Source organism: Eretmochelys imbricata, chromosome 7, assembly GCF_965152235.1.
Source record: "Eretmochelys imbricata isolate rEreImb1 chromosome 7, rEreImb1.hap1, whole genome shotgun sequence".
Classification (NCBI taxonomy): domain Eukaryota; kingdom Metazoa; phylum Chordata; order Testudines; family Cheloniidae; genus Eretmochelys; species Eretmochelys imbricata.
Window position 1 is genome coordinate 102,051,349 of NC_135578.1, and position 971,088 is coordinate 103,022,436.

At 40.3% G+C, this 971,088-nt stretch overlaps 5 protein-coding genes and 1 non-coding gene across 6 annotated transcripts; 3 read left to right on the forward strand and 3 right to left on the reverse strand.

Annotated features, from left to right (window-relative positions):
- Positions 1-29,334: 29,334 nt before the first annotated feature.
- On the reverse strand, positions 29,335-30,946 carry FOXI2 (forkhead box I2). The gene is made up of 2 exons (XM_077822505.1): positions 30,349-30,946; positions 29,335-29,879 (listed from the first exon to the last, which is right to left on the reverse strand). Exons 1-2 carry the CDS (start codon positions 30,944-30,946, stop codon positions 29,335-29,337), a joined length of 1,143 nt encoding a protein of 380 aa, XP_077678631.1.
- Positions 30,947-112,117: 81,171 nt separating this feature from the next.
- NPS (neuropeptide S) lies at positions 112,118-117,655 on the reverse strand. Its single transcript, XM_077821128.1, has 3 exons — positions 117,642-117,655; positions 114,753-114,825; positions 112,118-112,294 (listed from the first exon to the last, which is right to left on the reverse strand). Exons 1-3 carry the CDS (start codon positions 117,653-117,655, stop codon positions 112,118-112,120), a joined length of 264 nt encoding a protein of 87 aa, XP_077677254.1.
- A 51,659-nt stretch (positions 117,656-169,314) lies between these two features.
- On the reverse strand, positions 169,315-719,017 carry DOCK1 (dedicator of cytokinesis 1). The gene is made up of 52 exons (XM_077822901.1): positions 718,913-719,017; positions 675,574-675,657; positions 663,018-663,058; positions 660,370-660,425; positions 658,644-658,740; positions 651,078-651,226; positions 646,004-646,139; positions 644,619-644,776; positions 643,335-643,416; positions 642,763-642,898; positions 638,902-638,974; positions 636,210-636,352; positions 632,647-632,772; positions 627,336-627,460; positions 626,869-626,967; positions 624,962-625,034; positions 621,673-621,776; positions 620,855-621,038; positions 616,331-616,428; positions 612,725-612,814; positions 612,047-612,147; positions 610,544-610,678; positions 603,439-603,547; positions 583,654-583,724; positions 581,907-582,013; positions 565,692-565,819; positions 562,856-562,951; positions 411,983-412,084; positions 399,013-399,107; positions 323,565-323,643; positions 312,531-312,631; positions 298,374-298,432; positions 283,066-283,214; positions 270,745-270,830; positions 270,417-270,573; positions 265,078-265,118; positions 263,732-263,822; positions 256,835-256,954; positions 244,802-244,891; positions 236,474-236,578; positions 233,599-233,740; positions 233,300-233,378; positions 230,251-230,335; positions 228,245-228,331; positions 223,006-223,182; positions 221,744-221,827; positions 213,281-213,418; positions 207,935-208,080; positions 197,084-197,276; positions 187,664-187,817; positions 181,597-181,742; positions 169,315-170,801 (listed from the first exon to the last, which is right to left on the reverse strand). Exons 1-52 carry the CDS (start codon positions 718,956-718,958, stop codon positions 170,706-170,708), a joined length of 5,649 nt encoding a protein of 1,882 aa, XP_077679027.1. The 5' UTR covers positions 718,959-719,017; the 3' UTR covers positions 169,315-170,705.
- Positions 427,457-427,529, forward strand: TRNAK-UUU (transfer RNA lysine (anticodon UUU)). The gene has a single exon. It is a non-coding gene; the product is annotated as a tRNA-Lys (tRNA).
- INSYN2A (inhibitory synaptic factor 2A) lies at positions 495,830-553,188 on the forward strand. The gene is made up of 3 exons (XM_077820983.1): positions 495,830-497,022; positions 529,711-529,782; positions 553,005-553,188. The coding sequence occupies exons 1-3, from the start codon at positions 495,830-495,832 to the stop codon at positions 553,186-553,188; spliced, it is 1,449 nt and encodes a 482-aa protein (XP_077677109.1).
- Positions 719,018-841,215: 122,198 nt separating the features above from the next.
- C7H10orf90 (chromosome 7 C10orf90 homolog) lies at positions 841,216-941,800 on the forward strand. The gene is made up of 9 exons (XM_077823398.1): positions 841,216-841,381; positions 888,133-888,227; positions 892,552-893,632; positions 914,351-914,644; positions 918,467-918,660; positions 919,732-919,933; positions 937,808-937,871; positions 939,989-940,088; positions 941,762-941,800. Exons 1-9 carry the CDS (start codon positions 841,216-841,218, stop codon positions 941,798-941,800), a joined length of 2,235 nt encoding a protein of 744 aa, XP_077679524.1.
- The last annotated feature ends 29,288 nt before the right edge of the window (positions 941,801-971,088 follow it).

A 971,088-nucleotide genomic window follows, 5' to 3' on the forward strand; every position in this document is an offset into this window, starting at 1 on the left:
AGCAAAGAATTCCTGAAGAGGTTTATGCAAAGCCAACAGATATTGAGAAGGTACAGTTTTGCATTAAATTGATGTTACCAACTGAGAACAAATATAGAGCCATGGACTAAGTATTCTTTCCACAGTATGCATCCGATGAAGTGAGCTGTAGCTCACAAAAGCTTATGCTCAAATAAATTGGTTAGTCTCTAAGGTGCCACAAGTACTCCTTTTCTTTTTAAGTATTCTTCTAAATTCTCAGGGCCCACTCCTGAACTCTTGCTAAAAAAGGACTCAATTTTCAAACGGGTTTTGGCTCCAAACAGGGCTTTTGGACCTGTAAAAACTGCCACAGATGGAAATTGTGCCAACCCAGCAAATTCAAAGGACAATGCAGCTGGGAGTTGTGTGCGTTTGTATACAGTACCTGGGTGAGGCATTCCCAGGAAAAATCACCCACCACTGTATTTGTGAAGATGCTCTCAGAGACAAACATGTGACACCTCAAAAGGGGCCCACAGCAGCTACCATTCACCCATTTGTCTGTATTCTCTCAGTACACCAGCCATTGTAAACACACACACAGGCAGATCCTCAGCTTTGTGTGGATTTCACTTACTTCAGTGGAGCTAAACAATTTACACCACTGAAGATCTCTCCCATATGCTATTCAGCAAAATGTATATGCTATCCAAATCACTGCCAATATCCCCACAGCTCATAGACAGGCCAAACTAAGTTCTGACAGGATGAAAAAAGAGCAGGAGGAATAGGAGAAGACCCAGACACAAACTTCCCAAACACTAACCAGGCACCACTGGACTACTATAATGTCCGGCTGAACTTCTGTGATCTCCCATAGCTGTGAGGGGGAAGGGCAGTCCTAGATGCAGGCGTGACAAGGAACTTAGCACCTATCAGTGACACACCAGGGCTCATAAGTCACTCTGCTTCTACCAGGTGCAGAGGGCAGTTTGGAGATGCCAATCCAAAAAGAGGGAGTTGTTAGGAGACATTTCCCCTAAATGTCCTAAGAAAGTCAGGGCACATTGCCACGTACTCATTCAGTCCTGGATGCTGTAGAAAATAGTCACCAGAGTTAAATGAAAAAAAGATTTTTCAGTATTTTGGAGCTTTCACCCAAATGAAAGTAAAATACATAAAACCATTAGAGATGTTTGATATGAAACAGTTACAAAAGGATTCTTAACAGACTACACCGATTTTATCCCATATTAAAATATTTCTGAAAGAGTAAAATGTTTGATAACATGTTTGCATAATTTAAAAACATAGGTGAGGCAATTTCCTTCAATGTTCTCTGTATATTTCAGAAGTATCCTAGGACTTTCAATAACAACACTGTTGGAGTCAAATCTTGCTTCCCTTACTCTCTTGCACAGTCCCATTTAAGATAATGGACTTGGGAAAGTGAGTCAAGAACAATTTGGCCTTTGGAAATATTTTGTATTCAAATAGCTCTGAAAACAATCTGGAAATATAAAGAGCCCCTGGGGAATGGAAAAGTTAATTAACACTGTATTAACTTCAGAATCTACTTCTAATCCCCTGGAGATGCTGGTAAAACTCATTACTTCTTCATCTAAGTCAGGAGTGGAGTTGACCGTCCTCTTGAGACAACAAATGTCCCACTCCTCTTCCCATTAATTTCTCCGGCAGGAGGAATGGATTCTTTCTTATCTATGTACTCTACAGGGTTTTTTTTTCTCTGTTTGCTTTTCTATTTCCAAATCAGCTGATCTTATTCCTTTACATCATTAATGATGGTGGATATTTTTTCTTTTACAGTAACCATACCAATATAGAAAAATTTCATTTTAAGTCTCCTAATGATGGAGTCACCCTAGTATTTTAGCTACTAATTTTAACATTGCAGAGACCTTGGCTTATTGGATATTTCAGAGCTGGATCTTCAGCAAAATGTATATACTATCCAAATCACAGAGATGGTTTCTCTGCCTCATGTCTGCTTCCAGTGATCAATTTTTCTCATTCTTTCAGTTTCCAGACACCCATTTTATTCTCTTTGCTCCCAGGTCTCTAATTCTCAGATCCATTGATAACTACCAGAAATATCCTTTGGGTGAAATACTAACATTAAGGTTGCTTAACAAAGTTGCTTTGGCATTAGAGCTGTGACACAGAGGGCTGAAATCTCTATTGCAGCCAATGTATCTGTTGGGGACACAGCAACAAGGGAAATTCATTTAAGCAACCTTAGTGCTATCACTAAAATATAATTGCAATGCCAATGGAATATATCATGGATTCCAATTTCTTACATCATATAATCTTGCCAAGCAAAATGCAGTAAGAATGAATACAATCATGACCTGTATTTCTTTATAACATGAATTAATGAGCTTCTACTGTCATTTTCAGTGAGAAATATGGAGAGTGTGTATTATTTTCAGGATCTCAGGAGTGTGAGAAAATATCAGAAGCATGAAATATCTCACTCCCTTAGCAAACCCTTTTTTTCGGTTATTTTACAGCCAGCAGGAGAAAACTCTTGTAACTTACTCTGAAAATTGATGACTACTGGTAAAAGATCTAGTAATGATTTGGGTCACTTTGAATTATAAAAGTCATCATTGTACTCTTTGCTCTGAAGTATCTCGGAATATAGTGTTGTAAGTGTCAGACTGAATGATATGTAGTATATTTAGCTAACCTCTGACTCAGAACTTATATGTCTCTGGTTATACACTGATGATGAGAAGTGCAGATACCCAGTGGGGCATCCCTTATAGTACAGACACAGCACCAGATATTGGGGCAGTAATTCTGGAACTCTCTAAACATACTTTACTGAAAGCAAAGTTTATGTGAAAAACCACAGTTCTACTGTTTACTTCATATCTCTACTGCATAATACATTACAGTTCTCCCAATGTATTGGGTGGGCACCTTTCTAAAGCTAAATAATGTTTTTAAAAATGCCATGAAAAATATGGAATTATAGCAAACTTTTCTTCAAGTAACATTTTAATCTCAGGGGCACACCATACACTCATGATAACCCCCCAAATGGAGGACTTCCTACTCCTCTGCTCATGCCATCAACACACCTCCTATGCTGGAGCCCTGAGTGGCTGCGGACAAACATAGGGGCAGCTTTCCTGGCTCTATGCCTTTGGAGGATTTCCTTACACCCAGGGAATCCTCAGCTGGATACTTACGCCAACACTGAGTCTGATAAATTCAAGTTAATCATTAAAATGGCTGAAGAACCAAGAGGTGGACAAGTATTGTACAAATGAACAGAATGCAAACATTGTATATATCACAGATGGGTAGATCATCTGCCCTCCAGTGAGTGATTACAAAAAGGCAGTCATCTCCTCAGAGAAGGGTCAGATCCTGCCTCCTTTTTCAGTTTGACTTAAGGGACAAGGCCCCCAGTTTGCACGTGTAACGTTTGTATGCTCAGAGTGTAATGTTCCCACCATCTTTTTAGACTAACTGCCTGCTTTAAGGACCTGAGACAGTTTGTTCTCTCTGGGACAGGTCTACGGTGAAGTCTCCTAGAGCCGTTGTCTTATGCTGAACATTGCACCCCAATCTCAGTCTCTTCTCTTCTGCTTACACCAACAACTTGCTGCTCTAATCAAGACCCTTACAGATGCTACTTCAAATTACTATATTTTTCCTGAGTCAGATATACTTTGCTTGCTGTTTAATCTGAAAACACATAGGCTTATCTCCTGATTTTTTCTGCTGCAAATGCATTGATGATGGCTGATAATCCCTGAAGTCTAGTTTCTGATTCTTGCCAAGATGACACATCTGGACACCCAGTCCAATACTAGCACAATACTGAACACTAACTTCAGAGGGCACCATTAAAAAATTCCACCAATTTGAGAGGTCCTACCAACTCCAGAGATATTCCTGAACTTTATAATGTTAGAAGTGGTAGAATCCACCACACCAGGAGACTTCATCATGGTGTTTGCTGCAATCTCCAGCATTCAACCTGTGGCAGCTGCTATCTTCACAATCCAAGATGGTTACCATTATAGAGAAGCCAAAGCCTTGCAACCCGTCTGTGTGACCAGCAAAGGCTTCCTTGAAACTGTCTCATGGGTGTGTTGCTTGGAGTTAATTTGGTGGTGGCTATCTTTAAAGCCCTTCAGTGCCCCAGATAGTTCCCAGCACCATAAATATGTAGTGAGTGGGTTTCACTGTTTAGTTTCCTAAAATATCTTTAAAATAATGTACTGTTATATGATCAGCAGAGAGTGGGAAAACTTTCGAAAAGGAAAAGGACAAGATGATCCGTTGAGCTGTGAAGAATTAACATGTAGATTGAGCTACATTGTTACTTCTAAGGAGGATTGAGAATATCGCTGCTACTTCCGTAATTTCTGAGAATACACAAGGTGTCTCAATCTCTATTAAAATCAACCTGGCACCTTACACAAGCCTTAGAACTCACTTAAATGGTTTGTGTGGGGGGGTGGAGGGTGAGAAAACCTGGATTTGTGCTGGAAATGGCCTAACCTGATGCTCACTTTAGATAAGCTATTACCAGCAGGACAGTGGGGTGGGAGGAGGTATTGTTTCATATTCTCTGTGTATATATAAAGTCTGCTGCAGTTTCCACGGTATGCAGCTGATGAAGTGAGCTGTAGCTCACAAAAGCTCATGCTCAAATAAATTGGTTAGTCTCTAAGGTGCTACAAGGACTCCTTTTCTTTTTGCGAATACAGACTAACACGGCTGTTACTCTGAAACCTTAAATGGTTTTAATTTCTTTCCTTTTCTTTTGGGTTAGTACTCTTGACCTGCTAATCTAACTGAGTATAGAGAGGGTATTGCATTTTTAATCACATCAAAATGATGGGACCCCTTAATAGTTCATTATTTTCTGCTGTAACCATTTAATTAGAAACTCATCCACAAGTGGGGAAGCTGACAATTCTCTCATGAAACTGGCTAAAGACCCAACTAACATCAACATCCATCACAAGCATGTGCTCTTGCACTTGTTAAACTTTCTTCTAAAAGCTTTTTTTAAAGCTCTCTCTCTCTCATTTAAGTTACAAGGCAAGCGATTTCCCTGATTTATTGCGGAGATCTTAGTTTAAAAAAACATTGGACTCTATTAAAAATGAAGCAACTAAAAACATATTCAGCCTCTTCAACACCCATTCAGGGACCGTGAAATTAACCCCTCCAAAGACCAAGCCTTGGTTTTGACAGTGTTGGGGGAATTAATTTCACCTCCTTTTCCTGCAGAATTCCCCATTCTGCTAGTAGACTGCAGCACTCAGATCAGCCCTCCACAGCTGCTCCACCAGCCCAGAGGCTGAAAGAGTGGCTGTTGCTCCTTTTGCACATTTTTTGGATGTGTAACTGCTGACCCAGAAGCCCATCCCCCAGTCCATGCAACAGCCCCTTCCATGTTTTCTTATTTAAATATGTACAATATAACTTTGCTGTAGCTTGACCAAATGAGGACATGATAATCTACAAATGTCTGAAAGCTATAAACACCAAGGAAGGAGAGGAACTATATAGATAGCACATGGTGGTATAACAAGGAGAAAAGATTGACAATGTGTACTGTATTCTATAAACTTTGATTCATAAACCAGAATTTGCCCTGTGAGTAATTTACACTACATATATGTGGGATGGAAGTTAACTGAAGCCTAAAACTTAATCTGCACTCAGACACTGGAGTGGTTTAATTTAATTTTTTTTGCTTAGACATTTTTATTTTGGTTTAAGAGGTTTTATCTGGGTTTAATGTAATCCTTTTTTGCCAGATTAAGATAGACACTTTCATTTGGGTTAACACACAAAATTTCATTAATTTAATTTCATTTGAAAGCACAACTTTAGTTAAACCAGTATCAGTTTGTCTGTGGACAAAACCTAAAATAAGAGTCAAATCTAGCAGCTGGGTAAAGCTGAAAGGTATGTTAAGCTGTACTGCAAATTTTAAAGCACTGAAACGAAAATATAATGAAAGCAGGCGTGAAGCACTTAAATTACAAACAAATCTATACTAAACTAAATAGACTTACTGAAGGTGTCTAGTTCAGCAGGAGTCAATATTTCCTTCATTTCCACCAAAGAGATGACCGCTATTGGCCACTATTTCCCAGAGGGTGGCAGCATGATTCTCTCATATCACGCCGTGATTCCCATAGAAAGTTTTTATGAGCAGTTTGTGAAATTATGTAACTGATCCGATTTACGGTTGTAGAGAGCCATTAGACTCAGATATCAGATATACATTTCATCTCCTTTACAGTGGTGTGAAATGAAGAGGCCATTCTTCATTGAACAGCAAGGATTTGCCCTAGCTGTCATCATACTGTAGAACTAAATATTTAACTGCCCCCTGAGATTAGGGATATGCCTGGTTTCACTAGAGCTGCACAAACAAATAGAAGTTTCATATGACTAAATTCAACATTCTATTTGTTCCATCATTTTCCCAGACAAAAAGGGTGTTGTTATTTTTTTTTAAATAAAACAATTGTAGAATATACCCCCAAAAATGAAAATACAAGGCTTGTTTCCCTATAAAAACATCCTCGAGACAAAAATGCAAGTAAATACCATAGACAATGTAATTTCACTTTGTGCTTATTGTCTCAAACTCACAGATGACCTGCAGGAAAAAACCCCACAGTAGTCTATCACAGAGGAAACTAATTGTGCTAACTATTAATTGGTAAACTTTTGCACTTTGCCACTGAAGTATGAAATTTTAGCATTACTACATTGCTGCAAAATAAATAATTATATCATAGTGCGAAGATGACATTGTTGGTGATGCTAACGAATCAGACACTAACAGCAGCAAACAAACCCATTTATTTGATCCTGTCCTTTGTGGATTGTGAGAAGGAAATGTTAACGTCAGATTCTTGCTGTAGACAAAATTATATTCATATGCACCTGAATGAATAGTATTTGTCTTCTTCAGGTATTTACAAAAATAATATGATGTGCAATTACTAACTGTTGGGTTTTTTTACAATTGAATGCTGACTTTTTCAGCTAAATTGAAACTACGTCTGACAACTGTAAAACGATACACCTTTCACAAAAGGTGTATCTATTCCCAAACCTCCTAAACACCTTACTTCTGAAATCCTGATCTGTGATACAGCACTTCAAGGAAATTCCCAGCACAATGTCATTTGTAGAGTCAGAAGAGAAGCAATAATTAAATGCTTCAGGAAATACCATTTTCTAACCATTAAATAATTGAACATTCTTCCCATATGACATGGGCATAATACTTTATATAAAAACATGGCTAAGCATGCATTCCTCTTACATACCTCAAACAGACAGCGTTTCTAATGTGCTAGAGTGATTAGGACTACCATAACAACTCCCATAAGAAAGTGTTAGTTTCAAAGCAAGTTATCACAATATCGCAATACTATTCTGTTACAAAACTAGCCCAGTGCAATGTAAGGGCAATGGGGCAAGTCGCATGAATAGGCTGAAGGATAGAGCTCTTTTTGCATTGCTGAAAGCAGACTTGTAAAGTGCTGCTGTCTCATCATGTCATATTAGCAAAAGCAACAAATTCAGTGGTTGATGACAGAAGTGAGTGTAGGCAACAGGTAACGGTTTTCTGTATTTGTACAGTGCCTAGCACAATGGAGTCCTCGTCCATCATTAGTACTATGGTAATACAAAAAATAAATAACAAGTAGTATAACAACCCCAGATTTGTTTCCCATATGTAGCTGCATAAAAATATGCCAGGCACACAAGGGCCTGGCCATTTAACAGCGTGCAGCATGGCGAGTATATGGGGACAGTTTTCAAACCCTCTAGTCACGAGCAGTGGGTGGCCAGATGTCGGGTAACTTTAGGAATAGGGTAGTAAAGACTACTAAAATTATTACACTCAGTGGTGATCTGGTAGATTTCCAGCTTACGAGGGTACCAAAGGCCCACAAAAGGCAGCTGCTTGAGGGGGCTTGTGGTTATTGAGGCCCGTATGCTGCTGACCTTGGCACAGTGATGATTCCCCCAAAGTGGCATTGGAAGATGTCCTGCCATGGCAGGAGAAACCAGGCTGCTCTGCCTAGAAATGGCCAGGCAAAGATAAAACACTACTGGCTTGAAAAGTTTGGTGAAATTGTTCCAGAGGACTGGAAAGCTGTTCAGGCCAAGATAAATGGGTCCCTCCACAAGTGGCAGACAGCCCCTGTGACTGCAGGATACAGGTGTAAGCCTGTCCAAACCAAGCCTCATCATGCTAACCGCATGGCGTTTCTACCTCTTTCCTAAATCTAAACACAGTAGGCAAGTGTTGGACTAGAAAACCTGCTTTTCTTCAGTTTACAATTCATTTTCTGCAAAATCATGTAGCTTGAATTATTAGCTAAAATAGCTGTTACCACTCAAGAAAGAGATCTTGGAGTGATTGTGGATAGTTCTCTGAAAACATACACTCAATGTGCAGCGGCAGTCAAAAAAGTGAACAGAATGCTAGGAATAATTAAGAAGGGGATAGAACATAAGACAGAAAATATCATGTTGCCTCAATATAAATCCATAGTATAGGGTATGGAACAGCTTCCGTATGAGGAGAGATTAATAAAACTGGGAGTTTTCAACTTGGAAAAGAGACAGCTAAGGGTAGATATGATTGAGGTCTATACAATCATGACTGGTGTAGAGAAAGTAGATAAGGAAGTGTTGTTTACTACTTCTCATAACACAAAAACTAGGAAAAAAGAAAAGGAGTACTTGTGGCACCTTAGAGACTAACCAATTTATTTGAGCATGAGCTTTCGTGAGCTACAGCTCACTTCATCAGATGTATACCGTGGAAACTGCAGCAGACTTTATATATACACAGAGAATATGAAACAATACCTCCTCCCACCCCACTGTCCTGCTGGTAATAGCTTATCTAAAGTAATCGTCAGGTTAGGCCATTTCCAGCACAAATCCAGGTTTTCTCACCCTCCACCCCCCCACACAAATTCACTCTCCTGCTGGTGATAGCCCATCCAAAGTGACAACTCTTTACACAATGTGCATGATAATGAAGTTAGGCCATTTCCTGCACAAATCCAGGTTCTCTCACTCCCTCACCCCCCTCCAAAAACCACCCCCATACACACACAGACTCACTCTCCTGCTGGTAATAGCTCGTCCAAACTGACCACTCTCCAAGTTTAAATCCAAGTTAAACCAGAACATCTGGGGGGAGGGGGGGTAGGAAAAAACAAGAGGAAATAAGCTACCTTGCATAATGACTTAGCCACTCCCAGTCTCTATTTAAGCCTAAATTAATAGTATCCAATTTGCAAATGAATTCCAATTCAGCAGTTTCTCGCTGGAGTCTGGATTTGAAGTTTTTTTGTTTTAAGATAGCGACCTTCATGTCTGTGATTGCGTGACCAGAGAGATTGAAGTGTTCTCCGACTGGTTTATGAATGTTATAATTCTTGACATCTGATTTGTGTCCATTTATTCTTTTACGTAGAGACTGTCCAGTTTGACCAATGTACATGGCAGAGGGGCATTGCTGGCACATGATGGCATAAATCACATTGGTGGATGTGCAGGTGAACGAGCCTCTGATAGTGTGGCTGATGTTATTAGGCCCTGTGATGGTGTCCCCTGAAAAGATATGTGGGCACAATTGGCAACGGGCTTTGTTGCAAGGATAAGTTCCTGGGTTAGTGGTTCTGTTGTGTGGTATGTGGTTGTTGGTGAGTATTTGCTTCAGGTTGCGGGGCTGTCTGTAGGCAAGGACTGGCCTGTCTCCCAAGATTTGTGAGAGTGTTGGGTCATCCTTTAGGATAGGTTGTAGATCCTTAATAATGCGTTGGAGGGGTTTTAGTTGGGGGCTGAAGGTGACGGCTAGTGGCGTTCTGTTATTTTCTTTGTTAGGCCTGTCCTGTAGTAGGTAACTTCTGGGAACTCTTCTGGCCCTATCAATCTGTTTCTTCACTTCCGCAGGTGGGTATTGTAGTTGTAAGAAAGCTTGACAGAGATCTTGTAGGTGTTTGTCTCTGTCTGAGGGGTTGGAGCAAATGCGGTTGTATCGCAGAGCTTGGCTGTAGACGATGGATCGTGTGGTGTGGTCAGGGTGAAAGCTGGAGGCATGCAGGTAGGAATAACGGTCAGTAGGTTTCCGGTATAGGGTGGTGTTTATGTGCCCATTGTTTATTAGCTCATGCTCAAATAAATTGGTTAGTCTCTAAGGTGCCACAAGTACTCCTTTTCTTTTTGCGAATACAGACTAACACGGCTTATACAAAAACTAGGGGGTCACCAAATGAAATTAATAGGCAGCAGGTTTAAAGCAAATAAAAGGAAGTACTTCTTCACATGACGCACAATCAACCTGTGGAACTCCTTGCCAGAGGATGTTGTGAAGGCCAAGACCATAACACAGTTCAAAAAGAACTAGATAAATTCATGGAGGATAAGTCCATCAATGGGTATTAGCCAGGATGGGCAGGGATGATGTTCCTAGCCTTTGTTTGCCAGAAGCTGGGAATGAGCGACAGGGAATGGATCACTTGATGATTACCTGTTCTGTTCATTCCCTCTGGGGCACCTGACACTGGCCACTGTCGGAAGACAGGATACTGGGCTAGATGGACCTTTGGTCTGACCCAGTAGGGCCATTCTTGTATTGAATGTTCACTTCTTGGCGTGTGTAGCATACAATCGCTGCCAGTGGGTTTTTTTCAAGTGTAACCAAATAAAATGAAATACAATGCCTGAAAATGGGAATGCTTTTTGACATCTTTGTCAAATTTCCCTTCTGTTGGTTTTGCCTAGCATGGCATTGAGCGCCACATAATAGCAGCAACTCTGGGGAGGCAGCACCAGACTTTTTTGTCCTTCTTTGTTCTTTTATAAGCCCACCACAACTCCTTCCTCTTTGTCCAGCATGGACACTCACATCCCTGCTGTACCCCAGCTTCTGCATCTCCTTTACAAGATCATTGCATATATATTAATTCCAGTGGAAATTCCAAAGCTGTGCCAGCTCAGTTCCTTCGTCCACAGACTGAGGAAATCCAGGCCCTTTCTCCTAGACCAGGCAGCAGCAAGAACTTTAGCTGGAGCTTTACCTGGAGCCATGCTGGTACAGGTGTGCTTCCAGGGTGGCATGGAGGTAAAGAGGTATATTTCCAAAACAAGCTGGGTGGTTTAAATGGGTTTCTGGTCACCATGACCCTTGGGCAACAGAGAGTTTAAAAATTAGACCAGAGCAGTCACTGCTATGTGGACATTGTGGGCTCGTTGCTGGAGGAATCCTTGTCGTGGTAGAGGAACTTCTTCATTCATGAGGGCATTGTGACACTAGACTGTACCGGTAGAGGGAACCTGGTTTAACTTCCCCAGTAAAAGTTCATGGTTTTGTTGGCAGGACTCAGAACTGAGTGGGGACATGTGCAAGGCTATGCCGACAGAAGGCAAGTTTCCCAATAAAACTGTGTCGTGTAGGCCAGACCAAAGTATTCGCAGGAGTATCCTTGCCAATGACTCCTATAGAAGCTATACTACTGAGGTGTTCCAATGGAGTCAGGCAAAGGGAAGCTCCTTCTTTGGGGATCAAGCAAGTTATCTGGATTGTGAGGCTTCTCCCACCAATATTTGCCTTTTGAGAATAATAAGTAGAATTTTCAGGGGAATAATCATTCATGGTAATATGTATGAACATTCTGGGAGTTGCACATACTCTCCTGAATAAACTGCCAGCTGTATGAATACTTACCAACAACAAATAATATGACCCCAGCAATAACATCAGATGCCTAGTCATGTTGGTTTGAGAAAACGTTCAGGAAGCCTGTGGCAGAGATAGGAATAGAACTCGGAGTGACAGAGTGGGATAAGTCTGTATCAAATTATGAACTCCATTTTGTATTATGGGTTGAACACATGTCTAAGACTGCCTGAGGACAGTGTATTGTACTGCATTCCAGCCAGTGCCCTGCCCAGGAAAGGTGCTTGACACCCTGTTGAAGGACAATCACTGAGAAGCCATCAAAACTGCAGTCTGGAGCTATCCACTTTGAATGACTCAACTACTGGCCCACCTCCCTGGAACAATGGCTTTACTAGACAGGGGCCCACAGGTGGGGGCTGTGTGACTGGGGGAGGAGTTGGAGTGACCCAGTGGAGGACATGGCTCAGAGACAGAGACCCTATTTAAGACCAGGGATCTGGTCTGTACAGTGGCAGACCATCACCACATATAATCAGGAGTGGCAGGAGGGAGGGAGGGAGAGCAAGTGCGCAGGAGGGATTCTGTGACCCAATCTGAAACACTGACAAAGCAAGTGCGCAGGAGGGATTCTGTGACCCAATCTGAAACACTGACAAACCTCAGACTCACAGAAGGGGTGAGATTAGATATAGGGAGGGTGTGTCTCAGGATTTTTGTTATTTTTTGAAGATCTATGCAGTTAGAAAATTCTGTTGATAAATCTATTGTTCCTTGCTTTCTTGCCACATTGTCCCCAAAGGGGTTAAAACAGTAGCCCAACGTTCACACAATCTCCATGGTGTTTTGGAGGAGCATATATATGCAAGTGGGTGGGAGAGAGGGCGGTTCAGGAAGTCTGAAGCCCTGGTTTCAGGGCTAGAGCAGCTAGACTGCAGAGTCCAGCATCCTAAGAAAAGGTTCAGCTAACGAGTCGGAGCTTGGGAGTGTGTCATGTAGACCCAGAGCTAGAAATGATTAGTCCCTTATTAATTTAAATCTATGAATCTCTGCTATCATAAGTGAGGAGCACAAAAACATTAAAATGTAAATTAAAAGGTGGAACATTATCTGATTAAAATATGACCATATAGATCATTTTTGCAACCACTGTTATATATGTGCAACAAATCTTGTACAAAATGTGGCATGTAAGATGTCTATGACAAGGTTATGATTTGATGGTTAGGATTATGCTATTTGTATGCATGTATCATTTTTGTATTTGAAGTGATGAGTGATGAGTATACCTGTATTTCAAATATGTGCTCCTGCGGTAACGCCCACAAAGTAGTTAGCCTGCACATCTTGGAGGGACTATTCAAATTAAGTGGCTCATCAAGAAACACTTAATTGACAATGGACCATGGGAGATGCCCATCTACACTGAATGGACTGTCCTGAAAATGTACTGTCTGAAGTATAGGTAATGGCTTCCTGCAATGACTAGGCAAAATGCATAGACATGTGACTTGTTCATGTGACTCCAGCCACCATCTTGTTACTGTACTTTTACATGGTAAGAACAATTGGATTCCCTCCATGTGGCAGAAGATATAAAAGGCCCTAGAAACCCCTCCATTTTGCCTCTATCCTGCTCCAGCCTCTGGACTATGAACTTATACTAATGGGAGCATTCTAACCAAAGAGTTGAGGACCTTAGAATCATAGAATATCAGGGTTGGAAGGGACCCCTGAAGGTCATCTAGTCCAACCCCCTGCTCGAAGCAGGACCAATTCCCAGTTAAATCATCCCAGCCAGGGCTTTGTCAAGCCTGACCTTAAAAACCTCTAAGGAAGGAGATTCTACCACCTCCCTAGGTAACGCATTCCAGTGTTTCACCACCCTCTTAGTGAAAAAGTTTTTCCTAATATCCAATCTAAACCTCCCCCACTGCAACTTGAGACCATTACTCCTCGTTCTGTCATCTGCTACCATTGAGAACAGTCTAGAGCCATCCTCTTTGGAACCCCCTTTCAGGTAGTTGAAAGCAGCTATCAAATCCCCCCTCATTCTTCTCTTCTGCAGGCTAAACAATCCCAGCTCCCTCAGCCTCTCCTCATAAGTCATGTGTTCTAGACCCCTAATCATTTTTGTTGCCCTTCGCTGGACCCTCTCCAATTTATCCACATCCTTCTTGTAGTGTGGGGCCCAAAACTGGACACAGTACTCCAGATGAGGCCTCACCAATGTCGAATAGAGGGGAACGATCACGTCCCTCGATCTGCTCGCTATGCCCCTACTTATACATCCCAAAATGCCATTGGCCTTCTTGGCAACAAGGGCACACTGCTGACTCATATCCAGCTTCTCATCCACTGTCACCCCTAGGTCCTTTTCCGCAGAACTGCTGCCTAGCCATTCGGTCCCTAGTCTGTAGCGGTGCATTGGATTCTTCCGTCCTAAGTGCAGGACCCTGCACTTATCCTTATTGAACCTCATCAGATTTCTTTTGACCCAATCCTCCAATTTGTCTAGGTCCTTCTGTATCCTATCCCTCCCCTCCAGCGTATCTACCACTCCTCCCAGTTTAGTATCATCCGCAAATTTGCTGAGAGTGCAATCCACACCATCCTCCAGATCATTTATGAAGATATTGAACAAAACCTGCCCCAGGACCGACCCTTGGGGCACTCCACTTGATACCGGCTGCCAACTAGACATGGAGCCATTGATCACTACCCGTTGAGCCCGACAATCTAGCCAGCTTTCTACCCACCTTATAGTGCATTCATCCAGCCCATACTTCCTTAACTTGCTGACAAGAATACTGTGGGAGACCGTGTCAAAAGCTTTGCTAAAGTCAAGAAACAATACATCCACTGCTTTCCCTTCATCCACAGAACCAGTAATCTCATCATAAAAGGCGATTAGATTAGTCAGGCATGACCTTCCCTTGGTGAATCCATGCTGGCTGTTCCTGATCACTTTCCTCTCATGCAAGTGCTTCAGGATTGATTCTTTGAGGACCTGCTCCATGATTTTTCCAGGGACTGAGGTGAGGCTGACTGGCCTGTAGTTCCCAGGATCCTCCTTCTTCCCTTTTTTAAAGATTGGCACTACATTAGCCTTTTTCCAGTCATCCGGGACTTCCCCGGTTCGCCACGAGTTTTCAAAGATAATGGCCAATGGCTCTGCAATCAGAGCCGCCAATTCCTTCAGCACTCTCGGATGCAACTCGTCCGGCCCCATGGACTTGTGCACGTCCAGCTTTTCTAAATAGTCCCTAATCACCTTCCAATGATTTGGAAGCAGCCAGAGTCTTGACTTAAGCCAGCATTTGTTCCATCACTGCTACAAGCCTGAACCAAGAACTTTGCAATTATTGTACGTATTTGATTCCGTTAACCAATTTTAATGCTCACCTTTCATTCTATGAATAGATCTTTAGATTTTAGATACTAAAGGGTTGGCATCAGTGTGATTTTTGGATAAGATCTAAGTTATAGATTGACTTGGATGTGTGACTGGTCCTTCGGATCAGAAGAACCTATTATTTGAAGAGATCTGTTTTAAGTCTAGTGTTTTTGGTGGTAATACAAGGACTGGAATGCCTAAGGAAACTGCTTTTATGACTTCTTGTTAACCAGTGTGGTGAAACAAAAGTTTACTTTTGTTGCTGGTTTGGTATATCCTATGGGGGATTAGCCACCAGTCTCCGGGTGTATCTGCCCTATGTCTCAGCAGTTTGTCCTGAATTCGGCATTCTCAGTTGTGGTCCAAGAAGGGGCACAGTTACAAAAGGTATCCAAGCTTATTTTTCTGAATGCTATTTCTTTACCATGGTACAGTACATTGCGTATTGGGCAGATAGCTGCTAGGAATGACATCTACTAGTAATTCTCTACTGCACAGGATCAAATTTTACCCTGGAATGTAGCATTTCTTTAAAAGAAAGAGAAATTGCAAAACCAAATCAGACCTTCCAGTGTAGTCTGGAACCCTGCCTTGGCAGTGGTGAGTACTTGATGCCTTAAAGAAAATGAGAACATAACAGGCCAATGTTCAAAAAGGCCCTGATCATGCAAGGTACTGAGGACTTTTGTGAGATGCTGAGCACCCTCAACTCCCACAGACTTTAATAAGAGTTGAAGGTGCTGAGCACCTTAAAGAACTGAGTAGTAAATCAGAAATAATTCTTTTGCCACATCCAAAGGTGAGCAACTTGGGCACGAAATCTTGAAGTTTAATTTTGGATGATCTTATGTGCATGGCAAGTTTTATGGGGATGAGGGGAAACAGAATAAAATTTACTTGGATCATTTTAACAGAGAACGAACAAACTAGTGCTGAGAAAAGTCTCTGATTTTCATGAGTTAATATAATACTGAAAATATGGAAGCAATAAGAAATGTGCTTTTAACCAAACAGGGCCAAATTCATTCCTGTTGTAAGGAGGGACAACCTTTTTTTATTTCAGTGGAGTTGCAAGCCACTTACACAAGATCTGATTATGGCTCTAAATGCTATATTATTAGAAGAGATTAATTCATGTTTTATTACCATTACTAAAATATTATAACTAGACCTGGTCAGAACCCAGAATTCTTATTCCCTGGGAAATTCCAAAAGTTTGATTTTTTTTTCATTTCAAATCAGAATGAAAAAAACAAAAACAAATTTCTCACAGAATGACATTCTGTTTTGACCTTATCAAAAAGTTTAGTTTAAATAAGGGCATCACCATAGATCTGAGCACCTTCCAATAGTGCATTAAGCAACATGGCTAATGTTTGTCACATGTTTTTTCTCTCATCATCTCCCAAGCTGGAGAAATGTGAGCAGTGAGGTAGGGTTTTTTTGGATTTTTACACACACACACACACACACACACACACAGCTCTATGTTGGTTGGAGAAGGCAAAGTCAATAAATGTGCCTTGCTGTTAGGATGGAAAGAAGGTGATGAGATTTGCAATGGTCCTTAATTCCTGGGGAGGGCATTCCAGAGTCTTGGGCTGGCCCTGAGAAACTTCCATCTGCAGCACAGCTGAGCTTTACCATTATGGTAGAAAGTTCCGTTGTTCTAAAAGAGTGAAGTCATCAGATATGGTTTGCATCCCAGAGTTTTAGTCAATATTTTAGATATCCTGGGCCCAGGCCATGGAGCACTTTTACAATAAGGACTGAGACCTTGAACTTCATCCAATATTGTATGGAAATCCAATGTAGAGAGTGGAGGACAAATTTGATGTACTCACGGTAGCCACGATAGCTGAGGATACCTGCTGTAGTGTTGTGTACCAGCTGGAGTTTCCTAAGTGCTGATGGCTTCATGGCCATGTACATTGCGTTGCTCTCTCAGGAACAGAAGATTTGACACTGGCCAGTAGTTGGCTAGAACTGATGTAGCCTGGGAATAAAATAGAATTCTTGTTATAAATGTATTTTTTCTACTTTGTGTTTTAGCAAAAAATAAAGATGGGCATAAAATTTTAAAAGTAAAATTACTGATGCTGAAAGCAAAAAGAATAGCATGAAATAATCCCGGACTCCAATCCTGCAAGTTTCTCCATCCATCCAGAACCCCAGGTAAGTTAACAGGGCTGTACAGTGTGCCCATGTACCATGAATTGTAGACTGGGGCCTTATTTTTGTACATAAAAACACTAGTCTAATTTCATGTTCTGTTCTAGATAGATCCTACAGTAGATTGTATAATTATTCTCAACCAGGTAAATCCAAGTCTCACTCCCCTTACAGTCTCATTGGATCTGATTCTGATCTTCCTTTAAGTAGCTTTACGTTCCAGCAACTTAAGTGAATGTTACTCCTGATTTAGATTAGTGTGGGATCAGAATCAAGTCATACAATAAAACTACAGGTGTGAGTAAGGTGAGCAGTGTTTGGCCCATGTTAGGAATAATTCATAAAATAGACTAGGGAGATGATTGACATCAATATTCACTTAGGGCCTAGCTCTGCTGCCTTTACTTAGGTTGTACAGTGACTTCGGGTGTGTCTATGCTACAACAGCACAACTACAATGCTCACTTAACTACATTTCTCAGGGATGTATGTGACTTTTTCACACCCTCAGCAATGTAGCTAGGTCGACCTAAGTTTTAGGCATAGACCAGGCCTTACTGTATGAGTATTCCCATTGGTTCCAGTTTTGGGACGAGTCCAATGTATCTACTTACAGCAGGGGAGGGCAAACTACAGATCCAACCCATCAGGGCTTTCGATCCAGCCTGTGGGATTGCCAGCCCCATGGTGCAGTGGGGCTAAGGCAGGCTTCCTGCCTGCCCCGGCCCCACTCCGCTCCTGGAAGCGACCAGCACAACATCCCTGTGGTCCCTGGGACCCCTCCTGTACCTCAACCACCTGCCCTGAGCCCCCTTTTGCACTCCAACCTCCTCCTGCACCCCAAACCTCTGCCCTGAGCCCCCTCCCACACACCACACCCCCTGCCCCAGCCCTACATTCATGGCCTTGTATATAATTTCCCCACCCAGATGTGGCCCTCGAACCAAAAATTTTGCCCACCCCCAACTTGCAGAATAAGGTCCTGACTCAGGTCTGCATTTAATTAGAATTGTAGTGCAATTCTAAACATGTACTCAAGTCCAAGTGACTCAGTGGGACTTAAATTAAGTACATGCTGTCCTTAATAGGGATGCTTTCCTGAACAGAAGCTTAACACCAGGAGGCAGAGTTTGACCCCTAAGATTACATGACAAATGTTTAAAGGCAGTGATAGCTGTGCTAAGCTCATTTTCCTGAAACGATAGTTTTAAAACATGTTTTCTTGATCTGCTATCTTAACCCTCATGAGATGTTTAATTATTATTACAGAAAGAGAACAGTGAAAAGGGAATTTAAGGAAAGGTACTGACTCCCTTAAGATTACACTGGGAACACAAAGACCATGTCATTTAAAAAAGTCCAGAGTTTAAAATTGCTTGTTTGAATCTGAAACCTTTAATTAAAGTATTAAATCTACTCATTCTTAAAGTCATTTCCATCTCAATTGCAATCCAAACAAATCTGCCCCAAGGCTTATCATAGCAAAGAGGTTTCGGACCGAAAAACCAAGGTTACATCAAACCGGCCAGAGTTACTTTGTGTCAGGTGCTAAAGTTAATGTGTGCCTCAGGCAGATGAAAGGCATTAGCCCATACAGCAATGAAACATCGAAGTACATGTGATAAATTACCATGTATTGCAATCAAATACAAGTCAAAGCCTACACACTGTGGCAAAAAGAGTAATACGTATTAACACATTGTGCAATAAGCTGCTAAAGAGAATTCTCATTGAAGCTAATGGAGAGTTGTGCTCAATAATCAATTACAAAATATTGCTGTGTATACATTTATATTATAAATGTAATATCTTTATATTGTATATATCTGTGTGCGCACATATTGCCCAATTATTGTAATACGCACATACCTTATCAAATATTTCTTTTTTCTAACTTTTCTCTTGTGATTGCCTGCCTCCCTCCCCCCCTTACGTTCATATAATGACTATTCTTGATAAAGGTTTGTCAGAGACTGCACAGATGAACAAGGGAATGGGATGAAATTGTCAGTAGTTCTGGAGACAAAAACAATGTAAGTGTTACAAAGAAAAATGAACTTTGTTATCAGGCTCAGAGACAGGCAGCCAAATCCTATATACATTAATGCCCCTTTATACTGCTTAGGAAGTTTGAGGAGACCTAAAAGTGGATGCAAATTATATTCACCGTATTGGAAAGTACCCTTCATGTGAATGATAAGAAGGTCCAGGATATGTTGTTATTATTATAGCAAATTTCATAACAATCTAGAAACACTGTATTGAACTTTCATAAGGCACCTTAATTTGCACAAGCAATGCAGATGTGAGCCTTATATATCAGGCTCTGTGTACCTGGATTCAGCAGCATTCTGATGTGGCAAGCTAGGAATTTTGTGGCATCTTCATTTAAATTTTAGAAATTGAGGTTTTAATGAACTAAATGAGAAAATGAGATAGTACAGTCATTACAGATGCCCCAGTGTTATTTATTTTGATATTAAATCCAGCCTATTTGAAATTATTCACACATTTTCCATGTTTAATTATGCCAAATTGAAAATGCAGAACTACATCATAGAAGTTGTCAGGGGAAGTTGAGGATTATGACACTCGGTAGGTGGCAGATGTAATATGAAGTGGTTTAGGATTGTGGAATTAACAGATTAGTTGGATGCATCTGCTAAATGATCAGCAGTGAAGTAGTTAATGTTGACATTTAAACTGACATCTTTAGGTTTCAGTCTTAACAATATATAGGAGATGTATTTTTAAAACACTTTGGCTAACATGTTTTAACTAAAACTAATGTAGACAAGGCAAATTGTATTTTAACATGTGTTAGTTGGTCAATGTGAACAGTAGGCTTGCCCTTAGGCTTCACCTCAACCAGTTTGTGTTAAAATACAATCATGAAATTGCAGAACCGCTAACTATGGTATGTAACCTATAGCTGCAATCAGCCTGTGTGCCACACAACTGGAGGGTAGCTAATGTGACACCAATTTTAAAAAAAGGTTCCAGGGGAAATCCTGGCAATTGCCAGTAAGTCTAACTTTAGTACCAGGCAGATTGGTTGAAACTATAGTAAAGAACAGAATGATCAAAGACACATAGATGAACACAGTATGTTGGGGAAGAGTCAACATGGCTTTTGTAAAGGGAAATCATGCTCACCAATCTATTAGAATTTTTTGAGGGAGTCAACAAGCATTTGGACAAGGGTGATCCAGTCAATATATTGGATTTGGACTTTCAGAAAGGCTTTGACAAAGTCTCTCACCAAAGGCTCTTAAACAAAGTAAGGAGTCATGGGATAAGAGGGAAGTTCTTCTCATGGATCAGCAACTGGTTAAAAGATAGGAAACAAAGGGTAGGAATAAATGGTCTGTTTTCACCATGGAGAGACATAAATAGAGGGGTTTCTGCAAGGATCTGTACTGGGACTGGTGACATATTCATAAATGATCTGGAAAAGAGGGTGAATGGTGAGGTGCCAAAATTTGCAGTTGAATACAAAATTATTCAAGATAGTTAAGTCCAAAACTGACTCCGAAGAGTTACAAAGGGATCTCCCTAACCTGGATGACTGGGCAACAAAATGGCAGATGAAATTCAATGTTAATAAGTGCAACGTAATCATAGAATCATAGGACTGGAAGGAACCTCGAGAGGTCATCTAGTCCAGTCCCCTGAATTCATGGCAGGACTAAGTATTATCTAAACCAATCCTGACAGGTGTTTGTCTAACCTACTCTTAAAAATCTCCAATGATGGAGATTGCACAACCTCCCTAAGCAATTTATTCCAGTACTTAGCCACCCTTACAGTTAGGAAGTTTTTCCTAATGTCCAACCTAAACTGACCTTGCTGCAATTTAAGACCACTGCTTCTTGTCCTATCCTCAGAGGTTAAGAAGAACAATTTTTCTCCCTCCTCCTTGTAACAACCTTTTATGTACTTGAAAAGTGTTATGTGCCCTCTGAGTCATCTCTTTTTCAGACTAAACAAACCCAATTTTTTCAATCTTTCCTCATAGGTCATGTCTTCTAGACCTTTAATCATTTTTGTTGATCTTCTCTGGACTTTCTCTAATTTATCCACATCTTTCCTGAAATGTGGTACCCAGAACTGGACACAATACTCCAGTTGAGGCCTAATCAGCACAGAGTAGAGGGAAGAATTACTTCTTGTGTCTTGCTTACAACACTCCTGCTAATACATCTCAGATTGATGTTCACTTTTTTTGCACAGTGTTACACTGTTGAATCATATTTAGCTTGTGGTCCACTATGACCCACAGATCCCTTTCCACTATGACCCACAGATCCCTTTCCGCAGTACTCCTTCCTTGGCAGTCATTTCCCATTTTGTATGTGTGCAACTGATTGCATTTGTCCTTATTGAATTTCATCCTATTCACTTCAGACCATTTCTCCAGTTTGTCCAGATCATTTTGAATTTTAATCCTATCCTCCAAAGCACTTGCAACCCCTCCCAGCTTGGTATCATCCACAAACTTTATAAGTGTACTCTCTCTGCCATTATCTCAATCATTGATGGTGATATTGAACAGAACTGGACCCATATCTGATCCCTGTGGGACCCCACTCATTATGTCGTTGCAGCATGACTGTGAACCACTGATAACTACTCTCTGGGAATGGTTTTCCAACCATTTTGCACCCACCTTATGGAAGCTCCATCTAGGTTGCATTTCTCTAGTTTGTTTATGCACATAGTTTATGTGCATTGTATAATGCACACGTGAAGAAATAATCCCAACTATACATACAAAATTATGGGGTCTACATTAGCTGTTTCCACTCAAGAAAGAGATCTTGGAGTATTCATGGATAGTTCTCTCAAAAACATCTGCTCAAAAAATCTAACAGAATGTTAGGAACCATTAGGAAAGGGATAGACAATAAAACAGAAAATATCATAATGCCACTATATACATCCATGGTATGCCCACACCTTGAATACTGCGTGCAGTTCTGGGTGTCTCATATCAAACACAGTATCTTAGAATTGAAAAGGGTGCAGAGAAAGGGCAGAGATTAGGGATATGGAACAGCGTCCATACAAGAAGAAATTTGAAAGACTGGGACTGTTCATTTTAGAAAAGAGATGACTAGGAGGGGATATGATAGAGATCTATAAAATCATTAATGCTGTGGAGAAAGTGAACATACACAAAACACAAGAACTAGGTGGTCACCTGATGAAACTAATAGGCAGCTGGTTTAAAACAAACAAAAGGAAGTACTTCTTCACACAATGCACAGTCAATCCACAATGGAACTCATTGCCAGAGATGTTGTGAAGGCCAAAAGTATAACTGAATTTGAAAAAGAATTAGATAAATTCATGGAGGATAGGTCCATCAATGGCTATTAGGCAACATGGGCAGGGATGCAACCCCATGCTCCTGGTGTCCCTAAACCTCCACCTGCCAGAAGCTGAGACTGTATGACAGTGATGAGTTATTCAGTAATTGCCCTGTTCTGTTCAATCCCGCTGAAGCATTCGACACTGACTGCTGTCAGAGTCAGGATACTGGACTACATGGACCATTGGTCTGACCCAGTATGGCCGTTCTTATGTTCTTAATTTGCTCTGTCTATTCTGTGTGTGAAAACAGAAAATAAAGTGAGCAAACAAATTTCATTTGCCACTGCCTGTTTGAATTTATAGTAAACATCTTCTGTTTATCCAAAAATCCAGTGTAGCATAGAGAATTATTGCATTTACTATACCCTCTAGAGCTAAGACTAAAATGTTTGGGCTCAAATTCAATCCATTTATAGACTAAGGTGTTTTGTGGTGCTGTTTTGTTGGTTTGTTTTTCTGAAGAAAAGTAATTCCCTGGTTTTCAGCGTATTATAGATTCTTTAAGAGATAAGTATTCTGTGGCAAAACCAAATATATTATTTGGAATTCATCATCCGACTTTTCCATTTCTTTAAATTAATCCACCCGGCACCTTACAGATCTGGTTTACATGCAGCTGAAATTAAGTTTATCCTTATGAGCCAGAGGTCATTCATTATGCACTCTCCAAGCTCACTCTATGCCATTTCGTGGAGAGGAATAGTAACCAAATTATGCCTGGCTGTTTTTGTAAGGAGGACCATTGTTTGCTTAGAGAGACTTCCAGACTCCCTTGGTTTAGGATCTGAGGCTGGGTTCAAACCATAGTTCCAGAGGTAAATGTTAAAGCAGGTTAGCCACTAATCCACCAGCTACAGTACCACTTAGCACTGCAAATGGTTGATCACATTTTGCTTCCAAAAAAGAAGCATTTTGATTATCATCTGCTTGTATACAAAAGCAGTGCACTGCTCTAGATAGATAGTGGTAGCTTTGGTATATTGTAATCTCAATGTTAGTATAACTGGTCCAGATTTACCAGTATGCCCTGGCTCAAATAAACCATAAACCTGTTTTAACTAGCTTCTTGAATATTCTCCCTATGTAAGAGACGCCTTGGTAGTAGTGTACAGAGCCTTCCCTACCCACTCTGTGCTTGAATGAAAGGAAGTGTTATTGGGGTATGCCTATATCCAACTGTTCCCCACATGGACAGCTAGCACAAGATAAAACAGCCCTCAGATTGCTCTAATTTTCTCTGAGCAGTCAGCCAGCTCCTGCACTGCCCCGGATCAGGGGGAAACATCAAGATGTCCTAAACCCACCGTTGCCATCCCCCTAATCCTGCCCCAAGTGCAGCTTGTCTCGGCTTGGAGTTCTGGCTCATTGCCTGCAGATGTAGTGAGATGCTGAAGCTCAACAAAATATGTATAGTTTGGCAATCCTGAAAATCTCCAAGAAATAACTCTGCAACGAAGACTACTTCTGGGCTCCAATGGGCTTTTGGCCTGAGCAAAGAAGGCAGCGACAGGCTCAGGTCTCTAACCACCGTTGGCCGGGATGCAAAAGTCTTTTGTACAGCCCTCAGCTCTTTCAAGTTGGAGCCTGACAAACAGCAAGGCAATGCTTCACTCAACTAGGAAGGGGGGAAACCCGTGGGTTGCTTATATACAACAGCCTATATGTATACGTTTTCACTAAAATCAGCAATTATACCGTTTGCCCCCCTGCTGACACAATTCTTCCCGGAACAGATGCTTTTACGTAAAGGAATTACAACTTCACCGCGTAGTTTAGACTGATCTGTATTTACAAATAAACTTTTCTTCCGATCTGAAACGATGCACAAACAGAATTAAACCACAGCTTATAAATAGACAGACGGCTGGCTTTCCTAGACATTTGACATACACGGAGTCCGTGGGAGCAAGATCAGGAAAAGGGATCCAGATTCTGCTCTCGCTGAAGTCAATGGCCAAACTCCTCCGGATTTTAGTGGATGAAGGATCAGACGCACTGTCTACGATAAAGTGACAGAGAATGTCCATGGTCGAAAATGGCTAGACACCTATAGCGAAGTGGAATCTCCTGTTCCAGTTTTGCTGCGTGTTTTCAGGGAAGCTGTAAATGTTACTCTTTACCCTGATGTAAATTGCCCCAAGCTAAAAATACTTCACTCGGTCAATATAGCTGGATCCGGATCACTGTAATCCTGCAGCAAAAGAAAATGTGGTTTGAGTGATATAATTTGTTTCCCAGCTCTGAGGTCACAGTGTCTTCAGTCTGTCTCAGGGGGAGTTCTTTGGCTCTGCCAACACGTATTGTCTAGCGGCTGCTAGCACGGAACTTGTTTGTGGGACTCATGTCAATTTCACTTTACTCCTGACCGCAGATGGAAAGAATGCGTTCAGTTATAAACCAATTATAAGGTGTTTTACTTTATTTACTTGCTTTGATTTCAGCACGTCATGTCTCTTATTAAAAGAAAAACACACATTTATCTCGGGTAGGGCTGTGTTCCCCGAACCCCTTCCCATCTCCTGCCTTTTATTATCTGTGTTTAATTATAAATTAGGTATTGTTTCTTTGTTCTTCCTAATAAAACGCAGTTTACTTTAATCAGTGTGTTTCAGAACCTAAAAGCAGATTTTATAGCTTAATGTATCTCTCTTTATCCGTCTGCTGCAAGAAATTTAGCAACAGGAATTTGTCAAGCTACAAGTTTGGCTCTTCACATTATTCTGCAAATTAGTAATTTACTTACCGTATTTACCAGCATTTTATAAGGAAGCAACTAAAATTAAACGTACTGCAAACAAATAACGTCAGTGTTACAGCCAGTTGTTACTGTTTTGAAACGCTATGAAACAATATCTTGAAACATTGTTTTTTATTCTGACCAGCTGTAAAATAAACTAACCGACTGGACGTGAAATATTGTTTTTAATTGACAGTTTTAGAAATAAAAATATAGGTAAAAATACAGGGATTATATTTACTCTATTTTAATGGCCAGGCTTGGAAATAGCAATTTTTCTCATATGCAGCATTCGCAACTGCTCCATTAAATAAATATGTTATTTACAAGACTGCAGTTCGACACTGGTCAAATGCTATAGTTACAGTGAAGTCTCATTCTAGGCCTGTTTTAGAGTTGGATTCTCTTTTAAGACATCTGCCTAGCTAGAAAAACCCTTACACATACATAAATCTTGCATATTTTAACTCCTCTTTTCTGGAAGCACGCAATCCAACATAGTTTTAAACTCTTAAGTTTAGTTGTAGGGCTGTTTAAGCTTGCTGCTTTAAAAACCAAAACATTTTCCAGCATATCTTTCAACAAGTGAATCCAAGGTACATCAGTCATTTATCCAGCTTTTTCTTTTTAGCAGACCTATATTTTTATCATGTGCAAGAGGTGGAGCCTCCAAACTCATTTTAACAGATTGTGTAATACATCATATTGTTTGTTATTCAAACTCACGGACCTTCAAAGCACGATCTAAAACCAAGAGGAAAAAGGCACCAGGCAATAAGAAGTTAAGTGAGTAGTATTAGCCAAACCGATCTTGATTCCTATCAAATATTTAATAAAAAGTACAAACTTAACCTGAACTTTTGCCCAAACACTCCCCTCTCGCTAATTAGAGCCATTGCTCTGAGCCAGCTTTATGTAATTGACAAGCAACCAAGTGATTTAGAAGTTTGAACTTTGCTAGCTAAAATCTGCAATGTCAGATTTAGCTTTCTAGTTGTTTAAAGCTTCTTATATTACATTATAAAAATATATATAACTTCGGAGTCTTTTCTCCAGTTAGCACTTAGAAAAGGACAAATTAGAACATGGCCTTTTGAAGCAATAATGTTCATTCTCTTTTAATAAATCTCCCGCAAGTACTATCCCACATCAGACATGTTGCAGCACCAGGCACACCAAGGAGAAAAGTTTGTTGGCGTTAGTTTTTTATAAGACTATCCCGAATGGTAAATTAATATCCTGCAAGCTTCCCTGCCTCAGATAACTCTCTTCCATTTATTTAATTTTAATATTGAGAAATAAAGCTCCCCCCCCAACTGGCAATTAATTTTCAAAAATCTATCCTTCTTAAGCAATGACTCACAGGAAAAAGCGTGATACAAGTTCTCGGACCGAATTTTGGAAGTCTCCATAGTTGGGGTGGGAGAACAGGGTTTGTCCTCTAAATTTCTACCCTCCGCCCCAGGAAAAAAAAAAGATCGTTGAAGAGGTTAGCATTCAGGAAACTAGTAATTAAAGAGCTCCTCAGCGGGGATCCGGATTAATTTTGGACGCTCGATTAAATCTGAAATTCTTCATATAAATTATTGTCAGCTCCATGGGCTGACACAAAGATGATCTTTTGTGTTGGAAAAAATAAAAGAGTTTATTTACAAACGGTCCTGAAGATTGGACGCTCAACACGCGAACCTGCTGATAGTACCACAGTGTGAAAACAGGGGAACGGATTTTACGCCCTGTAAAACAAAATAAGGACTGCTGGGATCTGCTCATGGCTGGGTTTATTTCAACAATGTAGGCACAGGTTTTGCCTCAGTCAGCCAGGCTCTATTTGAAGTTAAGCAGTCACTTAAAACGCGTCCTAACCGACACCAAATTACAAGTTCAGCTCTGAAACCTTTTGTATATTTGGAGCCTCCATTTAAACCTCTGCAAGGCAGAAAGACAAGACTCACTTTTAACCGGCTGAAATCCTAGCTGGGTCCAATTGTTTGAAGGCTAATATTTTAAATGCCAGTTCGTTGTAAGCCAGTGCTCACAGTATATTTATGGGTTATTACGGTAGTGGAGAATGAACAACAAGTAGAATGAAGAAAAACACCTGGTGCTAAAGTATCAAAAATATTTCCACAGCGGAAGATACGATTCCCTTTCTCCCCCTTTGGCACACCTGGAGCAGTCGGTTGTCGTCCTAAAATAAGCTAGGTATTAAGAGATACTCGATTTACTTAACACATCCTTCCACTAGCGAAGTCTCCTTTCGACACATATTGCAGGAGGTGGTACGTTTTCCTGGCTGCAGGAGAACTCCGCACAGCTGTAACTATCTTCCTAGCGCTTGCAGCCATGGTAAACCATTTGGCAGTTAGACTCGCGTAGGATCAAGAATGGTTCCTTGGCTCTGTGCTCCTTAAAGTCCACCGGCGCCTTGAGAGAGATTTAAGTGGAAGGAACATGACTGCGATCGGATTGTTTTGTTCGTTTGTTTTTAAATATAGCAAACATTTAATGACTATAGTATAGTCAGAAGGCCGGATCCTCAGCTGGTATAAACTGGCTGAGGATCTCCCCAGTTCAGATGTATTTACAAATCATTTATATGTTTGAGAAATCAATTTCATGGCCGGTTCCCTGAATAAAGGCCCAATCCCAAGCAAAACCCCTCAGAAAAGACTGAATTAGAAATGGCGTTTCCAATAGCAGCCTTAAGGTGATATTTTTCTCCTTTTGGGGGGCCTTAAGCTCCATTTTGTCTTGTCGAAAAATCGGTTTAATCTCAGGTATTTGACGTTTCGATTCCGAATGACCTTCCCACCAGACCAGAAAGTCTTTCCCAGCTCTTATTCGCAGGAGAGTTTGTCTGTTAGCAAACCTGCTGTACTCCACTCCATTCACCCTCCATCCTATCTGCTCGAAAGCCCTTATCAGCTCCCAGGTTTCAGGACAAATGTTAACTTCGATGACAGACACCAGGTTTCCAAAATCAGTATCGGGCAATACTGCGCTTTACTTGAAGGTATTAAAGCACCGAAGAACAACTTTGCAGTTAACTGGCTTCAATTCTGTGTTAAATTCCCAGTGAGAATTATTTGTAGTCATTATTTTAGTTTAAGAAGGCACCCGTTTGTTTAAACCAAACTCTTGTTATGCTGTTAAAGTCTGGAGAAGAATAAAATGGATACCATGCATATAGTGTGTCCAATATCTCAATTATACCAAGCTGAAAGAGCCTCTTTTTGGTATTGCCAACATTAGCATTCCGGGACTGGTGCCCCTCAGACTGAAAAATATACCGTGTATACAGAACAATGACAGTTTGAAACCTCGAAGTCATTTTCTAAACGGAAAAACCTGAAAGAACAAATAAACCTCATTGTCGTCTGTCAGGAAAAGCCATTTTAATTTTAAGTATTAGATGGAAAAATGTTATAATTCCATAAAACGTAGAAAAGAAGAAAATAGTTTTGCATCGCGTTAGAATTAAAAACAAAAACAAAAACACACGATTGGGGAGCTTTTTGTTACCTAGATTGCAGAGATCAGCAGCACATTACATGGGAATGTCACCTCTAGGCGCTCTCACCTCGATTTTCAAAAAAGGGTTACTTTATTCTAACAGCTGTACAGAGCCATTATATATAATGTATATATTACAAAAATATTCCTATCTTGTGTATTAGTGCATTTTGTTAAGGTCAGTCGTCTAGATCTGTATGCATAGCATCAATACTGTAAACAAACTACTGGATGGGATTCTGGGTGTGGGGACACCTCAGTCAAATGGAGTCTATAGACCTTTAATTCGTGTGTGGGTGTGTCTCTCTGTGTGTGTGTTCGTTCTAAGGCACAATAACACAGTGTCCAAAACTAACAAGAAACTATTTTGGGTACCATGGTATGTACAAACTTCTAGGCACAGAACATGGCTTCTGTGATTTGCACCGAAGTTATTCCACAGTCAGTTCAAACTTCTGTCCCGTCCCTGCTGTAAATCAGATGATTGACGCTGAAGCTGTTAATGAGCCCACTTGGCTGGCCGCTGGCACAGCCGTTCATTCTCAAGTGGGCCAGGGGACTCAGTTCGGAGTTCTCAGTGCCGCTGCTGGAAGCGGAGCAGGATCTCGGCATCACATCTTGCCTCCCGGCTGAAAACTCGCCCGCCAGCCCTCCCGAGAGCTGCGTCGCGAAGCCCTGGTTCCCATGGACAATGGCCTGCATGTTGGAGGCCAAGCTGGAGAAACACGGGCTCCGCTGGAGCGCCGGCGTGGGGGAGGATTTGGGCCGGCTCCCGGCGGCGGGAGAGTGCTGCGGTGCAGGGGAGCCCAGGCCCACCAGGCCGGAGGAGTCTGGAGACTTCAAGGCACCGCCGCTCTTGTCTTCCGCTTTGTCGGGCGCTCCCGGGGCGCTGGACCCATGAGCCTCCGACCGCCTTTTCCTCTTCCTTCGAAAATTGCCGTTGTCGAACATTTTCTCGCAGTTCGGGTCTAGGGTCCAGTAATTGCCTTTCCCTGTGAATAAATGAACAGCACATGGGCTCAGGGGATGGGGGTACAGCTGGGCCAGGGCTTTGTCCCGTTAGTCAATACCTGACTGGTGAAAGCTTCACAGGGCAGAAGAGCAGAATACTGCCGGGGCAGTCGCCAGTCCCCTGCCCCCTGGCGACAGCGACCTTTGCAATGGTTAACCGACGTGTAACTAGCCACCCGCCCCCCAACACAAGCTGCTATTTGCGTTTACAGCCAGCGTGCTAATAATGTTAAACAGGCCCAAAGTTTAGCATCCAAAAGCGTCTCTACTCACCCTTCAGTGAGCTCTGCTGTTATTTCAACCCTTGATAAATAATACTCGCATTTTACACTGGGGGCCTGGGAGGTGGTCCCTTGCAAATGCCAGCGTGGGTGTGACTTTAGTCCCTTGGCGACGCAGTACCTGTATGCAACGTGCTCCCACTCAGGAGAAGAATGGGGGTTTCCTTACCTGGATCGTCTTCATCCCTGGGCACTTTCTTAAAGCAGTCGTTGAGGGACAGGTTGTGCCTGATGGAGTTCTGCCAGCCAGCTTTGCTCTTCTTGTAAAAAGGGAAGTTTTCGGCCACGTACTGGTAAATCTGACTCAAGGTCAACTTCTTCTCCGGAGCGTTTTGGATGGCCATCGCTATCAGAGCCGAGTAGGAGTAGGGGGGCCTCACCATTTTAAAAAACTCCTGCTGGCTGGAGAGAGACAACCAGCTGAGATCTGCCCCTGCAAAGCCTGATGCAGGGGCCAGGAACTGTCTCTGGCTGGTCCCATAACCTGAGGGGATGAAAGAAGCCCCATTATTCCCAGAGAGATAAGGAGACGCGTTGATGGCAGGTCCATTGATCCAGAGGTAGGGGTTCGCTGCTGGGGGGCTATATTCGCTCAGCCCATAGCCTGCTGGATGAGCTGATGGCCTCTGTGGGTGGTGATGGTGGTGCAGGTTTTGCGGGTACATTAGGTTATCACAGTACACCGCCATGTCCAGTAAATCCTGTGCATTGGGATGCTGGAGGGGGGCCGACTGTGGATTTGCGGGCTGCTGCCCAAAAGAGTTCATAATCCCCTCTGATCGGTGGAGTTTGAAGGACTGGAGCACAGATCATCAGCCCTGGATGTCTCGGACTACTGAGCTCCCAGGCACCAGGGAAAGGCATTTAAATAATGGCCTGGGGTAGACTCAGGCTGCAGGCGACCTCAAACCAGAGAGCAAATAGCAGAAACAGGCTGGAGCAGGGGGCAGCACCGCCCATTCGCCACTCCACCTCCACTCAACCAACGGGCTGCCCCACCTACCCTGGGCACAGCCTCTCCGCACCCTCTGCCCAACCCACCCTACCTCCACTTCCTCCTGCACCCCCCACAGACCACCCCGCCCTCTGCACACCCCATCCTCTGCATCGCCCCCTTCACAGCCTATATACCACCCTCCCCCGCTCTCTGCACACCCCATCCTCTGCACCGTCCCCTCCCGCACCCTCTGACCAACTCACATAATGCCCCATCCACTGCACAGATTCCTCCTGCCGCCCCACATGCCGCCCAACCCTCCGCAGCACCCCTCCATCCCTCCATCCTGCACCCTCTTCTTCACGATCAGATATGACCCCAGCTTCTGCACTACCCCACCCTCTAAAGAGACCCCTGAACTGAGCAGCCCTCTGCACTACCCCGACACCCCACTCCCTCCCGTACACGACGTCACCTTCTCGCCCGTGCAGCACCCTCCCCCGCACCGTGCTCACAACAACCAACCCGCCAGTCACCCATCCTCTACACAACCAGCCTTGCACCGCCCCAGCCCCACGCAGCGCGCCCCGGTCCCTTGCCCCCCGCTGCTCCCCCCAGCCCCGTCCGCCCGTTCTCTGCACTGCCCGCTGGCACCCCAGGGCCTGCGCGACACACACACACACTGTGCAAAACAGCCGCGCCCGCCAGCGATGCCCGCCACAGACTGCTACCCCCAGGGCAAGCCACTCACCGGCGCCCCGAGCCGAAGGGATGCCGCGTACCCGCCTCTCCTGCCCCAGAGCCTGCCGGATACCCAGCCTGGGAACGCGCGCAGAGCTCTTCCCCTTCCCGGGGCGGCTCGGTCCCAGCCGGAGGCTGGCAGCGGGGAGCCGGCTGTGCAGAATGGCCATGCTCACAGAGCAAACAAGCGGGTGGCCGAGGAGGGGAAAGAGGGCAAACGAGATCCCGTTTGTACCTCAGAAATCCTCTCTCTCTCCTTGGGCAACAGCAGCAGGGGAAATCACTTTATCGCCCAGGAGCAAATGCGAAGAAGCTGGCAGCCCACGCTGCTCAAGTTCAGCGCTCAGGAGGAGGAGATCAGGGTTCCTGCAAACAATCCGTGCTTTTCCTGCCCGCTTCCCTCCTCCGCATCAAAACCGAAACAGCGGGACTCGAAGGTTCCGTGCCATTGCTATCCCACCCGTGTGTTGGTGCCTGAAAGAGCTGCTCAAGTGCAACTCTTGCTTATTCTCAGTTCAACCGAACATTTCCAACAATATGTGGATTTAAGCCAAAATATTAAATTTCCACATATTTCCTAATCATGTTTTCTAAACGAAGTAGGAAGGACACTGCCACCACCCTGTGGTTTTCAGGCAAGCAGAGGAGAAACAAATCTTCAAAGGAAATACAGTATGGGCAGGTGCAATATAGCTCCAAGGACAGAGTTGCAAAGTCAGGCACACAACTTTTGTATACACCTCAGGTCCAAGAATGCAAACTGACTTCACCTGTACAGGTGCCCACAGACATGGGAGACCAGGGGAGGGGCAGGTGCCAGCTAGAGACATGTGTGCCTCTGCTGGCCTGATCCTACTCTCCTTGTGCACCCAAATTTCCTATTGCACCAAACCCTGAGGACATTAGTCCTGCAGATAGGAACTTCCTAGGAACTCTGAAGATGCTCAGATCACAGGGGTATGAAGAGGCTGAACAGCTATTTGTCACAAAGGTCCACAAGGGGACAGTGCCAATATACATGAGTTTCCCACACTTCCTAGCCTACTCCAGCTGATCTTGACCTTGTTCTAAGCTGGGTGCACAGACCAAGGAGGCTATTACAGCCCTACACCTTCCTGGTGCAACCTGTACTCAAACGCAAAATTGGAGAACTACTAACTGTAGTCTGTAACCTATCATTTAAATCAGCTTCTGTTCCAAATGACTGGAGGATAGCTAATGTGATGCAGATTTTTAAAAAGGGCTCCAGGGGTGATCCTGGCAATTACAGGCCAGTAAGCCTGACTTCAGTACCGGATAAACTGGTTGAAACTATAGTAAAGAACAAAATTGTCAGACACATAGATGAACGTAATTTGTTGGGGAAGAATCAACATGGTTTTTGAAAAGGGAAATCATGCCTCAGTCTACTAGAATTCTTTGAGGGGGTCAGCAAGCATGTGGACAAGGGGGATCCAGTGGTATAAGGTACTTAGATTTTCAGAAAGCTTTTGACAATGTCCCTCACCAGGCTCTTAAGCAAAGTAAGCGTTCATGGGATAAGAGGGAAGGTCCTCTCATTGATTGGTAACTGGTTAAAAGATAGGAAACAATGGGTAGGAATAAATGGTCAGGTTTTAGAATGGAGAGAGGTAAATAGTGGTGTACTGGGCCCAGTCCTATTCAACATATTCATAAATGATCTGGAAAAAGGGGTAAACAGTGAGGTGGCAACATTTGCAGATGATACAAAATTATTAAAGATAGTTAAGTCCCAGGCAGACTGGGAAGAGCTACAAAAGGATCTCTCAAAATTGGGCAACAAAATGGCAGATGAAATTCAATGTTGATAAATGCGAAGTAATGCACATTGGAAAATGTAATCCCAAGTATACATATAAAATGATGGGGTCTAAAGTAGCTGTTACCACTCAAGAAACAGATCTTGGAATCACTGTGGATAGTTCTCTGAAAACACCCACTCAATGTGCAGCGGCAGTCAAAAAAGCAAACAGAATGTTGGGAATCATTAAGAAAGGGATAGATAAGAAGATAGAAAAAATATCATACTGCCTCTATATAAATCTATGGTATGCCCGCATCTTGAATACTGCACGCAGATGTGGTCGCCCTGTCTCAAAAAAGATATATTGGAATTGGAAAACGTTCAGAAAAGGGCAACAAAAATGATTAGGGGTACGGAATGGCTGCTGTAAGAACATAAGAACGGCCATACTGGGTCAGACCAAAGGTCCATCTAGCCCAGTATCCTGTCTTCTGACAGTGGCCAATGCCAGGTGCCCCAGAGGGAATGAACAGAACAGGTCATTAAGTGATCCATCCCCTGTCACCCATTTCCACCTTCTGGCAAACAGAGGCTAGGGACACTATCCCTGTTCATCCTGGCTAATACCCATTGATTGACCTATCCTCCATGAACTTATCTAATTCTTTTCTGAACCCTGTTATAGTCTTGGCCTTCACAACATCCTCTGGCAAGGAGTACCACAGGCTGACTGTGCATTGTGTGAAAAAATACTTCCTTTTGTTTGTTTTAAATCTGCTGCCTATTAATTTCATTTGGTGACCTCTAGTTCTTGTGTTATGTGAAGGAGTAAATAACACTTTCTTATTTACTTTCTCCACACCAGTCATGATTTTATAGACCTCTATCATATCCCCTCTTAGTTGTCTCTTTTGCAAGCTGAAAACTCCCGGTCTTATTATCTTCTCCTCCTATGAGATTTTGTTATTTACTCCTTCTCATAGCACAAGAACTAGGGGGCACCAAATGAAATTAATAGGCAGCAGATTTAAAACAAACAAAAGGAAGTATTTTTTCACACAATGCACAGTCAACCTGTGGAACTCCTTGCCAGAGGATCAGGGCCATCCCTAGTGGGGTGCGGGTCCCAGGACAGAAGTGACGGATTTGTCTCTTCTGGGACTGACTGCGCTAGCCAATCACACCAGCCCTTGGGGGTCCCCAAATTGAAGGGCCAGGAACGGTTGCCCCAATTCACCCTATCCAAGGGATGGCTCTGCAGAGGATGTTGTGAAGGCCAAGACTATAACAGGATTCAAAAAAGAACTAGATAAGTTCATGGACGCTAGGTCCATCAATGACTATTAGCCAGGCTGGATAGGGATGGTGTCCCTAGCCTCTGTTTGCCAGAAGCTGGGAATGGGTGACAGGGGATGGATCACTTGATGATTACCTGTTCTGTTCATTCCCTCTGGGGCACCTGGCATTGGCCACTGTCAGAAGACAGGATACTGGGCTAGATGGACCTTTGGTCTGATCCAATATGGCCGTTCTTATGTTCAGGGGAGATACAAGGGCCTGGCAATGGAAGGGCTCACCCAGTGGCCAAGGCTACAAAAACCTGAAAAACCTCTGCCCTTGTTTGCAGGTATGTAGGCATGGATCTTTAGAGATTTCAGCCTAAATTTTCAAAAATTGCCTACTATAATGTGGGGACCATTAAAGGTGAGCCCATTTAGAAGCTTGGCTGTGTGATTACATTCTCAAATCAGGAAGTTAGGATTCTAAATGGGAGCAAATATGTACATATTTAATCGGGTGTGCTAAACTTTACCTACAGTATTGGAGGTTGGGTTGATGCTTTGTTAAACATCAGGGCCTTCCTGTGAAAATAACCAGCTCACTGTGCCTGTCTCTTGTATGAATTATTGACACTGAAACCATTGAATGAATGTTTGCTATGACAACATTTGATTTCCAGCAAACAAATAAATTTGCATATGTTCTTTTCCACCCCTCCCAATAGAATTTATTGACATTTGGAACTGAAACCTACCATTTATGAAATATTCAGGAATATATATGAACTCATGGCCTTTTACACCATAAGCTGTGTGTATCTCTTCCCACATGCTAGTTGCTAGTCATTTTCAAATCCAGTTCCCCATGTGCACATCTGTCTGTGGAAAAGCTGTGGGAGACATTACCTAAAGCTCACCAGCCAAACACATGGCCTAGGTTCAACTTATTGCAAGCCCTCCATATCCAACTTTAAACAGACCAAGTACCATGTAATTTAGCATGCTGGCCCTGAGATAAGTTATGCTTCCTCTTACCAATAGATTTGGTTTCAAAAGAATAAAACAGATTTCTCCTTTTGGTATCATTAGCTGTGCACATCGGTGAAATGATAAGCATGTCTCACAGTTTGCTTTTTGGCTATGGCAGGCCTCCTAAACTACTAGTGGTATGTCACAACCAAAAAACATGTGTATGTGACACACCTTGCACATCACTGAGTCATACAAACAACATACCACAAAATGCAGAAACTTTCTCTTCTGATTTGGACAAACATTTTTATTCTGTTGTGTTTTCTCCTATCTGATGTTCTAAAACAGTGAAAAGAAAACTCTCCATCCATAAACTAGTCATCCTGGATATGAGATATTTCAGAATTTAATGCCCAATGGATTTTCAGCTTTATTTCTGTGACTATCCTCACTGTGGAAATGTCTTATCCTTTTAAATTTTAGAGCGTTGGTCTTAGAAAAATGGCTACAGTGCCTTCTTACATAACATGGAACATATGAAGACATGATTTTAGCCTAAGAGGCTACATTGGGTTAGGGAGCTAAAGTACTTCAGAGGGTGTCTCAAATCAATAAAACGCTTTAGCGTGCTAATATATGTAATCAGTGTTTTAGATCAGAGAATACAGGTGTGTGGCGGTGTAGGCACACCCATCCCCCTTTGGGGTGGAGCATGGGTGTGTGGACACCACAGTTACAGTCTACCAGACTGTCCTGGGACTCAAGACAGTGAGGTTCACTGGCCAGAGTCAACACAGGAGTCCTCAGGTGCTGGGCTGCATGGCCTAGTGGCCAAATCCAGGGGCCACCACAAAAGGCCCACCCTACTTCACCGAATCCCAGCCCAGGGCCCTAACAGCGGCAGAGTGGTCCACCACTGGGTCAATGGGGAATCCAGTTACAACAGGCTCACCTTACACGTGTGGGGGATACCACTCATTCCACCTCCTTGGGCTACTTCCTACCATGCTTCTTGAAGCTGTAGTCCATATGATGTTGGGGTCTCCGGGCTCCTTGGCACAGATAACTCCCTGGGACTCTTACTCCAGCCAGTCAGCTGTAGGCAACAGGTCTCTGGTCTGGGTCTTGGGCTCCCGCCGGCAGGGGCTGTAACAGTTCCCAGGCTGGAGCCTCCACCAAGCATCCTTCCTCCTTGGCAGTCAGCCCAGACTGAGCTGGGCTGCTCTCCTTTATACTAGCAGAGCAGTTGGAGCGTGCTCTAGTGCAGGGTATGCACATCCCATCAAAAGATGTGATATTATATACAGCTCACATGAACCTCTGAATTTTGCAGCCTGATTCTGAAGCTTTAGGGGACTGGTTTCTTTCTAGTGGAAGATAGGAAGTGGATGGTTTATGTCCTGAAGCATGAGGGTTTATATCTATTATATATTTTTATTCTACCTAATGAAAATGTGGATGTTCTCCATGAGAAATCATACATTTTCCCCAAATGCCCCCTTGCCCACACAACTATGTCAGCTGAAATTATGCTCTCACCTCTGAAAGATGGGGTGTCTCAGAAGGCAAAATGTAGTCTCTTTTTTTTTTGGTGAATGCAATGTGTGTCATGTGCTGCCTTTGATAGGAACAATATCTATTAAGATCAATAGGAGGTATCACTAATAGTCACATGTTCATTGGATCTGGCATAATGTTGTGTATATGGGGGGTATGTGTGGATTGGGACTTGTCCTTGCTCTCTTTCCTCCACCTGCACGCTGCCCGGCTCTGGGGCAATGGTGATCCAAGATGCTGTGAAGATGGCACCACAGCTTCTTGAAGTGTTGCTTGGATTGCCCACACAGGACTTGGCTGTGGAGCAGGAGGAATGGGGGTGGAGGTGGGAGACAGGCTGAGGACTGGGAGCTACCCTGGGACTGGGTAGTGGCTGAGGGAAGAAAGGCAGAGGCTGAGGCAGCAAGGAGGGAGTTTTTATTTCATTCACTCCCTAGGTTCCTGCTGCATTCTAGAAACCCAAAGATTTTGCTTCTATCAGCCTCTGGAGGGTGATTCACCAGCAGACACCTCATGACCAATGTTCCCTCTAATTTTTGCCAGGCCGTGTACGCAAAAAAATTCTTCTGTGAAAATTGTTGTTCTTCTGTGCAAATTTTTGTGTGTGCAGTGTTTCGCCATGTGCGCAGGGTTTAGGATCTGTGTGCACGTGCACACGTGCACAGCTTAGAGGGAACAGTGCTCATGACCCACTCCTGGGTTATGCCTCATCAGTTTTCACTGAGGGGCTCTCCACCCGGAAACTTGCTTCCTTATCTTGGTTTGGTAGAAGAGCCTAGATCTGTTGACCTTCAAGATACGCTGCAAGGTCCACCTGTTTTCCTAAACTTTTGAGAAAGCATTAGGGTTTAGGAGACTATATATAGGTTTTGGGGGTGAGACTTGATAGGATTTTGTGGTGGCTAGTTTGTGGGGTGAAGCTAGGTGAAGTCAGGGTGACTCTGTGATGGTTCACTTCTTGTGAAATTATTTTACTGGAGGGGCACCAAGAGTACCTGGACAGACACATTTTAAAACTATAAATGGATTAATTCATGTCAGTGAGAAGGTGAATGGACACTGAAGGCAATATATGCCCATAAAATTTTTGTCACATTTTAAAACCAATTGTATTCACAACAGAAAAGTAGCAAGAGCTATGTCCTCCCCACTTCAGAGGAGTTATTCTGGAAAGAAAATTGGCTCCAAATGTAAAACGATTAAATTATATGATATTTAATAAATATTTCATTACCTTGTGCTCATCACTGGGCTAGAGATAACCAAACCTGAACGGTTGTCTTTTTCTAAGTAGCAGTGAATGTGTTGATAGATTATATAATTTGGTTGAAAGGTTGGGTGTTTTATTTTGTGTTACAAAAGACAGATGGGTGTCAACTAAAAGTGCAAGGGATAGAAAATGTAATTTCCAGATGTGAACATGGGTACATGCATGATATCAGACCTAGAGGCAGATTAGTCACTAAAGTGCAGGGAAAGAAGATTGCTGCCACCTGCTGGAGTTCTGACTCATTGCATATTTTCAAAGCCAGACTCAGGGGAGACAGAGGGGCACTGAACATACTATAGATTTTCAAGCATAAATTCCTTGTGGGAAAAGACGTGATATTGAAGTTTGAAGTGATGTTGTTGTTTAGAATTTCTTTTAATATACTGCAGTGCAGTTGGAATAGTTCATACTCCCCATCCAGTAGCAAAAAGCAGGTAATTTAAGTTAGGGGGATTTGTGCTGTTTGGGAGACATGCCTTTTGCTACTGGGAGTGTTCAACTCTCACTGCATGTGATTCAGAGAGCAGCCAGTCAGCATCAGGCAAACAAGCACTGACGACAGTTGATCTGGACACAGCCGCAATGAGGATAAACACAAGGGTGGATTTTAAGTAGCAGTCCGGAACTTTCTTAAACTTAACATAGGGGAGTGGGGTTACCTGCCCTATCATGCAGACTCCTACGTACCAGCCATTTTAATTGGCTCCTATGAAGGGGTTACAGGGCTCCCATCATATAACCTATAACTAAGGGTAGACCCTTTTCAGCCCGCTCCTGGGACTTAACTTTATCATCTGAATCCCACAAGGGCAACAGAAGGGACTAAAGGATGTCGGGGAAAGGGGAGCACCTTGATCCACGAAGGCCACAAAGTCTTCCCCTATCCCATGAGTACAAGGCCCACCAGCAAAATGCAAGGTCTTTTACCTGTGGGAACCAATCCTTTTAATTGGACTGGAAACCAGGTGTGAGTTGCGACAAACTAACATCCTTATCAGGTACTACCCAAACTGAGCATCCAAAATGCTGCGAGGCAGGTAAAAACTCTGGGGCTCAATGCCAATTTGGCCCCTATGGGAGGAAAAATTCCTTCCTGACTGACCCCAGAACGGGTGATCAGTCAGACCTACAATAGCTCTGATGCTCCCATTAGATGGTGGAACTCCAGAAACCGAGCAAAGAGAAGCTCCCCATGGCCTGGGCTAGGGTTTAAATAGAAATCACACAATACCAGCAGATCTTTAGTTGTGGTATTTGGAGCCCAAATCTCTAGGGAACCACTCACATTTTAGCATTGTCAACTCTGACCATCAAACTCCGTCATAGGCCTTTAATCTGAACCACACACCTTATTCTAAATATAATTAAATTCTGTTTCCTTGGCTCATCTCTACTTTTCTAATTAGTCTCTAATCCGCCAGAAAAAATACTCAATGCTACTATTATGGAACTTGGCCCATACTTCCCCTTTTCATGTTTTCTTATATGAGGCTCCACATCAAGGGATCACAAACTGGAAAAAAAAAAAAAAAGGTGTCAGTAATATGATCACAGAACAGTAATCTTATCCTGGTTGTTGTAATGTTGGCAGCTCTCTGCTCAAAGTGGTTAAAGTGTCATGGCAACTCAAGAACATAGTTTCTAACTCTACATCATGTGTTTAATGATCAAATGCCAGAGAGCTGACCGAGATGTGCATATGCACAAGTAAACCCACAACTAAGAAGCGGCAAATAGTGCATGTGTAGTTTTACAATAGTAGTTTACCATTGCAGCATCTCTATTTCACTGCACGTGCTGAAATCTGAACTCAGACAGATCACAGTGTTTCTAAATCCAGTTCAAGCAGTGTAAATGTGTGCCCCTCCCACTTAAAATAATTTTTGTTTTCTTAATTGTGTGACTGTAATGCCATCTAGTGGAAATTGTACCAGCTGAAAATAGCCCACTTCAATAGCTAGAATCACACATTTTCCAGCATTTCTAAATATACAGGAACAGTTAAGACACATTTCAGAGTAACAGCCGTGTTAGTCTGTATTCGCAAAAAGAAAAGGAGTCCTTGTGGCACCTTAGAGACTAACCAATTTATTTGAGCATGAGCTTTCGTGAGCTACAGCTCACTTCATCAGATATCTGATGAATCTGATGTATCTGATGAAGTGAGCTGTAGCTCACGAAAGCTCATGCTCAAATAAATTGGTTAGTCTCTAAGGTGCCACAAGGACTCCTTTTCTTTTAGTTAAGACACAGTTATATATATGTGGTATATTATTGACAGGGAGAGTTATGGAATAGAAACAAGAAGTATTTGCCCTGCAACTTTTGCCAAACGGTACCATCTGTTCCTACCTGACGTATTGTTACCAAGCTTAATATTTGTAAATGTGATGAAACAGAACTTCGTTAGAAGCTACTATACCATATAGCAGGAAAACAGAATACATCTCCAATTATGTTACAGATTTGGTCATAGAGAGTGGAGTTCAGGATCAGGTGTTTGGATAATAGACTATTAACATCTACTTTTGTCTCCCTCTCCCTAAAAATTATATTGCTTTAATTTATGAAAGCTTATGTTTGGAAATGAGCTTCTTCAGTGCCTTCAATATTTCTCCATTTCCTATAACTTGTATGTGCTTTGTTGTATCTGCTTTAAGGAGCTGTATTAGTAGAGTTCACATATATGAAAGGTATTGGGCAAGGTGGTTTGTAGGGCTGATGCAAAGTAGCCATAAAGGATCGGAGAATGGGTCATTTGTTTTAAACATTTTATTTATACCTCTTTTAGTTATTAATATCTTTTATGAACTATAAATTGGATTGTTGACCATACCCATTTTCTTACACCCTGGTAAGCAGTAAGACAGAGCATGCCAGATATAAAGGCTGAGTCAAGGTTGTAGAACTGAGTGGTTATTGTAATTATACACAGTGGGTCTGCCTGTACTTTGTACTGTCTCATGTTAGGGATAGTGTAGAGTGGCAGGCTGAGGGGGGCCAGAGGTAAGGTGAAGGCTCAGCTCCTCCCTGTTCCTGCCAGCTCTTTTGGGGGGTGTGGTTCACCCCTGAGAGTTCACAGAGGGAGCAGTCCTTGTGTGGAGGATGTAAGATGCAGGCAAGGTGCACAAAGCTATCTGGCTATCATTACTATAAAGCTTGTATCCATGGTTAGTTTTTCCATCAGTTCATCTGACTTGGTCCATCTTTCTTCAATTAGTTCAATTGTTAATCTAACACACGCAGTAAGTTGTTCCGTGTTTCTTAATCCTTCCATTTTTGTCATCCACATTTCTAGAGTGAGCATTTATTTTTGCAGTCATAGCACTGACATACATTTATTAGCTGAAGGTTTTTAAACAGGTGTCTGTTTAAGTTCAATACATCATTACATTACCCTAAAACCATAATAAATAGGAATTTGGGGGATAATTTGTTTCTCCAGAATACTGTGGTCGCTCGATAATTAACATCAAGTTAAGGTGAAGAAAGCGTTAGATTTGTTTCTTGGTTTTACCAAAACTTGTCTAATCCAAGGTTCCTAATTTTAGAAAGTTTAACTATGAGCAGCCAACAAATGACAAAGCTCAGTGAAATGAATCACATTATTTCTACACATGTAAGTGATTAAAGTTTTTTTATGAGGCAATATGAGTAACTAGATCTTCTGACCTATGGATAGCCCCTTGTAGTTTATCAGGTCTCAACATTAAAGCAAGATCTCCTAAAGTCAACAGATTCAAAGATTGTTTTACAAGGTTAAATAACAAGGGAATAATTTGCGTAAGAGCAAAATATGTGTTCAGCCAAGTATCTGTGACAGACTGCTAGAAGATGCCATAATTCTTAGACACTAGAGTGTTATCAGAGGAGGAAATGAGAAGAAAAATAATCCCTCTAGCGAGGCGAAGAGCTTTTTGGAAAAGCTTACTTGGATAATGCTGCTTCAGGGCAAAGAAAGAGAGCAAATGAATTGACACCTCTCTGCCTCAAGGGAGCAGGTGAAACAACTTACTGAGCACTTTACTAACCTGTTGGAGACTCACATGAAGAGCAATGGACATCTTTCACAAAGGGATGCAGCAATAGTGATGCAGATAGTGTCTCCAACAAAATGTAACTCTATCTTCCATATGTCACTATAATTGATGAAACATTAGCTCTTGAGACTGAGAGGTTTTAAACACTTTGCATAGTGCAAACACTCAGCCATTCTGTGTTACTGTTACCCAGTGATGGGGTATGGATTTGTGTCACTTCTTGGACTACAAGGCACCACTTTTCAACTATTAATCACAGACAGAGGCTAGGAATCCAGAACCTTCATTAAAATGTAGGTGACAAAGCTTCATAATTCTTTCAACATACTGGTAAGTTACCTCTTTGTTCATAGCACTGTTTGCCTTAAGGGATTTTATTTCTCCTCCTTAAATAAGATCTTATTTTAAAACTGTGAAATTTATCAGATAATCTTATACCTAAGGCCAGTAGATCTTGGATTTAGCTGCAAGAACAATGAATTAGTTACAATATAAAACATAACTCTATAGTAGGCATTAGGGACAACAATGCCTGTAGCAGCAAACATATTGAACCGTGCATAAAAATGCCTATCCACTTAAATTAGTGTTGTTAATGCTTCAGTAAATAACATTCTCATTTCTAAATGTTAAAGGTTTAATCTTTGCTCAAGAAAACCAGGACATAAATGTTTCATTAAAAATGTTTGTGGGTTTAATCTATTTTTTAAACAATATTCCTGATATTTACCAAAGACTTTCATATAAATGATTCTCTCTAAACTTTCATTAAATGATTCTGTTTATATATATATATATATATATAATGAAAGTTTATACATATAAACAGACTCACTATGTGAAAGTGTGTACACATACACACAATGGCTGACCACTGCCTGAGAACAGGAAGCAGAGGGGCCAATCCATCTGACACACTGACTGACGTGGGACTCTCAAGTTAGGGAGAGAGCATATAAGCTTTTGTTGTTTTTCCTCTTTCTCTCCTCCATATGCAGATGTCAGAGCTTGACCTCCAGGCTCTGTAATCAGAGAACAATGGGAGGCTAGGTGTAATAGACCACCCTCCAAATGTCAGGTTGGGCACTCTGCCACCACATCAGTTACTAGCTACAACACTGCTCCACAGTCACAGGATGGGGAGGAAACCATGCCACCCTAGTTTATGACTGTAGCAGAACGCAGCCTGTTGAGCCTGGTCCAGGATCTATGATCAAGTGGGCAAGAAGCAGCAATGGACTCCTGAATGTACTTAGTGTGTTAAACTTCCTTTTCCATAAGAATGGCCATACTGGGTCAGACCAATGGTCCATTTAGCCCAGTATACTGTCTCTGACAACTGCTAGTGCCAGATGGTTCAGAGGGAATGAACAGAACAAGGCAATTTTGAGTGATCCATCAGCAGTTGTCCAGTCCCAGCTTCTGGCAGTTGGAGGTTTAGGGACTCCAGGTGCATGGGGTTGCATCCCTGACTACCTTGCCTAATAGCCATTAATTGACTGTCCTCCATGAACTTATCTAAGTCTTTATTGAATGCAGTTATACTTTTGGCCTCACAACATCCCATGGCAACAAGTTCCACAGGTTGACTGTGCATTGTGTGAAGAAATACTTCCTTTTGTTTGTTTTAAAATGTCATCAGGAGTTATAGAGTACCACAAATTGAATATGAGCCAACAAAGTGATGCAGTTGCAAAAAAGGCTAATATTTCAGTGTGTATTAATAGGAGTATGGTATATATGACATGGGAGATAATTGTTCAGCTCTACTTGTTGAGGCCTCAACTGGTGTACTGTGTTCAGTTCCGGGAGCCACACTTTAGGAGAGATGTGGAAAAATTGGAGATTGTCAAGGTTCCTCCCCTACTCTGAACTCTAGGGTACAGATGTGGGGACCTGCATGAAAACCTCCTAAGCTTACTTTTACCAGCTTAGGTTAAAACTTCCCCAAGGTACAAATTAATTTTATCCTTTATCCTTGGAATAACCACTGCCACCACCAAACTCTAACTGGGTTTACTGGGAAACGTAGTTTGGACACGTCTTTCCCCCCAAAATCCTCCCAACCCTTGCACCCCACTTCCTGGGAAAGGTTTGGTAAAATTCTCACCAATTTGCATAGGTGACCACAGACCCTTTTGTTTCTCTCCCTCCTCCAGCTTTTGAAAGTATCTTGTCTCCTCATTGGTCATTTTGGTCAGGTGCCAGCGAGGTTACCTTTAGCTTCTTAACCCTTTACAGGTGAGAGGATTTTTCCTCTGGCCAGGAGGCATTTTACAGGGGTTTACCCTTCCTTTTACATTTATGACAGAGATGTTCTCCTCTGGACTAACAAATTATGAAAGGTTTAAAAAACCTGACCTATGAGGAAAGGTTAAAAAAACTGGTACATATTTAGTCTTGAGGAAAGAAGACTGAGTGGGGGACCTGATAACAGTCTTCAAATATGTTAAGGGCTGTTATAAAGAGGATGGTGATTAATTGTTCTCTATGTCCACTGAAGGTAGGATAAGTAGTAATTGGCTTAATCTGCAGCAAGGAAGATATAGGTTAGATATGAGAAGAAACTTTCTAACGTAAGGATAGTGAAGCACTGCAATAGGCTTCCAAAGGAGGCCTTGGAAAGCCTGTCATGGGAGATTAGAACAGGTTAAACAAACACCTGTCAAAGATGGTCTAGGTATACTTGGTCCTTCCTCAGGGTGTGGGGGCTGGGCTAGATGACTCTCAAGGTCCCTTGCAGTCCTACATATCTATGAACCTAAGTACCTTTTTATAGAGAGAGTGATAAACACTGCTCATAGTTATGTAGACAAAACCTGCACTGTGGCCTATGATTTTTAATCTTGACAGCCCATTTACATTTAGTTCTGTGCCTGGGAACAGTTTCTGTGTAATCACTTACTCTATATTATAGTAGATAAGAATACACAGACTTTCAGCCAGATTTTGGGCTGCAGCTGAGGAATACCTGGCATGGCTCACAAGGGAAAGGAAGAAATGCATTAAAGCCCATGGAACCTAGACGGCTCCAGCTATTTAATGGAGCTCTGGCTACACTCCCTGCACTGGCTGTAGAGATGAGGATGGCAAAAAAACAACTACAGTTATACACCAAGCCAGTATTTTCCCCACTCTGGAGGAATCAGTGGCTGAGGAAATTGCTTAAGGGCAGCTTTGTGAAGATGCAGTGGCCTCAATGTACCAAAAGATCTGGACCTTTGCAGACTGTAGTGTAAAATGCAGACTACTATGATTAAAAGTGATGGAACTTAAACACTTTGATCTGTGAAGAACGTTAGAAAGCATGATTTTGCTGCAAGGCCTATAGGGAAGGTTTACGGGGGCTCAAGGGAATCTGTACTTGGACCTGCAGGGACAAGTTTCAATTTTCAACGGTTTTCACTGCAAATTACAACTAGAGGGAGATAATTAAAATGTATGTTCAACAGAGATGGTTTTCAGGTGCCAGTTCTTTTACAATAGAATGGGACAAAAATTTTTGCCAACAGTTGTCTGTCCAAAATATGCTGATTTGACATGTTCTGTGGGAACACGTCCATTCCATTGAAAGTTTCAATGGAAAGCAGGCAGGTAGGATGGTTGGCTTGGCCAGTGGACAGGCAGACTGCCCAGCTCCCCATGCTCCCCACCTTATGATCTAAATGGCTCGTGCCACCTTCCTGGGCACACAGCTAGGTGGCTGCTGAGGATAAGAGCAAAAAATATCAACAGCCTGAAATTTCCTACAAAATAGAAATTCCCTTTTGACGACCAGTTCTATTTTAGAAGTACACAGAAATTCAAGCCCATCTGAATCCAAACACATCAAGCCAGATTCTCTGGTCTGTTAATGTTGCTTTAAGATGATCTGGTGATACAAAGCCAGCTTAACTGGCCAGTGGAGGATTCTTCTTGCATAGGGGAATCTTCCTGTGGTGAAGGGCCACTCTAGTGACTTCTGTGGCATCCCCATTCCTATCTCCCAGTATAGCAGGTATGTCCATCCAACCCATTAGCCTTAAAGTAATCTTTCTGACTTCCTTTGTAACCTTGGGCAAGTCACTTAGACTCTCTGTGCCTCAGTTTCCCATATGTAAAAATGGGTATAATGCTTCCCTACCTCACAGAAGTGTTGTGAGGCTACATACAATAAAGACTGTGAAATACTTTGAGATCTACTGATGAAATAGCACTATATAAGGGCTAGGTATTATCATTTGAAAAACAAACTGGGTAAAAAATCTTCAGTACCTCAACATGCACAGTATTATTGTTTCACTCTCTTCCAGTTGTTGCTGCTACATTCTGCCTCTGTCTAAAAGTCTGGTAGGGAAGTGGGATTTGATTTCTTAGGGAACAGACATCTCTGCCTTGCAACTTACATACTCATTTATTCCGGAGCAAAGTGAAAGGAGAGTTCTGATAGGGTAGCATTCTGAACCTGCTTTGCACAAGTGTAAACGGCTATACAAGGTAATGGAGAATGAGGGTATGTCTACATGGCAATTAGACACCTGTGGCTGGCCCATGCCAGCTGACGTGGGCTGATGGGGCTTGGGCTAAAGAGCTGTTTAATTGCAGTGTAGACTTCAGGCTCAGGCTGCAACCTGAGCTCTGGGACCCTACCACTTCTCAGGATCCTAGAGCCTGGGCTCCAGCCTGACTTTGAATGCGTACACTACAATTAAACAGCCCCTTAGCCCGAGCCCCATGAGTGTGAGCCAGCTGGCATGGGCCAGCTGTGGGTTTTTAATTGCAGTGTAGACATACCCTGGGGCACCTGAAGTTGAAATGTGCTGAATGGTGTATAAGAGAAAACGCAATCATCCTTGGTATGGCAACCCAGATAAACTTTTGCAGTTTCCAGGAAAAGGAAGAGCATGATGTGCATTCCTATGACTTTAAAATCCCTAGATGCTGATCCCCCTGAGCTGTGTGAAGCCAGGTGTAAATTAGAGCAGCTCTGAGGGTGCTCTAACTTGCACCAGGGTCCAGATGGTTTCCTGGCTGGCATCAGGATTAAGGAAATGCAAAAGTAGCATAAAGCCATCTTTGCCCCACTCCCTAGTGCTGTACCAAGTGCAGCTTGATTGAACAGGAGAATATGGGCAAGAATGTAGACACAATTATACTAATCAGTGGATTATAGCAAATATAACTGATAAGCTACAGGTGGGAAATGGTACCACTACTGTATATAGCTTTAGAATTTTTTAAAAAAGAAAATCCTATTTTAGAAAAATAATCAGATATAATACAAAGCCCAAGTCAATATTTTGCATTTCCACAGCTATAGACTTCTCTGCCAGATATTGGTCTTGCAAACTGCACTGTACTAGGGTAAACACAGTAATACATTGTTCAGACTAATGTCTTGTCCTTTAACTGTTCATTACACTAAGTATTTCATAGCTTCCAATTTCCCTATAAAGGGAATAAAATTAATCTAAATAATTTCCAGCTTTGTCTCTAGGCATCTCATTAGATATTTCAGCACTAAGAAAATATAATCCAATTTAAGATGGCACTCTATTTTGATGCCTTTTGTAATTTGCAATGCCTTCTAAGATTCCTGTGATACAAAAATCAACTTGAAACTGTCTTCATTTGTTCAATGAACACATGCATTCACTGTGAAAAAGATTAGATCTGAAAGGTAGTGTATTTTAGAATTATTCCTTTTAGAATATATTTTACAGTACAAGGAGATAGCTGTAGCAAACTACAAGATTGATTGTGCATTGAGGCATTTTTTCAGGGGGAAAAAAAGAGAGTCAAGGATGTAACTGCCCGGAAAAATGTTTTAACATGAAGCAAAATACATTCCTCATATTACAAAAAGCCCTGCTTCTTGCTCCCTAGCTCTCCACAGGCCTTTTGTTTTAGGAGGGTACCACTTCATTTTCCTCCTAGGGACAAAGTTAAATTATTTCCATCAATTCCATACTCCTAGTACATGTAAAAGAAAATTGTTATGCTGCATCACCAAATCATATTGCCCTCACAGGGAAGCTGTCAGAAGCAAGTGCTGGGTACCGAAAACAGAAGCAGAGCAGCACTGTGATTCAGGAGATCAAAGTTCTATTCCTGGTTCTGCCACACACATGCTATGTGACCTTTTGCAAGTCTTAGGGCCTGATTCAAAGGCCAATGGGCTTTGCATCAGGCCTTTAACTTCCTTATACTTCAGTTTCCCCATCTATAAAATGATGGTATACTAACCTACATCAGGTTTCAGAGTAACAGCTGTGTTAGTCTGTATTCGCAAAAAGAAAAGGAGTACTTGTGGCACCTTAGAGACTAACCAATTTATTTGAGCATGAGCTTTCGTGAGCTACAACTCATGCTCAGATAAATTGGTTAGTCTCTAAGGTGCCACAAGTACTCCTTTTCTTTTAACCTACATCAGTGGTTTAATAGGCTTAATTCTTGATTTAAAGTCACTTCAAGGTCTTGAATGGAAAATGCTATAGAAGATCACTGTGTTATTATTATTATTGTCATACTTATTATAATATTAAGCAAAAATCTAAGCACATACATTTCTTTGAGGAAAAAACCTTGGAACTGAAATGAACTTTAAATGCCCCCAAAACTATTAGAGTATTTCCTTTGGCCTTCATTTTGAGGGAAATATCTCCTACACCAGTTTCTCATAATTTCAGATCTCAACATTTTAACCAAGTAGAGTTCCACTTTCCATGTCACATGTTTTTGCACCCAGACTAACACAGGTTAGAGATGTATAAAACAGTTTAATTTAGAATTTCTGCTTTTCAATATTTCACTCCTCACCTCTTCCCAAAAGGAAAAAAAAAATAATGCTCATGAATAAGCTTTGATTCACATCCCTAGAGAATAAAGTTGTCTATGTGGCCAGAGAACAGGACATAGCAGTGTAAACTTTCACATACAAAATAACATTCACTGTAAATATAAAGTATTTCACAAACAATCTTCTTCTCATAATGTAATATATTTTAACCAATGAAAAACAGAGGGCCAAATTAATCCCTTGTGTAACTTCACAGAATTCAATGGAGTTAGACCAGAAATGTTGCAATGTGTTGATATGACATGAAAATAAAACACCACATGAATCAGTCAGTTATAGTTGATGTTCGTAATAGGACAGGTTACAGGTAATAATAATTCTGCTGACATTAATTGGAAAATGTTGAGGTACTATATATAATGGAGTGGAAACAGAAATGATGGATGTAAACGAGATTTGCTTCTTTGTAACTAGTTCTTTTTCTAACCAATGACTCAAGGCAGATTAAAAACAGCCAAGTCACTGACGTTAAACAGGGTTGCAAGTTTGTCACCATATTGGCAGAAAACCTATTTTAATACCTTCATTCCTGAGTAGGACTAAGAAAGTAGCTTCCATTATACTCTGTGCATTGGCTAACTATTTCCAATAAAAGTCACCCAACATCTTGTAATTATACTGAATATCTTCCTGGAACCTTACTTCCATAAATGGTGCCATCTTTTGAGTTATATATCATCAGTGTGCCTTGCTCAGATTATTACACTAATATATCCTTAGGAGAACAGCTTGCTTTTGTGATGGATTAGTATAATGCAGCTTGAGAACTAGTGCTCACTTGGATAATGTACTATGCTCTCATTCGGATGTATAAATATAATACAGTACATCAAAAGGTGCCACTCTGGTGATATATTCCTCAGAAAGTGGAGCAGCCGAAGGAAGAACAGGCCCAGGAGTTTATGATAGGGTGTTTCTTAGCAACCAGTGTTTGGAACCACATCAAAATATAATTTCCATCCCTGTCAAGAGACCCTAATATCATGAAACTTGATATAAATAGAAAATTCAGTAGTTGTAACTAAACCATGAGGTCAGATAACCTGCCCTGAAGGAAGTGTGACCTAGAAAACAAAATTCAGAGGAAATTTCAAAGCAAGGTAGTAAATGCTCCATTTTTACTTTTGAGATGTTTCATCCTTTTTAGCTTGCAGTGTGAACTCAGGCTAAAGTGTTAGTGAATAGGAGCTGTCTCATTGGGCCCTATTTATAAGATGAACTGATGTTCTTTATTCTCTCCTGTGTTCCTGCCTAGGATCCAGATCTAAGGTGGGAAGGTGTTGATTGATAACTCATATATACTCCTTTTCCCTGACACATGTTTAGCAGTGTACTGCTGGAACTTTTATGGCCCTATGGAGGCAAGGGGTGGGGGTAAGAAGAATGGGTCTTAGACATTTATGGCACGGTAAATTGGAGTTTTCCCATTTCAAAGTGTATGTGTAGGTGCTGGGCAGGGGGACAATGAAGCCTAACATAGTGGATATTTGTGTATAGCTGCATTTTCAGTGGTTTTTAGATCCTCTAAAGTCTTCATTACATTTTTACTCCAACATCTCAGAAATTGTTCTCTGCAGCTACTGGAGGCTGAGGCTGCCATATGGCAGACTAGAATACATACAAGAGTTTAGCAATATAGGCCTCACAAATATGAAAACTGTTTAAAAATGTAAAATCCTGTAATGGCTTAAATCCCTGTCTGTATCTTCACAGGAGTGGAGAAAGCCTGGCCAGCATTTGTTCTGGTTTTACAAATTGTTGAACTGTTTATGTTGTTAAGGTTGTTTAGTTTAGTTTTACTACCTTGTGTCCAGGCTAGGGTTGCCAACTGTCTAATCGCACAAACTCAAACACCATTGCCCTGTCCCCTTCTCCACCCCTTTCCAAAGGCCATGCCCCTGCCCCTTCTCCGATCCCCTACCCCCACTCACTCCAGCCCCCCTCCCTCCCTCCGTCACTCGCTCTCCCCCACCCTCACTTTGACCGGGGTGGGGCAGAGGGTTGGGGTGCAAAAGGGGGTGCAGGCTCTGGGCTTAGGGGGTGGGGCTGAGGGTTCAGAGTGAGGGGGGCTCCAGGCTGAGCCTGGGGAAGGCGGTGGGGGTACAGGACGGGGTGCGAGCTCTGGGAGGGAGTTTGAACGTGGGAGGGAACTTGGGCTGGGGCAGAGAGTGACGCTTACCTCAGATGGCTCCTGAACGCGACTGACACATCCCTCTATCAGGGGCTCCTAGGCGGGGGCCCAGGGGTCTCCGTGCACTGCCCCTGCCTGCAGGATCCGCTCCCGCAGCTCCCATTGACCGCAGTTACCAGCCAATAGGAGCTGCAAAGTCAGCACTCGAGGCAGGAGCAGCGCGGGGAGAACCTCTTCCCTCCCCACCCCTAGGGACTGCAGGTATGTACCGGCCGCTTCCAGGAGTGGCGCGGGGCCTGGGAGCGGCACAGGGCCTGGGAGCCTGCCTTAGCCCTGCTGCGCTGCTGGACTTTTAGCACCTAAAATCTCCCAGTTTGGTGTCAGTAGCCTCTGAGAGATAGGGCCTGATTCCAGGAGACTCCCGGCAAATCCGGGAGGGTTGGCAACCCTAGTCCAAGCTTTTATTCACTGTATGTTACAAAGAGCTAAGACCAGCATAGTGATGCCTTTGTTCCTCTTGGGTCAGCCAAGAGTTTTGAAGAGAATAGGGCAGAGCTGAGTGACCTCTTGGATGCTCTGAGACAGGTGAGGGAGAAGCAAAAGAAATTGGAATAGGGGCTAAGAAAGGCAGAGACAACAGTCAAGGAAGCCACCAAGCACTCTTGAACCCATTTTCAAAAAAAATTTGTGCTGTGTCCAAACACTGACAATACATTCTGGGAACAAATTGGTGCTAAATGAAACTTTGAAAAATATTTTTTTAGAGTTGGTTTTGGATTTTAGGAATTTTTTTTGTAATGTGGAAAGAGTCCTAGTGTGAACAAGGCCAAGCCATGTTCAAACCCTGTAGAAACTCCTAATATTTTTACCTTTCTGGCTGTACATATGTTGGCCAGCCAAACCGTGACACAGATCTGCTCCTCTCATCCACACACGGTGAACTCTAAGACTTATTGTTCTACCATGTAACCCCAGCATACAATTAACACAAATTTATAACTAACAACTCATTTTTTTGTAATGCGATCCTGGATGTACTCAAGGTTCTGCCATTTCCTAGTTATTTGTTAAAATGGGAAAGTGTATTTTTGCACATAGGCACACAGCCAAAGATGGCAAAAACGATTTTCCTCGAAGCTTGCAAAAAAAACCCCAAACCCATAAACCTAAAAAAAGAGAGAAAATACAAAAAAACACCTTTGGGCAGAGCACATGTAATTTCAAACCTGAAGGAGAATTGTTTGTGAAAGTTATGGCTGAGCAAAAATGAGTTTAAATGAAACCATTTTACAACTTTAGCTACAGCGCTTGCTACCAAGAGACTGCACCATGTTACAAGGACCCCTTACCTCCATTAGGGTCCACTTCCTCCTTGTTCCTCCAACAAAATAAAAACACCATTTTAAAACGTCTCCTTCAAAAGCTCTTTCTGTACCAAAACAAAATGACAGAAAAAACAGTAAATTAAGCAATGATCATCATCTATTTTTGATTTTTTGTTTTCCAGAAGCCCACTCAACCTCTCCATAGTCTTCCTGCTGTCCTCAGATGCTAGTACTGTATGCTGTGCATCACATGGGTGATATTCAAATTGACTGGTTGATAGGAAAGTGAAGAAGATTTACTAAGTTAAATGTGTGTAGAAATAAACATGTTATGCCTATTCTACTCTCATCTGTTCTGTTGAGGTTATGCTGCACTGATCATTGTGTTATCTGAACGCATTACAGAGGTACAACATTAAGTGATATGACTAGCATCTATCATGTGTGGGTGTTTCTCCTTTCCACTCCCCCGAGGTAAAATTTATGTGAGAATTTCCCCCCACAAAATATTTACGTATAGTACTGTGTGCATGTGCTTGTTACACACACACAGACCACTGGAAACCCTCATGACACAAAACTATAATTTGTTTATACAGTATTTGGCACCCTCAGACATAGTCCACTTCATGTACATTTCAGGCAGATTTCAGCATGAGAATCCACTCCTCAGTGGCAGAATGTAAAGTGTGACTGTCTGCAGCTGTATATCTTCCTATAATCTCTCCTGAGCCTTGTTAGTGACACTTAAGTTTACAAATCTGACCAGAGTAGTCAGCCAATATTTTCCCTGAAGGGCTCTAAAGGCTGTGAGCTAACCAGCAAACAACTCCCTATACTTTAAAATATAAGTCCTCTACAAATGGGAATAACAACGAGGCGTCCTTGTGGCACCTTAGAGACTAACAAATTTCTTTGGGCATACGCTTTCGTGGGCTAAAACCCACTTCATCAGATGCGTGGACTAAAAAATACAGTAAGCAGTATATATATGAAAAGATGGGAGTTGCCTTACCAAGTGGGGGGTCAGTGCTAACGAGGCCAATTCAACTAAGGTGGAAGTGGCCGATTGAATTGGCCTTGTTAGCACTGACCCCCACTTGGTAAGGCAACTCCCATCTTTTCATATATATACTGCTTACTGTATTTTTTAGTCCATGCATCTGATGAAGTGGGTTTTAGCCCATGAAAGCTTATGCCCAAATAAATTTCTTAGTCTCTAAGGTGCCACAAGGACTCCTCATTGTTTTTGCTGATACAGACTAACATGGCTACCACTCTGATACAAATGGGAATGTTTTGGTCTCTGAAATACTGAGCTGTGACAAGTTAATACTCAGTTACATTACCTTTCTTTCACAGACCAACACTGCAATCCCTGCTGAAGGTGCTCAGTGGCCCCTCCCTCAAGCCTCACTGTTTCGTCTCTGCCTTCCTGAACGATTAGTTTGCACTATTGCTTGCTGCCCTTTTGTTTATTTGGCTCCTCTGTTTCATGCCTTTTGCTGTCAGTCACCCTCCAGTTTGGCTGGTTGTGCTTGCTGCTACTCCTGGCCTGGCCAGCTGTAATTCCTGCAGCATAATTCCTTCTGCTCGTTTGGTTCCGGTGCCTGAGGCTACCACTTAAACTAAACTCTGCTCTCAATGCTGCAACTCATGTCAAGTATTGACTCTAGTCCTGAGGATGATTGTTGTTTAGTCTAAGTATTTAAAATAACCTTAGTCCCCTATCCTGTCCCAGATTCCTCTAACTGGGAGAGAGAGAGAGAAGGCACTGTTGCTGTTTGCTGCCTGGGGCAGGCAGAAACCACAACACCCTGAACTAAAAGACCTGCCCTGCTCACCTCCGGTGTGAAGGGAGAGAAGGAGCAGATGCACTTTGCTGCCTGGCGTGAGAAGAGAATTTTAGACACTTGGGAGTGTTGGGATTATCTGCTTTTTAAAAAAATCATTTAGTGTATGATGTAGCTGTCAACATGTAGGCCAGTGTATTTGCAGGGAACGGAGTGCAGTGAATGGGAGAAGGAGGAATAGGTGCTTTATTAAAGAACCACAAGAAAGGAGATTGTATTGGGCTTGAATTTTTTCTACCAAAAAGGGGAAACTAGCTACAGGTTAAACACCTGTGACCCTCCCTTCCCCACAAAAAATAACCGGGGTTAAAGACCTCTACACAAAGTAAATTGATAAGGGTCAAAGGACAAAAGAGCAAGTAAGCACATCCAGCCTCTTGATTAGGGTCCCTAAGTGCTACCGTAATTCAAAATACCAAAAATAAACAATCCTAAAAATTCAAGGTCGTGGAAGAATTACTAAAATAGACAGTAATAGCAATAGGATATAGTGGCTATTTCATGGCTTTACCAAATATCAGTTAGTGGGAGTTTATCTAGACCGAAATTTTCAGAAGACAGTGTAGTTTATGGGTTTAGTCTGTGCCTACAAAATATGTGCCTGGAAATCTGACTGCCTTCATCTGAATTGCAGACACAAATCTTTGTAGTTATATATCGAACAAACTGGGTAATCAGACATGTACCTATTGAAATATATGCACCTCAATTTGTGGGTGCAAAAAGTGCAGGTGGGCACTTTACATCCACCAGTTTTGAAGTTGCATTTTTCACATTAAAAATTACATCTGTAAATAGGGAAGCTGGGCCTCAGCCTAGACAAAAATTTGCCTCAATGTGGAAACAACTGCAGCTTTAAGAACTGAGTAACTAGAAAGATAGATGATGTAGAGAAAATAACCCTAATCGAAAAGTCTTATTGAATTGAATATGGATCAAACCTGTAATAGCGTTCATCATAAACTATTTAGAAACCTCTGTCATGTAACGTAACAGAGAATGCCATCCTTTCTGTGGGTTTATTTTTTTTACCATTCTATAACACTATATCCTAAGGGTATCATTTTCTATTAAAAGCTATAGGATGGTCCCATAAACTATAGAAAAATGTTTGTTAATTATTTGGTATTTGTATTACAGGGGTGCCCAGAAGCTTCATTCAAGACCGGGGCCCCAGTATTCTAGGCCCTGTACCAACACATAGTTAAGTTCCTGTCCAAAGAACTTATAGTCTAAATAGACACGGGCAATTTGAGAAGGGAACCAGAGCTAGATATGGAAGTCATGTATCCAGTTTAAAGATCACATTCTTTTTTCCAATAAATTCTACAGGAGTTTTTACATAGAATATTTTACACAAACTTTTGGTTAATATAATTTGCAGGACCAAAACTTTGTGCTTTGGAAAACATAGAGTTTCACAAGGGAAGTATGCAAAGAGCTTTTCTTCTCCTTGACCTCTGCTCCTACACAGAGGGACACAGGGACTTGTATTGTTTACTTGTTAGCGATGTGCCATGGCAATGAAAAGCTGGAGGATGAAGGTAGAGCTGGGCAGGAAGCAGTTTTCCCATCCTGCTAAAATGTTTGAGGTTTCAGATTCTTTTCCAGTTCCACATGTGGATGAAACCATGACATTTAACCAAGAATAGCCAGGTGTTATGGCACTCACCCAGAATGGGGGAAGATATGGGTTCAAATTCTTGCTCTGAATCAGGCAGAGCAGGGACTTGATCTGATTCAAAGCAGCGGAATAGAACCTGGATTTCCCCAAGCTACATAAGCACCCTAACCACCTGGCTATTATGGGGTCTCTGTGTTTCTCTCATTTTGATCAGAAATTCTACCCAAGCCCAAAGAAGAGAACTTTTTCTGATGATAAAGTTTCATCAAAACAGATATATTCTAGTGAAAAGTTTTAGTTTTGATGAACATTTTCCAATGAAAAAAACGTTTTGTCCAAAAGTTTCCAACAAGCTCTTGATGAAGGAGGTTAATGTAATCTCAGGATTGTGTTTTGTCAGTTTTGTCCCTGTTATAGTCTTATAAATAGTTTCTTAGCAGTGATTAGAACTTAGTTTATACAGTGTAATTATTTTGCATAATAAATCTTATTATGTAGCTAATAAAAACAACTAGGATGTATATTTTGGCTAAAAGAGGTTGGGAGTTTATTAAAGTTATAAATTATGGATTTGACTAATGCAGGATAATAAGATTGAGCTATGTTGTGTATGCACTAGAGTAATCATTCTCCTATTTTTTCCTGATATTCTGTAGTTATTAGAAATTGTGCCCTATTAATCTTTGAACTTCTTCCACAGCTTCTTATTGCTATAAAAATGAATAACTCGCAGAGAATCCTAGTGCAACCGCCAGTCTCTCAATTCAGCAGCAAGTTAAGTTACAAATTACAATCAATAAAGTAAACATCACAGTGAGAACATAACGATCCCCTCTCCTCTACTTACTAGGAAAAATACCCTCAAGCTAAAAGAAAGCGAACTCTTCCAGAGCAAGATAAACATCTAAAAATTACATTTACATCAGCATAATACTTCAAGTGTAAGTGCTTAAAGCAGAGTAAGGGATTTCAAGTCAAAATGGTTTTTAATAACAACAACTTACTATTTTACAGCATCTTTCATGGAATAGATCCAAAAACCCTTTTAGAGATAATGGGCTAATTTCAGCCCCACTTTCCCAGGCATAGACGCTTTTGGAGGTACCATACACAGGAAAAATCTAACAAGGAAGAATTTTCAGCATCAGGAAGTGCATGTCTGACAGCGGTCAGGGAGACACGGGAACTAGTGCATTTAGGTGCTATGCAGGAAGGAGGGCATCCAAGAGTAACTGGGGCTTGCATTGGCATGGAACGTCTTATCACTTTGCCAATCAGCTCCGTGCCAACAAAAGAATGATCCCAGCCATCTAACCCATACCTGGTTCATCACCTGTCCCTACACTACATCCGGTGAGGGGCATGGATCAGCATTTATGTCGCACTACCCATCAGTACCCAGCGTGGGGAAGCTAATGATCCAACCAGCGGACCAAATTTGGTGATGAATACTGGTCAGGTGTCACCTGAGGTATGGTGCACGTACGCTAAGAAGAAGACTGCATCCAGTGGTATTCCAGAAAAAGCCTGGAAAAGCAGGCCTTGCTGCATACACTGAAGGTAAGATTATCAGATCTGGCAGACTGAGATGGCCTAATAGAACAGTCTACACAACAGTGTCCTCTCAGTGCCCTCCCTCACCTGAACTACTGTCCCGTGTGACGTCTTTGCTGGACTATGAACTCGTTGTGTTTGCGACTTACAGCTACTACATGACTTCCATAGGATTCCGTTCTGATTCATGAACAGATAGCTACAGCGGGTTCAGCCCTGGGCTTCAGCTCCAGCAGCTTTGTGCTGGTCAGGGAGTACAAAGAAGCTGGAAAGCTGCCCTAGAGGGACAGAAGAGGAACACAGGGGAATCCTCAGGTGGTACAAAGTCCATGGAGCTGAGTATCCCCCTCCCAACTTGGAGTACGGTGAGTTGACAGAAAACAGCCCTTTGTCACATCCTCAACCACTTATAGCAAACTGTTAGCTTCTTTAAATTATGTAAGGGGCTGGTTTTGCCCTCAACTAGCCGAGGACCAGAAAGGTGGTTTAGATTCACCTTCTTTCAGCATGGTGAGGACTGAGCCCAATGTATTGTTTTAAAGATAGGTTATTCTCAGTGAGGAATGAAAAAAAAAATCAACACATTGCAAGGCCTCTGTCATTCTCTGTCTGCAAATATTATTGTTAAACATTCAAAATTGCATCTTAAAAATACAGTTGCTTCCACTACGCATCATCATCAGGATTTAAAATTAGGGCATTTAGCACCAAAGCACACACCACTAGCCCTTGAGCTAAAAGAGTAATTCACTTTAAGTTGCAGCAGTTGCCTGCCATCTTCTAGGCGTACTAATCACTAGAAGGGGGATAAGACAAATAATTTACAAGTATGTTTCATAAACATAGTGTTTATTACCATGAGTGGTCCTAGTGATATCTGAATAGTAATGTTTATTTTCCCTAAAGGAGGTGACAATGTTGATTTTGAGAATTCAATAAACTTCAAAATTTAAGTACACAGTCAGCTCTACAATATTTTTCCAAACTATAGCAGAGTAGACAATTGTGAGATACAGTTAATGGTTTTTCAAAAGTGCACTGGCAAAATCCTGACCGATGGCCTTCTTGGAAAACACTATTCACTGCCACACCCTGCAGCACTAATACGTAGTACAGTAGTCACCTATGGCAATGGAGCGCCAGCAGTCTTGCTGGTTTAGCAATGACTGTGTAGAGTATAAATTTAAATATTTAGGGGTTTACAACTTGCTCCTATAAATCACATCACTCTTAGCCTTGGACTACAGTCCGAGTCTAGACGTGATTTTATTTTCTTTACAAAATGTAATTCTTATCTGATTTTTTTTTAAATCTTATCTGCAGGATAATAAAGGGAAACAGTTGAGGGTTCAGTGTTGATCATTTTATTTTGCTTGTCTAAACAAACGTTAAATAAAATCTTACGGGCCATTGACAGTAAGGCAAACTAGGTACCTATGGTATTTAAATAAATAGGTAAATTATTAAATTTTAAAAATAGGCAACTGTGCATGCAAAGTAACTTTAAAAAGAAGTCTTACTGCTCAATGCTCATTTTATATGCAATCTGTAGTAGTATTTGAGTGGCTCTGTATCAATCAATGATCTTACATTTACAAATAACTATGCCCAATTCTGCTTTTGTGGTGGTACCTCAACTCAAAGCAGACTTCAGCCTGGCAGATCCAGCCACCTGAGGATTCTTCCAGCATGGGTGAATCCTCCAGTGTCTTAAGGCTACATCCTCCCTCACTCCTAGTTACTAGCACCTGGGCATGGCCAATGTACCCCTGCATCTGGGGGATACACAGCCGTTGGAACACTTCCTGGGAGTCATTGCAGCTGACGTACAATTTATTCTGGGGCCCAAGCCAGCATTTGGGAGCCACCTGGATTTGGAGAAAGTGAAAATTGGCTTATTACCACCTTTGTGCTTCCCACTTGCCCAGGTCTTGTGCAGAGCACACTAAGCTGGAGAGAATCTGGCCCAGTTATGTTTAATGTAAACAGACAATGTACTTTCTATAACAACTTTGCATACAATACATAATCATCCTGAACATAATCCAGAATAGTCATAGTCTTTACAGTGTGTATTGTTTTGAATGGTCAGCAAGAGCTTATATGCAATAAAACTATTTGGGGGGAAATAGGGCATATGAGTCGGGGAAGGCTTTCAAGGCTACACTGGATTCAGCATTCTGAGGAAGTGCTCTGTAACTGTAGTCCACAGAATGTTACCATTCACACTGAAAATGATGAATTCAGAATATATGCTTATCAGCAGGCGATTAAAAAGAGCATTTCCAGGTGTGTGGAATAGTAGCTTTTAAGTGCTACTAAAATTTTACCTGTAAGTAGAATAAACCATCTCTACTTTCCTCGCTTTAATGTGTTCTGCGTGAATGCCAAGTAGAAATATGTCACAAAAAGATAGAAACATGGGGGCTATAAAGAAAGGAGGCTTTTGGAGGGAAGGTGAAGCATTCTCTCGCCATGATTTATATTGCAGTCCAAGGAACAACAAATAGGCCACCCTAAATTGAGGCATTTTTAGAACTCCATGTATTTTCATGTCAAGCTAGCATGAGCGTTTTTAGTGCAAATGTTTCTGTAAATATGAAACAGGGGGAAATCCACAGAGGGTCGATGGGCAGACACACTTCTGATTGTGCTGTGTGGGGAACTTTAGTGCTAATGCCACTAGGCTGTGCTTTAATACAATAGCCACTGCCTGCAAGCAAGTGAAAGATTTTTTAATAAGTTTAATGCCCTCGGTGCAACTTTATTTATTTAGATGTGTCTTGTGATGTTCCCACATTTATATTCAGCACATTTTAAATACTGTTGAAACAGCTCTCTCTCTATTGTAGGAAAGTGAAATGGGGGGAGCAGGCACTGGTGAGCAACTGACGAAATCAGACATGCTTCTGAACCTTGCATTGCTCTATTTATTACTTGTTTTTTGTATTGTTTGGAACTATTCATGTTTTGCCTGGTCATCTGGGGCCCAATTTTATACCCTAACTTGTGATGGGTAGTTTCTTATATCATGGAATATACTGACTGGAGCCCATGGGCCTAGGCAGAGACTAAGGAACTACTCAGTAAGGGTGCCAGAATCAGGCCCATTATTTACACTCCTTTTAATGCTAAGATAAAGTTTTGAAAACTGCATGCTATGAATAAACAGAGGTCACCTTAAGAAAAGCTGAATTTTGTAAGCATGGCTGTTCAAAGCAACAGCAAAGCTGCACCACACTGAAAAGAGCAGAAGCCTGATGAATGTGAAAGGCAAAAGGTTGTATAATCTGCTAATGCAAAATGACAAAGACATCATTAGGAATGAAGGTCAGTGGAATAATTTCTCTGACTGTAGTACAGTGAGGCTTGCCAATTTGATGAACAGCTGTAGATGTGCTGATTGCTTTGGGATATTTTGGGAAAATGCTTCAGGGCAAATAAGCTCTTTTGAAACAAACTTTCAATTTTTAATACCTTCCCACCTAGAGAAGCAGGGCTCAGGGCTATCAGCTACTAACAAGGGTGAGCCAACGTTGCAGAAGTTTTTTGAAATTAATGTGAGAGACGGAAGGCTTTCAAGAACTGATCTTGACTCTCCGGATGAGACACAAGAAGCTTGACACCAAACTTAAAAGGAAGAGAAAGGTGGCAAACTAACCACAGAATCACCTTGGCTACAAACATGGAGCCTGAGTCTCTAATGCCTGGCACCTTGTGCCACCATTTATACCCATGCAAGAGTGAGTGAATCATGTGTGTTAAGTGCAACCAACTCAGACTGACAGAATTTTACATCCACTTTTCACAGGTGCACACATGGTGCAATGCCCTGGAGAATCAGGTCCCAGGACTCTAAAATCAGGTTGTACACAGATTATAATGGGTGGTGCAGATACACTGTCCTGCTCCACTCCATTTGTGCTGTCTGGGGTGGTGCAAACTATCCATATCTCCTAACTGGCATAGAGCTAGCATACCTGGCTCCTATGCCACTTCCTTCTTCAGCCTCGTGTAGAGGATATAGGGAGGGCATAACATTAGAATATGATGCTTTAACTATCTCCAACTGACAGACAAGTCATCTGGGAACCATTGCAGGCTGATATACATTAAAGCAGCTCACTCTAGACTGCTCTAAACCTAAACAAAGGCTAGGGTGCAGCTGAGCCCTCCTGTTTGCTGCACTGAGTACTTCTCAACAGATAATTTACCCCAGAAAGACAAGTGCTTCTGGGGATGGAAAATCACACCTGAAAGATCTCTGAGAGGTCATGGATCTGCCTGATGGGAAAGAAAGCCCATAGAATCATAGAATATCAGGGTTGGAAGAGACCTCAGGAGGTCATCTAGTTCAACCCCCCTGCTCAAAGCAGGACTAACACCAACTAAATCATCCCAGCCAGGGTTTTGTCAAGCCAGGCCTTAAAAACCTCTCAGGATGGAGATTCCAACCACCTCCCTAGGTAACCCATTCCAGTGCTTTACCTCCCTCCTAGTGAAACAGTGTTTCCTAATATCCAACCTAGACCTCCCGCACTGCCACTTGAGACCATTGCTCCTTGTTCTGTCATTGGCCACCACTGAGAACAGCCGAGCTCCATCCTCTCTGGAACACCCCCTTCAGGGAGTTGAAGACTGCTATCAAGACCCCCCTCACTCTTCTCTTCCGCAGACTAAACAAGCCCAGTTCCCTCAGCCTCTCCTTGTAAGTCATGTGCCCCAGTCCCCTGATCATTTTCATTGCCTTCTGCTGGACTCTCCAATTTGTCCACATCCTTTCTGTAGTGGGGACCCCAAAACTGGACTCAATACTCTTGATGTGGCCTCACCAATGCTGAATAGAGGGGGATAATCACTTCCCTCAATCTGCTGGCAATGCTCCTACTAATGCAGCCCAATATGCCGTTAGCCTTCTTGGCAACAAGGGTATGCTGCTGACTCACATCCAGCTTCTCATCCACTGTAATCCCCAGGTCCTTTTCTGCAGAACTGCTGCGTAGCTAGTCGGTCCCCAGCCTGTAGCGGTGCATGGGATTCTTCTGTCCTAAGTGCAGGACTCTGCACTTGTCCTTGTTGAACCTCATCAGATTTCTTTTGGCCCAATCCTCCAATCTTCCCACCACATGGTCTGTCATACATATTGCTTCTGAATCTTCCCTTCTGTCTCTGGGGTTCCAGCCAAGTCAGGGGGCCTTCAGTCATGATCTCCCAATAGGTTTGTTTGGAATAGCTTTCCTTGGCACAGTGTTCAATTAGACATCATTTAAGGGGAACAGGGGCCTTTCCATTCTTGCTACAGCTTAAGCAGTACTCTCAATCCCACTTTTTCTGGGAACGACAAACTGTCTTACTCATCAATAAATTCAACCCTGAATTAGTGAAGGCTGTTTTAAGCAGCTCAGTGCAATTTTATTGGCTGCCATACAATAGGTATAGCTTATACCTTAGGACAAATGAAGCCACATTTTGTTTCCATTTTCATTTGGCATTGCCAGTTTTAGGGGGAAAACAACAAAATTGAAACAATATCCTGCCACTGCTCTGTCAATCTTGTATTTACTTTTTTACTAACACCCCCACCTATCCACACATACAAACACCTTTTTTTAGTGGTATATTTTGGGGCATTCTATTGTTACAGCATTGAAAAAAATAGCAAAATTTAAAAAAACAGAGCAAGGACTAAGTGTACCAGGTGATTTAGTTATAATCTTAGGAACATTATGTTTGAGAGTTATGGAAATGTTCTATTGATATATGTGATATATAATATTTGAATTAGTCTAAGATGCTGCTGATGTACTTCTTTAGAACCCATACAGTTTCATGTACACATTGGGGAAGAAAAAAAAAACAGATGAACACGTGCAAAATGTGAACTTGCACACATAAGTGCCTGCATGAGAGTGTGACATCTGAAGAAGTGGTTTTTTATGCACGAAAGCTTATGCCCAAATAAATCTGTTCTTCTTTAAAGTGCCACCACACTCCTCATTTTTGTGGATACAGACCTACATGGCTACCCCTCTGATGTACATCAGTTACCCATTTTCCTGCACAACTTGGGAAGCCACTTTAGAAAAACTAAATCTTTAAAAAGGTTTGTAAAATGCCCAAATAAGGACAATGAAGTGACCTTAGCATGTCAAAATGTGGTGGAATAGCAAGCCTTTTACAAAACATAGATGAATTGTGAGCCCTCGGCATAAGTTATGACGTCTACCTTCCCCCTTCCCTCTCACTTATCAAAAGTCACACCCAAACTAATGAAAACCCTGTCTCAGATTATACTGTACACCTAATTCATTCATATGTAGCCAAATATACAGGATTGCTGCAGGAAGGAAAGACATCCTTATTCACATTATATTCTTATAGAATACAGTGAATTTTACTAATGCCAAATCTGTTCAATACTCCCTCAGACAGAGCAGTGAGTAAAGCACAAGACATATATTGAATAGCATGGCATTATTGTCCTGGTATAAAGCATTAGTGCACCTGCTTCCTTTGTAGGCATGATGCTAAAGGAATTGCCACTGGGGAGTGGCACTTTATTTCTGCTGTCTGTGATACTAACAGTGCTTGCTCTCAAAGATTGTTAGAGGTAAATGATAAAAATTACCAGCACCACCACCATACCAGTGTCTGCACTGAAGAAAAATGATGTCTGAGAAGGATCTGCTAAGGGAACAGGAATAATCTTGCAATCAGTTGCTTATCACAGTTATCCAATATAAGTGGATATTTTCCCAATAAAAATTCCTCGATACCCACATTATGTAGTGCTCCATTGCACATCTGTCTCACAGCCATTCTGGGAAAAATTCACCATGAGGCATTAGTAAAAGCATCTTATTCGCTATTTAAAAGCAGAGATTAGACACTAGCATGTGTATGTGTGTGCGCGTGCGGATGTGGAATCCAAAGCTATTATTTCATCTGATATCTTGTTAAGATTACACACAGCTGTTGCAGCTACAAACATACAGGCCAGATCATAGTGTTTTGCATAAATTCAGACCACTTTATGTTCAGGATTTGGCACTGCCTGTAAGAGGATCCACGTTTCTTACCCATATAGCAATGCAAGCAGTACACAGGTTTGATAGATCCTGAACTTTGACTAAACACAGAGATGTATTTGCATCCATATGAGAGGCACAGACTTCATGCAGGAAGCAGCAAGACCTATTCAGAGGATGTGTGGTTTACTGAAATCATTAGCACTCTGCTTGCAACCGAGGTAGACAAACTCACCAATGTTTTGCACAGTGCTTGAACTAACCTGCACTGCTGGTTCTGGAAGCTCTGCTCCAAGGTTCTGGACTTTGTCCATGAGACATTCAACCTCATAGTGCAGCCAGCATCTTGAAAACCTTGAAGGGCAGGGCTGAAATTCTCTTGCTCCTCCACAAGAAAAGTAATGTCACTGGCATAGCCTTGGTCAGTGAACTCTTCTTGACCAGCTTTGATTCTGACATGTGGAGAGGCAAGTCCTAATATCCAGTTGGTAGCTTGATGGAATAGTGAGAGTACATCCCTGACACATACCTCAGGTTGGAAGAAACGCAATGAAAGCCGTGAACCAATGTGCACTCTCACACCAGTACCAGTGTGAAGATCACATACCAAGGTTAGCAGAACATCTTGAATGCCATCTCTTTTCAGTGTGAGCCAAAGTGTGGACATGTTGCCCAAATCAAAAGCCACTTTGATATCAATATACTTCATGTGAAGTGGGCAGTTAAATTCTCAATGTAGCTCAGCCAGAAGCCAGAGAGTAAGGGCAGCATCCATCATCGTCCACCTGTCAGTGAAACCTGATTGCTGGGGACGACGATGTCAAGGAGAACATGAATGAAGACCTTTCCTTGGACCAATAACAATGAGATCAGCCTGTGTAGTTTCCACACTCAATATAAGATCCTTTACCATTGTACAAGTACATTATGATAGTGTTTCCATTCTGCTGGTACTCTGCCTGATGCCCACAATTTTACGAACAGTTGAGGCATGCCTATGTTCACTGGTTTCAAGACACCTTTGGAAGTTCAGGTGGAATATCAGCAGGTTCATCAGCACATCCATTCTGTAACTTTCAGATGGTCTTTCATACTTCCTTGAGTGTCGATCAGAATTCATCCCTGGGTCTGCAGCCCTATAGTTTGCTAGGTCACATAGCTCTGGATGGTCATCAGCAGGTGTGTGGCTCCGCACACCTTCAGAATGTGTTTTGCATATGTCCAAGACTTTGCTGATGAACAGGGAGAACCATTTGGTTTTGTGATAGGAATATTAGAAGACAGTTTATGACACCAGCTAAGCATATGATAGCTCCGTAGGCAGAATGCAGATTGCTGTGCTTTAGGCTGTCCTCTGCTTTGCTGGCTAGGGAATTGATGTAATTGATGTAGGGAATTTTCCATGACCTGGAAAATGCCTTTCAATTGTTTATATTCATGGACATCTCTCTGCTTGATATATTAGTGAAAAGGCAGAAGCATCCAAATGCCTCTTTAGAAAGCCAAAGTTTCTTGTGCAATCATCTGAAGCTGATTGTTTCAGCTTTCTGCAGCATGATATAGCACTACATATACCACTCCAGATAATCTCTGTGTTGTCCAAGAGGGTTCTAAGATTATGTATGTGATCTTCAGTGGCCTGCGTGCATCTCATGGCTTTAGCAGGATCCTCGGAAATATGCTGGATGTTGTACTGGTGGCGGATGTCTGGCTTGTGAGCAGATGGAAGATGCAGCGAGAGCTGAGGGGCAGCTAGTTTATGGTTCGTGTTTGCTGGTGCTTCTGCATTGCCGACGACCCACTTAAATATCACTATGGAGCAATTTCTGATGAGGATGTGGTCAGTTTCTTTCATGGCACGTTCATTGTTTGAAAACCAGGTCCAATGATGGTTATTGCACTGTCTAAACCAGGAACCCATGACAGACAAGCCCTCAGCCATACACAATGTCAGAAGTTGAGTGGTGTTGCCATTTGGGAAGGCCAAACCGCAGGGGTCTATCACAGTTTCATACCCAGTTCGATCACAGCCAGTCATAGCACTGAAGTCTCTGAGCACTAGCAGTGTGTCACATGGTGGAACAGACTGGATTTTTGCAGTTAGGTGGTGGTAAAATGTGTCCTTTTCCACAGGTGATACATCTCCTTTTGGTGTGTAGGCCACAAGGACAGATAAACGTCCATGATGGTGTTGAAGCTGAGCATAAAGTAAGCATGAGGATTAAGGTCTGTGCCAGAGGCTGTCTAACAACAAGTGCCACACCTTGAATACACTATGGACCACTGGAGTGGAGAAAGGCTGCTCCTTCTTCAGTGACTTGATCACTTTCTAGCAGGTGGGCCTCTGTGATGCCAGTAATTATGAATCTGTAGTGGGTGAGCTCTTTGACAAGGCCTGTCTTGTACCCCGTACTATTCAGCGTCAACACATTCTATGTGGCAACATGGAATGTGCCTCGGAGGTCTGATTTGGACTTCTGGGGAGTTAGGGCCATCTGAGCTGCACCTTCACTGAGCAGGATTTGGTTCGTACCCATCATATGCCTGAGAAAAAATGCCCATCCTCCTGAGGTTGGTAATAACTGGGGATTTAACCCTTGTGCTTTTATCATAGTCTATCATGGCTGGCTGCCTGTTCATTTTGCTCTGCCTCCTTGGGAGCTGGGAAAGAGTTTCTTTTTGAGGGGCAAACCATCCCCATTTCCAGGAACTCTTCTGCCAGAGGCCATTGGTTCCTGAGGGCATGGACAACTATTTCAAAGATCTAGCTCCTCTTCCTACCTGTGTGGTTTGATGAGTGTTTAATCCATTGTCATAGCTCATCCACCTTCACCACCATTGGTTAACGTGACCCTCATCTGCTGGGTCCATCGTTGGCCTTTGCTTGTCACCCTGAGCAGAGGCCCTTGTCGAGTGCTACTGACTGGAGCCAGTCATATCCCAGGCTTACATGGGCAAGGATGTAGAGCATCAAACACCACTATTACACACTACTGGTAGCAGTAGTACGCTATTATTCTATGTGTACACAAGCCACCAGAGGTTGCCAAGACAAAGTTTGCCAACATGTAGATGCATTCTGGATGTGCCTCTTTGACCATTATATTTAGTTAGTTAATATACACATACTGAGAAGGCTAAGTATTAAAAATAATGTAAAATATCTGGAGAAACAGAATTAAGTCCTATCACCTGCTGCCCATGCTTAGAGATGCTACTAAAGGGTCACCATAATTCCTGTTCCTTGAATTCCAGATAAAGGAGAGCCACTGCTGGCCATGTTTAGCACTTTACTCTCCCCCTCCACAAATCCCACAGAAGGTGACAGCATTGGCAGCTGCCTTGGGGAAGTATTCCACTCTGAAAAATAAGATCAAAGTAAAATAAATTGATCTTCATCTCAGTGCACTACACTACTCATCATCATCATTATTCCTTTTTATTAGTTGTATTACCATAGCACCAGCAGCCCCACATGAGATTGTAGACTCAGTGTGCAAGGTGCTGTACAAACACATAGTGAAAGAAAGTCCCTACCCCAAATAGCTTGCCGTCTAAATAGACAAGACAGAACAAAGGGCAGAAGGAGAAAAATAGGCAAAGAAGAACATCTCACAAAGGAGTAATTGTTGTAAGGATTAATATATTAAAGATTGTGAGATGCTCAGATGCTACAGTGATGGGAGCCACAGAGAGAAAGAGAGAAGTGATCTAACCAAAGTCACAGAACAGGTCAACAATAGAACCAAGAACAGAACACAAGTCTTCTATCCACTGGACCACACTGCACATCACAGCTATTTATTCAGCAGCATAGCACTTCTACTTTCCAAATAAGAGATCCATACAAGGCAGCCCCTCATGTGTCTCAGGCTGTGTAGCATATAAATCACAAAGAGTCCATAATTAATACCTAGCTCTGTCATAGCATTTTTCGTCAGTAAATCTCAAAATGCTTTACAAAATAACCAAGATTTCATTGTCTCACCCATTGTATTCTCTCCGTAGCTCATGCTTGATCATCTATGATTCTATGATCTGTGAATTCCGTCAGATGAGGAACACATTTTCCTCATATCACATGCCATGCTTTAAGATGCCATTATTCTTACAAATAAGATGTTTATGTGGAATAATTTCAGGCATGTCAACATTCCAGCGGGAGCTCTCCCACTTTCTAAGGATTAATCTTTTTGCAAAACTAAGGCCAATTATAGTAAATTTTTTAAAAGGACTTTGTAGTCACATCTCTCTGTCATCAAGTGTCAGCTCTGATATGGAGGTTGTCAACCAGCACCTTCCATTTTTCACAGTTGCAACAGATCTGTAAAGCTTCCACTCTCCTTTGGATATCAGTCCATTTGACAATATTTCTGAATAACTGGCTCTTTCTGGTTTGCCTGTGACCTTACCAGAGAGTATGAGTACTGTTCTAGAGTAACAGCCGTGTTAATCTGTATTCGCAAAAAGAAAAGGAGTACTTGTGGCACCTTAGAGACTAACCAATTTATTTGAGCATAAGCTTTCGTGAGCTACAGCTCACTTCATCGGATGCTGGAGCTCATGAAAGCTTATGCTCAAATAAATTGGTTAGTCTCTAAGGTGCCACAAGTACTCCTTTTCTTTTTGCGAGTACTGTTCTAGTCACTCTGAAATCAGCGTGCAATGTGTCTGTGGACAGATGTTATTCTTTTACCTAGGGTCTCCAGTAATTGTGCTCTTTTTACATTCATCCTTCTCAGCACCTCATTCATAGTTTTGGTTATCCCGCTAATTGTGGTCATATACGGATGAAAAATCATGGAGTAAACATCATTCTGACTCAGCCAGCAACTGATCATTTCATATGATTTCTAGATCATTTACAACACTAGGGTAAATATTACTAATATTAGGATATTGCCAAACAATGTGTCAAATTGCCAATCTAGTTACCACACCACCAACACAAACCCTTATGCAGTAGGACACATTTGGCTATATTTGCAGCAATTCAATAAATTTGGTGTATTATTAAATTGTCATAATTTAATTTTAGATTCACTTGCACATGTAATACTGGCATCATGCAATTTGTACTCTCTCTTAAAGCACACATATAACTCATATTTCCAGCGATAGGGGCATTTTCTAATAACTTTTTTAAAAAAAATCAGGAAGTCGAGTACCTTTACAGTGAAAAACTCATTTTGGCTTACAGTATAACGGGCTATCTGTGTTTAGAATGCACAGCATGAAAACAATACTGTTTTTGAGAAATTTCATTTGTCTACCTTTCTGGGAGACATTAAAGGGAAACATCACTTTGAGCAACAAAAGCCTTTGATATTTTCAAATGGTTAATGCTGTGCAATAAGCAGTAACGTACCACAAATGAAATAACTTCAAAGGATCCATACAAGCCCTGCTTTATTACCTTTGAAATTATGAAAAAATAATGAATGAATATTGGAACCATTACTCACCATTAATGGGATCTCAAGACTTATGGCAATTTATTACTTTCTTAATGTACTCTAGTTATAAGATTCTCATGTCAAACAGATAATGAAGCTAAATAATTTGAATTAATATCTGTAGTACAATAGCAGCAGCTGGTTTTTCCTCATAAACAATACATTCAATTCTTTGCTTTCAGCAGGAATACTGCAGGATCTAGATAATTCATACACAAAAGCTGTGTTTAAGTAACTTTAGGGCTGTGATGCAAATCATCAAAAGCAAGCAGCATTTTGCATAGATATTGTAGCACATATGATAAGTGTGATCATATCCTGATATGGCGTGCTTATAATTATGTATTTTAATTAATATGATTCTAAATTGAGCATTGACAATAAGGTGGCATGGGTATATATCAATTATTTCCTTATTAGCTCTAGTTCTTGAAGCCCCAGTGGTGCTAGAATTAGGGGTGCTGTCACACCCCCTGACTAGAAGTAGTCATAACAAACACCAAACACAGGGATTCCATCAGCAACAACCCAACTTTAAAATTGTTCCACTACCCCTGTGATCCCCCTTAATTAATTCCAGTTTCCAAGGTCAAATTACCTTCTTTTGACCACCATCCCTTTCCATTTTGACATCATTCGACAGTTCAGAAAAACTTGGCTTTTCACAAAAGTTCATCATCAATATATTCTGAAGTGTTATTCCTGTGGGAAAAAACCCTTGCCTTACCTAAAGGGACATGGCTAATAGCTTATGGCAAAAAAAGGAAGAGGAGGTATCAGTCTTAATTTTGAATTCCACTTTGTCTGTTGGTGTCAGGACCGCGTTAATGCTATGTAAACATAATTCTGTAGGCTAATTTGCTGGTTGGCAATCTTTTGACGATGAAAAACAATCCCTTAGAGACAAGAGTTGGCAGAATGATCCAACATGTAAAACGGAATAACTTTGATTATACAAATATCTGAAAAGCTATCATCCAAACCAAGTTCATGCCCACCTATACACTCACTATATTTAAAATTCACTCAGTTATCCAAAACTTTGACCATATAAACTTATTTAATGTCTCCCAAGATGTTTGGATAACAAAGGTTATTATACTGGACACATTTGCTGATTTTTCTTTAAAAGGGCCCAGTGGCGAACTTTTTACTTCTACTGATGAGCAGTTATTTTCCTGAGTAGCTCTATGACTCCAGTGAGACTAACTACACACTAATGGGATCAAAGTGTTCACAATCTGGCCATGAGTGTATATTAGAAAAGGACAAACATCCACATTTTAAAGAACACTCTTATAATTTTTGCTAATTGGCATCAGTCTTGGGTAATCTTGGGAGATGATTTTTGCAAGGAGTCGCTATGCACAAAAATTAAATGGCTCCTGGAACAGAGTGTCTCCAGAATAGAGTTTGAGGTACAAAAATAGAGTTGTGGAGGAAAGCTAGCATTGCTATGCCTAAACCATACTTATTTCCAGCCCCTTTCTTAAGCACTAGAACTCACTAAATATATGACATTACTATAAAATACATATAGTGTGAAGTTCAGCCCTGGTGTAACTTTGCAAAATCCCAATAAATTAGCGTGTCTGCTTACATCAGGGTTGAATATAGCCTACAAAGAGAATTTTAAAAGCAAGAATATTAATCTAATAGAGGCTATGTAAGAGCTATTATAGCCATGCCACATATTTTCTAACATTGTAAAACTCAGAATAATACCTCTGTAGCCTATTATAATAACCTGTAAAAAGTACAATTACTTTTCAGGGGTTATATTGTAAATCTGTACTTTGATTGTTATGGCGTGATCTGTATTAAGACTTACTCAGTCTCCCTTTCTATCATGCCAAAAGTCCTCCTACGATATGACATAACAGCTTCAATATGGTCCACAATGACAAACTCTATGATGAAAATGTGTATATGTGGTACATCATTAAGGAAGCTTGTGTAACCCACAAGTGCCTAATAGGGAGATCTCTCTTTAAGAGCTGTATTGGGGGAAGGTAGGAATGAGTTGTGTCTGGGTCATTGTTGCTAGGCAGATGCACAATTAGCACTCTACACTCAGAAGTTTTTGAAATTGGGTGTGGTAGTTTTGAGTATTCTCAATAGGTTCCCAGTAGCTGGACTCAGACTCCGTGAGGGAAGCTGCCTTACAAAAGGCCATGTGCCCTATGTGGGTTGGGAGAAGCTGAGCCCAGGAGCAGAAAGCAGGTGGTTTCCCCTTAACTCTGAAGCATTTTGCAGCAGGACTCAGTGATATCCTTAACCAGAGGTGAAGGTAAGCTGGTATGGTTCAGTACGGTATACTGGCAAGAGCCGGTACGCTGCCGACTGTACCGGCAGGGGGCAGCTTCCCCAGGCCGGAGATTTAAAAGTCGCAGGGCTCCCGGCAGCGGCTGGAGCCCTAGGCCCTTTAAATCGCCAAAGAGCCCTGCTGCCGGAGCCCCAGGGTAAAGGCGGCTGGCAGCGGGAGCCCCGGGCCCTTTAAATCTCAATTTAAAGGGCTCGGGGATTCATAGGCCCCACCTCTTCCGGTTGAGGCCTCACTCAGGACTCTGGGGTACTGTAAGCTTTTTAAGTTACTTTCACCCTTGTCCTTAACTCTTCCTTATCTATAGAAAGGGGAAATTGCAAGGGAAAACTAATTTTTTATTTCAATTGTATACTTGGAATGTTTGATTTTAGCCAAACTGTTCTAGAAGTGAGCTATAGCTCACGAAAGCTTATGCTCAAATAAATTGGTTAGTCTCTAAGGTGCCACAAGTACTCCTTTTTCTTTTTGCGAATACAGACTAACACGGCTGCTACTCTGAAACCTGTCAACTAGTATGATTCGCCAACTTTTCTCTTATTTGAATGTGATGATGGGGAAAGAATCACTTATATTTTGCTATTCTCAGTTTCTATTTTTCTTGTAACAGGTTTTTTTAAATCTGTATAATTAACTGAGTGGTTGGTTACTTAGTTAGCTGACTAGCTAACTGAGTGATTTCAGCAGAGGAGGAGGAAGAGTCTGTCTGGATTCCAGCTGAAGGTTTCTCCAAGCAAGTGTAGGGATGATGATGTTGCAGTGCTTTTGACTCAGCAGACTGGTGATCAAAAACTCAGGTGAACTCAACCTAAGCTTTTGGGAACTCTGAGTTACTTCTCACTGTGTTTCTGTTGGGCCTTACCTGTTTAGATTTAATTTTTTTTCTGTGTTTATGCTTATGCATAACTTTGAAGATAAGGTATGTGGCTTATAAAGTAGTCCTGTTATGTTGTAAAAACTAAATTATAAAATCTTATAATAAAAAAACTATTAATAAAGTTGGTACTTAAGAATTAAGTTAATTCCTTTTGTTCTTTGGGACTTGATTGTAGGGAGGTTGACCCTGTACAATCCTTGCTGAAAAGCCTCAATGACTGAATTCTGCGTTTCTATGTGCCTTTTCTGTGGGAGTTGTTTTTAGGCACCAGGAGAAGGGCAGTTAAGTAAACTCTAGCCCACCCAAAGGTTACACGAGCATGCATGCTGCCTCCTTATGGCCCAAAGCAATTTACTCTCTGAGGGACTGACTACAAGAGACAAAGTTCCAGAAGGGCTGTGAGAGCCAGAAATCTGAAAAGAAAATGATTTTCACTTGGCTTTAGTAGTTTAAATATATTACACTATCATGAGCATGATAAACCAAATGCTACATTATAGAAACACAAAGACCACCCCTGCTATAGCTTGGGCTGTTTGGGCCGGATCCTGCCACTCAATTCACCACTCTAATAAAAATGGGCAATAAATCTGGGCAGCTGAGGAATCCTTGGGTGGTATACTAATGACATAACAGGCCTTACACCACTGCCTTGTAGCACCTGGCTTTGTAGGCATGACAGAAGTATTGCAGAGGTGGGGAGAGTATGACTAGAGCACTGCTGTATTTTGGCAGTCCCTGGCAGCAAGGTGCTATTACCAGATAGGTCACCCTGAGGTTGTTCTACCTTATGCCAGGGGCTGAAAGGCCCTCAGAATTGGTTAGGAAGGGGGAATAAGATTAGCTGAGAATCACCTTTGCCTGCCTTCTCTCCCCAGGATTCTGAACCAGTGCAGCTTAGCTGGGCCCAAGGATTGGGACCTGAACTGAAGCCATGTCCTCAAAAGTGTTCATTATAGAGCAAAGGCCCCCTTTGCATCTCCCTTCCGGAGCTGCACTGTTCTCTTCAGTCATAGCCACAGATCTGGACCACTAACTGTACCTTAGAGTTCAAGTCTCTTTTTACAAAAGTAACTCTTTTCCAGTAATGAAAATCAAAGCATCTGAAAACCACTCACTTTTATAATTTAAAAATATTTCAATAAAAGAGTCAATAGCATTTTTTCATATTTGGTAATTAAGTTAAATCTCAGCTGAGAGTCAGTGTGCGCCAGGTTTCAGCTTCAAGTGAAAATAAATGGCTGAGTTATAAAGCCCTAAAAATAGGAATTCAAAATACAATCACTGACACAACCTTCATTTGGGCCCCTACAGTATTATAAAAGACATTTAGCAAACAACAAGGTAGCTAATGATGCAGTAAGCATTTTCATACAGCACTCAGAGACAATTCACCACACATAATTAGAGCATTACTAGAGGCATCAACTGTCTAGCATGCCTGAAAAACAAATGTCACCTGCTTCAAAATATGGTAGTGATTCTAGTTAGCTTATGTGCAAAGCTTTAACAGTCATAGGAAGAAAAGAATACAAAAATATTATGCTAATGGCATGGCTCACATCTTGTTTTGAAACATCACAGAAATTTGGAAGAGGTCTGTTTTTCAGTGTCATTTATTGAACTTTATAATAAGCTTTATAATAAAATGAAGGTACAAATGGTTGTCCATCAGACAATGAGCAAATACTATAAAGTATATAATGTACTGGCTAACAGCCCTGTTCATCTTATTGCAATGGTTGAGTAGGTGTGAGGAATGCAGAATAAGTTCCTAAATTACTATGTGTATCCTGTCTGGGATAGAATGTCAGACCTGTTCAGCTGGTTGGTACTATGTCACCCTCAACTGGTGGATGACCAAGTATATGAACCTCACATGCTACAGCTAACTGAGCTATAGAAGCCAGAATTGGAAAAGCCATATCAGGTCAGCTCATTCATTTTCCTGACATATACTCAAATTGCAAATTTTCAGTAAAATTTTTATACTGATTTTAAGCGAATATAAATCTGTGACATTTGTACAATTATATGCAGTACCAGCAGAAATTTATTGAAGTGCTATGATCAGCATAACATTTTCACATATTTTTTTAAATATTCACAGAAGTGACAAGAATACATCATGCCAGACTTGCATTCGTCACCTGGAACCAATGGTACCTCACGTTTAGGTGATAAAACAACCAAAGAATAACGAGCAACTCTGGTACAAATCTACCTGTCTATATTTCCTTAAATTCCCCTAAGGGCTAAACTGTGGCGTTAAGCCATAGTCCTCCATAGGGGAAAGTGTAAAGGTGTACTACCCAGTCAGAACTTCTAGAAACATTGCATTTGAGGTGTGTCGTACTGTGCCTCTGCTACACCCTCTAAAAGGAAACGGGAGTGCTCCAAGTGAGACTGGCACCCCTTTGGAGACACTATGCCTTCTACAATAGGAACCCTTCGGACACAGCCCTTGTTCTCCCTGAGCACAAGGGACGTGATTATACCTGTGCAGAGACTCATGGCTTTGCACAGCCTTTTCCCTCATACCCATGCAGGGCAAGTGCAATAATACCTAAAAGTGAGAATTCAGGACATTCATAACTTTACCCTCCTCACAGACTGTTTACTTATACTCAATTTCTTCAGGAGCCTGACATCAGAAATAAGTTATTTGTTTATTTATATTGCTCTGTTTCTCCATGAGAGGCAATGGACCCTCCTGAGGAGAACTAGTGAGCTCTTGGGATGCTCCACTCCTGTCTTGAGGAACTAATCCATTGTGACAATCAGGGTCCAGACACCTCCCAAGAGGAGAACAGGGGCCCTGAACCCCAAAGAATAAGCAGCTGAATCAACTGGTGGTATACAATGTTATTGCGTATAAAATGTCTTGAGTAAGACCTTTTATGAAAGTTTGTAATGTTCTGAACTTGATGGTCATTATTGGATATGCATACAGACTGTGATTATGAATCTCTGTATTTATGTATATAGAATACTATGCCCATGACCTGTACAACAATTTCAAATGCACCTCACACCAGGGAAGGGCTCCTTCCAAGTCAGGTGTTTACACAAAGCCAGATGCATATAAGGATCCCTGGTACAATCCAGGAAAAGCAAAATGACAGACTATTACAGTTAATGGGAAGACATTGAGATACCCTGGCTACCAAGTTGAGCAGGAGCTTCTCCCACTCTGAGTAAACATGAATGCCATATTTAAGAGAGTGAGAGAGGGGGGAAGAAAACCCTGCAAACCCTTGAGAGAAGGGGTTTGAAATGAAGGCTATCCAGTACAGAGGGACAATCTTGAGGGTGGGGTGCAGTCTGTGAACACTGGGTCCCCCCATTATGTTTATTTTCTGCGTAACTTGTAGGTGTTTGCTTTTCCTTACTGTTTCATCTTTGAAGCTGTGGTTACACAACTCAATAAACTTTGTTTATTTTGAACACAAGCAGGTCTCTGGTGTGTGGACTGTGTGTGCCAAAGTGACCTGATAACAGAGAACTGTTTTCACATTTTGGGGGGTGATGAACCAAAGTGGAAAAGTCTAAGTGTCTGGTAATTAAGAACTTGGGAAGATGGATTTGTGGAGACTCGGGAGCAGAAGGGCTACAAGGAGTAATTAGGCTGGTAGAAGCCAGGGTGAGAATTTTATGCTTATGGTCTGGCTACTGGTGTCGGGGATCTGAGTCATAGCAGCATAACATTAAGGCACCTAAAGTTCCAAGGCAGGTGATGACAGAACCCCTTACTGGTCTGGGTGATCCCCAAAATGTCACAGACATCATTGACACAAGTGGGGTTAGAAGGAAAAGCAAGGTTTGAGGGGAAACCAGGATTTGGTCTTAGTTTGGTGTAATTTCCTGTGTAAAAACTTCTTAATCACTCATATGTACCTTTCAGGAGCTCATCCAACCACTGAGGTCAGTGAGGGTCTTTCAGTCTATTTGAATATTTGCTGTTTTCCTGTGTGTGGGTCTGAGTAGACTCACTCATTTGGAAAGTTTGTTCATCCACTGACTTTCCTTTCTTCAAGCTCAACAAGACTATTAGAGCCAAAGGCCCTAGATTCTCTCTCCTACACCCAATGAACAGGTTCTGTAACCAATCTGTGGTCATAAAGAACAGAAGCTAATTTACTGGGTATGTCACACATGTGGCACCAGGGATAGAACACAGGAACAGTAAAGGGCCAGATCCCCAGCTCTTATAACAAGGGGGTAGGTCCATTGACTTCAAAGGACTTCTGCCAGTATACAGGTTTCAGAGTAACAGCCGTGTTAGTCCGTATTCGCAAAAAGAAAAGGAGTACTTGTGGCACCTTAGAGACTAACCAATTTATTTGAGCATGAGCTGTAGCTCACGAAAGCTCATGCTCAAATAAATTGGTTAGTCTCTAAGGTGCCACAAGTACTCCTTTTCTTTTTGCCAGTATACAGCGGCTCAGGGTCTGGCATTGAATCCAGAAATACAGATTTGGTACCACTTCAGCTAACGGAGAATCTATGGACTTTGATTAACTAGAGTAGCATATTTTCTAAAACAAGATTGGACTAATAGAGGTAGAGTTATTTGTGAATACTATCAAGAAAAATTAACCTTTGGATTTAATAGATTTTACATTATTTTTCTGATCTCTCCTTAGCAAAAAGGTGCCAAGGGAGATATTATACCCTACAAGACATTTCTAGCAAAATGTACAACAACTAATTATATTAAAGGAGGCTACAGTTTTCATTTACAAATACCTTCAACAAAAATAGAGAGAGTATACTGAAAAACAGATAAGGGATTCTAGCTATTTTGTAGTGGGAATACTGGAAGAAGTGGGTTTGTGATTGAGTCAATATAATGGCATTTTTCAAAGTATTTGGCTCACACAATTCAGTGAAAAGTCAATTGACTGTCAGAATATTTATTTTGGAATTGAGAGAAATCCATTGTAAAATTAATAGTGGTCCTTTATTTGAAGAAGGCTTTGTTCTGCAGGACTTGCTAAACACTATCACCACTTTTACTGCTTACACTTAGTTGAAATTTGTTTGTGGTTATTAATCTTTCCTAACTATTGAGAAATTCTTTGTCTCCTTTTTAAAAAGTTAACTAGTATTTCAGCAAAAACCCAACTTGCTATGTAATTGACAACTACTGATGGCCTTGCTTAAAGCTTCTTATAAATCTATAAACATGCCAGCTTAGTTATATTTTTGCATGAGTAACCTTCACAAAAGCTTCATAACTGTGTGATATATCTAAACATTTTTAAAAGAAACTGGTTCATCTTTTATTCCATTAATTGATTTATCAAAGGGGAATAGGAACTGAGAGTTTACTTACACCAACTCAAACAAAACATCCCAATCAAAAGTAATCCGGATGAAAATTCTGATCACTATATTAGGGTAACAGGTTTTCCTGAAGGTGCTAAGGTGCTGTATGAGAAGTGACACTACTGAAAGAGACCATCCGTGAGAGACAAATAAGGAAATATGTAATTCCTGACTCAGTACAATTTTAATTTGCATAAGATGGTGGTTCTAAATTTTACCCTCAAGTATCTGCATTGCGCTCAGTGTAAACATATCATACTGTGTGTAAAATTAAAAACACACAATCACTTGGGTTGAAAGGAAGTTAAAGAGTTCTGTAAGCAAAACTGCATGTCATACATGGAAAATATTGTGTAAGTTGTATTGCCTTTAAAGGACCTGATCCAAAACTTAATAAAATCAATGGAAGGACTCCTATTGACTTCAATGGGCTTTGGTTCAGGCCCAAAGAGTGCAGTGGATATACTTAATGGGCCAGATCCGTAGCTGCAGCCAATGATCGGTCTGTACATCTGGAAGGGGTTGGACGAGGTGCAGAGATGGCTAGACTACCAGCACAACACAGAGCAGCCTTTAGTCTACTCTAGCAAGTGCTGACTGCCACCCAGCCCAACGGGCTGTTACTGCTCCTGGGAAACACTGGAGTACAAGGATGTGTGAACACTTCTTCCCCCAGTCACAACACCTGTTCTAGCCATAGGAGATTAAGGATGGAACAGGAACTGCTATGGTGGTGCTATGCTGCCCAAAGTTCCCTGAAACAAAGGAGGTTCCCCTTCCTCTGGTCAGTTAGACCAGCTTTAGGGCAAATCTGCTGCTGTGGAGTGCCACAGAGTTGCTCTTATGGAGGATCTGGCCAATTTTGTCCAGCCAGCTACTTTTCTACAGAGATTGCAATCAATCCCATAAATACATTGCTTCTTCCTTCAGACTGCATGAAAATTATAAACAAAATTTAGTATTAGAATGTAACTCAAAATAAATTATCGTAGAATACAGCGCTTTAAAATTTGTTACTAAAGCTGTAGTTCAGAAGATTGCAAAAAAGATAAGCACTCTGTTTTGAGTTATAGTGGTACTACGGAAGTGTCACAATCTGCCCGCTAGCATCCACCAAAATAAAGCAATTTAATATAGCAATATACATATGTGCACAATGCATACATATATATATATACATATATATAATGAGCTAGTCACACACATTTACATTTTCAATTTAGTTTTGAGCCATTTAATATCTCTATTAGAGTTAAACTAATTGAATTCAAATATTCCATTACATTTTTGTTGATAAGAAAATCTCTAGTTGAGTAATAAATTCAGGATCTCAAATGACCACTTGTACCACAGAAAAAGGAAGATTTCTAAATGCTTTTTAAAAATGTAAATCGCTTCACAAACACTTGAAACTTTAGCTTACGCTAGGTGTGATTTTATAGATGAGACTCTGAACTGGATCGCTGAAGCTAAAGCCACATGTACCATAGCTGATATGTAAGAGACAGATCTTGTAAACAGTTATCCACATCAGTATCTTTATGTGAGCAGCCACAATGAAGTAAATTGGACTATTTACATGAGTAAATTAATCATGAATAAATGTTCACATGACTGGGTCCTAATTATGTAAAATATAATGCTATATAAATGTTAAGTATTATTATGTTTCTGGACATCAAAAATATCAGACCAAGGTCCAAATGTGGGAACCTCAATAAGGGACACAATAAAACCTTCAGTACCTTCAACTTCAAACGATGTGGGATTTCTCTAACAAAATTAACACTGAACTCAATCATGAAAGCGAGATAACACCCAACGTGTACGTGGTACGGAGGTAAGTGTGAACTGAAACAAGGGACAATTAGTCCTTATTAGTAATATAAGAGGCATGGTAAAAATAGCATTTAATCAACCAAATGATATTGTAGGCTGCGAAGGCCAAATCACTCAAATTTTAAAATATATACACATATATGAAATTACAAAGAATATATATATAGATTTTATACCTATATAAATATTTATATAAAAAATTATCATGTACACCATCTTTCCTCTCCCAACGCTTGTCCCATATTACTGCATTCCATTTGTAGAGCGTGCTTTTATGTCTCTCTCTCACTCTATCATCAGTTAGTCTTCAGTGATGGTTTTTCACAGTAGCCCAGTGCACCAGCTGTGCAGCAATTTTTTCCCACAGACCTCACAAACTCTTAGCATGATCAGAAAAGCTTGAAAATATTTACCATAAAGTTCAATATGTTGCACATTTGAACCTTCCAGCTTCCTGCCTCCCTTAGTAGTACCTTACTTCTTCAGTAGCTTTATTGAAATTAATGGGATTGTTCAAAAACGTTGGCAGAACGTGGACCTAAATACTTTAAAATCCCATTAACATGAAACCTTGTACACCCTAAGTTGCAGCCCAGAGCAAAATTTTTATAGCTGAGCTAAACCTATGGATTTTTAGTGGGAATGTTGAACAGCAACACTTTGCTGTAATGAATCTGAAGAACAGAACATACCAGGAGTTGGTAAGGTCAGTGAAAAAAATGGCTGTAATTGTCTTATGTTTAAACTATTGTGCCCGATGTTACCTTATGACAAATCAGCTACCAAGGAGGTCCAGTTTGTGCAAACTGCTCTTTAGGGAAGGGAGCATTTTAGTATTTCTTAATGAGATATTGGATCATTTGAGAAATATTATGTCCCAAGGATCAACAGAACAATTCATTTAATCTCATATCATAGGGACAAGAGAAGGTTGCAGCACATGTTTATTTGTGTGGAATAATAAATCAAGAGAAGCCCAAAGCAGCATTTGTGGTCTGCTGCTCTGAAACTAGGAAGCTGGCAGAGTAGTTGGACTCATTTAATAATTTATCATGATCTCTTGCTAAAACCAATATAATGAATTATTTTAAGTTTTGGTAATGTTAAAGTGTCAAATTGATTTGGTGTTAAGAGGAAAAAGTTAGAAGAAACCTGGTAGCCCACAGAGGGGGAAGAAAAGCAGTTTGACCATTTTTCCCTAGGTAAGAATTCCTTTGCTTGAAGAATTTGATGAGTTTTGCTTTTTCACAGATATCTTCTCTAGTAGGTAATTAGTATGATACTGTATATACCTTTGAGTCTAGTTAAAGTATAATGTAAAGTTTATAGATCACAGTCTTTCAGTATTAATAATCAAACACATTTTGGCACAAACTGAAATTACTTTCAAGTTGAACTCCATATAGGACAGGATTCACTCCTCATGTACTGACTCAAGGAAAGCTCAATCTTTAAATATACTTATACTGGGCCTGATTCTTCTCTCTTGTACACCAGTTTTATACCAGTGTAATTCCATTACCTTTAGTGGAGTTCCTCTTGATTTACACCAGTGCAAGGGTTTGATCCAATGTCCACTGAATTCAGTGGAAGTTTTTCCGTTGACTACAATGGACATTGGATTAGGCCTAATTAACTTGTATTTCTCAAATATTAAGAACAAAATCTGCTCTTCTATAAAATACACAGCTCCCATCAATTTGCTCATGGATATCAAAGGGAAGAATATGGTCCTAACTAAACCCCCAGTGCCCAGGGGGAAGGAGAATGATGATAAAATGGACATCATTGTATTTATTTACATTAAGGACTGGTAAATTGAGTCTGATATACAGAGAGGTTGTTATTTTCTTAGAGTTGCACAACCTGCCATTGACCAAGGGGTGTTCCGATTCTTATGCACTTGCTCCAAAGCACTTTTACAAGCAAGACACCAAATTATTGTAATCCCTCATGTCAATGGTATTGGGTTTTACTCTCAATGGGTTTTATCCAAAGGACAGTTTCCATTGACTTCAGGGGCTTTGGAGCAGATCCTATGTAACTAGTATATGACATTGCAGTTTACTGACATGTTGACTTGCTTCCCTCCCAAACAGTTTGGGCTAGATTGTATTGTGCCTATGACGGCATCTGGGAAAAAAGCAATTCTGCTAGAAACGTATGTTTTTCTGTTTGCTTAAATGACTAATGATATAAGTGGTTTAAAATACAAATCATGTACCTGTAAGCAGGAGTCAAATTGAGAGAGAGGAGGGAAATGCATTTTCTTATTGAAATGTATAAATAGAGACATTAGCTTAATATATATTCCTCCCGCAGAAGTCATTAACTTTGAGTTAAGTATGATAGACCTGCTATCCCATCAACGCAAACTGTATAAAACCAGGAAATCAGCAGTTAAGCATTCAATACCTCAGCTACACTCCACTACATTGTTACATACCCATGTCTAAATGGTGAATGTGGTAGTGGAGTAGAGAAGCAGAGTTGGGGGTAGGGATGTTGGTGATGGGAGTTTAATGAGGGGTGGTGCTGGATATATAGCAACATGTAAGGGACTGAGCCTGAGCAGTGTTGTGGAGGCATGGAAGAAAGCTGCACTCTTTTGAGGGATGTGGAGATAAGGAACATCAGGGTTGTCTGTGGGCAACATGGGGAAAATGGTAGCTGGTGGTGCCTGGGGAGAAATGGAGTGCCACTTGGTTCCCCCAATCAGGCCACCCATGCAACAGGGCTCTCCGCTGCCCCAGGAACAACTGTGTGTTTTAATTTTAAAAGTTCAAACAGCCTATGTCTGAGATGTGATCCGAATGTCTGTGTGTATGTGAGAAAGATGGTAGGAGGGAGTGAAGTCTGAAGTTTGTAGGATCTGTGGTTGTTTAGCTAGAGGAACCCAAAGGAATGTGAAGAAAACAGGGAAAAAATTTCAAAATGGGGAACATCTTCAAATGTTTCTACTGGAAATGTCAGTAAAGGTTACTCTGAAAATGTATATAGAATATTAAAATTTCCTCTGAAGATTTGGTGAGCCAAATCTGGAAGCTAACTTCAGCTTTTAAAGTGTGAAACAGATGACTTTTAGACCTAGTTTAAGTGGGAATCTTAACACAATGTTAACTATAGAGTTGCTTCCAATGTCTCTTTAGGAAGTAGTGGGGAATAAGAGGATGGACTCATCAGATGTTCAGTTCAATTCTCTGGCAAGGAAAACGGACTCTTATAAAGAAGTAATGTATTTATCCATTGCGTCTTTGGATGTTTCTTATTATATTTTGGAAGGTCTTAAGGTGTGGTGAAGGGAAGAGGGAAAGACGGGTAAGGGAAAGCTCCTTTGAACTTATCCAGTGATGGTACATACCTTAGGGATGCCCTGCCAAATGCGATTTCTGACTTCTCAAATACAGTATCTGAGCGCAGTGGGATTGACAACAGTGATGTTTGTCAACCAGCTCAGATCTCAAGCAACAAGTAAAGTCTCTATTGTAAATTAAAGGTAGGCTTTCCTGGATAAATGTTGTAAACCAATTAAAACATATTGTACAATATGGAAGATGCAATTTTTCTTTATACTTTAAAAGTGGACAATTTACATGACTCATTTTCATAAACTAAAATCTCCTGTGGAGTTTAGTGGGAATGCTATAGCACCTCTGGGTAAGACTCTAAAAAGGTGGGGTGGGAAATGCAATTGTAGGTAATAACTTAGACATTATAAGAGATAACAGACAAATTGAAGAGGAAAGATTAAAATCAGGACATTGAAAAATATGCAGTTTCTTAGGGGAAGACACAACTCCCGACCCACCAAATTATAGAGTGAGTATCTAAGTATGGAGATTCACACTAGGACATTTTGCTCCTATGGTAAAGGCATGCTTTTTTGAGCAGCAAAATGGGACAGTGGCTGGGGCACTAGGGTGGGATTCCAGAGAGCTGAGTTGTTTTGAGGTCTGCCACTGACCCTGAGCAAGTCACTTCCTTCTCTGTGCCTCTGTTTCCCTTACACCTTGTCAGGTCTATTTAGATATTCAAGGCAGGGACTGGTCTTTCACTTTGTGTTTGCACAGTACCTAGCACAATGGGACCTAGAACTGGGTTGGGGCTCCTAGTTGCTACCATAATGCACAATAAGCAACTTCTTGCCAGATAAATTCAAAATAGAAAAACCTTAGGCCTGAGCAAAAGGAGAGTATATTATGAGAATGGGCTGGTGAACTCTCAGCATATGTTAATGACTTCCCTAGAAAGCACTGGATCAGACCATGTTTCTGGGGATATATTCCTCATAGCTTTTATTTTCTCTTTTAGGAGAGAAATATTTGGTCTGTGCAAAAATAAACTGTTTTGACGGTGAAAATATTTCTGTTCCTCAGACAGCATGGAATTAATGACGGCGATTTCTGCTGTAGACTGTTTTGTGCAATGAGAGTTCCTAACATGTCATGCAGCACTGTCAAACTTATGTAGTGAACAAAAGGGGAAATGTTCATGTGAAGATGTTCAAGGAGGAAGAGTAACTTTCTGAGACTGGCACCTCTTGAACCAGTGGAAACAAACCTCCTGAAAGGAGCCTCATCCACTCCCACAAAATACTCCAGATGACTCAAAAAACCTTAAGGTCAATGATATTAAAGCCTGCTGAGAGATCTAATGAAACCAGCATGAATATTGTCTGAATTCGTTGCCAGACTAAACCATACCTAAAACCAGACTGGTAGGGATTGAGGACATATATAAGCAGGACCCCTTGCATTCCACTATTCCTCAGCCACGTGATGTGGCAGAGAACCCTGCCTTGGTAGCAGAATTGTGCTCCAGATTCTCAATTTTCATTTTCTGAAAAAAATTGTGTTTTTATTCCTCATGAAGGGAACTTTAAAAACCAGTATTGCTGTCTTCTCAAGTCTGCAGATAGCCTGAAAGAATCGTTCCAAGAAGTGTCAATTGCTCCATTCATCTCAATGGATTATTAATACTGAAAGCTCAGTATCACAACTCAAACACTGACTGAACTTTGTCCCTACTGGTCATATTAGCAGAATATTAGACAGCTAATAGCATTTAGTCCACTATCCTAAATGGCCTCCCAGGACTCCCCTGCTGCCAAAAGCCACAGATTTACCCTATTCAGCTTCCAGAACATCCAGCTGTCAACCCCATCCCACCTTATAACATCTATGATGCAATAATGAACTCAGAACAAAAATCTGTGACACAATCAAAAGCATAACAAATTAAATTTAATATATCAAAAATGACATAGCACCACTGTACTGGTTATACTAGTCACAGTATATTTAATCATTTATGAACCCTGATGCTGCTCTGAGTTGCGCCAGAGGCTGATTTGGCTTCAGCCTCTGCTGGAGGTGGGAGATTGTAAAAATTGCATAGGAGCACCTTTGTCCCCTTCAGAGAGTGGAGCTCAGCTGGCCTCAAGAAGCTAGCCAACAGCTGCTCTTTAACAGTGAAGTGTGCAACATAAAATGCATCCATCACATTTTTTCATGTTCTTTTGTTTAGAACAGTAATGAATGGATGCAAATGTACAGTGCCATATAGTCTGAAAAGATATTCATTTCACGAAAATATCACTTTCAGATGAGTTGTGGTTTTAAAACATTACCCTGGTTGTACTCCCTTTTGTGTGAAATTCAAAGCCATTTCTTAACCAGCTGGTGGCAGTGTTTTCATTAGAAAAAGATAAAAGATATTACTTTCATTTTTTCTCAAAATCCACTCTATCAGACATTAAAGTGGAAGCATCTTAGTTGCTAGGTTTCTCCCATGGAAATTCTAAGAACATCCTTATGAAAAATAAAAGTACTCATTCATTGCTGAGGAACCATCTGCTTTTAATAGTTACATAATGCGAGGAAAGGACAGACATGGCTTTGTTTCTCTTCAAGCTAGGGTGTTTATGCAGACTGAATGCTGGTTTGTTAGAAGGAGCCTCTCTTTTCCTGTGTACATGAGTTTAGATTTTGAACAGAGATGCTAAGAACAGGATAAAAGTATGACAGATATAATATTGTTTTCTATCCAGTACTGTGCATTGTGTTTTGAGAACACGTGCATGAGAGAGAGAGAGAGAGAGAGAGAGAGAGAGCGCTTCTTGAAAAGGAGAGCATTGTAACATTCTCTTCCCATCACCAAACATTTAACAATGGCATGTTCCTATCACCATCCTGCCTCTTAAATACAACCAGATCCATAGCAACAGCTGGGGGGCAGAAAGGAGAGGGGGAGAAGCCTGAGCTATATTTATGCCATATACTAAAAAGCTATACAATTACTCAGCAAATCACACACAAAATACAGACAATTCTGTCTGGAAAGGGCATCAAAATGCCAGACCTGCTCTAAGGTACCAATAATACCAAGATAACCATGACATATGTATTGACTTTCCATCCTGGAATTACACTGCACTCCTGCTGACAACTCCCAAAAATACTAAGTGATAGGTGAAAGATATGCTGACCTCTCTATTTGAGAAAAGCATTGTACTCCTACTGTGAAGTATCAAATATATGATAGCCATGCCATCTGCACTATCTCCACCTGGTAATAGCATCTGATTTCTTCACAAATGTACCCAACATTGATCTCTATGTATGTCAGACACACAGACCTCTATGTCTGGGAATAAGATCACATTATAAGGAAGAATTAAAAAGGCACATGCACCATCACTATTAAATTGTATATAGTGACTTGAGCTTTGATCCAGCAAAGTTCTTAAACACATGTATATATAAACACATGAAGAGTGGGGAGGCAATGTGGTCTAATGCATAGGTTACTGCACCAGCGTTCAGGATACCTAACTTCTATGCCTAGCTCTGCCACTGATCTGCTTTGTGAACTTGGCAAAGTAAAACTTCACCTCTCTGTACCTCCATTTCCCCTTCCGCTCTTCGTCTGCCCTGTCTGTTTAGATGGAAGTTATTCAGGTTTGAGACTGCCTTTTACGATGTGTATGTACAGCACTAAACACAATGGGACCTTGATCTCAGCTAGATCCTTTACGTGTTACTGTAATACAATAAATAAATATCTTCATTGACTTTTGGAGACCTACTTGCATGCTTAAAGTTAGATAGGTGCTTAAATGCTTTGTTGGAGGGGGGTCTACGTCTTCTTCCAATGAGGAGATGGTCATTAGCTCTTGTGCTGGTTTTACATTTGATTTGGCTTTCATGCTAGAATTCACCAGAAACTGAAATTCCTGTTCCATGGGAACTTCTGAAATGTACAAAATAAATAAAGTTCTGAAACAGAAAAATGAAATTTTGAAATTTCTTGCAGACCAGGAATTCCAACATTCCATTTTGAAAAAGTCAAAACAGTATTTCATATTGACCTTTTCAAAGTATGTCTGAGGTTCTCCAAGCCACCCAGGCAAGGAGTCAGGCAGCTTGGGGAGTCTGGGCTTCCAAGGTGCCAAGGAGTCATGGGCTTGAGAGCTAGGATTCCTTGGGCTTCAGGCTCCCAGATCTCTTACAGACCACCAAGCTGGCTGCCAAGGAATAAGACGAGTGAGCTGGTAGGAAACCAGAAAGGTTTTCTGATGAACAAACCACAGATATTTTATGACCAATTCTATTTGATTTCTTTTGGCCATTTCCAATGCTGGATAAGTGGATAACCTCTGAGTAAAGTATAAGCACTTATAATAATAATCTGCCTACAAAATCAAATTATGTCATGAACTTCATTACATTATTCATTTCTAGAGCAAAGAAAATACTTTAAATAGTTTTCAATGACCGTATGCTCAAGTTTTTACATAAATTTGTTTCAGCCACCCTTGTTTCCCTTTTATGTTTTCTTCCTATGTATATTCCTATAATCCAGTTGGATAGGCATAAGTGTTAAAGTCACATGCAGGAGCATTTGTGGAAACCTGTAACAGGTCACACTTACCTCTCATGAGCGCCCCATTGGCCAAGTGCATGTGCCTACACTCACTCTCTCTTTCTCAGTTTGTCCCTGCTCCAGGATAGAGCAGTGCCTTAATATCCAGGCCACTTCCATACAGTAGCTAACGGGAGGAGTGGGACCATGTCCCACCCGCTGTTCCATGTCCCAGCCCAAGGACCCTTTAGATAGCAGCCATCTGCTGTGTCCCTTAAACTATACCACATGGCTTCTCTAATTCCCTGGGCCACTTCCCCACAGCCTCACCATCTTCACCTTTACCTCAGGGCCGTGTCAAAATGGAGTCCCAGCAACCAGCTCAGGGATCCTTCTCGTTCTTCCTGGCTTCTGGCAGCACTGCCCTGTCCAGGATTCTGTAGTTCTGTCAGCCAGCTGCACACATCCATGTTCCTGCAGCTCCAGCAAGGAACTGAACTCCCTCTGGCCCTGCAGCTCTTCTTATACGAGGCTGCTGGGCTCTGATTGGCTCTGTCCCACACAGACACTCTAGGCAGCTTGGAGGACCCTGTCGATTGCCCCTTTTTTGGGGCTGGTGTGGCAGGGCCACGAGGACTCTAGCAGAGGACCTCAGAGGGTCTGATATACCCCGTCACAAAACCAAATTTCAAATTCACCATAAAAGTATTTCTGTGTGGATTCTGTGGCCATGAATCCAGTCACGGAACGAAAATCACATCACATGAGTTATCTGACCAATCACAGCTAACCAACCCAGCTTGCAATTTGCAGAGCTGTGTGCCAATTAATCAGTAAAGGTTTTAAAAACTGTAAATAATTGGTAGAATACTTTTGAATAAACAAATGCATTTGATGTAATGGTGATCTGCTTGCAAATATTCAGTGAACAGGAAACAAGATCGGAGTTGTTGCATTTGTTATTCATTGTGAATTATTCACTACTCTGTATTAATTTCAGTACTGATAAATCTCCTTGTTTTCTCTATGGCTGAAACACTCCTTGCATAGTCTTACTGCATTATAAAGATGGAGCAGATCCAGTACATCTTTTGGCTTTTACAATAAATATGTCTTTCTTAGTCCATACCCTTTAACCATCTGCAACAGAATACACAATGGCTTCTATTTAGGGTACACTTTTTCATCTAAATTGCAAACAAAAATCCACAAATTCACATCTGCTTTTTCTCTCCTGAAGCACCTACTGTAAGAGAAATACAAATAAATATATGGGCTGACAGCAATCTAATGGTGAACTTAAACTATCCTTACCATAATTACTTTTATTCTGTAATTGAAGACTTCTGAAAAGTAGTTGCTGACCTTCACTGTGAATGAGTGGCTGTCCGCTTTTATTAAAGTTAGAGATTCTGTCATTGCTGAGGATTTGAAGTGAGGCATTCCTTAAGGACGAATACTGTCATGTAGTTCATCGTATACATGAGAATACTTTGTGACATCATTGCTACATGTTATCAGTATGAGATGACACACAACGATGCATCTTTTGCTCCTCCTTCAGGTTCAGTCTCTACTCTAGTAAAATATCTGGATGATATTGCTGGCTTGATGCATACTCAGCCTTGGGAAGAAGAAGGGTCATGTACACGGGTAGACAGCATAAGTATGAGAGGATTCTCTCTCTTCCTTCACATCCCACTTACCGGAGAGTGCTCATCCAAAGACAGTAAGTCAGCTTAATAATTTTGGCATCATTCTGACCTCACTGTTTCTATGGAAATCCAAGTGCTGGATTCAAGAGTGTTTCATCCCATGGTGACCTTGAAACAGCATGACGTCTGGTTACTGCAATTTTCCATTAGAAAAGCTTTTCTACCTCATGCAGTTTGTTCAGAATGCAGCAGCAGACTCAGTCTCAAGCCAGAGCTATTATGATCATGTCACTCTTGCCCTACACTCTGGCCATTAAATTTCAGCTTGACTTTTCAATGCTACATTTGACTTTCACACCCCTTTAATGGCATAGGACCTATGTACGCTGAAGTCCTCCTCAACGAACCTCTGCCTAAAGGGTACTCAGAGTCACCCACTGTTTAAGAATCCCATCACATCTTAAATGGGAATTAGGATATGGCCTCATACCCATTTAGGGGAGATTTTCAAAAATGCTTTGAACAGTTAGAAGCACAACTCTCATTGGATTCCAATGAGACTTATGCCCTGAACTCCGTTAGCCAAAAATGCATTTTAGTCAGATGACTATTGGCTCCTATTTGTTGCCTTTCATGCCCTTTCACTGCCTTTCTCTCCCTTTTTCCAGCCCCCTTTTACTGGCTTTATATATTGATTTTACAGGGCAATCTTTTATGCTATTGCTTTTTCAAATACATTTTAACTTGTCTTTATTATGATGTGAAGCACCTTGAGCACTTTGCCAGGCTAGGGAAGAGGAGCAAAATGCTTTCTAAATAAAATTATGCTTTTTTTTTTAAATAAAACCCACCACAATTCTGCAAGTATATTCTCTGAAATATCACATTTGCATAATCTTTGTATAGCCAGAAGGGCATACAATTTAAAAAAATGTAAAACATGTTAACTATTCACATTTCAATAGCCAACTCTAAAGGCTGCATGATTTCCCAGCAGGAAATGGAGTGAGTTAATGCAATGCAGTTCTTTCCTGACATTGCAGGGTATTAAGCTAGAGGTGGCTAAAGGTGACTGGTCTACAGCTATGATTTTTGTAATGCCTTTTTTCAATACCCACTTCAAGAAATGTTTTCAAATCTAAGGGGAAAAGGGGGGGGGGGAAGAAAGTGTCAGAGACCAAAAATGAACAAAGTTGCCTCAAAATGTGCAGAAAGTGTATTTCTAGTCAGAGACTTAGAGTGTCTCATAGTCATAAAGCCATAAGCCATCCATAATGCCATTTCAGCATTCAAAGGGGTAATATTCATATATCAAGGCTGAGGTGGTATTAGCTTCCAACTTTTTTAGGATGGCATTCATCTTTATGTCAAAAATAATTATGGAATACTAACCTGCATCAACTTCAACCTTACTCAATGGTCTTCATAATTTAATAAGCTAAGCTCTCATTCATGAAAATAAAAAAAGGATAAAATATGTGAGCAATACAGGTTTTAAGTCTCTGATAAAATTTTTAGTTGTAAGTATTCAGTACAAAACAGTTTACAAAACACAGACATTGCTCAGGGTTCCCACTTCAGCTTTTTCTCTCTCCTCTGTTTTCTTCTCTATAAACCTCCTCTCTCACCACATTCCAGACATGAATCCCTTTCCATTATTATTTGCATTACTGAGGCACTTAGGTGTCCCAGCTGAGTTTGTATGGTGCCCCATTGTGTTAGGCACCATACAAACTCAGGCTATGTCCACATTTTCTCACTTCCCTGGGTACTTGTCCACGTACTGCAGCATGTACCCCATGCCTGTGCCAAGTATCTATATATGCCGAGCAGGGAACAGATAATTGCTGTGCACACAAGTATACCCACATCCACACTACCCCTTTTCAGTATGTGACGGTAATGCTACTATTTCAGTGGGAGTATCCCAGAATCCAGGATACACTCTGGAACCACGTTGCCAGTACTGTATGCTGTCTTCATGCATTTGATGATGGCAGCTCCTGCTTATCTGTTCCTTCTGCCAAACTGCAAGGGAGACATGGAGCTGGGCCAGGAAGAAGAGGTTCTGCTCCTGCTCTTTGGACAGATGTTCATGCAGTATCAGATACAGAATCAGTCCCGAGAGATTTAAGATAATGAAGACATATAACCCAGAGAGGGAATGAAAATCCACTTGGGTCCCACGGAACTGATGTGTTGAGTGTCAGGATCAAAATGATATGCCCATGAGTGGACTGCTGCATCTGGTCCCAGAGAATCATCATGGTGTAGTGGGACCACATCATCTTGGAACTCTGATCAGTGGCTACAGAACTTCAGAATGAGGAAGCAGATCTTTTTTGACTTGTGCAAGGAGCTTCTAGCACCAGACCACTTGATTCTGGAAACCCATACCAGTGCAGAAATGGGTGGCTATTGCCCTTTGGAAGCTGGCAATGTCTGACAGCTACTGGTCATTTGCTAACAGTTTTGGGTTAGGAAGTCAGCCATCGAGGCGGGGCGGTGGTGTACAAGTTTTCCAAGCTATCAATACTGTGATCTCCCCAGTGGTGGTTGTCACAACCCAAGTCCCTAAAATTATTGTGGGATTTCAGAGGATGAGGTTTCTCAACTGTGTGGGGGCCCTCAATGGAACATATTTCCCTTTACTTTGCCCACCTAAAGGGGCCAGTGAATATATGAACTGGAAAGGTTACTATTCACTGGTTTTTCACTGCTTAGTGGACCACAGGGGTCAGTTCATGAACACTGGAAACGTGGTAAAGGTCCATGATGCCAGAGTGCTAAGGAGGTACTGGTTGTACCACAGAGGGGAAGAAGTGAAATGACATGATTATGTACGGGTTCTGTGCCAACATTGATTTTGGTGGACCTCGCACACCCACTCCTACCAGGGCTTATGAAGCCATACCCCAACATCGCTGACCCACGGAAAAAGCGGATTAAACTACAGACTGAGTAGTTGTGGAATGGTAGTGGACTGCACCTTTGAGCTTGTTGAAAGCCCATCGGTGATCCCTCCGGACCCATGTGGATACCAACGTGGCCAATGCAGTTTGGATTATTGTGGCATGCTGTGGTTTGCACAATGTATGTGAGGCTAAATGAGAATACTTCCACAGTGAGTAAGTACAGGCCAGATCTGGTTTTCCAAAGCCTGTGCAGGCAAATGGATCCCACCCACGTGCATGCAGCTGCTGGGTCCTGGCAGGCCAGAACATTTCCTCATGCTCTGTGCTCATACATCATGGACCAGTAGTGAGCCACAAGTTTGTGCACAACCACCAGTAGCCTGATTCTTTAATGATTAATAATTGTATTGGTGCCATTTGACACTAATTTAATGAGCTTAGAGAAATAGTCCCAGAATCAGACACAACAGAATTAAAATGAACAAGTTCAATATCTTGTAGGGAACCTTGGGGTGTCCAGCAAAGACATTCACACTGAGGGCAAAGCAAAGCCTTAGCCACTTTTATTAACACAATCAGTAAAGACAAGAAAGCTCCAAACCACAGAAACAAATATCAGTAATATAGAATTGGGGATATCTTTGGTATCATTCCTTGCATATGCTCATATACTTATAAATTCACACCCTTCCTTGGGGATCTGGTGGTAAAGACAAAGGACCAGTCCTGTCCCTGGCATGTCAAATGAGTCCTAGGGTCTAAACCCCAATGCCTGAAGGTCAGTAGTAGATAATCATAGAATCATAGGATTGGAATGGACTTCAAGAGCTCATCTAGTCCAGTCCCCTGCACTCATGGCAGCACTAAGTATTATCTAGACCATCCTGGACAGGTTTGTCCAACCTGCTTTTAAAAATCTCCTATGATGGAGATTCCACAACCTCCCTAGACAATTTATTCCAGTGCTTAACCACCCTGATAGTTAGGAAGTTTTTCCTGATGTCCAACCTAAACCTCCCTTTTGGCAATTTAAGTCCATTGCTTCTTGTCCTATCCTCAGTGGTTAAGAACATTTTTTCTCCCTCCTCCTTGTAACTACCTTTTATGTACTTGAAAACTGTCATCCTGTTCCCTCTCAGTCTTCTCTTTTCCAGACTAAACAAACCCAATTTTTTCAGTCTTCCCTCATAATTCATGTTTTCTAGACCTTCAATCATTTTTGTTGCTCTTCTCTGGACTTTCTCAAATTTGTCCACATCTTTCCTGAAATGTGGCACCCAGAACTGGACACAATACTCCAATTGAGGCCTAATCAGTGCAGGGTAGAGTGGAAAAATTACTTCTTGTGTCTTGCTTACAACTCTCCTGCTAATAAATCCCAAAATGATGATTGCTTTTTTTGCAACAGTGTTACACTGTTGACTCATATTTAGCTTGTGATCCACTATGACCCCCAGATCCCTTTTCACAGTAGTCCTTCCTAGGCAGTCATTTCCCATTTTGTATGTGTGCAACTGATTGTTCTTTCCTAAGTGGAGTACTTTGCATTTGTCCTCATTGAATTTCATCCTATTTACTTCAGACCATTTCTCCAGTTTTTCCAGATCATTTTGAATTCTAATCCTATCCCCCAAAACTCTTGCATCCGCTCTCAGCTTGATATTCTCCTTAAACTTTATATGTGTACTTTTTATGCCATTTTCTAAATCAATGATAATGACAACAAAGAGCTGAAGGGTCAATGATGGAAGACTTACCACACTACTTACATGGTGGCCTGGCCTATTATAGGAACCATTATTAATATTCATTCAGATGCCCAGCCTCCCATTTCCATATCTAACTTCCTCACTCTCATACTATTGGGGTGCCTTTATCTCATTACCATATATATCTACTATTGCAAAAGCAACATCTGCCAATGATTTTATCCTAAAATATCCAAGCTTAGTATCAGTTCTATATTCCTGAAGTTGCCTAGTCTCATTCTATATCAACTCTCCTCTTAAGAAGCTATTTTGAGTTCCGTGAACTCTAGGATAACTGTTAGGCCATTTTATCTAAGCTAAGGGTCATAGGCCTATGAGCCATGTATGCTAACTGCTTAAGCCAATGTCTTACAGAATATAGGTCTGTAGGTTCTTTGCATTAGTGCTAATTAAAATAAAAGGCTAAGCTAGTTCTATGGGCTACAGAAAGCTTCACCTATCCCCACTTGTCCTGGCTTCTGCAGAGTGGCTCCGTGCAGGGAGAGGATAGACACCAGAGAATGGGAATGGTACAAAGCATTTTAAATGATCACAGGGAGAATGAAACGCTCTGACTTTTCTCAGACAACCAAACAGTTCCCTTCTTATTCCCATGCCTAGGCAGGCTTGCACACAAGCCACCAAATACCCCACCTGCCTTCTGCACAACTCCCATTCAGAAAGGGCAGAAAAGATGGGAGAGGGCTGGAGGGGAAAGGCTTTACACAAAGGGTCTTTACACAAAGTGTCATGAAATTGTTCTTTCCCAGCACAGGCCTTTTAAAAACTGCTCCTTCCCTCCTTCCATTTCCCCCCCACCCCCCCGTTTCATGCAGCCCAGGGACTAGCGCTGTCAGTGCTGGCCAAGAAACCCATAGCCACAAAGGCACAGTGACTGCTCGTTAATAACCTGTTATAGCTTCCTCTAAATACTTTACAGCATCTCAGGGGATTTCAATAAAACCATCAATTTACAACTGTGTGTTCCTCCGGGACCATGTCGGGGTGGAGTGGCGTTGTGCGGTTGGGGTGGGGGTGGCAGGCTGAGGCATGTAGCACCAGAGCAAGAGGGGATATTGTAAGGGACAGTGGTGGTCCATTGTAAAACTCACCAGTGTCAGATTCTGGTTCCTGCAGTGGCTCTGGGCCCTCGGGGGGGGGGGGGGCTTTCTCTACCAGACCAGCAGGGTACAAGTGCAGAATCACATGCTCTTCCTCCTATGTGTCTCCTAGGGCTTTCTCCAGGATTTCTTCCAAGGTCCCTTCTGCCTCTCCTTGCCTTGCCCCTCCTTGGCACCCCTTCATATGATGAGGCCAGCAGGTTTTGGGAGCGGGTCACGAGACACTTCAGGCTCCATACTCATCACCCTGGAGTAATTGTTGGAGTCCTTCAACCAGAGGTGCTTCATGTGCTCCTAGCTTGGAACAGAAGTGCTTGGAGCAGGTTGCTATAATTTCTGGAAAGAGGATGGTGGTCAGGGATCTTTACACCTTTGGGTAAGGATCAAGCAGCAAAGGGATCAATGCACTGTGGAAATGGCCTTGGAGGACAATGGATACCCATGATCTGGTACATGCCCCTTGCCCAGGTCCACACTTCACTATAGAATGGGTATGGACCATGCTTCACATCTTTCATGCATGCTAACTCTCATGCACAAGATTGTCCTTCAGGAACATGCTTCAGTGCTTCAGATGTGGACACTAGGAGGGGTATGGCACAACAATGGACACAGAACTGTGTACAGTCACAAGTGTAGATGCACCCTCACACTAAAAGACAGGCCCTATTCTGAATAGCCTACAACTAAATAGCCAAGCAAAGGATAAGCTCTATTTTACAAATAAGAAACTGGAGCACAGAGCTATTAAGTGATTTGCCTAAGGCCACACAAGAAGCTTGTGATAGTACTAGGAATTGGACATCCTGAGTCCCAGTGCAGTGTCCTAACCACAGGACGATACTTCCAGGGACTCTACGCTAAATTAATGAATGTTGATTGGTTTAGGAGTGGTATCTCACTTGGTCAAGAGACACTTAAATCTCACTGTCGGGTGTTACTGTCCTGTAATTTGTATGAATATCAATGTCATTTTAATAGAAAGGAAGTAAGCCCGATTAATTGGAGTCCACAGAGGTGAAGCGCTTTATACCTGTGCTGCATTTGGCTCAGTATTTATTCAGAACATGCCCTAAGAACTGCAACTTTTCGTCTTTATTTCAGAGATACAGTGCTTTGATTCTCTGCTGTTACTTCTATCATGCAGGAAAAGTGACCCCATTTCTTTTTTTACTTCATTCTATTTGCATAGAATAGATTTGTAGCTTGATTCTATAGCTCTGTAGCACTGCTTTTATGCCATTACAACGCCATGGTATAAAACTGCTGTCACAGAAGACAGAATCTGTCTCCAGCATATGACTTGATTTGTTTTCCATGTTGGGCGAGAGTCACTTTTTATTTGTTATATTAAACTAGACGGTTTTCTGAGGTCTGAGATTTTAAATGCAGCCCTGACAAAACAGCTTTCTAAACATTCTAACATAGGGGTACCCCCAAACAACAATTGATTCTATTTACCTTTAATAGTTTTGCTTACCTAGTCCCTCCCAAAAGCATTTATCTTTAGGAACCAGTGCAACTGTCCACTTTTGTCTTTAATGAGGCATAAAGTAAAATATAAATTTACACAGGGATCACCATTAAAAAGTCAGCATTTACCAAGTTTCTGAAATACTATTATTTTAAATGTTGGTAAATACTGACTTTTTAATGGTAACCAACATATGAGTCTTGTATAGTCCTAATGAGGAAGACTGCATTTTTTCCCTTTATGCTTTGTATAATGTATAATTCTTGTGTGAGTCAGAAGGAAATAGACTCTTGGAATGGAACTTCTAAAGTACAGTAAAGATGTGCTGTTGAAGGGTCAGATTGTGATATCCTTACTCACACAGAGTAGCATTTTACTCCTGGAATGGTTCCGTTGAGTTCATTGTGACTGTTCAAGGAGCAAGATACAACTCAACATGAGCAAGGGTGATCTGAAGAGTATTAGCATCTATAACATTAAAGAGAGAGACTGAAATTCTGGCTTATTGAAGACAATGGCAAAACTCCCACTGACTTCAGTGGGCCCAGGATTTCACCCATAAGATATTGCCTATCATAGAATAAAAAAAAAATTATAATACAGTAGGACAAGCAGAATCCTTGTAATATATATAATCATACTGAGCAATACCTATTAATGCATAAAGTCCGCATATCAATGAAATAAATATTTTCCTAGTAGCATTTAATCCTGTCAAGGATAATAGCCCTCAACCATACAGCGCTACATGTGGTACAGATTGCAGTAGCTATAAATGCACTATGGGATTATTGCCAAGATATTCAAACCATGAAGAAAAGAGTCAAAATTAGGGTATATATTAGGGTAAAATATTCAGGGAGGTAAGCACTGATTTTAAAAAAACCTTGTTTTTCCTTTTAGTGTGTCTAATCCCATATGGCTGTTGTCCACTGATCTGTACTGAGTGGAAAGAGATACAATATTTGAAGAATGTGCTGTGAGGAGAGAGATAACTTGTACTGTGTTATACACTTGATTTAATTCTGACAACTTAGTGGAGATAAATGCAGGTCACTTCATAACAAAAGTATATAAACAACATCTTAATTACTGATCGGGAGCAGTGATTTGCACAGTTTGAATACTAACATATACAAACCGACATAGCACACTGCAGACAAAAGAGCAAAACACAAGCTATTCCTAATGGTAGCTGAGAAATACTCATCCTGCAGTACTTCCACATGTTTCTTTTCTTGGATTTGAATAATGCACTGCGCAATGATCTGACAATAGCACATCACACAGCATCCTGAGCTCAAAGCCACAGCTTTGCAGCAGAGGTGAGAGAGAGAGAGAGAGAGAGAGGTTGTTACAAAAAGAAAGACCCTGGCTGGAATTTTTAAAAGTGCATAAGTGACTTGGGAATACAAACTCCAGTGGGAATTGTGCTGTGAAGGCACTTGCATCTGCAGTGTAATAAAAGACCCGTGGCACTGATGTGGCTGGCCCAAGTCATCTGACTTGAATTCAGGCTATGGGGCTAAAAATTGCTGTGTAGCTATTTGGGCTCAGATGTGTGTTCTTATTTGTCCTCCTGGTTGAGGGAAAGGTCCCAGGCAGGAACATGTGTATCCTGTAGATGAATGTATGACAGTGCAGATGGTGTTAACAGGAGGGCTTCAGCTTTCTGCAGAATGGGCTGCTGCTCTGAGAAGGAAGTCTGCTGGAAAGAGATAGGGTCCATCTGATCAAGAAGGGGAAATGCACTGGCTCACCAACCTAGTGAGGAGGGCTTTAAATGCTGTTCACAGGGGGCAGGTGAAAAAAACCCACTGGTAGGCATGAAAAAGGTGACTTGGGGGAACTTGGAATATTACAATAGGGACATAGAAGCAACAAGAAGGCAAACAGTGGGAGAATTTGTTCAACTTCTTAGATGTCTATACACAAATGCAAGGAGTAGGAGGAATAAATAAGCAAAACTGGAAGTATTAGTATATAAATTAAATTATGACTTAATTCATATCTCTGAGACTTGGTGGGATAAATCTCATGACTGGAAGATTGGCATAGAGAAATATAGCTTGTTCAGGGAAGACAGACAGGAACATAAGAACGGCCACACTGGGTCAGACCAAAGGTCCATTTAGCCCAGTTTCCTGTCTTCTGACAGTGGCCAATGCCAGGTCTCCCAAAGAGAATGTACAGAACAGGTAATCATCAAGTAACCCATCCCCTGTCACCCGTTCCCAGGTTCTGACAAATAGAGGCTAGGGACACCATCCCTACCCATCCTGGCTAATAGCCATTGATGGACCTATGCTCCATGAATTTATGTAGTTCTTTTTTGAACTAGAAAAAACGGAAAAAAGGGAGGAGGTGTTGCATGACACATCAAGAATATATATACTTGTTCTGAGGTCCAGAAGGAGGTGAGAAACAGTTAAAAGTTTCTAGGTAAAGACAAGAGAGGAAAAATGGGGATGACATTAAATTAGGGGGTCTACTATAGACCATCAAATCCATTGCTAGAACAAATAACAGAAATATCCAAAACACAAGATCTAGTAGTAATGGGGGACTTTAACTGTTGGAAAAACAATATCCAAAACATAGAATTTCCAGTTAGTTCTTTGAATTTATTGGGAACAAATTTTTGTTTCAGAAAATGGAAGAAGTAACCATGGGGACAGCAATTTTAGACTTGATTCTGACCAAGAGGGAGGAATTGGTTGGAACTTGCGAATCTGAAGGTGTAAGGAATTTGGGTGAAAGTGATCATGAAATGGTAGATTTAATTATTCCAAGGAAAGGAAAAAATGAGCACAGCAGAATAAAGACAAAGGACTTTGAAAAATCAGACTTGGACAAACTCAGAGAACTAGTAGATAAGGTCTCAGAGAACTAGTAGATAAGGTCCCATGAGAAAATATCTAAGGGATAAAAAAGTTCAGGAGAGTTGTCCGTTTCTCATGGAGACAATACTAAAGGCATAACTGCAAACTATGCTGATGCAAAGGAAAGATGGGAATAGTAGTAAGAGGCCAATACAGCTCCATTAGGAGCACTTTAACTTAAAATTAAAAAGGAATCTTACAAAATGGGGAAACATGGATGAATTGCTAAAGAGGAATACCAAAGAATAGCACCAAGCATGAAGTGACAAAATCAGAAAGGCTAAGACATAAAATCAGTTACAACTAGCAAGGTACATAAAAGGCAATAATAAGAAGTTATTTAAATACAGTAGGAGCAAACGAAAAATGAAGGAAAGTGTAGGTCCTCTACTTAGTGGGGGAGGAGAGCTAATAAGGGATGATATCAAGACGGCGCCGATGTTTAATGCCTATTTTGCTTCAGTCCCCACTAAAAAGGTTAATGATGACCAATTAATGCTATCAACACAATTAATATTAACAACAAGAGAGAAGGAATGCAAGCCAAAATAGGGAAAGAACAGGTTAAAGAATATTTAGATAAGTTAGACATATTCAAGTTGTCAGGACATGATGAAATTCACCATAGGGTACTTATGGATCTAGCTGCAGCAATCTCAAAACTGTTAGCAATTATCTTTGAGAACTCATGGAGGACAGGTGAGGTTCCAGAGGACTGGAAAAGAGCTATACTAGTACCTATTAAATTATAGACCAGTCAGGCTAACTTCAATATTTTGAAAGATACTGGAACCAATTATTGAACAAACAAGTTGTAAGCACCTAGAGGACAAGAGGGTTATTACGAATAGCCAGCATGGCTTTGTCAAGAAAAAATCATGCCAAACAACCTAATTTCCTTCTTTAATGGGATTGCTGGCCTAATGGATGTGGTAAAGCAGTAGATGTGATATATCTTCATTTTAGTAAGGCTTTTTGGCACAGTCCCACATGACATTCTCATAAACAAAGTACGGAAAAGTGGTCTAGATAGAATTACTAAAAGGTGAGTGCAAAATTGGTTGAAAGACCTTAAACAAAGAGTAGTTACCATTAGTTCACCATCAGACTGGGAGGGCGCGTCTAGTGGGGTTCCATAAGCTTCAGTCCCGGGTCAGGTACTATTCAATATTTTTTATTAATTACTTTGATATTGGAGAAGAGAGTATGCTTATAAAATTTGAAGTTGACACCAAACTGGGTAGGGTTGCAAGCACTTTAGAGGACAGGATTAGAATTCAAAATGACCGTGATAAATTGGTGAACTGGTCTGAAATCAACGAGATGAAATTTAAAAAAAACAAGTGCAAAGTATTTCACTTAGGAAGGAAAAAATCAATAGCACAAATACAAAATGGAGAATAACTGGCTAGGTGATAGTACTGCTAAAAAAGGATCTGGGGGTTATAGTGGATCACAACTGAATGAGTTTCAACGTCATGCAGTTATAAAAGAGGCTACAATCTTTCTTGGGTGTATTAACAGGAATGTCGTATAGAAGACACAAGAAGTAATTGTCCCACTTTGCTCAACACTGATGAAGCCTCAGATTGAGTACTTTGTCCAGTTCTGAGTGTCACACTTTAGAACAAATTAGAGATAGTCCAGAGGAGAGCAACAAAATGATAAACAGACCTATGAGGAAAGGTTAAAAAAACTGGACATGTTTAGTCTTGAAGAAAACCTTCAAATATGTTAAGGCCTCTTATACAGAAGATGATCTATTGTTCTCCCTGTCCACTGGAGGTAGGGTAAGAATGGGCTTAACCTGCAGCAAGGGAGAGTTAGAATATTTTTTTCCTAATAACTAACCTAACAATAAAGGTAGCTAAGCTCTCAAACAAAATTCCAAGGGAGGTTGGCATCCCCATCACTGGAAATTTTGAAGCAGAAGTTAGACAACTATCTGGGAGGGATGGTCTAGGTTTACTTGGTCCTGCCTCAGTGCAGAGGGATGGAGTAGATGACTTCTTGAGGTCCCTTTGAGCCCTACATTTCTGTGATTCTATGATAAAACTAGAGCATCTATAATTCTGCTTCACAACTTAAGGGTGGCAGTCACAATCCAATATTGTTCTGCAGACATTGGCTACAACATATTGCGATAGCCAACAGTTGGCACATCTTTTGATGCCAAGAGATGAAGTCCAGTCAATAATAAGCAATTGGATAGCTTGTCTCTTTGATTGACATGTTGGTTCTTTGTGTTGTACTGAATTCCAGCCAGTTCCAATTGCTGTCTAATCGTGCGAATGACTTAACACCCAAACTAACATGCCATGGTGTCTAGCACAACAATAATTTTACCACATTTTGAATGTGAAAATGAATTTAAAACTGTGAAACATGAAATGGAAGTGGCATTGCACAGGGTACACTTTGCTAGGCATCACTGAGCAATAAAAATATGCTTGTGACTGCGCTCCTCCTAGTATCTAGGAAGTTAACAAGCTTCACACTGCCAGCAGAAAGGAATAATTTGCAGACCTGGCTAAAACTAAAATGTTAAAAATAAGCAGCTAAATGAAATACATGACTTGTCATAATGCTGGGAAGCTGGAAGGCAGCCTTAACCAGAGAGATCCTCACAGGGCAGCCAGTTCCAGTGGGGTGATTATTTCATCATGGCCTTCAGGCATTATTTCTGGCAGAGGACACTCATTTGTGTTCAGAAATGTAGGGCGCATCCCTCAAAAGCTTCACATACCTTCAAATGGGGAATATGTGATGATTTGGGATTGGACCCAATTACACTGGTGATGTGGCCATACATTTATCGACACTTGGCAAAGGTGCCATAACTGCTACTATTTTCTCCTTATTTTATATATACATTGATAAACTGCAAGATGAGTGTACATTATTGGATCATATAATAATAATATATTGATATAATGATATATTGGATCATATAAACCAACAAAGAAATAAGCCACTCCAGGGTTTACATTATAGGCTACTGGTGCATTGAAAGTGAACCTTCAAGCAATCAAGTTCATCAACGGATTATGAAAACCCTGATTCAGAAAAGCATTTCCATTCAGGATTGCACTTAAACACATGCTTAGGGGCTACTGAAGTCAATCAGACTTAAGCATTCATGTAAGGGGATCCTTGTAAACCTTGTACACACCCTGAGCCCTCTGCCAGTTGGCACCAAGGGGTCACAGGCACTCCAGTGTCAAAAGATGGCAAATATTAGATAGCAGAATTTTAATTTGTTCAATATATTATATTTTCTCTGTCAGCAAAATATATTATCAGTTTATTCATCCTCATTTAAGCACACCCTCTTATAGTAGGACAAAAACCTCTCCTGTTTTAGAAAATAATGCAATGCCTAACCTGTAATGTATTAGACATAAACTCTAAATATAGTGAAGTATTTTGTCAGGCCTATTAAAAGTGTATCTTTAAAACTTTTTTCTTTCCCAACACTATTTAAATGTGTAATTACACAACTCATCAATGACACATCATATAAACACTTCACAATTAAAAATATTTTTCACAGTGAATCATTTAAGGGCTAGAACTCACAGTAAGTTCAATTTTGATTTACTTTATAATTCAGACTCTTAAAAGTTGTGTTGGCTTCTTTCTGCACTATGATTTTTATCTGTATTTTATTATGGTAATGACAACAACTAATATACTCTCTCACATCTGTCTTGTTCTTTCCTGAGGTTAAAATGATATTTAGAGCTAAATGTGGCAAGACACTTTTCCTTATTAGGCTTACAGTGTTTTATTGTACTAAATTAACCATCTATATGCATGTAACAGGGTAGCTGGCCCATTAAATGCAACTGGGCTCAGCGTTCGTGTTCCAGTCTAGGTGCTCCTAGTAGGTCGAGTAAAGGGGGTGGGCAGCACCTGGGGGTTATAAAAGGCTTAGTGCCTGGGAAAGTCAGAGAAGTCTGAGTCACTCAGGAGAAAGCAGGGAATGAGAACTGCTAGAAGCAGACGGTGGCTCCTGGGAGAAGGTTGAAGGAAGGAGAGCAGCAAGAAGGGTTTGCTGGCTGGCATCCCCAAGCTAGAGAAACAGGGCCATAGGGCTGAAGGCAGGAAGAGCAGCCACAGAGAGGGATGGCTGCTGGCTGTAAGCTGGAGCACCAGCACTAAGGGCCAGAGATGGCTGAAGGAAGGGAGAGCAGCGGAGGAGCTTATGTACTCTTGCTAGAGAGTACCCTGAGGAACAGTGAGAGGGCCATGGGGAGGGAGGGATGCTCTCCTGGCAAGAATACTCCCAGAAGAGAGACTATAAGAGTTCCCACTTGAAAGAGTGGGGTTGTACCCCAGCTGAAAGGGCTGAGGTAGCTGTCCTGGAAGAGGTTCAGAGGTGTGGCAGAAGACTCCAGGATATGGTGAGGACGAAACTGGATTTTAAGGACCACATGCACTGGGGGCGATTTGGACTTTTATTATTGACTGCACTATTTTTTTTGTTAATAAACTATGTTAATAGACTAAAGGAAAAGATGGCATAGAGTTAGAGGGAAAATGAGGTAAGGGGCTACTTGTAGGGCTGCCCCAAGGCCTCGTGGGAGCATCTGCAAATAATAGCAAATTAGGAGGTCTAAACAGGAAAAAAGTCATGTCTTTAATATATGCTTGGTAATCATAAAACTCTGTATCAGTATGTCATTACAATAAATTATTTACCTGTGAGATTGAAAATTATGTGCCATTACATCAGGTTATCTAATTGCCTTTATGGCAATAAAGTATGAAGAAAAAAATATTAATTCCACCAACTGGCATCTGGCAGATGTCACTTGTTTATGTTTTATTGGATTTATTCTTTTCATGTAGACATCAGCCTCCTTGTACCACGGCATTGCTCTGCTTAGATGTCTTTATTAGGGGACCCTGTAACACCAGACAACATTTAATAATATGCATAGTTCTTTGCAAAGAGATTATTACGCTGATGGGCAGCCAAAATTTTAACAAGACGTTTCCTCAAAAATATTTTTCCTCAGTAACGGTGGTTGGAAAGTGCAGCTTTTTCCCCATTGAAAATGTCTGCCTCATCTTCCCATTCTTCTTTGTGGGTTGGGTTCTCTGGTCAGATTACATCCTGCATATGCACCAGCCTCTGCTTTGCTGAGTCATCACAGTGCACCCTGGGAGTAGCCTGACCGCAGTGCATCCTGGGAGAGTGTGTCCTGCTGGGGAACCCAGCCTACAGAGAAGAATGGAGACAGTAGGCACCCACGCTGCCATTCACACGAAGCACAACAGTGCTGTTTCTAAACTGAACATTTTTGGTTTTATAGTGGTGACAAAAAGTTCAAATTTTTCATGGAGAGCAAACACCTCACAAAAAATTTCTGTCGAAAAGCAGCTTGGACAGAAATTTTTTGAGCAGCCCTTTTCCTGAGATAGGGATTTGTGTGACATTCCATAGGTAAAACAGTCTTTCACCTTCCATTCCATATTAATAGCTGTCAGTTCCAAACTCTTCCACCCCATCCCTCAGAAAAAACATCAATCCCATGCTCTTCTACTCCACCTGCCATAAAACCCATCTGTTCCAGCAGAGTGTGCAGAGCATCATTTACCGTACGTGGGGGGGGGGGGGCAACAGATTCCCACACACAGTGCATCTGAGCCTCCTCTTCCCTTCTCAGGTGTCCTCCTAATAGCAACCTGACCCCCTGGCCCAGGATCTCCCAGGAGCCTCAGACCTACTGTCCTCTCCCGGAAGCTCCTGCCTTGCCCAGCCCCACTCCTTATCTTACTCTGCCCTCTTCCCAGACAGTCTGCGGCACTGAGCAGAGCTGCCACAGTTTCAGCTGTCAGCAGGTGAGGATGCAGACACTGTGCAAGCAGAGCAGGACCCAGGCGCTGGCTGCAGCATGCTCTTGGCCAAGGTGTGAGTGGTTGCTAGTTACAAGATTGCAGCACAAGAAGCTGCATGCGTGTGCAGCAAAACCCCTGACAAACAACACACTTGATCAGCAACTGACCAGAGTAGAAAAACTAGCCAGACTGGTCAAAATACCGTTAAGTAACAACCCTGTTTTCCTTACCCCAGCTCACAGGCTGTGAGTTTCAGACTTTAACCTCACCCCTTTGAAAAAAACCATAAATCCCAGACTCTTCCAGCCCACTTGTCAGAAAAATTCATCAATTCCAGCCTCTTCCCTCCTCCCTCCATAAACCCATCAATTCCATTTATTTATTCCTTCAGTTAATTTCTTACACTTATCCTGCCTATTTCATTAATCCTTTCATCTCCACCCCAAATTCCACCACGCTTTCCCCATCCCCCCACCTCCTGGAAGCTTCCCTAGTTATCTATCTTATCTGGCAGCTGTTCTCACAGCAGCAATGGTGGCAGGTTGGCAGGCAACCTTTAGCCTCTACTGGCAGTGATGATGGAAGCTGAGTTGTCCTGTGACTGTGTGGTGGCTGGTCACATATGTAGCATGAACCTCTAGTATAGGCAGATTGGGAAATGGACCTCCTTTGGTTCTTGAGGTGGATAGATCTTCTCCTATGGTCTTTTCTAGCTAGTGAGAAAGGGGAAAGGTCTTACCTGTGCGTAGTGGATGGAGGGTACAGGGATACTATGATGCCAGCACTTTAAACCCTGGGCTGGGTTTCAGCAGGTAGGCCTCAGCTAGGGGAGAGACAGGCTGTGGTAGGCTGCAGTATCTCAGCCTTGTCTCCTCTCCAAAGCCCTCTCATATGATGTTGGCGCAACCAGAGGGTAGAATTCAGGGACTACATTGTGGGTTTCCCTCATTCCTTCCTACATTCACGTACACCTAGCAGCACAGGTGGCAAAGCAGTTTTCCTTGTGTCTTCAGCTCTGGCTGAAGCCATAGCAGATGCTACCTACAGCTCAGCAGATGCCTGAGTGACCAGCAGCCACCTAGGTCCCATCCTCAAAGAGGACTGAAAACAGTACCAAGCAGAGCTGTTGGTAGTATTTTTGGACAGACCTTTGAAACAAACACAACCTTTCCCTGTCCACCCTGACTACATGATTGTTCACGAGGCCTGCTTACATGTTTTGGGGGCAGTTAGTGAGAAGAATCTTTGGGATACACTGCAAATCTAACCGACTCCTTCTGCATTCAAAGAATGTGTGTCTGGAGGCAAGGGGAAAGTGGGGAATGGGGAATCTCTTTGTGCTCCTCTCACCCGCGAGCCTCCTGCTATATAAATGGTACCCAGCTGCTTGTTCCTTTCAAACGTAGAGATCTGTTATATCTGCTTATATCAATATATGTTTTCCGGGCTAACTTCTCAAGGAAAAGAATTAGAAAGGCTGAAATTCTCCTTCATGGGGCTCAAGACTCACACAAGAGGTGGGTCTTAAAAGGTGGTCTTATCTTTATGGCACATCTCAGAATGGTTTTTCTTGTCCTCCTGGGGAAGTCTTGATGAAATCTTTTATTACCATGATGTTGATGCAGTGTCCACAGAACAGCCCCCCGGCGAATGCACAGACTGACTCCCATGTATTAGTGTAGCCTGAGAAACCACATATTAGTCCAGAATTCTTGGGTTACTTTGAGAGACAAGGTGGGTAAGGTAATATCTGTTATTGGACCAATTCTGTACATGCCTCTTATGTGCTGTGGCTCAGAGGCACTTATATATAGTTCGTGATTTTACATTTTTTTACTATTAGCTGAAGTGCATTTTTGTTTGCAAATCTAACCTATAAAATTTCCTAGCTCTTTGGGGTCAGCACCACCATTTCCTAGCTGTTTATACAACTCCTAGCATAATGGGCCCAAATGTAGTTGTGGTCTTAAAGTACTAATGCAATATAAACATTAAAAAGTAATAATAATAATTACACATGAGGAGTACTTCCACAAGCCATATTCCATTTGCAGGTTCAGATTTACAAGAATTTAAAAATACGGCTGTTTATCTGCCCAAAAATTATTTTGGAGCAAAATAAATTAAATACCCTCATAGGACAGAGATTCTGCATACACTGTTTAAAGAGAGTAAATTTGAACTGACAGTATCTTTTTAAAAGAATGGATTATGGCATCCAGTAAAGAGAAAAGAATAATAATATTTATTTAAAGGCTTTTCAGATCCATCACCATAAGGTCTGAATGTCTTTATAAATTTATCTTCCCCACACTGAGGATGTAGGTCAATATTATTGTTCCCATTCTACAGGTGTATAAACAGGCACACAACGGAAGTCAGTGATACTGTTTGCCCAAGGTGACACTAGACGTCTGTAGCAGAGCTGGCAATAGAACTCACATCCTCTGAATCCCAGTCCAGTGCTTTATCTTAGAAGAAGACTATCCTTTCTCTTGCTTAGCACCCATGAATCACTTTTCGTCTTCAAAGTACTGAAAAAATCAATTAATCCTGACTGCAGATTTGAGATAGCTGGATAAATGTAATTACTTATTTTACAGATGGGGAAGCCGAGCAGAAGTGAAGGGACTTATCTGAGGCTACAGAACGAGTCACTGTTAAGAGCTGGGATTGATCTCAGGCATTCCTGGCTGATTCTATTGTGCTCCAATCCCTAGATCACACCTCTCTCTCTCTCTAAATCTGGTTGTCCTCTCGCTCTCGTTTTTGCAAGAATAACTAATAAACAGTGCAAGTGAATGAAATGTTTTGTCACAGAATAATGAAAAAGTATTGATGGCAATGTAATTTGTTGTTATAGTTTAATAATGCTATAGGCCAAAATTTCTGCATCCTTCATTATGGGTATTTGTGTATTGAAAACGTAGCCCTATATATCATATTTTCAGGATAACAAATCTCTTTATCAAGTGGACTGTGACTGTATAGGCAAATGGAGCAAACATTAATGTGCTTAGCAATATCACCACCACAATCTTACATCCTTATTTTCTGACAGAGATCACTATGGTTACTCTATGTTCCTTCAAAAAAAAAAATCTACCTTTAAAGCATAGAAAGGATTTTAGCATTCCTATAAAAGACAGCATCAGCAATGAGAGAATCGAGTGTGCAGTGAATGCAAGATCAGACAACAGATGGCAGAGCCACTTGTGTAATTCAGTTGGATACCGGGCATTTTTCAGGCTTTATATCGCTCAGGTTTCATATTGTCATTTAGGTGAATACTGGGTAGAATGCCACTTAAAAGTGATTTAGGCACTTTGGAGCCTAAGTCTCATTGACTTTCAATGAGACATAAGCTCCTAAGTGCCTAAGTGACTCCTGAAAGTGGGACTTAAAAATCTAGTCTGTCCAAGCCTAATCACAAAATCTAAGTGCCTTAGATAGCTATGTTAAATGCTGGTAAACGTCAATTTCACCATACACACACAACCCAATGAAAAAAAAATTTCTAATGCTAATAATTGAAATTTACAAGTAGGCAAAGTAAGAAAAATGCTGCTTGAGAACTTCTTATAGTTTAAGGATATTTGCTTTGTATATTTTGACATGTTGATAATTTGTGTTTTAATGGTTATAAAGCTTTAACTTTATAAATCTCAATGTTTACTGACATTAAATAATTATTATCTAACCCACCCCTTTAATTTCCCACAACTGTGAACATTTAAAGCAATAAAAATTGAAAAATAAATGATTAAAATCAAATTCTGCCAACCCTACTTATAATGCTGAATAGGGCAACACCTTTAAAAATCTGTGCATGTATCGGGGTAGTCCTACCCAGCAAAAAAATACCTGCAGCTGTCCCATGCCAACTGACTGGGCTTGCAGGGCTCAGGTTGCGGGGCTGTTTCATTTCTGTGTTGACTTCTGGGTTCAAACTGGAGCCCAAGCTCTGGGACCCTCCCACCTTGCAGGATCCTAGAGCCAGGCTCCAGCCCGAGCCTAGAAGTCTACACAGAAATGCAACAACCCAGCAGCCTGAGCCCTTTGAGCCCAGTTGGCATGGGCCAGCTGCAGGTTTTTCTTTGCTGTGTAGACATATCCCTAATGGCCTCTGTAGATCTCTCCAGACATGTCCCATAGCTGTTCTAAAGTACACTAGGATCAATATAGAATTGTACCCAGAATAAGGGAGCAGCAACCCCTTACTTTGAACTTCCCCTGCCCCCACACTCAGCTGCAACCAGTAGGCAATGGGCACTGCTGAGCAGAGCACTTGTACCCAATATTTCCTTAAAACGAAAACAGTGATTAATGACAATGTTCCTTTTGTGACACTTCAGACAAATAAACACTGTTCCAGTCTAATAACACCACTTCATTCTTCATAATGTTACAAATGAGATATGTGAAATGATCCATACATTGATTTATTAATAGTTTTTTTGGAATTCAAAATGCATCTGAACAAATACACATTGCTACATTTTTAAGCCAACATTCAGAGTTTGTTACATCACTTTTTGAAGGAAATGGCCACAAGGTAAAAATCACACAAATAATGTAACTCAGCAGATGACCTTTCCAGCTGACAAAATCTACAATATTTTGAGAACAAACATCTAACCAGTTACTTTACAGCAAAGAAAAAACAAAAATGGACCACTATTCATTAGAGAACGACCATAACAGCAGAAAATTGGCAAGCCCTACATTTGGCAGATACCATCAGATGTTTGTTGCCTACATTAATTGATTAATTGAAGCAAAGGGACATGCGCTGCTACAGTGACTTTGAATGATTTCCCAGGACACTCCTGAAAATGAATGACATCTCAAGAGATTACTTCCTGCTGAAGTCATTTTAAATAACTATATTAAAAATAAATTAGAGTTTAAACATAGGGCCTGACTCTTTTTTTCAGGAATGGCCCTTTACACCTCTAGAGCAGTGTAAAGATGTCTTAAATTACATTTTAAGACCCTCTTCATATTACCAGAGTGGTGTAAAGTGGTCTTCATGGAAATGAGAATCAGGCCAATAAAGTGCAGCTATGCCCTGCATTAACCATGAGGGTATCTTTTAGACCAAAGATGAGCATATGTAGGATACAATGCTGCCATCCGAAAGGTTGGTTGCATGTGTGCATGCTTTCAAAGCACAGAACTATTTTTGTAAAAAGAAAAGGAGTACTTGTGGCACCTTAGAGACTAACCAATTTATTTGAGCATGAGCTTTCGTGAGCTACAGCTCACTTCTGTAGCTCACGAAAGCTCATGCTCAAATAAATTGGTTAGTCGCTAAGGTGCCACAAGTACTCCTTTTCTTTTTGCGAATACAGACTAACACGGCTGTTACTCTGAAAACTATTTTTGTGTTAAGCAAGAGCAATTTGATTAAATCTGCAGTCTTACAAACGGGGAATTAACCAGCTGAAAACATATTTATATCAATACAAAACTATATGATATTGTTACTTTGAAAACAATGCCTGTACTGAACAATTTGATCTGCTTCACTTGGCTTGCAATATTTGAAATAAACATCTGTTTACATTATGAACGTGCTGATACATTTGTCTCTTTTGGTTTTATCACAGAAATACATTGCAAATTATTTTAACTTCACAGTTAAATGTTAGATGCTAAAGTTGAGGATACTTTCTTGAACAGTTATTTATTACTTTGCTCTTTGAAAGGAAGTTTTTTTAATTCCTGATCCAACTCCATTGCAAAAGGACCTTTTAATGAAAGACTTCTCCACGAAAGGTTTTAGAAAAGTCAATTCTTCACTCCTGTCCAGCTTGGCTAAGCAGCTATTCAGCAGGATGAGACAGTAATCAGATTTCCTGGACAGCTGGCATTTCAAATAAAAAGGATTATTGCTCAGAAGATTTTAAAAATATATATCACAGATCAGAAAAGCCATAATTATGGATTTGCACATTTGCTGGGACTTGCCCACTGTAAAAAGCAAAGCCGAAAGACAAAAAAGTAATTTACGCTTAAAATGACAAGGATTAACTATTATTTGCTTTGGTTTAAAAGTATCCAAATCGGATGTTTTTATAGCTTTTCTGAAAATGTAAGTGGTGTTTTACCTGTATAAAATTCTGATATGTCTAGTTATTTTTATTATCCGAAACATGTTCTTTTCAATGTAGCACGAATGATGTTATCTGTTGTGGCAGGTGACAGTCACTTTCCTCTAGAATACAGTACCCATTTACCATTATAAAATAAAATTTTTCTATTAATAATGTAACAGCAATTTCACTATGATTTATGTGGAATCTATTTAGTTTAAAAGATAGATAACACCAGAAATGGAAACATCTGTAATGCACAGCAGCTTTTGGGGTTTCTCTTTCGCTATTATAGTTACAGTAATGATTATGTTTCTTAATAATGACAGAAATATTTTTGATTTGCATTTAAGTAGTCTGGTATCTTTCTCTCTCTCTCTCTCTCCCCCTTTCTCTTTCTTTCTCTCACACACATACGCATCGAGCTTTTACTGTATTTTACAATTATAAAAATGTATAAAATACATACCAAGGGAGCCATAATTAGCTATATTTTCTATCCTCTCATACAGTAGTTATGTAAAGCCTTTCATCCTATTACAGTAGCAGTCAATAGGAGGTATATATTGTACAATATACATACCGTATATGTCTATGTGTACATATCTTCAGCTTAATGTTTGAGAAGTCACTAAATATAAAGCCATGAGGTAAAAATCTGGCTCCACTGAAGTCAATGGCAAAATTCCCATGGAATATTAGTATTGATCTGGTACTTAATTATTTATAATAATACCATCTACTACTTAATAATATTCTCATTAATAGATCTCTAAACACTTTACAAAAGATGGGTATTATTATTATGATTTGTCTAAGGTCACCCAGAGAGTTTGAGGCAAATTCCCAGTAGCACACCCCATCCACTGGATTACAAAATCTCTCTGTTTATGGCTTTCTTACAAATTGATATTCTCCATTTTTATAAAAAAAAAAAAATCTTCAAGAAGCTTAAAGCAAGCAAATTCCATCTCAAGATTCTAGAGACATCATTGCAACCCATATAAGGATTTGTACTAATGGATAACAAGGTCATCATTCTGTTAATCTTATTTGAAAGTGAAAGGCATTGGGCATATATTAAACAATAAAAAAGCATTTGACAAACTATATCATTGCCATAATGAGAGCTGAAATTAAATATGGCTAGTCAAATGGCTCAAAATAGGTCTAAACAATATATGATCAAAGATGAAACAGTATTAAATAGTGACACAAATAAAACATACACACAAAAATCAGAAGACTGATTGATGAAGATTACTTTGAACTCCACATCAATATAAAAAGAAAACAAATCTCTCAAGTAGATACTATTTGTAGTGGAGATAGAGTTCATTAATGAAAATCTGGTGATACAAAATATATGCCTCAAAGGAAAAAAAGGGAATCCCAACTAAGATTCCAAGAAATAATATTCTAGTTACAAAGAAATACAGCAAAATAGTTTAAATAAAACTACATCCCAACATGGAAATTGAACACACTTAATTACTATTTGGAGCAAGACATCTAAATCAGAACATGTTTGCATAATCTTTCATGGGGCACTTCACATAAAGTTTAATATTCTACTATTGTAATTTCCCCCATCCCAGACATCAAATATTGGTATGCACTGCTTTTAAAATATCCTGTTTACTTCTACTTTACAGAACTTCATTAAAATACATAGATACATAATATGGAGAAAATACTACTGTTCATTCTATAGGCTGATGTTTTTTCCCCCATAGGCTCCTTTGAATAAGACAACTACAATACTGCTTGGGAGTTATCCTTCAGCATACAAACCTATTAAGAATCCCTAACAGTTACAGTACTTTACAAATAATAACTAATAACAGTATGAAGTAAATACGTGTTATTTCTATTTTACAGATGGGGAAGCTCATATAGAGAGATGAAATGGAGTGGAAGTCAGTGTCAGAATTCAGTGCTTCCCATTCTCAGTCCCATGGCTGAACCACTGCAAAAGCTGCATCCCATGCACAAAAGCATAAACACTTCATGCTGAATAGATTCTTTTAGCGAGAATCCTGTCTACCTTGCTAGCAATTAAAGCAAAAATTCTTCACAACAAGCAACATTTGATAGTCATATTTATTCTACACTTTTAACATAAAAACAAGTTTGATCAAATAGTGTTTAAAAGTAATCCACCTAAATTTAACTAAAATATCTATTTAAAATAGATGAAGTAGATGATGTTCAAGGATTGTAGCTTACCGTAGAAGGGACAGTTGGGTAACACCCCCACAGGTGCATTGTTGAGATCCAAATAATTAAAATGAAGTTTAACCTGAACAGACTGCAAGGAAAAACTCAAATTAGTTTAACTTTTTTTAAAAGGAAAACTTAATATATACATACATATACACCAATACAAACTTTCCAAAGACATAATATAAAGTGCAATATCTTTAGCTGATCATTTTTTTCTTTCAGCACTTACATGCAATTACGCAGTTTTATTGCCAAATTTCTCACATTTCCTATCAGTTCTTTCTTAGATGACCATTTTATACCAAGAGTTCAGGAGTGAAAATGTCATCAAATCCTATTTCAGTTTGACTGACTGGTCCTTGGTTGGCCTTTTATTCTTTTTAAATGGGAAAATGGCAAGAACACACACACAGCTGCCATTATAAAACTACCAATTGACTTCATTAAAAGTGTTGCCATTAAAATGTCCTTCAAGTGACTTTACCTCCGACCCTTTATCATGGCACAAATGGTAAAAGGTCTCAAGGTTCCACAAAAATTTATTTTAACAAGAGTTTCATCAATTACTGTATACTATATTAACCCTATACATGCGTCATGCACACCTAGTAGCATACAAAAAGTAGTCAAAATGTATTTTCAACTGCCAGTTCCTCAAAGCAGATTATAATTCTTTGAGATCAGAAACAATAAATATTTCCAAGGACTTTTTTTATCTCAGCAAAAATCTGTTTAACTTCTGGCATGAATTGAATTTTTGTTTTATATGGTACATTCCACTATTTGTTGTTTATTACCAGACTAAGCAGATAGACAATATTTATAAGACTCTTGAAACGAACTGACTTTCTTACAGCTAGAGCAAGATGTTGGAGCCAATGCCCTACTCACATGCATGATCTGGTCCTTTTAGAAAACCCACACATTGCACCGTGGAAGTCCCACCATTTTGCAGACCTTACTATGAATATTGTTTAGGCCTCATCTGTACTGAGTTTTTAATGATGTTTAAACTTCCATTTAATACAATTCCAGCTAAAATGGTTTGATTGTTCAGTTTGACAAGGTCCAAATGGAACTAGATTCATATTCAGAAACCATGAGCCTAACCTAAGTGCACCGGGATGCTAGTGTGTGTCAGTATAACATTTAATTTACTCTTTGTCTGGACTTCTTGGAATTATCATCTGGACTTTAATTTCTTCTCTTGCAGACACTCTCTTACGCCACCCCAGCTTCAATAATTAAATCAATCTATCGGCCTGTGCATGCAGTACCTGCTGATGTTATTGTTTGTTTATTGATGGGAAGCAGGACTGGCCTTACCATGAGGTGAACTGAGGCGGCCGCCTCAGGTGCCAGACTGTGGGGGACAAGAGGGGAGCCATGAGGACCCAGAGTGTAGAAAATTGTGTCTGCTGCTGGTGCAGATGTATTCTCTCTGCTCTCGATGCACAGAGATGGTGTTGGGTGCTGGAGGAAGGATAGCACAAGAGACATAACAGGCAAGCAGGAGAAAAGGTGAGAGGGAATAACAGAAAGCACCAGGAGCTGCAGGGAGAGAGAGGAGGAGGAGCCTCTTATGTACCTCTCCAGCACCCCCAGGAGCCTGGACTGATTAACACCAGCTTCTCAGGGAGCTTCCTGTTTCCTGCTGCTTCCCTGAACCCACCTGAGGAGAACAGGCAGTCAACTGAAGTAGTAGATGCCAGTTAGGCCCTTAAGACGCTGATATCTTCCCTCACTCAGGCCCTGCTACCAGCCTGCTTATTTGTCCCCTTCAACTGAGTGTTGAGAGCCACTATAGCTGGCACAGAACAGCAGTCATGAGTGAAAGAAGAAAATGCCCCTCTGGGGCAGCATCCAGAAAACAAAGCAAGCAAAGGAAGCTTTTCTATATAAGCAGGAAGGAGCTCTCCTGAGATACCTAGACACAAATGTTCACAGTGAGCCTTCCGGCCCCAGTGAGGATGTGAGTGATGAGGAGATGCCTGATCTTCCAGTTAGTCAGAGTTCAGGTGACCTGGCAGCTACTGCAGCATCCATATCTCCATCTCAAATGGATGTAACCATGCACATTCCTGAAGAAAAGTGTAGATCAGAGAAGAGTGTGGTGGAGCTGCAAGAAACAGCTGCTGCTGAGTTTAGTTCCTTAAGTCTAGATGATCCAGGACTGTGGACCCACTTGAGCAGTAGCCTGAGGGACTTCCTTGTACTGCATGGGCCACAGCAAGTGAAAAACTTCATGTTCCCTAAAGACAATGAAAATAGAAGTTTCCATCCAACACATTACTGGCGTGAAATCCCCAATGGTGACAAAGTGGAGAGGCTTATGTACTCAAAAACACAGAATGCTGCATACTGTTTTTGTTGCAAACTCTTCCAGTCTCATGGTCCAGCCACATTGGGTTCTACAGGAACAAAGGACTGGAAAAATCTGGCTAGAAATCAGGCATGCCATGAGGTGGCAGCAAATCACCAGAGAGCGTTCCACAGGTGGAAAGAGCTTGAGATGAGAAGAAGGTTATAGGCCACCATAGATGATCAGCATCAAGAGAAGATTGTGTCAGAGTCTCTTTACTGGCAAAATGTTCTGAGAAGGCTCACTGCCATTGTGAGAATGCTTGCTACCCAAAACGTAGCACTGCATGGCACTTCAGATCAGCTGTACGTGCCAAACAATGGAAACTTCCTTAAAATTGTGGAGCTGATGGCTGAGTTGATACTGTACTCCAGGAGCATCTAAGACGAGTCAGCACCCAAGAAATGTACACACACCACTACCTTGGAAAAACAATTCAAAATGAGATCATACAGTTACTGGCAACAAAAGTCAAACACAAGATTGTAGCAGATCTGAAGTCAGCAAGATATTACTCTGTTATTCTGGACTGCACACTTGACATCAGCCATATGGAACAAATTACTTTAATAGTGCGTTTTGTAACAACAACAGAACCTAGTGAAAATGTCCCTGCAATGGTGACTGTCAGAGAGCATTTTCTAGAATTTATTGACATTGATGATACTACAGGAGCTGGTATGACAAATGTGCTTCTTAAAAAGCTGGAAGATACAGGAATTGCGATAGCTGACATGAGAGGTCAGGTGCCAACATGAGAGGAAAGAACAGAAGTGTGCAGACACAGATCCGAGAGTTAATCCCTCGAGCTTTTTTTGTCCCATGCAGTTCTCATTCATTGCACTTGGTGGTCAGTGATGCAGGATCAGCTTCTAGTGAGGCTGCTGAATTTTTTAATGTAATTCAAAGCATCTATGTATTTTTCTCTGCCTCAACTCATCAATGGCAAATTTTGAAGCAACATCTGGGAACATCCTCTATAACACTGAAACCATTGAGTGCCACACGATGGAAAGTCAAGTGGAGGCGATAAAGCCTATCAAACACCAAATTGGGAAGATAGATGATGCCATCGTTGCCATTATGGAGGATAATGCTATGACAGGAACTGTTTGTGGGAGAACAGTGGCAGAGAGAAATGGAATCACCAGAAACATACATAACTTCAAATTTCTGTGTGGCTTAGTGTTGTGGCATGACATACTGTTTGAAATAAATGTTGTAAGCAAGAGACTCAAAGGTGTTGACCTTGATATATCTGGAGCAATGGAACAATTGGACAAAGCAAAGTCAGACCTACAGTCTTACCGGTCAGATGAGGCATTTCAAAATGTTCTGAAGAGTGCACAGAAGTTGGCAGAGAAACTTCACACTGAAGCTATTTTCCCACCCATTCAAGAATACAAGAGTCACCGAAGAAGATGATATTTTGATTACAAGGCACGGGATAATCCCATAAGAGACCCCAACAACAATTCAAAGTTGAATTCTTTAACCAGGTGCTAGATTGTGCAATACAGTCAGTTGAAGAACATTTCATGCAGCTCAAGGAACACGGCAGTATATTTGGGATGTTGTATTATATTCCAAAACTCCTCATTATACCTGAAGAAGACCTACACCAACAATGCAGGGCACTAGAGACAGTGTTGACACATGATGACATGCATGATACTGATTTGAGTGATTTAGGTGATGAACTGAAAGCCCTTTCAAGATACATTTCAGCAGGATCAACTCCAAAGGCTGTTCTGGAATATATGTGCACAAATAAGATGACCACCCTCTTTCCAAATGCTTTTGTTGCTCTACGCATACTTCTAACACTTCCTGTAACAGTTGCCAGTGGAGAACGCAGCTTCTCCAAGCTGAAGTTAATAAAAACACTTTGACGCTCCACAATGACACAGGAGAGGTTGGTTGGCCTTGCAACCAACTCAATAGACCATGAGCTGGCCCAGACTGTGGATCTTCAGGAAGCAGTTCAAATCTTTGCACCCAAGAAGGCACGGAAAGCACCACTTTGATTATTCAAACAGATAAAAATGCCAGTGTTTACTATGCAGACAAGAAAAGTTACATCAGCTGTTCAGGCATATGAAAGTTTCATAGATTCATAGATTCATAGATATTTAGGTCAGAAGGGACCATTATGATCATCTAGTCTGACCTCCTGCACAACGCAGGCCACAGAATTTCACCCACCACTCCTACAAAAAAAACCTCACACCTATATCTGTGCTATTGAAGTCCTCAAATTGTAGTTTAAAGACCTCAAGGAGCAGAGAATCCTCCAGCAAGTGACCCGTGCCCCATGCTAAGTTAAGTGTTACTTAAAATTTTTGAACAAGGCATTTAAAGTTAGTTCTCCTTTATTGGGGTAGGTAGCAGAGCAATACCATGAGAGGAGTAGAAGAGGAAGAAGTGAGAATTGAGACCTTTCAAAGTTTTGGCCCAAGCAAGGGGGTATGGGCACAGGTGACAACTTTTTTCTGCACCGGTGGGTGCTCACGCCCTTCCTGCCCCTGGTCCCACCCCTACTCCACCCCTGCCCAAAGTCCCCGCCCCTCCCTGCCCCTATTGAATCCCTCCCCAATCCCCACCCCAGCCCCGCCTCCTCCCCTAAGCACACCGCTTTCCCCCCCTCCCTCCCAGGCTTGCCGTGCAAAACAGCTGTTCCACGGCGCAAGCGCTGGGAGTGAGGGGGGAGAAGCAGGACGCGGCAGCATGCTCAGGGGCAGAGGCGGAGCGGAGGTGGAGGTGAGCTGGGGCAGGGCAGGGAGCTGCCGGTGGGTGCAGAGCACCCACCAATTTTTCCCCGTAGGTGCTCCAGCCCCGGAGCACACAAGGAGTCAGCACCTATGGATATGAGGGCGTCATTTGAGCTCCCCGCTTCAGGTGCCAAAATGTTGTGGACTGGCCCTGATGGGAAGTTCCTATTAACTTTAATCGATCTATCAAACCTTTATCTAGCATTACTAGAACATGGTTTCTGAAACTTAGCGGATCACTATTTTGCTCTAAGTATTTTAGTTGGCACCATGTTTATTAGGGAGGATTGAACCATGCTCTCAGTTGCCCTAGTGCAAAGCCAGACAAATTTCTTTGACTTCAATGGATTTACATCAAGGTAACGGAAGAGAATTAGGCCTATTATGTACAGGATACACTGTCTTAATAGGTGATTCACCTGTAACTTCATCATCACTGTCTAGCCCTATCCATTTTTATGTATAGTAAATATATTTCAGTTTCTTAACATATAGTCACATTTCAGTTTGTACAGGCTTTTATGGGCAGTAGGAGGATATAAAAGTAGACCAGCAGCTCTCTTAATCCCCACACTCCAACAGCTCTCTTGGGCAGGTGGACAGGTGAGCAGCATGAGTTTTACTTGTCAGTCAATGTGAAGATTAGAATTCTGACCTCCCCAAGCCCATGTGTCTCCATGGCTGCTGGGAGAGTGAGCGAAGCTGGGATTTATGACTGATGGTTATGGCCTGCAGCCCCCAGATAGTGCCTGTCATTTCTATTTGCTACTCTGACATCAAGTGGCCACAAGAGCAAGTATTCGGCAAGGGTCCAGTCTGTTTCTTCCGTCTCCCATTTGACTTTGAACTATGGATGCCAAAACCAAGATCTATGATCTCTAGCAGATGTCTCCTCACAATGTATTCCTTGCCACCAGAGAGGCATTATTCTCTTCTGGTCTTACTCCCCAACAGTTGTTCAGCCCTAGAATCCACCACTCATCATCTGCCAGTGGGGAATCGATTTTCCTATTGGGATGTAGTTTCTCCTTTGGGTGCTGGGTCTCATTCTTGCTTCTCAGCTTAGCTGTCTTGTTCTAGTGCTCGGGTGACTTCCACTGTGGCCCTCCCTCTACCCTGAAACCTCCAGTGCAGTACACTTCTCTACAGCCACTTACTACAGCTTATCCACAGACCAAACCACCAGTGTGGGGCCAGGAGCAATTTTCCAGTAGGGTTTCTAAAACCTCGCTATACCTGTCCCAGCATCCTGTTCCTTCAGCAACATGCTGAGGGCGTTTGCCAAGGAAATAATCAATGAGTGGGAATCAACGACTGGGTGGCTTTTGGGGGTGGAGGTTGTAATGGTGACCATTTTTCTAAGGCATAAGTTAAATCTTCTGGCTAAAGAGTCATCAGATCTAAGGAAGCTCACCTAGCATAAAGCTACCAAACTTCAATTGCTCTACTCTTTAAGGTACTCAGCTACCATAGTGTTATGTAACATAGTAAGGGAAAGGAAAAGAAGGGTGGGACAGAGACCAATCATTGTGATAGCCAGGCAGTCAACCACCACGTTGGGAGACAATCAATGCATCAGAAATCTGCAGATCTTTGGCTACTGGGAGGGTTAGTTAGGGTATGTCTACACTACAGTGGCTCATTTATGGTGTTGCAGCTGTGTTGCTGTATCACCATAGTGTAGATGCTTCCTACATTGACAAAAAGGGGTTTTCCATATATGTAGTTAAACACTTCTCCAAGAGGTGATAGCTAGGTTGATGGAAGAATTTCAACCTACACCATGGGTGATGTCAATCTAACTACAGTGCTCTGAGTGCAAAATTTTTGACAGCCCTGAGTGATGTAGCTAGGTAGATCTAATTTTTAAGTGTAGATCAGGCCTTAGAGCCAGTACTTAGAGCAGTAAGCAAGAGGAGGAAACTAGAGGGAAAAGCCAAGAAATTTACACTGCATGTCCCCACCTTTTACACACTGGATAAATAGGGCTTTATAACTAGGAAGGGATAAGGTACTGACAGTTTGGCAACTTTTTAATTACAGCAGTGTATCCCTGAAAGTGAAATGCAGATCAGCAGGCCCATTAACTGGAGGTCCCCTCAATGCCCCAGGTAAAGCCACTTAGGACTAGGGGTGATGATGCAGGCAATGCCGGCTAAGCAGTATGTAAGCTGTATCTTGATGCCCATAGTCCTTGCAAAATGATTAAACAAATTATTTAGACCACACATAAATGAAGGTTCGTGGCCTCATAAATTTGATCATTTGGGATAAAGTGGAATTCAGTCCTCCTACAAATTAGAGATTGATTTGGGATTAATGGAGGCTGGTCCATATTTTCCATACAAGAGACAGACCTGCCTGCATAAGTGACTGGCAACATGGACTTTAGCAACTGGTGCATCATTTGAGAGTGAGGAGGGAGTTTGGGTAAGTCCCTTCTCCAAAACTCAGCTTGTAAGAACTAGTTTCCATTATGCCTGGCCAATATGTCCCTTTAATTAGTATTTATTTTCTTTCTACCGTGTCCACAGCAGATACTCTTTCACACTACAACCTGCTCTAAGGGATCACCCAACCCATCAAAAACTTTTTGCCTAGAAGGTCTTTACATGAGTGTCTTACTAAACTACAGAAAACCTGGGGATGTTTTAAAGTGGCCACTTCACACTCGAGCAAGTTTCACGGTGTGTATTCACAAATATTTTTAAATTACCACTGGTAAAAAAGATAAAATCAAACCATTATTCTGCCTTGCTACAGCATTCAGCCAGGAGACAAAAAGCCAATAAGTTGGAGGGAGAGGGTGAGAGCAGGTAGCTCAATACCTACACAGCTCTAGTCATCAGTTATCAGATGGTACTCTTTGTTAAGTTTATGACTGACAGCAAGGAGCTTTACTACTACTGCAAATGTCAGCTCCAGATCATTATTTGATGACTATCATTGCTGGCATAAAGGTCCTCATGTAGAATAAAGCTAATGTTGCTGTCGTACAATTGAGTGCCCAGCCTGACATGCCTTTTGTCTGAATGTAAGCTATTGAACGTGATTTCACCCCCAATAAAACGGTTCATCCAAGAATATCACATACCAAGGGACATCAGAGTTTTCAGCTTTCTCCCTTAAAAGCTGTCTAAGATGAGTGGATGCTATCATGCATCCCTCCACAGTTAATAATGCTAATTTAGCACACTGACATGAGTATGTCCTTAGGGTGTTTCCTCTGTAACCATTATTGTTTTGTCACTTACATTAGTATTTAATCTACTTGTTTCATTGCCTTTTTGGCCTTCTGAATTCCCATTTTAACTTTAAGGTCCCTATTAATCTGGCTGAGGAGGACTAGACAGGACTCATTTTCGAGTCTATTAATGACACTCTTTAATCAGTAATAAGGATTACCAATACTAAGAGGAAAATATTTTCCCTGTGAGCAGACTATCCTATAACTGCCTACAGCAGGGTTTCCTTTTATGTTCCACAGAGACAGCTGATACTGACCATTTTGAAGACAGAATAGTCAATGGACCATTGTTCTGAACAAATATGGTGTTTCTATGTTCCTCGATAATGGGAAGCAGACATTGCAAAGAATAAAGTGTAATCCTTCTCCCCTTTCTTGGTTAGGTGGAGCCCATCTCTTCCCAGCAGTCCTCCTTCCCCGAACACCCTGGTACAGAAAGCCAAAGCCATCCAGTCAGCCATCTCCATGATGCTTGTGCCCCTCCCTGGGCTCTTACCTTTGACTGGGAAGATGGATGAGAACAATCATGGAGCAGGTCCTCAAAGAATCAATCCTGAAGCACTTGCATGAGAGGAAAGTGATCAGGAACAGCCAGCATGGATTCACCAAGGGAAGGTCATGCCTGACTAATCTAATCGCCTTTTATGATGAGATTACTGGTTCTGTGGATGAAGGGAAAGCAGTGGATGTATTGTTTCTTGACTTTAGCAAAGCTTTTGACACGGTCTCCCACAGTATTCTTGTCAGCAAGTTAAGGAAGTATGGGCTGGATGAATGCACTATAAGGTGGGTAGAAAGTTGGCTAGATTGTCGGGCTCAACGGGTAGTGATCAATGGCTCCATGTCTAGTTGGCAGCCGGTATCAAGTGGAGTGCCCCAAGGGTCGGTCCTGGGGCCGGTTTTGTTCAATATCTTCATAAATGATCTGGAGGATGGTGTGGATTGCACTCTCAGCAAATTTGCGGATGATACTAAACTGGGAGGAGTGGTAGATACGCTGGAGGGGAGGGATAGGATACAGAAGGACCTAGACAAATTGGAGGATTGGGCCAAAAGAAATCTGATGAGGTTCAATAAGGATAAGTGCAGGGTCCTGTACTTAGGACAGAAGAACCCAATGCACAGCTACAGACTAGGGACCGAATGGCTAGGCAGCAGTTCTGCGGAAAAGGACCTAGGGGTGACAGTGGACGAGAAGCTGGATATGAGTCAGCAGTGTGCCCTTGTTGCCAAGAAGGCCAATGGCATTTTGGGATGTATAAGTAGGGGCATAGCGAGCAGATCGAGGGACGTGATCGTTCCCCTCTATTCGACATTGGTGAGGCCTCATCTGGAGTACTGTGTCCAGTTTTGGGCCCCACACGACAAGAAGGATGTGGATAAATTGGAGAGAGTCCAGCGAAGGGCAACAAAAATGATTAGGGGTCTGGAACACATGACTTATGAGGAGAGGCTGAGGGAGCTGGGATTGTTTAGCCTGCAGAAGAGAAGAATGAGGGGGGATTTGATAGCTGCTTTCAACTACCTGAAAGGGGGTTCCAAAGAGGATGGCTCTAGACTGTTCTCAATGGTAGCAGATGACAGAACGAGGAGTAATGGTCTCAAGTTGCAGTGGGGGAGGTTTAGATTGGATATTAGGAAAAACTTTTTCACTAAGAGGGTGGTGAAACACTGGAATGCGTTACCTAGGGAGGTGGTAGAATCTCCTTCCTTAGAGGTTTTTAAGGTCAGGCTTGACAAAGCCCTGGCTGGGATGATTTAACTGGGAATTGGTCCTGCTTCAAGCAGGGGGTTGGACTAGATGACCTTCTGGGGTCCCTTCCAACCCTGATATTCTATGATTCTATGATTCTATGAAAACCTGCACCCCCCTGACTCCTTCACCCTTGCTCCCAGAGCCCAGTAATCATTGCTTATCTGTTTAGGGTCCTACCTGGTAGTATCATTAGTTCCCAAGTAGATAAGCAGCATAGGGTAGTGGCCAGAGAGATGAATGAGCCTCAGCAGCCTTTCCATAACATCTTGGATGCAGGCTCCAGGCATGCAGCACACTTCCTGGGACATCATGTCAGGTTGTCAGATGGATGTTTCAGTCTCCCTCAGAAGGGAGTCCCGAGCATAGCACTCTATGTCTCCTCCTTTTTGGTGTGATGGTTGTGAGCCTCTCAGTCTTTGGAGAAGGTGGCTCCTCCTCCTCAGATGTCGGGGTCTGCTCCTCACACCTCCTGCTGCTAGAACAGCATACTGGTTCTTGACCTCAATGGACAGGGGGCCTCGGTGGGGGCTGGAGCACTGTCTACTGCCCAAAGTGCCCAGCAGCCAGTTCTCCTCCTTCCTCTGGTGCCACTGCAGTCATCAGGCTAATGTCCTCCGTCCCATCTCCATGTACATCCTGCTGATGAATCATAGAATCATAGAATATCAGGGTTGGAAGGGACCCCAGAAGGTCATCTAGTCCAACCCCCTGCTCGAAGCAGGACCAATTCCCAGTTAAATCATCCCAGCCAGGGCTTTGTCAAGCCTGACCTTAAAAACTTCCAAGGAAGGAGATTCCACCACCTCCCTAGGTAACGCATTCCAGTGTTTCACCACCCTCTTAGTGAAAAAGTTTTTCCTAATATCCAATCTAAACCTCCCCCACTGCAACTTGAGACCATTACTCCTCGTTCTGTCATCTGCTACCATTGAGAACAGTCTAGAGCCATCCTCTTTGGAACCCCCTTTCAGGTAGTTGAAAGCAGCTATCAAATCCCCCCTCATTCTTCTCTTCTGCAGGCTAAACAATCCCAGCTCCCTCAGCCTCTCCTCATAAGTCATGTGTTCCAGATCCCTAATCATTTTTGTTGCCCTTCGCTGGACTCTCTCCAATTTATCCACATCCTTCTTGTAGTGTGGGGCCCAAAACTGGACACAGTACTCCAGATGAGGCCTCACCAATGTCGAATAGAGGGGAACGATCACGTCCCTCGATCTGCTCGCTATGCCCCTACTTATACATCCCAAAATGCCATTGGCCTTCTTGGCAACAAGGGCACACTGCTGACTCATATCCAGCTTCTCGTCCACTGTCACCCCTAGGTCCTTTTCCGCAGAACTGCTGCCTAGCCATTCGGTCCCTAGTCTGTAGCGGTGCATTGGATTCTTCCGTCCTAAGTGCAGGACCCTGCACTTATCCTTATTGAACCTCATCAGATTTCTTTTGGCCCAATCCTCCAATTTGTCTAGGTCCTTCTGTATCCTATCCCTCCCCTCCAGCGTATCTACCACTCCTCCCAGTTTAGTATCATCCGCAAATTTGCTGAGAGTGCAATCCACACCATCCTCCAGATCATTTATGAAGATATTGAACAAAACCGGCCCCAGGACTGACCCCTGGGGCACTCCACTTGACACCGGCTGCCAACTAGACATGGAGCCATTGATCACTACCCGTTGAGCCCGACAATCTAGCCAGCTTTCTACCCACCCTATAGTGCATTCATCCAGCCCATACTTCCTTAACTTGCTGACAAGAATACTGTGGGAGACCGTGTCAAAAGCTTTGCTAAAGTCAAGAAACAATACATCCACTGCTTTCCCTTCATCCACAGAACCAGTAATCTCATGATAAAAGGCGATTAGATTAGTCAGGCATGACCTTCCCTTGGTGAATCCATGCTGGCTGTTCCTGATCACTTTCCTCTCATGCAAGTACTTCAAGATTGATTCTTTGAGGACCTGCTCCATGATTTTTCCAGGGACTGAGGTGAGGCTGACTGGCCTGTAGTTCCCAGGATCCTCCTTCTTCCCTTTTTTAAAGATTGGCACTACATTAGCCTTTTTCCAGTCATCCGGGACTTCCCTGGTTCGCCACGAGTTTTCAAAGATAATGGCCAATGGCTCTGCAATCACAGCCGCCAATTCCTTCAGCACTCTCGGATGCAACTCGTCCGGCCCCATGGACTTGTGCACGTCCAGCTTTTCTAAATAGTCCCTAACCACCTCTATCTCCACAGAGGGCTGGCCATCTCTTCCCCATTTTGTGATGCCCAGCGTAGCAGTCTGGGAGCTGACCTTGTCAGTGAAAACAGAGGCAATGAAGTCTATGCGCTTCCGGAAGCTACACAGGTGTCCAGCCCAGAGTCCTTCCAAACTTCATAGCAAGTTCCCAGCACAGAAAAGTGCTCCTTACCCTCCCCCCCCCCCCGAAAATTAATCAATGGCAATAAGACAGAAGTGGTCTAGAGGTATGCACCAGATGGCTAAATCCCTTAGCCTCACCAGCCATTTTTTTACTTATTATGTAGTATTATTACAATTTATATTGAGAACTGGATATATCCTATCTGTGGATACAGTGTACTTGGTACTAATTGGTTATATGCTTGCCTGCCTGTCTCATTTGGTTTACAGATGCTGCCCTCACTTCTAATGTCCTCTTAGCTGCATGAGGAGCATACCGTAATGGGGGCATAGCCTTTATCTCTCGGTGTTTGCCTAATTCCTTTGAACCTGAGCAATCCTATATCCTTCATTCACTGCATTTCACCCATCAAATCACCCAAACCTCTGAGGGGAAAGTTCCGAGCCAGCTCACCAGATTTGCTCTCCCAATGTCAACAAAAATGAGAAAGCATTCTGTACCACCAAGAAAGGAATATGGGCAAAGCTGAGCTCCTGGACCCTATTATGTCTGAAAATATTATTGTTGCCTGGGAAACCATTCTCTTAGTATACATGAGATCACTAAATATATTCTATATGTTTATCTTTAGATCTGAGTTTATCACCTTGTCTATATGCTGTGTCAGGAGAAAAACCTGACATTGGATAAAACTTAGATTGCAACCTGCTAAAATCGATTATGTGTTTTGAGTGTTAGAGGCATTTTTCTAATGTTAAATGCAATACAAACCGTTCAGTGTCCAATATCAACAAATCTCATCTTCTGCTGTAAAGGTGGGCTATTCTTAGAGCCCTTCACATTCCAGGTTTAACTAGTGCTAGAAAGAAAAACAGTTCTTAAACCATCTGGTATATTATTAGCAGTTCAGTGAGCTCTGGATCAGGTGAGGCAGATAATCTGTAATCACAGTGAGACAGGGTTATTTGAGGATTGGGATAATTTATTTTGTTTGGCTGGTTGTGAAGGAAGATCGGAATATTGTTTGTTGGGGATTCTTTTTTTGTTTTTTTTAAGGAACTATACAAGCCACTTTTAATATCAGCCAAGTTACCAACAGGATCCTATTAAAAACAAAAGAAAAAAGAATAATTAGAAACCATCACTGAACAGTCAGGCCTTTTGTCTACATATTGTTTCCCATAACAACAAGCACAAGAGCATTTGCACCTAACTGAAAGTTTAGATCTCTGCAGCATGATCATCTTGTTCACTTCTCCTGAGACTTTCCATGGTGTCATAATGCAATATTCATGGCATCACACACATATCCCATTACAAAGTCTCAAATGAAGGACCTCTAAATAGTTTAGAGATAGGAGCAGCAGGCAGAGAACAATACTACTGGCCAGATAAAAATATATGATAGTAAGCAATAAGAAGTAAGGAAATAAAGTTAGATGGGGTTTTATTAAAATACAATGAGCCATATTCTGCCCTTGTACCTGTGTTTTCACATTCAATTGACTTCAGTGGGGATTGCACAAACGTCATCCTTGGGAACATGTCAGCTCTGGGTATTGTGTCTAAATCCAAGGAGAATATGAAAGGAGGTTTAGAGAAGAAAGGGGAAGGAAATATAATAATGTGATGCTAGAAAACTCTTTAGATCTCTGGAGTTATCTTAAATAAATAATTCAGTACAATCCTACTGCCTGCTTACTCAAATCACAAGACAACACTGTGCTTTCAAATTTTCTCTGAGGGTTGTATTAATTTCAATGGACTAAATGGACCCAAAGAGGAGAAGGTGTTAATATGACCCTGTCACTGTCCAACATAAAATAGTGTTAAACAAAGGTTGGGGTTTCGTATATGGAGACCTCAGCTTGCTTAGTGCCATGGCAAACACACCATTAAATTTTTTTTAACCTTTTATTAAAGGTATAGAAAAGAAGGGGGGGGGGAATGTTGAAGCATTTGAAATGAGAAGTAGTAAGGAAGATTTTCATTTTAATGACTTCCCTTCTTTCATTTCCCTTAAGATGGAAAGAGTTTTTATAAAGCATCCTCCTCTTCTCATACCCAACCCCATTTGGTAGTTGTTTAGATGGTATTAAAGATGGTAATAACTGTCACTGGGAGTGGGGGAAGAGAAGAAGTTAGTTGAGCTGTGTTGGAGCAGTTTTTGTTACTGTTAGAATCCGATCCCATTTCCCAGAAAACAAAACAAAACACACACAAGAGGGAAGAGAAAAGAACAGCAAAGATAGAAATGCAACTTCTCTCTCTGGTGTGGACTCTCACTTGCAACCTCACTGCTGGAGAAACATAGGACCAGCACATGGTCTTATCTACTACTTTGAGACCTGGCAAACTTGTACCAGCATCAGGTTGCTTCAGCTATTGCTTTTATCTGACTCTCTGGTAACACAGCAGTGTTGTGAAATATATGGTCTTGGCCAACTAAGTCAAACTCTTATTAGATAGAAGGAAAAAGTAGAAGGATAGGAAAGTGAAGAAACCAGGTGTGTGTGGGGGGAGGTAGGGTTCAGCCAAATCAGGTGAAGGTGGTGATGTCACCTGGGTACCTCTCTCTTGCCTGGTTGATCAGGATGATGAAGGCCTAATAGAATCACAATACATCCCAGATCCTAGAAGATGCTGAGGGTGGCAGCCATGATTGTAAAGCTCACTCTTTCCCTTTCAGTGAGCAATTTTTGTATTCCCTTCCCTCCTAATTTTCCCCCCAAAATATTTTTAGGGCCCGAAAAAGGGAGTAATGGTGGAATAACCCATCCCCTTATTATTTTGTCCACCAATTAGGCCTAATTTCTGACACACCACTTTTGATTAATTGATTTCTAGTCTCACACTTCTCTTGTTTATCAGGCATGGTCTTAACACAGTCCTTGAATTATACCAATTGACCTTTTTGTTTATACTAATACAATCTGTCTCCCTTTTGCATCTTTTCCCATAATTTATGATAAGCTGTTGTGCAATGTAAGAACTTTCACTCACTTATTACAGTTGAGCTCAGAATTTGGTTAAATTGCAGCCCTAGTTATTACAACAGTGTGATACAGGGCTCGTAGACTGAAATACATCCTTATATCATCTACACTCTAGCTCACAAACTGGGACCCAAAGCTGTGTTTCCGGAATACCAAATACTAAAACCTAGCCATGGACACTAAATTCCATTTTGTACTTCAAGATCCCAGCGTATCCATTGCTAGAAACAGTCTTTTTCTCTAGAAGGCCCAACTCCTTCATCCAAGAAATTAAGTAGGGGGAGAAGGAGTAGTGTGAGTAAAAACCATGTTACTAGGTCTTTCTAGAGTTCTGATTCTAATGGACAGGGCTGCTCTACTCATACAGCCAGCAAAGAATCCATGATAACCTTAGCTGAGAATACTTTGCACTCTATAAGCAGCTTAGCTGGAGCATAAAAGCATACACATACCTCGGAGCTGTAAGGCAGCACTCAGGAGTGCTCCACTAGCACGTTTTTGTCTGTTGTAAACAGGGCTCAATATCAGTGTTAAAGGAATTACGGGGATCATGCTGTTAGCACACATGGAAAGTGGAGGCTCAGGTGCATATATAGCTAACTGGGATACTTTTTTTTAATTTGAGGCACTTTAGTAGATATTCCAGGGTTTCACCAATAAGATCTACTGCTGCATATGGTACACACCCGACAAGGTAATTTTCAGTATTTCAGATGTGGTTCATGGATAAAAATTATACATACCCTTTTATCATGTCATTCATTGTAGTGTGAATTTCCACAGTTTATTATGCTCATACTACGCGTAAACATAATTACTTTACAGCAGGCTATAAATTCCACCTATTGGAGAACATCATTAGTTTTCATTACATGTTTAGTATAGTTTGTTCGTGTACAACATAAATGTATAGCAATTCTTCTTTGTGAAAGTATTATAAACAAATGGAGACAAGGTCTTCTATTTCTAACGCTGACCTTTTATTGATAAAGTTTAAATAAATCAATTTCATTCAATAAGAAAAGCATCTATTTTGAAGAATGTAGAATTCGAATATTGCTGAAATCTTTTTTTTTTGCTTAGGTCACAGTCGGCCAAATTCAGAGCTGGGGTAAGTGGAATTCAGTGGCCGTTGTGCCCGTTGCTGCTAGTGTTAAATTTGGCCCTATGACTCTCATCAACTTTTTGGTCCTTTTAAAATGTAGCCTCTTAAAAGGATTTTTACTCTGGTTTGATTTAATTGTGGTTTTAATTATTCTAAGGTTCAGGTAAGGTGCTTAGAAATTCATTACCAGATTAGCCACTTTAGGAATAAAATGTTATCTTATTTCAGTTGACATCTGATGCTAGCATGAGAGATGATGTTGCGTAGACCAAACACATTGTCCTAATCACTGTCAGGCTAGCTCTTTGGGATACAAATAAAATTAAATTAAATTACATTTTCATTTTTTTTACTGGTTTGAACATGAAAGCTGGTAGTTTAGCGCTCACAAAAGATGCCAGACAGACAGACAGACCAATCAGCAGAGACAAATGAAGTTGCCCCAATCTCCACCACCTGCCTCAAAGTTGGCTTGAAAGTATGACCTCTTGGGGTTGATAGGGTAATTCAATCCCCATGCTCAGTCAAATCTTTGGCCTTTCAGCAGAGACTGCCAATAAGGCTGTCAAATTAGTGTTTAGTGAGGTGGTGTTTTTGTGATGTGGACGCCTCTCATGTAGGTCAGCAAACCTATTTCATATAGGCTATCAAAGAGCCGCTATCAGCGTGGGCTGGATTCAAACTAGCCACCTAGAGGTGAATGAATCAATATCCAATTACCAATTTCTGGAGACATCCAGTCCCTCTCTGCAAAGTTTGTTTTAAATAGAAACAAAATGCCAAGACAGTACCATGAGACAAGAATGCCATCATTGCTCTTTAGCAGGCTTTTATATTTTGTGTTATATTTTATATTGTTTGACCTCATTTTAATGATTTACTATTACTATGACTATTGCTCACAGTCAAAATAGCTGGAGTGGGTGGAAGAAACGGAAGAGCAACTACAGTATTTCACATGCAATTTTAAAATTTAGCAACAGCATTGTGACAGGGTGAAGTAGCTCTACCTGAGCTCTGGCAGCCTAACTCTCTGCCTTGCTCCCCTTCAGGCAAAGGGTGAGGTAGTCAGTCAGGCTCAGGAGTTCAGCGTTAAATCAGGAATTGCCATCATAACATGTCTGTGATACACAAGAGAGTGTGAGTGCTTGTCTAAGGAGGCAGAAAGCCACATCCACTAGTTTGAAGGGCTAGATTGTCTTGGAACCAGAGCTGGGCCTTTTTCCTTTGAATTTCTACTTATGAGAAACGCTTCTTGTGTTTAAACCAGTGAATAAAATCCCTGGGAGGCAATTTTCTTGACAAGAGACCTTTTTCTTGCTGTTGGATAGGGTGACCCACTCCACTGCTTTACAGTCAGTCAGTCTCTTTGCAAAACTTCTTATTCGCAGTCCAAAAAAACCATAAGATTTGTACCCAAGCTGTCACCTACACAGATGGAATGAACTGTAATACAATAACCCATGTGTACTTTAACCACTTCACCACCACCACAGCTGGCATTATGGGTGCAAAACCACTGTTAGTTTCCAGATCGAATTCAAAGTGTTGCCTTTGATCTTCAAAGCTCTAAATGGTCACCTCAGACCACATATCTCCCTGTTCCACAATACTATAGTTGTGATCAGCAGAGGTGCTCAGGCTGGAGCCTCCTCACCAGTATGAGGACACATGACTCTGGAATGCGCTTTGCTTGTAGGTCTGCCGGAGCACAGAAAAAATCCACCATGCATAAAGAATTAGATTTAGGTACAATTTCAGTTCTTTTGCTCCATACTTAGTGGAAAAACCATAACAGTTTTTCAGTCTCTTACCTCAAACATTCTGGGTAACACATGCTTGTGCTTTAGCCATTCACTCCTCAAAGGGGTGAATAAATTCCATAGTCAGTAAGTCACTCTGTGTTTACAGATATGTGAAATGCCAAATGTCATGGAGGTTTGTAGCTAATTCACAGAGTGAGAGCTATGGGCTGCTACCATGCAGCTTTTCATGGAAAGAAAACTACCACCCATTTCCACTGCAGCACCAACAGCCCTGAAGCACCACAGAGATTTATTGCTATCTGTAGACATCTTCTGTGTCCATTCATACACAAGAAAAGAAAGAACTGTAAAGACAACAAGTCAGTGATTATAACTCCTTATTTGAACCTTTCTAATATTAACTGAGGAAGTTCTGAGACACGTAGTATAACAACGGTGGAAATGATGGATGCAACAAAAGAGTACGTGTCAGAGGCATTCTCAGGAATTGTTACTGTTTAGCTCATGTTCCAGTTAATGACCAAGACAGTTTTAGGAAATTAGAAAGAGCTGCGACACAGAGGCCATGAAACTGCACTGAGATGAAAATGATGCAGCAGAGAAATCATAAACAACTAGTGCCAAAACTTAAAAAGCGCGATGTGAGCAGGCAGCAGGAATATGAGTGGAACATTAGCCCATTGACTGGAGACACTTAGTGGATGACACTGTGGAACACAGAAATGACAGGTTTTCTGTGTTTTGTGATGAAGGCTTGTCAAGATTTTGTTATTAATTATTTGTATTTCAGTAATGCCCGTGGAGCCCAGTCATGGATTGGGCCCATTATACTATGCACTATACAAATACATAACAAGGAAAGAGTTTAAAAAACTCTTCACAAACTACATTCTGCTTTCCTGCACAGTTCTTGTTTGTAGAATTTTCCTTGTTAGAGAAACTCAAGAAAAAAGCATTTTAAGATGTTGCCTTGCAAACTTAAACTTAATTCCAAAATAGCTATGACCAGTTCATTGTCAGGTTGTGATATCAAAGGTAATTCAGCCAATTATCACTATTTATTGTTGTTTGTATTACCCTGCTGCACAGAGGCCCCCAAACAAAAGTGGGGCTTCACTATATTAGGTGCTGTATGAAAAAAGGAAGGTATGAACCCATGCCCAACAGAGCTTACGAAAACAGACAAGGGATGAAGGATCCAACACAAACCAAAGGGATTGAGGGGATGAATAGGACATAAGTTTGTTGGTACCATTTATTTAATGGTAAGTGTCTGTTGAGAGTGAGTAAATAGGAGCAGGAGAATGGGAGAAAGACAGAAGGGGATGGAGTTGATGGAAGGATGGAGAGGAGCACAGAGGTCAGGAAAAGTGGTACTGACAGGGGGGTGACTGTGAGGGACAGGAGTTTGGGGCAAAGCCCCAGGCAGTAGTCAGGCATTCAAAATATAAAATGCTGTCATCTTGCTATCAGTCATGCTGAGAGCCTATGAAGGCTTGAGGAGAACATGGTGCCCCAGCTGGTTCTGCTGACCCGCTGGTTCTGCTGACCCACTGCTTCTGCACCTAGTGGTTGATGAGGGAATCTATTCCCAGGGCCTTGGAAGTTCCATCCTGGGAGCTCCTATTCTGCTTCTGTTGGCCGGGGAGGCTGGAAAAAAGGGAGTATCCGGTGCCTCTGCAAGGGGGTGTCTCCAAGGATTACAGTATTGTAGTAGCACTGTTCAGAATTAAGGTTAGAACTGTTCTGCTTTAAAATAAGAGTAAACAACAAGCAAACATGACTGATGCCCCTACTTATGGAACTCTTGGTCAAAGAGGTCAGGATGAACTCAAGGTGCATCAATTGTAAAGTACACTGCAAAGCCCATCTTTGTGGGCAAGCTTTCCCCAGTAACAATGGCTGAAGTGCTACTGAACTACATACATGAAGAAGGGAAGGAAGAAAAATAAAATCCCCCCTATAAGGAACAGATGGTGAAACCTAGGAGCAGTGGGAAAACTGAGGTCCTTTGTGGATACAATGCAGGTGTTATTTTTTTATTTTGTGTCTCTCATATATATTGCAGTGATAGGTGCTTTCTAAGTGACTAGCGTAGGTAATTCCTTTGCGGGGGGGCTGGGGGAGGAGATGTTTCTGCAGATAACACATTACAATAGTAATTCAAAACTGCCCATTTATTTTATATAAATACATGGATCTGAGTCATAGTTTCATGTCCTGTACAGGTTCCTGCCCCCCAAGCTTAGTCAGAGGGCTCCCTCCTTCTTATTTTAACTCTAGTAGTTTCTCCTACCACCTCTTTTACTGCCAAAATAGGTTTGTGCTGTTGGAACAACTTTGCCATACCACCTCCACAGCTCCTCTTCCCTCCCCTCCCCGTTATAGCTACCCACCGTCACCAAGGTAACATTCAGTTTCACCACCACTAGAAATGGGTACAGTTCAAAAGTTTCAGTTCCCTTCATTTGGAGCGCTCATCCTCCCTTTGCTATCCCCCCAGCTGCTCAGCGATAACAGCGCCATCATAGCATCTTATCTCAGGATGTCACAAGTGTGTTCTTGTTATGTATTTCATGGATTATTGAAAGGACAGATGGTCTAAGTACAAACCTCCACAACAAGGTCAGCCTTGAAAGAGATATTGGTTTTGTATAGCTTTGCCATTATATTGTGTAACTGCCACACCACAGGACCAGGAATTCAAATAGAACCTTTTAAATATGTGTGTTTAGACAGAGTAAACGCATATCTTCTCATCTGAACTATTTTCTTTTTTTCTATATACTCACCTGAATGCAATGAACATAGCCAGTACTGTGGATAACTCTAGGACCAGTTTTCAGAGTAGCAGCCGTGTTAGTCTGTATTCGCAAAAAGAACAGGAGGACTTGTGGCACCTTAGGGACTAACACATTTATTTGAGCATGAGCTTTCGTGAGCCACAGCTCACTTCATCGGACCAGTGAGGCAGGTAAGGCAATTTAAAAGTAACAACTCTCTTCAATCAAATCAGATTCATTTCAAGGTGTCAAAAGGAGCAGAATTTAGAGAACAATGCCAATCACTACGGAAATCAAGTTAAAATACATGCATGCACTTGCTTTTTTCCTTATATAACAGAAAAAATTACGAGAAATAAGCAAGTAAAATACACAGGTTTTCAGATGTGAAGTGTGGTGTTATTGTACAGGTATTTGTTGCAATATTGTTGTACACTAATACTGTAAGGCCCGTAAGCAGGTCTATCGATCTAAGACATTTATGTGGTCTCCATTACTGTAGCTAAGTATCTCACAATCGGTAATGAATTTATCCTCACAACTTTCATGTGAAGTGGGCAAGTACTATTAGCTTCATTTTACAGACAGGGAACTGAGGCATAGAGACACTGAAGGTATGTCTACACTGTAATTACACACCCATTGCTGGCCCATGCCAGCTGGTTCGGGCTAAGGAGCTGTTTATTTGTGATGTAGACATTCCAGCCTGGGCTGGAGCCTGGGCTCTAGAACCCCGTGAGTGGGGAGGGTCCCAGAGCACAGGCTACAGCCTGATCCCAAACATCTACATATCAATTAACCATCTCCTTAGTTTTGCAGGGCTCAGGCTGAGTCAAATGGCACAGGCCATCTCTGGGTGTTTAATTGTAGTGTAGACATACCCTAAGTGGCTTGTCCAAGATCACACAGAAAATCTGTAGCAGAGCAGAAAATGAACCCAGGTCTCCAGAGTCCAAGGCTAACCAATAGACCATCCTTCCTTTCACCTGTACTCACAGGCAGGGTATGTGTATATTTTGGGACCAGATCTTTCTTCCCGTAAGGTCAATGTCAAAATTCCCTTTGATTTCAATGGTGCAGAATTGTTTTAGTCTGCAAAAGTATGCAAATGTTATTTATTCAGTATATAAATGAGAGAGTACACATGCATATTTACTAACTCTGTTAAAAATTGTGTGCTAAATTATGCCAGGAATTTACAGGGCCAGCAGCTTGCAAGGCTGTGCCATTAAAAACAATGCAAAGTACACTGAAAGCAAAATGAGAATAGTTCATGTATACTAATAATCCAGGAGGGCATGATCAGCATGGAGAACCTAATTAATGTCCTTGAATTTTTAAGAGGGTTTAAGATATTGATAATGACAGTGCATACATAATCATTTATTTTGATTTTCAGAAAGACATTAATAGACTGTTCCTCATGACAGCGTCTTGCGTAAGAAATGAGCTTGGGGGATGCAGCTTGGAACTTCAAAACTGATAAAGAGCTGGTTCATTACATAAAACAGATGTTATTTATCTATGTAGAGGACTAAGTGAAACTTGCCATGGATCAAGATCAGAGGAACAGTAAATATAAAGTGTGAATCAAGTGATATACCATAAGTTTCAGATCTCATTAATAAGTAGGATAAGTGGCCCATATGGCATTAATAAATACACAGTGCAGTGAAAGCAGAGTTTAAAGCTAATTACATGACATACAAAATGAAGAAAATTGAAGTAAAATAAACCCCAAACTGATTTCTAGGGGAAAAACCTCTCTGTGAGGAGTTTGACAGATTTCCTAATGTAGAGGGTACAAATTCCGGTTGATTGTATGTAATTGCTGCGTCATTGAATGCCTCAGTGTCAAAGATCTAGTGAAGATCTCCCTCATGGACACTCACCAGACTGCTGTGAGGGGATCAACATACTGAATCCATGTGTGCTTTAGCCTCCAGAGTCTGAACAGAATCCAGGCATTGCCCCTAGTTTGGGGTCTCTAGGCACACCCTCAGGTGCAGATCTTCTCTGTCTAGCACCCTGTGGGGTGTACGCATGCCCCATCTCCTGCTGAAGCGGACGATGGGTGTGCTGACTCTGTGGTTATAGTTAGGGTTGCCAGGCATCCGGTTTTCGACCGGAACACCTGGTTGAAAAGGGACCCTGGTGGCTCTGGTCGGCACCGCCCACCGGGCGGCGCCACGAGGGCACAGGTCTAAGGCAGGCTCCTTGCCTGCCCTAGTTCCACGCAGTTGCCGGAAGTGGCCGCCAGGTCCTTGTGACCCCTAGGTGCTGGGGCAGCCAGGGAGGCTCCGTGTGCTGCCCCCACCCAAAGTGCTGGCTCCACCATTCTCATTGGCTAGGAACCATGACCAGTGGGAGATGTGGAGGCAGTGCCTGCCAGCATGAGAATCATAGAATCATAGAATATCAGGGTTGGAAGGGACCTCAGGAGGTCGTCTAGTCCAACCCCCTGCTCAAAGCAGGACCAACCCCCAACTAAATCACAGTGTGTGGAGCCTCCCTGGCTGTCCATGTGCCTAGGGGCTGCAGGGACCTGGTGGCCACTTCCTGGGAGCTGTGGTAAATGCCACCGGGACCCCAAATCCTCCCCCAAACCCCAACCCCCTGCCCCAGTTCAGAATCCCCTCCCGCACCCAAACTCCCTCCCAGAGCCTGCACCCCCAACACTCCAACCCCCTGCCCTGAGCCCCCTTCTGCACCCAAACCCTTCATCCCCAGCCCCACCTCAGAGCCCACATCCCCAGCCGGAGCCTGCAACCCCTCCTGCACTCTGAAACTCTCAGCCCCAGCCCAGACCCCCCTCCCCTACCCCAAACCCCTCATTCCCAGCCCCACCTCAGAGCCTACACCGCCAACCAAAGTCCTCACCCCCACACACGCCAACCCCCAGCCCCAGCCCAGAGTCCTCTCCTGCACCCTGAACTCATTTCTGGCACCACCCCAAAGCCTGCACCTCCAGCCAGAGCCTTCACCCCCCCACCCTCTGCCCCAGCCTGGTGAAAGTGAGTGAGGGTGAGAGAAAGCAAGCGATGGAGGGAGGGGCAGGGTCTCGTGGAAGGGGAGGGGCAGAGGCATTCAGTTTTGTGTGATTAGAAAGTTGGCAACCCTAGTAACAGTCTACCCAACTGTCACATGCATCACCACGATAAGGGACAATGGTCAGATTCAAAAGAGTGGTCCTTGGGTTTAGGGAAGTGAGGCCCAGTGGCCAGCCTCAGTACCGCTGCTCTTGGGGTCAGGGTTGTGAGGCCTAGTGGCCAGGGTCAGTACAACGGCCCTGGGAGTCGGGGTTGTGCAGCCTAGTGGCCAAGGTCAATAAAACGGCCCTTGGGACCGGGTCTGTGCAGCCTAGTGACCAGATTCAGAGAAGTGGGCCACCACCTAGGGGTGGGTGGTGGCAGAGGGCGTAGGGGCCGCTCTCTCTCCACCGGGTTCCAGCCCAGGGCCCTGTCAGTAGTGAGCATGATCACCACCCAGACAGCCGGGATCCTACCGCAAAACACTGACTTTCCTCGGGTGCGAGGTACCACTCACTACATCCCCCCGGGCCACTTCCTACCATGAGTCCTGAAGCTGGGGTCCATTCATCATCAGGGTCTCCAAGCTCCTTGGCACAAGTAGCTTGTTGAGACTTTGACTCCCGTCGCCTGGCTGTGGGCAACCAGTCTCTGGTCTGGGCCTCAGGCTCTCTGGTTTCTGCAGTCAGGGGCTGAAGCAGCTTCCGGGCTGAAGCCTCCACCGAGCATCCTTCTTCCCTGGCAGTCAGTCTGGAATGAGCTGGGCTGCTCTCCTTTATACTAGTGCAGCATTTGGAGCATGCCCAGTCTGGTCTAAGAAGCAGGACTTCCGCTGCCCATAGTGTGGGATTAACCCTTTCCTGCCTAGTGTTGGGTATGCACACCCCGTTGCACACCCCTTCTGACAGCAGTGACAATGCAATTCAACTGCTGACCCCTCAGTCTTCCCAGCCCCAGAGCTTATTCACCTCCTTTCCCAGAATTCCGTCTTTGTAGGTGCTCTGGGTTTATAGTTTACTTCTTCAGGAGAAGGTGCTAGGAAACACACACCACACACATGGACTTCGCTCAGAATTCTAAAACATCATTGCTCTTTACTTAGCAAAATGAGAAATGCACAGATCTTGACAAAAATAATAAACTCTACATGTATTTCTCTGTCTTAGTTTCCTCACAACTCTGGAACATTCATTGGGGTAAGGTTAGGGTGTTTTGGGGCATCCACAATCCTTCTCCTGCAGTGCATAGCTTGCCACAGAGCCTCTCTCTCCAGATTAGTTTGCTTTGACCTTGGTTGGTCCTGCAGTTGATCTGCCTCTACACCCTCACTACAAAAGCATGCCCATCTCTTGCCCTCTCCTGTTCACAGCTTCTTGCATGACTCTGAGAATCTTCCCCCATCCTTTTTAAAGAGCAATTTCATAAGACCACCTTTATAGCATCAGCCAGAATTCATTAGTTGTGCAGACACACTCTCCAAATCATCACACTCAGTCTATACTGCATCAAGCATTGCTAAGGCCTGGTGTACATTACAAAGTTGTGGTGATGTAACTTGCCTTGTGTCAACCTATTTGTGTATGTTTCTACACTCAAATTTATCTTCAACAAGCATAAGTGCCCTGTTATGGCGATACAGTAAAACCACCTCTCTGAACAGTGTTGAGCCATGGTTAACCTACTGAGGTCAACACAGTGCAAGTGCAGACACTGTGTGACCTGTGTTGGTCTAACAGATTGCCAGCAATGGCCCCACAATGCCCCATTCCAAGCGACGGGTGACCATTCTGGTCACAATTGTAAACTCCACTGCCTAGGGAGTGGAAGCCACCCCCGTTTCCTGTTTAAAACCCTCAGCATATTGTTGAAATGTGTTTTCCTGATTGTCCACCTTGGCAAGAATACCTAGCAGCTCTCCTTTGTTATGTGTAACTGCTCAACTGACCATGCTGGCCCCATACACAAGACACTGCTGCCTGGAATAGACAGGAGTATTGGATTTCCTCGGCCTGTGGGGAGAATAAACTATGGACATCTATGAAAAGGTTGCATGAAGGAGACAGGCAAAGGGGTACAGATGTGATCAGCAGCAATGCCATATGAAGGAACTGTGGCAGTCATACCATAAGGCCAGGGAGACCAACAATTGACCTGGTTCTGAGCTGCCGACCTGCTGCTTTTACAACAAGCTGCATGGCATACTTGGTGAAGGCCCCTCCAGCACCCTGCAAACCACCATGGATACCTTGGAGGAGCCCTGAGACAAAGGCTCTTGCTGCCAACAACAAGGAGGAGAAGGGAGACACTGTGCAGGAGTCCAGTCATGCTACAAGGTAGCAGCTATCTGAGAAGCCACCACAGTCTAGCCAGTCCTGCCAGCCGACCATGGATGAGCCCGATGAAGGGGAAGGGACCTCGGGGAAGTGTGAGCATGCACTCTCCTTTCCCATATTTAAATTTAAAGATGGTACCTGGTCCATCCCAGGTTAGCATGACACAGGAATCAACTTTTCATTGTTTTACTCATATGAGAAGAGGTAGCAGTACAACAAACAGAGGTAGAGTTGGTATCTACTTTTCAATCCTCTGTAGGATTAGACGGGGGCAAAGAGATGGGGGTGAGCCCATGCAGAGTAGCTTGTTTATCTACATAGGGATATCCCTTGTATCCTCCTGAGAGATCTTGATGAAACTTTCATGGAGATACTTTGCAATCCTTTCCGAATCCTGTGACTTTCCCAAAGGTTGCTAGGGATGGCCACCTGATTTCTTCCTCCATGACACTCCACGATGAATTCAACTGTCACCATTGCAGTAAACAGACTAGTGGCACATAAGCCCCAGAGGCTTTGGAATGCCAGGAGCAGCTGAGTGCTCTGTGCACTTGTAACCCTCAGGAGTGAGATATCAGCTAAAATCACCAATAGTGCCAATATTCAGTGCCATTACCCAATAAGGACAAACATTTTATTGTTTCATGCAACTGAAATTCCTTTCCCCCCCTTGCTCCTGCCCCTGGCAGGCCATACTCACCATGGCTGGGGTTGGAGAGTGGTGCTGTGCAGGGGCAGTCCAAAGCTGACGTGTTAATTAGCATGCCTTATTAAAAGCTTTTATGGGAATAAGGGAAGGGAGTTTTAAACTTATCTTTCCCTTTGCATTGTGAATCCAATGCTACAGCTATCTGTTTTTATCAGCAGCTGCTTCCATTCTGCCCTTGATGTATTGCATTGCCTGTTTTTTTGTTTTTTCTGGGTTTAGGAGAATAAAATTATCTATAGTAACAGCAAAGAAAACCTGTGTTTATGTGCATGTAAGCCTACATAATTTATCTTTACTTATTGATTTTATGCAGCAAATCACATCACAAAGAGAAGCTGGTGGAGAATGCTCCTCTAGTCATGGGAATGGGAAGGATCTGTTTTTATCTAAAGCAATAGGGGAAATGTGTTGTCTCTTGGATGATAGACTCAGCAACCATGCAGTAATAACAAGGTCAACTGATTCAGGGCATACAGCTGATTCATAATGATTTGTCCAATAAAGAGCAGCACAGAGCATAGTTATTTGAAGCACTATTAGGATTTGGAACAGCATGTTGGGAAACTTACAATGATCCAAGGAAAGATTGGCTCTGCAAAGTGAAAGAGGCTCGTTCCATAGGTCTGGCTGAGGCAAATGAGGAAGATGTCTTCCTGTTAAGTTACCTCATTGCATCATTTCATTCCATCCATCCTTGAAGTGGACTGCTGACTAGGTAAACGATACAAGGTAGAAGGTTTTGGTTTGGTGGAACACTGGCCCGTCTTCTATAGGGAAAGTGGATTTTACAGTTTGGATTGCTCCATTTCCGTATAAAAGCTGTTATCATGGGGGATTTCAGTTTGAGTGATATATTCAAGAAAGTCTCATGCTGCCAGGAGTACATTGTCTTTGGAATTTCTAAAATGTATAGATAACTATTTCCTAACTCAAAAAGTGTTGCATCCAACATGGGAGGATTCTATATTAGTCCTCATCTTGACAGATAAAGAATTGACTGCAGAAATAAAAATTAGTGGTAGTGTATGCGGAAGAGATCATGATTTGATTATATTTGTTATGTACAAACAGAATAAAGTCCAAACCAGTAATACATACATACATACAGACACACACAGTTGGTGCTTTAAAGGGGCCAGCTTCACAAAGTGGAAAACAATTATAGGTCATATCAGTTGGGTAAAAAAAGATGAATGGTAATTGGGAACTGTTTATTAGATGTCCAAAAAGAAGGCAGCACTGACTAAAAAAACAAACCTGATTTAGAAGTAAAGTGAAGGCAGATATAAAAAAATAATAATATCCTGCCACCACCACCTTATATTAAAAACAGAAGAAAGGGGAAGTTGATAGTATTGAATATAAGTTAGAAACTAGAAATTGTAGAAAATGTATAAGGGAAGCAAAAGCACACAAGTAGAAATCTGTAGCCAGGATTGTTAAGGCTGATAAGGAATTATTTTAAATAGATTAGGAATAAAAGTAATCCTAACAATGTTATTGGTCCATTACTAAGTAGAAATGGTAGAATTGTCAATAATAATGCAGAAAAGGTAGAAGTATTCAATAAATATTTCTGTTTTGTATTTGGGATGAAGTTAGATAATGTAGTTATAGCATATGAGGATAATGAAATACTTTCCATTCGAACAGTAACTACTAAATCTAGACATTTTAAAATCAGCATGTCCAGGGATTTGTATCTGACAGTTTTTTAAAAAGAGCCCAAGGAGCTCCTTTTTCAATAAAAACTTGGATTTTCAATAAAACTTGGATTACTTCGGAAGTACCAGAGAACTAGAAGAAAGCTAATGTTTGCCAATATTTTAAAAAGGTAAATGGGACAACCCAGGTAATTATAGGCTTGTCAGTCGGACATTGATCCTGGGCAAAATATTGAGACAGGACTCAATTAATAAAAAATTAAAGGAGGGTAATATCATTAATGCCAATCAACATGGGTTTGTAGACACCAGATCATGTCTAACATGATTTTTTATGAGATTACAAATTTGGTTGATAAACAGTAATAGTGTTGATGTAATAGACTTTCATAAGACACTTGACTACCACACAACATAGTAAGCAACTAGAATATAGCATTAAATGGATTAAAATCTGGCTAACAGATAGGTCTCAAAAATGCAACTGTAAAGGGAGAATCATCACTGAGTGAGTATATTTCTAGTTGAGTTCCACGGAGATTGGTTCTTTGCCCTATGGTATTTAACATTTTTTTCAATGATCTGGAAGAGAACACGGTATCATCACTGATAAAGTTTGCAGATGGTAGAAAGATTGAAGGAGTGGTAAATAAAGAGGACAGGTGAGTATTAGAGAGCGGTCTGGTTCACTTGATAAGCTGGGTGCAAGCAAACAGTATGTGCTTTAAATGGCTAAGTGTAAAGTTATACTTTTAGGAACAAAGAATGTAGGCTATATTTACAGAGCGGGGAATTCTATCCTTGGAAGCTGTGCCTGTGAAAAGGACTTGGGGCTCAAGGTGTGTAATCAGTTGAACATGAGCTCCAAGTGTCACACTGTGGCCAAAACATCAAATTTGATCCTTGCATGTATAAATAGGGGAATATCAAGTATGAGTAGAGTCCTACCAAATTGACTGTCCATTTTGGTCAATTTCACAGTCATAGGATTTTTAAAATTGTAAATTTCATGATTTCAGCTATTTAAATCTGAAATTACACAGTGTTATAATTGTAGGGATGCTGACCCAAAAAGGAGTTGTGGGGGTGGTCACAAGGTTTTTGTAGGAGGGGGGTTGCAGTACTGCTACCCTTACTTCTGCACTGCTGCTGGCGGTGGTGCTGCCTTCAGAGCTGGCAGCTGGAGAGCGGTGGCTGCTGGCCGGGAGCCGAGCTCTACAGGCAGAGCCACTGCCAGCAGCAGCGCAGAGTAAGGATGGCCTGGTATGGTATTGACACCTGTACTTCTGCACTGCTGCCTGCGGAGCTGGGCCCTCAGTCAGCAGCCCCTGCTCTCCGTCCGCCCAGCTCTGAAGGTAGCAGCGCAGAAGGAAGGGTGGCATGGTATGGTATTGTCACCCTTACTTCTGTGCAGTGCTGCTGGCAGGGTGCCGCCTTCAGAGATGGGCGCTTGGTCAACAGCCCCCACTCTCCGTCTGCCCAGCTCTGAAGGCAGCAGCGCAGAAGTAACAGTAGCAATGCCGTGACCCCCCCTAAAATAACCTTGTAACCCCCACCCCAGCAACTCCCTTTTGGGTCAGGACTCCCAGTTTGAGAAACGCTGGTCTCCCCCATGAAATCTGTATAGTATAGGTTAAAAGCACACAAAAGACCAGATTTCGTGGTCCATGATGCGTTTTTCATTGCCTTGAATTTGGTAGGGCCTTAAGTATGAGTAAGGCGGTTATATCACTTTGTATATGTTAATGATGTGATTGCTACTGGAATACTGTGTCTGGTTCACCTTTTTTATATTAAGTCTATTCTGTACTAATAATGTATCTTAATGGCATACCTTTTTTGGGGGGTGGCATATGTATGTACATCTGTTAAACCACTTGCTTGCTTAATAAAAAAGAAAAACATCATGTGTGTATATTACTTGGCTATAGATATGTATGTAGATGTTTTTGTAAATTATAACAAACATCACCTTTCTTTCCCCTTTGCTTTTCTTCTGAAACTCATTATCTTTCTCATATGCTATGCCTGTAACACCAGATGTGCAGGACTTTTAATGTCTGGAGCACAGAAATGAGAGAACTAAATTCAGTCTCAAGCCTTAGGTTGAGCAGCACTTATCTAGTGGTCCATTGATATCAATAGAACTACTTGTATAAGTGCTATTCAGCATGAGCCAGGATTGCAGAACAAGGCCTAGGACAGATTATGATTGATCAGTTTGAATTTCATTACTTTAATTGATTTGTTGCAGCATTAACACTTTCACTTTAGAGTTTCAGAAAATATGAATTGCATGTCAGTTGTCAAATTACACAGCTTTGATATTTTTCAGTCGTCCTCAGAATTTGGGACTAAACTTCCAGCCTGAAATTGGAAAATGCCCAGGGTTCTATTTCTAATGCCTTGTCACCCTAAATCTTGTTTTAGGCAGGTTGCAGAGTTTCTGCAGCTGAGAGTTCCAGTTATTTCTCTTCACAGGCTAGACCCTCTCTCGGCCTGGACTCAGCCCTTGCCTTTTCCCACTTTAGTTCCTTTGTTTCTTCAGGTACTTTCAGCAATCTTCCTTCTTAGGCAGGGAGGCAATGGAGAAGAGCCTAGATTACTTCACTTCCCAGCCTTAAATAGGATTTACATAAGGCGGGAATCCTTTGTTTCCAGTGGAAAAATACCAGCAGTGTCCAAGGTGGTACTCCGTACCAGGTGACATCATCACATGACCTTGCAGTGTTAAAGCAACCATGAGACAAGGTTTATTTGTAATGTCCACAGACGGGAACTCCAGGAAGATGAGAGATCAGCATCTTCAAAGACTCTGACCCATAATTCACCATTGCTGCAGCTCCCTCAGTGACAGCAATGATGGAAACTGTGATGGAGAAACAGTGCCCACAGCTTCTATCATCACTGATGGAGTTGCACCAGTGGAAAGTTATGGGCCCCAATTTTACCACCAGACATGCAACCTGATTGCCAGGCTGATCAGTGGAAACTCCTAAAACGGATGATTAACATTTTAAGATATTAATAGAAACAATTGAGTCTAACAGCCTTCATAGAAATAAGGAGGGTTCTTCTCACTTGGAATTTTTTATTTAAATACAAATATAATTAACAGTTTTTCCATTTAATTTAATTGGTTTTATTATTAGTTTTAATTGATTTCAGTTTGATGTACGTAAAGAAACAGAAAAACGTAAAGCCATCCTGGTAAGTAATGCCAATCAACTTAGCAAGAAAAATTAAGAGAGAGCACAGAGATGCATACTAGTTAGTTTTTCCACCTATCCTCTCATCTGAAAGGGATTATTTTCACTGTTGAGAGGATTTGTAACAAATTTATGAATGATTTTAACCTCAGCTAAAGTAACAATATCTTTTGGTGCAAGTACTTGAAAAAATTGTTCAAAGAATATTTTTTTTTTTTTTGCAGAGTACACCCCAAAACAGTTCCTATGAGACCAAATGTACTCCTCTGAATCTGATAACAACAATAAGAGTTTTCAGTGTAGTGGATGTATTTAAAGCAGTTAGAAGTCATCTTAATAGGTCATAAAGTAAAATAAGCTATTGTGATGTTATTCATGCCTATTGACCTATGAAAGTGAAAAAAAAATGATGTGGCCAAATAAAAATAATTAAGGGGGAAAATTCTGGGGGTGGGTTGTTGTTTTTTTTTAAAAAATCTTTACTCTCCAACTTCGAGTAAAAATTCTTTTTAACCATTATATATCTTAATTAAGTTATTTTTTTGCAACTGGAAAAACCCACCTCTGACATTCAGCAGAGGGTAGAAACACATCAATTACAAGCTGCTAAAAGAAAATGTATCAGTGAACTGCAAGATGATTATATGATACCCTTGGGCATTCTGACTGTCACAGAATTTCAAAATGAGATGTGAGAATCTAGGACAGTCTGTTGGTCACCATATCTTCCTAGTTATACTCTCTGGCTTTTAATTCGACATTAAATTACAACATTTCTATTATCAACTCACCCACTATTGCTAAAATGGTCTACAGTTCCTAATACAGCACATAAGCTTTGACTAGCAATGAAAGGGGATGATGGGGATGAAATACAAAAGTAATAGCAGCATATATTGTTAGACACAGTCTCTGAATGAAAGGGGTGTATGTGCAATTGTATAGCTACACAGATTGTAAAAACAGCACATTGCATAACTAATGAAAATGCATAGGTTCATACAATACCCATAGTCTTCCAAGATGCTGATTCCACAGATATTTGCATATTTAGTAGAATAATCCAATATTTAAATATAAAATGTACAGGTTTCATATATTAGATGAAGTTTAGTGAAATGGCACCACACACCTCAACAGAATAGTTTTTGTTAATGAGTGGAATGCCTGCATAATGCATTCAAGCATGAGCAGGGTGTACTTTCAGGAATGGTTCCACAACTGCAGCTCAAGCAGATGGCAAAGTGCCCGTTAAAGGGTTATATACAGTACTTTAAGAATTTTTTCAAAGTCTACTGTGCACAATGAATTTTCTACGTCAGCAGAAATTCAGCTAATCCTATAGCAAAGAGGGTGATTTCAAAAGGTAATTGATGTCTTTTTAACCTAGAACTGTCAGACTGTATTGAGAATAATGGCACCTGACAAGTCTAAAGTTAAAAGAGAAATTGTAAAATTGATCCACCTCAGGTTCTGAATTTCAACATTAAGTAAGCATTATACTTGTATTGGCATATTATTACAATATTTGCCTTTAAAACTTGGAGTTAAAGTATGGAGGGAGTGTTTTCTAGTGGTTAGATAAGAGATGCGGTGTCTAGACTCCTGTATTTTTCCTACAACTCTGCCAGTTTTTTCCCATTTTTACTAGCAGCTACAGTGCTGCTGATAAGAGTTTGATGCATTGGGAAGAGTTTGGTCATCTACAAGGAAAACAATCTAATCCACTTAAAAGAAAACCCTTTTAAATCTAAAATACACTTTCCTTTTGCAGGCTTGTTGCTGTTACTGTGAGCCTCTGCTTCCACGCAGAGAGGCAGAAGGGAGACCTATATGCAGAATTTGAAGGTTTTTTATGACTAAGAGAGATGAGAAAAGGCACAGAAAAAAAAAACCGGTGAATTTGTACAGAATCTAGAGAGCATGTCAAGATCAAAGATTTGGACGCCCATGTTAAGGAAACTGAAAATGCTTCTTTCAGTTATGTTATTAATTTTCCCTATAATGATACATAACATGCTCTGTCATAGGATAGATAATCTTGAGACCATAGCAAGGATGAGGAACCTGAGCACAGAAGGAGCACAAGAGCAGTTAATTAGGGAATATTGCCAGATTTTTTGGCAGTCTACACTAAACTCTTCCACCCTAAAATTTTCCACTATTGCAGTTCTGCTGAGGATAGCAACACTGGGAGTTCTAGGGTACGCAAGGCATCTGCAGACACCAGTGTTTTAGCCACGGTGCTATACAGATCTGCTCTGAGCAGAGCAGTTCAAAGTGAGCTTAAAATGCCGAAGATGCCTTATTTTCACCAATATTTCCACCACCAGCTACACTGCATGAGTGGTAGTAATAGTGGTACATTTTAAAGAACAAATGCCAGCATAGCTGGCTGAGATGACGAAGTCAGTTCGAGGGCTTTATAGAGTTGTTATGGTCAATGTATGGTACAGAAATGCCATCAACTGAGGTTTCATGCACGACATTCCTGAGGTCTGTTTTCATCAGATTTTTATTCCCTTTGTTGTGAAAAATCTAAGCCACTTTTTCAAAAATGGGTGCTTCAAAATAGGCTCCTAAATCCATGTTTAGGTACTTAAATAAGAGGCCTGGTTTTCAAAAGTGCTGAATATCCAGCAGCTCATTAACAGTGTAAAAATGTATCCTTTACACATAGAATACTCAGACTTTATGCTTTGTCGTAAACCCATTCACATAAATTAAATATTTAAGAAAATGATATAGTTAAAAAGAGGACAACAGCTAATTAAAGAATAATGTAAGCATAACAGGTAAAATACTAGCTCCAGTGAGGTCAATGGCAAACTCTCATTGACTTCAAAGAGGCCAGGATCTCACCCAGTGGTTCTTAGGCCCAGCTGTGCTCTGCTATGTCCAGCAGGGTTGAAAGTGGGGTTCAAGGGCCAAATTTAAGTATTTGCTCTTTGGATGAAACTAGATTATGTCATATCCTGGGACAAACACAACCACAACAACATTATTTTCAACAATGGATTATGTGATGTCAGATATGAAAGGTAAGGTACTAACATCTGGATGCACTTGCATCCGAGAAATCAGAAAATGAATAAATATTACCTGTATGCCATCATTGTTTCAGTGCTAAAATATTTGGATTTAATCATGTAACCCTTATTCATATGCTTAGTCTCATTGAAGACAATGGGACCGGTCATGTTGGAAAGACTGCAGTATTGTGCCCTGTATTTTCTCTGCTAGGAAAAAGAGATGTATATTGCTACTGGATTCTTGATGGCCGTATTAGGCATTCTGTAGTTGCAGCTGTTTGTTTAGCTTTCATCTGGATGGATTCATTTATACAATATACAAAGAATACCTGTATATTAATCAATCAGGAATATTATTCCATCACACAAATAAAAAACATAAAATTCAGTTCACATCAAAGTGATTTCAGAAACTTTTAAAAATTACTATCATTTCCCCATTTATACACAGAGCCATGGTTTTAGCAATTTTCTCCTACCATTTAAACACCAAACATTAATCTCATTATTTATTTCATATTTGCTTGTTGGCTACTGATTGCACAAACCTTAACAGCGAGTAAGCTCAAGATCAGCACCTTGAATAAAACACATTTGCTAAATAGTAGACTTACAACAAGCATGAGTGACCCTCTGGTGTGGCCTGGAAGTGAGAATTACTTCAAAGAAAAAACATATTTCTTAAAGAGTTTCTATATTTTGTAAATTAAAAATTACTCTTATTTAAAAAAAAAAAAAAAAGATTGCTTAGCGGCCAACAGGAAAACAATGAAATATGTTGCCTGATTTTTCAGGTTCTGAGAATCCAGGAGAGTCATTGATTTCAATAGGATCTCCTGGTTGATCAGTGCTTTTGAAAATCAGGCCCTGTATTAAGATGCCTAAATAAAGATTTAGGAGGATAAACAACAACCATAAAGGCTATTAGAAACACTAGTAGCTTGCAGGAACATATCTCCTGGGAGCTCAAATGATGGCTTCCTTAACACTATCGGAATAAAAGAAAGATCTGATTAAAGGAAAATATTTCCTGCCTAAATCTTCTGTAACCCTAGAGCTTATTTTTTTCATATTTATATGTATGCAATTGTTACCATTAAAAAGTCAACTTTTACATTTGAGGTATCACAGTCGCAATATTTCCAGAAATACTTTGATATCAAATATATTACCGTGAAGTACCTGCATGTAAATATTGGCTTTTTAATGGTGACCGCTATCTGAAGCTAGTTGTATGTATGATCATCAGGGATCTGCTACAGTCAAAATGGCAGTCATCTGAACCAGAAAGGCATTCCTAAACATGAAATCTTGGCCCCATTTAGTCAATGGTAAAACTCCCATTGACTTCAATAAGTCCAGGATTTCTCTCTTTCTGGGCAGACATTGAAACTTCTAGAAAGAAACACTCTTTTAGGAAATGATGGCTCCTTTCACAGTGTGCAAGATTCAGGCATTTGAAAAAACGGGCAACAAAACAAAGACGGCACTCTTAAGTACTGCACCACACATGAAAATTGATCACATTGCAAAAGTCCCTCTTTGCATGGTACAAGTACCATCTCTTTTAAAATGTACTGCATTGATATATTCATCTTATAGCAATTTTCTAATCTGTGTTCATAACAATACATCCAAATGTCTGAAGTATCACAGTGCGCTGATTAAATGATTCAGGTGAGGTAAGTATGCCCTTTTTTCAGCTAATTAAAAAAAAGAGAGAAGGACTTTGAGAGCACATACTGCAAAATAAATAAAATCTTAACCTGAGATATATAACAGATGCAATTTCCCTACTGGAAAATAATTCATGTGATCAGCAGACAGTAATTCCTAGTCCGGTGTTGTTGTTTTTTTGCTACCCACTGTTACTTAACAGCCCCCTGTTTAGAATATACAGATGTCACAATATGTTACTGGGAATTGCGGAATGCTTTCATAATTTTCCAGGAACCAGAATGCTAGCATGTGTTCTGTTTTGTTCTTAGCCTGTTCTGCTCTTGCCTGAAGGTGCCTTCAGCTGCTCCATCATTCTCTTTTACAATGGAAGAGAGAAATCCAGGAGACATTTATTTTATAGCTCAAATACAGGTAAATTATCTAGAAATAGGTGAGAGCTTGGCTTTACTCTCCTCAGTTTTTCTTATGATAGAAATAAAGCACAATAGATTTATTAGTTTTACAGTAGCTAAATTGGCTGAAGCAATGTTTTCCATTCTCAAAGCATAATTATTATTAATAATTATATTTACTATAGGTTTTGCTATGCTGTTTAAATCAAAAGCCCATGCAACATAAGAAGAAAAAAAAGAGTGATTTTGCGGGGGTTAAATGATGAGCTTCTCCTCTCTAGAATTTTAGTTTAGACCATAATGGAAATAAACTTGGTGGCCCACAGAACCACCAAATAATTCCCCAGGTCTGTGTTTGAAGGTGCTTAATCATACTGGAAAGCAAAGATGAATGGCCCAAATATGGCAAGTTTTTGGGAAAATCATGGAAATGAATATTAGTTCTTCAGCGGGAGTAAGAACTTGACTTTTAAATTACAATTCAATTACATTAAGATTTTGATTAATTTCAGGATCAAATATAAAGTGACACTGTGTGACACTAAGAACCCTACCCCCCCAAAACCCTTGCGAGGTGGGGCATTAGACTACCATCAGGTTCTGTGTGTTACCAGAGGCTTCATTTTCCATATATACTAATTGCTTAGTGAGGTCTAAGAAATCCACCCCACCCCATAGCCTGCAGGGCAGGTTGGAGGGCAGGGAGATCTAGCTGTTGTTCAAATGGCACCTGAAGTTCCATGTTGGCTTAGTGTGGTATTTATCTGTCCATTGTCAGTTTGCAACTGAGCTCGCTTTGATTTCCAGGCAGATCTGACTTCATAGTTGTTGTACTCAGCAATCTTCAAAAAGCCAGTGGATAGATGGATCCCATAATTCCTGCAACTAGACCATGAAGAAACTTTAAGTTGCTTCTGGATAGCAGGTAGGATTCCAAGAGACAGTTTTTGAAAGAAATGGGGTGGATATAGGAAGGCCCATTAGGTCTTGCTTGACCACCAGTAGGGTGATCAGGCTTCTTTTAAAATACAAGACAAAACATTTGTTTTTGCTATTGTCAAACAAGATGGAGGGTGATTTGGGCTTGTGAAGAAAGGTGAGAAACTTCGGAAGCTGAGAGGGGAGGTGGGTTGTCAGTCACTAGATGGGACTTCAGAGGAATTGGGGAATTTCCTTTGTCCCCTGAAGATTTTTTTGTTGCTAGAAAAGAGGGAGTAATCCTCTAATGTCTGTTCCCTGATGATTCCTTCTCTTAACACAGTCTAATGACATGTCACATGTGGAACTGTGAACATCAGGGAAGTTGCAAAGATACCCACTTAAAAAAATAAAAAGAAAGAAAAGAAAAAGGCCTACCCCACAATTTTGGGATTTCATGCACCTTTTTGCCAGCAATGGTGTTTATGAATGAAATGTTATACTTGGAAAAATGTGAATTTATTTGCCTATAAATTAATGGAAGCGTTGGTCTCTATGCACAGACCTGGGGGCACATCCTACTCTGCCCCCTTCCCACCACAGAAGTCCTGGACACAGTGGAATCAGTGCAATTCTGCTTTGCGAAAGAGCATGATAAACGGAACACATGGACATAGATTTTTAGGGAAGCAAGGCAGTCCACGAAGGTGAAACTATGCAGGTGTTATGCAAGAATGGCTCATTAGAAGCTAAAATATTGAGCTTTGGAGTAAATGCTTAGTCTAAATATACTGCAGTGAATTGTATAAGCTTCCTTACTTGTTCACTCTATTGCTCACAATTTTCAAAATATTCATCAATATGCCCCAGAGTGAGTACTCACCATTACACCATAAACCAGAAATAGAGAGAAGCTAGGATGGTGTCAGTCTCCATGTAATTTTTCCTCTAGTAGATATTTGTTGAAATAAAAAAAAAAAAAAACACTAGGCAGTTTGATGCGGTGGCCAGTTTGGTGCTAAATGGATCCCTAAGATTTAACAGTAGTAGAGAAGGCTGTATATCAGACCTTGTAAACTATTCTAGGGTATTAAGCCATAACATTGCAACAGCATTACTGCAAACTGTAGTATTTTAGATGATTACTATGGAATATTATACTATTTTAATTTAAAGGGAAGATAATGGTTTATTGGCAGAGCTGTGATCGAAAGCATGCATAAAGCCAGCCTGATACCATCTATCTTAGGTACTTATATGGCCCCAGCACCACAGTATCTGAGCAACTCACAATCTGTCAACGTATTTATCCTCATAACACCTCTACGAGGTATGGGAGTTCCACTATCCACATGTTGTAGATGAAGAACTGAGGCACAGAGAGGGTAAGTGAATTGCCAACGTCACACCAGAAGTCTGCGGCAGAGCAGTGAATTGAACCGGCTCTCCAGAGTCCAAGGCTAGGGTTCTAACCATTTTAAGAGCCTCTCTCTCCCACAGACAGTGCTTTTAAAGCCTCAGTTGCATGAGCAAAAATTTCACCCAGAAATATATTTTTACAACATTCCCCTGATTAAGTAAGGTGTGATATGCTGAATAAATGGAGATTCTGTACTGCTTTAAAATGTTTGCCCAACGTTTGTATGTTGCACTGTAATTTGGTGTTTACCGTGCATTCAATGCACTATTCCTCCACAGATTGGAGAGAGGGGGAAGAATAGAGGGAAACAAGTATCTTCAGTGCAAACATTTTTTTAAAGGAAGAACACCCACACAAGATTTTGTGGTCACTGGTCACTTCCAATTATGTTGCACCATCAGCTAACGTTTGTTGTCAGCCAGAAACAAAGAGCAATGTAGAAAAATAAGTTCAAAGCAGAGAAATTGTTTCTTCAGTACTATAACGGCCTACAGAAAAAGAAAACATTTCTGCTGAAGTTACATAATTATATGTTAGATAACCTGTCAGAAACTCAGTGAAAGCATGGCAGTGCTGCTTTATTCCCATTAAAGATCAGTGCCCTACTGTCAATTACCTGCCAACTTGAGGTCACACTGCTCTGGGGATATACTTTTCCTGTACTAAAATGGAGCAAACATTTGTACTGTAGTTCCTTTAAAATAATATTCTGTGACTAGTGAACACAGGAGACAAAATCATTTTAACTAAATGTAATTGAGCACACATATAACATCAAGATGCACATTGGTTAGAAAGACTCTGCTATTTTTGAATCACAAAGGCATTCTGCATCTCAGGCTGATAATACTATCTTTTGTAATTCTGATCACTATAAATGCAATTTTAAAGGATAAGAAACTCAATGGAAACTGGTTTAAAATAATTTGCAGGGTTCTCATTTTTAGATGGTGAGAAAACAAAAGGCAAAATCATGCCATCAAGCTTATAATTAGATGATTTTCTGGAGGCCCATTTACGGAGCAGTGAATCCTGGGTATAGGTTGCTTTTGGCGTAACAACAGGCCTCATCCTCGAAGTTCAGATACTGATCCAAAAACATCCAGAATTCTACAGGGATTTGCTTTTACCCTTTATAGAGGTATCTGCCATGAACTCCGCATTTGGCTCGGAACTTACTTTGTCTGAGGTTTTGCTTTGGGCCCATCTTTACATCACAAAACGTTCAAAACCAGCAGCGGGAAATTCTGCATCATGGAATGGACCTTTCTGAGGCACCCTAACAATAATTATCTGAACCTGACCTTTCTGGTAAAGGTCCCAAACCATAAACTGCTGGGAGGTGAGAAGAAATGAAGAAAGGTTACAGCAAAGTAATGGTAGCACATTCTGTAACCTTCAAAAACTGACAGCCTTTGGAGGATAAGCCTGTGACTGAGTGGGAAACTTCTCATTCCCAAAATGTAGCTGCTAGAATTTTAGTGGGACAGGCCAGTCTATGATACTGTGGGTCCCTACTCAAAGGAAGATGTGCTAAATCCCATCCTCACCATACCTATTGCACCCTTCCACCCAACACAGGTCTGCCAAAAGTCTGCTGGTGTGTGTGTGTACATTTTATATAAAATCCCCCCTTAGTCTCCTCTTTTCCAAGCTAAAAAGTCCTAGCCTCTTTAATCTCTTCTCATATGGGACCCGTTCCAAACTCCTAATAATTTGAATTGCCCTTTTCTGAACCTTTTCTAATGCCAGTATATCTTTTTGAGATGAGGGGACCATATCTGTACACAGTATTCAAGATGTGGGCATACCAGGGATTTATATAAGGGCAATAAGATATTCTCTGTCTTATTCTCTATCCCTTTTTTAATGATTCCTGACATCCCGTTTGCTTTTTTGATGATTCCTAACATCCCATTTGCTTTTTTGACTGCCGCTGCATCCTGAGTGGACATCTTCAGAGAACTATCCACGATGACTCCAAGATCTTTCTCCTGATTAGTTGCAGCTAAATTAGTCCCTATCATATTGTATGTATAGTTGGGGTTATTTTTTCCAGTGTGCATTACTTTACATTTATCCACATTAAATTTGATTTGTCATTTCGTTGCCCAATCACTTAGTTTTGTGAGATCTTTTTGAAGTTCTTCACAGTCTGCTTTGGTCTTAACTATCTTGACCAGTTTAGTATCATCTGCAAACTTTGCCACCTTGCTGTTTACCCCTTTCTCCAGATCATTTATGAATAGGTTGAATAGGAGTGGTCCTAGGACTGACCCTTGGGGAACACCAGTAGTTACCCCTCTCCTTTCTCAAAATTTACCATTTATTGCTATCCTTTGTTCCCTGTCTTTTAACCAGTTCTCAATCCATGAAAGGATCTTCCCTCTCATCCCATGACAACTTAATTTACTTAAGAGCCTTTGGTGAGGGACCTTGTCAAAAGCTTTCTGGAAATCTAAGTACACTATGTCCACTGGATCCCCCTTGTCCACATGTTGGTTGACCCCGTCAAAGAACTCTAATAGATTAGTAAGACAGAAACCATGTCGACTTTTGCGCAACAATTTATGTTCTTCTGTGTCTGACAATTTTATTCTTTACTATTGTTTCAACTAATTTGCTCGGTACTGACGTTAGACTTACCAGTCTGTAATTGCCAGGATCACCTCTAGAGCCGTTCTTAAATAGTGGCTTTACATTAGCTATCTTCCAATCATTGGGTACAGTAGCTGATTTAAAGGACAAGTTACAAATCATAGTTAATAGTTCCGCATTTTCCCATTTGAGTTCTTTCAGAACTCTTGGGTGAATGCCATCTGGTCCCAGTGACTTGTTACTGTTAAGTTTCTCAATTAATTCCAAAACCTCCTCTAGTGTCACTTCAATCTGTGACAATTCCTCAGATTTGTCACCTACGGCTCAGGTTGGGAAATCTCCCAAACATCCTCAGCCGTGAAGACTGAAGCAAAGAATTCATTTAGTTTCTCTGCAATGACTTTATCGTCTTTAAGTGCTCCTTTTGTATCTCGATTGTCCAGGGGCCCCACTGGTTGTTTAGCAGGATTCCTGCTTCTGATGTACTTAAAAACATTTTTTATTACCTTTTGAGTTTTTGGCTAGCTGTTCTTCAAATTCCTTTTTGGCTTTTCTTATTATATTTTTACATTTAATTTGGCAGAGAAAGGGTCCAGGATAACCTCAGGAGCAGAGGCTAGGGATGGAAAGTTACATAAAGAATCTGATGTAGAAAACCTCTCGTTTTGTTAATAAATACTTCATTTGTTTTACTCAAAACTGAAGTTTTACTCAAAAGTGCATCAGTCACTTTTATGTGAGCCCATGCCTTTCCCTCAGACCAACAAGTTTAAGGTTATCACAACTAACGGGCCTTTTTTTGTGGCCACTATGTGAAGGACTGTATCAACACCCTGCAGTCATTTTGCTTGTATTTACATCAGTGCCCCATGCAACCAAGTTGACAGCCATCTTGTTCACTTTTATGGTAAATGAGATGAGAGAGGTACTAGAAATGAATGTCCTGACTATAGTGTGAGTGGAGGAATTTGAGCACCTACCTAAGAAGCAAGGAGGAGGAAAGAGAAAAGTTAAGAACATAAGAAAGGCCATACTGGGTCAGACCAAAAGTCCACCTAGCCCAGTATCTTGTCTTCCGACAGTGGCCGATGCCAGGTGCCCCAGAGGGAATGAACAGAAGAGGTAATCATCAAGTGATCCATTCCCTGTAGCTCATTCCCAGCTTCTGGCAAACAGAGGATAGGGACACCATCCCTGTCCATCCTGGCTAATAGCCATTGATGGACCTATCCTCCATGAATTTATCTAGTTCTTTTATGAACCATGTTATGTCTTGGCCTTCACAACATCCTCTGGCAAGGAGTTCCACAGGTTGAGTGTGCATTCTGTGAAGAAATAATTCCTTTTGTTTGTTTTAAACCTGCTGCCTATTATTTTTATTTGGTGACCCCTAGTTCTTGTATTATGAGGAGTAAATAACACTTCTTTACATACTTTCTCCACACCAGTCATGATTTTATAGACCTCAATCATGTCTCCCCTTAGTCATCTCTTTTCCAAGCTGAAAAGTCCCAGTCTTATTAATCTCTCCTCAGACAGAAGCTGTTCCATACCCCTAATTATTTTGTTGCTCTGTTCTGAACCTTTTCCAATTCCAATATTTTTTTTTTGAGAGCGGATAACTACATCTTCACGCAGTATTCAAGATGCATACCATCGATTTATATAGAGGCAGTATGATATTTTCTGTCTCTATCCCTTTCTTAATAATTCCCAACATTCTGTTTGCTTTTTTGACTGCCGCTGCACATATCCACAATGACTCCAAGATCTCTTTCTTGAGTGGTAACAGCTAATTTAGACCCCATTGTTTTATATGTATAGTTGGGATTCTGTTTTCCAGTGTGAATTACTTTGCATTTATCAACATTGAATTTCATCTGCCAGTCACCCAGTTTTGAGAGATCCTTTTGTAGCGCTTCACAATCTGCCTGGGGCTTAACTATCTTAAGCAGTTTTGTATCATCTGCAAATGTTGCCACCTCATTGTTTACTCCTTTTCCCCTGATCATTTATGAATATATTGAATAAGACTGGTCCCAGTACAGAGCTCTGAGGGACACCACTATCATAGAATCAGAGAATATCAGAGTTGGACGGGACCTCAGGAGGTCATCTAGTCCAACCCCCTGCTCAAAGCAGGACCAATCCCCAACTAAAACATCCCAGCCCGGGCTATGTCAAGCCTGACCTTAAAAACCTCTAAAGAAGGAGATTCCACCACCTTCCTAGGTAACCCATTCCAATGCTTCACCACCTTCCTACTGCAAAAGTTTTTCCTAATAGCCAACCTAAACCTCCCCCACTGCAACTTGAGACCATTACTCCTTGTTCTATCATCTGGTACCACTGAGAACAGTCCAGATCCATCCTCTTTGGAACCTCCTTTCAGGAAGTTGAAAGCAGCTATCAAATCCCCCCTCATTCTTCTCTTCCGCAGACTATTTAGTTCTCTCCATTCTGAAAACTAACCATTTATTCCAACCCTTTGTTTCCCATCTTTTAACCAGTTACCGATCCATGAGAGGACCTTCCCTCTTATCCCATGACAGCTTACTTTGCTTAAGAGCCTTTGGTGAGGGACCTTGTCAAAGGCTTTCTGAAAATCTAAGTACACTATATCCACTGGATCCCCCTTGTCCACATGCTTGTCGATTCCCTTCAAAGAATTCTAGTAGATTGGTGAGGCATGATTTCCCTTTACAAAAACCATGTTGACTCTTCCCCAACAAATTATGTCCATCTATGTGTCCCACAATTTTTTTCTTTACTATAGTTTCAACCAGGTTGCCCTGTACTGAAGTCAGGCTTACTAGCCTGTAATTGCCGGGATCACCTCTGGATCTCTTTTTAAAAATTGGCATCACATTAGCTGTCCTCCAGTTAAGAGACACATTTCCATGTCCAGCAGTGCTTACTGATTTAGGGTACAATTCAGCAGCCCTGAAGCAGACAAAACTCTTGCTGACTTCAAGCATTGCAGGACTAGGTATTTTATTGATATTTAAAAAATAACTATGATTTAGAATGAAATATTTTAAAGGGGGTTCAAAGTCTAGTCTATTGGCCTTTGGAAAAGGTCAAACAAAAGCTGGAACAATCCTAAAATTCACTTTGGAAGCAAGTATACATAATATAGAATGAGAAAATAAGAACATTTTTGCTACTCAACCGTCGTCATATATATAAAAGGAAGTAATACTGTTTGGCATCAGTCTTGGCCAATCTGCATTCATTATTGACTTTTAAGGTAGACTTGTAATTTGTACTAATTTATTATGTCCCCTTGTAATTTGCTCTAGAGTTTTCTTACTTTGTATATAAACAAAGTTTTATTTAAAATAAAGCCAAAAATTAAGTTAGTAGACGGTATCTTGCAGACCTTGACATCAATGGAAATTACATATAAGACTTGAATAAAGACTGCACAATTTGCCCTATGTTTTCTATAACTAATGAGCAGAATGGTGATTTCTTTTTAAAAAAATGGAAAGTAAATGATATTGTAAAACTATTTTTGACATACCACAGAAGGAACAAAATAAGCTTTTATAGCAAGTGTTCTATATCCTAATATTACCAAAGTTTAGAATAGCAGTCACATCCCCTACAGCAAAAGCGTTACACCTGTACTCGGAAAAAGAATAATGCAATGTAGATATTATGTGTGTAAGTGCTATGGGCACAAACTTACTACTGTCCTTACAGTTTCATTACACTGAAGAGGTTGTTATATAATTGAATGGATACATTTACACTGAGTAAATCTTAAGAACAGGAGGCTGCAGTTGGCCCTAAGTTATAGCATAACTGGTTTTTCAAAGACTGTCAGCTTTCACCACTGTTCATTTCCAGAATCCCAACGGAATAGGTATGGCAAGAATGAAGATTTTTTCCCCCGTCTAGTGTTACTTTTTTTGATACAAGGTTCAAAAGTGGATTGGCTTTTTTGCCTAGTTAATATTTTCGCTAACATACTTGACCCTGTGTGTCTTCTTGAGTGATTTGAGTTCTAGGAAGACCCAAATGAAAGCACTCAACAATCCTCCACAAATCCTCTCATCTCTGAAAGGATGATGAAGTTATTTATGAAAAGCTGACCTTTGAATCTCTTATTTACATTTTTCTAGTTATTTCCTCTTAAGATGGATTCATCAATAGGATACTGAAAGGAAGAGAAACTGTAACAAACACACACTTAAATACTACCACTCAGTAATAAATGCAAGTAAAGGTCATGAAGAAACATTCTAAGACCTTTATGAAAAACAGAAATCCACCTGGGTATAGATACATTTCAAGACAGGCTGCTTTTTAATGTAGAATATAGTTACTGAGGGGTTTTTGGTTTTTTGTTGTTGATTTTCCCCCATTTTGAGCACATGCAATCAAAAGTCAAGTGAATATATAACACACACACACACACTTTTCTCAGACACATTAATTACAGCTTAAATGAACTTTCCATATTCTGCAGTGACTTCTTTCCTCCGTAGAAGAGTACACTCCTCAAACCAGTGTTCATAATGTTAATTTAACTGTTAATAAGCATTTTTAAATAGTGTAAAAAAATAGCATAATTTATGCAATATACTGAAGCTGATGATTTTTTTTTACCTTATAAATTGTTTCACTCTTACTTAGGAGTTTTTGACGCATTGCAGCATGCAAGTCATACTGCTTTGTAATGGTTTTTTGATATCCATTCATTTCCATTGGTTGTTTTATATTTTTATGTTCTTGCCTAAGTATTTCACTGCTCAATTTACTCAGTTCTACAACATTGAGACTTTGATCTGTCATTGTCTGCAGGAATGATAGAGAAAGAAAACTCAAATTACGTTGTGATTATCGTTTTGAATAAACATAAGAATAGTCACAAGATGATAAGCCCCCATGGAATCAAGGTACATTTTTAAAAACATTCATAAATACTGTTGACAGGCCAAGCAGATAGATCAAGAGAAATGACCTCAGAAAGTCAACCCTGTAGTAATTCTCTTTCTACTTGTAGGAAAAATAAAGATATTGCTTACCTGCTCTTTGAGGAGGAGTCACAATGATGACACCTCCTTGTCCTATGATGAAAATTGGCAAAAAGCCATAACTTTTTAACTGTAGCAAAGCAAGCAAATTAACTATGGCATTTCCTCAAGCATCTGGTAAATAATCCTTGCAGTCTGGAAATTTATAAGAAATCCACATGACCATTACTGATCGTGTAATTGTGACTGTAGACTTCAGACCCAAAGCTCTCCCACACAAGACCCACTTTATTTATGCCAACCACCCACAGAGAAAATGGGTGGCAGGAAACTTGGTGGTCCTGATAAAGAAGCCCATTTATTTATCTATAGCTGGAGTTTGAAGAAGAACAATGGTTTCCCCTTTACTGTAACCCTTCACCTGGATTTGGTAAAAACTAATCACGTGCCTATTTGTCAGTGAGTATGGATCCACCAGAGAATTATCCAAGAGTAATTACTGTAGGTTTTCGCTGCTTATTGAGCACTAACAGTTTTCTCTGTGCTTTAATGAACATATCAGAGGATTTGGGGCCTGAATCTGATCTTACCTACACTGTTCTAAATCATGAGTTACTCCACTGAAATCCATTGGATTACACTAGACTAATAAAGTCAGTGTAAGAAAGACAAGAACCTGGGTCATGGTCCCTATTTCAAGGAGTTTTTAATGTAATCCAGCCAAACAGAGAACAGTTTAGATACATACAATACACTGGGTGACTGTACAGCTTAATGTAGCAAAGATAGCAAAGCATTTCTGGTGCCTTGCAGAAGCTGCACTGTGATACCTTTCATGGCTAAGTGTGTTTTATACAGTAGGTTGTAAGGAGTCATTTGGCAAATGAGAAGATGCTGGGCACGTGAAATATATGCAGTGAATAACTGAAGGTCCAGCTGGTGTTTAGTACTCTTAACAGTGAGAGGGAGAAAATGCACACTAAGAAACATGGCCCAGAAGTACCAGTATGGGGGGCAAGTACAATAAAGCCGACAAAGCCGGAGGGGTTGTAGCTCACGAAAGCTTATGCTCAAATAAATTTGTTAGTCTCTAAGGTGCCACAAGTCCTCCTTTTCTTTTTCCAGAGGGGTTTGTTAGTCAAAATTATCAACACAATAGCAGAATCTTCCTTTGTTTAGAACATGCAACACCATTCATGGTGACTCACTGAAAAGCTGAGGCTTTTGGGGCCTCACTGCAGTTTTAGATATCAACTCTTCCAAAAAGCATGTTTACTTTGGTAATGAAAAAAAAAAAAAAGAAACTGGGAGTCTCCAACAATAGGAGGATGGCAGAATGAACAGAACATTTTCTCAAACTACACAAAAGGCAACTGCCACTGTGAGGACCCTAGAATACAGAAATGATTTGAGATGATGTATTTTGTAGTCATTTTGAATGCTGCTTGAATATTTGTTTATTTCATTTGTAGTGTTTGCATTTTTGTTAACATATGCTTTATGTAAGTAAGTATAGGAATGAGAAAGCACTGTCAGGGATTTATGAGCAGAGTGTGTTGATGCATTGAGAAATCTGCCTGAAGCCACCCAGTGGGGAAAGACATACCTTACAGGAAACGCCATTAAAAAAAACTTAGAATGCAAATAATAAAAAACAACAAGGAGTCAGGTGGCACCTTAAAGACTAACTGATTTATTTGGGCATAAGCTTTCATGGGTAAAAAACCCACTTTGAAGAGGGTTTTTTACCCATGAAAGCTTATGCCCAAATAAATCGGTTAGTCTTTAAGGTGCCACTGGACTCCTTGCTGTGTTTGTGGATACAGACTAACACAGCTACCCCCTGATACTTGATACAATAATAAAAAAGTTATACTGCAAGAAAACAAAGCATCATCACTGATTGCGTAACACCACCACATCATGGCCAGAATAACCCCCATCCAGTTCCCCAGACAAACATAATGGGTATATACACTGTGAAGTTAAGCCCTTCTAATATCATCTGCCACACCATCTCTGTAAACTTGGGGTTGGAGATTGGGGCTTAGAGGTGACTCCAGACAATCTGCTTAGACTCCAACAACTATATAGCATAAGTGAATAAACAACTGGAAGCAGGTTGGCAGAACAGAGTTTTATGTAGTCCCTGGCCATGCTGGGTCCCACTGAGTGATCTTTTAATGACTGGAGCCTGAGTAACCAATCAGTTCAGCCATGTCCTTCAAAACCCACTCTGACTAAATTTGGGCAAGTTCATTAATTCAGGATTTAAATACTGTAGCACATGTATGCTACAATACAAAGGAAGTTATATTTTCATTTTAGAAATTGGAAAAGAAATCTCCACAAAAAGCATTGCCTTTCTGATGGACATATCTCATTTACAGTAATTATTCAAGTCTGCAGTATGTTCACGAGGAGCTTTTAACAAAACCAGGAAAGAATTAAAACCATAATCAATGGTACTACTGCAAAATAGCTACTGTATTACTGTAGCTACTTCCCATTGACTAAGAGGTTATTTATTCCCCAAACCACACTACTCTGTATCACCAGAAAAAATGGCAATTGTAAGCCTGAAATTAAGTTTAAATCCATGAAAAATACAAAACTGGAATGAAAGGAAATTGAAATGTCAGAGCAACTGGACCTTGCAGCTATAATGTACTGTATTCATGCTGAAAGCTGAAGATAAAGAAAAAACACACCTTAAAATAGGCTTTTCAACACACACATACACATTCACATCTAGCAAGCTCTCTCTTTGTGTATGTTCTGAATGGAGTACAATTTGTAGCACCTATCAGCAGAATATGGTCTGGATGTAAATTGAAAAATGCCTTATTTTTCTAATTCTACATATACAGGACCAGACACTATCTTTCCCCAGAACAAAGCTGGCCATCTGCACAGGAGCAAGAAAGCTGCACCTTCCAAAGCCTTAGGTCTGCCTTACTGCAAAGAAATGTCAATGTAAGTTGTCCATTCTCCCTGTGAACTGGGGGTAGGATGGAGCCTCCTGAGAAACCACCCCCTTCAGAGCTACTCTCTGAGGGTCCCACTCCCAAACTGACCCATAGAATGTGTGGTTGTTACATGTGTAACACCTTTCATGTAATTTAAAGGTACAGAACAGAGTACAGCTAAATTATCGGAGGTGTATATCAAATGGCACAATAAAAATGGGTAAACTACACAAAAAGAAAATTAATCTACTATCTAGTAAGTTGGGGGAACAGGGAATTTTACAAGAGAAAAAAAAAATCCCAAAATACAAAATCAGGGCAGAGGGAGTTTCATCAGAGACAACACTGCAGGTGCAGTGTTTGTAATAGAAGAGGGAAGCCAAGGAAAACTTGGGAAAAAGCAAATGCTTCTTACTCTATATTTATAAATTGAATGAATTTTTGGTGCTATATAAGAGATTAACAATAACAGCAATATGAAATGCTGCAGAACACACACATAGTACATAATACAGTAGATGAAGAAAAAACAATTATGTCCCAAGATCTCTGCCTAGAATAAAACGTTTTGTTTTGTCTTGTTTAATAGCACCCAACACACTGGTGTTTAAGCACTGCAGCACTTCAAACATAAGAGCATGACTCCCAGAAAGCATATGTTTATTAAAACTTGTCCAAGCAGATTTAAATACTGAATTGTAATCTTTATAAAACCTTTTATTTATAGTTATTTCATCTGATTGCATCAAACACTTATATTAAGAATGACTAATGTAACCATGGGAACTTGGGTTAAAAATAGTTGATCATGTATATTCATCATAACAGACAGCTTCCTTCAAAACTGCATCAAGTTTCTTGGGAAGTACAATCCCACACACGGCCATAAAGTTCTTGGGAAACAAACTTTGTATGAAGCAAACTGTGGTGGAGTCTTCTTTAACCTGATACTGAAATAGGTGAAGATGGAAAAACAGAAATGAAACTTTTTGCCCCCAACCTAGATTTTGTTTTCAACCTTGCTCCTATTGAAGGGAATCAGTGTTTAATCATTACCTTTAATGGGAACAGGATCAGGACCCCTAAGTTTCTCACTAACGTCATCTACTAAAAGCTTCTCCTTTGGCTCTCTCTACACAAATGGTCAACACAGACATACTGTGTACTTACATTTCAGAGTAGCAACCGTGTTAGTCTGTATCCGCAAAAAGAAAAGGAGGACTTGTGACACCTTAGAGACTAACAAATTTATTTGAGCATAAGCTTTCGTGAGCTACAGCTCACTTCATCGGATGCATCTGATGAAGTGAGCTGTAGCTCACGAAAGCTTATGCTCAAATAAATTTGTTAGTCTCTAAAGTGCCACAAGTACTCCTTTTCTTTTTGTGTGCTTACATTGTACATTATGAAGAACATTTCATGCATTAATGCAACACAGATTTTTCTTACTTTATTATTCTTATACATAGCATTTGTGACCTCATCAGAGGCATTTACAGTAGTTATAACTCAAGCATAAAAAATTGGTTATTATGGCTGAAAATTGGCTTGGAGTATCTCTTTGAAACAAATTTGATTAAAAAATATTTCAGGCCTATTGTTCAGAGATTCAAAGGCCAGACGGGACCATTGTGATCATTTAGTCGGATCTTCTGTATAACACAGGCCATATATTTTAATTCTTAGAATGTTTTTTTTTTTAAATATCTATTCTTGATTTAAAAATTGCAAGTGATGAAAAATCCACCATGACCTGTGGCAAATTGTTCCAACAGTTACTATGCCTCCATGTTAAAAAATTATGCCTTTTTTCCCCAAACTGAATTTGTCTAGCTTCAATTTACAACCATTGTGTTGTACCTTTCTCTGCTAGATTGAAAAGCTAGATTGAAATATTTGATCCCCATGTAGGTACTTATAGACTCAAGTCACCCAATAAGCTTCTCTTTGTTAAACTAAATAGATTGAGCTTCTTGAATCAATTAATATATGGCAAATTTTCTAATCTATTAATCATTCTCGTAGCTCTTCTTGGAACCCTCTTCAATTTATCAACATCGTTCTTGAATAGTGGACATCAGAACTGGATCCAGTATTCCAGCAGCGGAACTACCAATGTCAACCGCAGCGATAAAATACCCACTCCACTCCTACTTGAGATTCCCCTGTTTATGTGTCTAACGATTGTATTACTCTTTTTGGCCACAGTGTTGTACTGGGAGCTCATGTTCAGCTGATTATCCAACCCTCCATCAAAAAAAAATCTTTTTCAGGGTCACTACTTTTTGAACTTGAAGGGAGCAGTCTCTGTTGGTATTGCTCAACCACCCAACATCCAAACTCTCAGGTACAATGACTGGTCTGGATTCAACATGACAAAAATATATATGTGAAAACTGCCCTTTATAGCTCAAGGTAAATGACAAAAATATAACAACTTCAATTTCCTTCCTACACAGGAAATCCTTGAAAAAACATTCAATAACTAGAGACTGAGAGCTATTAATTCAACATTATGAAGGCCATGCTTGGATTCCCTATATTTTGGACTGCTACATGAATATTTCTTTGCTTTTGAAGATTTGTGTAACAAATCAATTACTGTCTTATGACTCTTTTTTATTGAGTGTACACCAACGACTGATTTTGCAGTCTTGGAGGCATCCTCACATTGCATTTGGATGTTCTGATGCAATATCACTAGAGTGTGGAGCAAGAGTTTATCCTGCTGGAAAAATGGCAAGCCTACCAGCCTGATCAATGGGTAAGAAGGTCGTTGTTGGATTAGTTCCTGGGCTCGGTGAAATGTGGCTTGCAAGCAACAGCTGTGGTGAAGGGAGGGATTCTTGGTGGCTGGGTTTTGTACAAGTTACTAGAAACTGTTGGATATTAAACGCAGTGAACAATCTGAGTCTCAAAGTGAATCTAAGAGCCTGATTTTCAGGCTTCACCAGTGTGTCTGCAAAACTGTGTGTACACATGTAAGTACACATGCAAGTGTTAGAATTTGCACTGTAAGATCCATGTATGATTGCAAATTTTACTTGTCCTAAACAGTCTTGCAGGACCAAATTCTAACATTCGCACAAAAGTTAGAATTTTGCAAAAGGCACGTGCAAGTGTTTGTCCCTGCAAAAAGGATGCAAAGGCACATGTATGCAATTTCATGTGTGCAAAAGTAGAGACTGTGTTAAGGTCCAGATGAAAATTTGGCCCTCTGAGGCCAGTTCTTAACTGAAATTAAGTGGAATTAACATGACCAGAAAAATTACCACACACAATGACATTTAGGAGATTTCAGCAGAGTTACTTAAAACAAGAGCAGGACCAAAAAAAAAAAAACTTTTCTGACTGACTGTAGCCTAGAATCCTTTTCTGCTTCAACCCTTTGGATCAAAGGTGGCCAACCTAACCCAGAATTTACCAGTGTACATTGCCAAAGACCCACAGTAATACGTCAGCAGCCCTCCGTCAGCTCCCCCCCCCCCCCTTACCAGAGCCTCCCGCCCACTGACAGCCCCACCGATCAGTGCCTCCCCTTCCCTCCCTGCACCTCCTGATCAGCTGTTTTGTGGCATGCAGGAGGGGTAGGAGCAAGGGCATGGCAGACTCAGGGGAGGGTGCAGAACGGGTGGAGTGGGGGCAGGGCCTGTGTCAGAGGCAGGGGTTGAGCAGTGAGCACCCCCACAGCACATTGGAAAGTTGGTGCCTGTAGATCTAGCCCCGGAGTCGGTGCCTGTACAAGGAGCCGCATATTAACTTCTGAAGAGCTGGATGTGGCTCCAGAGCCACAGGTTGGCCACCTCCACTTTGAATCAAAGGTCATATTAATAAAAAAATAGTGAACTGGAATTTGAGGACAACTTGTAACTTGCGTATAAGTAGTTCAGTTGTATGGAGAAATTCTGGTCAGATGGCATGTTCTCTCTGTTGTAACAAAAAGTGCTTGGTGGTGATCCAAAGCTACATGGTGCTTAAAGGAAAAATAATTTGCATATTTATCTGACCAGTTGAGCTGTTAGAGTGACAAGGACTATCTGTATATTTAATGAAGTTGTTGCTTTACTGCTCCATAAGTCGTGTCTCTGCCTTTTATTTTGTCTGGTTGGCACCAAGCAAGCATTAAAGCGCCACGTAAAACTGAGCTATTTTATGTGCTGTTTATACAACAATGGCTTTAAAATTGAAATAGGCTGTCAAACGCAATGTGAATGGCATATAAAAGATGCACCTTCATAGTGTTGAAATTCTTATTTATTTCAACACTACATATATGCATCATAAACAAGTTATGTAACTATTATAAAGTAATAGGGTAAGAATGTAGGATTTATCAGAGGTGGGTTCAAATTATTCTTGTTATAAATCTGCATTTCAGAAAATTAAAAGTACAGACATTTAATAAAGCAGCTCCTGAAATTAATAACACTTCTGTAAAAAGGATGAAAAATATATCAAGTAAATACATTTATTTTCTTTGACAAACCTTTTTTTAAAAAATAATCCTTAATTTTTTGAGTCAGTGATGTATTTAAAACAATCCACTATAAGATTATAAAGATTGTATATAGTAAAAAATATATAGTTTGAGGGCAATAAAAACCACAGAAGAATTAAAAAAAAAAGTGACTTTCCTTTTCTTTTCCCTTATCATTGTCCAATATTTTCAGATGCCAATTTTTGAAAAAAATAAAAAGTTAGCGATTTATACACTTCCAGCAGTTAAAATTAAAAACATATAAGGAATCATTTGCAGATACATTAAATCATTGTTATATGAAAAGCAGGCAGCAAAAATTAAAAACATTCTAAGAACCGTCATATATACAAACTTCTGTACAAAATGATGACACAAGGACAAAAAGATAACATTCAATTTGTCCTAATCCACCTAAAATATTACACATTAAAAAAAAAAAAGCTCTTCCCGTTCTTATGTTCAACTGTTCAGTTGTAGAATCACATCAGGTCCCATATTCATATACTTGGTTTCTTTTCCTATAAATTAGTGCCTGTTCAGTAGCTAAAGTTATCTTAGTTTAAAATGGTATCAGACAGAAGGAGGAGCAGCTAACCAATAATGAAAGTTTTAAAAAAGAAATCAGAAATCATCAGAAATCAGCTTATTTATAACACAGAGCAATTAAAAAGGCTACCGGAAAATCAGGTTTCTGAATGTGTGATAAGCTGAACACGTTTGTTATTTGAAGCCATCATAATGCTGCTTCTTAGTATTGTTATTAGGCCCAATACAATGCCCACTGAAATCCATGTGAGTATTCTCACGGCAGGGGCGGCTCTACCAATTTTGCCGCCCCAAGCAGTCGCTGCCGAATTGCCGCTGCCGCAACAGCAGCGGAGCTGCCGCCGAATTGCCGCCACGGGACACGGACGACCGCCCCATTCTGAATGCTGCCCCACGCACCTGCTTGGAAAGCTGGTGCCTGGAGCCGGCCCTGTCTCACGGACTTCCATAGGCGTTGGGATCAGGCCCATAATGCCCAACTGTCATTTTTACACACCAGTATCCATTTCTGTTTTCTGTTAAGTAGTTTGGTATGACAAAGCAAAATGTTCTGGAATAGGGAATAGTGTATTATCAGTTGACAAATGCCCTCTTGCTTTGAAAATAGGTCGCAAGCTCCTCCCAAACAATTGGTCACCATTATCCTGTGACAGCTTTATTCCAGTGGCATGATCTGTTTAGAAAACTGATTTACTGTTACAAATGAGTTCCATTCAGAGTTAGAATAATTTCACTAAACATTAGACACTACAGGCGTGAATGAGGTAACCGTTATATACCTTAAAATATTTAGGGAAATGAAATATTACAGCTTTTTCTTTGGAGAAATGCTTTCTTGTTCACTGGACAATCCCAGAGTCAACAGATGTTTGCTTTCGAGTAGTCTTTGGAGGAGGCGGTGGTGGAGTTTTGCTGGGTAATGGAGGTGGCAGGTGCTAGAAAAAATGAATTTTGAATAGAATATGTTACTGATGAACTGATTTTGATGAAGTGGTTGTTCATGTATGATTTCATATACTGCTGTGACAGATAGGGGAGTGAAACTTTATCTGTTTTATTCCTGAAACCTTCCTCTCAAACTTTGCCATTATGAATACAGTTTTGCTTCTAGCTTTTCACTTATAACCTAATTTTTACTGCTGACAATAACAAGTCTCTCAAGAGTTATTGATTAACTATCTCAATATTTCAGAAAAAGTCTACTGAAAGAACTTGTCAAATTTTATATCCCTATACTTTATATCATATTGATTATCAGCCTGTACTAACTGCTGTCGCCCCAACCACTACATGGTTTAAAAAGTACATTGAATTACAGCTCTACTTCTTGTCTCGTCTTTTTTCTTTTTATATTTTATATTTTTAGAAAAAGCACCATGCTAAAAAAGAAAAAGGAATAGATTAAACAGATTATAAATGGCTTTCATGTTATTATCAGATCTCGCTAATCTTCAACATTATTCAAAATAACATTCTGAGTTGATGAAAAACATTACAAAAAATTATCCCCCTACATTATAGGAAATTATACAACAGGGCTGTCTGTTTGCTTCAGAAGTGAATGAAAGGACAAATACAAACAAGTATTCCAATTGATCATGGAAGTCAAATGATTTATTTTCATAAAATTCAAGATGTATGATGACAAAAATTCATCTTGCTGAAAGAATACAAGGACATTGCAGGCTTGTTCATACACCGTTTTCAGGCTAGATTTAAACAGCATATTGGCTATGAAATCATTACAGCTTTTCAATCACTGCATTGGAAGTTATACTGCAGTGTTACACCCACTAAGTATTGTTTTTCGGTTCAAATCATCCTTCCCCTGCTGGTGAAGACAAGACCCACCTTTGCTTTTTTGGTTTCTCAGCTATTTCCTATTCTTTTTGCCGTTTACACTCATTTTATATGCCCCCCGTTTCCTTAACCCATTCTTGTTATACTTTATTAGATTGCTATCCGACACGCTTCCAAACAAATGGTTATAAAAACGTTAGCCACATACTAATACTTTAAATTACAATACACACTGTGAGTTTGCCAAGTTTCTTGATCACTGCCATGGGAACAATTCAAATGTTTGAAATAGCTTAGCCTTTTATTGCATGTACTGTACATGGAATCTTGATATTGGGGTTTCATTTCTACTTCACATGGCTCCATTTATAGATTGGTTTAGTTACTAGAATTCATTGTAAATAAGACCTTATTTTTATTAGAAGGCAGTTCATTATTTCTAAATCATAGTTACACACTCATGCTATTATGAGAACATCACGGATAGACCATGTGAAATTACATTATTTGAAAAGAAGCCGTATGTTGAGATACAAAAACCTAGTGGTTCTGGATGACTCCCTGCCATTTCACATAATTCCCTCCATTCATTTGGGGCAGGGTAAGCCCTAGAGCTATGCTTGATATGTCTGCTCATATTGAAACATTCAATTTACTTATTGAGAGCCAGCAGAAATGTCAGGGAGTAGAGGAAAAGTACTTCTAAGGTAATTTAAGGTCCATTTCATGGCTATATTTTAAGACAGCAGCAAACAGAGTTAAACACAGGGCTTGAAGTATTTACCAGCCCTCTATTAGCCATAGGCAGATACAAAAGATGAGGGAGGGTCTACATACTGGCTGAAACCCAGAAACAAGGAATGACTGGTTGTGAAACCTAGCTCCCTACACAAGCTAGGAAGGGTACTGGATTCCTGCTGAAGCATCGTTCTTGGATCCTAACTCAAGAGAAATGTCTTTCATATCAGTCTCTGCCTGTTAGGTGTCAAATCTGAAGCCTCATCTCCTCTTTCTGGCTGCTGGAGGAGTGGAGCTCTCTCTCAGGTATTCAGTGGTGATTTGGCATACAAAGTCTTTGTTCCTATAGTCCTGCCCGAGCCTCCTGGCTGCGGCAAAAGGAGGTAGATGGCATTTCTCCCCTACACATATGAGGAATTTCATATGCACAGTCCAGTTAAAATTTACAATATGTCTTTCCAGGGAATAGCTAGATTGTTCAGTAAAGCTTTTATTCTATAAACAACATTGCTGCATTAGGTATATGATTAATTAAAATAATGCTCGGAGCAACATTCATTTTCAGTATTTGTCTCACAAATGATGTATAATTTGCTCCTGATTTAAATTCAAATACAGTTCTCAGTGACCTCTGTATCAGAAGATCAAGTCAACATACTATTTAATACGAAGAACACACAGGTTCAATTAGAATTAATTTTTGGTTAAACATGAAACTTTTTTTTTAAAATTGGGATTTTTTTCTGTTTTGCTAGTAACTTTCAGTTTCCAGGTCTGATGGTCTGAAGCTTTAAGTTTATTCACTCCTATCCGGCCAAAATTTTTGAACGTAGGTGTCTAAAGTTAGGCTCCTGAAGCCATACCTAGGCACTTGAATAAAAGTGGCTTGATTATTAGAAGGACTCAAATTCCACTGGGATCTGCAGATCTTAGCACTTTTGAAAAACAGGGCAGTTCTATTGAAGTACTTAAATATGGATTTAAGAACCTGATGTTAGAGATCCAGTTTTGAAAATTTTGGTAACATTACTCTATAGCTATAAAATGAACACTTAATGGCCCAGACCATCAGACACAGAAACTGCAGATCACTAGTAAAACATTAAAAAAAATCCCAAACCAAAAGATTTTAATTTCCTACTAACAAAATAAACTGTATATCCTTTCTGAAAAACTTTATGGAACGTCACAAAAAATGACTTAATATTTCTTAGTATATTTTCTTCACAGGCATTTTAACTTCATATTTGTCATAAAGGAAAACTACTTGAACTTTATTGATCACATAACTTACAAAGAGCCATTTTGAATTAAATTAACTTTAAACTGGCAGTAATTGGCAATTTTACAGATCAAAGTCCTTAATCAAACCAGTGGGTTTTTTTGTATTATCATCACTCAAAGAAATCAAATGATCAATTATCATAAAATAGAGTTGAAGACATAATAGGGAAGAGCATATATTGAAAACACAATGAGGATGGGCTAAATATACTAGCCATAAAAAACATGCATATTATGTGAAAGCAGTCACATCCTGCAAGTAAATTAGCCAGAAAAGAAACAACAGAGATAGGTGGATAATTAATATAATTGAATTTACAAATTCCATTATAATGTGGGCTAAATTTAGCACTCATTCATTTATATAAGCTACCATTGAATATATTAGTAGAACACTGAATGATGCCAAGGCAGCACTATTAAGAATTCAAATCAGACAGACAAAACTTAACAGCCAATATGAATTGGTACAAAAACAAATTTGGTCACTACTCTAAGAGCTTACCAGTCTTTTCTTTTACTCAGCTACAGTATAAATGATGGCAAAATGAAACTGGGAAAATGATCACTACACTCACAACAGTGATATCACCAGTACTCAAAACAATTCCACATAGAACATTTCTGAAATACAAGATCAAATTTCCCTGTATTTACATTTAATTAAAGGTGCTCTACCAAGTTCATGTTTATGTTTCAGTGGTAATAGTGAGTCCTTCAATTCTTGGAGATTGCTTTTCTTTCTGAGATAAAGATAGAGTCTGCCAGTGCACATTAGAACCTATTTTCGGCAGATTCCCTGACTCACGTGTACCTCAGGAGAAACTGGAACCTTATAAAAAGGCACATCTGGAAAATACAAGCATTTTGTCCTTTCCATTTCAAATATTAAATTGCTCCCATTTGTTTGGTTTTCCCCTGTGCAAAAAGGAGTAATCAAATTTAAAAATCTCTCCTTTCTCCTCACTCTCTTGTAGAAATAGAGCACAAAACATCGTATACACAGAAAATAAGAATTAAAAAAGACAAAAAAAATTCTTAATCTACAGAAAAGAAGAATATGATGAGTGAAGGGTTTTTGTCGCTCAGAAAGCAGTATAAAACAAAACTGAATTCTGCAACAAAACCTTGTGGAACTGTAAAAGAGAAGAGTTCCTGTATTCTTATTTTATTGGAGTTGAATAGCAAGATATATGGTTAGCTTCTAAGATCTGATCAGGAATACTTCACTTTTCAGAATTAACTGATTTCACTTAATAAACCATAAATTGTGTGAATGAAAAGTAATCAGGACATAAGCTACATAGTGTTGTGCAACAATTTTCCAGCACTGTTGTCAAAAATTCATTATCTTCTTTTACTATTATTTTTACAGTGGCGCTGAGTCACACAATCCATAAACAGCAGCATGTTTCTTATTTATCTATAGAAACAAATGGCACATAGCAAAAATTCATCAGGATATAATACTCACATAATTAAAATGTGACAATGTGCCAAATCTTCAGCTGGTATAAGTCTGTATAGCTCCACTGATTTCAATTGAGCTACACCAATTTACACCAGTTGAATATTTGGCCTAATATCTGTAAGTCTGTTACGTTTAAAATACTGTACTGTATAGTGCTGATTTGGCCATTAAGTCATTAAGAAGATTATATTGTCTCAGCTAGGTGAAAACACACAAAAAATGGTTACTTACCTGTACAGTTATTGTTGTTCTTTGAGATGCATCATACACATATACAGTCTACTGCAGGTGTACGTGCACCCAATCACGCACTCAAGTGGGAGACTTTTGCCAGCATGTGCCTTCACTAGCCTCATATGCTGAGCCAAGAGCATAAAGGGGCATGATCACTGCTTTCCTCTCCATTCCTTCATACTGCCAGAAGCTAATACTCAAAATAGTGGGGAAAGTGGGAGGGTCATAGAATATGCATAACACATCTTGAAGGTGATTGCGGTTTGTTTTTTTTCCTTTGAGTGATTGTGCAGATATACATTCCACTGCAGGTGACTCGCCAGCAGTTTCCTAACAGGTAGTGGAACGTTGAATTATTTGGAGACTGCAACACTGTCTTGATGAAGTGGGCATCATTTTAGGAAACTTGAGTGATAGCGTAGTGTCTGGAAAAGGCACTGATGTCCATGTTGTTGTTTTGGAAACGTCCAATACAGGAATGTTGCTCAAAAAAGCTGAAGAGGATTGAGCCCAAATAAAGTGAGCCATTATCTTTGATGGAGGAGAGACCTTAGCAAGATTGTAGCAAAGCTTGAGGAAGTCTGACATCCAATGTGAAATATGCTGCACTGTAACAGGTTGTCATTTGATCCTTTCAGCATAGATTACAAAGAGTCTAGGAGAGGATCTGTGTGGTCCAGGTAAAATGCCAAAGCCCTGCAAACATCCAAAGTTTGAGGTTTTTCTTCAGCCTTGGAAGAGAATACTGGGAGGGTGAGTTGTCTCATTTAGGTGCAATGCTGATGCCACCTTAAGACGTGGCCTAAAACAGACCTTGTTTTTGTGAAAAAGTTAGCTGATCCTCCTGCACAAAGTGCCTGAGCCTCTGGGAATCTCCTCACAGGGATAATCACTACTAAGAATTCTGTTTTCATTGACAACAGCAACAGAGATGTTGTCATTAAAGGTTTAAAAGGGAGGACAGTACTATCGATCAAGCAGGTCAATACTAAATTCAGGTCCCATGAAGGTACTGGATTGGACACAGGAGGGCACATGTTAATAAGTCTCTTTAAAAATCTGGAAACCAAGGGATGCAAAAAGATAGAAAACCTATCCAATGAAAGGTGTATGGCAGAGAGGATGCAAGGTGGATGCACACTGACCTGGCAGAGAGACCAGAGGATTTCATATGCATAGGGGTAGTAGCTAGTAAAGTATATGTCTCATCTCTGTACAGTCTGGAAATAAATGGTGAGATTCCACCCAGTCCGAAAACCTTTTCCATTTCATTGCATATGTGGCTCTAGAGGAATCCTTTCTGCTGTTCACCAAAATGGCCTGGATATCTTGGGAGCAGAGTGTCTCTTCATTGGTCCAACAGGAAGGTGAGGTTTATGGCTGTAAGGTGGGAGCCTGAGTTGGAATGTAGAGACATGACTTGGTCTCGAGACAGGAAATCCTCAACCAAGGGTAAAACAACAGGTGGCTAAATGGAGAGTTGATTTAGGTCCATAACCTATACGGTCTTGGCCAGGCAGGCACTACAAAGATTAAGCTTGTCACTACACCCTCAGAATGAAAGTGACTGGAGGAAATGCATACAGCAGATTTCTCCATTCTGAGAGGAGAAAAGCATTTGTCATGGAACGTGGGCTGTGACCTGCCCTGGAGCAGAATCTCTTGCATCTGCCGTTCAGATTGGTTGCAAAAGAGGTCTTTTACCAGGTATCCCCACAGTTGGAAGATCTGGTGCAGAATGTTTCTTCTTATTGACTATTCAGAAGGTCTATGAAGTTCCTGCTGAGGGAATCCACAATAGCGTTCCTCACTCCTGGAAGGTTAAAAGCTTTTAGTGAGATATTGTTCTTTATACAAAAGCTCAACAAATGGATTGCTACCTGGCACAGCTGATATGACCTTACACCTCCCTGCTTGTTCAGCTAAAACAAAACTATGGTATTGTCTGCGAGAACTTGAACCACTCGATCCCCTGTGGTTGATCTCTCAGGCCCAATGAATAGCTCAAAGCTCTAGCACATTTATATAGAGTGAAACATCCTGAGGATTCTGAAGTGCTTAAGCCTTAAATTGACCCAGATAAGCCCCCCCAGGCTTTGGTGAACATGTCTGTTACATCAGTCATAGTTGATTCCAGCAGAAAAGGAACCCCTTTGCATATAGTCTCAGGATCCAACAACCAATCCGGGGATTGAAGCAGCTGTGGAAGTACGCAAATCAGCATGTCCAGAGAACATCTGCTTGGAAGATGTACTGAGTGAAGCCAGGCCTGCAGAATTCTGAGGTGAAACCTGGCATGCTGTCATATACATGGATGAGGCTGGTATAGGAGAAGGTGACTCCCCTAGATTGAGATTCTGATGCAGATCTAGATGCTCTTGGAACAGTTCAAGATGCCCAATAAGGCTCAGGAGGGTATTCCAATCTTTGTACTGCCCATGGTAGTGGGTACCTTACTGGAGACTCTTTTGTAAGGATACTGTTCAAGTTCCCTGGTCCAGGTGTCCCTAGAACGTGACCTGTATGGAGAGCTGAAGGACCATGGAGGAAACATAGGTCTGTCGTGGTCAGAGTCTGAAGAGGAGAAGATGTAGCTCTCCTAGTGAATGGAAGAGCAGCTCCAGATGGTGTTAGTGGAGGTTTTGGTGGGGTCCTAAAGGTGTTTGGAAGGCAGAAGGCAAGAGCTGCTGTTGAGGGCTGCATGGAAGATGCAGGAAGAACCAAGGGGACAATGAAGCAAGTGATGTTGATGATGCTGATGCACTCAAGGTTAATGCAGTCAGTGCCAGATGATGATGTATAAGAGAGTCTGGCAGAGAGAAACACAGAAGGTCCTTTGCTACAAGGAAAGCCTATGCTATAGACAGCCCTGAAATTGGAGGCAAGTATTCCTTTGCCATACACAAGGTATGAGCACGTGTGCTAGTTCTTCACTTTCCCCTAGTTCTTTTCAAAAGCCTGGTGAAACAAACAGACCCTGTAGCGTGCCCTGAAAGTCAGCTATTCTGAGCTATTTCAGGCCAGGGGTAGGAGGACATTTCAAAACTCCAGGGCTATTATGGAGACTGCTCTGCCAGCAGCCCATTCTGTTGAAAGGGATGTAGCATCAGGGCCCCTGCAGTGAATCTCAGAGAGAAAGAATCTCTCAGGTAAGCTAATGCAGGCCATTTAGGGCTTTACAGGTGAAAATGAACTCCTAGAGTCAGATCCTCGGCTGATGTAAATTGTCATAGCTCCACTGAAGTCAATAAAGCTATGACAACCTACATCAACTGAGGATCTGCCCCTAATACTTAACTCAGCTTCCAGCTAATCTCACCTGGTTTTCTATGGCTAAATGAGGACAGCACACAGTAAAACCTTCTTATAATCATTTTCTTCACATACAAGGAATAAAATAATCTGCAATGCAACATACAAACATGCAAACACTGGATTACTTCACTATAAACAGATTTTAACTATATACAAAACTGATTCCAGTCCAAATGTTACTGATGCATCAGAATCTCAAAAAGTCAAAATAAATGTTATAGTCATCATTAACCAATGTTTTGTTTTCATTCTTTTATTATGCACCGCCACTTCCTTCTTTGCCATACTCTTTGTCAAGTTCTGTATCTGCTGCTGGATTGATGGAAATCTTCTCATAAAAACTATTATCCTGTGAATAGTAAGTATTATAGCCAATATTTATAAATGTAAGTGCTCCTTTGTCTATTTAATTTGAGTTTCCCTTTTGACTGTGAATGCTAAAGAGGCAGTTATTTTGTATGCGAAGATGTACACGAACCTGTGAAGGAGGACAACAGCCTAGAGGAATGCCTTGATGTAATAATAATCCTTGCAAGAGTCCAAGGATTCTTTTTCATGTTCATGTATATTATTCAGAATTTTTGTAGCAGAACAAATCACACAATGCAAGAACGAATATGTATATAGATATTCTAGTTAATATTTTAAAAATTACAACGAACAAGATAACAATCAAAACATTACAGTTAGAAGATTATTGGAATAAAAAGACTTAAGCAAGGTAGGTTAATAATGGATTCCAAATAATCTAAACATAAAAAAATAAAAATCTCAAGCACCATAAATGATTATTGGCAGCAGTTAGACCTAAAGTACTCAGAACGATATGCCCATTTCTTGATACATTTGTCAATGTACTTTTTTCTGTTCGCTGAAGCTTTTTCATGTTTGACTTCAAGGCAACCAGTATTGAGCCAAGTACTTAATTCTAACACAGTGAGATCTTTCCCATTCTGTAGTACCATTTTTAAAGCAATTGGGATAATATTATCTCCAGAACTTTTCAATGGTTTGTCCTTATTGATGCTAAGAATAGATAATTTAAAACTAATCCGTTTACTAGACAGATAATCAAGACTGTTATTTATTTATGAAATACCATAGCCTGTAACCATAAATTGTGGGGGTTCAGTCATAGAAGTTATAAGAGCATACCTGACTGATCATCTTCATGCTCTACATCAGTCTTCACATTTTGCTTTTGATAATTTCACTGGGGTCCAAGTACAAAGTGTAATAAATGCAATCATTGCTATAAAATTGTATGAATTACATTAAATTACATTGTATGAATTTCTTAAATTATATGAAATATAATCCCGCTAGTTTTGTGTCAAATCTGTTTTCAAATCTACCTCACAGACTTTGTCACTGTTCATTCACCCGGATTCTTGGCTCTTGAAGAGTTTATGAAGTCTAGATGAAGAGCCAAACACTCAGTTGTTGTCTTATAAAATTTCAGGAGCTTATTATCTAAGGATTTAGAACATATTTTTGATTAACTTTTCAGGTTGTGTTCAAATCCTGAGTTCCCTCAGAAACTGGTTGTTAGGGATCTGGACATTTTGGCAAACTAGAGTAAAAGACAGAAAACATTCTGGAGGACTGTAAAAAATGTGTAAAACCACAAAGTCTCAATGAAGCACAGTGTTATGATACCCATTTTAAAGATAAAAAACTGAGGCAAAATGTTAAGTGAATTGTCCTAGATCACTCAGCAAGTCAGTGGCAAAGTCTCAGAATAGAACCCTTATCTTATTACTCTCAGACCTGTGCTTTAGCTATTATGGCATGTTTCTTTCCTGTTTGTACTTGAATAAATTCCAAGTCCACAGAATTGTCCACAGAATTGATGATCATATTAAATTAGCTTTGCGGTTGAGGCACAAGACAGGGAATCAGAAAATCTGGGTTCTATTTCCAGAATTACCACAGACTTCATGCATGACCTTTGGGAAGTCACTCAGGGCCTGATTTTCAGAAGTGGAGAGTATGTACAACTCCAGTTGCTCAGCCCGTCTCAAAAATCTGGCCTGTAGTGACTTGTAAACCACATTCTTCATCTATAAAAATAGGGAACTTTCCACCTAACTTTTCTTCCAGACTTGATCAAGTTTCACTTAACTTTTTTAAAAACAAATTATTTGAAGGATAAATTTCAGAATTATTTTTTTAACTCAGACAAATCTGTGCATATCTCTGATAAGCAAACTGAAAAATTATCATTCTTATTAGGAATTTGAACAGGGAAACATTCCTGCATAAAACTGTATATCTCTTTTCTAAAAAGTTACACATTTAAGAGGCCAAATGATAGCCTTCTCCAAAAGTGCTGAAGATTTTTTGAAAATCAAAATATTTTTAATAGCTGCACTATATTCTAGTGACTTTTGGAAAATAAGAAAGCTGAAAAAGTATCTTCCCCTGCCTGAATCTGAAAAATATGTTTATGATGAAAAATGTTTCAGGGATCTGCTCCTTTCAGGGGGCAACTGTGGTTGCCTATATAGGAAATGACACAGAACTCAAAAATGTAAAGCTGTCAGAAATATACTTAATTTCTTCTCCTGAAATAGAATTGTATAAGAGTATAAAAACTAATTTGCTGCTGAGACTACATCCTGTCACTTTAAGCTCCCTTGCTAACACATTTAACAGTGTTTTGCTTTATATTTAGTTTTCTCCGGAATGAATCTAACTTTATTACAAGTCATTTAGAATGAGCCACTACATTCCTTCACGCCCTGATTAAGACACTGTTCTGTAGTAGTAGAAATCATTTGGAGGCATACATGTCTGCTATCAGCATTACATAGAACTTCATGTTCTTGGCCAGTATAATGTTGCAAATAAACTAGCAGAAAATCATTTGTACCTCTAAGACTTACCCTTTGATGTGCAGCGGGGGGTGTTGTAGGGCTAATCAATTCTTGATTTTCCATGAGATTTCCATAATCTGCAATGCTACCTTTGAGAGGCAAAGGAGGAGGAATGTCTGCCATTTCCAAACTAGACACCCCATTCAGCTCCAGATCTGTAAAAATTAACATTTCTTTAAGCCTCTGGATCATTTAAATCAATCTTAAGATGCAGAATGTTTCTTCAGGCATTAATGCTATGATAGAGATAGTGCCCATGCATCCATTTGTTCACTCTTCATTTCATAGACTGTATAATTATTTGCTGCTCATGGAACAATAGCTTTTAAATTAAAAAAAAAAGAAAGAAAAAGAAACTGCTGGAATCATGAAAGTAAGGATCACTGTGTCAGGGTAGGTCAACTTTTAAGTGTACCGTCTGTATCAACACTACAAGGTCTCTCACTGTTTAATAAAAAAGGAAATTGTACAACATTGTCCCTTGTCTCAGATTTCACTCGCTGATATTCACAGATCATTTAAAACAAATAAAATTTTCTCAGCTGTAACCTCTGTGTCTATGGGTTGTACAGTATTGAAAATGTGATGTGAGTAATTTTCCAAAGTATACACAGAATATAACAGAGCAGAGCTTTATTTACTTTTCTACTTTTAGAAATTTAGACTTTTAAAAATTAAACGCACTAAAGAAATCCATAAATAACCACAAATCTCTATTGAAAACTTTCAAAATCCAGAGCACCATAAGAACATAAAAATGGCCATACTGGGTCAGACTAAATGTCCATCTAGCCCAGTATCCTGTCTTCCGACAGTGACCAATGCCAGGTGCCCCAGAGGGAATGAACAGAACAGGTAATCATCAAGTGATCCATCCCATTGTCGCTTATTCCCAGCTTCTGGCAAAATTATATAATATTATATTATATATTATATTAAATTATGAGTCATTAGTTGTTTAAATAACCAACATTATAAACCTAGAGTATATACAACAAATTTTTTTTTAATTTACTCACAGAAGGTAGAGAACAATCATTAACAGGGTGAAATTTACCCTAGTGAAGATGATCAGAACTAGGCCTAAGCAGCAGTTAACTTCTATTTAAGTCTTGTTTTGAAGGCCTAAGTGGTGTATAGGTCTTGTGCTGGCCCTTCTCACAGGTAAATTTCACCCACAGGAACATATTCAGCCATTCTTCTACAGGCAAATCTTCCACTGGTTTAAGCGAGAGCTCTGCCAGAGGAATGAGCACTGATAAAGCCCTTCTTATAATACATCATTTTGTTTATAAATTGCGGAAACCGTTTTCACTTAAAGGCTGATTTTTCTTGAGTAAGTGGAGGGTTTGTTTACACAGATTCTTTTTTAATGCAGAATATTTGGCAATATTCTCACTGTCTCTCTTTTCTGGTTTTCCCAAATGGCCTACCTTACTATTTTCTTCACTAGTACAACTTTAGCTTCAACACAGTTGTATTCATTTATCACTGAAATCTCTTTGTCATTTCATCTCTATTTAGTCCATTCAGTCTACATCAGCTAAAAAAATATCCCTCATCCATCACTTTCAAATTCTTCCAATGGCCTCTTCAACTCGAAACTTGTCATTTCCTTCAAGGACCTGAGCAATTCTATGGCTGCCTGCTTCACTGTTCCCATATCTGTCTACTTCTTCCTGAATGAATTCTGCCTCACTTCTCCCATTGTTTCCTTTTCTCTCATTCTTATCCTTCCTTTCATTCTGTTCCCTACACTTGGAACGCCTTCCCACATCCAAAAGTAGCAGGCATCCCCCACCTCTTCTTACAAACCCCTCAAAACCCACTTTCTACAAAGCCCACACATACTTAAACACATCATCAGACTATAGCATTACCCACTCATTACCAAAAAAATTAATGCTTCAAACAGGTTTCTCAGATTGCCCAAGGTGCTTGGTCTTGTGTGTCTATTTAGACATTTGAGCTCCTGACGGGAAAGACGGTCTCTTCATGGTAAAAATCAAGTTCCATAACATTCATACTCCATGTGTCTTCTTAACAACAACATTTAATACAAAAAACCAGTAATAAATTAAATAAAATGATACTTCTACAGTGATTTAATGAAACATTTGGAGAACTTTAGCAGAAGTAAGATTTGTGTGTGTATGCAGTTTTGATGTGTCTGTTTTTCCTTTGGTTGATGTTCTTCCATATTTAACTTAAACTAGCTACATGTACATGTTTAACCCTAACTGTAGTTTTTGAGAGGAACATTTCAAAACCTTCACATTTAATCATACATTCTAGAGAGAGTTACATAGTATTTTATTATGTCTAAATAAACATCTTAAAGTGGGAGATTTATGCCTTTTAACAGAGAAATATAAGTGTACTAAAGACTTCTCCTAGGTATATTAAATGATAGCATAGTACATGTTAAATATTAAATCATTGTATGCTATTGTGGATAGAAGATAAAAGGCCAAAATTTTGAGGTCAGTGAGAATGGTGAAATTCCAGTGACTATAACAGAACTCAACCATTGTAACTGAGAGCAGAATTTTACTTATAAAATGTCAATGTACACAACTGTAATCCCTGAGTTAGGGAGACACAAAACTAACATTCATACAATTTAAGTTTAAGAAACACTTTGCTTAATGAAGCACACACATATTTTTACTTAGATTAACATAAAAATAGCAGTTTATCGTTTCAGTGCTCTCACAGAAGAGCTAATTCTTAAAGGTGAGGAAAACAATCAATTAAATTAAATACCAAATTTACTTTGATTAGAAAATGAAACTTTTGCGTAAACAGAGCACACATGTACCCCTCAATAAAATAGATGCCTTTGATGTTTACATTATTTTTAGTAGCTATAATTGTATTTCAAACTCTTAATTCATTTGATTTTAATTTCTGGTCAAGTTATTTATACAGGAATTACTGGTAAAACATTTTAGTGTATTTGCTAAGAGTATGAGAAGACCTGGCTCTCTGTTTCTTTAGGGCCAAATCTACTTCCCCATGCTCAGCCTGTGAATCTCAGATAGGCACTGGGGAGATCCATGGAAGAGGTAGAAAAGGAATCTTTTCCTCAAACAAAGGAGCAGCAGAGGAGATGACCTGTGGAGACAACTTCATTTTAATAGATGGAATAGCCTTGACAATTCCTAGTGGCCCCCAACCATGGCTGGAATTGCATAATAGATTTTATTCCAGCCACATCCCTGCTCCTCTTCCAAATAACACTTTCCCCCTGTAGTACCTGAGTTATCAGTGTGTAGGGGGTATGCACCTCTTACCTGGCCTCCCCAAAGCCTGGACGCACCAGTTCCATTGCCAGATAGCTTTGCATACTTACAGAGAAGGAGCAGGATACGTCCCAAAGTGAAGGGCTTTGATACATACAGTATTTGCAACACACTCTATTTTTCATTTAAAATCAAAGTTCAAATTTAGCTGTGGACCAAACCCAGCACTTCACTTAGCAGACCATTAACATATATAAAATAAGTATCTGGCCTGAATGGCAGTCACAAGTATGTCCAAAAGTCACCTTACTGCAGCAAAAAGTTATTTAAACAAAACCACATCATTTCACTGCTACGATTTGGGGAGGAACTGTTTGCCTCAATATTGTATGTCTATTTGTGATATCCCAAAGATAATGTACCCCCTACCAATCTCCTCTCCCAAAGCCTAAATTCATCTTGATTTCTGAACATTTAAGTGTAAATAAGTCTAATTTAAATTTCTTTTTGCTACAATTGTGCAGGGTACTGGTGCAGGTCATCTGAGATGACCATCATCCAATGTTGTCTGTGTATCCCTTAATTTTATTTACTATATGCCACTGGGAATAATTCTCAACTGGCAGGGATCAACAAGATGACTTAAGTCTTTTTCATCTCTACCTTCTTTGATTCTGTGGAGCAGATTATCAAATTGTACTTTTCATTCTCCTAGATAGTCAAGAAGCAAGCACTATTCTCATAGCTCAATATAAGATTAACTCTTTTTAGCCAGCTTGCTTCACAAAAAATTATCTATTATCCTGGAATTCTTTAAAAATGTTAGAGCTATAATTCTTTGAATGATTAAGGTCAAGGCTCTGTGTACTCTGTAGCAAGCTGCACCTAAATAATGCAGCAAAGTCCTAGAGTCCGCAGCAATCTGGTAGAAATATTCTCAAAACTATGTGATAGCTTCAGAAACATTTTTAAAATGGAGGTTTTTATTAAATATGAAAACAAATAAATAATTAGCATAGTAGCCCCTGTGAAATGTAATTCAGATTATGTTATGTTTCCAAATTTTCAGTTTTCAATGTGCAAGACTGTCATTTTTGGATTGCTGAAAATTAATTTATATTAGTCAGAATTATTGTTTCAGCCTCTCTGGAAACTGAGGAAGGCAACACTTGATTTACACTTGATTCACCTTTTTTAAGTTATCTTTCCAACCAGGATGTGTAGAAACAACCCAAACAAACAAGCCTCCCTCTCCCTCAGATTCTGTAACACACTTCTGCTACACACAGTGAATTCTGTTGATACAATTATGTGGAATACAGGAATCTTGGATTATGGTTTATAAATTTGCTGTGTGTCAACATTCTTTCCAATAAGTTTTGCTTATTTAAAAATAAAATATCAAAGAAAACAAATAAAGCAAATGTGAACTTGCCAGATCTGTAATTTTTGTTATCTGTAATAGAAGTTAGGCACATGCATAAAAAAGGACTTATTTCCTAAATGTTGTTTCTTTATTAGTTTAGTGCCCAGTGAGATTTTTAGCTAAGTGTCAACAACTGGAAACTTTGCAAGGCAATTTGTGGAAGCTAACTTTGTACACAAAATGGGAGTTGTACTCCATTCAGTTATGTAATACGAGTTCTTGAAGACTGAATCCAACCTATGAAAGTTTACAGAAGAATTCACTGAGAAATGCAGGGAAAAGACAAACTATTCTGTCTTGTAGCTACTACACACACAAGGAAAGTCCATCTCAGGTACTAACTACAGTAGCTGGAGATTGTTCCTTCAACCTTTGTACTCTACAGAAGCCAGCACAGCATGAATCTTTAGGCACTTATAAAACAACAATATTTTTAAAAAATGACACTGTGAAATGGAGCAGAAAACTTATTTCTTTAAGCAATTTTTCTTGTTTTAGTAAAAAGTCAAAAATAGTTTTTGTCACTTGACAAACACAAGAGGTGTACCATAGCACAGGCCTAAGGAGCAAATTCCTTACTATAGTATGTATCTGCAAGCTACATCTTATGGTCAGTGGCAGTAAAACTCACAGAGAGAACTTGGAGCATGCTGGTGAGAATCTTTGGGAACAGATGTTGATGAAATATTTGACTGTAACACTTATAAATTGCCTGAAATGCTTTGCAGGATTAAGGCCTGCCTGTGTGTGTTAGGAAAAATACCACTTTTTTTTTTAAACATGTACACAGAGGTAGAGAAGATGGTATTAAATGAAAGAAATCAAAACTCCAGCCACTGAACTTTTTACACCAAATCTCTAAAAAGATTTGAGAAATACAGTCACGAGAGAGAGAGAGTCAGTTAACAATATTCCCATTATTTTAAATTAATTCTTATATTAAAACGTGTAAGAAATGTAAACATGACCAAGTGATCAAGTCACAGAAAACATCATCTGTAATAATATAGCTTAAAGAAAAGGAGTACTTGTGGCACCTTAGAGACTAACCAATTTATTTGAGCATGAGCTTTCGTGAGCTACAGCTCACTTACGAAAGCTCATGCTCAAATAAATTGGTTAGTCTCTAAGGTGCCACAAGTACTCCTTTTCTTTTTGCGAGTACAGACTAACACGGCTGTTACTCTGAAACCTGTCAATATAGCTTAAACAACCATACATCTGTTAACTCCCAAAAATACACTTATACCTCATGATGTGAATGTACACATTGGATTATCCTCTTGTTGATCTGACTTAAGTGGTTCAGTTGATTCTGAAACATTTCAGAGTAAGGGGGCTGAAATGTAATTCATTCTGCACAAAATATTTTAGGAACAAAGTTTCATTAAAAAAAAAAACTTACTGGACGGTAAATTGAAAGGAAGTTTGGTCCTTGGAGTGATTGGAGGTGGTGTTGACTGAGAAGCTGGAGATGACGGAGAGACAGAAAAACGTCTTTCACTTGCAATGACATTGATAACTTGGCTCTTTGGTCTTTGTGGTCTCAGTGGACTGATCTGCATTAGGACAAAAATGTGATGGTTTCACCATAATGTGTCACATAGCCTGAGCAGAAACACACATTATTACAGCACAGCAGGTTACATTTTAAAGAAAAGCACTTCTTATTGAGCTGTTATCTTGTGATAAGTAAGACATTTCCTTAGATCTAGAATGTAATATTGCAATGATAAGATACATGTTTTAGATTTAATGAGTATTGTACTGAGCAAAATCGTGGGTTTCCCTTTCCTGCACAGGTTTTTATGAACTAGAGCATGTAGTCTGGCAATGTTTAATTTTTTGTTCAATGTTTGGAGTTCTTCCTGGTCTTTGGTGACTATACTCTGATATTCAACAACTTCCATCATAGTAAAAAATCTGTTATAAACTAAAGAACACTTAAAAATCAAAAGTCAGGGATGCAGAATAGGTTGTTAAACACATTGCCTTTTCCTCACTCTAGCAGTCAAACATGTATTGTTTTATTTAACGTATACTTTTAAATGAAATTACAGTAAAAAAATAGCCTGAAGTCCTCGATACTAGCAACAAATGCACTGAGACAGCCTAGTTGCCACGACGAAGCACAGTTAAGCTCAGTTTCTTGCAAATAATTTTTTCTTTGAAAATGTTTCTTCCGTCCATCCACTGTCTTAGATGTTAAATTAGTCCTCTTTCTCCAAAACCCCCAAAATCACTCAAAATTGAATGCATCCAGGGTGTTCAGATATACACAGTAGCCCCAGACTGATACATGGGCATACTACTTTCAGTTCCATAACCTACAAATCTCTCCTTACAACTTGTGTCTTCCAGAATTAGGGATTCCCTCCAAGACCTTTTCCACTCTGCTTATCCAAAACAACTTGTCCAGTTCTGGAAGCACAGTTCTCCGGGATTCAAAACACTCAGCTTGACTCCAGATTGTGTCACTCAGGTTTCCTTTATTTGGCATACAGCAACACTAAGCTAAGTTGATAAGCCTCAAATGCAGGGTTGTGGACGCAGAGTAAATCACAGCTCCAAAGTTACACAGAAACCCTCTCCCTTTGCATACATTTACACGTCATTGCATTTCCTACACATTACATCACATATTTTTGAATTAGCTTGGTTATTTTGCAGGAAACAATTCCTATGCATAGGGACCTACCAAATTCACAGCCATGAAAAACACGTCACGGACTGTGAAATCTGGTCTCCCCCTGTGAAATCTGGTCTTTTGTGCGCTTTTACCCTACGGATTTCATGGGAGAGACCAGTGTTTCTCAAATTGGGGGTCCTGGCCCAAAAAGGAGTTGCAGGGGGGTCACAAGGTTATTTTAGGGGGATTGAAGTATTGCCATCCTTACTTCTGCACTGCCCTCAGAGCTGGGTGGCCGGAGAATGGCGGCTGTTGGCTGGACACCCAGCTCTGAAGGCAGCACCCTGCCAGAAGTAGCACAGAAGTAAGGGTGGCAATTCCATACCATGCCACCGTTACTTCTGCACTGCTGCTGCTGCTGCTGGCAGTGGCTCTGCCTTCAGAGCTGGGCTCCCGGCCAGCAGCCCCCACTCTCCACCTGCCCAGCTCTGAAGGCAGCACCACCACCTGCAGCAGTTGAGAAGTAAGGGTAGCAGTACTGCTAGTACCCCCAAACTCCTTTTTCGATCAGGACCCCTACAATTACAACATTTCAGACTTAAATAGCTGAACTAATGAAATTTATGATTTTTAAAATCCTCTGACCGTGAAATTGACCAAAATGGACTGTGAATTTTGTAGGGCCCTGCTTATACAGCATGCTCTGTCTATGCATTGTCCACATTTGACCTATTCCTTAGCTGATCTCTACAGTCCTAACTGTCCATTGTTATTCTTCTTCAAAGTAAATGGTTCCCTGGGAGCTCTCCTTCTTAGCTTGCTTGGACATTCTGTTTTTTTCAACCTCATAATCTATTTACCTCTCTGATGGGGTGGACTAGGCCCAGAGGCCCCCTGCTGGAGGTCTGAGGGTCCTACTACACCCCGTCCCAGAGAGGAGCAGAAGAGAAGTCCTCCAAGCAGCCTCTGTGGTTGTGCGGAAACAGCCAATGAGGGAGGCTGAAGGGAGCAGCCAATCAGGGCCCAGCAGGCTCACATAAAAAGAGTTGCAGGGCTGGAGTCATCCGTTGCTGCCTGGAGCTAGAGGAGAGACAACTGTGTTCCTGGCTGGCTGAAAGAGCAGCACGACCATGGACAGCTCAGTGTTGGCAGCGACTGGGGGAGCAAGAGAGAGCTCCTGGTTGGCTGTTGGGGCTGAGGAAGGACTGAGGCCAGGTTAGGCTGCAGAAAGACAGTGTCTTTAGGGAGGAAACCTGGGGGTACAGGCCATAGCAGGGCTGGGACAAGTTAAAGACTGTATACCCCAGAAGAGATTTGTTCTGTTTCACATACATGTGTGAAACTTGGCCAGAGGCTAAGTCACTGAAAACCCATCCGAGAAACCCACCAACAGGGGTCACCACAAATCAGAGACTGCAGGCACATGCACTCAACCAGTGTGTGCTCGTGAGAGGTGGGTGCCGCCCTATTAGGATCTCCCTAATTCTATCTTTCAAGGAATGATGCCTCCTTCCAGGTGTTAATTACTCCTATCAGGTCAGGCCTCAGCTGCAAAGGACTTTCTTGTTCTTAGACTCATAGACTTTAAGGTCAGAAGGAGCCATCATGATCATCTAGTCCAGTGGTTCTCAAACTGTGGGTTGGGACTCCAAAGTGGGTGGTGACGCCATTTAAATGGGGTTGCCGGGGTGGCATTAGACTTGCTGGGGTGGAAGCCGAAGCCTGTGCCCCACCGCCTGGGGCCAAAGCCCGAGCTCCACCACCAAGGGTTGAAGCCAAAGCCCAAGGGCTTCAACCCTGGGTGGTGGGGCATAGGTTACAGGCTGGAGCCCTTGGGCTTTGGCCCCCCCCACCTGAGGTGGTGGGGCTCTGGCTTTGGCGGGGCTCGGGCTTCGGTCCCCCGTCCTGGGGTCGTGAAGTAATTTTTGTTGTCAGAAGGGGATCGCGATGCAATGGAGTTTGAGAACCCCTGATCTAGTCTGATCTCCTGCCATAACTGCAGGCCACAGAACCTCACTCATCCATTCCTGTAATAGACCCATAACCTCTGGCTGAGTTACTGACATCCCCGAATTATGGTTTTGAGACTTCTTGCCAATAATCTCACCATGTCTCTCTTATCTGAACTGTTGTCTCAAACTTTATCTTGGTCTTTTTTGCCTATATGAGGGTCTGAGAATAGAGCAAATCATCTCATATGTGAGTAATGTTATTCTTTTGAGCTCTTAGCCCATGTCTATGTGAGAAAGTCACACAGGTTTAAATAAAAGCATGATTTAAACTGATTTAGTTAAAACAGTGGGACAGTTTTGTTGACACTCTTATTTCACTATAACTGTGGCCTATTTTTGCAATATGGCCTAATTATCCTCTTTCTCTGACTGGATTTTGATGGTGGCTAACACCTTCTTCCCCATGGTTTCAAACATGTCAGAGGGGGAGAATCTCTCCTGCTTCTCTGGTTCAAGCTTTTCATGATCCAAAGCCAAGCTCCCCTTCTTTGAAGGATGATGACATTCATGGAAGGATATGAGGATCTTTATCACTTTTGTGCTATTCATCCCTTTAATTCTTCCAAACTACAGCTGGAAAGGAAGTGGAGGACAACATCTTTAAAACAGCCCAGTTCTTCCTCTTGGGAAGAATAGTTTCAAAGATAAAACGTCCTTGCCAAATTACAGCTTAAGAACCAGTGATGGAACCTTGAAACTTTTCCCTTCCAACCTTGTAGAGGTGTCTCTGGAAGAGACGCAGCTGATGTGGAGGAAGCAGAGGTCCCAAACTCCAGGCCTTTTTCTCTGACATTGTGAGGGTCCACAGGCTGGGAGCAATCGTGGTAGAGCTCCCTTTCTGTGGCTCCTGAAAGGGTCTGCTTCTACAGACAAAAGATAGTTCAGTGGCTAGGGTGCTAGCCTGGGATTAAGGAGACCAGTATTCAATTTCCTGTTCTGCTACAAGCTTCCACTGTGGGCTAGTCTCTCTGTGCCTTAGTTCCCTATCTGTAAAATGGCAGGAAATAGTACCTTGCAGGAGTGTTGTGAGGATAAGTATATTAAAGATGTGAGGTACTCAGATACTACAATAATGAGAGCCAGGTAAGCAAGTAACATATCTAGGGAGCCCCTCTTGGTCTTCAGCTTTCTCCATTTGGCCTGCTTGTCCTGATAGGTGATAGAGAGAATGATTTTGCCCTTAGGAGAGAGAAGGGAGAATTTTTTTCCTTGCTGATGTCCCAAAACCAGCCTGAAAAGGTGTGATTGCAGCTCTGCTTGTACCCCTGGAGACAGAGAAACTGGTACAAAGATAGGAGGGGTGTGGGGTAAGTGCTGGAGCCACCTGGACAAGTCTGAACTGCCTCAAATATTTCTGAGTGGAGAGGTGCCGTCCAATTGTGTCAATGTGCAGGACAGCTCAGGATTCAGAAAGAATGATTAAGGCAGATAAATGACAGTGACGGCTATATTTGGCTATTTGCAAATATCATTCAGTGTATACAATGGCTCAGCTCCGTACTGGCAAATATATCTGGAAAATATGATTTGACAAAGGAGAAACCATACGTCCTTGCAAAATAACTGACCTTTTCTTTTAAGACAGAGCAGGTTAATGTCATTTTAAATGAAAACTGATTTCCCTTTCACCAGTGTAAGGAAAGCAAATACAGTGAAGTTAAGCCCACCCTTTTAGAAGATGGATAGGTTGATTCAATTAGCTAAATGGAGATCTGCTATCTGAAGACGGAAAATTCTGCTTGGAAGTTTCTTAATATGAATAATTTAGTTGTCAAGAGTCGTAAATGGCAACACCAACATGTAGCCAAATGAAGACTACTACTATTTTGCTCAGGCTGTGCTCACTTTGAGAGACTTCTGGCTATTTCTCTGCAAAAGTGAGCTAAGACCTAGGCCACTTGTCTCCATTATGTACCCTAATTAAAAGTGTAAATGCCTGTATTCTCATGCAAGACTGCATCATATATAAAGTTTTTTTTCCCTCTTCTCATATTGACCTAAGGTTTTTTATTCTTTTCATCGCTTTCCCTTTCTAATCTTTCTTCTCTCTCAATAATTGCTCCCATTCTCAGTTTGTCTTTTACATATTGTGTTAGGAAGGAGCTCTCTATTGGGTCCATAACCTCTTTACTTGATGTTGTGTGCTTGTGTTTGTTTGGTAATTGAAATGTCCCAACAAAGCTGGTCTGCCACTCCATAATCCTCTTTCAATTCTCTGTCATAATCTCTTCAATGAGATACTCCTAATCAGACAGAAAAACAGCCAACTCCTTTCTGCAGTTTACTCCCTTTGCTATCTTTAATTTTGAGTTCTAATGTTTCAGCCCCATCCATTGTTAAAAATACCTTCCATATACCAATCATAATAAAAAAAGGGAATTTTTTACTCTCAGTAGATGGTAGAACATGGAGTAGTAGCCTGAAGCTAAGAAAAGAAAAATGTAAACAATATACTATATAAGGGGGAAAATGGAGGTTATTTGCCAGGAGTAATTCTGTTTTCTGCACTTGCTGCCTCCACAGACATAGTAGGAGTTGTGTGCCTAGCCTCAAAATATTTTTTTTACAGTAGTGGGCACTTAGGCCTGGTCTACACTAGAAAATTAAGTCAACATACCTCAAATCCATACCCCCTCAGTGGCATAGTTAAACTGACCTAGCCCCCAATGGTGCAGCTGTGCTGCTGTAGCTTTTGAAGTGTAGAGAAGCCCTAAGAAGGCATACACAATCACTCTGAGAATGAGACATTTGGAGTAAATCTAAGTACCGCCTTATCTTTGTGGAAAAAGGTAAAAGTTAGGTTGGCCTTAAAGCACTGTACGTGTGAGACCTTTCTGGCAGAGATGATGACAACTAAGAATGAAACATTCTGAGAGAGTGCATACAGGTTTTTATGAGTTCAGAAGTTTGGTTAAATTCAAATCCCAAGGTCCAACAGACTCTCACGTAGAGGGCATCTGTTTTTAAGAACTTTTAAATTACATTCTGATCCTTTTCTCAGAGACAAGGTAGATAGAAAAAGCAGAGAAGTAAAAGTTAGTAGTTGCTAGGGATAGCTGTGATTTCAGAGTCAAAAGAAAGTCCAACATAATTGGAATTAGACAAGAAACAAGGCCAAGGTGCCTCTCTCCAGCAGAAACCTTTTCGAGTTCCATTTGACAGCATATCACCTCTTGTTGAAAGGCATTCTGGACTCCAACAGGACTGCCTCCATCTCTGTAGACAAGCACAGGAAGTGCCTTAGAAGCACAGCAGCCATGCTACCAGGTGAGATTATCTGATGGGATTAGAATTCTTGACTTGGGGAAGAGATTCGTAGATTAGAAGGCCAGAAGGAACAATTACGATTATCTAGTCTGACCTCTTGTATAGTACAGGCTGGCCACAGGACTTCCCTGAATTAATTTATGTTTGAACTAAAGCATATCTTTTAGAAAAATATTCTATCTTGATTTAAAGATTTCCATTGATGGTGAATCTTGATCTATGAAAAGGACCAGAAGCTCTGAGAATGAGGACTGCAATATCTAGACCAGCGCAAGTATAACCAACCTGGATCCGTCCTCTCCAATATTCGGCAGTGCTCTTGGGATGAGAGGCCATAAAAGGAAGACATAAAAAAATCTATTTCCCTCACTGTTAACTTAATAAATGTGCAGACTGCCATTTAAAACCATCCCTGTGCCTATCATTGACCTGTGTGCGCTAATCGAACTTCCTATCTATCCCCTGTAAGCATTTCTAAAGTGCCCATCACCTGTTTCCACACTTCACTGAGACTTACCTTTGCCCCTATCAACCTTTCCTTATCCCTTCTCGGCAGGATGCATGATGCCTCATCCATTGCTGTAGCCAATGCAGAGCAACTGTGCAGACACCAGGGGATCAGACTCTTCCTCTGCAGCTGCCAGCACAGCTCCTCATGTGTAGATGTGAACATATACACCCTCTGAGCTATCAAGGTATGGGGCCCCTGAATTCACTCAATGTACAGACCAGCAGACTGTGAATGCTGGTGAATTCTACCTATGAAATATATCAGATGTATGTTGACACATGCTCCATCCTAAGAGCTGAGACTAGGCCATCAATGTTTGATAGTGTCTGCAGCTGTGAAATGAACTCATAAATCATGCATAATCACGCATAAAGAATGAAAAAAGATATTCCAAAATTTGCAGCAGTCACTTAACCCATGTTGTTGTCACCCAGAAAACAGCAAGTAAAATAAAGTAAATTGCTGTTATATACTGACAATTATTATTTATCTAATAATTATACAATGTTCATCACTGAGCATCTCCATGACTAGATGATAAGGACCTTTGGTATGTACTAGTTTAAAAATGAAAAAATCCACTCTAAGGATTCCAAATTGAAATCAATAGCAACAGCCAAGACAGGCTGCTGATTCCAACAGCTAACATATGTCAGTGCAATAGTGATCTATCTGAGATATGTCAAATGCAGTGCTTAGATTCAGTCAAAATATGACTATGAAAAGACCCTAATATTCACACAGTTGACTGCACTGTGCCAAACAGATGAGGCACATTGGAAATTTATGCAAAATGTGTCTTCTGGTTGAGAAGAGGCTACGAAAACTTCTCCTGCTTGATCTGGTAGAGAGAATCTCCCTTTTAACAAACCTAGGGCTTGACCCAAAACCAACTCAAGTCAACGGAAAAACTCTAATTTCAATAGTCTTTGTGCCACACCCATGGAGAGCACAAGGATTCTGATTTAAGTTTTTGCTGAGGTCTGTTCAGGGCGCACACAACAAAATTCCTGCTAACAGGGAAGTTTGCTCTAGTAGTCATGACACAGACTAACACAGAGAAGAGACCATTACATGTATTTCTTGAGGACAAAGTTTTAAACCGATAACATCAAAATAGATGCCCCTCCTGAGCTTCCAAGGCTATGGTGACTACTCTAGCAAAAAACAGATTAATTTTCAATTTAAAAATAAAACTTCAGTATTTAAATAAATCAGTGGGGTGGCCCTGGTAAATTGGAATATTTGCAAAGAAGGGTGGGGTTCAACTAAGAGATACACTATAATGAATATCTTTACATACTGCCACCAGTGAATTGATGAAAATGTATACATGTTTTTGTTAAAAATGGCTTTCCAAAAATTACTTCTGGGGGAATTCTGTGCCACTGTGCAATGCAGAATGGGGGTTGCCACTAGGGGCTGCTGGACCTGTCAGAGCCCAGCTCACAAACAGAAGACACTGTTGGTGGGAGGGGGATGGAGCTGGAGGGCTCCGGGCTGCTACAGGTCCCGGCATGCCCTGAAAGAAGGAGGCAGAGTGCAGGAAACTCCACACAAGCCCAGGACCCAGCATCAGGCTGTTTCTCTGTCTGTATCCCTGGGCTCTGGGAATGTCTGGGCTGGGGGGGCCTCCACAGCTGGGGGGCATAAGAGTGTGGGTGTCTGGGCTGTGAGGGGGGGTCCCCATGGTTGGGCTCTGGGAAAGGGGTTGTGGGTGTCTGGCCTCCCGGCTGGGTTCTAGATAGAGATGGGGCAGAGAAACAGGAACTGGATTGTCGTAGGGGTTTCTTTAACTCTCTACTCCTGGGGGAATTTTTTGTGTGTCTGCATTGTTACAGACAGAGTTCTGAAAGGTACTTTGAAATAAATTAACAAAACAATTCAAACTGGGGTGATTATATGTAGTGTTATTCTGACAAATTAAATATGCAGAATTTTAAAATATGGTACACAGAATTTTTAATTTTTTGGTGCAGAATTCTCCCAGGAATAAAGAATATGTAATTGCCATACACAAAATGACTGCACGAACTATATCTTGCAGAAGATAACTGAAACCACATAGAAGAACCATCAGAATCTCACATGACCAGCTACTAGAAGAATCCATGCTATGAATGGTGCAATTGAATTTTCTTCACTTATATCAACTATTGTATTTTTCAAAAGGCCATATATAAAAATCTTACAGAAAGTCTATACAAAATACCATTAGTCTGCTCTTTTTGTTTAGTAAAGTATCTACTTTTGGTACACTAATGAATGTTTTAAAGAGTATGGAATTTTTTCTAAGAGTTATTTTAAGTCTAAAAACAAAATGAACTGTCAAAATGACCCTTCTGTATTGTAAAAAAGTTAGAGTTATAGCCCACAATTAAATAAAACTCTGTTTGTTAACATTACCGTTTCTGAAAGGATCACTGCTTCAGATTGTTGCAGAGAAATATCGGTAGATTTCAACTCTTTATCAAATATCTCCTGGTGTTTGCTGTTCCTTTTTTCCTTCTTCTTTTCCTTCTTATCTAGGTCATCCTTGTCCAATTTATCTTGAGACCTAGAATGCATCTTTTTTGGCAGAAGAGGTTCAAGCACAAACCTGAAGGAAAATTTGGTTTATTTAGACCAATGAAATATTACTGTCAAACAATAAATTTTAAATTTCCCCAGTTCCCAACAACAGTATAATTTTAGTCCAGAGATCTTTTGTTAACCAAGTAAGGCTCATTATCATGACGGGGAAAGAAGGTAATTGTAATTGTTTCATGCTAAAATTTAATGCAGAACTGTTAATGAACAGTACTGTGTACCTCCCAGTTCTGAGGTAAATTTACTGTTAGATGGTTACACACACTGATAAGCATCTCTCTGTGTGTTTATATATCATCACATTTATAGATCACACCATCATCCACTGCACATGTACAGCCTGCTTCATTCACTGCAAATCTTAGTAATTCACAAATGATCATAATGCAAATTGATGAAGTTCTACTTCATGAATATAGGCAGTACTTGTACATACACTTTACAGGATCATATACATATGCATACTGTGTATACATGTACACAAAAAAGTACATTAAAAGATTATTATTAAGGTTGCAAAGTCAAGCACTGAAAAGTTAGGAAATGCCAGAACTGATGTTGCCTCCGCAACCTTAATTCGGCAACCTTAAACCTTAAATCTTGTGCATATGCATTATGATAAAGACTCTAATTACACAATCACATACTATTTTCTCTGCAGGACTCCTGCCTCATTCATCACTCAGGACAGACATGCTCTGAGTATGAACCATGGTTACGCAGAGAAGGAGGCTATTGTCTGCTGGCCCCCTGCTTCATTTGTTGCAGAAGTTGGAAGGCGTATAGTGACTAGAGCTGGTAGAAAATTTTCCAGTTTAACGGTTTTGATGTTGAACTAACTGGTTCCCTGTTGTCTTGCCTTGAACCCAAAATGCCTGCTCTTAGTTCAGGTGCCCAAACCTGGACCCAGGACAACCCACAATAGCTCAGAGCTGCTGCAATTGCAGGGAATTTCCTGCTCTGCCCAAGGCTAGACCATGCCCAGTACAGACGGAATCACTGGGAAATTTAGCTGCAGTCTAGCAAGTGTCTACTACATGTGTGCAAAATGCGATTTTTCAAAGGCTTATAGCTTGGCCGGCTTGGGATGGGTGGATCTTCACAGACACAGCAAAAGACTCACCTCCTTGCCAAATTTTTAGTCCCTGCTCCAAAGCATGGATGCATTAGAGATTGTCAAAGAAAAGGTTCCCGGAATTTTTTTTACCTGGGCATAACAATGTATTTTTCCCTAGTTTTGTTTTCAGGAATCTGAACTGTTTCAGCTGAAATCTTCCAAAGAAAATTCAACCTGAGGCAGACATCTGGCATGGAAAATTCAACCCACATGGGTTAAAGATTGGCAAAGTTATAAGCAACTGAAAACAGGGTTTATAATGGGAAGTGTCAGGCAACCTTAATTATAAACCGTGCTACCAACTGCATGTATAACAACATAATGCATAATATGTGATTAGATGTGTATGTGTATGCATATATTTACAGACCATGATGTTTGTGCATACACTGTACTGTTAGGGTAAGAGAGCAATTCCAAGCTTCTGATGCTATCAAAAAGATCAAAGGATGACAAGTCAGTGAAAGTCTTTAGGTTCGGTTATTTATTGCCAATAACTAAGGGCAAGGTTGATTTCTGAATAGTAGATGAATTTTCATAACTGGAACAGTACAAACCTCAGGCATTTGGTAAACATACATGTATTTTGAGTGTGTGAATATATGCAAGGCTGGTACCCTATCATAACCTCTCTTTGAAAAGATTAAATTTTTACCCTTCACAGTTGACTATTTTTTGCTCCAACTGTACAGCAGAAGCCTTTAGGGTTTTAATGAACTTTTAAAAGAAAATAATAAACAGTTCAATATTTAAACATGTTTTTAAATTTTATTATTTAAATACGCCAAGGAAAACTCTAAGGAATATTTGAATGATATTTTTCTGTTTTGAGTCCATTGGCTTAAATTTCCAGCAAATTAAAGACCTAAACATACTATGACTCCTTTCGGGCTAATTTTTCAGGTATAATGGGCAGTGTAAAAGGTAAATTTTTCTACAAAATTAGCTTAAAAAAGATAAATTTCAGACTAAAAATTATTTTGATATGTATTTGATCTTATGAAAGATGAAGAGAACACAACCTAGGTTAAACATTATACTAAAGAATTTATAAAAACAAATTAAAATTATCACATGGCAGAAAGACAAACTGTGCGATACAAAGTCAATCTTCTTTATGAGAAGGCTTTCTTCATAAGGAAGAAAAGTATATACTGAGCTATAATGCCTGCATCTCTAGGGTCTGATCCTGCACTGGGATCCACTAGTGTGGACCTCCCACTGACCTTGAGAAATCCCCTGAAGTTATCTGAGGTTCAAAAGCTCAGGGTTGTGTACTAGAGGTTTCCAGTGTAGAATCAAGGATTATATTTGCATAACATATATAGTATACATATATATTTCAACATGGTGACTGTGATGGGGTGTACCAGGCCCTTTGAGGCCCTCAGGAAGACCCTGCAGTCCTACCACACCCCGCCACAGAAAAAAGGCAATAGAGTGGGGTCCTCTAAGTGGCCTAGAGAGGCTGAAGGGAGGCAGCCAATCAGAGCCTAGAAGGCTCATATAAAAGGAGTTGCAGGGCCTGGACAGCTCAATTGCTGGCTGGAGCCAAAGGAGGAAGTACAATGTTGCTGGCTGGCTGAGGAAGCTGCAGTAGCAGCTGGACAGAGCAGTTGTTGGCTGGGACCAGAAGAAGTGGAAGGCTGGAAGATTCCACAGGTATGGAGAATGGGGAGAAACCCTGCCTAAGCAGGGATAGGACTGTGAAGCTCTCCAAGCACAGAGGGAGAGAGAGACTTGACAAGAAGGGCCAAAGACTGTTAAAAGCTGATGAGGTAAAGGGCCTGTGAGAAAGAACCCTGAGAGAACAGGGAAGAGACTGTTTCAGACTCTCTAGGCAAGGAGGCTTGGGAGAGACCCTGCTTAAACAGGGAACAGGCCAAGCACCCAAGAAGCTGATGGGACAGAGTGGGAAGCAGCCCAAGGAATGCAGGAATAGACACTAGCGAAGGAAGCAACTGGTGACTACTAGTTTTAGGATCTCTGGGTTACGACCCAGAGTAGTGGGTAGGGCCGGATCCCTCCACCAGACACAGGCTGAGTGGCAAAGGGCTGAGGAGGCAACAAGTTTTGTGTGGAGCCCAAGAAGGTGGAAAGGGCTCAAACAGGCCCAGAGATGGGACTGAGGACCTCGGGGAGGGGCCAGCCATTTGTTGGACTGTGTTACCCTGGAAGGGGTTTATTTTCTATTTGTTTCACATATAGGCTGAGTCACTGAAAAAACATCTGAAAAGAGAAACTGCTGGTGGAGGGTGCCACAAAAAAAGAGTACAGGCATGTGCCTGGCTAGCAGGAGGCACCTGCAGTCTACATTTTTACAGACACAAAGAAATATGCAGTAAGTATTACAGGCAGGATTATTCATATTTACTACATTACAGTATTTCCAAAGAATCGAAACTCAGAATACTAACTTATGATAATGTGTATTTATAAATGAGCTAGTGCCCACTATTCAAATATTTTATGCAGTATTTTATACTGGAAGGTCTATATTGAAGAAAACGTGTAGGGAATTTATGCTAGTAACATTCATTTGCATCGATGACAACAGACTCTCCTTGGGGTTTATCTTCTTAAGAGCCTAGTTCCAAAATTACTGAGTCTTGTTAATTAATTTTTGGGTTCTGTTGTTTTGTTTTTACAATCCTCTTTCAAGTACATTTTGGCAATCCTGAAATCAGAGCTACTGCCTCCGTTGTTAATCTGTAACTTTTATCAGCAGCGGTGTGAATTTTTAAAGCTATGTTTTAAATCTAAACTAAGACTATAATGAACCTTCTGCAATATGCTGACCCATTCAAACTCATATCAGACTTCTTACAAAAATGTTGCTAAATAATTATGTAAAACACTGACGTGATTTTAAAAAAGAACTGGTTGGAAATCTTCAGATGTAATATTTTTCCACTGGAAAATAACAATTTGCTAAAATTGAAATGTTCAATGGGAATGTGATGATTAAGATGAAATTCCAGTGGAAACATGGACACCACCTGCTACTGGAAATCTGGTTTCCTGCCTGGCAGTCTACTGGGGAGCATGGGCTTCCAGGCTCCTGGCTCCTTGACAGCCTGGAGTTCCAGGATTCCAGACTCCAAGCTCCTTGGCAGCACCAGCTACCAGCCAGACTACCAGTTTGACTGCCCCAGAGCCAGGACTTCCAGGGCTGAGGCTGCCCAGCTCCGCATCTGGAGGGTTCCCACAGCTCTGGGAAGCCGTTGGAGCATTGAAAACATTTTGAAAAGGTTGAAATGAAATGTTGCTTTTTCTAAATGAAATTTTGGAATTCCTGTTCTCTGGAAAATTTTGAAATTTCACTTTTTGTACTATGTGAGGACAATTTTTTTTTTAATTTTGGAATTTCCCACAGAATTGAAATTTCACTTTCTGACCAGCCCCTCTTAGAACTTAAGTTTATTCATCAGACATCTGACAAAAGACATTCATATCAGCACCTTGAAGAAGTGGGTCTGTGATGAGGTGGACTAGGCCCTGAGGCCCCCTGCTGGAGGCCTGTGGCCCTGCCACACCCTATCACAGAAAAGGGCAGTAGAGAGGGCCTCCAAGCTGCTTCCAGTGGCTGTTTGGGAAGCAGCCAATCAGGGTCCAGCAGGCTAGAAAAGAAGAGTTGCAGGGCCAGAGTGAGTTCAGTGCCTTGCTAGAGCTAGGGGAGTGCAGATGGTGTGTGGCTGGCTGAGGGAGCTGCAAGACCTCAGACAAGGTAGTGCTGCCAGAAGCCAGGAAGAGCGAGAAGGAGCCCTGGCCTGGTTGCAGGGATTCCATCCAGACAAGGCCCTGAGGTAAGGGTGAAGACAGTACAGAGCTGCGGGGAAGTGGCCCAGGGAAAGTACAGAGCTGTGGGGAAGTGGCCCAGGGAGCAGCGCAACTTAGATAAAGGGACACAACGACAGCTGCTATCTACAGGATCCCTGGGCTGGGACCTGGAGGAGTGGGTGGGCCCAGGTCCCCTTGAGCCTCCCATTAGTCACTGGGGGAAGTGGACTGGACATTGAGACACCCCAGAAGGGGGAACTCAACTCTTTTAGTGGCCTAGCTGAAGAGCTGGGGCCAGAAAGGCCCTGAAAGGGCAAACTTATTACCTCCAGGGAAGGAGTCCCGGAGCAGGGACAAACTGAGAGGTGCAGGCACACACACTCGGCCAAGGAGGCACTCATGAGAGGTGAGTGCACCCCGTTACAGGGCCCTTACTAATTAACCTTATGATCAGGAGCTGCCTCACAAAAGGGTGAAATGACTTCCCCGAGGTTACAAAGCAGGCTAATGTCAGAGCTTGAATAGAACATAGGTCTCCTGGTCTTTGTGTTCTAACCCAGGAGTGATTACTACCATTTAGGTAGTGATTTAACTGCTTCTCTACTGAGCACATTATTAATAATACCGTAACAGAAATCAGAGGCCATTTCTAGAATCAGGGCACCACTTGTGCTGGGAGCTGTACTGAGGCAGCCAGCAAGCGGAAAAATTCTGTTTTGGGCTCCCAAAATGGAATTTTTCTGGAAATCCCTTCCCATGAGAAATGTCATGCTTTTGACTTAACATCCCAATTCAGGACAATTTTTTTTTCAAAAACACAAAATTTTCCACGGGAAGGGATTTCCATGTCCTGGCCAGCTCTACTAATTTCTTTAGGTCTTCCATCGTCTAATTTGTTTAGTCAAAAACTTTCTCCACTAATGTTAATCCAGCGTTGTATACTCTAATGTAACCTATTTCTCTACAACTCTATTTATGATTAAAATGGAGAACAGTTTACAATGTAGATGATTCTTAAAGAAAAATACTTCTGCAAAACAAGCACTGGTTAGTGTTTGTACATTAAAGCATTCTTTGGGAATCTCACTTTCCAATGGGAAACATTAAATATTTAATAAAAAAATGTTACTTCTAGTGCCTTAAAGTACAATTCTGAATGTCTGTCTTATTTTTCTTTCAGGATGCGATCAAACCTTATATATCAAATTAATATATAATTCCTTAACTACTGACAAAATCGTATCTAATTCCCTGAAATCACTCACATGGAAAACTTTGCTTGAACCTCAGTCAGATTCAGATACTTTATTGATAGATATACATACAATTTTAAGTCTATAGAATGTGTTATTTGTCCAAGAGGAAGGATGCAGTCAGAGATAAGGTTTTGCATTTGAGTATCATTTTGAGAACTTAGATGATGTTTGTATTGTGCCTGGTTGTACATTAGAATTACAAGTAAGTTTGATATTGTACTTATGGATTGTGGGTGCATTTTGGTGTTATGATGTTTGGGTGTGATTGAGATTGGTGTGAATATGAATGTTAGCTTAACTGGTGATTTCCTTAATTATTATTCATTTATTTTATTTTATTATTTTTTTTTAAAGAGAATGAACGGATGGGCTTTGCACTTCAACAACCTTACCTCTAAGTTAAAGTTTTTTGTTTAGTTGAATTTTCAAGGGCTTTAATAAGCATGGTTAGCTATCAACACTGATATTCCCCCTCCACCTCTCAAACAATGAAAAGCCCTATTATATTTCATGCCCACCACCTCGATTTCACTTAATGGCCCCCCACATAGAGGTATCATCCACTCCCACATCCCTCTGCAGAGCCCTGTTCCACTCAATGCCGTCAATGAACAGACCAGACTGTCACCATACTTGCTCCATGCCCCCCCACCCTGTTCCACATTCCCATGGTCCTGGTCCTTAATATGCTCCTCTCACCATATCCATGCTTCCTACCATTACCTGGTACTTCCTATTCACATTCAGCTTAAAATACACACATGTATAATTATTGGTGAGTACCAACATTTACATGTATCAATATCGATACCTATAAACAATTTAAGAGCCCAAAATAACAAAGTTTGGTGTGGACCTTACAGGAAACCATACACTTTCACCTTCTTAGACATCAGGCAATTTTAGGTGTCACTACTGTTTGAAAGAAAAAAGTGTCCTTTCAAGCATGTTTTTATAACTACATATTGATTTTGTTTCCGATCGGTGCTGTATTAAATGTCCAAAATACTGTTCCAATTAAAAGCATTTTTCTAAAATAGTGACTTCTGAAAAGACCCATTTTTTCCCAAGTCAAAGAATCTTCAAACGTTTTGATCTCCAAGCCATGGGTAGAACTGTTTGTAGTAGCATGTCTCCTGAAAGGCCAAACTTCTGGGGCTCAGTTCATTGGTGGATTAATGGGCCTAGCTGGACTTCTCACACAAATAAAGATCCAACTCCCATTGAAGTCCATAGGAATCTTTCAATTGATTTTAATGGGAATTAGGCATTAACATCTGTGCCACCTTTATGACTTTGATTAAATTGCATTGGTGTAGGTGGTGACAGAATATTCCCCAGTCTCTGTTTGGAGAAGTTATGTGAGTTTTACTACTTAACCTCAAGTAATTTTTCATGAGATTGCAGACCCAGCAAAATCATATTCACTTGTTCTCCCCATGGAGGAGTGTAACAGCTAGCTCTAGGTTTACTTGAAGTCAGCAGGGCGCCTATACTGAATACCCTTTTAGGAGTGTAATAAGCAACTTCTCCCCAAAAAACCCCCTATTTCCCTTTTATTACAAGTAAAAACCTGTATTAACTGTGTAATTAAACAAATTAAGACCTTTCTAGACCTCCCAGTTTACCCATATGACCATTTAGCAGCTGAATGTAGTAAGGAAATGGCACCAAAATGAAGACAGAAATACATAAGGCGTTTGCAGTTAAACTCTGAAAGGTGTTCACATAACTTCACCCACCACACCACCCTTACAGATATTTGGATTAAATGTGAGGTTGTGACACAAAGACCCATTTGCGGTTCACTATTCTGTATCAGCAGCTCTCATCAGGCCTGACATACTCATTAAACTTAACACACTCTTGTCAATCTGTAACTAAAAGGCGTCATGTAAGATATCACTGAAAACTAACTCCTCACTGATCATTAATAGTCTTGCATGACATGTGTACAGGGTGTGTACAAAAAGTTAAGGGTATGTGCTAGAATTATGTTCCTAAAATGCACAAGCCCAAGGTCCTAACTGAAAGTCCATCATGGAAAGAAGAAAGATCGGTAAGAAATCTACCTTGTACCAACCAAGGCTGTAGCTTATTTAGTTAAGTCTTAGCCACTAGACAGCATATTTTCTTTTATTTGCTTGTAACCATTTTGTCTTTATCCCTTGTACTTGAACTCACTTAAAACCTCTCTTTGTTAATAAACTTGTTTTACTTTTAATCTAAACCAACCCAGTGTTATGCTTGTATTGAAGTGAATGTTAAGTTCAGTTAAGGCAACAAGTTGCTGTGATTTTGTCTCTTTAAAGGAGCAACAGACATTATTAAATCTCAGTGTTCTAGGAGAGGGCTGGACAGTTCAGGACAGATGGTTTTGGGGAAATTAGGGACAGAGGGCATGTTGGGGTCACCCTGCAATTAGTAACCAAGGCTGGTTAAGACCAGGATGGGGCTGTTGTGTTGTAGGCTGGCTGCTGGGGTCAGAGTAATGAACCACGGTTGCACAGCACACAGACACTCAGTGCATTCTTGTATGCTTACTGGGAGCATCCAGACAAGGAGCTACAGCATTTAAGGCACTCAGGATTACAGGACAAGTGGTGACACAACCTCTCACTGATCTGAATTGCAACCCAGAACATGACAGATGTACAGCCTGGCAAAAGTCAGACAAAGGTCTTTGTGCATATTAAACTATAGGTATGTTCAACTTTCCAAGGCACTATGAGCCTGAGCCAAAGTCCATTAAAATAAATTGAAAAACTCCCATTAATTTCAATGAGCCTTGGATCAGGCCCTATTTCACAGTGAGCTTCAAAACTAAGTGTTTTTTTTTTCTGGTGATGAAGTGTATCCAGTAGGTTGTCGTGATATTTATTAAACTGCCTTGCTGCTCGGTTCACTGTGTCAGCTGAGCTGCAAAATGAGCCTTGTTAGTTTCACTTTTCTGTTCAGGCTCCACTGAGTTCGCACGCACAGCTGACTTCAGGGGAAGGGGAGGGACCAACCTACATGGCTATAAAAGAAAATTGTACCTGTAATTCTTTGTAATAGTTCCACGTGTAAAAAGCTTACATAAGGAAGATGACTTGCATTATAGAGCTTTCTTCTGAATTGCACAACCTCTATGAAGCAGGATTAAAAAGGAAACGGAGTGGAGAAGGAGAACAAAGGAAAACGGATTCCAGTGGAATAATCCCAGACAAACTGTCCTCAACATGTGTACCCCCCGCCACAAACATGCAGCCTGCCAAATGGTATGTACAATGGCAGAGCTGGGGTAGAGGTGCAGAATGGAAAAAGCTGAAAGAGGCAAAAATGTAAAAGGCTTAAATGAGGAGAGAAGAGCCAAATATGCAGATATGGAAAGAATAATGTGAGGAGTGAGAAACAAAGAGAATGACACTTTTATGGTGGCAGCACACAGCCAGTTTTCCCCCCTAGCCTTCTATAGATATAGTTTTCTTTTAAGTCATTTTCTGGTGATGAAGAGCAATCCTACCACAAAGCTTCACTTTTTGGCAGCTAAACCCTGCCTTACCCCAATCTGCACCTGGTAGACAAAGCATGAAGGGGCATATGAATGTTTAGGACATCTGGCATGTAAATACCTTGCAATGCTGGCTATAAAAGTGCCATGTGAATGTCTGTTCTCACTTTCAGGTGACATTGTAAATAAGAAGTGGGCAGCATTATCTCCCATAAATGTAAACAAACTTGTTTCTCTTAGTGATTGGCTCCACAAGAAGTAGGACTGAGTGGACTTGTAGGCTCTAAAGTTTTACATTGTTTTATTTTTGAGCGTAGTTACATTTTTAAGTTGTGCTTTCACGATAAAGAGATTGCACCACAGTACTTGTATGAGGTGAATTGAAAAATACTATTTTTATCATATTTATAGTGCAAATATTTGTAATAAAATAACAAAGTGATGGTACACTTTGTATTCTGTGTTGTAACTGAAATCAATATATTTGAAAATGTTGAAAAACATCAAAAATATTTAACAAATGTCAATTGGTATTCTATTGTTTAACAGTGCAATTTAAACTGCAATTAATCGACAGTCCCAATTAAATTCAAATAGTGTATCTTGAAATCAGCATTGAGGAAAAACAAGATTCTTTTAAGAAATGATCATATTTGTTAAAAAAAACAATGCTTTTCTTCTCAGTGGTAGTCCGTTTTAGAGAGATGGAAGTATCACTGCTGAGGAGGGAGGGAAAGAATTTTCTAAAATGCCAAATTTCTAATAAGTCCCAGGTCTCCCGACATGCATACCCGAAACTGCTTTCAGTATAGAAACAATTTGCTCAAAATAAATGTACTTGAGTTTTATTTGCTCATATTGGTAACTTTATAAAACAAAGAACTAAGATAACACATGCAATATACTATATGTTTGTAATTAAAGTGTAATTAGCTGCTGACAGCTTCTCACAACCCAGTAAGGTTTTGCATGCTGAATCTTTCTCCACAATTACAAGCTCTTAATTGTTATACCTTACTTACCCATCAGAGCCAGGTCTGGAAGGGGTACTATCTGACGAGACAGATGATACTGATGCAACAGATAAAGGTCTTGAAGATGAAGGCATTGTGAATGATCGAACCATAGACCTTGGCCGACTGCCTCGTCTATCATCCAAACTTGAGGGCTACAACAAAGAAAAATATGATCTTATTCTTTTTAGAACACAACCTGAAATTTGTGAGTCATTATCATGTAATGCTGAATGGTTAAATGCTTTTTTTCCACCTAGAATTTTATGCTATTTCAGTTACAAGAAATTTATAATCACACACATACTGTTACTAGATATATTTAAGAAAAAATGCAAACAGGCCCTGATTCAGGAAAGAACTTAAGCATATGCTTAATTTTAAACACAGGTATGGCTCTGCAAGGCAGGGGACTACAACGCCCAACAGCTCCTCCTCACCCCTTGCACTTCCCACTCTTCTGGCCAGGTAAGGGGAAAGGCCCTGAGAACCAGGAAGTGGCTGGGCTGTGGTTGGAAGCAGTGGCCGCAAGGAAGCCAGGAGCTGAGGTCAACTGAAGCAGTGGCCACCTGGAAACAGGAAGTTGGAGAGAAGTTGAAAACAGGAACAATATGGAGAGCCATCTGTGGAACAGGCTGTGACTGCCAGACATTACACCTGGGTGCAGGCTTGTGTGGGATTTATGGGGGAGCAGCAGTGGCTAGGCAGGAAGCCATTGCAGAGGGGCCCCAATGATAGACTCTAACTGAGCCTGGCTTGGAGACCTGCAAGGTCCTATTTGCATTGAGCAGAGATTGAACTGGAGAGGCACTAGCAGGCCTAAAGAGCCCCAATTCTCAATTGGACTGCCCCCTAGGGACTGAAACATTTACCATTATTACACTTAATACACTTTTTACTATAACTATTAAGCCTCTGTACCTAGGGTATTTGCAATCTTTCCCTTTCCTGTCAGTTCCACAAAAAATAACCTTTCCCTTAGCCATGTGTCTGAATGGTTACTGGGACTCACCAGGGCTACCAGCACCGACAACGCCTAGATGTTGAAGCGCCTACAGTTTCCTCCACGTTGTGGTGCATGTGGCATGCTACTGGTACCCTAGTGTATTCCAGCACTGAGTAACAGCAATAATGAACCAAAGTTTTTAAAAAACCACAAATATGGTATTGCTGTTAACAGAGCCACTTTCACGGAGTGACATCTAGGTTGAGAAGAAAATATTTAAATGTCGTTTTTTATGCAGATGCTCTTTTATAGTTCTGAATATTTATACAAGCTTTGCTAGTCATTAATAACTGATATATGCATAAAATAATTGAACTTTCAGACAAAAATAAGAATCTCCTGCTGTTTAGTCACAGGTAGCTTTTCCACACTGTCAACTACTGCTAAGCTGGCATTGTACAAGAAAGACAGAAGTGATAAAATTCCATCAATTCTTAGTAGTGGATCAGAGTGACACTGGCAAGATAACACCAACTGGGTCTGACTTTCCAGTCATCTCTTTGACAATGTTAATGTGTATGACTGAAGCAAGTGACACATAAGTATAATTAATGTCAATATCTCGTTTCTCCTTGGGAATAAATTACTATTTAGAGGCACAGTGCATCAAACATATCAAGCAGGGATTTAAGGACCATAAAGGGAACAACATTTACAAGGATACTATCAAGGCTGGTAAGCTTCAGATAGGATTTCTCTCTCCTCTAAATATGTCATTACCTTAAAAATATCACCACTATAGAAGGATCTGAAAATGAGTTTCTGAAGTCAGGGCTGTCATAGTCAAATTCGTCGGCCCATTCTGCTCCCCTTGTACTTCTGGGGATTCCCCTGGTGCACAGGCTCTCATGCCACTCATCCCACAGACTCCCAGAGTAGGATGTTTAGTCAGGACAGAGAGTTGGTGTGGCTAGCGTGTGCTGTGTTCTTGCTATCTTCAGCTGGCATTTGTTCTCTTGGGGACTGTTGGCACCTAGCCCAGGATGTGCTAAGCTACACTGGCACTGATCAAAGAATCCGAGAGCTATGACCAGATCCCTGTTGTCCCACTCTACTATGCCCAGTGGAAATCTGGCACAGCAAGAATTCTGACTTAGTGTGTTTAAAATTCACAATCTAAACACCTGTGTGATCCCCAGTAATAAAAGAAATTCAGGGCCAGATCCTGATCCCAATTCCACAAGTGTCAATCTGGAGTAGCACCATCACTGGACATATAGTGCTGTAAATCCATCGTAACTACGATCAGAATTTGGTGCACTGAATCTTGGATATAATATGTTTAGGTTACACATTCCATGAATTACAGTTTGCCTTTTTCATACAAGGGACATAATGTCAAGCTGCGCTTTCTAGTGGTGGAATCACCCTAGAATTAACCTTTAACAGACTTCTTTGCAAAATTTTCCTATTAGTGTTTCAATCGTTATTCACTAAGGACTAGGCTGTGGCTAGCTTTTTCATGGGTGTGCACTGTGCAGTGGGGTGGGATTAATGAACCACATCTTGTGCTGCCTCTGGTAAGGGCTACCCAAAATCTCAGACCTGTTGGGAGCTCCTGTCTGATTAATCCTCTTTACAGGTCCATACAAAGTTCAAAAATGGAATAGAGGGAGTCCTGTTTATTCTGCAGCTGTGAAATTCACCCAATGCTGCAGAATAATGCTCCAAATTCAGAATTTCCATTTTTAAATAATTATGGCTCTAGCCCTTATGGTTGCAGAGATAACCTTCAAAACATGAACCGAATGTAAACCACTGCAGTGACTTCTGCCTAAGTATGCAGACTACCTGATATAATAACTCTTAACTCTGCATGAACTGTCCCCAACCATCCCAAGTGGGGTGACTGTGGAATCTGGCTTTTTCCAAGCTCCACAGACATCAACATTTCACCATGGAATTCATCATTCTGCTGCAGCCATGCATTCAATATTTTGTTTTGTCTCCTTGCCCTGCTGGGATCTGCCTGCTACTGTGTCTTACTCATCAGCTTTCCTTCTAATGGGGAGTTAGCTGGATTACCATTCATGCTCCCTACAGTATGCCACAGAACTAGGCAGGAAGCCAGAGTTGGAGTACAGATTGCAGCCAGGCAGCTTGGGAACCAGAAGCATACACTGGCAAGCTGGGCTGCCTGCAGAACAATGTAGTAGTTAATGTTTCTTCAACTGGCGATTTTCCTTATTTTTAATGGTCTTGTTGATAGGAAATGCATTTGCGCAATCTTACAAATATATTAATTGTTTCTTGTGGGGGAGTTTCTGAAAGGTTCAATTATTAGTGTACATTTTCTCTTGCTTGAAATTATTCTTTACAATTTCTGGGAAAATATTTACTTTCTTAAGCAATTTCTGATATTTGCTTTCTTGGAGACAAATCATATTTCGCTACAAGGTCACATCTTATCAAATTGTTGAATAGATTCTCCCTTAATTTCTTTTTTCATGAGCTATTTGTGTGGTTACTACAGCTTGAAATCTAGTTAGCCATTTGGGACCAAGATGAACAATGCATGTCAACATAAAGAAGTAGACAAAATCTGAGTTTATTCACTCACTGATATAGATTCACTTATATTTCTGATAAATACTGAACACATTCATGTATTTATTTTGTTTGTCTTTTTAAACCATAACAAGGGGAAAAGAGTGTACAGTGGATGTAAGTTTCATATAAGTCTTTCTTTTTCATTACAAATCTAACCAAGACCTACAACAAGGTTAAAGAATATTTATAACATTGACGGAGGTTTTGATTCTGAGTCTGTCAATGCTACTCATATACAAGGCATAAGAGTTGGAACAGAAGCCTTCAACATACTTTCAGAACACAAATCCCAGCACAGTCAGTCCTAAGGTTAACTCTAACTCTTTACTTGTATGTTACTGAATTTTTAAAATTTATTTATAAAACATGTGCCCGCTTTGCATAATCTCCAAGTGCACTTATGGCTTTCAAAATACATTCTCGATTAAGAACCTATGTGCAGGCTGCAAGAGTCAGCACTTGAAACACTCTCTGCACTAAGCAGCAACACTCAGTCTTAAACAAAACCTCTCTACTAACTAACCCCCTTTAATCAACAAGGTTCAAAGTGTAAGGGGACTTTCAAAATTTCTGGCTGCATCTTGAAGCTGAGACAGAAGGGTGGCCAAAAATGATTTGCTCATGTTGGGAGAGTGCAAACTACAGTACTGAGGACCATCCACTGCGAACAATCTACATCCCCCCCGCTCTCCTGAAATACAGTTTGGAGTCATAGTAGAATCATAGAATATCAGGATTGGAAGGGACCTCAGGAGGTCATCTAGTCCAACCCCCTGCTCAAAGCAGGACCAATCCCCAATTTTTGGCCCAGATCCCTAAATGGCCCCCTCAAGGATTGAACTCACAAGCCTGGGTTTAGCAGGCCAATACTCAAACCACTGAGCTATCCCTCCTCCTTGTAGCCTGAGATTTACAAGTAAGGTCAAGGATTCAGTGTACTTAATAGCAACAAGTCATTGCTGAGAATCTGCAGATACAGGGCCCTGACTTATTGAAAAAACATTTTAAAAAGCCTTAGAACTAGCTTTGGAAGTGACACTCTGTGATATTCCTTGATATGAACCTCGACTTCAAAGAACAAAAGCTTCAAAGATATCAGAAACTCCTAGAGATTGTAACCTATGTAAAAGATCCTTAAAACCTGAACACTTTGAAGGACTATGTTGATTTCCAATGGACAGATCCTGGTATTTTAGGGTAAGTCTTTTATGCTGAGGAGTCGTGTTGATAAGGGTTTTTGAATGTTTTTTGGGACATTTGTCCACTTCTCCTAAGCACTGACAATTTAAGTGAAGTCTTTAGCTGGGCCCAATGCTCTAAGCTACAATTGCTAGTCCAGAGGTAAATTAACCAAGAAGACCTATTCATCTAGCATAGTTACAGACAAAGGGACCTGTTGAAGCCACTGATATATAACTATGCTTCAGAAGACAACCTTCTGGATGGGCATATAGTACAGGACAAAAACCTAGAAACCAGAAAGATATTATATTCTAATCTTAGATGTGATTTGCACTCATTTGATGTGCAACACAAGGCAAGTCACTACACTTTCATGCGACTACCGACGTGGACAATTTTAGGGACGTTAAGAGAAATAAACCTCTGTCTAAAAATGAGTTTAAATACACCAGCACCACACCACCAAAACAAAATGAAAAACCATATATCCCTTAAGATTCTTAATCACACTCTATTAAAACTGTTTTTTCTATATATTCATTTAATGACTGAAATGTGAATTACAGCAATTCCAAAGACAGATACTTTTTTAAATGTCAGGTTTGGAGACAACTTACAATTGTTCTGATACCGTATTGCTTTTCCACTTTTTCTTTAAGCTGCTTAAAACAGGCCTCCATTCTCTCATGAAATGGCCTTAGCGCTTCAGTTACTTTCTCTCCATGAATTCGGATACCTTCTGCCAGGAATGGAATCTAAAGAATACAATTAGATGATGATGAATTTTCTGGTCTTCTCTCATAAAAGGAAGTAGAGCAAGGGGGACTTTAAATATACTTAGAAGTAGGCTTCTAAGAGGAATATGAGATTTTTATGGAACACTAATAGCAACTAAAGCAGAACATGGTGATTTTTGGTACTATATATGATTTCATTTTCACTCTGTGTTGCGCATAGTCATTTAAAATGAATGTACGAATAATTCTGCCAAGCAATTATAAGGTATAGCTAAATTTATCAGGTTGAACAAATACCCCTTTATTTTATGTTTAAAAACCCCTCATACATACTGTACTTTAAATTTGACTCAAAAGCTAGACCAGTGATACTCAGACCTCAGTGGTTCAGGGGCCAAATTAGCAATCCACTTTACCCAAAAGAGCCACAGTTGTGTGAATTCACTGTTTCATTTACTATAGTACTACATATTCATATTTAAACAGTAAGATGGGAAATATGTAGTTTTTATATATATATATAATTCTCACAGCAAAATGACTGACCAAGTATTATAATTTTATCAACTACAATTGGTCAATAACATATTAAAAGCGTCCTGATTGGTTAATAATTAAATCACAGTGTTTTAATATCACGTGCTGCAAAGAGCTGCAGGAGACACATTAAAGAGCCACTTGCGAGCCTGAGTCTGAGTATCACTGAGCTACACTATTAATATCAGCCCCACCAGGTTTCATGGGAATAAATAGCAGAGAAAAACAATCTTCACATCTATTTCTGTTTAACACATGCTATTTTGGAAACCCTGTGTTACCATGAAAAAAAATCTTAAGATATTGTACACCACATATTTGTTAAGAAAACATACAGATTTACACACCAAAAATGACTATTTTTCATCGTAAATTGAGTTTTCAATGATTTTTAGTAGAGAGTGAGGTGAGGGGTGGCGGTGAGAATAAATTAATTCTCTTTTATAACTGAAAATAATAATTTATCTGCAAGGCTGTGTCACAAAATATCCATGCCAACACAAGGTTATATAATTAGTTCATAGTGTGGAGGTATAGCTGACCTTTTAAAATGTTTAAAGAGAGACATTTTCATTCCCACAGCAACACAGAAGAATCTAATAGTAGGTCTTTCTCATGTTTAAGAAAAATATTTCCTTTTCCAGATCAGCTCCAACCTACACAGTGCTCTGGTTCTGAGTCAGATATTCTTTGCAGCAATCAAGCTAAGAGGTTTCCTCTTAATAATTCATAATTAAACTGTAATACTGATTAAAAACAGATTTTTCTAATATGACGGATCAGCAATCTAAATGAGCAGACTTATTAGTAAGGAGGATAAGAAGTACACAATTAAATTACATGTGAACAAATTTAAGAAATCTTATCAAGATGAATCCATGAATAAATGCATTTTGTGCTATTTAACGGCACACAGCTGTTGCTTCTCTTGGCACTCTTCAAAAAAATACAATATTTCTACAACACAAATACAATATTTCTACTCTATCCACTTTTATTTATAATCCATATGGATTTGTACTCAGTAGAAAAAAAAAAAAACTTTAGAATGGTCTTGTTCCTAATTTTCTGTCTACAATAAATGAATCTCAGTTCCCCGCGGGCCAACTAAGGAGTGCATTGGCTCATTTGTTTTTCTTCGCTATAAGAGAATGGGACGACTTGGGCAACATATCTTAAAATGTATAAATATATTTTTGCAGCAGCCTACTGTAGTTTGCAGTGCATATGTTGGTGGGGGGAGAGTATGGGTTAAGCATTCTCTTTAGTTATGATGGAGACTAGCAGATGCCAATAGATATAGTCAAACCTGTGTGAAGTTCCTTGATGTTCAAGAGCAGCTGAACAAGGAAGATTAGCAGCCAAGCCTGTCTGAACAAGTCCAGGCTAGTTTTGAGAACATGAGCACCTTGCATCCAGAGCTCAATGACATTGGATTAAAGGGTTTGCTAAGCAAAATTCGCAGAGAAGACCAGATATGCCTGAGAGCAAGGAAACAAGGAAGACAGAGCCCAATATGAACAGGGCTGAATTTAAGAACTTGATGGTGTCTTAGTTTGGGTTTCTGAAAGTGGAATTGTTTTGTGCAGTTTTGACCACCTCTTTTCAAGGTAACCAGCACTTGTGTACATTTTGTCTTCAATTGCTCTTCCAAGAGAAACTGACCTACTACAGTGCCTCAAATCCTAATGCTGCAAGGACCATCTTTTCTCCCTCACCCAAAAGGAGACAGGTAGGTCTGGTTAGCAGTGGTATAGAATTTTGATAAGGGGTATGTGTGTGTAAGGCAAGGGGGCGGGGGTTAATTGAATGTTATGTTGTTGCCAAGTTATTTGACCTTAGAGAAACGATCAGTTTATTTATTGACATATTTTAAAAGATTGTGAAGGGTGCCAGAGCTTTAGATAAGTGGTCTTATTGTAATGTAATAAATGAAAAAATAAGCACATATCTAAACATTAAAGATGGGGGGAGGGGGGAAGAAACAAAAAACAAACAAACAAAAAAAACCATAATGTATCCATATATTATTTATGCCATAATATATTTTTCCTTATCCTCTCTTTTTAAAAGTTTATCATGGCTCTAGCTGCCATTACTTCTTAATATCATTCCATGATGTACGACAGATAGGGGTTCTGGGTTTTGGTTTAAACAGAAAGCTATCAATAAAATCACACCAATTCTATTTTTTAAAATAATTTAGCACCTATGAAAATTTTACAAGAAAGGGATTTTTTTTAACTTTGCATGTTGTATGCTGTAATTCCTTTCACCGGTATGGGAAGGGTACAGAAATAATTCTTTGTGCTGTGTACTAGTCTTGGTATGCTCTAAGTATAATGGCTAGAAGTTGAGTGACTATTGCACTGAGATGAACTTCATTACTGTCATGTGGTGATGAAACAGCCTATTTCAGATCTAAATGATACTGTCAAATAAAACGACAGGATCTAATTTTTCTAGGAAGTGAAAAGGCACAAAATTAGACAAAAATAAACATCTAAAATGAATATTGTAGATATAAAAATACAATAGATACAAAAACTAGAATATTAATGGTTGAGCAGCACAGTCATTTCCCATGAGATAAATACCATGGCATTTCATAGGATTTTCATGAATTTGAAATAATGTTCAAACACCCGAAGTTTGGATGTTTTTGCTGTGACTGTTTTACACGGTACTAATTTAGGGTAGTAGCTTGAAGTACACATTAACAGAAGGCACCAGACTACATGGAAGCACTGAAAAATGAAGTTCTCATCCACAATTTAAGTAAAGCCACTGAATTTTCCCCACACATTGCTCCATCTCTCTGTACTTCCACCCTGTTCTGTAGGGGCCTCTCCAGAGAGTAGTGCCAATTTTGAGACTGAGCCTAGAACAGTGGTCACCAACCTGTAGATCATGACTGACTAGTCGATCCTGGAGACTCTCCCAGTCGATCATAGAATATCATAGAGTATCAGGGTTGGAAGGGACCTCAGGAGGTCATCTAGTCCAACCCCCTGCTCAAAGCAGGACCAATCCCCAATTAAATCATCCCAGCCAGGGCTTTGTCAAGCCTGACCTTAAAAACTTCTAAGGAAGGAGATTCTACCACCTCCCTAGGTAACGCATTCCAGTGTTTCACCACCCTCCTAGTGAAACAGTTTTTCCTAATATCCAACCTAAACCTCCCCCACTGCAACTTGAGACCATTACTCCTTGTCCTGTCCTCTTCTACCACTGAAAATAGTCTAGAACCATCCTCTCTGGAACCACCTCTCAGGTAGTTGAAAGCAGCTATCAAATCCCCCCTCATTCTTCTCTTCTGCAGACTAAACAAGCCCAGTTCCCACAGCCTCTCCTCATAAGTCATGTGTTCCAGATCCCTAATCATTTTTGTTGCCCTTCGCTGGACTCTCTCCAATTTATCCACATCCTTCTTGTAGTGTGGGGCCCAAAACTGGACACAGTACTCCAGATGAGGCCTCACCAATGTCGAATAGAGGGGAACGATCATGTCCCTCGATCTGCTCGCTATGCCCCTACTTATGCATCCCAAAATGCCATTGGCCTTCTTGGCAACAAGGGCACACTGCTGACTCATATCCAGCTTCTCGTCCACTGTCACCCCTAGGTCCTTTTTCACAGAACTGCTGCCTAGCCATTCGGTCCCTAGTCTGTAGCTGTGCATTGGGTTCTTCCGTCCTAAGTGCAGGACCCTGCACTTATCCTTATTGAACCTCATCAGATTTCTTTTGGCCCAATCCTCCAATTTGTCTAGGTCCCTCTGTATCCTATCCCTGCCCTCCAGCGTATCTACCACTCCTCCTAGTTTAGTATCATCCGCAAATTTGCTGAGAGTGCAATCCACACCATCCTCCAGATCATTTATGAAGATATTGAACAAAACCGGCCCCAGGACCAAACCCTGGGGCACTCCACTTGACACCAGCTGCCAACTAGACATGGAGCCATTGATCACTACCCGTTGAGCCCGACAATCTAGCCAACTTTCTACCCACCTTATAGTGCATTCATCCAGCCCATACTTCTTTAACTTGCTGACAAGAATACTGTGGGAGACCGTGTCAAAAGCTTTGCTAAAGTCAAGAAACAATACATCCACTGCTTTCCCTTCATCCACAGAACCAGTAATCTCATCATAGAAGGCGATTAGATTAGTCAGGCATGACCTTCCCTTGGTGAATCCATGCTGACTGTTCCTGATCACTTTCCTCTCATGTAAGTGCTTCAGGATTGATTCTTTGAGGACCTGCTCCATGATTTTTCTGGGGACTGAGGTGAGGCTGACTGGCCTGTAGTTCCCAGGATCCTCCTTCTTCCCTTTTTTAAAGATTGGCACTACATTAGCCTTTTTCCAGTCATCTGGGACTTCCCCCGTTCACCACGAGTTTTCAAAGATAATGGTCAATGGCTCTGCAATCACAACCGCCAATTCCTTTAGCACTCTTGGATGCAACTCGTCCGGCCCCATGGACTTGTGCACGTCCAGCTTTTCTAAATAGTCCCTAACCACCTCTTTCTCCACAGAGGGCTGGCCATCTACTCCCCATGTTGTGATGCCCAGCGCAGCAGTCTGGGAGCTGACCTTGTTAGTGAAGACAGAGGCAAAAAAAGCATTGAGATAGCGATCTCTGGCTCTAAAAGTCTGGTGGTATAGCGGGGAGGGGGGCAGGGGTCTCCGTGCGCTGCTCCTGCCTGCCAGCACCACCCCTGCAGCTCCCATTGGCCGGGAACGGGGAACTGTGGCCAATGGGAGCTGCAGGGGTGGTGCCTTTAGAGAGAGGCAGTGCACAGAGCCACGTGCTCCCCCACAGGGGCTGCAGGGGCGTGTTGGCCCCTTCCGGGAGTGGCGTGGGTCTGGGGAAGGCAGAGAGCCTGCCTTAGCCCCGCTGCACCGCCGCCAGGGAGTGACCTGAGGTAAGTGCCACCCGGCAGGAGCCCGCACCCCAATCCCAAGCCCTAAGCCCCCTCCAGAGCATGCACCCCATAACTCCTCCTATACTCCGTACTCCTACACCCCAACACTGTCCCAGCCCAGAGCCCCCTCTTGCACCCAAACTACCTCCCAGAACTTGTTCCCCTCACCCCCTCCTGCGCCCAAACCCTCTGCCCCAGGCTCAGCCCAGAGCCCACACCCCCTCCCAAAACCAAACCCCCTGCCCCAGACCAGTGAACGTGAGTGAGGGTGGGGAGAGCAAGCAACGAAGGAAGAGGAGAAGGAGTGAGTGGGGTGGAGCCTCGGGGAAGGGGCGGGGTAGATCCTAGTTTGCACTTAAATTCAAAAAGTGATCTTGTGTGTAAACAGGTTGGAGACCACTGACCTCGAAGGTATCCAGGAATGAGGTCTTAATCTTTGGCCTCTCTCTCTCTCACGCTCTCTCTCAACAAAGATTACCTTTCAACTAAAGAGTATCAATTAAAGATTATTACCAATTACTTGTTTCCGGTGGTGCCCATGCACACAAGTTACTGCATAAGATGATCATCTTACTGCCAACACTTATATTTAAAAATAAGACTATACAATGAAAAAAACTGTATTCTGTTCCAAATACATGTTTTATTTTTCACTTTCCAAATAGAAGGCACCATCCCTACCCTGAAGAGGTTGTTTTCCAAAAGACAAATGAGACAAAGGGAAGGTGAAGGGGTGCAACAATACAAACAAAATAGTCACGGAGGTAACTGTCAACATTCGATATCATAACGTTTTATTAACACAATGATCTATATTGAGATATCAAATCTCTGGGCACCTATAATATGCTCAGTTAAGATACAGAAACCTATTTATTAGGAATTGGACTGAGACTGCCAACTTATTGTGTTTCATATTGGCCAACAGATACCTACTGCTGAGCTGGAGATGAAGCCAAACTAGTGATTTAATGGAAAAAGACTCTATACTGTATCTCTCTCCAGTCCCTTGAGCCATCTTGTTCCTTATGTGAAATAGTGTTTAAAAGTTTTCTTTAACCTGCCACCTTTTCTATGAAGTTATGCTATTTGAAAAAGTTTTCAGAAATGTTTTAGGAATCATGACCACTCTAATTTTATATCAGGTAGTTTCAAAATTATTTCTTTTGGTTTTTGAATTTTATCACTTATTGGTGACAGCTTCAGAAAAATATTTGTTTGTATTAATCTCTTGTCTTTAAATTGCTTTGCTTCTATCATACTTGGAACTAAACTGGTGACAAGAAAGTTGTGTGTATTTTTAAACATGTTGACAAAACAAAACTTGCAGATTTTAAATAATGCATTTGCCAGTGTTTATTCTTATTTTAATGAATACATGTTTCCAGCAGGATGATCCTCTTTTGGGGTAAAATGTGTTCATGAGCACCAATACAATTCATTTTTAATATGGTCATTAGGGGCAATGACAGTGCTGACATGAAGTTACTCTCTTGGGATCAAATTATTTTCCTCTCTTGAATCTGAAGTCCCTAAAATCCAATCTACAGTAAACCTTACAGGGGAACAACAACAATTAAAAAAATCAATAAAACTTTTGCAGAACAAACTAGTGTTTGTTCTGCAATAGTTTTATGGCCTTTTGAGGATTTTTGAATTTTATCTCTATGGTTTCTACTACATCTAAAATTGAATCCTCTAGACATTAAATTATTTCATTTATAATAAAGACAGAATTGAATATAAAACACTATAATATACTTTTTTCTGGGTAAAAACATTTCTAGTCACATCTGTGGATTTTTATCATAAAATTATTCTGAGGCCAACGAAAAAATATCAGAGTACAGCCTTCCAACAAAGCTAGAATAGGGTTTCCTGTTTTTCCTGAAATGTATTCTTTGGAAGACAGAAATGTAGCTCTTCACAGAGGAAGGATGATACTATGTTTAAGGCACAGGACTTGGAGATCTGGGTCCTATTTCTGGTTCACTACAAATACCTGTGACACCTCTTAAGTTATTTAAAGTATGTTTCTTCTATGAACAGTGATTGTAAAAATGGCACTGTAGAGTTCCACTATATATATATAAATATCATAATATATAATGTATCATCTGTGTGTCTGTATGTGTATATTTAGTTATCTACACACATCCATACACACATTACAATTTTGTAAGGTGCGCTGGGAATGACACAAAGGCGTCGCAGAAACTCTTGCCCATTTACTATACATTTCGTGTATACGTGACTTTAATTGACTATCTGTCATACACAGTATACAGTACTACAAGATGCTACATATGCATATCTGTGGTTGTAGAAAAAAATGTGTTTTATATATATATTATCTGGAGAAACAATAAGTGATCATGTAAACAGACAACATTATAAAGCATTTGCACAAGGAGAAAGACTTACGGTCAAACATGTAACCTAGGGATTTAAATTCTGAGTTCTTAAACTGTAAGACTTGAATACTCTTAATTTAGTTTTTATTGTAATTCTTTATTAATTTAGCACTATACTGGAAAAAATTAGAACTAAATTTACAACAGAATTGGCCAACACAATCATAAGGTATTGAGTCATTTGAAAGTGAGAGAGTGTATTTATATCTCTAAACTGGTAACAGGAGAGACTATGTAATAAAAAATGGGTTAATAATGTTAGTCACTTGTGAGATTATCAAATGACAAACTATGTCAGATTTGAAAAGATGAACTTTAGCTCATGTTCCAAGACAGTCTAAATGCCATGGAAATGTATACACTAGGGTGAATGGTTTGATGCCTGAATTTTGTCACAAGTGACAGCAGGCTGCCTTTGTATGCTACTTGGCCCAGGCATGATTTGAATTAGACAGTTTACCTGCCATGCTATGAGGTCCTTTAGTTTTTCTATCTTTTCGTGGTCTTCTGGATGCTCATGCATGTATTTTTCAGTAAAAAAAGCCTAATGAAAACAGAAAAGTACCAGTTATTTCAGAAAATGATTGAACATTTACTATCTAAGAAGGCTTTTAGTTATAGCAAAGGAAAATGAATCAAACCAAAAGATTTTGCTAAAAATATCAGTAATAACATGTCTATAAATACATAATTAAAAGCAATGAATGACAATTTAATAGTGCCTGAGAGCATGATATCCATCCTTTGGGGGCAGTAAAGTAGGGGGAGGAATATCATCATATGTTACTCATCACTGAACCCTCTGGTCAAGCAAGAAGTACTGCTGAAGGGTTCTGCTTAGTCCGCCTCATTGACAATTATGGGTATTGTGCCCAAGTGCAATTTTGGGGGTCACCAGGAAGATTAGTTAAATTTTGAAGCCTACAATACGTCTTGCAGCACAACAACATGATTTACATTCCACAATACTATATATCAGTGTCCAGTGGTTTAGGCGTCCTATGTAGGTAAAGTAGGCCAGGGATATTGGAGACTGGAAGAGTTCTTCCGATAACAGGTCAAAGAGTGCATATCACATGTCTCCCTTAGTTATCTTACAAAAACTTATTGCCTATGTAACAGCAGTTTCAATAGGCACTAATATAGTTTTTACATTTTCACCATTTTTATACTAAGCTCTCATGTGTATATATTTATCAGACTAGGTCTGTGATAAGCAGCTGAAGTCATTCAAATATATTTGGATGGACTGTATATTAACTAATAAATAATAATAATGCACTTTCACTAAATTAATCCCAATTACTTTTAATTCATAGATGTTAAGGCAGGAAGAGAAAACTGGTCATACTAGATGATCAAGTAGTATAACACAGGCCACAGAATTTCACCCAGTAATACCTGCACGAGCTCCAATACATTTCAGTTGAACTACAAGCATAAATTTTATAAAGTTATCAAATCTTCATTTAAAGATTTCAAATGATGAAATCTACCACACCTCTTGGGAAATTGGTCCAATGGTTAATAACCCTCACTGTTTCTCTTTTTTCAACCCACAGAATTCCTTTATAAATATCACCCATTTATAATATTCTCGAGACGTGGAAAATTTTAGCTCTCCAAAACTGACCTATAATGCATAAGTTTACTCATGCACGCGTACACACCACACACACTTAATTAGATTCCCTGACCAAACAAAGCTAATTTTGAACATACCTTTTCATAGTTCGTGAATCCTCCCATGACTGCAGGATCCACAATGCCATTAAGTAGCATAGAGAGGGGGTTAATAGGTAGATCTGCATCATTCAAATGTTGTTGAACCATATTATTGATCTTATCATTTGTTAACTGCATAGTTTCTATTGCATTTTCCAGTGGACTGATTTCAACCTAAAAGAACAGCACAAAAATAAGTTTTAATTCCTGGTCCAGTAGTCATGTAGCAGGTCACGGTTGAATAGTTTGCTCCCCACAAAACCATCCCAATGATAACTAATAGATTTTAGAGTGAAAGAGGAATTTTAGTCAATAGCTGCAGGAAGGTGCTGTTTCTACTAGGCAAGATATATAGTGTCAAAACTGTGATAACTGATATGAGATAAACAGATAAAAGGTTTACTGTTTTTCACTCTTACAGCATAATTACTGCATAGACCAAGGCTCTCAGAAAGATCAAGCAGGTCTAAAACATTAGAATTGCTTTGACAGAGCCCAAGTGAGCTTCTTGTGAGATACTGAGGAAAATTATGCATATGAAGACTTATGGACAAGCAGCTCTTAGTGGGTACAGAAGAGTGATCCAGACCCCATTATGGTAACAGCACAGCCAGCATCTTGGACTGGATTGTCTGATGGACTTTAAAGATGTGCTCTTCAGATACTTAAATATTAAAAAGGAAGAAGGTACTTCTGCGTGGCTTTTGCAGTAACTGGTAGCCTCTCAGGAAGTTGTATTAAATATGTTGTATAAAAGGCGATCATATTTGTACAGTAGGTACCACTGTCTTCATTCTATTTTGGATAATTAAACCAAAAAGATGCTTTCTTCCCATACAAAATGGGAAATGACTGCCAAAATGGGAAGGAGTACTGCGGAAAGGGATCTGGGGGTCATAACGGATCACAAGCTAAATATGAGTCAACAGTGTAATGCTGTTCCAAAAAAAGCAAACATAATTCTGGGATGTATTAGCAGATTGGACATTAGGAAAAACTTCCTGTCAGAGTGGTTAAGCACTGGAAAAATTCCGTAGGGAGGTTGTGGAATCTTCATCATTGGCCATTTCTAAGAGCAGGTTGGACAAAACACCTATCAGGGATGGTTTAGATAATACTTAGTCCTGCCATGAGTGCAGAGGACTCTGGACTAGATGACCTCTAAAGGTCCCTTCCAGTTCTATGATTCTATTCCATGGTCTAAAGTTATTACATTGTTTAAAGTAGGGGTCCTCAAACTCTTTAATAAGGTGAATCGGTTCTTAATAGAGAGATTGCATTGTATGCACCTCCCTCCCATTTGAAATCATACAGATCACCTCCCATCATTTGTGATCAGATATATCCTTCTGGCAACTACAGCAGTTGATTATGCCTAAAAGTAATATCTGGAAAATATTTAAAATATAGCTAAAATACATATTAATGTGACTAAACACCCTGTATGAGGAGAGCAAGCTCTCTACAGACCACCAGCAAGTACTCTGAATACCCTTAGTTATCCACTCACCAAATTTTGGAAGTCTCTCAATTAAAGAGTGTTAAAGTTCTAGCCTATTTATACAAAAAATGTTGTGGTAGAAATGGAAAAGGTGTGTGATGGGGGTTAATTGGGGCCTGTTAGGAAAATGCAAGTGTGTAGCTGATTACACTCTAATTTACATAAACTCTACATAAATGAAGCACTTCTAGCTAGCTATCAGTTGCTTAGCATGCTTCTGAGAGCCACTTATAATCAAATTTCTTTAGTTGTCACTCTTACACCTGCTATCTGATTAAATCAAGTCTGTTTTAATTATAATTTTTTAAAGTGTGTTTTGAGCATTATTTTAGAATTCAAGGTTTCATGACAAATGACTCTGTTTGTCTGCTAAGTTTGTGCACACAAAGTTTTAAAATCAATACTGAACTTGTAAATCTGGTTTCAAACCAGAAACCTGATTTTAGAAGTTATTCTCATCCATTCATTACAGAGAAACACCAGTATATTATCTGTGAGTCCAATTAAAATTTCAGAGCTCAAATTTAACATATTCAAATACTCACAACAACCTGTTTGCAAACTATCTACAGACCAAGAAGTATTAGTAAAAGTGAAGCAAATAATTTCAAACAACAAATTAAAGGAAATCATAAACTGCTATTAGTTATTTACAAAAAGAAAAAAAAAATTAATTCATCTATTAAATTATTTAATCCTCTCTAGTCAATGATTTGATGTGGCATCAACCCTTTATTTAAAATGGAATTTTCAAGTTCTATCAACAACTTATAAAATATTCAAAGGAGTTTCATTCATTGTGCTCTGCAATGTACCCAGAGTATTTATATCAGGAATTAAAATGTTGTGTTATAGAGGTGCAAGATTTGCAATTATGCTGCTAGAGTTTTACCTGATACGAATGTTTATGTACAGTTAATAACTGCTTTTGTAGTAAATAGACTTACATAGTAGGTCAAAAGTCATCCTTTGCTCTCCTTACTTTTGTTTCTGTTTCCTTTTTTCAACTGTGACTAATATAATCCTTACTTACAAAAGGCTTATAGAAAGAGCTCCATTAAACAGATTCATGCACATTTCTATCAGGTGCACAGCATTAAAAGTGCACATGTATAAACTGGATGAAGTGGCCTGTCAGACTGTGTTCTTGACTCAGAAGGTGAAGGAGTTTTCATCAGATATGCCAGGTTTTACAGAAAACAATTCTTGCAACAGGGAGGGTAAATGCTATCATCTCTATCAGGATTATGTTGAAAATATAAAAATACAAAAATAAATCAAAATGTTTTATTCAGTTGCCTAATACTGTCAAATATCACATTCATATTCTGTTACTATAGATACCATAGGCATTTTCTGCATTACTTTTGTTTATCTAAATACAAATGTCCAACCAAATCTCAATGGAGCAATAAAATGTTTTTAATTAATCATATGCAAATTGTTCTTTCCCTTTAAAAAAATAAAATAAAGCCTCATAAGGAAGATTTAAAAACTGCAGTAAGTAACAACGTTTTCACTGCAACTTAAAAATTACAGCTAATTTAGTATGTAAGATATTTTATGGATATATTTTATGTAAACAGTTTTAGTTATGAACTAGAAAAAAGGAAAGGATTACTTGTGGCACCTTAGAGACTAACCAATTTATTTGAGCATAAGCTTTCATAAGCTACAGCTCACTTCATCGGATGCATAAAATGGGAAGTACACTTTATGCATCCGATGCTGTGAGCTGTAGCTCACGAAAGCTTATGCTCAAATAAATTGGTTAGTCTCTAAGGTGCCACAAGTCCTCCTTTTCTTTTTGCGAATACAGACTAACACGGCTGCTACTCTGAAACTTAGATAAAAGGAGATACACATTTGTTAAAATTCTTGGTGAAGTTTTTAGGGCATATTTTAGCTAACTTTAAAAACTATAGCGAGAACTCGAACAACATTTAATCACTAATGATATTTACAAAAGAAATTTAGTCAGCACAAGTAATTTAATTTAGTTAAAGTCTTCCCTTAGATAAATTACAGTTAAATGATCCAATTCCCACTTTTAAAAAGCAATACTTTTGTGGTCTTTACAAATTAGAGCCCTTGGCAGAATTCTCTCTCTCTTTTTTTTTAAAATAATTTTGACAGATAATATTTTTATTTTAAAGTATTTTTAAAATTCTTATCAGTTAACATTTTCATAATTGTGCAAAAATCATTTGTTTTAATCATTTTTCAGTTTTTATTTATTTAAATTTTCACAGTTGTGGGAAATTATGGGGAGGTCAGACAACAGGAGGAATCAGACAATATTTAACAACAGCAGATGTTGAGAATCAATAAGTTAAAACTTTATAACTGCTAAAACACAAATTGTGAGCTTCACGTCAAAATGTACAAAGGAAATATCCGTAAATCAAACTCAAGTAAGTTCTCAAGTATCATTTTTCTTTCTTTGCCTATCTGTATATTTTTATTATAGCTGGAAATACTTTTTCACTGATTTGTGTGTTTATGGTGAAATTGACACTTAATGATAAAAATCTAATCCTTCCAAGCCTACTCATACAGCAATGAACGAGTAGTCCATTTGATTTTAATGTGGCTACTCCCGTGCTTAAAGGTAAGAAGTGCTGAAAAATCTTGCTGAATCAGGGCCTAGAGGTTTTATACGATTCACCATTCATATTTTTGTACCAGTGACAGAAGAATACTACTTTTGCTATCTGAGCCTTCACCTTAGTCAATAAACAACAGTATTCTTTGATGAGAAGAGTGGGTATGTGTCATAAATATAAAGGGAAGGGTAAACCCCTTTAAAATCCCTCCTGGCCAGAGGAAAACTCCTCTCACCTGTAAAGGGTTAAGAAGCTAAAGGTAACCTCACTGGCACCTGACCAAAATGACCAATGAGGAGACAAGATACTTTCAAAAGCTGGGAGGAGGGAGAGAAACAAAGGGTCTGGGTCTGTCTATATGCTGCTTTTGCTGGGGATAGACCAGGAATGGAGTCTTAGAACTTTAGTAAGTAATCTAGCTAGGTATGTGTTAGATTATGATTTCTTTAAAAGGCTGAGAAAAGAATTGTGCTGAATAGAATGACTATTTCTGTCTGTGTGTCTTTTTTGTAACTTAAGGTTTTGTCTAGAGGGATTCTCTATGTTTTGAATCTAATTACCCTGTAAGGTATCTACCATCCTGATTTTACAGAGGTGATTCCTTTACTTTTATTTACTTCTATTTCTATTAAAAGTCTTCTTGTAAGAAAACTGAATGCTTTTTCATTGTTCTCAGATCCAAGGATTTGGGTCTGTGGTCACCTATGTAAATTGGTGAGGATTTTTACCAAACCTTTCCCAGGAAGTGGGGTGTAAGGGTTGGGAGGATTTTGGGGGGTAAGATGTGTCCAAACTATGTTTCCCAGTAAACCCAGTTAGAGTTTGGTGGTGGCAATGGATATTCCAAGGACAAAGGATAAAATTAATTTGTACCTTGGGGAAGTTTTAACCTAAGCTGGTAAAAGTAAGCTTAGGAGGTTTTCATGCAGGTCCCCACATCTGTACCCTAGAGTTCAGAGTGGGGGAGGAACCTTGATAGTATGTAAGTCCACATTCCTTTAGCAGGTTACATATGGTTCCATTGATTAGACTTTGAGGTTAAGCAGAGTTATATACACTACATATATTCAGTAACTGAAAGAAAAAAGTTCTAAGTAGTCTTAGTAAATTCATCATGATTTGTCCTTACCATGAAAACTGATTTGACTTCAAACCATCTTAAAATCCCTGGTAATTTATATGCTGTCACATAGATGGTTCTCTCAATCCACATATTCTGCAAATATAACATAAAAAAGGTTAGAAATAGCATGTTAGCAGATTGATAGCTTTTATCCTAACCAAAGATTTACAACTTCATTATCAGAAAGAAGAACTGCAGCAGTATAGACATTACAAAGCTAAAAAAAAATTGCAAATGGAATCTGTATGTATATTTCAGGGCTATGTCTGTGGTGAGATTGGTCTCAACATGTTAGCTAATGTGCGATTTAACAGCCAAACATTGGTCTTTTAACTAACGGGTAACATTATGTAAAAGCTCCACCTGCTTCTGTTGAACTGTCATTTTCCAACTAACCTGTCTCTCATGTGAAAATCACATTAGACAAAGTGGGATGACAGACTTCAGGAACAAATTTATCTGTCTACAGAAATCCTCCACTCCATTCTCTGAGTGGACAATTTTAAATAAAGCTGAAAACAAGTTTCCCACGTGTCCCCAAGTTTCCCACTTCAGGGTTCTCACATTAATGCCCTAAAAAGTGTTCTTACAGACTATCTTTCATCAAAAATCTCAGTGAGTTTAAGTGCAAGGAGAAGCAGCCTAATCTTAAAACTTCTTTGTCTTCTATTTTAAAAGAAATTATTGTTTTAATTATTGCTCTCTCATGTCTGTAAATGTTAAAGTCATGATGAACATGTTTCTTTATCTAATTTTGTTTTCTCTAGCCCTGCCTCCCCATTTTAAATGGGGAATATATTGGCATGGCTGTCTTTTATTAGCTCCTAACTCACTTAGGAGCCTAAGTCCCATTGAAAGTCAATAGGACCCAAGGGCTAGAGTTTTAAAGGTATTCAGGTGCCTAGTGAGATTTTCAAAAGCAACCAGATGCCTAGAGTTAAGCACCTAGGTGCTTTTGAAAATTGCCATAGATGCCTACATGCCTTTAAAAATCTGGCCCGAAGCTCCTATGTGTTTTAGTTACTTTAATTTTTTTTAATTGGAAATCAAGGTACATTGTACATTGTAGCACTTTATCTCACCAAAACATCTTTGTTGGTTTTTGCACCAGAATCATCCATTGATGATGGGAGCATTTTCTTCCATCTCATCTGGGATCACTTTTATTAGCAGCCAAGTTTACTTTGAGTAGCAGAACAACTAGCTGTGGCACAGGGCTTGTCAAGTGAATCAGGATAGACTGGCTGAGTATCTTCTGCCTGCAATGACAGGGTGGAGTTCCGCAACACACCAGCCCCTCAAAGCACAGCAGATTAAAATTGGCTAGCTTGTATGGAGGTGTAAGACTGCAGCTCTCTATTCAGAGCAAATGGTGAAGTGGACAATGAACCTGGGGAAGCTGTTCACTGTTCTCTGCTCTAGTAAACCAATTCCAGTCTATTCAAAGGCACAAGGAGCCTCCTATTCTAAAGAAAATTGAGATCTACAATTGAAAAATTATATATAAACTACAAAGTACTGTTAGTATTATTCCTCTTCTTATGCCAGGAATAAGTTGGGTGTGGAGAGGGAGGGGGGAAAAGCACTTGATTTTTGTGGCTTGTTGTAACCAACTTGGTGGACACAGGCTGTGATAAGAGAGAGAGCTTTATTGACCATATGGTGAACCATCTGGCTTTGTAAAATATGTATTGCTGTAGCAAAGACTGATTTTAAAGGATGCCTGGCTGGGACCCTTAAGGTAAGACAGCGTTCAGTGAAGGATGGTTACATTTTAAGGCCTGACGGTTTTGTATTTCTCCTGCAAAGTGGTCAAATGTTCAACAGACTAAAGAGAAGCTTTGTTCATTTTGCTTAGTGCTATAAAACAGAATTCGTGATACATATAGTTTTTATTGCACTCATAATAAATTCAGTCCCATATTATTGCAGTTACGAAATCAATCTATCAACCTCCAACAAACCAAAACATAACAGCTATTCTGCATTCACAAAAGAGAAAAAAAAATTACCGCAAATTCATTATCTGGGTTTTTCTCTCCTTTTCGGACAGGCCGTGAATACTCAAATCGTTGGACCTCATTCACCCTATAGAAACTGAATTAAGAAAAACCAAAAAACAGATAGCATAACTGTAAATGTATTTTGTATTAACAACATGTTTAGTCGTTAGAACATTTAAATAAAATACTGCTGAACTTCTCTGTTAACAGGGAAAAGGAGTCACAGTTTGCCCCATAGCTCTGAGTCTGCCGGCATGTACTGATGCAGTGTAGTTGTAGCCGTGTCGGTCCCAAGATATTAGAGAGACAAGGTAGGTGAGGTAATTATATCAGTAGACGTTGGTCCAATAAAAGATAAGAACATTATGTGTCTCTCATGGTCTTATCTTTTATTGGACCAACCTCTGCTGGTGAGAGAGATAAGGTTTCAAGCCACACAGAGCTCTTCTCAGGTCTGGGAAAGGAACTCCCAGCATCACAGCAAAATATAAGGTGGAGCAGACTGTTTATTATAAGAAGTTGGCACATATTGTAAGGGACCATTCAAAGTAGAGTGGCCCTGTCATAAATATAAAGGGAAGGGTAACCACCTTTCTGTATACAGAACTAGAAAGTCCCTCCTGGCCAGAGGCAAAACCCTTTCACCTGTAAAGGGTTAAGAAGCTAAGATAACCTCGCTGGCACCTGACCCAAAATGACCAATGAGGAGACAAGATACTTTCAAAGCTGAGGGGGAAAGGAGAGACAAAGGGTCTGTCTGTCTGTGTGATGCTTTTGCCGGGAACAGATCAGGAATGCAGTTCAGAACTTTTATTAAGTTAGTAAGTAATCTAGCTAGAAATGCGTTAGATTTCCTTTTGTTAAATGTCTGGTAAAATAGGTTGTGCTGAATAGAATGTATATTCCTGTTTTTTTGTCTTTTTATAACTTAAGGTTTTGCCTAGAGGGATTCTCTGTGTTTTGAATCTGATTACCCTGTAAGGTATTTATCATCCTGATTTTACAGAGGTGATTCTTTTACCTTTTCTTTAATTAAAATTCTTCTTTTAAGAACCTGATTGCTTTTTCATTGTTCTTAAGATCCAAGGGTTTGGATCTGTCTTTACCTATGCAAATTGGTGAGGATTTTTATCAAGCCTTCCCCAGGAAAGGGGGTGTAGGGTTTGGGGGGATCTTTTGGGGGGACGACATCTCCAAGTGGGCTCTTTCCCTGTTCTTTGTTTAACACGCTTGGTGGTGACAGCATAGGGTTCAAGCACAAGGCAAAGTTTGTACCTTGAGGAACTTTTTAACCTAAGCTGGTAAGAATAAGCTTAGGGGGTCTTTCATGCAGGTCCCCACATCTGTACCCTAGAGTTCAGAGTGGGGAAGGAACCTTGACAGGCCCGTTAACACTTCTGCAGTCATAGGACAAAAAGAGGAGGTCAGTGGGTGTGATGGGGCACCTGCTCCTCACTGGCAGAAAAGGGGTTAAAAGGAGCCCTAAGGAGACTGCACTGGAGGCAGCCAATCAGGGCCAACCAGGCCCATATAAAAAGGGAGCTGCAGCGCAGAGTTCAGTTCTCTGCTGGGAGCCCAGCGAGGAAGGACGGTCTCTCTGGAGGGCTTAGAGAATTGTGCAGTGCTATGAGCAGGAACCCGGGGAGCGAGAGACAGCTCCTGGCTGGCTGCTGGGGTTTGCAGGCTGAGGCCCTGGGGCCAAGGCAAAGAGGATGCTGGGGCCATGAGGCAGTGGCCTGACAATTCGCTGCAGTAGCCATTAAGGGAAGTGGCTGAACAGCGGACTGCTGGTCCCCCAGAAGGGGGGAGCACAGTGTGTGGCACGACCAGAGGGCCGTGTCATTGAAGAGGACGCTGCGGACCTTGGAAAGACCTGGTCCTAGAGCAGGAGTGATGGTGGCAAGACACCACCTGAAGAGGGCGCAAAACTAATTCTCAAGACAGGCAGCAGGAGGTGCTGGAGTGGTGAGCGCCCACCCGTGAGAGTGGGTTACAAAATATTGTAATAAGCTGTAAATCCATAATGAATGGATTTAGACACCAAAAATAATGGACTGAACAGAAACACTGGATTTATTGCTAACTGCAACGATCTGTAATCCACCAACCCCCTTTTTATCTTACAACTGCAGAGGTGTGCCGTTGTTTTTAGTAACTACAAGGGTTCTCTACTCAGGGGCTAAAGGTAGTCTACAAAGATTAAGTGCCAGGTCCTGGAAACTTTATCAGTATGGGCTGAAGAGCTATAAGCAGCCAGGTAAAAAGGAAAATTCAGCATGATATTGTTTAAAATTCACACTTTACTTTTCTCCTTTCAGCTCTTGTCATGCCTGTGAACGTAATGGTTGCTTGGTTCCTGCTTGGCTACAGTATCACATCATTCACTGTACTGTGATGTTGCAACTAACACAGTCCTCTACTTAGGCATGGAGCCAGTCCAAAGAAGTGAAGTGACTGGAGTAGAACCTCAGAGTTATGAACTGACCAGTCAACCAAACATCTCATTTGGAACAAGAAGTATGCAATCAGGCAGCACCAGAGACAAAAAAAACCCCCAAACAAAACAAAAAACAGTACAGTACTGTGTTAAACATAACCTACTAAAAAAATAAAGGGAAAGCAGCATTTTTCTACAGTACAGTAAAGTTTCAAAGCTGTATTAAGTCAATGTTCAGTTGTAAACTTTTGGAAGAACCATAGCATTTTGTTCAGAATTACGAACATTTCAGAGTTACGAACAACCTCCATTCCCGAGGTGTTCAAAACTTTGAGGTTCTACTGTAACTTTTATTATTATTTATATTTTGGTTTGTGGTACTGCCTAACAGTCCCAATTATAGATCAGGACCCCATTGTGATATGAACTTGGGTTCACCTCCTCAAGCATGTGTCTGTGTTATCTTCAGTGGCTGCTTATAGAAACTTATTTTTAAAATCAAACACACGCTATAACAACAAAGAAGAAGAATTACAGTTTACAAGGGTTTACTTAATTTCAATGTTGTATGCAGGCCATTCACCCAGATTGGTAAGAATGTAGAATTAATGGAAAACTCACCTTACAATTTGCTCTGATACCGGCTTGTGAAATTTGGGTGGTAAATCAAGTTTTGGTTTTACAGTAAAACACTGAATATCTGAATTGACAGGTTAAGAATTGAAAAGAGACAGAGTTTAAATTATTCAGGAGAGATGGTTCAACTGAGAAATGTCTCTTGAAAATTGGCATAAAGACAGTAATATTTCAATAAAAACATAAAAAGTGCAGTGAACTACTGTGCAATTTTAGCAACAATAACAAATTCTCAGTCTGATTAGATTACATGAGCATATGCATGTAGCAATTTTCAAGGATACACTGACCAGGGGAGTTTTTAATATCATCGCCTGGTGGAGATGTTGTCTTCATTTTTTCGGCATTTGGAAATTGGGTTAATAACCTTGCTTCAAAGTCTTCACGACGTTCATATTCCTTCCCCCGGTAAATGAACACTTTGTTCTGGAAACAAATTAAGCAGTGAAATTCATATAGTAATATTCACAGTACATTCACTATAAAATAGTATCCTAGTCCGCTGAAAGCGTATCTGGAGGATTCTTCAAATGCTCCTACTAGGTGTAGAAATATAAAACATCTAGTTTACAACAGAATGACACACAACACAGATATTATGGTGAAAATTTTGCAAAGCACTGAAGCATTAATTAATCCATATTCAGTAAAGCCATTAAGCACATACTGAACTTCAAGCACAGGCTTAAATCTTATTGAAGTTAACTGAATTTTAGTATGTGTTTAAATAAGGGCTTATGCAAATAATAAAGGCCTCAATTCAGGATAGCTCTCGAGCACCTCTTAACTTTAAGTGCATAAGCCACCTCCCTGAATATCTGAAAAAATATTGGCCAAAATAATCCTCTCCATTGCACCCACAAATCATCCTCTGAAGTGAATGGTGTTTGCATGGTGTATCAGAGCAGAATTTAGCTATTATGTCTAAACATTTACAAAACCAGTTCCGATGAAATGAGTATGCAAGGAGTATCAGAGATTCTTGCTACATCTAGCAGGACAGTTCCATATAGTCTGTAGTTATAAAATAACATCTTATTACATAGTATCTCAACTCTAGTGCAGAGCACTTCATATACATCCAAAGATGATATATCTAATTTAGCTTTTCTAAAAAGATCGAGATACTGTGGATTTCATTTTAGCTCTCTCAAACAGGTTTCTATTAATATTTTACAGTTGTCTGAAAAGAATAGCTTCTATATGATTATTTTAATGCTAGGTCATTTCTGCTTATTGCTTTGTGTCACTGAATGATGAAAATTAAGATAAACCGATAAGATAAATCTGAGTTATACGTTCAAGAAATATGCTTAATTCTTAAAGATAAGTATGTTGTATAATAGGAGGCACATAAGTTTATAGCACTAAAGCGATCAAGACACATTAAAATGAATTTTAATATGAAAGTAACAACCTAATCTGAAAATGTTTTATCTTATTATTCATCTCAGAAGTTCTTAGAAGTAAGACTTGTAAAAAAATTATTACCAACCTAATAGAAAAACAATGATTTGTGGAGCATAATGCTAATAATTTCTATAACAGTCACTTAAGTTTGGTTCTGCAATGCTGCTCCTTGAAATTGACAAGAGCTGAAAAATATTTATCTCTATTTGAGAATAGAAATATGAAGATAGATACATTAAAAGTGAATCATTCTTATAACTCAAAATAAAAACTGAAATACAGGGAAAATCTTGTATTGAGAACCTTCTCTGTCAGCAATCCACATAATAGCCAAACATTACAGTTTTTATTGCTAATATATATTTTTATTGCTAATATATATATATGACACACTGACCCTTGACAATTTTTGAAGCATAATAAACATGTTGCTGCAATAACACAAAATTATTCAATTGTGAAGAAAAAGATCAGTCCAATATTAGTAAACCTGGTTAACTCTATTCTTACTTTCCATTATATCCCTTTGAATATACAGATAACACAATGCTTCAACTGGAAAATTGTGAGTTGTACTCTCTGCACATTTCCTGAATGCAAATGTATTACTGGCTCAGATGCTGGAATGTGCAAATATACTACTATTTTACTCAGATATTCAAGACAGTTTGCTGCCTCTCTTGTGATCCCAGTAGAATAATTTCCACGAAGTTGTATTTAACAGCTCTAAATCGTTGACAGATAACTCTGTCCATAATGGGAAATATGCACTCTGTTGTACGTTAATGCGCATGTGGCAAAATTAATAGTAAATCACTCTCTGAGAAGTTACCAGTAACTTTATGGTACCTTCTATTTTCTAGTTTTGAAGATTACTGTTATTCTCACCATTCCCTGTGGTTTGTTTTTCAGGAATTTTATAAAATGTTTATCCAATTATTTTCTGGGGAAGCAGTCAAGTTTCAGAATTGCAGATCAGCTGATGTCTCACAAGAACAGAATAATCAAAACTAGCATTTACAACTATGTAGACAAAGCACTAGAAAATATAGGATAAAGACAAATCCTGCACTTACCAGCTGTAAGGATCACATACCCTCATGAGAGCTTTTCATTTTCATACTTTATGATTCTAACAATCAGAATAGGAAATATCTTGCCTGTTGTAATCCCCAATTAGCTAAGTATTATATTTTAGTACAATAATTACAATGCAGCTACTTTCTATTCCTAAATCTTCTACACATTTTTGTTAAGAATATCTTTAATCTGTAAATGAACTATGACAAAATGTAAGTATCACAAACAATTAGAAAAATACTTTTATTAGATATCATTTTAAATTGTAACTATAGTTCAGACAAAAATAATTTATTAAACTTATTGGCCCTTCACAACCTTCTAATATTATACTAGTGAAAAACTGTTCTCTCTGACAATCATTATTTGCGCTCTGTATTAAAGGAACAGTCAAAAGCAAGACAATCATTTAGATTTAAAACATACTGGTTACACACGTTCATTTCCAATTATATGAAAACTTAAGATTTATAAAACACTGGATGTGCTGTAAAGAATAGCTCCTTTGACTACAATTCTGCTAAGTCATAACTGAAAAGAAAATTGACATCTTTTTCGTATAACTACAAAAAGATTCCTATTTACAAATCCTCTCCAGCATGAAAGGAAAATTTGTTCAAACCAAGTGATCTACCTGTAACTCATGGAAAAAAAAAAAAGAATATTTACCCGTAGAAATGTAGGGAATCCTTGGCCATAGTATCCAACAGCAAAGTAATCTGGTTTAGGTCTTATCACTTTCACGATGTTTTCATAGAACTGTGCTTGCTTTTTCTGTAAAGTAAACAGCAACAACACTTTACTTGAAAGTTTCCTTCTAGATTTCCCCTGAAGATGAGAATCCAGTGTAAGAGTTTTTCTGTTCAAAACATTCTCTATAAAGTGTTTTTGTCTTTATTCATCTTTTGACCAGTCATCTATTGATATCTGAAAATGCCATACTATTTATCCTACATATTCTTTCCGGTTAGAGTGAACTTTTGTGGTAATGGATACAGAATATGGACAGAATAAATGCATACTTCCCCAAAGGAATTTTCCAAAGCACTTGAATTCTGACTTGCAACAACCCTGTTGTCCTACTCTCTGGAAATTTCTTGAGTAGACATGACCAAAGGTACGAAATTCCATATTGGATTCGGTGATATAGATTAAAGGCTTCAAAGTTGAATCCTGTAAGCACTTGCTGATGAAGCTAGCTGGTCTCATGGTACTGGCTCACCTCCTTTTTTCCAGCAGCTAAATTGCATTAAAATATGCTAACAGTATATAAATATGTTCCTAGCATTACTCTTCCATGTGAATAATTGCTGTAGCTGCAACTGGAATGTTATGCAATTGTGAATGGGAGTGAAGGTGGTCAACGGGACTCTATTTTAAGATGCCATCCACAAAATTGAAAGTTCGTGAACCCCATGACATAGACAAATGTGCCAGGGACTATTAGGCCTCTCCACTGATCTGTAGTTGAACTCAGATCCTTATTTCTTTTAAAATCAGCGTTAAGCTCAAATGATAAGAATGAGCTGTGAGGTAAGAGAACAGAATTTATAATTTTACAATATGTGCTTATTAACATAATTTCAGTCTACAAGATTTTGAATGTGGATGTAGTGTGATTTTGGGGTAGCTTTATTACTGCAACCATATGGCAGAGAGCAATTGCCATAAGACATCAACTTACCAAATACATCTCAGTTCATCTTTGGAAAAGTGAATTTTGCAACTGGCTGTAAAAATATCATTTTGCTAATGTCTTAAAGTCCACTGTTTAACATTTGAACAACTGCTTCTATATAAAAAGTATTCAGAAGTGCTGCAGCATCCATCTTTAAAAAGGCTCCCAGGAGATGAACATGGTAGGGATGCTACTTTCATTGTCTTATCTCTTCCTTAATTAAACATTAGGAATCTAAACCTCAGGACTGCCGTGCTGTGCTTGGTGCACAACCAAACTATGCTCTGTGGGGGGCAGGTGGGCAAAAGTGGCTGTATGTTACCTTTATTCCCCTGTGAACCCTGCCATAAATTAGAGCTGCCTAAGGCGAATAAGCTCATGGAACTGGACTGGGAGCTGGGGATTCTTGAACTACAGTAGGCATGCCCTCTTCTCTGAGGGCAGCAAGCTTGTGGGGCTGGGTATGCTGCCTCAATGCCACTGGAGGGATCCTTAGCTGCCCACTTAGGCAACCTGTATCTTTCTATATATATCTATCTAAGGTACTTCTGTGGTCCCCATTACCTTAGTATTTGAGCATCTCATAACCTTTTAATGTATATTTATCCTCACACCGCTGTGAGGAAGGAAGTGCTTTATCCCCATTGTAGAGAGGGGAAACTGAGGCAGAGAGAGGCTAAGTGACCTGCCCAAGATTACAAAGTAAGTCTGTGGTGGAGCAAAGACTTGAACCCAGGACTCCCAAGTCATAGGGTAGTGTTCTAACCTGTGAACCATCCATCCCTTAAGTCTGCTTAGCGCCACCAAAGCATCGCAGAACAAACGTAACAGGGCGGAGAATTAGCCCGAGAGTTTTCACAGATGGTCAGCTACCACTAAAATCAATTTTAGATACCGTGAGATACACAATTGGATTGGTATAAACAAGAGAGACCAGCTAAATCTAAACCTGCCTTGCCAAGAAGAGGGCAAAGAGACATTAGCTACAAGGATTGGAGAGCAGAAATATGCAGCCTATCAGAGTCTATGTTATGGGTATTGTTGTACTGAATGAGATCTAGCATGCCTCCTACTGAAGTGGATTTTTCCAAGTCTCTCTTTGAAATCTAGAGAGACAGCAGACAACTTGCAGCTAATTCACTGATTCAAATGATTTTGTAATTTCTAAAAAGTTTGTATTTGACCTTTAAACTGGAGATGAAAATCTTATGTAATAACTTTTCCGGTTAAAGTTATATGCATGTTTCCCTTGATGAATAATTTTTATCTATGAAAACTTATAAATACTAAGCTATTATTTAAAAATTATTCTCTCGTTTCATCTGTATGATCCAATTTAAAGATGGACAGTAATTAGCCATCCAAAGGATGACAGAATCTATATACAGCATCATAGGCTGGGACAGACCTCGAGAGTTCATCTAGTCCACCCCCCTGAACTGACGTAGGACCAAGTATGTCTGCACCATCCCTGACAATCTAACCCAGGGATCGGCAACCTTTGGCACCTGGCCAAAGGGGCTTACCCAGGGAGCTTACCCTGGCAGGCCGCATGCCAATAGTTGCCGATCTAACCTATTCTTAAAAACCTTCAATGATGGGGATTTCACTACCTCCCTTGGAAGCCTATTCCAGTGCTTAACTATCCTTACAGTTAGACAGTTTTTCCTAATATCTAACATGAATTTCCTTAGTTCCTTGCAGATTAAGCCCATTATTTCTTGTTTTACTTTTGGTTGATATGGAGAACAATAGATCACTGTCCTTTTTATAAGACTGTTATCATGTCCCCCATAGTCTTCTTTTCTCGAGACTAAACATGATCATTTTTTTTAATTGAGGCCTCACCAGTGCCGAGTAAAACAGAACTACCACCTCTCATGTCTTAGAATGAGACTCCTGCCAATACAACCCAGAATATTAGGCTTTTTCACAACTGAATCAAATTGTTGTATCATATTCAATCTGTGATCCACTATAACCCCAGATCTTTTATGTAGTACTATTGCTTAGCCAGTGCATTTGATTTTTCCTTTCTAAGCAGAGCACTTTGCACTTGTCTTTAATCAAAAAGATGGAATTCAATAAAGACAAGCGCAAAGTACTATGCTTAGAAAGGAAAAAAAATCAAAGATATTAATATTATTAAAAACAGGTTTAAATAGATGTGTTTTGCTTATGCCACACTTGAACAGGCATGAGCCACCAGTGACATTTCAGAATTTTTAATACAAATCCAGGTTGTCTCCAGACTGCAGTTGGCTTACACTCACAAGTTGTTAAGTGAGCGTCACCTGGTTGGTGAGAAATTGATTGGAGAAAGAAATGAGTCTTATTCAAATATACCCAAACTGAACAAAGCTTATCCATTAAATAACAGTGACTAGCTCAGTGAGGAATATTTGTCAAGAAAGAAAAAAAGAAAAGCACAAAAATACAAGTAACATGGAAAAGAAGTAAAGATTCAGGGACGGTGCTTAGAGAGTGACCTTATCCACTGAAGAATTATCATTCAGACTTATGAAAAATGGTCTCTTCTCTAAGTAAACAAGATCAGCCTATAACCAGATTCCTTCCATACAAAAGGGCAGAACTATTTTTCAAGGAAAGAGGCAAGGAGCTCTTTCCAAAGTTGCATCTGCAGAAGCAGAGGTATCTATTATTTGTATTACAATATCATCGGGGCTGAGACTAGGGCCCGCTATTCTATACAAAAACACAGTGAAAGAAAGTCCTTGTTTACATTTGAAAGAAAACAAAGAAAAGGAAAACAGCAGCACAGAAAGGTGAAATGACTTGCCCAAGGTCAAGGCCAGTCACATAGTAGGTCAATGGCATTTCTGGGAATACGACTCCTGAATGCCAGTCTACTGCTTTACCTGCTAGACCATTCTACACCCTACATATAGTAAAAGTATGTGGTGTGGAGTACAAGGCAGCTTTGCAGAACTTTTATAGGGGAGCACGTCCTGCCTTAGCCCAATTGGTGATGTTGCCTTTCTGGAGTGGATTTCATCCCCTACTGGATTGCTTCTGAGCTTTATGAGCACCCAAGTGGATCACATTCTGATCCACTTAGATACAAATTCTTATGGACTTTATGCCCTTTCTTTCAACAAACTCTCACAAACTCACAATGTTGTGTGTGGCTTATGAAGAACTTCATACCCCTTTTAACATCTAGAGGTATTGCCACACCTCTCAGTTTTGATCGAGAGAAAAGGACACAGGGAAAGAAGTACAATCTCCCAATTCTGACAGAAATCAGCTAAGTGCTCATGGAGGAAAATCCTTACGAAAAGACAAGTAGGGAGGTGTGTTATGCCACAGCTGCCACTAGAAAAAAGTGACTTAAGATAATTTCTTTGAGATTCTGTACTAGGAAAGAAAAAGTGAAACTGGATTTTAAGAGGACTTTATTACTGTCAGACTCCCTCCTATTGGAGCATTAACCTCTCTTATACTACTCATGGCTCAGTGTTGAGCAAAGGACAGGCTCCTGACAAAGAAGACAAGGATCCCAGACAGGAAGAACTTTTTTTTCTGTGGTAAGCTGAAGTGATCTATGCTGGGGAGTTCCTAGTTGTTTAAGGGAAGACTAAATGACTGGATGAAGGGAGCTCATTCCCTTTCTGTTTAGTAAGAAAACTTACCTTGCTTGTGAGATACGCCATTCTTAGAGCAATGAAGTTTTCTCTGCCCAGAAGAGTAGTAGGATCGACTCAGAGAGAAACCTAGGATTTCTGGTTGATGTCTCACTGTGATGCCCTGAATAGGTTAATATGGATCAGAAGGGGCCAATTAACTTTACATGCTGTACCTGGAGGGAAAACAGGGCTTGATAAGGCCTAATTGCAGATGAAGCTCAGCTGGGGGAGGAGCTAGGATAGGTGTAAAAGACCAGGAACTGAGAGCAGGAAGAGTTTGATGAGTATTGCTGAGAATTAAGTAAACAAAATTATATGGATTGCCACAGGCTTCTTCATGCTATCAGGGTCAAAAATGGATAAAGGAGATATGTAAAAAAGAAAAATTGAGGACACTAAAATTTTTAGGTGTGGGAAATCAAATTACAGCTGAACAGTTACTACCTCATTGGTGAACTTGGAATTGTATGAAAAAAACTAAGGGAAGAGGAGAAAAAAACACATTAAGACAAATGAAATTTCTGAATTTATTTATGAAAAGTGGGTCCAGCTTTGCCAAGACTACATAGACAGATCAAAAGCTAACAGTACAGGTTGAATGGAAACAGCCTTCTGTGTTCCTAGTCTTGAAATCCAGAAATCGAAGCAGCTATTGAATTATGTGACTGTTCTGATGGCTGAACTAATGCGGGCAGTGTTGGTACGAACCTGCATAAAAGATGTGTGACTGGCTGCAGCTGTAATTTTATCTGATTCCTTGTATGGCATTATGACAATCAAAACAGAGACTTCAGAAAGCAGAAATTACATAATAAGTGAAATAACATTCCTAACTACAGATATAATGCAAGCAGGTATCTGCCTGACAATAGCATGGAATCTGGCACAGATCCGAATACCTGGAAATGAGATGACAAAGAAGCAAATCAAGCTCTAAAAAGTGAGGAGGTCGGTATTAAGATACCCTTAAGTAGAAAAGAATTTAAAAGTGTGGTCACAAAACAGCTTACAAAGAAATGGCAAGAACTAAGGAAACAAAAGGACAAAGGTTTTACGATGTATGTTCACAAATCAAAGAAAATACTATACTCCACAATTATGATAAAGTAAAGTAGTCTTTTTTAGAATGTTATTTAGGGCTCTTATTGTGCCCTAAATGATAAGTTAAACTTATTAAAAAGACAAAGATGCGCTGGGTAATGTGCTAAACCAAAGAAACTGTTTATCATGTTTTATGGCATTGTGGGCAATATTCTATGGAAAGAAAGTTTCATCTGCTTAAAAATCAAAGATTTTTCCCTAAAGGCCAGTAAAAATGTCAGGGAAATGGAATAGAGCAAAAAAAAAAGTCTTGTTATGTTTCCTTAAGGATACTAGATTGAGTCAAATAATTGTTTTATAAGAACCCAAAACATGGCTAAAAATGAATGAAGAACATGGCAGTCATAGCCCTGCCTGATCAGGCTGCTGAGCCAAAAAACAAAGACAAAAGAAAAGACTGAAAAGAGGAGGTCTGCAGTCACTCCCTAGGGGGAAAGGGAGTTGGCTAGGTACAAGGAGAAGATCCAAGTGGAAAGTAAGTCCTGGGATCTTGCTTTGGACTAGGGAATTTGAGAAGAGGCCAAGAGTGGTAAAGTAACCACAGAGACTGTAGGTAAACCCAGAGATAGGCCAGAAGGTAGAGAGGTGGGATTAGGAAGGAGTCCAGGGAAACAGCAATAGGGACTGAGACTGAGCAGACCTAGGTTGCTGGTCATAGGGTCTCTGCTCTGGAATCCAGAGTAGTTGGTGGACCCAGGTTCCCCTAATAGCCAGAGGGGAAGTGGCACAGGACCTGGATAATTGGAACAGGCGGCCACTTGAAAACAGTCTTCCAGTGAGAGGGGACTGTATAGTGATCTGATCCAAGGGTCAAGTCGTAAAGATGGAGTACCCCAAGTCCCAAAGAGAGAGGGACCACAGAGCAAGCACCAACAGAATGGGGTGCCACACAGGGCGAGAGCTAATTCTCAGACCTAGCCACAAGGAGGGACTCCTGCAGTGAGTGGAACCCCTTCACATTCACATAGACAACTGCTGCTCAACTGTCAGACTAGACTAGAACTGGTTTGCTGCTAGAACCTGTTCCACATATCATAAATGTAAGTAGCAGTAGAAGTGTCCTTCATATAGCTCTTGAGTCTAGAACTTTTCAATAGAGCTTTATCACTTGATATGATGGTGGAGCCATCCTACCATCTCCACATGCATCTTCTAATCAGACAGACTCACAAGTGTAGTTAGAACAGTTAAATGGACATCAGACATACAAGTTCTCTTAACCAGTGTTGAGTTGTGGGATCACCATATGAGAGAAAATCATCTGTGGAATGGTTAAAAAAAGTTATATATGCAAGGGACTACATATCACTTGGACCATGCTTGATTCTTTGCTGGATGTGATGCACAGAAGGAACATCTGATGGATCTCAACTCAGAAGCAGGCCAAGGATATAATCTCAAGGCAAGCAACAAAGCCAAGAAACTGCATTCCCCAGGAAGAGAGTGTAACATCTGGAGAGATGATTTTACATTTATCAGTCTCTTTATGGATATGAACTATTCCTGAAGTCTATACATAAATGGATTCCCTGACGGATGAGATTCCAAGAAGGAATCCCCGAGTTTTTGTTGGGATTTACAATGAGATCAAGAATTCAGAGCATGGCTACAGTCTGGAACACTTAATTGTATCTCCCGCAGTTATTGCCGCAGACCAGCCAGTTTTCAGGAGAGGAAATTATTTTGATCCTCTGTTTCTGTAATTACAAAGAAGATTTTTTTAAAAATGGGATTGATGAGAAGCTGAATTGGAAAGTGCATATTCACAATTCAGGTTTCCTGAAGCAGAATTTAGGTACTGTTGGTGCTAAGGAGAAATCAACATATATCTCTAGAACAATAGTGATTCACAACTTTTTGTAATGGATCAGTGTCTGCCTTCTCCTCCCCAGTACCTTTTCAAGTCATGCCTTAGTGTGCCCAGTAATAATTAAAATGCCTGGCATACTTAGTCAATTTTGAAAGTAAAAAAACACTTTAAGTGACTTTCTGAAGGCTAAATAGTAGGTCAGTGACAGAGATGAAAAAAATTCAATTTCCTGGTTTCCAGTCCCATATTCTGTTCAGTACACCTCATTACTACTAACAAGCTCCAAGCGCCACAGTTATTGGTAAAGTTATTATACAGATGCCCTTTGAAATACCTGTCTTTACATACAGTTTACAATTTTTAAAATAATTTTATCAAAGTCTGAGTTCTCTCTATCTTTAATTGCTCCAGGAATGATAAGGAATTTTCATGTACACATCTTGCTAAGATACATCCATCTATTTTTTTAAAAACCCCAAATTTCCTTCTGCGCACAAGCAAACTGTAATCAGAATATCTTCGTTCCAACATAAAAACCCAAACATTTTCCACTTAAGTCACTTCCAAAGATGGTCATTTAATTAATCTGCCAGCCTACATCTGCCCCAAGCGGCCAAGTAAATCATTCTTCCCCCACTGGGCTAGTATAAACAAGGTAAGAGGCATTTTCAATATTATTTAAAAAACTTAAAAAGTGAAATTCCACAGAAACTGGTTGATAATGTCGATGTTAATTTAAACTGAATGTAAAAGAAACCTACCAGCAGTTCACTGAGTTGTTCATAATCAAACATTTCATTTTCATACTGTTCTGCCAGTTCTTTGCCCAAGGCAATGGCCTCTTCCCACATCTGTTTAAAAAAAAATGCAACTGAATTATATACCTTAGTCAAATAATGAAATTGGATTAAAATAAATTTAAACAAAACATAGCAAAATACATTCTGATATGCCTGAAAAGCACTATGCATAAAATGTGACAAAGTAAATATTTGTGGCAGCTTCTTTCATGAGCCCATCTTTTTATTTACTGAAGATTAAATAAAAATAAACACTCTTCCTACCAGCCAGGCCAGGTACCCGATGTGCGACCAACCCTTACAGTCTACTTGGAAATCCTAAAACTCAGGGTTTCTGATAGATTCTGGTAACTGTTTATAATCTACAAATCCATATTAGATAAAGCAGGCTACACTTGAGAGATACTTCTTTTGCTTCGTGAAAACATCCATTATATTTCTATTGTCTCTTTTTTGTCTCCTTCAAGCATGAGATTCAAGAGTCATATGAATTGACACAAAATAATTTAGCAATAACTAGCAATATCCTTCATCTACTCAAAATGCAGAGAATCTTAAAGAGGAATAGCAAGAATGTTTTTAAATGTGTATTTTTCATTTTTACTAACGTACATGCAAAGAATCATGTTTAAATTCCCATACCAAGAACTCCAAGAATCAAGCCTTACTATCTGTCTTTACGCCTGAAACTTGGCTGGCATCTCACTTAATAAAATATGAGCATCAGAATGAGTTAGATGCCAATTTGTTCTATATTACCCTTTATCTTAAATTTTAAATCATAGTTACACCCCTCGCCGAGACACCTAATTTCCTTCTCGACACAGTGCCACTCCCCTCCTTGCCATGCTGAAAGACACATGGCTACTGCTTCAAACAGCAAGCGAAGGGGTAAGCACTTGCTTCCCCGTCACTCCCCAAAGACATCTGCCTTGCAAGGAAAGAATGTGAGATGCGGCAACACAAGCTTCCTGAGCTGGCTGCTCAGAAGGCGTAAGAAGAAAGAGCACTCCTGGGGATATCCGCATGCAGTGAAACCGATTCACAGACCTCTCCTACATGGACACCTGCTCACCTCGAGACTCAACTCTAATAGTGAAAAGAAAAGGAGTACTTGTGGCACCTTAGAGACTAACCAATTAGTCTCTAAGGTGCCACAAGTACTCCTTTTCCTTTTGTGAATACAGACTAACACGGCTGTTACTCTGAACTCTAATAGTGCTAACTGAATCTTGCCAGCCCTTCCCCCTTCTCGCAGAACCTTTCTGAGGGAGAGATCTGCCTCTTTTCTTCCCCACATGAGAGCAGCAGTGGAAAGGGCTGAGGGACAGGAGAAAAGCTGGTGAAATGTATTCATCCAACAAGCTTCATCTAGAGGAGAAGCAGGTGGTTCTGAGGGGAAGTGGGAGGTTTCAGTGGGCTATGGATTTCACGGAACAAAGCCAACGGGCAAGTCTAACTGAACAGTTTTGCAAAACACATTCAAAAGTGAGCCAAGCCACGCAAAAGTCACGAGATTGGCTTAAAAATGATGAGATTTTAAAAAATAATAAATGTTAAGTACATTTTGTTTGCTTTCTGGTTTGCCAGGGTACACTTAGGTCACATTTTCAAGCTTTTCTCCACAATCATAAGCGCTCAAAATTATTATTATTTTTTTTTTCCCAGATAAAAGCTGAGGTACTCAGGTAATCACGGTATCCCGGGACCTGGGGCTTTAAGAACAGCACCAAAATGTTACAGGACTTACAATAAAATCATGAGAAGTGGCAAAACTGAGTTTTTCTACATATTATTCCAGAGGCTTTTTAGGCCAAAACGAGAGACCCGTGACCTAGTGATATGAGCACCAGGCTGGGAGTCAGTGGGCTCAGGCAGCCCATACAATTCTATCAGACAAAATTATTTGACAAACACTCTCTGCATGCATGTGTCCATCCAAATCCATTCCTTCTCTTCCCACAAATCAAATCTATTCCTTCTCACCTCCTGGCATCCATCCATCAATCCTTCCGTCTCTCTCCTTAGCCTCCAATTCTTGGTCTTCTCCCCTCACCACAAAAAACAATTCCTTTGCTCCCTACCCACCTCCCCCCAAAAACAAACCCATCCTGTCTTCTCTCTACCATGCTCCTTTATTTGTGTGGGGCATGGCAATTTGGAGTAGGCAGGCGGGCTGCATGATAAACAAGACTGCTTCCAAGCTGGTATGGTGGTGAGCCAGGCAGCTGGAAGGCAAATGGATGCCCCCAGGTCTCATCCTTGTACAAAGCCCTGGAGTAAGTACCTCTCACCCCCTGTTTGTCATCCACCCAACCACATTTCAGAACCCTGAAGAGAAGCCTGTGCAGCTTAGTGGCTGCTGGAGCTTGGAACAGAGGGCAGCAATCAACAGCCCATAGCCTGGAAGAAGAGCCACCCTAGCAGCTGGGACAGGGATGGCCAACCTGAGCCTGAGAAGGACCCAGAATTTACCGATGTACATTGCCAAAGAGCCACAGTAATACATCAGCAGCCCCCCATCAACCTCCCCCCTCCAGCACTTCCCCCTCCCTCCCATGCCCCCCGCCTGCCGTGATCAGCTGTTTTGCATGCACAGGAGGCTCTGAGGAGTAGGGAGAAGGACGGAGTGCACAGCACATTTGGGGGAAGGGGCGGAGCGGGGGCAGGGCCTGGGGCAGAGCAGGGGGTTGAGCAGTGAGCACTCCCCGGCACACTGGAAAGTTGGCGTCTGTAGCTCCAGCCCCAGAGTCAGCACCTATGCAAGGAGCCGCATATTAACCTACGATGAGCCACACGTTGGCCACCCCTGAGCTGGGGAGAGGGGAGAGGGAGGAAAGGAAAGAGGGAGCCAGAAGCTGGAGAGAGAAGTTGCTGTCTGTTGTGGGGGAAGGGAAATAGTATGTCTACACTCCAAAGGGAAGCCATTGCTGACTGCAGGTAAGTAGGTTGGGGACTAGTTGCAGGCGGAAAGGATACAGTGAGCCTGGAGTCCCAGAGAGAAGCTGCTGTCAGATTTGCAGAGGTGGAATGGATGAAAGAATAACCCAGAATCCTCCAAAACTGCCGCTGGATGGGGGGGGGGGCGGTGGGGATCTGAAGCCTTGAAAAGCAGTTGCTGTTGCTGGTTTGTGTGGGATAGCGAACAAGGGGTCTAGAGCCCTAAAGACAGGCTCTGGACAGCTAGAAAGCAGCAGGGCCTGAGTTGTGCTGGAATGTCCTGGAACGTCATTCTGGCACTTTTTTGGAGAGTTGAAATGATGTTCTGGCACTGTTTGGGGGAGCCAAAAGGCTGTTCCAGTACTTCTGGTTCTATCACTTATAAGTGAGTTCCAGCATTTCTTTTTTCAGGACTCTAGCACTATTATGTAAAACAGACTGTCACCAATCTAACGTCTGCTGCCAGCTGCCTAGTCTGGGATTAATGGGAGCCAGAAATTCATGAGGTCTAAAATTTGGTACATTCAGTTCTCTTTGTAATTTTAGAAGAAATCACTTAACCCCTTTGCCAAAGTTTCTGTCTCTGCAAAATGGGGATCACAACATATTCACCTACTGCACAGGGATGGAATGAATATTAGTTAATGTTTTTAAAGTGCTTTGAAGATGGAAAGTGCAATATAAATCCATGCTGTGCCCACACCTCGAATACTGTGTCCAGTTCCAGTCGCCCCATCTCAAAGAGGATACAGTGGAACTGGAAAAGGTTCAGACAAGGGTAAAAAAAGTGATCAAGGGAATAGAATGGCTTCCATATGAGGAGAGACTAAAAGATTAGGGCTGTTCAGTTTAGAAAAGAGACAACTAAGGGCAGTGATGAGCTGCCAAAATCTTAACAACTGGTTCCCTCCTCACCCCACGAGGGGGTCGTAGCCCCCTCCTCCCCAGATCTCTGCCCCATCCACCCCCCTCCCCTGACTGCCCTCGGAACTGGGCAGGAGGGTCTCGTGGGCCACCGTAGTGGGTGCCCACTCCGCCCCGCCCCTAAGAGCCAGAGGGACCTGCCGGTGGTGCTTACCTGGGGCGGCTCCCAGGAAGCATCCGGCAGGTCCCTCTGGCTCCAAGGGGTGGGGTAGCGAAGCTAGGGGGGGAGCAGGGAGAGCGGCCGCTCCCCCCACTGATCACATCAAAAGTGGTGCCTTAGGCGCTGACTCTGTGAGTGCTCCGGGGCTGGAGCACCCACGGGGAAAACTGGGTGGGAGCAGAGCCCCCACCGGCAGCTCCGCGCCCGGCCCCAGCTCACCTCCTCTCCACCTCCGCCCCTGAACACTCCACCCCGCTCTGCTTTTCCAGCCCCCACTCCCGCTTCCTGTGAATCAGCTGTCCACGCGGGAAGCCTGGGAGGGCTGAGAAGCAAGCGGTGGCTTCATGCTCAGGCCCAGGGAGGCGGAGGTGAGCTGGGGCGGGGAGCAGTTCCCCTGTGCCCCCCCACCCACCCCCGGGTTACCTGCTGCAGCACAGGCGGCCCTCCTCGCGCCCCCCCACCCCTGCCCCAGCTACCCTCTGTTAAGCCTCCTTGGGCCTGAGAGCGAAGCCGCCGCTTGCTTCTCAGCCCCCCGTCACAGCTTCCCGTGCGAACAGCTGATTCATGGGAAGCCGGGGGGCGGAGAAGCAGAGCGAGGCGGAGCGTAACTCAGGGGCGGAGGCAGAGCGGAGGTGAGCTAGGGATGGGGACAGGGAGGGGAGCTGCCCGTGGGTGCTCTGCACTCACCCAATTTTCCCCGTGGGTGCTCCAGCCCTAGAGCACCCATGGAGTTGGTGTCGAAGGTACCACTTTTGGCCGGTTGTTAAATTTAGAGCCTTTTTAGAACTGGTTATCCCTCGTGGGACAACCGGTTCTAAAAGGGCCTCTAAAGTTAACAACCGGCTCCAGCGGACCAGTGCGAACCGGCTCCAGCTCACCACTGACTCAGGGGAAAATGACAGAGCTCTATAGAATCATAAATGGTGTAGAAAAAGTGACTAGAGAAGCGTTATTGGCACATCACATAATACAAAAACCAAGGGTCACCCAATGAAATTAATAGGTATCAGATTTAATACAAACAAGAGGAAATACTTTTTCACACAATGCACAATTAACCCGTGGAACTCATTGCCATGGGCTGTTGTGATGGCCAAAAGTATAACTGGGTTAAAAAAAGCTGGACAAGTTCATGGGGGATAGGTCCATCAATGACTAGGACACAACCCCACGCTTGGGGTGACTCAAAACCTTTGACTACCAGAAGCCAGGAGTGGAAGACGGGATTGTTCACTCCATAATTGGCCTGTTCTGTACACTACCCCGGAAGCTCTGGTATGTGCCACTGTTGGAGACAGGATATTGAGCAAGATGGACCATGGTCTGACTCATGAGCAGCTCTTATGTTCAATGGAATTACTAATTCTGTTTTGAAAACAACGCATCTAGGCCTGATGGAAATTATATGACAATTGCTACAGTAGGAAACAGATTTTTTTGCAAATGTAAGGCTTTATTTTCCAGTACAAACTACATATATGAAACAAAAGGTTTAATCTAGAATAGTGAAAGAAAAATGTTCTAACTTTAAATGAAGGAACAACTAGAAAAAATTGTTGAGGAACAATTAGAAAAAAATCTAATATAGTCTTGCACTTTTTATGTTTTAAACTAAGTTTCTTCTGGCTCATAGCAAAATATCCTGCAAATGTATATAAACCAAAACTATTATTTATTGTCGTGTGGTAAGTCAGCAAGTGTAGAATTCTTTTTAAGGCAATGAAACTTTCTTAACGTTTAATGCTTCTTTACAGATTCAGTCATCCTTATCTTTTGCACAATTCTGTTTCAAAGAAAATACTCTTACCTTAATTTTCATCCCACAGTTTTCTGTTTGGTTGCTCTAGACTTAACTAGTCAGCCTCCAAAAATGGAGTATCACTAGCTTCTGCTTTTGTGAAAATATTTTAGTGACAGATCTAAAGTGACAGATGATCTGTATCAAATAGTTTTAAAAAAACTTCAGGTTTAAAATAAATGTAATTCTAAGTAATTTTGGAAGCACACCAACACTGTAAAGAAGCACATTCAGTCTTTTTATTGGACTCTGCCTCAGTACAACAATTCTAGCAGCACATTCCCAATCTACCTTCAGTAACTATAAGTGTTGCTTCAGTATAAATGCATGGTGTCATTTAAGATAAACTAATTTGGCCAGATCCTCAGCTAGTGTAAACTGGCACAGCTCCTTTGACTGTGGTGCTACTTCTGTCAGTTCCTGGGATAAAACTCTCTAGGACTGGAAACAAGTCATTCTCAGCGGGGTCTTTGCCTGGAGAATTTGCTCTTTCTCTGGCAGCTCACTAGAGCTAGAGTCTGGTGGCCTTTTGGGCGCAGAGATAGGCCTATTTAATTAACCAGGCTTTTGGAAAAATAATTACATAGCAATTATGAAGTGATCACTGACAGATGGATGTCCCTATTAAGACCAGACAGTAGCAGTATATTTGATGTTAGAGAATACTCTTAATTATAAATGCTTGATCTTAGGGATTTGATGAACCTAGATGCGACTACGATGGGCAACTTATACAAAATAAATACAAATATGAAAAATCTCAGTTGGGGCCCGCAGAAGCAACTTTAATCCAAATCGTATTAATAATACACTTTGATTAATAAATTATTGTTTCCAGCATGGAGAGCTTACACATGAATCCCAAAATTCAGTATGATATAGACTATAACAGAGACTCTCCTTTATATCTGCAGTCAAACAACCTCAGCCTTCTTCCATTCTGCTGAAGAAACAATTCACGTAACTAAAATTGTACCTGAATGGGGAGTGGATCTCAGACACAACCTCATTTTCTGATTTGAAATGCTAAAACTACCTTTAATAGCATCCTTAACTCCCCCTTCCATCAGTCCCCACTGGAGAGGTGTTAATGGGCCACTTTACCTTGAATGGTCCCTTAAAATATGTTAACTACTTATAATAAACAACTTTTTCCACCTTGTACATTTCCCAGACTTGAACAAGAGCTCTGTATAAGTTTGAAAGCTTGTTTCTAAATCTAACAGAAGTTGGTCCAATAAAAGATATTACCTCACCCACCTTTTCTCTCTAATAATTTTTTGTAATACTAAAAATAAGTTTTGCTTAGTTTTCTTGTTAAAACTGCAACTGTGAGACAAAATTCTTTTAACTTCCTTCCTGTGTCTTCACTGGTATCGTTCTGCGGAAGTAATTTGACCAAAAGAAAAGGACTTACTGCTGGTCATTGGGACCTTCCTACAACTTCCACGATACCCCTACATGCTCAACTTTGACCCGATGAGGAAATTCAATTGTCATATAGTGAGGGAGTAAGAAGAGGTTTTTACCACATGAATCAATGTGTGTGTTGCTGAGTGCCCTTAATTCCAGTGGTTTTAGATATCCATCTTCAAGTAAAGTGTGCACCTCTCACTGCAACCTCTCAAAAAAATTCCCTTGTGTATACTACACCTAATGTATATTGGGTGAGGGCAGTATGGCTGTGGCAAAGGATTCTGTTAACTGAAATCTATAAATATTCTTGAAGGTCAGTAATGCCCAATCTGCTGCCTCACAGACTTCTTGCTTTGGAACTTTTCCCAGCTTTGCCTAGGACATGGCAAGTCTTTTAGAGAAATGAACTGTAATGGGAAAGGGAGCTAGTATATAGTACTTGTTTGATGAATGATTCCTTAATGCAGGAAACAATTGATCTGGATAGCGTACAAGTGAGAATGGGTTCTGATTTTATAGGGAAAATGCCTCTCTTCTGCTGAAAGAATGAGAAAAAAAGTGTCCTCCTGAATTCAGTTGTGTGGGATACACAGGACTCTGACTGCATCCTTTTATGGGAAAGCCTTTGAGAATCTGAAAGGATATTCTTTTTATCGAATATCCTATAATTAAATTAATTTTAAAGTTCACGTGAAATAGTCACAGCCTGAAAAGAGCTATGGGTCTAGTTTCATATGCTTTCATATGCTTTAAAAAGGTTTCATCTGCTTATGCTGAATCAATCTTTGTAAAATTGCAATTTAGCAAATTACGTAAAGGACATTTTATTATATTATTGTAAAGAAACATTTAACGCATGCTATTTCAATAGAGTACACAGGAATATGCTCTATTCAGTGATTAGAGATTATCTGCAGCTCCTTTTACTCAACAGAAAGTTAATATGGCTCTCTTATGAATGATTATCTTGAACACTACATATCTCTGTCTACCCAAACTATCTTTGTGCAGTTTTGGATTGCTGACTGCCCTTCTGACGTCTCCTCCCAGATTTTCCTTCAACTATGACAACCTCAAAAGAGTGAAAACTGAACTTCTCAACTTTCCTGCAAAAGCTTTCTGCTCTCTTTTTCTTCTCCATAACCTTAGACTATTCCAGGTTCTCAAATACTGTTGCTTCCTCCTCTTCATCACCTCTAAAATCCTTCTGTCTTGCAACTTCCTCCTGTCTGGCCTCCATGCATCTCATTTCATTCCATACCCCAGTTTCATCAAAAAGCTACTCCTAAAATGAATGTCCTTCTCCAGCTGCTTTGACCATTTAAATCTCCTGTTTGAATTTGTTCAATGGTTTCTCTTACCTTTTGCATCATGTTTAATTCTTTGTAACACATCATATTATTTAACCCCTCCCTAATGTATATAGTTCCTCTCACTTCTTCTTGCTGGCCTCCCCACATGCCTTTGTCAACACAAACCTGCTTCCTGAGCACCCTTGAAACAGGGTGGCAGAATTCTCCTGTTGCCCACCCTGGGAGCAGTTGTTGGAACCTGGCAAGGACCTGAAGGTTATTTACTGCTGACTGAAGCAGACGTAGCTTACTAGATACTACACTATATGTAAGTAATAGCCTTTTGGCAGAGGAATATAGGGGCCTGGGACAGACAGGTAGTAAGGGAAGTAATCTAGTCTTGAAGAAATGAAAAATAATGGGGATGAGGCAGTAAAAGGTGGATGTATCGATCTAGTCATTGTTCACAGTAACCACATCTTTCCCTATTGCTTATGGTATGAAGAATATAAAATGTTTAGTGGGACGGACAGCAGTTGTATCCCTCATTTTCTCGAATATACTTTCATAGGCTAAAATTCATACAAGGCCTAGGCACCACTTAATTCCTATTTAAAGCCTTAAGTGCAACTTAAGCAGTGTACAGGCCTTGCACTGGCCCTCTGCACAGGTATACATTTCATAGAGAAAGGCTATCAAGTGAGATGCAACAGACATTTGAGCTTTTCGCCATCACAAGATATTTAGTGTAAAATAGCACTTATGCTTTAATTATTGTGCATCCAGCAAAAGCGTGACTTTTAAATCAATCAGCAACGGGAATTTATTTATTTATTTATTGCTCACTTCTGAGGCCAACATTTTTAATTTAATAGTTGGGAAAAATATTTATTGGTTTGTATACCACAGTGTCCAGCTCTAACCTTAAAACATGTTAAAGAAGTTGTACATTTTACTAAAAAGGAATAGGAACCCGGTATTCCACAGCTTCTGTTGACAACAGCTGGAGAGACCACATAAATTGGGTTATACTATATTATTTTTACTAGTGCCTCCAGCCTGTTTCTTGGCCTCAGTGGTTCTTTAACATTGACTAACATCAACTTCTCCACATGGACGACATTTTTCTTTTATTACCGCCATTCTATTTTCTACTCTCATCACGCTACACAGCAGCCTACATTCCCAGGAAAGTCCTTGGATTAAGGGCTTTATGGAAAATTTTAAGACCTTAAGCCAAACATCGTAATTCCAGACAATTTGGGGCAGTTACAGTGGATCGGTTAGACTGACATGATAAAACTGAACACAAGGCCATTTAGGGGGAAAACTAAAAGATGATAACAAAAAATACGAAACAGACGAAGGGTAATTATCTAGGAGAGGAAGAAAATGATATGAAGGCTCCTAGGAAACCTGGAGGAAATTGCATTTTACTTTGGAAAGGACAGAGATTAGAAGAGTAATGGGAAGGTTAAGAAAAAACAGCTTAGAAAGAAGAGACAGGGAGCAAAATACTATAATTATTTTGGAAAAATGGTAAGCATGCTAAAGAATAAAGGAGAACATCAACCAGTCAGAAAAAAGAAAATGTTTGCAAGACAGAAGGTCAAATACAAGAAAAAGGCAAATGTATTGGGGAATTTAAAAACTAAATTCCGAAATGTTAATATCTCTGAATTTTTCTGGTCTTGGATCCTAACTCTGAAGGTCTAAAAGCAGTACATTCTCTACTGCGGGGTAGCTTTGGCTTTGGAATTTGCCTTACCCATTAGTCCAAGATTGCATGAGTTTATTAACCTCATGGCACACTGATATTGTTCAACTATCTAAAAATAAGTGAAAGGGGCAAAATACAGGCTGTTCATCAGTTCTTAAACAAGCGGACATTTACTTCCCTCTCTCTCGGCTGAACTATACAACAGATAGTACAATATGTTCAAATTACGTGGGGTTATTCAATCCAACCGTGTTCTCTCAAGCTTTAGATGCCTGCCTGTGTAATGCCGCACAGGATGAACGTTTGTAAACAGCAGGTATTTTTGCCTGCTGTTCATAAACAGCTCATTAGTTCTAAAAGTAGCAGAAATGGGCAAGTACAACTTTAAAGTAGCTTGGCTGTTTCACATGCAGCTGAGGAGAAAGGACATTATTGATTTAATTTAAAATTAAAATCCAGTGGCCTGATTTTCAGAAGTACGGCTCCCATTGAGTCTAGAGGAATTGCAGGTGTTCAGTTACTGAGGAAATTAGGCCACTGAAAACAAAAAAGTGTAATTTATTTAGGAACAAGGGTGAAACTATAACATGCAATAAAAAAAAAAAAAGTATTCAACCTGCTGCCCCAAAAAATTTATACTGCAAAGAAAATTAAAATATATTTTTGGTCATGCTTTGTAGTAAGGTTTAATTTATTAATGGTTGATAGAGGGTTAATAATATTTAATAGAGGTTACAAGTATGTTACATACATGGCTAACATACATTATCAATGGTTATAAGCACACCTGGAGGCTTATATAACAATCTAAAAGATTAATCTTTAATTAGAATATATATTATCATTTATTAACTATTTATAAAGATAACATTAATATAAAGTGACCATATTTGGCTTTTTCAGTGCATAGAATATTATGGAGTTTCATCCAAACCAATATGAAGCCATTAAAAACATGCTTGCATAATGCTGAGCTGGCAGAACAACAATTCATTCCTGTAAAAACTGACAATTATTTTTTGCCCCGTTTCTGTACAATAAACTGTGACAACATAGACATATGTACCTGGAACATTCTGATGATGAGTCTGCCATCTCTACCATACATCCTTTTAAACATTTTGTGCCAGACAGGCCCAACGAATGGTGTGTCACCAACTGTATCTCCCCTCTCCTTCCCCCTCCCCAACTTAGACAAACGGACAGACACACACAAAAAAACGAACCAATGTCAAACCCATCCATATTCCTCCAGAGTAAAGTAGCAATTCCAATGAAATATTCCCTTCTGACCTCTTCCCTCCCTACCTCTTTAAGATACCAACCTGAGATTCATTCATTCTTCTAGATAATTAATTTGATTGTTACAAAGGGGGAAAAAAACAAAGATAGCTAACAGACTGCATTAACCACAATTGCCAATGAACCCTCTCAAAATAAGATGCTTCACTTTTCCCCACGCCCCCCCACAGCATTTACAGTTATTTACCCTTTTCCTATTTACACTTAACACAGCATTTATAAAAGTACCATTGATTTTTTTTTAAGTATTATTATCTGTAAGTGCTAGCTGGCAGATTGTTTACGTAAAACATTCCAAATTACAATTTATAACAAGTTTAAAGCTCCTTGAAGGTCACTTGATGCAAGTTTACTATTTGGCATTCATTTAGCAAGAAAGAGAGAGAGCGAGTATAAGAGAGAAGAGCAGTGCAACATGCTTTTTTTTTTTTTCTTTTTTTACCTTGCCCTTGTCAAAGTAATGGATAATTTCTTGATACAGCTGATCTTTAAGTTGTCCTTGAGTAGTTGCTTGGTATCCATCTCGCTGAGTAAGATGTGCTGCACATGCCTCTTCTGACCACTAAACCAGACATGAAGAGTGAAAAAATGGAAGGCAATAAAAGATGATGTAACATATCAATGACATTGGGCTAATGCAAACATTCAATCTTGGTTTATTTTTAAAAGAGCCATCAGGGCTGGCCCGATATCTAAAAGATTTTACAGCATCTATGATACTGTATTTTGATTTCCAGGGCAGTGGAGTTACTTACCTGAACTATAGTAATTATGGAATGGCCCAACTTGATTATCATACACATTGTCAGGAGAGTGATCACTTTAGATAAGCTATTACCAGCAAGAGAGTGGGGTGGGGAGACAGAAAACCTTTTGTAGTGGTAAACACCCATTTTTTCATGGTTTGTATGTATAAGAACATCTTCTGTATTTTCCACAATACGCATCCGATGAAGTGAGCTGTAGCTCACGAAAGCTTATGCTCAAATAAATTGATTAGTCTCTAAGGTGCCACAAGTACTCCTTTTCTTTTTGAGAATGGTTTATATATCTCAGCATCAGCTAAGGGACAGGTCTTTGAGGAGGTTTCCTTTTCTCCTTGATAGAAGGCATTAGAGTGACCTGGCAGTCTTGATCAACACAGTTGGCTGGATAAATAGCCATTATTAGTAGGTTTACACTGAGAGAAAGCCTACAAAACTGGGTTATGTCAATATGAGTGGACAGAACTATATATATAGAAGGTAAAGAGGTAAAATTCTTGGAGAAAAATGACTGGAGAAAAAGGAAAAATAGCAAACAAAAATATAGAGGCTGCCTGAAATTGGGGGGGAGAAGGGGAGGGAGGGCCTTGCTTTTTATAACTTTGTAAACAATTTGACTCCATGACTATCTTCATTAAGGTTAATAGGGACTTTCCCCCCAATTGCTGTCTCAATGAACAAGGGATAGTCTCACACTTTGATACTGCCATGCCTAGGCATGATACTTCCATAGAACAAAAAAATAGTGCCAACTATCAGAGATATGATGATAACCCTGCATCACCCACAACCTGAAAAGTCCTGTTACAAACAGGTTTCAGAGTAGCAGCCATGTTAGTCTGTATCCGCAAAAAGAAAAGGAGTACTAATGGCACCTTAGACACTAACACATTTATTTGAGCATAAGCTTTCGTGAGCTAAAGCTCACTTGCATCCAATGAAGTGAGCTGTAGCTCACGAAAGCTTATGCTCAAATAAATGTGTTAGTCTCTAAGGTGCCACAAGTACTCCTTTTCTTTTTGCTGTTATAAACACGGTCTTTTAAAATATGTAATTTATATACATATGTGTTTTCAATAAGAACATTAAGGGTAGAATCTTTTATCTAAAATAGCCATCTGGAAAATGGTGAGGTGGAGGGGTAAAGTGAGACTTCAAGTAGATTAGAAAAATAAAATTCAAAGAACTGCTCATTGTTTCCTACAGAATGTAAAATTATTCTTTCCTTGTCCCCAAAAGTAAAAGGTACAACTTTGGGATGAAAAGCAGTCCCTGCAAAAACAGCAATTCATAGATTAATTCACAGAGTTTAAAGCCAGAAGGGACTATCAGGTCATCTAGTCAGACCTCCTGCATATTATGAAATTTCACCCAGTTACTCCTGCACTGAGCTTAATAACTTGTGTTTGACTAAAGCATATGTTTTAGAAAGAAATCCAGTCTTGATTGGAAAGAATCAACAGATGGAGAATCCATGACTTCCCTTGATAATTTGTTCCAGTGATTAATCACCCTCACTGTTAAAACGGTGTGCTTTATTTCGAATATGAATTTGTCTGGATTCAGTTTCCAGCCATTGGTTCTTGTTATGCCTTCCTCCGCTAGATTAAAGAGCTCTTTGATACCCAGTATTTTCTCCCCTGGAAGGTACTTATGCACTGCAATCAAGTCACCTCTCAATCTTCTTTTTGATAAATAAACAGATTTAGCTATTTAAGTGTGTCACTGCTTCTAGATTTATAGCTTTGCATTTGACTTTATTAAAACACATTTTGTCTGACTGGGCCCTGATTACCAAGCGATCCAGACCACTCTGTATGACAATCTGTTTGTCTCGGCTAGAACGATTTTAGTATATACTCAATAGAATGAGTTTAATCAGAAACAAGTTGCATCTGGAAGGAAGAACAAATGTGCTTCCAAAGACCCAGTGATGATGTCAATTTTCAAGTCTCCACTGCTGAGCTACCAGTCACATTTCTATAAGTAGCCACTTTTTTGTATGCAAAAGCCATATTGCTAAACTACACAAATTCCACAGGAGTCTAAAATACAATTACATTTTTCTACACACAAAGAGCTACTGTGTACTATTAGCTTGAACAACTTAATTTAAACCAAATGAAAACAAGAAAGAACATCTCCGAGAGAGAGAGAGAGAGATAGTGTGTGTGTGTGTGTGTCCGTCCAGCTGACCTATATATGGAGTGTAGTAATTCTAAGAACTAAATAGCTGCTCTCTCTGCACAGTGGCATAGTTCTTACAAATTTAAAGGTGGGATTTTCTAAAGCACTCAGGGCTGACCTAAGTCTCATCCCATTAAAACCGATTTGTGTTTTACCATTGACTTCAATCTGATGACATTTATTCCAGTGCTGAGTGCCATTGAAAATCCCATCCTCAAGGTCCTGTGGAAAAGAACCTGAGGCTTTGAAGTTTAAAGTTACATGCTCCACAGTAATGAAGAGACACCACATGAACTGAAAAACCAGTAAATAAACTTTAGAAATGTTGACATAATCTAACCATTCACTGAAGGACTTAGAAGAAAACATTTCTCAGGGCAGGTTATCCCATAGTGCCTATTGAAGGGTTTCTTGCACCCTCTTCTGAAGTATCTGGTCTTGACTACTATTAGAGACAAGCTATCAAACTAAATGGACCACTGGTCTGATCAAGTATTTTCCAATGGAAAGTAAAGAGACTGTATGCTCTTTAGGATGTGAAAATCACAACAGATCTGATTTATTTGTAAGCCAAAGCAAATGCTACTTTTATTTTTGCCATTTTCTACTGTCTTACATTGTAAGTAAAAAATTGATTATATGATGGATATTTCATTTCCATTAATTAACAGTAGTAAATTAAAATACTCATCTGGTATCTGAAAATATTTTATAAAGGAGAATAAAAATATACTCCAAAGTGTAGTTAATGGAAATAGTTTAAACTCTAAATTGGGGCCACATAAAAACATATTGATTAAAAAACTGCAAAATCTAATGAGTAAAAGACAGTGAAATTATCTTGCACTCTGAACTCCATCATCTTCCTGGAAGATGCAGCACCTCAGTAGAGGGAAATGTTTTATCTGGTCTATCAGACTTGGTTGTGGAACATATGATCAAGCATGTTATGACAATCGAGACGTCATTTAATAACTCCAGTAAGAAAATATTATCCAGACTGTCAATCCATTTAATTTCCCTAATGGGAATAACAGAAATCTTTGTGTCCACAAAATCAGCTAGTTATTCATTCAAATTTGTAATCAAAACCCTCTGGAAAATTCAGTATGACTGAAGGTGTCAGAGTCATCTTCTCAAACCTTTATCTTCATAAGTTATGTCTCTGTGTAGTAGATTTCATTATAAAAGCAATAACTTATAAAAGCACTTTAGCAATAGCTTTATCCTTTAAGTGCCAGTTGAATATCATTGACATTTTCATTTTTCCATAATCACCAATCGAGTTTAAAGTAAAGTTGAGTTTATACCTTTGAAAATGTCTTCACACAGTTCCACAAAAAAGTGCTCTGAACCACATTCAACCTTACAACTACAATTTTGGCACAATGTATTCATAATCCTGAGAGAAAAATAAGAAGGCACCCAGGGTAGCCTTTAGTCAACACTTTCAATTATATCTTTCTAAATGTAAGTTTATTTATTCTTTATTCCAAACATATTTATCTGAGTTCCCCAGATTAAAACTACTAAAACTACTTTGCTGCACATTACCAGCTAAAAATCCTTACGAAATTAGTTGTGGTTAGAAGGGCTGATTTCTTTCTTATGAAGGACCACCCTATCTTTCATATATCCTCTAACTTAGTATGTCCCAAACTTGGGATGCTGCTTGTTCAGGGAAAGCCCCTGGCGGGCCCAGCAGGTTTGTTTACCTGCCGTGTCTGCAGGTTCGGCCGATCATGGCTCCCACTGGTTGCAGTTCGCTGCTCCAGGCCAATGGGGGCTGTGGTAAGTGGCGCGGGCCGAGGGACGTACTGGCCGCCGCTTCCCGCAGCCCCCATTGGCCGGGCACAGCGAACCGCAGCCAGTGGGAGCCGTGATCGGCCGAACCTGCGGACGCAGCAGGTAAACAAACCGGCTGGGCCCGCTAGGGGCTTTCCCTGAACAAGCTGCGTCCCAAGTTTGGGAAACACTGCTCTAACTGATAGGTTTTTGTCCTTTGGCAAACAGCTGTTGATGTGGGGATTTTTTTAGTGCTTTTTACTACCGGATACTGCACTACAAAATACAAAAATTGTAAAAGCTTTTAGTTTATACGTCTGTTAAAGCTCTAGGTACAAATACTGAGCTACATATTGTTTATATCTCTACACATACATATTTACATAAATGCACACACTTTAAATTGATGAATTATTTTGAATTATTGCTAACACAACAATGAAATATTATAGTGACAAATTACAAGAATGAAACTACTTTGTACTCACAGTTGTCTGCTTGAGAGTGCAAATTTGGATTTTACATATGAAGTGCACACACAAATTTTGCACGCAAAACTTAAGCCTTAACCTTGCAAAATGTGACCTTCTGTTACTTTGACTATCAGTCAATTCTTTATGGAATTCAGGGTTCTCACAGAAACTGTGACTTCAATATACATACCTATTTTATCATAAACATTGTTTTCCATCAGTTACCTTTTCAGAATCCTCATTCTAAAAAAAATCTTCAGGGCTGGACAAAATATTTTGCATGAAAACTTTTTTCATTGTAGACAAATGACCTTTGTTCAAAACTGAAACTTTTCATGAAAAACGGTCAAAATTATTGACATTTTCAATTTTTTGCAAAAACTTTCATAATATTTTTATTATAATTTTCACCAAATTTTTATTGAAATGCTTATCAAAATTGTTATGGGAAAATTTAGTTTACCAATAACTGTCTTTTCTTAGAGTTTTCAATAAACAAAGTGTTATGAAAATGAACGCAGTACACGTTTTCATAAAAATATCATGGAAGATTTCACAGAAAATGGATAATTTCAAACTCTGCTAAACAGAAATAACAAAGAATTTCAACATTTTTCACCAAATCATTTCCCTATTTTTACATGCGTTAATTATCAGAATAAAATTAAAGTTTATAGAAGAACGTGCTTCCTAGTACATGCGCTGCATGAACATCGGTTCACTTATGCAGCTCTCACACACTGAAGACCAAATTCTGCTCTCCATACACATATGAAATTCTCACTAAAGTCTATGGGAAGAATGATCAAAAGAGTAAAGATCTTGACACACTGAAGTATATGCACTATCCAAACTCAAGCCCCAAATTTAATTCTTTCTGCTACCTTTCCATGTCTCATTCTTTGAGCTCCCCTCCAGTGACATAGGACCAAACCCTGCAAAAACTTATGCCCATGCTCAATTTTATGATTTGTGGGTAGCCCCAACGACTTCATATGCACAAAGTTAAGTACAAATGTAAGTTTTTGCACAATCAGGGCCATAAAGAGAAAAGCAAAGGGCGTGAAGTTTAGATTTCTACTTCTCCCCCTCTCTCTTTTAAAGCTAAAAATAAAAACTCATTGTCACTCCTTAACATGGGTGGAGTAATAAAATAAAAATGTGATTTCAAAATGGCACGCTTACTGCTGAAGTGCAACTGGAATCTTCTAGATGACACTTCAGGGAATAAGGGAAACTGTTAATATATGCAGCAATATTTATGATGTAATGACATAATTAAGCCACTCATTTTAGATAATATGTATAAAGTAAAGCTTTTAAGTGACATTACATTATAGCTTTATTACACTGTCAGTCAAAGCTATAAAAAGTTAGGTATTATTACCTGGTAATATTAAAATTCTGCATGTTTTATAATTAATTTAATTTATACTACTGGTCTATTTATTGACCTATTTCAGACACTCCTTAAAGTACATTGATATCGTTATATTAATTTAGATGCATTCGGTACATCATACCATTGAATTATCATAGACACTCCTTTAAAAAGATATGATCTTGGAAGGACGACTACTGTTAATTTTTCCCCCATGTCCTGAAGCAAAGGACTAAGTTTAAGATCCTGCATAACAGTGCACTGAGCTTCCACTAGGCTCATGGGCTGACCCATTTATTACTTTAGCACAGTTTTCTATGGAAAGCTGATTTGCAAGAACAACTGCTGAGATTTTTCCAAAGGTTACTAGCATTCCTATGCATTTTACCTGTTTGTTAGCTTTTTTATTGATAATTTATGCTATTTACTCTTGATTTTATTGCACTTTTACTGCTGATATTTTAGATCACCATCAGTAAGTCATATTGCTCTTCTATGAGACAGAGAACATGGATTCAATTTTCGTTCTCTAGGCTATGTATTAAGTTTACAATAATATCTAATTATGGAACATATAGTAAATCACAATACAACTTTGAATTACTTCTTTTTTTATTTTGAATAAGTTAATAATCATAATTTGTAAATGTGGATGTCCTAAAGCTCATATGAAAAAATAAACACAAAGCCACATAGTAATCTGCAACAGCAAGATCTTCAAAATGCTAAATATATTTCAAGTACTCTACCTTAAGAAGCTTTGCATGCAGAAGTAATGTGTAGGCAGCTTCAGTGTAGTTATCACACTCTTTGTGCAGGTCACATAGCTTGTACAAATACCTACAGTAATAGAAGAGAGTCAGTTCTTAAAATGTCACAAAATAATTTGTGTTGAAGACTACAACAGTAAAAAAAAACTGGGATTTTTTAAAACTCATATTTCACTATTTCAGACAAATTTTTAGGATACAGCATGCCAAGAAAATCAACAGCAACATCAACAAAATGTACTGGTATGTTCAAGAATAGCTATAAAACTGTAACTTGCTCTGATGTCCTGCTTTTTTTTTTTTTTTTTTTTTTTGGAGATGACCAAAAAAAAAAAAAAAGACAAGTAAAGAGTTTGATATAAAAGTGCAATTCTTTTTAAAGAGCAACACTTGCAGTCCTCACTTCATTTTCCCAAACCATTCCTGTCAGATAAAAAATTCCGACAGAATGATAGGAAAATAAATATAAAATACTAATTATATGATAAAGAACAATAACTTTGCACTTTCATAATGCCTTTCTTCCAAAGAGCTGAAAATGCCTTGCGAATATTAAGGAATTTAACCTCACATCACTCCTGTGTGGTAGGTATTATTATCCTAATCTTATAGGTGGGGAAATAGACACAAGAGAACAACCATACATGACGTCTGTGGCAGAGCCAGCAAAGAACAAAAGTATTCTGACTTCTAGTCTTTTGCCAGAACCTCAAGACCAGCCTATGTCCTGAGAAGAATTCCGTTTTGTTTTTTGTAGCAATTAACAAAATATAGATTAATCGCGTACTTTGAAAATCAATTTAAATACAGGCTTCGGTGCCCATATTAAACTGAGCCAACAGTTTCTGTTTACAGAAATAGGGTTTGATCCTGTTCCCATTGACTTCAATGGGTTCTGGATTGGCCTCATACAGATGTTGTATCAGACATACGCAAGAATAATGCTCTTGAATGCACTTTCATAGTCAGTAATCCATCCTTCTGTTGTTAGGCACAAATTTAGTTCTTGGCAGAAAATAAAATTCAATTAGTTCCTTGCTTTTCTTTTGTCTTAATTTTCTTCTGTATGTCATAATACCTTTAAGTATTTCAATGGTTACAATAATGAAAGTGAAGGTGATGCAGCAGGGTTAAAAAAGTTTATGAGCCTAATTACTGATGCTTATTAGTCTCTGTAAACTCAATCTGTTTACGCCTCGGTACAAGTATGTGCCTTTCATTACTGCCATTTCCCCCTCTCCAAATCAGTAGCTTAGCAGACAATTCATTTTCTCCAATTACAGTAAAGTGAGCTGCAAAATATGTCAAAGGACATGCTTACACACCTTATGTACATTTCTTCTCTTTCAATTTCTTTGTAGAAATTCTGAAATGTAAAATTATAATTTGGTTTTAAAGACTTTGATTTTGCAGTGTGTCATGTACACAGAATACATACTAAATTCAAAGTCGTAAGTGCATAATATCAACCTCAAAAATTGCAAAATGAAATTTGCCTCTGGTACAGAAGCCTGTAAGTTCTTTAACTATAAAATCTAAAACCATGATGATGTTTCATTGCGTAACATTTTAGGGCTTACGTTCCACTGCAAAGGTTCTGAATCAGAATCACATTGGTGGGAAAAATATTCTTCAGACATTTGCAAGTCACACAGCATTAACTGCTTTCAGTTAAAATTTGGTAATCTACAAAAACATAATTTTAAAGTAATTGTTGAACTATGGTTTTTAAACTCTAAACCTTGAGTAATAAGTCATTCACTCTTGAATTCTAACATTTTCTTAAAAAATAGAAAGTTAAAATTGTTCCTTTTTCGGTTTTTATATACCACATCTCATCCTACTGTACGAAATCTATGAATGCCTCTGGCCTTGAGACAGACAGAGATAAAGTACTGCAAATATTGAAAATGTATGATATGAAACATTAGAAAAGATATTAAAGATGCTAGGATTTACCAATTTTCCCCCAACTGTCACAAGGAGACACTGGTCCTTTACGAGGAAAAAGGCTAGTGCACCTGTGACTAATCTGGGTTTAAACTGGGTTTAAAAGAAGGCACCTAGCCCATATAAGTGGGGAGAGACTGAAAAGGAGTCATCAGAAAAAGGACAGGTAAGGTAAGGCTGTCTGGGAGTGAAAGATTGACAGGTAAAATCTGCCAGAGACTAGGAGACTGTAGAACAGGGGTGAGCAAATTATGGCCCGTGGGCTGGATCTGGCCCACAAGCCATTTTAAGCAGGCCCACTAAGGGCGCTGTGTGGGGGCCGGACCATGCGGCTCGGCCCAGGTCCGGCGCTCTGGCCACAGCGCTGGGTCGGGAGGCAGACCACGCGGCTTGGCCTCACTTCCGTCAGGGCACTGGGTCGGGGTCCAGACCACGCAGCTTGGCCCTGTTTCGGCCGGGGGCTGGACCACGCAGCTTGGCCCCGTTTCGGCCGGGATGCTGGGTTGGCGGCTGTACCACGCGGTTCAGCCCTGCTCTGGTGCTCTGGCCAGGGTGCTGGGTCAGGGGCTGCACCACGCGGCTCGGCCCCGCTCCAGCGCTCCGACCAGGGCGCTGGGTCTGAGGCCACACCACAAGCTTGGCCCTGCTCCAGCCAGGGGCTGGGTTGGAGGCCTCACCATGCACCTCCCAGAAGCTGCAGCATGGCCCTGCTCCAGCTCCTACATGCTCCAATGGCCCCCTCCAGCAGTCCAATGGGAGCTGCAGGGGTGGTGCCTGTGGGTGGGGCAGCGTGCAGAGCCACCTGGCTGTGCCTCCACATAGGAGCCAGAGAAGGGACATGCCACTGCTTCTGGGAGCTGCTTGAGGTAAGCACTGTTTGGTGCCTGCACCCCCGAGTCTCTCCCCATGCTCCAACCCTCTGCCCCAGCCCTCATCCCCCTCCCGATCTCCAAACCCCTCGATCCCAGCCTGGAGCACCCTCCTGCACCCCAAACCTCTCATCCCTAGCCCCACCCCAGAGCCCGCACTCCCAGCCGGAACCTGCATCCCTTCCCGCACCTCTGCCCCAGCCCTCATCCCCCTCCCGCCCTCCAAACCCCCCAACCAGAGCCCTCACCCCTCCTGCACCCCAATCCCAATTTTGTGAGCTTTCATGGCCCACCATACAATTTCTATTCCCCAACGTGGCCTTTGGGCCACAAAGTTTGCCCATCCTTGCTGTTAAAGGTCCCTAACAGAAGCTGCAGGTGGTTCCTGGGGAAGGCTGAAAGCAGGAGACAAGCAAGAGGGTTTGCTGGCTGACCTCGAGAAGCCAGAGAACCAGGGCCAAAGGACTGGAGAGGGCTGAAGGCCAGAGGGCAACAGAGGGATTTTCCTGTTGACTTTTAAGCGAGAGAGCCAATGCTGAGGACTGACAGCAGGGGTTTACCTATTCAACATCTCTACACTAGATAGTTGGACCCAGGAGAACAGTGAGAGGCTTGAGGCAGTGATAGATACGACCCTAGTGAGGATGAACTTCCTGCAGAGCAGTGTGCAATTCAGCTGGGAGAGCTGGAGTGGCTGTCCTAGTAAAAGGACTGGAGAGGGATGGAGAGCCCATGTGTGGTGGAAGATGCCAACGTGTGGTATGTGCTACGTGGACAGACTAGAGGATGTAGGCAGTGCTTAATTTGTAATGAAATTGGGGCTGGGGCTCAAGCAAGCTTTTTTACTTTCGTAACTGACACGGCTAGCCCAGAGGTGCCGAGGTTATGAACTGCCAAGTCTAGAGGTGTCGGGCCTCAGCCCTGGCAAGCCCTAGCCCAAATTAAGCACTGGATGTGAGGTTTTAAGGACTATCACACCGGGTGTGAGAAATGGACTATGGCTGCACTCATAAAAAGAAACACTGAAAAAAGCCAGATGACCACTTATGTCTGCACAGATGCAACACAGAAAAGCTGTGTTTGAAGAAAGCTTGAGACCTACTGGAAACTCCATGCTTTGCAGGATGGGTGGGTTATTGAGAGAAATTTTTCAGTTTCCATTTCCAGGGTTGTGTATCCCACATCTTTTGCTTTGAGCTCTGTATTCAAATAAACCCCCCAGTCACACAAAATTCAATTGTGTTTTCTGTAGTTAGCCCTGTTTGGGTTCAAAACTCTACAAAATTGCTGAATTCCCAAGGAAAATCATGTGAAATCACTAAACCAAGCTGTTGCCAGCTGCTCTGCTCTTTACCCTGAGCTCTGGGATCTCAGAAAGCACCGAAGTATTACATAATTAGCATATAGGAGCTGGTTCCTAGCTCTAGTACAGGGCTGGGCAAACTTTTTGGCTGGAGGGCCATATCAGGGAATATAAATTGTATGGCGGGCCATGAATGCTCGCAAAATTGGGGTTGGGGTGTGGGAGGGGGTGAGGGCTCTGGTTGGGGGTGCAGGCTCTGGGGTGGGGTTTGGGATGAGAGGTTTGGGGTGCAGGAGGGTGCTCCAGGCTGGGATCAAGGGGTTTGGAGAGCAAGAGGGGGATGAGGGCTGGGGCAGGGGTGTGGGGCATGGGGAGAGGTTCAGGGATGCAGAGCTCAGAGCGGCGCTTACCTCAAGCGGCTCCCGGAAGCAGTGGCATGTCCCTTCTTCGGCTCCAATGTGGAGGTGCGGCCAGGTGGCTTTGCACACTGCCTCATCTGCAGGCACCGCTCCTGCAGCCCCCGTCGAAGTGCCGGAGGGGGCCATTGGAGTGCGGCCATTCCGTGGTTTCCAGGAACTGGGTGCAGCAGCCCCCGACCCTGTGTCCCGGCTAGAGTGCCAGAGTGGGGCCGTGCCATGGAAACTGTGTTGTGTGGCCCCTGACCCAGTGCTCCGGCTAGAGCGCCGTAACGGGGCCGAGTTGTGTGCTGTGGCCACCGACCCCACTCCCCAGCGGAAGCTAGTGGGCCAGCTTAAAACGGCTCATGGGCCGGATCCGGCCTGCAGTTTGCCCACCCCTGCTCTAGTAAGTATGAACTAAATTCATCCCTGTGGCAAAGGGCAAGTGCAAGGCCTACGTCCCATTTAAGCCCTACTTTGAGGTTTTAAGAAGTAATTAAATGGTGAATTGACGTTAGGCTGGCCCTCTGTACAGGGATGAATTTCGCCATAGGCACACTAAGGATAAAAAGATTATGTTAAACCCAAAGGCTGAATACATATTTAAAATGAGACCATGTCATCAAATATGATTTAAAATCTATGAGCCAAGCACTGCCCTGAGATGTTTGCATGCATCTCCCAAAGACTTCAATGGGAGTGTTGTGTAGGAGTATCTCAGGGCAATTTGGCTCCATGACAATAAATCCCCCACAAAATTTACCGTATGCAAATATTTGAAATATTGATATCACATCCAGTATAACAAAAATTCAGCATCAGAAGACACTATTACAAAAATTTGTCTCTAGATAGATGAAGAAAGAGGAGTGTATTAACTGAAAGACAAGATATGGTTAGAGTGACACCCAAGTGCACATTTAGAATCCCACCTAGCTGATATGACAAGTTTTACTTAGCAGGATTCTCTGAGTTGACATTAAAGGAAAAACAACAAGCACAGGGTATGAAGAATGGAAGGAAGAATAAACCTCTTTCACACTAGACTTTTCCAGTTTTATAAATTACTATAACTTGTTTTATATCTTCTTAAAATCGCCGCAAATGCCTCTTTATTTTTGTAACTTCTTTGTCAGTTACCAACAGGCAGCATCTTGTCACTCTAATTCTAGTCAGAATGGCAAATTGCCTCTTCCATAAGCAATCTCATTCCTTGGATCACTGATCAGTGGCAACTTCAAGAGTTCTCTCCTCCTCAGATTATAAAGTGCTCAGTCTCTGCTATACAGACACGAGAAAAGCAAACTCTAATGCAAATGCTCGTTTCTAAATTGACAGATCTGTATGCTGTGCCATTCTGTCACATGGGTGTGGCAATTGGGCCAAGTAATCCACCACCTGTGCAGACTCCCTCATTCAACCAATGAAACTGTTGCATGCAAATTAGCTTCAGAGTAAATCTGGTAATCAGTTCAGTTACCTCTGATGTCACGGAAAGAAACCACTGGCCACTTGTGAAGCAAGGGGCAGCGGCACTCCGACTGACCACCACGGGTGGTAAGAAGGAATTGAGAGGGCACAGGGCCGACGGTCCCTGATATACTGCAGCATGACCGCGGCACTCCAGGGGGTGCCATAACCAGTCCTACAGATACCACTAAGGCAAAAATCTCCCCTGGCCACACACGTGGGCACGCATACACCTGCAATGGAATTGACATGAACAAGCACCCGAAGAAGAACCTGGTGATATTCTGAACCAAAAGAGCTCTCAACCATTCTTATAGCTGCATCCATCACTTCACACTGACTCAACAGATATTTTAGGCTTCAAAGTAACACACAGGTGACAATCCTGGTAACTGACTATACAGATGATGATGTGGTATATGGGTTGTACCGACAGGAGCTGAGGATGACTACATTACTCCCTTTCTAAATTTAAAAAAAAAAAAATGAAAAACTAAATGTGATGAACAATATTTGTCAAGAATTCCCCTCTTTAAATCAGATTCATCAGCCTTATTTTTAACAGCTGGGTGAAAATCATAAGATCTTTCATTTAGAACAAACAGAAGCTTGCTGTTAAAATTAAAAATTCAGTACCCATTCTAAATTTAGCCAACTAATTTCTTCTCACTCACCAGTACATTGACAGTGCAGCTCATGCGATTTTCTTTATTTTCATCATGCATTATAGTTCTGTAATCCAGCAGTCTTTCCATGAGACGGACAACAAGTTTGACAAAAGTTTCTCCATTTTTAGCAAGATATTTGTGTTTTCTGCAGTGCTCCAAGAGACTGAAAAATAATTGCACACTGCTTGTTAATCACACTCAAGAAGAGGTACTAGACTAAGGTTCAATTTTAAATATTTTGCACCATTAACAGATTTTAATTATTTCTGGGCTACAAAATTCATTGTAGTCCAAATATATTCTGACATAAATGCCACTGCTAACCAACGCTTACATTTTGTCAAACAACACTTTGTACTGTTCATCTCCTCTGCCTCCTTCTACTTCATGATCCAGTTTTGTGATGATCTCGTTTTCAAACTAGAATAAACAAAGCAAACATAAATAACCAGTATGGCAAATATTTCATTTTATTACTATAGCATTAATGGCTGATAGATTGGTTGGATATCTCTATGATATGTTTAACCACTATTTTTAAGCCTGATTGACTTTAAAAGTCTGCAATCTCAGATATCCATTATGATCTGCTGCCCTATAAGGATTTTCATTTGAGGAAACCACTGGTCATGTTATTAAATGAAGCTTAAATATATGCATTAGGGAAATCTAAATAAGGTAGCTGATGACAGGAAGGCGCGGGGGGGGGAGCAGAAAGAGCATACAGAGCGGGACACACAATGTCGCCTGCAATGATTACAATAGCAACAAAGATAACTCAACTGAATGAACATCCTAACATCTCTTTTTGTAACACACTGTAACACACCTAATAGACAGTTTCAATATCATTCCTGAAGGGAAGAGAGTTCTTTTGAATGGGTTAAGATCTGTATTTGTATTTAAGAAGTAATACAAGTACATACTTAAAGGGATATTAACTATTTTAATAGCGGATTGGATAATTCCATGGATTTTTAAGTAGTACAAAGCCTTTTGCCTCTAGTTGCCATGAATCTGGTCCAGGTTGGTAGTAAACTAAAGTTGTTACCACAGGATTGGTGACTGGCAGCCCACCATACATGGAATGAGTGATATTATCTTATAATATCTAGGGTACAGGTATACACATCACAAATATATATTCTATTTAGTATCAGTTGGCGGAGGGGCCAGAACTGAATGGGCCAGTGAAACTGAACTACCCTATCGCAGCTGGAGGTAGTCCCATTAGGTCAGAGTGGGAGCACATTGGTAGAGCAGTGTCTTGAAACTTTCACTGCCACTTGCTCATGTTGTACCTATTCTGTGGGCGGTTAAAGGCTTCAGTCTCCAAGACTCTCCATCCAATATCTTTCACAAGAATTAAAATGTACTCAATTGCTTTAAATATAAAGAGGTGTATTTTCCCCCTCTACTTTGCATCTCTTCAATAGTAGAGTAGACAATAATATATTTCTATGAAAAAGAATTGTCTTCAGCCTGAGATTCTTAGTCTAACAAACTATCCATTCACCAATAACTTAATTCTCAGTTAAACCATGGGTCATTTATGCCACTCTTGTACCCAGCAGGGGCCTTAAAGTGGGACTAAATTACATTTGCACCTACTTTATGGCCTGTTTATACTGGCAGAGCAGAGTACAGGGGCCTTACCGTAATCGAAAATTCAGTCCTAAGACTACTATTACAATGCCATACATATTACAAATAACTAAGCAAACACAGATGCCTTTACCACAAGGGACAATAAAAACAGGACAAAAACAAGAACGACTTTAAACAAGTGTAAAATAGAGACCAATTGCAAAAGATTTAGATGAAGTCTAAGCTCTGGACATGTTTCTCATCAAATGTCCTATACCCAAAACATAGTGAAACTGCCACGAAGAAAAATTCCTTCCTACTCCCACATATAGCAATCAGGATAACTATTTGCATAAGGACAAAGATCAACTCACATCAACAGTAATCATTCGGTAGTTAAATAACTGCAATATGCACATGATCTGTCAGAGACCAATATGGGAAGGGCCAAATGATGTCAGTGCTTACCGAGAAAAAGCTACGGGAAAAGCTGGCGAGAAGAAGCATCCTGCAAGTGGGCAAGAAAGTGGATATGTATGACTGCTTCCCATTAGCAGCCGTTCATGGCCCCTCACACACCTGAAGCAACCATAATCAAGAGAAGTTTGGAAACACACCAGTCTCAGGCTAGCAGAATTCACATACAAATCCTGGCCATTTGGCTGAATAGAATGTGTGGGAGAATCTGTCTTGCTCTTAGCAGTCCTACAGATGGCAGGAATCTGTTTCTGTGAACAGCTTAGTAGCAACAAAGGAAGTCTAAACATCCACTCTTTAGAGTCAAATTATTTGATTCAATCTCTTAACATCTTGATGTGCCTGCAGTAACTCTTCCAAAAGATCCCTAGCATTGTTTGCATCTCCCCATAAGAGGCCCAGTCCCCCTTCAACTCCCAGTCCCAGGCTCGCTCTCCCAGGTTCCTTGACCCAATTTTCCTTCCCCAGTCTGGGTTCTGTCCCCTCTGCTTTCAAGTCAGGTGGCTTCCTCCTCCATACTGCCTAGGAACAAGCAGGGGGAGCACTGAGAGCAGAGAAGAGCCAGTCTTCCTGCTCTGAGTTTGGTGGCTGATGCTGCCATGTGGCGAGCAGCAACAACCAGAAACAGCAATTGCAGGAAAGTCCTTCTCAACCCCTGAACCCCTAGAATGGAACATGCTCAGTGCAGACTGAATCTTAATGATCATTTAGCTGCCAAACTCCCAACAGGTCTCCATTGAGCATGTGTGAACTGAGATTTTCCAAAAGCTTATAACTTGGACAAATTTAGGCAACTTTTTAGGGAACAGCAAAAGGCACATCCCTGACTCCAGGGTCCCAGGGAAACCCCTCAGCCAAATATCAAACCCATGTTTCAAAGCACAGAGGCTCTAGTGCAGTAGTTCTCAAAGTTTTGTACTGGTAACCCCTTTCACTTAGCAAGCCTCTGGTGTGACTCCCTCCCCCCCCAATAAATTAAAAATCCTTTTTTATATATTTAACACCATTATAAATGCTGGAGGCAAAGTGGGGTTTGGGGTGGAGGCTGACAGCTCGTGACCCCCCATGAAATAACCTCGCGCCCGCTGAGGGGTCCTGACCCCCCAGTTTGAGAACCCCTGCTCTAGCGCTTCTCAATAAAGTGATTCTAGGATTTATTTTTAAAAACATGGGCAAAAATAGTGTATGTTTCCCTAATATCACTCTCTGAAATTGGCTGAATCATTTTTGCTGAAGCTGTAACACACACACACACACACCCCCACCCCCACACCCACCCACCCCTGAGGTAGATAGGCAGATCTGGAAAACTTCAGCCCAAATGTTTAAAGTTTGGTAAAGTTATAAGCAACTGAAAACGGGTTTACAATTAGATGTCTCAAGCAACCTTAACTATAGGTAGCGCGGTTAGCACCGCCTATAAATATACAATATTTACGGTATTAAAAATCATCTGAGTATCCAAGATATAGTGCATACTACAACCATTTTAAATGCTCTGTTTGGCCTGATATTAAAAAATGAAAGGCCCATAAAAACCAATTAAAACACAAGTTGTGGAGAATTTTGAATTTCTCCTTCTGTGCCCCAGCTGAAAAAAGTGACTCTTAATACATTACACGTATTATTCCAGAAATTAAATGAAATTGAGAAAAGGAATCTACCGCTTCTAAAAAGCAAATACAAACTATGAAGCCCAACCCTGTAGTGCAAGGACAAGTTCAATAATATTTAAACCACTAAGTAAAACAAAAGTCACAAATTTCATGTTCTCTAATGAGGAACAAAAAAGAATGGTCTTTCCTCACCTATCTGAAGAAATGACATTTGCTGCCAGCAACAGCTCTCTGTGTGCTTTACCTATTTGTTTGCCATCACTCATAAGACGAGGAGGATTACACTTCACATACAGGATCTCCAACATTTTGTTGACATCAGGATTACTCAAATCACATTTCACCTAAATGCAAATTCCTATAAATTCTAGCTCCTTCTGTAGACCCTAACACTATGGTCTGGGTACCCAGCTATGGTGGCACATCCCTCTGATGCTTGCTTTAGGTTGGATGAGTAGGCTGAACGGGCTGAACAATGCTGGTGTATGCTAAGGTTATGGCAATCGCTGTGGGGAGTGGCGGAAGGGAATGATCGTGGAAAGGCTTGTTCCCTGGATCCTTGCTATGGTATTTGGAAGGAAACTGACTGGTTTAGATCAAATAGCAGGCACAGGCTGAGAGTACACTACTGAATATTACTTTCAGGGTCTTTTCACAGAAGATTAAGGTGTCAGTAGTGGCCCTAGGTTCATGTTGATAAATTCACGGCTTATAAAATTGTTGATTAAGGATGATGCCCCAGCATTGCCTATATTAACTATTCAGGGAGACTGCATCTGATGTTAGTCAAGCGTTATTTGCAATTAAGATTTTTCACATTACTTTGCATTAAAATTGCTCAGATTCAGACTGAGCAGTCTGCCTCTACAGTGGTGGAACTAATTCTTAAGGGAACAAGTGCTAAGTCCGTGGTGTTTAAGTTCCAGTTGGTGATACTCATGGAGGTTGTATCTGGAAGTTTAGGGAATGTACTTGTCAGGACCTAAGAGTTAGAATCCATATCCTTCCCCTGGTTTGTGAAAGCCAGCAGGGTGGTGTTGGGACAACTACTGGAGATTATTGTTAACTCTTTCTTAGAGGTAGTGAAGATGTCAGCTTCATTTTAAAATGGTTGCTAGATCTCTGAGTCAAGAAACCATCCCTTGATGTAGACTATCTACCCAATTACTTCCCTGCTTAGTCTGCCATTTTTGAGAAAGACTTTTGTGACATCTGAAGGGATGATATGCCCACAATATGTGGCATTCTCAGGTCTTTTTTAACACCATGAATCAATTTGTTTTTTGGCCTAAGAACGGTATGGAGAGACTACTCAGGTAGCTCTGGTTTATGGCTTCCTTCTGCCAAAGGATGAAGATCAGATGCCCAAGCTAGTATTTTTTAGTACACTCAAGCTGCCTTAAATATCACTAACTTTGTGAACTCACATTTGCCAAATGAGAATCTCAGAGCTGCAACTAGGAAATAAGTTCAAATAAAGAAACAAACAAGATTTCACATTAAGTTTGTACCAAGGTTAGCATGAACCTTAATGAAAACTTCAAGTGGCTTCAGCCCCTTCTTTCATTATACCTCTACAACATCCATCTCCAAAGATGGACCTAGGACCAATTACTTACCACAAGGTGATTTTGTTGTTCAGTGACCTTTACTACCTTACCCCTTTTCTCGATGTCACTGTGTGGGCCAATCAGCTGTCTTTCAAAGAAATCAGAAGCCAGGAGAATGTTAAATGCCACTGATACTTCATCCCTAGAAAACCCCTATGATAAGCTACAGAACAAAGTCCTAGACCCTTCTGGGAAGAGGGTTGAGTTTGTGGGGTTAGGGGGAGTGTAATCGCCCATGTCACTGCAGCATTGTAAGATCTTGGAGAAGGCACAAACTTGTGCCTCTGTTTGCCCATCTATAAGATAGGTATATTAAAACTTCCATATACACGGATGTGACGTCACTTGAAATTGCCCTGTTCTGTTCATTCCCTTTGAAGCATCTGGCATTGGCCACTGTCGGAAGACAGCATATTGGGCTAGATGAACCATTGGTATGACACAGTCTGGCCATTCTTATGTGATGTCTGCCTATCTGTTGGGTTATAACTACATTATATCAACATATATTCCAATTTCTATGGATATAGGACAGATGTGCTGTGGTGTCCCGTGGGGCTCTTTTCTTAGGCCATTACTTTTCAGTATTTATGTGCACCTCTTAGCTTTAATATCATAAGAAACTTGTTGGAACTTTCATGATTACACCAATGACACTCAGCTATTGGATACTATGTTGGTCCTTCTTATTTCTGTTGTTCAGCCTTAAAGTGCAGACATGGACGTCTAATTTCTTTATGCTCAGCACTTTGGGGTATTTTTGTGGGGAGAGTGAAGAAATTCTGTGGTGTATTATTTTACAAATAAGGAACCTTCTTTCTATATTATTTCATAAGAAGTATGGCAACTATTTTGAAAAAAAAAAAGGTAATAGTTATTTTTGACTAATTTCTTATATTTTTTGTTAACAATTCTTTTCTCTCTTGGTGAATATGCTAATTCTACCTATTACCTTTTCAAGGTTAAAATGATCTTTTACACTATTATAATTCCAAATTTGGATTTTAGTAAGGGTCATTTGAACCAGCATGGATAAAAGATGAGTCTTATCCAAACACCCATTAAATCTGGGGAAATGCTGAGATCCTGAGCCAAACTATTCAGCTAGTGCCCATTTGTAGTTGTGATAAAATGAAAGCCTCATTGGGGCCTTTATCCAAAACAACACAGTAATTGCAAAAAGTTCCGTTAATTATTTAAAAAAAGGTGGTGGTAATATCTGGATTTGACTCTGTTCTTCATGTCTCAAGCGAAGAGAGGAAGCAGTGTCCTAAGAAAGGCTATTTTGTGGTATTTTGGGCCAGCTTGGGAATTAAAAAGCCTGTTTGACTGAGATTTCTAGGTCATTTTTGTGGATTTTTTGCAGGTTCCATTCCTACTGCCTTTATTCACAACTTGGGGCTGAAGGATTGGCCCTGTGCTTTAGATAAACGTTTACATTTTGTGTGATATTCTGTTCTCACTTGGACCGAAACTGAATCTTTTGTGGTATGCCCAGGGACATCACTATAATACTCTGGGTTTTTTTTGGATCTGGCCAAAGTTATTTAGGTACTCAGAATGGAATAAAATTCTGCTACCAAGTTCTTACCTGTACCACAGAGTCTTATTCCAATATTTTTCATTATTTTGAAAACTTTACACTAATTTGTTGCTGAAGCTTATATTGATTATCAAATCACTCTTTAACCTCTTAACATGATCAAACTGTCCAAGTCAATTAAATGACATGGTGATCCTTCTATGCACCTGTGATTTATTGACGTGGAGCCTGCGGTGAATCTAAGTTTAATATTTTGCTCATGACGTTGTAAAATGCCTTGAGATGTGGCTTCATGAAAGGTGCTATACAAATTTACTGCTGCATTTATACAACTTTGTTTCCTTAGCTAGGAAGATCAGACTGTTAAATTGAAATTCAGATAGCTTACTAATAAATGTAAAATCTGATTTCATTCCTATTAACTTAGCAAGGCTCCTTCAGACATGCCAAAGCTGCGGAAAAAAACGTAAAAACTGGGCTTGTTTTTGGCTTAACTGGCTTGTGAGTTGCTTGTTGGCTAGTTTTTTGCCTGTAGCTTGTTTGGCTTGTAGCTTCTTTTTTTTGATTGACTCCTGGCAAGCAGGGGCAAGGGAGAGAGTCAGGGGTTCACAGCAGGCCCACCACAGTCCCAGGGGGCTCTAGTCACATAGCGTGATCGGGTTCTTAGGGATTGGCTTGTTTTGGCCTTGTTTTGAAATGGGATTAGCTTGATTTTTGTCTTATTGTGAAAATCGGGGGGCTTATTTACAACGTGAATGTTGGCAACTGTGGGCTCCTTGTGTGTATATTGATTTTGTACACCATACATTGGATAATTCAATAAGAGGATATAGCTTTACTATAACACTATTATTTTCATGTCAAACTTTTAACATGAGTTTTTAACTTTTAACAGGAATTGGAAAATTAATCATCATTAGCAATGGGTGAACCACAAAAGGTTCAGAATACTGGTTCAGCGAAGTACCCAAGGATTCTACTTGCTGAGGTCTGGTTTGGAAATCTCACATGATTAAGCTTTTTCTACAGAATTCTCCTTGGTGTAAACCTAGATGGAAAGTCCACGCACATCAATATATTATGTTTGCTTCTGTTCTGTCCCACACCAGGTAGCACAGAAAGGTGCAAAGACATACAAAAAAAATTGAACTAGCACCTCAAAAAAGTTCTCTTTTGTTTGGTTCATGTTTTGAATGAAGTTACAAGTCTGTTTTTATTTTAATCCAGACTGGTTCATCTAACATTAATTACACTATTTTAACCCCTAGGAACTAGCTAGCTCCCCAATGAAAAAATTCTAATTGGCTTTTTTCTCAATTGTTTGTAGGTCACTTTGGGGTGTTTACATGCAATTTAAGAGAGGATTTCTAGCAGCAGGTCTGGATGTGAGTCCTGTCTTGCACATGGTGCCAGCCTACCGCACCCCTCTGCTGATGGAAACCCTCACTGATCTTCGGAATGCACTCTTCAGTGTTCCTTCTCCCACCTCTCATCCCCCATTCCCAATATGACTCTCACTCTCAACTTCAGAGATAAGGCTGGAGTTAGAGAAGGCAGAACAAGGAGACGAGCAGAAGTGAAGTGAGAGTGGAAAGCAATGGGATGGGTCCAGGGAACGAGAGCTAAAGCTTTGAGTGTGCAAAGTCGGACAAGAAAATGAATGGGAAGTGGGTCCAAAGAATGAGAGACAGAGAGAAATCAGGTGGTACAGTCAAGGTTGTAGATCAGTGGTGCCTAAACTTGTTATGGTATGGGCCACCTTTTGTAATATGGTCATCTCATGGACCACCTTCCATCCTGCTGCTACACGTGACCTATCACCACTACCTGACTAGGATTGGGACTGTGATAGTCAAAGTGATTCTCCTCACTATCTTTCTCTGGCTCTGACATTCCCTCCAGTCTTTGAATTGTGGAGTGCACTGATGGAAGGGAGGCAAGGAAGGAAGCAGAAGAGAAAAGGAGACAGCTTCTTCTATGGGGAAGCCTCAGTGGACCATAGTGGCAAGCCCATGCTCCTTGTTTTGTGGTGTGTCCTAGCTGGAGCTGCATACAAAAGGTGAGAGAAGGGAAGTGGGCAGCATTACTTGTCTGCCCAGATCTCCACATATCATGATTTGGGAATGTATAACTTAAAGACAGTACACAATTTTACTGATCTTCTGTTCTTTCTCAAGGCTGCAAGTACAGTAAGGGTAAATACAGTCATGCTGTCTAAGACTGTTTTCACCAGAAAAGAACAATAAATACTGAAATAAAAGTAGTTTTGGTGAGAGTTGACTGTTAATAATATAGGCCACATGTTCTAGTATTACAATTCTGTGAAAAATCTATATTCTTCCCACACATTATAGGTTTACACATCTGCTGGGGAAGTGGAGCCAATTTAAACCCTTGCTGATGTGACTAATAAGGTTAGATAATTGTATTTCTGGCAGATTAGTTAAACAGCAGCGAACTATTCAATTCTAAGTTCTCTTTGCAAGCAAACCAGAACAATAACTGGCAGTTGCATGTACATAATATAACGCAGGACACACACACACAAAATATGAAAGCCTACCTAGGTACTGGTAATATTTCTTGAAGAAAGTATGAATACCTTTCTCACAATGCATAAATCTATTTTTGTTATTGGGAGCAGGCCATTCACCATAACCTGTAAACAGCAAACCAGCAATGGCCTGCATGACAAGACAGGAAAACCTCTGTCTGCTCAGCATAAGAAAACATCAGGGAGCAGGAGCTGGCTACCTTCTTCTCCAGGCTAGAGTCAGCCCCAACACTGGCTTAAGGCCCTGAATCCACTCTGCGCTAGTGGAATATTGCCAAGGTAGTGCAGGGCTCTGCAACACCCAGACAGCTTCGTGAAGGGGAAAAGAGGCAAAGGGTCTGGCTGCTGTTTAGCTATACCAGTGAAAACTTCCTCTACCTCGAGGTAATTCTCTACTGGCCATATACAATTGCCTTTCAGCCCCTTTGGGGTACAATCTAATTAGAGGACCAACCCACTGAGTTGGATGTTGAACATAAAAATCTTTTTGGTGAGGTATAAAGTGGCACACATGTATCGAAAGTTGAAGTTAGACAGGGGTATTTTAAAACACATACCCACTGATTAAACAATGTGGCTATGTCACATTCTATGCCAAATATAGTCTAAGGTCTTGCATAAATGCTGGAGTTTAACACCAGCACACAGATGTGAACACAGTGATGTGCCTTGCAAAGTATAGATCTCTTGCACTTATACATGAAACTATGAACGGACAGATTGGATATTTTCTGTTAGATATAAATATGCATTCTGAATGTATTGTACAAGGAGCTTATATATATTATGCTAATATTGTATTCATAATGAAGCAAGCTGTTGTGACACGAGGATATAAATATACGGAATATTTCTGTGGTTTAAGCATGAGGCATATTTCTTCTCGAAAAGGAAAGAAAGTTTACATTAAATATTTAAGTTGTTCATCTATTAAAATCACCAGATTATTCTATGCAAAGAAATATAGAGCCATAAATTAAACAATAATGCATCCTTATATAGTTCATGATCCATACAGTTACACAAATAAAACAAACAACAAGTAACAAAAGTAAGCCTCTGACATGAGAATGTGTAAATGGTATCTCATTGAGCACTTCAGATTTTTGTTTTGTTACTTTTCATTATGGCATAGTTACACACAATGTTAACATACTACACAGTACGTTACTTATTACTGCAATAACATCAGAGATAAATATAAAAACTGATTATTGAAATTGAATTGAATCAAAATACTGATCAAAAGTTCCTCGTTCATTGCAATGCAACTGAAAATTAATACAGCTAGTCATGTTTTATATGTTTAACTGATTCCTTGTAGACATTCATTTATTTTGGTTATAGATATGTTAGAAGCTTGTTATGAATATTAACTTATGAAAAATAAGTCCAGCACAGAATTAGATTAGTCCCCATCCAATAACTACCCTGCACCTTTAAGCAGTGGGTAGGGGGCATATTTGGCTGGCTGGCCAAGTGAAGGGAACAGTGCTTTATGGAGGGGCATCTTTCAGGCCTTGCTATCTCTGTACAGATGAGTGATAGACACACACCAACTCCTGAGTCCTCATAGACTCTAAGGCAGAGGTGGGCAAACTATGGCCCGTGGGACGATCCTGTCTGGCCCTTGAGGCTAGCCCCCAGCCCCTCCCCCACTGTTCCCCCTCCCGTGCAGCTACGCCGCTGCACGGGCAGTGGGGCTGCAAGCTCCTGCCGCTCTGAACGGCATGGTAAGGGGGCGGTGGCATGCACGGCGGTGGAGATTGGGTAGGGGGCCCCGGAGGGAAGTCAGGGGACAGGGAGCGGTTGGATGGGGCCGAGGTTCTGGGGGGCGGGGCGGTCAGGGGTCGAGGAACAGGGGAGGTTGGGTAGGGTGTGAGAGTCCCGGGGGGCCTGTTGGGGAGGGGATACGGGGTGGGCAGTCAGGGGACAAGGAGCAGGGAGGGGGGTGGATGGGTTGAGGGTTCTGAGGGGGGCAGTCGGGGGCGGGAAGAGGGAGGGGGAGGGGGCCAGGCTGTTTGGGGGGCACAGCCTTCCCTACCCGGCCCTCCATACAGTTTTGCACCCCGATGTGGCCCTCGGGCCAAAAAGTTTATCCACCCCTGCTCTAAGGTCAGAGGAACCATCATGATCATCTTTCTGACCTGCACACTCACTCACCCACTCCTTTAATAGACCCCCTAACCTCTGCTTGAGTTACTGAAGTCCTCAAATCCTGATTTAAAGACTTAAAGTTACAGAAAATTCCCCATTTACACTAGGTTAAACCTGTGTGACTTGTGCCGCATGCTGCAGAGGAAGGCGAAAACCCCCCAGGGTCTCTGCCAATCTGACCTGGGGGGAAATTCCTTCCTGATCCCAAGTATCCCTCTGAAGCACCTAGCCTCTTATCCACTGAACACTCACAGAACTCTCATATTCTCTGCTCCGAAAGGATTAGTATTCACCTGATGACTAGATTCAGCTCAAGAGCATCACACTGCTTAACATGCAGTATTCAAGATATATTTATTGTGAAAACAGGAATATGTTTATTATCAAAGAGAGATTCAAATGATAGTAAGAACCAACACTGGAAACAAATGGTTACATGCAAAACAAAATTATAAGAAACTTTTTAGAGCCTAAACTTAACTCACACGACATTATCCCATCTCCTACAGGTTAGCACACCTCAAAGTTCTTTTCCTAGAGTTTTCAACCAAGATAGCAGAGATCCTCCTTTCTTAAAATCAAGTCCACTAGTAGCTTGTCTTCTTAGATTGAAGGATGCCAGGTGTACCTCCATACCCTTAATTATTCTTCTAAAATTCATTGTCTTTATTCAGACAGGATAATCCCTATTGTTTTTGTTTTTTCCTGCAATGTATACATTAGCTTTAACTCAGTATAACAATAGACTTCCATTGTAAGATACACAATACACAATCATCAACCACGGCGATAAGCGTCTCCCACCTCCTGTCTGGAGAAGTCTGTCTCAATGTATGCTACCTCTCAGCAATCTATGTTTATCAAGAAGGACTTAAGAACATAGTTTTCAGTATACACACATCACTCCTTACACATTATCTCCACATATATTAAGTAATGGCCATGATGACCAGAACGCATGCTTTCTTAGAGAGCTTACATGACCCCTTTTGGTGAACCCTGAGGATCACTGTAACCCTATGTGTATCTCTGTGCCTTTTACCAGTGGGCATCAAAATGTCCTTGCATAACACTCACAAACTTAAAATATTTGTAGCTAAACAATGCTTACCATTTGGAAGCTTCTGGTAGAATGAAACTCGCACTGCATCATGTCAAAGAATATTGGGATTGTAGCTTTTCGAAGCTCAGTTTCAGGAATCAGTGTCATTTCCAACATAGGTCCAACCATTTCTGGGATGAATTTGATCTTATGTTGACCTTTTGGGGGGAAAATGTACTTCAGAATTAATGAAAAGCCACCAACAGTGCTACAAGATTACCTTAAAAAATGCTTCAGTGAATAAGCTTTGAATATCCTGAGCGTAAGAATGCATTTCTTGATTTTGGGCTCAATTTCTTAATTGCAATTTATGTCTTAATGTAAGTCACTAACCCGCAGAAAGAGAAGTGAACTCTGTTCTTAAGGCTGAGTAAAACTATTAAAGAACTGTTCAAGAGAGAACCACACCAGAGCTTGCTATACTTCCCTAAACCAAACAAATTCACACACATCCATATTACACATTAAGTATTTGAGTTACATCATGCAAATAGGATGGAAGAGGGGGAAAAAGCCGATTTTAAATTATTTAAAATTCCATACATTTCCCAGTGTTACAAAATGTGACACTCTATCAAAATGTCATTATGACTGCATACTTACAGCCTCAAGACATGAAACGTCATCTAAGACAGGTCTAGATTATGTCTTCTTTCTTCCAGAGTTGGTTTGACTGGCTAATTTTATTTTACTTTTTTCTTCCCAAATGGAAACTGTACCTCCCCAAATTCTTCCCCCTCACAGATTCAGAAAGTAAGTTCTTAACAGCAACTTGAATACTTATAAAAATTAGACCATTTAACGAAAAACATCTAGTTACTGCAAGCAGCACTCATATTCAATATTCTATAATATTAAGGAAGGAAGAATGGATATCATGCACAGTAAATGAAATGTAAGACAGATTTGGGGGCGCTGGGTAGGCGAATATATAGAAATCTTAGAAATATGATTGTATTCCAATCACAGCAATAATCTTCCTGGTGTGACTCTGAAAAAAATCGCTTAACCTCTCTAGGCCTCAGTTTTCACATCTGTGAACTGGGGTATGTAGCAAAGTGAAGACTCACCGGCCTGGCACCTCCTGCCTGTCGTCTGGGAATTAGCTTTTTTCCAGCACACGGAGCACCCTCTGCAGGCTGGTGTCTTGCCTGCCGCTGGCCCCGTGTCCCTGCCGGACCCCAGTGCCCTTTACCTCAGGGTTCTACCCCAGCAGTACCTCCACGCTCTGGGTCTTCCCTCCCAGGGGAACCCCCGACCCTCCAAACCCACCTTGCCTCAGTGGCTACTGCCAGTCGTCATCCAGCCCCCTTTCCCTGGGGCAGACTACAGTCGGTAATGGACACTCATCACTGGCAATGGGGTTGGATCGGCTGCCTCTACCTGTCCCCGGGGTTGCACCTCTGCAGCCCCAGTATCTGTTTAGGTGTTGACCAAGGCCTCAGCCTGGGGAGTTGCCAGGTTGGAGCTTCCCAGCTCCTCTTGCCCTTTTCCCCAGCACTGCCTACTTCAGGAACCGTATGTTCCCCAGCAGCTAAGCCCTCTCCCTCCAGGGCTGGAGAGAAACTCCTCTGCCTTCTGGCCCTGATTGGCTCCCTGGGGCTGCCCTTTCCTAGGGCTGTTTTTAATCCCTTCAGGGCTGGAGCGGGGTGACTGCCCCGCTACAAGGTAAATAATGATTACCTAATTTAGAGGAGTGTTGTGACACTTAATCTCTTAATATTTGTAAAGTGCTGTGAGATCCCTGTATGGAAGTTGCTATAGAGACCCAGTCTATTATAATACTGTACACTGCATGGAACACTAAAAAAAAAAAATCAGTATATCATATTGATTTTTAAATTAAATGTAATATCTATCTGGAAGAAAAATGCACATTATAGCATGAATTCACATAATCTGAAATTTAAAACACATACAACTATGGAGCAGTATGTAATACAGTGTGTTCATTAACACGCTTGTCCTCATAAGATTACTGTAGTAATCGCTGAGACAGTATTCATATTCATTATCAATTTTAGTTGTGATTGCAATTAACATTAGATCATTTAATACATGAGGTGATCAAGAAGAAGATCCTTAGTAACAAAATAGCAACATTATAATCATTTTATTTTTTTCAACAAATAAGTTGCTTTATTTGCTTTCTTGATTGAGAATTTAAATTGAAAGCAGCAATGGCAGAACTTTAGATATACCAGGAGGATGAAGGGATGATCACTAGCAGCCAGCATGGATTTACTTAAAAACAAATCGTGCCAAACCAATTTGATTTACTTTTTTGACAAGGTAACTGGTTTGGTGGACAGGGAGAATGTAGTGGACGTAATATACCTGGACTTTAGCAAGGCTTTTGACACAATCCCACATGACATTCTCATAAGCAAGCTGGAGAAATGCAGGCTCAGTAGAAATACCATTAACTGACTACATAATTGGTTAACACAAACAACGAGTAACTATTAAAGGAATTATGTCAGATTGGAAGGAGGTTTCAAGTAGGGTTCCCACAGGGATCTGTTCTGGGTCTGGTATTATTTAACATCTTTATTAATGACCTGGATATAGGAATAGAGAGCATACTGATCAAATTTGCACGTGACGCAAAGCTCGGGGGGGGGGGCAGGGGTTGCAAACACTTTGGAGGACAGAGCCAAAATGTAAAGCGATCTTGATAAATTGGAGAACTGGCTATAGACAACAAAATGAAATTCAACAAAGACAAATGTGAGGAGCTACACTTAGGGAAGACATACCAAATGCACAAATACAGAATGGGGGATAATTGGAGTGACAGCAGCACTGCTGAGAAGGATCTGGGAGTTGTGGTGGATCACAGCCTCAACATGAGTCAACAATGCAATGTGCTGTCGCAGAGAAAGGAAATGCAATTTTGGGTTGCATTAACAGAGACATAGAAAGTCACAAGAGGTGATAGGACCTTTGTATTTGGCACTGGTTAGGCCTCAGCTGGAGTACTGGGTCCAATTTTGGTCACCACTGTATAGAAAGGATGTAGAGAAAATGGAAAGGATTCAGAGGTGAGCGACAAAGATGATGAAAGGGATGGAATGCAAGCCATATGAGCAAAGGCTGAAGGAACTGGGTATGTTTAGTTTGGAAAAGAGGAGATTAAGTGGGGGGGGGGGTCGGGGGAGGTGTGTGAACATGTTAACAGTCTTCAAATTCTTGAAAGACTGCCATAAAAAAGATGGAGAAAAATTCTTCTCTTTCAACAAAGGGCAGGACAAGAGGAATGGGTTCAAATTATAGCATAGCAGATTTAGATTATATCTCAGGAAAACTTTCTAACTGTAAGAACAGTAGAATAAACTGCCTAAGGAAGTAATGCAAGCTCCTTCACTGGAAGTTTTCAAAAAGAGGATGGATAGCCATCTGACTTGAATGGTTAAGACACAACAAATCCTGCATCTTGGCAGTGGGTTAGAGTAGATGACTCTTGCAGTCCGTTCTAACCCTATGATTCTATGATATACCTAAGATCTTATTAGCATGTTTGTAAGAGATCGGTTAGTGTTTGACAACGTGACCCTGCCAATGTTGAATGCTTTTGAGGAGCATGTAAGTAAAAGTTGTAAAGCTTTCTATTCTTTTCTTTTTTTTTTTTTTTAATGTTATTACCTTCAGCCTCTCAGGTGACAGTTTTCTTGTATTATGCCTGAAAAGTGTCAGAGCCAATATTTCAGAGAACAAATGATAGTGACAAAGTTATTTGTCAGGCGCAACATCAGTGTCATGAAGTTCTCTATCTGTCACAATGAGTTTTTCACTGCTCCAAGCTTAAAGATACATAGCAAACAATGAGTATCTTTTGAGGACTAGATGTGAAAAATAGCAAATTTCAAAAATAATGCATTTTAAATCTTTGATTACTCTTCCTTTTCTGTAACAGAAAATATTGTTTCTGTCCAAACAGAAAGTTACACAATATCTCAGCTGAGTGACTAACAGCTACATATCTTGACTATGCAGCTTTGAGTCCAATCCTGTGAGGTGCTGAGCTCCTCATAGAAAGTACTGACATTTATGGGAGCTGTGGGCACACTCAGGACTTGCTCCAGACCTCATACGTTCAGGTCCTTTACAGGTATCAGCAGAATCTAGGGAAATTGCTGCTGTAAGTATTCAGTCCTTTTGTTATTTAGAGTGCATTATATTCACAGCAATCCTCTCTCACAGATAATAATCAACAGAGTTTTTAAATCAATGAGGACAGGGGAGGTTTTCAGCAAGTGAAATACAAGAGAAGAACATGGGGGAAAAGGGGAGTAAAAGTGATTAGCAAAAATATTAAAATTATTTGTATAATTTTGTATAATTTAATCTGCTTTTTGAAGCCCATTTAGCACTTCACCTCATCTGCAGAGTATGTAGGTGGCTTCCACCGGAATTTACACTCTATGCTACATGGAAAAACAAGTACAATAATCTGTAAGAACTGTGGAGTCAGCACTCTCCCTGTTTTGGATGCTAAGCATATTGCCTCATGAATCAGATCTACTGTACCCACCTGAGATTTAAGACACAAAGTACATTCTTAAATATAAGGGAGTTGAAGAGGACCACAAAAAATCAGGGTAGAGCAAATGAAAATTCTAAATAATCCTCCTCATTATCCCAAATTTACATTACACAAGGAATAATAAATATTTTGGCTTGTTCAGTAAGATGTGAGCAAACCATTCAAATGGAAGCAGGTATAAGCCTCTCACTGACACCCTTCTAACCATAACTAAAATTATACACTATATGATGTATTTCAGTAAATCAGTCAGGTACAGAAATACACGTGTATTTGCCATGACAACATGATCCAATGCAATGTTGTGCCACAATATAAAATGTTACAGACAAAATACACAAGGAAACAATCTTATTCTGGGACCTAACAGCATCTACTCCAGCTGTCTGTCACATACAAGGCATATCCTGAGATAAACAAGTGAGCATGTTTTTTTCCCCCGAAGCATGAGAGCTCCCATGTACAGATTCAAAATGTGACAGGTTTAGAAGAAAATTTAGTACTCTTGTCTTTGGCAAGGTAATATAATGTGCAGCTGCTTTAAAACTATAGGTGAAACAACACTTGCTGTTAAACAGCATGTACATTTTTGCTTTATTTTGGTCTCTGCTTTGCTGTGGTGCGCACTGCCTCTTTCAGAGTGCTTTCAGCATAGTGCCTTATGATAGATAATAAATTAATTGTATCAAAAAATAAGATATGGAAGACGTTAGATAGTTATGTGTTTTTCCTCATCTCCCCCACTTACCCTACATTTTAATTTGGGTCACAAAATCATTGAATAATATTCTAGTAATTTCATACCTCACTTGGGGTCAGATCTGAGCATGTATGACTAATTCAGAAAATGGTAAATATAATTACTTCTATTTGAGTTAGACCCAAAGTTCAGGTCTATTTTTGACCTTGACTTTCCCTCCAACAAAATTAACATCTCTGTCAAGATACCTTTCTTGACATCAAGTATTGGGGTGAAATGCTGGACCTATATGTGACTAGCACACTGATGGGGAATGCAGAAATAGCAGTAATTTTGCTATATTCTGGGGAGTTTCACGTTTGAAAAGTAGACCTGGTTAGTTCAGATGTCAGCATTAAAAATATTTTCATTATTTTTTCCCTCCATCAGCTTTATTGAGAATGGGATCAAGGTCTAGTTTTCAAATAATTACACTTTCTTTAACATTTCACTATTCTTGACCCCCAAAACTGCAGATCAAGAGGCACAATAGATACTTTGCAAAAATTTGAAAAAGGGGACATTTAAAAACCCTTTATATATCAAAAAGCACTTAATTTATTTAAAAATGTTCAGACAACGAACATTCTAGTTGTCAGTAAAAGTGAGCCCTAAAAAAATTCTGAAGGTTTGACACTTTTAAAAATGACCAGGGGTTCAAAATGAGCCTCATAAATTGAATAATATTACAACATTAATAATGGAAAGGCCATAAGAAGACAAACACATAGCTGCAGAGCTGGAGTTAGAGCCTTGGGCAGGCAGATTCAGCATACTGTAAGGCCTCTGTCACTTAAACCAAAGGAACATATTTGCCAGCACTAAAAAAAAGACCCATTTAAGTTCTTTCAAAGCAGCAACTACACAATAGAATGCAACCTCAAAGGCAGTGTGGCTTTCTCTGGTCATGTGGGAAGGTGTTGTGGCCCCTTTAAGGGTTCCCATCTCCTTCAGATTGGAAGGGAATCATCACCTGGGCTAAGGCTGGCCAGAGGGGCTCAGATAAGTCATTGCCCCTTGCAGACAAGAGGGAGGAGCTCTTTCTCACATCTGGAGCAGCAGCATCCAGTGAATCAGAGTTGGATCCTTTTTATTTTTGGGTCTCCTGTGGGTATTGCCCTAGTTGCCTTTTTTTGGGACAGGGAAGGAATTTCCCCCTCCCTGCCAGACTGGCCTGAGAACAGTGGTTTTCTTTGCCTTCCCCATAACAGCTTCAGACATGGCTGAGCAGGTCACGAGGTTCAGTATAAGCTATCACAGCTTGGCAGGTGATAGGTATCCAGTGCAGATACTCATTCCACAGGGGGGACGTTCCAAAATAAACTGGAGCTGAAAATGAACTTAGGGGAAGGTAAGAAGCTGGGGAATCTAGTATCTGATACAGCGAGGAGACACCCTTCTTTGCCAGGAACTTAACCCTTATGCAAGTGAGGGAGGTGGGGTCCCAGCAATGGGCTGGGACCAGGTTTGGATAAGTGAAGAAGGAGTGATGACCTGCACTGTACAAGTTATTGCTGGATAGTTCCCTAATGAGCTAAGTTAGGATCATAGAATATCAGGGTTGGAAGGGACCTCAGGAGGTCATCTAGTCCAACCCCCTGCTCAAAGCAGGCCCAATCCCCAAGTTAATGAAGTTGTGGCCCAATTAAACAGCACCTCTCACATCTTGTCATTTTCCTTGTGTGTCGGGGACAGTTTGCTCTGACATACATATGGTGCCTAAACCTGCTCCTACTAAAATCAATGGCAAAACCTCTCACTGATGTGAATGATGGGAACAAAAGAGGGTTTGTAACTATCACTGAAATCAGTGGGACTTGGATCAAGCTCAGACCTACACACAACAGAAAACTGTTGACACCCTTGATTAATTACAACTTATTATTTTTTTGTTTCTTCTCTCATTTTTTTTTACTACTTCAAACTTTTTGATTAAAGCCCCCCAGCCTTTAAGTTAGGGTGCTGTTAGCTCATGAGTCTCAGTGATCAAAGCTGTCACTGTGTCACACAGGGAGAGAAGTTCTCCCTCAGATAGCCAGGACCTGAGTAGTGTATAATTAAATTGTCTGTATGGAGTTCTTTTTTATATAGGCTCTTAAACAACCAAACAGGCTTCAACAAAGATTATACTCCTAGAGTATTACAGATATTTTAAATGTGTTGAAACGTATGCATTGCTGCTTTCTAGTACAAGAGGTTTTTTTGCTATCTGTGTATTGGCACGGACACCACAATAGTAATATATGGTGAAAAGATGGATATTTCTGGTATTCTTTAAATAATTTCAAATAAGCCCATTACTTTGCCTTGTACTGGTCTTCACTGACGCATATAAAGTATGCCACAGTTGCTTTGCACCTGCTCTGGGCTACAGAGCTCCAAACCACCAGATATGAAGCCTTAATCACAATATTTGCAGTCATAAACTGACAAGATAAAATGGGAAATTTCCAGTCTGAACTTTGTCATTTATTTTGGATATCAAAAGTCACAGTTACTTGGTTTCATCATATTTTTTGTACAATGATAGAATAACGTAATAAACATGTTCAAGGACATACAGAAATAATAACTTTTCACTTTTGATTTTGTTTCGGAGCCATATGCAACAGTGATTTGACTACTCAGTGTAATAAACACTGTCAGACATAAAAATGTCGGTAATAATAGGAATCTATTTATTACCAATGGTAATTCAGTATTCTTAATCTTTGCTCTGAAATATATGGAAGTAATGCAGAGCCAGGGAATAAGCAATACCAGCATACTTCTTCCACCAGTAATAAGAGGGAGGTGGAATGAGGAAAGATTTCTCTTCAATGGAAGGTGCAAAGTGCTAGTTGGAATGGGATCGAGTTTCTAACCTGATAGTTAACTTACTCTTTCCTCTTTTGTTGGGGGAAAAAACCAACAGTTTACTAAGTCCCCTAACATGTGAAACTCCAGCATAAATTAATAATAATACTGTGCTCATCTACAGTATGTTGCAGCTAAGGATCAAGCACAAATAATAAATAATCAGAGCCTCACAATACCTCTGTGAGGCAGGTAAGTACCATAATACCCATTTTACAGGAGGCACAAAGCAATTGGGTGACATGTCAAAGGTCACCCAGAGTCAGTGACAGGAGTAGATACTAAGAGTCCCAATTCATAGTCCCATTATCTTTATTTAAAAGGAAGGAGGGAAATGAGTCACAGAACTACTGGCCTGCACTAATTTGAACATTTTAAAGGGGCAGTACATGCTTGGTGTAAACGTATTTCAAAGGGAACATTTCATTCTGCCTTGAAATAACAATCTGATGGATGGAGAATCTGGGTGCCCACAGGCTACACACAGTGAATGATGTGTGTATATAAAGATGTAGATTTTACCTTTTACTTTTGTAAATTTCTGGGGAGGCGCAGAGGTTTAAATATTGCCTTGGCAATAGATGCTGTAGAAATTAGTAAAATAAATAACAGATAAAAAAATAGCCTTAAGTTGGAACAGTGAAAGAAGATTTTGGTGAAAATTCACAGAGACTGAGCTTTGCTGACCTGACATAAGGGAACGTAATATTGATTTTGCTATCTGTCTGTCAAGTCATATATTATTGTGTACTCTGCTTTATTTTGGTCTCCAGCCACTAATTCACTACACCTTTAACAAAAAGAGAATTCCGCTGTTCTCAAAAAGGCCTCTTTTTTCATCACTACATAGCCCTGCAACAGAGTGAATGGGAACACTTCCTCCACGTCACATAAATATGCACGGTTTCTCTCTTTATATATGCTGCACTATTTTTTAAAGTTTCATCAAAAATGGTTTCGCTATTTCTGAGAATGAAGTTACTGTAAAATAGGTGTATTTTGCTAATTTTAAAAAATCTGATAATTTTATGAACAGCTCTAGTGCCTCCAAAGTTTGGGCCAGGAACTCGTAATTTGGCAGATGGAGAGTCCTAGAGTCACAGTGACATCGTCTGTTTTTCCCGTGAAATTCCATCCAGGTATGGCTAACGTTATACCAAAGGAATATTGCCATTTGTATGTGCACAGCAGAACTTGTACAATGTGCCTTAATTTTCTGAAAATTCCAAATGTGTTGTGCATGCTCCCAGGCCCCTGCTGATTCTCCATCATCATTCTGAAGTAGCCACACAGAAAAAACAGTTACTGACCTGTTCTATAACTGTTGTTGTTTGATAAGTGTTGCACATGTCCATTCCACATGAGTGTGGGCACAGAGCATCAGAGTTGGAGATTTTTCCCTTAGTGGTATCTGTTGGGGTGGAGCATGCACCCTCTGCTGCCTCACACTGCTGCACCTTGGTATAAGCGGTGGAGCTACTCTCAGTTCCTTCTTACCAGAGACACTGATATTGAAGGAAAGGAAGGTGGTTCATGGGTCATTTTCATTGCACATGTCCATTCCACTTCAAGTAACTCACAAGTAGTTCAATCTGGAGGTGGGACTGGAGTCTACCTGAACAATGACTGAAGGACTATCTGTCCAAATTTTCTGTCTTTTTAGGAATGCTGAGAAATGGCACAATGAGTCACAAAGGTAAGTACCGATGACCAAGTTGCAGCCCTACAAAGGTCTAATATAGGCGCTTGAGCCAGATAAGCTACAAAAATTGCTGGAGATCTTGTGGAGTGTGCTAGCACTCTGCTTGGTGGGGTTATGTTGGCAGTGTCACAGCACACATGATTACAGGAGGAAATCCATAACAAAATCCTCTGAGTGGAGACGGGAGGCCCTTCATCTTGTCTGCAACTGCCATGAACAGTTGAGATGAGGCCCAAACTAAGGCCTGACCAAGTAAAAAGCTAACGCCGTTCTGACATCTAAGGTATGGAATTTCTCTTTGTCCTTATGAGAATGAGGCTTACAAAAGAAAGCAGGCAAGTATATCACTTGATTGAGGAGGAAGTCCAACACTACTTCAATAAAAATTTTTGGATTCAGGCACAAGTATACATTGTCCTTATAAAAGACTGTGTAGGGAGGGTCAGCTACCAAAGCTTGTAACTCCCCACTCTTCTCGCAGGGGTAATTGCTACCAAAACCACCACTTTCACGGATATATGAAGGAAAGAGCAAATAGCCATTGATTCAAAGGGTGGACCCATCATCCTTGATAACACAAGATTTAAATCCCAGGGAGGGATAGGATCCACCACTTGGGGACATAATCTGTCCAGACCTGTTAAGAACCGGAACTCAATCACCTTGCAGCCTACCTGGCTCTTGAACCAACCTCTCACCAACCTGTTGTTCAGCTACGGGAATATGTGTACTCCTCTTTTTCTGAAGAACACAGCCACCACTGCTATGCATTTTTAAAATACTCATGAGGCCATGGATAGGCCAAATGGCAGGACTGTAAATTGATAAGGGAGGTAGTTGAGCAGAAATCTTAGGGATCTCCTGTGGGTTTGACGGATAGCCACATGGAAATACGCATCCCTCAAGCTGAGGGCAATGTCGCTGGGATTCAGGAAGGGGATACTATAGGTTAGGGTGACCATACATACTTATTTTGTTTATATATTTGTTCAGTTCTTCACAGGTCTAGAATGGGTCTTAGGCCTTCATTTGCCTTTGAGATCAGGAAGTAAAGTGAATAAAATCCTTTTCTTTGGTGGAGGGCAGGAATGTCCGCTAGAGCTCCCAAATGGAGAACAGACTGCATCTCTGGGAGGAGGACAGCCTCATGAGAGTCGTGTCTGAAGAGAGATGAGGAAGGAGAGATGGGAGGGAAGGACTGAAATAAACAGAAGGATGTATCCCCAATTCTACAGTGCTTAGAACCCATTGATCTGTGATAATATGGGTCCAAGCACATAGGAAGTAGGATAATCTGTTGGAAAACACAGGGGTAGGAGAAACTGGTGTGATGTAAACTGCCCTCAACCAGGCTGTCAAACCGACTGCTCAGCATTATTGGACTGCCTAGAAACAAAGAAGGACAATGAGGAGATAGAGGTCTCCTATTCTGATTTTATAAGTAAGTTGTTTTTAAGTGAGGTGAAATTTGGGGGTACACAAGATGAATCAGACTCCTGAAAGGGGTACAGTAGTCTGAAAAAGTTGAGAGCCACTGACTTAGAGTGTTGGTTCCCATGTATCTGGCCACTGGCTTCCATTACTGGGGCTTGCGTCTGTCTTTGAGCTGTCTATTCTTCCCCTTCTTCCTAGACTGGTCAGGGTGCCTAGATATGAATGACTAACATTACTGGTATGTTTGAGGGCGGAATTGTATTTCTTTAGGCAGAAGCATATAAATCCCCAAAGACTGTGAAGTTTCTTGTCAGCCTGCTGAGATAAGAGGGTTGGACCCTCAAAGGAGAAATTCTGTATAGTCTGCTGGACCTCATGAGGAAGAACTGATGATGGAAGCCATGAACATTTGCGCACCATTACTGCAGATGCCCTGGCTCTGGCTGCTGTATCCATCACATCCAACACAGCTTGAAGAGTGATCCTAGCCACAAGCCTGCCATCCTCCAATACAGTCTGAAACTCCCACCTGATACCTTCTGGTAATTTGTCCATGAATTTAAGAGCATTGCTGCGGAGCAAGGCTTGCTGATTTGAGATACGAAACTGCAGACCAGCAGTAGAATAAATCTTTCTACTAGGGCTGTCAATTAATCGCAGTTAACTCATGTGATTAACTCAAAAAGTTAATCATGATTAAAAAAATGAATCATCATTAATCGGAGTTTTAATTGCACTGTTCCCGGAACTGAAATTTATTAAATATTTTGGAAGTTTTTCTACATTTTCATATATATTGTATTATGTTGTAACTGAAATCAAAGTATATATTTTATTACAAATATTTACACTGTAAAATGATAAACAAAATAAATAGTATTTTTCAATACACCTCATACAACTACTGTACTGCACTGCAATCTCTTTGTCGTGAAAGTGCAACTTACAAATGTATTTTCTTATTACAAATGCACTCAAAAACAAAACAATGTAAACTTCATAGCCTACAAGTCCACTCAGTCTTACTTCTTGTTCAGCCAATCACTAAGACAAACAAGTTTGTTTACATTTACAGGAGATAATGCGGCCCTCTTCTTATTTACAATGTCACCAGAATCTCCATTCAGTCCTCTTAGTTATCATTGGCAGAGATGATGGCATCTGCCACAATAGCCTTGTGGGCTTCCAAATACAGCTTCGTTTATAGGCAGAGCATACGAGATTGTCCCACTGACTCCAACATGTCCACCAGTCTATGGGAGCTCTCTTGCACTACCTCCTCCTGGATGTCTAGAGAGGAAGCAACCATCTTTAGCAGGACCTAGTAGGCCCTATAGTAATCCTAAAGAGAGGAAGCCACCACAGATATTGCTGCCTCATACGATGATGATGACAAGGAGATAAAAAGGGAGTTGAGATGGAGTCTCTTGTACCTCCTCTGTGGGAGGCTCTGTCAGGAAGGATGGTCAGGTTCAGTACCAACCTTGGATCGGGGGAGTAACCTCATGATTCTCTGCATGACAGCTATCCTAATGTCTGTTCAGGGATCTGGAGGGAGGAGGAAGCAGGGAGGCTCTGGTGCTGGGAGGGAACTTTCATGGGTTCCAGAACAGCCATTGGTAGGATAGGGGACCCCAACCTCTATCAGCCCATAGATCTGGGTCCTTGGACCACTGTGGGACCTCTGCCTGGTACCTCTTGTTGAGGATGAGTGATGCCTTCTATTCCAGATGCGAGGGGCACAGGAGTCTACTTCCAACTCTGAGGAAGAGCCTAAGTTGCCTGACCAGGAAGGTGTAGAACCATGCAGTACTGAGGACTGGAAGTATGTCTCTGGAGATGTAGGTACCAGATACAGGCTTGTTGGGCTTGCCTCTAGATGGCACTGGACAAGGAGGCACTGGACAGTCTGAAGTGGGCCCTTATATTGGGAGTTGGATACTGCTACTCGCAGAGGAGCCGAACAAAGACTGCAGATTCATCAGTACCAGAAGATTTGTCTCCAGAACAGCTGAAGAATCTGGTACTGAGAGGCATAGGAGATCCCGCACTGCAGCATATGCCTCTGGTGTCGTGGACACTCAACTGTTCTCCAAATGCTGCTAATGTTGCATCAAAGGGGTTGGTACCACAGAGTGGGTAGGCCTCAACCACAAAGGCACAAGGGTCAACGACCCCATGCAAGATGAAGTCGGTACCATCTCTTCTCCAGGGACACTCTACCCTGCCCTCCAGCCTGCTTCCTGGCAGATGGAACTGGGGACCTTGATCTCCTGGTGGAGGGTGGCTCCTTTGAAGCATTTTGTCTATGTTTCTTCCTCAGTAGTGGGGGAGGAGAGCAGCAGTGACTCTCCACAATATTTGTATAGCCACTTCTGATAGAAACAGAAGCTTTTGGCTCCCGTCCTGAGTGGGAAGGCTCTGATGGTGGGCTGAAGGCTGCCTTCATGAGCAGGTAACACAGTCTCACCTCTGTGTCCTTCTTAGTCTGGGACTTGTAGTCTCTACATATTTTACACCTGTCCCAGATCGGGACCCTCCCCAAGGCACTTCGGACACGTGAAGTGAGGTCACACACCAGCACTGACTTCTTGCCGTGGATGCAAGGCTTAAAGCTCAAAGACAGAGGCATGCCCCAGTAATGGAAGCCAGTGGCCAGATACATGGGAACCAACACTCTAAGTCAGTGGCTCTCAACTTTTTCAGACTACTGTACCCCTTTCAGGAGTCTGATTCATCTTGTGTACCCCCAAATTTCACCTCACTTAAAAACAACTTACTTATAAAATCAGACATAAAAATACAAAAGTGTCACAGCACACGATTACTGAAAAATTGCTTACTTTCTCATTTTTACCATGTAATTATAAAGTAAATCAGTTGGAATATAAATAATAGACTTGTATCTCAGTGCGCAGTATATAGAGTAGTATAAACAAATCATGTCCATATGAAATTTTAGTTTGTACTGACTTGGCTGGGGCTTTTTATGTAGCCTATTGTAAAACTAGGCAAATATCTAGATGAGTTGATGTACCCTCTAGAAGCATAGACACTGACTTTGTGGGTGCTCCAGGGCTGGAGCACCCACAGAAAAAAAATTGGCAGATGCTTAGCACCCATCAGCAGCCAGTTCCTCTCTCCAAGTGTTTCCTGCCCGCTGGCGACCCCACCAATCAACTCCTCCCCCTCCCTCCCAGCATCTCCCACCTGCCGCACATCAGCTGGAGAGGCGAGGTGGGAGTGGGGGATTTTGGGGGGAAGGGGTGGAGTGGGGGCAAGGTCTGGGTCTGAGTGGAGATTGAGCACCACCGGGGCAAGAAGGAAGCCGGTGCCTGTGTCTAGAAGACTGCTAAATAACTCTGGTTGAGAACCAGTGCTCTAAGTAACATTAAATATCTAAAATAAATAAATAAATGAAACATATTGAAAAGCTCTATTAATTATGCCAAGCGCACTATAACTATATACAAAAAATCTGAAAGGGAGAACACTTGGAAAGCAAGTCAACACAATACCACTACCGATCATGGGAGGCAAGAAGGAACTGAGGCTGGTCAGGGCAGCTTCACCCTTTATATCATCACACAGCAGCATGAGCCAGTAGAGGACATATGAAACTCAACCTTATTGTTGGTCACAGCCACAGAGAACTGAACCGTCACCATCAACCAGAATTGTTAGTTGTCAACTTTCATTCTGTCCCTTGTGCATATGAATCATGATACAGTCTCCAGTGATAGGATCATGTACACAGATGAGAATAAGAAAATAATCGAACAGTTGCCATTAACTGAGCATCAACTATCTTGTATGAGGTGTGAGTACTGTGGAAAAAAATACTGTGTAATCGTGTAATAAAAGACTATCTTAATTAAGCTTGCAAGGGAAACTTCAACTCTGGCATTACCTGAAATCTGAATGCTTGACTTTGCAACTATTCTGTTATTTGAGGAATTTTTTTTTTAAATGCTATTTAGTTTTAAATGAATATCCACACAAAATGAGTGATCAAAACAAGAAGTGCTCTGGCTACTCACCTAGGTTATACCACATGTCTCTGATCTCAAACCCAATTTGCCTCCTCATGTCACCATACCTAAAAAGGAACACATTTCTTTATAAATGGCAGTAGGCAAAATGAACTGGATATGACAATTTGAGTAGCATTTAAAATTCTACTTGAACTTTTAAGATCCCTAAAATTCCTAAATACCAACTTATACTACTAATACAATTAGCACCATTCATTTAGTACTCTAAAATATACCGTGGTTTAAGCCACCCAGAAGATGGTAGCACAGTCAGGAGCTCTGGCTCCCAGGCCTATGTTCTAATCTCTACACTACTAGCTCTCCTTTAAAGAAATATATTGCAATTTCTACAAAACAGAGCACAGAAACGAATCACCTGTGGGAATCTCTCTTTGCCATATCTGCTTATTACATAACTGTCCTTTAGGAGCATGGGGGTGGTTGTGTAGATTAATGAGAGTATTTTCTGTTTTTCAGTCTCCAATGATGGGAGAAAGCATACTGCACAGCTTTACAGCCTAAAGGATATTTTATTTTTATACATATTTTTAGCATTTCTAGATTGTCCTAGAAAATGAAATGAGAAACACATCACAACATCTTATACACTAAAGTCAGCAGCACAAAGCCACAATGATTCAGGATTTTTGGATTTGAAGTTTATGCTGGGATGCAGGGATGTCCTGAAATGGGGCTGATGGCGCTAATGCTTCATATCCCATGCCAATACTCACTACTTAGCAAACTATCATGGAGCCTCTCCACAGTAATGAAGATTGGGGCCCAATCCAGCTCTCAGAAATCAATGTAAAGCTCCCCATTGATTTTGATCGGGGCTGGATCAGGGTCTTAGTGAGTTCCTAGAATATATTTGCTTAATGGTGTATATATTTTTTAAAAACATTGCTTTTCTCATATTAGCAAAATCACAACATTTAGTAATTGGCAAAGGGTTGACCTGATATTAGTGTGGATTAAAGAGATTCTACTGTATTTTTACAAAGTTTGCTGCTATTTAACACTCACATAAAATCCCAGCTGAGTAGGAGTGATATTTGTTACACAAGTAAATAAAATCTTACGTTTCAAGACCCATGACTTTATTGGTTGCTGAGCAATTTCCTTTTTCGTTTTACTGCCTAGACAAATCTAATTCTATTAAAATTATAATTCGTAAAACCATTATCACAGCAAATTTTAATAACTAGTCTTGTCCAAGACCTGGTCTATTTACTTTTATTATCAGACATGAAGAATATGGTGAAAGTCTGTTGATCTCTTACATTTCCTCCATAGTGCAGATCATAGCACAGTTTTATGCATATGTTGGTGGAAAAAGAAACCCTTATAAGGTTCTCACCTTATATGGGTGTGTGAACAATCTCATTCACAATCTCTTGCTCCGAGATTAAAATATAAGGCATTTCCAGTCCGGCCACCTCCCAAATTCTCCCTGATCTTTACTCCTTGAATCTCCTACTGTTTCATGGCTGTATACAGGAGATGTGCATGTCTATATGCACAACACAGAGTTAATTTTGTGTATGTATAAAACATTATATACATACACAATTTATCATGCCAGTATTACCTCTACATACATGATGCATATGTACCTTATATTACACAAATAGACATATATATATACACACACACACACACACATACACACATTATATACACACACACATTCACAATTTAAATAAATAAATAAAGACACAGAGGGACAAATATATACTGTGGAGGTGATATCCATACAACAACTTGGAAAGGTCTGTAATTCTCACATACCCATGCAATTTCAAACATAATTTACTAGATGTCTATGACCACATTATCTACCTGCTAATCTAGCTGCCTGGGATTTATTCTAACATTCAATCCCTACTCTCCCAAACAGCTTCAGACACATATATTAAAAGTAAAAAACAAAAATAAAAATACAAAATCCCCAGCCTGCCAGAGAAGCATTTCCTCCTCTTAAAGTTACCCTTGCCTGTGGCTTGGGATGTGTAATATTCAGTCCTACGCAAGTAATTACCTTTCTATATATAAAAATGTCATGATTTGAAGTCTCTTATCTTACAACCCTGTGGGGCAAGACACAGGAAGGTACACAGCCTCCTAAGTGGGGTCCAACACTCCCATCTAGCTCTGGAAGGGTATGGGATTATGGATTTTAAGGCTGTATACAAGTTTTTAAATAAACCTCTGGAGGTTTTTATAGCCCTGTACAGTTGGACTCCAGGTTAATAACCTTGCTTTTCTAACACAGAGATATGACAAACAGTCCCAATAAAAACAAATGAAAACTCTCTGAGTTTACTACAGTAAAATAGCTGTAATTTATGTGGCACATAGAGAATACACAATAGTGCGGTATGAAGGTTTTATTAAAATGAGTTTGTGGGTCATCTACATAACTCAACTGTGACTCCACCTCTCATAAGTAATATCAGCATCCCAAACTCGTGTCTATAAAATACCATCCCATCATATATTCTTTCTCTGTAGTGTATGTGTGTATACATAATTATACACACACAATGGCTCAGATTTCAAAGCTATCACATGGGGATCGATTTCCATTGATTTTACTGCAAATTGGGTATCCAAATCCCTTAGGAACCTTTGAAAACCTCAACCTATATAAAAAATGCAAACTACCCAGATTTTTTCAGACTGCAGTAAGGCAAGTCTTGAGGCATGGTTATCTAAGCATAATTATCAGACTTGGAATAAATAATGCTGAAATGGTGCTGGTGGTATGAGACACCACACTCCAGGAAGTTACAGCATCTCTCTGTTGTGATATGCTTGCCTATGCAGCTAAAGCTGATCTCATTGTGTTCTTTGAGTGGTTTGTGAACTCTTTGGGTTTTGAGAGATTTTGGGTGGAGAGAGGGATTGGCGGGGATTTTATGTGCCTCTGACTGGTAGGTGGTTGGACATAATTATTTAGATACCTAATTGCTACAGCTACATTCTTGCAGTGGCCACACAGTTTTCATGCCCCAGTCCAAGGCTGTATAATATGACAGATTAAGAAAACAAACCTCATTTAGGAGGGCTTTACTGTATTATGACCCAAAGGATTTGCCTTCTGAAAATGGCCTCAAACATCTACCACATATGCAGCTTTCAGTCTTTAGGCAATGTGCTCAACTAATCCTAACTTGTGGTCTTGGCAGAGATCCTATAGAGAGGAAATGATTTTACAACATTCAGGAGATGGCTGTCACTATAAGGCCAGGTTTACGCGACAAGGCTTCTTCCTGCACAGCTATCGCAGGGACAAAGGAAAGACAACAGAGAACATAGAGGGGAAATCAAATCAGTATCTTAGATGTCTATATACACACAGTGATTACAAATAATGTTTTAATGGTCAAATAAAGCAAAGGTTCCAAAGCAAATGTCTCAAACATCATGGTGGGGTGAATTACAGCTTGAACAGCAATATCAAGGGTAAGGGCCCAAGCAGAGAGAGATGCGTCCTGGAAGTGAATGGATGGCTGCGCAAATTTTGTTGTGAGGAGGATTTTGCCTTCCTTGACCACAGGATCTTGTTCAGGAAAAAAGGACTGCTGAGTGTAGATAGGGTACACCTATTGAGGAAGGGGAAAAGTATCTTTGGATACAGATTGGCTAACCTGCTGAGCCAAACTTTAAACTAGGTTCTATGAGGGCAGGAAACAAAAGCCCATAGGTAAATCAAAAACACTGAGACCTGGGTGATGGGTCAGAAATCAGGGAGATCACGGGCAATTATAGCAGGGACAAAGGAGAGACAACAGGGAACACAGAGGGGAAATCAAATCGGTATCTTAGATGTCTGTATACAAATGGAAGAAGTATGGGGAATAAACAGAAAGAACTAGAAATACAAGTGAATAATCACAAAAAACAGTTACTTCTCATAACTGTTGTTCTTCAAGATGTGTTGTTCATGTCCATTCCACATTAGGTGTGCGTGCATCGTGTGCACAAGCTTCGGAAACTTTTTCCCTTAGCGGCTCCTGTCGGGCTGGCAGGGCCCCCCAAGTGGCGCCACTGCGCCGTGCATATATACCCCTGCCACCTGACTCCCTCCGGTTCCTTCTTGCCGGCGACTCTGACAGAGGGGTAGGAGGGTGGGTGGTGGAATGGACGTGAACAACACATCTCGAAGAACAACAGTTACAAGAAGGTAAGGAACCATTTTTTCTTCTTCGAGTGCTTGTTCACGTCCATTCCACATTAGGTGAATCATAAGCTTACCTCTGGAGGAGGGTAGGAGTCACGGAACAACTGACTGGAGGACCGCTCTGCCAACCGCCGCATCCTCTCTGGCCTGCTGGTTGACTGCGCAGTGGGTCGTGAAGGTGTGCACCGAGGACCAGGTGACTGCTCTGTGCCAGGAAAGCTGTGGAAGTCGCTTGTGCCCTAGAACACCTGCGAGCTCATAGCACACCCGGATGCAGCTTGTTATCCAAGACGAGATCTCCTGAGCCGATATGGGGAGGCCTTTCATCCTCTCGGCTACGGCCACGAACAGCTGCACAGATTTACGAAAGGGTTTGGTGCGCTCCAAATAGAACGCCAGCGCTCGACAGACATCCAGGGTGTGTAGGCTGCGGTGACTCGGGTCCGTATGGGGTTTTGGAAAAAACACGGGCAGACAAATGTCCTGGCTCAAATGGAATTGCGAGATCACCTTAGGGAGGAACTTGGGGTGCTGTCGGAGCTGCACCTTATCCTTGTGAAACACTGTATACGGTGGCTCAGAGGTGAGAGCCCTCAGCTCGGACACCCTTCTGGCCAAGGTAATGGGCACCAGAAATGCCACCTTCCAGGAAAGGTGGAGGAGGGAGCAGGTAGCGAGGGGCTCAAACAGGGGTCCCATGAGTTTAGAGAGGACCAAGTTAAGGTTCCAAGGAGGGACTGGGTGGCGTGAGTATGGAAACATCCTCTCCACTTCCTTTAAGGAACCGCCGTGGGAAAACACCGAACCCGCCAAAAACCCCAGATGGAAGGCGGAAGTGGCTGCCAGGTGCACTCTAAGTGAGGACGGGGACCAGCCCCTGCTGCTTGAGGTGCAGGAGATACTCAAGAATGGCTTGCACCGGGGCTTGGCACAGCTGCACCTGTCGGGGCTCACACCAACAGGAGAACCTTTGCCACTTGGCCGTATAGGTAGCCCTGGTAAAGGGTTTCCTACTGCCAAGCAGAATCTGCTGCACAGGAAGGAAGCACTGGCTCTCCAAGGCGTTTAGCCACAGAGCTTCCACGCCATCAGGTGTAGTGATTGCAGGTCAGGGTGGAGAAGCCGCCCACCGTCCTGCGTGATGAGGGCCTGGTATAGGGGCAAGACTACTGGGGCCTCCACTGACAGCTCTAGGAGCATTGTGTACCAGTACTGGTGGGGCCAACGCCGGGGCGTTGAGGACCACCGCTGCCCTGTCCCTGCGTACCTTGAGCAGAACCTTGTGTACCAAGGGGAGCGGGGGAAACGCATACATCAAGCCATCTCCCCACGGGATCGCAAACGCGTCTGCGACTGAGCCTGGGCTGTGGCCCTGGATTGAGCAGAACCGCGGACACTGGGCGTTGTCCCTGGTGGCAAACAGGTCTACCTGGGGAAACCCCACCTGTGGAAGAGCGAAAGCACAACATCCGCTCTGAGCATCCACTCGTGCATGTGATACAACCTGCTGAGGTAGTCCGCCCGCTCGTTTTGCACCCCTGGGAGATAGAATGCCTCGAGGAGAATGGCATGGGCTATACAAAAGTCCCAGAGGAAGAGAGCCCTGTGACACAGCGGTGAGGAACGGGCCCCGCCCTGCTTGTTTATATAAAACATGGCAGTAGTGCTGTTTGTCAGAACTGTCACGCTGTGACCACTCAGAGTGGCGTGAAAGGTCTGGCAGGCTAGATGAACAGCCCAGAGCTCCTTCACATTGATATGGAGTGACCACTCTGCTCCAGACCACAAGCCTTGAGTCCTAAGGTCCCCCAGGTGAGCCCCCCTCCGTGGTCTGACGTGTCCGTCACCAGCATCAGGTCCGGCTATAGGGCGACAAAGGGGATGCCTTCGCAAACCAGAGGCTGGGACTGCCACCACCGCAGGAAATCCAGCACATCCCTTGGGGCTGTCACTACCAAGTCCAGGGGGTCCCTGCCTGGGCAGTACACCTGAGCAAGCCACGCCTGCAGAGTCCTGAGTCTCAGTCTGGCATGACTGACCACGTGCATGCATGCTGCCATGTGGCCCAGCAGCCGCAGGCAGCACCTGGCCGTTGTCGTTGGAAACTGGTGCAGTGAGGCCACCGCTTGCTGGATAGCTCGGAAGTGGGATACTAGAAGGCTTACCCCGGCCTGCGCCGAGACCAGGACCGCCCCTATGAATTCCACTCTCTGCATGGGCACGAGAGTGGAGTTGGAGACATTGACAAGGAGCCCCAGCTCACGGAACAATCTCAGGGCCACCTCCACATGGCCCCGCACTTCCGCTTCGGATCGACTCGTCAGGAGCCAAACGTCAAGGTACGGGTAAACCCAAAACTTCTGCCTCCGTGAGAAAGCCGCCGCCACCACCACCATACATTTCGTGAACACCCGCGGGGCCACAGCTAGACCGAACGGGAGAACCGCAAATTGGTAATGCTCTTGGTCCACGGTGAAGCTCAGGAACTGCCAATGAGCTGGCTGGATGGCGATATGAAAGTACACATCCTTCATGTCAAGGGCAGTGTACCAGCTTCCCGGATCCAGGGAAGGGATGATGGTGCCCAGAGAGAACCATGTGGAACCCGGCCTTGACTAGGAACTTGTTGAGCTTTCGCAGGTCTAAAATGGGACGAAGGCCCCCTTTGCCTTGGGGATGAGGAAGTACCGGGAATAGAAACCTATCCCCCTTAGGCCGCGTGGCACCACCTCTACTGCCCCCCCCAGCAGCGAGCGAACCTCCTTCTCTAGGAGATGCTCATGAGAGGGGTCCCTGAAGAGGGACGGGGAAGGGGGGTGGGAGGGAAGGAGGGAAGAGAATTGCAGCGAGTACCTGTTCCATACCGTGCATAAGACCCAACGGTCCGATGTAATGCTGGACCATGCACGGGAGAAACGGGTCAGGCGGTTTAGGGAACAAGGGGATGGATCCAATGACTGGTCTGGTACACTGTTCTCGAGTGCACCTTCAAAAGCCTGGCTTAGAGCCCGGCTGGGATTTGTGCTGACCCTGGTTCTGGACCGGCACATTATTGTTATTATTGTTGTTGCCTGTTATCCCTGCCTCGCCTATGGTAAGGCTTATGCCTATGACGAGGCTGGTACTGATGCTGAGGGAGAGGCTGTGGCTTAAAGGGCTTCCTCTGCATCACCGGGGTGTGCATACCTAGTGACTTAAGTGTAGCCCTCAAGTCCTTGAGGTTACGCAGCCTTGCGTCTGTCTGGTCCGAAAAGAGCCCGGGCCTTTCAAAGGGGAGGTCCAGAAGTGTACTCTGGACCTCAGGCGGCAGACCTGACTCCTGCAGCCATGCTGAGCGCCTCATGACCACCTCCGACACGATTGTTCTGGCAGCCATGTCTGCTGAATCTAGGAAGGCCTGGAGAGAGGTCTTAGCCACTGCCTTGCCCTTGTCCACCAGGGCCGTAAACTCCTGTTGGGAACCTTGTGGGAGGCTGTCCTTAAACTTCCCCACCGCTGCCCAGGAGTTAAAATTATGCCTGTTGAGAATGGCCTGCTGGTTAGCAATCCTCAACTGAAGGCCCCCTGACAAGTACACCTTTCTGCCAAAAAGGTCCAGGCGCTTTTGCCTCCTTGGCCATAGGTGCCGGGGTCTGTTGACCATGGAGTTCCCTTTAGTTCACCGCCGAGACCACCAGGGAGCCCGGACTTGGGTGGCAAAATAAGAATTCGTAGCCCTTTGATGGGGCAAAGTATTTGCGCTCCACATCCTTGGCCGTTGGAGCGCTGGAGGCCGGGGTCTGCCATATAGTCTTATAATTCGATTGGATGGTCTTAATGAGCGGGAGCGCTATTCTAGATGGACCTTCAGGGCTCAAAATGTCCACGATGAGGTCCTCCTGCTCAACTGTCTCCTTGGCCTGCAGCCCCAAGTTCTGGGCGACCCTACGCAGTAGCTCCTGGTGGGCTCTGTAGTCTATGGGTGGAGGGCCGGACACTGCTGTTCCCGCCACTGCCTCATCCGGGGATGATGAAGAGGTTAGCAGCTGCTCAACCCCCTCTGGCTGGTCCTCCTGCTCCCCTTCTCCCGCGGGAGGGGCCTTCGGCTCGGGCCAGGGCGGGAGACATTGGGGTGGCACCAGACTCAGTGCTGGTCTCTCCAGTTTACCCAGGGAGGATGCTGGAGGCCTGGATACTGTAGCTTCCGGCGCCGTCGGGCGTTGGTGCAGGGACCGGGACCGTGGCACCGAGTAGCTCACCCTGGACGGGGCCCCTTGGCGCTGTTGATAGACCCAAGGAGTCCAAAAGGGCCAAAGACTTGCTGGAGCTCGACTGGGACCAACTCCGGGAGCAGTGCCGGGACGGTGTCCTCGAACTGCACATCATTGCCGGCTTACCCCTCGACAACACCCGTGGCATGGGTGCCGGAGGATTCTCCCTGTATGGGAGGGGGCTCATCACCGACAGCTCAATGAGGTCCTTTGCCGCCTCAAAGGTGCCAGGCGTGGAGGGCTGATCCATTAAGTTCTCGAGCCCATCGTCCGCACTGAGCTCACTTAAGCCTGGGCTCAGCGGGACTTGTGGTGCCGAAGCCACCATTGCCAGCGCCGGTACAGAGGCCTTCCCACTCTTATCAGTGCTCAGGGCTTTGGAAGGCGCCGGCCTCCTATGTGGGGAATGTCTGCACCTTCCTTTTGGCTGTGCCGTGGGCCGCACCGGGGAGGACGAGCGGTGCCGGGGCCTAGTCTGGCACTGTGGGGTGGACAGCTTTTGGTATTTAGCCGGTGCCGGGTCTCCCGACGGCTCTGGGGCACTACACACCGAGGATGCCGGAGCAGGCGTCGGGCGCTCCAGGCTTGGTGGCTGCAATGTGGCTTCCATCAACAACTGCTTTAAACGAAAGTCTCTTTCTTTCTTTGTTCTTGGCTTGAACGCCTTGCAAATCTTACATCGCTCAGTTTGATGTTCTTCCCCCAGGCAACGTAGACACGAGCCGTGGGGGTCACTAACTGGCATATGCTTGAGGCACGTGGCACAAGCCTTAAACCTGTGGGCCTGCGGCATGCCCCAGAGCCCGGGGTGGGTGCTGGAAGCCTCCAAGCACCTAATCACTTAAGTGTCCACAACAAAGGTATGCTAACTAACTGATAACAGCTATCTATAAGAGAAAGGCTAAGGGACTGCTCTCATACAAGAGAGAGAGGTTGTTCCAACCCCGTCACGGAGGGTAAGAAGGAACTGGAGGGGGTCGGGCGGCAGGGGTATATATGCACGGCGCAGTGGCGCCACTCGGGGGGCTCCCCCGGCCCGATGGGAGCCACTAAGGGAAAAAGTTTTCGACGCTTGTGCACGCAATGTATGCACACCTAATGTGGAATGGACGTGAACAAGCACGCGAAGAAAAACTATGACATAGTTGGTATCACAGAGACTTGGTGGGATAATGCATATGGATGGAATACTGGTGTAGAAGGGTACATCTTGCTCAGGAAGAACAGTCTGAGGGGAAAAAAGGGAGTAGGTGTTGCCTTGTGTATTAAAGATGTATACACTTGTATTGAAGTTGAGATGGAAACAGGAAGAGACTTGTTGAAAGTCTCTCGGTAAATATAAAAAACCAAGAGTGATGTCATGGCAGGGATCACCTAACCAGGAAGAAGAGGTTGATGAGGCTCTTTTTTAAACAATTAACAAAATTATCCAAAGCATAGGTCTTGGTGGTGATGGGGGACTTCAACTACCCAGTCATTTGTTGGGAAAATAATACAACAGGGCACAGATTAACCAACAAGTTCTTGGAATGCATTGAGACAACTTTTTATTTCAGAAGATGGAGAAACTAACTAGGGGAGAGGTTGTTCTAGATTTTATTTTGACAAATAGGGAGGAACTGGTTGAGAATTTCAAGGTGGCAGGCAGCTTGGGTGAAAGTGATCATGAAATGATAGTGTTCATGTCAAGGTTCCTTCCCCACTCTGAACTCTAGGGTACAGATGTGGAGACCTGCATGAAAACCTCCTAAGCTTACTTTTACCAGCTTAGGTTAAAACTTCCCCAAGGTACAAACTATTTTACCCTTTGCCCTTGGACTTTCACTGCCACTGCCACTCACTTCGTCTGAAAGCTCATGCTCAAATAAATTGGTTAGTCTCTAAGGTGCCACAAGTACTCCTTTTCTTTTTGCGGATATCTAGCTAGATTACTTACTGAGTTCTAAGACTCCATTGCTGTTCTGTCCCCGGCAAAAGCATCACACAGACAGACACAGACCCTTTGTTTTTCTTCCTTCTCCCAGCTTTTGAAAGTATCTTGTTTCCTCATTGGTCATTTTGGTCAGGTGCCAGCAAGGTTATCCTAGCTTCTTAACCCTTTACAGGTGAAAGGATTTTTCCTCTGGCCAGGAGGGATTTTAAAGGCGTTTACCCTTCCCTTTATATTTATGACAGTTCATGATTCTAAGGAATGGTAGGAGGAAAAAGAGCAGTATAAAGACAATGGATTTCAAGAGGGCAGACTTTAGTAGCGAGCTGGTAGATAAGATCCCATGGGAAGCAAGTCTAAGGGGAAAAACAGTTTGAGAGAGTTGGCAGTTTTTCAAAGAGACATAATTAAGGGTATAAGAGCAAACTGTTCCACTGCGTAGGAAAGATAAGAAGTATGACGAGACCACCCTGGCTTAATCAGGCGATCTTCAATGATCTGAAACTCAAATAAGTGTCCTATAAAAAGTAGAAACTAGGTCAAATTACAAAGGATGAATATAAAAAGCAAGACAAGCATGTAGGGACAAAATTAGAATGGCCAAGGCACAAAATGAGATTAAACTAGCTAGAGACATAAGGGTAACAAGACAAGAACAGAAAATGTGGAAATGGCAGAAGTGCTAAATGCCTTTTTCACTTCAGTTTTCACCAAAAAGGTTATTAGCAATCAGACAGCTAATATAGTGAATGTCAGTGTAAATGGGGTAGGATCTGAGGCTAAAATAGGGAAAGAACAAGTAAAAAATTACTTAGACAAGTTAGATGTCTTCAAGTTGGCAGGACCTGATGAAATACATCCTAAAATACTCAAGGAGCTGACTGAGGAGATATCTGAGCCATTGGTGATTATCTTATAAAGTTCATGGAAGTTGGGAGAGATTTCAGAGGACTGGAAGAGGGCAAATAAGAGTGCCAGTCCATAAAAAGGGGAATAAAGACAACCCAGGGAATTACAGACAAGTCATCTTAACTTCAGTACACAGAAAGAAAATGGAGCAAATAATCAAACAATCAATTTGCAACCCCCTAGAAGATAATACGGTGATAAGTAACAGTCACATGGATTTGTCAACAACAAATTATGTCAAATCAACCTAACAGCTTTCTTTGACAGGGCAACAAGCCTTCTGGATGGGAGGGAAGTGGTAGATGTGGTATATCTTGACTTCAGTAAGACTTTTGATACTGTTTTGGATGATCTTCTCATAAATAAACTAGGGAAATATAGCCTAGATGAAGCTACTATAACGTGAGTTCATAACTGGTTGAGCTGGTAAGGCATATTGAGTGGGGTCCCACATGGATAGGTCCTGCATCTAGTTCTGATCAATATCTTCATCAATGGTTCAGATAATGGCATAGAGAGTACACTTATAAAGTTTGCAGACAATACCAAGCTGGGAGGGGTTGCAAGTGCTTTGGTGGATAGGATTGCAATTCAAGATGATAAATTGGAGAAATGGTCTGAGGTAAACAGAATGAAATTCTATAAGGACATATAAAGTACTCCACTTAGGAAGGAACAATCAGTTGCACACATACAAAATGGGAAAGGACTGCCTCAGATGGAGTACTGTGGGATCTGGGGGGCATAGTAGATCACAAGCTAAATATGAGTCAACACTGTTGAAAAAAAAGCAAACATCATTCTGGGATATATCAGCAGTAGCGTTGTAAGCAAGACACAAGAAGTAATTCTTCTGCTCTGCTCCTTGCTGATACGGTCTCATTTGGAATAGTGTATCCAGCTCATTTCACTGTATCCAGTTCTGGGCATCACATTTCAGGAAAGATGTGGACAAATTGGGGAGCAACAAAAATGACTAAAGGTCAAGAAAACATGACCTATGAAGACAGATTGAAAAAACTGGGTCTGTTTCATCTGGAGAGGAGAAGACTGAGGGGGGACATTATAACAGTTTTTAAGGACATCAAACATTGGTACAAGGAGGAGGATGAAAAATTGTTCTCCTTAAACTCTGAGGATAGGACAAGAAGCAATGGGCTTAAATTGCGGCAAGGGAGGTTTAGGTTGGACATTAGGAAAAACTTCCTGTCAGAGTCGTTAAGTTCTGGAACAAATTGCCTAGGGAGGTTGTAGAATCTCCGTCATTGGTGGCTTGTAAGAACAGGTTAGACAAATACCTGTCTGGCATGGTCTAGTTACAATGTAGTCCTACCTTGAGTACAAGGGACTGGATTAGATGACCTACTGAGGACCCTTCCAGTCCTACACTTTTATGATTCTATGATTTAGATTCCATGGAGGAGTAATTGATCTTTCCTTTGGTTAAAATAAAGATTCAGCATTAAAAATGTGATCACATTTAATCCTAATGATGAATCTTACCTGTTGCCTCCCATACCACTTATGGTTGCCATCTGGTTGTAGCCTAAAAGGGCTCTGAGATTTGGGCCATGACATGATTTCTTGGACATTTTGTGGGGTGAGAGCTGGTGCCGAGAGGGGGACTGTAGGGTAGGAGGGTCTCTCAACAGCAAAGCATTCAACTCTGGCAGAGTTGGTTTCAAAGGCTGTGAAGATGGCTCTACAGGTCCTAGCAACAAAGGTTTCCTTGCTTCAGCTGAGTGCTGTGTGGGCAGGAGGACAGAGAATTAGGAAAGGGAGGACCTCTAGTTTGGCTGGGTTGGGGTAGAACAGGAGGAAAGGTAGCAGAAAGTATAGGGGATCTGGTGTACATTGCTCCTTCCTTCCCCCTCCCAGGTCTCTCACTGAATACTCTCACTGGAGTTTTGCTGGGACTTTACCTCCCCTCACCTAGACGGCCCAACCCACAAGGGGGTTCTTCATGAACCAGTTAAAGAAATGCCCCATAGGTTGAGCAGCACTACACTGAGCTATGCTGCCTCTTACCATAACCCAGACATACTGCACTTTTGTACTGTCAGGCAAAACTAACAGTGATACAAAAGACTACATAAGCACAGGGGTGCTGATACACACGTGGTGAGGGAACCATAAAATTGAACTTCCTAGCACGTGTGCCATTAATGCAGTGTTTTGGTTGGAAATTTAAATACAGATTTTTTGCACTAATTTATTAAAAATATTTGGATTTTGAAAGAGCCCACATACATTGTTTAAAACCACTACATTGATTTTTATTGTCTCTAGCTTATTTGCTCAGTGAAGAAAGGGCACACTATGCCTGAATTTAAAGAAATGAAGGCAGTAATACAGTGGGCAAATCCTCTGTGTTCCCAAATCTTTGTGTCTTCTCCTTTTGACAGGTTTTATTTGCTGTGAAATTTAGAACTTAATCCAGACAGTTCAAATTCCCTGTCCAGAGGTAGGCAATGTAATCCCTTTTGACCAGGAAACCATACAAGTCTGCAGCTATGCAACAAAACATTCTTCAGGGATATCACAGTGACACTGACTGTAGTTATGAAATTTCACTGTAAAAGGCATTTAGGAATTAGGCAATAAAGAATACAAGTGAAATAAGACTAGAATAAGCACAAACCTACAGCGGCTTTAAAAAAAACCCTTACTTTTAGAATTTGTTCATATTTCTGAAAGTCTTGACTATGAACAGACTGCAGCATGGTAGGAATATATGCTATATTTGATTCATAGTTTTAAAACCAACATTTTCATTACATCATGATTACATATAAATTTGTATGAATTTATCTAAGGAACCAAAGTAAAATTATGTTAACAGTCCCTTAAATTCTTACCCAGGATTTTATATTGGGAATAGAACTTACTTGTTAAGTATTTTGGCTCTTTTGGCACTTGAAAAATTCTCCAGTTGTAAAGATTCTTGTGTAAGAAAAGCAACAGCCAGGTGGAAATAGTTGTTCCAAAGCTGAAAATCAGAGAGAGGACAAGAATAAATACTATTAAATCGCTGAAGTGTTCTTCTGCACACCTACAAAACATCTTAAAATACATAATTTATGCATATAAATATTAATAGAAAAAATAGACATTGTCTTCTTGAAGAGATCTTAGTCCATCTCCATGCTGTTCGTATGTTTAATGAAACACAATGGTCCATTTACACAAAATCAAAGGCACTTTGATTATTCAAACACATGAGATATGAATACGAGTGTGTATGTTTTATATATATTTTACACACCCATAATATCATGCATATATGAGACTGTGTGTGTGTGAGAGAGAGAGAGAGAGAGATTTAAGTTTACTGAATGTTTATTAAAGCCAGCTGAAGGACAGATAGGGCTGGCTACTCCTTGTGCAATTATCTTTAGAAATGCTTACAGGAACATAAGTCTGGAAGGGACCTCCTAGGTCATCAAGTCTGGTCCCCTGCTATCACAGGCAATCCCATCCTATCATCCCATTCATAAATGTATCAAACTCCATCTCAAAATTAATTAGGTTGTTTGCTCCGATCACTCCCATGGAAAGCTGTTCCAGAACCTCACTCCTCTAATGGTTAGAAAGCTTCTTCTAATTTACAGCTTAAACTTATTCATGATCAGTTTATACCCATTTGTTCCTGTGCTAAGATTTTCCTTAATTTTAAATAATTCTTTTCTCTCTCTGGGGTGCCCCCCCGCTGCCCTGACGAACTTATAAAGAGCAATCATATCCCCTCTCAACCTTAATTTTGCTAGTCTAAACAAGCCAAGCTCTTTTAGCTCCTGTCCTAAAATAGGATGAACAGATGAATGGAGAACCTAATAGCCCTTATAGTTCATCCTTCTATGCCACTGTTCCACTTTGAAGTCACCTTTCTTGAACTTGGGTGACCAGAACAGTACACAGTATTCCAAATGAGATCTTATCAATACCTTGTATAATGGCATTAACACTCCCCTATCTCTACTGGAAAAACCCTACCTCATACATCCTATGATCACATTTGCCTGTTCCATGGCTACATCACATTGGTGGCTCATAGTTATCTGATGATCGACTAATACACCCAGGTTCTTCTCCTCCTCTGTTGTTTCTAACTGATGAGCCTCCAGCTTATAATAGAATTTCTTGTTATCAGTCCCTAAATGCACAAACTTGCATTTTGTACTATTAAATTTCATCCCATTTCTATTACTCCAATCCTCTAAGTCAGGCAGTTCTTCCTGTGTAATATTCCAATCCTTCCCTGTATTGATTATGCCTTCCCACTTCATGTCATCAGCAAGTTTCATTAGCACACTCCTCCTTTTTGTGCCAAGGTCATTAATGAAAGTATGAAATAAAATCAGTCTCAAGACCGATCCTTGAGGAACTCCACTAGTAACTATCAAAGGAAGTTTCCTATAATAAATCTCAACATTATTACAGTACTGTGATTTGTTAACAGTCTCCAGCCCGCATTCCACTGTGCGTGGCTGCCTCAGAATTTGGTTTCAGAGAACCATTGCCAGTGTTCGCTCCTATTGACACACTATCCACTCAGACCTCAAAGCATTTTCCTATGTATTTTCTGAAGCACTCTGCATACTTACAGGGCTCTATAAATAAATAAAGAAAGTGTGTCCATTTATCTGATTAAAAACTAAATTTATATGCAAATTAGGTACGGCCCTCAAGCTCTCGAGAAGTTGCCAACAGGTCTCCCAGTGCTGTAAAGGTTGTGCAAGATCAATGTATTTATTTTTGCAGTGGCAGACATAACGTACAGCTTACTTATTGGAAATATAATTTTTTCAATACTCTATTAAAATATTTAATCGATTTTTAAAAGTCTACTACTATAAAGAAATCTCTGGGTGACACAAACAAAATAAATTAGTTTAGTCTGGTATCTCTTATACTATCTCCTAAACCAGAGCAACATTCAGAGCAAGGGAGAGGAGGGAAGGAGTCTGGTTATGGCTCACCAGTTCTCTGGGCTAGCCCCAGATTCAACACGACATTCAGCAGCTCCCAAGGTGCTCTAAGTGATGCCACTGGCATAGGGTTTTTAATGGGTCCTGTGCTAGTGGAGGATAGGCATAGATGAACTCTGCTCTGTGACATCCTCTACCTGCCCTCCCCAGACCAGGAAGGGAGGAGTGCTACGGGTGGAGCACCCAGCTGTGGCATGTCTGTGCCAGCAGGGAGTTCTCTGACAGCAGACAGCTGCACATTGGTAACCAGATTATGGCCCTTTTGCACTATTGCTGTAAAGAGAATCTGGCCCACCATATTATTCAGGCTGACTGAACAGTGGAAATGACGGTTCCACACTGAGAAACCCTGCAATGGATCTTCAAATATTTAAATCTGGCAGTGTTAGCTGATCTCAATTGTCAAGACAGAACAAAAGCAGAGACGCAGTCTTTTCAGCAGTCAGGTCCCAAATCAGTGCAGAGTTCTACAGATCAATAGTTATATTGATACTGAATTATGTTGATATTAATAGTTATACTGATACTGAATTAAGAGAGCACTAGTTACTCCGCACAAACTCTCTGTGTGGACACTTCTATTGTGCACTAAAAGTTCCTTTGTGCGCATTAGCTTAATACACTTTGGAAATGTACTAAGCTAAACCACCTCAGGGCACCCTTTGTGCACAGTAAGAGTGTCCACATAGGGATTTATTGCTGACTAGCTTGTGCACTTTAAATTCACACCTTAGCTTACTGAGCACTAACTTCCCCGTGTGTCTTCATCCAAACCTCACACTCAGGCAGACATTAGTAAAATTGACAGGTTTCAGAGTAACCAGCCGTGTTAGTCTGTATTCGCAAAAAGAAAAGGAGTACTTGTGGCACCTTAGAGACTAACCAATTTATTTGAGCATAAGCTTTCGTGAGCTACAGCTCACTTCATTGGATGCATACTGTGGAAAATACAGAAGATGTTTTTATACACACAAACCATGAAAAAATGGGTGATTATCACTACAAAAGGTTTTCTCTCCCCCCACCCCACTCTCCTGCTGGTAATAGCTTATGTAAAGTGATCACTCTTCTTACAATGTATATGATAATCAAGGTGGGTCATTTCCAGCACAAATCCAGGTTCCGCTCCCCCCCCCACACACAAGTCCACTCTCCTGTTGGTAATAGCTTATGTAAAGTGATCACTCTCCTTACAGTGTGTATGATAATCAAGGTGGGCCATTTCCAGCACAAATCCAGGGTTTAACAAGAACATCTGGGGAGGCGGGGGTAGGAAAAAACAAGGGGAAATAGGTTACCTTGCATAATGACTTAGCCACTCCCAGTCTCTATTCAAGCCTAAGTTAATTGTATCCAATTTGCAAATGAATTCCAATTCAGCAGTCTCTCGCTGGGAGTCTGTTATTGAAGTTTTTCTGTTGTAATATCGCAACTTTCATGTCTGTAATCGCGTGACCAGAGAGATTGAAGTGGTTTATGAATGTTATAATTCTTGACATCTGATTTGTGTCCATTTATTCGTTTACGTAGAGACTGTCCAGTTTGACCAATGTACATGGCAGAGGGGCATTGCTGGCACATGATGGCATATATCACATTGGTAGATGTGCAGGTGAACGAGCCTCTGATAGTGAGGCTGATGTTATTAGGCCCTGTGATGGTGTCTCCTGAATAGATATGTGGGCACAGTTGGCAACGGGCTTTGTTGCAAGGATAGGTTCCTGGGTTAGTGGTTCTGTTGTGTGGTATGTGGTTGCTGGTGAGTATTTGCTTCAGGTTGGGGGGCTGTCTGTAGGCAAGGACTAGCCTGTCTCCCAAGATTTATGAGAGTGTTGGGTCATCCTTCAGGATAGGTTGTAGATCCTTGATAATGCGTTGGATGGGTTTTAGTTGGGGACTGAAGGTGATGGCTAGTGGCGTTCTGTTATTATCTTAGTTAGGCCTGTCCTGTAGTAGGTGACTTCTGGGGAACTCTTCTGGCTCTATCAATCTGTTTCTTCACTTCTGCAGGTGGGTATTGTAGTTGTAAGAATGCTTGATAGAGATCTTCTAGGTGTTTGTCTCTGTCTGAGGGGTTGGAGCAACTGCGGTTGTATCACAGAGCTTGGCTGTAGACAATGGATCGTGTGGTGTGGTCAGGGTGAAAGCTGGAGGCATATAGGTAGGAATAGTGGTCAGTAGGTTTCCGGTATAGGGTGGTGTTTATGTGACCATCGTTTATTAGCACTGTAGTGTCCAGGAAGTGGATCTCTTGTGTGGACTGGACCAGGCTGAGGTTGATGGTGGGATGGAAATTGTCAAAATCATGGTGGAATTCCTCAAGGGCTTCTTTTCCATGGGTCCAGATGATGAAGATGTCATCAATATAATGCAAGCAGAATAGGGGCGTTAGGGGACGAGAGCTGAGGAAGCGTTGTTCTAAGTCAGCCATAAAAATGTGGGGCCATGCGGGTACCCATAGCAGTGCCGCTGATTTGAAGGTCTACATTGTCCCAAAATGTAAAATAGTTATGGGTAAGGACAAAGTCACAAAGTTCAGCCACCAGGTTAGCCATGACATTATCGGGGATAGTGTTGTTGACGGCTTGTAGTCCATCTTTGAGTGGAATGTTGGTGTAGAGGGCTTCTACACCATGGTGGCCAGGATGGTGTTATCAGGAAGATCACCGATGGATTGTAGTTTCCTCAGGAAGTCAGTGGTGTCTCGAAGGTAGCTGGGAGTGCTGGTAGCGTAGGGCCTGAGGAGGGAGTCTACATAGCCAGACAATCCCGCTGTCAGGGTGCCAATGCCTGAGGTGATGGGGCGCCCAGGATTTCCAGGTTTATGCATCTTGGGTAGTAGATAGAATATCCCAGGTCGAGGTCCAGGGGTGTGTCTGTGCGGATTTGATCTTGTGCTTTTTCAGGGAGTTTCTTGAGCAAATGCTGTAGTTTCTTTTGGTAACTCTCAGTGGGATCAGAGGGTAATGGCTTGTAGAAAGTGGTGTTGGAGAGCTGCCGAGAAGCCTCTTGTTCATATTCCGACCTATTCATGATGACAACAGCACCTCCTTTGTCAGCCTTTTTGATTATGATGTCAGAGTTGTTTCTGAGGCTGTGGATGGCATTGTGTTCTGCACGGCTAAGGTTGTGGGGCAAGTGATGCTGCTTCTCCACAATTTTAGCCCATGCACATCGGCGGAAGCACTCTATGTAGAAGTCCAGTCTGCTGTCTTGACCTTCAGGAGGAGTCCACCTAGAATCCTTCTTTTTGTAGTGTTGGTAGGGAGGTCTCTGTGGATTAGTATGTTGTTCAGAGGTGTGTTGGAAATATTCCTTGAGTCGGAGACGTCGAAAATAGGATTCTAGGTCACCACAGAACTGTACCATGTTCGTGGGGGTGGAGGGGCAGAAGGAGAGGACAGCTGCTTCTGCTGGGCTAAGAGTATAGTTGGATAGGTTAACAATATTGCTGGGTGGGTTGAGGGAACCATTGCTGTGGCCCCTTGTGGCATGTAGTAGTTTAGCTATTACCAACAGGAGAGTGGGTTTGTGCTGGGGGGGAGGGGGGGAGAGAAAACCTGGATATGTGCTGGAAATGGCCCACCTTGATTATCATACACATTGTAAGGAGAGTGATCACTTTACATAAGCTATTACCAACAGGAGAGTGGGGTGGGGGGAGAGAAAACCTTTTGTAGTGATAATCACCCATTTTTTCATGGTTTGTGTGTATAAAAACATCTTCTGTATTTTCCACAGTATGCATCCGATGAAGTGAGCTGTAGCTCACAAAAGCTTATGCTCAAATAAATTGGTTAGTCTCTAAGGTGCCACAAGTACTCCTTTTCCTTTTAGTAAAATTGAGAGACTGCACTGCCCGAGTCTGATGAAAAGGTAACTTAGAGTTGAGTATCTTCAGCATATTGATGGTAGAGTAAACCAAACCACCTCACCATCTCTCTTAGTAACTTCACAGTAGCAGGAGGGATGAATGAACAGAATCCTGCAGTATTCCTCAAAGAATTCTTGGAGAAGAGTTGGATCACCTCAGAGAAACTAACAGAGACACCCAATGTGCCACTCCCATCTATACCTACACGGGCTCACAACTAAAACAATTCCTTGTGGAGAACAGTCATAGGCAGATGAGAGATTTAAAATAATCAGCAAGGACATTTTTCTATTGTTCTTTACCCAGAGATCATTTACCAACCAGACCAGGACTGTCTAGGCGTTACAGTCATGTCATACATCAAATTGAAATATGTCCAGGAAATCTGAGATCACCAGATAATACCAGAGCTACTGCACCACAACATTCTGAACAACAGCTTGTTTACATGAGAAAGTTGCACTGATTTAACCTCGTGTGATTTTTACTAATTTAATTAAACTGGGACAAAACAGTGCGTGGACACATTGATTGTATTCTGAATGGTTTATCTTAAACAGATTCCTATAAAATTTTAAATGAACTGAAATGAGGTTGATTTAAACCAAAATAGGGGCATTCACACAGCCCTTTACACCAGTTTAACGAAATTGGTTTAAATTATACTTTAAGTTAAATAGGCGCAACTTTCTCATCTAGGCAAGGCCTAACTTTCCATCAAAAAGGAACGTGAGAGCAGGGCTGTAATGAGGATGATTATCAGTATCAAGACATGGCTTGATGACCCCAATAATCACTTCTTTGAGATATACTGGAATCTTGCCCTCAGAATTTGTTGACCTCCTTTCTCTAATAACAGATCCGCTGTTTTTAATACCTGAAAGGTGCATGGCTCCAATGAGTAGATTTCACTTGAAGTTCTTTAAATAGCTCTGGAAATTCAGTAGGTCAGGTTGACTGAAACTCTATGTTGCAGTTGTGCATTCTCTCACACCTCACACATGTTGAACTGCCAACTGCAGAAGCAGCAAATTTGGCCCATATATGAGCATTAGCCACAAATTAGGTAGAAAACTGCTCAGAGCAAGAAACACTTAACTCTGAATTCTAGTGCAGACAACCGAGTTTTACCTTGCTGTTTACCACCCAGAACTGTTCCACTGACTGAGACTTCGTAGACGCTAGGGTGGAGAAGAGGGAATTTTTCTTTGCATACATTATGACAATGGCCTAAGAATATAATGTGATAAATCAGAATAAAAGTATGATTTCCACTACGGACATGTTAGTCTCCTCCTTTCACCTTTCATCTGCTGAAATGCCATTTGTGACTTAGCTCCTTGCAACTAAACCTACCAAAATTAACTAAATGAAAATTAGTGTCAAAAATGGCAGGCCATGACATTTCCAACACTGAACAGGATTTTTCCTGTTACTGGAAACAAGAAGCAGTCTGTCAGTTGCACTGCTTCATGTGCTCACACAGCAGTTTTCCAGGGAAGGAGAAAGGCAGCAGAGTGAAACTGACTAGGACCACCTGGAAGTACTGACACAAGAGAGTTCAATACAACTAGTGCTAATAAGAAAGGGAGTGGGAAATACTCAGGCCTTTAAGGCTTTGTGATGATTTTGAGGAATAAGATATGGGGAAGTGTTCTGGGGCCCTTCACTTTGAGAAGAAAAAAGACAATTTCAGCATTTGAGCCATTCTTGTTGTGGGGAAGAGTAGACCACTGAGAAGGGATTTGGCAGAACAGAGTTAACAAGACAAGAAAAGAATTTACAATTCAAAAATAGAAGAAAACTAATGAATTAATAAAAAGGATTATAAAGAAATATCAAAGGTGAGCATGTGTGTTTGTGTGTGTGTATGTATTGTATGTATATGAGAAAGAGATACTCAGACAACCTTAGGGAAGAACAAGATAGACTGAAGAGGAGGAAATAAGCTGGGGGCAAAACAGAAAGAATCAGAAAGTAAAACATCTTGGAAAAGAAAAGATGAAAGAAATACAGAAACTGAATAGAACTACATGACTTCTTGATTAATAAACTACATGATACAAAATCAATGCAGCACATATTACATGGATTCAAAACTGGTTAAATTATATGTCTCAAAATGTAATTATAAATGGAGAATCATCCTCAAGTGGCTATATTTCTAGTGAGGTCCAACAGGGATCAGTCCTTCACCCTACGCTATTTCACATTTTTATCAATGGCCTGAAAGAAAACACATAATCATCACTGACAAAGTCTGCAGATGACACAAATATCGGGGAGAGGGAGATACTAAACAATGAAGAGGACATGTCACTGACAAAGAATGATCTGGATCACTGAGTAAGCTAGGCTCAAGCAAACAAAGTATGTTTTAACATGGTGAAATGTAAAGTCATAAATCTAGGATCAAGAAGGCAGGCCATCCTTGCAGTTTGGGGGACTCAATCCTGGGAAGCAGTGACTCAAACAGATTTGGGGGTCATGGTACATAATCAGTTGAACATGAGCTCACAGTGCAACACGATGGCCAAAAAGGGCTAATGCAATCCTTGGATTATATGAATAGGTAATATAAATTAGGAGTTGAAAGGATATATATTACCTATCATATTTGGCACTGAGGCAACCACTAATGGAATACTGTGTCCCGTTCTGGTGTCCACGATTCAAGAAGGATGTTGATAAATTGGAAACGGTTCAAAGAAGAACCATGAGAACAATTAAAGGATTGGAAATCATGTATTTTAATGATTGAGATCTTTTGAGTCTGTTTATTTTAACAAAGAGAAGGTTAAGTTGTGACAGACACATCTTATAAGTACTGTACCTTCATGGGAAACAATAATTTGATAATGGACTCTTCAGTCTAGCCGACAAAAGTACAGGATCTACTTGCAGGAAGTTGAAGCTAGACAAATCCAGATTGGAAATAAAGAGCAATTTTTTAAGTGAGGGTAATTAACCATTGGAATGACTTACCAAGAACTGTGGTGGATTTTCCATCACTTGCAATTTTTAAATCACGATGAGATGTTTTTCTAAACACATATGTTCCAGTTCAAACACAAAGTAATTCAATTAAGTCATATGGCCTGTGTTGTACAGGAGGTCGGACTTGATCGGGGTGGGCAAACTTTTTGGCCCGAGGGCCACATCTGGGTGGGGAAATTGCATGCAGGGCCATGAATGTAGGTCTGGGGTAGTGGGTTGGGGTGCAGGAGGGAGTGCGGTGTGCAGGAAGGGGCTCAGGGCAAGGGGTTGGAACAGAGAAAGGGTGCGGGTACATGAGGGGGCTCAGGGAAGGGGGTTGGGGTGCAGGAGGGATGCTGGGTACGGCAGGGGGCTCAGGGCAGGGAGTTGGGGTGCAGGAGGGGTTTGTGGTGCGGGCTCTGGCCTGGTGCCGCTTACTTGGAGTGACTCCAGGGCGGCAGCGGTGCACACTGGGGCCAGGGCAGGCTCCCTGCCTGCCTGCCCTGGCCCTGTGCTGCTCTGGGAAGCGTCCGGCACCACGTCCCTGCAGCCCCGGGGGGAGGGGGAGCAGAGAGCTCTGCGGGCTGCTGTCGCCTGTGGGTACCTCCCCTAAAGCTCCCATTGGCCATGGTTCCCTGTTCCCGGCCAATGGGTGCTTCGGGGGAGGTACCCAGAGGCAAGAGCAGCGCGCTCAGCCCTCTGCCCACCCTCCCCCAGAGGCTGCAGGGATGTGGTGCCGGCTGCTTCCCGGAGTGGAGTGGGGCCCACGGAGCCACAGGGGTGGCAATTCCACAAGCCAGATTCGGCCTACGGGCCATAGTTTGCCCACCCCTGGACTAGATGATCACAATAATCCCTTCTGGCCTTAGTCAACGAATCTATGAATGATGTATGATCCCATTTCTAAATCAGTCATTGTTTCCACAAATACACATCTAAATGGAAAGGAAGATGCAGCCTAGTGCCGAAGTCAGAAAGCCACCTAAATCTGAAAGTTTGCAGCCCTCAGATGACATTTTGGAGACCCAACAGGACACCTCTAAATGAGAATATAGCCTACAATGCTTCCATCCTTAATTAAGGAATGAAACTACATCCCCAGTTTTTGTGCCCCTGTCCTGTGCTTCTCACACTGACCTGACAGTTTGACTCATTAAAATTTTGTATAATCGTTTCAAAAACTGAATTATTTTTAAATTTAATGGGATCCTGTTGTAGTTTAGATTTCAGATGGGCCTGAGTTGCATCTGGATGTTTAAACATTCTCAAACAGGACCGGTGGTTATGGTATAGGCATTATAGGTTTGTGCCTAATTCCCCAACTCCTGGAATCATGTGATTAGATCAAAATCACATCTTTTATTTTTGCAAGTAAGTTTGTTGTCCTCATGATTGGGAAGAAAAGCTTGAAATTTGTGTGACTAGTGCAGATGTGTCTATCTGAGTCTGCAGACAGCCTGAAACAGTGGCTCTAAAACAGGGACCCACTCCATGCACTTTAATGGAGTGTTAACTCCAAGACTGACTGTTCTGGGGTACCCCACCAACACAACACAAGCAGAGAATGCTGTACATGGCAGGAGGAAAGGGAGTGCTATGGCTTGGCCCAGCTGCCCAAGCAGATACACCTCAGCTGCTGGGGTAAGTAGCAAGAAGCCCTCTGTGCTGCCACCCCTCCTTCTCCGGGGGTGAGAGGAATCTGCTGCCACCCTTGCTTCTTCTAAGGGGAGAGGGAACCTACCTCCCTTGTTCCCGCTCTTAGAGCCCTGGAACGCCTTAATCTGGCTCTTAATCTCAAAAATCATTGCTATTCAAATCCAGGTTTTTGGTTCAACTTGGCTCCTGAGAGAGGGGGGACAGGCCATGACATTTGGATCTGGATGCCAGTTTCCTCAAAGTACAGAGGTGTTTGGGTTATATGTTTAGTTTAGCATGTCACAGAACACATTGTATAAATTCAGCATTCGCACTCCAAGGAAGAGATGCATAACAACAAATAAATATATCAAAACTATTGGTTTGTACCTGAAATTTATTAAAACATTAACATTAGTACCAAATATACTGTTTATATCTTCTCTTACCTGTAACTCAAAGTTGGCTTGGTCAAGAAATTTTTTGTTTAGCATATCTGCATACTGATTAATTGCTCGCAGGAAGACTCTGAAAGATCAAGAGAAAATTACATAATTACACACTTATACTTTGGCACCTTTGTAAGTTTGGCATCGCAATTAGATACAAATCTGAGACTATCTGGAAAGTGAAAGCTGTAGCGGTTATTTGAAAAGCAGTGTGATCTCACTACTGTTAAGCATACAGAATTATATGCAGATGTTCTCAAAATTAATCATGTAAATTAGCAGATGCAGAATAAAAGAAACAGAAGCAATGTTTTGGATAAAATCACTTCTCTCTAAAATACCACAAGATAATCAAGTGAACATTAAAAATTCATTTCATTAACAAAAAGTGCAAATTAATTACTTTATAAAGTCCCAGTGTCTTAATGTTATATATTTAGCATTAAACCGTATCTTAACTATTAGTTCAGGCAAGACACATTTTTGAACTAATTATCAACCATTCACCATCTTACTTTTGGTCCAGTGGCCCAAAGTACGCATGTGGTGCCTGAGAAAAATGTTTTGAAGTTTTCTAGTCGAATGCTCTGCTTTAAAATGATAAATTAGGACCTGTAGCAATTTACTACTTTTCTAAACAAGAAACTTCTCAAATAGTATTAGGTGTTGTTTTGAGAAGCTTTAAAAATAAGAAGTGTTTAATGAGGATAAGGAGGTCTCTACTTGGTGTCATGGTGTCAAAGAATAACACATATTATTCTTTAGCCTCCTGGTTTCTACTTTTGAGACAAGCATTATATTCCAGCTGTAAATTGCTTAATAGATGCTATTAGACTGTCAAGCTAAACCCTGGGTAAAGGAACATGTCCTTTGTGCAGACTGTAGATACTGTAGATTTAATTATTTTTCAAGGCATGTGCAATAATAAAGACCAGTCACAATGCCTTTTTCTAATGGCCTCTCTCTTTTTGCACAATAGCAATCTGTAAAGGAGAATCCACATTAGGATACAGATAATAAACTTATTTACTTTTTCTATATTTCAACAGCAAGCAACAGAAAATTTAAGAAACTAAAGCTAGGGACACATGATGTATTGGCAGCTGGAAATCTCTTTCACAGGAATTAAGAGTTTTATCCACATTTGAACTAAATGAAAGACCTCCTGTCTTTGCCACATCTCTCTCACAATCAAGTGAAACAATCCCCTATTTGCACGTACACAGCAAGATAGGAAAGGAGTTTCTATATATAGACTACCTCCTTGCATTTACGTAATTTCTTAAGACATTCTGATACCATTGTGATGAGCATGGTACAAATACCTATACCTGATAGACAGACCAGATACCTACCGTAACACTGTCACTTAGAAATTAAAGAAAATGTATGACGGTGCATGGGAGGGAATCTTATTATGGAGTCAATTATGCCTAAAAACTAGAGTGATATTGCATTTCCCTAATAATCTTTAATAGTAGAATAAAGTACAAAATTACTTTAAGGTTATTTTTCTTTGGTCTTACACTAAACTCTTCTTCTCCCCTTTTTATATGTACACATTTTTCAGTACGACCCTAGCACTTCTCAAAAAACACACAAATATATGTATGTGCATCCCTTCCACGTACATATGCACTGGAGGGTTTGCACAAACACGTATGTTTGCATTAGCTATGTTTGTCAGCATATACATTTTGGGATCAATTTATTTAATGGATTTTACAAGTGGGATGAATTTAGTATACACTGAAAAGAAAACCAGAGACACATAATATATATTTAGATCTTACAGTGATTCAATTACTCTGCTTTGATATATGCAAAGACTGATTACCTTTCCAAATAATTGAATTATGTTGCCTCAAGATATTGCCATAATAGATTCAATGTGATCCATCTAATTAAGCTTTGGAAGAATTTCAGGATTTTACAGACAAATATTTTCTTAAAAATTTAAGGTTCATATTTTACTCTATGCTGATTCTAATACATAACAATAATGAACAAATTGACTATTGAAAAGCAACCAGTTTTATATATATATAAAATATATATATACACACATACACACACACATACACACTTGACTGTATATAAACTTTACATTAGAAAGTTGTGCATTTTGTATTATTGTTTGTGTATTGGAGCTGAAAGGATAACAAATATTGTCTATAAAATATATATTTATGAGTAAACTACCAAATGAATTAGGTGATGAGAAAGATCAAGTCCCTGATCCTACAAGTTACAATGTGCAAATGAACCCATATACTCATGCAGAGCCTCACTGAGTTCAACATAACTTGCAGAATCAGGGCTCAAAAGAACAGCATAATCTATGTAGCAAACAGGTCTGTTTGCAAAGCACAATACACACAAATTACTTCCTATAGTTCATTCATACCAGAGTAAATATTCACTTATGGTGTCCAACTATTTAACGTTAATCAGTAATCCTACTAGAAAAAAAAGCTTTCTCTGTTTGGAAGGTGCAACATGTATAGACACAGCCTTTTTGGTAAAACTATTTTTATTATAAGTTATAATTCATACTTTAGTTTCCAACAGATGTGAAACCAGAAAAAAAAAAATGAAAGGAAACACTTTAGAGGTAAAGCTTTTGTAGAGCTCTGTATGAGGTTGCAAAGAAATGTTAAAACACCTTTGCTACACAAATCAATGGTCTGGACATTATCAGAGTGAGTTACGTGACCATCAGTTACTTGAGTCCAAGCTCCACAATTCAGATCTGGATTGTGATTAATGCTGTGTTGAGTGGAAGGATGCAGTGGGGTTGAGTTCGTACCTTGGTATTTAATTCACTCCTTTATAGAAACAAGATCACTTGCATGAGCTGAACATGGAGTATGTGGATCTGGATTCTTTATTCAGGCTTGTCTCTAACGATAATGTTACAAAAACAACAAAGGCCCGAAATTCTGCTCTCTAAAGTTAAAGACATCCTTGTGATAACCAGGAGTTCAAGCTTTGCTCTTAACTTCTTATTTCTGATTTGTATAGAGCTCAAAATGCATTAGGCATTTTAGACAGAAAAATAAGGCTAGGTCCTTCTGGGCACATTACAACGTGCAGACAAAGAGGGGAACAACACAAATTAGTGTGACTCATCGGTGGAATGGGGCACACTCCTGGTAGTTCCATCACATAGAGTAAAGCTGTCCTGGAAGAAGTGTGTTTCAAGAGGGACTAGAAGAAAAGGATGGTGGCACGGCACAGAGGATCAGGGAGGATCATCATAGAAACAGGCCAGAAGAAGTGAGTGAAGTGAGGACACAAAGGGGGAGTTCACCAGGTGGCCTGGTCAGAGAGAACGGTCCAGGATGGAAGCAGGTCTACGTGTGTGTGGGGTGAAGTGGCAAGGTAGTATAGCAGTGTAAACTTGTGGTGGTAGGTGATGGGACGCTAATAAAGGGACCAAAGGAAGACAAGGCAAGAACTTGAATATTTCCTTGCTTTTGTGGCTTTGACTCTTACCTTCAGAATGTGAAAGGATTTTTTTTTGTGACTTTTAAAAAAAGAAACAACAAAACTATTAACCCTGCCTCTCCCTTATCACTATGGACAAAGCTCCGGTAATCTGCAATTGAGATTAATGCAAACCACTCCCCTCTGGCTTTTCTCATTCCTTTCCCATTTCAGCTGATCCAAAGCACGTACAAAAGACCTTTCTTTATGACCCTGACTGACTTTCTGGCCCCTCTGAAATCAACTAGAGTTTTTCCATTAGCTTTAATGGACCAGGACTGCATCCCATGTCTCCCAGTTACTGATTCTCTTCATTGGCTCCAACTTTTCTTCTGCAGGACATTAAAGCTTCTCCTGTTCACAAATAACAGAATAGATTTATTTCACACTTTTCAAAAATAAATCAGCCTTTGGACTGAGAAAAAAAAAAAAAGGAAATTTTTTAAAAATACTTAGAAGCAAATGAAAATAGTGGCTAAAATGAAGTCAAGTTGCAACCATAACCATGTTGCTTGCTCCAGCCCCTCTCTTAGATACCACTCTGCTTTTCTGTAAAATTGTAAATGAGTTTGCTTTTGTTTGCTGACAAATGTGTTTTGTACACAAACACAAAAATGGCTGGCAGTAAACAAAAACGTTAAGTTTTAAGTTAAAAATAGGAAATTTAAGGTTACTTTTTCCATTAAGGTAGCAAATTTAAAAGAAGAGACATAAAATGTGAAAGTTAAGTTTCATACTATACGTAAATGTGTATCTTTATCAAATGTGGGTATACACAGACTCTATACATGTATAAAATCATCCTGGCCAACATACCATCCAAATGAGAGGGAGGGAGGGAGAGAAGTAAATTTAGACCTGGTCTACCCACAGAGTTACACCAGTTTTATTTTTAATCAATTTAGTTAAATTGGTACAACTTTGTGTTTAGACACACTTGAGTCTATTTAAACTTGGTTTATATTGGCAACCAGTTGTAAAACGGCAACTGTGTCCACCCAGGGGTCTGTGTAATTAAACTGAAACAAGTTGCATGTAAGCAAGCACATAATTGAGACCTACTGCCCTTGTATCTGGCATTTTGTTTTGTGTCCCATCCCCTGACCCCAAGTATTGACCAGTTCAAAATTGACTAATCTTCTTGCAGTTGTGTCTCAATTTGATTGTTTTAGCCTTTGATCCTGTTACCATCTTAACTTCTTTCTCCTCAGCCACCTCCTTATTTATTTATTAAAATGTTGCCATTTTTTGCTATCCTAACACCCTTTTTGGGAGTAGGATTTCTTCAGACAAAGCCCAGAAATCTTAGGATGTCTGCCATTGAGCTGCAAAAGAGAGCTGCTGCAGCAACTATTAAAGGACTAGAGCTGTCTGGAAAATGACAATTCCATTTCAAGGCAACTTTCAAGATTTCATAATTTGTTTTTGTTCCACATTGGAACAAAACCTAAACTTCTAGAGCATTCATACATTAAATGGAATTGTGTCAAAATGTCTGGTTTTGGATCAAAACTGGAGCTTTTCGATTCAAGACGGAAATACTGACTGAACCTTTGTTGTGGTATAGTTGAAGGATGATGATGTCAGATATTTAGCATAAAACTATTCCAGAATACAGTACCGCATAATGAAAAGCAATATCTGCATTGCAATAAAAGCAACATCCACCCTGAATAATTACAAGTTAATTGAGGAAAGGGGAAGTTAGAAAGGGGAATAATCAGAAACCAATTTAACTGCTCTAGCCTCCTGGCACAATTAAAGTTACTAAAATGACATTTGTTACAATCAAGCCCACAGCACTTTCTAGCATGTCTGTTACTGACTGTTTGGTGCCAATAAAACACAAATTTTTTGATGATACAGTATCTGATAAAAGGAGGAAATGATCTAACTTTGAGTAGAAATACTAAAACCAAAGGTAAATTTTGTTTCTTATTAAACTTGGTTTGGGGCAGAGGATAGTTGAATTCTGCCAAATATTTCCAGGTGTATTTTGGCTGACCATAAAATGAATTTGCTTCAGGCATACTCACATGTGTGTTTGTTTTTCACAATGCATTCATCAATGCATGTGATACTCGCATGAATGCACACAGAAAGTGAAAGTGTTCACAACAGAAGTGGTCTACTGCATAGGATGGAATACTATTTGGTACAGCAGGGTCACCGGGGGCCTGATTCACCACTGCATTACTTCTGTTTTACCTAGGTGTAAATCAATTTTCCAATAGACTTACATAAATACAGGTCATAAAATTGGACTGATGCAATGGTGTATTAGGACTGTATTCTCCAAAACCCATGAAGGCAGTCTTAGTAAAGAGGCAATTGAATAAGCCAAGCAAGGATCCGACCACAGACATCACAGCTAGGACCATGAATACACCTGCGATTATTTTGTGTGAATGTGATATGGAAAATTAACTTGTAATTCTGCATCAAGACAGTGCTTTTTTAAAAATATTCTAATTCTTCTAGGACTGATTCTCAGGTAGAGTCTGTGTCAGCTAGAAAGGAAAAAGTTCACAATTTTCAAACAATAATCCCTAATTCTGCTTGTCTGTTCTCTTCTCCATGGACTGCTACAGCTCCCTGAGAGGAATCAGAAACAATACAAATAATTATGTGATTTATGTGACCAATTTCAAGTAACCAACAACTTGAATTTTGAATATTGAGCTCCAAATACATACAAAATGTTTGCAATCAATCTGTTATTAAAAAGAAAAAGATCATGCAGTCACCGTGGACAGTTTTGGAAAACTTCTGCTCTCAAAAAGGCTAACCATATGTTAGGAACAATTAGGAAAGGGATAAAATATAAGACAGAAAATATAATGATATCACTATACAAACCCATGATGGGCCCATACCTTGGATACTGGGTTAAGTTGTGGTCATCCCATTTCAGAAAGGATATAACGGAAGTGGAAGAAGTTCAGAGAAGGGCTAAAAAGCTGATTAACAGTATGAACCACCTTCCATATGAGGACAGACTAAAAAGATAGGACTCTTCAGCTTAGAAAAGATATGATTAAGTGGGGACCTGATAGAGGTCTATAAAATCATTAATGGTGGGGATCAAGTGAATAGAGAAACGTTTCATCAGGTCACCCACTGAAATTAATAGGCAGCAGGTTTAATACAAACAAGAGGAAGCACTTTTTCATGCAAAGCTAACCTGTGGAACTCATAGCCATAGAATGCTGTGACGGGCAAAAGTATAATTGAGCTAAAAACAGAACTGCATAAGTTTACGGCAGATAGATCCCATGAAATGGCTGGTAGCCAAGGTGACCAGGGATGCAAGCCTAAATCTTTCGCTACCAGAAGCCGGGAATGGAAGACAGGGTAGATCACTCCATAATTGCCCTGTTCTGTATATTCTCCTTAAAGGTCTGATATGGGCCACTGTCAGAGACAGGATACTGGGGAAGATGGACCACGCTCAGACCCAGTACGGGAGCTCTTATATTTTTATGTAGTTATTCATTATTTATTGTGTCCAAAGTGCTTTAGGCGGTTTATGGATATAAACTAATAGAGGTCCTAGCTCCAAAGAACTTAAAAATGAATTTGCCACTTGATGCATGTGGAAAGATCCTTGCACCCACACGTAGTTCCATTGATCCCAAGCGGACACCTACATGAATCAGAATGCAAAATCTGCTTTTAAAAGACAAAAATATAGATGAAGGATGGGTAAAAGGATGCAGCTTACAAGCAAAGCAATTGGAGGTCTGGCACACAATTCATCTCTGTGTGGGTTTTTTTCTTTATTTAGTAATGTCATCCTTCTCTTCTTCCATTCTCTTTTACATTCATCCAGGGTGCCCTGACTTGCTTAATCACCAAGGTTTTAAAAAGTCCTTGTGCTCTGCCTTCTCTTCACTCAGTCCCCTTTATCCCATGGGGGTTTTCACAAGCGTAGGGGAAAGAGTGTAAGTCACATAATGCCTTAAGAGTGTAAAACATCTAATTCACAGAGCAACACTGTCACACACATATAAAACCCAACAAAAATCCAACAAGTAACGGTGAAGAAAGGATGTATGTAAACAAATCATAATCCTCATACAGACATTTCATAAAAAGGACAAAGCTAATTCACAGAGGACATTAGTAACTGCAGATTATTTAGTTAGATATAGTTTGGGATTCACAATTAAACTGTAAAGCCCAATACATTGCAGTACTTCTGATATTAAAACAATTCAAGCTGCAAATACTCCTCTCTCAAGAAATGCTTTACTCAAAATGACAACATCTCTTCTAGACAGAGAAAAAAAAAGAGTGACAGATTCAATCATCACAGAACACTTATCCAAATAACCATACATGGACTCAGCCTTTTTATTATTTGAGTCTACTTGAGAATTCTGTGAATGAGAGGGAGTTTAAAATCAGGTTACAAAAGGCACAATTGTGAGGTCACCAATTAAGTTAGATGGAAGGATAATGAATGCTTTATTTCAGCTGATCAACCTTCCAGTACATCATCAACCTTTGCCTGTTGAGCTCTGAAAGTCAGATGATTCAATAGGTAAGATTCAGATACCTCCTTTCTCGGTACATTTGAGATGAAACGAGAGCACAAGAAATAAGAGTGACCAGAACCTCACTAAAGCATAACATACTCTTTTCCTTGAAAGGCTACAATCACATATAAATACAAGTAAAAACTATTGTTTTTAATTTAAATAAAATCTTGCTTTTCAGTAAGCTTAGAATTCTAAGAATCAATAAAGTGTGAATAACTAATCGGCTTTATGAAGCACACTTAATTTTCAACAACTTTTTACTTCACATATAAAAAGCTCTATTAAAACCCATATTTTAATATACTACCGTATAATGGTTTTATTCATGGAAATGTACACATTACATTGATTCAAAAAGATATAGTGATCTGATGCGGTATTAAATATTTACATGTATTAGCAGTATCCAAGTTTTATGATAAAAAGTTGCTCACTGAAATCTTTATTGTCATAGGTTGGAGAATGGGAAACCATGGAAAGTGGGAAATCACATGGAGGTACCGCTGCTGTTGTGGAAGTAATCACAAGAGGCTTGTGTCAGCCCCCAGCATTCCCCAGAGCCAGAGGGACCATCATAGCTATCACTCTGCTCTCTCCCCCACCACCTGAATAAGAGCAGCAAAGGAGATAGGAATTTCCAATTCCCCCTGACTTTCCTCCCACCAGCTCAGAAGGACCCAGCCTAGGCACCAAGCGAAAGGGCTTTTCCACATAAGGTTTTTGTACCGCTTTAACTGTACCAGTTTAGAAATCGATTAAAACATAGTACAACCCCATAGTGCGGATGCAGTTATACCAGTATACGGGTGTTTACAATGGTATAGCTTATTCCCATGCATTTATCAGCAGAAAATCACCTCCAGCAATTTGCAAATATGCCAGTTGTAACATATGCAAGTGGACACTAATTAAAAATGTCAACTCTTACAATTTTTACACAAAGACGACTGGACAAGGGAGTCGTCAAGGGACATAAGTTCAAAGGCAGAATTTGCTTTCTTAAAGTCTAAAACAGGTTTCAGAACCTGTCTGTGGAGCTGAGCTAACTAAAAGAAGGTTGAGGGGAGATATGATTGCTCTCTATAAATATATCAGAGGGATAAATACTGGAGAGAGAGAGGAATTATTTAAGCTCAGTACCAGTGTGGACACAAGAACAAATGGATATAAACTGGCCACCAGGAAGTTTAGACTTGAAATTAGATGAAGGTTTCTAACCATCAGAGGAGTGAAGTTTTGGAATAGCCTTCCATGGGAAGCAGTGGGGGCAAAAGATCTATCTGGCTTTAAGATTAAACTCGATAAGTTTATGGAGGAGATGGTATGATGGGATAACATGGTTTTGGTAATTAAATATTCATGGTAAATAGGCTCAATGGCCTGTGATGGGATATTAGATGGGGTGGGATCTGAGTTACCCAGGAAAGAATTTTCTGTAGTATCTGGCTGGTGAATCTTGCCCATATGCTCAGGGTTTAGCTGATCGCCATATTTGGGGTCGGGAAGGAATTTTTTCTCCAGGGCAGATTGGAAGAGGCCCTGGAGGTTTTTCGCCTTCCTCTGTAGCATGGGGCTGGAGGATTCTCTGCTCCTTGAAGTCTTTAAACCACGATTTGAGGACTTCAATAGCTCAGACATAGGTGAGAGGTTTTTTGCAGGAGTGGTGGGTGAAATTCTGTGGCATGCATTGTGCAGGAGGTCAGACTAGATGATCATAATGGTCCCTTCTGACCTAAATATCTAGGAATCTATAAAAATTATACATATCTCTTCTGTTTAAAACTACACTCCAGGAAGAGAATGCTTTAACTGACGTGATACAGGAGGGCCAGGGAGCAGTGGTAGAGTGAAATATATAAACACTAGGCTGATTAAGGCATGGTTCCCTGTAGACTAGGGAGGGTTACTACAGGTTAATTGGAGCACCTGTAGTCAATTAAGCCCTGTCAGGAACCTAATAAAACCCCCTGCTTCAGGCAGTCAGGGGAAGAGGAGGAAGGAGAGAGGACTGGAGGTTGGCGGTGTGTTGTGAGAGCTGAAAGACCAGAGAACCGAAGTAAGAGAGACCCTACGCTGGCAGGGCAGGGAGACTCCCTCCCGCAGTGTCTAGGACCGAGCGTAATCCCACCCAAGGGGGAAGAGGGTAGGAAACCCACAGGGATTGAGAGAGGCTGGGACTCAGAGCGAGGAGCAAACCCAGACCCCTCCCCCACTTCTCTCCTCTACCACTTGCCTAGGCCACTAGCAGGGCCTTCGGCACCCAAGAGCAGGGGCAAAGGGTGGCGTCTTAGCCGCCCCCCCCCCAAGAAAAGCCCAGGACCCACCATACGAACGTCAGCAATCTTGTCACACGGCGTCTCAAGCTGTCCCTACATAGGGCTGATCCAAAGCCCAATGAAGTCAATGGAAAGCCTGTTATTAACTTAAATGAGCTTCAAATAAGGCCTTCAGCATTCAAAGATTCTCAGACTGCAAGATTCCTGCAGCTTCATATGAAAAGCTTAGTGTGTAGACAGAAGAAGCTTGAGCATGAGTTAAAGGCAGGTGTAAAGAGTTTTAAATGGGTGAAGTTCTGTAGCATGCAATGTGCAGGAGGACAGACTAGATGACCTTGATGGTCCCTTCTGACCTTAAAGTCTATGAGTTTATGATGGGGTGGTCACACTTACTGACCCTCCAGGCAGCGTATGATAATCTTCAGAAGTTTGAGATCTGGGCGTGCTGGCTGGGACTCGGGGCTTCAGCTCTGCAGAGCATGCCTGCTGGGGCTTGGGGCTTCAGCCCCACTACTGCTGAAGCCCTGAGACTCAGTAGGTGCCTCCCGCAGGGCTGAAACCCTGAGAAGCCACTCCCTGCAGGGAAGAAGTCTTGAGCTCCCCCAGCCTCAGGCTGGTAGGTGGAGAATGGGGTGGGGGCATGGGTGGCTCCGCAAGCCGCAATTTAAATGTAAAAGATCTGCATGCAGCTCGTGAGCCATGGTTTGGCCACCCCTGGTCTATGAGATAAGATATTTTAATCAGTTCTACACCATCACTCCCTCGCAGCCCCTCATTAGACATGGGTCTCTTCTCAGTTCCACCTATATTTATATGTATTAATTTTAAAAGCCCTATTGAATCCCCACATAGTTTTGTTGATTTAGAATTAAGGATTCTCAAATACTTTTCCTCATAAAATAACCATCTTAAAAAAGCCAGGAAATAGCAATTTAAGGAAACGGGTTATGTTAACCTATAAGCATCAAGATACTCAACCACATCATACACGAATGCCCTTTTTAACAAACACACTTTCAACAAGATGATCACCCTCAATACACATAACAAAGGAATGAAAATGTACACCAGAACCTACACCCAATCTATCAGTTTGTTACTTTCTTATGCAATGCCTTATAAATTATCAACAGCCATAGCCATATTGAAACCACCACAAACACACCATTTCCTAATATTTCTGTATGGTTTTATTTAGCATGCATTGTATTGCCAATCTGATTTCTGAAGATTATTACCTAAATATGTAGTAGTTTGGTGACTACACTTCTGATAAACCACTATATTTTCTCATATGTAATTCCATCCCCATCATCAATTCTGTTCTGCTCCTGCCCCTATCTTTGTTTTTCCTTCTTGCCTCCTGACTTCTCCCTATTTTTCTATCATTTTTTACTTATTAGAGAGATAAAGTGAATGAGGTAATATCTTTTATTGAACCAATGTATTCTGGTGAAAGAGACAAGTTTTTGAGTTTACACAGAGCTCTTCTTCAGATTTGGGAAAGGTACTTAAAAGTGTCACAACTAAATATAATGTGGAACATATTGTTTAGCATAAGTAATATGCACATTGTAAGAGACCATTCAAGGTGAAGTGGCCCATTAACACCTCTGCAATCATAAAAAAGGGGATTACTGGGCTACAGATTGTTGTAATAAGCCATAAATCCATACATTTTTACTTATGATTGCCTACAAAGTTAGTCCTATTTTTACGTTAGGATTATGTCCTGTCCTTGATCTATGTACAAACCTCCCACTGTTGCCAGTGGAAGATTGTCTGTGGATTGTCCTGGATAATACTGCCAAGAACAAATGTTAAAAATCATGAGTGAGGCCCTAGAGCACATCATGCGGTCTTAAAAATCATGAGTTTTTTAATAAATTTTGGATTTTTGTGTTTGCAATCTGTCTTTTCAAGCTTTTCTCCACAACCATGAGGCTAGAAACAAAAACAGATTCTCATCTGATCTCATATGTATAGGAGCTGAAGCATTAAGTAAAACACCAAATATCACAAGAGTTGGCAGTATATAGATCTAACTCTATATCCCTGACCCACAAATCACAAATAAAAATGCAATTTGACCCTCTCCACAGACTGTGCTTTACATCCCTGAAATAACAAGAGCAAAGTATGAGTATTAAGGATTTTTTTGCTCCCAAACAACTTTGCCAGTTTTAAAAACCTCTAGTCTGGTTGTCTTTTTAAAAATTCCAATTTAACACTTAATCTTTGGATAATGTTTCTCTTTTAATGACCTTGTCCTCACTTCCTTATTGAGGGTAAGTGTCCCAGAGGTCCCTTTCTGATGACTTCTGGGATTTAAATAAATAAATAAATGAAGAAGTCTGACATCTGTATCTTTGCTCTTTTTGAAAGCATAAGGGGAAAAGACAAAACCTTGTTTTCTCCTCAAATTTTTAACCAACATTCAATCATGGACTGTGACATGACATGCAAAATTTCACTCCAGAGAGAATTTTTCTGACTGAGTCATAAAAGCTTAGAAATAGGGTTTTATAATGGAAATGCGACTTTTAAAGAATTGTTAGCCAAGGCCATGATATTAGGAAACTGGGCTCACTTTAAGGTGATACTGTAAATTTGGCTTTCCAACATTTTTTCAACAAATTCATATTCTATAAAACAAACCTAAGCTTGTAGGTACAGGGCTCAAAGCAGAACCCCTCCAGCTGTCAGGTGGTCGCCAGCTCACAGCTGCCCCCCTCCCCCAACCTGACAGCCCAACTGTCAGCCAGGTGCTGGGCTCACAGCTGTGACCCCCTCTCCTAACCCCACACTGACAGCCATGCTCTGAGCCCACATGGGGCTCAATTTCACAGCTGGGAGCCTACCAGCAGCGAAAATGACATTCTTGTCAGTTTCCTGGCTACTGTTATTTCACATTTCAGCTCAGGTTCTGGCTGTCAGCCCGGGGGGGGGGGCTCAGAACTGGAGCCCTCTGCCTCTTGTCCTGATGTGGGGCTCCCACTTGGGAGCCCCGCACCGGGTTCACAGTTTAGGCTGTCAGTTCTGGGGGAAAGAAGCGCTCCCACTGCGAGCCCCACTGCCAGAGCTGACAGTCGGGAGCCCCACTGTCGCCTTCTGGTGAGAGATGGCAAGGGGGGAAGGAGAGTCAGGCTTGGACTCTCTTCTCCCCTAAGTCCCTCACTGGGAGGCAGCAATGGGGCTCTGGGTTGTCAGTGCCAGGATAAGGGGGAGAAGGGCTCCAGCTGTTAGCCCCTGTAGCGCTGACAGCCAAAAGCCAATGTAAGTAACTACATTGACATAAGCACTATGTCTCTCTCATGGAGGTGGAGTTATTATGTTGGTGTAGTGGGCCATTCAGGCTATGTCTGCACTGTGTACCTTACAGCGGCACAGCTGCCAACAAAATAAAACCGCCCCCAATGAGGGGCCGTAGCTTTGTCAGCAGTAGATGCTGTCCCGTTGACAATGGGCTGTCCACACCAGAGCTTTTCATCGGTAAAATTTTGTCAGTCAGGGGTGTGGTTTTTTACACTCCTGACTGACAAAAGTTTTACCGACAAAAGTGCAGTGGAGACAGTCTTATTTTGGCAGAAGCAGCACTGTAGTGTACACGCTGACATAATTAAGGCGACATAAGCTGCCTTACATCAACCTAACTCTGTAGTGTAGACCAAGCCTTGACTTTAACAGTGGTACAGAATTTAGCAGCAATTTATTAACAGTTTGTGATTACACTGTACCCAGTTTTTTAAATAAAGACGGATGCTATAAAAAGAAATTTTAAAGAAGAAAAGTACAATGTGGTGCTCTGTCATACAAAACAAAAATCCCACCACCAGTCCCTTCTATCTCAGCTTATTGATACAGATTTTATTATTTGTTAGTAAAATTTATCACCACAAAATTATCAAATGTAGTGGAATTCAGTTCAGCTGTCTTATATTTCATAGCAACAGTAAAATAAATGTAAGGAAAAGGTTGTGTACAATGTGCTGAGCTACATCAAAATGCAAAAGTCTGCTGTATATTCAGGTAGCTATATTTCAAGAAGATACTAAGAGTTGCTGGACATGTGTTCTATCATACCTGTTAGAAATTACTACCATTCCAAAGGTTGCATATTAAAGTACAATTCAACTAACAGTTATTGCAATGTTAGAATCAGTAAGGCAAAAGATGCTTTTTACTAATGCACTGCTTTGGGAGGAAACATTAAGTTCTAAAAAGAGACATAACTGAAAAAATGAATGAACTCATGCACATTGTGGGAATGTGAACTGTAGGCAAATTTCTCAACAACGCATAAGAGTTCTAACTAGGAACTTGGCAAAAAGTTTTCAAATACGTTGCCATACCTCACAGACTATCCCCTTGTTTTTTTGCTGACAGCACAGTATTTTGTAACTTTAAAATTTCTGACAATATCTAGACCTGAATATATGTAAAGCTTACTCAAGATAATTACGGATAAAAACAACACGTTTAATGAACTCATTTCTCCATGTCCCAAATTATTTGATATTTCCATCAATGTTACAATCAGCTGTTAAGGCAATTGCTGATGACTGAATAAATGTAATATAACTAGAAAAAATCATCCTTTATTCTTTCAGGCATTCAAATACCTTGTCCAATGTCCACCATAAAGTGCTAATAAGGTGCAACAGAATAATCTGCAGATGAAGGAGGCGTCAAAAGGTCAGTTTAACACCTCTTCAATGTTGTTAGAGATAAATTAGGTATGCCTCAGCAGCAGTTTAATTCCCTGGAAAGGTCTCTTTCTCTCTCTGTTACCAAGACAGTAAAGCTAATCATGAAGCGAGATGGGCAAAAAGTTTCGCAGTGAAAGCTAGCTAAAAAGAATTTTGTTCTCAGCCCCAGATCTTTGATGCAAACAAGGACAGAGAGTTTACTAAACTTAAACTCAGGGGAGGAGAGCTACCGGCCCATCACCCGGACTCTCCTATACCAGGCATTTAGGTGGTTCCAGGGCTCCTACCAGACAACCCATAATGTGGGATAGGCTCTCCTCAGCCTACCTCCCAAGACTCAGGCTGGAGGAGGGGGACAGAGGGTGCACAAGGGTAGGGACCTCAGCCCACAAGGTCTCATCATATCCCATGGGCCCAAGGCCCACCAGCAAAATCCCAGGCCTTTTACCGCTGAGTACCATTCATTTTATACTTTTAACCACACTGGAAAGCAGCCACAGGGGGCACCAGCGACGCGCTTGGCCACACCCCGCTCAGCAATGCTGCCTGGTATCACAACTCCTGCCCCATTCATTCCTTCACTTTCCGTAGCTGTACGTCAGTGTCTCCATCCAAGAAACGTAGAAAAATTCAGGCCAATTGTGACAGACAAACAGGCAGAGAGACACATACATACACAAAGAAATCCCCCCAAGTGGTATACAAATTCAACCCCCAATGTCATGGAAGAAAATGATACAATTGTTCAGCTGTTCTACTTTGTTGGCCTGAGAATGCTTGTTCTTTAAATAGATCACTAATGCTGGTAAAGTGGAAAACCTTACTGCAGCTTTAGATAAGCTTATTTTGCTCTAAACAATGGCTGGTTGTCATATTTTAACACGAAACATTACATGGTGCGTGCAGAGAGAGGAAGAGGAGACATCGGGGAGGAAGAAATACTGGTGAGCATGCAGAGAGCATTGGTTGCATTTGATTTAATTTGCACTGTTAACCCTTGGCTAAACACCAGTGTTGGCCGCTGGTGCTCGCCTGTAGCAAAGAGACAGAGCAGGCTATATTTCTTGGCAAGAATAAGTGTCATCTAGTCAAAGCTTCTGGCAGTCACAGGTTTAGAGACACCCAGAGTATGGGGTTGCATCCCTGACCATCTTGGTTAATATACTGCATGAATTGATCTAATTCTTTTTTTAATCCAGTTACACTTTTGGCCTTCAGAACATCTCATGGCAATAAGTTTCACAGGTTGACTGTGTATCCTATGAAGAAGTACTTCCTTATGTTTGTTTTAAACCTGCTGCCTATTATTTTCATTGGATGACCTCTGGTTCTTGTGTGATGTGAAGGAGTAAATAACACTTCCTTGCCCACTTTCTCCACACCATTTATGATTTTACAGACCTCCATCATATCTCCCCTCAGCTGTGTCTTTTCCAAGCTCAACAGTCCCAGTCCTTTTAATCTCTCCTCATGTGAAAGCTGTTCCATGCCCCTAATAATTTTAGTTGCCCTTCTCTCTACTTTTTCCAATTCAAACATAGCTTTTTTGAGAAGGGACAATCAGAACTGCATGCAGTATTCAAGGTGTAGCAGTGACTTATATAGTGGCATTATATTTTCTCCCTTATTATCTATCCCTTTCCTAACAGTTCCTAGCATTCTGTTAGCTTTTTTGACTGTCACTGCACATTGAACCGATGTTTTTAGAGAACGATCCATGATGACTTCAAGATCTGTTTCTTGAGAGGTAAGAGCTAATTTAGACCCCATCTTTTTATATGTATAGCTGGAATTATGATTTCCACTGTACATTACTTTACATTTATCAATGATTAATTTCATTTGCCATTTTGCTGCCCAGTCACTCAGTTTTGTGAGAGCCCCTTGTGACTCTTCACAGTCAGTTTTGGACTTAAGTACCTTGAGAAATTTAGCATCATCTGCAAACTTTGCCACTTCACTGTTTACCCCTTTTTCCAGATCATTTATGAATATGCTGAACAGCACTGGTCCTGGTACAAACTCTTGGGGGCAAAGGACATCAAGTAATATGGGATCGGGGGTGGGGGAAGAGCAGGGTAAAGGAAAGGTCCTGTCTTGTGGGCAGGAGGTAGTTGTGGCAACATTAGGGAGAAGGAAATGTTTGAGTAGGGGGAATCAGAGATCTGCAAGGGCTCAGAGCGCCTTCGACGGTGGGGATGATGGAAGGTAGAAAGAGCGGGTTGAGAAACTGAGAAGCATTCACCAAAGACAAATGTACCAATTGGCCTCTGTGCTAAGGATTCTGAAGCTATACCCTATCAGAAACATACAAATTGTGATGAATCTACATTTTGGGTGGTTTTTTTTCTATAAGTAATATATTTTTCTTTTAAAAATTAGTTTGCAAGGAGCATAAAAGATAAGTAATTGCTAATATTCCAATTTAAAGAACAGTTTTTAAAAAAATGTTTGGTTTTATTATCATATTAGCAATAATCACTTACACTATTACAACATGGAGAAAACAGAATGAAACTGTATGTCAAGGAAAAGAAACACTTGTCACTGATTTTTGTTAGTAGCATGATCCAATTTGTGTCCAGTGGTTATTGTTTTTCTTTGCTGGATGTTAACCTTGGAATAGAAGGAAAAACTATTTTAAAGGGAAAAAAAAGCTCAAGGTTGCATTCTAATTATGGGCCTGACCCGGCAAACGCATACCACCAAGCGGACTTGTTTACTACCATGAGTAGTTCAATATACCTAATGTTTAGTAGCAAGTCTTTGGGCCCTGAGTCTTTGGGCCATGGCAATGAGTATTTGCATATTTGGACCCTATGTCTACACTGTCTACTACATTATGTCTACACTGTAATGAAACACCCATGGTTGGCCCAGGTGGCAGGACTACAAAATTGTAGTGTAGAGGTTCGGGCTCAGACTGGAGCCCAGGCTCAGGGATCCTCCCCCTTTATGGCATCTCAGAAACTGGGCTCCAGTCTGAGCCCGAACCTTTTCACTGCAATATTATAGCCTTACAGCCCAAACCTCGCAAGCCTGAGTCAGCTGACCAACACCAGCTGCTGGTATTATATTGCAGTGTACGTGTATCCTAAGACTGCCCAATGTAATAGTGCTGTTTTGATCGAAAATTCCCTTTTCAAGAAGGTGTTTGCCAGTTGCGTTCATGCCACATATCGCGTGGTAAAATGATCGCTGAAGTCTTGACATTTGGAAGAATCATCTCCTCCCATGAGGAAACGAAGAGAGGCTTCAGATTTTTCATCTCCTTGTATAAGATTTGAACTGAATCCTACTACCAGTTAATCACTAGATATTTCAGGCGAGTAATTACCAAGTGCTACAACAAAGTTCTATCTCTTACATTTTCTCCTAGTATCTCAGATACTCCATATAACTTTGTTACTGCTCCCTTAATTTAAGAAAGTCCCAGAAAATAAATCAACGTTCCTTTGACAGGCAAATTCCTTGAGCAATCATTTCAATTGCTGATATTTGTTTACTTAGTTTAGATAGGCTAAATGGTATCCCAGATAAAAATGATCTGTCCCATAGTTATAGGAGAGTGTAACAAAACTGATGAAATGAGAATATGTGTTTGTTATTTCAGATACCATTCTATATTTAAATGGAATTCCCAAAAGTTTAGACATGTTTCTGAGGTTTTAGATTTAGAAAGAACATCTTCCCTATTAAAAAAGGTGGGTTCGTCAATTAGCTAACTCAAGGTAAAATCCTAGTGAAGGCAAAGCAGTCTGTAGTTTTAATTTATTAGTAGGTTGAGATAAAGACTATAGGGGAGCTTAGCATTTATCTTGACCTGCTAACTCATGTGAAAACTACGAGCTGCCTTGTCTTCACTAGGATTTTACCTCATGTTTCCACATATTAGCTAACTTGAATTATAAACACGCCTTTGTTCTAAGTGAAGACAAGCCCTCGGGGTAATGTAATATATTTTGAAAGGGAAATAATTGGAGGGGGAATTTAGATGTCACTATATGAGTGTCCCCAATAGAGTTGTGAAAATTTGATTATGGGTATGTCACATCTGACTTTCATTTGGTTAAGAGGTTTAAATTAATTTTCTAGGCATTTATGCCGGAAGATATTAAATTCCACTCTCTTTCCAGATTTTGACTGTCATATCTGAAAATGTATACGGCACATAAGAACTGTTCTACAAAAGAAGAAACACATGCAAAAAAGATTTATCCCCAAAGCTTTCTAATCTCTCTTCAGTCTTCTGAAGTGCAAAGCTACAAAGTGCCAGCTGGTAACACAGTCGTTTTGTAGTGGACTGTGAGTTTCTTTGTTAAAGTTGAGAAAATATTGTCTCCAAATGGGTGTGATGGGCAATTTCTTTAAGCAAGTTACTTGGATTGATAAATCTTACTGCTAAATCCAGTAGCATGAAACCTGGTCCTGTAAAATCTCTCATGCATATACAACACTCTTAATGTCTCTCCTTTTATTGTTTATTGCTGCCCCCCAAATATGATATAAAGTGATAAACACATTTGGAAAAATATTGGAAATTACCTTTCTTCTTCAGTGTAGATATGATTGCAAGAAACCATTTCTTGGAACACCTTGAGCTTGAAATTGTGCTCCAGGTGGCTGAGCTTGTAAGACTATTATAAATAGTTGTAATGGGTGGCTGCAACATCTTGGAATAAGTCTTAACCATAGGTCCGACTGAACCAGAGCCATCTACAATGTTTTCTGTTAAATGTGGACACTAGGAAATGAGCATGTCAGCTGCCATCCACCCTTCAGCACTGTGCATTTGGAAGTTACACAAAAACTCCAACAGTGCCAGGAACTGTAGGATTGGGATTTCATAAATCCCACAATGCACTGGCATAGAAGATGAAAGACACACTAAGAGGAAGTGACAAAAATGTTGTACCAGAAACAGTTCTGCTCTGTGAATTACTCCTGGGGGAATTCTGCACCAAAAAATTAAAAATTCTGTGCCAAAAATTAAAAATTCTGTGCACAATATTTTAAAATACTGCAAATTTTGTCAAAACAACACTACATAATCACGCCAGTTTCAATTATTTTGGTAATTTATTTCAAAATACCTGTCAGGAAGTATGTCTGTAACAATACAGACACACACAAATTCCCCCAGAAGTAGAAAGTTAAAGAAACCCCTATGACAACCCAGTTCCTGCTTCTCTGCCCGCTTCCCCGCAGAGCCTGGCTGGGGAGCCAGACACTCACACTCTTTTCCCCCCAGGGGCCAGCCATGGAGGCCCTCCTTGCCCAGATACCTGCTCCACTTCCACCCTCCCAGAGCCCAGCTTTCTGGTATAGGGTGGTGTTTATGTGACCATCACTTATTTGCACTGTAGTGTCCAGGAAGTAGATCTCTTGTGTGGACTCGTCCAGGGTGAGGTTGATGGTGGGGTGGAAATTGTTGAAATCCAGATGGAATTCTTCAAGGGCCTCCTTCCCGTGGGTCCATTTGATGAAGATGTCATCAATGTAGCACAAGTAGAGGAGGGGCGCTAGGGGACGAAAGCTGAGAAAGCGTTGTTCTAAGTCAGCCATAAAAATGTTGCCATACTGTGGGGCCATGCGGGTACCCATAGCAGTGCCACTGACTTGAAGGTATAAGTTGTCCCCACATCTGAAATGGTTGTGGGTGAGGACAAAGTCACAAAGCTCAGCCACCAGGTGTGCCATGGCCTCATCAGGGATACTGTTCTTGACAGCTTGTAGTCCATCCTCATGTGGAATATTGGTGTAAAGAGCTTTTACATCCATGGTGGCCGGGATGGTGTTTTCAGGAAGATCACCAATGCATCCGATGAAGTGAGTTACAGCTCATGAAAGCTTATGCTCAAATAAATTTGTTAGTGCCTAAGGTGCCAGAAGTACTCCTTTTCCAATGCATTGTAGTTTCCTCAGGAAGTCGATGGTGTCTTGAAGATAGCTAGGAGTGCTGGTAGAGTAGGGTCTGAGGAGAGAGTCAAATAGCCAGATAATTCTGCTGTAAGAGTGCCAATGTCTGAGATGATAGGGAGTCCAGGATTTCCAGGTTTATGGATCTTAGGTAGCAGATAGAATACCCCTGGTCGGGGCTCTAGGGGTGTGTCTGTGTAGATTTGTTCCTGTGCTATAGCAGGGAGTTTCTTGAGCAGCTGGTGTAGTTTCTTTTGGTACTCCTCAGTGGGATCAGAGGATAATGGCCTGGAGAATGTGGTGTTGGAGAGTTGCCTGGCAGCCTCCTGTTCATAATCTGACCTGTTCACGATGACTACAGCACCTCCTTTGTCAGCCCCTTTGATTATAATGTTAAAGTTGTTCCTGAGGCTGTGGATGGCATTGCATTCTGTGCGGCTGAGGTAATGGGACAAGTGATGCTGTTTGTTCACAATTTCAGCCTGTGCATGTCTGCGGAAGTACCTTATGTAGAAGTCCAGTCTGTAATTTCGACCGTCAGGAGGAGTCCATGCAGAAACACCACCATATACCGGAAACCTACTGACCACTACACTTACCTACATACCATCCAGGACATATCACATGATCCACTGTCTACAGCCATACCCTAAGATACAACTGCATTTGCTCCAATCCCTTAGACAGAGACAAACACCTACAAGATCTTTATCAAGCATTCTTAAAACTACAACACCCACCTGGGGAAGTGAGGAAACAGATAGAGCGAGACGGGTACCCAGAAGTCACCTACCACAGGACAGGTCCAACAAGGAAAATAACAGAACATCACTGACCATCACGTACAGCCCCCAGCTAAAACCTCTCCAGCACATCCTCAAAGATCTACAACCTATCCTGGAAAATGATCCATCACTCTCACAGACCTTGGGAGGCAGGCCAGTCCTCGCTTACAGACAGCCCCTCAACCTGAAGCAAATACTCACCAGCAACTACACACCACACCACAGAACCATTAACCCAGAAACCAATCCATGTAACAAACCCGTTGCCTACTCTGTCCCCATATCTACTCTAGCCAGGGCCAGCTCCAGGCACCAGCGTTCCAAGCAGGTGCTTGGGGCAGCAGTTAGAAAGGAGCGGCAGTTCCTCCGGCCGCGGCGGCAATTCGGCAGCAGCTTCTCTGTTCTGCCCGCTGCGGCGGCAAATCGGCGTCAGCTTCTTCCTTTTGCCGTCCGCAGTGGCAGTTTTTTTCACTGCTTGGGGCGACAAAAACTGTAGAGCCGGCCCTGACTCTAGCGACACTATCGGAGGAGCCAACCACATCAGCCACACCATCAGAGGCTCATTCATCTGCATGTCTACTAATGTTATATATGCCATCATGTGCCAGCAATGCCCCTCTGCCATGTACACTGGCCAAACCGGACAGTCCCTACGTAAAAGAATAAATAGACACAAATCGGACATCAGGAATGGTAACGTACAAAAGCCAGTAGGAGAACACTTCAATCCCCCTGGACATTCAATAACAGATTTAGAAGTAGCCATCCTTCAACAAAAAAACTTCAGAAACAGACTTCAAAGAGAAACTGCAGAGCTACAATTCATTTGCAAACTTAACACCATTAATTTGGGCTTGACTAGGGACTGGGAGTGGCTGGCTTACTACAAAAGCAATTTTCCCTCTCTTGGTATTGACACCTCTTCATCAATTAAAGAAAATACCTTATTTACAAAAAACACCAAATAACAAGACTAAACAAACAAAAAAAAAAAAAAAAAACCAAAATAAACAAATAAAAACACAAAAAAACAAAAAAAATAAAAACACAACAAATAAATAACAAAATAAAAAAAAAAAAAAAAAAACGAAAAAAAAAACTACAAGAGAAATCATCAAAAAACAAAAAAAATACAGATAAAATCAATTAAAGAGAGTGGACCACATCCACCCTGACTGAATTGGCCTTGTCAAGACTGGTTCTCCACTTGTAAGGTAACTTCCTTCTCTTCATGTGCCAATATATTTATGCCTGTATCTGTAACTTTCACTCCATGCATCTGAAGAAGTGGGGTTTTTTTACCCATGAAAGCTTATGCCCAAATAAATCTGTTAGTCTTTAAATTGCCACCAGATTCCTCATTGTTTTTGTGGATACAGAGTAACATGGCTACCGCTCTGATACTTTGCTTAGGATGACATTCGCCCTGGGAAAAGGGCCTGCACAAAGAGTATGCACTACTGAAGTCCCATTTGAGCCTTTGTGACCTGAATTTCACCCTTCATGGCTACATCTAGACAGTTGGTTTATAATGCCAAGTTACACTGTAGGTAGCTTCTGTAGGAATATCTGTACTGATTTTAGGAACCCATGATATAAACCTTTATGTAATTTCCATATGTCTGAACCATCTGGTATCAGGAAGGAAAAACAATCCACACTGCTTATTTAGATTATTCTGCAAGGGACACTCCAACCCTAAGAGCCAGAGTGTGAAAAGGACAAAGCAAACCAACCACTTAAACTACAGTAAAACCATCCCATGGCTTGCAAGGTTCAAATGCTTATTGAAAACTGGAGCAGAAAACTAGACAATCAGGAAAAGAAATTTGCTCTGGGGTAAGAAAGGAAAGTGCAATCCAGAAAAGAGGTGACCTTGTCTATCCAAGGAGACACTTGCTGAACCATGCTAGGACTCATAGGGTATGTCTACAGTGCATCTGGGAACGAGCCTCACAGCCTTGGTTGACAGATTGGTGTTAGCAGGGCTGAAGATAGCATGCTAAAAATAGCCATGTAGACACGGCGTTGGCGTGGCAGCTAAGGCTGGAGTTCAGGCACCCAAGCTGGAAGGTGGAGATGAGGCAACATCTACATAGCTATTTTTAGCACAGTAGTGCGAGCCTGTGGACCTGGGCTCGGAGGCTTATTCCCAGATGGGGTGTAGACATACCCAATGAGGCTGTGAAGGATCACTGAAAAGGAGGCAATTTTTAGACTCCAAGGGGGTGAGAGATGAGTTGTTGCAGTTGCTCAAGGTACAACCATATTTCTAGGAAAGTTTCTAATTCACTTAAAGATATTCTTCACTAATCAGCCTGAGGTGTGTTTGGGGTTTTTTTTTAAAACCTTATATTTTATTATATTCTCACTGATTTCCTCATATGAAACTGTTTTTAATTTATAATACAATAAATTTTGATTATGGTGTTTGCTAATGGGGAGCATGGGGGGTGGGTGGGGTACGGGAACGTTCCCAAAGAAAGGAAACTAACTTCTTGCCTTAGAAAGCAAAAGCTGAGCGGTGGGAATGGTTAAGTCTACGTTTATGTCACGGAGGTCGTGGAAGTCACAGAATCAGCGACTTCCAGAGACCTCCATGACATTCTCTGCTTCAGCCCCAGGGGCTGAAGGACTCTGGAATTGACAGCCAGTGGGGCCCTGGCAGGGTTCCAGCAACAGGGGGCCCACACAATTAGCCAGATGAGAACCAAAATAATATAAATGTTATTGCTCCTAGACAACTGTATCATAACTTCACAAGCAACCCAAACAATTTATCTCATCCAACCACTGCATCAAAGCTTAAGTATCAATTTCATGTCAGAAGATACATTTCTGACTCTACTGGCCTTGTTTTGAACATTCCAAGCTTGTAGCAATTATAAACAGCTGATGTAGAAGGTTCAAGACTGGAGAGAATCAGACACATCATGTGAGCATCAAGAACTGATTTGAAGCAGCTGGATTTTTTCTGACTCAGTAATTAAGCTACTGTTACAACCCTACTCAAGTGCCAGGACCAATACACTACAAAGAATTCAAGAATTTTGCAGTGACTAACAATAGGAGCCTCTTGGTGAACAGTGAGATCCTGATATTGCTGAGTAGTTTATGAAAACCAGTGAAAACACTTCTCTTGGAAAGGATATTTACGCTTAAATAGAGAGGACTTGCCAGCATGCCCAAACTCATATGCATTGGATGTTATGGAAAGTATGATGAAAATAAGAGGCTATAGGGAGGATCACACAATGCAACACCAGACCCTGACCAAGGTTTTCTATGAGCTAGATAACACAACATATTTGGTGTCACTAGGTACAAGATTAGCAAATAAAAAGTTACAAAAAGAATGGCACATGTAGTTGTTAACATTTTAAATAACTTCAGTTTTCATGTTTTTCAATATGCTCTATAAAATGCTGCACTGAATGCCATAATGGGTTTGGGGATGCTAAAACTGAATACGTGTACTGTTATAGCTTCCCTGACTTTATACCTGTCTAACTTGGAAAAATAATGCTTTTAAGAACTAAACATTTTTAAAATGTCTTTGATACTTGCATTATTTTTGCAACAACTCACAACAGTGCTATCTTTACAAAATCTCAACTTGAAGATAAACATTTCTTCACACTTTCAGGATCTTTTCCTATGTTCTAGCTTTATTTTAAAAAGTATCAAACACGTTGTTATTTAGGTCAGTTAATTTAAATGTTACCTAGGGCAAACAGTCAAGTTTTTTTAAATCTACTTACCTTAATACTTAATCTACTACATTACAACTGTGAAGCTAACAACAAAAGTCTACCTATGCATTTCTTATGTTCCATACAAAAAAAGTTAAGGTGACAATGAGCCTAACAGGTTATGAAGTGATTAAATGAATAGTAAGCCTTAAACAGCAATCATGCCACTCAAATATTACTGCTGTAATTGGCGTATACTTACATTAATGCAACATGTCTTCAGATTTGTATGCGATTATAAACAAATGGTAATAGTCTGATTAAACAAAAAATTAAGTACTTAGGACACCCTTAAATGTCACAAAAATATGACACAGGATTCAGTAGGGACCTCAAGTAATTACAGTTTTGAAAGTGTTAAGAATTCACTGAACCTCTCCTCAGAGAACTCCTTATTTCAGAAGGGCTGAGCACTGACAATTGGGGCCACAAACTTCTCTATCATAGAGTCCACTTCCACCTGACAAAGACCTACTCCCACCTCCCTTATATGCAGGGTGGAATTAATAAGCCACATACCTGCCGCAAGTCTTCAGAAAACAAGCAGCATCTCACTGCAGGGTTTCAACACTTATTAACAGGATGCGTCAACAGAAGAGTCTTGCCACTAATGCTAGTCAGAAAATATTTTTTTCCCTTTGTGGAAAATTTCAGTTATATCGACCAGGGTGCACCTAGTTTCCTCTCTTGGTGATGGGATACAAGGCATCAGAGAGTCCAGCTGGGATGCCCCGATCGCAGGAGAATGGGGACAAGAAGCAACTCCAATGAGGCACCCTGGGTAGTATATCAGAAATCAAAACACTTCATTTTTCTGATAAAACTAAAAATATTGGTGGTTTAGGTGCTTAGTTTCTTGACAAAAAACAAAAAATAGCCACAGAAAGCAGATACAAAAAATAGTTCAGTTGAAAACCCAATTATCCATTGAAAACCAGTTTTGAGGGACAAATTTTAACTAGCCCTATTAGGCACCTTGTAAAAGGATATTTTGATAGTGTATTATACATCCAGATATTTTTATTAGACAGATTTTGACAGTGTAGAAAAGGAGGGCAGGATTGACCAGGTCTACTAGTTCAGCGGTTCTCAACTGGGGGTCCGCAGCCCCCCATTTCAAAGGGACCCCGTGGCCGAAACCTGGTGCTGCAAGTGTCGGTTTCACCTGGCAGGGCTGAAGCTGGGAGTGGCATGGGACTGAAGCGAGGTCCATGCTAACGCACTGTTTGCAAGATAGTGAACTTATAAAACTGATTAAAATTATGAAAAATTAATCACCCAATTCTTACTGCATACTAAAATTTATGTATGCATGTGAAAGTTTGAACTAGTCACTGAATTTCATAGAATGTTTACAGATTCTTGAAGGATGCAAATTACACTGACTAAAGTAATAGCATGCATGGCAACCAGGGGAAAGAAATGTGACATACAATACATGAAGAGTAAGACATGTACAAACTTTAGCATAATATATTATCCATAGAGTCAATACATACAACATTTTTACAAGTCTGAGAGTGATGTACACGGAGCTGCATGCCAGCTATATCCCTAAAGCACAAAATGAAAGTATATTTCTAGGGGCATTTATATAATATATATATATATATATATATATAATCCCTCAACCACTAGAAATTCCCAATATCTGCATAGCATAAATACGGACTGTTTTTGTAACAATGCCCAAGTTTTGCTGAGGGTACTTTTTCCATTCCATTAAAAATATTAAGTGACAACCCAGTACAAAGTCAATTTATTGCGCACAATTATTTTTCCATGGCACAGAAAAGTAATTTAACTGCACAAAACAGAACAAAAAACCTGAGTCCAAATCAAACCTACACATATCACCTCTGAAATACAGCATCTTGAGTGAAATAAGCATTCAAATAGCAATACAGAAGTTTGTTGTTAATTTGTATACAAGTACTTTGCTATTAATTTGTATGCAACGTAGTGAGTAAGTCCCTTAAATTAGTCAAAAAAGTGAACATTATTCTGTGACAAGTTATTACTGGGAGATCATTTAGCTGTATAAATAAATGTGTTAATTTCTAATTTATTTTCAGTTGTGGTAAGTATAGCTGTGTGTTCATGTTCAAAAAAAGGTTGCATTGTATTACACACAGTTGATAGGACTTCAGTTTGCTTAATTCAGGATTACTTATTTAGACATTCAGGAAAGTGTAACCCGATTTCACTGACACATAGCCTTTGAATTTGGTCTGCTGAATCTAAGTGTAAGAACAGGTTTCAGAGTAACAGCCGTGTTAGTCTGTATTCGCAAAAAGAAAAGGAGTACTTGTGGCACCTTAGAGACTAACCAATTTATTTGAGCATAAGCTTTCAAGTGAGCTGTAGCTCACGAAAGCTTATGCTCAAATAAATTGGTTAGTCTCTAAGGTGCCACAAGTAGCCCTTTTCTTTTTAAGTGTAAGAAGTGTAACAGCAGCCATATTATACTTGGCCCTTTCCTGGGAGAACTGGTGGTTATGGTGGCTTTCATGTGTGGCTTGCACAAGGGCCAGCTACAATTAATTTCACTCTCTGTATTCAGAGCAGTGTTGGTCTGCTCCCTCCTTCTGCCTTTGGGGAGCACAGTGCCATCAAGGGTGGAGGGAGGAGTGGAAAAGAGGAATGACCAGATCAAACCTACAAAAAGGAAGGTGCATACTCTTCTTGCATCATCATGTTCCCATTACTCCACTGGTGTTTAGGGCAGCGATGAAGCTCCTCCACTCTTGTCTATTTCTGGAAAGTCTTTCAATGGTTCCCCAGCTGTGCTCCAGGTTTTTCAGCTCGGCTTCCACAGTTCTTCACCATGTTGTTTTCAGGTGGCCTCGTTTTTGTGTGTTTTCAGATGTCCATCTTATTGCTATTCTGGTGACGGAATCAGTTTCCATCCGAAGCACATGGTCAATCCATCTCTCACTCCTTCTGGTAATGAGGGCACTCGTATCTTCTTGGCTGCAGTGTGTCAAGAGATCTTGGTCTGAGATTGTTCTGGGCCAAAAGATATGGAGGATTTTTCTGAGGCAGGTTGTATGCAATGAAGACAGTTTGGACATGTTATACTTTCTCATTCCCCAGCATTGTGCACTATAAAGTAGTGTTGAAAGTACACAGCTCTGTTAAATCTTGAGTTTGGTTTTGGTGTTGTATTTTGATGATTTCCAGACTATTTAAGCCCATGAAGGTGTTCTGGCTCTATTGATTCTGTTCCGGATGTTCTGGCTTGTTCCACCATCCTGGCTGACGGTGCTGCCCAAGTATATGAATGTTTCTACATTGGTGAGAACATGATCCTCTATCCATACTGGTGATGGTGAGGCAATATTAAAGTCATGATATCTGTCTTATTGCAGTTGATTTTCAGTCCAATTTGCTGGAGTCGAGTTGTTTTTTCTTCTGTATGGTGCTGGGTATGTGATAGGAGAGCAAGATCATCTGCAAAGTCCAGGTCTTCAACGGATAAGAAGGATGACCATTTAATGCCTCTTGGCATGTCTTCTTTTGTATGCTGCATTACCCAGTCAATGGCAACGCTGAAGAGATTTGCAGATATGACACACCCCTGAGGTACTCCTGTTTTGACTTCAAAACTGAGCTCACTGTGATCAATACTGCATGTAAAGTTGGAAGAGAAGCTTTTGATTATGTTGATTATATGGAGAGGGATTCCATATGCCCGCAGACTGCACCATAGGCTGGTCCTGTGAATGCTATCAAAAGCCTTCTCCAAGTCTATGAAGTTTATGTAGAGTTGTCGTTGCCATTCTAAACATTGTTCTATTACGTTTCGTAGAGTGAAGATCTGGTGTGTGTATCTATGCCCTTTCCGAAAACCAGCTTGCTCATTTCTGAGAACACTATCAACTGCATCTGATACACGCTGGACTATGATTTTACACAATACCTTGTGTGGCACAGATAAAAGTGTGATACCACGCCAGTTATTACAATCACAGAGTTCCTTTCTTTGGTCTCTTCACTATAACCCCATTGGACTACTCATCTGGCACTTTTTTCCTTTCCCGGACTGATGTAAATAGAGGAGCCAGGATAGATGCCTGGATATTTCAGGGAACCTTCTTACATACCAGTGACCTTAAGAGTATTTGTGTGTCCTGAGATAAACACCCTTTCTGAATTTTCCCCAAGCAGTGCAGCACTTCATTGCTGCAATCCAGCGTTGCACCTTAAAGGCATGAACTAATCTAAATTAGTATACAAGGGCAGATGAGATGAATGTAGCCAGAAGTGGAACAACATAAACAGAAAGTTAAAGGTCACCCCTACTTTGACATATATATTCTTCTAGGTCCTCTTCATGTACATTACATCAATGTCTCTCCTTTAGATTTGCTACTGATGTATGAGGGAGCATATATAAGACAAAGGAAACATAAGTTACACTACCAAAAAAAAATGACAACATGACTGGTAAGTTCACCTTCAGATGCCTTACTATTTGTTCCCTCTAATAATATCAATGTGTTGGTTACGTGAGAGAAGATCACACTGTGTACACAGTATATATCTGCTCCAGCAACGCATATAAATAAAAAAGTCCTTGACAATTATTGTTTGTGTTTTCTTGATCCCTATTTGCTTGTTTCAGTTTGTTTGTGAAGAAAAATATTATATCAAAAATACTAAAAAATACATTAGTCAACATTAACCAGTCTACATTCTAAAGAACAGTAATTTACATATTTTGCCCTTTACATTGCAAGGCTATACCATAAATAGACATCACTGCTATGATAACCTCAAGACATTTGGGAGTTCATGTCACGAATGGTCTTGTCAACTAAAACTGAAAAACCAGGTGTTTGCAGAAACCATTTTCTTTATGAGCAAAGTTTCCCAATATAGATGTTAGGTCCCACTCCTATGCAGGTTTGTCACAATTCAGGATATAGTCTTAAGTGAGTGAGGATGATGATTTGCGGCTGTGGAAATACCATGCTGCATTTCTTTGCAACATAAAACATTGTATCAGAGAGCTCATTTGCTCATCAGGGACCCAGCTGAGAATCAAATGACTTTCCATCTTAAAGAAACCTGAGTTTTACTCTATCTGAGTCAAAAGTTTGGCTTCACTACTTGATAAAGACAATCTGCCCTTAGGTGAAACTTGTAGATCACAGAAACTGAAACCTGGCAAACAACCATAGCATAAATTCATTCAGCTGTATATAAAATACGATGATGTACATCTGAAAGAGAAAATGTTTAAGCTTTTTATCCTTTGTTTAGTAATACAGAACACATGATAATCTCCATTTACCCACAGCTAAATGAAAATCTAATCTTTGGTACTGCCACTGAAAATAACACAGGTCTGTTTTTTGAACAAGTCCTGCCCCCAAAACATGGGGATCTGTTTGAATAATTAAGCAAAGCTGTCTCTCCATGTTTCTTCCTCCTCAATTGAACTCAGTGTTTCCTTCTTTTATTTCAATAGGGGTTTATGGGTATTTAATAATAACTTTATTGTATGGTGGACTGCTCAAATCTGGCAGGGTTGAGGCAGGTACAGATACAAAATACAACACCTGCCTTCCAGGTGGTTCCTGATCGTTCTTGAATTTAGGTCTAGTGAAAAATACCAAAGTGAGAATCCTAGCAACATCCCCCATCTACAGAACAAGCACAGCCTACGCTATCTTGACAACATACACGAACTCCAAATTAGAGGGAAATTTTTAAAAATCCTTCTGACTGCGAGATGTGATGCCTCTAGTTAGGAGGGAATGTGACTGGCAGGGCAGTGTGGGCTGCACTTGTGCTGGATCTTTTTTGTAGATGGAGACTCTTTCTAGGACTGGCATTTTGGTACTTTCACCAGCCCTAAATTCAAAAGTCATCAGAGATCCTGGAGGGCTCAGATATTCTGTACTGGCTCGTCAGCTGAGGCTGCCAACAGCAATGCACTTTTTTTTTAAAGGCAGATACTGCGCGGTAACCCTAGATGTTATTCGCAATTTTTTTTTTTTTTAACTTGAGACACATCCCCTTATATTGCATTCAAGGATGTCTCTGTTTTCATTGGAAGTAATAGTGGTAAAAAGAAAAGGGTAGAACGGAGAAAAGAAAGGGGTAGGAGAAAGAGAAGCAAGGAAGAAAGGAGAGTGGAAAGAGTGCTTCTCACCCCCACATCCCTTTTTATTTTATTTTTAATTAAAAATATTTAAAAGCCCATTTTTTCAAGGAATCTGTGGCCATCGTCTCAATATATTAAGTTGGTCTTTCCACATATAGTTTTAACACAAGTTAGTATGTCAAAGTAAAACCCTAGGCTCCCTTGACCTGCGAACATGTAAAAAACCCAACAGACTGCCTTGTCTACAGTAGGATTTTACTTTTGTGTTATTACCAGGTCAGAGCACATCTTTTTCCCTAGTGAAAACACACCCTCTAACAACAAGGCACTTCTGCTGGCAGTAATATTGACTCAGAATTGTTAAACAAAGACTGATTGGCTGCAAATAACCTTCAGCAGCTGTTAGAAAAGTGGTCTATCATTCACACTTTTGCTGTACATTGGAACTATCTGTAAAGCATCGTGTGTGAATGATGATGCTAGTAAAATAATAGTAAGTTGGAGTGTGTAAACACTATTTCATAAAATAATGAAATTCTTTCAAAGAAAAACATATTGATCTATGTGCTGCCGAACAATCGCTGCTTCTAAACATTTTTTTTTTAACAAAATTAACATCTACCTTTCTTCCTTAAAATGTTCTTTTCGGAGCACATGTGAATGCAATCTACTGGAATAAAAATATACACTTGAGAGAAAAACCCACATGATGAGATATCCTAAATAGAACATGACAGCTTGAGAGCTATCCCTTTCCTGGCCAACTACTCCTCTGTAACACCGTTAGGGGGACCAGACGTCCCGATTTTAAGGGACTTGTCCTGCGTCCCGACCTTACATCGGTTGGGACGCCCTTTGTCCCAATATCGGGACCGTTTGGACCGCAGCCGCAGCGCCCCTGCTCACTGCTTCCTGGGGCAGCTCCTGGCGCTTGCGCACTGCTAGGAGAACCGTGTGCTGCAGGGGTGGGGCTTGCAGGCGCCAGGAGCGGGCAGAGAGCCCTCTGCTCCCCTGCACCCGACCCGACCCACGGACCCTAGGAGCCAGAGGGACCTGCCTGCCGGATGTTTCCCGGGACGGGAGCAGCCCCAGGTAAGCTCCGCCGGGACTCCCCACCGGTAGGTCCCTCTGACTCTTAGGGTAGTGGGGCTCTGCCCGCACCCAGCACCTGCAAGCCACACTCCGCGGCTCCAGCAGCTCCCATTAGCGCTTTTCCCGGCCAACAGAAGCCACGGAGCTCACGCTTGTGGCGGGCGCAGCACGTGGAGAGTCTGGAGACTCCTCTCGCCACTCTCACCCTAGGAGCCAGAGACCTCCTAGCAGGGCCGGAGAGTGCGGCCAGGGAAGGGGGCAGGGCGCGATGGAATGACTGTCTGGGAGGTCTCTGGCGGGGTGCTGGGAAGTGGGGGAGGTTTGTGTGTTTTGGGGGGCTAGACAGTGGGGCCTGTTCAGGGGTGCTGGGAAGTGGAGGAGAGCTATGTGTGTCAGGGCACTGGGAAGTGGGGGTCTATGTGGGGCATTGTGTAGTTGTGATGGTGGGACTGTGGGGAAGGGCCCTGGGAGGGAGGAAGGGAGGGAGAGGAAATCTGTGTGTATTGAGAAACTCGCGAGTGGGGGGTTCTGCGTGGGGTGCTGGGCAGCTGTGGTGGGGCTCTGGGCAGGGTGTGTGTGTGCACAGCACTGTGCATTTGTGGTGGGAGGGTTGTAGGGGGGCTCTGGGCATAGTGGATTCAGGGGGTGCTGGGCAGGGGAGCTGTGTGGCGCAGCATGGTTCCACCCCCAACAGGAAGGGGCATGCTGGTAGCACAGGGCCAGGCAGACCAGTGTGCCTCTGGCTCCGGTCGGGGCTGTTCACCTGTGTCTGTCTCTTCTCCCCACAGCTCGCCCAATGTGTCCTGATATTTCACTCTTGTGATTTGGTCACCCTAAACACAGTATTCATAATAGGGAAAGAGTAAGATAAAGTTATTGTGACACAATAAGTGATGTGTTTATTTGTTCTAGATATTAAATATGTGAAGCAATCACATCAGAATTCCATCTCTTTTGAATAGATAATTTTATATAATCTCTGTATACCAGTCTACATGTCCAGTATATCTCACTATAATAAACCCAATCAAAACAATAAAACAAGCTTTAAAGCTAAAAAATGGACTTGGATAAAAGAACAGAAGATGCTTGACCTATATTATTTTATTTCAAATTAATTTTCTGCCATCCAGCTTTAGTAGTTCTTATTTTCCCCTCCTATGAAGAAGACCTTGTCAGGGTTCCTTCCCCACTCTGAACTCTAGGGTGGGGACCCGCATGAAAGACCCCCTAAGCTTATTCTTACCAACTTAGGTTAAAAACTTCCCCAAGGTACAAACTTTGCCTTGGCCTTGAACGGTATGCTGCCACCACCAAGTGTTTTAAACACGACCAGGGAAAGAAACCACTTGGAGAGGTCTTTCCCCAAAATATCCCCCCAAGCCCTACACCCCCATTCCTGGGGAAGGCTTGATAATAATCCTCACCAATTTGTACAGGTGAACACAGACCCAAACCCTTGGATCTTAAGAACAATGAAAAATCAATCAGGTTCTTAAAAGAAGAATTTTAATTAAAGAAAAGGTAAAAGAATCACTTCTGTAAAATCAGAATGGAAAATACTTTACAGGGTATTCAGATTCAAAACACAGAGGATCCCGCTCTGGGCAAAACCTTAAAGTTACAGAAAACAGGAATAAACCTCCCTCTTAACACAGGGAAAAGTCACATAAAACAAAAGATAAACTAATCCACCATGCCTGGCTTACCTATACTGGTTGCAATATTGGAGACTTGGATTAGGATGGGTTGGAGAAGACGGATTTCTGTCTGGCCTCTCTCAGTCCCAAGAGAGAACAAACATGTAAACAAAGAGCACAAACAAAAGCCTTTCCTCTCCACCCCCAAGATTTGAAAGAATCTTGTTCCCTTATTGGTCCTTTGGGTCAGGTGCCAGCCAGGATAGCTGAGCTTCTTAACCCTTTACAGGTAACAGGATGTTGCCTCTGGCCAGGAAGGATTTTATAGCACTGTATACAGAAAGGTGGTTACCCTTCCCTTTATATTTATGACAGACCTAATAGGTGATAAATCAGTTTCCGAGTTTTGAGCATTAGGAGATTGTAGTGATATGTTCTGCTCACCCACTGGAGTTTATATCGTTTTGTTTCACAACAACTGGGGCATTAAATAGTCTTAAATCAAAAGGCTGTCCCCTTTTCTGCTCTGTGGCTACTCCTATGGCTTTGAAAATTCAATATGAGAAATCATTCTTTATGGCAACTTCTGTAGCTCCAAGCAAAGCAATTTAGAGAACATTTTTACCAGAGCAGTTTCTACATACTGCTTCTGTTACAAATTACTTTGTGTTGACAACAGTTACAAAATATGCTGTTTAAGTAATACAAATGGGTTATCAAATTACCATGATGTAAACGGATAGAAAAGTTGTTTCCTATCAACTAGCAACATAACAGGAGTATTTATTCAGCATCTATTCATTCCTGCTAATTTGGCCCAATGTTATTAGAGATGAAGCTTTAAATGCAATTCACTCAAATCTTTCAGTGTAATTTGCTAATTCAGTACGTGTTGCCTAATCCATCTTTTTCTATTAAAAAGGTGGAACAAACATCCTTGCTAACATCAAAAATTATTATTCAACTCTGATCAAAGTATTTCTGTTCCAATTATAATAGTTATTAATAAAAGTCTGAATAAACTTGACATTTAAGATATTTTGGCACATTATGCACCTTCTCTATACTCCATGATCTAAAAGCTGTAAGCTGCTAAAATGCCATTAGTTAATATTAAGTTAATTTGCTCTTAAGAGTCCCTATAAACCTATAAATTAGACATAATTATAACATTTTCATACAAATTATAACTAATTTTCATAACAAACAGTCACGGTTTTAAAACTGAGCTGAATAAAACTAAATTTCAGAATAAAACTCAAGTACTTCACTACACGAAAGCCATTTGTTTGCTTTATAACCTTGAATAATTTCTCCAGTTATTCAGTGAAAATAAGATGTATGCTTTTTTCAACTACAGTTAGGGTCTGTTATTCATATGCACAACCACTACACAGGGAAGTGGCACTGATTAAGGAAGAAGACTATAAACCTGAGCTCTATTCTGGACGATCACTGACTCACTGTGTGAACATAAGGAAATTACTTCACTTCCCTGTGCTTTATCCATCTGTAAAAGGGCATAATGCTACCCATCTTCCTAAAGTGCTTTGAGATCTGTGGATGAAAGACTAAGTACAAAGCATTGTTATTATTCTTATTACATGTGAATTTTCCACCCTGCAAAAAAGAGAATAAAGTTATAGCCCATTTAATAAAGGCAGCATTTTAGCAACAGTTCACTCGCACCTATTGCAGACATCAATTGTCAACAATGGGCAATTTTCTTACCATAAGCAATGCACAAGTGTTCACATGAGAGATCTGAATATGTTTTGTAAATTATTATGATTTAGCAGATAAATATATACCTTTATTACTACTTAGTGTATCTGAGAATAATTTTACTATATCAGGCAAATTATGCAAATATCACAGTGTACTTGTCACAGAGGAGTTATTTTATTCCTTTTCTTGAAAACAAATAAAGGAAACTCAATATAGCTATATCAAGATGATTAAACCAGAAGCTAAAGAATTTACAGACTCAAATAAATGCAAAGTTAAGGTTGATTCTTGGTTTTAGGTCAACAGTTTTGTGTTTTGGTGAATGAAAGATGGAAAGTATATTTTAACTTTGAATTTATTGGATTAGTTAATTTTTTGCGTTTATGAATATATTATTTTCCACTATCATCGATATATAATAACAGACACAATTTTACCTCTGTGAAGGCCAAGGTTTTGTGGAGATTTGAACCAAATTGCAGTTTTGTACATTACAAAATTCTGTGCTGTTATTTAACTACAAAAAACAATGTGAATCGGTTACAAACATGTTAAGAATAATTATCCAGTTGCCCTATTGGACAGATCCTTTCAAAGTATTCTACAACACTAAGCCTGTTTGATGTATCATACAGTACACGATATTATACCAACACCTGTGCCCAAAGGCCACTGTCCCTTCAATTTACGCACATTATTTTGAAGCATATCAGCACTTCCAGAAATGAACTGCACTTCATTTAGAAAAGCGGTCTGTGTCCTTTATGTAAAATACTCTATTGCCCACATACATGTTCACCATTCAATTTCAATTAATTTTTTAAATAATTGATGTCTTGATATTTGTTGCTTCTACTGTAGATCTCTCTCTCTCTTTCTTTTTTTTTTTTTACTATGTATTCAAATGCCACTATGCCAATATAGACTTAGACCCTGATCCTGAAAAAATGTACACACGTTTAGTGCGCTATGCGTAACTTAGCACATTCTGACACTTTCCAGGACCCAGAGTTGTGGACCTCCTCATTACCTGCCTCTAAGTCTTGCCTATGCCTGCTGTGGATCAATTCTTAAATTGCCAGCCTCTGGCAACACATACACAGCCTTCCAGGCCTCTGCAAGTCTCACTCTCTCTGTACAGGTTAACAATAGGTACACACCAACTGCCAATGCCTCTGACCATCCCTCTGGAGTGCCCAGTTCCTGCTCCACTGAGCACTCACAAAAATCTCAGATACGCTACTCCCAAAGGAATAGCACAACCCAACTTGCATGATTCAACTCAGGATCACCACTTAACTTAGAACACAGCACTTACATATATACAGGTGAAAAAAAGAATACACTTATCATCACAGAACAGAGATTCAAGTGGTAGTGAGAATATTGGAAACAAGTGGTTACATATAAAACAAAATCATAACATGTTTTCTAAAGCCTAAACTTATCTAACAAAGCATTCCTCTATCTTCTGCAAGATGGCTTGCCCCAAGTCCTTTCCCCAGTATTTTCAATCAGTTTGGCTGAGATTCCTTCTCATAAGATCAAGCCTGCTGGCAGCTTGTCCTCCCCTACTGCTGGTTCACTTCTTCCTGTAAATGTTCTCTCTTTAAATCTTTCCCAATCTTTCATTAGCATTCAGCTCAGACTGTCAATGGATGCCTATGGAGAGCCACACAACACTTAATTTACATGTAAACAGACAGATGGATAAACATTTCTTGCCTGAAAGAAAACCTGTTTTTCACCTTTCTGGTGACCAGCCACTAATCACAGAAGTTAATGTAATTTTCAGTATATAACATCTTGTACAACGTTCGTACACACGTTTTGCAATGATTATTATGATGACCAGTGTGATACATTTCAGAGTAGCAGCACCTCACATGATATTCTTTTGGTGAACCCAGGGGACCCTTGTGCCCCTTTGTATTCCTGTGCCCTCTGCCAGTTGGCATCCAGAGTTTCTTGGGTCACACACCAAATAGAGTAGGCCCACTGGCTTCAGATGGGAACCACATGTGGTTAATTTAACACATTCCGAGTAGTCCCATTGTTTTACATGTTATATTATACTTCAGTGGGGCAACTCAGAATGCCTTAAGTTAAATAGTTGGATAAAAGTTGTATAAAAATTGTTTCCTTGGGTTTTCTCCCTACCTTTGAAATATTACTTTGGCAACTCTCCTACTTTCACATGTTGTATATAAGTCATACAAAATTAGTTATAAAAAAGAGGAGATAAATATTTACACCAGCAAAGTTGTGCACAGTATGGGGAAACAAACAGATTAACTAGAGGCCGATTCTCTCTCTCTTTTTTTATATCCTATACATTTATATCCTCTAAATAGAATAGAATAAAATAGATGGTAATTGATACATTTTCTGTAGTGCACTAAAAAGCTCTAAGACCACAAAACTTCAAAAACTCTATGCTGCAACTTCTCTGATTTGGACAGGACTTCTACCACATGAGGGTCTGGCCCTCTTCCCTCCCAAATGGTCTGAATATCAGGGTGACCTGTAAGGAGGAAGCTAAAATAAAGGACATTTATGAGCCACTGCGTCAATAGGTGTGCAAAAATGCCTGTGCACAGTAATTGTGCACTTTTGATAGTGTAGGCCTTCTCTTGGTTGGGGGTTCTGGTTTTTCTGTTTTGTGTTTTTAAATACATGAACAATCCTAGATAAAGTATAAATAAAAATACCTACGCCCAATATTTTTCCCTTTAAATCAATGGGTAACGCTTTCTATGATTCTTCATACAGTTTAACAGTGCTCAGCTCTGAGGCAGATCATCAACCTTTCCATTTCCTGGTCCTAGACAGCAATCTTAGCAGCCCGACAATTTATGTTTCAGTGAAAAAAGGAAATGCTTAAGGGAACTGCTTTATAGGTTGACAATGGTCAAAGCAATTGCTTGGTGCAGTCAAGGAGAACTGAAGGATACCACAGTACATTGAGAAACCAAGGGAAACTCATAGTAATTGAATTACAAAATGTACCATCTAAAAAAATTTGTCATTTTAGTAAACATGAGTTTTTACAAAACAATGAACCCACAGATATGGATAAGAGTCCTTAACAAATTAACATTTGAATTTTAAGCACGCGACCAACTAACAAAGAGCTTAAAAAGAACAAAGAACAGATTGATTAATTTTTAACTTCTGACAGGTTTCTGTATTTTACAGTTCCAGGAAAATCAGTGCGTACCTTATTGATATTACTGTGAATACACAAAAGACTAAGAATAATGTATAACTAGTAATATGGCTCATGTATTCTACAACATGTAGTGCTTTGAACTGTTAAAAAGAAATTAGACTACAATTCACAATTTGCCCAACTCCTGCTTTTACTGAAGTCAATTTTGCCTTTGTCTACAGAGGGAGCAGGATCAGGCCTAATGTGTGATATTCAAATCAGTTCTTTCAGAATAGTTAAAACATTAAGCTACAGGTAGGGTGCACATCAATGATACACTTAGAAGGATTTTTTCCTGATGTTTCTTTTTCTTTTTCCCAAGACCCCAAAATGCCTTAGTGGCAGATTCTATACAGAGGATGCAGAAATTATTCAATAATTTGATGCTGAGTAAAGTTTGTGCAGTTTACTGTTACAAGCCACTGAACTAGACTGTAGTTTCAGATGCAGTGCATCATAATTAAGAGAGTGGCACCTAGCACTCTATTAAACATATATTTTTGTACACAAATTTTACACAACATATTTTCTGCTACAGATGTGAATTTCAATGCAAAGGTTTTTTCATATTAAAGCTTCAAGTTTCCAGTTAATGCAGTGTATTTACTAAAACAGCGTTAGAAAATAAGGTAAGGTCTGGCCTCTAGATGGTGCTTGTGTGAGAATCAATAAAATAAAATACAAAAAGCAGCTTTTTAAAATTTTTGTTCTTTACCTACCCTACAGTCCCGATGTATTTTGGAGAGTCTCCAAAGCCTATGATATTGCACGCTGCGTGTGCTGCAATACCTACCTTCACAAACAGGGTGAGTTACTATATATATGGAAGAAATGAGATTATTCATTGTTCCAGGAACAAAGACAAGACATCAAGACTGTGATTTAACTAGGCCACAACTTTATTAAGGAATGCATCTGGGAACAATCTGGCAATAACTCATGTATTGTATGTCATTCTTCCTTTGTAATCTTTACCCCCTGGTGGAGAGCCCCCAACGCCCCATTACAGCTGTTGGTATTTCCTAGCCCCATCAGCCTCCCCTCAAATGAGGTTTAAGAGGGTGCGGAAGAGGGGGTTGTCTCCTTACTCTCTCTGTCTCACTCTCTCAGGACTCAACTGCTGCCACTTCATGGCTTGGTCCTTCAGCCAGGTCATGTGGTTTTCCCCTTCCAGGGAAATCATCTGCACATAAGTCCTGCCAGACCCACTGTCCCAGGAAGTCTTCTCTTTCTCTGCCCCTTAATTGGTGACACTTCTCCAATAGCTGGTAGGGGAACCCAGGCCCACCCTCTACACTGGATTCCAGCCCAGGCAGTGCTTAATTTGTGCCAGGGCTTGCCAGGACTGAGCCCCAGCACCCATAGGCTTGGCAGTTCATAGCCCTGGCACCTCTGGGCTTGCCATGTCAGTGATGACAGTAAAAAAATTGCTTGAGCCCCAGCACTTCTTTCATTACAAATTAAGCTCTAAGCCCAGGGACCCGACAACAAGCAGTCCAAAATCTTCACAGACCTAAATTACTGCTGTATCCTTGGGCTAATTCCTACCTTACCTTCTGTCACTCTGAATGTGACTGTAGTCCCTCTTTCTGCAGCCCCCTTCTACTCTAAGCTACTGGGCTTTATGGAAGCCCCTCCTGTTCCTGTCTAGCTGAGCACTAAATCCTTGCTCCCTGGCTCCTCCTCCAGGTGCAGCCTAGGCAGTTAACTGGCCCTTAACCCCTTCAGGCAACCTAATCCCTTCAGACCTTGTGTGGGGTGGACACCCCATCACAATATCATATGCCACATTTTGCTTCCATGCATCTGTGTTTTAATTCATGTCATGTTTCCAAGTGTATCCAAGCGCAGAGAGCCAGGGTGCTCCTTGAGGCAATTTGACCTTAAAACTCCTTATTATACTGGAAACAGACCTTCATGAATTACATTGCAGGAAGCTGGATTTCCCTAAACTCCATTTCAGGAACATCATTTCCAAATAATCTTTTCTTTAAGAAAAATGAGTAATTTCAAACACCTCAGTGTAATCAAATATTTTTAATGTTTACATTTCATCCATCTTAAAAAACAGAAGAATAGCATATTACAAAAATCTAGCCTTACAATAAATAAAATAATTTAGGTTGGTTATGATTGCCAATATATTGCTATAAATATCATATATAAAAATATAAAAGCTTTTTGAGGGAGATATCTCTCACCACTCCACTATCAGTTGGTAAAACACCATTTTCATAAATTCATAGATTTTAAAGCCAGAAGGGATCTTATAATCATCTAGTCTTGCATAGTGCTATACTGTACATCATATCTTTTTTCAGTACCCTACAGTACTCTATACACACTGCCCATACTCTGTATGGAATCATAATTGTGTAGCATACATAGTATGAATACTTCCAACTGTTTACTTTGTTTGACAAACCTATTACAATACCTATATTAAAGAAAGACAACCATTGTATTTCACCTGTTTTAGTAAACCATGTCACATTAAGATGAAGTTCATCAACAATTCCTTTGTCAGAAGGCGAGCTATGTCCAGATAAAATTTTTATGCCAGAACAAGAGGACCATCTTAGCAAAACCATATAAATAAGATAGGATTACATATTTTACATGGGAGAGAACAGCATGCTCTATCCAAAACTGCAAGCATAGCATTGTGAACTTTAGCCTGGATTTGATTAAGAATTTGTAAAGGAAAAAAATGAATGGGAAGTGGAGATGGTGGAGGGAAGACCTAAGGTGAAATCCTTGCTCCACTGAAATAAACGGGAGTTTTGCCACTGACTATAATGAAGCAAGGTTTTCACCCCTAACATTTAGAGTAAACAAATTAAACAAAACTGCAGATACCATAAGACATGAAGACAATTTAATGTGGTAATTTAACCAGAAAATGGAATTCAAACAAGCAAATGTGTTTTTTTCTCTTGATTCATGATTCCATGGATTCTGTCCAGTATGTATTTCTGTTTTGTATGCATGATATTCACAGATCTTCCAGTATATACTCTAATTTCTTTTTAACACTAGTGACACAGAGGCCCATTGGTGCCAACTGGCAAAGGGCTCGCTGTTCTTTATAAATAACTCCTGTCTCAGACCTGACAAACTCACTACTCTTAATACACTACTTTCATGGTATTTATCCGTAAAGGATAGCACGTGACATCTCTGCTGACAGCTTGTAACTTATCAATACCTGTAATCACTGTGAGATGTGTGTACAGGTAATACTTAAGGAGTAATGTAACTATATTGAAAATTATGACCATATGCTTTTGGCATGAAAGTGAGTCACAAGGGGAAAATACGACTCGGTGATGGCCCATTCAAGTGGGAAGGAGTTGTCACCACTCTATGGCTAGTCAATTATGTAATGTATTGCTCAACAGTCTACCAGGCCAAAAAAAAAAATCAAAACAGGAAAGTCAAAGAAAACTCTCAAACTATAAATATTGAAACCAGCTGGCAGTGAAAAGGAATGACAGGACAGTGAGAGGATCGCCCTATCTGTGAATGAACACAGCTAATTCAGTACTTCAGAGAGAAAGATGCTCTAGATTTAGTCACAGAGGAGGCATCTTGATGAGCAGGACAACTTAATGAAAGACTGGGTCTTTATTCCATAGAGGTAGTGAGCACTGCAGAAGACTTCAACTTTGGAGTGAGAATCCACTTTATTAGATAGGAAAGGTAACTATTCATAAGTGTAGGCACTAGTTCACATTTGGATTTTATTTTATACATAACCATTTGTTTCAATCACTCACACTTATTTCTTAAATAAATTTCCTTTTGTTTTACTGTACTCAAACTCACGTGCTGTATGTGATACAGGAGTGGTGATGTAAGGAAAAACTTGAAAACTTTGGTACAATGTTCATTGGAGAACTGAGGATCTGGGATTTCTGTGGGTGTCTGGTGATCAGGGACTGAATACCCAGGGGAACTCTTTGGGTGTTGTGGTGCATCTGTTAAGCAGAAGAGCAAAGGCAGGGCTGGAATGGCCCAGAGGAGAGTACTTAAGTGGCTGACAGGCTGGTTGCGTTATGGAGCTGGCACAAACAAGACTCCCTTATGCTGGAAGCAGGTGGCAACAAGGTGCCCTGAGAAGCATCATTCAATATATTCATTAATGATCTGGGGGACGGTATGGATTGAACCCTTGGCAAGTTTGCAGATGACACTAAAGTTTTAGCGCTGAAAGTGGCAGTGTAGACACAGCTTTAGTTGCTACTATCTTAAATTCATCCATGATGCACTGGGGCTCTCTCAAGCCTAGAAAAACCAGGCAGAGAGCCATGCAAGACGGAAAAGATTCATGCTGTCTCAATTTCCCTAGCCTTTTTGTGAAAAAGCCTAACTGAAGCTTCTGTGGTTGAGCTGAGCAGAAAATGCTGATTTGCAATCCTTGAAGAGACATTAAATTAGTGATGAGAATAAGAACTCTCATTTAAACTAGAGCCCAACTGTTTCCTTTCACATCATTCTAAACACAACAAAAACAAGTTATGGGGGGAAAAAATCAGCAATGAATTTTGGTCTGCATCACTGCATATACAGAGGTGTCAAATCAGTAATAGCCAAAGAACTGCTTCTTTTTTGGAGGAGTGGTCATTGTAGGGGTTCATGGAAGAACTATACTGTACAGAGTGATTTCATTGAAGAGCGAGAACATGTTTGATGGGCAAGGAGGAATGATGTCTAACATTTTTGTGAGTTCGGATACTCTTCACTTTTTTCCTCTTTTGTTTAAATCTGATTCTACCTCACTGCTGCTGCCTCTGGCTGACAAACTACAAGGAAACCCAACACAGATCATGTGGGAAAAGCCATGACGAGAGGATTATTTGTAAGAGTGAAGCACTTCTTTCATATGTGTCCATGAGAAGAATATTTATTAGCAATTTGTTGCTTCTCTGTGTAAAATAAACACCCAGCAATGCTTGGGTTTTTTTTTTTTTATTATTATCTTTGTAAACAAAGTGTCGGAACATCATTCACTACCTTTTTTTATACCTCATAAGTCTTTAAATTAACATTATTAATACTTTTTCTATGCTTAATACATTGTGGACAACACTGGGAATACAAATAATAAAATAATGATTACAATACTTTTGATCACTTGAACATGATGTGGGGAGGGAGTAGACATACTGCTGACAAAATACCTGACTGACTGTAGGGGTACTTTGAATCTGACAGGATATAAATTATACCAGATAGAAATTGTTTTTATTTTCTGCTGCTACCACCAGACCCTCCTGCTACTACCAAAGAGGTATCCTGGAATGACCCCAGTGAGAACAGGATTACCTGTCATGTGAGACAGCAGGTGAAGTAGTTTTGCATAGGGATAATGTAGGAAGTCTTACATACTTACAAAAACAGTAGCAAAGAGAGAGAGACACACACAACCAGGAGGGAATGGAGACAAAGGGAGCAGGTAAGTAAAGAGAAGGGAGACTGGGTAGGATTGTTATAGCCTCCCACATTTATCTTGTGAACACTACTCCATCTAATCTACATTTAATTCATCTTTGCAAGTGAAGAGTATGATAGGCCTTCATCACTATGCATAACACCATCTGGTGGACTAAATTCTGAATGTTTCTGAGAATAAGTTAACTCGCAGCATGCTGTCGTGCATGCTAATGTACAAGCATTATCACGGAACTTTTCATGGCCCTATACATTCTCTTGTAACTGTACCTTGAATCCAAGTGTCTCAACAGAATTAAATTGGTTAGTGATTTAAATTTTTTTGAAAAGTATTTTACAACAAAGTTAAGGATTTGGTCAGGACCCATAAGAGCAAAAAACTAAATTAAGTCAAAAATCTGGGCTGACAGGTATGCACTTGCTGGACCCCCTTGGTACATACTCGGGCAGGGAGCCCAGCCCACTGCCTGGGCTACCCTGGCTACACTGCTTATTTTCAGGGCAATAGCTTGAGCAGAGGAAGCGTGGATGTATATGCACAGTGTGTAGATGCATAGAGTACGTCTACACTGGAGCAGGGGATTGTGATTCCCAGCTTGTGTAGATGCATGCTATGCATTTAAGTACTGCAGTCTCAGAACATGATGTGTGTCCCTTGTGGACTACAAATAATATTGAAGTACAATGTCATCAATTAAGGAAGAATTGTGAGTCCAGATTTTCTGAGACACATTCTATTCTAGTCTATATTGTTTCTTACCTCACTCTCCTCATTGTAGTGTGTGAGCACCTACTTTGGATTAAGAAAAAGAGTACTTGTGGCACCTTAGAGACTAACAAATTTATCTGAGATAACAAATTTATCTGGCCGAGGTTCTAGGCGTGTGTCTGTGCAGATTTGTTCTTGTGCTTTTTCAGGGCATTTCTTGAGCAGATGGTGTAGTTTCTTCTGGTAATCCTCAGTGGGATCATAGGGTAATGGCTTGTAGAATGTGGTGTTGGAGAGCTGCCTAGCAGCCTCTTGTTCATATTCCGACCTATTCATGATGACGACAGCACCTCCTTTGTCAGCCTTTTTGATTATGATGTCAAATGACTTTGGATTGTCATTGATCATATTGGCTTTAAAAAGTACCTCAATTTAGGGTTACAGCATTAAGGCTGAGAAGCAACAAGAAAGACCCTTCCTACCATCAGCTTTCCTGAGATTATAGGCTCCCAAATTCAGAAGCTAAGACTTGACCCTTCTGATCTAGATGATCTAAAGCTTTTGGGGGGCAGTGGAGAAACAAAACTTGATAGTGGCTCTTTAGATTGGGGTTCTCACGACAAATTTTTTGGTGGCCTCAGAGGGAAGGCCACGGAGTGGCGCCTGAAACCTCACTGCCCCGCGGCCAGAACTCGGGGCCAGAGCCTGAAGCCTCGCCACCCCACAGTCGGGGCCAGAGCCTGAAGCCTCCCTGCCCCGTGGCCAGAGCCTGGGGCCAAAGCCCAAAGAGTCCCCATCCCATGGCCGGAGCCCAAGCCCCACCGTCCCCAGGAAAGTGGGTCAGGAACTCACCAGCTGCCTGCTCCTCCATCATTGTGCCCATGTGCGAGGAGCCGACTCGTGGTGGCGGCCCCACCAACCAACACCAAGGTGGCACATCCAGGATCAATAGGGAAGGGAGAGGCTGCTGCTTCCCACCCACCGAAAACACCACCCAGGAGGGCTGTCATGGCTGCAAGAAAAGCCGCTGGTGGCCGCATGCAGCCACAGTGACCGCAATTGAGAAACGCTGCTTTAGATCACTGTTCTAGAGAAATCACTTATTTAACTGCATTTCAATAGGTTACTGAAATTTTGAACAATCAAAACACAACACCCACATGGATGGATTGTAACGCTGCCCCACGGCTCAAAGTCTGGGATTTTGAAAAGATGCAAAGTGCAGACAGACAAATAGGAATAGAGTAGGGTCAGACAAGGTAACAGTAAAGATGTTTGTATGGGCTACTACTCTCAGTGGTCAGAATAGTGATCACTAGCTTAATCACTGCCAGATGGCTGTGACTTGTAGGTAGCACAGCAAAGATAGCCTTCATACAGCAATTTAAAAGGGGATATGGTGCTGACTTTGTAAATTTTGATGAAACATTCTTCCCAGGTGTAAGGCATTACATGAGAGATGCAAAGGCGTTTGTAGCAAAAGTGGACAAGTGGATGATTGAAGCCAGTGTTACTAGCAGAATGAAGGTGAGGGTCTATATTAGGGATGCTTATCCTTTGGTGCATATATTGTTAGTATTTGTACTAGAACCTGGATGCCCAGGTTGTCACTTTATTATACAAATTTAACACACAAATAATTAAATTATAGCATGAAGAAAAACAATGGCATTTTATCATGGTGCATATAAATAACGATTAAAATTCCAGAGAAAATTAACGTTGGGGTCCAATTCTTCCCTCAAGTACAGGTATCCAACTCCTGTCAACTTCACTGGGAGCTGTATTAAAGTATATGAGGACAGTGAGTGGCTCCTTATGAATATCTGACAACATTAAAAATCAAAACACAAACAAGTTGCTATAATTTTGATAAGAGTTTTAAAAAACGTTTGTTCCAATATTTACCTGACATAATGGAATTCTCTAGTTACTGGGTTATTAAAATGATCTCTTTACCATCCATAATGGCTGATTTGGAGCTATTAAATGTGTTCATGTAACACTGTAAATATCAACTTCTAAAAATGTCAATGGTGACAGCAATTTAAATGCTACTTTTTTTTAAACGTAACATTCTGTGAAGATTTAGGGCAAAATAATGGAACGGATGATATAGCACTTGATTAACAAAGATTAAAGAGAAGGTAATATAATTAACAACTCAGAAATAACTCTGACTTTATAATCAAAGGGGCTGACAAAGGAAGTGCTGTAGTCATCATGAACAGATCAGATTACGAAAAGAAGGCTGCCAGGCAACTCTCCAATACCACATTCTACAGGCCACTATTCTCTGATCCCACTGAGGAGTATCAAAAGAAACTACACCAGCTGCTCAAGAAACTCCCTGCTACTGCATGGGAACAAATCTACACCGAAACACCCCTAGAGTCCCGGCCAGGGATATTCTATCTTCTACCCAAGATCCATAAACCTGGAAACCCTGGGCGCTCCTTCATCTCAGGCAACGGCACTCTTACAGAAGGATTATCTGGCTATTTGGACTCTCTCCTCAGACCCTACGCTACCAGCACTCCTAGCTATCTTTGAGACACCACCGACTTCCTGAGGAAACTACAGTGCATTGGTGATCTTCCTAAAAACACCATCCCGACCACCATGGATGTAGAAGCTCTTTACACCAATATTCCACATGAGGATGGACTACAAGCTATCAAGAACAGTATCCCTGATGAGGCCACGGCACACCTGGTGGCTGAGCTTTGTGACTTTGTCCTCACCCACAACCATTTCAGATTTGGGGACAATGTATACCTTCAAGTCAGTGGCACTGCTATGGGTACCCGCATGGCCCCACAATATGCCAACATTTTTATGGCTGACTTAGAACAACGCTTCCTCAGCTCTCATCCCCTACCGCCCTTCCTCTACTTGCGCTACACTGATGACATCTTCATCATATGGACCCATGGGAAGGAGGCCCTTGAAGAATTCCACCTGGATTTCAACAACTTCCACCCCACCATCAACCTCAGCCTGGACCAGTCCACACAAGAGATCCACTTCCTGGACACTACAGTGCAAATAAGTGATGGTCACATAAACACCACCCTATACCGGAAACCTATTGACTGCTATACTTACCTACATGTCTCCAGCTTCCATCCAGGACATATCACACGATCCATTGTCTACAGCCATGCCCTAAGATACAACCGCATTTGCTCCAATCCCTTAGACAGAGACAAACACCTACAAGATCTTTATCAAGCATTCTTAAAACTACAATACCCACCTGGGGAAGTGAGGAAACAGATTGACAGAGCGAGACGGGTACCCAGAAGTCACCTGCTACAGGACAGGCCCAACAAGGAAAACAACAGAACACCACTGGCCATCACGTACAGCCCCCAGCTAAAACCTCTCCAGCACATCATCAAACCTACCCTGGAAAACGATCACTCACTCTCACAGACCTTGGGAGGCAGGCCAGTCCTCGCTTACGGACAGCCCCCCAACCTGAAGTAAATACTCACCAGCAACTACACACCACACCACAAAAACACTAACTCAAGAAACAATCCCTGTAGCAAACCTTGTTGCCTACTCTGTCCCCATATCTACTCTAGCGACACCATCGGAGGACCCAACCACACCAGCCACACCATCAGAGGCTCATTCATCTGTTTAGTAATGTTATATATGCCATCATGTGCCAGCAGTGCCCCTCTGCCATGTATGCTGGCCAAACCGGGCTGTCCCTACGTAAAAGAATAAATGGACATCAGGAATGGCAACATACAAAAGCCAGTAGAAGAACACTTCAATCTTCCTGGACATTCTACAACAGATTTACAAGTAGCTATACTTGAACAAAAAAAACTTCACAGACAGACTTCAAAGAGAAACAGCAGAACAAAAATTCATTTGCAAATTTAACACCATTAATTTGGGCCTGGGAGTGGCTGGCTCATTACAAAAGGAGCTTTGCCTCTCCTGGAATTGACACCTCCTCATCTATTATTGGGAGTGGACTACATCAACCCTGATCGAATTGGCCCTGTCAACACTAGTTCTCTATTTGTGAGGTAACTCTCCTCTCTTAATGTGTCAGTATAATAATGCCTGCATCTGTAATTTTTACTCCATGCATCTGAAGAAGTGTTTTTTTACCCACAAAAGCTTATGCCCAAATAAATCTGTTAGTCTTTAAGGTGCCACCAGACTCCTTGTTGTTTTTGTGGATACAGACTAACACGGCTATCACCTGATACTTAATATAATTAACATCAATCAGTATGTGTTTCTCGACAATATGTCTTTTTAAACTAACTTGATATAATTTTTTGATAAGATTTCAAGTTGGGTTGATAACGGTAGTAGTTTTGACGTAATATACTTAGACTTCTGTAAGGCATTTGACTTGGTACTGCATGATATCTTGATTAATAAACTAGAATGATACAAAATCAACATAGCATTCATTAAAAGGAATCAAAACTGGTTAAATGATGTGTCTCAAAATGTAATTATAAATGGAGGATTGTCAAGATGCGATTCTAGTGGGGTCCCACAGGGATCGCTTCTTGCTTCTGCACTATTTGGCATTTTTATTAATAACTTGGCAAAAAATGAAAATAATTTCTGATGAAGTTTGCAGAGGACACAAAGATTGGGAGAGTGGTAAATAGTGAACAGGACTGGTCACTGATACAGAGTGATCTGGATCACTGGGTACCAAGTATAAGATCATAAATCTAGGAACAAAGAACTTAGGCCACACTTACAAGATGGAGAACTCTATCCTGGAAAGCATTGACTTCGAAAAATTTGGGCTCCTAGTAGATAAGCAGGTGAATGTGAGCTCCCAGTGCGATGCTGTCACCAAAAGAGCTGCAGGAGGCTGGTCTTGTGGCACGTCTGATGACAACTAGTCTCAGTTTCCCCTTCATTCATCCATAAAAAGGAGCATGGACAATCTCAGTGTCCAGTACAAAGTCCCACCTTCAGGCATAATTTATTCATATAAACCACTGCAGTAATTCCTCAAAACTATTATAGGAAAGCCATTCTCAAGTTATCACAGTAACACACACAAATAATACAGTGGTTTTCCATTCCTCTCTCCAGGGACAGCACTTCCTTTTCATCCACTGTAGAGTGCACCTTCACTCTGTCCCCTGTTCCTTTTGCCCCTGTTCCAGGGCCCACTCTCCAGGCCTGCACATGAGAGCGACCAGTCTTATGACTCATCTACCACAGACCCCAAGTCAAGTCTCCTGTAACAGAGCACCCCACAATGTTCCATTACTAAGGCCTTCCTGCCTGTGAGTCCAACCCCTGCTCAAGGAATTTCTCTTTGGGATCAATCCCTTGGTTCCTGGTTCTACTGCAGCCATGATCCTTGCCCAGAGGGCTTCCCTTTCTGCAGGGTCCCACGCCCCAGGCATCCTCCCGCCTGAGGGTTCTACACCTGCGGATCCACCCTCCAGCAACAACTCTCTTTTTTCTGGGCTGGGCTCTGACCAAGCTGGATCTTTCCCTTTTACTAAAAACCTGAGCCTTCTCAGACCACGGAGTGTTCCTAACTTTGGACAGTTCCAACCAACAGTTCTCTTCTAGCTCTTATCAGAACTCAGCTCACTCTCCCAGGTCCCCAGTAGCTTTCTTCCAAGCACCTCATGCCAACTCTCTGCTGCTCTATTGTCCCTGGGTTACTCTTTTCCTCCTCAGGCAGTTCTCACCTGCCTTCCTGTGTCTGGCTCCCCTCAGGCTCTGACTCTCCCTCTCTTTTCCCCTCCAAGGCCCAACTGCCCCCTTTCAAGCCCAGCTGGGGATCAGCTAGCCAGTCACAGGTGCACTGGCCTCTTCCGTCTTACAGAGCCAGTCTCACCCTGTGACAAGGACTAATGCAATCCTTGGATGTATAAACAGGGAAATATCAAGTAGGAGTAGGAAGCCACTTATATTGGGCACCAGTGAACTGCTACCAGAATACTGTGTCCAGTTCTGGTGTCTACAAATTGGAGAGGGTTCAGAAAAGAGCCACCAGAATAAATGAAGGATTGGAAAATATGCCTTATAGTGAAAGACTTAAGGAGCTCAATCTATTCATTCGCTTATCAAAGAGAAGGTCATGGGGTGATTTGATCATAGATTATATGTGCCTAGATGAGAAACAGAAATTTCATAACGGGGGGCTCTTCAGTCTAGCAGACAAAAAATAAGATCCCGTGTCTGGAAGTTGAAGCTAGACAAATTTAGTCTAGAAGTAAGGAACATTTTTAACAGAGCGAGGAATTAGCCATTGGACCAATTTACCAAGATGTCTGGTGGATTCTCCATTTCTATAAAACTTTTAATCAAGAATGGATGTTTTTCAAAAAAGATATGTTGTAGTTCAAGCACAACTTCTGGACCTGAAGCAGGAATTAATACAGGGAAGTCCTATCGTCTATGTTATGCAGGAGGTCAGATTAAAGATCACAAAGGTCCCTTCTGGCCTTAAAATCTATGAATCTATTAATGTCAGGACCTACCTTATTTCTGATTTTTTTCTTTGTTTATTATTGCTCTGGCAGTACTTTCTGATGTTTAAAACTTTAAGGAAAATTCTTTTCAGAATATTGGAAGTACACTACAGTTTAAATGGCAAGGACTGAATCCTGCTTTTGATACCCCAACAAGAGGCTTTCTTTTCACCCTGTGCATAAAGAATACTCTCCCTCACAAAGCAAAGAAGTGCTACATATTTATAAAATTGACAGCTATTTAAAAAAGCAGACACAGCCCAGAAAAAGAATTCTGTCATTAAGTTAAAAGCTGGCATAGCTATCAAGGAGAGTTTTTACACTTACTAGACTTAGACAATGGATTTTACAAGAGTCTTCATTTACTTCTAGGTTGCCCTCTTCTACCAATATGCAACATAGGGGGACAAATTCCTTTAATCTCCCCTGCATGACTGGACTTAACTAAGAAAATTACATGACAGCATCTTTAGGTCATGTCTACAAAAGGACACTCAGGAAAGTGAAGGCAAATTACCTAAGGTGTGAAGTCAATGTGTGTAAATTAAAATGCATTAAACACCTTTGTGGATGCTCTCATTCCAAAGTAAAGTGGCGTTAGTTCCCTATAACTTAACCCTCTTCCTAGGCTTAACAGCACCCTGTCAATTTTCAGGTTCAAAATTTCTAGCGGCTCTCTAAGAGAGTTTTGTTTAGCTTCAGGTTGATAGGAGAGCCAGCTGCCATGTTTTTAAAAGCAATATGATGTTTGTGAGCCACGAGGTACCATCACCTAGAATAGCTTAAAAGTGTCCAAGGAATCTGCTTCTATGTTTAGTTTGCATACATCTACACTGCCAAAAAACCCTGTGGCCGTGAGTCTCAGAACCTGGATCAACTGACTTGGGTTCACGGGGCTTGCACTACAGGGCTAAAAATAGCAGTGTATATTTCCCACTTGGACTGGAGCCAGTTGACCCAGACTCAGACTCATTGCTGCGGGGGATGAGGAATGGGAGGGTGGCAGGGTAGGTGTACCCTTTATCTATACAGTTCAATGTCCAAAGGGTCTCAGAAGCTCCTCAAAAAGACAAAAGCCCCAGAACTATAGAAAATGGCTAAACCTAATGCAATATTAGGCATAAAAAAATAAAAATAATACTGCCACATTTGGCAAAACATTAGTACTTTCGATCAAAATGCCATTACATTGATAAAATGAAGAACAAAATGACATGATTGTTGTTATTGCTGATTATGCAACTATTCATGTATAAATGGAAGCTTTTTCCTATACCTTCTTTATAATCAGCCTCCTCCTTATGCCAGACTTGGTCTGTAACATTGCGCTCCAGTGTTTATGACAGCAAAATCACATCCATAGAAATGAAGAGGGATTTGTAGTGAGCTAACCAGTTCACATAAGATTAAAAATATTCTGTCAAAACTTTTGTTTTTATTTTAATTCCTGTACCCCTATGTGCTCCCTAAATTGGGCTGTCACTGGAAGCAGAAGGAAATATAATGGAAAAGGTTATTCTTATGGGGTTTCTGACCTAGTAGGAATCACACAGTATAGAAAACCACATGAGAAAATCTATTCTTATGAGATTTCCAAGTTGATTTTTAAGCCAAATAGGTTCAGATAAGCTTTTCTGTCCCTTAAAATGATGACTTGTCACTTGGATTAAATTGTGACATTAAATGAATGGAGGCAATTAAGAAGAGGCTGGTTGTATAAGAGAAAGCTGCTATTAACACAAAAACATTTTAATAATCAGTTCTGATAGGAAAGGAAATACATAAGTAAGAGTTCAACAGATTATGGGTAACATGAAATATTTTGTAGTTTGGCTGAGCACAACAGCTTTATAAGTGAACCTGTAGCTGATGTAGTGCTTCTAGGGTAGACTAGCCCTATACTCCTGGGGGAATTATGCACCAAAAATTAAAAATTCTGAGCACAATATTTTAAAATTCTGCATATTTTTGTCAAAATAACACAATATAATCAAGCTGGTTTCAATTATTTTGGGAATTTATTTAAACTACAATACAATGGATGGAGAATGGGAGTGGGGAGCATTGGAGGAAATCACCAAATTCCGTTTGTCTAACAGTAATGCAGCTAGTATTGACCCTTTACTTTTAGTTATTAGTCAACAAATATATGCAGCCATATGCTCAGTGTTACCTCATAGGCAACTGAAGAGCAAGTGAGGGCAAGGGTCTCAAACTCACAATTTATACTGGCTACTGACCATCTCCGAAAAGGTCAGTAGCAAACAGTTCATGGAGCACATTTTGATAGGAAATTTTTTCAGGCCAAACATTTAGACCAGTTCTAATCACTAAAGCACCATAAGCATTTATAAGGCCATACTGCCCTTTACAGTAAGGCTCCTTTATACCACTCTGGCAATATAAAGGAGCCTTAAAATTTTTACACCTCTTTTATGCTCCCGGGGGAATTCACTAAGAACAACAGGAACAATTCACTAAGCAGGCAGGCTGCTACATTCTGCTCTGCCTGAGGGGACAGAGCCTGCCCCACACCTACCTCTTCAGAATCATCCCAAAGTCCTGCCTCTCCACGCTGAGTGTGCTGCAACAGCAAGCGAGAGGGACAGAGTGTCTCTCTCTCTCTCTCACATGCACAACTGCCCAGCCCCCCGACCCCCGGCAGTGATTTATGTTTCTACCAGCTGCTATGGGTGCCCAAACCAACCTACCTGCACCACCGGGGTGGGGGGGCGCATGACTGCTCTTGCAGCTTCCCTTTGCTTCCCCATCAGAACTTATTTTTCTGTGGGGAAGCAAAGAAATCTGCGGGAGGCATGAATTCTGCGCAAGCGCAGTGATGCAGAATTCCCCCAGGAGTACCCCTAGTAAGTCACAGTCCTACTCTAGCTCCCTTGCTAGACTCACCAGGCCATTGTGTTTGGGTCCCACATGTGCTTTTAAGTTTTCCTGAGTCTGAGCAGAGTCCAGGCCCTGCCTTCAGCTCTGGGTTTCTAGGCACACTCTCAGGGTGCAAATTTTCTTTCTAGTACCCCCTTCTGAGAACTGAGACTTTGTAGTCTAACTGCCTAGATCCTAAGACTAGTGCCGACTCCCCTTCCCAGAGTTACAATCTTGAGGGTACTCTTGTTTACAGTTTTGCCTCTTCAAGGACACAAGATAATTGTGCCAGCAATGTGCCAGCAATGCCCCTCTGCCATGTACATTGGTCAAACTGGACAGTCTCTACGTAAAAGAATAAATGGACACAAATCAGATGTCAAGAATTATAACATTCATAAACCAGTCGGAGAGCACTTCAATCTCTCTGGTCACGCAATCACAGACATGAAGGTCGCTATCTTAAAACAAAAAAACTTCAAATCCAGACTCCAGCGAGAAACTGCTGAATTGGAATTCATTTGCAAATTGGATACTATTAATTTAGGCTTAAATAGAGACTGGGAGTGGCTAAGTCATTATGCAAGGTAGCCTATTTCCTCTTGTTTTTTCCTACCCCCACCCCCCCCAGATGTTCTGGTTTAACTTGGATTTAAACTTGGAGAGTGGTCAGTTTGGACGAGCTATTACCAGCAGGAGAGTGAGTCTGTGTGTGTATGGGGGTGGGTTTTTGGAGGGGGGTGAGGGAGTGAGAGAACCTGGATTTGTGCAGGAAATGGCCTAACTTCATTATCATGCACATTGTGTAAAGAGTTGTCACTTTGGATGGGCTATCACCAGCAGGAGAGTGAATTTGTGTGGGGGGGTGGAGGGTGAGAAAACCTGGATTTGTGCTGGAAATGGCCTAACCTGACGATTACTTTAGATAAGCTATTACCAGCAGGACAGTGGGGTGGGAGGAGGTATTGTTTCATATTCTCTGTGTATATATAAAGTCTGCTGCAGTTTCCACGGTATGCATCTGATGAAGTGAGCTGTAGCTCACGAAAGCTCATGCTCAAATAAACTGGTTAGTCTCTAAGGTGCCACAAGTACTCCTTTTCTTTTTGCGAATACAGACTAACACGGCTGTTACTCTGAAACCAAGATAATTGAAGCAAACGGACCTAGGCTTTTCTAAAGGTATTTCTAAAACATGTACTCTGTACTTTAAATTGCAAAAGAGATATGTAGATCTGGGTAAAACAATAAAACCTATACACCATTCCCTTCCCGTCACTCTTGAGCATTCTTTGGGATTTGGTCAGACTCCTCTAGGGCGTCCAGAGTCCTACTCCTGAAGCTTCTGGATTCTCCTCCAAATTATGGAATGTCTCTCTTTCACATCCCTGAAAGACATAGCTATACTGAAGTAAATTCCTAGTGTAGCCCAGGCCATAGATTCCCCAAATTGTTGCAATGTTGTATTGGTAATTCCAACACAAACTTTTAAAGGACCATAACTCAGCCCTAGACTGTTGTGTAATATTTCTTCATGTGTTAATCAGCTGCCAGGTTTCACCCAATACCTGGCTAAAATAATCACATTTTGTTGTTTCTAAAACCCTGCTCCAGGATACAATAAAAACAAGATGATATAGTAATGGGAGTAATGCCAGTTCTAAAGGCCACATTCCAGACAAGAAGTACAACATTCGGTAATCAGAGACTGTCTGATAACCTGATGTATTCCAGAGATCTAGACATACACAACCAGCCTCTCTGATTTAGTGTGGGAAGGATAAACATCAACAAGAGTATTCTGACTTTTCTTTTGTCCCCAGCTACTTAAGGCATAAAACAGGTTTAAAACCTCCTGACTTAGTACCAGCCTCAGGAAAACCATTTTGGTCTTCCCTGGTGCTGGTTCTTTTGTATTGATATGTGTCAAGGTTCCTTCCCCACTCTGAACGCTAGGGTACAGATGTGGGGACCTGCATGAAAAACCTCCTAAGCTTCTCTTTACCAGCTTAGGTCAAAACTTCCCCAAGGTACAAAATATTCCACCCTTTGTCCTTGGATTGGCCGCTACCACCACCAAACAAATACTGGTTCCTGGGGAAGAGCTGTTTGGACACGTCTTCCGCCCCAAAATACTTCCCAAAACCTTGCACCCACTTTCTGGACAAGGTTTGGTAAAAAGCCTCACCCATTTGCCTAGGTGACTACAGACCCAGACCCTTGGATCTTCAGAACAATGAACAATCCTCCCAACACTTGCACCCCCCCTTTCCTGGGAAATGTTGGATAAAAAGCCTCACCAATTTGCATAGGTGACCACAGACCCAAACCCTTGGATCTGAGAACAATGAAAAAGCATTCAGTTTTCTTACAAGAAGACTTTTAATAAAAATAGAAGTAAATAGAAATAAAAAAATCCCCCCTGTAAAATCAGGATGGTAGATACCTTACAGGGTAATTAGATTCAAAACATAGAGAACCCCTCTAGGCAAAACCTTAAGTTACAAAAAAGATACACAGACAGAAATAGTTATTCTATTCAGCACAGTTCTTTTCTCAGCCATTTAAAGAAATCAAAATCTAACACATACCTAGCTAGCTTACTTACTAGAAGTTCTAAGACTCCATTCCTGGTCTATCCCCGACAAAGGCAGCATAAAGACAGACCCACAGACTCTTTGTTTCTCTCCCTCCTCCCAGCTTTTGAAAGTATCTTGTCTCCTCATTGGTCATTTTGGTCAGGTGCCAGTGAGGTTACCTTTAGCTTCTTAACCCTTTAGAGGTGAGAGGATTTTTTTTTTCTGGCCAGGAGGGATTTTAAAGGGGTTTACCCTTCCCTTTATATTTATGACAGTATGCAAAAAGAATGATACTTTTTAAAAAATATTTCCTCATCGTTTTCGTTCCCTAATCAGCAAAAAGTACTCAGCATGGTGGTTTGCCAAAAGTATAGCATTGAAGGATCAAGGACATCACTTTGTTGCTGGAAGATATAGACATAGGAATATCAACAGAAATAATTATATTTCCTATAGTGGTCACATGGACATAAGGAAAATGAGAAGAATTATCTTTTATTTTTCATGACCATACCAAGGCCGAGTCGTAGGCAGCCAGACCTAGTGGTCAGAGCCAGACCCCACAGTCAGGAATTGAGAGTCACCTGGGTTAGGATACCGGGAGATCAGAAGAAGGAGATAAACTGGAGACCAGAATCACAGCTCGGTAACCAGAGTCAGGCTGGGCTAGTATTCCACGAGGCCAGAGGCAGGAGACTAACCAGAGATCAGAACCACAAATCAGAGGTCAGGCACCAAGCCAGGTCAGGACGCCAGGAAGTTAAGCCAGGGGAGCAGGAGCAGGATGCACAAGGCACATAGTCCAGAGCAGAGTGGTTTCCAGTTGTTGATAGTTTTCTGTTCCTGGTGCTGGCTTAAGTAGGGCCAGTGGGCCAATCAGCTGCTCTGGGACTCCACCAATAGGACTCAGGGGAGGAGCCTCAAGTTGGGGCTGGGCTTCATGGGCCCTGGATCAGCAGTTGTCAGCAGACTGCCAAGTGCAGGATTGAAGTGTGGCTGCACTTGTAGATCCGGGTTTTAGGCCCGTGGGTCATGACAGACAGGCTTCACATATTCATTTACATTCGCCAATATACGACGACTACTTTCCTTCAGAGAAAAACCTAACTTTAGGGGAAGTGCCAAGGTTTTTTGTTTCACTTTGTTGTTGGTTATGTGGGTTTTTTGAGAGGGAAGGATATCCTAGGGTATTCCATCACAGAGCAGAACTCAAATATACAAAACTCCCCTGTGTCGGGGCTCTTTCATTCAAGTGTCTTATATGAGTCCCTCTAAATAACAATACTTTCCTCTTACCTGAAATTCAGTAATACCAAATCTAGCTTTTTTCAAGCACAGAGATAGAAATATAGTCCGCAGACAACATTTTGCAGAAACAGTAAGTAAAATGTTTCCTCAAAACAGCGAGCAGCTTAAAACACCATTTTTCATGTTTGAAGATACAAGAAAGGGAGACGAATAAAGAGGCACTAAAGCCCTTGATGGCCAAAGCCAAAGAATCTACAGTCCAGTTTCAAAACTTCTTACAGAAATCTTAAATGCTTTTCTCAGCCTGTAATCTGCAATGAAGTCTGAACTACCACTTATGTAGTACACTGCAGAATTTCTGGTTTTAACGAATGTGGAAAAGGGTAATCAGATTCTTTTACAAAGTGAAAAATAGGAGAGATGAATAAGGCTACATTTACAAATGTGAAAAAGCAAAATATCTGTCATCCACTAAGTATAAACAGAGGTAAGAGCATTATTTTAAATTAAATTGCCAAAGGAAAAAAACCACCATTTTAAATAAAATTAAATATCCTCTGTTCAAAAATAGCTATCACATGATATAACAGCTTTTTATGGTAATAAAAAGGAATCCTGCTAAAGTATTCTTTTTAATTTAGCACCTCCGACTTGTTTAATTACCTACTTCACACTCTTGCTTTTATAAGAAACAAATATCCACACATTCTTGTTCCTAACACATACTGCGTCAAAGAGAAAATAATGAAACTTGGTATTTTGATATATGATGCTAACAACATTTCTTGTATTGCTTTTAATAAAGAGCCTGATCCTGCAAGTCTTACTCTCACAAGTAACAAAATGGGACAAGTCACCTGAGTACTTGCACTATGGGGCACCAAAATTGTAATCATTACATGAAACGACGTATTTGTGTAGGGCAGGGTATTTTCCCCCCAATCATTTTGTTTATAAATGTTTCCAGTGACACTGTAAATGTCAACTTTCTGTGTAACTTTCATATTTTTTGAAACAAGTTTTGTGCAAAAAATTTTCATATCGATATTTATTTGGAGCTAGATTTTGGTATGTAGCTAGTCCTTAGAAGTGGACACTGTTTGAGCTACACACCCCTAGGAGATCTCTGGGACTGACTTTGCTTCAGGATGCAAAATACCTCCTGGTGTAGGGGCAGCACACATGGTAGAGTACTATCCCCTCTCTGCATTCTACCAGCTAGGTGAATCGGTGAGAAAGGTACTGGGCCAAGTACTTGGTTCTACTCAAGCCATCTGGAGAGATTTGCATTCCAAGAAATGTATGAAGGGACCAGTCCCCGCTCTCCTGCCAGCACTGGGATTTCAATTGCCCTTGGCCTTTGTGTAAGGATGGGAACAGCCCCTAAGGGTGCCCATACTAAGAATGTTAAGATAGTCAACTCTGTAGCCCATTTAAATTTTACCTACCAGATACATTTACATTTGCTACTTTTTACTTCAAGGATGCTAGACCACCCTGCATCACACAATTATTTCATCTGCAGAAATATAAGAGTAAAGAGTAAGAACAGTTCAAATTGAATATAAATCAAGAAGGGAATATATACTTACTTAGACAACAACTATCATTTGGAGCTTCCCAGTGTTTTCAGAGTGAACTCCTTTCTACACTTAGCTTTAAAAAAAAAATCACATTGGGTGAAACTTGTTGTCAGTTGTTAACCTGAAGGTTGGGACAGAGTTGATTACCATGCCAACGAATTGTCAGCTGTCCTGTTAAGATAGCTTCCCAACCTCTTTACTTTGAATTGAGTGGTGGCCTAGGTCTGGCCCCTTATTTGTAAGATTAATGACAGCACCCGATAACTTCATATGACACAGGAGTGGATTTCTCTCATCTACTGGAAAACACAGACATGCAAGTGAGAAATGTGAGATTGCTAGGGATAGTTGTTGCCAAGTTCAAGTGATGCAGAAGTCAAGGACTTTGTCTTTGTTCAATGTTTTTTGTTTTTTTTTTCCTATTGCTTGTCCCCAGTTATTTCTGTATACAGTTTTGAACTGTCACATAAAACACTGTCAAAAAGGTTAAGTTTGTTTCCAAGCTATGCCTTCTGGCACAAACCCATAACTGTAAGGAAATTAACAGTTAAGTACTGCAAGATAAGAGACCTCCAGGCACACAACAAGTCACCATTCAAAACACCTCAGTTAGCTACAGCTTTCTCCACAGCAAACTCACAGTGTTAACTACCACCACCACATTTGTGTTCCTTCCACTCACAAAACACCAACTTTCTTTGCATTAATATTTTCACAACATGTTCGCTTGTGAAATATGTGCAGTAGAGAGGAGGGAGCCACACATATGGGGCAATACACTATGAGCATCCCACATCTGAGCAAGAAATGGTCTGACTACATTTGCCTACCTGGAATAGGAAACACTAATTATTTCACCAACTTGAGAGCAAAGTTTTGCAATGTTTTGCTAAAGCATCATATGGATGAAGAGCACAGGAACAGCTCAGGGACTCCCAACACCTGTGCAAATGGCAGCAGGCAGAGGGTGAAGAGTGCAAGTGGAGCGCCAGAGACACCCCTGCAGTCTCCTTTACAACTACAAAACACTGTAACATCAGGGCATTCAAGTCTTTATTTGAACAAAGGATTTCCGAATGGGTTCTGGGAGACTCCCATCTCTATGTGGGGCGGTGGGGAAGAGGAACCATTGGAGATACAAGGGGTTTTTTGGTTTGTTTTTTAAGGGAACTAACACTACTAGGAAGAGGGATCATTGGGGATTATTTAAACAGAATTTGGGGAAAACAGGCAGTGAGTTCAGGATCACTTTGGGGATGGGCTGAGGCCAATGGAAAGTGTTAGTGAGCATGAAGGGTTATATAGTTACACAGAGAGTATCTGAAATTAAAATTTAAAAAAGTGCTTATAGTAAGCTGATCCAATTTTGCACATAGCTAGCTCATGTCACTACATGACGGTTCAACTATTACCCTCGTTTTTTCCACATAGCAAGATTGTCTGCGCTTCAAGCAAAGCCTGTTTGTACAGCATTTAGCACAAGCCCCAATTCTATCTGGGTCTTTTGGGCACTCCCATAATATAAATAATAATTGTAAAGCAATACACAACCCTAACTTTGGCTTCGCCTGACTTCTGAGTGCTTAGTCTTATCTTACTGCTTTAGGTCTTTTTAAAAATGGAGTATATGTACATACCAAATCATGTTATTTATTAGTAATGGACTAAGTGGACTACGACTTAAGTGGCAGCAGACTTAAAAGCATGAATACCTCCTAAATACTAAAGAAATGTTCATCTTCATTTGTAATTACTTAAAGTGCTTTCTAAGTCAGGACTAGAGGTCACCAAAACAGTACACAGAAGAAACAATGAACTCCCGGGTATACTCCAACAAGGACATAAGAAAGGCAACAAGTTTGAAAAAGGTATTCTGGAAATACATGGATCTGATGGTGAAAAACAGGAGCAAGAGTGTAAAGGAAAGATCTGTTAAAATACTCACTGGAGAAGAGTGCTGTGTAAAGTACTGTAGGCATCATTTATTTTTCCTGATAAAATTTATGAGATTGGTTGTGTACATGTTACATATTACCACCTACTCTGACATTGAGTGTAGTATAAACAGACAAGCATGCATACTGCTAATTTGGGAATCTTTCAAAACTTAAGACAGTAATCTCTACAAGCCAGTCCGCCAATTCTTATGAAGATTGTGCTATTAGTCATTTTTATTTGCTGGCAGCATAACAGGGAGCTCTCTGTTCTTCTGTAATACACTTGTTTCACCATTTCAGCAGCTGCTGGAAGAGAGCAAAAGCCCTTCAGGACAGTCTCAGGGAATGTGGTGGTCCAGGCAGAGCAATTGGTCTGGCACAAAAATTGGATATGAAGAGCCAAGCAAAGTGAAATTAAGCAATAAGGCATAACAGGGTCTATGTCACAGCAGGATATCATCACACATCGGGTGCATTATGGAGCATGAGTGCCTTTAAGCTGCCAGAGGTAGGACAGCATCGTATGGATGACACACGCCCTGAAGTGCCTTAATGAAATATACACACTTTGCTTCATCTCCAATACATATACCGTTAAAAAATGTGCATTCACATTGTTACAGTTTGGGCCTGTCTCGATTTTACACACAGCTATGAAGCTTAAAACTTTCACTTAAGAAGAAATGGTAGACCAGACTCTTAAACACACCCAACATTTTGTGTTTTAATAAAACTGAAATAAAATACAGCTAACTCAGCTGATGGATTTTCACTGAAACTCATGGCTAGTCAGATCACAGGAAGAGAGACCTGTGGGATCCCCTGCAGAAGACCTGGTATTCTGTTGTGTAACATCCAAAGCACATATTAGGGCTGCACAATCTAGTTCTGAAACTAGGAAACAGAGGGAGCTCTAAGAATTAGAGAACATAAAGTTGGAAGTGAATCTTCCACTAAAGAATCCATTTTTATCTCAATGTCATATGCTAAGGGTTCCTATCTCCTATAATAATATTAATTATAGTGTGAATCAAAGAGGGACAAAAATAAATAAAATTATTTCAATCCTTCTACTCTATATAGAATATCTGGGCTTCTTTTTCAATTAGAACATGTGTCAACCAAAAAAAATTGCATAAAGATGAACTAATAACAAATGTGTTGGTTTGTCTTGTGCTGCTTCCTCCGGTTCAACTAGTCACATATTATTTTATTAATATTAATATTTTGGTACTGGAAAAAATAACGTCTTCAAAAAAATTAATTTAATTTCATTTTTCAGTAACCAATCTGATGTCACTTAATTAGCTTTATCCATATAACGTAATAGCACATGGAACGCTTACTGGATACTCAACATTTCAGATTTGTCCTATAGCTTTAAGAGACATTTCTGAATTTTCTTTCTAAAAATAGTTATGTTCTCAACTCAATACAGGGGTCCTGAAACAATTTTTATAGTGGGGGTACCTATGATGTTTCTTATTACTACTTCAAGCTGGGGGGTGCAGCAGCACCCCCAGCACCCTTAGTTCTAGCACCACTATATATACATGGAATTTTGAAAAAAAAACAGTGAGAAATATACAAAATGCTGTATTTAGTTTTATTCTATTTAGGATTAAAAGAATCAGTGAACACAAGACTCTCTGGATGACGACTTAAAAAGTCACCTTGGAGAAAAACTCAAAGTAAAAATAACAGACTTGTATAATAATGTGATCTAATCTTACTTTTGCTGAATATATCTGTGCTGAGTGAGGTTGATATGTATTTTTAAGTTGACTCTGCATAACCAGTGTGTCATATTTTTCTCTTAAAAATAATTTCTGAACTACAAAAAAAATGTTAAGAATGGAGGGCAAATATTTCCTTGAAGATTCTTCTTGCTCTTCAATTTATAAACTGTGAGCTGGATCTTAATTTCCTCATTACCATTTTGGCAGAATAAGCATTACAGATCAAGTAAAATGTATTGAAGAAGGCGAACTGCAGTGCAAACTGTTAGCACTGCAGCTCTCCCAACGGTGAAGTCACAAGAACTACCATGTGAATTAAGAAAGGAGGGGGGTTGCATGGGAAGTTCACTGGACTAAACCATGCTATAATCTTATAAATCTCTTTACAATTCTCATGCTTCATACAATGCATTTAGTATTAAAAATGTATTGAAGAGATTAGATCTTCCATCGCTTATGGAGGAAGATAACCAGCTAATGAACGAACAAGGATATTTCCAGCTTCAACTCTGAGATTGTCCTTGTTAGTTAATGCTTTGCAAGAAAGCAAAACCACCAGCCTGTGTGGATTAGAAATACAATCTGATTTTTATTTATTTATTTTATGTTAATTACTTGCTTTCAAAAATTTTGGAAACTTTTATAAAGTTTATAAAGGATAGCAAGTTGGATCCTTGTTATACCTTTACTCATAGGTGCTGGAACTAAGGGTGCTGCCATACACCCTGGTTTTAAGTGGTTTCCATTATATACTGGGTTCAATCGCTCTCAGAACCCCCACAATACAAATTGTTCCAGCACCCCGTCTTTACTACCAGAAAAGAAGAGACGCTTCTCAATGTCGAATATTCTTTTTAAATTCTGATTTCAAAATAATATCCAATTTATCAAATAAAAGTAATCCCATGGCATACAATAGGTTGAAATAGCTAAAAACAATGCATGCACATTCAGAAAGCATTAATTACTAATCAATGGTGAAGCTATGCATATTAGTCTAATGATAATGCTCTACACTGATATTTCTGAGGCACACATTAAATTTCTGAGACCTTCCTACCTACTCAGATGGGAGTCAGTGGGCCCAGCCTCTTTCTCTATGTGTCCCCAAGCCCCCGCCATTAAAAAAACCCCAAAGCTTTCCAAAATACACGGTGGCACCAGTACTGTATAATAATTAAGTTTGACAACTGAAGTCTTACAAAATTAGTTATCACCTTTATGTTTACCCACTGGAAGCAATGAATCAGGAAACAAAGTAAGATGGTCAAGATTAATCAGTAAAGCAATAATACTCTTTTTTTAAAAAAAACTCATCGGTACTGGCAAGCTTAACTTCATTGATTCCAAATATCACTGTAGAACTTCTGTAGCAAATCAGAGATCTAGGACATAGATAAGATGGAAAACAGATCCATTACACCTAATGGTCTGCTAGGGTGCCAAGAAAAACACTTATCCCTAAATACGCTCATACAATGTCATGATCAAAATGATACCAATGTCAAGCACAAAACAGTTCTAATACAGAATGGTTCAGATAAAATAACCCACTGTGTAAGATCTACTGTTCCTCCCTTACTGCAGAAATACATCCAACTGAAAAGAGCATTCTGTCAAAGTATTGTCCTGTGAGGTACAGATACAGAGTAAGAAAAATAATTGTATTTTAAAACATAACTGGAATGTTCAATTTAATTTAAGTTCTAGTTAATTTGACAGGTACTATATCAAGTAAAAACATCCTGCAAAGCCTTTATTGAAAAGGTCAATGCACTATACAACTAGCTTAAAAGGACAACAGAACTCCCTTCCATTTACAGAAATGTAGCCCTGTGATACTTAATGTAGCTTATCAATATCCACTTATGCTTTGTATAATAAGAGAAGATTAAGGTTGAAAGTGCCTCAGTCATTTTTGAAAAGCGGCTCCCAACTCACTTACACTCTTCTGAAAATTATATCCTGATATGTAAATAATTACAGTTTCCCCTTTTGAGTATATGGCAAAAAAATAATATTCAGGAAAAATATGGAATGGCTAACATTGGTATGTCCTATCTCATTCTGAACTCAGAATGATCCCATACCTTTCAGTATGCAGTCTCTTAACAGGACAGCCTTAGCAAAGGAATAAAAGTAGTATGGTGTAAGACATATAACAAGACAGCAATACTGATGTCACTTTCCTTTAGCCAAAGCTCCTCTACTGTCCAGACTCAAAACATTATTGCATATAGTAATTGTCTATATATCACAATATCTTGTTTAGAAATGTCAAAGTGTTACTACTTCACATCAACAAGTAGACTATATGTTGTAAATGAACTCTACCCCAATTATCTATTTAAGCTTTCATGTTGTCTTTACACCCAGCTGTCTCCCTGAATAGTGCATTACCAAAAGCTCTTTGGTAAAGTGGCTCCTAATTTTGAAGTCTCTCCTTTTTATAACATAAATAAATAAATCGGAAATTACTTGTTGACTCTGAATTTCTGGCAGTTTCCTTTCCAAAAATGTCTACACAACCTGCATGAATTTCCACTATTCTGACAACTACTGATGCATCATTAACCAGTTCATGACTCAGACAGTCTTTCCTGATTCTTCCTATATGATTACAGGATATGATAGCTGAGATCTAGTAATCTAAGTGAAACAGACAAAGCAGATCTCCCAAAAGATGAGAGCTAGAAATGAACTTTACACTGAAAACCAATTTCAGACCCTATATTAGAATTTGCAACTATTTTATAATTTCAGAAGGTTGTTTTCCTTTATTCATAGAAAACCAGATGTGTTCAAAACATTGCAGAGCAAATATTTACCAATAAAGCAAATGTTTAATATTTTAAAAGTCATTTTCTTTTGGCTTTGGGTGTCAACAGGCATAATTCACTAAAGCAATTTAAGTTAATACTGCACTATAAGCTTTAAGGTTAAGATAAGCTTGTTTTGTTCAGAATGAGACATTTGTTGCAAAGTTTCCACAATGATGACAGATACACACAGAGTAGACATTGCTTTCAAATTACACTACAGTTTGACATATGCTGATATGACAACCATGTAGTAACACACCCCCTTTATTTCACTGATAGTTATAAACAACCAGAATAAAACAGTATGCACAAACTATGCCTGCTACTAAAAAATACCAGAGAACTAAATTAATTTCTGAAATGGATGCATTTGCTGATGGTACTTTACTGTTGAACTGTATTTTTCAAGGGTATTTCTTTCCCTAATTTGATTTCTTTTCGATGAGGAAGAGGGAAAGAGGATAGGAAGAACACAGGATAAAAAGCAGACTACACAATGATCTTGGAGGTAATTAATTCTTTCATTTTGGAGAATGTTTATAGATTTTTGGTTTTGCGTGTAAAATATAGAGGACATCGGATTACATTTCTTATACAGATGAAGTACCATTTAACAAAAAAATGAAGTATCAGTATGGGCAACTAAACGTCCATGACTATTGGTGTGGACCAAATTCTTAGTAGAGATTAATTTATCACAAGATCTGCCATCACAACTGGGCACCAGTGCTGCCAACAGAAAATTCAAGGATTAAATGAGTGTTGAGATTGAACTATCCTTTCAGCTGCAGAAATGGTCCCTCCCAGTCAGGGTTGTGACTTGTGTGTAGAATCATGTGAGGAAACTGGCACTAGAAATGACAATACAGTGCCTGCTTTATGGAAAATGGACTTCCATTTTTAGGGCTATCAACTGTGCACTTATCACAAACACTGTAGATTAGATCACTAGCCTCTGACTTCTGGAGTGAAAAATCCAAGTTCAAATCTGTCCCAGATCACAAGTGACTATGGTGATCAAGGAACAAAAGGAAGTTTAATAGGCAGCACTTATTTAAAACAAACAAAAGGACACACTTCTTAACATAACACAGTCCACCTGGAACTCATTGCCAGGGGATGTTGTGAAGCCAAAACTAAAACTGGGTTCAAAAAAGAATTAGGTAAGTTCATGGAGGATAGGTTCATCAGCGGCTATTAGCCAAGAATGGCCAGTGATGCAACCCCATGCTCTAGGTGCCCCTAGCCTCTGATTGCCAGAAGCAGGGAACGGACGACAGGGGATGGATCACTAGACAATTGCCCTGTTCTTTTCACTCCCTCTGAAGCACCAGGCATTGGTGACTGTCATAAGACAGGACAGTGGGTGAGAAGGACCATTGGTCTGTCTCAGTATAGCCACTTATGTTCTTATCTCTTACTCCCCATTTCTGAACATCACAGGAAAGCCACCCAACAATTTGGCCTTATTCAATATAACTGGCAGTCTATCTCAGGGAGTCTCGTGTCTGAAACCTAGAATTCACTGATACTGTACTGGAAGGAAGCTATATTACAATTGCTCTATAATTAACACTATGCCTACACTTGGGCTCAGACTAGTAATATTAGATCCTCCCTTGCATGACTACTAAATTCTGTCAAAACATCCACATACATAAACCTTAAAATAAATATAACTTAAAAGTAGCTAGAGTATCTTAAATAGCATAATTCCAAATCAACTGATAACAATGGCAGAATTCCAAGAAAAGTTTTCTTTAAAAGTTATTTTGGTTCATCTTTATTTCCTAAGCAATTAAAAAAAACATATTTAGTAACAAATGTTCAGTGCCAAGTGCAGAATTAGCTGTCATATAAAGCAAGTGTCTTATACAGAAACTTCCTCAGGTGAAAAGTTGACTAATGTAATTTAGCTAGATAGAATTCTAATTCAGTACAAGATCAAGAAATAGTTTTAAACTGGAAGATATCTAATAAAAGTACTATGAAGACATATGCTAAAGAAAAAAATGGTAAGGCCCTGATCCTGCACGGACTTATGCATTTGCTTAACACATACTGAGTGACGTCTAAGAGTGCATAAAAATAAATCTTTGAAGGACTGTAGCCTAAATGGTTTAAAAAACCTGCAGTCTTCTGCTATCTGCAACCATTCCATCTCAGAGCATGATTGCATCAGACTCACATGCTAGGAACGATTGCCTCTGGTAACTGACTGGATGAGACCCCTTCAAGGAAAACAAAAGGTACTATTGTAATATTCTTCTTAGTAAACAACCAACTTTGCTCTAAGCATGGTATAGGTAAGCATCAGGCTGTTGGGTGTTCTGCTTTTTGGCTAAAAGAAAGTCTGGACAACTTGGTCGTTAGAAATCCCACACAGAAGTAAAACATTTACTCTGGTGTCCTTACCAGATTCCAAATGAGTAGCATTTCATTACAGATAGTGTGTCATTACTGGTAAACTTTGCAGATGATACACAGGTTGGGGAAGTGGTAAACAATGAAGAGGACAGATCACCAATACAGATACTAATACAGTGCGATCTGGATCACGTGGTAAGCAGGGCTCAAGCAAACAATATGCATTTTAACTTGTACCTCTAGAAACAAAGAATGTGGGCCATACTTACAGGACTGGGGACACTATCCTGGGGAGCAGGGACTCTTAAATGGACTTGTGGTCATGGTGAGTAATCAGCTTAACATGAGCTCCCAGTGCAATGCTGTAGCCAAAAGAGCGAAAATGATCCTTGGATGCATCAATAGGGGAATGGCAAGTAGGAGGAAAGAGGTTATATGACTTCCATATTTGGCACCGGAGTGACTACTATTGGAATACTGTGTCCCAATCTGGTGTCCACAATTCAAGAAAGATGAAGAGGCTTTAGAGAAGAGCCACACGAATGATAAAGTTTGTAAAACATGTCTTATACTGAATAGACTCCAGGAGCTCAATCTGTTTAGCTAAACAAAGAGAAAGTTGAGGGGCTATTTGATCACAGTCTATATAAGTACCTATATTATGGGGAACAACATTTTGATAATGGGCTCTTCAATCAAGCAGACAAAGGTGTAACAAGACCCAGTGTCTGGAATTTAACTAAACTTTATTAACTAAACTAAACTAGAAGTAACTAAACTTTATTCTTGAGGTTGTTGACAGATTTGACACTTGGTATCTAGTAAGCAGTATCCTGATTTTAAATCTGGGTAGGAGTCCTCCTACTGGAATAATGACTGGAGTACCACTCTGCCAAAGCTTGCATCTGACCTAAAGGCCTGCCCCAATGCATAGATGAGTACTGAATGTGTGGGGCTGAACTCCACCTTGCTGCCCTACAAATCTCAGGCAAAGGGATACTGTTCAAAGAGTCTGTGGAGGTTGCCTGAGTTTGAGTTGAATGGGATCTAACATCCCAATGAATCTTCTTTGCAAGAATATTGCCAGTATGTATGCAGTCCGAAACCCACTTGGATAGTTTTTGTTAGGATATTGACTGTCTTCTTATCCATCCTGCAAACACCATGAATAGTCTCAGAGAGGTTCTAACCATTCTGGTTCTATCCAGGTAAAAGGACAAATGTCCTACCCATTTCTGGGGTGTGAAGCTTTACTTCAACTGGTGAAGAATGAGGTTTAGAAAAGACAACCACGGGATGAATAGATTATTATTACTACCCAAAATAATTATAGGCAGGAACTTAGGGTGAGGTCTCAGGGTGACCTTGTCCTTGTGGAAGATAATAGAGAAGGGATCTACCATGAGGACCTGAATTTCCCCATTTGTCCTGGCCGATGTTATGGCCACTCGGAAGGCTGTCTTTTTACAAAGTTGCTGGATTGAGCCGGTAGTCATGGGCTTGAACTGAGGACCCATTAATCCAGCCAGCACTATGCTGAGATCCCAAGCAGGAGAGTGTTTCCTAGCTGGTGGAAAGGCATGGGTCAGTCCTTTAAGGAACCTCATCATGGTCCTGGCAGCTATGTGACAAGTCCTGTGCTGTCTCGAGTGCCATTCTAGAAGTGACCTGCCCTTTGGACATGGTGGATCTTAACTCCTTCTGATATTCGTTGGGAAGCTTGTCCATTAAAGAGGAGAGTTGATTCCATAGCAGAAAATGGTACTTTGTGAAGAGTGCCTGATAATTAGTTATCCCAGCCTGAAGACTCACTAAGGTGTACTCTTTATGTCTGAAAAGGTCCAGTTTTTTAGGATCCTTTTCTGTGGGAATCGACCTAGTTTGTTGTTCAGACCTTTCTTGTGGAGCTTGGATGATAAGAGACCTCAAGGTGGGGAGCTGGAAGGAGTACTCAAATCCTTTCCCCAGTGCCTTATATCTCCTATCTGCATACATGGAAGTTGGCAAGGATCGTTGCAGAGGCATGCCATACAGCTTTAGCTGTTTCTAGCACTACCTCATTGATTGGTAGGACCATTCTACCTGATTGAGAGCCGGAGAACACCCAGCACATTGTGCAGCTTTTCTTGTCTGATGCCAAGTGAAAAGTCTAGACTGTCCATTAACTGCCTCATCCAGTCCTGAGACTTTCAACTCATCTGAAAGGGGTGTGGATGGAGGGTTGGTCATTTTATCTGGGGACAAGGTGGAAAGGGGCAGTGGCTATTGGTGTTCAGGGAGAAATCATGCCCACTGACTCTTTGTTCCTCCTCTACTACAGACTGTTGAGGGGTTGATGTCAGGGCCAATTGCAGCAGCTATTTGGGAGAGGACAATCTTAATTTACCATAGAGCTGGGGAGATGCAGTACCCGATGGTACTCATCAGAGATTGGGAACACGATGGCTGGACTGCGGTACTGACTTTGGGGGCTTCCTAGCTATCAGTACCATGTGCTGAGGCAAAGTGGTTACCATTGGTCTTGGAACTGGCTTCATGATCAATGGGTCAGCAACATGGAAGGCAAGGTATGTACTATGGCAAGACACTATCAGTCTGAGTAATTTGCTAGGGTGGTACTAAGAGGCTTAGGAGATCTTTTGCAGCTGCATAGGTCTCCAGAGTGGTTGGTACCAAAATAGACCTTTGCTCCATTATGATCAAGGGTGATGACTCCAGTGTCTGCTCTAAGGAAGCAGCCAGCCGCAATTGTCCGAGCTCAGGAACCAGAGTCAACAGCTCTGTCCTGATCAAGCCACTAGTGAGTGATATTGAGGAGTAGCAGCCGAAGGGTACGCTCTACCTTCAGTACTGGAGTAGTTAGCCTCTGCAGCCAAAGGACTTCAACAACTTCCTTTATTTGGTTTTGAAGGCTGAGAGGGCTCTAAGCATCTTCAAGGAGAACTCTGACAAAGAGGAACTCCTTTCTCTGCTTTCTGGTAAGGACGGGGAGCAATCCTGGATTAAGAGGAACTCCCTCTAACTGATCAAGGATGAGGGGCAAAGGCGTTCGTCTCTTTCCTTCTTGGTTCATGAAGGCTTGGCGAAAGACAAGTGCCACTAACCAGCAAAAATCACTAGCTGCATGTTCACAGAGTAAGAACTGCCAGCACACTCCGAACAATGACAGTACAAAGGAACAGAACGGATCCCATGTGCCTGGGCACCAAGAGAAAATATTAATACTAAGGGATGGGTATGCACGTATTTCTTTCTTTTTTTCTTTTCTTTAACTATTTAGGAAGTTTTAACAAGTTTACTAAATCTTGCCATGTAAATATCAGGAACAAAACAATCATTACAACAGTTCTCTTTTGTTTAAAGAGACATTATACAGGAATATAGCCATCAGATCTTTCCATTTAACAGAGTGTTACCATATTACAGAGTGAGCATCATTACAACACCTATGACAATTCCAGTGATTTTATTAAATTGAGTGAAACCTCTATATCCACATATTTAACAGACCATGTATCATCTATCAAATGTTAATATTCAAAAACATTAGATGGGGTGCTATTTTTTTCTCCAGGTGAATGTCCTTTTCTGAGTAAGGAATAAAAGGTAACCAAATATCAAGTATCTACCTTTTCTCTCTCTGTTTTGCTGGGTACATAATTAGCATGTTAATTTTTCTACAACCACAATCTCCCATATTTTTGAACCATTCCTCAATGGATGGGCTATTTTTCCTTTTCCATTGAGAGGCTCCCAATAGCCAAGAAGCTACTAGCAGATAAGAGATTAATTCTTGAGTTCCGCATGTAGTTTTGTATACAGAATTACACAAGTAAAATGATTTTGAAGTAGGTACATTACTAAATTTGTAGATACAAATTTTCAAAAGTTCTCCTTAATTTTACCCAAATATTTGCAAGGGTTCTTCTTCGTCTATTCCATATTCATCTGTACACAAGAGTATTCCAATGTGCAAACTGCGTAATTGTGTCTCTAACTGTAAGATTTTCCGGGCACAATTAAAAGGCGTCCTTTGAAAGGCTGCCCCATACTGCCAGATCACAACAGTATTAAAACTACTGAAATAAATTAATGAACTAGTACACACTTTTTAATTATTTTTTTTAATAGTGGTGTGGCACTGTGTACTCAGATTCAATATCTACTGAAGACAGGAAGCTATTTCTGCCTGACAGATCTGCTATATGTTACTGGATGTTTTAGTGACTCTTTTCCAATAGTAGGTTGAAAACAAACAAACTAGACGGGAAGATATTTTCAAAATGTAGTTATATTTTTGGAATCCCCACCCTACTTTAGAAGTTAAAGAGTTTAATCCATTTCAGAAACATACACAAAGATGCATTTAATTAAAATGCTCACATTACCATTAAATTTAGGTAAAGAAGTTAAACTTAGAGATGAACAAGTCTCTATACATCTCTCTGGAGAACTGTCAACACAAACAAGCTTGTGAATACAACATTCTTTTAGCCTGTACCTTCTTCAAATACTGTCTCTAAAAGTATGGGAATAATAGCAGAGACGACCCTAACTTTGTGACAGTACAGCCGGCTTTTCTGCTTTTTCAGGAAGTAATGTCCAGTATAGAAAAATACACATAAGCCGCACATTGTAGGTACCAGAAGACCAGGCAAGAATCAGCTTCCTGCAGGCCTCTGCACACTCCTGTCTCCAGAGTTATTCTAGTTCAGACACTGTCTTCATTCCACCTCTATACTAAGTTGTTGCAGACCTTTATTCAGTTGTACTGTATTAAAGTTACTTGCCATAGTCCGAGACTACAAACACCATGCTTGAAAATACTGCTAAATTTGCTGAACTATATGTTAAAAAAAAAATAATTTTTTTGCTACTATAATTTCAAATTGGTAACACACAGACAAAAATACCCCAAACAAAACAAAACTCCAAACAAACATTCACAAGGCATTTGGCCCTGCCACTTGGGAAATTTGGGTTCAATTCCAGGACAAATATTTCATTCTCAGCACTAGCAGAATCCTGGGAAAACATTGTCAAGTTTGGGGAAAGAAGCATATCAGTCTCTTAACAGTAACTGCTGCATGACTAGTAAGTGGGGCCAACAGGCTGTAAATAGAACCCTTTCCAGTGCTGCCTCAATTCTTCTTAAAATGATGGTGCACAGAGAAAAGGGCGGGGGGGGGGGGACACACACATATTTTCAGGATTTCAGCAAGGGCTGTGGGATAACATATGCTGTGAAGGCTTCTATGGTGATCTCTGCATATTATAAATCTGCAGTAAAATCCTCAAAGTAGCTGGAGTTTATGAACAGGAGGCCACATTTAAGACCTGAACAAAAAATCTAGTAGGTTTAAGTCCACATTATCAACTAATTTGAAAAAGTTCTTTACTCAAAACACAGTGTTTTTTGAGTTACAGCAGGACAAACATGTTTGACCATAGCCACTAAACATAAATTCAAGGATGGCTGAATTCATTTTAATCCAATTTATTACCCATAATAAAATTCATTCTTGAGGGGAGTTCTCATATGCCAAGTTTCAAGTTTCAGTGGATTTTTATGGCAAAAGTATAACCCCAATTTTATGGGTTAATAGGGTAAAAACTGACAACGTTTAAGCCATGATAGCTAACAGTAAGCACAAAATATTTCTCCAAGCAACATGGAAACAAGATGCTTTTTTAAAAACTTGCATCAAAGTGAACAAAAATGTGTGGGAGATATTTACTAAAATGGCAAATGCAAAATATTCCACTGAATCCTGTTAAATAATAATTAAATAACGAAAAACAGAGAAGCAGTGACAAAGCAAAAACACCATGATTTGAAAGATTAGCAACCTGTCACTTCATTATCAAGCTGATGGGGACAGGTTTTAAATCCCTGCTCTTTCAATTAGGATGTATGAAAATGCATTATCTACATGTTAACAACATCAAAACACTCTCACGGCAGATGCTCAACCCTGCACAGTAGCCATTTATTTCTGAAATATGTGATGTACAAACACATGTATCCTGACTGGAGTAGTATTGGAAATTCAATTAACTAATAATAATATTAAAAATGTTGGTTTAATTTTCCTCCTCCACAATCTGTTCTAAAATTGTTGGTGTACATTTTTTTTAAAATGACACCCTCCCTTGATTTGTGATGGACCTGAAGAGCAATGCTTTACTGCTTCTGTTTCAATAACAGGTCTACTGCAATCTCTAGAGCCAATTTTTCAAATAATTATTTGCATCACAGAAAAAAAAAATCTCTGCTGCATTGTGTGTGAGACTGTTTCTAAGCAACACTGTTGTTTCAGATCAAACATGAAATAGTCATCTCAGTAAAGGTTCAGCACTTTTTCTCTGTACTTACTTATTCTGCATCATGTTCATTATAACCCAGTCGAAGGGATAGACATTCTTCCCAATGAGATTCTTGAACATGATGAATGTTTCCATCAGAAAGTCCTAAAATAAGAGGGAAAACATTTGAAAAAGGCCACTCTTTCAGATCAAATGTGATACCATATGGCTGATGAAAACTCACTTGATTAATGACTAAATTCAAAAAGGTATCTCTTGCTTTGTTGAATGAAAAAAATACAAACTACTGTTAAGGTAAACTGTATATTAATTCTATGATAATTATATTATGTATCCCTTTCAGAAGATAGCTGTAACAAGTATAGGTTTTTTTTCTTTTTTTAAACTAAAATAGTTCTATATTGTAATAAACCAATTCATTATATAATTCCATGAAAAAGAACAAATGACAAAATTAATCAAATTGAAATTCTTTGTTGAAGGTGGTTCCAGCTCTCATTGATAAGCATGTGGTTAAGGATAAGCATGAAGTCTTACAAAATGGACTTCATAGTACATTTCAAAGTATCACACCAGTCAAAGAAGAATAGATGTATAGAATTGGGATCTGTCAATCCTGTTTTGAATATAAATGTTGAAACCAACTATCTGTATATGTAAAAAGAGGGAGGAAGATGGTTTTAAAAATATTTCTTACGTTAACCAAAAAAGGGTCCAATTATTCAAAAGTATTCACTGGTGAGCAGGTGCATTCTCCAGTGTAGACTTGTTTTAAAAGTTATGCTCTGGTTCGAATTAGAATTAATTCAGGGAAGTCCTATGGCTGTGTTATATGAGAGATCAGAGTAGACGATAATTTTAGGCTCCCCCTAAAAAGAGACACGAATTTGGTTCTGCAAGAGAGAAACTGATTCTGCACAACATATGCTTGGTGGCATTGGCCAGTTGATTTTTGTATAGACATGAGGAAGAAAAAACTCTCTGGAGAAAGAAACTTATGCAATTTATATGTGCTGTGAAGCACCTAGCACAATTTGCGGTGCTGTAAAAATAATAATGTGTATTAACATGTAACATCAAAACTGCAGAAAATATGCAGACAGCCGGAAAGAGCTTATGCAACAGCTCCTCGTCCCACAGAATGTACCACCTAGTCCCACTGAACTTTTTATTCTTGATACAATTGTCTCAGTTTTCTAGTCCAAGCCTATTTCCTGTGCTGGAGCTTACATGGAACCTTGTTCAACACCATCTCTTCAAAATGCTTCTCCAGATTTCTCCAACATAGAAAAATGACAACTGTCTGTCTTTTCATGCAAGACAGTGTTCTCCCATTTGTCTGTCCATTCAAAGTCTTAATGGAACTCCATCCTTGTTTGAGTTAATCTTTCTTGCTCATTGTCCTTTTAAACATTTTAACACTGGTATGAGTCCTGGTATTGAATATACCCTGGGAATGTGTTATTGCTTTCCCTAGAATATTAGAAGAGGTTCATGTTTCCAGGATATACAGCTCTCCCTGGTCAATATTAGAAATACTGCCATTGACCAGCCAGGGAATTTCTCACCTCCAAGAACCAAGGAGTTCCTAAGTATGCTCAGCAGCTGTACAGCGTGGTGGGAGTGAGAGAAGGATGACTGGTTTAGAATGTCTTGTGCAGCATTCTGCAGCAACCAAAGGAGGAAATATTTCACGTATTTTTATCTGATGAATCATAATTAGGTGCAATGTCTATACAGCCAAAGAGGCCCACAAAACATCAGATGGCAGAGAATATGAATTTTAAAGAAACACCACTAGGTGAGTAAAACAGCTAATGGTAAAATTACTCTCCATAACACATCAGTAAAAGAAGACATTCTGACATTAAAAGAATTGACTTTCCAGACTTCCAGAGTTTTCAACTGCTAATCGTTAATATGAGATGCTACTGCTGCACAAGCCAAAATTCATTTCAGGTAAATACTTCACTAGCTCAGTAAATGTGTCCTCAGTTTAGTGATCAAACTGCATACTTCACAGCTAGTTTTTCAGATATAAGTTACAAATTTTTAATGATCATATTGCATATTTTGTTGACTGGAATCATGCAGTATTTCTTTCATTAAACTATGTTTTTACTACATGAAATGGTTGATTTCCTTGTTGATCCTGCTTCATGGCTTAATAACTGAGATTTCAGTGGGAGTTGTACTCATGTGAATGAGGGGAAATTTGGGCCCATAGAGTTTATCTTTTTGAATATTTTACGAATGCAGATACATACTTTCCTGGTTTCTTATAGCAGATTTCATTTTGTACTTTATTAGTTCTGCTAGATGCTTCAGCTGTGGAGTTTTTGCACACTTTGCTGATCAAGCTGCATGTGGTGGCAGATGAATTTTTCATGCATTTTGCTGATCGACTTGCATACTTTACTGACCATGAAGGTGATGTAATGTTTGATTTGTGCTAATTTGCTGATTCAGCCACATATTTAATCTATTGACATTTACACTTTAATAATCCCATTTTCGCAAAGGTACTTTAATCATCAGCATGTAAAGTTTATTGAATAGAATTTATACCCTCTGAAGTTTACTTATTCATCATGTATTTTTATCAGTGCTCTCTTGGCAGTTTAGATTTTATCCTTCCTCTATGAAAAGTAGTTGATTTTGTGCCAGCATGGCTTGCATTATGAGCAAAAATCTGGATTTTATTTTTAATCATCCGCTCATGCTATGTTTCCTCAGCAACTTTTAAGGTAAGAGACTTTTAGTGGTAGTTTGAGCCAATACAAACTGCTCTAACTGTAAAGCAAGGATACAGAATCAAATTGTAGGAGCAAACCATGCAACTCTTTCTTCATTATAGCCCAGCTTCTAACTTCTGCCCACCTGATATGTCACTGGGTACAAGAAAGGTCTGAAGCCCTCTTGGCTGCTGCACCAGTGAGCTTCACACTGGTGACAGTGAAGGGGCATCTTTGAGACGATGGGTCCCATTTGCAATCTTTCGGTTTTTTTTTAACAAAGGGAAAGGGAGAGGATTATGGACAGTGTGTAGACAGACGAACAGGACTTACAAACAGATCAGGGTGAGGAAAGAGAATGGAGAGCAATTTAGTTCTGTGTCCTTTAAACACTGTTTAGCTGGGATTGGTGTGAAAAAAAGAAGGTGGCAATTTTCATTTTTTCAGCTGACTATCCAGCAAGCCCAATATATGAAGATCTCTAGAATGGTAGATTATAGGATTTGTTTTCGAATCCTCTTCCATTATCACAGGCTCTGCCACATGTATACGTCTGTTGTATAAACCCTAGGGCAATCTATATCTATAGTGACAGGTTTCAGAGTAGCAGCCGTGTTAGTCTCTATTCGCAAAAAGAAAAGGAGGACTTGTGGCACCTTAGAGACAAACCAATTTATTTGAGCATAAGCTTTTGTGAGCTACAGCTCACTTCATCGGATGCATTCAGTGGAAAATACACTGAATGCATCCGATGAAGTGAGCTGTAGCTCATGAAAGCTTATGCTCAAATAAATTGGTTAGTCTCTAAGGTGCCACAAGTACTCCTTTTCTTATATCTATAGTATATGCTTGAAAGCATCTTTGTGAGTCAGATCACTATACTCTAGAACAGGAAAACATTCATTGCAATAGTAAATACATAGAAGGCATACATACATTCATTGCAATAGTAAATACATAGAAGGCATACATACATTCATTGCAATAGTAAATACATAGAAGGCATCAGAACCAATTTACATTTCTTTAGGAACAAGTCAGTCGTTCCTAAAGAAATGTAAATTGTTCCTAAAGAAATGTAAATTGGTTCTGATGCCTTCTATGTATTTACTATTGCAATAGTTTGAGACATACTGTGAAAAAGGCAAAACAAGTTTCAGAGCGATTCAGTCAGCATCCTAAACCATGGATTGAGTGGAGTAATATGCAAAGATGAGACTGAACACCAATAATTAGGGCCCTACCAAATTCCCGGTCCATTTTAGTCAATTTCATGGTCACAGTATTTTAAAAATTGTAAACTTCATGATTTCAGCAATTTAAACCTGAAATTTCATGGTGTTGTATTTGTAGGGGTCCTGACCCAAAAAGTAGTTGTGAGGAGGGGTCGCAAGGTTATTGCAGAGGGGGTTGTGGTAATGCTACTTTTACTTCCTCACTGCTGCTGGAGGCAGCACTCCCTTCGGAGCTGGGCAGCTGGAGAGCACCAGCTGCTGGCTGGGAGCCCAACTCTGAAGGCAGAGTCGCTGCCAGCAGCAACGCAGAAGTAAGGATGGCCCAGTTGCCACCCTTACTTCTGTGCTGCAGCCTGCAGACCTAGCTCCACCATTCTCTGGCTGCCCAGTTCTGGAGGCAGCAGCGCAAAAGTAAGGGTGGCATGGTTCTGACATTATTGCCACCCTTACTTCTGCGCTGCTACTGGCAGGGTGCCACCTTCAAAACTGGGTGCCCGACCAACAGCTGCCACTCTCTAGCCACCCAGCTCTGAGGGCAGTGCAGAAGTAAGGCTGGCAATACCGCAACCCCCTAAAATAACCTTGCCACCTCCCAGCAACTTCTTTTTGCGTCAGGACCTCCAATTTGAGAAACGCTGGTCTGCCTCATGAAATCTGTATAGTATAGGGTAAAAGCACACAAAAGACTAGACTTCACAGGGGGAGACCAGATTTCACAGTCCATGACATGTTTTTCAATTTGGTAGGGCCCTAGCAGACGATTTTAACTAATCATATGATGACCTTCCTGAACAAGCAAAGAATGATAACCTCAGATTGAAGCTGTTTTGAAATGAAAGAATTTTAAACCACACTGCAGTAGTGTAGACTAATCTCAAACTGATAAGGAGAGAGAAGCTTGTACCAGAGAGTTAAGTTTATGAATTTAGCCATTTTTACAAAGAGCAGATAACTCAAGATATCACATAGCAAATTTGGCATCACTTGTTATTCCTAAATCAGAATAGTATAGTTTGTTATGGTCAAATCCTTCATGCCTACAAGGCAGTCCTAAGCCAATGTACGGCCTCTTCCCAAGACCCTGAATAGCCTCAAGGAACAAAAATAGTTTCAGTGCAAAGAGCAAAATCCAAAATGCCATCTATTAAAAAAAGCCCTTATTATAACAATACATATTAAGTATAAAACAAAACAAGTTTAATCTTTTTTTAAAAAAGCAATAAAAACTGTAAAATAGATTCCATGGTATAATAAGAGTAACACTTCTTAAATTATAGTCAGATTTACAAATTACGGTGATGAAGTAAAATGAAACCATGGTCTGAAATCAACAAGATGAAATCCAATAAAGGAAAGTGCAAAGTACTTCCCTTAGGAAGGAAAAATCAAACGTACAGCTACAAAATGTGGAATAAGTGGCTAGGTGGTAGTACTGCTGAAAAAAGATCTGGGAGGTTATAGTGGATCACAAAATGAATCCAAGTCAACAATGTGATGCAGTTGCAAAACAGGATAATATTCTGGGTTGTATTAACTGGAGTGTCACATGTAAGACATGAGGGATAATAGTCTTCCTCTATTTGGCACTGGTGAGACTTCAGCTGGAGTACTGGATGCCGAACTTTAGGACATATATGGACAAACTGGAGAGTCCAGAGGACAGCAACAAAAATGAAAAAAGGTTTAGACATGACCTGACATGAGGAAAAATTAAAAAACCAGGGTATGTTTAGTCTTGAGAAAAGAAGACTGAGGGGGGACCTGATAACAGTCTTCAAATACATTTAGGACTATTATAAAGAGTATAGGGATCAATTGTTCTCTGTCTTCACTGAAGCAGCAAGATATTAGTAAAAACTTTGTAACTATTAGAGTAGGTAAGCTCTGGAATAGGGCTCCAAGCGAGGCTGTGGAATCCCCATCATTGGAGGTTTTTAAGAACTGACTATACAAACACTTGTCAGGGAGGACCTAGGTAAATTTTGTCCTGCCTCAGCACAGTGGGGGAACTTGATGATTTCTCATGGTCGCTTCCAGCCCTACATTTCTGTGATTCTATGATGTAAAAATCTCACTTATGCTGAAGGAGAAAGTGACCCGATATAGTATATGGCCAAATATCCTTGGGGAGTTCTTCTTAAGAAAAAGTTAAAATTCATAGAGCTGTGAATATACTTCAGTGATGCCCCCACACGACTGGGAAGTGTCAATCCATAGATAGTTCTTATCTTTTGAAAATGCACACATTCTACAGCATAAAGTTAATCTTTGTTCCAGTTACATTCCTGTTTTGGGCTCAGGGCTACTGACCTGTACATACTCTCTACCTATGTTTGGTCACCAGAAAAATCAACTCTATAAACCAGATTTTCAGGAAGCAGGTGAAAGTGCTAGCATCACCCATTGCTAAATACCACCCTATTTTGTATTGCCCAGATGATGAGAAATCAAATACTGAGCACAGTCCAATTTATGACAGGATGACTGGTTGATGCCATATTCAGATAAGCTGTCATGATTCTATGTAGTTTTACTTTGTCATTCAAATGAAATGACCACAAATCTCTAAGAATATTGGGGTATTTGAGATATCCCAACAGTGGAGAAAAAAACAGTTACCACAGTATCTATGGTTCTTTGGCAGTGTTACCTCTCTATGTTCATACTTGGAGGTGTGCCCCAGCTCTGAGGAGCTTCCAGTACATTCTAGAAAGTTATGCCCACTAGGGCTGCACAAAAACCCTCTTGGGACACTCAAAGCTGACATTATAAAAGGGCCATGCAGCCCAAATCATCTCAGCTCCTTACAGTAAGCAGAGTTCAGTAGCACTCCACTGAAGGACATCCTTTGGGCAGGTCTAAAAATGGACCTTGACTTTCCTAGATCATCTTTTCATAGATTTTCATAAGGGAGCACTATGATCATCTAACTCTGACCTTTTGCATAACACAGGCCATAAAATTTAAATCAACATCAAGATGGACTGAGGTAGAATATATATTTTACAAAGATATCTGATTTCAATTTAAAGACTTCAAATGATGGAGCCTCAATCATAGCCTGAGGTAAGCTGTTCTAATGATAAATCACCCTCACTTAAAAAGTTGTTCATTATTTCTTGTCTGAATTTGTCTACCTTTAACTTCCAGCTACAAGACTTCATTATGCCTCTGTGTTCGATTAAAGAGCCGTGTACTATCAGAAATTATCTCTGTATGTAGAAACTTATGGACTGTGATTAAGTCACCTCTTCATCTTTTGTGACCCCCACACTCCAAGGGGTGAGCCCAAAGGCCCTGGCAGAAAGGCTGCCAAAACCTTGGGTTAAAGAGCCTCAGGGCAGGACTCTATAAGCCTTCATCAGAAGGGTACATGCTCAGGGGAATATCTATATGCTCCAGTAGTTGCACTGACGGTCCTATACTAACCAAAAAGGAAGGAAAAGAACTAGGAGTTCTACGAATTTGGAACATGGGAAAGGCAAAAGAGCACTCAACGCTGATGATGCCATGGTAGGCAATTCTTTATATGAAATCTAAGCCTTGATTTCAATATTCATTATTGTATGATATATTTTTAAATGACACTGTTTTAAAAGAATAAATGGTATCTCAGAGTTAAATGTCAAGAGGTACTCAAGAGTCCGTTCTGAACATAACCAATACAAATACCATTTTAACACAGCAACTTAACTTTTCCTTCTTACTAACAAGCAACATGAATGTTTTCCTTTGAACAGGAAACTACACAATTTAAATAATAAAATACTACTAGCTATGTCAAAAAGGAAAAGTACTGATTTATTATTACACACTGAGTTACATACTGTAATTTCATGTTAGTATTTTGAACTGATAACTCTATTAGGTACTGTGCACATTAAAATACTAATCAGTTTATTCATTGTCATTACCATGCCATGAATTTGCTATTTTTTCTTTTCACCGGAGAATTATGATCCATTACCATTACACATCCAATCATATAATTTATGTTCTAACATTAATTTAACATATAATTATTTACCATTAACATCTTATACATTTAACATTTGTTATTATATTATCATATATATTACTCCCATGTAACAAATTATCATTTACAGATCAACAATTATATCACATCATTTCTTAAGAAGCAACATTTTAGTTCAAGGCAAAAAAAAAAAGTGTGCCAAAACTGATGACAGAAACATTTGTATTAGCATGTTTGCTAGTTTATAAGAAATTTTGGAAAGCTATAAATGTGGGAGAAAAACTGTCTATATGAAGTAGACTCATAATACAGAGATGAAGCTCTCTTCCAAATAATGATCTAAGATAAAAAAATTTAGAACAGAGAATAATTTCTGATATAAAATCCAAGATCATATTCAATAGGAACTATGTATGAGGTAAAGACACAAGGGGGGAAAAGGGGATTGTTAGTGAACAACAGAGCAGTGGTAAAAGCAGACAACTCACTAATTCTTCTAACTAACAATTGTTAAATCATCACATTGTAAACTTCAAAACCATAAATGCTCTTTTTTTCCCCATAAGGAGATCAAACTGGTCAACTAAACTGATTTTCAGACCTGCTGAGGAAGTGAAAAAAGTAAAAAACAATGGGCGAATAGTCATATCAAACTTTGACAAACCCTCATTAATGCACTAGAATAATCAAAGGGATGTAATACTTACTCCTCTGATTCAAGCTATCTGCTTTTTGTTGCTCAGAATTGCAATTTGGAGATCCTGTTGGATCCTAGATTGCTTTCTTGTGTCGTGTTGCAGCAGCAGACTAGAATGTTTTCCCATAATTGTTTGGCTAAGAGGCTGTGATTTTCTATTTTCTTTCAGAGATGGAATTTGGATTATTAATACACTTTATTTGGAACTACATCTGAAGGCCACTCAGAAATTCTAGGTAGCATAGAACAAGTAACTCAACAAAGCTCCTGACAGGAAGTGTTATGTTTTTGGATGTAACTGACGGTGTTAATCTTGCTTTAGAAAGCACTTTGTGTTTATAGGTGGATCCTGAGCTAACTGTACCTACGTATCATAGGTAAAATTGGCAAGCCCTTAAGAGCTACAATTGTATAAATTAGATAGGGGTTACACACCTGTACAGTAACGGGAATTCACTGAAATGTTTTGTCCCTATGTTGCTCCATCTCTGGGATGTGCACATGCTCATGCACTCTTGATGGGAGATTTTTAGTTAGCAGTGTTTGCAGGTCCGTGCCTGCATCCTACGTATTCCCATACTCTGGTGTGAGGATATATAGGAAGCTGGCTGAAGAACAAGGTATTGAAGGAAAAATGACAAGAGGAAACAACTCTCTATAGGTTCAAATGGGGGTTTCCGTAGAGCACTGAGAACAAAGTTGAAGTCCATGGTGGAGCTGGCTGTTGGACAGGAGGGAAGAGATTGAACAAACCCTTGATAAATTTTGCAGTAATGGGGTGGGTGAAGACTGAGAACCCTTTGTTTAGGAACCCAAATTTTTTGGGAATTTGAGTAATAGAGGCATTGGGGATAAGCATATAGCAGGACCTAAGGCCAAGGAGTGACTAGGGCATCTCAAGTTGAGTAGTGGCTGCACCCTCCCTTGAACAGAAATGTTCGCACTTTGCACTGGATGGCATTGTGATGAGATTTGTGTCCGAATGACCCAAGACAGACTTATCTTCCAGAATACCTCATTGTTCAGTTCCCATTCATGGTCGATGCTGAAATTTCTGCTGAGGGAGTTCACCACAGTGTTCTCTAGACCTGGCAGATAAATCACAGAAATGTGTATGCGGTGTGATATGCACCTGTTCTATAGTTTTATGGAGTCAACACATAAGGACTGGGATCTTGCTCCTTCCTGTCAATTGATATAATAAATTGCTGCCTTGTTGTCCAGCATTTATTCTGATTGGATGGTCCTTGATATGGGTTGCGAAGTATTGGCAAGAATAAGGAACTGCTCTGAGCTCCATTATGTTGATATGGAGGGTCACCACAAGAAGGGTCCATTCTCCATTCACCCTGAGCTGTGAGGCTGTGGGAGTGTGCGCCCTAACCTATCAGGGAAGTGTCTGTGGTGATAATCCTCGTGGGAGGAGGCTGTAGGAATAGAACTCCCACACACAACTTTTGTGGGTTCTTCCACCAAGGTAGAGAATTGAGGACGTTGGATAGACTGTGTTTGTTAGGGGTGTAGACAGTTCTCAACCAAGCCTGAAGACACTGAGAATGTAGTCTTGCTAAGGAAGTCATGAATGTAGAGGCTACTATATGGCCCAGAAGTTGTTGGCAACCTGTGGTTTACGGGCTCCGTTGAATTGTTGAAACAAGATTGGAGATTATGGTGAACCTGTCCTTGGGTAGATATGCTCTCTCAGAAGTAGAGTCCAGAGTGGCTCTGATTAAGTCTGTATGCTGAATGGGTATGAGGGTAGACTTTTCCACATTGAGGCGGAGGTCCAGTAAGTGGAACGGAGACAGGCTTTTTCTGGTTGTTGTCTGTGAGCAAACTTTCAGGAGCCAATCATCCAGTGAGGGGAAGACAATTATGCCCATCTTTTGAAGATAGGTTGCTGAGGCTGATAGAACTTTAGGGAATACCTTGGGGCAGTGTAAAAGCCAAAGGTTAAGACAGGATATTGGTAGTGGTCCCTGCCTATCCCAAAACATCGGAATTGTTTGTGCAAGGGATGAATGGTGGCATGAAAATAGGCATCCTAAAGTTGAGGGACACAAACCAGTCTTTGGGATCCACGGGGGAGGAGGGGAAAAATCATTGCAAGAGTCCCCATTTTGAACCATGTGGAACGGATAATGGTGTTTAAAGTCCTGAGGTCCAGGATTGGCATCCAATCCCCATTTTTCTCAGGCATTCTACCAAGAATAGAAGCCTTTTCCGACTAGTCTAGTGGAACATGTTTGATCGCTCCCAGAGCTAAGGGGAATTGTGCCTGCTGACTTAAGAGGTCTTCATGAGAAGGGTCCCTGAAGAGGGACAGTAGGGGTGGTGGTAAGAAGCTGAACTGGATGGAATAGCTTGTAGAAATCGCTTCTAGAATCCATCTGTCTGAGGTTGTGTGTTCTAGAAAGGTGGGAAAGGGGAGAGATGATCCCTATAAGGTTGGAAGGGTAGGGGAATAGGTGCAGCTGTGTCATCAGCGCCAAGCAAAGCCTAGAGAGATGCTTTGGCAACTGACTAACCTTCTGAAATGAAGCCCTACATTTTTTCTCTCTAACTGTGAAATCACTTGAGAACTGGCTATTCTGAACTGCAAAGAGTCTGAGGAGTCCAATCGTTTTAGCTTCTTGTTGGATGGTGTTGAATGGGACACTGATGTTGCATGTTTCATTCCTTAACAGCCTGAACAACCAGAGAATGGGGAGCAGGGTAGGAGAAAAACTGCTCCAAATCTCTGGTTGGAATGCAGTATTTTTTGGCTGGCTCATTTACATGTGGATGGGATAGCAGCTGGAGTTTGCCACACTGTGCATACTTGGGTAAGCAGAGCATCGCTGATGGGCGAGTAAGTGTATGAAGGTTATCAAATAAGGAATGTTGGGGCTCCTCCAACAGGATTTGTAAGGTGCCTGCTACTCTTTTTATAAAGTCTTGAAAGGCCTTAAAATCATCAGGGATAAGATGGTGGGGAGAGGCATGTCAGTCTCATCTAGTAAAGAAGAGGACTTCTGGGAGGGTAGTGTTTCTTCCTGTTCCACTAGTTCCTACTCTGTGAAATCTGGTCTCCCCCTGTGAAATCTGGTCTTTTGTGTGCTTTTACCCTTTACTATACAGATTTCAGCAGGAGCAGGGCTGAAACCCTAAGCCCCGGCAGGCGCCTTCTGCGGGGCTGAAGCCCCGAGTCCCAGCCCCTGACAGGTGTGCCCCAGCTCTCAAACTTCTGAAGATTGTTGTATGCAGCTCGGAGGGCCAGTAAGTATGGCCACCCCTGCTATATACCCTCCTATCACAGCATGAGGGTGCCTAGACACTGATGATGAACATCTCCAATCAAGTGGGCACAGGCGAGCACACACCCTGACATGGATCACCCAGAGGGAAAATGCTCAAAGAAGAATCAGACACATGTAACTATAGAGTAGCATGTTGTTATGCTGAGCTATTTCCTTTACTCCTCTTTTTTCCTTTTTTCAAAAATAAAAATTTAAAACACACTAAAATGACATATTGCAGCAGGGATGAGTGAATTGTTGTATCAAGAAAAGCACCAATATTTTTCCTACAATAAAACTTCAGGCAAGAATATTAAATTACACAACGTTGAGGTTGCCAGAAATCAAGAAACCCGTTTTTCTCTTTTTGTATCTAACTCACTACAGTGAATAAAGAGACAAGGTGGGTGAAGTAATATCTTTTATTGGACCCAGCTTCTGTTGGTGAGAGAGAGAAACTTTCCAGACATACAAAGCTACTCTTCAGGTCTGGGAAAGGTAAACCCAGGATCACAGCAACATGAAGGTGGAACAGATGGTTTAGCATAAGGAGTTAGCACAAATTGTAAGGTATCATTCAAGGTAGAGTGGCCTGTTAACACCTCTGTAGCCACTGCATACAGCGAATGAAGGTGGTTCTGAAATTAAAATATATCCAAAAACTGCTTAAAATGCTCTAACATGAAAACCCATTGTTCCTAAGTAACAGACTGTGTAATGTAAAGCAGATCAGATCTCAGCTTGTCTGCTGCTTGATGGATCTCGGCCAACAAGTTTGGTTGCTACTCTGCCTTATGCATTTGCCATATGGCAATGATAGTTCCAGGTCATTAGAGTTATCTGCTTAGCAATAAATTCCTGTTATGCTCTAATTATGTTGTATTATAGGTGGAGTTAAAGAATGATTACAAAAAAATATATGATGAGCTTCAATCATTATTGCTGATTATTAAATGAGTGCACCTTTAAACTTAAAATGTTAGGTTATATGAATCAAATACCTTTTTTTCAAATCTGTAACTGCATTTATCAAATACTAACAGAAACAGAAAGTAAGACAAATGCTACATAGGGTAAAGATGCCAAAGTTAAACTTACCACAACATCTGACCTCATCTTTCCAAAAGTCTTGATTAAATGAGCATAATGATAGTCTTCCATTTGCCTTAAAATGGCTGTCATGCTTGCAACGAAGTTTCCCTATTAAAATAATGATAATAATAGTTTAACCGATGGGGCTAAATAGTACCTGCTACCAAAACATTGTGTCACTAGGCTCCAACAATTTCTTTTGGTATGTCAATAAAATGGACTAGTCAAAGTAAAACTTTATCATTAACATGTCATTAATAGAAAGAAATCCAAGGGTCCATGCATAGTCTGCTGCTAGTGAATAGGCATTCAAACACATACAAGTGCATGAAAATATAAAATTTAAATTTATTTGGTTCATACTTGATCAGGCATTTCAGTCCTGATTTTGGACTATATTTTGATACAAAATCTATCTGGAGATATAAACCTTTTCTGCATTACAGACTTTAAAAATCTAACAAACACATTACCAGTTCTAGTATCCACATGTGGGTAAGTCAGTATAGTCTGCAATGAAGACATTGCTTTAAAAATCATTACAATGTATATTGTAAGAATGACCAGCTTTATGAAAAAACACTATACTGTCATCAAAAATACCATCTGCCACACCGTCTCTCTAAACCCATGAAAAAGATTTTGCGTTATTTTTTTAATCCCAATATTTAAATTTTTCTGCACTGAAAAGTCTTAACCCCAAACTACATTCTGCTAAGAAAAAGCCCTATTGGTACTAGCATATCTAGGCTATCATCAATGACAGTTCTACTAGTTTAGTAAACTTATTCTAATATCCCCTGTTAAGAATATGTTAAGTGGACTGCTCATAATCAAATAGAACATAAACCTTTGGAATGATTCTTAATAAATCAACAAATACGTCTGATTTTTAGGAAATTCTCAAAATTCAAAGGAAAGTTAGAGAATAAATAGGTAATTCTCTTTGATTTCCATACTCCCTTACATAACATTTCAAATTAATCTTTTTTTTTCTACTTTGAAGATTATTCTATTTCATGCATAGTGTGATATAAAGTCAATTTGAGTGGTAACACAACACTTGAGAAAGTATTTTTTTGATTGAACACTTTCTTTCTAAAGCAGGATATTGATAAATTTTTGCCATTTAAGACCTTCAATAGTTAGCACTTCAATCTCTTTGCTACACAAATCTCAAGTACCTGAGGTCAAATATCAGGCCATGGAAGAGGCTTGACTTGTGCATCTGTGTAATTGTTGATCCACCACACACTCACCCTGTCCCCAAACTTCCTGACAGATTCCTTGCATTGGGTTTCTGCATACCCTTCCTCCAGGGCAGCAGACCTCATACTTGTTCTGCTGCTTAGCTGGCTTTGTTTGTGTTGGAAGGAATGCCTTTTCCCTTACTAATTTTTCTATACTACACAAATATAGATTAGAAATATTAAGAGGTGCAAAAGGTGTAAATAAGAAAAGGGAGCGGTCAGCTCACTGGGCATTTTGGTATGTCAAAGACCTTTACGGTTACTCTCTCTTATCCATAGCAAGAGATGGGGATATAAAATGATGTTAGCTAATAGGAAATTTACATAATAGGGGACCCTCTCATGGGAAACAGAAAAGGAAAAATATTAATTGCCAAAAGAGACTGTATAATATGTACATAAAGACACAGAAAAAGGGTTTGCTACTTAGAGGCCAAATCTAAATAATATTCAGTCCATCTCCCTTAAGGATCCGATATAATAATCAGTGTGGTGGTTCTGAGCCACAAAGGCCAGAGTTTGCAGGGGAGGGAAGGGGAGTGTTTTGTTTTTTTTAAACTGGCCAATTAGGGCTAGATTCAAGATAACATTAGGTCTTACCACCCCCATGAATTCCTGATTCATATACATTCAGGAAAGGTGAAGAAGAGAAAGGAGATTAGACAGATTTTCTTAAATCTATCTTCTGTATTTGACCATTTAAATATCTAATCTTTTAAAACTCCACTCTTTTTGGCCTTAGTCCTTCAAACATTTATGTACATGATTAATTTTACTCATGTAATGAAAGTTAAGCATGTATATTATTTCTCTACTGAATCAGGACCTTAATGGTTAATTCATCAGTACACAGCTGATTTATTTTTTTTTAAAACATAGCATATTTTCTGTACCTGGTTAATAGCTTTGTTCACATAGTTATGATAATCTCATTCTGTTTGTTTAGCAATTTAAATTATTATGAACAATGGCAACAACTGAGAGATGAATTTTGTACCAAGGGAACAGATAATGCTAACTTTGTATTTGAATGGACAACTAACTTGGGAAAACGGTCAAACCTTATGGATTTAAACATTCACTGTTCAGATGCATCAACATTTAGAAATGAAGTTTATCTTATATTAATTTATCTTGTATGTAAATTTGTGGCCACTGCCCCATTAAATGGCTAATTATTGAAGATTAATGTTTGCAAACATGAGCCCTCTCCTTCATATTCCAATACCTCTAGCTCTTGCCTTGAGATCATAATCCTCTCTTTGTAACAGCACAGTGTTTGTCTGTGGGAATTACTATGATCATGCTGATAAGCAAGAAAAGAAGATGAGTCAATGGACAGAAAGATAATTACATAAAAATATCTTATTAATTACATGCTAAGAGTTACACAAGATACATGTAAGGTAAATACTTTATACTTAAATGTTGTGTTTCCATATGAACCATAAAATATTTTCCTTTTTTTAAACTAATGTTTATTAGTGAAAGAAAAACACAGGAACAAACACACTACATATGAACTCACCATAAAGCAAAGTAAAGAATGAAATATATCAAAGAGTACATCCAGGTCAGCAACAACCCATAAGACTAGGGTATAGGCCTTTATCCAACTAAGCACAATTTAAGTAGTAATACAGATAAGTCCATGGAAGTAAGTAAATGTCTCCTTCAAGGAATTAAAGTAACTCATCCACAGTATACACAAAGAACACACAAACAATATATCCAAAATGAAAAGAACAAAAGCCCCACAAAATATTTTGAAAACACAAAACCTCGAAGTCAAAAAAAGGAGATGGATGCTTGGTAACAGCTAACAATGTTAGATGGGACTACATTTCCACTAGGAGAGGAACTAGGGTTGCCAACCCTCCAGGATTGTTATGGAGTCCCCAGGAATTAAAGATTGTCACGTGATGAAACCTCCAAGAACGTGTGCAACCAAAATTGGCAACACTAAGAGAAACACAGAGTCCCTTAGCCATATAAAAATCTGTTCATCCATAAAGAATCTGTGTAGGGCAAAAACTAGATGCTCATAAAATGAATACAAGGGACAGTAATCAAATCATCTGAATGATACTCGCTGTGTCATACCATCTGACCAGTATGTGTTTCCATTACCCCACTTCCTCCTGAATGCAGGGTCAAAAAGAGACAGAGGAGATCATCTTTATCCTAATTCTGAGGGAGTGGGAGTTTTGGGGGGAGGGCTGGAGGAGGAATGGGGCCTTTGCACTATTTCATCTTAAGTCCATTAACGCCATCTTAAAATATATATAAAGAAGAAAACCATACAACAGTTAAAAGTACACTATAAAGCTTCAACCATTTCCATTTATTTTAAAACTCAAGGAGCATGTGTGTTCCAACTATATTTGACTATGCTGTATTAATTTAAATGACCATCCCTATAAGATGCTTTGAATTGAAAAAACCTCATTAAACTTATTTTTGCTTTTCATGTGTCTTTAGATTTAGTAATTTTAAGATTTTCTTCCATTTGCAGCCAGCACAGTGTGTTATTAATTATAAAGCTGTCTAAAATTGTAATTTTATAACAGACACAAGGTGGGTGAGGTAATATCTTTTATTGGACCAAATTGTCTCTCTAATATCCTGGGACCAACATGGCTACAATACTACAAACATAATTTTCTAATGGTTAAGCTTATTTCATATGGCCTATTAGCTATTTAGCAATAACTAGTAATATTAAACACTTGTCTTAAGTTGATTTTTTAATGTTTAGTTGGATTCAGAAAATACTATAATCTCATATAGCAGATCACTCCAGGCAATACAAAGCAAAAAATCGAATTTTCTAAAAAATCAATTTCAATTTTACTGTAGCAGTAATTGCAGACCTATATTTATGTAACAAGTACAGCAAAGGGCAACATATGGGACTTACTGTTGCCTTTTGCAATTATTAGCTATTCATTCAGTGTCAAGGTTTTCATTGCAAGCCCTTCACACACTTTCATATTTACAAAGCAGGAAAACAAATACTATCAATGAAATACTCACAAATGACTAATATGATCACTCCATACACTATAACAACAGAGCACTTCATGTATTTTTGTATGTTTTTTAATATAATTAAATTTATTTCTAGCACAAAAATCACCAGCCAGCACAGCTGCTAACTTAATCCTTTTTTTCTTATCAGTAAACCAGGTACACTGAGGCAAGAGAGAGTTTATGATTCCCAAAACAGTATTTTGTGATGTGCTGTGTCTGCAACCACATCTTAATATAAGCCAGAATAATTCACTCTTAATAAGCTCTCAGTGGCGAAGGATCAATAACTCAGCCCATTTAAAAAAAATACTGTTGACTTCTTTTGATAAAGGATTCTGTTATTACTTGGATTACATATTTTATTTGAGAGTGATTGTCGTCTTCTTTGTTTAGAATGCAATTCCAGTACCTAATTCATAACTTGTTAAAATTTCTACTTTTTTAAATGAAAAAAGGTGGAAATTGCATATGGACTTAACAAATCAACAGAATGAAGCAAATATTACATTTTCTTTAAGAACTCAATACTCAAACTATTGTTAAAAGTGTAAATTCCATTTTAATTTAAAAAACTTTCCCCTTCACCAATGTCACAAGAACAGTGGTTCCCAGACTTGTTCCGCCGCTTGTGCAGGGAAAGTCCCTGGCAGGCCGGGCCGGTTTGTTTACCTGCTGCGTCCACAGGTTTGGCCAATCGCAGCTCCCAGTGGCTGTAATTTGCCGCTCTAGGCCAACGGGAGCTGCTGGAAGCGGCGTGGGCCAAGGGACATACGGGCCGCCGCTTCCAGCAGCTTCCATTGGAAGCCATGATTGGCCAAGCCTGCAGGCGTAGCAGGTAAACCAACTGGCCCAGCCCGTCAGGGGCTTTCCCTGCACAAGTGGTGGAACAAGTTTGGGAACCACTGCACCAGAAGATTGTAATATGAAAGCCAATTTCATAGAATCATAGAATATCAGGGTTGGAAGGGACCTCAGGAGGTCATCTAGTCCAACCCCCTCCTCAAAGCAGGACCAATCCCAGCCAGGGCTTTGTTAAACCTGACCTTAAAAACCTCAAAGGAAGGAGATTCCACCACCTCCCTAGGTAACGCATTCCAGTACTTCACCACCCTCCTAGTGAAAAAGTTTTTCCTAATATCCAACCCAAACCTCCCCCACTGCAACTTGAGACCATTACTCCTTGTTCTGTCATCTACCACCACTGAAAACAGCCTCTTTGGAACCCCCTTTCAGGTAGTTGAAAGCAGCTATCAAATCCCCCTTCAGTTTTCTCTTCTGCAGACTAAACAATCCTAGTTCCCTCCTCATAAGTCATGTGTTTCAGTCCCCTAATCATTTTTGTTGCCCTCCGCTGGATGCTTTCCAATGCCTTCTTGTAGTGTGGGGCCCAAAACTGGACACAGTATTCCAGATGAGGCCTTGCCAATGTCAAATAGAGGGGAACGATCATGTCCCTCGATCTGCTGGCAATTTCCCAAAGGACACCAAGAGTTTTCTTTGCCTTGAGTACCAGGAAAAACATATAAAGTGGGAAACAAATAAGCCATTATGTGTATTGCACCTGTAAACTGGTGTCTGACATGAAGTTTATCCATCAGTCTGGAACAGCTACCAAATCAGCTGCTGAACGGGGTCCCACCCAAAGAGAGAGAAGCAGCATATGCTTTTTTATTTTGTTTCTTGTGCCAAGATACTCTGCTTTAAATAGCCTCTAGTAGTTCCCAGAAAAAACTCAAGCTGGAATCATTAAACTATTTATCTACAATGAGAAAACCTCTTTGAAAGAAATGGAACAGAATGGAGGGATGTTCCATTATTATTATTACTACTTGTATTACCGTAGCAACCAAAGGCCCTAATTAGGTTTTAAAGACACATCTAATTTTCCTCAGACTCTCCCAAAAATTTACCACTGGACTCAAACCACTATGATAAGTTTCTCTGTAAGTTATCATTTGGGCAGAAATCTATAAACAAATTAAAACATGAAACTAGAATTAAAGGGCCGTTTAAGTTTTAATTATAGTGTTGTTCCTATGATATTATTTTCTAATTGATGCCTTTATTTACATCTGTGCAAAATGAGTGAAAAGTAGATATAAGATGCTTCTAAATAATAAATCCATATATTAGAAAGCAATGACCCTACTTTTGGAAAGTAAGTAGTGAAAGTTTTCAGAGTAACAGCCGTGTTAGTCTGTATTCGCAAAAAGAAAAGGAGGACTTGTGGCACCTTAGAGACTAACCAATTTATCTGAGCATGAGCTTTCGTGAGCTACAGCTCACTTCATCGGATGCATACCGTGGAAACTGCCAGTGGCAGTTTAAGTGTAAGTGGCAGTTTCCACGGTATGCATCCGATGAAGTGAGCTGTAGCTCACGAAAGCTCATGCTCAAATAAATTGGTTAGTCTCTAAGGTGCCACAAGTACTCCTTTTCTTAGTAGTGAAAGTGTGTGTCTCAATTTTTGGCATCCTAGTTGAGATATCTGAAAGGGGACTGATTTGCACGCACTGCAAATCCCCTTTAAAGTTCAGTGTTCAAGTATCACATTCAGCACCAATAATCACTAGCCACTTTTGAAAACCTGGCCAGTATGTAAACCTGAATTAAAAGACAATTTGTCTATTCAATGTAATGCTGATAAATAAGTTTACACATCATTTTACTTAAGCAAACAAAGTGACAATCTAATATGGTATAAAGCAGAGGATCTCCAGCATTTTGCATTCTGTGGACTACTTTCTAAGAGAAATTATCTTTCATCTTCCTGTCTGCAACCCTTCTCCTGCTCGGCCTCAAAGTGCTTCACTTTGTATATTCCCACAAAGGGGTCTGCTGTTTGAGAACCACTGGTGCAAAGTATGTACTAAAACACATACTAAGAAATAGCATGCAGTTTTTTGTAAGACAAATAATGCTATTTTTGGTTAGCATGCACTATTCTGGTTAATCTAATAAATTCATATATGGTATTTATCATTAACTCATGGTAAAAATACATTAGCGTGGATTTCAAATAATAACAGATTCCTGTAATCATCAATCAAAGTAGGTTGCAAAGGTTAAGACAAAACTGCAAAATATGCCAAAAAGCAGGCACTGAAATCAATCTGCATGCACGTAGTCAGGTCCCTAGAAGCATAAAAACTCATTTCTGCTAACAGGCTTTTCATAGCATTTGAGAGAACATTATGCTCAAGTACTCTCCACTGGTCAGTGCGCAGTAGATTAGAATCAATGCTATTATTTTGTCATATCAGTGTCTGTGCAGCATTTAAAATGTTTTTGACAGAACTTCCCTCAGCTTCTAGTAGCAAGACATCAATCTATATTATAATATAAACGGGGATTGAGGTAAAAATACATATATGCTCTCAGTATTAAAACACAGATAGCTATCCCCAAAATATGAAATCTGAGAGTAAATTCAACAGCATCTTCAAAAGATAAAGTATTTTAGGGAAACGGCAGCAGAATTTAAACAAGAGCAAAATGTTAATATTTGTAATCTTTTTACTGGTTATAAGCTGCTCTGATATTTGTAGGGCCCAATCCTGCCATCCTGAATAAAAACAAATAGAACCCATACAACGTTTGAGTTTATCTCTGAAATAAAGGTAGCAGCATTTATAAGATTTAAATGACAAATGTTTGTTTTTTCTGTGGCTGCAGACATAATTATGAGAACACTTCTTCCCCTTGTGAGATTGCCCATCCAGATCCAATAATCCTAAGTGTTCCAACATTGTTTGAATTTACGTATTGTTCTCCTTTACACTTTCCCTGGACAATATATGTTTTCTTTCTTTTGTATATTAACCTGAAGCAGATGTCTCACCATTGGTTCTAAGGTAACAACCCTGTCTGCCTCAACTAGAAAAAGCATATGAAGCAGTCAGGTTTCTGAAGACTGGTGAGGAAGGAATTTATAGATGAGTAATTCATTGATTCAGTGATGTATAGACTCCATTTTGCAAAGATGACTCAAAAATCCACATTTGGTCTGTGAGTGCTGGATCTCTGAGCTAGTAGAAATATGCTTAGAAAGAAAGCTCCTATGTACCCTGGTCTTCATACATCTAGCCCTATCCTCTGACCAGTAGACAATAGTGCAGTATTTTATGTTTTGTGAAACAAAGTCTGCTGATTTTTTAAAAAGACAAATATATCATCTGATATAACAATAAATTAATGAAGTCCTAAATATATTTTCATTTCCATATGTTGTGCTGTAGAAGAATGAGACTATATTTTTGGTTTTGGTGTCTGACTATGTAGACTATAATGACATTTATATCCTAGAAAGACATTTAAACAAATGTTAAATTAAGTGTTTTGTTCAAAGTTAAAATGGAAGGTATACTTCCAAACTGGACCTTTGTGGGGAACTATTCACTGTGGCTCTTAAATAAGGCAGATCAGCAGTGCCAATCTGGGAAGATCTCCCTAACTGAATAAAAGAATTTAAAACGATCATAATAAGCAGCATTTATGGTAAATTGAAGCATCACTAGTAACAAGAAAATTTACATGGATCAAAACTAAAAAAAATGGTTGAAAGACATATCACATATATACTTCTCAGTTTCCTCATCTGTATTGTGTGTATAGTGATACTTACCCTCTTTTGTAGAATGTTTTGAGATCCACAAATAAAAAGTGCTATACAGGAGTTAAGTACTATTGTTAGAGAAAAAACTGAATCCATAATGGGGAAAGATTTTAATTATCCATGTGTATTCTCTTTTAAGGTGTGTCTGGGCCAACATGTTTTCAAACTAGTCTCCATGAAAACATAGCACTATTATGAACTATTTATTAGAACTACTATAATTATGTTCTGTCTTAATGTTATTGACAGAATCTTAGTTTATAAACCCAGAAGACATCATTGTAGTCATCTAGTCTGACCTTCCATACAGCATTGATCATTGGACTTTCCTTAATTCCTGTTTGAACTACAGCCTATCTTTAAAAATAAATTATAACCCTGATTTAAAAATTGCCAGTGATAAAGAGTCCACCACAAACCCTGGTAAATTGTTCCAACAGTTAATTACTCTGACTGTTAAAAATTTGCCCCCTTATTTCTAATCTGAATGTGTATGCCTACACTGCGGCTTAGAGTACACCTTCCAGCTTGTTAGACAGACACACACTAGCTCTGCTCAAGCCAGCATGCAAAACTAGTTTGGACACAGACATAGGTAGTGGCTCGGGCTAACCACCTCACCCCAAGTGTACTCTGGAGGCTAGCCGGAGCCACTGCTCGTGCCACATCATTCACACTGCTATTTATAGCACAAATCTGTCTACTCGAGCTGGGAGACACTCTCCCAGCTGCAGTGTAGCCATACCCAATTTGTCCAGCTTCAGCTTTCAGCTATTAGATCTTGATATACCTTGGTCTGCAAGATTGAAGAGCTCATAATTAAACTTTTGTTCCCCATATATGTTCTTATAGGTTGTGATCAAGTCAACCCTTACCTTGCTCTTGGTTAAACTAAACAGATTGAGCTTTGGGAGACTATCACTATAAAGCATGTTTTCCAATCCTTTAATTCATTCTCAAAGCTCTTCTCTGAATCTCTCCAATTTATTAACATCCTTCTTGAATTGTGAACCCCAGAATGGGAACACACCACTGCCAAATACAGGGGGAGTATAAACTTCTTACTACTACTCAAAATTCCCCTATTTATACATCCAATGGTTGCATTAGCCCTTTTGGCCAAAGCTTCACACAGGAACACATCATGTTCAGCTGATTATCCACCACAACCCCCCAAGTTGTTTTCAGAGCCATTGCTTCCCAGGATAGAGTCCTCCATCCTGTAAATATAGTCTACCTTCTTTGTTCCTAAATGTATGACTTTACGTTTGGCCTTAGTAAAATGCTTGCTGTTTGCTAAAGGGCAGTTTGCCAAGTAATCCAGATTGCTTTGTACCTGTATCACCAACCTGTCCTCTTTATTGTTTACCACTCTCCCAATTTCTGTGTCATCCACAAACTTTATCAGTAATAATGTTATATATTAATTGGTGAAAATGTGAAATAGCACAGGGCCAAGAACCAATCCTTCTGAGACTCCACTAGAAATAAAGTGGCTTTCTCTACGATTCCCATTTACAGTTATATTTTGAGACCAGTTTCAGAGTAACAGTCGTGTTAGTCTGTATTCGCAAAAAGAAAAGGAGTACTTGTGGCACCTTAGAGACTAACCAATTTATTTGAGCATAAGCTTTCGTGAGCTACAGCTCACTTCATCAGATGCATACTGTGGAAACTGCAGAAGACCATTATATACACAGAGACCATGAAACAATACCTCCTCCCAAGTATTTGCTTCACCAACTCACCAACAACCACATACCACACAACAGAACCACTAACCCAGGAACCTATCCTTGCAACAAAACCCATTGCCAACTGCGCCCACATATCTATTCAGGGGACACCATCACAGGGCCTAATAACATCAGCCACACTATCAGAGGCTTGTTCACCTGCACATCCACCAATGTGATATATGCCATCATGTGCCAGCAATGCCCCTCTGCCATGTACATTGGTCAAACTGGACAGTCTCTACGTAAAAGAATAAATGGACACAAATCAGATGTCAAGAATTATAACATTCATAAACCAGTCAGAGAACACTTCAATCTCTCTGGTCACGCAATTACAGACATGAAGGTCGATATCTTAAAACAAAAAAACTTCAAATCCAGACTCCAGGGAGAAACTGCTGAATTGGAATTCATTTGCAAATTGGATACTATTAATTTAGGCTTAAATAGAGACTGGGAGTGGCTAAGTCATTATGCAAGGTAGCCCATTTCCCCTTGTTTTTTCCTAACCCCCCCCCCCCCCCGAAGTTCTGGTTAAACTTGGATTTGTGCTGGAAATGGCCCACCTTGATTATCATGCACATTGTAGGGAGAGTGGTCACTTTGGATGAACTATTACCAGCAGGAGAGTGATTTTGTGTGTGTGATTTTTGGAAAAAGGGGGGGGGGGGAGAAAACCTGGATTTGTGCTGGAAATGGCCCACCTTGATTTTCATACACATTGTAAGGAGAGTGGTCACTTTGGATAAGCTATTACCAGCAGGAGAGTGAGTTTGTGTGTGTGGTTTTTGGAAAAAAAAAAAGGGGAGGGGGTGAGAAAACCTGGATTTGTGCTTGAAATGGCCCACCTTGATTATCATACACATTGTAAAGAGAGTGGTCACTTTGGATGGGCTATTACCAGCAGGAGAGTGAGTTTGTGTGTGTGTGGCGGGGGGGGCGGAGGGTGAGAAAACCTGGATTTGTGCTGGAAATGGCCCAACTTGATTATCAAACACATTGTAAGGAGAGTGATCACTTTAGATAAGCTATTACCAGCAGGACAGTGGGGTGGGACGAGGTATTGTTTCATGGTCTCTGTGTATATAATGTCTTCTGCAGTTTCCACAGTATGCATCCGATGAAGTGAGCTGTAGCTCACGAAAGCTTATGCTCAAATAAATTGGTTAGTCTCTAAGGTGCCACAAGTACTCCTTTTCTTTTTGAGACCAATTAGTTAGGCAGTTTTTAATCCTGTGTGTGTGTGTGTGTGTGTGTGTGTGTGTAAAATATTACATTTGTATTGTTCTAGTTTCTTAATCAAAATGCCATGTGGTACCCAGCCAAATGCCATAAAGAAGTCTATTACATCAACACTATTACATTTCTCCACCAAACTTGTAATCTCATCGAAAAACATACAAGGTAGTTTGACAGGATTTTTTTTTCATAAATGCATGTTGATGGGTTTTACTCTCCTTTAATTTTTTTATTAATCGAGGACTGTAACAGCTGTTCCACTATTTTGCCAGGGATCAATCTCAAAGGTGTTTAATGTAAGTCTTGCTAAAATACATTCCTAACCAACTTTATTTCTCGCAGACACAGAGTAAAGCTTCATTAATTTGTTATGACCTCACAGGTGTTCTGTTCATGGATGAACCATCTGAGTATTAGCTGCCCATACAGCTTGAGCAGTTGCAACACCTACATTGCTTGACTCCATGGTTTGTCATGCAGCTGTCGCAATTACCAACTATTCCAAGTTTACGTGCATGAGATTAGGCATATCCAACACATGAAAGAGGGCTGCTTATAGTATTTTAGGGTCATCATGTCAAAATAGTGTTCAATTTCTGTATATTTTTATTAGTTGAAAGAATTGTTTTACAAAAGTAATTTACAATGGTAAAACAATAATCAGGTGTTTTAATTGCTAATGTACTGATAATCTGAATAAAAGCACATAGCCTACCAAAAGAAACTGCAGCTTCTACTGCATTTCACAGGAGAAGACTTATTATTCAGAGGTCATTTCCGCTGGCAAGAACCAAAATCTATGATCACTTTCCACCTCATTTCCCTGACAGTCTGCTCCCATTTAGTCTGTCTGGGCAGAGAGAAACTGACAGATTCCAACCCCTCCCCAACAAGTCAGATAAAGGTAAGGAAGCTCAACCAGTTCCACTCTCATCTGCTTACTGATGTACAAGATCTTTGACTGGCTCTGATCCCTCCCCTTTACCCACTGAGATCACATTTCCAGTACAAGCTTCAGGCACACTTCTGCCTTCTTGGACTGCAAGCAGCAAACATTATTTTCCCTTCTAAGAGACTGAGAATTATTTTGAACTAACATGTCTCTGATTTGAGTGTAACATGAATATTTTTCTATCTTGTTTCAACAGTTTACTATTAATCCTGCATCTTGATGCAAGTATATTTAGTGAACATTCTACTCGTTGCAGAAACTAAAGAACACACATTTACTGCTTTAACTCCATTGAAGTAATGCTGACCATAAAGCATGGAACTTCTAGGGTCACACAGATGCCAAAACTTTGAAGTGTCACATGAGGAGAATTAGCAGCGAGTGCTGGGGAAGTTCACTGTTAGTCATGTGAAAGACAACATCTTTTTTTAAATCTATCATCATAGATATGATACCTGACAATATCTGAGAGAAAAGGCAGTTTATTATTTTTACATAAACTGATAAATTATTCTCATGTTAACGACCTGGCTGATTATTTATTTATTTATAAGTGTGTTGAGAGATGGATAGGTGTGTGATGTAAATAGAAAGAATGTGTCTTCAGACCCACTCTACATAGACAAGAGGAGTGTGCACTATGCAAAGCATATGAGAAACAAATACAGTGAGTCATATCTTCCATTGCTGTAAATCAGCATAGCTCTTCTGAAGCACATTTACTCCACTGAGATTCAGGCCCATTATATATAATTTACAGATTGAATAAATATTTATTTTGAAATCAGATATAACACATTCAAGTTAAAAGCTGATTAGTATTTATATTGGTATAAAAGCATTATGAAGGACCAGTAAACAATACAACTGGTCCATTTACTTTTAGGCACACATCCCACCTTGCCCAGGTAGACACAGAAAATCCTAAATGCACAGGAACCTCTTGTTCTGTATTGGGAGGGGACAGCAGTCCACAGAAGGCCATCCCCATAGTATGGCGTGATGTTGTGAGGGTAGGCTATTTAGAGGCCAGGAGATCAGCCATTATACAGATCTAGAAGCCTGAAATACCTGCCTTGGAAAGTCAATGTGCAGCGGCTCATTGGTTATAGTACTGGTATAATATAGTGAAGTACAATAACTTCACTTCTGCTCCATGCCCAGCTACTGGAACAGAGAAAATAATTCCTTTCCCCAAATCCTTTTTATAAGTCCATTAACTTGTTTTTTGTTTATGGGATGAATAATAGTTGGGTTGCACCATTTGACCTTTATGAATTGCATAACACAGCACCCATCTTAAATTATAGTACAAAACTGAGTCCCAGTAGTGACTTCATAGAATCACATAATATCAGGGTTGGAAGGGACCTCAGGAAGTCATCTAGCCCAAACCCTGGCTCAAAGCAGGACCAATCCTCAACTAAATCATCCCACCAGGCCTTTATCAAGCCTGACCTCAAAAACCTCTAAGGAAGGAGATTCCACCACCTCCCTAGGTAACGCATTCCAGTGCTTCACCACCCTCTTAGTGAAAAAGTTTTTCCTAATATCCAACCCAAAGCTCCCCCACTGCAACTTGAGACCATTACTCCTTGTCCTGTCATCTGCTACCACTGAGAACAGACTAGAGCCATCCTCTTTGGAACGCCCTTTCAGATAGTTGAAAGCAGCTATCAAATCCCCTCTCATTCTTCTCTTCTTCTGCAGACTAAACAATCCCAGTTCCCTCAGCCTATCCTCGTAAGTCATGTGTTTCAGCCTCCTAATCATTTTTGTTGCCCTCCGCTGGACTCTTTCCAATTTTTCCACATCCTTCTTGTAGTGTTGGGCCCAAAACTGGACACAGTACTCCAGATGAGGCCTCACCAATGTCGAATAGAGGGGAAAGATCATGTCCCTCAATCTGCTGGCAATGCTCCTACTTATACAGCCCAAAATGCTGTTAGCCTTCTTGGCAACAAGGGCACCCTGTTGACTCATATTCAAGCTTCTCGTCCACTGTAACCCATAGGTCCTTTTCTGCAGAACTGCTGCCTAGCCATTCGGTCCCTAGTCTATAGCGGTGCATGCGATTCTTCGGTCCTAAGTGCAGGACTCTGCACTTGTCCTTCTTAAACCTCATCACATTTCTTTCGGCCCAATCTTGAGCCTTATTAAACAGCAGGCACCATAGTTACTAACTAAATAGGCCAATTTTTTTAAAAAATAAATGAGTGCATAACGTCAGGTCCTAAATGTACATTTATGCACCTAAATATGTGGCCTAATTTTCACATCTATTGAGTAGAGTGGTGGAAAATAGAAAAATAATTTTGTGGGGGAAAATGAAATTTCAAAGTTGTTTCCTTTTTCACAGGGATCACAATGGAATAATTTTACATTTTTGGTGATATTTTAATTGAAATTTTTGATTAAAATCACTACTTACATTGTTCATTTACCAAAAAACACTGCTCTCAATGAAAACCAGGTTTTTGAAGAATAAAATTTTTGCTAATAGTCTCAAAAATGATTTTGCTGAAAGTGTCCATAAAGTTTAAACAACAAATGTTGTGGAAATTTTTTGTCAACATTTTTTCATGAAAAGTTTTATTGTTGCAAAAAGCCTATTACAGCAAAAACACTTTTCATATGAAAAATTCCAACTGAGCCTGGCTAGCTCAGTTGGTAGAGCATCAGACTTTTAATCTGAGGGTCCAGGGTTCAAGTCCCTGGTCAGGCAATGAGCTATTTCCCACGATTATAAAAGTCTATCACTTTGGCATCCTTCTGCGTGTCCTTTGGGGAGGAGGGATAGCTCAGTGGTTTGAGCCTTGGCCTGCTAAACCCAGGATTGTGAGTTCAATCCTTGAGGGGGCCATTTAGGGATCGGGGCAAAAATTGGGGATTGGTCCTGCTTTGAGCAGGGGGTTGGACTAGATGACCTTCTGAGGTCCCTTCCAACCCTGATATGCTATGCTATGCTATCCTATGCTATGAACTAGTGCTGAGCAGCTTGCTGTTCCTGTTGAAATTACAGTCCTCAGCACCTTTGACAATCAGGCCATTTATTTAGGTAAGTAAATACGTCCCTCAGGGGACTAACCTGAAGTACCCATTTTCAAAAAATCTTGGAGGAAGTATTTACTACTTAATGGGCAACCCAGAGAACAGCCCTGACAAAGCCTCCTGTTGGAACTTCAGGGTTTGTTGTTGGTGTTTTTACACAATCTTATCACTCTAATATCACATACATATTGATGAATAAGGCCGTAACAAACATAGGAAAACTCTTTTCAAATTTTTGTTAAAGGAACGAAATAGAAAATCAGATTACTGCCATGAAATTTTGCATCCATGTAAACCTTGATATGAACTATGAACTCCATCAAACTGGGATGAACTCCAGCATTCTTTTTTTCAGTATTTAGGATTATTATAAAACAGTTGAAATACAAGGCCTTCATGCCACTCAAGTCTCACATCTGGACATGCAGTGAGACATGGTCAGAGTGGCAAGAACAGCAGGTACCATGTGCTTCCAACAAGTCACAGAAAGGGTCTCCACACAACCCCATATAGCAGGAAGATCAACCTTTGATTATAGCTTGATACATTCTCCTGGGAGAACCACACACACAGTTTTCACCACAGGAAAACAGAGGTATCTAAAACAACTACTACCTACTGTTTATGCTTTCACTCAGAAAGAGAAAAAATTCTTTGAGATCTTCATAAAATGATACTGCTTAGACATCCATTAAAATTTACTGTATCTTGTAGTCTCTTACAGTTAAACTGGAATCCAATCCAGTGCTTGATCAAAGCCCATCGACATCAATGAGTGTCTTTTGACTGATTTTAATGACTGTGATTCAAGCCCTCAGATCAGCAGTTAAATCTGAAATGTATTATGAAAAAAAAAAAACTACTCTATGTAAGCGAGTTGTTAAAATTCTGACCACATTTCCTTTATTTCTACTATTATATTCACCAGATCAAAGAGCAGCTACTTCAACCTGCTACCAACTGCATTTAACAATTTTACTTTGTTCTTTGGTAAATGAGAGTAAATATACATCAGAAACTACAAATAAGAAGATTACAAATAATTAAAATCACTCCTATTAAAGTGAGTTTCAAACTTTTTAACCAAAATTCACATAAATCCTTGAAAATAGATGGTAGACAAACAAAGCTGCCACTAATTTTATTACAGGATTGACAACAAGGAACTATAAAAAAGATTTCACAGACTACAAAACGTACATATAAAATTTGTTATACATGAATGAGTTATACATAAAAATATAGTGTTAGGTATAGTGTTAGGTACTGTAGCCAGACGACCCGCACCCCCAAAATTGCTCTTTCGAGTGCAGTCTGCACAATTTCCTGTTATGCTGTTACAAAGCCACAAGCAGTGGAAGCTCCCCAACGATGTTAGATGCTTGCTTAAAGCTGCATTGCTCTATATTACCAATTGTATTCATGCTTATGAATACGGAATCAATTAATGTAAGCAATGAGTGAGAGAGTGTGAGTAACAGCCAATGACAAAACAAAGAAGCAAATATCACTTTTTATGGAACCATGGTATTATTTTGGTGAAAGCATAAATCTCAAGACAGACAGACAGGTGGTTACCAACAAGAAAATGTAACAGCGCACTAAACTTGGGACAGGACTGGGAGCAACAGAGCTCTCCTGCAGATCCAAAGGGACGTTGGGGACTCTCGTCACCTCATGTCCAATCTCCAGGCAGCTGTCGCCTGGCCAGCCTCAGCCACTTGCAAAACTGAAATCAACATCTGTGCCTGTAGCCTGCCAGCATGAATTGTGTTGGGAATGTGAGTATAATTTTGCAAGTAAGGAATGCCAATAAAATCAACCCTCAGTGCTGCTCTAGTTTGACTTTTGTTTGTGGTTATTTCTTGGCTGGTTCCAAGAACGGGTAACAGGTACTTACAAAAGACAGAGCATTTTTACAAGCAATGTCCTCTGGGGATGCTAGTGCTCTCCTTATGATTTTTTTTTTTTTTTTGCTTTAAATACAGATTTAAAATATTAATGACAGAGTTATGTTATTGGCAGTGAAAAATGTTTTCAGAGTTGTGGTGGGTAAAAAATATTGACTACAGTAAAAGTGATAGCACATTCACAATTCTTGTCATTTCATTAGTAAGTCCTAGTCCTCTAAAATATAAAATATGATTCTGAATATGGGTTGCCACATTCCACTCTTATAAAACTTAAGATATGTAACCCTACAGCAGTGCAACATGTAGTTTAACAGCATGGACTTTTGTGGTACAAATTACAAATGACACCAAAAAAAGTAATGGATGTTGTTATGAAAACTATTTTCCTGATGGCACATCCATTAAACTAAAGTGGCCCGTTTGCAAAATATAATAGTTATAATAGCGCTTTCTCATAAAACAACAGAGTCTGTATAATGTTTAAAATAATTTTGTTTGTATCTTATAGAATATAGAATCGTTACATTATAGTAATTTTCCTCACAGAAAGCTGAACAATCCTATTTGAAGATGACAATATATCTTTTCCCAAATAGCTACAGTTCATCATTTTGGGCCTAATTCTGCAAGGCTCTGAGTGCTCCCAGAGAGGTGCTTGGTGCTCCCAGCTTGGAGTGGAAGACCCTCAGCAAGTGTGCAGCACCTTGCAGACTCTGAACTTTTCACTGTAATGAAAAACAGTAATAGATAATTTAAAAAAAAATTGCTAAAAAATCCACAAATTAAATTTCATTACAACCCATTTCACTTTTTGCTATCATTTCCAAGAAATGGATGACTTTGCTCTCTAATACGTAAAAATGAAAATGTTCTGCATATTGTCAAATAAAAATTAATCAACTGCACAAAAATTTCAGATTGAGAAATATTTGTGGTTTTACTCCAAGGCAGGATCAAAAAGGCCTCTGCCAGAAGCTGGCAATGGGAGACAAGGGACAGATCACTTGATGATTACCTGTTCTGTTCATTCCCTCTGGGGCACCTGGCATTGGCTACTGTATGGAAGACAGGATACTGGGCTAGATGGACCTTTGGTCTGACCCAGTATGGCCGTTCTTATATTATGTTCTTATGAGAAGAGACCAGTTTTTAGTCAGAAATTATCTTAACTTTTGATTGAAAACAGAAAAAAGGCCAAATGGAAGAAAGGGGAGGTTGATAATAATGAATATAAATCAGAAGCTCAGAATTACAGAAAATTGATAAGGGAGGCAAAAGTACTCAAGGAGAAATCCTATTGTCCCTGACTCTGGTGGATTTTTTAAGTATATGAGGAACAAAAATAATCCTGACAATGTTGTTGGTTTATTACTAGATAGAAACAGTAGAATTGTCAATTACAATGCAGAAAAGGTAGAAATGTCAAATAAATATTTCTATTCCATATTTGTGAAAAAAAAAACAAACAAATGATGTTGTCATGTCATATGATAATGAAACCCTTTCACTTCCAACAGTAACACAAGAGGATGTTAAACAGCAGCTTGTAAAGCTTGACACTTTTAAATCAGCAGGTCCACATCATTTGCACCCAAGAATTTTTAAAAAGGTGGCCAAATGGCTCTCTAGACCATAAATGCTGATTTTCAATAACTCCTGGAACACCAGAGAGGTTCTAGAAAACTGGAAGAACGCTACTGTTGTGCCAATATTTAAAAGGAGTTAACAGCATGACCTGGGTAATTATAGGTCTGGCAGCCTAATGTCAATCCTGAGCAAAATAATGGAACAGCTGATATGGGACTCAATTAATATAGACTTAAAGGTAGGTAATACAATTAATGCCAAGCAGTATGGGTTTACGGAAAATAAATACTATCAAACTAAATTATTCCATTCAATCCAATATGGAACAAAAACTATTTTAAAACCTCAAAATGGAATTGTCATTCTCCAGACAGCTACGATACTGATTTAGGCCCCAGTTCAGCAAAGTACTCAAACATATGCTCAAATTCCATGGACTACAACTGGATTTAAGCATGGGCTTAGGCGCTTTGCTGAATCAGGGCCCTAATCCTGAGACTAGCCCAGGTCAGAGCCATTACATACTGGCAGTGTCTCTACAGATAGATGTTAGAGGCCAAAGGAGTGTAAATTCATTACATCTGAAGAGAAAGTGAGGGCAGGGGGGAGGAAGGTGGCTCTAAGTCACCTTTTGCATTCCCCTGATTCTGGGCTGCCTTGGGGCTAATTTAGAGTAGCCCTGTCATAAATATAAAGGGACGGGTAAACACCTTTAAATCCCTCCTGGCCAGAGGAAAAACCCTTTCACCTGTAAAGGGTTAAGAAGCTAAGACAACCTTGCTGGCACCTGACCAAAATGACCAATGAGGAGACAAGATACTTTCAAAGCTGGAAGGGGGTGGGAAACAAAGGGTTCTCTCTGTCTGTGTTGTTTTTTGCTGGGACCAGAGCAGGAATGCAGGTCAGAACTCCTGTAAAGAGTTAATAAGCAATCTAGTTAGATATGTGTTAGATTCTGTATTGTTTACATGGCTGATAAAATAAGTTGTGCTGAATGGAATGAATATTTCTGGTTTTGTGTCTTTTTGTAACTTAAGGTTTTGCCTAGAGGGATTCTCTATGTTTTTAATCTGACTACCCTGTAAGGTATTTACAATCCTGATTTTACAGAGGTGATTTTTTTACTTTTTTGGCAATTAAAATTCTTCTTTTAAAAACCTGATTGCTTTTTCATTGTTCTGAAGATCCAAGGGTTTGGGTCTGTGTTCACCTATGCAAATTGGTGAGGATTTTTATCAAGCCTTCCCCAGGAAAGGGGATGTAGGGCTTTTGGGGATTTGGGGGGGAAAGACGTTTCCAAGTGGACTCTTTCCCTGTTATTTTTGTTAGACGCTTGGTGGTGGCAGCAATAAGGTCCAGGGACAAAAGGTAAAATAGTTTGTACGTTGGGGAAGTTTTAACCTAAGCTGGTAGAAATAAGCGTAGGGGTTTTTTCATGCAGGTCCCCACATCTGTACCCTAGAGTTCAGAGTGGGGAAGGAACCTTGACAAGCCCAAGGAAATGTTGAGTACTTTGCCACACCACTTCTCTGCTTCACCTGTGTAGGGAGCAGGAGGAAGAGCGGGTGGCATACAGCTAGTTTTGCCAGCTCTACATTTCCTGAAGTATCCTGGCAGGGAATCCTCAGCTGCCCCTTCAGGCAGCGCCAGCTCCAGGCATCAGCTTTCCAAGCAGGTGCTTGGAGCAGCATTCAGAATGGGACAGCAGTCTGTGTCTCAGGGCAGCAATTCGGCGGCGACTGCTTGGGGTGGCAAAATTGGTAGAGCCGCCCCTGCCTTCAGGTCAGTTTACTGTTTGCATTGCATTGCTAAGGCAGCACAAATCTAGTGGAGTCAGGGATGACAATCTGACCCTAGATTCGCTGCTACAGTTTAAATCTAGAAATGATTAGCAAACAGTAATGAAACTCACATGAACTGAGACTTGAGGTTGTCTTTATCACACAAAATTTTACCAAAGCAGTTACTTTCTCTAGAAGACTTTGCATAAATAAATTCTCTCCATCAAACAGGTTGTCTGCCATTTACAGCTCACTGTACATTCATGAAGGTTGTTCTTAGAAGAATGCTAAGGAGATTTTATAAATTTTATACATTTTCAGTCACAAGTTGGTAAACAGAAGACCTTGGGTTTGGGTGCAAAGAAACAAACAGGACAGGAAGTGAGAAACAGACTCATGGTGGTCTGAATATAAGACTTGGAAGCAGGAATTCCTAAATTCTAAACTTATGATACAGACCTGGCAAAGTATCTTACCCTCTTTGCCTCAGATTCCCTGTTGCTAAATACAGATGATAACACAGATGCCCCCTGACTTACGCAATCGTTCCATTCCAGAAAGCCTTGCGTAACTTGAATTTTGCGTAAGTTGGAAATGTATACCCGTATGTTATGAAAAATTTCTGCAACTCAAAAATCCTATTTCTGGCTTATGGAACTTTTTCCGTAAGTGTGAATTTGAGTAAATCGGGTCTTGCGGATAACCTGGGGAGCGTCTGTACCTACCTCACATTAGGAGCATTAATTAATTATATTTGAGCATGTATCTGACGTGCTTTGAATATGAAAGTCACAACGTCACTCAATTTTAGCACTCAATCTGTAAATGAATTGTATGGAAAACAAATTAGAACTTTCTCTAAAGCAAATAATGTAGGTAGAGCATACAGAACCCCCTGAACGACTACAGAGAATTTACAAAGATACTGAAAACTCATCTAAATGGAATAAAATATTCAATGCAGCTGGGGGACAGACACATACATAAATACTACAGTCAAGTGTCCTCTCTTTACATTGCTTTTCATTAATACAGGTACTGGATGTTCTTATTGTGTCTTTAAAATACCTGCTAAAAATACAACTTTATTGTTGGCACATCATCTGAGACTTTAACAAGTAGGAGAGTCTGTTTGAACTAAAAGGCATAGTGGGTTTTGTTTTTAACTCTCTCTCTCTCTCTCTGTCACCTCCACTGAGATGCTGGTAAACTGACCACTGGCTCTGAAAACAGAAGACTAGATTTAGCAGTAATTTTGCATGTTGTTTTCCTCTGAGAATAAGATTTGTTGCATGATTATCACAAAAGAAAAACAAAACAAAAAAGAGAAACAAGATAAGATCTCAGAGGTAGAACTCTGCCCTTCAGTAAGACAGTTTTTTTTCAGGGATGCGAGTGTCAGTGTGAAAGCAGAAAGTAGAGTAGCACAGTAATGCACTTGTATTGTTAATTAACTACATGATAGTACTTTTGTGTGTGTGTGTTTGAAGTGAACATCAGTCTGGGGCTTCAAGCTTATTTGAGACTTGGCATAAGTTTACAAAAAAGATATGTCTACCGCACTAATGGTTTGTCAAACTCTGTACAGGAACCTGGCATCATGATTAAATAATGACAATCAATGGCTGTAAACAAGTCAGGGAAAGTGAAACCTCTGTGGTCTAGTCCTACGTGGCAAAATTCTACCTGTGGCTGAACACACTTGTGAACAGCAATGTTAGCTGACATAATCCTCAACACAGTTTAACCATCAGTGTAGATCAGTGCTGAGCATTGTGTCAATTAACTAGATTAAACTCTTCTCAAATCAGATAAAGAATTTGCCTCGATCTAAAATTTACAGAATACCACAAACAGTAAGATATAATTACTTATTGTACACAAAACTAGCAAGTTTTGATCTGTGACAACTGTATTAAGAAGGGTTACATTTCAGTAGCTCCAATGTTTGTAATGGCCTTCACATGTTATAAGTATTGTTTCTGTTGTAACCATATTATGTTCTAATATGCTGCAGTAAGATATCAGCATGATAAGTCATAGGGATGTTATGTTTTTTTTAAATGAACCACATCTTCAAATGAAACATGTAGATCCTTCTTAATGAAGACCAAGTAATTATCTTTGGAAATTTTTACTTTTCAGGGAAATGCTGTCTAAATAGTAGCTGATCAGATGAACAACTACAAAGGCATATGAATACTGTATCCTGCAAATGTTGTAGCCTACTTGGACCTCCAAACATGATCACAGATACACCTTTCAAAAGTGATCTTGCCATTATTTCAGAGTTCCTCTCCTGGCAGATATGGAAATATGTCAAGGACGATTAAATATTTGAAAACTAGAAATATAAAGCAAAATCTTTTTCTCTAGGATGAAAATGTAAATTATATTTATAATCTAGCATTTCTAGAAGTGGAATACATTTCACAAAACATACAGCATACAGAGTATATAAAAAACTTTTCCTGCAGCTTCAGGAATGAAATGTGTTAACGGATTTTAGTAATTAGCTACAGAGTATCATAAAACTAAAATAAACCTTGCAAGGGTTTTAATCTGCTCATTTTATGTGGTTTAATACCATCAATAGTTTATCAGAAAACATAGCAAAATAATTCCAACTATTCATTCATTCATATAGCATTTCAAAATACAGATTTGTAATACTTCTCTGCATTACATAGGATTACAACATTATGCACCACAAAGCATCCAGGAGGGCATGAAGGAGAAGAGGCATTTTGTGAGTAGGCCACTTAGTGACAAGAATATGGCCAGTAGGTGCACCGGCCACAAAACGCATGCATTGGGAGGAAAGTGCTGGTGTTCCCTGCCCTAACTGAAATTTGGGAGGTGAAATAAGCATAGACTACATACCTTCAGGGCATGCTGTTAGCACCATCTTTTTACATAGACTTATCAGGAGAAACCTGAGGTGGTGAATTTTGTGAGGGAAGTCAGTCTCTGGAAAGGAAAGTTCTTTTTCATTGTAGACTGAGATTCAGTTTTGTTAGGGGTTGGCTGCTAGTTACAACTTGGATTGCTATTTCAAAAATTCTGTAAAAGGTTCCTACAGTACAAAAAAGAGCAGCTATTTCATATTTTTATATCAAAAACAAAACAAACAATACTTTGGAATCCCATTATAGATAAACAATATTTTTTTCAAATCAATGGGTAAGAAAATTATTCCAATACAAAATTCAGACATTATAGAAAGTACTTTGTTCATTTATTTTGTATAAATTATTCCAATACAAAATTCAGACATTATAGAAAGTACTTTGTTCAATTATTTATTATTATAATTTAATTTTAATTTACTGTGATAATATTTCACAGTATGTTAGTAAATGAATTTTATTTATACAGAACTGCAGGTGATCATGGTACTTTAGAGACTGATAGCATTACAAATCCATATATCAAGGATCTTATAATTTAAATTAGATTTCCCATAACAAAGGATGGCAAAAAAGACAATGAGAAGAAACTGGAATAGTAGCTTCTAGTAGATGTCAGCAGAGGATCTGAGAGGAGAGCAGCATTCATGTGGCAGATCTATTCTCCTCTTCCCAGTAGTTTCCTTAGCCATACTGTATTTCATCTCCCATGTGATCATTTTACTCAGATGCTCAGACATATCTAAAACTAATGGTTGGGAGGAGGCTAGTATTAGTAACAACACTTCTCTAGCAATTTTCATCCGCAATTACAAAGTGCTTTACAAACATCAGTGGATAAGCCTAATCTCCATTTCAGTAACAGAGAAACAGAGGCACAGAGAAGGAAGGTGACTTGCTCAAGGTCACTTAGTAAGTCAGTTACAGAGTTGGAATCAGAATCCAGATCTGCAGTCTGGTGCCCTATGTGCTGCAGCATGCTGACTGCATTGATTGGACCAACGTAACCTGACAACAAATCTGACAACGTAACCTGACAACATCCTATGGATGTTTGCAGCAGTAAGAGGAGCAGAGAGATCACCAAGGGCTCAATGACTCTCTGAGGGGAATTTTGAACTGGCAAGTAATTATATTACTATTTGTTTTTGCATTTGGCACGAGGTGTGAATTTTTATATACTGAATCTGCAGCCTGGTTTACTTTCCAAAACGTGACACATGTGGCTGAATTTGGTGACAAAGTAGAGCTTTGTCTGTGGAATTTCCATTTGGACAATTAACACAACAACGTTCCTACTTAAATGTTTTCCTGAGGACAGTACTGGAAACTACTTACATTTTTATTTTATTTTAAACTGTTCTCTGTCTATAGTTACCTTATCTTGACACTGGACCAAATAATTGAGTCCTGATACAACTAAATGGAAAGTGTCCTAGAGAGTAGTAATTTATTGAATTAGTTCTTTGCAGTTGAAACCAGGATGGATTTGGCCCAATGATTTATTTGTGGTGACATTTGGTGGTTTCTGCAAGAACGATATACTCCTTTCCTATAATGGTATCAATTACATTTGAATTTTATTTCTTATTAAACACAGAACTACGCAGAATACTAATAGGGATTACTTCAGACAGCCTATTACTGAACAAGGCATAGTTACAGGAAGATCTTCAAAAACTCACAGTGCATTTCAATGAAAAGAATACAAGATAAATCTACAGTAATAAATATGGACAAAAATAGCTGAACTTTATACACTGGAAAAATAACTTCATTAAACCTTTTCCAAGTAGGTTAAGAAATCAGATGATCAAATATTTCAATACAGTATTTCCTAACACAAACTCTTCTAGGTGAAGTAATTTCTTTTAAAGTTTTCACATTCCAGACTAAAGAGAACAGCTAGCGTAACTGGACTTGGCAGAAGTAAGGTGTGGCTCAAATAAAAGAGTCAAATTACTCCCCATAGGACAGATAGTGAGCCAGACCATTTAGTGGTAAGCTGTGAATTTTTGCTCAGTTTGAACCTCATGCTTCATTCCATGTCATCTTTGAAATAGTGCCTTAGAAAGCAAAGTCTGAGGGCTTGTCTACATGGCACAGCAAAGCACACTAGAGGGGTCTGATTTGTAGAGCGCTCTAACATGCAGCACTTTGCCCCATGTAGACCCTGTTGGCATGAACTTGATACCTTTTAGTTCACACCAGTAGGGTCTACACAGGGCGGTTAGAGTGCAGCAGGTTAGAGCTCTACAGGGCTGGCCTTACCATGAGGGAAACTGAGGCAGCCGCCTCAGGTGCTAGACTGAGGGGGCGGGGGCACCAATAGGACCCAGAGTGTAGAAAATTGTGTCTGCTGCTGATGCAGATGGATTCTCTCTGCTCTATATGCACAGAGATGGTGGAGTGCTGTGCTGGAAGAAGGAGGGCACAAGAGACATAACAGGCAGGCAGGAGAAAAGGTGAGAGGGAATAACAGAAAGCAGAAGAAGCTGCAGGGAGAGAGAGGAGGAGGAGCCTCTTATATACCCCTCTAGCACCCCCAGGAGCCTGGACTGATTAACACCAGCTTCTCAGGGAGCTTCCTGTTTCCTGCTGCTTTCCTGAACCCACTTGAGGAGAACAGGCAGTCAACTGAAGTAGTAGGTGCCAGTTAGGCCTTTAAGATGCTATCTTCCCTCACCAGGCCCTGCTACCAGCCTGCTTATTTGTCCCCTTCAACTGAGTGTTGAGAGCCACTATAGTGGGCACAGAACAGCAATCATGAGTGAAAGAAGAAAACACCCCTCTGGGGCAGCATCCAGAAAAAGAAAGCAAGCAAAGGAAGCTTTTCTATCTAAGCAGGAACGACTTCTCCTGAGATATCTAGACACAAATGTTCACAGTGAGCCTTCCGGCCTCAGTGTGGATGTGAGTGGTGAGGAGATGCCTGATCTTCCAGTTAGTCAGAGTGCAGGTGACCTGGCAGCTATTGCAGCATCCATATCTCCATCTCAAATGGATGTAACCATGCACATTCCTGAAGAAAAGTGTAGATCAGAGAAGAGTGTGGTGGAGCTGCAAGAAACAGCTGCTGCTGAGTTTAGTTCCTTAAGTCTAGATGATCCAGGACTGTGGACCCACTTGAGCAGTAGCCTGAGGGACTTCCTTGTACTGCATGGGCCACAGCAAGTGAAAAACTTCATGTTCGCCAAAGACAATGAAAATAGAAGTTTCCATCCAACATATTACTGGCGTGAAATCCCCAATGGTGACAAAATGGAGAGGCCATGGCTTATGTACTCAAAAACACAGAATGCTGCATAGTGTTTTTGTTGCAAACTCTTCCAGTCTAATGTTCCAGCCACACTGAGTTCTACAGGAACAAAGGACTGGAAAAATCTGGCTAGAAATCAGGCATGCCATGAGAAGGCGGCAAATCACGAGAGAGCATTCCACAGGTGGAAAGAGCTTGAGATGAAACTAAGGTTAAAAGCCACCATAGATGATCAGCATCAAGAGAAGATTGCATCAGAGTCTCTTTACTGGCAAAATGTTCGGAAAAGGCTCATTGCCATTGTAAGAATGCTTGCTACCCAAAACCTAGCACTGCATGGCACTTCAGATCAGCTGTATGTGCCAAACTAAGGAAACTTCCTCAAAATTGTGGCGCTGATGGCTGAGTTTGATGCTGTACTCCAGGAGCATCTAAGAAGAGTCACCACCCAAGAAATGTACACACACCACTACCTTGCAAAAACAATTCAAAATAAGATCATACAGCTACTGGCAACAAAAGTCAAACAGAAGATTGTGGCAGATCTGAAGTCAGCAAGATATTACTCTGTTATTCTGGACTGCACATCTGACATCAGCCATATGGAACAATGATTTTAATGGTGCGTTTTATAACAACAGAACCTAGTGAAAATGTCCCTGCAATGGTGACTGTCAGAGAGCATTTTCTAGAATTTATTGACATTGATGATACTACAGGAGCTGGTATGACAAATGTGCTTCTTAAAAAGCTGAAAGATACGGGAATTGTGATAGCCGACATGAGAGGAAAGAACAGAGGAGTGCAGACACGGATCCGAGAGTTAAACCTTCAAGCTTTTTTTATCCCATGCAGTTCTCATTCATTGAACTTGGTGGTCAGTGATGCAGCATCAGCTTCTAGTGAGGCTGCTGAATTTTTTAATGTAATTCAAAGAATCTATGTATTTTTCTCTGCATCAACTCAACAACGCCAAATTTTGAAGCAACATCTGGGAACATCCTCTCTGACATTGAAACCACTGAGTGCCATACGATGGGAAAGTCGAGTGGAGGCGATAAAGCCCATCAAACACCAAATTGGGAAGATAGATGATGCCATAGTTGCCATTATGGAGGATAATGCTATGACAGGAACTGTTCATGGGAGAACAGTGGCAGAGAGAAATGGAATCACCAGAAACATATATAACTTCCAATTTCTGTGTGGCTTATTGTTGTGGCATGACATACTGTTTGAAATAAATGTTGTAAGCAAGAGACTCAAAGGCGTTGACCTTGATATATCTGGAGCAATGGAACAACTGGACAAAGCAAAGTCAGACCTACAGTCTTACCGGTCAGATGAGGGATTTCAAAACATTCTGAAGAGTACACAGAAGTTGGCAGAGGAACTTCACACTGAAGCTATTTTCCCACCCATTCAAGAATACAAGAGTCACCGAAGAAGATGATAGTTTGATTACAAGGCACGGGATAATCCCACAAGAGACCCCAAACAACAATTCAAAGTTGAATTCTTTAACCAGGTGCTAGACTGTGCAATACAGTCAGTTGAAGAACATTTCATGCAGCTCAAGGAACACGGCAGTATATTTGGGATGTTGTATAATATTCCAAAACTCCTCATTATACCTGAAGAAGACCTACACCAGCAATGCAGGGCACTAGAGGCAGTGTTGACACATGATGACATGCGTGATATTGAGTGATTTAGGTGATGAACTGAAAGCCCTTTCAAGATACATTTCAGCAGGATCAACTCCAAAGGCTGTTCTGGAATATATGTGCACAAATAAGATGACCACCCTCTTTCTAAATGCTTTTGTTGCTCTGCGCATACTTCTAACACTTCATGTAACAGTTGCCAGTGGAGAACGCAGCTTCTCCAAGCTGAAGTTAATAAAAACACATCTACGCTCCACAATGACACACGAGAGGTTGGTTGGCCTTGCAACCATCTCAATAGAGCATGAGCTGGTCCAGACTGTGGACCTTCAGCAGGAAGCAGTTCAAATCTTTGCAACCAAGAAGTCATGGAAAGCACCACTTTGAGTATTCAAACAGATAAAAATGCCAGTGTTTACTATGCAGACAAGAAAAGTTACATTTGCTGTTCAGGCGTTTGAAAGTTAAGTGTTACTTAAAATTTTTGAAGAAGGCATTTAAAGTTGTTAGTTCTCCTTTATTGGGGTAGGTAGCAGAGCAATACCATGAGAGGAGTAGAACAGGAAGAAGGCAGAATTGAGACCTTTCAAAGTTTTGGCCCAAGCGAGGGGGTATGGGGGCGTCATTTGAGCTCCCTGCCTCAGGTGCCAAAATGTTGTGGGCCGGCCCTGTCTACAAATCACACCCCACTACTGCATTTTGCTGGTGCCACGTAGACAAGCCTTGAGCAACATAAACTTCTCAACAAATGTGCACTGCTCAGACAATAGCAACAAACATTTTCACTGTTGCTGCACCACAAGGTAAAGGGAGCATGACTCGGCTTAGTTAGGAGGAGGATGTGGAAAGTAATGACCCAAGCAGCATGCTCCCATGATAACCTGTAACTTATTCTGTAAATGGACAAATAGGATAATGCAGACAATTGCTTCATGGTTTCTTCATACTTTTTTCATGGCCTTCAAGGTAAGAACACACAGCAAGTGGTAACCCAGCCAGTGGTAGTACAGCATGGTAGAAAATAGCTGTGAAGGCTGATAAGCAGGCAGAGGAGTGGGCAAGAAACATGCAAAAGTTTACAGATTTACAGAATCTAGCCAGGTGTTCCCGGTGACTTTCTGGTCCCAATGCCACTGGCAGGTCACATCCCCTATCTCCAATTCACTTTCATGTACCTTACCTGGACAAAGGGATGACTATGTTTTGTACACATATTTTGTCGGGCTTCAAAAAGCAAGCTTATTACTATTATTATGAGACATTATTTTAAGGAGCCTTTCCCTTTCTATGAGGAGCCTTTATGATTTATTTTATGTATCTCTATGTATTAAGAATTAGGCTCTTTATATTGTATATGCAGTTTTTTCATATTAATTTATTTCTTCATAACTTCCTGTTTAATGAGATAGTAGTAGTACACATAAAATAAGATCTATGTTTTTAAATGACCGGTATAACTTTGGGGTATGTTCTGTGCCCATCAAAGCAAAGGCATTATTAAAGTAATTTGTTTGTCTCAAATCCAGTAAAACAATTGTTTGTACTGAGGTCTCTCATCAGGGAGTCCTGCCTCAAGGTAAGAGAAAGGAATTGGGCTTGCAGGCTGCACTACTTAGTGTCCTAGGGAGCCTGACTCACCAGCGTGGGTAGAAGCAGTCATTCACACGGAGGGGTTTTTGTAACATTCCTCACATTAACATTCCCCATCTGTATTCTTTTTAAAAAGAAAGAAAAGGAAAACATCCTAATATATAGTTTATCTGGAATTAGTTTTCATATAGGAGTATATTTGCTGCTCTCTCTGGTGGCCAATCACACATTTGTTTAATTTTCATGGTAACCCACATATTTACCCATATGAAACCTTTTCACCAGATGTTAAGATGACAACAAAGGTGAGGGCAGATACAAATTAAACTTAAATTAATTTTGTGCATCAGATCTTTAACTTGTGTACATTTTCATAGCTTAACTGAAGTTAATGGCGCTATGATAATTTACACGAGCTGAGAATCTATTTCTCTCAGGACATGTGGAATGAAAGAAGTGGTGGAGATAGGATAGACACTTCTATTCTTGGACTTGTGTTACTTATAGCTCAAAGTTTTCTTCTCGAATATACCCCTGAGATTGCATTGAAAACTGTGGCACTGATTCTCCTCTCTCTGTCTCAAACCTAAATAACTCCACTGAACTTCAATGGAGTTACTCCCAGTTTACAAATACATACATGTCGGGTGAATAAGGCCCAGTGTTTTTAGCTACTAAGCCCCTGGAGGAAAAACTAAAAGCAAAAACTGATGCATTTGTACCAAAGGATAAGTAGAAATGAAGACAGATTAGATGTTCTGGAGGGGGAAAAAAAAAACACTAAAACTGTGAATAAAAGCACTCAACTTGTAAATGCTGAAATGGAAAGTTTAAAGAATATCTCTGGGGCTTTAAATGTAAGAAAATACTTTCTCTGCTGCCAAATGGAGACACTGGAAAACAAGGCTTAAAGTCAAAATGGAAGGGTTCTGAAGGACCTGAATTAAAGGGTTTCATTGCTGCAATATGTAAACTGTTGGAAGTGAGGAGACACATTTTATGTTCAAATGCATGCACACAGTTCACACTGAAGTCTGTCAGATCCCCACATGTGTCCAATGGCAGAACTGACCCTTGGTTTAGAACATTTGATTCTCCATTAAAGGAAAAGCGTAAGTAGAAAATGCATTTCTCATTACCATAGAAATCTCCAGAGCATGCATAAAAAGAATTAAAGGCAAATTCCACACACTTCCACATTTTTATACCTCAGGCTCATGTGAAAGGACTGTTATAAACTTTCGTTGTTATCTTAGCAGAGAAAGAGGCTTCATTCATTTTGAGAATCAAACAAAAAAAAAATAATCGAGAAAAATAAATGGCATGTAGTGTCACCAGATCTATCCCTTGCAAGTATGGGCATGTGGAGAAGGCTTGTTATACTGAAAACACTCTGTTCTCAAATCACAGCAGATGTGCTTATTTTATACCTAGCCAAACCCTGGGTTATTTAGAAAAGCTTTAATTATTTTATTGTTTGGATAATGCTAAGACCATTCTTGAAACAAATTCACAAGCCTCTGTAAGGAAAACAACGCAGAAAATTCAAATGGATATAAAAAGGTATTTTTGTTGCTGTTTCTTTTGCCAGATTTTTAATCATATGTTTGAATTTCATGGATTATGCATCTGGACAAACTAAAAATATAGAAGGGTAAAGGAAAGTGTGTTTGTTTATTTTCTCAGATAGTCGGATTTTGTATTTAAAAGTAGATTTTTAAAAATTTTAAATTATTAAAACAATAAACCTCCACCTCCTCTTCCTTTAAGTCTCTCCTGAAAAAAACACTTCAAGACGATTTATAAAGCCTTTCCCATGAACCCAGTTTCTTCTAGGTGTGAACGTTTGCATTCTTACCAACAGGAGTGTTAACAAAATGTAGGTTTAATAATAATAATACCTAGCTCTTATAGAGCACTTTTCATTAGTACATCTCAAAAAACTTTTGCCCATTTTAAGATGGGGAAACCGAGGCACAGAGAGGTAACATGCCTTGCTCATGGTCACCTGGCGGAACTGGTGTCCTGAGTCCCAGTTAAGCACTCTATCTACTAGGCCATATCACATCTATGCTTTCACCAAACTAAAAATATTAAAATGACCCATTCTCAGCATATAATAGTCTCAAAAAATAGCTACGCAATAATAATACCATGGAGAAACCAAATTGCCAATATACTTGATTCCTATACAAAACCAAAGAGATGTACTCCGAATATGGCACTTTAAGAATGAAAAGTAAGGAAAGTAAAAATCCACAGAAGAATACAAGTAACCACCCATGAAAAGGGTAAGGAACCATTTCAAATACACTCTTGTTATGAGCATTACAAAGATACAGTCAAGATTTTTTTTAAAGTCTGCTGACTTTAATAACCTCCCATTAGTTTGAAAATATTTTCCCTTATTAGCCAGCTATACGCCAACCCCAAGTAGCCCCCTAGTGGAGGGAATATGTTGGAGAGGTGGCTGGGAAGAAAGGGGTGTGCTAGAGTGCTGTTCAGCTGTGGCGATTCCCTGGTTGCAGAATGGCCCCAGTTATTGCCAGCTACCAAAACTCAGCCCTGAAGATACTCAAAATTGCACCGAAATCCAAACTGGTACTCCAGCTAGTCCCCAGATCAGATGAGCATAAAGGCACCTTTCCCTTCCGTCCCCCCTCCCTTTAGCACCCACAAATACTGAGAGGAGAACAGATTGCCCAGACCCAAACATCAGGACTTCGGTCTCAGCATACAGGAAAATTAAACATAATCCTCAGAATGCCAACAGTCCCTCAATTTAATAGCCAAAATAAAGCAGTAAATCACTCTGTATTGGTATATACAGCAGACTGAGAGTTAACTATTGAGCAGGTAAATTTACAGAGATTTTCTTAAAATAATACCTCAGAAAACACTACTTAGGTGAAGATATAAAGTTGTTTGCAGTGTTAGAGAAACGAATAAACCCACCAGGTCTTCATTATCTTTCCCTTGATAAATAATTGTCAGGAATATAGACAATTTCTGCACAAAGACAGCCCAAATATTACCCACCAAGCCATTAACTTTCAGTGGGAACTAATACTTTTATAATGCAAGCAAACGGATAAATATATATAAATAAAAGCAAAAAAGTCATTGCAGCCACCTGAATTATTAAAACATTTTCAGTCCTCTTTTAAATGGGAAAATGAATGTGTACAATTACCCTCTTTCTTTCCCACCACTGCTAGTTCAGCTTTTCAAGCCAGCAATCCTCACCCAATATTTGCCAGACACATCTAGAATTAAGAGTAAATTAAATATGTATATTTAGAGAGAAATCAGCTTTCTCTACTAATGAGTTCGGGCCCAACTGTCCTTCCCTGAACACAATATAAGGGCAGGGCTTAAATGGGTGAAACCTATGTGAGGTCTCATCACAAAGATTAAGACAATTGCTCTGTCAGAGGGAGGCATGCAGATCTGTCCCCTCAAAGCAGGACCCAGTCACAAGATGAGAGAACCCTCAGACAGGAGCCAAGCATCTCTATACAAAGGCTCTGTGGCTCCACAGCAGCTCTGTGTCTGCTTCTGACTGAATGGCTCCCCTGTCCACTGCTAACCTCAGGAAGGCAGCAGCAAGGTAATACAGCCTATTGCTGTACTACATTTCTAGGGAACTGCCATTGGGCATGCTTTTAGCCTCTTGTACAGTTAACTGGGAGAGTGGGGGAGAATGGAAAATACTGCTGTGGAAGCCCCTCTTCTCAGCAGCAGGGGGATGATTAATGTGGGGATGGTTCCTGCCAGGTGTTGATCCTGGGGACACAATTAAGCCCCTGGATTTTTTTTTTTTAATTTGCTTGTTTTAAAGTGTATTTTTACACCTGTAGAAGGCAATGAATTGATACACTCACAGCCTTAAAAAACAAGTTCTCAGCTGATCTTCAGAGCAGGTACAGTATAGTTTCCTGTAGAGCAAGTTTCCCTATATTTTCAAAATTACATGCATAATCTTTTTCTAAAGGAACCATTTCTAGGGGGAGAGGCCAGTTTAGTCAGTCATTGGTTTGTGTACTGGACCCGTCAACAAGGATATTTAGTGACATTTATGTGGCACCTTTTGTGAGGTCAGTACCTGTCTACTAGATACTGGACTAAGTCCATCAGCACCTTTCCCATAAGACATCAAATACCTATTGGATTATAAATTCCATTCACTATTTAGCTGGGTTAGATTTGAAAAAATTACCTCTAGGTGAAAGGCACAAGCACTCTTGTTCTGCAAATGTTAAATGTCTTAAACCAGACCAAACGTGCACCAAGAATACTGTTTTTCAATAGGTCCTTTTGTGGTCCTTACTGAATTAATGAAGATGTTTTGTATATAGAAAAAAACTTTTTTATATTTATTTACTTTTTTAAATAACTGCAAAACACAGTTACAATAAACACCATATCTCATACTTTAACTGGTATGAAAAACAAAAAACAAATACTGTATGCTTGTGATACCAGAAAAATTGCAAATATTCTACTCCTTCTCACCGTACACTTAAATAGATTTGAAATAAAAACCCAGTGTTATTTGTCTAGTGTTGTCTTTTTATTGACATCTTGACTAATAAGATATTCTCTCAAGGAAGTAAAAAGTACAAAGAAAATTCCAAACATACTTCTCCAATTCGATTAAAAATGCTACTACATAACTTTGGTCTCAATAATTAAACTCAATATTACAAAAATGTTGAATAGTTAGACTGTTCCCTACCTTCTGACCCAAGCATGGGAACAGCGTACTCTGCTTTCGAAGCTTAGAGTGCCAAAGGCCAAGACCCTTCAAGTACTATACAACCCTCAAGTCTTAGAAGTGAATCTTGACATAGCTGTTCATGAACAGATATTATGACAGCTAATTCAAACAGTGAAAGTGAAATGTTTATCTTACAATAAATGGTAATATTCCAATAGCACAGAGATACATCAGGATAACTTTAACAATGCGTGTGGACAGAGATGAAGCATTAAAAGACAATTATAAAACTTTATAAACAAGCCAGGAAACACAGATCCTTTCTGAGAGCAATTCAGTACTGTGTTATATAAACCATTGTCAATGCTGAATCCATATCTGCTATCTTTTAGGGTATATGATTTTTATAAACATCCTGGAATTAACAGAACACAGAGTTATCCATGCGATGATTAAATCCTCTCTATACCCATCCTCCATTATATTCACAGTTGACTACGGAAAACAAAACTTGTCTATATGCAACAAAATCTCTGTTCTCCACCTCTGCATTCTTGGGCCCAACTGTGGCAATCTGAGTATTCTTGGATACATCAGGGAACATATGAGCCTGGACTTGATCCACTGATAACAAAGACTTAAAATTAAGGAGTTTTCTCAACCATAACTAGAACATTTGAAGATAGATTTTTAAGTGACTTGTCATTGATCTGTATGGTGTTGTATAAATATAATAAAAATAAATAAAATGTTAGTAATATGACACTAAAGTACACATTCTTTCTGCTCAATATTACTAAAAATAGATAAATCTTTTTACCATGTTAAAATTATATTATATAACATGAGATATAATTGCCACAGATCTCACACAGTGGTATGTGAAATATTTTAGCTATTTCCTATGTTATATATTGGAAAAAACTGTGATTACTACTGTGTTGTAGCTGTTAGGAAATGTTGCCTTTAATGAGAACTTCTGTACGCAACTCCCAGCTTCACTTGATTACTCACTATAGTATCTGCAGAAATCCCAGAGGGTTCTAGCGAAAGGCCTCCAAGTAATATACAAAAACAGCACTCTGAATTCTCAGCGGATCCAATTTTTCTCCCAGTATGTAGCAGTTCCCGTCACTGACTCCCAGTAAAATACTGTATTGATTTTAAGTTCACAGTGTTTGCTAAGGCCCCCCTCTACCTTTCTGACCATATCACATTTATTTCTCATCCCATTTGGGGAAATAAACTAGTGTCAGTGTAAGGGGACTGTTGCCCCCTTACTAACATTCCGTGGGGGTGTTTTAGTTGCTAGCTCCCAGTACTAAAAAGGGGGAAGGGTTGATGGTGAATCAGGACGCAGAGACTGACAGCCTCCAGGAACAATGGGGAGAAGCCAGTGCTCCAGGTCAGCCTGAATGACAGGGCGGGCACGCTAATCAGGGAGTCAGGAGGCCAGGGAGGTCCCGTCCTCCATGTAAGCTGGAATTGCCTGAGTCAGACAGAGTGGGGCCGAGCTAAGGAGAAAGTTGGGGCCCAAACTGAGCTGGGGAGTAGAGCTGTGCCAGATCCAGAGAGAGCAGACCCTGTCCTGGGAGCAGAGCTGCAGCCCCAAAGACATAGGCCCAGCCCAGAGAGAGCAGACTTGCCTTGGGAAGAAAGCTGCAGCAACCAGAGCCAAAGGGTCCAGAAAAGCAGCCCACGAAGTGGGTCAGTGCTGGGAGCAGAGTCACAGAAGCAGCCCGCAGAGCAGACCTGTCCTGGGAGCAGAGCTGCAGCAACCAGAGGCAGAGGGGCCAAAGAAGCAGCTCAGGGAGCTGGAGGCAGAGCAGCAGTAGCAGTGCTGAGTGGTGGAGCAGGGGCTGGAGCAGTCCGGAGCTGGGTGCAGTGAGCAGCTGGGGAGAGCGAGGGGGACCCTGGGCAGCAGGCCCAGCACAGGGAGACGCCTCAGGCAAGAGGCTCTGCAGGCCAGGCTTGGATCGTAACCCCGACAGGGCGGGGGCAACACTGGGAAGAAGGTCCTACCACTTAGAGCCTGAGAGCGTGTGGCCACCACCAGAGCAAGTGTCCGACCCACAGCATCCCTGCAGCACTGCCAGGGCCTGAGAAGGAGGCCTGGGACTTACAAGGAACAGACTGTGAATTGCCCTGACATTCCAGAGACACTGTTTGTGATGTTCCCTGCCACAGGGCAGGGTGATGCGTTTCCTTTAATCTTTCCCATTTTTCTTTATTCTTTTTAAAATTAATTGTTGATTAAATAACTTGCATTTGCTTTAACTTGTATGTAATGGTCAGTGGGTCAGAGAAGTGCCCAGGGCAGAGAGAGTACCCCGGAGTGGGGACACCCTAGCCCCTGTCCTAGGTGACCACAGCAGAGTTGCGGGTCGAGCCCCCCAGGAATTCTGGGCCCAGCCTTGTTGGGGTTACGAGGACTCTGCCAGACAGGAGAGTGGAAGGGGAGTCCTCAAGGGCAGGGAGGCCACTGGGTAAAGGAAGTGGGAGCAAGGACTCAGATCCTTTCGCTAGCCCACTTCAGCGAGGTAGTGTAGAAGCCAGGAAAGTTCCCCACAATAGCCGGACTCTTCCCCCACTTACATCAGTATTCAGACTTCTTTTCCACAATGCTGACTGAAGACTTTTTTATAGAATTATAGAATATCAGGGTTGGAAGGGACCTCAGGAGGTCATCTAGTCCAACACCTGCTCAAAGCAGGACTTTGTCAAGCCTGACCTTAAAAATCTCTAAGGAAGGAGATTCCATCACCTCCCTAGGTAACCCATTCCAGAGCTTCATCACCCTCCTAGTGAAAAAGCTTTTCCTAATATCCAACCTAAACCTCCCCCACTGCAACTCTGATTTCAACCACTTGTACAAATGAAGAATCTGTTGACAATTAATATTTAAAATGCTGAATTGCTCCCAGTTTAAAAATTTAAATAAACCAAAGTGTGATCATATTTTAAATAGTTTTTATAAAGTGTCCTGTAAATAACTTCTAAAAGACAGACATTTTCTATTGTACTATATTTTAAGCAATAAATATTCCCAGACTAATAATGGCTACAGCACATTTACTTGGGATATTACTGCCTTTCATTAAGTCCGTGTTATCTAGTTATATATACTGTTAGACTGTTGTCCTGTATTACCTGCCTTATTTTAATATTTTGTGCTTTATAATTTCCAGACTGATTTTTTTGCTGTAGAAAATAACTGTTATATTATTTGAGAACTAATATGTAATTGTGTATATTATAACACATAGCAAAAGTGGGGAGAGTTAAGGCTGTGTGTTTAAACATAGCTTTGGTATTTTGTGATCTGTGAATGCCTAACTTTGCATTATTTTGGTTTTGGCATATTTTATATCTACATGTGAACTCTTTTTCCTCTTCAGTATTGTGGAGGTACGAAAAAATTTTCACCTAGAGCACCAGCACACCTAAGACTTACCTGGTTATTTTCCTGTGAATCAAGTTGTATTCCTATGGGTGCTCCATTGTAGGTGTGTTGCGTGCCCACGCTGCTGATCAGAGAACTTCGGTAGCAGAGTCCATGGGGACCACAAATGCGCTGTCTCTCCTCGTGCTGTGCCAGCGTGTGCGAATTAACAGTCCTCAGTTCCTTCTTCACCGCAGAGTCATAAGCGAGAACTCTGAAGTAGAGGGGAGGGTGGGTGGGTTGAGGAGCACCCATGGGGGGACACATCTCGAAGAACCATCGTTACTGCACAAAGTGAGTAACTACTTCTTCTTCAAGTAGCGTCCCTATGGATGCTCCACTTTAGGTGACTCTTGAGCAGTACTCCCCTTGGAGGGCTGGGACTTTGGAGTCGGGTTAGTCACATATGATAGTACTGGGGAGCCAAAGATGGAATCCGAGGCAGAGTCCCCAGTGATCACATAATATTCTGCGAAGGTGTGGACTGACCCCCATGTCACCACTCCGCAGATCTCTGAGATGGGGACAAACGTAAAGAAGGTGACTGAGGAGATCGATCTCATGGAATGTGTATGGATCGAGTCCAGAGGGGTCATGTTACAAATTTGGTAGCACTGTCTGATGCAATTTAAGACCCACTTGGAGAATCTTTGGGATGAAATCACGGAACCCTCAGATCTTTCTGCCATAGAGAGGAATAGCCTAGGGGACTTCCTGAAGGCTTTTGTCCTATCGAAGTAGAATGCAAGGGCTCGCCTAATGTCTAGGGTATGCAGTATGGCCTCCCTATTGTCTTGGTGAGGCTTGGGCTAAAAGGCGGGAGAGTGAATAGACTGATTCATGTGAATGCGGAGGTCACTTTAGGGATGCAACCTGAGTGTAACCTTATCTGGGAAGAACACTGTGTAGGAGGGATGTGTCATCAGAGCTGCTATTTCCCCTATTCTTCTAGTTGAGGTAACTGCAATCAGAAAGATGGTTTTCATCAATAGCTATGCTAGCGAACAGGTGACCATACATTCGAAGCGGAGCCTGCTCAGCCCTTTCAGCACTATATTTAGGTCCAACGACAGGGTAGGAAGCAGAGGTTGAGGGAAGACGTTTGTTATTCCATTAAGGAATCGTTTAGTGGTGGGGTGCAATAGTACGGAGTACCCCTCTACAGGTTGGTGAAATGCTGTGATAGCTGCAAGGTGGATCTTGAGAGAGCTGAGAGAACCTCAATTTTTTCAGGGTCAGGATATAGTCAAGAACATGTGGAAGAGTTGCTGACACTAGAGAGATTTGTTGGGACGTGCACCAAATCTGGAACCTGGACCATTTCTGCAGGTTAAGTGCATCGTGTGAGGACTTTCTACTGTGCAGTAGAACCTCTGCACTTCCTTTGAGCAGGAGCTGTCTAGATGCTGGAACCATGTAGAAGCCATGCTTTGAGATGGAAGATCACCAAGTTAGGATGTATGGTACACCCTTTGTCCTGAGAGAGAAGGTGTGGAGTAGTCAGAAGGGAGATTGGTGGGCACATCGTGAGTTGCATCAGGTAAGGGTACCAGGTCGGTCGCGGCCACGTGGGAGCAATCAAAATTAAGTAAGCTCTGTCCATCCTTATCTTTAGCAGGACCTTCAGCAGAAGAGGAAATTGAGGAAAGATGTAAAGAAGGTCCTTGTCCGAAGAGTGGTGGAGGGCATCAGTCAGAGGATGCTGTCTCATCTCCACCCTTGAACAGTGTTGTGGACACTTCTTGTTCTGGTAATTGGTGACCAGATCTGTGTACGGTGTTCCGTACTTGAAATTTTGCGTGTCCAGGAGGTAAGCCACAACTAGGTGCTATCGTGAGAGATGCACCAGTTCCATGGGTTCATCACCTCCATGCTCAAGGAGGATGATCTGGCTCCTCCTTGACGATTGATATAATACATGCAGGCTAAGTTGTCTGTTAGGATTTTTGTATGTGATCCTGTTATCAACAGAAGGAAATTGGCACGAGCATGCCTGACTGCTCTCAACTCAAGGAAATTGACGTGCCGGGATATCTCTGCAGGTGACTACTTGCCAGGGCTGCACTGGGCTGTGTCTATAAGTGAGACCAGGGATAGAAACCTGTCTTGAGGTAGGATGGCTTTTGCTTGTAGCGTGTCTAGGTCGGCCCACATGAATTCCAGGCATTGCACTGATGTGAGGGTCAACTTCTGGGAACTGATCTGTAAGCCCAGTTCCATGAACAAGAGTTTCATGGCCTGGGTGGCAAGATGAGCCTCCTGAAGCGATCGGGCTCTGAGGAGACAATCGTCCAGTTAAGGCTAGATCATTATACCTTGTGATTGTAGAATATTGTAAGATCGTAAAATATTGCTCAGGCGTGCAGGAGTGAAATCAGGAAGGCCAAATCACACTTGGAGTTGCAGCTAGCAAGATATGTTAAGAGTAACAAGAAGGGTTTCTTCAGGTATGTGAGCAACAAGAAGAAAGCCAAGGAAAGTGTGGGCCCCTTACTGAATGAGGGAGGCAACCTAGATGACAGAGGATGTGGAAAAAGCTAATGTACTCAATGCTTTTTTTGCCTCTGTCTTCACGAACAAGGTCAGCTCCCCGACTGCTGCACTGGGCAGCACAGCATGGGGAGGTGGTGACCAGCCCTCTGTGGTCACCTCTGTGGAGAAAGAAGTCGTTCGGGACTATTTAGAAAAATTGGACGAGCACAAGTCCATGGGACCGGATGCACTGCATCCGAGAGTGCTAAACGAGTTGGCGGATGTGATTGCAGAGTCTTTGGTCATTATCTTTGAAAACTCATGGCGATCGGGGGATGTCAAGGTTCCTCCCCCACTCTGAACTCTAGGGTACAGATGTGGGGACCTGCATGAAAAACCTCCTAAGCTTATCTTTACCAGCTTAGGTCAAAACTTCCCCAAGGTACAAAGTATTCCACCCGTGGTCCTTGGAATGGCCGCTACCACCACCAAACTAATACTGGTTACTGGGGAAGAGCTGTTTGGACGTGTCTTTCCCCCCAAAATACTTCCCAAAACCTTGCACCCCACTTCCTGGACAAGGTTTGGTAAAAAGCCTCACCAATTTGCCTAGGTGACTACAGACCCAGACCCTTGGATCTTAAGAACAATGAACAATCCTCCCAACACTTGCACCCCCCATTTCCTGGGAAATGTTGGATAAAAAGCCTCACCAATTTGCATAGGTGACCACAGACCCAAACCCTTGGATCTGAGAACAATGAAAAAGCATTCAGTTTTCTTACAAGAAGACTTTTAATAAAAATAGAAGTAAATAGAAATAAAGAAATCCCCCCTGTAAAATCAGGATGGTAGATATCTTACAGGGTAATTAGATTCAAAAACATAGAGAACCCCTCTAGGCAAAACCTTAAGTTACAAAAAAGATACACAGACAGAAATAGTTATTCTATTCAGCACAATTCTTTTCTCAGCCATTTAAAGAAATCATAATCTAACACATACCTAGCTAGATTACTTACTAAAAGTTCTAAGACTCCATTCCTGGTCTATCCCTGGCCAAGCACAGCATACAGACAGACACAGACCCTTTGTTTCTCTCCCTCCTCCCAGCTTTTGAAAGTATCTTGTCTCCTCATTGGTCATTTTGGTCAGGTGCCAGCGAGGTTACCTTTAGCTTCTTAACCCTTTACAGGTGAGAGGAGCTTTCCCCTGGCCAGGAGGAATTTCAAAGGGGTTTACCCTTCCCTTTATATTTATGACAGGGGAGGTCCCAGACGACTGGAAAAAGGCTAATGTAGTGCCCATCTTTAAAAAAGGAAGGAGCAGGATCCAGGGAACTACAGGCCAGTCAGCCCCACCTCAGTCCCTGGAAAAATCATGGAGCAGGTCCTCAAGGAATCAATTCTGAAGCACTTAGAGGAGAGGGAAGTGATTGGGAACATGGATTCAGCATGGATTCACCAAGGGCAAGTCATGCCTGACCAACCTAATTGCCTTCCATAATGAGATAGCTGGCTCTGTGGATGAGGGGAAAGCAGTAGATGTGTTATTCCTTGACTTTAGCAAAGCTTTTGATATGGTCTCCCACTGTATTCTTGCCAGCAAGTTAAAGAAGTATGGGCTGGATGAATGGACTACAAGGTTGATAAAATGCTGGCTAGACTGTCGGACTCAACAGGTAGTGATCAATGGCTCCATGTCGAGTTGGCAGCCGGTATCAAGTGGAGTGCCCCAAGGGTTGATCCTGGGGCCGGTTTTGTTCCATATCTTCATTAATGATCTGGAGGATGGCATGGACTGCACCCTCAGCAAGTTTGCAGATGACGCTAAACTGGGAGGAGAGGTAGATACGCTGGAGGGTAGGGATAAGATACAGAGGGACCTAGACAAATTAGAGGATTGGACCAAAAGAAATCTGACGAGGTTCAACAAAGACAAGTGCAGAGTCCTGCACTTAGGACAGAAGAATCTCATGCACTACTACAGACTAGGGACCAAATCGCTAGGCTAGGCAGCAGTTTTGCAGAAAAGGACCTACAGGTTACAGTGGATGAGAAGCTGAATATGGGTCAACAGTATGTCCTTGTTGCCAAGAAGGCTACGGCATTTTGGGCTGTATAAGTAAGGGCATTGCCAGCAGATTGAGGGACGTTATCATTCCCTTCTATTCGGCATTGGTGAGGCCTCATCTGGAGTACTGTGTCCAGTTTTGGGCCCAACACTACAAGAAGGATGTGGAAAAATTGGAGAGTCCAGTGGAGAGCAACAAAAATGATTAGGGGGCTGGAGTGCATGACTTATGAGTAAAGGCTGAGGGAACTGGGATTGTTTAGTCTGCAGAAGAGAAGAATGAGGGGGGATTTGATAGCTGTTTTCAACTACCTGAATGGGGGTTCCAAAGATGATGGATCTAGATCTAGATGGATGCTCTCAGTGGTAGCAGATGACAGACAAGAAGTAATGGTCTCAAGTTGCAGTGGGGGAGGTTTAGGTTGGATGTTAGGAAAAACTTTTTTACTAGGAGGATGGTGAAGCAATGGAACGGGTTACCTAGGGAGGTGGTGGAATCTCCTTCCTTAGAGGTTTTCAAGGTCAGGCTTGACGAAGCCCTGGCTGGGATGATTTAGTTGGGGACTGGTCCTGCTTTGAGCACGGGGTTGGACGAGATGACCTCCTGAGGTCCCTTCCAACCCTGATATTCTATGATTCTATGATCCTATGGGTAGCCACCACTGAGAGAACTTTGGGAAATACTCTTGGGGTTGATGAAAATCTGAAGGGGGGACGACACTCTGTATTGGTAGTGGTCATGTCCCAGAGTGAACAGGAGAAAACATCTGTGAGCTGGTAATACCGAAATGTGAAAGTAGCATCATGTAGGTGGATGGCCAAAAAACAGTCTCCCTGTTCCAGTGATGGAATGATTGTTGACAGTGCGACCATCTTGAACTTCTAAGCTTTGACAAACTTGTTGAGAGCTCTGAGGTCCAGAATGGGTCTCCAACCTCTCTTTCTTTTGGGTATTAGGAAATAATGAGAGTAGAGCTCCTTGCCATGTAGATGTTGAGATATTGGTTCTTTGGCTCCTAACTGCATGAACTGATCTATCTCCTGCTGTAGTAGACTCTTCTGAGAAGGGTCCCTGAAGAGGGACACGGAAGAGTGTTGTAGAGGGCATATGGAGGTGAAGTGGATGGACAAACCGGATCTGACAATCTCTAGGACCAATCTGTATGATGTTATGTGCTCCCAGGCACTGTGGAATACTACCAAACATTGGTCGAATGGGTGCATTGGCCAAACATTGGTCAAATGGGTGTATAGGCAAAGCTAGTAGTGGGGAGAGGTTTCACGGTGCCTAAACCTACCAGTCAAAAGTCGTGCTTAGGGGCAGGTGGTTGGTTCAAGTATTGGGAGCCAGAAGGCTTCCATTTTGAGAATTTCCTTTTTTATTTTTTAAGGGCTCATAGTGTCGTTGTGACAGGAATTGGAACAAATACGGCCTTTGTTGGTACTGAGGGTTAAAATGTTTCTTTTGTCCTGGTGTGTAGATTCCCAGTGACCCATGGGTGGCCCTGGAATCCTTCTACGAGTGGAGAGGTGTGTCGTTCTTCTCAGTTAAGAGCTTCACACCCTCAAAGGGGAGGTCCTCCACTGTGGTCTGCACCTCCTTCGGGAATCCCGAGGCGTGAAGCCACAATGCTTGTCTCATCAGTTGGCCCTTCTGGATGATGGCCTTGAAGGAGTCCCAGGAGCTCTCCGGCAGTGAATCAGCCAAGTCATTCAACGTATTATAATTTGTGTAGTCGTACTTTGCCGTGAGTGCCTGGTAGTTGGCAATTTGAAACCTGTAAGGTGACTGAGGAGTACACCTGGGTCTATGAAAGCCTCGTTGATTGGGAGGGCAATTTTGGAAACAGATGAAGCATGGAGGATATAGATGAGCTTGTGATGTGTCTTTTTATGGCATGTGGAAGGTGTCTGCCACTCTTTTCTTAGCTGTTACCTCCTCCTCTGGCTCTTTCTCCTGGTCCTCTGTTTCTTGAGGATCTGAGGCCCACGATGCTGTAGCCGAGGGGCCCTGCCTGGGAAGCTCTTGGACAATGCTTGGTGCCCTTGAGGTAGACTGGTAGTGCACTGCTCAGGGGTCCCAGTATGGCCACTACAGTGGCATAGGGCTTGGTGGAGGTGCCCACAGGTGGCTGTACCAAGATGGTGGTGGTGTCATCTTGTGGTATGTTCCTGTATCCTGTTGTTAGTGAGTCCCATATGGAGCTTGGGAGGAGCACTGTGAAATTAGTTCCGGCTTATTAACTGATCTCTCGCTTGACATCGGAGAGGTATGGCATGATTGTGGTTAGCTATGGCTAGGTGCTGTGATCTCAGTACCAAGGGGCGGAGAGTCAGGTGGTACCAACATACTAAGGTCACCTTGTGGAATTCAGCTGGTACCGAGCGTCCCGGCATCAGTGGTGGTGCCGTGATAAGTGGGGACCTTGCTTGTACTGATCTCTTTGGTGCAGAGTGGGTCAATGTCAACTCATATACCGGGAGCATCTTAGGGCGTTTGACCTTACCTCTCTGTACCAAAGATTCAGTGCCTGTGCCCAAAGGGTCCATGGGCCTGTCGACAGTACCAGACACCAACGATCGCCATGAGGTGTGGATGCCGGATTACCTCGGTGCTGGTGGTGCCGAGAACACTGAGTGAGATGATGTTCACTTTCGACTATCCCTGGGCTCACTGAGGGCACTTCCCACTCTCTTTTGCGACTTGTGAGAAAAATCCCCAGTCCATTTCTTCGACCCACTATCCTTGGAAGTCGAAGGTTGAGGGGAAGACTCTTGCACACCAGAGGGCTGGGGTCGGAGACCCACCTCCATAAAGATGATTTTCTGGTGGAGTTCTCTGTCCTTGCGGGATCTCGGTTGGAGCTACTGGCAGAGGGAACACTTTTGTTGGATGTGGCCCTCACCAAGGTAGCAGATGCACTGGGATTGCTTGTCCGCGACCAGGATCACTTCGCTGCAAGTGTGACACTTCTTGAAGCCCAGAGAGCTGTATCCTTCTCCAGGAGGAGTCACGCCCTTGCCAGGGTCAATGCAAGAAGGAAATCTTTCTTTTCTTTTATTTTTTTTTAAGGCACGGCCATAGGAGTCAGAAGAAAAGCTAGAAGGTTTCTAAAAGCTAAAATTTAACAAATGAAAGGGAGAGTTAACGATCAGCTAGCAGACAGCTAAAGTCTCTGTCTCTAGCCAGGGGCTGCTGAGAAGGAACTAAGGACGGTTAGCCCTCGCACGCTGGCTAGCCTCATGGCATAGCATGAGGAGGGGGAGCACATGTGTGGGCCCAACAGAAACTGCTACCAAAATTCTCTGATCAGCAGCGCAGGAATGCAGGCACACCTACAGTGCAGCACTCATAGGGACACTATTAGAAGGAGGAGGTTAGGCTCCTAAATAGAACGGTCCTGATTTTAAAGATGCTGACAACCCGCAAATTCCACTGACTATAATACAAGGTGAGGTTACTCAGCATGTCTGAAAATCAGGCTAATTCTATTTATGTGCCTACAGATGATTTTGGAATCTAATCTCAGGAACTTAAGTCTGAGAATTTTGACCAAATATCATGGTTAATTGTGATTTTTCTATATTGTTCAAAATCAGCACATCAACAGAAATAAGTTTATTGACCTTCCAACATTTATATTGTTTACTTTTACTGTTTCACTAACTCAGGGATGTGCTGGCTACCGCTTCCTGCGGCACCCATTGGCCGGGAATGGCAAACTTTGGCCATTGGGAGCTGTGGGGGCCGTGCCTGCAGACAGTCAACCCCAGCAAAATGTCTCACAGCCCGCAATCAGATTACCCTGATGGGCTGCTTGCGGCCTGCAGGTTGCCCACCACTTGTCTAAGTGCAGTCAGAACCATAATCAGAGATTTTCTTACAAGACACTATTTCTTCCTTTATCCTTAGGATAGCTTGAGATATATTCCTATGATTCTAGAGGATGATGAAACAGACGAGACCAAAAAAAATATCAACTAAGTTCACTAACCACCACCCTAAAATGTAAGTTTCACAATACTTACAGCTTTTCAAGATATCTTAATAAAGTATGTTTTATAGTTGCTTGTACTGAACAAATTGAACAAGGTGATTTATTATTCAGATAGGCACAAAAGATTTCAGAAATACAAAGAGAAGGACTATAAAGGCACAAATCATCAGTAATGATGACAAGCTAAACTGCCTTTCAAATATGAACAAAATGCAACCATTTAGAGTATCATATATCATGGTCCCACAGACCCTCATTTATTTTCTAACCATAGAGACTGCCTGATAATTTAACTAGTGCTGTATTTCACATCTGTTAAGAATCTCTTTGTTAGATAAGTGTTTCTTGAACTTGTACACAGAATAGAAAATTCTTTCAGGATCTCAGCCATTTGAAATTGAAATAAGTAAATCTGTGCATAAACCTTTCCAATCAAGAGGATTATTTCCTTCACAACCATATTTGCACATTTAAAATGATTTTTTGCAGCGTTGGTGCCACATAGAAAACTAGTGATAATATGAAAAAAAAACCTGCCCTTCACACTGAGAAGATAAGGATTGCTCAATCTGTATCAGTAACTAAAACATTAACCTTTACAGTGGTTTGGATTCCTAATGTGATAGTATGCAGCTGAACACAACCAGTTTTACTGATGGGATTTGTTGTTTTATTGTTTTTTCAATGCTCTGTGCAAAGCAAAATTAACGTTAAGGACCAAATTCTACTCCGTTACACCCGTGTAAATACCTACTGGAGTTCATAAAGTTACTCCATGTTTACACTGACAGTACACAGCAGAATTTGGTCCTAGATAAACTGATAGCCTTAACTCAGCTATTTTATTTATATATTTTACTGAACATTTTATATATTATAGTTTTCCATGTTTACACTGACAGTACACAGCAGAATTTGGTCCTAAATAAACTGATAGCCTTAACTCAGCTATTTTATTTATATATTTTACTGAACATTTTATGTACTATAGTTTTCCATTTTTCGTTATATAATTTAATCTTATATTTCTTAACAATAAGACATACGTTAAATCAATCTTAATTCCTGGTCCTGCAAATAAGATGTGCAGTGCAGATTTCAATTAAGCCACTGCAACTCTATGCAGAGTTAGGATCTACACCAGGACATCTACTTCAGAAATGGGAGCTTAGTGACTAGCTCCAGTTCAGTAAGATACTGAAGCAAGTGCTTATTTTGAAGTATATTTATCTGTGGTACTTTTATAGCCCCCATAACCACAGTATCTGAGTGCCTCACAATTTTATCTTTATCTTCACTGTGAGGAAGTGCTATTATCCCTATTTTAGAGATGGGGAACTGGAGAATGGAGAGAGTAAATGACTTGCCCAAGGTCACAAAGGAAGTCTGTGATTGACCAGAGAACCGAATCCAGGTCTCCCACATTCCAGAGCAGTACTCTAACCACTGGACCATCCTTCCTCTCTATTGAGGTTAATGGGATTTCACATGTTTTTTGAAACAAGGAATATGCTTAACTACCGTGTAAAATCATGGCTGATACAAGAGGCAAGCAAAGTTTAAAGTCACCTTAGCTAGTCAAAACACATGATGACGAAGTTCAAGAACTGCACATGTAACATTTCTTCTTCTTGATTCCAATTATAGGTAAATTGAGCCGATTTAGAAGGAAAGCTAAGCAACTATCACAGTGCAGAAACTAAAGTAATGACCTACTTAATTTCAGTGAAGATTCAGCAATATGAAAATAATTGCTTTTAGCAGAACATCTAATGATGGCGTTGGTCCCAAATGATTACATAAATGATCAGCTCACAGTTCACATCTGCATGTTTCAAATTAAACAAACTCACTCTCTTTTCAACTAACTAAGGAGCAGCTAAGATTCTGATACCAAATCAGGCTAGTCCTAAACAATTATGTAGTCACAGTAATCTAGATTGCACATTTAATACTAGTAATTAAATTTGCTTAATAAAAATCAATTAAATTGTATCAAATGGCAAGCACAAAATTTTAAGATTAGAAAAAGAACCACTAAGTTTTATTAACTGTTAGAAATAAAGGATAAGTCCTCTGCACATTGTCATTTGATATTTTGCAATTTAATTGAGATATAAATTGGAACACAAGACTAGCAATTTCAATCATAAAACACAAGGCAAGTATGACAAATGTTTAAGGCATAAAACATGACAAGAACATGTGTTAGACAAACTGAATATAGACTTGTGAAATTAATTTTTGGTGTCTCCACAATTTGCATTATGAGGAGAGCTTGACACATACTTCATAAAAAATGTTGACAAAATTTGACAAATTTCCCCCCTCACAAACTGTTCAGGAACTTTGATTTATATCAACTTGAAATTTTGTTTGCAGTGTAATTTTGAAAGGATTTTGAATTATGCAGGAACTAAGTTTACGCTATATATTTGCTATTTATTATGCCTACTCTGACTGATCACCATAGTCTCACAGTATTTTTTTTTTTGATTGGATGAATATGTAATGTAATCAAATCGCTGAGAATTAGATTCTCTCAGAGAGGAGATGGGGCCATTTTTGGAATTATACATAGCTATGCTATCAGGATTAAAGAATTAGATCATCATAAATTTTCCCTTTGGGCGCCACTTGAGTTAGGTCTGGCCACAGACATCACACCCCCAAAAATCTGTCTTATTGTAACATTATTGGTTGGATTAGGTAAGAGGTAATTTTCTCTTTATACAGTCATAACATAATTGCATGTGGGATGTGCATCCATGGTCCGAGCTTTGAAGATCATTTTCCAAGGCTCTAGTCAGGGTTCTGGGGCACTTATGGTTGCAAAGTGTGCAGTTACCTACTCTTGTCAGTCTCATTTAGCTCTTTTAGTACCAGAAACATTAATTCACTTTAAGATTTTGGTAATACAATCGTCACAACATACTGCGTCATTTGTAACCACTATACCAGGAGTTCTCAAACTGGGGGTCGTGATCCCACAGGGGGTCATGAGGTTATTATATTGGGGAATCACAAGCTGTCAGCCTCCACCCCCAAACGCCCCTTCACCTCCAGCATTTAGAATAGCATTAAATATAAAAAAAGTTGGTCATTTATAAGGGGGGGGACGCACCCCTTATATAAGAAAGGGGTCACCAATACAAAAGTTTGAGAACCACTACACTGTACCCAATCCTATATACAGCAATATTTAATGGATCTAGAAAATGCATGTACTCAACTAAATGGTTTTCAATTTTCTATAACTTATCACCACTATCCGTTACAGTCATTGTCACAAGCACAATAATAATTAACAAAAGTTAATGGGTTGCTTCACATAGCTACCTTGCAGACCTCAGAAACTGGCATATTCCTGAAGCAGGCAGAAGAGGATGCCTGTACCCTTGTGGAAAGCACTCCCTGTTCAGAGTGAGAGGCTTGCCAGCCATTTGATAGAAGATGGAAATATGCTATGTGATCCACTTAAAGATTTTCTGCAACAGGTTGGCCTGTTGATATGCTGAATTTGGCCACAAAGATGCAGGGAGATAGCCTAAATGACTTGGTGCTGTTGAAGCTCGGGGGGGTTCCAAAGTATGAAACTTTTTTTTCTCCTGGTGTTAAATGTGGTTTTGAGAAGAAGACTGGTAAGGTTTAAGTGGAATTCTAAGACTACCTTACGAATGAACTTGGAATGTGATCTGAAAACTACGTTGTCCCTAAGGACAAACTTGTAAGACAGAACAGGCATGAGGGCTTGCAGTGCACCTACTCTCTGTGCTGATGTAATGGCCACAAAGAAGACCATCTTGATGGAAAAGTGCTGCATTGAGCACTCTGACCATGGTTCACAGGGAGGCTCCATGAGGCTTTCCTTTAGAAAGATAGTGTTCAGGCCCCACATGGGAGTCAGGCCTCTGACTGGAAAGCAAATATGAAGGAGGCCCTTAAAGAATGTGGAAAACACAAGGTCTTAAGAAGACCAACTACACCTCTACTGGAGCATGCCATACACATATCAGGTGGACCTTAACAGAGTTAAATGTTAGCGCTACATGTTTCAGGAGCAGCATATAGTCTAAGATCTTCTGTATTAGGACCTGCACAGGGTCAATATAATGTTGAGCTGTCTATATGGAGAATCTTCCATTTCAATGAATAAGTTTTTCTGGTGGAAGGTTTCCTGCTTTGTATGAGAAATTCCTGAACTTTCAGGAAACAGTCTCTGTCTGTAATGCATAGCCAGCCAACATCCTGCAGGGGGCGGGCACTGGGGCTGTCTGTTTGTTTGTTTCAGGGAAGCCTGGCTGTTTAAAAATAGCCAGAGCTTCACGAACCAGCTGAGCGGCGGCGAACCAGTTGAGCAGCAGGGGACAGCAGAGCAGCACACAGCAGGAGTTTGCCTGGGATTGGTGAGTATCCGAGTGCGTGTTTGCTGGGAGGGCAGTGTGAGAGCCTGAGCGAGTGCCTGATTGGCTGGTAGCCTGCAGGGGGCGGGCACTGGGGCTGTCTGTTTGTTTCAGGGAAGCCTGGCTGTTTAAAAATAGCCAGAGCTTCGCGAACCAGCTGAGCAGCGGGGGACAGCAGAGCAGCACACAGCAGGAGTTTGCCTGGGAGTTCGCCTGGAGTGAGCCCAGTGACGCTTACATCTTGCCAACTTCTCTGAGGAAGCTCATAGTAAGAAGGTGATATGGAAGGGGAGGGTTCAGCTGTTGTGACGTGCACTGGATGTGCCATGTTTGTCTTTCTTCCACAGGACAGAAGCGACTTTGTCTGTACAAAGTGCAAGCTGGTCTCCATATTGGAAGAGAAGATTGAAGGTCTGGAGCAACAGATAACGACCCTGCGTTGCATACGAGAAACGGAGGATTTTCTGGACAAAAGTCAGGATATGCTTCTACGGGCACAAAGCTCTGAAGATTTAGAGCAGGTTGCACAGCGGAGCCAAGAGGCCAGTGAAGAAGCTTGGCAACATGTGACCTCCAGAAGAAGAAGGGGGAATGTCCGGGTTCCAGCAACGCGGACACAGGTAACTAATCGCTTTCATGTTCTCTCCACAGGTACCGTTGCGGAGAGTGGACCAGATGATATGTCTGGGGGGAGAAAGCAGAAGGAGACTCCGCTGGTTGGAAGGCATGAGATGCACTGTCCTGAGATGGGGGGTTCCACGACCACCACTCCCAAGAGAAGGAGGCGGGTGGTGGTGGTCGGGGACTCTCTACTCCGGGGGACTGAGTCATCTATCTGCCGCCCTGACAGGGAAAACTGAGAAGTCTGCTGCTTGCCGGGGGCTAAGATTCGCGATGTGACGGAGAGACTGCCGAGACTCATCAAGCCCTCGGATCGCTACCCCTTCCTGCTTCTCCACGTGGGCACCAATGATACTGCCAAGAATGACCTTGAGCGGATCACTGCGGACTACGTGGCTCTGGGAAGAAGGATAAAGGAGTTTGAGGCGCAAGTGGTGTTCTCGTCCATCCTTCCCGTGGAAGGAAAAGGCCTGGGTAGGGACCGTCGAATCATGGAAGTCAACGAATGGCTACGCAGGTGAGGTCGGAGAGAAGGCTTTGGATTCTTTGACCATGGGATGGTGTTCCATGAAGGAGGAGTGCTAGGCAGAGACGGGCTCCACCTTACGAAGAGAGGGAAGAGCATCTTTGCGAGCAGGCTGGCTAACCTAGTGAGGAGGGCTTTAAACTAGGTTCACCAGGGGAAGGAGACCAAAGCCCTGAGGTAAGTGGGAAAGCGGGATACCGGGAGGAAGCACAGGCAGGAATGTCTGTGAGGGGAGGGCTCCTGCTTCATACTGAGAATGAGGGGCGATCAGCAGGTTATCTCAAGTGCTTATATACGAATGCACAAAGCCTTGGAAACAAGCAGGGAGAACTGGAGGTCCTGGTGATGTCAAGGAATTATGACGTGATTGGAATAACAGAGACTTGGTGGGATAACTCACATGACTGGAGTACTGTCATGGACGGTTATAAACTGTTCAGGAAGGACTGGCAGGGCAGAAAAGGTGGGGGAGTAGCACTGTATGTAAGGGAGCAGTATGACTGCTCAGAGCTCCGGTACGAAACTGCAGAAAAACCTGAGTGTCTCTGGATTAAGTTCAGAACTGTGAGCAACAAGAGTGATGTGGTGGTGGGAGTCTGCTATAGACCACCGGACCAGGGGGATGAGGTGGATGAGGCTTTCTTTCGGCAGCTCGCGGAAGCTACTAGATCGCACGCCCTGGTTCTCATGGGTGACTTTAATTTTCCTGATATCTGCTGGGAGAGCAATACAGCGGTGCATAGACAATCCAGGAAGTTTTTGGAAAGCGTAGGTGACAATTTCCTGGTGCAAGTGCTAGAGGAGCCAACTAGGGGGGGAGCTTTTCTTGACCTGCTGTTCACAAACCGGGAAGAATTAGTGGGGGAAGCAAAAGTGGATGGGAATCTGGGAGGCAGTGACCATGAGTTGGTTGAGTTCAGGATCCTGACACAGGGAAGAAAGGTAAGCAGCAGGATACGGACCTTGGACTTCAGGAAAGCAGACTTCGACTCCCTCAGGGAACGGATGGGTAGGATCCCCTGGAGGACTAACATGAAGGGGAAAGGAGTCCAGGAGAGCTGGCTGTATTTCAAGGAATCCATCTTGAGGTTACAGGGACAAACCATCCCAATGTGTCGAAAGAATAGTAAATATGGCAGGTGACCAGCTTGGCTTAAAGGTGAAATCCTAGCAGATCTTAAACATAAAAAAAGAAGCTTACAAGAAGTGGAAGGTTGGACATATGACCAGGGAAGAGTATAAAAATATTGCTCGGGCATGTAGGAATGAAATCAGGAGGGCCAAATCGCACCTGGAGCTGCAGCTAGTGAGAGATGTTAAGAGTAACAAGAAGGGTTTCTTCAGGTATGTTGGCAACAAGAAGAAAGCCAAGGAAAGTGTGGGCCCCTTAATGAATGAGGGAGGCAACCTAGTGACAGAGGATGTGGAAAAAGCTAATGTACTCAATGCTTTTTTTGCCTCTGTCTTCACTAACAAGGTCAGCTCCCAGACTGCTGCGCTGGGCATCACAACATGGGGAATAGATGGCCAGCCCTCTGTGGAGAAAGAGGTGGTTAGGGACTATTTAGAAAAGCTGGACATGCACAAGTCCATGGGGCCAGACGAGTTGCATCCGAGAGTGCTAAAGGAACTGGCAGCTGTGATTGCAGAGCCATTGGCCATTATCTTTGAAAACTCGTGGTGAACGGGGGAAGTCCCAGATGACTGGAAAAAGGCTAATGTAGTGCCCATCTTTAAAAAAGGGAAGAAGGAGGATCCTGGGAACTACAGGCCAGTCAGCCTCACTTCAGTCCCCGGAAAAATCATGGAGCAGGTCCTCAAAGAATCAATCCTGAAGCACTTACATGAGAGGAAAGTGATCAGGAACAGTCAGCATGGATTCACCAAGGGAAGGTCATCCCTGACTAATCTAATCGCCTTCTATGATGAGATTACTGGTTCTGTGGATGAAGGGAAAGCAGTGGATGTATTGTTTCTTGACTTTAGCAAAGCTTTTGACACGGTCTCCCACAGTATTCTTGTCAGCAAGTTAAAGAAGTATGGGCTGGAGGAATGCACTATAAGGTGGGTAGAAAGTTGGCTAGATTGTCGGGCTCAACGGGTAGTGATCAATGGCTCCATGTCTAGTTGGCAGCCGGTGTCAAGTGGAGTGCCCCAGGGTTTGGTCCTGGGGCCGGTTTTGTTCAATATCTTCATAAATGATCTGGAGGATGGTGTGGATTGCACTCTCAGCAAATTTGCGGAGGATACTAAACTGGGAGGAATGGTAGATACGCTGGAGGGCAGGGATAGGATACAGAGGGACCTAGATAAATTGGAGGATTGGGCCAAAAGAAATCTGATGAGGTTCAATAAGGATAAGTGCAGGGTCCTGCACTTAGGACGGAAGAACCCAATGCACAGCTACAGACTAGGGACCGAATGGCTTGGCAGCAGTTCTGCGGAAAAGGACCTAGGGGTGACAGTGGACGAGAAGCTGGATATGAGTCAGCAGTGTGCCCTTGTTGCCAAGAAGGCCAATGCCTTTGCATAGCGAGCAGATCGAGGGACGTGATCGTCCCCCTCTATTCGACATTGGTGAGGCCTCATCTGGAGTACTGTGTCCAGTTTTGGGCCCCACACTACAAGAAGGATGTGGATAAATTGGAAAGAGTCCAGAGAAGGGGAACAAAAATGATTAGGGGTCTGGAACACATGACTTATGAGGAGAAGCTGAGGGAACTGGGATTGCTTAGTCTGCAGAAGAGAAGAATGAGGGGGGATTTGATAGCTACTTTCAACTACCTGAGAGGTGGTTCCAGAGAGGATGGTTCTAGACTATTCTCAGTGGTAGAAGAAGACAGGACAAGGAGTAATGGTCTCAAGTTGCAGTGGGGGAGGTTTAGGTTGGATATTAGGAAAAACTTTTTCACTAGGAGGGTGGTGAAACACTGGAATGCGTTGCCTAGGGAGGTGGTGGAATCTCCTTCCTTAGAAGTTTTTAAGGTCAGGCTTGACAAAGCCCTGGCTGGGATGATTTAATTGGGGATTGGTCCTGCTTTTGAGCAGGGGGTTGGACTAGATGACCTCCTGAGGTCCCTTCCAACACTGATATTCTATGATTCTATGATCCAGATCCTCAGTGGCAATGACTGTTGGTCTGGGTGTAGTATCTGACCTTGGTTCTGAGATGATATATCCAGGCAAGACATGGCACCTACGGAAGGACGTCAGTAATAAGTCTAACATCCAAAACTGGCCATACAGGGCTATTATAATCATGGAAGCCATGTCTCATCTGATCTTGGATACTATTCTGTGGATTAGGGGAATCAGTGGGAAAGCATATAGGAGCCTGCAAGACCACCAAAGGAGAAACACACCCCTGGCAGGGAGCCCAAGCTCACGCCTCCCTGGCGCAGACATTCGAACACTTCGTGTTGTCATCTGCAACAAACAAGTCTATGACAGGAATCCCTCACTGACGGAATACTCTAGATGACGACGTTTTGGCCTCATGGTTCATAGCTCGCATGTTCTAGTGTAGAAGAACAAGTATACCAAGCATCTGCTCAGTATATTCAGTTCTCTGAGGCCAAGAGACACCTGTGTCAATCCTTCAGGGGGATTGCAGGATGGACAAGCCTAACATCTGCCATAATAATTATCCCTGTACAGGGAATCTGTATGGGGGGGAGGGGCATAGGAGGAGGGTCTGACAAGCAGAATTCAGTCCAGATGGGTTGGATCAGTTTGTGGTAGTTGAATATAATAGATAGGAGTTGCTCTGAAGACTCTGGAATGCTTCAAAGAAGTTTGCTGAGCAAAAAAACTAGTAGGTTGGATGCTTGCCAGGTTCTGTCTTGCTGCTGGTAGGAGAGAAACTAGGAAGGCTCGCAGCTGCCCTGTATTTTGTGTCCTAATATAGGAGCACAAGGAGACACAGGATGCCTGCATAACCCTAAAGGATCCTGCAATTAAAAACAAAACTGGCCTTGTTCAAAAGCACATGTGCACTTAAAGTGGGATCCAATGTAACTCAAAGAACAAGGGAAATTCACAAGCAAAAAGTTTTGTTAACATGGAGTTATTGTTGCAGGTGCTCATCAGTACTCTGTGCCCCCCATTACATTCCAGAGCACGAGTTCAATTTCCAAAAAACAAACTTGCAAATCAGGAAATGCTGATTTGAAATGTTCTCATAAGAACATTAGCATTACAAATAAAACAACACAAACATTAGAAAATCAGGAAATGGGGAGTTAAGATGACATCTCTCACAACACAACCACGGGATGCCAAAAACAACTGGAAAAAGAAAAGGAGTACTTGTGGCACCTTAGAGACTTAGAGTCTCTAAGGTGCCACAAGTACTCCTTTTCTTTTTGCGGATACAGACTAACACGGTTGCTACTCTAAAAGAACAACTGGGAATATCATGGTACCTTATGCATCCCTAACAAAAGCTGCTATTTTGTCTGTGTACTCTGAACTCTAAATCAGAACCAGAGCTATGTAAATAATTGATTTTTTGTTTTGGTAACTGAAGGTTTTATTTAGAAAAAAATAATTTCAAGTGAAACTGTTTGACCTGAAACTAAACATTTTATTTACATGTTTTTAAATCTCTTCAAAATATTAAATTGCAGTAAAATTCTACACAAAAAATGCATTTCAAATAAAAAATTATAATGATTTCTGGTGGGGTTTCCCAACTGAAAGAGTTCAGCAAATTTGACCAATGAGCCCAAATCTGCCCCCCACAAAGAAAAAAAAACCCAAAAAACATTTTTGCACAAAAAATTTCCCCCATCTCTAATGAAGACTGATATCCATACATGATCCATCAACATGCGTGCAGATATATGAAAAAAAAAAAAAAAAAGAAAGGGAAGGGGCAAGACTGACTTTTCTGTGAGACTCCTCAGGACAGAGTCAAGGTTCACAAAGTTTTATTGTCCTATCTGCTTTCTAAGTTAATATCAGAACTATTTGTATTTATCGCTCTCAAATGTCATTGTGATTTTTTTGTTGTTGTTGTTGCATATCATTACACAACAGTTATACTCATTAATGTCTCTCCCAGGACAAAATATTTGCAAACTGAATGATGGGAGCAACATTTTTATTTTAACATGTATTTTGCAGCAATGAGGATTGCTTACTCTGTTGTCATTTACTTGTTGTCACTTACACTTGCAAAGGGAGATTAAAAATGCTCCTATTTTTATTTAGTAGCATTTTATACCTACTTTATACTGGTGCTAATGACGACGCAATGTCCAGGGCAACAGAGAATCTGGTCCATGATCTGTAGTGGGAAATCCCTTCTTATTCCCATGAACTTCTTCAGAAAAGGGCAGTTGCTCCACAGGCTAGTAATGAGTAATACTTCTTAAGAGTACTCAACACTGGGCGAACAGCCGCTAAATGTGATTGAGAGGAAGACAAGTATGCGGTTTCCAACTGCTACTTTTGTTCGACGGTTCTATAATTTATTTTGAGGGCTTTAGGTTATATGACAATAATATTTTCCTTCAGCACCAAAAATTATGTTTCTGTGATGTTGTTTGTGCAGTTCACATCCTATATGTGTGAAGAGGGCTTTGCTTCTATTATTGTTGGTGCAGCTGCTGCTGTCACAAAGTTCTATAATTTAATTCATGGGCCTTAACTTATAGATAAAGATTTGATCATCATATTACATAATGTTGCATGTAGAGCACATCTGGGCACAACTTTGCTTTGGTACACACAGAAACAATGAGGAGAGATCCTGGTGGGGAAACAGACTGCCATCGCTGAAAAAGAAAAATTAGAAGACATTTTGGACAATGGAAATTCTTCCCACCCATTTCTTTGGAAATTAAACTGTGAAAAACACTGTCAGACCACAAGCTTTCTTAGTGTTGCCATCTCTTAACAATGTCATCAAAGCACTAAATGTGAAAAGATGCCGCAGCAGTGGACAGAAAATGCACAATAGCATTTCCAGCCACTATCCCGGTACAACAGAAGTACATGCACCTGATCAGGAGGGATTTTTCTACAGGGGCTTTTCCAGCACAATTCAAACTATCAAAATGTTTCTCCACCTTAACTGGGGGTCCATTTACATTTAGTTTAAGGATCAATAGTTTGATGGTGTTGAATTATTTTTTTGGTGCAGCAGAAGGCATGAAAAGTGGTGAGGGAATGAGCCAGTAATATCAAGAAATGAGATACTACAGTGTCACTGAGGAGGTGGGGAATCCTGCAGACAGGCTCCAATTGTGAGATGCAAATATGTGGAGAAGATGTGTCCTAAAACAGGAGGCTATATAGGAGACGGTGCTTAAAGTGTGCTTCACCAGAACAAGCCACAGACACAGGAAATACCATTTCTAAAAAACAAGACAGGTTGCTGAGGGGTGCACATTTTTAGTATCACCTAGGGGAATCTACCTCTCATTGGCTGCTTTCCCCACTTGCCTGCATCCTGAAGAGCAGTTAATCAGGGTTGCTGCAAGAAAGAGACAGAGCTCTTCCCCCCCTTCCTTGACATCATTCTCACAGGAGGGGAGATGCAGGGAGAGGGGGGAGCAGAAGGAACCCAGCATCTCAGGACAGCCCAGCTCCCCACTCCCCCTTTCCTCCTTTGAGTAAGGGTTGGTTCTTCTGCTGCTCTCCCTGCCCCCTTTAACACCCAACCTGTGAAGGGACATAGGGTACCCCACTGAAACCGCCCCCCCCCATTCCTGGGAGAGGAGAATGAAGAGCTCAGGAGGTGCAGCAGAGGTTGGAGGAGGCAGAACAGGTGACAGGGCAGAACTGATCAGGGTCTGGAGGGGGCAGAATTAATTGCTGGGCAAGGGTAGGCAGTTGTAGGGATGATGAACCGCCCAACCCCCCTCACCCCACCCACTTTCAGATCACTTTAAACATAATTGTTAAATACTGGAAAACTCAGCCCAAGGATCTGGGTTCCCAGCAGCCAACACTCAGATCAGATACATTCTCAAGAGCTCTGTCCTGCCTGCCAGACAGATTTAGTTAAACATTAGTACATTCCAATGGCTGGGGCGCAGACAATCACAAAATCTCTGTCCTCTTCTTTGAAATGCTGTTGGGGGCCCAGGGGAGAGGAGGTGACAGTGATGGAAATTCTAGGAAAAGCAGCACAAGGTGGGGTTTTCCACATTGCTTTGTCAAACTACTTCAGTTTCAACCTAGACCCTTGCTCCTTAGGGATCAGAAGCAAGGGAAAACCTGTGTGTTTATTCTACATCTTGAACATCCTTTCCCAACTAACAGCTTTGAGACAAACACTCCACTGAATTCCCAAATGCACCAACATCACCTACTCTGCAGTACATACAAGAAAAAACATAAAGGAAGAATGGCTGTGATTTGATCCTAGTGATTCAGTAATTTCTCAATAGTTCCACATACTGTTGCAATGCTTGCATGTAAATTATCCATTTTTATTCAGTATATCATTGCATGCCTATGCTTTAACAAAAACTGGTTAAATAGATACCAAAAATTATAGATGAATTTAAAGTATCTAAATAAAAATAATATAATACATAACTGCAAATTTTCTATGATTTTCACATCAATTTAAAAGATCAAAATATCCAAGCCACATTTTGTTTGTTTTCATTTCATTTCTCTGCACTTTTAAATTTGCTATGCTTGTTTGGTCATGGGAAGCTTTCCAAGGTTGTAGGTCTTTAGTTATATTTCACTTGTACATTTTGTTGTTTTCCTTGCTTGTATCCCCAGAACCACAAGCTGCTATTATATAGGTTATACCAAGGGATTCTCAACCTCTCTCTTTCTGAGGCCCCCCAACACGCTATTAAAACTCCAGGACCCAGCAGGGAGGCCTTGGGGCTCCAGCTACAGAGTGGGGCAGCCTCAGGCTCAGGGCTGCAGCCGCTGGGGGGTGAGGGTGTCAGGGCTTCAGCTGCAGGGGCTCCAGGCTTTAGCCCCATGGGGCGAGGGGGCTCTCTACTCTTGGCTTTAGCTTGGTGGGATGGGGGATTCGGGGCTCTGAGCATTAGCCCTATGGGGCAGGGGGACTCTGGGCTTTAGCCACGCAGAGGCTGGAACTAGGAGCTTCTGACCTGCAGGGTGGGGTAGCTTGGTGCTCTGGGCTTTAGCCCCATGAGTCATGGAGACTCAGGAATTCTGTCTTGTGGAGCACCAGGGTTTCTGCCCCACAAGTGAGGGCACTCAGGGTTTCTGCACCAGGGGCTTGGGGCTCAGTGCTCTGGGCACCAGCCCCATGGGGTGCGAGATTCGGGTCTTGGGGCTTTAACCCCGTGGGGCAGGGGAGCTCCAGGCTTTAGCCCCAGGAGGTAAGTGGGCTCAGAGCTGCAGGCATTAGCCCTATAGGTAGCCCCGTGGAGCCTGGGGGTGGGGGTGGCTCAGGGCTTCTAGCCCCATGGGGCTTCTGCCTCTACGGGGCGGGGGGCCTTGGGGCTCCAGTCTTTAGCCCAGCAGAGCGGGGGCTCCAAGCTTTAGCTGTGGAGTATCAGCACTCGGGGGCCCTGCTTTGCAGACCCCCTGAAACCGACTCACGGTCCCCCGCTTGACAACCGCTGTGTTACACTATACTTGTGTACACACTCACACAAAAGCCAAAAAGATGCTAATTCAACTCAACACACTAGTACAGTCTCCGGTGTTGTCTTGCAGCTTTGTTTACACACTGAAAGAGAGACAGACTCATGGCTCAGATGTAGCCTAGTAATAAAGAAAATGTACATAAAATTCCAAAATACGTGAAAAAATTCTTCCTCTGTCAGACGATGATTTCCCCCCTTGTGTGAATCAGAAGCCAGAGTCACGGCTCCGCCCCCCTCCTCCGTCACTGGACCCAGAATAATCATCAACCATTATTTTAAGATCTGCACGTTAAACTCAACAAGTTCCTTGTCACAGTCCGTCCACATCAGAGTGAGCGAACACGAGAACTCTCCCTAGTGGGGAGCCGGCGCCAGTGGCGGCTGCTGCTGCCTCCTTCTTCCCACTGCCTGCCTGCGAGATACACACACGGAGCTCTCCCTAGCACCACATCACACGCCACGCTCTCCCCCATTGCTCATGCATTTCCAAAAGTAGCAGGGAATCCAGCTTCATCAAATCATCTGCCTGCAAGACAGGAGCATTACAGAGATTGCTTCATCCTGACCAGATCCGGAACCCAGACTGGAAACGGTGTCTGCTGAAACGACTCCCCCTCCGCCCCCTTCCCCCTGTTGGATTCCAGATCTCAGTGAAGACAATTGCAGTAAATGAGGACATTTCAGGAGTGCGTGGCTGCCGCCGCCGCCGCTGCCTAGAGGCGAACGCTCTCTTGGTCACAGCTGAATAAATGTCTCAGTGTGATAGCTAAAGGGGTGGTGGTGATCAAGTCTCCGGAAAGCAAAAGAACATTTCCAGCCGGTATATCTTGCAGCAGATGCTCTACACCCGTGGATCGTTTCACTGCAAGCTTGCAGAAGTGAACGGAGAGAAATGCATCGCAAAGGAATTGCACAGACTTTTAGTTATTTTTAAGGCAGCGTAAGGTAAGCTTTCCACTGCAATTAGACATGTTACCCTGAACTGTAATGCTACCCACAGATCTGGAGGGATCAGAGAGCCTGCTTTCCCACCTCCCTGAGAGAGGATTCATGCAAATAGTGAGTTTCCAGGTTTTCCTAATTAAAACTTCATAGTGAATAGTGTAAAGCCGCTGAGCCTAAATGTTTGGGAAGGGACTGTTATGCAATAGTATTTGGCTGCCTGGGGATAGGTATTGCGTCCTATAACTTTCATGACAGATAAGGGGAGAAAAGGGTTGAAGAAATATCACTGTGTCCAAACCATTTTTTTGTTCTAGAAAAATACCACAGCTTCAGCTAATAAAACACCTTGCCAGGGATTAGTAGTTAAAGAATTTTCAGAAGATGCACAAGGTGCTTCAGCCTTACAGGATTGCTTACAACTACCACGGCTTGTTAACTTTTCTATTATACAGCCCAAATATAGTCCCAACAAAGAGATTATAATTATACCTACCTATAAAACATGGTAATGAGATTATTACCAAGCAGATTTCCTTCCCAGTAACTTGCTGTAAAGTACTGGAGGTAGGGGAACACACACCTTGCTCCGGCTTTGAAGCTCTTAGCATTTTGTGAACTATTATTATAGTTGGCAAACAGTGGCTCTCACCATTTAATATTCCCAAACCCCTACCACTTGACACATTTCAATTGGAGACGGCAAGAAAATGTAGCAGACAAATAGGACAAAGGATAATACACATCAAGCACCAAAGTCAAAGAGACTGCCTTGGACCTTGCATCTTGCTGCTTCATGCAGTGGGGTTTCCGTCTTGCGTCTGTATCACTCAAATAAAAATCCTCTCCTGTGACCTCAGCGTCTCTATTTAATATAATACTACAGAGAGCTCCAGTAATAAAGGGGGAACTCGGATTGTGGTTAGCCTGGATTTGCAGGGGGTGGAGAACCATGACAAAATAGAGCATCTTTGCATTCTGCAAAGCAAGAAACAAATTCTCAGCTTGTGTCAATGTCTCCCAAGAGGTCTGTCCCAGTGGAACTGCGGATCCACTCTCTGCCAGAGGAGCCAGAATAGGCAGTGAAGCAGTTTAATTCGACCTTGTATGTCTAAACAGCTTAAATTCTGTGTAAGCATAACAGAGAGAAATTTAACTCATTAGGCTCTGAGATCTGGAAGTTTGAAAAAGATCCATTTTTTAAATCTCCATGATTATATTATTTTACATCTGAACACTGGAAGGCAGCAACAAAACAGACAACAGTAAAGGATCACATCAGTATTGGAGATTTATTTCTTTCAAGTGTTTCACTGTGGTTACTTTTCATATATACTATCAGTGTCAGGGATGCTGTACCTATGAAGGTTAAAACCTAGATGCTGGGTGAAAAACTAACCAGTAAATTGCATGCTGTGACCATTCCAATTTGTATTGTACACATTAAAATTAATGTAACATTAATTTCAAAACCCACAAAAATATGTCTGTAAAAATTCTCAGCATGAAGAATCCTAAACCTTATTCCTACTCTTGGTGTTACACAGATTATATTCCACCAATCTGCTAATGGTTCAGTTTCTTCACTACAACAATATTAGTCTCTGGCCAGATTGGCAATTAGAGTTTGAAATTAAAAGCTGTTGTTTATTTTAGTATATCTGTTACAAATATATGCAAGCAGTTCAAATAGTGGAAACACGGTCATCTGAATTTTAACTAGATATTACTAAGTTAACATCTAGAGGTTTACACCCTATATCGATGACATTTTTAGTCATACTGGTTCTATTAAAAGCAGATTATGAACATTTCTAATGCAACTACTCACACTGAACAGTTTCTTAAACAATTATCAGATGCAGTTTTAATGTGCTTCTGCCTTTAAAGGATATTAAATCATCTAAGGAAGACTCAGGGCTACTGAAAGCTTACAGTACAGAAAATATTTTTATTTTAGTAATGACATCATTATGTCCTTCATGGGAAAAAAAAGACGCGGTTATCACTGCTGTTTAATTTTAACATGATTAACAAAATAATTCTAACTTTTAATAAAACAGGACCACTCCCCATCTCCACGCCCCTCCCCAACACATAGAAGAGTAGCCAGGTGGCAAGAAGCCACCTGATAAAGAAAGTATTAGTTACTAATCTATGGGAACAACATTTAAACTGTTCATCAATTGACAGTCAATGCACAGGTCTGCTCATTAAGCAAGTACTTCACAGGATCATCTTTGTGGTTTGCAATTTAACTATTTCACTGACAGAGGCACCTTTCATAACAGAATAATATAAATATCTAACAAATTTGGAGAAAATAAGGAGATTAAATTCTCACTGAAATTATGTACAATGAAAACATGGCCTACAGAACCACGAGCCTCTGCACAAGAGATGAATCACAAAGCATGTGTACTCCTCATAACACTCACCATAGTGGACAGAATTCTATTGGTCACTAAAACACATGGTCACGTCACTTGGAAATCCAAACTCAGCAACAGACTTTATGCATTTTATGTTGAGACACCAATAATTTTTTGTATAAAAGGTATTATTCTTAGCATAAGGTAAGAGCAAAGTTACACAATAGTAACATAAAGCTCTGATAGTACCACTGTAGTGACCACTGTGGTAATGAAAGTCAATGAAATGGATTAGCTTGCCAAAAATCTATGCTAAAACATAAGCAGAGCTCTGCAAAGCAATTGAGCTGTAAAATCTCAAGGCAATTCCTTGTAGGGACCAGTTAGCTTGGGTAATCATACGAATTTTACAGACCTGAGGCAAATCATAGTAAATCTAAAAAAATTTAGAATGTAAAGACTCCCCAGACAAAACTTGCTTAATTATTTGTTAAGACTGCATTATGTATTTCATGCCTTCTGATAACCACAATTTAGTTAACCAGCTGAAATCCCATTGAGACCCTAAACAAAAACATGGATGCAACAAACATGGACGCAACAAACTTGTTTTATAGCACATAAGTCCTTTACATTTTATTACATCTACCTTTTAAACTTAGTACTGTTATTTCTTTTAGAGATTGAGATCACAAGCATATTTTAGAAGTGAAATCCTGAAGTGATGAATTCAATGGGAGTTGAAGATATTAATCTCTCAGGAACTGGTCCTTCAGTATTTTTGTAATTGGATAAATACAGGACAACATGGCAACATACAAAGCTAGAACTAATACGAAATTCAAATACAAATATTTTTGTGAAGTCTTTAGATTCATTATGAATTACAGAATATGATCAGATGCATTTTTATTATAGTGGAACATCTCTACATTGAAGTCAATTTACTGCACATTTTACTCAGAAAGAGAATAGAATCTCTACTGATCCCTTAATGCTTTCAAAAACAGTATTACTACTTTATGCATATGCACAGCACAAAATCATGGGGATGGATCACTGGCTTAAAATCAGCTACTTTTCAGTTATGCATACGAGCACAAATCTTACAGGCAAAGATAACTGGTTGTAAAAGACAATACAAAGCCCTAAAAGCTCATTTTGATGTCCTTCCTTGTGCCTACTTCTCTCCTTGAGCTGAGGAGAGATATTGGGCCTGATTTTGCTCTCATACCAATTTTAAAACTAGGCCCACAGACTTCAATGCAATTAGTCCTTGTTTACACCCAGTGTAAGTTAAAGGGGAGTTGGGATCATTTAATCAGTCAGAGATGGACAGAACCAAAACCCCAGGTCTGAATATTCCCATGTTTTGGGAAATTTAGATCCCAGATCTGTGGTGTGAGTCCCTTTCTAGTTATAATATAGACTTTGTTATGATTGTTTAGAGTGAGCAGAGGAAGTGGGAGAGGAGTATGCATTCTCATTGGGAATTGCTAAACTAATAAATACAACACCAATTCCTAATTTTAAGCTATAGTGTATGCCAATTCCAATGGCATCCTATATTAACTGGTCTCCAAACCCACCACGAATGAGACCAAAAGCTGTATGAGATGTCTCATCAATGCTGTGAATATATGTGCACATACAGTGTACTATTTAAGGACCTGATCCTGCAAATACTTATTAACATGAGTAGTCCTGTTGAAGTTACCGAAACTCAGTAAAGGATCACAGACCCTAATGTGCGCTCTGAAATAATATAGTCATTAATTTTGAATGTATTTACTTGCTTGGCTAAATGCAGATATACTTTTATAGGGAAGTTTCTATGGGAAAAATTATTAGACTCTTTAATCATTTACTCCTAAGTTAATGCATTAGACCAAGAATGTATTTGGTAAAATAAATAGCCAATGAGATGGCTAAGAAATAAACCTCAACCAAAAATATGCACCCATTCTTTTGTATTTCATGTCCAGGAGAGCTGCCATTCCAGCCAGACATCATAAAACATTCTAAGTGAGGGCTGTGATACTCCCAGACAAATAATTCCTTAGATTTGCTGCACAAACATTACCAAATCAGTTTACCATTTCATACCTCTCTCCCTAAAATGAGCCTTCATTAAGCAATCTAAAGATCTGCACTTACACAGCGGACCCAACCAAAAGTCTAAGCGACTTTCCCACCTGGTAAGAAAAATTCCACGCAACCTGTGTAGTGTCAAGATAAAACCCCTTCCTGGAGTTTGACATTATTTACAAATTAACATAAAGACCAGCCCAAGCCTTCTCCACAAGCTTGGCTCTCCCTAAGGTTTCTACTTTAGATCTACCTAGCCTGACCCCTAAGTCTTTTCTGTGTCAGACCCATGATTCCTCTTCTCATGGGAGCACTTGCTCTGAGGTCTACTTCCTCCCTTTTTAATTGCCTTCCGTCTGGATAGCCTTTTCTTTAGGTTTGATATTGCTGGTAGGTGTTATGGGGTGGGGATAACTTTATTCCATCAATCCCTTCTGCAGTGTATCCCATCACAAGATGGCTTTTCCGTCTCTAATTGTCTGTGTTTAACTTTTTCTTTATCCACTTTATCTTTCATTTTATCCATTATTATTATTTATTAGTTGTATTGTGGTAGCACCTAGAGGACCCCACTCCTACCTTGATTTTTACATCAATGTCCACATCTGTGAAATGGGGATGGTGATACGTACCTCCCTTTGTAAAGCTTTTTGAGATCTACTGATGAAAAGAGCTAGGTATTATTGTTGTTGTTTTGGAAGGAAAAGAGGAAAGGGGAGGAGGAGGCTGATTTTGATTTTTTTTCCTTCTGCACTATCAGTATAATGTACTGATAAATATCAGTGGTCAAGCTACAAAACCAGATCCTAAAAACTGATTTTAAAAAGATAACCTAAGTGAGATCCACTTTCATGATCTGAAAGATGAGGAGGGGAAATGTCAAAAAATAAAGGATGTGGGCTATCCAAATTTCATGGCTATTTGTTTGCTCCTCCATCCTTCCACATTTATGACAATTAAGTGTACCAATTTGTAGGACTCTTACAGAAAGACATGCATCACTGAACAAGCAGTTGACATCATACTGTTTGTATTATACTTTCTCCTCCTCTCCTTTTCATTTTCTCATAACTTTCAGGAAGCCAACAGAGCTTATAAATCACTAACGAGAAAAAGTGTGACCAAAGATTCAAAACAGACATTGCTAAGATATATGACAGTTAAAGCCTTAAGCAAGCACATAGAAAATAAAATGCTATTTTTCCAATATGTGTATATAAAAATTAATGTTCAAAGATGTAACACATTATTTTGGTGTCTCAAAACTTCAAAGTGTGTCTCAAGCATCTTTCAGTCTGATGACAAATTGATCATTTTAAATAAGAACAAACTTTTTCATTTCTGAAAAAAGAAAAAATATTACAGAGGTAATGACATCTGCACAGTTTCACTCAACAAGCAGGTACTTCTGATGTTAAAAGTCTTTGACAGCAGGCTTCAAAATCAAAACTAATCAGTAGTTCAATCATGTGAGACATCTGCATTGAAACAAATCCTGATTGTATATTTTAAAGAAGTAAAACCTTCTGATATTTTTTAAAAAAAAGTTATACTTTTTCTAACCCAATATAGAGATAGGCCCTTAATAAAAACTCTAGAATTCAGATCCAAATCTTGTGATTGACACTTAACTGTAAAATAGGTTGCACCAAAACACTGGATTCTCAACTAACCCCAACTTTGGAGCAATATCAATATGAATCTAAACGTTGCCATTCAGCACTGTCTCTCAAGTCCCTCACTGTCTCATCATCACCCAGACCAGACAAGTATTTAAACAGAAAATCATACCCTAGAAATAATTCTGCAAACTGTATGATTTAATTAATCTTTTATCTCTAACTTCAAGATAGAGAATTGCAGAAGCAAACCAGATGCTCCACATTAGAATGATCAGATATTAATATGTCCAAACGTAGATCCATCTTTATTGAGCTATTAAATAGAAATGCACTTATTTTACTTAATTCCATGAAAATCACACAAGATAGCTCTTAATACCAGTAGGCCCCGTCTGCATTGAGAACCATGTTAATGTAACAGTCGAAGCAGAACTCCCATTGAATTGCTTTCTAACATGGTTTGGTTAGGCAGCATGGGAAGGGCCAAATAATGTTAAGAAAAAACTATTTGGGATTAGGTTTTTAGCTAACCTTGAGCACTTTATAAAAAAAACAAAAGAAAACCCACACCTTTTATCATGGTTTGGGACATTCTATAATGGCTGGATTATTAATATTTGTATTAGTCACCCCCAAGAGCCTCAGTCAGGGCTGAAGCACCATTATGTTAGCCATGATACAAACATATTGGCCCAGATTTTAGAGGTATTTAGACATTGCTCTGCTCTTTTGAAAATGGGACTTAGCCATTTAAGTCACTTAGGTCTTGCGTCACTTAGGTCTTGCAACACTAAGTGAAGCAGTGCCTAAATATCTTTAGAAATCTGGGCATGAGCTCTACCCAAACAACTAAAGAATCTAAGGAGACAAATTACATGAAAGGTGTGGGTTGTATGGGGGAAAGGTATGAGAAAGAAGGCAGTCAAATAAATACAATATCAACGTTTGCAATTTTTGTTTCTGTAAATAAAGTGCCAACTAACCCACTGGTTATTTTCTTCCTGACATCCCACCACATGTGAGTGAAAAGATTATGTGCAGAAGAGGGTAGTGATCTTATGAATCAGTTCTAGAAATTTTCTGTGCATAAAAGCCAGCATCAAAGAAAGTACAAAGATGTGTCTGCGAGAAGCTGACAAATGGACAGACAAGACTGGAATCATGACAGCAAAATGCAGAAGACAGGAGATCAGCAGGAACTATGCGTGAATTCAATATGATTAACACACACTGCTCCATTCTGAGCATAGACTAAGGCTAAATTCCCTGCATTTTAAGTGAAACCTGTAAACTTTACATAGCTTTTTATAACTATACAACTTAGTGACAAAGAGATGTTCAAGACTTCAGTAACATTCCTAGCTTCCTATCTACCAGTGCTGTTTAAACTCAAAAAGCCTTATTAAAAATGACACCAACTGTCTAACTAATGTCTGACCTTGATACCTAGGGCTTTATTCAGGCCATTCCTATTAATGCATATGGGAGTTCTCAGCTAAAGTCCTACACAGTTACATAAGCAGAGCACAATTCAAGCCAACAAAAGGAGGAAATTCAGAGTTCTAAGACCTTTAATTAATTTTAATACATTTTTTGTTATCCAAATCGCATATACCCCATCTTAATATAGCCACTAGCTCATTCATTTCAACCTCCTATTTTACATGGTCTTCTTCCATGTTCATAAAACCTGCAAGTTTCAGAGTAGCAGCCGTGTTAGTCTGTATTCGCAAAAAGAAAAGGAGTACTAGTGGCACCTTAGAGACTAACCGATTTATTTGAGCATAAGCTTTCGTGAGCTACAGCTCACTTCATCGGATGCATTTAGTCGAAAATACAGTGAGGAGATTTATATACACACAGAACATGAAAAAATGGGAGTTATCATACACACTGTAAGGAGAGTGATCACTTAAGATGAGCTATTACCAGCAGGAGAGCTGGGGGGAGGGGAGGGGGGGGAAGGAAACCTTTTGTAGTGATAATCAAAGTGGGCCATTTCCAGCAGTTAACAGGAACGTCCGAGTTTTGGAAAGGAAGATGATGTCTGTCTGTATCTGTACGGACGTTCCTGTTAACTGCTGGAAATGGCCCACCTTGATTATCATGATGTACAAAAGGTCCCCCCCCCGCTGGTAATAGCTCATCTTAAGTGATCACTCTCCTTACAGTGTGTATGATAACACCCATTTTTTCATATTCTGTGTGTATATAAATCTCCTCACTGTATTTTCCACTGAATGCATCCGATGAATTGAGCTGTAGCTCACGAAAGCTTATGCTCAAATAAATCGGTTAGTCTCTAAGGTGCCACAAGTACTCCTTTTCTTTTTATAAAACCTGCAAGCAATTCCTACTGTATGTCTACTCACCTCTGCACTTCATCTGCCAGTTTAACTCTGGCCTCTTCTTTTACTCTCCACACAATCCTTCCCAATCTTGGTTCGAGAACCTTCTCCTCTACAAATCATGTGAGCTGGAACAAATCTTCATGTATCTGTGTGTCCTATTAACTGCCCATCTTATTTCAAATTTGATATGACAATATTGTATTCCTCTTGTCTATACATGTGAGTCGTGCTCTCCCTTTGCTATTATTTACCTAAGAAGCATCTTGAGAAACAGCTTTTATCAAAGATGCTTCACAACAAAGATGTCCCGTAACATTTTACTGTATTGTAATACACTTTGGTACAACAGCTAAAAAGTATTTTCTCTACCGATTTTGTTTTTTTCCATTTAGCTAACATTGATTTTTTGTACTGTCTCTCCAGTGCGTTGCAGAAGCTAGTTTTGCTTACTTCTCTTTTTCTTGCAGTAGCATCACTAAGCACAAATATGCACAGGACTTACAATACTTTTTGTTAGTTAACAGCTACTGCAGAGCCAGCACAGGAAACAACTGAGGACAAAAACTGCTTACATACAAGTTCTTTCTTTCTTAAGTGAATATTGCTTTCCTTTTATTTTCTGGTGACTGGTAAAGTTTGGAGCGCAGACAGAGATATCTACAATCCTGAAGTCATTCATCAAATAATATTCTATTAAAGACATGTTAGATTCGGGACCTAAATTACCTGCCTGCATTATTTAGCACTACATCTACACATGCTTATCTCATGACCTTATGTCTGTTATTACAAATGGCTTTTGAACAGCATCATATCATACAATACATAATGATAATCATTATCCAAACAGAATGAGATGATGATATTTGGATGCCTTAACTCTGGCACTGACCTCAGGACAGTCATCAATGCCTTTGTCACCTCCTACTTGCAGTGGGCTCTAATGAAGGTGACAAATTCAGTGAGTCTTGAATCTGACTTTGACAATTTGTCAAAGGCTACCCGTGAAGGACAGTTCGAAGCTTCAGTAGCATAAGCGGTGTAGTTCACGAAAGCTTATGCTCAAATAAATTTGTTCGTCTCTAAGGTGCCACTCTATTATAAAAATTCTGATTAACATGTTGCCATTAGAAACTCAAATGGCTCCATTTATGTTTGATGGGTCAAAAGAACCTCAAATTTGAGTGTCCAGTAACTGGAATGGTTTTTCATTTTTTTTATTTGACTACTAGTTAAAAAATTCAAATCGTAAGCTGTAAATGCTGAGTTATGTCAGTTCCTCTCCTGTAAGTTACATTGTTGTTTAGTATGAATTTAAAATTGTTCATAGTAGGCAGCAATACTCTCAGTATCGGGACGCATCATGAAAACATCAAACTACTACCACAAGACAATGCTTTTGTTTAGACACAGCAAAAGCTTATTGGTAAATATGAGTCCATACCAGGTGCTAAAGGCCTGCGGACTCCAGATCTGAGAAACCCTAGAAAGAGCGAGATATGGGGACTTTGTATTGAGGGTCTGTCAGCAAGAACAGCTCATCTTATGTTTGATCTTAGCTGTTATTGTAGGTAGACAGTAAGATAACCAGATCTACACAGACAAAAACCAAAACCTGAATTTCACCTTGGAGTTGATGGGAAGCCCCTCCAATACACTGAGCACGTCTAATGCATTAAGGCCAAAGTTTTCTATTAAACAAGCAGATCATCTCATGCTACTGAAGCTTCAAACTGTCCTTCACGGGTAGCCTTTGACAAATTGTCAAAGTCAGATTCAAGACTCACTGAATTTGTCACCTTCATTAGAGCCCACTGCAAGTAGGAGGTGACAAAGGCATTGATGACTGTCCTGAGGTCAGTGCCAGAGTTAAGGCATCCAAATATCATCACCTCATTCTGTTTGGATAATGATTATCATTATCATTACATCGTAGCTCATAATGATTATCATTATCATTACACCGTAGCTCACGAAAGCTTATGCTCAAATAAATTTGTTTCTAAGGTGCCACAAGTCCTCTTTTTCTTTTTGCGGATACAGACTAAGACAGCTGCTACTCTGAAACCTATAATATGAGTATTAGATATAACCTTGACAGACTGAATAGCTACATGGATTACACTGCAGACAATTCTGGTCAAATTTAACTGATAATTTCCATGCTATCAATAAGGTACAGTAAAAAAATGCACAGTAGAAAAATACGCAAAACTTTTATTATTTTTTCCATCAGTATCCTTAATCCCAGCAATGTTTGACAGTAATAACTACTCCATGAATAATATAAATTGACATGGAACTTCCTTTGACATTGTATTTGTTCCAGTGTATTAATTTGGACGTCAGGGGGTCTATTCACCTCTTGATGCAAATGCCTAACTCCTAGTGTTAACATTGGTTACACAACCATTAAGGGAAAGTAAACCCATACTATACAGAATTTGATGAAAATAAATAGGATTATATTTAATCTTGTGCATATAATGCAGTATATAGGATGTACTGAAGAAATACCATTAGAGACTGTGGCAGCATGCAAAATATCTCTTTTTCAGTCTTCCAGAAGATAAGTTTGACAAAGTGTTTATCCAGTGGATTATTTTAAGGAATATTTGCAAACTTTTATTTTTCAATATACTGCTGTTTTTGCTCCAGCACTGTTCTATCCAAGTATACATATATCATGAATTTTTTGTGTGCATTCACCCCTAGAGCTAATCTTAACTATCTAAAAAAGCACAGTTTAATAAAAACAAGAGAAACACTTACAGTAACAACACTTGTTCTTTTTTGTATGTGATGCAATTGTACATGCTTTGCTACTCTACCTATAAGAAGAGAAGGCAACCAGAAGCCACAGCCTCAGGCAGAAACCTTCACATTTTTCAGCCAGTGAAGAAGCAGTATGTTCACATGAGTTGTCATAAATTATCATAGTAACTATGGTGGTGCTAGGTCTAAACTCTGAACACATCAAATTTAGTGATTTTACTAGTAACTGTCACAACAGTGCTGAATCTACAGTAGTTTAGAACACATTCAAAACAATATACGCTGCAGCTATTGTCTACAGAAGGACAATAGCAACTTTAAAAACAAAGTATCACCTTAGGCTCACAGTGGCATTGCTCTGACTTCTTGCAGTAATACACATGCATCAAGAGAGGAGAGGTACATGGCTAGAGCAATTTGCATTTACGTTGGTGAAAAGAGGGATCCATAAAAGATTAAGAAGAAGAAATAACTTTGATAAAAGATGAATAAGGAAGTCCAACACACTGAGCAAAGTAGGAGTCTAAAATCAAATGCATGAGGTCTCCAAAACAGATTTCTTAAAAAGTTTAATTTGGCAGTTACTGTCATTGTTAGCTCCATTATTCTAGGTGAGAAATATAATCAAGAGTTAAGTGAGCGGTGTACACAACTGACACCTTTTTAAACTCTGTGTAACATCAGCTGTGTTTTTTTGCTTTTTAACCACAAAATCTAAACATCTAAAAGCACTTGATTATGATTGGAAATCAAACTCTAGTAGTGTGCGTGCATTTTAAAACTCAATGAAAAAGGCCTCTTACACAGGAAAAGGTTCCACAAATAATTGGCAAAGATAATTAGTATCAGCAAGGAAAATTGTCCAGAACAGTTTTGCTTGCATACCAGTAACCCTCAGTTCCATATTCAGGAGATGATTCTCCTGATTTTTAAAGTTTTTCTGATACTAATTCAGACAGTTTACTAACAATTAAGTACCTATATCAGGACTGAAAAAAAAATCTAAATATGTTTACTGGAAGACCATAATGCATGAAATTGGTAGAAAAAGTTATATAGTATTTTGTAAGCACAAATTCAAGGCACTTTAGTTAAGTGTAGTAGCCATGTGGTATTTAGAATGAAGAGAGATTTTGGCTGCCATGTTGGATTCGTTCATAGAAAGTAAATCCATGGGTTGCTTCAGAAGCTTTGTTTCAACTGAAGAAGCCTATTGTACACTCCCTGTTCTTACATGAAAACTCCTGGAGGAGGAGACAGGACACATGGATATTCATACATTTTGAAGTAAAACATGCTTTTCTGATTAAACCATGTGATATTACTTAGATTTATCAAACGCCGCACAGGAGATTTCTTGCGAAAGGTGAACCTATGGTATATTAGTCATCACATACCACTGACTCCGTCTTTGCTTTCTTGTGGTGAAAGCAAATCTTGTGCATAGTGGTGAATTTCACCCTAGGCTATCAAATATAATCAGAATCCCTTGGTATGTGCATATAACGTTAGAGTTGTTATTCATGTTGTCTTTCTATGTTGTGTGAAACTATACCATCTGTGCAAAAAGAAAAGGAGTACTTGTGGCACCTTAGAGACTAACCAATTTATTTGAGCATGAGCTTTTGTGAGCTACAGCTCACTTCATCGGATGCATACCGTGGAAACTGCAGTAGACATTATATACACACAGAGACCATGAAACAATACCCCCTCCCACCCCACTGTCCTGCTGGTAATAGCTTATCTAAAGTGATCATCAAGTTGGGCCATTTCCAGCACAAATCCATCTGTGAATTTACATCTTAAGCTGTTATTGAAATACAAGATGAAGTTAAAATATCTTTCATTAAACATACTTTTTGTAACAAAGTTTTACTTTACATATATGTTTCTACAGAATATAATTCAATTTTAAATTAGAGTTTGGTGTCACTTTCAGACTACAAGATTGTTTTTTCTCTTCACTAACAAATCAATACTTTATAAAACTGCAGTAATGTAATGTATGTTGTAACATAGATGGTGACTTCCCTAATCTTTGGATCAAGGCCCTGATCCTGAAAAGACTTATACACATGTTTAACTTTACATATTGATTTTAATGGGACTCATCAGCATGCATCTATTTTTGCAGGACTGGGGCTCAAATCATATCGGATAGGAACCTTTGCTGGATTTGTAAATGCCAGTACTGAAAACTGGATGGTGAGAAATCTGGATTGTTATCTGGGGATGAAGAATAGTAGGGGGAGAGAAGTATCCAGTTTAATAAAACATGCCACAGAACACCTGAAACAATGTAAAAGTTAACAGCTACTGTGACTTTCCATAAAGACTCTCAGTACTTTTGACATCACATTTTGATAGAATATTTCCAGATTCAGACAGAAAGTGAAGCCTTTTAGTCATAATCAACCTTAAACAACAAAAAGAAAGAAATCAAGGATTAGGGTTTAGCATCTAGAAAAATAAACTCTCTGATCCCTTTAATATTTAACTTGGCAAATCATGTCATTCAATCAGTTAATCTCTTCAAATGTAGCTAGAGCACAAGATGCTATAATGCAGTATCTAACATGGACGTCTGCAAACTGAACTTCTGCAGTATTTATGCATATTGCTGAACTCCATCTCAGTAGTTTTTTTAAGTTTCTGGAAGAGGGATCAGTTCATTCTACGTGGTACAGTCACTTATTTTATATAATTGAATGTTTATTTCACCTTTTGTCTTGTATCTCAAAAAACTCTACAGAGTTAAGTAATGTTAGCAGAATTACAGAGAAATAACATAGGCAAGGGAGTTAAGTTGTATTTAGGGCTCTACCAAATTCATGGTCCATTTTGGTCAATTTCACAGTCATAGAATTTAAAAAATCGTAAATTTAATGATGTCAGCTATTTAAATCTGAAATTTCAGGGTGTTGTAATTGTAGGGGTCCTGACCCAAAAAGGAGTTGTTGGGGGGGTGGGGTCCCGCAAGGTTATTGTAGCGGGGTTGCAGTACTGCTGCCCTTACTTCCGCAATGCTGCTGGTGGCCGCGCTGCCTTCAGAGCTGGGTGGCCCGAGGGTAGTGGCTGCTGGCCGGGAGCCCAACACCGAAGGCAGAGCCACCACCAGCAGCAGCACAGACGTAAGGATGGCAGGAGATGGTATTGTCACCCTTACGTCTGTGCTGCTGCCTTCAGAGCTGGGCCGTCGGTCAGCAGCCACCACTCTCTGGCCACCCACCTCTCAAGGCAGCAGCACAGAAGTAAGGTGGCATGGTATGGAATTGCCACCCTTCTGCGCTGCTGCTGGCAGGGCGCTGCCTTCAGAGCTGGGTGCCCAGCCAACAGCTGCCGCTCTGCGGCCACCCAGCTCTGAAGGCAGCACAGAAGTAAGGGTGGCAATACGGCAACTTTCCTAAAATAAACTTGCAACCCCCCACAATCCCCTTTTGGGTCAGGACACCCAGTTTGAGAAATAGTGGCCTCCCCTGTGAAATCTGTATAGTACAGAGCAAAAGCCCACAAAAGACCATATTTCATGGTCCGTGACGCATTTTTCATGGCCGTGAATTTGGTAGGGCCCTAGATATATTACAGTTTCCCATATTCAATTGGCCTGTCCAGGGGCACAGATTTAGGGGCACAATCTGGCAAGGCACCTGCTCCTGCTCCCACTTACATCAATGTGAGTTTTGACATTGACTTCTGTGGGAGCAGAGCAGGCCTGTGGGCCTCCCTCTCATAATAAGTAAGGAAAGTCTTCTGCAAAACTGCTCATTCAGGTTTTCAAGTACAGATGAACTGTTTACCCACAACTTTGCATTAGGTTTTAGTCTTCATAGTAGTGCCTGGCTAAGTAGAGCATATGTTTCCAGTCCCTTGGTGAAAACAGTACACACACACACACACAAAAGTACAGTTTAAATCCTTAATAATTTTACTGTGCATCAACTGTTTTGTTGAGCAGTCTGTCAGCAGATATGCATGTGCAATTCTCACTGAACACAACAGAAATTAAGTAAGGCCAAGAATTTGCAGTTACCCTTTTTCGTTGCAATCACCCCGATCACAGATATCTAGAAAATTATTAGTTCAAGCTAATACTGGAAATAAAAGTCTCTCTAGCTGAATTACTCAGGCTAATGCAATTGGAAAAGGGAGACAGCCATTTTTGAAGTATCAATTTACTGGCTATTAAAGCCACACTTAAAATTAACTGCATCACAGAATATACTACATCATTTATCTTATCTCCATTTTGTAGAATATTATCAGATTCCTGGGTACATCTGTATTAAAAGCAGTATTAATTCTGTCGATTACCTCATTCCAAAATAACCTAACGTTCTGGCATTCCTAAAGCATATGGGACAAAGCAGTGGCTCAATTAATCTGAAAACTGAGCCAGGATTTTCAATCCAGAGGTGTACTAACAAAACCTCATGCCAATTCTGTTAAATCTATCAGTTGCTAGCATATTCTAATGCTAAATAGCAAAGTCACTGAAAAACTCAGCATTCATATACTTCAGTTTCTAGTACCTTTTCTAATAACTTTTCATTCTGAGACTTTCAGGGCTGAACGCTGAACACTGAGTTTTGTTTTGTTAAAACTGTTTTTATCCTGGATGCCTGTGCCCTTCTTTAAGGCATAATCATTCAGTGTTTGACAACTTAGTAAATGCAGCATATTCCATAGCTGATTAAATTTCATAGTTTAGTTTTTATCCAGTGGTGCAGCAGGTTACAGAATTGAAAGCCCACAGACAAAGGATTTATTTCATAAGTGTATTCACTTGAATTTACTGTTAGGGTCACTGGTTTAACAGATTGCCATGGAAAACTGATTTCCCATAGTTTTGAACATCTCAATAACTGGCTACCCGACAGGTTTCAAAATGTAATCATAAATGGGGAATCATCATCAAGCAAGTGTGTTTCCAGTGGAATCCCAGAAGGATAAATTCTTGGCTTACACTATTTAACATTTTTAATCCATGACTGAAAGAAAACAAAATCATTACTGGTAAAGTTTGAAGATGACACAATGACTGGGGGAATGGTAACTAATAAGAGGACAGGTCAGTGATACAGAGCAATGTGGATCACTTGGTAAGCTGGATGCAAACAAACTATACATTTTCCATACAGTCAGATAAAAAGTCATATCTACGAATAAAACATCACTGGGAAGCAGTGACTCTGAGAAACACACATGGATCATGGTAGATAACCAGTTGAACATGAGCTCCTAGTGAGACATTGGGACCAGACGGGCTAATACAGTATTTGGATGTATAAACGGGAATCTCAAGTAGGACTAGGGAGGTGATTATTTTTCTGTTTGGCACTGGTGTGACTAGTTCAGGAATACTGTGTTCAGTTTTGCGTTTCTCAATTCAAAAAGGATGTTGATAAATTGGTGCAAGTCAGAGAAGAGCCACTAGAATGATTAAAAGGATTGGAAAACATCCCTTATAGCAATAGACTCAAGGATCTCAATCTATTTGGCTTAACTAAGAGAAAGTTAAGGCGTGACTTGATAATAGTGTATAAGTATCTAGGTACAAAAATTTGATAATGGGCTCTTCAGTCAAGAAGACAAAGGGGATGACAAGATCCAATGGCTGGAAATTGAAGCTAGACAAATTCAAACTGGAAATATGGCATACATTTTAAAAAGTGAAGGTAAAACTATTCCATTATGCTGGATTTTCCATCACTGGAAATTTTAAAATCAAGATTGGTTGTTTTTCTAAAAAGATATGCTCTAGTTCAAATAGGAATTAACTCAGGGAAGTTCTATGGCCTGTGTCAAACAGGTGGTCAGAGTGGATGATTACAATTGTCCCCCTTGGTTTTATAATCTATGAATAAGCAATAGGAGGATAAAAATGTAATTGATTATACTAGCCTACATTTTTGACCTACTTCAATGAAGTCTATTTCAGGTTTGTCTGTTCTCTCCAAGTTGGCTGGTCTCCATGTTGTATTTTACCCAGCTTTACATAACTTAACTACCAGCATTCTGAAACCCATCTTTAGCTCAAATTTTTATTTTTGGTAGCTATGAAACAGATGGCATTCAGTATACAGAACCCATGTAACAGAAATAGGCACCAATCCAATGCAACAGTTATAGATGAATATGAATTAAAATAAAACTGAAAATAGCAAGTATAGTATACTAACATTTTCTCGCATAACAAACATGGCTGACATTTTTTGATATTCTTTACTGCTACAAGACTGACAGTCATGTGTGCCTCATTAATAAACTATTTGCTCTGAGTCCCTACCTGGTCCTCAGTAGAATGCACAAGGTGAAATGAATGGGAGTTTTTCCCATTGACATCAGTGAGGTGAGATTTCACCCGAATCCCAGTTAGACTCATAGACTTTAAGGCCAGAAGGGACCATCATGATCATCTAGTCTGACCTCCTGCACGTTGCTGGCCACAGAACCTCACCCACCCACTCCTGTAATAGACCTCTAACCTCTGGCTGAATTGCTGAAGTCCTCAAATCATGATTTAAAAACTTCAACTTACAGAGAATCCACCATTTACACTAGTTTAAATCTGCAAATGACCCAAGGTCCCCAAGGTCTCTGCCAATCTGACCCCTAGAAAAATTCCTTTCTGATCCCAAATATGGCGATCAGTTAGATCCTGAGCCCGGGGGAAAGACCCAGCAGCCAGAGACGTGGGAAAATATTCTCTGTAATAACTCAGAGCCCTAATTCTCCTAACTTACCCCTTTCCTACGGTTTGGCTTTATTGATCACTCACTGCATGAAACTCACCTATGTTTCTTCTCTAGGCTTGGCTGCCCCTAGTGTTTTCTTCCAGGAGTTCCTCTACCCTAGATCCCTGTTAGCACTGCATAGAGGGCTACTGCTATCTTTTTATATTTAGTGTTGAGTTAAGAAGTGTACCTTTCACAGTGAATCAGCAGAAATTCAGCAGCTTTATGCAGCATACTAGTATCTTTCAAAGTGATGTGTCAACAGATGAGCCTCTTATTATTTTAATTGTATTACAAGGCCTCATTATTTTAATATTGAGCCTGAAAAACTAATACATGGGCAGTAAAATCTTTTGTGATCATTTGAATGTTTTGATTCTGCTTCTGTGTCTCTCCCCCACACTCAGTTTGAACATTTTCCTTGCAGGCTCATGCAGAAAATATTTCCCTTTTTACAGTAACTCTACTTCACCCACAGCCACCTGGAGGCAATGGTAATAAATATAGATTAGACTAGACATAATATGCTTTGGCTTCTAGAAAGTCTTATTTCAGGTGTTCGCTAATGATTGATTAGATCTACAGAACTTAGGGACACAGTTCACTACAATTAATGGCAGGTGTGCACGAGATTTTCAGAAGCAGCTAAATGGTTAAGAAGCACAAGTTATTGAATTTCAATGGAATTTGTGCTCCTAAACCACTTTGCTGTTTTTGAAAATTCCATCCTAAACCTAAATATCCTCAGTGGCTCTGAAAAAAATCAACCTTAGTAGGATATTCAAATCCAACTAATGTTCCAGTATTGCACCGAGCTCATTGAACTGTTAAATTTTGCTGCCTCTTGGTGTCAGGCTTTATCCCCACAGGGAGAGAAAGAGAGAGAGAGATGATAGGATTTAGGGAACATCTAACCAACAAAAGGTGGTGCTAGCCCATTCTGAAGTCCATGCCGCTACATCTTCAATGATATTATTACAGGGGCTAGCTAGATTAAAGCTACTGGAGGCATGCCCACCAGAGCTGCAATCATACCTTCATATGCTCTGGAGACATCATATCTTAGAGAGGAGAAAGAAGAATCTGTATTCTGCCCTGTTCATAGGCAGCTCACAAAAATGGCTTCAAAGTGGTAAGGGGTGAAGAGCAGTGATCCAACAACTAACACAAGCAAAAAACAAACAAACAAGGGTTTAAAAAGGAATATGCCCCGAAAATAGATATTTCTGCATGTTCAATACGTTACCTGAATTCCAGCAGTTAACAGTTGAGGAAATACTAAATATTACAGATGACAGACAATTTCAAGTTAAGGCTGAAATTGTCAGTCAATGTCACATTTCCTTCTGTTGGCTTGGCAATGCAAGAGTATTAAATCAGTGTTAAATGGTGTATTGCATAATACCTCTTTGCAAGTGTGATGGACCCATGTCTCCGAAAGAACTCATGAAGACATCATCCATTATGATAAGTGGAAATGTGTGTTGTGGGCATTCGGGTACATTTAAGAAGTGTGACATAACTTGGCATTCCTGGGTAGTAAGCGTTTGCATTGAAGGATATCATACTTAAACACTGTTTTTTTCTTTATGAAATCTAAATATAAGATACTACTACTCTTTGATTACTGTACGAACCTAATATAAAGTTTTAGCTGGATTTTCTTTACATTTTATCCTAATTATATATGTTTATATTTCAAAGGCTTTCATAATGCTGAATTAGTACCATCGTAATCATGTAATGACAACATTTCTGGTGGTTTGAGAAGGTGGATGGGAATACGGACTCCTGGGCGCTATTCCAGCCTGCCATAAGGACTCTTGGATTCACTTCTTAACTTTATCATTGGCTTGCTTTGTGACCTTGGGGACATCACTACCTGCGTGCCTCCGTTTCCCCATCTATACAATGGGAATAATAATATTATCTTCCTCGGAGTGTAAGGAGGCTTTAATGATGTTTGTAAAGCATGTTGAGATTACAGATAAAAGACACTATAAGTAGAAATCTTTCCATGGCAACAGACTGAAATGAAGGATTATGACTTCATTGCAGGATCTAGCAAAAAAGATTGCGAAGGATAGAAATCTCATTCAAGTATAAATGCTTAAAAATGGCAGGGAATACAATGAAAAAGGATTAGCCATGTAAACAGCTTTTTACATAAAATACTATTTTCCCCATGTTTGCCTCAGCATGCAAGTCTTGCTGCAATACCTAGACTTTTTTTTAATACTTTTTATGAAGCCTAAAAAACTTCAGCTCATTTATCATAACAGATTCTTACTGAATGCGGGGGTGACGGATGGGAGGGACACACCATCAATGAAAGACACTAACTGTTTGCTGGTGTAAATATACACAAATTCACTGACTTCAATTGACTCTGTGAATTTATGCCAACAGAGAATTTGGCCCAAATATATTTTCTTACTTCAGCAATCATGTAAATTTTTGCACGCACATAAAACTGCCGTGAAGCAGCATAATAAATCCAGGTGTTCCCCAATGGCATTCCTAGTGTGAAATAATCAGCCCCTTGTATCTTAGCTAGACTTAATAATTGAGCATAGGATGAAAACTGAATGCTCAAAACAGAGCTCCATATTTTACTATTTCTTTAAGACAGAATTTTTCGGTTTTAACTGTCGGATACTGTAAACAATAACAGGCTTACTGAACAAAAAAGTTACTACAGAAAAGATATTTTTTTTTAAATGGTGATAACTGGTTTTCTGTCTTTAAGACTAAAAAAGTTCAGATGAATCCATTAACATAGAAGTAATAACAAGAATGCCCTTCACCGTAATCATTGTACTTGCTTGAAAAAAAACTATCAATATGTTTTAAAAATCTGGATGTCTTCTCAAGCAGAGCAACATGTTCCAAATATTTAATCTGCCCATATGATCTAACATACAAACAAAACCTATTAAGCTCTATACCCACTGCACAATTACTAATCCTTTCAAATGTTCTGATCTTAGATACATAAATACACTTCTACCCTTGAACTACAAAAGCTGGATTTTATAGCCAGGGATCTAAAGACAATTGTTCTTTAAGTCTAATCAGAAATTAATTATGCAATGTTCAAAAAATTAGTAGAGCCAAAACTGAACTCAATTATAATAATGGGAGGACTACATAGTATTCTTAGAACTTTAAAATTTCAGGTCTTTTGCAAGAAAGAAGTGTCTTTCACAGAAACCCAGCGCTGTTCATTGACAGTCACCCTGCCCATAAGTGTTTTCAACTTTTGGATTGTGTGAAATGCTGATGAAAATAAAACATTTATTATAGAGAAATACATAATTATCCTAAAAGCAGTAAGGTATAGAACAAAGGAAGTAAAACTTCGCAAGCGACCATGAGGATCTAGTTTTCCCCACACAGACTGTTTTTCACAAACATAAAAGGGGACTACTTAAAAATACAGGATATTTTCTAGAAGTTTATAATATTTGAATTAAGGAAACATTTCTGTTTTAATAAAAGACTTCTTAAACTGTTTTTAAATACAGGCATCATGGTGAGTAAGGAACCCAGCAAATGCTTACTCACAACCTCTGAAAGTGAAGTTGAGCCAGCCGCTTCACTTGCTTTGGAGATTAAATATGCATTGGATCCCAACCGACAGATTAAGAAAAGAAACAAAGCCCTTCAGGTGAGATTTAAAGATATCTGCGAGGCCCAGAATGAACAAAGGGACAAACAACTATCTACAGTACAGCATGCAGACACAAGAGAAACAAAGCCCATCTCTTATAAAGCAGCTTATCGTAAATATATGACAGTGCCTGCACGAAGGTCAATACCTAATGTTACTAAGAGCACAGGAGTTCAGACCTCACCAGATCTTAAAAAGTGTTACCAGACATTCCCTTTGGACCGCAAAAAAGGGAATATTATTAAAAGCGTCTCAGCTGTTGACACCTTTAAGAGTCAAAACAATGGATTTTTAATAGATATTAAGGATGAAGATAGTAAAAACTCAGGGGAGGCTGCTCATTGTAGCAAGGTCAGTGACCTAAAGACAGCAGAGTTTATTTCCCATATTAATGAACGCATGAATGCGGTAGATCAGCCTTCTAGTGACAACTGTTCAGAGGCATGTAAAAGCACTGATTTGCACAGCTGTACTAAAGAACCTCCTTCTCTTCAAAACTCAGCAGACTCTACTTCACAAGAGCCTGATTACCAGCTGCATGATAATGCAAAACATGATACAGTGCCACCGGATAATGAAGAATCTAATCAATCAGCACATGGGAAAGTGTTTAAGACGGAAGTAGGTACAATTTATTTACCTGCATCCAGTTCACATGCCACACAGCCTGACCCGCAAAACTCTGCAGCAGAGACTGAATGGTCACTATGCCCAGCAACAGATGAGGAAAGAAAGAGAACTGTGCATCTTAATGGTCTGCAATCCCAGTCAGTAAACGCTCAGGCCTGCTCAACACAGGCACAGTGCCAATCAGCCGAATGTAACGAACAGACCCTTCAGATAAATGTTTCACCTATGGAAGAAGACCAGCCTTGTCAGACAGCAGTTGCTGTGAGTGAAGAATGCCAACAAATTGTGCCTCACACAGACGTGGTAGACTTGAAAGCACAGCTTCAGATGATGGAGAATTTGATCAGCTCAAGCCAGGAAACCATAAAAGTGCTCTTGGGTGTCATTCAGGAGTTAGAAAAAGGAGAAGCTCATAGAGAAGGGTAAGTATAAACCAAACTGTTTTTAAAAGCTTTCTTAATATGTACTGTCATTTAAATTTGCTAATTTAATCTACACAAGAAGCATAAATCTTAAGTGAATTCCAGTACTGAACTAGTGTCATATCTTTCATACGTACTAAATGTTTTTGCTTTAGAAATATGTCCTAGGTTAACTACATAGCCGCCTTTAAAAATAGGTCTTATTTATTTATATTCCTTAAGTTGAATATTTAGTTGATTCATCTTTCTCGCTATATGTATTTTTGTGAAGGAATTGAATCTATTAGTCTGAGGATTAGTGCCTGAAATGACAATGAAGCTATTTCACTTTTTCTAATATGCACATAACAAACTACCTTTCAGAATATGCATTATTCAGTATGCTTTTTATATCAACAATTTGTATGAACAATAATTCTCTGTATGGCACTAAAAATTAGAAGAAAAGCCTCATTCTATAATAGATTTATCTTTTAAGATTAAGGGATATTAATACAACTCTGAACAATCTCATTAAATGCATGAGAATCTTGATTGTTTTATTCTTTAAACTTCAGAGTTTTTAACCTTATTTGTATTACTTCAGATATTTAATATAAAGGAAAAATTTGAATAGCAAGTCTTCTACACAATGCTGATACTGTCCAAAATATGCAAAATCTTTCATCACAGCCAAAGGAAAAAATATTTTGTAATTATTTCTTTTCTTCCATAAGCTTACACATTTTCTACAAGTAGTATTACTTTTGCATGAGTGCAAGTGATAGTTATTTAACCAGATACAGATAAATTAGTCTGTATCTGATAATTGCAACCCTTGGGTGCTTTTGGTGTCCCATGTACATTATCTTCATTTAATACTATAAGGATTCATTGTCGTCATTTGTTAGTTTTTACTCAATGGCTGCATTTCAGAAGAAACCCTTTTCTAACAGTTGCTCACACATTTTTAAACCCTTCTATACTATACAAGGTTTTAAATTTAACAACACACACACCCTCAGTTTTTCCCTCTCAAAGAAACATTAGACCTTTTCATCGTGTTTGGAGTAGATTGTATTAGTCACCAAAACAGTAGACTTAAGACTTACACTTTAATTTGTTGATTATTAAGGCACTAGAGAATGTTTTGTCAATCCTTAAATCTCTAAATATAATGCTTATAAATAATTTAAATGTCAACCAGTTTTCTGAACACATAACCTTTGTTTTAATTTGCTTACAGATGGTTATAGTATGTTCAGGATAGACTGATAGTATTTGGCCTTTCAGACTAAGGATCTACTCTCTCAAGCAATAACCGAAATAATGAACTCAAAGATACTCTTTAAATAAAAAGCGCAACTCCTCACCACCATCAATTCTGCCCCGTATTTCTCCTCACATAGATGGGTCCATTCAATGCACCCAGTCCTATAGCACTGATAAATCACTTTCCCAAAACCACAACTCCTACCTTAATCAGTGAATGATCCTCTATGAAGTTTTTCAACATGACAAAGCCCTTGTCCTGTATTTCCCCTAATTTATAACAGTAAACGTCTACCTTCAAAATAATACCCAAACCTAACGATATTAGCACTGAAAGACACAAGATGGATGAGGTAATATATTTTGTTCAACCAACTTCTCTTGGTGAAAGAGACAAGCTTTCGAGATACACAGAGCTCTGTGTAGCTCAAAAGCTTGTCTCTTTCAACAACTGAAGTTGGTCCAATACAATGTATTATCTCACCCACCTTGTTTCTCTTGTATCCTAGAACAAATACATCTACAACATCACTGCAAACAATATTAGCATTGACTGTTACACCCATCTTCCCCATATCTTGCAAACTGATCAGAAAGCAAGCCCTTTTCTCACTCTGATCACCAAGATAAGAGGTATTAGAACTCCATTTTGTACTAGGATTATTTCCTGCCCTCCCCCACTACTTTCAACACCCCTCATCTGTGCTCAGATTGTTTAAAATAGGTGAACTGCAACAAATTCAAACAATATGCACTTGCAGGCAAGGAAAAATGTAGTATTTCTGGACGAGTCAACTATTCAACACTGACTATTGTTGACGTTCCATTAGCATTTACATTCTAAACCCCCTTGGTATATACTTGTATGCTGGCCATTACATATGGATATAAGATAGCACACAGCTTGTCAGTCTGAATGCACTCTTTTTTGTTGATCAATAGTTAATATTTTTGTATTAATCTGAATTTACAAAATGGCCTCAATTTTTAAAGATCGGGATACTTAATCCAACATGTGGACTGTTCTCTAATGATGTTTGTCATTGTTTATAATAGTTGAAGAGTTTAATTTTGAAAAAGACCTATTGTGTTTATATTGCTTACTAGAGACATGCTATTATAATGATATATCAAGGAGTCATAAGACAGATCCCTTACAATATGAAAAATAATTGGATACAGATCAGAGAATGTAAAATCTTTATTGTAACATGTAGTGTAATCTTTATTAGGATGGCAAGATGGAGTGTAGGGCTGCTCTAACTTACACCAGCTGGCAATAGTCCTTGTGCACCAGGCACACTCTTGACATATCCCCGTGACGGTTTCTCAGGGTACCCAGGACTGTGAGTCACCTTGTTACCCCACTGCCTCAGCAAGAGAGAGACTTGCTTGTGCTTACCTGGATGTCAACTCTGGATGTAGATAGCAAGTGTGAAAAATTGGGACAGGATTGGGGGTAATAGGTACCTATGTAAGACAAATCCCCAAATATTGGGACTGTCCCTATAAAATCAGTACATCTGGTCACTCTAGTCAGCAACCTGACACCACTCGTCTGTTAGCCACCCAACCAATCTCGTCAGGGCTCCGCCAGCGCTTACGCTGCCTCACAGGTAAACATAAGTATACGCTAACCCCAGAGCCTCTCTGAAAGTATCCCCTGTAGTATTCAGCTGCTATCACTGGACGCTCTCAGAAGTTACCAGGTTCGCTGTCCCCAAAGGAACAACATACACACAGCCTGACTAAAACATCTCAGGATCAGCTCCTTTATAACATCACAGCCCTGAGATATAGTTATCATGAAAAGAATCATAAATTTAGTACTGGAGATAAGTATTTAAGAGAAACTGAGTAAGGATAATGGAAACATCAATGGTCACATATAAAACAAGTTGAACACGCTTCCTAAGAGTCTAAACTTAACTTTAACAGACTCTCACCTAAAGCAATCTCCCAGCATCCACTTTTCATGAGTGTAAAAAGTGCTGTCCATTTTGCTGCTCCCTCTTATATTCCCAAAGTTCATTGTTTTGCCTCCAGAGTCGGAATAACCCCCCGGTGATTTAGGGCAGGTCTATGCTATGGAGGAAAGTCAATCTAAGCTACGCAATTTGAATTACATTAGTAGCATAACTCAAGTCGACACAGCTTAGATTTACTTACCGTGAGCTCCACACTACGCTATGTTGATGGGAGATGCTCTCCCATCGACTCCCCTTACTCTTCTCATTCCAATGGAATAACGGAGTTGACAGTAGAGCGATCTGCGGTCGATTTAGCGGGTCTTCACTAGACCCGCTAAAATCAACCCCCAGTGGCTCGATCACCACAGCGCGATCCACCGGTAAGTGGAGACAAGCCCTTAGTCTCCAATGTTCTCCCAACCCCATATACTCCGTATGCAGATGTAGCTTTCATTGTGTTGACTTACAATGCTTAATTTACATAGCCAATACTGAGACAACTTCCTTTGTCTGACTCAGAGCCTGTTTGTCAACCCTGCCTTGATTTAGACATCTATTTAGTACGTATACACAACTTCTTAAATAACATCTGTACATACATCACACAACAATTAGGAAGATCGGTATGGTCCTGGATTCATTTAAAATCCCACATGACATTCCTTATAGATAAATACTATGTCAGCAATGTGTTGGGTGTCATGAGTTTATAAGGCCAGTTGGGGCTACTGTTATAGAACAGTGAACCCTCTGCCAATTAGCACTAAGTGGTTCTTAGAGTCAGAATCTCTACCTACTTAGAAATGGGGAGTGTTGTGCAAGAGCTGGATACACCATCTCTATGCCAGCCTAGTTTACCCCATTGCCAAGGGAATTCTCAGAATGCCAGATCTATCTGCTTGCCAGACTGCTTGCATCAACTGAGCAACACAAAGAGATCAAAACACAAAAAAGAACCTGACCCTATGCATAGAGTAAATCCATGCTTCATTGATTAGATTCCATAAGACAAGCTAGAAGAGCATTCTGATCCCTTAGAAAATGTCTACCTCATGAAGACCAATTGTATCTTAATCACACTTTTCCCCAAAATACACAACTCATGAATAAATAAACCTTGCAGTGTTCTAGGAATTTTCTTCCATAACTTGTTCATTTCTGCAACTTTTTTTTCTGCAGTGACCAGAAATGCACGAAGTTGTTCAGACTGTCCATCAGTCCTTTTTTACAATGCTAGAATAGTCACTTTTATTCAATATCTTGTTCTGAACTGACCCTGTCCTTGGTCAAATGGTTTTATTAAAACAAAAAATATTCCTCTAGTTCTATGCCTATCATAGCAGGCTCAACCATCTCTTCTGCCAAAATATCAACAATACTCAGCATTTCTACCACTTCATACTTTTTCACTTCTTGAATAATGTACATACACTTCTGAAGTAAATATAGCTTACAAAAATAATTTATCATTAGAAGATAAGCACAAACAGCTTAATATTTGGTAGAATAAAAATTTTTAACATTTAATCAGACTTTCCTCCATTCAAGAAAGTCAGGGGGTCTTAAGTACTGTGGTAGTGCCGTGGAATTAGTGCTCAGTGCAGTAATTTTCACTAATATTTTATAGGTCTTGAACTGCTATTATGTACCACTCATCACTAAATATATCTGTGCCAGCAACAGCTATTTCAACATCTCCAGTGCTAGTGGCATCACGCCCTGGGTGACATGCATCCCCGTTTACCTTTTAAGACTGTCATTTCTACATTCTCTCTACTCATATTTGTTCATACAGTAATAACACGCAGTAATACTCGACTACACTGAAGATGCATTCTGAACAAGTGCTGCAAAGAGAGAAGCTGTAATACTTGAGAGCAAGTAGAGGGCTCTGTTTGGCTCTTTCTGGTTTACATGCAGAAATCATACATTGGTCACAGTTCCTCCCCCAGTCCTGACATTTAGAGAAATAAAATCTGATGTCTCTTTTGCCTCTGGACTGGGTTCAGATCCCTGTATGCTTTTAACAGAACATTAAAATTAGGTCATAAAGAAACACTACGAGCCATACTGAAAGTCTGAGGTTTTATTTTTCTAAAAAAAATTAAAGAAAGTTTTGACATATTAAATGTCTGAATGTTTTGTAGGATTTTCTAGGGGAAGCCAAAATTTTGTATGTCTAACCTGTGATCAAAGAGGGAATTGTTTAAAAAACAAACACAGCTTTGTAGGGCTTTTTGTGTGTGGACATTTTAGGCAGTCTATAGAAAATAAAAGCTTAAATTGCACAAGTGACATATGTAAAAGTATCTATTATATAATCACTATTTACTATTTGGTTAGCTATTCATTTCAACAGAGAAAAGTCTAACTTTCTTTGTAGCATAGCAAACTGCTACAAAAGTGACGTGGAAAAAAACTGGTATATGATTGTGGGAAAAAGCCATTTACAGTATTATTTATTTAGATTATGGGAAATGGTGATGGGGATACAGTGAGCTAAAACTTAGGTTTAGACTTACAGGGTAAGTTAAAGCTGAGTATGTATTAGATATTGTGTAACCTTTATCAAAACTAAAGACACAAGATGCAGATTCAAAAACCAACAAACAAACCACAAACTCCCTGCTGGCAATCGAGGGCAGATATTTGGAATACCTTCCAGTGAGCTGTCATAATCATGTAGTCAGGTATTTCTCATTTAAATGCAATGGATACACATTTTTTGAGCCAAATTTTCTGTTTCATCTGTGCAACCTTAGTTATGCCAGTGAGGTTACACAGGAGCCACTGAAAGCAGAATTTGAACCACTGTCTTAAAAATTGGTTAACTACAGTACTGTACATGGAATTTATGTTGAATATGCACTGCTTGAGCATTAGGAGGATTGCAACATACTTAAGTGATCTGTTAAATTGTAGAACATCCGTGGCCTGTCCTTTGAAACTTTGAAGTATGACTAATGGCTATAAGCTAAGCCCTTTGTACTATATAGCAAAGTACATTGAAATTCTGTAGAAAGGATCTGATTTATGTGGCAGAGCTGTATGGGATTATATGACAATGTCAATTAAAAATCCATCAAGGTAAAATTTTCAGAAGATTCTAAGCGACTTAAGACCTTAAGTCCCATTGACTTACAGGCTGGGACTGGATGACAGGGGATGAATCACTCAAATTGACCTGTTGTGTTCATTCCCTCTGAAACATCTGGCATCAGCCACTGTCGAAGCCAGGATACTGGACTTGGTGGACCATTGGTTCTGACTCAGTAGGGCCAATCTTATGTTCTTAAGTCACTTAACATTTGAAAATGTGTTGCCCTTTTCAGAGTATTTTTCAATAAACTTAAAATGCACCATAGTGAGACTATATAACTGTTATTTGCACTGAAAAGATCTGAAGCAGCTCCTAGGCTAACTTCGGCTGTCTGGAGCTCGTAGAGCTAACTGAGTCTTAAAGTTTAAAATTCAGGATTCACACTTAATTCAAATGAATATGGGTGCCCATATTCGTTACTGCTATTGTTTGGAATAGTATTTTCGTGTCTGACTGGAAGGCAGTATAGAGAGAGCATGTGTGTGGGAGACAGACAAGGGCAAGAGGCATGTCCCATACAGTTCTAAGCTATTTGTAGTAGCAGCCTCTTCCTGGCCTCACAAATACTGCAGCTACTATTGATGCTGGTTGCCCCTACTCTCGCAATTCCTCCAAGAGAGTCACAGTCTCCACGCTTGGGAAGTTCCTAAGAACCACAAAAGCTAAACAACTTAGAAGCAAAGTGTTTCCTCCTTACACACAAATGGAAAAGCAAAGATCAAAGAGCCCATATAAATACACTCTATGAAAGAAGTTCTAGTGGGAATCGGATGCTCACAGTGGCCTGTTCTCATTCTGGAAAGAGCTGCTTCTGCCTGCCGCCTGCTCTTCTCTTTTAAGGGAAGTCATAGCACAGAAACAGGAATGGGAAGTTCAATAAAATTACTGTGGGTGAGACTTAGGCCAGGGAGGAAGGCAATATGGTGGACGGAGAAGCTCAAGAATAGAAGGCAGCTGCACATTTGCAGTTTTCTGCAATACCAACAGATTTTTATGATAACTAGAAACAGAGAGATCACAATTACATTATACGCTGAATGTATTTAAATTTTAACTTCTGTAGCAACAGTCCTTTGGAAGACAAGAAAATAGTGACTGAACTTCGCTTTCTGCTCTGTAGTCTCTACATTTTGGTTTGTTTGCTGATGGAATTAGTGACTTACTGAGACTGTCTCCTAAATTTTCAAACTAGTACTGCCATATTGCAGTGGATGCATTGTTTATAGATTATTCCTGAGTGGAGACGTATTAAGGTGGCTTGGAAACTGTGGTGGCTCACCCTTCTGAAGCAAAGACAGCAAAGGTCCTTGGATGTGTCTTCCTGGTCAAAGCAAATCATTCCACACAAGTTAGTGCACTGTTGAGGCTTGCTCAGAGTGGCCTGCCACTTCCTTGAATGTTTTTTTCACTTACACTGCCCCTTTTCACTGTCACCACCACATCTGCCCATCAAACATTTCTCACGTCTTCTTGACACAGCTATTCTAGTAGCAGCAGCAGTTGTGTTTTAATTTTCTAGATTCTCTCTCAAAAAAACCCAGCATCTCCAACTTTATTCCTCTTACCCTCCACACAAACACCCCTCTTTTGGGAACATCCAATATCTGAAATTCATTGAACTCCGATTTTGAAAATTGTCAGTGTCTGAATTGTCAGATGGCTTCTCCCATTCCTTGAAGCGGTAGTAATATTGGGACAAACACTGCATGCCTTCTTGCATGGGGTCATATTCTTACATGTGACACTTCCATAGCTTTACTCCCCTGTAGCACTTCTGTAGCTAATACTTTTTGTGGGAATAGGAAGGGAGAGAGAAGGTCCACTACTTTCTCTTCTCTGTGTGATCCTGTTTTCCTCATTCCAGCTTCACAGTGTCTTCAGTGGCCCTCAAGCTATCACCTCTAGGCCCTATGAGAACATTAAACGTTCATAAAGGTGCCTCTTGGTAGGTGCTAGGTCACAGCATAGCTACCACCCGTTACCCTTTACACCTCTTCCATAATAAAAACCTAGTGGACATAGAGCACAAATGCTTCACACTGGTTACTGGGAAGGCTTAGGATACAGTACATGCTTGGGATACAGACCTCATGACCTCCCCTGTACGGGTTGTGTTGGCACAGACACACCTGTTCAAACGTCCCCTGCTCCCAGGTTAAAACCCAGGGTCAGGCGTCTTCCCTCAATACTGCCTGAGAATTCTGAACAAGAGGGATCAGTGGGCCCCAAACTGAAGGTCTTGCTGTTAAACTCAAGATTGGTCATCAACAGATCCAATACCGTTCAAATTTTAATCACAGAGTCACCCCCACTTCTGGCCTGAATCTCCAAAACCGGGCTAGATGTCTCAACTAGACCTGTGAGGACACAGCTAGCTCCAGATGGTTATCCTGTGTTCCGATGAGCAGCCTATTTTTTCACCTAACTTCAAGTGCAAGTAAGGTATTATCCATGTAGGGGGAGCCAGGGGCAGAGCTTTCTCTCTGAAGGACCTGTAGCAGTGAAACAGATTTCCACTAGATGTGAACGGAACCCACGTCTTGTGACTTTGAGAACATGATGTGCATTCTGTATTTTTTGGGCAGGTGTTCTCATAGCAATTGGATGTGATCATTCTATTCCTCTTGGATTAAATGTCTAGAAAGTGGAGAAAAGGGAGGACAACCTTTCTCTATTCATAGAGTATTCCTTATAATACCTTTTCAGAGAACCCAGATATTACGACAGTTAAGGTTTGAGAAATACAATAACTGCCCTGCCATGTGTCTAAACAGAAAAATCAAGCTGGAAAAAAAAAAGGAATGAATACAGAATAAGGAGGCCATTAAAGTGGTGCAGCCATACAAAACTGCTGAAAAAGGAAACTTCAGTAACGGCCAACTTGCAGAAAAAAACCAAGAGTGGGAAAAATTTCAGTAACTGAGTGAGTTTCAGAATCTTAATACTTAGCCTTTTTCCTCAAAAAATGACGTTAGGATCCCAGAAAACACATCTCATTTTACTAATTCACTAATAGCTTGGCTACACGTACCATAGAAGCACAATTAGAATATCTTCTGTCAAAAATGGCCATTTAATTGGAATCAAACTTCCTGTCTGGCCTTTCAGATGAGCCAAGATTTGAGGCATTCAAAGAAGATTCTGATGTACTTCTAGCGGCTATTTAATGTGACTGATATTAAAGACAATTTGAAGTCTCATCATATTTTACCTTCCCTTCAGCAGGAATTCTGAAATATGTCTGAGAGTAGGGTCCTTCAGCACGAAGAAACTTTGAAGCTAGGAGGACCATAGTGGTATGGAAGTAACTGTGATCTGAATTCTCTGCTATTCATGACTAACTACATTTCCAGGGTGTTAGTCCTCAAAAGTTCCCACATTCCTTTGTAATGCTGTAAAATGTTAACTAGCCTTCCTGATAGATCCATTCATATTAGTTGCCAAAGATGCTTTTCCAGATGTGTCAAGTTGACCCTCCATTCCTCACACAGCCCTCCAAATTATGTACCTGCACGGACAGCTTTTCTACTAATCAATCATTTACAAAGGATACTATTTAGGCAGTAAATATTACCAATTTTCACTTTAAATTAATAAAGTAATCCTATAATAAATTCATTTTGACTGTCAGTGGTGGAAGCCAGAGAGATAGGGCAGTGAGTCAGATATCTATCCAAACAAGCTAAAATGAGACACAAAGCTTAAAAGGTATCCACATTTGAACTGGTATTGTTCTGAGATAGATTAATCTATCCTATAGGATAACCATGACAGTTGTGTCTGAGCACCTCCCAAAACTATGAAGTTCACAGAGATACATTCAACTCTTTCACCATTATCAGAAAAAAATAGACTTCAAGAGTGTGGGCAGTTATTGTGCAATGGCTAGACTGAATAGGTCAGTTTTGTTTTGAAACTGCTGAGGGTTCATGATAGCACTGATTCTGGAGCAAAGTTCCAGATCTGCGAGTCAGCCAACAACAAAAGTTCTCCACATGAGTCTTACTTTTGAGGCTGACCATTGGAGTGGGCCATAACTATTGTGGGAGGTCATTGGGTGAAGTGGTTCTTATATAAACTCAGTCCAGTTCCATGGAGAGCTTTGAAGATGAAGACCAAAACCTTTACTTTGACCTGATATTCAGTGGAGATCCTAATAAGAAGCGGAAAGCATGGTTGTGATGTGTTGTCAGTGGTTTGCGTTGCTGAGTAGACAGGCTGCTGTGTTCTGAATCAACTGTTGACTTCAGCAGTTTAATATCTAGGTCCAGAGAATCATCAAAAATGTGTGGAACACTATGCAGTCTACTTATATAATGCAGATGGAATAGTGTGTCTTAGACAGCTGTGGCTATCTGAGTATCCAGGAGCAACACGGAGTTGGGCACAAAACCTTTGCACAGTTTGAGCAGTCTGATGGCTCTGTATGGAATCAGTAGTGTACTGGATGTGTCTGTCTCTCCCTCCTCTTCCTCCACATCCATCACAGCATCACACTGTCTTTCCAAGGTTCAGTTTTAGAGCTAGCTGCACTTTAACTAGTTACTAATCTCGGTCAGGCACTTTGACAGGCGGGAGATGGTGCTATTTGTGTTTGATATGATATAAGAGCTGGGCTTCATTTGTAAATTGCTGGCATAATCAATATTGTTGCACAATTTCCCCTAGTAGCTTCCCAATGGATCTTTGCAGGACTCCACAGATAAGACCCTTAGAGGCAGAGGAGCCGATGCCTATGGTCAACTGTATCAAAACTGGAAAAGCAGTCGAACAACACAAATATAGCTATGCAGACTTTGTCCATAACCAAAACTAGATCATCTCTCATTGCCACCAGCACCATCTCTGTTCCGTGTCCTAGCCTGAAAACTGATTGGGAGAGGTCCAGTATTCAAGCAAGATGGAGGCAACCCTTGTTGAGCTTCCTATTTCTAAGCAAACTACTTAAGAGGTTGCATACTGGGTGCTAGTTAAAGAGAACAGTTGGCTCGAGCAGTGGTTTAATTGCTGGTTGGACGATGGGTTACTTTAGGATGGCAGATTTTCCTCCTCAAGAGAGTTGCCAACAGTCTCATCTAATAGGTCTCATACTCTTGGCTTGTGAAAGAGAATCAAGGCAGTCAAGGATCAGAGTTACAGGTGGGTTTTCCGCAGTGCCTCTTGTTTCATGAATGAATTAGGTTGATAGCACTTTATTGGATATATGTATGTCCATTGGTTCCTAGCATTCCGAAAGGATATCTTGTATGCAAGTGATTTTCCACAGAAAGTAGGATAATAATTCTTCATAAAAAATGCCAGGTTCTAGAAATGAACAGACATATAACAAGGCAATTTGCATTCCATAATAGTTTAGCATGGCATGATTCAGCAGCTGCTTTGGTGGAAGAGATGCCATCGTTCACCATCACCTCCAGATCCCAGTCTCACCGTAATTCCTTGTGCCAGAGCCTATCTGTATCTGCTTCTGCTTTCCACCAAGATGCTCAAAGTTTTCTTCCTTCCACTTTATCTGTCACAAGTCACCAGAGAACCAGACGCGCACTACAGAAAGTCTCACAAATTCAACCATAAATTGAGTTCACACAAATGGGAAAACAAAATTATTAAGACCTGAGAAGAGGTATTCAAGTTGAACACATTGGACACACTAATAAAAAGTTCTACCCTTTGCGATGGCATGTTATTTTTTTTAATTGTTTTTTTCTTCTATAGATTTTTGGCCCTAACTACAGATGCTATACATTTAGTAATGTTGCAGGTTACTCTTCCTATTCTATCTCCTTTATTTCATTCTACTCTTAATGTTTAGGATTTGAAACCAGGGGTTTTTTTTGCATTGTGACTATTGGACCATACAATACTTTATTATTGTAAGCCAACATGTGATCATGTATGAATCACACACACAGAAAAGGAGTATTTGAATGATGTTTCAGTATAAAGTACATCTATCTGAAATTATTATACAGTATATAGATGGTTGGCAATTTCACTTTTGTTTTAGTGTTTACCTGTTTCCTTGACATGTCAGAAAATAAGCATTTAAAAATGTTATACTTATTGATAAGTATTGAAAGTGGAACCATCTCAGGCATCCAGAGTCCAAGGTTTTCTATACAGTTACTGACCCATAAATATGCGGTTAGTCCTCTGTTATGAAATTCACTACAGTCTGATTGGTTGAGAGATTTTATTTTGCATAATAACTGTATGGTTATAAATCCCAGTACTCTGACTAAGGGCTATTAGTCACAATGCAGAGAGCTGAAAAATCACTGTACAGTTGAGAAACAATTCAACTGGGGGTCATAAGTTATAGGGAGTTATGAAGGCAATAGTCCACAAGGGCAGATTTGCATAATGCTTGTATCAAACATGTGATCTCAGGTAATCCAAGATATTACACACAAAAGAAATCATTTAAAATTTAGGTGGGGTTTTACTGGGGGTAGGGGGGTAAGCGGAAACAGGAAGAAGGAACACAAATATTCCTAAATGGCAAGCAGCAGCAGTGTGGAGACACAGAGATATTAAAGAATGGCTTTGTAAGGGGGATGGGTTACAGGGTCAGATGTTGGTTGGGAGCATATGTAGTGATGAGGTTCAGTGGCAAATCGGAGGAGAGAGATTTATGACAGACTGTAGGTGCTGAAAAGACAGAGTTCATTTTAGTGTAACAGCTTTGAGTATACGCTCCAATAACGTGGTGTAAGTGCTTTGCCCCAGAATTTATTAGTGCAGGATACAGTTATTACATTATGTTCCAGTAAAAAAGTATGCTTCATCTACAATTTAAATATTTATTAAAATAACCTGGCACTTTTATTACCTTCTTTGATTTTACTTATGGGAAAATCAAGGCATAAAGTGATTTACTAAACATCATATGGTTCTTGACATATGGATTCTATGACTCTTCAGTCAGGGATAAAACTCAAGACCCCTGATTCTCACTTCTGGTCTCTAACCACTAGATATGCTGCCTTTTTAAAAAATGCCATGTGGAAATTAAGATAAAATTTAAATTCCTGACTAATCTAGAGTAAACTACAAAATATAGTTACAGTGGGAAAAAATACACTTGAAATTGTTGTCCTGGATTTATTCCATACAAACACAAACCTCAAAAAGAAGATTAGTCATCCAGTTGTCATCCATTGGTCATCCAATTGTCAAAATGAAGTTTAAACAGCATCACAGACTACTGACCTGGGAACAGTTTGAAAAAGCTCATCATTGAGCCATCACATAATTCAATATTTTTGGACCCACACTTCATCATTAGCCAAGTAAGTAATTTCAAGGTTAAAATCAATGTAGTTTCAAGTTTGATATGAAGGCCCCAGTAAGTAGGAGTGCAAAATCTGCATTCTCATCATTCCCAAATTGTTTTGGAAGTGTGTGGTATTTTTGCATTTTTCATTTAAAACATCAAGTACATTCTGTTAAAAAAACATTATTCCTTTTAACGTGTTACTTTTTACTATCATGTTGCTGCTAGCAGTGATTTAACTAGTTGTGTACAGAATTTGCTATGGTGACTATTCCAGGACTTTCCCCTTCCCCTTTTAGTGCCTGCAAATGAAAACGGCCATAGTGCCAGTTAACGGGCAGCCCCTGATCCTCTGCCAACAATGCAGCAACAAACTTGGTCAGGCTGCGGACTGCCTCCCACCGTCACTGCACCTTCCAGCCATCACTTTTCCCCTGAAAAAGGGAGATGCCTTACTCAGGGTTCAGTTAATCCAAGTGTGGGCTCTCTGCCACTTGGTGACCAGAATCAGGGAAAAACCATCCCCCAACACACATTGTCCTTTAAGGATGTCAGTCACTATCATAAAAGGAAAGGGATAATGTTAGGTCATCTTCAAGCCAGCCAAGGTCAGAGATACTATGGCTTTCTCTACATTAGATTACATCAAGGTGCTTAACTAGAATGATCAGCTTTATGCAAACTAATGGAAGTCATGGCATCTGCACACAGACCTTTCACATGCATTCAGTGTATTTGCTGTTGTATACAATACCCACTGTATATGAATTATGTTGGTTGAAATTATTTCTGGGCATGCATTACGTTGTACATATGTTGGTATGAATTGTGCCAGCCAAATTTGTGAAATGTTGATGCATTAGCCCAAAGTTCTGATGGTGGCCTCTGGCCAGATGGAAGCCCTCTGTGATATGTTCTTAGCATCCATTATAGATCTAGGTTCATCAAATACTTCAGGAATCAGTATGATGAAGATATTGGTCACCATGAAAGCACTAGAAGGCATGCGACTGTGACTGGCAACATATATTGGGAAGCGGGTTCTGGTTGGGTTGACCTATTGACACTAGTTATCTAAGGCCATTCTGTGGTCTCTACAAGGCATTACGGGATAGTATTAAATAATTAGCTTCCATTGATTGTTGTAAAACATTCCTGTTGGCATGAACACAGCTGACACTCAATACACTTTAGCCTTACTTGGAGCCAACCCTAGGCCACAGCCTAGACTTACTGCTCCAAATTTTACCTTGACTTACATATGATAGTGTTCTGTTGGACACAGGTATTTAAGGAATGTATCCGATGAAGAGAGCTGTAGGTCATGAAAGCTTATGCTCAGATAAATTTGTTAGTCTCTAAGGTGCCACAAGTACTCCTTTTCTTTTAGGTATTTAAGGGTCATGCTAGAGGTTAACCACATGGTCAGATTACTCCTGGGGGAAATTTGTGCCAAAAAATAAAAATTCTGCACACTATTTTAAAATTCTGCATATTTTATTTGTCAAAATAACACGATATAAGCATACTAGTTTCATTTGGGTACTTTTATTTCAAAATACCTGTCAGCAAGTATGTCTGTAACAATACAGACAACAAAAAAGATTCCCCCAGGAGTAGAGAGTTAAGAAACCACTATGACAGCCCAGTTTCTGTTTCTCTGTTATGCTTTTGTTGGGCATCTCAGTCTGGGTGGGTCACGTGTCAGCTGGGCACATCTTGGGGAAGGGGAGAGATACATCCCTTCCCCTAGAGCCCAGCCATGGGGCACCCATGGCCCACAAACCCACACTCCTTACCCCCAGCTCAGATACCTGCACCTCTATCTTCCAGAGCCCAGCCGTGGGCCACCCCCCAGCCCAGACACCTGCTCACTCTAACCCCCAGAGCTCAGGGATCCAGAGAGAGAAACAGCCTAATGCTGGGTGCCAGGCTTGTACGGAGTTTCCTGCATGCTGCCTCCTTCCTTCAGGACATGCTGGGAACAGCAGCTGCCCAGAACCCTCCAGTTCTCCCCTCCACCCCAGTGTCCTGTATGTGCGAGTTGGAGAGCCAGGCTCTGCTGGTTCCAGCAGCCACTAGTGGTGGCCAGCAGCTCTGCAGCATCAATTCTGCACAAATTGTGCAGTGGCACAGAATTTCCCACAGAGTATCAGATAGACCTAGCATTACTGCAGACAAATCACCTACAAAATTTCATCCAGGAAAAAAAAAAGCGAGGTAGAAACAAATGTTGTAAAGCAGGAAAACAATTTCAAATCTACATTTAGGTGAAGACCAAAGTCTCAAGAGAATTTTTAGAATAAAATTATAGAGCATGAAAAAATTGTTAACAATATGTTCTCAGTTATTACTGTACTAGCAAAGCAACAGTAGTGTCTGGAAATGAAAAGCCTGTGCTTGTACTTACGAATATAATGCAAGTACAGCACCATTAAGGCTAGGTCCTCCCAAGAATCTTTTGTCAGTACAATCATGTTAGAGTATGATTTTTGACACTTTTATACCAGCAAAAGCCCTAGCACAGACGCAATTATACACTTACAAAAACACTTTTTTGCTGGTAGCTTATTTCATTTGGGAAACTAGTATAAACTACACCCCCCAAAAAGCAAATTTTTAGCCAGTAGGAGCTGTGTCTACACCAGGAGGATTTGCTAAACCAGTAATCTGACAAATTTACATATTTAATTTTTCTCCAGTAAGGAGAGTAGAGGAAATAACTTAAATCATATGCTGAACTAAAATACAAGGTTAACTGTTTAATGCTTTTCCAGTAACAAGAAAATGCATGAACTTGGTAAGTTACCGAGTTGCAACCAGGATTTCCATTTTAAGGCCCCAAGCCTGCAAAGACTTATTCATATGCTTAATTATACACATCGTGAGTAGTCGACTGTGAGTGAAACTAGTCACAGTGTGGAATTGCAAGCACATATTTAAAGTCTTTGCAGGATCAGGGCCTAAATTTTTACTATACATTTGTACAGTAAGTTTAAGTGCTACAAACTTCCTCAATAGTGGTGAGCACCCAAAACAGTCGCATCAAAAGGATTTCAAAATCCCATTGCCCTCCTCAGAAACAAATTTAACTAGTTTATTTTAAATTTAAATCTTTAGAAAAAAATTCTCTATTTAGCCCCCTTGCAGGTAGTTGTGTTTAGTTCATCACTCTTGATGTATTACATCAGTACTATCTGAAGAGAACACTCACTGCATTAATGTGCAGTATAGTCATGTCTATGAAAATCATGCCACCAAGTAAGGATAAATATGAAGGATCCCCTAGTTTGTGATCTCTTCACTAAAAGAATATTAAAAAAACAGGAAGGCTATTTGAACTCTTTTTACACATATACAAGGATGCACAGAATTAGACTCCAGCACATATCATCCAAACAGCTATTGAAGACATTAGAGAGAGCATCTGCGCTTCAGTTTCTTAGCTCCATAGTCTCCCAATCAAATTAATCAGCAAATGACAACTCAAATGCAAGGAAGATTCCATTATGCATTAAGAAGAAGCTTTTCAAAAAAAGCCTAAGGCAGTTGGTAGTTCAGCTCCAAATGAATTTCAGTGGGATTTTGGAGCTTAACTTCCTTAGGCTCCTTAAAAAAAAAAAATTACAGCCTCTTTTTTGTCACTAGTCTAAAAGTCACAAAGATGTCTGTCCATGTCAATCCATTTATTTATTATTATTGTTATTATTTGTATCATATTAGTGTTTAGATGCCCACTCTAAGATCAAGACCCCATTGTGCTAGGTGCTGTACAAGCATATTGAGATAGTTCCTGCTCCCAAAGAACATACAAACTAGACAAAGGATGGGAGCGGAAAGAGGCAGAGAAGTCAAGTGACTTGCCCAAGGCCAAACAGGAAGTTAGACCGATTCACAGATACTAAGGTAAGAAGGGACCATTACGATCATTTAGTCCGACCTCCTGCACAACGCAGGCCACAGAATCTCACCCACCCACTCCTGCGAAAAACCTCTCACCTATGTCTAAGCTATTGAAGTCCTCAAATCGTGGTTTAAAGACTTCAAGGAGCAGAGAATCCTCCAGCAAGTGACCCGTGCCCCATGCTACAGAGGAAGGCGAAAAACCTCCAGGGCCTCTTCCAATCTGCCCTGGAAGAAAATTCCTTCCCGACCCCAAATATGGCGATCAGCTAAACCCTGAGCATATGGGCAAGATTCACCAGCTAGATACCCAGGAAAGAATTTTTTGTAGTAACTCAGATCCCACCCCATCTAACATCCCATCACAGGCCATTGGGCCTATTTACCATGAATAGTTAAAGATCAATTAATTACCAAAATCATGTTATCCCATCATACCATCTCCTCCATAAACTTATCGAGTTTAATCTTAAAGCCAGATAGGTCTTTTGCCCCCACTGCTTCCCTTGGAAGGCTATTCCAAAACTTCACTCCTCTGATGGTTAGAAACCTTCATCTAATTTCAAGTCTAAACTTCCCAATGACCAGTTTATATCCATTTGTTCTTGTGTCTACATTGGTACTGAGCTTAAATAATTCCTCTCCCTCTCCAGTATCTATCCCTCTGATATATTTATAGAGAGCAATCATATCTCCCCTCAACCTTCTTTTAGTTAGGCTAAACAAGCCAAGCTCCTTGAGTCTCCTTTCATAAGACAGGTTTTCCATTCCTCGGATCATCCTAGCAGCCCTTCTCTGTACCTGTTCCAGTTTGAATTCATCCTTCTTAAACATGGGAGACCAGAACTGCACACAATATTCCAGGTGAGGTCTCATTATTCTTGTATAACGATACTAAAACTCTCCTTATCTCTACTGGAAATACCTCGCCTGATGCATCCCAAGACCGCATTAGCTTTTCTCACGGCCATATCACATTGGTGGCTCATAGTCATCCTATGATCAACCAATACTCCAAGGTCCTTCTCCTCCTCCGTTACTTCTAATTGATGCGTCTCCAGCTTACAACTAAAATTCTTGTTATTAATCCCTAAATGCATAACCTTACACTTCTCACTATTAAATTACATCCTATTACTATTACTCCAGTTTACAAGGTCATCCAAATCTTCCTGTATGATTTCCCAGTCCTTCTCTAAATTGGCAATACCTCCCAGCTTTGTATCATCCGCAGACTTTATTAGCACACTCCCACTTTTTGAATTCTGTTGCCAGCTTGGTCTCTCTCAATTCCCAGTCCAGGCTATACCTTCTTTTGGAAAGGAAAGTCATCTAAAGACAGGCATTTGCATGGGGATGGTTTTGCCATAAAGAACAATATTTCTAGCCAGCTTTTAAAACTCACTATGGGTATTCACAAATGTCTCATGACTTTTTGTCTTAAGCTTAGTAACAACCAGTATGCCATGGTCATCAGTGCATATGCTCCCACACTTGACGATGATGAAGACAACAAGGAGCAGTTTTACAGTGCTCTTGATTCAATCTTCACTGACACAGCCAAGGAAGACCAGCTCATTTTCATGGATGACTTCAGTGCAAGAGCTGGACAACACTCTGGAGAGGTACCATTGGGAAAGAAGGGTAGGGAAAGTCAAGTCTAATGGCATTCTCCTCATCAGCAAATGTGTGGAGCATGATTTGCTTATCACAAATACCATCTTTAGACAAAGGGACAAATATAAAACCACTTGAAAACACCCAGGTTCCAGACACTGGCATCTTCCTGATTACGTCATCGTCAGAGCCCATGATCGTACTGATGTCCATATTACACGAGTCATGAGAAGTACAGATGACTGCTGGACAGACCATCATTTGGTCAGATCAGTCATGAACATGTGGCTTGCACCAAAACACTGTAAACAACCTAAAGGAATGAGGAAGAGATTTAATATCAAAATCACGCTAGTCCTGAGACCCCTCACAACACCTCATCGAGAGTCTATTTGACCTACCTGACATCATCAATGATGTCCAAATACATTGGAAAGAGTTCAAGACCATTATTCACAAGGCTATATGAGAGTTGACTGGATGTTGATGGATGGACTATATGAGAGTTGACTGGATACTCCATTCACCGCCATCAGGATTGATTTGATGAGAACAACAAGGAAACCCTAGCACTTATTCATAAGAAGAGAAGCACATTTTTCATTTGGCAAAATGAACTCTCTAACCAGCAAAAATGAGACTTAAAGTTGTTGTTCAAAGAAGGCTGCATGACATCAAGAACCAGTGGGGACAAACAAAGGCTGTGGAGATCCAGAGCTTTGCCAATCAACCTGATATGAGAAGTTTTGTTTTGTTTTTTTTAAAGCAACGAAAGCCATCTATGGGCCAAGCTCAAGTGGCACAACCCCTCTGCGATCTCAGGACAGCTCAATCCTTCTAAAGAACAATGTAGCCCTCAAGCTATGTTGGATGAAGCACTTCAAGACCCTACTTAACCATGAATCTGAAGTCTCAGCTGCCACCATCGAGTCCATTCCTCAGCATTCTGTAATAGAATCTCTTGCTAGCCCCCCCATTTTCTGAGGAAGTTTGGCATGCCATCACTCAGACTAGAAACAACAAGGCACCAGGCCTAGATGGCATTCCTTTGAAAACCTTCAAAGCTGGCGTAACAGCACTTGTGAAAAAACTTCAACTTCTTGTTAGAATTTGGGTTAATGAAGAAATTTAATCCGACCTAAAGAATTCCTAAAAATGGTCACAGTAATGGCAAGAGGACAAGTCAATGTGCAGGAATTACTGAGGCACCGTCTTCCTCTCCGACATGATTTTCGTTGCACAACAGATCCAAGAGCAGTGTAGAGAACAACACCAGGTATTGTTTATGGCATTTATTGACCTAAGGCCTTTGATTCCATTAATCATGCAGCATTATAGAAGGTGCTGTCTAGGTTTGGTTGTCCATTGAAGTGCATTCATGTTCTCAGGCTGTTTCATGATGGGATGACCACCACCATCCTCTGTAATGGGTTGGAGATGGACTTGTTCACCATCCGTACTGGTGTTAAGCAGGGCTGTGTTAGTGCCCCGACAATTTCTTCCATATATTTTGCTGTGATCTTGATTCTTATTCATGACCGCCTTTCTTCTGGAATTGGGATTGCGTTATCACATGGATAGCCAGCTCTTCAACCTGCGGCGTCTTCATTCTGAAACTAAGGTCACCAAGCTGTTATTACTGACCTTCATGATGCTAACGACTTTGCTATCCTCGTGTACAGCGAGGCTGACTTACAATCCACCCTAGATCTTTTCTTAGGCGCCTATCATAGCCCAGGACTTTCCCTCAATATTGGGACGACTAAGGTGCTCCACCAGTCAGTCCCAGAACAAGTTGTCCCCGTTCTCCCATCTAATTGTCAGTGGTAATGAACTCCTGGAAAGCACTGACAATTTCCCTTACCTTGGTAGCCACCTCCCCCAGACAGCCAATCTTGATATGTAGATCGAACATAGGATCCTTTGTGCCAGCACATCCTTTGGAAAGTTGCTTCATCGTGTCTTTATGGACAGAGATCTTCAGATGGAAACGAAGATCCTGGTCTACAATGGAGTAGTCATCCCCACTCTTCTTTACGTTGCGAGACATGAGTGACATACTGAAACCATCTTCAGGCTCTGGAATGGTAGCACCAGCGCTGCCTTAGGAAGAGTCTCCGTATGAGAAGGGAAGATTGTCACTCTAATGCCAGCGTTCTCTCTGCAGCTAATATCCACGCTGCTGAGGTGAAGCTTATGAAACATCAGCTGTGCTGGGCTGGCCATTGTGTGCGGATGGCTGATTCTCATCTTCCAAAGCAAGTCCTCTTTTCTCAGCTTAGTCATGGTAAGAAGACCCACGGGGGACAGAGGAAACACTACAAGGACACCTGAAAGTCTATCTTATGAAGGGAGGCATTGACCCCACGAATTTGGAAGAGCTGGCTGGCAACAGACTGAAATGGTGGTGCATCGTACATCAAGCCTCATCCCATTTCGAAGAGGATTGCCTTGCTCAAGAGGCTGAGAAAAACAGCACAGGAAGAAAGAAATTGTACAGCATCCCGGCCAGCAGTTCTACTCTCTCCAGGCAATCATGCATCATATGTGTGGAAAAGTCTGTAGAACACAGATTGGATTCCACAGCCATCTGACGTCTCACCACCGACACTCCCCCCCGCAGACATCATCCTCATATCAAGTGATAGCCGACAACGATAATATACACACAGCGGTCTTCTAGAATACTCGCTGATCAGAACTTTCATGTTCATTCTTGCAGAACATGTCTCAGTCTCAGTACTGTATGTTTTCATATTTACCTCACAGTGTGTAATATATCATATTTACTAACACTCAAATCACTACTTTTCTGATGGCTTCTTAAGGAAAGCCATCAAGTAGCAGGGATTCTGTCCAATTACCCAGAAGAAAATTTAAACAGAGTTTTACTTCAGTGTATACATGGTGAACAATTTTTATTTCCAACTAAAAACCAGCACATCTTTCTTAATAATGTCACTGGGAGGAAGGAAAGTAAATACAGAAGAGATTTTTTGCAACTGAAGGAATCAGAATGAAATACAGGCAGGGGAGGAGGTGATGGCAAATGTTTCTCTCTGCCTGTTCCCTCCTTATATCCCGCCCCCAACCATTCCTTCCAGCCTCTCCATCCAGTCTGTCTTCTGAGCAAGTTCTTCCTTCCCTTCCATTTCAAATGCATATGCATCCAGGAACCTCTTTGATAGACAATGCTGCACAACTTACTTGCCTGTCTTTCCACAGAACTGTGCACATGCTAAGATACAGCAGAGTGTTGTACATTCCAAATATCCCTGTATGAGACATTAAGGGATTTAGAATGCTCTGATTCCACTACATTACAGCACAAACAATATGTTGCATAGGTTATCAAGGTGCACATCCAAAGGCCTGCAGGGTACCAAATAAGTTTATGAAAGAAGTACAAAGTGGGACGGAGGGAGAGAGAGAGAGAGTCACAGAGGCAAAGTCAGGAAGCTGATGTTCACCAGTCAAAACGCTTCTCGATCCACATTTCTATAATTGAAAACAATTCAATTTTAGTTTCACTGTAATGTCTATAGGCATTCTATCAAAGCACACTTAATCACTTCATTCTGATGTGCTTTGATAGATACTGAAATGAGAAAAGTAGAGCATACCACCACTTCCATGGTTTGAGCCCAAAGTTTATCGAAGTTATTTTACAATATCTATATTCTTTATTCCTACAAAAGGAAATTTATTAAAATGAAAATGTTTTGTTCAAAGTTTTTCCCAAACAATTTTTCACTTTTGAGTAAATGAAAAGAATTTGCCCCCCTCCTACTTGCCCTCTTCCTTTAAAAGGTTAAAAAGGAAAAACGGGGGGGGGGGTGGAATGGGGAAAAGAAAAAATGAAGATTTTTTTATTGTCAAAACCAGATTTTTCTCCATTTTTCCATCAAAATAGGATAAATTTTGTACAAAAGCTCCATTTCATTCATAAAAAGGTTTCCCAGTTCTAATAAATCGTAATACGTGATAAACAGCAACCCATCCAAACCTCGAATTAGCTGGCAGGTTTATTTGTCAAAGTGCTCAGTCAGTGTGCTGTACAGAAGAATTTGAACAGTGTACACTTAAAAACCATCTGCAGACAATTTTGAAAAGAGAGAGGCTCTGACAAAGAAACAGAAAAGAAAAAATATAAATAAAGCCCCAACACTGATTAAATCAAAGCCATCTTTGGAAATGTCTTAAAATGGAAGGGAATGAGTGGAGTGTGACAAGCTAGCAATGTTCACCTCAATCACCCCACTCTATAATCAGATGTTGATTCCACTTGGAAACAGCTAGGTGGGTCATGCTAACTAGAGGAGGTAGCTGATTTTCTTACCAAGGAATATAATGGAGATAGGAGGAAAAAAGATCTATGATGTGGGCTGAGCAACTCTGAAAAAGAAACTAAGGAGCAGCTAAGCCTAAGGTGAGGGGCTTCAGCTAAACTTTAGCTCTTGGAAGGGAAAGAGACTGGACTCCACTGAGTATGTGAACTATGTTCATTGAAGTAGTTGAGCAAGGCAACTTGTTGCACCAAAGGCAAGAGAATTCCATGCCCCACTACAGCAAAAATATGATGCCTTGTCCATGTTCTTATGTAAGATGAGACAATGGGACTCCTAAAAGCCAAGTGACATCAAGCAGAAACCAACACTTGAGAATAATTAGTAGAACTGAGTGAAATTCAGAATTTCTGTCCCATGGAAAACATTTCTTTTCATCTCAAAATCAGACAGAAAGTTGACGTTTCAAAAAAAAAAAAAAATTGTTGAATGAAAATGCCAAAAAATTTTAATTTGGAAATGTTGAAATATTTCATTTACAGAGTTTGCTCAAACTCCCCCCATCACCCATGTCAACATTCTCAATCAAATTTTGGGTTGTTGAAATGATTTGAAATGCTTAGAATCATTTTAGCATTAAACCACATTTTCCCACTGGAGTACATTTCCTCCTGGGAGTTGTAGTTTAAGACCCTTTCTTTCATGTCTTTTGGACAAAATGAAATATTCTGATTCAGGTTGAACAGATCCTAAATCGAATATTTAATTTCTATTTGACAAGAAAAAAAATCAAACTTTTTCCTTTAAAAACTTCAATTTTGCAGAACTGCATTTTCTGTTGGAAAATCATTGCAATAGAAAATTTCCAACCAGCTCTAATAATTACTGAAGGATGGATGCTACTAGGTTTATAACCAGGTCTCTTGTGAATTTGGGTCTTGGTATCTCAAGCAACGTTTCCCCCCATTAAAATTTTTATAAAAGCAGCTGAATTTAACATTCCCCACCCCCCACACACCCACTGAAAGTACAGTCGTTTGTATACATGCCCACTGCACACAGAACATGTTCATTAACTTCTATTTCCATGTATGTTTGGGAAGGAAGAAAAGGTCATCTTTAACAGCTCTATTTCTTAAGAGATTTATATTTTAAAAGGACCTCATTGCATATGATTTTACAAGGAAATTGTCAGTTAAGCACAACATCATCTTTTCCAGCCTGAAGGAGAATAGCAACAAGATGAATTCCATGCAATTTTCTGTTAAGTAGATGATTATATGGAAATGAGAAAGTATGATCCCAGTGCTTCAAGGTGAACAAGATAAACTCTTTCTGTCAAGGATATCTAACTTAGAAGAAATAATTGAACTTAACTTGCATTGTTTCAACCATTCCAGAATCCTGTCTTAGCCAGCTAACAAACTACCTGAGAAATACCTAGGTCACTCCAATATAAGAAAAAGCATGTGAATTTTAGCATCCTGCTGTAGTTACGAATCAGATGGCACTTCCATTCTAAGTTTGTATTTTCCGTAGCTAATGAAGAATAAACAAACTATTTTTAATTTAACAATTCAAACGTCTCAAAAATATGATCCTCATTAAAGAACATTGCTTTGCTATGTGAGAAAAAAATTGGTTGGTAAATAAAGTTAGTTACAAAGAAAATAATCAACTGTGTATGTACTATTTTCCTTATAGATTTGAGTGCACAGAGTGTAATTACATTAATAGATTCCAAGGCCAGAACGGACCACTATGATTATCTAGTCTGATCTCCTGTATAATTCTGGCCATAGAACTTTCCCGCAAATTATTCCTAGAGCATCTTTTATAGAACATCCAATCTTGATTTTAAAACAGTCTGGGATGGAGAGTCCATCACAACCTCGGGAAGTTATTCCAATGGTTAATTATTCTCTCTGTTAAAATTTTACACCTTATATCCCATTTGATTTGGTCTAGATTCAACTTCCAGCCATTGAATCATGCTATACCTTTCTCTGTGAGACTGAAGAGCCTAATATTAAATAAGTGTTCCCCATGTAAGCACTTAACTGGTATGTCTACACAGCAAAGTAAAACCTGCGGCTCACCTGTGCCAGCCGAGTCAGGCTCACAGGGCTCAGGCTGTTTCACTGCTGTGTAGACTTCTGGGCTCTGGCTCGGGCTGGAGACAATCCCAGAGTTCAGGTCCCAGCCCAAGCCCAGAGATCTACACAGCAATGAAACAGCTCCACAGCCCAGGCTCCACAAGCCCGAGTCAGCTGGCATAGGCCAGCCGCAAGTTTTTCTTTGTTGTGTAGATATACGCATAGATTGTAATCAAGTCACCCCTTAACTTTCTCTTTGTTAAGCTAAATAGAATGAGGTCCTTGAGTCTATCACTATAAGGCATGTTTTCTAATCCTTTAGTCTTTCTCTTGGCTATTCTCTGAACCCTCTGTAATTGATCAACCTCTTTCTTGAATTGAGGATACCAGAACTGGACACAGTATTCCAGAAGCAGTGGCACCAGCATCAAATACAGGGGTAACATAACCTCTCTACTCCAACTCAGAAGTCCCATTTACACACCCAAAACTTCCAATATCCCTTTTGGCCATAGTGTCACACTGGGAACTCATGTACAGCTGATTATTCACAACCCCCAAATCTTTTTCAGAGTCTCTGCTTTCCAGGATAGAGTCCTCCATCCTGTACGTACGTTCTTTGTTCCTAGATGTATACATTTACCCATATTAAAATGTATATTGTTTGCTTGAGCCCAGCTTACCCAGCAATCCACATTGCTTTGTATCTGTTACCTATACTCTTCACTATTTATTGCTTCCCCAAGTTTTATGTCATCAGCAAACTTTATGATTGTATGTTTCTTTCCAGGTCATTAATAAAAATGTTAAATAGTGTAGTGCCAAGAACTGATCCCTGCAAGACCCCACTAGGCACACACACATTTGATGATGATTCCCTGTATACAGCTACATTTTGAGACCTATCAGTCAGCTTTTAATCCACTGAGTGTGTGCCATGCTAATTTTTATATCATTCTATTTTTTTAAAATGAAAATGCCATGTGGTTCCAAGCCAAAAACCTTACAGAAGTTTATTACTTCAGCATTGTTGCCTTTATAAACTAAACTTATAATCTTATAAAAAAAGATGAGACGTTACTTTGACAGGATCTATTTTCCTTAAACCATGTTGATTAGTATTCATTATATTACCCTCCTTTAATTCTTTATTCATCAAGTCCCATATCAGCCACTCCAATATACTTCCTGGGATCAATATCAGATGGACCAACCTACTATTACCCGGATCATCCCATTTACCCTTTATAACTATTGGCTCATCTTTAGCTTTCTTCCTGTCTTCTGGAACTTCCTTGCTGTTCCAAGACTTATTGAAAAAAATCAACATTAATGGTCCAACAAGCTCTTCACATAGCTTTTTTAAAAGCTTGGGTGCAAGGTATCCAGACCTGCTGTTTAACATCCTCCTGAGATATAGTTAAGGTTAAGATTGTGTCACGGAAGTCACAGAAGCCATAACTTCCAGAGACCTCCGAGACATTTTCTGCTTCTGCACTGAGGTATTGGGGCTGGAGCTGTCAGCAAGAGGGGGCCCCCTACAGATCCCAGCTACATTGGGCAGCAGGTGGGGACCCTGGAGCTCCAGAAGCGGTGGGTGCTGAACCCTCTTCCCTCCTCCCCCACCCCCATTTTGTCACAGTTATTTTTAGTAAAAGTGAGGGACAGGTCACAGGCTTTCATGAATTTTTGTTTATTGCTCGTGACCTGTCCATGACTTTCACTAAAAAGAACCATAACAAAATCTTAACCTTAATGATAGTGCAGTGGAAAGAGTGTTATATTATATGACTATATCTGTGTTTTCCCCAAACACAAAAAACATTTATTGAACACTTCTGCCTTTTGAAAATTCTACCTTTTCCATCTAGTAATGGACCAGTACCAGTGTTAGGATTCTTTTTGTTCCTAAATCACTTTTAAAAACTCCTTCTTATTGTCCTTAACTCTGCTGGCCACAGATTTCTCCCTGTGTCTTTTTGTTTCCCCAATCAATTTTCTACAATCTTTAGCTTCTGATTTATATTTATTTTCAATGTCCCTTTTTTTCCATTTGTTAGGGTTTTTTTTTTTTATAGCTGCCTTCACTTCCCCTGCAAACCAGGTTGGCTTTTTAATCAATTTAGCCTTCTTCCTCAGTTGTGGCTTTTTGGTCGTTTAATAAAGTGTTCTTAAATAATTCCTAACTCTCAATCACATTTTTTCTGATTCCCAACCCGCACAGCAAGCTATATTTAGATAGTCACTAGAAATCCACGCTAAAAGTCCCATGAGCGTTCTCTCCATACTTCTGAAATCTTAAGAAAACTGCACATGCTACAATGTTGAGAAAATAAAGCTAGCTCAATACAAAGCTTTATTTTAGCATGGATTTCTAGTGACTCTACCTATAGCTTACTGTGGGGCTTGGGAGGCATGGGTAGAGAGAATATTGCCTGCCAAATATGGTGTTAGAAACAGCTGAATTTTGGAAAACAACTGATCTAAATATATAGCAGTTATACAGCAGAAATACAGTACAACTTAAAAAGCCACACAACTGATTTAATTGTCCTTCAGCGATATTAAGTAAAAATGTGTTCAAAACATGGTACTAAGTTTTGGCCAGGTATTTGGCAGCTTGAAACAGATTTCTATTACACGCTACTCTTCCCCGTCTTCCCTGCCATTTGCCCCATAGCAAATCCTTAATCACTAGGCCAGAAACAGTACATGCTATGTCTATGAAAATTATTCTTTGATTTTTTTAGTTAATCTATAATCCAACACTGAGTGCATATAACAAACTCAAGATAGACAGATGCTTTGGTTGTCCTACTTTAGATTTCTTTTCTCAAGTTGCACACAGATGGGAGCACTTGATGTTTACACTCAGGTCATATATTAAGATGGTAGCTTGTGTATTCAGAATGTGGAATAACCATCAGATTAATGCACATGTCCAGTTAAAATGTTAGCATTTTATTGTAAAAGCTCCATCTCGCATTTAAATCCATATTCAGACAGCAATGCCTCATGCCTTCTGAACTAGATTACAACAGCTGGCACTTATGTGCTGTATCCTTTATGGTCTTTATTGATTCATCAGTACATATTTTTAAATGTCAAATCTATAAGAAGAATGTTAAATATGTAATCTCTAGAGTGGAAGATTAAATCTGAATTCTTCAATAATGCTGGAAAAATCGTGTTTCATGCTGACTTTTAAGTGTTATGGGACAATTTGAAAGTCAGTGGTTTCTAAAATTCTCTTTGAAAGGAAAATTTACATGTCATCAGAGAAAGATATGAGGCCATCAGACTGACAGACAACACAAGCAATTAATAAAACACAGTGGTTCCCTAGAAAGTAATGTTGGCATAGTACATATAACTACCACATGCATAAAAGAGAATTTTATGAAATGAGTGGTTTTGTTACTAAATTTTGAACCTCGTGGATTAAAAGTTAACTTGAATAGGTTCTTGGAAGCATTACTGATGCAATTTAGTTAACACTTAAGATAGTTCTTTTCATTCACAGATTTCAAAAGTCCTTCAGAAAGGAGGATGCGTTAAGACCAATTGTCCCAGTTTACTAATAAAGAAACTGAGCCACAAAGAGGTTCCAACTTGCTATATGATTATTATTTGTATTAGCATAGTGCCTAGGAGCCTTGTTCATGGACCAGGACCCCATTGTGCTAGGCACTGTACGAACACAAAACAGAAAGACCATCCCTGCACCCAAAAGATTAGATTCTAAATAGTTCTACTTTAAGTAATAATGGCAGAGAACAGACGTCTCCGGACTCTCAGGTCTAGTCTCCGCTTTCTAGATCACACTGATTGATTAGCAAAAATTAAATAAAAACATGGTTAATTTCTTTTGGACTGGGAAAAGTATCTTTTAAGTACTTCAGTCAATCCAGTGGACAAGCTCAGAGGCTACAGAGAAGAAGGGGTGTCATAAATATGAAGGGAAGGGTAAACACCTTTAAATCCCTCCTGGCCAGAGGAAAAACCCTTTCACCTGTAAAGGGTTAAGAAGCTGGGATAACCTCGCTGGCACCTGACCAAGATGACCAATGAGGAGACAAGATACTTTCAAAGCTGGAGGGGGAGAAACAAAGGGTCCTCTCTGTCTGGGTGATGCTTTTGCCGGGACCAGAGCAGGAATGCAGGTCAGAACTCCTGTAAAGAGTTAGTAAGCAATCTAGTTAGATATGCGTTAGATTCTGTTTTGTTTAAATGGCTGATAAAATAAGTTGTGCTGAATGGAATGTATATTCCTGTTTTTGTATCTTTTTGTAACTTAAGGTTTTGCCTAGAGGGATTCTCTATGTTTTGAATCTGATTACCCTGTAAGGTATTTACCATTCTGATTTTACAGAAGTGATTCTTTTACTTTTTCTTTTATTAAAATTCTTCTTTTAGGAACCTAATTGCTTTTTTCATTGTTCTTAAGATCCAAGGGTTTGGGTCTGGGTTCACCTATGCAAATTGGTGAGGATTTTTATCAAGCCTTCCCCAGGAGAAGGGGTGTAGTGCTTGGGGGGATATTTTGGGGGTGGGGAGACGTTTCCAAGTGGGCACTTCCCCTGTTCTTTGTGCAACACTTTGGTGGTGGCAGCTTTAAACCTAAGCTGGTAAGAATAAGCTTAGGGGGTCTTTCATGCAGGTCCCCACATCTGTACCCTAGAGTTCAGAGTGGGGAAGGAACCTTGACAAGGGGAAGAGTGACAGATTGGATAAGCTATTTTGAGGATGACTTTCAAAGGAATGGAACAGTTGAACAGGCTTAGAGAGGAAAAAGCAAATATCCGTTTTGAGACTACATGCTGTGTGTATGTCTCTTGCGGAGCACCATGAATTCAAGTTGTGAATTCCTTAAGTAACATTTATTCTTCATGTTAGAATTAGACCTGTAGAGTAGTTTGAGTGATATGGCTACAGGTGAGTATTTAATGTCCTTCAGATTTTCTCTTTAATAATCTATTTGACATTAAAGCTCTAATTTAAGAAAACCAAAAGTGATTTCTGTAGTTATGGGGGAGTGTTTTGAGGGGGAGTGTTGTTTTTAATTTGTCTGTCAGGGAAGTAGAGGAAAGGAGGTCTCTATCCACAATGGGCATAAATAGAACACTGGAAGCTACACAGAGGTTATAAAAGAATAAAGATTAACATTAAAATAATTTAATGGAGTTCCATTAATACTGGTCTTTAAAAATATTTTTGGGAGGATGGGGGGCACATAATGCAACCACCAAAATGACAGCATTCTTTTAAATAAATTCTGAGTACTTCAAATGATTACCTATAAGAAATAAACACTTCCATTCACTGACTAAATATTTTCCCATTTAGTATAACCAGAAAGGAATTTTGCGGGTAAACAGCCTGTGTGTTACATTGTAATTTTCTCAAGGTAGGTTGACTGTATCAATAATTAATGGTTTTTCTTTGTAAAAGTGTTATACAGTAAAAGCTTTGTTATCGGGTATGTTGGGGGAATGGGGAGTGCTGATGAATCAAAAATTCTGGTTAACTAAGAGGGAGGGAGTTTGGGTCCAGGAGGGGGCACAGGGCAGGGGACTGGGGCATTGGAGGAGGGTGTGGGGTGCTGGACCTCAGGTGGCTCCCTGCAAGCGGCGACATGTCCCTGCTGCTCCGAGGCGGAGGCGTGGCTAGGCAGCTCTGTGTACTCTGTCCGCCCGCAGGCACCACCCCCGCAACTCCCATTGGCCACGCAGTTCCTGGCTAATGGGAGCTGTGGAACCAGTGCTCGGGATAGGGTGGGTTGGGGGCAGCATGCAGAGCCGCCTAGCCTAGCCTTTGCCTAGCAGCAGCAGGGACATGTCGCTGCTTACGGGGAATGGCCCGAGGTGAGCACTGACTGGATCCGGCACCCCACACTCCCTGCTGCACCCCAACACCCTGCCCTGAGGCCCCTCCCACTCTCCCTCCTATAGTCCACGTCCCACACCCGCTCTCACACTCCCTCGTGGCTGTTCCTCCACCTAGGAGCAGCAGGGACATGTCACCACTTCTGGGGAGCCACGCGGAGCCAGGTAGGTAACCTGCCGGCCCTGCCAAACAGATTATAAACCAGACTTTCAATGAAGATCAGAAATGCCGGTTTATAGATCTTTCCAGCTGGTAAAGTGCCGGATAACACAGCTTTTACTGTAGTATGAATTCCATATCCACTAATATTTATCCACTGACAGTTTGAACTATTTTATTTCACTTTCTGTATATATACATAAAATGTAGAGTTTTTATGTCGCACAAGAAACATAAATAGGCACTGAATAAAAACTTTTTTTCCATTTAAAAATCCATTATGCATGTAAGAAAATTTCCCATAAAGCAGAAGGCAATTATAACAAACAAACAAACACTAACAGACAGATATTCTACTTTTTCCATAAATTTAACAGATCCTCCCATAATATGTTTGCTTCCTGGTGTGAAAGGGACATTCAGAGAAGTCTCTGATGCATTTCACAACAATATTAGATGGAAGTTACACACAGGGGAGGTAGGTAAGAGAAATACTATGAAAGCTACCTTTTGCTGATTTTTGAGATCATCACTGTAAAAAACCTTCAGCGCCCTTCTCCCCTTACAGGCAGAATCCCCCCCACCCCCCAAAATGCTACCATCTAAATAGTACAAATTGATAGCTTACACAATTATTATAAAAGATTATACATGTGCAATGCTTGCTAGTGAAACCTCTGTGGTTTACTGGAATTTCTAAGGCGGCTTTACAGAAAAGTAGTTAAAACACCATTGCTATGTCTTGTAATTGCACAGTAATGAGGCAATTAAAATGATAACTCAGCATTTTGGTGCACAAAAAAAGTAAGGTAAAAGCTGGCTTTTACATAATTTGGTTTGCTCAGCGTTTTCTATAGAAATGTTCATAGACGTATACCTGAACTGAATCATTACATTCCCTCCCTTAATGGTTAAATAAAACTTCTTCATAACTTCCAAAATTCCCTCATCTTCATGTTGCAAACAAAGTTGAAGAACACTAATTTTAGACAGTGTTATTTCCTATAGACAATTAGAGTTTTATAAGCAACATTAAAATGGAAAAAACAAAACTAAAGCTTTGGTTACAATGAACAGCAATGATAGAGGACAAAAAAAGGATAAAACAACCACTTGTAATGATGTCATGTTCTTATCTTTGTAGGCTTTCATATCGGACTGGTCAAGACACAGCTAATTGTGACACATGCAGGAACAGTGCATGTATTATCTATAGGTAGGTTAAAAATTCTAATATTCCCACTTTTTATTGAGTGAAAGTAATGATTTTATCCACCAATGCAAGATCAAATGTTATTCACTATTATAAATTGCTATTTCAACGAGAAGAAAGGAGAAATAAAAGACCAGAAAATTAATCTTTATTTCACTATAAAATTCAATGAATAAAATATTTTTAATATTAAAACTAAAATATAGGACATGCATATAATCCATGAATGAAGCTGATTCTTTTCACCTCTGCTTTGCAAGTTTAACTGGCTGTTTTAAGCAACACGCTGTGACCTGGAGGGTTTTAGCGTAATTTTGCATCTTTCACCATTGTAAAGAAAACTTATACAATCTTACAGCACTACTCTTATTCAGAAAAAATACCCAAAGGTCCTAGAGAAGACCCTGAATGTGGTGGAACAGGTGCAATTGCACTGCACTTGAGGAGGGAGCAGGAGGGGTTTCTGGCACCTATGTGCCACACAGCTGATCTTCATGGGAGGCTTCTCTGGAACTGCCATAGAACGAGTTGTGGCAGCAGAGAGAATGGGATCTGGCCATTGGATATGCATGTACCTATACTAGTGACCATTACCCCTCTGAAGTAGGGAGAGGCTGCAGAGCAGCTCTGCATCCCTAACCCACTCCATTTACACAGGCTGTAAGCCTATCTTCTACATACAAAATTACTTCAGATCTTAAAGTCAAACCAGTGCAAAAAGAAAGGAGTTTCCACTGCTCCCAGATCTCAACCTAAGCATCACCTAAAATTAAACAAAGCAAACAAAAACTTTACCTCGTAGCAATCACTTGAAATACCTTTTTTCCCAAACTGAAGCCCTTAATGAATTAATGCAAACATCATATTATTTATCAGGATTGCCATCACCAAACAGTTATTGTTCCATGGAGACCGTTCACAAGCAAACTTTCTGCAGAGAAGGATATATGAAAGTCTACAGGTTTCTGCACAAAATCCATTACATTTGCACTGCAATGCATGTTCTATGTAAAGTTTCTCAGAAAAAAAATCCTGCACCTCTAGTTGTTGCCACTTCAGATTGACTTCTAAAATGAATAATTCTATATTTAACACACCATTTATGAACCTTTTGTGTAAGTGTTAAGATCATTCTTAACCATCATAAGATTCATCATTTATTTCTCAGGTTTATGATTTACAAGTAAAACTGGATTAACAATGTACCCCCCTCTGATGCCAAACTGTACCAAGCATTAATACTAGTGGGTTTCATTTTAATATTGCTGAGGGTATATAGCATTTTCTGTACTATGTGATTTGCAGCAAAATATTTCAGAATAGCTTTTCATAGCAATCCTGCATTAGGATTGAGGAAGTAGTATTGGCCAGACCTTATAGCACAGATCATAATCAGACAGGCATGCACTAGACGTGGAAAAATGACACTTCATTGCCACGCATTCTGTACTGTAGATCAAATACAGAGAAGTCCAAATTAAAGTATACAGGACATACCTTGCTTGCCTAACTTGAATAGCACCACTAACTTCATTAGGATGAACCACTGCCTTCTGCATACACATGTGCATGTTTAATAACGTTGCCGCTCACATGCTTCAAGTTAAGCATTGGGTTGTTTTCAAGATCACAACCAATTAGAATAAAGTAAGCAGTATTTTGTACCATCAGAGCAACTGATGGACAGCAACAAATTTGGCTATGAAATTAACAGATTTCTTTACCGGAACCTTTAACATGAGATGAGAGTTCTGCAACAGCAAGAAAGTTTCCAAATTTATTGTAACACTGGATGTTTTAATCACTAGAGAGAAATCAGCGTGCACAAGTTGTAAACATGCATTTCATACTACCTCAAAAACAAGTCTTATGATGCTAAATATAAAATTGTGGAAGACAGTTTGGATTTACTGCATACATAGCTTATTTCTGCAGACTATCGTATCGCTTTGCTGAACAGCTTAAATCCAGTCTACTCTGTAATGAAGTGCTCCAACAATCAATGAGTGTGACAGGGCTATGTCATGACTTTTATAAGGTGTTTTATACTGACCACACAGTTATTGTCATCCCATTGTAGTGAAGGCTACATAAAACCATTGGATGTCTTCATGTATTGCAAGTAACATTAAAAAGTGTGTCTCAGAATTAAATTATCATCCTATCAAGAACTCCTTTTCTGTCTCCTGTCCAGGAGATGCTTATGAAAGTTATTTCAGGGATTCAGGGAACTGTGTTCACAAGAAAATGTGCAACAAGCCTATTAATTATGAGCTAGTTTTTTACACCCCTTACTCAGTCATGCAGGGAAATAATGACTTGCACACCTCATTTCTCTACGTAGTCCTGTTCAGACTGTGACCCACAACGAGGGGGAGGAACTGGGGCTATCTACCCAATTTTCCCTCCCTGCAAACAAGTGAATGAAGAGTGGACAAAGAGCAGAAGTCCCCAGTTCCATCTTCTCTGCTCAGCAGCTACCTATGATCATGAACGTGGAGACAGGAGGGTGGTGAGGATGTTGCTGTATGAAGTGGGGCAGAGCAAATTAGGTATTCTTCCTCTAAGCAAGGGGGGAGAGAAGAAGAAAAAGTATAACTAACACAGCCACAATTTGCTCTCAGATCAGCTTTGGAGGCTGGGCAGCTGTGCACCACCCCTTGCTCAAAGCAGACTGCAAAATTAAAATCTAGCCTTAAACAATAAAGAGCTCTGATTTTGTTTCATCTGTTTTAAAAAGAAGAAAAATTAAGAAAACAAATACTATGTTTATTTCCAATAGACAGTTCCAACCACTCAGTACTTCCATTTCACATGCAGCTAAGAACCATAATCACATACATAATGCAGTAGTGCAGTATAACAGTAATAGTATTGCACACAATAGTCTAGTCAGTGTACATCTACTAGAATTAACAATTAAGCCTACAACCCTTCAGGCAGAAAGGCTGTAGATAAGCATCTCTGATACAAAAAATATGGGACATTAAGATGTTTATGGAGCAAGGATTTGAAGAACAAAATGACAGGTTAATTACCCTATAATTAGTCTCTATATCTAAGGGCCTGTCCAGCTCCCATTAAAATAAATGGATATCATTCTGCTAACTTCAGTGGGAGCTGGATCAGGACTAGATGGTGCAATGTAGAAGGATGAACTTGCAATCTATTGTCAGTATCCTATATGCCTGCTGTACAATATACCATAATAGTTCTACCATTGAAGTTAGCTAAATCACACAGCCCCTCCTTTTAACTTTACACCCATTATATTTATTATAATTTATAGGAAATTAATAGAGAAATTTACTTTAAAATGGTTCACTATAGGTGGTTCTGGTAACTCCATCTAAAGTGGCTTGATGCTTCCCATTACAAGACCCTGGTTTCAGTTGCTTATAACTTCGCCTAATTTCAATCATTTGGGCTGAAATTTTCAATGACAGGCAGTGTCTGAGATTAAAAGTTTTAGCAAAAATGCTTCACCTGTTTCAGAGATCAAGATTAGGGAAAAATATGCTGGCTGTGCAAGAAGACTGGGAGGGGAAGACTGAGATCAAATGAATAGCCCAGGGGAAAAGAAAGGGGAAGCAGAGTGGCTAGGCAAGGAGATTGAGATTTGGATCTGTTGAGAGGAGGGAAAAACAGGTACTTAGACAAAGAATCATAGAATCATAGAATATCAGGGTTGGAAGGGACCTCAGGAGGTCATCTAGTCCAACCCCCTGCTCAAAAGCAGGACCAATCCCCAATTAAATCATCCCAGCCAGGGCTTTGTTAAGCCTGACCTTAAAAACTTCTAAGGAAGGAGATTCCACCACCTCCTTAGGCAACGCATTCCAGTGTTTCACCACCCTCCTAGTGAAAAAGTTTTTCCTAATATCCAACCTAAACCTCCCCCACTGCAACTTGAGACCATTACTCCTTGTCCTGTCCTCTTCTACCACTGAGAATAGTCTAGAACCATCCTCTCTGGAACCACCTCGCAGGTAGTTGAAAGCAGCTATCAAATCCCCCCTCATTCTTCTCTTCTGCAGACTAAACAATCCCAGTTCCCTCAGCCTCTCCTCATAAGTCATTGTTCCAGACCCCTAATCATTTTTGTTGCCCTTCGCTGGACTCTTTCCAATTTATCCACATCCTTCTTGTAGTGTGGGGCCCAAAACTGGACACAGTACTCCAAATGAGGCCTCACCAATGTAGAATAGAGGGGAACGATCACGTCCCTCGATCTGCTCGCTATGCCCCTACTTATACATCCCAAAATGAGCTGATAGGGGGGAAAGGACTGAGATATAGACAGGCTACAGGGGAATGGGAAAGAAGGGGTCAGGACTGGGTTGAGAAAAACAGGAGCAGGAGAGTCTGTGACCAATAGAGAACACTTCACCTTCCTGAATCTGGACTGGAAACCAGTATTCCTGAGTCTCACCATTCCTCTGTCAGCAAAATAAGTGAAATCCATTAGCAAAATGTCTCATCCCCCTCTAGTGCTGGTCCACAGAAAGGGTGAAAACCTACTACTGCTATCAGTTACTTGGTTAGCTCAAGTGGCAGGGGTCTGTGTGGTGGATTGAAAGTTTCCAACTCTGCTTATGAACCTCCTAGGGGGCAATATGATTCCAGATAATGAGTTTGTTTTTTTTAAATCTAGAAAATTATACACAAGAAAGTATGTTCAAAGAACATTAAGGTTGCACACAAGGTAAAGGCAGGCACTCAGAAGACAGGAAATGGCAGAATTAAGTATGTGTGTGTAACATTAATTTGCCCCTTCAGTGTCTGCATTATGATAGTCTTTAATTACACAAACACAATTTTTTCCCCCCACAGGACTCTTGCCTCATTCAGTGTACAGGATGTTCTGGGGATGGGTTATGTAGTGAAGGAGACTGTTGTCTGTGGGACGTCTACCTCATTTGTTGTAGAAGTTTGAAGTTTAGTGACTGAAACGGGAATGCAGTAAGAAATTCCTGCCTCTGCCACAGAGTTACTGTGTGTTGCTGGAACAAAATGTCCAAACATTTCACGGGTGGTCACTAATTGAGTGTTCATTTTCTTGGTGACTGACTTGAGCCCCTGGGATCCAATTTGTAGAGGTGATGAGCATTCACAGCTTCAACTGACGTTAATGAAAGCTGTGCTTTGAACATGTAAAATGCTAAGTACTCTGAAAAATCAGGCCTTAGGTGTCTCAAATTGGGCACCCAAAATTCATGTACACTTTTGACCATAATTCTTCTGTTCCTCCAATTGTGAAATGGGGATAATAGTCCCTCATTTCAGACAGTGTTGTGAAAATAAATTAATTAATATTTGTGAAGCACTCCGATGTTACGCTGATACGTGCTATAAAAAAAAATTAAGAAAATTAATAATTCGGTCTTCAGAGAAGGGTTTGCATCATAGTTGCCAACTTTCACGCGGTAAATAAGCACCCCGACTTTCACAATAAGCCAAAAATCAAGCTAATCCCATTTCAAAACAAGGCCAAAACAAGCCAATCCCTCAGAACCCCAAAACTCTATGTGACTAGATCCCCCTGGCGTGCAGTCTGGACTGTAGTGGCCCCACTGTGCACTCTGACTCTCTCCCCCGCTTACCAGGAGCTGATCAAAAATAAGAAGCAACAAGCTACAAGCCAAACAAGCGACAAGCCAAAAATTAGCCAACAAGCAACTCACAAGCCAATTAAGCCAAAAACAAGCCCAATTTCTGCATTTCTTTTCGCGGGTTTGGCATGTCTGGTTTGCACAGTGTGCAGTAAGTAAAGCATAGGGCTATGTATAGAATAAAGGGGATAAAACAAAATATTAAAAAGCTGCTCATGCAATGAGTACCACACATCCAGTGTACTGAATGGAAAAAATAGTATATGATCTCATAATTAAAGATAACCTCATAATGCATAGGCACCAGGGGGACAAATAACGTTGTACAAAGAACCTTAAATCTGGCAGTCCCTAAATTTAGAGTACTTGACTTGGCAACCTTTATGTTCTCTTAACATAGTTTTTGTGTGTAATATAAGAGCATGTTCAAGTTTAAACAGGATAACAGTAGAAAATGTGTGAGTTTCTCAAATAAGCAATCCCCTCTTTATTTTTTAAACTGGTTTAAGTGAAGCAGAACAGCACATTTACAGCAATGAATCAATTGCCCTGCTGACTATCCAACTGCATCCAGTAATGTCAAGTGCAGCAGTACTGAGAAACTGGAATGTAGAACTGATTAATGTAATTAACTTTTTTCTGAAGATGACATTTTAAAAATATTAATGTGATCTAGCTTAATAGCTGAAGTCTAATTAAAGACCATCATGACATGGAAGAAGATTAAAAATGATTCAGTACTTTAAGTTTTTATCTTTTTCTTGAATTTGTAGATTGTCAAAATATACCGAGTATTTTAGCAAACGTTTTAAGTTTGCGTTACTAATACGATATTTGCCAATATGTAATTTACATTTTCCACAGAGATTGCTATTACTTTTGTAACTTTTTAGATTTTTTTTTCACACTGATAAGAGTGAATCACTAATACTTTTGAAGAGGAAAAAGTAAGAGAGAAAAAACTTTTAAGTCACTTTTCCCCCTTTTAAATAAATGGATAACTGATAAATCATATGAGGGAAAGCTCTACTGTGTATTGAAAAGTTAAACACTTTTTAAAAGAGAATATATTTGATTTTTACCTTTTGAGTAAAGGTAATAGCAGTTTTCTTGAAATTCTAACATTATAATGTGGACTTAGACCAAATTTTTATAGCAAAGTTTACCTGACAACACTTAGATATGTAGTCTTTTGTACATACAGGTTTTTATTATAAGCATCAGCTGGATAAAACAGGCCATATCCTGCTATTATTCTCTATGCCAAATTCCAGTGAAAGTCAACTATATAACAATGAGAGGGGAAACAGAGGTCTCTTTTCCTTCAAAAATGCCATGGAAAAATAGACAGTGAAACAGGTGTTCACTGGATACACAGACTGTACTGTATCGTACAGGCACATACATTCCCACTAGTTACTACAAAGAGAATGGGAGGGCCCAAAATTGAAGTCTCTATAGATATCGGTAGGGCAATAATACACATTTAAGATCTTCTTTTCCCCAAGCCCCAATTATTTTTGGTATTAGAAGTAAACTAAACAGTTTGACAGGGATTAAAAACACTGACATACTACTGTTTACTTTCTCCCATTTTACAAGATAAGCAAACTTAACTACATCTCCCTATTTATAGCACATGTCAATTCTTCATTATCTTTAATGCAAGTGAAAAATTATCTTGTTAGACCTGGAGAGTGTAGGTAGATGGTTGTGTAAATATAACAACGGGTTCTGCCAGTGTAGTACCACTATTCTGTCACTACACTTCTCATGATTCAATTGTGCTAAATCATACAAAGGTTTTGTGATGCAAACTACTAACCTACAGAGGTTAGCCTACTTTATGCTTTAAGTTCAAAGTCAAACTTCTATTAACAGAGAGCTCCACCACCATAACCCTTAAAGAATCAATATGAAGCTCTTATTACATAGCAATAGACTAACATTTAGTTAACATAAAAATATTCAGCATACTATGGAATGACACTAAGTTCTAGACCACATATAGGATAATGAAAATAGTCAAAAATCCCAATTTTAAGTAGTAAAATAAACTTAACAATTCAAGTGTTCATTTTGCTTTATCAAATGTTCAAGTATAGAAAATCTCTTCCATTAGTATTAAGATCACAAAATATGAGATCACAAATACATCCTTTCAGAATTGGCTATCTTTTACAAATGGAGGTATACCACTGAATTAGATTATAAAAACAAGAAAAAAATTAAATGGTGCACTATCAAGACAACTCAAAACTAAAGTCTAATGAAATCTTATCGTTAAGGGAGGTAATGGTATTGGTAAGCAGAAATTGTGCCAATTCAATCATGTCCAATGCCCACTTGGAATAAAATCTTTGCAGCCTGTGTCATTATCTCTTAGTGCCCTTTCCATTCCTGCTTAAATTATTATCACTTGTGAATTTAAATTCTTTAACAACATGAATCAATGTGGGGCAAATTAGCCTTCTGTTTAATATTTTGTGCATTACTCTTAGGCATTTATCATGAATAATATGAAACTGGGAACATCCTACAGAATTCACAATAGATTTCACATAGGTCAGAAGTATTCTATATAGTCCATTCAAGGTTATTTTAGCTTCTGGAAAGATTCTTTTATTAACCAGATTAGTAGTCAATTTCTGCAGAGAAAAAAAAACCTGATTAAACCAGACTATAGAACTGTAGTTATTGAGAAATATTACTGAAAGCCACATCAACCAATAATGCAGACATTTTCTACTCCTACAAAATTTTTAAATTGTATTTGCTATTTTAAACAAGTTTTGTCCTTGGTATTAAAGTTCTTCTGATGTTGAGTTCTGACAACTGAATTGAAAATAGATTATTCAAGTCTATGAAATTTAATCCTCTCAATACAACAGCAGCAAATGAAACAAGTTCATAGGTTAAAAATCACAAAAAAGCTAATTAGATAGCAGAAAATCCTCACAGAACTAAGTTTCCCTTACCTATCAATGTCAGAAGTCTAGGAAAAGGTCTATTAAATTAAAGTCAATATGGGATAGAGAAAAGAAGAAAAAAGTAAGTAGATAGACTGAAAAACTGCCAATATATATGCATAACCAACTGCATGTGCATCGCTTGTTTGTGAAGTATCAAACATACTTGTATTAATATTCAATTTAAAACTGTGTAATTTTAAAATTTTGATATAAATCTGTTGGCCTGTATTTTCAAAAGCAACTAGTCACTTTGGCTCCAAAGCTTCAAAGAACTTACACATGAGTAGCCCCAATGAGTCCAATTAATTAAAAAATATATTTTTGGTAAGTTAGAAATGGCGGGGGTGGGGTGGTGAATGAAGTGTAATGGTATTTCAGATATTCTTCTCTTCCCATTCCAATCGGACTACTTGTGCACATCAGTTAAGCAAGCATGTAAACACTTGCAGGATCCAGGCCTTAATGTGTACTCATGTCACATATTAGGTAATCAAGTGAACATACAAAAGGCACTACATTAGGCCTTAAGTATTTTAGGAACTGACTGTAACCAAGCCACATGAGGTATTCTCAATAAATGTTTCAGTAACTGCAAATATACCTACAGTTCCACTGCATGCTCCTGTGTGTACACACACATCCTTGTTTTTACCTTGCCAAGTATATATGTTTAAATTCATAGGGCTGATTAAAAAGATAAATAGTACTGGCTAATAGATAGAGTTAGGAACAAAAAGATTCTCCAAACAGTGTTGTCAATGCAGCTTGATCATGATTGCACTGAAGTCCTGGCTCTCCTAGTTATGCCCCACTCTTACACCAACTACAGTACAACAGGCCAAATTGTGTAGTGATTTTATTAAATGTGTAAGAGACTGCCAAACTCCTTAATATACACAATGTCTCCTAGCCTCATCCTCCAAACTGTCATCAGACACCTTTACTTGTAAATAATTTTAACAAGGCGTACAAATAAAAATCTTTGAAATCCAGTGCCAATCATTGGAATGATCCATCAGTTCAATAGTTCTCCACATCAGGGGGATGCTTGGGTTTTTATTTTTTTAATTTAGTCAAATAGATGAAATTAAGAGCTATACATTCTAAAATAATTCAACTCTGGACTTAAGCCAACAAAAACAAAAAATACTTGAGATAAATGTTGACAGTTGTGGCTCAGTATTCTACAGTTTCCTGATCAGTGCATAAACATAGCTATCTTATATGGTAAAGTAAAGTAGGAAAGGAAAACACCCCTATTCAGGAGAGTGGTTAAACACAGGCTTAGTTTTAAGCAAGTGTGAGTGCTTTTTTTTAATTGGATCTAGAGCAAATAACAATGCTAAATTCTTTTGGTCAATTTATATTAATGTCTTCAATATTTAGTTTTAAGGTTTTCTTTTATATACACACACACACACACACACACACACACACAAAATGTAAGTGTTTTAGGAAGTATTTTGGGAATATTCTATTGAACATCATTATATAAATTTATATTCTGATTTACAGAAGAGTTGAGCACCTTCATCTCCCACTGAAAGGGAGGCTACAGAGGCTTATCACTTCCAAAAATTCAGGATACATCATGTTTACTTCCAGAGATGAAGTCAGTGGCAAAACCCCACGTTCTCTTGAGCTATGAACCAAAAAGAGAGATAACCAAAAAAAAGCAGAAAAACTGCTTAGGAAGTGACATGGGAAAGCAGGTTTCAAATGCCTCTCAGTCTGGCTATTGGAGCATTCAATATACTGTTAAGGCCACTGAAGTTTAGTAACTTTAGTTACACAGATCACCTCTGAAGTGTAGTTCTGATCTGAGAAAAAACCATTTGAAAATGGTACCTTCTTATTGAACAGATCTGCTCCCTTTACACACTAAGTCATATTCATTCACGTGAATGAGAAAAGTACATTTTTGCTACTCTTAACCATTAGTCCGGCAGAGCTAGCATAGCTATGGGTGAGCAGTATGCTAATTCTTCTAGTGCATTAGCAGAATAATCCCAATTACAGAACCACTTGCACCTGTGCAACCCCACTGACAGCAATGGGATGCCCCAGATGTAACGGAATGCCGCAGAACCTTTATTAACAGTGATATGCTAGAAGGAAACAAATCTGCTTGGTTTTCTGATCCTAAATTTGCAGGATTAATAGTTTATAACAATTTTTTAAAATCTCTTTTTGTTGTAAAGTAAGCCCATTTCATATTCAGGCTATTGAGAAACAAACAAAAATAAATGATTTCAACTTTTGATAGCACCCATACCCTGCTCTAGACACCTTACAATAATTAAAATGAGTAATACTAAAATATATAACAATATACTCACAATGCCATAATAGTTGCCCTTAATAGTAACCATGCATCTAACTTCTCCACATTGTCATCATGTCCACAGGTTAACAAATCTGGGTTCTGGGACACGAAGGAAGGGACAAGATCCCGAATTCAGAGCCCATCAGAAAAATACCTTCCTCTTCAGCCCCATTCTTACTTAATCAGAGATGCTGCTAAATTAAGCATGTCTGCTGATTGTAATTCCTATGGTACTGTACCAAATAACAGAGACAATCTGTAGAATAGGAAGGGCCCTTAAACTCTATCCAGAAATTAACAGCCAGTGCAGACTACAGAACAATGACTACATGAAGCTGTAAAGTAGGCAGGCTTGGCAGAATTCAATTTTTTTGTTATTTTGTGGATACTACCAATACTTATTTTTAACCAGTTTTTCTATTTTTGGTTATTTAAATTTTCACAGATGTGAAAAATTATGGAGAGGGGTCAGACAATTATTTAATGACAGTAGACACAGATTCAAAAAGTTTAAGCTTTATAACCATTAACACAAATTTTTAATGTTGTATTTTAAAATATACAAAGTAAATAGTCGTAAAATCAAATGCTAGTAAGTTCTCAAGCAGCATTTTCTCATCTTACCTATCTGTAAATTTCAGTCATCATCAGTGGAAATATTTTTTCATCAGTTTGTGGATATAGGATAATACGACATTTATCGATCTTTACTTACCAGTAAAAAAACAAATCTTTCCAAGCCTAAAAGTAGGCGTGATTCTAATCTCACTAATATTAGTTTTAAAAGTGTAAGAAGGATACACAGATAACCTTTGCCAATGCATCAACCATGCCAGGAAACCTAGTCACAGAATTAGTTGACTGCTGAACAAGGACATTGCCGCTCATGTCGCTCCACTAACCCTCTTAATGGCCTTAAATACACAATGAATAGGAGGGATGAGAAATTAGACCCATACAGTACCCCAATCTGAAAAAGCCATCACCCAAAGCCATCCTCTGGTATCTCTCACAAATTACCCATGATACTGCCATGCTTTCCTCCAGCACACTGCATCAGAATGCAACCTCACAGACAGTATCGCAGAGACCAGAGGAATCTATTGGCATAGCATTTTTAATAAATCAGAATGTCAGTGAGGGCTTTGCAAAACTGTTGTAATATTATTTATTTTTAGACATGATTTCTCAATTGTTACCTTGTAAACAACCAACATGTTTCAGTTTGTTACTATTTTATTTCTTTCAGCAATGTGTATTAATTATGTAAGATTCTTAGATAAGGAGTAAATCCAACAGAATTTCCAAGTTTGTTGCTAGATCTCATCCCATATACCATATGGGGGAAACTAGTGTTTATGACTCAGCAGACTCTCTGCTCAAAACCATACACATGATCAACAGTAATTTTAAAACTTGTTCTGTTCCCAGCATTTTTAAATATATTCATTCATGAAAAAAGTATTCTACAGTAATAATCGAAAACACTACAGTTTCCAATATTTGATCCTGCGGTGTTCGGGGTTATTACTGTTGAATGCTTTTTTGTTGTTTTAATAAAGGACTGCTACAAGCATATGTTATCTTAAAAAGCTTAGTCAAATTAGCAAAAGGAAACCAAAGGAGGAAAAAATTATTACTAAAGAAAAAAGATCCAGCTATGCTTTAGGTAATATATTGGTTTCATTTTACTGCAGATGTAGGTTAAAATGCATTTGTACACTCACCCACAGTTTCTTTTAAAAGTTAAAGGCGCTTATGTTGCTTGAACTCCTCCTCATCAGAAACAAGACAAGAATCCTACTTGAAAAGAGTGAAGAGAAAGGAGAAAAAAGGGGATCAGGAAGGAGGGAAACTAGTTTGACGTGAAGTGATAAATGAAAGGCTAGAATGGAGGCAATTCCTAGAGTAACCTTGCTGGGGAGTTACAAATCATGCTGCTATCCCTGCTGATTGTTCATTGCAATTTTGGTATAAATATGTAGCTATACATCTACTATTAAAGATAAATGTTATTGGTTAAAGGGACTGCTGCCTTATATTTCTTTATATTTAACATTTGTATGTAGTTCTATTGGCGTGGGTAGCATTTTACAGAGACAAAGACAAGCTCCTTGCCTAAAGAGTTTATAATCTAAATTAGATACGACATGAAACGGGGGTGGGTGGGGGGGACGTGTCAAGCGAGAGAGAGGAACGCTAATTTACACAAACTACGATTATGACAGATGTATGCTTTCACAAAGTATGCATTATATTGTGCCACTTACAAACGCATGAGCGTGCACGTACATATGCATACAAAATTAAAGGACATTGTCGACCTTGCAAAGCACTCAAAAGTTAGCAAATGCCAGCATTTCCTAACTTTTGAGAGCCTGACTTTTCAACTTAAATAATGTTCTTTTAATATTTTTTTGGGGGGGAGGGGAGGTTGTATGAAGTTGTCATGATATAATGCAAATTATTAAAGCAACTACCTCTCGTAATGCTAATGCCTGTAGATCCTTCATTTGGCCCTCCGAGCAGATGCATTATGAGACAGTCTTTAATTGCATGATCATATAACTGTTTTTCCACAGAATTTTGCCTAATTCAGGGCACTGGATTCATATCTTATCCTCATGGTTCAATGTGGGGCCCAATCCCTTCTTTACTGCACATTCTTCAAACCCTGCTCTGAAGACAGTATTATTAATTTCCTCAGGGGCTTTTCTCTGGCACCCATCACTATAAAATCTGAGTGCTTCACAACAATTGATCTTCACAAAACACCTGTGAGAAGAGTGGGTATTATTATCCCCATTTTATAGATGGGGAAGTGAAGCACAGACAGATTATAAAGTCAAAAGTAGCTACTAATTTTGGATACCCAATTTGAGACGCCTAGGACCTAATTTTTCACAGTGCCTAGCATTATACAGCACTTTATATAGAATCACAGAAATATAGAGATGGAAGAGACCTCAAGCACTGCGGCATGACCACGTATACCATCCCTGACAGAGGTTTGTTCAACCTGTTCTTAAAAATCTCCAGTGATGGGGATTCCACAGCCTCCATTGGGAGCCTGTTCCAGATCTCAGCTACCCTTGTAGTTAGAAAGATTTTCCTAATATATAGCCTAAATCTCCCTTGCTGCAGATACAGCTGATTACTTCTCCTACCTTCACTGGACTTTCTTACAGTGTGGTGCCCAGAACTGGACACAGTACTCTAGTTGGGGCCTCATCAGTGCTGAGTAGAGTGGGACAATTACCTTCCAAGTCCTCCAGACAAGACTCCTGTAATACACCCCAGAGGATAATAGCCTTTTTAGCAACTAGATCACATTGTTGACTCAGTCAATTTGTGATCCACCATAACCCCCACTTCCTTTTCTGCAATACGATTACCTAGCCAGTTATTCCTCATTTTGTTGTTGTTCATTTGATTTTTGTTCTGCTTAAGTGTAGTACTTTGCACTTGTCTCTACTGAGTTCCATCCTGTTGATTTCAGGCCAATTCTCCGATTTTTCACAGATATTTTGAATTCTTTTAATCCTCTCTTCCAAAAGACTTGCAACCCTTCCCTGCTTGTTGTCTTCCACAAATTTTACAAGCGGACTCTTCATTTCCTTATCCAAGTCATAAATGAAAACAGAGAATAGTACTACCTAGGACTGACCCCTGCACGACCCCATCAGATACATACCCCAAATTTGACAGCAAACCACTGAGAACTCCTCTTTGAGCATGGTCTTTCAACCAGTTTTGCACCCACCAAATGGTAATTACATCTAGACCTTACTTCTCTAGTTTGCATATGAGAAAGTCATGTGGGACTGTGTCAAAGGCCTTACTAAAAATCAAGATATATCATGTCTACTGCTTCCTTCTATCCAGTAGGCCAGTAACCCTGGCAAAGAAGAAGATTAGTTTGTTCTTGGCAAATTGGCATTTGTTCTTGACAAATCCATGCTGGCTATTAGTTATAATCCTATTATCTTCTGGGTGCTTACAAATTGATTTCTTAATAATTTGTCCCAGTATTTTTCCAGGTATCAACGTTAGGCTGACTGATCTATAATTCCTCAGGTCCTCTTTTTCCCCTTTTTAAAGAGAGATGCTATGTTTGCCCCTCTCCAGTCCTCTGAGACCTTACCCATCTCCATGATTTCTCAAAGATAATCAGCTAGCGGTTCTGAAATCATTTCAGTTAGTTCCTTAAGTACCCTAGGATGAACTGCAACTTTAATACATCTAACATTTCTAAATATTCTTTAACCTGTTCTTTCCCTATTTTGGCTTGTAATACTTCCCTTTTGTTGTTAATATTAATTATAATTATCTATGTTAAGCATCTGGTCACAATTTTTCCTTTTCAGTGTAAAAAAGCAAAATAGGCATTAAACATCTCAGTCTTCTTGGTGTCATCCATTATCATCTCTCCCTCCCTGCTAAGAAAGGACCTACGCTTTCCTTTGTATTTCTCTTGCTCCAAATGTATTTATAGAACCTCTTCTTATTGCCCTTTATGTCTCTTGCTAGGTATACCTCATTTTGTGCCTTAGCCCTTTTGCTTTTTCCCTACATGCTTGGTGCTGTTCTTTTGTACTCATCTTTAGTGATTTGTCCATGTTTCTACTTTTTGTAGGATTCCTTTTTAATTTTCAGGTCATTACACCATTCTCATGGAGCCATATTGGCCTCTTACTGTTCTTATCTTTCCTTTCCGTCAGGATAGTTTGCTGGTTTGCCTTTAATATTGTCAGAGAAACTGTGAACTCTCCTGAACAACTGCTTGTGTACAAAGCACAGCTCCCATTGACCTCAGTTGCACTGTTAGTGCCCAGCACTTCTGCAAATCAGACCCTGAGGTCTCAAGTCAAGTGCCCATAAAATAAGAATTAGTGGCTGCCTGTGAAAAGTTTGGTGTTACTTGCCCAGCATTACACAGGAACTCTGTGACAAAGTCAGGGATAGAATCCAGTTTTCCAGGGCAGCATTCAACTGCCTTAACCATGAAACCATCCTTTCTTTCCCTTCAATCCCCTGCCTCAATCACTGCACACCTTCCAACTTTTGCAATAAATGTAGCAGAGGATCTACACACAACAGCCTTCTTCACTACACAGCCTTGATTAACTCCCAGAGCAGGTCCATCCTGTGTACTTAATGAGGCAGGTGTCCTATGGGGAAAAAAAGAGCATGTGCTCATGTAATTCAAGACGGTCTCAATCCACACGCAGAAGGGAGGGGGAACCTTCATTTTGGGGTTTCCTACTTGATTATGCACCTTTAATAATGTTCTAACAGAGGGATAAGGGCGTAGGCAGAATTTACTAGGTTTTTTTAAAAATAAGCTGAAAAATCAGAAATGCCATCATGTCACATCATATTGACCCCCACATGGGTCATTCTGCCATTTGAGCTGAAAGAGTAGCTGATAGCAGTAACAGGTTTTCATCCAGTGTGGACTAGCACTAGAAGGGGATGATATACACTGCCAAAGGGTTTCACAGATGAATGATGAGATTCAAAAATCACAAGTTCCGTTCCAGGCTCCAGAGAGGAGTCTGCTCTAGTGGGCACAGACCGTTCTGCCTTTCCTTCTCTCTCCCTACTCTCAACCTTCTGCTCATTCCCCAGTCCTTTGGCCAGCCATTCCCAATCACCTCCCCCTCCACTCCCTTGTCCAATTTCTCCCCTCCCAGCTCCTCATCCAATCTTTCTCTTCCCCCTCCGCTCCCCCACCTCCAATTGCCTGCCCCCTACCTACATTCCCTGTCTCCACTGGTTCCCACTCCTGGTCTTCTCAACCAGGAAGTCCCAACCTCTTTCCACCCCAATCCCCAGGTTCTCTAGCCCCTCCGCCCCCGCCCTCCCACCAGCCTACAGTCCCAGTATTGCACTCCCGTCCAGGCCCCTGTCCCAGTCTATGCCCCCTGCTCTGGCTCTTGTCTCCTCTGCATTGGAATTATCCACTTTCCTTTCCCGTGTTGCCTGGGCATCAGCAGAGGGGAGTACCGAGAACACGGAAGAGACAGACTCCTTCCCCTTAGTTCCGGTGCCTAGCCCCAGCACAACCCGTAGTAGCACAGAGCTTTAATTCAAAGCAAAGTCCTGCTCAGCTGCAGGCTGAATCATGTTTTTTTGAAAATGAAGTGTTCTGTGTTCATATATACTAAGGTCAGAAGGGACCATTATGAACATCTAGTCCAACCTCCTGCACAACGCAGGCCACAGAATCTCACCCACCCACTCCTGCGAAAAACCTCTCACCTATGTCTGAGCTATTGAAGTCCTCAAATCGTGGTTTAAAGACTTCAAGGAGCAGAGAATCCTCCAGCAAGTGACCAGTGCCCCATGCTACAGAGGAAGGCGAAAAACCTCCAGGGCCTCTTCCTATCTGCCCTGGAGGAAAATTCCTTTCCGACCCCAAATATGGCGATCAGCTAAACTCTGAGCATATGGGCAAGATTCAGCAGCCAGATACCCAGGAAAGAATTTCTGTAGTAACTCAGATCCCACCCCATCTAACATCCCATCACAGGCCATTGGGCCTATTTACCATGAATAGTTAAAGATCAATTAATTACCAAAATCATGTTATCCCATCATACCATCTCCTCCATAAACTTATTGAGTTTAATCTTAAAGCCAGATAGGTCTTTTGCCCCCACTGCTTCCCTAGGACACTCTAGCATGTCTCTACTGAGAGTGCGCAGTTCTTAAAGACTAATAATTTGGGCACATTTGGGTGGATTTTCACAGGGATGACAAAAGGCACATTCTTGACACAAAAGTCGCTCCCCTTACCCACGAAATTGCAAGTTGTTGGAAACAGTTGAACTGCTTGGGTTGAAATTTACACACAAATACAAATTCAGCCAGAGTTAGGCACCTGGCATGGAAAATTTCAGCCCAACTGGTTAAAAACTGTCAAAGATAGAAGCGACTGTAGGTTATCTCGGGCAAACTTAATATTTAGGCAGTGCTACCATCCCCGTATATCATATTTAGCATTGTCTCTTGTTTCTGGTGAGGTTTGTTATTTATTAATTTTTAGGCCAGTCTAATAAAAGCTAAAGCTACTTATTCTGCTTCCCTTTCACATGTTCAGTAATACCTCACTCAGAGCACTGATGCCAACAATAAAACACACAAGTAAGTGTGATGCAGCCATCACTTTTATTAAGCTTGTGTGGGTCATTGTGGGAGAGACTGAGGAAAAAGTGGGGAAGATTCTGAAGGTAAATGAGACTGTGTGGCTGACATGAAGGTATGCAAGATTATCAGAGTGTAGAGTTCAAGCAGAAGAGTGGTAAGAGGTAACATCTAAGTGGTCAAAGATCTGCAGCTCCCTGAAGACAAGGGCAAGGGGTTTCAATCTGATATCGATGTAGATGAGGAAAATGCAGGGACTCGAGTGGGGATGACCTGGTCAGAGCAGCAGATGACAACTTTGGCAATGGTATTTTGGATACTCTATAAGGGTGCTATGTTGGAATCAGGCAGATCAGAAAGAAGGTTGTAATAGTCTAGGCATGAGATAAGTGTTTGGAAGTAGAGATAAAGGAGGAGGGATACATTTTGGATATATTGTAGAGGAGGAAATGACACTTTTTTAGCAATAGCCTAGATGTACCAAAGCCAACCAAGCCCAGAATTTTGAAAGGCAAAGCAGGAGAAAACTACAAATAATAGTACGTCAGCTATGTTGAACATGATGGACAGGTCACAGAAAAAGAAGATTAAGAAAAAGTTGTTGGACTTGGCCAGAAAGAAGATGTAAGTGCAGGCTCAGTGGAGCAAGAGACCAAGTAAGACTGTAGAGTCATGGACAGAGTCAGCAGCACGGAAGTCAAGGTAACAGGACAAGACAAACAAAAACAATGTATATGCCGTTTCTGTTTGTAAGGTTTCCAAACTGTTATTTATTTATTTTTAAAGTAGTACTTGTATACACAGCCAAACATTTAGAGCTCAACTGTAAACAGAGCTTACATTTTAGTGAGGCTTCTTTTAAAAGTACACTGAAATGTCTGTATCAGCAGCATAATGCTAGTAACAGCTGAGCAAAGTGTAATGACAAAGCAGCGTATACTGTAAGTAAACCTCAGTATTTAGACCAGTTCCCATTACTTGAAGTCTTGCATTTCTTAAAAACTAGTTATTAGACTAGTTCAGAAATATTCTGTTAAAATACTTGTATAAATTCATCAATACTCATGGCTTTCAAATTCTCATTTTCAGTCTTCTAAGAACAGCATCCTAATTCTACCATCACCAAAATACATATTCGATAAAAATAAAGCTGGTCATATAAGTGAGTGTGTAGCTATCCATAAACATAGATATAGAAATCTATAATTATCTAGACAGACAGACAGACAGACACATGACCAGCTCCCTTTTGTCTGCATTATAAAAGGAAGACTTCGCATATTTTATCATTGTGAAACAAAAGCAAATATGTATTAAGTCATTAATTTGCCATCAAACAAGTTATTTGCATCGAAGGTTACAGGAATATAAGAAAATTCCAATTTAAATGCATTTATCTTCTGAGCCAACAAGCCATTCTCCTGTAAAACCAATACAGTTATAAAAGGTGACAGGATGTAAGTGTTAGTATTCTCTCACTCTCTTCAAAGTAACACATTGTTATTCTGATGCCAAGTGATAAAAACAGCCTGAGATGCAGTACAGATGGTTTTATGCAGTACAGAATAACAATAGTTTCTAACCCAAATATGCTTTTCCTCACAGGAATTAAAACTGCATAAGCTTTTATCTTGCAATCAGTAAACATTTTGTAATAAAAATGGATTATAAAATAATTTATAACCTGTTAAGCAAATTTTTAACAATTATCTTTGAAGTCTAAAATAGACCTTAATTTAAAACAGCTTTACATTGGTGAACATTACAGTACATGATAAAAACATACTGGACTAGGTGAAAACAAATGCGTTTCCCCAGTTAGAGCTGAACTGCATATTTTATATGTTTATTCAGGTAAACAAGCTGATGCTAACATTGCAAGCCAAATTCTGCCCAGGTTTGCACCCCACCATAATGAACGGATCTGTAAAGCGAAATCTGTCCTTTTCGATGAAAGATATTTTAATAGCCATGCTGATTTTTCAAGTTTTATTTTTGGAAATATGCACACAGCATGCACACACACACTAATGGTATCCCAGCCTGTTAACCAAACAGCAGCTTTCTTGCTAGCCTTTTTTTTTTGCTAGCAGTGCAGCTAAACTGCAAATAACAATTTGTCATCCACATAGTCTTGCCATTTTGTTAACAAGGAGCTGGATTATATTACTCTGTAATTACATGGTTCTGTAGTGAGATTAATTGCTTAACAACAAGATACCCAATGTAGCTGCTTAATAGAAATTCAGTATTCACAGGTACAATACCAAATGTGCACCGTAACATACAAAATTAAAATCTTCAGTCAGTCTGAAGCAACAGAATTTTTTTTTACATGTTACAATTTTTAACATATCTTTCATACTGTTAGCTTAATACTCAATATCCACTTTGAAGTGTCTCCATTCTTAGAAGTGTATTTACTTTTCTCTTATACTGGCAATCAGAAAGGATATGTAAAGATTTCAAACTGACAGGAATGTCCATACTTATATTGAAGCCTGGAACACATTTAGCCATTCTCCACAATTTAACAAACTAGGCCCTACTCCTGCCTTTATGAGCCACATAAATGGATCCTCACACTAGTGCAGAGCCCCACTGACTTCACAGGGATGTCCTGCAGGTAGATTCTTGTGAGCTCTGACACCAGTTCCTCTTAGTTAAGTCTTAACTTCTCTGGTTTTCTTTTCCCTTCTGTAAAATGAGGATAACATTTAGCTACCCCACAGGATTGTAGTGAGAAGCACTCAGTATCTGCAAAATGCTACATTGGGGTTAAAATACACCAAAACCTTCTAATTCCTGGAGGCATAATGGCTCCCCAATGTCCAGCATAGCTAAAAAAATTTCCCTTGAAACTCTTTAAAATGAAACGTTAGGCATGAAGCAACAAGGCTTCACATCTCATGCAGTCTGAGGTTGGGAAAGGAGGAATCAAAGGTCTCCCATTTTAGTATACATGTAGCCAGTTAATTTGGTGATGGCTTAAAGAATCTCTCCCCTAACCCACATCAAAATCATTAAGATGAACCCTATGCATGGAGTTAATTACACTGAGAATATGAGGGCCTACAAAATTAAAAATGCTAAGCTGACACCCGGGTCAAAAAGGACTCAAACCAAAACTATATTAAATGCAAAAAAGCCCTACAAACACCTAGAAAACAAAGAGGAAAAAATACATTTGTGTAATATTACTGTTGCACAGTTAAGTGCTGAAAAGCCCGGAAATACCAAAAGTAAAGCTTGAATGGGCAGGCTTATCTCTGCCCCTTGAGCATATGCATTATGATACACAATTGTTTTTTCACGTTAATCAAATATTATTAAAGCAGCAGGTGGCAGAGCAGCTGCTGAATGGGGACAGATGACTTGTCCCAGGCCATCAATAAGCTGCTTGCTATCTCTCAAATTCCTCCCTGAGCCTGTCCCCTAATACTCTTTCCAAAATCCTACTGTGCTCCCTAACACAGAGTGTGATGAAAAGGCCCATTGTCAACTTCCTCCACATCCAGCTATACCACATGCATTGGAAAAAGATCATTTCTGCTTCACTCAGTGCTTTTGTGGCTCTTATTTGGCTTGGATTACTGTGCCGAATTCCCATTTTTATTCACCCTTTTGCTGCATTTTTAGATTGCATTTCTTTGTTTTTACAAATTAAATTTGAAATGTACTTAGTGCTGTATGTTGATCCTAGGGCTATAAATTCATTGCATCTTTTTTCTTAACTACAGGGCAGCCTGCAAGGTGTTCCACTCCTCAAACTGCTTACAATTTAGGATGCATATTTTACGAGTTTAAGTTTACTTTCATGTGTTAGTTTTAGATTGTTGAATGAATAATACATTTTATTATGCATTTTGTTACTATAATATGGGGCTATCAGAAAGTACGCCCTAGACTTTTCTTCTTTTAGCTAAAAAGAACTTTACTTTTTTCTTTGCTAAAAATGTGGATCTACAACAGATGTTTTGTCTTGCAATCAAAATAAAGACTCAAGAGTGTTTTGGACTTGGAAGGGTTATTATTTGCAGTAGGTTAAGTGTGCTTTAGATTATGCTGCCAGAAATATGGCCAAGTTCAGAGGCAATTAGTGTATGCTAGGGAGCTTGAGCATTAAGGAGCCTTAAGGCACTGTAATGTGCAGATAGATAACACGAACATGACATAAGTTTATGAAGGAAGACTGACATGACCTAACAGCCTCCTCTTAGTAGTTTTTCTTGCTATGTTCCTCTCTTCCAGCCCCTGGGCCAGATTCAGAAGTGATGTATAAAGGGGTGCTATGCATCACTAGATGCACATGAACCTAAGGGAGCCTAATTTTCTGTAGTATAAATGAATCTCCGGGCAGTCTGAGGGCAAGATCATTCTCTCCTCTACCCCTCCCTCACAGTAAAACCAAGAAGAAGGGTCTAGGATCCCCTTGTACATGTACCTCATATCATCCTGTGTGGACCAATGTGTATTACCCACCTGTGGAAAAAGATGTAAGGACCTGCTCCCAAACCTTACAAATCCCAAGAGATCTACACAGATTCCAAAATATCAAAGAGGAAGTCTGTCTCTCTCCACCAGCTTTGGCCCCACCAGAACTATGCCACCAGGGGGTTGAGCCCTACTGGTAGCTGAGTCTGAGATCCCTGTGAGGGTAATCTCCACACGACTGGGAATTAGGGGGGCAGGGCATACCCCTTCCTCAATATAGATGCAGACCCATAGAGACGTGTTTCCAGACTCCAAGGATGAAATTGCCTAAGGAGGTTGCAGAATCTCCATCACTGGAGATTTTTAAGAGCAGGTTAGACAGACACCTGTCAGGGATGGTCTAGATAATACTTAGTCCTGCTATTAGTGCAGGGAACTCGACTAGATGACCTCTCAAGGTCCCTTCTAGTTCTGTGATCTGCCACATAGCAAGTTACTATGGAATCATCTCTGAATGTGGCCAGAATTCATGTTTTTCTTTGTGGTATAAGGAATTTTTTTTTTAAATTCACATTTGTTGGAGTTACAGAGATCTAGTTAACATTTCTTTTGTATATACTGTTAATATCTTTGCACTTGGATATCAGTGTTGGATGCTGTCTTAATTTAAATTATTATATCATAATAATTTAGCACTTAATTGCATTTTTTTTTAATTTTTTTTTTTTTTAGTGTGGAGTTGGATTTTAAACAGCAGGAAGACAAACTACAGCCGGTTCTGAGAAAACTTCACCCTATTGAGGAAACTCAGGTTGCACCTTTGCCTTATTCTCAGGAGAGTTACTCCTCAACTCCAAAACAAAAATCCAAAACTGAATCAAAAAAGCATGGAAGATGGAAACTCTGGTTTCTTTAATTAAGTCTATTAGCTATGGAGTTTAAGGCCTTCTTTGAAATATATTTGGAATTCAATTAATCATCTAAAAAGGGATCTTGGTAAATTGATCAGTGTTATCAGCCACTGTTACTCTGGTTATTATGGGCAGCATTCAGTTCTCACCATATGTACCAAAAGGCCTTTGTACCTATAAACTAATGTTCATGAGCAAGGCATTAAATCATACCTTGCCAACTTTTATTTGCAGTTACCAATGTGGGATGTAAAATCAGAATTGAAATCTGTATACACAAAGATGAGAAGTAAAACTATTTTCCCGCTACCCTCTGGCCCCCTTAGATCTGCAAGTGTCACGTTTCATCCTGTACACAGCTAAAATCATTATTTTTAAGCTTTTTTATGTTCTGTTTCGTTTTAAACATTAATGAGGGAAAAAAGCAAGCCTTATGTTTGCAAAGATCTTCAGTTTTACATTTAATTTTGCAAATAAGTGGGGGTCATGAGAAGTGCAATTTTTAGCACATAATATCCTGGAGAAAGCACAACTTTTCAAATGGTCCAAGACCATGAATAATATCTATGATGTGACTATATATGTGTATTTGCCTTCATGTGCTGTAGAGTTAAACCAAGTTATTACATCTCAGCATCATACTGACACCTCTAATTTAGTGTCATCATTATTACCAGACTTATGATATGTTTACTGCTCATTTCAAAGGATAAGCAGCCAGAAACCACCAGAAGTCAGGACACACCTTTAATCACTAAAAGTTGATAGGGTCAAAGCTAAGCTTTCTTAGATCTCATTTTTATATTTTGGTACCCAAAGGCCAAATGCTATATTCTGTCACAGAATATGAAAAAAAATAAGATGGATAATATTAAAATGATAGATTGTTGGGAGTTGCCACAATTTAAATCCTTTTTGTAATTCAATCTTCAGAAAAACTGTACACTATTGTAGAGGGTGCTAGAAATTTCATAGTATGCATTATGCTTTATTACAAGAGTTCAGAAGGGCCTGGCAACTTTAATAGTTATTTATTTAGCTGAGCTTCTAAGATCAATTTCCAGACCAACATAATATCACTTGTATTAAAATAATATATTAACTGTATTAATCAATCACACTTAGGGGGAAAAGCTGTGAATCAAATTTCTTCTTAGATTTTTAAAAACAGAAACACTTTAAATCCACGATCAGTTATACACTGCAATCTTTTCCCTTTCCATATTAAGCGCTGTCATTAAAAAACCCTAATCTAGGTGACTGTCTGGAAAACTCTTGTAATGATAGGGATTGGGAATCTTGTTTCTTTTTTCTTTTAGTTAAATAATTTAAATAGTGTACACTCATGTGACAGAAACTGGGATACAAGGTACTGGCTCTGCAATTTCATATCCCAAGACAGCATTAAGATGTGAATTTTTCAGTCTTTAGATGCAGCAAACAGGTGGAAGAAATGAATCCCTAACAGAAGAGTCTGCACCTACTAAATAAACCTGGAGATGTTTATGCTCAACTCTTCCCCCCCTGCCACTTACCTCAACATCAAATCCATTGTTAAGTACTATTAATTCTACAAGGATCCTGAAGCAAGCAATGTGGTCTTTGTCTTCGAAGTAATAGGAAGTTAATGTGAGTACATAGAGTATATGTGAAACTGTTTATGTCCACTTCAAAACTATTTCAACTGGATGCTTTAATGAAAAAACTCACCTTTGTAGTAAATGTCAAGAGGGCTACAAATCCTTGTACATAAGTAAACGGTATTCTAAAATATTTTTGTGAGCGATAAAGGATGAGAAAAGGTGTGCCATGAAGGAAGTGCAATTGTTTCATGTGGAAAAAAATGTTTCATGTATTTTATACTGTTTTTAATTAAAGTTATAAAACTGTTTACAAGATATCCCATCTTGTTTTAACAATCCCAACTATTTCAAAGCATTAAATATATATATAATTTATTTACTTATTTTTCCTAAACAGGACAAAGTCTCAGATATGGGCATAAGTAGAAAAAACACACACATTCAGTCTTTAAAACAGTGCTATACCTCAAAGTATAGTGTCACACATACAAAGAAAATATCCTACAAGCCAAGTATATTTTTTAAAACACTGAGTCAAGCATCTCACAAATGGGATTCTTTACAGATGGTTAATGTCAACTAATAAAACAGACTTCTTAAAAATCCATTCTAAATATTCTTGTGTGCAGGGACTCTGATGCAAAAGTCTTAAATGTTTTTATGCTTGGTTATTGAGTCATACCCAAAACTAGTATTATTACAGGCATTCGGAATGAAAAAGAAGGATCCCTTGGTGAAATATTTAAGAGCTAAAAAATGGAAGTTATCACTGAGTGTTTTCTACATGTCCAGACTATTTTCTTAAACAAATTGCAGATTTTTAATTTTTTACATTTTTTTTAAAAAGAAAAAGCTAACATGCATAGTAAAATACCATACCATACTATGTAATTTGTAATAAAATGTTTTTGCAAGTGTGTTAAACGCATCATATTGTGTTACATTTAGGATCACACAGGCTTGATTTAGATCTTGAGAGGAATATTTACTTCTTACAACTTTTAGCTACACATGGTATGTGACTGACATAGAACTGTTTCCACCCTAATGTGATACATGTGATAAAAAGCAGGAACAAAATTATGACAAAGAAAACATCACCAGTATTAGTGTAGCATATTATGTAATTTTGCTGCTAAATTCATTGGCAATATCATGCATTCTCAGACACTAAATTTACTATTTGCACTGCTCCCATAACATGCTTAAATTACTTTCTAATCAATAAATACTGCAGTAATTTTGCATTACTTACTGTTTTCATACTACATGGACAATGTTTTCTAAGTCTGCATAATTCCCATTAAGCAACAATGACATTCCTATGTTTTGAAATTATTATTAGGAAACAATTTGTGTAAGTACCACTTGTTTTCTTAAAATTAATCAGTGTAAAATACTTTATAATCAGGGTAAAATGAAAAAAATCATGATTAAAACTGAAAAAACCCACAATAAGTACAAAGTGTTTGGTTTTTCTTGCTTCAGACAAGATGCTATGCAATGAACAAACAATAACTGGCTATGCATTCTTTACTTTCACTCAATGTTTTAATGGTATATTACATTTAAAAAACCTAATAGATTATTTTTTCATAAGCATTTTGAAATCAAGCTGTTAAAATTTCATTAGTCTAATTGCGTATGTGTAATAGCACACAGTATGCACTACTCTTAATTTTGTGGCTGTGATTGCCACCAATAATATAATGGCAGTCTGTTTACAGCTCCGCTATACTAGGATGAAGCAGAAGGCCTGAAACATTTCTTAGCATTATTTCAGTATCAGTAAAATACAACTGTAGCTGCTGGAAATATGCTGCCAATTTATTTAACTGAATGCAGTCTCAAGGTAAAACTTGGTATATTATTTGTATATGCCATGTCCATTAGCTCCATTCATGATAATATTCAATTCATACTTCAGTGCACAAAAAGCTAGATAATAGTGAGGGGGAAAAGTCTTAATTTTTGCAATAATAGCTTGTAATGAGTAATTTGAAATGTGTGTATAAGAAAAAAAAATTTTACATTGCGCCACAAGTAAATACTTTTTTTACTTTGCAGTAGCCAATGAAGAAAATGCAAACATTGCAAACCTTCTGCCCAAGACTTTGGCACTCACGGTACCCCATGATTCATACAGTTTGAGACCAGAAAGGACCATTATATCATCTAGGCTGATCTCCGGGTATAACAGAGGTCACTGAATTTCATTCAGTCATCCCTGTTCTGAGCCCAAAAACTTGTGTTTCATTAAAGCACATCTTCCAGAAAGGCCTCATTCTTGATTTGTAGACTTGGATAATCCACCATTTCCCTTGTTCATTTGTTCAAGTGGTTCAGTGCCCCCACTGTTAAAAATCTGTGCTTATTTCTAATTTGAATTTGTCTGGCTTTAACTTCCAGCCATTGCTTCCTGTTATGTCCTTCTCCTCTAGATTAAAAAAACCCTTTAATGTCTTATATTTTCTCCCCATGAAAATACTTCTACACCATAATCAAATTACCTCTTGATCATCTTTTTGGTAAAGAGACTGAGCTCCTCAAGTCTCTCACTGCAGGGAATTTTTTCCAGCCCTCGTATCATTTTATGGCTCTTTTATGGCACCCACTCCAATTTTTCCACATCACTTTAAAAATTTAGACGCCAGAACTGGATGGAATATTCCATCCAAGTGCCATTTCCAAAATTAAAATCACCTCCCTATTATTCTCTTTTTTTACATTCAAGGATCAGATTAGCCCTTTTAGCCACGACATCTTGCTGGGAGCGATGTTCAATTGATTGTCCACTGTGACCAATACATCTTTTTTCAGAGTCCTAATTTCCAGGATAGTGTCTCCCATTCTTAGATATGGCCTGCATTCGTTGTTGCTAGATATGTGACCTTGCATTTGATGGTATTAAAATATATTTTGTTTTAATGGGCCCAGATTATCAAGACATTCCGATTGCTCTGTATGTCTGTGTTGTCATCATTATTTACCACTCCAGCAATCTTTATGTCATCGGCAAATTTTATCAGCAATGATTTTAAATTACTTCCTCAAATTTTATAAGCAAAGATACAAAATAGCCAAAATTGTTTGACCGTTAGCAAACACTGAAAAGTCCATTTATTTATTTTCATTGCTGTGTTTGTGGGGGAAACATACTGAGTTGGTGTTTTTGAGTAACGTGGGGGGTCTTTGTGATTTGTGGACTTATAACACTTATCAAAAGTGCCTAGAAGAGTGCATCAGAACTTCTAAAATGTGTTTACAGGACTCTCTTTCCATTTATCATTTTTTTAAAGCAACCCATTTTTCAGCACCAGAGAAGCTTAAAGGTCCTGGTTCTGTCAAAGCAAAATCTTGCTGCAGCTGTATACATTAAGCCTTTATTGGGTCTTCCATAATAAAAGAGATAAACAAATAATCTAGTGTGGACAGAGTGACTACAGATAGGAGAACAAACAAAAAACGAAAGTGAGAGGAGACTGGAAGAACACAGACTTGAAGAAGACAGACACTGGAGACTGGGTGTAAGGATACAGTCACTTATAACAACAAAAAAGGCCATGGTTATCTTGCAAAAATCATGGTCCATATCATATTCCAGTAACTACGCATGATTCTCTTCACCTGAGTATCAAGGAGATAAACTGATACAAACTGTTATTAGTTTTACCAACACTGCAACTAACATGCCCATATCAATACACACATATTTACCAAATGCCTTTTAAAAAAATATTGTATAAAAAGATTTAATTTCAAGGGGAAAATATTCAAAAACCACCAGTATCAAAATGGTGAAAGTAATTCCCCTCCTGTAAATTATAAACCATATTTAACATCGTAGACTCAGAATTTAGGCTCATCATTAAGTATATAACTTCGCAACTCCCAGTGAAAAGAGCTGATTAAATGAACAGACTGTGTTTAAATCCAAGCTAATAGAGCCCATACCAGAATATTCTTCTGCATGTTAAACAGCATGTCGGGTTCTTATAAATCATCTGGGGTAGAATAAAATATAGTGCTAGCATTAATAGTGACTTGGCCAGAAATAACTATTCTAAACCTGACCATCTATTGCTTCCAAGTTTTGTTTGTTTTTGTGGGGGTTTTTTTCTTTTTTTCTTTTGTTTTTTTAGAGCTAAATTTTCCCCAATCTTATTTAAAGAGATATTTGTCTTTTAGGAATTAAAAGTATTTCTATCTAATAAAGAATATTTATGTTCCTAATCTTGAACAACAGAGTATTCAAAAATAAAGTGAAGAGATTTTAATTATATAAGCAAATTCTTTGATGGAAGTAGCCCTTTCAGCCTATTCAAATACTAAGAGAGGAAGAGTGCCTCATATCATTCATGAAGTTACCATCTAGCTAATTAAAGGGAACTCTTTACAAGCATTAGCCAGAAGGTTTGCAGTGGTGGTGACACATGGCCTTGAAGAGTATGGAGAATCCTTAGAATTCCTATGAGCCCAAACTCTGTATCTCCTTCCTAGTAGCCAAGAGTGGTGAGGGAAGGCAGACGTCCTCATGACGTCATTACTGTTCACTTCACTGGCAAGGAACCACCTTGCCTTTCATACTAGCATCCGGCTAGTGAGCTTCATTCTCACTACGTGTCTGAAGGTTTTCAAACCCTGGTGAAGGCTGGGGGAGAAAAAAAAAATCCTAGAGAGAAAACTAAATGATCAAAAATAGATTTAGCTTTTATAGCAAAAACACATTTAGGACAAAAATGGTAAAAAACAATAATTGAAGGGAGGGTTTTGGGGATCCTGAGGTTTCCAGGAATCTTTGCAAATTTTAAATTTCACACACAAAAAATTAAAATGTTCTGATCTCTAAAATTTGTTACTGTGCTCACATGTGGAATGCAAGTTTGTGACATATTGTACGTGACAGCGTATCCCATGTTAGACATAGGTATCTGGGCCCATTATATACAACAGAACCATCTATTGTCAGTACTTTTGTTGAATCAATTTAACAATTGTCATAACAGTAATAAAGGTTTTAAATCACATCCATAAGTTATAAAACAGAGAAAAATCAATCTTTTTGAACAGTCAAAAAAGCTGACTATTGAAGTATTAAATTATTTATAGTTTCATAACTAGACTCTTGAATTATATATCCTCTTGCAACAGCGAATATTTTGCATGTTATATTAGTGCTTATCTATGAATGTCATGTCCTACTGATGATCTTTATCCTGTGATCAGAAAACACACTGTATTTAACAAAATAACCATCATCAATATACCTTTACTCCCTCTGTTTCAAGGCAACTCCATTCTACCTTGAATATGTGAATTCTGTTAAAATCCCCTGTTGACGTCCAAAATGCTAGGCTCTCAAGTACAGACACACACACGCTTTGAGGCATACTGCATACTTGTGCACAGTTCAGAAGTTGGAAATATGTGTAAAGAGTATAATCTATGCAAATTAAAAGCACCAACAAAAGAACACCGTGTTGGATATTTATACGTAAAAAGCACCCATTACAGTGCATAAAGAATACCAAATAAAAATCCCACTGATCTTTAAACCAAATTATGAAAAGAATGCATAATGCGAAACCAATGTTATTTGATTAACTTTTGTCGTATTGGGCCTAACCCTACAAATCCTTGTTCAGACATGTAGTTCCATTGTATTCATTGGGGCTACTCAAGCAGAACCACTCAGGAGCGAATATTTACAGAATCAAGATGTAAATTTGTATCATAATGAACATATTTCCTTCTTTTAAAGAAGAAGCAAGCATCACCAAAAAACTTCCAATATCTTTGCAAATACATAATATGCAAATTCCATATTATTATCAGTGCAATACATTTTAAATAAGAGGTGAAATATATAGTCATTTTTTCAAGGTGAAAAAATGATTTAGATTCAACTACTGTAACACCTGTATAGCAATTTTATGTAAGAAATGAATATATATGATTTGTGATACATTACTTTAAAAAAAAGCCATCACCTAAACTATCCTCCTTTATAGTTCTTTGTCCAGAAACTGTTTTTCCTTCTATTTGTTCTGCTATGATCTATTCTCTAATCTAAATTCTAGGTGCAACTTTCAAGTCAAAAAAATGTAATGCATAAATCTCAATCTGATGCTGATCCAAGAAGGATAAGGTTATGCATACTAAGTATCAGTTTCATTTCCATCTTACTACTTTATTGACACCACAAAAGTGAATCATTATTGGTTGATTACCAAGAGATGCTTTTAGAAATGCACTGAATTTTAAATAGTAAGTGCCCTCTTAAAAATTCCTGATGCTGTCAGTATTCATTAAATAATTACAGTGTGTTCAGATGTAATGCTTTCAGGCTACATTCATGTTCACAGTGTGCATTTTTAATACAATTGCACTTAGTTAAAAATATATATGTGCAAGACTTAAACTTTCAAATACATTATGCTGCAGTTAAAAAGGGGGAAAACTAACTATGGGTCTACTAACGTAATGCTTCAGAAAATATCCTGTTGTGGTTTTGTATTATTTCAAATATACAGACATCATCACAGTTTAGCAGAGGGGAAATAAAATTAAGGAATTTTGATAAATACATCAAGCTATATTTCTACAAACAATTTAACCTACAGAAACAATAACAATATTTTGTCTGCATTCTACTGTCTATATATTTTATTATATACAAACACACACAATTCAAACCTAATTACTTTTGTCTGCTCTCTCAATGTTAAGTTTTTCTTCCATAAGAATCATAGCTACTTTACTTACTCAAGGATTAATCCTTGTCATTTTGGGGTGGGAGGGGTACAAAATCATTAACCGACAGTATGTTGTTGGAAGTGGGAAAGCAAGTGCCAAGATGATAGCTGGAGAGAGAATTAGGAGTAAGAGAAGGTTTTTATCATTCTTAGGGATACAAACACCATTACAGATGATGAAGAGTGGAGGACAGAGAATGAGAGAGGATGGTGTCCAGGGGACAGACTGAGAGCCTAGAAGGACGAAGAGAGAGATCACAGTGAGAGGGTAAAGGAATAATATGGAATTAGAGGAAGAGAGGAGAGAGTTAATTCAGAACTTTGTCAATTTTGATTTTTTATAAATGATGTAATACAGTACAGAGAAGGAAGAGGTAAGGGAAGAAGTTTTAAGAAGAGAGTCAAAGCCATTAAAGTGTGCAGATTGGCAGGAAACATTTCATGATCTCTCTTTCCAGGTTTCCACCAAAATATTTTTTTCAGAATGATACAGAACTTTAAATGAATAACGTTCACCTAAAATGCAAGCTTTTACACCAATTAAGTACATTGTGTGCATATATGCTGCAAATAGTGACAAACATTTACAGATTTTTAAAAAAAGTTAATAAAGGCCCATATCTTCAGCTGATACAAACCAGTGTAGCTCCACTGAAGCCAAATTTCTGATGCAGAATATTTAAGTGGTCCAATAAACAAAATATTTTAAAAGGTAACAAACTTTGTTAAATATAAAGTTGCGCAAAACTCAACAAGAGTTAATCTCTTCTAATATTAAGTTATGTCAGTGTATTCTTAAATGGATAATCTTGGAATAACCATATTATTTCTCAGGACTTGCATGGGCACACATCAAAGCCTCTGTTTCATTATGAAAGTTGTAATTGCCAGGGCCATATTCTGCAATCCTTCACTTATTTAAAATCAGTATGCCTATGGGAGTCATTACCCCAACTGAACAACCACAATGTGAGTAAATGTTGGCAGAATAAAGCCTCCAGTCCAATTTACATGTCAACAACCAAAGTTTTTTTTTAATTTACACAACATTTTTAGCAAGTTAAAATCTTGTAATGGCAAAAAATAAAATTAGTTTTGGTTAAACAAACCCAATTAAATTCATCATTTGATCACTGACAATTTAAATAGGACCTTTCTCCTCCTATTATAAGCCACACAAAAATTATAATCCAAAACTTTACAGTTTACTGAACACACAAGAGAGTTACAGGAGGTTTTGATTGCTTTTTACCACCTGGGATTTAAATCCTGTATTATGTGAGGTGCAAGAGGTTGTGATAAAAATACTTAAGTTTATGTCAAGAGAAACTTACAATGAGCTCTGAATCGCGTCCCATGGAAATGACTGTTCTATTGACTGTCCTCAGTAGCTTTTCCATGATTATCTGGACATGGCGCTGTGTTGGTCCCTGGAGAGAAAGGATAATCTAGTGGAAACTATCACCAAAAGACAATCAATACAACTCAAATATTGATGCTTGTTATTAAATCCATCTATCCTGTTGGAACCAAATCAATTATAACTCCTCACAACTACTGCTCAACAAGATGAAAAACGGTCTTTGTTAAAAGCAAAGACTGCACAAAGAAAATAGACTTTTTATTACTGCTGCTACTGAAAGTCAATTACAGAGAGTACTTTTAAAAAAAAAAAAAAGCAAATCCTTAGGGGAAAAAACGCAGTGTTTATGGCATTTGGTTAGGTCACAATTTAGTTTTCCAACGACATTTTTTCACCATTTAAAATCAAATGTCTCTGACCAAGGTAAACATGGCACACTTAATAACAGTGCATCCAATAAATTAAACAATTTAGCTAAGGCCTTTCAAACTAATTCTCAATTGTTTTTTATATATTCTGGTTTTAAGAGGTGATCTGCTAGGATTTTTTTAAAAAAACATTAAAAGTGTGGTGTTGACAGTGAATGCCCTTTGTGAACATGTTAGGGATGTATGTCCCAACCCCGTACGGGGAGGAAGTCCCACAAAGTCTGGGGGTAGGGAAGCATCATACTAATATAGGGAACTTGCTTCCCCTCCCACAATGTAAATGTGCTCCTTAAAAATTACTTGCCTGCCTTGCCCTAATGCAGCTTTCTTTAGGGACTACTCTATGGTTGTCAACATTTAAAATGTTTTGCCAGACAATTCTCTGAATAGGATATGCTGTAGGCTGTTGTTGGACAGCTGTGCAACCCTGCTAGTGAAATGCATTTTTATTATTATTATTAAATGAGTGAGAAAAATAACCCACGGTTCACCAGGTTGCATTTAACTTCCAGAGGCTCCAGCTGGCATATGTGAAAAAGTATCCCTCATCTCCAGTACATGTATGTGCAGCTACTGTTCTGCAGCACTCAAGCTCCCTGCTGGTGACAAGCAGGGACTTTCCTACTCTCACCTCCAGGGACTGCTTCCTTTCCCCACAGCTCCTCCATCTCCCTTTTCTGCCTGCATACAGGCTTCAATCATCTGGCAGCTCAGCAGCCCTCTCTCACCCAGTTGTTGGTTGTCTCTCTCTCAATAACAGAAGCCAGCTCCTAACTCTGTACCCACCCCTCATGCAGACCTTCTCAACTGTGTTCAGCTCAGCAGGCGGTGGAGCTGCAACCCAGTAAGTACAGCTTGCTGAGAGAAATGCAGACAGCAAAAAATGGGGAGGGACTCCTGTGGTGTCAGGACAGAAGCTCATTTTCTTAACGTAATCTGCTTCCTGATGCCACAGAATCCGGGATCACTGGAAGAATGCAGTTACCAAGGACGTTTTTTTTAAAAAGTTGGAACTTGCCCTGGCCAAAGTGTAGGTAGCTATGCCGCTCATGTACAGGAATCCAGACTCAGAACCCTCTGGTCCAAAAATCTTTAACGCTGGCAAATAGCCAGAATGGAGTATAGCTCCCCATCAAAGGAGAGAGATTTGTATAGTCACTGTCTAGTCCAGTGGTTCTCAAACTTTTGTGCTGGTGACCCCTTTCACATAACACACCTCTGAGGGCGACCCCCCCCCCCCACTTATAAATTAAAAACACTTTTTTATATATTTAACACCATTATAAATGCTGCAGGCAAAGCAGGGTTTGGAGTGGAGGCTGACAGCTCGCAACCCCCCATGTAATAACCTCCTGACTCCCTGAGGGGTCTCGACCCCCAGTTTGAGAACCCCTGGTCTAGTCAATAAAAAACTGGGATCATGCAAATGACACACCCACAACTGAGCACAGGGCACTGCCTAACACAAAAAGGTTGTGCAGTTTTGCATGTGTAATTGTACAGCATCTTTACATTCTGAATGGATAGGACTGTTTAACTTCCCTATAATACTCAAGCAGAAGGAAGCACTATCAAGTTATTTAGTTATATCTTGAGAGAACTGGCTAGAAGGGGACTGTTTTGTTTTACTGAGCTGTCTGAAGAGCAGCCTACTTCCCGCAGATTGTTGTTAAATGTCATAGATCACGTGGGAATATTTCTGTACATTTTAAATTCCTGACAAATTGTTCATTCACACCATCAAACCAGCATTTTGGATTTTCCCCATAACTTGAACAAGTCTTGTTGTTAAGAAAGTCATTTAAGGCTACTCTTTCACAGTGAGAGACTTGTAAGATACTATTTTTTCCTCTAGTGAAATTTTCTGCTACAAATTTCAAACAGCACACTCAGTTTTTATCCTCTTTAGTTGATGAACAACCACCAAAGAACCAAAAGCAGGCCCAATAAACAAGCATCAATGCAATGAAGAGGCTAAAGAATTCATATTCCAAACTCATCCAACACTCCCCAACTGGCAGGAGGTGCAAGTGCTGTGGAGGAAGGATACTCAACTCCTGTGAGTATCTGACCAATATCTGGAGTGGTGTTATGGGATGAGCTCCAGAGGGAGCCGTATTTCCTCTTGGCCAGAATAAAGGTTGTCATAAGTGAGAAACCTTGGAGCCAGAGAGCAACATGGTGAAAGAGTAAACATCAGAAACACCACCTCACCACCGAACACCACAAGAGAGGAGGAGAAGAAAAAGAAAGCTAAAACTCAGAACAAAAATAAATGACAAAAACGAAGTCATTGCCAGCTTTACTTCATGATCACCCTTATCACTCACAAGACGTAGTATTCTTAAGGGCTAATTGGTATAAATGTCAGTTACTAACCACATCTTTCTTGTAAAGGACTTCCAGGATGTTACTAAGCAGTTGGCAGCAAGCCTCCAAGTCTTCCTGCCTTTCCAAATGATACTTCAACTGATCTGTCATCATTGGCAGCAAGATCTCCCTGCAGTCTGCACATAAAGATACAATGTTACAAGTATGTCTTACATAATTTCATAGTATACACACATCATATTGCAAACAGAGCGAATATTTTAAACAAAACTTTCAGGAAAAAAGTTAACTTCCTGGCAGACAGAAGGCCAGACCAAATTTTGGGCAAAAGTTTAAAAAAGAACAAAAAAACCAGACAGTCAATAGCACAGCAAAAAAATCCCTGCAACAGTGAGTCTCAGAGCCCAGGTCAACTGAGTCAGTTGGCTCAGGCTTTGAGACTTGCTGCCGCATGTCTTTTATTGCAGTGTAGACATTCCCTTAGACAACCTGAAGTATAAAGATTGGTACAAGCTTTGTCCCCAGCCTCCAATTCAGCAAGGAACTTAAGCATATGCATAACTTTAAACACATGACTACTCCTACTTATAAGTACATGTATTTAAGCATTGTGATCATGCAAATGACACATCCACAACTGAGCACAAGGCACTGCATAACTGAAGAAAAAGTTATGCCGTTTTGCATGTGTAACTGTACAGCACCTTTACATTCTGAATGGATAGGACTGTTCAACTTCCCTATAACACTCAAGCAAAAGGAAGAACTATCAAGTTAGCATTGACACAATCCAGTGAACATGTGCTCTGCAAATTAGGCTGCAAAAAGAGTCGAAAGTTGTTTCATTATGTTTTTGTTTTGAGGGGAAGGAGGATGTATTCAAGAAGTAAGGAACTGTCCTGACTTGACACAGAATCCTTAATGATGAGTTGGAGCAATGCAGTGATTTTTGTGGGTGTCCCCACCCCAACTGAGAAGCGGAGACGGTGGTGGAGAGAAACAGTTCCTTCCACCTCAAAAAGTAGCAAAGCTAAATGTTTCTTGTCAGAGCTGAAAGAGCAACATGGGCCGCCCTCGAGGTACTCAACTGAGGACAGAGATGGAAAAAAAAAACAGATAAAGAGGACACCACATTCCTTGAGGAGAATGCTGCTTCACACTACTTGGTTTATTTGGGCATAAGTTTTCATGGCTGGCTCATTACAAAAGCAGCTTTGCCTCGTCACCTATTGACACCTCCTCACTGATTATTGGGAGTGGACTACATTCACCCCGATTGAATTGGCCCTGTCAACACCAGTTCTCCACTTGTGAGGTAATTCCCTTCTCTTCATGTGTCAGTATGATAATGCCTGCATCTGTAATTCTCACTCCATGTATCTAAAGAAGTGGTTTTTTACCCACAAAGGCTTATGCCCAAATAAATCTGTTAGTCTTTAAGGTGCCATCAGAGTCCTTGTTGTTTTTATGGATACAGACTAACACGGCTACCCCCTGATACTTGACACTAATTTGTTGTCACTTTTTCTGAATTTCCTTCCAGGACAAGTAATGATATTGGCCATACAAAATGATATCACTGCAACACGAGGCAACATCAAGTCCTAATGTATCAAACATCACTCAACTATTTGATGATGCATGCAAGCAACCTGGTACTGAAATTCATGGGTTTTTTTTTCCCCAAACAATACTTCCTGCATATTAATTTTATAGGATGTCTGAAAATCCAGATAGTTCTGTGAAACATTTTACTCTGCTTTAGCCACGAACACAGTTTCCAACCATCTCTTTCCAAAGCCCTCTCCCACTGCACACACCCAAAATTTAATCAATATTACATTCACCATCTTTCTGGCCAAACAGTGGAGAGATCTCTCAACAAAGCTCATTTGTGTCACACCTGGGTCACCCTGAGGGACTACACATGCGCAGAAGCATGAGCTCCACCTGAATGGTTGAGCACACTACCCACACTACACAAGGGACTAGGTTATAAAAAAAAAAAATGATAGGCAGCATATTTTTCTGGAAATGTCACATTCACATGAAAAAGGGAAAGTATTATGGTGATGTTTTAATACTGTTTTAAATAACAGCATGGCTAATATTTTACAGTCTCTCAAATAATGCAAGTACTTCCAATTAGCTTCAGATAAATATTGTCGTTATAGGGTTCTATGTACCTTACAGGTAAGTATTACCTATAGATTCACATTTTGAGAGACTAGAAAGTTCAGGGGGATGGTCTACACTTGAAACATTCATCAGCATAGCTACATCTCTCAAGAGTGTGAAAAATCCACACACCTTAGGAGACGAAGCAATGCCAACCTAATCCCTGGTATTGACAGCACTAGGCCAACGAAAGAATTCTTCTGTCGACTTAGCTACCACCTTTCAGGGCAGTGAAGGCAGAACCCCTCCCGTTGCTGTAGTGAATGTCCACACTGAAGCTCTACAGTGGCACAGTTGCAGCTGTGCTACGGTAGCATTTTAAGTGTAGACATAGCCTAAAAAGTTAACATACTGTACCAGTGGCCAAAACGGCATTTCAGTTTTTAAAAGTACAAACAAAACCTTAAGGGGTCTATAATAAATTAATAAGATTTTGTTGTACCTAACAGACAAGAAAATGTATACATGCATAACAAACATTAATAAAACAGCACATTGACAGAATCTTTTATTGTATCTGAAAACAGTTTATGTAATATGAAGTTGGACAACACTCCTACATGGCAGGTAATGAATTATAAGTATTTAACCTAATAGTCTGCTGTGAGTTTTTAAGATAAATGATCCTAAAACATATTCACTAAAGATTATGGCAATGAAAAAATAGGGATATGGGACACAGAAGAATATCTTGCCATCAGCTAAATAAGAAGAGTATTAGAAATGTTGCTAAGAAATACTTTTATAAATATTAATCCAAACTTTTATTTTCCTGTGAAGATGTTTTGAGGTAATACATTGCAGATTTTTAGAAAATCTATCACACGTTGCAGCCTTTCAAATCTGTTATGGAGGAGGTTATACATACGGTCATAGGTCTGATTAAGTATGCTTTAATATGTTTAACTCCTAATAAGGAGCAAAACAAATAGCTTCTTGAACACTAGCTGCTGTAATGTATTCATAAGTAATTCAATAAGATTAAATTGTGAGGACTTCATTTACCTCAGACTCAAAATAGGCATCCTTTTTTTTTTTTTTTTTTTATAACAACTAGTTGTGGAATACTGCTTTTAATGAAATGAGTAAAAGGGGGATTCTGACACACGGTTGGCAGGCACTATGGAGAAGTAACTGTACTAACTTCCTGAACTGGCGCTAGGCATAAGCAGACTAAGCAATTGCTTTAGGGCCCCAAGCAGCTCAAGGGGCCCTCCTATTAATTATTAGTATGTGGTCGGGGGAGGGGAATATTCCGGCTTAGGGTCCCCAATCAGGTAGCAGCGCCTCTGCTAACTTATCTTTGTGAACCTCTGAGTGCATCAATCAGTACCATTACAAAAGCCCTTAATTAGAGATTGCACATTTCATGTCCCTTTTAAATCCTACTACTAGAGAATGGTCACAGATCAATGTAGTATCTGGAAAGCATGTGGAAAGCTAAAATTGCAGTTACATCAGCTTTGAGTGCGTTGCCTGGAGCTGAGACTGATCAATAGAGAAGGTAAGCAAGCTGACTTTGAGAGACAAGGAAAACTACCTAATTGATTTGTCATATTACTTCCATTTGAAATTATAAACCTCTATTCTGAGGGCTGGCTCCTTTCAAGTAGTGAAGAGGACTTGACAAAATTTCTCAGTCATCATTTCAGTGGATCTCTGCATTCCCAAGAACTAAGCTGTGAGTAAATGAACTGTGTAGTTTGTAAATCTTGCAGGTTATATAACATGAAGATAAAACAATGAGTCAAAGATGTCTAAGGTGCACCATCAATCAATATCAGTCACACACACACAAAAATTTTCACAGAAGATAACTCTGCTATTGGATTTGGCCTTAGCTTTGTTTCAAAGGCTTCACTGAAAAAAGTTATTCACTCCCATACTTGTACTTGTTTGGGACAGTAACATTAGTTATACTGCTTGGAGATTTCCTACCCAGACATGATAGCTTTCATAGGCAAATAAAAGTACATTACAATCACGGTCATCACCATGAGATCTTTCTGGGACCTGCTGGTACCCTATACCTAATTATGGGGGGGGGGGGAAACACTGTACAGAAATAACTCTACACTCTAAAGCTTATTTTCCAGCAGTCTGAAAGTAATAAATATCAGAAACTAAGAAAATGGAAACTGTGATTATGATACATTGGGAAATGTATACATAAAAAGCATTTGACAGTAGTAGTGTTTAGAGGGTGAGTGATTTTTGTATCAATAAACACTTCCCCTTCCAGCATTCAAGGAGCAGACCTAATATTTGTGCTGGGAGGCAAAATTCTTTACCTTTGGACTACAATTTCACCTCTGCTCATAGCATGCATCACAGCTAGAGGAGGTTGAAAAAATGTTGACAACGTTTTTTCCTGTATATTTTAAAAAAAGCCAATTTGTCAGGAATGTTTCTCAGTTCCATGACGGAACTAAACATTTTGAAAGGTCTCTGCTTCATTCTGCATTAGAATGAAAACAATTTTCAAAACCTAAAATTTTTCCCACAAAATCAAATTGATGTTTTCTAGCCAGCCCTAATTTCAGGCAGTATGACCCAGATTTACCAATCCAAAAATAATTTCAGGCAGATTATTTCACAACCAGCACTACAATAATATGGTGTACAAAGCAGGTGGTGCTTTAAATGCATCCTTCCTACAAACCTGATTATTCTTCTCAATATTTTATCATCTATATTTAAATTATCAAAAAGTACAGAATAGCAAAGGTTAATCTTTATCAAACTGCCTGTCACATGTACCTCCCAACACTGATTAATGAGCAACCTTAATAAATCTATAGTGTATATCACAACTCTCCTGTTCAAAAGCCAGCTCTGAAGGTAGCTCACAAGTATGAAACACGATTACAGAAAACAATAATTCGACATCTGTTCTTCCCCTGGTGCAGTGGTCTATCCCACAATGATTAATGTCAGGGTAACATCCACTGAGAATAAAGTATTAATCTTTATAAGAGGGCACTGAACAGGCATTATCAGCTTATGAATATCCAAGCAAAAATCTCTCACCACAACACATAGGGGAACTTTGTTACAGCAAACTGCATGAACATTAACGAATTGTCAGTTTAAAACATTTATTTTTATGAACACCAAGTAGTGTGTTTTTTAATTTTTTGTTTGGACACATTAAACAAAATGATCCATAAAGTGATGTTAAATAATTTTGCTCCCATTATATAGCACTGAGATAAAGGTTAACATTTTTTTATGAGAGTTAAAGAGTAAGAGCTCATATAAATGGTGTATACTTTCTATTAAACTTCTATTGGCAAGCAATTTTCTAATAGAGAAATCACCTGATTTTTCAGCTAAAAACCTAGAATTCACATAATTCAGTTGACACTTGGGAGTTCAAGCTACAGAAAAATAGCTGAAAATAGTTATACCATGACAAAGCAGATAAATCATTAGTATAAAACCAAATCTTGGAGTTTGAGTTGTATATTTTATGTCATTAACAAAATCCATAACAAAAATTAAATACATTTATAGTTTAAAACATCCTTTAGGTTATTGCAAAACAATATATACTCATACACACACTCCCTATGTAACTTAATGCAGCACCAGACCGTGCCAGAACAGATGCAAATCCTACAGACTTATCACTACTGCTATGACGATCAGTAACCCCCAAAATATACCTTTTCAAGATCCAAGGTCCTACATATGCTATCACAACATGTGGTGAACGTCATCCAGTGCATCAAAAGCCTCAACAAATATGTGGGTGAAACAAGATAAGCACTATGCTCTTGAATGAACTCTCAGAGAAAAATGATAAAACACAAAAACATCCTATCACCTGTGGGTGAACACTTTTCACAAAGTGATCACTCTATATCTGACCTCTCATTCCTCATCCTCAAAGGAAACCTACACAACACTTTCAAAAGACAAGCCTAGGAGCTTAAATTCATAACTCTCCTCGACACTAAAAAACATGTACTTAACAGAGACACTGCTTTTATGGCTTATTACAACAATTTGTAACAAACCCTGCTGCTGACTAAGCCTCCTTTATCCTACGACTGCAAAGATGTTAATTGCACACTTAATTTTAAGTGGTCTCCTACAAAATGCGTAAACCCCTTATGCTTAACCATCTGTACCACCTTGCGTTTAGCTTGGACACTCTGGTTACCTTCCCCAGACCCGAAGAAGAGCTCTGTCAAGCTTGAAAGCTTGCCCTTTCCACCAACAAAGAAGATGGTCCAATAAAGATATTTTCTCACCCACCTTGTCTCTTTCAGTTGTACTGCTTGCATTCTTGGAGTTAGGCATGTACCCAACTACCTGGCTGAATCAGGATTTTAACTTCTAAATATCAACATATTCAGTACTGTGCAGAATTAGACTTCAAAATGCTTTACAAAATAAGAAAGTAGCATCCCAATTTTTAGAAATGAAAGCTGGGATTTTCAAAGGAGCTGGGCACTTAATTCCCTTGAATTCCAAAGGGATTTTGGCACCTAACCCGCTTAACTTTCCTTGAAAATCTCTACAAATTCACAGAAATGTTAAGTATCTTATACAAGATACTGACTCCACATATCCTCATTCTCAGTCCCACACTTTATTCCTATTGACCACACTGCTTCCAATATTAGTATATCTACAAATTGCATAAACCAAAAACAGAAATCCTCCAAAAAACCATAAAAAGGGGTGAAAGAGCATCAGCCTCTAGATTTTGAATAACTCTTGCAAATCAAACAGGACACACTTGGATCATCTTTATGATACAATTCCAAGGCAATAATGTTTTGTCAAAGACTCTAATGAACTTCTCTAACAACATAACTGTGACTAAATGATCTTTTCAATGCTCTTACAGTAACTGTTCTGTCAAATCAGATTGAGGACAAATGAAGGTAGAAGCAATTTAATATAGTTCTTTTGGGAGAGGACAGAGAAGTTTGGGTATCATTTTCCAAGAGCTTTGTCCACGCCAAAGAAAGACCAAGATAATTAGCTGTTTGTTTCCCCCACAAGGGAAATACAAACACAAATCTAATTTATCTACCAAGCTTCAGAAAAATGAGTATGTAAGTGAGGATATAAAACTAGCTGGACATCTAACAGACTAAAGTAGAAGTATAAAGTAGCCTTTGGATGGAACTCAATGACTATGACCCTCACAAGCTTACATAAATGGGTTTGGTTCTATTCGCAGGGGAATAATTTCCAGCAGAAAAAGAAAACGTTTTCCTTCAAACAGTAGTGAATATTCATTGTCTTAAAGCTAGGAATGTGATGAATACCCAAAGCAGAATCAGTCTGTACAGAGTTCTATGTTATACTTGGAAGTTAAAGTAGAAAATTTGGAAATGGTCACAGGCCTGGAAAAGTGTGGGTCTTGGAAGTCACCTGGTAATTTCTCACCAACAAAATTTTCCTGCTTGATGTTCCTTTGATGGATTGGCTAATTTTAAACACTAATCAATCTCTGTACTTTTTGGTACAAGTTCTCCATTTTGAATCACTGCAGAAACAGAATAAGCAACAAAATTTAAGTATCGTACAGGAGTTTCCCTCCAGAGCAACAGGAATCCTGCTAAATGTAATGTAGGTTCTATAAAGGGAAAGGAGTAATCTAGGACCCTGACAGAGAACAAAATTCCTTACACAGAGAATATGGCACAACAGTGGATAAAATAAGTAAATAAATTCAGTGCTCCAGTATGTCCTATATCATCTATTCTGAAGAAACAGGGGCTGCAATACAAATGCAAAATCCTACATCTTACTTGGATATTCAGTATCAGTGTAATCATGCAGATAATTTGGACTACCAAAGAACCATTCATGTTTAGTAAGGAACCCAAGGTTTCCATAAAGAATAAAGACCACTCGTTATGGTTCAGTATGGTTCCTCCAGCATTGTCAATAACTGATACTTCAGCTGCTTGGGGAGAAGGGGGAAATGTGTGGAGAAAATATCCCAAAGTCTTCTGAAATCCATGTATTCCAGGCATTCTGATTTATGAAGTTAGCAGGAAATACCACAAATAAAAGCTGTCCTGTTCTCTAGTGGCATGTACTTTGATAGCATATTTTTTCTTGATGGGGAAAGATTTTTGGGTTAAGTGCTTCTTGATTTTCTACACGTCTTAAAGCTTTTTATGTATTCCAATAGCCTGTACCGTCTTTGGCTTTTTAGAAAATACACTTGTATAATATATACACGTGGGCACCAATGATACTGACAAGAATGATCTTGAGTGGATCACTGCAGACTACGTGGCTCTGGGAAGAAGGATAAAGGAGTTTGAGGCGCAAGTGGTGTTCTCATCCATCCTCCCCATGGAAGGAAAAGGCCTGGGTAGAGACCGTCGAACCATGGAAGTCAACGAATGGCTACGCAGGTGGTGTCGGAGAGAACTCTCTGGATTCTTTGACCATGGGATGGTGTTCCAAGAAGGAGGAGTGCTAGGCAGAGACAGGCTCCACCTAACGAAGAGAGGGAAGAGCATCTTCGCAAGCAGGCTGGCTAACCTAGTGAGGAGGGCTTTAAACTAGGTTCACACGGGGAAGGAGACCAAATCCCTGAGTTAGTGGGGACGTGGGATACCAGGAGGAAGCACGAACAGGAGAGCGCGAGACAGGAGGGCTCCTGCCTCATACTAAGAAAGCAGGACAAACAGCAAGTTATCTCAAGTGCCTATATACAAATGCAAGAAGCCTGGGAAACAAGCAGGGAGAACTGGAAGTCCTGGCACAGTCAAGGAATTATGATGTGATTGGAACAACAGAGACTTGGTGGGATGACTGGAGTACTGTCATGGATGGATATAAACTGTTCAGGAAGGACAGGCAGAGCAGAAAAGGTGGGGGAGTTGTACTGTATGTAAGAGAGCAGTATGACTGCTCAGAGCTCTGGTATGAAACTGCAGAAAAACCTGAGAGTCTCTGGATTAAGTTTAGAAGGGTGATGTTGTAGTGGGAGTCTGCTATAGACCACCGGACCAGGGGGATAAGGTGGATGAGGCTTTCTTCCAGCAACTCACGGAAGTTACTAGATCGCAGGCCCTGGTTCTCATGGGAGACTTCAATCTCTCTGATATCTGCTGGGAGAGCAATACAGCAGTGCACAGACAATCCAAGAAGTTTTTGGAAAGTTTAGGGGACATTTTCCTGGTGCAAGTGCTGGAGGAACAGCTAGGGGCAGAGCTCTTCTTGACCTGCTGCTCACAAACCAGGAAGAATTAGTAGGGGAAGCTAAAGTGGATGGGAACCTGGGAGGCAGTGACCATGAGACAGTCGAGTTCAGGATCCTGACACAAGGAAGAAAGGAGAGCAGCAGAATACGGACCCTGGACTTCAGAAAAGCAGACTTTCACAACCTCAGGGAACTGATGGGCAGGATCCCCTGGGAGAATAACATGAGGGGGAAAGGAGTCCAGGAGAGTTGGCTGTATTTTAAAGCATCCTTATTGAGGTTACGGGGACAAACCATCCCGATGTGTAGAAAGAATAGTAAATATGGCAGGCGACCAGCTTGGCTTAACAGTGAAATCCTTCCTGATCTTGAACACAAAAAAAAAAGGCTTACAAGAAGTGGAAAATTGGACAAATGACCAGGGATGAGTATAAAAATATTGCTCGGGCATGCAGGAGTGATATCAGGAAGGCCAAATCACACCTGGAGTTGCAGCTAGCAAGAGATGTTAAAAGTAACAAGAAGGGTTTCTTCAGGTATGTTAGCAACAAGAAGAAAGTCAAGGAAAGTGTGGGCCCCTTACTGAATGAGGGAGGCAACCTAGTGACAGAGGATGTGGAAAAAGCTAATGTACTCAATGCTTTTTTTGCCTCTGTCTTCACGAACAAGGTCAGCTCCCAGACTACTGCGCTGGGCAGCACAGCATGGGGAGGAGGTGACCAGACCTCTGTGGAGAAAGAAGTGGTTCGGGACTATTTAGAAAAGCTGGATGAGCACAAGTCCATGGGGCCGGATGCGCTGCATCCGAGAGTGCTAGAGGAGTTGGCGGATGTGATTGCAGAGCCATTGGCCATTATCTTTGAAAACTCGTGGCGATGGGGGAGGTCCCAGACGACTGGAAAAAGGCTAATGTAGTGCCCATCTTTAAAAAAGGAGGATCCTGGGAACTACAGGACAGTCAGCCTCACCTTAGTCCCTGGAAAAATCATGGAGCATGTCCTCAAGGAATCAATTCTGAAGCACTTAGAGGAGAGGAAAGTGATCGGGAACAGTCAGCGTGGATTCACCAAGGGCAAGTCATGCCTGATTAATCGAATTACCTTCTATGACGAGATAACTGGCTCTGTGGATGAGGGAAAAGCAGTGGACATGTTGTTCCTTGACTTTTGACATGGTCTCCCACAGTATTCTTGCCAGCAAGTTAAAGAAGTATGGGCTGGATGAATGGACTATAAGGTGGAGAGAAAGCTGGCTAGATTGTTGGGCTCAACGGGTAGTGATCAATGGCTCCATGTCTAGTTGACAGCCGGTATCAAGTGGAGTGCCCCAAGGGTCAGTCCTCGGGCCAGTTTTGTTCAATATCTTCATTAACGATCTGGAAGATGGTGTGGATTGCACCCTCAGCAAGTTTGCAGATGACACTAAACTGGGAGGAGAGGTAGATACGCTGGAGGGTAGGGATAGGATACAGAGCGACCTAGGCAAATTAGAGGATTGGGCCAAAAGAAACCTGATGAGGTTCAACAAGGACAAGTGCAGAGTCCTGCACTTAGGACGGAAGAATCCCATGTGCTGCTACAGATAGAGACCGAATGGCTAGGCAGCAGTTCTGCAGAAAAGGACCTAGGGGTTACAGTGGACGAGAAGCTGGATATGAGTCAACAGTGTGCCCTTGTTGCCAAGAAGGCCCATGGCATTTTGGGATGTATAAGTAGGGGCATTGCCAGCAGATTGAGGGACGTGATCGTTCCCCTCTATTTGACATTGGTGAGGCCTCATCTGGAGTACTGTGTCCAGTTTTGGGCCCCACACTATAAGAAGGATGTGGAAAAATTGGAAAATGTCCAGCAGAGGGCAACAAAAATGATTAGGGGGCTGGAGCACATGATTTATTAGGAGAGGCTGAAGGAACTGGGATTGTTTAGTCTGCGAAAGAGAAGAATGAGAGAGGATTTGATACCTGCTTTCAACTATCTGAAAGGGCGTTCCAGAGAGGATGGCTCTAGACTGTTCTCAGTGGTAGCAGATGACAGAACAAGGAGTAATGGTCTCAAGTCGCAGTGGGGGAGGTTTAGGTTGGATATTAGGAAAAACTTTTTCACTAGGAGGGTGGTGAAGCACTGGAATGAGTGACCTAGGGAGGTGGTGGAATCCCCTTCCTTAGAAGTTTTTAAGGTCAGGCTTGACAAAGCCCTGGCTGGGATGATTTAGTTGGGAGATTGGTCCTGCTTTGAGCAGGGGGTTGGACGAGATGACCTCCTGAGGTCCCTTCCAACCCTGATATTCTATGAATCTAAGATACTGGGCTAACGCATAAAAATATTTTCATATTAATAGCCTATCATTTTAAAATTAGCGTCTTGAATAAATGAAGAGAGACTGGGGCTGGGGAACGATGATGTAATAAGGACTCACTAATCGCAAAAGGCAAGGGTTAGGGGAGATTGGCTGTGGACAGAGCTATTGGCTTAATTTATTTTCAAACAAATGTTAATGTTTGTGAAAAGTCCCCAGGGCAGTCAGCTCTCTAGCCACAAAAACTGGTAGCAAACCTAATGCCTTGGTAACCTACTTCAACCGTGATCTGGAGCACGGAATGTTTGAGACTCCATTCCCATTCAGTGTTTGGCCTTGTCCACTTCGATTTACATTTGTGACCCATCTTCTAAAAACTGTACTGAGATCAGAGGCTCATTTCACTAATACCCCCTGAAAGCCATCAAACATTGTCACCAAAACTGGGCTAAGATCAAAAGGCCTAATTGTTTATATTAAATTATAATCCAAAATGTGCTAGGCATTTTCCAAACAAACACATATAAGAAAACAGTCCCTGCTCCAAAGAGTCCACAGTACAACAGCAGACATGACAAGTGAAAGCTACTACATGTTGCGGGTGCGGGGCTGGTGAGAAAGGGAAGGGAAAATGGAAGATGAGAATTACAGAAATAAGGTCATGCTGTTATTTAGTAGTTATACACATTTTATAACCAGATTTTATGGTTATATGTCTCTAACACTAAACATACATGCACCGCAAACCATTAAAATGGTCTTCTAGAGATGAGTGCCCTCTTACTCACGTCTCCCATCACCACATCCTCTCTCACCATCTGTTCAGTAAGTCACCCTCACCTTTCTTCACCATTCAATCAATCCCCTCACATTTCATATCCTGTCCTCCATCACCACCCAAATACTCTCTTGTCCTCACTCTTCACTTGAATGTCAGAGTAAGTCAATTATGTGGTGAATATTTTACATCTCCTCCACACCATTTCTGACCATCAGAAACCTCAAGGGCTTTGAAAGCTGTTTCTAGTTCTCCCCATCTACCATTGGCTAAGGAGTCTGCTTTATTCCTCTTGCTGTTAGACACCAACATGAGGAGGTTATCACAGATGTCCAGAAACCTAACAGGAAACGTTCAGTTACAGTTATTTCTTAGAGGCCTAGAGAGCATGAAGATCCTGCTGAACTGCTCTACTCATGTGATAGGGCTTTTGCTGGTGCAGTTTTCTGGCTTGTTCATGGTACAGTAAAAGCTGTTTTATCAGACACTTCACCAACCATAAAAGTTCTATAAACCGGCATTTCTGATCTTCATTGAAATTCCGGTTTATAGTCTGGTTGGTGCGGGAGGAGGTGTGGAGCACAGGCTCTGGGAGGGAATTTGGGTTCGGGAGAGGGCTCAGGGTAGCGCTTTGGGGCACAAGAGTGGGTGTGGGGTGCCGGTTCTGGGCGGTGCTCACCTTGGGAGGCTCCCCACAAGCAGCAACCTGTCTTGGCTGCTCCTAGGTGGAGGCACAGCAGGTGGCTCCGTGTGCTGCTCCTGCCCCGAGCACTAGCTCTTCAGCTCCCATTGGCTGGGAACCGTGTGGGAGCTGTGGGGGCAGTGCCTGTGGGCGGAGACAGCACGCAGAGTCGCCTGCCGCACCTCTGCCTAAGAGCAGCCAGGACAGGTCACTGCTTGGGGGGAGCTGCCCAAGGTGAACGCCCCACGGATCCGGCATCCCACACCCCCTCACGTGTCCCCTCCTGCACCCAAACTCCCTCCCTCTTAGTTATCTGGTATTTTTCACTTACCGGCACCCCACATTCTCCCAATATGCCAGATAAAACAGCTTTTACTGTAACTTGTTCTTTCAACCTCATCTACTGAGGTTACTAAGCATTTAATGTCGTAGTTCCAGGTGTGTAAACAGAGGATGGCTCTACTGGACCTCGTTCCATGCAGCTCTGCTGGTACAGCTGTTTTGGATGCTGCTGGTGTAGTTTCTGACTCTCATTATCAGTCTCATTAACCATCCAGTCTCTCCTGAAGTGTGAGGCTTAAGTCGAAGTACCTTTAACATAGATTATGGGTCCTAGAGGGTACACTTATTTCAGTATTAGGGACACGCAAGTACAATATCAGGGGGTAGCCGTGTTAGTCTGTATCCATAAACACAACAGGGAGTCTGGTGGCACCTTAAAGACTAACAGATTTATTTGGGCATAAGCTTTCATGGGTAAAAAACCCACTTCTTCAGATACAAGTACAATGTGACTATAAGAAGTTTTATGCATATATTATCATGCTTCCTTGCTTTTACAAAATTATTTTAGCCCACAAAGTAACCTTAGAATAAGTTTTTACCCTTTAATTTCCTTTATACATGGTGGTATATTTTACATTCATGTTGTTCCATTTTGATCCTTCTTCCTGGTTTCTTATCTTTACTATATACATTCCTGCATTTATGTGCTAGAGTCACCTTATTATGAAAGATTCATGGAATTTATTTTATTAGCCATCTGCTAAATTTGCCTCCTAATACATTAAATGATCTGTGAACCATTGGGAGCAGTTACTCTCAGGCAGGCACTCTGCATGTGAAGGCATATATACTGCTTTAGAATATCTATGTATGTGTGTACACTGGGTTTAACCAATCAATTTACTTACAAAAATTCAAAACAGGAAAAGCAATTACTCCATACATTTAGGACTACATTTTCACAGTTCGGTGCTATGAGGGTACATATAATTCAGATAACTACAGAACACTACCGGTGCAGAGGGTACTTGTGCATTTTAAGGAGCAGCACCTATTGCACAGCCCTTTCAAAATGTTGGGTGTTAAGGACTAATGCACCCTGAAAAATCAGTTTCATACTCCTCTTATGAATAATTCTAAGAACTGTTTCCCCAGCAGTTTTTTATCTAGCTCCTTTCCCCAATATTTTAGCAACAAAAGGAATTTTTCCAACATAATCACTAAATTCCTGAGAAATGTAGGTTAAGAATGGAAAGACATATAGCCCATGAAATGTACAGTATAATCTTAAATAAAAGCGTCAATGCATTTTTCTTTTCAATAGGACATAAACTTTTTAATTGACTTTGGGTTTCTTTTGGGTTTCTTTGGTTTTGGTTGTTTTTTTTTGGGGGGGGGGGGGCGGCAAGGTTTGCCTTGCACACCTTGCAATGCTGAGGAAGCCTATTTATCAAAGTCCTACTACTCTATGTTCCAATCACTAAGGTCAGACTTCATTTATTTTTTCCGTGTGTCATCTTTACCTACAAGTAAAACTGACAATCGATAAAAAAGGACCACAGCCTTCTAGAAAGTTTCAAGTCCCTGTTACTTGTTACTTCTCTCACCTAAGTGGCATCTTTTTATAATCATATCAGACAAAACAAAGGAATTATGTTTGTTAAATCTGTAACATTGTTACCCAGAAAACAGATATATTAAAAGAATTAAATAGATACTTTCAGGTTTAATCTTCTTTAAAATCTTTAACAGTATTACTAAAATCCCCTTAAATAATCAAGATAGACCATATTTCTAAAATTAAAAATTTACTTTTCTTCATCTATGCTGCAGTAATTTCAAATTCATATAAATTGGGCAGCAAAATTAGACTGCTCTCTTTTATAGCCCATTTTACTTTATGGTCCATATATATATATACACACACACACACGCCAATATAAGTCTGCCTGCTTGTGAACCCTTCAGGGGGACGTTTAAATCCAAAAATAATTTTTCACTGCTCAGTCACAGTTTCATAAATACAGCATTTATTACTATTAAGATTTGTAATGCTTTTAAAAAAGAACCCATCAAATCTAAATTTGGGGTCCAAATGGTTTGAGCAGCTTCCCTTTAAGCTATCCTGGTTAAATTCATTCACCCTACTTGATCACTACAAAACATCTAAATGAAGAGAAGGACTTTGCCTCTCTCTCCTCAGGCCTTTAGAACTCTGACAAAATTGAAGAGATTACTAGGAAGGGAGGAGAGGGCAACAGTTAGTTGATCACTATGTTAACTTATCTCACCAGGAAACAACACTTCTGGCTACACTATAGCCATCTAGAAAGAAAGGCAATGCTGTACCTCAAATGAAAACCTAGATAATCCATAAAATAACCATTTTAACTTCTCCTTCATTGGGCCACTAGCTGCAAAGTGGAATGAAAACATGGGCGCCTGGTATAGTGTCAATGTATTTAATTTGGAATTTGTGGGAAGTATTTAAAATATAAAACATCAGAAAGGTCGAGTTCTCTCTCTCAGTTTCCTTGACACAAGAGTCCATTACAGAAATGCAAAAGTGACAATTTCATATTTTAAAAATTACAATCCATGCCAATTACACTAAGTGTTAATGCTCTTTTAAATTACAAATTACAAGTTTTTGCCTTCATTTCTCCATGATCTACCACCTACACTAATTGTGAATTAGCATTTTCTTACACAGTCTAAATCTGCTTGTCCTTGTAGTGGAACAACTTTAATTGGTTGCAATCTCGACTACCTTCTGCAGTGAGGACAAAACTTACACTGACGGAGGTCTAGAGACAATGAATAATGTGACAACGTAATGATTTCCAGGGTTTTGCTTACCATGTTGCGTGAAGAGGTCACTGTGAACTATTTCGATCAAACAGTACAACTTCTGAATTGTGAGCCGGCCCATTGGAACATTTAGGATGAAATCTGTAAACAGCTTGCTATATAAAAATGGGCAATTAAGAAAAGGAATATATTAATTTCTCAAAAGTAAATGAAAACAAATGTCTGTGGCTAGAGAAGAAATTGATGAGTTAGTTCAGTAAACACTTGGGGGCGGGGAGAGAAGAAGAGAACCAGGTCCTTTTCTACATAGTGAGGAGTTATAGAACGGCAATTGAGTGTTCAGAATTAGTTTAAATTTCTTTGGCCAATGTATTTATTTCTACTCTTCATTTTTGTCCCTCACTCCATTACAGATGAACAAGGCTCTACTCATGTAGCAGCATGCACCTTCTCCATTTTTCATTTCAGCTTATGTATTTCAAAGTCAAACTGAAGCGCAGAGGCAATGCACATAAGACAAATAAATATGAGTTATTGTAAATGCAGAAGCCTGCTACTTAGGGAGGGGAAGAAGCACGATAGTAAGGATCCTTTATGTGAACAGCTTTGATTGGGGTAGGGGCAGAACTGAGACTGAAGCAGAAAAAAACATAGGCTTTGGGACCAGAAGGGACCTGGTTGACAACCTGCATAACAGAGGTTATTGAACTTGACCCAGTAGTTCCTGCATTAAGCCCTATAACTTGTGGTTGAGCTAAGCATATCTCTTAGAAAGACATCCAATCTTGATTAAGACGTAAAGTGATGGAAAATTTACAACATACTTCAGTAAGATGGTCCAATGGCCAGTATTTCACTTTTGGACAAATTTTTCAATCCTTTTTGCTGCCATACATCTTTCAAAAATGGCTTAGTCTTAGAACTCTATACTCATGGCCCAAGGAGACTTAATAGAAAAGGATATACAGTGGGATGCAAAATAGGTAAATGAAAAGTTATACGTTAGCTTCTGGGTGCAATGAAAAGTTTCAGCAATAATTATAATTTTTTGTACGGAGTATTTCCAAACTGAAATTCAGCTTTTGAATGATAGCCTTCTCATTTTCAAGCCTCCAAGCATTTTTTTTAAATTAACTCTGAATTTCCACATTTATTTTATTAACACTTGAATGTTCTCTTAACTACCTCAATAAAATCACAGAATATACAATTGAAGACAATATAGAGTCTGTAATCAAAACATCTAAAATAAATTATTATTTTTTTTCTTCTTTTTACACATTAGCAGTGCTACCAAATCTTAGTTATTTGTTTCGTTTTTAAACAAATGTTTCCCTTTTTCCTTTTTTGTAAAAGGGGTCCATGGAGAGATAACTGTTTTTGCTCTAGTAAAATTTTCACACACAACTAGTGTGCATTGAACTAAAACAAAGCTTATCATTATTCAAATCAGTTGAGGTGCAGAGTGATGCACGAAACACATGAACTATAATTCTGATATCACTCACATGATTTACAATTTTTGGCATCTCATTAGATGATCTTTACTAGACAGGCTTCCCTACCACACATTTTACTTTAGAATAAAAATATGTATGTATACTCCTGAAGATGGCTCGAGCAAAGAATTCTGATCAAAGTGCAGTAACATAGATGATTATAATTTCTTGTCCTAGGGATTTAAGTTACCAAGATAGCAATAAAAATTCATATAAAATATTGTGCATTAAATAATTATACACAAGATCTAGACAATAGGAAGTACACAGTACATTACTTTATTAACATTACTTACCTAAGTTCTTTTGGATCAAATACCAATTTCACATCATTGACAATAGTTGGCAAGTATTTAAGTGCAGCCCCCTAAAAATTAAAAACACAGCAATGACCTCAGTGTAAACACCAGTTTGACAGTTACCACAATCTAAAGTTACAACGCAGAGTTCACTGAAAGGGAGAGAAATTAAAAATAAGGGAGTTGTACAATATTATGAGATGAACAATTTAAACCTTGCCTGCTGGTACTCCAGACTAGGGATCTGTGAGGCTTGTTGCCTCTGGGTTTGCCAGAGGTCTCAGTATGGCCACTGCGTGTAGGGAGCTGGTGGCTGGACCTGTGGACCAGTATGGTGGCTAGGACATGCAACAGAAACTCAAGTCCTCTCATTCACTATCTGAGTCTGAAGAGGAGAGACACAGTGCAGGGTGTGGATATGCCATTGTGTCCACTACTCCTGGTGAACTTGGTACTGGAGCCCCGGTACCGGAGCCCTGGTACTGAGAAGGGGCGAGTGCGGTGCATCAGAGAGCAAGAGGTCCAATGTGCACCTGTAGTCAGTCGGTGCAGGGGGTACTAGTATCAGTTCCAATAGCTGTTGGTGCCGGTGCCGACAACCTAGTTGACGTAGCCTTCCCTGGTGCGGAACATCTATGTTTCTCATTCACCAGTGGTACCAGAACTTCTTTGCCCATGCCCACTGGGTTTTTGGACAGTCCAACTGGCTCTGTCGGCTTGGTACCATGCGTGCCCTGGGTACCAGCTCAAGGCAGCTTCGGCGCCATAGGTACCGAAGATACTGATGGAGCTGGAGGTCATTTCCTGCTCTATCTGGGCTCATTATGGGGACTCACAGACCTTTTCTTAGATGTCTTTAGCAAGTGGCTCATTTCTTTGGGATCCCCTGCTTTTGACGTAGAAGGTTGCGGTGATAGTTCTCACCAGAACTCTGGGGAATGGAGGGTCGACTCCGTGAGCAGGAGTTTTAACTCTGTCCTTCCTGGACTTGGATTACAGCAGCTGGCACCAGCCACAATTTTGTAGATTGTGCTTCTCCCCGCGCAGCGAATACACTGCAAATGTCCAACCATTACCGGGATGGAATCCTTCCAGCTAAGACATTTTTTGAAGCCTGGGGAGCCAGGCAGATCGTTGTGCACTGCAGGGGGATCGCTCCCCACCAGAGTCGGAAGGAGGCAACCTTTTCTACTTTTTCTTCCTTTCTTTTCTCCCCCCCCCCCCCCCTTTTTTCTTTTGGCATGGCCAATGAAACAGAAATAAATACTAAAAGAAAAGACTATTAAAGAGAAGCAAAAATTTGCAAAACTAAAGGAGCTAATGATCTGTGAATGGACAGCTACTAGCTCGGTCTCTAGCCAAGGGCGGTTGAGAAGGAACTGAGGAGGGAATACCCGTGCATGCCAGCTGGCCTCACGGGTGGAGGAAAGCCCCACGGGAGGGATGGACTGCTATTGAAATTCTCCCATGGACAGCACAGAGGTGCACAAACATCTACAGTGGAGCACCCATAGGGACACTACTCGAAGAAGGTAAACTGACATTCTTTCCCTTACCCCTTTAGTCACTGAATTATTTAAAGTATTCAGCTTCCCTTTCTGGCTCACAATATATTAGCTAATAAATCCTCAGTTAATGAATTTTATTATGGTTCAAATCTTTTTCATGGCGCCAAAACTGACAGCCACTAACTCTACATAAATCTTAAATTTAAGGTTATTGCAGCTTCCGTCTTTTACTCTTGACCACACACACAGATTAAACATAGTATGACATCAGATAAGTGTCTTGTAATATTTATGTACACATCATAGCTTAATACTGTGTACAAGTGACACTAGTTAGTTCCACTATCATTGCAAAATCTAATTATAGCAAAAAAAATTTGCACAGTTCAAATAAGAATTAAACACAACTGTTAAGTCAAGTGAAACTAATCAGAAAAGCACAGAAGCTCACTGAAAAAGTTAGGCTCAGATCAGGCAAGTTCTGCTTTTCTCAAACCAAGACCTTTCTTATTACAGGACAAAGGGTTTCCTCCCTCTCCCTACCTTTATGTTCATTGATCCCCTTCTAACTTTTAAGGTAGATAAATAACAAATATTTACAGAAGGAACTAAAAGAAGTTAGGTGAGTGCAGTCAGGAATAGATATCAGGAGTTCTCAATCCCCTCTGCTGACATCATATTTTAAAGTGCCTCAAAAGATGACAAATGCCTCACAAAACAAGTGTAGCTATAGGTCCTTGCTCCAGAAAGTGTAAGCATTTAAATTCAACATAATGTAACAAATCGGGTGTCAACCAGATAAAGAGAGAGAGTGGAGGGAGAGAAAAAGTGTGACAGGAAGAGGAAGCACAGGGGTGAATTCTTCAAATTACGCTGCATCTCTAAAATAATATTCAAGCCTAATTATATACACATAAATATGAAATATTTGCATCATATAGTATCAAAACTATTCATCGAATTAGATTGTTAGATTGACTGAAGACTCAATAGCTCATTTTTTGAATTTATCAAGCAGTGAAACGTCAATCATTTCAACACGTCAGTTTCCAAGGTACTAGTAAGAGTTTTCTCACACACATTATGTGTGTGTGTGTGTGTGTGTGTGTGTGTGTATAAAATATACAGAGAGAGAGAGAGAGAGATCCAAAAAACTATATTAAAAGAACCTTACGATTACAAAATCAAGCACTCAAAAGTTAGAAGATGCCAGTCTCAAGGTTTCATGTGGAACTTTAATACTGCCTCCTTGTGCATATACACTATGAATGAGGACCTTCATTTTAGGTTTTTATCAATTTTAGCCAAAAATTCCCCATGTTTTACAGAAGCTATGATGTGGGTTTTACCGATTTTCACCCTTATTTTGAAAGTGCTGGAACTTCCCGGACCCAGCTCTCCACTCTGGAAGGAGAGGCAGTTCTGTAACTGCCATCTCTCTTTACAGAGCGGGAAGCTGGTCAGGATTCTGTGGGGGGGGTCACGCTCAGTACAGTGGAACTTCCCAGACCCCACGTTGCGAAGCCTCTCTCTCTTCTTCCAGAGTAGAGAACCAGGTCAGGTCAGAAGTACTGTAATACGTCAAACACTGGCATATGTACTGTTGTCAATTCTGCACCCATCAAACGTCTAGAAAACATGACATGCAAGGCAAGACTGAAAAAATTGCGTCCGTTTAATCTGGAGAAGAGAAGACTGAGTGGGGACATGGTAACAGTCTTCAAGTAAGTAAAAGGTTGCTATAAAGAGGAGGGTGATATATTGTTTTCCTTATCCACTGAGGACAGACAAGTAGTAATGGGCTTTAATTGCAGCAAGGAAGATTTAGGTTATACATTAGAAAAAACTTCCTAACTGTAAGGGTAGTTAAGCACTGGAACAACATACTTAGGATGATTGAGAAATCCCTGTCATTGGAGGTTTTAATAACAGTTTAGACAAACATCTGTCAGGCATGGTCTCAATCAGTGGCTCTCAAACTGTAGGTCAGACCCCAAAGTGGGTCATGACCCCGTTTTAACGGGGTTGCCAGGTCTGATGTTAAACTTGCTGGGGCCCAGGGCCAAAGGGGGCCCCAAGCCCGAACCAGAGGTCTTCAGCCCTGGGTGGCAGGGCTCAGGCTTTGTCTTCAGCGGCGGGGCTCAGGTTATAGGCCCCCTGCCAGGGGTTGAAGCCCTTGGGCTTTGGCTCCACATCCCCCACCTTCCCCCGCCCAGCCTGGGGCAGCAGGGCTAGGACGGGCTCAGGCTTTGGTCCTCCATCCTAGGGTCATGTAGTAATTTTTGTTGTCAGAAGGGGGTCGTGGTGCAATGAAGTTTGAGAACCACTGGTCTGGATAATACTTGATCCTGTCTCAGTGAAGGGGACTGGACAAGATGACCTATCGAGGTCCTCTCCAGTCTTAGATTTCAATGAATCTATGATTACCAGTTTTACAGGTAACTTTCCACGCTATCAGCATTCAAAAACAATAAAAGTGAATTACTTTTCATGCTAAAATGGGTTGAAAATGAAAAACTATCATCTACATTTCAGATTATCAGTCTTTTAAGAGTTAAAAAATAGGATGATTGATATTAACACTGATATTTACCCAGAAAATTGTAACATTAATTTTTGCAGCAATTTTCACCCATTTTTAAAATTTCTGTAATAAACACAGATAAATTCCCAGAAAATTAAAAACAAAATAAAAACCAAAAACTAAGGGTCTTAACCATGACACAGTCTTTAATTACATGATCACATTTTTTCCTCAGGGCCCATGTTTCATTCGGTGCACAGGATGGACAGTGCTCTGGGAATGAATAAGGACAGTACAGAGAATAAGGCTGTGTTCTGTAGGACCACTGCCGCATTTATTGAAAATGTTGGAAGGTGTGTGTTGAATAAACCTGTGGTGAATAAACCAAAGAACTACAGGAAGAGAAAGAATGAGCTCATAGTTAAGGCAGCTGAATGCCACTCTGGAGAACTGGACTCAATTCCTGCTTCTGCTAGAATTCCGACATGATGCGTGGCAAGTCACTTAAACCAAAACTTCACAGGTGGCCACTGTGTCTTCCTCATTTTCTGGGTACCCAATTTGAGACATCTGGGGGTTCAATTTGCAGAAGCACTCATCGCTCCTACTGACATCAATGGGACCTCTGCTCTGAACATATAAAGTGCAATAAAATGTTAGGTACTCTGAAAAATGAGGCCCATGGCTTATCAAATTGAGCACCTAAAATTACTTGGCACTTGATAATTTAGACATTGATCTCTGTGCCTCAGTGCTCCATCTGTAAAATGTGGATAATACCACCAGATCTCACAATGTTGTAAAGATAAATCCATTAAGAATTAAGATACTACAATGAGAGCACTAGCCAATGAGGAAATTAATTCTGTATTAAGTGAAAGGTTTGGTATGGTGTGGAGCAAATAATGCAAAGGGCCACACACAATGAATGATGAGAATAAGAAGAAATGAACACCAATGAGCAACATCCATCCTGTGCACTGAATGAGGCAGGGTTCTTTGGGGGGAAAAAAGTATATGATAATACACGCATATGCACAAATGGGCTGAATTAAGATTGCACAGACAACCTTAATTGTGGCACTACCTAACCAAATGCTTGAATTTACAACCTAAATTTTCTTTAAGATAGGTTTGTGTATAGGGTTGGGTGTGTGTGTGTGTATTTATAATGAGTGTATATGTGTGTATATATATACACATATTTGTAATGTGCACACACACAAATGCAATTTTAAAGTTAAAATTCAAAATGCTTTCTTAGGGGCATACCTATAAATATTTGAATGGTGTAAAAACCAAGAAGGAAAAACAATTATTTATTATGTACATGAGGGTGTAACTAAGACTAAGTAGATATTAATAATAGACAATCCAAGTTATTAGTGAGATGTGGAATAATGCCTCCACAGAGATGATAAAAGCCTTGTTGATTGGGAGACTGAAAATCAATTGGATAAAATACTAGAAAATGCATTGTAGAGTTATGACCTGAATTGACAGGGTGATGGACTTGGATGACTTAATAGGCTTTTTTCTGTATCTAACTTCTATGATTATGTGCTTATAACATGTGCTTTCCTATTATAGTATTGTTTCTGGAATAATTTGGCCAAGATCTCTTGGTTTTTGCCTCACCCCAGTTATTGAAAATGTGACAATCGTAATGTGAAAGTATAGTAATTTATTAATTTTGTAAAACTCCAATAATTATTGATACACAGTTATTTTTAAATCTATCTTAGTAAGTCAACTGTGATAATCCCTGATCATTTTGGCTGCTTTTCTTCAATCTCCCACCATTTTGCCAGTATATTTCTACCGATGTAGCGACCAGGAAGGAACATAATATTCCAGATGCAGATGTAACACAGCCATTCAGAAAAGGAGAATTATCTCCCTTTGTCTTGGGTCTTCTTTTTTCATATAAATAGTATCTGCATTACTGAATAACTTTAGCCCCTTAAAAAAATTTCAGAAAGGCAAAAAAGAATCAGAGCCCTACATCAGGGCATCATTCTGAGAAACGATGAGCACCTGCAGCTCCCATTTAAGTCAACAGCAGTTGCAGGCTCTCAAAATCAAATCAGAATAGACCATAAATCACTAGACAGAGAAGTCCTCATATTTATTTATGATCACAACTCCTTCCAACACCAAGTGTCATGATGTCACAGATAAATTACACTACTCATACTCAAGCCTAATCTTTAAACAAAAAAAGGGAAAAATATTTGGTTTCTTATCTAATATCAATCGAATATTGTAATTGTCTTTGTAGCTAGAAATATGACTACTGATGATAATTAATATGTACTATTTTAGGGTAAAGTTCAGGGTACATTATTCAGTATAATTATTTTAATTAAATCCATTAGCATATCTTTATATAAGATTAGAAGAGCTATCAGTGATACAAAATAAGCTTTTTCTTGAATAATGTATGAAGCAATTATTAATTTACATATTTCTTAAGAAAACGCATATTAAACTGATTTCAGTTAGATGGATGAACCAGAAATACACACCACTGAGAAAAACAACTTCAAAAAGGAGATGTTCCCTTCTCCAAATAGTTAAGAGCCATCTACTAAGGTTATTAGTTTTGTGGTCTTGGCAACAGAACTGAACATGACAAGATAGATCCAGTGTAGGAATGCCTTTTAGTCTTCTTCCACCTCCACTCAAGAAACACTGGCATTGGTGTCTAATGGCACATCTGGCATCCAAATCCGGATCACTATATCAAGGACAAAAAAATTCCTGAGGCCTAGATTGTGAAAAAGGCCACCATCTGGCTAGTAATGGTCTGATCCACATCCCCATCATACAATAAAAAGACACCTACTGAAGAAATGGGTTTTAGGTCAGACCGCAAGTGAATAGCTTTGTGGGATGGAATCCTAAAAGTAAAGAAATAAGCAATGATGTATGAGTTTGGCAATGTTTTTATATTTTAATAACCAACGGTTCTACATATTGGAAAGGACATTTGCATATTTCTGATACGCTGTAATATAAATGGGACAAGATAGAAACAATGGGAGATTTTTTTTCCAAAGTAATGAAGAGTTTAGGGGGCCATGCATGTGGTAGGCCATTTCTTCCTGATGCCTCAGTGATTTCAAGGGGACTTGTGGTTATCTACATCATCTTCCAGGTCATGAGAGGGTTCCAGCATCTTCTTCTGGGGTGTGGCAAAAGCGGTCCTATCCTTAAAAAATCTTCCCACACAGGAGTGGGGCAGGAACACTCTGCCCATGCCACAGAGCAACAGGACTGTAAGGAGTGCCCACTCCTGAGAGCACTCACTTTTTCCTGCTAGCAGACTTTCTCCCAAGCCAGATACAGAGACGCCTCATAATTCCCAGTGTGGGAACCATATGGAATACCAGGGGTTCCTGACAACTGCTTGCTAAGGATTCAAAATTTTCTCTTCCTTGAGGGGCAATTAGCAAGGAACTCTGGGCTGAGGTTTTCTGAGAGTAACAGAACATGAACCCCACCCTGTTTTCCAACAGTCACAAAACGTATGCTGCTTTAAAGATTAGATTCAAAACCCTCCTTTCCCTTTAAGTTTTGACTGAAGAAGTGATTCAGAGTCTCAGAGGGGACAGTAGGATAGAAAGACTTCAGATTAGGAGGTCTCTAAAACAATCCTATTTGATCCCTGGACTTCACCATCTCACAGAAAAAAGTCTCCCACGAGCTATGAAATGGGGAAAGTATTTTGTTACAGTGGGAAAAAAATCATTCCAGATAAAAGAGCAGGCATATCAACTCTGATATACAGGTAAAGGCATCTACCTTCACTTTTCATAGCAGGTTGTCTAATGTGCTAATGAAGAAAATGAGAACAGTATCGCACTCAAAAGCTCCATCCACAGGACAATCCCCAGGCTGCTCTGTTGCATCTCAATCCACTGGACCCATGTGCTTGAAGCTTCCCTTGATCTGAGCAGGCTCCAGCACTGTCTCTTTCCTTGGCTTCTCCAGAACATTTCCAGGACACAGGCTGTCAGTTTGTTATCCCTTCACAGAAATGGGACCAGGTGACCCAGATGCCAAGGCCCCAGAACTTGTGCTGACCCCTCATACTCTCCAGAAACTTAAGTAAACCCTCCCCAAAACTCCAACTGTGTGGGCACTCCAGGTTTCCAGTTTAACTCTTCTGGGGCATGTGATACTGAAAGCAGACAGACAGACTCTGCACAGAATTCTAAAAGAAATTACTCATTACTTAGTAGACTGCACAAGAAATACACAGATCTGTACAAAATAAAATAATATACACTTTTATTTGTTTCCCTGCCTCAGTTTCCTCACCACTCTGGAGAATTCTCTGGGGTGGCTAGGATCCTTCTCCTGCAGCTCATGGCTTCTTCCCTTAATCATGGAGTTTCTCTCCCTCTCTAGGTCAGCTAGCTTCCTTGTTCCTCAGCTGATCCTGCACTTAAACAGGACACCCCGCCACCACTATGAAAGTACACCAGCTTCTTCTTTTCTTCTCTAGCACAAAGCATCCTGTGTGTCTCTTCAAGGTATATGTCCCACCAGAAATACCTGGTTTCTTTGTTCTGCAGCTAGGCATTTTCCACTCGCTAAAACTGAGCACCCTCCAGGGAAGTTGGAGAAAACTGGCTGCCCTGGCTTTGATCAACCAGTTGTCCCCAAGGTTTTTAAACTCAATAGGTAACCATTAAGGCTAACAATTGACCATTATCCCTGGTCCAGTAAATATGTGACACAGCTGCTGTGACCAAATGGAAGATTCATAGATCCATAGAATATCAGGATTGGAAGGGACCTCAGAAGGTCATCTAGTCCAACCCCCTGCTCAAAGCAGGACCAATCCCCAATTTTTGCCCCAGATCCCTAAATGGCCCCCTCAAGGATTGAACTCACAACCCTGGGTTTAGCAGGCCAATGCTCAAACCACTGAGCTATCCCACCCCCCACATACAGAGTCATTCTATGATTCCACAATTTCATATCAACCAGAATTTATAAGATGATGTACATAGATTCCTCAAATCACCACAGAAAATATGGTCATGTCTGAACATATCTAACTCAATTACAAGGTTAGTGTGTTAAATATTTTTTGCATACGCCTGGAGTTACATAACATGTCACACTAATTTTTCGCTAGGGAAAGGAAAATAATTCAGTCTCAATATCCCTTTGGGCCTAATACGTCTTGTTTATGGCTAGCTAGAGGTTTCTTATCTTGTGGTCCACCAATTAGTCAAACCAGAATGGCTCCAAAGTAAGTTCCTTTTTGGCTCATACATTTATCTATCATGGAACTTCTAGGCTCTCAGGCAGAGGTTGGCTAGCGATCAAGTAATCTACATAATATAAAAATCTTCCCTTTAACAAAAAGAGAAGGTCTTTTCAGTGGAGGAAGGAAGGGGGAGACACGTACACGGCATCAGAATACTTCACTGTTTTAAATAGTGATATTTCCACTAAAACAAATAAATTAAGCAACTAGTGACAGAGATATAGAAAAAAATATATAGAAAATCCCCTTCATAGAAAACTGGGAGAACTGAAAGTTCAGGCAGGGACCAGCAATACTGGCCTGACCTCATACTGGCTGACTCAAGATCATCCTTGTAACATTGTATCAAAGCAGTAATCTTAAAAAGAGTATATAATGAGCATCAACTTGCTGCCTGGCACATTTTGATAGCTGTCACTGCCCTGAAGCAAGCTACTATCAGTGTTCCAGCTTTAATTAAATAGACTTTAATTTGTTCCATGGAAAACCAATGAGAAATGCACAAGGACAACCATTTCAATGACTATTAAACACAGGCACTGAGTTATTGTCTTAACATCAGGAGAAGCAAAAAAGATTTAATGATTTTTCTCCTGGTGTTCTATCCATTACTGACAAAAAATCAAAGACCATGTGGAAACACAATTTGGAAATTAAATAACTAAAGGACAATTAGACTGATTTCAGATCAAATAATTTTAAAATTCCAAAGCCATCTTTTACTGCCTCTTTTTGAAGAACTAGAAGACTCCATTCTTTATATAAACCTAACACGAATAGATCAATCACCAGTGTTTATTTCTCATAAATTCTACAAATTTATGAGAAATAAACAAAGCAAAGAGGGAGAGTCATTTTGGTGTATACACTACATGCACAGAAAAGCCTGAAGAGAGAGAACACTATTCTCAATTCCCAGGCTGCCATTACGAAGCTTGTGACAGAGAGCTGTGGCAGATAGTTTATCTTAAAAATATATGGAGCATTTATCACTGTAGTGTTTAGACATTAAAATGATATTAAGAATTGCATAAGGATAGCCCAGACTAGAGTCTGCTACTGCCAACCCTACATTCAACCACTAAAAAGGGTGTGTTTTCATCCCCACTTCTTCCTCCCATCTCTTCTCTGTACTGAATTTCCCAACTGCCCTCTCATGTAGTGCATAGAAAGGTTCATTTTGCCTTCATCTCCAGTCTTCCCAGTTGCTATCTGGGGTCCACCTAAGTCCAAAGAGCCTTACAAATAAGCAGCAGTTGGTTCATCACAGACTCAGGGAAGTCTAAGCCAGGCTGGAGAAGAAGAAAAAAAAAAATCAGAACATAGGATTGAAAGGGACCACCTGGTTCATCAAATCCAGTCTCCTATCATCACAAGAAATCCCATCATATAATTCCATTCATAAATTTATCAAACTCCATCTTAAAACTAGTTAGATTGCTTGCCTGTACTGCTCCTAGTGGGAAGCTGTTCCAGAACCTCACTCCACAGATGTTTAGAAATCTTCTTTTAATTTCCAGCCCAAATTTAATCATGGCTAGTTTATACCCATCTGTTCTTGAGCCAACATTTTTGTTTAAAAAGCGTTTCTCCCTCTCTGATGTGTCTCGCGAGAGCAATCCTACCAACTCACAGCTTTTGTTTTGGTAGGCTAAACAAGCCAAACTTCCTTAGCTTCCTCAGGTAAGATAATCTCCTTTCCCCATCACCCTAGTAGTCCTCCTTTGCACCTGTTCCAGTTTGAATTGGAAAACTGTGTCTCATATTTCCACAGTAGTACGTGGGAACTGTTGATGGGGCTCCAAATGTTATTCCACACAGGGCTACCCAAAACCTAGAACTGGCTGACCACTCCATAGTGCAACATTTTCACTGTGATTTCTGTCAAATTCATTCCATATGATGCTTTCAAATTACCTGGGGAAAAAATAAACTCACTTCTCAGCCCTGTAATCTGAAAGTTCAAAAGGTAAGCACTTCCCAGCATGACTAAACTGTAAAATGATTTTGAAAATAAGTTTTTATTGACAACTGACATTTAGAACCAATTTCAAGTATATGTAAGAATGTATTCATGTGAGAAATATTTATCATCTGAAATTTCAGACTGCTGAGCTGAGTCAGGGTTGGCAGAGTTCCTCCCTCCGTTGGGCCAATTTATGATCAATTACTTCAACTTTGCGCCCCCAGTAGCAATGCACGGCTGCAAATGAGCGTAGAAATGTTCTTAACAGTAGAAAACCAGCAGAAATCAAGAGGGAGCAGTATTGACAAAAAGGACAATTAATTTGAAAAGATATGAACTTTAGTGCAAAGAGAAAGTCAAACAGCATGCACAAGAAACTAATCTTAGAATAAAATCAATTCATGTACTCTTCTGAAATGCAAATGCACAATTTTGTTTTACACTGAACTACACAATGATATACATTCATGACTCTTAAAATATTATGACTGATACAAAGATGGAACAAACAATAAAAAATATTTATCACTAGTTAAATAGAAAGGGGTTCTCAAAACAATTCTCAATTTCAGCACTGAACTAGAGTTGGGTAAATACTTCAAAACATTTGTACTAATAAAAAAATAAATTTGTTCAAATAAAATATTAAATCTGCTTTCATTGTGTGCATGTCATTTTGGTGTTTTCTTTCCATAAATAATCTGATGAACGAATTTACTGGCAGGAATGATATGGTTAGGCAACATAGCCATAGAAAAAGTGAATCTAAATTAGTTTAAAAAAAAAATCCCATTTAAGGTACTCTATCTAAATACTAACTTTTATAAAAGCTAAGCTGTGAACCTAACTTTTACTCTGTTAAAAAGGTGCAGCTGAAAATAGATCCCAACAATACCAGAAACATCATTACAATCTAAATTATTCCCAGATGCTGAAATAAAGAGTGCATATTAATTTCATAAAATGACAAATAGTCTTCAGATACTGATACAACATCAGGAACAACTCCAAACAATTAAGTAGTTTATTAAATTCTTAAAATTAACATTTTAAATTAGAATTACTAACACACTTGTACAGCACGGAGCCAAAGTTCAGATCCCTGTTCTCATACTCACAGAAACTACAGGTTTTAATTAGTCTAAAGAAAAGACCTATTTCCATATAAAAAAAACCTAAACACATACGAAAAAGAGCACTAGGAAGCACAAAAACAAAATGCTTCAATTCCAGAATTTTTAACACTGAATAGGATTTTACCAGGTTTCAGAGTAGCAGCCATGTGAGTCTGTATCCGCAAAAATAAAAGGAGTACTTGTGGCACCTTAGAAACTAACAATCATTAAGTGATCTCATTAGGAAGTAAGCACTAGCATACAGAATTAGAATACCCATCTCTGGTATATCTGTACTATTACTGTATATCTATTTGATTTGGATAATTTCAAACAACTACATTGTCATAAACGATTATTTTATACCACACAAGAAATGGATGAGTACTTCACAGAAAATAAATAAAGTACTTACCTTAAATTGCTTGCAAGCTAAATTTTAGATATAACACAACAAATGAGGGAGACAAAGTAGTAGAGAGGGAATGGGGTAGGAAAGGAGAAGAATAACAGACATGTGCTTATGTGGTTATTCAGTTTAAAGCATTTGCACATCTTGGTAGCTCGCAAAGCGTATCACAGATGTGATATTTTTAAGGGGATGTGATTAAGTGACTGATCCATGGTCAGTAAAAACCTTAGTGGGCTTTTCATCAGACTGTACACAAAGATGAAGAAGAGGAATTACTTCTTCTTAATGAAAAAACTGATGGCATGACCCTGTTGAAACACTTGTAAACTATGGCAAAGGGTAATTAACTATGCCAGGAAATAAAGACAAGTAAAGGAAAATAATATGGTTCAAAAAAAGTCCAATGTTTGCTTTAAATAGTTTAAAGTAACCAGTAATTGGTAGTCACAGTTCTTAGTACATGCAATATGCAGGCTGAATTTCTTATATTGTATAGTTGCACCAGGAAATTGCAGGTTATTTCTACAATCATCACGAACATCTCTGCATGTCATCCTTTGAGGCCTTTTAAGGCATTTAAAAATAAAATAATTTGAATAATCATTAAATCATTTCTCCAAACATTTTAAAAATTTACAAGATTTTTTATAATGCCAAACAATTATTTCAGTAGTAGCCTACCTGAAACTATTAGTGGCAAAGACAAAACTAGTCTTAATTTTTAAATTTCCATGATGAAAGTAAGCACTAGCCTCTTAATTTTTAAGTTTCCTATTTCAGCCCCTTCCCCATTAGAAAATTGTGTTTATCATGAAAATTGCCATATTTGATGGTTAGGAACCATTTAGAAGTACTGGGAAGACTTTTGCCAATAACCTAGTGTGACAGAATATACTCCTGTATTCACACTCTACTGTAATAACCTTTGTGCAATGTATGCTTTATAAGGTATCGTTTGAAAACGAAGTTTGCTGCTCAGTATTGTCCTGATAAAATATGTGTGGCAACACTATATCTGAAGGGGAATCTTATAATACAAACCCCACAGCCCTGACCAAGCAGAAGTTGGCAATCAGGTCTGTCCTAAACAATGGAACCTGTGCTTGTCTTAATTTGCATTTAAGCAGTAAACAGAGGCTTCAAGCAGGAAGGAAAACAAAGGAAGCTCACACAGGTGGGAAAAATCCTTCCACACAGACTCTTTGTCTCCTAGTTTCCAGCTGGAAATGGTTTTTCAAGAGGGGGACTGAAACTAAAAGAAAAAAAAAAGGAGCAGACCCCCCCCCCCCTCAGCATTGCATCTAAGATGACAAAGGAAAAGAGCCAGTGGACTCTCAGGATGAAGGGTGGTCCTGACCTGAAGAGTCTGGTCAGTAAACTTGCTGGAAGTATGTGGTGAGAAATTTTGTTTGAATCTAATATAGCTCGTTAAGTTAGACACTATTAAGCATTTTATCTTTATTTTTCTTGTAGGCATTTCTGACTTTTACGCCTCGTTACCTGTATTCACTTAAAATCTCTCTCTTTGTAGTTAATAAATGTGTTTAACTGTTTTACCTAATCCAGTGTGTTTAAGATGAAGTGGCAGGGTAACTCTATTTAATATAATAAACTGGCATCTTATTCTCTTAGAGGAACAATGGACTTAATATATTTGTACTGTCCAGGAGAGAGCTGGGCAGTACAGGGCATACATTTCTGGGGTAAGATCCGGGACTGGTGGCAAATACACCCTGCTGTATAACGAAGGCTTGTGACAGTCCTGGTGTAACTGGCAGGCTGCAGTTACACACAGACACTCAGGGTGGCTTATGTGCTGGAAGGCTGTTTGTGAGCAGTGGCTGCAGGGCAGGGGTGACAAAGCCCCCGCACTAGTTGGGTTGGGTTGTGCACTGGTATGACACACCTAGTCATTACTGGTTGGCCTATATCTTGCATATGTCACTTCAAAAGACAGGCCCTGAGGAGGAATTTGACTTGTTACGACTCCTCTAAATACAGTGTAATTAAACCTCCTTGAAAACTCAGACATAAAATATGTTTGAAGAAAACTGGATGCAATTAAGCAAACTTATAATTTTTGGTGTTTGTCCTTCCATGGGGACATCTGACTTATTTTGCCCACATGAAAAAGAATTCTCATCATATATGTATATATTGAAATATATATTTATTTCAGTACTACAGTCTTAACTCATACCCCACAGTAAGTACTACCTCTTTCATCAGTAACGTTTGATAAGAAGAGTTGGCCTCACTTTAAGGCACTGAATACACACAACTGCCATCAATGTAACTGAAAATCAGGCCTACTATGTTGATGGGTTTTTTTGAGAGCAGCGTGATATTTACAAGAAGATTGATTTTAACTATTAAGTTCTATAGGTGCTCGGCTTTTGTTTAAAGGACATGCAATTGTCATTTAGCAACCTAAAATAAGATGCAGAATGGTCCAGTGATTATGGGACTAGCCTAGATCTTGGGAGACCAAGGCTGTGTGACTTTGGGCAAGTCGCATAGCTCTCTGCACCTCAGCTCCCCACCTGTTAAAAATGGAGATAAATAGGACTTCCCTACCCCACAGAAGTGTTGAGAGGATAAGTACACACAGACTGTCAGGGGCTCAGATACAAGGGTGATGGGGATCAGATTAGTATCTTGGATGGATGTTTCACTTTGAGCTGGTGCTACCTTTAGCATGCCATTCTCTGGTGTTGTTTCCCCTAGCATTCCTGTAGCAGTACACCCTTCCCTGGTGCTGCCTCTCCTTCTATGTACTGTCTTAAAAGAGATTTTTATAGGTTCCAGAATCCTCTCACCGACAGCATATTTTCCTAAAGCTCACTACTATCCCAGGCTCCTCTCTTCCCTCTATCATTGGGTGATGCCACCTGCACCACGGCATAGTTCTAAACCTGATTTAGATGAATACTTTCTATATCTTCCTTCCTTGTACATTCGACCCCTGAAAGACCTTGAGTTTTTCCTTTTTCCTTGTGACAGTTTACTTTGTCACAACCAGCATTAATCCTTTGTATATATTCTATCACCAGTCCCCAAAGAAATCTAGACCACCTTGGTAAATGACCTTTTCAACACACTAGATCACCAAATGTAACAAGGTGTGGAAGAAAAAACCTTAACAATGTAGTAGAACTGAAGCATGTTTTATATTTGTATAGTTGCAATAATCATCTTTTTTTCTTAAAAATAATATAATGAAATGTTGCTCTACTCAGCGGATTTATCATGAATTTATGTTTCCAGATTTGGGGAATGTACGACACACAGAGGACAATCCACTATGAAAATGTTATGCTGAAACCCCAGAATTTAACAAACTAATATTCTGTCACGTTAGCATAAAGCTACATTAAAGGACACATACACATTAGAGCATTATGTTGCATCATGGCACTCTTCTGCCTCTCGATATTAGACTAATATTAAACTGCAAAGCCAATGTCTATAATGCACAAGCATTTCTTTACCATATTAGAGCAAATAGAAAATGAGATGGAATAGCCCCGCTAAGTGGTTTAAAACCACTTCTGACAGCTTTTAAATAATGTAGTACATGAAAGATGGGGGACTTTATTTATTGATTTTATTTTTGCTCATAATGTAGGCCTCTTGTGAAGACTGAGCCATCCTTTCGGAAACACAAAAATGGAACTTAAGAATAAAAGAGTCAAAAAAGAGTCAGTAGCAAACCACTGTAAAAACCAAACGATAGTTCTATGTAAACAAAAACAAAATCTTACAACAGAAGAAAATCCCAATTTCCAATCCATTCTTGGATTTATACCAACAAGGAACAGCAGAAGCAAAAAACCCAAATACCTGTCAAAGCAGCTGTTTTTAAAAAGTGATTTTATACTACTAGTTCAACTACAGTATTCTGCTTAGTGTTTTGAATAAACAGTATTTGATGAAACAACAAACTAAGTGTATTTTGCATAAATACAAGAGAAAAAACACAATTAAATCTGTACAGATTAACAGAAACTAGTTTGGTATCCTATAGAACAAAACATCTAATTTAATATGTGTCTGTTTTTCTAAATCATTCATTTGAAATTGCATCCCTAGTCGTGTAGTCAAGAAATTGAGTATATTGTTACTGAACATCCAGCATGTACAATTAGGAAAGCTATTTATATGATGAAGTAGTAAAGCTGCTTTTACTAGATTTATTCATAATGTGATTTCAAGGTTACTTCTATCTCCCATGTATTCAACAGAAAATACAATACAGCTACATGAGTATTACCTTGGGCTGTGATCCTGTCAAACCCGCAAGCTTAGCAAGATCAGCCCTAGTCAGCATTTGTACAGACTACCACCAAGGATACAAACATGCTGCAGTGGCTCAAAATTACAGCATTCAGATTTTGTTTCCCGCCTTAAAACTAAAGAACATGTTTCTTGTGGGATGAACCATAGTTTTTAATTTACCGTAGTATTAAAGGAAGCTAACTTGAAAGTGCAAAAGGAAACCTAACATTCCCTGTCACAGATCCACAAAAAATATATGGAGAAAAATTAATTTTTTCCAGGCAATGGATTGCAAAACAAGCTTTGATATGTATTAACAAAGTGACTGCATCTAAATATAATTTGTATTATACTAACTCAGGAAATCAAGGTTACATCACTTAAAATTATTTGGTGCCTAGGAGAAAGCATTTTCACTCATTTCTTATTAGTTATATTTAGTTAAGTCAAACCAAAGTTTTCAAATATATCCTATTAAGTCAATAGTTGTACAAACTCAACTAATCAATCTTGATCAGAATTACCTGTTTTTAAATCATATGCATTAATTGTTAAAAATCAAAATTTAAAAATATATGCAGCTTGAAAAATCGCTTTTTGTAAAATTAACTCCAAAGAGCTCCAGAAAGGTAACCAAAACAACTCCAAAAATCCACGCATGTCCTCTCATGATAAATATCTTTCTCAAGTATAATTTTTGTACCAACAAATACAAAAGTTAATTTTAAATATTCTGGGCCAGATCCTTGATCCTAGAGAGGTATAAATTGGCAAGCCTGGAACAAGGCAGCTCAGGATAACCCCAGAACAGGCAAGTTAAGAGATGGCGCAAAGCTTTATGCCAACCATTCCCCCTCAGCAAAGTGTGTATGTCAGGGGCCAGCTGGGTTTGGGAAAGCACTGAAAGCTGATGCGAAATGTGCTTTGCTGATCCCTGGCTAACAGAATGATTCTCAGAGAAATTTCTACTGGATGCTAGTTCAACCGCTTGCCAACCGCAGGATTGGGGAAGGAGTAAAGATTGCTTAAACTTAAAGCATCCCTCAAGTATGCACAGCGTGAGGTTGGCACATCTGAGGACTATCTATTTGAGAAGTTACACTCAGGAATCATTTTTATTTTCTAAATCTTTAAACAATCCAGGTAAATTGTTCTAAAGCACCTAAGTGACTTAGTAGCCTACATCTCACTAACTTTCAATGAGATGCAGGCTCCTAAATGGCAAATTCTCTTTTCAACGTGGGACCTGGCCACTTTTCAAAATTTTACAGCAACCTCTGAGACTAGAATGCTACAGTGACCACCACATGGGTGGATACACCTGTGCCCAATGACTCCAAACAGGGCTCAGTGCAGGGGTTTTCCTGCTTGAAGCTCATTACAGGATTGGCACCTGAGGAAGGAGATCACGTCCATTCCAAAAAAACCTGTTAATCTGTCCTGCAACTTACTAATTTTCAGTAGCATAGTTTCCTCATTCTCAGATAAGATGATCAGGGATATAATTATGCTCTGAGTTGCACCAGTGTAAACCATGCTGCCAATGCAGAACAACATTGCCATAAATACCTAATACATATTCCTGCCCTTCACTGGACAGTGCAAGGATGAACTGAAAGTTAGTTGTATCCTACAGTTTTGAGGAAAGATACCACAGGAAATTAAATGCTGATTAGGTCCGGAAAGCTGGTTCTGAGAGACAACTGGTGCTCCAGCACTTGTTGGGAGAGGGCAAAAGGGTGGTAAAAAGAGTCTGGATTGGTCAAATGAATTGGAAGTCTCTGCCCCACTCCTTTTGTTAAGAATATTTTAGTTGGTGACATTTTTGGCCTGGTTCCATTCTTTTTGTGGATGCGCTGTGTTGAGGAGTTGTACCCCTGATTATAACATTTGAAATACAATAAAAATACTAGTTTACCAGTTGAAAACACTGATAAGATCACCAAATAAAATAATTAAATGTTGATTACAAACATAGCTACATAAAAATATGTAGTATTTTACATGGAGAGGAAAACTAGAGACTTTTATAATGACAGAAAAAGACTTTCCTGAACTAATCAGAAAAATAAATTAACCACACATACAAACACAGAAAGAAAAACAAAAAAAGGGATAACTGAGGCACCTGACTCTAAGGGGCCATTCAAACAAATATGGAATGCTGTGTGGCAGAGATGTCTCGGCCATTCCCAACTACCACGGAATCTTCCTGTTGGCGACCCATCACTCATATGTGTAAGAGGAAAGGAGCAGCAACAAAATCACCTGTAGCAAATTCACTGGACTGTCCTCTGTTGAGCATCACTGTTCCCCATAATAAAAAAAGTTATTTTATTAAGTACTCTTTTAGAGATCAGGAGGAGACCTACATGAGGAGCACATGATCCCACATCTGCCTACTGGGGAGTTCTTACACTTTCTCCTGGGGCATATGTGCTGCACTAGTAGAAGATGGGGCTTGCATACCTACATCAGGTATATTTAAGTATACAGCCAGACACACCTTTTACTAGAATGCATTAAGTATTAACTATGTTCAAAGTAAAATACACCACTGGCACACTATACAATTTCATGCTGCATCAATTGCATAATTATTGCTTCTCAATGCAATGAAAATGTATTATTTAAGTCATGCTATCATATTATACAAATGCAAAGCCAAGACATTTTTCTTTGAAACACCTACCTTCACCATCACAGTTTGATCAGAGACACTACTCATCATCTCATTGATAGACTTAAATAGCTGCAGCAAGGATTCCATGAAGTCTGCTTCTCCTTTGTTTTCATAAAGTCTGAGAAACAAATAATTGCTTGTGTAATAGAAGCATAAACCATAAGGGAAAAAAAAAAACCTGGCAATATTGTATAAAACAATGAAAATTGTTCCCAAAGCAGTCATTTTTTGTTCAAATGACAACTGACAATGCCTTGTATTACTCATGACATTTAAAATAAAAGGGGTTCTTAAATTCTACAACTTTTATCAATCAGGCAGGAGTGTTTGGTATAGAATGGTATAGAACAAATAGTTAACCAAAAGGAAATCCGTTCAAGTCACAGACCTAAAATGGATTATTACTAATTTAAAGCTTCCCCTGGTAAAACATCAAATAGATGGAGATTTAACACTGACTCCTAAATCACTGAGACACTATCAATCCCTCTCATTATCACCCAACTCCACATAGCTGCAAAATAATGGGCTAGAGTCACCTCTTCACTCAGCACAGAAGTAAGCAAGGAGGTGGGAAGAGCATGCCAGGAAGCCAGTTCCAGCTCCCTGATTCTCAGGACCAGACCCAGCCTAACTTACAAGTGGTGCTAGTCATCTTTAAATCCTGCCACTGTTGTAAGGTTCTTAATAGCGCTATGCGAGGAGAATTAATGTGGCAACCCCCTTTCCACCACCAGCGAACACCCTGCATGGGAAGAGGGGAGTTTGCATTAATTGATATGGAATATATAGGCTAAAGGTGTTAACATAACTCAGTTACTGTCTAAAATTCAACAGTGTTAAACAAGATTTACTATACATGCAATTTAGCCTTCTTAGGACATGGCAAACACACCATTAAACAGCCTTTTTATTAAAGATAAAGAAAAACAGTTACAATATTTGACACGTAAAGTATTAAATAAAGCATTTATTTTCACAGTATTCCTGGTTCCTTTTCTTTTTTTTAACTGGAGAGACTTTTTAGAACTCCTTGTGAACAGCCTTTTAGATGGTATTAAAGATGGTAGTAATTGTTTTTTGGAGGAAAAAAAAATGTTAGTTGAAATGGGCTGGAGCTGTTATGCTGCTGATAAATCTTGATTTCATTTTATTTTAGGTGGTATTTGGGATTCAGCAGGAGCTGACAGATGTTATTTGGGTCTCTCTCTCTCTCTTTTTTTGGGTGGGGAGGGGCCCAGTTTGGTCAGGACATTTTTCAGGATTAGGAAAAAGAAGGTCTGGGGTCTTAGGAGATGGTGGGAGTAGTAGCCATGATGGTGAGGCTTGATCCAACAGCCCCCCTCTTGGTTTTTATAAAAGATGTTTTTTTTTTAAGGACTTAAAAAGGAAGTGATGGGGAATAGTCCATCCCCTTCTTATTTTGTCTATTAATTAGGGTTAATATCTGACACACTAATTTTGGTTTATTAATTTTTGGACTTGCTTTTTGTTTAACCAGCATGATTTTAATATAGTTTTTGAGTTATATTAGTAGACTTTTTGGTTTAGACTAATTCAGGTTTTTTTGTTTTTATTTTTGTGCTTTTTTAACAACATTTGTTATTATAGATTTTTGTAATAGTTTATTAACTTCTTCGTTCTGTTTATAGATGAGTATATAATTAGGGTAAATGTGTAGGCTTAACTATTGAAACAGAACTAATTCATAGGGACCACTCTGCAGACCAGATACACTAGCAGGGAGTTCCTCCAATGCCAGAGGATCTCTGTTGGTGCTTAAGGCCAGATCACAACTCCTTTGTGCCACCACAGTGATGCAAAAAGGATGTAACCCAGCTAGAGAATTTGGTCCAATCTCTAAATATGGCAAAAAAGTGACTCAATTCCCAAACCTCCTTTCTATTTTAAATGCAACATGGATTTTGCCTAGAATGGAGAAGGGTGAGATGAGGAATGCTTCTATGTCTAACAAAAGGAAAGCACCATTACCATGAACAAATTTCCTGTAGAAACTTAAAACATACTGTTTGTTCTGTGACAATCTCCATAGCTCACATTTAGCAGGGATGCAGTCAATAGACTTCTGAGAGCTCTTCCCATTTAAAGAGCTTCAATTAAAGAAAGTATGACTAGACAGGTTTAATATATGCCACAGAGGGAAACAACAATTAAGGGTGCATGGTATATAGGAGACAGAAGGGCAGAAGGCCAGCGAAGCATGACATCCTTGTCAAGTTTAAATTGTGGTATTTATAAAAATGGTTGGGGGAAGCACCAGAAATGTTTCCCATGCACTATACATTCAGTTTTTGATTGGCTATGGGCCTATTCGAGACATTTAGTCCCAGGCCTCTTTCTCCGTCAAGCTACGTTCTATTTACATCAGGTGCTCAAATGCCCCTTTGTTGTATGTCATCATGATCTGTCACAGTAGCTATCAAAAAAACATAAGAACGGCCATACTGTTCAGTTCAAAGGTCCACCTAGCCCAGTATCATGTCTTTCAACAGTGGCCAATGCCAGGTGCCCCAGAGGGAATGAACAGAACAGGTAATCATCAAGAGATCCATGCCCTGTCGTCCATTCCCAGCTTCCGGCAAACAGAGGCTAGGGACACCATTCCTGCCCATCCTGGCTAATAGCCATTGATGGACCTATCCTCCATGAACTTATGTAGTTCTCTTTTGAACTATGTTAGAGTCTTGGCCTTCACAACATCCTCTGGCAAAGAGTTCCACAGGTTGACTGTGGTTGTGTGAAGAAATACTTCCTTTTGTTTGTTTTAAACTTGCTGCCTAGCAATATTTGTTCACTTCCCTTTTTTTATCTTCTACTTTACCCACTGATTAAACTGCATCAGAAGAGAGACTTCTAACTTCAGCATATGGTTCCGCCTTTCTAGGGCAATGGGAGCATTATAGGTAGGCATTTTACATATTTAAACCTTAGTCTGATTTCTTCATATTTGAAAACATCACGTAAGATTTATTTAAAACTCACGATGGAGAATCTATATTACAAATTCCAAACAAGGAGCAGGGATACTTTTTTTTTTTAAAAGTGGTACATGCTACATTACACTAAAAATTCATGTCTATTATTTCTAGCATAAAATGCATATTCCTTGGGAACCATAAAGCAGCTATTAAAGTAGTACACTAGGGAAAATGAAAAAAAAAGTTATTATACTGTACCATTTTGCTCTGAAAACTTTGCTTCCCAACTAGAACTGTAGGCCGTACAGCACAGATTATTAAAATTATATTTTAGGAATAAACTAAGAAACTGCAATGTTCCCCTAACAAAAGGAACTGTAAAGCTTAACAGACCGTATCCATCAATACATTTTATAGATACATGAAGCTGGTTAAGACAAGAAAAAAAAAAATCTTTGTGCTTTAGTAAATCCTGAGCACCTGCAACTCTCCATGACATCAGCTGGAGCAGGGCCTGTACATTTATCTGAGACTGTAGTAAACTTGGCATGCGGAGGGCATGTGCGTATGTTTGTTGTGCAGTACCAAACACAGTCAGCGTGTTCAATAATAAATTTATTTAAAAAGTTATTATTGGTAAAGCGCCTTTTTAAAAAGCTTTTTCTTTAGAACAGGAACTACACTTGCTTGTTAAGTGTTTCACACTAAAACACTAGCACTGAGACCACTTCTTTTAAGGACAGCCCCTTAATGCCACAGTTTTAATAGTTCTAAATAATCACCATATATTAGCCAGGGTTTCAGCTTTACAACTGAGAACCAACTGTTGCATCATTCCAATTTAGTAGCTTCTCTGATTAAACCCTTATCATTCAGACTTGTGATTTCCCAGTGCTAATGCATTTTGAATTAGTGCTTAGCACCAGGAAATCCAACGGCAAACACTAAGGGATCATTTTTTTCTGTAAATCTCATCTGCAGTAAGAGATAATTATTTTTTTTCTTGTAAAATGATTTGTAAGACCAGAAACAGAATAAGTGACAATCAGTACCTTATAAATCTCACAGCAAGATTATTATTGAAAGCAATTACATTGCCTAATTTATAAAAAAAAAAAAAAAAAAAAAAAAAACCTTGGTGACGTTGTTAACTTCAGAACTCTACATAAATCCCTTGTAATAACCTTGTTATATCCTATAAGAAATAGCAAAAGGGTTACATTAAAGGTTAAATTAAGACAAATACATAATAAACTTGCTTTTATAGGTTTGTATATTTGGTGTAAGCAATTCCATGATAATTTTTAACTTGCTGGAAAACTCCTGTACTTAGCTTTATTGGTGACTGTTGACTTCAGGCATGGCAACAAAGTTACCTATTCAAGTCACAGAAAATTAAACAAACTGAAAAACAGCATGCTAGAAATGTTGAGATTCTGCCCTCCCATATTAAAGCCACAGGAGTTTTTGCAAAGAAATCTCCTCAAGGATTTTCTCATGGAGAAGCTCCACATTATTCTATTGGAGGAAGAGAGTGAGAGGGTTTGCTACTCCCTACAGAAAAATCCGGCCCCAAACCTCACAGATACCCTCAGTATCTGCAGGAGGCCATGCTCAGCCACAGCGGCTCCCTCCTACTTCTTTGGCCATGGGAGCTTATGAGAACCTCTCGGATAAGGGGTTCTCTGTGAAAATGCTAACATTTTGTCATAAATTGCATTAGATTTGAGAGGGGAACATTTTGAATCCTCTCTTCCCTCCCTCCACGCCCTCCCCCTCTGTGCAGGACTTGGAATGAGCATAAAGCCATCTGCAGGGTCCCAGGGAAGGGGACTGTCCTGCAGAGGCCCCAGAGTTGCATGCAGATCATTCTGATATCAAAGTGATTTACATCATGATTTAAAATCAACAAACAGGAAACCTTGATTGAAATTAAGAATTTTAACCTTGTGGTTTATTTGTACTTTTAAGTTATTTTCCTAAATAAAGGTTCATTCTCATTGGTTGGTATAATTTGGTACAACTTTTTGCTAGCCATGAGGATACACTATATCTACACGTACATATTTAAGTAATTAGAGCGTTTTAAGTACATTTATTCAGAATCTTAATTTTTACTTTTTTATTGTGTTAGAAATGGCGAATGATGCATTTTTATTGACTAAATTAACTTTTTAATCATGATTTACTCCTCAAGCGACATTTGGTTAGAAATTGGAATTCAATTAAAATGCACAGAAACCACCATTGAATTTTTTTTTGATTAGTTAAATAAAACTACCTTAAATGTGCTAGATGCACAAGGAGAAAAGTTTATCAAAATTAGTTTGTAATACAAAAGTTAACTTTTTAAACAAATCAAGTATTATCTGCTAGGGAATTGACTTGATTGCTTCTGATCACCATGTCCTTCAAGATTTTAGAAAAAGTAGATCTCATCTCCTTACACCTTATTTTTATTCATAGATTGGAAGAGGAAATCAAGCTTTTCTGCGTTTTCAACTACCAATCAATCAATCAGTTTCTCAACTTTGAATGAACTCGTCATTGAACTGAAATGAAAAAAATTCTCTTTCTGCATTTGGAGAAAAAGCCAGTGCTGTCAGAGTGGCATGTCAACAAACTCTGGTTCCAGGTGCTTAGCTGGTGACTTCCCCCAGTTCATTGGTTTGACTTTCTTTAAAACTTCAGCACTAAACATACTGCTTGAATATTATTGTTTTTATTTTATCTAAATGATTTTAAAAGATTATAGTAAGTTGAGGCCTTAACAAAGATTAGCATGGGAAGGCAGCATTAACTGTGGCAGTTACTCTTGCTGTAATTAGAGTATTGGATGCTGTAGTGAGGTGTAACAACTTTATTAGCATGGGTTTTGAACGGCTATGTTACTTACAAGTGGCAAACCAATGAGTTATGCTGGTCATCTCAAACAATTCCAGTCAAACTTATAAACCATACTACGTTAGTATGAATTCTGCATATGTTACCAGGAACACTATTTTAGAAATGTTTTGAGTGTCTTAAATTTATTCATATTTAAATTCTTTCATTCTCATGGCTAGGATTCCTTAGTTTTTAATCAACCTATACAAACAGAGGGGAGAGAAAAGTTAAACCTAACAATCACCTCAGGTAGCACAGAGATATATAATAGTGTCATGGTTTTGTGATCCAATAGCTCAAAACAAATATTGTGCATGCCACTGGAAATCTGTGAAACTCGCATTGGCATCAAGATGGTAATTATCCAAATATTAATGCTACTAATGGGATGCAGCTCAGTAACCGTCTCTGGTCCAGGGCTGACTTTTGCTAGTTCCTCGCCTCAGATTACTGTAACTTTTTCACCTGGTTGGAAGATATTCAACCTTTTGCAGGGAGGCAGAAGGAAGCTTTTCTCTGGGCCACATCATTAAGGATTGACTAAAATCAATGAATTTATAAAGAATTATTTTAAAAAATTAAAATAAATACATTGTCTTTTCAAAAAACCTATTTGAAATTATGGGAACCTTCTGTTTTCAGACCCTTACAACATTCAGAAAGCTATGAGCAACAATGGAAGCGCTTATGTGCTCTTTCTAAACTGAGGTGTCACTCCCACTGTGAGGTCCATGCTTAAATATACCCACGTATATTCACTATTTACATTTGCAAGGCTTGGCATAAGGCAGCTGAGAGAAGGATGCTGAACTAATCATTGGAGTAGTTAGGGTTTGGTAGCTGGAAAGGGATTACTACAAGCTATAAAACCAGTAGCAGTGTGGCCAAAAAATAAACAGTAGCAATGTGTCCACAAAACCATCACACCTCACAAGGTCTTAGCACGGTCAATCTTATTCCTTCTGTCTAATGCCTATGTTACATTTTCTTATACTTTGGGAATAAACCAAATTTGTGCAGAGTAAACAAGTGCTTTATGAAGAAATAAATAATATTCTATTTACTGCACAGTACTTACCTTTAAACAGCCAGTGCCCTTATGAAAAATGCTTTGTTTCATACCAGTCTACTAGTAGGCACAACATTTACAGTAAATACAAAAAAAAGCCAGAACTCATCACAAGCGTCTCTAATTGTAATTTTTAAATAAAAAGAGAAAAATCATATTTAAGAAAGGAAAAAATATGAACCCCAAGGTTGTTTTTTTAAAAAAAACTGTTAATACTTACTGATTGAATAATATCCTGGACCGTACTATAAATTTGAAGATGTATTCCAGAGCTTTCATAGCTTTAAAAAGTTGATCAGTTACACCAGGTTTCTCAGCATTATCCACATAATTTTTTAAAACTTTAGTCAGCTTTCTATTAAAAAATAATAAAAGGTTACTTGTACTTTTTCCAATTAAGAATTTTGTTTCCTGAAGAATTTAACAATATTAGCCACAGCTAGTGCAGATAACATTAAAGCATTTTATTATGTGAGAGTAAGGACTCTTCATTCAATTCTCGTCCTTACCAGTGACTAACTGTGACTTTGGGGAATTCCCTTAACCTCTGTGTTGCACACTTTACCTACCTCCAAAATGAGCACAGCATCATGTATTTCATAAGAGAATTAGCAGACTTAATATTTACAAAGTCCTTTGAATCTTGAGATGTTCAGGTGAAAGGCGCTATGCAAGTACAAAGAATTATCATAAATATTTGTGAACGATTTCTAAATGTAATTCTATTTAATTCAATAGCCCCTCTGGGTTGTACCTAGTATCCTTGCATATGGCTTTACTTTGGAGCAGTGAAAAAATAGATCCTGTAAAACTTGCCGTTTCAAAATTATAGACAGTAGCAGTTGACATTAAAAAATGACTTCGTCTCCAACTTCGGGATTTTCTACATTTTGTTTCTACCGACTAACAAAATTACCACTTCTATAGCCTCAGTTTTCTTGACTAGAAATCACTTTTTAAACTAGAATATAGACAACTCCCAGTTTTAAAATCACCATCTTTAGTTTTATTTTAAATATACTATGAGTGATATTTTTAAAACACATATAACCCACTGAAGCTAGTGAAGACCTAATTTTGTCCTTATTACTTAAGTGAACACACTTCACACATTTTCTTCCCGCATAGATCATAAAAGTAATTTGGCTACCAAACTCCATTCCGAGGAAGAGAAAGTTGCCAAGCAAAGCTATCCATTACTGTTTTTGTATCCAACAATAACAGTCTGAAGTAGCAAATAGCAAAAGAAAATTGAAGGGTTCTGTTTTTGTTTTGTGGGTTTTTGTTTTTGCTTAAAGATGACAACGGTGTACACATAATAGAAGATAAGCAGAACACCAATTTTACACTGTAAGCAAGATGGATTTTAATTTTTTCAATATTTATTATTCCTTGCACAAGTATAATTGGCAGTTGTCATGTTTTGTTTATGATACTTTTCTCCATAAACATGTCTGAAATAGTTCAAATCACCATCTCATTAAAAAGGAGGAACTATGGGCTTCATGCCTCAGGATTGACAGCACAGTTACTATTAATTCAGATTTGAAAAAGGAAAGCAGGAATATCTCCTACTCAAAAAACAAAAAAACCCACGTTTCTTCATGTTTATAGGTGAACACCTATTTAAATTATGCAAAAGAAAATGTGAATACCATCTGGATACTCTGTACAACAATGTTTTCATTAGAAAAATATTTTTAAAAAAAATATATATACTTACGTGTAGGCTAAAGTAGCACTGAAATGTTTCTTAATGTAGGTTTCCAAGACAGGATTAAAATGCTGAAATTTTCTGTCAGCAATCAGTCCAATGATAAATACCTGTTAAATTAGTATAATTATTCCATTATCCACAAAATCTTTGAATTTCTATATTCTCATGAGCTAACCAGTCGAATCATTTCAAACGAGCCACACTAAGAACATACAGGGGACACAGTCACAGACTGACCTTAGTTAAAAACAACAATCCTACTGTTCTATTTATTTTACCAGCTTTCTGTTCCTAACATAGGAATGGTTCTCCCTCTGCCCCACTACCACTCTTCTACTTCTACCGGTGTCCCAGCACAGCAGTTGGTCCACTATATGCTTCACCATTTCTTCTGTCTCTGACACTGTCAGCAGAGCGCCCCCCTTACACTTGTCTTCAATCACTATGATGCAGTGTGTCAGAACCCTCAATCACTGTGATGCAACGTGTCAGAAACCTTCATCCCCTTTGAATTAAAGCCCTACTCGGAGTTTTAAAAAAACCCACTTCAAATAAAACAAATTTCAAAAGGTGTGATTTGCAGGTGATAGGATGAATATTATTTATGAAAAAGACCATAATTAAATCTATACATCAATAAATTACATTTTAGCCAAATACCTATACACAAACAAGTCAACTTACCAAAGCATCGAACACCAGGGTGTCAAACGTCTCACTCTCGGAATTCTCCATCATTATGTTAAAAAGTGCATCTAGTGTATCTTGTAGGAACTGCAGATAAATATTCAGGTCACTATATTTTACAGGAAATTTGAGATTAAATTTCCCAAATTGATTTTACATGGATCTACATACTAATTTTTATTTTTACATTATATAGAATATAAAAATAAAAGCGTTAGTTGGAAAATAGAACAAGAATTTTTTCCCACATTTTGTTTTTCAGTGAATTTTTATAAAATTTAGTATTTATATATCAGAGTTGGCCAGAAAATGCATTATCTCCCCTCCCCCCAAACACACACACACACGAGTACTTGAACAGAAACCTTTACTTTTTATAGTGAATATACCAATAAAGTGTTTCAGGATTCAATCTTAACATACTGTTATTAAAAAGAATCATGCAATTTTTGAGAAATGATCGTCTATCACAATACAAAACACAAACAAGCAAGTCAGACTCATGCTAAATAAATCAAGTAGTACTCAGATGCTTTGAAATTATCTTGACATTAACAGAAAATACTACATAGCTATTTATGGCTCCATAAACTCTCAGACCCACAGCAGTTAACTAATAGCATACATGCAGGCATGGGAAATACCACACACAACCTTCTTTCCCCACCCCCACCAATAAAACCTACAGGCCTCTATCACTGTAACTGAAGAAGAATCTTCACTAGACAGTTGGCAGGACACCCTGATCTGCACAACATGAAAGTAAAAGCAGATTAGCAAAGGGGACTTGATGTAAGCACAATGGAAAAAAGTACTCTATAACCGTATAATGTAATATTCCTTCCTACCATGGGCTAATAGCACATAGGGTTGGAATTCTTCAGGTTGCATGATGCATTTAGTTTTACCAACCAATAAGTCTGTGTCTGGGCAATTTGTGTTACTAGATGGACAGAAAAAACATCAGCTCCTCCCAGGCAGATTAACATGTGAATGTATCACCGCTCAGATTCAGATTTTGGGGGAAAATGTAGTTTTATGCAGCAAATGCCTTTTGTCTCTGTTGAACAGGTAGGCAGTCTTCTCCTGTAGCGGGACTCCAGTTTAGGGATGGAGTAAGCTATTTGTTTTGTCAAGAGATTTTATCGGGGGGGGGAGGGGAAGGGGGAATCTTCCATCAACCAGAGGAGTAGAGTAGACTCTTTTGGGATTGGATCTGCCACAACAATGAAGATGTGTAACAGCTTATGAGATCACACTCAGGCTGCTTCTTGGGCTGTTCAGCAGACTCAACAATGCTCAACAAGAGACTCATTGTTAATGATCACAAGCTAACTTTTATTTAGTAACCCACTGTAATCCTCTTTTGGCCACCAATTTCCATCCCAAGGAATCTGTAACCACAATATGATGCTACTAAAATCTGGAGGCAAACAGCGAAAAGAAAGAGCTTACAACATCATTTCCATATGGGCACGCAGCTTGGGGCAGAAATCAGCTTTTGACTTCACATTTTAATTTTTAGTAGAACAATGTGTGTCTTGCAGTCATATTAATTTAATTAGGGGAAACAACATGGCAGTTCACACTGCTATGCATTTAAACATTCATTTTTCAGTGGGAGTGAGTAAAGTTTTCCCGAACATATGATGGTTTGATAGCATGGCTAAACTCCATTAAAAAGAAAACAGAGAGATGAAAAGGTGCCATGACTGGATGTTTTGTGCACATGTGGGCATCACACACATTTTCTTGCATTTGTAGAACTCATGTTGTATGATCAGTTTTGAACACATGCAATGAGGACTTACAATGATGACTAGAAAGATTCCAGGCTGTCCAGGCCATAGAGGGTAGGAATACCCCAAGAAAATTACTAATAGCATCTTGCTGCAGATTGTGGCAGGGCTTTGGAGACTTGCAGGAGGATACATTCATCAGGGAGGGATGTCATGAATAAGGACTACTGCTCTGTACTATTGTGTCCATACAACATATATGGAGAACTCCATTACAATGAGAATCTCCATTGAAAGAAGATAGCATTAATTCTACTACTACTGATGTAGAATGAGAGTCAAACATCCAACAAGTCTCTTATATGTTCACTATTGATGTGTCAATACTAGTACAGAATATAATGATATTTTGATGGAGATTTATGAATCATTGATCGTTTATTAACAGAAAATTTGAATATTCTTGATCAAGACGACATTATTAAAAATTATGTTATTGAAAATTGGAAGTAGTTTAAAGGAAACAAATGAGGGGAAGGAAAAGGAATAGTTAAACTAAAAATGAATAATAAATATGCAATATTATACAGACTAAACTACTAAGATATTTTTCTTGCACTGTAGAAACAGTAGGCAATGGTCCTTTAAACAAAGAACTAAGAAAAAGACCAGCATATCAAATAAGAACTCTTCAGTCATGGGCAAAAATTTAATTGATGCATGTCCCTATTAATAATGGGAGCTTTTTAATGGACTTCAGTGAGGCTAAAATTTCACCTGCTCTGTCTACAAAAGTGTGTGCGGAGAGGTGGGGGAACAGCAGTGTGGAGGGAGGGGGAAGGGAGGTTCACCTAAATATTGTTTTAACTTTCCGTTGTGTGACATTCTGTTATCTTTCTGTAATCACTGGGCACGCAAGTATCTGCCTGGTGTATACTCTCCAAGGTAATTTGGAGAACAACGAAAATTACCCATAATAACGTTAGTTGGCAGTGAGCATCAGCACTGAGCTATGGCTCTCAAGTAATATAAGCCAAAAATGGTAATAAACAAGGCCACTCTGCAAAGTTCTATTTAAGAGGCTATTCTTTCCTTACTCAGTAAAGAACAATAACTGTGGTCTCAGCTGTGCGAAGTTTCCTTAAGATGAAGCATTCATTAGTGCTTTTTTACTTTATTTGAATTTTAATTTGGTTAATAGAAGCATAAAGGCCCTTAAGGTTCATCTACTCTTGATATATTACTTCTGCTGACATTATTGGATTCGATTTAGTACAATGTATTCAATAAAGTCTAAGCCTACTGTTTTCCACAAATAAACCTGTCTTTATGTTGGTCTCTACAGTCACTCAATGCCCTTATGGCCTTGGCAAATGTAAATTACTTGGCCCAGCTACATCTTCAGCAGGAAACATAATTAAAAAAAATATTAGCAACACTTGCTGAAATGTGGCACTTGCACTCCACATTCAAACATAATAAAATGCACTTAATATTTATTTAGAGAATTGAACTTTTGCTATGCATTTTATTACCTCACAATAATTGAGGGACTCTCCCTCAGCAATAATTTCAAGAAGTTTTGATTGTACTGTTTAAATAAAAATCCCTTTTGGCATTTAAATGTGCATATAAAAGCAAGTTTACTGCAGTATTCAAAATATCAATATTTTAAAAACCTGTGCATTACACATCTGTATTTAAAAGTAGTTCCTTACTTTACAGGGGTGTTGTGAGGACTCAGACATTAAAGATTGTGAGGCACTCATATACTACATTAATGGGGGCCATATAAATACCTAAGCTAGAGGGATGGAAAAATTTAAATATCAAATTCATTAAAAAAATTTAACTTGTTTCTTACCTTAACCACTTCACCACCATCAACTTTCATCAGCTGTCTCAAATTCTGCTGCAGCAAGTTTGTGTTAGATCGCCATTTCAAAAGCCCCAAGAGATCCACTGTACGTGAGAAAAACATTCAATTATGATGTGCTGCAGGAGTTATGCTCTCATTCACATACCATGACTATATTCACAATAAATAAAAACTTCACTTCCAAGTTAGCCATTTTTATTGACTGTTTACATATTTCACTACTGTATATCTGCATTGCTGAAATCTGGTACGACTATATTCCTACTTTCAAGTGCATTTACTCTGAGAATGTCATCCATGGAAACTTACTTACATTCAAAATCAATAGTAATTATGCTAAGGAAAACTTTGCACTATAGCATACAGACTATGATTTCTATTATGAAAGCACTGCCGTTTTCAAAAAAGTGGATTACATTTACTAAAGGTACTTTTAGAAAGAAGGCTAAGCAAGTGCTGGTTTCTCAAATCTCAACACTTTGGTTCACCCAGGAGCTATCAGAAAATAACTCATACAGTGCAGGTCAGGTTTTCTTCCACAATCATTTCTACAAGTTCGAGAGTTCCCTTCAGGTCTTCAACCCATTGCCGGAGCCTCACTGCCCTAGCCTGGTATGAGGGTTAAGGAGCTGGGGAAGGAGGTTATCTCCTTGCTGTGCCTCACACTAAGATTCCCAACCCCATTTCCCAGTTTCTTTATGGGATGCCTTCCCCTCAGTCCACTTTCAACTCCGGTTTATCATGCCACTATACACCTGTCACCTGCTAAATAGCAACAACCCGAACAGGACCTTCTGACCCATTCCACCAGGTCCCTGAGCTGCAGTGGGTAAGGTAAAAGCCCTTCCTGCCCTAGCCAATCTAGCAGTGAAAACAAAACTCCTTCCCAGTCCCAATAAAGGTGACAAGCGCAATGCCCACAGCAGACCAAAAAAACAACTCGGTTCTATTCTAACCCAGCAGTGAGTGGGGCTCATATACTCTCGCCAGGATGAACAAGGGTCAGTGGCTTAGCTTAGCCCTGCTAGCCAGCCCACCAATTGCTTCCCCCACTCCACCACAGCCCCATCCCTCTCTCAATCACAAGGGAAAGGGAAACCCTTAAAGGAGCTATACCCTTACTCCTTACCCCTCCAACCAATCCAGATCTCATGCCTTTGAAGCTGCTGAGGGTGCATTCTTCTGTGCTTTTAAAATAAAAAAACCTGCAGAAAATATTTTTAAGGCTAATAGCTGAAGAGATGATCTAGCAATGTATTTTGAGAATGCAGGAAATGTATACGTTAGATATCCCATGGAAAAAAATAAAGTACATAACTAACTAATGTACATAATAAATGCATCAGTTCTTTAAACCATACAACAGTATGGCAATTTACTATGAAAAAAAACGGTACCTCTGAGTAGTATTCCTCCAAAGGAAAAGGTCAAGCTCTTACTAGATAGGGTTTTGTTTACAGAATACTTAAATAATCAATAGCAACACGTGGAGTAGTATAATTTTTGAGCACCAACAAATGTTTCAAGGCTATTACCCTCTCTAAAGTGAATGCCATAACACTACGTAAAGAGAAACATTTATAAGTTGAAGGTGAAAGAGACACTGGTTTGGCTGAAACAGATTAAAGTGATGGTGAAGGAGAGGAATGGGGGAAAAAAACCTTTCATGTGGGAAGTGCAAGCTAAAAAAGACTGCCCCTTAAGAGATACAAGTAGGACAGTAGTAAGTGAAAAGTATTATTAATTCAACTGGAAATAAAATATAATTCCAAAAAAACCAAGAATGGGGTTTTAGGGGACTTACTTTAGCCACTGGATTAATATTTTTTCAGAAATAGACAAGTTTTATCAGACTCAGTAAGAGCTTGCTTATAAGCTATCTCCCATCTCACTTCCTTCTTGAGATTCAAGTAGGTTCAGCATCCAACGAACTCCCCCAAAGGAGGGAGGACAATCAATCATTCTGGAGTTTTTTTCCAGGAAATGTAAAACATGAGAAAACTGGTCACTTTAATCCTGGATGTCTCTCTTAATTGCAGGTTCTTTGTTAGACTTGTCAGGAGTAGGGGATGGATTCTCCAGCTAAATGCTGCACAACAATCTGGCCTCAATGCCTTATCTTTACTGATTCTTATCTTGAAATAATTAGATTGGCATAAAGGAGGACGAGTCCACTCCCCAAGGGAGGACCCTGTTTTAGCATCCTAGACATGTGCCTGCATCATAAGCTTGTCAGCTGTCTACATCAGATGAAGTTGAAGGGGACAAGAGACCAACAAGGTTAGAAATCTCAGAGACAACTGCACACAATGGCCGAGTGTGTCTTGGCAAGAGAAGGAAAGACACTCCATCAGACCATGTTTCAATATCCTGCTATTGCACTCGTCTCTCATGCCTATTCAAATGTTAGCTATGAAAAAATAGAAAATGGCCATGTCTGCTCAGAGAAACAACAAAATTCATAATTTCAGTGCCCAACATTTGCTACTTAGAGATAATGATCAGATGTTGAGGACAACATTCAAGAGTTGATAGACAAACTACATCTGAGAGGCACTGTTGCTGAAGGAATGGAATTCCAAAAGAGCATGTTGTCAAACATGTATCAGAATACACCAATATGCAATACAGAATGCAATGCAAAAACAAAACCAGACATATCATGGTTAACGGACATATGGGAGGTATAAAAGCTGAATTTCAAAATTGTTCTCTCAGTCTTAGTATTCACTATATTTACTCCATGAAAGTCCCATTAACTTATTGGCCAAACTTCTGAATATTACTAATATTAATTAGTAAACACATAAGAAAAACTGTAACAACAAACATCATTAATCACAAACTACAATAATGTGTCCAGCAGTGCGACCCTCTATATTGGATTCTGTGAGCTATGTTTTATGAAACTATAAAATTACTGAGTTATCATTAGGATGTTATCATATATTTGGGTTGCAATTAGAATTATTGCTAAGTATCTCCTTATACCATAAAATTGGTTGACTGCAGTGAATCTTATGTGCTTTGAATATAAAACAACAGGAATGTGTTTCAGAGATGTCAAAAAGTACTGCAGTATAATTGTGAGGTGACTATGAAGTCATATCAGACCTGTTATTTTTCTATTTGGATAGGAAACTGAATAAAGAATATATTTACAGGATAATCTTAATGGTTGCTGGCAGTAACACATCACTCAGTATTGTACGCTTTACATAATATGTGTATTTATAAGCACTTATGTAAAATACTAGTGAAAGAGGGGTACAGATCAACACAATCATTCATGGTAGTAAATCCACTGAAAGTTTTAATTAACCTGTGTCAATTCGATATTGAAGTATTCCAAAATACTATGCGTATGAACTGTCAATTAAGTTAAACTATCTCAAAGGCACAGATGCAACCTAATTTTTGAAAGAGAGGACAGAGAAATTACATACCGCAGAGGACTTTTGTTCATTAGGCTAGAACCCTCTAGGATAGGTTCTTTCTGGGCTCCAAAGTCTGGGGTCCCACCATACACCACTAAAATAGCCAGCCTCCAAGTACTACCTGATCCCTCTCCCCGTGGTGACTCCTATAATGACTATCTCCTTTCCCAAGATGACTCCATCACCCCCAGATGACCTCCCCTACCCCATATCCTGAAACCTATCCACTAGTCTAGAAGCAAGGAAGGATGCTGATCACTCCATGGGAACAGAGTGAAAACAAAAGAGCTGGCTAGAGAAGAGGGTCAGCTGCTCCAATGACCTGTGAGCTGTATCAGTGACTATACCAGAGGCTGCCAAAGGAGCATGAAAAGCAGGTCTGAGGCTGAAGGGTTTAGAGGAGATACTATGATACTAACCACATTCCTGCCACTCCATGCCCAATCCTTAAACTCCAGTCATGGGGCACATTCTACAGAGAAGGTGAGGCTTGGCAACTTCCTCCTCCCTCCCAGACCCTTCTATCCATCCCTGCTCTGGTCTCTGTACCAGACACAAAAAGAGGGTGGAACTTGTTACTTGGAGAACCCTGCACACAATGAAAATCATATAAGGCATCCCATTGGGGACCACAGCCATTCCACCACCCTCCTTACCAGCTCTTCTATACAAAGAGACACTTTGAAGGGATACTAGGTATGTGTTCCATCATCCTCTCCCACACACCTGTTTGCACCCATGCTAGAAACTGTAAAGTTTTAAATAAAGCCTGTGGTGCCCTGTTTTACACTCAGAAGGACCTTGGCCTAAATGGGTGTGGAAGTGTTTTCTCATCCCTAGGCACAGCTGGACTAAAGCATATAGGCTGAGCAAGGTTTGGATGCTATACTGCCAATTCTCATACTGTACTTGTGCTGTGTTTAGACAGAACTGTCAATCAAAACCCTTCACAAGCAGTATAGAATTCCCTTAATAAAATAAAACAATACTACATTCCCTCCCCTCTGATAAATGGGGGGAATACGTGGGTGGGGATACGTGGGGTGGAAAGACATTTCTTCTATTAACTCACCATTCTGAGTGAGTTTTGTTGAACAAACAAGAGTAGAAATCTGGAAAGAATCTTTGCTGATGGTGCAACTTCCAAGGCTTTGCATGCTCTTCCCAGTTGTGGCGTGCCCTTTTTCTTCCAATTCTATTTTAGTTGATGGCAAGCTTAAATACGTTGAGGCATCCTCCAACTTCTTTGCTTCTGCCTGCAAGATTTTTTTTTAATCAAAATACAACATGATAAATAACTAAAATAATAAAGAACAAAGTTATATAGTATATTCTCAAACAGGAATAAAGATATTTATCCTAAATCTCTATGTAACTATTTACAGTCGGTGTACTTAACGTTTATTTGCAGTTTTAGAGAAATTTCAGGTTAAAGTTTGTTTGTTTTTTTAAAAAGCCCTAACCAGATCTAGCACCTACATGGTTTGAAGCAGGAATGTGAAATTTCACATGGCCAAAGGCGTGCTTTTTTTGCTCTCCCATGCAAATCCATCCATATGCAGCCAATTACAAGCCCTACAAAATCATCATTTCCACATATACAGTACAACTTGTTCAAGACCTGTCCCTCAATTTTCTGAATATCCCAATTGTATGGTACACGTTATTGGGTTCTGCTGAGCCCTCTGGTCATCATTCTGAAGGAGCCATACAGAAATGAACCTCCATTACCACCATACCTTTTACGTTTCTACTGCTTGACTCTGCTAACAATGTTCTTTTAATACAGAATTTTGCATGTACTTACAACTAGACTGATGTGTAATAGATTCCATAAAGTGAAGGTTTCACAGTAACCAAATCTGTGCAATGACTGAATCAAAATTATACCTTGTACACTATAAGATCATGCTCTCCATCCCTTAAAGTTGTTCCATCGTATCTCATCAGCTTCACAAATGCTAACGCAAATATTTTCTCGGACTTATCTTTGGCTGTTAAAAAAATAAGACACATAGAGTAGTTTAAGTAATTGATATTGACGGAGACACTACTCCAATATCTCAAGGAAAGATCATTTAGAAATGGCCTGACAGTGATAAGGGTTCCCATATGCAGGAAAAGGGCTAAGAAACTTAATAAGGATGCAGTCCTCGATACATGAGGCAAATTAGATAGTAAAATAAAGATTTTCAAACACAGGTGCCTAAAACTGACATCTTTGGTAGCTGCTGGGTGCTCAGTACTTCTGAAAGTCAGGCTGCTTATGGATTTAAAAGGCTAAGTTAAGGCACCAATGTTTTAAAATCTTGACCTACGTTTTTATACAAATCCCAAAATTACTGTTTGACAAAGCAACAAGTCGGTATCTCTTATACCTGGAATGATGATATTTTGTCAGTTAGTTTATTACTACTACTTATTATTTGTATTACCGGAGCACCCAGAAGCCCTGCTTATGACCCAGGACCCATTATGCTAGCCCCTATACCAACAAAGAACAAAAAGATGGTCCTTGCCCCAAAGCAGCCCACACATAAGCATCTTTAATGAACGCCTGCCACATAATTTCACTGCAGCAGAGATGAGGAGGTTACTTACCTGCAACTGGAGATTCTTCGAGATGCACGGTCCCTATTTGTATTCCCAACGCAGGTGTGCATGTGCACCATTCGCTGAAGCCAGAAGGTTTTCTGCAGCAGCATCCATTGCCTCGTGTTCCAGGAGAGGTTGTAAGAAGCCATGCGAGCCGACGCACACTCAGTCACCCTCTTATTGCTGAATAGGGCTGTGCACAGCACAGGGGATGGTGGATGGGTATTGGAATACAAATAGAGACCACACATCTCGAAGAACCTACAGCTACAGGTAAGTAACCTCTTCTTCTTTGAGTGAAGGTCCCTAAATGTATTCCAAACATGTTTGAGTATCAAGCAGTGATCAGCTTGGAGGTGAGTGCCAGGATGTGAGAGTTATTGCCCATCTGCAGGATGGCAAGGCCCACAGTCACATCTTCGGCTGCCCCTTGGCCGATGGCACAGCGGGCGGTGAAGGTATGTAGAGAGCGGCCAGGTTGCCACTCAGCAGATATTGTGCTAGGGGACGTCCGCTGGGGGGCAGAGATGATTGTTTATGCCCTCGTGGAGTGGGCCATAATTCTGCCAGGCGGTGTGGCATTGGACTGTGCATAGCACTCTGTGATCCACTTGGATATACGCTGTGAGGAGAAGGCCAGGCTCCTCAACCGCTCAGCAGTGGCTATGAGAAGGTGTGGAGATGAAGGCACAGGTTTCTGTCTAGGTAGAACGCGAGTGCACAGCACATGACCAAGGAGTGCAGAGTGTGAGCGGGAGTGGCATGCAGTTTAGGATGGAAGACCGGAAGATGGATAGACTGGCTGAGGCAGAACTCAGAGACGACTTTCAAGAAAAACTTAGGGTGAAGGTGTAATGAGATTTTGTCCTTACGAAAGACCATATATGGGGGCGGGGATGGGGAGATGTCAGCCATCATGGCCACCAAGTCTCTGACCCACTAAGCGGAAGTGATGGCCACGAGGAAGATGACCTTCATGGGTAAGTGTGAGGGGGAACACATGGCCAGGGGCACGAAGGGAGGTCTGGTGAAGGCAGAGAGTACAAGATGGAGGTCCCAGGGAGGGGTAGGTTTAAGGACCCGTAGAAAGCTGTTAGTCAGCCCTTCACGAAATCAGGCAATGATAAGGTGAGTCAACACCAAGTAGCTTTCCACCGGTGGGAGGAAAGCACTAAGAGCTGCCAGGTGGTCCCAGACAGAGCTAAGACCGAAGCCTGAGGTCTTAAGTTTTAAGAGGTAGTCCAGGATAAGGGGGACAGAGACATCTTTGAGGGGGAGACAGTGGCATTGCACTCAAGATGTGAAACACTTCCACTTTACTGTGTAGCAAGCCCGTGTGGAATATCGTCTGCTGTGCATAAGTATGTGCTGCACTGGTGCCAAGCAGGCATTGTCTACATGCGATCCCCATCCAAAAACCAGGCTGTCAGTCAAAGCGGGGATGGGCTGCGATGTTGGACTCTGCCCTGGTCCTAGGTAAGAATGTCTGGCAGATCAGGGAGACAGATTGCAAAGGCAGGATGAGAGTCTGAGTAGATACTAGGAGGACCCTGGCTCGGTCGCAACAGATCTTACACAGAATTTGGAGGAGAAGGGGAATGGAAGGAAATTCATATCAGAGACAACTTTGACACGGAAGGAGACAAGCATCGTCCTGGGAATCGTAGCCCCTGGCACCCTTTGAGCAGTAAAGGAGTAACTTGCAGTTTTCACAAGGGGTGAAAAAGGTCCTAGCGAGGGGTGCCCCAAGCCTGGAAGATGAAACAGAAAGTGGGGTTGTGGAACTCCCACTCGTGATTGAGGTACCAGGTCCAGCTAAGCACGTCTGCCAGGGAGTTCTGCACCCCCGGGAGGTATGCCACATGGAGTGTGACATATTATCCAAGACAATCATATATAATACCTATATCAAATGAATACTATCACAGTCAAAGTAAATCCTTCTTCTATTACTAGAACAGCAATTGCTAACATATGGAAAATGCTTAGTCACAAGGCATCATTCTGGAGGGCTCAGAGTATGGCTAAACGGCTAATGATTTTAAAGGAAAATCAGTGGGAGCTACAGGAAGGCAAATAGCTTGCATATCCAAACCATAATTTGAAAACAAACAGCAGGTCCGTATCAGAACCAGGATTAGAACGCAGGTCTAAACTGCCTTACGTACACAAGACCACAGTGTCTCCCAACCAAGTCAAATTCCCTGTCTCCGTTTTCCCCATCTGAAACAGGAGGATCCTCACCTACTACTTACCTACCTACCCACCCACCCATGGGCCTCTTGCTTAAGGCAAAGCTGGCACTTGATTTATTTACTGGGTCTCTCATTTGGTGACTTGGGCAGAAAGTATATAGGAAAGAAGGCATGAGGGCTATCAGGAGAGGGAGAGGAAACAGAGAAAAAAGGACAATTGTACAGCACCTAGTACAATGGAGCTCCTAGGTGCTAGGATAATAAATAAATAGTAGTAGTAGTAGAAGCACCTCATCCCCACACGAAAAGCCAGAAACAATCTCTCCATTACAGCAGATGCAGGCACCAGGAATTGACAGGCGCACCAGGGGAAAAACTGAAGTACTCACAGTCCTGTGATGATCTGTGACGGAATGTAAACCTTAAATGACTGCGGTTCACATCTTCAATAGGAATTGCCACCTTCACAAATTAAGACAGGAGAGAGAAATAAGACCCATGACTTCAGATAGTTTTTACCAATACCAGACTTTCACAGAGGTTCTTCAAATGTATTTTCTGCATTTTTAGAGAGAGTAATGTAATTTTAGCTTTCTTGCATTTCTTATAATTTGCTTGGTTCTTTCCAAACGAGGTATTTAAAGACCAGCATGACTTTCGCATGAAAGACCTTTAAAGGCCCTAGCTCCCTTGGAAGAAATCTCCACTCCCTCAGCCATTAGCAGATTGGGAGAGAGCCACGCCTACTAAATTCCCCATCACATGACCTTATGGGACTAGCAGGCAAGCTACACAAGGGACCCCAAAACCCAGCAGCCCTCATCCCCCACCAATATCTGAAGCAGCCTCTTCTACACTGCTCTTCAGGGCACAGCCTTTACACAGAGCTTACGTAGAGCCCTTCAGTTCTATGGACATATTCACATCATCATCAACAGACATTGTATTCTTTACCTCTCAGATGTTGTCAGTTCCTCTCACCTCAACTAATAAGACCCCTGACATTTACACTATAACTACATAACTTTCTAGACCAGTCTCTCTCTCTGATCCAGGTGGTTGCTACTGCTGTTGTCAACTACTGTCAATTCAGTTTAACTGACTAGGCCCCACCGTACCACCTGTACTGGTAGCCCTTTTCTTGACCTCACCCCGCCCCCACCTTCACTCTCACAATGTCGTCTTCTCTCCACTATCTAAATATCCAGTGTACCCTAACCTGTTTATAATTATTATTATTAATAACACACCCTCAACCACCTCATTTGTACAGACACAAAGTTATATCATTAAAAACTTCAGCTTAAAAACTGTTCAAGTAAGTCACACCAAGATACACAAACCTAACCAACCATATGATCTTATGACCGTCTTACATTCCCTTACCACATCCATTCACTTTTTTCCCCTGTAAAAGGCCACACACACCTAGGGTGATGCATTAAATAAATAAATAAATTTTTAAACAAAATCACAAGTCTATATATTTCTCCCCTCGGTATTCAATTAGAGTAGTCCTATTTTCTTCAGCATATTGAAATTTGGACTGCATGCTGCTGATCTACATGTCTGCAATTCATTCTGCCTCACCACAACCATTTTCTGTGGGTATGTCTATAAAAAAAAAAACAAAAAAAAAAAAAAACAAGCATTGGGTGGGGAGGGGTTGCACTGTAGATGCACTGTAGATGCACTTAATTCCCACAGCAGCTAACTCCTGGCTGCAACTGCAATGAGAAAGCCTTCTTTTTTGGAAAGAATATCGAGAATGAAAAAAAAATTAGCCAACTCTCCTTTCAATTAAATTCTTTCCAGCAATAACAGCCAATATGTGTCTTTCAGAAGGCTACCCCTAGCCTCATTTTTAATATTAAATCTTTGGCACCTAGCTTGGGGAGTTGTTACTATGGTGCTAATTTAGCATCATTAGCATAATGCATCAGTAAACCCAGCATCCCAATATACTTACTCATGAGTAAGTCACTATAATATATGTTTACCATGATTTCTTTGTACTGTTGTTTACAAAAGAAAGTTATCCTAAATAGATGGTGGAATATCCCTGTGAAAAATCTATTTTGACCACAAAGATGGAAGAGTAATTTACATTCTATTCAATGCCAATGTTCCTTAGCAACCTTGAAAGGCTTTTGCTTAGCTGATCCTTTTACCCTTCCTACAATTGACCACATTAATTCCCTTCAATTTTGTTCTTACAGATTTCTTATTAAAAACTATTCTCATTTTATTTTAAATTAACCTATTATGAGGAAAATTATTTTATCATCATCTGTACCTTGACAGTTTCAAACCAGCGAGGCTGTTTCACTTGGTAATAGATCACTGATTTATATTCCGAGATAGCGTCATCACCAGCCCCAGGAAAAATCACACTCTTGAAAGACAAGGAATAAAAACATTTACCCACACATACATACCCATCTAACAGAGAACAAACTAACCAGCACTGTCATTCAATAGTGAAAGAGAGGATCCAGTAGGTAGGTTAGAATAACAGAGGTCTTATGCTCTAAGTTTATCCCTAGTTAATTTCAACCAAATTGTATGCAATGATACCACAATATTTATTTGCTTGTCACAAATGACAAACTAAGTCTTTATCCTTTGGTGTGAGAACTTGGGCAAGGCATTCTTTAAAAAAAAAAAAAAAAAAAGTGCCCTCAAATTTTTACAAATAACAAAGATGATGATGGAAAAATTTGGGCAAATAATTTCAGAGATTACATTTTCCAAAAGAAATACCTCCAATCTTTTGCCATCTTCGTCATAAACAGATATTGTAACTTCTACATTCTTTGCTGTTGTTTTGCTGCCTTTGTCAAAATCTCCTTGAACTAATGTTACATAGATATCATTGCGAACATCACCTGGCAGGACAAAAAAAAAAACATTACACTCACAATGTTCATAGTAATTTTCACAGTGTGCAGTTCTGCATAAAACAGTGAAGTATAAAACCATAATAAAAGACTTTAAAGGAACACTTGTTAGGCAAAATAATCTACATCCTTAAATTTTAAACACACAGTATTGAGAAGTACCACTGACTAGTGTCTTACAACAATATGTTCACCTACAACTCATACTGAAGGCACTGTATTAACAAAGCATGACCAGTGGTATTGTTAACAGAACATGTCTGGGTTGAGGCTAAGCCCTGGTCTACACTGGGGGGGGCCAGAGGGGAGGGCAGAAGAAGGGGAAGGAAATCGATCTAAGTTACGCAACTTCAGGTACATAAATAACGTAGCTGAAGTAGATGTACTTAAATCGACTTACCGTGGTGTCTCCGCCACAGTGAGTCGACTGTTGCCACTCCCCAGTCGACTCTGCCTGTGCCTCTCATGGCGCTGGAGTACAGGAGTCGATGGGAGAGCACTCGGGGATCGATTTATCGCGTCTAGACTAGACGCAATAAATCAATCCCCGCTGCATCAATTGCTGCCCGCCAATCTGGCGGGTAGTGAAGACATACCCTGAGAAAACATACCCCCAAATCTTTGTTAGCAAGATTTTTTAAAACCCCAATCTACCACAGTAGTGGAGGTGAGAGTGGTGCAAGAAACTAAACAGAACAGAAAATAAATCCAATAACTGTAGTTATTTAAGATGACATATTACCATAACGTGAAATGTTTCAACATGCTTTTATTTCCTTGGTTTTCCCTTTGCCAAACCTAATTTTAATTCAGTTTGTGTGGTCTAGAAAGGTAGAACTGCAGGTGACGTAATGTTTTTTAATTTAAATTTTCTACAGATGAAAGTGTGTTTAATTTGATGCCTTATATACAGTACACTGTCTTACAAATATTCCTATTTAAAAGGTATCATGAAAATGAAACAAGGGAAACACACATGCATAGAGACAGGTAACTCTGGCTGACTGCCTGAGACTCAGGGTCTCTGTCTCATGATCACAATAGGTGTGGTCGACTGAGGCACTTAAGCTATATACACCTTATGTGCAAACATCTGGAAGCTACTGACAGCTAATGACTCAGTGGAGGGCGCTGAACTCTGAAATTCTCATTCAAGATGTCCAGCAGAACATAGAGCCTGTGGATCTTATGCAGAACAGTACAAGCTAAATCTTTTCCTCGGTCATTTGCTTAAGAAGGGGCAGCGACAGTCCTCTTATTTTAGGGAGTGTTCTTTTTCCTTCATAAACAAGCAGCAAATATCTGTTTTCAAAATTTTCTAAACATGCCCCAAGACACATGAAAAGGAGAGCATCTTTTATAAAACAAAACAATCAAGTAATGTTTTTTCCTCAAATTGGTCTTTTTTTTAAAATCATATTTCAAAACTTCCAGATATACAGACACATTTAACAGGTGACTTAAGAAATAAAGCAAATATTTGGTACATATAACAGTCACCCGAACCGTGTGAATACAATTACCCATTATTGCATTCAAGCACATGAACTAAACATGTAGTCCATTTGTACATGTAGATTAAGCTGCCCCTTTTGAAACTGTATAAATTGCTTCACAGATTCAGTGGTAACACAGTAGTCAACACCACTCAGGTGTATGTGACTTGAAACTAAAATCAGATGCTCTACTGTCTGAGTACAGCTACTCCATAATGTCTCTCACTTTGCAACTAAATTATCAATATAATTTTTTGAGGCACTTAATATGAACTGAAAAAAATAATTATGTACCAAAATATTAGTTATTTTATGGATTTGTTTCAGATTTGTATTATCTGTGGTAATTGTTAGGATACGCTACCAGCACTACCAGCTACCTTCGAGACACCACTGACTTCCTGAGGAAACTACAATCCATCGGTGACCTTCCTGATAACACCATCCTGGCCACTATGGATGTAGAATCCCTCTACACCAACATTCCACACAAAGATGGACTACAAGCCGTCAAGAACACTATCCCCGATAACGTCACGGCTAACCTGGTGGCTGAACTTTGTGACTTTGTCCTTACCCATAACTATTTTACATTTGGGGACAATGTATACCTTCAGATCAGCGGCACCGCTATGGGTACCCGCATGGCCCCACAGTATGCCAACGTTTTTATGGCTGATTTAGAACAACACTTCCTCAGCTCTCGTCCCCTAAAGCCCCTACTCTACTTGCGCTATATTAATGACATCTTCATCATCTGGACCCATGGAAAAAAAGCCCTTGAGGAATTCCACCAAGATTTCAACAATTTCCATCCCACCATCAACCTCAGCCTGGTCCAGTCCACACAAGAGATCCACTTCCTGGACACTAAAGTGCTAATAAACGATGCTCACATAAACACCACCCTATACCGGAAACCTACTGACCGCTATTCCTACCTACATGCCTCCAGCTTTCACCCTGACCACACCACACGATCCATCGTCTACAGCCAAGCTCTGCGATATAACCGCATTTGCTCCAACCCCTCACACAGAGACAAACACCTACAAGATCTCTGTCAAGCTTTCTTACAACTACAATACCCACCTGCAGAAGTGAAGAAACAGATTGATAGAGCCAGAAGAGTTCCCAGAAGTCACCTACTACAGGACAGGCCTAACAAAGAAAATAACAGAACGCCACTAGCCATCACCTTCAGCCCCCAACTAAAACCCCTCCAACGCATTATTAAGGATCTACAACCTATCCTGAAGGATGACCCAACACTCTCACAAATCTTGGGAGACAGGCCAGTCCTTGCCTACAGACAGCCCCCCAACCTGAAGCAAATACTCACCAACAACCACATACCACACAACAGAACCACTAACCCAGGAACCTATCCTTGCAACAAAGCCCGTTGCCAACTGTGCCCACATATCTATTCAGGAGACACCATCACAGGGCCTAATAACATCAGCCACACTATCAGAGGCTCGTTCACCTGCACATCTACCAATGTGATATATGCCATCATGTGCCAGCAATGCCCCTCTGCCATTTACATTGGTCAAACTGGACAGTCTCTATGTAAAAGAATAAATGGACACAAATCAGATGTCAAGAATTATAACATTCATAAACCAGTCGGAGAACACTTCAATCTCTCTGGTCACGCAATCACAGACATGAAGGTCGCTATCTTACAACAAAAAAACTTCAAATCCAGACTCCAGCGAGAAACTGCTGAATTGGAATTCATTTGCAAATTGGATACTATTAATTTAGGCTTAAATAGAGACTGGGAGTGGCTAAGTCATTATGCAAGGTAGCCTATTTCCCCTTGTTTTTTCCTACCCCGCCTCCCCCCAGACGTTCTGGTTAAACTTGGATTTAAACTTGGAGAGTGGTCAGTTTGGATGAGCTACTGCCAGCAGGACAGTGAGTTTGTGTGTGTGTGTGTGTTTCCGGGGGGGGTGGTGGGGGGGGGGGTGAGAAAGCCTGGATTTGTGCTGGAAATGGCCCACCTTGATTACCATGCACATTGTAGGGAGAGTGGTCACTTTGGATGAGCTACTACCAGCAGGAGAGTGAGCTTCTGTGTGTATGGGGGTAGGGGGGTGAGAAAACCTGGATCTGTGCTGGAAATGGCCCACCTTGATTATCATGCACATTGTAGGGAGAGTGGTCACTTTGGATAAGCTATTACCAGCAGGAGAGTGAGTTTGTGTGTGTGGTTTTTGGAGGGGGGTGGGGGGGTGAGAGAACCTGGATTTGTGCTGGAAATGGCCCACCTTGATTATCATACACATTGTGAAGAGAGTGGTCACTTTGGATGGGCTATTACCAGCAGGAGAGTGAGTGTGTGTGTGTATGGGGGTGGGGGGGTGAGAAAACCTGGATTTGTGCTGGAAATGGCCCAACTTGATGATCACTTTAGATAAGCTATTACCAGCAGGACAGTGGGGTGGGAGGAGGTATTGTTTCATGGTCTCTGTGTGTATATAATGTCTTCTGCAGTTTCCACGGTATGCATCCGACGAAGTGAGCTGTAGCTCACGAAAGCTCATGCTCAAATAAATTGGTTAGTCTCTAAGGTGCCACAAGTACTCCTTTTCTTTTTGCGAAGACAGACTAACACGGCTGTTACTCTGAAACCTGTTAGGATATAAATATTCAGGCCTGTCTGCAAAGGCCTGTACTTTAAGAATTTAGGTGTATTCTTATCACTTGGCTAGTTAGAGGTATAAAAGAAAAAATCAAAATCACTGTCTGCCAGTGTAAAGTCCTACTCTTACTGTGACAGTCTGAGGCCCTGTTCTTAGGCTAAGGCCTTTGACTAAGCAGCAGAGGCAGCCATAAGCTGGGAAGTGAACGGTCACATCCTCACATTCCAAACTAGTCACATTGAAATAAGGTGCTATTGGGCCATTAGGAATACAATCCTGTCCTGATAGTGCCTATCACCTCCAGAGACAGGGAAGTGCCTAGAATATGTAAAAGAAAACTTAGTTTGATAGTATCCTGTCTGGCAAGAACTCACTTATCAATAGCTGGGATGTGAAATCCTCACTTCTGTATTGTTTTGTCATTATAGTTCCCACTTTGCTGTTGTTTGTCTGTATAATCTCTGTCTGGATCTGTGATTGTTCCTGTCTGCTGTATCATTAATTTTGCTGGGTGTAAACTAATTAAGGTGGTGGGATATAATAGGTTACATAATCATGTTACAATATGTTAGGATGGGTTAGTTAAATTTCAGGAAAATGATTGGTTAAGGTATAGCTAAGCAGAACTCAAGTTTTACTATATAGTCTGCAGTCAATCAGGAAGTGAGTGGGTGTGTGGGTGGGTGTGGGGAGGGGAAATGGGAACAGGGAATGGGGGTAAGGAAATTGGAATCATGTTTGGCTAAGGGCAGGAATGGGAACAGGGACACAGGTATAAGGCTCTGTGGTGTCAGAGCTGGGAAGGGGGACACTAAGGAAGAAACTGGAATCATGCTTGCTGGAAGTTCACCCCAATAAACATCGAATTGTTTGCACCTTTGGACTTCGGGTATTGTTGCTCTCTGCTCATGCGAGAAGGACCAGGGAAGTAAGTGGGTGAAGGAATAAGCCCCCTAAAAAGCATGAACTTTAGCAGCACGCCCAATTTTGCTCTTAGTATCCTAATGCAACTATTGACACCTACCAGGCATAATAATCTCAGGAAACCCCATTTTCCGAGCCACAGCTGTGGACCTATCCACCAAGTGAGGAAACTCTTTCCTAATCTGATGAATATCTCCTGGAAGAAGTTTCAAAGTCACCCATAAACCTGAAGCATAAAATGTAATTATTAGACATATTTTCTATTTTTTTTTAAACAAACACAGGAAAAAAAAAAAAAAGAGTCTTATGCGCTTCAAAAGACAATGCACATAAAAGTTACTAAGCCTTGCCCGCAAAGCATTTACATTTTGCAGCACTAGATTAGAAATAATTATTTAAGAAAAACTTTGAAACAGAACTACAGCTAGAATGCACAGGGTACATCTGATTAGAACAGATTTTAAGGCAAACAATACAAACCAATAGAAAAGCTGGAAATCTTGTGTGTGTGTTGGAGACATAATGGATGTGGCTCATGTAGCCGACACAATGCCTTGTACAAGATTCCACAATTCCACAACTGCGTGCGCAAGGGCAGGCAGACCCCTGTGCCCACACACAAAGTCAATGGGGTTCTGCGTAGGTGCAGCTCTGCACACTCTCACACATGCAGACACACACAGTACCAGAATTAGGGCCCTAGTTGATTTTTTCTCTGGAGAGCATAATGCAATCCATTAGCAGTTTGTTGTCTATTGCATGTTAATAGATGGCAATGATAGGAAGGAATTTCCTCTTTTCACACAGGAGAATATATTTTGGTAAGCATGATGGCTGATTGGGTGGGATGGGATCATCTTTTTCAAATCTAAGAAAACAGAATTTGAAGAAGGGCTTCAGTAAAACAAAACTTAAGTCCAGCGTAGAAACAGTTTTTGCAGTACCATACAACATGAGTATGGATAGACAGGAAGATGTTGGAATCTTCAGTGCTTAATTGGGCGCAGTGAAGTTTGCACTGTGGAGCTGCTATAGCACCTTTTACATAAATTTTGCACTGAACAAGATAAAATAGGTGCCACTGAGTATCCAAGCTGTCCTCAGTAACTGAAGAGCTAGTTGAATTCAGAAAATGGTTATTAAACCATCAATAGCATCGGTCTGCAACTTACGCCTGCCCTCTGATTTTTCATAAATCTTCCAAACGAGACAGTAAAGGGTTTGATTCTTTTCATAGGAAAAGTACAAGGGGCAGCATTAGTTAGAATGGAAGATCTGAGAAGAAAGTATCAAGTAACTGAGGAAGATGTCCCCAACTCTGATACTCTTCCCCAGTGCACATTATCTGGCCATGCCAGGAGGAGGACAGGAGACTCTGGATGCATTTTAATCAGGCTACAACTTTAGCCCTAAAAGTCTGGAAGTACCCAGCAGGTAAAATTTTACAGTACAGGTAATTCCATAACCGTTTACATACCTCGGAGGGGTGAGGTCGGGCTGCTGTCAGTCCACCCCCTTACCCAGCCTGGTCGCCAGGCAACCTGCTTCTGGGACCTCAGCACACCTCTTCCTCCATCAAATGAGGGTTAAGGGTGACTACTGGGGGATGGGGGTTGACTCCCTGCCGTAACAGACACAGGAGACCCGAACAGCTCTCATTTCCACTCCTTTAAAGGATACCTCCTTTAAATACTTTCCAATTTGATCTGATCACTGTATCCACTCCCTAAGGAGTACCTGCACTGGATATCCGCCACAAGCTAACAATGAATTGCATCATCATAGCCTAACCCCTTCCCCCTCAGCTCCCAACCCACTGTAGAGAAGGCAAAAAACCCACCTCGACTTGGCCAATCTGGCCATCAGGAAATATTCCTTCCCAGTCCCGCAAGAAAGGAGTAACTGTCCTAATGCCCACAGCAGATCATGACAAAACCTGGTATTTCAAGTACTTCCATGAGAGGAAGGGTGGGTGCTGCTAAGCCTGGTCCAGGTTTTTGTTTTTGAATAGGCTTTTATTGTACATGAGGGCATAAATAGCTTCCCCCAGACACACACTGGTCACCTGGTGGGAAGGATGGATCAGTGTTCCCAACACTAACCAGGCATGGAGCCGCCTGCCTGTGTAGCAAGTATCTCTGGTTCTCTAACCCTGCAAGGAGCAACATGCTTCCTCCAACAAGCCAAACAAACGGCCCCACCGCTTCATGTGCGGTGAGGTCATTTTTGCATTTCATCTATGGGGATAACCTAGGAAAGTATAACTTGTACTGTATGTACCGTTCTGAAAACTTCAACGATGCCTTTAAAATGTCAGCATTTGCCAACAGACACCATGCAATTACTTCCTGTGCTATGGCACAGATGAGAACTGTGGAATCTCAGACACCAATGAGCGATAACTTGGTAAACAGACTCCTTAATGGAGGTCATTGCAATGAAGTATAAGAGTTAAATAATAACAAAGGCAACTATAGAAGTGAAAGAAAAAGAAGCAATACAATAAAACGGTATATCTATTAAGCAAATTTTATAAAAAAACCGAATGCATAATGTTTGTAACAGGATAAGAACACAATCAGCAACTTGTGCACTCGCAGCAAGTACTCTCCCATCCACTAATTTTTTATTTTTACAGAGGAAGAATCCAAAAGTAAATTTAAGAAAGTTACAATTTAGTAACTTGTAATAATATACCTCCCTACAAATATTGGCTGGAGTGGCAGTTCAAAATAGCAGAAAAACAACTTAAAACCCATTCTCCTCTTTATATTGCGATTGTATAAAAAAAAGTTATGTTATGCACACTTCTCTCATATTTAAAGTATATGAGTGATCAAAGTGTATTTTCTTTAAACCCTTTGCTCAGACACTTTATAAATAGAAGAAAAACAGTGCCAAGAGAAAATTGGTAAACTGAGATTCTGCATTTACTTACACAATGATGAGTTAATCCAAGACCCAGAAAAAGAACAAATCAAGTATATAGCAATAGGGCTGGAATGCATTTAATTTTTTTTTAACTAGTATATATCTTTTATATTTATATTTGTGTCAGTAGAGAATACACTGAATTATCTGTTCAACCTATAGACAGTAATTAACAGTGTTGTTTATTTTGCAGCCCTCCTTTACAAACTCAAAACACAAGTTGGTATCAGTTCTGAGGAGAGTAACTGCCTTGTCATATTGACAGCAGACCAACTGCTTTGACTACAGTTGCTAATAGGAAAAAATGAGAAAAATGGGGGGAGAGGAACACTCCCCCCATCCCTTTGATGGGCCCAGGGCGTGCCAGGGTTCAAAGGCATGAAAGCCAGTTCTTGAAGTCATTGCTTTCAATACACAAACATACAAGAGTGGATAGGGCAGAAATACAGACGCATGTAAAAGTGGCCAACCACTGCATAAGAAGGACAGAAGACAATCTGTAGGATAACAATACTCCCAAAAACGGAAGCGGGGGGAAAGGGGGCATGGAGAGGGAGGGAGGGAGGGAGGAAGAAGCAGGGGCGGGGGGAAAACAGGACAGGTGTCTTTTCTGGTACCAAACAATAGCAAGCAAACAAAAAAAATGAATCCTCCAGTCCAAATTAAAATAGTCAGATGGTGTGAAGCAAGGATATATTTTGTATTCCAGTTTACATAAAGAACAGTACCTACCCTGACCCTTGTGGTTAACTTCTTTAGCAGCAATCACTTTGTTTATAACAGTCTGAAGGAAATCATTCTCCCCTGCCACCCTGGGTGAAAAACGGGATGATATGTTCAGCTGCTTGTGTCGAATGGCGTCATCCAATGCTAGCCTGGAGGATGCACATGACGACCAACACCAGGAAACAAAGGGTCACAGAAAACCAGAAGTCACAGTAACAAGGGAACACAAAAGATCATATCATAGTTGTGACGAAGAGTATTTATTAGTCAACGCAAGACAAAAGACAGGAAAGGTAACAAGAAAGACATAGGAAGATCATTAATCAGGAAAATGCTGACCTGCTAAAGAGAAGTCAAGCAATCCTATGTTACCCTTCCCAACAGAAACATGCATGTGTCAGGTCCCAATCCCACTTCCAATAAATAGCATGTATAGTAGTAAAGAAGAACACTGATCTCCTGAGAGACCCATGTTAAATACTGGAATCCAATTGGGATGATTTTGCAAAAATGTACAGTATGTTAATTCTGTGCAACCTTCAGGACAGCTTCTACAAATTGAATATATTAAGAGGTAGTGTATATGGTTTGATGGATTTTACAGAAGAGAAAACTTCTAAATTTAACTGAAATGGCTTAGTGGAAGAAAAACAGATAATCCATCATTTTGTTATACTAGGTGAAGAAAAGAAAATGTGAAAATTATAAATGAAATACAACATTTACAAATGTCACTTAAGTACCACACCAGTCTTGCCAAGTGCTTCTGACAGCTGTTGTGTTGGTGGCCAGTGAATGAATACAAACACACACACATATGAAAACAGAATTGCATGTAGCACAACAAAAGCACAGCATGAAATGAGTAAGAAAATATGCCTCTTATACACAGTGTTTAAGTCAACATTGGAAACAACGACAAAGCTATTCTTTGTGTGTTTGCACATTACTCATATTCTTGGTGTATACTTTGACGAATATTTTAATTTACTGAAGAAAAACACAACAAAAACATATTGCACACCCTTTTCAAAAGCTGGTTTGTACATAAACACACTATAAATCAGTTTTAATGGAGCAAAAAGCTAAACATTCCATTAGCATCCACTTTTTGATCCACAACGATTCATTTTCTGTGCATACTTCCACACTGTCATTGTTTAAATACAATAAATAAATCTCACAAGGACACGCTTCTTTAAAAGCTTCTACTTTCCTTGAACTATACAACTGTCTTACTGTTCTACAGACTATTATGTCTTATACACAAATTCCACTGTTATCATGAAATACAAATATGAAGTGGCCAGGACTAGAGCCATTCGGCACATAGTGCTAGTCACCTGATTTCTTTCTATAGATTCTGCAATCTCAAATTTTCTGTTAAGCTCCCCAAACATCCCTGCTAACTCTTGTACTTTTTAATTAGACCTAGTTTCCATACTGAAGTTATTTGATATTATATTATATTAGTCTATTGCTCTCTAGATTTATAAAAAAACACTCACGAAATCTAGGAGTAGATTAAGTCAAAAGGGAACTCAGTTATATAACAGCATTGTGGTCTACATTTCTTACAATGGTAAAGCTGAGACAAGATGGGAGAGGTAATATATTTTATTGGACAAAACTTGTCTCTCTCATCAACTGAAGGTGGTCCAATAAAAGATATCACCTCACCCACCTGTCTCTCATATCCTGGGACCAACACAACTACAAAAACACTGCATTCAACAATGGTAAAGCTGAGTATTCATATTTTAATGGGGATGTACTTTTTTTATCCCCACTACCCCTTCCTCATTTTATGATATTAAAGTTGGAATCTTTAAAATCCCCACACATTTTAATTCCTTTGTTAATAGTAAGCACACACTTCTAAAAAGGACTATTTTTTCGTTAAAAAAGGAAGAAAGCCTATCCACATACACACAAATACAAACATTCAGACTTACTCAAACCACAAAAACAAATTAAGAAATCCAAAGTAAAATCTACGTCTGACCTATGACAGTACATTTCAGTGCTTTCTTTTAATCTTAAAAATATCTGATAACACTATGAAGTTTCACATGGCATAGTGTTTCCTTTTATTTCACTGGAAAACTAGTTATACGTATGAGGAGTTATTTCAGTTCCCCATGCCCATTCATTCTTTGGTTTCTCTATCTTTAATTATCTGCCAATTAGTGCCAATTATGGTGGTGATTTAGTGACATGGACAGTCATGTGATACAACCAACTCATTTCATACAGGACACTTAACATCCATCAGACAGTAATAGCTTTTGGTCATTACCAACCTTGACTAGACTGGAACCAGTAACATATAAAGGAAAGAAGCTTAAAACATCTATCTCAAAAATCCTGGGCCCATCTAGTTAGTTCCAGGCTCCTTCACACACAAAAATGGAAAAGACATGTTTAAAGTTGAAGCTAAGAAAGCACTTAGAAATGGGTGAAATTTTTTTTTTTTGGCACCACTATTCATTCCAAATAAATAAGTGAAGAACTAAGAAGGGGGGAAAAATACATTTAAGACCTCATGTGTTAAAATTCCAATCTGTAGCAAATTTACCAACTTCAAAATATCTACATAACATTAGTGGATCAATTTCAAAAGTTGACATTGAAAAGAGTTTTACATTTAATCTGCCTTAAATCCTCTGACAATGCTTACATTATTCTATATACTTACGGCTGAAATGGTATAAAGTGTTGTTTGTCCTCATCATCAACTTTCCCACTAATTATGTCAGTTACATCCATTACTGAAATAAAAAACAAAGCTACTGCAATAAATTGATCAACAAAGACAGGCTAGGGGAGAGACAAACAAACAATGTACTACAGTCGCTTCATCTCTAATGAAATAAATTAACAATGGCATAAAACCAGTATAGTTCTTTTGCAGCATAGGTTCATGTTTCAAATACAGACTCAATTTTCACATCAGTGAAATAAATGGCATCCTCTGAAGCTACTAGTAGATGTGGATACAAGCTTTTGTTTTGTCACATGTACCATCATGTGACATTATTTTAAACTTCTGCTTACATGAACAACCAATTATAACATTCATAAACCAGTCAGAGAACACTACAATCTCTCTGGTCACGCAATCACAGACATGAAGGTCGCTATCTTACAACAAAAAAACTTCAAATCCAGACTCCAGCGAGAAACTGCTGAATTGGAATTCATTTGCAAATTGGATACTATTAATTTAGGCTTAAATAGAGACTGGGAGTGGCTAAGTCATTATGCAAGGTAGCCTATTTCCCCTTGTTTTTTTCTACCCCTCCCCCCCCCGACATTCTGGTTAAACTTGGATTTATGCTGGAAATGGCCCACCTTGATTATCATGCACATTGTAAGGAGAGTGGTCACTTTGGATAAGCTATTACCAGCAGGAGAGTGAGTTTGTGTGTGTGGTTTTTGGAGGGGGGTGGGGAGGTGAGAAAACCTGGATTTGTGCTGGAAATGGCCCACCTTGATTATCATACACATTTTAAAGAGAGTGGTCACTTTGGATGGGCTATTACCAGCAGGAGAGTGAGTTTGGGGGGGGGGGGGGGGGGGCGGAGGGTGGAGAAAACCTGGATTTGTGCTGGAAATGGCCCAACTTGATGATCACTTTAGATAAGCTATTACCAGCAGGACAGTGGGGTGGGAGGAGGTATTGTTTCATGGTCTCTGCGTATATAATGTCTTCTGCAGTTTCCACGGTATGCATCCGATGAAGTGAGCTGTAGCTCACGAAAGCTCATGCTCAAATAAATTGGTTAGTCTTTATGGTGCCACAAGTACTCCTTTTCTTTTTGCGAATACAGACTAACATGGCTGTTACTCTGAAACATGAACAACCAAGAAGCTTATTGCCTCCAGGGATCTAAATCTCAATACAAATCACCACTTTATTAATCGAGGGCCTGGCCTGATGAAGAAAACTATTAGTGAAGTTATTTCTTCATTTGAGAAAGAGAGAGAGAATATTTTAGTCTTCAAATTTATATTTAATTTTCAATAGCCCTGAGATGTGGCATAGTCAGGTGCAAGGATGAGTGGAGGTAGGAAAGGTCATAAACCTTCTTTGAAATAATTCACCTCAGGATCCTTCTATGACAGTGTTCATATAATATTTTGTGAGTATATAGAAACAAATCATGTCACTGCTTTACAAATGACATCTGTAGAAAATGACATTAGGTTGGGTAGTAACACTGCCATATGTTCCTTGAATAGTACTATAAAATGAAAGATAGTAGCCCACCAACGTTCTTCTTTGTTGTGTCAAACAAAAGTTACATGGCCTTTATATCACGATATTGTTTGATTTATATAGGAACTAGGAGATCATTGGCATAATACTGGCGAACAGAGCCATTCAGACACAACCAGCCATGAAATTCCACCCTTGAAAAGAACATGAACACACAGAGCAGTCATGGTCTTCAGATTCTATGTGCATTATTACCATTACGCCCTCCTGGGAAGTTTATACCTCCTCAAGTTTTTGTGATTATGTTGCTCTGTAGTGGCTAGACCACTGAAGGGATATAAATTTACTTTAATTAGAAGGGGGGGAAATTCCATATTAGTCTAAATGAACATGATGAAAGATTGTATATCTGAACATTTCTCTTAATTTGCTGTAAACTGCTGTACTGTATTTAAGAGTACAACAGGGAAAGGTAGAGCTTATTTGAATTTCAACATATGGTTACCTCAGCATGTGCAGAATTCCCTTTACTATAAGGAATAGGTAGAGAATAGTAAGGAACTTTGGGGGCTCGTCTATATAAGGAAGAGGACCCCACTTGCTACTCTGGACTAGCTTCCCACGTGGACACACTTTCTGTGGACTAAGCTAAACAGCCCAAGGGCCCTCTTAAGACACCCCCAAGGTGCCTTAAGCTATTGCACACAAAGGCACTCTTAGTGCACAGAAAAAGTGTCCACACAGGGAGTTGGCACAGAGTAGCCAGTGTGCTTTACATTCACACCCGAGCTTATTGCACACTAACTTCCCCATGTAGACAAGCCCTTAGTTGTCAAAAGCCTTGAGAATTTTTTTTAAATGACCTCCCTGGTGCATGTTTTAATGTCAATAAGAGCCCATTAAAACCTAAATTAATCAATGCTTAAATCTTCTCACTGTGTACGCCATGTGAGCTAGAAGCCTACTTATTACTTATATTTTGGAAAATATTATCTTAACATACATCGTTCTCGCACAACTGTGTGTGTGAATAAAAAATGCCTTCCTTTTGCTTGTGTTTTTATTAAGGGCAAAGTAGTTTGTTTCTGAAAGTAATTACAAAGGGTAGCAGAAACAGGGCTGATGACATATTATGAATTCATGTAACTATGCAGTCAACAATTAAGTTATTTGTGTTCTCCACTTTATTTGAGCAATTTCATCATGTGATTTCTTTGACCTTCCATCTCTCTGCACCTTCTCCTTAATAATTCTGAGTATCTGCCTTTTGTTCATAACCAGCTAAATCACTTATTCCTGAGTGACTTCATAACCTCTAGCCCAGTTGATGCTCTGCCATTTCAAACATTTTAAAAGGTAGTATATTCCACAGGAAGAGAATTAATCTGATTTAAACTCTAAGCTACAGTGCACTTGGACATTTCCATTCAGGTTTTAAAATACCTGATGCTATACACAGAATCCTACAGAATCATAAAACTGTAGGGCTGAAAAGGACCTCAAGAGATCATCAAGTCCATCCCCCTATGCTGAAACAGGACCAAATAAACCTAGACCATCCCTGGCAGGTGTTTGTCCAACATACTCTTAAAAACCTCCAATGATAGGGATTCCACAACCTCCGTTGGAAGCTTAATCCAGAACTTAACTACTCTTATAATTAGAAATTTTTTTCTAATATCTAACTTAAATCTCTCTTGCAAGATTAAATTACTTGTTGTCCTATCTTCAGTAGACATTGGTAACAACTGATCACTGTCCACTTTCTAACAGCTGTTAACATATTTGACTTATCAGGTCTTCCCTCAAGTCTTCTTTTCTCAAGACTAAACACGTCCAGCTTTTTAAACCCTTCTCTTATAGGCCAGATTTTCTAAACCTTTAATTATTTTTGTAGCTCTCCTCTGGACTCTCCCATCTTGTCCACATCTCTCTTAAAATGTGGCACCCAGAACTGGACACAGTACTCCAGCAGAGGCCTCACCAGTGTCTTACATACAACACTCCTGTTTATCACTGCCCAGAACGATATTAGCCTTTTTTAAAAAATGCATCACATTATTGATTCATATTCAATTGTGATCCACCATACCCTCCATAGTACTATCACCTAGCCAGTTATTCGCCATTTTGTAGTTGTGCATTTGATTTTTCCTTCCTAAGTGAAATTACATCCAGTGTAACATATGTATCTAAGATACAAACAAAAGATTTAGTAGCTTGTTTTTTCCCCCTTACCAAAATGCTGACAAAAACATGGAACAATTATTCAATACTAAAAGCAGCTCTTATTTACAGTGAATTCTGACTATGTAAAAGCTAAGAAGAATAGATTACCTGCTACTCCAAAAGGTCGTCTTAGCCCAGAGGTTAGTTTTCTTGTATTGTTGTCTCTTAGTTCCATTCTGCCTACTCTTACAATCTGACAGACAAAACTGATTTTCTCTCTTTTCAGGTCTTTGCTGCCAAGGTCCTAGAAATATTAATTTCCATACATTATAAGAATCCTGTTCATTTCAGGTTCTACTTTAATAGCCAGCAGAAAGACAAGTTGTTGTTCAGAATTTAGTCTTTTCATCTTTTAGCATTAGAATAAGTTATTCTCATGACAATAGAATTTTCATAACAATACTTAAGCCATTAATTTACACAGAAGCCAAAGAGTCCAACTATTTTTGAACAGTTTAAATCTTTTTCACAATTGTCAGAGGTTCAACTTGGCCTTTACCCACATGAACCACAGTTGTCAGAAATTGCATTAGAGTAATTAACAAGGAGTGACTTACAAGTTTCTCCAGGACCTAAATTCAAGTCTGCAGAGGTAGTCTACTACCTGTTAAAACTCTTTAGCATTTTTCAAGATAGGAAACAAAGCATTTTAAACACTGCAAAAACAAAAGCACACTTACAGTGAACACAGCTCGAAGATTATGTAACCTGTCTATGTCTTTAGGCAGCCCAGAACTTGACCATCGAACTAGATAGTTTTCACTGTAAGAACAAGGTTTTTAAAATATATATATATATGTATGTATTTAGATATACATATGAGTTCAGATGTTACAAAATTAGGTTAAGTTCACATTAAACAACCTATTTTTCAGCACTATAAGCGAGGTTCTGCTCAGTAAAGTGATTATACTAAATAGCACCTTCTTACCCAATTGCTTGTTCCTTGTGTGTAAACATTGCCATTTCACTGACTAAATTATATTTTTGGGTTTTCTTATTATTTTGGGAGGGGGAGGGTTTAGTTTCAGTGTTTTACACCTGTTAATACAGGAGTGACAGTGCAGCTCTGGAACAATGAGCTGGATTCTTACTCAGCTCATGAAACAGTAGGACAATTAACTGAGTTCTGTCATTGGTGATGCATGAGCCAAAAGAACCCAGCTTGACTTTCAGTTCTCAGTTTGAGTCTGCATGGCAGGCAATTTGAAAAAAACACAAACCAACCATCTGATTTCCAGACCTAATCTGTTTAGTGAGTCACAAATATGGTACCACATAATTGCATTTTTAAAGTCAGTTTTTAGAGTAGAACCACACTTCAAAATCTAAACCAAAAATGTATCAACATTAACTTTAAGATGCCTACAGAAGTAATTTTATAATTCATATAGCCACATATGGATACTAATGATGAACTTTTACAGGGGTCAAAAAGTAATATACTCTTGTGTCTCTTTAAACCTGATATCACAACAGGTGTGCTTCTCTTTTACTACAATCACAGGAACATTTAGTCGGTGAGCAGCTGTCATTGTGCTTTGTGCATGTAATATGAATAGAAGAGCAATTCTTCTTCAGCCTAGTAGAATGCAGTCCCTGTAAGGAAGCAGGGGATCCAGAACACTCACTCTCTCTGATGACTGCCAAGGCAGCTGAACAGTGAATGAGTCAAGCCTTGTTCATGTGTCATTTACCTCTACATAGGTGGAACTAAAGACAATGAGATAAGGAACACTACAAATTTCTAACGTGCTGAAGCAAGGAAGACTAATCTGTTGCTGTGTTGAATAAAGCAGATGAAGTGCTGTATAATCCAGGCTTCCCAGCTAACTTTCCGCTACAGTTTACCCAGCAAACTGACCTTCTGAAAGCCCTCTCCAATCTGCCGTGACTCCTTGACCAAATCCAGAGAGGCACAAGATAAACAGGTATACATAATGCAACAGACAGACGACACTAACCTGATAAACTTTGATTCTAGTGGGTCGTACAGAGACATCAGGACTTCAGCATCTTCTCCTATTTTGCAGACTACATTTTTCAAATTTACAAATAAAGCAAATGAAGGTGTGGCAGCAAATTTGGCTTGTCTGTTAATATCAATGTTCTGCTTTTGAGACTGTAATTTAAGAGACAAAACAGTCAAATTTAAACAGCACTAACAACTAGAATCACGCCCTTAAATCATATCCTTACATCTTACCCTTCCACTACAAAACGTTTACCTGAAACATTTAGGGCAAAAGAAGTGTGTGTCCCCTCCAGGGGGAAGAAGCTCCTTGCCATTTTCTATAGTGGGAACGGGAAGGGTGCTGAGATTTCTGGCAGGCTACTCTACCTGGATCCTCCTTGGAGTTCTGTTTTGTATAGTTTCTAGCTACCAAGGGGGAATGGACAGAATGGAGCAAAGGATTGAGCTTCAAATTTGTCTGCTAGAACAGAAGAGCTTTCCTTCTGTCTCCACTCTTCTACTTTTTCCCTAGCCTCCTACAGGCTGCAAGGAAAGAAGGGGGAGAAGACAGGATCGCTACTCTGCCCTTTCCCTAGTTCTTTAGTCTTTCTCCACAATGGATGACTTTGGGGCCTACCTCTGTTGTTGCTGCTTCAAGCTTTCCCAAGAGCAACAAGAAGACGACAGTAAACATCACCACAACCTATCCAGACTCTTGTTAATTATGCTCTGCTCCTGCTTGGCAAACCAGTGAGTAGCACCAGAGACAATAAAGCCATCTACATAAAGCTCAAGAAGAGCAGATTTCAAAGTTCACATTTGGATGGGTCCTTGGGAGAGAGAATTTTATTTTTTAAGCAAAGTTTAAATTCTGCAAAATTTTTGCTTTGCCCGCACATTTACCAGGGAACCTTTTTACTTGCCACAGATGATTCAGCAAGTGCATTTTTAAACTCAGGATACGGATGCCATATACAATCCTAATGAAAATATTAATTGATCTGAACTAGAGCACTGTATCCCAAATTAAGCCTCAAGAAAAACCACCATTAATATATACAATTTAATTAAATATGCATCTCCTCTCTCACGTCATCTTCATAGTTCTCTCTCATAGTAATCCATCAATTAATTAATTTATTGGTAGAATATTATATCAACATTGACACTTCTGAAGTATAGGAATCATTTTTTAAAAGGTGGGTAAGTTATGCAGCCCAAATAAGATGAGCTACACAATGTATTTTTGATACTTTTAATCTTGAGAATGCTTCATGGACTAAAACAGAAGACTAAGCCAAATTCCTGCTTTAATTATATTTTATCATTATTTTTGACATTAATTTACATGATTCTTAATTTAAAAAGATAACAGCTGGGGATAGTGTATCTTACCTTTTCTTCTAGTAGTCTTTCCTCAACTTGCTTGGAAGCTATTTCATGAGCTCTGAAAAGGCTGATTGTGCTGGTTTGTTCTGGATCTAAAATGTTGCCATCTTCATCCCTTACAACCAGATCCAAATCGAGAATCCTATGTAAAAAGTTACAGATTACTTATCATTACGCATAAAAGGCCTGCAAGAGTTGCAGAATGTTGAATATGTAATCACAGATACCTGATTTATATGAAAAGAAAAATCTCTTTTTCTGATCTGTCTCATTTGACATTCTGGACAAACAAAGTAAGTAGTATCACATACAAATTGGCTGTCAAAAAAATGAGTTCTAGCTTCTTTTTTAAAAATCTTCCTTGGCAGGCAGTTCCATGTTCCTTTAGAAATCCACAAATCTATAGAAGCAAAAGCTATGAGACCCAGCAAAGGAGATACTAAGACATTTATCATTCCTTAAGGAAGAGTACAATTTTCTGTCAGTAGGATTCAAGTTTCAAGGGTTAGCCTGTTCAGAAAGATTTTTTTTTCCCCATACACACAGTCTATCTTTTGGGAGGATCACCTGTTTTCCACCGTGCCAGCTCCAGAACTTGTCATAAAACCAAGGCATGAAGAACATACAGTTTATATAGCTCCAAGTCTCTCTAACAATCTTGGCCAAGGTCTTAATCTTCCAAATATCCTCAGGGAATTACTCTTTCCTGTTCTCCTGTGAATTCTTGTTTTGGCAGTCCTTTCATCAGGGGTTTGCTAAAACTTAGAGTCCAAGAAATCTCAACTGGGTGAATCCCAATCCAGCATGGAAATGTGTCATACAAAGCCTGACTCTTCTGAGCAGGAAGCACATAGACAGGAGGTAGCAGTTTCTCCTTCCTCTCTTCTGCAGGGAAGACTCTGGACCATTTCTAGCTGGGTGCGGAAGCTGGAGGAGCCACCCATAAAGGTAAAGGAGAAGCCTCATGAGCATATGGAGCCATGGAGTCCTTGACAGCGTGACACACCAAGGACAGGATCCCAGGGAAAATCCCCTCTAGATAATGTTCCAGATTACCTGAAATAAAACACTACCATGTGAGGACCTTAAATTAATGGCCTGAGAGTATCATTCCCATGAGAGGAGGAAACACGGGACTGTTAAGAAGTTGAGCATCCTCCAGTCTCAGTGCAAGAAACTCTTCAATGATTTGCCTTGAGTTGAAGGAGGGAGGGAGTGCCAAGTGCTGTGGTGTTCCAGGGTCTTTGTACAGAACGATCATCTGTCCCTACGTTAGGAGAAAGGATTGGAGTGCTAAAGTTTATTGGTCTGCTGCTCAGAAAAGCTGGGGCAGAGGATGTGATGATTTGGGAATCTGTCTGTAGAAGTCATGAACAAAGTTAGATTACAAATTCTGTGTCTTTACTAGGCTGCAAACCCAATTTTGAACGTGCATCCTTTTGCCTTCTCTGCTGTCTGTTTGCCTCTATGTAGGGCCAAAATTCCAAAGGTTTGGGGCAAAAGAATAACAAAAGAGTTCTCACAGTTAACTGCTCTTCCAGTGAAGGAGAACAGCTCTTTACAAAAGGTGGGCTCCCAACCAGCAGAACAGGTTTAGCAGGGGACAGGTCCTCACGATGACAAAGTCACCTGGCAGGCTTTTCTGGTCAACTGAGAAGGCGGAGCTGGATGTCACCTGACAGAAGGGGCTGAAAGTTATCAATAGTGAAGAGCTGATGGGTCAGAGTCTCTTGTCTCCAGCTGTGTCTCCAGCAACTTAGCATTCAGAGGCTGCATAATGCAGGAAGCCCTCCCTGCTTTCCTGAGCCCAGAAGGGTTCCCAAGGGAAGGAGGGGTTACTTACCCATACAGTAACTGGAGTTCTTTGAGATGTTTTAGCCCTATGTGTGCTACACTTCAGATGTGTGCAAACCCTCAGGCTTTTGACCCGAGATTTTTGGTTGCAGTGTCTGCAAGATCTGCATCTGTGCCTTATACATTCTTATGTTCTGATTCAAGGGCATATAGGTTAGGGTGGACCAGTCGCCGCTCCGGTACCTTCTCAACTAGGCAATCCAGCCAAGGCAAGGACTTCAAAGTAGAGGGGAAGAAGGGCAGGTAGTAGGGCATTAATAGGAACAGAAAATCTCAAAGAACTGCAGTTACTGTACAGGTAAGTAATCGCTCCTTGTTAGAGTAGTTGTCTCTATGGGTCCTTCACTGTAGATGAGTTCCAAGCAGCATACAAACTTCTGGGGGTGGGTGCCAGGATGACCGATCTAGTACAGATCAAAGAACAGCTGCACCAAAGGCTGCATCTGTCCTCGAAGCATGCACAATAGCACAGTGCTGGGGGAAAGTTTGTGCAGATGACAAAAAGGGCAAATGTGTTAGATCTGTACCTCTCCTGTGTTTAAAATGCTTTACAACTACTGCATGCCCCGGGAGAGAATTCTACTGCAAACCAGAAAGTTCACACCTTTGGGGTGCAGTTCTGGGAGAAGATGTGTTTAAGTATGAGGGAGTCTGAAGGGTCAGCATTGAGCCCAGAGGGGCTAGGCAGCTGGACAGCAGTTTCCAGCTCTCAGGATGAGGTGCAGACAGGAGGTCTACACCCACAGCGTGTGCCAAGGGACCCAGAGATTAGAGGGGTGGCCAGATTCCGTTCAGCCTTGAGGGGCTTAAGCCATCCAGGGACACAGAGGCTTGGATTCCCTCTGCAAGAGGGTGCCCAACTGGATCTGTGACAGTGGGCTCTTTGAAATACTGTTTGCTCTGGAGTGGAACATGAGTGCTAAAGAGAGTGGGATTGCCAGAGGACAGTTCAGGAAACCTTGCAATATACATTGACTAGCTTCAGCTCCTACGGAGGGCTACCTGGTGAGGAGCTGGACTCTCCGACTGAAGCCTGAGATAAAGAGCAGGCACGGCATCCTCATCTGCCACTGCTACCACAGGTGTGGACATGACACCCCCTCCTGCCTGTCGTGAGAAGGCAGAGACACTCCTAACCTAGGTTGGGAAGCAGAACGAGAGGATTTACAACAACTGTGGCTACAGGGGCCTGCCACTGGAGATATCCGGCACACCCATCCAGCCAGTTGTCCACTCTGTGAGAAGCCAAATGCATCTGCCTGGAGCTAAGAAAAGCACAGGAGCCATCCTGTGTCTAGAAGAATGTAGACAGGCACGGGGGGGAAAATAATCTAATACTCAGTGACTGATCATTCCACCTTGCAACTATGAACAACAGAGTGGAAACCCACTGGCGCAGATTGTCAAATGAACAGGAGCAGAAACTATGTTGATTTTATCTTTTCATTTCTCTTTAACTTACAGGAGACATTTGTAAAAACATGTTGATGACTAAGGAGTTGTTCCCAAGTGTTTCATTTTGTTTACAATCAGCTTTTCAACCCCAAAAAGACACCTGTCATTGACACACAATAAACTGATCCAGTCTCATAATCTCATATGTACCCATTTAAAAAACAAAAGTCCATAAATCCACAATGATTACGTTTTTGATTATTGCAGCACAATAAAATTAGTATCCTGCCTTTATTTATGTAAAAACCAATTACTTTCAGTAAACAATGGGAAAAGCAAGCACATACATGAAATCCAGACAGTATATATTTAATGCATAATGAATATTTCTTATGTCTGGATATTAAAAATTGTCATTTTATTTCATTTTACGCAAAACACGATATATGGCTGCACTAAAAAAATACTGCACCCTTTAAAATGTGCATATTTACTCAAAAGTTCAAATTCAATTCTCTCCCCTATTCTACAGGGAATGTTTTAATCACTTAATTAGTCCATCAGAACATTATGAATAAAAGACACAGTACAAGATGTTCTATTGTGTTGAACACTGAGCATCTGGACGTTATTCAGAGTAACTTTAACCAACTCCTTAGCCAGATGGTAAAATACAGTAGCCAAACAAATAATATCAACAACATCTGGTTAACTGTCTACTGGGGTACAACAGACCATATCTTGGATTATAAATGCTAAATTACTTACTGAATGGAGTTAGCGATTTTTTTTATCACTAATTTTGCTGATAAAGTACATGGGCACAAGAACTGAAAAACCTGCAGTATTTAAGTAGCAAAGCACAAACTGATGAATCCTCATGAGCTAATCATACTACAGTGGCACTTAAAGAAAGTTTGGCTGATCAATCTTCCATCCCCAGGAGTTCAATAACCTTATATTACCCCACCTTCTCATTATTCAGACTGCTACTTTGACCAGATTCCAATTTTGTGTATAAGCAAGGTAAGATTCCTCGCTTTCAATTAAAAAATAATGTCACAACTGAATAGTACGGCATTCCTCCTTACCATGGAATGATTTAATCTACCATTAACCAGTTCAATTTTCAAACACAACATTCCCTCCATCCGAATAGTTTTCAGAAGGCTTAGCCTTAAATCAAAAGTCACCTCATCTAAGTTGCTGACATATCTGATGCATGCCCCATTGTAACATTTGTCATTGGTTAGGTGCCATTCCTGGTTTTTATCCTCGTCTTCCGGATGAATATAAATGCTTATGAAATCTAATCAACAGTATAACCATTAATACAAGCTAGATACTACACAAGCAGCAGCACAATGAGATACCCCACGTTTCCCAGACAAATCCTCTAGCACTGCAGGAGAGCATTAACAAGTTCAGAGTGCAAACAGCTGATGGTGCTAGAGAGGCAGCTACCGTTTATGTGAATTGGCAAAGGGTTTTGAAAGACAGGAACAATTTATATCTTTCATCTGACCTCAGAAAAATCATAGCTTTAATCTGACATCAAACTGATAGTGTCACAAAGTTTATGAGTGACAGTTTAACAGAAGGAGTCTAGTACACAAATTATAATTTGTACTGTATCAAAAATGCTTTTATATTGCAATTTTTCCCACTTTGCCGTACTCTAAAAAGATTGCTACTTAAACTACAAGTACTACTCCTTACAGAAATACTTTCTTCATGTATATCCGGTGCCTTCGAACTGCTATATAATACGACAAGGCTGATTCCCCCCACTCTCTCAAGAAGCACACCCTATGAAGTAGTCATCACAAACCTGTTTCCATAATCTATTTTGGCAGTCACTTTCTTTTTCATTTCCTTGAGCTCATCTTGGGGTAGAGTTCCAGAAAGTATCTGTGATCTCCATTCAATAAGATCATATATCATATGTCGTACACTGTGGAACATATCTCTGTTATCTTGCTGTTTGAAAATAAAATAAACAAGACTGTAAATGTTATTCTAAAAAGGTAAATAACTAAGCACATTTTAGAGTTTTTATATGACATATTAAAAATATGGGCCATGAGATTCAAAACTAGGTGTCTAAAGCTAGGCTCCAAAATTAGAGGCCTGGTTTCCAATAGTGCTGAGCATGTAGCTGTCCTCTCAATGGCAACTGTTGGGTTCTCAGCACTTTTGAAAGTCTTGTCTCCTATTAAATACTGATTTAGGAACCTAAGTCCCTTTAAAACATTGACCATGATTTACTCAATACAGTGAATGATTCAGGATTAAGGCATCTTTTTTGTTTATATGGTATCTTTCCACGGACCAGGCATTACACAGAATTCAGAAGGACAGACAGACAGCAGGAACATTATAGGAATAATATGGGAAAGAACACCTTGGCTTTAAAGACTAATGTAATACTGTATAATTTACTGGGGTGGAGGTGATGGACTTGTTCTGCCTTTAAAAGAAGAGGTGTTTCTGGATCTACGATGATACTGAATACCTGTTTACAGAGCTCTGGGGTTGCAAGAGATCAGATCTTAACCTGTTTAGCTCCGAATTGAATACAGGCTCTCTAGCACATCAGAGCAGTAGAATATTTTGGAGGAGGGAAAGTAAGGTAGAAAGCAGGGGACAGGGAGATGGAATTCCATATTTGAGACGGAAGAAATAATTTCTCTGATAGTATTTTTATAAATACACACTGGATTAAACTTTAGCAACCATGAAACAGGGCCACCTCTGGAGTGAGATGCAGTGGTTGCTTAACAGTGCACAGCAATGCTTACACAACAGTTTAGGGCAGCAAGTGAATGTTATATCTAGGGCCCTACCAAATTTATGGCCCATTTCAGTCAATTTCCACAGTCACAGGATTTTAAAAATCATAAATTTCATGATGTCATCTATTTAAATCTGAAATTTCATGGTGTTGCAATTGTAGGGGTCGTGACTCAAAAAGGACTTGGGGAGGGGGGGGCGGCTGTCGCAGGGTTTTTCCAAGGGCGTGGGGGGGTTGCAGTACTGTTACCCTTACTTCTGCGCTGCTGCTGGCGGTGGTGCTGCCTTCAGAGCTGGCAGCTGGAGAGCGGCGGCTGCTGGCCGGGAGCCCAGCTTTGAAGGCAGAGCCGCCACCAGCAGCAGCGCAGAAGTAAGGATGGCCTGGTACGGTATTGTCACCCTTACTTCCGCACTGCTGCCTGCGGAGCTGGGCCCTCAGTCAGCAGCTGCCGCTCTCCGGCCACCCAGCTCTGAAGGCAGCAGCGCAGAAGTAAGGGTGGCATGGTATGGTATTGTCACCCTTACTTCTGCGCTGCTGCTGGCTGGGCGCCGCCTTCAGAGCTGGGCGCCCGGCCAACAGCTGCTGCTCTCCAGCCACCCACCTCTGAAGGCAGCACAGAACTAAGGGCGGCAGTACCGCGACCCCCCCTAAAATAACCTTGCAACCCCCCTGCAACTCCTTTTTGCGTCAGGACCCCCAATTTGAGAAACTTTGGTCTCCCCTGTGAAATCTGTATACTATAGAGTAAAAGCACACAAAAGACCAGATTCTATTGGGGCGGGGGGGAGGGACCGACAAGATTTCACAGTCCGTGACACATTTTTCATGGCCGTGAAATTGGTAGGGCCCTAGTTATATCCAGCAGAGAAACTACAATGGCTATTAAGCAGACAGATTACTTACCTCAGTTGGCATTTGGCAGCAAACCAGGGTTAATCTCCCTATTCTTAAAAAAGAGACTGTGATATATTTAAAGAAATGAGAAGTAGTCAGATCTAGGGTCGCCACCTGCCCAGGTTTTCCCAGGATTGTCCTTTCTTGATACAGCTGTCCTGGGAAATCTGTAAGGGCGTTTAGTACACACTGCCAGCTGTCCAATTTTAGTTTTTTGCACTCAGGCTCATCCTGGATGTCTTGGTTTTTTGGTACCTCAGGGGGTGACAACCCTAGTCAGAACCTCAGTTATATCTGATCAGAAAGATAGCACTTCCAACATCATAATGTCATGCAGTACATGCTAGGCCACCGATTCAGTACTGATCCAAAAGGGAATTGCCAACATCTTCCTGCAGTCATGATATTTCACTGAGGTCTCCCATGCAGGCCATGATCAGGCTCAATGCTATTTATCAGTCCCACAAGGACTAGCAGGGATAACTAAGCCCTGGTCTACACTACGAGTTTAGGTCTAATTTAGCAGCGTTAGATCAATTTAACCCTGCACCCGTCCACATGACGAAGCCATTTTTGTCAACTTAAAGGGCTCTTAAAATCGACTTCTGTACTCCTCCCCGACAAGATCACCGCAGAAATTGACATCGCCAGGTCGAATTTGGGTTAGTGTGGACGCAATTCAACGGCACTGGCCACTGGGAGCTATCCCAGAGTACTCCATTGTGACCGCTCTGGACAGCACTTTCAACTCAGATGCACTAGCCAGATACACAGGAAAAGCACCGGGAACTTTTGAATTTCATTTCCTGTTTGGAACAGCGTGGTGAGCTCATCAGCACAGGTGACCATGCAGTCCCAGAATCGCAAAAGAGCTCCAGCATGGATTGAATGGGAGGTACTGGATCTGATCGCTGTATGGGGAGACGAATCCGTGCTATGAGAACTCCGTTCCAAAACACGAAATGCTAAAATATTTGCAAAAATCTCCAAGGGCATGATGGACAGAGGCTACAACAGGGACCCGCAGCAGTGCCGCATGAAAATTAAGGAGCTCAGGCAAGCCGACCAAAAAAACAAAGAGGCAAACGGCCACTCCGGGTCAGAGCCCCAGACATGCAGCTTCTATGATGAGCTGCATACAGTTCTAGGGGGGGCCCCAACCACTACCCCACCCCTGTCCATGGACACCTGCAAGCGAGGAGTCTCATGCAACAGGGATGAGGATTTGGGGGACAAGGAAGATGAGGAGGATAGTGTACAGCAGGCAACCAGAGAAACCATTCTCCCCGACAGCCAGGGTCATTTCTCATTCTGTTCTTCCTAGTTATTCTTCCCAATTCTGCCCCTTTCATATTTTGTCCCTTCTAGGTCCTGCCCCACACATCCTTCTCTTGCACCAGAAAAGCATTACTGCTCTAGTATTAAATTAGTAGTCAATTAAATTAGTAGTCAAATTTCTACTTTATATTCATTTGCATCTGATATTCTCTCTCTCGCCTCAACTGTACCATATTACATCTCATCCTCTGATTCACTTCCAACATAATTCATTTTGTCTCTCCTTCCTTCTCCTTTGTGGGCCTCATCCAAAGCCCATAGAAGTGTGTCAGAACATTTCCATTGACTGCAGTGGATTTTGCATCAGACCCTGTAACAGTCAAAGTTTCTAGCTTCTTTTAAGTGTCCCTTTATGTGAGACATGCTCAGTACCACACTCAAGTAGTAATTTATTTCCTTGTTATCTTCACTTTTCCCAAGTTACGTTCTCAAAATCTTATTTTTGGAGGATATTCACTTTACTTTTGCCATAAAAACAGAAATCACATAATATACATTTCATACAGCTGTTCGTGACATCTAGAAAATTTGCATCAAATAGCACAGAACATACTTTGAAGTGGAAATTCCCCATTTTCTTTAAAGAAGATGGGTTTGCTAATCTTACATTCGTCAAACTAAGAGCACCGGGATGCTGCATCTCCTCTAATGTGGTATTAGACTACAATAATACTATTTGCATTTCAGCCATAATTTTTTAAAATCACTGTATTTAAACAGAAACAGACTATCTGAAACTGCCCAGATCATCACAAAATATTCATAACTAACTCCAAGCTACCTTCGAGACACCACTGACTTCTTGAGGAAACTACAATCCAACAGTGATCTTCCTGATAACACCATCCTGGCCACTATGGATGTAGAAGCCCTCTACACCAACATTCCACACAAAGATGGACTACAAGCCGTCAAGAACACTATCCCCGATAATGTCACGGCTAACCTGGTGGCTGAACTTTGTGACTTTGTCCTTACCCATAACTATTTTACATTTGGGGACAATGTATACCTTCAAATCAGTGGCACTGCTATGGGTACCCGCATGGCCCCACAGTATGCCAACATTTTTATGACTGACTTAGAACAACGCTTCCTCAGCTCTCGTCCCCTAACGCCCCTACTCTACTTGCGCTATATTGATGACATCTTCATCATCTGGACCCATGGAAAACAAGCCCTTGAGGAATTCCATCATGATTTCAACAATTTCCATCCCACCATCAACCTCAGCCTGGTCCAGTCCACACAAGAGATCCACTTCCTGGACACTACAGTGCTAATAAACAATGGTCACATAAACACCACCCTATACCGGAAACCTATTGACTGCTATTCCTAGCTACATGCCTTCAGCTTTCACCCTGACCACATCACACGATCCATTATCTACAGCCAAGCTCTGCGATACAACCGCATTTGCTCCAACCCCTCACACAGAGACAAACACCTACAAGATCTCTATCAAGCTTTCTTACAACTACAATACCCACCTGCAGAAGTGAAGAAACAGATTGATAGAGCCAGAAGAGTTTCCAGAAGTCAACTACTACAGGACAGGCCTAACAAAGAAAATAACAGAATGCCACTAGCCGTCACCTTCAGCCCCCAACTAAAACCCCTCCAACGCATTATCAAGGATCTACAACCTATCCTGAAGGATGACCCAACACTCTCACAAATCTTGGGAGACAGGCCAGTCCTTGCCTACAGACAGCTCCCCAACCTGAAGCAAATACTCACCAGCAACCACATACCACACAACAGAACCACTAATCCAGGAACCTATCCTTGCAACAAAGCCCGTTGCCAACTGTGCCCACATATCTATTCAGGGGACACCATCACAGGGCCTAATAACATCAGCCACACTATCAGAGGCTCGTTCACCTGCACATCTACCAATGTGATATATGCCATCATGTGCCAGCAATGCCCCTCTGCCATGTACATTGGTCAAACTGGACAGTCTCTGCGTAAAAGAATAAATGGACACAAATCAGATGTCAAGAATTATAACATTCATAAACCGTCGGAGAACACTTCAATCTCTCTGGTCACGCGATTACAGACATGAAAGTTGCGATACTACAACAGAAAAACTTCAAAACCAGACTCCAGCGAGAGACTGCTGAATTGGAATTCATTTGCAAATTGGATACAATTAACTTAGGCTTGAATAGAGACTGGGAGTGGCTAAGTCATTATGCAAGGTAACCTATTTCCCCTTGTTTTTTCCTCCCCCCCCCCTTCCTCAGACGTTCTTGTTAAACCCTGGATTTGTGCTGGAAGTGGCCCACCTTGGTTATCGTGCACATTGTAAGGAGAGCGATCGCTTTGGATAAGCTATTACCAACAGAAGAGTGGGTTTGTGGAGGGCGGGGGGGGAGGGAGAAAACCTGGATTTGTGCTGGAAATGGCCCACCTTGATTACCATACACATTGTAAGGAGAATGATCATTTTACAGAAGCTATTACCAGCAGGAGAGTGGGGTGGGGGGAGAGAAAACCTTTTGTTGTGATAAACACCCATTTTTTCATGGTTTGTGCGTATAAAAACATCTTCTGTATTTTCCACAGTATGCATCCGATGAAGTGAGCTGTAGCTCACGAAAGCTTATGCTCAAATAAATTGGTTAGTCTCTAAGGTGCCACAAGTATTCCTTTCCTTTTTCCAAGCTTGTAGTTTTTCAGTTAATCTGACAGACAATTAATGCTTATTGCTGTACATTTGTGAAATGCTTCTGTGTAATCAAAAACAAGCATGCATAGAACACAGCTGTTGAATTTTAAGAAGTTCTGTACGTGTCAGACAGATATTACCATATTGGTTTAATTAATGAGTACTAACTTTTCACTCAGAATTTATGCATATGAAAATAATCTGGACTGAGAATTTAAAATTTGTGCTAACCAAACAAAGCAATGTAATTTGTCGATTAATACTTTATATGCCAAAAAGGCGTATATTGATTAATTTTAAGGATATTTTAACCCCCACAAAAGTTAATCTCAGTTTTCTGAATTTCTCATAACCTTGAATCTCTCTGCCTTAAAGATAAATATTGCAATAGGGATCTTTCATTACCTGATCACACAACATGTATGTAACGAACAGCTAGATCCTGTACTACTTTATAGTTCTATAGTCCCTTCAGTCTGAAGATTGCAAATAATTTAACAATGATTTAGCCTTGAAACATCCATTATGAGATATCTAACTATGGCACCAATAGATAACAGCACAGTTCCTTTCCATTATTCCAGTGTCATAGTAATACTGTCCAGGATGAGGTAGCTATGGTGTTAAGTTTCAAAATATGTCATATTATATTACCCCCACTGTTCCAAAGCTATCTGGGCCAAAACTGGAACCCAAATCCAAACGATTTTTAAATTTAGGAAAAAGAGATTTCAAATTTGAATCCCTGATTCCAAATCTGTCCCTATTTTACAGGGTCCGAGTCAGATCCCAACCCAGAATGGAGACTATTTTCTGATTCCTTTTTGGACATAGCTGAAATTTCATTTGAAGTCTCATGAGATGAAGTTTGGAGACTTTGGTATGATCAAATCCTAAATCAAACCCTAGCCCTGATTCATCTGCAAACTTTAAATAAGAGCCTAATCTGGATGAAGATCTAGTCAGTAAACACTACTCATCTGTACATAATAATAATAATAATAATAATACCTGAGTTGATGTTAATTGGCACAGAATATCAATGAAAAGTTTCGTAGGCCCAAAAATTTCTTTGACTTTAAAAAAAATCTGATCTGGTCTACAAAAATCTACAACAGATAAAAAGCCAGCCCTCCAGGGTGACATGCTCACGTCACTACCTCTTGGTGCGGTGACTGAAATCACAGGCAGGCATGTTACTAAATCATGTTGCATCATTCCTCAGCTCTTAGCACATGCCATGGGCTCGTAAGAACATAAGATACTGCTATACCAAGACCTGCTCTCCAAGTCCCTGATCCTGCATATCATACCCACAGTTTTCAGAGCATGGCACGGTATGGAAAGGTATGTCAGGTTGCCTTGCCACAGAAGCTCCAAAATAGCATTGCAAAATGAGTTTCAGAGCTACTTTGGGAGAGTAAGAGTAAGGAAAGAGTGACCTTGGTTAAATAGTGCATCTGAAGAAGTGGTTTTTTACCCACGAAAGCTTATGCCCAAATAAATCTGTTAGTCTTTAAGGTGCCACCGGACTCCTTGTTGTTTTTCTTGGTTAAATAGACTCTCTATATCTTACATTCTACTATTCCTAATTTTTTAAATATGTCGTCTTTTCTCCTTCTTTCCACCCAACTCATAAAGCCCAGAATACTGTAAACAGAGGGAAAAAATTAGCGCACTTTACTTACCACATATAGCTGCCGCCATATTATGGACCACTCTCGTAGTGTTGTGGTAACTTCCTGAATCAGTGGGAGCTCACTGGGTATGACTGTTTCATGCTGTCTAAAGTTTGCAAAAACAATTTTTGGTAGAATAGTAAAATGGTTAATATAGTTCAATTTGTAGAAGCGATTGGTATTGCTAAGTTTTAAATCCAATTCCATAACAACAGGATTCAAAAGAAAATATAAACATATTACAAGTTATATAGTATATCTATATGCCAGAAGAAATGTGGCCTATTGCACAGAGCACTGGGATTCAGGAGACTGGGGTTCCATTCTTGACTCTGCCACTGGCCTGATGTGTGACCTTGCACAAATCTCATTTCACTTCTGTCCATCAGTTTCCCCATCTAAAAAATGGGGATAACAATACTGATCTACTGATGAAAAGCACTATGTGAGAGTTAAGTATTATTTCCATAAATATTAACATTTCATGTGTATCACACTATTTACTTCTTTTGTAAAGTACTAATGTGCTAATTTTGTAGGAACCGATTGGGGGAAAGCCAGTTATGTGGCATGTATGACATCATGCCATTATGATTGATCCTTTAGCAAAATACCGTTTTTACACAGGAAAAACCTGTTTTGTAGGTCTTCACCATTGGTGTCTCTAGATGACTATTTTAAAATAGTGCATCACCTGAGTATGGAACAATAGTTAGCTCTTTTAGCATGTCAAAAGTGCAGCACGTAGAGGCAGTTTTGTAATCAGCCAGGAAGATGCCATTATGCAGTAATCATATGATTAGTAAGTAGTTTTAGCATTTACATATTTAAGAGGATTAAAAAAAGATCAGGCAAAAAGGAGGAAATATTTTAATTCTTTGCACCAACGTTCATATCTGGCTAGTCATTTGTCAATTCCATTCAACATTATTTTTGTTTCACAAATATCTTTTTTAAATGATCTTCTGTAACAGTATTATGACTTTTAATACACATGTATAGTAAATGGATAACAGAGTTCAAATTCATACACATCAAGGTAGCACTGTTTCATTAGTATAAATTGCTTTCATATAACAGCTCAAAACGTCTGCAGGCAAGTAAACTCAGGACAGTGGAATATACATAACACAACAACACTTGGCACTGGGATAATCTTTTGCAGAAATGCTTCTCAGCAAGACAACAAACGACAGATACCTTACCACGAAGAGCTAAGTTTACTTAGCTTATTCAAGAAAAGGTCAATAACTGACTTGAACATCATCATCTACAAGTTCCAACATAATGAGAATGTATCTGCTCTTAGAGACATCCTTAGCCTACTAGAGCAAAGCATAAGATCCAATGGCAGGAAATTGAAGTCAGAAACAATGAAACTGAAAATGCGACTCAACTGCTCAATAGTCAGGGTAATTACTAACCAGGGGAGTAGTTTATCAAGGAATGTGATAAACTCTCCATCATCTGGAGCGTTTCAATCAAGACTAAAAGCTATCATGCTCAATGCAGTAATCAATGGATGAAATTCTATGGCCTGTGGTACACAGGAGGTCAGACATTTGCTCATAATGGTTCCCTCTTGCCTTTAGATCTATGACTCAATTTTGAAGTGTTCAGCACATCCTTTCATTAGCCAATAGAAAATGAGGTATTAGCCTCGTCATAAAAGCACAGAAATTATATTTCCACAAATAAGTATTTTATTTTTGTTAAACTTCAAGTCTCAACTCACCCTTTTCCTTCAACTATTGCTTCTTTAAGCTGAATATAGGAAGCAGGAAATATGCCCTTTGGGGGGGGGAAAGAGAGTTAGGTTTTTTATATATATAGGTAACCAGACATACATTCAGATTCATTATCTAACAAATAGCCACACTCTGTTCTGCACAGAATTTTTCATATTCTATTCAATAGCATTAAATAGAAAGGCTATTTTATGAATGTCTCAGATCTGAATTTGATTTTGCATGTGTATTTTAAAACTGTTATTATGTCCATAACTTTATATATTATCTTTATAAAACTGCATTATACAGCAGAGTAGCTCCTTAGTTAAAGTACAGTGGCCTATAAGGAGATGCACTTCCCCCTCTGCTCATGCATTTACTGCCTCAGGTTCCCCAACTCAGTTCCCAGAAGAATGCATGTAGACTCGTGGGCTAAATCACATCCCCTCTCTAGGTCTGGTTCATTAACAGAAACAGTTCAACTCAATTCTTCCCTCACAGACTTTATGGTTCCTTCCCAAACCCAGGCCCTGCTGCCTATCCTGTTTTTAAGCCTCTCCCAGAAGAGGTTTCTACTCCTGCTCTCTAAAGGTATCTCCTGCTGTCCTCCTGACCCTGGTCTTCCCTGTCTGCAGCAACAGACTCCCTGTTACAGGAACTACCACCTTTGGTTACCTGACTTGGCCACACAGTAACACACACATACACGCACGCATGCGCACACACACACAGACACACACCCCCAACCTATTCTACCATCGCAAGGCATACACATTTCAATGAGGGATTTCTTAAAAGATTTCTGCTGGAAGCTGGCTGCTTGCCTGAAACGAATACACTTTAAAAGTGAGTTGTTGCCTCCCTCCCCAATTATAGAGCCTAGAATTAGGGCATAACTTTTAAAATCTAATTTGAAAGTTAACAAATGCCCCTAAACCAGGATAAGATGATACCTTTCCCATACCTCAGCTTTTAAAACTAGTGGTCAAGTATCTTGCCTTGACACTCACACCCAAAAATTAGACATTTTGAGATTATAAACACACAAACATCTAAGCTATGTTTCAGATCTTACTCAGTACCAACACTAATAAAGATGGATAGATTTTATTTTACCTCAGCAAATTTTCCAGTCACCTAGACTAGCTCTCAAAGGTAGAGAAGCACAACTGAACCTAATTTTGTGCAAAAGCTGTAAAATTCTGTATTCATGCACACATTAACATTAACTTTTCATAGGTTGGTGCCACTTCAACATAACCCCCACATAAGTTAATTTAACTGAGGGAGCCAAGTTACAGCCCTTGAGTGGTTAACTTTCTTTTTAACCTCCATCCCAATCCTTTGAATACAAAACACATTAGATACACAAGAGGGATGGGAGGAAAGGAGTGAATAACATAGTTGAGGAACAGACTCAGAAAGCAGGAGAAAATGCCAAGTGCCAGAGGAACAACCAAGAGACACTGGTCAGAGAAGAGACAGTATCAGGAGGTCAAGGATGGGATGTGCAAGTAAGAAAAGGGTCAGCTGCAAAATCTAGACATAAGCCAAGAAAGGAAAGGAAGCAGAAAGACCAGGGTATTGTAAAAGGAAGAAGTTCTCTCTACTTAGCTCCAATCCTTAAGAAAGCAGAGGGGTGGAAATGGAATGAGAAAGAGTAAGAATACACAGGTATTAACACTGTCAGCATTCAGGAGCTTTTCAATAGGGAGCAATACAAATACAATCCATCAAGATGCACTAGCATTAATTTAGGACAGGTGAGTCTCCCCCACACCTACACCCAATTATAAAAAGATTCTACAGGAATTCCCCATTTTCAATATAGGAAATCTCTCTCAAACCAGTAAGATCTTTCAAAACAAAAGAAGTTTTTTTGGACTTGCTATATTTAGCGGCAGTCAGATTAATACAGCAGCACCTAGAATTAATTTCAGTCAACACAAATACCCACTACTTAGAATTTAGTGAGACACATTCTTGAAGTTTTACTTCAAAATAATTTAACATACCCCAAAAGAAAAACAACAAAAAGGAATAGAAAACCAAAAGGTTAGGAAATCGGAGAGGCCTACCACAGAATTCAATATGTAATTCCTTTGGTTACTTTTAGACATGCAGAAGGCTATGCAAATGAAAGGAGCTCAAAGTTCATTTCTGAATACAAATATGTATTTCTAAACATTTTTATTTTAAAAGGCAAAAATCAAGACTATAAATCTTTAATTCTGGTTAAGTACTATTATAAAATAACCCCCCACCGATTTTTTTTTTAAATGCAACATTATAGGCAATAGTTCAGCTGTTCCCTTTTTTGTTTTGGAATATCTGCTGTCAACAGACATTTTATGCTCAATTCAAGTCAACAAGACGACAAAATTGCATTGCAGAAAGCAAGATTACTCCATCTTTCTCAGACAAAGGCTGAAAATCACAATGCTATCACTTTGCAAGATGCAATTGCATTTTATGAGTAATTCTGTATTTAACAGAACATGAAGCTAACATTAGCGTAACAGATCAACTAGATTTTAAGTTTTATAAAAGTTCTTAGTTGACTTTTTAACAAAGTTCCAATACACAAATGAATCTTTACAAATATTTGTTACAAGAGAAAATGAAATTGTAACTATGGGACTAGAACACTTACCTTTTTAGATTTTTTTCTTAATGTGTAACCTCTGTACCAGCCTGGAATAAAGTTATGAAAAGTTTATTAACACACTGCAACAGAATCTCCTTTGCAGTTGGATAATATCTTAGCTTTCTTTCTGTCCACAAAGATTTTCTCATTGTAGCTGAATTTCAAATCTCCATAAAACTGATAGCTTAATGTTCATCTTTACTTAAATCAGTTTTGGTTAAATTGGTATTTCCGGAATCAAGCTAAGCCATTTTGCACGAACATTAGAAGTTTGCACTAGTTTAACTAGTTTGCTTTAAAATTGATTTAGCTAAACAAACCAATGCTAATTCTTTCATTTAGATCAGTCCTTTGTCATCACATCAGGGAACAGCAGCATGCAATTTAGGATGCTATTCACACACCACTAACAATAAATAGGTGAAGACCTAGATGAAGCAGATATTTTGTGAACAAACTACTGGCTGAAATGTGTTTTCATAAAGCATCTGAACAACTTCAAGCAAACAATCAGAAAAATCAAAGTGCATGAATTATGCATGAACTGAAAAAAGGGTTACATGTGTTTGTTAAATTATTCAAAGGGTGCCCCTTGAGCACCCTGCTGGGGCATTGGTGCAGTAGAGTGTCAGAAGGAAGAGTCCCACCTACTGTTAGTTAAACCATGGACTCAGCAAGACAGAAACTACAGAGCAGCATATTAACAATAACTGCTCAGAGGTCCAACAGCAACGCAAAATACAAAACCTGTGATGACAAGTTCTGTAATGACTGAATGGATATTTAAATGGCGATGCTTTGGGGGATTTGTGTTTTACCTTTCAAAAGTAAAATGTATGTTGGTTCTCCAGAGTTCTCAATGTTAAGGGGCCTGAAGGCCTAGTTCAATGCCAGCCAGCAAGGAAGCTAGCATTCCAGCTTTTCCCCCCGACAATTCTATTGTAGTGCAATCATTCCAATCCAGTAAGACATGTCTCACACTCACAGAGGCAGGTGGCATGCCAGGAAAATATGGAGGTAATCTCTCATTTATTGTGCCCCCAGTTCACTACACATCTGCAAGCAATCAGCATTACAGCTTTTATTGTTTCTGAGACCATTCTGTTTCTTTGTGACCGTTTAATTAAAAAATCCCACAATACAGGCATTCACTCCCAAAGAAGGTGCTGTGCCAGGCAGATCAGCAGGCATCTCTCGTGCACACTATCCCCAATTCAGTACAAACTGGCTTGCAAACCTGCTTTATGACTATTCTGTATTTCAGTTTGTGTCCATATTGGTTCTCTCGCACGCTCTCACTACTGCCTTAGAGAACCCAGAGTAAAATGGTGCTGCTCTCCACAGTTTTATAAAGACAGTGGAGTTCAGCAAAAGATTTTCTTTGGATTTGGTACAAATCTACCTCACGGACTGTTCCAATAAGTCAGGGAGCTCATGCTTGCACAGCAGCCTGTCTGCAGGTACTAGGCACAGTTGTTCCACCTCTAAACCTACCTTCCCCACAGTTTAACACATGGAAGATAGAAGGGTAGAGAAACAGACCACCACCACCAGTCAATCCCCCTCCCCAGTCATTCATGTAAGAGCCTGGAGGCTCTGCATGGGAGCATGAAGGGAAGGAACAGAAATGAGGAAATACTTTTTCTACCTTGCAGAGAGATTCAGAGGAGCTTCAAAATTCAGACACATATTAGCCTGGGGCAGAAATTAGAATGAAGAAACAGCATGCTAGAAGCAAACTCAGTGCCCTCCCCTTTCTCACCAGTTTGCAGAAGATGTTGACTTCTCACTGAAGTATTGCCTCCTACTACCCTCTCTCATAGTGTCTGTGGCTAGTAAGTGTCACACTCTAGCTATTTGGGGTCTACTAATATTTCCTAACCCTACGGGGTGGGTTTGTGAAGGGGGGAGGGCAGAAGGGAGAAGAGAAATGGGATATATTAGATTGAAAAGTATAATACAGAGATGTACCATAAGTATCTTTCCACTCTGGCTAGCAGGCTTAGACCGCAGGCTACTAGGTGTTGGGGGAAGAGACCAGGACATGACTACTCAATTCTGGTATGTGACTGTTAAAATGATTTGTACAGCCCATAGCACAATGTGGTTCTGGTCCATGACTAGGGGGTCCTCTGCACAATGGTAATGATACAAATAAGAATTACATGAAATGTTTGCTTATACAAACAACTATGGAAATATTTGCTTCTCCAGAATATTAAAGATTGAAGCAACACTCCTGGTATCACATTGATTTTATATTTATGTTATATACACACACTCTGGGTCAGATCCTGGCTTCCCACTCCATCCCCTTTCCATTGGCAGAGAATTGTCAAAGCACCAAGTGTGGGCAAGAATGCATCGGTGATTCAGAGATGGCTTAGCAACCCATTCCTAGCAGGCTGTGCTCTGGCAATTCTGAAGCATGCTGTGCTCTGACAAGTCTGAGCCAATGGAATAGCTCCTAGAGCCTGCTGAAGTGGGGACAAGTTTGAACAGTCCTGATGCTGTTCTAACTTGCACCAGGGCTAAAATGGGTCCCAGCTGTTACCAGAACTAAAGTGGAGAGAGGAAGGGAACGTGGCAGAAAACCACCAACGTACCCACCCCCAGTTGCGGAGAGTGTAGATGAGTAACTGATCTGTGGAGCCCTTTGTTTTCAGTTTTTATTTTATTTAATTTTTCCTGGAATTTTATCTGTGTTTATTACTAAAGCAACAAAAATAGGTGAAAATCGGTGGAAAAAACCATTAATATTTTTTTCTGGGTAAATATCAGGGTTTACTTTGGTGGACAGAAGGACAGGAGGAAAAAGTATTCAGTAGATTAATGCTTTCATGAATGGAATTCAATGGGGTTTGCTTCAAAATTAAAACAGAACTTAAAACACAATGCCACCTCTGAGTTTAATAAAACAATATCTCTCTAATCCCCAAGTAAAACTTTTCATTTGAACAAACAGTTGATTGTTGTAGACTTAGAACTATTAGCCTATATTTACATTTAATAATTGGACCACACCGTTTGCAGCGCATATACTCAACTTCATCCTTTTCTCCTGTTTTTTTTTTTTCTTAACTTTTGAATACTTCCTTGTGTTCTGAAACATATTCGGATACATATTTTTGTTTTCTTCCGATTTTAGTGTGTCAGATCTTTAAACAGTTATCTGCTAACAGCTTGAAATGTGTACATGGTGAGCATGAAATTCATCAGTATGTTCAGATGCACATGCACATCAGAGCTTGCCATTGTGCCTGCTAGTTTATTGCACGTATATTCCAGACTAATACGTAGCCTTACTTCAACAGTCAGCTTTGCATATACATACAGACTAATGTATTATCGTAATACATAGATCTCATGCAACGTATTGTATTTTCCTAATAAAACAAAATAATTTTTATATATTTGAATGATACAAAAGTAGAATGAAAATGGGAGAAAACTGGTTTAAACTGAAAACGAAGGGACTTACTGATCTGTTAACTCTTCCAGGCCTTATTTAGGCAAAGAACTATTCCTAAACAACAGGATTTGTTTACTACAGTTCACAGTCTATTTGGAAGTGCTCAATAGAGGGTGACATGGTGTAGAGGTGAGTGCAAACAAGCAATATAGTTCAAAGGTGCATTGAAGTAGAACTAGGGTTGCCAACTAGGATGGTCCTGGAGTCTCAGGAATTAAAGATTAACCTTTAATTCAAGATTTTGCCATGTGGTGAAACCTCCGGGAATACATCCAACCAAAACTGGCAACCCTAAGTAGAATGTAAGATACTCCTGTGACCTGAAATGCATACCAGAATCTCCTTTTCCAAACAGAGCAGTGGGTAGATAATTCACTGGCCAGATTTTATCTAGGCAGCCTTAATTTGTGCCCCTTTACCTGTATGCAGGATAATCTTTAATTACTTGATCAGATGCTATTGTTTTCCACAAGACCCCTGCCTCATTAAGTGCACAGGAAGGACTTGCTCAGGGGAATGAATCCAGGTTCTGTAGTAAAGGAGATTGTTGTCTATAGGACCCCTGCTTCATTTGTTACAGAACTTTTAAGATATGTAGTGAATGAGGCAGATGATTGTAGGAAGGGAAAGGATGGTCTCATGGATAACGCAATTTAATGCTGCCCTGGATAACTTGATTAGATCTCTACTTCTGCCACCGAGTTCTCATGTGATGCTGGGCAAGTCACATAAACCGAACATTTCACAGAGGGGTCACTAACTCTGTATTCCTCATTTTCAGGTCCTTGTAATCTCAAATTGAGCATCCTAAGTAAGTGGACACTTTTGACCATGCTATCTTTGTGCCTCAACTCCTGTTCTGTAAAATGGGGATAATACCGTCCTCTCACCACACGGGACTGTTGTCGATATTAATATTTGTGAAACACACTGATGCTATAGTGATGAGCACCAGATAAAAATTCATAAGGAAATTAAGAATTGTCTCCAGAGCAGGGCTTGATTAGTATAAAACATGGGGCCACATGCTGACTGATGGTAAAACAGAATATTTAATGGCTGCCCATTTAGTGATCATTGTCCATCCTGTGCTCTGAATGAGGCAGGGATTCTATGGAAAAAAATAGTATATGATCATGTAATTTAAGACTAATATTGCATACGCAAAGGGCCAGATTAAGCTTGCACTGGCAACATAAACTCAGGCATTTCCTAACTTTTGAGTGCTTGATTTTGTAACCTTAATATTTTTAATGTAGTTTAGTGTGCAATTAAATTTAATTTAAGATGATACTTTATTCAATTTAGAAACCTGGTTTGTTTTTTCTCTAAAGCAGTGATGGCAAATATATTTACCCTCAAGTGGCTAAATGAAGACCATACTAGAGAAATTACAAAATTTCTTCAATGGACCCCTTTATTGGCAGTTTGTTTTAGGCAAATATCAGTAATGGAAAAACTGGCCCAAGCCTCAAATCATTCCCGAGGTGACCTGGATTTTGAAAATCTTTTAATTATGTTGTGAACTATGCCTAAACTTTTTAGAATGTCCCATGACCAATGTTGTGAGATTTAATTTATTTTGAGGTGGGCATCCAAAAGAATCCCAAGTGAGAAAAACCTAATGTGCGCACACACTATATTTCACTAACCCACTCTGCAGAACATTAAATGATACACAATCCCAGTACTGTACTTTGTCCTAAACAGTGCCTTCTCTTTGTTACACAGTCATCTAAATGAAGCAGGATAAACGTCCCCTAAAAACTTGAAATGGCCATCACCATTACAGGTGAACATGAGGCAAGGCCCGCAACTCAGATTAAACTGATTAAGAGCTTTGTTTTGAAAAGCTGATATTCCAGTTGAATCCTGAAAAAGAAAATGCAGGTACTGTAACATGGGATTTAAGAAAATACTTCTAAAGCTAGAATAAGGAGACATGAAAATATCCTGTATCTACTACCAGGATGTCCCTTTTATAGGGTTGCCTTCCAGAATTTTACAACAACAACATACTCAATGAAAAAGATATCAGGAATAAATTCCTCGAAATAATTGGTTTTGGAATTCCTCCCTCACCTAAACCAGTTCCTTTTGGGGCCTAAATAACCTTTGGAAAATATTAGGTTATGAAAGTTAAAGGATTTTTACACATTTCTTTTCAACAGTCATTGGATTTACTGGATAATTTCCACTGGCCATTTGTTTGGTTTGCCCATTACACCTGAGTGAGATTAGGTTAACAGGACTAGAACCAGATAAAATATAGATTAGAAAAGTGTCAGCTATTTTGTTCTAGGAAATCTTTCTTCAAACTACAGCCCTTCCTTTTCTCTTGTACCAGAAAAAATTCATGTAATTGCAAAGGTTTGCTTTTTTTTATTATTCCATTAACACTCTAAATTACAAATGTGGGAGGGAATTTTCTAGTTGAAAAAATGTCACTATGCTTCTGCCTAAATAAGAAAGCATTAAACTTGACTTTTGTAATTTCAGAAGATTAGTTATTCCCTCTGATTATTTTTAAAATTTAGTCTAGTACACTCTTGAAGAGCATGGCTTCCTTGAAGGGAAGAGAAATTAACTTCAATTTTGATGGTGAATTTGTGTTTCATGCTCTAAACCACAGAGCTTTTCTAAAAATTATAGCAGGATACATGCTGTTTGCAGCAAACTTAATAGCCTTGAGAGGATGCACATAGAAAATTAAGTGTAGGTTGACTTGAAGACATTTTTTTTTTGCATTCCAAAGGAACATTTATATCTTGCTATAAACTACTTATCCAAGAACAAAATTCATTTTAAGCGATAAAGAAAAAGTCAAATATTATTTAAAATGTAGTTGGGAAAAGTTGTTAACATTTTAAATACTATACAGGAACAAAAAGCAACCCTAGCAATCCACCCTAATATAGCCTAGCAAATTGATTTAAATTAAATATATACAAAGGTTTTATCTGACAAGTGGCTAATATAAAATAGCATTCATCAGTTCTGTCCTTCACGTTAGCTTTTTATAACATCTCTATCTGACTAGTAAGCCCATTTTATCTTCCCTCCTCCCTTTCCCTAGACTATTGAATGGAAAGGGTTGCACAGATAAAACTCCAAAACAGATGGATGATCATCTTATTGCGGTGGAGAACAGAGACAAAGATAAGTCAGGTTTCAGAGTAACAGCCGTGTTAGTCTGTATTCACAAAAAGAAAAGGAGGACTAGTGGCACCTCAGAGACTAACCAATTTATTTGAGCATAAGCTTTCGTGAGCTACAGCTCACTTCATCGGATGCATTCCGTGCTGTAGCTCACGAAAGCTTATGCTCAAATAAATTCGTTAGTCTCTAAGGTGCCACAAGTACTCCTTTTCTTTTTAAAGATAAGCCAGTTTTAGAGCTACTTGTCCAAACCTCAGATTCAAAATTAGGATACTTGTAAATGTTTGCTGATGGCTGTTGAAATGAACTCTTCCTGGCAAGTTATTTACTATAAAAAATTAATTAATTTTTCACAGTAGGAAAGATACAGTATGACTTTGTCAGCCCTGGTCTGGAAAGGAAACAGAGGAAAATATTCCAAAGCATGGACCAGTAGACAGGAAAATGGCAACATTCACAACTTGTTTAACAATGTTAGACATGTCTTCTTCTCTGTACTTTCTAGATGAAATCACATGAGACAGAGGTAGAATCTTCCGTCCCATAGTGAATACCCAGTGATCAATCTTGTGGCAATGAGAATGTGGTTAAATGGAAAAAGCGGCTGTTTTGTCAGATCAATGAAAAGCAAATTAAGGGAGACTTCATCTTAAAACAACAACAACAAAAATCTAGTCCTTAAATGGTTAATGTATCTGGTCATGAGAAAGATTTGCTTCTAATAGAGCAAAGTTGGCCATGGAGCCCCCACTACCACCACAAAACCTTGTTTACAAATGGGATCATTGTAACTCAAAATGAAGCATATTAATGGTAGTAAATGGGATTATAATTTCTTGTGCTTGCTCCAAGTTCTTCATTTGACTATCCTCAGCACCTTCACCCACCATATCAAAGCAGAAGAGGAAGAAATGCTGGACATGGTTTTAAAACACGGGTGGGAAACTTTTTGGCCCGAGGGCCACATCTGGGTATGGAAGTTGTATCGCGAGCCATGAATGCTCACAAAATTGGGAGCTGGGGTGTGGGAGGGCTCCGGCTAAGGGTGCGGGCTCTGGGGTGGGGCTAGGGATGAGGATGAGAAGTTGGGGATGCAAGAGGATACTCCGCTCTCGGATCGAGGGGTTCAGAGGGTGGGAGGAGGATCAGGGCTCGAGCAGGGGGTTGGAGGGCGGGAGGGGGTCAGGTTCTGGGCAGTGCTTACCTCAAGCAGCTCCCAGAAACAGCGGCATGTCCTCCTTCCAGTTCCTACGCGGAGGTGCGGCCAGGCGGCTCTGCGCGCTGTCCTGTCCGCAAGGCACCGCCTCTGCAGCTCCCGGCCAATGGGAGCTGCGGGAGCAGCACTTGGGGCGAGGGCAGTGTGCAGAGCCCCCTGGCTCCCCCTATGCGTAGGAGCCAGAGTGGGGATATATCGTTGCTTCTGAGAGACGTGTGGAGTGGGGCAAGACCAAGCTAGAGCGGGGCAAGCCCCAGACCCCCACTTCCCGGCAGGAGCTTGAGGGTCAGATTAAAATGTGCGGAGGGCCAGATGTGGCCCACGGGCCATAATTTGCCTACCTCTGTTTTAAAACAAGGTCTGTAAGCAACTGCATAGCTATTTTGTGTGCAATTACTGATTTGTATTCAAATGACCAGTTCCTATGGCATGCACAATTATCTGATTTGCATATGCCATTATGGTAACTCTGCAGGACTAACAAAACAAAAACTTCAGACCAACAAATTGTAAAGCATATCCTGGCTCACATGATCAAAATATAGTACGGACTGAGGCACATGAGGATGATAGTGATCCTCCAATGGAGGACTGCAAAGTGTCATTACAGATGGTGCAACTGAACCTTTTAAATTATTTTTTCCCTCCCTTGCTCTGCATCTGTATTGCTAGATTGAAAAGGATCATGGAGACAGAAGCTGGAGAAAGAACGCAAGCACGTATATTAGAAAACAGAAAAATAAAACCCAAGCCTAGGAAAGCCCTTAAGCATATACTTAAGTGCGGCCTAGACACCCAAATGACTGACACCTTATGAATGTATATAGTATTTTATTATAATAATAAATTAGATATAGAGGGATCCATGCAATAATGTTTATTAAGGGTGCAAACTTCAAGACAGCAACAGCAAGTTGTAACATTCACATGTTCTAAGGGGGGGTAGGAGTGGGGCACCAAGGAGTTAAGTACACAAGATATTAATGTTTTTAAGCATACAGTAGGATTCCAGAATAGTGTAATTTAGTCTGGAGGATCAAAAAAAAAAAAAAGACACCAGACAGAAACAGCAAACCACTACACATCTACCTTTACGGGTGCTATTTATTAAGAGTTTAGGAGCACCTAGTGCAGAGATTAAAAAAAGCTGCCCATGCAGGTCATCACAGAATTCAAAAAGGACTATTATATAAAGGCATTTGTAGAACACTTAAAAGGGATACCATTACTCTTGTGCAACTGACATCAATGTCTTTTTTTTTTTTTTTTTTTTAAGATTACGCTTGGTAGTGACAGTAAAAATAACTCTCAGAAAAAGGTCAGGAAACCAAAACTTTTGCATTGTTTCTCAGCAATAAACACATTAAATTAGATGGCTTTATTTCTACTGTCATAATAAAGCAGCAATGAAGTTTGAGATTAGGCAACAGTTTAAGACAAAATCACTAATTCATTTAGTTAAGAAATTTGTGCACAAACCTGGGAAGCAAAACATGCACCCAGATAGTCAAAGAATTTTTCTGACACGCTGCAAGGAAACCGACAGGAGACAGGTTAATTATAGGATGCCGGTGATTTAACAAGTTTCTGTTTAGGGTATCTGGGAAACAAGATTAGTGCAAATGCTGAGAAAGTCTAGAAAGGTACAGTCTGCATATTGTTTTAAAGGAGTGGCCAGCAGATCAAACAGGTGGAAATACTACCTGGAAGTGGCTGCTCCTTCGAAGGAAAGAACTAAGGATTATAGCCTCCCAATATAGAGGATGAGTAATGATCAAGCATGGCAGAAAGCATATCAGCCTTTGGAGGAACCTTATTTTATTTGAACTTCTTTTTAAATAAACCCAGCCAGCACTGTTGAGGCCTAATAACCATTAGAGTGTGTGTGAAGTTCATTCCATTATCCGGTCTAGGGAAAAGTGAGTCATCTGCATTGTCCCATTTCATTTGAAGCATGCAGGGGGTTCAAAAAGTATAAAATTTTACACAGTTATGATAGACAGATATTATCTGTGTCACAGGCAAGCTTTAAACATGCTGTCCAAGCATCAGTGTTGCTCACATATTAGGAAAATGCACCCGTTTTCATGGAAATCATAGCATCAGAGAACTGGAAGGGACCACAAGAGGCCATCTAGCCCAGTCCCCTGCACTCAAGGCAGGACTAAGTATTATCTAGACCATCCCTCACAGGTGTTTGTCCAACCTGCTCTTAAAAATCCCCAATGATGGACATTCCACCACCTTCCTAGGCAATTTACTCCAGTGCTTAACCACTCTAACAGTTAGGAAGTTTTTCCTAATATCCAACCTAAACAGCCCTTGCTGCAATTTAAGCCCATTGCTTCTTGTCCTATCCTCAGAAGTTTAGAACAATAATTTTTCTCCCTCCTCCTTGTAACAACCTTTTATGTATTTGAAAAAAGCGTTATGTCCCCTCTTAGTCTTCTCTTCTGCAGACTAAAAAAAAACCCAGTTTTTTCAATCTTCCCTCATAGGTCATGTATTTTAGACCTTTAATCATTTTTGTTTCTCTTCTCTGGACTTTCTCCAATCTGTCCACATCTTTCCTGAAATGTGGTGCCCAGAACTGGACACAATACTCCTATTGAGGCCTAATCAGCACAGAGTAGAGCAGAAGAATTACTTCTCATGTTTTGCTAACAATACTCCTGCTAATACATCCCAGAATATTTGCCTTTTTTTGCAACAGCATTACACTGTTGACTCATATTTAGCTTGTGATCCACTAGGACTCCCAGATCCCTTCCCGCAGTACTCCTTCCTAGGCAGTCTTTCCCGTTCTGTATGTGTGCAACTGATTGTTCCTTCCTAAGTGGAGTACTTTGCATTTGTCTTCATTGAATTTCATCCTATGTACTTCAGACCATTTCTCCAGTTTGTCCAGATCATTTTGTATTTTAATTCTATTCTCCAAAGCACTTCCAACCCCTCCCAGCTTGGTATCGTCCACAAAACTTTATAAGTGTACTCTCTATGTCATTATCTAAATCACTGATGAAGATATTGAACAGAAGCACACCCAGAACCGATCCCTGCAGGACCCTACTCGTTACGCCCTTCCAGCATGACTGTGAACCACTGAGAACTACTCTCTGGGAAGGATTTTCCAACCAGTTATGCAATAGTAGCTCCATCTAGGTTGTACTTCCCTAGTTTGTTTATGAGAAAGTCAGGCTAGACAGTATCAAAAGCTTTACTAAGAAGTCAAGATATACCACATCTACCGCTTCCCCCCCCCATCCACAATGCTTGTTACCCTGTCAAAGAAAGCTATCAGGTTGGTTTGACACAATTTGTTCTTGACAAATCCATGCTGCCTGTTACTTATCACCTTATTATCTTCTAGGTGATGGAAATGGATCGCTTAATTATTTGCTCCATTATCTTTCCGGGTACAGAAGTTAAGCTAACTGGTCTGTAATTCCCTGGGTTGTCCTTATTTCCCTTTTTATCGATGGGCATTATGTGTTATAATTATGTCTAATTGTACAGCATTCAAATATTCCTGTTTACATGTGTATTTAAAAGAAATATATAATAAAACTGCAAATATTTAAAGTACAGAGTATGCAGATTAATTTTCAGTGGACAAATTTCCTCTGCAGCTTTGACAGTATCAGGGGTCATTTACTGCTAGTGCAAAGTGAATTCATTAACAAATTGCTAGCTAATGAACAGTTAGTATATTTATTGTTTTTGTTAACCAAATTAAGGTTAGTTGATCTAATTAGCAACTTTCCTATTTTAGTAGATCTACGTAATAAAAATCACGTTGAATCCAATTTCTAAAACCAACTTACCGCCAGTATTAATCTTTCTTTCCTAACAGATTCTTTGGCAGTGACCAGCAGAAATTTTAAACCCATGTACAAAGGCAAATCACATATCCAAAATGCAGAAAGTTATCCTATTACTGTGATGATTTCTAATTTTCTAACACAAAAGCCATCTAGATCACTGCTTCTCTTCTAAGCCACATCATACAACTGACTGAATGAATGGGAAATCAAGGATACGTGACCCCAAAGAAGAGGGTTGTACTTAACCATTACTATTTGATCACTCAGCAGCAGCAAAAACTAACTAAGAATTTTCCCTCATTCTCAAATTAAATATTTTTCACGATAAATTACTATTTTATGGGAATCAGGAAGAAGTACTAATTGAAATTTATGTTGTATGCAATATTGCTACTGCTTCTCATCAAAATAAATAAAACGTGGTATATTACTTTTTAAATGTTGACTGAATAAGTAGCATAGTAGCAAATGTATCTTTTACAAAGAGATAGGAATAATTTAGAGGGCAAATAATTTTCAAATTAAAATTAACACCACTAAGAAGCAAACAGGTCTTGTGCATTATCTGAGGATATCTAGAGAACATCTATCATTTTGCTAACCACTCAACAGATGTTACCATTGATCCATACAAATTGAGGTACGAGAACATTTATTGCATAGAAAGAGAAATTGTGCATTCAGAAAAAGGTATTAATTAGGTATTTTATCACCTGCCTGTTCATTTACATGTAGTGCTTGTTAATTCTGTCCCCAATGCAATATTTTATTAGTCAGGAAAAAACAGTAGTCCACCATCTGCTAAAACAGAATGATATGTTAAAATCACACACACAAGAGCAGTGTGACTGTATGAACAATGGTTCTGAATCAAATACAGGTTTTACTTACCTTCATATGTTTCTAATATATGTACGGTGTCACCTATTTGTAAGGAAAGTTCATCTGCTCCCCTTGCATCATAATTATAGAAAGCTAGAAAGAGAGAATACTGTTATTAGCACACAGAAAAACAGCATAATTTTCAAGCTACTGATTTTTACTTCTACAAGGAATTTTCCTCCAGGGCAGATTGGAAGAGGCCCTGGAGGTTTTTCGCCTTCCTCTGTAGCATGGGGCACGGGTCACTTGCTGGAGGATTTTCTGCTCCTTGAAGTCTTTAAACTACGATTTGAGGACTTCAGTAGCACAGATATAGGTGTGAGGTTTTTTGCAGGAGTGGTGGGTGAAATTCTGTGGCCTGCGTTCTGCAGGAGGTCAGACTAGATGATCATAATGGTCCCTTCTGACCTAAATATCTATGAATCTATGAAAGTGACTTTACACCACAGTCAGCCTCTTGACCCAATATTTTATACTGGCTTTATATATCTTCAGTACTATTCTAATCTACTACTTCTTCAAATCATAAGACAGACCGAAAAAAAAAAGCCACAAGTCATCTTTGTACAACTGTAACATTTCACCCAGTTTCTAACATCACAAATTCGAAACATCACAAATATTTTTGCAATTATGTCTCAGATTTGTTATTTGAAGCAATACATTACTGTAAATATAATTTCCAATTTGCTTCTTTTCATAAAAATAGGTACATCCTAACAAAATATGTAAAATACTTTGTGTTAAGCTCATGAGGTTTTGTAATTATGGTAACTACCATATATACTCGATCATAAGCTGGTTCGTTTATAAACCGACCCCCCCCCCCCAAGATGGATAAGTAAAAATGGTAAAATCTGTATGACCCTTTCATAAGCCGACCCTATATTTCAGGGGTTGGCAAACTTCGGCTCCTGGCCTATCAGGATAAGCTGCTGGTGGGTCAGGACATTTTGTTTACCTGGAGCGTTTGCAGGCACAGAGCCCCTCAGCTCCCTCTGGCCACAGTTTGCTGTTCCCAGCCAATGGGAGCTGCGGGAAGTATTAGATATTCAATGATTTCATAGAGTTTAAAATCACCAAATTTTGGTGTAGACCTGTTTATAAGCTGACCCCCGCTCTTTGATGTGTCACTTTTTTACCAAAAATATTCGGCTTATGAATGAGTATATACAGTATATTATTTTGTCCTTCATTGTCATCTTTATAACAGCTTTATTTAGATACACTTGTAAACTGTTTAGAAAGCTTGATTTATGAATTTTAAAACAAAGCACCTTAATATTACTAAAATACTAATGGACAATCCGTGTCTCAGGCCTCACACTAACAAACTACGCTTTTATTGCATCAATACTATATCCTAAAAACAAAAACCAGGATTAAATAATTGTGCATACAAATTAGGCACATTCATTATTAGCAAAAGGTTAGTTATGAAAAGCAGAGGGTATGAAATTTTGAGTTAAATACCTTAACCCTCACCTGATTTACGAGAAAAAGCCAGTATCCCTGATTCTATTCAGGTTCTTACACTTCACCCATCACTGGTATCAGATTGTCTGACAGCAGACCAATGTTGCCCTATAATTACCACTAATCCAGAAGATTTGTCAAACAATAAAAAGGAAACATGTATGCGCATACAGTGAAGTGTTGGGTTTTTTTTTTAAAATCTGCTCATGTAAGCCCGACTTGGACTTAAAAAAAAAATTACCAGGAGCGTTTGTTTTCACAGAAATTTCCAACAGTCCCAGATAACTGTACCTAACATGGCGGATTACAGTAAATGGTGAAGTGCAGCATCCAAGTATTCACTTGCCCTCAACGTTCAATTGACAGCGTCTTTGGTCACACAATTCACCATAAGCAATAAGGGACTAGCTGAATGGAGACTTAGTGCTCGGCAAACTAAAGTGTGAATCTACCGCGTTCTACTTTGCCACACACTAAATGGCCACGTGGATCCTGCTAGCATACGCTAAAAGTTCCATAATGCACTCATGGAACTTTTATTACATGGAAGCAAGGCAACACAGCCATTTCAGTGCACAGCAAGCTACAGCGCTGTATATTCACACCACAACTTGCCATGCACTAAATTAGTAGAGATGTCCATGCTATATTCAGTGTAAACAGTTGACAGTAGTATAAAAATAATTGATACAAGAAAAAAAAAGGGATTGCTAGTGCAGAAGTTCTCTCAAATCATATTAGACTACAAATACATTTAAATATATTCTGGTAATACTTTCATTTATTGGACCTCCTTGTGTACTGTAATCACTGACAAGTCAAGAACCTCTCCCCCCTCCATATAAATCAGTAGTTTCTCAAATGAATTTCGTATTTTACTGTCTGCATTTAAAAATTAACAAAATGGCATCATAAACCTATACAATTCATTAGCATAGGATAAGCCTATTGTAACTGCATTCTTAGGTCTATCTGATTCTTGGGTGGACTAATTAAAACTCTAAACCAAGAATCCAAGCAATTATATTAAACATAACCCACAATTTTATCCAGATTCAAGCCTCACAGTGCATTGGACAGAGTGAATCTCAGGGGAAAAGAGAGGAGCTCTAGGTCATTGGTCTACAAGTGATGTCTGGGTAAGATTGAACGTTCTTCTAAAAACTATGCTCTAGGAATTATTTTGGGGAAGTTCTATGGCCTGTGTCATATAGGAGGTCAGACAAGAGGGTCACAATGGTCCCTTCTGGCCTTCAAACCTATGAATACCAGCAGTACAGAAAATTATGCAAAAAATTATAAATGTTTGCAAAGAAATTCCATAAATATGAAGTGATAAAGATACACAAGCCATGTAAATGCATCAATGTCAATTTAATGTCATTTTATTATAATTTGTGAACTCCAGCTAGTAGTTTACTATAAACAGTTGCAGGATACATAGGTGGGCTGTAGGATTCTAAAGTCTCTGCCCAGTAAAACACCAATGAACCCTGTACCTGTGCAAGTGTATACCCAGATTTATCTTACAAAAAATTGTACAAGCTATGCACCTACAGACCCTGATAAAAAATGTCCCTAAAATGAACATTGGAAGTTAACTGCTGTACATTGCTAAGGCCCAAGGGCACTGCTGAGCTTCACATGACTGCATGAATACATTCTTCATTATCTGCTGGACCTCATTCCTGTCTGACGAGTAATTTCAGAAAGATTAATTGTTTTGATCAGATGTACAGTGGCAAGATGTTCCAATGACAACTCAAAGAAAAAAATTCAGAAACACAATTAAGTAAAACATGACTTTACATCAATTATTTAGAAATTATAGTAGGTTTTTTGAAGTGCTAGCTGACAAAATGAGTGAAGTCTTTGAAGCTGTGATTTTCTGAAATAAGATCGCCCCCCGTTTTTGTTTTGTTTTTTCTTAGCAAAACTTGAAATAAAATAGTTGAACCGTTGTTGTTTTGCGTTAAACTAGCGATTCCAACAAGAATACATTTCAGACATCTGGCATCTCTGTGAATTCCACAATAGAGCGATCTTGTAGAACAATGCATCCCATGCAACAGATATGGTTTCAAAAGTTGTAGGAGGCCCAATAGCTACCAAAGTGAATACAGCAGCTTTATCAAACAACACTGTTGCTCAACATGGTAGCGTCATGACTGAGGATATTTCAAGAACAATTGCTTTCAAAACTCATGTTAAAAATTCCCTACTTAGCAATACGAAGTGAAGAAGCAACCTACATCATTGGTGAAGAACAGAGTCTAGGGTATGAGAATTCTGTATCCAATAGTTCCCTTCAGGAAGGCTTACTATTTTATAAAGCTGTGCTGGGACACACACAACAGGGGAGGTTCATTTAAGACATTTCAGGAGGTAAAAATTTCAGTATGTGCCAGGATTACTTTTCTGCAATCACATGGATTGTGCCATAACCAAGACAGGTAAGAATAAAGCCTGGTCACACAGATCCAAAACATTGAACTTCATGCCTCAGGGCTTTTTATTTCACACACTGCCAAGATCATGCTTTTAAGAAAATGCCTGAAAACCTGCGCCAAATTCTTGATTAAGCTGTTAAAATACAGAACTTTATTCAAGACTGAATGCTCAAGCTTTCTCATTGCTCTATTATAGCTAAGATTCCCTTCAACAAAACCAGCAAATGTAAGGAATTTGATAATCATGATAAAATGACAAAGGCCAGGCTCCTCATATGGCTTCACAGCCTTAGACTCCAAATATGAAAAGAGTGTGTGCTCCCCAAGGGGACAATCTGTTTAGACTACCTTTTTAGAGCCCTTCAGAGCTTGCCAGCATCAAAGCCCTTATTCCCCCTTTTTTTAATTTTTAATATGAGTATCCCATTGGCATGAATCTTATTGCTCCGACTGTTTTCCTTAATCATTTCTGAAAGAATCAAAACATGTTTTTCACAGCAGTCAGCCATTTATCACCCTGTCTCTGTTAGCTTCCAGATACACTGTTTCAAGAAACAAGTCTAACTGTTGACAATAAAGTTCTTAATTACCCTTTGAGATTTTGATATATTCTTCTTTTTTTTTTTTAAGTTCCACTTTGATACATTCAGAGGAGCCCAATACGGGTTGCTTTCTCAACTGTCCCATTGGACACCTTTTGTTCTGTGAAAGGCGGACTTTAGAGTTAGCAAATGAAATGCTAACAACATATAAATCAACAACATAAAATATAAAACCGAGCAAATAAGGAACAGCAGACATGACACCTATTAGAGGACTCTGAAGGAATACAAGAGATTGTTTAAGGTAACAAAATAAAATGTTTCAATAGAACTGTCACAAAAATAAATTGCAGACTTTTACTGGAAACTAAGCACTTCAGCAGTATTTAATGTAAACTTTAGGGAACAGTATGGTTCTACTAACCCCAAAAACCAGACAATTTAATTTAACCTTAAATAAAATTGTCACTTTTTCATTAAAAACAGAAACCTCTGCTAAATATCTGAAGTGGAGCACTTTAAAAACATAATTGCAATTCAGCAAAAGTATTCCAAGAAAAAACATTAACACTAATTTTTTGAACGGTACTGAACAGTGAAATGTTAACAATGAGTACACATCTTGTTTCCTAAACAGCAGAACAAGGGACACTCTATTTGATTATGAACCATCAGAAATTTTCCAGTTTACCTGTGTTCCCAGATTTGTACAGCCCAATAGCATATTTTTAAGGCTTAGGTGTCTAACATTTAAAACTCCTAAATTAAAGTGACCTGCTTTTCAGATCTGCTGAGCACTCGTGTAGCTCTGACTGAAATCAAAAGGATTTGTGGGTGCTCAGCATCTCTAAGATAAAGATGTCCTGATATTTTCCCCTTTGGAAAATTTTTGTCTTGATATTTTTCCCTTGGGCTTAACCATAGGCACCCAAGTCTAAAACCTTTGGATCAAATGTTTTCCTTTACCCATCTAAATTAGACACACATCCTGACTACCCATTTCTCAGGCATCTCAACTAAACAATGTTAATAGGACATAAACCACATGTGGATAGGAATGAAAGACATTAAAACCACGTCTTCTCTCTCATGCAAGTGAATTCTCTGCTCATGAAAAGTGTCAACTGGCAGTCCTGTAAAATGAATTATTCTGTTTAGCTACTGATATTACAGAGGAAGAAGCACTGCAATCCATCCCACCCTTCCCTGCCAATATGCTCAACTCAACCTGACAGGACCACCTCCAGGCCTGAACACAGCTCTGCCTAGATCCTGATTCAGTTCTTCATCTCTCTGAGATGCAGAATGAGAGTAATAATTAGTGCTGATTGATTTGAACACTCATCTAATAGGCAACCTACTGTGATGACCAACTACTTTCACAGAGGGCACTGAAGAGTCATCAGATAGTAACTGTCCGTCACATCATCATTGATGCGGGCTGAATAAGGAGCAATGACCTATGAGTATTGTACAAAAAGGATTAAATTAAAAATCACTTTAAAACAAGCATGTGAAAATGTACCTGTAGCATGCAATTCAGCCAGGTTTTCTACTTGCAGTAGCGCTAACAGGGAGTAAGATAAACATCTAAAATAACTGAAAAGAACGTTTACCAAGCACTATGGTTACAAAGCAAGATTTGGTAAAAAGCACTCCACATAAGGGATCTAAAACACACTACAAAAGGATTTTAAAATGTACATTCGAAAAGCTGCCAAGCGTCAAAAGATTCCCCTGCAGAACAGATACTTAATCCAAGTCAGTGATTCTCAACCAGGGGTATCTGTACCCCTGGAGTACTTAGAGGTCTTCCAGGGGGTACATCAACTCATCTAGTTATGTGCCTAGTTTTACACAGGCTACATAAAAAGCACTAGTGAAGTCAGTACAAACTAAAATTTCATACAATGACTTGTTTATAGTGCTCTATATACTATACACTGAAATAGAAGCACAATATTTATATCCCAATTGATTTATTTTATAATTATATGGTAAAAATGAGAAAGTAATAGTGTGCTATGACACTTGTATTTTTGTGTCTGATTTTGTAAGCAAGTAGTTTTTAAGTGCGGTGAAACTTGGGGATACAAAAGATCCTGCAAGGGGTACAGTACTCTGGAAAGGTTGAGAACCACTGATCTGAGTGGCTGGACACAGTCTGAGGACAGATTTTTATGTACAGTAAGAGAAACAACGCTGTTCTATTTACTATACTCATTAACATTTTATCCATCGCACTAAAGTTATTTATTATGAGAAAAGACAAAAAACTCTTCTGATTAACAAGATACGAGCCCAGGATATTTGAAAGTCACTTTGGGTCAAGGCCATCCAAAGGACTTGGCTGGGAAAAACATACAAAAGGAGTCAGGAGTGACGTTAGAAATCCAGTATTCAGGTGAGAGGAAACAAGAAAACGAGCAATTTGTGGCCTCTAGCTCTAGGTACAAGAGCACATGGCATCATATTGATGATGTGAGGGAAACAGAGCTTAACTCATAGGAAGAAACTTGAACTAAAAACCAGTTAGTTACCCCCTAAACTTCCCCCAAAAAGCTGGGGGGACAGCATTTGAAATGTACAATCCTCACTTGGACCAACAATGGACGGACACCAATCTTGCCTGAGCAGGGAAGCCTTTTTGGAAGGAATACAAGCTGGATCCTGTACAGTTCCAGGCAGAGAGGACTATTAGCCTTTGTATTCATGACAAGGATGAAGAGAGACAATTATTATTTGAAGTCTGTGGCCTGAGCTATAACTATCTAGAAGGCTAAAAATGTCTTTTATAATTGTGTCTATAAACAAAGTTAACATGCAGAAACGTACACCTTGTTTTCAAAGGTACTGAGCACCCATAGCTTTTATTGATGTCATCTGGAGTTGCAGGTGCTCAGCACCTTTGCAAATAAGGCCTGTGTTTTCTAGAATGACCATATTACGAATATTCTCAAATACTGACTTGCAGCAGATAGCTCATAGCCCATTTCCAGTGTACTACTAAATGTATCCACTGCTGAAACTGAAGATAGCAAACCTTATCAAAATAGGAACAGCACGTCACAATTTTAGAGGACACAATGATGAATAAGAACTGCTCCTGTTCTTGAGATCTGCATTAACAAGAACAGTTCCAGATGGATTTAGTAATTTTCCATTACCTAGTCGATATGGATCTGCCTGTGGGCTGAAGAGCATTCAGTGAATATGACAAACTACCCCAGTGGATCTGAGAGCTTCAGTTATATGATTTAATGAACCACGCAACTATGGTAAGGGAACAGTAAACAAAATGAACTAAAGTCAAAAGGACAGAGAATGCCCTCCAAGCATCTCTTATATTATTGTGTGTGAATGGGTAAAAAATATCTGTTTTTAAATATGCATTTCAATTGAAATGGCACTTCCTTTTCTTCATCAGTGCCTGTTTTCAGAAATGATGACACAGTGACTCTATTCCAGCAAACCCCACCTTTTCCCCCACACCACCAGAAACCAGGCTTGAATAAGTACTCAAGCATTAGAACCAAAAGATTAGCATGGGCATAAAGAGACTATTTTCTCAACTCTGGGAGGAGAAAAAGGAACGAACAACAAATTGGGTGATACTGTAATTACACACACACACAAATCAATTCTTTGTTAAAAAACACCTTAAAAATCACATTCATTAATCTGTGCATAATAGAAAAATGAGAAGTGCAACATGGAAGAATTGGAGCAAGGTGTATATGGGGAAAGGAACAAAAAACAAAAGTAACCAGTGAGAATCTCAGTATATACTGAAAGGACATTTCTCCCAATGGTTGAATGCAAAGGTATCCTAATATACCTCAAGATGTTAGGGTACTATATGTTCCCACGTTAGCTTTACACTTAAAAACCAACACCCATTTGTTTTTTAGCTTCAGGAAGACACAAATATATTTAATCGCCACCACCCTTCCTTCACATCTTAAAGACAAGGCACAAAGGGTATGTCTACACAGCAAAGAAAAACCCACAGCTGGCCTGGTCCAGCCCACTCGAGCTCATGGGACTCAGGCTGCTATGTAGACATACCCATGGAGATTGTAACTTTAATCTTTCCATAAAAGTCAAATACAACTGAAAGCAGGCAAGAACTTACTACTACAGTTGATGGCTTTCATACACCCATTTGTACACCCACCATTCTACTCATCATTCTCTTAAAATTAGTGTTCACTTACACCACTACCACTAGACAAGCTTCAAAATAAAGTCTAGTGATAAAATATGCCCTGGAATAGAAAAAAGTTACTTCTACAGTACATCCAATAAAGTGATCCTACTCATTATCCTGTGGTCAAGTAGACTCTGCAGATATCCATGATCCTCAGCAGCTGCCTTTCAATAACTGAAGTCAGACAATTTGGCACATTTCTTCATTCCAGGTTTGGGCTGGGATTTCCAAAAGGAGCTTAAGGGAGTTAGGCACCTAAATCACATTGAAATCCAATAGAATTAGGGCAGTTAGTTCCATTAGGTTCTTTTCAAAATTTAAGCCTTAAAAAATAAACCAGAAAAGAGGCAGAAAAAAGGGAGAGAGGATACTTATTTTCTAGTCAAGCTGCTTTCTTGTTCTCTCTGTATTTACTACATTAATAAGTCCATGTCAACATTAAAAAGTTACATTGACCATCATAAACTGCTGAAATTACATCCCTTGTGCATGTTCACACAACACTCCTTGTGTCGGTGGAGACCATCCACAGTTGGTGTTCTAACATTGACAGAGAGAGCAGTTCCCCGTGGGTAGCTATCCCACTGTTTAAATCATCATCTTCTCCCACTATGAGTTCTGGGAATGGATCACAATGTATCATGGGGGCGGGATCCAGCCCTCATGACGCAGTTTTCTCCATCCAATAATTCCAAGGGCTTCCAACTGCATTTCACACTGGTTTTCAACAGCCCCTGTAATGTGCCCTTTGTGCCCGCCATCTCTATCTGAAAGCATGGATCCTGAACTGCTCACCAGTCTTGTGATAAGTGTCATGGACACAAATGCGGCCGATCCTTCAGTATTTCATGAGATGTAAATCTGAACAGGAATCTGTGCTGCCTGCCCTGTTGTGTGCCATGGAAAGAAACCATTCAAGATTGATGCTGGCATTCAAGAGCAGCTGCACACATTAGACTGTCGCTATTGGGCTCAGGAAACAAGCACCAAGTGCTGAGATCGCATTGTGATGCGGGTATGGGGGATGATGAGCAGTGGCTGCACAAAAATGCATATGCACAAAGCCACCTTCCTTGAAATCTGTGTGGAGCTCGCCCCTGCCCTGCAGTGCAAAGACACCAAAATGAGAGCTGCCCTAATGGTGGAAAAGCAAGTGGTGACCGCTGTGAGGAAGCTGGTAACTCCAGACTGCTACCAGTCAGTCACAAATCAGTCTCGAGTTGGGAAGTCCACAATGGGGGTTGTGGTGACCATTAATCGTCTCCTGGTATGAAGGACTGTAACTCTGAACAATGTGCGGGGCAATAGTTTGCATGTATATCCCAATTTTGGCCCCAGACCATCTTGCGATGGAGCACATTAACATACAGGACTGCTTCTCTATGGTATTGCAGGTGCTGGTGGATCACCAGGGTTGTTTCACTGACACCAACGCGGGGTAGTCAGAGAAGGTCCATGACACATGCATCTTCAGGAATACTGGCCTGTATAGAAACCGGCATGCAGGGACTTTCTCTCCAGACCAGAAGATTCCAATAGGGGATGTGGAAATGCCCATAATGATCCTGGGAGACCCAGCCTATCCCTTACTCCTGTGGCTCATGAAGTCATACAGCGGAAATCTTCACTGCAGCAAGGAGCACGTCAACAGGTGGACCGTAGAATGTGTGTTTGGCAGATTAAAAGGGTCACTGGTGCTGCCTTTTTGGCAGGTGAGACCTCAATGAGGAAAAAATTCCCATGGTCATAGCAGCCTGCTGTGCTCTGCGTAACATTGGTGAAACCAAACGGGAAAGTTTCCCCAGGGGTAGAGCATTGCGATGGACCATTTTCCACAAGTAGCAGGCGACTGAAGCTGAAATCACACAACTGTGGATAACTGAAGATGCAAGGGTGCATCTCCTGTATGCGTGCAGCTTTAGACCAGGTCCGTATGCTGCTCGCCTGTGTCCTGCTTTGGTTCCTCCAGAAGCACTTACCAATTGATGCGGCAAAGTTTCCTACAATGAGGCAAGAAACAAAGCAGCTCAGCCAAGGAACCTTCGGCAGAGGATTGCAGAGTATCTGCAGGAATGTTTCCTAGAGATCTCTGTAGAAAATCCCTGGGAGATCTCGGTGTGCATTAACGAACTCTTACACAGGGCCCCACTGCATAGCCGCACCGCAGAACACAAAGTAGATGCAAACAGTACCTAGTGTTATTAATTTCGATTCCTTCTCCCACATGCACCATGTAGCAAAATAAAGGACACCTCTACCTCACGTAACCATGCGCTATCAAAGAAAAATGAGTACTTACCAGAGTTCCCCTCTCCTGCTTCCGGCACACCAGAGCCACTGGGACTTCTAAGTCAAAAAGTTGTCCTGGCTCGCCACGCCACCGAACAAGCCTGTCTCCTGTCCCACATCCTCCTCCAACTCGACCTCCTCATCCACCACTTCGTCCTCGGGGTTTACTCTGCTGGCCGTTGCCTCCAATCCCCCCAAAGTATCCATGGGGCTCTTGGCAGTAGAGGTGGGGTCGCCACCAAGGATGGTGTGCAGGTCCTTGTAGAAACAGCATGTTTTTGGTGCCACACCAGAGCGACAATTGGCGACCCTTGCATTCTGGTACAGCTGCCTCAGCTCCTTTATCTTAGCACGGCACCGCTGAATGTTCCTTTCATGCCTCTTCTCATCCATGCCACGAGCAATCTGCTCGTAGAGGTCAACGTTCCTATGGCTGAATCAGAGCTGTGCCTCCACAGCCTCCTCTCCCCACAGACCCAACAGATCCATCAACTCCGGTGTACGAAAGCCAACATGGTCAGCTGGGAAGATGTGATATTAGGTATCCACACCAAGCAAACAGGAAGTGGAATTTCAAAAATTCCCAGGGTTTTAAAGGGGATGGGGCACATGCCTGTGTACTTGGCTGCACAGGAGAAGAGTAGAAACTGCTTACCAGAACAGTCATGATGGGCAGGCCGCATGTGACACGAATAGGCGAAGCGAAACACAAAACTGTTTAGTCCCATCTAGATAAAAAGCAAGACATTGCCGGACATCCACAATATTAATGCACTGTTATTCCAGGGAAGAGTGCAGCTTAGGGACAAACACAGGTAAATACACCACCTGATTCAGATGAAACTGAGAGACCACTTTGAATAAAAACTTGGGATGTAGTCACAGCATTACCCTGTCCTGGGAGAACTGAGTGTAAGGCGGCCCAGCTATAAGGGCCTGCAACTCATATCTCTTTCTTCCTGAAGTGATGGCCATCAGAAGCCTAGTTTTCTGGGAAAGGAGGGCATAGGCTCAAATGGAGGGCCCATCAGAACTGCCAGAAGCATGTTTAGATCCCACAAGGGAACCAGTTCTCGGACTGGAGAATATAAATGGAGAAGCTCCTTCAGAAATCTCATCACCATGGCATTGGAAAAAACTAACTTTCCGTGAGTCGGGGGATGGAATGCTGGTATCACTGCCAAATGCACTCTCAGCAAACTGAGTGCAAGGCCTGATTTCTGAAGATGTAGCAGGTACTCCAAGATGGATGGAAGCCCCTGTTGGTTGGATCCTGTGGGCCAAGAACTATACTTTGGTAAGTAGGCTGACCTAGTGGAGAACTTCCTACAGCCACTGAGCACTGCTCCTCCTCTTCATTAAGCCATGAAACTGTCACACTGTAAGGTGCAAGGAACTGATCACAGGATGGAGGGTGAGGCCCTGATCCTGAGTGACCAGATCAGGATGGAGAGGAAGTGGTATGGGAGGTTGAGCCAACAGAGCAAGGTGGTCTGGGAACCAACACTGCCTCAGCCATGCTGCAGCAATGAGGATGAGTTTGGCCCTATCTGCCTTGAGCTAGAGGCTGACCTGTGGAATGATTGGAATGGGGGGGAAGGTGTAGAGAAGGGCCAACTGCCAGCTATAGTAGAAGGCGTTGGAGAGAGAGCCCAGGCTGAGGGCCCTCGAGAGCAGAATAGTAGAGACTTCCTGTTTTCCCTTATCACAAATAAGTTGATCGCGGGGATGCCCCACATTGCAAAGACAAGCCAGAGAACACTCTCCTTCAAGGATCATTTGTGGCTTAGAGAGAAAACCCTGCTGAAATGATCCACAAGATGATTTTGCACCCCCAGCAAATTGATTGCTATTGGAGTGAAGTCTTCTTCGATGCAAAATTGCCACTGGTTGACTGCCTGCAGGTAGAGTAACCTGGAAAGCACCCCCTCTTGCTTGTCCACATAATAAACATGGTGGTATTACCAGTGAGTATGCAAACTATTGTGTGTCTGATGTGGTCTTGGAAGGCACAACATGCATTGTTGATGGCCCAAAGTTCCAACATGCTGATATGGAGTGAGGCTTCCTGTTCCAACCACAGGCTCTGCACTCTCAACGAGTCCAGATGCACCCCCCAACCCAGAGGGGAAGTGTCATAACCACTGTCTTGGTAGGAGAGGACTGAGCGAAAGGGAACCCTTGGCACACTTGCATGGGGACTCCCACCTAGGGAATCTAGGACTGGTGGAGGAAGATGAAACAACCCATCCAGAGGACGTAGGGCAGGGCAATAAACTGTCCTGAGCCACATCTGAAGGGGATGAAGTGCAACCTGGCCAACTAGACCACCTGCACACATACAGACATGTGGCTCAAAAGGCTCAGACACATAAGAAGTGTCATGGACAGCTGGGATTGCAGACTGAGGCAGAGCTGATGAATTGCCTGGGAGCGGTCAATCAGCAGGAGCGCTCTTGACCTTGTGGAGTCCAGCAGGATCCCAGTGAACTCAATTTTTTGAGTGGGGGCCAAGGTTGCTTTGCTATGTTTAACCTCAGTCTCAGATGGTCAAACAAATGCCATGTGGGGTAGACATGGTCAAGAACCTTCTCTCTGGAGCACCCATCAGCAACAAGTCATCCAGGTATGCGAAGATGTGAATTACCTTCCTCCTGAGATATGCATGACCACCACCATGCATCTGGTGAAGCTTTGGCGGGCTGAAGAGAAGCCAGATGGGAGAACAATATACTGAAAGTGGCGTTCCCCTACCACAAAATATAGAAGCTGTCTATTGGCTCAGCACAATGGCCACGTGAAAGTAAAGTGTCCTGAACGTCCAGAGCAGCAAATGAGTTGTTCTGAGACATCAGGGGAGAAGGAGGGAGATAGCCAAGAGAGTGACCACTCAATCTCATGTACTTGATAAATTTGTTGAGGCTGCGAAGGTTGAGAATAGGTCTCATCCCATCCTTGGATTTTGGTATCAGGAAGTACCGGGAATAAAAGCCGTGGCCCTGGTATTCCGGTGGAACATCCTCCACCACTCACAACTTCAACAGAGAGCTGACCTGCTCGATAAGCAGTGTCTTGTGAGAGGAGTCCTTGAAGAGGGACGGGGAAGGAGAACGGAAAGGGGGTGTGGATAGGAACTGGACTGCATAGCCCGATCTGAGTCTAGGAACTAGCTGTCAGAGGTAATCAAGTCCCATGTATCGTAAAAGCAGGCCAGCCTGTCTCCAAAAGGATGGGGGGGACAGAGAAGGGGGAGAAATGACTGGAACAGTGCTCTGGACAAAGGAGTAAAAATGGACACTTGCTCTGCGCCAAGGAAAGATGTGAGGACTGTCCCAAGCTCGAGCCTGACTGCTTCCTCATGTGGGATCTATCCCTCTTTCTAACGTAATCCCATCAATTCGGGGGGGAAAGGTTGAGCAAAGAAATGCTGCAGGCAATATTATCGCTGCTGTTGTGCCTCACAGTGGCGTCTTTGCGCAGATGGCATATACACTCCGAAGGACCTCCAGGCTCTGGAATCCTTGAAGGTGTTATCCATCTTGTCCAAGAACAAGACTCAGCCATCAAGGGGAAAGTCCTCACTGGCTTGCTGCACATCTATAGCAATACCAGAGTTTTACAACTACCTCATAGTTACCGCTGAGACCATGACCCTGGCTGCAGTGTTCACAATGTCAAGGGCAGGCTGCAGCTTCCATTTCCCTACTCAATCCTGCCTCTAAGGGTTTTATACTCAACATCAGCAACTTATCTGCTCCTGCCTTCCTCCTTCTCTTGGCTACAAGAATCTGTCTCCTCCCCTAACTCTTATCTTCAGGTGTATAAAGGAACCCACCAGGTTCCAAAAGCTCCCATGCTGGCAGTCTGTCGCTTTCTCCACCTCCTTGTAACAACATGGTGGAGGCAGGAGACAGCCCTAATAGTAGCTCATCTCCACTGCTGCAGATATATCTGACATTAACCTCACAGAGGCTGGAAGGGCAGGGTTTGAGGATGCACTATTCTGACAATACCTCTTAATGTATGTGATAGAAGGACTTGCGGAAACCATTTTTTAAATTTCTATTTAGTAAAAGCACTCATCTGAAAACTCTAGGCTAGCACAGTGCCAACTCTTGACACTCCAGAAAAGCCAGACTGCACGGACTCTGGGGCTGGACTGCAGCCTGATTTGGAAGGACGGGGATCCAACCACTTGCCAATTAGCTGAAAGTGTCAATTTCCCCCCCTCATACACACACTGGGTGCAGCTAAGCCCCACTTAGCCCCAGCTAGCCCCTCTTTACATGCCATTCAGGGGATGGAACAACTGAACTCTTCCTCTCTGACACAGAAGCTTGGCAAGCTAGGTAACTGTAGTTCTAACACCAGTACACTTTGCAGTCTTCCCTTTATGTGGCTGCACAAAATCCAGTGCCAAGAAAATCTGGCTACATCAGCGTAAGGTCTTTGTAAAAAAGACAATTTTAGCTCCTTTAGATGATGGGAGATGCCTGAAACACCAACCCCCTACAAGTTTTTCTCTCCCCATTGCAGCAGGTCTCTATTGAAGTGAATACAATTTTGCAAGAAGCATGGCTTTTGCTAAGTATTTCTATAGCAGTGCAGTAGTGAGTTTAATGTGCTAGCTATATTTTAATAGTCATTTCAATTGACTATAAAAATACAGCTCTGCATAATAAAGCTGCTGTTGCACTACTGCAGAAATACTTAGCAAAAAAATGGCCCCTGCAAGATGCTACTCACTGCAATAGGGCAGGGCAAAAAGCCCAGAGCAAGAGGGGAAAAAAGGGGTGGTGGCAGCAAGAAATTTGCATTTTCCTTCTGTCAGTCTTTTTCCACAGACAGAAAATCAACCAAGTCCTATATTGATTTTTTCAGGAGGCCATAGTGTATTCATTTTTGTTTAAGTTCTTCAGAGATCAAACCTTATTACATTTATCTTTACTTTCAATTACCTTACATACAGGCCCCAGTCCCTGAGGCTCCCACGCTCCTGCAGCAAGAACTGCAGAGAAAGAGCAGAGATACATGCAGAAGTCAAATAGTCCCCCAGGAACTTACTCTCCCCTGTTAAGAACAATTGCCAAAGAGAAAAATTACTGCAAACAACTATAGCTTGTCCCACCAATATTTTCTCTCCTACACTACAGTCAGCCAGCTGCATAAATATGAACTATGTGTTTTGTTTCTGAGGTTTTCTATACACAGAAATTAATATAAGATTCAAATATGTAAGCAAGCCAAACAGTATTGCAGGCATAAAAGAGAAAAGCAGCATTTTGGGGGGTGGGGGGGGGGAACAGGAGGAAAATTGTTTTACTCGAATCAATAAGAAGTCACATGACTTATGTAGCTTTCAGAACAGCAACAGAACAGACTCAGCTTGGAAGCAAACCCAAACAAAGAGCTACTGTATGCCTTAGTCAAGGCTTCAAAGCCCCACACTCTGGTAATCAATCTTTTTTTTCTTACAATGGCGTTTCCCTACGGTGATGTTACAATTTTTCAGGGCTAAAAAACTGCCTCTTCCCCATTTAAGGAAGGCCTTTGAACCAATATAAAATTATATGTCCATTCTGAAGGAAATGGAGAAGGGAAATTGGTACAGTATGTTTAGTAACTCAATCAAATATAACTATTTCCAGCGTCCGCAACACTTTACTGCAAGGTTAACCTACACTTACAGTTGTAGCACCCATTTGATAATTTAATACAAATTAACTTATTCGACATATGATTTCTAATTGATCGTTCTAAGACCTTTCTAGTCTAATCAAAATACATTTAATACAGGGCTTTGTCAAAAATGATAACTCTATGATGATGAATACAAATATTATAATTTTCCTATAAATATTTACTGAATGCTATATTATCAGTAAACTGAATCCTACACTTTGCTCTCTGCTGTTAGACATATTTTAACGTACTTAATAGGTCAAAGACCCATCAGAAGTGCTGTCCTTGCACCCTGAAGATGTAAAACATCCCTATTAAACCAGATTAGCTCAAACATTCTGTACTATAAATTATTACTTGGTAAACATAATAATCTGAACAGAGTACTTAGAATGCTGTTGAAGTTCATACATATTAATGTTAATATGATATTTAAACTGTCACTAGCCAAACAGTGATTTGCTAACTACTTTCTACCTTTACATAACAGATCAGATAGCACGTTCAGTAATAACATGCTATTTGTATACCAGTAACCACATCTGTGCTAATTTAAAAAAAAAAAAAAAAAAAAAGTTACCAGACTAACCAACCACAGAACTAACATATTAACCACAGAAAGATAAAGAAGAAAAGGTTGGATGGAGAGGGATTTCAGCAGTGAGAATTGGTGCAACCTGATGCAAGCTGTTGGACTCTCTAGGAGGTTGCTGTCCCTGAGGCTCCATCTTTCATAACAAAAGTGGCTAGGACGGGTCTGATGTTTTCTCTACATTGGTAACTTGCACTAGTTTTTATTAAATATGAGCACATGCACACCAGTGTGTGGCTACAATTCAATTTAGCTTAAACCTTTTCCCAGTCAATAAAAGGGGGCTGCACCAGTTTAACCTCACACCTTAGCTAAACCAGTGCAATTTTCCCCATGTAAATAAGACCCATGTAAACAAGGCCAATGTAAACCACCACCACCACAAGCTTCCTCTCCTTGCTGAATAGGAGACAGCACTCTTGTTCTGTTAACTCCTTCTAAAGCCTCTGAGGGTTGTAAGGCAGCAGGAAGAAACTTTAAACATTCCATCAGCAAAAGAAACATTTTAGATTTTCTCCCTTTCTAGAAGGCAATGTCAGAACTCAGGTGGCTGCTATAGCTTTCTAGTAACATACTGAGACATAGGACCTGGTCAAATGCCCATTCAAGGTCTCCCATTAATAGATTAACTTCAGTGGGCATCAGGTCAGACCCATAGCATTCAGCCATACAGACCACAGATTTTAACACTATCCCATTATGGATATGGCTGTATTTTAGAAAATAGAGCATCCAAATGTATCTTCGAGCCACCAAATTAGGGCATGGGGAATGAAATCTATTTAATGGGTCACTGTTTGTTTCTTCACAATCAGCATCAATGTATTGTGAAACTGCAAATGCTGGGTGGTTGGTTGTCCCTTTATATTTCTATACCATACTCCTGATCCTTCTTTCCATCCTTCTCAGTGTGGTATCGTCCCACTGATGGCCTAATAAATGCTGGGGGGCAGAGGAGAGTATTTCCTGCATGTGTGTCTTACAAAGACTGGTCGATGCTTAGCAACAGTTAATACACAATTGTATCTCAGATACTGCTATTTCCTATTCCAAGAACATTTTCCTAAGAGTAGATAACTGGTATCTCTGATACAGCTGTGGTAACTCTTAGTAAATGCTGACTTGAAGATAGCCATTGTGCCCCCACTAATTTTCACATCCAGTACAGAAAATTGCAAACATGCTTGAAGGAGAACGTCAAGCTCTTTCACTGGAACTGTGAACAAATCTTGTGCTGGACTAGTTCTAACTTTCACAAGTCACCTTTTCTTTTCAATTCTTTTCTGTGTCAAGAAAACCTCACTCACATTCTATGCATTACACATAGAGCTTGACATAGTACGGTACTCAATCTGTTAAACACTTAATTCATTCTTCATCTTTAGTTTGTGAACGTCCATCTCAAGACAAGACTATTACGGAATCAAAAGGCAATGATAAGACAGACATCTACTGTTGATAATCAAAGTTTCTGTGTCCTGAAAAATCAGCTTACTTTTAATACATAAATCAGCGAGCTTATTTCATGTAATGATTAATGATGAATCATTACTTAACTTCAGGGACCTCATTTTCCTTTTCATTCCGCCTTCGGTTTTATACTTTACATCCAGTGCTGAGAAAAATAAAATAATGTGTTATCGTCAAATGCAAAAAGTGATTTTGCAACTGTATATTATTTAAATTTTCAAAACGCTTATGAAAAAGGAGTCTTAAAAGCCACAGAAGCCAGCCAATACGAAACTAAAAATTAAAAGTTTAAGAAACTTAAGTGCTATACTGTCCTTCTACAATAACAACTGGCACACTCTTGTTTTTTTTTATATTAAGGGAGCACCTAAAGAGGTCAATGGCAATACAACTGGGGTCTCCCTCACATTAGATATTGCATAGTAAGAGAGAGAGTCCATGCTCCAGAAAGTTTACAACCTAAATAGAGCAGGCAGAAATAGATGGAAACTAACAAAATGTATCCAAGAATGAAATTCAGTTCTTACTTCCGGCATTTTCTTTTTTTTTTTTTAAAAAAACCTGGCAAACCAATGTCCTCCCTCCTGTCTATTTATATGCTAATTAGCCCCAAATACCCTCCAATCACCCTCCCCACCCCAATTCAGATTCCCAGATTAAACAAAAATTGATAAGACTTACAGCAGAAAAAAAATCAGATAATTCAGAAAAAGTTAGAAAACTAGAGATGTTAAGTTTAAAAGACCTGTACCTTCTACAAATAACCTTAAGTCTGTCTCCAACACACTGCACATTGGCCATATGGTAATTTTTCCATCATCTTTTCTTTACCTACTGTGTGCAACACGTAAGGTTGTACCCTCTCTAATTTGTTGTAGACAACCAGGCATTGTATTGCTAGCTACCATTATCTATCCAGTGGGTGAGGTACAAGTGGAAATCTGGTAGTAAATAGGTATTTTTCCTCAGATACACAGAAAGCACTAGGAAGAATAAGAGTTCTAGTGGTCTATTGTGACCAGAGAAGGGGAACATTTGTCTGTTCTTCTTCTTCTGACTTGACAGTATCAAAGAGGTTCAATGCAAGATAGCGGCTGCTGGGGAAATAACAGACATAATATGTGAACAAATTGTGGTCTTTTACCTGTAGCTAGAATGTCAGATGGATCAGGTACAGGTCTTGAGTTAGAATACAGCAGATAAGCAGGATATTAGGTGACAAATTAATAATATTAGGTGACAAATCTGAGGAACTGTCCCAGATTGAGGGGTCATTAAAGGAGGTGTTGAAACAAATTGATAAACTAACCAGTAATAAGTCACAAGGACCCCATGGTATTCACCCAAGAGTTCTGAAGGAACTCAGATATGAAATTTCAGAACTGTAGTATGTAACCTATCATTTAAATCAGCTTCTGTACCAAATGACTGGAGGATAGCTAATGTGATGCCAATTTTGAAAAAGAGCTCCAGAGGTGATTCCAGCAATTACAGGCCGGTAAGCCTGACTTCAGTACCAGGCAAATTGGTTGAAACTGTAGTAAAGAACAAAATTGTCAGACACATACATGGACATAATTTGTCGGGGAAGAGTCAACGTAGCTTTTGTAAAGGGAAATCATGCCCCACCAATCTACTAGAATTCTTTGAGGGGGTCAACAAGCATGCAGACAAGGGGGAATCCAGTGGATATAGAGTACTTAGATTTTCAGAAAGCCTTTGACAAGGTCCCTCACCAAAGGCTCTTAAGCAAAGTAAGCTATCCTGGGATAAGAGGGAAGGTCCTCTCATGGATTAGTAACTGGTTAAAAGACAGGAAACAAAGGATTGGAATAAACGGTCAGTTTTCAAAATGGAGAGAGGTAAACAGTGGTGTCCCCCAGGGGTCTGTACAGGGACCAGTCCTATTCAACATATTCATAAATGGTCTCGAAAAAGGGGTAAAACAGTGAGGTGGCAAAATTTGCAGATGATACAAAACTACTCAAGACAGTGAAGTCCCAGGCAGACTGCGAAGAGCTACAAAGGGATCTCTCAAAACTGAGTGACGGGGCAACAAAATGGCAGATGAATTTCAATATTGATAAATGCAAAGAAATGCACATTGGAAAACATAATCCTAACTATACATATAAAATGATAGGATCTAAATTAGCTGTTACCACTGAAGAAAGATCTTGGAGTCATTGTGGACAGTTCTCTGAAAACATCCACTCAATGTGCAGCGGCAGTCAAAAAAGTGAACAGAATGCTGGGAATCATTAAGAAAGGGATAGATAAGACAGAAAATATCATAATGCCTCTATTTAAATCCAGGGTACACCCACACCCGGAATACTGAGTGCAGATGTGGTAGCCCCATCTCAAAAAAGATATATTAGAATTGGAAAAGGTTCAGAAAAGGGCAACAAAAATTATTAGGGATATGGAACGGCTGCCATATGAGGAGAGATTAGAAAGACTGGGTCTTTTCAGCATGGAAAAGAGATGACTAAGACGGGATATGATAGAAATCTATAAAATCACGACTGGTGCGGAGAAAGTAAATAAGGAAGTGTTATTTACTCCTTCTCATAACACAAGAACTAGGAGTCACCAAGTGACAATTAATAGGCAGCAGGTTTAAAACAAACAAAAGGAAGTATTTCTTCACACAATGCACAGTCAACCTATGGAACTCCTTGCCAGAGGATGTTGTGAAGGACAAGACTATAAGAGGGTTCAAAAAAAGAACTAGATAAATTCATGGAGGATAGGTCCATCAATGGCTATTAGCCAGGATGGACACCATCCCTAGCCTCTGTTTGACAGAAGCTGGGAATGGGTGGCTGGGAATGGATCACTTGATGATTACCTATTCTGTTCACTCCCTATGGGGCACCTTGCATTGGCCACTGTCGGAAGACAGCATACTGGGCTAGTTGGATCTTTGGTCTGACCCAGTATGGCCATTCTTATGTTATTGGTATAGCTCATAAAGACAGTATCAGAGCATATGCCTTCAATGTTATGAATTTTGCTTGCATATTAATGTGTCAGATGTAGGACGGTATAGTTGGGAATGGAAATAACAAAATTATAGAAGAAGCTATGAGGTGTACAGATGGAATACAGGATGGGATGGGATGGTCAGGGACACAAAGAGGTAGAGCTAAGACATCACAAACTTCCCCTAAATTTTAATAAGTTATGTTTTAGTAATTTGCTCTCTCTTAATACTAATGCTACAGTATTTTATTCTTTTAATCTGAGATTTAACTAATTTTTACCCAAAAAGTTATTTTTATAACTTTGTTTTCCTATTTTTTCTTCAATTGTATTATGAGAGCACCAGGAGGCCAGCACCCTGTTGTGGTAGACACAGGAAAACATGTAACAGGCAGTCCCTGACCAAAACAGTTTACACTTTGATGTGCAAAAACTTTTGATAGCCCTTGCATGCTGTCTTGGATTGCATAAGGACTGGACTTAAAGAATTTACAAATTCCCTGCAATATTTTAGATAATCAAGGGTCTCAGTGGTAGAAAAGCTTCTTCACATGAGGCCATCTTCAACTCCATGTGTCCTGGCCTGATCAAATATGGAATGTAAAGTCGTAAGCCTCATGCAGTTACATTGTGCGGACTTTACATACTCATTGTTGTCATGGGTTTAAATAATTAATAAATAATTCAGACATTAAAAACTCACACTTTGCAAAACAGTCAAAGGCATCAGCTTTTACTGAGGCCACAACTTATCTGTTCTAGAAAGTTCAACTAGTTTTTTGAGATGAGGTGGCCAAAAAGAAAACACACCTCACGTCCCCACAACACAAATCCCAAATTATTGAGAAATTGAACAGGCCCCTTGTAATTAAATAATTTTCTTTCCAATATGCCTAATTTCTTCATCTCATTACTTTCAAGAGACTCTGTTTCTGGCAGAACACCATACAGACACATGAAGTTTAGCACAAGCTGAAAGTGAGTTTGGACAAAGTTAGCGAGGGTGAGTTTGTGCCTCGAAGACATGCTTTAAACAGAAACCTATTGAAAACATTAGGTCATTATGAAGACCTAATAGTATCTCAAAGAACTAATCTAACACAGCAAAGAAGAAAATAGTATCAGGTATACTCAGAATTCACTGCCAAGCAAAGTCATTGTCTGTAGCCTAAACAAATAACTATTGTATTACATTATCAACATTTTATGCATGACTATAGCCAAATATTCATAATCTGTCATCACTCTTTTAGGACTTGCATGCATATTAACTGCAGGAATGCTGCTACTCCTAAGAGTAACATACAGGAACTGCCCGATAGGACCAGACCATTTCATCAAGTTTAAAATCCTGTCAGTCTCCAACAGTGGCCAGTACCGGATGTTTCAGAAGAAGATGCAAGAAAGCCCTGGTGGACAACTATGGAGTATTCAGACTAACAGCCGTGTTAGTCTGTATTCGCAAAAAAAGAAAATGAGTACTTGTGGCACCTTAGAGGCTAAACAATTTATTTGAGCATAAACTTTCGTGAGCTACAGCTCACTTCATCAGATGCATACTGTGGAAAATACAGAAGATGTTTTTATACACACAAACCATGAAAAAAATGGGTGTTTATCACTACAAAAGTTTTCTCTCCCCCCACCCTACTCTCCTGCTGGTAATAGCTTATCTAAAGTGATCACTCTCCTTACAATGTGTCTGATAATCAAGGTGGGCCATTTCCAGCACAAATCCAGGTTTTCTCCCCACCACCCCCCCAAAAACTATGGAGTAGTCTCCACACAGGGAAAACCCTCTGTCTGTTAGTGATTGTCTCATGCCCTGAAACAGGATTTATGTCCCTTTAGATGTTTTTAATCCTACCTTATGTAACTGTAGATCATGTAAGTGTCTAATCCTGTTTTGAATCCTTCTATATTCTTGGTCCCAATGACTTGTTATAAGCACAAACTGACAAATTCACCTAAGATGAACAGTTTATAACAATACAGTAAAATGAAGAAATCTTTGGTTCCATCATAAGGTTTTGGGGTTTCTTTCCCCCCCCCACTCACACTATATGGAGATGACCACATTAGAAATGCCTTTAAATAAACTTTGTTGCCACCTTAGTTGTTGAACTGGTATCTGAGCAGCAGCTTCCCCATTTTCCCATTAGAACATTCCAAGAGCTGTACATTCCGAACTACAGATCCTTATTATCTTCTTCTGTTTTAATCCCTTTTAATGCTTAGTCGTGTCTCACAACCCATTTTACAGAGGTTAACACAGACTGCTCTATTTGCAAGTAAAGCCCGTCAGCAGAAAGTTTAAAGATACGTACAAAAATTTATCAAGAAATCAAACTGATAATTTCTCAAGCAATATTTTCTTACATTGCCAAGCTGTACATTTTGATCATCATTGATGGAATTTTTATTTCATTGGTTTATATGTGTTTGGTGAAATTGCATTTATCTACATTTCCCATTACAAATCTAATCCTTCCAAACCTAATTACAAAAGTCACCTTTAATTACATGATCACACACTGCTTATCAGGTACAACATACTGTTTTTCCACCTGTAAGGTTGGATACAGTGCTTGAAAAATCCAGTATACCATTAGTTGCAAACTCCAAAGAGGTGTGCATACATACACACATACACAATAACTTCTCCAATTATTTTGTGTTGTATGCTTAAATTTGTAGTATGTAAGTACTGTTTCCTTTAGATTTTTATTATGCATGGATTATCTGGCACACAGAGAACAGTCACATGAAACAAAATGCCCAAATATTATTCTAAAGCTGAAAAAATAAACAAAGGTCCAGTCCTTCAGTCAGCCCTTACTGCACGATGGGGTCAGAGAGACAGAATCACAACCCAGCAAGACAACAGCCCCCATTTCAAGGGCTACCCTCCTTTGTTAGGGAGATCACCACTGCCTAATCTCAGGGCTTCACTGAAGGAACATCTTTTGTTCCACTTTCCACTGTTTCAAAATCCCACTCTTTGCCTCTGCTGATCTGTGTTTTTGGCCTGAAATGTGACAACCTAATTAAAAATGGTATTGTAATGAATACTCACAAGGGAGTACTGTTTAAGGTTGCAGACACCCTACACTATAATATTTCCTAACTTACAGATGACTAACCACACAGCCTTACTGTTCTAACAAAACTTTATTTAATAGAATATTTTTGTAGCTTTTAGTACGGATTACAGTATTCCCTGAACATTTCAAATAATCACCTTGAAGATTTATATTTGTTTGGTATGATTAGTCTACTGGATTCACATGCATGATAGATTTCTCTTTCTTTCTGTCCAATAGATTTTTGAAAGTGTGCAACCTTTTGAGTTGTTCACCATCTGTCTGTTTAAGATCCTATAAACTCAAATATCATGAGCTACTTCCATCTGGCCCAGTGTTTAGACATGTTTCTGTTTCAAAGGCCACTGGAGGAATATTTCTTATATTACCAGCAATTTCCATTTCAGTTTATTTCTAATACACTGCCTTCTCCCCACATTACTTTAAACAAAATCCCAATGAAGCAACTAAACAATTCTTTAACTGATAATACACAACTACAATACCCAACAGATTCACTCCTTACTGCTAGTTCTTTTGCAGTCCCCTTAGACTGATAATATGACCTCCGTCACAGACTGGCTAAAAGATGCACCTGGGTCACAGTCACTGTACTAGGAGATAGAGTTTATCACAAGTGAATGAGCACCTCCGCACCAGCAGCCTAACCTGGATTCTGATCAAGTATGTCTTCAAAAATCAGAAGTCCCTTGATTTGCACAGCATAAAATTACAAAGTGGTTAAGCAGAAAATTTCAACCTGATATGGCAGCAGACGTAGTGATATCTGGTACAAACAGCCACAGAAAATAAGGCCAAGGAGTAAAATCCCACCAATACCTATGTATTTTGCATCTAACTTGTGCTAGAGTGAGTAATAGATAGGTGTTAGTCAAGAATGGTGTAAAATGCTCCAGAAGCTTGCAGTTTTATTTTGGTACATATTTATACCCGTACCAACCTATTAACTGCTGTATTTCACACGATTCTTTAATCATTGCTTTTAAGACGCATTTAGGCTTTTAGCTAATTTAATAGAAACCTTTTTTTTTAAAAAACCATACAATCCCCTTTTTCTACATTTTCCACTTAATAAAAGAAAAAAAATGAGAGTCAAAACAGATTCTCAGACATCTTTGCTGTTCCAATGCCCTCTGGTCATATTAAACAATACAAGCCACTGAAACACATTTTGTGAAGTCCATGCTGCAACAATATGACCAGTAGATTACAACAAAGCAGCAGGACCATGAAGGTAAGTATCACAGCTGATAATTATTTTGGTTGTTGATCCATCTGTTTACTTTTTCATATAGATACAGATACATTACACATAATAGCTCTCAACAGCATTATCTTGGCTTTGTTACAAAAATACATAGTGGCAATGCACTTCAACAGATATTTTAAATGTTACTGCTAAAATTGAAATTCTGCAATGACTACTTTTTATATTACCCAAGTTTCTATGCTAAAACAAGAGTTTACTTAATGCACTAATTATATAAACATGGCAAAAATTATATTAGTCCAAAGGAAAATACATTAGACTTTGTTTTTACAATCCTAGTTTAAAAATTATTACTACTTACAGGTTCCAGATTCACCAAATTTTGAACAAGCACTGGTTCAGGTACAATATACTTGAATTTATACATCCCTTCAAGCCGATGTGATTCTAATATCTCTATAGTTATTTTAGGCGGTCATTAGTCTTGAAAAAAGCAACATTTTTATTGCGATATTTAAAAAAATAACCTTTGCACAAACAGCAAAGTAAGAACTAGAGCCAAAAAATATCTTCAAATTAAAAAAAAATCCTTAGCTTTTATGCTGTAAACATTGATGGAATAAAGATGAAGACAAAAGAGCCCTATTAGATTATCCAGTCCATCTTCCTGCCAAAGAAAGAGTATTCTGACAAACAGCAGCCCATAAATCCTGTACAGACTATGACTAGCTGCCATTGTTGCCTTATTCAAAGCGTCAACATTATAACATGTAGAAGTACATAGATAAAACTGATAGACATCTTTAACATAATAAATCCTTTAAATATGGATTAGAACTAGTTCCTCATTTTCATTTCCATTCACTGCTATAAATCATCTATCGTTGATCCTTTAGATAAATTTAAACACATATATACAGGTATTTACAGTATCGATCCGGTAACAGACTCAATGTTATGATTAGGAAACGTGCATCTAATGGTCCACAGCTGATATCGGACAATAGGATCCATAAACACATTTACTTCAGTGAATAAATCTTACAACGTTTGTTGCATTTAAGGTAGGAAGCAGAACAACAGTCCTGCCTAACAGAATGCATTCATTTGACTTTGAATTGCATTCACTTCCCTTTTCCTTTTTCTACCAGCTTTTCCACACACCAAAGCAGATGCTCCACGGCACAGTATTATACCACAAAACTGTTAAATATATATAGCATATAGCCATACCACCTTGAACCATTACTGAATCAGCAGTTCTAAATTAAGCAAGTTTGGGCAAGATCAATATTTGAATAGAAAACAGAAAGATGTTACAGTAAGTGGTATTGGCAAGTCAGTACTCTTCCCTCTGAGTCAATACCAAATCAAAATCCTAGATGAGAACACTATTTTGCTACAGGTTTGGTCTTTTGTATGAGATATAAACCTGAAATTCTGATTACTAAAGATACATGGAACTTTTTGCAGGAACAGCTGTGTTAAACCAGGTAACCCAGTCAAATTCCAAGTCCTAAACTATTCTGTGGAGTTGCTAAATGCTGTTAAAAAGATGTCATGTTTCACTTCCACAGGCAGATGAATATCAGTAGTAGATAAAGTGATCCACCTAGATAGTTTGTAAAGCTACATGGGATCCTTGATCCTGAAAGGCTTTAAATAAAAATGTACAGTATTGCATAAAACTTTATAAGAACCTTTTAGGCTAACGATGCATTTGCAATTCAGATATGGAACAGGGTCTTTTGCTGAAATAGCATAGCATAGTCACAATGCAATTATTTACACTGCAGGACAACTTCACTGAGATTTGCAATCATCACCAAATTGAAACTACACAGGAATGGCTTCGATAAGGAGAAATAGGTGATGTAGTCCCGTTAGAATTATCAATGATGATTTATTAGCCTCAGGAGCCTCTAGCACAAGGCCGGCACAAGAAAGGTGAATGGTCAAGACCTCTCTAAGCTCTCAATACTGGAGCTAAGTAGCCAAAATATTTTGATTAAGAAATTAGCACTATTCAAATTGATATGACACATTAAATGGATTAAAACTAGCTAATTAATAGATCTCAGAATGTAGTTGTTAAGGGGGAATCTCAGTAAGCAAGAGTGATTTTAGGGATATTCATTATGGATCAGTTCTCAGTTCAATGCTACTCAGTAATTTTATCAGTGACCGGGAAAAAATTTTTTTATTATATATAAAACCATTGATCAAGTTTGCATATGGCACAAAGGTTGGCAAGGTGGTAAACAATGTTGAGGGCAATTTACTGAGAGAGAGATCTGGACTGCTTAGTAAGCTGAGCATAATCAATCATGTGTTTTTATACATTTAGGAACAAAAAGTGTTGACATATAATTCATATTTTCAGCTTGTGATACCTTACCTTCCAGTCACATGTTGCCAATAAGATTGTAGTACTATAATGGGCCCCCAGAGCAAGTACTAAAGAAAACGATCATTTTCAGACTCTGAAAACAGGACTCCATCAGAACATATAGGTTAAAGTGTAAAATCAATAATACAATTAATGTCTTCAAGACAGTATATATTTCTTTACTGTCTTTAGAGAAGAAAAGTTGATAAATTCTACAGCTGAAAATGCTGATATCGGCTATTGTTTATTACACAATGCTCAGTAGTGCAATACAGGATTTCTTTCACTGGATAGAAAAAAGGTGTGTTTAAGAATTAATTGTACTCTTCAAACTTTTTAAGTTCTGCATGATGTAATTATTACTGGAACATTTTTTAAATCTAATTCTACAAGTGAACAAACATCCTATTATATGAAAATCAAACTGTCCTCATAACTAAAACAACTCTACCATGAACTTTAAGTAATTCTAAAATAATTTGCAAGTCTTATCAGAGGACTAGCAATTCAATGGGAATTAAATTCTGCATTAATTCTGGCAAAAGGCTCCAACTGTCTAACATTACACAATTGCAAAATTGCAAACCGTACAGACAGAATAGCTAAAGATACCTAAATTAATTTTACCTCCCTAAATTTTATCTTCTCCCATGTGGGAACCTAACACTCCATCAGTCGAGTACAGATGGGCTTTCTGCAATTTAGAAAGGTAACGGTAGGAAATCTGAAGCTCCTCTTTAGCAAACTCTTGATCTTTCAGTCTACAAAATCCTTAAAGCCTCTGCTCTAGCCATTCAGTTTAGGATCTACCTGTACGGGAAGCAGTCCTGGCCAAGATGAAGAGAGAAGAGTCAATCTTGGGGGTGGAAAAGAATTGAGGTGTTCATCTGCACCTGGTATAGCTTTTGAATAACTGTGCTGATAGACCCCTGCTTCTGGGATGGGGTAATTCAAATCCACCATTGTCTCCAGAAATTCTAGCATAATGAGGACTGGTTGCCTTTCTTCCTTTGTTTAATCTTGAGAAGGCCCTGAGTTAAGGACAGCCATGAAGAAGAGTTCTGGCAACAGTAGAAAGATATGCTAACTCATCAACCTTATTTTTAGGCCTCTGCTGATGACTGGAAAAGGGTTGTAGCTGCTGATCAACTCTTCAAATGAGGAAGGCTGTTGGACCTCTCTGCTGCTAATAGGACTTCATTTCTTGTGATAAGTTGTGTGTGGGAACCAAGAAGGTTTTGAGGAGACTGAGTGCTATTCAGGAAACGTGAAGGACCCAGGACAACTTGCAACCACCAGACCAGGGGCCGCTATGATCCTACGGCAGGAGACAGGGTGAGAGAAGAGGAATGAGTGCAGTCTGGATCTCCTCTGAGGACTTAGGCCTGAAGCTTTGGGCCAAAACAGGTGGGGGGGGGGCAGGATCTTCAGAGTCAAAAGGCTGCTCACATGTAAAGTCACAGGGAGTTTCAAGCCAGGTGAAAGGTAGTGCTGCCACTGGAGACAGAATGCCTGGCTGATCCCGTAGAAGAGCAATCAGGAGCAGAAGAAGGGATTGAGGACCAGAAGCTTTCTCCCTCCCCAGCATGTCGGACACATGGAGCCAGCCACAGAAGAAGTCTAGAGAGGGTTGAGAGAAAAGTACCATCCTGGGCATTTCCTTTCCTTTTAACTGGCCTGTTGCATTATCTTGTAGCTAAGCTCAGTCTCATTTGAAAGGAGCTAAAGTGGATGTTGGGAATACCTACAAATCCAGGCCCTGCTTTAAACTGTACAAAAAGCTCCTCAGACATCTGTGACCACTGCTGTTGCTCAGTGGGGGAAGGGAGTCTAGGTGCTTGGAGCTCAGCGGCCATGCAGGACCGTTTAATTGGAGCACTTGGTCCCAATTCAACCACCAACAGTGCTAAAGCAGAGAATTCTTAAGTTCCCTTGAAATCCTATAGACTGACCCTCTCGCTAGCAGTACTGCTGCTAAGCTAGAGAAGAAAAGGCAAAAACATCTTTCTTGAAATGAGGATCCATGAAGAAAGCCCTGAAAAAGGGAAAAGAAGACTGTCTTGCACAGGTTACTGAGCTTCATGTGGCTATAACACAAAAGTGTACTAGCAGACAATCAACCTTTAAAGATATGGTCAGGAGAATTTTTCCCCCTCTACCTCTGAGGCATGGAACAAAAGCAAAGGACTACTGGATGGTACCCATTAGGGATGCAAAATGTTAACCGGTTAACCAGTAAGCATTAGGCTTACTGTTAACCGACCTTAACCATTACCCTGGCGGTCCTGCACCAGGACCAGAGCCAGAGCAGCCCCGGCCGCCCCAGCAGGACCCCAGCCCCGCCACACCAGGCCGGCCCATAGGACCCCAGCCCCCCGCCACCCCATGCCAGCCAGAGGGACCCCAGCCCCCTGCCGCCCTGCACCAAGCCAGCCAAAGGGACCTCGGTTAACAGTTAACCAGTTAAACGATATAATTTTAATCCTTTAACTGGTTAACTTTTTTAACTAATATTTACATACCTAGTACCCAGAATGGAAAAGGCCTTTTCAGCATGAACTAGGACAGCATTTTTTTAAACCACAACAGTTTTAATAATTGATTTAAACCTTTTTTTAATCACTGATTTAAATCAGACTGAGGCTTTGTAAAATTAATTTGAAAATCTCTGCTACTGCAACTTTAGATTAAAGTTTATAGTGAATTAAATTACAAATATTGTTTTTAAGTGCAACTACTGGCATTAGATACTCTACAGTTTTTACAAAAATTCTAGAGGCAAAAAATAAAATATTGAAAATTCAGGCCCTAATCCCGCAAACACTGAAGCAGATATATAACTTTAAGCATATACGCATGTTCCTGAAGTTAAGCAAGCACCACAGCATCAGGGGCTAACATGATATTTTTTATTAAAAAAATCTTAGTCCTTGTCTTTACTAAGAAAGAAGGTATGTTCTTAACTCAAGGTAAAATCCTAAGGAAGACAAGGCAGTTTATAGTTTTCAAATTGAAGAGTAGATCAACTTGCTAACTCACATGAAAATTAGAAACTGCCTTGTTGTCCTCAGGATTTTTACCTTGAGTTAGCTAACTCAGTTTGAAAAACGCACCTTTTTTTCTAGTGAAGACACAGGCAATGAGCCTAAGTCCCAGCGAATGCAAACACCAATGGAGGAGTATAGTTTGGCTCAAGTACTTAATCTTTCTCAACTTGTAGAAGTTCAAATGTTGAAAATGGTGTTGGTCACAAATACGGCACAGACTATTTGCTTTTCAATTTTGTGTGTTTTGTTCTCACAGAAAGGACGTTAATGAGAGCCTAGCCTTGCTTTTTTCTAACACAAATAAGCATAATAAGTGTGAAAATTCTTGATTAAAAACAAACCATAAAATCTGAAATTATACTAACAATTGCGAAACTTAAAAAAAAAAAAATATATATATATATATAAAAAAAATAAAAGGTCCACTTCAGCTATTTAAGACTATAAAATGGGGACAAAGTAAAGAAGTAGCAACACGGAAATAAAAACGCGATTTAAATAGAAAAATAAATTCTTAAGTCACGATTTTTATCTACCATGACATGAAGCGCTTTACATGTCAAATAATTTACACCAAGAAAACAAGCCACACAGTCCGGAATGGGGTCAGATTAGACAGAGGGATGGTCAGCATTGTAAGTTGCCTGCATAGGACGGTATTTCCTATATTCAGAGAAACTAGTTGCCACTGTCACCCCTAGACCAAACAAAATCCTCCATTGAAGCCCCAGGAAAGATAGAATCATAGAATATCAGGGTTGGAAGGGACCTCAGGAGGTCATCTAGTCCAACCCCCTGCTCAAAAGCAGGACCAATCCCCAATTAAATCATCCCAGCCAGGGCTTTGTCAAGCCTGACCTTAAAAACTTCTAAGGAAGGAGATTCCACCTCCTCCCTAGGCAACGCATTCCAGTGTTTCACCACCCTCCTAGTGAAAAAGTTTTTCCTAATATCCAATCTAAACCTCCCCCACTGCAACTTGAGACCATTACTCCTTGTCCTGTCCTCTTCTACCACTGAGAATAGTCTAGAACCACCTCTCAGGTAGTTGAAAGCAGCTATCAAATCCCCCCTCGTTCTTCTCTTCTGCAGACTAAACAATCCCAGTTCCCTTAGCCTCTCCTCATAAGTCATGTGCTCCAGACCCCTAATCATTTTTGTTGCCCTTCGCTGGACTCTTTCCAATTTATCCACATCCTTCTTGTAGTGTGGGGCCCAAAACTGGACACAGTACTCCAGATGAGGCCTCACCAATGTCGAATAGAGGGGAACGATCACGTCCCTCGATCTGCTGGCAATGCCCCTACTTATACATCCCAAAATGCCATTGGCCTTCTTGCCAACAAGGGCACACTGCTGACTCATATCCAGCTTCTCGTCCACTGTCACCCCTAGGTCACACAATGTAGTTCAACCACCAAGAAAGCATTTTATGAAAGCTAATTTAATAGATATTTTAAAACATTCCTTAAAACTCTCTCAAACATATCAGATTTAACTCCATCTAAGAGACACTCGGATAAGTTTGTATACTATAATAAAGGGGAGGACATACATAACTGACACCTTGGCACTGGAGAATCAGAAGCTATTGACATTAATATTTATGAAAAATATATCACTGTATTACAATGGAAATTCCCCTCTCTCAGCTCTCAGGGAACAGCTACACCAGACACAAATCAAAATATCAGAAGAAATCAGATTGCTTCCTTTAAAATTCCAGTCACATCTTTTATGAAACTAAGTTTGTAAGTACATTTGTCTTTTTTGTTTCTCTTTTTTAATTTAAGAGTGAATTATACTGTAACTGTAACTCCTGAGACGGGCTGAGCACTCCCCTTCAATGTGATTCTCAACAGCTCAGCTCCTTTCATGACTTGTCCCAAGCAGAGGAAATTCTGAAATGTAATCATGATCACCTGGTCCATAACACATTTACATCAACGGAAAGATCCTCATTGGCTTCAGGAGCCTTATTTACTTGTTGAAATGTAGTGCACAATTTTGCATAAAGCTATCAGGAATTAAACTATTAGTACTTTTTCCTACTGCAGTCTCACAAAATAATTACATATATGAAAGGACTTAAAAAAACCAAGCCTTCTTTATTATTATTATTTAAACAGTAAACAGGTTTAGACTAATATCACAAGCCAAGTTTACAATAATTATTTTTAAAATTTCTCTAGGAGCACCTCTTAAGATACACATCTCATTTTCTTGAGAGTCCCAAGAGAACAGCAGTAATGCAGTGTTGCTTTAGCACAGCACAAACAATAAAAAGCAGGCGACTCAAGATAATCTAACAAAAAGCACAGTGAGCAGTTGTAATTTCAATAAGTTATTTAAACCAGGAAACTCCAAATTAAGCCTGGCACAATGTCCTTGACTCACCTCAGACATTACTAGCACACACAGACACAGTAGCATGAGAAAGAAAATGTCAGCCTTAAGATACCTAGGCTTCTATCCATATTGCATTTTTAACACTGAATACTTTAATACTGAATATTGTGTATTTTAATATCTTTCATGGCTTGTGGCCAGGTTCCCCACCAGCAGAAGTTTAACTATCCTATATGACCTGTCAGAGAACTAACCTGCATTTCTGGGAGGAGGGATTCACTGTAATACATTATGAACCTTTTCTTCTTGGCGTAATTCTCAGAACCCATGAATGTAAAATCAACAGCTCTACAACTCAAAACTATGAGGAGAGTCCCCATATGCTGCCAGTCAAAGCCCTCCATATACTATCCTAGGTGTCAGTCAAAGCCCCAAACCTTATACTAACAATCTTTCTCCTTCTGTCTCTAATGGGAAGGTTTGACTCAGTGAAGTGAGCTGGCCTGCAGAGGTTCCCATGCTTTTGGGGAGTCCTGCTTTGTCACCACCCACTCCCATGCCATATCCTTACACCTATTTTGTAGAACTAATGCAAACACCCAACCATTCTCCCAGTTGCCAAAAGCTTCTATATTGTGATCAAAGTAGGCAATTAAAACCTTTTGATCACTCACACAATCAACTGCCTCATAGTTAGCTCCCTCCCTCTGTTACTAAAATGTTCCCACATACTCCTCACCACACACATCCCTGACCCAGTTAGCTGCTACAATTTACCACCCCTGAAATCTGCCCGAGGCCCATACTGTCTTATTTCCTGCGGAACCTTGTAAAACCTAAGACCAGCCCCATCAGCAAGTTTAACAAGATGTCACCAATGACCGGCAACTTGAAGAGATGCTCATATCAGAGGTTTGCAGGAAGTCACACTTGTAGCTTTTGTTGGATAAAATGAGACCTAGTCATGTATGTGCACAAGACATAAGCCAATATGCTGCTCAGAGCTAACAGCTAGTATCCCTTACCTCAAGTAAAAGCAATGCCCTGTATTTTTAGGGCCAAAGAGAGAGAGTTCTTTTACCCAGGTCACATAAACATGGTATAGCAGAAAAGGCTAGTGCTTGTACACATCTGGCCACAAACTTAGATCAAAAATACCATGCCAAGAAAATGATTTGGCATAATTTATTAGTCCAACTATTACAGACCTAATGGATACCACCTGGTGAAACCCTACCTAGCTATATGCTCACACCAGTATTTGGCATATGGCTTGCCACAATTAGAGAACCTTCCTTCATCATCCTCTTGCTCCTTGAATTAAGAAAATGGCCAATTTATCCAAAGCCAAGAGCAGAGCAATAAGGGTGAGATTTTATGGAACCACAGCAGACAGCAGCAGCAGAACTATCCATGCCTTTAAACTGTTAGCCATTCAGAGCAGCATGCCAAAGAACAACCAGAGACATGAAAGGTAGTGCAATTCGAAGGTATAAGCACAGGATTGGGAGGTAGGAGGCCCTGTGCCTTGATCAAGATACTTAGTCTTTCCACCTGTTTTCCCCCATTTGTAAAATGGAGATAATGATCCACCTATCTCAATATTGTCAGGATTAAATATCTGCAGGGCCATCCTAGGTGTTTTGTAGCCCAAAGCAGAAAATGTTTTCAGTTCCCCCACACACACCCACAAAAGCGCACACACAAAAAACTAAACATGAGGATTTGGCACTCCCAAATGAAGGCACCCAGGACAGCTGCCCTGCTCATCAGCCCCTAACACCAGCCCTGAATATCTGTACGGTGCTTTGAACACACAACCATTATACAAATGCTCAGTATTACATTTAACCATGGCTAAGGCAAAATAAATCACCAGCATGACTGGCACTGTCTCTGCACCTTACCCCAGTTTAAAGTCCAGCCGGAAAGGGTCCAGAATATTAGCAGAGGTCCAGTGTACCTGGAGAGTCTCTTCACTAGCTTTTCTATGAAGTATAAGTTGGGACCATAATGATATGTCTACACAGCACACTACCTCCGAGCTCTGACTCAGATTTAAGACCAACACCACCCCCCATTCGTCCACACAGAAATTGGCCTGACTCAGGTCAGGAACCCCTCTGGACTCAGACCCATGGACCACGCTAGGGGATGCATCAGAATCCAAGTCCCACTGTGATGTGGATCAAAGCCCAGGTATTCTGCACTGTGGGTGCAACTCCAGTCTGAGTCACACACAGATCTAGTGGAGAGTCCACCAATACTATCCCATGATCCCCTGAGGCCTTGTTTCCCACTCCTTCCATCTAGATACTTTCCAGGAACCAGAAGGAACCTCTTTGTTCAAATGCAGCTGCTTGACGTTTAACCCTTCATTTCTACGTGGACAGCTCAACTGGAAACACAGGCCAGCACTAACAAGTTATCCAGCATCAAGCACATGGCTAGATGGCCAGAGGAATGCAACCAGATTCAGTTTAAACTCTGGTGCGATGTTTGACTTTAGCGAGAACAAAAGAAATGATCATATCTACAAAGCTATATCTGAGCGGCTGACAGCAGAGCGAAGCAGAGAGCAAATAAAGAGGCTGAAAACATACTACTGCAAATTGAAAGACTCTAACAGCACCTCTGAGCCCACAGTAGTGCACGGCAATCTGATGACCAGAGATGGCACATGTAAAATGTACCAAAAAGCCCAAGGAAAATAGAGGGACAAAGGACATCTAGAAATAGTTTGCCGTGTCATCTGTTCATATGCATCTTTTACTGATTGGCACTGAGTTTGGTTATTGTGTTGTATGTTTTGATGTCAGCTGGCCTGCTTTGCTGGTTTTTTACATTGCCATGTAAATACATGTGTAAAATAAAGTGTTGAATTTGCATACAAGACTACAATAAGCATTATACATTAAACATTATATCTAATGTTAAAAATGGCACAAACTTTAACAAATGTTATCAGCCCATTCTCAAGAAATTTCATAATAGAAGTTTTAAAACTGTTATCACAGTAATCCATAAACTGTAATTTTAAGTACATGGCCAATATTTACAAAATGCATAACATACCTTTACATTTCATGAAAGGGTTTACAAAATTCATAATACCAATATGTTTTTAAAAACCCCAAAGCTGCCTCACACCCATACACAGCACAACTTCAAATACCATTTAATTCCCCCTCAGGCATGGGACTGCACAAACCCATTATGAGGGTGCATAAAGCATCCCTGATTTCTGTTAAGTGTCTGGATCCAGCACCATTCATGACAAGTGCATTGTTTGGCTGTGTTTACCCATTCAGAAATCCAGAAATATCTTGAATCCACTCCTGGCAAAAAGATTCACTCTTCTCCTTACAGACATTGTGCAGGACACAGTAACGCAGACTATATTGACAACATGGTTTCCAAATGGCTTTGAAGGCAGCATCAACAGGATTTCACTCTGCCAAATGCACATTCTACCATCATCCTACAGCCACTGAGTGAGTAGATGAACCTTCTTTCGCCAGGTCCTCTGAAATCAGGGTACTCATAAGGATGACAGCAGGGAATAAGAAGCGTCCCCTATAACAACAGTGGGGACAGTGAGTCCATTTATAACAATGCCATTCGGTAGGGATAATATTCCTGCTTACCCATAATACCAAAGTCCTGATCTCTGGAACACCCTGACATCATGTTCCTTACCAGTGTATCCCACATTTAGTGTCCATGAATCTGGCCCTGTGGTCAACCAGGCCCTGCATGTTGGAGCCCTTTACAGTTTAGGTACTCCTGTGCTCCTTGCAGCGAGCAAACTATAGGCGCAGGAGTTCCACCAATGGCCCAGGCCCAGTTTGCAACGCCTGTTCTCTCAAAGCCAGCAATTATTTCAAGAACATTGTAATGCCCACTACCTTTGGGTGCATAGAATCCTGATCACAAACCTCTGCCACAACAAGCCCCACAGTTGATTTGCCAATTCCAAACTGGTTAGCCCTGTACCTGCAGCAGATGGGGGTGGTCAGCTTCCACATGGCTATAGTGATACATTTCTGGACTGGCATGGCCTCTCTCATATAGGTATCGTGGCACTGGAGGGTAGGGGCAAACTGATCACAAACCTCCAAGAACATCTGCTTCTTCATGCAAAAGTTCTGGTCATCCCAGGTCCACATAGTGATGTGAACCCATCAGTCTGGAGCCCTGCTCTAGAAACACCGATCTACATAGTGGGAGTCTGCAGCTAAGGCAATGGGCATGGGCAGCATCAGCTTGGTCATAGCTGGCATGTCAGTAGGTCCTGCTGAGAGGTGCCTTCAGCAAGTCAAAAACTACCAACAAAATGTCCACCAGCATCTTGCAGATGCTCCACGTGGTTCCGGAAATAGGATTAACAGTATGAGATGCAATTCTTCCACCAGGTTGGGATCCATGTTAGTAGCTCCAGCTGCTGCGAGCATATGGTCACAAAAAGTCTCAGCTGGATGTGATGGATGGTTAAAACCACCCACAACACTTCTGGTCAACTCCAGCAGGACATTCAGACAAGTTCTCCCACAACTCAATGAATCAACACTACAGCAGATGAGGGCACTAGGAAGCCTGGGATATGACAGTATATGCCCAAAGAAGATGAAGTACTGACTCAGGTCTGTGTAGTCCAGAAGGGATACACCAGCATAGTTCTGAGGCTCAGGTTTTAACACATAGTGGATGCTGAAGCACAGGCTTGGAAACACTGAGTCTGTGTGACTCACGCCTGCAGATTCAGATTTACTATATTTTGTAGACTTATCTTGAGTCTTCTAAGACAGCTCACCACACTTAGCTCCTCTTCTTGACACGCATGAGGGCGAGCTCAGACCAGGACAAAAGAGCACAAAAATTACAGTGCCTACTTAAGGCAAGTCTGTGGTGGACTGTGTAGGTGTGTCTCATGATCACTTGTGACAATACCACAGCGGATAAGAAATACATGGAATCTCTGGACCCCTGTAAACCACTTCCACTACTGTGTGCAGAATGCTGTATATCCACCTGGCTGGCCTGCCTATCTGCCTCTTGCTGGCCCCGCAGGGTTTGCTGTATTTCAGTAGTGTTATATGTATAATCTTTGTGAAATGTTTTGAGATGAGTGCCAAAATATAAAATTAAGTTATTACATGTGGAGTGAGAGTGAGGGAAGATAACCTCATTAAACTGTAGGATTACTGATCATAACAGGGGCTTAAATTATGCTCTGTGTTAATCCAATAATGATGTTCAGTCTGCTAAGAGACAACACATTCCCCCACACCCATTCCTGGGCTGACCTCCCCCAGTATGAAGTGCTGTATTCCTGCAGAAAATGAAGCTGAGTCACACTTATAACTGCATTCTGTGATAATATTTATAAACTGCATTACAACGCCTTTCATTTAGAGGGAGCAATTTTAGTTTGTACATGCATGGGATATTCAGGATGGTTTATAAATCCCACATCAAAAGATTAAGTTAGTAGTGAGGAAACACCATTTCTGGGACATTATATCATACTATAGTATCATACGGACACCACTACCCATGAGTACAGATACAGAGAATAAATTATTGAGATACATATCAACATACCAGTAAATTTTTTGAACTTGATATATTAAAAACACTAGTCACGTACAGAAGCATACAGCTCAAAGGAAAGAAAATACTTTCCTGAGCTCCTATGACTGCAACAGAAGTAACAAACAACAACAAAATGTAAGGAGCATTATAATCCTACCACTATTGATGGCTACTCCTGCTTAAGTGTAGCACATATGAGATAAGGGTGAGAGGGTTAAACATTAATTTAATATACATCACTAAGAGTCAACTGCAGTTGGATTAACAATCCCACTGATGAAGCGATAGATGTTCCTGTTTTACTCTCAAATCGTCAGATCATATTGTTCCACAGTCAATGTTATTAACAGCATTTTCCAAAACAGAGCATGGCAAGTAGTTAGGCTGTTAAAAGGAATTTTTGCTTCTTTGATGGAAAGAGGCAACTGAATTAGAAAACTCAGAACAACTACACTTCATCCATCATTTTCCACAATAATTCCATCAAGATCCCCCAGATGTCAGAGGCTGCACCATACGGGTAGAAATAAAGAACACTCAACTAAGTTTAGAAAGGAAAAAGAGAGCGAGAGGGAGAGAAAGAGAGTTAGAAGAGATGGAAAAGAGGCAAAGAAGCAAAGGGAAGCTGTGAGAAGAAAGATGTTTCAAGACTCTTTTTACATCTTAGATTTTTAATGTACTTAATGCCAGTCAGTCGAGCCACTTTCATCAAAGAAATCTCAGTGGGAACACTTTATTACGAACCTTTTAACTACCTTTTCTTTGCACATAATTTTGGTAAAAAAAATAGGATGTTCATTTACATCACATTGATTTTTCAATAAACACATACATATTTAAATGGGAAGCTATCTCCTCTCTTTATGAAAATGTTCATTTAAATAGCATACTCCCATGAATCAAGAATATTTCTTACTGATACAGAATTGATATGCACAAACACTTTTTAAACCATTTCAGAAGTTTTAGGTTTCCCAAAAACATTAAATCTGGCAAGACACAGAAGTCTCCTAGTTTAATATACAAAGACATGAAAAACACATGTAACCAAATTGAATATATTAATCATCCTTAGAAGGAAATTCAGTGATGCAGAAAAAAGGATATTCATCCTAAATCTGTTTTGAGAGCCAGATTTTAACAGTACAGTGCAAGCAAATGTAAATGTCTATGTTCACTTAGCATCAAATCTAATTTTCCTTCACAGCAACAATACATCTCTTTTCAACTCCTACACCCTTGAAATTCATTAGAGAATTTCCATAATGTAGCTAGTGATCACCACTCGCAGCTAATATGGGGGGGAGCCCCAGGAAGCTGTTATACCAAATAAAAGAATGAGGTTTTTGTTAAGATCTTATATTTAGAATTTAGAAACTTATATTTAGAATTAAGAAATATATAGATACTGCACCATTCTGCTATAGACTCTGAACCTATTTTTAAAGAGAGAAAACACTGATTCAACACTAGTACGGCAGCCAGTTCCAAAATACTTCTGTCTCTTATAAACATCAAAAGCAGTATTTCAATTTTAATTCAGTGAAGTCTAGATCTCTAAAATGTGATAGTTTCCCCACAATGGATACCCAGATTTAGTGAAAGAACTTAATTTACTCCTCTAATCTTTACCCTCTATTCCACCGCATCCCCAAAGTAAGAGACATCACTTTGGCTCCTGGAAAGCAAGCTCTCCAGATTCCTCTCCCAATTTTTAGCCTCTTAGCAGTGGTCCTAGATCTTAGTATTCCAAAAGCCAAGATATGAAGCTTGCAGTTCAAACTTTAATCCACTTCCCAAGTAGCCCAGTAGATCACTAAACACCTCCATATTTACTAGATTTTACATATACTCAACCATTACGACTTTTCCAGTTAAACAGACAAGCATCTGTCTTTTAAACCTTCAGTTAACTGGATTTCACTATATATTAGCGACAACTGAATTAACTGTCTGTTCTTTACCATTAAACTTCCCAGCTGCACCTTGGTGATACTGGAGAAGAGACAGAAAAACAGAACTACACATTGCTGTACTTGTGAAAGACCTTACATAAAATCCATACGTGAATATAAACAAGTAGCTTTATAGCATCCCCTTTAATTCATCCCATCATGCCTAAAAAAGTTACAGAATATACAGAGGTGAATCTATATAAAATGTGATCTGAAATACTGTATTTAGATACATTTGGGATGAGTTAATGATCCACTAGTAGCCTTAATTTTTGAATTTCCTTTTTTATTTCCTTACAATTGAAGTTGTGTCTTACACATAAAACATTGCTCCATTTACTATCTAGTTAGTAAAGGTCTACTACTAAACCAGGGTCTAACACAAAGACGTGAAATTTTAAAAGCTATGCACTACCAAAAACAAACCCCTAAAGTTCACTATACTCCTCCCACTCTCAGAACTTCCTTCTCCATTACGTACAGTGGTTCTTCAAGTAAAAAAAAAAAAAGGTTTAGGCACTGAACCAGATGGAATAAAATTCATTTTCATATTTGCAAGCAATATTGCTAAGAGAATCCACAAATTGAAAAAAATGGCTCTCACATTAACATTTCCAAATGGAATACCATATTTTATATTTCCCTCCTCATGAGAAACACTCTTACGTATGCAGGTAAGATATAGTCTGCTCCCTTCTACTCATAGCAAATGTTTTTGATGAAATGGTCCACCTTGAAATTCAGGAAGTTTCTGGTCATCTAAACATTCTGCCAAGACACTGACTTTATTATGGAGACTTTTTAATTAAAAGCCAGCTGTAGTTCCTCTCTCTCTCATTTAAGAGAGACAGAAGAAGTGAAGATAGAAATTGAGAAATATCTAAAAGTGTTTTCTGCAGAATACGGTGCCCTTTTCTCCCTCTAACCCCGAACCTTGCTTCTCTTTATGTGGAACAGCAAAGTTAGCCAGCGCTCAGTGTTGTCAAATCGTTCGTTTGTGCAGGGTAGGCACTACAATTCACTTACTGAATATTCATGAATGCTCTCCCAAGGGAGAGGAACTGAGTCAAGTAAACACCCTCTAAAATGTCTGGAATCAGTTCTGGAATTTTACATTTTATTCAGCTATGAGCAGTAGAGAGCTATTTTAATAAATCTGAAATAAACTGTGTAACAATTGTGTCCCATCTAAAATGGAGCCAAAAAAAAAGTGACAGGGCAATAACCCCTAACAGCCTTGTTTGCCGTGACCACTGAAATATACCCTCTCCCAGGTTTCCCAACCAGGCATTTAAGAAATTCAAAGCAGCAAATCCAAAGGGGGTAACAAACCCATAATACACCGATAACAACACCTGCACTCACAGTGCGGGAGTCAAAACCCACTGCAACTAGGCTGCCTAAATAAAGGAAAAATTGACTCAGTGAACGAGAATCGGCTACAGAGAGGCTCATCCTAGGTCAAAGACGACAAAATCAAAACCAGGCTTGTCCCGTGGAGGGACAGAACTTTACAGATTTTTTTTAAGGAGGGTGGTAATAATGCCCAGCCAGCAACTTGCCAGCACGGCAGTGCAAGCCAATCCCGAGGAGAAAATGCGGTTCAGAGAGGCGGCAGCGGCGGCGGCGGCTCCCCATTCCCACCCCCGCTACGCAAGGCCTTTGCCGAGGGAATAGGCGCGCCCGCCCGCCACCTCCTGCCGGTTTAGTGCCAAGGGCTGAAGCAGCCACGAGCTCCGGCGCAGGGCAATCCCACCGGCAGAGCTCGCCCCGGCGCCAATGCGGACAATAAGCCCCCAGCAAGGAAATAAAGGGAGAAAAGGCTGCAGCCCCCGGGGAGAGGCCGGGAGCAGGAAATGCTCCAGCAGAGGAGTTGTGCGGGGTGGAGGCGGCGCCGACTCCGGGCTTTCCCAGGAAAGGAACAAACTTGTGCAAAGTTTGAGCCTCGCAAATAAAGCGCAACAAGCGGGATCCCGGGGGAGCGGAGGAGAGGGCCTCACCCACGCCGTATTTCTCCTCCCTCTTGGTGGGCACCCAGCGAGTCATGGCGCTGGGGGAGGCTCTCAGCCAGTCAGGCGCTGGGGAGCCGCGACGGCAGCCGCCGAACCGGGATGGGATGCGGGGACTCTGCTCCTAAGCCGCCATTTTCCAGCCGCGGGACGGGAAAAGTTTGCTCCTGCGGATGGAGAAGTCATGTGGTGCGGGCGGAGTCAGCACTGGGAGTCCCAGCCCCCTGCAAGCCCGGCTGGAGCAGCCACTGCCTGCTAGGCGGCCGCCGAGATTGCCCCGGCAAGGGTGAGAGCGGGATGTGCGGTTCCCCAAGGGCCTGGCAGCACGATCGCCCAGGCTACCACAGACCAGCCTGTCCCTGCCCCAAGAAACCAGCCTCCCACTGCTGCCCCTGCCCCAAGAAACCAGCCTCCCACGCTGCCCCTGCCCCAAGAAACCAGCCTGCCCCAAGAAACCAGCCTCCCACGCTGCCCCTGCCCCAAGAAACCAGCCTGCCCCAAGAAACCAGCCTCCCACTGCTGCCCCTGCCCCAAGAAACCAACCTCCAACTGCTGCCCCTGCCCAAACCAGCCTGCCCCAAGAAGCCAGCCTCCCACTGCTGCCCCTACCCCAAGAAACCAGCCTCCCACTGCTGCCCCAGCCCCAACCAGCCTGCCCCAAAAACCAGCTTCCCACTGCTGCCCCTGCCCCAAGAAACCAGCTTCCCACTGCTGCCCCTGCCCCAAGAAACCAGCCTCCCACTGCTGCCCTGGCCCAAAGCAGCCTCCCCCAAGAAACCAGCCCTGCATTGATGCCCCTGCCAAAAACCAAAGCAATCTGTTTTCAGACAACCAGCCTGCCTGCCCCTGCCCAAATGCACCTGCTCCAAGAAACCAACTTGCTGCCCCTGCCCAAACAACACTGTCACCAAGAACCCAGAAAAAAGAGAAACCAGATCTACCTCAATCTTTCCAATTTTTGCCCTCTCCCCCCCCATTAGTACCATCAGAAACGGAACAAGCCTAGGTACTGTACCAAAAAAAAAAAAATCTGAGTTCCCGTTTCGCTTGGAGGATGAGCACAGCATAAGCTCACCACAGGTGTATGCTGGTTCCAGACAAATTTTGGCCTGAATCCCCCAAATTATAAGCCTAAATAAAGAACAAGTCTAGCTGCTCCTGTTACACCAATACATTCTGGACCCTGGCATATCCAAGTGCATGAGAGCCACAAACAGGAATTATTTTGGAGAACTTCTCCAGCCCGTGGTTTATATAGGAGGTCAGACTAGATGATCATAGTGGTCCCTTCTGGCTTTGGAATCTATGAATTCCAGATCCGACACATGGATCAATTCTTGGTCTTAGCCCTTCATATTCTATGGCATGGATAGAGAATAAGTATGGCCCTCCCTGCTGCACTAAATAATTCTGGGCGCTGATGTATCCTTGTGTACATGTGTCACAAAGATGAAGGAGTGTGCTTGTGCACAAGGATGCAACAGGATTCAGAAATTTATGGTGAGCAAAAGCAGTCACACTGGTTCCCTATTGGTGTCATGTCATTTGGGTGATGAGGGATGAACACTGGATGGATCTTGGTTTTTGGTTTGCTCAGGCACCAAAATGTTTTGGTGCAGCTGGAAAAGCTAGATTTCGTCTCTATTTAAGCATTCTAGGAGACAGGTTTTTTTCATTTCTACTTATGTGGGATCTGTTTTTTTACAGTACTCATGCTCCAGAATGTGTTGGGGTCCAAACTGCTTTTGGTGCAGTAAGAATGGCTAGACTTCTCTATTTTAGAGTTTGGTAAATAACTTGTCATATTTGTCCTTCCTAGGAAATCAAGCTACCTCCGTCCGTCCCATCGCCAGAGAAACTGAGCCCTTTTAAGGCACTGCAGCTGGGAGTGAGACAGACTTGTGCTTGCTCAGCTCAAGCTTATACACTAAAAATAGCAGTGTAGAATTGCAGTTCAGGTGGCAGCTCAGGCTAGCCACCTGATCTCAGACCCACAGGTTCAGGTGGGCTTGAGATCCAGAGCTGCTGCTCAAGCTGCAACATCTACACTGCTATTTTTAGTGTGCTAGTTTGAGCCAAGCTAACCTGAGTCTGTCTATGCAGCTTGGGAGGCTTGCTCCCAGTTGCAGTGTAGACATACCCTCGTTCTCCTGAGACAAGGTGGGTGAGTAGACAATAAGCCTACACCCTATTCCTATGTTATTCCTACAAGCAACCAGCCTGTTTGCCTCTCATTCTCTATTCAAAGCAACTAAAATTAATCTCTTTTCCCTCCAAAAACCAATTTTCCTCTGCCATAGCGTCCTCCAAAGCAACTGCTATCCTGTTTCTCCTGGCCCTAAGTTCTTCTTTCTCTTTTCTTCACAGAGAAAAGAGGTGATAAGAAGATAGTCTAGTATCTGAGACTGGCAATGTCTTTGCCAGCAGGCTGTCTGTGAGAGTTTCCCTGGAGTTATCTCTCTGTATGGATCTATTCTATGACTATAAAGACTGGAGATTATCACTCCCAAACCCAAAGTTCTGGGGATTCTCTCAAAATTAGAGTATGTCTAGCAGCTATTCCATGTGTGGGGTGTTTCAGTTATGAGGGGGACAGGTGAACAAAGGAGCTGACCTTCTCCACCTTCTTCCCCAAGTCCTAGTTCCCTCAAAAAACCTGAAAGGCAGTATATCTTTTGAAGTAAAGCAAAACATTCTTATTGTTTAGCTTTATTAAGAAGAAAATGGGGGGAAAGTAGTGGAGAAAGTTAAACAGATAAAATTTGGAAAGAAATAGAGAGAGGAGGGGCAAAATAGCTACGGAAAATCTGAGCGGCTATATTCTGCTACAAAAAAACCTGACAACCGTAGGACCTTTGTGCGCTGATGCCACTTCTTCTCATGCTGACCAGTCCTGCCTCATTACTTCCTTGTACTCCCCTGTCTATCCCTCTGTATTCACCTGTTGTCTCTTGTCCTATACATAGATTATATCCTGGAGACAGGGACCATCTTTTTGTTCTGTGTTTGTACAGTACCTAGCACAACAGAGTCCAGCTCCTAGGGGCTATGATACTACTACTACTACTAATAATAATAATCATAATCATAAAACTACACTAAGGATAATTAAACCTAGTATTTTTAGGGTGAAAACTAATCCCTTGCAGGGGTCAGGAAAAAATCTTTACATTCAGTGCATTTTGTGTTGAGCCACCTCCTGAAGCATTATTGCCTGTTGTTGGGGCATTGTTCCAGTATCTGATCCACACAGCAACCCATTCCTACCTAGTCTTTCCATACACCCTCCCTCCCACCTTCTTTGTGTTTTGTTTCCCAATTCAGAGGTATGCTGCACCATAATATAGATTCCACCACCTAGAACATTGTCTGCCAAGGACTAGACTGAGACCCTGAATCTCATTGCTCTTTTAACTAAAGCAAGCCTTTAGAATTCAAAGGCCATTGCAATGTGTTGAACCACTGTACCCTTAGGCGTTATTCCGTGGGGTGAGGAGATCAAAAGTGTTTCAACAGCAGTCTCGGCTCATTATCTTTATCCTGCAGTATTGTGTAACTTTGATTTAAAGAGTTTATATTTAGTAAGATGAATGAAATCAAACTGAAATATTGAAACAAGTGTTCTTGTTCCATTTACTGCTTCTTATCTTTGTTTTTCCATGCAAATGAAAGAACAAATAAAACAGAAATGCAGCACAAGTATTTATGTCTATGGATAAATATTTTGCAATGCTATACAGTCTATACAGTTCCTCTGGTGCTTCTCTATTTGTGAAGGGAAGCTCCAGAAGAGGTTGGCATCTGAAGCCACTGTCACATGTTGGCTCACAGATCTTCAAAACTACTGATGTAGTAGTCTTTTCTAGCATTTACAGAATAAATGCTAGTCTGGGATCCGATTTGCTTCTCTCTTATCCTGGGGTAAATCAGGAGCTACTCCACTAAAGTCACTAAAGGCATAAGGAATGAATGTGGAGCACAGAATAGTGCCCTTAGATGAAGTTTAGTTAACTGTGGTTTGGTGGTCTAGCCTTTTTGTATGCACTGTTGTTTCACATCTCGGGTCCCATGTTCAAATCTGAAATTAAATTTGGTGGCCTCAAATCAGGCTATAACTGCACAGCTGTCTATATGATGACAGCAGCATTGGCAGTGTTTGTTCAGGTGGCAAGTAAGAGCCAGATTATGCCTTCAGACTGGCACATACAACTTAATTGGCACATGTATATGTATGTATGTATGTATTGGCTAACTGCAGATACCTATCAGAGGCAGAATTTAGGCCTAAAATAGGAGGAATCAGAATTCAAGAGAACTGGAAAAACGAAGGACGCTTGTGCAACTCCTACCTGCACAATAAGCTAAATCCTTGTTCTATTGAAGCCAGTGTCAAAATTATCTTTATCTTCACTGAGAGCAGGATCTGGTTCATTGTCTAGTTATACAGCTAAAACTGTCCATTCTTTACCTCTGTAAACACAAAATTCACATAATTAAAAAATATATATTTTATAGACTCACATGAGGATTAATAAAATCAAGTACTAATTATGATCCAAATCCTACAACAGGATCAGCACAGGTGAACCCATACACATATATTGAGCCCTGTTAACTTCAAGTGATGTCTATATTGCATTGAGTACTTTCAAAACTTTCATTTTAGTGAAAGCCTGTAAAAAACAGGAAAAACCCAGTTTAAACTATGATAGCCAGCAAATAAGATTCCTGCTGATTCATAGTGCACAAATATTCCTCTGGTACTTTCTACAACAAGGGAAAAGTATGTAGTGTGACAAGACTATGAGACTGAAAGTATGAAAACTGTTATTTTTTTTTCAGTAGTCAAATAATATTATGTGTTCTTGGGAAGAAAAACAATAATTTTCCATCAAAGTTTGAAATGTTCTAGTTGACAGATTTTCCATACATGTACGTAACATGTTTCTACATACTGCATATATGGTGTACATTACTTACCAATCTAAAGCTCCATCCCACTGCTAAACAGCACATCATATGCAAAATTAAAAATTATCTTTAAAAAGTGAAATTAAAATGAGTTAAAAATAAAACTCAAATCAGGGAATCAATAACAAACAATGTCTGCAAATTTTATAATATCACTGCATCAGCTGTTTGGATCTGCAGGTTCTGTGTAAATGCACCACGTAAATTAAGGGTCAACTCTCTAGCAGTAATATAAAACATCACTCCAACAGGTTTCAGAGTAACAGCCGTGTTAGTCTGTATTCGCAAAAAGAAAAGGAGTACTTGTGGCACCTTAGAGACTAACCAATTTATTTGAGCATGAGCTTTCGTGAGCTACAGCTCACTTCATCGGATGCATACCGTGGAAACTGCAGTAGACATTATATACACACAGAGATCATGAAACAATACCTCCTCCCACCCCACTGTCCTGCTGGTAATAGCTTATCTAAAGTGATCATCAAGTTGGGCCATTTCCAGCACAAATCCAGGTTTTCTCACCCTCTACCCCCCCCACACACAAACTCACTCTCCTGCTGGATTTGTGCTGGAAATGGCCCAACTTGATGATCACTTTAGATAAGCTATTACCAGCAGGACAGTGGGGTGGGAGGAGGTATTGTTTCATGATCTCTGTGTGTATATAATGTCTGCTGCAGTTTCCACGGTATGCATCCGATGAAGTGAGCTGTAGCTCACGAAAGCTCATGCTCAAATAAATTGGTTAGTCTCTAAGGTGCCACAAGTACTCCTTTTCTTTTTGCGAATACAGACTAACACGGCTGTTACTCTGAAACTAGTAATTAGGGTTTCTGTAAGAGCTTCCAAATGGAGGGGTCTTTGGAAGAGTGTGTGCACCAGAGCCATAGCCCAGATTACACGACTCTAATGTCTTCTCATGTGTTCTAGGATACAGGTTTTTCCACTGGACTTTGATAGTGTTATTTAATGGCAGACAATCAGTGAGAGTCTCTCTGTTTCTACTTGTGGAAGAGGTGTACACTTGAGCATGCCAGGATGTGAGATGTTGCAGTTGTGCTATAAGAAAGTAAAGTAGAAAATTATGAAGGGCCATGCCCCCTCTCAGCTGCACAACTCTCATTACCTTTTTAGGGTATTCTAACAGAGTGCAGGGAGTGATCCAAGCAATAGCCAGGTCCAGCAGGATGGTTCACCTTCCAAGGTCAGAGGTGTTCGGTCTGGTATAGCTGTGCAGGGGGTGAACAGGTGATCCTGCACTGCTAAGTAGTTCCCCAGGAGAAGCTGATTGGGGTAGTTATCTAATCAGGCTGGCGGACTGGATGAGATAAAGAGCCAAATAGCCCACCCACCCAAGCCTGATAAAGAGGCACAGGAAGGAAGGGCTAGGAGAAAGAAAGGAAGAAAAAGAAAAAACCGAACAGGGCTAGCTGAGCCTAATCACATAGAGGCTTTAGAGAAGAGAGACCTCTGGTCCTGTCAGGTCCTGAGGAGAGGGCTAAAAGCACTGTAGATATTGTAAATAGACAGTTGCACAGGGACTGTAGTGATATTGGTGGAGGGAACTTGAATGAAAGGTCAGTAACTACATACCTGGTGGGGTTGCTGTAGCTTCTGTAGGGGAGAAGCCAGGAGCAGAGCCAGGCCCTGTTACAGATATATGTGGGGATTTTTTTTTTTTTTTTTTTTTTTGCTCCATAAAAGGGATTATATTGGAGATTTTTATTATTATTATTATTATTATGTAGAGTGACTGGCGTAGTGACAAAAAGTAGTTAATTTTGGAAAGAACTGTCACCTTAATGATGTTAACTTTGTCAATAAGTGTAATGAGATTGGCAGGCCACTTTTTAAATCCTTAATAATTTTATCCAGGAGTGGAATGTTAAGTGGAAAGTGTATTTACCTTAATGTCAACTTGTGGTGGAAAAAAGTTGAATTGGGCAGGATTGTGGGAGCTGTGCTATATAGAAAATTACACTAACAACTTCTCACACTTAAGGATACAAGTTAATAGTTCACCAAATTCTGGGAGTAATCTTAATATTTCAGGCAGAGATGTTTAATGAGTATGTGAATAAAGTGTTCTGGATTCTAAATCATAGGAAACTTAATTGTTCAAAGCTTACTCATGTCAAGTGGACTTTAACCTTTACTTGAAATCAGTGGAACTACTCACATGAGTAAGGATGCTACAATCAGGCTCAAAACAGTGACATAAATTACTAGTATAATATACCTCAAAAGGTAAAGGAACTCATCTTAACAGTCAGTCTTTTATTTGCAACCTGATTCTCTTTGCACGAACATTAATGAGCCAACAGAATAGTATTTTATATTCTCTTATTTTAAGAGACATAATATTACCTGTTTTAAGTTATTGTTGAAATATTTACAAGCATTGGACATTCTCGTTCAAAATCAAATAATAAATCCCATGTGCATAGTTTGAGTGGAACTCGCAGACAAGAACAAGCAGAACAAAAAAATCTTTATAAAAGTTTCAGAGTAACAGCTGTGTCAGTCTGTATTCACAAAAAGAAAAAGAGTACTTGTGGCACCTTAGAGACTAACCAATTTATTTGAGCATAAGCTTTCGTGAGCTACAGCTCACTTCATCGGATGCATACTGTGGAAAGTGTAGAAGATGAGCTGTAGCTCACGAAAGCTTATGCTCAAATAAATTGGTTATACTCTAAGGTGCCACAAGTACTCCTTTTCTTTTTATAAAAGAGAAGTACCATGCAGGTAAAAACAAGTATTTTGTTTTCAGAGGACCATCTGTTTTACTGTGTAAATTCCAATTGACTCAATATTTTTAAAAAGAATGAGCTAAATGTTTCAAACTTTAGCATCAAAACTGAAAAACATTTAAAGAGAATAGGTGAAAAAAGATTACTTGAACTATAATGTATGCGAGTAAAGTCATTACTGATTACAAGCTAGATAATGATGAGTTAGAGACTGACAAGCTCAAGAGGAAAACATGCATTATCCTGTTAATAATACTTTGCACTTATGTAGCACTTTACATTCTCAAAGCACTATAGAAATATTAACTTTCCTTCAAGAGAGAGAAAAGTATCATCTCCATTTACAGCTGAGACAGAGCATTTTCAAAACAGGCAGGCACCCAAATGCTGAAGAATCCAAAGTCAGAGACCACTTTTTGAATACTTTTGCCGAAGTGACTTTCAGAAGGCCACAGAATACATCATTAGCAAAGGCAAAGTTAGACTTTAAGAACTCCCTAATTCTATCCTCAGTTCTGTAGAACATGTTCTCCTTACTCTTTTACTGTCGCATGAGTTGGCTGACCATTATATTTGTGAGGCCATGGGCTGTTACGAAGGCCATATATTATGGATATGTCCAGGAACCCAGATTTTTCTAAAACAGCATTTATTCAGCTTTCTGGATTTAAACAATGGTAGCTTTGCTTAAACAATAGATCTTAATAGTTTCAACTCTGTCATTGAGTAACTTTGTTTTTGTTTTTTTTACTTTTGGCTATTTTTAAAGTGCTTCCTGAACTATGAAGGAGTCTCTGTAATATGTTCACAAGTTCACCTGGAAACTATTTCAAACATCATGGGGAGTTGATACTTAACTGTACTAAATTTGAATACTACATTCCTTCAGTATGGTCTATATTTGTAGTTCTTTAGTTCTAAACCTATATGTTGCATGCACAGTCCGTTAGTTTCTTTCAGGCAGAAAGTATGGTAATTTGAAGTTTCTGGAAGCTTTCTTGTTGAGGCTGATTAAGGTGTTACTATCTGATGGCTGTTCTGATGACCTATTGCCCTATTGTATGCGAAAGGAGTCATGATCTCTGTCCATTGCATGGTGGAGAGCACACATTATAAAAGCCACCATCAGAAATAGTATTGTTTTGGACAGTCTGAGGGCAGAGGCCAAGAACTTGGATAACCATGAAGGCTCAGCTATTTCAGCATTTGTGGTGACCCTTCTAGGAAAAGGTTAAGGCATTTTTATTGTGGGGTAATTCATACCGTTGTTCAGTGTGCTTTGGGTCAAGGCCCAAAGTAAACAGAAGTCCGTGGAAAGACTATCATTGACTTCAGTATGCTTTGGATGACACCCTGCATAAATCAACTGAGCACTTCACTCTGTCTCGTACCTTTCATAAGCACTAAACTCACTTTTTTTACAAATATTGCCAGGTGTAAAAATTGCCATAGGCTATGTTCGCTCTATAATATTATGTTTTTATTCATTCCTGTTCTTATATTCTTAAAAATTTAAAAAGGAAAATTATCAAATTATAAATATATGGATGTACCTTTTCAATCTCTTCAAAGCAAAGACAAAAAAATGGTAAGGCAGTTTTAAAAAGATTGAATAGTTGCATGGTGCTGAGCTTTACATCTAAGCCTGGTGTGCATCTGTGCCATCATTTCCCTTTTTGAGGGATTTCTCTTCGTTCCTTTTCCCTTTATTATCTTTGCTTTCAGTCCTCACTTCTTAGCAACCTGTCTACTTGTCATTGAGGGTGTGACTCACACTCACTTTGGTGCCTGTCATTTAATATTACCTAGATGAGTAAACTAGAGTCAGTCTTCTCAGCAGGTTGAGTTTATTGCCTTTGCAGAGCTGCCATGTCCTGCTGGACTAGGAATAAAAGATCAAGTTCATGATCCAAACTCAATTCCCCTGCATACAGCACAGATTAGATGCTGAGCTCACTGAATTGAAACAAATATTAATGCCTTAGATGGAATTGTGACAGAAGATGAAGATTGTCAAGTTTGGATCAGAAAGAAAGATGGTTCTTAAAATGGCTTCTCGAGTCAAGGCTACTCATGATCTGTAGTGACTTCAAAATACCTGCTATGAGAAGGTCCAGTTATGGCTGAAAGGGACCATCCTGCCTTGAAGGGCTTTACAGAGTTCCCCAGCACACAGAGTGCACCTAGTGATCCACATGCCAAAGGAGTACAGCGTATTACAGAGGGGTATGCCTAGCCAGCTCTGATTGTCAGTGCATGGAGGATAGGAGGGTTTCCAAAGCCCCGTTGCCTCCTCAATTCTTCCTAGCTGCTGACCACACTGCTTGTCAATGCCAATGTCACTTTATAATACAATTAATTAAACTTTAGAATTTGAGAGGTCTATACTTGGGTGTGCGAGTTTATCGTTGTTTGATAGCTCTCTCAATACTGTACAAATTTAAATTTCAGTTCAACAGAGTAAGATTTTTCCCCCCTAAAAGCTGGTAACATATTTGTGTGTTATACCTATCTGTCTTTGGGGTAGACAAGCAGACACAAGAATTGTCTTGTAAAATTGTAGTTTCTCTTTAACAAGCCACATTGACAGGCAATTATTCATGGAGGCTGTTCTGTGCTAAATGTTTTTTCATGCTGTGCATCCCTGTCTCTTGATTGCAGGAATGTGCTCCTGTGAATTCTAATTATAAGTACATATGAACTGATATGTTCAAAATAACTTACTAGAACTTCTGCTTCTCTGTAATATTGATTCTATTCTCCTGCATCATAGAGATATATGAGCTCTGAAAAAGAGTATTTAAAAGGAAATTTATTCTTAGGAAACAGTTTATTTATTGTAAAACAGTTTAATTATATTCTTTCACTGGCATAAATTTTGTTACTGCTTATCTTTCAGGGTAAACTCAAGTGGCCAAATTCTGCCCTGAAAAGTCAGTGGCATTGCATAGATGCAACAGAGGGTGAAAATAATCTAATTCTCCTCTCTCACTTATAAATCAGGAGGTTCCACAGAGGTTCTCACACAAAGAGTAAAATCCTGACCATCTTGAGGTTAATGAGAGTTTTGGATTGAAGTCCTGGCCCCACTGAAGTCTAAGTGTTTTATCATTTACATTAAAATACTGTATTCTGAAGAGTTAAGGTATGTCTGCTATAAATCAGGCTTCCATATGGGAAAAGATTAGTAAGAGTGGGACTTTTCAGGTTTGAAAAGAGACAATTAAGGGGGGATATGATTGAGGTCTATACAATCATGACTGGTGTGGAGAAAGTAAGTAAGAAAGTGTTATTTACTCCTTCTCATAACACAAGAACTAGGGGTCACCAAATGAAATTAATTGGCAGCAGGTTTAAAATAAGACAGAAAATAACATATTGCTGCTATATAAATCCATGGTATGGTCACATCTTGAATACTGTGTGCAGATGTGGTTGCCCCATCTCCAAAAAGATATATTGGACTTGGAAAAGGTTCAGAAAAGGGCAACAAAAATGATTAGAGGTATGGAATGGCTCCCATATGCGGAGAGATTAATAAAACTGGGACTTTTCAGCTTGGAAAAGTGTTGACAAAGACGGGATATGATAGAAATCTATAAAATCATGACTGGTGTGGAGAAAGTAAATAAGGAAGTGTTATTTACTTCTTCACATAACACAAGAACTAGGGGTCACCAAATGAAAATTAATAAGCTGCAGGTTTAAAACAAATAAAAGGAAGTATTTCTTCATACAATTCACAGTCAACCTGTGGACCTCTTTGCCAGAGGATGTTGTGAAGGCCAAGACTGTAAGAGGGTTCAATAAAGAACTAGATAAGTTCATGGAGGATAGGTCCATCAGTGACTATTAGCCAGGATGGGCAGGGATGGTGTCCCTAGCCTCTGTTTGCCAGAAGCTGGGAATGAGCGACAGGGAATGGATCACTTGATTACCTCTTCTGTTCATTCCCTCTGGGGCACCTGGCATTGGCCGCTGCCAGAATACAGGATACTGGGCTAGATGGACCTTTGGTCTAACCCAGGATGGCCGTTATGTTTCTTATATATTGAAAATTGGTACTTGTTACAGAGTGAGAAGCTCCAACTGCAAAAGTTAGATCTGGTTCTGGAAAATCTGAAGTGTTTGGCTCTAAAGGTTTGATTTGGCCCATTGTGCCAGTACTTAACCTTTGAATCTGGGTCTGGATTTATAACATCCCCAGAGCTGAGGGACATTTGGATCTGGAATTTTGTTTCAGATCCAGACTGATGTGCACTACAGTGGTAGATGTAGTTATCTGTGTATACATACGGTAGGTTCTGTCACAACTTAAAGCAGCACCTTGGGATTCTTTGCCATTGGAAGGCACTATATATGTAAACTAATGGGCCAGATTCAGCACTCAGTTTGTGGGCTGCATCTGCCAGTTCAGCAAAGCTAATTTATAAATTAAATTAACAAGGCAATGTGTACATGGTGACAAGAATGTACCATTTAAGAGAAATCCTTCCAAATCAATGATGTACATCTGCTAGGAAGAGTGCGTGTGTTTGACAAATAATTTTGAATCGTAACCAACATGTGTAGTATTAATTATGTTTAATTTAGGAAAATGTTTACTCATGCAGAAACAACTGTTTTAGATCAGATTCTATGTTTATTTCTATAATAAGGTGTAGAATTAAACATTTGCACTTTATAGCAATACTAAATTTACGTTAAAACATTTTTTAAAATGTAATTATGCTGTTTTGTTAGTGTCAGCTTATCCTGTCAAGTACAAAAACAAACTGCATGATAAAGAAGCACAAGGAAAGCATGCCAGTAAAAATATTATAAAATGCTTCTTACTTGTAGGAGAAAAGCTAAGTGCTGAAATGTCATGCTGCCTCAGTAAATATAGCTCTATAAGGTCATATAACTGACAGAAGTGGCCAAAAGGGGTACATCTCAACATTTTATTTAACTTAAAAAACTAATTTTACATTGATTTATAAAGAAGAAATCCTACCAGACAAAACTGTGTTTTTTAAATGAATTATGCAATTAGTGGATGAAGGGAATGGACTGCATGTAAAGTATCTGCACTTCAGTAAAGCATTTGACATGGTGTTTCACAAAATCTTGCTTGACAAATGACTTCAAAATGGATTGGATACAAACACTATTACAAGGATTAGTAAATGATTTAAATAATGTAATAAGCAACGAGGGTGAAATCCTGGCCCCACTGAAGGATTTTGTCCCAAGAAAGGAGTTTGGGTAGGTTTCTAGTAGAATGCAACAACAGTCAAACCTTGCTTTGTTTTGATTATATGACATTCATGCTGGGTGAAATATAACTTTATGACCCAGGCCTGGACAAGGGCTATTCACTCTGCATTTGACATAGTGACCACATAAATTAATCTCTGTGGGATGTACCAGGGAAGCACCTACTAGTTTTTGACTAATTTTCTTTTTCTAATATGACTAAGTCACTACACTGTGTCTCAGAATAGGATCAACACCCAATGGGGAATCGGACCTCATGTGTTGAATGTTCACTTTCCTTCTTCAAAATTGAATAGTTTCTAAAGCTTCTGAGACCATATAGAATTTGCATCTTGTGTTCCTCTTACTATGTATGTCTGGTAATGAGTCACGCTGCAAAAATAACACAAAACTTCTGATGATGTTGCATCGTGAGATGGGAAGATACTGCACATCTTAGACAGATCTACTTTTGATCTCATTATTGCTGGATTTACATCAGGAGCAACTCCTTTGAATCAGCCTCATTAGTATTTTAACTAGATATTGTGAATAGTGATGAAGGTCATTCATCATATATGCAGCAAATTAAGCAGAATTACCATATGACACCAAGTGAGATATATTGTTCTTCTTTGAATGCTTGCTCATGTCCATTCCACTGGAGGTGTGTGTGCTCACCACATGCACTGGTGCCAGAAGTTTTTCCCTCAGTGGTATCTGTAGGGGACCAGCTCTGGCGCCCTCTGGAGTGGCGTGCATATGTGCCGGTATAAGGGACGCTGATGCCCCCCCGTTTCAGTTCCTTCTTACTGCCAGTGACAGTGCTGAAACATTCCCTTGCCTCAGCAAGCTTTAGCTTTTTCCAGTGTTCTTGACATTTCTACTGTATATAGTTGTTAGAGTAATTTTGATATAGTTCTTCCTAGTTCCGTTAGTGTTAAGTGTAGAAATAGTTTGTTAGTGCCTATCAGGTGTTAAGTGTAGAAATAGTTTATTAGTGCCTATCAGACTTAGCACAGGGTTGGGGCATGGCTGGTCCCCGGCCTTTAAGTCTTGTGACCGCTGCAAAAAACCTATGCCCATCAGTGATCCCCACCAAAGCTGTCTGAAGTGCTTGGGGGAAACCCTTCATAAGTGACAAGTGTCACATCTGTAGAAGTTTCAAGCCTCACACCAAAAAGAAGTGGGACATTTGGCTTTGAGCACTCCTTATGGAGTTGGCCCTCACACCGGCCTCCCAGCCAGCAAGATTGGACTCCGCTCTGAGGACCTCTGTGTCCCATAAAGGGGAAGGAGAAAGGTGGAGGTGAGCAAAGACCCGCATGGGGCAGCTCATCCTCTCTGGATTATAGCCAGGCTTCAGCATCCACAGAGCTGTCGAGCCTCCTCTGAGATCTGCCTGCCACCCCACGAAGCGGCAGGAGCATCTGGCACCTGGCAGTGCCATCCACACCGCAGGCCTTCCAGGCTGCTAAAGACATATTGTCCCTTCCATGCTGCTGACACCTACCAGAGAGGTTGCCAGTTTTGGAGGCAAACCCGGCCTGGGGCCCTTCCAGCACTCCCCATCTGGGCACCGCGGCAGGTGGCATCCCGACAGTGGTCTCCAGAGCAGTGCCACCGGCCCTCTGATACAAGCCAGCTTGCCTGCCAGAGTTCCCAGCTCCGCTTCCCAGACTCTAGGCATCGTTCTCCGGGATGCCAGCATCAATCATCAGCTGTCTGGCGCAGATAACACCAGTGCCCAGAGATCAGGCACCAGTCCCCTGAGCATCTGCGTTGCTCTCCGGACTCATAGCATCAATCACTTGAGTCATGATACCGGTCCCTGGAGTCACATCACCAGTCTCTGGATCATCTGTACCGGTCTCCAGAGTCGAGACAAAGGTCTCCATGCTCCCAGTCAACAGAGCGGCACTGTTCTCAAAGCGCGAGGCATCAATCGCCAGGTTACCATTGCCGATCTGCTAACACTGTCACCAGAGATGAGGCACTGAGCTCCACCATCCTGGTCCCGGTCCCCAAGAGAAGAATACAGGGACAGTCGGCCTGGAAATGGCAAGGAGGAGGCTGTGGTACTGCCCTGGTCCCCAAGACAAGTTTCTTCCTCCTCAGGCTTGGAAAGCGAGGAGGACCATTGCCTGTGGGCCGAGGACGCATTGCCTGCGGGCCAAGGTCACCTGCCTGTGGCATTGGGATTTCCCCTAGCACTGATAGGAAGTACCTGGCCACAGAGCCAGTAGCTGGCTTCTTGGCAGTTCTGGAACCCTGGGGGGTCCCTCAGATGTTGGAGCATGTGCACTGGTCAGTCTTGGGACATCTGAGAAATGGTCAGCGACGGTCTCCCACCCGCCTCCTGACTGAGAGGAGGAGTTGGAGCAGGGTGCCTCAGGGTAGCCAGCCTCAGCCAAGGCTCCCCCAGCAGGGGAAATGGAGTTGACTGACCACCTGTGCCCACCTCTTCATCCTCTTCACCTTATGAGGCAGTAGCAGGGCCTTCCCATGCAGTTTCCCAGGACGAGGTGAAAGCTTACTGGGAGGTACTTAAAAGGGTGGCAGCAAACCTGGGGCTAGAGGCCGAGAAGTTGTCACAACCATCTAGCACCCTATTTGACATTTTGAGTGTGGCCCCCCTCTTCTAAGGTGGCCTTACCCATCCACGGGGGAGTGGTAAAGCTAATCAAGGCCTTTGGCAACTCCCTCCTCCCTGCCTCCCATCTCCAAGTGGGCAGAGATGAAATACTATGTCCTGGCCATGGGCTTTGAAAATCTTTATACCCGTACCGCCCCAAGCTGTCTGGTCGTATCTGTGGCCAATGAGTGTGACAGACAGGTGCAATCAGGTCCGACCCCCTCCCAGCCTGAATCCTGGATCCGACACCCCTTTTGTTTTCCAACAGTTTATTGCCCAAGCCGGGCTTGGACTTCAGTAACACCAGACCAGTGAGTGCTCAGCACCGTGGTAGGGAGGCATATCCTCCAATTCCTTTCTGTCCCTCCCTCCCTCCCTCGCTCCCTCCCACCCCATTCCTCTCAGGGACCCTTCTCATGAGCTTCTGCTCGCTCATGAGTTGCAAGGCCTCCTGCGGGTGGGAGCCGTAGAGAAAGTTCTACAGCATTTGAGAGGAAAAGGGTTTTATTCCTTCTATTTTTTTTTTATTCCGAAGGCCAAGGAGGGGTCTACGCCCCATCCTTGACCTGCGGAACCTCTACAAATATCCCAAGAAGTTGAAGTGCCTCATGGTCTGTCTTGCCTCTATCATCCCCTCCCTGGATGCAGGAGACTGGTATGCCGCCCTTCATCTGAAAACACTTATTTTCATATTTCGATATTTCACGGCCACAGAAGGTTTCTATGATTCATAGGAACACCCACTACCAGTTCACAGTGCAATGTCAGATCTGATGGCCCAAGTTGCTGCCCACCTGCTCACCACAGCCCAGGTCTGCCTCAGGCTATTTGGGCAGTGGTTCTCAAAGCCAGTCCGCCGTTTGTTCAGGGAAAGCCCCTGGTGGACCGGGCCAGTTTGTTTACCTGCCACATCTGCAGGTTTGTCTGATCGCAGCTCCCACTGGCCGCGGTTCACCACTCCAGGCCAATGGGGGCTGCAGGAAGGGAAGCCAGCACATCCCTCGGCCCGCGCCACTTCCCGCAGCTCCCATTGGCCTGGAGCCGCGAACCATGGCCAGTGGGAGCCGTGATCGGCCAAATCTGCGGATGCGACAGGTAAACAAGCCTGCTCAGCCTGCCAGGGGCTTTCCTTGAACAAGCGGCAGACCGGCTTTGGGAAGCACTGTATTAGGGCACTTGTCAGTATGCATTTACGTTGTCCTGCATGCAAGACTGCAGCTCAGACCCCTCCAAATGTGGCTGGCATCAGTCTAGTCCCCAGCCAGACATCACCTGGACATATTTCTCACGATCCCGCCACGGGTACTCAACTCCAGGCAGTGGTGGATCCACCTGGACCCAGTGTTGGAAGGTGTTCCATTTATGAATTCATGACTCAGTGTCCCTGGAGTGTGATGCGTCTGACCTCGGTTGGGGAGTGCACCTCGGGGAGTGCACAGTCAGAACTCGGGGCTATGGTCTCGAGAGGAGCTGTCACTCCATCCACCTGGCTTGTAAAGTGTTTCTTTACCATCTGTCTGGTCGTGTGCTGCAGGTGTTGACAGACAACATTGCCTTCATGTTCTGTGTCAACAGACAGGGCCAAGCTCGATCAGCAGCCCTTTATCAGGAAGCCCTTCACCTGTGGGACTTCTGCATCCAGCATGCTATCCACCTGGAAGTCTTGCACCTCCCTGGCATCCAGAACACGCTGGTGGATCACTTCGGCAGGTCCTTTTTCTCTCACATGAGTGGTCCCTCCATTTGGAGGTCATCAGGATGCTCTTCCAGAAGTGGGAAGCTCCCCAAGTGGACCTGTTTGCCACCGGACAGAACAGAAAATGTCACCAGTTCTGCTCTCTGCAGGGTCTCAACAACAGCTCGCTATCTGATGCCTTCCTCCTCTCATGGTCAGGCAACCTGATGTATGCCTTCCTGCAAGTCCCACTGATCAAAGAAGTCCTCTTGAAGATCAAGAGGGAAAGGCTTGAGTCATTATGATCACCTCGGCATGGCCGCACGAGCATTGGTTCGGCACACTCGTGGACTTAGCGGTGGCAGCCCATGGACGCTTCCCAGCTGCCCAAACCTGCTCTCTCAGGAACACAGACAATTACTGCACCCTAACCTCGCTTCTCTCCACTCCACAGTGTGGAGGCTGAATCCCGAGGAGCAGGCCTGCTCTAGTCAGGTCCAGCAGGTCCTCTTAGAAAGCAGAAAGCCCTCTACCAGGGCGGCTTACCTGGCAAAGTGGAAGTGCTTCTCCTGCTGGGCATCAGAGAGCAATATCTCTCCAATCCAGTCATCTCTACAATCCATCCTGGATTACCTGCCTCACTTAAAGCACCAGGGCCTTGCCTTTTCATCAATCAAAGTACACTTGGCAGACATAACAGCCTTCCACCCTCATGTCCAGGGTAAATCTCTATTCTTGCGTGGGATGACAATCGGGTTCCTGGAAGGCCTTGAAAGACTTTTTTGCCACCAGTTTGGAATCCGATTCACCAATAGGATCTCAACTTAGCCCTCTCCAGGCTCACTGGCCCTCGTAAGAACATAAGAACGGCCATACTGGGTCAGATCAAAGCCCCAGTATCTTGTCCTCTGACAGTGGCCAATGCCAGGTTCCCCAGAAGGAGTGAACAGAACAGATAATCATCAAGTGATCCATCCCCTGTTGCCCATTCCCAGTTTCTGGCAAATAGAGGCTAAAGAAACATCGCTGCCCATCCTGGCTAATAGTCACTGATGGACCTATCCTCCATGAATTTATCTAGTTCTTTTTTGAACCCTCTTTTAGTCTTGGCCTTCACAACATCCTCTGGCAAAGAATTTCACAGGTTGACTGTGCATTGTATGAAGAAATACTTCCTTTTGTTTGTTTTTAAACCTGCTGCCTATTAATTTTAATTTGGTGGCCCCTAGTACTTGTGCTATGAGAAGGAGTAAATAAGGAAGTGTTATTTACTTTCTCCATACCGTCATGATTTTATCGATTTCTATCGTCTCCCCTCTTAATTGTCTGTTTCCCAAACTAAAAAATCCGTCTTATTAATATTTCTGTATATGGGAGCCATTCCATACCCCTAATAATTTTCTTTGCCCTTTTCTGAACCTTTTCCAAGTTCAATATATCTTTTTTGAGATGGAGCAACCACATCTGCATGCAGTATTCAAGATGTGGGCATACCATAGAGTTATATAGAGGCAATATGATATTTTCTGTCTTATTATCTATCCTTTTTTAATGATTCCCAACATTCTGTTTGCTTTTTTGACTGCAGCTGCACATTGAGTGGATGTTTTCAGAGAACTATCCACAATGACTCCAAGATCTCTTTCTTGACTGGTAACAGCTAATTTAGACCCCATCATTTTATATGTATAGTTGGGATTATATTTTCCAATGTGCATTACTTTGCATTTATCAACATTGAATTTCATCTGCCATTTTGTTGCCCAGTCACACAGTTTTGAGAGATCCTTTTGTAGCTCTTCCCAGTCTGCCTGGGACTTCACTATCTTGAGCAGTTTTGTATCATCTGCAAATGTTGCCATCTCACTGTTAACCCCTTTTTCCAGATAATTTAAGAATAAGTTGAATAGGACTGGTCCCAGTACGAACCCCTGGGAGACACCACTATTTACCTCTCTCCATTCTGAAAACTGACCACTTATTCCTACCCTTTGTTTCCTATCTTTTAACCAGTTACCAATCCATGAGAGAACCTTCCCTCTTATTCCATGACTGCTTACTTTGCTTAAGAGCCTCTGGTGAGAGACCTTGTCACAGGCTTTCTGAAAATCTAAATACATTGTATCCACCGGATCCCCCTTGTCCACATGCTTGCTGATTCCCTCAAAGAATTCTAGTAGATTGGTGGGGCATGATTTCCCTTTTCAAAAAACATTTTGACTCTTCCCCCAATAAATTATGTTTATCTATGTGTCTGACAATTTTGGCCTTCCCTTCGAGCCTCTGGCTTCCTGCTCTCTTTCCCACCTGTCGTGGAAGGTCACATTCCGTGCACCTATCACCATGGCGAGGGGAGTCTCCGAAATTAAAGCCCTGACATCAGAGCCCCCATAGACAGTTTTCTACAAGGACAAGGTCCAACTGAGTTCCCATTCGGCCTTCCTGCCAAAGGTAGTCACGATTCCATGTCAACCACGATATCTTCCTCCCAGTGTTCTATCCAAAGCCACACACCTCCAACAAGGAGAGGCATCTGCAGACACTAGATGTCAGGTGTGCCAACTTGGAGCGCACGAAGCCCTTCCGCAGCTCTACTCAACTCTTCGTTGTGGTGCCTGACAGGGTGACGCACCTCCTGGTGTCCTCCTAGAGGATTTTGTCCTGGATCCACACCTGCATCCATTCGTGCTATGAGATAGCACAGGGTGTGCCTTCACCGATAGTGATGGCTCATTCCACAAGAGCTCAGGCATTGTTGGCTGACTTCCTGGCTCAGCTCCCAATCCAGGACATCTGCAGAGTCGCAATGTGGTCATCAGTACATACCTTCACGACACACTATGCCATCACCCAGCAGGCCAGAGATGATGCTGGCTTTAGCAGAGCTGTGTTGCAATCGACACGTCCATTAACTCCTACCTGCCTCCAGAGATACTTCTTGGGAGTCACCTACAATGGAATGGACATGAGCAAGCTTGAAGAAGAAAACAACTTGAAGAAGAAAAAATGGTTACTCACCTTTTTAAGCTGTTCTTCGAGATGTGTTTCTCGTGTCCATTCCATGACCCATTCTTCTTCCCCTCTGTTGGAGTTCTGGCAACAGGGAATTGAATGGGGTGGGGCGATGGCATCCCTTATTCTGGCGCATATGCACGCCACTCCAGAGAGTGCCAGAGCCGGTCCCCAATGGATACCACGGCAGGAAACCTTCCAGCACGCGTGCATGTGGCAAGCACACAGACCTCCAATGGAACAGACATGAGCAACACGTCTCGAAGAACAACAGTTACGAAAGGTGAGTAACCTTTTCCTTTTTCAGTGACAATAAGAAACAAATATAAACACCCCCAAAACAAATAGTTAATGAAATGGTCAATTTGTTTAAAAATGTATTGTGACATGTTGAGCACAAAATCTGTAAAATGGAAAACTTGGTAAATATTAGCTTTTTAAAACAAGGGGAAAAAACATGTTGAAAAAACGCTCTGCTTAACCCCAGGAATCTATGATATTGCTCTGATATTACCAAACATGAAAACTTGCTTCCTTTAGTTTGGTAGAAATCCACTCACTTTAACTCTTTGCAGGATTGAGTTCAAAGGGTGATAGCACATCCTCAGCTTTCCTAAGAAGCTTAGCACTTTGCAATATTTGTTTAACTAACGGCACATCTACACTGTCAGCAGTGAGCCTCAGAGCCTGACTCAACTGACTTGGGCTTTTACTGTGGACCTAAAAGAGCAATTTCGCTCTTCAGGCTCAGGCTGGAGTCCAGGCTCTGAAACCTGGTGATGAGGAAGGGTCTCAGAGCCTGGGCCCCAGCCTGAGACCAAACATCTACACTGCTATTTTTAGCCCAAACATCTACACTGCTATTTTTAGCTCAAGTCCTGCGATCCCAAGTCTGGCTCTGAGAATCACTGCTGTTGGTGGGGGTTTTTTTGGTTTTGGTTTTTGCTATTTAGACGTACCCTAAGATCCCATTTTAAAAAAATCCTTTCTATATCTTCCTTATTCATGGAGATATTTAAAACCAGCCATGTAACTATTAAGTCTTGTTTCTTGAACTTGTCACCTCAAGAAATAGAAGTGACTTAACTTCTTAATGGATTGTCTCTTAAAGATAATCCACATTATCTGACAAAAGTATTTGAAATGGTAACACCTTACAAAGACAACATAAGTAGCATTATTTTCTGTTTCAGTTCATTTTTATTGCAGCTAGCATTGCAGTGAAAGGTCTGATATTATACTTCCCACAGTATGCAATTGGAATTATCAGAGTTCATAAAACTTGGAGAATTTTGATAATTAGTTTTGGTTTATTAGGTAAACCCTTTGCAAAGTTAAATTACAATTGTGAAATATTAGAAGATAAGTGTATTTAGGTGTCCTGATAAAAATAAGTTTAGTGCATATCTTCCCGGTCATCGATCTGTAAAGAAACACTCCTTAAAATTCATTATCTGTCTTTCACAAATTCAAGATCTTAAAGATGCAGCATTTCAGAAGCAACTGGGAGATCTGCCCACCGTAATTCTGTATAAACAATATACTTTTGGGACTCAGTAAAATCCAACTAAAATCAATTATGCATTGTCTTCTTTATCAGTGCTGGAAATTATGATGTTGCAAAAGACCTACTTTCCATGATTTATCTAGGTGTGATTTTTCCCAACTGAATGAGTATATGAAAACAGAACATAGTTTTCGTTCACTGATACTTACCTTTTATGGCTGCACTTAGTGTTTACAGATAGCTGTATCAGCACCGATCCTGAAGACTGCTAATGAAGACTGACAGATTCTGCCCTTTGTATTGCATACTACTTTGTGGGTGAGGGGTGGAGATTTTGGTGCACTCACAGAGAACTAGGATTTTCAAATATAAAATGGGAAATTAATGTTTTATCATACACATGAATTTTTTAATGTAAAACGATAGCTTGAAAGCGACATGTGGGAATGGATTTAGCATTATGCTGTGTTTGTACCTACAGTCTTGGAGAACTATAAAACTCCACCCATCCTCCATGGGAATTCCATTAAATAACGCAGAGTTAGTGTACAAAAGTCAAATCTTGCTTGGAATTTTAAGGTATACCCTATCTTTAGGCTTATTATGAAAAGTAAATTTTCATCGGCTAACTTCCCCAGTGGCATTAGTGGGTGCAGCTCCATGACATCGCACTAGTTGTCCATTTGGACAGTGGATGTAATCATTTTGTGTTAGGGACAACAACCTCATATTAAACATGTATCTGTAACCATCAATTATAACAGAGAACTTCATAAATAAAGTGAAAACAGATTAGTTCAATTTAGATTCACACACTGGAAGAAAATCAAATACAGCCAAATCCTTTACATACAACTCTCTTCCCAACCTTACATGCTCTGGGCCAAATTCAGCATACAGAAACAGCCCTGTCAGCTCCATGTCAAGTATACTAAAAGTTGGTCCAAAACTGTGTGAATGTGGTAAAACCGTATAATTTGCACAGACCTCGCACTCAGAAAGAAGAAAGTTGGGTCCTCATATTTTATTTTCATCCATCTGCTCTTTGCCTTTCCTTCCATACCCTTTCATCTACTGCCAAATTGCACCATTTTTATAGTTCCTTTTCACATTTTCTGACCAACTTGCACATAACACGTAACTTGCATCATCATTTATATCACCACTGAACTTGGCCAAGAGACTTTCATGGGAATTCCACCCACTTACTCAAGGCTTATCCCAGTCTGACTTTAAACCTCTCTGTCTTCCTTCCGAAGACAGGGAACATTACATAAAAAAATAGGAGCTTTGGAGACATAGTTGGAAGCAATTTAAATTAATCTATTGCTTGTGATCTTGGCAGGGATTAGGACTCAAAGTGAGTAGATAGTCTTGGAAATTCTTTTAAATATTACTAGCCTTGTTCATAAATATGCTGTCTATAGTTCTATAATTATTTCTACAATTTCTAACTAATTCAATTCAGTGGTAGGCACCATAGATCATGACCCTGATTCTGATCCTGCATGCACTTGTGTTAATTGGTGTAACTTAATTTCAGTGGTATTACTCTTGATTTACACTGCTGTAAAAAAGATTGGACTCAGACTTCCACATCTCCACACTAAATAAGATTTTCTGCCTGCTCTTTCATCTTTTCAACGCCTTTGGCTTTTTCTGAAGTAAAAGCACGTCTCACTGTTTCCTCACAACTCACTCCAAGAAAACACTAATTAAATAATCATAGAGATGAAGGGCTGGCAGGAACCTTAAGAGAACATCTAGTTCAGCCCATTGTGCTGAGGCAGGACCCATGTCTGACAGGTGTTTGTCTAACCTGTTCTTAAAAACTTCCACTGATGGGGATTCCATCTGTGAAACCTATTCCAGTGCTTAGCTGACCTTATTGTGGAAAACTTTCTAATTATATCTAACCTAAATTTCCCTTGCTGCAGATTAAGTGGCACTTCAGTAATCAAGGAAAACAATCACAAATCCTCTCTATAACAGACCTTAACACATTTGAAGACTGTTATCAGGTCTCCACTCAATCTTTTCTCAGGACTAAACATGCCCAATATTTGTAACATTACAAATATTATGTAATATTTGTATTACATAATACAAAAGTCAGGTTTTCTAACTCTTTTATCATTTTTGTAGCTGTACGCAGAGATCTCTCCAATTTGTCTACATCTTTTCTCAAGCTTGGTGCCCACAACTGGACACACTACTCCAGGTGGGGCCTCACCAGTGTCAAGTAGAGTGGGACAATAACCTCCTGTGTCTTACATAGGACACTCCTGTTAACGCACTCCAGAATGATAGTAGCCTTTTTTCAGCTGCATCACATTGTTGACTCATTCACTTGATGATCCACTGTAAGCCACAGATCCTTTTCAGAAATATGACTGCCTAGCCAATTATTCCCCAAGTCAGCTGCTTGATAACTGGAACATGTTAATGGGCAGGAATGAAAGCTGGTTCGTTCTAATTGCTCAGAGTACAGCACCACAGAGGGGAGCAATCTGGTGATAGAGGGCTCTAAACATTTCCCACTAAATCCTCTCAATGTGGCAGAAATGATGGATCAAAAAAAAATGCAGTAACCAGTACAAGATGGAACCTGGGCTGTAGGCCCCTAGAAAGATGTGTATTCTTCTAAAAGGTCTGAATGGTTGCCTCACTAGGACTTTATCCAAGTTTGGGGGAAGTTATAATCCAGCAGTAACCTATACTTGGCAGGATAGATTTGGACGGGGAACTCTACTTTGTCTGTTTCTGACACTGTTAAAGCAGATATTGGGGTAGTTAGACACTTCACTTCATGCAGGTTCAATCAACCATAACCATGTGCCCTTAGCTACATACTTATTTAAATTTACCATACCTTATTTTCCATCTGCAAACTCCAGATTTACTCTCTCACCCTACATTTAGGTGTCTAGGTAGATTTCAGACTCTCATGCTTCTGAACGCTTGTACCGTGCAACTTACATCTTCTCAGTATTTACATCCCAAGGGCCGGACCCTGGACATCACTGTGTGCCATTTGCACCAGGCTGGTGGAACAAAGGGGATAACCTTGAGTGACAAAGGTGAATCCCTTGAGTAACATGAAACTGGCTCTACATCACCTGTTCCTGTGGAGAGCAGAGCAACAAAGAGAGGAGAAGAGAGCTTGGCCAGAGCAGACTGCATACCAGCAGTTATAGGATGGAGGATCAACTTAAGGGAGCCGCTACTGCTTCCTCAAATTAGAGCAGCTTTACGCCTTTTTTAACTACTCTGGAGTCCAAACCGGTCTTGTGTGCCCTTAGGATGGGAGGTACCCACTCAGCCAGATCCAAAAATTAGGTCCCCCAACTGATTAGTTTACATGATAGGTTTCAGAGTAGCAGCCGTGTTAGTCTGTATCCGCAAAAAGAATAAGGAGTACTTGTGGCACCTTAGAGACTAACAAATTTATTAGAGCATAAGCTTTTGTGGGCTATAGCCCACTTCATCGGATGCATAGAATGGAACATATATACACACACACACATACAGATAAGTTGGAAGTTACCATACAAACTGTGAGAGGCGAATTAGTTAAGATGAGCTATTATCAGCAGGAGAAAAAAACTTTTGTAGTGATAATCAAGATGGCCCATTTAGACAGTTGACAAGAAGGTGTGAGGACAGTTAACTTAAGGAAATAGATGCAATATGTGTAATGACCCAGCCACTCCCAGTCTCTATTCAAACCCAAGTTAATGGTATCTAGTTTGCGTATTAATTCAAGCTCAGCAGTTTGTCATTGGATATCTTTTTAAGATATCTTTCTTTTTAAATACCTAATGTAATTGCCTCGGTGTTTGATACTGAAGTGGTAGAAGTGTTCTTAGAGATGCATATCTTGAGTTCTTAGCTCCTGAGTGAATGAACACCAATACTGAGCAATGCATTGTTACAGCCATGGGTAATTAGGTCTGGGGAGCTGTATTCAGTATTTGCTAAAAAATGGAGATTGTGCACCTCTTCTAAAGAATTCCATGTTTTCCTTGAATCATTAAATACCATAATGAGATGTTGTGTATGATTAAGGTACATCTGGTGAAAGTTACAATTTAACTAGTACTGAAACTTTTTAATGTTTGGTGCTTAATCCTCATTTATGTATGGTATACTCATAGCACGCAAGAGAGAATAACAGACATGAATCGCAGAGTTGCAGTGACAAAATAGGGAAAGTAAAAGGCCTTAAATTGGGACTTGGAGAGTAGTTTTCAGTTAGTCCTTCAAGAGAAGGTCAGTTCTTAATCTGGGAAAAACAGAATATATTTCTGAGAGATTCTATGCAAATAGACAGAAAGTGTTTGGAATATAAAGAGCCTATATTTGTCCAGGGTATTGCTGTTGACTTTTGATGAGAAATTTCCTCATTGATAGAACATGTTTTATAACTGTTTTTTGCACGTTTGGAGTAGTACGCATCTCTTCCTGCTGATTAGAGCCTTTTCCTCTCTAGTTATTTGTCTTTAGCCTTTTTGATAAATTGGACTCTCCAGAGGAGCACTCATGGAGTTTTTATGCATTACTTACATGCATTTTAAAAACAATATAGCATATTAAAACTTAATGGAAAAGTTAAATATGCACCAATCACTTGTACTAACAGGAATCTGCAAAATATATATTGGAGTCTGATACATGTTTAGTATTTTCAATTCATTGTGTATGCCAGTCTTCCTGTCGTCCAGAGCAGTCCAACAAGATGTTAAATCTTTCTGCTCTCTTTCAAGAAATGAATCTCCTGTGTCCAATTAGGTTTTTCTTTTTTTAGCATCCGCAGGGTTAATATCTACAATTAATAATATACACTTTAGTTAATAGATACTATTAACAGACTTCGTAAGAATTAGTCTTGCATTTAAATCTCTCTGGTCATACTAACAAATAATTTAGGACTAAATGAGTCTGAAGCCTTAAGCATTTGATTGCATTATAGTCTTATTTATACAACTCCATAGGTGTTCATGGTACTATACAAGGGATTCACAGTCTAAGATACTTAACACAGCAAGATCTTTATGGAGATCATAGGAAACAGGAGGAGGTGTAGAAGTGTGAGGGTTATACAGTAATGATACTTCATGAATTATGCTCATTGTTAGAGTCTTGTCTTGTTAGTACCCTTTTCATTTATTAAATATTGGGGACAGTGTCTGGAATGAAGGCCAGGGGGAGATCAATGATGGAAAGTTAACCAAAATAAGATGTTTTGAACAAGGTCTAAAACAGTAGGCATATGTGGTACACAGGTTTGTAGTGTGGACTTATATCCAAAACAGTTTTGTTTCCATTCTGGATTTTCCTCAAAAGGTGATCCAGGTTTTCTTCCTACATTTATTAGTTAGCCTTCTATGAGGGTTTTCAATGCAATGTCTAATAGGTCAAAAAAAGACCGTAAACTTCACCCTGAAATAATTTTTTAGCCAGTGAAGTTCATGGAGACCAGATGAAGTGTGCTCCCTGCAGAAAATACCAAGGTGCCCTGACTTCATCCTTTACCAAGAGGAGGTAGGTCTGTGCCAAAAACATAATCAGTCAAGGAGACCTGAAGACTCTGGATAGCATGGAGCTGTCCCAAATCAATTTCCATCCCCGCTCCCAATCTTCACCAAACAAGAGACAACTCAATGCAATGTTACAATCTATAAAACTTCAATATCAAACGTCAATATCAAGAGATGTTTTTAGGAACGCTCTAATAATTGTTTCTTTTTAAGCAGCTGGGATCTTTCCCGCCTGAAGAAAGCATTAGCAATCAACCACAGCAATGGTCCCAGTATCTCTCTGTTTACCATCACTAGCCGAGAGGGTCATGACTCATTAGGCCTACTTTCACGCCAAAGCCCACAGTTCCAGTAGCACTTAAAGAATCACACTGGACAAACTTGGAACTCTCTTTGCCTCTTTTGGGTATGAGACAGTACAAACATGGAGGGCATGCAGCGATTTGAATTGATCCTTGTTGCAGCAGGGAGGATTATGGCTACAAAATGATTTTGAAATAGTCTGTTTTTGGACCTCAAATTCGCCAAACATCATATACTTGTATGAAGTCCATGGTCATTTCTCAAAGCAGAATTTTACCTGAATTTATTAACACCAGCAGAAGTCTCTACAGAATACTGCTGCTTCTTGCATAGTAACACATTCTGGTATTTTTATGTGATAGATTGATTTATGCTTTCGCACCACAAATCATTTCCCCGCCCCCCCACCTCCTTTTTTTTTTTTTTTTTTTGCCTTAAAGCAGAATCATAGGATTGGCGGGGACCTCGAAAGGTTATCTAGTCCAGTGCTCTGCACTCGTGGCAAGACTAAGTGTTATCTAGAATAAGACCTTCTCCTGAGATTTTTCATCCTATAGACTTGGTCCCTTAAATAGCTTCTTAGAAAAAACAAAGGATTCAAATTTTATGATCAGAGGTAACTTCTTTCTTTTTGAAAAACTGATCAATGCCCACCCATTTACCATGATTGGTTAAATGTGGAACTAAAGGGGAAAAATGAAAATAGGTGGGAGAAATAATTGGATGGGATATAATTCTCTTTTGTCACAGCTGGCATTTCTTTGGGTTTTGTGCTACCAAAATCTCCATGACTATGGATCATAATTAGCACAATTCTGATTTATTAAATCCATTATAAGTCAGTTGCCATTGTATTACAGTTAATCAGTGTCTTGTTATACTGTTCATTGTGAGGGCCCAGTCTTCAGATGGCGAAAATTGATACAGCTCGACTGGCTTCATGAAACTATGCCCTTTTACATCAGGGAAGGATATATCCCTGTCACAGGGTGCTCTCTCTCACCATAGGTAGCGCTGCCTCCTGGCTGTTTGGAGAATTAGCTCTTTCAGGTCCAACACCTCCCCTTGTGGTCTTTCCCACCATTGTCCTCTTTCTCACTCTGCAGCCCTTCTCTCACTCCAGGAGCTACAGCTTCCACTGTGTAAGTTAGCCCTCCGGTCAGGTGATGGTGTGGTTTCTCCTTCTGGGGTAGAGAGTATCACTGGACACTCTGTCCAGGCAATGCAACTCCATCATTGCCTAGTAGGAAGGAACCCAGGCCCACCCACTACTCCAGGTTCCTGCCTAGGGATCCTACAACACACAGCCAAGGTCTGTTTAGTCCCCATCCTTGCTGCTATCTCCTGGGCTGCTTCCTACACTACCTCCCACAGGTTCTCTTCTCCACTGTGGTCTGTTCAGGGTATACCCTTTCCTCAGGGGCAGGCTCCTAGGGATTCTACTCGTTTCAGAGGTTCCCTCCTTCCAGTACTTGATTTGTGCCAGGGCTGAGCCCCAGCACTCTGGGCTTGGCAATCCATAGCTCCAGCTTGCCACATCAGTTATAAAAGTAAAAAAATTGCTTGAGTTCTGCATCTCTTTCATTACAAATGAAGCACTGCCTCCATCCCTCTATAATACACAGAGGGTAGGTGCACCGTCTCCATTTCTGTTGCCAGCTTCCTGGCTTTATATTAGCCCAGCCCACACCTGCTTATCTGAGCTTCATCCTCCATTCAGGGGTTGCTTCTCCAACCTAAACCCTTCATGTGTGACCTATCACACTAATTGGCTCTTACTCGCCTTCCTTAAACTTTTCCAGGCTGGTGTGGAGTGAATACCCCATCACCCATGATGTCCTTTTTGTTTTTTCAAAAAATCAAATAGTTATGTGTAATAAAAAAATGATCCAAAGCCAATCACAGTCAGGAATTAGCATCCTAAATAACATAATGTGCTTTTACATGTTTGCATTTATTTGATACCTTGTTCACTCAATGTTCTTTTCCTTTTGCAATTCCCTTTTCTTTATATCGTGTTTTCATTGTCTCCTTTCTTAAGTTCTTTACTTCATTATTTTTTCTTTTCACTTTTTACTTTGATATTTCTTTCTTCATGTTACTTCCCATGTCTCTTCAAATATCAGTTCCTCTTTCTATTGTATATGTTTTACATATATATTTCTGCATTTGTTTTTCTTTAACTTTTCTATAATTTTCATGTTTTTTTCCCTTCTGTTGCAATTATATGACTAAGTTGACTTGAATTCTGTCAAAATGTGAGATGATGTGAATGAATAGGTCATTTTTGCAAAACTTCTGACTCAAGATAAAAAAAAATAGTGTTTTTTAATCATGTACAGTGATGTGTTCAGCACATCTTCATGAGTATGCATAACATACATATAAATGTTCCAGAGCCACTGGTAACCTAAGAAAACTCATAAGTCTCCTTGCAAAATATGGCATTTTTTGTTCACATGTAAAAATTAAAGTAACATTTTAGCCTTTATCTTCAAAAGTGGATTGTGTGTTTGGGAAACCTCCTTGATAGCTTCCAGAGACTGCACAGCCTTATTCTATTTTTCCTCAATCTATTTCACATTTGATGGATTCTCTCATTTTTTTTCAGACTTTCTATAACATTCCCATATCCCATTAGGAGACTCCCTTCTAATAAGTACATCCAAAAATGCTTAATAAAAAGACTTTAGAATTCATTTGGAAATGCAAGAGTTATCATGTCAGAGTTCAAAGGGAACCTTTTGGGAGTGGAAGCTGAGATTCTTATACAGTATTTCTTTTGTACAGAGAAAGCTCGGAAAGAATCACTGGAGTTGGTTCTTAAATACTTGTGACACCAGTAAACAGTGAGGTTTCCCATTTCAAAGTGGTCAAAAACTGCTGCATAGCTGTTTTTATTTAAAATGAAAAAAATTCTATTATTGAGAACTTATTCTCAAGCGCTGTCTTTACTAAAATTGCTCAGAAATGACTCTTCTGATGAGATTTTACAGAGAACAAGAGGCAGTACTTTTTACTACATAATCCTCACAAGGGAGTAATGAGGCCTAGCTTTCTTCTCATGGCAGGAGTTCCCAAATACAAAAGATCAGCTGCATAAATCATTATTGAAAAATAATCGTTCATCTTCAAGACATAATCACTAGTCAGCCAGTCTTCTACACTTGGTCTCCATGACTGTCTTGAAGTGCATAATTTACCAGCTTTGTTTAAAAAAAAAAAAAAGTGAACAAGAATATAAAAAAGAGTGACAATGGGAACAGAGTGGTTCTCTGCTGCTCTTTGCTAGACACTAAAATTCCTGGACTGAATAGAGACACTGGATTTATGGCTTATTACAACAATCTGTAACCCACTATCCCTCCCTCCCTCAGCTTTTTCCCCTCCTTTCCCCTCTGTGACTGGAAAGATGGCCATTTCACCTTGAATGGTTCCCTGAAATATGTGTTAACTACTTATGCTAAACAATATGTTCCACAGTGTATGTTTATACTGCACCTAAACACTGACATCTGGCCACACTGGCATCTGGCCTGTGCTAGCTGACTGAGGTTCGCAGGACTCATGCTAAGGAGATGTTTAATTGCAATGTAGACATTTGGGCTTGGGCTGGAACCTGAGCTCTGGGATCCCCTCCCCCCCCCCCCTCCCCCCGAAAGTACATTTCCTAGACCTGAAGAAGAGCTCTCTGTAACCTCAAAAGCTTGTTTCTCACCACTAAAAGTTGGTCCAATATAAACTGTTACCTCACCCACCTTGTCTCTCTGCTTCTCTAGCACTCAAAGAAATGTTCTGTGCGGAATATTTGTGCATAGAATCATAGAATATCAGGGTTGGAAGGGACCCCAGAAGGTCATCTAGTCCAACCCCCTGCTCGAAGCAGGACCCATTCCCAGTTAAATCATCCCAGCCAGGGCTTTGTCAAGCCTGACCTTAAAAACCTCTAAGGAAGGAGATTCTACCACCTCCCTAGGTAACGCATTCCAGTGTTTCACCACCCTCATAGTGAAAAAGTTTTTCCTAATATCCAATCTAAACCTCCCCCACTGCAACTTGAGACCATTACTCCTCGCATGTTTTATAATGACCAAAATACAAGAAGTATTTTAAGGGGTACTGTTTCTTGGAAATATTTTTGTTTAAAATGGGATCATGAGAGTATATAATAAAGTACCTAGCTCAGTATTTGTGTGTGCACTTTCCCAGTCCAAATACATAGTCACAGTATTTATGCATGTAAACCTGAGAGTGCATGGGTGGCGTGTGAACCGCTGGTTGGGAGAGGCTAGCCCTGAGTCCCACCTCTTCTGTCCCCCACTACCAGAGCCCAGAATCCCCCACTGCAGCCACCTGCCTCCCACTGCAGAGCACTGGGTGGCATGGCCCTAGCCCCCACAGCCTCAGCCCCAGAGTGCTGGGTGGGTGGCATGGCCCCAGTCCCGGAGCACCCGTGGCCTCAGCTCCAGCCCAGGCAATGGCACAGGGGAAGAGCTGCAGACAACGGGAAGATGGAGGGGGCCTGGGTCCTGGGAGTGGTCTGTGGGTGGGGCCATGTCTGGCTGTTTCGGGAGGCTCCTCCTCCCCCAGCCTATGATACCCACTGCCCATGTGAGAGTGCAATTACACACAGACTTCAGGCTTCCTTTTTAAAAATGTGGCCCTTGCTGTTTGAATGTTGTGTCTGTATCTAACAACCTCAATGTCTTTAAACTCTCCCAATGCTCAAACTGAGTGCAGCCAGCCTCAGGACAGCACCTTTTTGGAATAGGCCCAATAATTCTTGCACCTCTGATGGAGTATCTAGGCCAAAACCTCACTCCTGACTCAGCCTCGTCTAAGATCTGAGGTCATGGCTGCTCTCTGGATCATCAGTCAGAGTTTATCCTGAATACAACAGTATAAATAAATAACCAATTTCAGCATGTTTGGAGATTTCCTTCATCTGTTACCTAGGGGCTTGTCTACACTTATGGCGCTGCAGCACCAATGCAGCTATGGTGCTGTCGCGCTTAGTGAAGACGTTACCTATGCAGTTGAGGAAGTATCTCCCATTGCCATAGGTACTCACCCCCTGCCCCACCCCCCAAGAGGTGATAGCTGTGTTGATGGGAGAAGCTCTCCGTCGTCATAGCACTGTCTACACCAGGAGTTAGGTCATTATAACTGCGTTGCTCAGGGGTGTGAATTTACCATACCCCTGAGCAATGCAGTTTACTGCCATAAGTTTGTAGCGTAGACCAGGGCTAAGATGTCAATATACATTCGAAAGGATCTCTACGCTATATTTAATCATGTTCCTGATACACAATTTCCTGCCCCAAGCCCAGGCCAGTGAGTGACCTGCACTCTGTCTAAAGTGCCTTGGGGAAACTCAAGTATAGAGAGAAGTGCCAGATCTGCAGGGACTATAGACCACCCACTCAAAAAGACATTTTTCTGAGGGCCTTGCTCATGGAGGCAGTGCTCAGACTGGCCTTGAAGCTGAGTTGCTCTGAATCATACCGAGCACTTTGGCTTACATGCAAAGTGCTCCACGAGCACCATGCTCTTCCCTGCACTGTTCTCCCTCCATGGTGCCAAGGAAGAAGCATAAGAAACAACGAGCCAAGAGAGGGCACTCTCTGGTGCTGAAGAGGGACAAGCAGGGAAAGACTAGTGCAGTGAAATCCATGCCGAGCCACTCATCCTCCCCAGAGCCACTGTTGGCTCTGGTGACTCCGCTGAGAGCACCGAGTACAGTCCGGGACCTACCTCTGACTCCCAGGAGTGGTCATGGGACCTCAAGCCTGCAGCCCCCTTCAGCTCCAGAGGGTTACCAGGGATAGAAGGGATCAAGGGGCAGTGAGCTCCATCACAGCACCGACCATCCCAGCACTGTCAAGAGGAAAGCCCTCCTTGGTCCCATTGCAATGGTCTCCAACCTGTCATAAGTCACCAGTTCCCTGGCACCCCCTGGAGGTAGAAGCAGGTACTACACCACCAGGTCTCTGTGGGAAGAATCCTCTTCACGGTGCAAAGGAGAATCCTTCACCCTGTTGAAGAAGTATTGGCACCCGACCTACGCACCGGACTTCGATACCAGCCCTGCAGCCAGCACTTGGCCACTGGGCCACTAGCAAATGCAGTGGCAGTACTGGAACCTCCGGGGGCTTTCCCCGGTACTGGGGGCCCCTTCCCACCATTCATACTTGGTGGTGTCTGAGAGGCTGTTATGCTTATAAGAAGCAAACTGGATCTTTTTCAGGGGAGAAGGCAATATGCCATGTTTATTGAAAATACAACAATTAGCATATGCATTCAATCACACACACAGACACAATTGTCCCACCAGTCGATGTTATAGTTACCAGTCCAGAGTCCAGATCAATCTAGTGGCCAGGGAGGAGTAGGGAGGAGCTGGAGTCTGTCGGTCATGACAAAATGCTCTGGGGAAGTCTTGGCAGGACGAACCCAAAGTTTCATGGCAAGGCAGCCTGTTTATATAGTGATTTTCCTTCATTGGGACCAATGAATTTTGCATTGTTATGCTGTAATTAATTGTTGTTTAACAAGTGCTTGTTTTTTTATTAAGTTTTTTAGAGAGTTATCACATGGTGGTTTTGATCACAGCTATTTTGTCCCCATTGACAGGCGCCTGTCTTATTTTTAGAGTTGTTAATCTGCCCTCCTTTGACATTTCAAAAGGGGCATATTGCAGCCTCCTGGCGCCCTTGCGTTTGTTTTTGGTTCCTCCCAAGAACATCTGGTTCAGTGATGGCCTTCACACTTATCTCTTAACACACACATTCCTCATTCACACACAAAATAGAACTGATTTACACAAAACATTTTGAACAGGGACATCAAGTTGCAATGCAAAAGAAAAACAATCATGGCATTCTTTTACTTATTTTAAAATGCTAAACCTACAACAAAGTGGTGACTCTAAAAGGTCTGTTACTGCCTTGAAATCAGCCCAGACACAGATTCTGGTTGATGCAACTCTACCAGTGGCACATTAGGCCATTTCTTTCTGCTGTCTAAAAAGTGTGGCTGGCAGGATATGGTCAAATCATACATTAACACATTTAATACATGCTACATTATTATTTTATTATTTTTTATTCTTAATTCTAAATTAAACAAAATACGAACATAAAATCCTACTACTACATGTCCCCCTTTTGACCCCTCAAGAACAATTCTTGAGTGGGTCATATTTTATACAACTGTTTCATAGCAATATACTCATAGGCAATTTGAGCTTGTGATTGTTATTTAACAAACTTTTTTTTTTGTTTAATAGCACATGCAACACATTTTTAGCAAGCAAACACAGGACAATACTAACATAACTAGTAATGGGTGAAACATAATAGATAATATGCCCTTAGAGGTTGGGGATGAGCCTGTAAAAAAACAAACAAACAGTGATAGACTGATTTTTTTTTTTTTTAGATCTAGCAATTTTAGCATGTTTTTATTTGCATGTAATCTTTGAATGACACACTTTTTATATTTTTTTGTCTTTGTTGTAAAAACATTTTTGTTTTTGACACGTGATTAGTGAGTGTGCCAATTTAGGTCAAGAGTAACAGAGAAATTAACCGGGGTGGCAGGTATAGTGCTTTGTGCTTTTTTTATTTTTGATAAATAGTATGTGTGATTGCTAGTATATAATATATGGGCATTATATTTACATTTATTTACTGGGGATTGGCTAATACTTGCATTTTTTTTAAATATTGTTTTTTAGGATGTAACACATACATATTGTTTGTTGTACAAAACACGTTACATTTTTTAGTTTATTTTATATATATGTTTTTAATTATGTGTTTTTGCTGCATGGTTTTGTGGTGATAGGTAGGGACAAGCACACCCATTTTTGAGGGCTTTACTTTGTATACCTTTGGCTGTTTAATAATTTATTTTTTTTTAGCCCACTGACTCATAACCCGGGGTAACCCAAAAGGATTTTATGGTTAATTTTGGGAGCGGGCTTATTTTTTATATTTTTGTTTTTATAGATTGTTGGTGAGCAACTTTAATAATCATTTTACTTAATAACAAATTAGGATTAACCATGATGGAAACATATTGCATGTATTTATGTTTGTAAGTGTTAAACAAAGACCTTTTTTGTTGTTTTAAAAGATGCGTTAATACCTGAATATTTTTACCCAGAACATTTTGTGATTAAGTGAAGCTAAACCAAGAATTTGTATTTTAGTACATTTTATGGCTAAGGCAGTTTTATTTGTATTAAGTTTATAGTAGTATTTGCTTGCTTGTGAATGAGACTATTTTGCAGTTGTGATAAGGAACTTAATTTATTTTTAATTATTTTTAGATTTATACTATTTATCATTTTTACTTTAAAACTGATTTTTTTTAATATGGTGTTTATTATATTTTGTTTTGTTTGGCTTTTGTAGTGTTGATGTGTTTTTATTTAGGCTGTTATAATAGGAAGGGAGTAGGGTGAACATTTGGGTTTTAATTTAGACATGTTTAATTAAGTTTAATTTTATACTAATTTTTATTTTTATTAATAGTGGATTTAATAAAAAAATTATTGGATTATTGTGAGTTATAAACAATTTTGTTTTTTTATTTTAATTGAGGTTTGTTTGTTTTTTTGAATGCATAGTTTTGGTTTAGGTTTTGGTGCATGTGTTTGGGAACCATAGGTTTAATTTATTATGGACTATTGGATAGTACCCCACAATAATTGTTAGTATTGTTTTTGTTTTAATAGGCTTAATTTTTATTTTTTAGTGGATTGGTATTTTTTTGGTGTTTATAAGGTGAATTTTAAGTTTTTTGTTTTGTTTTATTTTTTAAAGGCATACACATTGGTATTTTTTAAGGGTTTTAAGATTTGGCTAATATTTTTATTGTACCATTTTATGTGGATTACTGGATTATGGGTAGAAATTTATGATTGGTTGGCAGGGAGTGAATTATCTTTTAAATATTGGCTTATAAGGAGGGCTGAATTTTTTTTTCCATGATTTCTTTAATTATTTGGTCACTAAAAGTTTTTAGTAGCAGGTAAAGCTAGAATTTACACTGGAGTTTTATTTTTTGTGGATTAAAATTGTGGTGGTTAAGTAGCGCTTTGTGCTTAGGTTTTGGGATTTTTTTTTTTTTGCAAAGAATTTTATCATTATTATTCATGTAAACAATTTAATTTGTGAAATATATACTTATTTTAGTTTTTTTTAATATGGCATATTAATGGGCTAAGGCGGTATTTTATGGAGTAAGGGCCTATTTATTTTTATTTTAGTGAGTGATTTTTTTTTTTATTTTAAGGTATATGATTTGGTTTTTTGTTTTTTATAGGGTTGCCTTTGTGGGCCTTTGTTTTTGAATTTTATTGATTATGTGTTTGATGGCCTGATAACCCTATACTGGAGGGTGGTTTTATTTTTTTGTAATTGTTTGAGCCATTGAAAATAATTATGCTGGGTTATATTAGAGCCCTTTTTAAAATTTTCTATCAGGTAATTAGGATTATTAGGTGCACTGAATGTTCAAACGGAATTTGAAAGGGTTGAATTTTTGTCTTTAGTTTATTATTGCTGCGGATGGCAGCCAAAATTAGAGGCGGTTTATTTGGCCAGGTTTTTTTTGGCGTGATTTACTACTTTTTGGAGTGCTTTTTTAATAGTGTGATTTATGCGCTCTACTTGGCCTGAGGACTGAGGCCGGTATGGTATATGGAGCTTTTGTTTAATTTTTAAGGCTTGTATTATTGTTAGAATTTATTGTTATAAAGGTTTTTTTTATAAAGGCTTTTTTATTGTTAGAATTAATTATTTTAGGGGTGCCATATTTGCATACTACCTTATTAAAGAACTTTTTGGCTACTACCCTGGTGCTATTATTTTTAATAGGAAATACTTCCACACATTTTGAAAAGGAATTACCTGTAATTATTACCAATTAATATTTGATTTTTTAATTTTTTTGGCAATTTATTAATACAATTAATTTGAACCCTGTGCTATGGCCCAAGCCTTTGTTGGTGCATTACGGGTTGCCAGTGCGGGAGACGAGCCTTGTCCTGAACGCAGCACACACGATTTCGGACCTATGTTTTAACATTTTTTATATACTTTTATTTTGCTACTTGCTTTAGCTTTTTATTATTATTATTTTTATGCATAAATTGATGGGCTACATTAAGTAACTTTTGATTTTTAATTTTTTTGGCATTTGGTTTCTTGTATATTGTTGTTTGTAGGGTTCCATTGTTGAAGCTTATCGTGGTGTCCAGGAAATTCATGCTAGTGTGGGAGTGTTCCAGAGACAGTTTAATGTATGAATGGTGGTAGTAGAAGTTGTGGTGGAAATCTGAGGGAGTTTAAGTCGTTTGTCCAGAGGATGAAAATATCATCGATGGATCTCAGGTATATCATTTGATTACTACTTATGCTAAATTACCTTGTATTTAGCTATTCCTTTCTTTTGTTTTTTGTTCAATAACCCTGCATCAGAACTGGTGCAAATTTTGGAAGCCTGGTTGTTCATAGATAGGAAGTAGTTGGATGGGCTAGATTAGTATATTCATCAAGATTCATCTCCACAAGCAGCATTGAGTATTTGCATTGGGTTTGTTATTGGTATATCACCCAGCAGAGAAGCTGGAGTTTAAACACAGCTGCAGCACTCTCATTTTAGTAGAGACCTGTGATAAAAGGTTTTCAGGATCAGGAAGGTTTTTTTTATATTGTTAGGGTAGTTTATATGTTGGGACTGCAAACCTTGTTATCATTAATAATGTCTTTTATATTATAGTATACATCTTATTTCATGTTCAAAATTAAATGAGCAGCCATCAGCACATCATAACTCCACAAGCATAAAGGATGGGCAAAAAAAATAATAGAAAACTATTTGTGAGGGAAGTGGAAGTTTTCAAATAAAAACATGTGCTAACTATCAGTTTCTATCACACCAGTTGGTCTTTGCTTTGAAGGATCTATTTAATTATCTTCTTTGTTTAAACCCTGCCGGGTGTAAATTCAAGCATATTTGAGGGAAGAATGCTCACAGAAAATCAAAACCTTTCTGGCAAGAACCCCATTCTGCTTTTATTTTTAATATACAGTGGTGCTGTTTTCAGCACTGTAGCTAAGGATCTGTGTCATTGTTCCTACTAAAACATCCATCATCAGGGATTATAGAGTGACTGTGAAAAATTTTCCCTACGGCAATGTCATGCAAGTGTTGTTTGCATTGAAAACTCTTTGGTGCATGGTGCAAAGCACACTGTTGGCAGTCCACTAATAATAAAACTAACAGAATACAACATTTTAATGGTACAGTGCATTGAAAACACTCAAAGGTAGAGAGAAGTTAAAGGTAATTACAGCATCAGAAATTGAGACACAATACAATTGCACTAATTGTACTGAATATATATATTGTACAAAAGGGATATTAATACAATGCATCCATGAACACACATAAAGGATCCAATCATCAGGCAAAGACTCCCGTTGACTTCAGTTGACTCTTGTGCTTGGGTAAGGCAAGATCAGGCACAAAAGTACATTTAAATACTGCACTTCTTGTCTGTTATCATATGTCCCACTAACCATTACAAATACATGCAAACAGTACTTTGTCTTTGAGTAGGGATTTTTTAATGTCTTTTGATTCAGCCTGCAAAACAATTATAGAACTGTGTATTACAGGTAAAAAGGATATGTGATGGGAATACATCCAGGTCCCAAGAAACCCCCAGACAGTTTTACTAGAGTTGTGCAGCTGGGGCCAAAACCTACAAAGCAATTTTCCTGGCAGTCTTTGGGAGAGCAAACAAGGCCAGCAAGAGTTAAATGGCTGAAGGCCGATTCAGTAGGGACTCTTTAAACTAGAAGACCCTGTTCTGAGGAGTAGGAAAGGAGCAGTTGGTGGTGATCCTGGTCCTAATCTGAGGGGAGAGGGAGAGTGCAAGTGCACTGTCCTGACTGTTTCCAACCTGCACAGGAGGAACAAAGTTAAACCCAGCAAAGGGCAGAACTCTGTGGCTTGTGTATTCTGTGAGCCACTAGGAAGCCCACCCAGGGTTATATTGTATTAATTTATCATTGTCTCAACTTGGTCATAAATCCCTGTATTTCCTTAAACAGTGATCCTTGCCTGCTAAAAAAATCATTTACTACTTATGTACTATTTGTGTCCGCATTTTTTCTTGTTATAAAGGGAAGTTTTTATCCTGTATATTTGACATGTTTTTGAACAGGTATAAGTTCCACTACTACTCTTATATGGATCACCTGGATCGATCAGTCTTCAGCTGTCGTTAAGACTGACTCGATCACAACACGCTCGCCTTTCGTCTGTTAAATATATTTTTTACCAGGACTAAAACTGACTGGATATGTGTTTTGATGTTTTTTGCCAGAACTTATTCCATTAGTTCCCCTTCCCCCTTCCCATATTCACCCAGCTCATGTAACTAGGGCAAGAGGTATGTAGTTGGGAATGGAAGTGAATAATTAATCAATATAGTCATAATATAACTTCTCTGGTGAATTTCATGAATATTTTCAAATTAAATATTCAGTTTTTTGGGTCAATGTTCAGTTCTAGATAGACTTTTCAAATGTATAAACACAATTATATTTTCAGTCACTGGCAGGCGTCAGGAAGGGATTATTTTTCCCTCAGTATATTATGGGGTTATTTTTAATCTCCTTCCTCTGAAGCATCAGGATGGCCTGGACTGGAGATGGGACACGGGGCAAGTTGATCCAGGGCTCTGAGGTGGCACTGAGCTTTCTCTCTCTCTCTCTTTCTCTCTCTCTCTCTCAGGTGTTTGACTAGCTGTTTGTTGCTCACATGTTCTGGGTTTAACTGATTTGCCATATGTGGGGTAAGGAAGGAATTTTCCCCTAGGTCAGATTGGCAGTGACTGTTGGGGGTTTCGCCTTTCTCTTCAGTGTGTTGGTGCAAGTCATGTGCCAGGATTATCTGATTATATCTCACTTAATCATTTCCTTTCCATCGCAGGGGCTTCAAACATTAGTGCATCTCGGAACGCCCTAATCTCTCCTTCTGGCATGTAATACTCTAGTCTCCTGTGGGTGTCATTTACTTTGGTCTCATTTCCATTGCTGCATTTAGTGTGCAAGTGCTAGGGGGTGTTGGTGGTCTGTGATATACAGGAGATGATCTAATGGTCCTTTCTGGCCTTAAACTCCTGACTGTAACTAGGACTGTGCATGTACTCACAATTACTTGATGTGAATGAGACAAAAGGAAATCGAATGTATAGTCTGCTGGACAGTCAATAAATCAGGCTAATACATTTCTTTCTCCCTTAATCAGACAAATCTGGAGTCTACTTACATAGACAAGTCTAATATGAAAGAACAGGAGAAGACTTAAATCCCCCAATATTTTTTAGGCCTGATTGTCTCCTCTTAGAGCTCCTCCCTAATTGTCTCCTCTTAGAGCTCCTCCCTAAAACTCTCCTTTCTGGATGGAAGTCACATGTTCAGCACAATAGGAGAGAATTTCTTTGAAGCACAGAGGTTTGTCCTGATCCACTGAAGGGAGAAGTGGCCAGACTCTAGCAGAAATGGAATTACAACGATTCCATATGAGAAAGTTGACCCAAAAGGAGAAAAGATAGGAAGAAAACCATATTCTGGCATTTTCTTTCTTAAATGTCTTGAAATAAGAGACAAGATGACAAAAAAGTAGAATAGTGCTGGGAGAGGGAATTGTTCAAATATGAACTAGTTCTAAGATTAAGTTCTGATGAAATATGAATGATTTTCCCACTAAATTCAAGTCCTCTAAAGGAACAGAACTGCTGGCTACTACTAAAGGTACTGAATGCAATAGACTCCTAGAAAGGGCCACCAGATTGGAACAGAGTGTTGGGGCATTGACAATTAATGGGGATATTAGTGACCAGCTTCTAGTCAAAGGATCTATAGAATTTTAATCTTTTTTTTCCCTCTGTGAACTCACTCTAGTTTTTGGTTGGTTTGTTTCTTTACTTGTAAGGAAGCAACATCTTAACCTAAGCTAATGTCACCTATATTAATCTCAGTGGAGAGGAATGAGTAATTGGCACATTAATGTAAATTCTTTGGAAGAGGGGAAAAACACTTACTTTGAGTTTTAATATTTCAAGTCATCCTTGTTGTTTCTCAATCTGATATACAGTTGTTTTTTCCTAATTCTATATTTGCTGTTTCTTTTGGGGGATCAGGTTAAAAAGGGAAGATCTTATCATAAAATTTTAGAAATGTAGGGATGGAAGTTTGCTGTTTTACCTTTAATATTGTTTCTCTGAGAAACTGCCAGCTCTCCTGAACAAGTTTTCCCCTTAGATATTTCTTCCCATGGGATCTTACCTGCCAGTTCTCTAAGTCTGTTGAAGTCTGCTTTTTTTGAAATCCGTCATCCTTATTCTGCTGCTTTCAATCCTGGCTTTCCTTGGAATCATAAAGTCATCATTTCATGATCACTTTGACCAAGTTGGCTTAGATTCACAACTAATTCTTCCCTGATTGTCAGAATGAAGTCTAAAATCTGCCACTCTGGTTACTTCCTTCACTATCTGAAACAAGAACTTGTTCCTAGCACATTCCAAGAACTTATTCAACATTTTGTGTGTTTGCCATATTTTGTCTGGGTAGTTGAATTCTGCCATCACTACCATGTTTTGGATATGTATTTGTTCTGGCTTGTGAACTAGAATCCTTCCTCAAATGGGGTCCAATACAATGCCCATCGAATTCAGATGCTCAATTAATGAAAGCAGCTATATTCAAGATAGCAGAAACTAATTATGCCCTTTAATTTAAGCACTTGCTTGTTTAGAAAGCACTTCAGCACATGTTTAACTGTATATGCATAAGTCCTGTTGAATTTAAAGCAAAGTTTAAGTAAGGGATATGGTTATTCATGTATTTAAGTGCTTTTCAGTATCAGGCCCTTAATTAGTTTCGAGATAATAACTATTAAAATTTGTCTGGTATCTGAACTGACCAGTGACTGTTGCTTCAGAATTATAGAATTTAGAAACGGAAAATCTCTACTAGATTATCCATTCAATTTCCTTAAATAAATGTTTAATTTAACTGTCTATGTCCATACAACACAGCACCCAGCATTTCCCCGAGAGACATCCTAATGAATCCCATTGTCGGGAAGTTTGTCCTGATATGCAGCCTAAATGTTCCCTTTCTTCATTAAATCCAGTTACTCCTCATCACATCCCTTCTTGCTATCCTAAATAACTCACCTTCTATAACTGAACCTAACTACGGATGCATAAATTAGCTTTCAACAATGTAGCTACAATGGTATGTGAAGATTCATAAAGATGTACCAAAGTACTTGGGAATTCCAAAGGACTGAGGAATACAAATGAGGACACTTGTGTTGTTATATGTGGTTTCATCTTTTTCAAGGTGTACATGGGGCCAGTAGGTAGGTTTGCAAAGAGTCACTGGTTCTGTATGGTGGTGATTTCCATCTCTATTGCATTCTCATCCAACTCACTAAACACTGTCAAACCCAATAACCACCCATACACCTAACTGAGATATATAATTTGAACACTGGATGTAGGAAATACCTTAACCTGCTGGTATAGGCTGTGCTGTGTGGGGGAACATAAGCAAAAGAGCTATGAAGTGAAGTGTGATGTGTGGTTTGTTGGAAACCATCAGCAGATGTTCAAGGCCTGGTCTTGCTCCCTAGGTATTTCCAAAATACTACATCTGTTCCCTCTGGTATTCTGGGTTAAGTTTTAAGTTCAGCAGTAGAATAAATTCTCTAATATTATTATTCCATATAAATTGGTTGCTTATCTTTTCAAGAAGTTTAAAGATTTGTGTTTGCTGAAATCTAAACAAAAAACAAAGTGGTCCATGTGACTTTTTTGCTTGCATTTTAAGTCTTTAATCAAAAGAGGATTTCCCAAAATAGAAAGAGTGAGTGGATGTGAGAACTGGCAATTTATATTTTAGAAAAAGAAAGCTACTTCAATTAGAAAGGAAGCAATTTCAATGGAGAAATTTCAATGTATCTTGTTCTGTGTACTCTCTCTCTAACATAACAGAAATGACCTATGAAGGGGCATGGAGAAGTGCTTCAACTTAATGTATTTTTAAATAATTAATAATGCCTTTATATAGGGCTGTGTTCAAGAAACAGCAAACTTCCTTTTATCTTTTATCAGTGAAAGGGTAACTTAAGTTTTGAGATCAGATAAATCTGAGTCAATGGCTAGATTTTCCTCTGGTTTTTCTGACACTTGTATGATTCAGAAATATGTTTGGAATGATGTACAAAACAATCACAAGTTATCCAAAAATGAAGATGCTTTTCAGAATAAAGATTTTTTTTTTTGGATTGGTGAAACCAAAAGACCTACCCAGTCCATTCCGCTGCTCTCCAACATTTGCGGTCTGCTTCTCTGGATGTGATTCCAGTTATCGTATCTTCCTAAAATGTCTTTAAATCCCTCCATGCTAGTTGCCATGGTCATTTGACTCTATCAAGCTGCACTAAAGCTTTATGCCACATATCGATAACCTTGGTGAAAGGTTTCTCAGGGATGCCCTAACTATTTATTACTTTCTTCTTCTATTCAAAATGTGACAATGTATTGTTCTTCTTCCTTGCAGTGGGATTAAGTCTTGCCTTGATAAGCTTCTTAGATACTTGTGACCTAATTGTGGTCTACTTGTCCATCAGATTTCAGTAAGAATGAACATGTTTTAGCTCCTGAAGTTTATCCTCATAATTGTGAACCTTGTTAACCCTCTTTTGTACTCCCCTCCTCCCTCATCATCTGAAGGTCTCTTTATAAACAAGGCTTCCAATAGTTAGGAACAGCTTAACTACTTTTCAGTCTTCCTCATGTTCATGAATCTGATGTTTCATCCAGGGAAAAGGATGATAAAGATTTTTAATATTAACACAGTGAATTAAGATCCATCTGGCCCCATCAATTCACAAAGTCTAATAGAAGGGCCTTCAGGCATTGAGAGGGGGAGGGCAATGAAGCAGGAATAATTTCCCAAAGGGATGAGAGAGAGTTGAAAAAAGTCTGAGTGTGAGGTGTGGGAGGCAGTGGAATTATTTTAATGATCTATTAGCCGTCCTTCTTTGTGATTGCATTGTGATGTTTAACAGTCTCTTCTCCTGCTGGGCACTCACACCAAATTCTACCCTGCAACACTGTTGCAAACAAAAAAAAATGTATTTTTCCTCTTATGAAAGTTGTGTAAAAATGATGTGCAATGGCTTTAGTCCGAGCACCCTTTTTGTAAGAATATGATGTTAACAGTAATGTCAAAACTAGATTTCAGAGTAACAGCCGTGTTAGTCTGTATTCGCAAAAAGAAAAGGAGTACTTGTGGCACCTTAGAGACTAACCAATTTATTTGAGCATAAGCTTTCGTGAGTTATAGCTTATGCTCAAATAAATTGGTTAGTCTCTAAGGTGCCACACGTACTCCTTTTCTTTTGTCAAAACTAGAGTTAGTTAGAAAACAAAACTGCAAAAATGTTTGCCCCTGCTTTTTAAAAATGTACAGCTTCTCAAGTTGTAGTCTTCTCTTTCAGACCACAGACTCCTTTTACCTATCTTAACTCTTAATATGAGCACCTGAGACTCCCTGCAGAAGTGTGGGTTTCAACAGTCAAATATATCTGGATGTTTTTCAGAGTTTAAGGAATGGCAAGTTACTATTACAAATGTTACCAAACAGCTACGCAGTTTCATTTTGAGCTCAGGTTCCTTACAATCTGCCACACCAGTCCTTCACACAAAGATATGCCATGCAGACATTGAAGATAGAGGCAGAACATGAGTTAGCCTAAAACAGTACCCTCTGTGACACCCTTTGCCCTCTGTAATACCCGTGGAACCTCACTGAAATCGCAGATGATTGAATCAGGCCCCATAAGATTTTCAGTGGGATGTGGTAACTAATGGCTTCCCACATCAAAAGAGAGCAGAAAGCCACTGACTTGGTCCAATCAGAAAGGTTACTCAACTTAAGATTCTTTAAAATCAAAACCCAACCCACAACCAGTGACCACTTTCCTTTAACTTGTGGTTTCCAGCTTCAGCTGAAAAACGTTTCAATGATTTTGTGGGTGATATTGCTGCTACAGAATACAGAAAGAAGGAACTAATATCACTTACCACTATGTATATGTCTACATCACATGCTTCTTTTGGTGGTGTGGAGTGCATACACAGGTAGTCCTCCATAGCATAGGTATAAATAGAGACTAGAGTGAAGACATACCTGGAGAGTGTAGGTTTATATGCCAATACATACCCTACATGGCTTTCTACTAGCCCAAGCTGTGCCTCCCCATTTATGCTGCTGGATCCCTTCTCCACCTCACACAACTCCCCGTAGGGAAAGACTCTGGCAGGGGAAAAATCTCTCCCAGCTCCCCACTGCTGGAGCCCTTTCCTCCCTCAGGGAAAGACTTAGGCAGAAGGGAGCAGCCGAAGCCTTTTCCTGCTGCCTCCCCCCATGCCAGAGCCTGTCACTGACATGCGTAGATGCAGCCTGTGTTTCCCTGCTTGTGTAGCTACATGTACCCTACCCACCACTGGCAGTCGCATGTAGTGTAGATATAGCCTGTGATTAGCTTTAGAGTTTTACTCTATGTGCACTTTTAGCTATTCGCTTGTGCAAACGCACAAGTTGTTGAAACTTTCTTCCCAATCACCTACTATGAGATATTCATACAGAAATAGGATTTAAGTAAAGGATTTATTCATTGACCATTGAAAAAAATACAGCAGAAGAATTTGAAAGTGACTCCATCACAGCTTTAACTTGGGTATAACAACATCCAAAGGTTTGCACGCTGGTCCCATGTTTGTGTGCAATATGTTGTGAGGACTGGTTTGTCTGAAAATGAAAAATAATTTTGTTTTAAACTGCCGTGTCCCAGGACACTTTTTTAAAGGAATAATTTTTTAGTCTTCAGTGAAGTATAAGAGAGCTTACATCCAGAATCAGCTAGGATTTGCATGAGTCACTTGCCCTTTTGCTTCAGGGCAGGAGGTGCCAATTTATTGAGAGGGTTCTGTTGATTAGTCTGGATCCAGGAAACCAAAGAAAAGATAGCTAAAAACTGGTGGTGATAGGGAGGGAATACTACATAATTAGTACAGCAATGAGAAAATTATATTTATTTGTCTGATAATTTATGATTATTACATGATAGTTTCTCTTCGTGCAGCCATTGCTTTTGGAAAGAATCTATTAGTTTAACATTCTGTTTCAATTATCCTATAACTGAGTCTTCAGCAGCCATTTTAAAACATGAAAATCACATCTCCCATCAGTCAGCTAGGTACTTAAGCCAAGCGAAAGGATCTAGAAGAGTGTTTTTTGAATTTTACTGCAGAGTTTTCACACTAAAGTCACAGAAAAAATAATTTGGACTCCCCCCCATGGGATTTTTTTTTAAAAAGAAGCTGGTGGATTTCATGCTTTCCCAGTCTTTACCAGGGAAATAGAACACTTGTCAATTATTGATGAGATGTGAAATAAGGGAATTTGTATTCTCCAAGTAAACCCATAGTGCATTGGCATATGGGGATAATTTTCCAAAATGAATTTTTGCTAATTTTGATGTGAGTAAGCTCTTTATTGCTGTTCATTCTAAAATAAATAGTTAGTAGTTTATAGAGGAAAAAATGATGCAGGGCAACTTTGATGTTAGATTCAGGAGCCAAAATTCTTTTAGGATTCTCCCATGGTGCACAGGCCAGTGCGAGGGTCTCCTCACCACTTAAGCCTTACAGTGGTGATGCACAGGAGAGCCACCAGCAAAAGTGTCTCTGCGCTAACTCTGTATACAACAGCGTAGAGAGCAGTGATTGAGTATGCCAGGGCATGGCATCCAAGTTAATACACCTCACACAGAGGGGAACTGGTTTTACTACTTGGGGCATTCTGTGACTTGCAAGCAGTGATAGGATTTGCCCCTAATTGAATGAAACTAAGTGTGTTCTGCAGTTTATTTGAATGAGAAATTTTTAAGTCATAATTATAAAGGCAGAAGGGACCATTGTGATAATTTAGTCTGTCCTCCTATATAACACAGGCAATAACGCTTCCCTGAATTAATTCCTGTTTGAACTAGACTATTCAGGGCCAAACACATATAGCAGGGTCTCAGCTGGAGTACAGATGCCAAGCACTGGCTGACAGCCAAGTGTTTCTTGAGTCTGGCCCTGGAGAATGGGAAGCAGGAGGGATTTTCCTTTGCCAACCTCTCTCTTACCCCAGTCATTCCATCATTGCGGTGCTGATAAAGTTTTGATTTGGGATTCGGTTCATCTAGTTTAGGAAGCTGAGCCTCTTCTGGATCACAAGGAATGTGAGACGAACGCTATCATCCCCATTTTGCAGATGAGGAATTGAGCCAGAAAGAGAGGAAAAGACTTGCAAAAATGCCCAGTCATTTTTGGATGCTTTGTATTTTTTTTGCAGGAGGGGTTGTTTGAGTGCTCACCTTACAACACCTTTAAGGGTCCTGATTCTCATAGGGCAGATGGTAAGCACCCTCTGCAAATCAAGTTATTTTATGGTATTTCAATTTGAGCACCCGCATATCTTTAGCTATTTCTGAAAATCCTGGTCTAAAGTGACTTGCCCCAAGTCGCACAGGAAGTCTGAGTGCTAAGAATTTAACATCGGTCTCCTGGGACCCACTCTAGTGCCTCAATCACAAAAACTTAATCTGTAAACTGAAAACTGGTTGATGGGAATATCTTCTTCCCAGAATGCTTTTCACTTTTGGAGAAGAGGGGCTAGCATAGAAGGAAATAGTGGGCTGGATCCCAAAGTGCCATGCAATCACTCTGTACCACCCACTGACAAAACCTGGCTGTGGAGCTGGCATAACCAGCTGCAGGAGTGTTACCCCAGTACAGGGGAAGCTACTGACGGCATTCAGCCAGCATAGCAGCACCTACATCACCACCTTCCTTGCTACTAGTGTAGGTGGTTTAGCCAGCGTGAAGGGGGTATGGGTGGATTCCTAATCCACTGATCAGCCATTGGAGCATGTAGCAGGCTGCTATGAACACATCCCCGTGTGGTATGGCATGCTACCAGAGCCACCCTACCTCAATTTCTTTCCTGAATCTTCACCACCAACTCTCTCAGCTTTCAGCACATTCAATTACCAGCTTTCAGTTGCTGAAGTGACTTAGTCCTCCAGCAGAGTTATGTACAAGTCTAGGGCATTAGAGTCTGAACAAACACACATATTATAAGGGCTCGACTCAGTTTCTCCCACTCTTTAATAGAGCACTGACTCTTACAGCTGTTCTTGAGCCCACCCCCAATCCTCTCCCCTAACCCAGGGGTTTCTGTGAAAAGCTAGCTGAGTTCTTCCACTCATTTAAGCTCTTCATGACTTTTTATGAGCACAGGTGCGCCTCAGCCTATTACCTGATTTAGTCACCAGACTATTCAGCATCTCCTCCACCTGGGGGAAGGCTTGCCAGGTCTGTTACAGATGCAGTTGGGCCCAGGGCCCTCTTAAAATGGCCAGCTCATCCTGTGACCGAGATTTTGACAGCCACCATAAGGCTGTTCTGATTTATGTCTGGGATCTAGACAAGCAGCAACACAGGCTCAAGTTTGGGGGAGTGTAAAAGTGAGCTGTATCCCACCTTTTGCATCTTCTCTATTCTGAGTTTCACCAAGTACAGCTGGACCTAAAATCTGTTCCTAAATTTAGTCATCATTTGAACAAATAAATTGGGATAGCCTGCTGATTTTTATCACTCATTTTCACTTATGGCTCAAAGGCCAGTTTCTACCTCCTTTGCATTTATACAACTTTAACTAGGGTTGCACAGACATCTCCTGGGGAAGAATTTGGCCTAGGAAAAGCAGAATCCTGGATGTTCTGTCTAGGACATACCGCTCCATTTCTGTGGATTCTTTCAAGAAAAAAGATAAAACAAGAAGAAAATGTATTAGCTTTTTCATTTCTCCTGAGCTTCTTTGAGTCTCCTTTGAGAGAGGTAGGAACTCTCCCAAAGATGCCACGCAATATGAGAAAATGAGCCTCCAGCTTGAGAAACACTGACAGTGCACTCCCACTGGAAAGCTTCAGATGTGAAAGTTGCTAGGGGACAGATATAGTCTAAGTATTTGAAAACAACCAGGGTCTTCCTATCTTTGCTCTCTTTAGTATTTTGCATTGTGATATTTACATAGTGATGTTTATATAGCGGTCACAGGCTGCCATGTGCTATACAAACTCCATGCAATAAACTCAATATTTTTTCAGAGGTTCCCAGGCTACTGACCTTACTCTTGTAAAAGACAAGCAATTGTGCTACTCCATGTTTTCTTGGCTTTTCTTCGCTTTCTGAGTACAAAGAAGAGGAGCAAGCAGCAGTGTATCTGTGAAGCAACACAGTGGACTCTACTGCAAAACAAGCTGTATTCATTAATATGTATTCCATGGTGATTTTGTATTTCATAAGCTTCTTTTCTATTTCTTCTCAAGCCCTCAGGAGATGGCAGATGTTTCCAAGTATCACATTGTGAGCAATGTCTCCCTTTACTGTGAAGATTTCTTCTCACTTTAAAGGATTAGGAGAGGAAGACCTTAGTTGTTTGTCAAATGTTTAGTCAGCCAACACTCCTGAAATTTCTGCAGTGGGAGAACATTCTAGAGCTTTTGCTTTTTCAAAAGTCTAAACCACTCATTAAAGCAGGCTACATATAAGTTTAGACCCCATACATTTTAGAGGACACAGCTGATCTACAGTAAAAAATCAGAAGCAGGAAAGTTGCAGAACATCTCTGGGTACACATTTCTTTCATTTATGTATTTATTTTTAAAGCAAATGGTACAAAATATTTTGGTAAATCAGATCCACAAATTTGTTTTCTAAAAAAGTATTTTCTGTCATGTAATGTCTCTAACTGGAGAAACATAACATATCAATACAAATTTTTTCCTAGTTGAATCTCACCTACATTTGCAGTAAAACACCATAATATTTTTCCAGATCTGAGAGGAAGAAAAGAAAATAGGGACACTAAAAACCTGTTTTTTTCTACTATTAAGTTGTTATATGTTAGTATTCAGACTCTCAGATCTGATCTGTGATTTTTCTTTTTTTTTCTGGTGGTTGCATTATTTTCATTTGTAATAGAAAATGCTCTTATAAGTGCATGGCAAAAACTTTGTGTAAACAGCTTTTTTGATAAATTACAAGAATTTGTAGCAATAAACCCTTCTTGGGGTAAAACAGCTGATCTTAAAATGATCTAAGTGCAGAAAAATATCTACCACCAGAGGGCACTAACATCTTAATGAACAAAAGCTGATGGGCAATTGGCACCATAGAGTATGTTTTTAATACTGTTCCTGAGCAGTGACTTGTGTCAAGACACTTATATGCTCTGTCATGAAGGCAAAAGCCTGCTGAATAAAATTCAGAACCATTAGTCACTTAATTTTACAGGATTCTTACATGCTTTGCTGGAGTATTGTACCTCAAAGGAAAAAGAGGTAGGCCTAAGGCGCATTCATTCATCCATGATGGATGAGCATACAGAGGAGTGCATGTTTTTCCATGTTATACTCAATTGCTGTCTTAAGAATGCCTTGTGAAATGGGGATAAATATTAGAATAACGCAGGCAATGCTTTACCCATTGGGTATAATTAGTGCTAAGTTACTATCTAATAATAATCAAGACTGGAGGCTAGTTAACTTATAGAGAAGCTTTGCTTACCTGCACTAGCAATCAGTGAAGGCAAAGCAGTGGTATAATAAGTTCAGGAGATTTAAATAATATAGAAGATGACCACTGAACAAGTGTTAATTGTACAGCTCAGGTAAAACCCAGATCTTGTTCACCTGGGCTTAAAATGCAGCAGATAATTTTTTTTTTTAAAAGGACAGCAAACATGAGCAGTTTCATAAAGTGCTATTTGTTGTATTCTATTATGGAGTTTAAGAATAGCCTCTGATTAGGGGTCTCTTGTACATGCAGTGTCAAGTCTTTGCCAAACATTCTACCCTTTTGACATTTAAAATACTTCACTGCAAGACTATCCGAGGTTTAAAAGGACATGGTCAAGTTGTAAGGCCCTAGTATTCATTTACCTTACTTTAAAAATTATTCTTCTTTTCAAGTCTGAAGATGGGGACTCTGTCTTTTTAACTGAGCTTTCTTTCTTTGAAAAGAAAAGAGTCAGAATATAATAATATAACAACACAATTTATTTTTATATAATGTCCTTCACCTAAAGTATTTAGAAATGTTTTACAGAATCAGGCTGGGTATCTTTCAGACCAGGATAAAGTAACTTGTACAAGCAGAAAGAGATGTGAAATAGTTATATAAAGAAGGGAGAGAGAGAGTTTACTTTTAAGAGATGGATTGTGCCTCACAGGCACTTCTGCATGTTGGCTGTGGTGCAGAAAAGGATTGCCCCAGCAAGTGCTCCAGGGGGCATTGTGTCTGGCATGTAGGTGGAGAAACACAGCAGCTGTGCCAACCATAAGAAAGTGCAATATGTTCTCCTGATCAGGGTGTGTCATAGCCCTTCCTCCTTCTTTGCCCCACTGCATCCCCTGAGGTGACTAGCGGCACGAGCTTCATGCAGTCCTTGAACACCAGGGAACCCAAGGACTGCAATTTGGCCTTGCTCACAGTTAAAAATGGGGTAAGTTCCTTGTGCAGCTACATTAGAATAAGATGCAACCTAGCCTTAAAACTATAGAGATGCAATTATTTCTGGAGGCAAGCTACAGAGACAGGAGAATAGAAGTAGGTATTGCTGGAGGAAGGGAAATATGAGGGAAATTTAGTATCGGACATAGGCTAAACTGAACAGGATAGCTTTAAGGTGAGACATAGAATCATAGAAGATTAGGATTGGAAGAGACCTCAGGAGGTCATCTAGTCCAACCTCCTGCCCAAAGCAGGACCAACCCCAACTAAATCATCCCAGCCAGGGCATTGTCAAGCCGGGCCTTAAAAATCTCTAAGGATGGACATTCCACCACCTCCCTAGGGAACCCATTCCAGTGCTTCACCTCCCTCCTAGTGAAATAGTTTTTCCTAATATCCAACCTAAACCTCCCCCACTGCAACTTGAGACCATTGCTCCTTGTTCTGTCATCTGCCACCACTGAGAAAGAGATGAGCTCCATCTTCTTTGGAACCCCCGCTTCAGGTAGTTGAAGGCTGCTATCAAATCCCCCCTCACTCTTCTCGTCTGCAGACTAAATAAGCCCAGTTCCCTCAGCCGCTCCTTGTACATCATGTGCCACAGCCCCTTAATAATTTTTGTTGCCCTCCGTTGGACTCTGTCCAATTTGTCCACATCTTTTCTATAGTGGGGGGCCCAAAACTGGATGCAATACTCCAGATGTGGCCTTACCAGTGCTGAATAGAGGGGAATAATCACTCCCCTCAGTCTTCTGGCAATGCTTCTACTAATGCAGCCCAATATGCTGTTAGCCTTCTTGGCAACAAGGCACACAAAGAGAGGAAGTGACTCAGTGGATCAGCATGTATGCCTGTATGACCCACTGAATTCTTGAACACCACTAGCCCCAAATCTGTTTCTAGGTCTAATTTATTTAGCTAAAGCCTTTTCTTTTTTTTCCAGAGATGAATATTCCAATGTTTCAGAAACTCCCATTACAGTACTTTAAAAATCACAGTTCAATTAGCTGCCATTCCCATCATTTATTGTAGAGTCCATAGCTTTTCACACATAGTTTATATTTTCAACTCTTCCTCATATGCACAATGTACTGTAAATGAAATTAAAACAGGACAGCTGCAATGGATTTCGCAGCTGGCATGAGAAGCTGCCATGACACCCTTGAGAGAAGGTGAGGAACCTGAGTAATGCTACAGATCATTTGGCAATGGTTTTGTTTGCAGTTTCACAGAGGTTTTTACATTTGTATGTATGTAAGTTGAGTACATTGTTGCTGTGGATCTCCCACATGTGAGTAAGAAATTGAATTCTTATGCAGATGTGTGTCAACAGTACATAAGTATGAGGTTCAGTGAGCATGCAATTATGTGTGAGATTCAATTTTGAGCTTTTGAAGGCATCTTTTTCATTATGAAAAATACTTATATAATTTCTGCAGGATACACATTGCACCGTTCTCTCCTTGTTTAAACTAAAAGAAAAAGTACTGCCAGGACAAAAATTCCACTTGCCTTTGCCCTCCTCCACATGGATTCTTTTGTAAATGCAAAGTGGTATTCAAGAAAATTCTTGAAGCAGCAGATTCATAATTTTCCTCTCTGTCCCCATGGCGCACTCTCTTGAAAGAACACACATTCATTCTATCATTTCATATCACCCCTGACACTTTCAAATCACACTTCTCTCTGTGCATTTCAGAATAACACATTCCACACTAGTTTTGACAGCAATTTATTTCCTTCCTTCTTTCAACAAACAGTCAATATCAAACATTACAGCCACAACAGATGAAAAAGTCACAGTCACACTGATATCACACATTGTCATGGATTGGCAGACTTTGTCCTATCACCCAAGAAGTCCTGGAATGACTTAATAGCACAGTGTTTGTCTGGTTTTCAGCCTCCATCCAAGTTTTGGGAAGACTTTCAGAAAATAGCTTTATGACGTGATAGTTTAACTTTTGCCAGCTCCAGTTAGGCTAAAATTGAGTCAAATGGTCTCCAACACTAGAGACTAGTTAATCAGTTGGTGTAGTCCCCATTAGCTGACTGGAGCCAAGATTCAAACTGGGATACTTGTCATTGACTGCAAACAGCATTATCAGGTGAGCTGAAAATCAAGGTTGGATCCAAACTACAGTCCTTGACCTGAATATTCCTGAACTTTTAAGTGATTAAAATCCAGATTCAGTTCATAATTTTGCAAATGGTCATTGTCTCTACAAGTATTGACATTCTTCCACCTCCTCTGATTGATCTGTAAGAAAATGTTTCCTCAAATAGATATGTAGGTAAGCTGCAAAATTCTGACCAGATTTAGATTCAAATTCCTCCAAAGTATGATTGAGTTTTGGTGAGGTTCCAGTTTGGGCCATCTCTATCAAATCCTACAAATCACTTCCTCTTTAGAGTAATAAAATAATCTTTCTTCTCACAAGCTTTATTTCTTTTGCCATTGTAAAGTATTGGTCCTATATATAAATATAATGTTACTTTATTAAATCAAGTCTACTATCTTGATTAAACACAGTTATTGAGATTTATAAAAATTTTAGATGGTTAAATAAAGGAAAAATAGCAAAAAATTTAAAAAGAGGCTTGGAAGGATTAGATTTTTATTGTCAGTAAACATCTATTTCACCATACCCACACAAAAACCAATGAAAAAATATTTCCATTGATGATAATAGAAGTTTACAGACAGATAAAGTACGAAAAATGCTGCTTGAGAACTTTAGAGCTTGATTTAAGGATACTTTGTATATTTGGACATGAGATGCAGAGTATTCATGTTTTAACAGTTAAGGTTTTAACTTCCTGAATCTCAGTCCGCTATCATTAAATAATTGCCTGAAACACCACCCTACTCCATAATTTCCCAGGACTGTGAAAACTTAAATCAATATTAATGTTTATTTTAAAATACTTTTTTATCTGTCAAAACTATAAAAAAAATTAAAATTGAATTCTGCCAAACCTGTTTAAAAAGGACCTGAGATAAGCAAGGCTGTTATGACTGGAATAATTCAACTCCAACTTCTTATTCCGTAAAACAGTGTTGAAATTTGGAGGTATTTCCTTTTAGAAATTAGAATCCCAATAAGGAACTCTATAAGATATGATAATCTTCTATAATAACTTTCATCCATACATTTCAAAGCACTTTACAAAGTATCATTAGACTCATTTTACAGACGGAAATCTAAGACACGGAGAAGTGAAGTGATTACTCCAAGATCAAGGGCAGCAGATGAAGGATGGCAGGTCAGTTGGAAAGCCAGAAATAAAAACTAGGCGTGAAATCCTGGCCCCACCGAAGTCAGTGGAAGCATTGCCATTGACTTCAATGGGACCAGTATTTCACTTCAGGTCTCCTGACTCAGTCCAGTGCCCTATCCACAAGAGCATGCGAATTTCCCTACACATAGCAGCTGTCCTAAAGATATCAGAGTGGCTGTGAATCCATTCCTTTTTGCAGATGTCAGCTTTCTGATGTCCCACATCAGTTGAACTTCTAAGGATAAGGCTCAGTGCTCAGATACTTTTTGAATAGTGTCTTTGTGTATGAACATTCAACACTCTCTTTTCATCTCTAACAATATTTTTTACAGAAGATGGAAACCTTCCCTGTCAAAGGTTTAATGAGTCACACTGATCATAAGTACAATTCACTCTGAATTAAGCTTTTGAAATCTCATTCAACAGTTAGCGAAACATTTTCTTTAGTTTCTTTGCTTCCTTTAAGGTGTTTTATGAATGAATTATTCCACCAAGAACATTCTTAATTTAAAAAAAATAAGACCTCCTTCTAGCTGGTCAGTTTTTAAAATGTTCATATTAATCTAGATCAACATGGCTCTTATTTTCATTTGTATGGTTCTTAATTCAAAGTGTATTTTTGTTTTCATATATTAAAAATATAATTGGGAAGATGAATAAAGCTCTGGGTAGAGATTTGGGCCAACTTTGCTAATGGCATAAGTGGGTAAAACTCCATTATAATGAATCTGCTTTCTGTTAGCATGAGGCCAATGCCATCAGAGCATGGAATGTTGTTTTTCTCATAATTTATTTTTAATTTTTTAAATAGCACCACAGGTGTGCATGCTGCTAAATTGGCAAATGCTTGTTCATTTATCTCAGCTTCTGAAAATGTCCTCATCCAATGCTCAGAAAACATGTAAAATCTTTATAAAAATACAGATAACAAAAAGGATCCAGTTTCCCAGAAACCAACACCCTGTTAGGTCTCCATAATTTAAAACTTAAAGGTGGATTTTCAGAAACACCCAGTCTTGGCTTGAACTCTTCTTCTAATGAAAACCTCACTCTTTCTCACCACCCTGGTTATCTACTTGTTGCCCAGCCTGCAAAAGCCCAGGACAACATATGGGTCTTGGAATATGACCTGAAAGTGAATCAAGTTCAGCGTCTGGTAGCTAATGAGAGAAATAAATTCTACATTCCAAGACTTTTCACTGAAAACCACCTGCCTCCAGTCCCTGGTAATTAAATCAGGGGGCTGTTAATTCAGGCACCTCAGCTGATCTCAGTTACTGAAGTATCCCACAGGGAGAGATACAGGCTATGGAATAATCAAGACCCAAATCCCTGACCCAACAGTTAAAGTTAAACTGAAAACACAATGAAAGGCAAACCGACACAGAAAGGTGAGAGAAAAAAACTGGGTGTTTAAGAAGCACATTTCCCCATGGACAAATAAAAGTTGCATCACAGATTTTTTTCTCTAGTTACTCTATTAATTTTTATACATATTTGCATAAATATATAAATGAGTGAATCATCTTGAAATGAAGGACTAGCATTGGTAGTCTTTGTGGAAGAATAATGACAGGTTTCAGAGTAACAGCCGTGTTAGTCTGTATTCGCAAAAAGAAAAGGAGTACTTGTGGCACCTTAGAGACTAACCAATTTATTTGAGCATGAGCTTTCGTGAGCTACAGCTCACTTCATCAGATGTATACCGTGGAAACTGCAGCAGACTTTATATATACACAGAGAATATGAAACAATAGAGGTATTGTTTCATATTCTCTGTGTATATATAAAGTCTGCTGCAGTTTCCACGGTATACATCTGTTGAAGTGAGCTGTAGCTCACGAAAGCTCATGCTCAAATAAATTGGTTAGTCTCTAAGGTGCCACAAGTACTCCTTTTCTTTTTGTGGAAGAATAGAATTTTAAGAAGAGATTTGAAGGAGAGCGTGATCTAGCCAGGGACTTCAGCTCATAGAGGACATGAGGCAACTAAACCACAACTCCCATGAGGCACCATGGCAGCATTTCCAAATCAAAATATTTTGGCTGAAGGCATCAGAGTGTTTTTGGTTTTTGCCAAAAAGCAGATACTTCTTCATGAAAAATTCATTTAGTTGGAAACTCAATTTTCCATCCAAAAATAGTTTAGAAAGAATTTTTTTGACCAGCTTTAATTGCAAGTCTTCATAAATCCTACTTAAATTCTTAAATCCCACTTAAGCCTTACTTTAAATGGTATACAGTCCTCTTGCTGGCCATCTGCATATGGGTGAATTTCACTCTCAGAGCACTGGAATCCAGTCGGGAGGTTAGGTTGAGTACTGCACTTTTCTTGAAGTGCTAGAAGCTCACAGAAGGTTAAAAAGATTTCAAGGAAATAAATCCTAGTTAAAATGGGGAATTGAAAGGAAATCAGATATTCTATAATCAGAATTTCAGATTAACCAGTAACACTGAAACTTTTAAACAAGTACATAGTCCAAATGCTGCTTGCCTTAATGTCAATGGTAATCTCCGTAGAGTACATCCTTGAGCTAAAGAAGTTAATAGCTCACCTTTCCTGATCACTCTTGTTACAGTCTGTATGGTAACACCCATTGTTTCATGTTCTCTGTGTATATAAAATCTCCCCACTATATTTTCCACTGAATGCATCCGATGAAGTGAGCTGTAGCTCACAAAAGCTTATGCTCAAATAAATTTTAGTCTCTAAGGTGCCACAAGTACTCCTTTTCTTTTTGCGGATACAGACTAACACAGCTGCTACTCTGAAACCTAAAGAAGTTAATTTCAGTTATAGTAAACTACTGCATTGTCCGTGTGTGTGTGTGTGTGTGTGTGTGTGTGTGTGACAGAGAGAGAGAGAGAGAGAGAGAGAATGTAATATATGAGGCTCGTTTGTTTTTAGTTGGGGAGGGAAGTTGTGGTGATGGAGTAAGGAGGTCGGTAGGGTGAAGTAATAGTATTGTTCTGGGTAATCAGTAAGATGTCCCTGTGGTTTCAAAACTTAACCCTTTGATCCTGATTCTTCACTTGTGCTGTCATTGTTTACACCAGTGCAATGTGAGTGCAACATGAGACGTCACCAAACCAGAATGATTTTACAGCCATTTTACCCTCCCTTTGTCCATGTGGAAATGACTACACAAAGTACAAGGCAATGGAGAATGAGGCACAGAGTCTTTATTTCTGTATTTAATTGTGAAGCACTATAGGACCATGAAGTATTTGAATACTTAGTTTTGAGAGAAGAATAAAATGAAATAGTGAAAGATTGTATCCTTGTTTGCTTTCCATCTGGTAAAACACTTCTAAATAAACTAACTGACTAAACTGTACTCCTCATAATAAGCACAAGCTCTTGATCTAAAAACATCAGCCAGCTTTTAAAAATCCAGTTAATTATTAAACAACTCATGAACATTTTGGCTGCATGACTGGCTTTTGTGCATTAATCTGATTAACCATATTTCCTTTTTGAGTTTATTTAGATAACCTGAGCTGCTTTTCTTCTGAACGAAAATAATTTAATTTTTTTTCCAGGACAAGGAAGACAGTAGGTCAATTTTATGTAAGATATACTTTTAAGAGACACTATGCAGAAATGAGACTGCTCTAAAAATGTTAAGAGAAGTGGAATAACTGGATTGTGGCTAAAGGCCATTTTTGGCACTTGAAGGTCGCATGGAGAGCTCGTTCTCAGAGGGTATGACGGAAGTGATGTAGGCAGAGGTAATTACTTTGCTCATTCTATAGAAGAAAATTAGATGTATAATCATAGTCTTTCCAATTAAAACATTAGCATGTTACAGTTAAGTGGAAATACTGATTGCAGTTATATGTACATTCCACCTTTCTAATGCAGCTTCAAGGAAATAGGACAAAACTGTCAGTACTAAAGACATGCATATTTAAGGGCTTCTGTTTTATAAGTCAGATCACTTCTTGATTTTATTTTTTGTTTTTAATTTTTTGCATTTCACTTCTTAAAAAGAGATAGCAAATATTTATCCCATTGCTGCTTGATCTTTTTGATTGTGGATTCTTCACAATAATACTGCAAAGCTGTAATGTTAGTATGTGTGTATTTTCCCTGACAGTGTGTAGCTTAATTTGGGAATGCATGTAATTAAGTGGGTGAATTTTTCATAATGAGTTTTTATGATTCCTTCCAGAGTGTGGAACATACATTTCAAAAGTGGAAATGATTTATATCACAGATCTTCTTATGAACGTTATTCTGTCAGGGCTGTTTACACATGTGCAGCATTGCTCTGGGAGTGAAGTGCTCACTGCCGCTATCATAGGCCTCTCTTCTCCCCCGTATGTATGAGCTCTGCTGGATGGTCCTCATTAGCTAGCACTAGTTTGGTGGTGGAGTCATATCGCTGTGCTGTAGATAAAGAATGAATTTTGTATGAAAATGAAATCTGTGGACAATAATATCTATAATAACAAGCCACTTGGGATCCAGGACAGTAAAAAACAGTTTGGCATTTGAAACATACCAATGATAATGACCAGCTCATGCTTACCTTCCCTTTTATTTTTCCTAGTACAAATTTAGGCTCCAATTCTGCCTGCATTGAAGTCAATGGGGCTCCCTGCATGTGCACAGATCTGTCTGTGTGGATCAAGTTGCGGGACTGGAGCCTTACTACTGTGCAGTATTTCAGATATGTGATTTTGATATGGGGGAGATTTTCAAGGGCTCGAAGGAGAGTGATGTCAATGGAAGTTAGGTGCCTAACTGTATGCCAGTGGGAGTCAGGTGCTGTAGTGTAGTGTATAGGGTAGTAAAGCACTTCTCAGGCTTAATTTGTAGCATGTTGTATGGTTAGTAATAGTAATTTTGAGAGTGAGGCATTTGTAACTTTTTTGTCCTTTACATTAATTCAGGGTATGTTGACACTGCAGCTGTGATGATGATTCCCAGCATGGGTAGACAGACATGTGCTAACTGAGTTCGAGCACTAAAAATAGCAAAATAGCAGTGTGGCCACTGCAGCTCAGGCTAGCCACCTAAGTACGTACCCAGCCAGGCAAGATTATACTCCATCATCTAGCACAAACCACTGTCCATACCACCAGAGCAGCACTGCTGTTTTTAGCACACTAGCTCAGGCAGCTGTAGTGTAGACATACCCTAAAGGGGAGTTGAATATACTGTATAGGAATAGGGTAGTATCTCTTTAAATAGTTGAGTCTGCTAGCGGTGTTCACTGTGTTCTGTGTTTAGCTCATTGCTAGAAGTGAACCCAACCAGAGCAGCAGTGTTGTTTATATTCAGTAAACACAGTTGTTTGAACCCCAGCATGCCAATATGGTTCCTAATATTATGTTTGTATAAAGAGCAAAAGGCATAATAGGAAATTAACTCCCCTTTGTGCCTTTTTAAATATCCCCCATTATTCTTAATAATTTGATATAGAGCTAATCAAGGTATCAGCTATAATCTAGATTTTAGAAAACTCTTGGCTTCAAGATATCATGTGGCAATGAGTGCCACTGTTTTTAAAAATGATAGAAAATAATTTTATCTTCATCATCATTTCAACCCATTCCAAACACTTCAGAGTTCTGGCTCACTCAGAGGTAGAAGTAAAAAAGCAGAAACACGTGCAGGAGCTGAACATTAAAACCAAAAATATTAACCTAATTTTCAAACTGTTAAACATATGAATTGGGTTTTGTCTCAGAGAAGAGATAGGTGAAGTCTAATCATTCTTATTTCCTCAGCCAGTTACCCACCCACACACAAACTCCAACTGTAAATGTCTTTAGAGGTTTAAAAAAACCTACATGCAGTATATGAATTAAATTGTAAAATATATTATGACATAAGCACATCCTTAGCTGTGAGCTAATAATAGTATAATGCAACCCAGCAGTGAATGAAATCAAATTTTTTAAAAAGAGGTTGTTTGCAAGTGTGCGACTCCCCAGACAATTGGAGATGGGCCTGAACTACAATAATGGTTCCAAATGCCCCCCTAGATTTTGGGCATTTGGGATCTAGAAGCCAAGTGTGTGACTTGGAGCCATCTCTACAGAGGCTACTATTATTTTATTATTGTGTTCAAATAGAAAAATCCTTTCTGATGCTTGTTTAAGTTAGTCATGGTGCAGGACTTACCCCAGCAGCTAAATGTGTTTCCTGGAGTGAGGCATACTAATGTCCCAATCCTGTAACTGAGAGTGTGTTGAGCAGACTGCTGGTCCTGCGGGGAGCCACCCTGAACTCAGTGGGATCCTGTGCAGGCTCAGCAGTAATCTGATCATCTATCAACTAAAGGATTGAGATCTAACCTGTTGCATCACACAAAATGCCAATGTAAGCATGGATAGCACACTTTGAACCTGCGTGTCTCCAAAGTGGGGTGTGGTGCCCCCGGCATCACAAACCTGAATGGAAAGTGGGGTTATTCACTGCCTATCAGTTGGGAAATGCAGCTTGAATTTTGAACAAGTACCATATGTTCTGAAGGGGTGAAGCATGTTTACCCCTAGGGTCATTGCTCTCTTGGGTCTCTAAAGCTGCCACTGCCAGTGCCTTATGTGATTTCTACAATATGTTCTTGAATCATTGATTCTGCCCCCCCTCCCCCATAACTACCCACTGTTGTAGTCCAATTTCCAGCTACATGTTTGATGTTTTACTCTTTCAGCCTTAGGGTCTTTGGTGCTCCTCATGTTATTTAAACTGATTAATGGGTTCAAGCATCACATTTATATTATCTTGTCTAACTCCTGCTTTCCTTCTATCAATTGAGTAACTTAAAGTAAGATAGCTTAACATACAATAACTTATCCCTCTCCACATTACTTCCTTCTGTCATTTGTTATTCCGACTCCTCTTTGCATCTTATTTTCTTTTAAGGATTAAGTGGATATCCAAATGTTTTTAAAACTATTTAAACAAGATAGCAGCAGCATATTTCAAAAATACATTCATAAACACAGTGGGCTAATTCTCCCTTCATTTGTGTCTGAGTAACCCCATATGTGCAAATGCAGTTGCTCCATAATGCACACTTAGGCCAACTATGTGTCCTATAGTAGACATGACAGAAAATTTGAGTCTTGTCAATGAAGAGTATAAAAGCTTTTTGTAGAAGCATTTGTATCAAACTTTCTTAGTATAAAATGGACACACGGAAGCATAAACTGGGTCTTAGATGACAATGGTTAAATCATAACTTTAAATAGTGTCTTATGATGGTAAAATATACATTGGAGATGTCAAATCAGGGTGCATGCTCTAATGGCTGTGTCATAAAAATAAGGGAGGGGTAACCACCTTTCTGTATACAGTGCTATTAAATCCTTCCTGGCCAGAGGCAAAACCCTTTCACCTGTAAACGGTTAAGAAGCTAAAATAATCTCACTGGCACCTGACCCAAAATGACCAAAGAGGGGACAAGATACTTTCAAATCTGGAGCGGGGGGAACAAAGGGTTCGTCTGTCTGTGTGATGCTTTTGCCGGGAATAGATCAGGAATGCAGCCTTCCAGCTCCTGTTAAGTTAGTAAGTAATCTAGCCAGAAATGCGTTAGATTTCCTTTTGTTTAATGGCTGGTAAAATAAGCTGTGCTGGATGGAATGTATATTCCTGTTTTTGTGTCTTTTTTTAACTGAAGGTTTTGCCTAGAGGGATTCTCTATGTTTTGAATCTGATTACCCTGTGAGGTATTTAACATCCTGATTTTACAGAGGTGATTCTTTTACCTTTTCTTTAATTAATATTCTTCTTTTAAGAACCTGATTGATTTTTCATTGTTCTTAAGATCCAAGGGTTTGGGTCTGTGTTCACCTGTACAAATTGGTGAGGATTATTATCAAGCCTTCTCCAGGAAAGGGCGTATAGAGATTGGGGGGGATATTTTGGGGGAAGACGTCTCCAAGTGGGCTCTTTCCCTATTCTTTGTTTAAAACGCTTGGTGGTGGCAGTATACAGTTCAAGGACAAGGCAAAGTTTGTACCTTGGGGAAGTTTCTAACCTAAGCTAGTAAGAATGAGCTTAGGGGGTCTTTCATGCAGGTCCCCACATCTGTACCCTAGAGTTCAGAGTGGGGAAGGAACCTTGACAGGCTGTATGTTTCATTTTCTCTTTATTTAAATATGTCATGTATAATTTTATATTAATGCACAATCATAAATACAAAAAAGTTTTAAATGTCGGTGTTTTATTTCATTGTTAAATTACAATGAAACTAAAATGGATTTAATATTCACATCCAGCTTTATACTAAATAAAGTTGTCATGATTAATGTTACGACAAGAAAAAACAAATTAATTTTTAATTAAATTGCTCTTGCAAGATCAAGCTAAATGTCTATAACCAGACCTGGCAGCCCTTTCTAGTTCAATATGCCAACTAAAAGTTCATCCTATATTATATTTAATATAGATTACACCAGCCATTCATTTTTCAGTAATACAGAACATTCTCCCTGTTCAGCTGCAGGGGTAGATATTTTTTAAGCCCTTCTTGGTATCGCGTCCCCTTTTCTTTGTCACCACTTACACACTCTGGGACCAATTCTCAGATTCCATTGATCTGTACTTGGTGCAGGACCTGAGGAAGAGGAGGAATAAAGGTAGTTTTATGCCCTCTTACCTTCTCATTCCCTCAATTCTGGGATTGGCTGGGGGCCAGCTGGGCTCCCCCCACGTTTTAGAGCAGTTTACAGTGGTTCTAAATTGCATCGGCTTGGCAACAACCCTAACAGGTCATTCTGTCAGCTGGGGAATAGTTGGATTATAGCTGCATTCCAGCCAGAGACTGCAACTTTTTTGAGGCAGGGACCATCTTTTCATTATGTGTGTACAGCACCTAGCACAATGGTGTCCTGCCTTCTAGGGGCAAACACAATATAAATAATTAATAATAATTAAGGCAATAATATGCTGGGGATTAGGAGGTGGAGTTGGTACAGAGCCAGTACACCTGGCTTAATGGACACCTGCGGTTCCCCCACATCAGGACAATCATCATTTGGCTATTTAAACCAGCTTTACAGCCCCTGGAATATACAGAGTGGCACAAGGGCGTCATTGCAGACCTGAGACTAAGGTAATCTATCTTTTACTTAACCTCTTATGTTTTTATTACATTGTGTTTATAATTTGTCATACATAAGAGATAATGTATGGTGATGTCGTGGTGGGAGTCTGCTATAGACCACCGGGCCAGGGGGATGAGGTGGATGAGGCTTTCTTCCAGCAACTCACGGAAGTTACCAGATCGCAGGCCCTAGTTCTCATGGGAGACTTCAATCACCCTGATATCTGCTGGGAGAGCAATACAGCGGTGCACAGACAATCCAGGAAGTTCTTGGAAAGTTTAGGGGACAATTTCCTGGTGCAAGTGCTGGAGGAACCAACTAGGGGCAGAGCTCTTCTTGACCTGCTGCTCACAAACTGGGAAGAATCAGTAGGGGAAGCTAAAGTGGATGGGAACCTGGGAGGCAGTGACCATGAGATGGTCAAGTTCAGGATCCTGACACAAGGAAGAAAGGAGAGCAGCAGAATACGGACCCTGGACTTCAGAAAAGCAGACTTTGACTCCCTCAGGGAACTGATGGGCAGGATCCCCTGGGAGAATAACATGAGGGGGAAAGGAGTCCAGGAGAGCTGGCTGTATTTTCAAGAATCCTTATTGAGGTTACAGGGACAAACCATCCCGATGTGTAGAAAGAATAGTAAATATGGCAGGCGACCAGCTTGGCTTAACAGTGAAATCCTTGCTGATCTTAAACACAAAAAAGAAGCTTACAAGAAGTGGAAGATTGGACAAATGACCAGGGAAGAGTATAAAAATATTGCTCGGGCATGCAGAAGTGAAATCAGAAAGGCCAAATCACATCTGGAGTTGCAGCTAGCAAGAGATGTTAAGAGTAACAAGAAGGGTTTCTTTAGGTATGTTAGCAACAAGAAGAAAGTCAAGGAAAGTGTGGGCCCCTTACTGAATGAGGGAGGCAACCTAGTGACAGAGGATGTGGAAAAGCTAATGTACTCAATACTTTTTTTGCCTCTGTCTTCACGAACAAGGTCAGCTCCCAGACTACTGCGCTGGGCAGCACAGCATGGGGAGGAGGTGACCAGCCCTCTGTGGAGAAAGAAGTGGTTTGGGACTATTTAGAAGCTGGACAAGCACAAGTCCATGGGGCCGGATGCACTGCATCCGAGAGTGCTAAAGGAGTTGGCGGCTGTGATTGCAGAGCCATTGACCATTATCTTTGAAAACTCATGGCAATTGGGGGAAGTCCCGGATGACTGGAAAAAGGCTAATGTAGTGCCCGTCTTTTAAAAAGGGAAGAAGGAGGATCCTGGGAACTACAGGCTAGTCAGCCTCACCTCAGTCCCTGGAAAAATCATGGAGCAGGTCCTCAAGGAATCAATTCTGAAGCACTTAGAGGAGAGGAAAGTGATCAGGAACAGTCAGCATGGATTCACCAAGGGCAAGTCATGCCTGACTAATCTAATTGCCTTCTGTGATGAGATAACTGGCTCTGTGGATGAGGGGAAAGCAGTGGACGTGTTGTTCCTTGACTTTAGCAAAGCTTTTGACACGGTCTTCCACAGTATTCTTGCCAGCAAGTTAAAGAAGTGTGGGCTGGATGAATGGACTATAAGGTGGATAGAAAGTTGGCTAGATTGTCGGGCTCAGCGGGTAGTGATCAATGTGTCCATGTCTAGTTGGCAGCCGGTATCAAGTGGAGTGCCCCAAGGGTCGGTCCTCAGGCCGGTTTTGTTCAATAGCTTCATAAATGATCTGGAGGATGGTGTGGATTGCACCCTCAGCAAGTTTTCAGATGACACTAAACTGGGAGGAGAGGTAGATACGCTAGAGGGTAGAGATAGGATACAGAGGGACCTAGACAAATTAGAGGATTGGGCCAAAAGAAATCTGATGAGGTTCAACAAGGACAAGTGCAGAGTCCTGCACTTAGGATGGAAGAATCCCATGCACCGCTACAGACTAGGGACCGAATGGCTAGGCAGCAGTTCTGCAGAAAAGGACCTAGGGGTTACAGTGGACAAGAAGCTGGATATGAGTCAACAGTGTGCCGTTGTTGCCAAAAAGGCCAATGGCATTTTGGGATGTATCAGTAGGGGCATTGCCAGCAGATCGAGGGACGTGATCGTTCCCCTCTATTTGACATTGGTGAGGCCTCATCTGGAGTACTGTGTCCAGTTTTGGGCCCCACACTACAAGAAGGATGTGGAAAAATTGGAAAACGTCCAGCGGAGGGCAACAAAAATGATTAGGGGGCTGGAGCACATGACTTATGAGGAGAGGCTGAGGGAGCTGGGATTGTTTAGTCTGCGGAAGAGAAGAATGAGGGGGGATTTGATAGCTGCTTTCAACTACCTGAAAGGGGATTCCAAAGAGGATGGATCTAGACTGTTCTCAGTGGTAGCAGATGACAGAACGAGGAGTAATGGTCTCAAGTTGCAGTGGGGGAGGTTTAAGTTGGATATTAGGAAAAGCTTTTTCACTAGGAGCGTGGTGAAACACTGGAATGCGTTACCTAGGGAGGTGGTGGAATCTCCTTCCTTAGAAGTTTTTAAGGTCAGGCTTGACAAAGCCCTGGCTGGGATGATTTAGTTGGGGATTGGTCCTGCTTTGAGCAGGGGGTTGGACTAGATAACCTCCTGAGGTCCCTTCCAACCCTGATATTCTATGATTCTATGATCCACCTTTTATGTTTGTGTAGCCAGTGCTTAATGTATTTGTTTTCTGTTTTTTTTTAACCATTGTAACTCTTCCTTTGGATCCTAGAAAAAGGAACATTTTTTTTCCTGGCCACTTTTGCCTTTTAATGTTTAGTCAATGTCATTGGACCAATAGAGAGTTTCACTTAAAAAGTGACGGCCCATTGACTTTTCTGGGCCTGTTCTGAACGGAGCTGAACATGACAGGGCTTACTTTGTTCAATGATAAGTTCAGCTTAGAAAGATTCTTTCTGAGCCAAAACATTGTTGTGTTGCAGTGTTAGAGACATATGAGACCACAAATAACATAGGGTACAAGCTAAATGCAGATCTGTAGTATAGCTGTGCATAGCATTTGTAACAGAACTTGAAATCAGACAAAACTGTCATGAGCTGGGTTTTTTTGTTTATGAACCTGAAACTCAACCCAGTTTGCAATGTCCTATTTTATTACCACAGAACATTCTGAGGCATTTGTTTGTCATTTTTGGTGGGGAAAAAAGATTCCCTAAGTCAAGTGATCCCACTCATGTACCTATTAAAAATATTTGTAAAAGGAGAAAAGTGCAGTCTTTAGGTAGGTCCTGATTTACACCAGAAATAGATTAGGATTAATGTGCAGTCCCTCATCCTCCTACACAATATTGCTGATTACTTCCTACCCTCTTTTATCATGCAGTTGTTCACTGGCCCTCAGACTAACATGCTCAAACCATTCTGAAAGTGGCAGCTAAGTATGCAGACGTGCTTTATGCACCTGCCCCACAGTCTTTACATCTCTGATTTTGTTCTGCGTTCCTCTTCTATCGTGAGAGCTATTATTTTCTATGTTTTAATTATAGGACTATCACCAGTTGTTAACTTTAATAACTATTCCTTGCTCTTGAGGTAGGCAAGATACATGACCCTCTTCCCCCAGACTGATTGGAGAAGGCAGTGCACATTTAGTGCAAAGACTGAACAACATATATAAAGTCGGGGAGGAGGGGAAGGGGAAGAATCCAGCCTTTTTGACCCTTGCTTGCTGGAACTTTTTAGTGCTGAGGAGTGTTGTTAAGGCTGCTAAGTTGTTAATGCTGCTCATGCTGCTTTTCTTGGATCTCTGGTGTTAGCTGCTTGAGCAGGGAGTGCAGCATGCTGATTCAACAGACCTCAATATTATTCATAAAGCCAGACCACAGGTTTGGTTTGGCGGCGAAGGTGCTTGGCCAGGTTTATTGCTGACAAAGCATGATACTAGTACCCTATAGCAGGGGTTCTCAACCTTTTTCTTTCTGAGGCCCCGCCCCCGACATGCTATAAAAACTCCACAGCCCACCTGTGCCACAACAATTGGTTTTCTGCTTATAAAAGGCAGGGCCAGTGTTATGGGGTAGCAAGCAGGGCAATTGCCTGTGGCCCCACGCCATAGGGGCCCCGGCGAAACTACATTGCTCAGGCTTCGGCTTCAGCTCTGGGTGGTGGGACTCAGAGCCCCAGGCTTCAGTCCCATGCGATGGGACTTTGCTTTCTGCCCTGGGCCCCAGCAAGGCTAACACTGGCCCTGCTTTGCAGCCCCCTTGAAACCTGCTCGTGGCCCGCCAGGGGACCCCAGACCCCTGGTTGAGAATCACTGCACTAGACCAGCTCAAAGATGCCCCTCCTATGACTTCTCCTTTAATACATTGATACCAACAAGTTCGGTATTACGCTCCAGATGTTGTTAGTTACCACCCTAGTCCTCATACCTGCTAGTTCAAACAAAACATCCTTATCCATTATCCTGTCATGCCCTCCTTGTCTTTGTGAGGGGTTGGTATGGTCTTGTACCATCTCTTAGAAATGCGTTTATATAGTTACTTGAGAGATCTGTGTGTTTTTGTACCATAACTCTCTGGTCAGGAATGTGCTTACCTGGTTAGCTGATAACAGTGTGTTACTGTTCTGCCAAGCCAGGCCTTTTTGGTTCACAGCCTTTGGTTCACACTGCTAGTTAAGCCTAGGCCTCCAGCAAAACCTATATTACTTACTTTTCACCTATAATAATATACATTGTTGTTCACTGCAGCAAGTCTTTGACTCAGTGAACATTTCTATTTCATAATAAAGTCAGAAATCCAGTAACATTTAAAGAAATTTACAAAATTAAATTAATGAGTAATGAAAAACTTGGGATCTGGTTTGCTGCTGATAGAATCGCCATTACTTTCAACATGCTAAGGGCTAATTTATACCATTATGCACAGTTCATACGTAGAGATGAAGCGGAAACTGAGCCATCCCTAGAGTAGCCCCAGAAGAGGCTGAGGCATCATTCCCATCCTTCTTCCCCTTTGCTTTGCGGGTGGCTAGCCTACACAAGCAGCAAATTACAACCCACCCCTGTGTTGGTGGGTTTGCATGGTCTGGTGCACTGATAGCTGGAGCCAAGACTCCTCCCAATCCCAACCCTCCGCATCCAGTCCTAGAATACATATGACCAGTGCACCTGATCTAAAGTCTGAATTCCAGTTTGTGTGTATGTGTGTATATATATTTATTATATTTTGTATATATAAAATTTTATATATAACAGCTTTTTTTTTTTAGTAATCTAGGGGAATCTGTCTCTCTTGCAGGACTTGTGGGACAATACAAAACTAAGGTTTTTGCAGGTGGGAGTCGGATAACAATGAGGGAGTGCACATTGCGGGGCAGGATGGGAGCAGGATTAAAAAGATGGTGTCACGCAGGACTCTAGTTTAAATCAAAATATGGTGTCATGAGTATATATTTTCAACAGAATGAACCACTTGCCCCACATTTAAAATGATTAGTTTAGTATAAACATGTGTTATATGTTCTATACTAGTGTTTTATTACAGTAAACAAATTGTTGCCGGTTTGATGTGTTTAAACATGGAATTTGAGATAAATCCTCTTACATGTAAGAAATTTGCCTAGGTGCAGTCTGTCATATACAGGGGCTAGAAGAAGGCATAGGTACCACTTAAGTGCCATTTTGAGGGTTTACGTAAGACTAAAATGAAATCTAGGACATGTACTGGTCCGCTGCATGGAGTGAATTTCATTCCATCTGTTGAAAACATGCATGTTCTTATGTTATAACTTCTTGGTTTAGATGCTGGATTTTTTAATTGAGATGCACACTTTCAGTTACTGTTCAATACTCGACATACCTTTAATGATTAATAAAATTTGGGGATGTAAATATTTGAACAGTGCTCTTTTAATTATCCGTATTTAATGTGATGTGACTCAGTGAGCTGGTATCACAAGTTATGGGATTTGGAGTCTTTCACCTCTACAGGTCAGAGGTTTATCTGTTTCTATACACCACCACTTATTATCCTTTGATAATTACTTGGATTATGCACAAGCAATACAGTTTCTACTGGGTAGGTGTCCACACCACTAAAATTATCAGAGTAATTTGCACCCTTATTAGTAAAGAGGCTAAAGACTGAATGGGGTGATGACAACTGAACTCTGACATCCTTCATAAAGTTAAGTGAATTAGGTTAAAACATTTTGTCAGGGCAATTTGCATCATTAAATCCAATTGTTGCTTGTTCTGTGAATTGACTTGACTTGAATCTCCAAGGCTGCGCAATTTGGTACATTTCATGAGCACTAAATTCAATTTTAAAATCAAGAAGAAACCACATTAGTTCAGAGCAAGCTAACGTAAGTGGGAGAAGTTGTATTTGAATTTCTGTATCCAGTGTTTTCCCCAAAGATCAAAAATAGAACAAGATACTAATGATATCAGCACTTTTTTGTTTTGGTAAAGAAACAATAGTCCTCTGCTAATTCCATCTGCACAGCTCTCTCTTACACTGCAACAGAGCTGTCCTTTGTTCACTGAAGGAAGAACACAGTCACTGTTCATATTAGGGTTAATAATATTCTGTAAATTCTTTTAGAAAAGGGTAAACATTGTGACGGGATCTAAATCAGGCAAATAGTTTTACAAAGCTTTTCAGGCAAAACACCGATCAGGGTTACAAAAAGTTTTCAATTACAAGAAGACAGAAAAGCTCTTAAATATAATAATTATTTTCACTGAATTCACTGAAGAGTTAGTGATAGATAAGCAAGAGTGATGTTCCTTTAAAAAAAAATTGATAAGTAGCTTGAATGTTTACAACTGATCTTCTCTGGAGAATAAAATCCCCACATGTTTTATTCAAAATGCCAAGGGCATCAAAAGTATAGAAATATTTGTTTCCTTAAGAGGAAAGTGCACACCAGTAAACATAGAACTGGTTCTCATTTTACAGTCACCATACACTATGATGTTCATACTTCTGCTATCTGACAAGGATCCATTATTTACATGCTGCATGGGGATTTCATTCATGCATAAGTCTCATCAGGTAAGGAAGAATTTTGTCATGTCCTCTGCCTGGATATATTTCCTCTCTCTGTACCAGTCACTATATAGTCTAGGGATGTGGCATGTTGGCGCAAGGCATTCATGTTGTGACTATTTTAAATAAACTGAATAATTGTTCTCAACCTGATTTACTTTTACTTGATGCAACACCAAACTAACTATGATGGGTGGAGACCATCCATGGTATATGGGCTCAATGTAAAGAGGGCATTTGTTTGAATTCTTTTAATAAGGGCTCTTGTTTCATGAAGAAGGCAGGAACATGAATCCACTGAGCTGAGTAGTCAATGAAATGCCCAGAAGTAAAAAAATAACACCATATCCCCTCAAAAGAAACTAAATTACCCATTCATGAATTCATGGTAATCTGTTTTTATTGCTACTTAATGGCTTGTTGGATCTGTTCAGCCCTCTGCAGATAAGCTCAGAAATGCTACCTACATTGGAACATCTTTCATAGCTGTAAATGCTGATCTCACTGTAAAACATATTAAGAATCCACAGACATGAATTTCTGGCATGCTATACCTGTGGTTTCTTTTCTTTTTGAAGAATTTTAAAATACTTAAATTCATGTCAGATTCTGCATATCCCTTTTCATTACAAGCAAGGAAGAACAGATTAATCCCATATGTGTTAAAACAGTCATTGGAGCTCATTTATCATAGAATCATAGGACTGGAAGGGATCTCGAGAGGTCATGTAGTCCAATCCCCTGCACTAATGGCAGGACTAAGTATTATCTAGACCATCCCTGACAGGTGTTTGTCTAACCTGCTCTTAAAAATCTCCCTAGAGATTCCATAACCTCCCTAGGCAATTTATTCCAGTGCTTACCCACCCTGACAGTTAGGAAGGTTTTCCTAATGTCCAACCTAAACCTCCCTTGCTGCAATTTAAGCCCATTGCTTCTAGTCCTATCCTCAGCGGTTAAGAAGAACAATTTTTCTCCCTCCTCCTTGTAATAACCTTTTATGTACTTGAAAACTGTTATCATGTCTCCTCTCAGTCTTCTCTTTTCCAGACTAAACAAACCCAATTTTTTCAATCTTCCCTCATAGGTCATGTTTTCTAGACCTTTAATCATTTTTGTTGTTCTTCTCTGGACATTCTCCAATTTGTCCACATCTTTCCTGAAATGTGGCACCCAGAGCTGGATACAATACTCTAGTTGAGACCTAATCAGCACAGATTAGAGTGTAAGAATTACTTCTCGTGTCTCAGAGTAACAGCCGTGTTAGTCTATATTTGCAAAAAGAAAAGGAGTACTTGTGGCACCTTAGAGACTAACCAATTTATTTGAGCATAAGCTTTCGTATGAGCTTATGCTCAAGTAAATTGGTAAGTCTCTAAGGTGCCACAAGTACTCCTTTTCTTTTCTCGTGTCTTGCTTACCACACTTCCGCTAATACATCCTGAATGATGTTCACTTTTTTTGCAACAGTGTTACACTCTTGACTCATATTTAGCTTGTTGTCCACTATGACCCCCATATCTCTTTCCTCAATACTCCTTTCTAGGCAGTCATTTCTCATTTTGTATGCGTACAACTGTTCCTTCCTGAGTAGAGTACTTTCCATTTGTCCTGCCAATGAAATACAATTGGTAGCACTGCTATTCTTTTACAGATAGCACTAAGGATTCAGTTTAGAAGAAATTTAGGAGTAGGGTGACTTTGGTCTTGTGCAAATGCAGGAGTAGGGGTTAGTACAATGAGGCTTCCCTATCACCTCTATCTCTGTACAGTTGGCAGCCATTATGTAGCAAAGGAGTGTAGTCCCTGCACTAGCATCATTGGTAACAGCAGCCTCCCAAAGAGAAAAGGTCAGAGGAAAGGCTGAGGCATGTTCCTATCCCCTTCTATACCTTACTTAGAGCTTGGTGAGCACAGAGAGGAATGCATACTATACCCAGCAAAGGACAGCTATCTCCTGCCTACACCATGGTCCTGCTGAGCTCCAGGAGGAATGCTGGTGGAGTCCTCCTCCTAGGACTGCCACTACAGTGTCACTCCCTTGATAGCCTTCTGGCATAGGGCTGTGTCTTAAAGGCACAATCTGTCCCCTAGTGTAGGAAGCTGAAGAAATTCATAGATTGATTTATACACCTGGCTTTTATTTGGTATTAGGACTTGGCTGGTTTCTTCAGAGACTAGAGAGAAGAGGACTCACCCTGGAAACACCAGCCATGAATGGCTCCCTAATCAGAGATGGATAAAATATTGTATTTTTACTTGTTGCAATGTTGTGAAATATTTTGTGGGGTTTTTGAGTTTTTCCCCTCAGAAATCCTAAACAAACCAAATGTAGAGGTCAGAGGCTGCCTAGCTCGGCACAAAACAGCTGGGGAAAGAGGATCTCCCTCATAATGTTTAGTCCAACGATTAGAGCACTGAACCAGGATATGGGAGACCACTGGTTCAAGTCCCCACTCTGTCTGAGGAGAAGGAATTTGAACAGGGATCTGCCATCTCTCAAGTGAGTGCTCTACACATGAGGCTACAGAGTCAAAGGAGGGATGGAAGTTCTCTGCAAATGGGAGGGTAGAGGGGCGAGTGAGGGGAGGCACTAAGACTCAATGGAAGGGGGAGTAGAGCTGGCTGCAAAAGAGAGTCTGGGGATTCTATCTGGTCCTAGGCCCATTCCAGCCCCTCTGGTTCCCATTCCCTGCTCCCCCATCGTATCCTGGTTGCTGCTATGGCTGCTTCAGCCCCTCTGGGTCCTGTTCTCACCTCCACTTCCCCTGGGGGTATATGAGTTTTCATATTTCTATTTTGGCTGTGCTAGCCTCCCCCCCAACCATTACCATTTGGCTGCTGTGGGTTCACGAAAACGGGTTTGGCTGCTGTGGGTTCACGAAAACGGCCAAACTGCGGGCTACCGTGAAGCTCCAAGGCGAGCAAATGCGCCAATAAGCACAAGACCCACCAAGGTAGAGGAGGAACTTTGTCACAACTCCTAGTTCGGGGATGTAATTGGGTCAGGAGATTCCAGACCAAGCCCTAGCCACAAAGCAAGGAGAACTTGAGAAACTGACTAACTTATTCACAGTAGGGGGACTGCATTTTTTGCCAGACAATTTAAGGTATGGCTGTTTATTTCATCTTTATTTTGGTTTCCCCTGGCTGAAGCAAGGCTGCCTACATTAGACAATGGACTCTCCCCTTTGGGCCAAGCTGAGGAAAGCCTTGGCCTCACTGTGGAAGTTGTCCAGGGCAGAGGGGCTCCATGCTTAAAGCCAGCTAGTGTGCTAAAAATAGAATATAGCTGCAGCTAGCTGCACCATGCCTACACACATTATCTGAGATCCTAGGCACATGTATGCTATTTTTAGCACACTAGCTCAATGAGAGTTAGTGCAAGTAGGTCTCCTTGAGCTGGGAATAACTTGAAGTGTAGACTCACCCAAAGAGACAATGGGTGAAATTCTGGCCCCACTGACGTTAGAGAGTTTTTTGTCATTGACATCAATAGGGGCCGGATTTCACCCAATGTTTTGTTTTTCCTTTTTGTTGTGTCCCTCCCTTTCGTTGGTACATAACACTGTAGCCTTAGGCTGCCCTTGTAGAGGGAGCTTTAGAACCTCAGTTCCCTGATGAGCTAGAGCAAAGTCCCATGATCTCCTTCCAATCAATAATTTGTTTATGATGGAATTATGGTTCAGGTCAATGGGTCTCTATATGTGGCAGAATCTGATGAAGTGCATGGCTTTTTTAATTTCATCCTAGACAAAAAGTTGCTGGAAGACGATTGTAAAAAGCTCCACCGACTTACTTACAGCTTTCCATTCTGTACTGGGGCCAATAGACTTTGGTAATGGGTTCATTTTAAGTAAACTCTTCCATACTGGGACCATCCCTTTGTTATGTGTTTATACAGTGCCTTGCACAATGGGAGTGGGGCCGCTAGGAAATACCATAATAAACATAATATAAGAGGTTTTTTTAAAGTAAGGAGTTTGCAAAATATATCTAATAATCTAGAGTTGTAGATTTGTAAAGACATAACTGGCCTAATTTTGTGCAAATCAGTGCATAATTTGTCACTGCAGCTTCATTATAAATGAAGTTCTTTCATTACAGAATGATTGCTGGAATTATTTTCTCTATTTAGGAAGTTTTGTTTCCTACTCAAACGTGTATTTTGTCTCTTTCCTTACCGAGGACATTCACTATACCTATTATATAGTATATGCTCAATTACCAGTCACATTTAAAAAAAAAAAAGCTTTTGCAGAATTCATATAATTGCTGGAGACTCTCTTATGAAGGCCTTTTAAAATTATTTGGATCCAGGGGTTTTGGTCTGAAAAATACAGCATCTTGCTTTGCAAGTGGATAAAATCATTGGTTCAGAATACTTTACCATAATGTGAAATAAAACTGCTCCTTTGAAATCAGAGAAGAACTTGAAGTTAAGTGATAATCATGGAGCAGTGGAGCTACCCTGCAAGCAAGCAGATGAAATATAAAATATCAAATGGTGTGAAGGGGCTTACTAGGACAGTGTAAGGCCACAGGTGAGACTTCTGCATTCAAATTCTCTTTCTTGATCTTTGGAAATAACAAGCTTGAAAATTTAACTACTCAGTTTGTACATTTTTTGGAAGTGTAACAAGTTAGTTTAATAGCAGTGCCTTTTCAAGAGATTTTCAGTACCTGAACTCTAAACAAAAAGTCCCGTTCATCTACCAGACTTCTTAACAACAGCAACAATATTGTCAATAGCATGCAGTATTCTGGAATCTGTATTCATAACTGTTGCAAGAAATATTCTTCAAGGGACATAGAAAGTGTGGCCAGGAAATGTCCAATAAAAACCTAATGTACAAAACTAAAAAAAAAAATGCAATAACAATGGATTTTGGTGAAAGTAACTGGTTTTCCAGACAAAGCAAAGCTCAAATGTGTTTCATCTACACTTTCTGACAAAATAGAGAGCACGAGGTTTGTACAAGACTGCTTAACTATAGGAAAATGTCCATCTGTATATTTAGTGGAAATTATTACATAGTAATAAAAACTTTTAAGATAATATGGTGATGGATGTCATGGAAATGCCAAAAATGGATGTATACATTAAACTACATGTTTAATTTATTTATCTGATTTTTCAGTTTAGAACAGAAGCCATACATATGCCCTTACAATGTGCATTACTGGCTATTATAATGTTCTTAATACAGAAAAGGCTGATGAATAAGGGTCTGATCTTGCAATCGGATTGCTTGTTCAAGTAAGAATTACTTGCTCGAGTAAGTGATTGTACCATCAGGTCTTTTACATTATAAATTTAGATATAAGATGACCAACTCTAAATTACACAAACTTATAATAGTATCAATTTAAGAGTCTGTTGAAAGTAATTTATTTTCTTAGCCTTTAAAATTCTAGGGGAAAAAAATCTGGTTAGTTTTTTTGATATGTTTCTATTGTTTAATTTAGGCATATGTAATACACCTGAATGGTCTTTATATATACTGAATGTTTCAAACAATATAACTCATCTCATGTTCGGGAGAGATTATTCTCTTATAAAAGAGAACTGCTATGTGAAAATAACAAGGATAAGAAAGTTTTAAAGATTAAAATGTCAGGGAGATAAACACATTACTTTGAAACATATTTGTATTCTCCAGCTAGTTCAAACACGCAGGCAATTTATCTTTCAGAAAGTAAACATGCATGAAATCTGATCAGCTTTTTATTGTACATGGAATAAATTAGGCAAGACATTGTAATAGACTCCTATATAGCTCATTTACACATCTTTTGATAAATGTAATATGCAGCTTCCCAGTACTTTGTGAGACATTAACCTTCTTGCATATTGATGCTGCTGTTCTGAAATCTGACGGGCAGTCAAAGACCTTTCTTTCACCCTGTGGAAGAAAGCAAGTCTCCTACACAGGAACGACTTGCTCAGTATTCTACAAATGTAGTTTCTTCAGAGTCCAGTGTCTTATGTGAATTCCCATCTAAATATCAAAGATTTAAGGAGATCAAATAATTGCAATAATAGTAACACAGCAAAGTGTTATTCACAATATTGCAATTATCCAGTGTGGAAGATGGGCAATTAGAATACAACCAATTGGTGCTTGATGGGAAGATACTGCTTATTCACCAGTAATTAACAGGAACCATTTAATAGTTCTTTTGGTGTTGCAAGATAATACAGTTCATTCAGATCTGATTGAGAGAATGGTCAAGATCTTCAAGAGTGACTAGTGATTTTGGATGCCCCAATTTTTGGATGCCCCATTTGAGACACCTTAAATGAGCCTGACATTTGAGAAAGTGATGAGCCCACTCTCAGAAAATCAGTTCCCTTCAAGTGTCTCTCAAGTTAGGCACTCAAAAACTCAAACAACTAAAATCAGTAGTCACTTTTGAAGATCTTGTCAAAAGTGATTGTTACATATGTGTCCTACAAGAGAGTATGTAACCATAGGTTGTTTCTTTTAAAACCCTTGGTTTGATATATTAGAGGAACTATGCAGCTGTGTCTCGAGAACTTTGAGAAATGGTTATAGAAAGCTTGCTGATAAATGACAGTGAATTTCTACATTGTGTGTGATGGTCTGATTGTGGAAATAAGTTTGCAAAAGTTATTTTTTCCTGCAAAGAGAAAAGACAGCCAGGAAACTGCATCAGAGGCATATTATAGGTTTTTTATTTTGGTAAGTTCAAAATCCTTACTAGAGAAATACTAAGGAAAAAGTGAAAGAAATCATATTTTAAGGCCAAGAGGCAGCCAAGAGGTGGGGTCAAGTACAATGCAGTGTTGACAGGTTGTCAACCTAGGCTGCAAGCAGAGTCCAAATGGTTGCGGCAAACCAGACATTCTTTGATAAATAAGTCTCCTCACTCCCTGCATAAAGGTCATGTCTTGTTTATGGACACAAAAACATCTTCACTCAGACAAAGCTCAGGATCTGCCAAACCTGTGTATTACCTGTATTGCTATATGGTTCAGAACCTGGATTCTCTTTCACGCAGACCCCACCACACCCCAGCACACCATGCACTCAGATGCTTCACTGATGCCCAAAGGGTACCTGACCTGACCCTTCCTGGCATTGCCTGTGGAGCTGCCCAAGAGATTCATAGAGTTGCAGGATTGAGCCAGATCTGGGAACTTCACTCCACAATGCCTGGTGTGACACCATCAACTGTGGACATTCTGGCTGGTCCAATGGTCCTCAGTAAACTATGCATATTTGATGATGATGACTGGGCTAAGCAATGTACACACATAGTAAGAGAGAATCCCTGCCCCCAGAGAGCTTCCAGTCTAAATAACAAATACTTTAGATTTGAAGGTCTGTGCATTTCTCTATAATTTGTGAAAGAGAGAGCACCATCTTACCTGCCACCACTCTGGTATACTTTCCACCTGGCTACCTTTTGCAAGATGGCTGGCCTCTTCAAGGGAAGATGGGTCCCAGCCCAGCCTGTGGTTCACCCAACTCCCTTGCCAAGGTGGAGAGAATGAGTAATGTCATGTGACATGTGAGTCATGTAGATAAATCAGGTCTCTGGGGATAGATAAGAGAGGCCTGTGGAGACTATAAGATAGAGAATGTCCTGTGTCCTTTTGAAAAGGAGACTCCAGATGAGAAGTTTGGGAGTTGCTCCTTGATAGGGAGAAAGTTGGCATGATCAGTCCCCCACACAGATTATTCTTAGCTCCTAGGGTCCTGGACAGGAGGTAGTACCAGCAGCAGGGCTGGAGAACGGGAACATATGAGCTGAATGAAAAGCTTCAGCCAGAGAGTTGTTTTTTTAAAGTTCAAAAACAGCCCCCAAGAAAAGGTGTTCTAAAAGGCCACATGAAAGCCTTTATGAGTTACTGAGGAGCCCAAGAGGGGAAACTGAGACAGCAGCAAGGGTAAACCCCATCCAGGCGAGCTGCTCAGTGCCTCTGTGCCCAAACTGGAATAGAAATAATTCAGCACATATGATTGCTGAAAGGTCTTGGAAGCTACTGCCCACATAAAATTCTTGTTCTCATTTTTCAGGCATACCTGATGGTCAGTGATTGCGTGACAGGCATCATCTGCTCCAGAGCATTGGATTAATGATGAAAGGTTGTTCTCTCACTTCCCTCACATCACAGTACAATTGTAGTTAGTGGACTGTATGCTCAGTGTGCAGGCTAATAGCAGTATTGTCACACTAAACATTCAAAACATGAGACTTTTTAAAAAATGGAATTTTATTTGCCTTCTGATTTTTGAACATGTAAGGTAGATTTAGTTGACATTTTCTGGCTTTTTTGCAAACTCGGAGACTGAGGAACATACTTTCACTTTTAAAATATGATCCATAAGTCTTTACCTCTAGGAGCTAGGGCTTTAAGAAAAACCTATAAACTGGTGAGACATGGCAACGCTGTTTAATAGTGCCAAAAGATTGCAGCCAGCGGGATTAATTCCTGGTGTCTGTCAATCTCTGTCTGAGAAATTTTTAAAGAATTTTATTATCCATGCAAGAAGTTGGGCCAAAAAGGGATCTGAGAGTAAAGAACAATTAAACAGACTTGCTATTTTTCTGGAATCTTTGTGCCAAATTTTAGACTAATTAGCAAAATCATCCTAATAAACCCTTCACTTGGTAAAACATTTGAAAACTAAATATTTTCAGTTAAATTTACAGTTTATTTGATGGGTTTAGGACTTGTGTGATGGTGAAAAATTGCTCATTAGTGAAATTATTTGCTGGCTGCTGGGATGGAAAAGTGTCTCTGTGTTTCCCTACCTTGGGCATGAAGTGTCAGCTGCTGAGCCCATTGTCTGTCTGTGGTACTTATACGGTCCTGGTTATCAAAGTATCTGAGACCTTCATAATCTGTCTAGTGTGTTTATCCTTGCAGCACTCCTGTGAGTTGGGGAAGTGCTATTAGTCCATTTTACAGATGGGGAACTGAGGCACAGAAAGATGGGCTCAGAGTTTTAAATATATTTCAGTGGGACTTATGTGCTTTTTAACATCCCACACTAACTACCTGTCTGCATCTTTAGGCACCACGTGACTTGTCCAGGGAAACTGGCAGAACAAGAAGCTGAATCCAGATCTTTTAGAGTCTCATGGTAGTGCTCTAAGCACTGGACCATCCTTCCTCTCCAGAGCTCATGACTCTGAAATCTCCCACTAGCCAAAGGCTACTAGTTTTAATGAAATCAAGTTTCAGATAATCTCAAACAAAATTAACATAGTGAAATCAAAAAGAAGGATCGTAATTGGCAGAGCTCTCATAGGCTCTGCAGGTTCTTCTGGGTCATCAGTCCAATCTGACTTACAGGAACTTACTGCCTCCTCCACGGCAGCTATCACTACAATTCTGATCATCAAAACTCTTGAAGAACATGAATGTCAGCAATGACTGTCAGGATGTGAAAATCAGTCATGCAGTTAGAGAACCCGTGTGAGTTGGCTTCACCCACAATATTAACATTTTTCAGAGTAGCAGCTGTGTTAGTCTGTATTCGCAAAAAGAAAAGGAGGACTTGTGGCACCTTAGAGACTAACCAATTTATTTGAGCATAAGCTTTCGTGAGCTACAGCTCAACTTCATCGGATGCTGTAGCTCACGAAAGCTTATGCTCAAATAAATTGGTTAGTCTCTAAGGTGCCACAAGTCCTCCTTTTCTTTTTGCGAATATTAACATTGTAAATGTGGTATAATAGCAAATGTGTTCCTTAAGCCATTTTGGGAGGGGGGTCAAAAACCCATCAAATCAGTATGAACAACTTCATATTTAAAAAAAAGGAAGTCAGATCATGTACTTGCACAGCTCTGTAAATCTGTGGCCTACTTCATTAGAAATTATTCAGTACTACAGAAATTGAGTAAACTAAAGCAGAATGGGCTGTCAGTTTTCCACAACTTTTAAAGGTGTCTCTAAATTTAGCCCTTGCCTCCAGACTAAAATTGTCAGCATGTATTGATTTATGAAAAAAATAGAATAGAATAAATTTTATAGCTTCTTCCATGAAAAATGTAAGTCAGTACACTTTGTAGAGTTAACCAGTAGCACTCTAGAGTTTAACAAATCAAGAGGAGTTAGAAGATATAGGCAAGGAAGAAAGGGTCATTTACAACAGCAGGTTCTGGGGAGGAACAGATCATCCCCAAGATGTGGAGAACAGACAGGAACACAGGCCCTTGTTTCCTCTGCACAGTACATTGGGATTGGTTGGATATGCAACAGGATTGAAACAATGGTACATTGTGCATGTTCCCGCCACACAATAGGGAGCAACTGAGCTCCAGTGGATAGTGCTTAAATGGCACAGTTTGGTTCTCAGAACTGTATTGAGAAAGCTCTCTTTCCCCCAAAGTGGCTCTTGTCTTAGATTTTTAGCTGGAGGAAGCTGAGATGAAGTTTCTGTTTTCAGTTCTCTTGTGATTTTAATAGTCCATTTTTGAGATTGGTAAGTGTACTGAAATAAATAAGGAATTGTCATTAATGTGCCTTGGTCTAGGATAACTCTCAGAATACAACTGTGACTGAATGCTTCCCTGTATTCACACCCTACACACCATTATAATAATGTTTATACAAAATATGCCTTGTGAGGTATCATTTGAAAAAAAATAAGTTGCCGGTCAATAATATCTTGGTTAAATGTGTGTAGCAACGTTATATGTAAAGTTCTTAACATAAGCTGAAATTGACTGAAGTGTGTTGCCCATATAAGTCTGAGGAGCAGGTAAACATGTTTCTCAAAGACAAAGGACAAGCTGATGCTTCTAGCTATGTGTCATCAAAATTGATTGGCAATTACCAGTCAGGTGGCCATTCTTTGGCATTAGGGGGGGGGGCAGGAACAGGTCAATCTGCATTTTAACAAACAACAACATAGAACCTCTTTCACCATGAGACTGTCTCCATCCTCACAGCAGGAAAGAACTTTATCTAGGAAAACTTTATCTACCTCGGGAAAATGCATTTCACAGGGGGACTGGACTATAAAAGTGAGGGGCAAAACACCTCAGGTTCTCTTTCTTTCTCTCCCTCTTTTTTCTTTCTCTTTCACCTAAGATGACAAAGGAAACAGTCTTTGGACTTTGTGAAGGGTTATGACCTGAGAATTTGGTCAGCCCTATTTCTGAGAATGGATGGTAAGGATTTTACCTTGAACCAACTCTGTCTTTTTAAGTTTTAGTTACTAGAATGCATTTTATATTTATTTCTCTTGTAACCATTTCTGACTTTAATACCTTAGATTTTAAGTGAGTGCAAGTATAGCACTTTGTAGTTATACATTTATCTTATTTTTAATCAAAACTAATTCACTGTTGTGTTTAAACTGTACTGTTTGGGTAACTCCAGTTGAAGTGGCAAACTGTTGGATACTGATCCCTTACATGGGCAACAGGCCTATAATATCTCAACTGTCCAGGAGAGGGGTGGACAGTGCAGAACACAAGTTTTTTGGGGGAAATTTGAAGGCTTGGCAGTGTGTTGGAGTTGCCCTGCAAGTGGCATCCAAAACTGTTGGAAACTGGAGTGTGACTGGAATGTTGCTGGCAGGCTGCAGCTATACACAGGCAATCAGGGTGTGACCTGCATGCTGTTTGATTGTTTGTGAGGGACCCAAGTTGGGAGATACAGCAGCAAAGCATTGCGAGGCACCCAAGATTGCAGGGCAGGTGGGGATGCAAGTCCTCACTAGTTTGGACTGCACCCAGAATGTGCTAACTTACAGCCCAAACTTTGATTACGATAATGTCATTATGGTAGTTATATAATTATTTATGTACACAATAATTAGTACTTCATAGTATACCCTACCGTCTCACCCATTCCTACAGTTCTTCTACTTACAAAACTCTCATTGATTTCATTGTGGTTATGCACACTGCATATGTCATCCAGTAGATGGTCTTAAATTAAAATTTCCTCTTGGAAATTGACCTCCATAGATCAGGAGGTAGTAGTAGTGAAGACTGATGCAGAGGATGTGCTATTGAATTGGGATAAAAATATTTCACGGGAAAACGGTAAAATCAAAGACCAAGACCTGCATTCACTAGTCCTGCCATTCTCTCTCCTTTAAAAATCTTTAAACTACTTAAACTGTAGTTGTTGATGTACCAAACAATCTAAAAATCATTCACATAGCTCCCAAGCAATCATGCACTTGAAGAATGTGAACCAGCATTTTAATCTGACCTTTATGAACCTTCAGAAACCAAAAAAAAATCACATGGGAGAAGAGTTTTATTCTGTCTCTTCAGTCAGCACTTTCTGAAAAGAATAAAATCAATACAATGTAGGATTTACACTGGGTTTTGGATGAATAGGTTATAAAAAAAACCCTACAAACTGTTCAGATAAGGTCAAAGGAAAGAAAGGACTCAAATAGCAAATTCACCAGTTTCCATAGGAGAATGCTCTTCATGTCTTTATATTTACCTGGTGACTGCAGTATTGACTAGGAATACAGAAATTTCAGGTTGAGATCTGTGTATTCAGTATGCAAAGGTGCAGGATATTCTAGATAATAGCATTTACCACTTATGTAGAACTTCATTTTTCCAAAATTCTATACAAAACAAGTTTCATACCAGTCCCAGGAGAAGAGGGAACTGAGAATTATTGTCACTTTATGGGTGGAAAGGCTGAGACACTCAGAGGTGAAGTGGTTTGCCTAGGCCCACACAGTGAGTCAGAGGCAGCTCTCAGATTAGACTTCGGTTTTCTTGGCACCTGGTGACATTATGCAATCTGCTTGACTGCCCTGCCTCTTGGAGAGATGCTCCATGATCCTTGCTGAACACTGGAAATTAGAATCCAGCCCTTAGAGTTGTGCCAAAAATGACATATTTGGAGAAAATTCTGATTTCATATAATTTAGGGCTGGAAGGGAACTTAAGATGTCATCTAATCTATCCCTCACCCCCCGTACTGAGGGAGAATTAAGTATACCTAGATCAGCTTATTTTTCACATGTGTATGTGAAATATTTTATAAAACCACCCTGTATGCTAGAATGCAGCCTCCCACACTGAAAACTCAGTACTGCAAAATAATGCTTATAAAGTAATGTGTGCCACAAATAATCTTAAAGAACTTCACAGACTCTTTGTCAACATCATACTGGCCCAGCACCAAAAAGTAGGCCTCTCCAAAATCAAATAGAGAGGTCCTTCACCATCAAACAGCAACTTTTAGGGGGGAGATTTAATGTGGCTAAAGATCTCCATTAATGATCTGGATGATGGGATGGATTGCACACTCAGCAAGTTTGCAGATGACACTAAGCTGGGGGGAGAGGTAGATATGCTGGAGGGTAGGGATAAGATCCAGAGTGACCTAGACAAATTGGAGGATTGGGCCAAAAGAAATTTGATGAGGTTCAACAAGGACAAGTGCAGAGTCTTGCACTTAGGACAGAAGAAGCCCATGCATTGCTGCAGGTTGGGGACCGACTGGCTAAGTAGCAGTTCTGCAGAAAAGGACTTGGGGATCACAGTAGACCAGAAACTGGATATGAGTCAACAGTGTGCCCTTGTTGCCAAGAAGGCTAACACCGTATTGGGATGCATTATCAGAAGCATTGCCAGCAGATCGATGGGAAGTGATTATTCCCCTCTATTCGGCACTGGTGAGGCCATATATGGAATACTGCATCCGGTTTTGGGCCCGCCAATATTTGGATGTGAACAAATTGGAGAGAGTACAGCGGAGGGCAATGAAAATGATTAGGGAGCTGGGGCATATGACTTATGAGGAGAGGCCGAGGGAACGTGGCTTATTTAGTCTGCAAAAGAGAAGAGTGAGGGGGGATTTGTTAGCAGCCTTCAGCTACCTGAAGGGGGGTTCCAAAGAGGATGTTGCTTGGCTGCTCTCAGGGGTGGCAGATGACAGAACAAGGAGCAATGGTCTCAATTTACAGTGTGGGAGGTCTAGATTGGATTTTAGGAAAAGCTATTTCACTAGGAGGGTGGTGAAGCACTGGAATGGGTTACCTGGGGATGTGGCGGAATCTACATCCTTAGAGGTTTTTAAGGCCCAGCTTGAAAAGCCCTGACTAGGATGATTTAGTTGGAGTTGGTCCTGCTTTGAGCAGGGGGTTGGACGTGATGACCTCCTGAGATCTCTTCCATCCCTAATCTTCTATGATTCTAATTGTATACATCTGGGAACAAATAATGTAGGCCATACTTATACGATGGGAACATCATCTTGGGAAGCAATGACTCTGGAAAAAAATGTGGTTTTGGTGGATAATCAACTGAACATGAGCTTCCAATGCAATGCTGTGGCCAAAAGGGCTAATGCAATCCTGGGATGCATAAACAGGGGAACCTTGAGTAGGAATAGAGAGATTATTTTACCTCTATATTTGGCACGCCAGGGATAACAGCTGCTCCGGCGGCCCCAGAAGAAGTCCCAGAGGTCCAAAAAGTCCCGGAATCTGTGATATCCATGACAGAATCTTATCTTTAGTCATAGTGGTCTAGTGAATGAATGCATTCTGAATACTTCCATGCTCAAAGTCATGGCAACCATATTAGATCTGGATATATTTCAGACTGCTCAGAAACACAACCAAGGAAAAGAAGGCAGTGGCAGGAAACAATTCCTCTGTAAAGAGGTTGGTGCATCATACAATGAGCATTTTGGACTGCCTACCATGCAGGGGAATATTGTAAATTAGTTTATATGAAAAAGAGTGTAATTGCAATGAGACACCCACTAACACAACAGAACAATTGTGAGTAGCCACAGATCACACCTGCAAAACACAAGCACAGGGGTAGTTTATTGCCAGATCAGGTTGATACAGATGAATTTAAGTAATCTATTTACACAAATATTTTTTAAATTCACAAAACTATTTAAGGTAGAAATTCATTAATGGAATCTGTGCAGACTGAAAACACATTGATTTCTAATTTTTAAAACAAAATATTTGAAAATTGGTACCACATTTATTAACTTGATTAGACCCAGCACAGTGTTTCTCCATCTACTGTTGAAGATGTTGCAAAGTCCTGAAGTAGTATACAGAATGCAGCTCCCTGCTCTGCTGTAGGTGTTGGTAACGTTATCACATTTGTAGGGGAAGTACAGACCTCTAAAGTCATATCAAAAGTTTTTTACTACGCCTTTTAAATTTCTACGTCCCAATTCTCTGCTGGCCTAACTCTACAGAAATCAGTGGTGTTAGGCCAACAGGGAAATTAAACATGAGTACAGCCATGCTGGGTGAAATTCAGCCCACTGTATACATCCCATAAAAGCGCCTATGCAGTAAAATCCTATTTAAATGGCTTACGTGATCCATAGGGTGTCTACACCAAGGTGAATTTTGTTCATAAAAGATGTCAAACCATTGTTAGTTTATTGTTATAAAAGCACTCACCTATAATAAATGAGTATTCTGTGTCAATTTGGGGTAGGTTCAGAGATGTCCGTGCACAACTAAGCCAATTCATCTCAGTCTAGTACAACATTTTTTAAGGCAAAATAAAAATGAGGCTCATTTGGATTGTGGAACCATAGCATTTTTATTCATATCCAAACAAGGGAATAATCTACCATTTAAAATCAGACAAGGGATATTATCTCTGTAATAAAAGGCAATTGAGAATCTAAATGAAAAATCTAATGCTTTTTCATGCTGATTTATTTTAGATTAGAAAAAGTTAAACCAGCTGTAAACATGAATTGATGAAGCATGAAAAGAGAATAACTGCAGAGTGATAAATTTCTGTTTCATGGTATAGGTTCAGATTTGCATTAACTAAAATAAGTTGATCCATAAGCTTCTCCAATACTTAATTACTGCTGCAGAAGAAAATGTAAGAGATCAATTGACAACATGATATGCTAACATAGATCAGTTTGGTCTAGGTTAACCATCAAAGATTTATGCTATCATCAGAAGGGTGAAATGACTGTTGTGATGGAACAAAAAATTCAGTTCTATGCAGGCTGTCCACAAAGAGCCATCAGAACCACTTACACCCATAGATGGATGTATGACAAATGGGTAAACTTCACCCACAGAGCTTGGTAATGCAGGCAGTATGTGCTTAAGAACACCCAATTCTGTCTTCATCTGTGCATGTTTGCATATCATGTTGAAATGAATGAGAGGCACACGAAAAAGTGATTAGATAAGTAGTGTGTTTTTAGCTGCAATTCGGCAGCTAAGGAAAGGAAAAACCAACTCCCTATAACCAGCCATTTCTCTCTGGACAACTGTGTTAAAGAGCATCCATACACCGTATAGGAGAATATAGGGTCTGAACCCCAAAGACTAAGTAATTGAATCAACTGATTCTATACAACATTATTGTATTATAAAAGTGCATTAGTAAGGTTTTTTATGAAAGATGGTGACCCTCTGGTCATTAATATTATTGTGTGATGTATATACAGTTAGTATGTAAAGAGTTATGTGTGTGTGCTGGAAATATGTTCCTAAAATATGTTTTTGGGGGCATTCCTGATAAACATTTATCCTAGACAAAGGTATGTGGTTTTTCCTGGTTATGTGTGTCTCCAGTGTAAATTGAGCAAGTTGATGCCAGACATACAAGTCAGCAGGGAGATGGGAAGTCAGTGGAAAAAGACAAACAACAAGGGAGGAAAAACTTTATCTGGGGCATACAATTCAAAAGAATACATTTCTAAGGTTTACTGGACTTTAAAAATAAGAGAAGAGAACCCCTTAATTATTCATCTCTTAAGGGCTAAAGAGGACAGCACCCTCCGATGCTGTGAATGTTGAATCCTCCTGCCAGAAAGACTGGAGATGCTTGTAGCTTGATGTAAATGAGAAAGCTGTTTAGGTTAAGATTGTAGCTTGCTAAAGTTAAGTTTTGGCACTAGAAAGTGTGTTTTGTTTGTACCCATACCCGTTTCCGTTACCTCTGCTTATAATCATTTAAGTCTGTGGTCTTGTAGTGAGGCAGAGTGGCCTCCCTCTGGACGTGAGGCAGAGGGACCACTATGCTCTCCCTGGTGGGTGGAGCCAAGCCAGCCTTGCCCCCTGTGCCGGAAGCAGAGGGGTGGGACAGGAAGTATAAGAGGTGGGCCCTTCAGCTCAGTGGAAGCTGGAGCCAGTGAAGGAGGCAGATGTCTCCAGCCTGCTGCAGGACTCTGGACTAGCCTCTGAGCCATGTGACACTCTGCTCCCAGGGGAGACTGAGAGTGGGGAAGAGCTGCTGTGACTGCTGTCATAGAATCATAGAATCATAGAATATCAGGGTTGAAAGGGACCTCAGGAGGTCATCTAGTCCAACCCCCTGCTCAAAAGCAGGACCCATACCCAATTAAATCATCCCAGCCAGGGCTTTGTCAAGCCTGACCTTAAAAACTTCTAAGGAAGGAGATTCCACCACCTCCCTAGGCACTGTCTGCCACTTACCCCCAAGGAGACCGAGGACCTGAAGACTATGGAGTCGCACCAATGGACTGGGGTAGAAAGTAGCTCAGGGGAACCAGACATTAGTCATGTTGTGCAGTTGCAATACAAGCCAGTGTGTTTCAGCAGGATCCTGCTGACCCAGTGGCAGGACTCCCTGCCACTCTTAGGGCCCTGGGCTGGGACCCAATAGTGTAGGATGGGCCTGGGTCTCCCTATTCCCCTGCCACCAACCCCAACCCTGGGGTGGCAGCCTACTCACCGTAAGCAGAAGGCCTGTGCTTTGCTTGTGGCTTGCCTCAACCAGAAGACTGCAGGCCCTTAGACTATGTTTGGTGTCTGCCTTAGCCAAGAGGCTAGGCTAAAGACTGCTTAATTGCTTACTGCTCTGCCTTGCCCAGAGGGTTAGAGCCCAGACTGTAGTTACTGCCTGCCTCAGCGGGAAGGCTCAGGCTAAAGATTGCTTGTTGCTCTGCCCTACCCAGGGAGTCAGAACCTCGTGTGGTAGGCAGTTGAGACACAATTTAAGCTCCTGCAAAGCTCTGTCTTGCTGAGGGAGAGGGGTAACACAGTGGTTCCTGGTTCTGGGCAGCCTGAGGAGAACCTCACAACAACCAACAGTCCACTGGTCACAGTGGGCATAACTAGGAGCAGCCAATTTTGATAGAAAGTGACTTCTTTTCCAGGACAAGAGAGTGTATTGTTGATAGAGTGGGGCTTACCATGTTGCAGTTTATCTGTAAGAAATTCACTTGGGAATATAGTTGGTGAGGCAAAAAACGTTGCTTCCTCTCATCTGGTAGTGTCTTGGGGCACTTTCTCCATATATTTAATATACTTACATTTTTAGTGATAATGTTTTATTAAAAATCAGATGCAGTGGCTAGAATATTTTGTATTTCATGTTTGTGCAACACAACTCACTCTGTCTTTACAGTGGGAGCAAAACAGGCAATTTATATTTGGTGCTTGTCTCTAGATGTACATCAAGTGCTAATCTCAAATGTGAGTTACTTCTATAGTTGATATTAACTTACTTACATATATCACACATCATTTATGACAGGAAAAGATTGAAACAGTTGCCTTGTAATGACATATTTAAGATTATCCTTGGTTCATTAACTTACTGTATATATTGATGGTGACAATTGGCACCATCAATACCTAATTACACTTCATACCTAATTACTTTTTCTGGTGAGCAATTGCTACAGTTGCCACAGATGGTCAATGGGAGGGCAACTAGTTGCCTCCTTCGGAATACGAGGGTAAGTTGTCCAGGAAAAAAAGTTTGAGAAACCCAATCCCAGAACATCTGTCAGGCATATTATACACTAATACAATTGGCTGATGCCAGAAGAGATGATGTATTGTCATCCACATGACCCCTTCTTCTAGATGAGCTGCCAGCTCTTCCATGACATCCCAAAGCAGTTCGGCCTCACTTACAACAACAGTGAGGGAGTCTGAAGATTGTTTTAGGAGTTTTGGCCCCATTCTAACACTGACTGGCTGAATGGCGATAGAATGTTGTGTGGCTATAGCAGGGCTCAATCTCTCCTCACACATGGTTTGTAAATGTCTGGGGAAAAGAACACAGCTTGGAGTGGGCTTCAGATCTCTCCAGTTCAATTGTATTGCTCAAAACACTGTTCCATTTTATATTCCTAACCAGATAACCCTACTTTCTTTTTTAAAGGATCCTTTGAAGATGTTCTTAATTAAGTAGAAAACAAAATTGCATACAATTCATATAAAGACACACAGCTAAGCAAATGTCCTGTGGTTTCAGACACCTGCTGGTGTTAAACTTCTTTAAGGGAACAGTTACAGAGTCACTAAATAGAATTTATCATTTGATTAGATCTTTCCATTTAATTTCTAACTAGATAATAGACAGATCCTCATAAAATATATTAATTAAATATTACTGAATTGATGCAAATGGCATAAGGGAATTCAGTCTGATAAAAGGTATCTTACTACATGTTTGTACAGCCATAGCACAAGAGAACAATTCATGGCTGGGGCCCTCTAGGTGCTACTGTAATACAAATAATAAACAGAAGTCCGGTAACCACTGGGGGCTGTTTAAGTCAATAGTTCACTCTGACAATCCTGCAGCCACCACCCACAGTGAACTGGATTCTAAATTAAACAGAACATCTTCTAAATAGCTGATAATTACATCAAGAAAAATGGAAATAACATGGCCCCACTCTCCAACGTTGTTGTCTTCAGTATTATATATGTACACACCATTACTAACTCATTATACCCTATAGAAAAATACCAGAGACTTAAAATATGTTTTTCTCTCCTCTATAACATAGCATAATCTTCATCAGAGGGTATTTAAGTGTGTAGGTTGATCATGGCTTGTTGTTTAGTCTTTGCTGTTTCTTTGAAGTCATCCATATCCCAGCTTTGTTTTCTGTTAGAATTAGCTCAGGGGGAAAAGAAGAAATACATGAGTATGATTCCACAGCTAACTGCCTCTTTGGAGTCCTTAATCAAGCAAAATTCCTACCCTTAGTCCGAAAATGCTAAAATGCTCTAGGATACTGTTTTTGCTTATTTTTATACTGGTATTAACGATTTTAAGATTATATATCTTGTAACACAAGTATGTGCAAGAGTGAGAGTTTTGTTTTTATTTGATCAGTACAGATTGTTCTCATCTCAAAAAGATCACTGTCTATGGATCAGAAATTAAAGTCTTTCTTATACAGACAAAGAAAACTGTTTTCAGGCTATAGGAATATTCGGTGGAGCATTTATTTACCACTTCATTTACTAACTAGTAATAAATAATGAAACATTATCTTTGAAGTACAGGCTAGCCACAAATATAAAAATACAGTGCAATGGTAAGGACAAGATGTGAGGCAGATTTGAATTTCTAAATAAAAACAAAAGCTTTCAGAATAAAAGCCACTGAAAGGAAAAGAAATGCAAAAGATAACTTGTTGATTTGACTTCTGGGATTATGAGAAGATTGCTAATTAGGCCAGGTTTGTACCAGCCATATTGCAGTATGCCATATAGCATGATTAATGGAACATACAGCACATTTTTTCATGCATGATGCATTTTAAATGTAGATAAAAACCCCTTTTTTATAAATCATGTTTAATGTAATAATGGTACCCCTAATGTGGTGTCACTAAATTGCAACCACACAAGTGAGTGTGTCAATGTAAATTGTTTGCAAATCAAGCTTTATTTCTTTGATGAGATCAGTTCTCTATGTGGGGGCCAAACTGTCTAATGTGTATTCACTTATTGCTATTAGGTTAATGGAATGTTTCAGTTCAGAGACTGCAGCAAGAATAAATACAGAAAGAATACTGTAGGGCAGGAAAGTAGGATTTATTAAAATAGCAGTCCCAGTTTCATTTCCAATTCTCCTAAGTAACAGATTGGTGGCCTAGCTCAGAAAAGGCATTTCTCTTTCATGCATAAAAATGATACCTATGATCAACTGGGGCGTGGGATCAAAGTTGGTATTTCAGATGAGACTTTTGTACCCCACTCTCAGCTGAAAAAGTTTCTTCTTTTTGGAATGCTTGCTCATGTTGATTCCAAGTAGGTGCGCGCGCTCCATGTGCACAGTCGTCGGAAGGTTTTCCCCTAGCGGTACCTGTTGGGTTGACTGTGGAGCCCCCTGGCGTCACGCCTTCATGGCGGTGTATATAGTTCCCTGCCAACCCACCATCTCTTCTTACCGCCAAGGACAGTAGGAGCTGCTCTCTTCTCTTGCTACTGCAAGTGCACCTAAGCAGACTCAGGGTCTCTGGTCCCAGACAGAACTTTCGCTGCACATCAGCGTCTGGGAGCTGAGAGCGATTCGCCTCGTTTGGCAGATGTTTCAAGCCCATCTGGAGGGCAGATGTTTATTGGTATTGACCGACAACACAACAGTGATGTTCTGTATAAACAGACAGGGTGGTGCTTGCTCCTCTCCCCTAGTCTGGGAAGCCCTCAAGCTGTGGGACTTCTGCATTGCCCACTCAATACATCTAGAGGCATCATACCTTCCAGGCTCTCGAAACGAGCTGGCTGATCATCTCAGCAGGTCCTTTCACAACCATGAATGGTCCCTCCACCTGGATGTCGTGATCAACCTCTTCCAAAGGTGGAGGATTTCCCAGATAGACTTCTTTGCAACATGGAACAACAGGAAGTGTCACCAGTTCTGTTCCTTCCTGAATCACAGCCCGGGTTCGCTCGCAGATCCCTTTCTCCTCCCTTGGAAGGGGCACCTGGTGTATGCATTCCTGTCCTTCCTGCTCATACACAAGGTCCTGCTGAAGGTCAGAAGAGAGGGAGTATCAATGATCTTAATAGCACCAGAGTGGCCATGTCAACACTGGTTCACCACACTTTTTGACCTTTTGGTGGACATGCCTATAACACTGCCGCTGGTCCCAGACTTGATCACTCAGGACCACGGCAGCCTCTAGCACCCCAATCTGGAGTCTCACCATCTCACAGCATGGAAGCTCCATGGCTAAACACTTCAGAGCTCTCATGCTCAAATTCTGTTAGGGAGGTTCTCCTTGGCAGCAGGAAACCATCTACCAGGGCCACTTATTTGGCTAAGTGGAAGAGATTCTCAATTTGGTCATTACAAAAGGTCACTCAGCCTTTACAGACATCAATTCCTCTTATCCTGGACTATCTATTACACCTGAAACAGCAAGGCTTGTCAGTGTCATCAATAAAGGTGCACCTGGCTGCCATCTCAGCTTTCCATCCAGGGTCAGCCAGCCAGTCAGTTTTCGCTATCCCCATGGTTGGCCGATTCCTCAAAGGACTAGATAGACTGTACCCTCAAATAAGACAACCAATCCCCGCACGGGATCTCAACCTGGTGCTCTCAAGGCTGATGGGCCCTCCCTTTGAGCCCCTAGCAACATGCTCTCTCCTCTACCTCTCCTGGAAAGTAACGTTTTTGGTGGCTATAACTTCAGCCAGGAGGGTGTCTGAGCTTGTGGCCTTGACTTCTGAGCCCTCCATACCATTTTTTATAAGGAGAAGATACAGTTGTGGCCACACCTGGCTTTTCTCCCAAAGGTAGTTTCGCAATTCCATGCGAACCAGGACATATTTCTTTCAGTGTTCTGCCCTAAGCTGCACGCTAGCAACTGGGAACAAATGCTCCACCCCCTGGATGTCAGATGAGCATTGGTTTTTACATTAAATGAACAAAGTCATTTTGGAAATCAACTCAATTCTTTGTTTCAATTGTGGAATGAATGAAGGGACTCCCCGTGTCATCCCAAAGAATCTCCTCCTGGATCATGGCCTGTATTAGGACATGCTACGACCTGGCAAATTTACCTGCCCCCACACTGACAGCACACTCCACAAGGGTGCAGACGTCCTTGACGGTGTTTCTGGCACAAGTCTCATCCAAGACATCTGCAGGGCAGCAACATGGGTATCAATTCATACGTTTACATCACACTACTCCATTACACAGCAGGCCAAAGATGATGCAGCATTTCAAAGAAGAAAAACCGGTTATCTACCTCCTCTTAACCTTTGTTCTTTGAGATATATTTTTCATGTCCATTCTAAGACCCACCCACCTGTCCTTCTGTCAGAGTATTCTGGCAAGAAGAAATTTCAGACGTGGTGGGTCAGCATGGACCTATATACACCGCCATGAAGGTGCAACTCCAGGGGAGGCCTCCAGAGCCAACTCGATGGGTGCTGCTAGGGGAAAAATCAGATATGGTAAGTGCTGTTAGAAGTGGAAAGTGACCAATTCCATGTTCTCCATGTCCAGTTGTCACAGAACTTAGCAAAGGCTCTCTGCTACTATCAGGTAGGATTGCTGTGAGGGGGATCCAAGCTCAGAATTCCAAAAGTCTGATGCAAAATATCTGAGGTTGAGGGCAGGAATGAACAACATCCAAATAATAGTCTTGGAGGATGTCAGAAATTCCCTTAGTCACTGAATTCCAACTGCCATCTGAAGGGAAAGCAAACCAAAGCCTAGTGAATTCCCAAGAGTTCTAGGCCATTAGTGGCTTGGCAAACCAGGATGAAAAGGGCATTCCATCCACAGAGTTGGGGTGAAAAAAAACACACTATGGACCAATTTCAGGCTGCCTCTTCTGTATATGTAAGAAATGAGTTGAATGGAAGGAGAACTGTGGGACACAGCTATCAACCAGCAGAGTTCTCATTGCATGTGCCTCCTGATGCCAGAGAGTAGGATCAGGGGTGTGGTGCTTTTTAATACATATGCTGCCTGACTCAGCTGTGCAGACTGCTCATATAGATTGGCTGCCTGTCTCCTTCACTTATATAGTTTAATGGCAATATCAATAAACATATTCTAAAACCATTTTTCTCATGCTAGAATGGCCTTTGAAGGTATCTAAATTATAGCTTATTAGTTGGCGCTGTTCACGGAACCTCCGGTTTCTCTTGTCTATCTGGACATATATACCTGGCACCTTGTTTTTGTAGAATATCCAATATAAACAACTTTGTGTGATCATCTTGGGTTAGGGTCTCATTAACAAAGGGACTGGCTAGTAGCTGGAAATAGGACCTTCAAGGAAAACCCAGAGTTCTGTTCACTTGGAAGCAAATCCTGCCCTCTTCTTTGGTGCCTCAAAAGATCCCTTGTCAGTAGACCTGGTGCAGTTCTGCTCCCCAAAGAGCGGTGTTACTGAGGGGATGATATGGCCAGTCTCCCACTGGAGGGAAGGAAAGAAGGGTCCAAGAAGTGCTGCTTCAGTCTTTGAGCTGAAATCTGCATCTGCTTTATTGTTGCTTTGTGGCCTGCTCGGAAGATTAGTTTTCCTCCCATTGCATTTGCCCAGGTACGTGAGTTGTGTGTGGAGGATTTGGGAGAGGTTTATGCCATTAGTTTCCCTTAGCAATAATAGGAGATACATGTACAATTCCCTGTGTGTCGTACTCTCAGCTTAGGTGAAAAAGAATTTTTCCTTGCCGTCTTCTTGGTTTGTCTCAAACTAATCATGCAAGGACATTCAAATACCAAGAGAGGTGTTACATATTGTAAACAGTGTATCATGAAATAATGTACTGTATAAACATCATGCTTTCCTCAGTAATTCATGTATCTGTTTAGCTTCTTGTTTCTTCTACTTTTTTCCAAAGCCAGAGGTTAAGATTTTGGATGGTTGAGTTTCTCCCCTTGACTGTGTTTTTAGGAGGAGGTTGTGTCTGTGGCGATGAGCTAAGGAATGGTACTCCATTTTATCATATACTTGTGTCTAGTGCTTTGCTATGGCCCAAAATGTCGTCTAACACTGGTACTGGCTGATGCTAATGCTGATCAGTTTCAGCTTCTTATTTGACAGCTAGACAAGCAATTTTTCAGACAGCAACGAATATTCAAGGGCTTCTGTTGTTTTGCCTTATTACTTCAAAACTGATGTAAATTTACTCCAAAATTAATGCAAATTAGATGCAGCGCTCAAACTCTTGACAAGTTTCCCTTGCAGCCCCAAGTAGACAACTCTTTATGGGAAGAGTGATCATGTAGTCTGGCCTCCTGTATAGCATAGGCCATAGAACCTACATGAAAAAATTCCTAAAGCATATCTTCTAGAAGAACATCCAATCTCAATTGAAAAATTGCCATTGATGGAGAATGCATTGAAACCCTTGATTAATTACACTTACTCTTAGGGGTTATTTTTTTGTATTCCTTATTCGCAGTCTCAATGTGACTAGTTTCAATTTCCAGCCATTGGATCATGTTATCCCTTTCTCTGCTAGCCTGAAGAGCCCACTATTAAATATTTATTCCCATGTAGGTACTTAAAGGATGTAATCAAATCACCCCTTAACTTTCTTTTTGATCATTTAAATAGATTTTGCTCCTTGAATCTACCACTATGAGGCAAGTTTTTAAATCCTTCAATCATTTTCGTGGCTCTGAACCCTCTCCCATTTCTCAACACCCTTCTTGAATTGTAGACACCAGAACTGGATGGCAGCAGTGGCACCAGTGCTAAATACAGAGGTAAAATAATCTCTCTATTCCTACTTGAGAGTCTCCTTTTTATGCATCCAAGGATTATATTAGCCTTTTTAGTCACCGCATCACACTGGGAGCTCATGTACATCACACTGAGGCTGATGATATATCCACCCTGACCCCCAAATCTCTTTTGGATTAACTGCTTCCCAAGATAATCCCCCCATCCTATAAGTATGGCCTGCATTTTGTTCCTAGATGTATATATTCACATTTAGCCATATAAAAACACATTGCTTGTTTGCATCCAGCTTACCAAACGATCCAGATCATTCTATATCAGTGACCTCTTCTCTTCATTTTTCATCACTCCCCCAATCTTTCTGTGATCTGCAAACTTACTGTGTTATGTTACATAGAAATGACGCTATATTTTCCATAGACTACAGTCCATAGTGGTGCTCCAAACAGAATAAGTATAAGGAAGAATTCTGATCATTTGGGGTCCTTTTTCTCACTTTTGTGAGCCAAAGCAGCATTGTAGGCATTGGATTTGCAGGATTGAGGGCAGTAGTTTTGAAGGTGAAATAATCTTCCTCTTCTAGGCTATCCCCATGCACTGCATCATCTGTTACTCTTCCAAAGCAGTAAGTCGTCATCAGAGTATTTTTTGTTCATTTTTTTTTTTTTGCTAATGATAGACTTCCTGTTGGCAGATTTGTCTGTTTGGTTTGAGTAGGGGTCTAGTCATTTGAACTCTTGGGATCTGTTCCCAGCTCTGCTATTAACCAAGGTTTCAGAGTAACAGCCGTGTTAGTCTGTATTCGCAAAAAGAAAAGGAGTACTTGTGGCACCTTAGAGACTAACCAATTTATTTGAGCATGAGCTTTCGTATGCTCAAATAAATTGGTTAGTCTCTAAGGTGCCACAAGTACTCCTTTTCTTTTTGCTATTAACCAAGTATCCCAATTACTATGTAGCTCAGTTTACCCTTCTGTAGAATTTCCAAACTCTGCCATGGCTTACCAAGGGCTAGTGCAAACATTAGTGTTCGTAAAGTGACTTGAAATCCTTGGATGAAAGGTACCATTTAATTTTAAGCATAATTCTGATATCTGTGGGTGAAAAATACAATTCCCCTGGGTTCCCCTATCTGGTTTAATACTGCATATATGTGAAGAATGCTCCGGAAAAAAATATTTATGGTGACTAAGCTTCAAAAGTAACTGATTCATTCATACAAAAAAAATTTCAGGCAATTACTGTACATGAGTCATTACCAAATCCTGCTGTTTGCTGCTTGATTGCTTGTCTTAGTGAAATGTTATTAATACAGCAGTGGATGGAAAGAGTTGATAACGAGGTAATGTTTGTGTATTTTTGTGACACTTATGCCAAAATGATCATTTAGCATATTATTATTTTAAAATAAATAGTGTGTGGATTGAAACAACCATGGAACAAAACGATATGTTAACTTGTGCTGATAGATGATAATTATTCATCAGCTATTTGTTTTTATTTAACGCACCAACAATTCTATATTGTCCTCCTGATACAAAAAGGAAAGCCTGCCAAGGGTAATATGATAGAAGCCACTAAACTGAATTGGCTCTTGGGTCAGCTGGAAAATGTTTTCCTCAGATGAATCTACAATATTAAAATATCCATTCTATTACGAGGAGTTGTATATGTTCCCATTTCAGAATAGTTAATGCTTAGTAGCAACAGGTTCTGCTTAGCAATTAATATATCTGTAATAGTAATGAACTGTATAAAACCTTTGGTAATATGAAGGATCTATAGAATCATTTTTGTTATATTATTTAAAGTCTTTATGAAGGCTATAATGGGAGAAAAGTTCAAAAGCAGCATGTAATGTTGAACACACAGTCTCTCACACCTACATTTTTGACAGGCTTGAATTTTGGATGGGTAAAAGTGATTTGCACATGCAAAATAGGGAAATACCTGACAAATCAATTTACTTGTGCAAACCCCAGCTGTGAATTTGCAGAAACATGCAATAAGGCACAAGTTTGTAGAATTTTATGTGCCATTTGGAGCCCATTTTGAAAATGTGTCTCAGTGACAATGAATGGCTTTTTCAAATAAAAAACTGTAAGGGATTGCATCTATTATGTAGATCGTGGCAGTGTTCAAATTCACAGGTGCTTTGCAAAAACTGAGGAAGACACAGTCCCTGTCCCTTTTTAGATCACCTAAAAAGATAGATGGGAAATAGTAGTAGTTCACCGCTCATGTCAGAGGTGTTTGGGGCCTTTCGTACTTCTCAACTCATGCTGCCCACTCAGTCTGTGGGCTCCCAAGACTGATTTCACCTCTGGTAGAGGGGAGGGGAGTCCTGGTAGCCCCTTGTACCCTTGCTGCTACTGCTACCTAGGAATCCACACCCCTCATCATAATGGCTGTTTTGACAGTTGCAAACTCATCTGCTAGTTTCCTCTGAGCAGCTCCACCCCCACAGCCTCAGATTAAATAGAGTCTAAAATCAGGACTGAAAACCATCTGAGCCCAGATTAAATGAAGTGGTTTTAATATTCCTCTAAAAGATTTCTCTCATTGGCAGTGAACCGTGGACTCTGTCATCCATGCCTGGAAATCTTAAAATTCTTAAGGACCAGCCTTTCAAATGCAATGAGTTAGAACTGGCTTCTGATGCCCCGGGTTCAGTTTTCCCTGTGCCTGACAAAGTCCAGCTGCACATGGTTATATTTCCTACTACTAACTGAGGCAATAAATAGGCTCAGATTGGGGCAGTCACTGGGTTCTCACCAAACTCCATATAAAGGAGTTCCGTTTTCTTTCTTACACCCATTAATGGATCAGAGTATTTGCCCTTCACCCAAGACAGTTTCACCTTTCCCAGAATTTCCCTATCTCTTCCAGATACAGGACAAGGAAAGGCAGCTTTTGCCAGACCCATGCTTTTAATGATACGCTCTTGAGTGGGTGTGGGGTTGCTGTTGTAGCAGAATCAGCCCCAGGATTTTTAAGCTGTATTCTCAACTGACGCTGGGCCAGAGAATGAGACAGTAAAATGTAAGGTCCTGGTCCAACTTCTATTGAAGTCAATGAGACTCTTTCCATTGACTGTAATGAGAGTAGGATTGGGCACAAAGGGGATTGGGCACAAAGCCTCAGCTGGTTTAAAATGTCATAACTCAGCTGAACTTAATGGAATTATGATTATTGAATCAGATGAGTCTGTGCCCTGAAATTGGTGCGCTTCTCCAGGAACACATAGCTCTATGTCACAGCCAGAAGGATGATCTGTTTTCCAGCTATTATAATGAAATAAATTCTGACATGCAGAATGGGTAATCATGCAAAAGTACCAATGAGAGAGAACTAATGGGTTAGGGCTGATCTTTTTGAAAAAGTTACATTAGCGTAGCCTCACATATCAGGGGTGCGAAAAATTCACACACTAGGAGACATAGTTAAATGGACCTAACCACCCATATAGACAGCGCTATGTTGACAGAAGAAATCTCTCAACCTAGTTACTGTCTCTCGGGGAGGTGATTTACCTATTAGAGAGATGGGAGAGGTTCTCCCATTGATTTAAATGTGTGAAGAGGAAGGCTGCAATTGTATCACTGTAGTGTTTTCAGTGTAGACATAGCCTTACAGATGTACATTTATATACAGCATCTTCAACTACCATGATAAATAGTTCACTGTATTAGCAGAAAATTGGAAGTCTTTATTTTTTAAATGATGGATTGTTTGGGGGAAATCTTCATTTCAGATACAAAACAGATTTAAAACCAATTATTATTATAATCACCAGTAAGATGATATATAAGCAGAGAGATAGAAACTCCATCCAATAGAAATTCTGAGAGGAAGGCAGCAACTCAACCCACAACCAGCAGATGCTAAAACCCACTGGCTTTTACTAGGCTTCTACTAAGTACATTTTGAAAAGGGATAAAATACTGTATTATCCTGAATGGCCATTTTCAATATAATACAAATACTGTGCGCTTTCATATTGCTACACAAGGGTCTCAGAGAGCTGTACAAATATTAATGTCCATGTCCAGTAGGGAAGTGGTGTTCTCATGTTTCATAGGGGAGAAATGAATCAAAGAGAAGTTAGGCAGCTTGCTCTGCATCACAGAGTATATATATCCATGGCATATCCAACCACAGAATCCACATCCCCTGACTCCTAGCTCTGTGCTTTAGCCCTAAGGTAAAGTCCAGCCAGAGCTATTTGAATTGCAGATACTTTGCCTTTATATTCATTTGTAAAGTAAGTCTTATTAAAGGTCTTCCAAGAGGACTCTGGTTATTGCCCTATCTATGGAAAGGAATAACTAGTTCTGAGATGATAAGTCTAAACTAATAGTTTTCTTCATAGGAAAGCTAGGTTAGCAGAACTGTCAAGTCAATTAAATAGAGCTGCAATTAAATATTGAACTGTATCAGAAATGACTGAAAAGCACTTGGTCTGACTCATGGGAACTCTGAACTTCTCTGTAATGCTAGTCATGCAAGATAATCTGGTTGGGGTCAGCACACCAGACTTTTCTGACTAGTTTTGCATGTGTAACTCCCTCCATTGAAATGCATTTGCCCCCTCTCTCCTCAGTTGCTTCCTTTTAGCCATGACTACTCTCTTTAGTCTCTTTAGTAGTAGGTTTCTTTAATCTCTCTAGGATGAGTCTCTTTAGATCATGACTAGTCTTTTTAGTAGTAGGTCAGCCAAGCATTTAATTGTACTTCAAGAACTCCAAGTGGGTGAGCACTGAGTTAAAAAAAAAAACAAAATAAACAAAAAACTAAGCATTTACCATATATGGTAACCCAAAATCAGCATTACTTAGGGCACAGGCTAGTGCAGAAGAGGAGACTTAGGAAGTTCTCACAAAATCTGTTGTGATTGCTAATAGGCACACTCACATCTTTTGAACTACCAGAACTATTAGATTCATATGTATTTTAAATTGTTGACATGCTACATCAAACATGCAGAGTAATTTCTCAGTGGTAGTAAAACCACCTCTAAACAATAGATATAAGCTGTTAAATTCAGAGAGAAGTTACTTTACATACATTAAATTAAAGTGAAAGTGCATATGTCACAGATCTAAGCAGTTACTAAACATAAAAGGTATTTTTGCCCTATCCTTGCAGATGGCAACAGACTAATTTCGCCTCTTTTTGCAATGCCAAGGACAGTTACGCTTTCACATAAGAAGAATCAAGGTTACAGGGCTTCTGTTGAAGTGGTTGTCAACTCAGCCCCGTTTCTTTAATTGCCAGTGCCGTCTAACCATGCAGCCTGCAGGAGTTGCACCACTATAGCTCTGATCATTGATCCTTGTGATTCAGTATTTTTGCTCAGAGGCATAAGTCAGCACGTTTAACGGATCAGTTAATGGTTCATGATCAGTCATTATTTCTCCCTCCTGATCCATTTTAATTCTGATATCAAAGATGGAGTAATCCTTACTTAGGTTAGAAGATATCTTTAAAGCCAGGGCAAAATTATATTATAAAAGCAGTAAGACTCTGATATGCAGATCTAAAGGAAAATCTAAACCTAAGATGTGACTTGAAATTAAGCAGCCAGTGATGCTGAGCTTAGTTTAAGCTATTACACCAAGCAATTCAGTAAATACTTCACCTTTCACTTAGAAGTATTTGAAATATGGAAGGCAGCTTTCTCTCCTGACAATGGAACTCTAGGAAAATTATTAAGCGCAGACTCAAACTCTTTGTTTTGACATTCAGGGGTGACCCAGTGTGCTGATGGATTCTGGAACGTTTGTAATTATAGGTCTGATTTGAACTTAAGCTTTTTTATTTTTAAAGCCCTTCTAGTATTCAGCTGGAATTGAAGATGAAAGAGAATGAACATGTCATCACAAAACTGTGCTACATCTTTTGAAAGACATAACAGGAACTGGATTTGGTAAAGACCAATTAAGCCATCTTGTCAAAATGCCTGCTACCATAGGCATTGCTCTACAGTATTTTTTCTAGAGCTTTAAATATTCAGCCCACAAGGTCTTGCTCTCAAATATTCCATAGAAGAGGCTTGGAAACCTCTGAGTATCCCTTCATGAAAATGGACAGAAACACACACACGCTTGTCAGAGAATTGAGATTTGTGCCCCCTAAAGAAAATAATCTAACCCCAAATTTGACAAATATCCTGGGAAACTCATGGATGCCCTGTGCCTCAACACCAGCCCTAGCTTCCTGGCAGCAAATTTCCTAGTACCTCCCTTTCCCCTTAAATGGAGGTCCACAGAAAAGATAATACAGCCCTAGGCAAGGCTGTCTTTCCTGACTAATTTCCATGTGTCTGGAAGTAGTTTCCTTGTGGCTGGAAATGGAACAATGTGTGACTCTCCCTCCCTCACACCCCATTGCCAATTCTACATCTAATACCTGAGCAAGTCAAAACACCCAAGTAGCCTCTTGGTTTGGCAGACACTGATTTTTTTCGATATGGTTTTTGTGAAGCATAGGCTCACATGACTCAATTTCATTAACTTCTTTGTTTTCTCAAGATCTGTTTCCTTCTCAACTGCCAGTTTTTCAGGAATGGGTAATTCTGCGTTTAACTGAAATTGCAACACCCACCTCTGGCTATACAAAGAAGCATTAACATACACAAATCAGGTAATATATCTAACTACCCAACTGGCGTGCACAAATGGGCACTGATGCAAAATCCAGACACACAAATTTAAATGAGTTTGAGCCTGGGAATCAGTGGCAGAGTGCCTTCATTAAGGTGGGGGTGAGGGAGAGTGGAAATGGAGCAGAGGGAATTAAAAAAATTAGGAAGAAAGTGTTAGCACATAAGGCTGGAGCGGCAGAGAATAACAGAAGGGAAGCAAAATGCAGATTCAGTGGAATGGGAACACACATCAGGTGTTTGGACAGCATACAGGCAATATTAGATGATCTTGTGGCAGGCCAGCAGTAAAATGAGGTCATGCTGCAGACAGATGGAACCTAATGGGCAAGGTTAGAGGCCTTCAGAAATTAAGATGTACAAAAAGGATAGGAGATTAGAGGTGGGATTGACACTGAACTGCAGAGACAATGAAGATGAGTGAAGAGAAAAGGAGGATGAGGAAGAGGAGATGGATGTTTACTCTCTAAAGATAAATATTCCAATTTGGTAGATAACCTTTTAATAGGCAAAATCCTTTGAAAAAACAACGAGGAGTCCTTGTGACACCTTAGAGACTAAATACATTTGTTAGTCTCTAAGGTGCCACAAGGACTCCTCGTTGTTTTTGCTGATACAGATTAACATGGCTACCACTCTAAAATCCTTTGAGACTTTCCTAACTGTAGAGGGAGCCCAAACCCTAACAGTGGATGAATGTGGGGAAATTTTGGGACTAACATAACCTGCATGGTACAATCCCAACTCTATAAAATGGAGCCAGGCCAGGACCAGACACCTTTCACTTTGAGAAAGTTCAGATTCTGCTTTACTAATAACTCATTTAGGTCTGCTCAAAACCCCCAGAAATAAAGAGATATGGTATCCAGGATCCATATTCTGATCCCTGTCTTGTACTCCAGGACTGTCTCTGCTCCTCACCTTAATAGACAGGGGATAGCCACATCCTATATATTTTAGAAATCATTGGGTTTGACAACTTCTGAATGACTGAGCTGTTCTCTTCCCCCCACTCAGTCTTTCTGTGTGGAATGAGCTATAGGGCTCAATTCACTCTCTATCTCCTGACATTTTCTGCTCTCTTCCTCCCACCTTGGAGGGGAGAACTTATGTGCCTCTCTTCCTCATTCCCCCCACCATACAATCCTATTTTTTCCACCTATCTATGTCTATGGCTGTATCTGCTCTGTCCCCTGCATGTTATTTGTCAGTCCTTCCTCTCATTTGTGCCCCTTGTCTTCCCTTACTTTGCCTATCTCATATTTGTCTCCCGTTTCCTTTTCTGAGTTCTCCCTTTCTTTGTGTTCTCTCTGTTTTGGCCCCCTTGTATGTGCCTTTGCCCTTTCTGTGTCTCTTTCCTTCCTTCCCTTCACTACAGCATACGGAAAAGGAAGCTGATGCTTTCATGGCCTTGAGCAGCAGTGAGGTGAAGGCTGAGAGCTGAGTGCTCCTCTGGAACCTGCTTGAGCCTTTACTAGCTGATGTCTAAGTGCCCAGAGAAGCTGAGGTGGAAGGAACATTGCTGCAGGATGCTTTGCTTCTGCTTTGCACTGCACCTTCTAGTGGCAGGGAAATATACTTACTTGCTGTGACAGCTGCCTGGAATTGGACTGGGACTGAAGAGATTCAGGAGTGTATTTGAAAACCCTGGGCAGTCCAGGCCAAAATGAAACAGCTGGCAAGAATGTTCTGTAATTGCATGGATGCAGGTGTGTTTTGTTTTAATGAAGGTTAGCCTCTCAGCACTTGCCTGTGAAGAGGCAAGTTTGTAAAAACACAAACAAAGCACAACCCCTACCTCCACATACACAAATATCCATGAATCAATCTATCAAGTGCATTTGAATAATAAATAACTAGGAGTAAATAGCGATCTACTCAGAGAATGTCTGGAAGCAGAAAGAGGCTGAATTCATTAAGAAAATTATTTGCTGTGACTTATTCATGCAGCAATATATGCTCTATGGGAATTCCTATGCAGTAATACTGGAAAAGGAAGGCCAGAGAACATAATGCGATGCAATACCCCTGACTTTCATCAGAAGGACTATTCCTGTGATGATGGGATGATTATTTGGGCAGAGCTGAAAAAATTTGGAGTAACAGCTTTAAAGAAGCAAAATTTCCTAATGGCTATTTCGGAAAATAACTGATTTTATTAAGAGGAAGACATTAATTTAAATGAAACTTCACAAGCAGGCTAAAGAGGGAAATTTCTAGTTTCTTCTGGTTCCATAAAAGCTCCATCCACTAAAACTACTGCATCTGTCTATTAAAGCAATATATCATCAGAAGAAACTCATCATGGATCATCAAACCCTGTAGACTTGACACTGTTGCCTAGCTGCCGGTGAAAACTGTGGCTCTAGCTTTATACAAATTACAGTTTTTACAGGTATTACATAGATGGTCTCTCCTGGGGCATATATAAATGATTAAATTTAAGAGTGGTCCTGAGTCCATGTTTGGAGGGACATGAATCTTCTACAGTTAATTTGTCGCAACATGAACCAAAAATGTTACTGTTGGAAGGGAATCCATTGCAAATATACTTCACGTGCTCAGGATAAGTTTCCTGTTATCTAACTACAGTACTTTAATTCTCGATAAATCCTGTTATAATTAAGCTCCTTATAACAATACTCACTCCTCAGAATGTTGGGCCCTGTGGATACTGGTGTAACAGAGTGCAACATATCTTCCTGCTAAAAGACAGCAACAATTTATGATCAGATGAGAAGGAATTCATGATTTAAAAATCTCTGGTGGTACTTGAATAGCAGAAAAAGAAACGAATATGGAAGACTGTTGCTTCAAATGGAATGCTAGCAGTTGTATTGGTTGCATAGTTTTGTATCCCCAGCCACGCACTATAGTTGGCCTCTACACATTCCCTGGCACATAGACAGTGAAATACTGAAGACTTTGTTGGAATTGCAAGCTATCACTTCAACAGGGTTTGTTTGCGGAAGGAGAGAAGGGAAGGTCCTTGTCCTGCTTGCAGGCTAGGGGACTCTGTAGTGAAGTGTGTGATCAGCAGTTAGTCTGGACTCTGGAAAGAATCAGCCTAAAGATGCCTTCAGGAGCAGCCTGCTTTGTGTCTTTCTGTTTTTGATTACTGTGTATTATTGTTCTGGAGTCTAAGAATAAAATAGAGTTTCTCTGTAACCTTCCAGCATGATTTTTATCTCACTTGTCTCTATATATGCCATGGACATAACATAGACCCACATATAAGAGTGTACAAATATAATTATTTGATTAAAAATTAGCTGCTGAAGGGCCTTGTCCTACAAATTCTCACATCAGAGTTCAGTGCTTCCAATGGAATTACAAGCTCATGCTCAGTAATAAGTGTTTGTAGGATCCGGCATAAAGATAAGTGCCTTCTTTATAAATGCAATAAGATGTTTTATTTTACTAATATGATCTAAAAAGATTCTTGTTTGCTTGTTGCTGGAGTTACTTTATGTTTTTCTCAGCCAGTATGAGTAGATAGGTGATTCTGGATATTATCTGTTTGTACTTCCCCCCCCAACACAAGCATATCCTTGAAAGAATTTACTGAAGTTACCTACTCTGTGCCAAGAACTTAGAAAGCATAGTCAAAACTTTGTTTCACATAATAAATAATCAGTTCTGTTATTATGCAAAGTGGTTGGAAAATTTTGGTGGTGAAAGCTAATTGGTTTTTATCAATACACACTGTATCCACAATAATACTTAACTTTCTCTGACTCCTCTAGGTACTTATGGCCTGCATCAGAGAGTATTTGAGCACTTCCCAAAGTGTTTAAAAATAGAAGGACAAATAACAATCTCTCCCATCTTTCCAGCCTGGGCAAAGTAGCCTGATCAGTTTGCAGTTTTTGTGTGTGGGTGTGTTTTCTGTCTGTCATGTGTGAGTTTGACAAATTTATTGGGGGAAAGCTACATCAAAGATGGGTTTTGCATTAAATTATTAATATGATTAGATCATTGGTCATTCTTATCTGTTCTGGTACTGAGTTTTGTTGTCTTAGTGCAGTTCCTGTCAGTGTTTTGTCTCCTGTGCTCACAAGCCTCTCTGTATTCTGTAAAAAGAAAAGGAGGACTTGTGGCACCTTAGAGACTAACAAATTTATTTGAGCATTAGCTTTCGTGAGCTACAGCTCACTTTAGCTCATGAAAGCTTATGCTCAAATAAATTTGTTAGTCTCTAAGGTGCCACAAGTCCTCCTTTTTTTTTTTGCGGATATAGACTAACACGGCTGCTACTCTGAAATCTGTATTCTGTATAACTCTTATAAAGAAAAAGGCAGCACAAGTTAGCTAGTAAGATAAAATGCTCCTTTAAAGATGTGGTTCATGTTTATTGCATAATGACAAGACAAAAGTACAGTAATTAATATTAACAATTGAAAGATTATAGCAAAAATCTCCTATTACCAGTTTCTCTAATCCACCTATAATTGTGTACCAAGCTACCACTGAAGCACTTAAACCTTAAAAAGCTTTAGTAAGAACCAGAAGGCAATTGTCTGCTCTAGCATCTCAGAGGAGTGGATGTGGACATAATCCAACTGCTGTCTCTTACTCTTTCCTTCCAATATTTCTTCCATCCCTTGGACAACTTGACAATCTTATAATTTTGACTTCCAAAATGTGATAATTTGGCTAGCTACTAAGGCTCATAAAATCCACTGTATAGTTTTTGTGGGAGCTCTTACAAGGAGACAGCTGAAATTAGAGTGTAAGGGCCTTCTCTTGTACCATTGAGGCCAATGGGAGTTTTGCTCCAATGGGAACAGAATCAGGCACAAATTAAGCAGGTGTGTATTTTTCCCGGCAAAAAGCATATTCTCTTTTTTGTTTTTAGTTATAGATTATATTAGATATACATGTATATCTATCAATACACAAATGCATGCATGAATATAATATACTGGGAGTAGCTCATCAATGGGTCTATGACAATTTACATCAGCAGATGATTTTCAATATTCTAAAATGGTGATAAGTAACAATAGTTTGGTTTTGTTTTTATGTAATTCCTCTGTAGTTTGTCTTAAAAAAAAATTGAATGATGTAGATCTGATTCCCACTAGTTTGTATTACTTTTTACTGAATATCGGGAATGGTAAAGCTCTAGTAAGCTAATTAATTTTACTCAATTTTGACATACTGCTTAAATCAGCTTAGAAATGCCACAGCTGAATAAACCCATCTAAAAGTTTATGATTGCTTCCTTTTGAAGGACTTGGTCACATGCCAACAGCAACTGAAACAGCACACTGAAAAGAACCACTTAATTAAATAACTGTTATAAAAGCAGGCAATGGCAAAATGTGTAACATTCCTGATGATATTTTTAAAAATAATAAAACGAAGGGGTTTTTCACTTATATATTTTAAGGAGCATGGCTGTGATTCAATAGTTAAGGTTGTAAAACAGATTCTGTTCTAGCCCAAACTTGATCACACCTTTAATTTTTGCAAAAATATTGGTTCATCCTTAATATTTACATACTCTAGGTCCTAATTTTGCAAACAGTTAGGGATTGCCCATATGTGTAAACTTAATCATGTGTTTATCTGTTTACAAGATTAGGGCCTTAGTCATGTTCCAATAGAAATTTGTTTTGACAGTGGGAGTGGGAAATGTCAGGTTAGTTACGAAGGATGTTTTTAGATTGCTTGTTTTTAGAAAAAAATGAAAGGGCTCAATTCTCCTCTCACTTTCTTTGGTGTAAATCAAGAGTAACACCATTGAACATAATGGAATTACATTGGGACAAAAGTAATGTGAAAGGGGAATCAGGCCTCAAGTTTTTAACTTTTTGATGACTGGTCTAGGTCTGTGTGTGTGTGTGTCCCCCAGCACAACTCATGAAGAGATTGGTCAAAAGACTTCAAACATATTTTACACTTTTATTCTCAAAGTAAACCAGTGCCTATACCTAATTTTACTATTTTTTGGAGTTCCTTTTTCATTTGTTGCTTTCTTAATTTTCCACCAATATTTTAAATTCTAGTCAGTGTTTGTGTAGATCATTAATTCTGTGTTTATTCCTGCTGAATTTGCAAGGCCGACAAGTGCAGTCTGTGGGCTTTATGAGCTCTATGTTGACTACTGTAGAGTTTAATGACTGTGCACAAAGATGCAGCCATTAGAAGTTACAGAGCTCCTAAATTCTGTATTCAGCACTATGATGTTATTAATCTCCAATGCAGTGCAACAAAGCTTCTAAGCTTTGTAATATAACCACCAGTCTACTAAGTTTAAGTATGACCACTCCTGAGCCACATGTTAATATTTCATAGTATAATTATACATCCACCTTTGTACACAATTTTCTGACCTGTGCTCTGTATAGTTCAGCCACCCCCAATGAACTTCTAACTTTCCTACATCCTCCTTAAGTCTGCCTCACTATCCTTAACCACATAGCCCCATCTACCATAAATCACCTCTATCCCACAGAAAAAATTTGCTTGTTACTGCGCCTACTACTTAGTGACTAGAGACCCTTCCACTCCTTGCTCTCCTATTATGGGCAGCAGCTCACAACTTACACTTGGCACACTGTCACTGCTGCCACTTATCATCCCACTACGAGATGAAAGCCTAATGTACCCCATTCACACTCCCCATTATTGTTCAGGCAAGAAATTCAGTTCAATCACATCTAATTTTCTGACCTAAATTTCTGGGACAAAATTCTGTTCTTGATTACACCTACTGAAATTGTAATATGTATTGGGTGATGGGGCTGCTTGATCTAACTGTCTTTTGCACCTCTAATTTCTTTGACTTTGAAAAATATAGAGAGACGTCCGCATTATTTGCACATGCTTTATTTTTATTACGTGGAACCCTCCACTCACACTCCATGCAGACATCTAAATTAGTCATATAGGAGTGGGAATAGCAGTTGCATTATCCTCTAATTGTTTTCCTAAATCTTAGCACATAATCTTGTCAGTCAGCCTAAGTGACCTGTTTTAGGTTTTAATTTACCTCAGACCTCTCATTCATTTGAACTCCCTGGGAAGCTACATCCTGCCTAGCATCCTTTGAAATACCAGACAAACCTTTATCTCCTAGTTGCATTCCCCCCTTTGAATTATTTGAAGAGGTCAGTGGTTTCTCAGCTGACCAGACAAAAGGGCTATACATTTTTAGTGAAGGTTAGTTTTCATAAGTTTGCATCAGGGTAATAATGTAATTAGTAGAGTTAGGAAATAGAATCATGGCCAAAGGGAACTGTGAAACTTCATACAGTGAATGATGGAGTTACTCCTTGTAGCCAATTGTTCTTGGTCATATAGGTTGTCATGCCTGTACATTTCACTTAACATAAAGCACAATATCAGCAAATAACAAAGCAATCTAAGTATGCACCAAAGAGATGTATAGTACTTTACAAGGCAAGCAAAGACAGGATGAAATACTGGTCCCATTAAAGTCTGTGGGAATTTTGCCATTGGCTTCAATGTGGCTAAGATTTCTTCCAGGATCTTGAAGAGTTTACAATCCAAACTGACTGGGGGAAATGCAACAGAGAAAGATAAATCATAAATAAATAACAGTGATTCTCAACCTGTGGCCCGTTGGCCGCTTGTGGCCCAGTCAGCACAGAGCTGCAGCCCATGTGACATCCTCAGGGCCATACAGGTAGTATTGGATGCGGCCCACAATGGTAAACCAGTTGAGAACCACAGAATAACATAATAGGTTGCTCAGGCACATCATGTTAGCTTACTGAGTTTTTGTTTTTGTTTTTTGTTCTTTTAAATTTATTAGAAGATCTAATGATTAACTAACTAAGAACAGGAAGAACTGAAAATGCTGAGGTAAGGTTATTTAATTATCAAAGACAATTGAAAATTTTAAAAGACACCCATGGTACTTTCCTCTTGCTCTGTCTTGCTTGCTGCCACATAGTTATTTTTTCAGAAGTAATGGCAGACTTTCACAGGCTGAGGAGTTGCGTGTTGGTGTGTGTGTACGTACATCTGTTTCTGAATGAATGAGCTAGATTTATTGATCAGTGCTGTGGAGAGGCCAATTTCTTTAGAATCAACTGGCAAATTTTACAAACATTTTAAGACCTGATTCTGATCTCAAATACACCAGTTTAATTCCACTGATGTCAGTTACTCTTGACTTATATTGATATATGAGAACTGAATCTAGCCCTAAAAATGTGGCATCACATTTCAGTGATCTACTCTATTAGCACACTTTCATTTTCTGAGTTCTTTAACACAAATCATATTTATTTCTTCCGATTTCTAAAATGTAACTAGAGATGACCACCTCGTGATCTGGGTGCTTAGTCTATAAACTAAATCACAATAATTCAGAAAGATGGTCCATAAACAATAGCTTTATAAAAAAGATAGGGCTGGTCGGGTGGGGGAAGATGTGCTTTTCACTATTCCTAGAAGGCATACTGGGCTCTGACAGACCAGGGGCCTAGCAGTGAGTTCTAAACCTGAGGGTCTCTCATAGAGGATTCCTGTTGTCTCATTCTTGACTGTGGTGCTATGTCATGGGAAATTACAAATAAAGAAGAGAACCTTAATGAGGCTCTATTCCAGGTATTTGAAATAGGCCATGAATGGCTTCTCTCTCTCACTCACTCGTCGTATATCCTGGAATATACACCAGATGTATTGGCCACACAGCATTTCAACAGGGACATCCAAAATAGCCAACTCTGCTTTAGAGTGGAATTATGCCAAAGGTGGATTTTAAATGGAAAAACTTCACGTTTCAGCATCAAATTATACACTCTCCTTGTTACGCAGTGACAAGGAGATGACCTAGTACTCCCGAGCTAATTGGTTTTATTGAACAGTGTATGAACATTACTAAAAGACAGCTTGCTAATGCTACTACTTGTGGTTCTGTGAAGTTCCTGGGACAGATGATTAATATTCTTTGCATTGTAGTAGCACTTAGCAGGTTTGTTGTGCTAGGTACTGTACAAATGCATAATAAGATGGTGCCTGCCCCAAAGAATTTACAATCTAAGTAAATACTGAGACAACAGGTGACTAGAACCATATGACAAGGAGAGCACAAGATAACAGTGAGACTATGATGATCAGTGTTTAACACTATGCAGGAGGTCAGACTAGATGATCACGATGGTCCCTTCTGACCTTAAAGTCTATGAGTGGGATAAGCAACAGTCACAGGATACTAGTTGCCTTACCATTGTCAAGTGTATTTTAGGAGTCATGGCAGAGGTGAGTTTTAAGGAAGGATTTGAAAGAAGAAAATTAGGTGGCTTTGCCAAATGTTCCATGCAGCCATAATGGCTGGCCTCAGACACAGAACAAAGGTGTTTGTTGGAAAATATGGCAATGAACGCTGGCACTGTTGGCAGACTGGATGGAGGAATCAACACTTCAGTAGCATAGGAGAGATGATAGAAAAGGTGGAAATAGGCCATGAACGGCCTTTAAAGTGAAGACCAGTAGTTTGTTTGATGCTGCAGACAAGGGGGAACCAATGGAGAAGTGATGTGGTTTAAGTGAGGAGCTAGAAAAACAACCATTGTAGCCGCAAGGATATAAATGGGGCAGGAAGAGATTTCTCAAGGTCAGAGAGGAGGAGGTTGTGGTAGCCAAGACAAAAGATTATGAGGGCCTGGCAAGGGTTTTAGCTGTGTGGATGGAGAGGAAAGATGAGATCTATCTTAGAGGAGATGTGCAGGAAGAAGGAGCAAGATTATGGACTAAATTCTATGGAGCTACACCAAATTATGCCATTTGATGACATGGCCTCTCTCTTCACAAACTCTGCTCTTAGTGTTACTGTGAAGTAGGGGCCTTTGGCAGGCAATATATTAGACAAGATCATTTATTGAAGAGATTGTACATTTATATCCATTCCCATAATTTTCATTTACATGTTTAAGATTTTTTTATGGTAACATTCCTTGGTTGACATGTTTCCACTGTAAATGCAAACTAAAATTTTAAGTTGAGGGTAAACAAATATTGTTTGTTAATAAACACAGGGATGCTGCAAAGATCAACCTGTGTCCCATGTCCAGAGGTTGTAGTATTTATGCTAGGTGTACAGTGTTGTCAGCTATGTATATATTTATTTAAGTGCTATGAGCACAATTAAAAACAAATATTTACTAGGGAATGAAATAGCTCGTGTTAAATTGTAAGGTCTTCAGGAGAGAACTAATTTAATAAGTACAGGCCATTTCAAGTGCATTGTCAGTTTAAACAATAAAATTGACTCAACGTATTTTTCTGTTTATTATGGGAACTAAGATGATGCAAAAAGCAAATGCTTCTCCTTTGTACAAATTGCTCTTGAACATAATCATTAAGCAGTAGGCGTGTCTGTTTATAGAAATAGTTGTTCTGTTTAGCTTGATCTCTATGTCACAGATTCCTGGTAATACAGAAAATGATTCATAAATACCCTTTTCTGCTAAATTAAGGTGAAGAATTTACAGACTGCATCTATTTTTAATTCCTCAAAATTAGGAAGGATACAGGTCTAAGTTTTAAATATCCTTTGCACCAGGGCCCTGCCTGAATAAAGAGATTCTCTGTTAACATAATTTATTGTAATTTTGATATGAACCTTTCCAGGGTGCTTTTATGTCTTTTTAGGTCCCAGTCCTGCAATTGAAACAATGGGACTTTCCATGACCATAGGGATCTATGTTAGTGAATCTGGTTGCAAACCTTTAATATCAAATGCTGTGTTATAACATTAGCATTCATGCTGCAGTATACTTAAGGTTATATTATTTTTTCCAATGAAGTCTGTCAGCTAAGATGATTATTTATTTGTATTAAGGTAGCATCTAGGAACCTCAAACAAGGATCAGCGCCCCATAGTACTAGCTACGCACTGTAGATATATGTAACAGAGAGACAGTCCCTGTCCCAGAGGCCTCAAAATCTAAATGACAGACCAGATGCAATAAGTGGGTGAAACAAACAAGAAAGATTTAGAGTGAAATCCTGTCCTCAATGACGTCAATGGCAAAATGCCGACTGATTTCAGTAGGGCCAGGATTTCACCGGTATTATGCAAGATCTAGGGGAACATCATTGGTAGTCAAAACTGAAATGAACTAATCTGCCAATTTTTAAATTACAAGATTATGAAAGAAAGATATTTTGTAATTTCAGATTTTTTTGCACTCCTCTAATGGGAAAAAAGCCAAGAAATTTGGGGGAAAACATCTAAATGAAGTTTAGAAAAGTAGTTTTCATGGAGAATCAGAGAGAATATTGTGGGACAATAGCAGTTAAATTGTTGAGGGCAAATGGCATTTGGTTCAACTCCCTTTTTGTGTGTGAAAGCTTTCCACTTATGTTTTACTGTAAAATTGTTGCTGATGACTTTTCAGCAATAGAAATGCCAAATTGTAAAGCCAGAAAAATTACTAAAATTTTGGCTCAACTGTTGACAACTTGAGAAACTGCACCATCTTTTAGATACTTATAGGAAATGGAAATTTGTGCCCCACTCCTACAATCAGATCCACAAACAGCGAGTCTGGATCCATGCAGAGACCATCTGAAATCAAAGAGGTTTGATATGGATGCAGGGCTCTGTGCTCATAAAGTCAGTTACCAGACTGTGGCCTAAATGAGTGTGGCGTAGAAAGTGCAGGGTCCTCTCATCTCCCATTGACTTCTATTGCAACTGAAAATGCTCAGCACCTTGTAAAATCTTCTCCTAAAAAGGAAAGATAGAAGGTTAATTATACTCCAAGTGAATATTTAGTTGCTTTATTTAATGCATAGAAGAAATAAGCCAGCATACTATATCTGTAGCCCAAATATCTATACTGCTGCAACTATCTGTGTCTGTCTTTGCAAGTATCTTAAGGTTATTTTTTTCTCATTGTACTGATTTATACAATGCAGTAATTATATGTCTCAAACAATGGAGCAGAAATAAGACAAATGCATTTTGTGTATTCATATGATCTTTTTCTTCACAAAAAACTACTATGCAAAGGGTTTTATTGTATTAATGTGTAGGCAAAGCTACTTGCTTCATGGCTCTTTTGAAAGTGCCTATAAACATATTACACAGAAAAAACACATGTTAAAAGAACATTATTAAGTCTGTAAAATCAATCACTCAAAAGTTAAGAAATTCCAGAATTAAGGTTGCTTCTGCAGATGGAATCTTCAGGGACTTTAGCTGTAAATCTGCAGCAAGTTTCTACAGGCTACATGTGAACTGACTTTTTCAAAGGCTTATGACTTGGCTAAAGTTTGGCTGACTTTTGCCATGGAGAGCAAAAGGCACATACCTGGTACAACAGTGACTCCATGCCAATTTCAAGTACTTGCTCCAGAGCATGGGGGGCGCTAGAGCTTCTGAAGGAAATAGTTTCCAGAATTTTTTAACTTGGGCATAATGATGGATCTTTTGCTAAACTCATTCTTAGAAACAGCTGAGCCAGTTTTGCTGAAATTTCCCCCCAAAAAATTCAACCTGAGGCAGCCACGTGACATGGAAAACTTCAGCTCAAAGGCTTAAAGTTTGGCAAAGTTAGAAGCAATTGAAAACAGAGTCTTATAATAGGAAGTATCGTACAAGTCCCCAAGGTGATGCTACTAAACCCATCTATCATCTAACCAAAAGAGGCTTTTCACTCTAAGGGGTAAATAACTTGTTGCTGCAAAATTTGTGTATCTATATATGTAAGTCTAGGCACAGTCAGTGAGTTTGTTGTGGGAAAACAGCCCCTTTAAGCATGGGGATCAGTGGGAACTGTAGTCTCCAGAATAGGCACAGGATGATGGCAGTGAGCTGACTGAGTCATGTGTCTGCCTGATGGAAACTCTATAAAGGAATACTGTTGACTCGGTCTTGTGAAGTTGAGTGTTCAGGTAAGACCCTGAAGGAAGCCCCTCCATGGGGACCAGGTAGGACACCCCGGGAGGGTGTGTGCTCTCCTTTCCTAGTCTGGAAAAAGATGGAAATACCTCTGCTGGCTAGAATCAAGTATTCTGAGTTTCTTTGCTCTTTCTTTGAATCCTTTTGTAGTAAACCAGATGTGAGCAAAGAGCCTTGGACTGAACTACAGTTTGGGCTTTATCTTACCTTCCTTGGGTGGTGTATGTGCCCACCAGCTTACAAAATAATGTATCAATATGTGCCTCCTAAATGTTCAGAATGTTTAGGCAAGATACAAACCAACAAAAGCTTGGAAGTTCCATTAAATGCTGCCATTCTAGGCTTAAGACCTGCTCCTGAGTTAATGGCTCGAGTTAAGGAATCAGCATTATCTTTGAATTTTCTAGCTTTTGTCATTTGTTTCACAGCTTGACACTTTAAAAATACTTTGTTTTTTCTGGAATTTTAAAAATACAAATGGGAAACAGTGTCACAGTAGAATGACAGGTTTCAGAGTAGCAACCGTATTAGTCTGTATTCGCAAAAAGAAAAGGAGTACTTGTGGCACCTTAGAGACTAACAAATTTATTTGAGCATAAGCTTTCGTGAGCTACAGCTCACTTCATCGGTTGCTTTCCGAGTAGAATGAATAACTCCATTGTAAATCAAGGCTTTGCACTGCTACTGATCTACAAAGCCTTAAAGGGATACGCCTGTACTATCTCACTACCACAACTCATCGCAATATCTATAATCAGCTAGTTTGTTATTCTGAAGCTCACTTAGTCAGAGACCTGAGGGAACTGTTGGTAGGGCTTTTTCAACAATGAAGTCTATGGCTTTGTCAAAGAACCAGCGAAGTAAGGGATAAAAAACAGGCCACACGTTGAAAGACAGATAGCAATGATGGGTAAACAAGAGGGTAGGATGGAGAATTGATTGATTGACTGACTGACTCACTGATTTTCTGCAATTGAACTGCAGCAACTAGATACTATAGTGATAGCTACTTTGGAGATACCAGTAGACATTTGGTCCCAGATCTCCTCACTCCCAAACCTGTTCTGTAGTTAAATGATCACCCTTTCTCTCCATAAACACAAAATATATTTTCTCTAGGTACTAGTATATAAAATATATATTCAACTATGAAAAATCTGGAACATGTACAAACCATTTCAAATTCTATGCTATAACTTATGTGACAAAGCTCCATCCTCGCCTCCGTGGGTCCCACGTTTCCTGGCAGATTTCGCGAGCCTCTGAGGCTCGCTGTGACCCTCCACGTAACCCTTCTCTCTCTAGAGACAAGGGTCACAGTCTACTGAGCCATTTTAATCATAAGCCAGCAAGGGAGGTGAGGAGAAGTTATCCTTCCTTGCACAGTCTCTATTGTCTCCCAGTCTCAGTGATTAATCAGGGGGCAAAGTGGGGGGGAACCTGGGCCCACCCTCTACTCCGGGCTCCAGCCCAGGGACCCTAATAGTATCAGCTGTGGTAGCTGACCTTTTAGAAACATGACATGTACAATTCCCTGGGCTACTTCCCCCACAGCAGCCCTCACTTCCTCAAGCTCCACTTCACCCTGACCTCAGGGCCTCCTTCCTTGTGCCCGATATGGTGTGTACTACTCAGTCTCTCCAACAGCGCAACTTCCTCCCACAGCTCCTGACATGCACACCCACCTCACTAACTGAGAGGCTTTTAATTAGTTTCAGCCAGCCCCTGATTGGCTTCCTAGCGTTCTCCCTGCCTTCTGGAAAGTTCTTAATTGGCCCTAGGTGTCTTAATTGACCTGGAGCAGCTGCCATTTCACTTATCCTGGTCCCAGGGATTTGTTTAGCCTGGAGCTAATATTCTATCTCCCACTACTTTTCTGTAGCCATCTGGCCTTGCCCCGTCACGCTTAATATGTTCTAGATATACTCTAGAAATAAATATCTATATGGGTTACAATTTTAATATGGTAAAACTGAAGTATGTGAATTTTGGTGATTGATACATTTGTACAAATACAATTTATGAACTATACAGTATAACGGTACATATCTTTGTTTTGTACTGAATACTATCTCTTTGATCTTAGCGAAATCCTTGGAGGGGGTAGCATTTTTGTGATCTTTTCAGTATAGAATCGTAGAACTGTAGGACTGGCAGGGACCCCGAGAGGTCATCCAGTCCAGTCCCCTGCACTCGTGGTAGGGGATCTAGATCATGCCTGACAGATGTTTGTCTAACCTGCTTTTAAAAATCTCCAGTCATGGAGATTCCACAACCTCCTAGGCAATTTATTCCAGTGCTTAACCACCCTGACAGTTAAGAAGTTTTCCTAATGTCCAACCTAAACTGTCTTGCTGAAATTTAAGTCCATTGCTTCTTGTCCTGTCTTCAGAGGATAAGGAGAATCATTTTTCTCTCTCCTCCGTGTAACAATCTTTTATGTACTTGAAAACTGTTATCATGTCGCCCCTCAGTCTTCTCCTCTCCAGACTAAACAAATCCAGTTTTTTCAATCTTCCCTAATAGGTCATGGTTTCTAGACCTTTAATCATTTTTGTTGCTCTTCTCTGGACTTTCTCCGGTTTGTCCACATCTTTCCTGAAACGTGGCACCCAGAACTGGAAACAATATTCCAGTTGCGGCCTAATCAACACGGAGTAGAGCAGAAGAATTACTTCTCATGTCTTGCTTACAACACAATATATCCCAGAATGATGTTTGCTTTTTTTGCAATAGTGTTACACTGTTCACTCATATTTAGCTTGTGATCCACTATTGACCCCCAGATCCCTTTCCGCAGTACTCCTTCCTAGGCAGTCATTTCCATTTTGTATGTGTGCAACTGATTGTTCCTTCCTAAGTGGAGTACTTTGCATTTGTCCATATTGAATTTCATCCTATTTACTTCAGACCATTTCTCCAGTTTGTCCAGATCATTTTGAATTTTAATTCTATCCTCCATAGCACCTCCAACCCCTCCCAGCTTGGTATTGTCCGCACACTTTATAATTGTACTCTTTCTGCCATTTTCTAAATCGCTGATGAAGATATTGAACCGAATCGGACCCAGAACTGATCCCTGTGGGACCCCACTCGTAATGCCCTTCCAGCATGACTGTGAACCACTGATAACTACTCTCTGGGAATGGTTTTCCACTCATTTATGCACCCACCTTATAGTAGCTCCATGTAGGTTGTATTTCTCTAGTTTGTTTATGACCAGGTCATCTGAGATAGTATCAAAAGCCTCACTCAAGTCAAGATATACCAAATCTACCAAACCTTCATACCTATCCATAAGGCTTGTTATCCTGTTGAAGAAAGCTATTAAGTTGGTTTGATGTGATTTGTTCATGACAAATCCATGCTGACTGTTACTTATCACCTTATTATTTTCTAAGAGTTTGCAAATTGATTGCTTAATTATTTACTCCATTATCTTTCCGGGTTCTGAAGTTAAACTGATTGGTCTGTAATTCCCTACATTGTCCTTATTTTCCTTTTTATAGACGGGCACTATATTTGCCCATTTCCAGTCCTATGGAATCTCTCCCATCTTCCATAACTTTTCGAAGGTAATTGCTAATGGCTCAGATACCTCCTCAGTCAGCTCCTGGAGTATTCTAGGATGTATTCCATCAGGCACTGGTGCCTTGAAGACATCTAACTTGTCTAAGTAATTTTTAATTTGTTCTTTCCCTATTTTAGCCGCTGATCAGACCTCATTTTCACTAGCATTCACTATGTTAGATGTCCAATTGCTATTCACCTTTTTGGTGAAAACTAGAACAAAAAGTCATTTACCACTTCTGCCATTTCCACATTTTCTGTTATTGTTCCCCCTCATTAAATAATGGGCCCGCTCTGTCCTTGGTCTTCCTCTTGTTTCCAGTGTAATTATAGAATATTTTCTTGTTACCCTTTATGTCTCTAGTTAGTTGAATCTCATTTTTTGCCTTGGCCTTTCAAATTTTATTCCTACGTACTTATGTTAATTGTGTATATTCATCCTGTGAAATTTGACCTAGTTTCCACTTTTTGTAGAGCTCCTTTTTGAGTTTCAGACCATTGAAGATCTCCTGGCTAAGACAGGGTGGTCTCTTGCCATACTGTCCATCTTTCCTACACAGTGGGATAGTTTGCTCTTGTGCCCTTAATAATGTCTCTTTGAAAAACTGCTAACTCTCTTGAACTGTTTTCCCCCTTAGACTTGCTTCCCATGAGATTTTACCTACAAACTCCTTTAGATTGCTAATATGATTTCTGATAGGAAGGAAGCTTCAGAGGGGTAGCCGTGTTAGTCTGGATCTTTAAAAGTGGCAAAGAGTCCTGTGGCACCTTATAGACTAACAGACGAATTGGAGCATGAGCTTTCGTGGGTGAATACCCACTTTGTCGGATGCATGTAGGCTACATGCATCCAACGAAGTGGGTATCCACCCACGAAAGCTCATGCTCCAATACGTCTAATAGGAAGGAAAACATTTGTGAATATACCATAGGTTAATCCTGTGTCATCCTTGTTGTTTAAAGTATCAGGAAGGCTATGTGTGTGTTTTGCTTTGATTTTGTAGAGAAGGTACCAGTCTGAATGAATAATGTATTGACAATAATACAATAGATGCAATGTAAAGAATTAGCTATTGAACTGTCAACAGCACTAGTGGCCGTAAAAGATGACGTCCTCACAGCAATGGGTATAGGGGTCATATCTTAATGCTGATGCTACTCAGCATCTCTGCAGCTTTCAAACACAATAATGCAGAAGCTGCTGCTGACCCACATATATTATATAGGTGAAGTAGATGGATTACATTGCAATTTCCCTAATCAATCTCTTGAACAGGACCCAGAGAGCAGTGATAGGTAACTTCTCTTGTTTACTGGAATGATTGACAAACATCAATGTTAGTATTATTTTATCATTGAAATTTTAGATGAAAATGAAATTGTCAAAATGGAATAAATGACCTCCAAAATATCACTTGTTGAAAGCTGATATTTTTCTTTGCAATTTTTTTCACTCATTTCTATTGATAACGGGAAGATTTTGAAAACAAGTGTTATCTAACAAACCAAGAGATCATTAGAGAAACATGTGCAAGCATTATGCCTCTAGATCTGTTCTTAATTTTGCTCAAGAAGGCACTCAGAAACAAAGAACACCAGTTTAAATATTAACATCAAGAAAATGAAACATTCATGTGCTGCAGCCAGATATTGTTGCTGTAGCTGCATGTAACAGTGCCTGCCTGAATAAGGTTGGAAAAGCATTGACAATGTATTATTGTCAATAAAGCCTGCATTTAGAGACACAAATACTAACTAATCAGACTAAATAAATCAGCAGATCCAGGTTTTATCTTCACAGATAACCCTCATTAATCCAGTGAGCTTTTTCTGAAGACAAAAGAAGAAATGAATCGCTTCATTTGTGTTGCTTGAATGGAATGCTAATGATGGGAGGTGAAAATACATTAATTATTCATGCCTGTCAGGACTGAGAAGGCAGATCCTGGCTTTTCCTGTTACCATTGCAACAAGTGGCCGCTGGCCTAGTCAGAACAAGGCCATAAAACATTTCAACTGAAACAGACTAGAGATCCCAAGTATGCCTTCTGGAGAAAGGAAACCCATGTTCCTGAACTGTACAGAACACATTCAGATGGATTTAAAAGCTAAACCTTATGCAAAATGGACCCAGGAAATGAAGCCTTTTGTGTCTCAAATTTACTTTACCATAAACAACTCTTCTTTGGAGAAAGAATGTTGCTTTGGTAAGTTTGTACAAGTTGAGCTTTTCCAAATTAGTTGGAAACTGTTTTATATTTCATGGCAAATGTAACGTGCAATGTTTTTCTGTGTCTTGCAAAGGAATATTGAATAGCTTGCCTTTTTTTAATTTCAAAATAGATTTTAAAAAGCATACAAATGATAATACTGATGACACACAATTCTGCACATTGTTTTAACCCTAGAAAAGATGTAACAGCAATTGCCTTTAAAAGTTAAAATCAAAACTTCTAAAAATTGGTCTGCATTATTAAATAAATATTCCCTGACAATCAAATCCTAATAAGATTTAAACAAAGAAATAAATCTTTGATCCAATATCTGGTTTCTTGCAAGCAAAAGAAAGACTAATGCAACATAGTATCAAACTAGAAAGGCCAAAAGAAATCTGAATAGTACTCTGCAGAAGGTATTTTGGTTCTCTGCTTTAAGTTGCATATTTATGTACACTTTGTATTGTTGCTGCTTTGTGCAGTAAAACACATTTTTGATTGATCTGGGCATAGAAATAGAGAACAGTGTAACATTCTTATAGGTTACATAAACTATACTGATGTAGCATAAATTAGTTGAAAGCAAAGTTAGTAATGAATCTTATTTTTCTAAATAAAGAAATGACAGATGCTGTGCATGTAAAACACATAACAGTGGGGAAGCAGTGTTTGGTGTCTGTTTCCATTAGCGTAAGGAAGAAAAGCATCTGAAAGTTTTTATTTGTTAGTCAACACCACTACAACTGTAAAATTTTCCATAGTCTTGATTGAGCAATGAAAAAAATCTTAGTATTTACACGATTCCAATAGAATTCACAAGTCAACTGACTAAGTAGAATTTTTCATCATAAAAAGAATTGGAAATAAATAATCAGTGTCTAAGATGTGAGGCCAAAATGTTGTTAACTGTCTTGTGAAAATATTGATTGTTTTGGTGTATATTCTGCTTTTGATGTACATTGCGATAACTGTCAAAGTGAAGAAAACAATCTTTTTATTTCATGTCCAGAAGAATCATATTTATAAGAGTTGAAAAGAGCATGTATTAAGGCAATATACTAAGGCAAATTGCTAGGTAAATTTTATGCAAAAAGTGGGGAAAATAAGGATATGTAGACAGGGCTACACAAATATGGGGTGTGACCTTGCAACTCTTACTCACAGGAGTATGCAAATAAGTAGACACTATTGTCTTCAACAGAGTTACTCACATCAGTAAGGATTATAGCAGAGGGCCCATGTTTTACCAGGAAATAACTGACTGTCTTATGTGGCTGTTGTGCAATGTAATTTGAGCGGCATGGTTTTTTAGTGATGTGTTTAAATGCCTTAAAGTATTATGATTAAATTAGAGTTTACAGAATGTCCTTTTTTGTTTTTAAAAGTACAAAAAATAAAAATGGAACCATATATTAGATGTGTCAGTAACAAAATACAAGAAGCACATGATTTATTGTAGAGATGTGCTACCAGTGGAACAGCACTACTCACCTCAATTTATTTTATTTGTAAAAGAGATTAATTTTCAGTACATGAAGCATGCAAACTTTACCTTGCTTTACACTGGTGAGGGTGCATCATTTAGCATAGAGAACACAATGACACCATCTCAAGCTACTTTAAGCACTGGACTATAACACAAGTAGAATTGGTGTCTCTCCCTCGTGAAATGTAATGACTCCATGCCTGCCAAGACTTCATAGTTATTAGTGGAAATAGAACTCTGGAACCTGTGTTTCTGGCACCGAAGTTCCTATCACTTGGGCTAAAGGAAAGGGTCTATTAGCTGTATTAGTACTAGGGCTTACATCAAATTGTGAACTGGAGCTGTTGGCCTGCCTTAGTGATGATGTGGAACCATGTTGACCCGTGGGGAGCTCAGGGAAAAGTGGTGCCTTTGGGGGCACAGCCGCTCACTGATCTCTCCCGGGTCCCAGAAGTGTGGTAACACTGCACCTTCCCTCTGAAACAAACTTGCTTCTTTGTCCATGAAACAATACAGAGAGGAGGCCTACAGCCTTCCCTTTGCGGGTGAATAAACTAAGGTGCATGGTGACTAAGGGTATAGTTGCACTACAGCGGCACACCTGCAGCTTTGCTGCTGTAGCGTAGACACTTGCTATAGCGATGGAAGAGGTTTTTCTCTCACTGTAGTAAATCTGCTCACTCCAGAAGTGGTAGCTAGGTCAATGGAAGAATTCTTCTGTCAGCCTAGCAGTGTCTAGATGAGAGCTGAGGCTGGCTTAGCTACGTCTCATGGGGTGTGAATTTTTCATACCCCACTGAGCAATATAGCTAAGTCAACGTAAGTTTTAGGTGTAGACTGGTGCTAAGATTGTTCTGTCTCTCAGACCTGGATGCGCAAAGAAATGCAAGTTTCCATATGCACTTGTAACCTATCGCATGGTGTATTGGTGCTTATATACACTGCAGGTAGGTAACTTGAGCAGATGTGATCACATACACTTGAGGAGGTGTGCCATTCCATCCAGCAGAGGGCAGGGAACACATACACCCTCTGTGCATTAACCAGTAAACATTACAGTGGGAGATTGTGAAAATTCATCATTGAGAAACTCTGTATGATGATAACAAACAGTCCTTAGATGCTCCTGGTACCCTCAACCTATATGGTAGCTGTGATAATAGAGCTGTTGCTGTTGAAATGTAAACATGCCAATAGCTGCAGTGATAAAACATTCACGTTGTGGAAACATTCTCCTGTGTACTTTGGAAGGACAAGAACAAAATGGAAGAGCAATACTATGAATATCATAAAATCATAGTTCTGGATGATAATGTATCATTTGCAGATGATATGAAACACCTGTTGCCTTTTGTAATGGTGTTTGCATTAGATAGAAAACAACAGCTTGACTAATTCTCTAATTTTTTATCTGTTACATGAAAATAATTCTCTTGTTTGCTAAGTGCTGAGTTTTGTTATATTATTTTTACCCACTCATGCAGATTTGTTGCATCCTTGTCTTCTAGTGTTCCTCATTTCTCTTTGCTTCAGTTTGTTTAAAATTTTTAAAATAAAACAAATCAATAGTTTTAAATTTTTGCAATAACTCAGTAAGGATAATAATGTGACTAAAGAAGTTTATCAGGGGAATTTGATATCAAATATTTCCTCAATTGCTATAGGGTTCAATCCTGCTGTAGTTCAATCCTGCAGCTCTCCCACTATAGGTCACCAGACTTATGTGTAGAATCCACAGCTCTGAACCTGTGGGGTTCATCCTATTTTTAGCTGAAACATAGAGATTTCATTCAGATCTTTGTTTACTGGTCTCCTTCTGGTGATAGACAGTATCAAGTATCCATGCTGATTTTATTAGCCATTTCAGTAGTCTTTGATATGACTGAACATGAGGTTTTATTTAAATGCCTATGGGACCAGGCAAAAGAGAATGAGGCTGCTCTAGAAAGTCTCTGCTCACTCAGAGAGGTGCAGTGCCAGTTGCTCATCTTGCATCAAGAACTATGCTTGTGGAGATTTAATTGTGTATGATAGCCCAGAATACCCCATAGTATACCTATAATTAGTATGCTGCTGATGATTCTCACTACAGTATATCCATTTTATGGAGGATTCTTTAGTCTCCTTTCACTCCCTGACCAAGATAGGTACTTGAATGGGAATTGGATGCTTAGACTTTATTATAGGGTTGTTGATTAATCGCAGTTAACTCACTCAATTAATTCAAAAAAATTAACTGCGATTAACAAATCATAATTAATTGCAGTTTTAATCGTACTGTTAAACAATAGAATACCAATTGAAATTTATTAAATATTTTGGATGTTTTTCTATATTTTCAAATATATTGATTTCAATTACAAAACAGAGTACAAAGTATACAGTGCTCACTTTATATTTTTATTACAAATATTTGCACTGTAAAAATGATAAAAGAAATAGTATTTTTCAGTTCACCTCATACAAGTACTGTAGTGCAATCTCTTTATCATGAAAGTGCAACTTACAAATTTAGTTTTTTGTTACATAACTGCATTCAAAAACAAAACAATGTAAAACTTTAGAGCCTACAAGTCCACTCAGTCCTATTTCTTATTCAGCCAATCGCTAAGACAAACAAGTTTGCTTACATTTATGGGAGATAATGCTGCCCGCTTCTTATTTACAGTGTCACCTGAAAGTGAGAACACGTGTTCGCATGGCACTTTTGTAGCTGGCGTTGCAAGGTATTTACATGCTAGATATGCTAAACATTCATATGCTCCTTCATGCTTCAGCCACCATTCCAAAGGACATGCTTCCATGCTGATGATGCTAGTTAAAAAAAATGCATTAATTAAATTTTGACTGAACTCCTTGGGGGAGAATAGTATGTCTCTTGCTCTGTTTTGCTCAAATTCTGCCATGTATTTCATATTATAGCGGTCTCGGATGATGACCCAGCAAATGTTGTTGTTCGCTTTAAGAACACTTTCGCTGCAGATTTGACAAAACACAAAGCAGGTACCAATATGAGATTTCTAAAGATAGCTACAGCACTTGAACCAAGGTTTAAGAATCTGAAATGCCTTCCAAAATCTGAGAGGAATGAGGTGTGGAGCATCCTTTCAGAAATCTTAAGAGAGCAACACTCTGATGCAGGAACTACAGAACCTAAACCACAAAAAAAAAAAAGAAAAGAAAAGAAAAGAAAATCAACCTTTTGCTTGGCATCTGACTTTTTTGCTTGGCATCTGACTCAGATGATGAAAATGAACATGCATCGGTCTGCACTGCTTTGGATCATTATTGAGCAGAACCAGTCGTCAGCATGGATGCATGTCCTCTGGAATGATGGTTGAAGACGAAGGGACATATGACTCTTTAGTGCATCTGGCACATAATTATCTTGCAATGTTGGCTACAACAGGGCCATGTGAACGCCTGTTCTCACTTTCAGGTGACATTGTAAAGAAAAAGCAGGCAGCGTTATCTCCTGCAAATGTAAACAAGCTTGTTTGTCTGAGTGACTGGCTGAACAAGAAGTAGGACTGAGTGGACTTGGGCTCTAAAGTTTTAAATTTTTTTATTTTTGAATGCAGTTATTTTTTGTACATAATTCTACATTTGTAAGTTCAACTTTCATAATAAAGAGATTGAATTATAGTACTTGTATGAGGTGAATTGAAAAATACTATTTCTTTTGTTTTTTAGAGCACAAATATTTGTAATAAAAATAAATATAACGTGAGCACTGTGCACTTTGTATTCTGTGTTGTAATTTAAATCAATATATTTGAAAATGTAGAAAGCACCCTGTCATAAATATAAAGGGAAGGGTAAACCCCTTTAAAATCCCTCCTGGCCAGAGGAAAACTCCTCTAACCTGTAAAGGCTTAAGAAGCTAAAGGTAACCTCGCTGGCACCTGACCAAAATGACCAATGAGGAGACAAGATACTTTCAAAAGCTGGGAGGAGGGAGAGAAACAAAAGGTCTGTGGGTCTGTCTTTATGCTGCCTTTGCCGGGGATAGACCAGGAATGGAGTCTTAGAACTTTTAGTAAGTAATTTAGCTAGGTACGTGTTAGATTATGATTTCTTTAAATGGCTGAGAAAAGAATTGTGCTGAATAGAATAACTATTTCTGTCTGTGTATCTTTTTTGTAACTTAAGTTTTTGCCTAGAGGGATTCTCTATGTTTTGAATCTAATTACCCTGTAAGGTATCTACTATCCTGATTTTACAGAGGGGATTTCTTTACTTCTATTTACTCCTATTTCGATTAAAAGTCTTCTTGTAAGAAAACTGAATGCTTTTTCATTGTTCTCAGATCCAAGGGTTTGGGTCTGTGGTCACCTATGCAAATTGGTGAGGCTTTTTATCCAACATTTCCCAGGAAAGGGGGGGTGCAAGTGTTGGGAGGATTGTTCATTGGTCTTAAGATCCAAGGGTCTGGGTCTGTAGTCACCTAGGCAAATTGGTGAGGCTTTTTACCAAACCTTGTCCAGGAAGTGGGGTGCAAGGTTTTGGGAAGTATTTGGGGGGAAAGACGTTTCCAAACAGCTCTTCCCCAGTAACCAGTATTTGTTTGGTGGTGGTAGCGGCCAATCCAAGGACAAAGGGTGGAATATTTTGTACCTTGGGGAACTTTTTGACCTAAGCTGGTAAAGATAAGCTTAGGAGGTTTTCATGCAGGTCCCCACATCTGTGCCCTAGCATTCAGAGTGGGGAAGGAACCTTGACACACCCAAAAATATTTAAATAAATGGCATTCTATTATGTTTAACAGTGCGATTAATCATGATTATTTTTTTTGATCGCGTGATTAATCACGATTAATTTTTTTAATAGCTTGACAGCTCTAATTTATTACAATATTATATAATAGTTGTGTATAGTGCCATAGGTGTGTCTGATGGATTTCCTTGTTTGGGGCATGTAGCTGGGGCTATTAGTTCTGTTGTCAGGTAAAGGTAGGCAGGATTAGACTGACTTGTTGTTCATGATGGCCACAGTTATTGATTTGTTTTTATTCTCATGATGCACCCAGGAAATTGAGCACCTATAAGCACTATACACCTTTAAGCAAACAATAATTAAGTATTGGCAAATGGTTTCTGACCTACTATACTGTTACTTATTAACCTAATGTAATATTTAAAATGTGCCCCAGAGAGCAGTCTTCACTGAAAATACATAGCAATAATTTACTGACAACTGGACAAAAAGTACATGTTTTCTGAGTGCAAAATTGTTTAAAAGGAATAAAAAATTAGGGAAACCGCTGGCAAGGCAGCTCGCTTTACCTTCCTACAGTCAGAACTGAATCAGCACAATGCAACATGCACTATAGTATTTAATTTGGTATTTGGTGGAGGGTATGGGGGTATCTCTCTCATACATCTCTTTCCATATGAAATCAAATGGTTAGCATGAGGCAGAACAAAGCAAGGAAAAAGGAAAAACTAAGTGCCAGAGTGTATACATCAGACTGCTGACTGCTTCTCCAGTAGACTTAGGAGGGTTGCTATAGTTTCTTTTATGAAACTCCTCCAGCCATAGAAATGCCTCCAGTTTCTGGCCTCCTGCAGACAGTTTACATATGTAGGTGTATGGAAGTATTTAACACATACAGCATAAGTTGGTGTGTGTGTGTGAGGCTTTTATGTTGAGGCTGATCCTATGAAGTGCTGAGCACTCCTGCTATGTGCTGCATGTCCTAAGTTTGATGCAGCCATCATCTTCCCCTCCTTCAAATCCTGCCTTAAAACTCAACTCTGCCATTAGCACATACAGAAAACTGCCATCTGATTATAAATAGGCAGGTGGTGAGCTGAGATTATTGCTACTGACTGGTTAAGAGTTGAGCACACAACTCCTCTGTGCTAAACCCTTATTGTTTTGGTACTCTGTTCTCTTCTGCTTGTTTGTCTCATCCATCCTTTATTTCTTGTTTGTCCTCTCAGCGGTGAGCTCTTTGGGGTAGGAACTGCAATTTACTATAAATTTGTACAGTGCCTAAAACCTGGCTTTGTCCTCTAGCTACTACCACAGAAAGAATATTAAATAATGTATGCAATTCCCATTGGAGTCAACAGGAGTTGAAGATACTCAGCACCTATAGGCATGTGTGCACTAGGTGGAGATTGTAGTTTAGTAATCAAGGCATCAGGTTTGGATTATGTGAGATATTTCTTGGAGTCACAAGTTCAGACTCTGGCAGTATAAACAGCACTTCATCTTCCCCAGATAGATATGGTAAGTACTGTATTGTGCAGTTTGACACGCTGGCCTATCAGATGGGACCTTAAATACAGAGATGGGCTCCAAACAGAAAATGTAATCTGAACCAAAACATTCTCTTCAGCAGCTTTCTGCTTACAAACCAGTCTGCCTGCAAGCAATGTGTTCTAACTATCCCACAGGACTTCTCCTATGAGCAGAGGTTTGTCTTGTTCTCCTAAACTAATATCTCCCCCACCCCTTGCTCCCCATGGTGAAATGGGCTGGTTACTTTTGTGGTTGCCTCCAGTCACCCCAAAGGGGGATGCACTTCAGAGGTGCTGTGTGTACACAGTTTGTAAAGCACTTTTAAGCCTTTGGGAGAAAAGGCAAGAGATATGTACATACTTAAAAATGTTATTTATTATCCTTCATTAAATTTACTGTAGATAGTGCCACATGTTATTCGCAGAGTAGTCATATTACCACTGTCTTATTTTATCAAAGTCAGATTTGGTGTACTATCCAGTTGTATTTTGTTAGTAAATAAAATGCCATTTTGTTCCAGGATGGGTAAATACTGAAATAATATACCTAGAGAAATGATCTCATAGCATGGTGGGCTAAAGGTACTCTAGTAATACAGGGAAGAGGCCATATAAACTTAATACAGATACTCTCATGCTAATATGTCAGACCAAAAAAACCCGAAACCAAACCCTACAGTAAACTGGAGTTAAAGTTGAGAGTACATATAAGCAATTTAAGGGTTAAAAAAATCACAGGAATGTTTTAATTATTCCAGCTATAAGCATTTCTACAACAGATCATTCAAAGTTAAGGTTAAACTTATGTAAACATATGGAAATGCACAGTTAGGGCATCCAAACAAACTTAACTCTACCCTGTAGATTTCAGAGTAGCAGCCGTGTTAGTCTGTATCCGCAAAAAGAAAAGGAGGACTTGTGGCACCTTAGATACTAACAAATTTATTTGAGCATAAGCTTTTGTGAGCTACAGCTCACTTCATTGGAGACACTCTGTAATAACTATACAAGTACAATAGTTCAGTGTTTGTTGATCCAGATTAGGCTAAACTGATTAGATTAGTTTATTATTTACTTCATGGCACCATCACAGAAGAGAGGTAAAATCATCTGGGTACCATAACTTCAATTACTGAGATTATTAGGGACAGTAAAAGCCCCAAGAAGTGCTAAATTTCTTACAGGATCCATTTAAATTTTCATTTTAACTCAAAAAGAAAAGGAGTACTTGTGGCACCTTAGAGACTAACCAATTTATTTGAGCATAAGCTTTCATGAGCTACAGCTCACTTCATCGGATGCAACTCTAGCTGTAGCTCACGAAAGCTTATGCTCAAATAAATTGGTTAGTCTCTACGGTGCCACAAGTACTCCTTTTCTTTTTGTGAATACAGACTAACACGGCTGTTACTCTGAAACCGGTCATTTTAACTCAGAAACAGATTTACCTGTAAAATCTTAGAAAATTAATTCTCTACTCAAAGAGTAAGTCGTGTATATTTGGGGAGAAGACACTATATTCTTCATCCATAACAGAGAGGTTGAATCCTTTCTTCAAGGGCAAAACTCAACCTTAATATGGATTTCTGACTGGTGCCTTTATGATTACATCATCTTATCAATACCATAGTCACACCTATACTAGCAACATGATACCACAAAGGAAGATTTAGTCATCATCATCGCTCTTTCCTTCCCATATGTCTTTCATAGGCTCTGTCAGTTGTAGGGAGAGTCTATGTTGCGCTCCTTCTCATCTTCATGTGAAAGAGGACCCAGAAGCTCCCATATCCCCTGTTCTTTTGCTACACTCTATCCACTCTGCTTGGAATGATCCTGTGAGAGGTACTCTGTTCTCTGTGACTGAGATTCCAGAATTTGGCTGATTTTGGATTTATTGGCAAGGCTACAACATATAAATTACTCTATGCCACAAGAAACTCCTCTTCAATAAATGTGTGTGCATAGAGTATACAGGCAAATACAGTCTATGGAAAGAGTACTGCGAATGTCAAGCTTTTGGCACCTTTGTGGAAGTGAAGAACTATTTTGCTGACTTATCCTGGCAGTTAAACCAGAGTAGGTCTCATTATCTCCAGCTCAGGGAGATTAAAAAGGTAAGGAAGAGACCTCCAACTCAGAGAGAGAAGTAGGTAAGAAAGAGCCAGAGTGAATTCCTGCAGGGAGAAAGCCAAGGAATAACTAACGTGGGACAAAGTTCATGTTGCAGTCTAGGTTGAGCTGTCTGTAAATACAGTACTGCCTCAGCGCTTCACTACTCAAGATTTGTCTGTAAGGAAAAGGAGTGAGTTTGGACAAAAGCTTATCATGTGTGTGCTGTGCTAGGAAAGGATGGGAACCCTGTTCCAGGTAGATTGCAGTTGAGCTTGGCAGGTTATCAACATTGCAAAATCATTAAGGTTTGATCCTGGATGTTTTCTACCTGTCTGGATTTTGAATGTGCTAGCTTGCCTGCTAGTCACATTGGGTTCTGCTTTATTAGTTCTAATGTTTTTCTTTTCCTTTCTGCCCTCCTGTTAGCTACTCCCTTTTGGATTGTTTTGGAATTCAAAAGTAATATTTTCTGAGACATTTTATTTCTTTAATTTGTTGTTGCTTGTTGTTCTGGTGTTTGACGTTTCCTAATCATGCACAACTCTCACTGGACTCAAGACTCTTTCTGCAGTGCTACAGATTGTAGACACAATTTGCTTTAATCAGTGCCCTTGGAATTTTGTAATACTTCAGGCCAATTTCTACAGCAAATTCGAATATGTTCAGCAACAACTTTTGCAGCCATGATCAAATATAATTGCCTACAATTTCACACACACACACAGGATACTTGGTTGACTACAAAATTCCCGGAACCTCAGCTTTTCACAATTTCATCACCATGGAATCACTCACTTGCTGAGGAATTCAAGACTTTTTAATACCTTGAATATAAATTGTGGGATGAATTTTCAGCATGACATGGGCAATTAGCTATGCAACACTTCTGTTACTGTTTATTAGAGTAACAGAGATGGAAGGATCAAAAAATAGTGATTTGCAAATCTCAAGAGGCTCAGCGGCCAAGTATAATATAGACAATCATCCAAATATTCTGAATCTTACCTCCGCCTATGGAGCATCAGCTGGAGTTCGAACAATGAGTTTTACATGAGACCTCTGCCACCTACACTTCTATTTGTGATTAGAATCCTGAATTCAAGTGCTTCTTCCAAACCTACCATTGTTGTTAATAGAAGTTGGAACCTAGTTCCTTGTCCACATCTTAATATAGTAGGGAAAAGATCTGGGGAAATCCAAACTGCTAACACTTAAAATGATTAATAACAGTAGAAATAGAACAGAACCCAAAGCTCAGATGTGGAGTTGGCTGAGATTTCATCAAATATGTTATTTAACAAACATCACCGTTATTCATAGGAATAGAGGAATTTACATAGTGGGTTAGAATGGTGATCCACGTAATCCAGTGTTTTTGCTCAGACAGTGACCACGGTCAGAAGCTCAAGAGGAAAGTGCAAGAAACCTCTTAGTAGACAATGAAGGGGAAGTTTCTTCCTATCTCTTCTAAGTTAGAGGTAGGCTTATGCCCTAAAGCACAAGGGTTTATTTGTGTTCCTTTTCCTTAAGTAACTGTGGATGTTCCCATTACCCATAGAAGTGTCTAATCCTTTTGTGAATCCTACTGTGCTCTTGGCCTCAATGATATCTTGTGGGAATGAGTTTGATAGGAGAATGCTGCATTATGTAAAAAAATAGCATCTCCTTTCATCAAATTTACTACCTTTCGGTTTCAGTGATTATCCTATTGTTATTGGATTATTAGGAGGGGTGAAGAGGTGCACATGATTCTCCTTCTCTCCTCAATTCATTGTTTTGTATAACCCTGTCATGCCCCTTATTGTTCCCCATCTCTCTAAAGTAAATAGGCCTACTCTTTACATTCTCTCTCCATATGGACGTCTTTCCATGCTCCTAGTAACTGTCCATCTCTGAACTATCTCTATTGAAATCCCTTTAGAGATAGAAGGTAAACATTTCAAAAGCACCTAGGTGTTTTAGGCACTTGTGAAAATTTTACCCAGAGGACCAGGACTGGACACAGTATTCTAACATACTATCAGTTTATATATAGACACGATTACATTTTTAGCATTTTCCATCCCATTGTTTATGCACTCTAATATGTGGTTTGCTTTTTTTACTGCTGTTGCATCCTGAGCAAAGTCTTCCACTGAGCTGTTTACATTGACACCTGATTATTTTTCATCATTCATTATGTGATTTTCTTTCTCCCCACATCTGACTTGCTCTACTCTAATACCATTCCAAAGTTTGGAGCAGTTTGGTTATGCAAGCAGAGCTGAAATCAAAAATTGATCTTGTATCTCTGCTTGCTGAACCAAAAACCCTCGTTCTGAACACCTATAAACTTTGAGGAAGTTTCAGATCCAAATGTTGAGGCTTGGATCCATCTGTAATATTCAGGTTCCATTAAATTGTTGGAAGTGTAACATTCATGGACAGTATAAAAAGTCTTTTTAAATGGAATGCATTTTGTAAGCAGTGCTTGTATATAGGAGAAAGTGGTGCAGGGAAATATAAGTACTGGAAGTTCAGAGAAGAGAAAAAAAGCTATATGTCTGTAAGAAACATCCTGGGTTCTCTTTTATGCTCAGTTAAAACAGAACAAAATGTAACTGTGGGCTGTTATAACTGACGTCTCCTTTAGCAAGCTCAAACAGAGTGAAACTGCAAGGAAACAAATCCCAAAGCAAAATGGATGCTTGAGATCAGAGCTGGGGAATGGGATAGTTCTACAATTTCAAAGTACAGAATAAATTTTGGATGGAGAAAAAAATAATAAAATTGTGGCTTGGTAGATAGGTGTTGTCAAGACTTTGAGTGAAATACTGTCATCTTTGAAATCAGTGGCGACATTTCCAGTGTCTTCACTGGGGCCAGGATTTCACCCTTGGTTGTCAAAGATACAAAAAACAAAACAAAAGCCTGAAAATATCTGTGTGTCCAGTAGGATAGACTTAAACTGTGCATCATGGAAAGATCACTGCTAATAGCACCAAATTCATAACCAGGTCAGTTCTGCATGAGGCATCCAACTTTGCATTTGTTATATTTTTATTGATTATGCAGCAGTATTGAAGGGTTTATAAATTAACAGCAAACAGCACAGGAAACCAAGCTGGTATCCAATTTAAACTGTCATCTGAAATTCTTAGTTCCAGCTCTAAGCAGCATGTCACCACATCTCTGTATGTATTTGGCCAGGAGAGACCAGCCAAACCAAAAGGAAACGTCAGAGAAGTCGTGAGGATAACTATAATGAATGGGGAACTACTTCAATCAAAAGACAGCATACTTGAAGTCAACAAAAAATTTGCCCCATAATTTTGAGGCTTTTAAAAGACCATTCCTCTTTTATTTCCTCATCCTTTTTTGTTTTATTTGTTGTTTTATGCTGCCAGCATGAATCATAATGAATCATCACGCTTCTGTTGGGGCATGGTAGCTTTGGTTCATTCTTACTAAGCTATTCAGAATCCTGGAGTTAAAATCTTGGCTCTAGTTTGTGTGGATTGCTCATGTCATTATTTTCCCTTTGTTCACAGTCAAGGAAGAACTTGAATTCCAGAGAGGTGAAAGATTCATGGCCACCCTACTTGTTTATTTATCAGGATTTCAATTGATTGTTGGGGGACGGGGTCCCCTATTTCCTCCTCTCCATATTTTTCTCCTCTCCTCTTTTTCATAATTTTTTAGAGTCCAGAATTTGGGAATGAATAGAAAATATTCAAGTTCTGGTTGCCCTTCATCCTTCCAAATTTCCCTTCCCCTGGTTTTTATTTTATTTTATCTTTTCACCAGCCTATTCCCCTTCCTCCATTCTTATTTTTCTCCCCTCCCTTACACAGAAGAATTTTCTGTGTAAAGTTACCAGCACTTGAGAGCCTAATGGCTGCCAAAAGTGAAAATTTAGTTGATCTCCAATATTCTTTGGTAGCCCATATAATTTTCAGAATAAATATTTTGTTGGGTACTAAGATAAGTAAAGAAGAAAAAAGTTCTTGTCCAAGTACCATTGTCTACTCCTGTACCCTTCTTCTGTATACCTCTCACCTGACCATTTATAGTTTTTCTCCTTATTTGTATCTACTTACTGTTCTCCAAGTTTGTCTTTTTCCTCCTCTTTATTTGTTTTTCCTTTCATTTCTACATCTACCCTCTGCTTTGTTTCCCCCTCACTCAGTTTCTGATGACTGTCCTCTGTTTATTTCTCTTTTTTAGCTCTCTGTTGCTTCTTTTAAGTTTGCCTTTGAACCAGCTGGCAATTGCAACAGAATTCTGTTAGTGCTGGGCTTCTAAGAACAAGTGCTTTCCCATCAGAGCCACCTGCAGAGTGAAACTGACTAGGAATCTACTGGCGCCAGGAGTACAGTGCTAATAGAGTTCTTCTAGTCTAGCTGCAGGAGCTGGTGGTCCCGTGGACTTAAAAAGGTAGCCCACTGACAGTCAAAGTCTGTACTGATCTGACAGACAGTGGCTTTGTTCACCCTGCAAGCTTGTGATTTTGTCATCAGAAAAGAGTGGGGTAATATGATCAGAGTATTATTTGTCATATGTAACTGTTCGGGGAAATTTGATTTTATACTGTAGTTGGTGGGGTACAGGGATGGTATTCTTGGAGGGATTTGCAGCATTCAGCTGTAACAGGTTACTTTTACAAAGTAATTTGAAATATTTGACCTGATTAGCACATACCACAAATACTTTCCCTATGATTTACCAGAAAGGACAATAGTACAGTAGTTGGAGATAAACACCTGTTAGGAGATAGAATCCATTCCCCTGTACAAGAAATGGTCCACCAAACAATGACCTATTGAATACTAAACACATTGTCACCTGGTTTTGGTATTATGTTTTCTTAGGCAAGACAAGGAGGGGAAGGATGATCAATAGTTAGGGTGCTAACTGGAGCATAAAAAGACCTGGATTCAGTTCCCTCCTCTATTGCAGACTTCCTCTGTGACCTTGGGCAAGTCACTTGTTCTCTCTGTGCCTCTCTTCAACGTCTGGAGAAAACAGAACTTCCCTACTTCACTGGGGAGTTGTGAGAATAAATACATTAAATACTGTAAGGTGCTCAGATACTATGGTGATCAGGGGTACATTAAATATTTTCAAGAGTAGGTACTTCAGGTTAGGCTCCTAAATCCATATTTACACACCTAAATATTTGGCCTGATTTTTAAACGTGTTAAGCACCTAAGCAGCTGCACTGAAGTCAATGGCAGCTTCTGGTATTTATGCCTTTCTAGAGCACCGATTACTGTAGCATGTGGGTTTGATACAAAATTGAAATATATTTGTTATTCTATAAAAGGCAGAAATTTCCGGTACTTCCCCAGTTATATCTGGTTTCTTATACTGATCAGATGGCAGATGACTTCCCCAAGAGTAGCAGTTGCTTAGAAGATTTTTTTAAAAAAAGTCTAGAACCAAATCTGTGGAGAACTTGTAACCTAATATGCGTTAATACATTTTCAAAATGACTCACATACCCTAAATGACTTATCCTGCAGGGCCTACCTAAGTCAAAAATTCCTGCTTGGCCTACATCCACAATACCTTGTGATATGATTCCTTCAGCTCTGGTAAACTAAACACAGTCGGGCTGGATTCATATATGGATGGGGAGACCACCAAAATGCACTTGCGGTGGGTGCTTCAGGACATGTTGCTGGTGCTTATTCCTCATAGTCATAGCTGAGCCATTGCTTCAGCATTGTATTCAGGGTGCTCATTAAAGCTATAGGTGCTGTTTCTGGAGGACATATAAAATTAAGGTCCTGACCACATGTGCACAATTAAAGAATCTGTTTTTTTTCTTTAATTTTTATTTATTTATTTATTTATTTATTTTGCAGTAAATAAGAGTGCTAATGCTGCTGTCCTGGCCAAAGATCAACTCAAGCCATTACAGTCTATTTTCTTGAATTCCTCCAGTGTTTTCCGTTTGGTATAATATTCGGCCACAAATTGTTGTGTAGGGTAGATTTGCAGCTGCCATGTTTGAGGCGTTTGGTGGTGGATAATGTGACCCTTCTGTATAATTTCTGTATCTGTTTGTTTGTAAAACACTGTGGAGATCTTTAAGATGAGAAATCAGATATGCATGGAAGATGACATCAACCCATGCGTACACGATTTACATAGTGTAAGTTTAGCAAAGTATCATGTAACATACACACTGTCAAGGTTTCCAAATATTCTTGCTGTTCTATATGTTAAAAAGTTCTTAGAGTGTAGTTTCAGTTTGGTAAATTAGTTTTCCCTTCTCTTCCTAAAAACACAATTAAACAGGATGTCTTGGGGTTTTGTCTACAGTGTTTATTTTCCCATCCTATTTTTCTGCACTTTGTACCTGGACAGAACTGTTGTCTGGGTATCTGCCATCCTACAAACTCTATTTTAAAACAGACTCCAAATCTCTTTGGGCTTGGCAAAGTATAATAGTATAACACAAAGTCAATGAAGCGCAACATGATGTTGTGATGGACGGTGTTTGCTGGTGGCATTGCATACTGGTTAAGAGGTTAGGCCTCTGTTTGCCATGACTCTCATCTTTCCCCTAGGCTATCATCCTGCCCTGTAGTTGTCTCTTTTTTGATGGAAGATGACCATACCCTCCAGTCAGGTCACCAATCAGTCTTATTTCTCCCCACGATGATTGGGTTCCCAAGAAGATATGGGTTCATCTATTGACCCATGTGGGTGTCCAGTTCAAGCCAGGGGTTTCCAAGGGTTTATACCTTTCCCTTCCTTCCTGCAGGGAAGGAGAGTTTAGAACAGCAATTGGCAACCTTTGGCACATGGCCCGCCAGGGTAAGCCCCCTGGCGGAGCAGGCCAATTTGTTTACCTGCCACGTCCGCAGGTTCGGCCAATCGTGGCTCCCACTGGCCACAGTTCGCCGCTCCAGGCCAATAGGGGCTGCGGGAAGAGGTGAGGACCGAGGGATGTGCTGGCCACCACTTCCCACAGCCTCCACTGGCCTGGAGCGACGAACCGCAGATGGTGAGAGCCACGATTGGCCAAACCTGCAGACGCGGCAGGTAAACAAACCAGTCTAGCCTGCCAGGGGGCTTACCCTAACGGGCCAAAGGTTGCTGATCCCTGGTTTAGAATCAAGAGTTTTCATGCCACTCTTTTCATCCCACTCCACCAGGCTCAAGCCCAGAGCACTGTAAGAGGTACCAATGTCCAGCACCTAGCTTTGTAGCTGCCTCCCTGGCCCTCTTCCTACCACCCACTGTCTTGCCAAAGTCTTATAGTTTGCCTCACGGTAGTAAAGGAAAAGATAATAGCTGAACCTTCAGCAAACTATGAGCTCAGCAGGCAAGTTCTTGATCTCTGGAAAAAAGTTTCTGCAGCACCCTTCCCCAGGAGCTCTTAGGAAAGTCTCTCTCCCTGTCCTGTCAGGCCCTTCTGCACTGCCTAGCTCCCTTTTTAAGCATCACCTCCAGCTGCAGCTTGCTCTGCAGGTGTGGCTGGGCGGGGTCTCCTGTGGCCAGACTTGTTCTTTAACCCCTTCAGTTCCAGTGTGGGGTTTATATACTCTGTCACAGGTATAATCATGTTGTCATAAAGGCAACAACCCTAAACTTTACTTGCAAATTTCTTGCTCTGGGCTGGATTATTACTTTAAGCCACAACCTGAATTGGAGGAGAAGGAGCCACACTGTAACTGGAACCTGAGGAGGAACTCCAGCTGACTCCTCCAGAATTCTTCTTGAGGCTCGGAAGAAAGCATGATACCACGGAGAGTTCACCACCTTGTGCTGGCCCATGTGAGCTTGTTGGTGCAAAGGAGAGCAGGGTTAAAGACCCATAACCTTGCCCCTTTGCAATGATAGTAATTGCTGTCCTGGGAACTGCGATTTCTAAGCCTGCCCTGCTCTTTGGGAGGTGTGGGAGAGAGGTGCAGGCTGGAGCCACAATGGGTCCGCTTTATCTCTGACCAGACAGGAGAAAGGGGAGCCTACTTTGTTTTTAGCAGATCAGTCTCAATCCCAAATAACCCTGTTAGTAGTTTGATTTTTCCCAACAGCTGAACTGTTGCCCCAAGACCATGTCCTCTATCTCAGTGCCCCACTGCCACTCCATATTGTTCAAGTAATGGGTGTATCATGATAATGTAGTAGCATATGCTTATAGCATTTGTGGATGATACCACACTGGGAAGGGTTGCAGGCACCTTGGAGGACAGGATTAGAATTCAAAATGACCATGATAAACTGGAAAATTGGTCCGAAATCAACAAGATGAAATTCAATGAAGACAAGTACAAAGTACTTCAGTTAGGAAGGAAAAGTTGAACGCACAGCTCAAACTGGGGAATAACTGGCTACGTCGTAGTACTGCTGAAAAGGATCTAGGGATTATAGTGAGTCACAAATTGAATATGAGTCAACAATGTGATGCAGTTGCAAAAATGCTAATATCGTTCTGGGGTGTATTAACAAAAATATTGTATGTAAAACACAGGAGGTAATTGTCCTACTGTAGTCATCACTGATGAGGCTTCTGCTGGAGTACCGTGTACAATTCTGGTCGCCACATGTTAGGAAAGATGTTGAAAAATTGGAGAGTCCAGAGGAAAGCAACAAAAATGAAAAAAGGTTTAGAAAACCTGACCTATGAGGAAAGGTTAAAAAAACTGAGCAAGTTTAGTCTTGAGAGAAGACAGCTAGCGGGGGGTGGGGGTTGTCAGGGAACCTACTAACCGTCTTCAACTATGTTAAGGGCTGTTGTTATAAAGAGGACAGCAATCAGTTATTCTCCATGTCCATTGAAGGTAGCATAAGAAGTAATGGTCTTAATCTGCAACAAAGGAAGTTTAGGTTAGAAACCTTCAAACTATAAAGGTATTTAAGCTGTGGAACAGGCTTCCCAGGGAGGTTGTGGAATCTCCATAATTGGAGATTGTCCAACCTGTTTTACTTGGTCCTGCCCGGGTGCAGGGGACTGGATGTGATGGCTTCTCAAGGTTCCTTCCATACCTACAATTTCTATGATTGTGCGAGTAGTGGAACTGGAGTCAAAGGGCCCATGCTCCCTGAAGGGAGTGTTATGGACTCTGGGAACTGATGGAGATAGGAGTTAGGCTGGAAGCAACTCAGCCACATGGTCAGAGCAGTCCACAGGATTTAATAAAATTCCACTTGTTCAACTTAACCTGCATTCAGCTTTGCTCTTCACTAATGAAACAATGGGTAGCACTGGCACAAGACAGTTCTTCTCTTGAATCTTAAAAAGCCAGTATGCCCTACTACAGTTGTCAGTGTGGCTCTTTCTACTGTATGTCTATGTATGAAGAAATCTACTAATCTTCATGTGTGTCGCTTATTCTTTCTGTAACACAAAGTAACATAAAGCTAAAAAACAAAGCTTAAGCTTGTCAGTAACTAAAAGCAGAGAATCCTGCAAACTCATCAAAGAGAACACTGCAGTATTTAATCTAGTCTATGAAGTTTCTACCACAGATGCCTCTGCCATGATTGGGGCACTGAAGGTCATTTGTGAGCTCTGAATTGCTGGTTGTGTGACAGCAAAAAAAGAGGGCTGAAAGAAAGGTTAAGTTAGAGAGGCAACTGGAAGTTATTCTTGTACGAAGAAGTACATTAGCTAAATTAATGACAGTAAACCTCCAATTAGCTGAATGTTGATGCTGATTTACAAATTTACAAGGTAAATACGTGCTTTTTCCAGCTAAAGAATTGGATAGGGAAATGTCTAGCCTGCACCATTGTAATAAATGGATGTAAGTAGTCACTTGCTATGTATCAGTGCATACTAATTTCATTGATATTATTCACACATTTTATGTTTACAATAAATCTCTCTGGATTTCTGACCACAGTACAGAAAACATAATTTATGATCACATTTTCTAAAATGTCATCCCATAAATATGAGGGCGGACAAAGGCATGGGAATAGGTTCAGTATCCCTTCACTTTACAGTAAGCAGTTTACCTCTTATTTATAAAACAGGGAACTCCTGGTAGGCTAAATGTACCTGCATTTAGCTGATACTAAAAGAAAGTGGAATTTCCAAGCCAGTATCTGTTTCATAATTAATATGAATTTATTGAATGCTCACATTATAGCAAGTAGAGACAAAAGAGAATAGCTATTATAAATTACATCAATTGTTTCTTTTACAGTGTGTTGGAGAGTAAAATAACTAAAATATGAAGCTCTTAATTGGGCAGTGTAATTGTGAAATAGCTATATTGAAACTGTATAGGGGTTTCCTACAAGGTGTCTTTCAGGGGATAATGCGTGTAAACCGCTTGGCATTGTAGAGATTTCTAAGGGTATGTCTACACTACGGAATAAGGTTGAATTTATAGAAGTCAGTTTTTTAGAAATCGGTTTTATATATTCGAGTGTGTGTGTCCCCACAGAAAATGCTCTAAGTGCATTAAGTGCATTAACTCGGTGGAGTGCTAGAGTCGACTTCCGGAGAGTTACACTGTGGATAGCTATCCCACAGTTCCCGCAGTCTCCGCTGACCATTGGAATTCTGGGTTGAGATCCCAATGCCTGATGGGGCTAAAACATTGTCACGGGTGGTTCTGGGTACATATTGTCAGGCCCCTGTTTCCTCCCTCCCTCCGTGAAAGCAAGGGCAGACAATCGGTTTGCGCCTTTTTTCCTGTGTTACCTGTGCAGACGCCATACCACGGCAAGCATGGAGCCCGCTCAGGTAACCGTCACCGTATGTCTCCTGGGTGCTGGCAGACGCGGTATGGCATTGCTACACAGTAGCAGCAACCCATTGCCTTGTGGCAGCAGATGGTACAGTACGACTGGTAGCCATCCTCGTCGTGTCCGAGGTGCTCCTGGCCACGTCGGCTGGGAGCGCCTGGGCAGACATGGGCGCAGGGACTAAATTTGGAGTGACTTGACCAGGTCATTCTCTTTAGTCCTGCAGTCAGTCCTATTGAACCGTCTTATTGGAACCCTCCGTGAAGTCCTGCCTGAAATACTCCTTGATGTAAAGCCCCCTTTGTTGATTTTAGCTCCCTGAAGCCAACGCTGTAAGCCGTGTCCTCAGTCGCCCCTCCCTGCGTCAGAGCAACGGCAAACAATCGTGCATCTGAGTTGAGAGTGCTGTCCAGAGCAGTCACAATGGAGCACTCTGATGGGGCTAAAACATTGTCACGGGTGGTTCTGGGTACATATTGTCAGGCCCCCGTTTCCTCCCTCCCTCCGTGAAAGCAAGGGCAGACAATCGGTTTGCGCCTTTTTTCCTGAGTTACCTGTGCAGACGCCATACCACGGCAAGCATGGAGCCCGCTCAGGTAACCGTCACCGTATGTCTCCTGGGTGCTGGCAGACGCGGTATGGCATTGCTACACAGTAGCAGCAACCCATTGCCTTATGGCAGCAGATGGTACAGTACGACTGGTAGCCGTCCTCGTCGTGTCCGAGGTGCTCCTGGCCACGTCGGCTGGGAGCGCCTGGGCAGACATGGGCGCAGGGACTAAATTTGGAGTGACTTGACCAGGTCATTCTCTTTAGTCCTGCAGTCAGTCCTATTGAACTGTCTTATGGTGAGCAGGCAGGCGATACGGATTGCTAGCCGTCCTATTGCATCATCTTCTGCCGGGCAGACAAGAGATGAGGATGGCTAGCAGTCCTACTGCACCATCTTCTGCTGAGCAGCCATGAGATGTGGATGGCATGCAGTCCTTCTGCACCATCTGCTGCCAGCCAAAGATGTAAAAGATAGATGGAGTGGATCAAAACAAGAAATAGACCAGATTTGTTTTATACTCATTTGCCTCCTCCCCCGTCTAGGGGACTCATTCCTCTAGGTCACACTGCAGTCACTCACAGAGAAGGTACAGTGAGGTAAATCTAGCCATGTATCAATCAGAGGCCAGGCTAACCTCCTTGTTCCAATAAGAACGATAACTTAGGTGCACCATTTCTTATTGGAACCCTCCATGAAGTCCTGCCTGAAATACTCCTTGATGTAAAGCCACCCCCTTTGTTGATTTTAGCTCCCTGAAGCCAACCCTGTAAGCCGTGTCGTCAGTCGCCCCTCCCTCCATCAGAGCAACAGCAGACAATCATTCCGTGCCTTTTTTCTGTGCGGACGCCATACCAAGGCAAGCATGGAGGCCGCTCAGCTCACTTTGGCAATTAGGAGCACATTAAACACCACACGCATTATCCAGCAGTATATGCAGCACCAGAACCTGGCAAAGCGATACCGGGCGAGGAGGCGACATCAGCACGGTCACGTGAGTGATCAGGACATGGACACAGATTTCTCTAAAAGCATGGGCCCTGCCAATCCATGCATCATGGTGCTAACGGGGCAGGTTCATGCTGTGGAACGCCGATTCTGGGCTCGGGAAACAAGCACAGGCTGGTGGGACCGCATAGTGTTGCAGGTCTGGGATGATTCCCAGTAGCTGCGAAACTTTCGCATGCGTAAGGGCACTTTCATGAACTTTGTGACTTGGTTTTGCCTGCCATGTAGCGCATGAATACCAAGATGAGACCAGCCCTCACAGTTGAGAAGTGAGTGGTGATAGCCCTGTGGAAGCTTACAACGCCAGACAGCTACCGGTCAGTTGGGAATCAATTTGGAGTGGGTAAATCTACTGTTGGGGCTGCTGTGATGCAAGTAGCCCACGCAATCAAAGATCTGCTGATATCAAGGGTAGTGACCCTGGGAAATGTGCAGATCATAGTGGATGGCTTTGCTGCAATGGGATTCCCTAACTGTGGTGGGGCCATAGACGGAACCCATATCCCTATCTTGGCACCGGAGCACCAAGCTGCCGAGTACATAAACCGCAAGGGGTACTTTTCGATAGTGCTGCAAGCTCTGGTGGATCACAAGGGACGTTTCACCAACATCAATGTGGGATGGCCGGGAAAGGTACATGACGCTCGCATCTTCAGGAACTCTGGTCTGTTTCAAAAGCTGCAGGAAGGGACTTTATTCCCAGACCAGAAAATCTGTTGGGGATGTTGAAATGCCTATATGTATCCTTGGGGACCCAGCCTACCCCTTAATGCCATGGCTCATGAAGCCGTACACAGGCAGCCTGGACAGTAGTCAGGAGCTGTTCAACTACAGGCTGAGCAAGTGCAGAATGGTGGTAGAATGTGCATTTGGACGTTTAAAGGCGCGCTGGCGCAGTTTACTGACTCGCTTAGACCTCAGCGAAACCAATATTCCCACTGTTATTACTGCTTGCTGTGTGCTCCACAATATCTGTAAGAGTAAGGGGGAGACGTTTATGGCGGGGTGGGAGGTTGAGGCAAATCGCCTGGCTGCTGGTTACGCGCAGCCAGACACCAGGGCAGTTAGAAGAGCACAGGAGGGCGCGGTACGCATCAGAGAAGCTTTGAAAACCAGTTTCATGACTGGCCAGGCTACGGTGTGAAAGTTCTGTTTGTTTCTCCTTGATGAAACCCCCCGCCCCTTGGTTCACTCTACTTCCCTGTAAGCTAACCATCCTCCCCTCCTCCCTTCGATCACCGCTTGCAGAGGCAATAAAGTCATTGTTGCTTCACATTCATGCATTCTTTATTCATTCATCACACAAATAGGGGGATGAATACCAAGGTAGCCCAGGAGGGGTGGTGGAGGAGGGAAGGAAAATGCCACACAGCACTTTAAAACTTTACAACTTTAAAATTTATTGAATGCCAACCTTCTTTTTTTTGGGCAATCCTCTGTGGTGGAGTGGCTGGTTGGCCGGTGGCCCCCCCACCGCGTTCTTGGGCGTCTGGGTGTGGAGGCTATGGAACTTGTGGAGGAGGGCGGTTGGTTACACAGGGGCTGTAGTGGCAGTCTGTGCTCCAGCTGCCTTTGCTGCAGCTCAACCATACACTGGAGCATACTGGTTTGGTCCTCCAGCAGCCTCAGCATTGAATCCTTCCTCCTCTCATCATGCTGCCGCCACATTTGAGCTTCAGCCCTGTCTTCAGCCCGCCACTTACTCTCTTCAGCCCGCCACCTCTCCTCCCGGTCATTTTGTGCTTTCCTGCACTCTGACATTATTTGCCTCCACGCATTCGTCTGTGCTCTGTCAGTGTGGGAGGACAGCATGAGCTCGGAGAACATTTCATCTCGAGTGCATTTTTTTTTCTTTCTAATCTTCACTAGCCTCTGGGAAGGAGAAGATCCTGTGATCATTGAAACACATGCAGCTGGTGGAGAAAAAAAAAGGGACAGCGGTATTTAAAAAGACACATTTTATAAAACAGTGGCTACACTCTTTCAGGGTAAACCTTGCTGTTAACATTACATACATAGCACATGTGCTTTCATTACAAGGTCGCATTTTGCCTCCCCCCACCGCGTGGCTACCCCCTCAACCCTCCCGCCTCCCTGTGGCGAACAGCGGGGAACATTTCTGTTTAGCCACAGGTAAACAGCCAAGCAGGAATGGGCTCCTCTGAGTGTCCCCTGAAGAAAAGCACTCTATTTCAACCAGGTGACCATGAATTATATCTCACTCTCCTGAGGATAACACAGAGAGATAAAGAACGGATGTTGTTTGAACGCCAGCAAACATACACTGCAATGCTTTGTTGTACAATGATTCCTGAGTTCATGTTACTGGCCTGGAGTGGTAAAGTGTCCTACCATGAAGGACGCAATAAGGCTGCCCTCCCCAGAAACCTTTTGCAAAGGCTTTGGGAGTATATCCAGGAGAGCCGCGAATACCAGGGCAAAGTAATCCTTTCACATGTTTACTTTTAAACCACGAAAAGTATTTTAAAAGGTATGCTCACCGGAGGTCCCTTCTCCACCTGCTGGGTCCAGGAGGCAGCCTTGGGTGGGTTCGGGGGGTACTGGCTCCAGGTCCAGGGTGAGAAACAGTTCCTGGCTGTCGGGAAAACCGGTTTCTCCGCTTGCTTGCTGTGAGCTATCTACAACCTCATCATCATCATCATCTTCTTCGTCCCCAAAACCTGCTTCCGTATTGCCTCCATCTCCATTGAAGGAGTCAAACAACACGGCTGGGGTAGTGGTGGCTGAACCCCCTAAAATGGCATGCAGCTCATCATAGAAGCGGCATGTTTGGGGCTCTGATCCGGAGCGGCCGTTCGCCTCTCTGGTTTTCTGGTAGGCTTGCCTCAGCTCCTTCAGTTTCACGCAGCACTGCTTCGGGTCCCTATTATGGCCTCTGTCCTTCATGCCCTGGGAGATTTTGACAAAGGTTTTGGCATTTCGAAAACTGGAACGGAGTTCTGATAGCACGGATTCCTCTCCCCATACAGTGATCAGATCCCGTACCTCCCGTTCGGTCCATGCTGGAGCTCTTTTGCGATTCTGGGACTCCATCATGGTCACCTCTGCTGATGAGCTCTGCATGGTCACCTGCAGCTTGCCACGCTGGCCAAACAGGAAATGAGATTTAAAAGTTCATGGTTCTTTTCCTGTCTACCTGGCCAGTGCATCTGAGTTGAGAGTGCTGTCCAGAGCGGTCACAATGGAGCACTCTGGGATAGCTCCCGGAGGCCAATACCATTGAATTGTGTCCACAGTACCCCAAATTCGAGCTGGCAAGGCCGATTTAAGCGCTAATCCACTTGTCAGGGGTGGAGTAAGGAAATGGATTTTAAGAGCCCTTTAAGTCGAAATAAAGGGCTTCATCGTGTGGATGGGTGCAGGTTTACATCAATTTAATGCTGCTAAATTTGACCTAAAGTCCTAGTGTAGACCAGGGCTAATAGGAACAAAGCTTTGTGGTTCCCTATACAGTAAATATTTGCAGTGTAGTGCTTGCCTCTGAAGAGGAATTTATTAGTGGATACAGGCTTTGCATAGTATCATTGACAGCAGCTACTCAGTCAGTTAATATATAAATCCTTCATGTTATATTCTCATGTTTTCTTGTCTTCGAGCCCATAGCTCAAAGAAGATTTATACAATGGCCACAGTGTATATTGCACATAGGATGTGGTATTTTCTTAGCATCCACATATCTTCAGGCCACTGTCTTAGTAATAACAACGAGGAGTCAGGTGGCACCTTAAAGACTAGCAGATTTATTTGGGCATAAGCTTTTGTGTGTAAAAAACCCACTTCTTGAGATGCATGGAGTGAAAATTACAGATGCAGGCATTATTATACTGACACATGAAGAGAAGGGAGTTACCTTACATAATGCCTGCATCTGTAATTTTCACTCCATGCATCTGAAAAAGTGGGTTTTTTACCCACAAAAGCTTATGCCCAAATAAATCTGTTAGTCTTTAAGGTGCCACCAGACTCCTCATTGTTTTTGTGGACACAGACTAACACAGCTGCCCCCTGATACTTGTCCTAGTAATGCTCTTTCATATTGATTCATTTTAGCAAGGTATTGAGATATAAGGTGCATTACCAAAATCCATAGCTTTTCTTCCTAATAGATTTCCCACCTAGGGTCCTTTTGTATCTCTTTGAAAGGTCACCTGCAGGCTTGAAATACTTGAGCATCTAGATGCCCACTAATATTGACTGCATATCTGAAATCAATGAACTAGCTCATTAGAAGAGAGTGTAATCTAAACAAAATAAGCGGTTATATTTGCCTATCTCTGTAAAGAGAGAATCATAGCTATATGTTGTTGCAGGTGCATTTAGTACAGGTAGATGTCCACAAAAATGGCTCATGGATTGGACTAGACAGTGTAGGGAACTAATGTGCAGAAGAACTTAATTAATATAATGTATTAAAAGTATATAAAAATAAATAGTTGAGTGACAGTTTCTGATAGACTTTATGCTGAATACTTTGCAGTTATCTATATAAGATAAGTAATGTGGTGTCACTTTAACTGTGGTTGATCTGTACACTGCAATTAATACAATGTGATGGTATATTGGTTGGTTTGTGCACTTGAGCAAGTAAGAAGTCTGGGTCACTTTGGTCACCATATTGGCAATGTGTCGTTCGCTGCTGCACAATTTGTTGTGGGTATATTGCAACGGATATAATATTAGTAGAGATTTATTTATGGCTATCGGGTGATCTTGACATCCCTTCACCAGTTCTGGCTACAATATGGATTACTCAGTTCACAATTTTACAGGCATTCAGAAATATTTCACAAGTTTTTATGATAGATTAATATGTTAAATTGACTCAGGTGGAGATGAACTTTATTGAAAAAAATTATTTGTTTCTCATATTTATGAGGATTGGGTAACTTCCTAAACCTTATTAACTATTCAAGTAGAGAGAGAGAGAGACAGAGTGAGACAGAGAGAGAGAGATCTGCGTTTCTGGTTAATGCTAATTTCATTTCACACTGACCTAAATACGAGTTTGGTGCAGTTTAATTAGCTTCTTTTAAACTTTGTGATGAAGATGTGTAATTTTAAACATGTTACATTGGTACTGTTTTTCTCTGAGCTTTATGTTGCTGTCAATGAAAATTGCTTTGTTTATTTTTTGCCTTCAAAATCTGCTCCATTTCACCTGCAAATTTTCGTCAACCTCAGGTCAAACTATCTGTTAAGAAATGAAGTGCAGATTAGAGAGACTGGACCATATGGTATCATTTCCCTCTTAAGTCATTTAGTGGGAAGGTGCAATAATGTAAACAAGACAAATCACTGCTGAGAAGGTAATTTATTTAGATTGTGTTGTCTCTAATACAGAAATGTATGATGAAGGGAAATGCCCCTAACACTTTTAAAGATGCTGAAATATGGGAAGTACTTTTTGGAATTAAATGGCAAAATGTAATGGCTCTGTAAGATCCACTTTTAAAGAGCTGTCAGACTGCTTTTTGTAATGAATAAAATTTAAAGAGAAAGGAGCTAAATTTTACATTACCTTTTTGGCAAAAAAATTAGCATTTGTTTTCTGTAAGGTAATTAGTGTCTGCTATAATATCTACACAGGCAGCAGTACATCAGCTCTTTTGTAAAAGATGAAAAATGATGGCCTCTTTTGCATATTTGAGTCATGAAAAATAATTTGTCCCAGAGAAACTCCTTATCGTTCTTGGATAATTTTATCATCTGGTATTTGGCAACCATACATTTTAGAGTAGCCATTTCCTTACTGTATTTTGATACATTATTTTACTATTCCAGAAGTGTAATGCACCTGGTTTAGAAAAAAGAAATGTGTCCTTTATTTAAGATTTCTTTTACAATAGTTATTGCATCTTTTCAAATTTAATTATGTCTTAGTCCTTTCCAAATCACATAAGTTAAAGGTCCCATCCTACCTCTCTCTGAGGCATCATTACAAAATGTTCCCAGATGGAGTCTACTGCTTAACTGATGATTTTAGAAGAGATTAGCCCCTATGTGATGGTCTTACTCATTGATGAGGTTGTATTTTATGAATTTGTAGCTGCCAAATTATCCTCTACTGTAATATATAGGACACTTCACCGTAAAATGGACTGAATTTTACAAATGACATGCCCTTTCTGCCAATCATTTGCATTTTAAATCATAATTATTTCTGGCTCACATTTCCATCAGATGAGTCTTTATTAATCTGCATTATTATATCAAATGAGCAGGTATTGTGTGTCTGGTAAAAATGATGTAAGTAAAGAACGGAGTGAGTGCAAATTGACATAGCAGAAGTGTAAATATTTCTTAGTGACTCAAGCCTTTACTCAGGGAGTTAGGTGACAACAGTAGGTTGGCTCCATTATATTTAGCCCTGGCTTGAACCATCATTCTGTCTTTCATGTGCAATGACCTTCATCGTTCTTTAAAATGAATAACTCAGCATTTTCCCCTCCCAAAAGGAATATTGTATTTTGGAGTCTTTAATTCCTGAAGGTGTTGGAAGTCTAATATAGTATTAGCCCGCCGTTGAGTCAGCTCTTTCAAGCAATGAGAAGGAGTGAATATCTAAAAAGGACCAAATAACTACATTTGTGATTTCAGTGCCATACTTGGTGGAAGTCAGTAGTATTAGCCATTTATTTCCTCACACAGAGAAATGGCCTTAACCAGAAACACTCTAGGCTGAGTTACTGGCAGGTTGTTCGTTGACAGAAATCAATTTTATTATAACACTGCTTGATATTTTGTAGGTTTCTTTCCCTTCCACCGATTTTCTTTCTCTAGCTCATCAGTACTTAGCCACACTGAGGCTACCATAGAGACTTGTGAAAGAGCGGACGCCACACAAGCACCCCCTGTGGCCAGGGGTGGCTCTGCAGCAGTCTGCCTCATATCCTAATTGAGTGATTGGTATATTATTGATTAACCTTTTAGAGCACAGTGATGTCAAGGGGTTCAGCCATTAAGTCAGCTACAGTATTCTGATTATCATCAGAGTGAGAGACTTGATGAGCACAAGAGAAATAACTTGAAGTAATTATACTTGTGTTTATTAATATGTTTATTTTCCAAATAGCTACCGCCAAGAATACTCTGGGTACGTCTTCACTGCTACGAACTACCCACCACATGGCTGCGGCTAGCCTGGGTCAGCTGACTGAGGCTCGTGGGGCTCGGGCTGTGGGGCTCTGAAGGTAGACATTCAGGGTTGGGCTGGAGTCTGGGCTCTGAGGCTCCATGACAAGGGAGGGTCTCAGAGCCTGGGCTATAGTCTGAATGTCTACACTGCAGTTTTTCGCCCCAAAGCCTGAGCCTAGTGAGCTCTGAGGCTGTGTCTACACTGTTTCTCCCGCTGACACAGCTACTGCCTATCGTGGAAGCAGGAGTTATTAAGCCAGTGGGAGAGCTCTCTCCTGTCGGCTTAGAGTAGCTGCATCAGTTCAGCTGTGCCACTGAAAATAATGTAGTGTAGACATAGCCTGAAACTCAGTGCCCACTGGTTTTTTCATCTCCCTATAATATAAGAGATGACGTACCCTATAGAGAGAGAGATAGTACAACATGTCCAGCACTTGTATATTCATCACTTATGTCTTCTGGTGGTAGAAACCCAGAATAGGTGGGGTGATCATCAGGTGTACATCAGTCTGGAATGTCCCAATGCATCTCACATGGCACGCAGGCCAGGTGACAACTTCTATAATAAGTTATGCTGATTCCAGCCTTTGATACATGCTTATTCATCCCCTTTTCCTTATCTGAGTTTCTGTACCCTACTAATATTGGGGTTCCCATCTCCTGTAAGCTACTTAATCAGTTTTGTTTTACTTATCAGCATATATGTCAATTACTTGCTGTGGCATTTCTGAGGTTAAATATCTACAAATTTGGATTACACCCATTTCTTAGAATTGCCCAAATATCAAAAACCTGTGCTTTCTGGTTGCTGATAGAACACGCATCAGCCCACTTTAGCCTACTTGTTCACTGCAGAATTTTATCTTGTGACACAGGGTCACTATAGATTAGCCTTTTATGTCAAGCTAAATCCAGGCCTTGGCCTTGATCAGTTTGGCTAAGCTAAGTATCTTTCAGGCCTGAAGCCTGTATTCCTCTACCTCCTACTCCTACAAAATCGCTAACATGATATAGTTAGCTACACTCTGTTTCCCCTCTTCAGAGCCCCTTAGAACTTCACACAGTCTTTCCAAATATAAAGCCCTTTGCTGGGTAAATTTATTACAAGAGTGCCATGCATGAAAATCATAACAAAAGTCCAAAAACCATAATCCAGAGTTCCCCAGCACAGTTCAAATATTATATCAGTCATCACACCAAGTACAGTTCTGGCATCTCTCACAAGGGCTTGGCATTCCAGTATGGCTCTGGTGTCTCTCACCACACCCCACCCGCCCTTGTATCTGGGGTGCTTCTCTGCCCTGTTTTTCTTAACATGTATGGTTCTAGCTCTTGTTTGAAGACATCAGCAGGCTCACCGTTCCATCATTCCCCAGCCTTCAGTCCTTTCTGAACCTCTGGTTTCAGCTCTCCAGCTCAGAGAGCCAGCCTCTCAGCCTTCAGCTCTCTCCAGCCTTTTCTAGCCATGGTTGTCTGGCCTGGGGAAATTTGTAGGTGACCAGCCCTTTCCCCCTCTCTCCCCCCACCCCCAATGCCTCCCTGCCTTCAGCTTTCAGCAGTCTGATCTGGCTCCACTGCTCACTAGGGAATTGGTTACAGTGTGTATGGTAACACCCATTGTTTAATGTTCTCTATGTATATAAATCTCCCAACTGTATTTTCCACTGAATGCATCCAATGAAGTGAGCTGTAGCTCACGAAAGCTTATGCTCAAATAAATTTGTTAGTCTCTAAGGTGCCACAAGTACTCCTTTTCTTTTTAGGGAATTATAAACACTCTCTGAGGAGTGTTCCCTCCATGAAGATCTGACCCCAGCCTCTGCTCTTCTTCTGAAGTCTCTCTACTTCTTTTGGGGCTTTGGGTGCTGAACTCTCTGATCCCTCTGGCGTCTTTTCTTCTGGGTTTTGAACTTCTTTGCTTTTGGGCTGTCTCTCATTTACAACTCCCAGGGGAAGCTCCGACATTCTCATTACACCAGCCTTGGGAGCACCTGGACTGGAACAGGAGAGCTGGGCCCAATTTCATTTAAGGGAACATCCTCTTCCCCTCAGCATCCAGAGCTGAACTGAAAGCAATCCATGGCCCAAGGCCAGTGGTCCCCAAACTGTGGGGCATGACTCCCTAGGGAGGCATGGAAGAACTTTATGGGGCTTCAGCAGGGCCTACGCCAGCTCCCACAGGGTGTGGGCAGATAGCGCCACCTAGCCCTGCTCTACCCCAGCCTCAGCCCCCAGCCGCAGCTGTGCCCCGGCTCCTCTCCTGCCCCCTCTCCTGGCTGTGGCTCAGCCGCTGGCCCTTGGCCCCCCACTCTTGGCCCCTGGCCCCTGCTCCTGGTCATGGCTCAGCCCCCACTCCTGGTCTCCGGCCATAGCTCTGCTTCTGACCCCCCACCCCGTCCATGTCTCCCTGGACTCAGCTCTGGCCCCAGCCCCAGGCCCAGCCACGACTCCACTCCCAGCCCAGGGGGTGAGGACATGTTCTGTTGCTGGTGTGGGGGAGTGAGAGAGAAAAAGTTTGGGCACGACTGCCCTAGTCACATGACATCCTAGTGACATGCTTCCCTCACAATTGCTGTGCCTTCAGAGTCCCACTCCTGCACTGCGGCCCTGCCTTTGTGACATCTTCCACATGGTCCCATCCTCCAGATCCTTACCACTTCACTGAGATACCTGGGGCAGTACAGACATCTAAGGGCTGTTTCTTCAGGCTGTCTGATACTGTATCGGTTACATTCAGGTCACATTTCCAAGATCTTCTCCCTAGCCAGAGGGCAGGAACTTACTTTTTCTTTTAAATGAAAGCTTAAACTCAGAAGTAATCATCTGGCTCTAGGAACTTGGGAAGTAAGCATTAGCCTCTAGCGTTTCTACTAGGGCTGTTGATTAATCGCAGTTAACTCACACGATTAACTCAAAAAAATTAATCACGATTAATTGCACTGTTAAACAAAAGAATGCCAATTGAAATGTATTAAATATTTTTGGATGCTTTTCTACATTTTAAAATATATGATTTTAAGATCATCAGCATGGACGCATGTCCTCTGGAATGGTGGTGGAAGCATGAAGGGGCATACACATGTTTAACATATCTCTTTAGCGCATCTGGCACATAAATATCTTGCGACGCCGGCTACAACAGTGCCATGCGAACGCCTGTTCTCACTTTCAGGTGACATTTTAAATAAGAAGTGATCAGCATTATCTCCTGTAAATTCTAACCAAACTTGTTTGTCTTAGCGTTTGCTGAACAAGAAATAGTACTGAGTGGACTTGTAGGCTCTAAATTTTTACATTGTTTTATTTTTGAATGCGGGGGGAGGAGGGTTGTACATAATTCTACATTTGTAATTTCAACTTTCATGATAAAGAGGTTGCACTAAAGTACCTGTATTAGATGAATTGAAAAATACTATTTCTTTTGTTTTTTACAGTGCAAATATTTGTAATAAAAATAAATATAAAGTGAACACTGTATACTTTGTATTCTGTGTTGTAATTGAAATCAATATATTTGAAACTGTAGAAAGCATCCAAAATATTTAAATAAATGGTATTCTATTATTGCTTAACAGTGCAATTAATCACAGTAAATTTTTTTAATTGCTTGACAGCCCTAGTTTCTACTTTAATCCAGCCCTGTCAGTATGATACAGGTAATTCCCATTACTTTCAAAAGGGCCCCAGTAATAAGGTAGGACAATTCAGAAAGAAGCATGGCCTCGTAGGTAGAGCACTGGACTGGCACTCAGGAGACCTGGGCTGTATTCCCCACTCTGCCACTGGCCTTTTGGGTGACCTCAGATAAGTCACTTCTTCTTCCTGTATCTCAGTCTCCACATCTGCAAAATGGGGATAATGATGCTGACCTCATTTGTAAAATATGTTCAGCTCTACAGATGAGAGGAGCTCTATGAGAGTTAGGTATTATTATTTTATGATATTGGGTCTTATCCTCAGCTGCTGAAATCAGTGTAGCTCCATTGAAGTTAATATAGCTGTACTGATTTACCCTAGCTGAGGATCAGGGCCATTACCTTTTAAAAGAAATGGCATAACTAAAAAAGGCAACTCTCTTTGAAATAAACTGATAGTCTGAAAATCTCTGTAAAGCTCCTAAACCCACACACCATATCTAAAAAACCTGCACCTACTCCCAAGGCACAGCCACACCTGGTCCTCAGTCACCTATTTAAAAATGCCATAGGTGCATAGATTGTCCATATATACCAAACGAGGTGGATTAGTCTGTGTTTAGGTGCCTATTCAGCTTTAAAAATACTGGTCAAGTGTCTGTATCAAACGCACTATCGCTAATGCAGTAATGCATCCTATGCAGTAATGTGATACTGAATAAATGTGGTAACAAGTTACGGATCTATATTGTTCCTCCAAAGAAGCATTTATGCACTTGGGTGTCAAAAAATTAACCCTTTAAAATCAAAGTGCTTAAGAATGGTTTGACCTTACACAATAGATGTATAATACCCAATTTTAAAATTGACCAAATATTTATTCACATTAATTACATTTTCGCTTATTTCACAGGTGTTTTAAAATAAAACTGTTTTAAAAAAATGAAACAGATCCATAAAAACCCTATATTTCAATCTGTTAAATGAGGTAACAACCTCCAGAAACCAAGCAATTCCATTATGACTAAGATACAGCACTTAATTCACCCAGTTATGTCTATTATTATAGTTGGCTTTGAACAGTGTGTGACCTTACATAACTTCAGTACGTGCTGTAAAGACTGGGAACAACAGAACGTATAAAGAATTGTGCAAGAGAGTATTTTCTTATACTCCTTGGTTTCTCAGACCCTTGACATTATTTGAACTTAGTCTTTGTGATTAATTAAAGTTAAAGTAATGTATGAACCTCAGGTTAATCTATTAAAGATTATTTTAATTCGTAAAATTCTAATTTACAATAAATTCTACCATAGTAAAAGTCAGCACTATATCCTCAGCTCTTCTAGTATTGCAATAATTTGTAATGAATCAGTGTCTGCATATGTACCAACACCATCCTTGCCAGCCAAACAGCAGACTTGTGGCATGGAGAAAAGAAAACAAGAACTTTGAGCTCTAAAAGGAAAAAACAGGCCTCTACATGTCACTTTGACCTAAAATAATGTTGGTTGTCACTTGATGTATTTTATCTTCTCTATGGGCTGGCCATCAGAGGGTGCTCTGATCCCATGCTTATAACTTCACCAGCTGGGATCGTGTTGTTCTCCATTTTTTTCCTGCTGTATGGGAGGTCTGTGAGATTATCCACAGATAAGCTTTTTGACTGTGTGGAAAACATGTCAACTATGCAAACTATGGAAAGAACAGCAGATCTTTCCAGGTTTTTGAAATTATGAAAAATAATTGTTTTGTTATGCAGCAGCATAGGCTGATACATACATGACACACACAAAATGTAATGCATACCTTCTACATGTGTTCTGTTTGTTACAGATTTTCAATGCCGTACTCAATTAATACTGTCATTGCAAAATTATTGTTGTAGATTTGTCTTTCAAATATACTTCACTCTCATTAGAAGACTCTTCATTTTAAAACTTTCTCTTCCTCTGATATAATGTTACTGAACTGCAGCAAAGCCCATCAATCATTCAGGCTTTTATAATATCTCAAACAAAATGCTCTGTTAACCCAAGGATGGTGTTTAGTTTTCTAAATAACCTGATGTTGTGTAAAGGCACTTGCAGTTATTCCCAATTGATCTGAGGCTCTGTGCACCGCTTATAGGGTGATACTCCCATGTCTATGGGGACAAATCCAAGATGTAGTCACGAGAGCTGATCAAAAGTCAGAATACTATCCTGTGCAAAATTCTGATATTTTGACATTTATTTTCTTCCTGAATTGGGACAAGAAGTCAAAATATTGAAATTTTTCACAAAACAAAAAGTTCAGAAGAATTTTTATTTGGAAATGTTGCAATGCTTTGTATTGACATTTTGGATCAAAACAAAATGTTTCAACCTTCCCCATTTGAAATGGTTTGTTTCAAGTTGACATTCATCTCTGCATCTGCTTGATCTCCCATGGCGCATGTTTCCCACGAGGAAACCTGGCAGCTCAGCCACAAGGACCGAATGTGATACATCATGGATGTAGAATGAGGACATGAGGGACCCAGAACTACAGCTCCCATGAGAAGCACAACAGCTCAAGTAGACGTAGAGATTAATGCCAAGCCAAACTGAAGTGTTGCAGTCAGATTTTCCTGACAGAAAATAGCACCAAAATCAAATTTTGGCTGTTGAAAAGAGACTTAAGTAGGATTCAGCGCATAAACCTTGTGCTGGCTCTCTAAACAGGGGTGATTTTTTTTCCCACAGTGCAAAATTCATAGGTCTTGACTTCACACACAGCAATAATTTTTTTTGAAAAATGGTAGGCAGAACGAACCCTTTTTCTCTCCTCTTTTCTCTTTTTTATCTTTAAATACATCTGAGAGGCTTCATATGAAAGAGCATATCAATCAGCTATCCCTTTGGCTTATGAGCCTGAAAATCTTCACCTTGTGATCATAGAAACTATTCATGTTCTAAAATTATTCCAGCCTAAGGCTCAGCTTAACTGCTGCAGAAGTCACTCCCTCACCAATACCTGAGGGCCTGATTCTCCAGCATATCTGCTAATGATTACAATCCCATGTAAGCATTATACTCAGCAGTAAGTATTTCCAAGACTGGGTCATCAGCCTACAGTACTTGTACTCCATGTCAATCTTTTAAATACTGTATATTCGCCTGAAGACTTTCCATGGTTCTTAATCAGTGAGTTTGCCACTAGTTATCATTTCAGAAAACCACCATAATGACTTAAGAAATTTCCTAAGCAGAGTATACCTGCTTTAACTAGTTGTCATTAAGTTATGTTATGGCTTGAGACTCTCAGCTAAATTCTGGTCCCATTGAAGCCAGTGGAAAACTGTCATTGAATTGAATGGGACCAGAATTTGACTTTGAGTGGAAGTTGGGATTGACAGAATACAAATCACTTTTCAGATTGTGATACACTTAGGCTCTGTGGGTGCTTAGTCCATAATTCTCCATAGAGAGAATCAGTGAAACTTCCAAGCTTTGATTAATACATGTACTTAAAATAGGAACCAGTGGGCTAACTGTACAATGGCCACCCTTAAAAACATTCTGTTTTTGCTTTCTTAGACGAATATATATGGTTACCTTAGCACTTACAGGATTAACATTATCTAAACTGTGCACTAGTTGCTATAGGAAATACTTAAAATAATGCAACCTGAGATAAAAAAAATTTCATTCTCCAATGCATTGTAAAGAATAGCTGACAAGTTTTTAAGGGTGACCACTACAGTAGTCACTTAATAAGTGATTGTACATGTGACATGTATTCAGCATAGGGTGACAAGATAGCAACTGTGAAAAAACGGGATGGGGGTGGGGGGTAATAGGCGCCTATATAAGAAAAAGTCCCCCCTAAAAAGAACAGCTGGTCACCCTAATTCAGCATAATTAATCAAAACAAAGGTAAAACAATAGTGAGGGCAAACTACTAGAGAGATGCTATTGAGTCAAACTTAAGCACCTAACTCACTTTTGTGTTTTGAAAATCCTCCCTTAAAATTGTACAAGACAAAATTTGACATTTGTAACATCAATACAAATATTACCATGATTTTTAATGTCCTAATAGATACAGATATTTTTAAAAGTATGCATTGCAGTGTTTTCAGCCTTAGCATGAAAATATTATTACATGAGAACATAAAGGATGAAGAATAAGCTGACAAGAAAAAATGTACCCAGGCAGAAAGAAATGCAAAAAGCCAACGGAGAAAGCACAGTGTAAATGGTAAATTAGATTTGTAAAATTCTTTCAGTTTGAATAGTGCATCGGTAATAAGGGGGAAAAAATCATCTTTTTTTAAAATACACAGTGACAAATTCTCTGCTAGCATAACTCTACTGGTTTCAGTGCACTGATGCCAGCAGAGAATGTAGCCCATGATGTTTAACCCAACAGTCACTCTTTAAAAGACCAGTCATGAAAATACTTATGCATGGGAGTGACTTCTGGCCAGCTGTGAGTCAAGTTACTTGCATATGTAAATGTTGGCAGTATTGGCCTCAAATCCATACGTTTTAATGCTCATGAGAAGATGTCACATTGCAGAATAGGAAAGTCCTTTAGGAGATAAAAAGTATAATCTCATTTTCTTTGCTGCTTATTTTGCTGTTGAACGTGTCAATTTGGGGTCTGAGGTTTTAAGTTTGCATGAGATTTTGGTTTGTTGCTAGGCAACTAGCTTCTTGCTTCTTGAAAATGCTACAGAGTCATTGCCTGGTATGAACTACCCTGCTTAGATAGAGGTAACAGGTAGAACTGCTAACAATTGAGAACTTTTACTCATTTTAATTCTGGTAACAGCTCCAAAATGAAATATAATTCTTTGGTAACTCAGATGTCATTCTTTGTGATTTCCTCTGCTGCTTGTGATTTTTTTTAAGTTAAATTCTACAGGGGTTATTTAACTACTAGTATTTTCTAAAAGAATAGAAAATTAAAGAGCTGGGGCCTTAATATTTAAGCCATAATATCAAGCTTTTCTACACTCACTACCACTTTTAAATTTAAAGTTTCAGTGATAAAAAAAAACCCAATTACCAGCTATCTTTTGTTGAAACTAGAGATAAGCACAAAATCCGCTTATGTTCTGTTTTATTTTTATATGATTGCATTTTGTTTTAATCTTGGCAATCATCTGTGTTTCTTAACCTGTTGCAGTGGAATTGGAAAAACAGATTCCCAAGACCAGACACATCAGTTGCATGTTACTTAGGTCTGTGAGTTACTGAGTGGGAAAAGCGGAGTGGCTTTAAGCCCCTTGGCTCAGAAGAGACTGTGGTGGGTAGGATGTTTCATTCAGAAGGGTGGAGATTAGCATGCGCCATTCTTCTGGTTCCCCTCACTGTTGCTGTAGGCTGGGTACAGCTCAACTGATGGAAGGAAGGGGGTATATGGATGACAATGGGTGGAACTTGAACTGAAGAAAAAAGTAAGAGTGTAGTTGTGAAGCGCTCCCACTTTATCTCAGCTCTCTGACAGCCGCAGTCAGAACTGGATGTGTGTGACATAATCACCTTTTATCCCAGCCCTACAATTCAAGCACTGAGGAAAAATAACAATGCCAGATGAACTGACTATATAACACTATCCAGACTGAACCTCCCACCTCTGCATGTGTCTCAGGTATTTTATCTTTTAGACCTAAGCAAGCCTCTGCCGCATGCCTATCTAGCTTTCATGATTGTAAATTAAGCATGTCAGAAAAGCGGCCTGAGGGAGCTGTGATGGACAATGTTATAAGAGCTAAAGACATCATTTCCATACTATTTAAAATCTTGCTGTAATATCTTCTTTGCATCCCTCGGTTGGAATCATTGTCCTGCATTATACTCAGAGAGTAGATGGGCTCAGCAGGTGAGGAGAGTTCGTCACTACTTGAGGGAGCTGAGAAGATCTGTTAGCATATCCCAGTACTGCAAAGCGAAGCACATGCTTGGGTTCTTCCCTACACAAATAGAAATTTTTTAAAAAGGGACTACCTTGTTAAAATAACTCTGGATGGCTGATAAGCTGCAGGTAATTCCATAAAGAGGGCACTTTATTTTGTTAAGTAGGGATACAAAATAATAGCAATGTAGAATGAAAGCAGACTTCACAATATAGGTCCTATGCCAATGGCACTCTTGCTAGCCCCCTGATGAGAGCCTTGCTTCTAATAGCACATATAATGAGAGATTTACGACTTTTGGCTTTCTGATAGCAGACCAGAACTCATTCGTCCGTTTCATGGCAGATCCTGTAATCATCTCTGCAGGCAGTCAACTACTGCTTCAAGATGTGCAAGCAGTGAAAGATAATTCAGTTAACAAATCTCATGATGCTCCTTGTAATAAAAGTAAATTTATCCTGACATCTTAAGAAAATAATTTTCTACGTTGTTTACACAATGAATCCTCTTGCGGAGAGGACTGACTTCAGCTTGTTTTGTTTACTCTGTTTTGAAAAACTTCCCCAATGAAGCTGTATTAAAGTGTTGATACTTCTTTAGCACAGACTTGAAGCACTTCATTTTGGGGTGGTTGGGTTTTGGTTTTGATTTTTAATTTCTTTTCTCGGCAAAGAGTGGATCAGTTTGCAAAAAGGAATCAAAGGAAGGAGATGGCTGTTATTATATTCCCCAATTAAACCAATACTTCACTCTGACCCACATTACAAACTTTTGTCTGTTGCTCTGTGTAGAGATGCTGAAAGAGATACAATAGCAGTGCTGATGCCTTCTCTCTCTCTCTGGCCCTGTTAATTCAATTGAAAAGCTCTCGTAATGCTCATTAACACTATGACTAACTGTAAAAAATAGGTGTGTTTTTTTTGTTTAGTGAAGATACGGCACAGGTGGTTTTCAACTCAATGTAGTTGCTTGGGGTAAACCCCAGGTGGGGAATACAGGGTTTATATATGCAGGATGGGATTTTCAAAAATATTCACCATTTGCCTACCTCTATTCCCATTTTAAATGTTGACCTCAGCTTGGTTGTACATTTTTGTGTTAATAAAGATGTCCTGCAATTGAAGAAAAATGCAATTTTATTTGCTTCTTGATGAAATATAAAGAAACCTGAAAAGTGCTGAGTAAGTTTGGCTTTTACCTTCGGCCTTTTTCTACATTAGAAGGGATTTGCTGAGCTAGGAGGAGGAAGGGTTTACCTTCGGCCTTTTTCTACATTAGAAAGGATTTGCTGAGCTAGGAGGAGGAAGGGAATCCCTTCTTGACCCCTGCAGGTGATGGCTGGTATAGCTTATACCAGTTCAACAAATAAAATAAGCTGTACTCGCTAAAGAACTTTTTGCCAGTATAACAGCCTTTATGCTAGGGCTTTTGCTGGCACAGCAATGTTGGTTAGTTACTGACTTGTTTCACATTCTTAACTGACATAGCTATGCTGGCAGAACTTCACAATTTTCAGCATAGAACAGGGCTTAGAAATATCAGGAATGTCAAATCTGGTCTTCCCTGGTTTTGCTGGATGACTCACTGCAGATCTGAGATGTGCACTGGGAGCTTTCTTAGCCTTTCATTGTGGAGGCTGGGGTACTGAATCTTTGATGATTACATCTTTTCCCCCAAGTATTTTTCAGGTTTTTGAGTTAAATAGTATTAAGAAAAACAACAAAAACCCAAACTGTTTTAAACAGTATAAATAAAACTCCTTACATGTCTTTGAATGATGCTATATATAAATATATGCATATATCTTGGGATGGGAGAGTTGCATGGCTCTCTTATCTATAGATAAAATGCCTTAAACAAAAGTTTTAAATTATACCTGAGCTCATTTTGGTTTTTAATGTATAAGTTACAAGCATCTTCAAACATCAATGTCAAATCAAAACAACTTCTGTTAATTACCACAAAAGTTTTGAAGATGGAATCCTAATATAACTGTCCTAGTAACAAACAGTATAAACATTCCAGTGACTTGGGTACAATTTAGAACTTTGTGAAACTCTTTAGCCACAGAAGTGGAATGCTGGGAGCCTGACTTGCCTCTGAGATATTTTTGGATCTTAAACTGTCGGTTTTGTGCTACTTGAACATAACATTTATCAGCTGATAAAAGACCTTGTATGGTTTCTAAATCTTTAGTTAAATATGATCAATGAAGGTGAATTTTCTCTTTCTAATATTATTTATATAGTGCTAGAAATTATTTGTATAGTGCTAAGTATTTTACAGACAGCCAAAAAAAAGTCCCTGTCCTTGAATACTTACTTTTAAACAGACAATTTGGAGATATAGGATAAGGCTCGAGGATCAACAAAAAGTAGATGATTGAGTGGAGATGTTTATCAGCTTTCTTGTTAGTTCCAACTTGTGTGTGTTCCAACATTTCTCTACTAAACCCTTATTTAAGAGAGAACTACATTTGAAGGACTCTGAGAAGTTTGTTCTGAGGAGAGACTTAAAGATGGAGGTCAGATGAAGGCAACACAGGTCAAGTCAGGGCATAAAGTATATGGGATATGCTGAACAAGCAAGAAAGAGCTAAAGGCCCAGTTAGACAAATTCACTTCACCACAGTGGTCATTACGTAGTTACCTGTCAGCCAGACAAGGTGGGACTGAAAGGATCAGGTGAAAACTCAGCAGACCCCTGGGACTTATAAATAGGCTGAGAATTCAGTAAAGAAGGAAGGAGCCACAGGGAGCAGGCAGGGTTGCTTGCTTGCTTGTTCACTAGTTTGTTCACTTGCTCCCTCTGTGAAGAGCTGAAATGCCAAAGACTGTGGGAGGCTAGAGGCCTCAGAAATACTTTGACTGGGCAGCACAGTGCTCAGTACCAGAGGCAGGAAAATACAGTGGATTAATCCCAGGAGGGGATTAAGCTCAGAAGACCGGTTGATTCTCTGGGACTTTGGACTACATTGAACATTTTGTTAACTAATCGCTTCTCAGCCGGAGGGCTGAGTGGCACGTAAAGGCAAACTACCTACAGTGGGGAGCTAGAGAGGAAGAACCCATGCAACACTGTGTCATGACACGAAGAGGTGCCCACAGAGTGATAGCATGGATGGGAGTTTGAAGAGAGAGGAAGAGATCAGAGGGTAGTGGGGAAGTAAGTTTGAAAGTTGTCAAAAGAGATTAATGTTGTCACCTGAATGAAAGTGTGCAACTTGCACTACTAAAAATAGGGGTGCTAAATGCCTTTTGGTGCCCCCCCCCCCCACAATTTCTTCCAATGACAGGCATTCACCCCACTGCTTTGACTGCACTTGCTCTGAGCGAGGTATACCATGTGTCAAGGTTCCTTCTCCACTCTGAACTCTAGGGTACAGATGTGGGGACCTGCATGAAAGACCCCCTAAGCTTATTCTAACCAGCTTAGGTTAAAAACTTCCCCAAGGTACAAACTTCGCCTTGTCCTTGAACCGTATGCTGCCACCACCAAGCGTTTTAAACAAAGAACAGGGAAAGAGCCCACTTGGAGACGTCTTCCCCCAAAATATCCCCCCAAGCCCTACACCCCTTTTCCTGGGAAAGGCTTGATAAGAATCCTCACCAATTTGTACAGGTGAACACAGACTCAAACCCTTGGATCTTAAGAACAATGAAAAATCAATCAAGTTCCTAAAAGAAGAATTTTAATTAAAGAAAAGGTAAAAGAATCACCTCTGTAAAATCAGGATGGTAAATACCTTACAGGATAATCAGATTCAAAACATAGAGAATCCCTCTAGGCAAAACCTTCAGTTATAAAAGACACAAAAACAGGAATATACATTCCATCCAGCACAGCTTATTTTACCAGCCATTAAACAAAAGAAAATCTAACGCATTTTCTAGCTAGATTACTTACTAACTTTACAGGAGTTGTAAGGCTGCATTCCTGATCTGTTCCTGGCAAAAGCGTCACACAGACAGACCAAACCCTTTGTTCCCCCCCCCCCCTCCAGATTTGAAAGAATCTTGTCTTCTCATTAACCATTTTGGGTCAGGTGCCAGAAGGGTTACCTTAGCTTCTTAACCCTTTACAGGTGAAAGGATTTTGCCTCTGGCCAGGAGGGATTTTATGCACTGTATACAGAAAGGTGGTTACCCTTCCCTTTATATTTATGACACCATGTCATTCTGCAGCATGCCCATTTACACAAGTGTAGTGCCAGCCAAGACCAGAAGTTCTGGTGGCATAGTTGCAACGGTGGCCTGTCTGGTTGAGTTTCTATCAAGCTTTCTACAGAGTCCCTGCCTATACAAATTGTGCTGTGTACCCCTTAGGTTCATAACATACTGTTTCTCACCAGCATACCCATCTTTGTAATCTCTGTGTTTTAACAAGCCAGTTTCAGACATCACCTGAGTGTGCTGCCAGTTGGCCCAAGGCAGATATCCAGGCATTTGTGAGTTGAAGATTCAGTTCCAGCTCCACTCTGTAATTATGAACACCACAGGCTGTGTGTGCTCTGGTGTCCAGATACCAAGGAGTGTATCATTTGGCCCACAAACAGGGCTGTGAGAAAATAAAAGGGCTAAAGGTGCAATTTAGATAGCAAGGGATAGGATGCCAACAGCTGCCTCCCCCATTTTCACAAACTGGACTGTACATTCAGCATGCAGCCATCTACAGAGCCTGAGGATACTGTTGGAAGTACTGAGGGACCAGAAAAGTCTTCCTCAGCCTTAAAGACAGGGTCTGTGAAAATGGGTTACAAATGGAATAGGATAAAACAGAACTCCTCAGGACTTCATATCAGGCAGGAACAAGCTTTCTTTTCTCCCCACACTGATAGGAAGTACTTGAAATGCCATGACTCCCATAGCTGTGTGTCAGGGAAATATTGAACTTTATATTTTGTTGAAAGATAATTGTTATAGCACAAAGCACTTTGTCAGCAACAAGAACCTGTATGGGTGCTCTGAGCCTGACATTTACTTCTGATCTAAGCTGCTGTTATTTCATGCAGTGTCCTCATTTTAAATGAGGAGCTTCAAGCTCTTTTCATAAGGTCAGTATTGGTGTTTTTACTGTTCACATGAATTAACAAACGTGAGGCTTCCAAGAATAGGTATTTGAATAATAGCAGGGAAGTTGGTGGAGGTTTATTCACTACTTTTATTAATCCATTACAGCAATTGTTAAATTGTTTGCCAAAAATATCTGCCAACACTGGGATTCCCATGGTAGCATATGACTGTCATTACCCAGGATACTATGCAAAAAAACAAACTGAATGTTTTAGCAGACAGGAGAAACATTCACTTCCCACTTCTCTTCTAACTTTCTCCGACTACAAAATGGCTGAACAAACTTACACCAAGGATATCTGTGTGGAGTGAAGAGGTTGAATCTGTGGACTGTAGCCACAGCTGTCTATGGATATGTTTTCACTGTGGGAAAAAAAAGGGTGTATTTAATTCAGATTAGCTGACTCAAGTTAAAATATCAGGGAAGACATGGGAACTTGGGTTAGCAGCTCAAGTTAAAGCCTGCAAGTGAGCCTAGGGCTGGACTTGAATTAGCTAAGTTAAGTTGAGGACACATGTTTTTTTGCTGTGAAAACATACGCTAGGAGAGGTTACCTTGAAAGCAGTAATTTACATCTTACATATTTCTCTGTAGACTTTGACATCTTATCCTTGTTTGACCTTGTAGCGTTTCTTCTTTCTCTTGGACTTTGAATACAAGTCATCTGAGAGAAACACAGGGGAAAAAAAACATCTGGTACAGCATGCTTGCTCAGTTTTGGTTTATCTTTATCCAGCCTTCCAGCTTTCCTTATACGCTGTGATTAGCATTAAAAAGTCAGTATTTACCCACAGTTGCCTCACAGAGCTATCTGAGAGAACTGCAGTTTTCCCACTTTACTTATAATAGGAAACAACTGAAAACTGTAGGTTAATGACTTTTCAGTTACTACCATTGCATTTGGCAAACCTCTGATTTTCTCCTGAACTAATTCTTACATTTTGCTTTCATGACCTACCTTGGCCACTTATCCCACATTTATTTATTAAAATTAATATTTAAAAAGCACAGAGGAGAGTCACATTTGACAAATAATACAAGTAAATGAACACATGCAACAGTCTCTCTTCATTGAAATATCCACATTTAATTTATCACTGGAACCACCCCTTTCTCCCTATAAACACCAACCCACATTGTACTTCCCCTTTCCCAAACAGTTGTGGACATCTGTAGGTTTTGCAGCTTCCTCTGCAGGTCAGCAGATTTGTTTGGCCTCTTTCAGACAAAGGGGAGTTTCAAAGCTGAGGACCCCTCCTAGTCACTTCCGTGCCAGCAGCTCCGGGTGTTTTAAACCAAGGAAGTGGCAGCTCCAGAGCATTCATTAGTGGTGGAATGAAGCCGTTATTACTATTTATGTGGCACCTGAGAAGGGTTAATTTGTCACCAGGAATCCTGTGTTGCTAAGTAATTCTGAAAGAATCTTATTCCAAACATCAATCCTCAGTTCTCTGCCTATTTATACCCTACTTCTTGGAGCTTTTACTGGTGTAAAACATGACTCCATGACCTCTGTCTTTCACCTTTGCAAGAACTTCCGTTGGCTCCCATCAAACCCACTCCTTCCTGACTCCCTTCATCCCCCTCCTCATTGCTGGATTCTTCAGCCTTGGTATCTTCTCTGTGGCTCCGTGACTGTGCACTTTCCATGGCAACAACAGACTTCTTTTAATATGGTGACTAGTTCTGTACATAGTGAGATTGATCCACCACAGAGTGATGTCAGGCGAGCCCCCGTGGTGGAAACTGTGCCCATAAGAAGCAGTGCGAAGAGGTCTGCAGCCAGTCAGCACTGCTCTCAAAGTGAACTAGGGGCACTCCAAGAGATATTCTGTATCACTGAATCCTTCTGGGCAGCCTCTGCTAGCAGGCCTCCTAGGGCCTAGAGCCCCAGCTGCAACTTGCAGCTGCCTTTCCACAATGGAACTCTCAGAAGAGCAGTTCTCACTGAAGCAGATGGAGTCAAACAGTACCCCCACCCCTGAACTCTGCACCAGTGGGAAGGAATCAAACCTGCTATTGCAGATGAGGTTTAATAAGCAGTTTCTACAGTAAGAAGATCTGACTTCTATTCCTCTGCTAATACAACAATGTATGTAAAATGAAATTACATGTAGTAAAAACTGCAGCCTTGTGCAGTGTGTTGCGAAAACTAAAGTCTATGTTCCGACAAATTTTTACAGTAGAGTTGGTTGGGCAGAAGAGTGAAGGAATTTTATGCCATTTAAATACTTATTTTATTACTTTACAGATTACATTTTCAAATGAGCACTGAGAAGCAAAGAAACGTAATTTATGTAAAATGAATCACAAGGTGTGGTGTTAAAGAATGCCCAATTACAGCAATCCCAGACACCATGCTACCCAGAAAACTAAAAAACCCCTCAAACCAACAACCAAACAAAATAAACAAAAGTTAGACCAGATAAATATACTGATATTTACTAATGTGATTTATGACCAGTTTAAGGCCCCTTTGCACTGCCAGGGTAGTTTATAATGTTCTTAGTTGAAATAAAAACAAGGTCCATAATGTCTTGTGTCAGACACTAGTCTCAGACTCTGTAGGCTGCAAAAGACAGTCAATTTGTGAAGGCCTGTACTCCAAAACAATGGGAAACCTTCCATTGTCTTCCATGGACTTTTGATCAGGCCTCAGTACAGTGTGAGACTGTCCTGGAACCAATCCTGGGAGCAGCCTCACAGTGTGGTTTAAAGTGCAACCACTGGAAACAGGGAAATGTGATCTCTCAGATAAGTGGATCCCAGACCATTCAGAATCAGTTAGTAATACCCTTTTGCCTTATATTTATACTCGGTTTTATACCCCATTTTAGCTCTACCATCATGTAGTTGACAGTAACGTTTCTACCTTCTTTCCTCCCCCCAGGAATCAGAGAAAAACAGTGTGGTGCTAACGATCCAAAAGAACTCAAAAGCCATCAGCACGACAATGCTTCAGAGAGAGATTCGGACTCCACTAAGGTAAAAACAAAAAAATCCCACCATTGAGCTTTCATAGTAGTCAGCAGAATTCATTCAGGTTTAAAAAATGATCACCCTGTCTCCATATAGTGTGTTTACAGTTGTTTTTTTTTTTTAGTCACACTCAACTTAGGCAACAGAAACACCAAATAAAGTGATGGCTAAGTGGTCATGATTCTGTTTGCAGTAGATGTAATTCATCTTTTTATCTATATTCTTGCTGAAGAAAAATAAAAGGCATATTTTGGAGAAAAGTAAGTTTTTGAGAAATATCCCAGGCAGGCTCAACCAATGATACAAGTGAGCTAAGCAATGTGTGGGATACTCCCATCCTCTGATCCCCTGAAAATAAAGCCATGGATTTGCAATTCACCAGAATTCTCTTTCCTTTTGCAAGTACAACTTGACTCCAGGGCCAGAAACAAGAGAAATAAACAAATTTCTGAAGTGAACATAGTTCACTTGGATGGAATAGATTGCTGCCAGCCTTCAAGAAAAATATTAAACCTCAGGAAAGGAAAGAGAATTCTGGTGAATTGCAAAGACTATGAAGCTTGGAAACTCCCAAAAGAATGTAGGGCCAGCTCAGAGAGACTCATTACCATTTCAGAACATTGGGAGGAGACATTATTTGCTATTTATTTTTATAATTTACTCATTCAAAATACTGTTACATGAGCTGAAACTAATCAGAAGCATTTCTGACTTGCATTTGGACCATTATGTGCGATTTCCATCAGTTTTGTACTTAACGAAAGAAATTAAGTAATTTTCATGTTAATTGCTGGAGCACATGAAAGATATACAAAATAATGCATTTCAAAGAACATTTATCCTTATTGATCTGTAAAAATCGAAGGGAGATTGAGAAGATTGGAAGCCATGCAAAGGTCTTAAAGATGCAGGTTGAGGTAAATGTAGTACAATACAATATGAAGAAAATATTATTCAAGCCATGGAAAAAAATTAGGGAAGGGAAAAAACACATTCCCTGGAGCTGGGAAGATATTGAATTGTCAGAGTCACAAACAGGTAGTTGAGAAGACAGGGAAAATTTCCCCGGATTTGCTCTGGATTTGCTCTGCTGTTTAAGTCCCAAAAATCTACTTTCCTGAAACCTTAATCTGAGGATTATTTAAAAGACAGTATTCTGTGCTATTTTCCTGTTATGGCAATACTAGAGTAAACAGGGGAGTAGTTTGCACAGAGTGTGATGGTCTTCAACATGGATTCCTCCACAGGAGATACCCCATGGACCTCAGACTTATCACTCTGAGCCTCCCATCTCAGAACACTAACAGCAGGAGGCCCTGTGATCACCTGAGATTTCAGTGCTCTGGTATGAGGCTCTGGAGCTGGTGCTACTGTCGTAGAAATAAATAATAATGTCAAGAGAAGGAGTTTAGAAGTGTGGAGGGAGAGAGACAGGAGAGAAGGAGTTTAGAAGTGTGGAGGGTCTGAGATGACACAGGGAAAATTTCAACAGAAATAGCAAAGCAAGTACAACTTGACTCCAGGGCCAGAAACAAGAGAAATAAACAAATTTCTGAAGTGAACATAGTTCACTTGGATGGAATAGATTGCTGCCAGCCTTCAAGAAAAATATTAAACCTCAGGAGAATATTTTCTCCCTCTCAGGCTATATTTTACAGTGGTTGCTGTCCAAATTAGTCAATATTTATATAAAATGATTGTTTTATCATTGAAGTCTTGGGTGCTCAAATACCATTGTGACAGGTGTGGTATAAGAATAGAGTATTGAATACCACCTAAACTCATGCAAACACACAGTCCTTCTAAAAAAATAAAACATTCTTCCATCTTTCATCATCCCCTTTATATTCGTATTCTCCTCATCTACCTAACAAATTCCAAAGCTTTGCATAATTAACTGGATACCAAAGCTTACTACACTGGTTGTTACTTGCAGCTTGGCTATGATGGGGGGGATGGGGGCAGATGATCTTTGTAAGCAGGTGAGCAAGCCGCCTTTCCCCTTTCTTGTCATGACCAATCTGATAAGAGCAAGTAGCCTCAGCAAAGACTTTAAGAAGGCCATACATTTCTGCCATAGTCCTGTCCCTACTTATGATTTAGCAGAACCTTGTGACCTTCTGTGTGTAATGTGTCATCTAATACCTGGTACAATTACAAATACACAGGGATGGTTCTCATAAATTGAGGGAAATTAGAGTAGCATTTTGTGGCTATGAAGTCAAACTATATGGGTGTTTTATTTTTGTAATATAAACAAAATGTGTATTAAACGACTGTGCATTTTCTAATATATAAAGATGTCCTGTACTTTACTCCAGATATTCATAACTGTGGTTATCTAAATTGAACATTTTGGTGTGTATATCTGAATATATATTTATCTAACTATGTGCAAATGTACATCCTGAATACTCTCATGTTCAAGTCAGATAATAGCTGTGTGTCTCTGAATATACAATTGCAGTAGAGCTTCAGAGTTATGAACACCTCAGGAATGGAGGTTGTTCATAACTCTGAACAAAATGTAATGGTTGTTCTTTCAAAAGTTTACAACTGAACATTGACTTAATACAGCTTTGAAACTTTACTATGCAGAAGAAAAAAATGCTGCTTTTAACCCTCTTAATTTAAATTAAACAAGCACAGAAATAGTTTTCTGTCAAACCTTGTCAAATATTTTTTCTTAATATTTCCCTTCATTTCTTTAGTAGTTTAACTTGAACACAGTACCTGACTGTATTTGCCTTTTTTGGTGGGGGGCATCTCAGCTGTTGCCTGATTGCATATTTCTGGTTCCAAATGAGGTGTGTGGTTGACCGGTCAGTTTGTAAAACTCTGGTGTTTGTAACTCTGAGATGATGGCTGGCTTGGGTAAGATGAGGGGATTGGGTAATGGGCTATGGAGCCTTTGACTTAATGGTCGCAGGATTGCCTTTAGCCATATTGGTAATGATCAGTGATTTTGACCAATTGTTTGGTGCCATACATGACATGGATTTATACTTCAGCATAGTTCCTGGTAGACATGTGTTTACATCACACAACCCATCACCTCAGTTGGCTGCCTGAATAGCACACACCGCAGAAAAATTAAGGACAGAAGGGAAATAAAGAAATCCTGCTTACCCCAAAAGATTGTCCCTCAAGAACAAGGTTGAGGTGTACTAGTGAAACTGTTTTAGAGAAGTTTGGATGGTGGTTGACAGTGGTATCACTTTCAGTTGAGTTTCCAGGGCTATCAATCTGGCTAACTTCATGAGCAATAAAATATCTCCCATAAACCACTTAAATAAAAAAATGAGTCATTCAGATGAGAATTCACCATGGTCCCAATCATGTAGAATTTACTTTGTGACTCAGTGTGAACTTTGACTAAGTGAGGACTGAGGATGCTCAGATCATACGGCCAAATTCCCTGCTGGTATAAATTGATGCAGCTAATATTGACCTCAGTGGAGATGTAACAATTCACAGCAGCAGAGAATTTGGGCCATATACGCTGCATGAAATAAACATTGTGTAACCAGTCATCTAGATAATAATTGTAGGTAGAGTTAAACTTCATGCTTACATTTATCAGATAAATCTTAATACAATACCACACTCTGTGTCACATCTAAGGACATCAGGTACATTATGTTAAGATAGATGGTGATTGTTGTGGTTAGAAAAATGAGTCTGGACTGCTGTCAATCAATCTTGGGCAAATGCCTCCTTACCCTGTCATTTTGTGCATCCAGCAAATGTTAAGCTCGTGAATTAAATGGTATCCAAAGCACTTACAGAAATCTGTGCATATCTTTTATTGGAGAGAACATGGAGGAGTTTCCCCCTTGGTCATATTTGATGCTTTTGTGCAGCAGCACTGACCCAACTCCCACATAAACACTCCACAGAAAATCACAGTACACCTACGTTTTTCATTTTGTACAGGTAGTAAGTGCTTAAAGCACTTTTAATATTTCAGTAGATCAGCATGAAAGAGCAGGTTATTATCTGAAATTGACAATCACCATTGACACATATATTGTTAGACAAACATAGGACCAGATACTCCAACTGAGAGAATTAGTTAATCATTCACACTAATGGTTTCCGAATGTTTAATTTTTGCGTAAAATGGATCCAATTTTTGCTGAACTTTTCTAGACAATTCTGAATTGATTTTACGAACATGTCTTTGAAATGACAGAAAGCAAACTGAAATTTTGTTAAAAAGAAATTTAACAAGAAACCTTGACCAAACCCTATTATAGACTCTGAAGGAGAAATAGTTGTATGTTTGACAATAGAATATTTTAATAATATGGGTCTTTTTCATTTGCAGGAGTCTGTGGCATCACAAAACACAAAAATGATTTCATCCATAGTCATTTCACAGTTGATTGATGAGACTAAATCAAAAGAAAATGGGTCTGCTTTGCCGATGCAGTCTGTGATCACTCAGCCTAATGCTTATCATACGAAGCAATCTCTGGCTAATCATAGTTCAGTCAACATTAATAGAGCATTCATGTTACTTTCCAGCAGATTAGGAATTCAGGCATCTTTCGATGACAACGTATCTAGAACAAACTCTCGTAAAAAAGGATTCACATCCATAACAGTTACCACTAGACGGGTTGTTCCACCTTTTAAGAACCCAGTGCAAATAGCTGTTACTGATTCTCTGTATTTGAAATGCTGGGGAGGTGATGTACTAATGAACACTACTGCTACTTCAAACAATGCAGGACGAGCTCAGCACTGCAAACCTTTGCATAATCAAGAATCTTATATAAACCGATATGCCACCAGATTAAAGGTTTCTGAATCTTATTCACAAGTATGTGAAGGGCACGGAGACTGGATTTTTAACATTGAAAACAAAGAAAACAGAATATTTCCTCCAAGCAGCAATCACAGGAAAAAAGCACCAGTTTCATTCACTTCATCTGTTCACTTCAAAATTTCCCAGGATTGTCCAAATACAATCTATTACTTCAACAAGTCACTTTCTGTATGTATTGACCAACTTCAAATTAAAAGCCAAAAAATTCATAGATCAATATTGTCCTTCAATATAAATTGCAGTTCACCCAGATTAACACCAGATGGAGCAGATGGCATAGCTAATGGAGAGTCAATAGCAGAGATACTTAAAACAAAGCTCCCAGGAGAAAACAAGACTCCACTCAGAGCAAATTCAAATGCAGATTTAAAAGAAAATAATGTAGATAAAAAACAGACAGCAGAAAAGGAATATTTGGGTACTACATGCCCTTGGAAAGGTACATCTCCCTCTGAATGTCCAGCATTTGTGGATACAGCCAAAGGAATTAATACTTTAATAGTCACAAAGCAAAAAGAAGATAATTCTGATAAACAGTGTACTGGCAATGAAGTTCCTAAGTGGAGTTATGAGGCAGGTGAGTAATTTGCATAAACTTGAGTCTGTTTCAGAGATTCAGACTGGAACAGACCCATCATAGCATTATTATGTAAGCAGGTAATACAAATCTTTGCTTCTGCAAGAATAAATCCATGATGAGTCTGAGTGCAAACTGGACATTTTAAATTCTAGGATTGCTGTGGATATAATGTTTACCATACCAGTGATGGATGCCACCTGCCATAATATAAGATAAAGTGGTACCTATGTTTACAGCATAAAGCCCCTATCTTTAAGCGTCTGTAACTCTGATATATTTGTTCCAAATACCATATAAGCTCTAAGCCCAAAAGAGAATTTCAACAAAGTCTTTGTTCTTAAGGATTCACTTTTAAAATAGAGATTGTGGAAAATAAGAAATGAATGGATTCAGCCTGGTTTGTGCTCTTTATGATTAAAAAAAGATTGTTTCTAGCTTTAATTTGGAAGGCCATAATAAAATAAAATAATAAGACCAGTGATCTGGCAACTAAAATAGATGGCAATTTTCCACGTGTAAAGGCTGCGGCTTCATCCCCAGCAATGTTTTGCAAGGCTTTAAAATATTTCTTCCAAATATCTCAAAGCATTTGACAAATATAAAATTAATCCTCACATCTGTGAGTTAGGTGAGAAGTAGATGTTATAGGGATTGCTTTAGTCACCGCTGAAGCGTAACCTCCACTGGAGTGGAACGCAGCAGCTGTTTTACAGTGCACAAGCAAAAACTATGGATCAGTTTAGGGCAAGAAAAATATTGACCATGCAGGGAGAGAATGCAGAGAGGCAAACATATTCAGATGAGTTGGAATTTGGCAAAGCCACCAAAGCTAGCACACTTTCTCTTGTGAACAATACCATCCGATGTAGTAGTGATCGTAGGTGTGCAGAACCTTGATTACATCCCATCTGAAGTACTTTGCCTTTGATCACAGTATGAACATTAATTAATTAAACCTCACAGCAACCATTGCGTTTTTTCCATTTACGGATGAGGGGAAAAATGAGACACAAAAGGATTTTGTTCAAAGTCACACACTGGCTCAGTGGCAGAGCAAGTCATAGAATCCCGGTGGACACGTTTCCTCGTCCCCTGTCGTTGCCACTAGACTCAGTAGCTGCCCATCTCTGAAATGTGTAACAGTAACCTTTACTGTTATAATTAGTATTATTATTTATTATTTATTTCATTTTATTTATTAAGGCAAAATGATTAAATAGCAGATATTCTATACAGAAAAGCTGCTGCTGTACATCCCAGGTAACTTATCAATGGGAACTTTCTGCACGATGGATCAGTGAGGACAAGATTTTCAAAACAGAGGACAAGGTTTGGTTTCTAAATCCATATTTAGGCACTAAATCAGTAGCTGGATTTGCAAAGGTGCTAGGTTCCCAGTGGCAGAGTGTTTAACACAATTTGAACACGAATAGTTATTAGACACAAACCTCTTGCCATTGGAAGTCACAGAAATGACAAACCATAGTAAGGAGGATAAGGGAAATGGGGAGGGGGAAGAAGAACATAGGAGGAGCATCCTCTCTGACTGATGCTATTGACTCTTTCACTTCTCTGCTTAGCCGTGATATCTGTATATCTGAGGCATTTGCAAGTTTACTTTGAAGAACAAATGTTCTGTTGGTATTTTGACAGGCAAATGCTATGCATGCAAGGCTCTGCTGCACATAGTTTAGATGCTGCATGTGATTTACGCTAGAAGTGGTTATCTAGAATACTTTTTGAGACTACTCAGGGGTCAAGAGAAACAGTGGTTTCCATTAAAAAAGTCAGCATTTGCCAGAAGTTATTAGAAAATGAGGTGTGAGATTATCACAATTTATCCACCTATACTTTAAGAGGAAATAACTGTGGTAACCAGGTGGGAAGTGTTGTCTTTTTAAATAGCTTACACTGTTTATACACATGACAATGTAATATGCAAATGTGTATGTTTCTGTATAATACATAACAAGATGTTTTATCACCTTACTACAGCTTTCGTATGTGAGATTTTTAAATACAACTGATATAATGCCTCCAAAAGGGCATGGTCTTTCTTGTTAGGATCCAAAAATTAATGAGCACTCAAATATTGTCAGACTTTAACTGTGACAAATCTTAGGAAATCTAGCAAAAGTCATGAGTCATGTAAACTGCTCATTAAAATGAAAGGAAATTGGTTTGATTTTTTTCACTTGTGAGAAAATGAAAAATAGAGCTCTTTTGAGTTCATAGAATCATCACAATGAGAGATGGAGAAGATCTATTAGGTTGACTAGTCCATTCCACCGCAAGTGCAGTATGTTCGTGCCATTTATCTAGGCTTTTGTCTAAACTAGTTTTAAATATCTCAAGTGATGAAGCCATACCTTCCTGTTTCATGATGTGACACCTCTGTGTATGTAGCCAAAATTGCAGGAGCCTTTTTAGATGCCATATCACGTTGTAAGTAAAACTAATCAACTATCCACTGTCTTCTCTAAGTATTTTTCACAATTACTGCTTTCCAAGTGTCTTTCTCCCAAAATGTACTAGCTTGAATTTGTCTATGTTGGAGTCTGAGTACTACTAGATGTGTCTCCTAGACCCAGATAGGTCCAGTTGCAAGAAATGTCTTCTTACAGCTAACGCTAACTAGAAGATTCTGCCTATACCTCTGAAGAGGACTAGCAACTGTGATTCATACATTCTTCATTTCAGGCCTAGACTATGACAACTTTCTTTATCTAGTGCTATCAGTCAAGGTTAACAAAAGACTCCAGGTGGTGTAATATGTGGCAGCCTGCCTCTTGAGGATGACTAGCTGCAGGAAGCGTATTGTCCCATACCCAGTTTTCCATTGGCTCACCATATACTTACCTTAGACCTTAGTCCATCCTGTGCTTTGTTGCACATTGGGCTACCCACATTTGCCATCCTGGCCTGTCAACTGCCCTTCTCTCCAAATCTTCCCATTTTATGTTGAGGTGCTTGATGTCGTTCAGAACTATTAGTTTCCATTTTATTCACAGTCTTCCAAATGCAGTATCCATTATGTTATGATATGATATGTTATTATTGATATGTTACTGGGTCCAAATCAGGAACCTGATCCTGATTTCTACAACTTTTAATGGGCTTGAACTGGGCTACCTTAATGATAGCCTTTCTGTTCTTGACGCTCTGAGACCATTGGAGAGATAGAAACTATCTAAGCCTGGGGTGAAACTACTGAGAGCTGGTGTCAGTGTTTCTTCAGTGTTGGGTCATGGGGTATGTAACAAGCTTACTCACATTATGGTAGCTGAGAATAACATTTGAGTATGAGGGTAATATGTAGAAGGAAGGAACAAGAGAAGAGGAGGATGAGAGAAACAAAGAAAGAAAAGGAATGATGAAGAGGAAGAAATAGTAATATTCCCAGTATAAATGACTGAGCCCAAGAAATACAAGTGGAGTTCCTTCATTTTATACTCGTATACCACTTTTATTCTACCATATGTAGTGCCTATCTATTACAGTGACTGATACTCTATACAGTAGATAAAGTTTTATTTATTTTTGCCCTTTCTGATTAAAATGGAAAGCCTTTTTAACTGCACCCACTAAAATACCTAAATTACAGAGTTAAAATTTCCAAGGCCAACACTCATTTTCTTCGTCCCCTCTTATAATATTGACTGGTTTGGTTTGAAGATGGCCATGTCAAACTGCACTTCATCCCATGCTTCAGTTAGGGCTGTGCAAGGAATGCAGGATCAAACCATTTGACAAGCAACCCATGCCACCATACAGTGCGTTACAACATTAGCTGGCTTGCCAGCTGAGTTCACAGCAACTTAAAACATTTGAACTTATATCAATTTGGAGCAATACATAGTTAGCCAATAGCTTTCTGGGGAATGTGGGAAGGGCAGTAGGTGGATAATATCCTTACCAGGAAAAGGGAAGAGAAAGTCAATAAGTGAACTTTTATTTTGGCTTCTAAAATTTTGGCATATTAAAACAAATTCAGTTTTCATGTGACCTGATCGCATATATTCATCAAGCAATAGTTAACAACCCCCTTAGCACTTTTTATGTTTAAATCATTCTAAAAACATAATCTAATTCAGAAGTGCTAAAATGTTTATGTTAGTTTGGGCCTCATGTTAATAAAATGTCTGGTGAGCCTCTTCCAATTTGTGATCACATATCACAGTCACCTGTTCAACTACAGCAATTGCTTACATGGGAAAAAAAATTAGAAAATTATTTGATGTGTGTTTAGCTGCCTTGTAATGCAATTTGGAAGCTGTAAACCAGCAGGAGAGCCAGTACCACATCACCAGACAGGTCTCCATGGACCACCCAGGGTGCCTAGACCACAGTTTGGATTGGGCAAGTGAATTGTGCATCAGGAACATCCATCTTGTGGAATGGGAAGGTATCTTCCTTTTCCATAGGCAGGTGACCTGATCCTCCACTGTTCCTTGCCTTGTGTATTAAAATTTACACCAGTGCAAAGTGCTTGAAATGGGGTAAATCATTAACATTCTGAATTGGTAATGTGTTACACTCACTTTGCAATGGCACAGGTTACTATAGAAGATGCGGGGCAACAGAGAGGATCTAGCCCAGTATTCACACAGCTTCATCTCATTCAGTGTTTTACATTTAAATTTTATTGTCAGGCTTCCTGACAGTAAGTTGTTCATGTTGCAAATAGAGTTTGACTTGGATTTCAACAGCTGAGTTTAATAGTGGGTGGCATCTAAAGAACTGTCAGCTAGCAATAGGCCTGTTTGCTTTTGATGTAAATGTGAAATGACTGATCTCAAGTTATTGAAATTTTTTGTGTATATCATACCATGAATGTATTTTTTCTATAGCATATTTTGGGGTGAAAATCTGGAATATGTTTATAGATGCTAATTCTCCCTAGTAAACCAAAGCTCATTATCAGCTAGTGCACAAAGACATGTTTCATGGTTGTGACATTCAAAAGCCTTGTTTTAGAGCTGTGGTTTCACCTCAGTTGACTTTGTATTTTAATTAATCGCATTGTAGAATTTAAATAAATGAAAATAAATGGTGTCTATAGGGGCTTAGTCACTTCTGAAGCTGCAGCTCCTGTATCCATCAAAGAGCTGTACTGTAAGTGCCTCAAATCCATGTGTTACATGTAAAAACAAGCTAGAACATCAGAGGTGGGATTTCTGAAGCTTCCTAAAGGCCTTTGGGCACCTAATTCTTATTAATTTTAATGAGAATTGGACATCTAAATCTTTTAGGCAGCTTTCAAAGTCTCAGTCTGTATGTGCATTTAATACAAAATAGTTTTCGTGTTAAAATCGGTAGACTCCATCCCCATACATAAACTACAACACAGACTAAGCCTAACTGACGCTACATACACACCTCAAGTTCCTGATGATATCACAAACACATCAGCTTCATTCTCATAGTGATCATGTTGACATCAGGACCATTTGAGGTCATAATCTGAGCCCTCAGCAATTAAATGTTTGCTAGTCTGAGTCTGGTCATAACTTTTAATGAGATATTGCCTTAACCTTTTTAAGTTAACTTAAACTTTCATTGCAAGCTGTGTGGTATCATGTATCTTACCTGATGTCTCATAAATACAAGGTAAGTTTAAAAATACAAAAATAATTTGTTTTATTTCAACTCAAGACAGGAGTATAAAGATCTTTTTAAGTCTTAATTTCATACCCTAGCTTGCAAGAAGAATAACATGGGATCTTGCAGGTTGTGTGTGTGTGTGTGTGTGTGTAATTCTGACGCTTCCGGGGTTTACACATGGTTATGAGCCATCTCACTACCACGTGCCCTTAACATGAGGGAGCCTTGTCTGTGCCTGCCAGGTGTCAGGTCCCTGCACCACCTGCCACAAGCCACACAAGCATTCCCCTCTCAGCCCATGTGGGCTTTATTGCTCCTCTTGCAGGCTAGCAACAGGTGCTCCAATCCTCAAGTCCCCTGAGCGTCCATGTCATATCTAGTATCCAATATCTCTCCCCTTATCCACTAGATACTCACAGAATTTCCAGGCCTCCTGTTCCCAAAGGAACAGTACATGGCAGCTTACTAGTCACACTTTGGTACACAGCTCCACTTAACAGATAGCACTTATACTTGCTTTCACTATAAACCAATCTAAGTTTAGCAAAGCATAGGGATTTGTATGATAACCCTTTGTTTCCAATATTTCTGTTTGCTATGTATACAATAAAATCATAACATGCATTGTAGAATCTACACTCAACTAAAAAGATGCACTCTTATCTGATAAGACACTACATACCCCAAAGTCTTTCTCACAGCATTTGTCAACCAGGATTTCTGAGATCCTTCTTTCATGAGGTCAAGACTGCTAGCAGATTGCCTTACCTAGGTGAAGGATGCCAGAGTGTCTCTCTTCACCTCCAGATATACCAGACTAGTCCTTTGGTGTTCACCTCTAAAACAGGGTGCCCCCTCTCCCACCTTTCTCCTCTCCCCCTGCTGTTTACCCTTTCCTGGTAATTTCCTTCTGAAGTCCCTTGGAGCTCTTAATTAGCATTGGACTCAGTATGTGAATAGACTTCTGTGGTAAGACACATAACACAGTGGTCAGCCAGGGAGTTGAGTTTCTCCCATCTCCTGAATGGAGAAGTCTGTTTCAAGGTGCTACTTCTGAGTGACCCACCTTTAACGTCAAGGCCTTAAGAACGTATTTTCCAATACGTATATCTCACTGTATATTGTCTACACACATATTTTGCAAAGACTATGATGATCAGTGTCACACAGGCTTTCAGTAGAAACCCTACATGACTCTCTTTGGTGAACTAGAATGTAAATACCACACCCCCAGGATTCCTGTAACCTGTATGCCCCTTGTGCCCTCTGTCAGTTGTCATCCTTGGCTCACAATAATATATAAATTTTACATGTCCTATTTGGTTGTGCAGACTGAATCTTTAAAAGGAGCAAAGAGAAATAAATTAAACTGTTTTAAAAATTCTTTTTAACCTTTGAATTAAATAAAAGTCTTTTTTAAACTAATGCAGATTATTAATACTGATATATTAATATTATATTATATTATATTTATTATTAATACTGATTGATATATCAATCTTGGTCCTGTAGGGTGACTTCATGAGTCTCTGGTGGTCATATCTATAATTTAAACTGGGTTAATTTGAGCAGATCAGAAACTGAGGTGTGGGAAAGGAATACAGAGCGCAAACTATGATATGCAATGTAAGTTCAATAAGACACAGGGATACAGGAAATCTAATTCAGATGGTAGAAGCAGCAGAGAATGCTCTCACACTAAGAGTGGTGAGTAGGGTTACCAATTTTGGCTGGACATACTCCTGGAGGTTTCATCACATAACATAATCTTTAATTAAAGATTAATATTTAATTCCTGGAGACTCCAGGACAATCCTGGAGGGTTGGCAACCCCAGTCATGAGGATAAGTGAAGCCAGAGAAAGAGCCAGTGCTAGATAAGTGAGGAGAGCAGAGAGGAAAGTGGAGATGGGCAAGTTCTGTTGTGATGAAGGTTGGAACTAATCCATGAAAGACACTTGAAACAGGAGAAGCAATTTTGAATAGGGTTATGGAATGAATAGGGAGCCATTGGTGATGTTTGAAGACGGAGGTGTTATGGTCACCCTTATTAGTGTGGGCAAAAAGGTAGGCATCAGAATTCTGTACATGCTCGAATCTAGGGAGTTGAGACTGGTGAAGAGCACAGAGAAGGAAGCAGTGATAATGGAGACGGGATGTGGCAAAGGCATTCTGCAGATGAAGCTTCAGTAGAGCTAAGTCAAGTGAGGTGGCAGATGCATAAACAACTCTGCAGAATTGGGGATAGGCAGACATAAGGGTTGGGAGAGGAGTGTTCAGGATCAAGGATGACACCCATGTTACACATGGAGATAGTAAATGGAAGGTGTGAATTAATGAAGGGTACAGAGCAGAGAGATGGTGTCATAGACCTAAGAGGAGTGTTTCTGACTGTCAGTCATTTAGTTGAAGGACTGTTGAAATGAAAGCACAAGTTTACTTGATCAAGGCAGCCTAAGAAACTGGATGAGGAAAGCTAGGAAAGGAGCTGATCTTGTGGAAAGCTAAATGTCTCCCAACACACTGTAAACTTGCTTCATTCTTGAGCAAAAGAGTTCCTTCAGCAAATGCTGGAGCAAAAAGAGTCCTATCAACTAGTACGTGAACTTGAAGAGTTCCAACAGCTCTTGCATGGACAACATAGATATCTGATCACAAGTCTTCTTAGTTAAAGGGGAAGAGAACTGGTTTTCAATTATTTTATTTCAAGATCCCATATTTAAGTATGTGTCTTGTTATTTGTTTAAAAATATTTAATATTTGTATTTGGGCTATAAAATAATTATTAAAATGTTATTTAAAACTTCACCGTATAACAAAAAAAAAGCTTGTCATTTGCCTGAACTCCCGTGTCCTGGTCTCATAGACCATTAAAGGACAAACACCTGTGACATCCCAGAATGCATAATTCTGGGATGTTATGTGCACTCAACTACCACATTCGGTGAGTGTGGTAAAAATGCTGAGCTAGATTCCAGAGAAGCTGACGTATCTTTGGGGTACCTGAAATGCAAAAAAAGTCTGTTTAAAAAATAGTTATACATTGAACTCTCCTGGATATTGGAGCATTCAGCACATAAAGATAAAATTTCTTCATTTTTATTGAAATATGTATTTGTCACCTTTAAACTAAAGGGAGCTCATGGTTAGCAGGCTAACCTAGTCTGTTACTAAGGCATAGGAGTGGAAAGTACTGTTAGCATTGTATTTATTTTCAGTTACTGAATACGTTGGAAAGGTTACAATGAAAAAAAAAAGTGAGCTTCTGAAGGTTTTTTTGATCATCTGCCCTTGAGGAAGTCACCACACAAAGGCCTAGAATTTAAGATTAGAAGAAAAAATGATTTGGTGTTTAAAATATTACATGAGAACCATTAATTACAATATGGAATTTATTGTTCAGCAACTCGAGTAGCTGCAGCTGGTGCCAATTTGTTCTCAAGTATTAGTATGAGTGTAGCGGTAGTGGCGGTGAAGACAGCAGAATGTGAAGTATGACGCAGAAGATTTCACTTTAGTGTACACTTGCTAAATAATGAGGGACCAGATCCCCACATGGTGCAAATCAGCATATATCTGTTGACTTCAGTGGAGCTATGCTGATTTATCTGAGCTGAGGATCTGGCCCAAAATGTTCATAAGGGGGCTTTATGGAAGTAGTAACTGGTGCTGACTTGTTCAGAGCCGAGGATCACATGCCCAAAAACATATTAAAAGGAGTACTTTGATGTTTTACTTCAGCCGTTATACATTTAAAAAGAGGGAGCTTGTCAGTTTTCTCTAGATCTAAATGTTTCGTGTCATTGTGTATATTTCACATTAGATTATTTTAGTTTAACAATTTTAGGAAAATGTCCCAATCCTGTAATCTACTGAGTAACTTTTGTAAGTACTAAGCACCCTCAATTTCCATTGACTCTAGGAGTCACTTACCACTTGCAAGATGGAGGCCTAGCTGTATAACTTGTAGTCAGCAATGTCAAGAAATCCCTTATTCTTGGTTCCCTCTTCTCTCCCCTTATGCTTTTCAATATAGAATGTCCCCTAATCTCAGGGCAATCCTTTTAATTGCTTTAAATAGCCAGAGTATTAAACCCTATAGTTTTGCTCTCTCATTGAAACTATGATTATCAATTTCCCTGTCATCCCAGAATCTGGTGGGGTGAAGTGAGAGGATGAGGCTCATCATGTCTAAAAGGAAAATGAGGGAATAGCTCAAGTTGTTTTTTTTTAACAGAACTTGCATGAATTTAATTTGGTTAATTATTTATTTGGAGAAAATGTGGGAATCAAAGAACATCTTGTCTTGCCCCAACCCCACTCCTTGTTGATATATAGCTCACATTAGAGGTCATGGGAGATAAACATATACATGAAGGGGAGAATATACTCCCAATTGCATAAACCAAAGCAGCCCCTAGATCTGCTTTCAGTTACATGATTGGTACTTCCGCAGCAGGTCATTAGATGCTTCTGTGACCTTGGCTGTAATCACAACCATAATATTTTCACATGGAACTAATTGTTCACAAACAATTTCTCCACTGTATAAGACTATACAGAGCCCTTCACATTAGCCATGGAGTCCCTCTCATCCCACTCATTTTAGGGCCCAATCCTGCAGTAACTTGTAAATTGACTGGGAAGCACATTGTACAATCAAGCTTTTATCCTGCAACAAACATTAGGCCCAGTCCTACACTCACTGGAGTGAATGACAAAGCTCTCATTAACATGCATGATGCAGGCTCCATTATTTTCTCTTGATGATGAAAGAAAAATCACATTCATTTGTGTCTGGAATTCCTTTCTGCCCCATTTATGCTATTCTAGGCATTAATCCAGTACAAGATTGTATTCTAAGTTCCTGGAATTTTCCAAGGAGCCTCTTTTAATTTTCCATAAATGAAACTGATTGTGCTAATTGATTTTTTATTCAAAAGGAGAACAGCTTGTCTGGTAGGGACAAAAGTTAAAATATAGACTGTTCTCATTTTGGCATGTGAAAATCGAGGGCCTGATTGTTTCCTGTCTTCCTACTTTTTCATTCATTTGCACTTGTTCAAAGTGAGTGAAAAATACCATGGTTCTGATCTGCCTACACTTTGTTCAGATGTAAAATGCTATGCAAAGCTGTGGATGATGCTAAGGTAACCTCAGGCATTCATTGACACTTTCAGGACAAATAGTGGAGGACAAGATAGCATTTTTAGGTAATTAGAATAATGTTTTGAAGTGAGCTATGTGGCGTCGCTAACTGTATGCTTCTTTGATGGAGTCAGTGGACCCAATTCTCCTCTCACTTACACTAGTGTAAATCAATAGTAACTTCACTGAAGTCAATGGAGCTGTTACCTGGGGTTCTCTCTACCCAAAGCTCTTGGTAACTTTACTTTTTGTGAGATGGTGTCAGGAGATAAATCACTGGGGACACAGCCTGTCCATCTGGTTAAAGATTGGCACAAACCCAAATTGCTTTTATCCAAAATTACTGTTTTATTAGCTCTTCAGCACACACACATATGCAAAAGTGTTAGAGTGCCCCCAAGCAATAGTTATCCATGGTCTGGAAGGGTCTTGAGTGGTCAAACGACAAGATTCAAGTGGCCAGCTATCCGCCTGTCACTGGGGATTCCAAGAGCTGTCCCGAAGGTCAAATCCAAATTCCTCAGACCTGTCTACCCCTTTTATGTTAGTAACTGCTAAAATTACATCAACAACATGTCAATCAAAACCAAAACAAAACAAAAACCATTAAGCAAGCACTTTTAATCTGTTAGTCCAGCAACTGTATTTCCATACAAGAACAGTCCAAAGATATAACTAGACTTCCTGTTTTTTTTAAAGAGACAGACTTCAGCAATTTCAAAAGAGAGCCTAACTAGGAAGGCAGCAGGGTCATGCTCACTTCTCATGGTCACTCAAACTGCTCCCCTCTGGCTTGCCTAGTTATGCTAAGGCTGCTACAAAGGCCTACTAACATAGATGTGTTTGTCAATAAGCATAATAATCAATATTCCTGTACTGACCTAGGAATTTTGTTGGGCTGTCAAAATCTCCCTAACAGAGCCACACTATTGGAAATGAGATGAGAATCTGGCTCAGTCTGTCTATAGCAAATTACCAGAAATAGCTGATGAATAACAAGATACACTGGCCACATGGTATTCTAATCAAAGCATATTAAGGGTATCTCTCTTGTCACTTTAAAATCCCAAGAGCCATTTCACTGTATTGAGTCACACTGACATTTTTTTATAAAAATTAGCACAAAAAATACCTTCTCAGCCACTACGATATAGTGTAACATCTTCTAGTAGGACATCATTATGATGTGAATATGAATGTCTGATCTAGAGAGCATATTAAAATGTTATGAAAAAGGCTCACAAATGCATCAGCCAATTTGAATAATTTTCTTATAATAACCATTTTCATAATTCTTCTTAAAAATATCAACAGAGACCCACTCAGCCTAAGGACCAGCTACCTGGAAATGTTTGGTTTGTAAAAGATATTGCTTTGCTACAGCATGACCAAAAGGACACCACAAGAAAGGCAACAAAGATGGGTCGAGGTATGGTTTTAGGATTAATTATGATGGAAAGAAGAATAATTAACAGGGGCTTGATTGAGGTATTTAGAATTATGAAGGGGTTAATGAAAACTGAACAGTTCCCCCTTTTATCCTGCCCCTAATTACAAGAAGAAGGGGGAGGACTCAAAACTATAACCACAGTTAATATAGACTAAATAAAAGAAATCTGGTTTATGCAGTGTAGAATTAATTGCAGAACTCATTGATGCAAGAGGATGAATCAAATAATATTAGTGGATTACTTCATGGCCACTAAAATATTCTGTAGCTGTTCAACATAAGATACCTTATGGTCAAATCTAATGATTCAAGGCATAAGATAATCTCCTGCAGGTGCATGTGTTAGGCAGAATTATTCCCCTTCATTCTGATGCAGTTGTTCCACATTGTGCTCTTATTTCATCAAATCTCTCAATTGAGCAGCATTGGGCTAGATCAGTACATCATGTCCTTCCTAAACTGCAGTGCTCTTATATAGTATCTGTATAATTACACTAGTGTTGAGTGTGATTCCTTTATCTATCACAAAATAGTGCTGAGAGGCTTCATTAATTAAGTGCTTTTGAGATCTTAAATTGGAAGGCACTATGGAGTGCTTATTACTATGTTAAGCATTATTAGCCAGTTGTTTAGATACATTATGGGATTATTTTCACCTTCCTATGAAACATCAGGTATTGCTTAAACCCCAAACCTGCAATAAGCTGTATGCAGGTGGAGCCCTCTACCTCTGCTGTGCACTGAAATCAATGGGCCTCCATCCATTCAGCTCCAGTTTCAGGGCTGGAACCTCAAGGGACAATGCCTACGTCAACCTTTGTATTGCTGTTTCGCAAATACAGCTTTTCATAATCAAATGTTAGTTTTCACAAAAGCAAGCCATTTTTGTCCTAGAAACTGAAAATATGTGATTCCTAGAGCACCACTGTCATTTTTCCATTTTAACTACAAAATAAGCAATGCAATAGATTCAGCTTCTAAAGCATTTTTTGAAAAACCATTTATTTTCAGAGTAAGAAGGATCGTGTACACCCACACAAAGTGGTGTGATTATTTGTGAGCTAATAGTTCAGGCAGATGTGCCACAAGCTTCATGCAGAGTTCTACTCGTGCCTTTTATTATTGTTGCTATTATTTATTATTGGTATTATAGTAGTGTCTAGAGAGCCCAACCAAGATCTGGGTCCCATTGTACTAAGCATTATATGTACATGTAGTAAGAGTCAGTCCCTTGCCTGAAGAGCTAAACTCTAATTAAACAAGCCAGAAAAATGTGAGAGAGGAAACAAAGACAGACAGGGCTGTAGTGACTTGGCCAAGATGTCACAGCAGGTCAGAAAGCTGGGAACAGAACAGAGGTTTCCTGACTCTCTATCTAGTGCTCTGCCCACTGGACCATGATGCCTCTCAAGTATTCCTCTTTATTTGTGACCTAAAATGCTCTTATTAAACTTGTTGTAGGCCTTGAGCAAAACTGGCCAGTTTGGATGAATTTTGTGATGGTTTGTGATGTGTATAAATGAGGAGTGAGATGGATGGGGGTCACGAAATACATCTTTGATTGGAAGTCAAACGAGGCTTTGTTGAATCTGTAGTAGGTTTCCAGAGGTGAAAATTCTAAATGGCATACCCTGCCACCCCACAACCCATTCATTCATTTATATTGAAAAATTAACTTTGAAAGGCAGCTAACGAGATATTTTGGCTTGAGTGCCAGGCAGTGGGACTCAAATGTCCGGCTAGTCTCTGCTAAACAACTTGGGCTTGATTTCTTCTTGACTGGGTAAAAAAAAGTGATGATATTGTTCCAAGGATCACCCGCAGTAGATTGTACAGATCTTCACAATATGTTTGCCACTATTCTTTTACATGCTTTGAATAACAGTGAAATAGTTAACAATATTGACATTTATAGTAACATAACTGGGCATCTGAATTAACACCCCATTAAGATCACCTCTGGGGCAGTTCCCACCTTTCAGAACTATTGTTTCAAGCTCTTTGTGTACTGCTAGATTCATGTTTTGAAGGTTTTGTTTGCAATCATAAGAGTTTGAGACTTATGTTTTTGCTTTAAATGAAAGCTTCGATTCTGGAGCAGAAGTTGCCAGCTTGGGGGAAGAGGTTATACAGCATATAAGTGCATATGGCCCCAATTTGAGCTTTGTACAAAATGTAAACTATCCAGAATGTTTTAGGATTTTTAAAACACTGTGTTATTATATACAGTGACTGCACTTAAACGGTTCCTTTCCAGTTTGAGAGACCATGTGGGTTTGAGAAAGAGACTATGTCTACAGTAGACTTCTGCCACCATAGCTATGTTGGTCAGGTACATGAAGAGGTGTGATCCCTAATTGGAAGAAGTCCCTAGTGTAGATGCAGCTATGTGAGCAAAGCTGTCTTTTTACCAGTCTAGCTTGCTTCATTTCAGGGGACAGGCATTGGTGGTTTTACTATACTGGTACAAAGAGGAGCTTTGCTGGTATACCTGTGTCCACGCTAGGGTCCGGTCTATACTACAAACGTACATGGATATAACTGTCGCACAGGGGTGTGAAAAATCCACACCCCTGAGTGACACAGTGATATCGACCTAATCCCTGGGGTAGACAGCACTATATTGACAAAAGGATTTCTCCCATTGACATAGCTACTGCCTCTCACAAAGGTGGATTTGTCGGCGATCCCTCGAGGTTGAGGATGATCTTTATCACAGGTTTTATTTTTTGTGGGTCCTTTGGTGATTGAGGAGTCCAATCCTTGAGCCACAGGCTCATTGGCATATGTTGCAGGTGGTGTTGGAAGTCAGGGTTGGGCCCCGATTGCTGCATGACAGTTGTCTTTCCTTTCTTTTCTGGTGTTTTTCTGCAACCAGGGCAAGGTGATTTTCCTCAAAAGTGGACGTTCCCTCTCTGACAAGTCTTTGCCAGTTATCCCTATCCTGGGCTGCTGTCTCCCAGTGTGTGGTTTCGATGCCACATGTCTTGATGTTTACCTTGAGGGTGTCTTTAAAGAGTTTCTTTTGGCCTCCCCGTTTCCTTTCTCCTTTGTGGGGTTGGGCATACAGCAGTTGTTTTGGTAAGTGTACATCAGGTATGCGCACATAGTGCTCACTCCAGCTCTGCTGGTGCTGGATTATCAGGGCCTCTACACTGAAGATGTCGGCCTCTGTGAGGACACTGACATTAGTGCAACGATCCTCCCACTGTATGTTGAGAATCTTCCGAAGAACATGCTGGTGCTGGCGTTCCAGGTTTTTCGGATGTTTTCTATAGGTCACCCAAGTCTCACAGCTGTAGGGGAGAGTTGGGATGACCACTGCTTTATAAACTAAAAGTCTAGTATGTGTTCTGATGTTGTGATTGTTGAACACCTGGCAAGACAGTCTGCCAAAGGCAAGGCTGGCACAGCAGAGTCTGTGCTGAATCTCGACGTCTGTGTCTGCCCTCTGTGAAAGATGGCTGCCAAGATAGGCAAAGTATTCTACATTTTCCAGCTCTTCTTTGTCGATGTAGATCTTCCTTGCTGGATCTGCTGAATGACCGGGCACTGGCTGGTGGAGAATTTTTTGTTTTGCTGAAGTTCAGAGTTAGCCGTAGGCTTTTGTTATCTTCAGAGAAGCAATGAAGGGCTGTTTGTAGATCCTCCTTTGAGTGTGCAACTACAGCACAATCATCTGCGTACTGGAGTTTGGTTATTGTTGCCAATATTATTTTAGTTCTGGCACGGAGACGAGAAAGGTTGAAGAGGTGGCTGTCAGTCCGATATTGGATGCCAATGCCCTGTGGGAGACAGTCTTGGGTTAATGTTTTCATAGCTGCTAAGAAAATGGAGAAAAGGCTGGGTGCCAGCACAGAAACTTGTTTTACGCCAGTTGGGATGACAAAGGGCTCAGCGGTAGAGCCACTGCCCAGGATGGAGGCAGTCATCTGGTCGTGGCAGAGTCTTACAATGGTGATAAATTTGCTTGGGCAGCCAAACTTTAACATGATTTTCCACAGAGCCTCATGGTTGACAGAGTCGAAGGCTTTGGTCAGATTGATAAAGACCATATAGAGCTCCTGGTGTTGTTCTTGACATTTTTGCTGGATCTGCCTGGCTGCGAAAATCATGTCGGTGGTGCCTTGTGATGGTCTGAAGCCGCACTGGGACTCTGGAAGTACTTCCTTTGCAAGAGGGAGCAGGTAATTCAGTAAGATTCTAGCAAGACTCTTCCCAGCGATGGAGAAAGAGGATTAACTATGCCGATGAGAGAAGCTTTCCCGTTAGCGTAGTAGCATCTTCACTGAAGTGCTACAGCAACCCAGCTGCAGCATGCTAAGTGTAGATCTGCCCTAGGAGAGATTTGCCTTTGTAGTATATTGGTACTCCTGTACTAGTAAAGCACTCATAGTGTAGACACAGCCTGAGAGTGCCTCTACTTAAAATGGGACAAACTATTGGAACCAGTAATATTTCTCAAAACGTAAGTTTTTAATTGCTACCCCTATGGTTCTGTCAGAGCTTGAGTTGCTGAGCACCATCAGTTCCCACTATCTTGCAGGAAGTGTTCAGCACCTAGCTGGATTGGACCATTATATAAAATGGCCGGTGGCCTAGAAAGAAGATCAGTGGTGTGATCGTCTGACTTCAGTGATGACACAGAGAGAAACAACCTATGCATCTCTTTCTCTGATCTTATCCTGTCAAGCTTGTTTGCTGATCATTGCTAATTCATAGTTCCATACAGCTGTTAAAATGATCTTTGATCAATTTCAGAGTTATTTTGTCATGAGTTGTAAAAATCCCTGAAATGAAATAAGAGGAAGCAGCCTAAAAGCCTCCTTATAATGCAGTAAAGCAAGGAGGAATATTTAGAGACAATGGCAAAAGAAGTATATTTTTGCATAGACTGGACAATATTTTTGGGATGATGCAGTTTAATCTATTCTAGTGCAGGACAAAGTCACTTTCTTTTAGTTCCAAGCAAATACTCAGCAAATAAAATTAAAAAGCACACATGACAGTGAAAAATATTTGCATTTTACTGTCATCAAGAAACTAGTCACATTTGAAAACCTACCATCAATTTTACAGAACTGTTCTAACCTTTTCCCTCTTTTTGTTACAAGGCTGGGTTTTGGAGTGGTACTTCCATCAAGTGCTTATTTGGAAAATGATCTGCTGTATTCTGCTTCGTGCATCAGGAGGCAGAAATAACTTTTCTTCCAGTTTAATTAATTGCTCTTGCTTTTTCTTTTTTAGTTCAACTTTTTACAACTAGGATAAATATTTTTAGCAAATTTTATTAACGGCAGTCATTCTGCTTTCTCTTTCTGTGGGCTTTGTTCTCCTGTGTTTCCCAAAGCATTACACTTTCATGTCTTTGTTCATTGGTTTTAAAGTCTTTCTTCAGCTGGGATAATAGAAAAAACATCCCTCTACTCAGCCAGTGGCGATTCTAGCTGTTCTCAGAGGGTTATATATATCTCCAGTTTGTTGCTTGGGGAGTTAGATATACAACTCCAGATAGACTTAATGAGAGTTACATGCTTAATTCCCCACACAGTACGTGGAAAATGTACCCAGAATGTGAAGAGTGAGACTCTGTGATTTCAGTTTTAAGCATCTTTGCCTTTTTCTTTTTTTAATGCATTATTTCATCTGCATACATTAGCTAAAATTATTGACAGCTTGTTTGAGTTTTTTTTTCCATCTTCTGAGTCTGTGTCTGCTTTTTTTCTAGGGAAGGGCTGGGTTTGGCTGCATCTTTTGAATTGAAAGACTAGCTAATTCATAAGGTGGGGAGAGGGATTTGCCAGATTGGCTCTGTTCTTAACCTTGGCTTTATGTGTGAGCCAAGAACAAGGTACATCAAGGTCCATTGTCCTGAATTACAGAAATGCCCACTGTGAGTCTCACTGTGAGTTATCATATTTAGATATTTACATTTATACAAGTACTGAGAAAAAATCTGGGTGCAAGGGAATATGGATTTACAGGGGCTGTTGGGGGTTCTGGGTGCAACGGTAATGGGACTCTGCAGGGGGGGTCCAGGTGAAGGTGGTTGGGGCTCAGTTTGGGGGGGGTCTAGGGGAGATAGAGCTCAGCAGGGGGGTCTGAGTGGGGGGCTCACTAGGGTGGTCCAGATGCAGGGGGAGTGGGGCTTATCAGGGGGTTCCGAGTGTGGGGGGGTGAGGCTCGGCAGAAGGGTCTGGATATCAGGAGGTCTGGATGCATGGGGGTTGAGCAAATGGAGGTGCAGCTCCCTGTACAGGGATCCCTCCCCATGCAGCTGAGAAGCAATGGGTTCAGAAAGCAGAGGGAAGGGGAGTTTGCAGCACGTGGGTGCTCTGGGGCTGGAAAAATTAGTGGGTGCGCTGTACCCACCGGCAGCCAAGCTCCCCTCACCGCTAGCTCCACCTTCTCCTCCTCTGAGAGCGCCACATCCCCGCTCCTCCGCCTACCTTCCAGCGTTTCCCGCCTGGCTGCCACCAAACAGCTGTTTGGCAGGGTTAGCATGCTCCAGGGAGGCGGGGGGTAGGACCGGGAACGTGGCACGCTCAGGGGAAGAGGCAGGGAAGAGGTGAGGCTGGGGCGGGGATTTGGGGAAGGAGTTGGAATAGAGGCAGGGAGGGGGTTGGAATGGGGGTGGAGTGGGGGCTGGGCCGGGGCAGTGCGTGGTTTGGAAACCTAAGACTACCACCTCACCCCAAACCTTCACTTATCCGTAATCTGTCAGAGGTGGGGGAGAGCCAAACATGTCCCTGATCAGTCATCTCTTACTTCGTGGCAGATTTTATTCAGGGATGGAGTGGAGGGGGAAAATTAATCCTGTCATTTGTGTCTCCTCTTCAGGGAAGTATTGGGGCTGGAAAGACAGAGGGTCACATGGCCAGTATTTCTAAATGTGATTTCCACGACACATCAGTAGCTTGTTAAATGTACTTCTATTTGTTGCAGATAGAAGACAATAAAATTCCTGTCTCTTACTTTTGGCCTGAGTCAGGTTTTTCTCTCCCGTTCCTGCCCCCACACCACCTAAGTCTCCAGTCTTCCTTCTCTCTCAGATTTGTTCTCCAAATACTAGATGAATCCAGGTCATTTTCATCCCCCTCAAATCCTCAGGTCCTGGGCCAACTTCCTGTTACGGATCACCAGCAGGCAATATATGCACATCACTAACAATATAAGGCCAGAACCATGCTGATGGGTGCACGGCAGTGCAACTGCACACCTCACAGGAATATAGGGACCGGTTCATGGGGACTTAAAATAAATCTCACCTAACTGATCCCCTTTATATCTTTCTTTCTCTCTCTCCCTCTGATCTAGATGCCCTTTTTCCATGCTGCTGCTAATGCTTGGAATTCTCTCTCCTCATTCAAATTTCTCCTCAGAGCACTCTTCTCATGTGAGATTTACACTGTTGTTCTGTAAAGTGTGTGTTTCTATACACATATATTGTTTGTCTGCTTAGACTGTAAGATTTCGGTGTCAGGGACCATTACATCTCTGCAATTTTGTACAAGACAGAACACATTGTCAGTAGTCAATAAATAATAATGCTGGACTGACTCATGCTTCTACTGCTGCTGCAACAGGCTTCTGCTACTGCAATGGCTGTGTTTCTGGCAGCAGCAGTTTGAGGTTGGAGAGCGTCAAAATGGAAAATGCACCGTATGCAAGTTACGCTCTCTGCTACTGGTCCTGCTGCAGCTTTGTGTGATGATGGAACATGGCAATTTCCCTTTAATTCTGGGACTTCCAAGGTAATAGCCCAACTATATAGGGCAGTATTGAAGCAATTAAAGTTCTGGTCCTAAACTCCTAACTACTTAGGCTATGCCAGTCATCATGGATCTCACATCTCATTATCACTACCATTGCTGCTGTGGTCCTTACTATGACTATGAATTCAACAATCTCTCTTGAACAGTTCTGCCCAGTCCATTAGCAGTGAGAGAAAGCAGGAAAAAGTCAAATAGCAGCTGTGTGTGTGGAGTAGCCTTACACTGACCCCTTCCAAAATATCTCAGTAGAATGTATGTGTGATTTAGATCAACAGTCTATCCGTTATGGAGAATAGCCTTTGCAATAATTTTTCTTCACAGTTTTTTTTAAGACACAGATAACATTGCATTCCAAACAATCTGCATCCCAGTGGCAGTAATGCATTGGTATTTGTATCAGATCTGAAGTTTCTAATTTATAATTGCAGGCAGTTGTATTAGGAATAAGGATAACATGCTGAAATGCAATTTATGGAATAGGGAACTGAGGAAGCTAATGATCTCACACACTGCTTTCTTATGGCCGTGGTACATCATCCCTGTTGCAAAGTTATCTGGTGATGTTAATTATTATATTATTAATTAATGAATTATTAATTTGATGAAAACATTACTTGTGAAGTAGCAAACTGCATTAAAAAGAAGCTCGCAAAAATATTGTTTTCAGTAGCTGTTAGTGTGAAATGGGCTCTTTTCCCCAGGTGCTTCTTCCATTTGCTTTTATTTCATTTTTTTATAGGAATGCAAACTTTTTCTGGAAACCACAGGAGGCAGTACACTAAAGACAAGTACAATGCAACTGCTCCTGCTTCCCTTATGGAGCGAGCTCCCAAAGATGAATTCAGGGCTGATGTTGATGGCTCTTTGAAAGACAGAGATCCATCCAAAGGCACTTCAAAGTCCAAAGAGAGTCGAGCACAAAGCTTTCTGAAACCAAAAATCTCTGTGTCTGATTGTGTATGTGATATAAAGGCCTTATCAAAAACTGCACTGGAAGAAAATGATATCCACAGGAAAAATCAGTTCCCAAAAGGTAAGCTGTAAATCTTGTCTTGGATCTTAGGAATGCAATTTCAGTGTTCAAACGAGGTGAGACTTAAAGGTATAAGTGAAATAATACAAAGTCTATCCATAGTTGTCTAGTTTTCAAAACTGTATAAGAGTTATTTGGTGACAGGTCACTTCACATAATTGATCTGTATAAACACTGTACATTGCCGAGGTCTACAGAGACCAAAAAGGAAAAGGAAAAGCCAGTGCCTTTATAAATAGATTACACACACAAATAACTACCTTAAAAATGTTACGATCGTAGAGTCAAGCACTGAAAAGGAAATGCCAGAATTCAGGTTGTCCTTGCAATCTTGATTTGGCCCCCTTGTTTTAATTACATGATCACATACTGTTTTTTCCACAGGACCCTGGCCTCATTCAGCATGCAATCTCAGCATGGAAACACTGCCTAGAAAATTTCAGCCCAAGTAGCTGAAGTAGGAACATTGCCAGCAGATCAAGGGAAGTGATTATTTCCCTGTATTCGGCACTGGTGAGGCCACACCTGGAGTATTGTGTCCAGTTTTGGTCCCCACAGTACAGAAGAGATGTGGACAAATTGGAGAGAGTCCAGCGGAGGGCAACGAAAATGATTAGGGGGCTGGGGCACATGATTTACGAGGAGAGGCTGAGGGAACTTGGGTTATTTAGTCTGCAGAAGAGAAGAGTGAGGGGGGGATTTGATAGCCACCTTCAACTACCTGAAGGGGGGTTCCAAAGAGGATGGAGCTAGACTGTTCTCAAGCTAGGCTGGTATCAAGCGGAGTGCCCCAAGGGTCAGTCCTGGGGCCACTTTTGTTCAACATCTTTATTAATGATCTGGATGATGCGATGGATTGCACCCTCAGCAAGTTCACAGATGACACTAAGCTGGTGGAAGAGGTAGATATGCTGGAGGGTAGGGATAGGGTCCAGAGTGACCTAGACAAATTGGAGGATTGGGCCAAAAGAAATCTGATGAGGTTCAACAAGGACAAGTGCAAAGTCATGCACTTAGGACAGAAGAATCCCATGCACCGCTACAGGCTGGGGACTGACTGGCTAAGCAGCAGTTCTGCAGAAAAGGACCTGGGGATTACAGTGGACCAGAAGCTGGATATGAGTCAGGGATGTGCCCTGGTTGCCAAGAAGGCTGCATTAGTAGGAGCATTGCCAGCAGATCGAGGGAAATGATTAGTCCCCTCTATTCGGCACTGATGAGGCCACATCTGGTGTATTGCATCCAGTTTTGGACCCCCCGCTACAGAAAAGGATGTGGACAAACTGGAGAGAGTCTAGCGGAGGGCAACGAAAATGATTAGGGGGCTGGGCATATGACTTACAAGATGAGGTTGAGGGAACTGGGGTTATTTAGTCTGCAGAAGAGAAGAGTGAGGGGGGATTTGTTAGCAGCCTTCAACTACCTGAAGCGGGGGTTCCAAAGAGGATGGAGCTCGGCTGTTCACAGTGGTGGCAGATGACAGAACAAGGAGCAATGGTCTCACATTGCTGTGGGGGAGGTCTAGGTTGGATATTAGGAAGCACTATTTCGCTGGGAGGGAGGTAAAGCACTGGAATGGGTTACCTAAGGAGGTGGTGGAATCTCCATCCTTAGAGGTTTTTAAGACCCAGGCTGGGATGATTTAGTTGGTGTTGGTCCTGCTTTGAGCAGGGGATTGGACGAGATGACCTCCTGAGACTCTTCCAATCCTAATATTCTATGTTTCTAAGTCTGGCAAAAGGTATAAGAAACTGAAAACAGGGTTTTATAGTGGGAAGTGATGGGCAACCTTAACGATATGCAGCACTACATGCCATGCCTAAAATACTGCCATCTTACAGAATATATCTATGTATTTTCTGTTTTTCAAAATGTAAATACATCCTTTTCATGTCATTATATTAAAACACATATTTTCTTAGGGTTCAGTTCCCGCACAAAGGTTTTACCTCCATACACATTCATATATCTATAACTGAGATGACCCCAAGTGGCCAAAATCACCCTGGGAGAGACACCAGAGTTGAATTTGCAAAAAGAAAAGGAGTACTTGTGGCACCTTAGAGACTAACCAATTTATTTGAGCATGAGCTTTCGTGAGCTACAGCTCACTTCATCGGATGCACACTGTGGAAACGGCAGAAGACATTATATACACAGAGACCATGAAACAATACCTCCTCCCACCCCACTCTCCTGCTGGTAATAGCTTATCTAAAGTGATCATCAAGTTGGGCCATTTCCAGCACAAATCCAGGTTTTCTCACCCTCCGCCCCCCCCCCAAACTCACTCTCCTGCTGCTCATGCTCAAATAAATTGGTTAGTCTCTAAGGTGCCACAAGTACTCCTTTTTCTTTTTGCGAATACAGACTAACACGGCTGTTACTCTGAAACCTGTCAGAGTTGAATTTGGCTCTAATATCTATTGGTTTCTAAGAAATTACTCCAGGGATGATTTGGCCCAAGGCACTATGAAGAAATATACTGGTTTTGCTATGATAGTAGCAATTCAACCTATTTTTCTTTATAATTTATGACTGAATAAAACTATAGTATATAACACCTGTTTAACTGACAGAGGACACAATTTTCAAATATCAGTACCTAAAGTTAAATCTATTTTAATCCACCGACTAAAAGTGACCTGATTTTGCAGATTTGCTGAATATTCACAAATCCCATTGAAGCAATAGGCAATTAGCATCTTTGAAAATAAGACCCCTTTATTTAGGGGCTTAACTTCAGGTATATCAGTTTTAAAACCTTGCCCAAAAGAAATAAAGCGAACCACTAATATGAGAGGGTAAATGTATCAGAAACTTTTTTAAGACGTGTCAAATAATTTAGATAATTTTGATTTTTTTTTCAAGTACAGCATAATGTTTATAGTATGTCACGAGGGAAAATATTTTCAGTTTACTGCAACCAATCAATTGAAGCAAACAGCAATGGGCTTTATTTCCAGATATAAAAATCTCAGAAATCGTACTGTTTGGCATGAGAGATGCAGTTAGTGTTGCTGTTTTAGAGCAGTGCATATGGGGATTGTTCAGAAGTTAATTTGTTAGTCTGGACTAATTTACATTTTAAATCAGAGGCATGTGAACTATTTTGAAAAGGTGTCTTTTACATTTTGGGCACAGGTCTTCTTTTGGATCTACATTATGCAGGAAATATGATTATAAAAGAGCAATAGAGCATGATCATAAATGAGGAAAATCTTTTTAAAAGTCTGATTACATGACCTATTGGATTAAGTCCAGTTATAATGAATTGCTGTAATGTGTTTTACCTTTTCTTTATTAGCATTTCATATAATCACACCAAAATAGGCCTAATGAATGCCCAGGAACAATACAAAAAAGGAAAACCAATATGTTAGAAATTAAAAAACAATACCAATTCTCATTAAAGCCTCAGTTTGGTCAGAGAGAAGTGATATGTGATTAAGTTCCATAGCAGTTTATTATTTTCCATTGTCAGTGCAATAATTTTAAACGATCTCAAAGTCTGTGAATTGCAGTGCAATAATATTGCTTCATATAAAGTCAGTGTGTTATGGAGGTATCTTGCTTTTAAGGAAGCAAACACCAAACGGATCTAAATATCAAAATGGTATATTTACACTTAATTGTGAAGACTTGCTTAATATGAAAGATACTTCTGTGTCACAGGGCAGTGACTAGCACCTATGATTAATGAGGCCTATTATTAACACCTTGGCATTCTTATTTCAGAAATTGTCCTCCATTTCTAATGATGTACGGAATCCAATCAAAAATTAACCACGCACCCTTAATGAACTTTTAAATCTCTCTAAGGTGATTACAAATTCTGTGGTTCAGTTGACAAAATAAAGGATTGTAAGAAGAGCGACAAACAAGAGACGGCCAGCAGGGTAACAACCTCTGCAGCTCACTCACCAGATGTTACTCATGAGAAACAAGAAGCATTCACACAGCCAGAAATCTGTGCTGTGCCTGAGAAAATTCCATCCAGCCTACTGTCTCTAAGGGTAAAATATCAAATGTTTCTCTACTGTTAAGTCTGGGACTGATTTTTCATGAATGCTGGTTCCTTCCTGGGAACTCACCAAGGGCAGAAGTTCACCATTTGTTCTGTGTTCCTTTTTCACTTAAGTGTTTGTCACTTGCATCTGCTGTTGAATTATTCACAGGACCATCTTGTCTGACTGAAAAAGATATGCAGTACAACTGGTTGAATCTAGAACAAATGCCATCTCCACTGCTTCAGAAGCCAATGGAGTGATGATAAGAGCTGGGAGCTCAGTGTTCATAAAGAGACAGTTTCCATATGCTCTAGATCTGCTCCTCAACCCTCAATGAGCCTGGGCATAATTTACACAAATCCTAAAATGACACTACTCAAGCACAACTCTTAGCAGTAATTATTAGTACATGCTAGCTGTAATGTAAATTCTTATTGGCATTCAGGAAGATGCAGTGCTTGGGCAGAGGCAGCAGCCATGGCAGGAAGGGTAACAGGGAGTGAACTCCTGCCCAGATTCCCACCAGGCCCTGAAAACTGTCTCATCTATTGCAATAAGCTACACCAGCCCCTTTTCTCCCCCATGACTCAGTCTCATTGGTTGAGCAGGGCTGCTTAGGCTATGGTGCTTCCTAAACATGTCACTGACAGCAGTTTATTTTCTTCGTGTATCATCTGTGAATGAGTTTTCAAGAAGATTTAAATATAAGGAAAGTTTGTGAGCTGCTAGTGACAAGCTGTTTCTGAGCTGTTGTTTTTTTTGAGAAACATTGAACAAAAAGTCAGAATCTTAAATCAGGATAATTTCATAAAAATCTGAAACTCAAAAACAGTTTAATACACTTACTTCAAATTTGGCAGCAATATTCCCCTTTGCCTTTAGAATAAATCTGGCAATATTCAAGCCAAATCAGTTTTCCAAGCTAAAGTTAGAGGGGAGCAAATACAAGGTTGTTACCTTAACTGTTGAGATGCATTGACTTCTCCATGATAATCCTTTACTAAATCATATTTGATGAGCATCTCAATGTTTTGTATTCCATATTCTAAAATGAAATGTTTTGACTGTTTTTTTTAGGAGGCTCTGGAAGTCCATAAACCTCAGTTTATTTCTCGTTCACAAGAACGGTTGAAAAAACTTGAACACATGGCACAACTGAGGAAAACCCAGCAGAGTGACACTCCAGAAAAGCAAGAAGGAGCTCTTCTTCCTCGCAAACTTTCCTCAGCATCCATTTCTAACAAAAAGAAGCAATATACCGTTCCTCACCCTCTCAGTGGTAAGATGAATTGTGATTGTTGCATCAACATCAGGTTTGTAACTGGATTTGAAATCTCAGCATGAATGCAGTATTTCTACATTTACTTTGGTGAGAATCAGACACAACTGTCAACACGCCAACCTCTATTCTAATGTTCTAAACAGAAGCTGTGCTAGGATGCAGAGGGAGAGAGAGAACAGTTTTAGGGACAGTTACACAGATTATTTAGGCACCTGACTCCCATTGAAATCACCCGTGGCCTTATCAAAACCTTGGAAATTAACCAGTTATGAGGTTATACCATGGTGCTACTCAGATGCTACAGAGATGAGCACATGGAAGACAGACTGGTGGATTAATACACCTTAAAACTGGCCACTTTCCTAAGAATAAACCTGGATATGCAAGAGAAGTGGAGAGGTTCTTAGCCCTAGTGAGTAACATACTGAATTGTTTTGGTGTGTGCAGTAGCTGTACGCCTGATAAACCTCATTGCTCAGATCACAGAGGTGTCCAGATAAATGACACCAAACCACATTATGTAAAACTTTTACTTGTGGATTTTCTTAGCTTCATCATCCATGTTTTTCTTTATTAATACCATTCACAAAAGAAAAGTGTGTGCTTAAATTTCAGATTTATTTACATGGATAGCATTCCTCTTTATATTTTTAAGTTCAGTTAAATCTGCAGGCTTCTGAAACCACAGGTTTGTACCAAAAAACCAAAACAATGGAAGGCCTCATTAAACAAGTACACAATAAGAAGCTTGTCCTCAGCTATTCTGCTGACAAAGCATTAAAAAGCAAAAATGCAGTTGTTTTTCTTACATGCTAAATTAGCTAGTAGACCACATGCTTGAATGATCTCTTACTGTAGTGTTCATGCCACTGTTTTGAAAGGGACTCTGTTTTCTTTTAAAGTTATAGTTGGACCAGTAGGTTGGCAGCAGTGCTCTGCGCTGGGCCAGCAGAGGCTCAGGTATGTAACCTCCAGTCCTCTGCTCCCCAGCTACTGAATACCAAACTCATTCCAGGAATGACATGCTTGATACTCAAATGGTGTGACAGGGAGGAAATCAGACGTTTCCTCCCAATTGCTTATGAATGAGAGGCCTTGGAAGAGATGGCAAGTTCTGGTTCTCCAACAAGAGGCAAAATCCTGCACTGAGAATTAGCAGGAGGTTTAATTCAAGTTTTGATGGAGTAGTGGCGAGATGAAAATCCCAGAAAGATAGTTGCAAGGTGCTCACTCGTTCAGTACCAGATTGGCAGAAGCCTTAGGGGGATTTGACTTTCATCTGAACACAGCTGCCACTAAAGTTTTCACTTTGCAGGCCAAGTAGAAATTAGTAGATTTCCATGGCTCAGCTTTTTCTCCTCTTCCCCCGCCGTCTCTTGGTAGTTGGAGTATTGAACCTGTTCTCAGAGTCCTGATGCCTTAAATGCACAACAATAAAGCTTTAAAACAAAATCTAGGGTGTTCTATAGTTTTCAAGGTTACAGCTATTCTATCCTCAACCCCAAGTGACATTGTTAGTGCTAATGCATTTTGGATTATTGCTTTGGGGAATCCTAATTCCTGGTGCTATTTAATGTATAGTATAATACAGTCCATTCTACCTTGGCTGTAAAACTGGTATATAGATTATTGCTTCACAGTTCAATAGATGTAAAAACAAAAGCCAAAGAATACTTTAAAAAGGTGAATAAAATTAATTCCCCGATCCAATTAATCAGGTTCATGTATTTACTTGTTGTGAAATCCTGACCCCATTGAAGTCAATGGCAAAACTCCCAGAAATTCACCCTTGGAGATTGTTATGCCATAAACCTACTGCTTTCCCAGTCCAAGGAAGGCAGGAAGGCAAGACCTGGATTTGTAATGTAAAAAACAAGAATCAATTACATGGTTGTGGCTGTATGGGTTTTTGTTTGGTTGGTTGTATTTGTTTGGGGAGGCAGTATTTGGATGATATTGGAGGGGAACATAGGATGTGGGATATCAGGTTTTTGTCATACATCTTGGAGAATAAGCAAAAAAAAAAAAAAACCACAACTCAATGTTTTCCCTTTTTTAGGTCATGTTAAAGGCCCCCAAGTCCAACTATACAAAGATTTTCTGAAATAAAAATGAAAAATTTAACCTCTTTCTCCTTGAATGATTATTAAATATTAATTTATATGCTTGTTCAATGAGAAAAACGGAATATTGAAAAACATTCATTAATGGCTCAAGTAAATGGCTGTTTCCATCTCTTATTGGTTAGTTATTAAAGATAAATGTGTCTAAAGAGGAGCTTTTGTTCCCATAACTCATCTGCCACAACTTGTTACTCATAGGAAGTCTCATTGGATTTTCTATTTGTGATATCTTGTCATTCTTATCATGACTGAAATAGTCACATATCTACCATAGTAAATTAGCGTATGGATAAATAGTAAATTTTAGGTGTCTGACTAAGCATAAATATGTAGGCTACAGATAAGAAATGGTTTACTAAATTGGTAATGACCAAGTAAAACTTTTTAAAAATGACTGTTTACTTATTCAATTAAACACAGCCACAACAAAAAAGAGAAATTGGGAAGTATACAAATACACTGAGCATACTTAATCTGTACTGAGTTGTGACCATGGGCATTTTTAACCTTCTACTGATGGCGGCTATTAGGCAGAGCCTCCTGTCGTTAATGGTATTAGCAGTGCAGGCAGAGGCCTTTTTAGTAATAGGCAAACTTTGCAGCTGTCCAGGGGCAGCAGATTTCTGGTAGAAGCAGCACAGCAGACTGGTTTATTGGAGGAGATAGATTAGGGTGGAGTGAATTGCAGAACGATCTAACTGGTCTGTGTGGACCTGGCTGGCACTAACTAAAAGGTACCTGCTGCCTGCTCAGATAGTCCACAGGACTATATCAATGTGTACTAGATACCTTTTAGTTCACTGCAGCAGGGTACACATAGGCCAGTTAGAGCACTACACATTAGAGTGCTTTGCAATTCACACCCCCACAGACCCTGCCTCTAGGCAGTTGCCTCCTTAGGAAATAGCTACTTAGTTTGCCTATAGCAAGAGGGGCCTCTGGGTGAGAAGTACAGGGGCTGGAGAACTGTAGCACAAAGCAGCCAGTGTGGCACTGTGTCTCTCACCTCTCCCTGATCCTATCATCTCCCCTTTCCCCTTTTTGCTTCTGGACACAAATCTGAGTACTGTTCTGTACTCAAATGTTGAAAAAAGCAGGCAGCTGTCTGGAGCTGTAAATTACCATCCATCCGGGGATGGGAAGAAAGGGAGGTTCTGATGCGCTCGAGTCAAACGGGGGAGCCTGGGACCAGGCCTTTAAATGATAGGCTAAAATGACAAAACATGCCGCCCCGGAGCTGGGGTGACCTGGAGCAGAGAGGAAAAGGGGAGTCCTGCAGCAGTCTGACGCTGGGGTATCATAGGAGACCCAATCTTGCTCCTATTGGCAGGAGAGGAGAGAGCTGCTGACTAACCCCCTTAGCTCAAAAAGAAAAGGAGTACTTGTAAGCTTTCGATGAAGTGAGCTGTAGCTCACAAAAGCTTATGCTCAAATAAATTGGTTAGTCTCTAAGGTGCCACAAGTCCTCCTTTTCTTTTTGCGGATACAGACTAACACGGCTGCTACTCTGAAACCCCTGAGCTCAGTTTAAGCTCCACAGTTTGCTACCTGTTTGCAAGCACCAAGCTCCTCATACCACTGGCTGGGAGGGACAGCGGGTCCCAGTGGAGGGGAGTAACAGGGAGCAGGGTTCCCACCAATGGCCGCAGATGCAAAAGACTAAACCCTGAGGTGGTGACACCTGTTACTCAGGAGTGATTCATTGTCTGGAGGGTAGTGGGGTGTGTGTCTGAAAATGAAGATGAATGTGTGTGCAAGTTTGTTTGTGTTCAGGCACGTGTGTGTGTGTGTAAAAGTAAATTGAAATGGTAGCACCAAATCTATCCAAAGGCAAATGCCCTGGGCAGGTGGCCAGGGGAGGTGGGGAACTGTCCCCCATGTTGACTTGGGACTCTTGCTGACTCCATACTGCCAGGGCCCCACCAATGAATATTTTATTTAAGAATAAATATTTTAATTCCTGGTGACTATGGCTGAGCACTGAATGCTGCATGAGACAGAGCCCGCCAGCTAGGAACCCGCCAGCTCCCCTTCCAGCTTTTCCACCTACCCCTTTTGCCTTGCAACTTCCCTATACTTCTGTTTCTTCCCCTGCCTCTCTCCTGTCACCTCCAGCCCCTCGTTCCTCACCTTGTGATCATTCCTTGCTCACCCATTCATCCCAGTTGGCTGGTGCTGCCAGCTCCGCAGCAGGCAAATGCTTGCACAGCACCTCATACCCCCTAGAATCAAACGTACTGCCAACCAGGCAGGCCAGTGTTCCCAAGGCATGGAGCCCAGGCTGCCAAGGGCCAACTGTGAAACAAGCAGAAAGTTAAGGCTGACTGTCATCAGAGCCTGGAAGTGTGGGCATGGCCACCAGTGTGTTGAGGGCTAGTCTGTCCCTGCCCTCAGCCCGAGCGTGAATTGGTGACCAGCTGAGCTGACTGGAGTGGGTGACTGGGGCAGGTAAGGCATCTCCAGGACCTGCCCAACTACACGGGGTATATATAGCAGGCAGAGACAAAGGGCAGGGCAAAGCAGGCTATCTGGGGGGTTGGGAGGGAAAGACCTAGGGCTACCAGGGGAAGACGGGTGGTCCAGGAGTTGGGTGGAGGGGCTGTGCAGGGCAGTGCGTCTCAGTGCTGAATCCTGACCCCACTGAGCCTAAACCACCAGAAGGCGGGAGTGTGATCCCTGCTGGTGAACTGTTCCTCAAAGCAGGCAATAAGGGGGTCAGCCTGGCTCAAAGTCTTCAGCTCCACTGTCATTTGGCAGAGCCCCCAAATTCGGATCACTCCAGCCCTCCACTCAGTCCTAGGTCCAGTGTTGGGCAGCAATGGCTGCCTCTTTGTACCCCGCACAGGAGCATGGGCCAATTGTTCTATGTGGGAGCAGCCTGCGGTGCGTATCCCTGCTGATAAATTATAGAACAACTTGACCCAGAATTAAGTACACTTGTGCTGAAGGGCTAAGCCAGCTGTACGCTCCCGAGCATGGGAGAGGAGCCTCTCAGTGAGACCGCATTGGTAACAAATGACTACGGAGTGCAGGCTGCATTGGTAACAAATGGCCCCAGAGTCCAGCAGCCTGTCGGAGTGCATTTGTGTGTGTGTGTGCACACGCGTGCATGCCTGGTTCCATTCCACACTTCTGTTCCATGGCTGTGCTGCAATAAGATTTGATAGTCTGCAGTAGGCAGAGGAGCAGCACACTGAAGTTTTGCATAGTGCATCAGCTTGTCTTGAGTAGCCTTTGAGTGCAGGATCCTTATTTAGAAGGTTGTGGAAGAGTTATTGTCCTGCATTAATACTATATAATCTAGCAGATGTATATGAAAGTTTAAAGGTTTGCTTTTAAAACAATTTGAGGCTTTTTAAAGATATTTAATACGATATTAAAATAGAATGGAGATGGATCCATAGGCTGCTTTGGGGATTTCAACCAATTCACATTCATTCTAGTGGGAAATGGCATCTGTATCCCCGAGGTAGCTTCAGAAATCCCAGCTGTAGTCTCCAACACAGTTCTCTCATGCTACTAGTACAGTGTGCTCAAATGATGTCACTTTGCAACAGAATGCCTGGAAGTCAGTCAGTTCAGAAAAGGTGACATCGTATGACTAATACATAAAGCTGGCTTTCCCCTTTACGTGCTCGTGAGCCTGAGGCCAACCCAAAATGCAAGCTGCTCAGATAACACTAAGTCATCTTAGTTACCTGCAAAGCATCATGCAGAAATCTGATCCTACGTAAAGAATAATATACTCTAGCAATGGGAATATTTATTGTGAACTTAGGTCTTGACAGGTAAGTAAGGGAAGAAAAATTTTCCAATTATTTTGTATTAAAATGTAAGTGTGCTTGTTTCAGATTGTAAACTCATTTTAGGGTTGTAAGCTCACTGGGGGCAAGGATGGTCATTTACTATATCTTTGTATGGTTTCAGAGTGGTAGCTCTGTTAGTCTGTATCAGCAAAAACAACGAGGAGTCCTTGTGGTACCTTAGAGACTAACAAATTTATTTGGGCATAAGCTTTCGTGGGCTAGAACCCACTTCATTCGGTGCCACAAGGACTCCTCGTTGTTACATCTTTGTATGGCCCCCGCCACCATAGGAACCTAACCTGCTTTGAGGCCTCTCTGCACTATCACAATATAACTGTTAGTTTATTATTTATTATTATTACTTGTTATTTATGGGCCATATTTTCAAAAGTGCTAAGTTCTTTGAAAGTCTGATTCTGTGGGAGAGATTTTAAAAGGCAAAAATGACAATTATGTGCCCAATGGTCATTAAAAGTTAATGGGAATTGTGCACTTAACTGAGATTTTGACTTCAAAAATTTCTTAGTCTAATCCGATATATTCTGTTAAAAAGCTGGGACCTTAAAGTGTTTTTTTGTTTGTCTTTTTTTTTTTTTTTTTTTTTTTAACAAATGCACTGAATTTCCTTTTTAGTGCACAAGTCCTTTGGACGGCTGCTCCGTTCTTTTATATTAGCACTGGCTGCTCCATTAGGTTAGCAAAGGCAGTAGCCTTGTAACCTCACTTCCATTCTCTCTGCTGATCTAAAAGGAATGCTACAGCCTTTAAGCTTCTTCTCCCCGTATCACTGGAGATGAGAATGAATATCCTGCTGCAAAAATTCCAGACCTTGGTATACCTGAACTGTGAAACAGGTTAAATTAGTATCCATGCAAGTGTTCATTACCCTGAAGTCCACAGGGCACTTAGCAAGGGCAGTGCCATTATCAAACACTAAGAACTATTGGAATAAAGAAAATAACATGGCAAGGGTTAAACAGCTAATTCTTAACCTCTAAACTAGCATCTTCTGGGGCCATTTTCGCAACAGCTGAGGGAAAACTGCAGGGACTCTGCCAAATCCAGCTTGTCTGCACGTTTCTTGGGCTCTGGGGAACAGTATGTTCTTTCAAAACAATAGACATAAAAACAGCATTAGAAAAACAGAGAACCCTAGAGAATAGAATGATGAGATGGAAACCAGGTTAAAGCATATACTGTATTTTTTTAATAGGGTCCATAGGCTTCAGAGTATGGTCTTTTGATTGCCTCTTTAGTCTGAGAATGATGATTTACACTCTTTCCTCCTTTCCTGGGGTCTTTGTAACCATGTCAAACACACAGCTCCTTTTCAGCATATCATCAATGGTAATTCATGCATTTGCCAGCAACAGTTTTTGTAAGGGCAACTTGACTAGCAGGCTTGACTTCCACTGGCCAGGACATAAGTGACCCCGGGGATAGGTTCTGAAACTCTCTCTGGCTGGGCAGCACAGCATCCTTATTATACTCCTGGGCTACTTACAGTGAGTAAACTTGCAGGTGTTACCCTATGACTAGAGAATTGTTAGCATAGTTCCTATTTTTAAGAAAGGGGGAAAAGTGATGTGGGAAATTACAGGCCTGTTAGTTTGCTCTCGGTTGTATGCAAGGTTTTGGAACAAATTTTGAAAGAGAAAGTAGTTAAGGACATAGAGGTAATTGGGAAAAAATACATCATCGTTTTACAAAAGGTAGATGATGCCTGACCAACCTAACCACCTCCTTTGAGATAACTGATTTTTTTTTAGACAAAGGAAATGCAGTAGGTCTAATCTACCTGGATTTCAGTAAGGCATTTGATACAGTTCTGCGTGGGAAATTATTAGTGAAATTGGAGAAGATGGGGATTAATAGGAGAACTGAAAGGTGGATAAGGAACTGGTTAAAGGGGAGACTACAACAGGTCATACTGAGAGGTGAACTGTCACGCTGTAGTAGAATTCCACAAGGATTTGTCTTGGGATCAACCTTATTTAACATTTTTATTAATGACCTTGGAACAAAAAGTGGGAGTGTGCTAATAAAATTTGAGGATGGCACAAAGTTGGGAGGTATAGCCAGTACAGAGGAGGACTGGAATATCATAGAAGAAGATCTGGGTGACCTTGTAAACTGGAGTAATAGAAATGGGATGAAATGTAATAGTGCAAAGTCTTGCATTTAAGGACCAACAACAAGAATTTTTGCTCTAAGCTGGGAACTTATCAGTTGGAAGTGACAGAGGAGGAAAAAGACCTGGGTGTATTGGCTGATCACAGGATAACTACGAGCTGCCAAGGTGAGGCGCCATGAAAAAGGCTAATGCAAACATAGGGTGCATCAGGAGAGATATTTCCAGGGTTAGTAATATTATACAAGGCACTAGTGAGATCTTGTGTGGAATACTGTGTTACTGGAGGTCAGACTAGATGATCATGATGGTCCATTCTGTCCCTAAAGTGTGTGAGTCTCTTCAGTCTATCCACTGCAAATCCCAGCAGCCACTACTTCATCAATCTTTTTTTCTCCTTCTAATTCACATCTAGCTTCTAGTAATTTGACAGATGATTTTATCAGAAAGGTTTTAAAAACTGTGATTGAGATGCTGTTTGTCCTGTTGGCTTGAACAAATCTGTATGCTGTTGCACTGAAATTGCTCCTAGATAGGCAGGGTCTACACCTATTTCATCATGAAGAACACATACTTTTTATCTTAATGTTACTGTGAAAAAGAAACATGGGCATTTAGAGACCGCTCTTTAACATCACTTTAACAGAATGAAGTGTGTTTATTGAGAATATAGGATTGTTAGATCACACATAATCTTCAAACCATTTTGCCCATGTTGTTATAACTTTACTGTTTCTCGCAAAGGAGAAAGATAATTGGTATCCAATATCATTTCCATATAAATACTAACATCTGTGCAGCTTCCCTGTACCTTCTCATCTTCAAAAACAAGTTGTTTACGATTTCTAATTGTAATTCATGAACAGAATTTCACAAAATGCCCGAAGTAATGTTACAAAAATGTGAATGTTTATCCATCAGAAGATTTTATCATTACAAGTACATTTCTGAGGCAAACAACCTACAACTCTTTTACTAGCCTTTGTACTGTGCACTGTGTACTGTTAAATTTCTAGAGTGCTAATTATTCCAAGAAACACTATTCTGCTGTTGACTATGTCAAACAAATTAGAGATCCCACTGTGATGAACTGAATGGAAACAATGTTCAAATAACTGGATTTAAATCTCAAAAACCATGATGTAATTACTTTAGTGACTAGACGACCAGCTGTTTATAGGCCTTTAAATCCTCCTAATGAACAGCTTTGTGATCATAGTGTACATAAGCACTTTTAGAGGTTTTTTTTTTTTTAATTCACAAGAACATATTTGTATACCCTCTATTTTCCTTTCCTTTTGGGAGACTGTTTACTGGAAACAGCAATATAGGAAATCATAAAGTTACCATCCACCCCCTCAATAGATGTCTGCTGATTTCTCCTGATTTATATTAATATCCAGCAGTCAGCCTCAAATTCTCTATCTTCAAAAGTATTTTGGAAGCAAATGCATGGAACACCTCCTGAACTGTGTTCAAAGTGACTGTAGAAAACAGGCTTTTTCCTTTGGGCTGTCCTGAGAAGAACTGTGTAGACCTGATTCTCGTTTAGATTATAGGTTTAATAGGGAATGTGGACAATGGCAATCAGAGAATATGGACCAAAAAACAAACAAACCCACAACCAAGCAATTACACAGCTGTTATAATGCAGCCTGCCTGCCTTCAGGTGGCCTTGGTGGTTGATTAAATGTTTGCAGCCACATTTCCATTGCAAGTTGTATATTACTCTCATTTTGACAAGACTCTGATTTTTTCCCCCCAGACATTATTCATTGCTAGCAACAGCATCACTCACACTGTTGGCACCTTGCTAGTAGTTTGGAGCCAAAAGTGATGAATACAGATGAGGGTATGCTCAGGAAAATCTAATTGAGAACAGCAGCCACCTATTTCTGTTATTATTTTATTAACCATGTTTATTATGGTAATGCCTGTGGGCCAAGCAAGACTAGGGCTCCATTGTGCTAGGCACTGTACAAACACAGCCCCCAAGAGCTAACAATGTAAATAGACAAGGCAGACACAGAGTACGGGAGGGGGTAGAACACACAAGCAGAGTGAACAATGGGATGGTGACACATGTTAGTTCCACATTTAGGGGAGGGAAGAGGGGATAAGCTACATGAAAAGACAAGTGAAGGTAGAGGGGATTGAAGGGAGTGGGTGAGAGGGACAGGGCAGGGGAGATGAGAGTAAGAGGGGCAGATGGGCAGTGAAGCTAAGGTGAAAAGGCTGTGAGGGAGGGGAAGGGAGAGGGTTGGAGCAAACAGCCAATCAGCACAGGTCAGAGAAAGTCCAGTCAAAACTGTAGAAAGTTCTCTGAATGCCCAAAGATCCCTGCTTTGGCTCCTTCTGGCTTGTTCCTCTCTGCAGTTTCTCCTCAACCCCACATGGGGGGAGGAGGAGAGAGACATGCTTGGGTCCTAGTGCCCCAGAGTGCTATACTGTACAAGACAATTGTTATTCCAAAGTTTTCTGACCTATGGGCTAAGCCCTCCAGAAGATCTTGAATGACAGAAAAGTAAATTTGGACAAGGGACTGAATTCATCCCTGGTGTGACTTCACTGAAGCCTTACACTGGCACTATCTGGATTTCATAAACAAACTTGTCAGGTTTTATAGGTTTCAGAGTAGCAGCCGCGTTAGTCTGTATTCGCAAAAAGAAAAGGAGTACAAGTGGCACCTTAGAGACTAACCAATTTATTTGAGCATAAGGTTTCATGAGCTACAGCTCACTTCATCGGATGCATCACGAAAGCTCATGCTCAAATAAATTGGTTAGTTGCTAAGGTGCCACTAGTACTCCTTTTCTTTTTAGGTTTTATGGGATAACTGGTGAAGTCTCCCATTGTTGGACCTGTCATGTTAAGAAAGGCCCGTGAGGATGGATATCCAGAGCACAGATCAAATTTGTACAGGGGGAAATGATTAACAAGGGGTGAAGAAGCAGAGAATCAGGCTTACACACTTTAACTTACACCTTCTTCTGGCCCTTTGCCATATAAGTTACACCAATTTAGGACAGATTCTCCACTGTCACCAGATCAAAATGGTAGCATGTTACTCCTACACTTCATCCATTCTGCACTGATGTAAATGACCACACAGGCTGCACAACAGAGGATAATCAGGCCCTTAGACTTTCTTCTACTTCTTTAGGGTTTGTTTTGACTAGGATAAAAAGTGTGCTGGTAGAATGTGTTCTAAGGGTGTAGTATACACTAGGCAGTGTAGACTTAAACATGAGGTAGCTGGTTGAGTTGAAACTTAAGCAGGAGATCATGTTAACGTATCCACCATGTTGTCCACACTAGATCTTTAGAATGTGTTAGTTAGCATGCATTAACTAACAACACTCCTTTAAATCCTGGTCAAGAAAAAACCCTTTAACTCCCTTGTACAGCTGACCGGCATATAACATACAGCACATCTGAATTTGGCTACTCTGAAAACACCACAGGGAAAAATTCTTCCCTCAGTTAGCAGCGTGGCATGGGTGTCACTAAGCAGAATTTGGCCCATGTATTCAGTTTATGTTCAGGGTTAATTTTCTTTTTAAAATGGACACACAGACTAATGATTTAAAAATGCAGTAGCCATGAAGTCTGTATGTACTCAACGGCATCTCTGCAATAGACAGCATAGTGCAGTACCAGACATTAAAACAAATATTCTGCAGTGCATGTTTGCTGCTGAAGTTTTAAAGAAAGTCAAACCACTGAACTGGGGGAAGTAATTGGCTAATTTGTCAGTCAGTTTGTGCTTTTGGTGGATTCCTGTTTTAGTTGAACGGGAGAGAAGCTCATGAGTATAACTACCTGCAAGTGCAACACCAAAAGTGCAAGTGCTTCTCTTTCTCGTGGCTGGCAAGATACAATGCAGAGTCACGTTCTAGCTGTGTTCCCATTTTTAGGGCTCCCACTCATAAGTGGAAGGCACATCCATGTACCAGTTGGCAGAAACTAGCCCACCGTACATTTTGTCTCTCTTTATTTCAGTGGCTCCGTGATTTATTTCTACGTCGGAAGCCAAGGAACCTATTCCTACTCTTCTCATTCCTAAGCTGTCTGTCCTCTGTCTAAACATTTAATAGCTTTCCAGCCAGGAAATGTATTTTTCTTCTAAACCATCTCTGGGGTTAGCATTAGCATGTGTTAAAAATATATTGATGATGATGAGCTATTTATCTTGGTTAGCAACTTCAAGACCTTGGTGTGGCTTCCTCACCCCATTAAAGGAATGTCACAAATAAATCACTGCTATGCATGGTATTGTTATAAATACCAGTATCTCAGCAGCCTTACAGGATTTGAATAAAACATGGATGAAACATCTCATAGTAACTTTTTTTTCTGTGGAATTTCTCAGCAAAAACCCTGAGTAGCTGTCAATCTTAGAACTCAGTACTTTTCCCTGCTTCGAATATTTTTCACATTAAAAATCAAAGCTATGAATTTGATGCTGAATTGTAATAATCTAACAAATGTAATTTAGAAGTTGGGCTATTGTCATCTTGGTGCATTGTCTACTTTATGCCTTAGTCTGACCTTCGCTCAATATGGATGTTAATTCAGGTTTTGATTATGCATTTGGTCCGCTATTATAATTCTTAGCATGGTGGCCCTTTTGAAGAGCCAGCATGGCAGACTTCCACTTGGAACTGTATTTTGCTGCTTGGATGTTAACAATAATTAAGTACTATGCACATATTATTTTTACTCTATAATTTGCATTGGCTTTTCATTTCCTTTTTAAACGATTTTAAGATTTTCTCCTGGTGCAATCCCCCAAGGTTTCACCTTTTTGTAAAGCCATATTTTAAGTTATTCTTTTATCTTGAGTATTGCCCTGAGAGTTAGTTGAGAGATGCTATGTGACTGGGTATTGCATGGTTTGCCTATGACATTGAATTATAAGTCTTACGGCTGTTCTCTTATACAGCAGATATTTTTTATAAGCAAGATTTTTTTTTTTAATTTCCAGGGAAGATTTTTCAGGATTCACCCTTTTATTTTTCCTCTAGAAGCCTCTACCATGGCAACCTCTCTTTCCTGCCAAGGTGTGCTGGCTGTGTCTTGTTCCAGTGCCCTTCAAGACAGCTCCTAGGTCAGCTGGAATTATTGCTCTAGAGCAATAGAAGGCATATGCGTCCTGCTTCCTGCCTCTGTGGTAATTCTCTGTAATTCAAACATGGAGGCCATTTTGTCACATTGACTTGTGGTAAAATTAGAGAATAGTCTCAACCTATTATTAAGAAGTCACAGAAAAGTCATGGCCCTGCATTTCAGAGCACACCCTCTTGTACCCTGTTTATTCCCAGCATTATGTGCTGAGGCACTGAGGAATAGTTTACTCCTTTCCTCAAGAGTCCCTGAAGAAGATGTCTTATCCCCCACTACTTGAGCAGGTGGGCAGCCTTATTCTCCATGTCCATCTCTGCCCTGCTGGTGGCCCTGCTTCTCTGCAAAGAAGCAGCTTGGTGCTGGCTTGACCTCAAGCTGCAGCTCTTCTGCCATTTCATAACCGGAGGGAATAGTATGTAAATAGCATTTGCGGAGAAATCTTATGTAGGCTGGGGGACATGTGTGGCTGGACTAGACACATAAATATGAGTCCCAGCCTAACCTCATTTCCCAGCTGCAGGAAATTCTCCTTCCTCTTCTTGCAATTATTGACCAACCACCCCTTGGAAATTAGCTAGTCCTCAAGTGAAACCTACCTGGAGATTAACTGCTTTCGGAAGAGATGAAGCCAGCTGCTGTTGTCTTCACTGCACTCCAGGGCGGGGAGCCCAAAGCTTGTGGCAGGAATCTGATTAGTCTGAAGCCAGCTGACGTTTCTTCACTGTGTTCCATGAGTGGGAATCTGGAGGGAAGCCCTTCCAGCTTGCTGGCTGGAAATGTCACCAACATAGCTTTTTATTAAAAAAGTAAAACCTTTTAAGAGATTATTTTTGTCCCAGCTGTGAAAAAATCACTGCTCTCTAGACAAAAAATTAGAGGTTTCCGCAAATGTTAATCTTGATGTATAGGGAGTTATGTGAGCAAATGCTCTGTGCACACAAATTACATTATTCATCTTATCCGTCCAAATCCACTGCTTGCCCCAAGCCAAATTTGAGTTCAGGAAGGCTCAGTGTAGGACAATCAAGGCCACTGCAGGGGCTACTGGCTCACCCTCACTCCTCCCCGGCTGTCTCCTGCTCTGCACAGGAATGTGGAAGGAATACTCCTGGAGCTGGACTCTATGCTGGGCAGGGGTATGATTCCTATATACTGGATCCCCACATCTTAGTTCTGTGCAACCACAGAGGAGGGGAGTTTGTCCTTTATTTTTAAATATCTGATCAGCCAAATTCTTAGTTCTGCTGTGTTCCTTTGCACCCTTCCATTGCAAAGGGGCTGTTAAGCTGACTTAACAAGACCCCAGAGGATTCATGTGACCTTCTGCAGGTTAGAGGATGTGGCTTAGGGAAAGGAGGAGAGGCAGCTTTAGGGATCCCTGGCTGCCAGAACTGGCCTCTTGTGACCTTAGGCAGCTGGATGCATTTTAGAGCATCAGTGAGGCAGCTCTAAGGTACATGAGGAGCCGAAGTGGCCCCACTTAACTTTGCAGCCTCCATCCTGTGCCAAGCTTTGCTTGGTCATACCAGACAATGTGTCCTCATATGTATGGGGGGATATTGTTTGTTTAAAGTTTGTAATACAATATGATTAAGTTTAGTTAAAATTTGGCTAAATTATAGGTTTCTTTGCCAGTTATAAAGCATTTGAAAAAGGGTTAATCCTCAAGCATAGAGGAGTTTCTTTTTGCACAGCTTTCATTCTGAAAACTGTATCAGCTCAGGAGGGAAATTGCTGAACGGTTCCATCCATTGTAACTCAAATATGTGAATGACAGTGCTCTTAAAGACAAGTTCCTTTTTTCCTCAGTAAACTGAGTGTAATTGAGATGCTGGGTGTGGCCCCTTTAAATGGCTCTAGGCTGTTTGGTTGCCAGGGGCAACCTCCATAAATACCAGTGAAACATATGTGGTGTCTTAAAAAGCTAGGAGCAGAATGTGAAGGGGGAAGGTCTGTACTCCGGGCAGTGGATACAGGCTCAGCTCTGAGCTGACCTGTGTGTCAAGTAGTTCTGGAACTTAATATTTATTTCTTCATCTTCAATATTATTTTCTCTTATTTGTAGTGAGACAAAAGAGAGGCACATTTGTCACTTACTGTGAAATATACTGTCTTCTACATTCCTTTGATATGCAGTGGTATTAAGTAATATGCATGTGTTTATCATAAAAAAATAAAGCTAGCTTTGATGACAAAACACTGAGAACATAGGGCCCCTGGATCCGTATCCCTCTAAGTGGTCCAGTAAACTTGCATTACTGAAACCACTCTGACCCAGGGTGGATAAAAATCAGTGATTTTTTTTATTTATATTGGATTTTTTTGATAAAATGCTTTTTGAGGAAAAAAACCTAAAGATAGTTTTAATTAAGATACATTATTGCTCAAAGATATCTCATCATGGAATATGGATTATAAATTCCAATTCTATAGTATGAGACAATATATTCATGTAATGTTCAAGAAAAGTTTTGTAAATGAGTTCCAATAGTTCATGGATTAGGGACTCAATCTTATGGGGGTCCACAGGCTTCTGTATAGATTATTTAGGTTAATCTTTCTATCTAACCACTGGGACTCAGTGCTCAGTCAAGAAGATACCATCAGAGATGCTTAGTTTTGCAGTTGTCAGGCTGTGGATGTGTGGCTCCAGAGGTAACGTGCTTGTTAACAGCAAAAATGTTTTAAAATAATAGAGCGGTGAGAAATAACAGACCTCAACTCTATTGTCCCTCTGCAAATTTGTGTACAGAGAGTCAATCCCTTACCTCTCTCTAAAAATGCAAAGTTTCAAAAAGTTAAATGAGTAGAAGATTGTTGGGGATGGAATAGATCTGGACAAGGAGAAGAAATCTGGAGATAAATGTGAGAAGCGAGGGACATATGCTTGTTTTGTTAAAATATTATATGTTTGCTGTTGAAGAAAAAAAATCCAAAATACTTAACACTGTTGTTTTAGTTAAATAAAACAATTTAAATGTCTGCTGATGTTCTCCTTCTAATACAGCATGGCAAGAAAATCCTCCAAATATTAATTATTAACCTGTTTAATTGGAGGGAGATAGTTCACTTCCCGATGACTTCATAAATATCTGCTTCAGTTACCTTTGGTAAATTAAATAACCAAACAATCATTCATTTTCTGATATAGCTGTAAAACTAATCTGAAAAAAGTTTTCAAAATGAATCACTGTTTAAAAATGTATAGTGTACACCTTCTAAAAATGAAACCTACATCTGTCTCTGAGTTGTGAAGAATATGTATTAAAGGCTATAACAACCAACAAGAATGCACTTTTATGTAGAAAACCATGATTAATTGAGTCTTCCTGACTAGTGATTTAAATCAAATCCACCTGCCATGACCTTGCTAGTAAATACCCTGTGATGGTCTTTTTTTAAAAAAACAAAAAAACACATGGGTCTAAGGCCCAGTGAGGATCTAGAAACTCATGATATGAGGACCCAGCTTTTCAGTGATATGTAGCAATGTTTTCTGATGATAATTTGTAAAATATTGGGTTTTCAATTTTAACCAATTATTTGGATTATACTCTGCTTTGTTTACTGTGTCCTGTACTTTTATAATAATCTTGTGTAATGTTTGCCTTTTCTCCTGACCCATCCACTCTTCCAATACAATCCTTAAAATGCATTCCCACTGCAGTCCTTCCTCTCATTCCCCTGTAAACACATTCACACTCCTGCAACAGGTGTAAGGTCTTCACCCTCAAATCATGAACCAATTCCTGATACAAGTGGGATGACTACTCATCCACCCTGCTACTAAAAGCCTAGGTGATAGCAGAGTTATTATAAAATTGTAACACATATGTACAACAGGGCAGAATTAAAAGTTGCTGTCAACCGGCAGGACTCAGGAGCAGGGAAGGTGTCTGGGTTAAATTGTCTACCTTTACTTTGCATTAATAAGAGTTTATGAAAGAAGAATATAAAAATTACCTATCTTAGGAATCAAACTAACCATTTTGATCCATAATTATTTCCCCTTGGCCAAGGAAGTGCTGGCTGAGGTTGTTGTGAGAGTCTCCTCATATCTTGTCAGCAAAGACTACTGAGCCTGATTCTCCACTGCCTTGTGCAGTTATTTACACCTGTGCAAAGTGGGTGTAAAATTCTGTCAAATCAGAATTGCACCCACTGGGCCAAGTTTCTGCAGGTGTAAATCAGTTGACACTGGCAGAGGATCTCACTCACTTTGCAAAAATGTTATTTACAACAGAAGATGCAAGGCAGTGGAGAATCAGTCACTTGTGCTCTCCAATGGCAGGAAAGAATGACAGAAAAATAGGTCATCTTATGCCAGACTAATCATCAGCTGGTTCATGGCTTGAATTGGAGGTATGCACTGCTGCTTGTGACAGTGACAAAAGTTATATGCATTTAAAATAAATGAACCATGTAATGAGACTGGTGGCAAGAGGTCTTATCCATCCTTCCCACTCTAAAGGGCAGCTTAAGGGTCTGATTCAACTCCAGGTGAAGTCATCAGGAGTCTTTCCTTAGACTTCAATGCAAGCTGGATCAGGCAGTAGGTCAGCAATGATTTAATCAGAAATACCACCATGTGAATTAATTTAGGGAAAGCAGTGCTGTTATTGTTTCATTAAAACATGCTAAATAAAGATTCCTCAGAAATTAACTATATGTTTCTTTTATTGAGATAACCTGTTCAAACCAAAGGAAAGGTTCATTTCGGAGAAGGAGATGCACATGAGATCTAAAAGGTACAACACATTTCAGTTTAGAATTCACTGATTCCCTGGGATCCAGTGCCAAGACTTTGCACTTCCTAATTAGCATCATAATATTGAGTTTGTGGTACATCATGCCTTGTGCAATATGCACAAACATGGACAATGTTCTTCCCCCTAAAATGACTTGAGTGAATAGGGGCTGTAGCCCTACTTAGTGAATGGTCTGGAGCTGTACTGTCCTAGCAGAAGCAACAGGAGGCTCTCCCCTGCAGGGAGAAACAATGCTTCTGGGGGCTGTTATGAGTACTGAGGGAGAGGGAAGAGAGAACACACCCCCTACTATCCCCCTTTATGGAGTGCAGCTTACATTGCCTTGGATGGACACCAGTTCTTCTGCCCAGTGTGTGTAGGTCTTGGTTCTGCCGCCTCACACCCCTTTTTGGGGTATCTAGTGCCCTGGGGGTGTTGGCAGGGAGCATCCCTGCACTCAGAGAGCACAGGGGGTGCATTTATGGCTGGCCTCTGTGGAGGGGTATAATTTGGAAGGCTTCTGTCTTCGTTTTGTGGCCCATAATGCTCCACTTGCTCTTACATGTATCGATCTTTAGTAATTTACTAAATGTTATTTCTTCAAATCTATTCATTAACAACATTTTAGAGATTTGTGATAATATTGTGCATTAATTGTAGCCCTCAAAATATACCAGAAGTTTCAGCTCTGTAATACATAATTTCATTTCTCACAATCCCACCTATGTGGAAAGTCCAAAATCACAATGAAGTTTGCACCACATCCTTCCGAATATTCCTTTGAGGGCTCTTATTCTGCAGGCTGTTTTCTCCATCTTCTGCCATACTTGTTGTTATTCATCTACCATAAAAAATCCAGTGCATTTTCTTGTTAACAGCAGAAGTTAACTTCTTAGATAAGCATTGAATGTGAATAAGGAATCTTTTTTCTCCAGTAGTGAGAACTGTCTTTCTGCAGAGAAGTATAGGTCAAGATTTAATAGTGACTAGTGATTTTGGAGGCCCAATTTGAGGCACCTTAAAAGTACCTGATTTTCACTTATTCATCCTGTGAAAACTAGGCCTCTTTAAGGTGTATTAAGTTGTGCACCCAAAAGTTGAAGGCAGAGTCACTAATTTTTTAAAATCTTGACCACAGCACATATCCCAGCAAAGACTGCAATTTATTAGATACTTCGGGGTCTGATCCTCCATTGCCTTGCACCTTATATAGTCATTTACAACAACAAAAAATGCAAAAAGTGATGTCAAGGAGTTTTTCTGAATGTAACCTAATGTCACAGAGATCAGAATCTGTCCCACTGTCCTTAAAAATAAAACACTTCTCATAATGTATAAGTCAGAATAGATTGCTATATGGACTCTGTAGTGCAAAATAGGTTGGGGGGAAAGGAAAGTTTTATAGTCCACTAAACTAATTAAGTCTGAATACTTGTGATTTAGATCAGAATATACACAAAGAGCAGAACTGTTGAGTAGGAAGATATTTGTTACAGAGAGCCTAATCCTGCTCCCACTTGAGTCAGTGGGAATTTTGCTATTGACTGCGATGGTAAAAAGATCAGACCCAAAGTTACTTTTATGATTGTAACCAAGAACTGCAATTACATTAAGAATTGACTATTTTGTTTTCTGGTGAAAGGGTCACAGTGACAGTGAGAAAAATCTTATCAGTTAATATAATTATCATTTTATTTTTCTTACACATTTTTGAGCAATCACTGAAGGTTATTGCTTGGAATCTGTATTGTGATATACCTACAAGAAGCTTATGGGACAGATTCTTGTCTCAGTTACACTGCTATAAATCTAGATTATCTCCACTGAGCTCAGTGAAATTACTCCAGAATTGCACAGACATAACTGAGATAACCTGGCCCTCTACTTACAGTTAATCATTTCAGAATAAAGACCATTTCTCAAGTTTCTCAGTTCAAAATCTTTCATTGTGATACCAGTGTTATTGCTAATATATACCTGTATGAAATCAAATTCAGATATTTACAAATGCATAATACCACCAGTGATCACCTAGAAGAATTTTTTCCACTTTGAAAAATTAAGTTAGTGGTGACACTGTAGAATGATCATAACTTTATATTCTGAATTTATGCCAGGATTTATAACAACTTGCCTGAAGTGAAAAAGAAAGAAGAAGAAAAACAGAAACGAATAATCATACAAAGCAACAGACTACGTGTGGAGGTCTTCAAAAAGGTAATGGTTCCATTGTGAATAGGCATAATTTGGTTATAACTGTGCCCTACTGCATTAAAATCATACCTCTGGTCCCATAACCTCCTAGAAACCCCACTCACCTATCTATCTTATGCATTTCTGTAGTAAGCACCTCACAGTCTTTAATGTATTTATCCTCATAACACCTTTGTGAGGTAGGGAAGTGCTATTATTTCCATTATATGGACAGGGAATGGAAGCACAGTGGTTATGTCTACACTGCAACAAAACACACATGGCAGGACCATGTCACTTGCCTCAGGCTTGTACGGCTCAGGCTACAGGCCTATAAAATTGTAGTGTAGACGTTTGGGCTCAGGGACTCTGTGAGGGGTGAGTCCAGGAGCCCAGGCTCCACCCTGAGCCTGAACATTTACATTGTGGTTTTATAACCTTGCAGCCCAAACCTGAGTCAGCTGACAAAGGACAGTCACAGGTGTTTTACTGCAGTGTAGGTAAACATTGCCAGAGAGACTAAGACCCAGATCCTCAAAGGAGAAATCAATGGGAGTTAGGCTTCTAAATACATTTTGAAGACCTGGGTTTAAGTGACTTGCCCAAGGTCACACATGGACGTGAATCTGGGTCTGAGTCCCATGCCAGTTCCCTAACCACTGGACCATTCCATTTCACCACTGTATTCCAATACTACTGGTCACACCCTTTTCTCCCCTGGATGGTAGGCTCAAAGGGAAACCCTGTCTCTACACCCAGGTCCAGAGCATCTGGCTCCCATCTCTGGCTAGTAGAAGGAAATGCAAGAGAGGAGGAAAAATTAGTGAGGTTACAAAACAAAGAAAAAGAGGAAGAAAAAACAAAACTAAAACAATGCAATATACATGTTAAATGATAATAAAATGAGTAAATTTATGAAATAATGAATCCAAATTCCTTACCTCCTCAAGAGCCACTAGTCAAAGATGTCAGAGTTCATGATCCCCAAACCTCCAGATTCAGAGTTGCTCTGGCAGGTGTTTATGGGGAAACTGGTGACTCTCTGCCATGAATTTGCAAAACCAAGGATTTAGCAGGGTATAGCCTCATGGTTCGTGTGATGCCTCTGTCCTGCAGAGAGATCAAGTATCCAATGGAAGAAATGAAAAAATATCAGCAGGTGCAAATAGAGATTATATGCCATAGACATCCCAACCTGTTCCAGGGAGCTTTGCTGGGAACTGTGGGATAGATAGATGCGACACTCCGAAAGCCCTAAAATGTTTGTGAGCACTGCTGCATGTGGACATGGTGCAATGGGAGAACCAGAGATGAGATGGTTCGTACAGATGATGTGCACAGTTGTATCTTTCAGTTCTCTACCCCTAACTATTTTGACACTAGAACTTTTCAAACATGGAGTCACAATAATTTTTTTTATAATAGGAAGGTATTGTTTATTCACTGCTGTCATACTCAAATATCAACAGTTTTACACACACACACACACACACCCCTGTTGAGGAGAGACCAAACCAGGAACATATGTGGCTGAAGGGTGAAAGTTTCAGAAAGTTTTGAGTGACTGAGGTCAGTAGGTTAGAATGGAAACTGTTAATGCAACCCTTAATTATAGTGGTGACTGTGGCTTCTGCTATGCGTCCCAACCATGCATCCAAATTGTGACCTAAGGGTTTGTTCTTATTTTTACCCTCTAGCAACTACTGGACCAGCTTCTTCAAAGAAATACGGAGTGACAAAGGAGGCCATTGGATCTTGAATGTCTTTGACTGTTAGATAAGACATAAAATTTAGCGTTATCTTAATTACCTGGAAACATCTTTCTTACCTTTAACTCTCTATGTAAAGGAAGATAATTTGTTCTTCAGTAGGATTTGAATGAAAGTTCCAAATAACCAAGAGAGAACCTATAAATGAGAAAACTGCTTTAGGACTATCATCTTATAGTTGGTTTACCCAGGGAAAATAATTTTAAGAAACTTTTATGCAAACATTGGATTACAATGGTATTTATTTTCACCTTTTAAATATATATACCCTTTTAGCAATAGAACTGGGTTTACAAGACCTAAGAAAATTATGTTTCCAAAGTATTCTACTCATTGATTTCCTGGGAGTAAAATCCTAGAAAAATGAATATCATTATTTGTTATGTGTAGAAACTAGCTGAAATGGCGTTACCACAGTCATATGAGCAGCAGTTTTAAATTAATGGTTAACGTACCAAAAGGGACCAATATTTTAGTGCTCTGAAGGGAGTTCATTCCTGTTTATGTAGTGAACCCAAATAGCAGGGTTACCTTGTAGAAAGCAATATTTAGAACCTCAGTAATAATACTTTTTACATGTTCTTCACTATTACATATAATTCTGCTTGCTTATATGAGCATAAAGTATTTAAAGAAATAGCATATTAAGAAGTGGCGCAGACCCAGGCAATGTTTTCCACCAAGAAATAAGTGTGTGTAAAGATTACATAATTAAAAACATCTGTAATGTTTCCTCCAACAATATTTAAATCTTTATTTGTACATTTTGGAAGTCAAATCTACCAATTTTCAAATCAAATGGAATAAACAAATATAATCATCCAAATGCGATTTTTATATTCTTATTTCAGAGCATTTATAAAATCATGGCTTAGTATTAATAAAGAAGTCTTCATTGTGCCATAAATTCTACTGTGAGAACAAACTATATAACAGGATTATTATACATTGGGCAAAATTCTCATTTTATGTACACCAATGTAAATCAGAAGTAACTCCATTAACCTCAGTGGAGTAAATTGCTGATTTGTATTCATGTGAAGGAGATCAGAATTTGACCCTTAGCTTCTAAACTCCTAATTTAGATTGAGATTTAGGACTAGATTTTTTTAAAAAGCATCCTCCCTTTTCGCAAGAGCATTTATTTGTATAGGCCATTTAGATATCCTCCAGCCTTGCTCATGTGGAACAATAGTAACTTAGTTCACAAGCAGTCTCATTGCAATCTATGGAACTAACTGAAGTAAGTTACTACTCATTGTGAGAAAGGGTAAAGGAGTCTGGTCTTCAATGCACCCACGTGCTTGGTCTCCCAGTGACTGAATCCCACATAAAATATCTTTCAAAATTGTTCTTTCCTAGTTTTCTCAGGTCAATTCCATTCAGGGAGTTTCCAAGGATGAAATCCTAATCGTATTGAAGTCAATGGCAAAATTTCCATTAACTTTCTAGGTTTGAAATTCCGATCGTATTATTTTTCACCCTTATGATCATACAGTCTTAAATACACTGCTCTGTGATTTCTTGGTTTGACTTTGTGCCCCCCCACCATGGAGTTATATTTGCCCTGGTTCTCATGGGAGACTTCAATCACCCTGATATCCACTGGGAGAGCAATACAGCGGTGCACAGACAATCCAGGAAGTTTTTGGAAAGTTTAGGGGACAATTTCCTGGTGCAAGTGCTGGAGGAACCAACTAGGGGCAGAGCTGTTCTCGCCCTGCTGCTCCCAAACAGGGAAGAATTAGTAGGGGAAGCTAAAGTCGATGGGAACCTGGGAGGCAGTGACCATGAGATGGTCGAGTTCAGGATCCTGACACAGGGAAGAAAGGAGAGCAGCAGAATACAGACCCTGGACTTCAGAAAAGCAGACTTTGACTCCCTCAGGTAACTGATGGGCAGGATCCCCTGGGAGAATAACATGAGGGGGAAAGGAGTCCAGGAGAGCTGGCTGTATTTTAAAGAATCCTTATTGAGGTTACAGAGACAAACCATCCCGATGTGTAGAAAGAATAGTAAATATGGCAGGCGACCAGCTTGGCTTAACAGTGAAATCCTTGCTGATCTTGAACACAAAAAAACGCTTACAAGAAGTGGAAAATTGGACAAATGACCAGGGAAGAGTATAAAAATATTGCTCGGGCATGCAGGAGTGAAATCAGGAAGGCCAAATCACACCTGGAGTTGCAGCTAGCAAGATATCTTAAGAGTAACAAGAAGGGTTTCTTCAGGTATGTTAGCAACAAGAAGAAAGTCAAGGAAAGTGTGGGTCCCTTACTGAATGAGGGAGGCAACCTAGTGACAGAGGATGTGGAAAAAGCTAATGTACTCAATGCTTTTTTTGCCTCTGTCTTCACGAACAAGGTCAGCTCCCAGACTACTGCACTCGGCAGCACAGCATAGGGAGGACGTGACCAGCCCTCTGTGGAGAAAGAAGTGGTTCGGGACTATTTAGAAAAGCTGGACGAGCACAAGTCCATGGGGCCGGATGCACTGCAGTGTGCTAAAGGATGCTGCCGAGAGTGCTAAAGGAGTTGGAGGATGTGATTGCAGAGCCATTGGCCATTATCTCTGAAAACTCATGGCGATCGGGGGAAGTTCCGGACGACTGGAAAAAGGCTAATGTAGTACCCATCTTTAAAAAAGGGAAGAAGGAGGATCCTGGGAACTACAGGCCAGTCAGCCTCATCTCAGTCCCTAGAAAAATCATGGAGCAGGTCCTCAAGGAATCAATTCTGAAGCACTTAGAGGAGAGGAAAGTGATCAGGAACAGTCAGCATGGATTCACCAAGGGCAAGTCATGCCTGACTAATCTAATTACCTTCTATGATGAGATAACTGGCTCTGTGGATGAGGGGAAAGCAGTGGACGTGTTGTTCCTTGACTTTAGCAAAGTTTTTGACACGGTCTCCCACAGTATTCTTGCCAGCAAGTTAAAGAAGTATGGGCTGGATGAATGGACAATAAGGTGGGTAGAAAGTTGGCTAGATTGTCGGACTCAACGGGTAGTGATCAATGGCTCCACGTCTAGTTGGCAGCCGGTATCAAGTGGAGTGCCCAAGGGTCGGTCCTCGGGCCCATTTTGTTCAATATCTTCATAAACGATTTGGAGGATGGTGTGGATTGCAGCCTCAGCAAGTTTGCAGATGACACTAAACTGGGAGGAGAGGTAGATACGCTGGAGGGTAGGGATAGGATGCAGAGGGCCCTAGACAAATTAGAGGATTGGGTCAAAAAAAATCTGATGAGGTTCAACAAGGACAAGTGCAGAGTCCTGTACTTAGGACGGAAGAATCCTATGCACCGCTACAGACTAGGGACTGAATGGCTCGGCAGCAGTTCTGCAGAGAAGGACCTAGGGGTGACAGTGGACGAGAAGCTGGATATGAGTCAACAGTGTGCCCTTGTTGCCAAGAAGGCCAATGGCATTTTGGGGTGTATAAGTAGGGGCATTGCCAGCAGATCGAGGGACTTGATCATTCCCCTCTATTCGCCATTGGTGAGGCCTCATCTGGAGTACTGTGTCCAGTTTTGGGCCACACACTACAAGAAGGATGTGGAAAAATTGGAAAGAGTCCAGTGGAGGGCAACAAAAATGATTAGGGGACTGGAACACATGACTTATGAGGGGAGGCTGAGGGAACTGGGATTTTTTAGTCTGCGGAAGAGAAGAATGAGGGGGGATTTGATAGCTGCTTTCAACTACCTGAAAGGGGGTTCCAAAGAGGATGGATCTAGACTGTTCTCAGTGGTAGCTGATGACAGAACAAGGAGTAATGGTCTCAAGTTGCAGTGGGGGAGGTTTAGGTTGGATATTAGGAAAAACTTTTCACTAGGAGGGTGGTGAAACACTGGAATGTGTTACCTAAGGAGGTGGTGGAATCTCCTTCCTTAGATATTTTTAAGGTCAGGCTTGACAAAGCCCTGGCTGGGATGATTTAGTTGGGGATTGGTCCTGCTTTGAGCAGGGGGTTGGACGAGATGACCTCCTGAGGTCCCTTCCAACCCTGATATTCTATGATTCTATGATATGAAGCCGTGCTTTAAGACAACAAAAATTCTCTCTGTGGCAGACCTAATTTCTCATTCTAATCTTGTGAGAACAGAATATCCTACATTATATCCAAACAGTTCTGACACTCATTTCAGTTTTACAGTCAGGTTATTGTAATAAGTCATAGGCCTTCAGGGAAAAATGCTACTTGATAAAATTTCAAACCACCTGAAAAAGCTGTATAGGTTTAGAGTCTTTGTAACCAAAGAATAAAGTTTAGAATTACTGCCAAAGTTTGCACAATTCCATTTTAAATTTGCACCTGCTTTACAATAAAAGAGAAATTTTGCCATTTGATATTATTCAACATGGAAAATTCATAGGCCTGATTCTGATTTCAGTAGTTATATACTACTATAGTTCCACTGACTTAAATAGAATTAACCCAGTCACACCGGTGCCTAAGTCTGTATGCCCAAACCCTTATAACTTAAGTAAGGACACTCATTTTATTGCTGAATATTAGATATTACGATTTGTTCCTCAGTTTTGACTAGGCCAGACCAATTTCTGTGTATAACTTAATCCATCTTTTTAGTCCTAATATGTGAGCTCCAGCAGAACAATATTGTGCCCTCTGCCAGTTGGCAGATAGAAGTCCCTGGTTCACAGTTGATGCATAGAGTTTTACAGGGATCCCCAGGGTCTGATATCTACATAATAGTTCACCAAAGGGTGGCATGTGATGTTCCTACCACAAGCCAGAGTTCCACTGGTCATCATAATTATTGCAAGATGTTTGTACAAGAAATAGTTTGAGATATGCAAAATATTATGTTTCAAAACTGTTGAAGTAAAGTTTGTCACCTAAATTGAGGCAAGCATGAGGGCTAACTCAGTCAGCACACAGAACAATGGACATCTGTGGAGACAGGCTATGCTTATAGGCTGGGACAAGTATGGGCCAGAGGATTTACAGAGACAAAGGAACCACAAGGGTAAGTTTTTGAAGAGCGGACCTCCTGAGGTAAGAAACAATAGTATGTAACTGCATTTTTTTTTTATTTTTTATTTTTAAAAAAGAGGGAGGACAAGATTTTATCCTTCACTGAGGATTAAATAGGGTTGTCAACTTCCTACTCACACAAAAATGAACACCCTTGTCCTGGATCTGCCCCCTCCTTCTCCGAGGCCCCACCCCTGCTCACTCTATCCCCCCTCCCTCTGTCGCTTGCTCTCCCCACCCTCACTCACTGATTTTCACTGGGCTGACTCAGGGGCTTGGGGTGTGTGTGGGGGGGTGAGGGTTCCAGCTGGGGGCACAGCCAAGAATGAAGAATTTGGGATGTAGGAGGGGGTTCTGGGCTGGAGGGTGGATCTGAAGCATTTTGGAGCATGGGAGGGGGCTCTGGGCTGAGGCAAAGGGTATGGGCAGTGGGTGTAGGTTCTGGGATGGGGCAGAGAGTTGGGGTGTGGGCTCCGGCTGTGGGTGCGGGATTTGGAGTGCAGGAGGGAGCTCCGGGCTGGGGTAGGGGGTTGTTGTGTGGGGGAGGGATGAGGGTGCCAGCTGGAGATGAGGGTTTAGGAGGGTGCTCCATGCTGGGATTGAGGGGTTTGGAGTCTAGGAGGTGGCTCCGGGCTGGGGAAGGGGGTTAGGGTGCAGGGGTGTGAGAGTGCTCCTGCTGGGGGTTTGGGCTCAGGAGAGGGTTTGGGATGGGGAGTTTGGGGTGAAGGAGGGTGCTCTGGGCTGGTGTGTTCGGAGGGCAGGAGGGGGAAATCAGGGCTGAGGCAGGGGGTAAGGAGTGCAGGCTCCATGCAGGCGGCTCCAGGAAGTAGGGGCATGTCCCCCCTCTTGTTCCTACAGGAAGGCACGTCCAGGCGGCTCTGTGTGCTGCCCTGTCCGCAGGCGCCACCCCCGCAGCTCCCATTGGCTGTGGTTTGGGCAATGGGAGCTGCAGAGCTGGCGCTTGGGGTGGGGGCAGCGCACGAAGCCCCCTGGATGCCCCACACGTAGGAGCTGGAGGGACGACATGCCGCTGCTTCCAGGAGCCTTGCGGAACCATGGCAGGCAGAGAGCCTGCCTTAACCCCGCTGCACCGCCGACTGGACCTTTAACAGCCCTGTCAGCGGTGCTGACTAGAGCCGCCAGGGTTGGTTTTCAACTGGGTGTTCTGGTCAAACACTGGACACCTGGCAACCCTACTGAGGAAGCATGCTGATAGCATGGTTGTCTCATGAAAAGGGGGTCACAGTGGCTGTAAAGCACTGGTGGGCACTACTTTATTTGACATGACTGTACCTTGTTAATTAAGTCAAGGCTCCAGAATGCATGTTATGATTTTATATGTAACTGTTTCCATTACTTCTGCTTGCTATTACTTGAATCTCTATGCTTTGTTAAATAACCCTATGTTTGATTTTATTAAGTGCAGCGCATTAAGCGAAGTGGTGAGCTGAGGTGGAACTGGTAAGCTACGGTGTACCTTTTCTTTGGAAAGAGTGAATCTGTCAATACTGTTAGTGTCCAGTGGACCAGGGGCCGGACGTTCCAGGGAGACCCTCAGAGGGCTCGGGAGTTGGTGTGTACCTATTGCTAACCTGTAGCGAGACAGTGGCGCCTGCACAGACCTAGAGGGAAGGGCCTGTGTTGCCCATGGCTGGTGGAGTTGGGGAGTTGACCCCCAGGAGATAGGGACAAGGCTTCCTCACACTAAGGGCAAGTTGTAGTGCAGTGCCTCACAAGAGTGGGTACCCCTAGGAAGTGTCACAGTGGCGTTTGCAGTACCTGAACCCCATTTGCTGGTTAACCAAGGGTCACGCTCCAGGAACTTGTATACTCAATAAGATAGATATAGATTCAAACGTGAGAAGGCTGGAAACAGGAAAAGAAAAAGATGATGATTTGTTATTTTCTGTTTATTTTGGGCAAGGGAAATAAAACAAGGAAAGGACAGGATGAGTAAGCTGGAGACCTGTGCTAAATATACCAAATTGCATTTGGAAAAACTATATAGACTGTGGCTTGGAAACTTCAGGGGAAATGGGAGAGGGGATCAGAGCATTACTCATAGACTATGATGAGCATCAGGAAAAAACCTGTTTAATCTACTGATAGTATTGGAGGCCGAAGAGGATGCAGGCTCAGGAAACTAGCCTGGTATAGATTCCAATGCTGCAGCCATGTGGTTAGAGTTGGGCAGAATTCAGCTCCAAAATCTGGAAATTGTGGCGAGAGGTAGAGAGCAGGAAGCAAAAGAGAAAGCCCAGAAAAGGGAGATGCTAGCGGAGAAGTAAAAAGTGGGAGGCAGAGAAAGCAGTGCAAGAGGAGGCCTATCAAGGATTACTGGAACTGGAAGACTGAAAGTGCAAAGCCTGAAGAAAAATGAAATCTTGAATCAGAGGAGTGAATGTGGTGGCAGAAGCCCAAGAAAGGGAGATGTATTGCATCAATGAATATCTGACCACCTTTAAAAGCGTATGCAGGATATACACAATCCCTGATGACCAGAGAATGACTGTCTTACTTCAAAATTGACTGGTAAAACTTTACAAGTGTTTCATGACATGGATATAAATTATGCTATGTTGTGTGATCTGTTTAAGGGGTCTGTGTTAAAAAGGTTTCAAATTATTTCAGAGACATATTGCCTGACATTTAGAAACTTAAAAAAAACACTTGATTAGTCACAGGAAAATAGGTTTATAAAATGGGGGATTATTTGAGAAAATAGATAAAAAGTAAAGAAGCAGAAAATTTTGACAAGTTGGTAGATCTGTTTGCTCCAGGAGCAGTTCTTTGATGTCTGCTCTGATGAGGTGAGAACAACAGTGTAGGGAAAGTCCTCACAACTGTGGAAGAGGCAGTTGATACCACTGACTTACACCTGCAAGCGAGACCATTCATAGAGTGTAGGTCCCAAAGGGAAGAGAAAAACCTTGGCAGAAAAGGGTGTCCCTGGTCTGTTCTTGGGGAAAAGGAGGAAGGGGAGGGGACTAAGAGCACACCACTCCAATACCAATTCCTTACTGGTAACCCTAATTATCAGACTGCAGTCCCCGGGGAGGGCCCAAGAAAGTGCTTATTATGTGGGTCCCTTGACCACATGAAGAAACAATGTCCTAGGTATGGGGTATGCAAATACAATGCCCTATCCATTGAGGTTAATGTAGCTAACCTTGAGTCAAAGACTTCAGTGATGGCAGAGAGGGCTTAGTTGACCTCCTGGAGGTAGAATTTATCAAAGAGGCCAAGGTAAATGGTAAAGTGTGCCTGGGGTGGAGACACACTGATGTGCAGATCTCTAGTCAAGAGAGGTGATTAATGAGATTGATATGCTCCCAAGGGAAGAGGTAAAACTCCTTTGCGTGGGGCAATTTTGAACCATGGTGCTTTCAGGCAGCATTGAATTAGAGTCGGAAGATTTAAGGGGTACTTTGAATGTGGAGATTCTTAAGAATTTATCATGTGATATATTGATGGGAAATGACTTCAGTCCCCAGAGCTGTTAGCATTGTGACCCATAGCAAGAGGGAATATGTCCAAAACTTCCCAGAAGTAAGGTCTGGGGAGAAAGAGGCAGCTGCAAGAGGAGAGGAGTCCTCTGCAACTTTATCAACAGAAAGCGGCAATAAGAGACGAAGGAGGCGGTGGCCCCCTTACTTGAGACAGCTCTCAGTGCAAGCAAAAGCCAAATGGAGTTTGCTTCAGAACAAAGTGCGGACACCTCCTTGGAGAGCATAAGGGAGGCTACCCCAGCAATGCCTCGGAGAAAGATACCACAAGGGGAGGTTCTTTACAGATGAGGGAAGGATTTACATGGAGCTCCTGGTTTGGAAGAACAGAAGCTTCATGCTGAGTTAATGATGCTAGCCCTTTTGCTGGTCACTTGGGGATGAAGAGGGCATATGAAAGGCTAAAGAAAGATGTATGTTGGCCCAATATTCAAAATGAGGTAAAGGAATACTGCAAGCCTTGTAACTTATGTCAAAAGCAAAAAAAGTATATAGGTCTCTGCAAGGCTCCTTTGCATCCTTTACTATTAGTCAAGGAAGCATTTATCAGGGTTGCTATGGATATCATAGGCCATTACCCAGGCCAGCCCAAAGAGGAAAAAGATTTATATTAGAGGTGGTGGATTTTTCCAACAGGTATCCAGAGGCCGTTTCTCTGTCAAACGTGGAAGCAGAAACAGTTGTTAAAGCACCTTTTTCTATATTCAGCACGGTAGGTTTTCCAAAGGAGATCTTATCGGATTGTGGGTCAAATTTCACATTTCAGCTATTTGGTGAGTTGTGGAGGGTAAAATCTGTCCTATATCACCCAGAAAGAAATAGATTAGTTGAGATGTTCAATTGGACCCTAACATTTCTGCTGAGAATGCATGCAAGCAAGAGGGGAAGTGACTGGGATGTAATGTTACCCTATCTGTTGTTTGCTTACTGGGAGGTGCTCCAAGAGTCCACCAGTTTTGCCCCATTTCGCATCCTCTATGGGAGAAAGGTCGGAAGTCTCCTGAATTGCTTAAGGGACTCCTGGGAGGGTGGCACTGAAGCAGAGGGGAAAGCCATTTAAACAGGATATGCTGAGCAGAGGACAGAGTCAGCCCCTCCTATTGATTTGATGACTGAATGTCATAATGATACCCCCGTAGAGAGCATGGATTTATATGAAATGTTAACCTGGACTGAGGAGAGAGATGATGGCTGTGCTGAAAAGTCACCCTTAGATATTTTCCAGCAGGTCAGGCTCACAAAATGATCCTAAATGGTCCATAACATTTCCGGCTTACAGCCTTTGCACCCAGAAAAGCACACCAAACAACTGATAAAATGATGCAGCAAGTTTGTAAGGAAATAGCAAGCATGCTGGACATGAGAATAATTACAGAGTCAAAACAATCCCAGGGTTTCTCCAGTAGCTATGGTCCCCAAAAAGGACAGGACCATAAGATTTTGTATTAATTACAGAAAGCTTAACATTGGCACAGTTCCTGATGCATACCTTATGTCCAGAATCAATTATGTGCTAGATGCTTTAGGCAGGGCAAAGTTCCTAAGCACCCTGGATTTAATAAAAGGGTATTAGAAATCCCCTTAGACAGTGAAGCACAAAAAAATAATCCACCTTCATTACTAATTCAATGCTTTGAGTTTAAAGTGTTACCTTTTGGATTAATTAATGCAGGAGATACATTTCAGAAGCTGATTAATCAAATATTAGTCAGGTTATAGGACTTTGCTCAGGCCAGCATTGATGATATTGTAATCTTTAGCAGTGCCTGGCAAGATCAGAAGGATCATGTGGAGATGGAACCAACGAGACTCAGAAATAGAGTAAGTGTAAATAGGAGGGAAAACTCCTTAATCTATGTCACTGGGTAGGAAGAAGCTAGATTTGCCCAGATCCACTGAAAGTAGAATCCACTGTTAACTAGTCTGTACCCCCAACCAAAGTGCAAATCCAGTCTTTGCTATCCTGAGCATTTCTGCCTTCTCCTCCTTTGCTGAACTCTCTCCTTTAGAGCAGGCCTCCTTTCCTCTATTGGCTGCAGCTGTGGGTGCCTGCCTCCTTGCTTGGCAGCTGTATGGAGGTGTGGTCTGTAAACAGGAGAGGCTTTCCTCCCCCTTCTGTCTATGCTCAGTTTGGGGTTTGTAGACACCATTAGAAGCCCTCTTCAAAAAGATCTTCTGACAAAGGTGGTGTCATAACCGTACAGCTAAGGGTAGCCTAGAATTCCTCCTTACCTGTAAGGGGTTAAGAAGCTCAAATAACCTGGTTGGCACCTGACCAAAAGGACCAATGGGGAAAGAAGATACTTTCAAATCTGGGCAGAGGGAAGGCTTTGTTTGTGCTCTTTGTGTGTTCTCTGGGGAAGCAGAGAAGCATCAGAGCAGAAAACTCCTTCTTCTAAAATCATTCTAAAATGAGTCTGAATATTGCAAAAAGAGTAAGTAAATAAGGCAAGGCATGTTAGATTATCTTTTGTTTTTAGCTTGTGAATTTTCCCTGTGCTAAGAGGCAAGTTTATCCCTGTTTTTTGTAACTTTAAAGTTTTGTCTAGAGGGGAATCCTCTGTGTTTTGGATCTGATTACCCTGTAAAGTTATCTTCCATCCTGATTTTACAGAGGTGCTTCTTTTAATTTTTTTTCTTTATAATAAAGTTCTGGTTTTTTTTAAGAATCTGGTTTACCTAACTGGTTGGTATATTATTCTCAAGCCTCCCCAGGAAAGGGGGTGAAGAGGCTTGGGGGAGGATATTTTAGGGAACAGGAACTCCAAGTGGTCCTTTTCCTGAATCTTTGTCTAACTCACTTGGTGGTGGCAACAGTACCCATCTAAGGATAAGGAAGGATTTATGCCTTGGGGAAGTTTTTAACCTAATCTGGTAGAAATAAGCTTAGTGCGTCTTTCATGCAGGTCCCCACATCTGTACCCTAGAGTTCAGAGTGGGAAGGGAATCCTGATAGATGGTTTGGTCTACGGCCTGTTGGGGGGGCTTTAATAAAGTGAAAAGAATTCTGTCAGAGAAACTGGTCCTAGGCAGTCCAAACTTTGATAAGGTATTTGAACTCTGTACTAGTGCCTCTAAAGCAGGCCTGGGGGCCATGTTAATGCAAGCAGGCAAAGGCAATAAAAAGCATCCTATTGCTTTCTTAAGTAAAAAAAAGTGATTCCCACTGAACAACATTACTCTACAATAGAAAGAGAATGCTATGCACTTGTGTGGTCCATCAGGCATGTAAGGTCTTACCTATTCAATAGGAAGCTCAGAGTCTTAACAGACCACTTTCCACTGGTTTTTAATTTTCACATTATTCAGAAAGGGGACAAAATTAAGGCTGCACAATGTTTTAGGTTTGCAGGATATATATAATGATGTTGGCACCAACAGTTTTATCTGAAAAGAATACATCAGTTAGGGCCAAAATCCTGACACCACAGGACACCAAGGGTTATGGTATTCTGGGCATATATTTTAAACTAATAATTTCTTGTATGTGTCTGTGCAAGACAATAGTTACTTACTAGAATTTACTTAGCTGGTCTGATATACCAGTAGACTCTCTGCATAAAAGGACTTGCTATTAATTTTGTTGCTTACTTGAGTATCTGCGATTTGGTTACATTAGTCTAATGAATTCTGCTATGGAATCAATTTACAAGCAAAACAAAATGGCAAAGGGGGAGAATCTTTCTGGTGACTCTGTTCATAGCAAGCTGTTCCATGCTACATCATCAGTAGTCACAGGAACACCAGGGCTGAAGATCAGCAAGCTTGCATAAAGATGTTTGACCTCTATGACTTCAATAACAAATAAAACCTCCCACTTATTCTGATAGAGTGGGTAATCGAGTGTTCAAATGGATTTCCCACCTACTTGTTCACTGATAGAATAGATAGTTACACACGTATCTCAATGTACAATACATCATCTCTCATGTAATGTATCAAGTTATGTGACATGAGTCTACATAAGAGAGACAAGATTGGTCCGTTAAAAGATATTGCCTCATTCACCTTGTCCCTCTCATATCCTGCGACCAACACGGCTACAACAACACTGCAAATCAGCCTGCATCATTCACTACTCAATAAGCTTTTTGTTGACTTCTCTTCAGGCAGATTGAATGCTTTTGAGGTGGGTTTTTTCCTCTGTTGCTCTCTGTCTTGACTTGTTTGTGATTTATAAACAGACCAGGAGGTTTCTCAGATAGCAGCCACCCTTAGAAGTGATTGGTTTAAATATTAAATGCTATTGTCACATTTGGCATTCTTCAGTTTGAAAACTGACAAAATAAGATGCAAGAGCTATGCTTTAGTGTTTGGTACAAGGGAAAAAATCAACATAAAATTAGACATGCAAAATCTGTCAGCTATATTCCTATTTATGGACAAGCAAAAACTAAGAAGCCAAATTCTGCCCTTTGACATAAATATGCAACTATCATTAAAATTACTGGGAGCTGATTGAGAAAGTTGAGGAAACAACTATAGGGTCATCCATTTTGGATCTGGCTTTGATCAACAGGGATGAATTAGTTGCAAATATAAAGGTAGTTGGGAACTTGGGAGGAAATCATCATAATCTGATAGAATTAAAGATCCAATGGAAAGGAGGACATGAGAACAGCAAAACAAGGACACCTCACTTCAGAAAGGCAGATTTCAAATGGCTCAGAGAAATAGTAGGCAACGGCCCACGGAAAGACCAATTAGGGAAAAAAGGCGTAGAAGGGGACTGGCAGTTCTTAAAAGATGTAATGCTATAGGCTCTAAATCATGCTATTTTGACATAGAGGAAAGATAAGAAGAGCCACAGGAGGCCAATGTGTCTGCACAAAGAGCTTTTTAGCTATCTAAAAAACAAAAGGGATACATACAGGAAATGAAAGGAGGAGTATGTCACCAAGGAAGTATACATGGGAATAGCGTGAGTGTGTGGGGACAAAATCAGGAAAGCCATGGCATGGAATGAGTTACAGCTGGCAAGAAATGTTAGAGACAAGATGAAGGGGTTCCTCTAGGGTTGCCAACTTTCTAATGGCACAAACCCAAACACCCTAGCCCTGCCCCTGCCCTGCCCCTTCTCCCAGGCCCTGTCCCCGCTCACTCCAGTTCCCCTCCCTCCACCTCTCGCTCTCTCCTACCCTCATACACTTTAACCAGACTGGGGTAGGAGGTTGCGGTGTGGGCTGGAGGGTGGGGCTGAGGGATTTGGAGTGTAGAAGGTGGCTCTAGAATAAGCCCAGGGAAGGGGGTTGGGGTTCAGGAGGGGCTCTGGGCTTTGGGATGGAGTTTGAATGTGGGAGGGGGCTCCGGGTTGAGCCTGGGGCAGGTGGTTGGAGTGCAAGAGGGGGTGTGGGCTCTGGGAGGGAGTTTGGGTGCAGGGGGTTGGGGTGCAGAAGAGGGTGAGGGCGGGTGGTGCTTACCTTGGGTGGCTCCCAAAAGCGACTGGCACCAGTTCCTAGGTGGGCGGGAGGGGCGAGGGAGCGCCGCACATTGCCCCTGCCCGCAGGCACAGCCTCCGCAGCTCCCATTGGCTGCAGTTCCTGGCTAATGGGAGCTGTGGAGGCGGCGCTCGGGGCGGGGGAAGCACACGGAGATTCCTTGGTCCCCCCACAGGGGCTGCAGGGATGGTGCTGGCTACTTATGGGAGTGGCACGGGCAAGGGCAGGCAGGAAGTCTGCCTTAGCTCCGCTGGGCTGCTAAACTGTTAGCGCCCAAAATCTCCTGGTTTGGCTGCAGTAGCCTCCAGGAAATAAGGCTGATTCCGGGAGACTCCCGGCAAAACGGGGTTGGCAACCCTAGGTTCTTCAAATATGTCAGACAAATAGAAAGATCAAGGATGTTGTGGGTCTGCTGCTCAAGGGAGAAGGTGAACTGGTAACAGAGGATGGTAGGAAAGCAGAACTGCTCAATTCTTCTTTGTTTCGGTCTTCTCACAAAAAATAACATATAACTGGATGACTAGTGAAGTTATCATCGACAATAAAGGGGAAGGGATGCAGACTGGGATAAGTAAAAAACATGTCAGAGATCTTCTGACCAATTTGAATGAATTCAAATCAGCGGGACTGGATGCTATTCCCCTAAGGGTACTGAAGGAATTAGCTGAAGAAATCTCAGAGACTCTGGCAATAATATTTACAAACTCATGGATGACATGAGAGGTCCCAAAAGACTGGAAAAGAGCTACCATAGTGCCCATCTTTAAAAAGGGGGGAAAGGAGGAGCTGGGAAACTATAGACTAGTCAGCCTGACTTCCATACCTGGAAAGCTACTAGAGCAATGAATAAAACATTAAATTTGTGAATACCTGGAGGATGAAGGGGTGATCGCTAGCAGCCAGCATGGATTTACCAAGAACAAATCATGCCAAACCAGCTTGATTTCCTTCTTTGACGGGGTAACTGATTTGATGGATAGGGGAATGCAGTAGACATAGTCACGGGAGGTGATAGTACTGCTCTATTCAGCACTCGTTAGGCCTCAGCTGGAGTACTGTGTCCAATTTTGGTCACTAATGTACAGAAAGGATGTAGAGAAACTGGAAAGGATCCAGAGGCAAGCAACAAAAATGATCAAAGGGATGGAATGAAAGTCATATGAGCAAAGGCTGAAGGAACTGGGGATGTTTAGTTTGGAAAAGAGGAGATTAAGTGGGGACATGATAGCAGTCTTCAAATACTTGAAAGGCTGCCTTAAAAAAAGATAAGAGTAAAGTTGTTCTCTTTTGCCACAGAGGGCAGGACAAGCAGCAACGGGTTCAAACTACAGCATGGCAGATTTAGATTAAATCTCATGAAAAACTTCCTAACTGTAAGAACGATAGCACAATAGAACAGACCGACTCAGGAGGTTGTGAAAGCTTGTTCACTGGAGGTTTTCAAAAGGAGGCTGGATAGCCATCTGTCTTGGATAGTTTTAGATGCAACAAATTCTGCATCTTGACAGGAGGTTAGACTAGATGACCCTTGTAGTTCCTTCTGACCCTATAATTCTGAAATTTGGCCATACGGGACTATTTTCCTGATGGGCAAGGGATTGTCACATGCCACTACTCCTGGTTAGTGTTACCAGGCCAAATTCTGCTCTCAGTGAAGCCTCAGTGCATCCATGTCCCTGAGAGTATGATTTAGCCCAAAGAGTGTCACTTGTACAAATATCCTTCATATTGATGGGAGAATATACATATTTAATATTGAAATAATTGTTCAATGAGTCCTGCAAAATATTTTTAGAGTATGGTGCATAAGAGAAGATAGGATTTCGCTTCATAACACAACCTTGCCTTTTTGTATAGCCTTGACGTTCTTTCTAAAAGAGAGAAGCCTATTTTGGTTGTCTGTCATCGCAGCACTACTAGCTGACAATAGAATAATATTTGATTCCATTTTGTAAGTGAAAATCCTTTACCAACCAAACCTACTGGAAATATTCCATGTTTTAGGAGATCATGACTCCAGCCTCCAGCTCACACCTGCTTGGCTATGACAAGGCTGTTGAAAGAAGTATACCAAGTAGAACCATCTCTTGTTCTATTTTGGAGGAATAACAAATCCTATTTCTCAAGAATCTTGAATCTCTGTTTCACTAGTTCCGTTTGGCTCTTTACCAAAGCTGTAGGAGGTAAAATTGCTTGATATCCATTTTCGATATCCTACAAAATCAGATAATGATGTGTATCATCTGCCTACCAGATGATGAATGAGAAGAGAAGAAGGAAATGTGCCACTGTGCTCATCATACATGCAATATAAAACACTAAACAGAATTGTTCTAAGGTTAGTATAGTAAAAGCTTTGTTATCCGGCATGTTGGTGGAATGGGGGGTTAGTCAAAAATTCCAGTGAACTAAGAGTTATACTTACAAATGTAGGGAGGGAGTTTGGGTGTGAGAGGGGGTGCGGGGCACAGACTCTGGGAGGGAGTTTGGGTACGGGAGGGGGTTTGGGAGAGGGGGCTTGGAGTAGGGGGTTGGGGTGCAGGAAGGGTTTTGGGGTGCCAGATCTGGGCAGCGCTCACCTCCGGCAGCTCCGTGCAAGCGGCGACATGTTTCTGCTGCTCCTAGGCAGAGGTGCAGTCAGGTGGCTCTGTGCACTGCCTCCGCCCACAGGCGCCACCCCGGCAGCTCCCACTGGCCGTGCCAACTGGACTTTTAATGGCCCGGTCAGTGGTGCTGACCAGAGCTGCCAGGGTCCCTTTTTGACTGGGCATTCCAATCGAAAGCCAGACACACCTGGCAACCCTATTGAAGATTTGTATTGGAAGATATCAGAAATACCAGTTTCTAGAGCTTTCCGGTTGGTAAAGGATAACACAGCTTTTACTGTAACTAGAGAAGCAAAATAAATTACTTGTTCATATCACTGTTTCCCTTATAGGAACAAGAAAAAATGAATCCACTAATTACAGAGGCCTTTTTCAGTTTATAAATTAAGACACATTTATATGAAGAAACTTCATCTTTTAAATATTTTATTGTCAACATTTTACAACAACTGGACATTAATGTGACATTGAAAAATAATTCCTATGCATTCAGATATTACAGAGATGCTAATAAATGGCCCTGGATTTAATACAATGCTACAATTCACTTTAGAGAGCTCTAATACGAAATGGCAATGTGTCTGTTGAATGAATTTTAGTCTTATATTCTTTCTTAGGCCCTCTAATGTTGTAATGATATGTAATGCTTTTTAAGAGAAAAGCTCTGAAGATTTATTTTGAAGTCCATGCTTAAGAAATAACCACGCGGGCAAAGAATGGGGAGAAAGTTGCAATTTTATAGCTTTATTTCACATTTGGCTTTGCTGTTCTTACCTTTTAGACTTTTTAGTGCACTGAAATAATTGAAATTGTATTGTGCCTGATATCACTAAAAAGGTATTACCCTTTCACTCGTGTTAAAAATACAGGATATTCTTACCACCCCCCTATTGAGGTCAGGGAGGTTTTACAGCCTTCCAAAGATGTCAGTGAAAGGGAATTACCAGTGTGTTCTCTGCTGACGATTTACAAAGAAATAAACCAGTATTTAAATATTATATCCACATTAGTTCTTCATGACTAATGTTATTACAATGCATACGAAAGGAATTAGTAATGAATACCCACTTAGTGTAAAGTGTTGCCAAATACATACTTAACTTGTAATGCTACTGAGAGCACATATATAATTTTTGTATTTGTTACTGTGTAAAAATATTATTTTGAGTACTAGCTGGTCTTAAATGTAATTATATAATGGCACATGTTAAAGCGCATGGAAGATATACAATTATGGGTTAAATGTTCTATCAAATATTATCAGCTGATGTTACAAAAAAGCCAACTTTTTACTTTCCAGCTTTTAGTTTTGCATATTTCACTTGTTTTGTCTATGGTCTGAAGGATGTGAGAGAAAGGTTTGATTCAGATAGTAATCATCAGGAAACCACTAATACCACCAAAAATAAAAACAATGATACCCTACTCTTCACTTCATCCCTAACCGGAGATTACAGACATTTTTCTTAACACTCACATCACATACACAGCAATGCTTTTTACTGAGTACTGCATGAAGGGTAATTTCTTCTTTTTCATTACAGTGACAAATTTCTCTAGGGGATTTAATATTTTTAGAAAAACATTGTTCATTGTCAATTTTTGGTCATGTTATGAATTATTGTATTGCTTTCTGATGGTACACTGCAGAGGATTACACGAGCACAGTAGAAAAAAAATCTGATTTTAATTATACTTTTGACCTGGCTTAATACTACTGTCTCTTATCCTGAGAAAGCTTTAAAAAAAGTAATTTTATTTAAATCATCAGAGACACAGTAACATTAAAATGAGTGGAAATAACAGAGACTAAAAGTGTTAATTTTTAAAGTCTGATTAAAGGAAGGAAAATTAAAAAAAAAAATTTTAAATGGTGTCAAATAAGGAGACTTACTTATTTGGGGACCAGCAAGCATCTGAAAGTGAAATGTCTGAATAAAGGGCTCCCGGAGAAGAACATCCTTCCTCTAGATAGGTAGGCTTGTCAAGTGGATAGGAAAATTTAAAGCGCTTCTCCCCAGCACCCCAATAGGCTCAAACTGCACATTTGTTGCCCTGCCAGTCTAATAAAAGTAAATAATAATATCTAGTTCTTATAGCCTTTTTTCATCTATAGATCTCAAAGCACTTTACCAAGAAGGTCAGCCTTATTATCCCCACTTTACAGATAGGGAAACTGAGGCACAGGGCAATGCTGTGACTTGTCTAAGGTCTCCCAGCAATCCAATGACAGAGGTGGGAATAGAACCCAAGACTCCTGAGTAGCAATCCAGTGCTTTATCCACCAGACACTACTGCCCCAGTGGGGTACTATGTGGTGAGTACAGTCTGTTCCTGACCCATGGCAACAAGTTTCATGGGCTTCTCCATCCCAGGACAGAAAAGCACTGGGGTGGAACAAAGCACTGAGGGAACCAAGGAGGCAGTGGAGAAGCTGCAAAAGCCCTGGGGCTAGGTCGAGGAAACACACTTGGGATCCTGGTTTAGGACTAATAGTGTGAGTTGGAAATAATTCTTGCATGTTTTAAAATCCACATTAGTGCACTGGTGTGAAAACAGAGTAGAAAACAGATGAAGACAAATTGACAGGCCTGATCCGTTCAGGGTCCAGCCCATTTCTCCACAGAACCTTGGTTTGGGGGAGTCACTGCTTTCTTTAGCAGTGGTAATTTGGTATAGGACAGAGGAGGAGCTAATCTATAGCAGGCGGGGACTAAAGCCAAACTTTTGCATGGCAGAGAAGATTGTGATCAGGGCTGGGGGAGCTGGGCTATTGCATAACCCTATTGTCTGCAACAGCCCACTCTAGAAACAGGGCCAGTTCGATGCTGTGTCCTCCTTAACTTCCTGTCCTAACAACTCCCAGTTCTCTCTCTTCCAGCAAGCAAAGCAGGGTTCAAGCTGTGCTGTTTTCTGGCTCTCTTTTCCTGCAGGAGGATAACTAGCAACTCTTCAGGTGGGTCTGATTTGTTTGTTTGATTGACTGGAGGGGAAGGAGCTGCAAAGAGAAAGGAACAGGTAGGTAGGTCAAAACCCATGATTCTCTGGCCAAAACATAGCCCTTTGGATTTTTTTCTAAATACAGTCTTGTAGCAGGTTGATGGACAAAGCAATCACAATTTTTTTTCCTTCCTGCAAACCAGTCTTCCCTCATCAGTATAATAGAGGGACAGGTCTGAGAGAGTATAAAGTTATACAAAGCAACAAACAATTTTCCAGAATACTATGACAAATATGATGAGACAGAATTTACCCAGTATCTCATATGTCATGGCTACTGTGCTGAAAAGAGAGTCTATCAATTATTATAACAGATTTGATTAAGAAAATGGCAGTACAGGAAAAAAATGATGGGATTTTAGAGAAGCATATAAGTATTTTATTGAGACACCTTATAGGCTTTGAGAGACAAAAGATTTATGGAGATAAATATACAGATGTGTAGCAGGATATTAAAACAGAAGACAGTATAAATGTTTTGAAACAAATCTGTTGCTTTTTCACAAGAGGCTGGAAGAGGAAGGGAAGTGATATTGCAAAGATTTTAATTGTGTACATAATGAAATTGAGAGCTATACTTGAAGGATCAGCAGTGATTTAAAGTTTTAAAGTCCAGTAGTTAGAGATATCCAGGTGGAACAGGGCAACAGAGACAGTGTGAGAACTTGATGGGGGAAAATGGCTCCAAGATTCCAGGCTTACACTGCTGGTAGCTAAGCTTGTGAGAATGATAAAATACCCAACTCCTTGGAGTAAAAGTGATACTGTGACAAGGAAGGAGTACGCGTCTTTTGATACCTCTGCCAAGGGACTGTGGAGTTACAATACACCCTCTCCCATGAGTGCTCCTAGCAAGAGGTACTACTAAACTGGGGCTTTTTACAGGGCTGGGAGGGAGGGGAGAGTCAAATCCCCACTGGGCTTTTCAGTCTTCTCAAGGAAGAATTCTCAGCAGGGAAGTGATTAGGTGCAGCTGAAACTAGTTAGGCTCAGAATTGTATTAAGAGACTGGGTTGCTGTAATAGAGAAGAGAAAGGAGTTGTTGTTTAGGGGCTGTGGCAGGGACTTTTAGAGGTAAAAGTGCTGGCTTGTTTATGTCTGTGTTTTTTTTTATGAGTGAGGGTTTATGCGACAAGAAAAGGATGTGGTTGGAGATTTTGTGAGGTTTGGATTTGTGTTTTAATTATATGAAAAACTCATGGTGTCTCTTTGTTTTGGTTTTAAATAGCTTTGAAGTCCTAGTGAGGTGGGTTTATTTGTTTGCTTATGTTAGAATATAGTTTCCTGCAAACTCTCTCTTCAGCTTCTCAGACTCTGGTTCTGTTCCATTCAGCTATAACAATTCTAACATATCCTCCCTGTTAGGTAACATACAGAGCTTTATCAGAACTGCTTTAAGAAATTTAGCTTATTGTGTTGCTTCATAGCTAAAGGTGAGTTAGCCTAGAGAAAAGGCAAGAAGTATCAAGCTCAACAACTTTTTTGGGGGGTGGGGGATGGGAATGAGGTATTATAAGAGCTATACCTCATGTCCTGGCTGTTCTGATTTGAAATTATGCTTGGTAGCAACTTATAAGTGCTGTTTAATGAAAGGTGTTTATTCTTTCAGAGTAAGCCTTAGCTTTGAGACAGGCTGCTGCCAAAAGATTAAAATTGCTGCATCTCATTTTGTTATAAATGCATAAATAACTTCAGGATAGCTCTGTTTTATTTATATGTGAAAATAATTTTACAGTGCTTTATGATTTTAATAAGAAACTATGGCCTGGCACATTTCCCCTCTGAAGCTGAGAATGCTGTTGTCTCCTAAAAAAAACCCCACAATAATAATTGGGTGGTTTTTTTAAATACTTAACAGTCCAGTCACTCTAATGTGGAGGACATACAATGTCTAGTAGTGAATGTGAATTTGGCACAATAAATTCATTAGAGACTTGAAGAAAATATTAATCATATAGGATCTCTTGGGAGTAGCAAGGCTTTTTACAATAACGACAAACACATGCGTAATTCATAGATCATAAGGCAAGAAGAGATCATTGAGATGCACCAGTGTAACCTCCTGTGTAATATTGTTCCTTCTATTAATTCCTGTTAGACCTACAGCATATCTTTTAGAATGACATACATTTGTGACTCAATTAATTCAAACCCCTGCTATACATGTCTGAAAAGGAAATATAGTTGCCAGTGGAGTGAAATGCATTTGTGTTAGTGTCCCTTTAATTATCAACTTCAAGTTTTTGGAATTCCCAGACTACAAAAATCTAGTTTGATTGAGCACTCTTTAAACAATGTCTGAATTTTCCTACATTCCTGAGAAAAATTGTTAATTTTTTTGCCACCTTGATTATAAATGTTTGGAGCATTGGAGAAACTGAATAATGCCCTAATTGTTAAATGAACTCCATGCAGGCAACCCTGTTGAAGCTAAAGGCATCTATATGGGCGCAGGGGGCTGCTTGTGCAGAGATCATGGTAGGAAGGGGATCATTAAAAATTAAATCAAGTGCTGTCAATAAACAGAGACAATATTTACTTCCTCCAGTTCCAGTATTCACAGCTGTTACTTGTAAATGTAGAAAGTTCAAAATTTTTACACAGAAATATGACTTTCAATTTGATGTCCTTTTACGATAGGCAGTGAAGAATGCTGTAACCAATGTGGGGAAAGTGCAAGAAGATTTGGGGCACAGGTTCAATAAAGGCTTGGAGAATAAAATTCTACTCTGTGTTATACTAGTGAAAATCCAACTAACTTCATTGAAAAGTGAGCCCAGAGAGAGAGTTTTCTACTGAAATCATTCATAAGGTGAGCATCCTATTTGTACATATATCAGCATTATTCAGGGAAACTTAATTTCCTTTTATTTATGTATAAACATTGTGTGATGAGGCATATAGGGGTTAGCAAGTCTACTTAGGTACAGGGACATGTCCTGTTTCTAATAGTCTTTTTCAGACACCACAAACCCACCTGCACCCTCCTTTTCACACTATTTCTAGAACAATGTGACACTTACCACTGTACTCAGACGTGTTAGTCTGTATTCGCAAAAAGAAAAGGAGTACTTGTGGCACCTTAGCGACTAACCAATTTATTTGAGCATAAGCTTTCGTGAGCTACAGCTCACTTCATCAGATGCATACCGTGGAAACTGCAGAAGACATATACACACAGAGACCATGAAACAATACCTCCTCCCACCCCACTGTCCTGCTGGTAATAGCTTATCTAAAGTGGCCATTTCCAGCACAAATCCAGGTTTTCTCACCCTCCGCCCCCCGCCCACAAAAACTCACTCTCCTGCTGGTAATAGCCCATCCAAAGTGACCACTCTCTTCACAATGTGTATGATAATCAAGGTGGGCCATTTCCAGCACAAATCCAGGTTTTCTCACCCCCCACAAACTCACTCTCCTGCTGGTAACAGCCCATCCAAAGTGACCACTCTCTTCACAATGTGTATGATAATCAAGGTGGGCCATTTCCTGCACAAATCCAGGTTCTCTCACCCCCCTCCAAAAACCACACACACAAACTCACTCTCCTGCTGGTAATAGCTTATCCAAAGTGACCACTCTCCCTACAATGTGCATGGTAATCAAGGTGGGCCATTTCCAGCACAAATCCAGGCTTTCTCACCCCCTTCCCTCCCCCGGAAACACACACACACACAAACTCACTCTCCTGCTGGCAATAGCTCATCCAAACTGACCACTCTCCAAGTTTAAATCCAAGTTTAACCAGAACGTCGGGGGGGGGGGGTAGAAAAAAACAAGGGGAAATAGGCTACCTTGCATAATGACTTAGCCACTCCCAGTCTCTATGTAAGCCTAAATTAATAGTATCCAATTTGCAAATGAATTCCAATTCAGCAGTTTCTCGCTGGAGTCTGGATTTGAAGTTTTTTTGTTGTAAGATAGCAACCTTCATGTCTGTGATTGCGTGACCAGAGGCCCAACTTGATGATCACTTTAGATAAGCTATTACCAGCAGGAGAGTGAGTTTGTGTGTGTATGGGGGTGGGGGGGGGGGGTGAGAAAACCTGGATTTGTGCTGGAAATGGCCCAACTTGATGATCACTTTAGATAAGCTATTACCAGCAGGACAGTGGGGTGGGAGGAGGTATTGTTTCATGGTCTTTGTGTGTATATAATGTCTTCTGCAGTTTCCACGGTATGCATCCGATGAAGTGAGCTGTAGCTCACAAAAGCTCATGCTCAAATAAATTGGTTAGTCTCTAAGGTGCCACAAGTACTCCTTTTCTTTTTACCACTGTACTTACATTCTACACATTGCAAAACAATCTGACGGATCCCTGATTCCATAGGGAGCCAATGAAGAGAGGGAGACATGATCTCTCATTGGCTTGAGTTCTGAATTGAGTCAAGCTTTATATAAAGGACAAGCATTTCATTCCAAAATACAGAGAATCTTAATAGTCAATCCTTTAGGCCATGAATACACAGATGCCTGCGGAAACAGTCAAAATGTGAGAAGCGCGGATGTGGACTTCTTGCCAAACACAGATTGGCAGCGGTATTTTTTTTGTCCCTTGGGCTGTTACGGGTATTTAGAAGAAGTTGAGGATCTAGGAGAACAAGGTCTATGTTTGATCCTTAATGATCTGAGAGCATCCTCAGTGGAAGACAATGTTATAACCTTGGGCTAGTCACTTCTCTCCCTGTGTGTCCTTTTTCCCCATCTGTAAACTAGGGATGATAATACTGACTACCTTTTGTGAAGTGGTTTGAAATCTATGAATGAAAAATGCTACACAAGAGTTGGGTATTATTATGGAGGTGCCATCTCTCCACCAGAAACCTTTTGTCTTTCTGGAATTCAGGTTCAGCCAGCCGCCCTTATTCCAGTTGCTGATCTCAGCCAGACACGTAGAACCATTTCCCAGGTGTTCATTTCCATCTGATGTGAAGGGGATGTAGGGCTGGGTACCACCTATATATTGCTATCAATGTTTCACAATCCACCTTAGTGGCTTTGCACAGATGTTGAGCGGAATGCAGGAGAGGATGATGAATTCCTGTAGGACCCCACAGGTGGGCATTCTGGAGGCCGAGGAGTTAGTGTCATCAAGACTCTTTGGGTGTAGCCTTAGAGGAATGATTGACATGATCTCAAGCACAATTGTGCTAACTCTTGCCATATATCTGTGATGAGATGCACAGATTGCACAGGCGACTATATCCAATTCCATGGAGAGGTCGACCAACATGACTCAACGTATAATATTGCCTAGCTCTGACACAATGCTTTTCATCAGCAGATTACAAAGCACTCTACAAAGGAAGCAAATATCCTAATTTCATAGTCCTTCTCCATTGCCTACTGGAGAAACTTCAGAAATGGTGTGGTTTGCAATAGATAAGAAGGCTGTTATTTAGCAGCTGCAATGGTGGAGGAGAGATCTATGATGAGAGTGTCAGCTTGCAAGAAACTTTTTTTTTTTCTTTTTCTTTTTCTAATTCTGAATCCTGTCTGCGTCAGTTTTTCTTCCTTGTGACCCTGGAAAAGTCATTTTAATCCCTCTTTTTCTCACTCTCCTCATCTGTCAAATGGGCATAATACTTGTCTACTGCACAGATGTTGTAAGGCTTGATCTAGTCATATTATAGTGCCTTCCATCTAAGGATATCACAGCACTTAATGAGTATAACCTATTCCTTGTGCACTGCTTTCTTTAGGCCATGCTTGTCTTTGGGTGACTTCTGCCACACTTTGCATCTTTCTGCTGCCTACTCTCAAATCTACCTTTTCTGCTTCTGAACATACAAACATGTTGCATTTATTATAAAATAATACATGCAAACTTTTGGATAACCAAGCATTTCAGTTAGCTTGGATTCTGGTAATCAAAGTGGACCTATACTGATACGTGAATAAAATTTCAGACCAAGTGTCCCCTGGACATGCTTGTCTGGTACAGACAGGTTGTCTACAGCTGTGAATGACAGCATGTGCTGTTCTTGTGGCTTGAATGTAATACTCCCTGTTGTTACAAGCATCTCTTAACCTCTCAGATTCCTACTGTTACAGCTGATGTGCTGCTTATTTTTTCATTGTGCCTTATTTTCAACCACTGGTATATTAATCAGTCGTAGTGACAGTGCACACCTTCCTTGGGCAAAGTTTTCACTCAGTCACCCTAAGTTCTCTTTCAGTAAAGAGATCAGGCCCAGGCCAAGGAACAGGGACTAATTCCACAAACAAACCCTCTTTCACAGGTTTAACACTGCACTCGGAAATATTTTAGCAGCTGTGTTTATTTAAAAACAAATTTATCTGAAAGCAGAGGACACTAAAGCAAATGTATTTTCATTTGATACAGTAATAGGCAGTTCTATGCAATACAGTAAGAGGTGGTTGGGAAGCTGGAGAACAAAGCACACTTTCCTGGCCCCAATGCATTAATGGAAATAAATTATGATACTAAGCACTTATATCAGATTTAGCCTTTTTGAAGTGCTGTACAGATGTTAACTAATGAACTCTCTCAAAATTCTGTGAGGAAGAATTCGTCTCCAATTTACAGATTGTGAAGATTGGGCAAGTCCCCTCACTTCCTGACCTCAATCATATAAGATTAGGATTGGAAGAGATCTCAGGAGGTCATGTAGTCCAACCCCCTGCTCAAAACAGGATCAACACCAACTAAATCATCCCAGCCTGGGCTTTGTCAAGCTGGGCCTTAAAACCCTCTAAGGATGGAGATTCCACCACCTCCTTAGGTAACACATTCCAGTGCTTTACCACCCTCCTAGTGAAATAGTGTTTCCTAATATCCAATCTAGCCCTCCCACGCTGAACCTGAGACCATTGCTCCTTGTTCTGTCATCTGTCACCATTGAGAACAGCCGAGCTCCATCCTCTTTGGAACTCCCCTTCAGGTAGTTGAAAGCTGCTATCAAATCCCCCACCCCACTCTTCTTTTCTGCAAACTAAACAAGCCCAGTTCCCTCCGCCTTGCCTTGTAAGGCATGTGCCCCAGCCCCCGATAATTTTCGTTGCCCTCTGCTGGACTGTCTCCAATTTGCCCACATCATTTCTGTAGTGGAGGGCCCAAAACTGGATGCAGACTCCAGATATGGCATCACCAGTGCCGAATAGAGGGGACTAATCACTTCCCTCGATCTGCTGGCAATACTTCTACTACTGCAGCCCAGTGTGCTGTTAGCCTTCTTGGCAACAAGGGCGCACTACTGACTTATATCCAGTTTCTGGTCCACTGTAATCCCCAGGTCCTTTTCTACAGAATTGCTGCTTAGCCAGTCGGTCCCCAGCCTGTAGCGGTGCATGGGATTCTTCTGTCCTAAGTGCAGGACTCTGCACTTGTCCTTGTTGAACCTCATCAGATTTCTTTTGGCCCAATCCTCCAATTTGTCTAGGTCACTCTGGACCCTATCCCTACCCTCCAGTGTATCTACCTCTCCCCCCAGCTTAGTGTCATCTGTGAACTTGCTGAAGGTGCAATCCATCCTGTCATCCAGATCATTAATAAAGATGTTGAACAAAACTGACCCCTGGGGCACTCCGCTTGATACCGGCTGCCAACTAGACATTGAGCCATTGAGCACTACCCATTGAACCTGACAATCTAGCTAGCTTTCTATCCACCTTATAGTCCATTCATCCAATCCATTTTTTTTTAACTTGCTGGCAAGTATACTGTGGGAGACCATATCAAAAGCCTTGCTAAAGTCAAGATATATCCTATCCACTGCTTTTCCCATATCCACAGAGCCAGTTATTTCATCATAGAAGGCAGTCAGGTTGGTCAGGCATGACTTGCCCTTGATGAATCCATGTTGACTGTTCCTGATCACCTTCCTCTCCTCCAAGTACTTCAAAATGGTTTCCTTGAGGACCTGCTCCATGATTTTTCCAAAACAGAGCCAAGATTACCTCTCAGAAGCGTTTGACTCTTAAGCCTTCACTGTTTTTGTTTTTTCTAGCTCACAGTGCCTCTCAGGTGGGTCAAAATGTCACACCAGTCTAGAAGATTCCATCCAAGCATGTCCATATTATACCAGTGAGACAGGGCAGCTATCTGAGGCTTGACACCAAATGAGGCTGAATTGTCAATTCAGTTGTGAGTTAGTGATTGTGTTAATGCAGATTACTGTCATGTTACCACACGCCATGGAGACCAGCTACCTACCTTTTGTCTCCTCTTCTTCCTTCCCCCATCTCACAGCACAAGAGAAGTAGTGGCCCAACTGTCAGGAGGAGAAAACCAAGGGGCTGCACGAGCAGCAGTTGCCTGAAGAGCTGCTACTGTCACAGGATGTCATGTGCCCCAGATAGAAGGGGTGTGGGTCCCAAACATAAGTAGTATTGGAAGCAAGGGGGGCAAAAATGGGTGGGGGGAAGGGTAAGAGAGTAAAATCGGGGTGAAAGAATAAAACATGACTGATAAAGACCACAAACAAGAAAAAACACGGATACCTTTAAGTGGATAAGATTTTTAAAAATTAAAAAAATGACTAGCCAGGCATTTGCTTATATGGAAAAATCTGGAGGACCAGGGCCTACTTTTGAAATATCCAGGGCGCCTAGCAACAGCAGTTTGATTTGCTGCAGGAGCAACTCACTCTTTCATTCATCTAAGGTAGATAAGTTAAGTTTCATAAAATTTATTGCAAGAGGGTTTCTTAGTATGAGTCCTTAAGAAATCAAGGGTTGTTTTGTTTTACGTGGTCAGTAATGAGTTAGTTTTTAATGAATGAGAGTTTTGTTTTAGATCTTTGGCCAGAATTGTATATCCCGCATTTTTGAGAGTTTGCCGCTGTCCTCTACCCCGAGATGGTTAACAAAGCACTCTGGATTCCTTGGTGATAAAAACTCTGTTAATAGATTCACTTTAAACCCCATGAAAATAACTTGAATTATATAGTCCAAGTAGTAGGACAGGAATGATAGTATTCTCGGTTCCCCCACTTGTGTGCTTTGGGTGGGGGGGCAAATCCACAGGTCTCTTCCCCCTCCCTTCCCCCCCCCCCCCCCCCCCCGGCAGACTTGGTGAATTAACAAAAAATAGGGCAACTGGTGAATACTTAATTACTACAAATCACAACATTGAAATGCATTGCCAGTAGTCTACATGAGCATAAAGAGGAGCTGTCTAAAAGCATTCGTTGCTTTTTAATTTTTTACCCTATGTTTTAAGAAAATAGACCTTCAAAGGCCAGAAAAGCGACAGCCTCTCCTGACTTAGTTGGGTGTTATCAAGGGGCATTACTGAAGAATCTTCTGGCTCTTTGGACGCAAACGGGTGATTGTTTTTAACCTTCATGTTGAAGGTATTGGGATACATACAATAAATCACCCCTTAAAAAAAGTCAGTGGCATCACTGACTAGATTTTAAAATTAAAAAGTTGAAATTATGTGGGTCAATAAAAATGAGCACTGGCAACCTTATACCTTGACACTTAACTGTTCCAAAAAACAGATCTGTGGGATCAGGAATAATCCTAGCATAAACCAATTTAAAGTTATACTGGAAAATCATAACACCTGCCTGAGAATTATAGTTGTATGTAGGCAGGGTAGAGAATGAGTTATTTCCAATCAGAAGTTTTCTCTGTTTTTAGGATACATTTTCTCCCAATTACTACTTCATTTAAACAACCCTGCATGAATCATTCTACATTAGAGATGACCTACATTTTGGATAGCAGTTTCC

Coding starts and splice junctions, on each gene's coding strand:
- C7H10orf90 (XM_077823398.1), top strand. CDS start 841,216: ATGCCTTCTGGAGAAAGGAAACCCATGTTCCTGAACTGTACAGAACAC. Junction 919,934..937,807: donor CGTTCCTCACCCTCTCAGTG/GTAAGATGAATT, acceptor TCTTTTATTGAG/ATAACCTGTTCAAACCAAAG. Junction 937,872..939,988: donor ATGCACATGAGATCTAAAAG/GTACAACACATT, acceptor AATTTATGCCAG/GATTTATAACAACTTGCCTG.
- NPS (XM_077821128.1), bottom strand. Junction 112,295..114,752: donor ACCCAACTGTCCCTTCTACG/GTAAGCTACAAT, acceptor TTGAAATGCCAG/CTGTCCAGGAAATCTGATTA.
- INSYN2A (XM_077820983.1), top strand. CDS start 495,830: ATGGTGAGTAAGGAACCCAGCAAATGCTTACTCACAACCTCTGAAAGT. Junction 497,023..529,710: donor GGAGAAGCTCATAGAGAAGG/GTAAGTATAAAC, acceptor TTATCTTTGTAG/GCTTTCATATCGGACTGGTC. Junction 529,783..553,004: donor AGTGCATGTATTATCTATAG/GTAGGTTAAAAA, acceptor TTTTTTTTTTAG/TGTGGAGTTGGATTTTAAAC.
- FOXI2 (XM_077822505.1), bottom strand. CDS start 30,946: ATGAACTCTTTTGGGCAGCAGCCCGCAAATCCACAGTCGGCCCCCCTC. Junction 29,880..30,348: donor CAGGGATGAAGACGATCCAG/GTAAGGAAACCC, acceptor ATTTATTCACAG/GGAAAGGCAATTACTGGACC.
- DOCK1 (XM_077822901.1), bottom strand. CDS start 718,958: ATGACTCGCTGGGTGCCCACCAAGAGGGAGGAGAAATACGGCGTGG. Junction 265,119..270,416: donor GCTGCACTGTCAATGTACTG/GTGAGTGAGAAG, acceptor TTTACATTTCAG/AATTTCTACAAAGAAATTGA. Junction 181,743..187,663: donor TCCTTTCAATTTACCGTCCA/GTAAGTTTTTTT, acceptor TAATTTTTACAG/ATCTGGAGCTGAATGGGGTG.